Here is a 1,153,433-nt window from a genome sequence, read left to right on the forward strand (position 1 = left end):
TCATGTCGTCATGCAAAAAACGTATAAAAAAGAAATGTTTATTTTCATATGTTTAAAACACAAACAGTCAGATGAAATACATTATGAGCAAGCTGTTTGTGTAAAACTTATGTAAGCAATTTTTTAAAGCAAAAAAAAAAAATTTTGAATGAATAATAACAAAGGTATTTTGGAATCCTTTCTTCTAGTATTTGTTTTTTATATAAATTAAGGAAGGAAAGGTTTTGTGGATAGATAATTACACAGTTTCTTCAATATTGGCTTAGATTTAAGTTTACTATATGCTTTTTAAGCGGAACCTGTAAAGAAAACATTGGCTAACCTTAGACTAGAAAGCTTTTTTGCCATAAATCACATGATGAATAGATTACCAAAGAAATTGTTCACAGAAGTGGTGATGTATTAAGTCCAAGAAAAATGTTTTTCATTTGTCAGCTTCCAACAATGCAATGAATTTTATCAAAGGGCTCAACTCTTGTTCTATGTAATGGCACTGTCAAAGGACAGTTTTGTTTAGTGATATTGTACGCCACACACCTGCCTTTTGTGGGGACAGCAACATGTCATTTCATTGATACGTGGAACAAATAACATAGTTGTGTCTATTTGGCTTAAAAAGCCTGTATATCTAGTTACAAAAAGAATTTGACATAATTAGAGAATCTATACTCTTGTTACATGTTTCTTTTAACTTATATCGCCTAATTGATTTCAGTATGTTTAGCCAGGTTCATCAATGAAATCATTTACTGTTCTCATAATAAAAAACTCATTGTAATAGATCTTTTAAGTTCATTGTTGAGAACAAAACTTTTTTTTTTTAATTTCACCAATCTCAGTAGTGATATTTCATTAAAACTTTCTTTCTTTAAACAGAAAATATATTCATGTCTTTAATAACAGTTTACATACAAAAGTATGCTTTAATAAGAAAAGTTCTGTTGTGAATATAAATAAATCATCTTTAACCCTAAAAAGTGAAGAATATTAAGTTGTGCAATTATGTGGTTATGCAGTTCTTCAATAGTGACTTAGACTTAACTTTGTTTGTTTTTTAAAGGCAACCCTTAAAGAGAGCGTTGGCATTGCACAACTTAATATCAAGTTACTATTAAGTTGTGCAATTATTCATTTACAGCCAGTAGGATGAGTCTACTTAGAACAGTGATGGTATGTGTTGTTAGAAAAAAGGTATACAGGTTAGGATATTCTTGCAGGTAGTTCTTATTTTATGGAATGTTAATCAGTCTAATATGATAAATTAGATTGTATAAAGAAATGTAGTTAGATTGTATTAGATTGTTTATGTATAAAGAAATTGGGGTTATGGCTATGTACTTAGCTACCTGCATAAAGTTTGTAACATGGGAAGAACTTTGTCATCAATTTAGTATGACTATTACTTAAAAATATAATTTAGTAATAAGAAATGCTCAATATATCAGGGTTGTTTGAATAGTTCTCAGCCTGACACAAAGATTGCATAAGTAAATGACTTAATGACTATGGTATTTGTTAAGTATGATCCTTTAGATGGCTTGCTGTGAAGTTTCAGATGCATTCATTTACTTACCTGTTGGTGGTGACTGAGAAAAGCAAACAAGTTTTGACATTTTCTGAAAAATGAAAAAATTGAACTTTTAACTGTGTGAACTGCTTTATTTTGAAAGGTTTAATTTCAGTAGCGAACAAATTAATCCAAACAAAGAGAATTTTTATTCTGTTGTAGGGAATTTTCATTCTGTGGCAGACTGTTTGCTGTTTCAGGTTATGTTGTTAGTTCATATACAAATAGAATTAGTGGTTTTTGTGCTTTTATAATTCATTGTCAATTAGTTTCTGGTGACCTTGTGAGTTTCTGTTATAAATTATTAATTATTCGTTTCTAGTTAATATAATGGATATAACCCCATAAAAGTGATAAAAAATTGTTGCTCTGTCTCAACACACACAAATGATTCAAAGATTGCCAGTGAGTATAGTGTGTGTGAGGTTAGGTACTGTAAATGAAATAGTGAAAAGGTTTCAGGAAACAGGTTCCATTTCTCCAAAGAGCAAAGGAAAATGCGGACAGAAAAAAAAAACCATGCCTACACAGGATCGATTACTAATAAGAGAAAGCAAAATTAATCCATGATTGTCGTCAGCTGTTGACTTTAATAGGGGACTTGAAAGCCAGTGGGACTAATATTTTTGGTGACAGTTCGTAGAAGATTGTTGGCAGGTCTCAAAAACATTAAGACCAACAAAACAATAAAAAGATTAAGAGAGGATGATGAATGTAAAGAAAGAGAACATTTTAAAACTAGAGAACGTGAACACAAATTAAGATCAGAAGAATTATATCAAACCAAAGATCAATTAAATAATTGGCAACAAAAAACAAACAAATGAAATGGTGATCAACTTCGAATTATGGAGAATATTGTCTGTCCGTATCAGAGGAGTAATGAACTAAAAGATAAGAATTTTTTGCAATTTATCAAAGATCAGGCATGTATACCTCACAGTGTATATATATGTTCCTGTGGGGATATATTTTTCAGCCACTTTGTAGTTAACTTTAATGTAGATAAAATTAAGCAGAAGTAAAACTAGAAAATTCAAAAATAATAAGATTTTAAATTATAATTTTCCATTAATATTAAGTAATCAGATGTTTCACCAAATCTATTACATATACACATATGTAATAATGCCTATTAATTTTTCTAGATATGCGCATTTTTAAAAGTGCATATAATTTTACGTCACCAATAACTTCTGATTTTTTTCTTTTATTGTTATTGAATAAATTTATTGTAATTGTTTTTTACAATTGTGGGTTAATAATTATTAATAAATCAATATATTTAAATTAAAAAAAGAAAAGGAGATGAATTCTGATTTGAACAGATATGCCTTCTCTTGTAAGATCCAAATGTTTCATTAATTAAACTTTTATTTGGCTGTAACTCTGGAACCAATGAAAATAAGTACTACTTGTAATATATTGTTGAAAAGCTCTCAAGGAAGGCTTATTACTGCAGTTAAGAAAAAGTCCAAAATCCAAACTTTTTTGGACACTTTTGGTTCAGTCGATTGCAATCAAAAGGGGAGGTGCACAACTAGATGTTATAACAGTCCAAAATTTCAACATACTATTGCTAATCATTTTTGAGTTATGTGAGATATATACAGACATCACACCAAAACTAGACAAAATGAATATTTCCGTTGAAATCTGAAAACCGACATTTTTTGTGATTACAGTACTTCGTACAAAGTACAAATCATTGTTCTACCTTAGTGGAATCAATGCCGAAGAGGATTAATGAGATAATCTGAAACCAACAAGGACACATAAACTATTGAATTTGAGTAAGTTTGACTAGTAAACATTTTTGTTTTAAAAATAAAATTTTCTGTTAAAAATACTGTGTTCACATTAATTTGTTCGCCACTGCAGTTCAAAAAGAGTTAGATTCTATTTTAAAGGATTCTTATCTCTCCCATTATTTTTGATTGTTTGTAAAAAAGTGGATTGTTGAATTCAATCGTGGTTGTACATCCAGTCAAGATGATGAATGCATGGGACACCAATGAAATCATTACAAAAATCCACAGTGCCGTATTGAATGATCATTGACTGAAGATACAAGTGCTTGGTGATGTTCAAACATCTTGATAGACTGTGTTCACTACATTTTAGTTATTAAAAACGCTTTCCACTTTATGGGTGCCATATTTAACACTTCAGCAAAAATGAATTTGACTGAACATTTCTCAAGGGCATTTAGACTTATTTAAATGCAATTCTGCTAAATTTCTTTTGATGTTTTATAACAGGTGAAACATGGATTTACCTTTACATGCCAAAGTCTAAACAGGGAGTGGAAACAGGTATCTGGAAGTGCAATCTAAGATAGCAAAAGCAGTTTCATCTGAAGGAAAGGTTATGGCTACAATTTTTTTGAATTCTCATGGTTTGGTGCTTATAGACTACCTGGAAAAAGGCAGGAGAATATTACTGGAGAATATTATGCTTTACTACTGAATCAATTGAAGAGTACCATTCAGGCTAATTGTGCACATCTGGCCAAAAAGTAAATGTTTCTTTACAATGATAATGCACCTGCACACAAGTTTCAGGTTGTTGCTGTAAAACTCCATGACTTATGCTTCAAATATTTCATATGAATCAGATTTGGATTCCAGCGATTACTTCCTTTTCCCAAACCTGAAGAAATGGTTTGGTGGACAAAGATTCAATTCAAATGATTAGGTCAAAGAAAATACAACTCTTTATTTTGAGAATTTAGACAAATCATATATTACATTGAGAGAATTGGAAAGTAGTTGGTCTAAATGTATCAAAGGTGACTATTTGAAAAGTATAAAAAAATTTCTATGCTGAAAAATTGTGCTTTCTTTGTCAGGTTGAGAACTTTCTGAATGACCCTTGAATGTATTGTAAAACTATTTTATTGCAATTTTTAAACTTAATATTGTCATTACCCTAGAAAAAACTTCCATTATTAGGGAATAAAAAAGTTTAAATTATAGGGAATTTAAAATGTAGTTTTGGTTGTAATTTTATAATTTTTTTAATTACTGAACTGTTTCTTAACTGTTGTATTTTTCACTACAAAATCACTGTACTATGATGTAAGTAGGTCAGTTTCAATACAGCAGAGTTATTGATTTACTAAAAGACCTGTATAAGCTCTGTGAAAAAGAGATATTTAGAAAGTAAGATGTTTATATCATAAGTTACAAAGCAAAAAAAAATACAAACCAGATGTCTTATAAAATGGTCTCAATTTCAATTATGAAAAATAATAATTTTAAATCAAACAAAATCTCCAGTACTTTTTGATTAACTTGAATGCAGTTCTAGCATTAAGGTGATTTAAGAGGCTGTAACAAGCAAGATGTTAGAGTTAAAGAACATTATATAAAAAATATACTTTGTACTTGACCTTACAAAATTATGTTAATACATGTTGAAGGTATAAATATTATATATATATATATATATTTTTTTTTTATGAAAAAAGAAAAAGTAATGATTTTTTATGAAAGATTCTCAATACTAGAAATAGCTGTGAGGAGCCTTAATATTATTTTAGGTCTTTTTTCAAATTGCTAGCAACTCAGTATATCTAGTAGGATTTATATGATGATAATTTTTCATAATCAAACTACAAACATTGTAGTTTGTATGAAAAATTGTTTTGGAGGTACATTGCCACAAATATACAAGATTGACTAATACATTACCCTTCTTTCACAATCTTAATTACCAATAATCCTGACATGGATAACAATTATCATGTCAGGAGCATAACTCCTGCTGTACCCCAACACCCTACCATGTCTAGCCAACAGGCCCCAATGTTAAGTCATCTTTCTTTGTGGTACATCGTTTTATCTTATAATGTTAAGCTATTTAGCATGGTTATGAAAAGGTTTTCTGCCAATCAGATATCACATTAAATTCATTGCCACCAGGACAAGAAGTAAAGTATGGATCTGGGCACGGTATTAATGGAATCTCCAACATTAGAACACTATATTACTTGCACTTGTATTCTTTCCAACACTCCTTTTCTAATAGAAACTATATACCAAAGAAATTGTATGACAAACCTAACTCTCACAGTTGTAAAAATAGCAACAAAGTTTGGTATCTGAATTCCTTGTTTTCTGAAGAGACAGAAAATATTGATCTTCTGTCTTACCAGTTTTACCGCGACAACAGTATTTTGTTGGTTGTAACTTTGACAGGCCCAAATTATCACCCAAATTTGGTTGATTTCAGTTTGTTGACATTTAATGGAAATAGCTGGAATTGTGTAGTCCTAAGTTGTTGATATTGGGATATACCAGTCTCCAGTTCAGCAGATTTGTTATCCAAGGAAAAGTTAAGCTAATGACATGGTTTATTTAACTTAGGGCAAACGGTGGTTTGAGAACTTATTATGTTCTTTGCTAATAAGATGAACCTGAGCTCTCTTTTTCCTGATTTCACTGATCCACAGGGTTAACCTGAGATTGCTTCATGGAAGTTTAGGAGTTGACCGGTGTTTAGTTCTCAGTCCATCATGGTATGTTCTGTTCAGTAAGATGAGAACCGACTACTATTGTCTGATGGGAAACTATAGATACCTAAACTGACTAAAACATATCCCATAATAGGCTGGGTACTTGGCGTCTGTAATTCCAAGTGTTTCATCTTATATAAATAAGTCTATAACTATCAGAATGTTGTACTTCGTGATTTCATGAGTGTTATAGCCTGGGATAAAGACATACCATACCCTTTCATGATTGGTATGCTGTCATTAGACTTGTCTGGCAAGTGGATGTGGTACAAGCCTGAGTTCCAAAATGATGTCCTTTTAAGACATGTTTCAATTTCGGGAAAATGAAAAAGTCACAAGGACTCAAATCAGGTGAATAGGAGGGTTGAGGAACCCGCAGGAATACATCTTGAGGTCAAAAATTCCCTGATGGAAATGGCCATGAGGCACAAGGTATTGTGATGATGAAGCATCCACTTGTCTGCAATGTCTGGTCTCAGGCGAATCACTCCTGAGACTTTCAAGGTCACCTTTGTAAAACACTTGGTTGACAGTTTGTCCTGGAGGATCAAATTCTTTATGCATGATACCCAATCTGTCAATAAAGCAAATCAGCATGGTTTTGATCTTTGATTTACTCATTCAACATTTTTTTTGGTTGAGAAGATGACAGAGTGTGCCACTCTTAGCTTTGTTTCTGGATCATACTCAAATATCCAGGATTCATTACCTGCGATCACACGATTGAAGAATTCTTGGTCATTATCAATCCTCTCAAAAAGATCAACGCACACGTTTCTTCGATTGTCCTTCTGTTCCGTTGTGAGGTTTTTCGGCACCATTTTCACTTAAACCTTTCGCATGTCTAATTCATTTGTCAAAATTTGATGTACGGCGAAAGTGTATAAATTTAACTGCTCACTCATCATCCTTATTGTTAAACAACGGTCTGATCTCACAAGAACCCTCACATGCTCAATGTTTTTGTCAGGTTTTGAAGTTGAAGGTCTCCCTTAGCAAGGTTGATCTTCAATGTGTTCTCGACCTTTCAAAAATGATTTGTGCCAGTGGAAAACTTGTGTTCTTGGTAAGCGATGTTCCCCATAGGCCTGTTTCAACTTTTCAAAGATGACACTCGCAGATTACCCAAATTTAACACAAAACTTGATTGCACAACGTTGCTCTAAATTCCGATTCCTTTCATAACACACAACTTCACTTATGGTGCTGTCAAAAATAATTTGTTGGCTGAACAGAGTTGAAACTCAAGCTGAACATGTGGAAGGGATGAACAAACCGATCTAGCACAGACCGGTAGACACAGCGTTGTCAGATTGCTTGTAGTGTTACCATATTATTATTATATTATTGTTTTCAGTGCCCAACTGGATGTGATGGCCAAATCAAGCACTCTTTCTTAACAGAAGCTTGGATCCGTTTGTTAAATGAGTTTTTATTGCAAGTTACGTTATTAAAAATAATCTGCTATTTTCAAACAGATCCTGAGAAAAAATAATTTTTTATTACAAAACAAAACATTTTACTTTGTGTTTGGCACTTAATATTTCAATTTTTAAATAATATATGTTTATAGTACAATAAAACCAACTGTAAATAATATCATGTGAAAATGTCAGATTTAAGTCAAGACATGTTAATAATCCTTACTGCACTTTAGATTAGTTTCATAGATGTTATAATGAAAGATATACTAGCTGATCTAATTTATAGAAACTACTTGATATTCAGTAAAAAAGTATTTTCATAGAGTGTGATCAGTGAAATAATAAGATGCACTATTCACTGAATTGCTGGGTTTTTAATCATGAGCATGCTAGCAGAATAAATGAAAAGGCGTAGTTACTGGCAGGTCACGTAACTTTGGACTTACTCTAACTGTTGAAAACAATTAAAGCTCCCAGAAGGTTATCAGGGCTAATGTGGCCATAAAATAACTGGGCCAGTCCAAAATTCATCTCAGCACTCCTGTTTTTTACAATAGAACAAAATATGTGTGTTATTTTGATCATCTTTACCATAAAAAACAATGTATTTCGTGGTGTTTACTTTTTACTAATTGGACGATCTACAATTAGATTTTTTTTAAATACTGCACACTGACTAATCTACAAAAGGTCCACTGATAAAAAAAAAAGTAGAAATTGGTATAATGATTTCAGAAAGCATAAAGTTCATATAAAACAATTTGGGGGTTATGTTAATATAATCTAGCAGTATACTGTGATGTAAGTTATAATATATTTATAATTAGTAGTGTTAGTCAGAGCAACACTGTAAATTGTTTTTATTATCAGTATCATTTATTTTATTATTACAACCTTAACCATGGTTTTAATATACTTTAATAAGGAAGTTGAGATGAATAAATTATAGGTGAAACTATGCCACTCATTCTGAAGTTTAGCCAAGACCAGCAGATTTTGATTTTAATCACTGCCTTGATGTAAGCAGTACTAAATAATAAAACAAATTTTAAATTTAGTTATTTTTAGGAGAAAGTAAAATATAAGAAAAAAGATACTAGAATGTAAAATACTTTTTTGAAGAATTTTTAAAATACTGGGATTTTTAAAAACTTACTTAATTTAGTTCATGGAAAAGGAAGTGTTTCATAACTGAAACAGTATTCTTTTAAGTATTTCACTTACCAATTATAAAATAAATGATATGCTGTAATTGTAATAAAAATCTATCTGAACCAAATACCTTATAAAATTAATGCTAAAGCCCCATTAATAAAAACATAACATAATTGAATTTTCTATCTAGAATAGAAACTTGAAGGTAAGAGAAAGTGATGTACAAAAAGATTCTAACATCACATTTTGGCTAGTTCTATCCCAAAAATATTGTGAATGGTCATCTTATTGTCCTAACTTGGACAATAATATAATATAATATTAGTATAATATAATAATATAGTATAATATTCTTGGTCAAAGGGTTCAGATATTTAACTTCCGTTTTACTCTCAGTACAAGGAAATTAGTAAAAATAATTCTCAAAATTTCAATATCATTGAAAGTTTTAAAATTAGGTATAATTTTAATGCTGTAAAGCATTGAATAACTGGAGTTTTATGTCATATAAAAAAATTTCCTTAAAAAGATTTTGTTGCTTATAAAAAAATCAACTAATTATTGAAATTGATTATTATTTGATAATTTGGTTTGAACATGCATATGTAATAGTGATAAAGGAATTATAATAATGAATTTGTAATACCTATTGTAATGATCTAAGGAAAACTTAATGGTGTGTGTCAAACTATTATAAATAGTACTATAAATACTGCCTAACAGTCTAGGCGCCTGTAAATGGGGTTCCAAAACCTCTTTAAAAAAAAAATCTTGAACTCTATGGTGCAGATGAAATAGAAAAAGAAGAAATAAAAAAGATGAAGTAGTTTATTGTTTTTTTAATGTCTAGAGATAGGATTATTTGTTTGAACATTGGTGTATTTATGTACCAGAGAAGCCAGGTTAGTGTCCATGATTATTAAATTTTCTTCAAAGTTATTTTTCAGGGTTTTTGAGGTTATCATCATCGTATGAAAATCTGCCCTGAGACTGGTCCCTCACACCATTTCAGTCTCCATTCCCTTTTACTCGTAACTAAAATTTTAAGATTTTGATAGTTCCCATTTTCTTTTAGATCATTTATAATTTTTACTCCTTTCAGGCCTCTTTTTTTGTTCCTTTAACTGATCTTTCTAGCCCCGCTTATAATGTATCTTAACCAGTTAACTCTATTCATTACTTCATATTTTCCAGTTATTTTTCTCCAGTCTCCTTCATGCTTGCATTTCAAATTCATCCAGTAGTTTCTTTATCTCTTTTTCTTAGTTTTTACCATACATAAAAATACTTATGAGGATGTGCCAATTTCAAATGGTGAAACAAGTACATGTTTAATAGAAAGACAATACGTTTTTGAATAGCGAACTATATTTTCATAGCTAATATAATTTAGTTGTCCTGATAATTAACTTTTAGTACTGATGTTTTAGTACATTTTTAGAATTAAGTATGATGTATTGTCTAGAAAATTATATACAAATCAATTTATATATTTATCCCACAAATAATGGTATGAAAATGCAGGTAGCTGACCACCTAACCTATAGTTAGAAAATTGGAAAGTAGTTAGAAGTGGAAACCCACTGTCTTGGTCTAGTGGTGAACGCGTCTTTGCAATTCAGTTGATTTGGAAGTTGAGAGTTCCAGTGTTCAAATCCTAGTAAAGGTAGTTAGTTACTTTTATACGTATTTGAATACTAGATCATGGATACTGGTGTTCTTTGGTGGTTGGGTTTCAATTAACCACACATCTCAGAAATGGTCGACCTGAGTCTACACTCTTGCATATCATCCTTATTCAAACTCTGAAGTAAGACCAGATGGTAATTTCCTGAGGCTAAACAGGAAAAAGGAAGTTAGAAGAAGTGGATATCTGTTTTTACTAATATGTAAATATTAGCAAGCATTTACAACTCATATCATCTACTATAAATGAAATTAATAGAACAATCTTCATTTGTTTTGTGGTTGCTAATCAATCGTACATTGCTAATAAATTTATACAATACATTCTAGGTTTTCTTGTACTGTATTTATGTATTTTTTTTATTACACTGTTAGCTATAAAAATATACCCTACTTGTTACAGTTATTTCTTATTTGATTAATGATTTATTTTTTCTATTTAATTTTTATTTCTCATAAAATCAAAAGCAACTTGGAAAAAATTATATGTTTTTAGTCTTACATTCATTCTTTTAATTCTGTCTTTTTTCACAAGACCACACAGAATAAAAAATAATTAAAATTCAAATGATAACAATATTCACAAAAAAATTAAAACACATGCATAAATAATTAACATACTAGTTTTGATGAAATATTTTACAGTAAAACAGCTGGATTTTAAATAATCTACTGTTGAGAAAATAAAATAATTTAAATCTGAAAAAAGGATTGATTAAGGGAAATTGATCAAAGAAGATATTTTTAACATTAATTTAAATGAATCTGTTCAAATTATTGTTCATCAGTTTTTTTACTGTGTCGTTTCATAGGTTATGTTTCTTGAATACTTAAAAAATTATATAAACATAACTATTTCATTATTATTCACTTGTGATGCAGTGAGAGTCAGAGGGAAATTTTATGTTGTGTTCTGATGGTTTTTGTTTCTCATTGTAGTGTTGGCTACTCTGCTGTAGTCAATGACACATCTATAAATGTTTGAATAGAAATCACATGCGTTGTTATTTCTCTAAAAACTTATTTGCATTTAAGCTTATTAAAAAAAACTATCTGTGTTTTATAATTGTTAGTTATTTTAAAGCAGTATCGTAATTTTCGTTCAGTGATAGCAGACGTATTGATTATAGACGACTTGAGTAGTGGTTAAAGCAGTAGATGGATTTTCCAGTAGTGGAGTAAATATTGTAGTAATCGGTATGGCTGCTCCTGCAGCCTGTACAAGATTTAGTGATAATTACGATCTGAAGGAGGAATTAGGAAAGTAAGTACATGTTTTATAATGATTTTATGTTATGTTACAATTTTGTGTTCGTAATATCTGTATTTGTTGTATCAGTTATGCGTACCCGCCACAGCAGACGACAGTAGTAGGCCAGGCTCAGTCCGGGATCAAAGTAGTTCCCCGGATCTCTGTTAAGCACACTAGAGCGAGCAACCTAATTAAATGATAGAAATTAATTAAACCTTAACTAACGATTGCTAATACAAGTACCTTTAGATATTAATTTTAATTACAATTTACCATCTAAAGTCAGTATAGAAATTAATTAGACTTAAGTAGTCCGTCAAAAAATAGCCAGCGATTGGCGCTGTATACAATTTAATAACAAAATTGGCGCTTTCGTATATATATAGCAGATTATTATTTTATCGGTGTTAATACTGAAAAATATATTTATGATAAATTTTGTCGTTGGCAGATGCTACTAAAGCATGCACAGGTTGTACTGTTTGAATTGTTAGATATCTGTGGGTTACTTCTACTAGCATATATTGCAGTGTGTGAAATTGTTTCATTTACACTGATGTCTGATCATTTTTTTCCAAATCCCTGAAATATAATTAGCTGGTTAGGAATTTTCTAATGGAATTTTTTGATAAATGTAAAAATTAATTGAATTATTCTGATTAAATTGCAATAATCTTATTTTAAAAAACACATGCTTACTGGGTTATACGAATTTTAGTACAATAAAATAATTTTAAAATTTACGTAACGATCTGAATTTTAGACTTGAACTTAAGTGTTTTTAATATAGAGTAAGAGTTAATTAAGTTATGCATCTGGACTGGTTCAAAAATGAGAAAAAGGTAAAATTTAAAGAATTTCATAATAGTACGACCCAGAGAATTGCGTTTTATTCTAATCTACTACAAAGCTCTGTCAGTATTGGTTATTTGTGTAGTTCTTAAAACTGTTTTCATGAATTTCACATTCATATTTATAAATTTACTGAATTTGTTGTAACATGTAATTAACAGCTCAGGAAGAAAAATTAAATAAATTACTATAATGGGATTTTTACAAACTATTGTATTTTGAATAATTACTTTCTGTTTTTGTATTTTTTTTTTTGAATAAGACTAGTGCTCTATAAAATTATTTCTAATATTTAATCCGTTAATAGTTAACTTTTTGTTACTACTGCACAGTCGTTTTTCTAGTTCCCGAATATTTCATTTAATTTTCAAATTAAATACAAACTGATTGTTTTTTGGACTACGCATTTTAATCAGTGATTTCGTTGGGTTGTATTCGAATATTTTTAATACTGTCAAGAATTTATTTTATTTAGCTTAAAAATTGAGCTGTTAATAAATGCGATTTTACCCTTACTACTAAAATTTTCATGAATGAACGTTTTTTATTTCTGGGTATAATTATTTATTTATTTACTTTTTTTATTTATGATGGTCGGATGGTTAATAGCAAAAAGGCAATATTTTATGTTAAATTCTTCAAAATATTTCGTTATAATTACCAGTTTTTCAATTTTATTGGTTGATGTTGTTCTGCAGAAAATATTACTCAATTAAAAACTATGAAAATTATTTTGATTGCCCTATAGTTTTATTGTTTTGGTATTTATTTTATATTGTATAATATTTACACATTTTTTATTTTTTTAAAACAAATATTAATTATTAAAAATGTGTTAAATTTAATATCTTTAACAGTTCATTTCTTAATATCAAAAAATAAAATTAAAATAAACCTGATTTCATAAATTTACTTCGAATTATCAACAGTTCTTATAATCTTTTGTGTTGTGTGATATACCTTCTTAAGTGATGATATATCTCAACTAGAAAAGAAAAAACATACTAGTTTAAGTAGCGCGCGTTTTCAAGAGATTTGATCGGAATTCTCATGGTTTAGCGGCTTTGAATCTGTTATTACCGAAAAATGTCAGCTACCCATAATCGATGTTGCATTATTATATTTTAATTTATCGGTAGATCTAATGCAACACATTTTAACTTATCTCTATCTTTTTTTGCTACTTTGAATATGTTTAGCGTAAAATTAAAAGCAGATTATTTTAATGCAACCGTCCTAAAACTTTTCGAATCGCGGAGCCGTTTTTAGAATCAATTCTAAAAACCTTAGACGTACCCTACGCCTTACAAATTAATAGTGTTAGGTGTAGAGTTACAGGTAGGGGAGGAAGAGGGAAGAAACTGTAAGGAAATGAAAAAAAGGTATCTAAACAATTGCGCAATCTCCATGAGTGAAATTATATTTTTAAAACTTTGAAATTTACCACAGTTTACCTCAATTTATTCTTAACTACCATCAATCTTCATGATATTTTCAAAACCTTCACAATACGTTCAGATTGTAATTTATAATTTTCTTATTTTGATCTTACTTTTTGTTTTTTATTCTTTAAGTTCGTTCAATTTTTATTTATTTTATCTATCTGGGCGGCCACAGAGCCCCTGGGAAATGCACCCAGAACCCTAGGAATCTTGCTCTGCGCGGAGCACAGATTGGAAACTACTGTTCTAAAGATTTATTTTCTTAAAAAAAAAAAACATTTCAATGAGGAATAATCGAGTGAGCTTTTTACTCGTAATTTGAAGGTTTAACAAACAGCAATGCGTCTCTATTGTCGTTTCTGCCGGGTATAATTTAAAGTAATGTTTTATTCTGTATATTGATGTAGCCTTCTGAATGTGAACTAAATGGATATTTTATTGCTTACGAATTTCTTACGTTTAATGAGTAGTTAGTTTATAGATTATGGTTACTGCGGAGAATTTTTATCGATTCTTACTTAGGATTTTACACGGGTTTATTTATCGTTTCCTTTTAACTATCATTTAAGCTCGCGCATTATGTTGTTAAGGAAAAAATGAATAACAAGTATATTAAATTTACGTCAAAATCTAGTGGATGTTAAATATTCGTCCTGCATTTTCCTCCAGTCTTTTTCTGAGGTTGAAGTTTGAAATGTGACACATTTATTTGGGTATTTCTTTCTTTCAATAGCTATCGGAAGCATTCTTACAATTTCTGAAAGAAACCATCTATAAGACGATCTACTTAAATTTAAAAAAAATTAAATGTGCTAATTACAATTTTTTATAGAATTTTTGTCTTCGCTATATTTTTCTATCGCTAGGAATTTTTATTTTATCGAAAATAAAATAGAAAAATCATTTTAATTAAGCTGAATGTATTTTTAAAATTTTTTAATAGTTTTTTTGCGTGCTTGTAACTTACCGTATACGTGTAGTATACAAAGTAAACGATTAATTTTCTTGTAGGTCTATCTCGTGTTAATATTAAGTAACGTAAAAATATGTTTTTTATGAATGTTATTTATTCATGTGTCTCAATCTGCAGCTGTGATCATATTTAACCTCACTTAAGAAAGGAAATTAAATGTCTTATTTAATTATTTGCTAAAATAAAATTTAATAACTATATATAAGTTAATCTTAATAGTATCGAGTTTAAAGGAAAACCAAGAGAGTATAGTTGTTAGTGTAAATTAATTGTTGAATTTTCCAGAAAATAAAATTTGAAAGTAATTATTTTAACTCACCTGAATTTAATTCAGCAATTATGCAATATTATTGATTTCTTATTAATAGGTCAATTTATAAATATTTAATGTATGCATTAACATATAACAAACCACAGGAAAACCACAAACCAGACATTGTGGTTTTTTTTATCATATCCAAGATGTACGAATAGATGTGATTTCAATACTTTTTACATTTTTTCTCTCTTAATAACCGGATAAAAAAAATTCAACAGAATATATTTAACAAAATTTTGGGAAGTTATTGACAACTAATTTTTTTATCAGTACATCTTATCTTAAAATTTTCGTGGAATTCTGTTCGTCTCTTTATGAAAAATGATTTTAAAATTTTTTTTCTAAGTTTGCATCCGTTCCAAATTTTTAATACATTAACAATAAAAGTTACTGTTCATTTACAAATAACACTGAAATTTTCCTCTCCTCTCCGATTGTGGTTTATGTAATCATACAGTTCAGAAGTTTTTCCTTACAAAGCCTATAAAATTTACAGTAATTTTTCTCTAAAATATTTTTCTTGTCTGACCTCGCACATTTTTCTCCGTGAGAAATGATTTTTTTTGGCCTTCCTACATAAAGTTTTAGAAAGTTGTCACTCAATAAAAAACTGATAAATAATTGAATTTATTATATGTTGTTCTTAATATTTTTTTCATAGAACAATATTTTCAGGGTCTTAATAAGGTGAGGGTTATAGGGCGAAGAAGTTATTGCAAGTTGTACAGTATGCGTTATCCAAGCAATTCTTTTTATGACATTAATTAAGAGTATTTATATCACATTAGTTTCTCTTTTATAGAGTAAGCCTTTTTATGTATTTAATCTGTAAAATTTTATAGCTTAATAAAAATAAACATTTTATCAAAAATTAAGAGTAATTTCACAAGAATAATGGATTTTATTTTATTTTAATTTTTATTCTTATTAATCAATGTATTTAAAACAGATTGTGCATTGATAATTTTTTATTTTACAGGCTTTACTTTACAGGTAGATGTGGATTCAAAATTTTGGTTATTTTTTTTTTTTAATTTTGTGTTTCCTTCATGTGTTAAAAAAATGTTACAACTAAAGAGCTGAAACTTGAAAGAGTTTTTCATTTTTACGAGGATTATATATATACGTATCCTTTTTAATTCATACCTTTCTTGACGATAAAAATGGTACTAGCATTTCCAAACGCGTTATCTAATATTATTTACAACGTAACGTATAAAATTATCTACAATCTTTTACCATAACGTAATACAAAATTGAAAATAGCAGCTCTGCCCTCACTCAATGAATATTTTATTAATCTTTACTTAGAATTAAAAAAAATAACCAAAACAAGGAACGGTCATTAACTTTAGGTCGAAGATGAAATACCTAATTTTTAAAAAGATCTAGTTTGTGACCGGGCACGCTTGTTGGAGTGAGAAATTATGTTTAGAAATTTTGAATATATATATTTTTTAAAGTTTAGTATGAATAATAAACCGCCGCTAAAAATAATATTTTGAATTTTTTATAATCCTACAAAGTTTTTCTGTCAGATTTTTTACAGTGGCTATTAGAAACTATTGACATTCACCCCTTTTACAGCAATAAAATCAATGGAAATTGGTTAAATATTTGGTTGGTACTAAAGTAATAGATTACTCCAACGGATTGTAACTCGATTACATTTTTGGCGATTCAAAACGGGTATTCCTTTTTATTCGCATTGTTTTTAAATTACATATCTAGAGGAAAATTGGATTTATTGTACACTGTCAACAAATAATTTGAAACCGAGATAGGTAAAATTAGTAATCTGTGACCTTTAAAATCTAAAGAAATGGTTTACAGCTGTGACATTCATCGCTATACTATTTATGTTAGTCATTATAATATGTGTATTTTTCTTTTTTACTGAGCTTTAAAATTATGTGCGAGAAAATTTTCCATTATTTAAATTTTTTTGAAGCCTGTTAGTATTTATTGAAGTTAGCTGAATGTATCGATAAGAGTTTTGACTATTTTTAGTGAAACGTAGAGAATTATTACAAATTTTCGATCAATATAATAACAAATTTTACTCTAATTTAAATGTTTTACAAGAATAAAATAAAGAGGTACATTTTTGAAATAACTTTACTAATTCATTGAAGTCCTGACGGCAGTATTCCCTCTGTAAGGCAGTATTCCCTTTCTATCTTATTAAAACAAATTTTTAGCAAAACCGCTTAACCTAGAGATTTTAAATTGACATTCAAGCACAACTGTTTTACCCGCATTAGGGATAATATTTATTTTTTAAGTTTTATAACGCTCCGTACTTTTGTGTGGATTAAAAAATAAATAAAGCTGACATTTTTTGGAGGAAATAACTTGGTTTGCATGTTTTATATAGATATTTGCAATTTCTAAGCTATCGTAACAAAAAATATAAAAATATTGTATCCCATTCTACTTTCTCTTTCGTAAGCTTTATTTGTTTATTTTATTTTAGAAAATATAAATATTTATCTTTTTCGTTAACCTAAAATACTTATTCCTGGCCTTTTTATATTTTTTAATTTTAGACGGTTAGTACAGGCTACGTAATAACACTTTTGTATACTGATTTAATTCTAAAAAACTTTTTTCGTCCGGTTTATTACAGATTAAATGTTGTTGAGGTAACTACAGTACCTAAGTAATTTGACAGTGTTGTCGGTTGTTAATTGAAAATAAGAGCTACTTTAACCGGGGGTTAATTAATTTTCAACGTTCGTTATAACAAAAAATAAACAAAATAATAATGATCAAATAGCATATCGTATAACAAATTTTGCAGTGGTTTTTGTTAACAGAACTTCATGAATTATCTGATATGATAACAGCTTGGGGTTATTTGGTTGTTGATTAAAAAACAAAAAAAAAATTAATAAAGATAAATTAAAATAATTTCAATGCTGTGGATTTAATTTTCCACTTATTAAAATAATATATTGGATAAAATAATATATAATAAAATATATATTGTATTATATAATATATTAAACTTATGTTTTCTGATTAAAAATTCACTTTTTTTTAAACTCACTTAAAAAATCTCTCTGTGAAATACTGAAATGAAATGGCAAAGGAATTTTTTAGTTAAAACCGTTTTTAGTATAAAATTATTCGGTTTTTATCTTTTATCGTTTCTATTTTTACTTGCTTATTACTTTACGTACCTCAATTTTGTTATTTTTCATAATTTTCTCATTTTTGGTTTAATAATTTCAGGAACGTATTTGTTGTACGGATTGTACAAAAACCATATAAAATTAAGTTTTTTTTTAAGCCCATTTTCCTTTTATTTGGGGTTTAAGCGAGATAAAAAATTGATTTTGGGGGGTTTCCAGAATTCATACTGCTTGGAAATAGTAGTCGCACATAAAGTAAATTAGATTTTCCATCTATTTTATTTATTATTCACGATGTACTTAACTTTGTTGTTCGAACAGAAAATCATTGTATTAACAGTTAAAAGACACTTACTGTACTTTATACAGAAGTAAATCTGAAAAAAAATTGAATTTCACAAATTGATTTTTACTGTTTCACTATATCTGTTAAATATCGAAATTTGTAAGGTACGGTAGGGTAAATTTATATTTTTACGTAACTTCATTTATAGAAACTATTACTTTATTTTTTTATTCATTATTTTTTGTTATATGAAATTGCTATCCTCTACGGGATGTAGATTGCTATTCTGACAATGTTTGTGCCTATCCTATTGTATACAACGAAATGCAATTCCATTAGCCGTTTTCATTTCAGACATTTTTTTTTCTACAGGTATTGAGTGGTAACTGTAATAATCATTAGTTTCTATGTACGTATTTTATTCGATGGGTTTAGAAATATCATGTTTATTTCCTATTGCCTACTATTCTGAAATGATAACAGCTTGTGGTTACTTGGTTGATTAGAAGACAAAAAAAATTCTTTTAATACCGTAGATTTAATTTTGCACTTATTAATATAAACTATATGATAATTATTTTACTTCCTGCATATTTTTTCTTAAATAAAAACTCACTTTGAAAATGCAAGAGAATAAATCTCTCTGTGTGAAATACTGTAATTAAAATAATCGATATTTAATTAATTTTTAGAATTACGATAGAAAGAAGGATAATGAAAAATTAAATATTAAGATAAGAAAATATATAATATGCCAAAAATCACAATATTATATTACTTATGTAGTAAATTAAAAAGATTACGAATTTTACTTCCCTGGCATCATAGTTTTAAAGATATTCTGCAAGAAGGAAAGTAAACGGGGGTATGGGTTTTTTGCATTTCTAGACGTTTTATGATCCAGGATCCCAAAAAAAAAGTGAGAGGTTATATAGTACATACGTACGAACGCGTGTGTGGTCGGTGTATTTGAAGCTTAGTAACGTTTGAGTGGATAAACCGATTTTTATGAAATTTGGCACAGAAACTCGTGTATGAAAGGCGTCAATATGTTGGTAAAAGTCTGGAGTCAATATCTAGTTTGGAGTCCAAGGGAGGGGGTAGATTGTTTATTTGAGGTCAATTTTCTCAAACTTTTGCAAGCAAAACCCCACTTTACTTAGTAGATGCGTACATGCTCATCTTACCATTAAAAAAATTGCCCCTAAATCTTTCCCTTCCTCTAAAAACCGATTTTTTGAATAATAATAATAATATTAGTTATCGGTTTTTGAAATTTTAATGTATCATTATTTTTCCACTACATTATAAGAATAAATAACCTATGCCAGGAAAGTTTAACAACTTCGTTGTCGGTTTTTTTTATGTAGAAATGAGATCTGTTATTATCAAACACAGATTTACGGATTAGAAATACATTAAAAAAAGTATTTTTATGGAATATTGCGCTTGATGTCATTGGAACGCGTACAAAAATCCAAAAAAATAAAGAATAGAAAATTTTAAGATGGGATTTTATAGGAAAATTTAAAAAACTGTTAAGTTGGTTGTGAGTACTAAATGAAATGATTTAAAATAATTAGAGAAGGGATTTTTTTTAGTAAAATCTTGTAAAAAGAAGGACGAAGTCGTTGGATTATTTACCGTGTTAATGTTTCCAGGGTTAGAACCTATAAAAGGTAAAAGAATATAGGAAAAGACAAGTTAAAATGTAGGAAACAGATAACCGAATGTTTCATTTGAAAAGAAATTTCGAACTAATAATTTAGCACATAAAGAATTGAAAAGTGTATTAAAATAACTGTTACATTAAATTTTTGAAACGATTGTAATTTTGTTAAATATCTCAACTAGTTAAGTTTCTTATTTCTGCATTATTCTCATGAAAATTTCGTTGAATAACTATTAATACTCGTTGATAGAAACGTATCTATCTTCTTCTATAATTAAATATACTGGCAAAAATAATTTTGACATATTCTCGCTAGTTCGTTTGTCTTTATCTTTTACACCATGCATTAAACATATTACAGAAAAACTTGAATTGATTTTTTCTTTTTTTTTTCAACTAGAATTCAATAAAAAGTATGGGTTTCCATGTTGGCAGAGATCGCTTGGAATAGTAAAACCAACGCCTTGCACGCATGGTATTGTTTTCCGATGACAATTTCCTTTTCCGTCGATCCTTAGTTCAACATTTCGGAATTATATTTACACTGAATATACTCTGAACTATTATATTTGTTCGGAATTAAGTTTTTTATTCAATGGTTCGCCCAAAGAACCTTCTTCTTACTGATTAACTTCCTCTTCACATTCGCTCATCAGGAGTTTCGCTAGATGCTTCGGGACATGTATGTGCGCATTTTGGATTCTTAGGATTTGAATTTAGTTAATTGTATACCGTTTGTTGGAGCAGTTTTAAAAAATTGTGTTTTTATAATTAAAAAAAACAAAGGGGTGGAGTCTATTTCAATTGAATATTTTTATCTTAATTTTCTCGTAAAGTAAAAAAAAAATATCTCTTAAGATAATAATATAAGATTACCGTGGAGACTGAAAGAGTAATAAAATACGCGTCGCTTTCGTTTAACAAATTTTGTAATTTAACATATATAGCCCTATATACGTACTATGTTTACGTTTACAATTTAACTTTGTTAATTTAACTTTTAGTGTTTGTTTTCATGGAACAAACGCTAAAAGACTAGGAGAGGATATACACGTAGTTCAATTAATTCCTGTCACCTTTAATTTTTCCGTTTTCTTTTAAATTAATATCTGCGTAAATATTTAAAGGAGCTCGATATCGTTTTCTTTTTTGAGGAAAATCACTTCTCAGTTAAAATTAAAAATATAATTTTTAGATTTAAATTGATTAAAATTTAAAGTACAATTAATCATTCTTATTTAATTTGTATTTAAAAAATATTCTTTCATTGTAAGAGTAAAAAGTATTGACGAGAGAGATAGAGGGGACATACTATTTTTTATGTTTTCCAAATTTAAACAAAATCCATTGCATTTCTTTTTGATTTAGAACTTTGATATGATCATTTTTTATTATTATTTTGGTAAAATTTTTCCTGAGCATCAGAAAGAAATCACGAGTTTTCCATTTTAAATAAATCTGTACAATGAAAATTTTTCACTTTAAAAAAGTGCAATATAAATATTGTTTCCATCTTAATAGTTTTAGATCCTAAAAGCCCAGCGAGTAAAAGAAAAAAGTTCTTTTGAGATTTGACTGCCTTAAGTTGTACGCTAAAATACAATTGTGTAATGTATTCTTGAAATTGTGCTATTACCTAAACATTTTGACCGTACATTGTCTTTAGTATGGTAAAGTAGTGGCTTTATGGTGTGTGTGTGTATGCGCGCGTGCGTGTATATATATAAGAATAGATTAATTTCAGACTGCGTTATACCTTTTGGGGCGGGTGCTGTTTGTACATATTACTTTGTAAATGTTAACTTTACTGTGTGTTCATTAAAAGTATTGTTAAAAAATGTTTAAGACAAAAGTTTATTTAAAAATGCATAAATAATGGAAATACCACCTCCATTGTCATCGGTCAGTGATGTCCGGTGTTCCTAAAAACAGGGTTTACGATATTGACAATTTTACCAATAATGGTAAAATTAGAGCACTATTATTTTTGGGATTTATTGAACTTAATTGATTTTAAAATCAATTGCGACTGACAATTCTATTTTGTACTTTACTTTAATATTAATTCCCTAAATTCAATAAAAATTGTTCAAGATGGTCTAACGTATGCATTAGATCAAAGTTGGTCTATTTATACATTAACCATATTGCTGTTAATATTACTCTTCAAAATAAGACAATAAATAAATTCGTACGAACTTAAGTGTTATCTTATCCATCTAACAATTGTTCTTTACGAACTTATATGCATGTATTCAATGCATATTCATAATATTAATAATTTGAAAAAATGAATGATATTATGATAGATTATATTTCTAATAGATTATATTTCTAAGTTTAGTTTCGGATTTTTATCTTGTACAGCGTTAGATTAGTGTCTGCAGAATTTAACTCACTGCGTTTTTTGTTGGACATTTTTACATTTTAATAATATAAATAAATGCATATATATATATATATATATAAAATATTGTATATATATATATTATTTTATTAGATGTACTCTTTTTTAATTTTTGTGAATGTGTAAAATGTAATTTATATGTTTCGTGACTACCTCTCCTTCTTTCATTAAGGTTACATGTAAATTATTAAACGATTGCGTTTCATCAACGGAAATGAATTTGATGTACAAGAGTGTAAAGTGGAAATAAAAAAGGAAATTAAAGTGTTAACATATTAAAAGCAACAAAAGATTCCTGCTGGCGCATTAAAATAAATAATACAAATGAAAATTTAAACCTTAATCGATTTTTTTAGTTGTTTTTTCATAAATGTAGGTACTTTGCATAGTAATAAGAATTTAGCCGATTAATGAAATTTGTATTGATTATTCCATATTATACTGCAATTGTATTTGATTTTTTTGTTTTTGTTGGTTTTTACTTCCTTATACGAAGTAAAGGAAGTATTGTGATCGCGAAAAATTTCAGTTTTCAGATTTCAACGTGGAAATATCTATTTTGACCATCCTGAATCTATTTTAACTAATTTCGGCGTGACTCTACGTACGTATATGCGTATGTATGTAACATAACTGAAAAACAGTTAGCCGTAGAATGTTGAAGTTTTGGATTTAGAACTGTTGTAACATCTAGTTGGGTGCATCTTCCCTTTTGATTGCAATCTACTGGACCAAAAGTGTCCAAAAAGCTCAAAATCCCCAAAAAATTGATTTTGAAGTTAATAAGCCCTCATTAAGAGCTTCTCAACGATATATCATAAGTGGTAATTATTTTCACTGGTTACAGAGTTATAGTCAAATAAAATTTTAATTAATAAAATATTTGGATCTTACAAGGGGAAGGCACATCTGTTCGAATCAGACTTTATCTCCTTTTTTTAACTTGTTCTTTTTTAATTTATATATAATTAATAATAAATATAATATTATTCTTTATTATATAAATATAATTTTAATATAAAATAAATATAATTAATAATAAATGTAATTAATAATTATTAATCTTCTGATTGTAGAAAGTTTTACAATAAATAATAATTCAATAACAATGAAAAATATCAGAAATTATTAATGAAATAACATTTTATGTACGTTTAATTTTAAAAAATGTTTATATGTAATCTAATAGGAGTACAAGAAAGTCATGTGATGTCCACTTCAGATTTTTTTTTAATGCATGTACCGCTGCGTGTTAGTCTATACAGTTTTATCAATATCAGAGTGGAGGACAAGTAATTCTAAATAATATAAACTAATTTTTTTTTATTAATTTACTTTTTCCAACAAATGTCCAACAATTTTACGAATTTGGTATAAGATTCTTTACAGCAAAGCGGTTGGAAAGCTGGTATGTACTGAACTACGCAAGTTTAGAAATTCTTTCATCACTGATTCCGAGGCCAAAAATATATTATCGTGATCACGCGGTGATTAGTCAATTACGAAACTGCTGGTACTTTATTTTCTAAATACTGTGTACATAATAAATATTTTACAACTGCGTGACTTAAGCCGGCGCAGATTATAGCTATTATTCTCTGATGTGGAACAATCAAGCTAAAAGAGGATCCAGTTTACTATCTTATGGAATTTGTAATAATAGGTCTTATGTCAACATTTCGCTAATTGTTGTTTTTTTAATAATTTCAACTTTTTATTTTAACTTTTTTGTAGTTTAACTTTTTATTTTTTTGTCGCTTAGGGTGTCGAGATGTAGTTTATAAACGTTTAAGTTACTGCTTCACGTTAAGTAAGAATGAACTCGTTTATTCTATGTGTCAAGTTTTCTCTTATGATCGTAACAGAATTAAAGCGGCTGATATAAAGATGCTCGGTCAGAATAATATTATTTAAAATTGATGAAGTTTAGTACACAGGTAGAGGTCTGTAATAAATAGAATGATTTTATCACTTGTATCTTTGTCTGAATTTCTGTGACTGTTATAATGCTCATCAGTATATTTGATTCGTTGAATAAGGCTGGTAATGGTAACGATCATCATTTACAAGTCTTTCAATCATTTCCATAGCAAATTCATTTTTTTTTCTAGCAGTGTGATCTGTTATGTGTGTTTGTTTGTTAAATAATTGTTATTTTGTTATACCAGTACCGTTCTTATTTTTAAAAAAATCTGCTGGGAAGGCGTGGCTATCAGCAGTTTTTGAGATTCGTAGGAACTATGAACTGTTTTTCACTGACGACCGTAGTAGTTAGGGAACTAAATTTCTTATCTGATCGATTTTTACTTTTTCTTTGTAAAGGAGATAGAATATATTCGTGACAATTTTAATGTTGATTTTTTGTTCCACTTCAGCTGTTCATAGGAAGCGTTTTAAAAAACATTGGTATTATAATTTCTGTTGCAGGCTCCATTTATCGACCAAAACAACACTCTATTATCCCCCCCCCCCCAAAAAAAAACAGCAATGGTCTTTCATGCTTTCAGAATTTGCTTGAATATTTTTTCTTTGATGTACTTGGATGATGCCATTAAACGGATTGGTGTTAGATCTCTTTACTAACGTAACAAATTCTCGTTTTATCGGCAGTCTTGATACAGGGAAAAATGGTCTCCCTGCCAGTACTTGTGGAAATATATGTGAAGATTCCAGCCTTCAATTTTTTACGCTTTAGTCAATAATCCTGAGATCGTCTTGTTCATGTTTATCATAACCTTATCTTTTGTTAAAGATTTTGCGTATTTTACTGTGTGATTATCTGGAAAACCCATCAAGAACAATAATCGTGAAACTTCGATTTTCTTAAAAATTTTTCGTTTATTTGTTCGACGAGGTCACCTTCCAGAACACTGTGCTTCTCACTCCTTTCTCGTCATAAACATTTTTTTTGATGTAACCAGATTTCCTATCTAAATTTTGCTTGTTTCAATCCAGTTAAAGCTGGATAAACGAACACTCATAACGTCGAATATGGGAATCAGAGAACCCGTATGTTACACTTCACCCTTTTAGAGATAGCCCAAAAATTAATGTTTGGTGTAGACTGTTTCACGATCGTGTGACTAGACCTTTTTTCTTTGCGGAAATTGCAGTTAACGTGAATAATCTAAACTTGTTAGAAGGGTTTGTTTACCCTCATGTTTAAGAGTTACAACCCGAAATTATATTCCAACAAGATGGAGGGCCGCCACATTGGGGTTTATTAATGTGTGAATCTCTCAACAATATATTATCAAACCGCTGGATTGGATATGATAGACCGATTGCTTGGTTACCTCGATCACCGGATATAACTTCATGTGATTCTTTCCCGCGGGGTTTCATCAAGGATAATGTATACAAAACTCGTGTAGTGAATATTGATGGTCTTAAGGAGAAAATTGTTAACGCATTCGAACTCGTAGTTGTGGATATGTTTTACATACAACGAACATGACATGAAATCGATTACCGGTTGGATATTTTGCGAATTACTAATGGTGCATATATTGAATGTCTTTGATTACAGGAAAAAATTTTCATTTTTATGTTTCCAAATTCATACGACTCGTTTTTGTATCTTAATAAATAAAATATTTACTCAGCTGAAAATCGTTAAAATAATTTTCGAACACCCGATACCGGTATCATTCAATATCATTCACGATGTTACCTTCTTAGAATTTATTTTATTTTAGTCTTAAAACTTTGGTTATGCTAAAAATCCATTTTATCGAAGATAAGTTGAGAGAAATGATTTGAAATGAGATGCCACGAATCAAATTCGGTAAGGCTGATCTCATAACTTGGTATGATTAATTTTAAACAAGGTAGATTAATTTGGCTTTTTTCACTGAGAAATCGAATCGCAGCAGAACAGACTTAACGATTGAGGCCGTTGTTGTAATTAATCATTGTCACGGAGGAGAGGACAACAGAGCTCTGAAATTGTCCAGTGATGAGTTAGTTAAAACTGTTGCGTACAGATCTCAAAGTAAATGGGTCTTATGGATGCATGTTCATATGAACTTTCCTGTTAACATTTTCTTAATTGTTCGTATTTTTATTAATTTTATATGAGTAAATTTAACTATCGTGGATTTTGTAACCTTAGATAACGTCAGGATTTCTATTTTATGTGTTTACTTGCCCTACTATATAATATTTAGTAGAAAAAGAGTTGCGATTTTAATTCTGTTGCGTATATATATATATAGTTACATCAATTATTATAAATAGTTGTTACTACGTTCTTGTTGAGCTAGGAATAAGCTACATCATACCCTTAACCTTTAACTTCTACGCCTCTGTACCGATGTGTAGGCTTCGTGTAGTGGCTGATGTTGACAACAGTAAGATTAAAACAGACCTTCAGGTTGATTATCATATGGTCACACTGCATTTAAATGTTGTCAAGATGCCTATAATTAGATTTCCTATTCATTGTTTCAATCCAGTTTACAGCTGGACGTTACATATGAACTCCACCTTCCACAAATAATCTTATTCATAAACAAGGTTAAGGAAAGGCAGTCGCGTGTTTTTCCAATTATTTAATTTTCTTGCATACTATTTGCATTAAGTTTAGGTAGCTTGTCTGCCTATTAATTTTATTCGTCGAACTTGAAATATGCTTATTAAAAAACTTTCTTCAAGATCAAGTTTTTTTTCTTACGTTATGTAAAAAATAAAGAAAATTAATTTTATTTTTCATAAAATGACATTTTTCCAGAATCTAAAACATTGCTATCAAAAAGTATTTAACATTATAGCAGGATCCGGGAGGAAAATATTTCTGAAGTAGAGCCGTTCACAGTTTTAATTTTTGCATTTTTAATATGCTTACAGCTTTATTCAGCGTATGTATAGGTAGATAAAATATATAATAGCTTGGTTTCACGATAATTCTTATAAAAAATGAAATAGTTCTCTCTAACTGACTATTCACTAATCCCGGGTAAAACTTTTCAAAAATATAGTCGCTAAGAATTTCGGTATCCTGTTAAAAAGTAGAAGTAAATCGTTTGGAAACAATCTTTGGAACTTACACGATTATGAAAAATGTCCTTTTGGCATAACATAAAACTAGAAGTTTGTTGCGTTATTGTTGTATGTATATTAATGTATCATGTTAGGGCTTTTATTTCCAAACAGGTTTTATTTAGTTTAAGAATCTGAATTTTCTAATTAAAAAAAAAAAAATAATTTAACTGAAGAAAGATTATTTAAGAATTTAACTGAGAAAATATTGCGCTTTTGAATAAAATACGTAAAAAACTTGGGTTTTTTCGCATAATTCTCGAAGACTTGCTGGCCTTCGTGGCGCAAGTGGTAGCGTCTTGAAAGTAGAGACTTTCATCCGAAAGTCTCTACTTACAAGACGCTACCACTAAATGGGAATTCGAACCCGAGACTTTCATCCGAAAGTCTCGGGTTCGAATTCCGAACAGGTATGGCATTTGTACAGGCTAAAAAATTGTCATTTCATCTCATTTTCTGAAACAGTACTTAACCGTGGTCACGGAGGCTTAAAAAAATTCTTGAAAATCTATATCAGTAGTTAAAGAGATAAAACTATTCAGTAAGCCTGAATTATTTTTTTCCGAGAACTTCTTCCTTTTTTTTTGTGGAAATCTTTTAATTTGTAGAACACGCCTTAATATATATATATATATATAGTTTTTTTTTTTTTTTTACTTTTTAAGGAGGCAAGGAAGAGTCTGTTAATGGTTTTTTAAAACCACTGATCAGATCAACTAAATACATGCTTAATGAATTCTACTCGAATTCCCATTACCCATTAATTCGTTAAGATTAACTTTTTTGTGGAATTTCATTCGTATGTTAATTGTTTTGTTATTAAATTAACCAGTTATGTCTGTTTTAGAGAGTGTCAAGCTATTAATGACATGTAAAAGATTTAATTTGGTTGTAAAACTGTGTTGAACTTAGTATAAAACATATCGATCTGGCACTGAATTAATGTTTTTCAGTTACTTATTTACTGAGCGTAATAAGAAAAAAACTTGGATCAAATGATAAGATTTATATCCTTTTGAAAACAATCTGAATGAACGCAAAAAACTTCCATACGACCTAAATCCTCTAACGACTCGATAATTTTCTAGTAAATAATGAAAAAAAAAAATATTTCTATGATAAACTTACTTTTTATTGAATGTACCCATTAAATCTTAACCCCCTTTTTCCCTTTTTTTTTAAGAAATAGAGGGAGATGACATTTTTCTACAAACTATATATATAAAAATGAATGTTTGTGTGTTTGTTTGTCCCCGTATGCGTTCCTATACCATTCAGCCGAATGCTATGAAACTTTGACGAGTTATGCGCATAAAACCGCGAAGGTTTTCTGAATTAGTTTGGATACGTTAGATGACTGATCTGTTAGGTGGTCAAGATATTTTGAAAAGTTGTATTTATGATCAGATTTGGCTCATATTCAGAATATATATTAGTTACTTGAAAATAAATATTTTTACGAAAAATGACTCGCTAGGTGGCGCTGGGGTTGAGTCATTTAATCACATAATAACTGTCTGAGGGAGTCAATATTGACATAGACTACTGATTGATAAAGACAATAACAATCAATATAGACGATATCTTTCGATATATAAAACTACATTAAATTTCGTAAAAGAAGTTTTAGGATATTTATTCATCCGTTTTTTTTAATGATTTTATTTTTGTATGAGTTATAGTAATTTTTTTAATTTTTTTTATGAGTTTAATGAATACAGAGAACCCTGGGTGCAAAGCCCCCTGGTTAGACGGGAAAGAGCAACTGAAGCGAGCCTTCACTGGCTAAACATCTCTGATTGCGAGGGGAATCGCAAGTAACCATATAGCGCGAGCGAAGCCGTGACCGGGTCTGCTAGTTTTTTAAATATACTTTCTTCAAATTTTTTAATTTATTTAAAATATTTAAACACTTATATTAAGCTGACCTATAATGTTGAATTGGTGCAAACAGTTAATTCATTTATTTTAACAATAATGAAACATGTTTCCGATTGCCTGAAATAATGACTGGGGATCGAACGCACACTAAATAATCATGGATGTAGATGAACCAAAACTTAGAGCTGATAAATTACTGTTTGAATTCTCATCCAGGCTCTAGCCTGGAGAATTAATAAATAAAAACAAAAAAATCATAGTATTTGATAAAATCTGCTATTAGTTTCTTTTATTACTAAAAAAAGTAATAATATAAGAATTTTTAAATTTATTAAATTTAGTTAATAAAATAATCTTAGCTTGATTTAGATGATGTAAAATATTTAAATTCTTTAAATATTACATTTCTTGAAGATCATTTAGAAAGGGCAACTGATCCTAAATACTTGAATATATTCTTTAAAACAAACGGTGTATTTGATATTACTAAATGTATCCATTTATAAATTTTATTCTTTTTTATAACTCTAAACTTCGATTAAATAATATTTAGTGGTTTATCATTATTTTTTTTTTCTAATTGTTCTTCAATAAAGAATTCTTTACATATTAGACTCATATTGACTTGACCTGCTTTTTTACTTCGCTTGTAATTTGTTAACTCTTATTCATTTGTTAGTTGTTTATCTTTTTTCTCGGTATACTGACTATTGACTTTCATCTTTTTCCTGTTTTTAACGAAATATTATTATATTTAAAGTATATGATAAGTATTCAGATATCTTGGGTATGTCTTTCCGTTTACAGTTTTATGATAAAAAATTTATTACTCTAACTCTTTTTTAGAATTATTATAAAATTACAATAACTGTTTGGGATTTTGATATCTTACTGTAATAGATTTATTCACGGTTCAATAATAGATATACATTCGTATCTAATATTTCATCTATATTTGTAACATAAAATAAATGTGATTTTTTAAAAATTTAGTGTGAAGAAACTTTTAATTATTAAGTTTTTTATAGAAAAATTCGTAATTTTGATTCACATTTGTTTACCCGTTCTCTTTAATGGCTGCAGGTGAATCTTTGAAAATTTTGAGTTGTATTAATTTTTTTATCCGACTTTACCTTCGGTTAAATGTTTCACAATGGTTTATCCGTTATTTTCTGCTAGTAAAAATTGTCGGAAACATCGAACTATTTCTTTCTATTCTGTAGTTAACAGTGGTGGGGAAAACTTGTCAGACAAGATGTATGAAATTGATAAAAGCTGTCACGTGTAATTCAAATTTTACATTCTATGCATTACATAAAAATAAAACTATAAATAAAATCAATTTTAAAATATATACGATACAAACGTTTAAAAACAAACGTTTAAAATAAAAGTTGTTTGTTAAGTAGGTATTCCTGGTTTTTTCATCGCTTTATTTTATCTCAATCTTAAAAATTTTAAAACGTTTGTTCTTGCTGAGGATAGATCAAATGTAAATTCTTGAAAGACAAATAGTATATGATAGATTAAATTTTTACTAATAATTCTGGTTGTTTGCTAACTTCGTTTATTTTTACATTATAAATTCGTGATGTAGAACTCATTACCTGTAGGTGAAAGAATTCCATTGAAATACTCGAAGATTGCTTCGCTTAATTGCATCTTTTATTTGTGATATAATTAATATGGATTACCTGTCTATATCAGCCTAGTCATTTCTATACTAATAAATACCGGTTACATATTGTAATCGGTATTTATTAGCTTTCTTTTATTTTTTGAAATTTTATCACTGATAAGGTGATAGGAATGATTGTTGATTTTGTAAACATAAACCTGAATCATTACTGTTACATATAATTTATTTTTTATGAAATATGTACTAAAAGATTGAAATAAAATATAAAAATAATTAATAAAACAAGCATTTGCATAGTATTTCTTAATAATTTTAATGAAGATAGTTTAATTGTATGATTCGTACTTTTTCTTATTAATTTAGAACTCGCCCTTCCATTAATTTATTGTTTCTGTTCCAGTGAATTGTAGATTTAGGTAATGGTTAATCTTTTGCTAGAGTTTACTTTGTGGATGTTTATGCTAAATAAACAACTACAAGACGTACGATAAGGTACGTCTAGTGGTTGAGTGTATATAGGTTAGGAGCACGAGGATTCTTTTAATTCTTAACGTTACTAAATATTATACAAATTAAACGGACTACAAAGTTTAATAGTGTAAACGTTAATTTAAGATATGTTTTAACTAAATTTGAAGCTTAAGCCCTAAATATTTTCATAATAAATAAAAAATCCCCCAAAAATGGATAGCATTGCGTTTTATCAAAAATCATATACATCGGTTTAAAATAGGTAACAAGATGAAGGTAACAAGATTTGTATTATGTTTTTATGTCGAATAGATGCAGGATGGTTTTATAGATGGAGAAACAGCGAAAAATATGGCTAAAGATACCGTTTTGAAATATCAATTCCAACTAAGCGATCGAAGATAACAAAGACCTAAAAAAAAATTTTTTTAAATGCCTTCTTCAATTTCACCGTTATAACATATTTAAAAAAATAAAAATAAAAAAATAACTTTAATATAATCAGAATAAAATAATATCAAAGTTGATTCAATTTCTTTTACTATTTTCTGGACAGTTTTATTTTTCCAACTCAAGCCTCCAACTCCAGCGAGAGTTGGAGGCTCCAACTCAGAGAGTTTATACTTTCTGCAGCGAAGATATTATTTTTTTGTATCCTTAGTTATTTTGCGCAGTTTGTAACTGGTAATTTTATTTATTTACTTAAGCTATTTCTTTTAAATCAATTCAGCAATGATTTTTATTAATTTTATTTCTTTTATAACTAACATAATTAAAAGAAAATTCTGTGATTTATTAAATATTAGTCATATAACCTATCAACTTTCATAACCTACTGACTACATTTTTATTCGATATAAAATTACTTTTTTGTTATTAAAAATCAAAATCCACAGTATTTCTCTTTTAAATTTGCTTCAAATTTCTTATAAGGTTAAATTCCTTTTTATCCTTTAATATTAAAAACAAATTTAATTTTCAGATTGATGTCTGTTTACTTGACATTTTTTAACCGAACTTTAATATTTAGAAATGTCAATGACACTTTTAAAATAATACAATAGTTTTGAAAAACTATATTATTTTAAACCGAATGAGAGCTTGAAACATTTGTACCGTGGCAAAAAAATTTAATCGTATGTGGACAAGGATAAAACCGTAAAATTTTCATTTTAAAATATATTAATCATTCCGCATTTAACAGAAATAAAATTTATAGAAAACTTATTTTTAAATACTATTAGGACAAGATTTTGTTATGTATAGAATTTAAACACGCAAATGATGTGTTTTTCTTTAAGAAAGTGATTTATTAGGTTAGGATCAATTTTACTATCTTGGATCAATTTTTTCGTTGAAGGAATAAACCAGTAATATTAAAGAGCTGGTGTAGAAAGTATTTTGAAATAGAAACGGTTATTAATAAACGTAACACTTGTATTATATTTTTTTATAGGTTAGATTATGTCGAAAGTATTAAGAATTATACTTATGTGTGTTATTATAATACGTATTATGAACTATGTAGGTCACTTTTCAGTATTATAACTCGATTCAAAACTAAAATTTTCCATTATAAAAATATTTCGGTACTGTTTTATATTGTGAAATAAATGATTTGATAAAAAGATGATTATGAATTTTTACAATCTTTCTGTTTGTTTATATTTTTATTTTTTTAAATTTTTTTGTTTTCTTCACGTTTTTTTGCTTTCTCGCGGCGTCGTATAACGTTGGCTAGTTCCCAAATATATATCCCACCTACGTAAGTTAATTTTGCACCTACTAAACGCAGTTCTAAAGGCAGTTTACAATCTTTCGTGTGAAAAGCTAATTGTTCAGCGATTAAAATTCTTTTACTATAACTATTCTACGATATTTTTTCATTTAAAAGCTATTTAAGCGGTGATTGATTTTAGCCGTTTAATACATATACATCCAGATTTCGACGTTTATTTATGGGATTTTTAACATAATTACAGATCTATTCAGGTATTCAGGTATTCTATATTCGTAAATATTCATATTTTATTTGGAATAGCCTTTAGCTCTTAAAAGAATATCTGATTTACCGTTTATAATCAGCTGTGACTGGTAGGGGCGTAGCCAGAAATTTTTATCTGAGAGGATCATTAATGATGCGTTGCACAACGAAAATAAGTCAACACCACCTACGAATTTCGGTAGTATATATTCGTACTTCGTTATCTCTTCTTCTGGCTACGCCCTTGATTACTGGTAAAGTATAGTTTTGTTACAATCTTATTTATATCAAGCTGGTAAGACCGGTATGAAATGATTAGTTATATTCATCCGGGTATTAAAGACTACACTTCATTCACACTCATACATATCATCCTCATTCATCCTCTGAAGTATTATCTACACGGTAGTTACCGGAGGCTAAACAGGAAAAAGAAAGAAGGGTATTAAAGTCTTAAGTTAAAGCATTCATTGATTTAACTATCTTCTTAATGTATTTGTATTAATATAACAGTTGTGACAGTACACAGTTATACAAGTGTAAAATATAATGAAGATATTCCTATATTTTTTAATGCTAAAATATTTTTTTGACTAACAATGACGTGATTTCGGGTGCTATCTTCGGGTGCTTTATCTTTTATCTATGCCTTTCTTCTATAGTATTACATTATATGCATTATAATATTAAAACTAGTTTAACAGTAGAGCCGTGCTACTTTTTTAATATTTTCAAAATTATCATACAACGTTACGAGTATTTCTTTGATTGACAAAGTAATACGGCAGTTTTCTGATAATAAATTTTAATATTTTGAAACATATGTAATTTTAAAATAGAAAAAAATGAACTGATAATAAAGACCTTGGAAAACGCAAATATATATTTCTATCAAATTTATTATTATATCGATTACTGAAGGTACGGCATTAAAATTTACCTAAGTATTATTTTATTTTGTAATTAACAATTAATATATATTTTCACGATAATTTACGATACCACTCTGCTAAGATATTATTTCGACTTAAAAATGGAATCAATGTATATTATTTAATAATGATTCTCTTGTACATTTATATGTGAATTTAATAATTCTGCACACAGAAATCACAGTAGGATAATAACTTAGAATTGCATGTTTTTTATTTTTCTCGACATATTTTTAAAAAATATGAACATTGCAAAAATCATTCAATAACTTTTCTTTAGTTTTCCCCCTAAGTAAAAATAAAATAAAAAAAACACACAAATAATATTAAATAAAATTAAAAGCAGATTGTATGGTTTCTCTTGTATGGTAATATATTATTTATTACGTTTTTGAACAGTTTTATTTATGTCGACGATGATGATAAATCATCCCATGAATTTTATTCATAAACAACAGCTTCCGAGAAATCATGAGTCGTCAACTAAACTTGCTAATATTATGTGGAGCAAATAGACAATGCCCATTTTTCAGTTGCTAATTACAAAAAATGATTTTTAGCTTCAGGTAAGCTGAGTAAAGTCAAGTAATTGTTCAAAATTATTGAATTTTTTTGTTACTAGTTTTATACAGAATTAAAATTTGAAATAAAGAACCTTTTTTAAAGTTTTACTTTGTACGATTTCTGCCAGTTAAATGGGAGAAATTCCGGAAGCGCTCATTAATTTACACGTTTGATCCAAGTTTTTTATTCTTAGGACACTTTTTACGTAATATACACTTAATTTAATTTTTTAAATGTTAGATAAGATGAATCGTCATATGACTTTCATTACTTGAATTTGCCTTAAAAGTAAATATTTTCACAATTGTATTATAGTGCTGTACGTCTCTGCTCCCTCTTCTGTTCAATGAAAGGTGTCTGGCAGTGTTACGCACTTTTTTCCTGCCATATTCAAATATAAAATACATGAAAAGCATTTAATAAAAAAAATCTGATGTGGAGACTACATGACTTCCTTGTACGCCTATTAAATCACATGTACACATTTTTTTAAATGAAAATTACATAAAATTTTATTTCATTAATAACTTCTGATATTTTTTCTTACTTTTTTTATTGTATTATTATTTATCGTAAAAATGTTTTTACAATCAGAAGTTAATAATTGTTAATAAATCAGTATATTTAAATTAAAAAAAAACAGTTAAAAAAAGGAGATGAAGTCTGATTCGGACCGATGTGCCGATGTGATGAAGATCCAAATTTTCATTAATTAAAATTTTATTTGGCTATAATTCTGGAACCAGTGAAAATAAGTACCACTTATGATATATCGTTGAAAAGCTCCTAATGAGGGCTTATTACTGCAGTTAACAAAAAGTCCAAAATCTAACTTTTTTTGGATTTTAGGCTTTTTTGGACAGTTTTGGTTCAGTCGATTGCAATAAAAAGAGGACGTGCACAACTAGATATTACAACAATCCTAAATCCAAAATTTCAACATCCTACGGTTAATCGTTTTTGATATAATTACATACGTACGTACAAATGTCATTCCGAAACTACTCAAAATGGTTATTTTAATAACCGAAATTTTTCGCGATCTCAGTACTTTCTTTACTTCGTAAAAGGAAGTAAAAATTTCAAAATAATTTAAGGTAAATTATGATGCAATAATCTTGCATACATATGCATTCTTTTATAATATGGAAATGTGTGCAGTCCATTTCTATATTTATTGTAAAACTCGACCACACATAACATTAAATCAAACAGTTGCTATGTGAAACGATGCCTCAATTGGTATTTCCGTTATTAAACGACTACAATCAGAAAATGCTGAAGAACTAGAGTAATATATATATATATATATATAGAAATAATAACAGTAGTTATTAAAAAAAAGAGTTCTTAAGAAATACTACAAATCGCAGCTTTCTATCTATGTTTGTAGAATAAAAATAAAAACAAATGTTTTCCATAATGTAAAGAATATAGTTTCAATCAATCTTAATCAAAAACATTAAGTTTACTTTAAACACTGAAACTAAACTACTGAAACGTTTAAATCGGATTACCCACTGGGACCTAATTTTTGCATCTATATAAGGCTGGATATTATAAAAATTTATCCGAAGAAAGATAGAATTTCACAAACCTAACGGTCAGTTAGATATGTCTATTACTAGGTAATGTTCTAGGTAATATCTGTTTAATGCTCCTATTATTGAAAAATTTCCTAAAAAGAATTATAATAAAATTAAAACTTTAAAAACCTCTTAGATTACTAATCCTCTCCTTTTTTTATCAACAAAGAAGTTTTTGAATCTTTATTGAAATTACTCAGTTGTCAAGATTATTATATACTTAAAAAAAACTTGTTTCTAATAAATTAATGTTTTACTTGTTTTGGCTACATAGTTTCTGCAGTCTTCTTTATTTATAGTTAGCCAAGTACTTCTTTATTTTGGTTTCAATAATTTTTTAGTCTGCCTGCATAACCTTCATTGCAATTATTTCTTTAAGAATTTGTAAGTAAATCCTGTTCTTTCGATGAATTTAAGTTGATATTTTACATTTCCGAGAAAGTCAACTTCATAGAACTGTGAAAAATGCAACTTTTCGTTAAAATTTTGATTTAAAAAAAAATGTTTAATTAACTTGGTATACACTGGGAAAATATAATTTCTTCCCTAGGATTTAAACGAGTTCATCTGTTATTCTGAAATAAGACTGTTGAACTGTATTTGTTAAAGTTTTATCGATTCTTTCCTGTACACTGTCAGTGTTTTTTTTATGAAAACCAATGAATTCGTGAGCATCTTCAGTAATTTGTTTTCTGGGATAAACTTCCAGACAATATCAACTCGATTTGCTCTAAACCGTATCATTAAAATCTACTATCTTACGTTGTATAAGACAGAAAAAAAACATAATCGTTATCCAATTTATTTGAATAACCGTATATAGAAATTTTGGATATTGTAATATAAAATATGATTTAGAAGTTACCCAGCATTATAACGCCTATAGGCTACCTGTCATAATAAAAAAAAAAAAACAGAATTAAATATTTTATTTGAATATCTTTATATCTAGAATATTAAGTCTAATTTTTGAAAATTATTTTTTAAGTCTGTGGAAATATTATTTACTGTACAGATTAAACAGATAACGCCTTTTTATATAGAAGGAAAGTAGTTCTTGTTCAACTGCAAGTAACCACAGCTTGAAATAAGGAAGCAGTAAGAATCGGCTGCTTCTACTTCTTGGATAGTGAATGACGCGTCAGTTTGGAATGTGGACCTGCTTGAAGATATTATCAATTTTATGCTCATAGTGTATTTATAAAAACCAAGCGTATTATATTCTATTATTTATGTTCAGTTATTAAAATTAAGATACAACGAATTTATTTTTTCTTCACTAAATGCTTTGTTATTGGTTTATTGAAACTATTATCTACGCAACATTATTTCGTTAATTACACTGATCAACAGTGATTTTGTTAAATGAGAGTGAATAACTGATTCTGAAAATATTTTTCATGCTGATTTTAAATATGAAATCAGAATTCTATCAGGCTTAGTTTTTTCTAACTACCATTTTATTTTTTCAGGTAGTATTGTGTGCATGAACTCCATAAGCATAGCATTTTGTGAATGTATTTTATTATGTAATATATCGACTAAATAGTTTTTGTTTATTTATTGGAATCCCTTAATTGTCGATACATTGATTTGTTAAAAATTAGTCATCGTGTTTATTATTTACACATTTATTAAAAAAAAAACAAGAATGTAACTCATTCTTCTTATTTTCATCTTACTATAACCATATTATCCACTTATTAGTTATTTCTGTCATTTTATATTTACTTACCAACTGTCGTGCAGACTAGAGATGTATTTTTAATCCTCATTCAAGAGCGAGCTTTCTTGTGTGTAGCATTCATTTTTGTAGCGACTTTCGTATTTGCGGGCATATGTTCAGTAAAGTGAGTGCAATTCCAATGATTTAGAGCGAACCGAAGGCCCCCCCATCACACCACAGTCTGTTATTTTTGTGTAAAAAAGATATCTGGGATAACAGCTTAAACTAGACGTACTGTATCCTGGTATTCCATCTGCCATGTGGCCAGTGCCACGTTGCCAAGAGCTTCCAATTTCAGTACCACCAGAAACATGGTACTTAGATGAAGATGAAAATGTTGAATCTTGTGCTGACTTATCAGGCGATGAAGAGAGAGATTCAAACTTTTTGTAAAATAGATATACTGAACCCCATTTAATTAATCAGAATTAATTAAATTATGTGGTTCTTGATCTAAATTTATCAAAGAATCAAGCAGAAATATTGGTATCAAGACTGACTTTGTTATTGATTTATTGAAACTATTATCTATGCAACATGAAATTACAAACATGAATTTATTAATATATATGAAATCGGCATAAAAAATAGTATAAGAATCAGCCATTCGTTTTCATTTGACAAACAAAAAATTATATTTTGCTGACCAGTGTTATCTGGAGATATTAATTTAATTAAATTAAATGTATTATTTTCAAAGAAAAGTACGATATACTTTCGGTCGCACGGTGGGATTAAGGTAGTGTTTTCTTTTACAAGCAAACATTAACGTAAGTGCTTTCCGTGACAGACAATCAGAATTTGAACATTTCTTTTCTTAATACAAAAACTTGTATGCTGTAATGATGTGGACTCTTTACTGGAAGCTTTGGGACATGTATTTTTCCACCATCCTGACGAATGGCGACTTTTTTATTGACAAGTCAAAGCTTAGTTTTTTGAAAGCGGTTTTACTTCACATTGGAAATAAATACCCATGAAATCATTAGCATACGCTGTTCACATGGAGTCATATGAAAATTGTATTGAGGAGGATTCAGTATGAGAAATATCTATGACATATTTCTGGAGATCTTAAAATTATAGCAGATACACTAAGTTCTGTTGCTTTTTTGTGCGAGTGCGATAGCAGGGATAGGAAAAACCATTACATAAAAGATCAGTGGTCAAAGAGAGAGGTACTGACTGAAGGAGAAAAGAATGTTGTTTGTCAGACATTAGTAAAACCAGAAAAAGTTTATCTTCCGCCGCTACACATTAAGCTAGGTTTATTCAAACATTTTGTTAAAGCAGTGGATCATATTGGTGCAGGGTCTCAGTTTCTAAAAAAACAAATTCCCTAATATAAGCGATGCTAAAATAAAGGAAGGTATATTTGTTGGACCACAAATAAGAAAACTAATGAGTCATCCAACGTTTAAAGAATGCTTGAATAACTTGGAGGTTGCTGCATGGAAATCATTTCAAAATGTGGTAAACAACTTCCTTGGAAACCATAAGGTCAATAACTACAGAAAACGAGTGAGTCAGCTGTAAAACTACAAAGAATTTGTGTGTAAAATGTCACTCAAAATCCATTTCTTACTTTCACATTTGGGTTTTTTCCCTAACAATCTCTGCACTATTAATGATGAATGAACATGGAGAGAATGCTTTCATCAGGAGTTATCTACACTGATTTGGAAGTCGAGAGTTCCAGTGTTCAAGTCCTAGTAAAGTCAGTTATTTTTACACGGATTTGAATACTAGATCGTGAATACCGGTATTCTTTTGTGCTTGTGTTTCAATTAACCACACATCTCAGGAATGGTCGAATTGAGACTGTACAAGACTACACTTCATTTACACTCACACGTATCATCCTCATTCATCCTCTGAAGTATTATCTGAACGGTAATTACCGGAGGCTAAACAGGAAAAAGAAAGAAAGGAGATGTCTACAACGGAAATACGATACCAGGGAAAATGGAACCCAAAAATATTAGCTGACTAAGGTTGAAATCTAAAGACGGATCTACCTACAGCAAATTACTAGAAAATTCAAAAGAAATAATTTGTAGGCGAATACAAAATGCATATAATATATTGTCATATTACGTTCACCATACATTTTTTATTTCAAAAGAAAATTTCAATTACAAAAAAAAACTGAGCTCGATAGAAAATTTATTAATATATATAAAATCAGCATAAAAAATAGTATAGGAATCAGCCATTCATTTTCATTTGATAAACAAAACATTGTATTTTGTTGACCAGTATTATCTGGAGATATTAATTTAATGAAATTAAATGTATTATTTTCAAATAACAGTATGATATACTTTCGGTCACACAGTGGGATTAAGGAGGAGTACAAAAATACCAGTCACTTAAAATGTAATTTCCTTATGCGCAAAAGCTTATTTTTTATTACCGTTGCATAACTGATTATTTTCATATTTTCTTGTATAAATTTATTTAGGTTTTTTAATTAATTTAATTAAACGATTTTTTAACATATATATTACATATTTTTTCATAATTTAACCGTATAAAAAAATCAAGTATCTGCTTAAAATTAATTCAAAATGAAAAAATTATTACATTTTATATTATTATCTTAGTAATTCTTATATTAATAACGATATTGATATCTTTACTTTCTCTTAATTTATCGATGTACTTACATTTAGAAATTGCGAATGTATCGTTTGCCAAATTACGCAATTTATTTTTAAATATTCTGTTATACAAATATTCTCTTGCGTATTTGTAAAGTGTTTTAAACTCAGACAATCTGGCACAGAGCACACAACAAGCCTTTAAACTATGTCATGACTTCGTTACAAAAAAAAACAAAAAAACGAAGAAAATAAATATATTAAAAAAATTAAAACTTTCGTAGTTAAAAATGTTAACTATACCTATTTTATAATTACATGTGTAATAAATAAATTAAATAAAAAAAAAACATCCCAAATGTATGTTCGCATTCGTATGTTTTCTTCTACGTGAGATTGTTGTTTAATAGAAAGTGGGTATAAATTTTGTTTGGTTAAACAATACTTTTAAAATTCTTACCAGAAAAAGTAATGTACTAGGAATATGAAAGTTAATTGTATTGTGTTAGTTGTCCATCTAAAAATTCTTACTCTTGTGCATAAAAAATTCCTGACGTTCTACCGTTTCTTTCGGCTTGCAAATGTAATGAAGTGGATTGCATATTGCATAATTTTGTATGTATATGTATTATATATATTTTTTTTTTAATGATTAATCCTGATAATAAACATAGAATATGACACTGAGACAATCCTTAAACATTTTATCTTGAGTTCTGGATGGCTGAAATTATCCGTAAATTTATAGTTTCATATCTAATATATATTTCATCTAAGAAGAGCCGATGTATGTTATGTATTTTCATTCTTTTTCAATGAAAATGGATAAATGGTTATTTGTTATATGTGTTAGAGTCTTTCTTGTGGACGTAACGTATGTAAAGGATCTGTTATACAACCTTCACTGTCTCTGAGAATTATGATGTTCATTATAAAAAAAAAAAAGATTTTGGTGGGAACAGAGTGAATGTATTGTACAATAGGGACAACTTTACTTCTCCCTTTTCCTAATAAAAGTGATGTAGAATAATCCTTATTTTTCAGAAACTATCTATTATTTAGTAACATGTTTACTGAATGTATTAGCGTGTAATAGTAAGGTTGCAACACCTAACATTTGTATACTACTCCATATGTATGTATATTTTTATAGTACAATGCTACATATCCGGTGACCGTAGGTTAAAACTATACGCATTTCTATATTCAAGATGTTTTCTCAACTAAAATTATTTTTTTTAAGGCTTACATGCATTTCTCAACTGATTAATAGCTTTAACGTTTCCATTGTATTTTGTTGTGGTAATCTTTTAATTTATATATATATATTACCAACCGGGTTGGTTTAGTAGTAAATCGTCGTCGCAAATCAGTTGTTTATCAGCAGATTTTCGAAGTCGAAGTTTCTAACTTTCTAATTCTAGTCAAAGCAAGTAACTTTTATACGGATTTGAATACTAGATATCGGATACCTGTGTACTTTGGATTTGGAGTTTAATTAACCATATATCTCAGCACGGTCGACATGAGTCTGTACAAGACTACACTTCATTTACAAGTCATATATATGGCACTAATCTCATTGGACAATTAGGTTGCTTTTTGTTTCAAAATTGAATAGATTGCAACGTACGCATTAGGATTAGAAAATAAAAATATGTACTAAAGTCTAAAATTTTAAGGAGAATTTATTTACTAAAAAATAAACTTGATTTTAATGATTTTTCTACGTTCCCTTTCTAATTATTCAGTGAAAATTAAATTAATAATGCATCTAAGTTTTTTCCCTATGACGTGACGTGATAAACTTATTAAGAATATCAATAACAGAAGTAATTATTCAAATTGAAAGTGTGTATCTATAGATTTCTTATGACGTACTTAAAGACAGAAGAAACGTCTTTATTTATTAGTATTCTTATAAACAATAGAACACTAGTTTTATTTATTTGTTTTGTTTTTGTTTACGATTTAATCTGCTGCTTAATAATACTTCTGAACATGTTTAATAAAATATCATTTAACCTCTATCAACCTGTATTTTATAGAAACAGTTTCATTTTTCTGTATATAAATTAGTTATTATTAGTACATTATTTTACTTACACGTAATAAAAATAAAAATGATACATTAATGTGAGGGAATACGTTAATGTTTTTATATATTTATATATAATTTTTTTCACGTAAATGACATTAAATTAAATATATTGCTTTCAGTAAATAATGGATTTAAAAATCATATTATTCTATATTTACGTTAATGTGCACACACACACACACACACACACACACACACACACACACACACACACACACACACACACATATATATATATATATATATTAAATTACTGTACTGTAATTTAATTGTATATGAATAGTACAGCATAGGAAGACCTCTCGTTTTGAACAAGGTTTTGCTTTCAAGTCGCTCTGTTGAAATTACCTCTGAAGAAATACATTCTGTGCTACAATATCCGTTTCTTTCTTTACTTCCATAAAGCTGAGCTATATTCTGATTCAAATTTAATAAATGTCTGTACCAACGTTTTCTGGCTGTAAATGCAAAAAAATGTTATTGTTATTATTATTATTCTATTTAAAGATTGGTTAAATATCTACGGTAAAAATAGGTATTATGTAAAATGTAAACAATATCTATTTATTAAATAGATAAAAATATCTTATAGAAATTTATTTTAAATTTATAAATATTTTAATTTTTAAGGAAAGATTTTCGCAGCTAGACGAAGTTAATTTTAATAATAATAATAAAAATGTTTATCATAGATGTAAAAACATTTAAGTCTATACAATAATTTTTTTGTGGATAGAACAACACTTTACTTTTTGAACTGTCCTGCCAGTTTAATGTAATGAACAATATCTTGTTCTCTATTAAAAGCTCTTCTTGGTATAATTACCTTGAAATTCTTCACCTATCATTTTATTAATCTTATCTTACTTCAAAATCCTACGGCTAATCTTTTTTTTAGTTATGCGAGATACATGCGTGCAGAAGTTACGCAGAAACTAGTCAAAATGAATTTAGGGCTGGTCAAAATGGATATTTCCGTTGAAATCTGAAAACCGACATTTTTCGCAATCACAATACTTCCTTTACTTCGTACAAGAAAGTAAAAAAAAAGTTAAAAAAAGAGATGAAATCTGAAGACGAAACAATTCGAAAAAATTTGTAATTTTTTTTGAATTCAACCAAAAGTTGCTATTTATTTATTTTTAAATTTTATGTAATCCTATTTACTTCATAAAGAAAAGCATAAAGCATAAAAACAAAAACTGATAATTTATTGTTTGTTTTTCATTGATATCATCGTATATGGAAGTGAAATAAACGAAAATTATTGGTAAAAAACTTAAAAAATATTTTCATAATTAAAAATATTTTTAAAAAAATTAGTGAACAATTTAAGTTTTTTACCAATAATTTTCGTAAAATATTTTCGTAATTAAAAATATTTTTAAAAAAATTAGTGAACAATTTAAGCAAAGTAAAAAAAAAACAACGATAAAATTCGATTCATATATCTATGCATTATTATTTTTATGTATAAGCCTTATTCTTTCTCAAAGAGATAGATTTTAACGATTATTTTTTTACTTCCTTATACGAAGTTAAGAAAGTATTGTGATCGCTAAAAATTTCGGTTTTCTGATTTCAACAGAAATGTCCATTTTGATCATTCCTGAATCCATTTTGACTATTTTCGGCGTGACGTCTGTACGTTGGTACGTATGTGCGTATGTATCTCGCATAACTCAAAAAACGATCAGCCATAGGGTGTTGAAATTTTGGATTGAAGATTGTTGTAAGATCTAATTGTGCACCTCCCATTTTTATTGCAGTCAACTGGACCAAAAGTGTCCAAAAAAGCCCAAAATCCAAACCTTTTTGGATTTTGGACTTTATCTTAACTGAAGTAATCAGCCCTCATTGAGAGATTTTCAACGAAATATCATAAGTGGTAGTTATATTCATTGGTTCTAGACTTACAGCCAAATGAAATTTTAATTAATGAAATATTTGGATCTTATAAGGAGAAGGCACATCGTTTTGTATCGGACTTCATCTCCTTTTTTAATTTAAATATATTGATTTATTAATAATTATTAACCACTGATTGTAAAAAGTTTTACAATAAATAATTCAATAATAAAATAAAAGAAAAATGAAAACATATCAGAAGTTATCGGTGAAATAAAATTTTACGTTTTTTTAATTTAAAAAAATGTGTATATGTAATTTAATAGGCGTATATGGAAGTCTTGTAGTGTCCGCATCAGATTTTTTATTTATTTTGTGAGTTAAGTTCCTTTGGTTTTTGTTTTAAGTTATAATTGGAAAGTTTAGTTTTTAAGCGAAAATTTCCTTTATTTACATAGATAATTTGAAGATATTTTATTTATATTTTGACATCATTGTTTCTCATTAGTGTGTTAGCTTAATAACATAATGTTGTTACTCTCTTATTCAAAGTGAGAGCTCAAGGAAATTTGTTTTATTTTTTTTCCTACATCCCTGGGCCGGACATCCAGTTAAGTATACTCGGCCCAGGGACGTGTCTTTGACTCTAAGGCGGTCTTCCCAACCGCCGGTTTTACACCCGGCGGGTGTAAAACCGGTGTACGGCAGGTCAACCGCCTCGGTACAGATCTTTTGTTTGCCTGCCTCTAATTTCCACCAAGGGGGGCCAAGCCCGGCTATGCCGTTCCCCCCCCCCCCCCGACTGGAACCGGGTCTCGGTCTTTATTACTTTTCGCCTCTAACCGGCGTGACCAGCACAGGGGCCGCACGCACTCCCAGAACCAGCCCCGCCGGCCGGGTCTAGGTCTTTTCTTTCCCCGCGATTTCTCCCCTGGAGTCCCCGTTCCCTCATTGAAACCCGCACACCAAGGCATGCAGGCTCTCAGAGACGGGGCTGTCCACCCTTCCCTAGCACCGAATACGCCCACGGTTCCCCCATCTAGACTTCTCTTCTTTGGTTCGAAGAACTGTGCTAGCAAAGTTTTTGAAAACATTCCAATTTTGCTTGTTGACTAGCGCCCACTCAATTATATTGTTAGCATCCAAATTGTTGTCTACAATAAATTGTCTATATTGTCCCCACCTTCAGCAGTCAAACACCGTGTGATTTCATCGTCCACCTCCTGGCAGTAGTCGCAATAAGGCGTATCACTTCTGCCAAATCTTTTAAGGTAGTGTCCAAAACACCCATGACCAGACATAAGTTGTGTAATATAAAAATTTACTTCACCATGTTGGCGGTCCAACCAAGCATCCAGATTGTGTTTGAGCCTTCTGGTCCAGGCCGCCACGTTGGCCCCATCCCACGCCTCCTTCCACCACTGTCTGGTCATTGCTTCAGCCTCAGCCCTACTGCGCCCTTCCACTCTTAGTTTCCTACTTCTGACCTGCAGGTCTATCGGCGGAACCGACGCCAAAACACACGATGCCTCATATGACAATGTTCTATAGCCAGCCACCACTCCTAGTAATGCCGTTCGATGCATACTTCTTAGCTTCTCTTTGTTACTTTGCACTCGAATTGCCTCTGTCCAGATAGGCGCCGCGTACAGCGCTGCAGACACCACTGCAGTTGTTATCAGCTTCCTTTTAGATGCCCCCGGTACTGTATGCTTTGTAAATAACCTTCTTATAGCTTTGATAGTAGGTACAACAAAGCTAAATTTGTTTTATTTGCTATTTAAAATGTGCACGTTACATTCTGTTCAACCTGTGAATAAGCAACCCCTGCTCGTAGGAAGTGTAGTCTTGCACAGACTCATGCCGACCATTCCTGAGATGTGTGATTAATTAAACCCCAACACACAAAGTATACCGGTATCCAATGTTTAGTATTCAAATCGGCATGGAAGTAATGAGAATCTTTACTAAGAATTCAAGCTCACAATTGCCTACTTCGAAAATGAGCTGTTATATAGTTGATTTGTTACGATGATTTTACAAATTGAGCAAACCGGTTGGTTAAAAAAATAATTTGGAAAATTAGCTGGGAAATATATATATATATATATATATATATATATATATATATTCTTTTTGTATCGGAAAGCCTTAATTTACATTCGGTAGCAGTTTCCTAAAATCGCATCTCTAAATGTTTTTGTGTTTGTGAACAATAAGGTTTATGATGTACGGTCTTTTTCATACTGAAAGTAGTTTTGTGCATTTATACTACAAATAAAAATATAACTTAAAAAGTGAAAAAAAAAAATTAATTTTTGAATTCTTTTTTAAATTTTAACTTTGAAGTTGACGCCAAATTAAGGGTTAGTTGATAGGTATTATTGAAGTTTTAAAATTTGTGCCAACTTTTAAAAGTTAAAATATAAAGAATTTAAAAATTGTTTTTTATTTATGTTTTAGAGCGTTTTGAAAAATTCTTTATTATTACTTTTTAGATTTTATTTCTATACAAATTAAATATTTTAAAATATAGGATTTTACCATCCACAATTTAATATTACATCCCTTTCAAATGTGTTTTTATTATTTTTTAAATTTATTTTTAAAGAAGAAATGCTGATTAAATGGTCTAATTGTTAATTAGACCATTTATACTACTTCTACTACATTTATACTAGACTATTTCTATACTAGAAATCATATTGGGTTTCTATTCCTCTCGTGAATAGAAATTTTTATTGTTGGAAAACCAAACATGCACTCTTCAGTGAATTTACATTAATTGTGGTTTACGAACCGGAATGTTTTCTGGAAATTTATCAGCGGTTGAATTTTCTACTCAACTTACTTTATCTACTTTTTGTACGAGGATTTTCTAGTATCTAATCAGAAAGGTTTTCTGATCGAAGTATCGATTTTAGATCAGCTGAGTGGACGTTTTCGGTTTGACTGAGAATCAGAATCCATTGGGACTCAATTAGTTTTTCAGTGGTTTTGAATTGGCTACTGGAGTACAGTTTACTGTAGGTTTTTAATTATCAGCAGTGCTTTCCTGGGAATTGTTCTAAAATAGGAACTTAGACTACAAATAGAAGGTCGAATATTTATTTTATCCTTGTTAATATACCCTAGAGTTTTCCGAGGTTTACTGAAAATTTAATGAAAAATAAATACATTGATTAATGTGTCTTTTCTTAAAAAATTTAAAATTTTATTTTTTTTGTATTTTAACGCTAAGTAAATATTTTTTATAAAATAATTCTATATAGTGCTTTTATTAATTGATTGAGGAAAAGCGCTGTTTTATTTTAAACATTTACACAAATATATCAGGTATTATACAATTTTTAACTTTAAAAGAATACTTACCGCAGTTAAAAAGTTCAGTTATTAAGCTAAAAGTAAATTTAACCTGATAACTTAAAGTGAATTTAAAATTAAATTAAAAAAAATAATAATAAAATAAATACGTTTTTCTTCGTCGTGTTTAAATTTAAATTTTAAAAACAAAAACAAATAATATAAAAATATTTTGACGCACATGCATTTTTAAATTAATATTAAATAAAATTAATCTCTACATACGGAGTTAGCGGGAAGTTCCTTTCCACTGTAATAGATCCAGCTTAATCGGGCTCTACTGCTGCCAATTCTCACCGCTGATATCGCTCACTGCTGCTGAAAAATGTTGAGTGGATAAGCCGTGGTGGGGATCGACCGGTGTCTTCATTAGTGTTGGGATTACCTTAATCGTAGTCGAATATAGAACGATGGCGAATGCGACTGCGTTCACTGTCGAAGAGGGTTGTGTTTGGGTCTACGAACGTCCACACACTGGTTAAACATTGGAGAACATTATGAATGACTTCATTGTGCGATTTGGGAAATTACCACCATCACGTCAAATGTTACTGCCACGGGAGAAGAAGGCTTTTGCAACGTAAAGTGTGGAAGGGTTCTTGATGCGCCACGCAGTAGGAGGCCGAGCATTCGAGCTCAGATGTATGCTGCTATGGAGGCATCGATTCAACGATGACCGATGAAATTAGCGCGCAAACATTCTGCACGGTTAGGCGTTCCAAGATCGACAATGTTTGACCATATGCGGAATGAAAGTTAAATGTTTCGTCCAGCCACAGTTAATGTGTTGAGTGACGATGACCTTGATCGATATGTTTATGCGTGTCAATTAATTGCTTGAACGCTTTCCAGGAACTAACGATAAAAAGGTCATATTCTCAGAAGAGTGTGCGATTTATCGAAGCTCTCGTAACCGAAATGTTTTTTCTGATCGAAAGACAATTTTCGCATTTTTGAGGAAATCGAAAAGCCGCCTCATGTTATGATTTGGGCTGGGATGACAGCTGAACGTTATCTTAATCCTTTAATCCTTTTTTTTTCCATGGTGCAGTTAATCGACACAGTTATCTGAGAATGATCGTCTAGTGTTTGCTTCCGGAATTAACGGCGTAACGAATCGCTGACATCGTTATGTTTCAGTAAGACCGTGCTCCTGCGCATTTTGCTTTGAATGACCGCAGAAGCCTCAGTGAAATTTTTCCGAATCGCTGGATCGAACGTGGGTCGAAAGAGTTACCCGGCTCCATTGCCTTGGCCAGCAAGAAGCCCTGACCTCACCATCTGACGTCAACAACAAGCAGCTCCAAGACGTTGTTCAGTCTGCATTTGAATTGAACACTCCTGATATGCTGTTGCGGATGAATAACCGACAGGAGGCGCATACAGCTGTGCTTTAATCCATCTATCCTGATAATTTCATTCCTCCTACCTGAAGATATTATTTCCACCAGTATCTAGATGTAAAAAAAAAGTATTACTTGTGTGTGTGTTTGCGTGCACTTGCGCGCGTGTGTTAACGCAACAAAATATATCCCATACAAAATACCCTTCATGTCGCATTCAAAATTTCGTCCCCTCTTTTCTGAACATATACACACAGATATCTATATAATGCAATACAGAAAATAGTACATTAGCTGTTTCTTTACACAGCCTGTTCCAGTCTTTCTTATGGTTGTATTGCAAGTAAAACAATTACGGTACAAGAGAAACCAGTTAGTGTTTCTCTTAGTGTAACATTATTACAGCCAGTGTGTATATCACAATATAAATTATTTGTTTAATTAAAAGTTATGGTGTCACTTGTAGACGACACATACGAAGTGAATTTCGATTTTTTTTTGTATACATAGGCAGTCTTATATGCATATCAGTGATGGCAACGGGAGACCACTTTCACCTCAATTTCTCTAATAAATTTACACAGAATGCTAATTTTTAGAAATTGCTGTGTAATTTTTTGGGAGTGACGTGTGAGTCATTTCAGATCGCCTTCAATGGTGGTTACGATTATTACTCTTAAAATGCATACAGTTTGGTTTCAAAAGAATACAAGTATAGAGTACTTTAATATCACATATTAAAGATTAAATTTTTTTATTTGTTTTATTTATATCACACTTTTCATTGAATTACAATGTTTATTTTTTTAAATTAGTTATTTTGTGTTTTTATCTATTGTAGGGTTTACGTAGAGCCTACAAAAGCTGTATAAATTTTTCACTGTTTTAGCGAGTGCTTTGCAATGTTTACGAAATTAAGTTGGTTTTCTATTTTGAGCGGAGTCGAGTTGCAGTTAATAACCTGTGGTGTCTGTGCTAGTAGCTGTTCGTTTTAATAATAAGAATGCTAGATTTGTTATTTATATATTACGTACACAGTGTAATAAATTATATGTAGGCAATACATAATAATGAATAATTATATATGTATGTTTATTAATGTTGTAAATAATAAATTACGTTTTTCATGGAGAATATAAAACTTCCGTATCGTATTTTTTTGGAAATATTTATTTTAATAAATATTATTCTGGATTTGTATTCTGTAAATTTTAAAACGATTTTATATAGCTCGTATTATTTGTAGAGTCGCTTTTAATAAAATACGACTGGTTTGTTGTATGAAAATACTGTTTGTTGTATGAAAATCCAATAAGATAAAATAAAATTATTGTAAATTTATAAATCCGTTGATTTGAAATATAGTTATATGAATGAATTCGTTTAGAACGATATAAAAGCTCGTATTTTATGACCAATTGAATTTTATTATACATGTATGCTGATTTGTTTGGTATTGAATGTATAGTTAGCTGTCTCGCAGTACATTCATGAATGTTAAATAGTTTATTAACATAAACCGGTGTTTCGGTTTTTATTTATTATTCCTAAACATATGTTATTAAAATAAAAAACCGGTGAAATTTATCTTAACTTAACGTTATTTGTATTTATTTTCTTTTGTTAAGATAAATTCATTTATTTTCCTTATAAATCCCTGAAATTGAAATCTACTCTTTGAGGTATGTTATTTATATATATAATGAACAAATCCAAATTCTTTCTTTAAGTTTAATTTTATCAGAAACAAGACGGTGATATATTCTTGGATTCTTGGATTTATTCATTACTTATGTGTGTATATATATATATATATATATATATATATATATATATATATATATATCATACACTTTAATAGATAATCTAACAAATTGTAACGAGCAGCGTAATACAAGGTATTAATAAATAAATATAATCTTGTTTTCTCTTTTTTGAATATTTACATTTTGACATAGCAGTACTTATAAAAAAAAATATTTAATTGATCATTTCTTAAAATCGTTGTAATGAATTTTACCATTTTTTTTGATATCGCAGCAATAAAATAAATAAAAATAATTTCGATGCAACCATGAAGTTAATACTCAAAAAATTTAATACACGTGTGTACATAAATATATATTATAACTTGCATTTAGGTAGTCTTCGTAGATCGAGCAAAGTGAAACTTGAGCGTTTTTTTTTGTATTTGTATGCTTGTTTTCTTTTAATAATATTTGATAAAGTTTCATTAAAACTTTGTTTTAATATTTTTTGAAACGTTGAAGGAAGCGATTTAAAATTAAAAAGAAAGGAAATATTATCAGTGATACAATTTATACATCCGTGTTAAGGATAAAAATCTTATAATAGTGGAAATATAATGTCAAGCTTATAGGGATTTTAGTAGTGAAGTAATTTCTCGTTGTCTTCTTCACTGAATATGTTATCGCAAATCAGCCAGCCAAGTAAAATGTACGTGATAATCATCCGTACTTGTAGTATAATTTTTTCACCATAGGGACAAGCTGAATAATGGACATTATTACTCTAGAAGAAAGCGACTTTAAATCATCTCACTTGTGCCTCAGAGACTCTTTACATGCTTCAGAGATGTAAAAAGATCGGGACAGATTGTTTTAAAGATACAAGTTTTTATCTCTTTCTAAGACCTAATATAAACTATCACTATTCAATAAGACAAAAGGGTAGATTAGCTATATAGAAAAATATTAATATCTTTCTCTTACTTTTGGTTGTTTAGTTTTTGTTATATGTATTAGACTGTGATTAGTTCTAAAACCAACATCTTAATATTATCTGTCAATTATCTATTATGGTACAGATATTTGTCTAACAGGTATATCTGTTATGGTTGTATTCTATTGTCTTCTATTTCTACCTAAATCTTTGAGATATTGATAATTTCTTTTTTCTTTTAAACAGTCTATGATTTTTACACTTTTCCTTTCTTTCTTCTTTGAATCTTTTACTGATATCTTTCTAGTATTTTTTTAATTAATCCTTTCACGACATATCCCATCGAATTGGATGGGATATGTCTCTTTTTCTTGATTTTTCCGATTAAGCATTTCTTCTGGTTAACCCTCTTCATTAACTTATTTTTCGCTTTGTCCATTTATTATTCTTCAACCTCCTTCATGGCCACGTAACAAATATCTTTTCATTTTCTCTTTCTTTTAATGTATTGTTTTATATCTCCTTGAAAGCATACAATGCTTTGAAAACATAACAGTTCACAATAAGATTCAAATCTTATTCTATCTTACAAAAATTATTGCTTCGTTCTATTTAAGATTTAAGGCCATTCTAAATTTTTCACTCGTATTCTTACAGTCTCTGTTAACATTTTACCTAAGAATTGAACTGTTTTAATTTTTTTCAATTTTTACTCTAAAAATTCATTGGTTTATTGTTTCCTTTCCTTTTTACTTTTATTTTCTTAACCTTCATTTTCAGCAGTTTTCTATCATATTGTCATAGTTTTGAAAGCTTATGTTAAATATCCTAGACTACATCCCCGAAAAACACCATGCCCAAATATGCTAAGGAAAACTTTTGTTTTCCTTCCCCAAATATGCTAATTTCTTCATCATTTTCTAAAGGATTTTTGTCATATCTTCAACTTACATATTAAACAAAAGATAATACCCTGTTGTCTTATTCCTCTTCCTAGCTTAAGCTGCTCAGTTTGTAGATCTCCTATTTATAAGACAAAAAATAAAATATACAGAATTAATAAAACTAATTTTTGATAAAGATGTTTGTAAATTTTTTCTGTCTTTTAGTCAGTGGTTTAGAATTCACAATTCATAATTATTTTAATTCATAATATACACAATCCTTGTTTTTACTAAATTATTTATTAGATTCTGTAAGAGTTATACATTCTGTAAGAGTTACAATGCAATTTTATGGTTTCTTTAATACCGGAAAATAAGAATTTAAATATTAACGATTTGATTACTGTAGTTTTTATAACACTAACTCTTCTAAAGGAAAAAAATCTGATGTGGACACCACATGACTTTCTTGTTCGCCTATTAAATTACATATACACATTTTTTAAAACTGAAAACTACATAAAACTTTATTTCATTAATAACTTCTGATATTTTTTCATAATTTATTTTATTGTTATTGAATTATTATTTATCGTAAGATTTTTTTTTACAATCTTAGAGGTTAATATAAATCAGTATATTTAAATTAAAAAAAGTTAAAAGAAGGAGATGAAGTCTGATTCGAACTGATCTTCCCCTTAAAAGATACAAATATTTCATTAATTAAAATTTCATTTGACTGTAACTCTGGAAACAATGAAAATAAGTACCACTTATGATATATTGTTGAAAAGCTCTCAATGAGAGCTTATTACTGCAGTTAAGAAAAAGTCCAAAGTCCAAATTGTTTTGGGCTCAGTCCAAAACACTTTTGGTTCAGTCGATTGCAATCAAAAAGGGGGGGTGCACAACTAGATGTTACAACAGTTTTATATCCAAAATTTCAACATTCTATGGCTAATCGTTTTTGAGTAATGTGAGATACATGTGCACGTACTACCTTTTTTTTAACTTCCGGGTCCACAGTTAAGTATTGCTTCAGAGGATGAGGTGAATGATTTGTAGCGTGTTTGAAAATGCCATACCTGACCGGGACTTCCGGGTGAAAGGCCGAGACGCTACCACTCGCTCGTGACGAGCCTACAGAGTCTACAGAATCCCGTAAACGAATGGATAAAATGTACGTACTACCTACTCAGTACGGACGTCACGCCAAAACTAGTGAAAATGGATATTTCCGTTGAAATCTGAAAACCGAAATTTTTCGCGATCACAATACTTCCTTTTCTTCGTACAAGGAAGTAAAGATTTGCTTTTAAAGAAAAACTTTTGATTGCTTTATTTTTGAAATTAAATTTTTTTTATGTCGGTTTCAAGGTGGCCCTGCAATGGTGACGTAATGTATGAGTACTCAGGCTGTAGCCCATTTCTTATTGTTTGTTTTATATTTATTTGAAAACAATTAAAATATATATATTATAAATTCATGTTGTCAGATTATTTTATTATCGAAATTTTACATAACGTCTTCAAATAGCGTGAGGTACATTTTTATTAAAAATTAATGTCACAAAGTTTTGTATAATTGCAAATCGTTTTTTTTTTTTCACTTACGTTTTTATTTATTTTATTATTAAAGAAAAATAAATTAAGTACAACTTTGTGAATTTTCCATTTCAGATAATTTAAAAAAATATTTAAAATTCATAGTATATTGATTGAAAAAGAAACTATATTTAATTTTCTTTAATTTTTGTGGAAAACTTACTAATAATTTGGTGACAAGAAATTATTTATCTCAATATCAAGTATCAAATAAACGTAATAATGTTCCATTTTACTTTACTACAGGCTGGTTGAGTTCGGAATTTAACCTTCGACTCCATAAATGTTAGTTTTGTACTCTTTTCATTCATTTATTAACTACAGCATGATATATATATGTATATATATTTTTTTCTATTTGACGATTTTTCGTGCTTTGTAAGTATTGTTACAAACACAAGGTCTACAAAGTGTTACAAATTACAAAGTTACAAGGTAGTTACAAAGTTTTGCAACTACCGTAAACAAAATAAATTTTGTTTTACGGTGGATAGAGTTTCATGGCTGTGTAGTCTTCACGAATCGTAATCACACGACTGGATTTTATTTACTAGAATTATTTGATCATCTTAGTGAATGCGCTTTCGTGCAGATATAGAAAATATTGTGCATGTCATGGCCGTGTAGAAGAGTCAATGAAATATTTGTTGTTTATAATACTCGTACATATTATTGGCATTATTTATAGAATATTTCTCTATACAGAGGGATTATCAATGAAAATATATATTTGATCTGTTTCTTTTTTAAAATTCTTTCACGTAAGCGTAAACTTACGCGTTCGAATTTATATATTTAATTTTTAGTTATCTTCATACTACAACTTTCTTTCATATATAACTTATCTGTGTTAACATCTTTGAATCGTAGTCGTTAATATAGTTAAAAGTAATTTAAATAAAAATAATAATGGCTTTTTTTTGCCGATTACTTAGTTTAGTTTGTTCACATAAAAGACAGTTCGATTTTGTATAGTATAATGTTGAGGTAATAGCGGTGTATTTTGCTGTTTAGTCGTTGACATTTTACTTTATCTGCCGGAGCTGAAGTTCGTTTCCAGCTTTTCAATGAAACAATACTGTCAGTTACTTGGGAATGCTTGTTGACGGAGTGTGACGGGTAGCACATCGGTTTTATTAGTGGAGTGGGTTTGTAACTTTCTGTGCTTCTCTTATTTTATGTGATATTCTGCCGAGTACTTCGTTGTGTTGTATCGCTTGTCATTTTCCTCTTGAACAATACAGTATTATATAATATCGTACATGTAAAACATTACGCAGGTTGTATCTGTGAAATTGATTTCCGTTTATCTTTAGAATTGTCGTTCTTTTTGTTTTTAATAATCTGTTGCTATTCTTATTGATTTTTTTATGGAAATATATTTGCAGTTGAGTAAAGTAATTCTACTAGTTAACGATGTTGTCAGTCGGTTAGAAATAAACATTGTCCGACCGGTATACAATAAAAGATGAAGCTTGATTTAAAACATTACATTATTTTGGCTGATTGATATAAATTTTATTCACATCTGTTTTATTTATGTTATTAATTTTATATAAAAATTAAAGAAAAGAATAAAATAGTATTTTTAGCCCTAAGTAAGATAAAATGGCGGATTATTTCAAGTAGGTCGTCTTCGAGATCACTCAATACCAGCAATGTCAAGACACAATTTGTTTACTTTGGGTGAAATATCTATACATATGTTTATATATATATTTAGGATAGTTTATTTGGCTGTGGTAAATAGAAAGGTTTTAGAAAGACTAATAAGAAAAAATTCGGTTCAGTCAAAAAGAAATCAGAAAATTGTCTGTTTTCTTCACATTTTCTAGTAAGCCTTATGGTATGTTTGTTGGTCTTGAGCATAGTTATATCGTTTTCAGAATGTTTTTTTATTAAAATATTAGCGATTGAGGCTGCCTGATATTTTAATCGACTCTTTCAATTTGGCTTCAAATATGTCGTAGTCTTTAAATTTTAAATAATTTTTTTTTGTTGAAAATATATAAATGATAATTATTACCTTTGACATATGTTAAGTGTCTCCATCCATCAAATAAAAATAAAAATAAATTTTAAATTTCAACAACGAAAAAATCTTAAAAAAAGGTGAAATAATTAAATAATGATATTTTTACCTTATAATCCCTCTGTGACATTATTTTTAAGATCACAAAATTTAAGATTTTGATTAACTGTCGTGCGTCACTATAATGATAATTAAAGCTTCATCGGGAGATCACGGGTTCGAATTTCGGTCAGGCATGGCATTTTCATACGCTACAAAACATTCATCTCATCCTCTAAAACAATACTTAACGGTGGTCCCGGAGGTAATGTATGGGTCACGCACGACGGTCAACCAAAATCTTAAATGTTGTTGTCTTAAAAACAGTATCACAATGTCACAAAGGAATATGAAGTAGAAATAAAGTTATTTAATTACTTCACATTTTTAAATGTTTTTAGTCGTGGGTTTTAAAAATTTTTTCATGTTTTTTAAGGTTTTTTCCTAGTAGGTTTTTAAAATTTTTAATTTGATTTTCTATTAATTACTTTTTAAAGGTTAGTAGGCCTGTGCCCAACAGTGGGACGTTTATACGTGGGACGCCGATGATGATGAAATTTTAGAATATTAGACCAGCGCAAATTACTTAATAATTCACACAGTAAAAGACTTAGAAACATTCAAAAGCCGTTTTGAAGAAACATATCTACTACAGCGCCCCCTGGCGGCTTATAACTGTAAAACTAATCTAAGAACCTGTTGCCGAGCTGATACCTATGTAATGAAAAAAATCCGCATCAAAATCGGTCCAGTAGTTTTTGAGGAAAATGATAACAGATATACACACAAACACACATACAACTTCTTGTAATTTCTATGTAATTTCTTGGCATAACTGAGAAGTTTTTTAAATATGTTTAATTTCGAAAAAAACGCATAAAAATCGACCCAGCCATTTTAGAGAAACACATCTACTGCAGCATCCCCTGGTGGCCTGTAACCGTAAACATATCTAAAAACATTCTCTGAAGTGATACCTTTGCTAAGCAAAAAACCGCATCGAAATCTGTTCAATAGTTTTTGAGGAAAATGGTAACAGACATACACACACACACACACACACACACACACACACACACACACACACACACACACACACACACACACACACACACACACACACACACACACACACACACACACACACACACACACACACACACACATATATATACACAAAACCTCTTACCTCAAACACATACACCGTCTCCGTTCCATCGTGGGTAAAAATTAAAGTAGGTGTGCAGGTGTTTAATAAAATTTCATTTGTGCAGGTGTTTAATAAAATTTCATTTATATTTAAATTTTTTTAGTTTGTATTTTTTATAAAACTAATTATTATTTTTTAATAAGTATTGTGGGTTTTTTAGTGATGAAATTATTCTAATTTACATTTAAAATACAGTTATCATTTCGTAAAAATCGCAGAATTATATTCATGAAATATGCATACAATTATAATTACAGTTTATCGTCAATTTACATACATACTCTCAAGTTAGCGTTGGTCACGTAATGTTTAGATTAAAAAAAACCTGCTACGGTATAGTCAGTTGTTTTTTAAATTAATTATTTTATAGTAATCGATAGAGTATGAGCAAATGATAACAAAATATTAATTTAACATTCAGTTGATCACAATTACAGCATTGATGTGGTTTCAATAAAGTTAAGAGAATATAGATTTCTAATCTTTGCTACTTCAATTTTTAAAATTAGCAGTTCACTCATTTATTTACTACAGTAAATTAGAAAAAGTTAGATTCAAATATTGACTTATTGGTAGCTTTTTTTGCAAAAGTAGTTATAGTTCAAGACAAAACTTAGTATTTTGTGTAGTTTTTACGTTTTTAGTTAATATTGTTACATTAGAAGAGATTAATTATAAAAGTTAATCCTAAGCGTAATATAACTTCAAATAGGCTGTATTTTTTAATATTGTGAAAATTTGGGTTGAAAAATTCTCCGTGTAAATGTTTAGAGTAAATTATCAAAGTTTCGGTTTTTATTCGAATATATAATAAATTAATTGTATACTAAATAATATAACGGTAAGATTTAGTTTTGCTTAAAAAACGATTTTCAGGTAATAATCTATTTTATGAATATGCATGTATTGTAACGATAATATCAAATAATCTACATGATGAATGAGTGTGTAATTTTAATGTTTATGTCATGTTAATACATAAATGTTTACTATAATTTGTATTAGATTACATAAAAGTAAGTAGTTTAAGTATTTTATAATTCAAGGTTTTGTTATTTAGCATTTCCTATGGCGAATACTTTAGTTATCGATCCAGCTTGTTTACAAAAGAAAATAAAAATTTTGAATTGTATGCAAAAAATAAACGTTTAATTTTGTTAAAACTATATCGTAGTTAACTATTATTTTTTTATCCACAATTCTTGCTTTTACATATTATAAAAATTTTGTTCACATTTTTATAACATACATAAATTATTAACATATTAATACAGTAACATATTAAAAAATAGTTTGATAACTTTTACTTAAAAAATAATAAAATAGTCCTTAGAATTGTTTATTATTAGTTGCAACGTTAGATTTTTGATAGACAGAAAATAAATACGTAGTTAAATTTTACTACCGTAATGGAATTTTTAAAATTCGACATACGTGTTATTTTATTATTAATTTTCAAGTTTGAAAAGAAAATCTTACTAACATTTATGTAAATTTTAAAAATATTGAGATTTTCCTCTTTAACGTATTCCGATCTTATTTATTCATGTATTGAAAATTTTTCTAAGTATTTAAATCAAAAAGAAGAATAGCTGACAATTAAGAAGTGTACATTTTTTTCATACATTTTACAGTAATAATTTCCCGAAATTCCCAAAAATGACCTAACATAATTTGGTTGGATTTTTTTTCTTTCTTTAGAGACAACACCACCAAAAAAAGTTTTATAACTATGCTTTTTACATGGAATCCACAAGTTGATTTCTGTGAAATATAGATTAATTTAAAAACAATCTTCTGTTGTAACATATATATATATATATATATATATATATAAATAAAATGTCGAGAGTGATTCATAATCAACGTCCAGCAAAAATTACAGAGGGTCACTTGATGAAAATGTGTAAACACAATTCTTCTTACGGTGTGACTCTTAAGAAAGCATTTTTTGAAATTGACTTTAAAGGGTTAAAATGAAGTAACGATGAGATTTACTGCTTTTTAATTTCTCGGTAAAAAGGAAAGATATTAGCTTAATTTTTTTTTGTATGTGTAATCTTCATGTGAATTCTTCATTGGAACTAAATACCAACTTCTAGATTTTTTGAAATTCGATAATGAAAGCGGTGAAGAAAGGTAAAAAATTTTAAAACAATGATTGAAAATTTTCCGATTTCCTATTATACTAAACGAGATATTCACACGCAAGTGCTTTTCAGATAAATATCTAAAAACTATTTTCGGTTTTTTGGATTTTAATATTTTAAGAGATAAAAACATAAATTGTTTTTTTTTACATTTTTACCGTTTTGTGTTACCGCTATTGAATCGATCTTTATGAGATGTGGTAACATTGTGATTGTAATTCTGATGTTTTTCGCGAACGAAGCCGCGACGTGAAATCTAAAAACCAATTAGCGGGTGCTGATCAAACTGTTGCTTCGAAGAAATTACAATACACTGATCGTTTTTATAAATTAATCAGGCTTTAATCTTCATGTATCATTATTATTCTCATAAGAATGAATTTAATGAACACAGGGTGTCCAGGTTAGACGGGAAGGGCTAGTCACTCGGCTAAATATCCCTTGACCGCTACGGGAAATGAAAGTATCTAAATAGCGAGGACAAAGCCGCGACGAGATGCAGTATACAGAGTGTCTTTTTTTTCTAAAAAAAAGCAGCAAGTGCGTTGGTTTGTTTGCTGTATGTGCTCACATTATTAAATTGAATTGAAGCATAACCTTTAGTGAATTGAATTAATGAACTGTGACCTCTATCTCTGTGTCAGTTGTGTTTGACTGAATGATTTGATTCAATCGAATGTATAATATTACAAAATATGCTTTATTTTATATATTTTTTTTTTTGGAAGTTTGAGTAAAAAAAAATAAAGCAAATTTATTGCAATTCTTTTTTTATTTTTTCAATGCTGTTCCAATTCTTTTAAAAATTATTGAAACTGTAAGCTTCGTGCTTATAAAAGGAAAACACTGGTGTTAGAGCTGTGCTAAAAAATCACAATTTAAGAAATTTAGGTCCGCCTTTTTTCTAGTTTATAAAAACCATTTCAAGAATTCAGGGAATGATAAACCCCACATCGAAATAAAGAAAAAACTGTATTATAGTGAATATTTGGAAACGCTTTGTTTATCGGTTATCCGCCATTTTGTATTTTTAACAAAAATTTATGTGAATATTATTATTGTTTATATTATTATTTATTATTGTAATTCGAGGGTTGTTTTTTCAAGATCCGATCGGTCACGAAATTAAAACCACAGTTAAAATAAAAAAGTTTTTATTTGTAACAAGTACTTACATAGTTACGCTATTTCTCTACATAGTCGCCACTCCGATTTAGACATTTGTCGTAGCGTGGTACCAACTTTCCAATATCCTAGTCATAGAACGGAGCCGCCTGTGTTTTCAGCCATGTTTCTACGCTGGTCTGCAGCTCGATGTCTGTGCCAAAATGTTGTCCTCCTAGTCAGCGTTTCATGTAAACAAAGAGGTGAAAATCGGATGCGGCCAAATCCGGGCTGTATGGTGGGTGATCAAACATTTCCCAACGAAAAGGCTGCAGGAGCTTCTTTGTTACAGCTGCAGTGTGCGGCTGAGCATTGTCATAGAGAAAGATAATGTCCGATTACAACATTCCTCTCCAATTATTCTGAATTGCCCTTCGTAGTCGTTGCGTAGTCACGCAATATGAGGCTGCAGTGATGGTCGTGCCACGTTCCATGAATTCCACCAAGAGAACTCCATTCCGGTCCCAGAACACAGTAGCCATACACTTTCTGTTGGAGAAGGTTCGCTTGAACTTCTTTGGTTTACTGGGAGAATGAGAATGCATCCGCTGTTTAGATTGTTCTTTTGTTTCTTCAGTTTCGAAATGGACCCCCATGTCTCGTCCCCTGTGACAATTTTGTTCAAAAAATCTTCTCCTTCATTGTGCTAGCGCTGGAGAATTGTTAGGGAGGCATCCATTCTCATTGTTTTGTGATGGTCGGACAGCATCTTGGGAACCAGTCTCGCACACAGTTTGCGGTACTGAAGTCTCTCACTCATGCTATGTTTATATGATTCTATTATTGTAGTCATGTTTACGTGCTATCTTCGTGTTCAGAACTAAACGAAGTGACGCGGCGTGATTGAAGGCCACACTAGAGACGCTGCGCAACACATAAGCGCAGAGGTTCATCCGATTTTTGCGCGGGTTTTTATTTTGCGACCGATTGGACCTTGAAAAAAACCCTCGTATTTTCATAATTTCAATAATATTTTATCTTATTGTAATATTTTCAATATTTTTAAATTATTACAATTTATTACATGATAAAATTAATAAAATTATTCCACTTGAGATAGTGTCGAGTTGTTAAATTTTATTTTGTGAGGAAATGAAGATAGGTTTTTTACTCTAGAGGGACTCATTTTCAGATTGTTTGCCGTAACTTTGTTATTTATGAACGTATTCGAATAATTAAGAGGTCATTTACTTTGTCATAGAACGCATAACATTTTTTTAACCCTAAATTTATATATACCAGAAATTGCAAAGATATTAACAATTGGAAAGTCCTCATGGCCGCCACTTTGAAATTGAGTGAGAGATCAAGTTCATTATTTTTATATTAGTTAACCTCTTCTAGGTACTCGCAAATATATACATAGAGAGTGTTCCAGAATATATTAACCGAACGTCAGGAACTGATTCGGGACACAAAAATGAGCAAAAACGTTCATATCGACGAAAGTCCCATTTTGCTTTTTCCTTCTGAACATCATTTTATGTTTTTCAAAAAAAAAACTTATTTCTCAGGAATAGGTAATCTTACTTTAATTAAATTCGGTAAATCTAAGACTAGTGTCTTTCTCTACAGAATAAAAATTTTTGAAAATGTCTCCTTCAAAGATGTCAAAATGGCAGCCATCTTAATTTTTTAGTATCTTTCTAATTGTTACTTAAGAATTTTTACTTAATACAAAATTTATTAAGCATTTTATTTTGAACAAAATGACACCTCATTTGTAAAAATCTGTTGACAAACAATCGAGTTATTGCAGACAATTAAGCCGGGAGTACGCTTGCGCACCATATTGCAAGGTGATAATTTTTATTAATTTACTAACTTATTATTAATAATTTTTATTACATTTAGTAGAGGAAATAAAGGTAGGAAAAAAATTATTATTTTATGCTAGTCTTTAACTTCGTAACAACTGCTACATCCATCCTACATTCTCAGACATCTGTTTTATATATAATGCTGTCTTTGCTCAACCAATTCTTCACACCCCAAGGTATAAATATTTTTACATATTTTGATTAGCTCTATTATTTAAACCCCTTTTTTACATCTATATTTATACAATTTTTAAAGTTCCTATTCTGGTTGAAACTTTATGTAAAATGTTAAATTTTTTTAATTATTAAAATATTTTAAGTATCTGGTAAAAGTTTGTAAAGCCTTAAGAAAAAATATATCCTAAAAATTATATTAAAATAATTTCATTTGCCTTTTGAAAAAATTTTACTTAAATTTAAAAAAAATGATAAATGATTTTTTTCTGGATTCAAGGTTTAGCAAAAACATTATAGAAATATTCCACCGTTTATTTCTCTTTCACTATCAAGTGCCTTCCTATATTCACTGCTCGGTTAATCTGGTAAAAAGTTGGTTGAATTTGAACTTGATAATCATTTGCATGCCAAACCTTTCCGTGAGGAGCTTGTAGTCTGATCCTAGTGGTCTTCACTACAACTTATGGAACAAGAGATTTATAATTACACACTGGTCTCTCATCACCTTCTATTTTTTAAACTTAAATCCGTGCCATACCAAAGAGAAGAATATCCATGACACAGGTGTACTCAAAACTTTATATAAATTATCAGTGACCAATGTAAAAATTGTTTTTACGTCTGAATTGTTACTACAATCAACTGATTTACTCTTTGTTATTCTCCTCGTTTAATTCTTTTACATTTTCAGTAACTATCGTATCGTTAAGAGTTAACGACTAGACTACTCTAGTTTAGTTAGTTTGTTCTTTATTTCCCATTGTTTATTTTCATATATTATTCTCGTTTTGTAACCAGTCTCCTTAATATTGATGTAAGAGGTAAGGTTATGTATTAGTCGAATTTAATAGTCTTCAAAAATAACGATAACAAATTTTAAAAGCATAGAAAATTATTTTACATTTCCCATTGCTGAACTAAGAGATTTTAAAATTATAATTTGATTTTAAAAAATTTGAACAGCTAATGTATATAGAGATTTAATTTATTTATAAAATTATCGTAATAACCATTCTGTTTTGCTGGTTTTGCTTTGTTTTTAGATTTGCATTTTCTGTTTTCAGTAATTCATTTGCTTCGGTAACTAAAACAATTTTACGAAACGAGATGTCCTATCGTTGTCCTATTATTACTGACGGAGTAATAAGACCATTATGAACATAACAGTTATTTTGTATGTGTGATATTTACTGTTCATTCGGAGCTAAGTTCTGTACTCTCAGTAAATTTATCTTATTATTTTTGAAATGGGTTGTACTGCTTGATTGTTTGTATAGATTAATACCGTTAATATTTATAATTACTTTACTCTTTAATATTACGTAAAAAGATAAAGTGGTATGTTTATCTGGGATAATCTCTGGGACTAATGGAACGACACAAATTTATTGTAATGTATCCTCTTTCCTATTCCTAAATTAAAATAAGGAAATATTAGATTGTTGCGATAACATATACTGTTCTGTTTAAATATTTGTCTATCGGAGAATCAAATAAAAATTAGATTTGTTTAAAAGCTTCAGCTTTTTACTGACAGAGTTTTCAGCCTCCTAAATTAACAGAAATTGTATAAGATAATTTTAAAAATTATGTCAAAAAATATATTTGGTAATTGATTGCTAGGAAAACTGTATGGTCTCATATAATTTTTTACCTCTTGAATGTTCTGATTCCGGTTAAATTAAAAAAAGTAAAATATTATTATTTGCAATAGAATAGAATAATTTCAGAATTTGTTTGGTTTGAAGGATAAATAGAAAAAAAAGATCACATTCTTTTCCTTGCTCTCCAATATTCTAGTCTCTCTCTACATCCTTTCTGCTAAAATAAAATTATTTCATATCTAAACTATTATTTTTCAAAACCTGTTTAACTTTCAGAGAAAACTCTCTCCTCCAAGATTTGTAACGGTTTTAAATTTGTAACTTTAAATAAAATATTTTACCCATTATTGATTTTATGTTTAAATATAAAATTTTGGGGGGATTATTTTTTTGTGTAACTATTATAATTAATTTTTCTTAATTTGTCAAGATATTTTCAATGAAATCAATTAAAACGGGTTAAATAGACGATTTGCCGTAACGTTGGTAGAAATAATTTTTAATTTTAAACAGAGCTTCCAGTCTTCTTTTTAAATCTGCGTTTCTACTGTTTCTTATGCAGGATTCGTTTTACAAAAATTATTCAAATTAAAAAAGATAAAGGTTGTAATATTATTTTAAACGTCAAAGTTAAACATATTAAACTTTTAAGTAATTTAAATTGAATTTTGTATTTATTTCTTGTTATATATTTTTTGTGAGGTAACGTTTACCGCACCTATAAATAGGTTACGGTAGTACATGTTTATCACTAAGGTGAAACTGACTGTCACCGTTAGTGTACAATTTACACCTAAAATTCCATTGATACAACTGCTAAATATATAAAAATGCTGTTTAGTGTTTCAGTATTACGTTCTTCACATCAAATTAAAAAAGTTACAACTCAGGATCCTGCTTATGAGATTACACATGCTTATACAGAGTGTTCAAAAAGTAACGCAATCGTATAGGATAATGAGTAAGTTATAAAAGTAATTGAAAGTGGCCTCCATTATGCGATTTACATAATTAAATACGACGTTGCATGCATTTAAATTCATGTTGTTACGTTTTTTGAGGAATTGCAGCGACACATCCTACAATTTCGCTCTACAATTCGGGAGTAGTGTGAGGACGAGTTTTATAAGGAGCATCCTTAAGATACTTCCGCCATAAAAAGACGGGAGGGGATAAATCAGAAGACTGAGAGGACCACACTTCCTTCGAAATAATTTGTTCGTGAAAACACTGATCCAAGAAAATTTTAGTGTTGTTGGCTGTATGAGCCGTAGCACTGACCTACAGAAACCACATATACTCTAGCCGGTCTGTAGGCATAGTGTTAGGTATAGTGTACAAATTGTTGCACCATCTGTACGTAGCGTACACTGTTCACTGTGCCATGATTCGCCTACATGACATGCACAGCAGACACCCACTTTTTGTCAGTGCCGCTGATGTGGGTTTTCCGTACGCCAAAGGCGTGAATTCTGTGCATTCACGTATCCATGAAGGTGGAACCACGCCTCTTCATTCCAAAACCAGTCATCGAATTCTTCTCAATCTGGCGTTATAGATGACATGAATCGCTGGTAGACAGCTACACGTTTTGCAGTGTCTGTAGGTAAAAGCTCGTGAGCAACACGAATTCTGTACGGATGCATCTTTAAACGCTTACGCGATACCGTGTGGGAACAACCAACGGAAGGACCAGACTGGCTAGATGGTGTCGCACAGACTTCTTGGGACTAACAGAATATGCAGGTTGCACGTCGATCAACTTTTCTGGTGTTAGCATTTTCGGTCGACCGCTTTTGGCTGTATCTGCCGCATTCCCTGTCTCTTGGAACTTTTACAGCCGCTTGATAGAGGACTGGTTTAGTTCATCCACATCGTACTTTTCTGTAAAGGCGTTCTGGGTCTGGGCGTAACTGGCACATCTAATACATTGGGAGACAATGAAAAGTCTTTGCTGCATTATGTAACCCATTTTTCCTCGATTAAACATGCGACAAAAGAAGGAAAAATTTTCCATAAGACTCCGTCACTTTTTCAAGACTAGTATATCATCTCTGTTTTTTAATAGAAATTTATGTCATAATTACTCATATAATTGGGGTATTTTAATATAAATTTAATATATATTTTTGAAATGAAATATTCTACGAAACGAGGAAGAATGAACATTTTGTTAAATCATTAATATTTTGCTAATTATTACCTTAGAAAAATTATATTTTAAGTAAAATGTTTAATTTTATTATGAATAAAATTACTTCTCATTTATTCAGATAAATTTCAATAAGTTGAGTAATAAAAAAAATGATAGTGATTATTCAAACTTTGAACAAATGGATTTTTGCTGAATTTTGTTGTAGCATCAGTATAGATTATTTTAATGAGGTAAAAATAAAGCTTAAAAATTTCATACAAATCTCTGAAGCCAATTTATGAGATATAGGATTTTCTTTTTTAGTATAATGATCATTATTAACTTACCGTTAATAAGGTGTAATTATGATTTGCAAGTGAATGAATTATTGTACTAATATACTTAATATATACTCGTACCTATACATTAAGTATATTTTTATTTAATATTACTTTTTTAATAAAAGAAATGAACATTAACTGGGTGGAGTGGTGATGAAAATTTGACGTTATTTATAATTTTAACAATAAAGATATAAACTTCTTGAGAATTTAGTCAAAAATTCTCAAAATTTGTTGAAAAATTTACTTTTTTTTCATTGAGAAGGTAAAAATTGCATATATATATTATTATTATGCTTTTATGGCCAACATGGGACTACTTAAGTCAATTTTACTTAGATATTTTCTGAGAAAAGCGTGTTATTTTACTCTTCCGAGCTGCCCAGTATTTCTTTATCCGTTCAGATCTTGCTTTCTTTTCTTCATCTGTAAACACCCTCTTCATTGTATTTTCTCGTTTGTCTGTCTTTTGTTTAAATCTAATGATTTTGTCTTTTAGCTTTGTAATTTTTCCAGTTTTATTCTGTAGGTCAGTCAGGGAAATGCCCACCAAGAAAGGATTTTTTGACATTTTTGACTTAGGGTTTATAGTGGACTAACAATGAAATGTAATTTTTTACAATTTCTTGGTAACAAACATGAATTTTAGTGAGTAATCTTCATGTGAATATCTAAAAAAAAACAATCTAGTTTTTTTTAAAATTCGACCTTGAAAGGAGGGAAGAAAGATAAAAATATTTTGAACAGTGATTGCAAATTTTCTTCAATTCTGACTACACTAAACGAAATATTGAGTAGAATCGGCTTGCAAATTCTATTCAGATAAATATTTAAAAATAATTTTTGGGTTTTTTGGAATTTAATTTTTTTTTTTACGGGGTGCAACGGTGTACAGCGCCGCGGCTCAACCAACACAGCCACTGCCATTGTTACTGTATGTGCAACACGACTGGTTGACTAAAAAACATAAAAAATATTGACCGCCACGGGAAACTCAAGTAATCACATAGAGCGGGCGAAGCCGCGACGGGGATTGCTGTTATATACAACTGTTTAAAATTGTTTAAAAATACAAAGATACAGCCATAATTATAAATAAGCAAAGTAAATATAAAACGGGTAAAAATTTATGGCTAATCTTTTTTCTAAAAATTCTAAAGAGTAAGGGCTATCAAAAAAATTAAGATTTTTAATTTTAAATGTAATGGGTAACTGGGAAAATGGATTTAAATTTAACATAAACTAATTTCTTTTTAAATATAAAAAAAATGTTTTTTCTTATCATAGACCATTGAAACGGGATGGTCAAAATTTTTTATAATGGTTTGGAGACCTATTGATGTAGAAAATATAGATGATTTCTATATAGATGTAGAAAATATTAACTTCTTTTTAAAAGAAAGAGATAGTTAATATGTATATAGTAAGTTTTTTTGGGAGAGGGTGAATAATAAATAAAAATTTTTGGAAAATTTGTGATCCTGATAAAACTTTTGAAAGAAAACTTTTTTGCAAAAGTGGCTCGGTAAAGATTTTATGTTTTATTTCATCCAAAACACCCCCAAAGCTTTTTCCAATTTTTTCAAATATCTGATACGTTCTCCCCCCCCCCCCCCGAAGGTAGAACTGTCAACCAAGTTTGAAGAAAATCAGTCAACAGAGTCCAAATTTATAAAACCAAGCACAAGCAAATATATATACATTTTTACGTACATACACAAAACTTAAAAAAAGAGAATTTTTTTGGATTTTTGTTGCCAATCTATATACTTTCCCGTTATAGCTAATATCGCTACAGCCGAGAAAGTAAAACAGTCTTTATATTTATATTTCGGGTGTATTTTAAAACTGTATATTTACCTGTTTGATTAATAAAGGTCTTATGATGGGGTCAAGGCAGAATTGTTGGCATGCTTAGATGAGTTGTTGCACTAGGCGGATGTTCAGAAAAGAGACTCGCTTTATTTTCATTGTATATTAATAGTGTTCTTCACTTCGGCTCGAAACGTAGCTTACTGTCTCCGTTCGCTTCTCTATCCTTCATTTATCTTACCCTCTCTCTTTCCCTCATTATTCAGCATTCTCTCTCCTCTATTCATTCAACAGCGAACCGACTTGTTATTTTATTCAGGAAATTAATACCTTACAATATTTATTAGGATTCATTCGATCCTTTAGTGAGGCTTAGATTAAAATTACATTGAATTGACGTTGAATAGAATTATATCAAATAAACTCTGTAACATATTATTTCTATATTTGCTGTTTGATTATTTGTTAAATATCCCTTTTATCTGATTAGTAAATTCATTTTATTAATAATTTTTTTGTAGTAGTTTAAATTTATAATAACTTTTCACTTTTTTATGAAGTTTTATTGATTTTCTGAAAATATGTTTTTGATTTACGTTTAATTATATTCAATGATTTATGTAATTGAAATAAAATATTGAAGTACGACTTTGAATTATATATTCAGTTTTTGCGATAAATTTTGTAAAATAAGATATTTTTTCTAGTAATGCTTTTAGAATTTTTAGTTAAACGTTTTAAACGTAATTATTAAAGATTATTATATTAGAAAAATTACTTTAAGCATTTATGAAGTCATATTCATAAATTTGACATTAAAAAATAAAGAATTTTGTTATCTGTATATTTTTTAATATAAAATAAAATTACACACACCCACACCCCATGCACGCACACACACACACACACACACACACACACACACACACACACACACACACACACACACACACACACACACACACACACACACACACACACACACACACACACACACATATACACACACACACACATATATACACACACACACACATACACACACACACACACACACACACACACACACACACACACACACACACATTTCGAGTATATATTAATCATTGAATCAGGTTTTGAAAATTGGTAATAACTTATTTATGAATGTGAAACAAAATTAAATTTTTTAAATAAACATTTCTTTTGTGATTATAGATATAAAAAAGTAAGAAAAGTAAGTTTAAAGAATAATATATTGTATGATGTAGATATTACATTATTAATGTATAATTTTATCTTTAAAAATTAATTAGATAATTTTATCTTTGTATAATTTTATTATTAGAAATAATTTTATCTATATAATAGATAATAATAATTAATAAAGAAATAATAATAAAATCAATCTACATAATATAGCAGGTAATATAATTTAAAAAATTAATGTAATTTATAAAGTAATATTTATTAACAAAATACTTTTTATAAAATTTACTTTTGAATTGAAACGATTTATGTAATTTCTATTATATTTTTCTATTCAAAATTTCAATTATATTTTGTGTTTTTATCATTTATGGTGCATATATATATATATATATTGCATATTGATTATATGTTTACAGAAAATATTTTGTATTAAAATTATATAACAGTAAGTAAATATATATATAATACATATGTACTTACTAATTAGTCACGAATTTCATGTTATTTTAATGGTTTGTGTGTGTGTTTTATTACAGCCTGAATCGTGACTAAGGTTCTAAGTACATGGTATATATCTTTAAGTTTATGACTGTTGATGATAGTTAATAATAATATAAAAATTGCTGTCTTCAAGAAGACAATTTTTATCACAATTCTTTAACAGTTTTTTAATGTTGTAGATGTTAAATAGGCACTGAAAGAGAACCGGTTTCTTCTTATTTTATTTATAATTAAATGTAAGTAACAAAAAACATTTTTTTCTATAAATACGGCGAATTAAACTAGAAATCAGTAATCAGAATAGGCTGGAAGTTTGTGATTACGTGACTTATACGTCGTTATTGTCGTCTTATTTAAACATTTATTAGTGTTATGTTTCCTATTCTTAGATAACTCATGTATCATAACATTTTATATTTGAATATTAAGATAGCATTACAAATATCAATAGTTTACTTAATATTTTAGTTCGTTTCTTAGGTATGTAACTTTGATACAAGTGACTTATGTAAAATATGATTAAAAATCACATAAATAATGTTATAAAATAGTTGTAATATACTTGTAATACAACATGAAACATATAATAAAATTGTCTTTGCTTAGATCCGGTAAAAAAAGTGCGCATAACGAAAGCATATGTTAACTTAAAAAAAAAAAAATAAATAAATGTAAATAAGATGTCGATTTATTCTTATTAAGATGTCTTGTTACAATAACACATTTTTAAAAATTATTTATAAAAGATATTGTTTTATACAAACTTAAGGTAAAATATTTCTTAATGATGGAATATTAAACTTCAACATATGTTTATTTATATCTAGAATTAACAATGTTAACTAACAAATAACAGTTTTATTGTTTATTAGTTTTAATAATAATAATTCCATTCCACCAAAATTCATGACAGATTGATAGCTTCTTTCCCTTTTATCTGGAAGGTTCCAAGTTTGAATCCTTGTTGGCATTTTTCACTATACGAAACTACAAAATTAATTTCTCATCATACAAAAAATTGAAAGTAAGGCTGTTGTTCTGGCGTGAGAAATAAACAATCTATTTTTTACTTTATTGAAAACTATAATTCAGCTTTTACTTTTAGCTTTTACCTTTTCCTTGAGTGCCAGAAAATTGAAGCTGTTATTGAAAGTTACTTATAAAGTAATACGAGTACATGTTGTATAATCTTTTGTATTTTACTGAAGCTCTGAAACTTAAGATTATTTCTTAAAAATATAATGTTTACGTTATAAAAAATAAAAACAATATCATATGGCAGAATTTACATTAGGTTTATAGTTAAATAAGATTTTATTTTCTTCTTTGGTAATCTATCTTACGTTAGGAGTACTTACCACTGAATGTCCTACATTTCTCTTGATCCTACTCATCTTCGTAATCATCCCAATCTTTCTTTTTCTTCTTTTCTGTTCTGCTTTTCGTTCTATGATTGTTGAAGATAATTTCTTCAAACGTTACATCCCAGCCAAGATATTTTCGTTATTCTCATCAAATTCTGCATTTCTTTTACTCTTGTCATTGCATTCTGATTTGTCTATCTCGTTTTTAATTTTTCAAATCACATTTCAAAACTATGTTAGTATTTTTCTTACTTCTCTGAGACAGTTATGATTCAGAGTCATATGATAATACATTTCACACAAAGCACCTCTTCGTTATTTCAATTTTTGCTGTCAGAATTTTATTTTTTCAAAATAGATAATTTACTTTTTACACAAGAGATATTTATTTTTTACATTATAGAATCACAATATATGTGTATACAATTTTTCCTCTTACATTTATCAGACTGCTATCTTGAAAACTTTAGTTTTACTTATCTGTCGAGTTTAAAATTGAAAATTTAATTATTTTCAGTTATAAAAATGTTATTTATAAAACTACTAATAAAAATTAATGATTTTTTTCCATAAAAAGATAAATAAAATTGAAACTGAGATGTTAACTGCGGTTGATGTTTGGAAACTTTTTTAAACTATTTTGGCTAAATATTTTACAACTGTTTTTTTTTTTATTTGCGTGAAAATAAGTGGCGTATATTTATACTGTATAAATTAGTAATAGTAAGTGAATTCGTTACGTAAAAGTTAATTAAAGAATTTCTAAATGAAAGAAATAGCAACTAAACAAAAAACAGGAACGTTCTTTATTTATAAATACGAAAATAAATTTTTTAAACATATATATCAAGAAGTTTAAAATTTCTTGATATACTTGTTTAAAAGTATTAAGAATAAAATAAAACTGAATACAGTTACTGATATAAAAAGGATTTTCAAATATATGAATTTAATATCTATCAAATAATAAATAGAAAAATTAAATAACGTAGAAACGTGAGAAAATCGGCATTGATTTAAAAAACGGTAAATTTTAATAGTGCTGTTAAAATCGCATGTTAATAAGATTATCATTAAAACTGATAAAATATGATGAAAGTAATTTTATTACCAGATATACCGTGCAAAAATATGTTTGTAAAACATGATTTTACTGAAAACTATACATTACTAAATTTGTTTCAATAACAATTAACATTCATCACACAAAAATCATTGATTCTTGGACAGACATTACATTAATCTATACTGATAAAACACTGTGGCTATACGAGAACGTATTTGTTTCCTGTTCTGGCAAAAAAAAAAAAAAAATAAATAAATAAATAAAAAATAAGAGTACTCGTATATAATAGTACTCGTAATTAGTCTATGAACGATTTTAATTAAAGATAAAATACTCCAGTTTTTATCTTGTAGGAAATATTTATTGCATTTTATTAAACTACAAATATTTCAAAATTTTAAGTGAATCGTTTTGTAGCTTTCTTAATTACCATAGTTGACAATTTTGCTTAGGTTGCAAAAACGTTTGTCTACCAACTCCTAATACCGTAAAATATTTATTAGTAAGAAAAATGTATAAAATAATTTAAAATTACAAATTTATTTAGATGAAATATACCAGTGGTTTTTTAGCCGTCATTTTTAATTTGTGAGACAAGGAAAAATATGACTGTAAAATCATTTACTTTATAAAACGTTTCTCCATTAAATCAATGGTACACTTTCGTTGGGATCCAAAAAATTCATAAGTGATATAATTTAATCCTAATAAACGAAAATGCGATGAAAAAGTCTCTTAAATAATCGGTTTGTAATTCAACGTACGGACAGATAGACAAATAATTAAAACCCATTAAGAGTTTATATTTTTAAAACGGATAATATAAATCTGAATCTTTGTCATTATAGGAAGATATTTATTTTTACTGGAACATGCAAATGAAATTTGAGAACTTAAATCATTAAATCATTACAAAGTTTCGTTTTAAACTTTTAACCGAATTTAATATAGGAAAGTACAATTTGAATTCTTCATTATAACTTAAAACGCGATATGTATTTAGTATTTTATGCCGAATTTTGAAGATGATCATAACAAAACAGAATTAAAGAAAAACAAATCAGAGACTTAGAGCAGTGTATTTAATAATTCTTATATTCCTGTTGTTAAGGAAATCGAATTCGAATTTTGTTCATACAAAGAGGATCAGATAGTTAAATAATCAAAATAACAAAATCGTTTCTTTCTTGTGTTTTATAAAATTGTTATTTATTAATTGGTAAAGGTCGTAAATAACATTAACTTTTTAAGAATATATAAATAAACGTTACATTACATGCAATAACAGAATAGAAAGTGGGAAAAAGATTTTTTTCATCGACAACGAATCATCACGGAATTTCCTTTTAGTTCTAAAAAAATTATAATGCTCTGCATCTAGAAATTATAAGATTTTATCAAATTATTTTGTATTACAGTAAAAAAGAAATATTTCATGCATACATTCCGTAGTACAATGGAAAAAAGAAGTCCTGTTGCATAAATAAATAAACAATTTACATTAAAAATAAATAACTTAAAAAAATAATTTTAAAAAGACGTACGTAGAAAATATTGCATACAACTGGTACAACAGCTGTACAAACAAATTTAAAGTAAAACAGCATTGGAAATCATTTGTAGACTGATATCTGCGGTTTTAAAGATACTAAAGCAGGTATTTGTTCATTGTATTAGAAATTAGTTTCATGTTTAAATCTTATTTGAACTTTTAAAATCCCCTTTTGATAAGAAAAATATAATAGACAAAAAATTACATATAAAGACAGGATTAGTAACTTTCATTAAAAAATAATAATAATAAAAAAGAAACAAAGCGAATCCCTTTGATACAATAGTTTCTAGTAAGATGTTGAAAAGAAGAAACCTAGAAAAGAAAATAAAGATTTCTTTATACGTAAGATTAATTTCCCTAGAGACGTGAATGGTGATTTTTTACTTTCTTTATACGCCTTTACTTTTTAAGTAAACCGAACAGAAACTTAAGTTTAAACAAAGAGAATAATGTTGTTCGTAGTTTCCTCCTGAAAAATAATTTTAAATAATTCAATACAATTAAAAAAAAAAAAATCTTGCCCAGTTCTGCCTAAGATGACCGATTTTTCGTTTTCATTTCCATATTCCAACTCGCAGCATCATAACGAACCACGCTTCTAACTTAGGCTACTCAAATTTTACTGTTTTAAATTGAGCGTAACGACTCGATCAATCTTCATCAAATTTTCACATTCACAACTTCAAGTTCACTACTACAGCATCTATAAATTTCATTGAAATTGATCTGGTAGTTTTGGAGATTTTCGAGCCACAAAATTTTATACGTAGGTCTAAAAATAAATGAATATTTATTTATTTAGTTGAATCGTATTCTTCATATTTCAAAACGTAAAGTAAAATTAATTTTCACCCTGCCCATTCCCTCCACCGTAAAGTAATACCGTTCTTTTCTTCGACAAAACTTTGAAAATAAAAAATAGATTATTCATATAGTAATTGTTTCACATTAAATATACTTTATATAGTAGATATTAGTTAAACTAAGTTTTTAACGAAAATATTTGATCGAAACACAAGTAATTTGCACTTTGGGAAAATAACAATAAATAAAATTCCAGAATTTGTTAAAACTTTTTTTACACGTGCGCTGTTAAATCTATTTCTTTCCATCAGAAATATGATATATATATATATATATATCTCATAATGATGTTATTGGTTATTAAGATTAAACTAATTTGAATTAAAGAAAGTAAGAGTATAAGAATTAGATCGTTGGTGGAAGCATAAGTTATTTGCGTGGAAAATTTTGGAAATATTTTTTGTTATTATTTTTACTCAGCCTATCAAACGATCAAACAGCATAAATAGCCTCGTTTCAAATCCAACATATTGTCGCTTTTATTAACAAATCATTCAAAATTACTTATCAGTTATTAGACATCATTAGATTTCATTAATAATATAGATAGAAATGCCAGTTTATCGAGAAGACGCTTTTAACAGACCAAGATAAACTAGAGAGTGACAATGATAAAACATTTTACAGATCGAAAAGTAAATAAATAAAATATGGTTAAATAATTATTCATAGAAAGGAAGTTGTACTAGATTACTATAATTAAAATACTGATTGTCATAGTGTTCAGTGCAGTTTGGTTTAAATATTATTTAACGTTACAAACATATTCATAAAATTAAAAGAATACGAAGATATTTTTAATTAATACAGAATATAATTATTAATTAATTAATTACTATTCAATGACCTTAATTAATTAATTAAATTGTGAAATTAAAACTAAGTTACTTTAGATGATTTATTTGTGTGGAGCGTGGAGGTGTAATAAAAAAAATCCACAACAGAAACAAATTGCTGTTTTTACTAATGTCTTTTAATATGAAAGTATTAGATTTTTATCAAAACTTAACTATTTTCTAGAACTTTAGAGCTTACTTAAATAATTTTGAGTTGTTAGAAGTTATCTCTTGAGCATATTTTTCATACTTCTAAAAAACGTTATTCTCGGAAAATTAGAAAGTGTATCTAATTCCTTAAGTGTTAAAGGTAATGAACTTATTTAATCGATTCCCCAACCCACAAAATTAGTGACCTTTTCTTATTGAAAGATACAATCTGTAAAATTTGTCGCGTTTTTTCTTATAAGATACTTTTCTTAATTGGTAATGATCGACGCTTTCCTGTTATTATTCATAAAATTAAATTAGTAAATTGTTTGAATATTTCCTTCTCACATCTATCAACCATCACACGTGTTAGCCAAAATTCACATAAAAGTCGGTCAGAGATCAAGTTGAGTAGTCGTTTATCATTTACTTTCGCCGCTATATATTGTTTTCGTTATTAGATATATTATGAAAGACACCATTTCTTTTTAGAACTTTATGTAATCTTTTTCTTTAACCACTTTTAAGGTTTTTCTTTAACCTTTAAATTTAGGAAGCAGTTCTTTCAGAATTACCTACTTAAAAATATCTTAAGCTTAATTTTTCTTTGTGAAGGCTTCTTTTCAAACTTTTTTACTTAAACTTTAACCCTTTTCCATTATTTTGCATTTTTTTAATTTTCCATGGACTAGACAAAGGAAAATTACTTTTTGAATCAGAAGAATCTTTACAATAACTATTTTATGATATTTAGAAAAACATTTCATTTAAGTGACTTGTAAGGAATTTTATGAAATGTATAAATATGTTAAAAAAAGTGAAAAACAAAATATTAATTTACCAAAAAAAAATGAAGAACCATAAAAATACAAATAAAATTATAATGTAGAAAAGTAGATAAATAGAAAAAAATCTCATTTCAATGTCCCTTTTCGTAAGAGAATTTGCAACCGGTAAAACCTTACACATTTCTCATTTTAATGAAAGGAATTGGCAATAACTGGTTTTTAAAGCCGATGTACCTTTTGAGCCCGTACTTATATGGTGGCAAGGAGTTTTTTGTTAGTTATTTAATTAATTACTTAAAAATTTAGTTCACATACTGCGAGCACAGTTTCATAACCTTTAATTAATCCCTTATGAAATCAAAGGATTTTCTGAGCAACTTATTTTTTATAAAAATTATTAATTTTTCTATAGTAAAACCATGTTTATAGCAAACCCTCTTTATAGCAAAAGCAATATCATGTACCTGAAGAATACTATTCAAATATTTTTTGAAAGGGGAAACACGTTAAAAAACGCACATCCATTAATGAAAGCGATGGGATGCGATTTGAGGGTTTTAACTTTCAGTTAGTAAGTTTATAATGAACAATGAATTTTGCTCATTTTTTTAACAGGTATGCATTAAAAAGGATTTCTGGCATGATGATTAAGTTGTCAATCAAATATTTTCTGTATAATGTACAGGTGAGAGGGAAGTCACTGTACCCCTTAAAGTTAGAAGTAAAAATTTGTAATGAGTTGTAAATGAAAATAATGGATTATTTTATTTACACACTTGATATATAGTTTTAGTTTTAATTGTTCGCTTTTAGTTTTAATTGTTCGTTTTTATTTAGTTTTTTAGTGAATCTGTATGTTCGCCCTCATGTTTCAAGCACAATTCTATAAGTCGCCATGTCCTCTGTGACATGCGACGGAGCATTTTTGGTGTTACCTTATAGAAGGCTGCCTTACTATTACATTAATCGGATTTTGTATTTATTGATAAAAATAGGGATAACAAAATGTATTGTTATTCAAAGAAATAGAAATTATTCGCTTTTATGTCAGCAGGAATAAATAGAAAAATCTAATAAAAAACAAAAAGAAGAAAAAATAATAAACGGACATTTTTAATTCGTTATCTGTTTTATTTCACCAATATAGGCAAGAATTATAAATGTAGAACATCATGAAATCATCGAATATTAATAGGATCGTTTATACTTTTCCAGGATTAATTATTCAAATAAATATCTAAATATTCTATTAAAAAATAATGGAATAAGAATTTTCAAGTTTTTAGATTGTAAAATGTTCAATTTAAATAATAAAATTTCAAATTAATATTTAATAAATTATGACCTCAATAAAAAAGGCAGTGAGCAATCGCATAATTTTATGCGAGCGCATTAAAACATTTATGTATGCATGTAAGCGTACGTATAAATATAATGTGTTGCTCATTTAGGTTATTTTTAGCCTCGGTGATTGTAAATATACTAAACTAGCTAAGTACCAAACCAAACCGCAGAACACTAAATAACAATCTGTTACATATAATAAGTAAATACATAAGTACATATATAAGTACATATATAAGTAGGTTATTACGCTAACTTTTAACTCTTATTTCTCAACAAGTGAACGTATGGGATTTTGACTTGATTTTGGTATTAGTGGGCGTGTTTTACATTCCGTCTCTACTGTTTATTAAAGCTACGCATTTGGTTCTGTTATAGAAGCAGGTCGGATGAGAAAGCATGTTGCGCAAAATATTCGTAGAAGGCTACTAGTGTTTTAACATAAAAACTGTTGGGGCAGTACGAAGCAGAGTGATTAATCGCACTCGCATACGCGATGAAACTGAGCGTGTCAGTATACATTACAGACAAAGCGAACAGTACATCGGAGAAGAAAGAAAAAGAAGATCCCAGTGAAGGAAAAAACGCGATTCTTTACGCGTTCTTGCTACGGTCTTTCGAGACTGTAAAGGAGTTACGTAAGTACATCTTCTACAGGAAAAGAGGATAATGCTGGAAACTGTAGTTAATCGTTAGCCTAAAAACATATTCGTAGAATATATTCAATATTCGTAGAAGGCTGCTAGTGTTTTAACATAAAAACTGTTGGTGCAGTACGAAGCAGAGTGATTAATCGCACTCTCATACGCGATGAAACTGAGCGTGTCAGTATACATTACAGACAAAGCGAACAGTACATCGGAGAAGAAAGGAAAAGAAGATCCCAGTGAAGGAGAAAACGCGATTCTTTACGCGTTCTTGCTACGGTCTTTCGAGACTGTAAAGGAGTTACGTAAGTACATCTTCTACAGGAAGAAGGATAATGCTGGAAACTGTAGTTAATCGTTAGCCTATGTCAGAGAATTCTCTCTGTGTAAAAAGTGTGGAATCCCAATCCACAGTGTGTGTTGTTCCTGAATGACAGTGCTAGAGCACATTTTGTACAATAACGGAACAATAAATACATAAACTCAAACGACTACAGTCGGAAATTCCTATTAAGCCTTAACTTAGCGCCGTGTGACTGCAACATGCTTGGACCGTTCGAAAAGACATTGAGCTGTGAACGATTTATAGTGAAGAGGTGGGACACGTTGTCCTAATTAGCTTCTAGAACTCGCCTTACTGTTACTGGAGTGAAAAAAATTAGTTATCGGAGAAATAAATGTACAAACATTTATTCTGAGTTATGTAGAAGAATTATATTTATTAAATAAAAAAATGATATCAGAAGCTCGGGTTGTCGAGCTTTTAAATAATATACATATACATAAATAATATACATATGTCGCCTACTTCAAAAGAAAATGAAAAACACTAAAGCAAAAATCTGAAATGAAATAAAAATTTAACTTAAACAGTTATACTTTTTTAATATGAAAAGTAATTTGTTTAAATAAATTAATTAACTTGACTAACTACCCGTATTAAATTAATTGTTCCCATTATCCGTGATCCAATTTAATTAACAATTTTCAGTCTGTACGTCTGTAAGAAGGGTGTCGATTACAATTTTTATGATAAAGTTGCTCAAAAGCGATCCATGCGGACAACAGCTACTAACCAGTGAATGAGTAAACTGAGAAACAATGAAGACATGAGAGAATACGCATTTTCTTTTTAGAAAAAAATATCTTTAGAAATAGAAGATGCATTAATTCTTTAGTATACATGTTTTATTTTGAATATATAATTCGTACTTTTTACCTTTTAGATTCCTAAATACAAGACTGAATTTATTATAAATGAATATATTTAAAAACTTTATAATAGGACTGCATAACGAAATCGTTAACAGTAAGACGCTCCTTTCCGTTGGCGTTTTGAGCCATTGTTACGTTAACGTACGAATGCTATTTTCCACCGCAGCAATCAACGCTTCAGTTATTTAAAAAAATATTATTTTCTTTCTAATATCATTTTGCCCCATTTCAATATTATTTATTTTTAGATATCGTACGCTTTTTCTTATGCAGTTTATCAAAACGAATATATTAGGGTTTTCTTTTAAGTAACCAAAAGACGGAAGTGGTAATTACATTAAATAATAATGATTGGCAGCCATAAAATATCTCATTTAGAGCTAGATCTTCATTTCATCTAGATTTGGCAAGAATAATTAGGAAATATTAATTATTATGTAATTAGTAAATGACACTTTAAATTGCTTTTTGTACTTAGTACGGGATTGAATCAAGGTAAATTAAAATGTAGCGAAAAAGGTAATTTTATTTAGTTTTCACTAAGTTACTAAGTTTGAAACTCATCTGCAAAAGATATAATCTGAGTAAATTGTATTACATATTTATTAAAATATAATTAAGAGCAACAGAATTACGACTGGCCGTGATTTACTTTTAACAAATTAGGTTCATTAATATATTTTATAGTAATTAATTGTGTTATTTAAAATAAAAAAAAATAAATTTCTGTTGTAAGTTTTTGTTGATTCATTTACACACAAAACGAAATTTGAATTAAAAGAAAATTTTTTCTTTATTTTTTATTGTTCTGACTGAGAAAGGTTAAATCTTTTTAATCAAACCCCTCGTTTTACTTTTTGAGGGAATGTTCGGTTTCTGTCAACGAAAAGATGTATTAATATTATAATTTCTTTTTCATTTGACTTGATGGAATCACTTGATTTGTTGTATCATTCTTCGGAAATGTACTTGACATCTAGTGCAACTTAATTCAGTCGGAACCTGTCGGCGGCTGCATGTTTTTTACGTGTAATGATTATAAAGAACGCAACTACGATACGTGTTTGGATCGCTGGATCGCTAGATTTGTTGTTAATTGATATCCAGTAATAATTGTAAGCGGGAAAATAGTATCGAAGCTTTTATCATGTTAAAAAGTAATTGGTTTTGTCTAATCTCAATCTGAAAACATTTATTGTTGAAAATCAAGGATTTATATCTATATTCCTGACGTATATCATGTTCATTAACAATTATGATTCACTAATCTCCTGCAAATCTTTATCGGTTTTTTCTTCTTGTTGACTAGACAGTTAATTTTTATCGTTTAAATTCTTACTTAGTTAAAGAATGGTCTATAAATTTACCTAAAAATATTTGAGATTACTATTACACCTCATATGCCAAATAAAATACGTAGCTTTATAAAAAAAATTAAGACGGCCTTTATAAATTGAATAAATAAAATGTGAATTAAAGAAAAAAAATTTATGTGGCTGTAAGTAATTGTATTAATTTGTAGTAAATTAAGGGTAAAAAATAATAATTTTTTAAATCTTTAGGTTTCGTTTTACTTTACGAGACAAAGAGGGCTACGTAAAATAACTACGGGAAATGAAAGCAGTTGCCGAGGTACATAAACGGAGAGAAATCGTAGTTGTGATAAAAATAAAAAAAGAATTATAGAGAAATGGCGTATAGAGACTACTAACGAGCGTGATTAAGACCCTCTGGAATAAGAGAAATGTGTACTATTTATTTATCCAACTTTTCCAGTCGATTATCTTAACTTTTTATGAGGAAATAATTTGAATAAAAGCACATCAGGATATTTTAAAATTTTATAATAAAAACCATGTAATTAATTGCTTAAATATTTTACTTAAATTTTTCGCTAAAATCTTACTGCGGAACCATCTCTTCTACAAAATAAAATATCAATAAAATATTTGGTTAAATGTAGTAGAAGATTTTGAATACTCATTAAAATATAAATAAGTTTAAAATATTTAAAAAACAGACTTTAAAAGATTTGGAAAAAGTAAAAAGTAATATTCTTTAAATTTTGATTTTTTTGAGTCTGTACGAAAGTAAAAACAACACTCAATAACTAATATTAATTTTGTGCAGACTTCAAAAATCGAAATTTAAGAGTAGGGTCAATATTTTTAAGTTTTCTATTCGTTTTTAACTCAATTTTATTATTATTATTTAAAGTTAATACTTTTTTTTTAGTTTTATTAAAAATTTATAGGCCTACAGAAACGTATCCATGAATAAACCGTTGGTATGAAATCCAAACGGTGAATAATCTTATAGAAATAAGAAAAGGAATGCAGAGAAACATTCTGGTTCTGCTTAATTATTGTAACAAAATTTCTTGAACTTTTGCGAGAAATCTTTTTGAATACATAATGGTTTCAGGCAATTCATCATTACGTTATAAAATTACATTGCTATCAGGAGTGACGACCATATGTTTAAAAAAAGATTTTAACTACGGGACTATCAAAACAACTTCCTTTACAAAGTAAAAAAACTATACGTAAAAATCTTTATATTTATTAAAAATTAAAGTTTTAACATTACGTAATTAAAATACGATATTAGAGCATTAAAATCATTATTTTCAAACTTAGTAGCTAAAATAAGATGTAATAGTAGTTAAAACTGTAATAACTAATAAAATTAAATATTAAAAAATAATTATAAAAAAAACGTGTAAAATATAGCATTGAAAGTAATTATATATATATATATATAAAACTCAGAAATTTACAATATACGTCAGCATGTTGATTTAATTAATAGATATCGACAGCATTATAAAACTTGGGAAATTACAAATAAAATTTATCTGAAATGACTAAACACTAAAGTAATTATTAAAGAAAAAGTATGGCGAAGACAATGAAATTTAAAACTCATTTATTAAATATATATTAAAATGTTTTCTTTATATATATATATATATATATATATATATTCATAAATATTTCAGAAGAATGTTTTATCATTAAAAAATAATTTTCATAAAAAAATAGTTGAAGAAATAATTCATCTTGATTATGATAGATATTCAATTAATATTTAAATAATAATAAAAAATATTTTAACGATTTGTTAGATACTAAGTTTAATTATTAATATAATAATGAATTTGAAAATAATTCTAATATCCTGTAAAAACCAGCTTGCATACATTAAACATCTTTAATAATTTTAGGAATAAATGTGTAAGTAGATTTACAATACATGATTTAAAAATTGCTGTTATTATTTCTTTAATTTTAATTGACAGTGATTAATGTCCGGAAACGCGTTTTTAACAATTAAAAAAATAATTATTTAAAAAATTAAAAACTTAAAGATTCTGCAACTCAATCTCATAAAATACTCGTACAGGTAAATTACGTCTTAAGTGGTATAAAAACTGACGCGAATTAACAACCCCCTTCTAAGAGTTTAAAAGAACTCTTAAAGAGTTAATCTTCTTTCTTATTGAATTAAAATTATTCATAATGTTGGTTTATTTTTAGCCCACTAGGACGGTCTAGTGGTAAATTCTTCATTTCAAATCACTTGTTTAGCAGCTGATTTTCTAAGTCGAAGGTTCGGAGGTTGAAATCTTTATAAAAGGTAGTTGTTTATATACGGATTTGAATTCTAGGCAGTGGATACCGGTGTAATTTGGTGGTTGGAGTTCAAATAATCACACGTATCAGGAACGGTTGGCTTGAGTCTGTATAAGACTGCACCTTATTTACATATAATACATATCATCCTCATCCCATTGGACCGCCAGAGGGGATTGCTTATAGTTCACTACTTAGGAGAATAAAATGAAATAAAGTAAAAATAATAATGATGGTTTGTAAAAAAACAGTTTCAAGTACTTTAATAGACTAACATCGCTGGAAGAAAAGATCAATTTACCGGTATTTATTCTACTTATTAAAAACACCCTTCTCATGTATTGGCTTTCAAAAGATTTTTATTTATATCCAAGAAAATAATAAGAGTTATACTAACATTCCAATTAAAAAAAAATGATTTTATTTTATAGTCTTATTTTTTTAACTTATATTTTTACATACAATTAATTATCTTATTAGGTAATTCTGTTTCTTGGAAGTTTTCTCTTTATTAACAAAGTCATTAATTTGAAAGTTGATGATAAATAAAATGATCATTGTCTCAAATGATAGTCTTTTTTCTAATTAACATTTTTATTAATAACTTTTTACATCGAAAGAAAAGATTTTTTTTATAATTAATGGATATTGTATATTTCCTATGGAATAAAAAAAATGTGTATATATATAAATTGTATTCAACAGATCAGTTCACATTATTTTTCCAGTTTTATACCACTGTACTGGTGAGAGTTGCTTTTGAACGCGATCTAAAAATAAAAGGAAAAGAGGTTTGTTCTCTCCGACTCTGCTGTCCTTTCCTCTCACCGCTCACAGAAATACATCAAGCTGCTGCCTCTGTTCCCTTCTCTTGTTCACTATTTCTCTTTTACCCTCCACAATGTTTCTGCGTCTTTTTCTCTCGTGTCACTCGTTCCATTGCATTGTTGTTTGTTGTTAATTATATATCTTTAATTAATAGTTTGTTACTACACGTGAGATTCCTCTCTCATCTTTGCAAAGACGTTTGTGTTTATATATACTTCAGGGTTGTTTTTTTCATTTCTTAGTGATGTAAAGCTTTTTTTGCTATAATTACATGAATTAATATATTATTCATGAACACACCCGAATAAATAAATATTATTTGTTCAGTATCAATAATTTTATACATTGTATGATTTTTTTTATCTACTTCTTTTGATATGATTAAATTACCTAAATAGTTTTTTTGATTTAAATTATTTATAAGATTATTTAATTCGTAATTATATCTTGTAGTTGGTCGTTTTAATTTCATGTACTATTAAAAAAGGATGTTTCCTGTCTTGTTGTATTTTTAACAGACCTTAAAAAAGGAGGTTTCAGTTCGATTCGTTTGTATTTTTTCTGTCTTTACTTGAAACAAATGCACAGAGACTTTGATGATTCTACTTCGTTTTGTACAAGTAATTGCATTTGTTCAAAGTAATTCGATTCGTAATCAACCTCTTAAAATTTAAGAATTAATAAATACGGCTGCACTAAAAAGTAAAAAATTGCACTTTTCTAATTCTATTTTATAAGTTTCAAGCAATTGAAATGTACCGTAAAATATTGAAAGTTCTTTATTTTTCATCTAGCGCCAACTCAAAAGTCTAAATTTAATGAATTAATTTTTTTTTTTTACTTATGATTACAAATATTTGTCTGTATGACTTAACCTTACCTTAAAATTTGACTTTCTTCACTTTCAAGTAAAATTACTTCTTTTTTGCTATGTTGACTCAAGTTTAAATAATAATTTATTAAAAATTAGTAGGATAGTTTTAGTAAATTTCTATTTTTAAAAGAAAATGTTTATCGTTTGTCATACTGTGAACTATTCAACACTTAGAGATAATGTCAGGTTTATAATCCGTTCTTTAAAAACGTAAAAAAATTCAGCCGATTATAAATTTTATTTTAACGTATTTGTTGAAGTCTGTATGCTAATTGTGTGATAATTTTTTAACTAAAAATATTTTTAATTAATTTTTTTATTATTAGTAATAATGACACAAAACGCTACCAATTATGAATAACAGTTCTTTCCATTACGTAGATACTGGCGATTTAAAAAAAAAAAACTTACTTCACAAAATATCGTTAAAATTATTCATACCATCAATTACAAATTACTAAAAATGCAGCTTGTTTTTTTTTTTTAGAACAATTATAAAATATTGAAGATTAGAAATACTAAAAATTTAGTATTATTATTATTATTTATTTATTTGTACAGAATTTATGGAAATTAATCATTTTAAGTAAGTTTCATATTGCGCAAAAAAAAAATGAAAAAGCAATAAAAGCAAATAACTAAAAATAATTTCAGGACCGCGGTAGATATAATACGGACACGTCATTTTAATATTTTCGGTTGAAAATTTAAATTGGCTTCAAATTAAAAGAAATGACTAATTTCCTAATTAAAAAGCTAAGTAACAAAAGAAAAAATACATATAACTTTTTTTGTACGACGAGTTGTATTGATTAATCAGTTGTATATCTTTTTAATAATTGTTTATTGAAAAAAGAGACAAAACTAATTAAATTAGGGTTTGTTTGCTTGTATTCATTTTAGAACCGTTTTCATTGTACGTTTGCTTACAGCCATTTTCATTTAATGAATTTTAAATTTTCTGCAATATTTTATTATCTAGGTTTATACTTGACTAATTGCATAAATAAAACTGAATTTTTGTGACATTCCAACTTTTATAATTTGTTATTTTATGTTGCAGCCGGCAAAATTACTTTACGTTTACTCATTCCGATTTTTACAACATTTACTTGTTACTGTTAATTAAAAAACAAATTTAATTTCTTTAAAATTAGTTCAGGAAATATATTAAAAGTAGATTAAAAATGGCGTAAAAAACGATTGAGATTTCTGTTTGCTTTTGCTTGATGAAATTAATTCACCGCTTAAGCTCGAAGCTTTTGCGTGGTAATATGAAAATGGAAATTTTGTAGCGTATAAAAACTGTCATACCCGACTGGGATTTCTTCCCGGTCCGGATTTCAGATGGGAACCGGGAACTTCGGATGAAAGGCTTGGTATTTTGATCGTTCTATGAACATCTAACTGATCTCTCATGTTGCTGATAATTTAACTATGCGGGTAACCAAAAAATATCTTGCGCAATTCTGCGCAACAGTATTGACTTTTCGTTAATTTTTTTTCTTTTTGCCCCATTTTAACACATACCCAGTTGTAAGGGCCTTCAAAGTACGTAAAACTACCTGAATACACCGAATTATATTGCTAACTATTGATACCATAGGTAAACATAACGTCAACGTTCCAACTTGCAATATTATAACTTACTCCGTTTAAATTTTTCGACCTTAAATTGAGTGTAACTCGGGAACGATTCAATCAGTCTTACATCAAATTTAAGTCTTCCATCAAATTTTCACATGAAAAACTTCAGATACATTACCACAATATATCTAAATTTTAATGAAATTGCTCTGGTAGTTTTGGAGATTTTCGGGCCTCAACATTTTATACGTAGGCCCAATTTAAGTGAATGGTATTTTCGTACTTCTTATATCTCAAAACATAAAGAAAAAATCATTTTCACCCCCTACTTCTACCATGCAACCGAAAGTAATACCGTACTATTTTTGTGTTTTGAACGATAAGAGAAACCGTTAATCTGTGATAAAGTTCCAACACAAGTTCTAGTGTTTCCGTGGTCCGTAGGTAAATAGTACGTTTTAGTATTTAGGTTGATCGCATTAAATATCAATTTACCGATAATTTCCGGCCAATGGAAATCAGTTTTCAAAATCATATGAGCATCATATGAGGATGATACTTTCTATTTTTTAAAGTAAGATTTCCCGGAATCATTAAAGAAAATTCTCATTCTGCCACGCTTATAAAACTGTTAGTATAAAAAACGTTACGATTCATTTCCTTTGTAAATGGTTCCTTGAAACTTGAAGTAAATAATTATTAAAGATTATGTAACAAGATTGTTTTTTAAATTTACATGAAAATCATATGGAAAGCAGGGCTACTGGAATTTCTATTCTTTCGAATTCGTTGTCTTCTAAAAGTGTATTCTCAAAAAATAAATGGAAAATACTAATTTATTAATGATCACTCATCTCGGTGAAAAAAAACAGGTAATGGTAACTTAATATTACTTAGACGTAGTTGTATTAAAAGATCGGTTCCGTGATTGATGATATCAGGTTACTTTTAACCGGTTATGAAATCAAAGTACAGTCGATGTTATGTTAAACATTCAAAAAATAATCTACTAAATATTGTAGTACAAAAAATATACAGGAAATTTATTGCATAATAAAGAAAAGACGGTTCTAAAGCTGGCGGTCCTATTACCGGCGATGTCACCATTCTAGCCTGTTCCTGATTATTTGTTTCATTATTTGATAATTTCCATTACTTTTCATCATTTTACATTTATCATCAGTTTATTATTAATTTCTTATTATTTTTTTAAATTATTTCAATACCAAAAATATTTATTAAATTTTGTCTCTGCGTATGAATGGCTTAAAAATTTACTTTTATACTTAAATTTTATCAGTTATAATTTAAAAATTGAACAGTTATTTTTTATTCATTAGTGTTTGTTCTGAAGAAGAAATTAAGAAAATTAAAAAAAAAACTTAAAATTTTTACCGTCGCAAATTTTGTACATCAAACCATTATACTTCAAACTTAGTGACTGACATTTTTTTTTTTAATATAGTTGATAGTTATTGTTACGATGGTGACCGTTCACTATCGTTAAGAACTCTTAGAATTTTTTTCTTTCTTTTTTTTATTAAGACTCTTCTATATTGCTTAGAATTTTAATTTTTACAGTATAATTATTCTTTTCTATTTAAATTATTCCTCATTGATATTGCTCACAATATTATCCAAAATCAGAAGCTACTTTACACTTAATTTATTTTCCAGTTTTAATTTTTGCTAGTTTCGGTAATGAACGGTACAATTACGAGACCTACGTCGTACAACTCTTTAGCCTATGAGAGGATTTGTCATTCAGCAATAATTCAGAAAAATGATATAATGTTACTGTAATACACATTTTTAACGGCTGATATTTTTATTAGAGATTATAATATTAGCTTCAATATTAATTGGGAAAAAATTTAATACCAATTCATGAAATAAATGGTATATTTTCAACAATATGCTCAGATTTCTTATCACGGATTAGGTTGATATCAGTGATATATCAATATTAGATTTATATATATATATATATATATATAGAGAGAGAGAGAGAGAGAGAGCAAGTGAGCGCATAAATGACCATCGAACTACGTTCTTCACGAATGATTGAACTACTTACGTCATCTCTAACAGTAGAAATAATAAAGCTGTTAAATATATATATATATTTGTTTTACCTACTCAAAAAAGTGAGTACAATAATTAAGGAATCTGTATATGTATCCGTTTTGTCCGTCTGTCCATCTTGCTGGCCGTATATATGGTAATCAAGTAACGAAAGATTCATCCGATCGAACAATATCATTTTACACGCGACTATCTTACTTGGTTCAAAGACAAGTCAAATTTTACCTGAAGTTATTGGTCTAATATAAAACATTTCCTTTGCGGTTTGCTTTGTTTCGGCTGATGTGTTTGCGAAACCATTCGCTACACTTCACTCTTCTCGTTTTAGTTAATTATCGTATTATCTAAAGTTTTTTTTTATAGATACCTTATTTATTTACCATCAGATTTGAAGCTAATAAAAATTATTTTGTCTTTTATTTGAATATTTTTCTTTAGATTCATTGAAATTAGTTTTACGTTTCTAAATTTGGCCTACAGGTAACTGTAAGATATATAATATATCTTAAGGTACCCTAAGATAACTAAGGTTTACGAAATTTTCTTATAGAATTAAGCCGTTAAGTTTTACTTTAATTAATAATACATGACACACATGAATGGAATTTCTTCTATCTTCCATTATACTTTCTTTTGTTTTTCTTTTTTTAACCTCCGGGTCCGCAGCCAAGCAATTCTTTCCGCAGAGAATGAGATGAGTGTTTTGTAGCGTGTGTGTAAAATGCCATGCCTGACCGGGAATCGAACCCAGGACCTCCGGGTGAAAGGCCGAGACGCTACCACTCGCACCACGGAGGCCGGCATCTTCCGTTATACCTGTAAATTCTAAATTGTAATGTACAAAAATGATTTGAAACGATAAGCAAAAACCCATTCATCAAATGAATGTTATTATTTTTGTTGTTAATAGAAATTTATTATAGTCATGATTTTGTTATTTATTAAACGTTGTTTTTAAGTGTACTTAAATATTTATTCTTATATAAAAATTATTATCATCCTTGGTAAGCAAAATGATTTATAATGTTAATAAATTTCACGCCACGCTTTAAAATCATGAACACGTAATATGTTTTTACCATTTGTACATGCAATCTAAATAATATATTTATATGTTCTTGTAAATATGAAATTTAAACGTTGCACCTGAATTATCAACTGAGTTCTTTCTTTGTATGCATAATATTATTTTATACATGACAAAATTATCTAATTACTGACAATTCTAATTTTATAATTTACCTTTATACGGTTATGTTATTTTTACTTATAAATTATTATTAAAAAAAATATATTTATCGGATACTTATACTTTCTTTGCGTTTTAATACGTAATACGAATGTAAAATTTGATTTCTACTTTTTGCAATTGCTTTATTATATAATAGAAGTAAAAGTGTAACATTAATAACAAAAAAAATATTTTTAAATTTCTGTATTTGTCGTTATTTTGAAGTTATTCTGCTTAAAATATAAAAAAAAAACTTGACCAGAAAACCCTTTGTAGATATCTATAACTGCAGTACGTAAGGATGGATAACCGTTGGATGAAGTAACAGAAAATTTAACTCCGTTGTTTCGGGTAGTTTCATTTTTACATAGTATTGTTGATATTCGTAGTTTTATCAGTTAATCATATATTACGAAATAACATCGATAGTACGATTTAGTGAGATACAATGTTGGTAGATATCGTTCTGTTTTACACAGTATGTTGAAATTAAAGTGAAAGTGAGAGTTTTTAATGATAACGGCCGGCCATTCTATATTTTTTCATGTATATATATGTTGGTATGTATTGTGATTTACATTTTCAGGAGCTGTTAAACCTAAAATTGAAGAACATAAGAAAGAAGCCGTAATAAAAAAGGGAGTCCGACAAGGATGTTCCCTATCTCCGTTACTTTTTAATCTTTACATGGAACTAGCAGTTAATGATGTTAAAGACAATTTAGATTCGGAGTAACAGTACAAGGTGAAAAGATAAAGATGCTACGATTTGCTGATGATATAGTAATTCTAGCCGAGAGTAAAAAGGATTTAGAAGAAGCACGGCATAGATGAAGTCCTACGCAAGAACTATCGCATGAAAATAAACAAGAACAAAACAAAAGTAATGAACTGTAGTAGAAATAACAAAGATGGATCACTGAATGAATGTGAAAATAGGAGGAGGAAAAATTATGGAGGTAGAAGAACTTTGTTATTTGGGAAGTAGAATTACTAAAGATGGACGAAGCAGGAGCGATATAAAATGCCGAATAACACAAGCTAAACGAGCCTTCAGTAAGAAATATAATTTGTTTACATCAAAAATTAATTTAAATGTCAGGAAAAGATTTTTGAAAGTGTATGTTTGGAGTGTCGCTTTATATGGAAGTGAAACTTGGACAATCGGAGTATCTGAGAAGAAAAGATTAGAAGCTTTTGAAATGTGGTACTATAGGAGAATGGGTGGATAAAGTGACAAATGAAGAGGTATTGCGGCAAATAAATGAAGAAAGAAGCATTTGGAAAAATATAGTTAAAAGAAGAGACAGACTTATAGGCCACATACTAAGGCATCCTGGAATAGTCGCTTTAATATTGGAAGGACAGGTAGAAGGGAAAAATTGTGTAGGCAGACCACGTTTGGAATATGTAAAACAAATTGTTAGGGATGTAGGATGTATAGGGTATACTGAAATGAAACGACTAGCACTAGATAGGGAATCTTGGAGAGCTGCATCAAACCAGTCAAATGACTGAAGACAAAAAAAAAATGATAGTTACATGTAAGGAAGTGAGGGTCGGATGATGAGTGGGATAATAAAAGGAATGTAATAGGTCTTTCTGTAATGTGTTAAGAAAATCATAAGAAATATCAATGGTATCAATATTGGAATAATAATAATAATAATAATAATAATAATAATAATAATAATAATAATAATAATAATAATAATAAAAATATCAAAAAAGAAACCGCTCTGTAAAGGTTGGAATTTTATACATTTTTATAAATGTTTACTGTTTTAACTTATTGACATTATTTATTTAATGATTGAAGTATTACCAGGATGAAATAATTTTCAGTCTTATCAGAGAAAATTTTTTTTTTTTAAAGTAACTTTTCTCCCAAAATATTGTAATAATTTTTGTATAATATAGATGTAATTGTGATAGCAGAGTGATGGCGTTTCGGCCTTTCATCCGGAGGTCCTGGGTTCGGTACCCGGTCAGGCATGGAATTTTTCATACGCTACAAAATTTCCATTTTATATTCCCTTGCACATGCTTGAAACTTATATTTTAATATAAGCCTAATAATAAATCATAAAGAAAATCAGCATTTTCTGTTAACATAAAAAGGTATTTCAATTTTAATATTAAGATTTTTAAATTTATTGTTTTTATTATTAAAATATAAATTTATTCTGTTAATATGCAATTACGTGTTAATCGGAAGATGAATTGTTTTTTTTTTTGCTAAATTAATTCGCTTTTAAAAGAAAAAATAGATTAACATTCGTGTAGCTTTAAACAATAAGATTCCTGTGAAATGAAAAAATTTCCTATATTTCTAATATAGGAAATATAAAATAATATTTTATTTAATATTAAATTTAAACTTTCTCGGTTGAAAAGAATAGTTAAAATTTTTATTGAAGACACACACACACACACACACACACACACACACACACACACACACACACACACACACATTCGGGAAAAGTCTAAAAAAAAATACCATTTTATTTTATATTAAATTTTTGATGTCTTCACCATATGCTTCTTTAAAAAGCTTGTATAATTTTATGTTTATGTTAATTAAGTACCATACAATAAAATAATTAAATACTCGATTTTGTAGAAATCGTTTGTTTATTGAAATATTTTACGAAGATTTACGTTTACAATGCTCACGTATATTAGATACAGATTAATTAAAATCACGTGAAAACTTCGTGCATGTATTCTTTGTCACGATTTCTTGTTGAAAAGGTTATATCATCCAGATACTAAATAAAGATAATAGTATAGTTAGAAATTTTGTGGTCGTTATTTTTCATGAAGACAGACAGGTCTATTGATGGTTTTAAATGACTTGTATAATTTTAATCAATTGCAGCTGCTGGTAGTAAATCTATATCCTGATGGTAGTATTTAAATATTTACCTAAATTTATGCTGACGTTAAATTGATGTTATTGCGTCGATTTAGTATTTATTTTCTAAAAACAAAAATCTACCATTTTTTTAATTTAAAAGTTTCTCTTATTAAATGTGTTTTGGTTAATATTTTTAAAAAGTAAAGAAACTGAATAAAATAAATTGCTTATGTATGCATATTAGCTGTTTTTTTTGGACTCGCATTATAATTTTTTAAATTTTTATAAAAAAAAGGCAGGAATCTTGAAATTCTGAATTTTATTGTTGGTAGTTTTTTGTGCTATTTATATGTGGTTTAAGAAATTAAAATAAAATTTAGATTTTAAATTATATTTTTCGTAATTATAAAAATTAGAAGGTATTATAAAAACTAAATTAATGTATAACCAATAAAATCAATACCGTTTATTTTTACAAGAATATCTAGTGACTCTGTTTTTTAATCACATAACTATTGTTAACTAAGTTGTACGTGAGGATTGTAATAACAAAGCAAGATATTTTATTTTATATAAATATATAAAATAAATTTAAGAGTAGTTTGGAGTGTGTGTGTGTATATATATATATATATATATATATATAAATCCATTCGTAAAATCATTCTTAGCTAATTTTTTTCTTTACATTTTTTTAATTTTATTTGTTATTTTTTAAATGTACTGGTATAATAAACTTAGTATTTATTTTATAGGAGATTACCTTTTACATAATTTTACACTCCAAAAGATAGAAAAAATTAAGTTTAGATAACATAGTTTGCATCTTAGATGTTGAAGATTCGATATCTGTCGACAAGATATAATTAAATATAGAAACACGAAATTTTGGGTTAATTAGAAAGTAAATCAGTTTCAATTATCTTCAACTTTATACATGCCATCTATATTAATGCAAAATGATAAATTAGTGTAGTGATATAGGTTAAAACCCTTTATAGCGTAAATCCCTGATATATAAGTGATTTAGGGAGAGTTTTAGTCGAGAAGGTTAGATTAAACTTCACTTATTCGTTTCTATTTCCCTATAAATTTCAGTAATCAACTATAATTGAAAAAGTAAGATGATACTTTTATTTCTGTAATTATATTATAAGCTTACTGTAAAATGATCTTTATATTATGAATAAATACAAGGATTATAAACTTTTTGAAGCTAATAAAGTTCACTAAGTCGAGTAATCTGATTATAGTTTATCACACACTTAACCGTCTTTAACTACCTGAGTTTGCTAATCTCGTCAGTGAAATTTCTTCTTTCCTAAAACGCTAACTACTTTTAAATCTCTCAAAAGTTAGGCGAAGCAAAGACTGGACTTTTTTTTTTGTTCTAACCTTACGTTTTGAACAAAACCATCACGTGATATTTTCAATTAACAACGGGATAAAAAAAGTGTTATAAAAGAAAAAGGATTTCAATTATAATTCTTGCTACACAAGAAAATGTCTGTACATGTTCATGGTGTACGCTATATTCTACCCCATTATTAATGGGGTAGCCACTGTGCATTTCTAATAATCGTCAGAGATTTAAAAAAACATTTAACTAATGTTCATTCTTTCTCTTTTTTTTTTACAGTCGCATCAACAATTATAGTCATTAGCGACTACGGTAACACTATCATATAGTATTATATAAAACAACAAAAATCATAAAGAACAAAAATAAACAATAAATAAATAGGAACAATAAAAAAATAAGAATAGATAATTGACAACAATAAAATACAAAATAAAACCATAAATCAGACAAAAATCACTAAATCGTATTCTTCATTCCACTGTAGGAGAGGAACCACAACAGACGTTTTATACCTTCGTTCTGGTTTAATAGAACGAAGGTATTATACCTTTATTTTTTTCTCTTTTCCCTTTTATTATTATTTTTTTTTAAAATGAAATAAGTCGTTTTAGTAATTGTTGTTATAATACAGTTCTATCCAAATGAAAAAAAGAGAAGTATTTTTTTTTTTTTAAATGGCTGTCATATAGATAAAGACTATTAGACAAGTTTTTATAAATATTTAAACGACAGATAATTTTTTTTGTTAAATGGTGATACAAATTTTTTTTAGTATAACCTCTTAAAAAAATTACGGATTGTTCTTCTAATTGCACCACTAGTTTTAATAATATTTCATTTTTGGGAAAAAAATGAGAAATTTATACGCGCTATTTCCTGGAATTCTTTCGTTTAATTTGAATATTACAATTCACGGCAATAATGGAAAATACATCAAGTTTTAATAAATTACAAACTTAATTTTTCCCGTCAAGTGGTTCGTAAGATGTGTTATAAGATAACAATGTTTCTTTCATTATGCTTACAAAAATGTCTTTTCTGGCATTAACAGAATACACGGGAAGAAAATCGGAGTAATCGTTTATATTAGCTTATACCATAATTTGTGATTTTGTAGTCGATTGCCCTTTACCTGCTGACTTAGTTGGTATAAATGTTAAAATATCGCGGTAGTTTATTAATTCTGTTAAGTAAATATTTATCTGGCTAATGTAACAGTTACTAGTTGAAGAATTTAAGTTTTCCATCCGTTTAAACACACCCCTCTAACATTGTATAAGCTTTGTGTGTTGGTAGGATCGAATATGACAATCCAATCTTTTTTAAGTTGTTGTATACCATAAGTATTTAAACACCATAAAATATAGAGAGCCGAAAAATTAGTGGTATAAAACTGGCTTTCTAATTTACGAGTTACAAATTATAATTTTAATAAGATAGGTTAAACTCTTACCCAAAAAGTAAGGCTCAACCTATCATCTCTAATATTCTCTTTATCTTTAATTTAAAAAAGTTATAAATGTTTCGCATACTCTAGTTCATTGAGTATCGTTGGTTGTGAAAGGGGCTCTTTGTAAATCCTTTTAGTATCTTCCTAACCTCTTTATTACTATTTATTTTCTAATTAAAATTATCGTGCGGTACGGAAATTATCTTACATCATTAGAGCTTAAAGGCACAAACTCGATTTTTAAAAAGGTGTAATTTGATTTGTAAATATCTGTTATATGCTACAGTCGAACTTTCTTAGAGATGAATTCCAGGAAATGCTACATCATTATCTTACTTTCACCAAATTTACACATACATTTGTATTTAAAAAATACATTTGTAATCTATATGTCTCTCTCTCTGTTTCATAAAAGCAGAAGTTGTTTGGTTGCCGGTTTTTAACCGAGGTAATCTTAGGATCTAATTGGTCGATTTTTAACCTTACTTCTTTAAAAGTGGCATTGTCCATATAGGAATTATATCATCCACCCATCCCTCTATTTTTACTTCCTTTTATATCCCTTCATGATGATAAAGATTAAAAATATTAAATAAGTAATAAATTCTGATAAAACAGGTCATCAGACTGGGACTTGGATAGTCTATTTGGTTTATCAACCTTTACAATATGATTTTTCTCATCGATGATAGTAATCATCCATCACCAGATTTGGTAATAGTATAAACATTTCCACTAAAATTCTCCGATTATCTTGGAAAAATTGAAATATTGCGTTGCCACTTCTTTCTAGAAATAAATAAAATATAAGTAAAATTAAAAAAAATAAATAAAAAATATACAATGGAATTGAAGAAATTGAGGCCTGTCATACAGTGTAGTATGCTGTCTATACCCAGTTAACAGAAATTGAAATATTTCGATGTTCAAATCTTTTTTTTTTTTAAAAAAATACTTATTAAGAGTGGATCCAATTTCTAATTTTAATGAAATATTGAGAATGAATTTTAACTATATATACGTGTATATTTTCTTATACAATATTTACGGGGAAGTGTTAATATAACAATATTCGGAGCGCTCTAAATCGTATTCTCTAAAGAGGCACAACTATAGCTCCCCCGAAACCTCTTGGTCATATTCAAGGTGAAATATTATAAATAATTATTTTACCTTGATCATTTTACATATGTATATTGATCGTTACAAGAATGCAAGGGCGCGTTACTCCACGAGTAACAAAAGAATTCAACAGATTTTTGGAAGATTGAAGAAAACTTTATTCAGAAGAGCATGAAACTATGAAATCACATGTAAAATTATTAAATAAAAAAGAAGTATTATGTAAAGTAATACGAAGTAAGTATTATGTGATGAAGTATTATATTAATGGATGAAAATAATAATGCTACAAATATTTCAGGGTAGTAGATAATTAAAGTCAGAATATAATTAAATAAAAATATTAAAGGCGTTAAACACGGGAAAAACACCCGAACGAAGTAATGAGCGCGTATTTAAATATCCCTTAAACTTGGTTCCAGTAAATTTAGGTTTATTTAATTAGTGTTATTTATTCATTCTATTGTTGTTTTTAGTCTTTTTACCTGCTGCTTAAATTGTTTAATATCTTGATGAAAACTCTACTCAAACTTTATTTAGTTACAATAATAATTCCTTAACCGCAAAAAAATATTAATTTTGACAAGAAAAATTGTACTTAAAAATAAAATTGTTTATTCTAAATATAATTATGTTTATTATGTTAATTATATTTATAAATTACGTTTATTCTTTATAATGAATCTTTTAAACCGCATTAATTTTTTAACCGTATTTTTAAAAGAGATTTTGAATTCGGACTTACTCAAGTAATTTGAATTTGTACACAGTTTTTAGCAAATCGGTCTCGTTAAAAATTAGTTGTGCTTATTGTATGAATGTTGAAGATATTAAATTTCACTTTGATAATTTAAACTCCTTAAGTTTATGTTAAGCGGTGCTTCTGAGAATGTTTGATAATTCAGGAACACAGCATTCAAATTCGGTATTGCGGGTATGAAAAGTAAACTGGATTTTAAGTATATGTAGATCTTTGTTGCTAAAACCTTTTAAAACAACTTTTTGTTGACTATGCAATCAGACCATTTTTACGATTCTTGTGAAATACAAAATCATAAAAAATATATTTTTTTACGTCTGAAACTTTGGCGTTTTTCTGAAGAACGAAACTAACGTTTCCTTCTAAAAAAGTAAGATGAATGTTTCTAAGGGATTAAAAGTTTGTTCTTTTACGCGTGATTATCACGTAACCTTATCTCGCACCTCTGCGTTTAAATGTTCGTAATAGTTTTAAAGCTTCATTCTTGATTTTCAAGTCAGATAACTATTGTTATCCATCCCTCTCCTATATGATTTTTCCAAATTTTCGTTTAAATGAATGAAAACCTTTCATCTTGTAATTGATATTTAAATTAAAATAAAATAATATTTTGAATTATTTGGTTATATTTTATTGACAAACTTAATTTTCGTAAAATTGCAAACTAAATTCGGGTTTTTGAAGGATGAAAATTGGATGAAGTATTTTTTAGCCAAGTAGTTTTAAAAGGATTATACTAAATTGTAGTATTACGAGCTGATATTCACGTTTTTTCTTAGAAATTGATGAATTATTTTATACTCTGCGTATAAGAAAAATTGAAGTTGTTTCGGTTTTTGTAATTTGACTTTCGTATGAGTTGACTCACGACAAGCAACTAAAGAAGCAACAACACTACAAAAGGATAAAAACTCAAAACTATGAATAAAAGCAAATAGTAATAAAAATTCTTTGAATGTTTTTCTTATTTACGTATATTTTAATAAAAAAATCTTATTAAAAATTATAACCTTCTTACAAATGGAACCAGGGTTTTATTTTAGTAGGCAACCAGGAGTATAAGGCCCTTGTACTACTTTTAATTCCTTGCCGTGATTTAACGCATTTTGATATTATATATTTAGGTAAGTTTAATTTTCAATCGTAAAAAAAAAATATAGAAGAAAAGAAGATAAATAGGAATTTAAAAATATTATTTATACAATACTTATCCATATATTCACTTTCCATTTCATTTATTTTTTTTATTTTATTTTTTTTTGTTCTGGGGTAAAACGTTTCGGCGTTATCGTCACCCGGGTTCAGTGTCATGAAAATCTTGATTTTGATATTACTTTCTTGATTACGATCTAAAAAGAACTATATAATCTTTTTCCCTTGTAAAAGGTTAATATAGGGAGTTTAACTAAAATTCTTATAAATGTTACCAATAAAACCAGTGAAAAGATTTCACGTCGATATATATAATCCATATCAATTAAAAATAAATTGTTTGTTTCAATTAGGAGTTTTAAATTAAAAGTATACTTATATTAAGTATACAATTATAATCATACTGACATAGAGCACATAAGAGGTTATAGGATGTTGTGGGTAACAGGTATAGAATAGACAATAATAGAGAAGTTGCTATAAACCAGTTAAATAACACATGAAAGACTACTTAAAACCTTTTTATTAATTTCATCATCTTTATACTGGTAATTTATTATTTTTACATCCTTGTGTACGAAGTAAAGTAAATATTGTGATCACGAAAAATTTCGGTTTTCATATTTCAACGGGAACATCAATTTCGACCAAACTTGAATCCATTTTGACTAGTTTCGGCATGACGTCTATACGTACATACGTATGTATCTCTTGTAACTCAAAAACGATTAGCTGTAGGATGTTGAAATTTTGGATTTAGGACTGTTGTTGTAACATGTAGTTGTGCACCTCCCTTTTTGATTGTAATCGACTGAATCAAAAGTGCAAAAAACGCATAAAATACAAAATGCTTGGATTTTGAACTTTTTCTTAAGTGCAGTAATAAGCTTTCATTGCGAGCTTTTCAACGATATATCATAAGCGGTACTTATTTTCATTGGTTCCAGAGTTATAGCCGAATGAAATTTTAATTAATGAAATGTTTGGATCATACAAGGGGAAGGCACATTGGTTCGAAACCGACTTCATATATATATAATTTATTAACTTTTTTTTAATTTTAATATATTGATTTATTAATAATTATTAATCTCTGATTGTAAAAAAAAATTACGATAAATAGTAATTCAATAATAACAATAAAAAAAAAAATGATGTGGAAACCACGTGACTTCCTTGCACGACTATTAAATTACATATACTCATTTTTATTAAATGAAAAGTAGATAAAATCTTTTTCACTTATAACATGATTTTTTTATTGTTTATTGAATTTTTTTGTTATAGATATTATTTATTATTATTATTGAATTTATTGTAATTGTTTTTTACAGCCAGAGGTTAATTTATTATAAATCAATATATTTGAATAAAAAAAAAAGTAAAAAAAAGGAAATGAAGTGAAATTTGTGAAAGGCTTACATTATATTTATTTAATTATGTGGAAACACTAGAAGTGAAGCGGATGATTTAGTTTTCAGTTTATATCTATACATTTATATTTTTAGGTTAAATTACTTTGTTTAATAGGGTTTGTAACTTTATAGTTTCGAAGCTAATCTCTGAGCATAGAGTACAGAAATAAATAATAATAATAAAAATAAATACAAATAATATTAACAACAGTATTAGGTCATAGGATAGGAATTAAAGGACTATTGATTTTGTGTTAAAATTCGATGTCTTTTAATGAAGATAGTATTTAAACTCATTTTATAAACAAAAAAAAGAAAAAATCAATTTGGTTTAATATAAGTAACCGAATTTTTTAAAACCACATAATATATATTTTCCTTCTTAGCATTCCATTCTTTACTTTTTACGTAAAATTATTAAATTCTTTTCAGGGTTTCATTAATTGAAATCTTCTACGATAAAAGAGGGTACTAGGTTTTGTGTTCTCTCCAATAAATGGTAAGGGTGTTAAAGATTTTGAATTTTATATTATTAGAAATTTTTGTAGGTTCGTTACCTATAATTTATACCGGATTAGGTTTTCTATAGGAGAAAAGATAACTACGACAAGCTATCTTCTATATTCTTCTGCCTTTTATCATTGTTTATCCGTATGTAGGTTTAATTATAATACTCATTGTATATCTTATATTTGTTGATATATATATATACATATTTTTTTTTTATAAATATTTCAGTTCAAAACTTAATCATGAACTGTGATATCCATTTTATGTTATTTGTTTTTACATCCGGTGTTTATTGGATTTTATTTAAAGATTAAGCTACATTAATTTTTTCTTAGAATGCTATATTTTATCACTCGACATTTCTCTCTCAACGTTTCTTTTCTCAATTCATTTTAATAGATAATTAACAATAAATAATCAACGAAATATTTAAAAAGAATTATATTTTTTTAAAAAGTTGTTAATTTAAAATAAAGTATATTTTTAATTATATCTTTTCAGTAAAATTATTTGGTCTAATTTAATTGATATTCATGCTATTATATGATTATCTTTAAAATCTAAACTTTCTATCGATAATCATTGCATCAGATTCATGGGGTACAAAGAATAAAAAAAAAAAACTATCGATACAATGAAAATTAATTTTTTAATTTCGTTGAAATTATAACTTTTTCTGAATATAAAACAAATTACTTACAACTTAATTATTTCAAACCATTTGAACATTTTAAAAATTCTTTGTAATATTTATTTTATTTTAACAGAAGGTTTAATTGAATTTTATAAGAAATTATTTTAAAAAAAGTTCATAAAACCCCCCTGAAAGCTCAATACATACCTCTTGAGTAATTTTATAAAAGGAATAGATAAGAAAGTCGTGGAATGACTACCATCGAACATTAGCTAGGATTTTCTATAACATACGAATCTGTATTACTATTTGTATTTAAGTTTATATGCATTGATTTAAAATATATATCATGCTTCAAACTAATTTTTAAAATTTTTTAACTTAGGCCCGTTGATACAAATTATCCGACTATTTTTCAATTTAAAAAAAAATATATTTGATTATCAGAATACGTATTGTGCATGTTATGCTGTAGCAAACTAATATAATGATGACAAAAATAAAAACAAAAACCAACGCATACAAAAACAAAACCGACTCATTTAATAAAAATTAAGGTTTAAACAAACCTTAAAATGTGTACAAATCGAATTCACCTTCACTTTTGGAAGTCGGTTCTCAGATTTAAAGAAATATATCCGATTGTCAGCGTAAAGAAGGTGATTTGCAAATAGGCAGAAAATATATTCTGCGAGACAAATGTAAATATTTCAGTATAATTACAATAAACAAAGACAATATTGAGCAGGAAATATGTAATAGGAGAATGGTATCATAACAGTTAATCATTTGTTAAATTCATTATTATGATCAAAAGAGTTCAAATCAAAAACTAAGAGCCGATTTCGAAAAGCACACCAAATAAGTATACTTAAATATAGTCCAGAGGAATAGGAAGTAAACGAAAATAACAATAGGAAGATATGTCGATCTGATTAATGAACAAAGAATTGAAACAAAACTATTGTTTTGTTGGTAGGATCTCTTTCTAAGAATGAATGTTTTCTATTAAGAGTATGGTAGTAGGCTACAACGAAAAGTAGAAAAAAAGGCCGTTCGGTGAAAATTATGTGTAACTTAATGGAGACTATGGGAATGAAAAGTTGTTCGAAGCAATATTTTAGGATCAAATAGCAAGCCGTTACCAAAGATTTCTAATCGTTTCATTTTATTTTAGGCAAATTCTTTTTAAGAAAAAATGTTATCTGTTTAATATTTCTATAAAAATAATTTTCGTTTTGGTAATTAATATGATTCATTTTTATAATTTTGTGAATGCTTAAAAAATCTTTTTATCGTTTTCCGTTGAAGCTTGTCCTTTTACAACCCAACTAAAAAAAAAAAAAAAACATTTATTTTATTTCAGTGTAACCTCACTTGCAAACATTGACGAATTTGTCAAAGGTACTCGGTCTCCGGTTTGTTAATTCTCATAATAATTGTTAATTTTTTCACATAAGTATTTCATTGTTATTCTTTTTTTACTTCTTTGCTTGGAACTTCCAGATAACTCCTAAACTTGTAGGAATTTAGAAAATTGTGGTTAAATCTGTTTCCTCCAGTACTTTTCCTCTTTACTTAATTTTAAAAACTGTTCGATAAATATCTACAAAAATATATATATATATTTTTTTTATCAAATTAATGGAGATAATTTTTTTATTCAGGAAGACGTTTTTATGGAAGTTGCAGCTTTTATTTATTTACTTTTTTTTGTAAAATAAATTATGAATAATAGATATCCAATTAGACATTTGCATTTTTAAGATACACTTTTAGTGAGTTAAAGATTAATTATTTTTCAATATTATTTGACTGATGATTCTATATAAAATATTTTATAAAAAAATTACTAAGACATGTAATCGAAGAATAGCATATATAAAGGTTAAGTATAAATTAGTGAAAGAACCTTTTTTGTCAAAGTTGTTAAAAGCTCTCTTTTTTTCAGAAGAAAAGGTAAATAATATCAGTCTTCATTAACATATCGGAATACTATGAAATAAACATGCATTTTTTTTTGTCATTAGGTTGTAACGGTTTTACTTAAGATTCTTAATTAGGATTTTAATTTCAATAAAGAAAAAAATTTTAAAATATTTTCTACTGTCTGATACTTAATGAATATAATTAATTCATTGTTTCATTTTAATGAATTTAATTAATATGATTTGTGTATGCTTGTACCACACATATCTTCTAAATATTAAATTAAAGAAAAAAGGAATAAAACAGTTTTTTTTTAATCGCTGGAAATGAAGAGCATTCGTAAATAATTAATTCTTTATTGAACCAATAAAGATATAATTTATTATTAGTTTTTTTATTTAATTTTTAATAACATGTTTCTACTCATCAATCATTATTGGCAAATAATTTAATTTTTGTACTTATTAAATAGTTTAACTATATAGCATCATGAAATTTATATATATATATTAATTTATTAATATTGATATATATTTAACATATAAAAACTTAATATTTAAGTTAAGTTAAGACATCGAATTTTCCGTTTTGTTGGAAGTTAATGTTAAGGTTGAAATTAAGAATTATTTTATAGGGTGACCTCGTTCAAAACAAATGTAGTTTTGATTTATCATCTCAAAAATATAAGAAAATTAACTATGAGCCGGTTATTTATTTATTTTTTATCAAAAATTCATAAAATATAATAATTATTTCTTAATAAACAGTTTTTGTTTTTTAATTAATTAAAATATATAATATAAATTAATACCGGTGAAGGATTTTTACAGCAGTTTCCCCATTTTCCTTAAAATGTTTGAAAACTTTTCCAGACATTCTTTTTTGTAATAATGAATTATATTATCAAGAGATTATTTTTAAAAAATTCACTAATGTCATTGAAACAGTCTCATAAGTATTAGCATTGTTTAAGTTGTTAAATACATCTTGATAGGTTAAACTATCGTATGTTTTTTTGATTATTATCCACAGTTATTTATTACAAAATTTTTGAAACACATTAAAATGGTACCAGTTCTTGATCGCCTCGGTGGTACAGGCTGTATTTTGCTGCAATACCGAAAATCCATGGTTTGATTCTCAGGTCTAAACATCCTCAATGTATTCGTACGAACTGTATTAGTTTATATGAAGCAGAGCAAAAATTTCGAGCGGTTTTGTATTTTTTTTGCTGAAACAGAATTAAGATAGCAAGTGTGACTATTTAAGTAGAGGAGGTAATGTTTCTCTAGTCTTTATTCTGTTGATAGATCGGGCTGCGTAGTTTTTGTAGTGTGTACTGTTAAAATGCCCCCTTTTGCTTCATCCAGAACTGGAGAAATTTGATATTACCGCCATCACTAGACCGATAAGAACGTTTAGCTTCACCTTTAAAACAAAAATTACTTTTAAATTCATATATAGATACTTTTTTTTACCCAAAATATTTGAAAATATAAAAAAACTGTTTATTGTGACTCTATTTTACAGTTTAAAGTTACTCTAATTAGGTACCTTTAATCCAAACCTATTGTTTATGTGGAATGATGGATTTTACTGTTAAAAATATTTAAAAATATATATCAGTAAATGTTTTCTAACAAATACATGACAACAAAACAGTCATTGAAATGCATAAAACAGCCTTTTATGCAGTCTCGTTAAATTTCTTCTGGTTATAACGAGACAAAATTAAAAAAAAGTCTTGAAAAATAATCATCATCGGCTTGTAAACGTTGGAGTTAAAAAAAAAATTGAAAAATTGTTTTTTCTCTAGAGTTGATCTAGAGAAAAAACTGGGTAAAAACGCTGTGTTCATATGATAAAAAAAACTGTTTACAAAACACAAAACGAGAAACGTAAAGTTTTATAAAAAATAAGAAAAGGAATGTTTGAAAACGATATAAAGAGTTTACTATCGAGTATGAACTAAGGCTTTTTGAAGTGTGAGAATATGTATTCTTTGTTTTATCTGAAGAACTTTTAGTAGAATTGTTGTAAAAGATATTTCGAATATCGAATGATATCAGGCTATTTATTAATATTATTAACCAGTCATTTGACGGATCATGCTTCTTCACTTCCTGCCGTCACTGACAGCTTCTTTTAGATTCACCATACTCCTACTAGTTGCTTTTTTGATGATATCCAGAAACGGATCCTTGGTCGGCCCTGTCGTTTTCTTCCGTCTATCATGCATAATAAGATGTTTTTTTCAAGGAGTTAGTTTTATCTCGTGATAGTCTCAGTTTCGCCATTTGGCTTTCTAAGGAAAGATGAAGCTTGATTTTATCTAAATTTAAAAAAAAAATCATTTTGGCTGTTCACGGGATTCATAGTAGCCTGCGCCAACACCAGAGCTCAAAAACCTCGATCCTGCTTCTGCTTGCCTTCTTGGTGGTCTGTGTTTCACAGACGTAGGATGAAGTCGGAAAGACAATTGCGTTGGTCAGTCTGCGAAAGTCAGTTTGCTGCATTTTGTTTTCAAGCTAATGTCCTTGATTTTCCGTATTTTGTTCATCCCAATCATGGTAGGTATACTAATTGCTAAGCGTCTTTTAATTTCAGCTATGCAGTTTTCATCCCACCAGATGTTTTACCCAAATAATGGAAAATCATCAACCACCTCTACTTTCTCGTTGCCATTCCTCACATCTTCTGCGGTCGACTTCTTAATGTTGAGATGAAGCTCCGCCTTTTCACTTTCTTCTTGCAAAATTTCATGATATTTCACACTTTCTACTAGTAGGGTCGTTTTATCTGCGAATCTCAAGTTAAGAATTCTGCCGCCAAGTTTTAAACCAATATTGGGGTCGTCAATACCAGCATTTCCCATAACAGATTTCTGCATGTAAATTAAAAGGAAAAAGATGCAGCTTTGCCTAGTACTTTTATTGATCTTAAACCAGTCATGTCACTATATGGGGTGCTGACTGTGGGTTCCTGGCTAAGGTATAGGGCTTGATGAAGCATGCAATCTGTTCTGTCGTACCCATTTCTCGGAGGAAGTTCCGTATAATGTCTTGATTTATGGCGTCAAATGCCATGGAGTAGTCAATAAAGCATATAAATATGTTTTTTTTTAAATCCATTGGATTTCTCCATGATCCATCGAAAATTTGGAATGTGGTCTCTTGTGCCCTGTCTCCTTCTGAAACCGGCCTGGACTTATGGTTGTTCTCTATTAATGGTCACTGTGAGATGTTTTGTATGATTTTTAGTAAACGTTTACTAGCGTGCGGTATTAGTAGGATGTTACATTTGTTTGATCAATCTTTGGAGTTGCCTTTTTTGGAATATGAATGAATACTGAATTTTTCCATTCTTGTGGCCATATACATGTTTCATATTTTTAGGCAAAGATGGGTCATTGATGCAGTGGATTTTTGGTTTTGGGCTTTATTTGGACACGTTTGGTCCAGTCGATTGCTATTAAAAGGAGAGGTGCACAACTAGATGTTAGAACAGCCCTAAATTCAAAATTTGCTAATCGTTTTTGAATTATGCGAGATACATACATATGTATGTACGTACAGACATTATGCCGAACTAGTCAAAATAGATTTAGGGTGAGAGTAACTCCGCTGGTGTACCATCAGTACCTGGTGCTTTCTGTTTAAGTAGTTGTTTCATTGCCCATGTAACTTCTTTTTCTGTAATATCTGGCTCCAGTTCTGTTAATTCGTTTTCTTCTGCAGGTCGATTTGCTTTCTTGCTATTGTGTAACTGTTCTGTATATTCTTCCAGTCGTTGGAATTGATTGTTGATCCTGATGTATTTTCCAAGAATTATTGCGTTACAAGTTATGAAAGACCTTTCAAAAAGGCTTTCTTCATATGGGCATCTAGGTGTTTGGTATGTCCCTTCTTGTCTGCTTCTTCATAGTTATTATTATTCTATACCTTTCGTAAGTAATGATGACGACAAAAATAAATAAATGTAATATATTTAAATAATGGTTGAAACCGTATATTTTTTCGTTAAATTTTTCACTTAAGTTATTAAAAATAATTTATTACAGGACCACCACTTTTTGCGAACTCTTTATTGATTCTTAGACCTATTGTTCAGTTTTTTAAACAATTGAGTAAGAATAATTAAAAATAGTTAAAAATTAATATACTGACTGAATCAGTAACTTTTTTCGTTTTTTTAAAGGTTCAGCAATCCGATTCTGTTCGGTTCTTTTCCAAATAAGGATTAATTAATAGAGTTCACTAATAATCGCATTTCTTTTTTTTCAGTTTCTGTTAATTGTTTTATTTGAATAATGCAAATGCTTTGCCGTATTTACTGTAAATAAAAGAAAGAGTTATTATTTAAACAGCAAAAACGTTATTAGACTGTAATGTAGTAAATTAGTATAAGTCCATTGATTAATACGATTCATGTAGGTTTCAATACATAGTTTATCATACTATTAACAAATAAGGTGAATTGTGGAAAAGACTGACGTTATTACAGTATTATTTGTATGATTATGATGTCACTTTTGAAGTAATTTTATGCTACCGATTATTGCACCTCTTACAATTACTATTTGTTTAATAATGTGCTTAATTTAGCCTATTATTAAACTCGCTTCAGTTTTATACCTGTTATTATTTGCTTTTAATTTCCAGATGTAAAATTTATGAGGAAAGTAAATGGTGCAATTGTTGTAGCTGGACAAATAGTTAAAAGTTTTCTTTTTTTCACGTTTATTTAAGTAAAATATTTATCTTCTCTTTTTCTATGTTAATAGATCTTCTAAAATTGCCACGATATAATTACCAAAACGTTTCATCAAGCTTTTTAATTTAAGTAATAAAACTGTGTGATTAAATAAGGAACTAAATATACTAGTATATAAAACTGAAAGATGATTTATATGAGGAACTGGTGGTAGAATTTTATAGACAAGATCAAATATAATTGTCAAACAATATTAGATTTACTTAATTTTTGGGTTTCAAGATTATAACATTGTAACATACTTTCTTTTTATGTATCAATTTTACTAGTTCACTTTTTCTAATCTATGATTCATTAAATTTATTTATTTTTAAATTAATGATTACAAATAAAAACGTGCCAAATTAGCTTTACACATCTTCTGACCACCAAAAGCAGTTCCTTCCACTTTTGCTTTTGACCTCTTCCTTCAACCTTATTTTCTTATACTTTTTTCATACAAGATTTTTCACTCAAGGTAATTTTTTTCTGTATGAATATGTTTTTATTCTCTTCGTTAGTATGTAAGTAGTATTGATTCGGCTGATAAATTTCTAATTATTTATATCGTTTAAATGGTGTCGTTTAATACAATCAGGATTTAGAAATCATCATAACGCAATATTTCCCCTTCTTTTCTATATTCAACTTGTAATAATATACAATCCGTTTATTGAATTTTGTAAAAAATAAAATAGTTTATATACAAAATAGCGTTGGTTTAAATAATGAGGAAAACTTGAAATAAAATGGAATAGTTATCTAATTATTATTTGAGGAGATATTGCGGGTGGTACGCTATAGTGTACACGTTTTGTTATATATATATATATATATATATATATATATATATATATATATATATACCTGTATACATATATATAATTATATATATATATAATAATATAATCATATAATATATATATAATATATGATTATAATTATATAATCATATATAATATATATATATTATATATTATATATATTATTATATATATTTAAGTGGCAGGACAGATGACACCAATATGTATGAAATTTGGGATAGTTCAGATGAAGGAATTACGGTAAAATTGTACAGACAAGATAAAAATTAGTTTTCAAATTATGATATTCTAATATTCGGCCATGAAATTGAGTATTGTTGGTCACATCGATCCAACTGAATGTATTTCTGTCATATATACGCATTAATTATTTACTAGAAAAAAGGCGACCCTACGGCCCGCCGCAAAAATGATACGTGGTTTATATTTCATGTTTCATTACACATCATTTTGTTAAATGTTTTTTTATCAATTGTAACTAAATAATGTTCATGAATTAGCGTACTTACAACAACAAAAACTTTTACGAGAAAAGCTTCAAAATCCTGAACATTGTTAGCTGTTCCTTGAGTTGTAATTTTTTAACATAGCTCTAACCCCAATTTGTTTCTTTTTTATTCCGAAAACACAAATATAATTTTTTAGATAAATATTTATAAGCACGAGGCTCAAGTTTCAATAATTTAAAAAAAATTGCAATAAATTTGCTTTATTTTTTTCAACATAAAAAAGGAATTTTCCAAAAAATAAAGCATATTCTTATAATATTATTCGTTCGATTGATTCGAATCATTCAGTTCAAACCCAGCTCACACAGAGATAGTAGATACATTTCATTAATTCAGTTCATTCAAGTTTGTGCTTCAATTCAAAATAAAAATGGGAGCACATTAATTATCTGGCATTTCATTTCAGACAAAACTCGATCTCTTACAATTTTTCAGCTGATATTGTTTTGACATACATTTCTCGGAACAAACAATTATATACTTGAAATTGCGCAGCAGTTTGTGATACTTTCATTTAAACTTAAGTTTTTTTCTACAAATATTGAGTATTTTTCGTATTAAAATGTTTTTGTTAACTAGCTACGACCACTGGCTTTTTTTTTTTTAAAGCAGTATCGTTTGGTTATAAGATTTCAAACATGGAATTTTGGGAAAAATTGTAAATTTCCACATATTTTAATAGTTTGATTGCGATAGTTGTTTCTTGCTATTGTCATAAAACGACATAAATTTTAATATTGTAAATGTACTGAATACTCCAGTTTATTTAATAACCTGAAAATCTAAACATAAGATGCTGTTACATTTATTATTACTTAAAATCTGCTTCGAGAATGGGGGTTTTCTCAAATGGCTAATTCACCATATAAATTCCAAACGTCTGTGTAGGAATGTGGAATAAAATATTTGTAACGTGTGAAAAATGTCTGACCGAAATTCGAACTCGGGACGTTCTGATTGAAAGGACAAAATGCTACCGTTCCGCTTAGGCGGTCGGTCAAGAGTTTAACTTCTTTGTTAAATTTTCAAGTTATTTAATTTTCAATAACTGTGCTGCTGATAGAAAAAAAGTATTATTCAATTTAATACTTATATTTTTAGTGTACATAAATAGTATTTTGAAACATCTGGTAAATTTTTCTTTGTTTCATATAAAAACAATTCGTTAGAAATTTCATAGCAGGTTTTTATTTTACATGATATGACAGTCTGATTGTTTATAATGAAAGATCGGTAGCGGGGTAATTCTCGGCTCTTGTCCAACATACGCTGCGCTCTCGCAGTCGACAACTGAAATAACCCACAACCCTATGCTATATAAAGGTCAAAGTTCATACGTTACAAACGACATTCCGACATTTACTTTCTTAAGTAATATGTGTAGTTTTTATATTTAGGAACGTTTAAATCATCCTGCAGTATTTTTTATTTGCAAATCTAAATTTCATCGTTATTTTAATGAACAATTAATTTTATATATAAACAATTTGATTTTAATAATACTACATAAGTTACCAATACATTAAGTGAATTGATTACTAATTATTACTAAATAAATATATTTTCCTAAAACACAATTGCATTTGCACAATCGCATTGTGGTGGACACCACCTTTTTTTGTTGTGTCCGTATTAGCATTTTATATAAGTTTATATATTAATGTTGTTTCACGTCGCTCAAGTTAGTTATGTGGTGTAAGTGAAAACGTGTCGTATCCGTAACCATGGACACATCGGTTCGAATCCTATTGTGTATGAATACATATATTTTTTAACTTTTTTTAATTTAAATATTAATAATTATTAACATCTGTAAACATTTTTGAATTAAAACGAAAAGTACATAAAATTTTATTTCTCTAATAACTGCGGATTTTTTTAATTTTTTTTTTTAATTGTAATTATTGAATTATTATTTTTTATTGTAATTTTTTTACAATCAGAGGTTAATAATTACTAATAAATCAATATATTTAATTTAAAATAATGTAAAAAAATAGTCTGATTCGAACCGATGTGACTTCCCCTTTATAGATACAAATATTTCATTAATTAAAATTTCATTTGGCTATAACTCTGGAACCATTGAAAATAAGTACCAATTATGATATATATCGTTGAAATACTCTCTATGAGAGCTTATTACTACAGTTAAGAAAAAGTTCAAAATCCAATTTATTTGGATTTTGAGTTTTTTTTAACACTCTTGGTTCAGTCAATAGCAATCAAAAGGGGAGGTGCACAACTAGATGCTACAACAGTCCTAAATCCATAATTTCAACATTCCACGGCTAATCGTTTTTTACTTATGCGAGATACGTACGTACAGACGTCACGCCGAAACTACTCAAAATGTATTCAGGGATGGTCAAAATGGATATCTCCGTTGAAATCTGAAAACCGAAATTTTTCGCAATCAAAATTCATTATTTCGTACAAGGAAGTAAAAATGGTTCAAATTTTGTAAAATATTTTTGATCAAAGTTCTTACAAGTTAGATAAAAGTGTCAGTAGTTCAACTACATTTAGTGCCAATAATTATTTTGTTTAATCCCAGGTAAATGATTTCAATGCATCTAAAGTAAGATTTATAAACGTATCCTTATGTAACGCTAAATCTAATAGTCTGTGTTGTCAATAAAATCGTATTTTTGATGAAGTTTTAAATTATATTTCTATTATATTATTTATTAGTGATAATTGGTTGTTTCAATCTATTTGTATGTAGGATATGACTAATTATTGATTGGTTAAAATGATACGTAGTACGTGATAAATGCCCATTTAAAAACATCTGATTTACAAAAAAAACTAAATTTATTCTTACAGTTTATTGTTATTTAATATGTCTATTTAAAATAAATGAAAAAGTAATCAGTTGATTGTCTGGTGTAAGAACGAATACTTTTGGTTAAGAATCTCCTATAATATTCTGAATGACATCAGATGCAGAAAATAACTTGCTCTCTCTTGTTACTTCCCGTTATACTTTTTTTACACGTTTTAATTTAAAATGAAATATTGAATTCCAATTCAATATTTCTGTTTAGTTTATTGTTCTTTTCGTTTTTCTTTTGTAAATTAAATTGATCTCTGAAATTCTGTTCAATTTAATAAAAAAAAATATATATTTTAATTTGCACTGTTGCTTTTTTTTAAATTTTATTTCATCGAACATTATACAGGAAAGCATTTTGGTTTGGAGGCATGTTATCTGATTCATGTTTTTCGTTTGTCCTGCCATCAAGTTTTCAAATAAAAAATATATTGATACTATACGCTTGTTTGTTATATTTGAATTTAGTTATTCAAATAGAATAAAAACTCAATCGTCTACCTTTCAATCAGATTATGTTGCATATTAATTTCATCATCGATTCCAAAGAAAAGGAATAGACGTGATTCCCCAAACATAAAGCTCTTACGTTCTAATAAAATCAGATTCATTTTCTGCGAACATTAAAACATAAAGAAATATTGTTTTAGCATTACTTTTTTGAATATATTTTTGATATATTATGAGAAATATTTAAAAAAAATATTTCTGTGTAGGCAAAAAATAGATTCACTATTTTAATAAAAAATAGAAAAGTATTTATTATTTTTAAATTTAACTGTTATTAAGAAATTTATGCCCTGAGGTAGGTAATCCCCTCGTCCGGAACACAACATCTACGTTCCACGTCCAGGGCGGCAACAGCTGTACTTATGTACAATATATATAGCTGGCTAACGGGGCTCCGAGTAAATTCCTCGGATGTATTATTTTATTGACCTGTCTCCATCTTCAGGTCAACAGACGGATTGGATTTTTTGGCTACTGCAGGATATGAACAATTAATTGATTAGGAAGTGGACACATACCAAACTTAGAGCTGGCGATGTGGCGGCCAGGGTCAATGTTATTGCAGGTGTAACGGAGACCCTTCCATTGTCCACAGGCCCCCTGCGGTGGCAAGCATGTAGCAATGGTGCCCATGTATGTCGGTGCATGGGAGCTCTGAAAGCTTCGGTGAGTAGGAGCCTGGAGTCAGTGCAGAGACTGCGCATCCGCTCTCTGCCAGGACATATGCCGGTTCCACCGGAGTACCGGATTGGACCTCCAAGGTTAGTAGCCCTGGAGTGGGGGTGTACCCCGGCGGCTAGCCTTGCTACAGAAGGGATAAACGTTCATGAATATTGAACAAACTAACATGGCAGAGGGTGCACGTAAACACCATCGTTTAGAAACCTCCGATTCGCCACAAGCGAAGAGGAAAAAGAGCAAGGAGTCAGATAAAATCAAGACAGATGCTGACAAAATCAGTAGGGAATTGAGAAAGTCGTTGTTTGGAAACATTGCTCCCAAACCAAGATTTTTAATTGTTACAAAAGAGAATCGAAACTTTCAAAAAATTAGTACATTCTTAATCGCAAGAGAAATTACTAATTGTGTTGGTGGTCCTGTCAAGGAAATTCGTAAAACTTTTAATGGATTGCATGTCGAAACCATCAACGACATGCAAAGCCAGAAAGTTCAGGCGTTGAAGAAAATTGGTGAATTTGCGGTTTCTGTCCAACCGCATAGCACGCTTAACTCATCCAGAGGAGTTGTTGTTTGTCACGATCTTCTAAATTGTACAGAAGAAGAAATTGTACAAGAAATGTCGAGTCAGGGAGTGACTCAGTGTCGCAGACTAACCATGCGAAGAAATGGTGAAGTTGTTCCTTCGGCCTCGCATGTTTAAACATTTAATAGGCCAAACCTTCCTGAAAAGGTGCGATCTGGCATCCATCGGCTTGATGTACGGGCTTTCAATCCACAGCCGATGAGATGTTTTAAGTGTCAACAATTCGGACACACAGCAGCTAGATATGAAGCGCAGGAAATATGTGTATGTGGGGAGAAAACACACGAGGGTGACCCATGTAAAGACCCTCCAATCTGCGTTAACTGTAAAGGGCACCACAATTGTCGTACAAGGAACTGCCCTACATATAAATTAGAAACAGTTATTCAGAAGGTCAGTTATCCTGAGGCGAAGAAAATTGTTAATCAGCGCACACCACGACCATCGACTTCTTATGCAGAAGCAGCGGCTGCCCCTCCCACATCTAAAATTAATGTGGAGCAGTTGCTTAATACGATGGCACCAAGTCTTGCGACAATGATTGAAAGAGTCATTGATTCAAAGATTGAGTCGACTCATCAGAGAAAACAAAGTAAAGATGAGACGGCTCATCCCCGGACCGACGCCGTTGACATGACAGACGCACCAGCGCCGTTTAAAAAACCAGCCAAATCTGCGATCGTAAAGCCACGAACTAGCGTAAAAATTAAAAATCTTGACTTGTCTGACAAAGAGAAACAGATCACTCCGTCGTCGAGTCAGAAAAATAAGGAAAATGCGACAAGTGTACAAGGAAAATCTACATCTACCGAAATGGAGGTGCAAGTTATTATTGAAAAAGCACCAGACGCAGATGATATAAACACTGCAACAATGGAGCCTCCAAAAGCTCAAAGAACAGCTTCGGTGAGAGCATCTATTTCAGCTGGACCCAGCAATGCAGTAGAGATAAAATCCAGTTCATCAGCCGCGGAAAGTGCATCGCTTGCTAGTTTAGATTCAATAGCAACGATGCTAACTGCACCAAAGATGTTTTTGTCTCGTGATCTAAGCCGGCGAACGTCACTGGCATCGGAAAGAGAGGAAGACGATGCCATGTCTGAGGCCTCAGATACGCTGTCATCAGAGGTTGAGGCCGTTCGCAGAATGGAAAAACGCAAGAAAGGATGGCCGAAAGGAAAGCCTAGGAAGTAATATTCTGGATCCGAAGTTATAGAAGAATTTTTGAACATTTTTGATTCATGAGAATGTGAATTATTGAACCTTTTTTTTTTATTTTTTTTTTTGAAGTGCGATAGGGCTAATGACCAAAGTAGTCGATGCCCCTAAAAACCTCAAAAAAAGAGAAAAAAAGAAATTCATCTCCAAAAAATGGGAAAAAATGTGTAAAAACTTATTTTAGTATTAAAATGTCCAAAAAATAATTTCTTTATCACACACAACGATTTATCTTCTAACTGTTTTGTTTTTAAACTTATGCTATATATAAAAAAATATTATATAATTTTACGTGACATAAATTCAGCTATGAATGTTAGGTTTGAATTTAAGCGATTATTATTTTTAGAATAAAACTTTTTTTTTCCTTGTTAAAGTGGGTTTAAAGTCCCTATAATGTGTAATCACACCGTAAAAAAGTGTGTCGGTGATATTGACTCAAAACATGCCGGTGCTAATAATGAAGTGCACGTCGTCTTAGCTTGCCTTTTTCCTGTTTAGCCTCTGGGAATCACCGTCAGGTATTACTTAAGAGGATGAATGAGGATGATATGAGTGTAAGTAAACTGTAGTCTTGTACTGCCTCAAGTCGACCATTTGTGAGATGTGTGGTTAATTGAAACTCAACCAGTAAGGAACACCAGTATCCGCGATCTAGTATTCAAATTCGTATAAAAGTAACAACTGCCTTTACTAGGATTTGAACGTTGGAACTCTCGACTTCAAAATCAGCTGATTTGTGAAGACGCGTTCACCGCCAAACCAACCCGGTGGGTTCGTCTTAGCCTACTGCCAAAAACATAAGAAAAACTGCATATTTTATAAAAATAGTATTTCAAGAACAAATTTAATTTCATATTTCAATTTATAATCTGATAACAATAATGTTGTGGATAAATGAACAAATAATTTTGAGAAGTATCACTAACATTTCTTAGAATGTACGGAAATACAGGAAAGAAATTAGTTTTTTCAGTCAGTTCCTATATTTTAGGTTGCTTTGGCTTTATCTGTTTATAACTTAGGTAGTGGTATATACATTTATTTACGTTTGATTTTTATCGATGCAAAATTCGATCTGTGAACTGAACGCTAGCAACAAAAGCTGATCACAAATTATATAAAATTTCTCTTTTCGAGTATCTTAAAATTATGAGATAATTCATTAGTCCTTATAAAATTTAGATAATCAATGTAAACAAGTTATGAAATAAATTATAAATTTTATTACAGTAAAATAGAACTAAACTTCTACAAGTTTACGTACCTCACAAATGTCAAGGTGACCACCTGATAAACACCTCATAATCGCATCTGCAGATACTGTTTAACATTATGCTAAGTTTCAATTGAGATATCGTCGCACTCTGTGGAGGTAAAGAAGCAGTCGTTTGCTAGATTGAATTATTCATGCCTTTATTAAGCTATCTTAAGAACAGTTTTCCTACAGGTCAAAATACATTGCCTCTGTGACAACAGACTCTGCAAAAAGTGTCCCTATAATTTGACCTTCGAGATAGCACTAAACAGGACGAATCTCACATGCCTTTTGTAACCATGCGACGTTTTACAATCCTCATATTCGGACATTGTGGCCTATCAGTTTATTATACAAATATAAAAAGTGCTTTATTGCAACTTGTGTAACACAATCTTTTTAAGATGTAACTTTTTTTTAACTTCCAAGACCGTCATTAGGTATTGCTTTAGAGAATGAAAGAATGATTTGAAGCGTGTGAAATGCCATGCCTGACTGGGATTCAAATCCGGGACTTCCGGATGAAAGGCCGAGTCGCTACCACTCGCGTCAGGAAGGCCGGCTTTAAGATATAACTGCTTTATCCTAAACGTCTTCTTTACTGATTTTATGCTCAGTGACTGAGTAAATCATCTTTCAATGCACATTTTGGGGTTATGCAAATATCCCTCTCAAAAAACAAAATCAACCCGCACACCTCTTAAATTTAAATATATGTTTTCTATTCTTTTGCTCCACTCCCATCAATTTAATATTTATCAAACATTTTTTGAAAGTTTTTACTTCATATAAACATTAACATAAACATAAATATTTTTGACCTATCAAAAAAATTTACAATTTTTTAAAGTATAGACCGCGGTCCTAAAATGCCTAATAATTGTTATTATTTTATAAAAAGATTGTATTATTTTATGATATAAATAAAAGCCACACCCTAAATGTTTTAATTACTGTGCGTTGAATTGCTGAATGAAAAAGCTGTGTAACGTATTGTTATGACCTACCAACGGAAAGTCATGCAACACTTTACCAGATTTATAATGTATTTTACATTAACATTTTTTTTTAGCTATAATATATACGTTGAAAATACACAATAGAATTAATGTATACAAAAAATTAATGCTCAAGAACATAAGCCACGTACGTGGTAACTCTTTAAATGAGGGCTAATTATTGACACTTTACCAACTCATTATTATTTAGTAACAGCAGTTTTCTTATGGAAAAGTTAATAAAAAATCTTTGCACATAAATCATTCCGCTTATTAACAAAGAACGTTATAAAAACTGTAAAGCATTTAACTGCGTATAAACACACAGTAGACAAAATTTCAAAAAATAGAATAAAATAGAACTGCGTTTTGTAGGTCAGTTATGTAGTTGATCAAAAATTATTACATATAATTAAAATGTATAATTATATATTAAAAAATTATTATACTTTATATATGTTATTATTTATATTTAGGTTCCAACTCGTACTTCTAAACCAAAAAGCCATATGTGTGTACGTATGTACATGTGTTCCGCATATATATATAAAATTATGTTAATATAATTATATTAATATAATAATAATATTTGTATTATTTTTATACTTTTGTCGTCCAACTTTTACTCTTTGAATAAAAAAAAAAAATAGTTTCGCATTTTTTGAACTGATTTATGTGAATAAGAGATATGACTTTATGAAGAGGACTGCGATCAGCAGGTCTGAAAATTTGAAGCGAAGTAAGGGTTTAATTTGTTAGATCTTATATAGTATACGGAGGCGAATTATCTACTTCATCCTACTTCACATTATATTATTTTGTTTCAAGGAATATAATTATTTTTCGTATTTACATGAACTTTTAATGATACAATATTTATTGGAAAGAAATATTAATAAAAATTTAAACATCCTTTATGAAAATTTTCTACTTTCATGGTTACATGTGCAATTCCTCGTATTTTATTGAAATCTGTTCGTTTGTGCAAATGTTGTCGTGATGATAGCATGAATTAGTAAAGGGATACGATTTTCGTGACAAATCGATTAATACTTTTTATAATACGTGTGAGTGTGATTTGGAATAAGTGTAACAAATGAAATATATCAAGTGTGAAGTTGAAGCCGTAATTCTATTTTGTGTTAACAGATGCTTTTATTCATTAAAATTTTACTCTTTGTATTTGATACATTCATTCGGTTTTTATTTTTGTGGATTTTTAACTTTTTTTTAATTTCCATTACGGCATTAATATTTAGAATAATTTACATTTCAGAATAATATTTCCAAACTAATGGAATAGTTAGAAAATTTTCTTTGTAAATGTATAAAAGTTCGTATCAGGATTTTTTCCAGTACATTATTTAAAACGACAGCATATGTATCTAATCGATCGAAATAAATCATATTAGCTGTTATTTATAGATAAATTTTGTTTAAATATTGGGTGGATAAACAAACTTTCAATTAAATTAGTTTTTATCTTACACCAGTCTCTTGAGGAAAACTTGGAATAAAAATGTTTAAATTTAACTTAGTTAATTATAAAATAGCTATCTTTTCTTTTTGTGCATTTGGATGAAAATTTCTGGTGTTCTAATCTCGTAAAAAGATCTAGATTGAATGTGACGTAATACTAAAAACTGAAAATTTTTTTTATGCTATATCTTTGGAGATAGTAGTTGACACATTCATTACTGCTTTGTTCATTTCTTAAAATCACGATTAGAAAAACTGTTTACGACTAATAGTTTCAGTTAAAGTTTGATTTGAAGATATAATTTTCCGTCAACGTTTACTCTTCTTTAGATAATAAAAATATTTTCTCATTTTTTGAAATGTTTTATCTGAATAAGAAATATGACTTTATGAATTGGACTGCGATCAACAGGTTCGAAGATTTGAAGTGAAGTAGGGGTTAAATTTGTTATTAGTTTACATATAGTAAACGGAGGAAACTTATCTACTTCATTCTACTTCACAGCTTAGGCATACTTAACCGCTATATTACTTACAGCTTACTTAAACCAAATATATTTTAAGCGTCTTTAGATTATTAAGAATTGTGAACGGGTATTTTTGTTGGCCGGTTCTAGGTTAAGTTATGCGCATAAAAAATACTTAAACCTTAGTTGCGAACGAAAAAGAACATATTTTTTGTGCTCTGATAAGAAAGGCGCCAATTTTTCAGTTTGTAATTCCCAAACATTGCTTTTAGATTTCCCGAATTTAATTTAATTTTCCCTTTAAATTTCTCGAATACTGTTAGAATTTCTTGAGCCTTTTATCCAGTCTCTTTATCAGTCTAATTAACAAATCTTGAGACACAAAGCGTTCTGTTTTTTTATTTTTTTTTGTAAAAATATGTACAGATATGTTACAGATTAATAAATTCATTAAAATCCCATTCAACCTTTATTTATTTTTATAAACACTATTTATTAAATTTAAAGATTCAATTGATTTTGTCAGAGGTAGAAATCTATATAATTTCAGACGCCAATTCTTATATTATACGTGGTTTGGAAAGATTAGAGGCTTTCTAATTTCTTAGTTGGCATGGTGGGAATATAAAATAGTCCGATAAAGTTTGGTCCCGACGTTAACTTTTTTCTTATCCTATTGTTCTCTCCGCTCATTATATATATATACATATAAAAACCTCAAATAAAATTCACAATATTGTATTTATTGGTCGATTTTTGCATTCTTCCCATACCGCAGAAGGAATAAACTTAATGCAGAGTATTAGATGTAAAAGAAATAAAAGTATGAGACTTGCAGTAATTTACCATGACAATTGGTTTAACGTCACCTCAAAGTATTACCCATCATTAAATCTTCACGAGTTATAGACTTACACTGACGTATTATTTCCGTAGCAGACCCAAAAGAAGCTAAATCTTTTTTTTGTTCGCAACCGTAAAATTTAATTTAACAATTTTTTAAAATATTTATTTATGAATATTGCATTCCTGTTAAGATATCATTACATTATTTTACTATTATTCCTCTAACTAAAACTGTAAATCGGATTTTCTAACATAAATTCATAAAAATTTATCAAGCAGTTTTCACGTAGCTTTAAACTCTGTTCTACAAACTATTTACGTTTTCAGTATACTTTGGATTACTGTTATTTAATGGGGTAATCCATTAACTAAGGGCGTTCCTGTAACCTACCGTTTATCCACGCATTGAGATAACCAGTACGTAAAACTAATGACCACGCTACTTGTTCGTAAAAGATTAGTTTTGATTTAATGAAAAGTAACAAAGCTTTTGTTTCTTTGTATGACCTTTGATAGATAATAAACTCGCTAATGAGAATCCTAATTTCTTAATTATTAATAATCATAAAATACAGTTTATCGTGATTTTAATTTTCGTTTATTCAGAACATCATAAAATGATCAGATTTTTTTTTTGTCAGTATAAATTTTAATAATAAATTGTACGTAAAAATTAAAGTGAGATTAGTTTTACATTTATTTCAGTATTAGAAACATTTAAAACATTTTTCATTTTCGTAGGTTTTATTAAAATATGAAATTAAATAGCTTCTCTGAAAAAGATATTGAAGAATCATTATAATAATTATTAGCAATGTAATATTTTTAACAGAGTCTAGGAAAAGGAGTAGGTTTTTGAATTTCACTCTTGTGTTATTTTTTTTTTTTGATTTGATTTTTAATTATACTGATTTCGTTGCTTGTATTATTTTCATAATAAAAGGAATTTACTCTGACGGTTCAATAGTAACTTTACTACTGATGACTGACGTAAAACTTTTATTAAAGCAAAATATTACATTGTTAACATAAAGACTTAAAAATGTTTTAAAATATTTGTCATCACTTTAATATTAGACCGTTATTAAAATATAATGATACCATATTTAGCTTGAATTCATTATGATAAAGTATTTTCACACAAAAAAAAATGGTGTAAAAAAATTCCGGTCAGGCTTTAATCGCTGTCAATAATAGTTTCATTACGTATTTTCTCCTCATTATTTGTTGTATTTGCGTCAAAACATAGTTCTCTTGTTATTGTGTTTTCTTGAGAAAGTCTGATTGGTATAAAATATCTATCTTTTTATATCTATCCGTATTATAGTATAAAGTATAACGTTTAAAATAAAATTTTTTAAACGTAAATAAAAATATTTCATCAAAAGTGATAATTGTTCAATTCTTATTTAAATTCTTTTGTAATAGACGACAAATTAGAAGTTAGTAAGATTTTGGTACATGTTGTTTTTAATTTTGTGCCGATTTCAAGTTTGGCCGGCCAAATTGTATAGTGGTTAGCATGAGCAATTGTTAGATTTTAAATCATTTGGTCTTGGGTTCAATTCCCGGCAAGAGTTTTTACATATTTTTCATTTATTATTTACTCTCTTTTCCTTGATTAATATATGTGCAAATAACTTCTGAGTTTATATAATACAAAAAAATTACAATAAAAAAAGTTAAAATCCTATAAATGGTTTTTTTTTTATTAATATTTTTAATTTCTTTATAATTATATATTTATTAAATATTTTTTACTAAATTTTTAAATCCTTCCTTCTATTTGTAAATAAATAAGGCTTAAAAAAATTAGACAACTTATTTGTTAAAAGTTTTTAGTATAAAATCGGTTAAATGTTAAACAAGAAGGGATAATATTTGAAAATAACACCTTTTACTGAGATACATACAAATGAAATTAGTGAACCAACCTAGTAGATGTGAAGTATTCTTATGTATTAAACGTAAAGGATATTTTTTTTTATAGCGTGGAAGTTTTGAAATGATTCTTTTTAGAGTTTCTTTCAAAGAATAAACGAAATACAAGGGTTGTAAAAACTAGATTAGCACAAAAAAGGAGAATTTTGTACGGTAGAGAAATCTCTACTGATGTCAAACTGTACTTAGAACTTGGGAAAAAATATTTTAAAAACTTTTTCGTAAGTTTTAGGATTGTTAGCAGTAAATTTTACTTCAGGAACGTAAAAAATAATAACGATTTGGCGGAAAGAAAAGAATATTATTTGAAATTTAAAAAAAAATTGCTGTATAGATTCTTTTTTATTAAAGAAAAAACCATAGGAAATCTAAAAAAAAAAAACTAGAAAATTTACATATATTACTACCAAAGTATAATATAATAATTATACGGCTAGTATAATATAATATAATATTATATTATATTAAATATATTAAATATAATATTATCATTACAGCTATTTTCACTACAACAGAATATAATAACGTTTTAAAATGTAATACCTAACCTAGTTTTTTTAAAAAAGGAAAGCGATCAACTGATAAAATTCATTATCAATTAAAATAAATCAGTTATAATTTGTTGAATGATTACTCAATTATTATAATGTTCTAATGTGAAATTTCAATAGTTTAAACGTTTTATTCAAGGTGTTATTATATATTTCAAGGTATAAGGAATATCCTGTTTTATTGTGGTGTAGGAAGTTGTGGGAAATTAGGTGAGTAGAGAATCGCGTCAACCGGTTAAGTGAGTGATTTGAAAAAAGTAAACTGAGTGTTTCATGTTTATTCGTTTGGGAATTGTAGAATTTTGTCACGTAGGAACTTAATGGAAGTAAGAATAGTGGAAAAAAATTATATGATAATTTGTTTTAATTATAGGTTTTATTTTATCGGTAGTTTAACTATTTTGATTGCTTTCTATTCTTTCCTTTTCTCTTAGACTGTGGTGCAACTTCATTGTACATCTACAGTTTTCCATTTCAGTAGCTTGACAGTTTGTTTCTTCTCTATCTTTATCTTCTAAATTTCAGTTTAAATTCTGAATTATTGTATGCCTTTTTTCATTTTTGAAATGGCGGTCAATTTTCCTTCATTTATGTCATCAAGTATAAATTCAGATCGTTAAATAATATTAACTTCTAATTTGCAATAAAAACAGAATTCTCCCAGCTCCTAATCAGTACTTATTCTACTTAAAGGTTTATTTTTTGGTAGAATAACAAACAATGGTGATCGGTGCGAGATTTTCTTTTTTAAGAAAATCTGTTACTCTTTTTAGGCATCTGCTTTTATATTTTCAGTAACAAAAATTTTCTGCAGTTTGAGTTTGACGGCTGATTTGTGTAAACATTATGTTTATAATGTACACCGATCACCATTGTTTGCCTTTTTTCGATGCTCTAGATGCTAAATTGTTTCTTTCATATATATATTTTTTCCTTATCCTTACTCCTTCCCCTCGATTGTGTTTTGTGAGTTTTTACTGGTTATATCTATTAGTTCAATACTAAGGATAGATAAAGTAATTATACTGCGCGTTTGGCATTTCCGTGATGTGGCTTTGAATATGAACAAGCTAGAAAGATTGCTATCTACTCCGTCTTGTGCAGAAAGCTTTAGTAGGAGGACAAGTTCTTACCGAGTAATATTTCTCGAAATCTCTTCTTGTCCAATGCAATCTGTATCGCTTAGTTTAAAATTTATTTTCTTTAAACAGAAATAATATTTTCAAAATATATTTTTTCACCCGTACAGCCCAAAACAATACTGGTTCCAAAATGAAATACACCACTTTTTCAAAACCAGCACAGCATTAAAATATTGTAACAATACCGGTATAAGAGATCTGAGTAACGGATTCCTGCCAATTAAGAGGAAAGTAGTAGAAAATATAATAATGGGAGGAATCCAGAAAGGGGCTAAAAGAAACCCTTTTAGTAAAGTTAACAGGTCCGTTTAACTATGGTCCTTTGTAATACTGCCTACAAATATTGTTCTGTGAGAAGGGTTACGGAGACCAGGGTAGGAATTTCATGGGAATTTGTGAGGGTGGACGATCATTCTTACGCTTCGAGTTGGGTCCGGTCCGGCAGGTAAAGAGGATAGGAGTATAAATACTCCGGGGAAGACCAGTTGACAATCAGTCCAAGCGAGACGTTATGATGACAGTCTGCGAGGAAATTCTGCAACAGAATATTCGCGAAGAGATTCTGCGAGAGAATATTCCGTGAGGAGAACAGTGAAGGGAGGGAATTTCTAGTGAATTAAGTTTGACGCGATTGAGGTGACGTCACAAGTAATTCCAGAACACGAAAACAAGAAATGCTTCGGTGAGTTACTGTAAGATTACAAGTGAAAGAGATAATGTACTAAATTTTATAGTGTGAACAGTAAAGGCATTTGCAGTGCAAAAACTTTATACTTGTCTTATGTATTATACTATTGTTTTTAATACAAAACTAGTGGGTATAAGTGTTAGGACTAGCTGTCATGCTAACGTCTTTTGTCAATGCCACTGAATTCTGCTTTTCATTATTTACCTACCTATGAATAAATCCGGATAATTACTTTAAAATCAGTTTTGTATGTAATCACTGTCTGTTATTGTTATTATTATTATAATTGTTGTTGTTGTTGTGATTACTACGATTATGTTTTTTTTTTTTTTTTTTAACTGAATTTTTACGGGCATAGACTGCCAAGGTCATTAGCCCTCGTCACATTCTTTAAAAGAAATTATTATCTCCATCAGGATCGTCATATGTAAGGGTATAAAGGGCCCTTAAATTTTATTTAAAAACAAAAACTTCACAATAAACATTAAAACATAAAAGACAAGGACAATCACAAACACTTACGGGGTGTAAAGGGCCCCAATATTAAAATTTGAGATAGGTTCTCAAAAGACCATGAAATTAAAATTAAAATTAAACTTATCAATACCATATCTTTCTTTCTTTCTTCTACGAAGTCTCATTTATAGTTTGTTTAAGCACCCTCGGGGCGACCAGAACCGCCGTTGAGCAGTATATCAGTCGTGCCAGGGTGCCGTAGCAAACTACAATTGGCAACTACGATTATTATTTGTTTATTATTGAAATTTATTATTATTGTTTGCTGTAGTCATTATTGTTGTTATTCTAATTATTATTGTGAATTGTTTATTGATGTCGCTTATTATTATTATTGATTTGTCGTGATGTGAGTTGTTTATTATTGTTGCTTATTATTATATTGATTTTTCGTGTTTTACTTATGTTATTTAAATAATAAATTGTAATTATATAAACAGTTGTTAATCTCTTAATATCTTGATTGAACCGTGAACACGCGCTAATATTCATGACAGTTACTTTTTGTTTGGTATTAATTTTCTAACAATGATGAATATTATTTCATAGCAACAGAATTTTACAAATTTGTTTTGAATGGTTTAATATTGTTAAAACATCTATAAGTATTTCATTTAAAACACGAATTTTTTTTTGTAAATACTTCTATTACTGCATCACGCTGGCTGTTTTTAAAGTAAACATTAGAAGTAATATAATTTTATAAGATCTGTCATTTACTTACGAGAGGAAGGTTAAAAAAGTTTTTTCGACACGTGAGATTAATAATAAAATCCATGAATTCTCTTTTTTGCTACCTCACATCGCAAAATAGCAGAGTAAAAATTATACTTAAATCATATCCAATTTATTTACAAGTTAGCTATTAAGAAAAATGCTGAAAATACAGTTGTAGGACTTTCCCGGAACGCTGCTTAGCCGCGTGAGTGGCTAAGTGGGCTAAATGAGTTGTTTCTGATGCACGGCTTACACACACAACTTAATTCAAAATATTAATCATTTTATTTAAATACAATATTTTATCATTTATTTAATTCAACGATTCTAACTAAAGCGCGCGCGCATACCATATTTAATTTGCGCGGATATAGCGATAATTGTGGCAATGGTCGGCAGTATCTAAACTAATGTAATTTCACAACTTACATAGAACAAATTTTGGTTGGACGGTCGGCAGACTGGTGTAGCCGCGAGGCTTAACGCAATAGATACAGAGTTGACCGGGAGATCGAGTTGGAAACCAAGCCAGACTGAGTAACTTTTTTACACTTTAAATATTGTTCATTTATATAATTCTACCGATCACCTGTGATATCATAACATAGCAGACGACTAAAACAGCATTTTTTTAGGGTAGGGGTGCGATTTTGCAAGAAGTTATTTTTTGCAAATATTGTTATTTTTTTTATTAACAAATGTGCCTAAGAAAAATATGACCTTAATTAGGCAAAATATCGAAATATTGAGGTGACCTTGCTCTACAGCTTCACCCCTGTGACCTTTTAAGTTAAAACTTTAATAGCATCAATGCCCCATATATATATATATATAATCTGACCAAGTTTTGTCAAAATCGGTCGAGTAGTTCTGGAGATATAAAGGTGATTTAGAGGCCATCACACGTACATACGAACATTAACAACCGGAAAATTTCCATCCGGTTTTTTGTTTTGTTTTTTGGGTTCAAAACGTCATGATCGGGTGAAAACTGCATATGCCCAAATTGGACCGATTACAATACTCTCTTCTAGAACCATACCTCTGCTATAGTGCTATCTAGACAGGAATGTAGAACGTAAGTCGTTTTGTCGATAAGTGGAACAGAAAAATTCTGTTGTAGAATTTCAATTTTACAGAATAAAATGTAGCTTCTGCAATTATAATAAAATATATTTATAATAGATATCATCTAGGGAAGTTGTATTTTAACTTCTTAATTTATGTTATCCTTTTAATGTAATCAAAACCATTAATTTAGTTTTAAATAATTTAACTTTATAAAATTTTTGATTATTAATACAGTGGTAATAAATAGTTCATATAAATTATTGAAGTGTGGAGTGAGATTTAATTTCAGCCAACCAGTCGCATTTGCTTTATTCTTTCGATTTTTAGTGTTTACTTAACGGTCACGCAATCTAATGTATCATCCTGAAGTAAAGTTTCGTCTTTTAATAAGTTTTGCGATGTTGGAACCAGCCACCGACCGTGATGTCTTGCATAATACAATATATACATATCTAAAAATTATGAATATTTATATAATTCATGTTTTATTTTTCATTTATTTAATGAAAAACGCAAAATAAATGTAAGCGTTCTCGAATTTAAAATTCAATGAATATTGAATTTTACCCTTTCCATTAACAAGGATTTTCATTCTTTCAATTGCATTATCACACTCCATGCTTTTACGAATTCGACTCCTTATCCAAATATAAGAAGTAATAATTTTACTTGTAAAAGGCTATACTTGTAAGATTTTGATGATCCTGTTTCCCACCCTCTCATAAACTATTTCACACTATAGCCTCCTCTCTCTCTTTCTCTGTTGCGTGCGAGAATAGAAGTATACATTAAAAATTTAAATCAAATAGATCTTAAAGTAAGATTATATAAGTTAAAATCTTAATTTTATGATAAAATACATTTTTTAAAAAGATTATGTAATTTTGTTAATAAATAACTATATATATATATATATATATATATATATATATATATATATATATACACTCGTGTTTGTTTGTGTGTGTGTGTTTGCGTACATTAAGCTATTTTTCTAATTATATTTCCTACCCAGGGTTTATTACTAAAAAAAATCGAGTTTTTTTGCGAGAAAATAAAATTAAACCAAATAAATCTCATTATAATAAATTTAATGAAAACTCAAAAATATTACAGATTTTCTCACATGAAAATAATAACCCACATTCTAAATAAAAAAAGGTAGTATCAAAATAAATATTATTTCTTTAGTCCTTAAAAGAATTATAATATTAAAAAAAAAGTATCATTAATCTAAATCAGAGTAATCAATTTTTCGTCACAACTTATCTGTAAACTGTAAATTAGAAAATATGTGTCGTAAAAGGACATGAAACGTCAATAGTATTTCAGATATAAAACTTATTCTCTATTTTAGCAGACTGTTATTTTAATACTAAAAATTAATTTTTTTCTTTTTATAAAACCTGGTTTTTGTAAGTTCTTCCTCCTTTGGTAAAGATGGAAAATTTAGAGCTACAACTATAAAATCGATGTTGCAGAGAGGAATGGTCCCCTTGACAGTGCGGGCAAAATTTTAACTAAATCGATACGTAGTTTAACGTCCAGGGGCGAACAAACCTGTGGATATTGAGAAATTAACAAACCAGTACGTCTAAAGAAATCTGTTTTATTGTTTTAAAAAACTCTTAAAACAAATAAAGCCCTTTCGAAAATTTCATATATACATATAAACTCACATTAGCGGGATCGTTTTTCTTTCCGATGCTGCAATTATTTTGACACCAGTCTTGTAAAAAAAATTTTATCGTGTATCATTATAATCTTTAATTATACATTTTGTTGTATTTTAATTATAAAAATTCCAATATCTGAAAAAGTGATGATTTTTCATTAAAAAAATATCACTTTTTATCGTATTGTGAATTAAAACATTAAAAAAAATAATGCTTGATTCCTTAATTATGAACTAAAACAAATCTCACAAACGTTTTTGAATGAAACTTAACCTGATTATTTATAAATTGTTTTTTTAATTATGCTTTTTTTCCTATAATGGACAATTTTAAAGGTAAAATAAAGAAATAAGACAAAAAATTGCTGGAAAATAATTGTTGTAAAACTTTTTTAAGTGTTATTTTCTTAGGAAATCAGTTATAAATTTAATCCCAAAAGTTTGTGCAAAATACAAACTTTTATACCGTGAAGAGGAGTTAAAAAAACATTAAACCTTATATTTGTCATAACTTTTCTTTATCGCCATTAAAATAGATGAGGAAATCTTATTATTTTAATAACATATATTATTTTTGTTAATTTACTAAAATTAATAATTTTAAAAATATTTGCAAAAAAAATTCTTTTTAATACTTTCTCTCCTTTTCCCGTACAACACTCCATGATATTCCTACTAATTCTCTATACCCAAAGATTCTCTAGAATCTTATCAAGTGTTTAAAACACTTAAAAGATCTTAACAAAAGAATATCAATCGTCCTTAATTATTGATTATATTTTACTAAAATGAACAGGAATTAAAGGATTACACAAGTTACCCGACGTCATTTACCATCAGTAGTATTACTACTACAATATTTCATCAGTAGTACTACACAGATTAGTTATGATATCTACGTGCAGATTTGTATAGAGTGAAAAATTAGTATATCCCTGCTCAAGGATGACACGCAAAATCGTGAAGCGTTCCACATTTTTGTGTCTTCATAGTAACGTCATGGTGCTTTAAAGGACGGCTGCGCCCGGGAGGGGAGAGAGGCTTCGGTCTTCCACACCTTCAATGATCGGGTGGGGGCTCTTTTGAGATGCCATTGGGGGGAATGGAAGACTGTAGTCCCAGTGGTGATCTCTTTGGGGTTTCCCCACTACAGGCGAGGCGTCAAAACCGGAGTCCCGGTGAGGAGTTCCCAAATTTGAGGCATGGCATGCAGAAAAACCGAGTCCCGGCTGTCTGGAAGGGGGGAAGCCTTGTGTCCTTCCGAGGTAGTTTGAGGCGAAGGCAACTCCCGGAGCTTGAGTTTATACTTAATTGCGTGTCCGGTTCCGGGTAGCGGGGAAACTACAGATGTGTAATAAAAGATTAGTATAGAGTATACAGACAAAAAAAAAAAAAACATGACAAAACAAGACAAAACATGCCTACCGATTAATCACGAAATCTGCCGAAGGGAGCCGAAGATTTACTTCAGTGTTAATTGTCAGTTAGTAACGAATTAAGCCAATGCTAGATCATAATTTTGTTTTTTTATTGTTACTGCATACAGTTGTGTACATCGCAAAAAAAACAGATACAACTCAAAAAATTAATGGTAATTATGTGTATTTTAATTATGCAGCCTGTTTTATTTAAATTAAAATTGATAGTTGATGTTATGTTGTAATAATCTATTTGGACGATCAATTACTGTTTTTTGTTAATTTGAATTTGAGGTTTTGAATTAGTTTTGAGAAGGTATATGTTAATTAAATTCTAAAACGATACTAATTTTTTGTACATCGTCTTTCCATTTCCATCTTAATTAATTGTTAGTTACACAAAGTACTTAATAATGCTATTTAACCTCAGCTCTGTCCATCACCGTTATTCTACGTTTATATTTAAAGCTTCCCGTTAATAATTAATTGTAGGCACGTGCATTTATTAAATTTACAATAAATCCTTTAAATTCAGGCTCATTCATTGCACAGGAAATATAAAAAAGGTATAATGAACTAAATCTTTAATTAAGATTCTTTTGTTTAGTTACTTATTTTTAAAATTTTCATAGTTTTATATAACATCCTCGAAAATGAATTTAAAGAAATACTGATTGCTTTACTAAGTAAACTGATACATTAAATTAATTAATTGTACCTTAAATCCACTAGTTAATATCTTTAACTCAGTTATAATTTATACTTATTCCAGTAGTACTTAAGTATTAACCCGTGTTACCTAATTATTAACTTATATTTTTTAAATTAATTTATAGGATTTAGGGACTTCAACTGGATCATCCAGAATTGAGGTTACAGTCGTAATGTTAGTAATCTCAAATCATGTCATCATGCTGATATTTTATTTATTTACTTTAGGAACTAGAGGTTAATCGCTCGTTTACAATTACTAATGAAATATTAGTTTTGTAGCGAATGAAAAATAACAAACCTGACCGGGATTTGAACCTCAGAACCCTCCAGATAAAAGGCAAGACACTGCGACTTCGCCAAAGAGTCATTTTAATTGTAATATGACTACCGGAAAGTGTCTTTCGATCTGTCATAAAGATTATGAAATGTTTAATGAAATGACGTAACATAAGTTATGGTGCAGTAATTAAATATTTGTTTTATTGATATTTTTTCTTAATATAAAAAATAAATTGATACTACTTTACAATAGTGTAATTTTTAATACATCGTGTTATAGTATCGTCAAAAAAGCACGACGGGTTACTTACTATGTCTTCTAACCTAACAATTCAATTGAAAACTTTTCCATCGATATTCTTGAGCCCCTTAAGCACGGATGTAGGTATCAAAAGATCCAATACTTTAATAGCGTAGGCAGCCTATCGACCTTCTTCCAACGTTTTCCGCGCTTTATGAATATCTCTGAAGTATCTTTAATTTCTAAAATTTTATTTTTAATTTCATTTGTTCGTAATAATTAAGATAAAGAATAATATCGTTAAATTGTTATCAGGTGCCTAGGTCCTGGAGCAGTGCTAAGCAATACACAGTTTCCAATTTCTCAATGATAAGTGGTATACACGGAGGCATAATAGAGATTAACAACAGCATAGGTTTATGTTCGCCTTCTTTTTCCTATTTTATATCTCAATAACAGTGTTTTCCGCGCTTCTCTCTTTTGAAACGAATACTCTGATATTCGTAAAACCAAGCAAGAGTCTTTGTCATAACCTATGCTTCGCTTGCTAACCTTCACTAGCGAGCGAATGTTAGAAAGCGTAGGTTAAGTTTGGTTAGCTTATATTTATAATTTATTTATTTTCTTATTTCAATATAGCGCTTTAGTGGCGCCATATGAGAACTAAATTACTACAATTTGAACCCGATAAAAATATGTTATGGGCATATAACGGATTTTGACCTTTTTCTCGTATTATTCACAACAGAAAACTTAAATTCAGAAAAGATTATTGGAGCTGAAAGACGAGTTCATGAAAATACTTTCGTATCTGTTATTTCTTTTTAAAGAAATTGACAATGCTTTTTCAACTCTTTATAATGATAATATTAAAAGCGTTAAAGGAATTAATTAAAAATATAATTATGCTTTTTATATTTTATTTGTGTTAGCTTTAGTATTAAGTTAGCTTTTAAAACCTTTTTTTTTATATTTATTCAATTAAACGTTATCCTCAGTTATATCTTCTAACATGTTATATATTTTAATCACATATTAAGGAATATAATAGATAATTATTTAATATTCATATGTTTTTCTTCTGTTACAGGTAAGTTCTATGATGAATATTAATTGTTTTGGTTAAACTTTGTTGTAAGTAGAGTTTTTGTACATTTATGTAGACATTATTTAGGTTTTAATGTTTTTTAATCTATGATCTCTAATTTTTATTCATAATTTAGAAAATTCGATTTTATAATCAAAATTATTAATAATCTAGAAGATAATTTAATAATTTCTTGTTAAGTTAATCTTTGAAACCGCGCTAAATTTTTTATACTAGATTTTTTATTTTATACAAATATATATATACACACACACACACACACACACACTACACGTAATTATGATTATAGTGTCGCTGTGATGGCAAACAGCTTATTGTTTGAATATAAGCAAAAATATAAAATTAATTACGTTTCGTTATTTATTCATTTCTTGTTATCCTATCATATTCTTGTTGTCCTATCATATTGTCTTATTATCTTGTTTCATATCCTATCATATTCTTGTTGTCCTATCATCTAGAATTGGTCGGTCTATATCCGCTATAGAAATTGAAGTAGTTGGTATGGTTTTATTTACTGCGGTATTCCTTCGTAACTTTGCAGTTCTTGGGTTGATCTTAAAAGTGTCTCCATAATCTGAATGATAGTTTTAAAGTATCGCTCTTTAAATGTTGACCGATTTGTCTGCCGTTATTCGTAGTTTGTTTTTATGATTTTTGCAGTAGTTCTTTTAATTTCATTGTAAAAAAAATATTAATAAACGTATCCGGTAACCTGAGCCGTTCTTTGGTTCATCCAAGCCTTAGGACTGTAAATTACGCACTAGCCACCCTCACTAGGATAAAGGTTGGCTCTTTTAAATAGCTTACTTTCAATAGGATGCCTTGCAGGGGAGCTCGCAGCATTTCTTTGAAAACCTTCACTAAGCTATTTTCTAGATGTATAAATCTTCTTTGGTACCTTGGTAAATTAATGACTTATTTTTTTTTTTACTGTTAGAAACTGGTCTATATATTTTGGATTGTAGTATTACGTATGTTTATGTAAATAATCTATTTTTATATCTTAGAATTTTACGGTGATATTGGGATATATGCTTGTGGAATGGATAGTTTGTTCCTAAAATGAAATAAATTAATTTAAAGATTTATTTATTCTCCTTCGATAGTATGAATGAATTTATTTATTTATTAGAATTTTTTCATTAATTTGAACATAAATTCGTAATATTTTATATCTCCACAGCTTTCAGCAAATCAATAACCGCTAACGATCAAATTTTTATTGAAATATATGTAAATGATATACATTAGACAGATGTATAAAAAAAATTGCATTATCTGCGAACAAGCTAGATTTTAGTTCCAAATGAATCGGTGAACCGATACATACATGATGTATAGAATTTTTCAAATATATTTTTCTAGTGAATTGATGGGTCATATAGTTACATAAATTATTTTTGATACCCAGATATTGGAGATTACATTACCGAAAATTTTAAAGGATATATATAATGTTAGACGTATAAAAACATTTCATGGCTGCTTTAAGTTATAAAATAGCAATTATAAGAAAGAAAATATTTATTTATTTATTTATTTTCTGTCAGAACATGTGTATACTTAGACGTATAGAAAGTTGTACAGTCAGAAAAATCTGATTATACTTGCCAGTATTATAGTTTTAATATAGTTGTCGAATTTGATTGTAGTTACGATGTATTGTTCCTGAAATCGATAAAATTCACGTTGCTACATATGAATTCGCACGGCTTTTTTTTCTAACTTCCGGGATCAACGTTAGGTGTTGTTTCAGAGGATGAGATGAATGATTTGTAGCGTGTGTGAAAATGCTATGCCTGACCGGGATTCAAACCCAAGTCCTCCGAATGAAAAATCGAGACGCTACCACACCCACCACGGAGGCCGGCATTTTCAAGGCTTAATCTCCATTTATTAATAAGAAAATTTTTAACTATAATTTTTTTTCCCTATAATTAGAAATTTATTGTAAATACTTATGAAAGAATTCTTTCATTTTCTTTTTTATCTCGTTTAAACGAAAAAAAAGTTTTTCGACTAAGTTAATTTCAATGATTTTGTGACCCATTAATAGATAATGAATTGAAAAACATTTGTCCAATAATCGTAAGTTCCTTAAAAGTTTTTCCTTGTGTTTGATATTGTTAAAAGTTTTAATGGGTTTTCTGTGGTGAATTGAGTTATATCGTTATATTTTTAAATAATGTTGGAGCTTTTATTTTTTCTTTACGAATAAAAACTTTTAATAATTGTTGTTTAATTTTATGTATATTTTTTGTTGCTGTTTATATTTTCTGTAATTACGTGCAATATTTCTCTTGCAGTAGTTTTTTTCGTTATCTTGTTGAATCCCTTACTGTATAATTTTTTTTTATACATTTCATATCTTTTAATATTAGGTTGTTCTTATTTCACGATTTAGAACAATGTTTTATAAAGTTTTTACTTCTATTAAAAACTTTATCTTCGCACTGAATATAAAACGTTAACTTTCTTAATACGAACATTTATTTTCAAAATTAAATAGGTATAAGATTATTCAATACTATTATATTTTATTCTTAAAGTTTTTTTTTATTCATTCGCATTACGTTCATTATATCGGTCTAAAAACATTTTTACCTTTTATTTTTTTTAATGTACTGAGTTAAAATTTTTGTGGTTGGTTCAAAAGAAGTAGATTGGTTACTTTCAGTACAACATAAACCGTTAATTTAAAAATTAAGTCTTATTTATCTTATTTTCATTCTAATTCGGAAGGGAGTGTCTTTCAAATATCAATTTTTATTGAAAGAAGATTGTCAGTTCTTTACGTAATAAGCCGACTATTAAGGAACTACTTTTCTTTTTAAACGTGTAGAACAGAAGGATTTATAAAATCAGGAACTGATAAAGTTATTGTCTATTTGCGGTTATTGTCTATTGTGTAGTTATTGTCTATTTTACATCTCTTGGATGTACAGTGGTGATTAAAGCTAGAATCAAGGTAAAAAGGACAATTTAGTTACGAGCTTGACCGTAGATTGATTCCCTATATTTCTACTTGACAGCGCTACTAGCAACGATGGCGACTCCTGAATAAACCCTTCTGTGCTTTGCAGTGTGCTAATATAATCTATCGTTAATTGTGATTCTCCGAGTGATAGTATAACATTCGTCAATGGTGTAATCAGTTTGAAAGGACCGGATGTCTGTGTAAAGGGAAGAGTACGAGACGACTAAGGATACCTGAAAAAAATGTTAAGCGATCTGGCAATCTTTCTTGCATAGTCCTAAAGGAGCTGTTATGAAGACCGACTGCGAACTAACAATGTCGGTGATGAGGTGTGGATTGTTCTAAGGAAATGTTCACATCTGCGTCCATACTGTTTACAGCTGTTACAGGCTTTGAAGCCTACCGACTTCGCTATACCGTCTTCGCAATCTATGTAAGATGATTTTTTTGATTGTATTGCGTTTAATAACGGATCAAAATTTCATCTTAGCGGGAAAGTTGACACATTTAAAATGTCCGTATCTACTGGTCAGAAGATCTCCCTTACCTACTCTTACAATGAAAGGGACTTACCAAAATTAAATGTTTTCTGTAGTATTATCTCAACGGAAAGTTTAGAGACCGTACTTTTTCGCTGAAACTTGCGTAACAAGAATTGCTTATTTGGATATCCTGTGTACACAGCTCTTTTCTCAATTGCAAGACGGGCCACAGAATTTTATTTAGCGACAAGATGGTGTGCCTCCTCATTATGATAAATCTGTACGGGTTTGATTGAATGACGTTTTCTTCAACCACTAGAATGGTCGGCATGGACCCGATGACAGAGCTTGTTTTATGGTGGCTTCCAAAGTCTTCCGATTTGTCTTCATGTGATTTTTTTCCTTTTCGGATTTTATAAAGAGTCGTGTATATTTTCCTCCGCTACTTACTGATCTAACCGATCTACTATTTACCGGTCTGAGGCACAAGACTGAAGGCTTCCATTATTTCAGACATGCAGGTTAAAATATGGACAAAATCCTCTATCGATTGATGTGCACCGAACGACGAAAGATGTTCTCTTTGAGAAAAACTGTAAGAGCTATTCTTTCATTTTATGTGTGATTCATTACTGTAAGTCAAAGTTAAGTTTACGCGGGTTTAAAACGCCTATATATTTTTTTGTTTACATCTACATATTATACAGACCGTTAGTTTTCCATATTTTTTTAAAGTGTACATAATTATGGCCTTTTTTTCATTTCAGATCATTTGTAAGGTAATTTTATGAGTAGATTATCGGCTGAAATAGTAACGAAATTATGTCACCATTTTTCTGTAACGCTCATGTAATTGGCCATTTAAAAACATTATCTTACGTTTATTGGTATTTATTCTAAGACCCATATTCTAACAAATTTATCTGAATTAGAACGCTGATAAGTTGAAATTCACTTGCTGAAAATAAGAAAAACTCTGTAGATGTATTTACAGTTTCTAAGTTCGTTGAATAAATCTTACATTTTTTTTTTTGGTTTGTTATTGAGAAGTGATAAAAACTTTTATGGACCATGTGATGTTTTGAAAAAAATGTGAGGTTAAAATGTTTATTTTGAAGCGACGTTTTAATCATTTGTTATTAAACTATCATACGTATCCTTTACTATTCATTATATGTTTTTTTATTTATTTTTGATGTAATCCATACTTAAAAAACTGTAAATATTGTTTAAAATATGAGTTGTATGTAAATCACGCGAATAGTTTTGCTGCCAGGAGATAAGAAACACAATATAACTGTACATTTCCGTTAAAAGCACGTGACCTCTTTGGATTTGTTGCAGCCAGGTAATTAAGCCTTAACTGCTTGTATTAAGCGATCAGTAAAGTAAGTCAGCCTTTGTAACCCAGATGGTAGATGTCTTAGGCGATACAGCTCCGAGGTAATTAGTGGCTCGGAATTTTGATTATTTACACTTCTGATTTTGCGTTTGGTTGCAATTACTCAAATAATTTTTTTTAGAACTTCTAGGATTGCTTTCTTAAAAATAAATACAATTTTTTACTTAAATAAAATATTAGTTAAAATACATAAACTGATTTATTTAAAAGTCATTTCATCTTTTTATTTCACTTCTTTGTTTCTTAAGGTTATATGCGTTATTTAAGTTATTGCATAAGGTTTTTAAGAATACTTTATTTTTCTTCTATCTACTTTTAATTATAAAATGAATCATTTAGCAGAGATTTATATTGTGCCAAAAAATATCTTGGAAAGTTTTTTAATGTTCTTAAAAATTATTTCCCTTCTTATTGTCATTAGGACAATTATTTTTTCTTTGTTCCTTGAACTTTCTTTTTATCCGACTACTCCAGGAAAAAGTAATATGTTACGTCAGGTCGTTCGTTTTTTTTATCTTCGTTTTTTCCCGTGACTCATGAATGGCTGTTCCGATTTTTATAAAATATCTAAAAATAGAAGTAATATATATATTTAAAAATAGTATATATATTTAAAAATATAAATAATAGGAAAAATAAAAAAAATTGAAGAAAGAAATAAGAAACGTTAGAGCCATTTTGTGTAAGTAATAAAACAGATTATTTGAATCTTATTATATCATAAGATTATTTATTATTGGATATCATATAAATTGTGATATCTAAAAATAGGCTTGAAAAACGCATTATATCTAAATATATCTTTTATAGACATGTAATGTGGTTTTTTAAGGATATTATGAATGAAAAATCGAGTAAAAAGTTAAAAAAAAGTATTATATAAAAGTAGTAGGAAAAATAGGTAAAATAAGTTATTTAGAAAGTAATAACAGAATATAAATATTTACTTTAAATGCAAGTTATGAATTTTTAGTAATTGAGAATTAAATAAATTTGTCTAAAAAAACAAAATCTTGCCATCAGCAATCATTTCTTCTACTTTTTTTATCTATAAAATTAATTCAAAAATTGTATTACGTTACTTTAGGACGGATCAATTTAACCAGAATAAACTTCAGTTTTATTATTCAATATTTAACTGACAGGAAATAAAATTCTCGAATTGGTTCAGAGATAGACCCTTCACCTGATCCATTTCAAGGATTCTGTAATTTCCAGTTTTCGGTATCCTCTTCTTGTAGCAGTATTATCAGATATGCACATATATCTGAAAATATGCCAGAAGAGATAAAAGAGAGAAAAAAAAGGTTATGATAAAGGACAGAGGAGCTTCAGAGAAATGAGCATTATGTAACTGAAGATCCACTTCAAGCATCGGACCTCTGTATCTTCCACAATAGAGACAGTTTTACCAAGATTGGACCACCTGATCCCATAGGGAAAAGACACCTTCCATGTGACGTTTTCGGTCGCCACGCCACCTCCGCCGTATCTAGCCCTTATGGGATTTACCGGAGGTCATCTTCAGTACCTCGGAAATGACACCTTTCAGTCAAGCCTCACCCAGGATGCCACCGATACGAATGCCACAAGTAGCATTCACTTGTTAGTGGAATTCACTTCAAACAAGTCCCATCTAGCCAAGTCTCAAACAACAATGAATGACTTTATAAGAACGAAGGAGTTGAACTGTATCTACTGGAAAAGTAAAAATGACTTAGACACACAACAAATCATAAAACGCAACACAAAAATATTAACAAAACATAACAATAAATAATGTAACATAACAGTAACATAACTAACGAAATTAAAAAAATATCTATAACCAAACAGAAAAAAAAACATAATAGTTTAGTAAACCATAAAACAAAATAACAATAAAACCAAACATAAACACAAAGAAGGGAAGTCCAATTAACACGAGATAAAATGTCTACCCGATAATATCAAGCCGATAAGTGGTCTCCGAGCTAATTAAGTCATACCTAGCACATTCATATATCGCGTGATAAGCATCGTCCAATAATCCGCATTGCGGACACATACCAGAGTCCACCAGGCCGAATTTCTGTAGTCTGTTCCAAAAAGCGCCACGCCCTGAAAAAAATTTCGGCACATACTTGTTCGGGTGTACTCAAGAGGCGTCCCGCAAATCAACAATATTAAGGAAAAGATCATGGGTATAACCCCCATTTTCTGTCTCATTCCGTCTGCCCTGCCACAGAACGAAGAATGCTGTTCTATCTCCTTTATTTTCCCCGAAGTCAATTCACCTGACTTCTTAGCAAAATTACACTGTTGTTTCTCAGACGCAATAAAGTCTGTTTCACGCCTTTCACGGTTTCACGCCTGCGTTCACCAAGATCGCCTCCCGTGAAATTGTACGGTAACCACCCGTTATCATTAGCAATGTGAGGCGCTGAGCCCGTAAAAAAATATCCCGATAGCTTATAAATTTTAAATCCACCGGGTTGGTCTAGTGGTGAACGCGTTTTTCCAAAACAGCTGATTTGTAAGTCGAGAGATCCAGCGTTCAAGTACTAGTAAAGTTAGTTATTTTCACACGGATTTGAATACTAGATCGTGGATACCGGTGTTCTTTGGTGGTCGGGTTTCAGTTAACCACACATCTCAGGAATGGTCGAACTGAGACTGTACAAGACTATAATCATACATATCATCCTCATTCATCCTCTGAAGTATTATCTGAAGGGTAATTACCGGAAGCTAACAGGAAAAAGAAAAGCTGTTAAATTTTAGCCTATCCGCCCAAACAGGCGCCGCATATAGCATAATTGCCTCGCAGACGCTATTTTACAAGATACTCATAGTCTTAATATTAAGACCCAATCTGGATTAACCCCACGTCAAATACCGAAGAAGGCATATCCCGCGACGTATAGATGGTGCTTCTTAAACTGCAATTTCTCATCAAGAAACACTCCCAGGTATTTTTGAACCTGAAAATATCTATAACACGTTGGTTGGACATCAATACACGGACTCCCGCCTCACAGCCAAACGTGTAATCGATCACAAGACGTATCATAAATTTTAATTTGAGCAACAAAAAATGATTTTCTTTCAGAAACAGGAGCTATCTGATTAGAAACACTGGGGTTCTTAAAGGAACGTTCTTGCCTATACCTGTAATTGAATAGCTTATGAAAGTACCCTTTTTTTGCGTGTGTAATATTTTATGTCGTTTAATAAATCTGGTAACAAATTTTATCAGCTAATTCGTTTATAAATAAATATCTACGTATATTTTTAATACAATGAAATTTTGACAAAGCACAAATTACACGATGTTTATTCAGCACATTCAAATTTATTTAGCCTTTACTTGTTAAGAAAGCGTGTGTGTACATTACTACTCTTTGCTAAAATAAATAGATGTAGTAACGGCAAATATTATAAGTTTATGACCAGTATATTTTTTAACATAAAAATATTATTACGCTTTTGCAGGGTTGTAGTACATATTTTTTAAGTTTATTTATTTATGTTAAGAGTTCTTGCGACTTGAAAAATTTTATTATGACAACAAAATTTAATGTTTTATACGATATGAATATTTCTACTGTAGTTTATTATTTATTTAGCCTATTAAATTTTCATATCGTACTACTTTACTTAAATATTATTTTATTGCTCTTTCGTTCGCTTTTCAAAATATGAGTTTTCATTCCGTTTTATTTTTTTTATTATATGAAATGTACTATATAAAAACATATTATTTCTTGTAAGCATTATTCAGTTTACTAGGTTTTAAGTATTTATTTGCTTAGGAAGTTTGTATGTAATAAATACTTTACTGTTTATAAGTTAATTAATAAACGTTGAAATAAAACTTATTTACTGCATAATGAAAGTAACAGTATAAATAACTGATCATTAAAAAGACATTCATTGAGAATTTATGTAACTGTTAATTTAATTGAACACAAAAAATTAGTTTTATTAGTGGTTTTTCTTTTATTGATGAAAAAACATATACGTTTTCAAAGCTTTATTAACTACTTAGTTAATTTATCTACTTAGGTGATTTAATTTCATCAGGATGGATTTTAAAGCTATTTATTTATTAAAAATTTATATTTAATTTATACATATCAAATATGAACTAGTAATTAAAGTTAATTGAGCAGATCTAGATCGATTGACAAATCTTTCAATAAAGTGTTATTGAAAAACTTTAGGCCAGTGGGAACAAATTAAAGTTGTTTATTATTTTTAATAATTTTAATACAATATGTAAAAAATAAAATTAACACTATTAAAAACACTTCTTTTTAAAATTTTTAATCAATTATTTGTCTTCTAGATCACTAAATACTATATTATAATAATAAGAAATTTATGTGTACACATACGTTTAAAATCAGTTGAATGAATAATCCAATTTTGCGTATACTAAATGCAGAACCAAAATATTTGTTAAAGTAATCATACAATCTTGCTAATAACAATTAAATAATTATTATATAGTTCTTAGTAAGTCCAGAGTCCGTTAATTTATTATTATCCATTTATTTATCATATTTATTTTTATATTTTACTGTTTATTTTCTTTCAGAAAATATTCTAATTGAATTTTTATAACCTGATGCAATGGAGCAGTGAGTGATATAAGAAGTCTTTTGTAGTAGTTTGATTTTACATGATCAAAACGCTGTTAGAAGTTGAAACCTTTTCGAAACTTAAAATAACTTTTACGAACTGAATAACTTTCACTTAAAAATAATACTTTTTTCAATAGTAGAGGTTTTCGAAAAGATAGTGGATAACATCAAAATATGAATCGATTGCCATTATTGATGCTAGTTGAAATTCTTGTTCATTTTTATCTTTTGTTTGGGATATCAGGTGTTAATTAATGATGCATGGTACTTAAATCAGCCTTTAATATAAAGTTATAAATATTACAAATAGTTAAAAAAAGTTAATTGCTAAATCCAATTTGTAAACGTAAGACGATCTCATGCCAATCATTTAACGAAAGCGAGGTGTTAAGAAATTGCTAGTTGCTTTTTTCCTGAATTGAAGGATTGAAGAAGTAGTCTTTGTAGTGTCAAGAAAAATTTACATCAAAACAGTGGGACCAATCCAGCCCTATTACTGATATCTTCTATCTTATTGCATGCTAAAAATCTTGCTTGTTGTTGATGACAATCCATTGTGATAACAAAAATTTCAACAACAAAAAAATCTATTCTCATATAAATTTTCTTGTTTGCAAGTAACGGAAATTCAAACTGCGCATGCATAAGAAAGACTTTGACGCAGATTGTCATTCAGCAGTGCTTTTCTACTACGCAAGATAATGAATACCGTATAATGTGAAGATGGGTTATAGGTATATGGACAGCTGTCAAAAATAATGTCAGTAAATTACTGCTCTTAAATTTATGCTTAAATGTATTTGAATCGGTTATTCATTTTACTACTACATCATTATATTGCAGAAGAAATCCATTCATCAATAAAGTTTTATTATATTTCAATAAATATATTGTTTAAGTTTTAAAGAAATCTTTCAGCAAAGTATTAATATAGCGGTCGTAAACTTTATAATTACAGTTTTTACTTACTACATATATTTATTTTAGTAAATAATAGTAATGCACACGCCTTTTTAACCAGCAAAGGTTAAATAAATTTTAAGCTTCCTGAATAAACATTGTATAATTTGCGTTTGGTCTTAGAAGGGATCATAGGGAAGAGAAAGGATAGACTGAGATAAAGGATTGTGATAGAGTGTAGACATAAAGGGTTGTAACAGATTGTGATAGAGTAATAATCAAATGAGTTATTCGCTCAATTGAAAGCTATGAAAATTATCTTTCAAAATTTAAGTGATAATGTTATGGGGTTTAAATCTTGAACGGGATGCAACCTCAAAAAGATGACTTATTTTACTGTATTATCTCTAAATGTATAGCTTATACATAGTGTGTCTTATATAGACACACTATGTATAAGCTATACATATATATATATATATATATATATGTGTGTATATATATTATTGTAATAATTATCAATTTTATTTTAGATAGAATTAATCTTGTACTTTTTTATTTTTTATCTACTTTTTATTTGTATTGCTAACGTCAATGCTATTAATTCCAATCTCTTGACAGGTTTAGAATAAAAGAATCATGAAAAAAAATCTATTTGCGGTGGAGAGTTGAGATTACAAGACTAGTTTAAAACTCTTCGTTGTATCTGGATTGATGGGATCCTGACATAAACAATAATTAATTTCAATGTTGATTTTCTAAATATGGTAACCGATATTTCTATGGCATGTGTTACTTTTCAATTAATCAGTAGTTAATAGAAAGTTTTGATTTATATATATATATAGATTTATATATATATATATATATATATATATATATATATATATATATAAAACTCTTCACGTAACTGATGTTTAATTTATAATATCGACCCTCTTAATTAAGAAAACATTACTAGCAGTTTTACGAACCTTAGATGCGGTATACATATCGAAGAAAAAGTACAATAATAAGTTTCATTAGAATAGTTTTTGTCTATTTCCTGTACCACTGAATAATTCGTAAAGTTATTGTGGTCAAAAATGTAATGATTCTTTTTATGTGTATTATCATTTAAAATGACAGAAAATATTACATAACACTGAAATTTATGAATGAATTTGTCCAGACAATTTAGTAAATATTCACCCTCAAGGATGTGACTAGTTTTCGAGGTTGAATGATGAATTCTATAAATTGTTTATCGAGTAAATGTATCCTTAAAACTTATTATTCATTCACTGATCACTATTACATCACCACCAGTTCATTATGGTTAACATCTTCACCCCGAAGGGGAAGACACCCGCCACGTGACGGATCCAGTCGCCATACCACGCCCTCCGTACCGAGTCCTTAGCGGCTTTACCAGAGGTCGTCTTCAACAACCCTCAAGAAATCTTGCAGTCTTGGCCTCGGTCAAGATGCCACCGACGCGAATGGTACGTGTGACATTCCCATCGGTATTAAACCTAAACGGATCCAAAAGACATTACGCTTCAAGTCTTAAACAAGACTATACCGACTGAGCTGACTACTATCTACCCGATGGAAGAACGAGTGAGTCCAGCCCGCGACACCGAACGCTAAACACAGAAATCTAAGACGCAAAAAATTGAAAATTATAAACACAAACAAAAACATAAAACATTAAAAACACTACACTAAATAAAACAATCGCAAAACACTTATCTGAAACACAAATACATATAACATAAAAACACGTTAATAAACCGAACAAGCCACCAATAAACTCCGAACAGCAAATTATTAACAATTAAACAAAATAATTAATCAAATGAAACCTACATTAATTATTCTCCTACACTTAATAGAGAAAACAAAAACACAACAAATAAGACTAAACAGCTGTCTAACCCATGGAAATACAAACAAAAACAGAACTAATAAAAGTGGAACATCAAATGAAAACAACGAAAACATTAACATACAACCTAACAAAACCAAAAAAATCACAAACCAGAACTACGTTAAAAACTACCAATGTACACCAACACCCAACTGCAGAAATAAATATTAACTAACCAACAAAAATCCTGACCGTAATCTTACAACTAACATGAAATAAAAACAACAAACAGAAAACTGTAATAATTAATGTGTATTTAACTTGAGAGATTTTACAACCTCCGTGGGGCGAGTGGTAGCGTCTCGGTTATTCCGGAGGTTCCGTGTTCGAAGCCTAGTCTGGTATGGCATTTTCACACGTTACAAAATTACCACTTCAATCCTTAAATTTTAATATACTGAATAAAAGTGGTTTTTGGAGATAACATTAATTTTTTAATATTACATTAATTGTCCGTACCATTAAAAACTATTGTCTTTAATTTTTTTATTTTAAATAATTTTTGACATTTACGTGGACATTTTAATATTTTCCATAAGAGATAGATACGTTTAAGAGAATACGTTTCGAATAACATAAATTGTTTAGAGAAGAATAATGTACTAGTAAATTCTTTCTACATTATTTACAGCACGTGTACAGGTGGTTGTTCGAAGCAGGGTTAATGTCCGAAACTTAACTGGCATGTACCCAGTATAGTATCTCATATTTTTTGTCGAAACTGCACATAATCTTGACAAACTTTTAACATAAAAATAAATTTCCTAATTTTATATTTTTGTTTGCGGGTTCCAATAACATGTAATTTCTACATTAATTTAAATTTTAATTTATATAATTAAACCGTAAGGCGATAAAATTAGTATAGTAAATATATGAGTTTGATAAATAAAATAATTTATTTAAAAACTTTATACATATGTACTCGTTTTATATATATATATATATAAAGCACACACACACACACACACACACACACACACACACACACACACACACACACACACACACACACACACACACACACACACACACACGCACGCACACACACACACACACACACACACACACACACACACACACACACACACACACACACACGAGTATATGTAGAAAACATGAATTTTTATAAAATTTATGATGACGGTTTTAGTTTTATAAGTAGTCCCGTTAACATTAATAATATGTATTACAATAGTATTAATTGAAATAATTCTGACTTATTCTTTTATATATATAAAATGAGAGAAAAAAATCGTTTTACACTCGGTTGATATTTTGACACATTACGAAATAATGAAATGAGTCTTGTCCAGTCAGAGGGTTTAGTTTAATTCGTGGATGACGTCATGACTATGATGCCGGTGACTGGGCAGAACCGCCAGACGGTAGGAGGGAGTGTTACCGTGTCAAAGGACTAAGAATAGACGCGGGCGTCTATTCCCGTCCTGCCGGCGGACGCTTGCCGAGGACGTAGCAGCAGCAAAACCAACGATACTCCGACCGCTTCGATCGTTCTCCCTCGAGCTCAAATGTACTGTTCTGGCTTTGCATCCTGCATATTGCATCTCAGCTATTCTTTCCTCTTCAGCGAACACCCTACTACATCTATTTTCTGAGTACACTGGTTGTGAAAACGACGTTTTTATTTTCGATCGATATTGTTAATATAATTATTAGATTGTAATTACATTATTATGATATAATATGAAATATGATTATTCATAAAATACGAATAATCTGAATTTTTAAAAAATTTGGTAGACATTTATGTTAGTATTATTCTCGTTTTAGAATCTTGACATAAAGAAGTAAAAAAAAAAAAAAAAAAAATACCGGGTAATCTCTGTAAACTATTTCTACGTTTAAAATATTTTTTTAAGAATATGCCACTTAAGTTATGCTGAAAAAGTTATGAGTAATTTAAAAATAAATCTTGAAAGGAAATGAAGTCAAATGAAAAGTGTATTAATTAAAGATATTAAAAAAATAACTTTCCTTTATATTTTTTCAGTCATCGAACAGTTATTTAAAGACAACGTATTTTTTTTCTTGTCAAGTTTTAGTTTTTATTTCACATATATTTTTATATTAATTGGTATGTTTCGGCCAAACATTTTACTGCTCAAATAAGTTCTAGTCTTGTTTTATATTCTATTGGTAAAGGCCACGTATTGAAGCTTCTAAGTCATAAATAAAAAATAGTTACAGGAAAACAGTCTTTAATAAAAGTAAAAGTAATCGTGAATATGTCATTTTCAAAACTGCCTCTGTAGTATGGTTATAACATATAATTATGTCCTTCTAGAATATGATCTTTAGTAGCATGTTTTACACGTTAAATTGTTGATAGAATGATAAACAAAGGTAAACGTATTTTTTGCTTTGAAACTTCTTTATAAAGCAAGCTTGAAATTAGCGTTAAATATTTATTTTACATACATATATATCCACCCGAAATACAATATCACACTTTTGAACTCTTTTAAAAGATTCAAACGAGTTTTCAGAGTATGAAAGTGGGATGTTAGATTGATCACTGACGGCGCTTATAAATAAAAAATCATTTCGACAATAAAATTAAAAATTCTAATAGTTCAATGCAAATTTAGTACTGAAAAAAATTGATAATTTTTAATAAAAAATAATAATATTCATGTTAACAAATTAGACGCGGAACTATTTTTGTACACAGTACAACAATCCAGTCTACGAGAAAGGACTTTATTTGCGTCCGTTCGAATATTTAATAAATCAACAACGCATTTAAAACATCTTTTCATCCATCTACTTTAAATGAGATTAAAATATTTTTTTTTTTTTTTTTTTAGTAAACCAGTAATTATTCTGAGTTTTAAGAAATATTTTTATTTTTAAAAAACTCTGAATTTTCTTTTTTTAATGTTTTTTAGGGTGCAGAAAAAAAAAATATTAATATATATGGTCTAGTACTAGTAATCAAGGTTTCCCTTGATCCTTCCAGGCAATTGTTAGTAAATACGGAATTCGTTGTACAATTATCCATTATGATGTAGTTAATACAATGTTTTATTATGTATCGATTTGAATAAAATAGGTGTGCTTATTTTTGTTTATTCATATCATCTAGAATATTTTGGTTAAAGTTAACCTTTCTCTTAATGGAGAGTAATGTTTTTATTATTATTACTGTTATTAACGTACCATGTTATAGATAGTTCAGTAGCACCATAATAATTGGTGGATTTATAATAAAATATAAAACTTTTGCTATCCTGTTGCACTTTTGTACGAAGTAAAATATTTGTCACATCATTATAAATTTATGTCTATATTTTCTTTTTTTAAGAAAAAAATAAAATATAATAAGCGTACAGTTATTTTTAATGTAATTAGTACCTCTTGGGGTTCTTCATAAACTTCTTTTTAGTTAATATTGGTTTAAACCTACGTAGTTGGTAATGTAAAAAGTGTTTGCTTATTAAATATTCACCTTACATGATTAAATTAATTATTTAAAGGTTGATGTTAACTCGCTATTGTAATTATTAAGTAATTACTGAATTAGAACCTCCAGATGGCCGTGTGTTTCATGTTGTTTAATTTTGTAACTTCAATAGACTAATGGGTCTTTGAACAAAAAAAAAAATCCGTGAAAAGGCTGTTAAGAATAATTTTCATATTCTCTTCTCAATAATTATACTAAAGAGAATTGATTTTCTTTTGTGTATTTATAAATAGAATTATGTAAATATATTTTTTTTATATCTTGAATTAACATAACATATATTCAACGTAATCATTTTGCGTTTTTAAATAAAAAATTAATAATCTTTTATTTCTTGTTAAGAATCAATTTATTTTTCAGCTAATTCCTTTTTTCAATCGATTTTAATTTGTTTTGCATTCATTAGTAAACGTACAGAGCTGTGTTTCACAAGTAGCACTGTTCGTTAAATACATTAAATTGTCGGATTAATTTTAATTTTATTCCTACTGTGTACATTACAATTTTTTCAACAAGTGAAAAATTTAATACTCCGTCTATGCGCCAATAAGCTGAGAATAATATCTATGGCATGTAAATGAGGTGCATTCTTTCACAGACTCAAGGCATCCATCCTGAGATGTGTAGTTAATTGAACCCCAACCATCAAAGTACACCGGTATACCCACTGTCTAGTATTCAAATCCGTATAAAAGTAACTAATTTTTACAACGATACGAACCCCAGAACCTTCGAATACGAAAATCAGTTGATTTGCGACGACCAGTTTAACCGCTATGGTCTAGTCTTAATTTTGAATTAAATAAGATATTTTTATTCTTTATGCATCTTTATTGATGCGTTTACTTAAAAGTGAACAAAAGGATATTTAATAGTATTAATATTTTATTAATCTTTATTATATTATTACTTGTTATATCATATTATCTAAAGGCCTTCAAATTACGGAGAAATCTTCTCCATTTTTGTGAAGTACAAGTAATTACTCCAACGTAAAATTATCGTTACAGTTGTCAATAAATGAAAGATGGTTTTTGAAGTTATTATTATTACCAACAACTTGATGAAAAAAAATATTTACTCTTACCCAATAAACCTTGTTTTTATTTTGTACTCTGTAAATTCTGGGTTTGAATTTTAGAGAGAACCACCTATACGAATAATGGATATAAATATGCATAAAAATTTTGTGTAAAATTTTGCTAAAAAACTATCCCGTTTTTTGCATCTTTTTGTGCAATTTCAACGTAAAAACCTTTTTTGATAGGTTATTATATAAGTTGCTCATTAAATGCATTTAAAAATGGAATTTTATTTATATTTTAAGAATTTTGAAACTTTTTTGCGGTCAGTTTCAGTATGATGCCTATTTTTTTTTTTTTTTAAACTAATCATTTTGCTTTCGATTTAAATAAACCTTTTTTTTAATTGAACTATATATATTAATATTATTATAGCTCACATATAATTTCATCGATTAAATTAAGGATGAGATGAAAAAATGTTTAGGAAAACTAAATTCCATTTAAAACTGCTGGTAATCTTGGCTTCCTGTTAGAGAAGAATACAGAAACATCCCTCTGTTCTATAGTAACTGTAATGGAATACTAATTTGTATTTCACGTTTACGAGAAGCGATTGTACTCTTTCCTGATAATGGTGATTGTATTCAATTTTAATAGAAGTTCTTTTTTTCTTCACAAAAATTTTAATCAATATTATCTAGTTATGTGTGCGTATGTGCGCGCCCATTGAAGATAAGATTAGACTGGTTATTAGTATATATAACTAGAATTAAATTTATCATCTTAATCAACGTAAATTCTTTCGCATCTTACGGCATCTTCCACACTTCTCAGTCATGTTTTTTTATGCAATATTTTCCTTTTACTTTGTCAGGCAGCCATATCTCTTTCTTTCCCCCTTATTAAATTTGTTTAAAGAATACCTCGATCAATTGTTTCAGTTATCTTTATCTTCTCAAGGAGTACAACAGTCTATGTTCTTGTTCTTTACTTGGTTGTTTCTAGCAACCTTCTTTGTTCGTCAATAATCTAGCTAGCATTTATTCATTCTTCATCCTATCTTTCTATGTATCTTTAGAACAGAACAACTGAGTTGTAAAATGAAAAGGAAGGTCTGCTTTAAGAATTTTCCCCAAAAAATGAACCTGACTGATGTTCTTGATGAAGAATTACACTGTTGAATTGCATACATATTACTCTATTATTATTTAATTACGTACATATTATTAACAATAATATTTATTAATTTCCTATTCTGAATACTACCTTCTCATCTACTGAATAGACCTATTGCATACAATACATTGTTTTCTTAAAGAAAGAATACATTCATTCCTTTTTTTACACTATTTATCCAACCTGTTTTATGGATAAGATATTTTTAAAGAATATGTTATATTAAAGACACCATCACAGTTATTTCCTCCAAAAATTGATAATAATTTTACAACCAACCGTAAACAGAGTAAAGGTTTCCCTTGTAGGCTGAAAATTTACGGAATTACGATGAGATTGGCATTCTGATATGTACATTCTGATATGATACATTTTATTTATAGAAGAAAGCATTGAAAAACAGCTCGAATCTTTAGCTATTTTAATATCTAAAGTGATTTTATTTTAATAGCTAATTTTATATTTTAATAGCTAACTTGATCGATAGTAATTGTTCAGAGAATAGTAGCTTTTCATAGTGAGTGAGATGATTTTATTTTTAGAGAGTTCCTAATTTACTTATAGGATTGACTTGAGTCTCATACGAGGTCTCCTTCGGCTATAAAATAAACGATAAAACAATAACATATGAATTATGATACTCAGCAATACGTAAGCGTTTTAGGTATTTATGCGCAATTTCACCAGTTCCAAGTAACATTAAGGTGGAATACGGGTTCGTGTTATTTTTTATGTTTATTTAACCAAAACTTATATAGTTTGGTTTATAAGTGCTGCATCAGGCTCAGATGAAGTTAATTTGTAATGAAAAATTCATAGCCACGATGGAATACTTACATCTATTTATGTCGAGCAATCTACCAGTTCAGTTTGGATGATTCCAGACTATTCGCCATCAGGGTGCTGAGATCTGATTCGGGTTCTTCGTCAAAAAACTAGGTCTTTTGGGAAATTTTGTATTGAAACATCGGGGGCCTCCAGAAGGAATCGAAGTTTAAAAATAGCATATTTAACGCCGAAAATGCGTAAAAGAATATTACATGCCCATATATATATTTGTAAAGGGACTCGAGAACTATCGATTTATGTAACTTGAGAAAGAGAGAGCTGAGTGTGAGAGAAGGAATGAAAGGGAGCGGCGAGACTGAAGTAGAGAGAAAAATAAAAGTACGCCCGTCTGAACTGGTAATTACTCCATCGTCCGTCCAGTTGATTAAAGGTAAAGCAGTATAGGCGTTCAAGAAAAATAAAGGAATAATGGTAAGTTATTATCTATTATGATTATAGATTGTTAAAATTTACCTGCGTCAATTTTATTACTTTTTTTTTTGTTAAATATATGTTTTTAATGTATCTTTACATGGTGAAATATAAAAGTTGTAGTTTTAGTAATGAAATTATTGCTACATAAAAATAAAGGTAAATAATAACAATGTACGTAATATCTTGTAGAAATGGGTTATTATTATAGATCGTTAATTTTTAGTTACATAATATATTATTTATTTAGTATTAATTTTGTCACGAATGTATTATTAACTATTTTAAACAAATATTAGTTACGCGTTTCTTTTTAAACCCAAAGAAATAGTAAGAAAATTTACAATACGGATGGTATAAAAATTTATTGCTTAGTCACAGTAAGTTAATAAAATTTATTTATTTTACCGAAAGAAAGTATTTTCTGTAAGTAAAAAGTTTTAAAAGTTCTGGTCGATGCAATTCGTTCGTTAGGTATTTTTATTACTATTATTACGGATTTTACATCTAAAAACATCGTTATGTAAAATGAATGATAATTACAACTTCAACCAAACAGCTTTGTAGAAGCTTAGTTTGCCAGCCAGGCGGGCAAGCGCAAACGTTGTGGAAAACTCTCGCTTGACGTAGCTGGTTCATGGAGTGGAAATGGAAGTAAAGTTGGTTGAACCATGTCCGTTCGTTATGCGTTCTACATCCTATATCATCATACATCCTACGTTCTTGCTATGTTCTTTTACATTTTGCGACTGGATGAATGAACAACATTGTAACTGACTTTTTTTGCTTCGTTTTATTTTTCAAGGTAGAATATTTATGAAAAATAATACATAATGTCCTACATAAAAATAAATTGCTTAATAATACAACAAAAAAATTTATTTTAAATACGAGAAATATTTTTATTATTATTACTTGTTTACAAACGAAAAAATTAATGATCTATTATAATTTCAATTTTTGTTTTCAGATATCGGTTTTTAAAACAAATATTATTATTCTCAAAGAAACAATAATTAATTATCAAGAAAATCTTCAACTTAAGTCGTAATATTCGGCTTAGTGAGAATAATTTTGATTATTATTTCCATTTTACTTTTACGAAGTAAAAGAAGTATTGTGATCGCGAAACATTTCGGTTTTCAGATTTCAACGGAAATATCTATTTCGACCATCCTGAATCTATTTTGATTAATTTCGGCGTGACTCTGTACGTACGTGTATACGTATGTATGTATCAAAACTGAAAAACGGTTAGCCGTAGAATGTTGAAGTTTTGGATTTAGAACTGTTTGGATTTGTAACTGTTGTGCATCTCCCTTTTTTTATTGCAATCGAAATTAAATTAAAATTTTAATTACTGAAATATTTGGATCTTAAAGGGAAGGTATATCGGTTCGAATCAGACTTCATCTCCTTTTGTTTTTTAACTTTCTTTTTTTAAATTTAAATATATTGATATAATTATTAATTTTTAACCCGTGATTATAATTTTTTTTACAGTAATTAATAATTCAATGATAAAAAAAATTATTAGTGAAATAAAATTTTATGTACTTCTAAAAACGTGTTTAATAGGCATTACATATGTGTATATGTAATATATTAGTTAAAACATCTGATTATTTAATATTAATTGAAAATTATAAATTAGAATCGCATTATTTTCTTCTTTTTTTAGCAAATTTTTATAAAAATTGTATATTTATTAAAAAAAAAATTATTTTATTTAATTATTTGACAGAAAAATAAAATACATTTTTGAATTGTATTCAATTTAAGAAGATTGTTAAAAATTGTTTTTTACGTGCGTAATAACCAAAAGATTTCTGGTGTGTATTTCAGATTTATGTTGTCGTATAAATAAAAGTTAATAATAATTAAAGTATTCCGTTTAGTAAACTTCGGTATACTGGTTACAAATATTAATTTAGACCTTACGTGTATATAATTAATATATTACGTGTAGCATAATTTGTTTTTATTTTTGGATTATTTGGTAAACAATTTATTTAAAGAGTATTCATGGGAGTTTTACTCTAACCTAATATTTCAGGTAAGATTGTCGAATTAATAATTGTATAAATACATGTTAATAAAAACTAATATTTTAGAAATTGTGTAAGTGTCCACTTTTATTAAAGAATTGGAGGATCGTATATCACTTTCAAATGAAATATGTTATATATGTTATGTATATCACTTTAAAATATAAGTGCAGCAAAAATTTGTATATGTATAATAGACGTACAAGGAAGTTATGTGATGTTTACATCAGATTTTTATTTTAAACCGACGCATTAAATTGTGTGTAAAAGAGGTTTATTTTATTTTGGACTAATTTATCTCTTATGAATAATTTAGATAATTTTAAGAAGTTTCATAAAAATCGCTCCTCAGTTCGAAAGAAGTCATTATACAAGTAAAACAAAACGAAGAATTAAATATAAGTTTGGTTTACTCGTTCTGTTGTATCGATATCCGTTTGATTTTAGGAAATACTCTAATATCTAATATTTATGTACACAGGACGTATTTATTTTAAATGCTGAAAACTGGATAAAATAATATTTAATTGCTGTTTATATCTCATTCCCTGTTCAGGTAACAAAGGAATTTAATAATTTATTTACCATTATTTCAAATGAGTATAATATTGATCCATTTCAGACAAAGTCATTCACGTTTTATTAGTTACATTGATTAATCAGTATTTTTATTTTCTGTTTATATCATGGAACTTAAAACTTGTATTTAAAATATAAAGATCTTAAATATAAAGGTAGATCCTTCTTACAAATATAATTAATGAATTTTTCAGCAACGGAGTATATTCTAGTTGTCTTAGGACTTCTATCGTTATTGTCCTCCTTAAGAATGGTGCGACACTTAATTTACAATAATTCAGACCAATTTCGTTATTGTCCGTGTTTTCTAATGCGTTTGGAAAAATTATGAAAAATCGACTTATAACATTTCTTGAAAAGTATAACATGTTAACAAAATTTTAGCATGGTTTTAGGGAAGTATTTTCTACTAACATAGCGATTTCCCAGTTTTAAATAAAATATGTTAAACCTTAAATAAACAAAAGGATAATTTTAAAGTTTTTTGCGATCTCAGTAAAACATTCAACTCAGTTCCACATTGTTTAGTGATGAAAATATTTACTCATAGTAGCTACAGTAACAGAGAAGCTGCTTAATCTTTTGAGGCAAGCAGTGACTGGTGACGAGTCTTGGGTTTCTCCCGTCACCGCAGAATTCAAACAGTAGTTTCTGGAATGGTAAAACACAACATATCTAAAAAATAACAGGGTTTAAAACTACCATTTCAGCACGAAAAATCAGGTGTACTATCTTCTGGGATAAGAAAGGGGTTTTGTTGGTTGACGACTTCTTGCAAAAGGCTTCGCTTTAATTATGATACACTCAAAATCTGCGCTGTACTATCCAAGACAAGAGAAGAGACATACTCAATCGTGGGGTTTTATTCCTTCACAACAATGTTGCCAGTGAAACTCGTCAAATGATTAACACTTCTTTCTACATCTTAAGTGATCCCGTATTGGTCAGCGCTACGAAGACGAAGCCGACCTAAAAAATGCTGTTCAGTAGTGATTATCTTCCACTAACGGATCCATTTTTGGGGGGAAGAATGAATAAACTGATTATAAAATAAAAAACGTGCCTTAATAGTGATGGAAAATATGCAGAAAAATAATTTAAGGTATGCCCTTCTATGTAATGATAAAATTATTCTGTTGTGATATGTTCATTTTTTAATAACTAAAGGGTACGTACTTTAAGGATATACGCCCCGTGTGTGTTTCGTGTTTTATGTAGAAGTGGGAGATTAATTTTGTTGTAAAATAAATTATTTTATAGGAACTGCGTTTCATTAACAAAGAAATGTATCTACGATTTTCTCTGCATATACGCACAATAATTACTATTATTAGTCTCGTTTGTTATTGTCGCTAAGTTAATCGCTTTTAAGTATTAGCGCTGTAGTTATAAAGAGCAGAAACTGCAAGCAATACAGAGTTGATTCACTCTTGGGAATACTGTAAATGAGAGTAATGTAAACCGATGGTATAACCACGGTATAAATTTGTTGCAGATGTTATTATAGCCAGGCGTAAGTCCCAGGAGACCTTCTGGCCCGGCTCGTTCTAGCGGAAAGAGAGAGACACGTTTCAACAAGTACGCTTAACCCAGTTGCTGTGCATATAAATTGTATTCATTAAAAAAAGATAATAAAAAATTATTACGTTTAACAAAATTTATTAAGATACTATAATATTCTGAACTTAATATTGTGTTAAAACAGTATCATGCGGAGGATGTTATTTAAATATATTATCAAAGAATAGTAATATTACTGTAATATTATTGAAAAAAATTGAATGCGTCGGGTTATGGAGAGCTAGGATTCAATTCGAACAGTGCGTTTCTTTCAATGCCGTTTATCTCAAGAAAACTGTTAATTCAATTACTAAATGTTTGATATTACATGGATAATACGTTTCATTTTTATGTATTAACGTTGAATTTACGAATGTAATTTTCTTAGCTGTTATTTAACATAAGTATTTCAAAATAAAGGCAAATTATTTAGCTAATAGTTTTGTAAGAGGAAAATGTTCATTTTCCTCAACTCAAATTACCCTTATTATTTTGGTTGTTGTTAGTATTTTTAAATTGAATTTTTAAAAAACAATTAGTGTATAAAGTTTCTAGTTTTTATACACGCTAATGTTAGTACACGTAATAAGTTTACATTTAATCTTTCTTTTGAAACTATAAACGTAAATGCCATGTGAGAACTTGATGTTTTTAATAGCACTTCGAAACTTGATATCGAAATACAGAGTTTTATAGTTGAGACTAAATAAAAGTAAAGAGTTTGTTAAAAGAGTTTCAGATCAGAATGATGAAGTAAAGTTTAAACATTTAATAAAATAATTAAAATCCATTCTTTAAATGCTTGTATATATTCAAAGTATTTCTGAAGGATTGTAATACAGTATTTTCATCACATTACCTTTTACAATAACTTGGAAAAGTTATGAATATCCTCAGAAATGAAAGAGTAAAAAATGCCTACTTTTCTAAGTTAATTTGATGTGTTATGCAGTACGGAAGAGAAAAGGACGGTGTTCAGTGTAAATATTTCTGTAAAAAAAAGCTTTTTTATTCTGGAATATTCATATATTAAATAATGAAGACTGTTAATAATTCTTGGAAAATATTATATTTTAATAATGCGTCCTTAAAAACAAAATCATATAAAATTATAAAATAAAATTAATAATAATAACATAACTAAATTTCAGTTCAAAAATTTCATTCAAGAAAAGTAAAAATTAATTAATAAAATAATTTCCCCAATTTTACACTCCGTAAAAGTTTAACGTAATTTATAAAGAAAGTTTGAAACATTCTAGTTACTGTTTAACTTATTTAGTAGTATATTTAATAAAATATACCGTCCAATCTAGACCAAATTGTTATAATTTTGGAAAATTAGATCTTGATACTTTGTTATATTTGAACCGTTTTTTTTTCTTTTTTGTAACATGTCCTAACTCCAGAATAAGAAGAAACTTGATGGCATCCATAAAGTTCAGCCTGTTGTATCATTACATAAAATAGATCATTACAAAAAATTAGCTCTTTAGGTATTAGAGCTGTTTTCCCTGTTGATATTATTGATTGCGCTTTGTAACCTGATGATTATTAACGTGACACAAAAAAAGGTATTAATTACATTCTTAATTAAATTTCCATTTCCTACTAAAAAGTAGCGGTTTTAAAATCTAAACTAGCAGAAATTTTCACAATATTTTATATTTCCACTAGGATTATCATAATTGATTTGATTGTTATTTATTCTGCTCTTCCTAGCGTTTTCACACTTAAAATTCGTAGTTGATGCGTTTCGGAGTACCTCCAATCTCAAAACTACTTTTAGTACTCTCTACTACTTCTACAGTGCTAAAAGTACTTTTGATAATGGAGGTACTCCAAAACTTGTCACCGAATTATTGTGTAACAATGCTAGGAAGGGCAGAAAATAACACTCAAATCAATTAAACCAACAATTCAATTAAAAACAGTAAAGAATTTAAACAACATTTTTATCACATCTTTATAATTTTAGTTGCGTTTGTTTAATTAAATACGTTTATTTTTTGATTTGATTTGATGAACAGTTTATGTTAAATTTTTTACTGCCTACAAAATCCGCTGCTTGTAAGAAAAGCCCTTTGGAAAAAGAAAAAATCGAAAAACCTGCGACTAGAAAATAATAAACGATGTAGATTGAAGAACCAAGTATTGAGCGTGAGCTATGACACTGGAAAATCGAGTAAATATTATATTTATTCAAGTTTTTCAAGGAATTTTCTTGAATTTCACGCCAAAATACTCTTGAATGATTTTAGGGTATATTGCATATTAACTCAACGTTCCACTTCCATTCGCTCATGTAACATCATCCACTCATAAAAACGACTGATATTGGAAAAAAAAAATTAGAATTTGACGCAAAGTCATTTTTATTATTTTCAACCAACGAACGGTTCGTTATTGAATTTAGCTTGTATGTGTATGAATGCTTTTTGTTCAGATTTTGATTTTGGCTTCGGATAAAACATTGTTAGAGGATTATAAAGATACACGAATAGCCGCGATCGGCTGTCGGATTCCCTCGATATGGCCGCCAAAATTAAAATTTTGTAATAATAATTACGCAATGAAGTTTGCTTGTCTGAAGTTTTTTCAAGCACACTTATGTAACGATTATTAAAATGCATAAAACATATAAATATCAGTTTTGTAAATCAAGTAGTGAAAGACTCCAAATTGGTGGGAAAACTAATTTTTTAATAATTGAAAAAAAAAAGGATATACAATAAAACCACCAAAACACTACATAGTAAATTATATTAACTTAGCGTATGTAATATAAATAGAAGTTAGAGATAGTAACTTTGTTGGTGATGGATTATATATGTGGTGGATTATATTTTTATTAATAATAAGAATGTTCGTTCGGGAAAATACTTTTAATCGATAACTGGTTTATTATATAAAATAACTACAAAAGTTTTCAATATCTTTTAATGGTTTTTTACGGGAAATTTAAGGAGCAACTGAAACCGTGGGAAAAGAAATTTCATCATTTTAATAAACATTTAGTTTCATGTTTTCCTTGAAGGCATAGTAAAATGAATTTGGATTTGATTATTACAATACTTAAATTCTTTGTTAATTTAAAAGAACTAAGGAGGTCTAGATAGTTTTTCAATAAAAGGAGAGCCGATATTAAATTTTTATATCTTCGATCAGAAAAGTTTTCTTGAATAATGTTTTTAATTTAAAAATATTTCATATATAGGGCTTAGGAGGAAAATAGTGAGCTCGGAAAGTAAAAGGGTTTGAAGCTCTTGGATACATCAAGTTTTATTATCTTGTCCTTGGAGTTTAGTTTGTTAGAAAAAGAAGAACGATTCAAATGATAAAATATTTTTAATTTTAAAAGTTATGAAATTTTGGATATATACCGAATTCGGTAATAATATGCTCCTGAACTCTAAAAATGAATACTAAAATATTTTAGATATGTGATAAATTATTTATTTATATCTTATTAATAATAGTATCATTAAGACATTTGAAGGAGAGGCCAACACTAGGGAAGGAAATGAGAACTGACATAAATCATATATTGCCAACGGCACTTTGAAAGAAGAACGCTATTAAAAGATTAAGATGAGATTAAGATTGAGATCGACGCAGTAGTTCTTGAGATTACCCCTGAACAAAAACTCTATGTCTATTTTGTGATTAGTGTTCATCACAGTACTTACCGGTGGTAAATTGCAATAAATCTTCGATAAAGTTATGTAATCTTTCGTTTAAATATGGTTTTTCTTACGTAAATAAACTAGCAATACGACTAAATATTAAGTACAAATTCCACAAAGTAGAGAAAAAAGTAAAAGGATCATCAAATTACCAAAATCAGTCGTTTGATGAAGATTAAGTCTGAACGAATTAAAAAAGAAAAAATTCGGGGGGGGGGAACTGGCGAAAATGATTCTGTCGCCAGGGGGTCGAATCGTGGACACGTGCAGGGCCAGGGAGGCAACCTCTTTGCTGAGGGCGTTCGGGTCCAGCAGATGGCTGGATCAGGACATTATGATGACGCATTGAGAACGCTCGAAGTTTGTGAGGTGGGCGCGCGATTCAAGGGAGGTATTCGTGGGGTGCATACCCAGACTAAGTGATAGGTAAGGGAAGGGTAGCCCTCTTGGGGAACCGGGAGGGATGTCGTGATGTCTTAATGATCCAAGAGGGACCCAGTCGGGAGATCAGCTTCAAGCTGCACAAAGGGGGGCATTTGGGACCAACCGAAGTAACGTCTTCTAGGCGGTTACCGGTTGCTCTCAAGTGGCAAAAAAATAGATTAAAAAAAAAGTCAAATGAATAAGTACACATTTCAGCCGATTCGAGAACGTTTCTTGAAGTTATTTTTTTTATAATAGAATACTTTTTACGACCGTTTCCTTCTCTTTTTTTATAATAAAAAAGTGCAAAATGTAAATAAATTATATAATTTACAATCAAAAGTACAATCGTAGCGTGACGCAACAATTATCATCTTTTTGCTAACTTTATATATCAGCTAGATAATAAACAATATTTTATTACTATTAAAATTTTAACGACTGTTATTCCTCTAATTTTATTACTACTGTGTTGTGTACAAATGAGGGAAATAAATACCTATCTGTAAATTTTGTGAAATGAAATTTAATTCTCTTACAATAAAAGAGATTACTATTTATTTTCCTATAAAATTCTAGATGTACAGTTTTATAAGTTTTGTACTCTATTAGGCGCTATAATAAAAGGTATTTACATTTTTTGTACTGAAAACTGATCAGAAAATAAATAATATTTGAAATATTAAAATATATTCATTATTTCAAATTATATTAACATTTCTTCCCGAATGTACTCTCTGAGAACCACCAAAGAAACAATAAAGAGTGCATTATTAATAAATAAATTTTTTTTATTATGCTAGTAAATAAGCTGAAAAAATTCGTTTTTCAGCTTTGAAACGGGAACTAAATCGGTAACATTCTTTGAAGTTTAATTATCTAGCTGTTCCTATAGATTACAAGTGCACAATAAAATTGATTAATTACGTAAAATGAAGCGTTTTATTCCTACTATTTTAATTTTTCTTTATGTTTGTAATCTTTTTTAATAGGTAAAATTAAATAATATTCTTTCACATTCTAATTTGTTTCTTAAAGAAGAAAAAGTTCATTTTCAGCTTTAGAAATGTAAACAAAAGAACTTAACATTTTTTGCCGAGTTCCTTTTTATGTTTTATAATTAGTTCCTGTCTCATTTTTCATTTCTTTTAGAATTAAATACAATTTTTTCATAGTCTTGACTTTATTATTCAGAAATTTGATTCACATTTATGTATACACCCTTATGATTCAGTGATTATTCATATTGGAAGTAAAAGAGATTAATTTTTTCCAACTTAATTATTCGTTAAATCCATAACATTAAAAAGATTTTGTTTAATATTTATACAAAGTGTTTACGATATTTTTTCCTTTATATTACCATTCTTTAATACATTTGTCTGAAATATTTTACAAAATACATTGAACTGGTTCTGTCTACAGTAAATAAAGGACAAAAAGTAGAAAATGTTGTCAACTTGGAAAAGCTGAAATAAATTTCATGTTATTAAAATAAAAAAAAGTGTGTAATATAATTGACCTTTTTAATACATTTATTTCGTAATATTTTTTTCTCGTTTTACAGAGACTGTATGGTAGAGAAAAATATATAAAAGAAAACCCAAAAAATGAAAAAAAAAATCGTATCATAAAATACATTTTTCTCGTCATTTTATTTCATTTGGCGGTACATTTGTGAGAAAGATCATTTTTCCTGTGTAGGAGTTTTTTTTAAATAAGAGCCAGAAAGGCTCGAGTTACCAACATTTAATTACAATTTTGGCTCCATTGTGATCATCCTCCCAAATTTTTTCATCAGGTGAATTGAACTGAAAAAAAATCCTGATTATATTTTTTGGTTGTTCTTTTTTTCAATGAAAAATGTATTTACCTAAACGTAAGTTAATGTTTGCACATTTTACAGAAATTTTAACATAATTTTTGCGCCAGTTGTAATCGGTCATTGTTTTCTCTCTTATGAATCTAAACACTTTTATTCTATTGCTGAAAAACCAGACTACTGTGCACTGGAATGAATGAATCTATAAAACAGCGCAGATCACTTTTAATAAGACTTTTATGCTGCAAAATTCTCTCCATACATTTGTTATATTATAACATAAATTTTATATTTTTTTATACCATAAATATGAAAATATTCATGGCTAAAAACAGGGGTAATAAATTGTAACTTTGAAAAAAGTGCAAAAACGATCGGTTTCGTTAATGAAAACCTCCATGTATTAAAAATAAGAAACAACGCCGTACGGTATTTTATGTATTTTTATTTATAAATTCTTTTATCCACAAATACTGATGAGATTCCACTTTCTTATGTTAGATGAAGAATATTAGATCTCTACTTAACGGCAAAATGTACTTTATACAGTTGAATAATAACAAAAATATACTAATACGTACATAATTATTTTTAAAAAATATTTTAAAAATTGCGAAATCTAAAATTTTTTGCACGTTTAGTATCAATTTTATGGGCATGGTGAATTTATGTTCCCCAAGCCCATAAAATTGGGTATGTGAACATGTCCAATTTTATGGGCATGATTGTTCCTTTAATCAATCAAATCGTATTTTGTCTTAAACTGAAGTAGACTATTTCATTTCTTATTTTTTTATCTGTAGATAATTTTTTTTAATTTTACTCTCTTTTTACAAAAAAAAAATTCAAAAACTTAGTGTTAAATTTTTTTACTCTAACACAGGGTAAATATTACGATTTATGAAACTGGTAGCCTTGAATTAATAGAAACAGTATTCACAGGAAAAATTATCCTTTGTTTTATAAAAAAAAAATTGATTTAAAATCTGTTCGTTAAATAATTTTAATAATTATAAATTTTTGATATAATGGTAATTTTTCAAGAATACTTTCATTGTTTTACTCTTATTAAAAACGAGCCTTGTTAATTTCAGAAAAATCATTTCACCTGTTTTTAAGGTTTTTGAAAATTCAGTTTACTTTCTTGTAGCGTTGCCGGTTAACGGGTCACTTAGTTATCACCTGATTTATTATGGCATGGGATGATATCAGCTATTTGTTGTATTCTTCAGTTATTCTAAACGGTAGACAATTAAAACGGCCGGCCTCCGTGGTGCGAGTAGTAGCGTCTCGGGCTTTCATCCGGAAGTCCCGGGTTTGAATCCCGGTCAGGTATGGCATTTTTACACACGCTACAAGTCATTCATCTCACATCCTCTGAAGCAATACCTAACGGTGGACTCGAAGGTAAAAAAAAATAGACGATATTTTGTTGTTAAATTAAAATTACTACGGACAAGTGTTATTAACCCTTGATACGAGTTACTGAGTACAAATTAAGTATTTCAGAGAGTGAAGCATGAAGATACACCGAAAAGTGATAAGAAAAGAGAGGGTAACATTGCTTTTGGGTTTAATAAGTGACAGATTTGAAAAAGGTAGCGTGTTTGGTAAAATAAAGCTTATAATAAAGTTGAAATATTTGCATGGCATTGATTATTTTTTTCTTATATAGTGAAAAAATAATGGTACATGAAAATAAACCAAAGTTTTAAAAAATCCAAAAAAATTGATATTTTTAAACTTCAATCAGCTCCCCCACCCGTAATACTTCCCTCAAAGTATTTTTTTGTGTCACTTTCACTTCTGCTATGCCTAGGAAGACAAAAAAAAAACAGTTAAAGAATACACATTAAATAAAAAGATAGATTTTTGGGAAAAGGGAATTTTGGATCAAAATTTAAAAGAAAAAAATGGTAAGGTAAGCATGTACGCATGGACTGAACTTAATATAAAGTGGGATTTATTTGCAAAATTTTGAAAAGTTTACCCTAAAAATCTCGACTCCTCATCCCACCCTCTAGAAGCATTAACCTCAAAATTTTACCAACAAATTGCCCTATACATGTGTCTCTGTACAAAACCTCGTCAAAATTTGTTTATTCAATCAAAAGGTTATTAATCTTATTAAGGTTATTAAAGGTAATTAATCCCCCCACGTTATTATTTTTTTGGATCCTCTGGGTTATGAAAAGTTAAGATATGCAAAAAGACATACCATTTTTTGCTGATCACCATACTTTCCTTCTTCCAACATAGCTCTGGAGCTGTGTTGTCAGAAAAGTAATAATTCTTTCCCAGAAGGATACAAAAATCTATACTGTATTTATAACAATGACCACCATTGTAACTATTATTTCTTTCAGAAATGCATAATTAAATTTTCTTTTCTTCATCCTCATACAAAAATTTTATGTTCAAATATAATTTAATCTGTATTTTCTTAACATCGTTATTCTTTATAAATAATATAATCCCGTTGAATTTTTCAATTTTAAATTCGCTTGGAAAATTATTGTATGATCTTATATAATATTTAAATTCTAATATTACTTATTAAACGCTAGTTTATTAGTTTTATCTTCATTAAAATAACGATACAGTATATTGTTTTATGTTAATATATTCATGAATATCGTTTGTCTTAAGCGAGCTACGATGTCAAGCTGTAAACGGATGTATAAATTGTTGTCACAACATGCCAGAATATCGACCGCAGCTCATGCTGTTACTGTCACGCACGCTGTGCAATGTTCACATTTACCGTATAGTAAATGTTTTAGTACATTGTAACACTCACCGCATTACAGAACATCGATGTAAGTAGTTCTCTTTAGTATCCGTCGGCGTGGTTGCAAAAGTAAACGTACGACGGGACAAACAAGAAACACGTCGATGTTGTCCCAATTTTTTTGAGCTGTAATACAACTTAATGACAGTAGTTCTGCACGCAAGTTTACTAAATTTTTGTCCAAGAAATTACTTTTCTGTTGTTTCAATAGATAAATTCACATACCGCTCAAGGTTTGTGTATTTGTCCTTGATTTAATATTTAGGTTACAATAATTTATTATTTCTGCCGTAAAGCCTAGCTTAGTATCATTGTTAAAATTTTTTTTGCGTGTAACAGTAGAGAAAGACTTGTAAATCTGTATAATTATATTAATTTTATAAATAATTTCTTAATTTAAAATCAACATTTTGCAAAGAGAACATCCGTATCCGATTGGCCGGCTTATAAACACAATCCGGCCGATCGGCTTTCAATTACATATCGGCATATAATTACAACAGTCTTCAAAATTCAAGTAATTATGAACAGCACTATTCTCCATGATGTACTGAAATCGGTTTATGTTTTCCTCCTCTTAGCTTCATACTAGGATATTCATGCTGAGGAAAGGGGTGGAAGCGCGATGAATGTAGCGGTGGAATTACACCAGGTGACAGCACAACGCCTTTAAAGTGAAACATAGCCGTACCATGTGTTAAGTTCAAATTGATCTGTGTCTCTGCAAAGAATCAAATTTTGCACTTAGCGACGACGGTGTTCCATTTTCGGTTTATGTAAAAACAATTTATATTCACTATCTAGAAAGGCTGCATCACCTTGAATTTGGTAAGGAATAAAGAATTTAATACAGTCATTTTTGTTTTTATCTTTCCATTATTTCCTATGTTTTTCTTTTCTTATATTAAATTTCTTTCGTTCTATATCCTTAATTTTCTGTTTTATATATCTAATCTCAATCGTCTTTAACAACTATTACTCTCTAAACGTCTTTATATAACAAAATTACTATCCCTTAAATGTCTCAATACATAATTAATGTAAAGCTATCGGTTTTAAATAATTCTACAACGATATCGTGGCTCTTCTATAATTGTCATAGAAACTATTGGTTTCATACTGTATCAAAGCGTTTAATAATAAACATCCATCTGCAAGACCAGTTTCTTTTCTGTACGTAAGCATGTCATCTTGGTAAACTTACTCTTCTGCACGTTAGCTTTTCTATCTTGTCTTTATAAAAATTTCCCTTTCTTCGTCAGTGATCGTAATTTAAATGCTTCAATAATAAAATTCTCTGATTTTAATTTTATTAAAATCAAGTTCATGGCACCCATTACAATAGGTAGCTTTCTTATAAAATCTACCTAAAAGGTAAATATAAAAAAAATTGTGATCACTTTCAATGGCTATGAAGATTTTTATAACAAAGCCATAATAAAAACATTAATAAACTATATTAGTTAGAAAAGTTAAAAAATGTGTAAGAAAAAGGTAAATTAACTTATAAAAAATAATCTTCAAAACATAAAAAAGTTTTATTGATGTTGTTATAAAGCAGTATTATATAAAAATAAATTTTCCTTTGAGTATTTTTGAAGCACAAACATTACTTAATACCAATTTATCTGAAAAGAAGAGTTCTCAAAGGGGTTATCGAAAGGCAACGTTATCTTCATTCAAAGTCCGTCTCGAGGGGGTTGTCCATTGCTTCAGCTCTATTACTCATTTCTTTTCTCGAGAAAAAACATATATAAAAGTGTGCATGTGTACGTTTGTATAGATATATACTCATAGCCCATGTCATATCTACCTAAATCCTAAATGTTATACAGTCAACATTTTGTAAATCAGAATTTGAAACAAATATATTACCCATTATAAAAATGTATTTCGATTTATATTTTATTTTTAAGAGTAATAACATTTTGTTATAAATCGGCAATTAAAACTTAACTAATTTACAAACTATTATAGTAAAATCTAAATATAAATATTTCAGTTCCAATTATCAGATTATAATTGCCATTATAAACTCAGAACTAGACGTATTTTAAACTTAAAATGAATGGTTTTATGCACATATTATGTTAAATGCCATAACAGTAATGTTAGTTGGTAAACTCATATGTCTCACAATTCGCTCCCGAAAATGACAGAGCCTCTTAAGAATAACAAGCATCTCAAAATGAGCAGCACTAGCGTAAATAAGAAATGGTTTCTTCACTACATTTAATATATTGCCTTATTTAACCTTTCAAGTTTACTGAAACGTAGGTAATATTCATCGGTATGAATACAATTTATTCTTTACAATACTAACACTCTGTATAATATTACTTAAAGCAACCCTTACTAGAGCTTCTTGGACCTCAGGTGGTTCACGTGCGTCGCAATACAAGAAAGGCTAGGGTAGATAATATAATGCAATAAATAAACTTAACCCTATCGGCTATGCATCACTTGCATTTCTTTAATTAAGCAGATAAAAATGGTCATCATATATGTTATAACGAATTTATTCGTAATAAATCACACTACATCAAAACGAATGGTTGACAAGTTTGTAAACGTATGTTGAGTAGTATTAATTTATTATTGTTATAGGGGTTTTTAATAGTAATCACTAACAATACTTGTTGCTTAAACATGAAGTAACAGAATGTCCTTAAACGGCCATAATGTGGCATTAATTATTTTAATTATCTTAAAAAATAAAAGTTTATACATTAACTTCCGGAAAATTTCGACATATCTTCGCGTTTCAAATCCCTCAGACCCCAAAACCACCGTGAGTCTAAAGTTTATACATACATTTATATATATATATGTATTTCACTTTCTTAAGGACACGATAACTGCCGTAATTTTACGCCGTCACTTTCAAATTGTTCCTTAAAAATAATTCGTCTCAAAATCTCGTTGGAGTTTATTAACAGCCAAACTCGGACCATGGGAGTGGAAATGGGGGGGCCTTTTCGAAAAAAAATTACGCTATAACTTTCATATTAATTAAAATATCGAGAAGGGTTTTTAAAACAAAAAAATCGTACCTCCCTTAAAAGACACAGTATCGAATCGTTTTAAAGTGGTCGTTTGTCCTCTTAACATTACCTAAATCTTTTCTCTTAAAATATTTTTGATATGACCAACCTTACAGTAAGGAATGACCAAAATGTTGCTGGAATTGAAAGAAGATGGGGATTGTCTATGCTAAACATGTGAAATTTTTTTCACATGCAGCCATTGTCGTATTGAGTAAATTTGAAGTTTTTCTTAACTTTAAGGTGAAAAATCTTTTTTATCCCTTACTTAGCACCGGTGAAATCTACCTCCGCCTTCCGGCATGTCGAAATGGATTTTTTGTATTATTTTTTATCCTTAAAAAATTGATCTGTTCAATAATATATATATAAAATATTTTGAACAGTAGTATTATTATTCTTAGAGTAAATAGTAGTACACAATTTGATTTTTTCTGTCTTTGTAAGATTTATAAAGAAAATACAACATACACCTTTTTATCATTTAAAAAACGATTTAATTGTAATTATATTCAGTACAATATTAAGTGTGAATGTATATTGTGTATGTAATATACTGTAACTCAAAGAAAGAGAGACAGATATCTTATTTGATTTAATTTTTTCTCAGAATACAGCAGTGTGTAAAACTGTGTGCGACGAAAAAATTAGGCAAATTTGAAATAAATAATTTGATTCATGGAAAATTCAAATCAAGAAAACAATAAAAGTATTAAAATTTGTAACGTTAAATATGAAACAAAATACTATTTTTCTGTTACATATTTAAACAAACATCTCAGGAATGATAGGCCTGGGTCTGTTTAAGAAGACTTGTAAATTTTAATTGTAGGACATGGAAATATCCGCAGAGTAAAGTGTTACGTTATTTAAGACGTGTTTTTTACACTTTCTTGCTGTTGCCCGTTTTAACTCGTGTTTAATACAAACAATAAAAACTCATTTTTTTTGTCGATTTTAATAAGTAACCTATTAAAAGTTTCAAAAAATGCATGACAAAATATATCTGAATAAAGTTAGATTCAAAAACACAGCGGTAAGACTAGACAGTAACTTTCCACACTCTCTGTCCATGTTTTTATTACGGCTGAGTTTCATTTAAATCGCCTGAAGGAGAAATAGCACTATATCAGAGTTACTTTTGTTCTCAGTTATGACGATCATAATAGAACCATTATTGTAAGTGAATTGCAAGTGATGCAAAGTTACTTCATTCATTGGAATGTGCTGTTCCACGAAGGCAGTCATGAGGTTGGCAACACGCTGTTTAAGGGATGTCCCCAGGGCAGCGTGTTGGGTCCATTGTTGTGGGTGGTGGACTTTGATTCTCTCCTGCGGCTGAGATTGCCCAGCGGGTGTTGCATCGTTGCTTATGCTGACAATAGGCTCCTGCTGGTCAAAGGAAGCTCGTGGAGAGAGATTGAACTCCAACCCACATGGGCTTATAGGAAACTTGAGCTGTGGGGTCATTCCAACACATGATGACATTTAGCCCGGAAAAGACTACGATGACGCTCCTCAAAGGCCGTTTGGCAGTGAGTCGGCGTGTCCGTGTTTCGATGACAGGCCAGCGTATAAATTATGTTCAGGTTCAAAAATATCTCGGGGTGTTTCTTGATGGGAAACTGCAATTTAAGAAGCACCTTTAATACGTCGCGGAGAAGGCCTGCAATGCCTTCTTCGGTATTCGACGTGTGATCAATCCTGATTGGGATCTTACTTCAAAACCATGAGCATTCTTTATAAAGACGTGTGCAAGGCTATTATGCTATATGCGGCACCTGTTTGGGCGGATAGGCTAATATATACAAGTTATCAGGACATGTTATTAAGAACTCAACGCCTAAAATTGTTAATGGTAATAGGTGGTTATCGTACTTTTCACGGGAGGCAGTCTTGGTGATTGCAGGCGTGAAACCGATAGACTTGATTGCGTCTGAAAAGCAGCAGCGGTATGTTGCAAAGGAGTCTGGCTAGTTGAGTTCGGATAAAGTTCGAGAAATTGAACAACATGGCAATGCCTTGTGGCAGGCCAGATCCAGATCGCATCGGTCACTTCCTGGCCGAGGCGGACTGGAATATGCCAAAAACTGAGGTTTCGAAATTGACCTCCGGTAATGCCCGTAAGGGCTCAGAACGGATGGGATAACGGAGAATGTTTTTTCCTTTGGTTGGGGGGGGGGGGTCAGCAGTCCTCTGATGAACAAAGCTACAATGACGCTTGCTGGGCTGAATATTAACAGAAATTTGGCAAACTCGGCTTTCTGATGTGTAACACTCGGTGAAGATGACAGGTAATCATTCCCCTTTTAGTCGGACATTATTACTGTTGAATATGTGAAGTATATTAGAGTTAACGTGTTTTTAAAACTGTACTTATGGCCTAGATTTAATATGTTTTATGTGTGACAAATATTGTATATATTTTTTTTCATTCTTTACATTAATTGTTTTTAAATACAGATAGTCTGAGTTAGTTTTGGTAACTAAATTGGTACCAAAATTGGTAACTAATTTGGTAACTAAATACTTCTCCATTATTTTTTATATTTATAGTTTCCTTCTAGAATTTACTATTATTTTTGTAAAAGTAGCAAGTAATTTTGACGTAAAGCTATTTTATATATTTTTTTAATATTTTAAGTAACACTTTCAAATAACATTGAAACTTTCAAAAATTTGATAAATGTAAATGAATAAGCTTTGATCTGTTTTTCAAATATACTCGTATGTTTGTATGTAGATTTCATAATTAATGTCTTTTCTTACAAGTTAAAAAAAATGATGTTATGAAGTATTAAGAAATTACATTTAACATATAAAAAAATTGTAATTTAATTTATTTTTCAAATTCGTTCATGAATTCAGTATAAATTGAATATTGAAGGGTTTACTCATATAAATCATTTACTTCTAACCTTGAAGTATCAACCATTCCGAATTAATTTCATTACAGTATTCTATTAATCTATCTCAGTTACTAGGATTATGAAGACAGTAATTTGTTTTACTAACTTTATATACACGTTCTAGTGTTGGCTCTAAGTTAACTAATATTTAAACTATACCCGTTTTATGGAAAGTTAAAGCTATACCAGTCTGGGTAGCCACATACTCATAAATAGGAAGGTTTGAAGATTAGATGTAGGCTTTGTTTTTTGGTTCTACCTATTGTCTTGACACTCCTAATTTCAATCCTTTAAAAACAAAGAAGGAATTTCTTATTTCACCGGTGTTAAAATGTAGGAATGTAGGACGTATTCGTATTAGATATTAGCGATTGTAAAATTTAATATTAATCATAAACAAATTTGGAGTTTTGGTTTCGTCTTATTAGCAATTTTGCTACTGTGTTTTAGAGTTAATTTACGAGAAAAATTGGAAATATTTTTGAATTACTTTTCATCAGTTTTTGTGGCCAAAAAATTAAATTATTAAATATAAATTACAAGTATAATCAAATATTTTGAATAAAGGTGGTACCAGGTGTCTAAAACAGCAACTGTTATAAGCGGTAGAAATTGAGTAGCCTTAACAGTTTTTAACAAAACACGACTTTTTGATAAACAAATATGATTTCTTATTAATAGTCTTTAAATTAAAAAAAATATAAAATTGTTGTTTGCCGATCTAGTAGCTGCTGGAAACATAAACAAGATCACATGTTTTTTTCCGTTAGCCTTTTCTTTCTCCTGATTATTAAAAATTATTTTACCTATTTAAGATTTCCTTATCAGTTTTTCGTCGGAAAAATATAATGCTTTGTGTAACAGTCTAATGTTTTACACACCCATCTTTTTAGTAAGGTCTCTTTCAACTTTTAATCATAAAACTAGTTACTGCCATGTTTACATCTAATAGATGTTTTTTATTACATCTTTATTTTAAGGAATCCTGGACCACATAATTTTGTTGAAACATTCATCTTGATTTTTGTACTTTAATGTGTAAACTTTTTTCAGAAAATCAGGACATGAACAATTTTTAAATCCAAGGTCATTTTTTTCATAATTTTTATAAATTTTATAAAATTCCGTACCTGATTCTGAATTCTTCTACATTTATATCATGTATCCAGTAATGAAATACAAAATTAACCTAAAACTAGTTTTATTTGTTGATATTTTATTAAAACACAATGACTTTCTTTAATTAATAGCTAAAAACTTTCCTCTACTTTATTTTTCCATTGCCATAATAATTTTGGAACTAATCGATTACTTTATCTGTCTCTCTCTCTCTCTCTTTTCCTGTTGTTATCAATCCGCAGATTGGTTTGTAATGATTTTCCAAAGTCGTTTTTCTTGAGCCATTTCTATTTGCTTTTGATTTGGACAATTCATATCATCCACGATCTGCCTTATGTACTCCAGCCTATCAATTCCTCTGGATTTATTGTCTTCAGGATCCCATCATGCCTCAGTTGTTATTTTATTTTATCAGTAAAATAAAAAATGTGCAGTACTAAAAAACTTAAAAACTGTGTATTACTCAATGAGATACAGAAAGGATGGTTATATATACATAACCATCCCAAGTATAAATGCCATCCTAAATATAAAGTAGATCTGTAATTTCAATTTTAATTGTTTTGTTAAATATTATTATAATTTTCTGGAAAAAAAAGTCTCTGAATACTTTTGAATCAGTATTATTCAGAATTTCCAGATAAAAGTATTAAGTACTTAACTCCTTAACTGCTTAACTTTCAATACATAACCATAAAAAACTCTGGACGATGGATTAAACATAACTACTGGAAGTACCACTGTCAAATAAACGTTTTCACTAAATGCTGTTTATTTAAAAAATAAATATACAAATTATAAATATTTTCTCATAATATTTATAAAAAGTAATAAATTGGATTGTATCATAACCTAAAAAATCCAAGCGTACTTACATATACAAGAGCGACTATTCTTTTGCATTAATATCTGTTGATGAATTAAGGCTAAAGCTTTCATACATTATAGTTTGAAAGCTTCAGTGTCATAACGCGTGTCACTAGTCATGATGCGAGAAGTTTTCGTGAAATCAAAAAGATTCTGGATTCTATTCCATGGCGTATCATGATATTCTACTTTAGGTTTCTTCGGTTCTTTCTCTGTTTGGTTTTCCTTCTCTACTGTCACTTACAGGAACTCAATTCTTATGATAACGTGTAATAATGTAATAACGTTGTACGGTTTAAAATTAAAATAATTATTTAAGATTTTATTGGTTCTTTACGACAATGAGTTTATATCTGCTTAATATATAGTTATTTGGAATTTATTTTTCTGGTATCATTGTACTTCTATTGTTAAGAGTTCAATTAACAATATTATTTTTATTGAGGAAATTCTCGTTGAAAGAGATAAGACAATCAACTGTACTGTGCAATCAATGCACACTACCGAAGATTTCCGGTACTGTGTTTGATATCACAGTTTATTCTGAACAACGTATTATAATCTCAAATACAGAAGTAAATAAATTATGCTATTACTTTTGCTTCGTATATATCTCTTAGATATTCAGTACTAAGCTCAAATAATATATTCCTTTTCAAATGACTTTCTGTTTACATTACTTTTTTTAATACTGTATATCCATATTTTATTTCTTGAAAGCGTATGCAATTTCAAAATCATAAATTATTTGGTATATTTTATATTTATATTTAATGTGTTGTTATAGGGCTTTTAAATCATTATAAAGTATGCATTTTTACTGCCGTCGTTATATGTATGTTTTATTTGTGTCAACTCCGCAAATGTAAGCTGTATTTACGTTTCTGTATTACGCTGTGCGTAATTTCTTGAAATTTTCTTTTCTTTTAATATAGTATCTACTAATTAAGCCAGAGTATTACTAAAATTATAATTAATACTAGTTATTAATACTAATTAAGTATAAGTTAGTATAAGTAATTAAGTTATAAGTTATTAATACTAATTAATACAGTTATTACTATAACTGTATTAATATTAATTAATACAGTTATTAACTGTTGAAAAGTTCTTATTTTTTATGTTGAAAATTGTCAGTTGTAAATTGATAATACTCATATGAATTGAAAAAACTGATTCAAGGTAGATTAATCAATTATTCTTGCTGTCCATCAGCTGTCTTATCCCATTCAGGCTACCCGTTTATAGCATACTGGAACAGAAGGGTACACGCTTATTATTTTTAGATGTATATTAATGTTTTTTGTTTTTAGGATATTTATTATGGATCACGTAAATCAGTGGATCATCCGTAAATTCATAAGTAACGATTGTTAACAATAAATTTGATGGTTAATTTTTGCCTAGAATTACAAATTTTTTTCACGCCACTATGCTTATAAATTTTTTTAAAGTCATTTTGGGAAAACAAATGATAATTATGTCTGTTCACATGTAAAAATAACAATAAGTTCTGTAACCGGTAGTTATTACATATGTTAGTTAAAACCGGTAGTTAATGTGATGACATATTTTTATATGAAAGTTAGTATTAAAAATAATTCATAGAATATATCATTAAGTTCGGAAAATGTTACGTGTGGCTTTCATCACGAATAATTAATGATTTAATGACGATCTATTTTTACAATCGATGTTTTGTGTTTAACCAGAGAAATAACGAAATGAGTGTCGTAATAAAACAAAGTAAATAAATTTCATTGAAATAAAATGTTAATTACTGTCATTGTTATTCTTTATGAGCTTTATTAAAGGAATTTTTATAACGCCTAGATAAATTTATTAATTAATTTACTTAAGAGTATATGTATAATTTTATAAAAATTGATATTTAAAAATTAATATTAACAGGAGAAAGAAATTTTTATACTTTAAATACTTTCTCGGCGAAATATTTTTTTCTTATTAACCTTATTTTACGTTCCTTCAAGTATGAGCACTATTCTTTGTGTAAAATTCTCCCTTCACTTATATAAAAAAAAATCGCTTACATAGCTGTTACATGACAGCAATGCATCTCAATCCCTTTTCCTAGTGTGTCTCTTCCTTTTTTCCTTATTATAATTTTTCCTTTCTTGATTAATCTTATTATGTAAAATTAGTAAATGTAAACTTTATATATTGATATTAAATAAGCATTAAAGTTTTCTTTGTGAAACTGTTTTAAATATTTTCTTTTTCTACGGTTTCGGCTATTGTAAATATTTACAGATCATAATTTAAACATTCAGATCCAGTTTCCAACAAATATATCTCAAAAATAAAAAAGCGGTTATTGTATATAAAGTTTTTCATTTTAATATATTCTATTTTTCATCGGCTGGGAGTTAAAAAGAGAATAATTTGACAGCCTTATTTATTTAAATGTACTTGTACGTCAGTGGACTCGTAAAGCTCTACCAATTTTCATGAATACGTTATCAATATGTTTGTATCAATCCTACTAGCGATTAACTTGATGTTATTTGTTTATATTATCATCATTAGTAACATAATTTTTCTTAGATGTATTTTGTATTTATGAACAGATGATCGTATTTAAATAATATTTTTAAAGCTATATAAAAAAAAATAACAGTGTTTCTAAACTATACTGGGTTTTTGTTTACGTAATTCTGTTATATAAATTGAAAACTATTGTAATGAAACTTTTTTAAAAATTTTGTGTCTATATATATATATATATATATATATTTTTTTTTTGAAAATTTTTATATGATCAAAAATAAAAATGCATATTTTGAATATAAAGAATAAATTATAAAAAAAACTGAATCTTCAATATTAGGTAGATTTCATAAGAAAGCTATCCTATCTATTGTAATGGGTGGGTACCATGATTCAACTTCCGGAAAATTTCGACATATCTTTGCGTTTCACATCCCCCAGACACCAAACCACGTCAGTTCAAAAGTTTATACTCGTATATACATTTATATATATATATATATATATATATATTTCACTTTATATATATATATATATATATATTTCTCTTTCTTATAGACACGAAAACTGCCGTAATTTTGCGCCAGTCACTTTCAAATTGATACATAAAATATAACGACCCCAAACTCTCAGTCAAGTTCGTTAATGGGCAAAATCGGACCATGGGTGGAAATGGGTAGGCTTTTTCGAAAATAACAAAATATAGCTATAACTTTATTATTAAGTAAAATATCGAATTCATTTAAAGTTCCTGCTATTCTTTGGATAAGGTTCTAAAACTTATCTACGTAAAGTTTTTTGATATCACCATCCATTGGCCCAAGGGATGGAAAAAATGGGTTTTCGAAGACAAAAAAAATCATATCTTCTTTAATAGGCACTTAAAGATGGAAATAATTTTTATCCCCTACTTAGCACCGGTGAAATCTACCTCCGCCTTCAGGCGTGCCGAATAGGATTTTTTGTTTATGTGAAAGTTATTTTTAGTATGAATGTTTTTTAAAGTATTTTTTATGTGAATGTTTTTTTATGTAGAAATTTTTATCTCAAAAATGGACTAAAATAGCTTGATATTTTTAACATATTATTTTTACCAAATATTCTGTTTTAAATAAACAATTACCGTGATTCACCTTAATTTCTTTATATCATCAATATTGTCGGGAGGGAAATGAAAATCAAGCAGGATTAACATAGCTTTGTTTTTAATAGCAAGAGGTTCCTGTTACGGGAAAGATAATATTTAATAACCAGTAATTACAAAATCTATTTTATTATCCGAAATTTTAAACGTTTTATTGTAAAAAATATGACTAATTTATTAAGTTCGAATGTGATTTCATTCTGTCGGGTTTTATCAGAATCTTTGTTTAAATTATGAAGAATTTTCTTAGGCCAGATTTTAACTGTCTGTTAAAAAAGGTTTTTATCATTACTTTTAATTACTCTCTATTACAAGTAATAACGAAAAATATATGCTGTATCTGGTCATTTAAAATCTTATTTTAACAAATAAGGTGTTATTGTGCATACGCTTCATTTTTTTTTCAAATAAAACTTAACTGTAACTAATAATTAGTGAGATATTAATAAATTGTAAATAACTCGTTCGCCCAGTTTAATTTTTTTATTTTTCAGATCAAATTACTTATAAAACCACTAAATTTATCCCTTAATTTGGGTCTCAAGGATTTTACAGTTTGGCCTAATTTTATTGAAGGGGCAGAAATCCGAGCGAACTCTTTCACCAGCCGACTCTTACTAAGGAAGCGTTTCCGTATTTTATAGTATATATATATATATTTATTTATTTATCTATTTATTTTAAATATTTTTTTGTTAATTTATTAAGTTAATAGATACATTTATTTTTCCCAATGATTTTTATATATGCGTTTTCATAATCTATTATAGCTGTGTTTATTTTATGGGTACAGTTAGTATTTAATAAAATTAGTAAATTATACAAAGTTATCAAGTTTAGAACAAAATTTTGTTATTTTATACAACACTCTTTAGTTTGTTTTTTATTTATTTAAGTAATGGCGTTCAAATTTTTTAATTAGACATATGGTTAGTTTTGCCTGTCAATAGATTAAACAACTTCAACTTTTTTTTCTATTTGAATAAAGGATCTGCAAATGCTTTTTTTCACTTCTGTTTATATATATATGTATGTATGGCTTTAAGTATGTCGTCGTTCTCGTTCAACCGTAACTGATCGATGAGAGCGTACCGTATGTATTACATGAGTTTTAGTAATACGAAGTCAGCAAGTTTTTATCTGATTTATCAGGATAAAAAAGATAGAAACTGACTATCCTTTACAAAGTATTTTTCTCTGTTGCTAGTGCTGGTGATGGGTTACGTGCAAGTAAAACGAATTTAGTCGTCGGGGCAGCACTAGTAACTGAAAACGCAATGCAGTGTATTGACCTGTGTACACAGCGTGAACGGGTCATCCTGATTACCTTTATTTCCATCCTTACGTTCACTAAATATTTACTGTCAATTTAGTTGACCATATAAATAAAAATGCAAAACACAGGAATAATTTATAATTTATTGGGTTAATTCGCTCTAATTTATTTTTCACTTTACTATAAAAGATGAAATAATTTGTTTATAACGAGAGACTTTTTTAAAATTTTGTATTTTTTTTCGTTTTGCTCAGATGTTTCGGATTAAATGAAATTACTGTTATTCTGTTTAAAATGTCATAAAAAAAGCGGAGAAATTCATTACCTGCTTTTCCCTGTCTTGTAATCTTATTTACACGGGTTTTCTGGGGTTAGGAAGAAGTAATGTAGTGCGATTTTTACGGCCAGATGCCCTTTCTGACGTCAGTGTTATCTGGAAAGTTAACCTATTTCGAAGTTTAACTTATTAAAATTTTCCTGTCGGGGCTGTAGCCTTAGAATTTATTTAAAACAGTATTTCTTTTTTTTAAGTCTTCATCTTAAAAAAAAATGAACGTTTTATTAAAGTTAATGAATCTTATCCATTTCTACTTACTTTGGGATGTTAGATCACCTAAGATCACCGTAGTACGGTATATAAATCTGTAGATTTAAGTAAAGATGTAGATTTAATAAATCTGTAGGTTTTTTTAGTTGATGTTATTAAATGTGTGGAAGGAATTCGTAGAAATTATTATGAAAAAATATCTTTCCTCCTAAAAGATCTTATATGAGGTTACGTTTAAGATTATTACAAAGACAGTCGCCAGAAAAAATTAAGTGCTTAATTGAATTCATTATATTGCTTTAAGTGGTTTGTCTCTTTTTTATTTCCGATCAAAAATGTAAGTTATGGATACATAAATAAATTTAATTATGTAAATTTACTTCTGATTACTCGTTTTACAAGTAAACTTCCTTTGGTGAGGATGTTATATGTATCAGAATATTTCCGTTCTTCCTAAATATGATTTTCGAAGCATTTTAGCATAATTATGATTTCATAATTGCCTTTTTAGTAATTAAAAAAAAACTTTACATCTGTCCGATGTAAAGTTTTGTATAAATTTGCTTCATATATTTTTGGATTCCAATTATGTACAGTTCAGTGAACGTTCTTCTTCTCTTTTATTGAACATGTTTATGACATTTTTTTTAATGTTTTGTAAGAATTTTATATAAAATCCTTTTTAAAGGCGTTTTATAATAGATGTTACCAAATTCCGTTGCGGATGACTTCATAAAGGTTGCGAACGATTTAAATCCTTTTTCTGAGTAGATTCTTCGAAAATGTTGTTCTGTTTGCGGTTTACAAGCAATAAACGGATAAAAGAGCACAGTTTGTGATATAAAGAATTTTGTTATCGATTAAGTGAAACTAGAAACTTAGTGTTTACAAAGTTACCCGTACACCTTTTGTATTCAAGCCTCAAACCACCGGTGCCTGTCCACCCACAAGAGACTATTGACTCAGTTTTGTCTAGTGATTCTAATTACTTTCTTTTTAGTTACTTTCAAGAACATTGATGCAATTTTAGGAAAATAGGTTTATTGTTAATATTCGTCCAAATAAAATCTTACGAGGCGATCGGAGAATACCTAATTTAAACAAAGATATTTTCATATGGTAACATCTTATTTAATTACATATACTATATAATTAATTATACTGTAAATTGTTATTTTAAACTTTATAAGTTATGGTACTGCATTGTTTTACTGAAAAAAAAAACAAAACAAAACGCCTTATGAACAGAAATTTTTCTCATTTTCTTCTAGTTTTCTAATGAAATTTTATTAAAGAAATTTTTTACTAAAAAAGAAAATACATTTGCGCAGTTCTGTGCAAGAAGAGCAAAGTTTTGTTATTTAATCTTGTTTCCTTTTGAAAAAAGTATTAACACATTCTAAAACTTTATAAAGAAAACAAACTAAGAAGTAAATAAGAAACAGAAATAAGTTAACAATTCAAGAGAAAAATGAAAATAAAACTATATACAAATATAAATAATAATAAAAACCATTAATATTCTGTAACAAGAAAATCAGTAGTAAGTTAATAATTCCAATACTCTCACTATTTCGCAGTCAAAAACACGCTGATCTTCACAATAAAATACTATATACGTTAAATTAACTGGTAGACCCTACACACAAGCGTCAAGTTTCAACTCCCTCACCACTGTTACAGCGCATAAGAAAAATACATCACTATACAGTCAATCCTTACATAAAAAAACATAACCCTAGTCATCATAAGCCTTAAAATAGGTAACGGTATCTGAATACGCCGAACAATATTGTTAACAATAGATACTGCACGAAAATAAATATCAACGTTTCAACTTGCAGCATCGTAACCTAAGCACGCTTCTAGATTGCATCGCTCAAACATGTTTGAACTTAAATTGAGTGTAACTAAGAACGACCTAACCATTTTTATAAAATTTTCACAAGCACTTCAGATACACTACTAGAGCATATATAAATTTCAATGAAATTGATCAAGTAGTTTAGGAGATTTTTAAGACAAAATTTTATACATGGCCAAAAATAAATATATAAGGAAACCACAATTTAATTGAATGATATTTTCCTACTCCTAATACCTCAAAAGTTAAAGAAAATCCATTTTTAACCCCACTCATACCATGTGACCGAAATTAATACTGCCGTACATTTTCTTCGAAATGTCTTTAAAAAAAATTACTGTTTTAACATATTTTTATCTATAAGGATTAATTTAAGCCTACTCAAAAAAAAAATCGAAAATATATTCTTTCACATTCGTAGTTTTATTTTTGATAATAATTTATGATTTATCTTAAAGATAGAAGGAAACCAGCTGTGTTTTTTAACTGGATGAAATATTAGATTTTACTTTTCTTCTTTTGCGGTGTCTATACTTAAAAAAACTCACTTCAATTACTTTTCTGATTTCTGTAATGAATGGTCGGATTTCAACCTTCATTCAAAAACTCCCGGGTTCGAAACTTGGTTAGACTTGATTATCCTCATATCTACAAAATTTCTTCCTAGTAATTAGAAGCTTCGACCTTGTACGGTGAATTAATCACCTGAAATAAGAATAAATCACCATAGCCTGTACGTTGCATTCTTGTTAAAACTTTATATTTATTTTTGTAGACGAATTAAAGTGATTTTCTAATGTAATTAAAATTACATACAAATTACGGCATGAATGCTTTTTCAAAATTAAATTTTTATGATAAAGTCTGCGATATTGTTATTCCTTGTGGGATTTCTGTATGTGAAATTTAAAAAGAGAGTTTAACAAACTGATTCGATGTGATGAAACTAAAATAAAATAAATCTGAATCAGTTTACATTTAAAATAAAGCATTCCATTAATGAGCTTTTATTACAGATAAAAGTAGTCCTTTGTCTTTAATTCTATTATTATTTCTAATAAAAATTATACTTTTTAACTGTTTATTCCTACTATCTGTATGAAAAGATTTTTTTCACTTAAATCTACATCAACGCTATTGCACTATGGAATTTAAAAACTTACAAATGGTATTATTATTATTGTGCAGATGACGATTTATTTAAGTAAGTTCTTTCCATTTTCTTATCTATAGGATAATCCTCTTTTTTTGAAGACAGTGTCAGAAGAAAGAAAACCTAATCTCCTTTTTCTAATGAAATGGTTTTTTAAAAGAGAAAATACTGTAACAGTTTTTTTTAAATTTTGTTTTCTTGGATTATTTTTCAATTTATTTTTAGATAAGGTTTTGACAACCATTATTTTCACTAATTTCAATTTTTTTTAAATTTTGATTACGTGCAGTTTTAGACTTTAAATATAAGGATCGTTTTTTTTTATTTAATCCATACGACTTAACTGTTACAGGAAAAAAACTTTTTCTCTAAAGAAGCATTTAAAAAAAATAATATTCAAAATTTATTTTTAAAATTTAAAGCTTGTGCTTGCGAAAATGATTTCACATTTTTAGTTAGTGAAAAAATGCAAAGAATGACCGAGATTCTAACAAAAACTTAGTTATGAAATTTTTTGGGTAATCTGAGTTATAGAACGTTTTAAAACAAATCTTGGTTTAGAAACGTTAAAATATATTTTCAGTACTACAAGACAGTTACTGCGATCATGCGTAAACAGACTAAATTTTAAGGAATTAATGATTGCTAAAATAACTACTGTGTGTTATAATAGTGACTTTCTAATTTAGTCAAATCTTAGATGGAGAAGCTCAGGTAGTTTAACTTTTATCTCTTACAACAAGTGTTAGATTATTCGACTTATTAGATCCGAATTTACTTGATTAACCATATACGGATGTGTTTAATAGAAACATATAACTTACGGAATAATGTAAAACCTTAAGAAAAACTGGTCTTCCTGGGGGTCTGGTATTCAATACATGCAAGTCATATTTATTATTACAAATAATGTAAGTAAAACGGAAATTGTGTACATTTACATATTATAAAATAAGTCCGCATATATTTTAAAAATGAATTAATGTAAAAAGTATTCATTATATTATTCCATGTATAACACGCATTTTAAAATATTTTTATAAAACGTGAAACTGCGCCTTCACGTTTTCACATTTCAGTTAGTATTAACAGCTACCAGACATAAATAATTCATGAGGCTCTTGACAGGTGCTGTTCAGTTGTTTAAGTCCACGATCTGAAATTTCTAAATTACGACAATTAAATCTAAGAAATTTACTACTTTTCTTTTAATATTTATTCCAAATTTTACAATTTTCTTTAAATTACAATTTAACGTATTTTATTAATATAGTAACCTTTAATTAAGTGTTTATATAAATGTATTCTCAGAGAAATTGTTCCGCTATCTATGAATAATTATTTCATGTGCTTTGCGGTATTGTGAGTTTGTATATAATGTACGACCTTATAAATTCTTGTTTACGTAGTTAAATACTAATATACTAGTACGTTTAAAAATTTTATTGATCTTTAGTACTAATTAAGTGTGAATAAAAATTACGGTGTTAATATACTTTAAAAAATTATATTGCTGTCATTTTTATGTGGTGGGATTTTACGAACATATAAGTCAATGAAAAATAATAAAATTCAGTATAATTTTTTAACAATTTTTCGAAGAAGAGTACGGCATTACTTTCGATCGCATGGTGGGTGTAAGGTTCGAAATGAATTCTCTTTTTGTTTTAAAATATGAAGAGTAGGAAAGTAGCATTCATTTAAATTGTAGTTTCATTATCTACGAGAGGTGGATCAAAAACTAATTTACACCCTTTCCATGTTCTTGAACTGAAAGGGATATATTAATGTTTTGTGGTGGCAGCACTGATTGCGTTGTTGTCTTCATACTTCCCCAGCAACAATTTTCTACGACATTCAAGACGTGTGCAGTATTGTGGTCAGTATGACGTATTCTCTAGAGCTTTCGTCCAGTATGCGTCCAGGTGCGTTCAGCAGCCCGATTTTTGTGAGCAAAATATTACAATTGTGAAATTCATCTCCAAATTGTTGAGGTATACGGTGAGAATGCAATGTCACGCCTGATGATCACAAAATGGAGCCAAACGTTCAGAAACGGAACAACCGTGAGTGACGAACTGCATGCTGGACGTCCACCTTCAACTGCAAACACGACGGGTAACGCGGAACGCATGAATGAAATGATCTTGAGTAACCGGTTCATTAAAATTAGAGAGATTGCAAGTGAACTTAGCATCAATTATGGTAGTGTGTTTGCGATTATTCACGATCAGCTTGATTACCATAAGATGTGTGCATTATGGGTGCCACATCTGTTGACCGACAACCAAAAACATCAACGTTTTGCGTCTGCTCTTTCTTTTATTCAACGTTATTCCAGGACTGGTCCACAATTTTTGAAACACATCATTATAGGGGATGAGAGCTGGGAGCTTCATTACATTCCTCAGAGTAAAGACGCATCACATGAATGAAGACAAAAATTCGCAGCAGCCAAAAAAGTGAAAACATCCCCACATGTTCGAAAGGTTACGCTGACAGACTTTTTCGAATTTGAAGAAGTTGTTTACAGTTAATCTATGCTCTGAGAAGCAACAATCAATGTCCTATCTTACTGTGAGACTTTAAAAAAATTGCTAAAGCTATTAAAGATAGAAGACCCGAAAGATTGAGATATGGGGTCGTTTTTATTCACGACAACGCTACTCCTATTCAGCCCCATGTGACAAAGGAGTTACTGCAAAAATTCATGAGGTAAGTGTGGTCTCATCTGCCTTACACCCCTGACCTAGCACCCTGCGACTACCATCGTTTGGTCCTCTCAAGAGAGACCTGGAAGGGGTGCGTTTCGCTAATGATGATGAACTTAAGGAAGCGGTCCTTAAATGGTTGAAAGAAATTGGACGAAATTTTTATGAAGTAGAATTGAAAAACTTATTACAAGGTACGAAAAGTGTTTAGAAAAATTTTATGATTATGTCAAAAAATAAACTAGATAAAAATATCTAGTTTTAGTTCAATAAAAAATAATTGTCTTACTTATATATGTTTGTTTCATAGAGAGGGTGTCAATTTCTGATCGTATATATATATATATATATATATATATATATAGTAAGCGAATTGAAAAATCAGGCTCATTCTAAAGAGCGCCGTCATTTTCCAATGCGTCCGAAACATTTGAAATTATCTAGCAATTTCTAATCAGCCTGATATTTTTCTAGTTTATTGTAATGAGCTCATAAAACTTTAGGCTAATTAGAAAATGTGCAATTAATGTGCATTAAAGAGAAATAGAGGTAAATAATGATCCAATATCATAAGCGTCATTGCTTATAGTTAAAAATATAATTCATACTTAACCTACGCTCGCTAACTTTGATTAGCGAGCATACGTTAATTTTCGTTAAATTATATTTATAATCTGTCTACAAATATCTCCAAATACACTGATTTGGAAGAAAAAATGTTCAAAAATTGCACATTTTTAAGTTAATCTAAACTTCAATTTCGCAAACGTGGTTACCACTGATATATTTAATAAATTATTAAAGAAGTGAAAATTCACCTTGCCAGCAAATTAAATGTGTTTCTCTAGATCTTTCAGTCCTTAGATATCATCAGGAGAATAAAATAATATTATAAAATAAAATCAAAAACTTAAAATGATTAAGCAGTTATATGACTTTTCTAGTTATCAGTATAACATAGATCTACTGTACGCTGCCGATTGGCGCCTTACACATTCGGCTACTCCAGCTTCGTTATAACACAGATCTAGAAAAACACATTTACTTTGCCGGTAACGTGGATTTTCATTTTTTTAATAATTTAACCTAACGTTTATGGGCTCATTACAATAAGCTTGAAAAATGTCAGGTTGATTAGAAATTGCTAGATAATTTTCCAATTTACCGAACGCATTGCAAAAAGTCGTAGGATTTTTATAATAAGCCTAATTTTTCAATTCGTTGATGTTTCTTTATTTTCGGTATTTCTTATAAGTAATATTAAACCAAATTAATTACGAAAATATTAAAAGCAAATTAAATTTAAAAAAAAAAAGTCTTCTTTCGCAGAACTGAGCAAGATCTGAGCATAATCTTTCTTTTATAAATTCTAGTTAATATATAATTATAAATATATAAAAATAGTTAATTAGTCCTAAAAATTAAAATATTGTAAAACAGTTTAAAGAATAGACTCAGACTTAAATATTATTTGTATTCAGTTTGATTTGATCTTAGCAAATCTGTGTTTTGATCAAATCTGTTATGCTATACGAGTATAATATTTCAAATATATATTGAACGCTTAATTATTGGTCTGAATAGGTTTTTTATAATGGATTTTTCTTACATGAACGTAGTTTTTATTAAAAGTGAATAATAAAAAAATTTTAAAAATCTAATTTTTCTTGACTTGTATAAACAATTAAAATTTTTCTAATTTTGCAAAATGATTTTAAATAAAGAGATAGATGTTGATACAATGTAAAATTAAAAATATCGACTTTATCTTTCATTAAGCTTGCAAAGAAAATCAAATCATTGGTGACTCTATAAATAAGAAATGATAAAACTTTCTATTAAGTAGATTACATATTCGTTATATTGAACAACTTTCAGCAATGGAAAACCAGAAGAAAATTTAGCATACATCTTTTTTAACTTGCTCAAGAGCTACATATCACCAACGTAAGTAGAACGTGTTATAATGAATGACTATGGAATATCCGTCTTCTTTTGTTTTTACTTTCCCGTCTAGCGCTGTAGCAAAGCTATAGCTTTAGAAGGGGTATTGCAATCGGTCCAATTTGAGCATATACGGTTTTCAGCGGATCTTGACGTTTTGACACTTAGGGAACCCAAAAAACTGAATGGAAATTAACCGAGTGTTCGTATTTACGTGTGTGTGTGTGTGTTTGATCCAGCACTCCTTATATCTCCAGAACTACTATACCGATTTTGACCAAACTTAGATGACTTCTATATATGGGGCATAGATACCATTAAATTTCCAAATTAAAAGGTGAATGGGGCAAGGCTGTACAGCAAGGACACACCCTCAATATCTCGAGATTTTGCTCAATTAAGATCTTATTTTTCTTAGACACATTTGTTAACAATTAAAAAATAATAATACTTGCAAAAAATCTTTTGCAAAATCACACTCTCACCCAAAAATTTATCTAAATGATTTACCGACTAAGTAGGTATAGTGCCTCAATAATAACCCCTCTCACCACAAGGAGCGCTAGGATAGCACAGACGTACAGCTGTTGTTGTCATCTTCTATGTTGTGACGTCACAGTTGAGTAAATAAATAACAACATTTAAAGTGTAAAAGAGTATTTAAAGTGGCCTATAGTACCGTCATACCCCCGAGAATGAAATACGGAATGCGAGAGCGCTTAAATTAGAATCATTGAATTAAATAAACAATTATTATATTTAAATAAGATGATAAATATTTTAAATTAACTTTTGTGTCTAAGCCGTGCATCAGAAAAAAGCCGCGTGACGTTAAAGTCATAATTGTGTTGTTACCGATTCTCTAAATTATACACCTTATACCTTCTTTAGGTAGATTTCATAAGAAAGAGCTACCCATTGTGATACCATGATTTGACTTCTGGTATATTTCGACATCTCTTCGCGTTTTACATCCCCCAGAACCCTAAAACCACAGTCAGTTCAAAAGTTTATATTTGCATTTATATATATCTACGAGAGGTTATCTCTAATATAATGACCGTTTCATTATAAAAATATTCTGAAAACTTCATAAATATTTTTTTATTTCCTTTAACTACATACCTTATACTACTTTTCTATATAATCCCCACATGAATTAAGATACTTATCGTAGCGATACACAAGCTTCAGTATACGTTCGCCGTGTTCTCCTGCCGCCGGCCCGTTTAGCCATTGATTAACAGAATTTTTAAATTAATTGTCACCCGCGAATCGCTTACCACCCAAAAATTCTTTCAATTTCCCAAAAAATTGGTAGTCAGAAGGAGCTAAGTCCGGACTATATGGTGGGTGATCCTAAATTTCCCATCCAAATATTGTCAGTCAATTACGTGTTGGACCCGACATGTGGACGTGCTTTATCATGGAGCAGGATGACGTGTCGGTCAGCCGCCCACGTCGCCGATTTTGAATGGCGCGCCGTAACTTACGTAGAGTTTCGCAGTAAGCTTCTGCATTTATAGTCGTTCCACGTGACATGAAATTAATCGGCAGTATTCCAAATCGATCCGAAAAGACTGTGGACATAATTTGCGTCCAAATGGCTTTGGCTTGGTGTTTGTTGGTCAGATTGGTGATTGAGGACGACGCCATTCACTTTACTGCCGTTTTCTCTCTGGCGTGTAAAACGAAATCCATGTTTCATAGCCGATAACATTTGAATTAAGGAACTCATCTCCTTTTTCTGTGTAACGCATAAAAAATTCCAAAGCAGATCCCATTCGGATTTTTTTGTGACGTTGTGTTAAGACGTGCGGCATCCAACGTGCGCAAACATTTCTGAAGCCTAAATAGTCATGAACAATGACAATGATCAGTAACAACCCTTGAAAACTATCAGGAAAAAGAAGGGCCAGATCTGAAATTGTTGAGCGACGATCTTTTCTGATTTCATCGTCGACGCATTTCAACAAGTCCTCGGTGATTAGCGAGGGCCTCCCAGAACGTTCTTCATCATGTACATTAATTCTGTTATTTCTAAACCTCTCATACCAATTTCGGACGTTTCTTTCATTCATTACATTATCACTGTACACAGCAACCAACTGCCTATGAATTTCAGCCGACTTAACGTTATGATGGTTTAAAAAACGTATGACTCCACGTATTTCACAGTCTGTGGCAACATAGATTTTCCTATTCATAACTTAATAACTCACGGGTAATCAAATGCGTTATAACGCTGTTGCGTTAAGTTGATACTTATAGATAACAATGCAAGGTGTACATTACTAACGTGGCCATGAACGACACAGGTTCGCCAACCTTAAGGAGAGAAATTTCCCAGCAGTCTTTACTTCAGAGATATCCCTCATATGTATATTTCACTTTCTTGTAGACACGATAACTGCCATAATTTTTCGCCAATCAAATGATATATAAAGTATAACGATTCAAAACCTCGGTCGAGTTTGTTAATGGGCAAAATTGGACCATGGAGGTAGAAATTGAAAGGTTTTGCGAAAAAACAAAATGTCGCTATACCTTTCTATTAAGTAAAATATCGAATTCGTTTAAAGTTCCTACTATTTTGTCGATAAGGGCCTAAAACTTATCTACGTAAAGTTTTTTGATATCGCCAACCCCTGGGCTAATGATTTTTTTTTGAATTATAATAAAAATTGGGTTTTGAAGACAAAAAAAAAATCATACCTCCCTTAATAGGCTCAGTATCGAATCGGCTTAAAGTGGTCGTTAGTTCTCTAAATATTACCTAAAACGTTTGTCTGAAATAAATTTTGTTATGACCAACCCTTACGGTAAGGAATGACCAAAATATTGCTGGGATTGTAAGAAGATAGGGCTTGTCCTGCTAAATATGTGAAACTTTTTTCTCATGCAACCATTGTCGTATTGAGTAAATTTGAAGTTTTTCTTAACTTTAATGTGGAAATCTTTTCATCCTCCACTTAGCACCGGTGAAATCTACCTCCGCCTTCCGGCATGCCGAAAAGGATTTTTTTTGTAATAGTAATTTAATGGTATAATCATTATACAATCATTGTAATGGACCATTACAATTATATCAGATTCAGCGGTTCTAGATTCAGATACTGCGGTTCTCTGTTAATATTATTAATATTGAAAATATGTAAATTAAGTATGTATATTTATTCTGGAATTTTTGCTGAAATCTTCAGAACCGCTGAATCTGATATGATTGTAATGGTCCATTACAATGATTGTATAATGATTATACCATTAAATTACTATTAAAAAACAATCCTTTTGTATATATAGTAACCAAATAACTGAAAGACCAAACAACCAAGTTTTTTTTATCACTGCCATGTATACAAAAAGATTTGCAAAACATTTTTTTTTTAAATTTGAAATTTTAATATCTTTTTATTAAAAGAACAATAGGATAATAAAAGGGTTTTTTAATTTATTGAATTTATTGTTTTAGAGTAATTTTAATTTCAAATTACTTTAACATTTTCCTGTTATTTCATTTTATATGTCACCATTGCTTGCATTTCTCGCCCAGAAATTAATTTTTATCAAGGGATGAATCATTAATTTTATAATTTTTAAGAACTCCTAAAATTTAAGAAACTCCAGAAGTTTAAGAACTCCAGACGTTTTTCTGATATAAAAATTTGTTTAGAAATAAAAATTAATAAATCTATTAAAGCCTGTACATAAAACTGAATTATACTTTTTATTAAAGTTCGATAGAGATGTATTTATGAATGTACCCTTATCATAAGATAAAAATGACGTTCACTTCTAAAGGGAGAGGAATAAATACTACTGTCTTTTAATTCTAGGCTAAGTCTTTAATATTGACATTTTATTACAGTTATAGTACTCCATCGTTCAAACAGGTCTTCAGTCTGATAAATAAGTATAAACGTATGTGACAATTTTATACGTGTTGTTATTGCTATATATTTCAATTATCTTTTTTTCTCTCTCTCTCTCTCTATATATATATATATATTTTTTTTTAATGCAAATAGTTTTTTTTATACTAAATTGTTGGAAGATAACAATACAAGATAACATGAACAAAAAATTAATGTCTGTCTGGAAATGACAGGAAGACAGTTGTTACAATTGTATGTTGAAAATGTTTTTTTTTCAGTTCAAGGTTACTTCTTGAACCGTGCAATTGTATTATTGTCAGTTTATTATAAAATAGCTTGATTTATGTAAAAATAACGGTAAAATGTAGTTATTTATTTATCTTTTTTATATATCTTCTTAAACGAAGCTAACTGAAAAATATGTTATTATCTCCATGTATTTTTACCACTTAATAATTCTTTATCTCCATTGAAAACGGATGACGATTTTGATGTTATTTATAATATGATAATTACTTAACAAAATAATTATATAATTATTTTAGTGTTTTAATAATCCAGTTCTTAACTTTATTGATATTAAAATTTCAATAAAAAAATAATTGAATTAATTTAATTTCTTAATTTGTATTCTTGAAACATTAAAGTTAATAGCTGGATTAGTAAAAAACTAAACTCATTATATAATTTTTTTTAGTTAAATCTGCCAACTGATTGAGTTTTTCTCAATTAGTTTTTCTCTTTGAGGATTTTTAATGTTTACTTTTTACTTCCTTGTACAAAGTAAATGTAGTATTATGATCGCGAATATGTCGGTTTCCAGATTTCAACGGAAATCCATTTCGACCATCCCTGAATCCATTTTGACTAGTTTCGGCGTGATATCTGTACGTACGTTTGTATGTATGTACATATGTATGCATCTCCCATAACTCAAAAACGATTAGTTGTAGGATGTTGAAATTTTGGATTTAAGACTTTTGTAACATCGGCTGAACCAAATGTGTCCAAAAAAGCCCAAAATCCAAAAAAAAAAAATAGATATTTTGGACATTTTCTTAACTGCAATAATAAGCACTCATTGAGAAATTTTCAATGATATATCATAAGCGGTACTTATTTTCATTGGCTCCAGAGTGATAGCCAAATAAAAATTAAATTAATGAAATATTTGAATCATAGAGGAAGGCACAGCGGTTCGAATTCAACTTCATCTCATTTTATCAATTTTTTTTTAAATTAAATTGATTTATTAGTAATTTTTAACCTCTGTAAAACAAAATTTTGCGATAAACAATAAGTCAATAATAGCAATAAAAAAAAATTAAAAGATATCAAAGTTATTAATGAAATAAAATGTTATGTACTTTTCATTTTAAAAAACGTGTATATGTTATTGAATAGGCTTACAAGGAAGTCATGTGGTGTCCTCATCGGATTTTTATTACAAAATTTTTAAATAAATACTATGTAATAACCATTTGAATCCATTGGAAAGACAAATAGAGAAAATTCATTTTACGAAAATGCATTTTCCACGAAAGAGGTTCCAACCGGTCTATAAGAGAGTTATTTAGTGTTTTACATAAAATAAAAAAGGATATTTAGTGTTTACTTTTTTTATATATAAAAATACATTTTTTGCGTGCGAATGACAATTTAATTGTTTTTTAATATAAAAGATCATTAATTTATAAGCTATAATAATTTCAGGCCTACAAAAAATTAATTTTTCGCTTTTGAGTAGATGATAATTAATATTTATCGGTTTTATCACTTATTTGTTTTTCATTCATAATGAAGCGTTAGAAATCGATTTCATATAAAAACTACCTAAAATCCGCTTCATTAAATGCCTTGGTCTGGTAATGTGATAAATTCATTTAATTTTTCCACCTAATAAAATCGTACATACAATGAATTTTTCGAAAACGATAAAATAAGAAATAACGAAGTGGAAGAAATATATTGTAAGTAGTAAAACAAACAGAATTTAATTTTACAGTATCAGTTTTACAAACAAATTTTTTTCACACTACTACAAATTCAATATTTAAATCTATTTAATTCCTAAATTACTTCAAATAATTGTATTTTATCTAATTATTTGGTAGGTTATTTTGTCTGTATTTACTGACTATGGAAGAATTGGTAGATCCAATCGATCATTTCTTTTATCACTGCATCAGTAATAGAGATTTCGTAAATATTTTGCTAAACTTATCTTCTTCAGGAACAAACAAAATTTACGTATAACTACAGAGTTACTGTAAAAAATAAAAATGTGTATGTAATCTACATTGTTTTATTTTCTGCAGTTATACATTGGTTAATTAGTGTAGAACTGATGCAAATTTCTTGTCTTTGTTATTGAGTGACACGATAGTTAAGTCTCGTAATTTATCATTGTATTATCGATTTAAAATACATGGTTGATAAAGTAATCTCTCTTTATTATTTCGGATTTACACGACTATTATTGATCAAAGATATTTACCATAATTCATTATTATTTAAACTGTACATATGTCTTTTTTTCTTATTTTTAATGCTGTCGCTTTCATTAATAAGATGATTACATAAAAATTAAAATTAAATAATTTGGATTGTTAGTGAAAAGGAAAGCCTTATTATATTATGTAAATCTCTACTACTTTTTTCTGTTTTTATCAAATCTCTATTGAAATTTGATAAAAACAGTTAATTATTGTGTAATAAGGAGCATTTAAAATTGATGCAAAAAAACTGACAAATTATGGTAGCGAAATTGGTTTTTTTCTTTTAAATATTTTAAGCTTCATTTGTTTTGATTAGCTTATAATAAACCATCATGAAACGCTACATGCCTCAACGACGTTTACAAATCATAAAAATCTATTGTCGAAATTGGAATCTTTTACAGCTATGCAGTTTGCACTTTGTGCTATTTATGACGTCATAATCGGCCAAACAAAATCACGGCCAAATCAAAACCGGTCAAACAAAATGTTTGATTAAAACTTTTGCACAGAATTTTTTCTTCTCTATTTTGAATTACCAATTCACAAAATAAATGCAATGAATCAAGATAATACTTCTACCGTAAGTGCAAGTGTCCGTGAAAATCGAAATTTATTGGTTCCATATCGTTTACAAGAAATAGGCTTTCTTCAACAAAACAGAGCGAATTTTGTGTCAAAATGTTTGTCTACACCAATAACTAACTCAAGAATTAAAGATACCGGATCATTATTAGCAAAAAAATAACTGTGACTTCCTGATTGGTTTACTGTGGATTCTAGAGAAACTCGAAGTGGATCCAAAGTTTAATGAAAAAATTATTTTTTCAGATAAGGCCCGGTTTTGGGTTGATGGCTTAGTAAACAAGCAAAATTACCTTATTTGTAATGATTCCAATTCAAAAATTATTTAACAGCCACCATTATATCCAAAAACAATCACTGTGTGGTGTAGATTATGGGCTGGTGGTATCGTTGTCCATTTTTCTTCGAAAATGAGCATGAAGATGCTGCAATAGTCAACGCTATTAAGCTGTGATTCGTGATTTTTTGTTTGAAAATTTGGAAAATTTTGACTTGAACGAGATATGGTTTCAACAGGATGGTGCCACATGCTACACACCCGCCGAAACAATTCAGTTACTCCGTCAAAAGTTTGACGATTCGAGAATTTCACGAAACGGTAATGTGATTTGGCCACCAAGGTCGTGTGATTTGATTCGCTTAGAATTTTTTTAGCAACAAACCGCTAACGATTGATAACTAGAAAGCAAAAATTCGACGCGTTATTAGTGAAATTGAAGCTGATTTGTGCGGAAGTCACTCAAAACTATGTGAAGTAAAGTCGTGGAGACCATATGATGATAATTTTTCGAACATAATATATTATTATAAGCCTCAAAATAAAATAAAAAATTGGTTGATATTACACATACTATTCGGTTTTATTGCAGTTTTACTTTTTGCGCTGAAAATGAAAGACTCTTTATATGGTTTCAACGTTCTTTTCTCATTCCAGATAGTCAGTCACTTTTCACAATAAATCCCTCAACCCCAACTCCACCTAACTGCGTCACGAGATTTATAAATATCTATTTACGTCACTTGAAGAATGTCCACCTCTACACTTACTTCATGGATAATTAAAAAAAAAGGATTACTTATGTTTTTATTGTTTATTTAAGTACTTATAAGTTACTTCATTAAATACGTGTCAAGCAATAAAGTTGGAAAAAAAATCGTTACAAAAAACTTTGAAGTTTATGTAACTACCGTCGGTTTTAGTATTTCAATTATTTGATTGATTCTAAAATAGTAGACGTAAAATCTCCTGCAGGAAACTGGAAGGAACGACAGTAACAGATTTATAATTATTAAAATAATATATATTTATTTATTCAAAAATATATTAGTACTAACAAACAATAGTCTGCCGTAGAGGAATATTTTAATGGAAAGTAATTGATTGATTCGGTTTATCATTTTATGCATTATAATTTAATATTTGAGTTATTTTGTTCTGAATTTTAACATTATTGCAACTAGCTTTGATTTTGGAAGGTAAGTTTTAAAAGATTTCTTAAATAAAAAATAAAAAATTGAGCTTTATGCAGTAACAACTGTCTTCTTAAATTACACAACAGACGAATAAATAATTTTTTTTATTTGTTTATGTTTTATAGTCGTTGCGGTTAATTTTTTTATAATTTTATCCTAATTAAAATAATTTATCCTAATCTACGACTACATTAGTATTACTAGAACTTCCTGTTGTAATATAAATATAATAATAAATTTAAATCCTTCAAAATCGTAACGCTTTGTTATTAACGTGAAATCTTTTATTAATTTTCTACAGTTTTCCAGAATTTTGTTGCTATTAGGATAAATAAATAAAAAATTATATTTTTAGAATTTACATGGAAATTATTGAAACTTGATATAATTTTTTTTCTTCGTCAATTCTTGTTATCTGCTATAAAACTCATTATCTGCTATAAACTTTTGGTACTCATTGTTTTTCTCATGACTGTAATCTGGTAAAAATTTTTATTTAATTCCTTCGTTTTAGTTGAGATTTTGTTTAATCATATTCAGTTTTTAAGAAACTAAGACAAATATATAAAATGATTGAAACAATATATTTTTAAATATTACGAATATAAAAAATAAATAATATTATTAATATCTGAAGCTGTTAAACTACCGGATATGTTGTTAAAAGTTGTATAATACTATCAGTGAAAATTATACATATATTTATAGTTCAAAGTTTACTTTGTTTCAAATTTTACGCAGCTGTTTTAATAGCGGCGATTGCTTGCTACGGGATATTTATTACGTTGTTAAATTGGTAATATTTAATGCTCTATAATTAATTAAAAACTATTGGTAGTATTAAACGTATTTCTGATATTTGTAGGGATTAATAAGAATCTTTTAATTTTATTAAAGGGATTACTAAATATTAAATACAGAGTTTAACGAAAATCTCTAAAATACTAATAATCTAAATTATAATTTCATTATCTTTTACAAAAAAAAAAAATAAAAATATTTTATAATTTAATTAAAACCATTTTAAAATGTAATTGTACTTTAGCTATTTAGGTAATTGTTGTATGTTACATTATCAGAAATCTCAAATAATCAATATATTGATGTTATTAAATAACTCGTGGTTCATTTTGGTAGCCTTAATGTCAAAAAGTTGTTACTTAAAATTTTCTATTATTAAACACATTTAAAAGAGATTTCTTTGTTAAATACGTTTTATATTATTTAAAATACTTAATTTTATTTTTATTTTTTGTAGAAAATATTGAGTGTAAATTTATAACTTTTATATGGTTTGTATGATATTGTTATTATTATTGTTGTTTTAGGATTTGTAAATATTACAGAATAACTTTCAATAGAATACAATTTTTTTTTTTAAGAATCTGAATTGTATATTTTTCAGTCAAACAAAGCAGAATACCATCCATCATTGGATGATCGAGCCAGATGCTCACCGTTGCTAAATCGCTAAAACAGTATTGTTTCTGTAGTCCAAGCATTGAAATGCTTTTGTCAATATTATAAAACCCTTTGTTTTGAGTGGTTTCAAGTTTTCTTTAGTTTCATGAACAAAACTAATGTAAAATCAGTTTATCTGTCTTGAATTTCTTCTGCTACATCAGAAAAAAACTCCTTTTTAATCCTGGATTAAAATTAATTATTTTTTAAGTTACTAAATATTTTAATTGTAGGCTTATTTTATAAAATGTGTCGAATTAAAGTTGTAATCGAATAGTTATAAAGTATAATTTTTTTCTTTTATTATTTTTTTGATACAAATAACAAAATCTTCTAAATATACAGAATGTATCACAAAGTTCTCTCGGGACTTTCATAAACTATTCCGCTCGTGAAAATAATAGAAGAAGTCCATGCAAACACATATGTCTTAAAATGCTTCGTTTGCGAATTATGGGTAATGAAAGATTTCGCTCGGACTTCGCTTCCCGGAAAAAATGAGGTACTACTGAAATTTAGGACATTAATTAAGAAGTAAAATTAGTGATTTATTATGGAGTTTGAATTAGACAATAAACACTAAACACTTTTAGGCAGAACTTGTAGAGAATTTAATTCTGAACAAAACAGTTGTAAGACAGATAAAACAAAGAAAAGTTAGAAAAATTCGAATTTTATCTAGAAACAGTACACTAGATCAAAGTGCATTATACGTACTAATTTATAATAAATGCTAAATAAATGAGCCTCAGCACTAGAAGAACATTTTCAAGCAGCTTTAGCAATTCCTGAAGAAAGTGTAAGTAGAGTTGGCAGCTTTTAAGCGGCCAGTTAATATGGACGGTCCGATTTTGAAGAAGGCCGCGTCATACATAGACACTAAATCGGTGTTGAAAATTGCCTTCCACCGTTTAATGAGGATTATCTTCTACCTACATATGCTCATTGCGTAAGTCGTTGACGCCATCTGGAGTGAAATTTGTGTCGTTGGTAAATAAAACATATAGAGTGATCGATTTGTATTCCACCAGTTGTAGAACTCCAAGCGAAGTGAACCGTCTCCTGGATGTGTGTATTGAACTATGTCTGTTATAAGGATAAAACTGCTTTGTTTAAGTGCCCTCCAAACCATCGAATGCAAAACTCCGATCCGATTAGAAAGACGTCATGTATTGACGCCTGGACTGCGATAAATTCCATCGATAATAATTTCATCAATAACAGTGTCGTCTTGTCCAATTCGTTCGTTGCTGGTACGAATACTAGAAGATGACCTGTTTTCAAAAGATTGCGAAAAGTTGCGATACTTGTTTTGAGATCTGTAATCCTGGAATTCAGAAAACGAACTCGTATTTCATATTCTACTGCAGCATCTGTAGCATTACTAGTACACACACCCAAAATCAATACCATATCAGCGTATTCCTCTGTTGTAAATAAGTACGGTATTAATTCAATGGCAAACCGATCACGTTCAAAGAAAAATTCACAGAAAACGTTCGCTAACGACAGCACAGTTCACTGTACCAGTCACATTAAGTGTACCTTACAAAATAAATTAAACATTAATACAGTATTGCGCATTGATCAACTGTTGTTGTTTTATTATCAATTTTGAAGTAATAATTTTTAAAATAATTTTTTGCTATTCTGTTTTTAATACAAAAATTATTATCTAAGTCAGTTTTATTTATTTCGAATAAATTCGAAAATTCGAATTTTCTAACTTCCTTTGTTTTATTCTACTTATCTTACTCGATTTTGTTCAGAATTAAATTCTCTAAAGTTTTTTTAAAACTATTCACGTATTTATAACCCATTTAACAGTGTTATTGTTAAAGTGTTATATATCAAACATAAAAAATAGGGTTTTCATCCCAAATAACTTAAAAATTATTGTAGATAAGATTCTGGGATATTTTTTATTTGCTTTTTCAAGTTAAAAACTATAAGAAATCATTAATTCTGTTCTTTAATTAACGTCCTAAAAAGTTTACGAATTAATTAGTCATGTTTCTTTTATATATACGAGAAGTGCCTGATGATGTGTATAAAATAATAGAACTCGTGTTCAATTGTGTATGGTTTTAGTACTGTAGAAGACTTGAAATTTTTAATGAAACGTTTCTGTACAGACTAATAAATTTTGAACTCGAGTTACAAATGTTGTATTTGTTTTAACTCAGTTTGAAATATATTCGGAACCCATTTTGATAATTATTGTTTGACGAAACAAAAGATTGTTTTATTGTGCTGATTATTCATTGTTTTAATTTAGTTAAAAACACTCTTCGTTTAGGTTTCTCATTAATTCTCTTCACAAATTTCTCTTCGGCTCCCTTATTCTCTTCAGTCATTATTTCAGATTTATCTTTGAAATTAAAATGATGTAAAGTTATTTTTAGTTTAAATGTGTTTTTATTCGTATATTTCATGTTTCTTTGTTTCATTTCACTTGTCAAATATAATTTTTACTTTTTTTTAATTATTTTTCATCGAAATAAAGTTATTTGTCATTCTCAAAAGTAATAAATCAAATTTACAACACCTAACCATTACTTTATTATTTCATATAAATGAAAAGCAAGTATTCTGGTGATTTAGATCTTATAGAATACAAAACATTAAAAGGATAAAACATAATTGAAAAATTGTAAGTTATACACTTTGGTATTTATTGTTGAGTATAATTTTCGATTTCAAAAATAACTAAATCTGAATAAATTATACTTTTTATAATGAAGTTCTGTTATTTAAGTAAGCACTTATTTTTTTAATTAACAAGTATGTTAATAAACATTATGTTTATTAACAAGTTAGTTTAGAAACACTAGATATTAAAGGTTCTAGATTCAATCTTTCCCCCATTTTTTTTTTTAAATTCTATTGTTAGAAATTTTGTTTGATGAATGACATAAAGTTTAAATTAGATGGAATAGATCCAGAACTGTAATTTGTTTTAAAGTGATCAGTTTTTTTAGTATAAGATATATATATATATAAACCTAATCTAAATATGATATATAATACAAGGAAATGGGAAGTATTGAAAGTTTTAAAAATCAAAATAATTTAATGTTAAAAAGAAATCATTTGCTTTATGTTAACAAGATCTTCTACTTCTGTAATTACTTTTTTATTTAATTTAGAGATACTGAAAAGTAGGACTTAACCACTTTACCTTAGTATAATAAGAACTGAAGGCAGATGGACTAAATTAGCACTTAAATGTATACCACCAGGTGTTAAAAAGACCAAAGGCCCACCGGGTTGGTCTAGCGGTGAGCGCGTCTTCGCAAATCAGCTAATTTCGAAGTCAAGAGTTCCAACGTTCAAATCCTAGTAAAGGCAGTTACTTTTATACGGATTTGAATACTAGATCGTGGATACCGGTGTTCTTCAGTGGTCGGGTTTCAATTAACCACACAACTCAGAAATGATCGACCTGAGACTGTACAAGACTACACTTTATTTACACTCATACATTTCATCCTCATTCATCCTCTGAAGTAATACCTGACGGTGATTCCGGGAGACTAAACAATGGAAAAAATAAATAAAGACCAAAGACCGTTGGGTTGATGATATTATCAATGGCATTGGACCGAATTGGCAGAAGATTGCACAAGACAGTATTAATTGGAAATGTTCTGAAGAAGCCTTCATCCTACAGTGGATCGATAAAGGCTGAAATGATGTATAAAAATTCTTATTGAATCTCTTTAAATTATAATGAGGATTTTAAGAAATCAATGAAAAATACCCATAAATTAATATGTATATAATTAAAAATATTGATTTTAAAACGTATTTTCAAAATACCTTTGTATGAAAATCACATATATGTATGTATATATATATATATTTCTCTAACCAGTTTTTCAGCTACTGCAGGGTCACTCTCTCTCTCTCTCTCTCTGTGTGTGTGTGTGTGCGCGCGCGCGCGCGTGCATAAGCAAGTGCAGTTATTGCTACCGGCTTTCCAGACGGATGTAGCTGCTATGTAAGTGTAAATATGCCGGTAATTATGTAGTCTGGATCAGACTCGAAGTCAACCACTCCTGAGACATGTGGTTAATTGAAACCCAACCACCAAAGAATATCGATATCCATAGAATTGCATTTGAGTTCGTATAAAAGCAACTGCCTTTACAAGGACTCGAACCTTAAATCGACTTCGAAAATCAGCTGATTTTGCGGTGACTAGTATATATACTAGCTAGTTAGGGCTCATGTCGCTCGCCCTTCTCGTCTAGTCTAGACCCCCACTGGGTGTGTTATCCTCATTGCTGTGAGAATAATATTGAAAAATAACAATTAAAGCCTAAAAAGTTCCCTTTACTCCAACGTTCAATTAAAGTCACAAAAGCTCTCTTTCCTCCAACGTTTCCCTCGTTCTTGACGTAGAAGTTCCTGCTGTTGTCGAACACATTTCTTGTGGTTTCCCCTTTTCAATACCTTAGAATATTCTGTTTCGGAAAGGTGTCAAACTAAATAGCTGAAAATCGGATATTTATAAAACGCACAGTTTATTATTTTTAGGTCATTTAACAAAATGAAAAATTTTATTAGGTCGTCGTTTAAGAGAAAAAATTCATAACTTCACCCCCATGGTGACTAGGACCTCGATCTAAAACCTTTCCTCTGATAACACGAACGATTCTGAAAATTTGAAAGTAGCCGGTCGATTGCTTTTCGTGCGATGTTGAAAACGGACAGAACCGCCACAAGTCTTCGTATCTATATATTAGATATTAATATATAATAATATAAAGGGAAATTTTCCACTTCTACAAATTTCTAATGTAATTCATTTTTTTCTCCAGCTTCTAACGTAATTTCATTACGTTACATACTCGTATTTGATGACTAATTCATAAAAATTTGAAAAAAATTTTTTTAAAGTATTTAGTATTTTTGACATTTTAATATTTATGAACCTTTTGCCCTTTATTTTGTTTTTTCTTTCTCGTTCTTCTTAATGAAAATAATTTGTTGTTATTTACAGATTTTGTAGGCGTATTAATATGATTTAGTGAAAGGGAACTGAAATTTAATTATTTCTATTTTTTTTTTTTTTAATAATCATCCATCAACTTGCTTGAAATTTATTAAAAAGTAATGAAAATATTTTTCACGCGTAGACGATATTTTTCACGCTAATTTTCGAAGTTGAAGACCTTGAGGTTCAAATCTTTAAAAAATTAAGTTACTTTTAAATAAATTTCAATATTAGACAGTGGATACCGTTGAATTTTAGCGGTTGGGATACAATAATCGCTCATCTCAGGAACAGTCGGCCCTAGACTGTACATAACTAAATTTTAATTACATGTCATACATATCATCCCTCGTCTCATTGGGCCATGGAGCGTTGCTTATTGTTCAGAAGTAAAAGGTATTGCCTTTGTTTTTATAAGTAAAAAAAAAATAATAATTAAAAAATTTTTAAATTTATTTAAATAAAAGTATCGTCCTTACATTATCATTGTTCTATTAAAATTATTGTATATAACTTCTTTAAAACTAAATTTCAAAAGGTAACTTTAACAAGGATTAAATTTTTCAATTTCAAAATAATGTTAGTAATTAATTATCTTAATCAAACTGTTTTGTTTTAAAATTTGTAATCTGGCATTATCGCAGCTTCCATACCCATTGGTGTCAATAGAGTAGTATTATATTCAACGTATGTGGACTGCTTATGATTATCATCGCCTTAGGGAAGAGTTAAGAGTAGTGATACAATAGGATTTAAGCATTATCTGACACAGTTATTGGCTACCTGCCATGTTGTGGCCAGATCGCTGGATCCCCATCAAGCTCACTAATTCCTTCCCCTCTACTCTTTGCCTCATCGTAAAACCATCATCTCTACGGTTTGCTTTCACCATAAGACTTTCATAATAGTAAGTTATAATTTAATAAATCCTGAATTATTTCAGGAAGTTTACTTTTGACTATTTTCTTTTTTTTTACATCTTATCAATATTAAATTCGACTTGTTCTTCCCCGCTTATTCCGTTTTTTATTAAATATAATATAAATTAAATTTTCTTTCTCGTCAGATAAAACAATATATTACATATTACAATATTTTAAATATTATTATAAATAATATCATCATGTACATTTCAATAAAAGTGTGTATAACCAACGTAAGTTAAATTTATATCAGTAAGTATGATAAAATATACAATGAAACACGCGGAAAATACAAAAATATCTTAATTTAATTATTTGACCGAAACGAAAAAATTATTACTTTTTAAAGAATTAATTTATTATATGAAAAACGTTTTTTCATCAAATCAGAACAGACTGCAAAAAACCTACTAAAAAGTAAAACTTATAATATCCAATTATTTTTTTTTTAGATTTTGATATCATACAATTTGAAAAACTAAATACAAATGACTTAAAAAGTATCTACATAAATGTCGACTTCTCAAAGTCAAATTTAAAGAATGTTTAACAGAATAAATTTTTGACTTTTACAGCATGTGTTTGAAATTAATAAAATTGATAAATGTTAATTTCTCTTTTGATTTAACGTATGGTTAGGCCTACAAAGACTTCACTCCTGTTAAATATACGTTCGCAAGAAACGTAGAAATGCAATAAAGTATCACTTCAATAAAATTAAAAATATGCAGAGAAACGACATTATTTCATTGCCATCACGTGTAGCTAAGGCTATTTAAAATGGTAAAATAATATTTTTTATATTTACACTAAGTTATCAATTAATTTTTTTGTTGAAGTTTCTCGTGAAAATACTTTCTAAAATACCAGAATGACTTAACGCTGTAAATTATTAATACATAAAAAATCTGACAACTCACTTGTAGGACATTTCCGTCACGCGACTAAGGCCGTGTTCCAGGAAAGTCCTACAACTGTGGGTTGTTTCTGATGCACGGCTTACACACAAACATACTCATACATACAAAAACACACACACACACACACATACACACACACACACACACACACACACACACACACACACACACACACACACACATACACACATACACACACACACACACACACACACACACACACACACACACACACACACACACACACCTTAATTTAAAATATTTAACAAAGTATTTAAATAAAATATTTTTTAGTTTATTTAAGCGATTCTAACTAAAGCGCGGCGCATACCGTATTTAACTTGCGTGAGTGTGGCGGTACTAACGGCAACATTCGGCATTAACTAAACCAATGTAATTTCACAACATAGAAAAAATTTCACGTATACGGTTGGAAGACTGGTGTAGCCGCGAGGCTTAACACACCAAGTACCGAGTCAACCGGGCGATTGAGTTTGAGACCCGGACAGATCGAGTTACTTTTTTTACTTTAAATATTATTCAATTATTTAATTCTACCACTCACCTATGACATCACAACATAATAGTAGTTTAGAACATTTTTTGGGGTCGGGATGCGATTTTGCCAAAAATATTTTAGCACATATTGTACTTAAGATTTAATTTTTTGTAAAAAAATATGTACTTAAGAAAAATATGACCTTAATTAGGCGAAATCTTGAGATACTGAGGGTAATATTGTTCTGCAGTCTCACCCCCCTGACCTTTTAAGTTGGAAATTTAATGGCATCAATGCTCCATATATAGAAGTAATCTGACCAAGTTTTGTCAAAATGGATCTAGTAGTTCTGGATGTATAACGTGATTTGTAGGAAAACGCCGAACACACACGCGCGCGCGCGCGCGCGCGTACATAAGAACATTAGCATCCGGAAAATTTCCATCTGGTTTTTTGGGTTCCGTAGGTGTCAAAACGTCAAGATTCAGTGAAAACCGCATGTACTTAAATACTTTCTCTTCTAGGGTTACAGCTCTGCTATAGCGCTATCTAGATGGGAAAGTACAATTGAGTTACAAGTAATAATAATTACAACAAATAAAAATTTTTTTACAGTTTGTGTGGGTGTGTAATTTCGCTTTAAAAAATTTCCACTGCCGTTATACAGAAAAAAATAAATGATAACCAGAAAATTTTCCACTATAAAATAAAAGACTGGTTGAAACTGGTGCATTTTAATATTAAACGTTGAATGTGCATTAAGAAAAATCTGATGTGGACAACACATGACTTTCTTGTACGCCTATTAAATTTCATTTACACATTTTTTAAAAAGTAAAGTAAGAAAAATTTTATTTCATTAAAAATTTCCGATATCTTTTCATTCTTTTTTTTGTTTTAATTATTATTCATCGTAAAAAAAATTTACATTAAGAGGTTAATATCTATTAATAAATCAATATATTTAAATGAAAAAAAGGAGATGAAGTCTGATTCGAACCGACATGCCTTCCCCTAAGATCCAAATATTTCATTAATTAAAATTTTATTTGGCTATAACTCTGGAACCAATGAAAATAAGTAGTACTTATGATATATCGTTGATCGTAATAATGCCTCAATGAGGCATTACCCAAATTTTTTGGATTTGGGCTTTTTGGACACTTTTGGTTCAGTTGATTGCAATCAAAAGGGGAGGTGCACAACTAGATGTTACAACACTCCTAAATCCAAAATTTCAACATTCTATGGTTAATCATTTTTGAGTTATGCGAGATACATATGTACCTACAGACGTCTCGCCGAAACTAGTCAAAATGGATATTTCCGTTGAAATCTAGGAACCAACATTTTTCGCGATCACAATACTGCCTTTACTTCTTACAATGAAGTAAAAACAATTTTTTTTTAAAGTCTGTTAAAAACTTTAGAAATGGAACTTGAATTATCTGTTAATAATTTTTCTAAAAAATAATTATTATATTAGTATATGCCAAAAATATATTTAATTAATATTATCCGATATCTGTAGCGGAATGGTTGAATCTGTACTATTCCTACCCGGTTGGGGATGGCATTTTTTCACGTGTTACGTAAAATGTCATTTTGTTATCATTATCATTATCCGAACTGTTATTAGGGTGCCGATCAGAATAAAACTGAATTTTTAAATAAGTTAATTGCTCTTGGGCTTTCTCTCCGGCAAATAGATTAAAAACATCAAGACGTCTATTTATTGTTCCCAAAATACTTTTTGTAAATATTTTTGTTTAAATAGAACAACATTGAAATGTTAGCTTGTCAGAGTTTTTTATATTAATTTTTTTTTCATAGCTGATTTTTTTATTTTACTTTTATTTTACTAATAAGCTTCGTCAACTTGCTGGCAGCTGGTTGACAAGCTAACCTATGAATTTGAATTTGTTAATTAATCAGTAAATCTTCATAGTTTTATTTTTGATGCCATAATATTTATGGAACAGTAGAAAATAGAACGTTTTTTTATTACTTTTTTCTTTTTTCAATATTTTATTAATTCATTATCCCATTATATCTGTATCGTTTTATAAAATATTTAAATAAGTAAAATTATTGATATTTAAACCAGTTTAAAAGAACTAAATTAGTAATTATTATAGACAAATTATAAAATATGCTTTGTTACCATAGCAGTATTCATACATTTTAATTTTAAAACACACAAGTTGTCTACAGAAAACATGACAATTTTCAATTATTATATATAATATGAGAAATTAGTTCATTATTTTGTAATATAATACAAATGCAGCATGTAAACAAAACTTATATATAATAATTAAATTAAGGGATTTCAGATAGCCTTTCTCTGTTTTATCTGTTAATGTGGTATCATGAGAGTTTCGGATCAATAGGCACATATCTTAATTTTATTGGGCTTGTTATTCTTATAATTTATGAGTTTTAACGTAATAGTTATAGTATAGGTTTTACATATATCTTTATTAAAAGTATTTTACGCTATATACAAGTATTCGTACTTTTGCCAATGTGTTAATTTCTACAGTCCTTAATTAATTTTTGAATGTTAATATAAAAATTTTATTTTTTATTTAGTAACAAAATAAATTTTTATTTAAATCATAATACTTATCCAATAGTTGATTCATTCATTATATATATATATATATATATATATATGTTACGATAAAACTCCGAATACCGGTAAATCTTAAGTTTCACCGGTAAATTCTAACATTTACCAAGTCACTTGGTAAAAGTCCGAAAAAATCTTGAAAACACATTTATTTCGGACTTTTACCAAATAGTTTTGGTCATTATTGACATTTACCGTAGACTGTTGGTAAATGTTGATAATTCTGTAATGAAATCACTCAAAAGTATAAATTTACAAATGCTCTTCCCAATTTCGGAATTTCAGTGCACTGCGGGTGAAAAATGAAACAGTTTTTTTTCAAAAGATTACAAAAAACTTTATTTTGCTATATAATACTAAGACATTTCAAAAAATTTACAAAAAAATAATTCATATACACTAATTCAGAAATAAATAATTTTCAGCAAACTTCTACAATGGTAAATAGCATTATGTCCGTTGTTATAATTAAATGAATCCTTTTGAGACTACAAATTACAAAAAAACTCTATAACTAAAAATAATGCCCATCCACTTAGTACCCAGACTGTGTATTTAAGAGTTAACTATTAATTGATTATTCTCACGTTTGAAAATTATTATTTTTAATGCAATTTTTGAACTGAAATCCCGAAATTAAGAAGAGAATTTTTAAATTCATGCTCTTTCCTATTTAGAAGTGATTTCGTTACAGAATTGCCAACTTTTACCAACAGAATATGGTAATTGTCAACAATGACCAAAACGATTTGGTAAAAGTCCGAATTAAATGTGTTTTCAAGATTTTTTCGGACTTTTACAAAGTAACTTGGTAAATGTTAGAATATACCGGTAAAACTTAAGATTTACCGGTATTCGGGGTTTTACCGTAACATATATATATATATATATATAATTACATTTAATTTATATAAGTATATTTTCCTCTTGATTGGATAGAATTAAATATAATAAAAAGACATATTTTACTTGAAGATATTACTTTATTAATTTCTTGGGTTAACCAATCAACTATACAAACTTATAAATTAAATACACAACGTTTCACCTAGAATTGTCTAAGCTTCCTCAGGTGACAATACACATTCATACACACATCATACAAAATTCTCATACATATTAAGAAATTAATTGGTCTACCCATCCTAGATAACAATATATTATCCCCACCCTTTTCCTAATAGATCCCCCTACTCATATTAATAAATCTCTTCAAAATTATCTCTTTATATCCCTGATAAAAGTTGTATTGAAAGTTTGAAATGCACATATTTTTCTCAAAAATTAGAAATATTAAACATTATTTTCCTTAACACTAAACTTACAATATAAATATGATTTTTTAAATTAAATTAATATATATGTTGACTAATCTGGCTATGACCGTTCTATTGTTGACAGCGTTTGTATTTTTCTTTATGTATATCATTTCTAGAAGGTCCTTTTATATGTATTTTTTCTTTGACTAATATTTTGATACTATTGAAATAAAACGAGAGTTCATGTTCTATTGTATGTACTGTGAGCGCTGTCACTTCCGTTTTTATATATATTTGTGGGCTTCTATTTTTTTTTTTTTTTTTGAGATGTTTTTCCAATGTACAACGCGTTAAAATCTTTATAGGGAATGCTGTATACTACGTTGGCTAGTTGTTTTTTTCTGTCAGTGATTTTAATTTAAAAAACATACTATTTGATTTCTCTTTGAAATGATTAAAATAATTTTTAATTCCTTAGTATGTAAGAGAATTTTGTATGTGTGTACGAATGTGTATTGTCACTTGAGGAGGAAGCTTAGAAAATTCTAAGTGAAACGTTGTGTATTTAATTTATAAGTTTGTATAGTTGATTGGTTAACCCAAGAAATTAATAAAGATAATATTTTAAAGTAATATATGTCTTTTTATTAAATATATATATATATATATATATATATATATATATATATATAAAATAAGTGTATGTGTTTGTGCGCGCACGCGTGTATATTCGTCATTTATTTTACCTAATTCGTTTTTAATATTCAAATGTAATTTTTTTATCTGTCGTTTCCTAGCCCTTGTACTACACATGAACATTTGGCCATTTTAAGTTGTTTTTTTTCATAACATTTTGCGCTCGTGGATTGATTGTTATGTTGATTAAATTTTGATTGGTTTGTTGAAGACCCTTTGTTTTACCGTGAAGGTCTGATAGGAGAAATTAATCTGTCAAGTGGGAGTGAGCTTGACAGAGAAGGGAATGATTGCTGCATTAGGGAATACTTAATGACTCATTTTGTAGTAACTGTAAAAAAAATTGAACTTATTTTATTTTCCAATTACTTATGTCTAGATGTGTTTAAATTCATTTAATTACTGAAAGAAGATCGAGACTATGTCTAGTTTAGTTTTGTAATACCTTTTTCTCTACTTTATACTCTTGTGTGCGGTTGCATAAAACATTTCTATAAGTAATTTCTATTAATTACTATAAGTATATTAATTACTATAATAATATATTACTATAATAAGTATATTAATTACTATAAGTAACTCTTCCTTCATTTTAATGACTTTCTGAATGACTCTCAATTTAAACATTTTATTTTTCTGCTGCTGTTCTTTTCCAAAATAACTAGTATGCGAGTCTCAGGAAAATTTACTTTTGAAGATTAAAAACAGTTTTTATATTCGTTTTCATGAGGGGAATAAGAACTGGGCAAAACTATACAAAAATAACCATTATTATGTCGGGGACACTGTGGTATTAAAAAATTACACGTTTATAAATAGCAGAAATAGAACTGGAAAATTCGTTAAAAATAGCAGCTACATTAGCCTCTGCAGAGGAGCAAAGTACAGCTGTTGGCAAACAAAAGTAGATCCTGTAAAATTAATGACACGCAGAATGTCACCGCTAGATTTCATTCATAGCATTTTATTTGTTATAAGTTAGATACTTACAACCTTAAGCAAACCGGCTCAATATATTGTTAGGAAAGTCGAATGAGTAATAGGTTAAACCTATTGGATATTTATCCAAAAATATTATGGAGTGATTTCTTAGGTTTAATCTCAGTGGCAGAACTATAATCAGTCTAACATAAATTACATATGCATTATCCCGATTTTAAGACTGTAGACAGACTACTTAGCATGGTTAACTATGAATAAATGCTTCGTCATTTAAACGTATATTTCTATTTCTTTTTTATCGTTTCATTTACTCATTTTTGAGAACATATTACCATATTGATTAGAATAGCAAAGTAATATTACAGTACAATCGTATACAATAAGATAAAATTTATTACATCTATCTTACCAGTTGATCTTAATAATTACATTTTATTTAATTGCTAAAAAACAGTAAATTCTTTAAAAATGGGTGTGAGATAAAACAATTTATGAAATTCAGATGTTAATAAATTCCTTTTGTTTTTAATAAGCACAAAAATATACATGTTCGGTTATTTGTGAACTGTTTCCTTCCAAAATAATATAAAGAGTTTATATTGTGTTTTAATTTATTAAAAAATCATTTTTTTTCTCAAAATATTAAAAAGTTAGAGCAAACTTATAAAAATATGAAAGTTAAAAATTTTAAATAATATTAGACTTTTTTCTTCCCATCCTCGCAGGCTCAGGTCCACAGTTAATCTTCTACGCGGCCCTAGGAGGTGCGTTGCCTCTAACCACTAAGGCAGAGCAGCTAGGTCCGGCTATGCCGTTCCCAGCCACTCCACCTCGCAGTCGGGACTCGGTCCTTTGTGTCTTGCCTCTAATGGAGGCACTCCTTCGGGGGTGCCTCCATTACAGGGTTTCAACCGGGTCTCAATATTTTATTGCTCAGGGGGTCAGGAGTCCCGCCGCTTCATCGGCTCCAGCCATCCAGGTAAGCCCAGACGAACGGCAAATCCACGAAGGGCTGACCCTCACCCTTCAGCACTCCAGTCTTTTTTCTTCAATATCCAGTAATGAAGTTTCCTATTACACCAAACTGTCTATCATCCTTTAACATTTTAGGAATGACATTTAAATCTTAAATTAAATTATCGTAATTAAATACGGTAATTTAAACTAATAACTATTTAAAAACAAACCTAACAATTAAACTGGCTACGTTGTTTCTGCATTATTTGAATTTATACATTATTTAAAAGATTACATAAAATAGGATTTTTCTTTTTTTTTTAATATTATATTTCAGTTACATCAACGTATATCAATAATCTCAGTTATTTTTTTTTAGAAAAATGATTGACAGAATAAAATAGATAATTTTTATTGTCAGCGTTCGTTATCAGTGTTTTTTATTTTTGCTTACGTATTTCACATTTACGAAAATAATTAAAACGTCATAAAAATAATAAAATCATATTTATTGACAAGCATCATTTGACCTGAACAATGTTTACGGTTTTATTACATTTTTTACTTATTTTTAATCTAATATATTAATTATTATGTAATTACGACACTGTGTATTTGTTTTAATAACTCTTGGATTGTAAAATATAATAAGTTTTAGAAATTATCTATACTAGTGATTATATAAAATTTTAGCTGATGCATAATTTTATAGTTCTTTTCTGACTTAATTGATTTTTTTAAGGAGGTGATAAAATGACGAATCATGCTTATGTAACTGATGCATATTGTTCGTTAAAACATTTTTTAAATTTTTATTTTAATATGTTTTACTGTTGGCAAAAAAATATAGTTCAAATTTCAAAATTTTGTAGAAACATTTATTTTATATTAAATTTATTACTTTCCTTTCATAATAAGAAAAGTAATAAATTAAAGCTAAAAAAATAGTAAATAATAATAAAAGCAGTTTTGGCTGCTTTTATATTTTGTTAATGAAGTCATACAAATTTAAGTCTATATTCATTTATTTGGTTATATTATTGCTACATAGATGAAGAATTTTCCTGTTACATTCTTGTACTATTAATTTAGAGATATTATTCTGGAGTATACCATCTTCAGTTAGAAATTTAATCAACATCCGTAAAATGTTTCCTTGGCAAAAAAATGAGAGAAATCTATACTGGATTCTTAAACGAAAAACCTTTAAAACTTTGTTTAAATTTGTGTTCTGTAGCGTTTTATTATTTCTTAAGAAAATTATTACATGAACTATTCATTTATTGGTTTGAGACCAAAAATGACGTTATAGGACCGGTTTTAATTGCGCATTCTGCCAAGTCTAACGTATCCTTTTTTTCTTTGTATGATCGCATTTAATTTTCGTTCTAATGATATTCTAAAAAATTGTTTTTCCTGATTTCTCTTGGTTAATTTAGTATTAGTAATTTAGTATTCTAGTTAATGACCAGTACATAACTACGTATAAGCTTTCTAATTTTAATTAAATACTATTTACTTTTGATTTATAATTTCATCTATTAAATATAATTTCGATTTAAATTCATTTTGAAGGATTATTTTACATAGACTTTGATTTCTGTTGTTGCAGTTCTTTCAGTTCAATAAAAGCTTTATCCATACTCTTAATGATTTATCTACACAACTATAAAGTAAAGAGATGAACCTCGTACACTTATTCCAAGAAACGAAAAATGTTGATTTAACTGCATGGGAATAATTTAATTCTGTAATTTTTCCTAAATTAAAACTCGTATTATTTGAATTATTTTTATTATTTATTTTTTTGTGAAATATAAAAATATTTCCAACATTTTGACGGTAATCATAAAAAAATCAATTCCATTCTACAATGCAATACAATAAATTAATTTTATTTAAAATAATGATGATGTGGTAGTACTATTTATTTGCAGTAATCTGTATTGCGATTGGTTTTAAATCAATCTTTATTTCCATTTACAGATTATCAGCTTAAATTTTATAAATCTTTTCCAAACAAATAAAAACACCTTTTATTTATTAACTTAGTGGTTGTTAAATGAATAACAGGATGTTCTAATTGACTGGTTATTTTACTTTTCATTTTATTACGATAAATAATAATTTTATTTTCTCGACAAACAATAATTCTCGTAGACATTAAATTAATCTATTTGAGTGACTAGTTTCATATTCTATAATGCATCATTTCCATCATATCTGATAATCTATAGTTCAGTAAAAAAACTCAAATGTTGTTTATCCATATAAAAGAACAATTTAATCCTGAAATCTTTAGTGGAAATTTACGATTTAAAGAAGTATTTTTTTTATTTATATATATTTAATCCATGTATCACAATAAAATAATGTTAAAGATTTTATGTTTCAGACGAATAGGTGTATTAAATTTTAATTTCAAATATATTAGTCGCATTAGTCCTTGCGTATACTTTTATTCATCATAATTTATTATGGTAATGCAATCTGTTGCACTTCATAATTGAAATAGTTTTTCAAACAACTGAAAATTCTTAGGAATTATTAATTCACAGATGAAATTATATTTCTAAATAAAAAAGATGATTAAATGTTTCATGTCAGTACAGTGATGTGTAGTAATTTGTGTCAGAAAATCATTATCTTTTTGTCGTAAGAAAAAATTCACAATGAAATCATATTCATTGTTAGTTGATCATTATAGTACTCCCTTATTTAGTACTAACTAATGAAGCAGTATTTGAAACGACTTATTCCATTTCTTGTTTAAATCGTAGTTTTCATCTCTGTTATAATTATTACTTTTAATTATTATTTTCATTTTCTTTTTTAGTTAATCGAAATGAACAGATTTTTCATTGCTTTAAAATAAATATTTCCGACTGAATTATGTATTATGTGAAAATTGGCCGATAACCGAGAAACCGTTATTCCAAAAATCGGTAAATTAGGCATAACTAGCAGTGAGAAAAAATCTAGATTTTTTCAGTGGGTAATTAGCTGTAAGTTGATCATATTTTTAATTATTTGTACATGTTTAATTTGGAGATTATTTAAGAAACTTCAAATGTTTTTCCTTACATGTTTGAGTAGAACTGAATTTGTCTACAAAGATATAGACAAATTTCAGAACTAAAATTAAACTGGACGGGTTATAGGAAAAATTATAAGTTATGAAAATAATCTTATTAGGTTTTTTTTTTACCATTATTAGAGGTGAAAAACTTCAAATTCATCGGAGGAATGAGAGGTTGTATAGAAATAGCGCAGAGCTATATTTCTTATATTCGTAGAGAAAATTATTCTAGAACAATGAGTTGTTGCTACACGTGGTACCATGAGATTAAATATCGATTCAGTTTGATCAAAATTACTCAATTAATATTTCAGATTATTCTATACTCTAACGATCGTAAAAATCCGACGTTCAAGCGTTTTGTAATATCTGCACAAACATCATTTTTTTATTACTGTTGCAATAATGTAGACGCAGTGTATTTCCATTACTACAGCAAGTTTAAAGTCTTCGATTAATTATTTTTATTTCTTATAAAAAAAATGTACAAAATAAAAATTACTTTTTTTTTAGAATTATTAAATATAAATACAGAATGTCTCAAATGTTTCCATACAAACGAAAAATATTGATGAAACAAATTTTTACGTTATTGGAGAGGCTAATCGGTAAAACTGGAGTTACTGGAGTTATAGTAACACAAACTGGTTGTATCTGACGAGGATCCAAAGAGCCGATAAAGTGATTGTGAGAACCGGTGTTTTGGGTGACAGAAGTATTGGACCATTTTTCGTTGATGGAAATGTTAATGTCGATATTTATTTTTCTATGTATGGAAACTTACGGGACACCTTTAAATATTGATTAGTAGTAGGTTTAATATAAAATGTTTACATGATTTCAATCTCCAGTACAATGTACTTACTGTATTTTGAGTCAGAATGGAATAATATTTCGATTATTAGATTGTAATTTAATAAATCTGTATTGAGTAAATTTTCCAACATTTCATTACAATGTAACTTTGGCGGAAAAATTTTTAAAATTGACAAAAAATTGAATCAGAATGTTAACTACAATCCCTGCTTTTAATTATGTTAACAGTTTTGGGTTACACTGACAAACTTAAGCAATTTAATCTGACCATAAGGTGAAAATTTAAAAACACTAACAATACTTCAAAGTTCTTTTATACAGATTTTGTATAAATTTTTGTTTTATTTATGATTCCAGACAAATAATATTAATTTTATGAAAAAAATAATATTTAAAAAAATTATTGTAATAATTAATATCGGTGTATGTAAAAATGCTTAAAAACGATGATGTTTTTAATTATATAACGTACAGGAAGAGGTTATAGAATTAATTTTCATTCAGAGGTTCATTAAATGCATCGGAATATTTTATTAATTTAAAATACAGTAAAACGACTGTTTTGACAGATAAAATGGTTTTCTTTGTACCACTTTTAATGGTGGTCATTTTAAAAGTGTAATGGCCGTGAAATTGGAGTTGTGAGATGTTGAATATGCCTTTATTATTAGCTTTATTCCTATTATTTGTATTATTATTATTACTATTATTTTTTTATTTCACAATTTTTTTTTTAAAGAGAATAAAATAACATTTCTGTGACAGCTACAGTTAACGGTTCATTGATTTGTAAAATTATTTCTTTTAGAAATTTTTTATCATAATATTTTTAATAGCAGTAGATAATATAATTATTTGAGAATAGATTTTATACTGATGTAAATTTATTTTGTAGTAGTGTTTTTATCTTAAAGTATGTAATAAATTACAAATTGCTTATTAGAGAAATTTTTTCCCTATAAAATAATTAGATTTTTTATTTTTAATTATATGAAAAACATTACGAAACAAAAATTATTGTTACACAGTTCGTTGTATTTACTCTTTTTAATTATTATTTTTGATCGATTAAAAAAAAGGTGTTTACGGTTCAATCTTCAGGCCAACATTTTTTTTTTTGTTAAGAATCATTAAAGCTATTTTGATTTTTTTCATAGAATTGCAAAAAATAACTTCAGATATGGTTTTAAAACTCCGATTTAGAAGAGATTGGGCAATAAAAAAGATTAATTTGTCGCATTAGCAATGTTTTTCACAATAAAATATATAAATATATAGAAAAGAATATTAAAGTGATCAAACCGACTTCAAAGACGGGTAGTCCTTTCTTTTTAGAAGTCAAAAGAAAAAATATCTGTTTTATACTAGACGATGATATTTTGTTATCTTTCTTATAGTAACAGGAAAAAAATTATCATCTCTGATAATCTTTAATGTTTATAGTATAGATAAGACGCAAGGTTCTTATTTAGAAAATTAAAACCTATCACCCCAGTCTGCGCATATGATTTTCTTGTTATTGCATCTTACAGCTATACTAATTTTGACTTTTGATGTCATACTAATGCGTTCATTTTAATTATTCCATTCACAATACGAGCTTTATCAATAAATTTATTAGTGATAGTAAAATTTTGGCATATTTTTGTGATTTAACTCGAAAATAGAATGAAAACTGCAATAAAAAAAATTTGATGTGAACATCACATGACTTCCTTATACGGCTATCAAAGTACATGTAAACATTTTTAAAAATACGTAAAATTATATTTCACTAATAACTTCTGATTTTTTTTTTATTGTTATTGAATTATTATTTATTGTATTTTTTTTTAAATCAGTGGTTAATAATTATTAATAAATCAATATATTTAAATACAAAAGTCAATAAAAAAGGCGATGAAGTCATGAAGTCTGATTCGAACCGATGTGCCTTCCCCTTGTAACATTCAAATATTTCATTAATTAAAATTTTATTTGGCTATAACTCTGGAACCAATGAAAATAATTACCGTTTATGATATACCTTTAAAAAGCTCTCAATGAGGGCTTATTACTGCAGTAAAAGTCCAAAATCCAATCTTTTTGGATTTTGGGATTTTTTTTGGACACGTTTGGTCTAGTCGATTGCAACCAAAAGAGGAGGTGCATTCCTAAATCCAAAATTTCAACATTCTATGGCTAATCGTTTTTGAGTTATGCGATATACATACATACGTACGTATTAATATGGGGCCCGGTTACGCCGCCACAGTGATTTGAGGCAGGCGAATGAGGTGAATAAAAGATCCACATCCCTTGGTTGAGTATTGCTTGAATACCGATGCGACCCAGAGAAGCAGGAGAGGTGTAAAACACACTAACTAGAATGGATTAAGAATAAAGCTGCTTCGTCTATACCGCTTTGTTAATATTATCTTGATATAGAAATATTCAGCGTGTTGATGTCAACTAATCGCAGGATTGATAATAAATAAAAAAATAATCGAACCAAGTTTTGTGAGCTCTTTTAACAAACAATTCTCTATACGTTGATAACTTGTTTCCTAAGTGGTATTAAAGTTTTATGGAGAAAAAAAAGTAAATATCATGAAATCTTCAAAAGTTTAAAATGCTATTATCAAAAAGCAATTAATTCAAATTAAAAAATAAAAACAGGAAATTTCTGGTTACGTAATAACTTATTACATGAAGTATTAATTACGAGTATTCTGTATAATTATGGTTAGTCGGTATGTTGACATTTGTGAATGTTCTTAAAATTTAATTAGTTGTACAAATGTTAATTTTAACCTGTTTTACTATATTAAGGGTTAATTGAAAATCTTAACCTTTAATTTCAAGCAAACAACAATAATATCGTTTAGACAGGCTTAGTTCACCTTGAAATTATTAATTAATAATATGTGTACGTTTAAAATCGATATGAACAACAACCGCCTGATATATGAAACATCCAAACCATCAGATTTACTAAAGCTGCGAGCGTTTCAATTAAAATTCCTGCAATCGGTATTAAGGCTCGCTTATATTACGGTTTATAATTTAACAAACCTCTTCGTTTGAATACGGATCTTATATTCTAAAACTTTGTGAGGATGGTGTCGGTTGCTTTTGATTGTATAATATATCGGATTTAAGTTTACAAGAAGAGCTTTCAGAAACAATGCGTTTTGTTATTAAAACCTTTTTCGTTAAATTAAATTCAAAACTGATGATGTAAAAGTTTATATATAATTTTTAAATTAAAATGTCATTCTCAGCAGTTATTTTTTAAATTACTGAACAGTTACTTCAACCCTTTATTCAGTTTTGCAGTAAAGTGGATTCAGAATAGAAAAAGTAATTAAAATTATTATTTTTATTCCATAGACGGGAAATATTAAGAATAGTTCAGTTGTTGATATAACCTGATCACCAGGTTAATTGAAATAAAACAAATAGGTTACTCTTTTAAATGGTTAGTTTTTGCCTCTTCTAAGCTCAGAATAAATAAATCATTCCTGATTTGCTTCGTTTTTTTTTAATATAGATTAAAATTTTATTTTGTTTGTAACTACATGAAATATAAAATAAAATGCTTCTGTTCTTTCAATGTCGCAGTTCACAATTTTAAGTATGAAAAAAGGCCTTAATTTTTAAAATTTTTTTCAGTGATATGTAAGGAACATATGCATATATAGTGACGAATATAAAATGATTAAACAAGTAAAACTTAAAATATGTCATTGTAATTTTTTAAATTATTTTCTTAATGGGAAACATTAAAAATACAAAATAATATCTTATCTCACCAGTTTTTTGTACGTATAAACTTAACAATTCTCAAATTATGAATTAAAAATTAGTTATATTTTAATTTAAAGATGTATATTATGTATATTATTATGTGTCATATGTACTATAAATAAAAATAAAAATATATTTGTAATTTTATTTAAAAACATACATTTATAAATTTAAAAATAATATTAAAAAAATATACGATAAAAAGATGATCTTAATTTAGCGCTCCCTCAAAAGTTGAAATTTAAAAAAGAATTGAATTGTATTATTTTTTTAAATTTCAGTTATGTTTTTTAGGTCAGTTTTAGGTAAATTTCATAAGGATATTGTAATGGGTACCGTGATTTGACTTCCAGAAAATTTGAAATATCGTCTCGTTTCACATCTCCCAGACCCCAAAATCACCGTCATGCTCAAAGGTTATACATGCATTTACATGTATTTACAATGTACATACATGTATTTTACTTTCTTGTGGACACGATAACCGCAGTAATTTTGCGCCAATCACTTTCAAATTGGTTCCTAAAAATAACTCGTCCCAAAATCTCGGTCGAGTTTGTAAACGTCCAAAATCGGACCATGGGGGTGTGAATGGAGGGGGGCTTTTTAAATAAAGCAAAACATCGCTATGACGTTCTTATTAACTAAAAATATGGAATTCGTTTAAAGTTCCTACTATTCTTTGGGTAAGGACCTAAAACTTATCTAAGTAAATTTTTTTTATATCACCAACTATTAGCCGAGGCGGTCGAGAAAATGGGGTTTCGAAGACAAAAAAGACTCATACCTCCCTTAATAGTCACAGTATCTAATTGGTTTAAACTGGTTGTTAGTTCTCTAAAGATTACCTAAAACTTTTGTCTGAAACAATTCTTGATATGAACCACCATGACGGCAAGGGATGACCAAAATATTGCTGGAATTGTAAGAAGATGAGGGCTTGTCGAATGTTAAACATGGGAAACTATTTTTCACATGCAATCAGAGTCGTGTTGAGTAAATTTGAAGCTTTTCTTCAATTTAAGGTGGAAATATTTTTTATCCATTACTTAGCACCGGTAAAATCTACCTCCGCCTTCCAGCGTGCCGAAAGGAATTTTTTTACTTTTAAGTAGAATTCAATAAAAATAATAAGATTTTCAGTTTGAACCGATCTTTTACTGTATTATTTAAGTACATATTTTTTCTTCACCGAGTAGGAAGACTCCTTTTTTAAGTTTATTTATTTTGTAAAGGATGCTTCTCTTGTGTACATTTTTATACATTTTTAGTTAGCTTAGGAGAAAAATTTCTTTTAACGTAAGTTTCCGTTCCCAATACAGATGAGATAATTTTTTTAAATTATATTTCATAGTTTAATTATGTGTTTTAATGTTCAAAAGATTTAATTAAAACTGTTTTAAAAATACGTATACATATATACCAGAAACCCCTTAGCTCACTCACTCACTTTTTATGTTGTTTCTTTGCATCCCTCTCATATTTTGATGAAAATGTTATTACAAATAAACATCGCATTTCAAATACATCTGGTTTAAATTCGAAAGCAATTTATTTTTATGACAGTTCTGCGCATTCAATTATTTATTTTTATTCAGACACAGACTTTGCTTAACTTGCCAGCGACTTTTTGTCGGGGCAGCTTTATTTTAGACAGCAGTTTTTTTAGGGGTTTACCGAAGTTATAAATAAGGTTAATATTGTAGATTTATATTTGACTTTAAGTAAATTAAAAATATTTTTTAAGTTCCAACTTTTGAATTATTTTTTAATACTCGTCTTTTAAACAAATTTTGGATTGTTATTTACATTGTTGTAAGTATTGCTGCCGCTTAAAATTTAATCTTTTAAGAAGATTAAAGAAAATATAAATTTTGTGAAAATTTACAAAGTTCTTGTAAATTTCCGTCAAGTTCCTTTAAATTAGTTGTATATTTTCTTTATTTTATATATATTTAACATAAAAATAAAAGTAATTTTGTTTTTATTTAAGATGTGAGGTAGATCTACAAAAAGCCGCCTGTATGAAAAATAGCGGTAGCAAGAGAAAAATTGGAAAGAAAACTTGTGTTTTGATAAAGAGAAATAAAAGTAATGTAAAAAGATGATGATATAAACGTGACCATGAGCAGGTCTATTAGGAACGCATGAATGTATAATTTTTTATCATAAAGTTTTTAAGTAATTTTCTTGAACTTTCACGTAAAAATATTTTTAGTATTAGAATTATTTAAGTCAACTTTACAGAACATTTTTTTCATTAAATATTTAGAACAAAATTTACAATCAGAATCTTTTGATGAAATCATTAGTCAATAATATATTAAAATATCACGTGAGAGAGGGCCATCAAATGATGACATCCCACGAAAAAGTAAAGTAAAGTAAGTAACATTATATTTTGTTGTTACTGTTAACAAACAGTAAAACATTATAATTAGTAAGGTATATTAACATACTTATAGTCTGTTTTTTTTTAGTAACAACTAAGATCCAATAAAAACCATTAAGTTATAAGCAGTATCAACACTGGCTTCTGTAACTTGTCCAGTCTATGGACCACATATGCCTAATACGTTCAGTTTGTACGTGAATTTTTTATCAAATAGAAGATCCTCATTCACATATGAACACAGATAGATAAACGAATGAATGAAAAATTAAAAATAAACTTATATAAAAGGCTGACAAAATTATCGAATATACATTTTGATACGTAACCTGCGAGAGGAGATCATCTAAGTAACTTCGCAGAATCGGCTAATAAATTTAAGGAAGGCAAGATTTCAATTTGAAGTGTAGGCATGGTAACCAAACCTTGTTGGAGGCCTGTTATACCTCTAAAAACGCCGCAGAGCAGTACCTCTTTCTCTCGAGACAACATTAGGTAATAAAAATATATATTACATGGGTTTGCTCTATAGTTGAGTGGCCATTTGAGGGTCCGGTATTACTTCCTCACTCCAAAATAGGCAATGGCTTTCGAAGAGCTTCTCAAATATCTTATGTAAAATCGGCAGGAGGTTAATCGGCCTGAAAGGAGAAACTTCCTGTGAGTTTTTACCTGGTGAGGAACATAGTAAGCTGAGAGACTTTCCATTCCAGGAGGAAGGTTATCGTTCGAAGAATCCCAGTAAAATAGTTTCTTATGTATATTAAATGAAAATGCAGCATAAATAACATCTTAAGCGTTAGAGTGAAACCCAGAAAATATTCTTATTTTCTTTATCTCCTTGAGTTCACTGGATTCTTCTTCCAGATAGAATGGTCTTATGAGACTCAGGGGGAAGGGCTATTCAAAAAGTAAAAAATTTCTCCCTCATCTTCCCCTTGCTCATCGTGAGGCCGGAACACTCTACTTCCCTCTCCTATAATTCTTACCTTTAGTACAGTGGGTTAAGATAGCATGGCATGACAAACAGCAAACAGTTAGCATCCTAGAAACAACTCCGTCTCCTCGACATCGTCACAAACAGGAATCAATAAAGAAAGGAATGAGATTGACGACCCGAATTTCTTCATAACTTTCCATAATGAGTAATCGTCTCTTTAGATGGGACAGATTTTCAAGTAAATCCCTGAGTGACTCGTTATTCATCTTCGTTAGCAACTCCTTAACCCTTGAACAGCTCTGTTCAAGAATTTTCTGTCCTTCAACCTGTTGCAGTGTCATCTCTTTCTGATCCTTCTGTTGTCAGAAATCAAGTCCAACATCTCACTCGGGTAGTTCCTGACTCCCAGATCAGAACGTTTGCTACTAGGCTTCGGTATCGTTGATATCATCTGCACACTTCGAAGACAATTCTGCTACCATCCAGTCACAATAAGACCTCCAATAGGTTTTTTATTGTGCAAGATAGGGGATATTATTGTACGTATAATCACTGCAAGAATTATAGGAGAGTGGCCAGAAGTAGAGTCGCAAACATTCTACTTATCTATATAAAACGACGAAATGCCCAAGCTGATAAAAAATCCAGTAAGACGGGGAACTTTGTGATATCCAGAGGCTAATAAGTGGGTTTAAGCCCCGTAATAACATTCAACCGCATTCTCTCTGTAGACAGTTTCAGTGCTCTTCCATGTGTATTGTTAGGCGTGACTCCTGGAATACGTTTTTCGCTTTCCAGTAGTCACCGTCAATGATTCTAATACCGAGCCTCTTATAGTACTCGCAAAACATGTCCTCCAAAATAGCGTGACGTGATGGACAATAGATAGCAAAACGTGTTAGTGGCTCAATCCAATACAATATCTTCACAGAGGTCGCCTGAATGTAAGCAGTCTTGAAAGGAGGAAGCTGAATGTGTTTTATCCCCGTTTCTTATCAACATAGCAGAACCCTGTGGGGGTTCTGCTATGTTGACTTTGAAATAAATTTGTCACTCATTCATTAGAGCAAACTTCTAAAAAAATGATTAAAAAAGGATACTTTTCTACATGATTGATAAAGATTTATTCATAAATAAAATTAAAAAAATCAGCACTGAATTGGATGTACTTTTTTATTCATTTTTTATAACTAGATTGAAAAGGAAAATTAAACTTAATGCTTAAAATATTATCTATTATTATTATTTTAAAATAAATTCGGATGGTTAATTTATTACAAAATAATTGCTACAGCTGTGCAAGAGAGCCTGCGATCCAACTTATGCCGCTTATCTATATTTATATAATTGAAAACCCTCGCTATAAAAAAAGGAAAGCGAGCTTAATTTAAATTTGTTAAGGTCAGAAGGCTATGCTGCAGCATTATTGTTGGCCATTACATCAGCAGCAGAACGATTTTTTTTAAAATTCGCAGCCAGGTAATTCTTAAAATGGAGCAGCAGTGCCCAGAGTTAATTAGCCTCAGTAAAAGTCTGGGGAAGCTTTTTATTGCGTTCTGTATTACCGAATTAGACATTAAAAAAAAGTCCTTTTAACATAGAAAATCCCAATTACTCGTTCTTCCACTTTTAAACTCTTCGTCTTTTTAAAGCTTTACCAATTTATTTCTTGAAGGCTCTTACGAATAGCTTTTATAGATTTCATTAAAACTTTTAATTTTTAATTAATTCTTCTTCGCAGCGCTACGGGTTCTTTTTTTTTAAAGTCATTATTAGTTTATAAAATATGATTTTTCTGTTCTGTAACCTACCTCTTTAAACTGAATCTAAATAAGGACTTCCTCTTTATCGCCTGTCATCGCCATTCATCGACAACTTACTGTTGCGTGGTAACTCTTAGTGTCAAGACTAATGTGGTTTGTTTTGATTCTTGTTCCAGATCTAGGTTTTTACGTTAAAACTTTTTATATCGGTTCTTTCGATCATTGAAAGCAATATACGTAAAAACCAAAAAACAGGATTTTGATTAGTGAAACATCCATATGATATTTTTCCAGTAAGATATTTATTTTCAAAAATGTTTGAAAAAATTGACAATTTTTATAACCATCTAGGAGTTTGTAAAAGTGGTCATATTAAGCACTTTTACCGGAGTATACTTGTTGATCTCTTAAGCATCATTGATTTGGATAGTAGGGTAAAATATTTGAACAATATTTCATACAGTTGTTAAATTTAAGAAATTCACAATGATTTTCGTGTTTCTGATTTTTCTTATGTTTTCCATATTACATTGCTACAATAGACACAGTTGTATTGGAATAAGAATTCTAAAACGGTTTTTTTTTAAATTTTTACCTTGGTTTTTTTTTAATAAAAAAAATTATTTTCTGCGTGAAATTTCTGCTTACGTAAGCTAATATGCTTTTAAAGTCTTCTTTACATTTTTCAATTTTTTTTCACACTTCATATATTAATATGCCAATCTTCGTGGCGGAATGGTAGCATCGTTTTCTTTCATTCCCATATTGCTGGCTTGAATCCTTGAGCTTGGCATTTTTCATTCGCTATTTATCGTAAAATGAATGTAGTTGGTTATATAAGCCTATTATTGCTTTAAAGGTAAATAAATATAGCTTTGATGATATGAGACGTATATATAAACATTTATTATATAAAGCTTTTCCTTTCTTTTCCCTGTTTAGCCTCTGGTAGCTACCGTTTAGATAATTCTTCAGAGGATGAATGAGGATGATACGTATGAGTGTAAATGAAGTGTAGTCTTGTACATTCTCAGTTCGACCATTCCTGAGATGTGTGGTTAATTGAAACCCAACCACCAAAGAACACCGGTATCCACGATCTAGTATTCAAATCCATGTAAAAATAACTGGCTTTACTAGGACTTGAACGCTGTAACTCTCGACTTCCAAATCAGCTGATTTGGGAAGACGCGTTAACCACTAGACCAACCCGGTGGGTTTATTATATAAAGCTAGTTCATAAATACCACACCCTGGTAACGTAAAATGTGCACAACACGGTATAAAATGTATATGGCGAAATAAAAATTATTTTAAGATGCTAATAATTATAACATTTCGTAAAGATTTAATTATATTTTAATTAAAGTATTTAATTTAACACTTTTTGTGGTCATTGTGGTATTATGAAATGTAATTTATTGTTCAGATATTTATTTAATTTTATACTTATTATTATCATTACAAATAAATTTTATTTTAAATATAAAATTAATATTGTATGGATATAAGAAATCTTATCTTTTGTAGTTGCACTACCGGACTCTCCATTCATTTTAATAAAGTAAATAAATTTCTTATTGTAGGAAGTTTATAAGTCTATAAGTCATGAACAAATGCGAACATCTTAGCAGTTGGTATATGTGACGGCAGTAAAAAAGAAAACCGTTTTTAATATCTTATTTTTAAGAAAATTAGTTATTGGCTTACGAAATTTTATCTTTAACAAATTTTAAACTATGCATTTGCGTTAACGTTTGTCTAAAAATCATTGCACTTTGATTTTCATCTTTCACTTTGATTTTGTTCTCTTTTTCATCTTTTAAACATTATCGGTTTGGATATTAAAATTAGCGTTTAATTAGTGAATGATATTTCCACACAATTGTTAAATTTAATAAATTTATAAAGGTCTTCCGTGACTGTTTGTGATTCATGTAAATATACAATTTAATTGTTAATTTATGGTTTGACGTACATATTATTATTTTTCAGTAAACATCTGCGTCCGTGAAATTTAAAAACTGGAGTTAAAAATATTTTTCTTTGATGTTAATTTTACTATAGAACTTTCCCTCGGTAGTTTTTTGATGCTAACGTGAAAACATTTCTATCATGAAAGAGATAAAAACGTTAAAAATACACTATTATTTACCTTTTATTATTTTAATCTGGCAATAACTTTTTCTATGAAGTCAATTTTATTTAATCTGAGTAGAAGAAATTTCAAAGTATTAGTTAGTAAATCTGTACAATTCACATTGAATTAATCGCAATAATGATTAAAATTACTCAATTACATTTTATTTCGTTTCAGATTCTTTCTTTTTCCTTATTTCTGTTACTTTTGAATATCCATCTCATTACGTACAATTTATTACAAATATTATTGAAACTAAATAGAACAAACTCAATTTAATTACAAATTTATTATTATTAGTATATTTTTTTGTGGTTAGACCAACTTCGGACCATGCAAATATCATTTTTCTGTTTTTTTTTTCTTTTACTCCAATATTATTTCATTCTTTCCGCGTGATTGTTTATTTTCTGTTTTGACCATTTCCATTTGTTGTGATTTTTTTCCTTCCTCATCATATCGAACTTAACTTATATTTGTTTGAATAGCTTTCTATCTTCTTGGATTCCTAGATTCTGAAATTATTTCTTCACATTTGTTGTTTGTACCCGTAGTTGTTCTGTCTTTCCCGATGTTTATTATATATTTATTTATTTAGTCTTTCTTTGTTCAATCTGTATACAAGGCCCAGAAATCTTAGTCTCCTTCTTCTTGTAGCTTTTCCGATATCCTTTATTTTTTCATACAGTTTTTGGTTGGATTTGGATCTGCATCCTTCTGTTGCTTTCTTGGTGACTAGGATTATTCGCAGTGTCCTTCTCTCTATTTTCTTTAACGGTTCCAAGTCGGTAAAATGTAACGTTTCACTTTCATATAGCATCACTGAGGCGTAACTTTCTAGTCTAGCCCTTCGTGACAGGTTCTTTTTATTGTAGATAATTTTAGTCGGGAGAGGTAATTTATCCAATCTGTTTCTTTTCTATCTTCTGTTGAGCTCAATCCGTGCTGTTGTATTTTATTGATTCGTCTAGATATTTGAATCTAGTTACATTTTAAGATTTCCGTATTCACCAGAAATTTCCTTTTTGGGATAGTTTTTGTTACCGGTTGGTAATTCTGATTTTTTAAAGGATATATACACACCTGCTTTCTCAGCCACCTGTTTTAGATTCTGTATGTGTTGAATTGCCTGCTTCTTCTGTTTCTGCAACAAAAGCCAGGTCATACCCAAAGGCCAGATATCTGACTTGGTATCTGCCATTTTGTCCCTATCTTTATTCCTTTTTCGTTCTTATCTCAGAAATTATTTTGTTCAGGATGAGGTTAAAAAGCAGGGGAGACAGTCAGTCTCCTTGTTTTAATTCAGTTTTAATTTCGAAGGGGTTGCTTAAATGTTCTTTCAATTTAAGTTTTAAAATTGTGGATTTAGAGGGTTAACTCTGTGAATTGGTTGTTTTGCTATCTACTCCTTATTATTTCATTATTTGTAGCAATGTTTCTCTGTCTACGAAGTCATATGCTTTTTTGAAGTCCACAAAATAAATGCTGTTATTTTCCGTTTTTAATGTATTTCAGGTGAGTTTCATAAACAGGATTTTCTCTGGGCTGACAATAATATCTTACTGAAAGATATGTATAAGGATATAATTTCATGTATTTTTTTTATTGTGGCTGAGTATGTTACAAATTATAATAAAGAACCGTTTAAAAGTAATGACAAATTTATTAAAAATATTTACTTTAAAGTAAGGTAAGATCACTGTAATAATAACTAATGATGTAATAAAAAAACTATAAGAATCATCGATTTTAGTAAAACAAGTGTATTCCATGTAATTAATGAGTTTAATTTAAATTTAAAGGAAAAAATGAAATTCCAGAATAAAAGTAATTGTAAAAACTCAGTGGTTATTAATATTATTTACAATATTAGTCTGAAGCGAAATAACCCAGTAACGTAACCGGTCGATATTTTATTTTACATATGAGTAAATGTTAGAATTAATTGGCATTTCGGATGAATTCACTAATTAGTTAAATACTGTCAGATTTACGTAATAAATATGAAAACAATTTTCTAAACTTAAAATTTAAAACAAAAATATAAAAACGTGAAATAAAAATATGTATAAAAAATTAATTAATTTATTAAAAAATTACGATAAAAAAAATAATGTTGATTTAAATTAAATTACTGTAAATACAATTTTAATTATTTTTAAAATTAATGGATGAAAAATGATATTAATTTGCTAAATTTTAAGTTAACAAATCATTACCTGTAAGTAGCATAGAGTCAGTATATTTATTTTCTAAGGTTGCTTTCGGCCAAATATCGACGAGTAAGTACAAAATGCAGTCGCGTATGGTTTTCTATAATTTTATGAATGGTAGTGTTTTCTACATTACGATATAGTTTTTTCATAAAATAATATTTTATTAAAAATGTATTTTATTTTATTTTTTTAATATCCAGTGAAACGCTTTTGGATGTTAGTATTATCTTAACGAATATATATATATATATATATATATATATAGATTATATGAACAGGCAAGTTTTCTTGTCGGTCTTGTTAAAAAGTAAGAAATGACTTTCTCCAGAGAAGTTGAGTCAAATCACTCTCATCTTTCTTCTTCTTTTTTTTCATACAAAGTGTTGTAGTCATTGATTACTGGAGCCGCCTTGTATTCCGATGTACTCAAACAAGTTTTAGAGTCACGCCTTCGAGACATCCCACCTTACCATACCATGGATACTTCCACACTTTTTTTTCAATTCAGCTATACTTCTGCTTACTTCCAAACTTATAACCGATAGAAAATTTATTACCACAAAAGCTTCTTTCCAGTTTTGGCATTGTTAAACTCTATCACCAGTTATATATAATGCTGTATTGATCATCAACTTTCAGTGTTTTATATCGGGCCCAATAAAATTTATAGAACTGCGTAAAAACTAAGTTATTTCGTTTCTTTTACTATTCATTTATTACAGGCAATAACGAATTTTTTTACTATTGGCAACAAATCATCAATTTTCTCTTATTATTTGAAATTTTAAAGTTTTTTATTTATATAATTTAGTTATTACTTCCATGTTTATATAATAATATATTTCGTAAATAATCTGACTAGCTTTGATGCCTTTCTGTATTTCTTTTTCTCTTTTGCGATAATATCTTTAGGAATCATGAGATTTTTTTCATTGGTAAGGAAGTTTTGCTACTCAGAAGCTGATAACGATATATTTAGATTCTATCTAAATCAGCATCTGTAGGGAAAACAAATTAAAAAACAATTTCAATAAAAAAACTTATTTTTTTCATTAGTTGATAAAGAATTCAACCGATTGATAGTCTAAACTAAATTAACTGCAGCATCTTAACCGTAAAACTTGTGCTAAATAAGGTAAAACTTTCAGTAGTGCGGTATAGAAAGCAATAAGAAAAAAGAGGTGTATTTCGAAGGGAATTGATGCGGTAAGTCTTGAGAAGCTGTCTATAAATAATACTTCTGATCTAAGAGAGACGATTTTAAATTTTGTAACGATTTAATTTGACATAAACATTAGTAGTGTTTGAATAATTTAAAGTAATGTAGATAAGTTACAAGAATTTTCATATGTATGGTTATTTTTCATGAATATTGTTTTAAGTAATATGAAGAATAGTGACTAAACGTTATTTTATTTTAAATAAATTTTGTTTATACTCCGGGGCATTCCACATTTACATTGCAGTTACGTTACCTGTGCAAGCCGGTAGCAGTAATTGTATACAACTTTAAATACCCACCCAGACTCGGCAGCAGCTCGAAATCTGGTTGGAGAAATATATATATATATATATATATATATATATATATATATATATATGTATATAAATTTTGTTTAAAACTTATTTAATATCTTTCCTTATCTGTATATATTTTAATACGTTTTGAAGAGAAAAAATCTGTAATTATGAATTTAAGATTAAATTTAATATCCTGTATGGTTTTCTTTTGTTATATGATTGATAGTAAACATTTATTTCATCTGTAAAAATATCTAATTGGCCATGATAGGGAATAGCCCGGTTTTATAACTGACTCTGATTTTAACAGTTAGTAAAATATGTAGTACGAAATATTACTTTCTTTGTGTACCAGTTTCTACGAAAAAATGAATAGATTTCGATCGTTTATTGTATATTTAACTATTATTATTCTCCAAGGAGTAGAGACTTTGAATACCGTGAGTTTTTTCCCACCGAAAGATATCAATTGATTTCTTGTTTTACATCATCTACTTGTCTTTTTTTATTCGATTCATGTAAAGTATGAAATATACTGGCCGCGCTAGAGGAAATAGTTTGAACTAACTGTGTATGATGATACAGGTACAATTTTACTTTCTTAGTTGCTGTCTAGACGATTGAATCTGACAAACCAATTTGCAAAGAAAGGTTGAGTAAAAATTTCCTTGGAGAATTTATCAATTTTCTTGTCACATTATCTGAAATGTTAGCCAACAAGAAGGATAGTAGTCCGTTTTATATTATAAGCGCTATTAATCTTTGGAAAACAGTTCACTAAACTATAAAGTGCAATTTTCACGGGCGGAGTTGTATTAAAAAAAATTAATTAAAATGATTCAATCACTCTCATGCAAAATTTTGGTGAAAAATATTTTTCAAAAAAGAATATCTGTTAATTTCTCAAACGTGGTTACCACTGATATAATAATAAATTATTAAATATTATTAAAAAGTACAACACTTTTACTAAAGTATCGTACTTTATTTTACTTTTTTTTTCAGTATACTTACTGATAACTTGCAAATCAGTCATGATGTTTAATATTTTAATTTTTTAACTTTATTTTATAATATATTTTAATCTCCTGACCATGGTCTAAGGACTGAAAGATCTTGAAAAGTTCAAAATTAAATGCTGTTAAGGTGGATTCGTACTTTTTAATATTTAATAGAATATCTGTTGTTCTTGATGAAACGATGCTATGTGTACTCAAACCGCCATAAACCTTATCTATACTTAACACACTTTATGGAGAGTGTTAAGACCCAGGTTTCATTTGCTCTTTTTTTATTAAAAGTAGGAACTTAAAATTTTATTAGTGGAAGACTTTTAAATTTTTAAATAAAAATTTTCACATTTTTCTTACTCTATAAATTCTCTTTTTTTTGTTACTCTTATTAATTGAATTGGTCTAATGTCCTAATGCCCTATTTTAGTTAGACTAGTTCCATCCTCCAAAGACTCTACTTGTAGTTGTTACGAATGTATAATTAATTGATATAATAATAATACATATATATATATATATATGAATTACAAGTTCAAAGTATAATAAAGATAATTTTTATTGTAAATGAAATAAAGACTTTTATTTATTTGGTTGAACCAGCGAATAATAAATATTTAGAATAGTTAAACCTAACCAAGATATTAAACCAAGGCGGCATATTATTTGACAGAGGAGAGTACAATCACACTAATGGATCTATTACGGCCAAGTAATGATGCCTTCCTCACATTTCAAACAGAACGTTTTCTTCGTTAAAAAAACAATAATTATGACATTAAAAATTGGATACATGTAGGATTTTTTAATCACTATGTAGCACAATTGATCGGCAGCGATTAAACTTAAAAATGTAGTGAACTGCAAAATTGATTGAAAAATTACTAAAACAATATTATTTATCTCTTCCTTGATTAGAGTAATATTAGAGTAATATTTTATGTCAGACTGTATATGCTGAAATCAGATCAGATTAGATAATTGGAACGGCCTATGCTCTGGTATTGAATTTATTAACATTTTTAATATTTAAATCATTTTCCTGGGCGAGACAATTAGCATTTAACCGAAGAATAAGTTCGATTTATTTAACAGAGGTGAATTTGTTAAAAAAATAAGTTTCATGTGTTTTCAACCGCCAGTTTTTAAAATTATTATTAAAACATTTCATTTTTTCTGATGTTATTCATTTGTTTATAATTCATGAATGAAGCATATATACTGCCTTCATTTAAATATTGATAATACTATTTCTGTGTACTGCTAGGTAGAAGCAACATTGGTAATCGCATAGGTAATATTCCTGTTATTGATAAGAGTACTATTTTGTAACTCATAGTGTAACATTTTTTAATGTTTTCTTTAGTGGTAAATTATTTGGGATAAACAAATTGCTTTTGTTTGAAATAAAATCAAACCGTACCGTTTCTCTCTAAAAATTCTGCTATGCTAGACATAAATTTTACATATTTATAACCTTTAAATATATTCCCGCCTAATACTACATTATGGAGTTACTTGAGAAAGTCAAAAATAATTTTTGCTTTTCAAAATGGTGTATCAGATTTTTATTTGGGAGCGATAAAAGTGATTGGACCGATTCATAATCGATTAAAAATGTTGATATTTCCGTTTACGTTTACAAATATGCGGTTTTACTAGAGGTAATCATTTATTTCTAAAAAAAAAATGACAATATTGTATAAAAACAGACAAACATCTATTTTTGCGTCATACAGCATAATACATAGGGCTTTATTTTGCTTCGGTTTCAGTTAAAAAAAAATTACCTAACTATCGAAAGGTTTTTCAGATCAATTTATTTAAAACTAAAGATTTTTTTTACTAAAATCACTATTCCTCCGTCATGATTTATTAAATTACTGTTAATAACTTGGTAAATCTGAATTACTTACATAAAATTTATTTAAGTATTCGTATTTGTTAGTAAACGCCTTCAAAACTGTGTTTGTTTATCTTCGCAAAGTTGCATCATTGTTATTTCATTAAATAATAATATTTATTTGTTAATATGAACAATAACTATTATTTTATAATTTTGTGTTTTGTAATACTGCTTTGATCGAAGAATATTCGAGGTTTCCCTTGATCTTTCCAGGGAAACACAAGAGCAATTCCTCTTTATTATCCGTAGAATAGCAAAGTTATCATTCGTGATTATTTAATGTGTAATAATGTCATCAAGTAAATAAGGTATTTATTTATTTATTATTTTATTAGACGTTTTTCACGAAAAAAGAATCAGTTGAGTTGTAATAAATGCGTGTTCAAGTAACATTTTGTTATTGATGTCTAATGAATATGAATACATAACTTTTCTAATTAATGTATAAATGATTTCACAGAAAACATTTAAAACCTTTTCATCACGATAAACAACTAAATAATCCGCAATAGAAACCAGGTAATTTAACTTTTGCAACTTGTACTACTGAACAGTGTTGCTAACATATACATTCCTTTTCTTGCTTTAGTTTTTATATCATGTGCAATGACATTTATAAAATATTAGTCGTAAAATAATGTTAAAAAAATAAAGATAGAAAAGAGAAAAAAGAAAGGAAAAAATGATACCAGCGTATCAGATTTCATGATATAAAATCTGATATTCTGGTTGTTAGATAAATCATATTTACCTAACGAAATAAAAATTATTTTTTGTTAAATAATTTTCTCATTCTATAGCAGTACCAAATAATCCTTTAGTAGTATCAGTAAATTTGTTTAGTCCGCAACAAAATCAAACTATATTTCTTTTCTGTATATATATATATATATATATATATATATATATATATATATATATATATATTAATATATTTGTTTATAATCTTATATACTCGTTAAATATAATATTACTGTTTATATTAGTGCTCCTCCAAAATATATCTATTTACAGGATACAAAAATAGAGGCTGCCGCATCATTAATTTCCGCTTGTAAATATATTTTTTATATACTGATAAAGTAAATAAAATGTTCTTACTTTACTACAAACTTTTTTTACGTATGTACGAGTATATTAACTTTTCAAGAAAATAAGATTTTTCTTATAAAAAGATAAAAAGTTACATTCATCTCTATCAAACCAGGATACGGAAAGAACTGTTTTGCAAACCCCTGCACAATATTTTGGTCATATATTAAGTGTCGTTATCTACGACTGAAATTTTAAATAACTTATCGAGCGATTTAAGATAAAATGGATCTTCGCTTTATTTAAAATTAAAATTTATTTGACCAGTTTACTTACTCTGTTGATAAGTTTAGATAATTAAAAAATAACCCTGAATTTTATGTACCATCATTTAACACGTGCGATTATATGTATTATTTCAATCGATGCTTTAAAAATTGTTGTATTGTTTTAGTACTGATTTTATTTACTTATTACCAATAAAAAACAGATATGGCCATAAACAGATATGATCATTAGACCGGTGGAAATTAGTACCGTATAAAAAGATGCCATGCTTCACCGGGATTCGAACCTAGCACCTCTGCACGAAATGCCGAGGCGCTACCTATTCAGCTACGAAGGTTGGCTTCTCATATTTCTTCAAACAAGTAGAAAAATTATTTTAAAAAAATATTATATAATTTTTAACTACAGCAGTACGACGATATTTTTTTAACAAAAATTTTATACCTTTGATTCAATTATATTTATGATTGTAAATCTATGATTAGTTAAATTCAGTAATTTTGAAATTTGGGAAAATATTGGCTTTATAATATTTACTTTGAAGTATAGTTAGTATGTACTCATGCTCAGTTTAATTTCGTCATAAATATTCACATGTTTTTTTAAATGTGTAAATCTTTTGTAATTAGTGATAGTTGATTGTAATCCTTTTCAAATTAATTATTATTAAATTTTTTTAACGCTTTTATCAGTCACAATAACAATTAAAGTCAGTAGCGACTTATCAGCCTAATATATAACTACTAGGATAAATTTTTGGTCTTGAACAAACTCAGGTCGACTACTTCTGAGACGTATGGTTAATTGAAACCCATCCACCTAAGATCACGGGTATCCGTAGATACCGGTGATCTAGTATTCATATCCCAATAAAAGAACCTAAGAAGAACTTAGACTTTGAAATCAGCTGATTTACCACTACGAGTTTACCACTAGACCAACCCCATGGGTAATTATTTTTTTTCTTTTTATTAAAAATAACAACAATTATTTCCACAGATGACAATCAACAAAGATTGTTTTTACGATCAATATAATCTTGCGAGATTTTGATCAGTAAATTGAAATTGTTTCAACAGTTTTATCTCATAAGAACTTAAATGTTGATAATAATAATAGAAATAACATTAAAACGAGTCTTCTTGTAAGCTACAAGATTAAATATCCGAACATTTAATTTATATTTTATTAGAAAAGATCAGAGACGGATTTGTAAGTTATTTGGTGTCATAATAACGTTTTAACGGAAATTGTTCTATTGTAAAATGGAACATTGCTTGGTTGATTTCATAAATAAATAAAGTTGAAGGATAAAGGGACTTTTCAGCAAGAAACTGCAAAGATAATCTCCTCCGGCTAACTTTTCTTACTTAACTATTTGTTCCGTAATTTTCTTTCTACTTTACTCTAGAAATTTCTGATAGCAGTTTAGGTTATATAACTTTCTGAGCTCTACAATTTTATTTTCTCGTTTTTAAAAATAAACTAATCATGTTATAAAACAAGTATTTTGATTCTTTTTACATCTACAACAGCTAACTTTCAATGTAACTTTTTTCTGTGTTGTAATACGTTTTCTTTATATTAATTAAGTTTTATAAAAATATTCCTTTTAAGAAATATATTTCAGAGGATTGTTTTTTAACAAGTTTATTCATCAATTCTGTTATAATCATTGTTCTCGTATTTAAAAATTATTTTACTTTTTCATACAAGAATAATCACAGTAAATTATTTAAAATAATTTATTATAATTTTCTGTAAAACGATTAATTATCTCATTAGTCCACTTTATTATTTTTATAGTCGTCATATTTTTCATAATTTTTTATTATGTAATAATCTTGAAAAATAAATGAAAATATTTAAGAACAGGAGTTCTATTCTTAAGACATCGTAAGATAGTTTAATGATTTATTGTCTTTAAGATAACTTTCGCAATTTATACTGCACTAATAGTAGTATCAGTATCAAGTATCATTGTTATTTATGCCTTTAATTTTTTAATACAATCGACTTATAAAAACAGCGTTACATTTGGCTTGTACATTTTTCTCTTAGTACACGCTTATATTAATGAAATCAGAAAACTTATTAAGATTAAACTTTTTGTTCGTCTTTGATGGTTTTTTATTGGTTGTTATACTGTTAGGTTAAATATGTATTAGTTGTGTTGCTTAAGGATAAATATTTCATAAATAATGTATCAAATTTTCTTAAAGATACATAAAAACTTTTGCATTTGCCTAATAGACGTTACCTCAGTCGCACCCGTGAGCCGTGGCGGCGAATACTCACCGTAGCTTAGAGCCCTTACTGGCTCCCCCGTCGGGGTCTCTCCTGGCGCATCAGAACTCCTTAACCTTCCGCTTTTGGAAGGCCAGAAGCCCCTCCCCAAGAGGACTGCCCTTCCCGTGCCTATACCTACTCAGGGTTTGGGTATGCTCCCCATGCATACCCTCCCGTTCAGTGCGCCCGCCCCGCATTCCTTGGGGGTCCTCATTGCGTCAACAACACGCCCCAACCCGAGCCACCCTTGCTTGTGGTTTGGGCCCTGGTGCCCTCAACAATGAGGCTGCCCCCTGATCCTACACGGTTCCACATTTAGATACGGATACCCGGCTGCGCGTATCTTTTCCACTTTTTTTCCTTTTTTCTCATTTTCTCCCCCCTCCCCCATAGTATCTATGTATCAAAATTTACGCTACAGCCGAAACACCATCCTGGCAGGAGGTGGCGTCTGACCGCCATGCACACAAAGAAAGATGGCACCTTTATCAAAGAACATAAATATATACAATCCAGAACAAAAAACATAATATTAAAATACGAGTACACTATCAACAACAAATTACAACATGAAGCAATCATTTCTTATCAATACGACAATTCTGTGGGAAGTGTGTTATGTCACCGAAGTATACACCCATGCAGACTCCTCAGCCCGACACGTGTACATAAAAACCCGTTTGAAAGATTAAAACCAGTGACACAAATATGGGTTACAGTTTAATATATACATACTATAAAATAAAATACAATAAACATACAAATACACCTGACACAAGAGTAAATTACATATTCCAAGTCATGGTCTATCAACGATGGAAAAACCTAAATGAGGGTGTCATTTATATCCAATACATACGCAAGTGCAAGCTCCTCAGACTGAATAATTACACTACGACTTAGCAGAAGGGTCATAACTAAACAATACAAGAGATTAATATTATGTAGAAAAAAACGTTTTACTATTAGGACATACTTAACAACACTCAACAACCAATATACAGCCAATCATCAGTCAGGTAGAGAGGAGATTTTCCACCGGAATTTAGTTGGGGTTCCTCTACTAGGTGCAAACATAAGTATTTTAACAGGAAAATACAAGAAATTAAAAGAAAGCCAATACAAAAATTATATACTAAGACATATTGAGAATAAGAATGAACCGTCTTGTACCTACAGTACAGTTTCAGATTCAGGCAACAAGAAGAACAGTCACTAACACAGAATTATTACAGCAATTATGAAGAACAGATACCAAGGCGTGACCAGTGATTTCCTGGTGATATATAATTGCGGTACCTCTGCCACTTGCAGGTATATCACGTCACAGAAGAAGAATAAGAGAAGCGCAACAAATAAAACAAATGAGAAAGGAAGATTCATAGCAACGTAGGTCATACAAGGTATCGCGCACCGGGTAGGATGGTTGTTACGTGGTTTTGTACTGAAGCAGGTGGAGGTGGCCTCAGCACATAAAGTTCATTAGGCCGGACCCCACTCCTCCGCCTCTCTTGTTTGCTCTCTTATTGCTCTCTTGTTGTTGCTCCCCGGATCATATATTCCACTGTTGTGTATGGGGTCAACCATGCCAACCCCATCAGTTGCCGACGTCCCATTCACCTGTCACACTCATAAAAGGTATGCTCCGGAGTGTCCACCTGGCCACAGTACAGACATTCGAGGCAAGCCGTCTCCGAAATTTGTGAAGATATGAACCGTACTCCCCTTGTCCCGAAGAAACTGTGTGAGGAAGTAAGTCACTTCTCTATGTTTCCTTCGGATCCACGGAGCCAAGCGCGGCATAAACCGCCTGGTCCAAGCCCCTTTCGTGGAGGAGTCCTACGCGTCCTGCCCACTCCCTTTCCAGAGTAGTTGCCGAGCCGCACCTCGCGGGGTTCCTTCGCTCATCCTCACCAGTTCTTGAACCCTGAGCTTGATCGGGAGGACACCCGTAATCAGCTCCAGCGCATCCTCCGACACGGTCCGATAAGCAGCCGCCACCCGAATTGCCGCACGACGCTGCATCGATGATAACCGGCTGACATTACGGTTTCTATCTAACGCCTCAAGCCAGACTGAGACCGCATACATCACGGCTGACAGCGCAGCAGCTATTATCAGTCTTCTCTTCTTTTCTTTTGGGCCTTTCTGGGTCATCAGACGCAGACTTCTCTCAGATGGGTGGTGAAGAGCCCAGACCGAACAAGCCAAACACCTAAGTATTTGGCGGATCGCGGTGCTCCACCACCCGAAATTCATCTATTTCTACCGCCATTTGCCGCAACTCTCTTCTCCCAACAGGTAACAGAGCCGTTTTCCGGGGGCAAGCTTCATTTCTCGTTCCCTCTATATCAGTACTGAATTTATTCACTCGTCAAAATCCGTTGATCCCGAGAATATAAAATCAGAGTTTTTCAAACAAATCTGCTGCGATTTTATATTGGATTAGCGACTGAATTTCATGTTGGTTTTATATTTCAGATAAAATTATTCCTTTAAATTAGTTTTAAAAATGTAGACGTTTTCCTAAATCGGGGAAATATGTTTTAAGTTATATACTAATACTAAATTTTTGTTACCAGTCTATAATACAGAATTTTTTAATGAAATTATTTTTATTTTCACTTTAGTTAAGTATTAACCTCATATACTTTGTACCTTATATACTATGTTCTTTTTTCAGATGAAATAAAATACGTAATTACTAGTTTTACATTAAGTAAATTTAAATTTTCAGACGTAAAAAATTTAATACTTAAAATGAAAAACGCTAGATTAAAACTAATTGCATTTAACGTTTTAAAAAGTCAATTGCACTACTTGGAATTCGATGTCCTTAAATTAAATTGCTGCTTGCTTTGATTTATACATAATCATTCATCGATTTTAAATAGTTGGAATTCGAATCTGTAATATCCAAAATTTTAACTCAGTTAAGATGTTTTAATATTTTAATATAAACTCGGTTAATTCTTACTTGTTATAAGTAACCAATATTTCATTAAAATTATGCTAGGCAAGTAATAAGACCTTAAATATTTTTTATCTATTAAATATTATAGATTCGTAGTTGGGGTAACTGTTATGTATCTCATAGGTAAATGAATTTTCCCATCAAAGATTTAATTTTATTTGAAGATAATACTATATATATTATATAGTTTGAATTCAGATCAAATTCCATTTAGATTTTTTTTATTTGTTTTTATTTATAAATTTGCTAAAAATGTTTTCCATGATATTTTTTTTTTAATTTCTCTCTCTTTTTAGAATTTTAAAAGAACTAATTATTAAACAAAAGTTTTACTTTTATTAAAAGATAAATTAATTACTACATTTCATGTATATATATATATATATATATATACATACACTCACTCACTGAAGATATAAATTAGTATTGTAATAATTTTGAGAATTAATAAGTTATTAATTATTAAGTTTCTTCATTAATATATTTTTATTATATTTTTAACTTTTCGGAAAAGGACTGTGTGTGAACTGAAAATTTGCGTGAACAATCGGTACACCATAAAGCAGAATCACTGTCAATCTAATAAACATGTTTTCGTATTTTAAGAAAAATTAAACAACTTAGTTTAATAAGTGTGTTTTTTCTTGCATTCTATCAATTTGATATTATTTATTCTACTACATACTTGATTATGAAGCTTTTGTCAAAAAATGGCTTGTTTTTGTATAAAAAAGTTTTGAAAATTATTACCGATTTATAATTATTGAAATATTTAGTTGCACTTTCTTTCGTTTAATTATAATTATGAAATATAATAAATTAATAAAACGAGTGTGTTGAGTAAAGATATTATTTACCAATCCACAAAAGAAGTTAATTAATTTTCATTTGGAACTTCTTTTATGTAATATATTTAAAGGTTATGATTGCTGGAATTACACTTTATTTTAATGTCATACTCTTCTTAATAATAAGTTAAACATTGAAATCTGAAAACATTGAAATTTTTTTTAATAGCTTCGGATTGTTCTATGACGGTTTAATTTCTTAGATTTTCTTCTTCAACAATTACCATATTATTTAATTTTAACATTTCTCTTCATTCTTCCTAAAATTTTCTTTAGGTGTGATTTTTCATCATTATAAGTTACCAAGGATTCTTAAAATTTTCTTTGCTGATTAATTTAATTTTCCCAGAATTTCTAATCTCATTTGCAAAATCTGTATTTTTATTTTTAAGAATAGATTTCATCAATAAAGTAAATGAGAAGTCAAGAATTAACCTCACGTAAGTCAAGATTTAACAACCAAAATTATAACAAAGAAACAAGAGTCCAGTTGTATATTATAACTTAAACCGGTTTTTTTTAATTACAAAATATTTTTTGTTAAAAGAAAGAAAAGTTAAAAATACAAATAATAAAACGATATACACCTATATTTTTTTATTACAAAAAAATTATAGTATTAGTGTATGTTTACTTTAACTTAATGTAATACATGAGTTTTATTTTACAAAGATGCTTGCATTCCATCATTTTAGGATAATTTATTCTATTATGTCCTTGATTTTAAAGCTTTTATCAAAGAAAAGGTTCGTTTTAGTTCATAATCACACTCCGGTTAGTTTTCCTGATGTTTATTTACAAATCGGATTAATTTTAATATATATTTTAAAATAAATCGTTTCTAGGTTTTTAGAACACTTTAAGAGGACTAAAAAAGTATCTATCAAATAGCATCCTCATATCTAGTAAAAGAAAAATAATTAAATTTCTTTCTTAAAAAAAAAGCAGTAATCGGCCTGATTCATTACCTGCTTCGATAAGTTGAAGATTAGTAGCAGAACATGATAGCTTAATCGATCAGGGCCTCATGCCGTATAAAACGAACCGTAAAGAGGCGGTACAAGAGTAAAAAAAATGACAGACCAGGCTTAGGAGCCTCTATACCGCGTAACCTATAAATGGAAACCGCACGAAAATTCCGGCCGCGAAAGTGACCGTTTTCGTAATTAAATTTTGTTAAAACTTTGAAAAGCTAGACAATTCCCCACATCGTCCCACGAAGAGACCACAATTTCATTTAGTCAGCATATGCGACCCCCTCCGGAGAACGGGGCGCATTTCTCCCTCCAAATAACTAGGACTCCGGTAGGCGCACTCCCATAGGCTGCTAGCCCATAGGTGCTGGTACCGAAAGGACTTCAGTAGATGGAGTGAAGGGGAATCACGCCGGGATTACTAGGCTCAAAAGCTTAGTCTCTCACGGTCAGAACCAGTAAATAAATTTCACGATGGTCCATACGGATAGGAACGCAAATTACCAAATCTATCCATAAATAAAACTTAAAATTTATAACCGCCACTAAATAACCGATGAAATCCGCCCGATAATAGAAAGATACAGCAGCAAGGGACATTGTCCAGGCTCTGCGATCTGTAGGGAGAAATATTGAAACTCCCGCCATTCTTGCATTCCGTTCCGTAATCGATCAATTACTTATGTCTACGTGTCATGTTGAATGGTTTTCTAATTTATTTTTATTTTTCTAACGTACACGTTGCAATCTGTTCAAATCGTCAACAATAAGTAACCCGTTCACGGTCCAATGAGATGAAGATGATATGTATGACATGTAAATGAGGTGTAGTCTTGTACAGACTCAGGATGACTATTCCTGAGACGTTTGGTTAATCGAACACCAACCACCAAAGTACACCGGTATCCACTGTCTATTATTAAAACCTGTATAAAAACCACCACTAACTTTAACTAGTATTCAGAACCTTCGACTTTGAAGCTCAGTTGTTAAACAACTAGACCAGCACGGTGGGCTTAGTCTCTAAAGGAAGCAAGATGTTTTAACGGATACAATTTTTTATATATTTGATTTTTTCTACCTATCACGTACATTCTATTATCATCAACTTGTATCTGATTCTAGTGTTTTTTTATTCTTTTCAAAATGTGAAAACTTAAAGAACAATACTTACTATATTTTATGTTATATTTAAAAAAAAATATTAATGTAAAGTTATAAACATATATGATATATTACTTAATAAATGAAATCGAAGCCCTAAAGTAGACGATAAATAATGAATCTATAACGATACAAGTATAACAATAACTCAACTTAGACGGCATATCTCATATTAATCCTTTTAAACGCCCTTTAAAATGAAATTTACTTTTACGTGGCTTAACTTAAAACTCAGAATTTATCTACTTATGTTTTTTCGACAAAACAAACCTAAACGCTTTACATAGACAGTTTATTGTGAGAATTTATAATATCTTTTCTTAATATACTGATGTGTATAGTTTCCAAATAATTATTTTTTAATATTTTTTATACAATAAAATGTTAAGTAATGAGCAGAATTATTAAAACAGCATGTAAATTATTTTAATTTACTTTTCACATTTTATCATCATAAATTATGTACGTGTAGTATTTTTTAAAGAAATAATAAAATAATATAAAATCACTATTATTTAATTTTTGTATACCGAAATGGATATTATTTTTAATGTTGCTATTAATTCAAGAACTCTGCAGCGTTCCGCTCAGTTAAGCATCCAAACGATTTAGACTTCCAGCGTACATTACAAAGTGACTAAAGTAATTCTCAGTGATCTTTCACTCAGTAACTCTGTTTAATTTTGAAGGATCTACGACCTAAACCACTGAACTGATTTTAATGAAAAAGCGTGAAATGATTTATATAAACTGATTTTGATGAAAGATCATTTCATTTATTCTGGAAAAGTTAAGTGTTCATTTCTATATAAAAAAAAAAAAATAAATAAATAAAAAATAAAAAAATTAATTTTTATATTCAAATCCAAAATGGTGTTTTTATTATTTAATTTAGCTTTAAAGAATTACTATTGTATTTTTAACCGTAAAAATTTACCAATATCGCAAAATTGTACAGAGATTTAAAGCAGTTCTATGGTTGTGATATACGGAACTAAATCCGATTTGTTGGGGGGCAAAATTGGTAAAAAAATCTGAGAGTAATAAAAATGAAATAATGGCGGCGTTGTTGCAAAGTCATGCTATGTAACAGGATGGGAAATGAAGAGATCAGTAGAATAAAGGAGTACTGGACGACGTTACATTCATGTACGGAAAAACAGCTAATACGGTTAGATCGTTTGATGCGGATTATGGAAGATAGGTTGCTGCGGTGTATTTTTGAATGGTATCTCTCGATCACAAAAAGCTGGGCAAACTAAGATTTTGTCGGTGACTGTAAGACTACTTAACTACGATCCTAATTCATGATTAAAGATGGATAATAAAAATGACGTTTCACTGTGAATAGAGATCAAGGTTGTTTTTTATTTATTCTCCAAAATAAATATGTTCGTAAAAATTTCCATATTATATTTAACATAATTTGTATATCTTATAACAGAAATAATAAATAAAAAATAAACCAATAAAAACATGAGCTTTTCTTACCTGTAGTACAAATATTTTAACTTTTATAAAAAGATTATAAATTGTGCAAATAAATATTACTTCAAAGAACAAAAATAACTTCAGTAACTCGTCATCTTTGAAACAAATCTGGATAAACATTGTCATTATTGATACAAATGATAATGAACACTGGTATTTACAATTTTGGTTTTGTATCTGCTAATAAATTAGGATAACGTTTTTCTTCACCAATATTGATTACCTACGTCAGTGCATGGCTTGTATCCAGATTTATTTAACAATTTTTTTTTTTTAATTTTAACTCGTTTGGGATATTTTATGTCATACAGTAGGGTTTTTGTAGCTCTGTCCTGTTATTCTGTTTATTAATTAATAAATGTTATGTTACTTATATGAGTGGTTTTCTTTTACTTTATCCTTATTACCGTAAAGGAAGAGTTAACCTTAGTTAATTTTTTTTCAGATTGATATTTTTATCACAAGTAATTCTGTTCATATTACGGAAGAATTTTTTCCGCATTTAACTTCATACAAAAACAAAACATTTACTTTTGTTTGTGGTTTATTATTACTAAAATCTATACTTTTTTAATAAGACTAATTAAGACATAATATTTAACGTATCACTGCCTAAATTTTGAGCAAATCGTAATTTTAGTACTCCAGTGTTTAATTTAACGCAATTCAGCATAGCTTTCTTAATTTAAGAATGCATTAAACAACATGTGATTATTTTAAATAAATAGAAAGATTTTGTACCACAAAAAAATTGTTACAAAGTTTTTTCAGATGCAATTAATACAAAATTAAACAATTACGTTCAATTTCTTTAATGTACTTAAATATTTGCATGAATTTCGTGTAATTTAATATAATTCAGGTTATACATTATTTTATAATTCATCAGCCTTTGTTTTTGTTTAAATGATAAATTCTAGTTTTGCCTTAAGTCATATTTAACGGTAATAAATAACGCTTACTAATTAATAAAAATTAATTTCTGTCAAATATATATTTTTAAACGTGTAAAAATACACTACTGTGCATAAAGGCAGTCTGTATGAACAGATTTTATAGAACCCCTACTGCGGTCAATACTGTCGTTTAATACCTTTATGAAATTTAAACAGTATTTCAGATTATACTGCAGCAATTAAACATCCTCTGCCCCTAAAATAAGAATAAAACACAACCTGAATCACGAATCAATCTTCCCAATTTTAAGTTTTTTTAAAAAAATAATCATGATATGTACCTACCAAAAAAAGTAATTTTTCGTATTAAAGATTAATGTTATTTAATTTGGCATATTTAAAAAAATCTATGAATTATATTTTCTTATCAGCTTTCATGTCGGTATTTTATTTTTTAGAGTAGTTTTTTAACAGAGTTTTTATAATATAAAAAGACAAAAGTGTATTTTTTTGTTTTTTTTTTTGTTTAGGAACGTTTAATAAAATTGAATTTTTCTTCTCCCGTAGAAAAAAAAAAATCAATATTTTTTTTGAAGCTATAATTGCTACCTTTTTTTATTAAAGTTAGAACTCAAATTATTAAATTTATAATAATTAGCAATTATTAAAATTAACTTTTTAATAAAAAAAAAGATTGTGTACAATTGAATCATCTATTTGATGAATAGGGTAATATTTGTTCTAGTGAATATAACTCTGGTAGAAGTCGATTTTTAAAAAAGTATAATTTTGATCTCTTTATGGTTACATTTCAAAAATATTATGGGTTTGGTAAATTGTTTAAAATTTACAAAAAAAAAAAGCACTTTACTCCGTATTTAATGTTTTTATAAACCATTAGTTGATATGATATGGTTGAAAGAAAAAACTGGCTAGCTATCCAAGAATCGTTAAATGATAGTAATTCACTATTGTTGCCTAAGTTTTTTTGTACCAACGAGCAATATCATTCAAGTGATCAGGTCAGTTTTCGTAAACACAATCCGACATACATACGTAGTATAATAATTATATTCAGTGAAAATTTAATTTTGATAAATCATCGGTTCTATTTATAGGTATTATATCTATTTATAGGTATGGGTTCAAATTTCGATTCAGATTTGGCTATAAAAATTCATTTCTCAGTATATAAAAACGGAAGGGAAGGTAAATTACAACCGGTCATAAAAATCTACTTGTAAATTTGAATAAGTGTATAAATGTATGAATTTGAAAGTTTAATTTTTGTATTAAAAAATTATTTATTGCTGTACAATGAAATATGTTACTGGAAATATCTATCTCCTTGTAAACAAAAGCGATGTTCTTGTCCATGATGTTCAACGTTATTATTAATTTTATATTAAATTTTATAACGATGCAGCGAACGAAATTAATAAAATAATAAATTTCAGACTAATTTGTTAATTTATTATATAAATTATTTATATAATAGTTTCCACGTACCAACAATTTTTAATAGAAATGTTCAAGCGCTTTCGGATTATTAATCTATCCACAGGAACACTGATGCGTTATACAATATAATTATTTACTTCACTTATCATTAATTATATTAAATTGAATTTTATAAAAATATAAATATAACTATTGATCATCAAAAGGTAAATAAAGTTCACGTTATTTTACCTTTGACGATCAATATATATATCATAATATATTTCAAATATATAATATAATATCAATATAATATATTATATAATATAAATATAATATAATATAATATTCAAATATATAATATATATATATATATATATATATATATCAATATATTTCATAAAATTCAGTTAAATATAATTAATTGTACGTGAAGTAAATAACTGTAGTGTGTAATACATCATTATTCCTAAGGATGGATTAATACCGAAAGCGCTTGAACATTACTATTAAAGATTGTTGGTAAGTGAAAACTATTATATAAATAATTTATATATTAATACCAACGGCCTATGCTTAATAAAATTAATTTAATTTTATCATATTATTCTTTTTAGTAAATTATTTTTTTTTTTTATGAAGAGATATGTAACTTAGTATAAGTCACCATTCAAAAATGAAAAAAACGTCTTACTGTATAATTCGCATCTCTTTCTTACTATTATTGAATCTTTAAAGTCAATTTTTCTTTTACCACCTATCGCGTGTATCTGTCATTATTTAACCTTATAGAATTTAAATTATTTGTTGATTAAATTAAATATTAATCGGGTCTTGTTCTTAAGATATTGGTTAGTTAAACCTTGGCTAATGGAAGTAACAATATAATGGGGAAAATGTTAAATGTTTATAAAATACAAATTAGTTTAAATTTAAAATGTAATAAAAATTTAATTTTTCTATAAGTATACCAAAATTAAACATATTGGATATTTTTATTAAGTTTAGATTACTCATATTTTTTTATTTTTCTTCTTAATGTATGAATTTTATAATTTTTTTAGTGATTGGGATGGTAAACATACCTTTCTACTTTTATTTTAAAGGTAAATGTACCTGGAAAATGTTTTGTAACAATATCTTTTAATTTAAAATTATATATTTTTATACACATGTCTAGGGTAGAGATCTGTACGAAAGCGCTAAACGTAAAAGATAGGAAAATAAAAAATACTAAAAATTAAGTGGAAAAACTATTTTTATAAATAATATACTGTAATACTCTTTATACAATGCTTCATAATTTTTTCAAACGGTATTTTATTATTTTTTTTTTTTTTTACTTAAGCTTAAACATTTGAGTTTATAAACTAAAGATGTTAATAAATACACGAGTTTGTTTAGAATTAAATATTGTTTTATGAAAGAGGAAAAAGGCTAAATTATGATCGAAAAGTAAGTTATGATAAATGTGAATTGTCAATGAAATAATTGAAAGAAAAAGAAAAACAATTATAGAATAGGTACTTTTAACTTTTTAAATTATAAAAGTGAAGTGTTAATAATAAATCACTGAATCGACGTCAGAGACGTAAATGCCACGCCGTTAAAAAAGCAGAGCGGTTAAGGTGCAAAGTTGCGAGCGGTTTGTTTCTCTGAAAGACTAATTAAAATGTATTCGAGACTGTGAATACGAAATTCAATCTCACTAACGATTCACCTTAGCGTACTCTACCTATATACTGAATAAAGTCATAAATTAATCACTTTCTGATTGAAATTCTGGTTTAATTTCTGAATAAATTTTTCACAGTATGTAGTCATTCGTTCTGTGTATCGAGGTGTTGTTAAAGGGTAGTATTCAAACGATGTTTCTAAAAGGTTAGTAGCGCTGGCCGCTCTCATTCTTGCCGTGTATCGATTATACCCCCACTCCCGTTGCGCTGAGGGGTGGTTGAACCTACCCTTTCCCCTCACTTCTCCTACCGTTTCACTTGACAAGGGAAATAATGCGGTAAAGTCTTCGTTCATTATGTAACCGAGAAAAGATAAAAGACCAAGCCTCATCTTAATAGTATTTCTGTACTAGCATTATATTCTTTTGTACTGTTAAACACGGTTAGTACAGTTTTATAATCGTTTAACGATCATTATTATTAATTAAATATCTTTCTTTATACTATGTTCACAATTTACTTTATATAATGTCATGTAATGTTGAGAATTTTAATTAAAATACGTTGTTTTAATGCATTTGATGATACAGATTCTATTAAATTGTTGTTTATCAGTTAAATCGTAATATCTGTATCGATGTCTTACTGCTATTGTGGTAAAAATCATAGAAACATTTTTAGTTTTATTAGAAAAATATAACGTAATATCAGTTTATTGAGGATAAGAGAAGAAAGACAAAAAGTTTAAAAAGAGATAGGGATAGCCCACGCTTATCGCTGTTGTCTGTTATATAAATGCAACACTGAAATTCTTCGTTTTCTGGAAATAGAAAGTTTCTTTTAGTTATTTATTATCCTATAAAATTTACAATACATAAAAAAATCGACCTGCTTAATATTATATATACTGATCAATATTATTGAAATGAATGTGTCGAGTAGAATATAAATCATAAACAAACTGTTCATAATATAGCAATTCAGAATATATTCATTGTAATAATTATAATAGGTTTAATAGAATATTATGTCGTTTCCATCGGTGATACTTTTGTTAAATAGTAAATAAAAAAATTCATTTGACAGAAACCTTTATCCTTGTTTTGTGTCTTTTAAATAATATTACTGGGTATTATATAATGAAAGAAAAAAACATTTCTGTAACTATTATTTTGAAGAATGGGAAAAATATATTCTTTATATTTAAAGAAGATGTTCTAAGGATCTTAATTAAACATATGGAAAGAATCTTAATTAAAAAAATGTATTTGTAAACTACTCATCTTTTCATTTATTCAAGTCTGAAAAGTATGTAAGTTTTAAATGAATAAAAATATCACACATAATGGTTGTACTATTGATATCTTATTTTTCGTTATCTCTTCCAGTAATTCATTTGTGTTAATGCAGTATAGAAGAGTCTTAGTGATGATAGCGATTTTCAATTTGGTTTTTTAAGAGCACTTTTAAGGAAAACGATAACGTTTTACTGTATATATATTTTTAGTTTTTAACATTATTTTAAAAAGTAATTAAGAACCGATCAACGGTGTAATTGGCATAATTTATGCTAATTATCATAACTGATTTACGTTTCATCATTATTTGTTTACTAATTTAAATAGTAATCCAGATCATCGTTTTTTACTACGGTATTTATATATTTTATTTATTCATTGATGAGTTTTGGATAATTGAAGTAAATAACGTGCATTTCTAACAGTTGTTATTTTTGTTAAATCGTATTCGTATGTAGGGCTTTACAATCGTATATATAGCCGATGCAGTGTTGTAGATGGTGTTGTAAACAGAAGCAACAAGTATTCAATGGGTAACGAGGAAACGAGTCGGTAAAAGGGGAGAATCTTATTTGATTTATCGAACGCTTTTTATTTTATTTATTGTACAGTGACGTGTTTAATTTTGATGTTAATGATAAATAATTAAATTTCCATCAGATAGATCAGTTCTTTCCATTCAAATTATACTTAACGAAATTAAATTTCATTTATATTTATATCATAATAGATTTTATTGTAAAATCATGTTTACATGACTAAACTTACTTACATAAACATTACTTCACAAACATAAAATATTTTACTGTATTTCTGAGATTAGGAAGAAGAAATTGGCGGGATTTTTTATCATCTTGATGATATCAACCTACTGAATGATGTTTTATAAAAATTTGTGATACACGAAAATAATCCTTTTCCTGACTGCAATTCAAGTACGACGTTTCCTGATGAATGGCTGTGACGCTAGTACTTAACCGCAGATTTCCGTGGCTGATTATATGATTTTTTGAAAATCATTTCTAGTTGCTAAAATTCTAAAAATGTGTTAACTTTACTGATATTTATTCGATGATTGTCACGTTCAAACGACTTCTTTTTTAATTTGCTCTTTTACAGTTGAGAGTCCATACCGAACAATTTAACGATTACGTTTTTCAATGTGATATTGATTTCTTTAACAATTTGTTGAATTAACAATTTTAAACTAAAACTGAAGATTTAAGAAGGAACATTAAAACAAGGAAGAAAACCCCCAGGAATTATCTTTTAAATAAATCGAAGAAAATTTGTAGTAGCCAGACGATATACATACTACATATTTTATGACGGACAACGTAATTATTAAAATTGATAACAATAATGATTGATTTTGATTAATATGACATTTTAGAAGTCTCAATGCAGATTTCTTGATTCTAGATCCGTTGGCGGCTGTGTATAATGAAAATAATTGTAACATTTTATATCTTTGGATTTCTTCACCACGATTTGCTCTTAATTTGAACTGTAATGACAGAAATAGGCCGAGAGATAAAATGGAGGAGCTGTTTTTTAAAATGTAACTGGTGTGTTTGAAGCACGTACCTTTCATATGGTAAGAAAAACGATAAACCTCGCACCAAGCAGTTCAATAGTTAAAAAAAAAGATAATTGATAGTACTAGTCATTATAAAATAGAATATTTTAATTATTTATTTGGACTAATCATGTAACCTAGAAGTGTTATCACCTGATTGTGCTAAAAATGTTGGCGGTATTTCATTATTCGTAGAATAAGATGTATGCTAACTTTTTTTACAGTTGTTGGTTTTAAGATATTCCAATAACAGATTTAATGATAAATACGCAAGATATCCTTTTTACTTTCACATTTACCGAAATTATTTGAAATGGATACGGCGTTCCAAAATTAATGAATTATTCTAAATTTTTAATATTTTGAGTAGATCATGTTTCAACAATTCTTTTTATTTTAACAAATATTCCTGTACATAATTTTCGTGATGTTCTATATTTCTTCGCTTATAGTAAGAAGAAATCAATTTCTTTTATTTTTGCAGATAGCCTATCTTATTATTAGAATGTTGGTTCTTATTAATGAGTAATAAGAATATAACAACATGAATAATAATAATAATAATAATAATAATAATAATAATAATAATAATAATAATAATAATAATAATAATAATAATAATAATAATAATAATAATAATAATAATAATAATAATAATATAATAATAATAATATTAATAATAATATACAGCTTACTTTTAAGGTATGTTAATATAAAATTATATTTTTCTTACAAACATAAGATTGTTAGTTAGAAAGTAAAAAAAAAATAATTATGAAAATGTGATAAATTAAAAAATCGAGATCATAATTTTATTAACTTGATAAAACTGTACACCCAATTTGCTTACCATGTAATTATGTAGTTTATTTTGCCTTGAGTAGAATTTAACAGATTTCACTCTTTTTATATTAAAGATTCTCGAACTATAACAATCATAATTTTAATATCGGAAGAGTATTTGTTTGCATTTACAAACAAACATGCGTGCTCACTCACACGTAAAAAATATTTCGATGTAATTACCTTAATTCATCAATTCATATCGATTGAAAGATGAAAGAACACATAAATCACGAAAATAACTAATTTTCGTTCAGTGTAATTTTACAATTTAAATGGTGTATATTATTATATTGTTTATAAGTTAAAAAATATGGTTTTTATATCAATTTTAACTGATAACTTGACCATGTTATAACAGTCACATTTGATTTATAAATGGTTTTATCAATTGTTTGGAAAATTTGTAGTAACTACGTTCTTTTGTTTGTTAATTAGAAATAATTTTATAATTTTTTTATTCATAAATAACTATTTTATATGAATTATTTGTATTTAATATATATATGCGTATTTCCACTGTATTAAAAAAAAAACTACCACCCACTTTTCGTGATATGAATAACAAAAGTATCAGATAATCGATAATATAAAATAGTTTGGAATATTTTTAGAATGAGTAGGTAGTAAAGAATTAAATGTATTATTGTTCCTTATACAATTACTGCTGTACTTACATTTTTAATGTTGGCGTAATTAATTAGCGTGGTTGTTTTAAAGTAACATAACCTTGTAAATTACTAGGTAACGCATTTTGTATTATTTTTAATAGAATGAATATTTTTTTTCTCGAAATAAATAATTAAAATACATATTTTTCATTTTTAAAACGTTTTAATGAAAACTTATATAAGAAACATTCTCTATATTAAACGTAATTGTGTTTATTGTTAAACATAATTATGTTAAATATATGTTAACTGGTATAGGCGTATAATTAAAATTCTAAAAATAGCGTGTTATAAAACTGACCTAAAAACAACCGTTTTCGTAATTCAGAGTGCTAAGAAGACATTTGTGTAAGAAAAGATAAAAAGTAGTAATCGGTTTAATAAATGCAATTTAAAAAGAAATTTAAGTCATTAAAAATTATCTTAAGTAATTTGTCAATATAATGATTCAATATCACATACAAATAAATATTTATGTGCGTTGTGTTGTGATTTTAAGAAAAAACGATTGTATATAGGCTAAAATATATATATATATGTGTGTGTGTGTGTGTGTGTGTGTGTGTGTGTGTGTGTGTGTGAGTGTGTGTAGGTCTATTAGTATTAATTTTATTTTAACGTTGGTATAATTACATGAGTCGTGTGCAGTAATTAATGAATTATTTTTTTTTATATTTGGATCGTACTTTCATTTAATTTTCTGTTTATTCCGGTGATAAAACAATTTTGTATACGTGAAGAGGGTTAATAATATATTTTTAATATCACTTTGTCCAATTACAAAGCAAAAATACATAATATTTTCAGTTAGTTTATGAATATTAATAAACATTTCCATTTTACTCGTAATTAAATTTCCAGTTAGTTTAAAATAATTTAAAATAATAATTATGTTTGTATTACTACACGGTGTGAATTGATATAAATTTTTTGTAATAAAAATCATGTTTTATTAATGAAAATTATCTTGTTTTTATTCTTCGTTAACTAATTTTTTTCGTCTGTATTGAACAATAATCTTTCATTTATTTATCGTACCTTATACAAACATAGGATTACTTTTATCCCTTTTTTTCTCTTTGAATATCTTTTATTCTTTAAAAAGCAAAATTTTTATTAATAATTTTGAGTATATGAAACGATATAGGTGTTGAATTATTCTACAAAATGTACGAGTTTATCTGAATATTTTTCCCCCAATTACTTCTAATTCCTACTATTAATTGTCCTAATTATTTTATCAATATAATATTCGCAGAATTTTTACGTAAGTTGTGGTATAACCTAAATTAGATCTAGGTTTTTAAAATGCATATATTATTATTGTGATAAATATCATATTTATTGTAAAACAAAACCACACTTAGTAAATGATTTTTCTAAGAGTCTGGTATACTATCCCTTCATCAAACTGCTTTTTAATTCAAAAAATTTTAAAGTGCCTTTAATTTTTTTTCATTCCTTTCTATTAAGACTTGATAAAAGGGAGCGTTGTTTGTTTAAGCACTCTCAGCTTTACAATTTTTTTTTATGAATTTATTTTTTCTTGTTCATTACTGCTTAGATGTGCAAATTAATACAAACAAAATGGAACTTTACAAGAAGCCTTTTTGATTCTATTTTTTTTTTTGTCATATATGTGATAGGTATTTGTAGTAGTTATTCCTTCATTTATACTCACTTTCTTTAATGTGAGAGAATGATGACAAATTAAGGTGCTAATTTTTATTCCCAATATATTAAATTTAATTTTTATAATTATGAAATCGGATGCTCTTCGTAGTATTTAAAATTACGTTTTACTGTATTTCTAGTTGTTAAGGAGTATAAGGGTTAATTGTTAACACTTACAATGATTTGTAAATATATCGCTATTCATATGAAAACATGTATAATTTAATACTAATAATAAAATAAATGGCAGAATCAGACGTATAATCTTCTGGTTAACTATATCAGTTTTTCTTAAAGCAAAGATTCTAATAGTTACCAGGAAAGATTTTCTTCTGATACTGCATTTGAAAACAATTTCAAGAAGTATAGCTAAGGTTAAATTAAAAAGGTTTTTCCTTTTTTCACGAAAAAGTATTCAGGTCTTAAATTAAAATAATGTTCTATACTTATTATTTATTTTCGTTGATTTTAGTTTGAAAATATCTAAAAATATGGTTATTATTTTTTTAATATTTTACATCATCTTATGATCCAGGTATCAAACCATATATATATTAGAGACCATAACTTGAAAGGTTCACCGTGAACTGACATGAAATACAAGCCATTATCAAGATTGGCTTAATATTACAAAGAATTAAAAACATTCCAGGCTTTTTAAGGAAAGAGAAGAGTAAAAATATTCTCGTTCCGTTTTAAAATGAGTCAAGTATACTATTAATACGGAAATGAGAGAAATATTTGGCCTCATGTGTAACATTTTTCTCTTCACAATAAGTTGACGTATAATGAGCATCAAAACTCTCAGAAAAAGTAACTTCATTACTTTTTCTATTGTACTCAAATGCTTTATAAATGTATATGGTTGTAGTTAGAAATATTAGTACAGATATTTAAAGTAGAAAATTATTTCTTTTTCTGAATTCCATAGTAGGTATGGCAGTATTATATTTCGCCTCTACCCAGTGAGGGAAATCATTCCAAAAACATTTATGTTTAACTTGATGAATAAAAATATTATAAGATGTTATATTCGATCAGTATTAAACTAATAATATTTACTAAGGAAAAATAATCATTTTTCTGATATTGTTTTTTTTTTTGTTCTTACTCAAAACATGGATGTTTGTTTTTAATAAACCGTTTTAATTAGCAAATATTACCCTTGGTCGTTTGAATTGAAATTTTTCTTTAACATTGAGTAAAGTCCTGAGATTCGCAGTTTTATCTAATTTTATATTGTTTATTAAGATAACAGTGAAGCAATAACGCGTTTATTTCAATCTATCTTGCACATTTCTAAACTTATTACGTACACGTATCATGTTATAACTTTATTATAAGGGAAACCTAAATCATGAAAATAGAAAAGTATCGCAGAAACTTCGTCAAAACAGGCGGTTGTTGAAGACAATGCTTTAGAAACTTTATTGAAGGATGAAGAAGTGAGCTCCCTCTAGAGAGATATAGCGACTGTTATCTCCTGTTAGTAGTTTACCCATCTTCTGATTAATGCCACCTCTTGAAAACTTAAATATACCGCCCGGTAACCATCTAGATATCGATACAGACTAATCCGTTTTATTTTATTACTTTTCCTCTTCAGTATATTTTACTTTATTATTTATACTTTTTTTGTTTTGAAATAATAGGAAATCGAACAATATAAAATATTTTCATGTTTCTTAAATTATTGTAAGTGAACGGTTAAGTTTTCCGTGATAAAATGTATTTTAATTTTTCGTTAAAGAAATAGTGTAATTTAATTGATTCGATATTTACATTGAGGACGTTAGAAAATTATGGTTCTACGAATCCTTTTTCATTAGTTGTCAACGTTTACTAGTAGTTTTAAAAAGTCGTTTGAAATAAATTACTTTAGCAACGATGAGACGTGAATAAACCTATCGTAATTTTTATAACTACACATTTTTTTATCAATAGAATGAAAATTGTTGAAATCAGATACTTTCAATGATAGATAGGTTTAAAATTCATTTATTTATTAATTCAAACAGAAACAAGTTGACCTCCCTCTAAGAATTACTGTGATGGATGATTTTATAATATGTTTAAGAATACTCTGCTTGACCGGCACTTGAACCTGCAATCTCTGGATGAAAAATAAAGCGCTACCACTTCAATACCGGAATCGGTAACAATGTTTTTAATTAACTTTGCCTTTTTTATGGTTAAAATAAATTTTTTTTTCGTTTCTCGTAGGAGGAGGATAAATCTCTGCCAGCCAACGTCCGCCCGCAACAAACTGTAGTGTCGGGCTCTCACAGACTGAAAAAACTTCCCCTTTTTCCCATAGGAAATAGACCTGACCGCGAGGCATGAACACGGTTCCTATATGACGGATGCGGGATAACGTACTGACGACTTCTGAGTAGCTGGATGCGACGTTCACCGGGAGTCATCGGCAGGCGACGCCCGGGTGGGCCCTCCCTGCCCACTCCCGCAGACTGGCCGTCACCCACTACCCATCCGCAGCTTACCCTTGATGATGTCTGTAATCATGTACTCTACCACAGTTCAGCTCCTCCTGGATCTGAGCGTGCAGCCCGAACCGTTATCAGGATCTAGATTCCTATTTTTTTTATTAATTTTAATTTTATTAAAATTAATAAAAATATTTAATTAATATTAATTAATTTGTATTTAATTAATTAATAATAAATTTACAGAAATTAAAGTACGTACGCAATGAATGTTTTATTAGCATTATTTCCTATTCTGAACGTATCATAATGGACAACAATATAAATTTATTTGATTTGCGTGACTATTGTGTAGTGTCACCTTATAGCATTAGGAAACTGTAAAGCTTTTTATATTTGTAGAAAAACATGTCTGTTGTGTGAAATCATACATTTTAAGCGCATTGTTTTGTGGAAAATATGACTCCCCATATCTATAGCTAAGAATTTACTGCTAACTAATGCCAAATATTTTCATAATTTTGAGTTAAAATATTTATAATTGTTAAAATTTTTTAGATGTAGAATATTCTAGTCTTATTGCAGAAAATGTGTTAGCTATACTCATGAATAACAACCAATCCGTGCTAAGTTTGATGGGTAAAGTGTGGAGGTTTCCCGTTAGATTCTTCACAAGTTCGTATGTACGCTTGTACGACAAAATAATAAATCCAGTGAAATTCAGGTTACATTTAACCGTATAAATAACACCATTCTTTTCATTACAGAGATCGGCTGATTAGTGAACATCAGTAGTATAAAGAATACTTACTACACCTTTAGCTCAAAAAGGACCTCATATGAAAATGTATAATTCTTTTATAGGTTTATGTGATACGTACAGTCCTAAGAAAGATGGAAATGTATATTATAAAGCAAATGCTTATTTATTCCTTTTTTCTTCTAATTCAATGTACTCTGATACAACTCAATATAGTATTATTTCGCTGAAATATTGACTTATCATGAAGGGTATATATTGTAAAAAAGGATAGAAAAATAAACATTTTATTTTTCCATTTTTGTGGAAATAATTGATTAAAAATATTAGTCAAATAAGCTTTTTCTTTTCAGATGATATAAAAATTTACAAATAATAAATTAGTTTTGAATGCTGAAAAAAATCTAAGAAAAGTGATTAATTTTATGATTTAACTTTTGTATTAATCAAACAAGACACACGAGATATTTAGTTCATTTCACGGAGCAATTTATCTATATTACTAAACAAACAAAGGATGTGAAATGTGATATTAATTTGTTCGGAGTGTTTAGAATGAAATTCTGGTATTGTATTACTGAAATGCTAGTTAACTACTTTGTGACGTATGTGAAAAATATACCGTCCCAATAATAGATGAATGGTCATTTTTCTTTTACGGCAGTAGTTATTGTATTCAGTTACTTGTTTGCTACATCAATTTTTAATTTTTTGATAAAAGATTGGTAAGTGTGGGTTCACGCGTGCTGCTCATACATTCACCCTATATATACATATATATATATATATATATATATATATATATATATATATATATATATATATGTATTAATTTGTCTTTCATTTACAACATCAGTTTTCTGAATCAATGTGCTTATGTTTTGCTACATTAAGTTTATTATATCTGACAGATCAAATATACTGAAAATGATTCAGTGATTATTTTTTCATCAAAGGTTTGTAGAATAAAATTTTGTTTTCGATTGATCATCCTTAGCATATCTTTTCAACCGTTTCAGTTAAATTATATTTTTTATTTATCCATACGTAACGTATTTTTTTACTTTTATTTAAGGTTTTTTCCCTTAAATGTTTTTTTTTTTAATCTAGATGTAGCATAATTATTTATTATTATTACTACCGTAGGTATTATTTTTACTATTTATTTATTTTTCCCCTCATTTTTTGATATTGCGCACTTAAGATATCAGTTATTCATGAGCCAGTGTTATCATATAGATTTTTTAAAATTAATAAATGAAATTGGGAATTTTCAAGCACAATTAGATATTGCAATATCTAGTCTATAGCTTAGATAGAACGATATTAATTAAATTTAATTGGTAGAGCACTATCACTATTACTATGCTTGTTGCTTCCGATGACTTTTATCAGTTGTAAATATTGATTTCATTTTAAAAACATAACTAAATGAGTTTTTATCTACAAATAGAGATTGTTCCTCTTGTTATCTGAATAGCTTTTTTTTATATTAACGATTTCAGAGCTTTAAACGATATAAAAGTTTAATTAAAACGATATAAAAGTTTCTTTACAAATTTGTTAATATTACAAATTTTACGTTTATTTAGATGCATATGAAGTAATTTATTTGAATATATTATGTAAATTTGTTTTTTAAATTAATGAATTTATCTCGCTCTTTATCTGAATACAACATAAATATATGCTCGTTTTTTTCTATTTAATACTGAAACCAGATATTTTAGAATGTTTGTTCATCCATTATGTTTTCTACATTCATTCATCTTACGTTAAATAAAGGAAAAGAGAAAAAAGACCGTAGTTTTTGGATGGCGATGTTGCTTCCGGTCGGTCATCTCTTTTATCTAGTTGTAGAGGATATATTCTCGATTCTTTTTCTAATCACCGGGCCAAGCTCTAAATTTACTGTCGCTAAATCTACATTACAATAAAGCTCATGTTTAAGGGAAAAAACCGACACAGTTTTGTAATATATTTACTAAAGCGTCGTAAAATTTTCTCTTCAGTTTATTTAAGTCTTAATGATCTTTTTTTTCACTGTAATATTTAATCGGCGATAATTATTGATCATAAAATAAATTAAAGTTGAATGTATAAAGATTTACTATCGGTTTTTAATTTAATAATCATTACACTTCATTCATAATAAAATGTAGAAAAAAACTCTTTCTTTGCTTTAGTTTTATCCAGAACTTTTTTTAATAACAGTATTTTAATCGAGCAAAACATTCTCCTGTTATTAACTTGAAAAAAGAAAAAAGAGAAGTGTTGTTAATAACAACACTTATTGACAAAGGAAGATCTTACCATGGAATCGCTCGACATCTTCACTCCAAGAAAGTTAGTCTTCATAGTTGTAATAGTATCAAAAACTATGATTCCCTTCTTTTTCGACTTCCTGCCTGTCTAGACATCAAGATGTTAATACTTTTGCCAGTATAAACAGAGCAGGTGACGAAAGACATTCCAGATTACTATGTTCCATTTTTAACTATGCGAATTATTTTTAGGCATCAAGAAATTTAAAGTACGTTATTATTTACACGTGTAGTGGTTTATATTCTTTTAGATCAACTTGCCTACGATTCGAGTCGAGAAATGAGTGTTGTACTTTTTCACTTAAAGTTTCATCTTCCTCAACTTTCATATTAAGATATTTGTAGAATCATGAAAAAATAACTAAAACAAAAACGTTTCTTTGCAGTACAAATTTGTAAATGTTTTAGGATTTGTTTTAAATGTTAATTATTATAATTATTAAATTAAATAGCTTATGTTGTCAATTTCAAATAAAACATAAAGCTTTTTGTGAAAAAGAAGTAAACCAGCGGTTATTTTTTTAATGTTTTTTTTTTTTTAATATTACTGAAGATTTCGATATTAAAAACCAGGTAGTATGATTTTATGTTTGTTGAAAAATACAGATTTAAAACGTGTGTAAAAAAATCGTTTTTTTTGTCTTCACTCATTGACTGGTTGGTTGCAGCTCTTTAAGCTTTCCTATCTAGTGCTAGACGTTTCATTTCAGTATACTCCCTACATCCTACGTCCCTTACAATTTGTTTCCGTATTCCAAACGTTGTCTACCTGAACAATTTTTCCCATTTACCTGTTCCTCCAATTTCAAACCCGACTATTCCAGGATGCCGTAAGATGTGACTTATAAGTCTGTCTTTTCTTTTAGCTAGATTTTGCCAAATGCTTCTTTCTTCTTCAATTTGCCGCAAAACTCTTCATGTGTTAATTTATCCATCCATCTGGTTTTTAAAATTCTCCTATCGCACTACATTTCAAAAGCTTCTAATTTTTTTCTTCTCAGGTACTTTGATCCTCCTAGTTTCACTTCCTATAAAGCTATTCTCCAAACATATACTTTCAAAAACGTTTTCCTGACATTTAAATTAATTTTTGATGTAAGCAAATTATTTAATTATTTCTAATTGAAAGCTCGTTTTGCCTGAGCTATTCTGCATTTTATATCGCCCCTGCTTCGTCCATTTTTAATAATTCTACTTCCCATATAACAAAATTCTTCTTCCTCCATAGTGTTTTCTCGTCCTGTTTTTACATTCGGTGGTCCATCTACTTTATTTCACTACTTTCGTTTTTTTCTTATTTATTTTCGCGCTATAGTTCTTGCATAGAACTTCATCCATCCCGTTCATTGTTTCTTCTAATTCTTTTTTAATCTAAGCTAGAATTACTATATCATCAGCAAATCGTAGCATCTTTATCTTTTACCTTGCACAGTTACTCCGGATGTAAATTGTTTTTTAACCTAAAATCTGTTTAAAACATTAAAAATAAAACCAGTTATTTGTTAAAAATACCATTTGTAGTTTTTAATGCAGGAATATATGTACACAATTTTTGAAAGTAATTAAGATGTATTTTTAATTCTTAAATTCTAATGAAAAAGATCAGTTTGATGTAATTAAATTTAATAATAAAAATTTTCAATTTTGTACGTTTTTTCTGTATATTATATTTAAAGAAGGAAAAACCTTTTGTGTACCTGTAAATCGATACAATAAATAATAATTTTTTTTTTGGGTATGTTAAATAGCTTCATTATATACAGTAATATGTTTTACCCGTTTTAAATGTTTGTGGTAAGAATGCTTACCTACAATTTGCCATGGTTTACCCAATACTACATTTTGCAAGCGTTGAGAACTTTGTAATACGTTGTTATGTTGAGCATGTATATGGATCGTTTTTGAATGAGAATGATTACATAAATTTATATTTAAGTAGGAGTTGATTTGTCGAATGACATCAGTTTAAAATACTTTTGTACAAGTCTCAATATTCTTAAATTATACTACCTTACCGCTCTAAATTGTTTAAAAACGAGAAAAGGCTTCCCAAAATAGTTCCTTTTAAAAAAGAAGGTAATCCAAAAATAATTTTTTTAAATTTAATTTCTTCTATTGTCTAGGAGAAATTACTATCATTTTATTGAATTGTTAGTATTATGTTTAATCTGATCAAATTGTTAGGTATTTTTTAACATCATAATTGTATATATCGTTTAAAAAATGAATATGTAATAAAATCAAATTATTCGTTTTTTTTTGTTAATTTTGTATCTAATTAGATCAATAAATAAAAAGAAGTGGGTGGTGAATATTACAACAAATAATTTTTTGTCATAAGAAATAGATTAAGTACTAGTTATATTACTTATAAATTTATTTAATATTACGAATCATAAAAAATAATATTTCGAAGAAATAATAAGTTGTGGTACAGAAATTATTGTTACGTAGATAAAAATAATAAGGGTAGTAGTCAATAACCTAATGGAAATTTACGCAATAGAAGAAAAATTTGAATAATTAAAACATTACAAGTGTTTATTTAAAAAGTCGTTAAAAAAAGATTGAAAAACTGAAAAGGAAATAAAAAACCAGAGTATCGACAGACAAGGAATACATCGATAAAGTAAATAATTATTCTGTAACAAGATAAGAAGGGAATTGTAGTCAGTCTACAAGTTTAAAAGTCAATTTTGTATGAAATATACTTCTGTGTGGTAGTGACGAATGGGCACTAAGGAAAAGGGATAAAGAAAAGGCTGTAGACATTTTTAATAAGCATCATAGAAATCGGGAAAATTAATAGGGCCGGCGGATGAAAAATGAAGTAATGATGAGAGTGAATAAGAAACTAAATCAGAACGAATCAGAGTGGGAAGCCAGAATCTGTCAATAGGCTGTGACATATTACGAAAGAAGGATTAATTAAAACAATGCTAGAAAGATCAATAGAAAGTGTAAAGAGAGGACGGTAAAAAATAAAAATTATAAACGATATAAAAGAAAATAAAAGCTATGAGGAACATCAAAATTTAGTCGGAAATAGAAGGAATAAAATAATGGAGATAGACATGGCACAGAAACATGCACCAGGACACATAAATATTCAATATCATGATGAAAAACAAACAGTTTGTAAGTCATTAGATAATATTACTTTCACAAAATTCTTTGTAGAAAAATTCTCTAATGAAATTAAAAGATTGATCTCTATTGCCTATATTGATTTTCTTACGGTATTAATTTTATTACTTTACTGAAAAAAAAAGTTTTACAACAGTTACTGAGAAAAGTTGAAAAGATTTATTACTCGTAATTCCACCGCTACATTTTATCATCCTGTGGAATTTTTTTAACTAGTTATCATATATGGGGTCAGCTCACTAATTTCAATTACGATAAAATATATTTTTCAAAATTTATTTTATGTTATGTTAATTAAAATTTAAAATTTTTATGTTAAGTTTATTAAAATTTGTTAGGTAAAGTTAATTTCCTCCAACCTTGCTGAATATTTTTGCACACACGCTACAAATCATTCGTCTCATCCTCTGAAGGAATACCTAACGGTGGTCCCGGAGGTTAAACAAGGGGGAAAAGCTTGCTGAATATATTAAAACTATGAAGAAATTTATGTCGAAAACTTTTTAATTATTATTGAGCATCAAGAACATTTTTGAAATAAAGATTTATCTTAATACTCGACGTTCTTTCTCATTATGAACCGCATACAGTTATTTGTAACAAAAGAACTCGCGAATAAAATAAAAAATCCCCCAAAAAGTTACATAAAATTTCAGCTACTCTAAAATGTTTTGTTTAGTTTGTATAACAATTCTCGGCAAAAATAATCATTTTTACAAAAGTTATTTCAATTGCTATTTGCTTAAAAGTTTGTTTTATATTTTATGAGCAAGGATAGTAGTAAAAAACTGCTTCATTAATAAGAAAAAAAAATTGAAAACTTATCAATAAATATTATCTTTTTTATCATTATTTGTATTGGTTTCTTAAGTAAATTAAAAATTTGGTTTCTTAAATTCGCTCTTGAGAGAGCGAACAAAGAAAAAGAAAGTATTTTGATCTACATGGATTGGAAAAACCTTTATATATTTTAAATAAATACATAGCTTAGATTGCAATTAGTATTAATATTATCGATGGTACGAATACAAATATTTTCAAGTTTGAATACTACCATTCCGATCTCAAATATTAAAATACCACAGTTGTTATTTCTAGTCATATATTTGAATATTTAAATATAAGCAATTCTTTTACTTATTTTTTTGTATTTAATTAAAATTGATATATTTTGAAGATATATATATATATATATATATATATGTATTTCTAAACCTATATTTATTAAAAAATCTATGAAACATAGAAAATGTTACAACAAAAAATACAGATAAATAAACGACTAAGAGAAATTATAAATTCTCATTTTAATTTAATTTTATTGATTATTCATAGTTGTTTCTGAAAAAATTAATTGAAAATGTAAATATATTATCTTTTTCAAAATTTTGCCTGGGAAAAACGGAAGGATTTAAATAAGTTTAGGTTGTTTAAATCGTTTTTTATTTGTTTCAAATCAAACCGTAGCTGCTGAAGGGTGGCTCGGAATGAACTATTGACGGCGGTGTGATTAAGTATACAGATTATTCGTTTAGCAAGAATTTAGACTGTTATCTTTTCAGTACTCAAAAATGTTTTTTAGTATGGTCTAACATTTAATTTTGCTGAAGACACTAATTTGAATATGGGTTGGTATTCAAGATATTTGTTATCTTAAGATATTAAAATATTTATTAATGGGATTTATTCAATCTTTAATACTTTTTAATATCTGTGTATTCGGTCGTTACTAATGATATTATAAACAATTTATTGTATTAATAGAGTTATATTTAATATAATTTATTTATATTGTTATTATGTGCTTCTAAAATTTAAATCTTTATTAAACGATTATCGTTATAAAATAAGAAAGACAGATATAGAATAATAATATATAATAATAGAAGATTATAGTTATAGAATAAGAAAGCTTGAAAACAGTTTAAGTAAAGGAAAATTTTAAAACTAGATTTGAATTTTGAAAAAACTTTCATCTCTGGTTACAAGGGTCTAAAAAATTAAAAAAAAAAACTTTTTTTTTAACAACAAAAATTTTTAACAACAAAAAATATGAAATACTGTTTTACATCCCAAAAGTCCTGCACCATAAGTGAAATCACAGTATTTGTTCAATATGTCCATCGTAGAATTCCAGACAGGTCTGTTGGTGGAATTTCAGGTCGTTTAACATTCTGTTGCCATAGTAATTGTCTATGGTATGGCATTTCTTTTCCATCCTGGTGCGTAGGTGAGCCATATCATGAAACTTTACACTGTATATTCAAGACTTCAAATATTTTGGAAACGAGAAATTATTTGGATTCAAATTTGGCGACCGTGGAGCCCACTCATCAAGGCCTTGCGACCGATTCAGTGTACAGGAAGTGTTTCATGCAGCCATTGCTGTACAGAACTAGCGTAGAATAGCGGGACTTTGTCTTGTATGAACCGTGCAGGATATTCTCCAATGATATCCAATGTGGGCATCAGCCAATCTCTAAGCATTTTCAGGTACTTTTCACCGTCCACATTTCCTTTAAAAACGTACGGGCAGGTGATACGATCCTTTCAGATGCCCCGTCACAACACTACATGATCAACCCCTACTGTGTGGAAGGATCACATTTTGTCTCTTGACTTCATCTTTCACGTAGAAATTGGCTTCATAGGAAAACAGTACACAGAACAGAGTAGGAAACAGTACTTTCTACTTTCTGTCCGTTCTCAATCCTCTCCTAAAACCTTTCCTTCCTACGATCAGGATCATTTTCCGATAAGTGTTGCAGAAGATGGAGCTTCAACGGGTGAAATTTTTCCTTCCTCAGGATATTGTGGGTAGTGGATCGAGGAACGTTTAGTCTCAGGCTGGTTCGGCGAATTGATTCCATGAATTGCTTAAACCTTGACTATAAGAGCTTCTTGTATTGCGCCATCAGCCCGTGGCTTTCCCGATCGGAGCAAATCGGCAACAATATCCGACCCCTTAATCTTATTCAGTAATCTTCCCACAGTGCTCTGTGATGCTGGTTGGCGTTCGGGATGACATCTATTAAACTCATTAACATCACGACGTGAATATCCTTTAAAGCTGCACAGCAGAATGATTTCCATACCTTCCTCCTGCGACAGCTTCATTACTTACAACCCGAATAAAAGAAATAGAAATATAAGAATTTCACCTATCTTGCGGGACGTTTTGAATACTCTCTATATAAAACAAACTATAACTTTCAAAGAATTAACAATCTTAAAAAAAAATTAATGATAATATGACAGGCTAATTTTATATCCAATTCTGGAAAATATACTTTTTATAAATGATTGTTTAATGTTTTTTCATTAACATTTTTAGAATTATTTCTCCTAAATAATAAATTTTTATACTGTTTTATCTATAGTTAATCATAACCATTGTAAACTATATTATATATCTTAAAATATATTTTTTATAATATCTGTTATTATATGAGTTTCAAACAGTTTAGGTTTGTCGAATTGGACAAAATTGCTTGTACCGTCCATGAATTTAAATTTTGGGAATCATTATGTATTTGGTGTCACCCGTTAAATGAACATGGATATACTGTTAAATAAAAATCGGTTCCGACATTTTTTACTATTTCTTTGTTTTAGTTATTTAGTAAAACTTTTCAAAACCGCAAACAATTCAAATACTTGTTTTATATAAACAGATGTTAAAATATTTAAGTGTTTTCTTTTCTAAGACAACGTGGTTTTTAACATTTATTTTAAGATTTATGATATTAAAATTGTGTGTACTACGGTAAATTACCATAAAAGTAGATTGTTTGCAGTTGTATTTAACTGCGAAGTATTTATAGAATGCCGCAGTTGTTTGTAATTTAAGAACGTTTGCTTATTCTTAACTTTTCAGTTAATTGCAGGTAATACTATGCTATGCTATTCTAATCTAGCTGCTCATCTACTCGAGGGAAATTGTTCTGCACCCGATATAAATTTTGTATTCTCCTAGCGTACCGCTTTGCTTTAGTTTGTTCAATATTCATTCTGTTCACACCGTCCTGTCAAGTACGTGATAATTCTGCAATGATAATTTGCATTATTCAAAATAGAATATGTATTAAGGCTTCAGTATTACTAATTATATTCAGAGATAATTTGTACTTTGTGATTACGATTCAATTTTTATATTAATTAGGCTTTTTATTTTTTCCATCACAACTGGTGACAGTTTTTAATGATATTAATTAAAATATATAAATCGAATGGTTGCATATTAATTACATGAAATAATTTCGGCTGAATCTAAATTCGCTATAAGTGTGCGTGTGCGTGTGAGCTCATGCACGAGCATACACTACTTTTTTTTTCAATATTTATTAAAGTAATCTATGAGTAATTAATTATATTCTCTAACTTTTCACTTTTCATTATATTTACATATTTACATATATTAGTCCAACCAAATTACACTTATAGAGAAAAAAATTGTTACCTGGACTTTTATAAGTTGAAATGGTAAAGGGACTTATAATAAACGTAAAATAAAATGCCTGAGTGGAGGTGGTGGAGGGATGATATGTGGTGTTGGGGCGGGGAGGTTGAAACAAAATGTTATATAAAAGTTGAAGATCATGCAAAAATCTACAACTTTTGTAGAGGTCACTTTTTAACATAACCTCAAAATTTCTTAGAAAAATCTTATTCGTTTTTTATTTTTCATTTTCGCAAAAATAATTTAATTTTGATGAAACTTTGTGAAAGTATACCTTTCTGTGTCTTAAATAACCACAATTATTTTTGACGTCAACTTTCGCCGGAAATCGCAATAATACCATTTTTCACCCCTTTTCAAACCCCCATATCAACCTCCACCACCACCGCTCATGCATTTATTTTTTTTTACGTTTATTATAAGCCTCTTTACCATTTCACTTAAAAGTCCAGGTAACAATTTTTTTTAATTTTTCCCTCTAAATGAGTTATTTCGATCGGTCTATATATATATATATATTTGTTCAATTTTTAATCTTATTTAAAGGAAATTAATTTTTTAAAGAAATGCTAGAATCTATACTGTCTTAAAATCTAAAAGAAGATTAAATGTAATTTACTGCTGATGTACGTTCTCTCATTTTCTCATCAATTTTAACATTAAATAGTGGCTAATTCATATCATTATTTCAGTTTTTCTAAAGAAATTTATCTAGGAAAGTTGATCAAAGTGTCTGAATTAAACTTTTTCATTTTTTTTTTTTTTTTTAATAATTAACACTGGTACATTTTTGAAAATGAATCATGTACATTAAAGTTTAGTTCTAAATGAAAACAAAGATTAATAGTAGTCTTAATCAGAGTACTTTTATCTCATAATTTATACTAACAACTTTAGTTTAAATTACAGTAGTTCATTATTTAATAATCAATTCATGAATGTTATTCTCATTATTACATAGTAATTCATATTTATCATGTTAATGGATTCCGTCTATTAGTGTGAAAGAGTTACGAAGCTTTCGTCCAACCGTAATAAATTAATGGTGTTTAGATTCCAAAAGCAAAAGATTTTCTTATAGACGTAACATTTTTTATTTACTTGAATTTTTAATTAATAAATCACAATTTTCTTTAATTTCATAATAATTTGTTTAAAACAATAATTTATTATTTTATTTGAATGCAATAAAAATTTCTCCATATAAATGGAAGCGCGATGCAAAATGATACTCCGAAGAAGGGGAGTTGTGAAGACTCAAAGTTGGTCAGTCACAAATAATACCGTAAGTTTATACATGCTTACTGGTGAAGAAAGATCATTGTGTGATGTATGTAAAACCGACTTGGAAAACGGTAAAGATGAAGCAATTGGTTATCTTCATGCCAACGGATTACTAAATCTGCTTTTGTAAGGCATCAACAACGTAAAAGTTTATGTTAAATTTGACTTTGTATGTCCTGTGAGATACACAGTCAAATTTACTAATTGTCTAGCAGTTCTGATTTTAGATAAATTTTTTTAATATTATGTTTATTTTTGAGTTTTATTTAAATGTAAGGCCCCATACACCCTTACCATACCTCTGACGATTCTATTGGTAATTTTATTTTATTTTTTTAAATAGTGTGATGAGGGCAATGCCCATGACCCACGACCTTAAATGTTGATATGTATAAATTATAAATAAAGAAATAATAACAACAAAAAACAAGAATTATATGCGTTTCAACGTTTTAAAACAGGTTTGTAGTAAAATACGTATATGATAGTCAAGTAAGTATTACGGCTTTTATTTAAATGAAGTTGAAACCTTAATTAAAAATTAACAACAAAAAAAATCAAAACTTTCGTAATTTTCATAGTATTTCTGAAAATAAAAACATATATTGTGAAATAAATAATTAATTTAGGAAATGAGGGAATAATACTGAACAAAATATTGTTAGTAGTATGTTCCATATAATACTATACTACTATACTAGAGTCATTATATTCATTCATAGAAGTTTAGTTCATCAAATGTTTGGTATGCTACTTGGTATTTCACGTATTACTGTGTGGTAGAATACTACTGTTATGTACCTTTTATTAATTTAATTTCTTCATCTTCCATATTGTTTGTGATTATATTTACAGAAAAAAGCGTACGGTGTGTTTCAATAGTTTATAACTGAATTTTATTTAATGTACTGATTTTTTTTTTTTCACATTGCGAGTAGCAAAAATTTAGAATTTTATGAAATAAGAGAATATTATTTTTAAGTTTTCTCTAAATACTTTTTTTATTAAGAAATATATAGAACCAAAAAATATCTTTTTTTACTTACACAAAGCAGGGGCAGATAAATGTGAAGAATATAGAACAATTAGTTTAACTAGTCATGCATCAAAAATCTTAACTAGAATTCTATACAGAAGAATTGAGAGGAGAGTGGAAGAAGTGTTAGGAGAAGATCAATTTAGTTTCAGGACAAGTCCGACAAGGATGATGTTCCCTATCTCCGTTACTTTTCAATCTTTACATGGATCTAGCAGTTAATGATGTTAAAGAACAATTTAGATTCGGAGTAACAGTACAAGGTGAAAAGATAAAGATGCTACGATTTGCTGATGATATAGTAATTCTAGCCGAGAATAAAAAGGATTTAGAAGAAACAATGAACGGCATAGATGAAGTCCTACGCAAGAACTATCGCATGAAAATAAACAAGAAGAAAACAAAAGTAATGAAATTAGTAGAAATAACAAATATGGACCACTGAATGTGAAAATAGGAGGAGAAAATATTATGGAGGTAGAAGAATTTTGTTATTTGGGAAGTAGAATTACTAAAGATCGACGAAGCAGGAGCGATATAAAATGCCGAATAGCACAAGCGAAACGAGCCTTCAGTAAGAAATATAATTTGTTTACATCAAAAATTAATTTAAATGTCAGGAAAAGATTTTTGAAAGTATATGTTTGGAGTGTCGCTTTATATGGAAGTGAAACTTGGACAATCGGAGTATCTGAGAAAAAAAGATTAGAAGCTTTTGAAATGTGGTGCTATAGGAGAATGTTAAAAATCATACGGGTGGGACAAATGAAGAGGTATTGCGACAAATAGATGAAGAAAGAAGCATTTGGAGAAATATAGTTAAAAGAAGAGACAGAGTTATAGGCCACATACTAAGGCATCCTGGAATAGTCGCTTTAATGTTGGAAGGACAGGTAGAAGGAAAAAATTGTGTAGGCAGGCCACGTTTGGAATATGTAAAACAAATTGTTAGGGATGTAGGATATAGAGGGTATACTGAAATGAAACGACTAGCACTAGATAGGGAATCTTGGCCAGTTGCATCAAACCAGTCAAATGACTGAAGACAAAAAAAAAACTTATACAAAAAAAAACCTTTAGAACTGATGTATAAAACTGTTGTATTTAAATTTTAAAGTTAAGAAAAACATTTTTTTACAAATTGTAATTATTTGGAATACCATAACAGTACACTGAGATTAATGGAAAATCAACATTCCTAATTGCAACAATCCTCTTCTCACTATAATTCCTTCTCATGACAAATTTAGAAAACTAATTTTGTAGAAGATATCGCTATTTTTAAGGGTAGTATTCAATTTATTTTCTTAACGCCCTATTTTGTTTTTCATATTATTTTTTTGTTTTTAAATTGAATAAAGTTATTTTAAAAATGTTTCCTAATTAGTATTACAAGATTTAAAAAATTAGTCTATTCATATACGCGGTAATATAAATTTCTGATCGTTAATGCAGTATTAAAAAATTTCATATAGAATTGTATTGCTATAAATAATTTTAAAAATAAAACTTATTTCATCCATGAAATAATAAATTTCTCATAACATTTTAACGAATCTGTTATGTTGAGTACGTAATAGAAAGAAAATTATTTTTTCACCGAAGGATTTATATTATAATTGTGAAGTAGTCCACTAAGCATTACGACTTAAGTTTAAAAAAATTCCTGGAATAATATTTAGAGAAATAAACCATTAAGCTTTCTTGTTCGGTAGATCACTATTTTCACACAGTTTTCAATTTTCTATTAAATTCTCCTGAACAAATCAAATAGGTACTTCACACCCTATTTCTGCGATTAGTTTTGATTTTTAAGACAAATCAATTTTATAATATTGAAAAGAATGTTTTATTATAATATTTTTTTCTGTTGAAATTAAAATTATAGTATTTTTCTTGGTGACGTTATTTTTGGAATAAGTATGATGTATTACTTACATTATCGATTACATAAAAGCATACACACTGTTAAATTGCATCTATTTAACATCATAAATGAAAAAATTCCATCATAATATACTAAATTAAATTTAAAATACTCTTATCTTTGATAAATGAAAAATTCTTATCTTTGATACTTTTATCTGGTCACACTTTTTTAATATATCGTGTTACTCTTGAGATACCACCCAGTTTCCTTTGTCTATTTATAGTCTCTTTTACATCTATATTATCTTCATTTTCGTTTAGTTACCACTTTTCTACAGTTTAGTATCTTGAATACGTGTCTTAACACCGCTGTAATCTTTCTAATTTTATCTTTATAAAAATTCAATTTTAGAGAGCTCAACTTTTTTTATCTAACATTTTCACATTATTTAGTTCTGGGTTAATTAATGTAATAGCATGTTTTTAGATTTTGTTTTCTTTCCTACCTGTAAACACTTTTCTTTTTATTCTGTTTTATAGCAGTTATACGGTGTGCTGCAGAATCTACTAATTGTAAATTATTAGAGTAGACCTGCATAATATTCATAAAAGTCTTAAAATTTAATTTAATTAATTTCTTAGTTGTTTATTTTGTTAGTCTTTCTCTTAGTTGCCTTATATTTTTCATTTTTATTCAGTTATAGTGGTATAATTCCTTATAAAAGGTTACAATGGAAATCAAACGATTTTTCTGAAATTGAAGGCAATGGATAATTGCAATTTTGTAACCAGCAGATTATGTAATATTTTTGTTTAATACCTACTTAACTTGAACTACTATAACCAGATTCAATTTTTTCATTTAAAAAAATTCCTCTAGGTTGGCGTCATCTTTTAGTAAAAAATTTTGTATAAATTTATTGAGACAAAAAGAATATATTTATGTAAATACATTGGTGGTATCATACTTTTTATTGTAATCTGAAACTTAAATTAATTCAATAAAAAATAATACTACAAAAAAAGAGCCTTAAATAAGTAAACAAACTCTCATCACTTCGTTACCATCATTTTAATCATAGTAAAATTTCCGAATTCAAAAATTGTGTAAATATTCTTTTCATAACATTGAAAAAATGATTATACTGCATGACTATCACATACGCTGAGTCTGTACATATTCTTAGTAACTGGTTTATTGTTTGAATATAAATTATTCAACTGGAAAGTTTACAAATAGCTAGCCATGCGGTTTTTATAATTTTATTTTATTTCAAGTTTACAGAACTTTAAAAACGTAGTGGTTTCCGTCAGTTTTAACAATAAATGTATTTAAAAACATACATTTTTAAATTAAAAACAACATTTTATGTGACTAAAATTCCAACATCAGCTGAGATCTACTCCCCTTTTTTTTATTTTCTTTTTTAGACACATAACATACAAAAATTTTGACATACTAATTAATTTTATACTTATTACTTTATTTTATACTCATTAATTTTATATTTAATAAATCTTTTTTAGCTCTTTTTTCAAAATATTTATGTCATACATTTTAGGGTAGCAGAAATAAATATTTTAAGATTTGTTTTTTCTTTTAAATTCTGAGCTTTTTAATATGGCGTTTAGCTAAAATCATTTCAGATAAGTTTATATATATATAAAAAAATAATTTATAGTGGAATCAATTGTGCGATATACGAACGCTAAAAGCGGGGTTTGTAGTGTACTGTACTGTAATTGGCTGTACGGCTGTATTGGACTTGCTTCTGTACCTTGAAAGTGATTTATTAGAGTCAGATATGACGGGCGTTTATGAACCCCTGTCACGATATAGCTTACAGTTTTACTTCGTCTCTCGCTGTGTCTTGCTTTTAAAATGATTGGCCTCCTTTGTCACTAGTCAGTTGCGTACGTCTGTTATAATGATGATGTTTGTGTAGTAAACATAGCACGTACAAATACGTACACTACCCATTTTTAAAGAAGACTTGGGGGTCAAGTTATGACGCTTTTTTCTTTTGTCGGCAAGTAGAAAGGAATCAATTCTTTTTGCAACACACTGTTTTAATAATTGCATTTTTCTTTTTTGTCTTTAATCACTTTTTTATGTAATCTTTTTTTTTTTATTTCTTATCTTGTACGAAATATGATAATCCTTGCTAGAATAAAGCTAATATTTCATTTATGATATATGATGCATTTTATACAAAAAAAATATATATATATATATATATATATATAAAAATCAAAGTTATTTTAATGATATATAACAATTTTATTTTAGTAAATTTTATAATGTATAATAAAATAAATAGATGTTAGATAAAGTAATTTATATTTCTTACAATTATAATTTAGTCATCAGAAGCTGTTCTACACATGAAAGCAAGGTAAATATATACAATTATCTAAAGTCCACAAAAAATAAATCTGGTAGAACCTAATATAGATCTCTATTAAAAAGTTAATATTGAAAATATTTGTTTGGAATGCAGCATTTTACGGTCATGAGTCATTTGCAAAAAGGAGAAGTAAAGGTAAAATTTAAAGACCTTTGAAAAATTGAAGGATATTAAAAGCAATGTGTGTCGCTAAAATTTGAAATGAAGAGATCTAAGACGATTAGAAGATAGAACTTTGTGGCAGGATCTTGTAAAGGAGTAATCTAGTCTGGTGGGCTATGTATTAAGTTATTCACGTTTAGGTAATCTACTGATAGAGACGTGTAGAACTGTAGAGAAAGGCAACGATTAAGGTAGCTATTTAAAAATGTAGGATGTAGTAAATATATTGATTTTAAAACATTATCGCAGAAGGCAAAAAAAAAAAGGAGAATAGCATTAAACTAGTCAACTGACGACCACAAAAATTGAATCAAGTGATTCAAGTGAATCAAGTGAAATTCGATCTAGCACATAAAATTGTCGTTAAGTTATAGTGATTATTTCATCAAAAGTATCAAGCTATTTAATTTTATAGTTAGATCGCTTTGAGAACTTTAAAATATTCTACAGTATTATTTTTAATCAATTCTTAATTTACCGTTGAGCCTGGATTACTTTCAGTAATATATATATATATATATATATATATATATGTATATATAAATAATACTTTTCACTTTTTTTTCTAAGTTAATAATGCATTTTTTTACATCCATTCTTTGTTTGTGCTCAGGTGTTAATAAAATTTCCAGTTAGATAAAAAAAAAAAAGAAAAGGATAATAATTATATTAAAAAGGTATTTATACCGTTTTTCACAATAAAGAACTATAACATTTTTTCGTAGAATAATTTATAATTTTTCATAAAAATCTGCAGGCTTCAGTTTGTGTGTGTGTGTGTGTGTGTGTGTGTGTGTGTGCGGGTGCGTGGGTTCGTGCGTGCGTTTTCATTTCATTTACCTAGTTAAGCTTCGTTTAAAACAATGCTTAATCCTTTTTGCTCTAAAAAGCATCCATCAGCAATCCTGAATAATTTCATTCTCAATAAAGGACTGCAAAAAGTAAAATCTAATTTCAAACAGAATGTTGTGTTTTTATAAAAATTATACGGTCCTTTCAGGAAAAAAAGGATGAAAGTAAAAACATTTTCTTTTTTTTATATCTACAACAAAATAATTCCGACTACTTTTTGCAGAATATGAATACGTAAAATATGTTAACATGCATTTTTAATATCTTAAATATTAACTAGCCTGTCCTGATAAAAAAAAGAAAAACAAAACATTTCATTCATTTAATTTTTGTATAAAACAAGTATTTTTATACCAGAGGAGATCGTAACAGAAATATTTTTACTTATTGCGGTTGTTTTTATAACTAAACGACAAGCAGACGTTCATATGAACTGTTATGATAAATATGTGTATTCTACTTGTTTTGTTGTTTGTGTTATATATAAACTATAATGCTTGTAGCTCGTTGCGAGCATAAATATAAGACGATATTAAAGTAAATGATATTATTTTGTTCTCTAAATAATTGTAGATATTAAAGTATATTTAACATCTATCCTAACACAATATTTCTTTCAAGAACATTATATTTTCCGAAACCTTTTTACTTTCAAGCTTGTTTAAAATCAATCGTTGAATTATCATTACAAGAATTTAAATCTCTAAATTTTTTTTGAGTTTTTAGCAACAACAGGCCTACGAGAGTCTCCAGGGTCGACGTAAGTTCTCTAACTACTAATAGTTAAATACAGTTTGATAATGCAGATTAGGTCTCCCGAAAATATGAAAGTATATATTATTAATTGTTTTCCAATTATTTTGGTTACTGAAAAATTTCACGAAATATTACTTTTCTTATTACCGTTATATTTAAGAACGTACTGTTTTGATAAGAACATTTTTTAGGATTTACTATAAAAAATTATCCTTAAATAACATTAACACTGGATCTTCATTATAGTTTTTCCTTATTGTTCTTATTAACATGTAAACTATTTACTCATAAACTTAGACCAGGAAATTCAAATGCAGCACCGAAATATAAGAGGATAGTGGAGCTAGGGTAGTACGTTTGGAGTAGAGCTACTTGAAATTCAAGAATTTTTTAACATAAATATATCGGTGATGATTTATTATTTAAAAATAAATCAAAGTTACTACATAAGCAATAACGTAAAGTAGATTATCAGATACTTCTAGTACATCGCCAGCTTTACAGAAAGAAAGTACTCATATGTTACATCGGAAGAGTTAATGATTTATTAAAGATCGAGGAAAAACTATATTTTGATTTCGAGAGTAAGGTACAAACATTATTACGTACTTGAAATTTTAACATTTGTTTCCCGTTAATTAATATATATATTTTTTCCGTTTTTCCGACCTTTCAAAGAAAAGTACGGTATGAAAATTAACTTTCTTTATATTCTGATGTATGAGGAGTACGAGAAAACCAATCAAAATGTGGATTCCTTATATATAAAGAAATTTTGTATCCTTTTATAAATACATATATAAAAGGAAACCACATTTTAAGTTTATATTTTGTTATATAATATAGAAAACATGTTGAAATTAAAAGCTAAACACAGGATATAAAAGAATTTAGAAGTGAATCAGGCAATTCAAACGAGGGATTATAAGAAATTTATGTTTTATATGTTGACATTTGTATATTTTATTCATGTTATGAAGATGCAAAAGGATTTTTCCTAAAAACCCAGACTAAAAATTAATAAATGAAAATTAAAATAATGCATAAAGTTAAAATCAACTTTTATTTAATTTGTAATTAGTTAGTCTGCTTAGTAGAATGAATTATATTTTGACTAATTTTTTAATATTAACTTCTTCATTAGTTGTATGTAGCTTTTAAAGGAAGCTGTTTAAAACGTAAACCTTTTCAGACTTTATTAGCTTTTAGATATTTTCTCTTGCACTAGTGATTTCCCTAGAGTAAAATTTTTCATTTTTGTGGGTTTACGATGGGAGACGTTTTATACACATTCCTTTTCACCCTAACTATTACTACTACTATTTTGTAGTATTTCTAAGAAGAGAAATTAAGTATCATTTATAAATATGTTTATTTACTGATAGTAGATATTTTTTTCGAATAAATTAAACTGCTTAATGACACGCTTAGTTTTATTTTTTGTTTGCATTTGTAAATGGGGGAAAAATGATATATATACTCATCCGTGCGCGCGCGCGGTTGGATAAAAAGAGAGAAAGAAAGGCTATAATTTCATATAATATAATGTGATTTAATATAAGTAATTTTAATTACTTCCTCGTACGAAGTAAATGAAATACTGTGATCGCGAAAAATTTCGGTCTCCGAATTTCAACGGTAGTATCCATTGTTAATATCCCTGAATCCATTTTGACTAGTTTCGGCGTAACATCTGTACTTAATGTATGTATGTATATCTGTACATATGTATTTCGTATAACTCAAAAACGATTAGTCGTAGGATGTTGATATTTTGGATTTACGACTGTTGTAACATCTAGTTGTGTACCTCCCATTTTATTGCAATCGACTGAACCAAAAGTGTTTTGGACTGAGCCCAAAACAATTTGGATTTTGGACTTTTTATTAACTGGAATAATAATTACTCCTCTTTGAGCGCTTTTCAACAATATATCGTAAGTGGTACTTATTTTCATTGGTTCCAGAATTTTAGCCAAATAAAATTATAATTAATGAAATATTAGGATCATACAAGGGGAAGGGACATACTTTAGAATCCATCCGACTTCTTTTTTTTTAATTTAAATATATTGATTTATAAACAACTATTGACCTCTCATTGTAAACACATTTTTACGATGAATAATACTTCAATAATAATAAAGAAAAATAAATATGAAAAATTACAAAAGTTTTTAATGAAATAAAATTTTATGGAATTTTCATTTAAAAATAGTGAAAATGTAATTTAATAGGCGTACATGGAAGTTGTCTGTTGTCCACATCAGATTTTTTATAATTAATTTATAATCTATTCCATATACTGAACTAGTTAATTATTATTTACATATTTCATTTGAATTTATTTAAAATAAAATTTATGCTACTTTAAAATTTGATTTTCTAATTGCTGTATTTTATTTTTTTCTTTCCATCCTATTTGTATAATTCTGTTGCCCGTGATTGTTGATGTTGATATAAATGTAAATTTAATTGTAACGATAAATTGAACTGACAAAGGTTTAAAAAAACAAAATACTTCAGAAAACATTCAGTTTTTTTTTTTGTTTTTAAACAGTGTTAAAATTTTTAAAAAGTTAAAATTTGAAAATTAATATAAATAATTAGTGCAAAATACTCGTATTATATATTATTCTACTTTTTTTTAGTCTAGTTATGCCAGATTAAAAATGGCGTAAAATAAATAAATTTTATTGTCAGGTTAATAATCTGGAGTTCCGTAGTAGTAGTGTATTTTTTTTCATCCTAAAATATTTTTTTCAATTCTAGAATTTTAAAACCCAAATTTAATAATGATTATTGAATTATCGATTTTCTTTTAAATAGTTCATGTGTGTGTCTGAAATTGTAATTCATTTCATGAAATTTCTAGATTAAGAATTTTTCATAACGGTATTATTTTATTATTACGTAGAATAAGTTTGTAAAATTATTAATTTTTGGAATAATTTTTTTTTAACATTTGATTTTCTGTCGAGTACTGGGATGAAACTAGTTTATTATCTAATTTAATTTTTTGATTTTATATATTTAAGATGAAAAGTTTTTGATTGAATAATTTGAAAAAATTATCTTCTTGAATAATTCGATTTTATATATATATACACACAGAAAAGCCTATTTCATTTCATTTTATATGAATAGGAAGAATGATTTGAGGCCTGAGAAAAGATAAATGCAAATAATATTTACTTTTCAGTAAGTTTTAAGTTATAAGTACTCAGAAGTTTCTTTTTATTGTTTTTTTTTATTTATTTTTTATTTTTTCTTCGTATATTAGAAATTTTCTGTTATTCTTGACAGAAATATTTTTACTTCTTAATTATTCGTATTTATATATATATATATATATATATATATATATATATATATATATATATATATATATTCGTATTTAATAATAACTTTATAATTTTAATAGATTGATTTTTGTTTTTTTTTATGCTGGTAAAATAATAAATAAACGTTAACTAAATACACAAAAATAAACAGAAAAATAAAATATTAATTTCAAAATAACATAAAATAAATATATAACTATAAAAATAAATCCATTATTTTCATATTTAAAATAGCATTTAGTACGATAAACAGCGTTAACATAATAAATGCTAATTTACTATTAGATTTCTCTAAGCTATGGAAATTCGTTTTATTGACAGCTTACACGCTGCAAAGCACAAATACAATCTAGTATATCTTTTTTCTTTTCTACCTGGGAGATTATGTTGTATTAATATCATTTTTAACTTATTTTTTCTCTAATATTTCCCTTTCTTACACTTGCGTACATATATTTCTTGTTAAATTCGAATGAGATTTTCTTACTTTTAGGAGATTTTAATATATCCTAATTAATATGATCAAATTATAATCCCTCTTTTTCTTATTTTTCACTTTTTAAGGAAAAAAATATTCTTTAATTTATTTATTTTCCTTATGCATACTTTACAATTTATTCAACTAGTGAACAAAACCCCAATGAATAAAACTAGTGAATAAATAAACCCCCTCTTCGGACAGTGAGATGAGGATGATACGTATGACAAGTGAATGAGGTGTAGTCTTGTACGGGTTACGACCGACATTCCAGAGAAGTGTAGTTAATTGAACCCCAACCACCAAAGTACACCAGTATCCATCCTTATGAAAGTAACTTTTACTAGGATTGAACCTCAGAACCTAGTAAAAGTCAGATGCTTTCATACGGATTTGAACTCTAAACAGTGTATAATGGTTTATTTTGGTTATGTGACCACCATAAAACAATAGTAATAAATGTGGTTACAACATTTATTACTAAATAGTAATCACATTTATTACTTCTTTTCTTTTAATTCATTGTTTGTATTATCTAATACGTCTACACAATTTTAATTTTTATTGATGATTACTTTTAGACTTTCCTTTTACTGTTGTGAAGTTGATTTTCTATTATAGTTCAAGCAAAATTCAACTGCAAGTACGTATAAAATCGTGAATTAGATTCAAATTCGGCCAATTTCTCAGAATTTCAGTTTCATTACCAGCCAACTCCAAAACTAACCGATCGTCTTTGGGGTTTGATCACGTGAGGTTATTTCTCAATGTGGCCGCTGATGAAGTATTACTTTCTACAATATATAAATACGTATTCCCTTTGAATTTTTGAATGTAAGGTTTATTGGTTTAAGTTTGGTTTAAATAATCGATGCTGAAAAAAGTATAGATGATAAAATATCAGAAATTCAAGACACACAAACCTAAAATAAAAAATCTCATTTATCTATTTATTTATAAAATTTTGCCATTTTTTTTTAAGTGGTTTTAAAGTAGATTTTGGTTTTACTTCATAAATTTCATGTAGTTTTGACTGCATATTTGTATGCACAAATACACTGCATTTCACAGGTATTGAATAAGAAAATTTGTAATTTGCTAATCAGAATTAGAAATCTATATTTTTTGTATCGTCTGCGTAAAACATTTTATTTTAAATTATATTTTTTCTGTACTAAAAATAAATTGTCATTTGATAACTGTTTCTGTTTTGAGTTCTTTTGAAACTTCAAATTCGAGTTGCAAAAGCGGCCAGCTATGTTTTAAATCTCAAAAAACGGCCTACTCCCATTTTGAGTTTCAAAATCGCACATTTAAAATTTAAGTAAATCTTTAAAAAATTACATTCCATACATGAAAACCATTTTTAATGTTTCTAGTAGCCTTTAAAACTGTTAGAAATTATAAGCACTAATTCCTCCAATTATGAATAACTGGTATTCCTTCTTTCCTGGAATAAAGACTAAGTGAAATTGTTCCCATGTTTGAAACACAGTTTCTCAATTAAATTTCTTGAATAAGTTATAAAAATGTTCTTTTATACCCTACGTGTGGTTGTAGTTTTGGGTATTTGCCAATAAAAAAAAAAATTTTTTTTTTACTTTTTAAAGCCAAGCAATATTTTTCTCATTCGTTGGCTATAAAATACCTCTATCAAAAAACTTAAGATTTTCTTATTTTTTTTACTAAAAATAACTTATATAATCTTTGAATAAATAGGTGACATTAGTTGGTGAAAATCAGTAATTGTATCTTAAGATTTATACCATCTTGTTTACATGTCTTTTTTGTTAATAATTATTTTAAAATATTTATGAGTTTTTTCTTTATAATATTAAAAATAAACCGTTCACTCAGTTAATTATTTGATATGGCAGAGAGTTTAATTTATGGCCACCCCAAAAATTTAGCTTTTATACAAAAAATAAACTTCATTGCCTTTAATTAATAACTCCTTATGAATTACTTTATCTAGTTTACTTTGATTTTGGCAAAAGTATTCCCCAGCTATAGAAATTAAAATAAGATTTGGATTGACGTCTCTTGTTTGCCGATGACAAACTAATAAGCGGCGACTACATCATACTTTAAAATACTTCAACGTTTTCAGTTAAAAATGTTTGATTCTTCACAAGTTTTCTGTGTTATATTGCAAACGAAATGTGATATAATGACGTTGAAATTGCTCAAAAAACCGAAAAATACCTATAAAATCCTTCAGTAGTAACTTCTAAAACAGCAACCAAGACATTCACAGATTAAACGTACAAAAGTTTTTGATTACCATTCAGATCAATTTCAAACTAACCGCTTGTCGTCATTTTAATTATATATGAACATCGTTAAATTTCATTACATAAAACGCATATGAGGCCGGTTGAAGTAATGTATACATAATTTACTTTGACATAATTTTACTGTTTTTCTAGAAGCCTATACCAGATGTTACTTTATCATGTGTCATTGAAATGTTTACTCCATGATAGTGCTTTAAATGTGATAACTTTATTTTAAATGTCAAATTCTATTTTTTTTTTTTTTTTTTTTTTTTGTTGACCTTTCTATGAAATCGTCATTTTCATTTTATTATTTATTGTTTTAAGTATAAATAGCAATGACATTTAAATTATTAGAAAAATAAAATATAAACAGCAGGTTTTTTTGTGTTTTAATAACAAATAACTTGTGATAATGTACAAATATTTTTTTATTAGAAGTACTAAAACACATTTTAAGGCTTATGATTCATTTTTCTTAAATTGCAGGAACTTTTAAATTGATAGTTTAACAGTAATGAAAAAATATTAAAAGCTGTTAATTTTAAAATTATTATCACATCATATAAATTTTTTCTCAGTTAAATTTGGTTGAAATCTAATTGAATAGCTTTAGGGCCCCTAAAAACAAATTCTGAGTGTTTTCACGTTGCTCTGTGCTCTATTACTTTGAAACAATATTTTTTTTTTTTAATAAAATATTAATTTTAATTTAGAAAAAAATCAACCCACCGGGTTGGTCTAGTGGTAAATCCGTCGTCGTAAATCAGCTGACTTCGAAGTCGCGAGTTTTCAGGTTCAAATTTTAATAAAGATAGTTGTTTTTATTCGGATTTGATTACTTGATAATGGATACGGTGATATTTGTTGATTGGGTTTCAGTTAATCACACGTCTTAGGAATGGTTGGTCAAGATTACACTGATAAGTCGTTATGATTTTAATTGTTGATACGACTGTAAATAAAAATATTAAAAAAAAACATAATATCATAAATTTATAAGTAATACTTTCTAATAAATTTTTTTCTACTTTTTCTAAAAAAGTAGGCTTAAATATTTTGAAGGAATTTCCTCTACTGATATCATTTTAAGTTTTCCTTTAAATAAAAATTAATTATAGAATAAATTGTCTATATAGAGTTCTTAGAATATATGTATATAATTTTTTATAGTTATCACTGCTTAATATTAGATTGTTATAGCGTTATGATAAATGGCTTAATGTTACTGTGATATTAAAACTATTTTCTCGCAAAAATTCTAGAACATAAAGAAAAAATCAGTATAGTAACAATTAACAATTCCCGCATTACAGAAACCTGAACGCTTATTCTTTCGCTATATTTTCTTATTTTTCTCTAGATGCAGTTTTCTCGCCTTCTCCTTTCTTGCAAATGACTTTTTCTTCACTAGCAACGTTTTTTGTAGGCCTATTTATTTATATTTATCAAAAATTAAAATAAAAGACTTAAAATGAAATGAGTTAAAAGATGAGGGAAAACAAATCTGAAATATATTATTTAACAGAATTTGAAACGTATTTTTGAATAGTTTAAGATTAAAAATTAATATTTAGTCATTTTTTCAACGTAGCTTATTTTCTACTTTTTATTGCTCCAGGTTAGTGTTTGTTATTAATTTAAATTTTCATAATTGTTTTACATAGTTCAAATGTGTACAGTTTTGATTAATTTTGTGTGTTTAAATAGTGTTCCTATCATCACCTAGAATTTGTATGCAAATTTATTTATGAAATGATTTGCATGATAATCAGAGATTTTATAATTGACATTAGCCGGGATGTCATGTTGCGATTCATTTTTTAACGTTGCATTAAAATTATTGAAATTTACAAGTAAAGAAAAATAAATTATTAAACTTTTACGTTATTATTTTATTAATAAAAAAAGCAGCAATGAAAATATCTGTTCGTTGTCAGCTAGTTAAAATTTAATTTTCTTTCACATATAAATATAATTATATTATAATTTGTATCTGTTGCTGTAAATACTGTAATAATTTTTTTATGAAAATTTATTAGTGGGTTGTAGTGTTATTATTTTTTTCATTTTAAATTATATTTAAAATTCTTTTGTTTATCAGCGTTACACTCTGGGGTATTATATACTAATATATACGAGGTACATTCATTTTAAATTATACATTTTAAAATTAACTCGTGAGAAAAGGTTTTTACTTACTGTTTTAGTTTACTACATATCTACTTCACTTTTCCACGCAATTCCCTTTCCGTTCTAAGCACTTTTCGTTACGCTGCACCAATTTCTTTAACTTCTCTGCATAGGAGATCGCCACCTGGGAATTGAACCAGTTGACAACGGCAGTCTTGAGTTCCTCGTCGTTTTCAAATATCCATCAAGCCACTTTTTCAAATTTAGGAGGAGGAAGTAAGCGCTAGGTGCAAGGTCAGAATTAAATGAAGGGTGGTCACAAAGTAACTGTATTAAATCTTCTTCTTGGTTAAGGGAATTATGTGAGGACGTGCGTTGTCATGGAGGATTACGCCGGACTAAAGTTTCCTGCGTCGATGATTTTGGATCGCACGTCTTGGTTTGATGAGCATTTCGCAGTACACGTCAGCTGTAATTTTTGATCCACGTTCCACGAAATCAACCAAAATGACGTCCTTTTTGCCCCAGAAAACTGTAACCAACATTTTTTGACTAGAGTAAGGAGATTACAAACTTTTTCGGTTTTGGGAAACTTGAATGGCGCCATACACTGACTGTTGTTCTAATTCTGCGTTGTGTAGAATTTCCAAGTCTTGTGGCCCGTAACAGTGAGGGAAAGCAAATCATTCTATCTTGTCGATAGCGGTTCAAAAACACTCGTCCACTGCACATTTTTTGCTCTTTATGTTGGTCGGTGAGCATTTTCGGTACCCACCGAATACAATTGAACACAATTGATGATATCCAAGCTTTTTTGTGACAATCGTGTAGATAGAGGTGCGTCCAACATGTGGAAATTCATCAGCTAGAGCGACAATCGTTAATCGCCGATCATATGGCAGTTTTTGGTTCACTTGTTCAACGATTTCATCGGTCTGAATACTGGACCTGCCACTCCGCTCTTCGTCTTGCACATTTGTGCGGCCATTTTTAAAGTCTCAATACCATTGTCTAACCTTTCCTTCACTTATTACTGTAAGTCGATACACTAGGCACAACTATCGATGAACTTCAGCAGCTGAAGATCCTTTTGGACACAAAACTCGAATCACAGCGCGCACTGCTCAAGTGACGGGAGAGATGATTGTCGCGAACATTGCCATCTGCATTTACCGGCAGGCAAACGACTACTAAATCAAAACAACTGAAGTGGCTTCGTAAATAGCCCATAGATGGTCCTGCATGCATGAAATTGTATTTAGACCCGCTAATATTTAAGTATAAGCCGACGGCCCTTACATTATGAATATGCCATATATATAATACGACATGTCGTGAATGAATCACAATTAACACCCAGCAAAAATTACTGAAAATAAATTGATGAAAATTTGTATACACGTTCTTCTTGTTGTGTAAGTGCACACTAAGAAAATAATTTTTTAAATTCCAAGTTTAAAGGGTTAAAGGAAAGCAACAATGAAATTTACTATTTATTGATTTCTCGGTAACATATGAAGATATCAACTTGGGTTTTGTTGTGTGTAATCTTCCTGTTAATATGTTAAAATCATTTTCTAGATTTTTGAAATTCAACCTTGAAAGTTATGAAGAAAGGTAAAAAAAATTATCAACAATAATTAAAAATTTGTCCATTACTATATGAGGTATTCAGTAGACTTGGGCTTGCAAATTCTCTTCAGTAAATCTCTAAAAACCATTGTCTGGTTTTTTAATTTCAATATTTTAAAAGTTACGATGGTGGACGGCACAGTGGCTCAACTAAAACAGCCACTACCACTGTTACTTGTTTCTGTACTTGACTAAAATAATATTTAAAAAAATAAATCACGACGAGAAACGCAGGTAAACATACAGCGCGGGTTAAGTTACGACGGAGATGCAAATAAATATATATATATATCATATTTACCTTAACACTATATAAGTATTTACATGAGATCATGAATTTGACCAAGTACGTTTTACATAAAAAAAAGGTTTTTATGTTATGTTCATGTTACCATAGTAACATAAGTATTTTTTTTTAAATCTTTAATTTATGCAATTATTCTACAAGATAGCCACGGACAGTCACGAAATCATCCAATAATTTCATGCCGTTTGAAGTTTGAAATTTGTTTAATTTATTACTATGAGAATTTTTTTGTCTATATTAGAATCATAGATTTTTCAGTATACGTAATTATTTTCATTACTTAAAATTTTGCCATTAAATTTATTTGATATTTATTTATTTTATATTATATTTGTAAATTCGATTTTCAATTTTTATTGTAATTGTTTTGCTTATTTTGTTGTACGTATATGAAAACATACTACTTCTCGTACAAATTCTATTTGTATTTTATTGATTTTGATGTAGTTATGTTGTTTGTTTATATCTTCGATACCCGAGAGAAAAACGTTGAAAAAAGAAATAAAGTCTGATAATTAAATTTCAGTTATAAATTGTTTTATAGGTATGCAATATTCCCTCATTTTACTCGAAAAATATGGAAACATTACAGTATGTCACAGTACTACAGCATATCAATCTTTACGCAGTTATTTTCCAAATATTAAAAAAGAGATAATTAAATGAGGGCTTCTTAAGAAAGCAGATTTTCAAATATTTGCAACTCTTAAACTGTTAATAAGAATTTTTAAGTTATTTCATTAAAGGAACTTAGATATAATATTTATTTATTACAATTTATTTATTTATTTCATTATTATTAACATTTTTATTATATAATTTTGTAATAAAATCTGGCAACTATACAAGGTGCTTGTCTAAAACAAAAAGTACTGTTATAACATTTGAAATGAAATTTATAAGACTGAATTTCAAAAAATTGGTAATTTCAGCTATGTGGTTGCGATATTACTGGATTATATGTTTTTAAGCTAAAATTAAAGTTTATTTTTAATACTAAAATGTAGTGTCGATGTAGAGCAAAAGTTGTACTCTTCCTAGGTTTCTCTTAAACAAAATTGTAAAAGTAGCAGTAAAATTATGCAACGTACCTAAATGTTAATACAACAAATAAGTGAATAAAGTAGAAAATTAATTTAAAAAAACTTATCAAGTAATTATTTTGTTTCAACAAAAAGTTTAAGTATTAGGTAATTTCTTTGTAATATGTAGAATAGGAATGCAAAAATATGCACGTAAAAGAACTTCTCCATATTATTGCATTACGAAGTTATACACTTATTCTTAACGTCCATTTTCAAAGTTTCAGTTTTGTAGAAAATATATTTGTGGAGAACATGTATCCGTTATAATTAGCTGCGTCAAATAATATAAATCAAATAGAAATTGAGTTTAACACAAAATTTTTCTATAATTAATTATTGTAAATTAGAGCTTATTTAATTAATAATATACGAGTAACATTATTTTATTAATAGTTAGATATTTCCGTCAAAGTTTCAGGGAAAAAGGATTTTCTTGCTTTTTTTAATATAAGAAACTTATTGAATTGAACAGAATATTGATTTTTTGATATTAAAGAACCTATTCATCGTTTGTTGTATGCCTTACGAGCAAATATATATATATTTATATATTTACGTGTGTATGTATGTACAAATATGTTTATGTAGGCATATATATATATACACTCATATATATATATATATATATATATGAGTTTGTGTTTGTTCGCGCGCGTAAAATTTTAAACGTAAATAAAAATAAATTGAAGAAAAGTTTTAATAAAATGAATCTTAAATTTTTTTACAGTCTTAACACTGCATAAAAAATCTTAAAATTTGTTAATCATTGCATACCTGTGTGTGATGTCGACTAGTAGTCATAAAAAAAATTACAAAAATAAATCTGTAGTGTAATTTCGATTCCAAAATAGAATTATAGAAAATTAGTAACGTACAAAATTACTGATAAGACTACTGGATTTTATTTTAAAATTTCAAGCCATACTCTTGTTTTATAATTGAGCGCCTGACTATCACAAATTCCTGTAAATTAAAGGAATTCTTGCGCAGTTCTGCGCAAGAATGAAGGGCCTCTGTAAAATGTTTTACATAGGCCTATGAAATTTACGACCGAAAGTAATTCTGTACTTTTATCGAAAATACAGTGAAAATTTTCGAACACTAAAAAAATGGACGATGGTGTTTTTATCTTAAGAATTTTATCTAAATTTTTCATCTTTTTATTTCAATTTTATTATATTTAATTGCTATTTATTAAAATATTGATAAATAACTTTTATTTTAAATTTTCATTTATATTAAAGAAGATTTTCTATAAACGCCCATAAAAACCTAAATTTTGTATTAAAACTATGTCGGAGTCATGCAGATGCTGTTTACGCCTCTTTATATGAAAAAGAAATTTCATGACCAAGCAGAACCAGTTTTACTTTAATAACTTTTTAACACGATTTTTTGGTCACCTGAATGTTATATTCTTATTAAAAACACATCCGGACCAGATGATTTAGATCTAGAGATTAGTAACAATGAAAGGAACATGTATATTTGTATTCACTATACGAACAGTAGTCGAATTTAATAAAATTTCATTTGATTTACGAGTATATCCAGAATAATATATAAATCAATTAAACCGTATTGAAATTTTCTTATTTTGAGTGTCTTTAACATATTACAAATTATATTCAAAAAAATATTTATAGTTATTACAAAAATTCAAAAGAATTATTATAAAAATTAACGTTGGATTTTTAATTCACAGACTGTGCGGTTAAAAAAACATAACATTTTGTCTTTTTTTGTTTTGTCTCTTATTGTCTCTTATTTTTGAAAAATATGTTTCTAAAAAAACATATTTTTTGTCTTATTTGTGTATATTGGTTTAGCTTATTAAATGTTTGGAATAATCAAATAAAGATCATACTAAACAGTTTTAATCATAGTTTCAGATTTTAAGTAGAATTTTTTGAACGTATACGTTTCTTATTTTCTAAATTGCTTTCAATATAGCGCTTTGCGAAGTTGTCGATTTTCTTTTAAATTTATTACAAAGTTTAAAGAATTTGTGATATAAAAAATGTATTAGACATTCTTGAAATTAATCGCACACGTAGCACAATTGATAGTGTAATTTTAAATTTCAAATACGGTCTTTGAAATTTATTTCCCTATAAAATAAACAACTTTATCTGTTTTATATCAGCAAGTTTTAAAACAGTCTAAATTACCGATCTTTATGCACCGCATTCTCGGAATAGCATGATACCACTTCTCCTTTTTCCTTTCCTTTCTCCTTTTGGTGGATTAGAAGAAGATAAACTATTATTGAATTAATGGATCTTCTCTGCTTTTTCCATTTATTGTGTTAATGCAGATTGTTTACTCCTCTGGAACGGATCTACAATCAAGTTTGACTCGCGCCAGAGGAGTGTCCTTTATTCTAGCTCGCCTCCCCGCCCGCCCAGATTGTTATTGTTTTAGAAACTCACTTAAAGGCGTTTTTTTTTTGCGCATTTAGTGAAAGAAAGTATTGTCGTAGCACTGTTTGGGTAATATTGTGAAGTAATGACGTGGAATACAGACCAGTTGTTACTGAAAAAAATTGTCTTTTTTATCAGATAATAGAAGTGCTTTTATTATTCCTAATTTTCCGTAACCGAATTAAAATGTAATCTTCTTTACAATAAGACGTATAATGGAGCGACAATACATCTGAACACCTGAACACCTCACATGTATTTGTTTTTTTGGGGGGGAGTTTGCTCTTCCATTTCTCGAATTCTACATTAATTATTGTATAAAATATGTAACAATTTATCCTGAAGAATCAGCTAAGCGCTTTTTAATTATAGTGTTTTTAATTATATTGTAATCTAGTATGTAAAAGTAATTATTAATACTTATTCTCGTTCAGAGAAATATAAGTATGTGAAACAGTTAATCGACAATCTGTGAAAAATGTTGATGTTTGAGATAACCAGCATGATAATTTTTGTTGTTTAATATCACACATTAAGTTAATTCTTGAATTTCCATACATTTCTTTGTAATAGTTTGATATCATAAAATTTAATTGTAAGAAGGTAAGTCAAACATTTAGATCCTTTCTCAACTATTATTTCAAATAGATATTTAACTAAGAAAGCAATGTTTTAGATTAGTGGCTGCAGTATCAATTTTCTAATTAAGTATTTTTCTTTGTAGAAAAATACTTAATTACAGGCTTGTGCCTGTAATTATTTTAATACTGATAAAAAAAAATTTCGGAACTCTTTTCTATGACTGTGGGAACGGCAAATTTTACATGTACCCGATTCACCAACGGGAGAAAAATATAATTTTTCCCCAAAAGTTAAAATTATTTTTAACTTTTGGGGAAAGTTAAAAATCTTTTAAATATTCCACCTTGAATTTAATAGAGGGATTTTAAAGAATATTTTGAAAAAAATGTTTAAAATATACTATAAAAAAAGATCACTTAAAAAATTCTTTATTGTAATTTAATGACTTATGCGTTACAATTACCAAATCCGTGATATACACAATAAAAATCTGATGTGGACACCATATGACTTCCTTGTACGCCTATTAAATTACAAATACACATTTTTAAAAGTACATAAAACTTTATTTCATTAATAACTTCTGATATTTTTTCTTTTTTTTATTGTTATTATTGAATTATTATTTACTGTAATATTTTTTTACAATCAGAAGTTAAAATATTAATTAATCAATATATTTAAATTAAAAGTAAAGGAGATAAAGTCGGATTCGAGCCGATGTGCCTTCCCCTTGTAAGATGCAAAAATTTCTTTAATTTCAAATTTTATTTGCCTGTAACTCTGGAACCAGTGAAAATAAGTACCACTTATGATATTTTATTGAAAATCTCTCAATGAGGGCTTATTAGTGCAGTTAAGAAAAAAAATCCAAAATCCAAATGTTTTGGATTTTGGTCACTTCTGGTCCATTCGATTGCAATAAAAAGGAGAGGTGCAATCCTAGACATTACAACAGTGCCAAATCCAAAATTTCAACATCCTACGGCTAATCTTTTTTGAGTTTTGAGAAATACATACGTCCGTACATAAAGACGTCACGCCGAAATTAGTCAAAATGGATACAGGGTTGGTAAAATGGATATTTCCGTTGAAATCTGAAAACAGACATTTTTTGCGATCACATTACTTCCTTTACTTCGTACAAGGAAGTAAAGATATCTTATTCTTGATCTGTCGTCTGTCATTTCGATCTAGAGTATTTGGATAATAGAAACCGTTTGATTTTCTTCTTTTTTATTTCTCTTTCGAGAAATTTGTTGAACATAGATTAAGTTGATAGGAAATATGAAAATTGTTTTTTTCGTTTCATTTATCCAACCTGTTTTTTTGTTTTTTTTTTTTTCATTTAAATTCGACTACATTATTTTATACTTAAAACATTTTTTTTGGTGATTAGAATAACTATGATGTTTAATACCATATCAATAGTTAGACCGTCTCTTGCAGTTTATAATGATGGGACAGTTTTCAGTTTTTATTCGAACTATTTCTTCGTGAAATTAACGAATCGCTTATTTTTATTTTTTATATCTAGATTATAATTTTGGCATTATTAGAATCGCAATTAAAACTTTGTTGTTACTAAAATAAAAAGTTCGTAAAGAAGTCGAGAGTAGCTACTACTTATTCTCTGAAAATAACAACCTCCTAAAAAACATAAATACTTTAGTCGTTCATTTTAAATTCGTATTAAGAATTGAACTCGTCTTATATCAGCCATACGTAATCTTAATTGGGATTTTTTTGTTAACTTACATCTCATGTACTTAATATTAGTTTATTTGAATTTTAAGCGCATTTTTTAATTACTTAGTAATTTTAAACAAAACATGAGTTGCCATTATTTTGGAGGTTAAATTTTCATTATCGAGCTAAATCTCGATTTTTCACTTACAGGTACACGGTGTGAGCAAATAAATCTTAGAAAAAGTCCTAATTTATTCTGATTTTGTATCATTACAATCTGACTATTCGATAAGTATGTATATAACTATTTGATGGCAGTTTATTGTATTGCTCCTGCGCTCCTTTTAAGAAATATCCTTTGCTCATCTTTCTAGGAAAGTTTGGAGTTATCGGGCTTTTTCGGGTTTTAAGGCTATTTTAGGATGCCTAGAAGCTCCACTAGAATTTAAAAAAAAGTTTAATTCCATGTCACTTTAAACTGCATCACGCCTTTAAATAAAACAACATATTCTCCATAATAATATCTTATTTGTTAAAAATAGTTAATTAACAGGATTAAGTTACTTACAAGGAAGGGTGAATATCATATTGCTTACACTATGAAACGTGATATATTCCGTATTAACATGCCATAGCTGCTTTCAGTACTTCATTACTTCAAAATTTATTATTAAATTGAAATTATTCGTTTCAAACTTTAACTCAATTTACGATTTTTCTTTCAATTACATTTAAATTTTTCAGATTTCCAAAACTTTATATACTGTAAAAACCGTTTCTTTTATTATATTATCTACTGAAATAATAACATTTGACATTTTCCTCAACAAATTTCTAATTGGTTTTCTGTCAAATTAAAGTATTGAACACAATAAATAAATTTGTTAATAATCTTATATTATTAAAATTACCATATACAGGATTTAATATATAAAGAATATTTGAGAAGTAGAAAATTATAAATATATGTAACTGTAGTCGGTTGGTAAAGGGATTTTATTTACAGTCTGTAAGGTAACTAAGCTTATTAACGTTGAGAAAGGTTTCGTCGTTTCTATTATCTCTGTATAGTAAATGTTGTATGAAGGGGATCTTGCAAAATTTTTGTTTGCTTTACTGAAACGTTCTTTATTTTGAAATACAGGACTTCTAGCGCCTTATAACGTCTTATAATGGAGATAAATCCTTTATTTTTTTTTCTCAACGATAAATTCTAACCTGATACTAGACGAGTTTTGCGGTGGTGTTTGAAAAAGAATTCTGCACTATTCTTTGTTGCTTTATATTATGCAATACGGGCACCCACCGTTTCCTTTTTATATAATGTGCTACAGTACATCAAAGCTGTATCTAAACAAAGCTTTTCGTTTTTCCTTGTACATGTGAACCCCCTTATATATATATTTTTTTTTGTTTCTCCTTCTAACTCCTGTTGCTTCTTTTTTTAAATATATATTTCAGAGAATGTATTTGTAGAGCTTATTCTTGTCTAGTGTTCGGTGAGTTTACATACCGAAATTCTACAATATATTCGACACATTGAAAAGACAGACAGGAGAAGATACAATTAATTTCATTCCTAATAAGCTATGCACAAGATGATTGTTATTCTTTAAAATAGCTGTATAATTTACGGTATTAATAGTTGCCATATGTCTGGTTACCTACAACTATTCAGTTATGGCAATTAAGTATAAAAAATTATACTAAGATTAGAATGGATCGAGTAAAATTGCTTGATAGGCCGATAAATACTTCCTACTTATTAAAAGAAACCTCTGTAATAAAGCATTGCACATTTTCGAGAACAGTTAATACTCTTTTTATCTCTCCTTAACAGTATTTATACAGTTAGTTTATCACTGGTCATCCGTTCTGGTGGTAGTGCTCTTGAGGAAATAAACTGCCGTATTATCCACCGTCTCCGTCTAAAAAGATGAAAATTGCGCGTTTATATTTACTCAAGCGTAAAATTACTATCCAGATAATATACTCTTTTTTAGTGCTTTTTCTCCAAACTTATTACATTAAAGATTCGAAGGGGGATTGTATTAACAATTGTTATTATCACTGTTTCAGGGGTCAGAAGAACTGGCCTGGATTATAGTTGTGTAATTTAATTTATAAATAAATTAATGTATAAAGTAATGAATGTTTTATTAAACATTATTTTTTTGTCTTTATGAGTTCATAATTTTACTGCCTGATTACTAAATAGCCGGTAATAATTTATACATGGAGAAACGAAAATAGAAATTTAATGGAAATGGAAAAAAATAAAATAGTTTCGAGAGGTTGAAATCTCTCAGGGGTAATCAACAAACACATATAGATAATAATTACAGATTAGACGTATGAGTCTTTTATTTGTTCGTCTATATCAATTTAAGTATTTTTTAGTGTAACGATAATATGCTTTTTGTAATGGATTGTTTTATTAAGTAATTAATAAAATTAATTGTGGATAAATATCTAGTATCTTCAAACAATATAAAAGTGTATTGTAAAGCCCATTCAATTGAAATGGATATTTGTTTAATCATTATCTAAAAATTATAAAAAGTAGTATAAATACAGGCAAAAAATACTTTACATAAAATTTCTTCTTAATCATATTAATTTATGTTATACGCTAACTATAAATACTCATGCATTACGTTGCATTATTATTATTATTATTTTATTGTAATAGTTAATCTATTATACTTAATCATAATACCGTTTTTATTCATTCAGCGCTTCTTCTGGTTTAGGTATGAGATACCTAGTCAAATCTTAATAAATACGAGTAGATAAAAAGAATAAAATTTGTAATAAATAATTTTCACGTGGTTTTTAAATTTTATTCGAATTCTTTTTTAGTATTATATTCTTATAAGGATTTTATATTTGTGTAGTTCTTACAAAAATAGAAAAAGCCCTGTGTAAGATTGTTTATCTATTGTTTAAAAAAAGGTATCTAAAAAAGACGCAGAGTTCTGCATTGGTTGAAACAAATTGGCAATTACTTTGTGATATTCCTCTAGAGATTTGAACAGACGTTTGTTAATAATAACTGCTTCTCCATTTAATTTCATATTTATTCTTGTATTACTCTTAAGTAATTATTTTAATTATCATAATATCTTTATAATACTATATTACAGTTTCAGGAATTTTTTGTTTTATAAATTTAATCCTCCTCTATGAATCATGAGACCTTGCCGTTGGTGAGGGGGCTTGAGTGCTCAGGGATACAGAGTAGCTGGACCGAAGGTGCAACCATATCGGAGAGGTATCTGTTGAGAGCCAGACTAAGGAATGATTCCTGAAAGAGGGCAGCAGCTCTTTCAGTAGTTGTTAGGGGCGTAAATCACAATGACTTAAACGGCCATATCAACATCACTCAGTCCTCTGAGTACTGCGCAGCTGAAAGCAATGGAAAACTACAGCTGTTTTTTTTTTCCAAGAAAATGTGGCTCTGCATTTTCAAAAGCAATAATGGAGGCGCCTTCCTTGGTAAAATATTCCGGAGGTAAAATAGTCCCCCGTTCGGATCTCCGGGTGGGGACTACTAAGGAAGGGGTCACCAGAAAAGTAAAAAATAACATTCTACGAGTCGGAGCGTGGAATGTTAGAAGCTTAAAAAAGGTTGGTAGGCTAGAGAATTTAAAAAGGGAAATGGATAGGGTAAACGTGGATATAGTAGGAATTAGTGAGGTTCGGTGGGAAGAGGAAGGCGACTTTTGGTCGGGTAACTTTAGAGTAATTAACTCAGCGTCAAATAACGGGCAGGCAGGAGTAGGTTTCGTGATGAACAAGAAAATAGGGAGGAGAGTGGAGTATTTCAAGACGCATAACGATAGAGTCATTGTAATAAGGATAAATTCAAAACCTAAACCGACAACGATTGTTAACGTCTATATGCCTACAAGCGCCCATGATGATGATGAGGTAGAATGTGTATACGAAGAGATTGATGAAGCAATTAAACACGTAAAAGGAGATGAAAATTTAATAATAGTTGGAGATTGGAATGCAAGCATTGGAAAAGGCAAGGAAGGAAATATAGTGGGTGAATACGGGCTGGGCAAAAGGAATGAAAGAGGGGACCGACTTATAGAGTTTTGCACGAAGTATAATTTAATAATTGCCAACACCCAATTTAAAAATCATAATAGAAGAATATACACTTGGAAAAAGCCAGGCGATACTGCAAGGTATCAGATAGATTATATCATGGTTAAGCAAAGATTTAGAAATCAACTCGTGGACTGCAAAACTTACCCTGGAGCAGACATTGATAGCGACCATAATTTGGTGATAATGAAATGTAGATTGGGGTTTAAAAACCTGAAGAAAAGGTGTCAGATGAATCGGTGGAATTTAGAGAAGCTTGAGGAAGAGGAGGTAAAGAAGATTTTTGAGGAGGACATCGCAAGAGGTCTGAGTAAAAAAGATAAGATAGAAAATGTAGAAGAAGAATGGGAGAATGTTAAAAAGGAAATTCTTAAATCAGCAGAAGCAAACTTAGGCAGAATAAAGAGAACTGGTAGAAAACCTTGGGTTTCAGACGATATATTGCAGCTGATGGATGAACGTAGAAAATATAAGAATGCTAGTGATGAAGAAAGTAAAAGGAACTATCGGCAATTAAGAAATGCTATAAACAGGAAGTGCAAACTGGCGAAAGAAGAGTGGATTAAAGAAAAGTGTTCAGAAGTGGAAAGAGAAATGAACATTGGTAAAATAGACGGAGCATACAGGAAAGTTAAGGAAAATTTTGGGGTACATAAATTAAAATGTAATAATGTGTTAAACAAAGATGGTACACCTATATATAATACGAAAGGTAAAGTCGATAGATGGGTGGAATATATTGAAGAGTTATACGGAGGAAATGAATTAGAAAATGGTTTTATAGAGGAAGAAGAGGAAGTTGAGGAGGATGAAATGGGAGAAACAATACTGAGATCTGAATTTAAGAGAGCATTAAAAGATTTAAATGGCAGAAAGGCTCCTGGAATAGACGGAATACCTGTAGAATTCTGCGCAGTGCAGGGGAGGAGGCGATTGATAGATTATACAAACTGGTGTGTAATATTTATGAAAAAGGGGAATTTCCATCAGACTTCAAAAAAAGTGTTATAGTAATGATACCAAAGAAAGCAGGGGCAAATAAATGTGAAGAATACAGAACAATTAGTTTAACTAGTCGTGCATCAAAAATCTTAACTAGAATTCTATACAGAAGAATTGAGAGGAGAGTGGAGGAAGTGTTAGGAGAAGACCAATTTGGTTTCAGGAAAAGTATAGGGACAAGGGAAGCAATTTTAGGCCTCAGATTAATAGTAGAAGGAAGATTAAAGAAAAACAAACCAACATACTTGGCGTTTATAGACCTAGAAAAGGCATTCGATAACGTAGACTGGAATAAAATGTTCAGCATTTTAAAAAAATTAGGGTTCAAATACAGAGATAGAAGAACAATTGCTAACATGTACAGGAACCAAACAGCAACAGTAGCAATTGAAGAACATAAGAAAGAAGCCATAATAAGAAAGGGAGTCCGACAAGGATGTTCTCTATCTCCGTTACTTTTTAATCTTTACATAGAACTAGCAGTTAATGATGTTAAAGAACAATTTAGATTCGGAGTAACAGTACAAGGTGAAAAGATAAAGATGCTACGATTTGCTGATGATATAGTAATTCTAGCCGAGAATAAAAAGGATTTAGAAGAAACAATGAACGGCATAGATGAAGTCCTACGCAAGAACTATCGCATGAAAATAAACAAGAACAAAACAAAAGTAATGAAATGTAGTAGAAATAACAAAGATGGACCACTGAATGTGAAAATAGGAGGAGAAAAGATTATGGAGGTAGAAGAATTTTGTTATTTGGGAAGTAGAATTACTAAAGATGGACGAAGCAGGAGCGATATAAAATGCCGAATAGCACAAGCTAAACGAGCCTTCAGTAAGAAATATAAGTTGTTTACATCAAAAATTAATTTAAATGTCAGGAAAAGATTTTTGAAAGTGTATGTTTGGAGTGTCGCTTTATATGGAAGTGAAACTTGGACAATCGGAGTATCTGAGAAGAAAAGATTAGAAGCTTTTGAAATGTGGTGCTATAGGAGAATGTTAAAAATCGGATGGGTGGATAAACTGACAAATGAGGAGGTATTGCGGCAAATAGATGAAGAAAGAAGCATTTGGAAAAATATAGTTAAAAGAAGAGACAGACTTATAGGCCACATACTAAGGCATCCTGGAATAGTCGCTTTAATTTTGGAAGGACAGGTAGAAGGGAAAAATTGTGTAGGCAGGCCACTTTTGGAGTATGTAAAACAAATTGTTAGGGATGTAGGGTGTAGAGGGTATACTGAAATGAAACGACTAGCACTAGATAGGGAATCTTGGAGAGCTGCATCAAACCAGTCAAATGACTGAAGACAAAAAAAAAAAAATAAATAAATTTAATTATATTTAATTATTTTAAAAATATATGTAATAACATTTATTCTTTTTCGTTTTTATAAAATGTGTTTTCTTATTTCTAGAATTAATTAAATTATGTATTGAAAATATTATATTTAACGAAATTAGAAAAATTTTCATTTTCGTTGAGTTACTTATCTCAGTGTTGGTGTTTATGCAAGAATTTCTCTTAATATATATACAGGAATAGATCTTATAAAACCGTATATAAGTTAAGAAGCTAAATTCTTTTCAAGAGAATAATTTATATTAGATTTTATTACCTGTAAGAGTTAAAGACTGTATTATTATTAAAAATAAAAACTTTGGAAAATACGAAAAAAATTGAGTACTATATATATGAAGTACTACTATATATAAGTTTGATTTTAATAGATTAAAAACCTGAAGCAGAACTACAGTTTATTTCCTGCAAAATTTAAAAAAAAACTCTGTGGATTTCATAAATAAGAAGAATCTAGGTTATCTATTTCCTCCAAAATTTGCTAAATTAATCTTTATTGCTGAATTTCTTTACTTACATAAAATCAGCTTCTACAATGAAGCTATAAGTAAGTCTTATGACTGACCTATACGTGAAAGAGTACCACTCAATGATAATCCTCAAGTAATACAAAAACATAGTATAACATAACAAACAAACGATAGTATAACATATATAACATTTAATAGTGCCTTTGAATGTCTATTCGAATATCCAATCAACGTTAACCTTAAAACAATAAAATAAATAACTTTAAATAGAACAGAAAACGAAAAACTAACTTTTAAACACCCAAGAAACAATAAACGTGAGCACAAAGCCACCAAACCGGATCATCATTACGGGCCATCAACAAGATCAAGTATATGGGAGTCGTTTTATCCTCCTAACGTCCTCGCTGTTATATAGCAGATTTAAAGCGAGATGACTAATATGCTTATCCAACCTGGAAACATATCTCGAAACTAGACGTCCAACTAGCTATCGAACGTATGGAATGCCTACGTATTTGTGGATATACACATTCCTCGCGAAACACGGCAAGCGGGTTATGTTCAGTAGATGTTAGTTTTGAAACCGTTAAATGACCTCCACGTTGCTTGAACTGGCTGTTCCCCAGAATTCAATCCCGTCTGTTTCAAGAAAGCCACCCATGTCGGTTTCAAGAAAGCCTTCTAGAGCAGAACCTTGTTGGACAAAGAAAGTTGTGATCTCTTACCCAACGCCCAGTACATCTTCTTAAGCTTTATATCAAGCAACTTCCTCTTCTGCCTAACATATTTGCTCAACGTCAAATGGTGATCAAGGTAAAAGCCCAGGTACCGTACCGTACTGACTTGAGATATCCTTTTTTTTTTCCCCCCTACTCCCTCGGGCCGGTTATCCAATTAAGTATACGCAGCCCGAGGAAGTGTCCTTTTACTCAAAGGAGACCTCCCCACCCACCGACTGTATGTCCGGCACGGTAGGTCAGCTCCCCCGGTCGGATCTTTTCTTTTTGTTTTCTTTACATTGCCTGCCTCAACTTCCCACGGCAGGAACCGAGTCCGACTGTGCCGTCCCCAGCCCCAGCCCCGGGAACCGGGTCTCGGTCTTTTGGTGTTGCCTGCCTCTAACCCCACAGAAGGTAGGCCAGGCCTGACTATGTCGTTCCCAACCACCAACTACGAAGCCGGGTCTCGGTCTTTACATTCCCTGTCCGATCTCGTAACGCCTACTCGCGGTCGTAGGTTTCATAAAGAGACAATACTCATGAATATCCTAGTTCTACAATTACTTCAGTCTTTATTAATACCCCATACGTCTTTCAGTATCATTTTTCTCTTTTAAAACTAAAAAGGAGAATTTTTAAAATTATTCCAATTTTGTCTAGAACTCAATATGAAGCTGATTAGTTCCTCGGGTGTGAGATTCTGTATTCCCGTGCGAAACCTAAGTGTTGTCCATTTATCGCATTCAAATATTGTATGCTCAGCTGTGTCATCGCGTTCACAGTACCAACAACGTGGAGAGCTTCTTTTGCCAAAGCGGAATAAATATTGCTCGAAATTTCCGTGTCCAGAGAACATCTGAGAGACATAGTAGCTGACCTCGCCATGCTTTCGTTTGACCCATTGGCTAATATCTGAAATCAACCTTTTTGTTCACATAGCCCCCTCATGTTGACTCCATCTACGCTGCCATGCCTGTATAACCACTTCAGAAGCATCACGCCGTTCCATGCCCTGAAAGCGAAGCCAGCGTTCCAAGACCTGGAGTTCTAGACTAAAACCCTACGTTTAGATGATCTTGGGGCATCTCGGCCAACTAATAGCCTTATGAGGGCTTGTAGTAATCCTTCGACTCTCTCGCATCTATATACTATATGAGCACTAAAGCTCAAGGTTTTATCAATTATCACTCCCAGATATTTAGCCTGATTGACACGTTCAAGCCTATGTTCCCCTATCTTAAGTTCAAGATCTCGCAGCCGTCTCCTTCCCGCCAACATAATATATTGACTTTTATCTACTGAAAGTGTTAATCTTTTGTCGGTTAGCCAGTTATTTACGATCTCTATAGTATCATTGCTCCTTTCTTCGAGGACATCTTCTGATCTCGCAGAGGTGAGTATCGCTAAATCATCAGCATAGGCCACTATTTCCGTCTCTTCAGGTAGCTGAAGTCGTAATACATCATCAAAGACCAGTAACCAAAGTAATGGTCCCAGTACTGACCCCTGGGGGACTCCACCATGAACTTGGTATCGTATGTCACCATCAAGCGTGCTAACCGTAGTCCATCTTTCAGACAGGTATTCGGAGATCTGTCTCCTAATGTAAGGGCTTATTCGCCTTCTGACTAAAGCCGCCATGACGGAGTCCCACTGGACGGTCCTAAAAGCATTTCTAATGTCGAGCATAACCAGTAAAGGAATCTTCCTGGTGCGCCATGTTCCAGCCTTGACTGTTATAGCCCAGCTAGTTATCTTTTCAATCGCATGAAGCGTCGATCTGCCACGCCTGAATCCATACTGGTTGTTATGAATACCCCCGCCTGTCTCTAACTCAAGCAGTAACCTTTCTACGATCAATCTCTCAGCCACTTTCCCCATATTGTTTATGAGGCTCAACGGGCGGTAACAAACCACTTCTGCATTAGCAGTCTTCTTGGGCAAGAACACAGTGCGCGACTCCCTCCAACAATTAGGGAAGGTCCTGTTCTGCAAGCAATAACTTGCCACATCTGTCATTTTCCAAGGGGCTTTCATCATGTCCCTTGAGGATCGCAGCAGGAATACAGTCTGGACCCGAACTCTTTTTGTTCCTGAGTCTAGATACCGCCAAGGTGACTTCATGTTGTGTGAATCGACCTGCATCGCATTCAACCAGCTCCGATAGACCCGATTCAGCCACCGGAAAAAGTGTTCTCAATTGTATACCAGCAGACTCAGCTGTAAGGACAGGCAAACGTCTACCCAGTCTTCCCATGACGATCTGAAAAGGACGCCCCCACGGGTCCGAGTCCAGCTCCAAGCATAACTCCTTCCAACGTGCTCTCTTGCTAGATTTTATTAGGTAATTTAGGAACCGCCTGGCATCAGAAAACATATTTACAGCATGCTCATACACAGCACCGCCTCTTCTACGGAGTCTAAATTTTCTCCTTCGCCAGTACTGCAGAATCCGTCTTTGGTCCGCAATCTCCGCAGTCCACCAGTAAGCGGGTTGATACCCTCTGATATTTTGGGGAATCCTCGCCATCTCCGTGACTATTAATTCCTGCAGAACAAAAGGCGTAACCTCTCTGCCATTCATGAGCTTGCGATACCCAAGGTCGGCTCAGTAGTAATCACGATGTCAACATTCAATTCCCTGGCGGTCTCTCCCACTAAATCATGGGACAGAATACTCCTGTTGGCATTGGACAATATTATACTAATCATTTCTGGCTTTGCCGCACTTTACGCCTCCGGTGCGGTGGTCAGTCCCATTACAATCAAGGCATTTGGACGCCGCTTTACAATCACGTATAAGGTGGCCTGTACCCCCACAGTTGTAGCACAGAGCCGACCTATCAGGACCTCTGCACTCAAAACTGGTGTGTCCCAGCGCCCAACATTTATGACATTTAACAGGATCCGTTCTGATGTATGAGCGGCAGTGCACCCAGCCAACTGTAAGTCTATTCGAAATCAATTTTAGTGCTGCCCTATGAATGTGATGACTGTGACTTGAGATATCCTGACACCGTTTAACCCAACCGCATGGCAATCTTTCCTTCTCACGTGAACGTCACGTGGCTGGACTTCGCCGGATTAATCTCTATCTACCATGTACGAAACGAAAAGCTGATGGCATCCATTGTAGATTGCAATTTCTCTGAGACAGTAGCCGGGCTGTTTTCAACCGCCAAGATCGCCGTGTCATCCGTGTACGACGCAACCATGACATTGGCTGAAGTAGGCAGATCAGAAGTGTAAATTAGGAAGAGAACCGCCCCAGAACTGAGCCCTGCTGAACCACCGAGTTGTTATCCAAAAATGCGGACATCTCTTGACTGTAATTAACGTGCAACAAGCGACCATCTAGATAGCTGCGGAGAATTAAAAAGTAGGATTGTGGTAGGCCCGATTTGAATTTGAATTTGACAAAGTTTGGAAATCTTTGTCAAATTCTTGCTCTATGTCCAAACAGACCGCTGAACAACGCTGTTTCTCTTCCAGATTACTAACGTTACCACTAGTAATTCCATGGACTTGTTCTCGATTGACCACCCCTAAAGTCGATTTGATGTCAGGTATCATTCTTTCACTTTCTAATACTGGCCACACCAGTCTACCTTCGTACACTCTTGTACTTTCCTATACAAAGGACTCTTGCAAAGGCTTTCCATGTTTCAAGACCATGGTTATTTGCAGTACCTTCCATTCCGAAGGGTAGTGAGTTGTCCTAAGGATCGCTTTAAATAGGTCCCGTATGTAAAAGCAGCCCAAGACGGTAGTGAAGATATCTTATGCGTAATGCAGTCAAACCCTGGAGCCTTCCGTACGCATATCATCCTCTTTACTTTTTGTGCTATCTCCCCCTTTGAGAAGGGCCTCAAAGGGAGACACAAGGAATCGGGCTAGTTAAGAACCCCACTCTTCCTTCTCGATACCACCGTGCATCTCATGCTGCCGAAACACCTTTTTCAACTCGACCTTTTCGGTGTTGTCACAGGCCCACCCATCAGCCGTCTTCAACGTCGGGAAAGAGATTGGCGGCCGCTTGAATTTCGTCGTCACCCTCTGCAAAGAATGTTCATCCCTCCTCAGAGGAGAAACTCTCAGCACACTCCTTGTGTGACTCATTCTTGGGTACACGCAGTAGCACTTTCAATTTGCTGGCCGTCCTTTTCATCGTCGTTTTGCCCTCAGGCCTCCCGAACTACTGCCACCTCCTTCTACACGTTCTCTTTGTTCTAACCAAGTCCATAACTTCCCTAGGATAGTCCGTACCGTGTTGTATTCCGTCCACCTCCAATGGAGAAGAGCGCCACGCCGCCTTCTCTGTGACTGCGGTTGAGCACCTGGTAGCTACGTCCACGTCATCACGCATGTCAGCGACCCACATCAAAAGGTAGTTTCTCCTCAATCCAACTGCTATATTACTCCAATCCGCCCAAATGTTGTGCATGAACAATGATCCTTTATTCCTCACAAACATCGTACTAACCGTCAGAAGAACAGGCGAGTGATCCGACGTGGAGTCGTAGTTGTTTCTCACGTCAGTGTAGAAAGGCGACACCCCCAAACTGACAAAAATTCAGCAAGTCAGGAATCTTCGTTAGATCTGAAGGCCATTAGGTCGGTTGAAATACAGAGATAACCTGTAGTCGCATACTTTTAACAGACACCTTTGGAGACCTTCCATGTTGTCGTAAACCTAGATCCCAAGAATCCAGTCACTATCTTCGCGTTCCAGTCACCTCTCACAATGAACCGGCACTCAAGTGTGCCAAAATACTCATAAAATATGTCACTGGTTACCGCGTGACAAAAGGATTCCAGTAGATTCCTTATAGTTTCAGAGGCCCTAACCAGTCCAAGATCTCAATCGAGGTTGCCTGAATGTGGATAGTGCTGAATGGAGGTAGCTGATTGTGACATAGCCCATTTCTTACCGTAATCGTAGTACCCCCATGCCTTCTTGCATCAGGGTGGTTGGTTGTGTACACGGAACAACTCCCTAATTTTCAATTAGTATTTATCAGTAAAATGAGCTTCCGAAATAAGAACGACATCTAGCAGGTCGCATAAGATCAGCCTCTCCAGTTCCTCCCTGCGGTTCATTACACCATTAATGTTCCATACAGCTTCAAGTAATTCCTCATCAACAAAGCTTAGAAATCACCTTCGTTAGTAGACCCAGGAGGTTCAAAATCTGTTGAACCAAGAACTCAAAGTTAGATGCTAGCTTCTCAAATGTATCCAGTGTAACCGAAGCCTTTTACCGGTTCTCACCATTGCCTCAGCGAAGAACCTGGGTGTGGATTCCAGTGAATATTGCCAGTGTCAGTTACTGTTATCCGCAATACTACTGGCCCGATGACTTAAAGACTGGAAATCAAGGCCTAGGTCGTACAATTTGCCTCTCAGACCCTCGGACCTCGAAGAAGCGTGCTTCGGAGTTCAACTCATCCTCCTATTCTCTTTCCTTTCAAGGATCTTCTAATGGACCCTGCAACCTTTATAATTTGCAGGATGATTCTCATGGCGTAAAGCACAAATCGCCGGTGTGTTCCTATCTATTTTCTGGGAATCGGCGGCCCTGTGTTCCCCTGCAAACTTCACGCACCGATACGGCCTTGTGCAATTATTTGTAGTGTATCCGTACTAATGAGACAATGTACACTGCACAAAACCTGGAGTTCTCTTTGGTGTTTCAAACCTGACGCAACAGTGGGATATGTACTTTATCCCGAACATTTCCTTATTATTATCCTTAGGTTCCAGGTTTTCGAAAAAAATCGCCATCGGCTCCTTTGTTACTCGGTGGCGTTCGTTTACGATGCTTCGTACCTTGTGCCCCTAACTCTCAATCTCCTGCTGTATAACTGCCACTGGGATAGAAAGGTGAAGATTATTAAGCACCGCCCCAAACGCTCTCTCAACACGCCTCGTGAAGGTATGCCCTATCAGGTTATTTTTGCGAACAACACCAAACAATTTTTTTTAGCTCTCAATATCCTTCGACAGCAACCGAAGTTGTTTACTGTTTATTATTCTCACGGTGTGTTCCGCCTTGTTCACCACCGATTCCAACAACTCGTACAGCTTCGAGATATCCGAAATTCCATATAATACTATCGGAGGCGGCTTCTTCTTCTTTCTGTGGAGCAGTACCGTCAGTCTCTTCACCAGCAGACTATCAAATATATTCGATAGAGGTATGTCAATCGCAGGAGTAGTGTCAGCTACCAGCAACGTGCGTAAAACCGGCACTGTTTGCCATGGCGGAAGGACCGTAATCTAGTCCGTAATATCAGAATCAGTGCTATTACCCAAAGAACCACTCATATTTTCAACGATTTCATCTCTTATTAATTTCCTCCGCGACGACATCCGTGGATCTCGGTTTAAATTTTTATGTAATAAGTAGATGTTAAGAAAGTAATTTTGTATTTTCCCACAGTTCCAACAGGATCCCTGATTTAAATGATTTTAAAATATTTTATAAGTTTTATATTATATTTTTCAATACTATATGCAAATATTCATTGTATAACCTGATTTTAAAATCATAAAAATTCGTTAAAAACCTTCGAATTTATTAGTAATTTGTAACGTACTTTAAATAAAAGGATGAAGTTCTCAGTTTGATTTCTTCAACCCCGATGTATATTCTTTTAAAAAAAATATTTGTTATTCTTATGTTTGTTCTTATCGAAAAAATCATATATTTTTGTGGTCTTTTTATTTTAAAGAAAAGCCTACTTTTAGTAATTTCAGATTAATTTTCTTCTTGATAACTTTATATTCTTTTTTTTTTGTAAATGTAAAATTACATGATCATATATACCATCATTTTGGATTGTTGTAATGATACATAGCCTGAAATCATTCTGATATTAAAAATATTTCTTGTAAAACTTCAAAAAATTTGTTTTAAATATATGAGATACAAAAATAATGCCTAGTTAAGCATTTTAAACAGCTTCTCATGATAGGTACTACTTATTTAAACGATGTCTCTCTGTACTCTTTGGTGTATTACACGTATAACAAGTGTTTTGTGGTTTCTCGACATTTATATTTCTTAGGAATTTTTTTTTATTATACAATAAACAGTTTTGTGTACATATACAAATAATTTAAATAAAAATAAAATAAGTTTAAGTAATATAAACTTAAAGCAAATAAATAACATTCACTTAAGTAACTTATTGAATAGTAAAATATAATGTTTTTTTCCAGTTAAATTTTTAACTTTTGAAATCTGTGCCAATTAAGGTTAAGTAATTTTTTTTTTAATTTGGTGTCGCCTTAATTATAATTTTTTTACTTTGTAGTGACTTTTTCTAAGCTATTTCTTCTTTTTTTCGTTGAATATTAATTATTTTTTTATTCTTGTCTTCACTTGATTTCTTTACCTTAAGTTTTTTAATGTAGATAAATTAATCGGTTGTCAAGTTTTATTTTCAGATAATTTAAGCGGATCACACTGTGGAATCCTGGTTTAATTTATTTTGCCTATAATTTACGGATTGAATTAATTTCCCGGTAAATAGGCTTATTATATTTAAATATTTATTTTTTAATTTATTAAAATTTGACTAATGCATTATTTCGATTTTATTTCTAAACTGTACGTAACATTTTTACGAGAATTTCATTCCTAAAATTATTTATAACGAATAACTTAAATTTATTTTGTACAATTAAAACTATGAAATTTACTGTATTAATTATTATTAACATATGGATATTTTATAACTGATTTGTTTATGGTCTTAAAATAAATATTTTGATATATTATCAGCACATGTACTTACGTTAATAAGGAATGTAATACTATATTAAGTGCAACTAAAAGACGTTGCTGAGGTTAATATTACACATGGTTGTTTGTATGTAAGGAACATGTTATTAGCAATAATTAGTGGGTTCCTGATCGGGTTATTTTATCCCTGCAAGGTATACTTGCTCAGTGAACCGCCTCCTCTTAACTATCTCACACCACATTACTTGTATAAGTAATTCTATCATCATCTAACCTATTTAAAGACATGTATACTTTATTAACTTAGTATAATATTGCATAATATTAAAACGAGTAGGTTATATTATTTCATTTGGTTTTTTGGTCGTGGATTTTAGTAAACGTTTTGTTTTTCTTATATATTCTTTATTTGTGCTTACTGTATCGAGTAGAATACATTATTATGAAGAAAGCAGTGCATAATGGCAATGATTGATACGTTTTTAGGGTTTGAACGTTTTTAGAAAAAGTTTCCTGCACTTTGAAAATTGTTTTTTATTTATTGTGCTGCTTTATCGGACATCTTTATTTAGGGAGAATCTTTCACAGTAGCTGAATTCATTAATAACTTGTCATGATGACGTTCGAGTTTAGCATACGTTTTTTGCAAGTTACAATAAATGATTCCAGATGATATTGTTATCAATAACATCATAATTTATATGTTCAGGATATTCTAAACCAACAACGCCCACATGACAATTAAAAGTATTTTTTTTCTGCCTGTACCGAGGTTATAAACATATAGTAAGTACAAAAAATACAGATTTTTAATCCTATCATTTCTTAATTAAAATTTCTTAGCTTAGGTAGAAAAAGATTCAAATTAAACTCGATTATAAACTTCAATTATAAACTCGATTCAAGTTCTGATTAATTAACGTATTATGAAATTTGTTTATCATATTCATTCGTCGACATTGTTAAATTATATTTTTACGCAAACCTATGACAGTGTGATTTGGATAAATGTTCATTTTGTTAATTTATCTGACACAAAATTGACCGTTCTCACGATACGTTTACACCTTTATGATCATTAAGGAAGAGGGAAATCTCAGTAAAAGGAACTATGGTTAGTTCACGAACGAAAAAGATAGACATAGGTGTGCGGAGTGGTAGGTTCAGGTTCATCTATTTGTTGGTGGTTCCCAGAGTTATTTAATTTAATAATTTGGGGAGTTACTAATACGTTATTTTTGACCTTGAACTAATTAACGTAAGCAATAAAATTCTTTTTAAAATTTCCTGGTTAATGAAACTCTGTAAGATCCATTTTCATATTGTTAACAAGGCATTAGTATTAGTATTTTTGTTATTATGGTTACAAGCAACAATTTAGGTAGCGATGACGCAGTAATACATATATACAAAAAAAAACTTGGCAGCTTATAGTCTGTATCAAATGATATAGTCATGTGCGAATAAGTGTATTTTTATAATTATTAAATTGCATCTTTAACAATCGAGTAAAACCTTTCTTAGTTATTTTTATTGTAAATTCCTTACTGTTTATTTACTTAATATTGTATTTAGGAGTCTTGTAGCGTTACTCATTATTATATGTATATTATATTTGAAGGGTAAGGCGATGTAATTTCGTTATATCATCAGATCATGCGCATAGTAAATATTGCATCGCAATGGAATTTCATAGGATTAAATTTACATAGGATTAAATTATAACTTTAGATAAAAGAAGTGAAAAAACTCTTAGAAGATTTACAATAAGCTGATCATATTTTCAAAATAATATGTTTGTTATAAAAACTATCTACGGGTTGAAAATATTTCTTTTTTTTAAGTCATTCTAATAATTAGAGGTAAAATGTTTGTTATCCAGAGACAAGCAAGGACGAGTTTATACACTTCAGGAAACGATTCTTTTTATAGACGGGGGTAGTCACTTAGAATATTATATTTAAAGTTTTCAAATAAAAACTTTTACGTGAATTTAGTTTGTTTTAAGAAACTTTTAATTGAATTCATAAGTGAAAATGAAATCACGTAGAGAAATACGGAATTCCTCCATCCAATTATAAATAACATATATATTGAATATTTATATGTTTATTTATTCAAAGCACCGCAGACTTTAGAACGTTGGTCTATATTTTAAATTATGAAATTAGAAAACATTTCCTATAATTTAAAAAAAAAAACAAATAATCGTGTTTTTTTTCAAAATTTTAGTATTATATAAAATTAATTTGTGTAATTAATAATATTAATGTAATACATTAATTTAATATGACTACAAAACAATATTTGTTTACATATACCTTCAAATTTGTTACTACAGCTTTAACTGTCTCTGTAAAGTGTAATAAAATGCAAAATAAGAGAAAAGAGGACTGAAATTCAGTGTTAATTTTAAGAATAAGTCCTGAAAAACACATTTCTAAACACATAACACAGAACTAAGGCTAGAGTAAAAGAAAAAAATATCATCGTATAGCCTCATTCTATGCGGTAATCTATGATCGTCCGGAAACATTATAAATAGATTTTTAGTGCACAAATGAATACGCTATGAATACTATTTATGCAGTATCAAAAAAAAAACTAATTATACCGCTGACAACCGTACTTTAATTCAAAGGGGCTACATCCAGCCTATATTAAAAATAGAAGGGGCAGAAGGCTACATACAGGACACAGGTTTTTTATTGGCATATTAGTTAAAATAAATGAATTAAGTTTAAATCAGTTTAGTTGTTTATTACTGTTATTTTTTAGAATGCAGTGTAATTGGATCGGTAATAATAAAGCTTTTGTAATTTTTATGAAAAGGATTTTAAAACTTTCCTATAAAGTAACTTATTATAATTTTTATGTTTTACGAATTTAATAGTTATAGAAATCTTATACATCTGATTTCTACGCAAATACAAATCAACTGTGTATAGATATATATATTATTTTTTTAATGAGATTGAATAAGATCTTATATGATCTTCTTTGCGAAGAAATATCCAATAATTTAATGAAAATCTTGGCTATATAATTACAGAAGAATAAACGTTTGAATCTTATTATTTAAACATTTTTTAAGATATAAAGTTGCGTGTTGTATGGTATTAACTTCTTTTTCTAAAATATTTCACTTGATGACACATTGTAACTATCAATTACATATGTGTATTAACGTAAAAATTGTTGAAGTAAAAATCTATTTCTTGGTATTTTCTGGCTTTGAAGAGTAGTATAAAACTAATAAAAAAAATTAAAAGAATAAACATACTCGCACATGCGTGCGCACGCGAGCGTTGAAGTTCGTGAAAGTAGCAAGAGATCTATGAAGATTAGATAAATTATATGCAGAATAGGTTAAAGTATCATTTATCTTCGCTGTCAACGCTTTCTTTGATACATATTTAAAGTGGGTAGACCCAGTTTCTTACAAGAATGAATAAAAAATAAGATAAAAAAAAATAATAAATAGGTTATAAGTTTCATACATAGATATGAAAATTAATCCAATGTTTACTAAATTACAGCAAGATTTCTTTTTCCAGGATTTTTATGAGACGTATTGTCGATTTAAATACTAGTTAATTGAGGTTAAATTATTTTTTTCGATTAATGTTCAGAGAATTTTTTAACGCATACAAAAATAGGGAACTTTAAACGATTACAAAGTCATTAAAAAATTTAAAAAAACGATTCACAAGATTTTGTTTATATGTACATATTTTTAATTGAGAAACAAGTCTTATTTCCTTTTATGATACTGCTAATATTTGATTCCGTACATTTGATGGAAAATATTACTTTGATAAGGTAATTTAATGTGAACCAGAATTTTTATTAATGAGGATATATTATGGTTACCTACAGGTGATGCAGATATAAGATAAGTAGTTGGTATAGTAAACGGTTGAGTAAACAGGAATTATTTTAGATTTTATACAAGTTAGAAAACCATTAAAATGTGTATGTTATGTGTATTTTTATATATATATTTTGTAAATTTATCGTAAATATGAATTTTATTTTATAAACTACTTTATGAATTTTTCAAGTCATATAACATACATGCATGTGAGTATGCATTTGAGTGTAAATGTATACGTATGAAAGTTTGCGGATTAACGCAAATACGTTAATGCACTCGTAGTAGAAGTATTACACTTCTTATTAATGAAGCTACATATTCTGATAACATATCAAAATATTTATTTTAAAACCATAAACAAATCAGTTATAATATAAACCATATGATAATAATCATTAATACAATAAACATCATAGTTTTAATTTTACAAAATAAACTTAAATAATTCATTATAAATAATTTTCGGAATGAAATTCTCGTAAAGTTTAGAAATAAAATCGAAATAAGGCATTAATAAAACAAATTTAAAAATTAAAAAATTTTTAACAAATTAAAAAATAAAAATATTCAAATATAATAAGCCTAAAATCATACGCAATAGATATTAAAAATAATTTAAATCAGGATTCCACAGTGTAATCCACATAAATTACCTGAAAATTAAACTTGAATATGGATTTATTTATCTAAATAAAAAAATTTAAGGTTAAAAAATCAACAAGGGAGACAAGGATAAAAAAAAATTGTTTTGTATTCAACGAAAAAAGAAGAAAAAGCTACTGAAAAGTAAAAAAAATAATACTACTAAATCTTTTGCATTAATTTTTACAATAATTATGCAAGACCTCATCTAGTTAATAAGCGATGTGCTCCTCATTACATCATCACCTTAAGCTCAAATGCGTGATAAATATTATAATAGTAAATATTTGCATAGCCGTAAACTCCAAATTTAACTTTCAAAAAAGAAAGATTTTAAAACATATTTTTTTGAATTCAGGAAATTCAAAGATATTTTTATCACCCCTATTATGGTTATAAGATTATTATTTCGATTACTAGTTCCCTATTAGCCGATTACTAATTAATATTACTAATTAACTACTTCCAGTAGTTAAAGTTCTCGAAAATAATTAAAAATAAAAAAACAAGTTCTTGATATTATTATCAGCAGGTAATAATCCTTGATGTAAAATTTATTCATAAGTATTGATTTACCTATAAAAGGGGTGGTTTAATTATGGAAGCACTTGGACTAGTCCACTGATTCCGGTGACTATAAGCTTCGTGTTTTCTTTATGTAAGTGTATAGATGCAGTTTCAATGAATATTCTTTGGTGAGCGGTAACTATTATGTACAACATTAAAGGAACTGTGAAACTCTGATATTTAAAATAAATTGAGTAAATTAAAAAACATGTCTTTTGAAGTTGAACAGCCCATTTTTTTAATTATCTGTTGTTAGATTGTTTATCGGTCAAAAAGGTTTTCGGTTAGAATTCGGATCATTTTTTACTTGACATTTTTTATTCGCCAAAAAATTCCTCCTTCATTATGAAACTAACTGCTGTGGTTTGTTATTTCTGGATAAAAAAAATGTTGCATATATACTTTTTTTACTAACTTAAATTTTTTAAGCTACATTTCTAGATATATTTGTTTGTCGGTTAGACAAACAAATATATCATTCATTCTTTTTCTTTTTCATTTTTTTTCTTTATTCTATTTTATGGTCTGTACCAAAAATAGACACTTTACATTTTGTGTACAATATTGGGACACGTAATGTAACAATATTTGGCAGTGTTGTGATCAATTCTGTTTAAAATTTTATTAAATGTAAATAAATGACCCTTACATATTGACTAGATCTGGGGAGAAAAAATATCTGATCTGGGCATCACATGGCTTTCTTGTACGCCTATTAAATTACATACAGGTATTATCTGTATATACATTTTTTTTAGAATGAAAAATACATAAAATTTTATTTCATTAATAACTTCTGATATTTTTATATATTTTTTTTTTTTTATTGTTATTATTGAATTATTATTTTTTGTAAAACGTTTTTACAATCAGAGATTATTAATTATTAATAAATCAATATATTTAAATTTAAAAAAAGTTACAAAAAAAGGTGATGAAGTCGGATTCGAACCGATGTGCTTTCCCCTTGTAAGATTCAAATATTTCATTAATTAAACTTTTATTTTGCCATAACTGTAGAACTTATGAAAACAAGTACCACTTATAATATATAATTGAAAAGCTCTCAATGAGGGCTTATTACTGCAGTTAAGAAAAAGGAAAAATCCAAATGTTTGAATTATGGGCTTTTATGGACACTTTTGGTCCAGTCGATTGCAGTCAAAAGGGGAGGTGCACAACTAGGTATTACAACGGTTCTAAATCCAAAATTTCACAACATCCTACGGCTTATCGTTTTTGATTTATGTGAGATAGATACGTATGTACGTACAGACGTCACGCCGAAACTAGTAAAAATGGATTCAGGGATGGTCAAAATAGATATTTCTGTTGACATCTGAAAACTGAAATTTTTCGCGATTGCAATACTTCCTTTACTTCTTACAAGGAAGTAAAAATCATCTCAGTTTTTGATTAGGTTGGTAGTCCTGATTAGTGGAATCCTCAAAAATATCTGATGTTTGTGATTAGCCGGATGCTGTTTTGTCGATGTAGTCGCTTAATAAACAGTCTTTTTTCTTATTTTTTTTCTTGAATTTTTACGGGCATCATTACTAAGGTCATTAGCCCTCGTCACGTTCTTAGAAAGAAATTAGTATGACCATCAGGATAGTCATATGTAAGGGTATAAAGGGCCCTTACATTTTATTTAAAAGCACAAACTACACAGAACATTAAAACGCAAATAACAAAGACAAGCAGAACACTTACGGGGTGTAAAGGGCCCCGATATTAAAATTTGAGATAACCTTCTCAAAAAACCATGAAATTAAAAATACAAGTTATCAATACCATTATCTTCTTCAACCTGTCTCGATTATTTGTTAATTTTAGCACCCTCGGGGCGACCAGAACCGCCGTTAAGCAGAATATTAGTCGCGCCAGGATTCCGTGGCAGTTGACTCTCCATATAAACAGGCTACAGGCATGCATTACGCCCAGCCATAGTCTCGCGCCCTCAGTCCACCCTTGAGGGTCCCCCATGCGATCATTGGACACACCCCGACTCACTGCTCTTGAATGCAGACAAGCCAGGGTGGCCTAGGCAAGAGGGCTACCTCCCGTCACTATACGTGCCACGCTTCGAGACTCCCATATATGGATGAAACTACCTCTTAGAGACTCTTTAACACAGCTTTAAAATTTCCATTTTTATAGACTTTTAAGAAGTCTACTGGCGTGTAAATATGCAACTATTTTTCTTTCATTTCCATTAGCTAAATCAGCAGTAATATCATTTCTTAGACGGAACCTCTTTCTGAGGTCCTCATGTATTGTACACTCTTCTATTAGATGCTTAATTGTAAGTGTTTTATTGCAAACACCGCACATTGGTCTCTAATCGCCGGTTAACAAATATGAATTTGTTAATCGCGTGTGACCGATTCTAACTCTGGTCACAGCTACTTGTTCTCGGCGAGTCAACTTCACGTCGCTTTTACATTTATATGGAGAAGTTTTTACTGAGTTTAATTTTGTATTTAAACTCCTCCATTCAGTATTCCACTTGTTTTTTACTACGTTAGTTAGACAATTTTTAACATCTGCCACTCTTACAGGAAATGCGTCCAAATCATCGCAGACTGTTGCCTTTCTGGCAGCTTCGTCTGCGCTCTCATTACCTGTAATACCAGCATGCCCTGGAGTCCGTACAAATATGCATCGCTGTCCTCGTTGATTTAAAATGTATAAAATGGACAGGATGTTTGAAATTAAGACATCCTTAATGTTTTTGTTCCGAATTGCAACAAGTGCACTTAGAGAATAACTAAAGAACTCATCTAACTGATACCCTTCGTAGATGTAGAAAACATATTTCAAAATCTTTAGCCATGAGGAATCTCATAAAAGGAGAAATAATTATTTGCAGAATAATTACAAATTTATCATTGTAAAGTGGAAGGATAAATGCGAAGTCCTTTTCTTAACTACTAAGTCTGTATCAGAAATGGTACCAGTTCAAACAGAACCTGGATATATTGTACAGTAACCATCAACAATTGTCACTTACAATGAAAGTACGGCTTTTCATAAATTTGTCTGACTAGCGGCTGCATACAACTCCCACTTCCAAGCAGTATGAATTGGTACAGGAAGACATCATTTGAGCTATTCTTAGATACTGCTGTCGTTAATGCTCATATGTTGTTTAAACTAATAACTGGAAATAAAACTGAAATTACAACATTTCGAGAAAAAGTAATTTTTTTTAATGTCCAAATATTAAAATTGCCGAGGCAAATATTAACATCTATAAATTTGTTGAAGGTAAATTAGGCCGGTTTAATTCATGTTACAAGAAAATGACTAACTATTTTGAAATAAATCATTCAGTTAGACGTCAAATATAGTAAATACCCACTACTCACGTTGTCTAGAAACCAAATGTAGCACTTAAACGACATTTGGCGCTTCTTCTGCTAAATACTTCTTCTCAAATAATTCTGTTACATTGAAAGTAAATTACAATAAAACAATATTTAAAAATGTAATAGATGGTCTAAAACGTATTGAGCCGTTCGCGCACGAGATAGTGTTACCGTATTTTGGCAAAAGTAGAGAAAGACCATCATGTAAGTAGTAATGACATCGCCAGTGTCCTAAACATCACCAAACAATAGTAAACCATTAGGAGAAAACTGGCTACAAAATCAAGCTCAATGTTTGGGTGCCACATGATCTGACAGAAAAATTCACTGATCGAATTTCTATTTGCGAGTCACTACTAAAACCTAACGTAACCGAGCCATTTTTGAAGCGGTTGATCACGAGTGATGAAATGTGAATAACCTGTGACAACAGTGTGTGAAAAAGATCTTGGTCGCAGCGAGGAGAAGCTCCACAGTCTGTGGCAAGCCCTCGCTGGCGCTCAGATATGTTATGCTAAGCGTTTGATGGGATTGGAAAAGCATCGTGAATTACGAAATGCTGCACCTGGCAAAACGATGAACTCAGACCTTTACTGTCGACTATTAAAGTGATTGCACCTAGCAATTCAAAAGAAACGGCCTGAACTAGTCAACAGAAAGAGTGTCGTATACCGCGCTGACAGCGCCAGACCGCATACATATTTAACTACCCGTCAAAGATTGAAAGAACTTGACTGGGAGATTGTAATGCCTCTACTGTATACCCGAACCTGGCACCGTCAGATTTTTATTTGTTTTGGTCTCTGCAGAACTCCCTGAATGGTGTTAAGTTAGTTTAAAACGAGGTCTGTAAAGATCACGTGTCACAATATTTTGACCAAAAACCAAATCTAAATGGCCATGAGAATATGGTGTCAAGTGATAAAAAATGCCTCAAAGTGTTAAGTAAAAATAAACAAACTTTGACAACAATTAAAGACGAATTAATAATGTTATGAAATTACTAAAATTTTAAATAGTTAATTTTTTATTTTTATCTTTAATAATTAAATTCTATTCACAAAATAAAATAAATATGTAACTAATGTCAGACTTTAAGCTTGATTAATATTGCAAGTTAATTAAATAAAAGAAGCTTAAATAATAATAAATAAAAAAGTAAGGTAGAAAAGTAAATAATGTTACTGAATTTCAATATAATTGATAAAAATGAACCATATGAGATTGGCATGCAAGAGAATTTTGTCTTCTTGGATATTGTGTAGTAAATAAAATAATTATTAGGTATTAAAATCCTCTCTGTGACGGATTCATCCGAAGATTCTGGGTTCGAGTCCCGATGAGGCATATCATTTTTTACAGCATAAAAAATTCATTTCATTTCAGATTGCCAACCAGAAAAAACGGAATATATAGTTAATTCATGGTTGGGCTTTTTGTCCTTCAAGACTAATAGTGACGTTCAACATAGCTAGCTATCTATCCATTGCCGGCCTCCGTGGCGCGAGTGGTAGTGTCTCGGCCTTTCATCCGGAGGTCTCGGGTTCGAATCTCGGTCAGGGAAGGCATTTTCACATACGCTACTTATCTTTCATCTCATCCTCTGAAGCAATACCTAACGGTGGTCCCGGAGATTTAACAAAATAAAACCTATCCAACCATTGTTTCGCGGGAAGAGATTATAGATGTTTAATTGTGTGAAAAAAAATATTAAAAAAAGACTATTTGTTGTATCGCTTATTATCTATTATAACAAAATTTTTGGTCAGAATAAAACTCACTACATATCTAAATCTAATCAAAAATAAAGATTTAGTGTTACAAGTACACGATAAATGGAAGTTGAACATACCATTTTAACGTTGAAGAATATATGTAAAATAAATTCTAAATACAACACGTACGTCACCAATGTATGAATAAAATAAAGGAAAAAGATAAAATGTGTGAATAAGAGGAAGTAAAAGATAAATGATTAAATCAAAGCTAAGATGTAAAATTTTGTGAAGAAAATGTTAAGTGATTGTAATCAATTAAAAAATAAAGAATAAATTGCTTAATTATTTTATTATTTTTAATTTTTATTTATTTATTTATTTTTATTTTATTAAGTTTTTAATTAAACTTTTGATTGATGGACTTTTGAACTATTTTTTTTTTTTTTTTTTTTTTTTTTTTTTTTTTTATAATCTAGTTGTTTTTTACAAACGAAAGGAAGAATACGGAAAAGATACTTTCCATTATTTATTTTATGTGACAAAACGGATTTTAAAAGTTTTCTTTTGCAGCTATTACCTGTAGAGAATCAACAGAATTCTTTCACTGATGTGAAGCTCCTGGAACGAGTACAACATCTAAAAAGTATTTATCAATACTGGTTTTTGTAATAGTGGAGAAAATTGAGTTTGAAAATGACGACCTTTTCATTTATTTTTCTTTTCTTCCTTCTTACCGGCATAAGATACAACCTTAATGAAATATGATGAATGGTAGCTCGTTCTATTCATTTCCAAAGCTATAATTTACTGTAATTGAAGGAATATGAATTCTGAAAAATTTCTTAAATTTTTCCTTGTAAAAGTGATCAATTATTACCGTTGCACTTTTTTTTAAGAAAAATGTTTGATTAGTAAACGAATAACATTCAATATAATAAAATTAAAGGTTCATAATTGTTAGCAACTAGTAACTATTTTATCCAAAAGTGAAGGTTTTTTCTGTAGGAAACAAATGCTAGATTAAATATATATTCTCAAAATGCACCAAATATTTTTTACGCTTCTAGAAAATACTTTTACTCATATTTGTTTTTTATTCGTCTTACAATCTGAAAAAATCTACCCCAGAATAATATTTTTTTCCGATTTTAGCTTATCTTATTCATCGATAGAATTTGCTTTTTGTGAATAAAATGTTTATAATTTATTTTTAAGCTATCGTTAATTAGAATACGTTTATTTTTAAGGGGATATGGTCTTTATTTTGTCATCGTTATCCTTTATAACCGATTAGAATTAATAACCATTTCCAGACATTTTGTTCTCCTTTAAAACTTTTCAAAATTTTAGGCTATCGATTTTAATATTTTAAGATTAACTTTTCCTAAGTAAGTCATTATTACTAGGATAGATTTTTCTATATCTATCAAAGAATAAAAGAGTTTCACGATCCTCTTTTATAAAAATAGAATTTCTATAGAAACCTTTACTGATTCAACCTAAGGTTGAATCAGTAAAAGGTTTCAAGAAAATATTCTTGAAATAGAACCGAATAGTTTTCAGTAGATGAATAAATAGTTCATTTCAGAAGCTTTACGAGTATTAAATATCGGTTAATCGAGGTCAGTGAATAACTATTCTACAAATATCTTTTTATTAATTTTTTATAGGGTTAAATTAACATATCTTTTATTTATCGCTGATTATGTTCAGTTCAAATAATCTTCAAACGGTATCATCTGTAAATGTTGTACAGTACTATTTTATTTCAATTAGAATTCTGGTTACCAGTTTTTAGGTGTTACATCAGAGGAATATAATACACTACTGTACATATTTAGTAAACCGAGCCGATTGTTGATTAGGAGAGCTTAATGCGGATAATATTCAACAACAAGAAACGTACATAAGCAACCAATTTACTCATACTCGCTCACAATACCCGACCACCAAGTAGCTGGATTACAAGAGCCACCACGACTCCCAGTTAAATTAAAGTACATTGAGTAGGATTGTATTCACACTATTTTTCGTAATTCTTTAATCGTTATAAAAAAATATATTCATATTTTTCTTTTGATTAGAAGATCGGTAAATAAAATCTAATTAATTATTTGTACAGTAAAAAACAGTCTTACGCCTACTTACAGTTACCGATGGATGATAATGAATTTTTATAACACATTGGTAATGCTGTCTGACCGGGATTCGAATTCGGATGAAAGGTCGAGACGCTACCACTTCGATACAGAGAACGGCGTAGATTGGAAGACTAATAAAAATTGCCAACTTTATTATCTGCAACTTTGGTCTCGGGTAAACTGCAATCTGCATTAAATATTATTAATGTATGGCTATGTAAATGGAAGATAAAAGTAAATTAAGCTGTCATATCTTTACCCACCGGGTTGGTCTAGTGGTGAACGCGTCTTCCCAAATCAGCTGATTTGGAAGGCGAGAGTTCCAGCGTTCAAGTCCTAGTAAAGTCAGTTATTTTTACACGGATTTGAATACTGGATCGTGGATACCGGTGTTCTTTGGTGGTTGGGTTTTCAATTAACCACACATCTCAGGAATGGTCGAACTGAGAATGTACAAGACTACACTTCATTTACATTCATACATATCATCCTCATTCATCCTCTGAAGTATTATCGAAACGGTAGTTACCAGAGGCTAAACAGGAAAAGAAAGGCTGTCATATCATGTAACATTTACAATGAATAGAGGCGATTGTTCACATGTCCATCTAAATAATATTTGCTTCATACGAACAATGTACGGTATCTGTGATCGCATCTGGATCGTCTTTTAACGTGGAGGGATCACATAAAAGAGAAGAGAAAGCATGAGATATTAAGTTTAAGCGAATGTACCGGTTGCTGGGCAGATCTTCCTTATCTCTATCAAACAAATTACTACTATATAAGGTATTCATGAAACCAATATGAAGCTATGGCATACGTGTATGGAAAACAATGTGTAAGCAGCAACGTTGAGATCATAAAGCGGTTCCAAAACAAAGTATTCAGGATCTTAACGAAAACGCCGTGGTTTGTAAGAACAATGAGATACAAGACTATCAACGGAGTCCTTACATTCGTAAGGAAATCCAATGTGTATGTACGAAATACGTATATGAACTAAATTAACACGTGAACCACCTAGCGGTGAATTGAACAAAAATAGGGATATTAGATATCTAAAAATGTGAAATTTCTTGGACCTGTTTATTCTGCGTGATGATGGATTTTACTTTCCAGTACTGGAACGATAAAACCGCTGCTTGAACGGCAATTAAGATAACAATTATTGTTAATAAAGTAGTTTCTTACAATAGATTTAAATTCTTATATTTTTTATTGCTTTTCAGTATTTATTACGAGTAAGGTACATCCAGCGATTGGAATTATTGACCAATATTTACTGAGGAGTATTGATTGTGGTGTGGTCGTTAAGTCGTACTCTCGTGAGGAATTATTAAATTATACATTGTTCTCATGTTATACATGTGTTAAGTTTATTGATTCTTTTACCTCAGTTGTTTTTTAAAGTGTTTTAATCTATTTTAATAAGTGCTGTAATCTGATAGTTTTATATAACTGTGATTATATTTTATATTTTTTTTATTACGGTTGTGTTGGTAAAAATACTCATTATGTATGTAAATTATTGGTGTCGATATTTCACGAGGAGTATCTCTGGGTACTCTTAATCCATCTTAATATTCATCAATCCATTTACTTATGATTTTGATGTATGTAGAAACTGATTGTAAATAAAATACAACAACAAAAACAGCTTTATTATTCTACAAAAAGGTAAATTTTAAACTGCATTCATACTTTGGAAATGTCACCGACATCATTACTTGCTTTTTTTTTTATCAAAGGGTGGATGTCTTAAAATGTTCTAAACCCTCTTTTAAATTTGTTTTTCTTTGTCTGAAAAATTGTTTTATATCTCATTTTTGTCCACTAATCCAAATGTTGACATTTTGAACTATCCACAGTTATGATATATTTATTCAAAATTTAAACTTATAATTTTTGTTTTTCCTTCTTGCATTATAAATATTGATAGTTTATTTAAAGATTTCTTTAGAAAACCTTTGAAAGATTTATTAAAAATTTGTTAATTATAAGTAAAGGTAAAACGTTTAGCTTACTTATACGTTTTCGTTTTATTCGCTGAAAAATATCATTAATCGGTTTACAGAAACGAAGCACGCTATATACTTGCACAATACACAGCAATCACTGCGTTTAATATAAAAATGGACGTAATAAATTAATACAAAACTAGATTTCTTTGTTATTTACTCCATTTATTCAAGTAAATACATTTAAAGGTTAGAATTATTTGTAGAATCATTTATTATTTTAGTTGAATACTACTTTTCAATCCAATAACTTACAAAAGCACTGTTAAAAAAATATATATTGGTAAGAAAATTCAGCTAACGTGTCTTTATTTTTTTTTGTTCAGTGCCTATAAAGGTTTGTTTTTCCTCTAAATTGAATTTTCCTTTTCAAACTATTTTCTATTAGGATGATTTAAAGTAGATCTTATAGTATGTTACAAGCTTTTTTTTACGTAACTTTAATGTAACAACTAAGCTTCCTTATTCTTTAAGGAAAATGTATCGACATTAAAATTTTCATCTTCTTCAGGACAGTTTTTTTTCATTATAGATTTGTTTTAGTATTTCTTTTTTAAATTTCTTTTTTTATTTTAAAGATATTTTCTAATATGTATTCTTGTTAACTTTCCGAAACGATGAAACTATATATTGAATTAACTTATTCAGTTTATTGAATTAATAAACTTTTGTTCGATAGTTTCATTCAACTTATTTTTTATCAATTATCACAAATTTTATTAAAAACTGTAACCTGGAGAACAAATAATTTAAGATGTATAAGATTTTTTACAGAACACAAATTTTTAATATTAAATAACCTTTTTATTTAATAAATTTTAATCGTAATCCTTTTTTTATCAGTTACTTTAAGAGTATTTATTTAATAATTTTACTGATGTGGTTGTATTATGGTCCTATAATTTGTGTTGCCTAATCTTTAATTATATAACATGTAATTTTGGTATAATACGAGTAGTAACAGAGCAGTGCTACTGAATTTGGTATTAAATTCATTAAATTACAGTAAGCTAATTAGTTTTATTCTTTATTAATTAAATACTTCGTATTTTATTTCGTTAAAGAGAAGGAAAATAGTTGTTTTACTTGTTACTACCTATCCCATTTTTCAGTCTTTGTTATGGAGATATAAGGTATCTAATACACACGAGATATAAGAGACACCGTTTAAATTTGTTTTGTCCTATTGTAATAATGTTATAATAATTTTGTTAAGCATATCCCGTTGGTAAAAGTATATAATTAAAGTTAATATACAAAAACCCGCTTACCAACAATTGAATTCGAAGAATTCAAGAGCTTTCGGAATTAAATTCCATCTTCAGAAACTCTCATATTTGTCCTGCTTGTAATATTAATTAAAACGTCACATGTAAATTATAAAAAATCGTGATATTTGTTTAAAACATAACAGTTGATCGTCATATGTTATAAAATTATGTCAACGTAAACGTTCTGTCAATTTGGTGGTCTCAACTGTTTGTTCACAGCAAACAGTTGTGAACAATTGTTGGTAAGTGGTTTTTTGTATATTAACTTTAAATAATTTTACTCGACTATTACCTATAGTAGAGTGAAGGTGTAACTGATTACAACCTGTATGTCAGTGAAAATTGCATACTTAATACGCCTGATATGCTCAGTTCATTGTTGAAGGCAGCGGGAAAGCACTTCGTTATTAATTTTCATAAGCAATCCTGGTATTAGATGTTTATTTTCTTTGAAAATCAGGCCGGCTGATTGGTTATCGCTACTAACTGATACACCAGTGAGTAATAATGTAATACGGTCAAATCAGAAGTCGCTTAACAACGCTATCTAATTTAACTGGCTTTTAGAAGTCAAATTCCAATGACACTGCTATCCTGGCCGTTAACGAAAACCCTGGCCTAGCCTCGCAGAACCTGCAAATGGCGCTAGATCGTGTCTGCGTGTAGACGAAAAACTGGAGGATCAAGGTTAATCAAGGTAAGTCGAGACACGTCACATTTGCCATGCAGAGGGGGGCTGTCCCGGAGTGTACTTCGATGGTGTTTTGATAACGCAAACGGAGACTATTCGGTACCTGGGACTTCATCTGGATCGGCGTTTGACCTGGAAGTGTCAAGTGAGGATGAAGAGGAAACAGCTGAACGCAAGGTACAGGGAACTTCATTGGCTGCTACGGAGGAACTTAGGCCTCACGTTATCCAACAAGATCTTAATTTATAAGGCTATCCTGCGCCCAATCTGGACGTACGGTGTAGAATTGCGGGAAACGGCTAGTACTAGTAATGTGGAAATTATACAACGCTTTCAGAACAAAGTAGCGAGGGTAATTGCCGAAGCTCCGTGGTTCACGCGGAATGATGAGATTCACGGTTATCTGGAACTCCCGTCGGTTCGTGAGGTTGCACAACAGCGCAATGTCAAATACCTGCAAAGGCTAGAGAATCATGTAAACCACTTTGCAATTAATCTACTCGATAACAGCAGAGACGTCCGACGGTTGAGACGTGCCCTTGTATTCGACTTAGGGTCTGAGTAACAGTTTGGAATCTAACACCGTCAAGTTTAGTGGTGTCGTATCTAATTTCTTGTTACTTCTCTTTCTTTTTTTTTTTTTTATTTGTTATTAATGTTTGTTTTGTGGACTATATGGTGTTGAAATTAATGTTTTGTGATTTATGACCGAGCTTGAAATTTCATATTGGACTGTAAGTTTCCTTGCAACTACTTATTGTGTATTACTTATTTTGGGGGTTCCTTAAGGACCTCCTTATCACGTGCTTTTGTCAGGAAACTTACTTATGGCTCCACAGGAGAGCCGATTGTAATTGTAATTTTTATTGAGCAGAAAAAAAAATTCTGAAAAAATAGAAACATTTTATTCTTTTTGCACCAGTTTTATTGATGTCGATTTTCAGAGTATAAAATTATTTATTTTGTATCCAATTTTGTCTGGAATAAGTCGATTATCCCGTAGTTAATTTCATTTATCTAGTGTAACGTGACTTTTATCACGTTCTGTAGTTATATTATTAATTAATAAAACGGAAAATTTGAACTCGTTATGAAAATAAATATTACAATATTTAATTCACAATATTTTAAAATAAAATATTAAATATCCACATAACTTTTTAATTCTGCTATTTATTTTTATTAAGTGCTATTAATTTAAGTTCATTTACAACCACTCTTTATAAATATTTTTGGTTATACATTTTTACGAAGAAAACTATTTTCTTTACTGATATCCAAACGTTACTGTATCGTATTAAAAATTAATGAAGTCGCTGGTGACTTTTAGTTTCTTCTATTATAATCTTTTTTATCCCTTCAAAATCTACTTTAACCGTTTACTGAAGTACTAATCAATTAAATTTTTACTAAATTAGGTATTTTAAATTTATCATATGTTGTAACACGATCGAAAAAAAATGCTTAACTCGATTACATTCTCTGGACATTTTCCCAGTTTACCAGCATTCCTTGAAACAAAAAATCAAAGTGATATTAATTTAAAACTTCTGAAAGTTCGATATAAAAAATCCGTTCCGTTGAATCCTTTTTAAATTTAACTTAGTAAAATGTCGAGAAATATTTTTATAAGCAATAAATCAGAGAATATTTTATAAATTTAGTACACGTCTGTGCGATGCGTGCACGGGCGCAAACGTACGCACACATTTTTATTTGAGGTAGCATTAAAAAATCAAGCGTTGTACGCAGTTAATTAAACTGTTGCTTTATTTGCGTAAAGCTATTTAATTTTTTGTTGACAGTTGCAGCTTGGATAAAAGCCTGAACGGCATATTTTTATGGTTACTTGCCAAAACTACTTGCTGTAGAGAGATATTTTAGCTCTTTATTAGCCCGCACTGCGCTTGCATATGTGTTTTTTATGTAGGCGCAGTCGAACTGTCTGTGTACGTCCGGAATATTTATTTGTGTTTATGTTGTATTTGCTTTTTATTTTTTATCGATGGGTTTGTTAAAGTACATTAGTTAATCCGATATATAATTATTAATGTTTAATAGTATTCCAAAATAAAAGTTTAATAGTACACATTAATTTATTTTTAAATAAAAATGTATAACTTAATAAATTATTTTTGCCGTTGTATGTAGATAATGTTTTCATATTAAAAAGTTTGGTTACTGAAAATGCAGAAGAATTTATAGGGGATACTTCTCTAATTGTTAAAACAATTTTGTTAGCAACGTTATTTATATTTCATACCAAATTGTCAATCTATTGAGTATTTGAATAGACGTGAAATTCTCGTCTGGAATAAATTAATAAATATATAAAACTAACTTTATATAAACGTAATTTTTTTTTCTCCATCATGTAGCAGAATACATTTTGAATGATTTGGTTCTTATAAACAGTTCTATAACGTCATTTGAATACTGAAGTATGCATTTACTCACGCGAACTTATATGTATGAGTTTTTTTATTATTCGTTTATATATTTTATATAATACAGTCTTTTCACGTAATAAATGATAATAAACAACTCAATATAAATGTAGATTCTACGGTCACCGTAGCATATTTATTTATTATACAGTCAACAGTAACGCTATAAAACAACTTGTAAGACACTTTTTTTTATTGTATAAGATAGCTGTGACATCTAGAAGTAGTGGTAATGCTCCGTTTACATGTTTCTTTGAATGTATCTCCTCAATACTACCTTACATCGATGAAATAAATTTTTTTTCATTTATTGGTTGTTATCCTTTACCGTTTTTATTACTTTGAAATAGCTTCATCTGTGGTAACTAATATAATAAAATTAAATAAGTCATACATTCGTATACCATTATATCGTAGTTTCTTAATAGCGAATTAAGAAGACATACATGTATTATATTTAACGTTAAAACAGTAATTACGCATGAATTAATATTTCTCTTGTTGGACTGCATATCATACATGTTTTTTGATAACGTTAGAAAGATACAAAAAAAAATTTAAAAAAAAGACTACTACAAAAAAAGCAATTCTGATTACTCTGAAGATATAAATCTGCCCTTCACACAGCTTTTGAATGACATAAGCGAATCAACAAGGAATAAACTACATTGGTAAACACAAAAAAATAATTCCTACGTAAAATGCTTGCATTATCTAGATATTTCTTTTACACGGATGAAATTTTAAAAATAATTTTTCTTTAATTATCATGTAGAGAAAAAGATTTTTTTTAAAAATATTTATTATTAAATTGTATTATTAATTTAAATAAAAATCCCGATCAGGCATAGTCCTGATCGGGATTTTCATGAGCTACAAAAATGTTATATCCATATCCCACGCACAGGCTTCAAGCTTATGTGGCGATATCAAGAAAAAAAAATATATATATATATTTTTTTCTTTATAATTCTGTAACGTGTAACGAATGTAGGTGACCTTATACAATGTATACATCATTCACAAAAATTGTGTAGTCATTCCTTTGAATATTAATTATCTAATGCCAGACTTATTTTAAAAAAGTGAGGAGTAAAAAGTATTTTCCATCGTCATCTTCTATAGGAAGAATAAATATATTGTTACATATCACTATGTTGGCAAATTCATCGAAATTTATGTGATATTTAACCCTAGAACTAACATTTTCACTTGTAGATCACAGAGAATTACTGTATATATAACGAACATTATTCTCTGAGAAATCAACTTTGACTCTTGTTTCTTGTATCTAATAAATGTTAGAATATACAATTAAATACAAATATAATAATAACCTTTTCTGTAGTAAAGAGCTGTATTATTTACAGTATTTTTTATTAGAGATCGGTTAAAATAACCTGTCAAAATCAATTATTGAAGAAAAACTTCAGTTTTTTTATGCGTTGGTTTGGTTCTCTTTTCCTAATTCAATTTTACTCTACATTTTTAATTTAAATATTTTACCAGGCTGCTGAAAATTTCTTTAGCTTCTTTTTGTTATAAATTATATATTAAAAAATTTCATTTTTTTAAATTTCTTTAACTGTATAATTTAGTATGATACAGTTTACATTAATGAAATTTAATTTGAAACTACATTTTTACGTGAAGTAGATAATTCATATAACGTTTTTAAATAATTTATATGATTTCATATAAAAACCGCATGTAAAATGTTTAGATTATAAAGTTTACAGTTTAATTTAGTCATATGACGTTTAATGAAAAGATAATTTTTTAAACTTTTTTCTGTTATCTGATTTTTCAAAGGAATAGAAATAAAAATGCATTTATAAAAATTAATTGTTTCTATGTTTATTTTAGATTTATGCTGTATTTTAATTAACCTCATCTGAATATAAAGCTAAAGTATAATTTATAGAAAATATAAAATAGGGTGGAATTTTAAGTTAAATAAATAAAGAGTAGAAGGTTGGAGATACACGAATGGTTTACTTAAACAAAAGTTGTTTTTGTCTTTTTATTAAATGAAATAAACAGATAAACTATGAATATGAAATACAATATTTCAAGTTTTAATATCGATTATGGGTATGGGTGGAGAGATTTAATATTATATATTAAGTTCTTCCAGATTATTTTAAATATATATATATATGATTATTTTGTTATGAGCTTAATGTTTTATGCTGTAGTAGTTTTCGCAATCTTAGCGAAAATATTATAATCTTTTCTGAATTTTAATACCTAGTTATTAATAATAATATATAAATTAAATTTTGAAAATAATTAAGAAATGAAAATAAAATGTGTATCCTTATTTCAATGAGCACTTTTAAGGAAACCGTTGTAGTATAGAAAAAAATAGTTGTAGACTGTAAGTAGAATGTAAGTTAAAGAATTATAAGTATAAAGTAGACGTTGTAGAAGTAGAAAATTATGAACACCTGGGTTATTATCTTGAACTGGTAAATCTGAGAAATTGATTAAAAGACTGATAGTTGTCTTACATAATCAGGATTTACATTAATAGAAAAATTCATGTTGGCAACCCGGATCAAGTAGCTTGATGCACAATGACAAGAATCCTGATGTAATAATTGATAATTTCTGTTTATGTCAATGTAGACAACTCCGAATTCATGCTATATATTAAGTTTATTTATAGATTAGGGTCCTCATGCTTACGTAAAAGACTTTAAAAAATATATAATAATAGGCTAATTGTTGATTAAGTTCAGCATTTTATGATTACGCTTCAATTAGTCCACGGCTTATTTCAATCTTAATGATACCGAAAATATATATTAACAAATTTCGTTTTTCAGAGGATAACGGGAATTCAGTGATAAAACTTATCGAGGTAGCTATACAAACACACCAGATATAAAAAGGGAAGTAGCAATATGAAGACGTAGGGAACTATCAGATGTTAATGGCTGAAATTAAGGAAACTGATAGAAAAAGTTACAATATCTGGACAAATTACTTTGAATATTAATTCAATTCAAATAATTGTTTATTCTTAATTAATTTATAGAACTATTGTCGGTTATGTTGAAGAATATTGGTATTTTTCAGTCTAAATTTTGTTTAAATAACTCGTATTTTGGAGTGGCTTTCAGAGCGTAGAATTGTTTGTAAACTCAAGCCGTCATACACACACACACTTCACAGAATACTCACCCGCCCGTTTAATGAATGATAGAATTCATTCGTAGCTTGATCTTCTGACCCGTTCTAATGTTAAAGTGGACTGAACTCCGAGCTGAAAGGTCGATAAATAATTATCTCGACTTTAATTTTAAAACAAATTTCGTTTTATATACTTATTTGTTTATACTCCAGTTTTGTTTTGAAGTTTTATCAAAATTATATTGTGCACAAAATATCAAATGCATAAATTTATATTACAATACTTTCAGTCAACAAAAAACATAAATTATAATACTAAATTCTTAATTTATTTATTAATTCAAATGTAATGAGTGATTAAAAACTGGTATCAACATAAAATGAAGCACAATATCTCGCAAAATCAGTTAATAAAGTCTTGTAAACTTGTAAAAAATATTGCTTTGTAGATGTACGCGTTTTATTTGTATCTGTTTATGATTTGCATCGGTGAGTACTAGAGATATTATATTTTATGAGAAATAAATAAATCTGTGTTAAATTTACTGCGTTATGTTCAGTGATATGTAGAAAAAAATTGAATTTTTGTAGAAACTTTTTTATTTTGATGAAATTTTTTGTAGGAACAAATCAGTTTAAGATATTTTCATTAATATTTATTGTTGTAAAAGGAAAACTGAAATAAAAATTCGAACCATTTTTTGTTTCAATTTTTTTCGATTTTATAGTTTTCAAACATAGTTTGAAATTTTCATGTAAATTGATTATGACTAAGTAAATTGTAAACTACTTCATTGAGAACTTAAGAATCTTCTGCTAGAAATTAAAAAGATATTTTCTTTACAGATTACTGAACTGCTTTTGTAAAATGAAAGTAAATTACAAATAAATCTTAAAAAACGAACAGAACAGAGCTCCATACAATTAAAAAAAATTTTCTATTCACCAAATTTCATCAATTTTTTATATAAAATGCATTCAGAGTGTTTAAATTACAGACATTTCATCTTTAAGACAAAATAGGTGTCTTGTAAACCTGATTTTTTTTTAACCAATCATAGTGTTTCCTAGAAATTTTTAAAAATCGGTTCAATCATAATTGCATTACTTCAGCATATAGTGAGAAAATACAGACCGGGATAATCGGCTAATTTGCATAACTTGATTTTAATATTCCAGTACTTTATGAAAAAGTGGTGTTACAAGGGTAAGATGAAAAAACCAAGATTCAGTTTGAAATTTGGCAATTATATTTTATCTTTATTTAAATCATAAATTAACAATGCATTTTTTTTGTACGGGTTATAATTGCGTAACTTTGATTGAATTCCTAAAACAACCGGTGACGGGAAGCCAACATGTTCTAAATGAAATAGTTAACTAAAAATCAACTAATGTAAAATATGAGGAGAATATTTTGTTCCACTTTGTTTTAAACATTCATATTTTAAAATATAAACAGTACCGCCTTATTTACGGTATTCCACACTTTTACACTATTTTATATTCTGCATAGATTAGTTTGAAATTACGTATTTGAATTTGTTTTTAAATAGTATTGAAATGTACCTTTTTTCTGTACGTAATACGTTTTTTTATAAATACTCGTATTAATTAAAAATTGTTCGGATTAAGATATAACCAAAAACATTTATGATGTAAATAAATTACTGTAATTTATTCGTATGAATTTTACTTTCTATCACTGATAAATTATTTGTCTATAATACTGAGAGTATAAAAAAGAATGTAAAAGTTTTAATTTATTATAATATCTCTTGAATGAGGTGTGTAGTGTTGATTTAATAGTAGAACACAGAATAAAAAAAATAATAATTTAGTTGCGCACATCGCAGTAAATTGATTCCCTATCTTTACGCTTTATAGCGTTACTAGCAAAGATTAACAGAAACAGTTTGATTAGTTTAAGTTTTGTAGTTTATAAACGTCAATTTTACCTACAGTTCAATTATGATTCTCCAAATGACAATAACGTTCGTTTAGTGGCATAATTGGTTTAAAATAAACGGATATCTCAGTTAGTTAAAGGAAGAGTACTGGTTGACCGAGTTGACCGAGAGTCATCCCGAAGAAGAAAATGTTAAAGGAGTCAGGGAGACTCCTCCATAGTCCTAAAAAATCTGTTAGAAAGGTCAACCGCAAACTTGTAAAGCGGTTATAATAATGTGGAATGTTCTAAGGAAATTATTACGCATCCATACGTTTAAGGATATTGTAGACTTTGAAGCTTATCAAATTCGCTGTGGATGTCGAATTCGGAATCGAAATGTTGCGGCATGAAGAAGTCGACTTTCTTGATCGTATTTTTTTTAGTGACTAGCCAACATTTTATCTTAGTGGAAAAGTTAACACACATAATGTCCGTATCTGGAGATCAGAAAATCCCTATGAACTCGTACAAAATTAAATCTTTTCTGTGTTTTATTTCGACGGTAATTTTAGGGACCGTTTTTTTTTTTCTGAAACAGGCATAAAAGGAGTTTGTTATTTGGGTATGCTGTGTACATGGCTGCTTTCAAAGATAAGACCAGAGAATTTTATTTGCAACAAGATGGTGCGACTTCTCACTGTCATAACCCTGTACGATATCGGTTGATTGCGTTTTTCCCAAACGCTGAATCGGTCGGAATGGATGCGATGACAGAGCTTGTTTGCGGTGGTCTCTCAGGTCACTCGATCTGACACCACGCTATTTCATCCGTTGGAGTTTTATAAATATTTTGTTTATCTCCACTATTTACTGATCTACCTGATTTGAGGCACGGAGTCGCTTCCATTACTCCAAATGCGCCGATTGAAGAATGGGACGAATTTTCTAATCGGTTGGGTGTGTGCTTGCACATTAAACACGAAAGCAGCACACATGTGTGATGCTAAATTAAACACTTTTATGAAAAACTGAAAGTTTCTGTTTCATTTTATTTGTTATTCATTATTAAATTCTTCTCTTCTCGAATGTTTCTCAAAACATCTTGATTTAAAATCGCATTGACTCGCATAATCGTCAGTATTTTTGTAAAAGCTTACTTTTTTATTCTTTTATAGATATAAAAGATAAAATAATTTATTTCTATTGACGGCTGTATCGGTACAAATAGCGATTGTAGATTAATGTTTTATTATTACATAAAAGTTACTTTTTTAATTACTTATTCTTACTTAAAACCCCGCTTGTAAATAAATTTGTTTTTCGATGTTCTTGTATTTTATACCGACCTAGTTATAAATAAAACGTAAATTTATGTTTTTCCTAAATTGCTTTAAGTGTTGGACAAATAATCCTAGTAGTGGTTGTCGGAATACTCGCTGTAGTTTTAAGTATGCGTGAACACGCTAACATGTTATACTTGTTTACTGTACGAAAACGGTTTTAGATAAGAAAAGGGGTTGTTTTAGATATTGAGTTGTGAATATGCAGAACAGCAGCAGACTTATAATCACGCTAGTTATAAGGACTGTACGTTGCATAAAACTGACGATAAAACTAAAGTATCATAAACTACGCTTAATGACGAAGTAGACTTACCTTCTTACGCATTAATTAAACTGTTACTTATTAACAGTTTAGTAATATTTTATACTCTTAGTGTTCTTAGGAAATAATTATAAAAATATAAATTTTTTAATTCCTATTTGATGTGGGCTTTTATCATTAGGACGCTTATATATGTGAGTACTCAAATTCAAAAACTAATTACGGAAAATTTAATACTGAAATTTTCGTTGCCGATTATAATAATTTAAATTATAAAATGTAATTATTCGGCTACTTTTTTAAAATGAAAAAAGTCTTTTTTAAATTATTTACGTTAATGTGAAATTATAACTTGGGTAAATATTCTTCTTTTAGTGTCTTAATATAGACTCTAAAATGCCCAGTTTTTACTAGTATTTTTTTTAATGAGTTGTTTTTCGCGTGATATTTCCTAAAATATGTTGAAGAAAGTTGCTGAAGAATCCAAAATTACATTTTGCTTATTTAAGAAATTATATTTAAAAATTTTTGCATTATGTTTAAACTTACGTATTTTTAATACCTTCTAACCGCAGTTGACCACACTTTTAATAAGGAGATGTTTGAATTTTGATAAATTTTAATGGTTAGAGTTGTATTAAAATTATTTGCTTGATTTTATACCAGAAATTACTATATTCATTACTATTATTTTATTTAAAACGTTCAATGTGGGAATATATTCATGTGTTATAAATTGGATCTACATGAAAGTCAGTGATTGGTTGATCGGAAAAAAGGATATGAAATCATATAGTACTCCCACATGTGTGCGTAGGTGAGACAAAATTGATTCACGTTGATAACAAAGATTATGTTGCAGTTATATTTTTCGTATTAATGACTTCAAGTAAGTGTTTTGAAATCACTTATTATGGTTTATATATATATATAATTATCGTAATTATACGTATAGTAAATAGTTTTTTGAAAGTAAAAATATTGAAAATCTGTTTATAAAAAAATTTTAAAAACTATATGAGCATTGTTAAACATAATCATCAGATCATAAATTAGATATAACTAGACATATAGAGCAATTAGTAAAAGTAAATATAAATTGTAATAATAACAAAATATAATTAAGTAAACAAGAAAATTTTTAGTGCATGAAAAATGGCATGTCTGGGTTCAAATCCCGGAGAGGCATGGCATTTTTCATACGCTACAAATTTCCATTCTCATAGAGCTAAATGACCACAACAGTCGATGCTTATACATACATACTCAGTTCTTTTCTTTCAGAAAGTAAAACGATTTATTAGTTGTTAAATGTCTCACACAAAACAATCGCAACATATTAATACATCACCATATTCTGGCTGTGTAATGTTTTATGCCATAAATCTTAAAGGAAAAACGTAAGAATAATACTCTATAGTACTACATACAATATTTCGTTTATTTAATTATATAATTTGTTTAATCTTACTAATTTAAAAAATATTGCCAATATATGGTACCCAGTACTGGAATATCGGAAAATGCTTAACAGGTTTTAGTGTAATAAGTTTGTTTCTTAAAAATATATTTAGACTTCAAAAGCCTTATTACAATTATAAAAATAGTATGACTTAACATTTTTTAACAATAAATACAAAGTATTTTCATAATTAATTTCATGATTTTAATTTTTTCCTATGCGCTTTGTAGAAATCGCTTTTGATAAAAGAATAAACTTTGGTTAGATTAGATTATAAAGCGGGAGAAGCTTTGTTTTTAGCCTCCAGTACCACCTTTAGGTACTGCTTCAGAAGGTGAGATGAAATGGCAATATTTGGCGTGTGAAAATGCCATGCCTGACCGGGATTCAAACCCGGGACTTCCTGATGAAAGACCAAGACGCTAATACTCGTGCTACGGAGGCCGGCAATTGAAAGAAAGCTAGGGAGAGGTAGAACATACTTCTTCACAAGAAAATTCCAAAGTTGATGTACTTACATAATACAAAATCATTTGTTAATCTAATTAATGTAAACATCATAAGCAATATTCGTTAATTATCTAAAGTTTCAATCTGTAGCAAGTCACTTCCGTACTTAAGATTTCAGTCATAAACACTTGTTTGAATTTTTGTTGTTGTATTAGTGTTATTATTTTGATAAAATCCTCATTCCATTTTTTGAATAAATATACTAATGGAACATATTTTTGTATAACTTTTACTTAAAATGGTGATTCCTTGTGCGATTCATTTAATCCAACTTTAAAATATTCATAAGACAACGTTATCTGCTCTCTGATTTATAAAATATACAGAACAGTTCTTTGAATGAATTTAAGTTAATAGTAATAATTAGTAAACATGAAATAATCGACCGACTTAAATAAATTTTGTATTTTATTTTTACAGAGGGGCATTCTCAGTGGTGCGGAGATGTGTCCAAAAATCAACAGGACTGGAATTCGCAGCCAAAATAATAAACACCAAAAAATTATCGGCAAGAGGTAAAAAAATTATGCACATATTATTGATTTTTATTTTTGTACAGTAAGATATAATGAAATGGATTTAGTTTATTTAACGGATAGATCGTAAAAATAATAGTTTACAATCTCTATTAAATATTATTTAATTTATTATCAAATTTATTTCAATTTTCAGTATTTATTTTCACATTTTAATATGGGTAGTCTACATTTATTGGTTTTATTTAGTAAACAGTGTGGTTATTTGATTCCCAAAAATATGTTATTTGGAAATATTTATCGTTTTTAGCTTGTAACTAAAATGTCACAGAGCTTTTATCGACTAAATGTAAACACAGACCACCGTGTGGTTCTTCATTTGCTGTTCAGTTCAATGTATTTCTCCTGTGGAAAAATTGAAAACAGTCATTGTTTATCTTGAGCGGATGAATTTATAAATAGCTGAGCGATGTTTTGGTAAATATATTTCGTTCTGGTGAATTGTGCAACCAGCGACCTACCTTATCATAACTTATTTACTGGTTTCCGTCATTATTTTCACCCGTTATTCTTAATATTCATATATTTTTCAGAAAATTTGTAATAGAAAAGGGTCATAAATATAAGTATTATTCTAAGGATAGTTTTCTTTTGGTCAAATAGTTCTACTTTCTGAACACAGATCGATCATTCATTGTTTTAAAGGGAAGGATTTAACTTAATCGAAATTTAAATACGATCGATTAACGAACAATTAACGAATTAACGATTAACGTTAATTCGTTAATTAACAATTAACGAATAAGATGCACATTCTGTGTATATTTGTCCCTGAATATTCAGTTGTACTAGATTATTCATTTCCCACTACTGTATCCAACGTTACTCGTCTGTGAAAAGAAGTCTATGCATTTCTACTATCTTATAAACCTGATATCGGTTGTGTAATTAAGATTTACTATCTAAAATATTAAAAAATATATTTATCAGTTTTATTTAAGCAATCTATATGAATTGTATGGTTTCGTATGGATTGCGTACGAAACAAACAAAAAAATAAAGAAGGAAGAAAATGTTGCAAGCAAATAAAGTATAAAAATATTAAGAGATATTAAATATAAAGAGGAAAAAACATTAAGACCAAGGAAAGAATAAAAAAAATTAAGAGAGGATGATGAATATAAAGAGAGAGAAAATTTAAAAACTAGAGAACGTATACATAAACTAAGATCAGATGAATTATATCAAACCAAAGAACGATTAAATAATTGGCAAAAAGAAAGAAGCAAATAATCAAAATTATGATCAACACCAACTTAGGTAGAACATTATCCGATAATATCAGAGGAGTATAATTTTTTGTAATTTGTCAAAGATCGGGCATGTATACCTGAGTGTATATTTTATTCTTGTGAGGGTCTATTTTTCAGTCACTCTGTTGTGAACTTTAATGTAGATAAAATTAAACAGAAATTCCAGAATAATTAAATAAAATTAAACTAGAAAATCCAAAAGTAATACGATTCTAAATTATAATTTTCAATTAATATTAAGTAATCAGATGTTTCACCAAATCTATTACGTATACACATATGTAGTAATGCCTATTAAATCACATATACACATTTTTAAAAGTACATAAAATTTTATTTCACTAATAAATTTTGAATTTCTTCATTTTTTTTATTGTTATAGAATAATTCTTTATTGTAATTTTTTTTTACAGCCATGGGTAAATAATTATTAATAGATCAATGTATTTAAATTAAAAAAAAAAAAAAAAATTAAAAAAGTTAGAAAAAGAAAAGGAGATAAAGATTGATTTGAACCGATCTGCCTTACCTTGTAAGATCCAAATATTTCATTAATTAAAATTTTATTTGTTTATAACTCTGGAACAAATGAAAATAAGTGGCCACTTATATCGTTGAAAAATCACAATGAGGTTTTATTACTCCAGTTAAGAAAAAGTAAAAAATTCAAACATTTTTTTGGATTTCAGGCTTTTTTTTGACACTTTTGGTTCAGTCGCTTGCAATCAAAAGGGGAAGTGCACAACTAGATGATACAATAATCCTAAATTCAAAATTTCAACGTACTACGGCGAATCGTTTTTGAGTTATACGAGATACATACGCACATACAGATGTCACACCGAAACTAGTTAAAATGGATTCAGCGATGGTCAAAATGGATATTTTCGTTGAAATCTGAAAACCGAAATTTTTTGCGATCACAATACTTCCTTTCGTACAAGGAATTAAAAAAGACAGCAGACTGCTATAATATATATGCTGTCTTTATTATTTTACCAAATAATTACCGTTTAACAGAATGCAGATAAAAATGATAATAAAATTGAACTTTTAATCAGGTGTTAAATATATTTGAAATGTAAAATCTGCGCTGGTTTAACATAAATAAAATTTTAGGAACGCAAGCAATTGATTGGTCAAAATTTACTAACAGTTTTATTGATTAAAATAAAGTGACTAGTGAAAAACTGGCACATAGATATTTCTGACCATAAGGAGGCGTCATTCCCTTCGACATATTATCTGAAAATGACGTGGTGTAAGTTTCAACCGGAAGAAATTCAATTCAGGATCAAGATCAATTCCAGAAAGGAGTGTAATGTATTTAGTGTATGTATGTTTGCTTCTTTGTTTGTTCGTTGGTTCCACCACCGTAGAAGCTGAACGGTTGAACCGATTTAGATTTATAATCTCACGTTTGAATCTGTACGTACCAGGAGTGTCGTACGCAGTATAAATATGTATATTCGAGTATACTCGTGTATAAATTAAAAAAAAATTTTAAAATCTATCAGATGAATGAGTCGTTTTTGAATAACTCGCAAGTCAACGCTTCATTCTGGACGATTTGGAAACGTCGTATCTCATACGTGTGAAGTTGTCTAGTGTTTTTACACGACTGCCGAAAAAGGAGTGTAATGTGTTTAAGATGTTATGTGTGTTTGTTCTACCTTAGCAGCTCAACGGCTGAACCGACTGTCACCCTCACGCACTTTCATTTTCCTATATTAGTAATTATCCTACATTAAAGAGTAAGTTTTGTAAGCAATGTTTTTTTTTTTTTGGCAGTCGTGTTTTTTAATATTTATCTCTTTATTTTTCTATTAATAAAAAGTAAATGGTTTACGAGTAACGTATGAGTATTAAAAATTAAAAGAGAGAAATTCATTTTTATATTTAAGAGCTTTATAAATTGTCCTTCAGTCTAAAACAAAATATATTTTTGTTAGAAGTCATATATTTTACTGCTTATAGACCGGTTTCCTTTCTTTTTTTTTAGGTTGATAGTGACCTTTTTTTTAATTTTTATTAAACATTTATAATAAATAAAACTATTAATCCGCTTATAAACACATTTTATCTCAAAAATATTTTTATTTTTCTTATTAAATATACAAAACCGTTGAAAAAAATTGATCAATTAACAATAATTTTTCATCGAATTGCAACTAATTAAAAATTTATTGACAGTAATTTTATTATGGTTGTAAAGTTACGGTTTAATTTTCTTGACTTTTAATGTAATTAAGTCTATCGTTTAAGCACTTTACAGTAAATAAACTAATTTTGTTGAATGTTTTTGACACTTTTTATATCTAGCAGTAAACAGTAGTACACATTTATTTATTGTAAGTAGATAATTATGTATTAAGTGGAAGAAAAACAATAATATATTACTAAAACGTAATGTACGATAGATAATACAATAATATGACTATGACAGCAGGGAGGTAGGAGGCTGTAAAGATAACATTATTGACTACATCGCTTCATCCATATTTTCGTACTATATGGCTCTGAATCACAATTTGATCGTTTTTTCCAATAAATTACAACATGTCAAAATTATCTTAGCGCTTTTCATTCTCAGATGGCAGTGAAGTGGGAGTTAGAAAAACGTGTTTAGTAACTTAGCGGATGAAATATACTCGTACACACATAACATCTCTGAGTGACATTCGGAACCATTTTTATGCTAAGGTTACTTGATAAATTATACAGCCATAGTATTAACTAATTGAACTCTATATAAGAACAGGAAATATTACTTATAAGTACGTTTATGAATTTTTATTAGTTTTATAAAATCCATTAACCGAGTTTGTTTCTTGTATCAAATTTCAATTAAAGTATTCCATATTTTTTAGTGTTTTCTTTCACCTTTACTTTTAAAAGTTAAAACTCGCTAAATTTAGACTTCGTTGGGTAATGTAATACTAGTTTACGTTTAATTATTATTTTAATTAATGCGTACATCCATGAACAGAGTTTTCCTCTTAAAAACGGGGAGAGGCTTACCTTAAAAGTTGTTTTAAATTTACCGTTCTTGTTTACTTTTTGAGAAAAATAGGAAACTCCTAATTTTCTCAATTATAAATGTATTACATACAAACCACATAACTACGCATTTTAAATGTGTGTGTATGTATGTGTGTGTGTGTGTGTGTGTGTGTGTGTGTGTGTGTATATATATGTATATATATATATATATATATATATATATATATATATATATATATATATGTGTGTGTGTGTGTGTGTGTGTGTGTGTGTGTGTGTGTGTGTGTGTGTGTGTGTGTGTGTGTGTGTGTGTGTGTGTGTGTGTGTGTGTGTGTGTGTGTGATAATAACACTATCCATACTGCATTAATAAATTTTTTTTTTTTGTTTTTCATTCACATTGGCAAAAGGAATTAAGCCCATGAAATACGATCGTGCATCTTTATTTTCAGTAATCAGAATAAATTTATAACTAAAATCATATAATCACTTTTCATCTAAATGGCACTTTACTGTAAGTTGTATTATAGGTAATTATAGTTTTATCTTCAACGTCTTCGATTTCAGGAAACTTAAGAGGTTATGTCATTTAATTAAGTTCGGAAAAAGTTTTTTCGCTAATAGCATTGCATTAAACTCTATTGACATGGTTACATGTTATATTTATTAAGGTCCCATATTTATAACTATTGTAGCCAATTCAATATGCTATCCTGAAAACGGTAAATTGTCAACAATTACATATATCCGATAACAGGCTTAGTAAGAATGAAATAAATTTTCGTTGCTGTCTTTAACACAGAATCGAATATAATTTTGCATATAGGTATATCATGCGGATCAAAATATAAATCTTATTCTTTACAACCCGTAATACTACACTCTGTTCACTGTCTGTATAACTGTCATAATTACTCTCAAATAAAGAAGCTATAACTCGTAGTTTAACTTGCATCTTAGATGTTATACATATTTCTCAGCCAGGAAAAATAACAAATTAATGTGTGTGTATGTACCCCTACTTTTAGAAGATAGTAAATTAGATATACTCGTTTTTACTGTTCATCTGAAGAAAGTTAATTTTATTTTTCATAATAATAATAATAAAATAAGTTAAAAAAAACTTTTAATTCCAATTTATTAATAATCTTATTATAATTCATAATAGACTTTATTAATTTATCACATTATAGACTGAAACAAAAAAAAAAAAAACATTATTGTGTCAGTCTTGAATATGCAGCAATTATTATTTTGGCAATTAAATTATGTTTCAAGAATTTATATTATTTAAATAAGTAAATATACATACTTAGAACAGTGATATATTATTTTAGTAGGAAATCTTATGGTATAATAATTTTTGTCCCCATAATTATTTGGCTAAAGTCCTACAGAAAGAAAGAGAGAGATAGAGAAAACGAAAGAACGAGCAATATTGTGCAAATGTATAACAGTGTAAGTTTCATACAGGAGAAGCTAATGGTCTGATGCTAAAAGAAATAAAGAGATGATGAAAGATTTGAATGAGATATAAACAGAAACAACAGGCCGTTAAAATTTTAATAGTTTTCGTGGTAAGAATCTCTAATTATAATTAAGCCTTCTATATTTTACCTAGAAATCTAACAAAACAATTTAACAGATTTTGTAGAAGTCATTGTTAGTATAAGTGATTGTTTTTGCTCTTAGTAACAATAATTATTGTTTTAATTAGTATCTTTTCTTATCACTTTTGGCTTCTTTATTGAAAATAAAGAAGTGATTCGATTGTAATCAAACTACCTTAAGTGTTAATCTTATCTACCACAACGGATCTAAATAATTAAGTAAAATCCTGTTTACATCAACTTTTTAAAATAGTATTAAAAATATAGCGTTGCAAAATTCGTTAAATTTCTGTAAATTCACTAAGAAGGACTTGACCAAATACTACCAAAAAAACTCTTTTCGTATTAAAATTAACTCAAAAAATAAATATTCGTAAAAATTAAATGGAGATAAACTAATACTGATTTTTTCAAAATTACTTATTTTTTATTTTCAAATTCACATAAGTGCAATCATTTTATAATTACATTTATTTCCCAATCAAGCAATGATATTAAATTAAATTATTCGTACATATTTATATAATTTTTTATCGAACAAAATATTTGTAATTTAATTTCTATATAAAATTTTCGAAGATATTATTTGAAAACTAGGAGGAAACATGCGTATGTTTATTATAAAGAAAATACAGTTACGCGCAAGAAAATTTTTAAGTAAGCCTACAAATTCTAACATGTTCCCAGACGTAGTCTTTGCCGGCTGAAAAAAATACTACGAATACTTCGGTCGGATTCTGTAGTTCACTGCTCTAAAAAATTTAGATTGAATCTTATGTATCTCTCTTTTCTTTTTTTTTTAATAGTTTGATTTGTGTATTGAACGACTAGTACGCTATCGGGCAAATATACTGTAGCTAAAGTTTCATTTTGCCTGGGTCTGTAGAGTTGTGAATAATACAAGACCCTTGGCCCTTTTATCAGTCGTACCAACCGAACTGCATTTTGCTATCGCTTCTTTTTCTCATACATATTTTATTAGCCTCTCTCTAAAACATCTTTTTAATATATAATGTCGGCTGTCAAACATATCCGTTGTATTTAATAGCACTGCAATAATTTACATATTCATTTGTAGAAGTTTATCTCGGTGCAGTTTATTTTAAAAATATCTACTATTAATCCTGAATTTGTTAAGAGGATTTTATATTTTTATTAACTATTTGTACGCTTATTCTAAATAAGCGTAAATTTTTATTAAATTTTATTATATTATATGATGGAGTAATTTTAAAAATGTTTTTAAATTAATAGTTGCTTAAATTCATACCATACATTATTTCATTTGCATATTCCTTTTCTGTAGTACATTCTCTCATTCAAAAACATTTTATAAAATTTTATCAAGTGAACTTATTTCATTACATGATGTTTTTTGTTATCATAAATTCCAATATTTCATGAAGCTTACGGAATAACATATTTTAAATTGTGATAAAAGAAAAATTATCCTTTATATTTTTACTTGGCTTTTTATATTTCTGAAATTAGACTACATTCTTTGTCATCAGTTATTTTTAACAGACTTCAATTTGAAGGTTATGTATTCAACCTGTATATATTTTTTTTATGTTTGTTCGCTCATAACGTTTTTCCTATTAATCCGATTGAAATAAAACTGGTAATCTTGACGCAGCTGCTTTTCGCAGTGGTACCATAATCATGAAAAACGTTTTTAGATACAAAAAATCGGTCTGAAAATTAATTTAAGATTTTTTCGCCGTCCGGTGGATAGGTAGGGACAATAGGAATCCTAATATTCTATATGTATGCTTCACCGTAGATGAAGTTATATGATCTTTACGGCAGGTAATGTGAGTTTATGTGCAAGATAAATAACACCGTCAGTAAAATCGAGATATCTCGTCTTTTTGATATTTCAGGCACAATATACTCGTACATTATATACTCGTATAATACACAGCAGGGACAGTGGGAATCTTATAATGCTATTTACGTGCATCACATTAACATTTAATTACATGATCTTGATGTCGGTTCTATATATATATATTTTAATAATTGTTATTTTAATATTTTTTATGTACTTTTTCTTTAGTCTCCGTTTTATTTTCTTCCAATTTTATGTTAATATTAAACTTTATTTTATGGTTAATTATTTTTAACCATAATTACTTTTTTTATATTTGGTAAAATATTAATATCATTAGTATAATATTGGTTTCATTAGTATCTAGTCGGTTAGTGAAATGTTAAGCATCATTGCTTATCCGTAATTAAAATAGCTGGTTGTTGATACTGTCAGACTTATTTTAAAATTTGATTAAAATCGTAGAACTTTGTATTAACGTCAATTTTCACGTTAATAGATGTACTATTAAGGTTCTATTAAGCGGATGAAATGATACTCGACAAGGCCAAGTATTGAACTGAAAAGAATCAATTTTTTAGTTTACCCTGCCAATTCCTTTCCATTGTTGGGTCTTCTTTGATTGCATTTTGTTCGGTGTCGGTATGTAAATGTTCGGTACTGAGGAGGAAAAATAAATTTCAGAAATAATACCATTAAATATTGTTTTTTCTGCACAAGGTTTAGGTTTAATATTAATAGCAGTGTGGATAGAGAATATCATCGAGGTTGGTTTGCTTGGCATTTCTCCCGCCACCACCCCATTCGGGCACCCTAAAGCATAAGACCGAATGTCTGTGCCACAAACGGCTACTGAGCTACAAAACAGTTTAGCGACCAGTGTCCTAACTAGCTCCTACAGCTAGTCTAAAAGCATGAGCGGAATAAGCGTGGTACCATACACCACTCGCTTGCGTGTCCCACCGCCACTTATCATATATCACTAAAATGGGTAGACGCACCCGTCACTACTAAACAATATATGACTATCAGTAATTAATTTATCTTGTCAAAGACAGTAATTCGCTGTCACGCCTAGACCGCTGAATTCCAGCAAGTACCTGTCCACCATTAAAGCGCTTGGAGCCTTCATCTGGCTGGAAGCCAGCCATATCTCTTGGTTAGCTTCCAACAGAAGCGCGCTAGGAGTCTTTTCCTTATGTAAACTACTGATGTCGGTTAAACAAAGCAACCGCATCAAGGAACTCCCACACGGTCCGATAATGCGGCTCTCGTCACATTGACTCGCCGCTTGTGAGTGGCCAATTTTCTCCTTGACCTCTAAGTTCCAGGGTGCCCCCCCCCCCCCCCCAATAGCTGCGCAATCGAACATCATGAGCTCGTTCGACTGGACCTCTCCGTAAATGTACACCTCATCAGCTGCCAGGTGGAACCGAGACAAATACTGGTTTAAATTTACGTGGTTGGAGAGCACTCGGGCTCCTGTTGCCCTTAAAAACGAAGGAGAGGCATACCATCCCCCCAGATCCTGTATAAATCTATACAAGGACCTTCCCTTAGTCGTGGCGTGCCATTCTTGATGTCATGCTTCCATTGCGAGGCTGTAAAGCCTCCTCCCCAGGCGGGAGATGGGCAACTGTTCGAAATTTAGAACCGTGATCTCAATGCACCGGTGGCACCATTGCAGTAGTAGCCTCATAGGAGGTTGTTTTAAAAACACCAGTGTATACAATTAAGGTTCTGCTCTGGGCACTCCTTAAATTTTGAATAAGTGCTCGATTTCTTTCCAATCTATCCTGCTAAACGGACGCCGCGTAAGAAGTCATACTTTCGAATATACCTCGGTACACCATGTACAGGATTACGGTTCGTAATCCTTTAGAGCAGTCTTCCTAAGTATGTGCATCACTGAGACGGCTTGCGTCCGCCGCTACTTGCCTAATGTGGTTGCTAAACAGCAACTTCTCATCAAACAAAACACCTAGGTATTTATGAACTCGAACTCGGCTGATAGCACAGCCTTTATACTTAATATGGGGGTTACGACTGTTTGATAATTTGTGTGCAACATTGAGAAGCATAAACTTCATCCTGGGCTTCATCAAATATCCTCGTGGTATCTTCTCTCGATTTTAATGATAATTCGATCTTTCTTCGGCCTTAATACTCAATATAAACTACTCAAAAATTGATAAATACCCGGCTGCAGCAAGAAGGATAATGTGTAATAAAGCAAAGGGTCGGGTCTATTCAAGCTTATTTGGTCAGATACTTTTGGGTAGAAAATCTTTCCCAAACTTATTTTTTGTCTAGGCCAATGGAGAGTGTATGAATCGACTTTATATTAATTTTGTAATTATATATATAAGGATTTATATAAGAAAATTTTTTTTTTTTTTTTTTTTTTAATGAGAACTAAGTTTGAATGTCTGCTTTTGTACATATATTAAGTTTGATATAGATAGCTTAATTATCTTATTCACAGAATGGATCATAATATTTTTAAATTATTATAAATTGGATACACAATTCTACTTTAGTATGATTTTTAACAGATGCAGACTCATATTAATTACAGTAGATTATTTGTTCAACAATGTTGCAAATTTCATTAAATTATCATGTAAATTATCAAATTCGCTTGTGGCACTATTTTTTTTAGAATAACCTTATCACAAAACTATTATATTTTATCAGCTTCAATGTTCAGCTTCGTAGTCTGCCACACATAATTCCCTCATGTACCTTAATTGTTTGCCGTATTTTTTTTTTTACATTAACTGATTTTTCCAAATAAAAAACCAAGATAGGTTTTGATATTCTTTGGTTTTTTGTGATATTTTCTTCTTACGTCTTAACTATTACATAATCAACTCAATTAGACAGTATTCATTACCTTTAATCCCAAATTCTTTACAATAGTGATTTTTGTTCGTCTTTCCTCTCCTTCTTTAATGTTATATTCGAAATACATAAATTTCTTACCTTTTATTAACACCAACAATATATAAAAAAAAAGGGATAATGTTTTATATATTATAATTTAGTTATAAGAAAATTAAATGTTTTCAGGTTGTTGCTATACTGTACGAATAATTTATAAATTTCATAGTTTTCTTCTTTATGTGCTTGATTCATTTCAAATATGAAATAGGTATACTATATATTGATAGTCTGTATTATTTTTATTATATATTAGTATTTTCTAGCTTATCAAGAAACGACAGTAATATTTATTCTACTTTTAATCTGATATCTAATTTTACGTCTTCTAAACTTCATGAATTATCGGTAGTTTTTTTTTTTTAATGTGTTATTATAATTATTACTTTTTTTTACCTAGAAATTAATGTTCTGGTTGAAGCCACTAATATCTCATAAGTTAATATAAATTCGATTTATGATGCCTAATATCCAGACTATTAAATACTTATTAACTTTGCTGAAATTCGCTTTTTTTTTGTCAATTTCTATGTTTTATAAAGCTTTCTATCAAAAAAATTCTTTGGATTAACATTCCAGTAAAATTACAATCGGTGAATATGAACGTCTTATCAGAATAACTGATAGTATTTATTGATTACACAGTATGCATTCACGGAACTGAAAATATGTCCTCCTAATTTAAATGATAAATAGTTAACTGTATAAATTTTTTATTTATTTAAATTTATTTTAATGATAAATCACTAAAGATTTAATTTTTTCAATAAACACATAAATTAAAACCTGTTTAATTAACTTCTGAATAAATGTATAAAAATATTCTTGAACCACAACTCCGATTATTCGAACATAACTGTGACGAAATCCTGACTCGGTAAATTTAACAAGATTTATACTATACACACGTAAGAGAAAAACCATTTTTGGAAGGGGAATGGTTATCAGCCTGAGGCGCAAAAACAATGTTTCAGCATCGACGTACCCTTTTTAAAAAGCCTAGGAGCCTCGCTTATATTTGGTTTAATATCACATCAGCTAAGTATTACGAAGGAATTCAGTTTAAATGTAACTACACAAATTCATCATTTATAATTCAACTGTTTTAATAGTTTCGTTTTCATTTTTTGCACTGCTAGTAGTTTGTAAAAGTTTTAAATGAAAAAAGAATGATTGTAAAAATTATTTTAATAATTAATTATTCACCTTTATCTTGTATTTGAATTCGTTTTGCTTAATTGGAATTTATTTTTACCCAACCTCCCTCTCATTATGTTATTCATTTATTTCCAAAATTGAATTTTCTTTTATAAATAATAAGTTGTTAGACAGCTGCAGAATGGTATTTTAATTTTTAATATAGATAGGAATAAAAAATGTAGTTAACTTTATCGCCTTTGTTTTACTGTGCGAAATTAAAATCATTATTTTACTTATTTTTTTATTATAATCCATGTTATTTTATGTTACTATTTTGTTTTTGTTTCATTGGCTCTATTTCTCTATATGAAATTTCTCACGCTAACCTTTTTTTTGTTCAAATTCGAATCGCAATAATTATAACAATAATGAAAACTGTAATCACATTATAAATTCTAAAAGAATTGCAAATAACTGGTTTCATTATTTTTATGTCTTATTTTATGCATAATATTTCCAGCGATATCAATCTTTTTAAATATTTATTATATATTTCTATTTATCATTTCGTTACAGATATTAAAATTTCATATAAAATTCTTAATAATAATTTCTTAAACAGATAAATAATTAAGGGTTAAAAAATGGTTTTACCATGATTAAATTACCCTATAAATTAGGAAACGATTTTTTCTTTTAAATTCACTTTCAACTACTTTAATAATTAAAAGGATGGGCGTAAATTATGTTCAGAAAAACTGGTCGAGGTGGTTCTGAACTAATCGATCGAGATGAATGGGTAAAATGTGTGCTGTCACCAACAGAAACCGACAGGTTTTATTCATTACACAATCTATAGAATTTTTAATGAGCTTTATTTAATATTAAACAAAGCTTATATTTAACGTTGTTTCTTTTTACTATCCTTCAAACATATCGAACAATCTTTTTGTTTACTATTAAACTAATAAGGCGTAATGATTAATTTTCATTTTTTTGTCGGTAATTTAAAAAGTTAAAGTTGCTAGTATTTATATATTTCTATACCATCCGAGTATATTGAGCCTATTAAAACCGCATATATTTTTTTCTGAAAAGTTTTTATCTTTAAATTTTAAATAAAATGTCATGAGATAATTTCTACGACAGTATGGTAATTTCTTTTTTAATATTCGTATCTTGATATAAATAAGTTGTTTCTATAATTTAAATTTAAAATTGATTTTAACATTTACCTACATACGAGTATCACCGATTAATGTAAAGTTTTTCATGTGCTCAGTACTTCATCGGGAAAAGTATACTAATCGATACGTAGCAACTTCCAAATGTGGACGTTCGTAAAAATAGAGTTAAGAGAGGTTAAAAGTGGGGATAATAGCGTTTCTGCTTTTCATTCGAAAGGTTCTGGGATTTAATCCCGATTGGGGTTGGCACTTTCTCACGGCCTAAAGAATTTTTTCTTACCATAAATTAAAGGAATTCGGCTAGCTGTAATTGAGTATTGGGCTGAAGTTACCCCAAAAAAGAATAAAGAGTAAATAAATAATTTAATTTTACTTAAAACATTGTAGTAAACACATTTTGGTTTACTTGTATAACAATTTTTTTTTTGTTTACAAAAATTGGGTTAAATTTTATTAAATTTTAAAAAATGTTGATATATCAACCCTTACGACAAGGGATGACCAAAATGTTGCTAGAATTTTAAGATGGGGCTTGTATGCTAAACATGTAAAACTCTTTTCTTATGCAACCATTGTCGTATTAATTTTTAAGTTTTTCTTAATTTTAGGTGGAAATCTTTTTTTCCCCTATATAGCACCGTGAAATCTACCTCCGCCTTCCGGCGTGCCGAAAGGGATTTTTCTATTTAAATCTATATAATCTAAATTTAAAATATTTTCTTTAAGACAGTAAATAACCATACATAGTTATTTATATATAATATAATTGGTTATGATAATAACAATAAGCTGTCATGGTTTCTTTTTTAGGAATTCATAGGTTCGAAGAATTTATTAAACTTTTTTTTTTGTAATTAAACATGTTTAAAACAATGAGTCATTACCGTTTTTTGTAACGGGAAATTTAACAAGAAGCAGATAAATGCTCATAAAATAAAAATATTCTTATATATGTAAAGTATGTAGCCAGATCGTTGGTAAAATGATATCACCACAGTAATATTAAATAAATCATTGGAAATAACGTTATTAAGAAAATAATAATAATTTGGTAAATTTGTTACATATTATTTCGTTAACAAGTCTACTTCATATATCTGTATTGCATTTGGAAATCTGACTTTCAGTTAATATTTTCAGAACGCCTACATTTTAATTTCGCGTGCGATACAGTGAGGAAATCATCTACCCGTTACAAATCAATTACATTTTCAGTTTCAATTTCCGGCTTTTTTATTTATAGGTTACAACTATCTGTTACATCACGGACGATATTTAGTGAGAGCTTTTAGAATTGAAAATTAAAATTAATAGTATTTTCATATATTTACAATCCGTGAAAAATGTATTGTTCATGATAAACTAAAAATTTTAACTTAAGTGTTAAATAAAGATAAAAAATTGTATTTATTAAGATTTTACAAGATATGAACAATATTGTTTTGACGTTTTAATATAAGGCAGTTTTTATAGATGCTTATTTTGTTTATTTTTATGTTAACCCCATCCACCAACCGCTTTTATTCACTTCTTATTTTTTTCATATTCTTTCTACTCGCCTTTGTCTCTTTTTTTCATCTATTTCCATTTTCTTCGCTACTCAGCGTTAACATACACAAGATAAAAACTACTTTCGTTCACTTCGCTTTTGCGTGTTGTGTTCGTAAATATTCAGTATCATAATTTACTTTTAAATGTAGAAAATGTCTTCTGGTAGATACAAGAAGAGTTATAGATTATATGATATAAAATTCAAATTGATTTATTCATCACTTCAGCGACGTGTTAACATAGTAGTCTATTTTTTTCCTGTTGTTTCATTTTAACGCTTCTATGGTAGTTGAGCTGTTTTATGTATTTTAAGCGGATTTTTTTTATAAAAAAAATAAGAAAAAAAGTTAGACGACCATGATCTAACTGCGCGTTAAGTATTTTTGTTTGAATATTTAATAATCTTTTTGTATATTTTTTTTAGTTTTTAGAGGAATAAAAGATCATAATATAGTATTATTTCTGTCTAGCAAAATTTACCGTCGTTAACACATATTTATAAAAAGATCATATTACTTATGATATTAAAAAATGGAAAAAGTAATATTAATCCCCTAAGATTATAATAGCATTTGTGTGTGAAATAATTTTAATTCACTAAATCATTTGACCAAAGAATTTTTCATGTATTGAATTTTTAATTGATCTTAATAAAATCGACTCTTGGTATGACCTTTTACCAAGTTAGAACGCGATTAGCAGTACGCTAAAACTAAAAGTACTGTACTATAATTGTACTATCTAAAAAATTAATAATTATTACTCACTGATAAACATACTAAAATGATAAAAAAATATGGTATCGAATGTATTAATAATGTTACTAGGAGATTATTCGTGACGTATACTTGTTTTATTTATTTTAAACATGCTGTTATTTATTCATTGCAAAGTATGCAATTCTAGTCATACGAAATAAATCATAGAATTTAAAACAGTGTAAACGTATGATCACAGTACTGTGTTACAGGCTAAATTACTCGATAAAAACAAATATGTGTCTGTATAAATAAGTTAACATTTCTGTTAATTTAAATAAATATACTTTATTAACAAGAATCCATACATTAATTCATGCTTTACGTATATTGAACTCTATTCACGGGAAATAATTTACCTGTGGATTATCCAATTTATTTTATATTTGTTATTTTTAGAATCATTTACGTAAATTATACACCATATTTGAGCGTACTTTGTAAGAGATTTACGTTTGGGAAGTTAAGAATTTGAATAATATGATAAATATAATAAAAAGAAAAAAACATTTTCTGAAGCGATCTTATTAAATAAAAAATATTTTTGTTGTTTTTCACCAATTTTTTTAATAAAAAGATATGTGTTGGTATATTTTTTGCAGACTAGGAGCAGGTAATTATTTTATTTGCTCATAAGAACATTTTTTTAAAATAGTTTTTGTAATCCACTTATTTAATCCTAGTTTAATATTTACTCGTAAACCAATGTATTTTAATGGTTTATAGTGTAAATATGTTCTTATAATAATAAACAGTGTATTTCAACATATCATACAGTGTATCACATATAATTTTGTCACTTTTGCATATTTTTAAAATGCAGCTGTGTTTCGTATTAGACTGTAAATGATATACAGTCACAGAAAATCCTAGGTCTTAAAAAAATTGGAAAACTAACTGTACGTGTTGATCCCCACGGCACGCTTAACACCTCAAGGGGTATTGTGGTCTGTCGGGATCTTCTTAACTGTACGGAGCAGGAAATTGTAGAAGAATTAGCGTCGCAAGAAGTATTAGAATGTTGGAGGCTGAACATGAGAAGGAATGGCGAAGTCCTACCTTCAGCATCCCATGTTCTTACATTTAACCGGCCTACTTTGCCGGAGAAGATAAGAGCGGGCATACATCGGTTGGATGTGCGGACATTTGTCCCGCAACCAATGCGATGCTTTAAATGCCAACGCTTTGGACACACCGCTGTTAGGTGTGAGAGGCCGCAAATATGCGTGTGCGGTGATGAAGTTCATGAAGGAGAGCCGTGTAAGGAGCCTCCTACCTGTATAAACTGCAGAGGACAGCATTCCTGTAGATCCAGGAACTGTCCTGTTTACAAAGACGAAGTAGCTGTGCAGGAAGTAAAAACCCTGCAAAAAGTCAGCTACTTTGAAGCAAAAAAGATCGTAAACGCCCGCAGACCTAGAGCAACAACAACCTATGCTCAGGCTGCGGCTGCTGTTCCTGCTCCTGCTCCAGTTGCTGTTCATGAGAGTGCAATCATCAACAAACTCGCACCTACCTTGGCCGGCTTAATTGAGAGGATAATTGAAAACAAAATGAAGACTCTCAGCACTAAAGAACCAGTTAAGCCAAGAATAATTATACAGCCTCCTGAAGACACATCTCCAAAGCAGAAAGTCGCTCCAATACAGAAGAAAACGGACACTAAACCTGAAATTCAAGTCCGTCTTGGTGAGATTTTAGTCGATGAAAAGAAAGTGACAGCTACTGAGTCTGTTATGGAGGCTCCCAAGCCTCCTGTAACTGAAGTGGCCTCTAAGCCTCAGAGGCCACAAAAAATTTCACAGGGGGGACGAGTGTCCCCCCCCTCCACAGGCGGTGACCGGTGCGACCCCCGTGTCTGGGATCGGCCAAGTTGTCGCCCCACAATCGGCGCCTGTAACCAGTGCCGATCCATGCCCGTCGTCGTCGGCGGCTTCGGTGGTCTCCGATACGGAGACCGGAAGCCTTACAGGCGACGACCTTCTCCGCGAACACGATGCTGTTCGTAGGATGGAGAAGAAAAGAAAAAAAGGATGGCCGAAAGGCAAACCCAGGCAATAATTTAATTAAAAATTAGCGAGTCGATTGTACAATGGATGTTTTTCAAACATCCATGAGCTCCAACGCTTGGTACATGACGTAGACCCGATTTGTATATGTCTGCAAGAAACGCATTTCCGCCGAAATGAAAATTTTAAATTAAAAGGATTCGATATATTTCGGCGAGATCAACCGCCAAATGTAAGAGTTAGAGGTGGAGTAGCTATATTAACATCGACTAGAGCTACCACCGAAGCGGTTGTTCTAAACACAAACCTACAAGCGGTCGCCGTTAGAATGAAGCGTCCGCTCCAGGTCACTGTCTGCAGCATATACTTGCCGTATTTTGATTGGAATAAGGATGACATAGCAAGACTAATTTCCGAGCTTCCTCCACCTGTTTTACTGGTGGGTGACTTTAAGGCTCATAATTCTCTTTGGGGATCGGATCGAGTAGATCCCCGTGCAAGAGAACTGGAAGGGTTCCTGATGAATTCAGAACTTATTATTTTAAACGACGGATCAGGAACCTTTTTCAATGCCAGAGATGGATCGACGTCCTGTATAGATCTTGCGTCCTGTATAGATAAGCGGATCGATAGCACCGAGGTACAGCTTCCATGTCATAGACGATCTGCATGGAAGCGATCATTTCCCGGTGCAAATTGTAACTGATGTTACAAGAACAATATATCCCATCCCTAAAAGATGGTTATTTGAAAAGGCAGACTGGACGAGCTTCACAGCTAGAACGATACTCCCAGAAACAACTGGAGTTATCGGAGACGATGTCGACGCCATAACAAATGCAATAATTGAGTCGGCATCGAGATATATTCCCAAAACATCTGAGAAACTTACAAAGAAACCCGTTCAATGGTGGAACGATGAAATAAGTGAAGCTATAAAAAGAAAGAAAAGGGGGTATAACGCCTTTAAGAAGCGTCCTAGTATAGAAAATCTTGTTGCCTTTAAGAAATACATGGCAAAACGTCTTATGATAGACTCGAAAAAACGATCCTGGCAGCAATACGTGTCATCCATTGACAAAACTACTACTGCATCAGATGTTTGGAGGAAAGTGAAGGCGATTTGTGGGCGTAATGATTTTGCTCCCATAACTAGCCTTCAAGATGAAGATGAAATAAAAGACACTCCATATGAAATTGCAGAGCTGTTATCCAATCACTTTGAAAAGGCCAGCAGAACGGCCAACTACGAAGAAGATTTTCGTACTAAAAAAGAACAACTTGAAGGTCTACTAAACTTCAGAACTGAGTATAATTACTCATATAATGTACCTTTTAAAATGGGAGAATTCGCAAAAGCGTTGGAAAAATCAGGTAACACAGCTGCTGGTCCGGATGAAATCCACTATAATATGATCAGGCAGCTGAATACTACTGCAAAACGTAGATTATTAGAACTTTATAATAAAATATGGCGGGATGGAATCTACCCGCAGCAGTGGAAAAAAGCTTATGTTGTTCCAGTACCAAAGAAAAATAAAAATTTAACAGACCCCAATAGCTATCGTCCTATTTCTTTGGCGTGTGCTATGGGAAAAATAATGGAAAAAATGATTAATAATCGACTCGTCTGGGTTTTGGAAAAAGAAAACCTGATATCACCGTATCAAGCAGGTTTTCGGCAATACCACTCTACCACTGATCAAATGATCAGCTTAGAGAACGTTATATATAACAGCTTCATTAAAAGGAAACATTGTGTCGAAGTCTTCTTTGATCTTCAGAAGGCTTTCGATATGACCTGGCGTCATGGTATAATGCTCCAGATACATGAATGGGGCATTCGTGGCAATCTGCCTATACTGCTCAGCAACTATATGAATGACCTTACTTTCCAAGTACGAGTCAGTAGCGAATATTCATCTGTATGAAATTTGGAAAATGGCATACCACAAGGTTCGCCGTTGAGCGGTACCTTGTTTACCATTGCCATTAATAAATTGATATTAGCCATTCCAGCATAAATCAGCAAAAGCGTCTATGTTGATGATCTGGCAATTGTGTATGCCAGCAACAAGACTGCTATGGTGAGGTACAAATTGCAACGAGCGATCAATACTCTAAATGAAGTTGCAAAGAATAACGGATTCCAATTCTCACCAGAAAAAACGTGCTGTGTACACTTTTGTAGGAAGAGAATTCCTCATCGAAGTCCTGCGTTGACAATTGATGATAATCCAATACAATATAAAGACAGCGTAAGATATTTAGGAGTCGTATTGGATAAACCCCTTACATGGGGATTACATATACAGGACTTGAGTGATAGATGCAAAAGAGCCCTAAACATTATAAAATGTTTATCGAACTTAAATTGGGGCTCAGACAAAGAGACATTATTGAGATTGTATAAAGCATTGGTTCAATCTAAACTAGACTACGGATGTATCGTATATTCATCCGCTAGAAAGTTGCACTTAAGAAAGTTAGACGTAGTTCATAATAGCGGAATAAGATATGCAACAGGCGCTTTCCGCACTAGTCCGGCGGCTAGTCTGATGTCTGAAGCCGGAATAATGCCACTACATTACAGAAGAGAGATCCTCTTGTTAAGATATGCAGCAAATATATGGGCTTTCCCTGCTCATATAAATAATAAATTGTTTACGAATCATCCCATGGCTGCATTATACGAACGTCGTGCTACCTATTCCAGACCAGCCGGAATTAGGAACCACGAATTAAGAAATAAATATGAAATTGCCATTCCAGATACATTGGCAATTTCTACTAGAGAAATACCGCCATGGCTCATGCCAGCGGTTAATACAAGTTTGGATCTGTCTCAAGGAGAAATAAAAAAGAAACCAGCAGTGATCATCCAGCAGGAATTTTTTGCAACCGTCAGTAGTTACGAAGAACATATTAGAATTTATACTGACGGTTCTAAAACCGAACATGGTGTTGGATGCTCGATATATGTAAATGAAGAAGCCCACTTTTGGAGACTGCCAGATGTGGCCAGTGTCTACACGGCAGAACTCACTCCAATTCAGCAAGCTCTTCGCTACACTGAACACTATTGCGAAGAGAGAGTGCTAATATGTTCCGATTCATTAAGTGCACTCGTCGCAATTCTGAACAAGAATATTAAGGATGTCCTAATTGCAAACATCCTGTCCATTTTATACGTACTAAAACAATGAGGACAGCGATGCGTATTTGTATGGACTCCGGGGCATGCTGGTATTACAGGTAATGAAATCGCAGACAAAGCTGCCAGAAAGACAACAGTCTGCGATGATTTGGATGCATTTCCTGTAAGAGTGGCAGATGTTAAAAACCGTCTAACAAACATAGTAAGAAGCAAGTGGAACGCTGAATGGAGGAGTTTAAATACAAAATTAAACTCAGTTAAAACTTCTCCTTATAAATGGAAAAGCGACTTTAAGTTGATTCGCCGTGAACAAGTAGCGGTGACCAGACTTAGAATCGGTCACACGCGATTAACAAATTTATATTTGTTAACCGGCGAAGTGAGACCAATGTGCGGTGTTTGTAATAAAACACTGACAATCAAGAATCTAATAGAAGAGTGTACCATATATGAGGACCTCAGAAAGAGGTTCCGTCTTAGAAATAATATTAGTGCTGATCTGGAAATATGACATAAAAGCAGGGCGTAATCAACAAAGAATAACAATCAAAATATTACATTAAATGTCATTAGTAAATAATAAATACAGATTGCACACAAGATAGAGTTCAAGACAAATAATCATTCTGAATTTATTCCAGCTTGACAAATAGAAAACTAGACCTGTTAACAAAAGAAACCGTTTTTAACCCTTTTTAACCACTAGTCTTGTATTAACGAACAATGGTATAGTGTTCACTTGAAAATACTTTTGCTATCTACTCTAACAGTTTATGAAGTTTATTGCATTTTTCTTTCACTTATACATTAATAGTTTTACTGTACCTCACCGATAATATTTCCTGGTTACTGGAAATACTCGTGGTATCATCTTACTCGTATCGAACTGGATTCAAGACTTTACTGTCTGGACTGATGTCTCGCAAACTCACACCTCTGACTCTCCTCGCTGGTCCGACGTAGTAACGTCTCGTTGGACTGATACGCAGAACTCCGCCGAACTCACATAACTCCACACAACTCACAGCCTCTCCACGCTGGACTGACGTAGTAACGTCTCGCAGAACAGAACTGATTTTTAGCTGGTCTTCCAGAGCTGTTTATACTGGTAGCCTCTTTACCTGCCGGACCGGACTCAAGTCGAAGCGTGAGAACAGTCGACCGAGGCTTTTGTTCCCATGAATTCCAAACCCTGGTTTCTTTCCACCGTACAACAGGTGTTCATTGTTTGACAGTGGGCAGTATAACAAAGAACGATTGTTAAACGGATCTATTCTTTACAAAAAAGGTTCTCCTTTTTTGTTCCTTTCTGGATTCCTTCAATTATTATATTAATTATTATTAAATAATAATTGGTAGGAATCCGTTACTCAGGTCCGCTATACCGGTCTTTTTGCTATATATATAAAGAAATAAAGACATTATGAATAAAGAAGTGTAGAGAAAGGAATTTGGCACGTATACAACTTCATTTATTTAAAGGTTGTAAGGTCATAACGTGTACGATTATAATAAATTTAATTATTTACATATCATCGTAATATTTGAGGGATTGAAATACAATATATTTATACATAATATAGTGGAATTATATTAGTAAATGTTATAATCTATTTTGGAAAATCGAATAGTCACAAATATTCGTTTATTGTTATTTTTTGCCGAAAAAGTAAAAAAAAAAATTACTACAATAACCGAGTGAGGAAACTAATGTACTTGTAATGCTACAAAATAAAACCACGGAAATCATCACATAAGTTTTTTTTGTTGTAATTAATAACCTATCAACAAATATCTACAAATTAAAAAAAAAATAGTTCTAATGTAGAGTGTATCACGAATTTCTCCCGGGACTTTTATAACCTATTCAATTGAGAAAATAATGGAGAAAGTTCATATAAAAGTTTGTTCTAAAATACTTTGTTTGCAGTTAGTGAAAGCGGCTAGTGAACGATTTTGCTCGGATTTTAGCTACCCTCGTGTAATGAGGTCATACTGAAATTTTTGTGACGTTAATTACGAAGGAAAATTAGTGATTTCTTATGGTTTTTGACGTGAAAAATCGAATAACTTATGTACCAGAACCGTATAATTTGTAGGTTTTGAGAAATCTGTGATAAAATTAAATAAATTGAGCTAAAAAGCCATGCTTTTATGTTTTACATTCAATAACTTTGTTAATTGGGTAATAAACATAAAACTTTTAAACCAACCTTGCAGAGGATTTAATTCTAAACAAATTTGTGTTAGATAAGTTGAATTAAACAAATAAGATTTATAAAAATTTTAATTTGGTTTAGAATCGGTACATTACTACATTTGTCAGAGAAGTACACATTTAATGTAAACAAAAACCAAATTCTTTTTGATGATGTGAAAAGATTGTAAAAACAAAATTTACAAACAAGAAGACTGACAAATTTTTGACTTGCAGATTCCCCATTGTCATTAAATAACACTAGCTGTACTTTAAACACTGTAAATTGCAGAATAAGCAGTAATTTATTTATTTGTTGGTAGTTACAATTAGTAAAATTATTAATAAGCTGTGACCTTAACGTGTAAAAATGCCCTTAGTTGACTGTACCTACATATTTATATATTGTAAACCACAAACACAGAGCAGTGCGGAAGTTATGTACGCCCGGTCAAATCTACCTCCGTTTTGATATCCATATTTCATTATTGTGTTTTGCTTATATTAGGAAATTTTGTGGTTGAAGATTTTATGGCTAAATTATTATTTGCAGCTCATGAGGATGAAATTGAAAAATATTAAGGAATTAGTACTGCTAATGTAGAAAAAAAAATTGAATTTGTTCGTTTTTATCTACCCATAATTGTACAAAATATTTTGCTTTTTATTAAAATTTTTGGTTGTGGTTCATAAAGCTATTAATGGACTGAAATATCTATTCTTAATCAATTTTCTCATTGTTTGTATGAAATTTGATTGATTAAAATTTTTTTAGAAAAATGGCTAATTTTCACAAAAATAAATTTTTAGTTTCATGTGACGTAGAGTTTTATCTTCAGCAAATGTACTTAACACTGTAATGTGAAATAATAGTCGTCTTTTTTTATAAATATAGATTAATTTATTATAGTAATAAGAGATTTTTTTAGTATTTTCTTTTTTCTATAAAAATCCTACGGAAATAAAACTATGAGTTGTAAAACATTCGCAATCGAGATAAAATTAGTCTCTAATTATGATTCTTTAAACACAGAAGTATTTTCACCTGTATTGTACAAGCTGATTTTGATTGATTAAATATTATTTTGTTAATCGGAAAAATAATTTATTCATAATTAATTATTGTAATTTATTATTTCGTTAGTAATTTTTATATAGTTCCCGTTAGAATTTCATTTATTTTACGTTAACCTTTATACCAGATATAAAAAATTTGCAAAAAAATCCCGTCATTCTACTTATTGGAATACAATTTTCTCATTATAAAATAAAATTGATAACAAGTAAAAGTTAATGGTTTGAGTTGTGGAAAAAAATCTTGTTTGAAAAGCATGTATATTTTTTTATAATTGTGGTTTAAGAGATAATCCGGTTCTTAATTGAATCAATTAGTGAGAATTTTTGAAGTTTGTGTTTGAAAATACAGATGATCATGATTAATTTTATCCAGATTAACTTTTAATCATTTACATAATTTTCGATATTTTCCCGTTTTTTTAAATTTTGTTTATTATTTTCTTATTATATATGAATTAATTTTGTGTGAGCTAAACACCATTATTATGTTGTTGATTAAGCATTTATTGTGCTGAATACATTTTTGTTATTTAAATATGGAAAATGAGTGTACGTTTTAATACTTTTATTCCTATCATTATTAATTTTTTCAGTGAGAATTTTAAAATGTTTTATTGAACTTATGGGGTGTAATGCATTAACTACAGTGAATTGGTTAATATTTTTAACTCTACAATAGCTATCGAATATAAAAAAATGTATAAATTCGCACAATGATCATATCAACAAAATTCATCCATTTACCAGGGAATTCTGCCAACTGTTTGTGAAATATCAGAAGAGAGAATTTATAAAGCTTTACATCACGTGATTTTAACCAAAAAATTTGTAACATTATAGCAAAATTTATATCGCGGCTGCTTATAAAAACCAAAACCAGGCTTTTGTGTCTGTTGTAAGATCATTAGCATCACTGAAATTATGACAGAAATGTTTCAACTCTTGTTTCGTGCGGGTACTGTTACACTGGATATATGAGTTTTCAAATATACCAGTTAAAAAAATATGCTGAAAGTCAGATGATATGGCTGCCCAACATAACGTTTCCCTACTAGAAAATAATATGTTTAAGAAAAAAGACTGCAAAACCGTCTTACAAACTCGTTTGGTATCTTGTTAAAAAATTTTTATTTTTTGTTGATGAGTGAATTCAGTATGTGAACGTAAAACGTTCTCTAATGTTAAGTCACAATCTTTCTCTGTCAACTTTGTAAACATAATGTCCAATAAATCTAAACGAAGAAATCTTATACCACCCCTAACTTTAAAGTTATGAAGTGATCTCTCTTAAAGTGACATATTATTTTTAGGAGATCATTAATAGAATTTTTATTAATTAAAAAAAGATGAATTTTTATTTATTAGTAAAACTTGATAAATGAAAATTAGCCTCCTCTATCATTTTTAAGTTGTTTAATAGTTTATTATTTTTATTAATCGACTGTAAAAATAACTGAAAAAATTAGTTTTCGTAGTCTTTTCAATGATCATTCGAATTTTATCGGTCCGGAAGTGTTGATCTTTTACATAAAATCTGCCAATCGTTGTCTTCGGACGAGTCGTTTAAGACAAGAATGACGATTTTCAGAATAGGGTGGATTTTGTTGCATTTTTTAAATTGCAAATTTTAATTTTTTATTTGTTTATAGCCATTAGATTAAAAAATTTTAACGTAATTGTTGAGAGAATGGACTGGCGGAAAAAAATGGTTGCGTTTGGTTCGTATCCGTCTTTGAAATTCACGCTAAGCAATTACAAAACTATTAGAATTTTTTTTAAAGAATTTCTCAGAAAAGTACACTGCTGTTCAAGATTCCATTTCAACTACATGTATATTGTTACAAAAATGTGCTGAAAGTCACGTGACTTTCAGATGAAATTCAACAACATTCGTTACTTGATTAAATACTGTACAGCTGATTCATTATTTTCATTTGTCTTATTATGATATATATAGATTTATTATTTGAACCCGCGGAGTATAAGCATTTTATTTGTATTTTGTAAATGAATTTGGTATATTAACGGGTCAACATGCAAAAATATTACTGAATAAAAGGAAAACTAATCAATTTTTACAATTTTTTACCTCTTAACAGTAATCTAAAATTAATTTTAGTAACGCATAAGTTTCAGAATCGGCTACATACTTTAAACACGCAAAAACGAATCTAAAAAAAGATACCATTAGATAAATCTAACGTACTGAAGTGAATAAGAACGATAAAAATTAATAAAAACAATCACTTCGGAAAACGTAACTATGAACGTAAAATCAAGTATTTTTACACAGAAATGCTGTCTTTTGAGAGTAAACTGTGTTGACATCCAGAAAGAGAATTGTTTTTTATAGTTATTACGTACAATGGCAAGTGGTGGTCTTTATTACATTCAATTGTAAATAGTAGAAGACAAAATTTCGTCGCTACTAAAGAATTCATTAAATTTATTTAAAATTAAACCTTAACTAAACGTAATTTAAAATTTTACTGCCATTTAAAAAAGAGTTGAGGCGAAATAAAAATTTATTTTGAATGATCAACTAATTTGTACGAGATCTTACAATATTTATCACTGCATCTTTGCAAAATATTTTTTTTTAGAAATAACTTTTGATTTAAACTAAAATATATATGTTGAAGAAAATTAATTTTATTGTCTGAATTTATACAGTTTTCGAAAAAATATTTTTTTTACATTTTTACTATCGACTACCAAGTTGTATATTTTCCTTTCTTTTTACATTGAATACAATAATAGTATATTATAAGAGTTTTGTATTTAATAAATATTCTGGAGAGTTAGATCTGTGGGAAGTTGGTTTTTGCAGTTTATATTCCCCAGGAGGTCTTGATCAAGTATTCCAATGTCTGTACAGCAGGATGCAGAACCCTATTTCTTTTTATCCTTATCGGCTGGTTTTCCAATAATTTAAAACTTCCTTTTCTAAAAATGTTTATTTTATTTATTAATATCTGAAATTCGTGTATGTTTTTTTTTTAAACTTTTGATAAAACAGTGTAGCGGTAATCGTTAATAAAATATCTGTATGGCCTTTTTTCTGTATTGCTGACATTAACTCGATTCTTTATTTACGTTTATCTTAATTTAAGAGGCGTGCCTATGGCACGCTCTCCGTAGCTAGGCCCTCTGGGCGGGTTGCCCTGGCGGCGTCTCGGGAATGGGATTATTAGGTGTCCAAAATTGATTACCCCTTGTATAAAAGATAGTTTTTTTTGAATGATGAAAATTGATATTTCGAAAGTTAAATTAGAAATTTAACTTTAGAAATTGATATTAACGAATCAGATTTTCCGCTAGTGATCGGTATATTCCGGTGCCTACTTTTTGGTTACAGTTCAATATTTTATGAAGAAAATAAGTCACATAAATATAAAAAATTGATGTGGACACCACATGACTTCCTTGTTCGCCTATTAAATTACATATACACTTTTTAAAATGAAAAGTAATTTCATTTATAACTTCTGATATTTTTTCATACCTTTTTTTATTGTTATTATTGAATTATTATTTATCGTAATTTATTTTTATATTCAGAAGTTATAGTTATTAAAAAATCAATATATTTAAATTAAAAACAAAGAGATTAAAAAAGAAGCTCTTCTTCCTTATAAGATCCAAATATTTACATTAATTAAAATTTTATTTGGCTATAACTATGGAACCAATGAAAATAAGTATCACTTATGATATATCGTTGAAAATCTGTTAACAAAACGTCCAAAATTCAATTTTTTTTTTGGATTTTGGGCATTTTTGGACACTTTTGGCCAGTCAATTGCAATCACAAGGGGAGGTGCACAACTAGATGTTACACAGGCTTAATTCAAAATTTCAACATCTTATTGCTAATCGTTTTTTAATTAGGCTAGTTAGATACGCATACCTACGTACGTACGTACGCACGCATAGACATCACGCCGAAATTAGTCAAAATGGATTCAGGGATGATCAAAATGGATAATGTAATTGAAATCTGAAAACCGAAATTTTTCGCAATCACAATCTACCCTTTACTTCGTGCAAAGAAGTAAAAATATATTATTACTATATATTTGGCGTATATATATATGCGATATATCGGTATATAATAATATAACAAGTATACCCCTGACCACCATGAGACATGTACTAACGAATTGAGATTTTCCGCTAGTGATAGGTACATTCCGGTACATTTACTCATACATATACTCTTTAGTAGAGTAGGTTATCACACATAGCCTTTAATATATTAAAAGTAATGGAATGAAACATAAATAAAATATTATTTCAATAAAATTATTTAACTAAAATAATTCAAACATAAAATTGAAAATTGTAATCCCTTAAAACATTTATTAAATCACTATCAAATGTAAAAATAATAGTTTTATTAAAATTTCTGAATTTTTTTGAACCTACCGATTACAGTCTAAACGTAATAAGAATTTCCACCTATTCTAAACGAGTAGAGATATATGTTTGCCCTACATTTACCTCTATTAACTCTACAAATGTTTTTTATAAAAACCTGTATCAATTTTTTAAAGGTTTTACAAACCACCAAATTTTGTATTATTGTTCATCTTTTAAATCTGGCATTTTAACAGAAGAAATAATTTTTAACGTCTCCTAGAGTAAAAGAATTGAGAATTGTATTCTTAAAAAATATTCAGGAATAATTTAATTTTATTCTAGAAAATTACTTTTAGCAGAAATTAAAACTGTTATTATTTATTATAAAAATAAATTATATGTGAACAACCTAAAATGCTGTTGGTTAAATTAATTTAAATAAGTTTAACTTCATGTTAAACATGTTTAAATTATTTATTATCAGGGTTAAAATCAATCAGTTTTTATTATTATTGGTTTAACATTTCTTCTGAAGGATAAAACTGTCTGATTAACTTTATTTTCCTACCAAATAGTATGTATGAACTTATTTTATTGGAGTTTCCTTAATATATATAAATTTTTCTTAAATTTATTGGTTCAAATTTATAGAAATTTCATTATGACTTTGCTTGCGTTTTTTTTTTTTTCATGTAGTTGCTTGCTTGCGTTTTTTTTTTTCAACACATCCTCTTTAATAAATCTGAAATGCGTTTTCTATTTCACTTTTCAGGTTGTAAATAACCTTTCAAACTGCCTACTTAAGAAATAATATATATATATATATATATATATATATATATATATATATATATATATACACATACATACACAGACACGCGCGCGCAACAGGGTAGGAAACAATTACAACTCATAATACACAGGTGTTCTAGGTACTAACTTTTTTCCTGGCTCAACAGTTTGATTTTGTTATTTTCTTTTTTTTGGAAAAGGTGTTATCAGGGTAGGAATGGCTTTCAACCATTATCATAGGGATGAATTTTTTTAAAAATGTACATTAATTTTTATTTTCCTGGCCTCATAGCTCTAGAGCTATGATGAAACTACCGATTTTTATAAAACTTTGTACAAATACTCGTGTACACAGGGGCAACTTGGTAAAACATTTGATGTCAGTATCTCCAGGGAGTTGGGTAAATAGTTTTGGGGTCAATTTTTTCAAAATTTTGTAAACATAACCGCACTTTACATGAAGCTCAGTACGTAATGTGCATACACATTTATCTTACTATATTTTTTTTAATTTGTCCCAAAATTCCCTTTTTTCCAAAAATCGAAGAAAGCTACCTTTTTATTCATTGAATATTTTGTAACCGATTTCTTTTATGTCTTTCTAGGCATAGTAGTAGTACAAGTGACCAAAAACAAATACCTTGATGCTAATATTGGGAATGAAGGATCCGATCAAAGTTAAAAACATATAGATTTTTTTGAGTTTGTAACATTTAAAGTATTACACATTGTGTAATACTTTAAATATGAGCTTTTTTGTTCATATAGCTCATAATATAATTAATTAAATACTGTAACATGGCAGTTAGATTTCTTTTACTTAAATGGTGTGATTCCTTTTGTCTGGTGTTTTGATGGAATATTTAAAAAGATTAATTCTGAATTTTTACTCGATTAATTAATCAGGAATTTTATTTTATTCTTCAGTATTTAGGTAAATAAATAAATAAAAAAATAATAATGTGTTAAAGAGTAAAAATTAATTTTATCAGCGAGAAGCTGATAAATTTTAAGTTAAAATGATTTCTGAAAAATCCATCCACATCACCGTCAGCATTTTATTTTTTAAATGTTATGCAGTTTTGATTTTATAAACCCCTCAATAATGGTGTACTCTTAACAATACATGAAGACCTCTTGTAAATGTTAGTAATCGTTTTATTCTATTTTAGGGTTATCGTTGAAATTATATTGGGATTCTTTTTTTATAAACAGAAAAAAAATGTTTTCTAGGGGTACCTTGCTACTGTTAAGAGTAAATTTAAGTAATAAATTAAAATAAATTTTAAGAAATAGTACACCGATTTTGTCGTTTGGTTTTCATTTAATGTATTTATGTTATGAATTATTACTCCTTATATTGTATATTATAGTTTTAGATTTTTCTTAAAAGTTCTAGAAGGTCATACTAAAGAATACATTCTGAACCCTTTTAAATTTAACATCATTTTTCCTGGTTATTGGATTATAAAACTATATAAGTCTTCTTTTTATTATAAAGTAAGGTATGAGTTTTTTACAGAGCTCTTTTTTTACGATAGGAACTCCAAACTTTTAACTATTACAGTTGGTATTTTCTTAATATATATTATGTTTTGAAAAAGAATTACATATTTTACAATATAAGGCTTGTTTCCGCTGAAAGCAATAAAATTCTTTAAAATATATTTTCTTCTCTCTTAGGATATCTATAAAAAAGTTAATATTATAACTTTAAAAAATGTGAGTATAATTTTTTTTTGTAACGAAACCAATTATTTGAAATTGATGGAAGGATTTAATTTCTCTGTTCAATTAAAATTCTCTTTTATGTTTTCATTTAAAAGTACGTAATCCTTATTATTAATTAAAATAAAATAAACTGTGCAAACAAGTTTTTTATTTAGAAAAAAGAGAATGTTATTTTTACTTACTAACCTAATCCCCTTGTTAATTTCTTTCTTGGGATCCGTTTTCTTACTCTTTTTTTGTGCAATTCCGTTTATCTCTGTAATTAATTTTATTTATTTTTCATTATCTCGTCATAGTTCTGTTTTTCAGAGAATATAATTTAATAATACTTCTCCTTTCTTTTTGTTTTATAATAAAATAAACACCGACAAAAGTATTTTATGATTTTTTCAAGTAACTCTTTTTTCTAGTTATTCCGATTTATGTGAGAATTTTAAAATTATACCCCGTATTTTTGCTCTTTTTACGGCAGATTAAATACTCCCGGATAATACGTTTAATATCAGATTTCAGAAGTTTTTCCACCTCGTTTCTAATTCTTTAAAAACAAACGATACTACGCATTTTAACACAGTATAAAAAACGGTTTAGTTCAATTGTTACACGATAGACTTTCATGGAATTGAATTCAAAATATCACCTGCGATTAATTACTATCAGGATTTGTTAATTCTTTTAACTTTTCCCAAGTTTACTTGTAACTATTTATGACCAATTAGTTTCCTTAAACTATATTATTTGCTTTAATTAACTTCAATCTATCTATAGATTAAATCGGTAAATAATTATATTGAATAAAATAAAGAAAAAAAAATCACCTGATTATGTATAAAGAAATATTAAATTTCGCTTTCCCGAAATATTTCAGAGTATTTAATTAATTTATAATCTTGCAAATTTGTTGAACTTTTTTCTGTCAGCAAGTCAAAACCAAATGATTCAAATTTATCTACGCACATATAAATTCAACGACTGGTCTATTATATCTATAAATCATACACACTTAATCCTCATGTATAAGAGGATTTATTATTTATTTATACTGGAGGTAAGAAAACCAAATATGCTAAAGTTTTTTATCATTTTTTTTTAAATTTTATTCTCATTTCATTTAATTTTTATCCCTTTTAATTGAATTTATATATATATATATGTTAGGGTAAAATTGGTTAATCCGATGATTATGCATAATAACTGGTGAATTTGATTAATTACCTCCAATTTTGGAAAATAACTTCTATATTTTGTATATTTAACGTTAATTAGACGAGGTTAAGGAACAAAGCGAGCATAGGTTATGTTTGGTTAGGTTATTATAATCTCGCGAGTGGTAAAGTCTTGCCCTTTCATCCGGAGGTTCCGGGTTCGAATGCCGGTCGGGCATGGTATTTTCACACACCCTACAAATCATTCATCTCATTCCCTGAAGCAATATCTAACGGTGGTCCCGGGAGGTTAAGCAAAAAAAAAAAAAAATGTTATGATAGTCTAACCAAATATAACCTACGCGTTAACCTGGACTAATTAACAATAATGTTTTGATCATTTAAATAATAAATTCAGTAATTACTGCCTATAGTCAGAATTGTTATTTTAATATGTAAAATATATTAATATGGAGAATATGTAAAATGACCGGTGTATTTAATGAATTGCTGTATATTTATTAAATTCTCCAACATTGGTTCTCCAATCAAATCACCGGTAATTATGCATAATCACTAGATTAATCAAATTTACCGTAATACATATATTACGGTATTTATATATATATATATATATATATATATATATAAACAAAGCTTAACCCAAATTCATAATCTACAGTAATTAATTGTATAACATCGTCATACTGACTTCTAATTGCTTGCATGTCTATGTTAATATTTATTTATTTTTAACTTCAATATAATGTGAAAGAAAATTTTTTTTCATAAATCAAATTTTCTCGTTTTTATCCCATTCATGGGAAAATTTTTATGGGTTATCTATTAATTTTGATATGATTGTTTTGAAATTATTTAAAAAAATTTTTTCCGGTTTAGGCATTGAAAAACCCTTTCAGAAAGTTAGTTTTAAATTGATATAATACCTTAGAATTAAGGTAAATTCATAATTTTGATCAACTTATGAAATTTTCATTACACCAGTATAAAAAAAAAATGTATGCACATTCTCAGACGCAGTGTCGTTTTATTTATAAACTCTTTTCAAATTAAATTTATTACAGGTAAAACAAATTCTAAAAGGTAATACAGATTTATAATTTATATTTAATTACAACCTACAGTTAGAAAATCAGGTGGTAATGAAATTTGGTTGTTTGAATTCAGTGCTTTTTCATTGCCTAATTTTAAAATTGTATAGTGATCAAGCAGATTTCTGAAGAAAATTCAGGAAATAAAATTATTATAACTAATTGAAAATAATTTTTATTAATGGGAACCTATATGATTATACAAAAATTCGTTTTGACATAAAAAACTTTATTTACTTTACTTAGTAAAACAATTACATTAAATGATATAAAAGCCACATATTTAAAAATTGTAAATTACATAAATTACCAGACAATAAAATGTGATAAAAGTTTGCTACACATTCACATTATAATAAATTCCAATAATAGAATAAAATTTCTTACAGATATAAGAGTTTCTTTTTAGAAACTTAAATCAACCTCAGCTAATATGTTTAAAAATTGAATAAAATTCCGTTTACGAGCATAGAATTAATAAAAATTGAAAAGAGTCTCTTTTAAGTTCTCTTAATCTGGGTTAAACAAACTCTGTTTAAACAAAACTCTTCAGTTGATACCATCCGATCCGATCTGGACGGCTCACTTTAAATAAAGTCTAAGTAATCTTGTTAATAAAACACTAGTATTTTATTTATAAATGCAATGTTATATTTTTGAATAAAATTCTTTGTTTAAAGATTAAAGATTAAAAATTAAATGTAATTCACAAGAAGAAATTAATTTTATTCTTTCATCGAAAAAAAAAGTCGTAAGTTGTTCGATAAGGTAAAACAAAATTATATTTTCAATTATTTACAAATTAAATTTATAATAATAACTTTTCCTTAATTAAAATAATATTAAAAAGTATAATAGGATAAACATATTTCTAAGTATGTTGGTCCTATTTACAAATATATTTGGAAATTTCCTGTAAACTTGCGAATTTCTTCGTACAAGTTACCACTTGATTTATTCATCACTAATCCCAGTTGAATGTTTTGGCTGAATTTTGTTGGGAAAAGTCAAGCCTAGTTGTGGTAATCGTGGTATTCAGAACATTTGACGATTGAATTACATCCTGTGTTGAATTGTTTATTAGATGTAGGTTTGCATCCTGTGTAGAATCCTGTAAGAGATAATTCCATTCCAATTTTATTTTAATTTTTCGATGTTTGTTGAATGTATATGTGATTTTATTTGCTTAAATTTTACGATTAATAATTTTATATAAAATATATATATAATATTTTTATTTGAATATTATTTACTACAATTTTTATACATATAAAATACAATATTATCGAACAAGTTTTCTTGGAAATTAAATTGAACTTTCCAGAACCTTTAAAATATATTAAAATCTCTATCGTATTTCACTATTTATTGCTTATAACTTTCATGTAAATTGAATCAGAAGCTATTCCATAAGTGAACAAGATTAATCGTGTCATAAAATAGCTAGACTATACTGGATATGTATCCGTGTATTTTGTGTGTGGTTGCGAGCGCGCATTTACCTGTTTTTGTAAGTTTGTATGTGAAGTTGCATCACTTATTTTTTGTATAAGTTAAATCGTAAACATCGGAAAAAAAAAGATAATTTAATTTAAGCAATTAAATATTCCATTATTTTCTTCTTTTTTTTAATATATTTTTTTAATTTTATCGCAGTTGACTTCGTTGTCTTTTATTGATTTTTACGTATAAATCTTTCTTAAAACATTACGTACTTTTATTGTCTGTTTATTTTAATTTTCCTTCTGTATTTATTCAGTTTTAATGACCTAATAAAATAAAAAAATAAATATTTGTTTTCTTACTTATATTTTACCGACTTTTCAAAGAAAAGTACGACATTACTTTTGGTCGCACGTTGAGATTGGGAGGTGAAATAGATTTTTTTTTCCTCTTTAAATATGAGGAGTACGAAAATATCATTCACTTAAAATATTATTTCTTTATACTATATATATGCGTATGAATAAAATTTGTGGCGCAAAAATTTCTAAAAATACAAGATCAATTTTATTGATATTTAGATATGTTATACTATAATATCTGAAGTTGTGCATCGGAGAAATTGATGATTGATTGAGTCGTTCTTCAGTTAGGCATAATTGTTCCAAAAAATTTGAAAATTTTGTACCTCAAAATCTCTAAAATTACTTGATCGATCTAATTGAAATCAGATATGCTGTTTTGGTGTATCTGAAATTGTGCATTTGAGAATTTTATAAAGATTGGTTGAGTCGTTCTTCAGTTACGATGAATTTAAGGTCGACACAGACAACATAACCCCAATTTGTGGTTTTTTTGACTATACCGGTGAAATTTTTCATACGGGCTTATACAGTGAGTCATAATGGTGAGTGAATTTGAAACTGGTGCTTGTGTGTAACGTTTACTCATTAATTTATCGTTTGTAGTACATTGTTCTCTGAAAATCAGTACAGTTTTCGACTTCAGACTGCGAAAAAATGAGGGTGTTGAAAACAAAAAGTCGGACTTCTTTTCTTTTTTTTTTTTTTTTTTATTAGAATTTCTGGAACACTTTTTCAGTTAACCAATGTTTTAAGATGAAAATTCCACTTATAGACGTAATTTTTGTTAAAAATAATGGGTTAACCTGTAAGGGTGAAATTGTTATTCGTTATTTAAACTTAAGAGTTCGGCTTATAAAATAATTTTTTATAAGAATTTCTTGATATATTAAATATCATTCGTTCTCCTAAAAAAATATTTGAACTAATTTGAAAAAAATATATATTAATTTTATTTTTTATTAATATTATTTGATTTTAGAAACTACAATAAATTTATTAAAAGAGAAAACAAGGTTTCTGACAGTTTTGCTTCAGACATTTCGTATTTTTTTCCCGGTTAACTTGCAACTTCTTTCATATAACTTTTTTTTATTACACAGACTTATATCTGTTATCCTACCAGACGGAAAGTTTGACGAGATTGTAGAGAAAATATGAGAGAATCTTCTCAAAGTGGCAAGTTTTTTTGTTGTAAACTGCTTTTGTCATATGATCTTAAAAAAACTATTTTGTCGTATGATCTTAAAAAAAATAAAAATTTTATATGATAAATGGAAAAATTTGTTACCTTTTTATTCTGGTAGTAGTAAAGTGCCAAAATTACTTTTACTCTAGCTAGGTATTTAATCAATTTGATTTAAAAAAAAAAAGACTTTTAAACAAATTGCAACCTAAACGTATATTTACTCGTACAATTATTTTTTTTTTTTTAGTTTTCTTCTACAACTAATGAGACAATAATATTAAATTTTTTGTTTTTTAGATTTATTAGGAAATAAAATAATTCGTTACATTTTTAAAAGTATTTTTTTCGCTAAAAAAATAAATAAAACTTAAACAAATTACTCCTCTTTTCTTAAATTTTATTCTTAAGGATGATTGAAGGAAAATAATTTTACATTGTATTAAAAAATATTGAATTTAACTGTGTTTTGAAAACGGTGAATGATTAAGGAATAATGATTTCATTTATTTATTTTTTATAAAATTGTGTGCACTTATATGTTGTTATTAAATGATTCACGTGCTCGTTTTTTAATATTTAAAGATTTTGGAAATTCTGTTTTTGCATTATATATAAATATTTTTTAAATAATAAATCTTTAGGGCATAGTTCAGTTTCATAAAAAGATCCACCTAAAAAAGTCAATACAAGTTAATTTTGTTTTTTTTTTAATTTTATTTAATATATTTATTATTTCTTATTTTTATATATATATATATATATATATATATATATATTCTATTTGAATTTACTTGACCTTATTTTAGATAATTTAACTGGTGCCAATTTCTTAGCCTTATTTATTAGATTGCTGTAGAGTGATATGAGCCTAATGTTGTGCATAAATTTGGAACTATCAGAATGAAAAAGGATTATACTTCATAATAAAATTCTTGGCTTTGTTTACTGATTTTATATATTTATTCATTTAATTTCTGAATACACAAAAACTGTAATGTATTTACGATTGCCCTATTGTGTTTTTATAAAAAGAAATTTTATTATTGTGGTGTAACAGAATTCTATTCCACTTCAGTTCTTTTTATATGATCCTTTAGTATTAAGTAATAGAAATGGTTTTCTTCGTTTTATTCAGTTAGTTGAATATTATATTTTGTTAAGTTTTAGCATACTTGCAATAAATAATAATAGTTATAAAAGATGAAATAATAATATTTTACCATAAAATATTAGAATAATTTGAATTCCTGGCTCTTACGTACATTGTTTTAAAAAATCAGGAGTCCTCGACATGATATTAAGTAGACACAACATCTCTTGATTCTTACTTTTATAATTTCCTCTGAGTTGTAAATATGCATTGAATTAACTGGATTTCTTTAATGTCTCAATGAATATAAGAAGTAATTTAACGTCGAGTTTCCTTAGGGTGCTATACTGGAAAAATGCGTAAAGTAAATTCTTCTTTATTTCGTTTTAACTTTCAATTTTCAATTCATCCTTTTATAGTTCTCAAAATTTCAGTCGTGTAGGCTAACAGAATATATTCCAATTGAAACATTTAGTCTGCCCAGTACTGAAAACTAAAGAGTTTTTTAAAAAACTATCGGTTAAGTACCGGTAGCCTGTTCAACAATTATACCGTGCATCACGAACACAACCCAGTTAAAACGAAAACAAACTGTACAATTCCACACACATCTACATCTAATCTCATTAACAGATAATCTAATTAAGTTTTACCATTTAACCTGAGTATAAAGGCTTACAAGTTATAAGTAAAAATCAGATATAGAAATAAGAGTTAATGCTTTCACCTTTACATAGAGAATGATTTTGAAGAATGTAAGAAAGCTTTTAAGACATGATCTACTGATGAAAATAGAGAAGAAAGTTCATATAAACATAAGTTTGGAAACGCTTTGTTAGCGAGTGTCGGCAGGCGATGGATTTCACTCTGATTTCTCTGCCCTCGATAAAATTATACCGAACTGTAATTTTTGGGCCCAGAATTAAGGAGTAAATTTAATGACTTTATATGAAATCTGACCTGAAAAAATTGAAAAAACGTTCCCAGAACTGTATTTTTACTAGTTTTTAAAAGATTTTCTCTGAAAGGCAAAATATTAGAATCACTATTCTACAATAACTCGTGCAATAACTTTGTTAAATAGGTAATAAACACGTAAATGTTTTTACAAAACTTCTAAAGAATTTGATTCTAAGGAAAATTTAATTTGGAAATTTTTTATTTCTTTCTTTCTTCTTTATTTTTACCCGTAGAACATGTCCTGAAAGTTCGTTACATTTTTCGTGAATCACCTGTACATTAATAAATCATTAAAAAAACTGTATTCTAACAGTAAAAAAATGCACAAAATAAAATTTAAAAAACGAAAAAATATAATTACTAGATTTAAAAAAAAGGATTTTAATGACAACTGGTTTAGTGAAATAATACGTAAATTTAATTTAAATTAATCAAAGTTTGAAATATATATTTAATATTATAATTATTTAATGACTTGACCCAAGAAAATCATTTCCTTTTATTTTAATATTGAAATATTAAGTAGATTTGTACAGTTTTAAAAATTGCAAAATGTGTTTTATTTTAATTTATTTATTAAATAACTATTTTTAAGAAACAGAAATCTCTGCTAAATTACTCGGTGGAGACAAAAAAATTAAAAGGGATAAATGGAAAAATTTTAATTAATTTTTAAAATTAGTATGTATAGCAGATACATACAATATCCACAAGATTGATTTTGGGTTAAGTAATTCATCTGAATTAAATTTTCAAACATATAAAAATATTATAAGGATACAGTCCATTAAGGCAATTAATTCATAATTAACGGTACACAAGGGAGCAATTTAAATAGTACTACGTATGAATAATTTGACTATTATACCCCCCAGTTCTTCATTTGAATTGTCCCGCATATAATTTTAATTCATTTTATTCTATCTCGATAATAGTTCCTTGTTTTCATCAGCTACTAATACTATACGTTTTAAGACCCCGATCTATTTCTTATGAACTCTAATGTAATATCATAGAATTGATTTATAACATTTTATTAGTTAAATATAGTATTTTTTTTGCGTTTTCTTGCTTTAATCTTTTAATTTATATTTTTATTAATTATTGTTACGGTAATAAAAGCAATAAATAAAAATATCAGTTAACAAACAATTTTGATTGTTTTGAAAATTCTTTGTAATTTTTTATGAAGTACAATCTTCCATGTTAGTGTAAAAAATCAACGAATAATTTTGAATAAATAATCAGAAATATTTATTCAGTCTATTTGTTATCTTTTCAGTCTATTTTCTTATTTGTTTTAAACAGTTGAAATCTCAAAATATTTTTAAAAAAAATTAAAATAATCTAATTTTATAATATTTAATAAGTAGTCATAAAAAAATCTTCATATCTATAACACTAATTTTTATAACTGTGCCCGATGACTTAAGAACGAACGACTTAAATATTTTTATTAAATCTAATCATATTTTTATATTCTAGTCATATTTTTATCCATACAGAGTAGGTTTTCTAAAAGTATTTATTTATTAATGTTTCATTCGGAAAAATATTTTTAGACGTATATTGTATTACATTTTTTATTTAGGCTGAAATAAAATTAATCAATGTTATCCTATATCGAGAAACCAAAAAACGTATAAATATATAGAGTTTCATTGTTAATTATTATTTATTTATATCTATTGTATAAAGTTTACAGGCTTCCTCGACTATTAGTATTGCATCATTTACCAGGACAAAAAGTAAATGTATCGCCCATTATCATTGTGGTGGGTGTTCGTTATCCTGTCTTTGATACTTACGTATTAGCCCATCGACCAATAAATTGCAAATTTTTGGGTTATTGTTAATATCACCAGATATAAGCATTATATTTCCACTTTTATAACCGTTTATATTTATTTATTTTATAGAAATAATTTAATCAACGTTAACCAATGCTCGCTTCGCTCGTTAACCTTGACTAATAACGCAGTAATGTTTTGAAATAATATAAAATGTTGAAATATAATTAAAATAATAAATTCAGTAATATTGCAATTATTTATTATTACTTAATCAAAAGATTACTGTTAATTAGTCGAGGTTAGCGAGCGAAGCGACCGTAGTTTAATTTTGGTTAATTTATAGTTAAATCTGTAACTATAAGCAATAATGCTTTTGTGTTAGGTAAAATATGTGAATGATCACGTAAAATTGAAGTATTTTAAAAGTTACGGGATCATTATGATTATGGTGAACGGGCTGATACGTAAGTCCCTGTCTTTACTCATATTTTTTATGTTTCTATATCGAAATAAAAATAAATAATACACCTTACGATTTCTCAGTTTACGTCTTTGTTGTCGAGCTATAAAAATAACTGTTATTTCGGAGATTCCTATAGAAATAGAGACATACATTTTTAAATATATGAAGCGCATTGAATACGTTTCCTCTATGCGTGATCCGGGTATATGGCATCATATGAAATTTTACTGACGCATATTTCCGTATCGAAATCCTGTACATCTCTCTGTTCTTAATCGCAGTAGCCTATTTGCGTACAGCACGTCTGAATTTGAATTTAAACTCCGCATTCCTTATGTTATAACTCCTTGTTTTTTTTTCTTTCACTATATTTTGAGATAAAAGATTATACGAGAAGCGTTTTAAAAAGATTAAACCGCCAAAGTTTTTATATGTTAAAAAAAGTTACACAATACACAATTTAAGTAAAGGATAATTTTTGAAAAATTATTACAGACTTCTTATCATTCAATTAAACTGATAATATTTGCATTTGATAATATAAATTAATACAGATTTTAAGTAAAATTGCATTTAAGTAATTTAAGTATACAGGAAGAAAAATTAATTTTAGTTTTTCCAAAACTCATTTAGCTGTAAAAGGATTACGAGGGAAGGAAAGGGAAACTGCGCCACAGAAAGAAGTGAGACAAACATGTAGCCGCCTGTCTTTTGCTGTTTCTATATAAACGAAGCAGTAAAATGACTAAAAATAAATAAATTAAAAGTGGAGAAACAGTCCAGTGACAAAAAGTAAAAATGATACGATTCGTTAATGATATTGTTATTTGGTTAAAATTAGGAGTGAGTTAGGATCAATAAACTAATTGTCGAAAGAGAAATTGAATTTGAAAGCAAACAAAATCGACATAAATGTAACGAAATGTAAATGCAACTAGTATAATGATAAGTTAAAAATGAAGAGACTGAAAAAATTTATAACAAATTTAAATATTTTGTTTTTAGAATGTTAAATTACAAACGATTGACGTAGGAAGAAGATATCAAAAGAAAGCTTGTGAAGATCAGAAGAATTTTATGCAGAAAATCATTTTATTTTTATCAGATGTAGACTTTGGAATATGGAGTAGATTATTAAAAATGGGATTTTACAGGAGAATTGTGAAAATATAGTGAATGATCTATGAATTGGGGAAGAGAAAAAAATCTGTTTGTGGCGAAATCTTCAAAAAAGAAAAGAAAAATTTGATGGACGAAATTCATTCAGCGTTAGTAAATATTTTTCAGAAAGAATAGTATAGTGTAAACAGAATGTAGACAAAGAGGAATATAAGAAATAAATAATTGAGAATGTGAATGTTAGAGGTGTATTGATACTATGTAATATTCATATTATACAAAAAATGACGAAATGCCATTATATTCTTACGATTGAAGAGAAGAATACACAGGAAGGGAGGAAATATTTAAAAGATTTTGTAATGAATGAATTGTAAAAAATAAATTTTTTTGAGATTATTTTCAATTAAAGAAAAACATTTCTAATTTTTGTGCCCATTTCCTTTCTAAGAAAATTACTGGTATAAATTATATGAATTTAATATACATAGTATACTCATACTAACTGACATGTATTATTAAACTGATGTATTATTATTTTGACTGATATTTGCTATTCTCTTGTTCGATTCTTGATTTGGGCTTAACATTTTCCATCAGTTTAAATGTGCAATAGAAAACGTTTTTAGATTTGATCAAAAGAGCATGATTATATATCATTTCAAAAATTTTCGGGATTTATTTATAAAAAAAACAAACTTTTTATTAATTTAGTATTAAAGCGGAACCGTTAGACAAGTAGTTTAAAAGTTATTTGTTTAAATTACCATTCAAAGAAGTAGGAGAATAACTTTGTTTCATTTTATGGGATTTGAACTTAATGTGCTGTACTTGTTTTATTATTATACCATTAAACTTTAAATCCTCATTAAATTAAGACATAAATTTACTGCTACTTACTATTATTCAAAAGTAACAATTTAATACTCTTCTCTTATTTAAGGAATAATTAAAAATTATCATATACAAACAGTTTCATCTGGGAACTACTTTCTCAGCATATAGTTAGATAACCAGTACCACCACATCATTCCGATAAATTTTACAACTGGACGGAAATATATTGTAAATATATTATTTACAATATATTATTTATTAAATATATTATTTATTCACTGAAATTATTGTAAATAAACTTTCCAGAAACCTTCAAAGTTTAATGCAAATCTGAAGTTGAAACATAGTCGAAACAACAACAAAAAAATTATCTGGGACAATAAGAGAAAAATTATATTTTAAACAAAATTGTAGGTTATTTTACATTGAGTAACAGATATGTCTAGTTTGAAAGTTATTTTGTCATGGATTAAGTCTTTATTATATAAAAACTTAGCCGTTCAGCCTCGCTTCGCTGGACCATCTAGCCAAGGTGCTCTGCCCCCGGATCACACAAAATATCTTTTAATAATATATTTTAATGTTTTATTAGCATTTCGTAGCGATAAAATTACTGTAGTGAGTTTTTAGTTGCAGCTCCATTTATCGATCCGCAGCTTATGGAACCAAAAGTGCATTTCAGCAGACATTTTCAAGAACAGTCTAATTTTTTTTTTAATTAGTACTCACTAGTGCTTGCGCTGTAAATTTTTTTCAGTTTACGGCCTTAATATTGAGAGTAAAAATGTTTTTTTTTTTTTTTTTTTTTTTTTTGTCTTCAGTCATTTGACTGGTTTGATGCAGTTCTCCAAGATTCCCTATCTAGTGCTAGTCGTTTCATTTCAGTATACCCTCTACATCCTACATCCCTAACAATTTGTTTTACATATTCCAAACGTGGCCTGCCTACACAATTTTTCCCTTCTACCTGTCCTTCCAAAATTAAAGCGACTATTCCAGGATGCCTTAGTATGTGGCCTATAAGTCTGTCTCTTCTTTTAACTATAAAATGTTGTAACAACTTCAAAAGTTCCTAAAAATCGAAATTTATCATTGACCTGAATTTCATTTTTATATGATTTTTTATTTGGCATATGGATAAATAATTAACAAATGAATCTTTAGGCTATTTCAGAAAAAAAATTTGATGTGAACATCAAATGACTTCCTTTACTCTTATTTAATTATATATATACACATTTTTTGCTGCAGTTCATTTAGACTTATTTCATTTTAAAGTGAGATACGCTCCCCCAATTGTTTTATAATGTGGATAGTTACACAATTGCTGAAATATTAATTTTTATTAACATCAAATATTTATACAATTATTAATCCAACAATCTTACATGTAATATTAGGGTAGAGTAAAAGTCCCTGTATTACTCCTATCAGAATTGTTCTCAGTTTTTTATTTCAATCAGTATAATTCGTATCTTCGTGAGTTGCTGATTGACCAAAGTTTCAGATTTTTGCTGTGCCGTATAAATAAAAGTTTTAATTAAAAGTAATAATAGTTAAACTATTCTGTTTAGTGAACTTCTGTATATTGGTCACAAATGTTAATTTCGACCTTACGGTGTAAAATATTCAGTTTAAATATTTTTTAAATCAAAAGGGAAAGTGCACAACTAGATCTTACAACAGTCCTAAATCCAAAATTTCAAGATCATACAGCTAATCATTTTTGAGTTATGCGAGATACGTACATACAAACGTCATGCCGAAACTAGTCAGAATGGATTCAGGGATGGTCAAAATTGATATTTCCGTTGAAATATGAAATTTTCCGCTATACTTCCTTCACTTCGTGCAAGGAAGTAAAAACGTTGTGTAGCCGGATTTGTGGAATAGAAATTTGCGGTTTACTGCCGTATGAGCAGTCGCATCGAAGAAAGACAAATATAAACACCACCCTTGCAATAACTAGAAATTTTTAACCGAATTAGATTTTTTTTGGTATATCTGTGGGGTCCTTAATCTTGCATTTCAAAGAAATCAACTCCTTTATATATATATATATATATATATATATATATATATATATATATATATATATATATATATATATATATATATAAAGAATAGATTAAATGTTATTACTGTTATAGATTAAATGAACAGGAAAGTCTTCTCAGCTAAAAATTCAATAAACAGTTAAATCATTACACAAGTACAAGGACTCTATTATCTATTCAAAGATAATTTTTAAATGATGCGATGTAAGCAACAAAATTTATTGTCTCCAGGAAGAATAATTTAAGGTAATTACTCGTACTATGTAAATGAAAATCTAAATTTATGAAAATGTAAATACGTTTGTGAAAAGAATTTACAGTAGTGCAAATAATGTGGTTTATAATTATTATCATTGTAAAACCTATGGTTAAAAATAAAATTAAAATCCATTACTGAACTTGTAAAAAAATTTTTGAATTTAATCAGTTTTCAAAGTTTCCAAGACATACTTACACGTTGGTTAAATTTAATTATCACTCTAATGTCTATTTACGATACATTCATTTGATAATGTAAGAAATATATTTTTGATTAGGGCTAGACTGATAGTTATAAAGAGAGTTTTAAATCAATTTATAGCATAGAGTTAAAGCCTAACTATGGATTTAATTCTGTTACCCAAATAAGTTTTAATATTCACAAGTTAGTGTATAAAAAATTGTAATGTTACGCTGGCTCCTATTCCATTCAAAGAGATGAGTATACCGTAACTGTTAATGTTGATGTAAAATTAGAAAATAAGTAATGATTTAAAAAGCAAATGAGTATATAAAATAATTAATCAAAAAACAAATACTGTGGTGGCTGCTAATGAAAAGAGATTTAACAAGATACAGGTTTTCTTCTTTTTTTTAACGCTTTCTTATTACAGTAATTGGTAATGATCGCTCGACGAATATCAAAGAACTGCGCTAATTTTATGTTATTGTAGCATCTGCTACAATATTATTGTTTACAATGTTATTGACATCTCAATAATATCAAGAGCTTACTTTTCCACCAGACAGAAACTGGTTTCCTTTCAACCTTCACCACGCTGTTACGAAATCCTCATTCAGTAAAGTATAATTATCTACAAAAAAAAAAACGATCCTGAATCAACTTGGGTTATTTTAAATTTGTTATGCTTAAGAATAGATTTTAGTAACAAAATATTAATTATAAAATTTATTCGATTTCTACAACTTGAAAGGTTGATTATTATCATCTGTGGGATCGCCTGTTATCAGTACATTCAGATTTTATCGCCTGAAAAAAAATATTTACTCATTGTTTAAAAATGCAGTAAATAAATGAGAATTCGTTTAATTACCTTCATTCCTCTTTTTTCTGTGCATTATTACCCAGAAACCCCTGCGAAAGTGCTTAATACAGAGAAAAAGAACAAAAAATAATAACTTAAGTGAATGAGAATGTATTTTTATAAGTACCTTAATTGTGTTTTTCTTGTAGGATATATTTTGCTACGCTATTTAGTCATAATATTTAAACGAATTTTAGAAAAAATAAAAATTAATAAAGTGTACATAAACATATATACTTAACATTTCTACTTTTTACTGTCTAACGACTATTATACAAATTATTTATTATTGTTTTCGTTCGGGTCCTTAGCATGAAATGCTATTTTCTCAATTCTTTTTTTCATTTTATAAAAATTATTATTTTTATAAATCTAAGCAGATATTTTTATTCTATATACATTTTGACATTTATATAAAAATCCATCTCAAATTAAAATCATATAATAAAAGAAATTTAAATTCTTAAATAGTATTTATGTAATTAATTTTTTTTTCAAAATCTCCAGGCCCGTTTTGTTTAGTTTTACATGTAGTATCTGATAAATTATAGCCAGCCCACCATTATAGAAATACTGTATAATCACAAATTCTGTTAGAAATAATGGTGATTATATTAATCTTTAAATAAAAAATACATCGGCAGTTGTATCACTCCAGTATTCCTGTTAAATATATTATTTTTCACAAGTATAAAATAAATATGTATGTATTATTTTTGTCATATAGTTAAAAATTCATTGATTAAACAATTTTTAAAAATGTTAAAATGCATTCTCCTCTTAGTAAGAATTTAATTTGTTTGGTTGTGTGAATAATATAAAAAAATTAAATTGGCTGATCACTGTGCTGAAAAAACTTCGAAGTGTAGCCTGAAAACAACTGGTTTATTTATTAACACTTATTTTTCTTTTAGAATTTATTGTTGTTATTACATTCTTTTCTATAAGATACCTTCTGGCTTGGATTGCCGTAACCAAATTGAGGCATCTATGCAGCACTTTGATGTTTATTTTACTACAAACGTTAAAAAATTTACATCATTAATATGAAAAACATAAAATACAATTAATACCTGATCCGCACAACTTTGACAAATACTACATTCAGAATATTATTAACTGGAAAAATGCATTAAAAAGAAATATTATTACTAATAAGTAATAATATTTTCTTTTTTATGTATTAATAATCCATTACGTTAATATCTTGTAAGATTGTTCATTAAAAAGTCGTCGTTTGTTATTCATATTTCGTCAGAAACATATGGAAAGAAAATTAAAAATACACCATATGTTACGTTTTGCATTGAGCATATAAATAAACAATTCATATTAACGTGTGACACAACGCACTACTCGTATCAGTATGCAAACTTCATACACTCTGCACAGTGTAGTTAAAAGGTTATCTACTATTTCGGTCGCGTATTTCTCACAGTATCATATGAAAAATAACTCGTATAAAAATAGGTAACGCGTTGTTTCAATCTATGTGTTCTCCCCGTAGAAATTCATCTCATTAAATTTGGTTTTCCAATGTATTTTGGTTTAAATAATTACAAAATTTTATGTTTTTCAATTACAAAACTATGGTTAATCATTAGCATAATGAAAATTATATGAAAATTTTGTTATAATAATTAAAAATCTTACTTTCATTGTTAAAAATGATAAAATTGTTTCAGTTATTATATCAATTAATTTATTTATGGTAGATATTGTTAAACTGAGCCAAAAACTTAAATTTCACCACTGAGATGAAAGGGGGTGGAGCCTCCTGGCCAGACGGTCGAACGAGCGAAGCGAGCCCTGACCGGCTAATTTAATAACAAGTAAATAAACAATATATACATATATATTCTTAAATTCTTACTTTTCCCAAAATCCTTTGTTTCTAATAATTAAGTAAATGCAGTATTCATATTATTTCACTCACCGTAAGATTTTGAGGAAATTAAATCATACATTTTTCCTAAACAATAATTGGTGGTTATTAAATTTTTTTTTTGTAGGGAGAAGGAAACAACGTTTTAAACATATTGAAATTAAATTATTTTTAATACGAGTATTAGACTAATCTCATTTCAATATGCTTAAAACGTTGTTTCCTTCTCCCTACAAAAAAAAAACACAGAGCAACCTCCTGGCCGCGGAGCTCGCTTCGCTCACCATTACAGTCTAGCCATGGGGTCCCCGCAGTATTCATTACTCGCACGTTTTTGAGAATAATAATTAAAATATTCAGGCTCTATAGAAACATGAAAAGGAAACTAAATTACAAAGGATAACTATGGTAACTAAGTATACTTCTTTGACGACGAAAAATTCATTACTTGTTTCTATCGCTATGGTGACAGAATATAATAATGAAGTAAAAGGATCAATCCTTTTTTTCTCATGAATATCTAATTCCTAACTTCACTCCTAAGGGAGATAGGGCCTCGCTGTATGGCTTAAAACCTTCAATCACATAAGACAAATATACCCTGAAAATTTGAAAGAAATCGGTCGGTTGGTTCTCGCTTGATACGAGAACAGACAAACTTTTGGCTTTGTAAATATATGTTATTTATAACTACTAGTAGATAGTTTTATCGTGTCATTTACTCAAAGGTTGTTCAAACAGTCAACTTTAAAATAAATTTAAGTTTGTGTTTTACAAAAACTTGGACTAATTACTTTTTTTTATTTATTTATTTCAATCTTCAACACCTATTAGGAAATTAATCTGAAAATTTATTTAAAGAAAAAAATTGCTATAAAATATGATGAAAATACGGTAGACTTTTTATCGAGTAAATATAACTAACTAATCGTTGAACATGTTTGACTACTGGAGTCTACTCAGATATTTAATTACAGAATTGATACAAACAACGTTCCGGTTGAAGATTATTCAAAAGCGTTTTCCTTATCTATTCTATTGAATATTGATCAATAATTTTTACTTCTTTTAATTATGTTTACAGAATTAATAAATATAAGTTTTTTTAATTAAAAGTTAAAATTTGCTTTCAAATTTAAGAGTAGAAGTTCAATTTATGTTTCGGAGACACCATTTATTTTTAATTATGAAATTTTTACGGTTTTCTTTCACATTAATATAATTTTTTCTTGCAAATACCTTTTGAAGCTATCTAAACCAAAGAAGAAGCACCTTTTTTATGGGATACCCGATAGCAATGTTGATAATTTCATTTTTCTTATAAAATCAGGAAACCTCCAAAGTATCAACTACAATAATATATACTATTAAATCTGTGTTGTGTTTCATCGTTTCGATGTTTTTCTTTTTTAGATTTAATTTTTTTTATATTTCGTATTCAAGTGTGTTCAATTATTGTTTTTTGTGAGGTATGGGTAAAATTTCCTTGTAGTGGTTAATGTCTTTATATTGTTTCATTGTTTATAAGTTGATTTTGTTGTGCCTAGTACTTATTACAACTGTTAATCCATTGAAAAAATGGAGTAGAATTATTCTGAAAGGCCTTTGGAAACAAAAGTTTCATTAATTTTAAAATAAATTGACCGCATTTAATTACTTTAAAGCGTTCTCACATTTTATCATGCTTTTAAATAACTACTGTCTTTAATTAATAAATTTCGAATCGAATTTTAATTTATTTAGTATAGAGCAATTAAACTTCTAAGCTTATTTTTCTAACTTTAAATTTGCAAGAGTTTTTAAATTAATTATGTTTAGGATGCCTGGGTTACGTTAGGATTAGATCTGGAGAGTATGTCTAAAAACTACACAGATTTATCTACTTATTTGTTAAAATCACTAAATATAGACATAAATATAGTCTACTTTTTATTAATGTTCTACTTTTTATTTAATTCAATTAAAATCGCATTAATTTGTCCCACTGATATGATCGAGATTATTTTGTAATAATCTCTTTCTATGTATTACGTGAGTGGTTGTAATATAATATTAACCAATCGTGAGTGAGTTTTAGAGTGATTAATAATGTGAAGAAGGGATTAAGCTATAAGTGTGTTCTGCCGGTTCGATTGTGATTGGTGACTGTTGAGTAGTGGATTACTACATGTTGACTCGGGAAGGGGGCGGACCAATCAGTACTAATTTTACTTCGAGTGGTAGTAGAGAAAGCCATCGTGAGTGGTATGCGGTATTACAGCGCGATTTTAATCACATTATTATGGTCGTAATAATTGTTGTGTTATAATACCAGATATAATAATCGAAATATTTGGTCAATAAGGGCAATAAATTGCATGTATATTTAAGTTCGTGGAAATATTAAGGGCACATATTTCAATCGTCGCACCAGTTTTCAACAGGATCCTACTAATAAACGTAATACGATCCAGTTTATGGTAAAATTAAAAATTGAAAATTGTTTGTTTCTATTGCATCCATATTCTTTTCTTCTGTTTTATTTATTACGTTAATTTTTGTTATACTTTGTATTCCTCATGCAGTTTTTAATAACGTCAATTTGACTTTTTCACAGTAACTGTTTAGTTTATTTATCTATCAACAGAAAGTGATAAATAAATGAAAGTTTTCAGTACACGGCTCATTACTTAATATTTAATTCCGTTTAGAAGTAGAAGGATGTTATTGTTTTATTGGTAGAATCGCTGATAATATAACTTCCGCACTTAGTTTTCCGATAAAAGTTACTACAATAAATAGTGTTTAATTTTTTTTTGTTTTTTTTTTCAGTCTAAACGGAAAAAGAACAAATTTTATAACCACCAAGCTGGTACCAAAATTAAATAAACGGTTTTAAAAACCTTGGCAGCCATATTGTTTTTAATATTTCATTTATTAAAGAATACTTCAATTTAAATTAAATGTGTACGTCTATAACTTTTCTATTACTTAGAAATTACAATCGTGAATGCTAGGTTTAATAATTATGTAATATTTTCTAATTAAGAATTAGATTGTTGTCTTGAATCGCTTATTTTTTTATTTTCAAAGAAGCTTTTAATTTTCATTTGGTATAAAATTAAAAAACAAGTTTCTAATACTCGTGTAAAATTAAATAAAACTCGTCGAGGACAAATTTATCTGCTTATCAAATTTTACTGTGCCAGTATCGCAAAATAAACACATATGCACACGCAAGTATGCTAAATCTTAAAGTAATACTTGAGCAGTTATTGTAAGTAGATCTTTTCGAATAATAGAAATGTCTTTGATTCTGGATAATTAATTATTCCTCATCTTCAATGTTTGAAGTACTATTGTCTATTTTTGTAATTTATTTACACAATTTTTTTACTTCGAAGATTAAGCACTTCCAACAGAATGTTTTAATTTATAATGACTTTTATATTAGTAACATGATAGTGAAGGGCTAACACTTAGCGAATTGCTCAGGATAATTTTAGACCTTGTTACATTGTGTTGTCGATGTTTGCTGAATGTACAATAGTAAGGGTAAAGGCAAAGAGTGATCGGTCGGGATGACAGCCGATCCTATGCGAGTAGGCAAGGGTTATACTGAAGTACCAGTAGACATGTACATGTAGTGGCACAGTTGATTGATATTTATGTTGCTGCTTTTGTTTACACTTGTGATCAACGCGTCGGCGCGCCAATGGAGCGCGAAGTAGAGCTCATCCCCCCCCCCTCTACTAAAAGACAGTTTTTGACGTCATCAATCTCCTTGTTTCCCACCCTTATAACCTTTACTCATTCCTGTTCCCTTACTGACCCTTGTCATTATTTACCCTTGAAAGGTCTCTTACTGGCCTATTATATCCTTCTTCTTATTCAAACATAGTCAAATTATGCAATTTCATGATAGTTTATTATTTGTATCCAATATTATTTATTTATTTATCTTTTACCTTATTAATAATAATAATATTAGATTTTCTTTTAGTTTACAGTTAATAAAGGAAACAATAAATAATCAGACAACATTGCGTTGTGCAATATTAAGTAAATATTGCACATATTGTTGTAAATAATGCATATTATCTAAGTATCAGTTATGTAAATGTACCATTTATAAATATTTAAGAAATGGTTTTAGATCTCGACTTTTTAATTACCTATCAAGTTGTCTTTTAATAATAATTGATATTGACATAATCAAAATGTGGAATCTTTTTCTGTCTACCAATTTCAAACATTTTATCACATAAAGATTTTCTTGTAAAAAATATGGTTACCTTATTTATTACTGTAAAATAGGTTCATATGGATAGAAATTGTTAATTTCGTCGAATAAAAAAAAAATTATATATTTTATATATATATATATATATATATATATATATATATATATATATATATATGTAACATTCGTTAACACAATTATAAAATTGAGTTATATACATATGTTTTGTGTTTCTAAACTACTGACAAATTTATTTTTAGAATGTTTTTTAGTAATTTCAAGTACTTTGTATCAGTTTTGATAGATTTGAATATTTCTTTAGAGACAGACTGTATGTTTTATGTTTCTAATAAATTAGAATTTTTTCCTATAATTAACAAACTCATATTAACTGTAATATTTATTAATTTTTTCTTGCAACAATTAACTATGGAAATGGGATGAAATGATTGAGAAAGTTAAATAGCTTTTTTATCGACTTTTCGAAGAAAATACGGTGTTGCTTTCGATCGCTTGGTATGAGTAGGGGGGGAGTTGAAAATTATGGATTTTGTTTACGTTTTGAGATTTAAGGAGTACGAAAATACCATTCAGTTATATATAATAAAGTTGTGTAAATAAAATAATAGATAAAAATAAGAAACTTTATTTATTTTTGAATAAAATTTTGTGGTCAAAAACTACTAGGTCAATTAATTTAAAATTTAGATATGTTGTAGTACTATATCTAAAGTTGTGTATGTGAAAATGTGATGAAAATTTATTGAGTCGTTCTTGAGTTACGCTCAATTTAAAGTCAAAAAATTTGAGCGGGGTAAGTTTGAAGCGTGGTTCGTTATATCGGCGCAAGTTGGAACGTGGAAACCAAAATAACGAAAAGTCGATCTTGCGCAGAACTGTGCAATATATTTTTTAATTAGATCAGACAGAGATTTTCTTTAGTAATTTCTTTTATATTGATGTAATATTTGTAAGGAGATTATAAATATACTGTTGTAATTTAATATTTTGTTTTATTCATGTACTGTTTTACCTCCGTTTGTTATACGTGCGCTTCCGAGATTCAAGAAGGATTATATTTTTTTCTGAGCTCTTTATAAATAAGAGATTAAATTTTAAAAGAGTATTGTCCGTTATTTATCCAATTTTTAAAAAAGTTTATTTTAATTAAAATTGTTTCTACGGTAGCTTAAGAAAGAAAAAAATTTACTTGAGCAAAATTAAACGTAACTTACTAACTACTTACTTTAATTAACTTTATTATTGTTCTACGTACCGATTCTAAACGAAAAATATTTGATTTGTGTTAAATTTTGAGCATAACGCTGTATGACTCTTATTTACATAAGAGAGTTTTTTTAATTTTATTTTGATTTCTCATAAAAAGCAATTTAATTTAAATGAATTATTCATTACATACATTCATTAACTATTGATTTTAAGTATTTCTTTTTCACTTTCTTAAAGTCGATAGTAAATGAAAATTGGTACTTTTAATTTCATCGTGATATTTTTTTGTCTTCGGAAAAGTAAACTTCATATTAAGGAAAAAATCTGATGTGGACAACACTTGACTTCCTTGTACGCCTATTAAATCACATATAATTTTTAAAATATCAGGTGTTAATGATTATTAATAAATCAATATATTTAAATTAGAAAAAAAGTTAAAAAAAAGGAAATGAAATGGGATTTGTACCGATGTTTCTTCCCTTTGCACGATCCAAATATTTCATTAATTAAAATTATATTTGGCTGTAATTCTGGAACCAATAAAAATAAGTACCACTTATGATATATCGTTGAAAATTTCTCAATTAGGACTGATTATTGCAGTTAAGAAAAAGTCCAAAATCCAAATTTTTTTGGACTTAGGCTTTTTTGGGCACTTTTGGTCCAGTCATTGCACTTAAAAGAGGAATGTATAACTAGATGTTACAACAGTTCTAAATCCAAAATTTTAACATTCTACGGCTAATCGTTTTTGCGTTATGTGAGATACATACGTACGTTCAGACGTCACGTCGAAACTATTCAAAATGGATTCAGGGATAGTCAAAATGGATATTTCCATTGAAATGAGTACTTTTACTATCAAAATATTGCGATCACAATATTTCCTTTACTTCGTACAAGGAAGTAAAAAAAAAAACAAATTTTGGTAGCTAAATTTGAACAAATAAAAATAATATATTTATACGCAGTAAAAATAATTTAATAATTCCGGGAGAAATTCAATTTAAAAGTAAATACGGTTTCTAAAATATGACAGAAAATAAGATGACAAGTTAAATTCTAAAATTAAATTACCTAAGGTAATAAAAATTGCTGGACGTGTTACGTAGAGGTTAACAAATTTTGTTATTCTACAAAAGATAAACCTATATGAAATTGTTATTTAAATAAATTTAAAAATAAAAACCCTCAACCAAAACCCGATAACGTTTATTTTTTTTTAAATGTAAAACTAAATGCCCATGTTCATTTTTAAATAAACATCATAAGTACTTTTTGCATGAAGAAAGTAGTAAGTAGCTCCAAAACACTCGCAATGTTAAAAAAAGAAAAAAGTAGCATTGTTATAATCTTTATTAGAAAACTACAGTAATTTTTTTCATAACACATTTAAAATACTCTTTTTGTGAAAGATTTTATTTATATACAATTTTTTTCTTCTTTTTTTTAAGTATAAATCAATTAATTACTCACAATTGACTGAATATGATTTTTTTTTCACAACAGGTAACAAATTTTTGGATTTTAATTTAGTATAAATGTTTTCTAAATTTTAAACTTACTTACTTGGTAAAATATTAATTGGAATGGACTAAATATCAAGTACATTAAAAGCAATCGGACAAAAATAAAAAAAGGTTTCCTGCAGAAAACTTTTAGTTTTAAAAAATATAGAGTTGAGAGTTAGAAAGAAATTCATTAAATATATTTTTATGTAATACTTGAAGAACATGAACCTCAGTAAAGCCAAAAGCAAATTTAAAAGCCAGAAGATTAGAGACATAAAAATTTGGTGGCGCAGGATATTGCTAAAGATTATGCGAGCTAATCGAGTACAGAATAAAGAATTTTTATATATGAACTGAAGAAGAAAGTTCACAGCAGAATTTTTCTGTAAAGAAGGAAAATTTGTATGTTTTATACATTAAAACATCCGAGTTTAATGAACTTGGTTCTAGAATATAGAGAATATAAATGATTGACTGAATTACATAATTGAGAATAAAGGATGTACGAGATTTTTAAGACAACATACCTAGAGACTAAAATTGAATGAAAAGTCCATTAAACCAATGATGTTACAAAAAAAAAATATATATATATGTATATGTAATTTATTATAAAATATCGAGGCTCTAACAAATAGAGAAAAATATACGATTACATTACATTATTTTTTTAAGCAAGAGACGAGGATAATAGGAAAAACCTACAATCGACAGCATTTGAAGTTCGAATGTGGTGGGTGATAAGGAAATACAAAAGATGCGTAATGTAAATATTATACAGTCATTAGCATGTAAGATTATATCCAGTTCTGTTAATGGCAAGTTGTTTTACTTTTACCGAGGACTTTTCTCTTTACGCTTTATCTTCTTTCACTGCAATTACGTAACGAACCAAATTCGCATCATATTTCCATAAAACATACTGATTTTCATTCATTTCTGATACGATTTTGTATAAAACTAATCGAATAAAATAAAACTTATTTTAACAATAAAAACTTAAATTTTTTGAAACAAAATAAAAAGTTTTTTAAATCTGATCTTTTTAACGTTACTTGTACTTATAATTTGAGAGAATCAAATCATTGCTGCATAGAAAAATCATCTGATTGATTAAATTATTGTAAAATTTAAAGCGACTTAATAATTTTCAAAAGGCCCTAAAAAATGAGCTGTAAAGGAAAAGTATTTTATTTTTATCGTAATAACTGAGAAACGCGATTTTTCTTTCTTTCTAAAATTATATGAACTTATAAATTCTTGAGAGAATTTATTTCAAAAGAGATTTCGAAAAACTGTTTGATTTATGATGTAATAAAAAACTGTCCGTTCTAAAATAAATCTATAAGGAAATTTACTTTCTTGAAGCGTGGATAATCCATTATTACTATCAGAGTCGTATTTCTTCTTTTATAAATTATTATTTTTTTTATTATCGCTTTGTTTTTTTTCCAGTTCTAACTGTATATTTTAAGATAAGTCGTATGTATATTTTATTCTGAAAAAAAGTTGTTTTTCGTACATTTACTAACTAATTTATTTTTCACAAAATCTTTTATAAAAAAAAAAATATTGGTTTTTTTTTTCTCAAAGCCAATCTAATGCCGTTGGGCACTCAACGTAATTGGTAAGGGATCTTAAAAGCAACTCGGCGCTCTCTTATGCCCATCATCCCTTGTGTGTAATTTGTTAAGAGATTGAAACATGTTTATAGGAATCAAATTAGAATTCTATCTTTGATTATCAATACTGAATTAATCATTTTTTTTTTTTTTAAATATTCGATGACTAAGTATGTCTTTCTTAAAGCTATTATACAATAATTTGATTACTACTTACTTCCTACATATTTACTAACGTTTCTTTGTTGACTTATTTTTTACGTAAGTCGACCTAATGCATTAAATTAGTAAAACACTAAGACAAACAAAGAAAATTATTTACAAGTTTTCGCATCGAGTACTTTCGTTCTATTCGAATAATACAAAGCACTCGCATTCAACTAATTTTATGCGTTACACTTTCGCTTTGTAAAAGTGTAAACAGTAAGGTAGCTGAATAGGTCCAAATCTTTCTTAATAAAATTATATCAAAATATTACATTAAATTTTTGTCATTCATTATTAATACAATATTTTTACTCCGTATTCATGTATTACGATTTGTTTTTACTAACATATTCGAGTATTTCCTAATTGTTTACTTACGATAAATGTATATTTTATAAGTAGAATAAATTTAAGGAAAGGAAGTTTGCTTCTTTTTTTCTGAAAAGCACTGCTATTTCTCGTAAGTTAAATCGTGAATAGAAATGAATCTTGCTTTATATGATACTCATTGAATAATAAATTGGCAGTAAAACTAATATTGGTTTTTAAACACCAAATGAAAAAAAGAAAATTGACAAAAAATGAGTAATATAAATATATGATTTTTATGGAAAATTTAAAAAGCTGAAAATAATAGCAAACATATTTAAGAAAACCAATCTTCTTATCCCTCTGCTACAGAGTATATATTATATAAATGGCGTTAAGTTACAAAGCCATCTTCTGATAGTGGCAATGAGATATCTTCTTAACTATATATTTTTTGTAATACAGGGTACAGTTTATCATTTTTTTATTTTATATCCGATCTTGAATCATCTTTTTTAATTGATTAGCCAATTTGTCTAAATAAAATTTTATTTAAAACGTTTTTATTAATGAATTTCCATTATCTCTTTCAAAATATTATCATCTCTCAGGTGACCAAAATGTATTATGTAGATTCCAGTAATCTAATTTATGTTGGTTATAATTTATGCTGGAAGAGGATATTAAAATTAAAAAAAAAATTGTGCAATTATTTTAATCTTAACTAAAAAAGGATGATTAAAATGATCAAAGTGCCATAATCCACTCAAACCATTTTTTGTATGACATACCAATTAATATCTCCTCGAACTGATTAAAGAGGCTGATAAGTATCGTATAATACATTGTATTATTTACTACATAAAGTAGTACATTAATTTGTTATTTTACAATTCCTGTATTAGTATTTTTTATCACAGTGAATCATGTTAAGGATTTGAGGTTCAAGTGATAATTAATTGATTACAGATTCGTACTCTGAGAGTATCGATGTTTCATTACCCAGTTAATGCAAATAAACGAGTAAGAGATACTAAGAGTGAATATCACCTGCATTTTGGTGTGATTGACATTCAGACCAAACGTGCAGTTGATACTGCATGTTTGGCTTAGTAAAGAAGATAATATAGGAAACCACATCATTCCTTACATTAAGTTTGTTGTTCCTAAGGTCCACCATTTTCGAGGATGGTAAATACTACTTAATATATAGTATTTACCATCCTCGATTCTATCAGGTTGCGTGTTATGGCTAACTGAGGGATGTAAATTGTTAATTTTCACCTTAATTAACCAAACCCTTCCTTAAATTAAATAAAATAAACGAATGTGCAGTTAATATAGAAGCGTCTAAAATGATTTAAAACGGTTCCATGGGTTTTCTTTTATTCGTTAATTGAAGTGAAAAACTAAAAGAATCCAAAATTTCACGTTGAATAGATGTGTATATATTGACAAGTTAAAGAATTGATTAATTTTATTGTAGAAGAAGCTCTCGAAAACGGTAGAGAAGTAAGTAAGTACCTACTTATTCTAATCTGCTTGAAAAATTCATGAAGTAAGGTATTTTACATTTATATTATATGTCGGACTAAACAAAGCGCTTTTCTATTAGATAGACTCCAAATAGTAGGCTAATGAATGTTTTTATTTTCAAAATTCAGTATAATTTTTACAATTAAAGCAAATACTTTTGTATTAACTTTGTTTAATAGTGAATACAATTAGAATGTTTTCAAACAGAATTGAAAATTTAAACAGTTAATATTTAGGAAATCTGAACAAAACGGAAAACTCACCTAAACTTATTCCTTCTGTATAGTTCTTGTTTATCTCACATGATTTTTTTAAAATTCTATTTCAAGTAAATTTTTTAAAATTATACATTCTATAACAGATAAAAACTTTCTAAAAAGATAGAAAGAAGCCCAGCAAAGAATTTTATAAAGTGATTTTGTCTTTGGTAAGAGGAAAACAATTTATCTGCGACAGTAAGCATTTTAGGCATTAACGTACATTTTATGTAAGTAAAGAAGCCATTCATTGCAACTATAGAATTTAGAATTTTAAAGAAATCTTTTTTCGAAACGCTCTATTAGTAAAATTCTCGAAAAGTAAATGTAGTTTATACAATGAATAAAAACAAGATTCCGGCTCATTTCCTTCATCCGTTTTTATCATAGTTGCATTTCTTGAGGGTGTAACTAAATTATTTGATAAAAATTTAGATAATGATTACCTAAAAAAATTTTTGTTTTTTAGTAGGATAGACTAACTTCTCATTAATTAACTGCAGCACACAAAAACACATATCTAGTAGTGGATACTACTAGATATAGTAGATCTAGTAGTGGATACTACTAGATATGTGGATATAAATTATTCAGCGCATTTTAGAGCTAATAATAAAAAATGCACAAAGCTATGTAAGGCGAGTTGATTTATTGCAAATATTAGTGTAGGAACTAGAGTCACTAATGATCTTGAATGAACACTCCGGCGCGATGTAACGATAGGGCGGTCTTCAGTTGAGCAATGATTATTGTGCACGAGAAAGCAACGTGCTTCTATGGTTTAATGAAAGCAGGTCTGTTATTACTGTTCTTAGTCGTTTTATTTTAGAGTACGGACGTGGTTCTCCTAATAAAGACTCTATTAAACGTTTGTATAAACTCTGTTCCAACAAAATTCAACTGGTACATGCAATTGATGATGACAATAAACCTCGCAGTTACAATTTTACATTGGACATTCTTGATAAAGTGAACGAAGATAATTTGTTTTCTGAAAAAGTAATCTTAAAGCTACTTTCAATACTGGTCATGTTAACCGTCATAATTGTCGGATTTGAGGTAGCGAGAACCGTCATGCCATTCGACAAACACAACGTATGAAAATATACGTTTGGAGTGTGTTGACTGCTTATGAAGTGATCAAACCATTCTTCTTCCGCGCCAACGGTTACTAGTGCTAGTTATCTAGACATATTACAGACGTTTGCAGTATCACAAATTGAACATCGGCAACCCAACGGTTACTTTTAATAAGATGGCACAACACCACACTTGGGTTTACACGTTAGGAACTACCAGTATCAACAATTTCTTCAATTTTGATTGGCCTTGATAAACCAATTCCCTGGCAACCTCGATCCCCTGACGTTACGCCAATCGATGTCTTTCTTTGGGGATTTTGTCAAAGGCACAGGGCATACAACGAAGGTGTCAACATCAGTGAACTAGACCGAAGAATCAAAAGTGTAATTAATGGATTAACTTAAGGTAAAAATAACAGGTATACATGTGAAATTTGATAAGTTAACTTGTGGTAGTTCATAAGTGTTGTAAACAAAACTGTTTGAAATATCCTGTTCAATAATAAAAAATGTACGTAAGTACATTTCTTTGTTAGTTTTTTATTAATTGCAGACGAAACTGTTTAAGGACTACATGAAGGTAATGTATCGTATTACATAAAAGTAATGATCGTTTAATTATTTAGTAAATTATTATAAAAATATTATTTTATTTTTTATTCCGCAGCTATAGCCAACTTGTTGCGATTCTGTAGGCCTATATGTCCAAATTATTACTATCAGCTTTGAATGTAATGCTGTGAACTACGGTATCATTTAGTGAAAACGTTTACTTAAATAAATTATTGTAATTAATTGCAGGTAAAATTTATTTCATTTATGAATACAGTAATGTAAATTAATATTTGTAATTGTATTTTTACCGTAATCAGAATGAAAAACAGGTTTCAGAAAATACAGTAATCTGTTTTAAATGGATTTCTTGAATAGAACGGATTGACAAGCACGTCATTTTGTTCAATAGGACTGTACTTTCTTATTTAGGACTGTACTCATGTACAATCTCCATCTCTATCTATAGCCAAACAAAACAACAGTGCTGCGGTCCTCCACGAATATGAACTTTGTCCTGTCGACCTGTATGTACGCCGTTATGAGGTATTTAGTCTGTCAATCGTACGTGGTCTGTTGTTATATACAGTTTGTTTCGCTGCTACCCGTTGAAAGTAATCTGGGGGAGTCAGATCGGGCAATAATGCAGGCAACAAACTGATCCAAATGATTCGCTCACCAAAAGCATTTCGTAAAAAGCTATTAACCGGTTTTTAGATGTGTGTGCTGTGAAGCCATCTTGCTGGAACCATGCAACCAACCGTGATTGATCTCCACTTCTGTTAACTGAGTAATGAAGTTTGTTAAAACAGCATAATTATGATTAATATTAACTGTATTTTTCAAAAAATATTGGACTCACAATGTTTAACTCACACCAATACAGACTCCAATTTTCGCTTTGTGCAAAGATTGTTTGTTTAATTCTTGGGGGTAAGTTGTTGACCACAGTCGTGTATTTTATAAATTAATATACCCTCCTAGATGAAAACACGCTTCATCTGTAAACAGCGTAATGTTGAGGATATCTACGAAACTTTGGCCAATAAAACTTTTAAACCATTGACAATAATTTAGTCTTTTGGAATGATCTGCAGGTTACAGTTCTTCAACACGCATTACTTTACAGGGGAAAAGTTTCTATTCTTTTTTTACAGCGTTATGTGCGGTAGCAAGTCCGATATCTTACTGCTGTGCTAACTTACGCAATGACTTTGATGAACTTAGCATTCGAAATATCATGTTAAGTTTAGGTGATCTTTCACTTTGATCAAATCCTCAACACTGCCTGTTACCCGAAATGTTTTGATAAGTATTCGAATTGCCCTTGCGGTGAGGAACAGAAGTATTTAGAAACTTCTCAGAAAACTTGTGCTGCACTATATCAGTATTCTTGTCACCTTCACGAAAGACGTGTTTAACGAGAAAATACATACTATTGAAAGACCGAAAGAACCGTTACATTTCTCGCAACTATTGATTCCGATAAACGAAACAACACGAAACGAAACGTAGCTTGTTCTGTTACAACTTAACAACCGACGAAACTAAAGAACAACCAACCTAACGCCAAAAGAACAGAATGCACCACGTAATTCTAAAGCGTACTGCACAGCGACTTTCCGAACGCAAAGTGCATATGTTGTGATTTGGTGTATATTGTTGATTATTTACTCACATTCTGCTCAGTTTAAATGTAGTAAACAAAGCAGAATATCAAACGAATAGCGTAATTTTTCTTATATGTACGAGTACACGATTGAAGTTATTTCTGTATCCTGCTAAGAATATATCTTTTCAAGACATTCATTTTATTACTTATAATAGTGAAATAAAATATCCAATTTTATCTCTTAGAGAACGAAAAATAAATATTTTGACAATTTTAACGAAACTTGAAATATTAACTGGAATTCATTATTATATTAGAGCATAAATTATTTAGGCTGTCTCGTTTATGGCAAAAATATTTTTTTGAATTTATTCGTTAAAGATCCACTTTAACGATTGTACTAAAAATCTTTCAATTTGCGGTGTATAATTTTTTACCGCATTTCTGAAACTTTTACCAATAAAAAAGCGTTAAAATTAAAAAAATTTACCAGTAAGATTTAAGTAAAATATTTTTACCATTTTCAGAAGTAACTTTGTAAACGTTTAACAACTATTCCAAAAAACTTCCGAAAAAATATGGTTTTGTTATTTTTTGGAACAAAATACACTTATAAAACTGAAAAGACATAAAAAGAATCAAATTTAAAAATAAGTATGTGGGAACATTTTTGTAATTTGAAATTAGGCATCCACCAGATTAAATGAAATAGATCTTTGAAATTTTATTTTAAGTATTAATTTTACTAAAATATTTTACTTTCAATATATTGTTGAACCTGATTTTTATATTAATTAAATACTTTAAATCTTAGAATTAAACTTTTTGCTTGTTATTTTTTCGTTTATTAAAAAATCCATATCAAAATATTTTACTTCGTATAATTTTACGTTTTGCCATTGTTACTATTTTATATGAAGTTGTTACGTACGGCTAAGAGTAATGTTTTATATCTTTTTATAAAAATAAATCATTATCCTGTAAAACCTTTAGTAAATGATGGGGACTGACGAAATGAAGTTATTCAAAATTTGTAAATCTCTGTACTTAAGTCTTATTTTGGTAATAATCATATCAATAAAAAATCTCCCTTGAGACTTAGCTTTCAAATTTTTTAAAATTCTGAAATTTTTTTTTGCTTTCTCGATCTCAACTTAAATAAAACTAATTTGGTGTATATTATTAATTTTATTAAAAGAGTTAAGAACACGAAAAAATTGTACAAGAACGTATAATTACTTTTTAAGGCTACTTTATTTTTAAAAATAATATTGAATGACTTGACAGGCGAAGTTGGTAAAGTCATAAGTCTTAAAAAGTTATAAGTTGCTCACCAGGTGTGTGTGTATATATATATATATATGCACGCGAGTGTGTGTTTATGATACTGTACATTTATACTCATTAAGGTATGATCCGATCCCATAGTTCTAAAAATTTTAATGTTCTTTTAAGATTGGAATTACGTTGAATTACAATGATTCAACGTAACTTTTAAATGATTTTTGTGAAGGTTCACAATGAACATATTAAAAAATCCATTCTCAAAAGACGATTTATTTTTATAGTGTGATTATTAGTAGTCATAAAGTTCCTAAAATCTTTTAAATTAGATATCTACAAAAATACTTAATTGTTAAAAAATGCCTAGTAAAATTTAGTTATAAAATAAATTAAAAAAATTCATAAATCTCTTATTGTTAATGCAGTACCTTAGCAACATATAGTTTGTTTAAAATTTCAGTCTGTGATGTAGCGGGTTTGTGTGAGGTAGGGGGGCCCTACCTCAAAAAACTATAAAAGAGTATTCATAGTAAAGAATTTTTAAGCTTTATTGAATCTAAACATTAATAAATACAAAGAAAATTACTTTTAGAGGAAGACTGTTATGATCAATTCTAAAAATTATTTTCAGCCATTAAGTTATGAGTTTCTTTCATTACTTTACAGTAACATAAATTTAAGCTCTACAAAAGAAAAACAGATAAGTATACATCGATTACAATAGTTTAAAGTCCTATGTAGAATTTAAAAAATAATAAGTATTTGTATCTTTAAACATTTGTATCTGTAAATATTATCTTTTAAATCGTGGTAAATATTAAAATTATTTCTATGACTTTGGAATGGAATGGAATGCAAAGTTGGCAGGAGTCTATTACTCCCTACTTTATCGCAGAACCTGGACAGAGTCCCTTGCTGCTGGATCTTTCTAATCGGGCTTGTTTTTAAAAGGGTTATTTTTTTAATCTCGGATCTAATTTTTCAAGTTTTGTCTATTATTATTTTAGTGAATTTAAGACGGATTTAATTGCATTCCAATCCGTTGTTAAACCAGCGTTATCGAACCCATTTCATGGGCCGACCGCGGAAGGCTAGGCTTATAAAGCCTGTCCTCCCGACGTAATTCCCCTTCAGACATATGACTTTAAAGGAGAAAAGAACTGGTCAATTCTCCACACCTCTTGACCATAGACAGTTTATCAAATGCTGCTTGTTTTTTGTCAAAAGCATTGGTAATAAAAGGTACAGATGGGGGAATTTATACATTTGGACACAGTATTTATAGAAGATGACAATTTAAGAAAAGAAAAGGTGAAAAAATTAAAACAAAATCTGGGTTTTACCAAAATGTCAGAAGCCTAGTATGGGACAAGAAAGCACTAGCAAAGTGCAAAGAAGTGCTTTTAAAACTTCTTTGGATTTGTTTAGAAATAATGTATGGAAATTTTTCAAGGGTACTGTGTTATACATGTAGCATTGTAGAAATTAACTGTGGAGATTTGTTGCATTATTGAGTGATGTGTGTTCTACATTAAACAGATGATGTTGGAATGATGAGATGAAGGAGGCAGTTAAGAAGAAAAACATTGCTTGTAAACACCTTATAGCCACTACAACGGATGAAGCAAGGCAGGAATATCGCAGGCTAGCTAATGTTGTGCGAAGTAAAACTACGAAAACCCAGCAAGAGAGTTGGGACAAGTATATTTCAGATGTGGTAAATGATATACATAATCGTCGGGGAATGGCATGGATAGAATTTATGGGTAGTTGAAGAGGAAGTGAGAACTGTAAATAATCAAAATTCACGTGATTTTTCATTCGTTGATGACATTCAGAATGGGGAATTGGAGAAGCCCTAAAATGTAGGAGGAAAAGGAAACCTTGTGAAACTTATGGGTTAAAGGCTGATATGTTTAAAAGCGCATCAGTCTTTTAGGTTGAGGTTTTTAAGGTTCATTAATATTTGTTGGAGAGCATACCGTCAGATTGGTTGGGGGCAGTTATTTGTTCTATTTTTAAAAAAGGATGATCAGATTGTGAGAACTATATAGGAATAAGTCTTCTGGATGTGGCATTACAAGATATTTTCTAGAATTGTGACGATGAAATTGAGGCCTTTAGTTGAAGTAGTTTTGATGGAGGAGCAAATCTGGCTTTAGAGCCAGGAGATGTTGTTCAGATAATGTTTTCTCGGAAGCAAATTGGGAATAGAGAATTTAATAAAGAGAACCTTTTGTAGATTATATTAAGGCGTTTGATATTCTATGTAGAACAGTTATGTTAGATATTTTAAAGAAAAGAGAGATTCCGAATCGTTTAATAGGGGTAATTAAATGTATGTACGTACACGGTTTCAAAGATATGTATAGCGGGGAATAATAGTAAGTTGGAAGTTGTAAATAGAAGATTAAGACAGAGATGTAGCCTCTATAATGTTTTCTTTGTATATAGATGGCGTGTTACGTGAGTGGATTAAATATTTGCTTTCCTACGTCTGGGATTTCTGAGAATGGGGGAGCGTCCAACTTTGCTTTTGCAACAACCAGGTTATTACAACGGATAAAGAAGACACTCTACAGCGTGCTTTGAATGAGGTACAAAGTATGACTAAGGGATAGTAATGATTTCAGTAAGATCTGATGTAATGGCATTTTGTGGAACATGTCCCATTAGTTAGAAGATTGTTCTTAAAGACAGACGCAGCAAAATAGAACAGGAATATCATTTCATTTTTGAGGTATATATCATACTTGGGTGAAGTTGATATAATAGTAAAATTAGGCAATTTAATTGGCTGGATGGTACTATTAAGAGAATTACTATTTAAGGTACTATTTAAGGAATGAAGTGAGAACAAACATTATTTAAGATCTGTGGGTGTTATCGGTGCCTAGTTGTTTGTGTAGTGGGGAAACTTGAAAATCATCAAGTATTGATGAACATAGGCTGCAAGATGCTGAAATGAGGTTTCTAAGGACGGTTGCTGGGTATACCAGACTTGATAGGAAAGGGAATGAGGATGTTTGTGGGGAGTTTGGTATACGTCTTTGATGGAGATGGTTAGGGAGTATAGATGGAGACGATTAGATCATATAAGGCACATGAGTACAACAAGAATTCTGCGTATAAGTTAGGAGTATAATCCAAAAAGTAGAAAAAACCTGGAATGGCTGATGAAAAGAAGAGACTAGTTTACAGATGATAAAAGGAGGAAGGTAACATAATAAGTTTTTGCCTTATACTTGTGAAGAGAAGAATTTGAAAAAAGAAAAAATTCTACCATTAATTAATGGTTGTATTATCATGGTATTATATAATGATCTTAATACCATAATATAAATTACCATTATCATGGTATGATATAACACCATTATCATAATAAACCCATACAACCATTATCATTGTATTATATGGTTAATTATCATGATGAAAATTGATAAAAACTGATTTTATTGGAAAAAAATTAATAAAAATGATAATTTATTTTATTTTATTTCAATTGTAGTTAAAAACCTTTCCTGCTACAATCCCCCATGTGTGTTAATATAGTACAAAAAACCGTTTCAAATTAAATTGTAGTGTACACAGGAATAATATTAAAAAAAATAAATTTTATTGAAATAAAAATAAATTAAATAATTTTTTTATTATTATAATTATTTAAAAGAAGAATAATAATAATTTTATTTTCCTAATCTGAGCGTTAATCTATTCTATTAGTGAAGAATAAGCAACTTCCTGTCCGACAACACAATGTGATGAGGAGAATATGAACATCATGTAATTGAGGTGTAGTTTTGTACAGATTCAGGTGAACATTCCTTGAGACGTATGGTTAATTGAATTCCAGCCACCAAAGTACACCGGTATCCACGGTCTAGTATTCAGATACGTATAAAATTCAACTGCTTATACTAGAATTTGATAGTGATAATTTTAATAACTTTCTTTTTTCTTTTTTTTTGTAGATTCAAAGACTTTGTAAACTAATTCAAAAAATTTTTTTTATATTTAACTAGTGACAAGCAGAAGCAGGTGTAGTATGTCAGTTATATAGTTCCATCTCTAAGGATGAGTTACAATTATAATTTTCAACAATTCTGTAACACACATTTAAAATATGTAATAAAATTCTTTGTTGAAAAAAATTTGTATTCTGGAAATTGTCTACTGCAGTATAGTTCTTTTCTCCATCGGTAAAATAAATTGCATATTGCAAATAAAAGGGCAAAAGTTTATATTATTCCGTAGGGAAATACGTAAATGTACTTCATATGACACAGGATTATATCCATGTAATACTTTATAAAACAATAGTAAATCAAAGTAGCATGCATGTTGTAACATGCTACTTTGATTTACTGGAAAATTATAAATTAACTTAAGTCGTTTGTCAAGATGTTGAAATTTGTAAAAGTCAAGACAGAAAATTGTTTGTATAGAAACAATATTTTGCGATAATTCCAGATGAGGGTAAAATATTTAAGTTGGCAACGAACAAGTGATTTGAAGAGAAACGCAAGTGCGAGGATCAACATGTTGAGTACAAGTTAAAAATTACACACGGTTTTATTCCTTATTCTATATTTTCTATATCGACCTTTTTTTCTTTTGTTTTTCTTTGATCTGTCGTACATACGAATTTAAGTAATGGACCGGAAATGCATGCTCCATAAACTATGAACTTCTATATACGCCTTTTACTTATACTGGACACGTCCGTAATTTGCATATAAACTACATCAAACACTGAAATCCCCACTTTTACCCAAAATGTTTTATCTAGAAATTCTGCAATGCATATTTAATATGATTATTATTTTAAATTTTGTTGATATATTAATTAAAATGAATAAATATTGTATTTTTTTAATTAAAAAAATTTAACATTCTGAAATTGTTATATACTTTTTTCAAAATAATCTCCGTACTTTTTTAGAAGCGAATTTTTTCTTATTAATAATTTATAAATAATACTCTATTGTCTTTTATCTGTATTTTGATGTTCATAATGCATTCATAGTATTATTATTTACGCTATTTTTTTTTGACCTTATTAATTTCTAATTTCTGACAGTATTTTCGCTTTGAAGTATTGCTTTGCTCTTGATTGATTATGCTTTAAACGATTAACAGAGATCAAGGTAGATAAAATGATACATTGCGTCAAAAAATTAAAAAAAAAGAGCTAGTCATGAAATCAAAATAACTACCCGTTTTACTGATCCAGGTACAGAAGAATCATTTACATAGGCCTGGTACTGTATCCCAAACAAAAAACAAATGAAACTTCATTTAGATTCACGTAGATCATTACTGAGTATTCATAAAAAGTCAAAACAAGACTTATTTAATTATTTTTATTCTATTAATTAGTCATGTGAAATCCTTGTAGCCGACACCTGATTATTCATTAAAATAGCAATTCCATCACTCTCTGTTTACTAGACAGTCGTATCTCTCACAGAAATAGCCTATGAGTGTTACTGGTTCTTGTTGTAGAAGATGTATTTCTTGGAAGCCCATGATTAGTGGTTCATATGAGTGCGCCAATACTTTAATCTTCAATGCGGGACCGAAGACCTCTAACGTACCACTAAATAATATTAATAAATAAAGGTAGATATAGATATACAATTGCAGGCAAATATGAAAAAAAAATTAGTTGTACGTATTCCGGTTTTTCTTTTTTGAACTTATTATTTTAAAGAACTCCAATGTTCTGAGGTCAGGCGATTCCTCAACCATATATTCCAGTAAATGAGGTGATGGAGGAGGAGATTTAGAAGGCTGGGATTCCGTAGATGACATCCCATAGGGAGTGGTTGCGAGGGCTCCCTTAACAGGAAGCTTATTAAATGGCTTACCGCCAACTGTGTTTACTCCTGCTTATCGCACCTTCCTGATTATTGCAGATAACAAAAATTCGGATGTTTTTATAATTACTAGTATCTTATACTAGGGTATTATCCTCGTCAAACAAGGCTCTTCACAAGACTAAAATTGGTAGTTTTTTCAGATGGACCACCAACCATCATAGAATTTTTTTGTGGACTTGAAATTTTGGTCTCACGAGTACCGGCGATATAACGGACCACTCCAGCAGAGCGCACGCGTACTGGAGTTAGAGCTAGATGTAACTGGGTTCGCCCTGGTGCCCAGAGGACATCGTTCGAGACTCATTACGTAGAGCCATTCATCCGTCGGCATGATAGTTTCCACCTTGAGTTACGGTTGCGTTTCGTAAGATGTCGCAACATGACCGAGTGTCAGTATAAGAAGAAACAGTGTAGGTTGTTATTGTGTAGTTGTGTATGGGTATATGTTGTAATTTGTGTAGTATTATTGGTATAGTGTATTATGTGTATAGTGTTCTGCAGCTCTGGGTGTAGTGGGAAATCAAGCTGCAGAAGCTAGAGCCAACCTTCGAAGTCTCAAAGAATACTCCACGTCGGGGTGAAAAATGAACGAACATGATGATTTTATCACAAACACGTATAGAATATTGAAGGAATTAACGTTTAGAGTAGGGGTAGGATAGGAAAACTACCAACCCGGAAAACATCCATCCGGACATATTGTTAATTGAAGAGCAAATAATTCTTTTCATTTAATATTTGATATAATAGAGTCAAATTATTGTTTAGTTCAATTTATTAATTTAACTGACAGTTGGGGGAGGGAATTTACTGTTACTATTACACAGTTCATAATTATTTCATTGAAATGTAATCAATTTATTTTAATTGTTAAAATACAAATAAGTATGCAAAACAAACATGGTGCTTAATTAGTTCAAAAAAATATAAAATTATGCGTCGATTATTAGCTGTTTCGTTATATTATGTAAATATATTCCGAACTACTTGCAAAGACATTATTATCTTTACGCTTCTCCTCTGTTAAAAATTGCAGTTGTACGCACCAAAAATTTAACTGAAACAAGAAATAAAATCTTCTGGTACAGAAAAGCTTTTAGTTTGCCGTTAAAATTGTAAATAATAAATTTTTTATGAAATTGTGAAAACTCATGTGAAAATTCGCTGTTAAAATTTTCAAAAAAATGTTGAAAACGAATCATTTTTAAATTATGTAATTTTACGAATGAAGATACGTTTCGCGTAAATGAATATGTTAATAGGAGAAAATTTATGTATTGGGTATGGGACAATTGAGATATAGTTTTTGAAAAAGCACGTGATACACAATGTTAATGTTTGATGTGGTTTAAGGAAAAGTTTTGCAATTGGGCCTTTTTTCTTAGCTAAACAGATTATTATAGCGAATTTTAATCTTAATTTGTTTAATGATTAAAGAATGGACTTGAAAATGTACTTAGAATTTATTTTCAACAAGCTGTCGAATCCCCACTTTTGTTGCATTGGATTGCCATGCTTTAAATTAAAACTTTTTTTGAGGCAAAAATGTAGTGCCCTAGAAGGCACTATATTCTGGCCTCCAAAAAGTTTGGATCTGATTCTTGTGATTTTTTCTTAACCGATTCGTTAAAAAAATTGTTTTAACATCTTGCAAAAATTAAGTTACCCGAATCACCTTAACTAAAAGAATGCGGACGCAGTTACAATTAGAAGATAAATCGTGAATAGACAAACTGAATATCGATTAATTTGCCGAACAAAGGGATGCAAAATTAAATTTATTGATAATGTAATAAAACTATTTTGAGATGGAGAATTTGACAAATAAAACATTGTAACTGTTATAAATCTGTTTTTATTTAATTTATGTCTTAAACCCTACCATCTTTTATGATGATCATATTATTCATTTTTTGTTTTACTTATAAATTATGTTTAATATTTTCAGATTTTCAAAAATTGGAACGAGAAGCCCGTATATGTCGCAAGCTACAACACCCAAATATTGGTGAGTAACGTTTTTCCTGTTTTAATAAGATTTCCTTATTGTAATACTTTTGTGTAAATAATTTAAAACTAGCCGGTCAGGGCCGCTTTGCTCGCCCATACCGTCTAGCATGGGAGCTTCCCCCCTGCACACCCCACTGTTTACGTTATTTTCATAATGAACACGATGGGGATTATGAGAATAATCCTGAAGTAAAAATTAAAGCCTGAAAAGCTCTAATTCCTTCAATGTTTCTCATGTTCTTGACGTAGAATCTCTGAAAAGCTCTCATTCCTTCAATGTTTCTCATGTTCTTGACGTAGAATCTCTGAAACGCTCCTTCTGTAGACGAAGCTTCAGCTCGAGTCTTAGCGTAAAGCCTGAAAAGCTCTCATTCCTCCAATGTTTCTCATGTTCTTGACGTAGAATCTCTGAAACGCTCCTTCTGTAGACGAAGCTTCAACTCGAGTCTGAGCGTAGCGCTTTCGCTCATAGCTAACCGAGAATTATGCACTTCAGCTGTTTCAGAGGACCAAAATATTCTCATTCTTTTAGCAGACTTTGAATAATAAAAAAAGGTTACTTCTCTTTTTTGAAGGCATGTTATTTTAACTTTTAACGATCCAAAATCGACAGCCAAAATAAAAAATCACCATACATGAAAGTTCGTTTAATGTGCTAATATATGCTAAGTAAAATAATACCGGTAATAAACTAATAAAATATTAAGTATTTTACAAATATGCGTTAATTTTTTTTTCTTGATAAATGAGTATCTTTAATATATTAATCCCCATTTGAAATATCATCTAAGTAGAGATAATGACCAAACCTCTAGGTATAAATCTGCAAAGGTTTATTAAGATCTGTCCAATAATTTTTGCGTGATGCGCGCACAGGGACGACCCCAATTATCATTTTATTAATTGTATAGATATTTTTAATTTTTTTTTTTATCTCAAATCGTATTCACTTTTCAGAAATCATAAAAAATATCATCACAATAAGCAAGTGTAAAGGAGTTTTCTGGAACGTCTTAATTAAATATACTCAAAAAACATCTATAATAAATCAAAGATATAGCATATACAATGATGAAGTCAACACAGCTATGTACTAGAATTCATAAAAAGTAACATAAGAACAAATGATTCCAGATAAATAATCTTGACCATTGAAAAATCAAATGATATAAGCCTCGTCCTGATTATCACTATTTAGGTTCTTAGGTCTAATACATGTAACCGTTTTAACAGTCTAAAATCTTCGCCATTGGCCAAGAGGCTACAGCTAGATGGTTCACGTGGTCGTTAAGCTTTATTTTTTATTTGTTTCCAGTTGATTGACTTATTCCCGAACATACGATAACCCTAAGTACTCGTAGATTTCGGGTTTTCGAACGAACCATAGCACCCGCGTTATGCATTTCACAAATTTATTCTGGAAGGGCTGAATAATCTCTACATTGCTGTATCCCAAAGTTGTACTCTGTATATCCAAATCGGTTTTAGGATCAATTAAAAAATTAGATATATTTATTTATAAAAATATAAAATATATAATCATTTTTACGTTAGGTAAAAATTTTTCAAAACTTTTAAAAATTAATTTCACATTAATATTTTTCATATTGCTTGTAGCACGTATAAGTATGATCTTAAATTCTAAAAAAAAACCTATTCTGCTTACAATATGTTATAAAATTCTTAATTTTACTTTTTTTTCTATATTGCGTATAATTTAGAGAAACCATCTGTAAAAAAAAATCCATTTAAAAAGGAAACAATTAAAATAGTTAACACTGTTCTGTTTCACTTTGTATTTAAAAAAATATTCTCTGTTATAAATTTTGGCAGTTTAGTTTACTTTTGTATTAATTCATCTGTACTAATTGTGTATATTCGTGAACGTTTAATTATCTTTATTTATTTCTGTACTATTTTATTTGTTAAATAAAATGAAGGATAAACTGTTAACACAAATAATTCTATTGAAATAATTCAATTTTTTACATTCTAAGTTACTTTTTTAATATCTAATTTTATGTAAATTTTAAACTTTTCTAGTAGGTTTCATTAAATTTAATCATTTTTTACCATAATTACGTATGTTTTCTAAATGTGTGGATGGATATCTTTAATTTTAAGTGAATCTAAACTACTATGTATCGGTTAGTAAAAACAGATTTATATGTGAATCATTCTTATCCTGTATAATTTTTTTTCATATTTAACGGAGAGAATTTGTAACCATTTCTTTTATAACACTATATATGTATGTATCTATCAAACATCACTTAGGTGAAATTTATTTTTATCAGTACTTTTTATCAGTCATATTACAACGTTATTGTCGTGAAATAATGGGGAATCCTTTGAAAACAGATTTTCCTATTTATTTAACTGTCAACATTACACTGAATAACGTGAGCATATCATTCAATTAGAAAGTATATAGGTAAATACCTACATTTGGATCAATATTAGATCCAACTGATATTCTACTAAAATTAAAACAGAGTTTTAATTTGATAATATTTTTTTCTCAGCATCAATTTTTGAACTAAGGTACGTTAATTTGGGACTTTATTTAGTTCTGGAGATAAAATTTTAGTAATGCTCTTTTTCCTGGATAAAAATCTCATCTCTGCTGCCAAAATCTTTATATTCTGTCACTTTGTTACCTTAAGGATGGGAGATAATCATGATGGATTATTATCATGTACGATTCACTTCCGTATAGGACTTGCGCTATTATCTTATAAAACTTCACTTTTGGTTCTTTCCTAAGCATTATTATATTAGTAGTATATTGCTATTATAAATTGTCAAAGATAATTATTAATTTTTTGTTTGCTTAGATACTAATATTTTCAAACATTTATGTTTTACTAAATCTTAAAGAGAAGAAAAAATATAATAAATTAAATTTATTCCTAAAGTTGATTATTTATAAATAAATCTCTGCCAGTCAACGAAGAGCTACAGTTAGTTCCATCTTTAAGTTGGAGTGTGGGGGTTGTGGAGTACAATATTGTTAGGTTGAACTAGGTGATTGCACAATAGTGATTCACCGGATAAACCATTTTCTATCCACTAGACGCGTTCACATTCTATACTTTTAATTTAATTTAATTCGTTCAGAAAATCAATATAATAGCTAGCTTGTGTATTATTTCGATTCAATAACATTTTTATATTACAAATATATATTAAAAATAAATCTGATGTGGACACCACATGACTTCCTTGTACACCTATTAAATTACGTATACACATTTTTGTAAAACGAAAAGTACATAAAATTTTATTTCATTAATAACTTATGATATTTATTCATATTCTTTTTTTATTGTTTTATTGAATTATTATTTATTGTTTATTTCATTAGTTAAGATTTTATTTGGCTGTAACTTGAACCAATGAAACTAAGTGCCACTTATGATACATCATTGAAAATCTCTCAATGAGATCTTATTGCTGCTGTTAAGAAAAAGTTTAAAATCCAATTTTTTTGGATTTTGGACTTTTTTGGACACTTTTGGTCCAGTCGATTGCAGTCAAAAGGGAATGTGCACAACTAGATGTTACAACAGTCCTAAATCCAAAATTTCATCATCCAACTAGATGTTACAACAGTCCTAAATCCAAAATTTCATCATCCTAAGGCTAATCGGTTTTAAGTTATGCAAAATACATACGTAACGTACGTACAGACGTCACGCCGAAACTAGTCAAAATGTATTCAGGGATGGTCAAAGTGGATATTTCCGTTGAAATCTTAAAACCGAAATTTTTCGAGATCATAAGTTTGTACTTCCTTTTACTTCGTACAAGGAAGTAAAAAATTGGTATCTATATAATAATAATCAAAAGTTTTTATCGCTAAATTGTTATATTTTTATCACGTCAAACTTCTTGCCACTTTCCCAACGAAAACAATATTATGATAAAATAATAATAATAGTTTAATAATAATAATCGATTTAAAATTTAAATAATTTTTCGTGTAAAATCAGTTTTACTCTCTTCATCGGTCATATATTTAATTAAGGCATAAGAAGGATATTAAATATTACAACCCCCTTTAGCGTGTACAAAATATATTGCATAAAAAGTTTTATTTTCATTATTGTTATTTCATGTAATTATTAATTTTTTTATTAAATACGGATTAAGACCACTTTTCCGCTTCTGATTCGTACCTATTCATTCTTGATCTAATTTTTTTTTTCTTTACTAACCCCTACTCCTCCGGGCCGGATATACTGTTAAGACCCGCCAGCTAGAGATGGTATGGGCTCTCAACTCTGATTTATAAATGCCCTCCAATCTTTCGGTTCTTTCCTTTATCAACAGGTCGAAAGGAGGGACGGCCGCCAGTACCCATGCCGCGGCTTACTATACCGTCCTGTATGCAGATATTATAATCAGTAGGGATCGTCTGTGTGTTCTCTGCAGCTAAGTCAGGTTTCGCTGTATTAAAGATCTAAAAAAAGAAAGATATAGAAAGAAAAAAATATTGTCACTGCGATTCTTCCTATGGTGAGAGAGAACGTGGGTTTTGATGTTCATTCCAGCAGCAATTAACATCCTGTTTCTAGCAGCAGCTTACAGAATTAAGATTACTATAACTGCTAGTTTTCGAAGCGTTACGGTACTTGAAAGAAAAAGATATCTCTTTGTTTGTAATGAGCGAATTTTTTCCTTATTCTGGCGAAGAACGTTTATTCTAGGAAGGTTTTAAAGATCAGATGGCTCGGCTATAGTCCAAAATTGATCACAAAATTAATTAAAATTATATTTTTTAAATACGTATAATATACAGAAATTAAAGTTTATTGAAAATCATTTTGTGGGTGTTTTATTATTCTAAAAATATTAAATTTTATGCGCTCTCTAAAGTTTTGTTTAAAGGGTAGAGGTATTTCTGTGATTAATTAAAGTTCATGATATTTCTCCTTTCCTGAAATAATGTTTGTCTTATTCAGTCTTAATTAAAAGCTTATTCTCTATTTTTGACTCTCCATAAGATTTCTATTAGATTTGAAATCTGGGTCAGAAGATTTAACTGTTTAAGCTAACTTTTCGCTTTCGACTGGGATTGTCTAAAACGATAATTCATAGTTTTTATGCAAAGTGTTTTTATATTATTGTTATTATATTACATACCATTATTAATACTGTTTTCATAGCGTTTCGTATGTATTTTTTATTTAATTGTTAATTTTATTATTTTTTTCTTTTAGATTTATTGATTTTGTTTTTAATAATAAATCATAATTATCTACTTACGATGATTATACCGATCCATATAGCCATCAAGTGTTTTTTTTTGGGGAATATTTTCTAATTTAGAATTATTAGGCAAACTTCTTTATAACAACTGATTATATTCATAAGTAATATCGATCGTTTATCAGTAACGTGTACCTTATTAATAACTTACTGGAATTAATAAATGTAATTAAAATCAAGTCTCGTAGCTTGCGGATGAAGCTGTCACTTTCAAAGTGAACGCTTTTTCCTCGTATAAGACTAAAAAAGGTTTTCTTAGGAAACTTGTGTAGAGGAATTAAGTTGAAAATCTTGGTGACGACGTAGCGTTGATGGGTTAGAGGTTGGATTCTAGGATCTTGGAAGGGGGAAATCCCATTAAATGCCTGAGTAAGATTTTCTTTGATCACTGATGTCCGTTCTTTCCTTTCAGTTCGTCAAATACTCAATTCCCTGCTTTTCCTTTATATACATTTGTTTTAAAACGTCTTAACACAGTGAAAAAGAAAAAAAATCTATTTCCCTTTATTTAAAAGTATTGAATATGTATATTTTTATTTTAATGTAATGAAATAGTGTTCTACATTTTTTGCTGAATTAGTTTTTTTCAGAAAACGGTTTATAGTTTTTATTTATTATTAATATTATTAATATTATTTTTTTTATATTTTTTACTTTATAAAATATTGAATTCACTGTTAAAGCGGCCTTATTGTTTTTTTACTGATATTTGTATTTTTTTATGTTTGCTGTACGTCTTTTTATACTTGCCTTTTCATTTTCTCATTAATTCCTTTAATCTATTCTTTAAAAAAAATAAAAATAGTTTCTATTACTGTTGTCCTCTTATTCATACATTCTGATAATAAAATTTTGAGTACGTTATTTTAATTTAATCATAAATCTGAATTCTGTAACCAGAATTGCGTTTCTAGTTATATGTAAAATAAAATTTCAAGATACATTTATTTCTTTTATTTTCCTGATCCCATTCTTTAATGAATACCTAAAGAACGGTAAAGGGTTTTACGTTTACAAATGATATGTGAATTTTGGGTTAGATAGAAAACAATAGCCATCAAATTCAAATTGTTCAAACGAAAAATTTATAAAATAATAAAAAAATGAATTTTATCGTAAATAATACATGCAATGATATATGTAATCGTAACAGTTATTTAGACAGTTACTAGATTACAATAACTTTTTTAACACATTATCTATTTTTTTAGAGTTTACAGTAACGGAATAGCTTCTAAACTAAAACGAATTAATTTCAGAAAATATTCCGTACTCGGATTGAGTTTAAAACTATGACATATTAATCGAATTTTTTTCTTTGCATTCTACTTTTAAAAAGAAACTCAAATTGGTAATCTGTTTGATCTACCCAAAAGAATCGAAACTTAAAAAAAAGTTATATAATAGAAAGTTCATTCAATATAAATATGTTTTGTTTTTTTTTTTAAGTAAAGTTTCAAGTATTCCTTTTCAATAAAAGTATTCTTTTTGAATCTAACTATAAGACATTAGATAAAAAAGTATCATTAAAAAAGTTTTTGATTTTCTCTTTGTAACGGATCTTCATACTAAATTTCAAATATCAGTTTTAAATTGATGTCTAGATAAGCCACCATGTGAATTTTTAAATATACTTAAAATACATAATTAAAACACCTTTTAATAATTAAAAAGAAACTTTCTGGAAATTCTCTTGTGCTAAACATTTGAAGAATTCTTATTATGTTTTACATTAAATTTTACAGAAGATTAACGTTTTAAACCTTTTTTTTTATTGTAAAAGAATGTATTTTGACAGATTCAGTATAACTCTAAGGTTAGAATATAATTTTTAAGTATAGAAACCCCCTCAACAACTTTAAAACCGTCCAGATAGAATACTGCAACTTTCAAAATAAGGTATCGGTCAACTACTTTACCTTTTAACTAGAAATAGAATTTCAACCCATTTTGCGAGACCCTTTGTATGATAATTTTAAAGATCTCCTTAATATAAGAAAAATAAGATATTGGTACGATCTCTGTACCCAAAATGGCGGCGGGTTAAAATTTGGATTTTGAAAATTATTTAGTTTAATCTGTTCATATAATAAAATTACATAAAAATAAATTAAAAAAATTAAATTAAAATATAATCTAATTTAATTTTTTTTTTAAATTTAAATTGAAAAATAATTAAAATATTTTTTTTTAACACAAAAAATTGTTTTGTTGCAATTTAATAAATAAATAAAAATATTGTCATTGTACATCCTGATCAGCTGATCATTGAGGTCTCTTACCATCAATTTTTGCATTTTTGCAAAAATAAAGCTCACTTCATTGTAGTGTATTATTCCATTTAGAGTATTTCATTACTAAACTGGTAGTTTCTTATGAGAATTTATTGTGATCGATTCGCCTATTGATTTTGCCTACCTTTATCACGTTTGTAAGCCGCTTTTGTGAATTTACATCTTTTTTAGTTTTTTTTTTTTGTAATCGTTTTTTTATTGAATTTTTTTTATCTGCGCTTACCTCCTAACACTGCTATCAACATGTCACTTAGTAACAGGAGAGAGTTACACTTTTAACGATGAAGGGCTTTCGTGAGTTAGGTTGTATAATAAAGTTTGTGAATTTTTCAATGCACATTTAATAATCGTAACCCTATTTCAGTAGGTACAGTGTTAAAATTCATCGAACGATTTGAAGAAACAGGGATCATTAATAATAGGGGAAAACCAGGGAAACCTAAATCAAACAAATAATAACAAATAGTTAGAGATTATGAAAAAATGTATTAATTCTCAGTCCTCAACTCGAATAGCAGAATACGAGAACATAACATTAGCAAAACTTCAGTGATTCAAACATTAAAAAGAGAAAATTTCAAACCCTTCAAAATTCGTCTGGTACAAGAACTTAATGTAGATGATTACGATTGAAGACTTGAGTTCTGCGAAATTATAATGAACAAGTATTAGTGAAGATTCTAATTTATTACAAAACTTATTTTTTAGTGTTGTCACATTTGTTTTTAAAGTTTTTAAATGACAATGTAAATCATCAAATTGTCGATACTACATACATAAACAAATACTAAATTTTCCTTCTCGTTATTCTCTCAACTCCTTTTCACGCATATTTTTTCAAAATAAAATTTGGTATTCAAAGGAAGTATGGATTATTAAAATACTAAATAATCTTTCATTCAAAGGAGGCTGCAATCAGATTGGGTCCTATCTGCATTATCTAAGGAATAATGCAAGAATAATAAAACGTAGATTGAACGGGTAGAGCGTTTTATAGCTTCAAAATATGTGTAATTTACTTTTCTAAGATATTTCTAAGGATTTGGGATTATCAAGTTTTAAGGAAGAATAAACATTATATTATCGTGTACCGTCTATCTACTTGAAATTCGTGATTAGATGAAAAGTTGTCAAAAAGTAAACTTAAATTTCTGAGGTAGCTGATTTGTATCTGATAATTCACTTTTACTTGTCAAACACTTAATTAAATAGGTAATAAAGATTTACTCAATTACAAATAATATATTTAGGAGATCTATCTATTACAATAATTTATTTGATGTATCTACTTATCTATCAGGCTGCATTTAGACAGTATGTTAGAAGTAAAATAATAAAACATTAAAAAAATTAAAATTTAATTATATTATTGTCATCCATATAATAATTTTATTATAAATGAAAATATAACCAACCAGATTATTCTAGTGGTTAAACTTAAAAAAAACTTCGATTCGGTGGTTAAACTTCGAAAAAATCAGCTGATTTTCGATGTCGGGCTCGAGTCCTTGTAAAGGCAGTTGATTTATTTGGATTTGAATGCTAGACTGTAGATACCGGGTTCTTTAGTGGTTGGGTTTCAATTAACCACACGTCTCAGGAGTAGTCAACCTGAGTTTGTTTCAGACTACATCTTTACCGGTACATTTACAGTTACATTGCACTACATCTGCTGCTACGTCAGACGTGGCAAGCCGATTGCAGTAATTGCATTTGCCGATACACACGCGCCCAGAACGGGCAGTAGCTGGAAAACTAGATAGAGAAAAAAAAAAAATATATATATATATATATATATATATTTTTAGTCCTCCCCTATGAATCATGAGACCTTGCCGTTGGTGAGGGGGCTTGAGTGCTCAGGGATACAGAGTAGCTGGACCGAAGGTGCAACCATATCGGAGAGGTATCTGTTGAGAGCCAGACTAAGGAATGATTCCTGAAAGAGGGCAGCAGCTCTTTCAGTAGTTGTTAGGGGCGTGAGTCAGGACGACTTAAACGGCCGTATCAACATCACTCAGTCCTCTGAGTACTGCGCAGCTGAAAGCAATGGAAAACTACAGCTGTTTTTTTTTTTCCAAGAAAATGTGGCTCTGCATTTTCAAAAGCAAAAATGGAGGCGCCTTCCTTGGTAAAATATTCCGGAGGTAAAATAGTCCCCCGTTCGGATCTCCGGGTGGGGACTACTAAGGAAGGGGTCACCAGAAAAGTAAAAAATAACATTCTACGAGTCGGAGCGTGGAATGTTAGAAGTTTAAAAAAGGTTGGTAGGCTAGAGAATTTAAAAAGGGAAATGGATAGGGTAAACGTGGATATAGTAGGAATTAGTGAGGTTCGGTGGGAAGAGGAAGGCGACTTTTGGTCGGGTGACTTTAGAGTAATTAACTCAGCGTCAAATAATGGGCAGGCAGGAGTAGGTTTCGTGATGAACAAGAAAATAGGGAGGAGAGTGGAGTATTTCAAGACGCATAGCGATAGAGTCATTGTAATAAGGATAAATTCAAAACCTAAACCGACAACGATTGTTAACGTCTATATGCCTACAAGCGCCCATGATGATGATGAGGTAGAATGTGTATACGAAGAGATTGATGAAGCAATTAAACACGTAAAAGGAGATGAAAATTTAATAATAGTTGGAGATTGGAATGCAAGCATTGGAAAAGGCAAGGAAGGAAATATAGTGGGTGAATACGGGTTGGGCAAAAGGAATGAAAGAGGGGACCGACTTATAGAGTTTTGCACGAAGTATAATTTAGTAATTGCCAACACCCAATTTAAAAATCATAATAGAAGAATATACACTTGGAAAAAGCCAGGCGATACTGCAAGGTATCAGATAGATTATATCATGGTTAAGCAAAGATTTAGAAATCAACTCGTGGACTGCAAAACTTACCCTGGAGCAGACATTGATAGCGACCATAATTTGGTGATAATGAAATGTAGATTGGGGTTTAAAAACCTGAAGAAAAGGTGTCAGATGAATCGGTGGAATTTAGAGAAGCTTGAGGAAGAGGAGGTAAAGAAGATTTTTGAGGAGGACATCGCTAGAGGTCTGAGTAAAAAAGATAAGATAGAAAATGTAGAAGAAGAATGGGAGAATGTTAAAAAGGAAATTCTTAAATCAGCAGAAGCGAACTTAGGCGGAATAAAGAGAACTGGTAGAAAACCTTGGGTTTCAGACGATATATTGCAGCTGATGGATGAACGTAGAAAATATAAGAATGCTAGTGATGAAGAAAGTAAAATGAACTATCGGCAATTAAGAAATGCTATAAACAGGAAGTGCAAACTGGCGAAAGAAGAGTGGATTAAAGAAAACTGTTCAGAAGTGGAAAGAGAAATGAACATTGGTAAAATAGACGGAGCATACAGGAAAGTTAAGGAAAATTTTGGGGTACATAAATTAAAATCTAATAATGTGTTAAACAAAGATGGTACACCTATATATAATACGAAAGGTAAAGTCGATAGATGGGTGGAATATATTGAAGAGTTATACGGAGGAAATGAATTAGAAAATGGTTTTATAGAGGAAGAAGAGGAAGTTGAGGAGGATGAAATGGGAGAAACAATACTGAGATCTGAATTTAAGAGAGCATTAAAAGATTTAAATGGCAGAAAGGCTCCTGGAATAGACGGAATACCTGTAGAATTACTGCGCAGTGCAGGGGAGGAGGCGATTGATAGATTATACAAACTGGTGTGTAATATTTATGAAAAAGGGGAATTTCCGTCAGACTTCAAAAAAAGTCTTATAGTAATGATACCAAAGAAATCAGGGGCAGATAAATGTGAAGAATACAGAACAATTAGTTTAACTAGTCATGCATCAAAAATCTTAACTAGAATTCTATACAGAAGAATTGAGAGGAGAGTGGAGGAAGTGTTAGGAGAAGACCAATTTGGTTTCAGGAAAAGTATAGGGACAAGGGAAGCAATTTTAGGCCTCAGATTAATAGTAGAAGGAAGATTAAAGAAAAACAAACCAACATACTTGGCGTTTATAGACCTAGAAAAGGCATTCGATAACGTAGACTGGAATAAAATGTTCAGCATTTTAAAAAAATTAGGGTTCAAATACAGAGATAGAAGAACAATTGCTAACATGTACAGGAACCAAACAGCAACAGTAGCAATTGAAGAACATAAGAAAGAAGCCATAATAAGAAAGGGAGTCCGACAAGGATGTTCTCTATCTCCGTTACTTTTTAATCTTTACATGGAACTAGCAGTTAATGATGTTAAAGAACAATTTAGATTCGGAGTAACAGTACAAGGTGAAAAGATAAAGATGCTACGATTTGCTGATGATATAGTAATTCTAGCCGAGAATAAAAAGGATTTAGAAGAAACAATGAACGGCATAGATGAAGTCTTACGCAAGAACTATCGCATGAAAATAAACAAGAACAAAACAAAAGTAATGAAATGTAGTAGAAATAACAAAGATGGACCACTGAATGTGAAAATAGGAGGAGAAAAGATTATGGAGGTAGAAGAATTTTGTTATTTGGGAAGTAGAATTACTAAAGATGGACGAAGCAGGAGCGATATAAAATGCCGAATAGCACAAGCTAAACGAGCCTTCAGTAAGAAATATAAGTTGTTTACATCAAAAATTAATTTAAATGTCAGGAAAAGATTTTTGAAAGTGTATGTTTGGAGTGTCGCTTTATATGGAAGTGAAACTTGGACAATCGGAGTATCTGAGAAGAAAAGGTTAGAAGCTTTTGAAATGTGGTGCTATAGGAGAATGTTAAAAATCAGATGGGTGGATAAAGTGACAAATGAGGAGGTATTGCGGCAAATAGATGAAGAAAGAAGCATTTGGAAAAATATAGTTAAAAGAAGAGACAGACTTATAGGCCACATACTAAGGCATCCTGGAATAGTCGCTTTAATTTTGGAAGGACAGGTAGAAGGGAAAAATTGTGTAGGCAGGCCACGTTTGGAATATGTAAAACAAATTGTTAGGGATGTAGGATGTAGAGAGTATACTGAAATGAAACGACTAGCACTAGATAGGGAATCTTGGAGAGCTGCATCAAACCAGTCAAATGACTGAAGACAAAAAAAAAAAATATTTTTAGTTTTATATATATATATATATATTTATATGTAAATGAAAGTATATTGAAGTTAATTCCACTACACACCAGTTCAGGATGAAACAAGGAAATTGTATGTGACCCTTATTTGTATTACAAATGTTTTACGATATAATGCGCAGAGCAAGTTGTTTAAAAGTTTTTGATAGTAGGCTATTATTTAAAAACCTACTTGTTTTCTATAATTACAGTATTAACTAATGAAAATGAAACTGTGATATTATGAAATGTCACGTTATAAAGGAAGTTTCTTTGCCATTAGTTAATTGGACTGGTATTCGTGATCTAAATAAATTTTGGATGAATTAAATTTTGTTTTTATTTTTTTCTTGCACGCTACGTTGTTATTATTTGAAGGCCGACTGTATTAGCGTTTTCACGTTGAAATGAAAATATGCATATTTCATCCTTGATATACATATACTTTCAGCCTTATGTGAATTAAATAACACCGAACTATTCTAAAATAACCATGAAATAAATAATAAATCATTTTCATCTTTTATTTAGTCATTATGTAAATTATATCAAAATTTATCATAAACTTTTTGTGATTCTATGATGCAAATTTGCATAATCATATTTTTGTAATAACATTCGTTTATTTATTAATTGAGAAATTTAGTAACTGTTATTTATTTACTTTCTTAACAATTTGATGTAACAGATATCCGGGCTAAGATACCTGTGTATTTTGGCTAGACGCCACTAGAAGAGCTGTGCGGAGATGGTAAAAACCTGTTAGAATCCTTCTTTATTAATTAGTGTTTGTATCTGTGGGGATGGCTCTTCCTTAGGGGCTGTTCAGGAATATCTGTTTCCTACCATTCTGTATAACGGCACAGTCTTTCAGTAATTAAGGTTTTAATTAATATTTAAGTAAGTTAAGTAACAAAATCTTTTAAGAATTTGATAAAAGGAAATAATATTACTGGAATAATTATAAAGCTATTTAAAGAAAAAACTTCAACGTATTTATCTTTCATAATTTTACATAGATAAATGTAATAATATGTGCATTATTATTATATATAATTGATTTTGTTTGTGTTAATGGTAATTTTGTTAATTCTGTAAATTATTATCTCGCATTATTTCTGTAGAAATATTGTAGATTGATACACCCAACTGTTCAACATACCCGTATATTTGAAATAATGTACTAATCTTCAGCAGGAACCATCCTTTTCATTCTTTGATCCCTCGAAATAGAGATAATCTTGAAGTGTGTAAATAGTTTGTAAGATAAGACGACAGGTTATATAGCTATCTGACATAGGTTCCGACAACTATCTCCGTGAAGAACATCATTTCTATCTCCCCTCTTTGTACGAGTAGAATCTCTTGGGTGCATCTTACTTCCTACTTGGAACATGAATGACATTTGTCACTCTTTTATAATTTTATTTTCAGTTTAAATCCTAAGAAATTCAAAATAATTATTGAGAAACGTTTTAGAATTCCATTAAAAGAAAATTAGGAATTAATAAGATCTCTGCGAAATCTCAAAAAAAAATTAAACATTAAAATTATGATTTATCCGTAAAAGTTTATTTGTATTTTAATTCCAAATTGTTTATTATTTAATATCGAAGTTTGGATTACTAGTTAGTTCATAAAAATCGTTATTATCCTTGGTTTCATGAATATATAACATTTTTTAATGTAGTTGCAGCTCCTAAAACGACGTAGTCATGTTAAAGGACGTGTAAATATTCCATTCCAAACTTACTAGGAGGACAAAGGGAAATATGATTTGTTCCATTAACTATTTCATTGAGCTGAATATGCCGTTGCACACATAATGCATTTGTTCGTATGGTTTGCAGGATGTATCATTACTTTTACTCTATCTCGTATGATTTCTGTAAATACGGTCTCATATTGATAACACACAGTGTTTATATAAAACCTTTTTGATGTTCTATTAAACACCGGAATATTTTTATAGTTCATTTATAAGGACTGGATTGTGAATCGGTGAACTTACAGTGATCCATTCTCTTCAAACTACTAGAGGCCTACCATTTTTCATTATCAATATCCAGATATCGAAATACATAAGCATTTCATCTTTGTGAATTGTCTTATTTTCTATATTAAGATCGAAAACAAAATTTCAGGCATTTTAGAAAGCTTATTACGGGTACCGTGGTGAAGACTCCACTACTTTTAAAATACTCTTCTAATATTATTTTTAATTATCAAAAGTAAACCCTCGTCTATATACAAGTATAACTTGTTACAGTTGACTACGCCTGAGACACATATCTCTCACCCTTGGATTAATTATATATAGACTTAATATAGACTTCAGTCTTTACATTTTTGCCACACACGTGCTGTTCTTCATATCGGCGAGCGCGACGCTAGCCGTTCAGATGTCACCGGGATACAGTATATCTATGCGCCTGCACGCACGACCTGCCCAAGCCAGCTGACCGCGCAACTCTCCCATCACAGTGTGGGGCTGCGACCCCATCATTCGCAGGCGAGTATATAACCAGCGTACAGTACAGCGAGAGTTTATTCCGTAATTGACTAGCACCAGGAGAAGAAAAGAATATGGAAGAAGAAAGAAGGTCCCAACGTGGGACCTCTTGGCGGATGCCTACATTCCTGCCGGAGTAGCAGGCCTGACCGGCCAACCGAGAGAACTTCTACCTTCCCGCTCCAGCTTGCTGGGGTTCAAGTGCCCCGGCCGGCTGGCCGGGGCACCTGGCCGATCAATGAGCCCACAAGCAGCAGCCAGCCCATCATGGGATCGTTCGGGGAAAACCACCTCAGCCACGCCGGTGGAAGACGGCCGACGCATACTCGACACTGCGGAGCTCTGTTCCACCACTGACACTCTGTAGTGGAATTCAATTGCTGTTGAGAGAAAGTTCAGCCCGATTCCGGACCCAACAGCCCTCGCAAAACAGACAAACGGCCCTTTTTAGAGCCATCACTCCAAATTCTTAAACAACTCGGTACTAAGGGGCTACGTGATGTCGTAGCCATTTGACGACAATATAAATAAGGACTTTTTAATTTTGCATCTGTTTATATATTGATTGTTGTTTATTATAACATCTATTATCCAATGGGTTAAATATTGCCAAATTTAGTGCCAGTTTGCGTAGATTGAAAATTACCAAATTAAAAATAGGTCTTAAACTAAGAAAGCTCTAAACTAAATAAATCTCTTATTCTGATATATATATATATATATATATATATATATTTTACATAGATTATGTACGAAATGGGTAGGTTTGCTACTCTACGCATAAAAACGAAAATCCTCTAGCGTTCGCTTAGATGGATCAAGGAAATCAATGGCAAAAGCTTAATCATATAAGCATCACAAAATACAAGATTAATTATGAAATAAAAAATGGATATTATTAAACCGAATATTAATTATTTATAAAATAAAGAAATTAAATGATGTAAGATAAAAATTACTACAAAATAAATCAATTCACAAAGCGTTTATAAAAATTATTTGTGTTACAATGAGAACATGCTGAAGAGGATGGAGAAAATGAAGTTTTATCTATAACCAATTTTTAATCAGTTCTTTTTAAAAATTCATCGATTAATTACACTGTTTTGTTGAAAGAAATTCGTTAACAAAAATTGTTGTTAGGGATATTTTTTAAACGATTAGCTAATTTATTAAAAATGCAACGAAAGCGTAATAAGGTCCTTTCTCAAGAGGTGAATTATTGTATTGGAATTTCTGACAAACATTTCTGTTTTTATAAAAGTGGATAATGGTATTTTTAAGAGTAAATGACTTTTAGAAAATTGTTTTTATTACGAAAATCTCAAATATTTTAAACATCTTCATACAAATACAATAAAACAAAAAATAAAAAAGATATGCAGCAATAATAGTGCACGTAAGTTATATTAAATAAATAAATATGAATTTTTTTGGAATCTAATCAGTTACTATATTTTCTGCCTGGATTATCTCGTTTTATCAGTATGATAATTTTTATTCAGAAATTATTACAATTATTTTTCCTTGCTAAATTTAACGGTAAAATACCAATGCTCAGAAGAAGATTATGCAAAATATATTTATCAATTAAATATCTAAATTAAACAAAAAATCTAAAAGTAAAAATGATTTCGTAGGATTTATTTGTTCCTTACTATTTGTAACTATTTAGCTTCTATTTGTAACTTACTTAGGTTCCATATAAACATCCTTCTGAATTTGACAAAGAATTCTGTTTTTAAATAATTATAAATTAGTTTTCTTTGTGTTCTAAACGATATACTTTTTTTATCTAATAATAATAATTTTAATAGAATATATTTCCTTAGTAAAAGGATCGTTTAAAAGGTATAATTAATGTAGCAGGCTATATTAATCGGTATGGAAAGGATTTAGTATCGTTTAAATTCTTAGTCTTTGTATACTAAATAACTGAAACTAGAAAACAAGGAAGTTGAAGGAGATGAAACGTAACTGAAGGAAATTGTAACTTAGCAGTTTGTGTTTATTTCCTGAATTAATAAATGCTAAATTCTATTATAAATGTATTCCCTGGTTTCTCTAAGCTGGATTTAACAAAATATATACTAAAGAATGAATGATTTTGAAATGTAAGAATGTTTTATTGATTTGTTTTTCTTTCCTCAGATTTTGGATGTTAATTTGATCAAAAAGGGTTCTTTTTTGTACTCCGATGTTTTATATTTATCCACTGACTGAAAATACATTAGGTTAGTGCATTTCAATTTTAGCCATACATTTTTTTAACGGTTAAATGAACAGATGAGTTTTTAAAACTTCTCATTGGTGGATATTACCTACATCTTCATATGGTTAGGTTTGGCAGTTCAGGTTCTCCAAAAGAACCCATTGTATTATTGAATGTTTCTTAAAAATGTAGAAATTAAAATAAAATAAGGAAGTGAAAATATTTATCAGTTGAAAATTTTCTTTTTTTATTTTCGTTCACGTATCGACTAAACGGATTGATTTAAAATTCTATTTTTCTTTGTAGAATACTCTATTAATAGGATATTTCTTAAAGCGGTTTGTTACGTTTGAAATGAAGTCAGTTAATTGGATATACCGTATTAAATATTAAAAAATAATCAATCAGATCGAAACGGCTATTTCTTTTTACAAATTTATTAGTTGTTAATTGCTTTTACTTTCTTGATAGCTTAGCCTGAAAGCTATCCTATAGCTTTAGAGACATACTACAAGAAGAAATGTAGGGTATCAGTCAAAAAATGGAGTACTGTTTTTTTTCTTCATTTCGTTTAATGATCCAGAGGCTCCAAAAAAAAAGATGAGATGTAATGTTCGTACGTATACGTATTTAGTACGTATCGTACGTATCGTAGTACGTACTTGTGTACGTATTTATGTGTGTTGGCTTGTTTGAAGCTTAACGCATTTTGATGAAATTTAGCACAGAGATTTGTGTGATGAGGAAATTTGTAGGGAAAAATTATGGGATCAAAATCTCCGTGGAATGGGGTAGATTGTTTTTTGGGTTCAATTTCCTTAAAATTTTGTAAACATAAGCTCAGTGCATGCGTTCATGCTATATTTTACCATTTAAAAAAAGATTTTGGGAATGGGGAACCTTTCCCGAAAATCAAAAAAACTATCTTCTATTTATTGCATATCTATTATTGATTTTTTTTAATGTGTTCCTAGGCATAGTAGTAATGGAAATGACCCAAAAAAACTATTTTAGAAACAATATTGAGGGTAAGGGAACCAGTTTAAAAATATCGATATTGGAATGTTCTATAATTTTTTTTGTTTATTTAAATCTTTAATAGTAATAATGCAATAGACTGCAATAGAATAGCTTTTCAACGATATATCATAAGTGGTACTTACTTTCATTGGTTGCAGAGTTAAGCCAAATGAAATTTTAATTAGTGAAATATATGCATCTTACAAGGGGAAGGAACATTCCGTTCAAATCAGACTTCATCTCCTTTTTTTAACTTTTTTTAATTTGTTTAAATAAAAAATTGTTAAATAAAAATTTGTTTTACATATTCCAAACGTTGCCTACCTGCACAATTTTTACCATCAACATGTCTCTCCAGTATTAAAGCGACTTTTCCAGGATGACTTAATATGTGGCCTATAAGTTTTCTCTTCTTTTAACTGTACTATTACTGATATATGACAAGTGGCCGGTGGCACGCAAGCGAGTGGTGTATGGTACCACGCTTGTAGGTTAGCTCTAGGAACTAGTTAGGACACTGGTCGTTAAACTCTTTCGTGGCTCAGTAGCCGTTTGTGGCACCCACATTCAGTCTTATGCTTTAGGGCGACCGAATGGTGTGGTGGCGGGAGAAATGCCAAGCAAACCAATCTTCTTTTAACTATATTTTCCAAATACTTCTGACTGAAAGCTCGTTTCGCCTATGTTATTTGGGATTTTATATCGCTCCTGCTTCGTCCATCTTTAGTAATTCTACTTCCCAAATAACAAAACTACTCTACCTCGTAATTTTTTCTGATTCTATTTTTATATTTAATGGTCCATCTACATTATTTCTACTATATTTCATTACGTTCGTTTTGTTCTCGTTTATTTTCATGCGTTAGTTCTTGCTTAGGACTTCATCCAAGCCATTCATTGTTTCTTCTAAATTTGTTTTATTCTCGAAAAGAATTACTATATCATCAGCGTGCCGTTCTTTAGTAGCCTTTCTTTATCAGCGAGCAATCGTAGTGTCTTTATCTTTTCACCTTGCACTGTTACTCCGGATCTAAATTGTTCTTTAATACCATTAACTGCTAGTTCTATGTAAAGATTAAAAAGTAAGAAAATTCTTGTCGGACTCCCTTTTTTATTACGGCTTCTTTCTTATGTTATTCGATTATTACTTTTGCAGTTTTGTTCCTGTAAATGTTAGAATGTTGTTGTTATTGAATAATTCAGTAATAACAAATAAAAAAAATATGAGATGTCAGAAGTTATTAATGAAATAAAATTTTATGTATTTTTCATTTAAAAAAAAAAGTGTATATGTAATTTAATAGGCGTACAAGGAAGTCATGTAGTGTCCATAAGAGATTTGTTTTAAAATTTGATTAACTTTTTCCGTAAATCATTATTTTTCCGCTATATAAGAATAAATAACCATTGTTATACCATGAAGGTATAACAAGTTTAACAATTAAGTTATAATTAATGTTAAAATTATGTTTATAGAATTTTTCTACCAAGTTAAATTAATTTATTATTTATTTCGTTTGATTTATTCGTTAGAAGACAGAGGGTGTATGAAATGTCTTTTACTACATGAGATGGATAAATTCACTTGTGGAATATGACTATGTGTAGTCCATCAGTCAAGAGACTTTTCTTATCTCTGCGGGACGCAAAGAAAGACAAATATGAGGTAGCGGTTGCTTTAGAACTTTACAAGAAGGGGTTTTACGAAATGTGTTTAGGCGCCTAGGGAATTGCTGTTTTCTCTTTTTGACAAATGAATTTAACTATATAACTTACTTACATTCACTTATAACGATGACAGGTAAGATAATAAATAAAATGAATTATTTTTAAAATGTATGTAGTAGTAATATGTAATTTATATATACTGTATATCCGCGTATTACAAATGAACCAATTAAAATATGAATATCTAAACACATTTACTATTATTCGGTTATAAAACAAAAAGAAAAAACAGATCCTTTGAATTTAAACTGACGATTGTGTATCCAATTCAGACTCTCTCGTGTTATACGTTTTCGTAATCTAATTGGCCATCTCTTCACGAAATGGATTGCTTTCTGTTTATATTATTTTTTATTTGAAAATGTTGAATGAGATACAATTCAGTATTATCTGTTAATTTTATTTAATCTGACAGTTGTTGCTTCATTTTCTCGTAAAAAATATCGATACCATCTACAATAATCAATATTCATGGACAACAGCTGAATATATTTCTTTTTTTTATCTTTCAACGTTATCAATTTTTGTCGTTTATAAATGACCTGTTTTATTTTTGGGTTTAATGAATCAGTATTGTAGAATAAAATTATTTTAATTTTCTCCGTTAATGTAAATTCCGACTAGAAGTTTTATGTTGCAGATGAGTATTATAGTAAATTAATGAAATGATCCTCTAATTATGCCTCGACCTTTTGTTATATAACTCGTATTTAGTTTCAGCTAAATGTTTATAAATTTTATATAATTACTCTCACAGCATGTTCAACTGTACTTCACCCAAACAGTTCGTAAATTAAAGTAAGTTGTGATATGTGTGGCAAGTTAACGTATCGTATTTATTGTTGTACTTTAAGCACCTAATAATATATGAACATGAGTCAAAATAACATTCAAGAAATTCTAGTATTTAATGGCTAAAACACTGAAAAAAATTGGAAACATCCGGGATTTAAGCATAGAATCAATATTAATTTTTTCAAGGTAATTTTTCTACTCATTCTCTTTACTTGTCGTTAAAATTTTTCTTCTGAAAGAAGAAACGATTTAAATATCCATTGAGTGGAAATATTAATAGTGTCTCTACAGGTGTACGTTCATTGCTATATGTTGCACTTTATTTTTTTTTATAGTCGGTTTGACGCGTGTAAGATGTCTGAGGTAAAGTGACATTAGTCACACGGTTCTGACAGTAATGATGTTTTTATTGTACAGCCATTCTGTAAGGTAAATGCAGTAAAGATGTCACTTGAAGGATTGAATATCGCCTGCATTTCGGTGAGTTTGGTGTAGTGACGCGCTATAAACTATTTGATTCGATGGGAAACATATCCTTGACTTAATTTTTTTTTGCAAACTTAACATTATACGATTTTTGTTTTAAACAAAAAGCATTTTTAGCGATTGATTTTTCATACTTCCAGATTCCCTATAGTCTTTATCTTTATTATATCTTGCATGTATACAAGGAGGATGTTAATTATTATCCTTAAATGGATTTTTTTTTAAATTTCAAACTTAGTTATTTTAAACTTAAATAAAATAATCGAGCCTGCACTTAATACTGAAACGTCGTAGGTGTAATACGTATTTAATAAATTTGTTAATCGGTGTACAGAAATACAATAATTCAATATTTTACGTTGAAAGGTGTAAATGTAATGAACAATTGGTTAATTTAGGGGGAAAAAATGCTCCTTACCCCCACCGAGTAGTGTATGTAATATATTTCTCAATGGAAAGGTATATATTTATTTCTTGCTTTATACTATCCTTGCCAGCTTTTCTTGTGGTTATGATACTTATAAAGCTCCAGAGGTACAGAGACTGATTGGAGTTGCATTATCTGGGAGTAATGATGTTCATTGCACGGATGAATAATGAAAAGCATGAGTTATTTACAAAGCCAAATATCTCAGACCTTTACTGACAGTATCATTGGATTAATGTAGACAACAGAAAACTACTTCACTCCTTAATGAACTTAATACGCTTTGTATGGTATAATTGTTATTTCTAGGAATGAGTTTTGGGGATGTCTTGTATCTCATTTTTAATTCTCTACAGCCTTCTACTTATTGTACAGTTGTAGTAAAAATAATTGACCAGAGTACCCCGTGACTGTTGCTGTAACAGCAATGACAAGTTGTAATATTAATAGAAGTATTGGCAATTACGTTTATAGTGTGGTTAATTAAAATCAAACAGAGAATGAACAGTACTTCAAAGTTAAAATCGCGCTGACAATTATTATTATTAGACTCTGATGCATTACTTTTCAAAGAAAAATATGATTAAACGCGCGCGCGCTCAGAGAGAGATTTTCAAAAATACTATATCTCTTTCTTAATGCTGAATTAATAGTTTTTTCTTATTAAAATTAAGATTTTGGAACATAATGTCATAAGCCGTAAAACGAAAGTAAACAACCCGTTTCACAGGTTACTCGGATTGTACAAAGCAAGGAAAAAAAATTTCCTTTTCATTTAAAGAAAAATTTCTTTAATATAGATAAGCACCTTAAAAAAAGTTACTTTTAGATAATTTTTTATTGTTAGATAATGATCAAAGATGACACAAAAAAAGTTTAGAAATAAAAAAATGAATATGAAAACTAAAAAAAAAAAAAAAAACGAATGGTAAAAGTTTTTTTGTCAAATCCTTTTCGCCAATTTCCCTCTCAGTGGAAAAAAAGAAATTCTTGTTAATCATCATTATATGATTATCAACTTTGAAACAGGTTTTTTCAGCATTATCTATATTCATCCTCATATTTCCAACTAAATTTTTGCGTTCCTTAAAGCTTCAGTTTCCTTTTAGTCGATAATTTTAATATTCTCCCTGTGCATATTTTACTAAACCTTCTGGCGCTGTTTTAATCAACACTTCTCCTTTCTCATAATAATCTCATCCAGCTGGCTTTCCTATACTGGATTGTTGTAATTAAGGTTTTATTCTCAATCACTCTCCTCGTTATTTCTTCATTTTTCACCTTGTCTTTCTGCTTTATGTATTCCAATCACATCCACATCCATGTTTCAGATGTTTCTAGGCTTTCTTTATTTCTTTTTTTAAATATATTCGAAGTTAATTATAAATTTATTACTTATGTTAGTAAGTAATAAATTTTGGCAAACTTATGTTAGTATACTTCCTAAATAATTATATAATTTTATGATATTGTTGTTTTAAATGACGAATCATTCCTAAAATGCATTTTCAGTAGTTTTTGAAAAATCTGGAGTAAAAGAATAAAGCTTCCTGTCGAAAACACACTGTTTTAAGTTTGGCGTAAAAAAAATTTGATAAATGGGTATTAAACCCGTAAAAGCTTTAAAAAAAATGTTATAGTTAATTTGATTTTGAGTAAAATGGCATGAATAAACAGAAACTAAACTAAAAAGAAACTAAATACAATTTTGAAAAACGAGACCTATAAAAATGTGGGATTTTAACTAGGTATTAAACGAAAGGAAATTTTCAATATTACGCAACAAAAGAATTAAATATTTTAGAAAAATAAACAACAACATTTAAAAAAAAGTAAAATGAAAAATTAAATAAAACAACATATCAATAAAAAAAAAGTCTTTAAAGTTAAGTAAAAATTAATTTTATCCATGTTTGTTTGAAACAATGTATTTCGTTGGCAAAACTAAGAGTTGATTCCAACTATAATTTTTTTTCTATTGTATTTGAACAGCAATGTATTTGAATTAAATAGTCAATGTAATATCATAATCTACCAATGCCTTATAAATTTTCCAATGATTGCATTCTTCGTGAATCACTTTGTATATTCAGTTATATTATTTTTAATCGTTTAATAAGTTTAAATATAAACCTATCGAACCCCTTAAACGTATGAAATTTAAAACGTGAAATCCATAAAACCTGTGATTATATTTTCCTTCTTTATTACTCTTTTAATTATTTAAAATTTTGCAGTGTGTAATAAAAAAATAATATTTTAGGTAAAAACAATAAAAAACAAAATATCCGTACAGTCCGTAATCAATAAGCATTATAATATATTTTTCCTACTCCTTCAGTACTGATGTAATACTGATAAATGTTTATAAAAACCGATTTACAGCTTCTCTTCTAAACATAATAAAAAACAAGAGATAAACATTAAACATTAAAAAACACGATTGCCAAAAAAAAAACATTACTAACAAACTAATATAGGATAATGAAAGAGCGTGCAGGAGACAATTTTGTATAAAGTATTTGTGTAGAGTATAATTTTGTTTTAAATTTTAAAAATATATTTAAACGTATATGTGTGTGTGTACATATTTATATAGCCTACGAAACTCCCAGTAACGCAAGGATTCCAACGCGGGGTCATACATCTAAATCAGTTCAGCCGTTGAGCTACTTAGGTAGAAAAACTTATATAATATATATTATATATATTCATATACACATATACAACACATACACACCCTAAATATATTTTACATCATTTTGGGCAATGGTATAATGAATCAATTTTAATTTTAGGTATTTAAATTTAAGATTTTTAACATTCATTACAAATTTTAAAATATCCCATACAGTTGCGTGGCCGATGCTATAATCTGATTACTATCATTAACCCTTGTGGTACGAGCGTATGGAAATCTTTATTACTAGAATCATCGTTATACAGTGTTATTGAACCGTTCGATTCTTATGGTTTTTGTTATCCCAGATATTTAATTTACTTTTATGCAAATAATATTTTTGTTTTAAATACTATATTTTTATAAAATTATATGAGTTTTCTGTGCTAATGATACCGGGAAAAATTCAGGAGTTATATTGCTAAGAATATCCATCCTGAAAAGAATACTGTATTGTTTATTAGCAAAATAAGAAAATTAATATAATCTGTAGGCTTGTAAAAATTTACAAAAAAAAAAATAGAATAATTAAAAATTGACACATATTGTAATCCATTGTAATTTCATATTTCAAATCAAACACACCCTATGAAACTTAATTTTCAGAAATAACTAAACAAAACATAAATAGAAACGCCGCCTATAAAAATTATTACTGTTAGTAGATTACATTAAATGTAGATTATATAAGTTTTGAACTGAAAAAATAATTTTTTTTTTTTTTGAGGTTTTTAGGGGCATCGACTACTTTGGTCATTAGCCCCATCCCACTTCAAAAAATAAAAAAAGGGTTCAAAAATTTCACATTTTCATGTGTCAAAAAAAAAATGATCAAAATTTTACTTTTCTTATAACTTCTGATCCAATAAAATTACTTTCTAGGCTTTCCTTTCGGCCATCCTTTTTTACGTTTCTTCATTCTTCTGAAGGCCTCAACCTCTGATGACAGCGTATCTGAGGCCTCAGACATGGCATCGTCTTCCTCTATTTCGGATGCCAGTGACGTTCTTCGGCTGACGTCAGTTGATGAAACTTTCGCCGGCGCTGTTAGCATCTTTGCTAAAGAATCTAAATTAATGTGCGATGATGTCTCCGCGGCGGATGAGCCGGACTCTATCTCTACTGCAGTACTGCGTCCGGCTGAAATAGATGCTCTCACCGAAGCTGGTCTTTGCGCTTTGGGAGGCTCCATTGGCACAGGTTTTATTTCATCTGCGCCTGGTGCTTTTTCTATAATAACTTGCACCTCCATTTCCGCAGATTCAGGTTTTCTTGTCACAATTTCTTTAGATTTGTGACTACACGACGGAGCGATCTGTTTCTCTTTGTCAGATAAATCAAGATTTTTAATTCTTACACAAGTTGGTGACTTTACAATCGCAGATTTAGCTGGTTTTTTTTAAACGGCGCTGGTGTGTCTCTCATATCAACGGCGTCAGTCCGGGGATGAGCCTTTTCATCTTTACTTTGTTTTCTCTGATGAGTCGACTCAATCTTTGAATCAATGATTCTTTCAATCATCTTCGCAAGACTTGGTGCCATCGTGTTAAGCAACTGCTCCACATTAATTTTAGATGTAGAAGGGGCAGCCGCTGCTTCTGCATAAGAAGTCGATGGTCGTGGTGTACGCTTATTAACAATCTTCTTTGCTTCAGGATAGCTTACCTTCTGAAGCGTTTTAACTTCCTGAATTGCTGTTTCTAATTTATATGTAGGGCAGTTTCTTGAAAGACAATTGTGATGCCCTTTACAGTTAACGCAGGTTGGAGGGTCTTTACATGGGTAAACCTCATGTGTTTTCTCTCCACATATATATATTGCGCTTCACATCTTGCTGCTGTGTGTCGAATCGTTGGCACTTAAAACATCTCATCGGCTGCGGGATGAAAGCTCGTACATCAAGCCGATGGATGCCAGCTCGTACCTTTTCAGGAAGATTCGGCCTATTAAATGTCAAAACATGCGAGGCCGAAGGAAGAATCTCACCATTTCTTCTCATAGTAAGTCTGCGACATTGAGTTACTCCCTGACTCGACATTTCTTGTACAATTTCTTCTTCTGTACAATTAAGAAGATCGCGACAAACAACAACTCCTCTGGATGAGTTCAGTGTGCTATGCGGTTGGACAGAAACCGCAAATTCACCGATCTTCTTCAACGCCAAAACTTTCTGGCACTGCATGTCGTTGATGGTTTCGACATGCAATCCATTAAAAGTTTTACGAATTTCCTTGACAGGACCACCAGCACAATTTGTAACTTCTCTTGCGATAAGGAATGGACTAACTTTTTGGAAGTTTCCATTCTCCCTTGTAATAATTAAAAATCTTGGCTTTGGTGCGCTATAGCCAAATAGACTTTTCTTTAATACTTTACTGATTCTATCAGCATCTTTCTTTATCCTATCAGATTCTTTACTTTTTTGCTCTTCGCTTGCGGCGAATCGGAGGTTTCTAAACGAGGGTGTTTACGTGCACCCTCTGCCACGTTTGATTGTTCAATATTCATGAACAGTGGATCTCTTCTGTAGCAAGGCTAGCCGCCGGGGTACACCCCCACTCCAGGGCTACTAACCTTGGAGGTCCGATCCGGTACTCGGGTGGAACCGGCACATGTCCTGGCAGAGAGCGGATGCGCAGTCTCTGCACTGACTCCAGGCTCCTACTCACCGAAGCTTTCAGAGCTCCCATGCACCGACATACATGGGCACCATTGCTACATGCTTGCCATCGCAGGGGGCATGTGGACAACGGAAGGGTCTCCGTTACACCTGCAATAACATTGACCCTGGCCGCCACACCGCCAGCTCTAAGAGTGGTATGAATCCATTTCCAAAATCGTTTGTTATTCCATTTCCTGCAGGTAGCCAAAAATCCAGTCCGTTTAGTGACCTGAAGTTGGAACCAGGTCAAACTTAACAAAGCATAACCGAGGAATTTACTCGGAACCCCGTTAGCCAGCTATATGTAATGTACGAAAGTACAGCTGTTGCCGCCCTGGACGTGGAACATAGATGTTGTGTTCCGGACGTGGGAATTATCTACCTCAGGGCAATAATATATTTATATATTAATGTATGTTTAAAATTAGCTTTGAAACCATTTTAATCTTAACATCTTCAGAGCAAATTATACAATCTCATTATTAAAATAATAGCCTAAATAATTTGTTCTGAATTCAAACAAATATTACGTCGTAACAATAAGAATGTACATAAAAAATATTTCTTAATCTCAAATTTTTCTTGCTGTTTCAGATTGTAGGTTTCTGTATCGGAAAGTGATTGGTTGTTCCCTGATTAAAAATGCCTACTGATCCGTTCATAATTGGTCAAATTAAAAAATAACATTTTCATATTTTAGCAAACTCTTTTGCCGTACAGAATTATCAGCGTTCCTAAAAATGATATATAGTTTCACCCTGCATGGTTTGCAATGTATCTGAAATTTTATTTTTGATTGTTGTAATAGATATAAATATTGTTGTTAACAAAACGGAGAATTTTGGTTCTATAAAACTGTCAGCAGTGACGTTAAAATTTCCTGTGTACCAATATCCTATGATCCGAATATCGTTCTCCACTACATATTCTCAGATAGTTTTCTCATTGCATCTTTTTTTTATCCTTTTTTATTCTGTAATGAGCCATACTTTATACTTTTTTTAACTCCTTATCACTTAATTTTAGAGGTTAGATTTGGCTACATTATATTAAATAAAAGGAATTATACCAAAATAAAATATTTAGATTCATATGAATTTAATGGTTTTGAATGACAAGAAGGAGAGAAGTAGAATTTTATCGATCGATTCATAACAGCTTACGTTCAGTCTTGTCTCACCTGTTGAATTCCATTTAGAGATTCAATTGTACGTTAGCCGCGTCTTGATCTCCCTGATTCATGGCTTTTTTACTTCCTCTTAAATTTAGATAGATTGTTTAAACTGCGTAATAGACATAAAAACTGAAAGATTAACATATCTCATTCTACAGTTTTTTCTCGAAACTGATGAAGTTGAAACAAATACCAGCCTGTTTTCTTTGTGTTTTTTATTTTATTCGTAAACAAATTTTGGTTTTAATATATATAATTATTTTTTTTATTTTAAATTAAGAATGTTTTTATTATTTGCTGATAGGATGATTTTAATAAACATTTTGATAAATTGAAGAAACTATATTATGACATTTTTAGCGCCCTAAAATTTTGTAAAATTTGTTTCATTTAAAATATTTTCAACCAAATTTATTAGAATAATAACAATATCAAGATAATTTTATGATAGTGTTACAGTTTTTTTGTAGTATTTAATTTTACAACTATAAAACTTAATTCATCTCGTGGAGAGGTAAATGCACCCGATTAGATTTCAGTAGTCCAAAATACTTTATCTCAGGATACAATATCGCTTATAATTTAACTTAATGATAAATGACTATAGTTGAAACAGTGTTTAATAACTACATAATTACCAAGTTACTAACTTAATCCAAATTTGGATGCTGTGCTTTGTATTGAGGAAAAATTGAAATCTAATGGCGTGCATTTTACTGTCTCTCCTGACCTCAGTTTCGTTTTTTCATCTATTTCAATTTAAAAGTCTTCTTTTTGATTTGTGTTCATGTAAGAATCTAATTTCCTCTTTCAATCCGGATTTTTTTTTTTTTAATTCGGAATTTTAGTCTTTATGTAACATAGCACCGGTTTTAATACGTATGAAGTGTGAAACTGATCTTACCATTTTGCACGTGAAAAGATTTCTTGTAAATATTTAACAAAGGAATTATTTAAAATATTATCAGGCAGATGGGAATTAGGGTTTGAAATATTTATTATAGGGCGGATACTTGTGAATTCTTACTCCTCAGAGAACCTTGATTGGTCCGATGTTGTTTTCATTGTATGTGACTGCACTTTATAGATTGAACATTGGAGTTTGTAAATTCTTCTTATTTACAGATCATCAGTTCTGGTTTTTAAAAATGGGGATTGAAGCCCATAATCTGGCCAAAAAGGATCTTAAAATATTACACAGTTTGCTGATAAATCATTGCGTAGCTCTGAATATTAAAAAAACTCAATATATTCAAGACCAGATTTCAGAAGTCAAGTTTATATAATTATAAACATGTATATTATTATAATTATATAAAAGGTAGATAAACTGTAATTATATAATTACAGTTTAAAATGTTCATAATTACAACCAGACAAATCAATAATAATAACAATGGTGATAAATACATTAATAATAATAATAAGTGACAATAATAAAACAATGAACACAAATATTAATATAGTAATTACAAACAATTACAATAATAATCAGGATAATAGTAGTGAACGATAATAATATTACATGTCAGTAACAATAAATCAAACAAAAATATACGAAACAAAGTACACGACATAACAAGTAATTAAAACAGTAAATATGACTTAAAAACAGAGCATAATCAACAAAGAATATCAATCAAGATATTATACATCAAATAGTGATAAATTTCATCAGTAAATAATAATACATATTACACACAAAACAGAGTTCAAATAGATAATCGTTTGGAATTTATTTCAGGTAGACAAAATAGAAAACTAGACCCATAAAAAGAAACCGCTAGTCTTAACCTTTTTTAACCACTAGTTTTGTACTAACAAACAATCGTATAGTGATCACTTGCAAATACCTTTGCTATCTACCGTAACAGTTTATGAAAGTCTATTGCATTATTTGTTGTTTCAGTTATACACTTAATAAATTTACTGTAACTCACCGATAGTATTTATTTCTTGGTTACTGGAATTATATTTATCTCTTGGTTACTCGTGGTGTCATCTTACTCGTATCGGGCCTCCAGGATCACAGAGCTCAAAATTCCCGTCTAGCCAGCAACCCCGCTGTGTTCGTTACCTTCATGGTTGTGAGAATATTACTAATAAATAACTATTAAATTATTCAGGCTTTATAGAATCCTGAAAAAGAAACTAATTTACAAAAGACAGAATAGTAGTGACTATAGAAACTAAAGGACACAGTCCTTTGATAAGGGAAACTTCATAAATTATTTCTCTTGCCAGCGTGACAGAAATTAATTTAATTTCTAATTATTATAATTATTTGTCATATCTTTAATTGAAAATTACACCTCCAAGGATGCGGAGCTTTGATCTAGGCTTAAAACCTTTCTGGGATAACACAAATGTCCTGCAAATTTGAAAGCAATCGGTCGGTCGGTTGGTTCTCATGTGATGGGAGAACAAACGAGCAGAAGACAGACAGACAAAAAAAAAAAATTGGATAATATATCTGTGTAATTATATTTTATTCCTAATTAAAAGTAATAAAGTAAATACTTTTTTCCCTTTATACATCATATCCTATTTTGATTGTTATATGAGTAAAATAAAGTAAAGTAGAGGCTAGTTGGTTTAATAATAATTTATGTTAAACGCCCTGCCATTAATTTCAATTAATATTGTTTTCATCTCAACCAGCATGACTTGAATTTAGGTTATTTTGGTTAGTTAATTGATTCGGAAATGTTTCTGTATATGCGTTTATTTTTCGACGTATAATTTATAATAATTTAAAATATGAATTTAATTTGAAATATTAATTTAGACTACATGTAAAATTGAAATAAGTTAAATACCGCGGTGTGTTTAAAAAGAATAATAAACGAATGCCACATATTTATGTAAAAAAAAAAAAAAAAAAATACGACCTGATTGTAGGAATATTTTCAATATTGTTATTTTTAATAGATTGTTAATATGAATATAGTAATAGATTATTGCATCCATGATTTTTATGATTTTAATTTTAATAATTTGATTACAATTAAAAATTTAAACTTCAGTCATTTAAATCTATCCTCGTTATTCCAACTCAATTATTTAAACACCACCTTTCACGTGAAATATTTGTTTACAATTCGGATTTCAAGCGATGATAGTACAGTTCTAATAAAGACTTCTTAAGTTTTAATAATTAAAAATTGTTAAAATTTTTAATTACCCTCACAAAATAATTGAAATTAACACGGACACACGTACATTTTTTATTATTATTACATTAGAAATTATATATATATATACATATATATTTAATTTTTTTTTTTTTTTAATTTCTATATATATATATATTGGTTTTCCTGGAAACTGTTTTTTTTTCCTTTTTTTATAATAATAATATTATAAAAGTTGCTAGCTAAATTGGAGTTTAATGAGAATTAAACATTTTATTTCTATTAATGAATTTTTTTTAATTTTTGTTCGTATTTTTTTTTACAAATTGACCATCAAGGATCACGAAAATAGTTTAGTTTTCTTGTTTCTTCCTAGGACTTATTCATTTGTTCTGATTAGACACTCTTTCTTATTTAGTCCATTTTCTACAACTGGGATTTTTCTGTTCCACAGGTATGTTCATGTTCAAATTGAACAAAAACTTTATGAACTCGTCTCTGTTTAAGAAAATTTCCTGAATTAGATTGAATTTTTGCATTTCTGTTTTCGTTTTTTTTTTTTTTTTGAGTACATCAGTTTTTATCTCCCCCCCCTGGAGCCAGACCCGAAACCAAGCATGAACACAGCTCCAGGCGATGCTATTGCCTTAAACTGACCAGTTGAGAACTGACGTTCCCCCCCCCCCCAGACAGCCGGGACTCCAGTCTTGACGCCACACCTCAAATGAGGAACCCAACGGGATCCCCCATCGGGACAACGATCTTACTTAGCCCCCTTCATCGAAATTCGATCGGAACACTAAGGGAGTCCCTGTCCAATCACCGGCAGTGGGACCCTTAAGCGACCCACTTTTCCTGGACAAGACTGTCCCAAACACAGGAAAATCACCACATTATTTGGTCTTGGTCTTGCAGCCGCGTCCTCCGAGAGAATGCCCCCGGAACACCCACAGCCCTCTGCTGCAGCCGGATCGATGTCTTTCCCTTCTTTCTTTTTCAAGGTTTACGCAGTAGCCGCTCCGCATGTGTGATCTCCTCGGCCACCATTTCCACGAGTCTATCACTTTCTCAACTCTTTGACTCAACCTCGTGGACGATAACCCGGGAGGGCCCTTTTCTTTATGAACTAATTAGCCCGTAAAGAAAAGTACCAGTACGGCACTAACACAAAGTAACAAAAACAAAAAAAAAACAAGAACGTAAAATAACTAAACGAAACATCGTAAAACAACAAACGAAACAACGAATAACAAAAAGAACAAAAAACGTGAAAACGAAACACAGTAGAGATCCAAAGACAGAACAAAAATAACTCGTCTGTACTCTCACAGATCTCAACCTAACCTCCTTTTTTCGTTTTCATGTAATTTTGATGGTTTTTGTATTTTCAAATATTATCAAAGATTTGTTTTTTTTTCAATTTAGACTCATTCATCCTCATCATATGTCCAAAAATCTTAATCTTCTTTTTGTAAAAAAAAAAAAGCTTTAGTTTCTAGTTTAATGATACTTTATTGAACTTGTTTATTTCATCTTAATTTAACATTATTTTGATCCTTTTTAGGCCCGTTTATTTTTCTGAGGGCTCTTCTTTCTATTTTTTATATTTTTTTCTAAATTATTAATGTAAATTTTTTCCATATCATTTAGAATGACACACGTTTAATTATTGTACCTGTAATGTTTAATTTTGGTATGCTTTATTCTCTGCGGATAGACCTTCAAGGAACTCGCAAATATCATTTCATGTAGTTTCTTTTCTTCCAGAAGGTCTTCATTCTTTCAGACTGTTTAGCTCTTCGTCCAGTCCATTCTCCTCTATTGGCTTTTATCTTTTCTTATACAGGAACCTTTAAATCAAAAAATTTCTTTCTGTATTCTTTTCGATCTAGACAGTTATTTTCTTTCTTTTTTCTCGAATTCTGTCCAATATCGCTTTTCATTATTGGAGGTGAGGAGAGAAGACTGGAAGCTCTGGAAATGAGGTGTTATTTGAAAGTGAGATTGACCGATAAGGTCAGTAATCTCACTTTCAAATAACACCTCATTTCCAGAGCTTCCAGTCTTCTCTCCTCACCTCCAATCGTCCATGTCTCACAACTATACAGAGCTGCACTCCATATTTAACACTTCTGAAATCTCTTTCTTGTTCCCAATGTTAATTTTTTCGAGGTTCACTTATTATTAAAAGCAGTTTTAGCCTGCTCTACCCTATTCTTAATACTTCTTGTACTGTTCCATCTTCGTTATTTTACTCTCTAGTAGGTATACTCTTTAACTTCTACCTCGCTTACATTCAACCTTACATTCATACTAGGCTGTTCATGTGTACTTCAGACCATCACATTTGTTTCATTAGTATTTATTCTCAGATTACTTTATCTGCTCAACATCTTTGCTTAGCCGTATTGTTTCATGTATTAAAAAAAAGTAATGAATCGTATTTAAGATATTTGTAATAGAGTTTTTATTTTAATTTTATAATATTACTAATTACATTTTTTTCTTTGGGTTTGTAAATTAGTTTAATCTTGTTGATTTCAATTATTAAATTGAAAATTTCTTATTTACTTTTAAAAGTACAAGTATATAAAATAAATTACATTTTCTAAACTAAGCCTTATAATTGAGCTGTTTATCGGATATTAATATAAACAAATGAAACAGTCTTTATGCGATAAAGGTACAGCGTTGCTTCACGTTGTAAAACGGTTTTGTTGAACTCAGATTAAGTTGTTATAATTAACTGCTAAGCATTAATGAATGCACCGACGTGTTTGAGGTCCCGCATCCCTTGAGGCAAACTCGTGTCTCAACAGTTAATGAAACAAGTTTGTATAAATCCCATTAACCAAGATTGTTTGCCCGTGAAATACACTGTAGTTTATTAAAACATTTCTCTTTTAATCTACAAAAAGGAAGTGGTGCACTAGTAGTGCTGGATAGTAAACCTTTTACTTTGAAGTTGTTTTTTAATAATTTAATGAGATGTTATTTAGATTAATAATTATTTTTTATTCTGCAATTGAAGTTTAAAATATATTTTTCATGTACACATTTCAGTTTTATTTTAATAAAATTGATTGAACTATCAACATTTATATCGTTTTCAGTTCTTAATTGTTCTTAAACATCTGGTTAAAAATAGAATAAATTATTTTAGCTAGAACATTGTAATTCTAAAACCTATTCATTATTCCAGTAGCATATATTATTAGTTGACGTTCCTGTTGTTAGCACACCGTAATAGAGTAAATCTTTTTCCATAATTTATTTTTGTAAGTGGTCTATTTTACCTCTTAGAAACTTCTCTACAGTGAAACACTAAAAAAAAAACAAAGTTTAGCAAATTCTCCTATCTCAAAAAAACTCTTCTACTTAGGATGTACCAGGCCACTTTCTAAGTTTTCTGTGAAAAATATTAAACGGCCGCCATTTTCGTTAGGGTTGTCCAAGCCAAAAGGTTTTTACGTCAAATTTTTTGTCAATAATTAAAATTGAGTTTAATAATCCTGTCCCTTCCATTACCATTTTTGAGTGAATTCCACATGAAATTGACTCAAAAATACATAGCCGTATGTATATGTATTAAAATACATTTTTAATACGAGGGTTATTTTTTCAGGTCCAATCGATCACGAAATTAAAACCACAGAGAAAATAAAAAAAATTTATTGTAACAAGTACTTACATAGTTACTCTATTTCTCTACATAATCGCCACTCCGCTTTAGACATTTGTCGTAGCGTGGTACCAACTTTCCAATACCCTCGTCATAGAACGGAGTCGCCTGTATTTTCAACCATGTTTCTACACTGGTCTGCAGCTCGATGTCTCCGCCAAAATGTTGTCCTCCTACCAGCATTTCAGGAAACGAATCGCTCAGTACAGAAATTGTGAATCGACGATTTTCTCGAATTGCCTCATCCACTCGCTCAACGAGATCATCGGTTGACACTCACTTCCTTCCCTGACCGCCTGCATCATGAACATCTGTACGTCCTGCTTTAAGTTCCTGCACTATTGTCGCACTTTGCTGTCACTCATTGAAGTTTCACCGTACACATTACTTATTCGTCGATGAATTTCAGCTGCATTACACCCCTCAGCCTGAAGAAATCGAATTACCGCACGCACTTCACACTTAGCGGGAGATGCTATTGTTGTAGACATGTTTGTGCTAGCTGCGTGTTCAGAACTAAATGAAGTGACGCAACGTGATTGAAAGCCATACTAGAGACGCTGCACAACAGATATGCGTAAAGGTTCATCCGATTTTTTGCGAGGGTTTTTATTTCGCGACCGATCCAACCTTGAAAAAAAAATAACCCTCGTATAATATTTGTGTATAATGTTATTGTTCGTTAAATTTCTACTAGCATAAATTAAAGTTGAGACGCTATCACTCTGTCATGGAAATAGGCACATCATCTTAAACCCACCAGGTTGGTCTAGTGGTTAACTCGTCATCGGAAATCAGCTAATTTCAAAGTCAAAAGTTCTAAGGTTCAGATCCGAGTCAAGGCTTTTATACGGAAAAACTTTTATACGGATTTGAATACTAGATCGTGATACCGGTGTTCTTTGGTGGTTGGGTTTCAATTAACCACACATCTCAGGAACGGTTGACTTGAGACTGTACTTACACTTATAAGTGTAATCTTATTACACTTATAAGTGTAATCTTATTACACTTATAAGTGTAAGTGCAAGACTACACTTACATTTACATTCATATATATCATCCTCATCCATCTTCTGAAGTAATACGTTACGGTGGTTACAGAGGCTAAACAGAAAAAAGAGAGCATAAAAATTCAGTCATTAGATATTTACGGGACTCAGATTTAAAATCTATTTTAAAAATATTCAATAAAAGAGGTCTAATTAATTTACAATGATAAAATGCGTTCACCAAAAGCTATGAATATTATCATTTGAGAAAAATCTCCCATTTTTTTTGTAATTTAGCCTTTGTTTTTTATAATATAGCAAAGCTATAAAATTATTTTATTGACACTTATTACCTGGTTTTTGTTAGTAGACATCTGCTTCAAATTGATTGCCTGTATTGCTGGGGAGGTATTGTTGTACTATATAATTAATTTGAGACATGCGTGTTTGGTCGCTCTGATAGTACAGTTTCCGATGGAAGACGGAATACAACATTTTTATATTTTTAAACAGCTTTGTATTTTATAAAACACTAGAAGTAAAATGTTATTCTTTACGATCAGTTTACATAAAGACAAAAAATAAACATTGCAGTTAAATAAAAAAATATATATATTTTTGCATGAAATTTATATTTTACTCTAGTATTTGTTTTATGTAGAAAGAGTCATCTTTTCGATCCTGTACCAATATACATCCACATTGTAGTATTTCATATTTACTATAGCATTTTTAATAAATGGATAGATTGTATTCCATTTCTATTTAGTTATATATGTTTATTGTCATGAGAATAGGTATCTTTTCTTAACTTTCATTTATATAAAGATATCGTATTATATTTTATTTTAAGCTATATTATAAGTATTTTAATGAAAGTTTATTAAACATATTTTAGTACTGAAATAGTAACAACAGATCATGGATATATTTTACGGTTCATGAGGAAAACTTACTTGTATAAAAAAACTCAGTTTTCACGAAACTTATATCAATTTATCAGTATAGTCTTAGTTCTAACTATTCTTTACCTTAAATTCATCTCGAAACCAAAGAAGGATCTGTCAGGATCAATATAGTTCATATTTCTTTATAATTTTTGTATTAAAACATACATTTTTCAACCTTTTCCTTTTTTTTGAACTTTCCACTGATTGAACTTCATTTGTAAAATTAAAAGTATTCGATGTAATTTTAGCTACGCACATAACCAAATCAGGTCTACTTTCTCAAGAAATTGATAAACATTTTGGTTGTCTCCTTCTTCTTTCTTGATAATTGTTAAATGGAATCTGTTCATTGTAATTAGTTATAATAAAAATAAATACTATTATAATTCTATAACATACAATTAATAAAGTTGTATAATTAACCTTTTCAATCGTATAAATGGTTAGTTAAATTCAAAATTTCAGTTTAACCAGATAAAAATTGAACATAGAAAGAAAACCAGTATTGAAACAACTAAAAAACATTTTTTTCTGATTACTCTTAGGCTAACAGAATAATATACTTCTGTAGAGTTGATTCATTCTGGGCAAAATAGGTTCAATCTTCTGACCGTGTTACGGTCAAAATAATTGTATAAATTTCGGTTTAATATATACCTGAAAATTTACAGAGATCCAGTTTAAAAATATATCAGTTTCTTACCTCCAACTCTCCTAAATTACGAGTAATTTATGTTTATTATTAGTATTAACTGATTAATTATTGTAATAAAACTGTTAAAAAAACTACTGTCACTTACCTATTGCCTGATTTAAAAGAAATTATTATAATAAAATATATCATAAATAATAACATAATATTTATTTTGCAAGAGGAAGACCAAGACTAAGACCACAACATATTGAGACAAAGAGATTAGCCCAAGGTAAAACTGTCTGGGGTAGGAGGACTGCTGCAAAGCAATTCTAGGATTGATTACTACAAGAAGAAGAATATTTATTACTCATCTGTGTAATAATAATTTATATTTTATTATAGTGTATTTTTAAATCGATATTTACTCTGAATCTTATGAGTAATGTAAATTATTCTGTTTTATCACCTATTTTAAAAAGTTATAAACAGAGGAATTATTAAAGAGGAAATCAGTGACGGCTCGTAGCTAGAATTAGTGTAGGTGCTGCTCCAGAAATTTTTTTCTGGCTCTTTTCAAGGCCATGGTTAAAGTTTTCTGTAAAATAAAAGAACCGAAAAAATGAATCAAATAGAATAGCTGGTAGCAGGATAATAATTTAATTCCGCACTTTATCACAATAATATGGTACACGGTTTAGAATATGATATTCGGTTTAATCGAATCAATAATAAAATGTCAATATAGATAATATTTTTTTTAGTAGATAATAACTTAATAAAATGTCCGCTTAAAAACACTAAGTCCAATGGTACTTAATTTAAATTTCTACGTACACAGAAACAAATACATAATTATTTTTTACTAATTACCTTCTCTATCGCCCTTCCAGCGTGTTTTTGGACAGATTTGGCAATAAAAAAGCCCTTGTTTTCCGCCATCTTCTGATCACTACTGAAAAAACAACTAATCCTCTTTCATATTCCTTCCACCGACTAAACTAGAAAAGGGAACGAACAAGGAACATTCCATACACACGCAAAGTAAAAAAAAAACTAACTTCCACCAGCGCGCCAGAGTAGTCACTGCGGAAGCGACAGTGTTCTCTCTCTTTTGCTGCCTCGCGTGCAGCTTCCTATCTACACTTGTGCACAACAGCCAAACACCACGCCCTGGAACTGCGAAACGTACAGTTCCATACAAAGATTTTGTATCTTTTTCATAAACTGAGGGATGACTTCTTATGCTTAAAGATTATACATTGTACAAGTATAAATTTCTTTCAAGAAAAAGAACTCATTATATTAAATGTTATCGATAATATCAAGTGGTGAAAGGGGGTGCTGAAGTTCCGCAGTGCCTATATGCGACCTGCCACCGGAGGAAATATTACTTTATTGTGATAATTTGTAAGATTTCAATTTCAGTTATAAAGTTATTTATTTTTAATAAGAATCTTATGAACTATTTTATATAAATTCCTTATATTATTCTCTAATAAGCAAAGTTTAATGTCGAGGGACTTACGGCTTGCTGTGTATATACATAATGTTAGTTATATACTTATTTTTAATATTTATTTTCAAAATTCAAGTAGAAGTATATAACTAACATTATTATTAATAAATAAATTTACACATAAAACTCTAGTTATTGCTTCAATTGGAAAAGAATATTCCATTTGCTATAAAATTATCTTTGTTTATAAAATTTATAAATGTAATTGTCAACAATGAAAAGTTTATTAGAATTTATTGCATTGCTATTCATAAATGTCAGCTTTATTGTTTTTAAGATAAATATCAAGCAACTTCATAACATAATAACTTGTTCTTATTTAAATTAAATTTATCTACTGTGTAACATTTTTATTTTTATTACAATTTTTTTCATATTGTAAACGTTTAATATAATAATCAGCTTTTAGTACGTTATATGTCTTAATGTATAATTATTTTTTTCTTCCCGTATCAATATTTAAAAAGTTGAAATACCAAGTTATCTAAAAAGATTTATATTTTTCAGCCGATTTTAAAATAATGAACTCTGTTTCACATCTGACTTGTCTGATTTCTTCTTTCAATTAAGCTGTTTATTTTAGTTTGTTATTAGCGAGTTTTAAATTATAATCGATATAAGCTAGAATTGAGACACCAATCTCTGAAATTGTCATAATAGACAAGAGGCAAGCTGTGGTCGCTTGAATACCCCGAACTTGTTGCTCTGTTTTTATAGTCTCGGCGAACGAATGTAGTCGGTTCGCTGTGGGAAAAAAGGAAATTTTAGTAGGCAAATGACTTTTTCTTTTTAGTAATAAATTTATTTCTTAATTTCTTCGTCGTAAACTTTTTATCATAGAAATGTCACGTTGGTTCTTTTTGTCACGAATTATTTGGATTCTCTTTACTAATTTCAAGTGATATCCAGAATTTTACACGTTTTTACACATAATTAAATTTTATAAGTATAAAGCATAGAATTATGATTTAGCGGCTTTCGTTTACAAAAGAAGGCTATTTACCGCAACCCCATTTTCCTCTGTCAAACACATTGTCCAAAGTATATTATATTATACTGACAATAATATATTGTGTAATATAAATAAAAAGCTATTACTTACTAATAAATTTAACGGTGTTTTGGGTTTTGTAATGTATTTCATAAAAAAATAATCAAATAAATCCCAGTCAAAATTTTCGTAAAAAATAAAAGCCATTTATGTGCACTAATTTATCAATATTATCTACGTTTAAATAAAAAGTGCAAAAGCGCTGATTATTTCATGAATCACAATATTGAATTGAGATTGGCCTCAAGAATTGTTTAATGGTATACCAACCACCGACTAAATAACATAAATAAAGATTCTGTTATTTTGAAGAACAGATGTAAATTGTTGTTAAATAGTAGTTCAACGTAAGGTATGTTTTAATTGCCTTATAAGAAATTAGAAATTTTATTCTTTTAAAAATGAAACAGTGGTGTTTCACTGGGACTCTGGGATCACTTTTTCCTAAATCTCTATGTATTATTTACCTGATGCCCGGAATTCAGTATTGATACTGTTTTTTGTTACAGCAATCAATGGAAAAATGCTGAGGAAAGGTTTTTTACGAAATTCCAGGTTCAGGCAGAATAATTTTAGCACATTGCTATCAAAAATTGATTTGTTTCAACGTGAAAATGAATACTATTCTTAACTTTCTTAACATATGTACTTTCATACATGTTTAATCACCGATTGCATAAATATCTTAATGAAAATCTCAAGCACTCTTAAGAGTCCGCCAAATTGTGAAAAAAAATTATTTTTTATATTAGTAGAATTAATCTTATATACTGATTCTTAAAAAAGTAAATATATATATTTATTTTTTTTCTATTCACCCATAAATAAAAATCACCGTTTTTGTTCAGTGTGTTTATTATCGCAATATATTTAGGACTACCTACTTTCATATATATATATATTTTATGTATATCATCAATAAAAAAACTATTTTACAATTTCTTGTTGGCATTAAATTTTCTTTATTATATCATGATGAAATTCGTAAATATTTTTAAACTATTATTTTTGAATTTCAAAAAAATCTTAAACTCAAAAACCATTTATTTTTGCACCCTTCAAAGATTTAATATCCTAAGAAATATAAGTCCAAGTAAATCGAGGAATTTTAGTTACAGTTTACTTGAAATAAATTGGTTTTTAGAAATAATCACCATTTTCCTTCCACCTGCTTCCTAGAGAAAACTGAATAATAGAATTAGGATTTTGTGTGGAAATAATGAATTAACTAACAAGTGATGAGGAAAATAATGTTTTTAAGTATAAGAATAATTTAATTTAAAGTGTAGAGAAAATGTACAAAGAAAAAATAAGTATTATTTAGTCTTATTCATTAACGTGCAAGCACACAGATTTGATTATTCTTGGATCGTACACTTCTAACGACGTTAAATTATATATTCTCTCTTAATTACCGTTAATAAATAAGCATGAATGATTTTGAACCTTCATAACTGAACTAAAAACAAAATGAACTTTGTAAAATGATTTCATTATACTCATAAGTTTATGTCAACTCAGATTGTATTAAGAAATAAGGTGTTATATTTTTCTTAAATCATTTAAAGTTTATAGCCGATTATAAAATCAAAGACAATGCTTTTGGACATATTTAGTTATTTATTTTTTAAATGACTGTTAGTTTTAAGAGTTGGTACTTAATTAATTAAAGATGTCAAGCAATTTTTGTACCATTATGATACAAAATGTGTGTTTTCAATATCCATTGATGAAATCATCAATGGATATTGAAAATGGATAGAAAAAATATTTTTAATGTTTTTTTCTTAAGATAGTTAAAATTTCTCTACTTTTTATCTTAATATGCATACGCGTGCGTGTGTGTATATATTCTACCGGTGAAAATAATGAAAAATGTACAAATAAATATAGGTCTGTAAACGCTTCGTTTTCAAGTTATGGCTAGCGAAAGATTCGCCCGGATTTCTGCTCTTCTAATAAAAAGAGGCCCTGCTGAAATTTTTGGGCTACAAAGTTAAGGAGTAACGTTGGTAGTTTCTTATGTAATTTGAGCTGGAAAATAAGGTAAATAGAGTTTTGGTCCCAGAAGTGTAACTTCAGTAGTTTACAAGATATCCAACCTAAAACAGAAAACTTAGTATCGAAAAAAAGTTTTTTTTTTAGATTTGTAGTACTATAGCTTTGTTAACTAATAAATGCAAAATATTTAATAACGAAAGTTGTCGAGAATTTAATTCTGAGAAAATTAATGTAAATACAGCTAATAAAAGTAAATACAAACGTTTAAAAATCGGTTTTTTATTGAAGCAAAACATACGAAAAATAAACAGAAAATCGTATTATTCATTTTGTATGTAATAAACATTATTTTTAATATAGCAAAACAAAAAAAATGAAGTACTGAAATGACAAATGGAATAACAAACTTCAGTTACAATAATTGTTCAAAATTCCCTCCACAACGTACAAAGCACTCTGTCCTATATAAAATATTTACGGTGGCTTTCCGTGGTGAACCAATTAATTGGCTACTACAGTCATTTGATTTAACCAGCCACTAGATTACCTCATTTGGGGCCATATGAAAACGATAGTATACCAATAAAACGTTAATACTAAAAAAGATTTATTAAAACAAAAAATTGAATATATACGATACAATCCTGTGTTGATACGGATATATATTACCTCCCACAGTGTATAACTGAGGGAAAGTTGTCAATAAAAAGCAAGATGCCCGTTCTGATTTGTTTTGTATTTTTCAGACTTTCGGGTTACTTAAAGTCAAGAACTTTTTCTTTAGGTATACATATGCATTTTATTGTATTGAACACTAATCTTCAAGAATTTTTTATTATGAAATTTATATTAGCCATAATTTCATAGATTTTTTTTAAAGAAAAAATGGATGAGAGAATGAGAAATTATTAAAAATGTTCTAAACCCAAAACAGATTTAATATTATAAGCTTATAAAATACATTATTTTAAACAAAAATTGTTTTTTTAGTTAGTACTGTCGAAAATATGAAAAAATCTGAAAAATCCCGGTTCTCTAAATCTAATTTATATATATATATATATTTTAATTTTATGTTTACCCTTTGACTTATTAAAATATTTACCATTTTTCCTTAGATTATGTTTTAATTTCTTACAACCCCTACTACTGAAAAAGGATGTTCTGTAAAATATTTTACTGTTGCAACATATTGATTTCTAAATATTTATCTTTTTGTTCATGGTTGTACATTTTTTCTAAAGTTATCGTGATACGCTTAAAACCAGCATTTCATGAAATTTTAATTAATAAAAATATGAATTATTTTTATTATTTCTAAATGAGGCATTACGAAGATAGAAATGGTTTTTTAATATTGATTGCAGATTTATTAATTATCTTAAAGTAAATAACTTACAAATCTATTACTTGGAAAATTTAAATTTTAAATTTTCTTTTTCCTGTTTAGCGTCCGGTAACTACCGTTTAGATAATTCTTCAGAGGATGAATGAGGATGATATGTATGAGTGTAAATGAAGTCTTGTACATTCTCAGTTCGCCCATTCCTGAGATGTGTGGTTAATTGAAACCCAACCACCAAAGAACACCGGTATCCACGATCTAGTATTCAAATCCATGTAAAAATAACTGGCTTTACTAGGACTTGAAGGCTGTAACTCTCGACTTCCAAATCAGCTGATCTGGGAAGACGCGTTAACCACTAGACCAACCCGGTGGAAATTTTAAACCCTAACCCTGTGTTTCTAAACCTGTGGAGCGCGCCCCTATAGGGGAGAGTATAACACTAAATGAGAGGCGCAAACATATCGAAAGGAATTTATTATTAAAGAAATTTATTAATTGACCGGAAAGGAAAGCAAAACAAAATACATTCTCACATAATAAAAAATAAAATACACATTTACACTGACAAATAGGATTGTATCAGTACTGCACAATGTATTTAATAATTATCAATACTAAATTAAAAACAAGTTTACTAATTAGTAGTGACTCCGTTGGGCACGTTGGCCCTTGCTGCTGTATCTTTCTATTATCGGGCGGATTTCATCGGTTATTTAGTGGTGATTATAAATTTTAAGTTTTATTTATGGATAGATTTGGTAATTTGCGTTCCTATCCGTATGGACCAGCGTGAAATTTATTTACTATTTCTGGCCGTGAGAGACTAAGCTTTTGACCCTAATAATCCCGGCGTGATTCCTCTTTAGTCCATCCGCTGAAGTACCCTCGGTACCAGCACCTATGGGCTAGCAGGAGTACGCCTACCGGAGCTCTAGTTATTTGGAAGGAGAAATGCGCCCCGTTCTCCGGAGGGAGTCGCATCTACTGACTAAATGAAATTGTGGTCTCTTCGTGGGACGGTGTGGGGTGATGTCTAGCTTTTTATAGTTTTAACAAAATTTAATTGCGAAAACGGTCACTTTCGCGGCCGGAATTTTTGGTTGGTTTCAATTTATAGGTTAGAAAATATAGAGGCTCCTAAGCCTGGTTTGTCATTTTTTGACTCTCGTACCGCCTCTTCACGGTGGATCCATTAATACGGCAGAGGCCGTTTTCTTATACCATGTGAAGTACAGTCCTCTCGGCAGATGTCCCGGAGATGTCCGTATTCGGACATGGCCACTCTCCCGAACAGTCTGCGTGCCTGCGCCACTCCCACCTCGGATACGGTGTGTACTCCCGCATCGTAGCGAAGAGTGACGTTTCTGACGAACCACGGTGCTCCAAATATCGTCTGCAACGCTATGTTTTGGACGGCTTCTAATTTCTTTTGAAGCGTGGAGTTCAACAAAGCTCCCTATGCTGGGTAAGCATATGTTAGAATTGGCAGGACGTATAGCCGAAAAATGACCAATTTGGTCGCAAGTGGATATGGGCAGGCACTGTTCAGTACTGGGTATAGTGAGGCCCTGACGGCCTTTGCCCTTTGGGTCACATATTTAACATGTTCTCCTAAGGTAAGCCGTTTGTCCAGGACTACTCCCAGGTACTTGACTGTTTTCCCAAAGGGGATTTTCTCTCCTGAGATTTCCAGCTGCCTAGTTGGAGCACGTGTCTTGTATGTGAACATCACTGCCACCGATTTTTCACCGTTGATCTTGATTCTCCACATATCGAGCAACGGCTCTAATAGATCCAGTTGCCGTTGGAGTCTCTCGATCGCGTAATCTACACTTCCGGATTCATAATAATATGCCGTGTCGTCTGGGTATAAAGCTGTTTTGACTCCTTCCGACAGTGGCATATCGTTGACGTAGGTCGTGTTCAAGAACGGCGAAAGCACTGTTCCTTGGGAGACTCCAGCGGCTACGTCTCTGGTGGAGGAGATTGTTCCTCCTACGCGTACAACAGATTGTCGGTCTAGTAAATAAGACCGTATCAATCTGACATAGCGACAGGGAATCATCGTATGTGCGAGTTTATACAGCAAGCCAAACTTTGCTATGCCAAACTTTGTCAAACCTATTACCAAACCTATGCCAAACTTTGTCAAAGGCATTAGCCACATCTAGAAAAACGGTTTCAGTTACCGCTTTTCTATTTAGGCATCCGACAGACTGTCGATTATTTTAACCAGTTGGAGGGTCGTCGAGTGGCCCTCCCTGAACCCAAATTGCTCAGGCCTTACTCCTTTTCCCAAATGTCGCCTAAGTCTCTCCAGGAAAATCCTTTCGAATAGCTTTGACAAAATTGGTAATAAGGAAATTGGCCTGTAATTCTGGGGAAAGAGCAGACTTTTCAAGCATACCTCCTTTGCAATTTTCCAGCAATTTGGAAAATATCCATCGTACAAAATTGACGTGAATATTGTGATTATGGTCGCTATAAGAGCGGTTGGAACATTCCGGAATGCGCGGGCACCGATCCCCTCAACACCCGGAGCCTTATCGGGGCGTGTGGCTTTGATTGCAGCGGAACTCCGCCTCAGTGACTTAGTCTATTTCTAGTGGGGTATCCTCCACCTGTGCTCAATAATCTACGAGGAAGGACTCCACCTCGGTTGTGTGGTCGTCGTTCGGAGCGGGAATGGGGTTTGGAGTAAATTGGTTCTCCAGTGTGTTGGCGAAAACATCCGCCCTGTCCGCCTCCGAATATGCCAAAAGGCCTCGTTGCCCCAAAACCGGGTTGCAGGGCTTCTTTCCTTCTCGTAGTTTTTTGTTTAGCCTGAACACCGAGGAGTGATCGTCTGAGACCGAGGCGAGGTATTCGTTTCACGAATCCTCTCAATGTTGCGCCAGCAGCTGTTTCACTCTGTCCGTTTCAATATAAAAAGCCCTTTTATCATCGAGGGACAGGGTGATTCGGTATCTCCTTCTCAGTCGGCGCTTTTCTGCTATAGCATTAGAGGCGTCAGGTGAGAGATTATTACGGATAGGCCTCGTGGACTTTTCCGTAGAGCTATTTGACAGAGCCTCGGTCATTGACGATGTGACGCGTTCCACCGTGTCGTCGATTTCCTCCGGTGTGGTAAGAAGTTCAGGATGCGCTGGTCTGTAGTCCCGTTGGAGAGTTTCATAGAACCTTTTCCAATTCATTGAATTTCGGGATATAGTCGGGGGGTCTCGACCGCCCCCTACTTGGCCCAACTCCAATAATACAGGAGAGTGGTCTGAACTGAGGTCTTCTATCGTTTCAATCATGACCGGAGTTGTTACCGCCTTCATGATTGCGATGTCGAGAACATCAGGTCTCGATCTGCCCGTTCGATGAACGAAGGTGGGCACCTCGGGGCCTATGACGACTAACCGGCGTGCTCGTGCCCTTTCGTATAGCAATCTGCCATTTGCACTTGTCAGATTGCTATTCCAAGATTCGTGCTTAGCGTTGAGGTCGCTCATGATTATCATGGGCCCATCCCAATTTTCTAGCACGGCATCTAGATCTGCTTCGGGTTCTGCTGAATTTGGTTTATTATAAGCCGAAATCAGCCGATACACCGTGCCTAGATGCTCCACATGTATACACACACGTGTACTCCATACTGCTCCATTACGTTAGTGTGGAGGTCAACCCGCGTGTATATATGGCGTCTGTGGACTAAAATTGCGGTTCCGCCGCTGGCAAGGCGTCCGGGTCGTACTGGCCTATCCGTCCTATACGTAAAGTAATTCCGAATGGTCAGTTGTTTGTTCGCGTTCAGACACGTCTTAGACAACAGTATCACGTCTATTAGTAGATCCTCGGCTAGACGGCATAGTTCTGCCGTCTTGCCTACTACTGAGTTGGCGTTCCATTATAGTAATCTGAGAGTTTGCCTAACCATATCTAGATAGCAGGTTCATAAGGCACTCTATAATGGACTGAATGCAGTCCTAGAGATTTTCCTTGGAACAGGCGGGGCAATATTGCTAGAATTTCCGGTAGGACATTTTTAATTGTCACTTGTGACAAGAAATCCTTGCCGGAACTCTCCTTCGGGATTGCGGTTATATTTATTTGGCACTGGAGGAGCCAGGAGTCGTTATCACCTTTTTGGTAGGGCGTGGGGCTTCTGGGACCTTGGTGTGTTTCCCAGACGTCGTTGGTTTGGCACTCGCCCTCTTTGATTTTGCCGATTGTTTGGCTGCCTTTTTTCCCTGCAGAGCAGGCTTTCTTGTAATTATTGCCGGTTTAGACTTTGTTGGTGTAAGGGTAGGTGATTCTCCTTTTTCCACCGTCATCGTTGCCGCCGGTAAAACTACTTGCGGCTGGGGGCTCGGTTTTCCCCCTCCTGCAATTCGTGCCCACCTACGTCCGTCAGTAACAGCGGACGTTTTCTGGGTGCCCTTTTGCTTGTTCAGCTGCACATGTAGAGAATACGAAAAAGCATGGAGCATTCCTCTAATATGCTAAATTATGAAAATATATGATCTCGAGGAGCTCTGCTGTCAATAGGATAGATGATACGAAGTGTGAATTTTGATTTATTTTTACTGATCGGAAACTGATAAATGAACTTTTATCATAAAGAAAAAATAGTTAACATCTTAAATAATAACGATTACATCTTCTATCTTATTGAACGTAGAGATTTCAATTTAGTCGTTTATTTGTGAAATAGAATAAACCGCTCTTTCATTCCAGTAATCTTTTTGCCAAAATTTGAACTACTACCTCTGAAATATTTTATTATCGATAACTTTCTTTGTTCTTTTTTTATGCAAAAACTGATTTAAAAATATTTCTTGTCTTTTGCTTGTAATGGGAAAACGTACTATTTTTATTTTTTATTATGACATTTCCTTCTGCATCGATTTTTATTTCTTATTATGACATTACCTTCTGCAACCATTTCTACAGATTAAATCCTTAGAATTTACATTCAAATGTACCTAAAAATAAAATACTAATAATAATTAAACCACTTTATAAATTGAAATAAAATCTACCTTCATGCTTGGATAACAACATCGTCCATTGAAATTATTCAGAACCGTTCTCAAGACTAGAACTAAATTTACCCCTTCAAAATTAATTAATTATCTTTACTTATATTAAAAGCTTTTAGTGGTTATTACTCCAATTTATATTTTATAAGTTTATTAAACAACAATAATATATTAATTTGTTTACAAGCAACTTGTCATAGCAATTACAGCGAGAATAATATTCAACAAGATAAATGTAGCACTCCGGGTTGGAAAAGCTGAACTACTTACGTCTGTAACAATAACTTCAATTTTACTAATAATAATTCAGTTATTATTTCACACATTTAATAAGTTGTGATGTTTAAATTATTAGTTTTCGTTCCTTCCTAAATCTTATAAAGTCAAAAGTTTGTTTGTTTATTTGTTTGTTTGTTCTCGCATCACATGAGAACCAACCGACCGATTGCTTTCAAATTTTTAGCATGCATTCGTATTATCCCAGGGAATTTTTTAAGCCATAAATTGAAGCCCTTAGCCCCCTTCGGTTGAAGTTGTCAATTAATATAAAAAAAATGTTGTCATTAAAGAAAAAAAATTAATCTTTTTTCTTCGTTGTTATATTTCTATCACCGTGGCAACGGAAATAAATTTTGAAGTTTTCCTCGTCAAAAGTTTGTGTTTTAATTACCATAGTTATTCTGTATTGTAATCTAGTTTCTTTATCGGGTTTCTATAAATCCTAAATACTTTAATTATTATTTATTTGTGTTATTCTCACAACCATGAAGGTAAAGGAGCGGAGCCCTCTGGCTAGAAAGGAATGGCAAGAGAAGTGGATTCTGCGAGGGTTCAGGGAACGGAATCCCTTGGTTAGTTAGTAATTGCGATCGAAACGATCAGTAGGGAACGCAGAGTCAGTGGCGGGTGGATAATTGAAGCAAGACGACCAGCTCAGGGGGGTCCTTAGGGGCTGCGGATGACCGAGGTCCAACGCGGGGACCCGATAGGAGCCAGAAAATCCTTGAATCAGCCCCGGGTGTCCAAGAGACGGAACCTCCTGGCTAGACCGCCGGGCCCTGACCGGCTAGTATGTTTTTAATATATCAAACTAGCGACGATTTTGCACCTCATCATGCTTGTAATCTGCAGTTCATTCCGAATATTATCATTTTTAAGCCTCTCCATTTTGAAACACCCGTTTTTACTTAATGCCAAAGTTTACTTTAAATCTCTTAAAATCCTAGCAACATCATATTAAAATAATGGGGCTTATCTTGAACACATTTATAAAGCAAATCTATAGGTTTATTTATTAGAAATTATCAATTTATATAAAATAGATTTTATTCTAAAAGATTCTATTGTTAAATCCAAATGAATGTATCGTGCTGAGACACGATACATTCTTTCTTTCTTGTACTAAAAAAAACTTTTGCTTGTGCTAAAGAAAGATTAATTTAAAATCAATCTAAAATATCGATTTGAATTTTTTCGTATATTAACCAGTTTCCCAAAATTATCTTTCTAATCATACATTAAATTATTTTAAAGTTGCTTTCACAAAAAGGTTATATTCAAATATTACAGCTGCCGAGCTGTAAGAATTAACTGGTCAAATGTTTGGTCAAAAATTTATCCAATAATTAAAAATAAAACGAGCAAGATCTTCTCTATTAATAAATTCAGTAAATTGAATAATTTAATAAATTCATTTATTTTCAAAAATTCTCTCGAAAAAAATTATATATACCGTACATATGAAGATTGAATCACCCATCTGATTTTTAACATTCTCCTATAGCACTACATTTCAAAAGCTTCTAATCTTTTCTTCTCAGATATTCCGATTGTGCAAGTTTCACTTCCATATAAAGCGACACTCAAAACATATACTTTCAAAAATCTTTTCCTGACATTTAAATTAATTTTTGATGTAAACAAATTATATTTCTTACTGAAGGCTCGTTTCGCTTGTGCTATTCGGCATTTTATATCGCTCCTGCTTCGTCCATCTTTAGTAATTCCACCTCCCAAAAAACAAAATTCTTCTACCTCCATAATTTTTTCTCCTCCTATTTTCACATTCAGTGGTCCATCTTTGTTATTTCTACTACACTTCATTACTTTTGTTTTGTTCTTGTTTATTTTCATGCGATAGTTCTTGCATAGGACTTCATCTATGCCATTCATTGTTTCTTCTAAATCCTTTTTACCTTCGGCTAGAATTACTATATCATCAGCAAATTGTAGCATCTTTATCTTTTCACCTTGTACTGTTACTCCGAATCTAAATTGTTCTTCCACATCATTAACTGCTAGTTCCATGTAAAGATTAAAAAGTAACGGAGATAGGGAACATCCTTGTCGGACTCCCTTTCTTATTAGGGCTTCTTTCTTATGTTCTTCAATTGTTATTGTTGCTGTTTGGTTCCTGTACATGTTAGCAATTGTTCTTCTATCTCTGTATTTGAACCCTAATTTTTTTAAAACGCTGAACATTATATTCCAATCTACGTTATCGAAAGCCTTTTCTAGGTCTATAAAAGCCAAGTATGTTGGTTTGTTTTTCTTTAATCTTCCTTCTACTATTAATCTGAGGCCTAAAATTGCTTCCCTTGTCCCTATACTTTTTCTGAAACCAAATTGGTCTTCTCCTAACACTTCTTCCACTCTCCTCTCAATTCTTCTGTATAAAATTCTAGTTAAGATTTTTGATGCATGACTAGTTAAACTAATTGTTCTATATTCTTCACATTTATCTGCCCCTGCTTTCTTTGGTATCATAACTATAACACTTTTTTTGAAGTCTGATGGAAATTCCCATTTTTCGTAAATATTACACACCAGTTTGTATAATCTATCAATCGCTTCCTCACCTGCACTGCGCAGTAATTCTACAGGTATTCCGTCTATTCCAGGAGCCTTTCTGCCATTTAAATCTTTTAATGCTCTCTTAAATTCAGATCTCAGTATTGTTTCTCCCATTACATCCTCCTCAACTTCCTCTTCTTCCTCTATAACACCATTTTCTAATTCATTTCCTCCGTATAACTCTTCAATATATTCCACCCATCTATCGACTTTACCTTTCGTATTATATATTGGTGTACCATCTTTGTTTAACACATTATTAGATTTTAATTTATGTACCCCAAAATTTTCCTTAACTTTCCTGTATGCTCCGTCTATTTTACCAATGTTCATTTCTCTTTCCACTTCTGAACACTTTTCTTTAATCCACTCTTCTTTCGCCAGTTTGCACTTCCTATTTATAGCATTTCTTAATTGCCGATAGTTCCTTTTACTTTCTTCATCATTAGCATTCTTATATTTTCTACGTTCATCCATCAGCTGCAATATATCGTATGAAACCCAAGGTTTTCTACCAGTTCTCTTTATTCCGCCTAAGTTTGCTTGTGCTGATTTAAGAATTTCCTTTTTAACATTCTCTCATTCTTCTTCTACATTTTCTACCTTATCTTTTTTTCTCAGACCTCTTGCGATGTCCTCCTCAAAAATCTTCTTTACCCCTTCTTCCTCAAGCTTCTCTAAATTCCACCGATTCATCTGACACCTTTTCTTCAGGTTTTTAAACCCCAATCTACATTTCATTATCACCAAATTATGGTCGCTATCAATGTCTGCTCCAGGGTAAGTTTTGCAGTCAACAAGTTGATTTCTAAATCTTTGCTTAACCATGATATAATCTATCTGATACCTTGCAGTATCGCCTGGCTTTTTCCAAGTGTATATTCTTCTATTATGATTTTTAAATTGGGTGTTGGCAATTACTAAATTATACTTCGTGCAAAACTCTATAAGTCGGTCCCCTCTTTCATTCCTTTTGCCCAGCCCGTATTCACCCACTATATTTCCTTCCTTGCCTTTTCCAATGCTTGCATTCCAATCTCCAACTATTATTAAATTTTCATCTCCTTTTACGTGTTACATTGAAGCCTGAAGCCTTGAAGCCTTACATTTTTCATTAATATCTTTATGAGATATGTGATTTACTACAGAAAAGGATATTATCTTCATCTTGAGGAGAAGAAGAGTGAGTAATTTCAGGTTAGAAGTTTGCATTGAAATGCGTTAAACTAATCACTTTGTAGTTTTTCTGTGTTTTTCAAATTAAAAATTGCTAAATTTTGATTTTCAAACAATAATTGTTTAAAAAAATACAAAAGTTTTCTCTTTACTAATGTAAAAATCTGATATAGACACCACATGAATTCCTTGTACGCCTATTAAATTACATACACACATTTTTAAAAGTACATAAAATTTTATTTAATAACTTCTGATGTTTTTCTTTTTTTTTGTTATTATTGAATTGTAAAGATTTTTTTACAATCAGCGGTTAATAATTATTAATAAATCAATATATATATAAATTAAAAAAAAGATCTGATGAGGATACCACAGGACTTCCTTGTACGCCAATTAAGTTACATATACACATTTTTTTAAAAAATTAAATACGCATTTTTGTAATGCAGTTAACAAAAAGTCTAAAAACAACTTTTTTTGGATTTTGGGCTTTTTTGGGGACACTTGCTGCACTCGATTGCAGTCAAAAGGAGAGGTGCACAACTATATGTTACTGCAGTCCTAAATCCAAAATTTCAACATCATACGGCTAATCATTTTTGAGTAATGCGAGATACATACGTATGTACAGACATCACGCCGAAACTAGTCAAAAATGAATTCAGGGATGATCAAAATGTATATTTCCGTTGAAATCGGAAAATCGAAGTTTTTTGCGATCACAATACTTCCTTTATTTCGTACAAGGAAGTAAAAACGTTATAAAATCAAAATATTGATCCCACACTATCAATATTTGATTGAAATCCTAAATATATTTCAATACAAAAATGTCTGTTGATATATTAAATCGTTATACGATAAATGAAAAAAATTGAAAGTAACATAACAAAAAAAATATTATCTCCCTTCATAATAAAGGACAGTGCGTGGGTTTGTTTATTTGTTTGGTGTATGTGCTCACATTTATATTTTAGCTACTATTGGCGCAAAGCGGACCAATGGTGGTGCGCCGGGCATCTGCGCGCAGCGCACAAACGATTGATTCGTTCGAACGATTTGTACTTCTGGAACGATTCATTCGTTGAAATTATTTATATTTCTTGATATCAACGATTGATCTAAAATTATATTTGTGTTTTAGGGTTAAAAAAGGAAAAAAATTGGGGTTAGACTGTGTTAAAAAATCACAACTCAAGAAAAAGTTAAAAATGTTTAGGATTTTAAACCTTTTCTTTGTAAAATCTTTTGTTGTTAGTGCGCTGAATTCATGAACGTTATTTAGGTGCAATTGGCAAAAACATTTAACAAAATCATGTGTAATGAAACATAAACGATGTAGAATTTTCGCGGCGGGTCGTTGGCCCTCTTTTTTCCTAGTTTTAATTAAAACTTCTTTAATCTGTTTTATATTAAAACGATAATATTTAATATGAAATAAAGGTCGGTCATGACTGGCTTCCAAGTCAAATCATTGCTGCAACAAGTAGTTTTATGCATTTTATAAATATTTATCATGATGTTATTAACTCCAGAAATTTCCCCCTATATCTTGGCCAAAAGGTATATTATATTCAAATTATTTTCATCTTATTGTAATACCTTGTTAACAAAAGAAGTATTGACTTTTTGTTACAATTTAAGATTAAGATACTGAAAAGGTAGGTGATATCTAATAGCTGAAATGTTAATGTTTAATTTTAATATTCTGTCAAGTAATGTAATAAATTTAAAAGTATTATAATATAGTTGCAGTATTTTTTCTACAGGTCACTTATCTACGGTTAGTTTTGGTGTGTTCGTTAGCAATGGCTGAGTAGAAATTTATTAGTAAGAATATTTTTAGATTTTTTCGGTCAATAGCCTCAATAGTAGCAGGGGAATAACAATTTGTCTTTGTATTTTACTCTCCCTTACTACTGACCTAGTATTAAGAGGAAAAAAATTTTTTTTTTCAAATATTGTAATTTATGTTTGAAAGATATCACTTAAAATACAATTTGTCTGGGTTTAACAAAAATTAGTTTTGTCTTACTTTTTCTCTACAGTATATACTTTAATACCTTACTAATATTTTATCATGTGACGTATAAGATCAAAAAATGTTCAAAATTAATTACAGAAAACATCATTTTAAGGTAAACGTTATAAAATTTATATCACCTGAGTAAGAATTCGCTTTATCAAAGACTGACGCTGAGAGCGCTGATTGTAAAGATCCCGCTGAATATAGGATAGTTGTTTGAATAAGATTTTGAAATAATTTGATAGTTTATGAACAATTAATTTGTATTTATTTGTTAATTTTAAATAGTTTCAGCAAGTCTCCATTACAGTTTAAAATAAAGTGAAAGTTACTTCAGTCATCAGTAAAGATTTTATTATTTTCAAAGTAAATAAAATATACTGTAGTCAATTACTTTTTCTTTTTTTTTTAATTAAATTGCGTCGCGTCCTAAGTATCTAAATTAAAATTAATGAAAGATCATACAAAAAAAAAAAAAACAGTTTTACTTGCAAGATTTTTCACTTTTTGAGAATGGGAAATTTTTGTTAGTGATAGCTTTACCTACAGAAGGGATTAATCAAGAATATCATAAACTCATTATCATGATTATTTTTTTTTAAGATGGTTTGATGAATTTTTAGGAATAAGTTTAGGTCGTTAACATAATATTATAATATTTCACAATTAATACCAAAGTTGACTTTTGCCATAACACTTAGTAGCTACGTTTAATTACTGATATTGCACGTTAACTGGAAGATTTACTGTGTTCTTGATTGGATACGTACATAAGTCTCACGATATGATTCTATCCAGCAGCTGCGGCAGGCATGACACTTTTGGCTTTTTGCCCTACAATATTGCACGATCAATAAGTTAGCTGTATCGTATTTTGTCGGCTGATAAGCTCCCTGCTGTGTCAATAACTTTTATCTTCCGTTAACGATAAATACTGTATAAACTTTCTTTTATGAATACGTAGTTACAAGTAACAGAAAATCTAATTTCTGTTACATTTGTTACTGCTCTGTTGAATTTAATTCGATCAACATTTTTAAACTGGATTATTTCAATATAAATTATAGTAATATTACGTGCGTTGGGCTTTATTTATGAAACGTAAATCATATTACGCATCAAAATAAATTATACATTTAGCTTATCCAAAAACGTTTAAAGAACTGGTGTAATGATTCATCCTTAAACGTTTAGGATTCAAATGTATGGTCCTAAGTTTTGCAAAGTGTCCTTAAGTATATATATTTTTTTAATGTAATGAAGGTTTTTAGCTTCTTAAGTGCAACATTACCAACTTTTTTCATTTGACTGAAATTTGTTTTCTTGCGCAGTTTGGATACGTAGTACTTCGAACACCAAAACCCCAAAGAATAAACTGGTGCGATTGGAAATTTTTTTAAAGAAAGTAAATTGACATACACTCCGTTTTTAGGCAGATTTTTATGCGTCTTACTATTTTATCTTCGTTCTATGTAAAATATAGTGGGCTGTATATCAATAGTGTATATAGTGTATAATCAAAATATAACAAAACACATAAGACTAAACCTGTGGGAATAACACATAACTATTTGCTTTTATATATTTTTCTTCTTCCCCGGGCCGGATCCTGCAGTTAAGTATTACACAGCCCACGGGAGTGTCCATTACTCTTCGGCCCGTCGGTCGGATTTCACATTGCGCCCGCCTGAAACCCCCCGAGTAGGATCCACCAGGCCCGGCTATGCCGTCCCTGGGTCCCCACTTCGGGAGCCGGGACTCGGTCTTTATGCCAATGCCTCTAACGGGGACACCCCGAGTGGGGCATCCCCGCCGGAACTCGTTCTTTTTCGCTCGGGAGTGCGAGAGTTCCCGTGTCTCATCGTTACCGCCCACTTGTGCAAGCACGTGCAAACGGCAGCTCCGCAGAGGGCTGTCCTTCATCCCCGATCCTTCACCTGAAGGACCCTCGCCACGAACCCTGCCATGGTGTCAAAACTCTTGGGGTTGCGCAACATGGTAGCGATGTTCTCCACACTGAGCGGACCGGTAATCGCCGAGCAAGCTAGGCGGTATTCATCCCACTGCGGGTAACAGAACACCACGTGTTCTGGGGTATCCGGGTCGCAGCAGTTAGGGCAGTAGGGGTCATCCACCCTCCCCCTTCCACACAGGTAGGCGCTAAAAACCCCATAGCCGGTCAAGTATTGTGTGACCCAAGAATAACATAGATTAGCCACAAGCTTTTACACTAGTTTTTGGGTATAAAATATTTTTACAATTTTTTTTTTTTATTGTTTTTATTTTAAAAAAATTATTCTAATTTTTTTATATATTTAATAATTAAAATCATTTGATCATCTCAGTCTCACAGATCTTGGGGTACTTGCTTGTTTCATCTAAAATTCCGAGTTTAATTTCCCCGGTGAGGTTTCGGAAAATTTATAATTTTGTTAATTTGGTAGCTGCTAATGACCTAAATAATTGATATAATTAAGAATAATTTGAATAACATTACCCAAAAATATTATTTGTACTTCAGCATCAATAAGGGAACAAATGGATTATATATGAGCATTACGCAATCAGCACACGCATATCCTACAGCCCTAAAATAAATAAAAATTCACATGAAGGTTATCTGTAAAATATTACAAACAATAATAAACAAATAATAAATATTTGCAGACGGTAAAAGGTACCGAAACAACAATCTAGTTGAGGACTAGATCAAAAACTTCTTCCTGAAGGTAATAGTGCATAATATAAAGATTAAATTTTACTTATGAAAAATATGAAAAAATGCAGAAACATTAAATTGAAAAACTATAGCTTAGACCAGTGTTCCTCAATCTGTGGGACGTGCCCCACTTTGGGGGATGTGATAACAATAAATAGGACATATCGAAAAGAAAATATTATTAAAAAATGTGTAAATTTACTGTAAGGAAAGCAAAACAAAATACATTCTCACATAATAATTAATAAAATATACTTTTACACGTACAATACATTTATAAATAGGATTGTATCAGTACTGCACAATGTATTTAATAATTAACTTATTATTACTAAATTAAAAAAAGTTTACTAATTATTAGTGACTGCGTTGGGCATGTCTTGCAAAGTAAAGTTTTTCGAAGGACGATTTAATATTAGAAATAGACACTCCGAGTCTTTTTTTTAATATTTAGCTGAGATCTATGTTTTGTCTTTAAATGAGCCATCGAAAAAGTCCAGTTTCGTAAAGGTAGAATGTTGAAAATGGTGTACGAAATACTCTTGTTTTTAGAGCAGAAAACTCATCATCCACCCCTGCCCAAAATTCAAAGAGTGATTTATTAGTAAATTGTCTTTTGATTTTGCCATTTGCCGTGAAGTCTATGAAGATTTCTTCTTCAACAGTTGAGAGCCCTTCGGGAGTATTTTGAAATGGATCCCTAACCCACACGTAACTTGCTACCAAGTTGTAGTCAGCAAGAAAATAGTTTTTTAAATTCTTTCCCAGCATGGCTAAATGATTTTCAATGGTTATAAAAACAACTTTATATGTTGTTCTTCAGCCTTGTAAGTTTAAACACATTCATCCACATTTGCAAACATTTCTAGGTTTTTGCTTTAAATTTCTACTCCACAATTCCAATTTTGTACAAAAAGCGTTAACTTTATCACTCGTATCCAACATATGTGTATTTTCTCAATGGAGTTGGAGACTCAAGATATTTAATTTCTCGAATATGTCGACCAAGTAGCTCAATTCCATCACAAATAAACCGTCTCGAAACTTCTCGGCTTTCGGTTGGTTTTCTTCTTCTCAAAAAGTGTCGATTTCATTTCTTGACTCATAATCAAGTTGCAATAATATCTCTGTTAAATGAGACCACAGCTGAATCTCTAACTTATGTAAATAAATTTTGATATTCTTTTAAAATTGTGATGTCCATTTTGAATTACCCGGTATTTACCACAAAAAAATATACTATTTTTTTTTTTAGATTTGTCATATTATTCATCGATTTATACTTGTACGTAGTTTTAAATAGAAGTTTTATAAAACAAAGTTACACGTTACATTTTTTTTACAATGTAAGGTTTTTTTTTACACTAAATATGATGAAAGTTATTAAAACTGACAAACAGAACATGTCGTTTCAGTTACAAAGTGAGCAAGATATTAAAACAAAAACGAAAAAAATAGAAAAAATCACCAGTGTTCTGTGAACATGTAAATCAGATATTATTGTCATATTCGTATCCGGAGAACAGTTGTGACAGATTTTTTTTACTAAAACGTATCATATTTTTCATAAAACGTTTTTTAAAACAATCTTGGATTAAAAAAAAAATATTTCAAAACATTACGAAGTTCAATTTAATTAATTTTACGCATAAACTGGTAAATTAAAACAAATTAATACGTTCTAATCTGATTTTATATGGAATGATAAAATGAGCTATTTTTGAAATAAAATAAACGTATCTTTGTGAATTTAACGACACGATCGTAAAATACTGGCAAATGATTCTGTGTAATAATGATTTATTATTTTCATTTACATACATGTATAATATTCTTATTAACGTAATGTATCAAAATATTTCATTTAGTTATTTAATATTAAAATTTATTAATGAATACAGTTACATTAAAAGCGGCTGGTATCATATAAATTTCCATTCAAGAACATTTACTTACGTTTTTTATAATTTTTTTTAAAAATATAATATTTAATGAATATTTTTTTTGGTATCGGATATCTTGTTAATGGTAAAGATTAATTTTCATATATTCGTTTTTCATTATAAAAAAGATTATCCCTTTTTTTATAAATCATTAAAACCTATTCTAATTTTATACCATAAATTACATCTACTGTAACTAATTACTATAAACTACATCTGCCTATATATAACCCAATGAAGGAGACGCCTATCGTAAGGGATAGCTTATACGAAACTCGTTTACCCTACTTTAAAATCGATATCCTATTAGCAATAACTGTCTCGTCTTTCATCCTTGGAACTTAAATTTTCAATGCAATTTTTAGCTACAGGAGTTGGTTATAGATAGAATCCTAAAACCGTAAACTGTTAAATATGCCTACAAATCATTGCTACAAGGCAGGAAGAGAGGAATTATTCAGCAGATTGTCAACGGCATTTCTGATCGTTATTTACAATTGAATAAAAAGGCGTTTTAAAAATTTCATTGCTCTATAACAGCTGGTTACTTGGGCAAATTCAAACTTCTACTCCAATTTTTTTCAATTTTTGGCAAATGAAAATACGTCAGGAACAATTCTCACGATCATCACATGATTTACTAGTATTTCTGATTATTTTTATTGAAATATCATTAAAAATACTCATCTTCATAAACCGACGACTGAAGTTTCCCGTCAATAACCGTATTGACGAATGATCCATGACCATGACATACTTTTTAGATTTTATCCCTAAAAAGTGAATGAAATGAGGCGATACAAAACCTCTCAAAAAGAGTATTAATGTCACATTTTTCCAGTCACGCTAAACATGATTATATATATTGCATTTTTTTCTTTACTGGACATCATTCACAAATTAGCTTTTACTTTAAGTTATTTTTAATACTTTTATTAATTATTAAAAACTGCTAATTATTAAAATTTAAAAGTAGTTATTAAAATTTGTTACTCTAATTTTATAATTTATAATTCGTTATTATAATTGACTTTGACATATGACTTAAAAGTCGAAAAGCCCTTTTTATTATATATTTATAATGTTCAAATCCATTTTTCTTGTACTGAGGATTTCTGCTAAAGTGGTTATAGAAGGATACAAAAAAGGAAAGAAAATTACTAGATAAAATTATCATCATACAGCAAAGTTGTTTTATAATCTTAAAACTATTTTATTAGCTTTTAAATAATTACGAGGTCTGTTCAGAAAATAACCGAACCTTATTAATTATACGCCAACGGAGTTATTTAGTGGCGTGCGGTTGGTAGTATTGTGTTCTGCATAATCTTCTCTGTAACTGTATGTTCTTGGATTGTAGATATCTCGTTTAGTTGTTGTGTTATTGTTGATTGAGTACAACGTGTTTAAGTGTTATTAGCGATTTTTGTAATGTGTGATTTTTTGATGATAGAACTTTTGTGCCAATGTCATAGCCGTTAACCCAGCTTTCGTCTCCTGTTATGATCCTTTGCATGAATGTTGTTCAAGGAGTTGCCGGCAATTATCCACTCGATGTTCTTTCTGCTATTCGGTCATCAAACGAGGAACAAACTTTACTGCAACTCGATGCATGTTCAGTTTTTCAGTCAAAATGTCATACTGTGATCCAATCGAAATGTTAACCCTCTTTGTATGATCTCTGACAGTCAATCGACGATTTGCACGCACCAGATCGTTGATTTTCTGAACGTGTGTGTCATCAATTTAAGTCGAAGGCCTTCTTGGTCGAGAGTCATCTTCAATTGACTGACGACCACTTTTAAATCGTAAAGACCATTCGCAACATTGTGTACGACCTAGAGCATCATTTCCGTAAGCTTGTTTCAAAACGTGAAAAGTTTCTGTGAGTTTTCCCCAGTTTCACGCAAAATTTTACGTTGTATCGTTGCTCCCGAAAATCGCACATTAGAAAAATCGCTCCTAACACTTAAACACGTTGCACCTAAATAACAATAACTCGAAAACTAAACGAGATATCAACAATCCAAGAACGGAACACAGTGTTACTAACCGCACGTCACTAAATATCTACGTTGGCGCGTAATTAAAAAAATTGGTTATTTCTTTAATAAACCTCGTGTGTGCGGGTGTGTGAGTGTATATATATATATATATATGAATATAAAAAAAAAGGTACTGTAATTCCATGTTAGCTGCTCCAATTTTCTTGAAATATATAATAATCTTTTTAACTTTTCGCCATTTACCTAATTGACATTAGACATTATACGGAAATTTTTAAAACACCGAATTGAAGACAATAGAGCCATTTCCAAATTGAGTAGCCAAAACTTTTTAAAACCTATCTACTAGATCATCAAATATTTCGACAAACGCACACTTTCATATAATCTATTAGTGGGGTTTTAAAACAACCATTTAAAAAAATTCTGAAACTTGTAGAAAAGTCTTTAAAAACCAATAAAAATATACAAAACAGTATCATTTACTAACTAAACACATTCAGGGTTAAGCATGTCAATCCGGGTTAATACAAACGTGTGTGTCATCCGGTTAAACTTCAATGACTGCATTAGATACTACATCGGAAAGACCGGATGTACATCAATCCATAGATACGAAGAACATATAAAACAAAACATATACGATGTACATAAAACAAACATTTCACGTAAAGGAATCAACCTTCGAAAATTACCTCATAGAAACAGAAATTTGTAGAAAGATATAAATCACAAAAGCAAATTGAACACGTAGAAAATAAAATCATGAATCCAACATCCTCAAGATGATGTGAAACTTATAAACGGATGTGTTGAAACGGTAAAACATAATGCAGATCAAACATACACCCAACAGTTCGGACCAAACAATATCGGTAGCAGCACGTTTGACATTTCTAAATGTTTAGAAAGCAAATAATTTTTTTTAATATTTTTTTTTATTTTATGATGTCCGTTTATGAAATCATATAAGTTTTGTAACAAGTAATTAGCTTTCTTTTGTGATGTTAGTTGGTATTTTTACTTTTTAAATTAATTATAAATAACTGTATGTTTCCATACAAAATCGACATATCGATTAAAGTGATGATATGGAACAATTGAAAGGGTGTAGACTAAGTGATGATCGTATTAAACTATATATATATATCTATATAGATATAGATATAACCACATCGTATAATATGAACACAATGGTTAGATGAACTAATTGAATACATCGATGGTAACGCGTATTGGACATTATAGGATACCTAACGTAGACGATTTGTCAAACTGACAGCCCGACTAATGTAATTCCTCCTTTATTAATACAGTCAGTCATGTTTCATCTTTTTTCTTCTTTTTCCAATTTTTTTTATTCTTTTTAAAGCTACTTGACCTTCATCTTTAACTCTTAGTTAATTAACTATTAGTATTTTTATTAATACCAAAATAATACCATGAATAAACAATTAATACCATCAGTTTAATGAAAAATGTTATTTTTAGAGTGTAATTCAACATTAACACATTTTTACGTTAATTATGAAGTTTAAATTTCGAATGTTAATTCAAAATAATTCACTTCTTTATTTTAATCAGCAATTATGTAATTTTAATTTTTGGTGTAAGATCGTAGCCACTTTGTATACTTTCAAAAAATTTATGTGAGTTATTTTTCGTATTTCCTCATTAAAATTTTCCTTTATTAACATTAAAGTTGCTACGAATTGCTAAGTCTGTGTTATTAACAGACAAAAATCAGAAAAGTAATATTTCCTGATATTTACGCTCATCAAATACAGGTTTTGTTATTAAATTTATTGAATTAGAATTCCTGCAACTCGCTTCGATAAAGAAAAAGTTATTTTAGAAGTATCCTACGAATTTACCTATGGAAAAAAATTAATTACACGGTATTAATATTAAAAATCTCTTTTTTCATTATTATTAGTTTCAATTTATTTGAAAATTTATTTTCTTTTGTAATTACAGAAAATTAGGCATGAAATTGTTTCATCTTTGTCTACCTTCCCGTATTGTAGTATTAAAATCCCATAATTTCGTTAAAAAATTATTTTTGTGATACTACACACCTAAACTTTAGACACAATAAAAAGCTTTTCTAGGGTCATTTGAAGCAAAATATTTGTATAAAAATTCGTGTGGAAAAGCTTTATTTTTGAGTTGCAATTTAAAGAAAAATTTCCTGTTGATTTTTACTTTAAAGTTAAATTTTTTGCTATTTTTATATTATTTAGATATTAATTATAGGACTAAATTATTGATTTTATATGATATTTATTTAATCTGGTGAATTATATGAAATATATTTTATTACTACTGTATATAACTACTGTAATTACTAAAAAACAAATTGAAAGTATTATTATAATGGAAAATTGTGAAAACAATGAGAGTTTTTGTTAATAAAAAGAAAAGCATTTTGCATATATTTTGTAAAGAATTTAATAAGATAAATAGCTGATAAGTTCATCTACTTGCGTCTTTACAACTACAGTTTATTTAATTAAAAGTTAAAAAAATATTTTTGCAACACTTACATCAATTACTGATGGTCATATTACATAATTATTAGACAACAAACTAAAAGGGGGCATAACTATTTAACTGAATTTATACATTTTAACGTTTCATTTTAAAATTATTCATACTAAAACGAATAACTCCGAATGTATTGTGTTTTGTATAAAAAATGACATCTTAAAATAAATTAATTACTATTCTAATTGCTTTAAATGTTAAATTAGTGTTGATTTTTGCTTTAGATTAGAATTTTAACATTTTCTCCCATGTTTTTTTTTAGTTTAGATGATCTGTTTTGTTTTAAATAAAAATTAAATTTTAAATTTATGTTTGTTTCGATTAACTTTATTTACATAAGTTTTCTCAAAATTAAGTTAGTTCATGCGAAACCTAAAAAAACATTTTTCTACTTAAGTTTTTTTAGCTTTGCAATATTTCTCCTTCAAAGGCAAGCTTTTTCTTTCATAACGAGTGCTGTAAAGGTATACAGGAAGACAGGAAGGAAAGGAATAAATAAGGATAATGGAATCTCAGAAACAGAATCATATGGATGATTTACTTTTAAACATTCTTTACGTTTTCTACATATTTTTTTTTTTATTTACTGAATTTAAAGTAATGCAACAACTTCATTTGCATACGCATAATATTTCGTGTATTTTATATTACATTAATTTATAATATGCATTATACAGTTTCCCATAAGTTCACATACACAGGAAAAATAAACCTTTTGTTATGAAAACCATTTTTATTTATATATTTTCATTATTATTATTATTATATTTTTTGTGCATTAGCGTTACGTAGCCATCGACTTCTAAGTCATTAGCCCATGTCACATTGTTTAAAAAAGAATTAAATTACCAGCAGTATTGTTATATATAAGGGCCTCTTATATTTTAATAAAACCATAAAAATAAACATAACATGAAACATTTAAACAGAACGTACACATGTAAGGGCCTGACATTTACTTAAAACACAAAAAAATAATACTATAACATTATACACAATAAGATAAAATACCCAAAATGTCTTTATGACACCATGTAAATTTGAAAACTATATGTTCGGATAAAGTGCATTCACTTAAAAGATTCTCAGTTAAACAAACTCATACTCACTTAACAATCTCGTTGGTAGTCCGCTGGCATGTTAATAAGCAATTACTTTTTCTTGTTTGTCATTTTCTAAATATTATTTCTTAGTTCGTATCTTTTTTTGATGTTTTCATATATAATACACTCTTCGAGTAGATGCTAAAGCTGTTTATACGTACACTGCACATTGGTTTTTCTTCACCGGTTAACAAATAGAAATTTCTTATTCGTGTGTGAGTGATTCTGAGTCTTGTCAAAGCCACTTGTTCTCAGCGAGTCAGTTTCGCATTGATTTTCCATTTATATGGAGTAGTTATAATTGCATACAATTTCCTACTTAGTCTTCTCCATTCATCATTCCAGGCGTTTCTGATAGTGTTAGATGATTTTAACGTCTGCTACGCGAATAGGGATTATATTCATATTCTGGAAATTGAAGGGTGTAATGTAAAATATAAAAATATCAGTAGTTAAAGCCGTATTCAGTTAATCAGTTTCCTTTCCGTAGACAAATGAAGTTTAACATTGGTCTCTTGCATGCAGTTGGCAGTTTTTTAGTGACTAATGAGTATAGTAACCTCTCGGGTTTGACTAATGGTAAAATTAATGTCGGAAATCAGCTCTTTACCAGCTGATTTTCGAAATTGAAGATTCTGAGGTTCAAATCCTAGTAAAGATAAGCTACTTTTATACGAATTTGATTACTAAACAGTGTATAATGGTGTACTTTGGTGTTCGGGGTTCGGGGTTCAATTAACCATATATCTTAGGAACGGTCAGTCTGAGTTTGTACAAAGTTACACCTCGTTTATGTGTCATATAAATCATTGGGCCATTAGATTGCTAATTGTTCACAAGTTAAACAAATTATAAAGTATAGAAAATAAAAACTATAATAGATGTCACTTAATATTAAAAAAAAAAACATAGACAAAATATCTCATCGAACATCTTAAACCATATCTCGAATAAAATTAAAAAAACGGTTTAAACCGTAATTTTTGCAATATGATTATAAAATATTTCTGAAAAATTATCGACCATGGTAATTATGTCTTTCTAATCTCAAGAGAAAATAATGGAAGATTTCATTAAAATAAATTCATTTCTTCGAGTTATGTAATTTAATTGATAATAAAGTTATAATCTGAATGGCCAAATTGTAACAGAGAACCAAACTTGCGTGTCAGTATCAATTTTAAGTTTCATTAGGATCTTACTTGTATAATATTTATTTATACAGGTTGATTATTATAATTCAGTATCTCTATTTAGGTTAGCTCTTTGTAGTCACCGAATTGCAATTACATACACAAAAATATACATCAGCGAGTCGACTAGTAATTTTAACCTGATAATTCAACCATTCTAACTTATTTGACGTGAAAAATTTGTTACACTAAATCTACGGTAAAAACGTTACGATGCTTTAAAGAACGTCTTTATCATACAAGTAAATAAGATTTTCGTGTTCTATAACAGTTATTTCTTAATATTTATTTGCCAAGAATTTCCGAGTTAATGTATTACTTCGATTCAATAAAACAAGAATGAATCAAATTACCCATCTAACGATTGTGTATTTTGTTATCCTAAAATATTAATACACCGACGTAAAATTACGTGTTCCTACGTAATATTTATTGTTAATTTATTTTCTCTTCTTTTGTAGTTGATAAAAATAATTTTAAATACGTTTGTGTTTGAATATACGTGACGCTCTCGCATTCTTTTGTGCCAAAACTGTTAATATATGTGAACAAATCAACAGTAGACCTGGCCTGGTTTTTTTTTTCTTTTTTTTACACTACATTGCCTATGTGGCTGTATTCCAATAATACAAAATAAAAAACTATTTTTAGAACATTCTAAAGAAAAAAAACAATACATTTTTTACTGTTTAAATCTTATTTTATAATTATTACATTATAATTTTTGTTTTATTTAAAAATAAAGGATTCGATTAGTGTTTTATAATTGCTGGTTTATTCCTCTACTGGGTGAATAGAATATACATATGAATATATGTATACTATTAGTCGGTCTTATCTAGCTAGGGAGCTCTGCTCCGTGCACCCTCTGTGCATTTAAGTCATGCATATGAGAATAATAGTGATAAATAAAAATTAAAGCCTGTTCAATTTATAAAAAGCAATCAGTATACTGTATTTCTTCAGAGCAACAGTTTGGTCAGTATAAGATTCGAAATATTGAGCAATCTGTAGGATACGGGCTTCTTAAAATAGTAGTTATAGCTGGTTGCCCGTCCTTCGAAGGTAAAACTGTATTTTGCACGTTCTTATCCGTTACCCGACAAACACCCCTATAGAGTGACTGTACTTTGTTCATCAATTCTTTTTTTACTTGTTTTTATATTTTAAGTTTTTTAGTCAAGCAACCGGCGGCAGTGCAGCCAGTCATGTTGCACGCACAGTAACAGAAACAGTGGCTGTGTTGTCTGAGCTGCCGCACCGTACATCGTCGCACCCCTTAAAAAATCAAAACTCAAAACCGAGAATAGTTTTTAGATATTTATCTGAAGAGTATTTGCAAGCTCAAATCGAGTGAATATCTTGTTTAGTATATTCGGAAATGGTAATAATTTGCAATCATTATTCAAAACGACTTTACCATTTTTCATCTCTTTAAAGTACTGATTGCAAAAAAAATAGAAATTTATTTTCAGAATTTAGATAATCTAGTAATTGATTTTTTACGTGGAGATTGCACACACCAAAAATCAAATTGATATTTTGATACATTATCAGAAATTCTAAAATTAGTAAAATCTAATGTTATCCAAATTTTACCCATTATACTTGGAATTTCAAAAAATCCTTTCTTAGTGTGCACTGATAGAGTATGAAGAATTTTTATACACATTTTCATCAATTTATCTTCCTTAGTTTTAGCTGGGCGTTAATTTTGGATTACTCACGACATCTTGTTTTACAACTGTAGTTATGTGAGTACAAGTACGTATAATTTATTGTTTCCATAGAAAGAAATAGAATAATTTGTTAATTTATTCTGTCTTCTTCGGTCATTCTTATGGCTATGACTTATATACATCATTTAAAACACAAACGCCCTTAATCACTATGACTTCCTCTGAGAATAATGACGTCCATTAATTACCACATCCAGATTCTGTAGGGAACAGACTAAAAATTCCCCTTGTGCTGAAATGATAGGCTTGTCATGACGTGCAACTATCGATTTGGCTCAATGAAGAAATTATGTAAGCCCATTACATTTTTTTTCTGTTAAGTATAGGATTTGGTGTTAGTTAGTCTCGTAAAATTAATGAGGCAGAACAATTGCCGACTTTCCCTTCCGAGCTGGGGAAAGTTGCATCGACGTCACCTTGGTGACAGGCGATCGCTTAGGTGTACAAGTAGTTGGACTGTCTGGCTGAAGGAGAGTGTCAGTGATCATAGGCTTAGAACCTATGAGATCGCTTACGGTGGCGGTCCAGGAGCTCCAGACTCGGGTCGCTATAACCTAAGGGGCCTGGATCAGCGCAGGCTGTGACGCGAGTGTGCGGCTGCCTAACAGGGGTTGAAATGGCGTATGGAGCACAGGAAAGAGATGGAATTGATAGCTGAACAATTCGGCCGGGTCATTAAGACTGGCTGCGATAGGGTCCTACGGCGGCCTCGGCTGATGGACGGACTTTTAGATAGTAGCCATTCCGCTGATCGGAGAGTGCCTGGAGCCGTCATGATCGCTGCTTCCGGGGAGCCGTCTGTTAAACCCAGGCGGAAACCCGAGAAAAAGTGATGGGCCTCTGACCTTCGTGTGCTGCGCGCAAGAGTTAGGTCCGCTAGGAGAAGATACAAGCATCGCCCTCTAGCGGGGATTATCGTTGATTACATGCACGCTGAGGGTCTGCGGATGTATCGGCGCGCCCGTAATGAGTATATTCATGCGATCAAGGAAGCCAAACTAAAGTTTTGGTAAGACTCCATGCGTGAGTTGCAGCGCAATTCCTGACAACTCGCAAAGTTATGTTACCGGCCAAAGCCATTGCACGTGCTATCCAGTGTTCGATGCGGGTTTGGAACCCGTAGATATAGACCGAGTGGTTTCTCGAATGGCAGTGAGTAAAGCACGGGGATTGACCAAATAGACCCGGATATTTTCTATCATCTGCTTCCTATCATAAGGATGCAAACCTAGTTTTGGAAAAATCCGTCACCAGGGGAAGCCCGCAGAGCTCCGTTCTTGGTCCCTTGCTGTGGAACCTGGAATTCGACGGATTTTTGGCACCGACATTCCCGCAAGGGGTCACGGCCCAGGCTTTCGCCGATGACTGTCTCCTGTTAGTTCGTGGTAATTTGTGGTCACGACCGCATCTAGAAAATCGAGCGCAGGCGGCTTTGTCAACCGCAGAGGGCTGGATGGACATTCAAAATTTAAGGATTTCTGAGCCCAAGACGAAGTTTATGCTTCTCAAGAGTGCAGACAAATTATCATACAGTCGTAACCCCCGTATTAAGTATAAAGGCTGTGTAATCAGCCGAGTTCGAGTTCATGAGTACCTAGGTGTTTTGTTTGATGAGAAGTTGTTAATTAGCAATCACATTAGAAAATAGTGGCGGACGCCGTCTATGTAATGCACAAGCTTAGGAGGTTTGCTCGAAAGGATTACAAGCTGTCGGGCCGTCATTTGTACATGGTGTACCCAGGTGTCTTCGAAAATATGACCTCTTACCTGGCGTCTGTTTGCGCGTATAGGTTGAAAAGAAATCGAGCTCTTATTCAAAGTTTAAGGAGTGCCCAGCGCAGAGCCTTAATTTTATTCACTGGTATTTTTTAAACAACCTCCTACGAGGCTATCACTGTGTTGATAGCTTCGATCGCCATTCCCGTCTATCCAGAGGGCGAAGCCCTCTGGATCCCCGCACAGTTCATTGTTCTCATGATTGTGAGAATAATACTGATAAATAACAATTAAAAGTAATCAGGCTTTACAAAAACCTGAAAAAGAAACTAAATTACAAAAGACAGAATAATAGTAGCCTTGATAACTAAAGTACACACCCCTTTCAGAATTCATAAATATTTTTTACCAAGGAGGCAGAAATATAATAATGATGTTTATGGATTCATTTTTTTCCTTAATTAATATTTTTAATTTACAACTTCACACTCCTTGGGGGTAAAGAAATAATGAATATTTTAATCTTCAAGGGAACTCTACGGCGTCGGTTTGTGGCTTAAAATCTTCTATGGTATAATACAAACGTACCTTGAAAATTTGAAAGCAATCTATCGGTTGGTTCTTCAAATTTTTTCAAAATGAAATGTGTCTAAAAACCTAAGAAATTGTTAAGCTAAGAAATATGGGTAAAAATTTGGTTGCGATTGATCGAGTAGTTTTATTTGTTTATCCCAAACAAAAAAAAACCCTCTTCTTTATTTAATAATATAGATATAGATTTTATTTAACTTAAATTTAATTCTATTATTATTTTATATTATTATGCATTCGATTGATTTGAATCATTCAGTTCAAACCAATCGATACATAGCACAATGATAGAGGCTCACAGTTTACAGTTCATTAATTCAATCCATTAAAATTTGTGCTTCAACCGGCAAATCCCATTACTAATTCAGTTTTCTAATTGTAGTTTTTAAATTCAAAAATTAATTAATAACTTCGGGTGTTTGTGAATAAAATCCTGTACGTTTATTAAACAACAATCTAATTACTTCTGGAATGTGATGTAAAACGGTTTTTGGGATATCTCCTTTCCTAGGAAATGATTTTTACTTGATACAAGTTTGCGTTTTAAAATTTCTTCTTCTTCAAACTGTAACATTAAATTTTCTTCTTTTAAATGTAAAGAATTTACCTTAAATCGTTATTGATGTAGTTTAAATCCGTATCAGAAGAAAGTTTTAAATAAAGGCAATTAAAAACAAATCTAAATAATCTTTTATACTTTAGAATTCCCGCTATTTAATCTACAGACTGCGGAATATATCTTGGAAAAATCAATTACAACAATTAAATGTTGTTTTTAAGTACGATTCAGACTGTAATTTTTTTTTTTATACTACTTAATTAACATTTTCGTCTTAAAATTAAAATCAGTAGCATTCATGATCCATAATTAACATTAATAAAAACAGAACCTTTTGTATTTTTAAATAAATTTTTTGTATACCAAATTAATAAAAATTTTTTTTGAAGTTTGTTGAATAATGCTGATTATATATATACATATATAATATATATATATGAATATTATTAACTTAAATGTAATTTATTTAAGTTTATTTTCCTCTTGCTTGGATAGAATTAAATATAATAAAAATAAATATTCTATTTAAAAATATTACCTTTATCAATTTCAATCAACTAAACAAAGTTATTTATTTTTTCCTGATTAGCCTCCGGGAATAACCGTCAGGTATTACTTCAGAGGATGATACGTATGAGTTTAAGTGAAGTGTAGTCTTGTACAGTCTCCGGTCGACCATTTCTGAGATGTGTGGTTAAAACTATACAAACTTATAAATAAAATACAGAACGTTTCACTTAGATTTCTCTAAACTTCCTCAGATGACAATACAGATGCTCTACGTTCTCTTACATGCTCTACATTATGTTTCTCTCTCTCTCTCTCACACACACAAACACGCGCGCGCGCACGCACGCGTGTGTGTGTGTATTTAATTGATAAATTGTATCTCGTTTATTTCGGTTAAAAAAATATCTTTATTAGGATTCATAATTACATTTTATTAATTTAATTTTAATAATACATTTTCTTATTTTTTTTATGAATTGACGTAAAATATCTTATAGTGAAAATATTATATTTTAATAATGATTTCACTGAAGCGCGCTCGGCACTTTTCCCCTTCACTGAATTTATTCAAACGATGTTATTTGAATATAGAATGTGTCAAAAGGACGGACGGAGCTGATAGAAGCCTCTTGTTTTTTCCTGAACAGGAACTACACCATCCTTTTTCCTGTGCAAACTATAACAAGATGAACGTCCTTCACGATTCCTTCCTTTCTTTCTTTTTCCAGATTTTTTTTCTCATAGGTTTTTTATAGACACGATTTGTTTTATAAATCACAAATTTGCTACTTATTTACTTTAATTCTTTTGTATCTTTTTGTAATATAAAGGTTGTGATTTTTTTAACGTTATTAAAATAAATACAAGTCGTTGTTACAATATTTAGATTGGTATATCATCGTTTTCTGTAATATGTAGGCCAACATCGTGAAACAAATTGTTCATTAAAAACTTTTGTTAATTGTTAAAGGAAGTGGTTTATTTTAGAAGTACTATTACTGTTATTAATGTTTTCTACGGACGATGTCAATATTTTCTCTCGAGATTATCGAGATACCTTTTGATTTTAAAAACCATGTAATTTAAATGTGCCCTTTACGTGGCATTGTTAAATCTATGAAAGTACCACAATTTTTTGTTAAGTTAAATTTCACATATTTCTTATGTAAATGTAATAGATATAGAATTTCCTGTAGAAACTTCAAAAGGGTTCCCGTACCTAAATTATTTTTATTTATTCCTAACTTCTACGTTGCAATCTGCTCAACTAGTGAACAATAACCCCTTTTGGCCCAATCAGATAAGGATGATATGTGACATGTAAATGAAGTGTAGTATATTATATATATATGTATATATATAAAGCAACTAACGTTTGCAAGGATTTGAACTTCAGAACCTACGACTCCGAAAATCAGTTGTAAACAAGTCTAATAAAGAGAAAAATCTAAGCTTTTCAAGCTCGTAAAAACAAAGTCTTTCTAAATTTAATGAATAAATATGTATATATATATATATATATATATATATATATATATACGAGAGAGATAGAGTGAGAGAGAGAGAGAGATCCCGTGCGACGACGACTGCAAGAGCTGGTCTAGTATTAGTAACTAGATTTATTAGTACCTGGTCTAGTATTAGTATTAGTAGTAGATTGGCATAACGTTTCTAGTTACATTTTAAATTTCTATTGATATGACGTAGACTGTTTCCCAGAATTCTTGATTACACAGCTTGAATTTTAGCTATTTTATTCTAAACTTATAATAATTCCTTTTAAGCTTGATATATATTTTATGATAATTTAATTCTTTTTTCTTTATTTTTGTGCGGGTAGTTTTTTATTAGTACTTCGGGATTAAAACTCGTGATCCTAAACCGAAACATTCGAATAATATTAAGCCGGAGGTCGTACCTGATTTATGCATAATTTTCCATAACACATAGTATTCGATACTTGTGTTCAATTCTATTGCCGACAATGGGAATTAATGATTAAAATCTTCCTTCATTTATAAACGCTCAGCAGCACATCGCAGCATTGTTCAAAGAAGAAAATATAGCTTACTCTGTTTTTTTGTCTTCAATCATTTGACTGGATTGATGTAGCTCTTCAAGATTCCCTATCTAGTGTCAGTCGTTTTTTTTTTACATAATCCAAACGTTACCTGCCTGCACAATCTTTTCCATCTACCTGTCCCTCCAATATCAAAGCGACTACTCCAGGATACCTTAATATGTGGCCTATAAGTTTGTCTCTTCTTTTAACTATATTTTTTCAAATGCTTCTTTCTTTATCGATTTGCCGCAACACCTCTTCATTTGTCACTTTCTATACCCATCTGACTTTTAACATTCTTTTATAACACCACATTTCAAAAGCTTCTAATCTTTTCTTCTCAGGTATTCCGATCATCCAAGTTTCACTTCCATATAAAGCTACGCTCCAAACATATACTTTCACAAATGCTTTCTTGACATTTAGATTAATTTTTGAAGAAAATTACATTTCTGACTGAAAGCTCGTTTCCCCTGTCCTATTCGGAATTTTATATCGCTCCTGCTTCGTCCATCTTTAGTAATTCTACTTCCTAAATAACAAAATTTTTCTATCTCCGTAATTTTTTCTCTTCCTTTTTTTTATTTTTGGTGGTCTATCTACATTATTTGTACTGCATTTCATTACTTTCGTTTTGTTCTTGTTTATTTTCATGTGGTAGTTCTTGAGTAGGACTTCATCCACGTCATTCGTTGTTTCTTCTTAATCTTACTCTCAGCTAGAATTACTATATCATCAGGAAATCGTAGCTTCTTTAGCTTTTCACTTTGCATTGATACTCCCAATTTAAACTTCGTTTAGCCATATTTTGCAGCAATTTGTATATACACTGAAAATGCAGATTTTTTCCTTAGAAAAAAGCAAACGCTAGAACTAATTCCATTTATTTTTATAAAAAATAATGATAGTTTCAAAGTTTGACATGTATTTAAGTATTTCTCTAGCGTTTAGATAGTTTTTATGCTAAAAAGGAAAAATGTGTCCAACCAATTAAATTAAAAATATTTTTAATTTCATGCAGAATTTTATGTGCAATTCAAGTTTTATTTTTTATTTAATTTTATATCTTATTTTTCCTAATATTTTTTTTTTTAATATAAATATCTTTATGCTTGTTTTTTTACTGGAATATTCTGAAAACATATTTATTCATTACGCTTAGAAAAACTTTTATTTTTACGAGCTTGAAGAGCTTAGAATTTTCCTCTTAATTACACTTGAATATGTAATTGCTAATATTGTATTATAGTTCAGTCAAGCGATTTGTGTAATAATACTGTAAGTTTATCAATAATAAAACTCTTCTCGGCAAATCCTTACATACAAAATAATGTTAAACGTGATATGAATATTTGATGCTACTTCGCGGAACCGTCGCTTCTTCTAAAATTGAAATATTTCAACGGTTTCAGTGCTTAATACTTATATGATTAGACTCGTTATCTCTATCGCGTATCATATAACGAATGAGACATAATATAATAAACTTATAGTCCCAACGGAAAAAAAAGAACACTAAGAAGTAAAGAACACTACAAAAATTGTAAAATGCACCTGAATTCGTCTGTTGTCAACCACACAGACAACTGCCGAAACATTTATAGATTAAAACATGTACGCAGATTTTCCACTCGGATTTGTTTCGGAAACTTTTACTCGGATTTGTTTTAAGTCATATTTTCCATCATATGTCCAGTATGACTTGAATCATACATACCATACTGAATGAAATTTAAAACCCTTTAATTTTATTGTTCTGCGATATTTTTCTATTTTATCTTTTGCAGCACTACAGAGCTACTTGAATGTATGTATAACTTTGAAACTATAATTTTTATTTATAAATAAATGGAATTAGTTGAAGAAAAAAATCCACATTTTCATTGTACTTGTATTCAAGTATAAACTTAATCGGTTTAATTGATAACATGAGAATCGTGAAACACACTAAACTAATAAACCTTATCTCATGGACAAAGGTCTAACATCCATTTGTTGAAAGGTTTTTCAAACAACTTTATAGAAAAATACATTCTGATTGTTAAATTTTTGTTATAGTAATAGAATAGAACCATATATACGTATGCAAATATAAATTAATTGATAATGTTTGATAAATTATAACACACCCTTTAAGTAAATTTCATATGAAAGCTATCTATTGTCATGGGTACCATGATTCGACTTCCGGTAAATTTCAACATATCTTCGCGTTTCACATCCCCCAAACCCCAAAACGATTGTCAGTTCAAAAGTATATGTGTGTGTATATATATATATATATATATATATGTATCTATATGTATATGTATTTCACGTTCTTGTTTACACGATAACTGCAACCCAAAATCTCGGTTAAGATCGTTAATTGGCAAAACCGGATCATGAGAGTGGAAATCGGAGGGCTTTTCCGAAAAAACAAAATATCGCTGTAACTTTCTTATTATGCAAAATATCGAATTCGTTTAAAGTTCCTACTATTCTTTGGATAAGGACCTAAAACCTACCTTAGTAAAGTTTTTTGATATCACCAATCATTGGCCCAGGGGGTGGAAAAAAATGGGGTTTCGAAGACAAAAAATCATACGTCCCTTAATAGGCACAGTATCTAATCGGTTTTCAGTGGTCGTTAGTCCTCTAAACATTAATGAATTAAATAAAATTAAATGAAACAATTTTTGATATGACCAACCCTTACAGCAAGAGATAACCAAAATGTTGCTGGAATTGTAAGATGGGGCTTGTCGTGCTAAACATGTGAAACATTTTTTCACAGGCAACTGTTGTATTGAATAAATTTGAAGTTTTTCTTAAATTTAAAGTGTAAATCTTTTTTATCCCCTACTTAACACCGGTGAAATCTACCTCCGCCTTTCGGTGTGCTGAAAGGGATTTTTTTTTAAATGTTATACTGCAAAAAAGCAACGTAAGTCGTAATTTCAATAATTTAACCATCGTAAAATCTTCAATAAAAATTTATCAGTAGAGGGATTATTAGCTTATTAATAAAATAGCCGGTCATAGTTCGCTTCGTTCGCCCTTCCGGTTTAGCCAAGGGGCTTCGCTCCTGTATCCCAGTGTGTTTGTTAAACTCATGGTAGTGAGAATAATATAAATACAAATACCTGTAAAAAAACTAAATGACAAAAGATAGAATAGTAACTAATATAAATATATATATATATATATATATATATATAGACATTATACGAGGAAAAATTCACAACTTCACCAAGAAGGCTAAGACCTCAGTCTATAACTTAAAACCTTCCCTGGGATAACAAGATCCTGAAAATTTTAAAGCAATCAGTTGATTGGTTCTCGCGGGATGTTATTGCAAACTGACAGACAGAACCCGCCGCAAAATTTCGGATTGATATATTAGAAGAAATAATTTGTATTTATTTCTTTGAAATTAATGAATCTACTTTTAATACAGACCACTTAATTTCCATCAACACAGACCTTTTTCACTTGTCAACATCGATGCCGCAATTGTAACTAACCAAAGTAGGGAAAATAATGAATTATTGAATTCTTAACTGTAATAAATAGCACATAAAAATTGAAATAACTGTAATTTAAATAACTCAGTACTTTAGAACACCAAATAATTATCAAACTATTTTTGTAATAATGTATACAGACTGTCCTTTAAAGGTGAGGTCAAACTCTAGGAAATGATTTTACTTAACATACTGAAGAAAAAATGTCCAGTGAACATAGGTCCGAAAACCCATATTTTTCTGTCTGTCCGCCATTTTCTGTTTTAAGAAAAAAATTATTTTTCAAGAACAGTTAGAGATAACACAATAAAATGTTGTTCTTTATTTTAAACTTAAATTGATTAATAGGGAAAAAGTAACGATACTCTTCGTTGAAAAATTTCCAAATGGCGGTCGTTTCAATTTTTCTTCAACGGATATGGCGGCCATATTGTTATTTTGTTATCGTGGTTTCTTATTAATCAGAAAATTTTATTTAGTTATCAAGTGAGTCACGATAATAAAAAAAACAAGATAGCCGCCATATCGGTTTAGGCCTACTTTTTGCAATAACTCTGTTTTTTGTCGTCGGATTTTTACGACCAATATGTCGTTTTGTTCACGAAATTTGTCGAAATTTTGTCGAAATTTGTAAATGAAGAGTATAGTTATTTTGTTTTCCTATTAAAAAATGTTAGTTTAAATTAAAGTACAAAATTCAATTGCGTTATTTTTAATTGTTATTGAAAAATATTTTAAAAAATGGCGAGCAGACAGAAAAATATACTTTTTCGGACCTATGTTCATTAGATATTTTTTCTTCATATGTTAAGTTGAATCACTTCCTAGAGTTTGGCCTTACCTTTTAAGGACACTGTATAATACAAATTTATGTAATTTTCTTGTTTCATCTATGATTGTTTTTCATTATATATACGTTAAATTTGAATAATTTTGTAGACATTAAAGAACTATGCTGTTAGTAAACTAATAATATAGAACACTAATTTAGTAATAATAAAGGTAACAAAAAATTGCTCATAAATTGAATTGTTTTATATATTTTTTAAATATAATTTTATATATTTTTTTTTTTTTTTAAATATTTACTATTTTTTTACTTGAGTATTTTTCACTACTGTAGTATTTTTTACTAGGTATTTTTTTTAACTATAATTTTTTTCTCTTTCTACGGTAAGCTAAGCCAATTCACCAAAATTAATAATTTCATCATTTTGACATTTTATTGTCCCTTATACTATCCGATTCATTTCGTGAACATTTTATCTACGTCCTGGTACTATATAGCATTTCTTGGTAAAAATTCACTCTCTACTCTGCAGTTGTTGAATAAATATATCTTTATTTTAAATATAAGCTAAGACTTCTTTTTCACTTAAGATGTAGGGTCCAGAACACGTAGTATCTTCTGTCGTCTTTTGAATAATTTTTAAAGGTATATGTTTTCAGTTTTTGAGGAATTCTTATGTATGGCTTTTAATTTTAAATAATACAGTCATGTTCTGGCAGACCTGCTATTGCCAGTTTCTTGTAATATTAAGCACGATTTATTCCACCTCGTTAATCTTTTCTTTATTAAGCCTATATGTACTAACTTTTAATTTTAATAATATAATATTTTAATTAATTATCGTAATTATTTTAACAAGTATATTAGTTATAGCGCACTTTTATAATTTCAGTTTGTTAAACTTTTAATTCGTATCATATTGCATAATAACATTGTATTTTATTTGTTACAGTTCGTCTCCACGATAGTATACAGGAAGAAAACTTCCATTATTTGGTGTTTGATTTGTAAGTAATATTTTTTTTTTCGTAGCTTATGTATGTTTCTCCTTTATATATATATATATAGACACACACACACACACACAATTTACTCTCGCGTGCGCGCGCGAGTAAATTAAAAAAAAAGTTGTATCATATAACAACAACAAAAATAATAACAATATACATTTTTATAAGTAACAAGAATTTATTTTACTCATTTCGACTCGCAAATAAAAAAAAATCTGTTTAAAGAAATCTAAAAATTTGACCATCATAACTAAAACTGTTTCTACGACAAAACTTTGCGCAAATCAGAGACTAATCTATCGTGAAAAATGCGGAGACATTTGTCATATAGAGGAGAGAAAATCACGTTACGTCATAACTTCCATTTTCCCATCATTCCACCTTCTACTGCTATGCAATAACTACCACAAACACACTCAGCAAACTGAGTGTAAAAATTTACCACGTCTGAAGTATAAAGTAATAAAATAAGTGTTAGATAACATTTTATAAAAAAAAAAAAATAATGGATTCACATACACAACTAAATATGGTAGTTTACTTATTCATCGTATTTTAGAACTTGTACGTACATAAATACACATAAAAAATAAAATTAAAAAAATAATGGAAAAAACAAACTTTGAAAATCAAATTAATTAAGGAAAACAATGAAATCAATTTTAAATGATGCGTTTCTAAAAAAACCTTTTTCAATTAAAACATTGTAAACAAAAAATGTTACATATATCATTTATAATTTAAAAAATACGGTATTTTGTATATTTAGATTGTTTATTTATTAAGCAACACGTCAGTCAACACCTGTTCAAAAAAAAAAATAAATCAATGAAATAAATGCTTTACCGAATACGATTTCATTGTTATTCTACTCTACTACATAAAGAAATTTAAAATGATTTTGTAGAGCGTTGTATTTATGGTATTATCTTTATTGTTACGAAGCTTTTTACTCCCTTAGCAGATATTAATATTTTAAATTTCCGTCAAATGATAACGGAATAGAACATTTAACAATTTTGAGAAAACTAGAATTGAATTATAAATAGAGAAATAATTTTTACGTATAATTTGTACGACTAAAAAAAAAATATGAAAGGATGTGTCAATATTATTAGGTTTTTCTGCAATTCAGAAAGAAGCGTATGTAGGATATACATTATTCTTCTTGGTTTTAAATTTGTTTGTGGTAGAAAAAATAACAGAACAATAAGAAAACCGGAGAAAAAATGCAAATTTTAATTTAAATTAATATTATTACTTTGGCTTAAATTTTTTGAATGGATTAGAAGTAATAAACTCATTCATTAGCAGAGGAAAAAATTTAATCTGGTAGTAAATTACAGTAATTAGAACGTTACTTAGATGATAAATTAAAAAATTAAGAAAACTGATTTTGTTCTCAGAGTAAATAAATTAATGTTTTAAATTAAAAAAATAATAATAATTTGACAGTCTTTTTTCGAAATGTTTTTAATTAAATAAAGCTTTTTTATTAATAAATAATTTTTAATTATTAATTTTATAAATTATTAATCATTACTCTTTTAATTGTCAATATTTTTACTAAAAAAAAAAAACCGTAAACGATAAATTATTGAACAATCATTTTTCATTAAGAGAGCGGCAATTTCACTAGAAAAATATAAAATTATAAACCACCTTTGATACGATGACGCATGTACTAAAAATACTTTAAACATTTTTTAAGCAGTTCATTAGTCAACTTTTAGAGTAAGGAGACTAAATATGTATTTATAAATGCACACAAGATGAAAAAACACTTAAATTTATGTGTACCATAGATTAACAACTTCTTGTTTAATCACAAGTGACAATGATTATTAAATCAAATAACATGTTATCATTAAATACTGTCATTAAGATAATAACTACAATACATTATAGAAGCATTGAAGATAATTCAAAAAAATCTGATGTGGACCCCTAATAGGCGTACAAGGAAGACATATGTCTTCCTTGTACGCCTATTAAATTACATACACTTTTTTTTTAAATGAGAAGTGAATAAAATTTTATTTCATTAATAACTTAAGATATTTATTCATATCTTTTTTTTATTATTATTGTTAAATTATTTTTTATCGTAAATATTTTTTTTACAATCGGAGGTTAATAATTATTAATAAATCAATATATTTAAATTTAAAAAAAATTAACAAAAAAGAAGATTAAGTCGGGTTTGAACCGATGTGCCTTCCCCTTTTAAGATCCAAATGTTTCTTTAATTAAACATTCATTTAGCTATAACTCTGGTACCAATAAAAATAAGTACTACTTATGATATATCGTTGAAAAGCTCTCAATATGAGCTTATTACTGCAGTTAAGAAAAAATCCAAAATCCGGATTTTTTTTAATTTTGAGATTTTTTGGACACTTTTGGTCCAGTTGATTGCAATCAAAAGGGGAAGTGCACAACTAGATGTTACGACAGTCCTAAATCCAAAATTTCAACATTCTACGGCTAATCGTTTTTGAGTTATGCGAGGTACATACGTACGTACAGACATCACGCCGAAAATAGTCAAAATGGATATTTCCGTTGAAATCTGAAAACCGAAATATTTCGCAATCACAATACTTCCTTTACTTCTTATAAGGACATAAAAAGGAAAGATTGTATTTAAAAAGTCTTGAAAAATTCAATTCGGGCAATATATGGTCTTGGTGGTTGTATTGTCATAGCTTCGTACTGAATCTATGACTTTGAAGGATATCATACCGGAACGGGTTTTCTTCCTTGAGCATGCATGTGAGCTCAAAATGATCAGCTATGGGAAGAAATACCTCTGGAACCTTATCGATAATCATTTAGAAAAATCAGTTTGATTACTTAGTTTTTCTTAATGAACAAATGCTAATGCGCATATCAACTGCGTCATTTTATAATTCGATCGTCTTGATATTATTACCTTTCATGTAGTCGATTAGGTTTTATTAGCCTAAAGATGTTTTGGCAGATATGGAACAAGAATGTGTACAATGTCAACAATTTTAGTAGTAGAAGCATTAATAACTGCGAATTCAAAATCCAACATCACAAACTATGGCAGGATAACAACTATTCCCAAAGTTTGCGCCGATGACATAATCACTTCGAATACTATTGAGTATACAAACTCTTGTAGTGACAAAGGGGAGAGACATGTGAACTAATTTTTGCACATGACCTTGAATGACTTGAACCACGGGGCCCATAATAGCGAATAATTTTAAAAAATTGTCAATGATCTTCGAGCGAATGATAACGAATTGAAAGTATAGCTCAATTACCGATTATTATATAATAAAAATTAAATATAAAAAAATAATATTGGGAAAATAATTATGTTGCCAAAAAGGAATAGGAAAATTAATAATTTTAGAAATTTTGCATTGGAGCTTTAAGACTTGAACTTCTGATCCCGTATCGTCCTGCTAACATATCCTACCCGGAATAATCAATCATTCAAAATTCTGAAATGTATTTTAAAAATAATTTTAAAATCGTTAAATGAAAAATTTGTTTGTAGAACATAAAAAATTGTTTCATCACAGGTTCCACTGTGTAATTTTGTCTTCAGTCATTCGACTGGTGTGATGCACCTCTCCAAGATTCTCTATCTAGTGCTAGTCGTTTCATTTCGGTATACTCCTTACATCCTACATCCCTAACAATTTGTTTTACATATTCCAAACGCTGCCTGCCTGCACAATCTTTCCCATCTACCTGTCTCTCCAGTATCAAAGCGACTACTCCAGGATGTCTTAATGGCTTATAAGTTTGCCTCTTCTTTTAGCTATATATTTCCAAATGCTTCTTTCTTTATCAATTTGCCACCTCTTTATCGTCACTTTATTTAACACCTCTTTATTCGTCCCTTTATCCACCCATCTGGTTTTTAACATTCTCTTATAGAACTACATTTCAAAAGCTTCTAACCTTTTCTTCTCAGATACTCCGATTGTTCAACTTTCACTTCCACATCAAGCTACGCTCCAAACATATACGTTCACAAATGTTATCCTGATGTTTAAATTAAATTTTGATGTAAGCAAATTATATTTCTGACCGAAAGCTCGTTTCGCCTGTACTATTCGGCATTTTATATCGCTCCTGCTTCGTCCATCTTTAGTAATTCAACTTCCCAAATAACAAAATATTTCTATCTCCGTAATTTTTTCTCTTTTTTTATATTCAGTGGTCCATCAACATTATTTCTCCTGCATTTCATTATTTTCCTTCTGTTCTTGTTTATTTTCATTCGGTAGTTCTTGCGTAGTACTTCATCCATGCCTTTCATTATTTCTTCTAAATCTTTTTTACTCTCAGTTAGTTTTACTATATCATCAAATCATAGCATCTTTATCTTTTCACCTTGTACTGTTACTCCGGATCTAAATTGTTCTTTAACATCATTAACTGCTAGTTCTGCGTAAAGATTAAAAAGTAACGGGGATAGAGAACATCCTTGTCGGGCTCCCTTTTCTATTACGGCTTCTTTGTTATGTTTTCTATTACGGCTTCAGTTAATACTGTTGCAGTTTGGATCCTGTAAATGTTAGCAATTGTTCTTCTACATCTATACTTGAACCCTAATTTTTTTTTTAATTTTGAACATTTTATTCCAGTGTACTTATCAAATGCCTTTTTTAAGTCTATAAATGTTAATATATGTTGGTTTGTTTTTCTTTAATCTTCTTTTTACCATTAATCTGTGCGCTAATACTCCTTCTGCCTATACTTTTCTGAAACCAAATTGCTCTTCTCCTAACACTTCTTCCACTCTCCTCGCAATTCTTTTGTATAGAATTCTAGTTAAGATTTTTGATGCCCGAGTAATTAAGCTAATTTTTCTGTATTCTTCACATTTATCTTCTCCTGCTTTCTTTGGTATCATGACAATAACACTGTTTTTGAAGTGTAACGGAACTTCACTTTTTCGTAGATATTACACACCAGTTTGTATAATCTATCTATCGCTTCCTCATTTGCACTGCGCATTAATTCTGCAGGTATCCCGTCTATTCCACGAACCTTTCTGTCATTAATATCTTTTAATGATCTATTAAATTCAGATCTCAGTATTGTACCTCCCTTTTCATCCTCTTCGACTTTCTCTTCTTACTCTATAACACCAGTTTCTAATTCATTTTCTCCGTGTAGCTCTTCAATATACTCCACCCACCTATCAATCTCTTCTTTCGTATTATAAATCGGTGTATTACCTTTATTTAATACGTTATTAAATTTTAATTTATATAGCACAAGATTCTTTTTTATGCTCCGTCTATTTTACCAATAAAAACCTTTTCATTTTTCTTTCCTCTTCTGAACACTTTTCATCAGTCCACTCTTCTTTCGCTAATTTACACTTTCTGGTTACAGTATTTCTTCTCAATAAATCCTTTTACCTTCTTCATCACTAGCATCCTTATACTTTCTACGTTCATCCATCAGCTGCAATATATCCTCAGATATCCAAGGTTTCCTACCAGTACTTTTTTGCGCCTAAGTTCGCTTTTGCTGATTTAAGAATTTCCTTTTTAACATTCTCCCATTCTTCTTCTATAATTTCTACCTTATCGTTTTTACTCAGACCTCTTGCGATATCCTCCTCAAAAATCTCCTTGACCTCCTCTTACTGTAGCTTCTCTAAATTCCACCGATTAATTTGACATCTTTTCTTCAGGTTTTTAAACCGCAGTCTACATTTCATTATCAATAAATTATGGTCGCTATCTATGTCTGCTCCAGGATGTGCTTTGCAGTCGAGAAATTGATTTCTAAATCTTTGTTTAACTTTGATATAATCTAGCTGATACCTTGCATTATCAAATGCTTTTTTCATGTGTATATTCTTCTATTATGATTTTTAAACTGGGTAATGACAGTTACTAAATTATACTGCGTTCAAAACTCAATACCTCAGTCCCTTCTTTCATTCCTTTTGTACATCTCGTATTCACCCACAATATTTCCTTCCTTGCCTTTTCAGATGCTTGCATTCCAATCTCCAGCCGTTATTAAATTTTCATCCCCTTCAATGTGTTTAGTTGCTTCGTCAATTTCTATGTATACACACTCTACCTCTACATGTAAACACTCTACCTCATCATCATCATGAGCATTTGTAGGCATATAGACGTTAACAATCGTTGTCGGCTTAGGTTTTGATTTTATTCTTATTACAATGATTCTATCGCTATTTGAAATACTCTACTCTCTTCCCTAGTTTCTTTATTACGATACCTACTACTACTTGCCCTTTATTTGAAGCTGAGTTATTCCATTGTAATATTGGATTACTGTTGGAATGTCTTAGTGAAGTGGATAGGATGTTTGAAGTATATTTCATATAATCCTGTTAATTTTAAACTTATTTAAATAAAAATTACCTTCTGAGAATACCTTCTAGCAATGAATGATTCAAACCCAATGCCAAAGTTCCATAAAAATGACTTCTTCCCCGTCTAAAATGTATTTCATTTAAAAATACCGTTCAATGAACTAAGCCATATTCAAATGAAAAAATAAACATTTGTTTTCTGTGTTAGAAGAGAAAGCGATGATGGCTAAGATTTGGGTTTATTAAAATTACATTTTTATTTTAAGAGCCTATATTTATATTTCCTTCATTTACGGTTGAAAAATTTACGGTTAATAGTTATCACTTCGGTAAATATTCATTAGGGAATAAGTGTTTAAATTAATAACATCTTATTCATAGATATTCGAACTGAAAACTGTATTTCATTAGGTGTGTAATTTTTTCTTAGAGAAAACTTCTTTGTAGTTTTTAATTGTAATCTGAATGAAATTAACGTATACGTAACCGCAAACAAATATTAAAAGAATTTTTAAAAAATAATTCGTTCAGACGAGTAGATAATTCAATTACTAAAAAAATAGATCATTAATTTCGATAGTAATAAAATAATTAATTGATATATTATTTGTTAATATCTCATAATTTTTTTTCAGAAACATAAATAATGATGAAACCAGTAATGCACCGTTAATTTAACTAGCACTGATGCATTAACTTTATTGAAATTGTAAATTAGAAGTCAGTAGGCTATTACGGTTTAATTAAAATATTGCGTAGATTATCTGTAAAATGTTCCCGTTAAATAGTTATTACTAAACCGCAAAACTTTAGCAATTACATAATTAATATTTTAATAAATAAATTTAATTATTTATTGGTAGATTACTAGTAGGCCTAGATCATGGTATTTCATAACAAATTTTAGGCTACTTGAAGTTAAAATTAAGGCTACCTAAACGATTTATTTAGAATAATAATAATAATAATAAAATAAAGACAAAAAAGCTTTTGTTTTCATTATGAATAAAATATTTATACACAAAATAAACTATTTTTTACGCAAGATATTTAAACATTTTATGTAAAATCATACTTAAATGTGTTTATACGTACATAGCAGAGGTCCCTCGTTGGTCCGCAGAATTGTTACTCTATTATAATATTATTATATATTTTTAAAAATCGACTAAAAACCTATTTCATTTGCAACATTTCTAACCCCCAACCCCTGATTTTTTTCTTTCCTTTTCTACTATAGGTAAAATGCATGCTCAAAACCTATTTCCTGTCTGTCCAGACATTCTACTGGACGGATCGGGCTGATTTTTTTCGGAATAGTCCGCAGATTGTATTCAAACACTGACAGACCTTCAAAGTGATTTTATTTTAAGTAATAACCTCGGAAAGTTCCTCATTTAAGTAATAAATGAGAATTTTTTGAGGAATTACAAAGAAGACTCATGTTTGGGGCCCAATGAAATATTTATAAATCACTCTAAGCAGAATAAAAAAATCAGCCCGATCCGTCTAGAAAAATAGAACACAGAAAGAATACGGACTAGAATTAGGTTTTCAGTCCAAACCGTTATTTTTTTAATACATAAAATTAGCTTCTACAGATTGTTACCTTTTAGATTATATTCTGTTTCTAGGTACGTTCTCTTCCGAGATCATAAAGTCAAAGTAACGTAAGATTAAATTTTAAGTCAAAATTTAGGAGCTAGTTTGGTCAAGTTTAACATAAAATATTGTTATCAAAGTTATTTATTTTATTGTAGTTCTTATTTATTTTTTCATTTTAGAAGCTTAGAAATAAGTAAATGTCAATTACTTTGGACAAAATTATAAACTAAAAAATTATTATTTAATAAATAATATCTGCTACGTAATATTAAATTTGTGACTTTTAATGGAATGATTTTATTAAAACTGTAATATGTTTAAGATCATAAAAAACCTACTTTATCAAAAATGTTTTAAAGATCTTTACATAATAATGGTTAATATTTTGAATGTAAAGACTGGGTGGGAGGGTTTGTAATTGTACAAAACTTTTTATATCAATCGATTTAAAAAAGACAAAATATTAAAATCGGCCAAGCAATATAATATTGAATTCATGCATAAGATTTTGTTATTGTTATACAGGATGTTTTAATCCCAGATGTTAAGATTTTAGGATATATGTATTTATAAAGAAGGGGTTGTTAAAATAAATTTTTAAAAATACAAAAATTATCTAACGGAAAATTTATTTGAATGAGTCCTACTTTGTAGTAGAAAGGAGAGGTAATTTAATATTTTTAAGTGGTTATTATTATAAAGCTACTAAAATGAGATTTTCAGTTTGAAATTTTACTTTCCTGGGGAATTGAAATATTATTAATATAAGGGAATCTGGCCTCTTGTTTGCAACGAAAGATTCTGACCCAAGGTATCCATACGCTCGCAAAACGTTTTAACTAGGATTATTTTTAGAAAAACATAAGTACTCCGTATAGCTCTTGTTTACTTACATTATTATTACACTACATTTTAATTTCTTAAGCGACCGGTGAATATAAGAATATGGATTAAATATTTTTTATAGTTATATATCTGTAAATATGTGCATATATAACGTATAACCGTGTAATGGGTTGATTGTTTAGCGGTCCAGTTCATTGAATAGCTAATGCAATGTAGTTACTTTTATTATGCACTTGAAAAAGCTTAGGATTAAAAAGAAAACGTTGTGCAGATGATTTATATTATGTTTAGTTACTTAACATATAATTAACCTTAAAAAATAATAAACGTAGAATTAAAATATATAGCGTCTGTGTATAAGTCTTTTTACGAATCAAATAACAAAAAGAAATATGTATTATATGATATTTATTTATTTTATATTATAAAATAATACAATATACTCGTATACGTATGCATAATTTCAATACTGTTCATATAAAAATATTATTTGTATAAATGAAATAGTATGAAGTTTAGAAACGATCCGTATTTAATTGGCAATTCATTTCCTGCAACAATGGGTATAAACAGACGTTACATGTAATACGAAAAATGTTTGTTTAGCTGTTGCTAGCTTATCACGCACTGTTAAGTAAACATGACGAGGGAGTACAATATTTATCAAACTCAAAAAACATGCGCATTAACTTTAAAAACAAAACAATCGTTAAAAGATATATACGTAATTCATATTCCCACTCTCAAATAAGATGATTCAATGGAAAAATAAATAGGAATGTGGTCATAAAAAATATACCATCTACTTTTTAGTTAGTAAAGTATTATAAATTTACTGAATAAGAAAAAAGTAAATCCTTATTGAATTAAAACTTTTTAACAATTCTGCAATAGAATAAGTTCATTAAATGTTTTATATATATATATATAAATGAATGTTTGTCCCGTATGCGTTCCTATATCATTCACCCGACCCAATTGCGATGAAACTTTGGTGAGTTGTGTGCACACCCGGGAAGGTTTCTGAATTAGTTTGGACCCGCTAGGTGGTGCTGGGGTCGATATATTTTGAAAAATTGTATTTATGGACCAATTTAGCTCATATTCAGAATATATATTAGTTAGTGAAAACAAAAAATTGTGCAAAACTATACCCGCTAGGTGGCACTGGTGTCGAGATATTTACGAAACAAACAAATATACAGACAGACTTTCTTCTTCTATATATATATATATAAAAGGCAATGTTCGTATGTGTGTCCGTTATAAACTAAAAAAACTACTGGACCGATTTACGCACGGAAAAAAAGGAAAAAAGGTAACTGGAAAAGGGAAAGGGTGGAAAGAAAAAAGAAAAAGAGGGAATGGGAAAAGGGAAAATGTAAATAGGGTAAAGAGAAAAGTGAAAGGTTAAATTTTTTTAAGTTTCGTAATGTTCAGTTTTTTAATGTTTTATCAAACTTTCAATTGTGTTCATTTAATCTATGTACTCAAATCAATCAATAGCGAGGCATTGCCGGGTCTGCTAGTCTCTTATAAAATAATCCCAGTACATCACACCGATACAAACTCTGTGATGTATTCTAGGAGAATAATTACGGGTGACATCCTGTTCCTTTCCGATTTCAAAAGTAAAAAAATAATGAATAATCTTTTGAATTAATCGGGTAGTAAATAATAATTAAGTTAATAATACCTCCAAAAGCTATTAAAAATGATAATCAACTTAAATTATGTTTAGGTGTTACAATGATAAGTAAAAAATGAAAAACTTTATGTTCGTTTTCGTTCAGAAGAGTTAGAAAACCAGAATTTTAAGCCATATACTATACTATGTAAGAAGCCTATATTAATTGAAATAGCAATACTAATGACTTCGTTCTTTGATGTCAGTTCTTTGACAGCAACGGTTCTCCTCATAGCTTCTGCGTTAGCACGGCCATACTTCACATCCTAAACCTCTTCTCTTGACCAGAATTACCCCATATAAAAGTGAAAAATGGAAGTTATCACTAAACCTATAAGTCAGAGTTTGGTTGATTAAGTATCAGTAAATCTGTGAGGGTATATAGTGTTAATTAACTTTAATAATTCAGCAGTTATACTTATAGTTAAAATTAATCATTTTTTGTGAAATACTGAAATTCAATCAATGTCTTCCTGACTGTTCATCCTAGTGAAATCACAGCAGGACTCTGAAAAATCCCGCTGAAAATATTTAAAATAAAACTGTGTACATTTTAAACTTTATATATATTTTACGAGTTTAATTGTTTTCATAGCATAGCTTTTATCAAAATAAACTGTAAGAGCAAAATATTTTTAAAAATGTCATCACGTGTGATGACATTTTTTTAAATGAGATCATTTTGGTATTTGCAGAATACCAAAATTTATATTCTGCACTAACGTGCACAGTCTAAATTTATAGATAAATAAAAATCATTATTATAAACTATATATAAAAATTTAACGTTTTTTCGGCTTTATAATCTTTTTCTTGAATTAATTTTTCACTAAAGTGTATTATGAGCTAGAAAACCTTAAAAATGATAGAAATTATACTAAATAGGAATAAAGTCGCTAATAAAATATATAACTTTTTTCAGACAGATCTTAAACATTGAATGAATTTTATGTATATGTAAAAAACTGATAAAATTTGCATAGACGTTCATTTTACGGTATAAATGCAAACTAGAAAGAATTTTTTGAAATTTCGTGTTTAAAGGGTTACAAAAGGGTAACATTGAATTTTACCATTTTTTTTTTCTTGGTAACAAATTAAGTTATAAACTTGATTTTTGGTGTGTAATCTTCATGTAAATATCCAAATACCAATTTATAGATTTTCGAAATTCGACCTTGAAAGGGGTGAAGTACCGTATAAAAATTTTGAAAAGCGATTGCAAATTTTTCCCATTTCCGACTGTACTAAACGAGATATTCACTGGTTTTGGGCTTGCAAATACTCATCAGATAAATATCTAAAAACCATTTTCGGATTCTTTGAATTCCGACTTTTTAAGTGAAGTGTACGGCGCGGCCGCTTAGCAAACTGCCACTGCTACTGTACGTGCGATACAACTGGCTCCATCTGCCTCCGTTTTCTTTACTAAAAAACATAAAATAAAAAAATAAAAAATGATCAACGAAGTACGGTTATTTCCGTGTGGGTGTTTGTCGGGTAACGCTAAACCGGGAAAAATACTTTTTTACCCATACCAAGGATGGTAACTACTATCTTTAAGATGAAGGCCAACTATTTTGAAACCCGCATTTTTCAGATCACTTAAGGTTTCGGGTCCTGTACTGAACAAACTGTTGCTCTGAAGAAATTATAATACACTGATAGTTTTTATAAATTGAACAGGCTTTAATCTTTATTTATCACTATTCTACTCACAAGCATGAGCTTTATGAACCACAGAAGGATCCATAGGGGCAGAGTCGTGACCGGCTAGTATTAAATATGTTAAATTTTTTTTATATTTTTATTTATATTATTTCTACATTAAATACTTTAAAAAGTAAAACAAAAAAAATCTCTCTCTCTCAAACTCTTTCTTTCTCTTAAAATGAATGATTTTAAGAAAATTAATGATTTTTTTGGTCTGTGTGTGTTTGTGTGTATATGTGCGCGCGCGCGAGTATGTGTAATTTTACGGAAAGGCAGAAAAAGTTTTGAAAAGCTTTAAAAACTTTTAAAAGCACCGTGTCATGTATTCCATAGTATGTAACATAACACAAATTTTTATTATAAAATAAAAAATTAAAAAATATTATAAAATGTATGTTAATAAAACTTATAGGTAAACTTATTTTAATGAAAAAAAAATGTAACAAAATACAAAATAACGAATGAGAAACCCGAAAATAAATAAATATATTCATCGTATACCTTTACAGACTTTAACTGTAATAGGACTTCTGAGGTCTATTTTTTAGTTGCTTTTCAGAACACTCTTTAGGTCAATTGTTAAGAGGAAAACATCGGTGGGGAAACGTCCTTAAATCTCTTAAATTATAATTTAAATTAATGAAATATATATTTCATTAATATATATTAATATATATATAATATTTATTATATTTAGAAGAAAAAATTAACGATTTTCTCTAAATGTACGTTTTAACGATTATGTACGTTTTAACGATTTTAAACAGTAGAGGGTAAATTATAAGTAAATATATTTCTTAGCCTACACCCTTGCTGGAAATCTGCTGTTTAAAATTTACTAATACCGACTTTTTATAGCGCTGTTCACATCCATCTCTGAAGAAGTACAAATACGTATGGCGTGATATTAATTTTAGTATATTTTTTCTATATTTGTACGTAAATAAAAAAGTAGGTTCTACACTACCAACGAATACGTAATCTAAACTGTTGTGACGCAATTACAAAATATGACGCAGTAACTATTTAAAAGCTCTCCGTAGTAACGTAAAGTTAGCTTTTACCAGTTATCACATAGAAATTTTAGTTGTAAGATTTTTTTTTAACGTCCAAGATCACTGTTAGGTATTACTTCAGAGGATGAGATGAATGATAATTTTTGTAGCGTGTGAAAATGCCATGCCTGATCGGGATTCTAACCCGGGATTTCTAAATGAAAGGCCGAGACGCTAACACTCGCTACGGAAGACCGTGGATACCGGTGTTCTTTGGTGGTGGTTTCAATTAACCAAACATCTCATAAATGGTCGATTGAGACTGTACAAGATTAAAAACTTCACTTACACTCATACATATCATCCTCATTCATCCTCTGAAATAATACCTGACGGTGATTCCCGGAGACTAAATAGGAATATAAAGTTATCACATAGAACCTACCGGGTTAGTCTAGCGGTGAACGCGTCTTCGCAAATCAGCTGATTTCGAAGTCGAGAGTTCCATCGTTCAAATGCAAATAAAGGCAGCTATACCGATTTTACTACTAGATCGTGGATACCGGTGTTCTTTGGTGGTTGGGTTTCAATTAACCACAAATCTCAGGAACGGTCGACTTGAGATGTACAAGCCTACACTTCATTAACACTCATCCTCTGAAGTAATACCTGGTGGTGACTCCCGGAGGCTAAACAGAAAAAAAAGTTATCACATAGAAAAAAATAACAAATCCACTAACACTGACGGCAACCCAGATATTATACACGAAAATTAGGATCACAGCTTTAGGAACATATTTGATCATCCCAACCCCGTAGGGGAACACATCCGTCTAGTGCCATTCCGGTCGTCGCACCAACGCCCCCCCGGATCATAAATGATAAGCCAAATTCAAATCTAGTACATTTTTTTAATATGTGTCTGCCTAGTTAAAAAAAAAGAGAAAACACGATAAGAAGTAACGTAAGAACAGCAGTCATTGTAAGAACAGCAGTGATTGTAATGACTGAGCATGGTTACAAAGACGACTACGTTTGTAGTACTTTTTAAAAATGCTTTATTGTAAAATATGGATCTGTTTATCGTAGCACAAGTTCGTATTATTAAATGTATGTAGTATCTATTTAGAGTACATGAATTATTGCATTTATAAAATAAACCGTAATTTAAATTTACGTTTTCAAAAGGAAATCATTTAAATCAGAAGAGTATTATTCTTTAAAGGAAGCAAACAATTTTTTGGACATTAATAATTTTGTTTTAACTTCATCTGATATATGAAATAATACATTTTTAAGATATTTTGTATTAAAATTAATACTTATTAACAGCGAGAAATTTATCACCTAAAAAAATAATATCATGGTTATGTCTCACAGTTTAAGAACCGCTGTTCTAATATATTCTACAGTCTTTTCGTTTACTGTTTAGCTTCTGGAACTACAGTAAGGTATTACTTTATAGGATGAATGAGGATTATATGTATGAATATAAATGATGTGTAGTCTTGTACAGTCTCAGGTCGACCATTGCTGAGATGTGTGTTAATTGAAACCCAACCTCCAAAGGACACCGGTATTCACAATCTAGTATTTTACAGTCTACGTTCAGTTAATGTCTATAAAATATCTTTAAATAACAGAAAAGGAAAACATGAGGTAATTTTCCATACATGCTAAAACTGGTGAGTGAGGGACTACCAACTGTGCTTTCTTCGAACAGTAATCAAACCGAACCGTAAATAACTCGATCCTGCTATCTTAAATTTTCTGAATGGATAATAATATAACGAATAGTTAATATATGTATTTTTTTTATTATATTCCCGTACGTTGCAGGTTTAATATAACGTTGAACGGCCAAGTTACTGTTATCCTCAATTTGTTTTTTTTTTTAAATAGCCGTTTGGATCTTCAGCGGTTGATATTTGTATGAAAACGGAGAAATAAATAAAATATGTGCATCATAAAACAAGTACGGTATGTAACAAAAAATATTAACTTATACACTGTATTGTTATATCAGTAACTTGTATATCTGTAACTTGTATATTGTAATCTACAAAATAGATGTAACGCCTGCAATATTGATAAATACAACTTGGCAGTACTAAAATGTAGTTCATGTACTTATAGTATAAGGCGCAAAGTTATACAATAAAAAGCTATGTAAATTGTATGTAAATATATATTATATACACACATATATATAATTTTTACGTTTCTGTTATACTTAAAATGTTTTAGTGAATTTATAATTAAACTTGCAAACAATTTATCTTGCATACATTTGTTTTGTAACAAATAAAAAAAAAAAAAAGGTTAACCGTTGATAGTAGTTATAATAAAAAATAAACTTTCTAGAACATTAAGTCTCCTTAAAGAATAAAAGTAGTTTCAGATGAATTTTAACCATTTTTAAGTAGGTGAGCCTACTTTGATTCCGTATCTCTTTGAGTGAAATATACACATTCATTTTGAAATTTCTTTTTGCGGTGCCTCAACAATGATCAATATGAAGTTTCTTAAACTAATATTGCTAAATTGTTATTCAATAACAGGAAGTACATTCAACTGAAAAAGTAAATGTTTTCCTTAATTATGTGCAAAAATGACTGAAGGTATATTAAATTTTTATAAAAATCAAACAAACGTTTTTGCGAAATTAAATTTAGAAATTTTGCTCTTTTAAGGGCTATAGATATAAGAGTAATTATATCTAAATTTTTTTAGTAATTACCTACATTTTTTTTTTTTTGAAATCTTGTTACTGTTTCTAAAAATAAAAGCAGAAATAAAGAATTCTGCATAATAAATATACGAAATTTCATCAGATATGTTGGAACCGTTTCAGAAACCAAATACTGAAATTTTGAAATGCTAACCTTATAAATAAGTGGTACTGAAATCTTCTTTGAACAGGAGTGTATTACTTGGGTTTCTCTTAATTTCTAACTCCTGTAATATACAATGGATTTGATTTACACACACATATATATATATATATATATATATATATATATATTAAAGTTTACATATAGTAAAGTGTACTGTTTTTTGTGGTAAGATTAAAATTTACTTCTAACTCATCTTCTTTATAAAAAGTAGTTTTAAATGTCCTTTACCGTATGATAAGTTTTTTATCTTGAATTTAAAACTGCATGCATATTTTGTAATTTAAATTAAAAATATATTAATGAAAAAGTAAAAATAAATGAAGAATGCGTGGGAAAGCCAAAAACCTACTTTCCTGTACGGAAAATAAACTCTAAACGTAGGCGTTCGGAATATGCTGATGAATTGACAAGGTCACACACTAAACACGCTTTGTTATTACGTAGATACGTTTATTATTTATTTAATGATGTATCACGCAGAATTAAACTTCATAATTTTTAAATAATCTCGTGTTAATTTCATACTGAGAATATCTTGTTACAAATTATAGAAGAAATAAGATCCATCAAAAGAGTGGGATATAACATGATGTCATTACACTCTACTGATTTTTATAATTTTGTTTTACATATGAGTTTAAGTGGGAATTTTTAATGGTAACAACCGGCCTGCCTACATTATTTCAGTTATAGATTTTTAATCGACACCAATAATTAAATATATGTTGAATAAAAAATACCAAGGACAATATCGCTTTTGAAAAAATTATAAACTATTGAAAAAATTCTTTAATAAAAATATTCACCGTTGAAATTTTTTTTCTTACCGCTTTTAAGATCTGTAAATTATGTCATTGGTTATTTACAATGTATTACATATAGACGAATTTTTATGAATTTAATATTTTTTGCTTTCGAATATAGGTATATTAAACAGAAAAGTACGGAACAGTCAATTGATCTGTTCCGACCAGCATAGCCTCGGTGTCCCCAGTCTGCGTCGTTCTCAAAGTGCATAATGAAACAATCTCTTCTGTAAACAATCAAATCCGTTCAAGATGATTAACTCAATCCCTCTGGTACTATTTCATTGTACCATTAAGTGTCTAAACAATTTAAATCATTTTGGCAATCTTCATTCGTTAAAATATTTATTTTTGTCATTACTTTGCCTTACTAAGGAAACTAACTCATTTCCTAAATAACTCAGTTTCTAAGGAAAGTAACTTTTCGGTTCCGATAAGTTATTTTCTGACTTCTAAAAACCCGATTTCTATTTGCTTCTGACATTGTTCATGATCAGTGTTTCTGACCCATACTGTAAAGTTGGTAATACTGTACTCTTTACTGGAAGCGTAAATATATATCTTTCTCTATATCCTTATCTGGTAAGTGAGAAATAAATAAAAAAAACTAAAATCTATTGCCTGTTCTGGACGTATATTGTTTAATACTAATCTTTGTTATCTTTATTATAAATGTTCTTCGCTACGAAGTGCCGCTATCCTTGATTTTTTAAATACATTTTGCAGTCAAATGCTTTTGTAAATTGATTTAATTTACGTATGTGCATTTGCATTTCGTCTTCCAATTCCCCCAACAGTACTAGGTATTTAGCGTAAAGAAGCATATTTAGTGAAACAAGAGTGATAACTTTAATGATAAAATAATATTTGTCATTTTCACTTATCAATTATTTCATCCATACATAAGTTAAACATGTAATAACTACATCCTTATATGCGTCAGTTTTAAGCCGACTACCATTTTTCATCTTTTTTCTGGACCTGTAATATAAACTTCCACCAATTCCTTGAGGAAAGTTTCTTCATTTTGTAATATGCCAAAATTTTATTTAATATAAAGCGTATTTTTCTTATAGACATCTTATAGAAATCTAATAACTGTATTTCTGGTTGAAAGTTTCATCGCTTTTCCACAAGCTAATTAAAATAAAATGCTTAGTACCACTTTCCTTTACGAAATCCACTTTTTATTTATTTATATAAAAATACATTTCGGAAGTACCACTTGCATTGTTGCAGCAATTTTATGATGTGCTCTCTAAACAGAGAAAATGTTGAAGAATACTTTAATGCATTTTTATGCTGGTTATAATCTTCTTTGGTGTTGTTTCTGAAATCAATATAAACAATGAAGTAGATCCCCGATGAAAGTCACAAAACAACTGATCGTTGTGTTTGTTGTGTGAGCTATTGCATTCTTCTTGTTGCATCCAACAATTCAACAATTCAACATTCATCAGCTTCTAGTAATGATATTAAGTTCATTGATTGAAAATATACTGATGAATATTAGTATATTCATTCCAGATCACCTATAAAATTTCACGAATCAAAACGCTTGGAAGACCAGACTGGACTCACTTCATATTTTCTGGAAATCAGATGTTAAATTGCAAAGGATAAATTTGATTGAAGTCATCATCCAGAAAACTTCTTTCGAAGTTTTGCGAATGACTACGATTTTAAACAAAAGCCTCAACAATAAAAAGGCGGTGATATTCCCTGAAAGAAATCTATTTGCTACAAATTTAGTGGAGAGAGTCTAGCAGGAACCTGAATGATTGTGTTTTCGATGTTGATAAACTTTGGACGTTATCAAGCGATTATTTTAAAGTTTGCGTTTAGCGTTACATAACTAATATACTACCCGTCTTTTTAAATTGTTCGTGATCCAGTAAATTAGGTTTGGGTTTAATGAATGAACTCATCGAAATACGTTTACAAGATCCTATTAAAGGATCTTTCAGATATAAATCTTCGAATATTTTCTTTACTTTCAACTTTGTGTATATTTAAGTATAAACCGTTTAATATGTTCTTAATTAGTATGATATACGTAATTTTTAGAAGTTTAAGTTCGTTTTGTCTTAGTTTTTATTTTAATTTATAACTGAATAAATTGCTTGTTGGTTTTAATTCTGAAAATTTTTCTTTTGCTTCTATTGTCTGTTTTTACTGTTTGCAACTATAACCACAACTTTTACAGTTAAGAAATTTTAAAACTCGTTGTCTAATTCATATATTACACTTTAAAGAATAAACAAAAATTGTTTGCAACAAAGCAATAAAATGTTCCATTAATTACCTTAAGTACTTTATTAAGTCTTAAAGTTTTGAAAAAAATCGGATATAAGTGTCAAACGCTACCTTGTAACTTTGATTTTAGGATACACACACACACACACACACACACACACACACACACACACACACACACACACATATATATATATATATATATATATATATATATATATATGTAAATTGATGTAAGATGTAAACTTGTATCCTTATAAATTTTCAAATTGCGAATTGATCCTTATGTAGTCCTATATAAGGAACTCTTATAGACTAAGGAAATAACATTTTATTAGTGACAGTTACTTTTTTCGGAGTAACTCTGATTTTTCTCGGCCTTTCTACGGGCTAAGCCAGTAGGGATCTGGTCGATTTTTATGGTCCGATGTCCTTTCTGACGCCAAACAAATACAGGATGCGTCTGCATCTCGTACATGATGTAATTGAACAATAGATTTCAATTTACTCACTGCATCCAATATTACTTAATCTTGTCGGATGATAGAAATTGGTGTAAATATTCGACAAATTAACGCTGATATCGATTTGCTTAAAATAAATATTTTATTTTTACTTCGATTCAAATGCAAATCTTTTCTTAAAAGATTATTTCAATTAGTAACTGTTTTCTTTCTTACACTTTACATTACAGTAGCTGAAACAGTTTTAATGAAATTTATAGAATAAATTTTTCCTTAACCCTTAGTGGAGATTAAAATTGTTTAACTAAAATAGTGAAACCACGCCCTCAATAAGTGTTAGTTTTTTATTCTTTTTTTTAATATTCCTTTTCAAGTATTAGTTTATCAGAGGAATTGAAATTAAAACAAATATCTTTATATTTTAGTACCAGTTCACTATTCATTCGATATGATTTTATTACAACTTCGTTGTTGGAACTAATAAAATATCTGCGGCTTATTTTCTTTCTTATTGTTATTAATTGTAATAGGAAAATTGTGTTATTTATAAATAAAAAGATTAATCGTTTATTTATCTTAAAATTATTAATCATGAATGACAAGTAAATTAGTTATTCAAAAATATATTTCAAACGGGTTTAATATCAAACACTTTTGAAATTGTTTAAAATATTACACTTTTATTTAAATATTATTTGTCGGTTTTGAATATTCTACTATTTTATTTACTTGAGTAATTCGTACCTTCTTGTAAAATATGTGCGCCTTGACTTTTAGACAGGAGACCGGAAAAATGTTAAATGAAAACTTATAAAAGAGCTGTGATTGTTAAAATTTAAAGTTTTTAGCTGTATAATGTTATTAAAAAATACAAATTCATTTTAGATATTATTCAGTTCAGCAGACGAGTAAAATGTTTTTGAAAATTTTATTTTAATCGAAAGAGTATACTTTTGAAATGGTCCCATATAAATCTTAACCAAATCCGATGATGATCTTAAGGAATATACCAAAAAAAACCGAAGCCTCGACAACCTTAGCCGCTGATCGCTCGCACCATGCCTGACTGCTTGCTACCGTGTTCCTCTGTTCTCTGAATGACTAGGATATTAATAAGAGTCCATATTATCGTTCTTTAGATTCCGTGGAAATATTCATGGCATTTTTTCTATTTTTCTTCCTAAAACAATCATTCCCTTTTTGGCGCTTTCCTCTAAACGATATGTATGTATTAAACCTTTAATATTTATATAAAATGGTAAAAAAGTATATTTTCTCTAATTGCAGAATTATAATATAAATATTTATATTGTACAATAATAAATTCTAACTGGGTCTAAATCTGACAAGGCGATGCCCTCTAAAGTTTTAACTCGACTAAGAGAAATATAAATCTGCCCCTTCGCAAAATTGCGAGGTCTATCACTATCCTGTCAAGAGTTGTACCCTGCAGTTTGTGAACAGTTACAGGCCAGTTTAATATTAGAGATAGATTCTGCACTCGACATCTCCATATTTCTTTGTCGCTTAGAATTCTGTAAAAATTGGTGAAATGGCTATGCATCCATTAACATCTTTCATTCTAAGACCAATATTCTCATCAAATTTTATGAATACAGCTTCCGTTAACTCTTCTTCCTCGTACATCAAGCCCAGGCTGTGAGAACGTTGCTCTTGCGTTTCCTTTGACAAACGTTTGTGCATTAACTAACACGATGATGAGCATGACTATCTAGTCTATATTCTCGTTGCTGAGAAGTCTTTACGGAAATATTCATGGCATTTCTCTTTCTATTTTTCCTTAAACGAGCATTCCTTTCTTGGCAACTTCCCTTTAATCGTCACTGTTTCATCTGAACAGCGCGTTTAGTAGGCTTACCTATGTCTTAATTGTATAATATATATATATATATATATATATATATATTTTTAATATGCCCCTGTAAAATTAAACATACCTTGTGGTAATATATTTTTCTTAGCAACTATAATGTATTATTTTTTCATATTTTTGTATGTCGCAATTTATTCTTAATTATATTTTTGTAGATTTAATTTTATTGTAGTAAAACTGTTACCAATTGTGCCTTGTTCAAGTAGGATTTTTATTATATAGATAATATATTTTTTTTTTTTTTTTTGTTTGTTGGCTGGCACCGACTTCAAAAATAGTTATTTGTTGTAAATACTTTCACTTTAGTTAATAAAGAAAAATATAATTATTTGAAACTTTTTAGTACTGTACATTTTTGAAGTAGGTTTTTATTTTTATTTTCTATAAATTATTTTATTTTTTATGTTTAAAAATCATTGCTTTTGAATTCGCTTTTCTCGTGATTGAATTTTGATAAAAGATATCCATTCAAATATGATGGCCTCCCACTTCGCCAGCGATGGTCGTTTCTAGCAACCAATTTTTGCTCATCCGCTTAAACAAACTCACATGTACCATTATTTTTACCGTCGAGTTTTTGAAATTTTTAATTTTTCTTGCAAAGTCTTCAATGAACTGACCTCAAAAACTGTTCGTACGCAAAATATATATTTTGTTATCGCAACAGTGGTTTGTTACCGATGTCAATATAATTATACTGACTCTGAATCACCCCATTCATTTTCTTTTGTAATAATAAACTCCCCTCTGGAAAATTTTCTTCCTAAGAACTTTTCTTCTAAATATAATAGAAGGCATAATTAATTTTTCTTGACAATATTGACAATGTAACAGACCACCTTTGTTTTAAATATCCTGCTGTACAACTTTTAAAAATTTAATATTTTTAACTTTTATGTAAATACATTTATCTAACTTTTAACAAAATAAATTCAGGACAACGAACGATTCCGGAGTAAATATACCATTTGACAACAATAGAAAATTATTAACAATCTCCTTTTATTAATGTGATGGTATCGTGTAATAAATTTATAGTAAAGAAATATTCTTATTTCTTTTATACTAACCAGCAATTTGTATTTTAATCGATATAGATGCCTACGACTATTGATTTTTTCCGTATTTTTCTTAATTATAATATTAATTATTTTTTAGAACTTTCTATTAGATTTTTACTTCTTTGAACGAAGTAAAGGAAGTATTGTGACCGCAAAAAATTTCGGTTTTCAGATTTCAAGAGAGATATCCATTTTGACCATCCCTGAGTCCATTTTGACTAGTTTCGGCTTGACATCTGTACGTACTTAACGTACGTATGTATGTATGTACGTACGTATCTCGCACAACTCAAAAACGATTAGCCATAGGATGTTGAAATTTTAGATTAAAGGCTGTTGTAACATCTAGTTGTGCACCTCCCCTTTGGATTGCAATCTACTGAAGGAAAAGTGTCCAAAAAAGCCAAAAATACAAAAACTTTGTATTTTGGACTTTTTCTTAACTGCAGTAATAAGCCCTCACTGAGAGGTTTTCAGCGATATATCATAAGTGGTACTTATTTTCATTGGTTCTAGAGTTATAGCCAAATAAAATTTTAATTAATGAAATATTTGGATCTTACAAGAGGAAGGCACATCAATTCATATCAGACTTCATCTCCTTTTTTCTTTTAATTTTAAATATATTAATTTATTAATAATTATTAACGATTGTAAAAAAAATTTTTACAATAAATAATAATTCAATAATAACAGTAAAACAAAAAGAAATGAAAAATACCAGAAGTTATTAATGAATAAAATTTTATGAGCTTTTCATTTTTAAAAATTGTGTAAGTGTAATTCAATATGCGTAAAAGGAAGTCATATGGTATCCATATAAGATTTTTTTTTAATTATTTTGTAGAGAACTATTGATGAAACGGCTTTATGTAAATTACAAGTTAGAATTAAATTTTAATTGAAAAATTTCTTGAGATAAAATGATAGAAAGTAAAATTTAAAACAACTTCCTTGAAAAATATTAATTTTTTTATATAATTAGGAATTTGTCCAATTAAGTGAAAAAAGGTTTGTGATTTACACGCCCTAGATGCATTTCAAACATTTTCTGGGAATGAAATCTGAAATTAAGACTCCTGAAAATTATTTTTTTAAGTGATTTATAAAGATCGAGACTGTACCTGATGCATGTAAAAATTAGCCTTCAACCTACTAACAAATACCCCGTTTGAATTTTGAAAATCGGACGATTGTTTGCAGAGGTGTTGTAAGAGCGCCATTGCACTTCTCAAAACAGCGCCCCAGGGGCGCCCCGTTTCTTACCAGTTGATGGTGATGATTGGTCTAGCCTCCCACGACGTGGTCCCACGCCTCACCACTAACCTTACACGCAGTTCTCACAGGAAGCCCATTATTGTTAAACAGAGATTTTTAAAATCTTTTTAATGTTATTTTATTTAGCGTAAATTTAATTTTATTATTTTTGTAATATTATTCGTTCGATTGATTCGAATCATTCAGTTAAAACTCAGCTCACACAGTGATAGAGAATCACAGTTCATTAATCCAACTCATTAAAGTTTGTGCTGCAACCGGCAAATCTCCAGTACTAGATATATTTTTTTTCTCGAGATTTTTCGAAATGAAATATTTCTAAAACCCTTCTCAGTTATGCCAAGAAACATGGGTAAAAATTTAGTTCCGATTGATAAAGTAGTTTTCTTGTTTATCCCAAACAAACAAAAATCCTCTTGTACTTTGTATAATAGTATGGATATAGAATTTTTCATAGACAGTTGATAATTTTATTTTATTATTTATTTTTATGAACATTGGTGGGGGTGGTTTTATCAAATTAATAAATTCATTCTAGGAAACGTTTTAAAATAATCAGTTATAAACTAGGTGAAATAAATATTATATTGTAAACAGTATTATAATTTTTTTATCATTTCGTAAACGTAATTTGAATAATTAATTCGGGTTAATTTAGTGTTTCAAATTAATAGAATACGAACTTATAAAACTTACGGTAATAATTCGTTTCTAGATTTACGTTTATCCTAGATTTTGATAAAAATGTATGACCCTACTATAGTTGATTGATTGGCTAGCATTGTTGGGAGATAGAAAAGATCGCTGTAGTTTTCTAAAAAACTGAATATTGACTGACATTTTCAATAATAAGTTAAATGATTTTAAATTGTGAGCGTTAAATAATTAAACCAAAATGATGTCATTATGTCAGTGAAATAATTATTATCATTAAGAACCTAAAATTTAGCCTTAATTATGTAATTACGTAATGTGTTTCTAAAACTTGGGCCTCAGATTTTAGTCGTTCGATGTATTATTTAATTAATTTACAATAATTGTTATTGTGTGTGTGTTTTAAGTTGAATTTTATGAAGTAAACCTTAAAATTCAAGAATTTTAAAATTTTTCACCAAAAATTGTATGAGTTTTCAAAATAACAGACTGCTATTTTATAATTGTAAGCCTAAAGAGCAGGTTTACAAATGTACTACACATACAGATTACGTATATTTATTTGAATCCTAAATGATTGTAAGAAAGTGTTACTATATTTTACTTTAATGAAAGTTAAATAAAAAAATAAAACAAGAAAATTAGATGAAGAACCAAAATTAGAGCTAGCCGATCGTCTAATTTTCATTGTTAATGTAAAATTTATTTATTTACATGTTTTCACCAAAATAACGATAGGTTGATATTTTGACGCCTAATTATTGTAACCGTATACCTTATGAAAAATTTCGATTCTGAAAAATTTCGAACATTTCGGATGAAAAAGGAACACTACCTCCATCAAAGTCAGTGGCTTAGGAAAGATACCATCCCACAAATTATCAATCTTTCTTTCTTTTTCCTGTTTAGCCTCAGTTTCAGATAATACTTAAAAGGATGATATGTATGAGTGTAAATGAAGAGCAGTCTTGTACAGTCTCAGTACGACCATTCCTGAGGTATGGTATCCAACCACCAAACAACACCGGTATCTACGATCTAGTATTCAAATCCGTGTAAAAATATCTGACAAATTATCAACCTGGAGGAGACATACTGAACTGTAATATGGTTATAGAAAATTGATGAGGCAGTTGGCAGTAAACACTAAAAATAGGGTACTAATTATACCGTAATACCATAAATAGTAATAACTCACTAAATTTATCAGTTGAATCTCAACATACGGAAATCTCCAGGGTATTTGAAATTAGTAAGCTGAAACAGTAAACTTTAACTTTGTGATCACGTTCTCCGACACTATTGAACTCTCTGCTATTTTCTTAGGAAGGAATATCAAAGCCTTATATGCGTCATTAAAAGGAAAAAATTCTTGCGCAGTTCTACGCAAGAAAACCGACAATTCATTATTTTATTTGGTTTCCTTTTGCTCCGCTCAAACACATACCCAGTCATCATAACCCTCAAAATAGATAACGCTAGTTGAATATGCCCAACAATATTGCCACAGTAAATACCGCAGATAAAGAAACGTCAGCATTCCAACTTGCAGCATCATAACAAACCACGCTTCTTAATTGTCCAATTAAATTATTTCAACCTCAGATTGAACGTAACTCAGAAGGACTCAACCAATCTTCACCAAATTTTTACATGCGCAACTTCAGATACACTACTATAGCAAATATAAATTTCAATGAAAATAATACAGTAGTTTTGGACATTTTCGAGCCACAAAGTTTTATATATTAACATATATAAATAAGTAAATCCCACTTTAAGTGAATGTTTACCATTCCTGAGGTGTATGGTTAATTGAAACCCAACCACTAAAGAACACTGGTTGGTATCCACGATCTAATTTGAATACTAAATAATAGTAACCGAACAGAAATTTTTTGACAGGAAAGCAGTTGAAGTATCGATACATTGACATTATTCAGTGTTATGCAAAGAACCCATACCGCGATATATCGATTTTTCGACTTGTAAGCTTCCCTCATCGCCCCTAACGCATGGACAAACGATCAATGTTAGATATAACGATATAATCAAGATACAGTTTGCATACAGATATTACGTAGATATAACTAATATCAGAAAAAAGATATTAACATATTTTTGTTTTTCTAACTAATGGTAATTCTTTAAAATATTACGTGAATTATGGATTATAATTTGATTTTCTTTTATGAAATTAAAATAAAATTTTAAACAAGGTTTATTGAAAAGAAAGACTCAGGTTTGTATGCAATTTTCTATTATGTAGGATATTCGTAAAAGGAAGTACTTCCATTTAAACTATAGTACTTACATTTAATAAGATTAAAAAACGGTATTGTTCGTTTTTTTTATATTTATTTTAAAGGGAGGAGGTTCAAGCCACTTTTTCACTTACTACTTCATTTATCACTTTTTTCTTAAACTATACGTACCATTCCACTATTAAATGCGCATGTTTTCATGAAAATGTTTTGTGACACGCAACTGAAAACAAACTTTGTTCAATTCAGTACGACTATTAGATTGTAATTTATTTCCTTTTTTTGTAAGAAAATAAAAATTATGTAGTTTCAAATTTGTTATAACTTCTCTATTACAGCCTAACCTAACAGACGGTACAAATTTAACCTGTACAATAATCTTAATCGTGTTATAATAAATTAAATTTTTTTACAAAAATAATTTAAATATAAATAATTTCTAGTGGTAAAATATGTAGCCTACTAAAATTAACAATCTTTCCCATTATTATACTGCTAGTTTTCTTTCTTTTTACAAAAAATTAAAAAAAAAAATCCTCTAAAAAGTTTAAATTAAGTATTTTTGTATTCATTAAACTCTATTTAAATCCGTATATCATGTTTTAAAATTAATACTTTATCATGTAATTAAAGGATTAACTTTATTTATTAACTCTATACAGATAATTATGATAATTGGTTTTGTCTAGATGCCAACCAATCCTAAATCCATATCATTAAATAATTAAGTTACAGATATAACACAGGCTTTCAGATAAACCTACCAGGTTGGTCTAATGGTGAATGCATCTTCCCAAATCAGCTGATTTGGAAGTCAAAAGTTCCAGCGTTCAAGTCCTAGTAAGGGCAGTTACTTTTATACGGATTTGAGTACTAGATCATGGATACCGGTGTTCTTTGGTGGTTGGGTTTCAATTAACCAAACATCTCAGGAATGATTGAACTGAGACTACAAGACTACACTTCATTTACACTTGTACACATCATCCTCATTCATCTTCTGAGGTAATACCTGAGCAGTAATTCCTGAAGGCTAAACAGGAAGAAAAGAAAAAAAAGGCTTTCAGATAAAAATCAGAGTCCTATCTTTGAAATCTTTTACTTTGATTTGAACATGTGATTCTGCACCGAGAAAGAACAACTAATTTCCAGAGGTACTAGCCACTAATTATAGTTTGGTTTAATTTACGATATCATAAATGTTACATATCTGTATTTTGGAGATAATTATGCTTGAAATATTAATTTTGATATCATGAATGAAATATAACATTTACAAAGAATTAATTTTCTTTACAAACTGTTATCAAATAATGTACAGTATGTGGTGAAAATTAGAATTGTTTTGCTGTTAATATATAACAGGAAAACTTCTGTTAATATACACCTATTCAATTGTTTTTTTTTTTTGTTTTACTTAATATTAAATAATGATACTATAGTTATATTATAGCTACTTATACTAGCTGTACAGTACTATAAGGGGAAAGTATGCTAATTATACCAGATACTGCATGTTGGGATTTTTGCAGATCTTTCTGTTTCATGACATCCTCTAACAAAAAAAAAAACACAATTTTACCATTGAAAAATTTTGAAGGTTGTAAATATACTGGCCTGATTTTTTTGCTTGATATCTTTAGACTGAATGGACCAGGCCAATTTGAATGAAATTTGGCTTTATGATTCCTTTTGTGGAGCATGATGCCATTTAATTTTGGTTTTTTAATTTTTCAATGGCGGTTAATGAATGAAGGTGAATGTCACGTGGGACTCCGCGATGAAGCTGAGCGGGAATAGGCATTCATTCTCCTCTCCCCGGTAGACCAGACCGGAGTCCGTTTAATCTTTGCACTCATGTATGAGTTACAACGTTAGCTGGGTTCATTAAGGGAACTAGGTCTAAATTTCATTGTTGCAATCAACACTTTTAGTGGGGAAGTTGTTGTTGTTATATTGCCTCGAATTCGAGACATTCACGAAATTGGCTCATTAAAGGTAGAACTAGGCGTGGGGTCTTCAGTCTTCTGCGAGTAGGTTTCTAGCTTAGTTCCTGAGGGCGACGTGGTAGCTTTAGGTGTCAGATGCCTTCTTCAGAAAGCAAAATTAAAATCTACTATCAGGGTGAACTTACCGATGTAGATGGCCCTCGGGGCATCTCACAAGGCAGGACTGAACACTGTGGAATGTGATCAGTTTAAGGGCGAAAAGATGTCTTCCATTAAAGCCATTACTGGCAAGGAATGGAGGGGGTGGTGTAGCGACCTGACATGCTACGAGGTGGGATCTTCTCCCCTCGGGGGGGAATCGAGATGTTATACTCTTGTGCTAATTACATTACATTAATATATCACTTTATGTATTTTAGAAATTTCATTCGGAGAAAATAATTCTTTTTACTTTTTTTTTTTGAGTTATTGTTTTGCTTACTGGACTGACTGATTTCTGTGAAGTTTTGAACAGTAGCTGATGGAAAAAGTTAGATCATCTCATTTCATCTAATTTTCATTAAATCTCATTTAATTTTAATTACAATTGGTCAAGAATTTAATTGGTTACAATTGCTGGGGAGACACAATCACCATGAGTCCTGTTTCTCAAAATTTTACTCAAAGAATAAAATTATTTTAGAAAATTCCCTAGTTGCATGCTTTCATACTTTATTGTTCCATTCAATTTTTCTATTAAGATGACATAGTCTGTCAAGGTTGAAGCTGGGAAAGTTATGCAAATCTTTGTCACTTTTTTTAATTACATATTTTGATAATATCAAAAATAAAATAATAATATTATGTATATACTATTGAAACTAATTTACCTAAAAACTAGTTAAGACCTAAAAACCCAAAAGACAGGTGGGTATAATTTGTTAACAACAGAGTTAAAGTGTCTGTTATGAAAATCTGTATGAACTTAATTAAATTTAATTTTTCTTAACCTAATTTTATAAATATTTTACCAGTCTAAATTGTTTGGTTCAGATAATTATATTACATATTTATACATTACCATATTAAAAAAGAAGTTCTTTTAGAAGCCAGTTTTGATATATAATTCATCATCAATAAATAAATAGGAAGATTTTCACAATTCTGAATAATCAAAAAAATCAATGAGATTAAAGTTTATCCTAAAAACTTATTACTGAATCTTCCGTTATTAAACTAATGTAATCTTACATAAAACCCTTGGTTATTTTCCAATGCCTTAATAAAATTATATCAAATTATCAGATCTGATAAATGAAGCTGTTCAACCAAACTGTGTAGTTTTCATTGTGATCAGTATACATAGTTCATCATTGTTTAGTTTATATTGGTTGGCAATTCTCTGGGCAGTAGACTAGTGAATGGGTTGCTTCTGATTGCTTGATACCAATCACTATTCAATACAAATTGCAAACAGCTGTTCCAGACATGGGCTAATTACTTCTACCATAAATCCTTCTCATCTACTAATCAAAAATGAAAGTTGAGACTATACAAGAACAGATTACATTCATACAGTCTACAGACATAAGTTGTTTATTGATAATAAATTGCTTAAACATTCTTCCTTGAATAATTAATTGTACTTATTATTTATTAAAATATCATTCTACGTCTGTGCATTTCTGTACACAATATACATGTTGTAATAAATATGATACATGATTTGTTATTCTCATTTGCAACATTTCTTTGAAAATATGCTTAAAAAATTTATAATTAATTATACACAAACTAATTTGAAGTAAAAAAAGTCAAAGCATATGAAAATTACTTAAATTTTAATAATAGTAGACTTTTTTATAAATCAAAACACATCAAGTTACACCCAAAAGACAGGTGGGTATAATTTGTTAACAACAGAGTTAAAGTGTCTGTTATGAAAATCTGTATGAACTTAATTAAATTTAATTTTTCTTAACCTAATTTTATAACTAATGACAAAACTTGTATAATTTATTTTGATTTTTATAATAAAAGTAAATTTTTTGGTTTGTAGATTATGTCTTACATCCACTTTACTTTTGTTTGGGTCATTTACTTTTGCTTGCTTATTGTTTGTGGTAGTAAGCTAACCTTGAGTTTACTGTAAATAATTTGTACCATATTTCACAATATTTTTAATGTATATTGTAATATTAGCAATGTTTGTTTTTGAGTTTGTTATCTTTTTCTCCTTACCTCTACTGATGTTTGGTTATACCAGAACATAGACAATAAATACAGAATCTGTTGAGATTAGTAAGGTTGGTTTTAGTTACCTAACTCTGCTTCATGATTGTATATTTATAATAAAAATTTGTTTATCCAGTTTTATTCATGGTATTTCTGAAAATGAAACATTTATGAACCTTCAGTATGAAAATTTAATAACTTACAAGTTCTGTAGTGACAGGAAACAATATTACCAATTAACCAACCTTAACCCATAGTGTTTTCTTAGCAAAATTTAAATAAGCAAAATTAATTCCTTTAGCTTGATATTGAAGAAAGATTTAGTTGAAAATCTTCTCCAACTCGTGTCAGTGAATGCATTAAAATATAATAAAGTTTGGGTACAAATCTTTAAAACTAGTACAAAACAACATGAAATTTTTCCAACTAATGTTAGTTATTTATGTTATACAGAGTAACAGGTGGAGAACTCTTTGAAGATATTGTAGCGCGTGAGTTCTATAGTGAAGCTGATGCCTCACATTGCATTCAACAAATTCTTGAGAGCGTCAACCACTGCCACCAGAATGGTGTTGTACACAGAGATCTTAAGGTAAATATTAATAACTAATAGTATTTTATGAGTAGTCAAAATTTCTTTCATGTTTATAATGCTATGAATTTATTACCTCATGTTGTGTTTGATCCATTCTGTTGGCGTTAGTCTTTACAGAAAAATTAGAAGAGCTCAGGAAAAGTGAAATAACCCAAAAGCTTTAGAAATTAAGGCATTTCCTACAGGGTTTACCCCCCCTCCTTGTCAAAGCATACAGTAGTAGACAATGTTCATTACATTAGCCAAATTACAATATCGTGTACTACAAAATCAATTTTCTCTTACCGTTTAGTGAATACAGTGTTATTCACTAACCTACAATAATAGAAAGCGGTTAAGTTTTCTATCATGAAATAGCATCTGGCTACATTACTTTTATCATGCTGTCTATATAGTAATTTTCTTTGTTAATGTAAATTTGGAAAGAACTTCAGATTAAGAGTTCTTTAAGAAGACCAATAAAAATGGTTGCTCATATCAAAAAAGAATATCCTCTTCTGTGCACTCTAAATGACTGGTACTAATGCTGATAGCAGCACCGTAATTGTCGATTAGGATTGATTTTTAAGCAGCTGGCGACTTCACTAATTTTTTTCAAGATTTTTAAATAATATCTTTGGAATTTGACAATTCTTTTCTTCTAAAAATAAAGGATAATTAGTTTTCAGTAATGGTAAACAGACCTTAATTTTATGAATTAGGTGAGTTTTAAAAGATATTCATAAATTCTTTAGCTTATAGTTAAAAATTGTCCACATTTTTTTACATCTGCAAGCAGCAAGTAAATAATCCAGTATGTAAGAGTACAGAATAATAAATGAAACATAAAATTTTATCTTCATAGTACAATATTATTAATTCAGTTAGATTACACAAACTTGCTCAACTACTGACTGTAGCCTTAATCAAAATTTCACATTACATAGCAATTATTACTACTTCTATAAAAACACTAACAATAAAAAAAACTTTCTTGATTACTTAAATAAAATTATTACATCACGAATTAAGTGTTTTTTTGGGTTTTTTTTTTGTAGTTATCCTTCATAAATGCTAGAAGTGTTTGTTTAAATTTTATTTATTACGCTGTTGGTTAGTGTTGGTCACTGGTAAAGATTATGGTAATTAATTACATCTAATAAAAAAGAAACCAAATTTATTTAAATGAATATTCTTTTACTAACATCATAATGATTTTCATGATCATTACACAAAAAGCATTAAAAAGAACATTGTTTTTCTTGAAAAAAAAGGTTGATTTGAAATAAATTCTTATCTGTTTATCATTGAAAATGAATTGTTTTTTATATTTTACTGTAATTATGGACCTTTTGAAATATAATTTTAATAAAGAACTGTTAACTTTATCAGTTATTAGAAACAATACCAATTTAAAAAAAAAATATGCTAATTTTCAACAACAAAAAAATTGCAAAAAATGTTTTCAGTAAGTAAAATATATTATTGCAAAACAATGTAATATAGTTCATTGCAAGTATTAGTCAAGGGAACAGAATAACAGAGGGTATTATTCTGTTGTGGCATTCAGTATGAAGGAAAGTAAATAAAGTAAAATGTTTATTGAGCCATCAAATTTGTTTGAACACTTTAAATTGGATTGCATTAACAATTGAAAAGAAGCCTATCATTTCCATCGTCCAATTGTTAAAACAGATGTGACTGTCCTTCTTATTCAGTTTTACCATGGTTTATAGTATTTGTAAAATTTAAATTACGCACAAAAATTTTACACAATTTGGTTTGATTTTTCAGAAATCTTTTTGTGTTTTTTAATTTTCTACAAATTTAAATTGAGAATATCGTTTACTTCCATGTACTGAAGTGAATAAAAGAATAAAAATAAAAATTAATAAATGTAGAAATGTACAAAATTTTTAATTGGTAAAAATCAGTTATATATTAACTACATTCAAAAAACGTAATCCAACAAATGTTTTAGAGTACTTAAATAATAGTGAACTTTAAAATACATAACCTAAAATTTTGTTAAAATATCTAATTTAAAAAAAAAAAAAAACACTTCTAGCTTAACTTTGAAGCAGTAACATTTTTATTGACACATAAGTTAAATGGAAATAAAGAAATTTTATTAGCTGTAAATAGATCAAATAAATTTTTTTTGATGACCAATATAGAAAAAAATAAATAAATAAAAACCTACAATGCAAGTCAAAATGGTTTCAAGATACTTGGCTGTAGAATAAAAATGCTGTATTATTACAATATTATCTAATGCAATTTTACTTTGTAATAATATTATAATAAATATTATTTCAACTACAAGACAAACTAGCAATGAATAAAGAGAATCAGGAATATCACCAGTGATCTAGGGAAGAAATAAAATTCTGTGAGACAATAATTTTCCATGTTACCATTTCAGGATTAGTATTTATTTGGATTACACTTTGTTGTTTAATCAGCATTTATCCACTCATTTGAACTCAGGATTCCCATTAGAGAATAGCATTCTTCACTATTTGAATAATATATTTAAGGATATAACATGAATATTTGCCTTTTTAAAACTCCCTATTAAATAAATTGCAATTGCAGCTTTGGTTTTAATTATTAAATATATCGATTTTGTATATATTGATGGGAATACTTTCAGAGTTAGATGTCACTAAAGATAAACACGATAAAATTAGTTAATGTTTAACATTATTGAGATGGTTTTGAGGATTATGTTCCAATATAAAAATCCCTTTGCTAAAACACTTAAGAGATATCTTGAAAAAAAAAGTTGTAAAATAAAATTGGAAATATTTCAGAGTTAAAAAAAAAGTAGTTGGAAATAATAGAATTTTTTTCTAAGTAAATAAAAAAGTAATTTTCTTGTGTTTGGGAAAGAATAAGTGTTTGTGAATACTGAAATCCCTGTGCCAAAATTTTGTCTGTTATGTTTGTTATACATGCATCAGAAAATATTGTAACTAAAAATTTTAAATAAATCAACAAAATAATAATGTAAAATTTTACATAGTCAGTTGTTTTTATAAGTACAAAGTGTTTTTTCCCCTTTGTTTTCATATTATTATTATTACACATTTTATTGACATGAACAGAATGTCATGCTGGGATATTTAGTTTTTGCCTCTCATTCTGCTCTTTGACTTTTCTTTATTAACTTCTTTTTATGTATAGTATAACTTTTATTTTTGTATCTTTTTCCCACTTTGCTAAATCAGTACCATGGCATTACCTCTTTTATCTATCCTGGACTTAATCACCGAAGAGTAACAATCTGCTAACAGATTGAATGTTTTGATATTACCTCTACACCAGTAGTGACTAATAGCCACGTACCAAAAACTCTGGTCAAGTTCCCACACAACTCAATGACCAGTAACTCATCCCTGCCATTTAGTTCATGTATAGATTCCTTTGCAGAGGATTCGAGTGAACCTGAGAATAATTAATTTATTAATTAATCTTACTAGCTGCAGGGCATGCCGTAGGATGCCTCAGCAGCTAGGCCCTCCAGGCAGGTTACCTTGGTGGGTTGCATCTCAGAATGGGATTATTAGGTGTCTGAAATTGATTACCTTTTGGGTAAAAATGCTTTTTTTTAATGATGAAAATTGATATAATAAAAGTTAAATTAGAAATTTAACTCTAGAAATTAATACTAACAAATCAGGATTTTCTGCTAGTGATCGGTACACTCCGATGCCTAGTTTTTGGTTATAATTAATTATTTTATGAAGAAAAAAAATAAATAAATAGAAAATATTTAAAAAATCAATTTTAAATACCACTCAAATTAAATGCACCAAAAGGTAAAAAATAATTTTAGGACGGTATCTCAGAATGGATTTGACAACAAGCTTTGATGATGATATATAAGATTATGTGAAAGTCATAGCTTCAAATTAAAAATTTGATTTTTTTGCCAATCTTTTCTTATACTTGTCCCACACTTTAGGCATTCATCATGCATAAGGAAAAAATGACAAAAACATCAAATATTTGATTTGAAGCTATGACTTTCACATAATCTTATATATCACCATCAAAGCTTGTTGTCAGATCCATTCTGAGATACCGTCCTGAAATTATTTCCAACATTTTAGTGCGTTTAAGAGTGGTGTTTTAACAATTTCTTTTACATATTTTTTATTTTCTACTTTTTAGTGCACTTAATATAAGATGGGTTTTAAAGAGTTTTTTTGTATGTTTTTAATTTTCTACTTTTAAGCCTACACAGCATTAGCCATAAAATTTCATTCGGAAAAGTAAATGCAAGTGTAAAACAAAATCAAACCATAATTTTTGTAAATACTTCATTTTTGATAACAAACATTACATATTTGTTATTCACAAAAAGATTAAGAAATTTGTATTGCGTACATTTTAGGTGTACTAGATTTATATGGATTTGAATACTAGATCTTGGATACCACTTTTCTTTGGTGATTGGGTTTCAATTAACCACACAGCTCAGGAATGATCGACCTGAGTGTACAAGACTACACTTTATTTACATTCACACACTTAACCTCATTTATCCTCTAAAGTAATACCTTAAGGTAGTTCCAGAGGCTAAAACAGTAAAAAGAGATAGAGGTGTACAAGAACAGCAGTTTTTCTTCCTTTAGAAATTGATTGTTAATTAATATATAGTACATGTTTATTGATTTATTAAATATATCCTTTACACATATTCTATATTTTTTAATTCTCATTTTAGCTGCTTATATTTGCCTATCCTGAAAATGTGAAAATGTAGGAATGTAATTTTTTATAGAACATAATCCTAGAGTCACATATTCCATGCATGTGCACTTCATGTACGCAGACAGTATAGTATAATTTTGGACAGTTTTGGACATATACAGTTTCATTATATTTGTAGGTTATATGTATAATGTAAAATATTAAAGTCGTTTTTAAACTCCAGTTCTTTTTAAAGTATGTAAATTATGTGTTGTGTACATATTTATTTATTTTTATTTAAACCGCTTATTTAATTTTATTATTTGTACTATCTATGAGGCAGATAAAATATTTTTAATTAAGTTCTGGCTGAACCGAGACAGTAATATTCACTTGTTTTTTCTGACTGGTATATTCACTGTATTTCCAGATATGATTTCATGAAAGTTAAAGCAAATACACGTTTTATTATTATTTAATAAACAGCTGTGGTAAAATACATCTTCAAAATTCTTCTTTGTTTTGTTTTAGTGAACGGTTTACAAAAAACAGCTTTGGTTTTCTAATCTAATTATTAAAAAACCCCAATTTACGAAATGTCGTGCTTGTTACTATTGCTATAGATGATTAAAAACCATGATTAAATCATGATTAATGATTATATATATATTATAAGGTTACATTTCAGTAGCACTCTCCAAATTTTTGTAATTCAGCAACTGTTACAAGAAATTCTAAATGTACACATATTGCCCTAGTAAATACCCTCGATCTGCGCAAATGCTGTATTTGGTGATCCCCACATATAATTTAATACCACCATTAGAAAATCTCTCCTACTCGTGCAAGAAAAATTACGGATGGGAATCATTTAACATACTACTGTACTACGGATAATTGAGATTTTATTATGAATAAATTATATTGATTTTAGCGTATATATTTTACAATCTTTAATTTTTATAATGATTTATGCCTTGATATTTTTTCCCATTTTATCAGCAGTGGACATTGTGGATTGAAGGACCTTTTCTTTCTTTTTTCCTGTTTAGCCTTCGATAATTACCTTTCAGATAATACTTCAGAGGATGAACGAAGATGATATTTATGAGTGTAAATGAAGTGTAGTCTTGTACAGCCTCAGTTCGACCATTCCTGAGATGTGCGGTTAATTGAAATCCAACCACCAAAGAACACCGGTATCCACGATCTAGTATTCAAATCCATGCAAAAATAAGTGACTTTACTAGGACTTGAATGCTGGAACTCTCGACTTCCAAAGCAGCTGATTTGGCAAGACACGTTCACCACTAGATCAACCTGGTGGGTTGATTGAAGGACCTGGTGTGGCTGATAATGAACAAAAATTGTTTAAATTATGTTTTGTGCTGAAACATAGAACTGAAATAAAATGGAAAAAGAATAAATCAAAATTTAGTTCTCCAAAGTTATAAGTTGGAACACTACCCAGCACACCCCTTTCTTTTGTGGGAATGATGAATGACCTAGCTTTTAGCAGACAGAATTGTGTTGTTATAAACAGTGTGCTTGTTTACATTTAATAATTCAAATATTTCACATCAGAAATATTTCTCATTTAAAGAAAAAATGTACTTTTTTAATATGTTCAATAATTTATTCTTTGTAGCCACAACTACTATACATAATATTTTGCTTATGTTGTGGCAGTGTTATGAAATGAACCAGTGAACTGTTTTATTGATTCAAAGTTGCTTGTCTTCATTAGAAAGTCATATTGTTCAGATTATATAAATCATCTCATAATTTATTATCATTTTGTGAACAATTTAGATTTTCATTTACTTGTAATTTGAAGTGATTTTTAATTCTTCAATTTTTCTAAGCTCAGTCTTAAAAACTTTACCAAATTCATTGGATAATAAGGTTTTTAATAGTAAAATGATAACATATTTATAAATGTTTTTGTGCACTTATTCCAACTGTTTATGGTTGGAGTTCTTTCTACAATCCTTTAAAAAACTTCTTTTGTATATTATTTCTGTATTTTTCCATGACTATATGTTGGTCTTTATCACTTATAGGCCAAGCATACAATTAGTTTATAGTATTCTCAATTTTCTAAGAAAATTTTAAAGTATGATAATAATTACTCAAATCATGCTAAAGGTAGTTCTACTCCAAGGTCAGATTAGTTTTTTAGAGAAGCAAATTGTTATTATGCTAAGGGTCAACCAAAATTTTCCACCGTGGCAGGAAAAAGGACTTAGAAAGAAACCAATAATAAAATGAGCAATAAATAATAAAACAGTAGTAAGTAGTTAACAATAAATAGTAAATTTGATTTGTTAATCTGTAATTAATAATTTTGTTAAATAACCCCAAATATATTCATTTAATATATTTAAATATATTTATTTTTATAGGGGTTTAACCTATGTTAAATATTAGATATTCCATTTGATATTGATATTCCTGCCTAAGAAGAGTATTTTTTATTTCTGTTATTATTTTTACACAAAAATAAGTTGAACTTTGGCTTAGATAATCTTATTTGTTATATTTCTCATCATTGTATATATGTGGCCTATTGATTTTTAGTCTGAATAAGTAATGGTGATCAAATTATCTCTGTAAAATAATAATTAATTTTTCACATGTACATGTTAGTTTTTTTTTGTTTTTCATAAATCCAAATGTTATTCCTAATGTTGTAACACAAAATAAAGAATTGCCTTTGAGAGCAGATTTGTTTTTATTTTTATTTCTCTTTTCTTATGAGTTGTTTTGATTGTTCATAAATGTCACATTCATTATTTTTAAAAACAAATTAAGTATTATATTCACTGTAACTACACATAGTTTAACTTACTCTCTCTCTCTCACTCTCTCTCAATCAATCAATCAGAAATTAATTTTTGAATAGCCCCACACATTTGCAATCAGTCTATAAAAAATGGTTGAAATTAATTTTGAAACTCTTAAGTATAATAGTTTAAATTTGAATCAAGCAATTTGTTTTCATAATTATTTTGTTTATTTTTAGCCTGAAAATTTGCTTCTTGCCAGCAAAGCCAAAGGTGCAGCAGTTAAGCTTGCTGATTTTGGACTTGCCATTGAAGTGCAAGGAGAACAACAAGCATGGTTTGGTGAGTTATGTTACTTACATTTTTCTAATCCATTACAAAAAATATTCCAAATATTCGTAATCTGCTGGCTGATGATTTATATTTTAACTTGATTTGGCATAAAATTTTGCACTATACATAATTTATTTTATTCCAAAAAATATGTTATGGAACAAAATTTTGACATTGCAATGAGTTGATACATGAATATTGATACAGCTAAAGATTCAGTACGTGAATCTGAATTAATTACATATCTCACTGCAGAAACTACCTGCATTAGTCAAGAGTGATAATGAAGATCTTGTTGAATAAATTTTGTAGTTTGATGCCATATATTTTATAACATAATTTATAATCTGCATACTTTAATTTCTTTATAAATCTGGTAGATAAGTTTATATATTTAATCTCTTCAAAGTTATAAACTATGTAAAGTTAATAACTATCTTATAAATATGAAATGAATATTTCTGTACTGATTCATAAAAAATGATAAAATTCACATAATTCAATACAAATTACAATACACATGTACAAAATATAGCTGTGGTTACTAAATTCATAATTAACAAAAAATTACTTTAAGTAATTCTTTTTTACATAGATGATATTTTGCTACATTAACTTAATTATTTTGTTAAACTTATGCACGCTTGTATTAATTAAATCAATTCAAATAATATTTCAATATTATTTAACACTTTTGTTTGTTTGTTACTCCCTTAGACATTGTGGAAAACAATCTAGTTGAAAAGGATGTATTATCCAGAATTATATTATTATCTTATCCAGATTTATATTAATTTTATCTTTCTTTGCTATTTAATTGTTACTACTTTAACAATATTTACTGTATTAAGTTACTTTAAAAGTTAAGATCCTGTAATCATTTTGTGATGTAGAACTCAAATTGTAACTCAATTAAAGGCTGCTTTTAAGTTTTAAAGTATGTCTAAGCTATTGTAACTTTAAATTATATTGTAGTTTGAGTGCTGTTTAAAATCCTATTAATCCAAGCAGGAAACAATCAATTGTTTTAGTCTAAATAAGTTTACAGCTTACTTTAAGAAAAACACAAAGAATAGTTATATTCAGTTTTTAAATTGTGTTTTAGGTTAATTATTTCTTATGAGAATCTCTTTTTAATACTTTTATCTCTTTAAAATACTCATCAATGATGCTTTAGCCCATATCAAATCTACACTACACTTTGTTCACAAATGGAGTTGTATTTTCCTTTTTGGGAACTACTTGCAATATTGTAAAGAGAACAGAATTTCTTCAATTATTATTTTTATTTAACACTTTTAAATGAAATAGGAATTTTCCTTTTATTATATTTTCTGTTTTGTAATACAGCACATCATTCCAGTATTCTTGTATGGTTTTATCTGTTGCTTAGATTGCTTGTGTAGATACTATTTATTTTAATTCTCAGCATTAGTATTGGTATCAGTTTTATCATTATAATGTGATTTTATTTTTAGATTTTTTATGAAATTTAAAAATATCTGTTAATGAATAAATGAATGTAGATGTATTTAAGATCTGTACTATTTTTTTTATAATGCGTTGTTCTTTTATTTCAATTATGAAAATTTATAAAAGTTGGATATACTATAGAGGTAACATATTTTCATTAAATTAATGTTTGTTATGGAAAACAGCTTATACCATATATATCTACCAGTGCTATATAGCCTCTTTGATGAGTATCAGCAGCTTGTCTAAATTTTAAATAATTAATTTTAATACTTCAGTGCTTATAATTCTACATTTGAACTGTCTTTTATTGAAATACTTCATTTCTTGCAAATTCCCTGTTCAACAAAAGCTTGCAAGCTCTTTTGTTTTGGTTTACTCATTCCATAGTTAATCTTAATAAATTTTGCTATTCACTTTTGAAAGTTATGAATATCATTCTTTTATTAGGAGAATGAAAATTAGCTAGTGCTTTAGTTTTAAACAAACTTCAAAAAAAAAATGAGGAAGTTTTTTTAAGTTTATGTTTATGTTTGTTTTTTAGGAATGTTAAATTGTTACTCTGTATAATACGAACCAATTATGATGATTATTTTTGTTATTCTGTAGAGGCAGTCCTGTGATGGTTCTATTGTAGGATTTATTTTTTAAATAGAAAATTACATTTCCTATGATTTGATTATACTTTTTCATTTTGTGTTATCATCATTACTTAGTGTTGGTTGATTGTAGTATTATGATAAATATCCTATTGTCTTATGATATTCAACCTGTTTTTACATGACAATTAGTCAGAAAATTTTGAATTAGAAAGTAGCAGTTTGAATTAGAATTCCTGACAACCTTAGTTCATATTTAGTAGCTGTCTCTTCATGCTTTTTTCTCCATCTTTTTATATCTTTTCTTATTTTTATCAAGATGCAGAAATCTCACCTACTCATCCATTTCTTTTGATTTGATGATTTTCATATATAAATTTTTTTAATGTATACTTATCTATATTTTTAATAAAAAAAAACTACAAAAATTTTAAATAAACTTTTAAATAATTTTTAAATAATGCTCTAAAAATTAAAAAAACAGTAAAATAAATTATTCGATGTAAAAATATAAATGTCTGATTTTATAAAAATTCCATATCATAAATTTATCGCCATCTGCATTTAAGACTAAATTTGGCTTCTAGAATATCATAACTGTTATAAAAAATGTAGGTTTACTAATTATTGTCAAACCTATGAAACATAGATTTGACATACGTTGAACAATTATCTCATTTCATGTATGTGACTTATGAGTTAAATGCTGCTGTTACGTTAACTCACCACATAGTTATGTAGTCTTGTAAACTTAGATATTATGGCTTTATTACCTCATGTTTTAATTTTAAATTCATTTATAATATGTATTTTATTTTATATCAGAGATGTACTCTGGACTCTGAAGGGGAAGACACCCTCCATGTGGCAGTTATTGCTGTCACGCCACCTACTCTGTACCTAGCCCTTATGGACTTTACTAGAGGTCATCTTTAGAACCTTGGCAAAAGGCATTTTTCAGCTTTATTCCCATCAGTGTACTACTAAGAAATGAACTTTTTAAAATAAAACACATCTATGTCGACTCTTTAACAAGACTGAGTGACATGTAGGAACTAAAATTAAAAAGGCAACTACCCCCAAAACACAGGAAAGACCAGTCGGAACCTTAAATAATTTCTTCGGCAATCTGTTCTCTTGCCAGGTACCTGATGAGATTTTCAGCGATTAGTGATTTGACATGGTGTTTCCAATTCTCAAGAGATCTAATGTTGACATGATAATGTCGAGCTGACAAACAGTCTCTGTGCACGTAGTTCGTATTTTGCATATTCATAAATTCCTTTGTATCATCTTGTTGCCCACAATCTGGACACATACCTGATTCCACCAGGCCAAATTGCTGGAATCTGTCTTAGAAGGCACCATGACCAGAAAGAAATTGTCACATACTTGTTAGGGTGAACCCAAGGGGCACCCCACATACCAACATTGTTCACAGATGTTGTACTGTGCAGTACCTGTAAACTATTTTGTGTAAAAAAAAAAAAAATTATGTATTTAGAAAAGGATATTTAAATTCAGGCTTTTTTAATTCATGTCATTAGAGTGTAATGAACTTAATGAAAAAATATAGTAATCTCATGAATAGTCTTATTAAATCTTTTAGTAAAATATGATATAACCAACAGAATAATAAAAAGCATTCACTTTAATGTGTTATCACCATACCCTGATCTTATTTATATGTTTATATTAATAAAAGATAAAAAAATAAATATTTTTTTTTAGTTGTCTATTACACATATGTGTGTATGTCAACTACTTTAACTATAATGGTTATAGGGGACCTGATATGAGTTCTAGTCACTGCCAGTAATAACACAAACATCTTCAGTCATGGCCAGATCTCATGCCAAGCTTGCTAGAGAAAGTGAGGAATGAAGTGAAGATTTCCCATTGTCCTATTCACTGAGCTAAATAAAAAAATGGATATTGGCATATCAGTTTGCCAAACCACTAGTTGATATTCACCTTTGCAAGTGGCATTTTCACTCATTTATCAAAGGGAATTGGCTTTATAGAATACATAGTTATTCTTAGAGAAAGGATCTATAACTAGTACCTCTAGTTCTTTGGATGCTTTACATGAATCATAGTGATAAGAGAGACAGGTCAGAAAGTATACGGCGACAAAGCTACTGTGGTCTTTTCTGTTAAATAATGCAATATTAAAATGGTAAATAAATAATAGTGCTGGCTCATGAATCATGAGAGCTTGTGAGTATAAAAGTGAATAAAAAAAGAGTGGTTGTGACTTATTAGTAAATGACATTTATTTCATAAGTCATAAAAAATTTTATGGTATCATCATGATTATAGTTACTTATTTTTGAGTTCTTTTTTCTATTGCTGTTGAGTAATAAAAATATCCTAATATAATTCAGGACAAAATCCTGTCGAGAATCATATACATCTGATGCAAAAACCAACCTGAACTGGAACTTGGGGAATACCAAGGGGGATTTAGGCCATGGAGAGGTTGCCCGGAGCAAATAATATCCCTAAAACTTATGATGGACTTATATAAAAGACGGAAAAAACAACTAATAATCACCTTCGTCGACTTTAAAAGGGCCTATGATTGTATACACCGACCATCCATGCTGAATATTCTGAGAAACCTGGGCCTTCACCCTAAACTCGTAAACATGATAAAATTAACTTCCAATACCCAGTCCAGAGTGAAATTCAGAGGTGAACTCTCTCAACCCTTCTACATAAAAACTGGATTGAGGCAAGGAGACGGCCTCTCACCACTCCTTTTTAACTGCGCCCTCAAATTTGTCATGAGAAAATGGTATGAAATAAATCCCAAAAATATAAAAATGGGTACTAAGAAAAACTCCATCACACTAAATTGCCTAGGATTTGCAGATGACCTCGCTCTTTTAGCAAATAATATTCAAGAAGCCAAAACACAAATCATGAGCCTTCAAAACCTAGCACAAAAGATAGGGCTTCATATCTCTTTTGAAAAAACTGAACTAATGGCCATAGATCCTCTGGTAATAGAGCACATTACGGTAAACAATCAGAAAATTAAAATAGTAAAACAATTTAAATATCTAGGGGAAATAATAACTTATAATTTAAATTAAAAAGTTACATGGCAAAACAGGACAAATAAAATGATTAAATCCCAAAAATTAACTTGGTCAACATATAACAAAAAATGCCTTTCTGCTAAAAGCAGAAGTACAGCCAGAAGTCACCTACGGAAGCGAGACCCTTTTCAAAATCACTCAGAAAAACCGAATTGAAAAAATTCTGAAAATAGAGAGGAGAATTGTCAGAACGTGTATCAATAAAAAACACCAAAAAGAAGGCCAATGGTGGATTGTGTCAAATGATGTGGTGTATCGAGAAATAGAGCCTGTTACTGATACTATGCGGAAAAAAAGAATCTCTTTCTTTGGTCATCTCATAAGGACACCGCAAACAAGACTGTCAAGAAATATCATTGAAAATCTCTGGTTCCAAAAGCTAGAAGTAGGATGGATCAAAGAAATTAGAGAAGATATGAAAGAATTGGGAATTTCCCTGACTGACCTACAGAATAAAACTGGGAAAATTACAAAGCTAAAAGACAAAAGCATTAGATTTAAACAAAAGACAGACAAACGACAAAATACAACGAAGAGGGTGTTTCCGGATGAAGAAAAGAAAGCAAGATCTGAACGGATGAAGAAATACTGGACAGCTCGGAAGAGTAAAATAACACGCTTTTCTCAGAAAAGATCCAACTAAAATTGACTTAAGTGGTCCCATGTTGGCCGTAAAAGCATAATAATAATAATAATTCAGGACTTTTAAATAATGTAACATAAAAACTTAAAAATTAAATATCTAAAAAATGTTATTGCTTCCTAATCTATTGTAATTGTGTTATTAATACAAAATTTTGCTTTATTAAAACATTGTCCTATACTCTTTTAACTGTACAATTCCCTTAATGTGAAAGGAAAAAGGAATTAGTTTGTCTCACGCGGCTGTTGTTTAATCCCTACTATTAAAATGCAATAAATATACATGGAATACGTGCAGTCTTTTTACCTCCTTGTATGAAGTAAAGGAAGTATTGTGATCGCAAAAAATTTTGGTTTTCAGATTTCAATGGAAATACCCATTTTGACCATCCCTGAATCTATTTTGACTATCTGTATGTGTGACATCTGTATGTATGTATGTACATACATATATATCTCACCTAACTCAAAAACAGTTAACTGTAGGGTGTTGAAATTTTGGATTTAGGATTGTTGTAACTTCTAGTTGTGCACCTCCCCTTTTGATTGCATACAACTGAACCAAAAGTGTCTCATCCGCTTAAATAAACTCACATGTACCATTATTTTTACCACCAAGTTTTTGAAATTTTTAATTTTTCTTGCAAAGTCTTCAATGAACTGACCTCAAAAACTGTTCGTACGCAAAATATATATTTTGTTATCACAACAGTGGTTTGTTACTGATGTCAATATAATTTTACTGACTCTGAATCACCCCATTAATTTTCTTTTGTAATTATAAACTCCCCTCTGGAAAATTTTCTTCCTAAGAACTTTTCTTCTAAATATAATAGAAGGCATAATTATTTTTCTTGACAATATTGACAATGTAACAGACCACCTTTGTTTTAAATATCCTGCTGTACAACTTTTAAAAATTTACTATTTTTAACTTTTATGTAAATACATTTATCTAACTTTTAACAAAATAAATTCAGGACAACGAACGATTCCGGAGTAAATATACCATTTGACAACAATAGAAAATTATTAACAATCTCCTTTTATTAATGTGATGGTATCGTGTAATAAATTTATAGTAAAGAAATATTCTTATTTCTTTTATACTAACCAGCAATTTGTATTTTAATCGATATAGATGCCTACGACTATTGATTTTTTCCGTATTTTTCTTAATTATAATATTAATTATTTTTTAGAACTTTCTATTCGATTTTTACTTCTTTGAACGAAGTAAAGGAAGTATTGTGACCGCAAAAAATTTCGGTTTTCAGATTTCAAGAGAGATATCCATTTTGACCATCCCTGAGTCCATTTTGACTAGTTTCGGCTTGACATCTGTACGTACTTAACGTACGTATGTATGTATGTACGTACGTATCTCACACAACTCAAAAACGATTAGCCATAGGATGTTGAAATTTTAGATTGAAGGCTGTTGTAACATCTAGTTGTGCACCTCCCCTTTGGATTGCAATCGACTGAAGGAAAAGTGTCCAAAAAAGCCCAAAATCCAAAAACTTTGTTTTTTGGACTTTTTCTTAACTGCAGTAATAAGCCCTCACTGAGAGGTTTTCAACGATATATCATAAGTGGTACTTATTTTCATTGGTTCTAGAGTTATAGCCAAATAAAATTTTAATTAATGAAATATTTGGATCTTATAAGGGAAGGCACATCGGTTCGAATCGGACTTCATCTCCTTTTCTTTTTTTAATTTCTTTTTAACTTTTTTTTAATTTAAATATATTGATTTATTAATAAATATTTACTTGTAATTGTAAAAAAAAATTACTATAAATAATTATTTAATAACAACAAAAAAAAAATGAAAAAAGTCAGAAGTTGTTAGTGAAATAAAATTTTATGTCCTTTTAAAAATGCGTATATGTAATTTAATAGGAATTAATACATATGTGTATATGTAATAGATTTGGTGAAATTTATAATTATTTAATATTAATTGAAAATTATAATTTAGAATAGTATTGCTTTTGGATTTTATAGTTTAATTTCTGTTTTATTTTATTTAATTATTCTGGAATTTCTGTAATTTTATCTACATTAAAGTTAACTACAAAGTGATTGAAAAATAAACGCTCACAAGAACAACATATACACTGAGGCGAACATGCCCGATCTTTAATAAATTGCAAAAAAATTCTTGTCTTTTAGTTCATTATTCCTCTGATATTGTCGGACAATATTCTCTCTAAGTCGGAACTGATCATCATTTCATTTATTTGTTTTCTGTTGCAAATCATGTATTCACTCTTTTGTTTGATATAATTCTTCTGAATTTAATTTGTGTACACGTTCTCTATTTCAAATTTTCTCTCTCTTTATACTCACCTCACATCTTTTTATTCTTTCTTTGGTCTTAATGTTTTCTTCCTCTTTATATTTATCATCTTCTCTTAATCTTTTTATTCTTTCTTTGGTTTTAACATTTTCTTCCTCTTTTTTGAGATATATTTCTTCTTTGTAACTAGAATACAGAAGTTCACTAAACGGTGTAGTTTAATTATTATTAACTTTTATTTATACGACACACCAGAAATCTGAAACTTTTATAATCAGCAACTCACGAAGATACGAGTAATACTATTCTAGTAATACGAGTAATAAAGGGACTTTTACTCTTTCCTAATATTTCATGTAAGATTGTTGAATTAATAATTGTATAAATACTTCATGTTAATAAAAACTAATATTTCAGCAATTGTGTAAAATCGCTGTTAAATCTTTAAGATAAGAATTGCTATTAAATTGGTTCGAATCAGACTTCATCTCCTTTTTTTTAATTTAAAAATATTGATTTACTAATTAATAACTTCTCATTGTAACCTCATTTTAACCTCTCGTTGAAAAAAAAAAAATTATGAGACCAATAATTATTATTATCCTGTCAAAAAAAAGAAAAAAAAGTCAGAAGTTTTTAATGAAATAATATTTTATGTACTTTTCATTTTAAAAAAATCTATAAATGTGATTTAATAGGCGTACAAGGATGTCATGTGTTGTCCACATCAGATTTTTTATACTTGCAATAAATTTAGACTTGAAGCAGCAAAAAAAAAGAAAAAAAAAGTCAGAAGTTTTTAATGAATTAAAATTTTATGTACTTTTCATTTTAAAAAAATCTGTAAATGTGATTTAATAGGCATACAAGGATGTCGTCATGTGTTGTCCACATCAGATTTTTTATACTTGCAATAAATGTAGACTTGAAGCAGCCAGTAGGCTGCTTGTATAAGTATATACATGCTTGAATTAAAATGCTCCAGTGGCTATTAACTGAAAAGTAATTTTTAACTCTTAAAACTAACTGTGATGGAAGTAAGTTCAGAATTTAATATCAGGAAATTAAATTTAATAACAGAAACATGTGTTCACATGTAGAAAATCCAGTCATCAAAAATCATTTGTTTTTTCTTCTTTGTTTAATTTCACAGTATATGTTTTTATCTTTAGTTAAAATTAATTTAATTATTATCAACTGATAATATTGTTTATAAGGAATTCTTTTGCAGTCATTTTTGTTTTTGTTAAAGTTACTGGTCAATTTATTCAGCTCATAGTACTTTACTGGTTTGCTAAAAGTGTATACAAACACCTCTCAGTGCACATGTTTTATTTTTTATTTGCTATTTTTTGTTACAGGTTTTGCAGGGACGCCTGGCTATCTTTCTCCAGAAGTGCTCAAAAAGGAATCATATGGGAAACCTGTTGATATTTGGGCTTGTGGTTAGTAAATTAATTTTAAAATATTTGACACTGTAATAATAAAAAAAAAAAAACACTGCTCTTTTTAATACTGTTCACATATTGTATTAAATTTGTTGAGAATATAATAGTTTATATAAATTAAATATTTTGTTTATTTTTATGTTGTATTTATTTACATAAATAAATTTCAAGTGAAATGACCAGCTTTGAATCCCAGTCAGACATAGCATTTTCACACACTACAAAAATTGTCATGCATCTCATCCTCTGAGGAAATACCTAACGGTGGTCCCGGAGGTTAAAAAAAAAGAAAAGAAAAAGTATTTAATATTACTAATCAGTTAGTATAATGTTTAGATGTGGACATGTTGAAGATGTTTGTTTCAGACCAAATCTGGTTAAATAAATATTTTTTATTATTTGCAATAAATTATGGGAATTGGATGTTAAATTACACTATTTTTTAATGTTATTATGCATTATTAGTTACTTGTTTCAGTTTTTGTAATTAATACATAATAAAATGATATTAAAAAAAATGTTTTCAGTTTTATAACTAAAAAATTTTAATTTATCTAATATGTATATTTGAATTCTTAAAGTAGGGAATGGTAACAAACATTTTTATTAATTTTATCCATTAACTGTTAGCATTATTGTTATGACTATTATCATTGTCTTAAGTTGAACTGTAAACAAAGACAAATGTTCAATAAAATAGTTGAAGTTTTGATATAAATTTATGCCAAAAATTTGTGTTCTTTCACATGGAAATTTCTGCTTAGATTGTTTGTTGAAAAGTTGCTTTTGTATATTGTTCTGAATAGGTAGATGGTGAGGAGGTCTTGGCTTATTTTAAAGTACTGGTTTAACTGAACTCAACTATCTAATATATTTATGTCGTTATTATCATGTCACAGTACTCAGCACATTATTTAATCATTTATGTTACTAATTTTTATACTCTATGCTTTTATAGATTATTCAGCGTTATATATATATTTGTTTCTAAATAAATTGATTATAATACATCAGAAGAATAATAAATAACATTGAAATAATACATTATTATTTTTACTTGGAATTTTTTTTATTTTGATTCATTACGTTGGTACATGTTTTTTAATGTAATGTTTTACTTATTGTTTATTCTGAACCTTAATTGCTTGATTTGAAAAGGGTATTGTTTTGGTAAGTAAATAGTTAAATTTATTTTAAAAATTAAGTTTTTACTGTTAATAATTTATATATTTTTTTAATAAATTAACTTAAAAATAAAAATTTATTAATGGATTCCATTTTTTGAACTTATAAATTTTATAAGTATTTATATATATATATATATATATACCGAAGTTATTCATTTCTATATCTACAACTTTTGGGTATAAAATTTCACATTATACTTTATTCCATTATTTAATTTATTTTATTATACTTTATTCTGTATGTACATATTGTTTTTTAAATAATATAAATTTTCTTCTATACATTAGTTTTCATTCAGATATTTCTCACCAATTCTTTTTGTTCAGGTGTCATCTTATATATTCTTCTAGTTGGATATCCACCTTTCTGGGATGAAGATCAACATCGGTTGTATGCACAAATCAAAGCTGGAGCTTATGATGTAAGCAAATTATGAATTAAATAATTTCTTTGTGTTTATAATTATTAATGCACTCTAAATTATTGGCTTTTATATATTTATTAACAAAATTTTATTTTTATATATTTTATGAATCATGAACCACCACCAAAATAGAAATTGTAAATGGTTTATTTAGAGTACACACTCTCTTCCCCCCAAGGGTCTCCGCATCTCTAGCCCTTCTAAACAGTTAAAACAAATAATAGTCCAAAAGTTTTAAGCTCTAGCTCTCAAGGGCTCCTTTTCTCAAAGGCACCTGTTCCCTCAGTTAAAAATAAATCAAATATTTCAACATTCTACTGTTCTTTTTCAAAATTATTTATCATTAGAAAAAATTGTAAAGAAGTTATGCCCAAGAGATCCAAATCTCTTTAATCCTTAAGATCCTCCAGGACTCTAACTACCCTCAATTAACATTTAAATATTGTAATATTCAAACTATTCTTTTATAAAACATATACCATGTTTAAATAAGTTGTCTAATAAGTTTGATGTTTGATTCCCTGTTCCTTCAGCAGGTCCCTAATCTCTTTAATTGAAAATTGAAATATATATATACACACACATATGAGGTCTATTCAGAAAATAATCAAACATTTTTAATTATGCACCAACAGAGATATTTAGTGACTTGTGGTTGGCAGCATTGTGTTCTACATAATCTCTTATGTAACCTCATGTTCTAGGATTGTTTGTATCTTGTTTAGTTTTCGTGGTATTGTTATTTGAATGTAATATGTTTGTTAGTGACAATTTTTATAATGTGCAATTTTCAGGAGCAACAAAACATGCAAAATTTTCAATGAAACTGGGGAAAACTTTCACCGAAAAGAAACAAGCTTACGGAGATGATGTTCTGGGTCGTATGCAATGTTATGAATGGTTTTCTTGATTTAAAAGTTGTCATCAGTCAATTGAAGATGACCCTTGACCTGGAAGGCCTTTGACTTAAACTGATGACACCCGCATTCAGAAAATCAACAATCTGGTCTTTGCAAATCGCTGATTGACTGTAAGAGAACTTGCAGAAGAGGTTAGCAACCCAATTGGATCATGCCATGACATTTTGACTAAAAAATTGAGCATGCATCAAGTTGCATCAAAGTTTGTTTCTCATTTGATGACCGAACAGCAGAAAGATCGAGTGAATGTTTCTCGACAACTTCTTGAAAAAGCTAATGATGATGAAACATTCAAGCAAAGGATCGTAACAGGATACGAAAACTGGGTTTATGGCTACAACATTGAGATAAAAGATCAATCATCACAGTAGATTGGCAAAGGATCTCCATGCCCTAAGAAAGCACATTAGACCCAATCCAATGTCAAAGTGATGCTCTCTATGTTTTTATTTTTTTATTTTAATGGAATTATACATTTTGAATTCTTGCCTCAAGGTGAATCAGTGAATCATGTGTACTGTCAAGGCGTTTTACAACAGGTACATGAAAAATTCTGCAGAAAGAAACCAGAGTTGTGGCAAGACAACTCATGGTTCCTTCACCACGATAATGTGCCCTCACACTCAGCTTTGTCAATTCGTCAGTTTTGTCCCAAAAATCAGATGCATGTCCTCCCTCAATCTTCCTACTTGCCAGACTTAGCTCCTTGTGACTTTTTCTTATTTCTGAAATTAAAATCAGTGATGAAAGGACGCCATTTTGAGACTATTGATTACTTTAAAACAAATTTGTCATGGACCTTAAAGGCATTTTCAAATGAAGCTATCTCGGACTGCTTTGTGAAATGGAAACACCGCTGGGAAAAGTGTGTGAATAGGAAAGGGGAGAACTTTGAAGGAGACAAGAACCAATAATCTGTAAAATTAATAACAAAGATGAAAAAAATAAAGTTCAGTTATTTTCTGAACAGACCTGTTGCATATATATATAAACTGTTCTTTTTCAAAGTGTTTCGTTGTTTGGGGCTAGTAAAAATTTATAGCATAAAGATCAGCGTGCAAATTCTCTTGGTTCCTAAGGCACCTTCATTACAAAAAATAGAAATTAAGTGATTTTCAAACTAATAATTTTCCAAGAACATATAACAAATTCAGTGATGTCAAAGAGTTCAGGTACTCCTTGCCACCATAAGCTTCATTGAATTCCTTGATATTCAAGTTGATTATTTCTTAGCTTAGTTAATTAAAATGAATATTTTGATCTTCAAGCATTTTTTTTCAAAGGTTATATTTTTAAATGCAAATATTTTGTCGTGCTGACAAGATCTAGGTCTTCGCAGGACCCTTTCTATGTTGAAAAACTGATTGGCCAACATCATAAAATTAAAATTATTTAAGAAAATTAATTAGTTGAAATTTATGGATATTAAATTAAACCTGTGTATATTATACTCATAATACAATCTTTTCATGATTTGCTGTTAAAATGTTATGCAAACAAGTCTACTTGTATACCAACTTGAAATATTTCTATCGGCTAATTTTTGCTTGTCAGATGATATCAGTGGTATTATTTTTAGAAAATTTTCAAGGAAAGTTAATAATAAACCATGAGTGAATTATATTGCAGCTTCTAACATTAAATATTTATGGAAGGGATCCTCTATCTAACAATTTTCAAATGATTCCTTGCCCTCCACATAAGAAAAGAAGATCATTTTTTTTTAGGAAAAATATTTACAACTAATGTGAATATCTGGTGGTAAGATATGATCACCATTAAGGTGAAGCATTGAGGTGTGTGTGTGTGTCTGTACACACAGAATATCACACACATGCACACATACATGCATACACAAAACAATGTGAAAAACAATTGAATCATCTCTATCAACCTAAAATAATTGCTTTGATATAATGCTTTTATGTGAAGTAGCCTTTGACACTAATATTCAAAGTTACATTCAAATGACAAAATAACTTATTTAAGCTAATGGCTATCAGTTAGCCTATAGTGGTCTATGGCCAATTTGAATTATTTAAAAGATTAATAAACTTAGTAATTATTGACACAACTTTGTATTTGTTGTTAATTTCTGCTGCAGATTTGTAATTCATCATTTGTTCATGAAACATATTTGATGAACCATTTCAATGAAGAGACTGAATTTATTAATTCTATTATTGTTACTTACCCATGATGGTGATTTAAAAAAAATTGGTATTATGATAAGATGACAGCCACTTTTCCTTAAATCTCCAGAAAAAATATATTTTCTAAAATAACATAACTAAATATAATTTTTTTTTAAAGTTGTAAGTTGTTTATGATTACAAATAATAATCCAGATGTGGTTCTCATCATCATGTATCCGTATATATTAGATCTTTTCAAGTTCTTCATTCCTGTAATGTATTTTTTTTATTTGTAATGTTTTTTTTTTTTTTTTATCAGCTTTAGGTTAACATTTATTGATGCTTATTATGTATTATATTATAGTATCCATCTCCAGAGTGGGACACAGTCACTCCAGATGCAAAAAACCTTATCAACCAGATGTTAACAGTAAACCCTTCCAAGAGGATAACTGCGGCTGAAGCCCTTAAGCACCCATGGATTTGCGTAAGACTTTTTTTTTTTTTATAAATTGAAACAGTATTTTAGTGTTTTTAATTATACTGATTAATGCTGCATAAATTAACCATCAACCGTTTTCAACTCTCATAACTCAGTGGGTAATTAAGAAGTAACAAAATTTTTGTTCTGCCATTTGGTTAACTTCATCAATATTTTGCTAAGGTAAAACATTCTCTTCAGCTGTCTGATTCTTTACTCTTGCCCAAATCAGCTTGAACGGGTTAAGTTCAAAATATAATAGTGGTTGTCTTAAAACACTGTGACCATAAATTACAATATTTTGTCAAAATAAAATTGTTTGTAGCGCACTTTATTTTACCTCACCAATTGATAAAGTTGAACTTTTAACATCTGCACTGAGCATGGAATATTTCTACTTTGGAACCATTCCAATAACACTTGCTTTCTACAGTTTTGAGTTCAGAACCTGGTGTAATTTGTTATTATGGTACAATGTATTGAAAAACTGAACGAGGTGGAAGATTTGGAATCAGTTTTGTTTTTAACCATTTTTCATACTTATCTGAATTCATGTTGTCATGGGAATCACATTGTTTCTGAACCGATTTGAATATTAAAATAGTATTAGGGACTTCTTCAGTGTGCACCATTATCAATCTGTCCTTTCCAGTTAGGTTTCTTGTAACCATGAACTGAGTCATCAGTCAAGTCAAAACTTTTTGTGCGAGTTGAATGAATGTAGGACTCGTCAGAAAAAATAATTACTTGGCTATTGTTTCTATGCCTGTGTAAATTTTGTAAATAATTTATGCTTTTTAAACAAATATTGTGTTTTTCCACTAGCAACTTTCTGTTGTCAGCAGTCTTTTTCCACCTAAAACCCATATTTCGTAAAGATTTTCTTAACGTTTCATTTGTAAATTTGAAATCTGAATCTTTATGTTTTGCTTTTAAAACCTCTAACTAGTTATTTAACATCAGTAATCAGTAATTTTTTTGGCGTACATGAAATTTATATACAATGTTCCTGAATGCACATCTTTGAAAATTATCAATTTTTTTCTTAATTCTTTTTTGAGATTTTCCTGGTGTAATGAAACTTTCATTTTCACCAAATTTATTTTTTCAGTTACAATTTTTCGCACCATGTGAACTGAATGCCACATAAATCAGCAGCGTGAGCCTGTATTTCTGAATGTAACATATCGGGATTTTCCTCTGAATTTTTTTTGTAGATATTCATTATAATATATTTAGTCTGGCTTCTTATACTGACTCCCCATCCCAATCTACAGTTAGATCTTGGTTCAGTCATTATACACTGTAATTCAATACATGGTAATTCTAAATGAAAATACACCAACTGCAGAAGTAGTATGGAGTACTATAAATACTGTTTTAACAAAAGGCAATGCTGTTTTATTACAACCAAATGAAGCACTAGACAGGAATGCTACCATGGTCACCTTCCCTCTTCACACACACAAGTTGTTCAAGTTGTTCCGCGCATTGTCGGGTTTATGCTATGTTAACTTTGGCGCCCTCTACCAATATATTTGCAAACCCCAGATTGTAGGGTGGTTGGTTTTAGTAAGTACAAAAGCAATGTATGTAGTAGATTTATGGTTTCCCTTTCTTTGTGATTGTTTAAGGAGTTGAAAACAACTCCTTACTTGGAGTTGGGGTGGTCATTTTGAGAAGTTTCACATATTACAAACCTATTGATTTTTATAAAACATCTATTAATTATTTCATTAAAATTAAATTAAGTATATTCTGCATGATATTCATATTTTAATTAACTATTTGAATGATTTATTTTCTGTTACAGCAACGAGAAAGAGTGGCATCTGTGGTTCACAGACAAGAAACAGTGGACTGTTTGAAGAAATTCAATGCTAGGCGCAAGTTGAAGGTATGTCTCAATTTTTGATTGTTTTAAATTTAGTTTAATTTTAATTAACAGATTAAATCCCAGGTAAAAAATCATGAACCACACCCACAACCCAAAAAATCGTTTCTTATCTAAATGAAAAAAAATGCCTTTAGTAGTTGTATTACTTGTATTGGAATTTTGTTCTACATTTAATATTTTTTTTAGAAAAGTCCAATTTTGATGTACACAGACTGTTGGTTTGTTTTTAAAAGAATTGTTACCTGCAGCCTGCATGCATCATATTGGGACAACAGTAAAAAATGTAATAAAATTCCTTACTAATACCGTAAAATTATGACATAGACTAAAACAACAATTTAAAGTTAACTTACCAATAATTTATTTTTTGTTGTTATTAAACCTGTTTTTTATATATCAATAATTCACAATTTTATTCCCTAGATTTACAAAATACTAGTATTTTATTCATTATATTTGTTTATTTTTTACATTTAATCACAGTTTTCACAGATGACTTTGTAACACTTCACACAAAATCACTAAATTTCACTTAATATAGAAGTCAAAGAAAATTATTATTTCTTTGTGATGATGTGTGTCTTGAAAAAACACTGTTGTTAAATTGCTAAAACAGCACACCTAGAACAACTTGTCTTTACTTTCTTTGCATGCTTAGCAATATGATTTCTTCTGTATTGTTTTGACAACCTCTAGTAGCAAATAGTGCAGCGGACTCTTTTATCTATGTTATCAAGTATGTTCTTAACAACAGTGACATTTCGTACTGGATATTCTTCATCGGCAGAAATTAGCAATAAAACTATTTATTCTCTAAATTTTGTTATACTTATTGATTTTTTCTCTGCTTTTACATATTATATAAGCATTTATTATTGGTGTATTGGTCAAAATTTCAATCCTGCTTTTCCATACCACCTAATCGCTTTATGCACAGTTGAGTTATACAACGCCACTTGATCAGAAACGTCAATAAAACCTTTTAAAGAATTATATTCAGCATGAATATGTTATATAATATATATTCATATATATATCATATTATATATAATATATAATATGATATATTCAGGATGAATATGATTATATTCAGCTTGGCATGATAAACGTAATGTTTATCATGCCTTGGTATTGCTTTCAAGGTATTTCATTTGGCCTTTCTTTAGTTTAGCATTGAGAACAGGTTTTGGGTTCTGGTTTTTTCTTTGTGTTCCAATAAGGTGTGTTTTAAGTTTACATAATTCATGAGCAAGATTTACCAAGATGTAACAATTATCTGTGTACAGTTCTCTTCCCTCATCTAACAGTGGTTGCATCATCTCTATTATTGTGCTTTGGGACACTAAGTTAGACTTATTATATTCTTTGCCACCATGTACTTTTAAAGCATGTGTATACCCACCTGAAATGAAGAGATTGAAAATTTTAATCCCATACTTGTGCCGCTTGTTACGGATATAAGTAATTCTTGGTACTTTAACCACGATCAACTCAACTACAACCCGGTATAATATAAATGTTACTTGTAGCCCAGGCTAACAGCTGATGCATAGAAATTGTATAGAATTATGGTTGTAATTGATACACATACCTCTAAACTGGCATATGTTTTGTGTACTCAAATGATGCATATGGATCATCGGTAACAACCAGTGTGCATCACACTTGATACAAGTGGAACTTAATCTGTGGTTAAGTATTTAGAGCTAGAATGGACTGCATTGGTGTTCGGATGAAATTATGAAACCATGTTCTTCTAGGATAGTTGAATTTAATTTTTTCGCATTAGACACACTTAAAATACTACACAAATCAAGTTATATTAGGCTAAGAGAATGCATGACCATGCCATACGGGATTCTTCACTCGAATGAAAGTATAAAACTGACTTGCAGGCCAGTACTAATAGAAACTAGAACGCAGCTCTAGCTGGCTCCAACTAGGAACGGAACACCTGTTAATATTTGACTGAAAGAGTAATACAAAATTTAAACAAATAAAATTGAAGTATAAAATTTTACTCCGCTTATACTATTAACTCATTTGTCAAATGATTGATGTTAATTAAAATTTATTCTTCTACTGTATTTCCTTTTTCCTATAAAATAATTTTGTCAATATTTATTTTTGTATACATCAGTTATTTTAGGTAATAATTATAATTTTCTAAACTTTAAATTATTTTTTTATAGAAGTTTAATTGTGATCAAATAAATTGTATAAGTTTTATAAATTCAAAAAGTCTTTCAAAGTTTTTATCTAGTACCTTTGTTCATAGTGTTTTATAACAAAAATGCCACATAGCTCCACTTTCTTAGAAAATAAACCTTACATTCACTTGCATGATTTTCAAAAGTTCAGTGACTTTTCATTATGCATATGGCAGAAGGAAAAATAAAAATATTCTTTAACAAAAAAATCTATAAAATAAATTTTTTTTCAAGGGTGTATAGATTATAAACTCTTCCCTTATTCTAGTTTATTTATACTAAATGTTGCAGTATTGCTTTGTGATATTAAATGGAAGCACTATATTAATATAGTGCTTCCAAGCACGTTATGGAAATATTAATTTATAGTCTTATTAATTTAGTATTATATATTTGAATTTGTATTAGAAATATACTTGTTTTACATTCACTGTAAATAAATTCAGTTCATCTGCAGTTGTAACTAAAGTTTTAATTATGTAGAATTGTTGTTTTTAGCAACAAATTTAATAAATTATTTTAAAATTCACATTGTAACAATTCATTCAATCACTTTGCAGACGGGTTCAACTGATACTGCTAGAAGTTTTCATGAATTAGCAAGATACATGTTTAGAATGTTGTTAGAAAGTGTGTTAGATTTGAATTGGGTTTGTTCACTCAGTATGGCATTAAGTATTATTGTTCATGGGTGTTCAGATGTGAATTTTGTGTATGCATAAAATTATTAATTGTTGCTCTTTTTATACTGGATTTGCGATATACATTTTTTAAGATGACTGACAAACATTGATTATGTTATTATGGAGTTATAATAACAAAGTATCATATATAAAGTATTTAATACTTTGTTTGAAGCTGCATCCTGTTGTTGAAAAAGATTATGTAGGTAGAGCAGTTCAGTTTTTGTGTTTCTCTAGGGTAATATTATACTTGACTGTTTCTGTTTTGTGTTTAAAAATTTACTTTTTTTCTTCTGAAGCATAAATTCTACCTAGCTTTTTAAATGTGTGAGTCATCTTCTCCAGTCTTTATTTTTTGTGTATCAGTTGTTAAATGAGTGTAATTTTTTATCAATTTGTGCGTGATATTTATTTTATATTATTGATTTCTTTATATAATCTGGTGAAATGTATGTGTTAAATAGTTTGGATTATACTTATAACAGCAAATAGACTAGTTATGTGATTTCAGTAAGTTTGTTAAATGCATCTTAACAACCTAAATATGTCCATCTTGTTGGTTTTCTACATTATATTGATTTAAGAGTGCGGTTTTGATGGCAGATGTATATGATGTAGTGTCAAGAAAATTATTTGTTTCATATATTCCTATTCAGCAACAAAGTAAAACTTTTGGCATGCATTTGTTAAAAATAAAAAGATAGAATAGGAATAGAAGATTTGGCTATACCCAGTAGACTTCTAAGACGTTAGTGTGGCATTTTGTAGAACCCCTGGATAGGAAACTTGGATACAGAACTTGATTTTTCTGAAGGCATGTGGGATCACACTACTTTATTAATCACCAGTAAAGAATTTTATGCTGTACTAATTACCAAAAGTTGACAGCATGACTAGAGTCATACTTGGTTCCATCTGTAGATAGAACCAAGGTGGCTAACCTGACTCTCATCACAGTTGTTAAAGGAAAATGGAGGGAAGAACAAGGGGACAATAAACTCACAGAAGGCCAGCCTCTTTGACTTGCTATGGTACAGTACTGTTTTAACTTTTATTAAATATGTTTCAAAAACATATAAACACTTTTATTTTGTACATGAAATTTCTAAAGTTAATTTATTAAAAATATATTTTTTTAAATTATCATTTTATATAATTTATAGTAATTATTTTTTTAATTCCATTTCTATTTTAGGGCGCGATTTTGACAACAATGCTTGCTACAAGAAACTTCTCCAGTAAGTATGATACACATGGTAAGTACCTCAAGGACCCTGGCTACCATAGTCTTCCATTTTATGATACACTAAGTCTTAAGAACTGGGTATTACAATTTTTTATTTCATTAACTTTCAACTTAAGATTTTATTATGCAGAAAGTAGTTCTCTGATGTTTGAGTTAGCGCGGTATATTTAATCAACATTCAGTTTAACCTTAATTAATAAAAGGATAACTTTCTATAAAGTTGGATGTCTATTCTGTTTAGTTACTCATCCTTGCATGTCCCATTTTTAAAAGGTACAAACTGAATGGACATGTTAGCTAGTTTGCTAATTAACTGAAAATATTATATATATATATATATTTATAAAAAAATTTCAGCGAAATTATTCATAATCTATTTTTAATTTAAATATTTATTTTTTCTGTATTTTCAGGTTATGAAAATGCATTAATAAAATACTTTCCTTAATTTTTTATATTAATTATTTTTATGCATATTTTGTACAGTTCTTAAGGCTTTTTTTTTAATGTTACCTATGCATCAGACTGAGGGAGGTGTTTTTTTTGTTTTTTTTATATATATATATATACACATAATGTTTTGATTGTTCTGAAACTGTATTAACTTTAGTTTTCTTCTGTATTTTTCTTCTTCTTCACTGTCTTACATGGAGGTGAACATATTTTTGTACGTTTTTTTGTACCAAGAGGTTGTTAACGTCTACTCCCCTTTTGGTGTGATTCTGTGTAAGAGATCTCTTGTAAAGGCTTTTTTCCTTCTTCCTTGGAAATCCTTATCAACATTTCCTTTCTTAAATCTTTTAAACAGTGTACATATACAAGCTATTTATTTTAAGTGTTAGGAATTCCTCTGTCAGCACATCTATATATGTTGTTATTAACATATATATAATACATGACTGGTTCAAGGGTCGATGATAATTTTGTAGATCATTTAAATTGATACATTTCAGTCATTTTTTCAAAATTTTAACAGGGTTACAATTTTCTTTATTTTATTCTACTCTAGAAATAATTAAATTAATAAAGAATTTATTGTAGCTGAAGATATTTTGTAATTTATAAATTATTTTACTGATTACACTGGGATCTAAGGTTATATTCTATAATTTATAGACAAAGATGTTACTTAATAAATAAAGAGGTATATAACACCATGTTTTTTATTATATATTTTAATGGAGCTATAAAAGATATATATTCCCTTGATGTTATTATTTCATGTTTAAAACATGCCCCATGAAATGAAGTTTTCACACTTTGTTATTACTAATTGTGATTATAATTTCACTGCTAATTCTTACAGTTAGGATGTAGCTTTGGTGAGCCACTTACCAGCATTTTACTCTTGGGACTTTAAAAAAAAGGTAGGAAGAAATTTTTATGATGATAAAGAGTAAGTTGGCATGATATAGTAACTTCATTTGGATAATTTTTTTTTAGCAGGAAAATCTTACTCAATAGTTAATGTTGTATTAAGCATTCATTAATTGTAACATCTTTGTATCTATCACTTTGTGAATTAGGTGATTTAATGACATCAAAGTAAGTAAATCTATTGTGTTTGAAGTCTACTGCAGTATAAAATGAAATATGTTACCTTTTAAGTACATTATTTTTTATTTATGTTCTCTTATAAAATTTTTTCTTATTAATGCTGTATTGAACTATTTGAAGGTTTCGTTTCCCTTAAAGTTATTTTCTTTTAATTTATTGTTTAATAATTGTTATTTTAGACAGAATAGTAGATAAAAATAATTTTTATATATTTTTTACTGAAATGTTCATCTTATTTTTATTAAGATATTTATTTTATTCTAGTTAACATGAGTATTAGTATTTCATTAAACGAATGAAACGACATTATGTTAATTCATAATATAGGTTTATAGTGTTTATGTAGAATTAGTTTCCGGTTTATAGTGGAATGTAGTTTATTTTTCATGTAATTGTTTTCTTGTTTTATGTAGCCATTACAGTTTACATAAAACCTTAGAATCCTTTTAAAATTTTAATATAGAATTGATCTCTTCAATCCATGAACCAGTCACGAAAATAATACTTCACGACTAAATAAATGTCATTACATTCACTACTCTTATGTTTAGCATTACACTACCTTTCAACTATGTCACTGTAACGAAAAGTTCACATTAAAACAAGTACTATACTTCTTGTTGATAAGTTAGCTTGTGTCTAACTTAGTGAAATTTTAGCTTTTCACCTTAACCATATTGCATAATATTATGTAGTAGTTATCAGTAGTTTTAAAAAGGGAGATGGTTCTTAAGAATTAAATTATTATTGTAATTAAAAGCATGTTGGGATTAGCATAACATAATTAAATTTTTGTTTTGCATGATTTTTGTTGTAAAATGGGAATTGGTAAAAATGTTTTTAAAATGGTGCTAAATATATAATGTATTATTTATTATTGATGTATTTATAAACAAAAAATGATTTTAAATTGCACTTTAGAAGCATGTGAAATAAAACGTGGAACATTTTTGTACCGTTTTACTTTTATGAATTTTGACTATAAATGTTTTTACAATCAATTTCTCATTTACTCAAGATTTTTTTTTGTGTGTTGAAACAAAATGCTAACTTTAAAGAACAAGTATTATTGTCTGCAAAAAATACATGATTCTTTTTCCATATCTATCCACCTAAATAAATATTGGATTAAAAATTAGTTCTGTATAACGATCCAGGCAATCTTCAATCTGTAACTTTACATATTACTGCTCTGGTAAGATTTGAGAAATTGAGAAAGTTTTTGAAAAACTCTCTAAAATAAGAAAATTATAGTTTCTTATTGGTAGAGCGGTACAAGAATTTTCATATAACAATTATTTATATTTAAATCTGTTTTCTCTACATAAATAAAAATTATATTGAACATTATTTCTGTACTAAAAGGGAGATTACATATGTACACAATGAACTGGGTTAATAAATAAATTAATTAATTTAAAGTAATCTAGAACTAATTAATTTATTTATGTCAAATTGTTTAAGGCTGTGCATGTTTTAAATTTCTATACATTAATACATTTTATTAAAGATATATTATTAGCCTGACGCAAAGACTTTTGCTTTTTTTTAAATAAATCTTTAAGCTTGCGCATACATACACACACACACTGCACAGTAAAGGGATTACATTTTCAATTATTTTATCCTACTTTTTTTTTTTTAATGAAAATTACTCAGGCTGAATAATTTATCATATTTTTCAATTAAATGGACTGAATAAATTTCTAAAACATAACCTGTCATAAAAAGAACCATCTCTTTTTTTTGTGGATTGTTTAAGTCTAGTGTTGGAAACAAAACAAGGCTACTACTGTATTAGATATTAAAGGTGTAGATCAATTACATCATTTTTCTATATAAAGTTTTTAAATATATATAATAAAAATGTTTTGGTTATCACATTTCATAATTGCTCATTTCATTTTATCTCATTTGCAAGTAAAATTAATATACATTTTCATTAATGGGATTTGTAATGTTTTACATATTTAAAAATACTTTTTGCTGCAGTGTTTAAAAAAGCATAATTAATACAAATATTTGTATAATTTTAGCAATTTTTTAGCACACATTTTTCATATTAGCTCTTACTTTTAATCATTCCATAAGATGTATATTTTCATAATTCATGGTATATAGATATTGCTGATGTGTTTCTCTTATTATTTTCCATAATTATTAATTTATAATTGTGTCTTTTAAATACATGATAATTTCATTCTTTATGAAAATAACTAATTCTATTTGTTAGTGCTACTTGAAAATTATAAACATTTTTATGGAATAGTCTTGTTTTGATTTAATATTGCATCCATGCTGATAAATATTTGAATATGCCCTGCATTATTGGTGTTCTGTGTATAAAAATAAAAATGATGTCGTCTGCATTTGAAAATGTTTTTAGCTGTATACATATTTAGATTTGCATTTGGGTATAATCAATGTCGCTGCTATTGTTCAACAAAGCACTGATAAAATAGTTTAATTTATTATATTGTAAATAATCATAAATTAATTGCATTTTAGTTAAATTCAACTTTATATACATTTTGTGTCTGAAAGTGTGTTAACTTATGAGTATTTTATTATAGATTTGTTAACTTTCACTGAATAGAGATTAGTTATAATATAAATATTTAATGTTGATTTTGTAATCAATTATTAACAAAAACAGTGTAGTAAAAGAGCTAATATATTCATGGCTGCTGATAATAATGTAAGGCTTTTATGGTACTTTAAAGTTGATTATTAATTATTATTTGAGCCACTGGATAAGTGAGAGGCTGACTGATTATTGTAATCATTGTAATTATTGTAATCAAGTGATTTTTAATGTGTTAACGTTGCAAGAACCAGATTCAACTACAACTAACTATAGTAAAGGTAATTTTAATTAGATTCAATGCAAATGTTACCATTGTTCTTTAGATGTTTCATCATATTGTTGTCTCAAGACATGCCATTGCTCGGAGAGGAGAAGATGGGAATTATTACATTGGTTTTCAAAATTTGATTTATTTCTTATTCTTGTCCTGAAAAAGAAAATGGGTGAATCTAATAGCATTTTGTCTAGCAGAAGTTTCATGTTCATGTAAGTTTCTTTCAGGTCCATAGCAGAAGCTATTGGCACTGATGGAAACTCATTCCCAATATGCAGAAGCATAGCTTTCAGACTAGCTTTGGATGAATTAATAAACAAACGCCACTCCTCTTTTATATACTCACAGACAAATGATTCCGTTACGAGCAAAGGATTATTACAAAAAACAAGCCCATCTTCAAATACAAAGAATGAAGTCATTATGCCCATTTCTAAAAACACATATTTTTGTTTCATGGTGGAGGAGGAGGAAATTCCAACCTTTTAATCATGAGCCTAAAAGTTCTGCCCCCTTTTTTGATAAATTCAAATCTCATACAAGGTCATTGTAGTCCCCTTGTGTCAGTAAATGTGGTTCATCAGATGAACACGAAACTTGACCCTTGTAACTATGTATTATCCAATACATAGTTTGGATCAATGCTTACATCATCATTATCCTCTGCCAAATCTTTGTGTTGTTGATCATATTAAAGTATGATATTTTCTGGTGGTTTAAGCTTAGGCAATTCTTCACTGTGAGCCATAGGCTTCATAGCAGATGGTAAATTAGGATATGAAATAGTGTGCTTTGATTTTGAATCCTCAGTGCTTGCAACTGATTTAATGCCTGCAATATTAGTCAGACAAAAGTAGCAGTCAGTTGGGATCCTTTGCTTCTAACCAAATCATTGGAACAGTAAAGTTCATTTGCTGAGAACCCTTGTACCATCCCAACCCCATAGGGGGAAGACACCCACCTTGTGACGTTATCGGTCACCACACCATCCCCTCCATTCCAAGCCCTGAGGGACTTTACCAGAGGTCGTCTTTAGACCCTTGTAACTAATTACATCTCACAGTCATCAGCCAGGCCTCGGTCAGGATGCCACCGATGTAAATACCTCGGCAGACATTTGCATCAGTAAAATACATATCAAATTTCACCTTCATGAACCCTTTGACCAGCTTGTAAAGTGTCAAACACAAGTAGCACAATGAATTGAGGGGCCCAATGTTTGTCTTGGTCACCAACTTTGCAGTCAAAATAAAGCTCATAATATTTTTTTAATGAGAGGAGTAAAACTATGTTTCTAAAATTTAAATATTACCACAAATATTGAAAAAGTGTCCCAGAAGATTTACACAATTTCTAATGTCATAACAGAGAGACATTTACACTGAACTATATTATGTCAGCACATACATACGAAAGATATACAGATGTCAACAGAATGAACACTGAACAGAGTCTGGTTATGGCTTGAACCAGTAACTATACTGGACATTATAATCAAAACAGGTGTTTGTGTGACATCACATTGACAAAATGATGACTAAGTCTGTAAGAAAGCCATCTTCTGACTCATTTTAGAACTGCATCATCCAGTATTTATGACTAAGTCGATTGTTCTATGCCATTGCAGACCTTCTTTCATAACAAACTAATCATTTTTAAATTGTTATCAATACATTTTTTGCATTCATTTATGTATTATAAATGCATAATACCAAAACATAATTGTATAATTTCCATAACATTTATAACACTGAACAGGGGGTAACTTGAAAACTATGGGTGATAGAAAAATTCTGTTAACATTTTTGAATTCAAAGGGGAAAATACATGTAGAAACCACTTCTACTTGCTCTGGGACAAAATTTTTATACCAGTGTATTGATGTTACACAAATTGAAAGAAAAAATTGTCCTATTTTGCTTAGTGTAATTTCTCCTGTACTTAAAAACCATATCAAATTGATATGAAAGAAACAGTTTAATGAAGTACATCAGTTTAATCTACTTTTAGTGTTTTAAGTTTAAAAATTTTGAAAGTTGATTTATGTCAATCAAGTTAGTACACAGTGTAAATGTTAATGTACTGTTCATGTTAAGACAATGTACAGTTAACATTAGTATTAATGCACAGTTTATATTTTCTCAACTTATATATTGTACCCAAAGTGTACAACCATTTTGTATTAAGCAATTTGTTTCAGTTTTTTTTTTTTATTAACCTGGCACAACATTTATTGAAGAAAGCATAGTAACAGCAACTGCATTGTAATGGAACAAAATTCTGATAGTTGTTAATAGATATGAACTTTCTAATAAAATGAATAAACATTCTTTGTCATGTAGATTTTGATGGGTAATAACAATTTTCTAGATGATATAAACATTTAGAGGTGTAATAAGTCGTTTAAACATAAATTCCTGTAACACATCATATTAGTTTCATACAACATACCGAATTGTTCAGGATAAAATGTACTGTTTTTCCTGATCTAAATCTAGATGGCTAATAACTTTGCTTATTCTTTTCTAAATCACAGTGAAAAAAAAATGATGAGACATTACTCTGGAAAGTGCAAAATAATAATTTTTAATTAAACATTCTTTAATAATCGTTTTTTTGGTCAGGAAAAAATTATTATTTTTAAAAAGTTATTTTTGATGTAATTTTTTTTTGATGAAATTTAGTTTAATTCTTTACTGGCTATGAATACAATGATAACGTTTTGGATTATCAAAAACTTAAACTGTGTTATTGTACAGTTTAGAAGCACAGCAGAAGTTATTGTACTAATCTCAATAATTTTGGTTCTGTACAAAATTACTTAAACCATTCATAGAGTAAAGAAACATAACATAAACCTTGGAGTTTACAGTTTTTCCCTTCTAAATTATTTTAACAAGTTGTACTAATATTCAGCATTAATTAATTTCACTGATTGGCAGGAGCCAATTTATTAAATACAGCATTATTTGTGATTTTATCTTTTGTTTTCTTTTACTAGATTTTCTTTATGTTGTTGAACCATCACTTTATAAGGAATGCAGTTTAGTTTCTGGCACTTAAAATCGTGTAAATATCAAATAAGAAAAAGTGTGAGTGTCATACCTTCAAAAATCTGCTTTGTAGTCTTGCCTGCTTGTCTGGAAAGAGATGTTTTTCATATTATTATCCTTTGGTCTGTGTTTAACTTCTTTGATTGAGTATTAATTTAACAATCCTAATCACTGGAGTATATAAGAATATATTTTATATTGAGCAGACTCAATATGTTCTTTTCCGTATGTTACAGTCTAGTCTCATTTCTTATTGCCTCATTTCTTATTATGGTTCTCTGAAGTCATCGAATAAAATTTCCAACAAATTTTTCTAATATTTTGTCACAAACATAATATTAGTTTAGTTTGTAGTAGTAAAACAGAAAAATTAAATCTCAACTCCCCTTTCTGATTAGTAAACTATACTTCTGTACCTACTGCTCACAGATGCATCAATAACAACTGTTAGCAATGGGTAGAAATATGTTATTAGGAGATAGATAATAATAATTTATCTATTTATCAGCATTATTAGCAGTTAGTTTAAGCTATACTTTTAGTTGTAACTCTGGTTTTTATTATTATTATTTTAATTTAAATGATATATGCATAGATTTAAAAAATATATATATTCAATACAGCAGACCCCCTGAAAAATTGTAAACAGAAAAATAATATTATTTTTTTATAAATTTTGACTTGTTTTTAATAAAATTGATTTGTACAATTTGTAGTGTGTTGTATATAATCATTATAATCTGATGATTATATGTTAATGATTGTATGATGTTTCTTTTAAATGAAAAATATCAGATTATATTAAGTACTCATAAATGTTTATGCACTTTAAACTCAAAGTAAATAATGAAATAAATATTGGCTTAGCTTTTGCTACGTAGGTCTAATGTATTTCGCTTTAGGTACATATTATATTTTGTATATATGCATTTTTAGATTATTTACTTATAATTTTTTTTTTTTTTTATTAAATAACAATATTTAAATAAAATATTAAATAAAAATTCATACTAATATAATTTTTATACATTCTTCCAATCAATGTCAATATTATTGTTGCAACAATGTATAAAACATGAGTTATTTTAATACATTAATGTTTTACGGATTGCTGTAAATTGAACATTTATCATATTAATATTTATTGGTCATTTTATTTTTTATTAGTAAATGCATTTCCACTGTAACGACATCATTAGATCAAAGAATGTCTTCCCCTGTACTGATATGAGCTAAATTTTTTTATCTTTTCAGTGCTACCTATATTAAATGGAACATTGATGTCATTCAGGTTACCAGTAATACTTTAATCCATTGATGTTATGATGTCGGTGTGCTTTTAACAAAACTAATAACTGTAGAGAATTGCGTATATGTAGAGTAATTTATTTGTAAGTTATATCTACTTTCTTCTATGAGAATGTATCATAGTAGAGGATCATTACAAAAATTTTCAATTACAGGATGTTGTTGATGCAGTAATAAAATAGTAATAGTTAATGCTGTGCACTAACGTATGATAAGCATATTTAATCCAACGTATTAACTAAAATAAAAATTTCTTCTGTAATTTACTAGTTACAATTTTTTTAATAGTTAAATAATTTGATTTTTAGAACACAATTTACTTACATTGACTTTTTTATATTTATATGCTAAACTACTAACAATGTTATTCTTGCTCTCACATGAATTCGTATATTGGTGGAGTACAGCTGATTATCCAATGATACAGTACATACACAATGGTAGTTGAAGTTTTGTGTGATGTTAGCCCTATAAAAATTTTTATGTGTTCATTTTATTATTACCAAAACCTATTTTAATAATAATAATATTAAAAAAATTCTACTATTGGATATTTCACATAAGAAATTGCATTTTGCTAAACTTTGTTTTTAAAAACCATGGAATGGATTCATACTACTTTATGCTGCACTAAAGTTTGCTAAACTGTGTTGTATCAGCAAATTTTTTGAATGAAACAAGTTATATGTACTAAAGTTATACCCTAGATTATACACACACTTGTTATAACTGCATCTTGTATTCAAAAATGTTAGAAAATTTACTATAAAAAATTTTATTTTATTAAAATTCTTTTTTTTATATCTTTTACAGTTAATCAGGTAACTATCTTTTAAATAAAAAATTAATATGTTGTAAATAATTCAAAGTAAATAAAAATATTTTTAAAGATAATCTTTAAATATTAATTTATAAATATCAATTTATTATTAAAATTTTCTGAAAGTTTGTCCAAGCTAATATAAAAGCAGTTGCGTTAATAATTTAATTAATGGGAAAATAAGTCCTGATTATTTATAACATAAAGAAAATTTTAGTCTTAACTTTGTTCAAATAATGTAATTAAAAAAAGACAGCACATTTCACTTGCCTAATAAATTTGTAAAGTAGTCACTACTGCCTGTAGGTAGAAATCTTTGTCATTAATAAGTTTCTAACACTTCTGTTAACTTGAATAAGAAACAGAAATTTTGGTTTAGTTGTTTATTCTATTCACAAAGTATAACAGAAAATGAACAGCCAGCTCATTCTATCAACTGACAGTAGTAGTTAATGTGTGGCATATGTTGTGAAATAGTTACCAATGTAGATAATTGGAAGTTCAGATTAATGTACACTTTATTATTGTTATGACATGCTATCTATTACTACTGACGTAGCATTATTTCAATTATTATGGTTGCTGTTTTAAGAATTTTAACCACATGTAAACTCAGTAGTTAACTTCCTCAGTTCACTTAAATGATCTTTAACCTTTTCATTAGCAATCATCTATATATAGAGTTTTTCTAGGAGGCACCAGAGAATAATTCCGTAAATATATGTTTTTGAATTTACTGGCTCAGGAGCAAACCCGTATTAATACCGCCTCATTTATTTTATGTTAGGTTGGTGCTGCTATTTTATTTTTAAAAATAAACTTACTCTCATTCATGCATGAAAACTTAAAAACCCGCTAATGAAAAGGTTAAAATCTCTGAAGTAATATTCGGATCAAATGAAAAGCCTCCAAACTATGATTGCTGGAGTATCACACCATACTCTTTATTTCTTATTGAACTGATACGAGGTCTCTGTGCACCAATAGTTGTTGTTCAGTTAGTTTTTCCAAGTAGATGAGACCAAGTTATGTCACTTACAAATACAATACTGGATCTAATTTACTATCAGCAATATTATCCAGTTAGACTCTTGTCTAAATGTTAGTTCATAAATTTAAAGCATTAAGTACCTAATAGCTCAGGGTGTGTTTTATTCATTCATGTTGGCGATGGCAGACTGTCCTCTTGGTTCAGTTTCCTGTTTTTTGTTGTGATGATTTAGTAACATGTGAAAAATGCCAGGCCTGACTAGGATTCAAACCCCAAACCTTTGTCTGGAAGGCAGTTACTCTACATGCTGCCATGGAGGCTGACAACTCTTATTTTATAAAGTAATTTTATTTAATTTAATTTTGTTCGACTGTTGTATTTCACAATATATTTTTATAATAACTTTGATACATAAAGATTTTTTTTGGGGATTTTCAGTAATTCTCATTGAATATTGTCCATGGTCTCTGCTGTACTAATTAAGGTTAAAGTCTATCTTACCATTTTCCACAACCATTTTTCCATTTCCCGCAGTACTGTGGCATTTCAATTTTTATTAGTCTTGTATGTTGTTCTGTACTAGATGTATATTAAGCAGAAACAATTGAAGGAAGTGCTTCAGTTGTGGACAGTTGGCCGAGACTAGTGTCACATGAGGGCTGGAGATAAGGCTGGTCAGTTTTAAGTTGCTCATTCTTTATATAATATGTAGAGATTTCTGCCCAAAACAGAAAAGACATTAAAAATTATCACTATAAATTAAATAGTAAAATTGTTATTATTTTTGAATTTTTTAGATTTATATCATCTGTGATCACATAGAAATATTTTTTAAGAACATTTTACTCGAATAGTATTTCATAATCTCTTGAAAAATTTTCTCTTTCAGTGAAATTTCAAAGAGATGGTAAGTCAGTTCTGAGACATCACTTTTATCAATCATATAGTTTCAAGAAAGACAAAAAAGGCTTAAAAGTATTTTTTGAAATTTCTGCAAACTCCCTATTAAAAAATTAACATGTATTTTAAGAATAGCTTGGACTTAACCAAGTTCGGAAATTGAAAATTACCTGAATTGAAAGTTTTGAGGAAACTTTTCTCTAAATTACTGAATCATATTTATTACTTATTTATTTTCCTTGAATTCTAGAAGTGTCTCCAGGCACTGTACTTATAAATCTAAAATGCTAGTTACAAATTTCACCAATAAGACAAAGTAGATTTTATAAGAAATCAATAATCATTATTCTTAGAGTATTCTTACAGAGAATTTTTTGCAGCTTTTTAGTTTTGATTGTTTACAATTAGAAACAGACCAATTTAAGTTATCCACATTTAAAATATGCAAAATTAATGCAATAAAGTCAGGCTGCAAAAATGTTATGTTAGAAAGTTTTCTGGGATATACAGATTTTTTCCTCTGTAACTCTGTTACTTCATATAAATTACAAAATATGTAGGAATTATAAAATATATGAACAATGTATGTGGGGGATTACAAAATATGACCAATTCATGTAAGGTTACATGAATTTATTTGTTTGAAGTTTCATTGCCTGAGTTTAAGTAATATAATTTCTTCTCTTGATTCACTGTTTCAGAGTTGATTGAAGAAAATAAATTTCTCAGTGTTGAGTTTTAGGATTCTTCTTTTTAATATATATGCTACCCTCAGATAAAAAGAAATTCTCCTGTACTTTCACTGTATATTGCAATTTACAGCATACTTTATGCTTTTTATTAATTATTTCCACTGTAATATACACAGTGAAGGCATAAAATTAAATACCCTTAGGTTCAATGATAAGTCAGTTGATTACAAATTTTTAAAGTAAAAATATGATAATAAGAATCACTTAGCAGATAAATCCTGTTAATCGTTCGAAGTAGTAATAAGTACTAAAGCCAATAGCTTTATCAAGGACAGTGTTTGGATCTTCTTGATAATTTCCAAGATTTACGATAAAATGTGAAGTGTATGATGCAACGTTCTATTCAATAAATATGATAATAGATTGTACAAGTTACAGTAAATGTGCAAGGTAATTGAAGCAATATTTAACTAAAATGGACACATAAAAATATGATGTATAAAATTAACGTAAATTAAAATCATTATTTTTTATTGCAAATATTTTTTTTAATGGCATGATTATTGTGTATGTGAACTAAGCAGTCTAATGTCTAGAACAAATAGTCAAATTTATAGCAAGGACAGACACTGTTCTTTTAGCTTCTGACCAGACGGACAAATATGGAAAAGATTAAAAATTTGTCGGGATGGCTTTATACCTATTCATATTAGTCACCCTGTAATATGATATCACATGATGTTCAAAAAATAATAGAAAAGTCAGGTTCTTGTAATACGAACAGAAATTATATTGTTTCCATTAAAGAGCACTAATGTAGCATCATAAAGATTTCTGCCCATATACAACACCCAATTCTGCCTTTTTTAAAGTAATCAATTTATTCTTCAGTACAATCTTGAGGGTGAAGTATATAATAGCATAGCTTGAGAAAAGCTTAGCATTGCTTTAATTCTGAAACCTTTCAAACTTTACTTTTCTTTCACTGATTCATCGTTAGATAATCGTAATTTCAAATTAAAATTATTACTGGAATTTATTTTATATACCTGTTAATGTATTACTTGGAGAACTCGATGTATAAACTCTGTTGGTTTCCCAGACAACGCAAAGAATATAATTTAATTTTTCAGTCTGTTGACATAAGTTTGTTGTTTAGTGCTAACTTAACGAGTCATCTCAGTAGAATAGCTTGACCCATACAAATTACAGTAGTTGCCTTGCCTGTTGTGTATACATCATTATGAACTCAACAAAATTGATGTAGATTCCCATTATATTGTTCCTTAAGGAATATATTAGTAATTTATTTATAGTACTCATGTTCTTAATGAAGTATGTCAGTCAGGTATAAATTCATTCTAAACAAAGGTCTAATAAACATTTATTTTCAGCAAAAAAGAAAAAGAAGATAATAGTAATAATAAAGCAATCTTAATGATTACTTTCTATTTCTCTTTATTCACTTTATAACTTATCCAAAACATTAGTATTTAATAAAAAAAAACATACAGATTAGTTATTTGTTTGTAAATTTTCCTTCTGCTATTCATTTTCAACAATTAAAAAGCTACATGCAGGTAATAAAAGTATACAATAATAAATTAATAATGTAATAAAAAAAAGGGGAGTAGTTAATATTAAATAAATTGTTATAGTGAAATTCATGTGAAATATAATTAAATATTTCTTAGAATGGTAAGGCCAGCAATTAGAAAAATGTTAATTAAGATGATGATTATTAAAATAATGTAAAGCCGTTGTGGGAAAAAAATAATATTAATTAGCTTCATTTTCATTTTGACCAGATTTTATTCCAAAGTATGGAAAACCTGTTAAATATAAAAAAATTCCTGATGGATGATGCCCTAATTGGATAAACTCGCATACATCATAAATTATTTGGTGCAGATGACGCATTCTATTAGCCTTTTTTTCTATTAGTCGAAGTTACTTAATGTTTTCAAAAGCCTATCTGTGATGCTTTTCATGGTAGTATGGTTGAATTTTTTTTTTGTACTTTTACATGAGCATTAATATATACGAAAAATATATTAATATATCGGAAAAAACACTGATTTTTCACCCCTTCCCTGGCTACAATCAATTGTAATTGAAAATCCAGACAGCATAAAAGAGATTATTTTGCTTAAGATTTTTAGTAGAGATAGTAATCTCCTTTTCCTACCCAGAAACGTACCATCTCTGTCTTTCATCCGGAGGTCCTGAGTTTAAATCCCAGTTAGGAATGGCATTTTTCATATGCTATAACATTTCCATTTTCATATTCCCATGCACAAGGTTTTAGTTTATATGGTGAATTAATCATAACAAAATAAATTATTTAAAAATATTTAAATAAACTAAATTACAATAATCAGTATCAAAGTGCTGTAATTATAGTGCATCTAATAGTTATTGTTATATTTGTAGTAATCTGTAAGTTACATTTTTTCAGTAAATCTGACCAAATGCCTTTGTGTGTCAAAATTGTCTTTTTTTTTTTTTTTTAATACAAAAATAATAAAATGGAATTTAGAGTATATAGAAAGGATTTCAGTAATTGTTTGATAAATAAGAATTGGAAAGCAAATATTGTTTTATCAACTTGTTTTATAAAACCAATATTGTTTTATCAAATAAGTAAATATTATTTTATTTGATCCTCAAATGAAATTTTAAATATCTAAAATTTCACACTTTTGTCTGCATTTTTTAGGCATGACTGCAGTAATAAACCAAAAGAAGTTCTTTGTAGTATTTAGAATCCTTGAATTAGCATTCTTTGATTTAAATTTAAAAAAGAAAGTGTTTTGAGTAATCTGGAATGACGTTGGTTATTCTGTAAGTGTGAATCCATGTAACTATTATATGCTGTTTATTATTTTTTTTTAATGGATAGTTGTAAAAATTCATTATTGCTACAATATAAGTTCCTTAGACCATATTGCTTAAAATGAAAACTAATAATTTTAAGTGAATAGTAAAAACTTTTTTTTTAATTTTATGAAAATTCTCTGTAGGCCCTTAAAGTATGCACAAAAAATGAATAATGATAATTATTAAGATTTTTATTAACTTCATCCAGTATATTTATTTGTAGTGTTCGAGTTCTGTCAGCAACAAACATTAAAATCTTATAAAAACCTTGAGATATTTTTGAGAAATTCTCTTTTGATATTTTTTTAGAAATGTGAAAAAATTACTTTAATAATATTGTAAAAGTTAATTGCAGTTACCCAAAATTATATTAATAAAAAATATAAATTTTATCTAAATTATCTAAACCATTTTCAGTAATCCTTTCAGTTTTGAAATTTTAAACAGAAATGACAGTCAAAATTAGTAGAATGGAGACCTTTTTTTTCTTTATGAACAACCACAAGAAATACTTTACGACCTCTGGATCATGAAAGATGGAACAGTCATGAGTACTTGTACTTATCAATTTTAACAAGTAAAGTAGTTTTGGATGATCCTAAAACCTTCTTTCGGTACTCTTTGGAATGAATATATATGTTTTTATATATGACTGACACATTGAGTTCTTTAGTAGTGTTTGTAATCATTTTTTCCTGAGTGAGTCATGGCATATTTCACCTACTAAAAAAAAATTCATTATCGTAATCATTAATCTATAGCTCTTGTACGGTGCAAGCCAGAATATTTGAAATATGTAGAAGTTAATGTTGTTTTCTGTTGTTGTTAAAGTTGTAGGAGTTATTTTGCTTTCTTTCCTTCAAGTCAGTTACAAACATTCAATGCATCTACTCATTGTTCTGAGGGAACATATAGTAATGTTTTTAATTCTAAAAAAAACTATACTTCTACAGTTCTTCAGTTGTTATTTTTTGTTTATTTATAAATAAATTTACTATTCATATAAATTCATTTGAAGAATTATCTTTATATACTTTGTTTATATTGATTAACAGAGTTGTTATTAATAAATAGATATTTTATTCAAATCTGTATGTAATCGTACATGGGAATCATATTAGGAAGATTAGGTGCCCCACAGATAAGATAAAAAAATTTTCCTAACATATACCTGAACATATCACAAGCAACGGAAAAATAAAACCCAATCAGAATAATTTCACAAAATCCAAATTAATTTAACCTTATATTAATACATAAAAATAATAAATATATGAGATATTTTTATTTTTTATTATTATTGTATAAGAATTCATCAATAGAATTATATTGTTTCTTCAAAAGAGATTTTTTTTCATTTTATTTTAAATAAATTAAAATTTAAAAAAGGTTACATTATTTATTTGACTTGCTAATTGTAAAGGTTTTTTCCAAAGCAGAAGATGGTTTTATTTGTTTATTTATGTTTTTTAAGAGCATTATCATGCTACTATGAATTATTTCTAACTAGTTTATTTTTATAGTGTAACTATAATATATTTAAGTGTTTCTAAAATTTATAATTTTTTGGCTTGTTTAGGTAGGAGACATTCAAAATGTTTTTTTGGAAGCACAAAATACTTTTACATTCTGGGAAATTTTAATGCTACTTCCCTCTTTATGAACCAGCAGATAGTTTTTCATTTCTTGAAGGTGTTGAAAATGAAAACTTAATTATTTATGAGATCATCCCTTTAGCTTATCTACATATTGAAAATAGTTCACTAAATATAAATGTATCAATTCCTCTTTGATTTTATACTTTAGATTTTAATAACATACAGTTAAATTTTATTTATACTATTGTTTTTATAACATTAATTTTTTATTTTGTAATATTGTCTCCTCAAGTATTTCTTTGGATGTAATTACATAGGATTTCTGAAAGGTAATATTAATTTAAGAATAAGAGCGAAGTTACTGTGATACACTGATTCAACTTAATGACGATAAGATTATAAGCCTATCCTTTTTTATATTTATAACATCATTTACGTTTTAAAATTTAATTTTTAATGTTATAAGAAAGTTCAATATTTTTAATATTAATTTCTAAAATTGTTTGTTTATAATTAAACTTGATGATAATTAAACTTGTTTATAATTAAACTAATAATTTGATGATAATGGAAGACTTTGTAATGAGGAGAAAGGATATTCTTTTATGTCCTGTTCTTGTTTCATCTTTGTAAATACCTCTTGTTTTTTATTGGTACTATATTGCAATACCCTTCTCTTAAATGATGTTCTACTCCATTGTATTGTTGAGAATATTTACTATTAAAGTTCTTATTTATAAGTTGATTAATTTTGTATTTCATATCTTTTGTGTTTCCATCTTTTTAAAACAGATTTAATGTAGCTTAAACTACAATCTGTTCTTTGAACTTTGTTACCTCACGACCTCTTCTCTGAAATAATCTTGGCTTAAAACAAACCTTTTTTTAATATTCCATTATCACCTAAGTATACCCAACTTCTGTATATCATGTCTTTTTAAATATTATGTACTTTGTTTGGAATCAAATGTTCTTGATTTATTACTTACAGTGTTTATTCTAATTTATCAGAAAATATTGTGACAGTGTGTTTTTTAAATCTTTCTTGAGTAGATAAATAATTGTTTCCACAGCTTTTATCATCTTTATTACAAAATTCCTGTACAGCCTCCCTCCATGGGGCAAAATGATAGCACCTATCATTTTGCCCAAAAAAAAATCGTTAGTTGTTTACCTTTCACTTAAAAGATTTTAGATTAAAATCCTAGTTAGCTTAATGGTTTTATATATTACAGAATTCATCATCTTAGAAAAAAAAATAGTTAGCAAATAATTGAAAAAACTGATTCTAACTAAATAAAAGCCTGTAATAAATTTTTTGACCACTTACACTGGTAATAAAATACAGCATTATATAAAATGTAACATTCAACTACATCCCAAAACTGTCAATCATTGTTGACTTAATATATGTCCTAATATCTAAATAAATTAAAAATCTATTTGTATTCTATTAGCCGTATTGAACTTAATCCATCCATCATCATTCATTTTTATATATTTTTCTCTTTTAGCTAAATCTTTTCTGATTGTAACATAAACACTGATGTTTTAATTTTATTGAGACTAAACATATTAATTCTTATATTATGATCAGACTTATATCTGTTGTTAAATAGGATGTTTTAACCACTTTAGAAATTTAAAAAATAAATCTTTGATTTTTTTAAATATTACTAAAACCAAAATAATAATAAAGGATTTATGGAAACGTGCAAAAATGATTTCAAAGCATAAAATAGTTTTGTAGCAAACTGTTTAAAATATCTATATTAATTTATTAATGGATTATTTTACTTATTATTGCAAGATTAAAAAAAAGAGATATAGTTAACAAAATGAGAGCATTGCTAGCTAGTAATTAGTCTGCTTCTGGCAAAATAAAAGAATGAGAATATATGTAAAAGAAATATTATGTAGTAAAATATGTAAGAAATATCTTTCTGAAGCGATAAAAAGTATAGTATTATATAGTAAACTGATTATTTAGATTCCTAAGAAGAGAAATATTACCATATCTAAAAATTTATTAAAAACTGGTGACGAACTTGCGAAGAAAAAGTGTCAACATGAAGATCCACTCAATACTAGTAGTAGCTGTTACTGTTGTGACTTTTGGTTTATGTGATCTATTTGGAAAGACCTTTTACATTCTCTGCATTTTAATTTCACTCAGCCAATTATGGTCTCCTTTTTCAATTAACCTTTGATAGAAACTTGAACATTTAATGAGCTACAATAACTTATACACCATTTACCAGAAGAGGCCGATCTAAAATGTTGAGGCTTTTCTTTTAGTTTACATTATTTTTAATGTTAACATGGCTTTTTTTTATCTTTTAGTATACTTTAACAAATTAGAGTTGAATAAATACTGGATCAAAGAAAGTGTCTGTTTGCTTTATATCATATTACAAAGTATTACTTTGTATCATACTTTATTTCTGTATTTATCTATCCTTTTAACTGCAGGCATATTACATATGAATTAAAATTTTCAATTTCAATAGAATTAAAGCATCAGTCTTAAAAAAAACATCAGGTACAATTAAAAAAAGTTATAGACAAAGATAGAAACAAATATAAATGGGTGATATTGAGTTGATCAGTAAACTACCTGACAAACTTAAGTTTTGCTTCTCTGTTAAATACATATATGATTACTAATACAATCTCATCTTACAGTGTTGGGATACTTTCTTCCTGTTTCTAACAGTCATTCTTCAGTTTATAAACAACCCTTTAATTTAATATTATAGCTATTAAAATTATTCAAGACTATTTTAACCACTCCAATGCACTACGATAGTTGAAAACTATGATTTAAATAAACTATTGAAAAAGTTAAATTATATAATGATTTTTCAGTAGTACTTAACATAAAGAAGAATTTTTCTTTTAAGAAATATATCAATACATTGATAACTGTTGGTGGAAAAAGTTGAGTTTTGTTCTGCTTTTAAAAATTGTTCTTTTCTATAATATTTTTATGAGTTGCAGTTTATTTAGTAAGGGCAGTAGGAAGTAGAAAAAATTATCCATAAAATAACTTCTTTTCTTTAGTTCAGATTCAATATTTATAACTGTCAGAATTTTTAAGTATTGTGAAATATGTTTAAAAGGAGGTTTCAATAAGATGGCTTTTTTTTTTAATTTTTTATTTGATCGTCAGTAGAAAAGTAACAACCAGATACATTTTCACTGAACTATGAGGGTTGGCTGAAAACAGTTTTTTTGGGATTTTTTTACTTTTATTTTTCAATATAATCTTCACAAAGACTAATACACTTTGCATAACGGTGTTCTAATGCAGTTATACCAACTTTATAATATGATTTTCTCAAGCTCCTCAAAACTCATTTACTCTATTAATGACTTCCTTGTTGCTCTCAAATCATTGTCCACCAAGCCATTTTTTAAGGTTAGGAAATAGGTGATAGTTGCTGGGTGTTAAATCTGGTGATTAAAGGGCTTGGGAAAACAATTTGAATCCCTGTTCATTGATTTTAGCCATCGTGACGATTGACGAATATGCTGGTGCGTTGTCATGGTGAAACGAGTTTTTTTTCTCTAGATTTTAGGTTTTCTTTTTACTTCATTGCTCAAATGTTGCAATAAGTTTATATAGTACTCACCTTTGATTGTTTTACCTTTTTCAAGGTAATCAGTAAAGACAATTCCTTTTGTGTCCCATAAAACAGTCACAGTAAAGGTTACTGTGACTGTCAACCAATAAGGTATTGGTTGACAAAGGTTTTGTCTTTTTTCAGGTTGGTTCACCTGGTCCTGTCCATTGTTTTGATTGTTGTTTACTTTCAAGAGTATAATGGTAGACCCAAGTCTCATCCACAGTTATGAATAATTGCAAAGGATTCTGTTTGTATAGTACCAAGTTCTCAGTTGAAACAGTCTTCCATTCAACTTTTGCACAAGTGGTGCAAACATGGCACTCTCCTCGTGCAGAGCTTCTCCATGCCCAAGTAATTATGTTAAATATTACCTACACATTTATTTGATGTTTAAAAGTCTCAGCTATCTCAGGCTTTTTTAATTTGCAGTCCCCCAGCATGATTATATAGATTTTCTATTTTCATTTCAGGAGTTTAGTTCATCATCAGTACTTTTGCAACCTTTGAATTCAGAAACCACTGTTTTATCATTGAATATGATGGAGAAGAATGTTTTAGTGTTGAATCCATTTCTTGTTTGGTCTCGAATGGTGTTAAACCTTTCAAATAGAAGTATTTTATTAGTGTATGTTTTTCCAATTTCTCCATTTTCATGAAAATAACAAGGGCATATTTTTCAATAAAACTGTAAAGCTGTAAAACCTAGACTGACACTTGAAATTCTCATTCTTAGTACTTGAAATTTGGATACAAGCTAGTGAAGGATATTACTGTATAATAGCAGTAAGAAATTAGACCTGCTGGCACCATCTGTGAGTTAGGCAGAAAGCTTCTCAGCCCACCCTTGTATGTCTGTTACAATTCTACTTCAGTTCTTTCATAGTTTCATTATTTCAGTTGACAGTGACTTAAAAAGGGTTATGAAATTACAAAAAAGTTCCATTAATGTAGCAAATAACTTAATTGTATGTTAAAAAAAAGTTAAATAACCAAACTTAGACATTAGACATGTTGCAGGACCTTGTACTTGTCTGTACAGCTCCTTTACTGTGTAACAATTCTAAAGGCAAAGTTAATAGCTCATTTAGCTCTAGTAAATTGTTTGCTCATATCAGATACATAGTATAGAGATGAAGTCCAGGTTGTGACTAAGACAATGCCGATGGTATATATCCAATGAAGATGGAATGAAAGGTAATAAACAGGTACAAGTAATGGAGAAGAAATCTTCAGACATTATAATTTGTCAAACAACTTTTCTGCAATTTCTATAATACCTACCATATTATTATCACTACAATTATAGTACCATTAATAAACAATATTTAAACAAAAAAGGTAATTTAAATATTTATCAAGCATTAATAAAACTATCAGTAATGTTAATTACATTTAAAAGAATTAATTACATTTATATTGTGAGCAGTATAAATGAAAGAATATCCTTAAATAGTTTAAAAAATGTCTAATTGATAAATTGGTGTGTTATTTTTTATATGTTGTTTACAAATGACTTATTTTAGATTACATGAATATTGCAAGTATGAGTAGTTAAAATGATTTATTTTAAATTTGTTTTACTACTTTTATTATTGTCTTATAATGATAAATTGAAAAAAAATTTATATATTCATTCTTATTTATAAAAAATAAATTTATATATATATATATTTTTCAAACATTACATTTACCACTGTATTAAATAAAATAAACAATAATTATATTATAACCACCAAATAAAGTCATAATAAAAAGGTAAGAACACTTACCTAACTGTAGCACTCGGAGTATCATTCCATCTTCAGCAGTCAAAAATATAAATTACACAATAATTAAAATAAAATAAAATTAAAATAGATTTCATCAGTGTGTATATACTATTTCAATAAATTAAAATCTCTATTACATACCATGGTATTTTATATTAAATTATTTAGTTATTAAAATAAATTTATGTTTGTTGTAAAAGATATTTGGTAACATTTGAAAATTTAATATTTCCTTTTTATTTGTTTTCACAAAGTAAAAATGGAAATATTGTGATGGCAAAAAATTTCAGATTTCAACCGAAATATCCGTTTTGACCATCCCTGAATCTATTTTGACTAGTTTCGGCGTGATGTCTGTACGTACATACATATGTATCTCGTATAACTCAAAAACAATTAGCCACAGATGTTGAAATTTTGGATTAATGACTGTTGTAACATCTAGTTGTGCACCTCCCTTTTTGATTGCAATCGACTGAACCAAAAGTGTCCAAAAAAGCCCAAAATCCAAAACAATTTGAATTTTGGACTTTTTCTTAACTGCAGTAATAAGCTCTCATTGAGAGCTTTTCAACAATGAATCACAAGTGGTAATTAATTTCATTGTTTCCAGAGTTACAGCCAAATGAAAGTATAATTAATTAAATATTTGGATCTTATTAGGGGAAGGCACATCAATTCGAATCAGAATTCATCTCCTTTTTTTAACTTTTTTTTTAATTTAAATATATTGATTCATTAATAATTATTAACCTCTGATTGTAAAAACCATTTTTACAATAAATAATAATTCAATAATACTAAAAAATATCAGAAAATATTTAAAATTCTATGTGCATATCAATTTTTTTTTTAAATCTGTATATTTACTTTAATAGGCGTAGAAGAAAGTCGTGTGTTGCCCACATCAGATTTTTTATTATTATTAAAGGGCTTCAAAAACCTTTTTATAAATGATCTGGTAGTTTTACCTGTGTATATATGATCACGATCGTTACATCTGATTTTATAAATTTCACAAAGTTCAGATTTGTCCATACATATCTTTGATATGTAAAATATACTTTATTCATTTACCTGGTATGTAAAAAAACCGCTCTACTCATTTTTATGAAATGTGTTAGTAATTTTTATACTATTACTATTTAGATATTTAAACGTAATAAATTCATTAGGTAAAATACATTTATAATTATCATTATTATTGTAGGTGACTGTAAATGTGCTTTTATCCTACATTTTTTTTATTATTTAAATGTTTTTTAAGTAATCTATCAATGAAACTGTTGTTATATTTATATTTGCAATATTCTATATGTATTTGATTTCTTTATTCATTTATATATATGCTCTATGGATCATACTATATTAGTGTTTATTTTGTATATCCAAGGGGTATTTGAGGATTTGTGAATTGCATATAGATTATAATTAGGTTTTGTTATAAACATCATCTACAATTTTGTTATTTACTATTTCAATATTTACATCTAGGTAATTGATATTGCAACTTATTTAGAGTTAATTTGTAAATTTTAAATCTTCAGTCTTTAATCATGTTCATTATTTATATTTTCATTTTATATATGTTTACTAAATCTAATCCTTTCTGTTTAGTTATAGAAACTCTCAAAATCCCTTTTTTATAAACACCTTGTCATCAGTATTGGAAAGGTTTGTGGATTTTGAAAAATAGGAATTTGACCATTTTTTGTAATTGGTTACATAATGTATTGTTGATTGATTTATAATAGGAAGAATTTTTTATCTGATGTCCTGGGTTCTTGATTTGAATAAAAGTAATATCTATTTTCTGGTTGATGTGGGTAATAGATTTCATTCATTGTTGGTAGTCTTAGGAATAATAAGTTTATTTATATTGACCTGATTAAAGTCACAAATAATGAAGTATAGCATACAGGTAATGAAATTTTAAAAAGTATTAATTCTTTTTTGGTAGATATGTAATAGCAAAGTATCACAATTTAAATAAGAATTATTTTGGAACAGCTTCTGTTGTTTTATGTAGGAAACTAATCAATAGAATCATTTCAATGTAATATTTTATTACATTAAAACTAATTATTTTAATATTTTAATTGAGGTATCAGATTTGGCATTAAGTGCAAAACTCAACCACACAGACTTGTATTCTGAATGAAAACGTATGCTTCTACCACTAGAACTTATTACCTGCTGTAACCAAAATTCAGGCAATCACACGAGACAGAAATAAATTCCCAAATATTACATAGTTATTCTCAGCAATAACAAGTATTCCATGCCAAGCTAAGTAAGAAAACAGAACTAAAGTTTTTCACTCTCCACAGCAAAGTGGTAGCATCTTGGACTTTCATCTGGAGGTCCTGGGTTCAAATCCTCGTCAGGCATGACTTTTTTCATAAGCTTCAAATTTCCATTTTCATATTCCCATGCACAAGCTTCTTTGAAAGTTTTTCTGGTGAATTAATTCCATAAGTAAAAAAAAGTTCTTTACTGAGGTGAATTTACTGTTGCATGTAAAATCCTAAACCCATTGAAATATAAGTGATATTCAGCTCTACAATTTTCACCTTTACTGACTTCAGCAGGGAGCGGCAGTATATTGAACATTATTATTCGCAGAGAAAGCAACTCTTGACTGATGCTCTTATGTTTACTTGTTTTATACATCATAGCCATAAAATTGGGACAAGAGTGGGATAGTATGAAGAAACAAATTAATATACCTCATGGTATTCATATTTATTTACTCTCAATAACAACAGACTGGTGTTGAATAGGACTGTATCTACTTAGCAAATAATAACACTCTCATTTTCTGCTTTATTCATTCTGATTTCCTTTATAATTTTTATGTTTTACAATTCCTTTAACTTCCCCTTTTTAAATTATAAAATTATTTTTCAACATTCTTCAATAACTACTTATTTGAAAATTTCTATTTTATCTTCTTGCTTTTGTAATTTCCATCTTTTGTTGCTGCAAAATTTTGTACTTCACAATAATATAATTAGAATTTTTTCATATTTATTGTTTTATTTTAACAAATTTTTTCCACAAGAAGTTAAATTGCAAATATCAGCCAGTTTTTGATATCATCCTTATTCTTCTGTAATTACATTGCCTAAATAGCAAATTCTCCAACAGTCCTCATATTATTTCTTTTAGTTTAATTCTATTCCTACATCCTTTCTGTTACATGTTATTACCTTTCCTTTATATTTACTCCTGTTAAAACACTTACATGAAAATCTATTTCCAGTAATTATCTCTGTATTGATTTTACATGAGAACAATATTTTTCTGAAACATGTTATTACATTTTAAATAATGTTCTCATGAAAGTACTACCAGTAAGTTTTTATTCTCAGTGAGTTGAAGAGGAGGTTGCTTGACAAAATTCTATTAAGAGGTTAAGTAGAAATTGGACAGAATAATTTGTTATTTTACGATGTTGAATCAAATATAAACGGTAGTTTTGTTTTTTATAAATCTATTGATTAATAATATACACAATTCATTTTACCATTTCTCTATATAGTCTCCTTCACATTTACACATTTTTGCCAACGATTCGGAAGCTTGAATATTCCTTGTTCATAAAAAGTTTGAGGACAAGTTATCAACAAATTGCACATGTGCTCCTCAACATCTTCATTGTTTTTTAACTGTTCCCCTCCAAACAATTTGTTCAAGGGCGCAAACAAAAAAATTGTTATAGGAGGACAAATCTGGACTGTAGGGAGAGTGGTCAAGGGTTTCCTAATGCATTTTTCCAATTTATCCCTTGTCAAAATCGCAGTCTGCAGCCTGGCATTGTCATGAAGAAGGATGACATTTCTAATGGGCATACCCTATCTTTTGTTTCGGTAGGCGGCTGTTGTTGACTGTAGCAACTGGCAGTAGTAAACCCCATTCACTATTTGTTGATTGTAAAGAAAATCAGTGAGTAAAACTCCCTTGAGAAAAAAAAATCGTCGCAAGACGATGGCAAGAACTTTTCTGGCTGACAGATGGATTTTGGTCTTCACTGGGCAGTTCTCATCCTTCCTTCGGCACTCCTTACTCGCCATTTTTGACTCCGAAGTGTAATGATGGACCTATGTCTCATTACATATGACGCGCCTCAAAAAATGGTCCCCTTCTTGCCAAATCGATTTTGAAGCCCTTACAAAACTCCAACCTCACCTGTTTTTTAATTTTCAGTCAACAACCTTGAAACCCATCAAGCAATAATTTTGTTAAAGCCAAGATAATCAGTGATAATGGATTGAGCACTTGAGCACTTCCATAATTGATACCCACTTCTGACACAATTTCTTTAACAGTGAACCAGCTTTGATAAGCTCTCAAAGTTCTCAGCTGTGGGACTTGATCTTGGGCGTCAATCATAACTTTTGTTTTCTACACTTTCTCGCTCGCCATTAAATTGTCTGGTCCACGTAGACACTCAGTTCTGGGACAGTGTGCTATCCCCAAACTGTACCTTTAAACGAGTTAAAATTACTTCGGGTTTAACACCTTCATTAGTTAAAAATCTAGAATTATACATTGTGCAACATATAACAGAATCTCTTGCTCACTAATGGCTGTACTGATGACAGAACAGAGCAGAGAAGCTAATCAACTGGTTCCCTCTCTCTAACACACTGAACATTAACTCTCCACTCCGCCATCCAGCTCAGAACTGTTTGCTGCATAGAATAACAAAATTACCATTTAAATTTGATTCATCCTTGTAAATAAATGAATGTTAAAATTTTTTGTGAAACAGCATATTATTTGTTATAATTATTTTTAATTTTTCTAGGCAATGTTTTGGCCTTGTGCTGTTTTTGTCTGATAAATAAATTAATAAATAATTTTCTAAACAATTCAGTTCACCATTTATACTTCCACTTTCACTCTTACCCTTACCTATTCATAAATTTTGTTTTATAAGTCAAACAGAAATATATTTCAGCCCATGTATTAAGAACTTGCAAAAATCCTGAAAGGCTTTTGCATTATAATATTTACTATAATCCTTTTTGACAAGACAGCCTACTGTTAATATGTTTTATAAATGTAATATAATACTCCTGTTCATGTTTTGTATGACTCATATATGTAATTTATGTTCATTTCAAAACACTGGTGTATGAAGAGTTTCTTTTAAAAACACTGACATTTTGTTATTGTATCAGCCTATAATTTTGTAAGAAATAACCAATATTATAAATACTGTTCATTTCTCTTATTCCTACAGTGGTACAATTAATTCAAAAAACATCCTTTACTTGTAAATTTATCATTTAAATATATATATATATATATATATATATATATATGTGTGTGTGTGTGTGTGTGTGTGTGTGTGTGTGTGTGTGTGTGTGTGTGTGTGTGTGTGTGTGTGTGAGACAAATATAATATAAAAATTTCTATTTAGCGAGTGATACATGTTATTCATTAAAACAGTTGATTTTTATTAAGTTTATATAAAACAACTCATCTCAGATGCACAGTTGATACTGGGTGTTGAACAGTTTGAATAAAATAAAATAAAATGTTTCATTGGCAGATGGTAGAAGTTACTTTTCATTTATTAAAAAATAATTGTAAAAACTAAATAATTATAGTAATAAGAAATATTAACATTATTTAATAAAAAAATAAAAATGAAGGAATTTCCTGATAATTAATTCTATAGAGTGGATTTGGCTAATGAAGCATCACAAAATAATATATTTAGTCATAATTTTTTTTAAAATTGAAATATACCCAGTGCCACTCAATACAAGATCTCAACGTTGTTCATGAAAATTAAAATATTTGTTAAATGTAAAATCATTGGTTAGTGTTTATTAGTTTAATTTAGATATGTTTAAATCAATATGGTTTATTTTTGAATCAGTATCAAACTATTTCCCTAAATAATTTCTAGTTATTCAGTTTTTTTTTTTTTTAACTTTTTTATTGGTGATTTTGAAATTATTCAACTTTATTTAGTTATACAATTTTCAAACCTTTATTTCTATTTTTCATGGAAATTATTCTTAAAGAATCACTTTTCACTGTTTTGATTTTAGTACTCCCACTTGATAGGATTCAAACAGTTTTATTTTTTTGGCTTAGAGGAGGTGTTTATCATTAGCTTTAGTTTTTTTTTTTACTGTCTGTCCCAAATTCTGCTATGGATATGACAATATAAATATCCTGAGGTGCAAGAGATATCGGCAAGAATTTCTTTCTTTAAAAATAATGATGTTTATTATACAACTAGCCTCTATTGTAAACGGACTGAATATCTCAATTATAGGGCAGAATATCAACTGCATTTCAATGGGGTTGGCATGTTATATACAGCTTCGAAGAATCCAAGTTGTATAGTTTGCCTTTTGTTAATGCTCATTCCTTTCTTTCCTCAGTATACTTCATAGTATGCTTGTTATTCTTGATAATGGTTATGCTGCTTTTTTGGGATGATCTATGATTCGTGTCAAGCCACTTACAACTATTACAGTTATGAATTAACTTATATATATCATCTGTTGCACTGTATTCTTCAAATTTTTGTATCCAGTCTCGCTTGCAAATTAGTGACAGATCATTTGGAACCTGTTTCGTGAAACTTTATGCTAGAGTTCTGTGCTCAAAACATATTATCTTCTCTCTGGAATAGTAAGGTAAAAATAAAATAAAATCCATTGTACTTCATAAAAAAGCTTTGCTTCTGTAATGTGATATATACATATACTCTACAAGAAATGTATTGGAGTTACTTAAAGTTTTTTTTTTTTTATATATAAAAACATTACAGAAAGGATTAGATTTTATTCATAAGCTTAAATCTTTCAGCTTATAATTGTATCAAATCCAAATGGTTCACATTGTGCATAATGATTATACAACATTTGTTTTAAAATATAAAAATTATTAAACTTTGATTCAATAACTTTTATAAAGTATTACATTTTTGTCTAGTGAAATTAAATAGTGAGTTTTTATGCAAATTAATCTTTTGTTAGCATTCACTCATTATTATTGTTTAAAAAATACCCTAAGGAATTAGGTTCATAACAATACAGTTTCTTTGTTTTTATTTAAAAAATTAATTAATAGAATAGATCAAATTAATAATAAATATAAAGCATAAAAAATAATTATATATACAATAATATTATTTAAAATGAATATAATTATCATATTATTTGAAGACAAATTATACTTAAAACTACAGTGCCTATATACAGAAAAGTAAAAGTTACATCAAACATATGTATTACAAAAACTGTACTTCTCTGTAATTATGGCTTTGTTTAACTTTGTTGTTTTCTTGGCAATATCAGATATTTATGCAATCAATGATTGAATGTAAAAGTTAAATCAAACATACATATTACAAAAACTATACTACTCTGTAATTATGACTGTTTAACTTAGTCAATGTTACTTTCTTGGCAATATCAGATTTTTATGCAACCAATGATGAATAAACAAACAATAAAAAAAAGATCAACTTATTAATACCACTTTTTTAATGTATTACAGAATTGGTTAGAAGTGGTAAAGTGTTGAAATAATTCATTCTAGAGGCAAGGCGTTTCAGTGCTCAAAACATTTATGCAAGTTATGCTCATTTGTATGTACATAACTTATGTACATTTGTATTGTAACTGTTGTTGTGGACGACCTGACATGAATCACAAGACTCCTGAAAATGACATAGCCACCCTCAAGAATTTCAAACACAAAGGTTTACTAGAGAAATAATCTGTGAAGTGGTACTTTGTTGCCTTCTCTAAATATATTATTGCTTATCAAAATGCCATGCTCATTGATTTGCAACTGATATTCAGCCCTGCAGTTTACACCATTACTTTGTTTGAAGGGAAGGCTGTATAAAAAGTTTTATTCTCAGAGAAGGCACTATGAGTCGTGTCTCTGTATATCAAGAACTTTACATTCATCACAGCAATTAGTGTAAAATTAATTTACACCTTTTTTTTTGTGAAAAAATGGGTTACATAAACCATTGGTAGATTTAATTTATTATAAAAAGGAAGAATAAATTGCCTGTAAACTTGTTACGTACTAAATAATAAAATAATTTAAATTTATAATTTATGAAATTTATTAAATAGTAAGTAAAGTACAACAAATAAAAAATAAAATAATTAGAACGTAATAAATCAGTTAAGTGTGGGTATGAATCTGAATTTGCAGATTTTTTATGCTACATGAAGTTTACTAGCAGAGGCTATCTTTCATGTTGGTGCATTCACCAAACTAGTCACATGTTTGTGGCTTGCCTTTAGTTGACACATTTTTATGAGCTTCTGAGGTAATTTATAGCATCTTTTAACTACACGTATGTCATTTAATTTAGGGAGAGATCTACTTGCTACTACACACTTATTTTAAAAGTTATTTGAAGCATAATTATAAAAATTCTAAAAATTTATTTAAAAAGATAAAATAATAATACATATGCAATTAAGGAACCATCTGTATTTATACCATCTGTAACTATAGTTTCATGTTTCGGTTTATTCATACTTCATCTACCAACATCTGCTGGTAAATGAAAGAAAGAAACTTTAATTTACTTTTTTGTGTAATTTTATTTTTTATCTGATTATAATTTTTTATACAATCTCTTCTGTCACCATTGTTATTAGAAAAGAAAAAATCTGCTGAAGGTGCAGCTGCAGTATTGCCTTCTACATCTAAGTTCACACCTGGAAAAACAACATCATCTGAATTAACATCAGAGCCTATACCAGCTATAGATCCTTCTTCTAATGTTAATAATAATTCTAGACCAGTTTTACTTAGAGAAGTAATAACAGATGAAGTTACTAAAACAAATATTAGTAATTCCAAACCATGTGATGTACTTACTGAAAGAAGATTTTCACCCTCATTTGAATTGGTGCACAGAACAGGCTCACGTAATTTTTCAGTAGACTCAGAATCAGAGGCATCTAATGAAGTAAAACAATTTAAAAAATCAGGTTCTGCTTTAGCAGAAAGCATATCTAATGATAGCCAGATAGAAATTAATCGTGTTAAATCTGAAAATAGAATACAAATGTCACTGAAAATTCCAAAAGAAATTAAAGTGGATTCAGAGTCTTTAACTGTTAACAAACTTTCTAAGGAAAAGAATTCAAGAATTCATAATAAAACACAAAATCCTTCCAAAGAAAAAGAGTGTAATTCAGGACATTCATAATTTAATAATTTGGAACTAAATAATTGAATAATTCCATTCTCATTGATTTTGCTTGTGACTTAATCTTTTATTCTTTTTATTTCTGAAAATTTGAAGTATGTATGTAATAAATAAACAATAAAAAGTTATTCAAGAGTTATTTTTAGTAAAAATGACTTTCTAATAAAATACTTCTTTAACATAGAGTTATCATCATTGAATGAAGAATGCGACTTTTAGTGAATGTTTTTTTTTAAATTCATATCCAATTTCCTTCCTATGATCCTAATTTTGTTTTGGAAGCCTGAATTTTCAAGAGATCTCAGTGTATTTTATAACTCATTAAATTTAGCTAATATTACTTTTTTCTTCTTACTAATGTTGTAGATAGTATATGACTGGTGGCTTGCTGGGGTTTCTTGAGGTATTTACTGAAAATTGTATGGTTTTTTTATTCACAATAATTAATGGTTTATATATATATATACAGTGTGTATTTATTTATTTATGATGAAGTCATGCAATAAAATTAATTAACATTTTCTACCTAAATAAGAATTCATTTGTCCATTTATTTTAATATATTTCATGTATGTGCGTGGTATATGTGTGTGTGTGTGTGTGTGTGTGTGTTTGGGGTGCAATATATTTGCAAGTTGATTCATATGTCTATACTTAGAATTTAAGTGTCCCCCCCCCCCCCCAATTTTCCTCAATAGATATTTATTCATAAGATCCTTTAGTGATTTAATATATTTAGTAATTATAAAAATTCTATTTAGCAAGATAGTTTTCTTACATCATAGTAATATTTTAACATTTATTTTGTATATTACATATCTTTCCCATTTTTTAATTGGATTAACTAGTTTAAGCATAGTTTTTTTATTACTAACATACATTTTTTATTATATTAGGGAATTGCATGGGTTATGTAAACTAAATTATATTTATCCTTTATTATTATTATTATTACATATATGCATATTTTAAATACATTTAGTTATTATTCATTTGAAGATCTTTTATAGTATTTTAGGAAAATATGAAATATGCTAACATAGGCTACTTTTAAATATTGTAGCTTATATTTATCACTTGAAATTTATTTGAGTATAATAACCTTACTTTAATTATTAATTTTTCTTTTAAACTTTTTTATAATCTATTCACTATTCATATTCATTATAAATAGATTTTATTTTAGCTTTTACATAAAATAAATAATTTTTCGCATTGTATCAGTTTCAATTTTTTTTTAACACAAGTATAGCAATTTTCATTTTAAAAAGTATGTAAATTTTTTCAGAATTTACATCTGACTACACTGCAGTAATGAAATTAATTATTGGCTACATTCTATGAAACTAATGTAAAAATATTACTATAAATAAAAATTATAACAGTTTTAAAGTAATATTTATTAGTTATTAGGATATATTCGTTTAATATTTTTATTTCTCTTTTTATATATTTATGATTTTTCTCATAAATATTAAAATTTGTAAAATAATTTCTTCATTTTTTAAGTCTTGAAGGTCTTGTTAGAGATGTCATGCTTTCACACATACCTCTTTGCTCCTCATTCATTGCCATTCTTATTATTAATTATGTAAGAAGCGTTAAATCAAATACAGCTGTGTAATAAAAATAATAGCAGTTAATGAATTTACATTACATGTTACTGCTATAGAATTAAATATTATGTCCTGGAATTTGATGATAAACATCTTAAAAATGGACTGTCAGCTTTTCATAGAGTACAAAAAATGCCACATTCCTTTCAGATATAAAAGTAAATAGATTAATTACTGTCATAAAACTTGATTGTTCAAGGTATTGGAACATTGAGCTTTTTACTTACTAAGTCCACTATATAACAATTTTTTAAAAGTGTAATAAAAAATTTGCTTGTTATAACTGTACTTTAACTTTGAATTCGTAATGAAGCCAACACAATATGTTTCATATCTCCACAAGTTATAATTATGGATATATTACATCTTCATATATTTAAAAAAAATGAAAAGCATGAAAGTTAATAATTTGGGTACTGTTAAGACTAATTAATAGTGATAATTCTATTTTGACCATTATACAAATAATACTTTGAAATTTGAAACAAGTAATTTTGGATTTCACAAGTTGTATTCAAAGGTATCTTACCTTTGAACTCAAAATCAAAATTCTAAAGCATGCTTCTCCTTTATTTTCCTAAAAATAGCCCCTTCATGCCTGGAAAAGTTTTAAAGGAAACTGTCAAATGTGACAAATTGATCAGACAATTTTGATGTACACCTTATGAGAAGCTGACTAACTAACTATTTCTGTGATATTTGTCCTCAAACTCAACCAAGAAATAGTATTTAATCAGTAAAAAATAATTATCATTTAAACAGCTCAGTTGAATATTAGTACTTAGAAACCTCAGGAATTTTTTTTGTGCTGTCAACTGCAATAAACAGCACTTGCCTCTGTACAGCCTGTTTTATGATACTTAATTGTTGAACTTCTATTCATTATAATAGAGTATTTTACCAGTATGTTGATATCTAGGAAGCTTCATTTCTTTTTAAAGTTGCCTGATATTATAATGTTTTCAATGTGTATAACACCCATTTACCTTGCAATTCATCTATGTACACACACACATATACACACATGGACAAATTTGCTTCTTTTAGAGCCTTGATTTTGTGAGAAACTAAATCAAATGAAATTTGACAACAATCAATGGGATGAAGTGGGATATTATTAATCTATAACTTAACTGTGAATTTTCATTTAATGTAAAACTAATGGTTACTTGAGTTGGTTTTTTATTTGATAATTCTCTCACTGTTAATTTGGCTTTTTGTATTAATAAAAATTGTTATTTTTTTACCTTCTCATGTGTGTGTGCGCGCGCGCGCACAATCATGGTGTTATTACCCTGGAATAAAATCCCACATTTCTGTATAATATCTAAATATATTGTACAGATTGTCTAAGAACACCATTCAATTTGACACTTTTTACATTAAAAAATAATTAAATTACACTAAAAAAATGATTTTATTTTATACAAGTGCAAAGTAATCACTGCTTGTAAATAGATTTATTTGTTATTCTAGATTATTTGTAATAAAAGTTATTATACTTATGGGTTAAAGCATCAATATTGATGGGCTATTGCATTAATATTGTTGCCAATAATGTACATTTGGGAAATTCAAAAAACAGATTTGACGTTCATGTGAAATATTACTGTGTAATATTATACTTCTTTCTTAACAGTGAATTAAATTATCATTTCTTTCTTAACAATGATTATTTTATCAACTTATTTTATAATAGGCCTAGTGGTTAATAACAATTTTTTTTTGACACCAGTCTCTGTAGGACTACATAGAGTAGTTAACCTCTGGCTAGTTTTTTAGCTCTTCAGTATTCTTTTATTCTTTAATTTTGCCGTTTCTTTCTTCTGACCACTTTAGTATTGTTTCTTCTTCTGGGTCTCTTTGAATTCAAAGATCTTTTTCTTAAGCACCCGTCTGCCTTTTTAAATCCATCACATCTATGTTTGCTTTTGTTAGGTCATCTTTTAACCTGCTTGAACCATTTAACATTTGTCTTGTCACTGTTACACCTGTTAAAAATTCTCTTTGTAAGCTTGTTTGAATCAATTCTTGTCAGGTGTCAGTAGAATACCAGTCTTTGCTTTCGTATTGCTTCCGTGATTCTACCTAACTCCTGGTAACCATCGTTAATTTTTAATATTATGATTATAATTACTAAATATTGTGTAGATAGTAACTTGCTTGTTAAAGTTTTATTAATTACTAAGAAAATCAGATAACTATTAAAATAAAACAAATAATATAGTCTTTAAATGGATAACATTTTTAACGATTTTTGTTATATTGTATGTTACTTTTAAAATAAGACCTAAATATGGTAACTTTTTTTTAAGAGAATTTCATTATCTTTTTATTTAAAAAATGTGCTAAATTTTATATACAAAATACTTTCAATTTACAACAGTAGGTATGTTCACTGTTACATTGTTTTTATTACTGCATTTATTTTGTTATGAATACTTCTTTTCTTTTTTAAAATATAGTTTTTTATTACATTAAGTTCTTTCCATTTATACAATTAATTCCCTCAATTTTTTGCAATAATTAGAACTTTTATTAGAAAAATATTTAAAAAATTAGATCTTATTTTAAATCTTGAATCAAAATTTCATAATTTAATTCTTGGCCTATTCTGTAGAATGTCTAATCGTATTTTGTACATGATGCCTGGGCTGAGTATGAAATTAAAGAAGATTGTTTTATTTCATATTTCAGCTAACAGCAGACATTCTACAGAATATTTTGATATTACATACTTAGTAAGGACTATTATATGTGTGTTTTTTTGTCTTCAGTCATTTGACTGGTTTGATGCAGCTCTCCAAGATTCCCTATCTAGTGCTAGTCGTTTCATTGTGTAGCAATTTTTAACGTTTATTATTTTGGGGCTTAATAATAATCTTTATTTACCATATATAAAAATAATTTTGTGAATTTATTACATGATAGATCTCTGATGTAGTTCATATACTTCAATCATTATACTTCATGTAACATTTCAAATTAACTTTCAATCACTCATTGTTCACAAAGATGATTAGCTGCAAATTTTCATTATTATTTAGAATTTTTGTTAAATTAGATAAAGTTTTCATGCTTGAAAGTGGTGCATAAATTAAACAGTTCTGTGTGAATGTTCTGAGACTCCAATAAGTGTTGTAAAGTGTCTGTAATAAAAGTAATTAAACAGGAGAAAAAATATAGTTTTTTTTTTTTTAATTTATGTTCCACCTAAGAAGGTTATGTTTCTTACAGTGTTGCAACAAGAGTTGTAAAAAGATTTATTTGTTAACTTCTGCTAATGGAATTATATTGTTCTAGACTAGGATAGTTTCATTGAAATTTTGCTTTACTGTTGTTTGTCAACTGCTTACTTACTTAAAAACTTCTTGTTCATTGGTAATTTTTATTTACTATTATTAATAAATCGTGTAGTTATTATACATTTAATTTTTTTTCCAGTTAGTTAAAATTTTATTCCAGTTATTAGTAAGATATTAATTTCTTGTATATTTCATAAACATATGGTTAACCTTTAAAAAAGTGTTGCATTATTACAGAAAAAAAAAAGAATTAAATGATTTATCTGGATCATCATATTCTAGATCTAGGCCTGTAACTTGTTGCTGGAAACAAAGATGTGTTTGAAAATTTCTGCCAGTTGTAGCAATAACTTCTTTATAGTAGCCCCAAAATTAACAGATTAATGGTTGTCTGATTTTTGTCTTTTTGATAAATGTTATATTTTTATATATTAATTTTTTATTCTATTAATACTACTTACTGCATACCTATCTGAATAGAGCTGTCTCTTACAAAAAACGTAACATCTTTATCTGAAACTGTTGCTCTCTTCTTTTCAATTAATGTTAAGGAAATTTACTCTACACTTTACATATTAGTTTGGCTGATTTTAAGTGCTCTTTTCTCAAAAATTGTATCTCACAGGTGGCTTTTTTGTTTTTAATCTTCAGACCTGTGTCTACAGTGTGACTTAACTTAATGTGTGAATTAACTTTTTATTTCATAAAAGTTTGTTTGTTTTTTTTTTTAATCTTTGAGCAATTCCTTAAGTATTTTTTGAACTTTAAATAATTGTTCAACCTTTTTTTTCTCTTTATTCATAGTATCTGCTAGGGACCATGCCACATGCCAGTATCATTCCTTTAACTCCATATTTTCTTCAGTTTCTTGAAGAGAACCCATTTTTCTTCTATCATACTTTCTTCAGGTCCTCTCTTTCTTCATCTACAAGAACTTTTGCATTATTAATTATTTCTTTAAACTTCATTTTATCCCCTATAGTCCTCTTGTACACTTAAAAAGTTCCTCATTCATCTGCTTTATAAATTCTTTTGGCTTTTTAGTTTCCAAAAATTTGTTAATTTAGTGTTTTTGGTTTCATTCAGACCTTGTGACCGAGAAACTTTAATATTCTTTTCTAATCACAGTTTCTAAATCTTAATGGGTTTTATAAATTTATTCACTTGTATACGTGGGTTTCATGAGAACAAGAAACCAAAGAGGAAAGAGAACAGCACCTGGAGGTTGAAAGATATATAAATGTCAGGACTCCACCTCCATATACTTCTGACCGGCTAACATATATAATAAATAAGAATAAAAGATGTACAGTAATAATTAGAACTAAAAAAAAAAAATGTATTTTGTAATCATACAAGTCCCTTTAATAGATCTGTTTGAGATCCAAATTAATAGAATTCTTATCAGTTTTATTTAAGAAAATGAAACCACTTATTCACCTTATCTTTTAATTCTGGTTTCAACATCATGAATCTTTGATATCAAACTGGTTTATTACCGAATGCTAGGTTTACATTGATTGAATTGTATCAGTTGTACACTGAACAATTATTCACAAAATGACAAATTCTTTTTCTTAAGTAATTTCTTTTTCTGAAGTGTTAATTGATTTATCAGTTTCAGTATGAATTATATACCTGTTAACCAATACAAATAGATTTGTAATTTGTATTTTGTAAACTTTTCTTCATAACCTTAAAATGTCATTCTGTATTATTTCTGCAGTTCTTATGTTATTCCTTGAGTAATTGCATTGTTGTCAATCATTCATCTTAATAATGTTTCATTTTTTCTATTACTAAACCCATAATACTCTATACTCTTTATTCAGTCGTCTAGTCTAGTGTTAACATTTTTTTTAATAGATTTGTTATAATATTCTTCTTTATTTTATACAGCATTCATGCATAACGTAGCCAATTGAAATTATATTTTAAGGAAAAGCCAAAGAAGCAGTGGGATTAAGTTTTGTTAATTTCATAAAAAATAAAAATAAAATACATTTTTTTAATATTTAAAATACAATTATGAAAAATTAAAGTGTAAACATTAAAATTTAACATGTTATTAGAATATCTACTACCAAATTATTTGAATTTACTGATATTTTTTGATATTTTTCACAAATTATAATAAAACTTAATCGAATAGTTTTAGAGTACAGATACTTACAGAATTATTTAACCGTTTTATTGTTTGTTACATCATTACAGATGTATAATAATTAACTATTACTAGACACAATTATTTATAAAATATGTAGTACTATATATATTTTATTAAATGCTGTTACTGTAATGATTGTTGTGACAACCTTATATTAGCACAAGTTACTCTTAAAATGACACAGGCATTCTCAAGAACAACAAGAATCCCATGACAGGCTTACTGAGAAAAGTGAAAGTTGTTTCCCATGGTGTTTTTCACTGAGCTAAATTTACATCTGTTTACCTGCACATGAAACCCACTGAAACACAGGTGTTATTCAGCTTTATAAGTGATACCTTCACCCCATTAACAGTAAGAGTTGCTGTAGTGAACATCATTATTCTCTTAGAAAGCAACTCAGATCAGTGCCTCTTGTGCTTTACATGCATCACAGCCATAAGAAAGACAATGATGATGATGGAAGCAACAAAATTTTGGTCCCACTTCTGTTGTTAAATAATGCCTCCTATACAATCCTTTAACTAAGCAAGAGAAGATAGTAATAAACTCTATCATAATTTTTTATTTAATATTCCATTACAGTTAACACTTCCTTCCTTTCTTCTGGTTATTGGTATTTAAAGAAAATTTTAAATTCATACATTTCTTTAAAATTTACTGATTATAATTTAAAATTTCTCTTTGTCTACACAGAAATAATTCATTTAAAATATGGTTTAACATTTTAGTTAATTTATTCCACTAATATTTTTATCTTTCATTGCTATTAATGTTACCTAATCATTTTGTTTTAATCACTTTTTATCTATAAGATAATATTTTCCTTTTATTTTTTAAGCTATTTGTAAATAGAATCTACGTAATTAAAATCTAATCATGAAAAATTTGTAAAATTTTTATCTAAATAATATTAAATTTGTCTTATATTATTAAATACTACTACTAATTTAAAAGCACTAACTATTTTCTCGTTTATTAAATTATTATTTTAATCAAATAAAATTAAAAAAAAATTCAAATAAAAATTATAATGATGATAAAATAAAAGCATGACTTGAATGATTACAGAAAGATTTTTTTAATAGTTGTGTGTTAAGAAATTATGCTGCTTAAGTACGTATTTAAGATGAAAAATGTAAATACACAAATATACATGTAAATGTATATTAATTAGTATATACTTATATGTGTATTTATTTATAAATGCTGCATTTGATATTATCTATAATATAGATTTGTAAATATGTATTACTATTAATGTATATTGATGTACACAATCTATTTTTTTTTGTTTTTTAATGCTAAGCTTATTTTTAATCGGCTTGTTTTATTTGTTCACTGATTTTTAGTAAATTAAGGGAAATAAAACATTTTATAGATAAATTGTGCTTTATAATATATATTTATATATATATCTTTTTTTCTTTTTCTTCTAATATAAATTGCTTTAGCTAAATAATATATACAGTTAGGATGCCAGATTTTTTATTGAATTAAAAATATGAACTGTATGTATGTTTCCACAACCTACTATGTGCTATTTATAGAACATTTTTATTTAATCAAAACCAGTAGAAAGCTACACATCTTGTTTATGAAATAAAAGGTATGTCATTAGAAACTAAAAATGCCACTAGAATCAGAATCAGTAGCATTAAAATTTAACTGATGCAACTAAGTGTCAGTGTACATGTCAACATGGAAAGACAAGTGCTAAATCATATTTTAACACTTTTGGACTTAAAATGTGATATTTTAATGTAAATTTAGGTTTTCACTTCATTAAATTTAGTATTCACTTTAGCTCACACTAAAGTAAAAGCGTATTTGCACTGTAGGATATCACTTGCTTGAATGATTGCTAATACACAAGTAGCAAGTTCTGTTCCATTCTTTAGTAAACAAAATTTTACTTGTAATTAGCTCTGTATGCTAATTATGTGCACAAATATTATTATATTTGTAGGTAAGTTGTAGTTTGATGGATGTACTTTTATAGAATTGCTATTGTCTTCCAACTGCTATTATTATTAGCTGCTATTTAGTAAAACACTATGCATTTATCTGTTTAAAGGAAAAAAATTTAGTGTTGTTTTGTACCAATGATTTCAGGAAGCCAGTTTACTGAATGTGTTTAGCTATTTTGTCAGGATGTTTTTTTTTTTTATAAAATCAGTAGAATTTCAAAGGCGGAGGATTATACAATTTATAATGTACAGGAACTTTGTGCTTAAATTTTTTAAGTAAATGATTTTTCACTTTCAATACCATTGATTGCCTTATTTTGATTGCGCTAAGTACCAGCTGAATGCCACTGCCCCTTGCATTCAACAGTATTAATGTAATGTATGGGAGTCATTTTATTAATTACCATCGTTATCTTATACCGCTTTGTTTATTTTTTATGCTATTGCTAAGACATTCCAGGAATTATAGAAACATCAAATTCTGAACAATTTTTTTTATCCAGGACTGTAAATGTTTCAGCATTTATATTTATTAATTTCTTATGAGAACTATAAACAAGGAATAAATTTGCAATATGAAATATTTTTTTCAAAATATAGCCCCATGATGTTGATATTTGTTTAAAGCTATGTAAGTACTAAAATATTATTTTAACTAAAAAAAAAAAATCATATTAGTTTTTGTTTACATGTATAAAATTCAAAATGATGCAAGATTTCCTTTGGAAGATTGGCCTTCCACACCACAAAAAGTGGTTTTTCTCAACTTTTTTCCTCTGCATATACTATATTTTTAGATGTCAGTCGATAACAATTTTAAAAATTTAAGTTCAAAATAAAAGAAAGGGTTTGAAGATAGGATTTCCTTTTCACGTGAACCTTTAAAATAGCAAATTATTTTAACAGAAAATTGCAAAGAATTTTAAAAAAATATTAAATTGTGAAAGTGAACTGATTTTCTGGTCAGTTAAATACACTGTGTTAAAATATATACTATTGGTGTTGCTGTATAGGCTAATATGAGATTTTTTTCAGATATTATATAACTTGTTAAAACATCAAACCGCTAAGCTTATTTTCTCTCATAATATCTGCATACATCATTATCCTAGTTACTGGCATCCACTAGTATTTTGGTATCAGGAAGGCATAACCATATAGGAATCTACAATATAAAAAATGTAAGATATGTAAAAATTTACATATCTAAGTCCAAAACAAAACAAACATGGGAAAAACAAGCATAAATTAAAAAACAAAGAATTAGTAATGAGTAAAATAAATAATTTATCCTTACTGGCTGAAGTATGAAAATCATTGAATCACTCATTGTAATATTTGTTTCTTTTATTTTAGTAGTAGCTTTGTTTAAGAATTTTATTTTGTTATTATTATTATTTAATTATTTATGTTTATAAAATAGGAACTGTGTTGTTACAATAGTGAAAATCAAAAGTGATATGTATGAAACTAATTTTGATATATTATTTTGTAAATAACGTGTTAAATGATTTATTTTATGTGAAAAATTTTGCTGTTCTTATTGTTACCTTGTTGAGATTGTGTACATCAATTTTATATTTTTGAGTGCTCTGAAATGTACTTATTTGTGTATGCTTTTGTGGAATGTTAAAAAAATAGTACACGGTGTATTCTGTTTTTAAAGCATTTAGCATTTAATAAATATTTCTTATTTTTAAAGTTAATTATATATTGGTGATGCATTCTATTCATTTATTTTATAAATTTATTGTTCTTTGTACTATTTGTGATTTTGTATATTTTATACATGTGTATGTCTTCATGAGTGAGTATGTATGTTTATGATTTTTATATTATTATTTTATTCATAAATTATTTAGTATGTGTATCTGAACATAATTACTTCTGTGTTTAATATATTTGTATTTCCTTTAACATTAAACTTTTGTTTGTTTTTTTAAACAAATTCCAGGTTTTTCTTCTTTTTTAAACATTGCCTCTTTAACTGATGACAGTTTTTCATTTTATATGAATATTTAGTAAAATTATGTTTTTTGGGTTTTTTTTGTTATTCTACATTAAGCTAAACCTAAATTGTATTATTGATTGTTTTCAGCATATTTTTCAGCAGTTATTTCTTGAAGTCATTTTTTTTTAATGAATAAATTTATGAAAGATTTTTGTAAAAAAATATATTTTTTTGTTGAAAATTTTTCTTAATTTTTAAAAATATTTTAATTCTGTTATCTTTACTTTTATGTAGTATAAGTCTCTATAACAATTCCCCCCCTCCCTGATAATTCTAATAAATTACTACAACTTCAAGTTAATTAATACAGTTTCATTTTCAAGTGCGTTCATTTTATTTTTCTGAGAAAAAAATAAATGTGCAATAAAAACTTTCTGAAATTTACCGTGCACATCATCCTTTAAAGAATAACTTACATTCACATATGAAAGACATTTTATAATTTTTTAGAAAAATATTAAGGTATTTAATAAATTATATTATAAACTCATTTTTTATGTCTTCTGCAATTGATTTTACCTGTGTTGTATATCAGTACCTATACAAACATGAAAGCTAAGTACATTGAGCATTATAAGTAAACTGAAAAATCATTAATTACACCATGTGATAACAATCATATTCTTACAGGTTGACATCACCATAGAAATTTATAAAAACTGTACAGGTGTAAACTGCTTTGCTATTTAAATGCTGGGTAAACAAAATTAACCCCTGACATGCACGTAATTTTTCCTAATAAGAGATTACTACATTGATATTCAGTTTAAAAATTAATGCAGGCATAAATTTTTCTCAGCTAAAAAAAGACTAGCTGTAATTTGATATCTGTCTGCAGTTGCCTGAAGTGAACAAATAAATTAACATTATGTGATAGTATTCTAGCTTTATTACATTAGTTGCAGTTTCAGGAGTTAATCAAAAAAGTAAAACATTACTTAAGCTTTAAGTAAAATTACATTTTTTAAACTACAGAACGTCAAGATTTTTAGTTTAAATTTTATTTTATTAGTTAGTCACATGTTTAAATAACTTCAGTTTAAAGCCAAAAGTTACACGTCTGTTTTTGATTTTAACAATATTTTTCATTACCATATTTGTTTTATGAATAACTATCTTTTATGTCTCATTTGACTATTTATTATTTTACCACATTGTGCAGTTCATTTCTAATTTAACCTTCAGTTTCATTTTTAATGAAAATTGGCCTTCATTTTTTTAAATGAATTTAGTTTTTATTATTATTTTTTTTTTATAATTCTTATTAATAAATATCTAATTATTTATCAACTAACTGTTTATAAAAAGCCAAGACCTACTTTTACTTGAAGTAAAATGGGTTGTTTTTTGTTGATATAAAATTTTCTAATATTTATCATAAAAACAACCATTCATGCACACCATTACTTCTGTTATTTGTTTTTTTATTATTATTAAATAACATGATTATACAACCATAGATTTCAAGAAATACTGTTACTCAGTAACTCAAACTTATTTGCATTTTTAATTAATCTTTTTTTTTGTTTAGGTTATAAAAATTTGAAAGGATTTGTTTATAATTTTTTACTTTATTTTTTTATTGTACTTTTGGAATGTTTATATTGTAATATATTTTCTTGAACGTAAATTTTCTTATTTATTTATGTATTGTCATTTTTATGTGTTTTTCAGATTTTATTCTTCTTTACTTTATATTTTGTTATGCAGTATTTTAAATGTTTTTCTACTGAAAAATTATTAATCTTTGAAAACTTAAATTCTGTTTTTATATCAGTTTAATAAATTATTTAAGAGTAACTTTTTCAACCTGGAAATAGCTGTTTTAAGCTATTTCCAGGAATGTAAGAATTAAGTTTTATTTTGTTAAAATAATTGTGTATGTTTGTCTGTGTGTAAGTACATGTGCACACATATGTGTGCATGTACAATTACACATTTTGTGTTGATGGGTGAATCAATAAAATAGAAAATTGATTCTTTTGAATTTAACATATTTAATTTTATAAATTTGAATATGCATATTTCATTTTTATTATTTTTAATAAATTAAATTTTTCAAGTGAAAATTTAGTATTTATTTCAGAGCACTCATAAATTTATTCAGAATGCCTGAGCTATTAAGCAGCAAAGCTTAAATTTAGGCATTTCTTGCATTACCTCGTATGATATGCTTTTAAGTATAGTAGTAAATGAATTTTAGGTATGGCTTGGATTGTGATTGATTATATGAACTATAGTGTAGTTAGTGTAGACACCCAGTAAAATAAATCCATCATATAAAGTGTATTACTATCAGTTATCTTTCTGTTGTAATTCTTGTTTCTCTCTCTCTTTCTCTCTCTCTATCTGTCTCTGTTGCCATGGTTACACAAAATCTCTATCATCACCCCTTCAGAAAGCGGTAAGAGACAACAGATCACTATAATTTATATACTTATTTTTATTTATTAAATAACTAATAAAACTATTTTATTTACAACAGTTATTATCAATTTTTTTAACAGTGTTGATCTGTTTGTTTTAATTTTTTGAATGTGATTTTTTTTTTTATATATGTATTTATTTATTCAAAGGAAATCTTTCTTGATTGATTATTCTGTTACGTCAATTTTCAGATTATCTTTTCACTTATATGTCTTGGATTCCTCTATAATAGTGAATAAGTCAGTTCCATTATTTTTCACATAACTTGAAATACAAATTAATTGATGTATAGCTACATTTATTTACTCATAAATAATATGATATAATCAAAGTAAGCCAATTCTGCATTCTATGTATATTTTTGTCATAAATTAATCAAAGTTTTAACTGAAGAAAAATATTCTAATATCATATTTATATAATGATATGCGCTGTTTAAATAAAACTGATAAACTGAACTGTTTGCAAAAAGTGATCTTGTTATAAGTTCTTTGCTTATGAGGGCTTTTTTCCAAATTTGTCATCAACTAATATAAAACCTTGATATTGCAGATTGTAGTTAACTTGGGTATAGCAAAACCAGCCCCTCTCGTCAGTGACTTACTCACATTAATAATTAATAAATTAAATTCTGTTTGCATCAGATTTTGATTTCAATCAGAATTTATAGTAAATGTCTCTTAGAACATGTATACTTATCAATTTTTAATTGTTTTATCATAATTTAATAATTGTTCTGACTTCAATAATAAAGCTACATTAATTTGGTTATAGAAACTCGACTGACAGTAGTAGTAATGTTTTCTTGAAATACTCTACAATGTTTTATAAAAGTTGAGTACTATTGTTACTATACTTGGTAATTAGGTTATTTAAGATCAATTCCAAACTGAACAGTTATTAATGTAAACAATGTTATTTAAACTTATAGAGAAAATGTTTTTTTTAACTCTTGATGTTTTAAGATTTGCAGTTCCTAGAGCTTTGAATTAGTAAAAAAAATGCTGTTCTGAAAATAAAGTGGTCTGTATTTTATTACAGATAAATTTATACTACTTAATTTTCAGGAATTTCACATGTGTGCTATAATCTTTTGATTGTACACAAATTTTTTATCATTTATTGAAAAGACAGTCAGTTTAAAACAAAATCTGTGCCTTTTCTTATTGTAGTCATTTTGCTTCTAGAAGTGTGGAAGCCTCATTTCACATGATGAATAATTGGCTACATAGTTCTTAATATTTAACTTTATGTTACTTTATTATTTATAGACTATAGTACTTTTTATATATAAAGATATTTCAGAAATATATTACAATGCATGAATTTTTCAATCGTCATTATTTTCCAGTGAAATACTTATTGAATTATACAGAAACACTATATTTTTTATGACGTAATGTCTTTGCATCTAGATTCAGTAGTGAAATACAAAATCTTAAGTTTGTTTTTTATAGATGTAAATTTTAAAAAATAAACTATATAATTCCATACAAAATTTTTAGGTGCTTCTTTGATGATACATGTGTATTATTGTTTGTTGCTTATAAGAAAGTGAAATTATAATTTTATTTACAAGTTATGTGAAAAATACATCATGACATGATTATGAAATTTATTTTTCTTTTCCATAGTCCAATCTGTTTTATTATTATTATTAGCATGCTTAGCATGTGTTATTATTCTTCCCTTTAAATGTTTCTCTGCATGTTGTGCAAGTTTTGTTAATTTTGTCAAAAGAGAAAATGTTAAATATCACTTTGTTATTGTAAGAAACATTTCTACTATTACTAGTAATGTTAAGAAATAATCCTTATTTATTTTTTTAAACATGCATGTATTTTCATTTGTTGATCCAGACATAATTGTGTTCACTTTTAATAAAACTATTGTATAAATTTAAAAAAAATAAATTTAATTAAAATAAAATAACTCATTTTATAAAAATCAGTAATATAATTTTCTCATTACAATGTATATTTTTTTATAAAATTGTAACAAAGGTTCATCATTTGAGTAAATGATGCTATCTTAAATATGTAAGCTAAGGCTGCCAATTTTGACTGCAGCTTACATGCAGATAAATAAAACACTAGATATGTATTGTCAACAGTTCTTGCTACTGTTATGATCCATTTATTTTACTGATGATTCTTCGAGTTTGTCAGCGTTTTTGAATTCAAAGATCTTGTTTTCCATGACAGTGGGCAGAGAAGACTTTAAATCAAGATGTGTTTATGTTAACTAAGATTGTTGGTAATCATGTTACCAGCTACAACATTCAGAAATTGAAAGTAAATATAATAATAACCTGAAAATTTATTTTCGTTAATGAACATTTTCAAGCATTCTTAAGATTTGGTGTTGAATTTTTATGATATTAACTGCGTTAATAGCAGGTGTAACAACATAAATGATAGTTAAACGTATTGTACAATAGTCTTTTAAGGAATAAGAATCAATGATCATTACTGATGATAATGTTGTTACTTCAGCTCATTAACTGGTAAAGCCTCCATGAGCTACCATGTTGACTGCAATTCAAATAGCCTACTAGCCCACGGTTCAAAATAAAATTTTATTTATAATTTACCAGTTTTAACAACTAATTAATTACTTGTATTTGTAAAAAGCCATGCTATTGAAAATTACTATTTTTAAAATAAACTTAACCTAATTATAATTAGAATGAAGTTTTTAACTCTGGTCAAACATTTCCAGTTATGCACAGGTTCCTTTTGTAAGTATCATCACTTTGAATTTTATTTCACTATGGTTTTCAGTGAAGTTAACGCCATTGATTCATTTAAAATGGAAAAATAGGCATTTACAAGGTGGCAAAAACTGACATTAGATTTTAACTTTATCCATTATACAAAAACATTTATATTATTTAGTCAAAGTTACATTCAAATTATAATGCATTTTTTATCTGTTCTGTAAAAAAATGCACCTAATTGTACATGACTGAAATTAGAGTTTGTTTTATAATATTTTTGTATTTCATTCGAAACTAACCATTGCCCAGGCATTTTACATTAGAAAGGGGATTCAAATTTTAATAAGATTTGTTAGAAAAACTGATCATAATCCAACTGAAATCTTAACTGTGCTTTATCATAAATTATTTACAGTTAGGTTTTCCCTCCTCTTGAGGAATAGTAGTTGGACATTTTCTGTTTTTGGAAGTAATTGCTGATTACTTATTTGTCAAGATGAATTTTAGAAACATAATCAATAGTTCATCCATAAAATTTTAAACCAACCTTTGTTTGTGGTGTATGCCTTTTAAAATTTTTAACAGGTGTCTTGATCTCCTGTTATGAATTATTTTACTATTTATTCTTTAATGTATCTAATTAATGATTTTAAGCTGTAAAATTAAAGAGAACAATTTTTTTTAATTTATATAAACAATTTTTTTCAAATTTCAGTGGGAAACCCTCCTCACTGTTAATGTACTTATATATGTTCAGGGTGCATATATTATACCACATATTATTATTATGCATATATTTTATTATACCATAGAACAAACATTTTTTATCTTCTCTGTTAATATGAAGATTTCTCTCTCTTATAAATATTTAATGTAATTATCATTGTGCTTTATTTTATTTCTAGAGAAATTACTGTATAATTAATCTAATGCTAATGTTGGGTATATATATTTGGAGTAATGTGCTACTGGCAGCACATGAATTCTTCCAAACATGAAGCAAGCAATGCTCTTTGTTGGTACCTTATTTCAGAATTTGGCTGAATATTCTCCCTTCAGACTATATGTGAACAACTATTTGAGGATGTACAAAATTATGTAATTAGCTCATTATGTGATGAAAATTGCCTACTACTAAATTTTATATTCCTCTGTTATCCCATCAAGCTATGGTTGAGTCAAGTTGTATTTGTTGCCAAATACTTTATTTTTGGGCATTCCTACATTCAAGAGCTACCAAGCAAACTCTCAGTATGAATGGTTTATACGTGTCTCTCGATCAATAGTTTTATCTTGAGAGAAATGTGTTTACAGACCTCATCCTCAATAATTTACCCAATCAACTTTTGCATTATGGTTGTTTGAACCTTTCTTCTCAAAATTTTATTAATGTTCTGACCTGAAATGACAATGTGAGTGTCTTATCACTAAGTGAGTGTCTTAAATTAAAGTCTTATCCCAGCTGAAGCGTAAGCAAAAACATTATACAAAATGTTATTTATACAGCTTCAACTTGTATGAAAATATTAACATCTGATTGAACATAAATTATTTTTGTCACCAAATCTGTGCAACCAATTACTGGAATTGAAAAAATAAAAAAATAAAGAATTAAAATCAGTTAAAAATGTACTTAATTCACTGAAAACATTAAATTCATTATTGATTTCTTAAAATTATTAACTTCATTTCTGAAAAATTGTTTAAATCTTGACAGTTATTAGATACAGTCTGTAATTTGTAATATTTCAAATGAGTATTTCACTTTTTTAAGAGAAAAAACTCAATGAAGAAGATTATTGTGAAAACTAAAAGGATAAGAAATAAACCAAATACAATTTATAACTTTTTTGACCTAGCCAATCCCCTTGATGGAGATATTTTTTTTTATTGATACAGATATTTTTGTTGAAATATTGACTAAGGATTCTCTTTCAGATTATGGATAATAATTGATACCATGAAGAAAATTATGTAATTCAGCTAGATCTAAAATAGGTTTTCCCAATTCCTGAAAACCACCAGCGATAAATAATGCTGGAATCTCAGTGAAAAAGGAAGAATAATGCAGATAAGTTCTGGTGTTGAATTTCTTGAAATCAGTAAATAAATTATACGTAAAGTTTGGTTCAGTTAATTTTAAAAATAATTGTTTTATCTACTTTTTAAATCACAAAATAGAAAATTTTCCTTATGTAATGTAAGCGTGGTCTTTGAATTACTCAGTGAAATATGATTTTATGGCTATTTTGGATTCCATATGCTATATATCAAAACTGATAGTAAGGAAATATGAGTAACTACTGCTCTTTATTTATGTCTAAGAAAGTTTTCATTAATTTTTGCACATTGATGGTTTTAGTTTTTTTGATTATTTAAAAAGTGCTGCTAGGTTATAAAAATAATTAAACTTTTAACAATAAATTGTTAACAGTAAGATTATAGTCCATTCATATTCAGGGTTTATGTCATTCAATTAACTTAAGTTTATTTTATACACAGTATCATTTTACAAAAGCAGCTAATTTTTTTATAAACTGATGTATGTCAATTAGTTTTCTGCAGAGTTTATATAGATCAATAAAAATAAAAAGAATAATAATAATAATAACAAAGTTATGATTGACTACATTCATTTCCAGTCCTAAATGCTTCTGGAATAAATATCCCTTCTGTTTATTATGCTGTTTTGTTTTCCATACAAGGAAAACAATATGAATTTGATGGTACACTATATGATTTTGTTTTTGTATCATTATGCTTACTTAAGGTTCTCAAAATATGAATTTATGTAGAAATATGTTTTGTGTAATTCATAATGTTGTCTACTATTTCAGTTTTCAATAAAAACACCTCTTCGTTTGTGCTATTTCGATTTATCTGTTCATTTTGTAAACCCCTTTTTTATTCATATTTTTATTTTATATTGATAAATATATTTTACTTCATCACGTAACTTGAGATAATGCAACTTCAGATTTTCTGGAGACACAAAAACATTACAAGTAACAACTTCGACTTCTTAATTCAAAACTCATGTTCATCTAACTGCCGGTTCTTTGTAAATGAATTTCAATCACAAATTTTAACAAACTGGATTTGGTTGTTCAAGGATTTTTTAAATTAATGTTATATTAAAATTAACCTTAAACTTAAAACTAACCTTAACAAAAGTTTATGGAATCACTGAAATAATATCCTTTTTTTACAAAGTTTTGATACCCTTTTGTTCCCAATTCAATCATCTATTTAAATTTAATGTAAATTTATGATAATTTTCTTTCACTTTAAAAATATCTCTGAAATAAAAGCTTAGTGAAAAGTAGTGACGTTTGCATGATGTCTCAATAAATTGGAGAATCTACCGACATATTGATTAAAAAATTATAAAATAAATTGTTTTTAACATTTTATATGTAATATTACACTCATAGGTAACTAATCCTCAGAAAGTTCTGTTATTTTCTAACTTTAATCACAATATTTATGTAATTGGCCTTGATATGTAAGTTGCTTTGAGGATTTTTTTGTTACAATGATGTGTAAATAGATGCAGTAAAAATTTTTTTGTTTTTTTCAACTGCATTTTGATTACATATTTTCATCATATGAAAAATTGAATTATGTACAGCAAAAAATTTCAGTTCTGACAAATATGAAAATCAAAGTTATTTCCTCACTCATTTAATGATTCTACTATAAAAGTAGCTTGGAATTCTGCTAACAAGTAGCCTTAATAGCAGCAAAAACTTTAATAATTTTTTTTTAAGTTATAAAACTGCTAAGTAGCTTTCTTTTACGTTATGTAACAATTTTGAAAAAATGATGTATAATTTTTTTATGAACAACCAAGAAAATCCTGTTACTACTTTTTTTTGAACAGGACATTGCTGTAAACATCAACTTTTAAAAATGTTTTAAATGCTGTTAAATTCTAAGTAATAAATAATAATTTCAAGAAATTTTGAATTAATATGAAGTTCTTATTTTTTTTTATATACAATAATCAAAAAAATAATAAATTTATTCATTAAAGAATTAAATATAAAATTCAAACTATATAATTTAATTTGGTTGTCATTAATAAAATTTATAGTTACATATAAACTTCATTGCTTAGCTGTCATGGAAAAAAATATCAATAAGTTAATTTTTTAATTGATTGAAATGACTAAATTTCTGATCTCCATGGTAAAGTGGTACCATCTTGACCTTTCAAATGGGGTCCTGGGTTTGAATCCCAGTGAGACATGGAATTTTTCAAATGCTACATAATTTCATTTCCATATTCCCACATATAAGCTTCAAAAGGCTTCTGTGGTGAGTTAATTCATCAAGCAAAAAAAAAAAATTGTATATATATTTTAAATTATAATAACATAAACCGTCTAGTACAGATAACTGAGATAAGGAATTTCCAGTACAGAAGATTAATATGAATCTTAAAAAGATTACTTCAATAAAAAATAAAAATATATTTGTATGTACTATATTTCTCCTTCTGCTCAACTGAATTATATCGATCATTATTAATAAAATATTGTAAGTTAAAAATATTTTTAATACTTCATTACAGAAAACTGAAAAACAAACGGCTAAGTGTACCTTTCTTCAGTCCTTGTTTCATATTTAAATGTCCCTATTAAGTAAGACAGTTTGCATTTTCATTCTTAATTATTGTAATTTAATTACAGCCAATTATGATGATTAACTGAACTCAAAATAGCACAATATTTTCTTATTAAAAACATGAATAAAAAAATATACTTTGTGCAATCATAACCACATGTAACTAATCCACCAGAAAGTTTCATTTAGGAAAACTACATAGACAATCAGATCTTACTTGATATTTTGATAATCTGTTTTTTATATACTTGTAATTAAATTGTTTAACTTAGTAAATTAATAACATTGAAAATTAATGAAAAGAATTTTCTAAACCTGCAATTTATTTCTAGGTACTAATTTTCATGTTGGATTTTAATAAATGCATTTATTCTCTCAAAATTATTGTTAAAATGAAAACATTATAATTAATTTTTTTTTAGAACAAAAGGATTTCTGTTTTTAACTGTTAAATTTCAAATTAATGTTTTTATTAAAACTAAACTTATTTTGCAGTTAAACATTGCCACTGAAGACAGAGAAGTAGATTTGAAAAAAGACCTTTTTGTTTTTTCAGTTAAATATGTTTTGATATTATTCATAATTTTCCTTAATTTTTTATTGTTTATAAAAGAATATGTGATCTTTCATTAGAAAAGAGCAGAAGTGAGTTGTTTTATATTTAACAATTTACTACAGTGTTTCACAATAGATAACATAAATTAGAAATATGTTTGTGAAATACCTCTTTTGGATGAATTGATATGTTGGCTTATATTCTAGTTTAATTGGTCCTTTAATTTTTTTATAGAAGAATAATTTAGATAAAAAATAAGTAATTATTTTAAACTAATTTTTCTGTTTAATGTAGACTATTTTATTATCATCGTCTTTCATAATTAGTATTTGTAAAACAGTAATTATACAACTTATGTATAAGAAGTACAATTTTATAGTACTGTTAGCTCCGCAATTGTAGATACATTTATATGGATTATAATTATAGAATGTGCGAGGCTGTGAGATGTGAGGCTGGATCTTTTCCCCTTTTGGGGGAAGATCCGAACAAGTGACCAGTTGGCAAGAATTTATGATCCCACCCAATGCGAGTAGTGGGGAGATAGGGTATATAAACTGCTCTTTATATTTAAGTATTTTACTTATAGGATAAGAAATAGACGTTAAAGCAATCTTCAGATACATATTATGGAAGAGACAGATACAAAATATGTTCTAATTAGATATCTCCAGGAATACCATTCAGATTTTACAATTTATATTAACAAACTGTAATTTGTAGTTCTTACTCAGCAACGTCTACACAATATAAAAAATAATTAAAAATAATATAGTATGTTTTTTTTTTAGAGAAAGATAGTTTTTGTGTTCACATTTTATGATGCAGCTATTGCTTATATTGATGTACATAATGTTGAATGTCCTAGCAGTTGTTTTGTCTGTCAAATGCTTGAATTTTATCATAAATTGTGTAACAGACCATACTGAACATTATATATGTTAAAGATAACGTTTAGATATTGGAACTATTTATTTATGTGGTAAATCTTGGTTGCTCAACATCTTTTACTATAATTACTGTACTTTTAATTTTATTATATTTTCAACTTAGTCTTTATACAAGGCATGAGGAATGTAATATGTTTAATACCGGTGGATATGATTGTGTGCATGCATAAAGGTTTATGCAAGGCATGAATTAATTTGTCACACTTAGATGTTTTAACTGTTTTATCTTAGCTTTGAGTATAATTTTAATTTCTTTCATAATTGATTAAAATTGTAATTATCGGTTCAATTCTTATTTATTTTTATTAATTATTACATATTTTTATTATAACTAAGTCATTGATATGAAAAAACAGTATTGCAGTATTGTTTTATTTATAAAAGTATAATATAATAATACATATTGTTCTTCTATTCCATAAATTTATTATTACTTGAATTTTTTTTGTGGAGTTTGATATAAATTATATATTATGGTTTTTTACGTTTTATTGTTGCAGTAATTTCGTAGTTATTTTAATTACAAAGTGTTTTAAATTTTATTACACTGTTATCATTTTTTATGCACTCATTTTTTTATTATTGCTTTCATGTTCGTGTTATTTATTTTCTTTCATTCATTTATCAATATAAATATTTCATATAGATGTTTGAAGTTTATGTTATGTTGATACTTATGCAATCAAAATCTGGATTGGTTATACGAGGCATATTCATAATGTAAGTGCCGTTTGGTCATTAAAAAAAATAACTCTTGAGAAAAGGTTTTTACTTATAGTTTTAGTTTACTACATATCTACTTCACTTTTCCACATAATCGCCATTCAGTTCCAAGCACTTTTCGTAATGCTGCACCAGTTTCTTTAATCCCTTTGAGTAGAAGTTTGTGGCCTGGGAATTGAACCAGTTGACAACGGTAGTCTTGAGTTCATCGTCGTTTTCAAACTGTAGTCCACCAAGCCACTTTTTCAAATATAAGAAGGGGAAGTAGTTGCTAGGTGCAAGGTCGGGACCATATGGAGGGTGGTCACAAAGTAAGTAAATTTTCTTCTTGGTTAAGGGAGTGAGTGAGGACACGTGTTTTCGTGAAGAAGGATTATGCCAGATGATAGTTTCCCACGTCGTCAATTTTGGATCGCACATCTCAGTTTGGTGAGCGTTTTGCAGTACACGGCAACTGTAATTGTTGATTTGTGTTTAATGAAATCAACCAAAATAACGCCCTTTTTGTTCTAAAAAATGCTAGCCAACATTTTTCAACTCTAGTACGGAGATTGCTTATACCTTTTCGGTTTTGGGGAATCTGAATGGCGTCACTGCATTGACTCTTGTTTGAATTCTGCGTTGGTATAGCTTATCTCTATATATATTGGTATCTATATATTGGTATAACTTATCATTGTCCGTAACAAAGTGGGAAAACAAATCATCTTCATCTTGTTGATAGCAGTCCAAAAATGCTCGTCCATTGCACATTCTTTGCTGTTTGTGTTGGTCGGTGAGCATTTTCGGTACCTACCTTGAACACAATTCGTGATATCCTGGCTTTTCTGTGACAATCGTGTAGATAGAGGTGCGTCTAACACGTGGAAATTCATCAGCCAGATTGACTAATCGTCAATTACCGATAACATGGCAGTTTTCTATTCACTTCACTATTCACCTGTCACTCTGCTCTTCGTCATGCTCATTTGTGCAGCTATTTTTAAAGTCTCAACACCATTGTCTGACCTTTCCTTCACTCATTACTGTAGATCCATACACTAGGCACAATTTCAGCAGCTGAAGACCCTTTTTCACATAAAAATCGAATTACAGTGCCCACTTCACAACTGGCAGGATTGTCGCGGACACTGTGATCTGCATTCACTGACAAGCAAACGATTACTTTATGAAAACAACTGCAGTGGCTTCGTAAATAGCCGGTAGATGAACTTACATAAGTGAAATTATTTTCAGACCCGCTAATATTTAAATATAAGCTGACGGCTCTTACTTTATGAATATGCCTCGTAATATTCCTACATATGTTTTTTTTATTTTTTGAAGGAAATGTGTTTCAGTTGCTGTTATATGTTATTTGTTAGTTTTTAAATTTGTGTTTTAAATCCTGGTAAAACTTGAATGCAATTGTTTTCTTTTTGAATTCAGACTGCATTGAGGTTTGTTTTAGACCTTTGAAATGTTAATTTTTTAATCAAAACACTATAAATATCCTATTATATTGTTATAAATAATAAACAATAAAAATGATTTTGCATGCTGCTGTATTGCAAAGGAAAGAAAGAATTAATCTGTATTGAAAATTAATTAAAATATGAATAAATGAACAGTGCTACTTAATAATTCTGCTTGAAATATAAGAAATTATTTTTTTTTTTTACCCTAAGTAATTTAAAATAATGTTTAATTTTTTTTACCTATTATTTCTTCCACATGATTTGTCTGTTTACTGTTTTCAGTACATATGTAGCTTTAGTGAATTAAAAATTTCTTTAAGTAAGTACCTATCCTCTGATTGGTTTGAGGTTACTGCTGCTAGACTACATTCAGATTTGCTAAGTGATTTTCCAAGATATTTTCATTTTCTAAACAAGGAAATAATAAATGCATATATTTTGTGTATTAACATATTTTGATAGATCAGTATTTATTTAAGAGTGCAAGGTTCTCTAGAAGATCAGAAATAGGTTTTTTTGCTCTTATATAATTTTTACTTTAATAAATGTGAAATTTTAAATTGAGTCGTACAATAAAAACAATAATTAGTATCTTCTTAAAAATGTTATTTATATCTGATGAGGGTTTCCAAACAGCCACAATCTTTATTGCACCAAACAACATTAGAAAGATTGTAAATAATTATTTGCAAAGTATTTAAAAAGAATTCAGTGGCTGAATAACAGTTGAAACACTGATCATAAACACACATTAATTGTAACTGTAAAACTCAAAACAACTTTTATTTACTAAAGAGTAATTGGAAAGATTCATCTTTGAAAAATACTGATAGATTAAGTTGTATGATATTCCAAAAATCTCCAAATATGTAGTGCATCTTTGTTAAATCATATCCTGTAGCAATCTGCGTCCCTTATGTATATAGTAAGTGTATCTGTAATTTATTGTGTCCCTAATCATCAAGCCTTGCTTGGCAGTTGCATCAGAGGTTGCTGATTGAAATACAACTTTTCATTTTGGCCCAAAATGAAAAGATGTATTTCATTTTGGCCCAAAATGAAAAGTTGTATTTCATTTTGGCCCAAAATGAAAAGTTCCCTTTCTGCACAGAAAGGAAGTGTTAATCATCTATGACACCATTAAACCATTTTTAAAAACTGATTGAAAAGCAACGCAACAAAACCCAATGTGAGTTGAGTTTTACATCATGTAACATGGTGTTTGTTGGTTTGGAAACTGTCATTAGTTAAAAATAATAAATTAATGTTTTGTAAATTACATGTATAGAACCTGAAAAAAAAAATATAAAATAGGGTATCAAAATAATTTTTATAAATGTACAGAAGAAATTTGAATAAATTTCAGCATTTTGAAATTACTAGAGAGTTGCGAAAAGGTTTTTAAAACTGGTTATGTATAATGGAAGCAGTTTATATTACCAAATATTTTCTAATTTTAATATTAAGAATGCTAAGCTTTATTAATTTAAACATATAGTTCCATAGTTTTTTTTTTAATACTAAGGAAAAAGAATTTATATTTTATGCTATAAATGCCCAATTCATGTTAATTAAGTTTTACCATTGTACAACCTTTTGTGACACAATGCTAACATTTTCATCTTTCATCCAGATTTGTTTAAATTTCAGCCAGGCTTGACATTTTTTTATACTCACACTAATTATACTGTATATTGTACTGTTCTTTATTCTATTGGTTTGTTTTTCTGTAGTCATGAAAAATTGCTTATTTCAAGAAATAAATAATACTAAATAAATAATACTAAAAATTACAAACACAATACTCATAACATAAAATAAAAACACAACAAAAATAAAATACAAACATAGATTTAAACACACTCACTATATTGAATTATACAAAACAGTATTTTATTCTACAAATATTATAATATATTAACAATTTTTTGGTAAATTATTTATCCATTAATAAACAAAATTTTGCTTACTGATTCTCACAGCAGTTTAAAATACCGGGTGATATTTAAGTATGGAACCAGCTTTATACTGCATATCTGTGAGGTATTTGGAGGCAGAAAGAAATGGGGTTATACATAGTTAAAAAATTTGCATTATATTGGGTTGTTAATTTGTGTTCGCCATATTTAATTCTTTTAAATAGAAAGGTTTTAAATCGTTTAAATAGAAAATTTTAAATCGATGTGTCATATATCCATATGACACATGATTCGATTTAAAATTTTACAAGAAAAACAATTGTGAATTCCATTTTTCTGTTAATGCCTTCGTTATTGAGATGTAGCATTCAAATTTGCAACGACAGAAAAATTATGTTAACAATAAAACAAGGTAAAATGTGCTGCGTGAACGATTTTATTGCATTTTAAATTTATAATGTATACATTAACAAACTTTAAATAATGCTATGATATTGATAATAATAAACAATAACTAATAATTAACAACAAATTAAACAGCCGTATAACTAATATTATTTACTTTAATATTATTATATTTATTTTTAAATTTTAAATAAATGTTTTCAATCGTAAATTACTAATGAAATAAATTTTGAAAGCATCCTATTGTACAATGGTTCAAGTAGTCCCAAAAAAAATCTGGAGAATACAGGTCTTGAGATCTGGCAGGCCATTTTATGGCTCCTCTACAACCTATCCATTATTTGGAAAGTATTCATTTAATATTTACCTCGCCATTAGGTTATAATGAGGTAAAAATCTTGCTAAAACCCGTTATTATTCTTGTCCAACATTTTCCCAGATATTTTATAAAATCCTATTGGCTAACAAGTTGCAGTAAGCATCTCATGTAAGAGTGTCATCTAAAATAAAAGGCCCTACAATACAATGACCAACGATTCCTGTACAAACGTTCACTTTCTGAGGGTGATGTGTATGAGCTTCTAACATCCATCTGGGATTATTATCGCTCCAATGTCAACAGTTTTGCTTACTCACATGGCCATTTAACATAAAAGTCACTTCATTAGTAAGTATTATATAATTAGAAGAATTTGTGTCTATGTCTAATTTGTGCATTGTAATATCAATAATCAACTCGGCAGCCAAAATCATCTTCCAAAAGTTCTTACACCAGGTCTAGTCACAATATATATTTTTTAATTACACTTTAAGACGTTATTTCAATAAATAATAATATAATATTCTAAATAATTGCACAATTCTAGCAGACTCGGCAATGCTTTGCTATTGCTAGATTTGAGTATACATACAGATTAAATGAACCCACTTGAAAGTTTCATAAAACCTTAAAAAACTGAACATTAGGAACTTCACAAAATTTAACCTTTCACTTATAAAAGTCAGAATGTAAATAAATCCAAATGCCAAAACAACAGCACTACCTATTGGATTTAATTCACTCACTCTCTAATCACAGTATTCGGTGGAAAATAATTTTTTAACGAAAAGGGTTGTGGCTGCAAAATCATTACAATTAATACTGAACATTAAGAAACTTACAAAACATTATGGAAGTTCATAAAATTTAACCTTTCACTTTATAAAAGTCAGAATGTAAATAAATCCAATTGTAAGAACAGCTCTACCTATCGGATTAATTCAAACTACTCTCTAAACATAGTAGTCCGTTAAAAATATGAATTTTAATGTAATAACAACACTAAACTACGACACAAGTAACTGATATGCGAAGAAGCAACAAAATAAAAAAATTTCCTAGAAACCAATCACAGCACCAACTACCGCATCTGACTGATATGCCAAAAATTAAAAACAATTTCTAAATGCAAATGCAGCACTGCCTACCAGATCCAATTTTGAACCTTAACCATCCCAAGATCAACAGCAACACATAAATAAATAAATTAATTATAAAAACATTTTCTATCGGATCAAATTGTGAATCTAAAACTTAATCACACACACAAAATTTCATCAAAATCAGCCCAGCTGTTTAGGAGGAGTTCAGTCACATACACATGGTCAGAAGAAATACATATATATTATATATATAAATTTATATATATATATATATATATATATATATATATAAAGTTAAATCACATACCTCTTGGTAAGGCTGAACTCTTTCACCATGCCCATACATCATTAACAGGTTATTCTTTTGGTTTCACTTAGAGGAGGCGTTGTTATTTGAAGATTTGATATTTAATAAATGAACGAGGAAACTAATAATAAAACTTTTACCAAAAAAAACAAATTTGAACCACTAGGCCTACAATTCACTTTTTACTAGCACTGCTTAAAGTTTACTATAACACTGCTTAAAGTTTATTATTATATCCATTATGAATGTAAAATAAAATTGTCGATGTAACACATTTTACCTCGTTTTATTGTTAGCATGATTTTTACATCGTTGCAACTTTGAATGCTTATAACTTGATAACGAAGGCACTTAACAGAAAAACAAGTTCCTCCATTGTTTTATTGAAAAATTTTAAGTTAAAATCATGTGTCATATGTCCACCTTGCTATTTAAAAAAATTAAATTTGATTCAATGTGGTGAAAAAAAATTAAAAACCCACCATAATGCAGATTGTTTTTAACTATGTGGAACCCAATTTCTTTCTGCCTACAAATACCTCTCAGATATGCAGTATAAAACTGTTTCCATACTTAACTATCATTTTTTTTTAATACATTTTCATTATTTTTTTATGAGTACATTTTAACTCTCTGTATGAATATTTTTTAAGCAAAATATGTAGATAGAAATTTGTTATATAACACTAATTAAGTCTTTGCAAAGTTGAAAATCTTATATTCAGTTCTACTTCAAACTGAATTCTTTTTAGTGAGTGGAAAAAGAATGACAGTTTTCCACAGAACTAGAGCGAAATATGTCTACCTAAAAAAAACAAATAAATTGTATTAAAGTGTACTTGACAACCTTGTTCTCTTAATATGTTTTATTTGTTGTAACAATCTTTTTTTTTACCTTTTTATTTTTTCTCAAAAACATAAGAGTTATCATTATAAAACATGAATTTGTTTCATTTACAGTATATGTCTACACAAAACAATTGTGTAGATCTGAATGGGACTATACCAAATTAATTAAAAATTGCATTTTAAGTTATAGAATGGTTACAGATTATATAGTGAATTTCAATTAAGTATTTTATTTGAACATGTGTAATTTCACTGTATTTGGAAATTTTTACTGGTATCTATTTAATTGTTTTATAAAAATATGAATGAGATTTTTGTTACAACAAATTATATATTTTTTTTTTATTATTGAGAATTATTGAGTTGAAGTTCTTACATGCATACATACAAAGTTCATAAGAGCATGAGGTTTATTTTAAATAACCATATCTTAGTCCAATTAGCTATATAATAAAAATTGTTACTGCTTTTTTTAATATCAGAAGAAGCCCATCGGACTGATCTAGTGGTAAAACTCGTCATCATAAATCACTTGTTTAACAGCCGATTTTTGTTGTTGAAGGTTCTGTGATTCAAATCCTAGTAAACATTTATTACTTTTATGTGGATTTGAATATTAGACAGTGGATACCGGTGTTCTTTGGTGGCTGAGGTTCAACTACCACACGTCTCAGGAATGGTCGGCCTGAGTCTGTACAAGACTACACCTCATTTACATTTACATATCATCCTCATCTCATTGGGTCATGAGGGGTTGCTTACTGTTCACTAGTTGAACAGATTGCAACGTACACATTAGGATTAATAATAATAATATCAGAAAAAGAATAAAATGTAAAAGTAAATCTTTTTTACATGAAATTAATTTAAAAAAAATTATAATTCACAAATTTTAACTTAGTAGTAATTCATAAACAATGAATACTTGAGTTCTGTAAATATAATTTTTTACATAATTATACAATAAATTAAAAATTCTATTTTATTATTAATTTTAAAGAGTTTTAAAGTTTTAATTTTATTTAGCAAATGACAATTAATGGTACTTAAGTTACCCTTAAAAATGTACTCATTATGGTCCTCTGTATTCCCTAAAATCTTTGTCCCCCTTGTTGATTGAAAGCAGTCTTATTAAACAGTGAACGACAGAAAAATCTAATCTTTTTTAATGAGAATTGCATATTATCTATAGTTGTTATTTTTTTCCATCTAATCTGATTAAAAATGTTTTATTAATATATGTACTTTATTTATGAACTATGGATGATTAGTCTTTTAATTTATAATTTAATGTACTCTAATTGAAATAAAACAATATAAGAACATAAATTTTCATTAATTATTTATATATTTTACCGATACAAATAATTTCAGGTATTAGATATTTAATTAAAGATATACTATTAAAAATAAAAATAAATAAATTTTGATTAATGTAGTTTGAGTGTTTAATTTTTAAAGTTTAATTATTTTTGTGTATTCTAATATAAATTGCATACTCTTACTACATAGAACTACATATTTTTATAGTTTTATTTTCTGTTTGTTAATTTTAAGACAAGTTTTTATCTTGCTTTCATTGTAGGTCGTAGCATAATTACAAAGAAAGGTGATGGATCACAAGTGAAAGAATCCACAGACAGCAGTACTACCCTTGAAGATGATGATGTGAAGGGTGAGTTAATTAAATTCTGTTTTTATGTGTTATTACCAACTATAATATGTACATTAGTATATTATATATTATTCTAAAAAATTTATAAAAGTATATTATAGCAAAACCTTGTTTACTTATTCTGTAACATTATGTTTTGATACTGCTTTTTTTATGAATACGGCATCACAATAAAAAATTTGACATTCACTAACAGTAGTAAAGAAGAAAAAGAAAATTTCTGGTCAGTCAATGTAGTAGCCAATATGCCTCTAAATCAAAAGGTTGTAAGTTCAACTCATAGTGGCATTTTAATATTTAATTTAATTTTCATTTTATTGCTCACATAATTTACTGCTTATATATGTAAGCAGCATCCTTAAAAAAGTGAGATTTCTATAAATTAACATTTTTGTGTATCCGAATCATTATTTTCATAATGTTTGGTTTCAGCAGCAAATATCTTTTTGTTAAAACTGTGTTATTATAGATGAACACAACACTTAATCATTAAAATTTTGTTTTTTGTTCAGATCCAGGCTAAGATATCTTGTTTTAATTTTGCTTTTTGTTCAGATCCAGGCTAAGATATCTTGTTTTAGTAGTTTAATGTTGAACCTTTGCCAGTGAAGTAACAAGTTATTTGGTTTCAAAAATGATTTAGCTGATAAATCTGATTTAGTAGTAATAATAACTGACTTCTGCAATTTAAAAAAAAAAATACATTACACTTATATTTATTCATTAATAACTTCCTTAACATTATAAGAATGGTAATTATATTCATGCACAAACAGTTATACAGACTGCTTCCATGACTATAATCATTTAAATGTTCAAACCTAAGGATTTTAGGTTCAATCTTTAGCCAGGATCTTGACAAAATTGAACTGCCAAAACTAGGGCTTCCTGACCATCAGCACAAACTATTATTATTTTTACATCTGGGACAATGAGTTTCCAGCAGTTTATGAAGCTTGTATTTTATTATTCAAAATAAAAATAAGCTTGTCAAATTGTCTTTTAATTTTAATGAATATTATGATAATCTGAGTTGCTGAGGATTTACTGTAATTTTAACCCAATTGGTAACAGTATAATTATATATTATGAATATTATGTTATAGGTATGATGTATTGCTATATTTTAAATGAAAGTGTTCTTAATTAAATTAATTGTCAATTACAAAACGGTTTCTTCTAGTATATTTATTAATTATTTTCCTTTCTATGCAAGCCAATACAAGAATATGTATATGTTTTAATGTGATATTTTTATAGTATTTTTTAAAAATATTTTTCTATTACTTAATTTTAATGGTAAATAGATTTACGATTTTAACCTACTTTTAGTTTAAAATTTTGATATTTATATTATGTATTTTTTAAAAAATAATAATGTTTTGTTTGTTATAAAATTTTATTAATAGTTCTTTTTAGACTATTAACAGTGTAATCAAAGTATGATTATATAAGTTCCAATTTTATTAATTAATATTATTTACAATAGTACTACTAATAATAATGTTAATTTCAGTGCGTTATTAGGTAAATGTGGTTATTAAAAAAAAAAGATTAATTATTTTATATTTTTATTTGTTGGAAAAGTATACTAGTGATAATATTTATCTAAATATAAGAAATTATATTCTGTTTTTGTAAAATGAAGAGTTCTTTAATTCATACTTACAACTAATATGTGGAATTTATACACATGTAAATATGTACATATATTGATGTATGGTATGTGTAGAAACAAGAGTTCTACATATACATACACCTAAAAATGTGTATGTATTTTATGTATAATACTTTTACGTATGTTTTGGTCAGTCTTAGTTTTAAGTTGTGTGAATTCTTTTACAAATTACAGACCTTATTTAATAGTATTAAAATTCACTCTATATGACATATTATACAGTACTGCTTTTTTATTTGTTGTTTATAGTCCTAAGTAGTTGCAGATTTAGAAAATATTATTATTATCTCATAGTTTGTATTTATGCACTTGTGTAATTTTCTATGATTTAACAAATTGTAGTAGCTGATAACTTATTTTTTTTTACTTCAACTAATTTACGTAATTTACCTTTATATTATCAACATAATTAATCATGTTAGTTGCTATAATAATAGATACTTTCGTCTTTTATTTGCTTGATATTAATTATTATTATTATAAACTGTATTCAGTTTACCTATATTTAACATGATGTAGTGTTATTTATTAACATTTTTTTGTCATATTGTCAATCGAATATCATGAGAATAAATTATTGAATCTTTTAACTTTTTTTAATTACTGTAATCCTCTTACAAATTTATTTCTTTTTTTAGTAATTAGTAACACTTTTATTTTTATAAAATCTGAATTTTGCATGATTATATTTATTAGTTAAAGTATAATTAAGCTAAAAAATAGTTTATTTACATTAAAGAAATATATAGATTTTAGTTTGCACCCTTTTTTCCTTTTTGATATAATTTTATAAAATTTACTTTTTTTAAAGCCTTGTTTTTATTTATTTATATTTTCATTTTGTGATAAAACATTAATTTACATTAACATTTATTTACCTTATATGCATAGATATAAATAATAAAAGTGTCTTCTTTTTCCTATTAAAAATTTTTATATAATTATTTTATTTTTAATGCATTAATGCTGTAAAATATTAGAGCATATTAACTATTTTACTATGCATTGATAGGTTAATGTTATCTTTAAAAATTTAGATATACAGTAAAACTTCCCAGTATCGGACACGGCTCGAGAACAATAATCTGTCTGTCTTAGAGGCGTCTGCTACTCAGAAATGTGAATACAGCATTATGTTCAGTTATTGTACGGAAAAAAACAATTTGAATAGAACAACAGTAATGGTATCTTGTATATTTATTTCATGTAAATTAAAATTTAAAAAAAGTAGTTGTTAATTAAACAACTTTGTAAAATTCAAGTTTTTTTTAATTGTCTTTCTAAAAATAAAACACTATCCTCAATGTTCATATTTGAATAAAATGAATAATACTGTACCAATGTAATTGACCAGTAAAATTACTGTCTACTAAAATGGAATAAAAACAGTGTAAGCTACAAAAATATTAATCAATGAATCTACAGTAGGCAAGAACATTAATCAAGACACGTGTATAAAAAATAATGTAAAAATAAAAATAAAAAACCAAATACCGATATGTAAAATTTATTTATATGTTGATAGTTTAAAATAGCTACCTATTTTAGTTTGAACTAAGTCCTGAAAAAATTAGTTTAGTCCTGGTATATATGTTTTTTTGACTGCACTTCTAATATTAAAATAATGCCTTCTGGTATTCCTTCTGGTAATCCTTTCTGTAAGAAATATTGTTTTGATTTTCTAACCTCTTCTTTTGCTTCCCTACTTGTGATAGTAAATCTGGGTCCATTGTCATTATCATTATCATCAAGATTCATTATTGTTTGTTTTGAAGTAGCTAAAATTTTAAGACAGTAGTTTGAGGCAGCAACAAGATCACAGATGTCAGTTGATACATCCTCTGCGTTAAGTTTGTCATCAATGTTCGGGTACTCTGTAGTTTCCAAATTGTTCATAAGTTCTTGTAATTCACTCTGCCTCACAGAATTTTCATTTGGTTTTTATTCGGTTTCATAAGGTTTTCATTATTGGAATTGAAGTTAGTTTGTGGAGGTTTAATACTGGCTTTAACGAAACAATTTCTCACTGTTGCAGTAGTAACTGCTTTTTAGTCATACGAATCCATAAAATTGCATCCAACACACTAACGTTTTTAAAAAGCTCATCAGCATCCATAACTTTCATTGTTGACCTAGGTACTGTAACACCTTTTTTCTGTACTGAATTTTAAAGTTCTGAATTATCCCCTGATCAAGCAGTTGACATATTCAGTAATATTTGGAGGAAGAAATATCAATTTTACATTTTCTAAGCTATCTTAGGGTGGGATTTTCCATTGTCCAAGAACAGTATGACTTTCCTATTTTGCCTTCCCATTCTATTCAACTTAACAATTAGTCCATCATTGTGTCCCGAGTCATACAAGATGATTTTATTTGAATACCTTCAATTTTTTATGAATTTATGTTCACGCTGTTGAAACATTGTGGCTTTGCCGATTATTAGTGGTTTTTCAAATTCACCTGAAAATGTTCGCAGCCAACATAACAGTCACTGTTTCTTTTGACATCTTCTCCTGTACATTTTTCCTCTTTCAAATACATTATTTTACTGGGTAAAGCCTGGAAAAAAGGCCAGTCTGATCAGAAATAAAATTGTTTCATTATAACTCCTGCATGCATGCAAATGAGTTTCATTTTAATTCAACAAATGATCAATGCATCATTATTTTTGATTTTGATGATACTTGGTATATGATAACTACCCACCTTGTAGTTGCCAAAAAATATTTTTTTATATTTAAAAAAAAAATTTTCTTGAGTAATAGACTCTCGCAACAGGTAAAAACAGTCATTTTCATCACTTTTTCCACGGGCTGTAGCATTCTTATTCTACATCACACAGAGGTAAAAAAGGGCTTTTTGGAAAAAGTAAAGATGGAACTTCATTTTAGTGTACTCAAAATTCATTTTGTTACATAACCAAATCTTGTAATGTTTACTGAAGTTACATTTAAAATTGTTGTTCTTTTAAAAATAAATAATTTGTTTTTAAAATAGTAGTTGTTTTTTAAATAAATAATGAAGGGCTTAAGGTAACAGGCCTGTTATTTTACCTTTTAACTCTTAAGTACTAATAGTACTTATAAAAAAAAACTGGACTGTTACCAAGTGTCCTTCATTAAAAAAAAAATGGCTGCCAAATCGTAAGATTTGAAAATGTCTCATTTTTGGGACCCAAAAACCACATGTGGGACAGGTGGCAAAAATATGAAATGTTACAGAAGTAAGTACTTTTTATGTATTTTAAAACCACATAAAATCTATTTTGTTACTCAAAAGGGTTGATGAGTAATGAAGCCAACAAAACCACTAAAAACACTGTTCCTTCTAACCATAAACAACATATTTTTTCAGATTATAGAAATTACAACTAAACTCATTAGAATGAATAAATTTATAATTAATAAATAGTCAATTATAAAATTATAAATAATAATTACAAAATGATAAACAATTTAAGTACATTAACAAGTTGTTCAATTCACTTTCATCATATTTTACTCCTGCTAATGGAAGTTATGAATCTTGCCTTTTTGATAATAAACTTAACTAACATAACTTAGTGTTCCTGCCACTTTTTTATTGAGTAGAACTGATAAGTTCTCATTCATCTTTGGTGTAATGTTGTGTTCCCTTCCAGTAGTTGATAAAAACAGTTCTGAAGGCCTGAGAATCTTTAAAATACTTTCCAGTTAACCAGTACTTGATTATCCCTCAATGATTTCTTGAATGAAGTACCAGGACCCTACAGATGGAAAAGGTGTATTTTCCTTCTTTTTTAAAATATATGAGAAATGGATATAGTGTGGCATAAGTTTTTGACCTGTGATATGACTGTACTTCATCCTGTATCACAAAAGGAAAATTTTGAGAGAAGTCTCCTGTTACAATACTTTCACCCTCCAACAAGTTTTCCTTTTTAATATTGAGGAAATTAGCTTATTTCTTTGAAACAAAATGTGCCTTTTTAGATTATTTAAATTTTCAGTAAGTTTATCTAAGTACTTTTGAAATGGAAGAATTTGAGTAGTTAGTTAACAATGGGCAAAAGAAACCCACTGTTTGAAGATAATTTCAGAATTAAAATCATCCCTGCTCTCTTGCAGTAATCTGAGCATTTTGTTAGTGCCTGGACATTTTTCACAGTTTGACAGCATGCTGTACATTTGATGGCACATCGAACATATATTCAATGTATGTGACATTGAAACATGCCATGGTTGAAAGGAGAATTTTATAATCAAATTTCATTTTTAGAGCAAATAACATGAGTTTTATGTTTTGGTGGGTGACATATACACAAACAGAGCGAGTACCTGACCCTCCAGTCTGTACACAAAATTTAGGTCTTATATCAGCAAATTTTGAAAAGCAAATTTTTAAATTATGGTTTTCTTTGAAGACTATGTACAATTCTTTTAAGTTACATAAGATAAGCCTTTTTTTGAATATTAATTTTCTTCCAGTCAGTTTGTCTTACAGAGACATAATCCTTCTTGCCTGTTATCATTCAGGTGTACTCATCATTCTGGTAAAAATCTTTAACACATTTAATAACATTTTCATCAATTACATGACTGGGTTTCTTGCCGATTTGTGACAAAATTCCACTTGTTTTAACTAATTTTTTGGATTGATGGCTAAATACTGACTTACACTAAACTCATTTTGAATTTTTTGAATGCTCCAGCTGCTTGTAATAAAATGAAATATTAATTTTTTCCCAAGTTGATGCAACTGTTTTCATTTTATCCATTATTTTAATGATTAATTCTTCATATTCCCAGCCTAAATCACTGTAATTTTGTAGTACTAAATTGGTTTCTTCTATAGAAATATTTAAATCAAAGGAATTGTTAAATTTACTATTAACTGACTGCTATTTTTGTAACTTTATTTTTTTTAAAATTGTTTCCTTTGCGTTGCTCGATAATTTTTGAGCTCTAATGGGGGAAATGTCCAAGTGCTGAATAAACTTTATTCACAGATTCAACTATAACATGTTGTGGCTCAAATATATCATGACATTCTGGTTCGCTTTCTATATCATGTTGTGGTTTTTTATTTTGTTTAAATATTTTGTACACAGTGCTCTGCTTGGAATTAATTTTAAATTTGGATTGCTTTTTGAAAGTGCCAAATATACTTCTCAAAGAGATTTCTTAACCGGTTTATTGTGACAGCTAAATGGGCCAGAGCAACTTTTCCCATTAATATGAAAATATTTGTCAAAATATTCAGTTTTATGAAAAGTACAGATATTTTTTGTTTACATCTACTTTATAAAGATATCAATGTTATTTGCTATTCAGTAAACTCTAAAATATTGTGCAATACTGAATATCTATTGTAAGTTAATTTGACATACTCTTTTAGTGTGAATGCCAATTGAACACTCCATAATCATTTTTATAAAATGCAAGGGTTCTTACCATAAAAATACAGTTAGTATAAATTACAAAACTACCAATTTCACCTCACTTTGTCTTATCCCAGTTTCTCTACAGCTAAAATAAAAATTTCTCTTCTTAATAAAATTAAAAATAAAAGATATCACGTAAAAGAGAAGCTCACACTACTAATAAAGTTACTTAATAAACACGTGTAGATTACCCAACCGCAGTATTAACACTAGCAACAACACAACATATCGTATTAAAATTAAAGCAGTAACTGAGCCTTCTGCAATGTTTACATTTAGGATTATGCAAATATTCATGTCCATGCATGTCTATTCACTTTTGTGTTTAAACAAGAGTTTGTGTGTATGAGTTATACTTTAAATAACAAACTATTTAAAATATAAGCTATCTCATTATAGATATATCAAAATATTTTGTATAATAGGCCTATTTTATCTGAAAAAATACATGCTGTAAATTTTTTTGAATACATTGTTTATGGTTAGAAGGAATGGTGTTTTTAGCGGTTTTGATGGCTTCATTACTTATCAACCCTCTTGAGTAACAAAATAAATTCTATATGGTTTTAAAGTACATAAAAAGTACTTCTTATTGCTGTAAAAATTTCAAATTTTTGTCATCTGTGTCCCACATGTGGTTTTTGGGTCCCAAAAATGAGACATTTTCAAAATCTTACGATTTGGCAGCCATTTTTTTAATGAAGGACACTTGATATCAGTCCAATTTTTTTTTATAAGTACTAGTACCTAAGAATTTTTAATATAAAAATTTTATTTTAATTTTTTTTAAATATAAAAACATTTTTTGGCCTTTACAAGGTGGGTAGTTATCATATACCAAATATCATCAAAATCAAAAACAGTGATACAGTAAAATTTTTGAAAAATTTGTTGAATTAAAATGGAATACCTTGCATATTTCATTTAACTCTTCCTTTCACTTAGACACCAAATTTTCATCTACAGCACCAGCTTCACCACAAACATTTATATACGAAATGTCTAATTTATATGAAATCTCTAATTTGGAATTTATCTAATTAACCCCCTTCTAATAGTTTAAACTCATCGTAATAAAGTTCTTTAGCAATTTCTAGGGCTTTTTCACGTATTAAAGTTCTAGAGACCAGAATGTTATTAGCATGAGTCCTACGAAATCACTCATAAGTCAAATTGTCAACTGCTGTGCCTGGCATTAAATGCACATTTGCTTAAATGATTGTCATTTTCAATCTATGACTTTAGGATAACAAGTGTGCTTTTTAAGATATCGCTTATCTGAGTTTTCCCGACATCAAAACATTTTGCACACATAAGTGTTCGTGACATCACACACATAAGTGTTTGTTTTTATTAACATAAAACTGTTACTTTTTCTTGTAATGGTAAGCATTTTTGATTTTGAAATATTTTAAGTTGCGGAAACAATTTTTGTAAAATGCAAGAAATTGAACATACATATAAAAAATGTACTACTAGAAAAAAGTATTATACCATAAGAATAATATTACACATGTTCAGCATACAGTATATACCTGCACAGCAACTGATGACGGATCACGCAGGATGATGAATTGATTTAAATCATAACATCAGTGTCTAGACAGGAAATGATGCAATTATCAACAGATAAACAAAATAGTCACTCTTAATTAGCATAAAATAAAACAAGGAAAATTATAATTTTTATTCCTGCTGTCCGTTTTTCAGAACTGATTGAACATTTTTTATAGGTAAATTCATTGTCTGTATCCATTATTTAGAAGGTCTGTTATTGAGAAGTATTTTATCCATTACTACTATCACAAAACTGCTGGGAAATCTAAAATTGTCTGATATTTAGAGTAGTTTGTTATTGGAAAGTGTCCGTTAAGGGAAGTTTTACTGTAAATCAGTTTAATTTTTTTTACTGAACTTCTGTGTTTTCTTCTTTTCTGATTAGAGTACATAATTTAATTATTTGATATGTTTTGAGGAGGGACATTATTTATATTTTTGAACTGGCAAAGAAAACAAATGTGATATGATTTTTTGTAGTTATTTAAGTACTATATTAACAAACGTATTCTTTTTAAATAAAACTAATGGATCAAAGAATCAAAATGGCCACTGAATAATTGTATTTTTTTATAGGTTATAGTTTAGGTATCTGATGAACATATGGGTGAATCTGTCTTACTTATCATTAATTAATTTTTTTTATAGAAAAATATAGAAAAAGTAATTAGATGTACTTAAATATAATATTTATATATTAGAAATAGAACCTGTACTGTATCTCTCTTTGCTTGGCTATTCTTTATCTATGACTGTTTCTTTATTTTTCTGTTTTCTTTGATACTTTCTTTCTGTAAAATTACCTTTCTTGCATAGCTACATTCTTCGTGACCTACCAAACTAACCAATCAAATTTTATAAATTTTTTTACATACATCACATTTTATTAAATATTATACTCTCTTTGTATGCATGCAGAAAAGTAGTACATATTTGTGTATATACACCTATATATTATTGCGTTTTTATAAAACATTAAAATATATATTGCTTTTGTTTGTCCATTGCATAGCAGAGAAACTTGTAGAATGTAAAGATTGTTTTATAATTTGTATTTATTTCATTTGCCTAATTTCTTCTTTTAACATGTTAGTGTGCATATAAATTTAACAAGAAAAGATAATTTTTTTATATGTTAGTACTTTTTCTACTATAATTTTTTTTTCTTTTTCAACTGATAAAATTAGTTACTTTTTTTGGCTTATAACTTATTTACCTAACTAAAATAAAACCTCATTTTCTAATATTATATTTTGTTATTAACTATTTTTTTTTATGTTAACATAAATTTTATTCATTTCATAAATGTATGTAGACAAATTATTGAATTTTGACTTATAATGCAAGCAGATATAAGAAGATCACTAAAACATACAACTTTTCAAAACAAAAAAAAAATTAAATTAAAATTATTTATAAATATATATTTTTAATCAGCTCAGACTGTTTTATGAGAACTAATCTGTGGTGAAAGCAAACACCAGTAATTTCTGTTCTCTCAAAAAAAGCTGTGAGTTACTATTTTTTCTAAGTATTTTCCCCAGAATCAGATATGCTTAAGAAATGAATTATGTTTAACAGAATCATTTTTCCTTTTTTTTACAGTATTTTAAATCTATTCAGTGATATACTGTTTTTCATCAGAAAACATAATTTTTTTTATTTTAACTTAATTTAATGATTCTTGTAATGTGTCCTATCAAATGTTACAGATTTGAAATTAAAATACCAGATATAAGGTGTTAATAATACTGTTGGTTATTTTATTTTTATTTATTTATTTATTTTTTTTTTTTTTGTAATATATTAATATTAATTATATCTAGATTTATTGCATAAAGATCTGAAAGATTAATGTTAATTTTTTTTATGTAAATGTTTTATCATTTTATTGATACTCTTTTACAGTTGTTTCATGTCTAAAATGTAACAGTTTGAGTAATGTTTGTTAGGCATTTGAAAACAGAATCAAATCATTTTAAGTAAATCTTGCAGGAGATATACATCTTGTTTTCTCTTCAGAAAAGGGAATTATATTACACTAAGCTATGTATGCTTTGTTTATTACAACTAATTACTGATTATAAGATTTAATTAATTTTTTTGCCCAACTTTGTAATGTTAATTATATTTTTTTTTTTTAGATATATATTCTTTTGTATTTACAAATGGATTCAAATTAAACAGTGATTTAGTTGCCAGTAAAGTTTTTTCACAGTTTTTAGACTTTACTTTATAGTTATCTATTTATGATTTTTCTTTATAAACATTTCATTCTTTCTTAATATTTTTTTTTAGTATTCTATCTAGTCTCAGCGACCAATGCTAAAACATGCCATTGTTTTTCTTTAAAAAATTGTCATTTTTTTTTCAAATAGTAATCATGCAAATAAGTTTATTTTTTTTTTACATTATCATATTTCCTCCCTGCATTGTAAATAGTGATTGTTGTGGATGAATGATTAATATATGCATGTAGCTTTTTATTTAATGTACAATAAGATAATTGTAAATGAGTTTATAGTATTCATTTACAGAATTCACTATTCTTTAAGTATATTTCATAATATTTAATTATCATTATCATAGTCATTTGTAAATTTTCATATTTTATTATTGCATATTATTTAGTTTTAAGCTTTTAATAAAATTCATAACTTTTAAATTTAATTTTATGTTTACACATAATAATAATGTACAGTGAAAATTGATGTAATAAACTAAAGAGGAATAAATAAATAACTTATTTGTTCATTGTAAATAATATATGCAATAATGTAGATTAAAATACAAGCTGTATATTTTATTTTACTCGTAGTTTAGATTAGTATTGCATTATTTTTTATTATCTACTGTGTAAATAATTTTAAATTAAAAGGAACAGAGTAAAATAAGTGTTATAATATTGGATTTATATTTTACATGGTTTTTTCCAAATTATTATAATAGTGGAGCTTCCAGTTTTTCAGAGTTTTAATTGCTTTTTTTAAATTGTAGTTAACAAAAAAATGATGTCTAGTTCTTACTTTTTCAAGGACTAATATCTTAAGAATCTTTTTTAATAAAGTACATTCATCAAATAGTTATTAAGTTATGATATTCTTACAGTTGACATTTATCTTCGCAATGCAAGCATAATGAATGCTAACTGTAACATAATTATGTAAAAACTGTCTATGGTCTAGACTATGGAAGTTAGTAATTAATAATCAAATTTCTTCAATATATTGGACCTCATAATATGTTATAATGGTTGAAGTAATAGTGCAGTATGTAAGAAAGATTCTTCTACTTCTAGACACATTTATGTTGTGAGCTTTACATTTACATAATTTATACTTAAAAATTATTTATCTAATGGATCAATGAATTCACAATGATGCTGAACACACAGAGCATCTCCACATCATTCTAGACATGTTGTGAAGCATCTCCAGAGTAATGATTCCTCTGCTATTGTGCGATTCTTAATTTATTAAATATCAATGTGGAGTTACAGGTCTTGATTATTCCCCACAATGAATTGTTGAGTTTGATATGATTGGGGTTTTGTGAAGACCATTGCATGGGGCTGGAGATGCTTATAAACCTCCGCGATTCAGCAGGAAATTGTTCATGTTGGAAAATGTGCAGTCAAAGCTGCGCCCAGAATGACCCCTGTCCTGTTATATCCTTGAAATGAAGGTTTCCAAAACTTTTTCACCATTCACATATTCTTTAAAAAAAATGTGGTCTGAACAAATATCAGATGTCATTCTGGTCATATCAAGACATATGGTGGATTCTTTTCCCACTCATCCACAAAATGAGAATCCCTTAGCTACATAAACCACATTCCTGGCTCATGAACTCGATAATTACATAATCTTCAGAAAACAACACCTGTCTGGAACATCACCTTTAAAATGTTGCTAATAAACTACAGCTTTGCCTCTACACAGTAGTTCAGTGTGGTTAGATTAGAATAATATCCAACAATCATTGATTGAAATGGTCTCTTATTTACGTTTCCTTTTTTTTATGTGAACATTGTCGCCATGGTATATTTTATGAATAGATTTAATTGGAGACTTCTCAATAAATCAATGACTGCAATGTATGATTTCACTTGCGCTTTCTGATGTCCGCTACGCAGGATTCTTTAACACTTCCTGAAGCAAATGCACATTTCTTCTAATATCAAGCATTGGTGCTTTAGTTCCTTATAAAAGAGTTCTCAAAATATATTCATTATTTGCTTGGTGCATTGTCATTCGTGCACCCAAGCACATAACAACTGCTTCTCATCCTTGTGATCTAGAGAGCAAACTTGCCAACTGCAATAATTATTTCTGAGGAACTGAACACCACACAACTTTCAGAACAGTAGCTATATGTTAATTGTACAGAAAGGTACAGGGGTTTTTGGATGTGCTGTTCTCTGAAAAAAAGTATTTAATTTTTAAAAAAAAAAGTGAAAAAGATTAAAGTACTTGTTTAGAAAATAATATTATTTTGTTCAATATGAATTTTAGCTTTATGAAGGATCTTACTGACTTTCCTCATAACAGAACTCATTTATTTTGACTACAGAACAGTAATCAATCAATCAAGAACATTTTTTTAGTTACTTGTATTCATGAGAGTAGAATTTTGCAATACAATTTCAACAATTTTCACTGTATTTTATTTTATTTTCTGTTAATCTTGACAATCCATGCTTCCGTTAAGAAACATTCATTATCATAGGTATATATAATAAATATTAAAAGTTAGTTTTATTTTATTTTCAATAAGTTTTTTAATAGTCAACCTAATCTTTTTTTAATAACTTGTGCATTAAAAAAACCCACTTTTCATTTCTAAACTTTTTTTTTGTTCAAGAAGAATTTGTAGTCCAAGATAGATTTCATTGGAAAATATAAAAAATATTCTACCTTACATTTCTCATGTCTTATTTAAAATCTTGCTGTTATTAAAAGCATGTAATTTTAGTATTTGTTATATTATATTGCTTGTAGTTTTTTTATACTTTGTAACAAAAAACCATGACTGTAATTTTTTTTTACAGATATCTTCACTTACTGAATAAATAAATAATAGCACATTTTGAATTATTTTTTGAACATTTCTGTTTTTTATTGTTAGCAATTTTTTTTTTTTTTAAATAGATGTTTTATGTACATTGTGTTTAATTTAATGTAGAAAAATGTTGTTTAATTCAGTATCCCTCCTAAATGTGTTGTACCCAACTTTTATCAGTGAGAAGTAAATCTTTTTAATTTGTTTTGATTAATTTTATTTCATTAATGTTATTTCTCGTTTTATAAACTTCATATTTATTAATATGGGATCAGAATACACCTTTAAACTCTTTTTCTTCAAATTACTTAGATAATTTGGAAATTTAAAGCTACTATTCAGAAAAATTAAATATGTTAAATATTTGGTGAAATATGTATTTATAGTAAATTACAACAATTCACACAGACTATAAACCCAGATCATAGTTTTATTGATAGTTGGTTTCATCCAACATTCCTGAGACAGTGCCTTTTATCAGAATTAAAGATCAACATAATACTAAGTTCAGTGACTAAGTACATCAGTTACAAACTTTTAAGCCAGGTAAAAGTAACTACATTTTTAATTAGATCTGAACATGAAGTAAGTAAGTTTATAATTCTACTTTACTCAGATAAATTTATTGATGGCACATGTAAGCTTTACCATATTTCTAAACAAGTTGAACTTTGTTACTGAATTTTCTTTCGAGTACCCTGAATATACAAAGAAAATTCATCAAAATTCTGACAGCTTTAATTTCAAGTATATTTCTGATACCTCTAATTATTCTGTAATAAACCTTCATTTCTATAAACTAACTGCAATTTTATAGAACCTGCTTCATCACAAATCTTTAAAATACCACAGGTTGATTCAGATTGCCCAGTCATATCTGCAATTTTTATATCATTTATAATCAGAATTTGGTTTAAAATCATTGTTTAATAACCTTTTTGTGGTGTATCTATAATTTTCTGTACATTTGTTTATACTTCTTTACTAAGTGTTGTTTTGACTTTGTTAATAAATGTGCTTGTTTTTTATTTAACAGTTTGTAATTTATTTTATTTATCAGTGTTGTGTTGCTGTAATAATTGTTGTCATCTCTGTTTTGTGAATTTTTTTTTCTTTCTTTGAATATTATTAGGGTTTGGAAATAAAATTAATTTACTAAATATGAAAATGTTGTTTCTCAGTAACTTAAATTCTATACTTTTATAAATGCCATGGAATACACAATGAAAGTAATTCAAATTAAAGAAAAAGAATTTTTTTTAATTATATTTTATTATCTTTACAATTAAAATGATATTTTATTTCACATTCAGGTAGAATTTTAAAAATTTGAATACTTTTTGTTAATTTTTGTAATGTTAGTCTTGTTGATTTGATATTTAAACTGTGTTGTAATATTTTGGTATGTAGTATAATATATCGATTTTAAATATTAGTATTGAAAGTATTTTAGAGCATTTGCTGTAGCTGAAAATAAAAAAAGTCATTCAAACATAGTTGTTGGGTAGCTTTTCTATGAAGTTATGTCTTCTGAGAGATGAAGTCTACATTGTAAGACCTCATACAAATTTTAATCATGAATGTATAACTCAAATTAAAATTTACTTTAATATGCTAATTTTATTACTGAACTGATTATTTTTCATACAACTTTATAGAGAATTTATATTATTCAATCCAAAACTGAGGATAATGTAAAAAAATCATTTTTTAGTTGATTCAAGGATGACAATTTGTTATGTATCCAAAGAAAAATAGTTTTCTAACATGAGAAAACACTTTCTAAGAAAGGTAAAAAAATAACTTTCTAATAATATTGTTAGTAGCTTACCATGGTTAATTCATCTTTGAGAAATCAGTTGTTTAATAGTTCATTTTCTAAGGTGAAAAGTCCGAGGTTCAAATATTACTTTTGCAAGGGTTTGAATACTAGACAGTAGATACCAGTGTATTGGTGATTGGGGTTCAATTAACCACACATTTCAGGAATGGTTGGCCTTAGTCTGTACTCATTTACATTAATACATATCATCCTCATCTCATTGGACTGACCATGGAGGCTGCTTATTATTCACTAGTTGAACAAATTGGAATGTACACATTTGGAATATAGATATATATTGTTAGGATCTAAATTAAAAGATCTCAAACAGTAAAATATGAATAACAATTAAACAGTTATGAATTTTTTATATTGCTGTTAAACCTAAATATAAAAAAATTACATTTTATTGGTCCTGTATTATACACATTACTTAAATTTAGTTACTTTACAGAAATATTAATTTTTTTATTTGAAAAATTGTAATTCAAAAATGATTTTGCATTTATCAAAGTTATTATATTTTAACTTAAATTTGAAAAACACACTTGTAAAAAAATATAATTTTTAAGTTTTTGAAGAGGCAAAACATAGAACAATTGCTGGTCAGACAGAGGTAAACATTTTACAACTTTTAAACTAATTTCTAAAAACGTTTTTCAATTTTGAAGTATAGTATGTCATTGATGTAAAGATTCAAGGGGTTTATTATATAAGTAAAGATAATGAAAACATACATAAAAACATTTAAAACTTGTATATTATGTAAATCACTTAAGCAGCAGAATAAGATGTATTAAAAAACTTAACTTTTATTGCTTATTAAAATAAGTATTAAAATTTTCATTATTTAACAAAACTGAGATATGTTGCTGAATTCAAGGACTTGTTCTCTGATTATGATGGTGACATATCATATATGTGAAAGATTTAAAAGTAGGTAAAAAAGAATATTGTGTTCTCCCTTACATTTTCTACATAATCAACATCTGAAAATCTTATCAATATTTCTCTCACTAATTTATACCAATTTCCAATTTGTAAGATATTATTATTAATTTATTATTATATTATTATTATTTTTTTTTTTTTTTTAGATACTTCATGTCAACATAAACATTCTCTTCCTTAAGGTTATTTAAAAAAAATAACATAATATTTGAAGAAATTATAAAAATTGTAATTTTGGATCACCTTCTCTTAATTTCTCTTTGTATTTTTATCCTGAATTATCAGTTCTACATTAAAATTAGCATTCAAATGAGAAATTTTAATTATTGGTTATACTTTTATGTTAAAAATTTTACAAGACCTTTCAGAAGACATAACTTTAAAACCAAAGCACTTCTACACTGATGTTTTTAAATTAAATTTTTATTTTCATGTTTACAACACTAGTAAAATGTTTATATAACATTGTTACATTAATATTTATTGGAATTTTGATTTTATCTATTTATTTTAATTATATAATTTTTATCATTTACTTGAATTATATTTAACAAGCACTATGCTTAAAAAGTAAGAAATTTAATTATCCATATCTATGTATTTAAAATTTATATTTTAGTATTGTTTAGAAGTCTATCAATATTTAGTTAATTAACTAATTAAATTTAAATATTAAGTAAAAATATATATTAACATTCTTTAATGCATGTATGCTGTTATTTTTCTTTTTTACATTCTACATGTTAATTTCTATAGCTTACAAATAAATTATAATGCTTTTGCACTGTACAAAGAAAAGATTTTTTTATTTTTTATTTATTAGAAAAAAAGTTCTATAATTTGTTACTTTTCAGTGGTTAAAATTAAAATTTTTTAACATAAAGAATACCAGTTTTCTGTTAAACAGATTTAATTGATTTTTAGTTATATATGCTCTTAAAATTTAAATAATTTTTTTTTTTTGGTGTGAAAGAAATTACTCTTTTAATTGTATCTGGGACCTTTTAGATAATTTTGATACAATGCTGTTGATTTACTGTTTGGTTACTGATTTACTCTTCTGCTGATTTACTGCTTATTCTTTAGTCTTGTATTATTCACATAATATTTATAATAATGGAGTTTGAAGATTCAGAACCTTCACGTCAAAACATGAAGCATATCCAAACAAAAGTAGGCACATCATTTTCTGAGACTATAAGAAGTTGTTTTCTTGAATTGAAACTGTATCAGAATTATACAGTTTAATCTATTTTTGTACGTATGCATTTGTAATTATCTTTATAATATTATTGTAATTGCTGATTTTGTTATATTGATAATGTTTTACTGTTCATAATTAGGTAATATTCCTCTGTTTAATCCTACAGTTTTGATATTTATGAGACAGCAGTTTCCCAAAATGATTCTTATTTTTGTTTTTATTAACACCTTTACTTTCATTACTTCATCTTCTAGTTATTAAAATATTCTTTAACCAACTTTAGCAAGTTGTATATTTTTCTGTTCATCCATCAGCTCTAATGTGTCTTGTTAATGGTTTTCTACTACTTAGATATTGATTTAAAAACTGTTTTATCGTCATGTTTTTTATTTCTTACTTCCTGGCTTCATGCGCATATACTTTCTTCTTTTATAACCTTTAGCTATGAGGCTCATACTTAAAAGTTTAGTCTGAACAAAATTCTGAAATTCTAGCTCCTTTAACCAAATCTTTTGCCTACTATTTATCTTTTCCTTTCATTTCAACTCTAGTCTTTAGTTATTATTACATTTAAAACACTTATTATATACTTCACAAAATTATTAATTTCGTGATATCTCATTTCTTCTGAAAAGGTTAGGATATAAACTGCAATATTTTTATTAGCTTTTGCTTGAAATCTGTCTTGACTGAAATAATTTTGACACTTAAAAAGGCCAATGATTTCAGAGAACACTTTAAGACTAAAAGGTTTGAAACAAGAATAAAAATATAGCAGTAGATGCTAAACCATAAAATTTTCAATGTTAATTGCATGAACTAGGTATCAATAATCTACATAGATTAGTAAGCAGACCTCTCAGTTAACAGTAAAATCATTTTTATTATACCAAGGGATGAGTAAGTGTGAAAATACATTACTGTAAGTTTAAGATCTTATGGATTTACAGCCTGCTCATTATGGGTGTGGTTATCCAGCGCAACGTGCAAGACTTAGTGAGTCAGTTGGTTTTACTTTAACTGCATCCTGTGAAAACAGTCAACCAAAGAAACTTGATCCATACTGGTACCATCTGCACTATGCAGTGAAAGTTTGAATCTTACTTCCAGAGGCCAATTACTTTAAAAAGGTAGAACAAAGAAAAAAACCATGTATATGTTGAAAATAAAATAATTCTGTGGAGTGGAGTAATTTATTTTTAGAAAAGATATTCTTAATGTTATATTGTTTTCTGAAAGTTAAAAAAACTGTTAAACTTAAATAAGAGGAGCTACATTAAAACGTCTTATTATATTTTTTATCAGGTAAAGATGTTCATTTGAAATCATTTACCCAATTCATTGTGAAAAAATCAATTAAAATTCTGGTTAACATTGTACTATAGATCTCACAGCAATGAGTCATTAAATTTGACTAAACTCTGAATTTATAATAACAAATAAGATATTGTAAAAGAAAAATAATAAAATAAACAGTACAACAATAAAAGGATTTTGGTTTCTTTTCTTTGTACATAGCTTTTTTCTAATTTTTTTAAGGTAGTGATTTATTCTTAAAAAGCTGTTCATTGTTTTTAATGTTCAAATTTGCTTAATAATTTTACTTATTATCACATATGTGAGTGGATAACTCATATGTGCATATAATAATATATGTCATATATGTATATGCATGTATGATTCATTGTGGGTAACTGCTCTGAAGTGTTTGTTCTCTTCCTTAAAATGCTTGTTTTATTTGTTTATTTTTATGTGTATTTATGTTCATGTGTACATGTAATTCCATTAATATTATTTATTTTGTTTATCCACACATCCACTTTGTCATACAAAGCCTTTTTTTCATTTTTCCTTATTCTCCTTAACAATTTTCAAGCTTATTTCTCTTCATTTTCCTCTGTTGTTTCTTGCTTGATTGGGTATTGGCACACAACACAAACAGTATTTTCTGTCTGTCTCATACAGAGGATAAGATAAAGGGAGGAGTCGATCGTAGTTCAACTGTCATTGCTAAAGATCCAGAAGGTAAATCAAATACTGTAATAATAATCATAAGAATAATAATAATAAATATATATTTTTTTTAATATAATTTCCTTTTTTTTAATTGAATTTAGATCTAATTTACTTATTTTTTTTTTAAATTAAAAACAGAGCCTGTTCTGTAAAATATCTTGTATTACTGTAAGATTTTGACTAGCTAATTAGTCCATATTTAAAACATCTTAAAAAATTTAATTACATTTTCCATCTTCAAATTTATTTTATTTGTTATTAAAAGTGATTGAATTAAAATTAAAAAATTAAAAGAATTTCCAGAATATATCAAACACTGAAAATTATTAAAAATTGAGATAATATTTTTTTTTATAATAATATTAATTTCTTAACATAAGTCATAAAAAAGTTTAGTACAGTGTAGATGATTTGTTGAACATTAACAAGAATAACTGCTGCAGATGATGGCAAAGCCACACATAATAAACTTAGTGTATTTTATTGCAACAGTTTTAATTAATTTTTATTGTTGTTAACTTGGTGCTAAGGATGTTAACCAGCTAAGGAATGCTGGTTTGGTCAAGCGCTTTTTTCTTTTTTTTATAAATAATTTTTATTATCATCCATTTTGCTCTTCTTATATAGTAAAATGAATGTAATATGATTGGTAAACAATTGAAATATGCATAGTCTCTACTTTTTTAATATATAAAACTTATTCATCAGGCAGTTTCTTCTGTATTCAAGATTTAAGAAACAATCTTGCACATCTTCATTGAAACTTCTTTAACAGTTAAAATCACTAGCACAATTGCATACACATACAAAACAATATTGTATGGCTAATTTATTTGTCTTTTATTCAGTTTTGCATCAATTTGCATTAGCTTTCAATTGAATTATGTTGTAATTACCGAGTAGTTTTTAGAGATTAGTTATAATTCTTCAACAGCTTCTTTACTCCACTCATAGCCTAAGAGATAGAATAAATTAATTAGGTATCATTATTTATCTGTGAAAATGTAATTATTCTATGTAATTTGACATTTTAATGTATTGTTTCACTTGAGTTCAGTGGTGTTGGGATCAATGAAAATACCTTCCACCTCATTTTTGAAGTACCATTTTATCTACATGTGTTTACAGAATTTTAAAGTTAGAAATTACATCTGAAAGAAACATATTTTGATCACAAACTTTATTGAAAACATGAACACATGTAATCAAAAATTAAAAAAAAAAAAATAATCAGAACAAAAACACAACTCTTCATACGCATTAATATTATGAAAGAACAGTGAACCTACAAACACCGTATTCAAACAACGAAGTGAATCTAATAAATAAACATCAAAAATATTTAGCAGATAAAACAAATAAATTAACGTTTCCTAAGGTACTTTTGAATTGGAAACAGGTCAACAAACAAATACTCAACTATCAGGCAACTTAGAAGACAAAATAAAGATCACTCAGCCAAGTAAATCAATGCGCAAACATTAAAACATTTACAGCTGAAAAACTAAAACAAATAAATAAAATTTCACAGATCGAATGAAGTAACAGTGTGAACATGTTACTTTACTGATATATTACTGGTTACTCAACAAACCATGTAACTTGAAGTCACATAGTGCTCAAAAAAGTTCTGCCCATCATAAAATAAGTACTACACCCAACAATGAATACAAAAACTATTCACTTCTGCAAAAAAAGTAAATAAATAAAGACAAGGATAACCAAAATGAAGAATAAATCATGTTGACATGGTAAAGAAAAATTAAAAAAAAAAAACATAAATTAAGTTAAAGTGAAATGGATTTAATTTAAGAAACAAAACAAACCATTATTCACAGAAAACATAAATTCTACAGGAACAGACATAACTTAAACTGCTCCAACCGCATAAATTTTTGTATTGGAGAAACAGAAGGCAGCTTCAAATGAAAGGTACTGTAAACAAATAGAGGCACTATTTAATAATATAGCAGCCACATTGAAAGAAATTATAAATAGACCAGCATTATTATTTTATGCTTACAGAAATGAAACGCTTCCTAATACTCCTGAAAATTATGTGACAGACAGTTACATAAAAATTCACACCAGTAAAGAAAATAAACTGCCTCATTGAAATCGAATAAATATTTGAAATATATTTCTAAATTGTAAACAACGTCACTAGCCTTCAGCTGAAACTGCAGGATAAACAGCAGCCAGTGAGATCGAAATTAGATACAAGACTAATTGAAAGTGTTATTACATGTGTTAAAAACAGAATAAAAAAAGATCTGCCAGGTAGTTTTGTTTTGGATACACAAATTAATCAATAGTTTATAGAAGTATTATTAATAAAAATGTATTGAATTTTCTTAAAAATAAAAAAGTGAATTTTTAATGGTTAGTAAGTATTAAGGGTAGTTTAAATGGCTAGTATGCATTTTCTAATAGTAATTATGCCACTCCATGAACAAATATTTTTTATGTTGAATGATAATTTTACTCTGTTTTTACCTTTCTTTTTTTGCAAAATTAAGTATTCTAAACATAAATCAGTTTAATATATTAACCCATAAAAAATTAAATTAATATTTAAACTATGTAATTTCTACCAATCATCCAATTTGCTGTTATCTGTTATTAGGAGTCTAGAATGTTTTATTATTAATTGGTAATAGTAGACAGAAAACTTATTGAGTCATTTTGTTTATAATATGCTAATGAGCAATGCTAGCTGGCTGAAGAAGCTATTACAGTAGTAAAGTAAATTAAAAGTAAATTAATTTAAAGCAAAGGGAAGAAATTCTTTTGTAAATATTCAATGAACAGTCAGTTTAATGTTAACACTACAACAAATTGTATGGTCTTAACAATGCTGGAATATTGTCCCAAAATGAAAAAAAGGAAAAGAAACTTCATAATTTATATAATTTTGAAAAATAGGTATTAAAAATTTTGCTGTAGTTTCAATACATTTTTAGTGATTAACATAAATGTGTTACAATTACAATATTATACTGATAAATAATAAGGGTGCAGTTTTATTAATAAATTGAAGTAGATTGAACTTGTAAGAAATTCATCTAAAAACAAATCCAATGCTTTAACATGAAACTAGTGCAGAAGGTGCTGGGAATGTAAGGAAGTTAATAGACCAAAAAATAAACTGGAGAATAAAATTGAACAAATTTTTGACTTAAAATGAGAAGATTGTTTCATTTGCAGAACCTGTCAGGAAATATTAGGAATAACTGAAAAGTTTTATTCTAATTTACACAATGACCAAAATCAGTTAAGATCCTTATGGAAGAAGAAACACCGTATGTTTTAGCACTATATGTTTTAGGCTATAAAGTCAGTGAAAAACGGGAAAGCTTCAGGAATAGAAATATTACTATTGAGATTGTGAAAACTGGTGGCAAAACTATACCCAAAATGCCTCAAAAACCAAAAGATTTTGAATGGATGGAATACTGCTGAAGAAATTTTACAAGAAAGGAACTCAGGAAAACCTGAAGAATTATTATCCAATAAGCTTCCTCTCAGTTATCTACAAAGTTTTTACCAAGATAAATTCTTGTTAGCAAAAAGAATGCTAACAACAATGAATGAATAACAACCAAAGGAGCAGGCAGGACTCAGAAGCAGTTTTAGCACAATGGATTACATCCAGATTGTTCAGCAAATCATAGAGAGTACAAGTATACCATGTCCATATGTATATGCTCTTATTGGTTACAAAAGGCATTTCATTTGATTTGATAACAATACAAGCCATAACGACTGCATAACATATCCAGGGTGTAAGCACAGTCTACATAAACTTTCTGCTATATTTTAGATATATGAAGAAGCAAAAGCTACCATCTGTGTCAACAAACATAAATTAGAGATAAATTAAAAGGTGTAAGACAAGACGACACTATATGCTCTTCTCAGCATGCCTCGAGGAAATATTTAGAAAGCTGTAGTGGGAAGAAGAGAGTATATGAATAAATGGTGCGTATCTAAACCACCTGAGATTCACAGATGATGTAAATATCTTTTCTCAAAAACCTGAAGAACTACAAAGACACATACAGGAACTGTTTTCTTTTTCTATTTAGCTCCGGAACCACTGTAGCATCTGAAGGTAATACTTCAGATGATGAATCAGGATGATATGTATGAATGTAAATAAAGTGTAGTCTTGTACAGTCTCAGGACAACCACTCCTGAGATCTATGGTTAATTGAAACCCAACCACCAAAGAACACCAGTATCCACGATCCAGTACTCAAAAAAAAAAAGAAAAAAGAAGAACTGCCCTTACTGAAAAGGGTTAGTAAAAAAGTAACTGCCTTTACCAGGATTTAAACCTTAGAACTCTCAACATACAGAAACTGCAAATGGCTGGTGAACAGTATGGTTTAAGGTTCATCTTTAGACCATAGGGTTCACCAAAGACCCAGGTCATGTTCAACAAATTTTCCAAAAAAAGAAAGATTTTTCTCTCTGGAGAAGAACTTGAGCAAGTGCATCATTACATATATAAAAAAGTATATCATTACAACTTGATTTGGTACAATCGAAGAAGTTGAACGATGAGTTAAGCTTCGGTGGCAAGCATTCAGGAAACTTAACATGGTTTTCAATAACAAACTCCCCATTTGCCTTAAAAAAAAGTTTTTGATCTATGCATCTTGCCAGTCCTTACCAACAGAAGCAAAACTTGGAGATTAACCAATTCAATTCACTACAGAAGCTGAAGGTAATACAAAGAAATGTGGAACAGTGTATGCTTGGATTTACCACATGACATAGGAAAATCTGTTAATGGATCAGAGAACAGACAAAATTACATGAATTATCATGAAAGTTAAAGTATTAAAATGGCCGTGGGCAGGCCATGTACCAATACCCACCGGGTTGGTCTAGTGGTGAATGCATCTTCCCAAATCAGCTGATTTGGAAGTCGAAAGTTCCTGCGTTCAAGTTCTAGTAAAGCCAGTAATTTTTACATGGATTTGAATACTAGATCGTGGATACCAGTGTTCTTTGGTGGTTGGGCTTCAATTAACCGCACATCTCGGAAGTGGTCGAACTGACACTGTACAAGACTACACTTCATTTACACTCATACATATCATCCTCTTTCATCCTCTGAAGTATTATCTGAACGGTAATTACCAGATGCTAAACAGGAAAATAAAGAGAGGCCATGTACCAAGAAGAACTGATGCCAGATGGACTAAGTTAGCATTTGAATGGATACCGCTAGATATAAATGCTTAAAAAAATACCAAAGGCTCATTGGACTGAATTGGCAGAAGATCGTGAAAGACCATATTAGTTGGAAACATGTGGAAGAGGCCTTCATCCTGCAGTGGATTGATAACGGTTGAAATGATGATGTCGTATTTTATTTTTTTGCTAAATTATGAAGTTAATATCTCAGACTTGGAGATCTTTTTAATGTACTATAATGAATTTCATTCAAACAATGCTAGTGTTAATTATTACCATTCTGTTTACTGTTAAAAGATTCTTTTGGTTGGGATTATTAAATTCCCATTAAAAAATGTTTGCTTTGATCTCCTGTATTTCTTCCTGATATTTTCCTAGTCAAGTGGAGTCATTAGAGTGGAGCCAGTTTTGTCTTACCAGAATTAGTTTAAAACTGTTTTATGGATAATTTAATTCAGTTCAGTATTATTTCAATATAGTTGAAATTTTTGTGTTGTGTAGACCCTTTTGTCTAGTTATAGATGAAATTTTGAGCAGTGATATATTTGCAAAAATATACCTACGATACTAGCTTTAAATTCTGTATTCTGGTCGATATATTTTACAACTACTTTTTTTGTTAATTGATTGTTGTTTTCTACTTCATGAACTAATTTAACACAATAACATAATTTTTTAAGTACATTGATGCCTCCTAAGAGTCATTTTCATAGCAACACTTGTAAAAACATTTCTTGAGTTAAATTGACAAAAGTTCTGGATTTCTGAAGTAGTTTTGAAATGCTTTGTAACCTTAATTAATCAGTTAATTATACTTATAAGTTACTCAACTTGTTTATTGATACTTTATAATATTATTATACGCTAGTTTAATATGTAAATCATTTTTACTTCGTAGAACCATCTCTTATTTTTAACACACGTCAAAGTTGGTGATGGTTTATTAACAAAAGCTTAAACAAATTTTTTTTGAATAGTTTGTCATAAAAAAAGCAATACATATTCTTATACTTCAGTTAGCATAACTGGTTATTACAAATGACTTCTTTTCATAAAGAGGGTAATTTTTTCCTTAACTCATACTAGAAATATAAATTTAAAAAAATTTAATAAAACAAAACAAGAAATAAATAAAACATTTTAAACATTTAAACAATAAAACATTAAAGAAACATTTTATAACCAATACTACACAAATTTTGTTAAAATTTTTACTTTTTGAAGTCAGCATAAAAATGCGGTAGGTATAGTGTTTGTAGGTATTTGTTTTTATTAGACTTTAAAAAAAAATTTTTTAAATTGAATATTATTAACTTGTATTTTTGTGCAGTATTTGAATTTTATTTTATTTATTCTTTATTTTTATTTCAACTTTACTTTTATAAAACATCATTGAGAAGCTCTTGTAGTTTTGATTTATTTTGAGTAAATTATCCAATTGGCTTCTTTTGCAACCAGATGAAAATGTATAAAATTAGAGAATAGTCATGTTTATGAATCTAATTCTTAGATAGATTTTAGCTTTAATTTTTTCTTTGTAAACTACTTTCTATTTCTCAGTGTTTATTAATTTTCAGTGAATCTGCTTTTGATAACATTACAGCCAAATTTTTTTATAGACTCAAAACAATAATTAATGTAGCTAAAAACATGAAAGCTTGCTTAATTTTTGAGTTTTATAAATTTTGTTTAATATTATACATAACAGACTCTGTTCAGATTAACATATTGATCCATAATTAATACAATAATAATATTAATTAGATAGTAATATGGTAATTTATTATTATGTTACTGATTCTTTTTTTCTAATTAAAGTAAATTAAAAATAAATTTTCTTGACTAGATAAGTACATTTCCATTTAACTAGAATCTATTTTAAAAATTACATTTAAATTATGCATGTTTTTTTTGTAATGCAAATGAAATTTTTTAACATTCAGTTTCTTAAGCATTGTGCTTAAATTAAGTTTATTTAGCTTTCTTGTTGCTTGAAATAAAAAAATAAATAGATAATATACAACAATTATTATCACATACATACAATGTATGTAATTTATTTTTTATATATAGACTATTGATTTTTTCTTTTCATGAAAGATTTTTCATTAAAATGGTCACAATATATATATATATATATATATATATATATATATATATATATATATATATCTGTTTTAAATTGTTTTGCTTTAAAAATACTTGGTGGCTAGAATAAAAGGAACAGTTTTCATTTTTTGTTATTATAATGTTTCATTTCGAGGGAAAAATACCATTCCATGCCAATTAGGTACATCACAACAAATTGTTGCAGTTAATCTTTGTTATTTTTTAATGGAAGGAAAAATAAATTCAAATCTTTGTGTGTGTTTATATGTATCATGAGGATTGAATTGGATTAATTGTGGTACTGACATTTTTTCATATTAAAGTGTGTTGGAATATATTTGCTTGACGCATGCCAAGAGCACAATTGAGAATGTGATTAAGTAAGTCTGCAGCTTTATCACTGTGCTTTGATGTTAATTGTTTTAATAATAATGATTAAACAAATTTATTATAGGTATCCTACATTCTTAAAACAGTTTGCAGTTATTAATATAATCTCATTTTCATAAATTGAATTATTTCATTTGCAGTTATTAATTATAATTGCATTTTTACAAACTGGGTTATTTCATATTGAATATTGTTTAGTGTTTATGCAATGATATTTTATTAAGAGGTTTTTTTTGTTTTTAGTTAAAGTTGTTTAGTAACAAGTTTATTGGTTTACTGAAGCAAGCATTTAATGCTTATAGAGATTATTATACTTATTTAATGAAGAGTGTATTAAAGATTCTAATATAAATCTTTAAAATTTCCCCCTAATCTTTTTAGATTTTTATTATATTACTATGTATTTCCTACTCATGTCTTCATTTAAAGAAAATTAAAAAAAAAAAAACATTTCTGTAAGAAGTGTAAAATTTACAATAAGTTTTCTTACTGTACAATTTTTTTTTATGTCAATCAGTTAGATGCATGTATAATTTTGTAGCTTCTTTTCAGATTATTTTACATATATTTACTTTTGTGAATCATTGTAATTTGTAGATAATTAAAGAAAATAATATATTAATAGTTGTTTAAATATTCCAATGCCTTCCACCAAAGCATAAAATATTGTAGGAAAAATATACGTAGTTGTCTACATAATAGGTTATGTACAGTACCATTTCGTATGAAAATATTTTTTTTTTTTACTTTCACTGTTTTAAACTACCACTGATTTTAATTACCATTTATGTTTACTTTTTTTCAATTTATTTGCAGTGGTCTTTGTAATTAATTAATAAATATGAATTTTTTTTTATCCAAAATCAAAGTAACAGGACTATGCATTATTTTACAACAAATACAGTATTTTTATAAACTTATCTTTTAAGACCCTGTAAAATTTTAAGAAAATACACTCAATGAATTCATGTAACATTTTTAAAATAAAATTATTAGTTAAAACAATTTTAATTACGTTAATCAGATTGAGTAAATAGTAGTATCCTGGGTAGGATCTCAAACATTATCTTTTAGAGTCTGATAGTTTTACATTTAAAACATCTTGAGGAGTAGCATCCTGAAAAGTGAAGGATGTTAAGTAAAAATATTATTCCAATAGACAAACAATGTTTAATATAATTGTTCCCATTGATTATGGAAGTTAAATATTAGGTACAGTTCTACTGTATGCTGTTGCTATTTGTTAGTGACTACTGGCTGTAGCTCATAGCTCATAGCCACTTGGAATTTAAGGGAAAAAGCAAAAGTATTATTTAGCATTAGATTTATTAATTTTTTTTTTTTTTTCAATGATAGGAATAATTTATTTGCTGTTTCTTTTAACTGGCCACATGTTAGGCTTGGTGTTTTTAATTTAGCAACACAATATGTGTTGAGCATGTTACAAATTTATACTTATATTTTAGTTACTAATCTTATAGCTCTAATTTTAAGTTTTTAAGGAAATAACAAAATATTTCATTTAAAAAGTTTTTCCAAAAACTATTTTTTTTAAAAATGTTCTTTAATTGTGTATGATTTCTAAATATTTCACTAAAATGTGCCAAAATTTGTGGCTCATTATTTATTACTCCGCAGTATTGTATTACTGTTTGGCTATGTTTTTAATAAATTATTTATTTCTGCAACACATCTAATTTATTATTCTTTTTTTAATAAATAGGATTATTATATATTTGTTTCAATATATTTACTTTACTTTTATCATGTATATTTTGTTATTTCCAGAATGATGAATTATTTTATGTTATTTATAAATTAAAATTTTATTTTATCACAAACTTATTTTGATAAACTAAAATGATGCCAACCAAAAGTATTTTATTAAATTATAAAGACTTATTACTTGAATTTGAAAATTTTTATAACTTATTTCAGTTAAAGGGTTTAATCAACTGTAATCTTTTTAAAATAAAATGACAGTTTCTTTAAAGAGATTTAAGCTATAGGAACTTGAGTCTAAATAAAGTTTACAAGGTATACAAAGTTTAGGTGTGTTTATTTATCAGTAATAAAATTTTCAATTACTATAGTTGGTCAGTCAATCCATTTAGCAGTTAAGAATTTATGACTCATTCATTTATAAATAATATATAGATGTGTTGAGAGGGTTAGTAATTAAAACACAACTAATATTCTTACAACATTACATAGCTTCTTACATTATAGGTACGTTTAGTATTACTATTATACCTGAACACAGCTGTAATATATTATTAGTGCTACAACTTAAAAAAAATAATATAATTACACCTTATTGAATACATAAGAGTGTTGCACTTGTATGCATGATTTAGGTATTTGAAGAGATGGATCAAATTGAAACCATAATCACTTTTGACATCTTTTCTTAGAAGATGTATAAGTTTTTTTTTTTTCACCTGAAAATAAAAAAAAAAATTTCTTATTAATTATTTACATAAAGCATATACATTTCATTCTACATTTCTTGGTTCATGAAATATTGTTTCATTTTTCACTTCTTTAATATGCGTAACATTTCTTAATCGTTCTATAATTTTCTAAAACAAAGTTAAATCCTGATATTTTTTATTTCTTCATACATTTATTTATATTACTTATTAGTGGGACAACTTTTTTTTTTTTAATTTAAAATGCTAATTAAAACTACACAATATATTTACTGGTAGTTTTTGTTTTTTTAACTATATAAAATTTGTACAAAAATTTCTAAGTTTATTTTCATAGTTTTATCACTTACTTTAGCTTGTACTAATAATACACAGGTAGTTCTTACATAAAAATTATGTTAGACAATACCAGCTGTAAACATAAATTGCCAATCATTTGGTTCTAGAATGTCTTACAAGAATTTTAGCTGATGGATTATTTTGATGATGTTAAGTCATTGAATATTTGATCAAAATTCATTAGTTGGAAATTTACTTTTAAAGGGGCTGAAATATTTATTATAGCTAAATAATATGCTAAATAATATTATAGCTCAAATAATTATTATAGCTAAATAATATTTAGCTCAAATCATTAAATATGATTTTGTATTACATAATAACTGAAAATACATGTTATATTTTTTAATAATTTGAGGAATTTCATTGTTGTAAATATCTTTGAAACTAATTGAAGCAAAACACTATACGTATATGAAGTTTTTTGACCTTTACAAAAGCATTCATTGATTTGGAATTGTATAGATAATAAGGAAAAGAGAAATAATTAAAATAAAATAAATAAAAAATGGCATATACAGACAGAACAGTTATTTAAAGAGTCAATTTACTATAATAATATCTGGATATTATAATCTGCAGAAAAATAGAAGTTTCATACAAACTTCTCTATAAAAAGTGATCTGATAAAGATATAGTCATTCTTCCCCTTGCTTGTTATCTTATATGTTAATTTGCTGCTTTACACAATTTGTCCTGATCTTTATGACATTGACTTTTGTAAAGCATTTTAGATATTAGTGAAACTAGTCAAAGTTGCTTGTTCTGTAAATAATGACATTCATTTCTTTAATGAATTGAGAATGACTGAATTCCCTGTCGCACTGAATATCCTGCATATTTTGAACAGCTTAAGGCTGATAAGTAGCAGTATATGTGGGAAAATGAATGAGTTAATTTGAAATCAAAAAACCCTTTTCTTATTAAGCCTGTCATCAGTTCATAGGATTGAATCATTGTCAGAAGTAATTTTTTGTTTTGGTTGAATGACTCAGGTCTCCTACAATTGTTAGATTATGGCATATATACTTACTTACTTGTTATGTAGTATATATACTTGTGGAAGAAGCAGTAATGAATTAAAACAAAAATTTTAAACCTGAGTTATTAATTTAATAATTACAAGAGAAAAGATATAACAATTTTATGATTCACTAACAACTTCTATTGGCTGAAATGAAGTTTAAAGAAATATTTAATAGAATGAACATTTGGTGAAGAAGAAATTCAGTTTGTAAGAAAAATTCAAATAAAAATAATGAAATGTGGCATAAGAACAGTGATGAAATGAGATAAATATCTACATTAAATAAAGTTCATTACAAATTAAAGAATTCTGCCTTTTAAGCAAAGAAAGTGTGAAAAATTATAAAATATAGGAAGCATAAAATACAAGCATGAAAGAGTTTGGTAAACCTATTTGTAGGATAAAAAAAAATCCATTAGATGTTTGTTAGCAGTGTGGTATTTCTTGATGCTGGGCAAGGAAGATAAGAAATGGAGACATCCAGTGTGATTTTCTCTAGAGAATGCTGAAAAATACAAGTTTTAAATTTTTTTCAAATTTTGAAAAATAATTTCAACATGAAATAATAATTTTGTAGAAAAATTTCAAAGTAAAGGAGTTAAAGACCAAGTTAAATTATCTGTAATTGTTTAATTTATTTATGAAGGGAAGTGCAAATAATAAAAATTATAAGGAGAAAAAATACTATAAACAAAAGAGTTAATTGGAATTGTAAAATTTAACTAGTATTTATAATTAAAAGATTTGCATAGGATAGAAAGGAATAAATAGAAAAGTGTTTCAAACCGTAGTAAATTGATAAAAAAAATGTTGTAGCAGTTTTACAGATCCAATTTGGCAGAGTTTAAAATTACGCACATTACACATATGAGTTAAGCCTGTCAAGAAAGAAATGACTATCACCTTAAATTTTATTCACATATTGTTATTTCTTTAAACAGTAAATGAATTTAATAATCCTCCTCTTATTCTTTTCAGTCTGGTCAGTTAATTTTTTGTGTTTACTAAATCTGTTTTATTAGACATAAGTATCATATTACAGATAAGATGTCTAAAATAATCTGAATTTCTTTTAATTTTATTCAGCCATTAAATTTGACTCTGATTTCTAATCAAGTCTTTTTCTGACCAGTTTTCAGTTTTATTCTGTTTTTAATAGGCACCATAAAGGCATGACTACTATAAGGTGCTATAGGATGTTGGTATTTGCTTGTTGCAATTGTAATGTAATGAACTTCAAAAAAATATATATATTTTTTCGTAGTATGCATATGAAATCATTGTAGTTGCAAGTGTTATTTCTCTTCAACTGTCATATTAAAGCCTTTCTGGTATGGAGAAGATGAAATGCTGATTTCATGCTTTCCTTATGGCCATAAGGTTTAATGTACTACATCCTAAAAAAATAAAGTAAAAGTTGTTTTAACCTCAAAACAAATTTAATACAATTAGGTATATTAATATGACAGTTTCTACTTAATAAAATATGTACATTTATTAAAAAAGAAGTGTTTAAGCTGTCTTAATTTACAATTAGATGCTGTCATTAATTCACCAGTCATTTAAAAATAAAAAGTTTATTAAATAAATAAAAATGTTCATCACTACTATATTTAAATACATATAAAACAATGAAAATTTGTTTTCACTTAGAAAACATTTTGTATAAAAAATCTACCAGAAAGAAGCAGTCAAAACAGTTAATAAACGATTTATGATATGACCAAATTAAAGTGAACATGTAAATCATTTTTTCAAAAGAAACAAACATTACTTATTTTCTAAATATGTGAAACTTGCCTTCCAAAAATTCTTTCAGTATGATATAAACATATGGTTTACTTGTTTATAGCTCTGTTATCTTACCACAAGTATTATAATAATGTGTTACACTTTTCACACTCATTAACAATTACACTTCATCGACATTTTATTACAGAAAACAAATACAGCAAATCACTTGATTTCCCATGTTCCCAATGTATTGAAGTAATTTTCACATAAGGTGAAACAATACACCAACATGGACTGTAAAATTTAAACTACAATAACTGTTCTAAATAGTACTTATAGAAATAGAACATTTATTCAACTGCAGTTATAAAATATACATTCAAGCACTATGTCCAATATAGAAATCAACACTTGCAAATCATGAGACAGAATATCCCCACAAAGATGCAAGCAATCACAGTATTCAAATTTTGTGCGTGTCTATTCCTTACATATTGCATACATTTTTCTCCGATTGACTTCTACAGTAGATTCTACTACAGTAAATAGAGTATTAGTAAGTGGAAAAAAAAACACTTACTTGGACACGTTTGCACAGTATAGATTTATGGATTTTGTAAATTTTACCAATAATATTATATTAACTGAATAAACACAGCACAAATCAATTAACTATTTAATTAATTACTCAAAGAGTTTCCTAACCATCTTCATATCCATAAAAACCATTGATAAAGAAGGGAATTCAAACATTTGAAAGGTTTGGAAAAGCAATTCACTGGATACTAGAAAGTGAATGAATTTTTGTATTTGATACTTAATGAAGAAAACATTTAACTTTATTTTCATTATATACATAAATCAATTTAATGCAGAAAGATGATGATAGTTAATTTCCTTTAGCTGACAAGTGTTAATTATTAATCAATATTTTTAATTTGGATTTTTCTGTAATCTGTTTGTAAACATTTGCTTATATCATCAATAGTGTATATACACATACACACAAACATACATACATACATATATATATATATATATATATATAAGGTCTGTAAATAAAGTAATAAGATTAGTTTTTTCGACAGCCGTAGTGGCAACATTGTAAAGTTGCTAAACATATGGTTATAGGAACAGCTGATTTATATTAGGTATTAATATTTTTAGTGTACTGTTGCCACATGAGACATAAACAAACTTCTCATGAAACAAGTTTTTGTGTGCATTACAAAAATGAGTGATACTAATTATGAGCAATGTTGTGCAATTAAGTTGTGTTTTAAACGTGGTGAGAATGCTACTGAAACTTTTTCAGAATTGAAAAGGGCATATGGAGATGACGCTCTTGAGTCCAAGTTTTTAGGTGGTTTAAAGCATTTTCAGATGGCCAGGAATCAGTTGTAGATGATCCACACTGTGGAAGATCGTTAACGTCAAAAAGTGATGACAATGTTGAGTGAATCAGAGGCTTGATATGGTACAACCGGCAATTAACTGTCACAATCACTGCATAACAATTGAATTTGAACCTTACCACAGTCCATTAAATTTTGACAAACGAATTGGACATGAACAATGTTTGAGCAAAATTGGTCCCAACAAACCTTATTGTTGAAAAGAAAAACAACAGGGTGGAAGTGGGCTGAAGAATTGAAACTGATCCTTATTTTCTAAAAAATTGTTATTACTGGTGATGAATCTTGGATATTTGAGTACAACCCAGAAACAAAACACCAGAGCAAGGAGTGGCATACTTCAAAGTCACCACGTCCCAAAAAAGCAAAAATCAAAACCATGCTAATTGTTTCTTCGATAGTAGTGACATTACTCATAAGGAGTTTCTGCCTACAAGACAGACTGTAAATCAATAAATTCTTGAAAGACTGTGGAAAAGAGTTGCCCGTGTGAGACCAGCCATCAAAGACAATTGGATGCTGCATCATGACAATTAATCTTGTTACACTGCACTCTCAATTAATGAATTTTTGGCAAAGAAAAACATTCCTGTAGTTCCTCAACCACCTTATTCACCTGACTTGAGTCACTGCGACTTTTTCCTGTTCGTGACTTAAAAAAAGCATCTCAAAGGACACCATTTTGGAACAATAGAAAACATAAAAAAGAAATGAAACTGATCATCTGAAGGATATTCCAGTTTCTGAGTTCCAACACTGCTATGAAGAGTGAAAAAACCGTTTGAAGCATTGCGCATGACTTCCCGAGGTAACTATTTTGAAGGTGATAGAGTCCATGAATAACTAGATTGTAAATAAAAGGTTTTTCTGAACCAGACTCATTATTTTATTTACAGACCTCGTGTGTATTTGTGTGTATATATATATATATATACACGTAAACTTAGACTTTTAATTAATTTGGGACTACCTGTGTAACATCATTGAAAATTTTACAGTAAAAAATTTCACCTTGTTGAAAACGATTTGTTAACAAATCAGCATAAAAATAATTTATACACTTTAATATTTTAATACATCTTCAATTGCAAAGAAAAATTATTTTTATTCGAATTAAGAATTGATAAAACAAATTTAGGATGATTTTAAATTACTTACGATAATTTTGTTAAAAACCTAACAGAAATTTGTCACATAGTCAAGGTGTAGTATCCACATTTTTTTTTTTTTACATATATTTATGTACATATAAAAGCTCTACTTTATTCAACTGCTGGTTTGCTAAATATTTTCAGTAGTAATGTTTCACACATTTCATATACACATTTGTCAACGTTTGTGGACATATTACTTGTGTGGTATCTATTTAATACAAATAATCACCTTTTGTTTTAGTTCAGCTTTTACTACTAATATGGAGTAGTCTACATAATATAAAAATAAATAATTAATACATCTGCATTTGGTGGATGTTTACTGTTTTAAAAACTATTTGATTACTAGTCTATTTTAATAATCATTTCATTATTTTATATTATCATTTAAATTATTTTTGAATTATTTTATAGTTTATCTTTCTTTATTTACTTTTAATTGCATGCAGTCAGTCATTGCTCTTACTTGTTTTGTTTTTCTGCCATCTGCTTTATGCTTACTCCCTTTGTATTTTTTGTGTTACTGTCTTGCATCTTTCGCATCGCATCATGACCATTATTTGTAGAATTTTTTTAAATTTTGTTGTTAATCTTGTGATCTATAATAGACCGTCTCTAGTTGCTGGATCACAGTATTGTTAGATGTTAATTTAAAGCTGCAATGAGAAATATTTTTTTTTTTAATATCTAAATTGTGAAATGTTAGGTTGCATTTTGCAAAGAAAATGTCTGCTACATACCCCTCAGCATTTGTCCTTAATTTAATATGTTAATTTTATGAAAACTGTTTACTTAAATTTGCATGATAAATTTTAATAATGTTTGCTTCCATTTTTTCCTACAGTGAAGTGATTGATAAATGTTAAATTTATAGAATTTGTTTGTATTTATGTACGAGACATGAGAAAATGTCTTCATCAGTAATTAAATGTTATACAAATGAAATCAGGTATGAAAACTGAGTAATTTTCTAATTTTTCAAAATATTACATTACAGAGAATTTTTGAGATTTTGTCAAATAAGTGATTAAACAGAGATAAACTTGATCATATTTAGAGTTTGAGGTAAAGTATAGTTAACGCTAATTGTTTATAAAAAACAGTAGATAAAATTATATAAATTGAAACAAATTTTAAGTTTGTCACTTGAAAGTTGCAGTTTTCAGAAAAATTGTTAAAACAAAAGTTGTTTTATGTTTTTATGGTCGTTATTGAATAGCATGAATTAAAAGAATGGACAAAATCACCTAATACCATATATTAAAGAAAGACAGTTCAAATCAAGTCCCCTTTTTGACCACAATCTAAATATATGTCTTCCTAATTAGAAAAAAAAAACAAAGGCTCACTTCAACTGGTGTTTCAATGCAACAAGCGCAGCACAGAGTTACAGACAAAAGCTACTGGAATGTAGCTAAAAAAGCTCTAATGTGAATAAAAAGTTCAGCGATATCTAACATTTCTGTTAATCCTAAAAAATAATCATGTTTTTCATCTTTTAGTAATACAGATTTTCTGCTAGAATATTTTTTTGTAGTTGAAACATGAATGAATTCCATGAATTTTCACAGGTGTGCAACTTACTAATGGGAAACTGGCATCTTAATGTACACAATGTTTAGTCAAAATCATTGAAGCTATTTTTACAGAAAAATTATTTTACTCAGTTATACTTACAGTAGGAAAACAAAATTTTGGGCTTGTGACAAAATGTGTATGAAGAAATAGGCTGCCTGAAGAGTACAATAAAAAAAATATTTATTCAAATGTGGAGCCGTAATTTTGAAAACATATGTTTGTTCTACATTTTAATTTTATCGGTATGTTAATTTAATTATTCACTCAATAAAAGACACTTACTTTTACAAGTGGCTGAATGATATTAGATAATTATCCAATCATTTAGCTTCATGAAGTAAATGGAAACCATAAGTAGGAAGACCTACATTCCAATGAAATTAATTTTTCTGGGCATTAAAATTTTTGTTTATATCCGTCAAACTCTAAAAATGAAGTTTTTTCCTTAAAAAAAAAACAAGTATCTTGATATTTTTTGTTTGAGGAAGAAAAAATAATCATAGTTCTGACAACAAATTTAAAAAATAACATTTCCTTTTTGCAAAAGTTTTGAACTTTTGTTAGTTTTGCATTTATCATTAAAATATTTAATTTATTCATAAGAGTAGTACATGAGAATTTTTTTTTTTTGGAAACCTGAATTCTGTTAAGAGAGAATGTGAAATTAAATTAAAGTTCTGAAACAAATGGAGTTTAAAGTAAGGTGTAAGGCTTCAAGACAGTAAGTGTTCAGATCAACATTTGTATAGTTTAGTATATTTTTAATACTGGGAACAACTATTTTTGTTTTAATGGCTGAGTTTCCGTTTTAACATAGATAATGTGACATCTTACAGTAATGGATGATAATGGTGCTTAATAAATTGCTCATTAATGAAGAAATTCATATGAAAAAAATATATACTGCTTTGTGAGATATGCTACACAGATTGGTGAATTTTTGTTCTACATTTCAATTTTATCGGTATGATAATCTAATTATTCATCCTTTAAAAGGCAGTTATCTATGCAAGTGCCAGAATATTAAATAATTATTATAAATAATGTTTGCAAAAAAATAAGGGACAAAATCAAAAATGTTTGAGCTTATAAACTAAGGATATAATTACTCATACTTCTTGTGTTTATGTTTTATATGCTGAATTATGAACTTAATTTTTAAATGAATTAAACAATGCTAATATACCATAAAATAATTTTGATGTAATTACATTTTTAATTATGATCATAAAACAATATTGAGAAGCAAATATACAAATTATTTAAGAAATGTATTCTTCATAGTACTTTCATATAAGATCAATTTTTCTTATAAATCAAAACTTAACTTTACTGTGAAGGGATTTTTATCTTCAAATCGCTCTAAAAAGGCATTAATTGTTGTTATTCTGATTTCTTATAAATATATTCTTCTGGTATCATTTAATGTGTTGTTAAATTAAACATTTTATGTTCCAAGTTATTATTTACTGATTAGTTTCTCTGAGCTTTATATACTTTAAAAGTTTTTTAAATTCAGTATTTGTGTTACCATATGAAATTTATATTTGTAAGATAAAAATTAAATAATTGCAGTAGTGTTGGTGTGATTCCAGTAAAGTTCATTACATTGTACATTTATGATAAACAGTATAATCTCTAAAATTACTATTAAGAGATTAGGGAATAAGTTATATTCAAAAGTGTCATATTTAAATTTTTGTTTCAGTATTCTAATTGAATAGTTGTATTAGCATTAATGATGCAAATTTTTGCTGGCTAGATTAACTTAAATTTTGATATTTCATACATCACTTAAATATAAATATCCTTTGATTTTCCTCCTTAGATGTCAAACCTTGTACAGTATGTGTAATTTGCAGGTAGCTATAGCTAGTTACATATCACAAAAGTTACTGTTTAAGTTGTGGCTGTTTTTATGAATATAAATATTTATATTAGATTTTATCTGTAGATTTAGTGTTTCTTTGCAATCAATAGTTCTGGATCAGGCGGTGATGTTACTAAATATATTTTTACACCTAATCTTATATAGTTGTTTTCAGATTTGTTAATTATCTACCATCCAGATAAAAAATATAATAATGGTAATATGAAACATAAAATTTAAACAATATATATTTTGCAACTGCAGTCAGTTGCTGCTACTTCAGTTTAAAAATTTAAAAACTGTTGTCACATCTGTAAGATTTTTTATAACTACATCTGATAAATTATTAATTAAAACAAATCTTATATCTTAAAAAAGGATAAATCATAAATTTCATTGTTAAGTGAAATCTCTTTGCTGATGACAACCTGAATTTAACTTGAAAACACATCTTTCTTATTTAAGAATTGTACTAGTATTATAAATTAGATAACAAAAAATATTATATTTCTAACATTATTTTGCAAAGATAAGGATTTAAAACTTCAAAAAGGTATTCCCTCAACAAAGTGTTCCCTCAAAAATTTCATAAAACATGAAATACATAGCTCATTTTATTGTGTTATAATAAAAGTTATTTATCTTACTCTCTTGCTATTGATATTGCTCTAAGGTAGTTTTACATTATTATAACATTATATTGATTTATAAAATAGTTTCATTCAAACTTGAATGAGAAAAATTCAAGAGTAAACCAGTGTAGGGTAATACTAGAAAAGAATTATCAAGATATTAAAGTTAATGTTTAATAACTTAATGTATTTTTCACAATACACAATATATCATAATTTAATAATAATTTTCAGTAAATGTTTACTGGGCTATATTTTTTATTTTGATTTGTAACTGACAAAAAAACACAGTTTATTTGAAGTTGTGTTTGAAACCTAAAAATAACTTAAAAGTTGGAATTGCAAACAAAGTTTTATTAAATTCTCACCTAAATAGAGTGTATTAATAATATTTAGAAAACATTTAATAATTAAGATAAAAAAGAAAAAAAATATTATTAAGATTAGGGAATAGGTTTTTTTTTTATTTACTGTAAATTAAATAATATTCTGTTGTATATTATAAAAATAGTTCATTAATTATTATGTAAATAAAAATAGTGAATTAATTTTGTAAATCTTATTAGAATTTTCTATTTAAAGCTATTGCAGTAATGAGATGTTTATTATATTAAAATTTATTATGTTTCTTTCTGAAGGTATAATAAAACGTGGATTTAATTGCCTCCAGTTTAATGTCTTGGTGTAAGACAAGAGTGTTTTATTGTCTTGGAATAAAATCAACAGATTTTATTTTTTCTATTCATTTTTAGATAAAAACAAATATTTGCTTTAATTGCTTGGATTTCCAAATTTGTTTCAACAGTTAATTTCTCATTTATAAAACTGTAAATCTGTAAATTCCATATTTTTGATAATGAAAAAATAATGTCATTTTGTGACATTTTATTTATCATTTATGACTGTAATGAGTTACATTTATTAGTAGGTTAGAAAAAAATAGTATGTAGTTTAAAGCATACTATACATCAGTTCATTTAAATCTCAATTGATATTACATTTTATTCACTGTTACATAATTTTTTTAGACCAAGCAATATTTAATTCAACTTATGCATACATCACATCTATATTCACTGCAAGAAAAATCCTTTTGTCACTCCTACCACATGCACAACTATCTGTTAAAAACTGTAAAAAATTCAACAAAATAAATTTTTTTATTTAGTATTGTTTGTACAACGTAGTAGGCCTGTAAATTTGTAAAATATAATACTTTATTCAATATTGATGTATACATGAATGCGGTTGACATTTTTTAAAGTTCATCTACTGATTTTACATATATAATGAGAGAATATATTTTCTGGATATTGTGTAGGTGGGAATATCAGTAAAGGTTTTGGTATGATTGTTGCAGTATATTTATAATTGAATTTTTTTATAGTCGTTCATTAGAGATGCCATTCTTTTAGGGTTGATTAGGTTTATTAAGGCAGATTTACGAAGAATTATTTAAATCCTGGTTATATAAGTATCTTTATTTCAATTGTAGAATAGTGACAATAAACAAACAAAAAAAGTTTAAAATTTGGTAAAATTTTATGTATATATTATTATTTTAGAACAGGCAGGTACTAAAGATGAAACAAGGTCATTGTTTATTTATAGAATTCATTCAGTCGTACATGGATACATTTAAAAGTCAATCTGTGTTACAGTGTTTATTTTTATCTCTTAACTGTACGTAGTAGTTTAATTGCTATACTTTCGTTCATTATATAAACATTATTTATAATGATTTTAAGTATTAATTAAATATACTGATAAGTTTTTTATTTATTTAGGATTTTTTCTAAAGAAATATAAATTTTGTAGATACCTTACTGCATTTTTCTCCCAATATGGTTGTTTTTTATTCAGTATAGGTCTATGTTTTAGAATTGTTTGTTTTTTTATTGTGGCAAGTCTGTTTAAATTTTAAAAATAACCTTACTACCACTATGTCAGAAGCCACTATTTCATACTTGTTATTGTTATTATATTAAAATTAAAATTGTTTCTTTCGTGAGATATTACAAATATTTTTTTTTAATTTGATTTTTTTTTTTTTTTATATAGTATGTTGTTTTTTTATTTAAATTCCAAATTCTTTGCTGGTATTGTATAATGTGTATAATACACATTTCTTACTAAACTACACATGGTTGTAGAAAATGTTTTTTTTTTTTAATATGTATGTGCATGTCTGTGTGTGTGTATGTGTGTATGTGTGCATGTGCTTGTGTGTGTGTGTGTGTGTGTGTGTGTGTGTGTGTGTGTGTGTGTGTGTGTGTGTGTGTGTGTGTGTGTGTGTGTGTGTGTGTGTGTGTGTGTGTGTGTGTGTGTTACCTGCTATAAAACACATAATTTATATTTAATAGGTTTTTTCTTAATTATGTTATATCATGTACCATATGTGCAAGAAAAAATGTTTAATCCATCAGCAGATTAATTTTGATGAGTTATTTACTTTGGCATCAAGATTATCTCCCATTGAGATCAACAATGATGGAACAAATAAACTGTCAAAAGTAGCTTGTTAATGAAAAAACATTTTATTTCATGTAATGTGGTTCAAATTTATTATAATATTTTTTGAGTCGTTTCAGATTCCCTAAAATTATTGTTTGGTTTTAGCAGCTAAGAGATTTCTAATATTTTTAAGAAATTTTTAAATGTTTTTGAGATAAGTTGACATTGATAAGATAATTACACATTTGCAGTATAAAAGGTTAAATGGTCAAATAAAACTTATCATTTACAACAACACTTTAATAATAATAATATATTATTGCATCTCTCTTGTTATTTTATAAATAATGGTTATATTCCAATTTTACGAATCTGGAAAATTAATATATGTAGAATATACCAAAAAAAAGAGAAATCCAAAACATGCAGCAAAGCAATCTTTTAGGTAAAGCTATAACAGGTTGCTGAATATATATTAGTTGAGTTGAAAAAATTAGATCACAGAAAACTGATTAAAAATTTAAAAGGAATAGCTACAATGTCATAGTGGCTGTTACTTCCTTTAAAAAATGCTATACGTTATTGTGTAAATGAATTAATTTTTCCTTGAAAACCTTGAAAAAATAATTTAACTAAGTGGATGGATGATAGAATAATCTAGCAACTCAGACAGACATTTTTTTTTTTCAAAACTTCGACCCCCTCTGGAGAACCTCCTGATGTTTCAAAGTTCAGAGAATTCAAATCAGGACTCAAAACCGGGAGGGCAAATAGTCTTGATTGATGAAAATCCTGAACTGAATAGTCTGGATTCACCAAAATTGATTTGGTAACTTGGCCAACTTATGTTAATCAAATTCATTTTAAAATAAAGTCCAGTTGTTAAATAAATTTGATATTCAGCAGCATATCCTCAGCTTTTAATATTTGTTACTATTTTCATTTGTTAATGGTTTCTTTACTTCCATAAAATTCATTGAAGAAATGGAAAAAGAAAATAAAAAATAATTAAATATTAAATGTCTTACTTTCAAGTTAAAAATATTTTGTTCCAAAGTTCTTTTGGAGCTAAATTATTATCTCACTTCCTCAATGGAGTATGATATCATTGCTGCTAAACACAATGTTACTGGATAGTTCAATGAGGAAGTAGCTGATAAATTATCTACAAAAAGCCTTACTTAACAAAAATTCCATTAATTTGAAAGTGAGCCATCAAGTGCTTAATAATTCTTATCAATGTTTTTGATCATTAAAGAATATCTTAATGTTTCTGAGTATCAGATTACTAGTATAATATTTTTTTTTTAAATTTGTTTTTAGAAAATTAGTTAATGGTAGGGTTTTTAAATTTTTAAATATCTTAGCAAAAAATAAATATACAAATGTTTAATTGACAGCAATCTACTTACATTTTTATTTTTCTTACATTCATTTCAACTAATCCTTTTTTGTTTTGAAAAAAAAAATTGTTAGGTAAAGCTGCATCTTTTATTCTTTGCTTTTATGTGAATCATGGCTATTTTAACTGACTACATTTTTCTACATTGACCTATCTCATAGTTAATAAACTTGATTAAATGTTACTTAATTACATCCGGTATGCTATTACAGTTTAGGTAAACTATAATTATAATTTTCAATTAAAAAATGGTGGAATTGGTATAGTTATTTTTAGAAAAGATTTAGCTTTCTTAAAAAAAATTATTAAAACCAGTATGATAAATTCTTTAATTTAAAATTTAAGAAAATTTTATATTACTTAAAGAAAGAAAAGATATTTTAGTTTGAGTGTAGGTTCTCTGAAGCATTGTACTGCTTTTAATTATTGCCACTTAATCTCCAGAAATTTCCTGACAGGCATAGTCCCAGATAGGAATATCCAAGAAGGGGGAATAAATTAAGAAAAACAATTTAGAGAAATTTATCAAAATTAAGTTATTGAAATTAGTTACGTCCTTTTTTGTATCACGTTATATATTGATTGTAGTTTTAATTTTTTTAGTATCAGAATTTTAATTTTTTTTGTACTATAATTTCTATATCAGAATTAATAGATTATTAATTGTTGTGAGTTTAATTAAATCAAGATTTTTTTTAATTGTATAATTTTAAATTGCTCATATTAATTGTAGAAACAATATTAGTTAGACATATGTTTTGTTAAACTATGTTCATCGCCCCATGATGAAAATACACAAATTGTGTGTTTTCAAATTTTTGTACGTATGTTGAATTGTATATTTAAATGGTTTTTGAAGCAGGCAGGTTTGTCAGAAATTTATTTATTAATAGTTTAAAATGACTTTTAAATTATTAGCTATGATCTTTAATTTAATTATATTTAAAATATTTAAAATTATTGGTCCTAAGATTTTTAAAATTATTTGTGTCCATGAATACCCATATCTTACAAATTACTATGTTAAGTTGAAATTTTTTGCTGATTTTATATAGCAAATATCCTTTTCATGCCAACCCCTGAAAAATGGTTGAAGAAAACTATGTAGTCTTTTATATTTAGGTATTGCAGTCAGTATTACTTAATTTAGAAGAATAAACTTGTTAAGCAGTGTCCACTGATTTATTTTGATTTTTGTTTAGTAATGTAATTCCTCTTTAAATTAATTTTCTTCTACTTTATTTCCTTTTTAAACAATCTCCCTTTAAACTGACTGAAGATGAAACCTTAAGAAACCTATTTACAGTAATTAGTGTTTATTAACACCATATCATAACCTATTTTTGTTTTGACTATTTTTAAACGCTGTATTATATGGGAATCATTAAGATAGATACAATGAGTACAAAAGTAATCATATGATAGGATGTACTAAACATTACCAGGAAACCAGAAAACACATTTCCTGTATCCCAAAATAGTCTTATTAATTTAAGATTTAAATATCCTAATTAGATTACTTCAGATTTAAGAGAAAAAGAAAACATAATGCTTAAGGTTGCATTACTGTTAATTGAATGCTTCTTAATCTTAACAATTTGGTGTTTTTGAAATTTAGTACATTTACTACGTGCTTACAGCTTTGAAAATGTAGATATAACATTATTTTTTAAGTTCAGAACTACTTATAAATTTTGTTGTATTTTATTATCAGATTAATCAGAGCAATAGTTTTTATTATTTCTTTTTAAATAAAACTTTTTATTCAGTTTTAATAAATAGTTATTTTATTGAAAATAATAAAGTAAAAAGTGTACAAATTGGAAACGTGTTACACAAGTGGTTTGTAGAGGTTTGATGTAGTTACTGGTCCAGGCGTTGTGGGAACAAGTACACCTCCTCAATCACCGGCAACATTTGGTCCTCCTGGTACACCAGCTGTTGGTAAAACAACAATGATGAGTTTTGGTTCTCCATCCAGTTCAAAAACAGGACTTAGCCTGAGTGCAGTTCTCTTACAAGGAGCCCAAGGTATTTGAAACTTTTAATGTGTAATTTTGCCTGGAGTGTCATCTGTTTCAATTTGAAATAGACTGCCTAGTGTTATTTTGTTAATTCTGTGATGACTAACCAACTAACATGGATATCAAGTTTTTTTTTTGGGGGGGGGAGGGGGCTGTTGATTATGAACATAGTATCAGCTGTTTGTACTTTTAATTGTGTTATATTAGGAAGGTTGTTTTTATTATTTTTTTAAAACACTGTATAATATTGCTAAATTGATGAATAAACATTAATATTTCCATGGAGGAGGACATTACTAGATGTATTTATTTTAGTAGCACTTACTAGTATGCTCATTATCTGCTAAAAAATGCTAACACTATCTATTGAATTGTACCCAGCTTTTCTTTACTTCAATCATCTTCAGGAATAAATTCATTAAATGCAGTTTTATCTGTTGATATTTTTCCTTTCTTTTAACTCTTGAAATTGTAGATTGTCACTACTTGAGAGTTCCAAGCATTGTGGAATCATCAGGTTTAAGAGATGCAGATAAGATATTATTGGTCCAGCTGTCCAATTAACGTGATGCTTAGCACATTGTCTTTTCAATGATCAACCTTCTTACTTCCTTCAGTCAGTCATCATTATCTCACAAAAAATTTCTTTACTGAATACACCAGTGTGTTGTAATTAAACAAATTAATGATCTATTTTTTTTTATATTTGATTGTTTGCATCAGTAGTGCTAAATCTCTTCAATAATCAACCAGTAGGTTACGTAATAATCTGTAACACCTTTAACTTAACATCTGTAACATTTTTAACTTTTTATTTATTTTAATTTTTTAATTGGTATCAGTTGGTAACTCATGTAATGGATGTTAATTTCTTTAACATCAGTGGCATTAGCATCACTTACAACATATTACTCAAATGTTTCTAGCTTACTAACGTAATAGTTTCATTTATATCTGAAGTTAATTATCAGTTTTAATCTGTCTTCTTTATATCAACAAATTTTTAAAGAAACGTTTTCTCATTTATAGTCTAGTTTTGTAAATTATCGTACAAAAGAGAAAATTGTTTTGCCAGTTTTTTATACTTCTTAAAGGAGTATGTCATCTGTTAACCACATTCCAGCATGGTGTGAAAATAAATAATTATTAACCAACCTTCTTTTCTGTTAAGTTTTAATTTATTTTTATAAATTTCAAAGATGGTCTTTTTGTCTATATTTTAAAAGTTCCAAGCCACTCTTACTTAACAGAACTATTCTGGTAGGCTTGAATTTATAAATGAACTGATATATTTATTTTTGAGTGTAAAAGAATAAATTAAACCTTTTTAATTGTACTTTCTTTACTTTTTTAATTCTGATTTCATGTTTGTGATGACTAAACTTTTTTATATATATATGAAATAATCATATTATTAAATGTGCTTATTTCATTATTAATTTTTATTTTCTTTAATTTAACAGTGTTCATTGATGCAAATGAGAAAATGGTTGAATTTTGGAAGTGAGGAAAAGATTTCTGAAAACATAGAAAAAAGAAAATGTAGTAAAATTACTCATTTTCTAAATTTATGAATATAATTTCAGAAGATACTTAAAATTTTTTTAAACTACTTCATCAATTGGTTTTGTAATAGGTACTGTTGTCATTGAGGCCCATTTTGAGTTATATAGGGAATGTTGTTTTGTGTTAGATCAAAAATATGTTTCTATTTGGTATTATCTAGTATGTATTGTCTTAGCTAATAAAGATTTTTGTTTGTTTAGTTATTATGTTGGACAACCTTGATTCACATTTAAACATAGATTTAATATTTACATACAAGCACTTGTATATTAGTATGAATCTTTGTTAGTCATCCATTGACACATAAAAACTGTGCAGACAATATGAACATATTTACCATAATTTGAAACTTTTACATCAGTACAGTGCTAAAATTAATAAAAAATCAAACCACCTATTGCTATCTACCTATAGTAAATTATTATAAAAAGACACATTCATCTACCATAATTTTATACATTTAATACAATTTAATACATTTATTTTTATTTCTTCGAAAATTCACTTTCTGGGCACCTTTTTTTCTTTATAAAATTAGGGATGAACAACACCTATTTTTGTCTTCATCATTCTGCAGTTCACCTGCACTCTCCCAGACGATTCTCAACTTTTAGCATTATTTAAATATGTAATCCACCATTAATTCTATTAATGAAACAAAATGATCAATCCCTTGCACCGTATGACTAATAATTTTTCTACAACTAAAATTATTTTTTAAAATCTAAATGAAATAAGCATTTTGTTAACCTGGGATCACTTGCGTGTCTCAAAAACACATGGTTACTCGTGTGCTAGATTTTATCTAACATTGGTGTATATCTGAATAAAACTAGATTTTTTTCTCAAAACACAATTTATAATGACAACAAACTTTTTATTGTTTTAAAAAATTATAGATTGGTTATATCTTACAGTACTTATATTTATAAATATAAATGAAATAGTATACTAAAAAATTTATTAAATTTGAAACTTCAAAGAACATTTCAAAATATTGTAATTGTGTCTGTAACTATAATAAAATACATCAGTATTGTTAATTTAAATATTTAGTTCAGTGACTGAATCAATATTGCAGCCTATCATGAATTTATTTTGAATGTTCCTTTTTTATTTCATTCATTTTCTACATGATCATTATTACACTGGGAACAAGTCAGAACAGTCTTTGCTGTGTGCTCTTTACATATAGGGAATGAACAGCTGAAATATTGATACTGCGTAAATTGGTTTTTGTGCACAGGGCAGTAGACACAGTGTGGCCTTCCCTGTAGTCACTGAGAGTTTGGTGGTGGTGATGGGGGAAGTTGGGCTACCCGCTGTGTTTTTTGCTTGAGACTCACATGAAGGTTGCTGCCCTTCTCATGGGGTGTAGGTGTACGAGGGATTTTACCAGCTGGGTGGGGTAACTCTTTCTTGACATGGCTTGTTGTGTGTGTTTGATCTAAACACTATCTGAGAGTTTATAGTACCAACGTTCAACAGGGCAAAGAACAAAGTTAGAGGCCATACGTTACTGATTCTAGAAACATCATACTCACTTTTCAAGTGATCCACACCATTCTTCGTGAGTTATAAAATGTTATAACTTCTGGTTTCAAGTCTGCTGAAGTTACACCAATGGCGTCATCATTATGCAGTATTGAAAGTAGAACATTTTTGCTTTTCTTGGGGACAAATGAAGTCAGTAGGCAATTGGGGCATTTTCAAAATGCAAACATAGAGGATTTCAGAGGACAATCCCTAATAACAGTGAGTCCAATCAGGATTTGAGGTTTGTTCTTGCGAATTGTACCTGCAATAGTCAATCTAAGATATAGAAATAAATCATTTTCAAGAGGGACAACATGAAAAATCATAAATCATTTGCAAGAGGGACTATGTTGTCCGTAGTAACATTATGCCCTATATTGTCTATGGGTTCAATAAAACATTTCACTAAACTGCCGACATCAATTTGAATAAAATATGGTCCTTGAGGCTGTTGCTCAGCATATACTTCCAGTTTACTTGTGTAAAAAGTACAGACATTTATAAGTGTGTACATTTTTATCCCATACACTTTGCTGGTTTATTTGGGATGTAAACCCAAAATTTACAGCAACCACAAAATGCACCCAGCATTTCGTCAATAATGGCATATTAACTTATTGAATAACCTTCTTCATATTTTTTAACAAACTGTTCATAAAGCTACCTAACTGAAGCTAAGTTATCAATAAGTTTTTTAGCAGCTCTAATATTTTTTTCATCAATCCGTATAGCTTAGCCAATGTTTGAAATTGTCTCTTTGACTGTACAGCTGAAAAAAATTCTGGACATGTTCCATCATTGCTCCAAAACTCGTCAATATCTAGATGACTAGCTTTTTTAATATCACCTAAATAAAAAATGCCCAAGAAAGCCTTCAATTTAAAGCTTTCAATCAGTTTGTAGTACATCCCTGATGCCACATGTATATGAGTAACTCATTAGCATTAATTGTTGGTTCGTGCAGCAAACTTCATTATATCAGTTATTCAATTATGTCATCTGGAAAATAAAAGCTCTAGCAATCCATAGTTTATCTTTTCCTTTCGCCACATTTCTTATGCCTGGCAATCTAGTAACTACATTTTCTCTAGCGGTTCAATTCGGGTAGGTCATAACAATGCTGGATTGTTTGATACCAATTACTTATGCCATCCTTACCATGGTAGACTGGACCACCAGCACCACTATTCGCTCTTTGATTTGAGCGTGCACCTGCTGCTTTTTGATGTGACAAGGCTGCAGATCATCTTCTTCATTTGACTGTTTTGAAGTGTTTTCTTCCTGATGTTCAGGCTCAGCTTCCGTGTCAGAAAAAACTTATGATTGTAACTCAGTAGCAATTTCTGCTTCATCATTGGTCTCACCTTGTGTGGCTCGTTCTCTTCCAACCATGCCAGAATACAAAAGTCATCCTGTTCCATTATTCTTATGTGATAACTGAACCATCAGATTCCAAAATGCTCAATAAAATAAATAAATACTCAATAAAACTGTCACAAATGTAAAAATCACCAGTAAACTTGTACATAATCACTCTTGTGTTAGATATTTTCTAACAACTAGACTGACATGATCACTCACATGTTAGATTCCGACTAACAGACCATAACATCCCACTCCTTACCTTCAGGACCCCACTGGAAGGTCCTACACTTAAATGTTCAACCTCAACACTTGTGTAAAAATCTCCTGTTGACGCTGGAAGTTTCAGGTTCATGCTTAATGTAATAAAGTTTTTAGTGCAGAAAGTATCCAAAATGTAAGATTTTATCTAATGCTCAAGTGATCCCGGTTTAAGTACCCTTTAGTTATCTATTCTTTTCTATGTGCTTGAACAGATATTATTAACTTTCACTCAAAAGCTTTTATCCCATACTCTATATTCTAGAAAGGACTTTGATTCATTTATTTGTTGTAGTTCTTTATGAAAAGGTTTTTATTTATTTATTTTTATTATCTTGCTAATAATAGTTTAGAACTGTTATCAGTTTCAGAGAGGTTCAAAACATTAGAATCGTTAAATTTTAAAAACAGTGACAGTTATTTATTACATTATTTTTTCTTTTTATCTTTATGTGTTCATTTTATTGTTCTACTTTTTAACTTTGGTTTACCTGTTTATGTTTTTATTATAAATAAAAGAAAAATTGTAGAGATTTACTCATATTTTCATTATTATGAAAGACTCATTTCATTGTTCTTCGCTCATGTTTTTCACTGTTGTAGATTATAGTACAAACTGTTTTGTAAATCTTTATTATACAGATATTTTGTGTTAAGTATTTTTTTTTTTTGTTATAATTCTTTCATTTCAAAAACTTGTTATACAAGTGATCTGATCTGTATCTATGCATATGCATCATTATTAGCTTACTTTTATTTATTGGTTTACACTTTTTTTAACAGTCCTACAATTTTAATATTTGATATTTATTTTTATAATTATGAATGCAGTATATACTTGTTATTTGTTTTTGTTCAATTTTTTAAATTAATTTTTCTGCAAGTTTTCTAAATGATTAAAAATCATTTTGAAAATAATAGTATTTGGATAAACGTACATTATAACTTAGTTTATTTATTTTGTAATTGTTACTGACTGCATTTTGAAACTTCAATAGGGTAAAGAATAATTATGTTTATTTATTCATACAGTTACTACTTCAAGAACAAATCTAAAGTAAAATTCATTAGTTATTCTTATAAAAATAGGTTACTCTTTAAAATTAAATATAAATATTAAAGGAACATTTTAGTTTTAATACATTACTTAACAATAATAATGTATATGATAACGAAAGGTACAAGAGGTAATTACAAAATGATGATTTACCAGTAAGTGGGGCTGTGTTAAATGTATATTTATTAAGAAAAACTTTTGAAGTTGATATTTTTAGAAAGAATAAATATATATTATTATTATTATTATTATATATATATATATATATATATATGAATGCATAGATATATATATATATATGAATTTAGATGTATAAAAAGATTAATCTAATTGAATATAACTCATCTATATTAATAAAAAATAATTAAAAAGTTGTTTAACCATCTTACCAGCCAAAAAGAAATATACTGTTGACATTCAAACAGTCATGATTGTATTCTCATTTTAATTTTTGGCTTATTATAATATTTTTAAACTCCTGATGATGGTTTGAAAAAACCGAAAGATCTTTAGAAAATACATTTTTTGTTGGTAAGGTGGTTAAAAATAATTTTAAATTATTTTTTTATTATTAAAATGTATCAGCGGAAACTATGTTTAAGAAATTTATTCATCTATATTACTATGAAATGTTATCTTAGGACACGGGATCAGTTTAATCTAATCCAATAATCATTTTCAGCATACAATTTATCAAATTTTTAAATCAAATTTGAATTGTGGACTAACTTTAGTAAAAAGAATTTAAGAAAGTAAAATTCTTCACAGAGAAAGTGAAATTGTGTCGGGAGTAAATGTTGGTGACAAGAGAAACCTAACTTGCTTAATGCACAAGAAATTTAATAAGAAAGATGAAAAAGAGACCTGGTTTTCTATGTATGACTTAGATGAACAAAGAAAGAGGAAAAATGTTAATTCAGAAATATTGCAGTTTTTAAATCAGTTTTAAAATTACTTACTTTCTGTATACTAGGAAGACTTTTGCATCTGATTGTTTTTGATTTATTATGTAACTGCTTAGTTTTTTCATTGACAGATGAGCCTATGTCCTTGTGTTTAGAAAATAATTGCCCTTTTTTTTTAATGTCATTTCGTTATGCTGAATATAAATAATCCTTTTCTATTATGTATATCAAACTAAGTGAACTGAAATAATTATCTCTTGTTAATTTAAAAATTATATGGCTATTGTTGAAGTAAATGTAAGCAGTTTTCATCTCATGAAAATAAAGCAACAATCTCTATTTAGAATTATCTAAGTTAGAAAAATAATTAATTCTGAGCTACTTTAAAATAGCAATGTAATGGTACTCAACTCCGTGTCAATATTAATTGTACAATTATAGTTAAGTAAATTAAAAAATTTACAAAAAAATTAAGTAAAGGAAAATTTAATATTATAGTCCAGTATTGGTTTTAATGGAAGGGATTAAAAATATGGAAATTCTTTAGCTAAGGATGGTATTTTTCTGAAGTGATTGATTTAAAAATTTTAAGGAATAGTTTGCAGGAATCTTATTACTTATAAATAACTAAGTGAAATATTTGTGTTTGTATTGATGAGTATAAAGTGTCATGCAATTATTGATTTAAACCCAATATTTTTTTTTTATTTATTTACCCTAAAGAAACAAAAAATGACCCCTTGACCTTTTAAGTTGAAAATTTAATGGCATCAATGCCCCATATATATAGAAATAGTCTGACCAAATTTGGTCAAAATCGGTCGAGTAATTCTGGAGATATAAGATGATTTAGAGGCCAACACTCCAAACACAAACACATACATACATAGATCTGGAAAATTTCCATCCTGGTTTTTTGGTTCCTTGGGTGTTAAAATGTAAAGAGATCTGGTGAAACCTTCATATGCCCAAATTGGACCGATTATCGTACATTACCTTCTACAGCTGTAGCTGTTCTATAGCAATAGGTGAGAAAGTAAAAATTACCTTAATATTATTCTACTCAACTTCAAAATATGATTTTACATTTTTTGAATGATTTATCCGTTTAGTTCATAGATGTTAAAATTTTTGTTTATTTTAATTGATTTGGCTACAGATTATTGTAATCTAATTAGAATTTACATTTAATTTTAAAAACTTCTTTCATGGCATTAAACACAAATAATTTCAGAAGAAAATTATATATCTGAAAATTTGTGAAAGAAGCATTTTCACAAAAGAATGTATGTTAATATTTAAGTAAGTCAGATATTACACTTGGAAATAATTTTAAAAATAAGTTTAATTATCATGTAGAAATTCTTTTGAAACTCTTCAGAAGTTCCTTCATCAGAAAATCTTTGCTGATGGACTACTGAACTTTCCTTTTTTTTAATGGTGGTGTTGGTCAAGTAAATAAACTGTCCAACTTGTGTTTAAATAATTTTCTAAAGCATCTATAGTTTATAAATAGAAATTGCCCTTTCATACAAAAAGGATGCAAGTAAGTATTTTAATCTACATATTTACATATATTCTTAAAATAAGCTTTTTTAGACACTTTTTTTATGGATTACATCATTAAAATAATTTGATCATTCTTTTTTAATGTTTATTTCTTATAAAATAAAATGACTCCTTATCAGCAAGTTACTTTATTGTTTGATAAGTTATTTAGAACACTGTATCAATTGGACAGTTATGATCTCTAAACCAAAACTTTAATTACCTGACTTCTGAGTGTTCTAAAAAAGAAAATTGCCTTTTTTGTGAAGATAATAAATTTTTAATATAAATATATCCTTTTAGTTTTCGTTTTGTAAAAAAAAAAAAAAAAAAAAAAAATAGCATTTGCAGTAAAAGGTATTTTTTTTGTTTAAAAAAGCAATTTATCTTTCATTTGCTAAGACTCAGTTTGTAATTTTGTTTTGTTTTTTGTTATAGTTAATATAAGTACTAATTCTACTCTAAATCATTATTAAATAACTTTTTAATGAAAAAGAAAAGGTTTACTCTTAACTTCTACTCAGACTAAAAAGTGTGGAACCAATTGTAGATTTTCATAATATTTTTAACATATAATTTATTAAATATTTTTTATTTAAAAACAGTAAAATGATGACATTCACCTACATAGTGATTTTATTGTTACTCAGAACATGATATAATTTTTTTATGTGAGTTTCATAATTTTACTGTTTTGAGGTTTAGATAACTAATTAATATTAATTAAATGATGTTTAATTTTTTCCATTGTTAATATTTATTTTTTTATTCATTTTGTACTTAGTAAAAAAAAGAAAATCAGTTAGATTTTGTGTACAATATTATATAGGTTTAATTTGTACTTATCAGGATATTGCTAACAGAATTCAATTTATTTTACGTAGAATCTAAAATAAAATTTACAATATGACATAAATTTAATACAATATATTCAGTTTTAATAGTCAGTTTGAATATTTCCTTCGTTCTTCACTGCAATTGGTCATTAAGACTAAAGACATTCTATTGCATTAATAAAATTAATATATTCATTCTTAGAGTTAGGTGTTTAAACATTTTTATTGATAATTCATAATGTAAAATTTTTCAGGACAATTTTGGAAATAGTTTTTAGGTTTCTTAGAACTTTTAGGTTCTCTGTTATTTGATGGTTTTATTAGGATAATTGTTAATTTAGTTATAACTTCTGCAAATTTAATGGCTTTTAAAATGTTATATTTATGAATTTACTGTTATGAGTTTTTTACTATGATAACAATAATAGTTTTTATTAAGTATGAACATAATAAACTACTGCAATCAAGAATACATATATCCTAATTTTAGGTCGATTTGATAAGAATGCTACCTATTGTAATGGGTACCATGATTCAACTTCTGGAAAATTTTGACATATCTCTGCGTTTCACATCTCCCAGACCCCAAAACCACTGTCAACTCAAAAGTTTTGATATATATATATATATTTCACTTTCTTGTGGACACGATAACTGCCATAATTTTGTGCCTATCACTTTTAAATTGTTCCTTAAAAATAACTTGTCCCAAAATCTTGGTTGAGTTCCTTAACGGCCAAAATCAGACCGTAGGGGTTGAAATGGGGAGGACTTTTTCATAAAAACAAAATATCACTATAACTTTCTTATTAAGTGAAATATTGAATTCATTTAAAGTTCCTACTGTTCTTTTGATAAAGGCCTAAAACTTATGTAAGTAAAGTTGTTTGATATCACCACCCATTGGCCCAGCGGGTGGAAAAAATGCAGTTTTGAAGACAAAAAATAAATCATACCGCCCGTAATAGGGACAGTATCGAATCAGTTTAAAGTGGTCATTACTTCTCTAAACATTACCTAAAACTTTTGTCTGAAACAATTTTTGATATGACCTACTCTTACAGCAAGGGACAACCAAAATCTTGCTGGAATAGTAAGAAGATGGGGCTTATCGTATGCTAAACATGTGAAACTTTTTTCACATGCAACTATTATCGTATTGAATAAATTTGAAGGTTTTCTTAACTTTAAGGTAGAAATCTTTTTTATTCCCTACTTAGCACCAGTGAAATCTACCTCTTCTTTCTGGCATGCTGAAAGGGATTTTTTATTTAAATGATCTTTTTTCTTGTAATTATAATCATTTTTGACTATTAAAAAGTTAGGGTTTTTTATGGACATATAAGTACATGTATTTAATCATTTTCATTTACTTGTTGAAGATGACAATTTTTAACAGGATATTTAACTAAGTTAAATGGATTCTTACAATCAGCATTCAAACGTCTGAAAAATTAATTCCCTAGTAGATTTGAAGTGATTAAATCTTAAGCCTTTTATCAGTCTGTCACTATAGAAATATCTGCTCATAGTAATTGCATGTGAACAACCTTGATTTTATAATATGTTGATTTCCTTCTTCCAGATTGCTTTTTTTATCTATTTGACCTGACAGCAAAGTATCCTCTTGTTTTTTTCTTAACTGTGATGTTTTCTTAAGCCTGGAATTTAATTGATTAGGTATTTTGTCTTTAAGAGGTATTTGAACCAACAAAAAGACTCTTCATTTTATCTCTGATATAACTCTACAAAAATTAAAATTTCAAATCATTTTGCTGTAACTAAAATTGGAAAATGATTATATCAGAGTTGAAGTTAGAGAAAAAATGTATGTTGATCAGTGGTAGGTGAACAGATGTAGTGGAATACCATGAGCTTTTTTAACCTGTCAGTGTGTTAAAGATGTGAATGACATCCTTAACAAACAAAAATTCATTGATTTAAAGATAATTCACTCAGTCATGTTCTTAAATATCATAAATATTATTCAAGTATATAAATTAAAACTGGAAATTTTTATTACTTTATTACACTATTTCAACTTTTTCATCATCAAGGAAAATTATGATATTTTATCAGCTTATCTTTATATATAAAATAGAAAACACTACCAACCACCCATTTTAAATTGCTTTTATTAGTTACATATTTTAATTCATCAAACCATCATCAGCTTCCTTAGTAGAGCGGTAGCAACTCTACCTTTCATTTCAAATGTTTGGGTTCAAATTCCAGTTTGGCTTGCATTATTTCCTGTGTTATCAAGTTCATTTATAATCATTAAAAAATTTATAGGGTAGTAATAATTGGGCATAGGTTTTTAGTTAATGGGAAGGAAATAAATTAGTTTTCAATGGATGTTAAAACAGTAGACACGGAAAACACGTTCACTGTAATTAAAGTACAAAAAATGAAATGCATAAAAACATGCAGTAACGCCAGAATTACACTTGAGCATGCTCTGAGTGCTTTAATTAGTGTGGTACCACACTAATTAAAGCAAGTAATCAGTCTGTGTTTTCTATTAAATTAATGAAAAATGTAAACATAAGAGTTCATACCATTTTTTAATCATATTTCTAATATTAACATATTTACAATAACATATTTAAAGAAATATCAGGTAAGTCAGTTTTCTGTTACATTTGCATCTACTACTAATAATAGTATAAGTTGTTTTTCAGACTGTACTTACATATTAATTAAAAGATTTAAAAATTTTAAATATTGATTTTTTTTTTTGTTTTTTGTCCACAGATCAGTAATAAGTTTTATTTAAAATCACCTCATGCACCTTTTTAAAAAATTTCTAATTAAGTTTTGATAATCTAAAAAAAATATTAATATGTATATATATTTCCATATTTAAATAGCACAAGTTTCTGAGGTCTAAAGATCTGACATTACACTAGCTTTAGATTAGACTAGCTTTCTATTGTATAATAGATAAAAATTGTTTTAATTATCATATATTCATACTATTACATTTAGCTCATACTTTTCATTTTCATTTAATGACTTCTATTCATGTGTAACAGAAAAGAAACATATTTTTTAATTTCCTTAAGGAAGTATTGTCATCGCGAAGAATGTTGGTTTTCAGATTTCAACAAAATATCCATTTTTACCATCCCTGAATCCATTTTGACTAATTTCAGCATGACGTCTCTACGTACATACATATGTATCTTGCGTAAGTCAAAAACAATTAGCCATAGGATGTTGAAATTTTGGATTTAGGACTGCTGCATGTTGTAACATCTAGTTATGCACCTCCCCTTTGATTACAATCGACTGAACCAAAAATGTTCAAAAGCCCAAAATCCAAAAAAATTGGATTTTTGACTTTTCCTTAACTGTAATAATAAGTCCTCATTGAGAACTTTTCAACAATATATCATAATTGGTACTTATTTTCATTGGTTCCAGAGCTGTAGCCAAATGAAATTTTAATTAATGAAATATTTGGATCTTGAAAGGAGAAGGCACATCAATTCAAATCAGATTTCATTTCCTTTTTTTTAACTTTTTTTTATTTTTAATTTAAATATATTGATTTATGAATAATTATTAATCTCTGATTGTAAAAAAGGTTTTACAATAAATAATAATTCAATAAGAATAAAAAAAATATATGAAAAAATATCAGAAGTTATTATAGAAATAAAATGTTATATACTTTTCATTTAAAAAAAAAAAAATGTGTATATCTGATTTAATAGGCGTACAAGGAAGTATGAGGTGTTCACATCAGATTTTTTTTTTAATTTACTTAATAATGATTTTTTTATGATTCTTTAAATTATTTATTTCATTAGATCAAATATAAAAAATCTGATTTGGACATCACATAACTTACTTGTATGCCTATTAAATTACATTTACACATTTTTAAAAATACATAAAATTTTATTTCATTAATAACTTCTGATTTTTTAATATTTTTTTATTGTTATTATTGAATTATTATTCATTGTAAATTGTTTTACAATCAAAGGTTAATTATTAATAAACCAATATATTTAAATTTAAAAAAAAGAAAAGGAAATGAAATGTTGGATTTGAACCGATGTGCCTTCCCCTTCCCTTGTAAGATCCAAATATTTCATTAATTAAAATTTTATTTGGCTATAACTCTAAAACCAATGAAAATAAGTACTTATTTATTGTTGTATTGATAAATAACTTATGATATATCGTTGAAAAGCTCTCAATGAGGGCTTATTACTGCAGTTAAGATAAAGTCAAAAATCCAATTTTTTTCAATTTTGAGCATTTTTGGAAATTTTTCATCCAGTGGATTGCAATCAAAAACTAGGATGTTACAACACTCCTAAATCCAAAATTTCAACATTCTACAGGTAATTGTCTACAAGTTATGCGAGATACTTACATATGTGCATCATCACACCGAAACTAGTCAAAATGGATTCAGGCATGGTCAAAATGGATATTTCTATTGAAGTTTGAAAACCAACATTTTTCATTCCAAAAGGAAATTATTTCATTATTCTCATAATGAATTTGGGATCATATTTACACTTATATACCTCTAAATCTTTAATATATTAAAAAAAAAAAAATTGTATTTGTATAACATATGTAAACATCTAATGCTTTGCTTTATGTATTTTTCATATTCATACCTTACATTAATGTTTTGTTAAATTATGATAAACTTGGGATAGAATGTGAGACACATTATGGAAAGTACGAGAAGATGAAATTTCCTTAAATGTGCACAGATTATTACTGACAATGACAACCTCTTGATGTATAAACAAATTCAGATAATTGCAGCAGATTTAAACTTTCTGCATCCTGTTTAAATATTTCTACTCATTAAAATATTCTTCTTTATTTTATCTGCTATTTATTCATAGATTTCTTTTTTTTTTGACAGCATGACAAAAAATTAATGTTATTAGTATTAAATGAACGCCTTCAAAATAATGGAATTTGTGTCACAGAGAACCTTTAAGAGTTAGTTATTGACATTATCTTCAGTTGAGTTCCCAGTAATGTTATTGAAGGAACTTTCAAGAAGTTAGGAAACTCCTCTCCTTACATGTAATCAAATAATATGTATTTTATCTATATACCATGTTTGCACTTCCAAGGAACTCAAGCAAAAATTTCACATAGCAGAATTAAATTTTGCAAATCACCTCATATAAATAACACATATATATACAGGCATTTACCACATCTTGCAAATTTTACTCATCTTGCTTTTCACACATGAGCAGTGTGAAATTTACAAACACAAAAAATTAGCAAAAGAAAAATTAAATGAATAAATACAACATAAAACACACGTATTTGATTACAACCTTAAGGTTACCTAACCTTTTTAAGGTGGGTACCATTAAAAAAGTATTACCAGTAACCCAACTGAAGAAGGTGCTGTTGATTGTTTCTGAAAAGTACTTCAGAAGAAAAAGTTTCACTAATTTGATAGTGTTTCATTTAAGGTTTATTAATTTTAAAACTGCTTTTTTTTCATTTTAGTCATGACATGATTAAATTGTAATAAATTTTATTTGTAAAAAGAGTTTTATATAATTATATATTTCTTCACCAATTCCAAAATATTATTGGAGTGCTATCAATGCTACGTAGTTCAGTTTTCATGATTTTGGATGTATACAATTTACAGTAGCTTATTAGTGGATGAAAAAACTGGATTGTTACTGGCTGTTCTGGAATGTTTTCTCAACATAGTTCTGTTGTCCAAAACTTTCATCTATAATATATTTAATATATATATATATATATATATTAAATATAATATATTTTATAGTGTTATTTCCTATTTTGTTTCCTTTGTTCATCTACCTAATGTTTATAATAAATTATATTCATTTTTTCCATTATCACCTATGTACTATACCAATTCCCCCTTGTGCAATTTTTGACCTAAGGTCAATTTTAGGTACCAAATTGATCTAAAATTATAGTTAAGGTTGCTGTCTATTTCTTTAGTTTTTCGTATCCAGGTTTCTGATATTTCAATATAGATTGATCATAAGTTTTTTCTTCTTATATTGATGATATTCTAATGTTCATTCTGTATAAGCAAGTTTCTATAATAATAATTTGGTTTGATTTTCTTTTAAATTATAAACTAATTAAAATGTAAATTACATTCAGAATGAATGAAATTAATGTGAGTGCTTCATTACTTTCTTTTTTTTTCTTTCATGTACAAAGTAATAAAAATTACTGTACAACTACTCATTCAGTAAATGTATTACTTATTATTTATTTATTATCATTTTACATATAGTTCTGCAACTTATAATCAAATGAAATTTTTGGTATCAGCAAATCCATACCTGGAGGGTTTTCAAATCCAATAAATGGAACCTTGAAGAACAATACTATATTAATCAATAACACTGATAGACAAAAAAAACTTTTAATATTTCTCCAAGTGTGATACCGTTACTTAATTACTTTTTTGCGTACATTACAGATTTATAAATACAATTTTTCTATCACTATTAGTTTTAAATAAATTATGCTTCAAAAAAATTAAGGGAACATATAGTTAAAATCTGAAAAATTTATAATTTTGTATGGCCGTATCTTGTTAGAATGACTTTGCTGATGCTTTTCTTTTATAAATAGCCTCAGGCACATCCCGAATAATGTCCAACAGTAATCGGCTAGCATTTTAGTATTCCATTTCACTTTATAGCGGCTTACCATCACCGAAATATCTTGATGGAAACATTCACCATGTTTATCACTTACGTCTCTGAGGTTGTCCGGGAAAAAATCCAGATGTGATTAGAGGAAATGTATTTTCAAAGACATATTACATCCCATCACTCTGTATGAAGTAAGAAGTTGATTAACAATGTCACGGTAATTGTCGGATTTTTGTTTGCTGAGAAAATGTTTGTAAACGTTTTTAAATGAAGCCCAAGCTGTAATTTCTACATTGTTTAACATTGAATTTAAATACATCATCCTTGACCAACTCTCTTATTTGAGGACAAACAAATATTTTTTCGTTAATTTTTCCTTCACTTACATTTAGAAATTTCTGCCTGATGTACAAAAATCTGCGACTTAATAAATCTACACCTTTCTAGTTATTTTGAGCGACTGATTTTTCTGTTAAACATGTTAACTGTTACTAGGGATAAATAACTGTTACTAAGGGAAACATTCCTTAGTTAAAATAGTAAATGAGTAAAATTTTATAAAAAAAGGAGGGGAAATGTATATACATTATAATCTATTACTACTATCCAAAAAAAAAAAATATTATTACCTTTCTTTTCTAAATTATGGTTCAGATTCACTTACAGTACAAAATTTAAACTGGTTTCCACCAACTACAGCACAAGCACAACGGATAATTAGACGATGCCAAAATAAGAAAGACAGAAGTGATTCCAACCAAACTGGTAAGTATTTTTATTTATTGTTTTTTATACCTTAATATTTATTTGTTCAAAATATATAGAAATTGCTTATTCCCATATTTAAAATTAAATCTTGGCTAAACCTTGATGATGATATTATTCTCATATTTTTACATTATTAAATCTGATACTATATAAAATTATTATAACATTTTTTATGCTGTCAGTATTAGTTGAAAATGTTCACACAATATATATAATTAAGACACTTTTTTATTAAAATCAATTAAACTTCTCTTACAATCACAATATCCTTTTTTTCAGATTTTATAATAAGTATAAATTCGTATTATAATAGAATACTAGAAAACATATTAGTATAGAATTCCATGTTGTTAATTAGTACCATGGTTATAAAATATGTTTAAAAATAAAATTCAAATTCATGCTATAGATGTTTTAATAATTTAATACATATACAATTTATTGATTTCAGTTTTTGCGCACAATTTCTTTCATGTATTCATTTCACAGTAATTTTTATTTTGTTTGTTTTTATTTGCATACTGTTCTAAAACAGAGTTCACTTCTATAATCAGGTGTCACTGATGTAATAAGTTTGATCGCAAACAAGATGTCTTAGTTTGTTTTTTGGATACCAATAATATTAGTATCACAGTACCTACCAGTGATATTTAATCATTTATGGTACAATAGTAATAAATCTGTTTAGAGTAGAATAAAATTATAATTTTGGTGACCTCATTGATAGCAGTATCTTAGCCTTTTTTCCATAAGGGTCTTCGTTTGAGTCCCAATCAGGCTTGATCTTTTCAAACACAAGAATATTATATATTCTCACAAACAAATTTTATGCTTCTGAAAAATTTTATCATGTGGGTAAAAAAGAACAACAGTCTTTTATTTTGCGTTTTAGTGGTGGATCTGTACTTCCAATTAAAATTACAGATAAAGTAAATCCATTTTATTTTTCAGTCCTGAAATGAATTTAGTCCAATTCTAGTAGCTTAGTAAAGATTAGATTACTTTTATGTTAAAAATTATTTGTTACTTTAAAATAAAATTAAGGTATTACTGAAAATTCTATATTATTATTATTCAGCAAAGGAATATCATTTTTATTTAAATCTCATGTAGTTTTCTTTCATCTCTAGAACTCCTCTAGATTATTAAAATAGAAAAAAGTCCAATAAAATTTAATTAAAATGTAACTTTCAAAATTTTAGAAGTGGTTTAACGTTTATAAAAAATGGGTTTAGTAATCTCTAAATATTGTTTTAATTATTGCTTCAATGTTTTTATTTTTTGTGTGCGTAATTAATTTATGTGTAATGTAATTTATCCCTTTCTGATACTTTTATTACATAAATTTTATTATTTATTTCCCCTTGAAGTTTTTTTATTCAAATGATTAATAGTAAAGATTCAGTGGAAATAATACCATACATTAAATTATAAAGCTTCAGTTATCAATTAGTAATCAATATTTCAAACAACAATAATATTGATCCATTTCAACAGAGCCATTCCTTGAATGATTCTGTTGATCAGTATTTTTATTTCCCATTGATACCCAGGAAGTTAAAACATGAATGTTGATGAAATTCCTGCCTATGTTTTAAAAGAAGTTGTAGATGCTGTTATTGTCCCTCTTATAAATTTAATTAATGAATCTTTCAGCGATGGAATATTTCCCACTGCCCAGAGACTTTTGATGTTATTCTCCTCTTTCAGAAAAGTTTGGCACTTAATTTAAAGATTATGGGCAAATCTCATTATTATCCAAATTTTCTAAAGTATTTGAAAAAAATAGACTTAAATTTTTTTAAAAAGCATAATGTATTAACAATCTTTCAGCATGGTTTTAGGTAAAATTGAACTGTCATAGCCATTTCCCAATTTTTTTAGAAAATATTTTTAATTCTGTAGGTTACAAAAAAGATACAACTTTCAATGTGTTGCAATCTTCAGTTTTTTGGATTCAATTTAGTACCATATATTTTATAAAAAACTTAGTGATCAGTCATTCCTTACCTATCATAAAACAGGTAATTGAAATTTCATCCTTCAGTAAAAATATGGTAAGGAATTTGGTAAAATTTAGTGTCCTCCCTTCAAGGTGTAGAATGTGAACATTTCCTTGACTGTGTCAAGGAAACCATTCATTGGTTTTCCTTTTATTTGTTAATGATCTGCCCCAAAATCAAGAACAGTTCATTATCACTCTCTTTGCAGATGACATAACTATCTAAATCAGAAGATAATAAATTTAGTAGGAATGAAATGCTGGAGAAGCAGTTGAAAATATTATTTACTGGATGAATTTTAACCATCAAACTTTAAATATCATTGGATTTTGCTTCTCAAATAGTTGTAACATTGTTGTTCAGGTGGATAGAATTTCCATTAATGATAACAATAGTATTTTTGTTGCCCATAATACAAATTTCTGGGTTTTTTATGAGATGACAAGTTCTCTTGGAATGTTCAAATTTGTTTCGTGTGTAACTTTGGGCACCCTTAAAATACTAAGCTTGTCATCATTTTTGTTAAATATTTGGTATGTGTGTGTGTGTGTGTGTCACGTATTCCCATCTAAAGTATATAATCTTTTGGGCTCCCTCAAAAAATTAGATCAAATTTGCTAAAAATAATGGTTTCTTATTCTTCAATGATTTAACAAAATCCACCTCTATTAAACCAGACTACAGAATTATTTATGTACAACTCAACAAAATACTTTGCTCATGAGAAAGAGACTTATGAAGCTTTCACTGTTTTTTTTTAATAAATTGCCATACAACTTTTTAAAATTTTTTCACCAGTTTATTTAAAATACAATTAAAAGATTTTCTTTTTTAGACATAATATTACTTTGTTGTTGAAATTTCAAATAATGCTAATTAAAAAATTGTTTAAATGCTGAATTTTCTGCATTCCGTTTGATGTATATGTAACAATTAACAATAATTTTTGTTAATACCTTCTGAATTGTGTATTATTTTTATTATTATTTTTTTATTTTAATAATATTTCACGTATTATATTTTAAATAATTAACATGGACTTTAATCATATGTATCTCTTTTAATTAGTTGTGTACTCCATAATTCTGCTATGATCAGTTTAACCATAATTTCCCTTGAATCATCTAGGCAAAAAGTGGGACATTTCCTTTCTTTGTCTGTGGAGTAGCTTATCTAATAATCTTGGTATGATCTATATTATGTATTCTAGTATATCAGAATAAAATTTATTTATTTATTTATTATTGCTTTTCAGAAGCTCCATTGTAATATAACTACATATAACAAACAAACAAAACAAAAATTGTTATAAACAATAACTAAACTGTTTATAACATTTTTTTTTAATTTAGTAAAAACTGAAATGTGAAAGTAGAAAACGTACTTTTAGCAACATTCAATATCCCATGGTCTGGTAGGACTTAAGAAACTTTTATCAGGTTTTATTGTTTAAAATAATTTTTACCACCCTCACACCCAACTGTCATGCTGCTAAATCCTTTTGGTTAGTTTCCCTTCAAAAGTAGGGTCATGAATCACTTTATCAAGTCCAATAAATTACCCTCTTTGAGTTCACTTAATAGTAGAAAAATTTATATTAAATGTTTAAAGCCTTTATCTTCTTTATTCCTGGCCTCTATAAAATTTTCATCAATCCTAATTTGATGGGAAGGACAGCAAAAAAAGAATTTTCTAATGTAAAAAACACTATTTCTCTTATATATTGTCTCATCAATTATCTTAAAGCTCATTATCTGTTACTTTTAAATTCCGACAAACTTGGTAGTTAACTGTACATACTTAATTTCATCAGAATTGCAACCATGTTACTGCATCTTTCTTTCACTAAATTTGAATAAGCAACTGGAATAGATAATTACTTCTTATTTCCATTGTGAGAAATTCAGCTTGCTGGATTGACCCAGGTCAAACACCAAATAATTTGATTTGTTTTGATGGGTAAAGAAGGGATTATGAAGTTCATTGGATATCTGAGGACTTTAAGTGGGATCAAGAATTTTCTTGAAAAATCTACCTTTTTCATCAGCTTCTTATCATCACAGTCAGTAACTCTTTTCGATAGGAACCTGTCCAAGAGCAGATGGCCCATATGAATATTTTTTTTTATCCTTCTGTGCAAGACATATAAGGACTAAAGTAATGATAAGACTAAAATAGCAATCATCAAAATTGTGGGTTGCCTTATGCCCGATACCATACAGACAACTAATGACTTACAGCTTCTATAGTTATTCATCCACTGGACAAGTGACATTACAGCTTACACAAAAAACGTGAGGAACCAAATATTTATATTAAACCTAATTTTAAAACTAAAAAACAAAATAGGCCTTTTCACTTCTTCCTTTATAAGTTTCCTTGTGACTTTAATTAAAAACATTCTCAGAGAAAACAGAATTAATCTGTTCAATTTTTGCAAGATCTGTGATGAAAACTTGACATTTTGAAAGTAAACTGCACTGAAGAAAGGCTGTTTGTCTCTGTTGGATTAAATACAGACAAAACCAGTATTCCATACCTCCACCACTAACATTGTAATGTAAAAATACTAAATTATGGTTGAGGGTGTCAGTTAATGATACAGTAACATAATGTGAGATGTTGGGATTTGTTTAGTGTTTGATACCTAAATTGTAAGCAAATGACAATTTGCTTTGTGTTACTGATATTATTGACCAGTGTTATTTCTTAGTCACTACTCATCTTAATTTCTTGCACTAGTTTTTTCACAAAATTAAATATCTTACTTGTAAGAATGTAATATATATGCATGACATTAATACTAATATAATGCATGTGCATACTCATTTTTTTATATCAGAGGACAGTGATATTGACTACCAACGACTTGAATGTGAAGAATCTGAATGTAAGTTTACATTTATGTTTATAAAACATATAAAGTATTCTACTTCTTAGGTGCAGACTCCTGTAGTAAAGAATTAGAAAAATTGAGATTTTCTTCCAATTCCTGTATTGTTACATCGTATTTTAATATGAGTGTTGTTTTGAGTGGAAGCATATTTGTTCATTCATAGATAAAATATTCTGTTCACAGACTTGTTTGTTAGCCCTTCCTGTCTAATGTATTTAAATTTGATATTTTAATTAGATTCCGAAGTAAAGTATTTAGTAAGTGTGAAATAAAAGCTAGTTTATTAAAATATTCTCTTCTGGTTTTATTTAAAATTAAATTACATATTGTTTAGAAGCACCAGTTATTTAAAAGCAGACTTAAGAATAGTGTTACATCATAGCATAGTATAAATATAACATTAACATTGTCAATAGTTATAAACTGTTACCTATGAAAGATTATGTCAAAATCTAAAATTATGGAAAAACAGGTACAGGTTGACTACATTGATTTTAACAAAAGGACAATAGTGATATGGTCACCGAAAGATGTTTAGTCTACTGTAAGAAGCTCCATATCTGAGTTTTGTGAATCACACAATCAAAATGAACAACATTATCTATTGTATTCTTTTCTTGCTTCTAGCCTCTTTTTTTATATATGTATTAACAATAGGAAGTAGTTTGATTTATATAATGATGAACAGATTCAGGGTAAAATTGTATTATTGTGTTCATTGTTATTGTATATAACTAATTTTCATCTTAAAAGAGATCAATATTAATTCCGGAGCTTATAAATTAAATATAGTTAAATTGCAATTGTTTTTTTTAGGCTTTCAGTTCTCAGCTTACCTCTGACAACTGCCTTCAGAGACTTCAAATGTCTGATTTCAGGTTTTGTACTTTATTAGAAAACATGTAAAACTGAGCATAGCAAAAGATAAGACAAAGTAACATTTAACAATAGAAATTTATTACAGTATGTGACTCATAAATAATTGAGTTGATTTTTAATTTAAAATGAATTATGAGTTGTTGAATTGACATAATATTCTGTAAATATTCATAAACATTTGCATCTCACTGTTCAATGTTTATAATTAATATTATTTTTTAGTTCTATACACAAGTTTTCTAACATATGTGAGTGCGTTGTCTTATGATTTAGTTTTACTTTATTTTATGTATTAATATTTTTTTTTAAATTATAATTCTATTAGAGATAGACTAGAACATAAAAACTGAAAATGGGAAATGGAAAAATATAAATCTAGATATTTTTAGTAATCTTAATATAAATATTACTCTACCAACTATCTAATTTACTTACTTTGGCCCACAAAGGAAGATAAAAATATTGTTAATGAGTTAAAAGAAGACAAGCACTGTTGTGTGTAGTTAATTGGCAGAAATATTATTTATATATCTGATTATGTATTTTATATGAATATAATCATTGTAGTGTTTAAATTAGTGTTTTTGTTGTATTTATAGTTTATTTTAATATTTTATACTTAAATATATTAGATGGTTTTAATTTTCTAAGTTTGATTCATTTAAAAAAAATATTTTACCGTATAAACAATGTAAAGTAACTTTGTAACATTTTAGTCTGTTTGTGTGGGCTTTTATATTAATAAGACAATTAGTATAGCTGCCGCACTAAATTTTGAAGCTTTGATTATGACAGCTAGTACTGGTCCAGTTATCAAAACTGAAACATTCACTTTAATTTCACATACAGAAGCAAATTGCTATTTTGTAAATACAACTTATTTTCTAATTCTGTTGTTTATGAATGACAACTTTATGAATGATTAAGTATCTTGCCATAGAAAGAAATGTTTTGGTATTTTTTTAAATGTTATTAAAATGTAGGCCTATTCTCAACAAGTATTATGTCAGTAGACAAACACTAAATGATAAATTAACTAACATTATGATTGCCAAACATATATAAATGCAATTTATAATCTATTGTAATTTTATTTATTGTAAAAATAAAAACATAGATAAGCCAACTATTTAACTCAGGAAATGAGTCACCATTCTTAGAATCATCAAGAAACAATATAATGTTATTAAATGTAGGCCTATTGTTTTCGAATGTTTTTTTTAATTGTTTTATATATATATATATATATATATATATATATATATAAGACCTAAAATAACAACCTAAAAATAGATAAATTATAATATAGCATTATTTTAAAATCTGACAAAACCAATACACCGGTCATCGTGTATTCTGACAAATACAAAAATTTAATGAAACTATATATAACAGATAATGATTTAAAAGAAATAATTATCCCTACTTAAACTTTTTTAAGAATTACCACAAGTTTAATAATGGAATTTCATAGTATTTTTAATTATACAAATAATTTAACATATCATACTAGATTGTACTCTTATGAACCAAGTGCACCTATATTAACTGGGTTACCAAAGTTATACAAACAAGGTATACCTATCTGTCCCTTTATTTAATTTTAAAACCACTCCTTTTTACATTATATTTAAAATAATAGATAAGATTCTCAGAAGTAAAATAAAGTTAGAGTATAAATATAGTATAAAAAACAGATACAAGTTAGAAAATAAACTAAAATTCTTAAATATAAATGATAAAACTAGGATGGTTAATTATGATATCTGTAATATGTATGTTAGTATACCCATAGAAGTAATATTAATATATTAAAGATAAAATTAGTACAAAATCATGAAGATTCCTTATTTATTGAAATTATACAAGGAACATATGCAAACAAAATTATTTTAGTTTTGATAACAAATATTACATCCAGGAAAATACACTACCGTTGGGTTTTCCTTTGTCGTACATATTATCTGATGTTTATTTATAGGAGTTTGAAGGTAAAATAGTTTACAGGATAACACATACACATGATATTTTAATGTGGACTAGATATGTTGATGATATTTTCGCAGTCTATAATCCGGTGATAAATGTTGAACATTTAATAATCTTGAATAAGTTAAACTCATACAGTAATGATTTGAAATTTACGTTTAAAATTGGCAACCATATAAAAATAAATCATTTAGATATTAGTATTGAGTTTAGTAAAAATAATCAGTGTATAACTTCAGCGTACAGGAAACCCACATCTAACACATCCACTATACATAGAACTTCAATCACCCATGGTTACATAAGATTAGTACTTATACAGATATGATAAATAGAGCAATTAATTTTATGAAACATAACATAAATAAAATGAATTAAACAAACAATTAATTATTATAAAACAGATTGCTATATATAATGGTTATAATAGTAGATTAATAGATAATATTTATAATAAGCAAATGGTAAAAATTAAAAATAACACAAATTTAATACCAATAAATAAATGCAAAAAAAAATTGACAATGTATATTTAAAATATGTATATACTTATAAAATAGTTGAACACGTTGCAAAGGTTTATGATAATAATAAGTTTAAACCTGCATACCAGACAAATAACCACATAATAAAACACCTAATAAGTAATAAATGTAATAATACTTCCAATGTATAAAATTTGAGTGGTATTTATAAAATTGAATGTAATGAATGTGACCATATTTATATTAGTAAGAGCACTAGATCTTTTAAAACCAGATTCATGGAATATTGTAGAAGTCATAAAAAATGTAAACTGGGTTTTTCAAATGTATCAGATCATTTGATTAAAAATAAGCACACAGTGTAGATATTCAGACAAACTTAAAAATATTAGAAATTAAAAAATGCAATATGGATAGGAAAATAAGGGTTTTGACATTTTAGAAAGGTATTATATATATAAACATAAGAATAAATTTAATATGATCAACCTTCAGACCGAATATGGAGATGACGGTATTATAAAGGCTGTGGTAGGTACCACAGTGGTGGTATCTGTTTTGATAATAATGTTGAATAATTGATCTTCCAATCTGGTTAGTAAAGTATTTTTTTTTAACAAAAAGGGAAAAGCATTTCACTTAGTGAAGTTTTTAATTTTTTTTTTTTAAGATGTTATTGGTTTATTTTTTTTTTTGTAGAGGTTCTAGTCTAAAGTTATTTTAGGTTGATATTTTTGGAATAGTATTAATATGAGCAGTATGTTTAAATTCAAACAAAATTATATAATTAAGTAATGAGGTAGATTTAAATATGATTGGAAACAATCAATTACAGAATAATACCTTATCAAATTTATTATTTTTTTTTTTAGAATTCATAAAAGGTTCCTCTAAATTAATTCTTTTTAACAATTTAGATATCTTTGTTATCCAACTTGGTATAAACAAATTTTATTGCTTAAGAAGGATTGGCGGTAAATAAAATTTGTCTTTAGGCAGCTTCTGTTTAAAAAAACACAGATTCTGAAGTTGTATGTTTTATTATTGTTTCTAAAATAATAGAATTTAGCATTCTACTCAGGAACAGCAAATGATTATGATGCAAAGTAAATAAATCAGTTTTAGCTTTTAAATAACTTATTAAATTAATTGTTTTTGTGCTACTGTTTCATTTTTCATTAATTATATGACAAAATATGATCACTTGAAAATTATTAAAAATTTTAATTTTTCATATTCAAATCATTGTAATTATACTTCCTTTGAAGGTTAATTATTACTGACATCTTCAGTGAAATATTTGCTAGCAGTATTATGATAGCACCTGTCTTAAAAGAGGTTAGAAAATTCTTCAGTATGTAATGAAATAAATAATATATTTGATTTATATTATTATACAAAACTAACAAATGACATATTTAAATATATTCAACTTCATTCCAAAAGAGTATCCTAATCTTCTTAAGATGAGTTTTATTAACAACTGTGCTATTAGATATTTTTCTGAGATAGATGTTAATAAATGATTAGTTACTTTGTAACTAATCAAAAATCCTTGGAAAAATAGTTTTGTTGATTTGAAAGTATGTCACTTATGGATTATGTTTTATTTATTTGCTGTTTTTAATAAGATTATTATAAATGTAATAAGTAACACTAAACAGTTGACTGTTAAGATAAATCTAGTTTATATTATCTTATTAATTACTACATTATAAAGCCTCATTTTTCTTAAAGGTGTTCAAATTTCAACTGATTTTGTTTTCCCTTTATTATATTTGACTATCATGTGATAACAGGAATATCTTCCTTACTTTCCTTGTCATATCACTCATCTTTTAAGTTTTTTTTCCATTATCATTATTATTTTAGATATTAGTAATCTTTCATCTTCTATCTCAACTAGTTATCCAGTATTATAATTTTAATTGTTATAATAACATTAGTTGTTTTACAACTTAAGTTTCAGTTTACTATGTTACATAGGATCTAGCACCAGTTTTGTTACTGAGATCTTTATGAACAGAACTATGACAATACCTTTGTGAGTATATTATTATAACAGCCCGTAGATTTGAAGTAGTGTAATTAATAAATTTCTAAACACATTGACTACTTTCTAATGTGTTAGATGACTCAAAGTGCAAATTTTTCTCTGGAGACCAATCTTTAATTGAATTATCCTAATTTTTAACAATGTTAATGTCAGAACAAACACTGGAGGGAACACTGTCACTACTGATTACAAATTTGCATTTGAATTGGCTTCTTCCAATTCAAGGAGATTGATGTATTCATAATGTAAAGTGAGATTCCATTCTCTGATTACCCTTGTACAAATTAATTGAAACAAGATTGTTTTTGTAATACAGATATAACATACAGTGTTGCATTATAAAGGTGACACTGTTTGATAACAAATTCAATATAGCATGATTTATTTTTCAGCAACTGATATTAATTTGTTAAATAATTTTATTGCATCCTGCTACTACTTAACCATTTCTTTAGCACACAGATTGAGTAGTGCCAGTAATAGGCAATGTCCTTACTTCATTTTCAAAACTAAATTATTCATCACTTAATATGAATTCATGTCCTTGAAAAATACATCTAATACTTTTTTCATGCATCATATATTTTGTACAACATGGTTCATTATGTGTCATGTATTGTTTGTTTATAATATCCATTACTTTTATATTTTTTTCTGTTACTTTCCCGTTGATAAATTTTAAAGGTTGGGGTTATGATATTTTCTTATTAACTAACTAAAGTTATACTCATACGCTATAGTAATTAAAGAATTTTATTGCAATTCAGGTTTGGAATTACAGATTCACCATCTGATTTGATTTAATTATAATAAACAGAAATGTTTGTTAGAAAATGAAACATTTTTTTACTTAATGATGGATTGTATTAAAGTAGTAGTTTGAGTTCAGGTTAAAATAAATAGCACTCTAAAGTTTATAAAATTGAATTGGTGTGCTTAAAGAAAATTTTTTATTTTATTTCTTCAGATAATTCATTATATCAGTAATGAAATGTTTATCCAAGTTTAGATATTTTTCATATGTTATGTACTTTTTAATAATCTGTGTTGTTACTATTTTATTTATAGCTTATTATAAAATTATCTTTTTTTATTATCAGCATACAAGACTCTTTTGAATTATGACTCAGGAACAAAGAAACAATGTTCTGTTTGCTTACAGAAAAAGAAGATATTTGAAGAAAATAAAATAAAGTATTTTTGCACACTTTTTGTTAACTGCAATTATCTCCTTACTACAGTATCTAATGTACATTTAATTATCTCCCTTTAAATAAATTAACTCTTTCTTTATTCTTTCACAAAATTTGAGTTTTAAGAACCTTGCTTAAATCTGATTCACTTTCACTCACAAACTTCCAAATTGATGCAGGTTAGTATATACTAATGCAATGAATTCACAACTGTACTCTTACTAGCCAGACAGTAGCACTTCTCATATTCTACTGATTAGCCAGCGACTTTTACTCTGGCAACCCTTGAATTCAAAAACCCTCAAGATAAATCATTTAGGATTTTACATGTGGGCATGCATATATTCATGCATATACTCAGATATTATTTCCTTTTTTATGTTTTAGTCAAACATTTTTCAAGTGTTAATATAAAAGAGCCACATCTTAGTAGAATTTTCATCTTTACCTTAACAGGATGAACTCAGCATTACCAAGTGAGATATCTGTCTTTCAGTCCGTTGATAATATTAAGAATAATATAAAATTATAATTTACAGACATTTTTTATAAATATTCTTATATCTTAATTTTCATTAACATAATTATAATAATATTTAATTAGGAAAATATTTAATAAGTAAAACATTTGTATAATCTGCTATCATTTGGTACATTATACCAATACATTCGATTCTTTTTTACATTAAATATTATTACTACTACATAATTAATAAAACTATTTCTTTTCTGTAATTTATTTATCAAGGCTGAAGGCAAATACAGAACTGTAAATAGGTCTCTCAATTATTGAGTTCTGTTTCATTACTGTAGTTCATGTGTTGTTTATTAATATTGATAAACAGTATATGGGCAGTGTTACAAATTTGTAAAAGAGTTTTTGGTATTTTTATTTTTTTTAATAGTAAATTATTTGTGATTTTAAGGTACTAAATGATAACCTTTAAATTGATATATCTAATACAACAATACTATTGATAATATAAATTATATAAAAAGTATTTCGAATTCCAACTTAAACTAATAAAAATTTTCAAACAGAATTTTTTTATATTTACTTCCTTCAAAAAACAGTTTAAATATTTTTTGTGAGATTTTTCTTGTGGTATGTAAAATCATACCATATAATAAATACCATACCATATAATCCATACCATAGAATACCATATAATCTTGTGGTAGTATATCTTATTTAGCATCATTTCATTTTTTATAGAATAATTTTTAATTAAAAATGTTTTGTTTAATTATTACTGTGCAAAAATTAGGTATCCTGCTTAAAAAGTTTGATTATACCTGTGAGTTTTGTGTGTCGTAAATATCATTGATGAATTTAATTTTTACACATCAAATTTTCTTCATATTTAATATTTTAAGTATTATTTAATGTATATTTAAAAAAATGCAAGATTGAGAAGTGTGTTTGGAATTGAAATATCATCTTGTTTTGTGGAGTAAGGAGTTTCTATTTAATAAACAAATATTTGTTTATAAATGTTTATTCAACTGTACCAGCACGTTACAACTCACCAGTCATAGTATATACTAAATGACTTAGCTACTCTCTTTTGGAACACATGCCTACTCCCCTCTTTTTTTTAATATTCTTCTCTTTGTTTAAAGTCCCCACTCTTAGGTTACTTTTAGTTTGCTTTCATGCTTTGAGTTGAAAACATGGTGCTAAAGAATGTGTTTCTCCTTCGGCTCATATGGCACTTGTGGTTTGTGGTTAATTTAATTTATTTGTTTATTTATTTTGTAGATTCCTTTCATTCTTCATTGATTTTTTTCCCATTTGTGAAAATTTATACATTTATAAACATATAATTTCTAAGTTAAACTAACTGATCATAGCTACTTATTATTATAAAATGTATAATGTAGATGTATGTATGCTAAACTTATTTTCCATTTATGTAGATATGTATTATATATTTTAACACTTTTTATGAAATAATACCTCATAATATATTTGAATATAATCTATTATACTTTAGTTCTGTATAGAGCTGAATAGGGAAAAAACTTTTCATATTTTTACTTATATATTTTTTATATAAAAAATATAAAATTATATATATAAATAAATAATACTGTTAAATTTTTTCAAGTGGTTCAGCTAAGTGAGTTTCATTACAAAATCATCAAACAAATTCTTGGTTTAATATTATCTCAGTTTGAGTTAATTTTAATTGTTATAGTTTTATATTAGAAATTACTTTGTTTATGTGCTGTGATTGTTTATGTGCTGTAAAGTCATTTATTCACAAAAATAAGACTTTCTTTAAAAAAAAATTTTACATAACAATAGTTCATTTTCATACAATTTATCATTTAGGAATTTTTGTTTAATATGTATGTATTAAACAACTGATCTTAAAAAGTAATATATATATATATAATATACTTTTTTTGGCTTTTTGTGGGATTTGAATAATATTACTGGTAATACTACAGTGTATTTTAAATATAAATTTGTTTTAATAAGACTTGATTTAAAATAGATTTTTATCCTTTCAGATTAATATTATTAATAAATAAAAATAATGCAAACCCAGCTCACTTTAAGTAACATAGTATTTAAACATACACTTTATTGATTATTTACATTCAAAATTACTCTTTTTTATTCAAATATGGTGGCAGGTAATGTGTTTAAATGTTCTGCTTCTTTATTTGTGGACTTATATCTCCAGAATATTTGCACTGATTTTTATGTATTTTTTATCAAGTTATCTATCTCAGTAGCATGAGTAAGAGTGTGTATATAGTCAATTTTAACACATAAATTAGTAGAAAGTAGTTCCCATTTTTATCTATTTAAAAAAAGCAAAATGTTTAAATTGATTGAGATATTACCTAAAATCACTTGAAAAGAGATATATTTGTATTCATGCAAAAATATAATTATTACAATAATCATGGAAATATTAACAAAAATAATTGAAGTAAATTTGAAATTGATTTTAAGCATTTTGTTAGTTATAATTAAAGTAAATAATTTAATTTGAATCAAGTAAATTAAAAAAAAATTAACTGGCCAACAACCAGTGGGTATTTGTAGTGGGTACAGTGGTAGATGTTCTCTTTAGATCAGATAATCCTAAGTTCAGTTCCCAGCAAGGATCCAGCATATTTTCACCTATCATATCATTCTACTCTATTAAAATAAATGTATTATATATCTGAGATTGTAATATTAAAATGAATATATAAATTCAAATTGTATGCTGAAAAAATAAAACAAGAATGAAGACGACCACATTTTGCCTTAAATTAAAAAAATCTGCTATCTGGAGTTTATCCATAGTTAGTTTTTTGTTTATTTTAATGCCATTTTTCCCCTTTACATGCTGAAGGTCCTAATAAAAACTTAAAATTTGACTAGTTGCTTTATATCACTGTAACAGTATATGATAGTTGAATTCATTATTGTCCATTAAAGTTAATATGTTGGGAAGTTGTGTTATACTTTTAGTTCTTTTGTTAATATTAGTGTGACTAATTATATTGTTTCTTTCTTCCAAATTCTATGCCATCCCATTATGAGTTCTTGAAAGGAAATATGTTGTTGATCACAGTTTTAATTTTGTGTGTATGTATATATTTATATATAATAATTGTTTATGTGAATAAACCCAAATATATTTACAGAGGAAGAATGAAATTTCTTTTATTAAGATCTAAGCTATAACATCATTGTTCGTAAGAAATCTGACATGATACACAGGTTAGTTCTGAAAAAGGACATAATCAGACTTCAAATGTTCCATTCCAGGTATATTGCTTTCCATACCAAGAGTGTGGTAATGGAAAACCTACAGTGATGCAGTTAGCCATTACCATTTTAACTAATATATTATTTTGTCAAGATTTAATTAACAAAATTCATTGCTTTTGAAGAAAATCTTATTTTAGAATTTTATTATAATTCATAGTTTTGATCCATGAAATCTTATGTTTCTGTTGTATTTGTTCTGATTTCAAAGAAACTGCAGTTTCTTTAACACTGAATTGGCAATCTCTTTAAAATTATGTGGTTTTCTTTTATGCACCATAAATTAATCGTGATCATATTTATAAACCGTTTAAAATAATTTTATATGTGATTTAATTACTAACTAAAATTGGAGTGTTTTTTTTTTTTTTTATAATTAAGTTTTCAAAACACAATTTCATAGTAAGATGAAGGTAGAGTAGGTTATAGTTTGGGAAAACAAGATTACATTCACAAACTATTTATAAGAATTTCACTTTTCAATCACGATTACCATCTAAACCTAGATGACCAATACGAATGTTAAACAATGATTGGAGTAGACACTTTTCAAAAGTGTAAATAAAAAAGTCAATAAATAACGAATATTATTTACCAAGAAAACCAGAATCAGGCCAAATTAGATGTTTAAATGGTTTAAACACTTTCAAATAAAGTAATGCTTTCTACTGGAATTCTGTGAATGGCAATAGTTATTTGTGTTATAATGGTCATTTTATAGCGTTCAGTAAATACTGTTTGTCATTTGGAATTTATTATAATTACTTCTTTTTTTGTTTTATTTATTTACTCTTTTAATTTATACTTTTCCACAGTACCTACTGATAATGATTATTTAACTATTTAAATGGCCATCTAAGATTGTATTTTAAGTAAAAATATTTTAAATGGTTTTTGAGCATTATCTTGTCTTCCAGTTTGCTTCAGTAACTGTTGAGAATAAATCTTTATTTGGATTTAAAATAGGTTATGATAAGTGCTCTACAAGTTTATGTGGGCATAATTTATTTATTTTTTTTTTTTTTTTATAAAAGATAGTAATTGTGTATGTAAGTGCTTCTGTAATATTTAGGTATATATTAAAAATCTATATGAATGATGTTCATAAAAATGTATAAAGTGTTTTATCATTTATATATTCAAATGCTATTTTTATTTGAATGAAAAGTTTTCTCACTTATATTGTAGGTATACATTTTATTCATCAAATTCAATTTGAATTGCTAATTCTATTTAAGTTTTCTTTCAGAGAATTGTTGCAATTGATTATTATATGATTCTGTAAACCATTTTTTTTTTTTTTTTAATTGGTTTAACTTGGATTTTTAGTCAATGTGCAAAATTATTATTTTTAATTTATTATTCAATTAGATTTTCCAGTAAGTTTGATTTATGTTGTATGTATTTGTTTGGATTTTATCTTCTCGTGATTAATTATTTACTGAAAAATTTTACATTATTGCAAAAAGTCACAGAATATAACAATGAGCTGTTAAAATCATATTTTATGATTTTAAAGATCCTATTTATTTACTTCCATTTATAAATTAATCATATAAAGTGTATTGAAATAAACTCGTATTTTCAATTTATTTGGAATTTTCCATATATTTATGTAACATTATAGTTAGTTACCTTGTAAAAAAATATTTTTGTGATAAGTTCCTATTATAAAATGTGAAAATTCATAATAAACTTGTTATGTTAATTAAAGAAAAAACACTAATAAGTACAAATTAAATTATATTTTTCTTGAAATATTAAACTGACTGAAATTACTTTCCGAAAAAGGTAGAGCCTTATATAAAGATTATAGATTACTTTTGAATATACACCAAAAAAGTAATAAAAATAAAATAATTTGAAATACCATTGTTCTTCAGGATACTAAATTGTTGAGACCAGGACAAATATAAATATGAGATAACATCCTTTATCTTAATTCAATTTTAAGCCCAAAAATTTTGCTTTAATTTAAATTTGGTATAACTCGTCTTATCAGTAAAATTACAAATTAACTAAATAACTTCTATGGTTTACACTGACAACCTTCTTAGTGGAATGGAGCAGGTCAGCATGTTATCTGGAACGTCCTGGATTCAAATCCTGATGAAGTATGGAACGTTTTATGTGCTATAAAAGTTCCATTCCATATCTCCATGCAAAGTTTGAACTTACATTAGATCATAGAAACATATCAGGAGATTAAGAGTTAAAAAATGATATGCAAAATAAAGTCCCTCTCATCCTTGATGTTACATTTTACTGTCGATTAAAATCTGATGATTTAACATCATGTTGTAATTATGATCAGATTCCACAGAATTTATTTCTTAATATTTAAATGCATGAAGAACAGTTTTTGTTTTTATAGATATATTGTTGTTTAGACTGCAGTCTGATGAAACAGAAGTTTAAAAGTACAATTATTTGATTTCATAAGATTTACTAGTAAAATTTTCTGTTGTGTTTTAATTAAAGGATCTGCAATTGAAGGAAAATTCCCATTTTACCCAATAATATTGAACAGTTTATTGTAATAATTAAAATATATAGCTTGGAAAGCAGCTAAAGAGGAATATTATTACAGCAAAATTACGTGGACCTTCAGCATATTTCGTGGGTCATTCAATAATTAAACAAACATTTTTAGTGAAGGAAACGCTTAATGAAACGTTTGTAATTATTAGTTGGTAACCTTGCAAAGAGTTTTAGTTAGCTGTTCGATTAATACTTACATAAACATAACCTCTAAAGTCAGTTACAATGGCATGTCCAACCAAAGAAAATACTTCAGAAAAACAGCGTTCTGATTTTTACTTTTGGAAAGTGTACAACCATCAGAAATATTTTCTTAGAGGAACAAAAGAAGGAAGGCAGTAGTTGCATTAATCGTGCAAGTTTTTACGCATGGGTGAAAAAGTTTAATAGTGTGACCGACGAGCCCGCTTCACGCTTCCTGTAATAGTGTCAACCTTGCCATTAGATTCAAATATTGATTCACTTATCCAAGAAGACCAACAACTTACAGTTGAACAAATTGCAGAAAAATGTCGAGTAAGTGTTGGCACAACTCATTCCATCATTCAAAACAGACTGATTTAACGTAAGACTTGTGCATGTTGGGTTCCGAGAGAGCTTACCATTCATTACAAAGCCAAGAGATTTCACATTTGCACCAAACTCAAAAATCATTTAAATAATGAAGGTGATGCATTTTGGACAGATATTAATCTGTAATGAAACTTGGATATATCATTTTGAGTCAGAGTCCAAGCGTCAGAGCTTGCAGTAGAAACGCCATGAATTGTCTGTCCGTAAGAAATTCAAAACCCAACCATCAGCTGGTAAGGTCATTTTAACCATCTTTTGGAGTGCATATGTTCCAATTTTCTTTGAGGAGCAACACACAATCAACAGTCTATACTACTCAGCCATGATTGAGAACAAAGTCAAGCCTGTGTTAAAGAGTAAATGTACTGGATGGTAGAGGAAAGGTGTGCTTCTTCTTCAAGACAACACTTGACCTCATACAGCACAACTAACGCTGGAAACTATTGGCAAAGTGGGTTGGGAGCTCTTACTTCATACTCCTTACAGTCCTGACCTTGCTCCTTCAGATTTTTATTTGTTTGGTTTGATGAAAAAAGCTTTGCGTGGCATCAAGTTCAACAACAACAAAGAGGTAAAGAAAAAAGTACAAAACTGGCTTCGAGATCAAGGTAAAGAATTCTTCGCTGAGGGGATAAGAAGACTCATAAACAGATGGAACAAGTGCAAAGAAGTTGGTAGAGATTTTTTTGGAAAAGTAGACAAAAAAATTGTATTTATTTAATAAACAATTTTTGCTGTACAGCTGCCTGTTTAATTATTGAATGACCCTCATAATACAATATGTAAATTCCTCTTTTTTAATACATTATCCAGTTTTTTTAGCAATATGATCAACTGACACTACCATTTAAAATTCTGATTCAGTATAAACTCTCAAATATATTCTAATATCCAAATTTGTTAATTCATTAAGCTCTAACTAGATTAAATGATTTTATATCCAGAAATAGTAATTCTGCTGATTTTATTAATATTGAGAATGAGTTCACTATTATCTTGCTTTAATTTATCAACATACAAACTACTTTCAGTGGTTTTAAAAATATTTTTGCAAACTTACCTGAGAAAAAAGTATGCATCATTTGTAAAAATTAACTTTTCTATTATCAGACTGTTACTAAAAACGTTATCATTAATGGTTCCCCTGCTCTATCTGTCCAGTATTCTGTTGTGTAAATCAGTAATTCAGTTTTCTTTGGTGTTATGTTTACTTGTTTTCACTCTATTTTCTCAATACTTTACTTGCAATCTTTGTACATTAGTGCCACAACTAATGACATAAAACATAAAAATGATTTCTTTTAATCATAATCAATAATAACCAGCATTCCACCCATATGTACTAGATTAAGTGAGGAATGAAGTGTTTTAACATTTACTGAGTTGAATATACTGATTGTAGTTCAACTTTACACCAACCCTGCCATAATGCGGGAAATATTCAAACCTACAAGTGACACTTTCACTCAGTCCTCCTACAGGGACTGAGTCTATACTCAGTAAGATCATGCATGATCTCTGAGTCTAGGAGTAAGATCATTACTCCTAGAGAAAGCTAATTAGTGCCATTGGTATCTCAGATGATATACATATATCATAGCCATAAGAAATACTGCGACAGATAGTGTTACTCAACAAATTAATTTCTCCTTTTCTGTAGGAAACAATGAATTTTATATACTGTCTTCTCAAAGGGAATAATCATCTTCCATCATTATCTTAAGTATCTTAAATTTATGTTTATAAAAATTTAAATGGTCATTAATGAGTCTTTATCAGATGGATTAATTCATTACTGTATTCAGGATTATTATACACTCATCATTAAAAAAGAAATAGCTGATTTAAACATGTGAAAATAAACGTGTTAATACTAGAATATACAAATATCTCTTCTTTACAGTTGAGATTATTAAGATACAGTTTATGTTTTATATTCTGATAAAGACTAATCTTTTACACACATATTTATCAGTTAATTACATTGTAACAGCATAATCCCATGTCATTTTACACATTTTGATTAGTTTTATCCCTTATTAATAATTAACCTTTTATTACAGAATTTTATTTAACTACTAAGATACTTAAAAATTAACATATTCACAAATTATGTTGATTTCTGTTAATATAAAATTGTTTTACATGTTGAATCTTATTTATAACAAAATTATTAATAATAATATAACCACCAAAACAGAATGATAGTTATTTTTTGGTATTTTACTCCTTAATTTGGGAGTTCTTTAAAAGTTCTCTCATCAGGATGTTATTATAAATGAATTTACTTTCAGATAATGAATATTTTTATAATTCTGAATAAAATGATCAGAGCCAAATAATAATAACTTTATTATTATTATTAACCCAGAACATAGTAACATATTATAACTTTTCCAAACTATGAAATTAATCATAAATAATAATAAAATTATTATTTATTTATAAATTTCATAAATAGTAAATTACTTGAGGAAAAAACAGTTACATAGACATTAGCCAGTTCAATTGAAATGCCTGTAAAGAACTAGTGAAACACATCTGATATTGAAGCATAACAGCATTACTTTTGCCCATATAAAAACATATCAAGTCTCTAACAAATTCAAACAGTTTATACAACAAATGATTTTCTGCATGATTTAGAGTTAGAGTAATGGTGCATCTGTAAGGATATATATATTTAAATTCTATTAAGTAAACCAGCTAATATAGAATTTTGAGATAAGACACATCTTACTTTAACTTTTCATTAAATTACTTTTACAGGATTCCACATCTTTAGTCATGATTGAAATAATTATATTATTGCATACTAAAAATAAAAATACTAAAATAATGATAACTGCTATTAATTTACACCAGTGCTGCTATGTTTCAGTTATTATAAGAATGTCTCCCTCAAATATTCCGTCTTATGGTTTATCAAATTGAAATTTTGTTTGTATTTATATTAATGTAATATTTTTCTAATATATTTAATTTTATGTAATCTTTATTAATTTTTAATGTTTATAAATTTGTGTTAATATCAGGAATAGAATGTTTGGTGTTTATTAAATGGTCTGCCATTATCAGATGGTCTAGCAACTTTTTGTAAATTTTTTATTGTTCAAGAAATCTAGTTTTAAAGGATCTATTTGTGTTTCCTATATAAATAACATCACAATTATACATTTAATTTTATAAATTCCATACAGATTGTTTATTTTATTACTATTTTTGTTTTTTTAAATAATTTATTATTAGGTTTGTATTCTAGTTTAAATTATTCTTTATTGTAAACTTAAGTAATGTTTTCAATGGTATTATTAGTGTACAAATACTTTATATATATATTGTCACACTTTTATGTCTTATGTATTGTTTGTAAGGTAATTATTTTGTTTTTGTGTTTTGATAGTTGCTTTTTTATAAATAGTGTTAATTTTATGAGATCAAGGGTGATTTGATTTTTTATGAATTGTTATACTATTAGATATAGGTTTCCTATAAAAGTTGAAAATGAATATAATAATTTCTCTTGAAAATCTTAGAAATTATAAAATAATAAATTAAGTTTAATACGGCAGGTCGTCTAATAAACATTCTATTTCTGATATTTACACACATTTAGAAATTTAAAGATGACATAAAATTAAATATATTAAAAAAATATTACATATATGTAAATACAAACAAAATTTCAATTTAATAAACCATTAGACAGTATTTGAGGAAGACATTCTAATAAAAATTACAACAGATAGCAGCACTCGTGTAAATTAATAGGCAATCATTGTTATTTTAGTATTTTTATTATGCAAAAACAGAATTATTTCAATCATGACTGAGGATGCAGGATTTTGCAAAAGTACTTTCATGAAAAGTAAAGATACGATATGCCTTATCTCAATATATAATAATGTACTAGGTGGTTTTTTAAATATAATTTATCTTATCTTTAAGACATTAATCTTAAAAAGATATATATAATGCTAATAATTTACTTCAGGGCTCTAAATTTATTTTTTAAATGGTAGATTCACATGTATAATATTGAATAGTATAATTAAAAATATCAGTTAATGGTTATCACCAACAATTATATTTTTTAAATGATCACTATTTATCATCAGTTTGATGTTCTATGGTTTGGAAAATATTTTGTGTGTTTATGTGTGTGGTTTTTTCTAAACTCAATCTAGACGTAGGCTAAACACTAAATCTGAAGTCCCATACAGCCCAGCTAGAAGCAAGCAGAATTAAGGTGTAAAGCAAACTCATGAAGGTGTAGAAATGCTTCTGACTAGTTAGCTTTTAAAATAGATATATTAAAATAATAGTATTATATGTTAAAATTATATGGTTTGTGTGATGTATCTAATTTTACATATTAAGAATATACATGTATATATATATATATACTCATGTGTGTATATATAAATCCAAAAAAAGATATCTGATATTAAATTGTTGGTAGTCCCTTATTAGGTATTTCAATACACATACTACTAATATAATGTAATACTATTGTATTACATCTTTTGTAAAATTAATTGTTAATTAATTTTTAGGGTTAATTTTATTGTTATTCATTATTTATTTAATATTGATACATATTTAATCAGTAATTCTGTTTATCTTCCTAAACTAAATTAATCTTATTTTGTCGTAAATTTAATATTTTATATTACCGTGGTATCTTAATAAATGAAATTTTCAATTAAAAGAATAAATAAAATACACTAGCCTGTTTGTAATTAAAACAAACTGTTGGTGGTATTAATTAATTGTTAACAGTTTGGGTAAGCAATTCTTGACATGTTTTTTTTTCGGGCCTCTGAATTATAGTCGCTTGTGAATATAATTGATTTTTTTTTTTTTTATTATTTAAAGGACACAAATGTTCACTAACAAATAATAATTTCTTAATCTCTTCATCTGTTTAGTAAATATTTTTTATGGTTATAAATAACATTAAATACAAGAGTATATGTTCAAGATGGTAAACTTTAATACAAAAAGAAAATAATAACCATGAATTGAGGGGGTCTATGTTAATCTTTGTTTTAATAGCAGCTAATTAATTTAATGATATTTTTAATAAATCTGTTATAAATTCAGTATATTTAAATGTATCACATTTTCTTTATAATTTAATCTAACATATTTAAATTACATATTGAATAATATTGGTTGGCATCAGTAGTTGTGGTAAAATATTAATTTAATGAAAATTGTTAATGCTTTCTTGATAACTAAGACAATTTTACATATTGACACTTATTTAATTTTTTTCTTTTATTTTGCTTTTCACAAAATTTTTACACTGCATTATTTTTTAAAAAATGCATGTATTTAACATAAAATTTTAATGTGATGTAAATGTTAATTATTTTTTATGCTAATCAAGTACAATTTTCATTGTTTTTTTAAATTAACAATTCCTATAAAAATTATAAATTGACATTAATTAAGAAAGTTTTTAGCCTTTGGACTTATTTCTTCATTTTTTAAAAAGTAATTATAAACTTGAAATTATTTTTATATTTGAAAACATTTTTTTTTTTTAATTATAAAGCAATAATAGTAATTAATATTTCAATTAAAAAAAAAGATTTATTATTTACTATAAAAAAATTAATCTACATGTAACTATAAGAAACTAATAACATGTACATCACACAATTTAATAAAAACAATTAATTTTTTGATCTGCTTCAATTTTTAAAGTTATAAGAAAAGTTGTCTTGGCTTCAATTTAAAAGCGTCTTTTTATAAGTTTGTTTTTATTGTTTCGTTTTATCTTTTAACATTCGGTTTGGGTTTTTCCTCTCCTAGAACTAAGGATTGTCTGTCCGAACAAGACTTTCTCACAGCTTTCCACGAATTCCTATGGTTCAGGTAAGGGACGGCATAATGTTTCGTGTTGCAACGATGTGTGTACGCTTTGATATCCATTATCTACTTTTCTGTATTGTCTAAATATTTTTGTTCTATGTTAGTTATATTTTTTAAAAGTAATTTATTTAGACTGAATGGTCTAATAAACCTAATTTTGATTACTTATTTTTATTATTGAATCAATATGAAAATTACATGGAAAATAAAATGAATTATATAAGTTTTCTGTTTACCAAAGAGCTTTTAATGATTAAATTATTATTACTTGTTATTCTAGAGCCTAAAGACTATGTTAATGTATAGTCTACATTTCATCTATTATTTTTGTATAACATAAGTAAATAGATCATAATTTTATTATTTTAAGCTTGTTTATTCTATGGATGAGAGAAAGGTTGAGAATGGAAGAAGTTAAAATTGATGCAGGATTTTCGATTTTTATATTGCATTATTGTTGTAATATTATTTATATTTTATGACTTGTTCAGGAGTTTATCATGGAGAATACCATAATCCATTTGTCATTAGTAACATATGACAACACAACATTATTTGATAATCTACAAAGTATGTTTTGAATGAGTAGTTTTATATTTGTTCTGAATAGAATTTATAAAATATCCTGCCAGTTTGACTGATTTAAAGATTGTTGCTGCATTAAGTTTGTGTACACCTAAGAATTATTTTTTTGTGTTCTATTTTGTTATAAAGATCTTTTTACATCATTTTTCAATAACTAAATGATTTTTATGTTAGTTTTGGAAAATAGTATTTGTGTGCAGTAAATTTATGTATTTTCATGGTTTTTGTAAAGAATTTTAAATTTTAGCAGTGCATTCTTTATATATCATATCAGGTGGGTTAGTGGGCATTATTAGTTTGTTCTGTTTCTGAATAGTATTGAGCCCAGTGTCTGATAGTTCTTTTAAAGGTCTCTCCAATATAATACATCCAATGAACCCATCCTAAATTATTTACCTTTAATATTATCTGCCCTCTAATGCAAATTATGAACTAATTACTACCAAATACATGACAGTAGATGCAACAGTAAGTCTCCTGTGAGAGAAAAGTGAAGGATATTCCTTAAAACTGCTACAACTATTTGCACAATAACTACCAGATCAGTCATTCAATTGACATTAAATTTGGATAAGTTATTAATGTCTAAAGAAACAGTAATAATTTTGAAATTGGTCTCCTTTTTATTATAAATAATATATCAAAAGTTCCTTTTGATACAAAAAGGAACTTTTTATATCAGCTTATTCAGATTGATCATCTGTATATAAGGACACTTTTTTCTATTCTTCCCCCCTACCATTGACAACCAACTGACACCTTGCAACTACTTTATTTTAATTTTTTTTTTCACAAAACACATTAATTTTTCTCCATGTTTGAAGTTAAAACATCATATTCAAATACAAGATTTCTGTGGACTTCTGACTGGTTATCAGACAGAATATTTTCTTAAAAAGTTTATGACTGCTTTCATTTCTCGCAGAAGCAATTTATCACAGGAAAGTTATCACAAAAAAGGAATAAAATTACATATGTAGCGTTAATATTCTCTCTACAAATGGGCTGATGCAGAAAGCAAATGAAAAGTCACCCAGTCTCATAGTATGTTTTTGTCAGTAGTAAGTAATTGTAGTTTTAGTTTATGATATACTGTGTAGTTTCATTCTTGGGATATTAAGCCAATTTTCTGTTAAAAAATTCATTGAAATATAAAGAAAACCAAAAAAATAATATTACAAAAAATTTTCAATAAACTTGCTTTATACTTTTTAGTCATACTTTAATCAGATTATTATCATCATACATTTTCAATAAACTTGCTTTATACTTTTTAGTCATACTTTAATCAGATTATTATCATCATACATTACATGAGTTTAATTAGTAGGTTAATTTGGATTTCAAAAGATAATATCATATATTGAAAATTTCTATATATTTATAAAATATCAAACAAATTTTCAATCAAACATTTACTTTAAAAAGTAACAAAATTCTAAACTACAAAAACTCAAATCGGTAACTTAAATTCGAAACCACTAAAACTCCCGTACTAAGTTTTTGTCATTTATTTTTTGTCAAACAGCTATCGGATTTGTCATCTACGACCCCAAAAATCCTGCATAGTTGTTTTACAGATTTTGCAATTTTTTTACACCAGCACCCTTAATTTATCCCCATATCGGGCATGTTTGCAAAAGTTATGGTGGAATATTGTATTGTCACCCAACCTTTGTAAATGTGCAAAATTTCATCAATCGGCAATGTCAAAAAGTATGTTAAATTAAGGATGCAAGATTTAAGGACAAACATGAAAAAAAATATGAGTTAGTAAAAATATAAAATATTAAAAAGAAGTAGGTAAATATTTCTTTCTACCCTGTTGTTTTACATTTTGACTTCTTTTCCCAATCCTTCTTCAAACAATTTTCATCACATTGACATTATTGAAACTACTTATCTTTACTGAAATGTAGTTAATATTTAAAAAAAGCCTCATTACAAAACACAGTAACTGTATGCAAAAAATACATAACTGTATTTTTACTTTAACTTCCACATTAATTCATAGTTTACAAAATTTTAAGTATAAGATATCACATTTTTAACTCAAAAGAGTTACTCTATATAATATAATTCAAAATAAATAAAAGAGGCACCTCCATTTAATCTCCTAAACAAAACAAATACAATCTTTCAAAATTTTACGGATTCGAAAGCGTTTCTTTTTACTTAGTTGAAATTTAGAGAAACAAGAAACAATCAATACCACCTATCATCTTTCAGCAAATATTTCACCATTTTCTCTCCAAAATAAACCCAGACGCAATAGTATATATAGATGGATCAAAACAGAATAATACTGTTGGATGCACATTTGTTCTTAATAGCAGAATCTATATGTTATATATAGATTAGATCCTACGTGGCTATATTCCTTAGCCACGTAGGAATTGTGGGCAATGGATGTGCAGATTCTGCTGCTAAAGATGCATGTAGTCAACCTTCCTTCACCACTCGTGTTACTACATGCGATTTTATTAATTGTGTAAAACATGCTCTTCAAATAAAGTGGTAAAGACGACTGGATTGCCATAGTGGATAGTAAACTCCAGTACATTAAAAACACAATGTTGTCATGGGACTCGTCATTCAGAAAATTCTGTCGAGAGGAAGTAGTCCTTTGTCAATTGCAATTAGGCCATACTAGACTCACTCATGGGTATGTGATGTCAACAGTAAACGCACCAATATGCATACGATGCAATTGCCTCTTGACTGTGCACCACATTCTTGTGGATTGGATATGTTATGCAGCCTTGTGTTGTAAATTTAAATTACCCAGGAACATTCGTCAAATCCTCGGCAATGATAAAGCAGTTTTGGACCGGGCATTTTTATTTTTTCGTCGTGTTGGTGTTTAAATATGTTTTATTATTATTATTATGAATTTTAAGTTAAATTTTAATTCTTTGCCCTTTTCACCCCTCTTGGAGTTTGTTAAATTTATTTGATTTTAGTTTTATGTGGTTTTTTTTTTTAAATATTATTTATTTTTAAGCTTTTATCTGTGATAGTAGTTGTAATTAATTTTTTAGTTTGTTAGCTGTAATAGAAGTTGTATGTTCTTATGTTTAATATTTTAGTTTAAGTTTTTATTGTATTTAAGTTTTTGTTCTTTATTAGATTTTATATTTTTGTTTTCCGAGCGACAGTAACGTAAAAACATGTTTTCTGCCAAAAAAAAGGAAATTTAGCTGGGTTGCAAATATATGCTAATCCAATTTCATCCATACTCAAACAAATAGTACCCTTGTTTTCAATGACAAACTTCATTAAAAGACTGTATGTGTATAATAACATCAACATCATATAATACATCAGTCAGTGGGTTTTGTTTTTCTTCAAGTAATAATTTTATTGTAAATATAATATTATATATTAAATTATAATGTAATCATCCTTTATGTTCCCTAATTTCAGATTGATTTGATCTCTAGTACTCAAAAGTGTTGTTTGTGTAGATCAGCGAAGCAAGAATGTGTGACTATAAATGCATATTTGTAACCAGGAAGTGAAAGCATCTTATGCAGCCACCTCCTACCACCACTGCTGTCATGCATGTTTATTTTACTTGTTCCTTAGTTTTGTGTCTGTATGTGATAGGTTAAGAGTGAGTGACTTGAGGACATACTGGTAATTTTTGTTCTCATGTGTCCCCTCCCTCATGAACCAACAGACCTTCAGACTTCAAGGCACTTTAGCATTTACTCTCTCACTAAGCTTACATATATAAATATATATGTTTTTTGTTTTATTTTGTAGGTAAAATTTATTTCACTTTGTTTAAAATTCTAAAACATTTAATTTCTGTTTACATGTTTTGAAGAAATAAAGTATATTTTATGATACTGCAAAACAATGAAAGTTGAGATAAGATAACTTAAACCAGTATTGTTTTACCTGATATTCTGAAGAAACCCGATTATGAATCAGGTTTGCCTGCTGATACAGTATTATTATACTATATTATTGTTACTTAATATCCTTTATTTAGGTGGTGGATATTTCTCCCTGAAACATTCTCAGTGATGGATTTCCAAATTCTGCGTTAGCAAGTTTATTGTCTTTCCTAGAAACATTTTTTTTTTTTTTTTTTTGAGTTTGTGTGGGTTTATTTTTATTTAAATGTCATTCCAAGGTGTAGTCATCATCCAAAAGCTGATTTTTGAACTAGCTTTCATCTGTTTCTATATAAGCGATAGCCCTAGAGAACTGTGATATGCGTAAAGGTTCAGGTAAGTCTTATCATGACTGCATTCTCTACAAGTGAAATGTGTTCTCTGGCTAAGTTTTTTACGGTTAACAGTTTTACAGCTGAAGAAATTTTTTTTTGTGATTTTAAATAAATCTTTTCCTGATAAAAATAAATTGTAGATTTAAGTTATCTGGAAACTTTGTTTGTTAAAATCAATTTCAAGTAAGAAGATTAATAACATTACAGTGGTAATAACTCCATCATCAACAGTAATATTACTTGTTAGTTGTGAAAAATTGATGGATGACGTTTTTAATTCAGAACATGGAAATCTTCTTTGGGGTTATTCTACATATTTTGTTTACTTTTTTCATTATTAGTTGAATAGGTTTTTTGAAAAAAAGGTTATTTTATTTAATTTTGATATTTGGAAATAATAATAATTATTACACTATTAACAAACTATATTTTGATATTAAATATGTAGAATGAATAATTGTTAGATAATGGATATCATCTCAAAGCATTGGCATCATACAATTGCACAATATGTCAAATAATTTATTGAAGAATAGTGAAGTTTTAATAAGTTTAGTTTTGATTTCTCTCCAAAATAATTTACTTGTATTTATTTTTGCGGTTATTAATTTATTGTGTGTTTATTAAATTATGTTGCAACAAAATTTTGCTGGCAAAGTACAGTAATAAAGTAATACTTTAAAAAATAGTTTGTATCTATTAACTGTTTAGAATGTTCACATATTTATTTTTGTCATACTACATTTCTCTAACTTTTTTTTTTCTCAGTGCATTTTTTTGCCAAGTATATCATTATTTCTATCTCATTATTGCTTTTCTATCTTCATACTTACCTTATTATTATTTATCAGAATATGTATCAGATCTGCTTAAATCACAATACACTTTTGTAGTTTTATCACTGAATGGTTTTTTGTCATTTTAAACAACTTCTTACAATGAAAATATTAGCTTGTTTTTTTCCAATGTTTATTATTATTATTATTATTAATTTCATTTAGCGCATGTTGTGCTTTGTAATGGGTACTCAAACTTTCAGTTAAATTCTTTCTACCAAATAAGTGAACATTTTATCTAATACAAGTTGAATTTAATGTTATAAAATGTATTTAAAAAAAATACAGTCTGCATTAAGATAATATTATCACTATATCAAATCATTGTAAGTTTATTATAATTTTGAAACTACATTGAAATTTAGTTGTCTACCGATATATACATTTTATTTTCATCAAATATTTTGGAGGAAATCAAGTAACCCAGCTACATGCAGATGATGCAAACTTTTTTTTTATACATGGAATTTAATAAGTTATTTTAGGATAAAAGTAAAAATAGTTAATATTGATGTTATATTGTTGGTGTTTCAAATTCATTGTGCTAAATCTATGGCAATTTTTTTTTTTTTTTTTACTGTACAAATATATATATATTTGCTTTAAATTATATGGATAATTTATTAATTCTGGCATTGCAGGTGTATTTATTTTTTATTAAATTCTGATCAGCTTAAGGGGTGCTTAATTGTTTGTTTTTATTATTATGAAAAATGTTAATACAAAAATAGAATTGAGTTTTTATGTTGTTTGTCGAAGAAATTTTTTTTTCATATTTTTTTTTTTTAATTTACATGTACATATTTGTAAATTTGGATGTATTTTATATAAGTAGGTAATCAACTAATATTTTGTTGTGCTTGTTATTTTATGTGTATTTGTGTGCAGTTTAAATGCTTAGATGCATTGTAATATTGTAGGATTTTAAGAGCTTAAATTTAAATTAATTTGTTGTTTAATTGCATAAAATATAATATAAAAATAGCTGCTAATATATTACTTAGAGAAAATTAATTAAAATATGCTTTACAGGATACATATTTTTTTCTAAAACAGTAATGCAGAACATTAGGGTATTCTATGAGAATAAAAGTTAATAATATAAAATTTACTGTAATTTAATAGATGTTTAATGTCTATTTCTAATATCATAAACATTAAAAATATTTCTCTTCTGAAGTGTAGCTTGCTCTGTGCAGACTGGATTATTTGTATTCATTATTAATAAATAACTGTATATAAATTAATATCGATTTTTTAAATTATACAAATGCAATTTTTTTTATGTTTATATTTATATTTTTTAAATATACTGAAAAAATAAAATAAAAAATATTTATTTTGTTAATGTTTTGTTACAGCTCGTAAACAAGAAGTAATAAAGATGACTGAACAGTTGTTGGAAGCAATCAATACAGGAGATTATGAGGCGTACACGTAAGTACTTTTCTCCTTATTCCATAAATTTCAACAAGGATAATATACCTACAGTCCTGGTTGACTAAAAACCTTCCACAGTTATTTTTAAATAACTATTTCTTTTAGTACGATAGTAAAACTATATTTGGTTCAAATCAAGAAATAACTTAAAAAGCTGCTATGAAAGCAAGGCTTTGATAAGAGAATGCTTATGGGCTGAGTGGAACCAGACAGAACCAGGCTTAATTGCAATTCTGGTTGAGCTTGTCTGGGAGATAGTGTTACCATGCATTAATGATAATTACTGGGAATAAATAGTTACAAGGCTGGATGCAGTTAGTGGTTACCAATCACAAAAGCCTATCCTACCAAATTTTCCCAAAGCAATGATTGTGTGAACTATGATGAGTAAATGATGCTTATTTACTGGCAATATTTACTACTTGGTTCAAACCAAGCTAAGCTATTGACAATGTTGTAGTCGCCTATTAAGAAAGGCTAGGAAATGAAAGCACATAACCAAACCTAATTTCAGTGAACCAAAGTCAATAGATGAAAAATGACAATGCCAACTATCATTGTGGTAGATCACTGACTTCAACTTAGATTAAATGAATTTTTCTTCTGATATTTCAACTACAAACCAAAGGCCAGCATAAATTCAGGATATCCTCCTGAGATACGCAAGAGTCAAACATCCAGCAGAGCCTGTTTCTTGTTTGAAACTATAGCCTTTCTCCTAGCCATAAGTCATAAGAGTTATCTTTTCTTGAAGGAAAAACAAATATGTTAAACAAAGATAATAAAATGGAATATAAAGGAAGATAATAAGGAATTAAGTATAAAGATAGAAAACTATGTACCGAAAATGAGAGAATTTTGTTATTTAGGTAGTAAAATTACAAAAATTGACAAAATAAACAAAATTGATTTTTAGAAGTAGATTTGCTCAGACCAGAAAATATAAATTTATTTACCAAACATACATTTAGAAATTTAAAGAAATTCTTTATAATATTTATAGATGTAATGTATTTTAAGCCAGTGAAATATGGACAATTGAAATGCTAAAAAACATTAAGGATTGAGGCTTTTGACTGAATAATGTCAAAAATTAGGTGGATTGTTAAGTACAAATTAAAGAGGTTTAAAGATTGATTTGAGAAGAAAGAAATTTGTTGCAGAAACTTATAACAACAAGATTAAAATTAGTAAGCTATATATTAAGGCATTCATATTTAATGGATATAACTGTATAGGAAGTATAGCTGTAAGAAAGGAAGGTAAAGATTAGAATGTATGAAACGCAGAATATCTGAGTATAGATGTAAGATGATGAGGCAAAGGAATGAAGAAATGCATCAGAATAATTGAAAGATGAAAAAAATTAAAGGTATATGAAAAGAATGGAACATCAATCTTGAGGAGTAATACCTGTAATATTTTTAAGTTACTATCAGGTTATTTTAAGTTGGCAGGATCCTGGAAGTACTAAAGAAAGGGAAATACAGTGTAACCTCGCTCTAACGCAGTTATCAGGGGACTTACGTGACACCCACGTTTTAGGCTAACCGCGTTTTTTTAGAGAAGTAAATATTAAATCACAAAGGGGATCAGTTAAAAAAATAGGCAAAAAATCAATCAATAATGGTTTTATAGAAAAAGCCAATACAGTATAACGTGTACTTATACAGAAACAAGTGCGGTAGATAGGATATTTTTTCTTTAAATGTAAATTATTTTTTTAAATAAGAAATAATTGTTTTCTTTCACAATTGTATGTTGAATTCTTTATAATATATTACTTTACACTTTGTAAATGCAATAAATGACGATCATCACTATCACTTTGTTGCTCCATCCATGTTATTACACTATTTACATTTTCCAGAATGTCTTTTATTGAGGGTGTAGACCTCTCCGTAACAGCGACCTCTGGAACACCTTCCCCTTCTTCCTCCGATAAACTATTGTTAACTGGTAGAACAGAGTTTACAACCTACCTTTTTCTTCATTGGTCATATAATGGGCAATGAGTGTTTGATTGTCTTCTTGAACCCACTCATTGAGATCACTTACCAAGAATTCTTGCTCGGTTAAATTTGACAATTCCATTGCATGTTCGTCAGTAAAAATATGAAAATTTCCTGTTTCAATGCCTTCTATATTATTCTATGACAATACTGACCAACAATTTTTAATTGTAATAGAATTTACGTTATTCCATGCTGTTCCAGCACTGTATATAACACTTTTTGATGACTCAGTTTTAAGAAATTCAGTTACTTGCAATTCTGAGTTAACGATAGTGGTCAGTAGCTCTCATCGGTAATAAGCTTTAAATGCCCGAATAACTCTTCGGTCTAATGGTTGGATCAAAGATGGGGTGTTCTTGGGTAAAAACATTGCAATTATTTTCCCATCTTTAGATTTCAGCAAGTCAGAAGGCGGATGAGCAGGGCAATTGTCAAGAAGTAATAAAGCTTTTCCTTGTAATTTTTGAACTCTTAAATAATTTTTAACAAGACACAAATTCGTCGTTAAACCACGTTAAAAAACATTACACATCATCCTAGCATTTTACTATTTTTAAAAATAACCAGTAATGAATTCATATTAACATTTTTTAAGCAATCTGGACTGGCATACTTGCCAATGACGGCTTCAATTTATGATTTCCTGACCTACTGGCCCACAAAATAAAAGTTACCCTTTCTTTTTTCATTTTCATACCAGATTTATTTGGTGCCCTTTTCACATCTAGTGTTTTTGTTGGCAATAGTTTATAATACAAAGCAGTTTCATCACAATTATATAACTTTTTGTCACTAAAAAGTCTGTAAGTTATTCTCTTCTGTAACTGATTGTAATGTTTATAAAAAATGTTCAGCTGCTGTCGCATCTGCTGAACAAGATTTTCCTACAATATTTACTTGGCCTATGCCATGATGGATCTTTCATCGTGATAACCATATTGCTAGAAGCACTGAATTCTGCTCTATTGCTAGTTTGTTCATGAAGATTAGTGCATGAGCTTGAAGTATTGGCCTGATAGGGCATTCCTTCACTCTGTATACTGTGCCTTGTACAGGCAGCACATTGATGGTCTTATCGCTGTTGCAGGAAATGAGTCATGTACAGTATATCATAAGAATTTCTCCTCATACTGTATTAGAATCATAGTCTAGTTTTTTGAATCATGTTTTTGGGAATTCCAAGGCTTTAAAATTAATCGTAACTAATTGAAAGATGTTATATTAGAAGTGTATTGTTGACAAATTTCAAAGAATTTATGGCAGGTTGTACACCAGTATCAAATATAGTGGTAGGGTGTCTAGCATTTCTTCGTCCTATTTTATTTTTTCAGATATTCAAATATTTTTTGGGGACAGGTTATAATCCGCGGTATATCGAGCCTTGTTGTAGTGGGGCTGTACTGTATTAGATTTTAAATGGCACATATTTTGATATTATGTATAACTAGTGAATGTGTTTAAACTCTTCAAATTAACATTATTGTATTTGTTTGTGTTGTAAATCAAGAATATCTTGTAATTTTAATGTTATAGAAGTAAGAATAAAATATGTAAAATAGTAATTTTTAACTTTTTGTTTAATAGGAAGATCTGTGATCCACATCTGACTGCCTTTGAACCTGAGGCGCTAGGTAATTTAGTCGAAGGAATGGACTTTCACAAATTTTACTTTGATAATGGTAATTTGGTTTTCTTTTTATATTTTGCATGTGTCTCATAATAGTGTAACCTACAATCAAAATGTGTATACTTCAGTAAATAAGGTACAGTACTATTAACTCAATTTATACATTTATTAATTTTTATTGTTTTTTTTTTTTTTTTATAAATATGATTATATAAAATACATAATCGATTCAATTATAGCCTGACTGCAGGCAGTTCCTCCAACGATTGTTCCCATCCTTCTAACCTTCTTCATCACCATTGCTTATCATTTTGTTTTTCTTCCTTAGATTAGGTCCACTGGAATTGTGTCCACCACTAGCCCTAACTTCATAGATATATCATGCACCTTCTAGTAACTTTTCTGTCACTTGCTTCTTTATAGATACTAAGAGATGTGCAAGACAGACTTGAATATCCAAACAAGATAACAGAATATCTTGTTCAGATATTCTGTTTCTTGTCCTAGGTTTGTACAAGAAACAAATTAGTGACAGAGTTGATAGTCACGTTAGTTACTATCTAAAATGTTGCTGATTAAAATGACACTTCTCACTAGTGAAGAGATTATCTATTGGGTATAGCCATGTCATGTCTCTTATTCTAAAATCAAACGATTTTAATGCAACCTAGTAATATGATAAAATCTAAAGAATAATCTATAACAAATACTTTATTGCCAAATGTAAAAACACAGAGATGATTGTACTGTGTGAATATGTAGAACTTGCACAAAGGAATTTTAGTTACAGTTACGAGTAGAAAACATTAGAATCTAAAAAAAGGATTGTTGACCATGTTATGAGGCAGAGAAATAAAGATTAATTCAGTAATTTGTTGGAATACTTGTGTTGTGGTATGAGGATAAATTAGTAATCGTTGTTGTAATCTTGGCAGGCCACTGAATTGAACATAGGTTTCCATTTCAATGATCCATTTCAAGAAAGGCAAAAATTTTTAGTATCATTTTTCAAGAATGGATTAAAAAATTAGTCAAAAAGATTATTATGTAATACTAAGGAAGAAAAGTAAAGGAAAATAAAAATAGTGGCAAAGCAGTTCAAGTGGTGGTGAGGTTTGTTTTTCTGATAAAACACATCATTGTCGTTCTACTTATTATGGTGCTATGAAGCTCCAGAATCTGTGTTAAGATACAAACAAAATTATATTTGGACTTAAAACCAAAGTTGTTGTTGTACTTTAATTGCTGGGATTAAATTAATGAAATATTAATGGCAAAAGGAGTTTAGACAGGACAAACTGCAGTTCTGTTGAGAGGCAAAAAATTTGCAACGAGTGATCATATCAATTCAGAGAAATGCATAAAGTTTGGATGAGTTACTACAGAAAATCTTTGATGATTTTTTTCAAAAAGACAGCATTTTCAGTGATGAATTACTAAGTAATAGGCTAGACGTAAAGTATCTTTAATGATAACCAGATTTGTGAAGATTGTAACACTTGAAATTTTATAGTATTTATACCACTAATATGACTTGATTTGATGTTTGTGTGATTGCGTTTAACAAATTTCTGTTGTTTTCAGAAGAGTTTGCTAACTATGTGAAAATTATGTGATATGTTTTGGCACTATCTTACTGTAAAACTTATTTACCTCCTTTTCATATTGTCAGCTACCTGTATTTGTAACTATCCTTTATTTCAAAATATACTATCTTGAATACTTTTTTGAGTATTTAGTTTTCATTATATTTAAAGTTATATTCTTATTATTTAATTTGATTTATTGTAATTCTTTATTCATTTCTGTTTGCAAGTTTGACGCCTTTTTATAAATACATTATGATATAATTCATAGACTTCTCTCTTAATAATCTGCTCTTTATTTTTTACCATTCATGCTGTCTTAAAAATTTCATCAGAATTCAATTAGGTCAGTCTACCTTCAAATCTTTTATTTAACATAGTTAGTAATCTTATGTTTATTTGTGACAGTTTGAGACTTTTTATCACCCATTTAAATTAAATAAATTTAAAAATAAAATTTCCAGTTTGGAAAGAATTCTTTGTAGTTATTTATTAGTATTCATTTTTCTTCTTTTTTTTGACTTGAGAAGTAAATGTGGATCTGTTTTATAATTAGTATTTCTTTTTAAAAGATTTAATGATTATTTTTAAACTGGATAAAAATAAAGTTAATATTCATTAATACGTATTATACTATTTCTTTGAATATAAAAATTTGTCTCTATATTTACAGAGGTATTAAATGACATCAGCTAGTTCTTTTTTACCCATATGATTTTCCTTGTCATGTTTGTTGTGTAGCTAAAGGAACAGCTTCTGTTGACAAGGTAAGTAATTTTTGGTATTTTATTTCATTCAGTTGAATATATTATTTTCTATTGTAGGTTAGTTTATGTACTTCTTTGAGTGCTATTGATATCATGAAAATATTGAATTTAACTCAAAGAATCCACTTTGAACTGGTAAAATTATGTAAAGAGGTGAAAATTTGCTTTAGATGTACTATTTCAAGTGAGTTTGACCAAACCTGGTCATTTTTAAAGCAATTAAAGCGTATGAAAAATGTTAATTTTTTCCCTTTTAGTTCGTGCCAGTGCATCTCTTGTGCAGTTTGATAAACAGAAACCATCTACCCCAGTGAGTATTCTTACTAAAGAATTACCAACCTTGTTTACTTGAATATGACCATTTTCAGTTTGAGATCTATTAGTAAAATAATTGATGTCCACTCCTGAAGTAAACTCTCTGCCGATATTTCACATAAAAAATTTAGGCTTTTCTTGTACAATTTATTTTATAACAATTTCTATTTCATTTGGTATGAATTATTTTTATATTATACATAAAATTAAATGTTGAAAATATATTTTGTGATGTCTTGTGCACCTTAAAAACTCCTTTTATCTAACATATTTTGCAGTGTCATATAATTTCTCTCTGCTGTTGCTTAGCAGTAGTTTACAATGGCATAATCTCCTCATCCTTCAAAAAGAAAACCTCTTTTGTATTTTGCCGTCACATGCAAAAGGCATGAGACATATCCTCATTAGGAAAAAATTTAATTATATTTATTATTTATACTATCAATTATTAAGCCAATAACTTTCAGGCCAGTCTTGAAAATGATTAAGCAAATAATTAATTTATGGATTTCATAAGATTATTTTCATGAATTGGTTTACATTTTTAATGTTCTAAATGCAGTTCATTTATTTGCTATTGTAGGTGTTCGTTCTGTTGTATGAAATGGCATTCTTAACAATGTTTTATTAACTTTCCGGAGATGATTTCAATAGAATAGTAGTGAAGATTTTAAAACAAGGTTTTTATTTAACCACCTTTCAGTTTTTCCATTCTTTTAAATATAAGTAGAGCAGACTTATTGGTCTAAATGTCTTTGCCTAGTTCTGGTTTTAATTTTTGTGTAATCTTTGTCTAATTCTAGTTTTTTACCTTTATTTTATAAAAAAACACCATTCTCATTTCTTTTCAAGTGACTGTAATACGAATATTTAACTTTCAACTAAACCATTCTAAATAGCCTACAAAGCTCTATTTCAAGTCTTGCAGGAGCAACATAGAGTCAATAATATCATATAAATATAGTTGAATATATGCTTTAAAAATACTTATTGCTCACTGAATCCTCTCACCAGTCTTTATTAATCATAGTCTCTTAGTCCTGTTGTTTTGTCCTAAGATTAGAACTTTAAATTATACATCAGTCATAAGCAACAATGTTCCTGTTATGCAGAAAGTACTGATACAATACCAATTAGTTCTGGTAAAGTATACTTAAGTTTGGGTTCTTTGTGAGCATTTTCTGATATTTAGTTCTGTTTGGAATGATACTTTTCAAGAATTCTTTTTGGATAACCTTAAGTTTCCGTTGAATTCTCACTAGTAAGTTTCCCAGTTTTCACTGTTTTGACCTAGTTTAATCTAGTGTTGACCAAGTCTGTGTTATTTTATTCTAGTTTTATCCTTTTTGACAGATGTGTCAATCTATAACTATTCAAAACTATCCTGACGGGACAAATACTGTACTATCTTGAGTACTGTCTTCTGAAAATTAAGGCTCTTCATCTAATTAGGCTTAATTAGGCCTTTCATCCCAGGCAGCCAGACGCCAGATTTTCTGATTGTCACAGCAGCTACATTTTGCGTTGAATATTGTGTTCAGAAAATCATTAGATGTCTAGTCCTTTCCAGATTTGTAGAACTCTGCCAGGTTCTTTGAAGTCCTAGAAATCTTAAGTCATTCATCTTTGGTAAGCTGTTAATTTAAAAGTTTCCCATTAGGTATCCTTAGTTCCCTGAAACCCACATCCTGAAGATTTATTATTAAAGATATTTATCCTCTCCATAATTTATGAGTGTCATACATCCATAAATAATGATAGGGGATTATTCTTACCAAAAGGGTTCTTGTGTGTTTAGCTTAGGCGTCATTCTGTGATGAAGTTTATCATTGCAAAATAATATAATTTCTTTCTTCAAAATTTCTATATTTCAATTTATGTTAATTTTTGTAAGTCTATTGGAACATCTTTAAAATTGGTTAAACTAAGAGTCCTTATCCTTACTTTATAAAAGTACTGGTAAACAGTCCCCTTGGCCTCAAGTCACTCAGAAATTTCTTGATTTATTGAAAGGTTAAACAAAAAAGTTGAAACCTCTAAATAGTGGGTTTAGTAATCTTTCCATTTACTCTTCCCACCTTTTTTAGCTGGTAATAATTGTGTTTATATTTTTAGAATAAGAATAATGTCAATTGTCAACACATTGGTCCCTTTAGTCAATAAACAGATACTATGGGTAAATTCTACTACACCAGCCCCTAAGTGGAATTTGGATAAGTTGCTACTATAATGTTACACATATGATAATTATACACATTTGTATTAATTAATATTTTTGAAGAGTCTTTGCTCTTTGCTGTTTTGTTGTTGAAGAATCTAGTTGCTACATTCATCATTTTTTTTCAAGTTTTCAAATCAGTTATTTACACAAATTAATGAAAGATGATAATGAGTGAGAAAAATTGAACTTTACAGAAATTTAATTTTGATGTTGTTTAAAACTATTTTTAAAATCTCATATTTTATAGCATTAATACTCATAATTTACAGATCCGCAATTGCAAACTTTTACATTACAGTATATTTTTTAGCATATATTCCAGTATACGCCCCTTCTTATCAGCTTGATAGCATACTTAGTAACTTAGCGAGTGGTTACCAAATTAGCTTTCAGATCAGCTTGTTTTAAGTCTAAGACCAAGAGTTTGGAGTTGTCATTTGCTGTTTCATGTATTTCTTCTTGTTAAAATACAATGAAGATATGTGCTCAGATTTACTACAGGGTGGGCTGGAAGTCCCTTTACATTAGTTATGAAATTATTAGGATAGGTGCACCACACCTTCTATGGATCTAAAAACATCTGTGTAGGTTCTACCATGTCCAAAGCACAGCTGTATGCGCCTCCATGTCCAGTTGTTTATCCGCAACAGCATATCAGGGGTGATCATTTCAAATGCTGAACAAACAGTGTCTTGGAGCTCCTCTTTGTTGACGTATCTGCATTTTCAGGTCATCTCTTCTTTTACAAAACCCCAGAGTGCAATGTCAGGGCTTCTTGCTGACCAAGGAAATGGAGCTGGTAACTCTACTGACCCATATAAAATCCAGCGATTTGGAAAATTTTCATTGAGGTGTCTGCAGACTTTCAAAGCAAAATGCACTCACTGGAGCACCGTTTTGCTGAAATATAATGATGTCAGTGATCCCTTTTTGCCATTAATCCTGATAACAACCACTCAATAATTCACAGATAACTGTGTTGATTAACTGCGCCATCAAAAAAATAAGAACCAAGGAGTTGTTAGCTGTCATTCCAGCCCAAATCATAACATGAGACGGATGGTGTTCAATTACTTCAACAGAGTGAGGATTGTTTTTCACCCAGAAAGAAACATTTTGACTACAAGAGCTTCAGTAAATCGATTAAGGGCTTCGACGAATCACACACTCATCTGAAAACATGACGTTCTTTTTATCATTTGCTCTCGGAAGGCGTCAAGCAATAACTACATAAACACATTGATCATGGTCATTGCCGCTCAACCCATTAACTGTGGCTGGACAAAAACATTTAACTTTCAAGTCCTTTCACGTATGGTCTCGCATTGATGTTGGAATGCCTAACTCTGCAGAATATTTGTGTGTTAATTTCATTGGTGATCGTTTAATCGATGCCTCCACAGCAGTACATGTCTCAGCTCAAGTGGTTTGCCTCCCACTGTGTGGTGTATCAAGAAAACTTCCCATTGCTAAAGCCTTCTTCTCCCATGTCAGTAACGTTTGCCATGATGGTGATGATTTCCCAAAACGCTCAAAAAATTCATTCATAATGTTCCAATGTTTTACCAGAATGTGAACCCACTCACAAGCTATCAATAATCCTCGTTGATAATGAATGTACTCATATCTGCTATTATTCCACACTCCACTATGACTGAAGTAGAATTGGTAGCAGTAAAGCCTGATTAAACTGGCTTTATTAAAGTGTAAAGGGACTTCCTGCCCATCCATACTATAAAAAAATAAATAGAAATGAAAACATACTAGTTAGAGTACAAAGCTGAAGACTGTAAATGTCTGATCTTACAGAAAAGAAGAAGTATTATATTGAATTTATACTATTACGAGGCATATTCATAAAGTAAGGGCCATTTGGTCATTAAAAAAAAAATTAACTCATGAGAAAAGGTATTTACTTACAGCTTTAGCTTACTACATATCTACTTCACTTTTCCACATAATTGTTATTCAGTTCTAAGCACTTTTCGTAACGCTGCACCAGTTTCTTTAACTCCCCTGCATAAAAGTTTGCTGCCTGGGAATTAAACCAGTTGACAACGGCAGTCTTGAGTTCCTCACCATTTTCAAATGGTTGTCCCTAAGCCACTTTTGCAAATGCAAGAAGAGGAAGTAGTCACTAGGTGCAAGATCAAGACTGTATGGAAGGTGGTCAAAAAGTTCCCAATGAAAATCTTGTATCTTTTTCTTGGTTAAGGCAGCACTGTGAGGATGCATGTTGTTATGAAGGATTACACTGGTTGACAGTTTCCCGTATCGTCAAATTTGGATCGCACATCTCAGTTTGGTGAGTGTTTTGCAGTACATGTCAGCTGTAATTGTTGGTCCACATTTCATGAAATCAACCAAAATGATGCCCTTTTCATCCCAAAAAAACAGTTGCCAAGTTGTTTCTACTCGAGTACAAAGATTGCTTAAACTTTTTCAGTTTTGGGGAACTTGAATGGTGCCACTGCATTGACTGTTGTTTCGATTTTGCATTAGTGTATGATATCCACATCTCATCGTCCGTAACAATGTGGGAAAACAAATCATCTCCAGCTTGTTGATAGCATTACAAAAACGCTCATGCACTGCACAATCTTTGCTCTTTGTGTTGGTCAGTGAGCATTTTCAGTACCCACTTGCACACAATTTGTGATATCTGAGCTTTTCTGTGACAATCGTGAAGATAGAGGTACATCCAACATGTGGAAATTCATCAGTCAAGCACTAATCGTCAATTGCCGATCACACTGTAATTTTCTGTTCATTTGTTCAACGATTTCATCAGTCTGAATACTGGGCCTACCACTCCACTCTTCGTCTTGCCCATTTGTACAGCCAATTTTAAAGTCTCGACACCATTGATAGCCTTTTCTTTACCCATTACTGTAGGTCCATACATTAGTCACAACTCTTGATGAATTTCAGCAGCTGGAAGACCCTTTGGCACACAAAAATCGAATCACAGCACGCACTTCACAACTGGCGAGAGAAACAATTGTCACGGACATTCCAATCTGCATTCACCAGCAGGCAAATGACAACTGAATCAAAACAACTACTACAGTAAATAGCCAATAGGTGGTGGCCCTTCATGCATGAAACTGTGTTCAGACCCACTAATATTTAAACATAAGCCAACGACCCATACTTTATGGAATGTGTTTTGTAATTCTTTCCAAGAGTTTGAAATATAAATAAAAAAAAATAAAGCAAAGGAAAATAAAATAAAAAACAAAGAACTGTGGTTTTTTTAGAGTTAGTTAATAAAATTGTGATACAATATTAGCAAACTCAGATGTAATGTCGAGATGTATTACATCCAAGGATACATGTTGCCGTAAATGGCAACATAACCAGTATGTTGCCATTTAAATCAATTGAACTTAGATTTGATTCTTGGTATTTTTCACCTACCTATTGAAAAACATTATATATTCAAAACATTAATTTTCAGAGTATCTTGCTTCCATGAGTCACACCAGAAAGTCAGTGGTGTCAAAAGTAATTTAGGTTTGCCCTATTGCCTTTCATAGGCTCCCGAGCCTTTTCACTTAAATAATTTAATTTATGATATTCAAATTAGTTTTTCTAAAACTGTTTTCTTTCTGGAAGACAGAAAATTGAATAGTACCGAAATTGATCCTTCTTAGTATGTGATCATCTTTGTGAACAATTTGTGAGCATCTTCAACACAAATTTAAATTTGGCAAAAGTTTTCATTAAATTTAGTACATGTAAAATCAAAAGTTTTAGTTATATAATACCTCATATCCTTTCATTTAATATAAAACTAACACAAAGCAAATAAGTTCATTGCCAAATTAGCTGTATAAGTACAGCATTTTCACAGATCATTAAATTCTCCGTATATATCTGTAGTGTGTACACAAAATGAAACTGTGTTTATAATGATGTAAGTTTCAGCCAAAAAGTAGAAACCATTTGGTTGTAATAAATTTAAAACATGTAATAATAAGAATATTTATTTACAACCAACTTTGTTCATTTCTTTATATAGTCAAAATTTATGTTTAAACACTAATCATATTGTGTTCCCGGTTTTTTTATCCCACCATTATAGAAATCTACCTGTAGTTCGTCAGCTATATAGTAACAGTTCATTGTGACAACTTAGGACTAATTGACTTTTCTTCAGTGGTGGGACGTCACTAACTTTTTTTACATTTTTAATAATCCTAAAATAAATTGTACTTAATTATGAAATCATTGAGATTGATGGTGTCTCTTGTAATTTATTTATACTATAAGTAGGAAGATCTAGTAGTTTATTTCTAGTAGAAATAAACTACTAGATCTGCCTGATAAAGCCTGTACGACTTAGTACAGTCTCTTGACTGCAGCTCACGATCAAAGAAATATCATATTTTTGACTGTACATGTGATAGTTGTAAGTATATAATCTTTTCTTATTTTATTTAATACATTTATTAATTTAACATAAGAGAATGTAAAAATATTGGCATACAATTAATTTACCATTCTCATCTAAATGTTGATTTTAGGTTATTAGTTTTAATAATATAAATTTTAAGTCCCAGTTTCAACTGGGAACAGTTTCTTTGAAACTGAATCTTCTGTTATTTGAATAGAATATTAAGAGCAATTATTAGTAGAAGATATTTTTTTAATTATTTCATTACATTATGCCTTCTTAAGGTAGGTGCATGAAATTATTATATTCCTTTTTCAGCAATGATATATTATTATTTTGTAGATGCCTGCAAGCATGTGTGTGTGTGTGTGTGTGTGTTTGTGTACAAAGTGGCTTGAAATTGTACAGAAATCTCTTGGAAGATGATTCTATAGCCAAAAATAAGAAAAAAATTTCATATAAACATAGGTGAGAAAACAATTCATTAGCAAATTTCTGCTCACAAAAGCCTCTTCTTTCTGCTCCCTCTGTGAAATTTAACCATATTAAAATTCTTGGGGGACAAATTGAGGGATAAATTTGATGCTTCCTTATGATTTTTGATGTAAAAAATTGAATAAAAATGGTCCCAAATATCTATTTCGCTTAGGTTTTAAGAAAAATAGCATAAACACGAAAAAGTTTTGTTGGAAAATACACTTTTTTAGATTTGAGATAAAATAACTTTGTTAATTTACCAGTAAACAAATAAAAATTTCTAGTTTACTTTGTAGAAAATCTAATTCTAAGAATACTGTTGTAAATAATGTTGTTAAAATTAAACACAAATTTGCACCCAAAATCATTTCAATTTTTCAATTTAGTTTGTTTGATTTGTTTCTAATTAAATTTGAATAATTTTGTTAAATGGATAATAAACACAACTTTTAAACGATACTTGTAAAAAAGTTAATTCTGATCAAAATAGTATAAGTTGAATAAACCAAAGGAAAGTTAGAAAAATTTGAATTTTATTTAGAAACAGTCTACTAGACATAAGTGAATTATACATACCAGTTTATAATAAATGTTAAAAAATTAGCTCTCCATTTTCAACAAATTTCTTGGCATGCTTCTGTACTCTTTTCTTGGTTTTTTTTAATTATTTAGGGCTTTCCTTAACTTGTTCAGCCACATCCGTAATGTGGGAAATTAATTCCTCCAAGAATGTATTTTTGTTTTGTATACAATATTTTTCATCCATGCCTTGATGCAAAGATCTAAAAATGTTAGATCTGGCAATCTTGGTGGTCAGGAATGTGAACCTCCACGACCAATCTGTTTCTCAGGGAAACGATGATTTCAGTGAGTGGGAACAACATAAAAGATGACTGGGAAGTGTGCCATTGTGCTGGAAGTGTACTTTTGCATCCCAGCGCTAGAGGAACATTTTCAAGTGGCTGCGGCAATTCTTGAAAAAAATGCTAGTAGATCTAGACAATTATACTTGTAGAGCTATCAATTTGTATTCCATCGGAAATACAATACACTTGCAGAACTCCAAGTGAAACAGACCATCTCCTGAGTCTACATGTTGAACTGGCTGTTTATTATAAGGATAAAACTTGTTTTGTTCAAGTGTCTTCCAAACCATCGAATGTGAAACTCCGATCCACTAAAAAGATATCATGTGTTGACGCTTGGACCTTGCTGAACTGCATCATTAATAAGTTTATTAATAACAGTGTCATGTTGGACAGGTCATTCTTACCTAGTACAAATACTAGATAGTCATCCTGTTTTACGAAGATTGCAAAAAGTCACGTCAATTGTTTTGGGATCTGGAAACCTGCGATGTGAAAAATGTTTTTCATATTCTATTGCAGCCACTGTAGCATTACCATTATCATACCCAAAATGAAACCATATCAGCTATTCCTATGTTGTAAATAAGAACATTATTACTTCAATGGCAAACCGATCATGTTGAAACTAAAATTCACAGAAAATATTTGCTAACAACAGCACCAATCATAGAACCCAATATACTTAACATACTTTACAGAATGATTTAAACACTAATACAGTTTTATGCATTCTTGTTATTTTATTGCCAGCTTTGAAGTAATAATTTATTGTATTTCTGTCATAACAAAAAAATTATTATCTAAGTAATTTTTATTTTATAATTGTTGTGAAATTTACAGTATTTTTTTTTAATTTTTAACTGTAAATTTTGTTTTTACAAATTATCTTCATCACCAAAAAAAAAAAAAAATTAGTTTTTTTTTACATTAAATAAGTACTTTTTCTGACAAGTGTAGTACTGTTTCTAAATAAAATTCAAATATTTCAAACTTTTCTTTGTTTTATTAATCTTATCTTACACCATTTTGTTCAGAATTAAATTCTCTATAAGTATTGTTTAAAATTTGTATGTGTTTATTTCCCATTTAACAAAGTTATTGTACACCAAACAAACAATTGGTTTGGTTTTCACCAATTTATTGGTTTTCACCCCTAGATTTCTCAAAAAATACTGCAGATACAGTTTTGAGACCTATTTTTTTGATTTTTCAGGACAAAGATCATAAGAGATTATTAATTCTGCCCCTTAATTAATGTAATGTCCTAAAAATTTCAGTATAACCTCATTTCACTGGAATAACTGAAATCCAAGCAAAATCTTTCACTAGCTGTAACTTGCTAATGAAGCATTTAAAGACATATGTTTATTAGAACTTTTTTCATTACTTTCATGAGTAGAATAGGTTATGAAAGCTCTAGGAGAACTTCGTGATACACCTTGTATGTAAATATATATATACTGTTTAACTATTAAATTACTATTTTAACTATTATTATTTTTGATTATAATAGACTTACTTGTTTTATATTTTCATCTCCTCTGTTTGATTTAGTTGAAAATGATATTGCATGTTGAGTGAGTAATAATTTTTTTTTATCAGCCATTAACTTATTATGCACCAATTCATTTCTATTCTTCTTAATCTTTTAACAAAACATATCTGTTAAATCCTGCTTCCTCAATTACTTCTTTTGAATATCTACTCCTTACAAGGAATTTCTTTTAATTCTTTCTGCATTTTATTTTAGAAAATTAATTTTCTGTTTCAAAGCACTGTACTATTTATCACCTTTCTTTTGGTAGACATATTTTTACTTTGTAACCCTACTATCAAAATAACATCATTTTTGAATTAATAATACAATAATTTTGTTTTCCTTCCTTCATAACAATTTCCAATTGTATTACATTTCATTATATTATCTTTCTTTTAAACTTCTTTACTTCCAAATTGAATTTCTCCCACAGAAAAGTTAGTAACATTCCTTCTTCTCATGCTTAGTTTCAATTAAAAAAACAGTATCATCTAGTACTTGTTTTTACTTTTTTCTTATGATCATTACTCAGGACTCAAATTTCTCAATCCAGCAATTCCTATTTGCAGAAGGAACTGTTAATGGTATTACCAGTAGTTCTGTGCAGGTGCTAAGAGTACCTGCAATATTAAATTACTTAGCAGTCTATATTGTTTCAATAAAAAAAAGGATAAGATTACATCTTTGTCTAATCATTGTCTGTGTTGTTACTTGGCATTCCACATATTTTATTATTGGTGTTTAATTCAGGAACAAATTGTAAATAATCCTTCTCTTTACATAGCTGTTATAATTTTCCCTTCTGATAGGTAATGTACTTACAATTACTACTTTTTCTTGAAATCTTAAATATTCTGTTCCATTCCACACTATCAACTTGGTTTTCTTTTGCAAGATTTACAGACGTCATTGCGTACATTTGTTTTTCTTCAATCTTCCTTCTAAACAATTAATCTGAAGACTAAACTTACTTGAATTTAGTAGTCCTTCTTACTATTCTGTAATCAATTAGGTAATATCATACATTCTCTTGCCCTTAACAATGTATATGGTTTTATAAAAGGTAGTTCACTAAATCAGTTAATCAGCATGACAAAATGTGGTGTAAATTTACTTATTTAGAAAAACTTATTTAGTCTTTAATTTTAAGTTTTCACAGAATTCGAAAACATCAGTCCTCATTTATTTTTTTAACTAACCCTACACTCCCCATTCAAAAGAAATTTTTCTTCCTTTACATGTAGAAATTTCTCTTCCTTCATGTAGTCTCATTCACGTCTATTATTAATTTCTAATCACCGTTATGTATATTTATTTGATTATTATACATTATTTTTTTAATATATTTTTTAAACATTTTCTGAAAAGGTTAGTATTTAAACCAATATTACATTAATTGAACTTGGTTTTGAATATGTCCTGACAATGAAAATTCATTCACATCATTTGTTGTAGTAGTAATCTATTTCTTTTACTTTCTTTTTCATTGTTATTCCATTTTTCATTTCCATATGAAATTTTTAGCAAAAAATACATAAGGTAAATCAGATTAAGATTAATTACTTTTTATTTTCCTTCTTGTTCTTTTATGTACCCTGTTCTGTTCTTCTGTCCACTCCTTGCTGACTAATTCTTACAGTGCTTAATCTTAGTGGTTACATTACTCATTGTAAATTACCTTGCCTAACTCTTATTTTAATTTATAAAATAAATTCTCAGACTTGAAAAATATTCTATCATTAGTTTATCTTTAGATAACCAGGCTTTAATTAAAAATCAAAATTTGGAAAACTATCTTTATTCAAATTACATAATTTTTACTGTGTTGCTGAAAATATATACTTAAGTAATTGATTGTTTTGTAGTTATTAGTTTATAGAGTTTATATTTTTTAATAATTAAAACTAAAGAAGACAGTGGTTAGTTGTTCTTGCTTTTTGTAACAAGATCATGTAAGTATGGTGTTTACCATGTGGTTTTTTTATTGAAATTAATAATAGCACTATTGTTGTGGAATGTATCACGGCTCTCTTTGATGATCTCTATGCATGCCGTTTATTTATTTTTTTAATTTAGTATAATTTTGTAAGGTTATCAGATTTAATCCAGGAACTTAAAAAGATATGTTTGCAGATTAAAAACATAATGACTACCAATCCTCCTGAATTTAATGACTGCTTAATATATACTAAAGCTTTAAACTTATATAATAACGCTTTCATTATTATTATGTTGTGGTTTAATTTGAATGTGATAGAAAACGCATGATGATATTTTTTTATGTTAGTGTGCATCTGCCTTTCTTAAAAAATGTTTTAATAATAGTTATTTTTGCTGGTTAGTGCTGTTAGAGTTACTGTATGAATTTTCTTTAAGATAGTTTGATATTCTTTTTTTTTGTTTAACAAAATTATTCAAAAATAATCTTTTGGCTACTGAAAGGCAGCTTCATTTATTACAGTTTTGTAACTAACTGGAAAGAATATAATATATTTTTGGTAATAAAAGCCTGTTCTTTTTATATGGTTTTATTTTTTTATTAAATACTAGTTTAATAAAAAAAAAAGTTTATTATTTATGTTTGCAGAAAATTGCAGGAAACATGGTTTTTTTATTTTTATGTTTGCATTTTTCTGATCTCTGTAGCTCTGACAAAACAAATGTGTAAAATTATGTAGTGAACATTAGTTAAAATATGAGCCTTTATTTCCCCCCTTATAAAATTGTAAATTGTTTCAGTGATTAATTAAAAATTATTTTTGGCCAGTAGTAAATTGTTCTATAAAAAGAATTCAAAAATGTGTTTCTTATAAAATTAGAATCATGATATAAGAAACTAAAAAATATATTTTTTTAGTATTCTGTTAAATATTCATATTAGGAAGAGACAAAGTATATTTACTTTTATGTAAACTAGTCTTTTAAAATAGATTAGTAATAATCAGTTATCATTTAGAACAATAATTAAATTGTTCTAATCAGTATATAATAATGCATTGTGTGATCATGCTAGGAATGGATAACTACACTACACTGGTCAGAAAAGGAAGTGGTTAGCATTTTTTGGACGGATTAACAGAAACCATGGTTAAACCTTGATCCAGCATCACTAAATACACACAGTTAATTATAAAATAAAAAGTAAAATTTGTTAAACTTATATTAACAATTTGAATTTATATAGAATAATTACAAAAAAGTGCAACTCAGAAAGCTTTTTGAATATTATCTGAGCACATATTTATTTATGCATGTGTTAAATGGAGATGCAGAAAATTCATGTTTTTCTTTTATTACATTTTAATTAGTACTATTTAAAAAATTATAAATAGAATAATATTGTTTCTGTAAAATAAAATTAATGGTTTTTTAAATAAATTGGTGGAAAGATCTTTTAAATGGTTTAGATATTTATTAACAATGACTACAGAAGCATAATAAGATTCTTGTAAACTGAAGTATTGTACTAACATACACAAAAGTAGTTATGTTTGGTTTGATATAGGTAGATTTTTTTGTGTATTTTTTATATGAACAAGTGATTTCTTTTTTAAACAAAGATTGCTTATTCATATAAACACATGTATAAGTTAACATTTTTAATTTACTAATTATCCATCTACACGATTTATACTTGTGGGTACTAAACAATAATCTTGCATATTTTTGTTTACTGACTTTTAATTATCTTCTCTTAAGTCCATCTAACTTTTTAAGGAACTAACATATACTATACTATACTGATACTATACTTCAGACATGAATATTAATATTATTATACAAAATTTATATTTAATAATGAAGGTGCTTAAAAGTTTATTAATACATTTCTAAGCAAAACACTAAATGGTTTGTGTTTGTTCCAAACAAAATCAGTTTAATTATCGCATGGGATTGCCATGCTGCAAAATGTCTAATTGTTTCATTATGAATAACAGAAACACTATCATTGTCATTAATTTGAATTTTACACATGTAGTGAGCAGTGTTACACCTGTATACACTTGTTTTTTCTATGTTTAAAGTCTGATAATTACTGGTGAATAATTGTTTAAATTGCTGATGTAAAATTTTTAATGCATTTTAAATATTTGCCTTTGGACATATATTACCTTCTGCAATGAGGGTAAATACATTGCTTGCAAAAATATAATAGCTTAATATTCAATTTAATAACTAGAAAATTATTAAGATAACATATTATCAATGATAAAGTGTTCTCTAACACCAAAAATTAAAACTGGTGTTTAAGTTAAATATACTTTTAGTATTAGCAAAAGTTAGAGTTACTATAGTTTTATTATCAGACTGTTTGCTGTAATATTTTTATTTAGATAATTAAAAGTAAAATTCATTGGAAATGCTAACATAATAATAATGCTGTTATTATTATTTAATAATACCATTAACATAAACATTTTCATTATAACTTTATATATTTCTGTATAGAATTATGTTATTTGGATTAATTTTCTTTTGATCAGTGAGCCTTGATAAATAAGCAAAACAAGACTTACAACACTTTAACAAGATTCTAATTTTAGCTACTTTAAACATTTAACCAGCACTTAAAATATTAAAAATATAACAAAAAATTTATTTGCAAATAAATATTAAATTTTCATGTAAGCATCAACTGAATACTAATAACTCTGTACTAATAAAAAGTAGTAGTTATTTTATGCAGTAAAACAAAATAATAAGAAATTAATTGTGCTTCCATAAATCTAGTTATTAGTTTTTAATGTTTTTATTATTAGAAGTGACTGTCATTCATGAGCAGACTATGCCATTATAACATTAACTACAAATTTCTGATTTAATTAATTTCATTTGTTCCTTTCAACAACACACCCAATTTGATAAATAGTAATATTGAATTTCTAGTTAAAATCTGACAATAGTAAAACTTTTCATGATTTTCAAAAACTTATTTAAATAAAATGCGACCGATTGAGATTATACTTTTTTAAAACATCACAGTCAATGAAAGAATTACTGAAATAAACTGACATTTGATGAGGTAAAAATTAAATTGCAATTTTAATTTATGTTTGCTACATATTTAAACATTTTTTTCAATGTTTAAGAACATAGAGGAAATTGTATATACCAAAAAAGGGGTGAAAAACAGAATATTTCTTGTCATTTTTAGGAAATGTGTGCATTATATTTTTTTCTATTAATTATGAAGTTATAACTCATTAAAATGCCTTCTTTCATTAGCTAAATTTTGGTCTAGTGTTACAGTGTTGAAATATTTCTTCACATTGTAATCATTTTTGGTTAATCATTCTAAAAACCAATCAACCAAATGATTTATTATTCATGATATGACATATATCACAAAAGTCATTTAAGATGAAATTCTAAATATCTAATCATTTTATATAGTATATACATGCTTATATAAAAGTATACTTTTTATATATATATATATATATATATAATAAGTATTAAATGAATATATTAGTGTATCTTATATAGAATAAAAACAAATGTTATTTTAAATGATCCAGATTCAAAGTGTAAATAAAATTACCATGAAATCATCTAAACCACTCATACCTCATGAGATAAATTTACATCAATATGTCAAGAGATAGAAATTGCATGAGTCTTAAACCAATCAGACCGATATCCTGTCTCTTGAAAAAATTCTAGGGAAGGGTTGACTGTTTAATGTTCTTATGGTAGGAAGCTTTCACAAAAGAATTGCTAAATTTAAAAATCTCAAAAGCTCTTAGATATTGTTTTCCTATCAATGACTTCATTGTTTGTAATTCATAATATTGTTTATGATATTATATTTATGTTGTTTATAAATTTGTAAATATGTATATATAAATATATACACAAGGTTTTTCTAAAATGGTGAACTGACTATACTTTATCGGATTCTATTTGTAAAACTAAACAAAAAATATCCTTAGGAAAAATGGTAATTTCGCCTTCGTTCTCCCCCCCCCCCCCCACCAGTTACTGCTACTTTTTTATTTTTATATAAAAATTTGTACATCAAGTCTGAATTGAGGAATCACATTAATATTTGGTAAGCATCTTTGTAATAAAATTTTTAAATTAGCAAAAAATCAAGATTTAAATACCTTCAAAAATTGCAAAATGGCCGCACATTTTTATTTTTTAATCTGTTATATCTCCAAAATATAAGTTTTATTAAAATATATGTTATTGGTAAAATATTAAGCCTTTTATTTTGAACAAAATTACATTTTTTTTTTTTTAAATTGGTTAACAAATAACCAAGTTGTGACAGAAAATTGTTGTAATTTTGTGTCTTTTTCATGTCCTCCACTTTACGTTTTATTCAAGTAAGTACTAATTGTTTTTATTTCTTGTTAATTCTAGTATTGTAAATTAGTATCAAATTAAGTTATAATTTTCTCACAATAAAATTTAATATTACATAATAATAAAACAATTGTTATTAATTTTTCACTTTTGAATAATTTTACCCAGCGATTATTACTGCTGATCATGTTAACAGTATAAAAATGAAGCTTCTTTCAACAGGAATGGTGTTGAAAATTATCACAACCAGGATATCTGGAGTGACAAGAGTCCTCATGGTACCTTCCAAAGTAACCATCATAGCCATCAACAAAGATTTTCCCCGAACATATGGGCAGGTATTTTTATTGACTATGTTTTAGGTCCTGTCATTCTACCAAATAATTTAAATGGAGAAAATTATGTTGCTCATTTGACTGAAAAGTTTCCTCATTTTTTGGAAGACCTACCTCTACAATTAAGAGGGAATATGTGGTTTCACCACGATGGAGCTCCAGCACATTTTAGTCAGTCGGTATCAGATTCCCTGCATGAAACTTTCCATGAAAAATGGATTGGCCACAGTGGGCCAGTGCCCGATCACCTAACTTAAACCCTCTTGACTTCTACCGGTGGGGACTTTTGAAACATATTGTTTATTCAACTCCAATACCCAACATTGAGGATCTTCAACAAAGGATCCAAAATCTATTTCAAGAAATTAGAAATACTCCCGGAATTTTTGAACAGTTAAGACAATTTCTTGGAAAAAGACTGGAGACTTGTGTAATTTCTAATGGTGGACCCTTTGAACATCTCTTATAACTTTTAACAATTGTTAACTGTTAATTTAAAAAAAGTATATCTAATGTTCTACAATTAACATAAGATTATCACAGGTAGTTGTTTTATTTTTTTAATTATTAGATCTATTAGTGTGATAAAATTATTACTTAATTTGATATTAATTTACAATACTAGAATTTACAATAAATGAAAACAATTAATATTTAATCGAATTGAACATAAAGTGGAGGTCATGAAAACAGACACAAAATTACATCAATTTTCTGCCATAACTTGACTATTTGTTAACCTATTTTAAATAATAAAATGTAATTTTGTTCAAAATAAAAGGCTTAATATTTTACCAATAACATAAATTTTGATAAAACTTATATTTATTGAGATATAACAGATTAAAAAATAAACATGGCCACCATTTTGTAATTTTCAAAGATATTAAATCCTCTTTTTTTGGAAATTTTAAAACTTTATTACAAAGATGCTTACCAAATATTAATGTGATTCCTCTATTCAAACTGGATGTACAAATCTTTATATAAAAATAACAAAATGGTGGATAGGGGGAAGAACAAAGGAGAAATTGCCATTTTCCTAAGGATTAAGGATGTTTTTTGTTTAGTTTTACAAGTAAGTACTACTTTAGTAGTAGTAGTAGTAGTAATACAAGTAATCCAAAAAAATATAGCCAGCCCACTATTTTAGAAACACTGTATATTTATTTATTTACGCTAAGTATGTACAAATAATGACAGCTTAACTAATTTTGAAATGGATATCTAGTTTAAGGTTTTAAGTAAATTTTTTTATAAATGGTTTTTGAATATTTTCATGTTTTCCAATTTAAATAAATAACATTTCAAGATTCTTTTATATTTGTTTTTGATAAGTAAAGTTATCAAGTAAAATTAATTAAACAGAATTACCATTTTTATGATTAACTGAACCAAATTTAATATTTTCAAAAATAACAGATATAGTCATAGCTACATGATTTGTTGTTAATGTTGTCATTTTATTCAATACAGATTCACTTGTCAATATTATTCTTTTTCACATTGTATTTCTACTGTTTTTTTTTTCAATACAGAAATTATGATATTCATCTTCCTATGTCTTTTATCCTAAGTAGTTTTTTATTTGGCCTTCTCTCAAATTATTGATAAGAGATAAAATCTGGAGATTATAAGGCACAGGTTCATCAGTGTTTGGTTGTGATGGAAGAAAACTAATTCAAGTAGATTAGTGAAATTTCATAAAATACATTCAAGTATTATGAGGGGGCTAATGATCTTTGAAATTAAATAACCATATTTCATTTATTCATAATTATACTGCTTGTTAACAGGATATTACACCTGTTATATTTTGGCAATTGTCCTTACCTAGTCTCAGGCTCTTAAATCATTATTTTAATTAGACCTTTACAATTAAAGTTCCAGAATTGCAGTAACTCAAATCTTTTTATAAATAATTTTATCTATAAATTAATTTAATTAGAATTTAATATATTACAGTTACTTCTGACAACTTTTATTCAACAATTCTATAAAGATTCCTCAGATGAAATTTGTTCTATCATTAAAAATTTTGTGTTCTGTAGTTTACCCTGTAATTAGCTATAACATCAACCATTTTTTAACTACTGATCAGTTGTCTTGAAAAGCTCAATACTCAGTTAGTTATAAGTTACTCAAGGCTCTTGAACTTAGTGACTCAGTTTACCTTATTGATTGACTATGTTGAATTCACATATTTTTAACTGAAGAGAGCCATTCCCTCTTTGTTTACTATGCAGCAGTGTCACTGAAATAGATTTATTAATTTACAGTAGAATCACTAATGAACAGCTGAACTAACTGTTAGAATCAGCATTCAATTTTTTACTCACTTTAATACTGACATCACTGCTATCTGTCCAAACTTAGTGACATTTAAAATAAAACTATTTTATGAATATTTTTTAAAAAATAAAAAATTTACCTAACCATTTTTTTAATGGAGAAATTTAAAAAGTCCGGTAAGAAAATGCCAATACTGAAAGAAATGATCTTTAAATTTCAGAATATTTAAGGATTGTTAACTGATTACACTATTTAATGAATATCAATACCACTTGATAGATAACAACCAATTGCTTGCCCTAATTTTACTATTTATCTGTTTAAATATATTATTTTATAAGTTAATAAATTTTATTTTTATCTGCTTATGTTAGAGATGTTATTGATGTATCAGAACTTTTAAAGTAAATTTCATGATATCCATAAATGTCTTATCTTTCCAATGAATTACTTTACAACTAAAATATACTCTGTGATGAGTCAAAAGAAAGAACAGATATTTGTGCTTATAAACGAATAACCTATCACAATAAAACAATGTAAAACTTAATTATCTGATCACTGTTGTTTTTATTTTATAATTAACTCCCACAACTAGTATCATAGCTTATATACAGCCACAAACAATCAAATTATAATAATCTGATTGCTCCAGAAGGATAATATGTTTGAGTTGTGTCTCTATAACTTGTAAATATCTTCATTGATTATCATAAAATAGATAGTATTAAAATGAATAAAAAATAGTTATAAATTTTTTAAAGTATTTAACATTTATTATAAATAACATGAAAATATTTGAAAAAATAATTAAAATAAAGTGAAGATTGTTTAATAAATCAGTAGGAAATGGCTACAATAGCCTAGCCAGTCCCGTTTCCTATATTCAGTTACATTTAGCTTCTTCTTGTTTTCTCTAATTCTCCTTAATATTTCTTCAGTTTTTACATGGTCTTGTCATTTGACTTTTATCATTCTGCACCACACCCACATCTCAAAAGCCTCAATTCGTTTTCTGTCAACAAGCTTTTCTCATCGTCCACATTTCAGCTCCCTAGAGCATCACACTCCAAATAAAACATTTCATTAATCTCTTCTTTATCCTAAAATTTACTTTCCACACAGCAGTCTTCCCTTCTTAGTAGATGGCTGCTTACTTCTTGATAGTCTTGTTTTAATTTCTACTGTGCAAGTCTTGTTATCAGTTATAAAGCTCCCTAAGTACTGAAATTTCTTCATCTGCTCTAAAACTTCATTTCCTATTTTAATCTCAATCCTCTCCTCTTTTCTACCTAATACCATACATACATTTTGTCTTATTTTGGTTATCCTGATACCCTTACTTTCACAAGCTTCATTTAAGTCATCAAGTACTTCATTCAGTTTACTTGAACTCTCCACCATGACATCAGCAAAACAAATACCTTCTATTTTTCTTCCTCCGATCTTTATTCCTCTTTTCCCATTCAGATAGCATTTAATTATGTATCTTACAGATACATACTAAACAGTGTTGGTGATATGTAGCATCCTTGCCTCACTCCCCTACCAATCCCTGTCTTCCTGACATTTCGTCTCTTATCCTCACTTGTTCCTCTGGTTTCTTTCTGATCCCTTTTTCTCCATTATCTACTACGTGGGTAAAGGACTTACCCTGTTAGATTTTCTATGTTAAGGAAGCCATGACCTGAAAGCCCAGTGCGTCCAGTATCTAGTAAAGGGAGCTGACTAGAACTATATTTCTTGTTCATTGCACAACAGTTGTTAAGGCTGCACAACAAGCCTAATGCCTTAAGTACCTGTTAAGTAAAACTGAGCCTCCTAAACTGTCTCTCCCAATAACAAATAACACAGTAGTATATTATTTTAATACATTTTTTTATTGTTCATGACTGACTGTATCATTATGTACTGTAAGTGGAATGATTATGAAAATAATTAAGAATTAAAAAAAAATGTTGATTTCATTTTACGATTTATCAAAATGATAAATATTAAGACTAAAGCTGTAATCTTTCTGTATTTTTACTGTATAAAGCTGTAATCTTTCTGTATTTTTACTGTATAAAGCTGTAATCTTTCTGTATTTTTACTGTTTACACAGTAGTAATTTTTTATTAATTTTCCCAAGACAAAAAAAAAGAGGAGGTGTTTTAATAGATCCTATCTTCCAAACAACTAATTTTTCTATTGAAAAACTTTGTTTTGTGAATAAGATCTTTCTGTTAGGCCATATTCTCTGAGTAAGTTCATTTAAATGATCCAAAATGCCTATAATTGCATTTCACCATTTTTAAACATAATTATGAGTACTTTGTTATTAATGAACTTTTGGAAAGTTAAAAACCCTTATGTAATATGTGTTCTTTTTTTATCTTTTTTACATCCATTATTAAATGCATTAATTTTGCAGGACTATTGTAGTGTCAATGTATAACTATCTTATTCTTGTTATTATTAATGTTATCCTTTTTTATTTTATTGTTTTATGTGGAAATCTCATAGTAGAATATTTTGTAATCTTTTGAACACTTACATAGTATCTTAAAAAAAATCTGTACAAAATATATAATTTAATCTGGTCAATTATTACATTTTTTTTTATTAATTGAAAATTTTTATTTTACTCCTGTAACATTATTTAATAAAATTTTATCGTACCATATTACTATTATATTCCATGTAATAAAATATTTGTTATTTTCTTTCTGTATAGCTCCTTTGTTTTACAAATTGGTAGAACTTTTAATTGAATTATAACGTTAGATTATATTGTTATATTTAATATTTTAATGATGTATTTTTTTAAATTAAAATCTTTTTTACATTTCAGTTGTCGGGAAGAATTGTAAAGCTATTAATACTACTATCCTGAATCCAACTGTTCACCTGCTTGGTGATGATGCAGCTTGTATCGCATATGTTCGACTGACACAGTATATGGACAAGTAGGTTTCCTTTTTAAAAAATATAATTTATTTTAAGTGCTATGAAAATTTTAGTATATGGTTCTCTTTTTCCAATCTATTAGTTGTAATAAATTCTGTAAAAGTTTTTTTGTATATTAATTTTTTTTTAGTGTGATGTATATTTTACAAAATTTTCACTATTTTTACTCATTTTTCATTACAGACTGTTATAAGAAAATTTGTTTATTATTCATTGATTAATGTATTAAATGATTGTAACCATATTTAATCAGCTTAATAGCGATGCAGGGTAACAGTATCTAAAAGAAACATCACAAGTTCATTCATCTTGCTTTTTTCGTAGAAAGTAAGAGAGTGGCCCTCTGTGTAAGCAAGATATACACAATAAGTATAATCCTTTCAATAATAATAATTTTCTTGTTACGTATTTTTCTTCTTTTTTTGTAATATCTTTTTTATTGATTAAAGCATTTACAAATTATACTTGATCTGATGAAATCCATAACCCATGAAAACTGGTAAAATACTAAAAATAGTTTAAAATTGTTAAGAAAAAACTCTTTTCTCTTTCCTTTTAAATAAATTTGCAACAACAAAAGCACTAACAAAGAAGAATAAAAACATGCTACAAAAAGGCAAGGATCCTTTCATGACAGAATATTGTTTACGTAGGGAAAAAAGATACATCTGGAGTGACTCCCTATATATTAATAATTTCCATAGTTTTAAGAAATGAGTTCTGCCATCTTACATTTGTAAGATGGCAGAACTCATGATGTAATACTTTTCTTAAAAATCCATATTTAATTTCACATTTCTCCTAAATTTTTGTATTTCTTGTTTATTACTAATTTATAAATTTGTATTCTCTATTACAGTGAAACATTTTACAACAGTTTTTTACTGATATGATAATTATCTGTAGGTAAGATGAAAGATAAGCTCAGAATCACGAAAAGAGAATTATAAAAGTTTGATTTCCGATAATGAATGAATAATCGTCACAAAAAAAATGTGTCTAAATCTGTCCTGTTTAAGTGGTCTGGGATTGCTGTAGGATATTCTACAAAGGGTCCAAATGTTTGTATGTAATCATTCATGTCAGCAATCTTTAAAACTGATTTAATAAAAGAATGATTCTTTAATGGCAGTTAGAGCATAGTTTCTGTTATGATCATTATAGTGTAAAAAATTAATAATTTTGATAAATATTCAGTGAATGAATTATCTAAGCTTCTTTTTTATGCTCACTTTTAGTAAAATATACATAATATAAATATATTGTGTGTTCAAAAGTAACAAGAATTTTGAAATTTCGCGGGTTGTATTAGTCTGATTCTCAGGATTTTTGCATTGTTGTATTGGTAAACATGTCTGACAAGTATCTGTACATTTTTAGTCATATTGAATGTTTGTCTGCTGTCAGCTGTCAAAAGGATAACATGTGTTTTGGTTCAATCGGTGATTTTTTATTTGTATAAATAACGGATCAGAGAATTTGTATTAAATTTTGCTATAAGAATGGAATAAAGTGTAGCAATGTTTTAAAAATGTTAAATATTGCTTTTGGTGAGTCTGCTATGAGTAAAACAAGGGTTTACAAGTGTATAAGCATTTCCAAGGAAACCGTGAAGATGTTGAAGATGACAAGTAGTCCCAGATACCCCAGCACATCAACAACAAATGAAAATGGGGAAAAAGTGAAAGAATGATTGCCGAATCACAATCAGAGAAGTCGCTGATGATGTTGGGATATCAATTGCCTCATGTCATGAAATTTTTTCGGATGTTTTGGGTATGAAATATGTGAGCAAAATTTGTTCAAAAATTGTTTAATTTTGAATAAAAACAGCAGCGAATGGAAGTAGCTCAGGAGTCGTTAAATGAAGTCAACAACGATCCAGAATTGCTGAAACATGTCATAACAGGTGATGAATCATGGGTTTATGGATATGATGTCGAAACTAAGGCAGTCGTCCCAGTAGAGGCATTCTGGATCACCAAGACCAAAAGAAGCTCAACAAGTACGGTCAAATTTGAAGGTTATGCTCACCGTGTTCTTCAATTTTAACAGTATAGTGCATCATGAGCTCTTCCCACTAGGTCAAACGATCAACAAGGAGTATTACCTACAAGTTTAACACCGTTTGCATAAAGCAATCCGAAAAAAAACACCTGGATTTGTGGCGAAACAATTCATGGCTTTTGCACCACGATAATGCGCCTGTTCACACTTCATTGCTTGTTTGTCAATTTTTAGCCAAAAACAACACTGTAATGATATCCCAGCTGCCATATTCACCAGATATGGCCCTGTGTGACTTTTTCTATTCCCAAAAATAAAGAGAACCTTAAAGGGCCATAGATGAGAAGGGATTCAATAAAAGTGAATAGCTGAAAGGGCTAAACACTATTCCAAAGATCGAGTTCCAGAAGTGTTTTGGGGATTGGAAAAAGCGCTGGCATAAGTGTATAATGGGGACTATGTTGAAGGGGATAACATTAATGTAAACAAATAATTAAAATTCTTTCCAAATTCTTGTTACTTTTTGAACACACCTTGTATTAAATATAAATATGCATTTACCAGTTTTTTCTTCAAGTGTGCTACTTTTAATATTAAATAAAAATAATCAACAAAATACTAAAATAACATGTTAATATGAAACTTACTAGTTTGTGTAAAAAAAGTTTCAAATCTCATCAGATTCATCATCAATTAAAATGGATGTAATAAGAAGCAATCCAATACATTTCTTACATGCAATAACTAACTATTTCATTTTGAACTAATTTAAGTTAAATAGCCATTTATTAGTATTTATAAAACTATTATAAATTAACGTATAAGTTTGTAAAACTACTAGTCCTTTAAACAAAGATCTTTTGAACATTTAAAAACATACAAAAATAAAAGAAGTTTTCTTATATTGTTTAGTCATTTCAGTGCAGTTAACATTATGATATTGGATGTATAATATCAAATATAAATGTAATCTACAAACAGTAAATTAAATAATAATAATATGAATCATTCTGAAAATTTGGAGAAGTATTACTCTTAATACTATAAATATAAACAAATAGATTTAAATCTTACGAATGAACAAATAAATTTTAAACATGATGAACTATTAAAATTGGCTCACCTGTTTTAATATGAGGCACGGTTCAAAATTAAGGGCCAATGAGTTTAAACAGCTGGCAACATTGACTGGTTTGCCCATGCACAATAGCACATGGGCAAGTGGCAGACCACTTAGCTTTAAGTGGTCTGTTGGGCATGTACCCTCCATATTGCTGTCAGTTTATTGTTGCTTAAATTTGCAAGATAGTATATTAAAATGAGTGCAGTATAACAAATCCCACCAGTTGTGAAGTTGTATCATTGATTAGATTTTTTAATGCAAGAAGACATAATGCAGCTGAAATTGACCGTTGTGTGAAACTTATGGGCGTACCACAATGAGTGAAAGAAAAGTGAGGTAATGGTGATGTGAGTTTAAGGCTGTTCAAATATTCATGGTGAACAAAGAACTGGCAGGACTAGTGTCTGGACTGACACTCTTTTAAAAATGTTGAACATGTGCATCACACATTCAACAAGTGAGAGAAAATCATCACTTTATGATTAGCAATTTTCTCTAGAATTTTCAAAAGTTTCAGAGAAACATTATTGGGAATCATGACTGATGCTCTAGGCCAACGTTTCTCAACCTGGGGTTTAGAAATCTCCTTTCATATCATCGCGACCCCCTGAGGGGGTCATGAAATTAGCCTACAACTTTACCTATAAACAATAATGAAATCATTTTATAAGAAAAAAAATCATTTATTATAAACATTTTACTTATCATTTATAAGTATACCTGTAAAGAAAGTAAATTAATATGATGGTTGCATTTGTTTTTCATCTAAAATTTCTACATATATTGATCAATGTTAGAAACACACAAAAACAAATTGTTTTCAAGTGATTCATATTTTTAGTTTTTAGTGCAACCATATACAAAAACCCTTTTCATAGAAGTAAGATGTGGCAAAAGGAATTAATAGTTTCAATGCTTCTGGGACTAAATTTCCATATTCACATGACAAACAAGCCAAAACTTATCTAAATCTTCAAATGTGAATTGTAGCTGTAACGTTTTATCGGCAGACATTTCAATGAGCTGATTTTGAATTTCAAGTGGTAACTAAGCAGCTGCAACAATGTTTTCATTAAATGGATTCAGTACCCATCTGTGCGAGAAATCATTTTTAACTTCCAGGAAATACTCCACCAACTGAATTTTTAGCTTGTAGAAATGGTTCTTCATGTCTTCAAACAGTGGTGAATAATAGTGTCTTCTTTATCTAAATTTTTCTTAATATAATCAGAAGTGAATGGAAACATATAAAATATTTTGCTTTGAAGGCAAATAATCCAGATATCAAGCTTCTTAACAAAACATGAATTCTGTTTGTCATTAATAAAATGTTTTTACCACGACCTTGTAAATTCACATTCAAGTAGTTTAAATGCAAAAATACATCAAGTAAGCCAGGTGCAACATATATTCATTATTCTGTAAAAACATTGAGGATGATGTATGTTTATCCTAGAAAAATATTATTAATTCATCTTGCTATTCCAGTATCCATGTTAACATTTTCCAATGCAATAACCATCTGACTTCTGTATGGAAAAGAAGAGAATAAAGTTAACCACTTTTACAACTTTACAAAGAATTTGTTTGAGATTTTCTGCCATATTTTCTGTGGCAAGAGCATGTCTATGAAGGAAGCAGTGCATCCATTCTGCCCTTGGTATAAGACAATCTTTTAATGTTTCCAGAAACCCACTGTTCTTTCCTGTTTTATCACCTTTCCAACATCACTACATACTATAATACAGTTTGGCCAATTTATATTACAGTTTTAAATAGCTTCATAAAAAATATCAAAAAGGCATTGTCCTGTTGCATGACTAGGTATTGATTTGCAAATAAATTCATGCTTTCATCAGAGCAGACTTGAAAACAAACAGCACACTGGATTTCCATCCAATTAGGTAAAACCATAATTTAAATAACTGTCATTGTACATTCTTGTTTTTTTTACCAATCTATTCACTGGATGTAGATGGTTCATTTAATTTTTTCACAAATTTATCCATTTTGAGTAAAAATCTAATAGAAAACAAAAAACAGTTATATCGTTTGACTGCACACTAAAAAACTAAATCTGAAAAATTATTATTTTCAGTGAAACTATGCATTTAAAAACTTAAATGAAGGCACCAGACACACACTTTGCATTCAAAACTAAACTGACTTTCTGCAGTCCGTTACGCTTCTTTTGTAGTGCTGAAAGCACGACGTATTCAAACATTTCATATGCATGTTCAAACATGATGCTTGAATATTATGCAAGCAATGTAAATTACAAGGAGCACATGCATATCAAGTTGGAACCTGTAAATTGCTCTTGTTTGTACACTTCATACATGCATGTTCATACCCGTCACTATCAACCCAGTTAAAGAGTTTTAACTACGTTTCATTGGGTTTGGGGGTCACAAAATATTCAGTATTTTTTTTTTTTACTTTTCAGAAATCATGGAGCTAAAAAGATTGAGAATCACTGCTCTTGGCTATTATAAACTGTGTGCACTTTTTTTGGGTGCCAAAAATATTGACAACTACTCACAAAGATCACAGAATGACATCTGCACGTGCTTTTCTTGACCAGTTTAATCATGAGAGAGATTAATTTCTTCACCTATTTCTCTGGTGACAAAACATGGATTTCATACATCATTGCCAAGACGAAACAACAATCTATGCAATGAGTCATTCCAGTTCACCTAAACCAAAAAAATTCAAACCCAGCCTCAGAGGAAAATTCACAGAAACTGTATTCTGGAACCAAAACGGTGTGTCTTTGTTTGATTTCTTAGAATATCCATCACATCACAAGTCTATTGTGAAACACTTTCTAAACTGCTTTATGTCACTGAAAACCAACAACAAGGATGCTGAAATCAGGAATTATTCTTCTTCATAATAACGCATGTCCAACAGAAACGATTCACAAATTTGGACCCCTCCATATAAACCCCAGGGATAATAAAAAATCTAGGGAGATTTTTGATCAATTGTGATCTTTACAATTATGATCTTATGCCCAATAACTGCCATCTCCTTCTGCACCTCAAAATCTGGCTTGCGTTTCTACAATTTGAGGAAAGTGAAGATTAAAAATCTTGGTGCAAAATGCAAAAGTGGCTACAGTCCCAGGTGGCAGAATTTTATGCGTTGGATCTGAAGAAACTTGTTTCATGATATCAGAAGTGTTTAGAATGAAATGGTGATTACGTAAAAAAATAATAATTCTTGCAAGTAAATATTTGAAACCATTAATAAATTGTTTCATCTGTTCTTATTTTGTTTCCGATCAGCCCTTACTTGAACCACACCTCATAGGTGACTTAACTGTAACCAATTTTTTAAATCAGTTGATCACAACAAATATCAATTTTTATTTGTAATGGTAGTAATGCATTTTATGAGATTATATTATTTTATAACTGATGATAAATACATGGATTCAAAAAGCTTTTTTATATAAATTGGTAATTTTTTTTATTAAACCTCTTTTTTTGTGTTGTTTTTGCTATTTGTCCATTCATGTATGTTAAGTGTCATAATCACAGTGATTGTAGGCATAATCAAGTGAAACTAGCATTCATACCAAGTTTACTGTGGATAAACATTTTAAAATAGGATATGAATAAATTAATAGTTAACTTCTTTGGTCAGGGAATAAAGAAACTTCTTGGCGCAAAATATTCATTTTTAACCTAATAATTTTGTTTGGAAATTGTATTTTTAGACATTTAAAAAAAAAATAGACGTTTATTTAAACCAAAGTTGTTGAAAAGTAATTTGATTTTGATTAATGTAATATTGCTAATTTCACATGTTAAAATATTTTTCAGGCAAGGTGTAGCTCATAGTTCACAGTGTGAAGAAACACGAGTCTGGCACAAGAGAGATAACAAATGGCAAAATGTTCACTTCCATCGCTCATCTAATTCTCCACCATTCACTTTTGCGCCTACAGCACATAAATAAACTATTTAAAATGAAAAAGATATAAATAGATTTAAAATAATTGAAATAAGTAAACAACAATAACAAAAGACTTTTTTGCCTCATCTGATTGTCGTTTCTGCTCTCTGGGAATTTTCTTGTCCTTAATCCAAGTATTATTAATCACTAATACCTATAATTCTATTACTACTTCTTGACATATATCTGTCCTGGTGACTTTATTATTATCTCTGTGCACATCCTGTTTTTCAGTGTCCATACTTCTGTGTAAAACGTACTACTTCCTGCTCTTGTTATGTTTGATCTCCATTTCAGTGATAAAATAAATCAGTCAATAAAAAATTGTACTTAATTATATAAAATTTAATGCATGTGATTTATAAATATTTTAGTTAGCGATTATAAATATAAAAATAAATTAATAATAATAATAATAGTATTAATAATTGATAAATAATTTAAAATAGAACATAATATAATTAATGTATACTCTGTAACACTTTCAATGTATTAAGCTTACATTTTTTACTATTATGTAGCATTAATGAATTTTAACTCTCCATCCTTCACTTTTTATAATTATAGTTAAATAATTATGAAGGTATATAGTTAATTTTAGTCCTTAAATACAGACCACTTATTTGAAAGTAAAATCTAGAAATAATTAATCTGTGAAAATTATTCTATATTGTAGTTCCTTTTAAATAATCTATTCACAGTGAGTACCTTAAAAAGGTTATGATATGTTGTATGATTGCTAGGTGTAAGTTGTGCCATAATGTGAGTCATATTGGAAAATTGTTGTGCTAACAATAATTTTGTTTAATTCTTAAGTGTTCTGTATTTTAAAAAGCATTTTATTTCATCATTTTTAATTAACATGATAATCATTAGATCTTTATATTCTGAATAAGTATATAAAGATTTGTATATGAAGGCGCTGTTGTTAAGAGTGAGCTGTCTATTATGTTATGTCTTCTATAAAGAGGTCTGTATTTAATGGTGAAATTACATCAGAATCATAAAACTTGTTAAGGTAGGTTATATTAATTTATTACATTAACTTTGTCATTATTATCATCACTATCATCATTAATATTAACATTTCCTTTTCCTTTCATTTTATTACATTTTCATTTATTAATTTTAGATTAGGTTGTAAATATTTCTACTCTTCATTGTATTGGATAGGTAAAATAAATATTAAATTATTTTTCTTTTTTTTCTGTTGTGTACATCAAATTCTGTTGTGATATATATCAAATTTATTGTGGTGATTAGTTTTTTTTTATTAATCTGATACTCTAAAATAATTACAATTTTTTATTTTTTTTTATTATTTATAAATTAGGCTCATTAACAAATAGTTAAAATTGATCTGGCAGTTAGAGTAAAATACAGAAATACATTATGTCTTAATATATTATAATTAGTCATTTAAATGTAGAATTTTATTTATTTTACCTCATAATTCTTATATTACTATTATCACTATTATTATTTTTATTATTATCACTATTCTTCTTATACTATTATGTATAATTATTTCTGATCTGTTTTAAAATCTAGTCATAAGTTTGATCTCAATAATTTCAGGTCAGATATAAAGTTATTTCATTTTTTAATGTACAGTAGTTTAAATATGTTTGTTTGCTTCATAAGTAATAGTGAAGAATAAATAAATACTTAAAAATTATTTTTGGTTATTTTTATGATTAGACACCTTTTTTCTTATAAATGTTTGTTCAATATACAGAATACTTGGTTACCTTTTCATAGAAATGAAAAAAGAATAACTTGAATAAAGGTAATAAAATATGAATTAATGATTTTTATTCTATTAAAAAAAATTGAATTTGTACAAATAATTAGTAGGTCCCTGAAAGTCATAAAAATTATTGTGTAAGCATCTTTTTGACAAGATCTGTTGGAAATCATGAGTCACTTTACTTTCATTTTGTTTTTATGTCACATTTTATAATTTGCATGACAATTTATTCATAATAATATGTTTTTATTATTATTATATAGTCTGTTTTAAGTGGGCTGGAGAGAAAAATTACAAAAAAAAAATAAATAATATGGAGATCAAACAATAAATGTATTATAATATTGTGTTGCTTTACTACTATATTCAGAAGCTCACTTTTCAATAATTAATTATTAATCAATTAGGGCATTTTTTTAGTAAGAAATATTATTGTTATTATTATGATTACTATTGCATTCATTATAGTATGTAACTTTTTACCCGTGGTTTTCTTTTGGCACTGAATATTACTGATTAATTAAACATATTTATGGTATATAAGAATTTGTAAGTAAGATAATAAAGTATTTAAATATTTATGTTTGAAATGTATGAATTTTATAATTTATAAGTAATTATAAATTTTACTGTATTTTATATATATATATATATATATATATAATGTTATAATAATAATAATGTCTTTATATATAAAAAATTGAGCTTTTTAATGAGTGCAAGAGAGAGATTTATATATTATATAATATACATATAATGGATTAATCTCTTTCTCAGTTTCTGTGTTTTTATATAGGGGTAGTAGCTAAGGCGATCTCAAATCAGCAATTGTATGCATTTATTCAAAATAAAATAAAAAAATTAATATCTTGTACAAAATATTACATCACTCATTATTATTTTTTGTATATTGTTTTTTTTTTCTTTTTTTATGTAAAATTGACATATTTTGTTCTTTAATTTTAACTATTATATATTTTATTTTTTTGTTTTTATTTTTACCTGTACTCAATTCTTTAGAATTGAAAATGAAGCCTTTTTTTATTAGATAAATTTTTTTACTCATATTCTTACAGTAAAAAGGATATTAATGTTTTATAAAATGTGGCGATAATAAAATAAAATACTTCTAAATTGGGCACCTATTACTTTTAACCTGACTTATTTAAGATGCTCTTCCATAGAAATTGAGAGAAAACCAAAGAAAAAAAGTCAGATTTTGTATGGGTATCTTCCCACCACTGGAATTAGAAGTAAAGAAAAACTTTAGTGATACAAATTTTACAAGCGTGTATTCTCTGTTGAATCGTAATGTAGAAGAGCGTAAATATCTATGAAGAGTAATAAAAATTGAATATTTTAGCTGTTTGTTTCTCCCAACTGCCTGATGAGGCAAGGAGAAGAGAAGTTACATTGTGTAGTAGCTTGCCAGCTTTCTTATAATAACTGTTTGTTTTGCTTCTCTGTATGTTGATAAAGTTGGTGTATCCCATTTGTAAGTTTCCTTACAAGAGAATTTCCTTCTCTTCTCTTCACCTCAAGGGGCAAGCACATTTGAGGTTGTTTTTCAATTGCTGTATAATATAAACAACACCTGTTAGTTATTCTTAAAATCTGATTTTTAATTAATTCAACTTTTAATACCACTTAATCATTTCTAGATCCTTAAAAATAGTTCAATTTCACTTAAAAAATCGAAGCGTTTTTCATGAAATAACTATTAATACATATTTATTGTGATTGAAGATATACATAAACGTATAAACTAAACAAATTTAAGCTTGCATTTTCCCACTTCTTTTAAATGTCCATTTCAATTTAGCGTTATTCAAATTTTTGTTTCCATATTCTAAAATAGTGTTTTTATATATGATCTGTATAACTTTTTTTTTTCAGCTGTTATAAAGATAACTCATATGTGTTGTATTAAACTTAATTTTTAAGTTGTATTAAACAATAATTTTTATGCATTAAATCTCTTTACCTTCTATCTCAATATTGCACAATTCAGTCACAGGTAAATAGTTAAATTTTTTTAAAGTTTATTGTATTAAGATCGTTAAAAAACTATATATATATATATATCTGTTCAGTTTACAGAGTAATTGATAATTTTAAACAAGCATAGATAGCTCTAAAAAGAATGTCTTACTAAAAGGTGTCTAAGTTAAGAGGTTTTATTTTATCTGAGATATTTATTGTTTTAACAATTTAAAAAAGTTATTTTTTTAATTTAATATGCTGCATTATGTTGTTAACACATTAAACATTCTTATAATAACAATCAGTCATAATAATTGTAAGTGTTTGGCCTAATTGTCAACTGTGAATTATTAATAATAATAAATTATTGCAGTTTATTGTTATTTAAATGAAAGACACATTTAACTAGATCTAGTAAATTTAATTTACTGCATATTTGTATATATATATATATATATATACATATGTAAGCATGTAATAAAAAATATTCATTATAATATGTTGTGATTAAATAATTATATATAATAATAATAATTGTTATTATTATTATTAACATTATTATTATAATTGTCTTCAATTAGTGTAAAACACTAGTAAGTTAAATCTGAATGGATGATAGGTTTTTTAATAAATAAAATTTTAGATTTTCAAAATAATGGAGTAATTTGCATGGTAGAATATAGGTGATGTTTAATCAGAAATAAATTTTTGATTAGTATCCTCATCAAATTTTATTTATTTGATGTATGATAAAATTTTAATACCATTCATTCATATATTATTGTATTACTGTTAATACTAAGTAACCTTTTAATGTATGTGTGATAAAACTATTATATGTTTAATGTTCATAAAATTTTGTTTTTTTTTAATCCTTATTTTGTTGAGTGGCTACTTTTTTCACATAAAAAATTAATCCATTTTAAAAAATGAATGAATTATTGCACATTATAAACTAAAATTAAAAAATTACTTCTTTTACTAAATCAAATAAGTTTTAAATTTAAAAATAGATTGCTTTGTATATATTTAAGGTTTTCACAAGATTTGTTAATATATGCTTTTAAATAAATAATTTGTTCATATATTAAAGATAAATAATTAAAACAGTAATGAAGCTCAATCAAATTACTAAACTTTTGTTTGAGAAAATTATTAAAAATTAGCAATGCTGGATATTAGCATGTACATTCCTCATAAACCATTTTGATTGGAGCTTCATCTATCAAACTGAAAAACAGTTTCTTAAAATAATTTTTATATTCTTGAAAACAATTATACTCTGTGAAGAACTGTGAATGAAGAAAATTAACAAAATATTTCCTGCAAAAAATTTCCCATCTTTCTGTTAGAAAATTTTTTGCTATAATATTTTTATATTTAATTAGCATATTTCAAAACAGTTCTGTTTACTTCCCATGAACTTCATTTCACAGCATGCATAATGATGCTTTTATGCCTTTTTCATAAGCCGTGGTTGTGTAACAAAATGTTTTGTAAGAATAGAATCAATTGTTCGCCAATCTTGCTTCGAAATGCCAGCTCAGGATAGATTAAATTAGGCTCTCTTCAGCAGATTTTTATGCAAAGGTAATGTAGATGTAAAAAATAAAACTTTTAGAACATCTTTATTATAATATTTGTTTGGAAATCTGTTTTTAGGTAAAAATACCTTTCACTTTTTTTATAAAGGCAGTAAACAGTAACCTGTAAACTTTCATTCAGTACAATTTAAAAAAATAAAACTTGTTAGCATTCAGCAAATACAATTATTTGAAATTTTCCCTGTAAAACTCTTTATTGAGATAAATTTTTTTATAAAAATTATTTTTAGTTGATGATATTTAGTTTGCTGAATAAATAAAAAATATCCTTTAAATAAGAATACTGAAAAACGTTACTATTTTATTTGTAAGCTGTTGATTCAGTGTTGGCTGTGAAAATCATTCAGCTGAAATCATTCCTATTATCAGATTTGAAGGGGTGTCAAGGACCACAGTGTTGAACAATCCTGAGTTCAGAAAAATATTTAATTTTGTTGTTAGACGTTTATATAATTTTTTTGTTCGATTTTTTGTTAGATTTTATATTGTACATTACTAAAATTATTTTTCCAATAAAAAAAATTATTTATTAATAATTTAGATATAAGAACCTATTGAAGTGTTATAATTATATGCAAAAATTAAATATATGAAATTAAGTAATTACTATATGTAGCAAACCTTGTGATCTCCTATAAGTATTGTTAAAATATTATCATAAAGTAAAATAAAAAGAAAATAAGTTACACTAAACTTCTACTAAGGTTTAAAAACATTGAGGAAATTTAGGTAACATACAATGAATGAATGATAATATTTTTTTAGTGTTATTTTTAACAGTATTTTTGTGTTTTGTTGTAAAGAGTGCCTCATTTATTTTAGTTTTTATAATTTAAATACTGGAATTATTTTCTTTAAAAAAGAAATTAAATTAGATCATACATTGTTATTTTGACACAATTCATACAATTTAACACAAACATTTAAGGATTTGATATCTAAGATGAAATGGTGTCAATAATTTTATTGAAAAGCTTTAATTTAATAGCTTTAATTCTGTTTATCTTTTACATTGGTTACAATTTACCTGATATTTTTTAAGTTTTGTATATTTTTTTTTATTTGTGTAAGCATTCATTAGCAAATAAAATGTTAACTTTATTTTGTTTACATGTCAGATACTTCAGTTTTGGGAAATTTGTATATTAATAAATATTAATATATTTGGAAATTTTGATTTTTCACATTGCATTATGCTGTAAAAATGTATCAAGAGTTATTATCTATTGTTTATTGTTGTTATTGTTATTTAAATATATTTTAGACACATAAGATATACATACACTGTAATTACCAATACTTAATGATATATAACTAATGAGTGTGTTGGGTGCTTTCATTTTAATTAACATTTCTTAGCATGAATATCCTTATGGTGTTTTTTAATGATAACAATACTTGTATGATAATTGTTCTTCACTGTAAATTTTTACGGCATGTTAAAGAAGGAGAATGAATGTTTTTACATGTGTTACTAAAAGTAATTATACCTTAAGTCACTAGCATTTTGTAACTGCTTATAACTTTCTATATGAGAAAATTAGAGTAGATTTATTACATTAATAAGCTGTCTATTTATTCTCTCTAAAAGAAATCAATATTTTTATCAGGGTAGTTTAAAAAATCTATAATGTCCCTCTAAAGTTAGTGATATAATAATGCCATTAGTTTCATTGTTTTTAAAAATTAATTTTCGTTTTTATGTGCCATTACTGAACCAAAATTTACTGAAACAACTTCAGTTTATAGCCAAATAATATGCTTTTTATTACACAAATTAATTTTATTTTTATTCTTGTAACTATGTTTTGTTTTATTTTATATGTAATTATTTTAATATCAGAGAATGTAGAATTCAATTCTGAAACCATTCTAAAGTATTCACATAGTATTTTTTACAAGGAGTATGTCATTCTGTTACATCTGTTCAACTAGGGCAGCTTTAGCCAATCCAAACATTCTTCCCATTCACTGTTTTTATTTGTCGAATTTTCATTTTTACTATTATTTAATAATTGTATTTTGAAAAGTGTATACCTAACAAAAAAAGTGGTTGTATAAAAATGTTGAATTTCATTTTCCAATCTTTTCTTTACTCCATAGGATTAATAGAACTCCACAATTTTTGATATAATAATTTTCCTAATTTTTAAAAATCCAACAAAGTCTGTACTCAGGAATAATGTTATGGTAACATATTTTTGTCAGGAATCTAACCTAGGAAGTAAATTTATTACGTTATTCTTTTAAAACCCAAGTAATAAACAAAATTTGGTTACGAGTGCTTTTATTAAAAGTAGCCCTCTACAATTTTTTCTTCTAGAATGTTCTTAAAAATTTTCACTAATTAAAAAAAATTAAGTCTAATTAAAATATTGAAGTTTAATAAAAGTAAATCAACTTTTCTTTTTCTATTAAAAAAACTATTTAAATTTAGTAGTTTAATATAATGCGTTATGAATTAATTACAATTTCTTTTTTAAATTAGATTATAACTTGATAGAAATAATTAAACAATTTTTAAAAAAAAATTTGCCAGTTATAAAATTTATTTATTATTATAAAATTAAAATGATGATTTTAAAATTAAAGTAATGAAATTTAATAAGCATTTCATGTATAATAAATATTAATATATTTCTTGATTAGTCTAAAAATAAATTTGATGTTATCTACTGAAAATTTTATTTATATTTCATGTTTAATCATTTGTATTTAAATATAAATATACATGTTACTTAATAAGATTAACATGATTTTGTCATTTGTTTGGAAAATAAAAAATACCTAATTCTTTATTATTCCCATATTTAATTAAACATAAATTATTAAAATAATGATATGAAAATTTTTATGTAAATTATGTATAATGTTTGTTGTAATAATGTGAAGAATATTTAATTTTATGATAGTTTATATTTAAAAAAAATATATATATATGTATAATACTCGCATATATTATATACATACAAATAATATAACGTGAAATTTCATATGTCGTTAATTAATTACCAGTAAGTCTTATATTATCGCTAATATTATTTTGTATCTTATGAATATTATTGTTTTCTTTTAAATTTGGTTACTATTATAATTTTAATATTACAGTACATACTCATAAGTGTATTCCCCAAAGAAGATTATTCTCAGGGTCATATTACATCCTTTAATAATGGACACCATAATTATACTTCATAACTTCTTTTTTTTAAAGAGTTGTTCATTAATAGAAATGAAGTTAATGATGCATATTGCAGATAGAAATTTCTGCATTTTGTTACACATACATGTAACAAAATATAGATATGTGTAGTATATGTATTTAATAATCAATATTATGAATGTTCCATTTGAGTTCATGGTTTTAGCTTATTTGATATGTTTATACATGATTAAAGTTAATTATCATAATATAAATGAATCTTTTTTTTAATGTGGCATCTACCAAACAACCTAGACATGTTTTTTTTTTTTTTTTTTTTTTAATTTTAATATAAATTAATTTTATATATTTAATTATTGTATTGGATATTATATTTTGTTATGTATATGTAACATTTTCTTCTAATTTATCTTAAGTTGTCTTTGAATAAATATATAATATAATACCTTTTAGTGTTTAAAACATGAAGTACTACTGAAAAAATGTGATAAATGAAGACAAAACACAGCAAAGGAGGTTTTAAGATGAAGATGTAAAAAAATTAGAAAACCTGATGAAGGTGGTACAAGAAAAAGTACATGAACAGGGACTTCTTTGTTATCACATTATAAAACAATTATATGATTTAAGTTCAGAAGGTAACTAGAAAAAAAATAAACCAAAAATTATGTTATAATAAGTAGTTTGTCTCATATATGTGCAGAACAAAATGGAAGGTATGGATGATGATGACGACAAAGATAATCGATTACTAGTTTGGTGGTGATAAAAGTGCATCTTATAAAATGTTTGCTTATTTTTTTCTTTAATTTTAAAACATGATTTTTATGTACTCTAAAATCATGTATTCTAAATTATATCTTTAAAATAAATAATAAATATAAAATTCACTTGCTTTTGTTGATAATTAAAAACTAGCACATTACTTCAGTTTTGCTATAAATATCACCATTAGAACAGCAGTTTTTCATCCATCTTTATGGTGATTGAGCAAAAGAAATTTCAGGAAGTTTATTGGAATCAAAAAGTACTAAATTCCTGTTGTAATTTTATTTTAATTTCGTAAAATTATATCTTGCAATGGTAAATTTGATATACTGAAAGAGACAAATATTTTTTAGTAAAAAGAAATATCTGCATACAGCCTTTCTGATAATGTTACTTCTGTTATATAGCTACGTAACAAAGATGATCAGGTAGAACCATTTTCATAATATTTAATGAAAAAAAATAAATCATAAAAACTATATGATAAAATTCCTTTTGGAATTGTAACAAGTGTATATATAAGAATAGATGGATAAGTATATTGCACTGGTCAGAATTTTTTTTTTTTTTTATTAGTGTTACAGATGATACTATACTACAAATACTATCGCTAGTGATTCTATCACTACAAGGCAGTTTTTGGCTATTTTTACTCAATTATTAAGTGCCAGATTTAATTGTTTACAGAAAAAAACTATTAAATGAGAATAAATAAAAGGTGACAGTAACTTTGATAATTTGTATTTATCATATTACCTATCACTGTCTCTAATGTAGTTTGTTTTAATTGTGAATTTTAATTTATATTTTTTCAGTCTTGTAATCAGCTTTTACTGTTTTGACTTACTCTAATAAAAATAAGCTTCTTTTTCATTATGAATAATCCAGTTGTGCATATTATTTACTATTTTCATCAGTTCTTTACCTTAGTTGCCATACTTTATTGCCTTTATATCTAACCCTTGTATTTATATTATATTTTCCCTTGTTGATCTTGGTCAATTATATGTATAATAATTATTTTATTTTAAATGGTCCTCATTAAAATATAGTCCTCACCAATAAAATAATGTTTTTTTTCTACTAGTGCTTTGTAATACTTCAGTTTTTTTCTGTTTGATAAAAGTCATTAAGAGCCAGATTATTAATACAATGTTAGCATTTGTTTTTGCTTAATTTCATTTTTTCTTAAATATTCATATGTATGTCATATTTTAGTTGAGTTATTTATCTGCCTTATTCTCCCTGAAGCTGAAAAAATAAGCTTAAACTTACTGTCATATTTAAGTTAAGTAATGAAATTTAAGTATTATAATAAGCTTATTGTATTAGTCTGATCCTATAAGTCTTATTGTATTCAGAATAAAGAGATTGTTTTTTTTAAGGAAAACTTTAGAAAGTAATCAAATTTCAGAATATACTGTTATCATTTTTTCATAAATTTAAAATAATAACAATAGTAAATTATTTGTAGTGATAATTATAAATTATAAGCAATAATTATTTTTATGCATTAATATGGAATATAATTATTTGCTCTTTTTAATTTACCCCATATTATTAATGTATTTGGTAGAGAAATAAAATTTACACTTTATTTTCATTATTTCATCAGACACAATTTCATCTTGCTAAATGCAAAAAAACTATTTATTATGCAATAAATATCATTATCCCAAAGAAATTCTTCTTTTTTTCATTATTTTCTTCTTCATTAAATAGTAAGATTCGTATATTTTTTTAATTAATTTGTAATATTTTTTTTGGAAAAAGGTACTGTTGCAAAAAAATTATATGTTAATGACAGTAAATTCATGTAAAAATAACCACCTACACTAGGTTTAAATACTTCTGAGATAAAAAACAGTAACATAAATACCATAATGCAAAATTGCATTACTTATTTCTTATTGGATATTTAGCTTTTTTATAATAAGGAAATAATTGATTTCAGCAGGAATAAAAATTATTAAAGTAATCAATATGCCTTTAGTGATTCTGGTTGTAAATTTAGTTTAATCAGTTTTTATTAACATTTAAGTTTAAAATTTTTTGATTACTATAAACAGTGATCAAAGTTAACTACTAATCATGATGTTTCAAGCTTAGCAGAGGCATTTACTATAGAATTGTAATTCAAGTTCACCATTTAAATTAATTTTGCCTACATTTTGATCAAGCAAAACCAAGTTTTATTGAGCACTGGTCCATAAATAATGTTTAGAAATCAAAATATAATAGAAAAGAGATTTATTGATATTGCTTTTATTATGAGAAATTGCATGGTCATTTTTAGCATTAAGTTTGAATTGTTAAACATGATAGCACTTCACAAAAACATTAAAAATTATTAATAACTTATTTTCAAAATTATACAGAAATTGAACGTTCAGAAGATCTTTTTAGGACTAATTATGCAGCTTCTTTTCAGTGGAGTGAATGGCATTCATTGCAGGTGTAATTAAAGAATCGTCTAGTAGAGTTAACTTCACTGAAGAAGGATTGCATAATTAGTGATGCAAAAATCTTCTGGAAGTGCATTTTCAGTTTAATTGTGAAATAGAGTAAAAAAAGTATATTAGTATAAAAGTTATTTAACATAGTTTAATTAAATTTTCTAACATTTCAATTTTGTTGGCCATTTTGAATTATATCAAATATATTTATTTTATGTAGAAAATTAAAACATTTTATTCACGAACACATTTTTCCAAGATATAATATTTTAGTACTAAAGTTCCACATCATAGGAATATTTAATTGCACAGATGTAAATAATAAGTTAATTTCAAATTATTTACTCATTTATGCAATTAAAAATATTTTAGAATTTAATCCTATTCCTAGTAAAACTATATAAGGTGAAAATTTTTTTAATTTCCTCATACATTGAAATTTTTCTGTTATTTAAATACATGCCATTAAAATTGAGACTGTCTCATGAAAATTTATTTTTTAGTAAATTATAAGGTAAACATTACATTTTAACTTAAACGTTACATCTCATTGTAACATATTTTCATCGGATATTACAAGTTGTATTAAGTTATATTTAGTGCATTTAGTAGAAATAATAATAATAGTAATAAAAAAAATAGTAGTAACTATAATAATAAAAATTTCATTTCATTTAAATTATCCAGTGCATCCGTAAGAAGAAAAATAATAGGCTTTAAAAAGTTATTCATATTATTCAAGGAATGTTTCCTTCAAACTTAGTTTAATTATAAAATGCTCCAGAACTGGTTTTATCTGTTATTCCTAGAACTGGGTTAGAAAGAGGCAATTACACCCTTAAGTAACAGTATACATACTTATGTTTAATTAACATAAATTAAATTAATAAATAAAATGAATTTCAAAGAAATAGTTTGCCTTACCCCTAGATAAAAAATTTTGTCACTGAAATAAGACTTAATTCTTTTACTGTAAGAATTTATAAAATATATACCATAACTTAGCATAACTTTTTTGTATACTATGTAATTTTATTTATTGTATAATTGAAATATAGATGTTTTAAAATAATTTTATATATATTTAAAACAGTAAAAATAGTAGAATGAAAGTTATGAATTGTATTTACTGATTTTGTTTTTGTATTTTTTTTTATTGTTATGGTTTTTACCACTGCCCTGCTCTTACCACATCATATACTTATTATTTAACAGTTATATTATTATTCATATTATTATCATTAGTATTGTTCATTACTGTATTTTATTATTGTAATTAGAGATTGTTTTGTATTGATAAATCAAAATTTATGTAAATTTTCATAAGATATGTGTTAGAAATTACTTATTTTTGTGCCATCGTTATTTTCTTTAGGAAGGATGTGCTTGTAAGTTATAATTTTCTATAATCTTACAAAACTTTATTGTTTATTTATTGATTTTATTATATACATTTTATAAATCGTTATATGTTGTGAAAGTATGTATGTTGGTATGTATGTGTGAGATTTATTATAATACTTTGTGTACTTATGCTTGGAGGAGGAGTTATGTTTTTCTGATACATTTAAATTTAGCTGATAATTGTTATTATTATGTACATTATGTAGTAATTTATTATTTCTTATAATCATTATGGTTGGTCCTATTATTAGTAACAGACAATTCATTAATTATTACAATGCCAGAACTCTTCCTCTAATTCAAACAGATTATATCTGTTTTGCTTCTTTAGAAGCATTGTACATGTGTTTGGTAATTGCAACATTGTTACATTGTAACAATTACACACACATACATATATATATATATATATATGTGTGTGTGTGTATGTGTGAAATGTTTTACGAATATAAATTTAAAAGAAAAGAGAAATAAGTATTGTCTTTTTGATCTTCTTTAGTAAAGCCAGTGAATTATGCTGTTTAATAGAATATTGTAATTGTTAATAATTATTATTATTATTAATTAATTCATATAAAAGTAGTTATTACTACAAGATTTAATGTGCATACGATAATAATTATATTGAATTTTTTGTGTATATTTCCTTTAAACTGTTTTATTATTATGTTCTTGTTTTATTTTTTGTTATATTTTTTAAATTGTGTTATGTTTTATTCCAGTTCAGAAAAAGATTTGTGGAAAATTAAATTATGTCAAAAAATCTCACAACTTTTTGTATATTTTGTTTATTTTATTAAGTTTCTGTTTTATATAACGTTACTGTATATACTGTATTGCTTCACAACAGAAGTGCATTAAATTGTCACTTGTCTCTGTTTTCCCAATTTTTCTTATAGCTCTGACTTATTTTGAATCATCTGAGGTATAAAAACAATTGGTCAGCGTTGCTTTCACTACACGGGTGTAGTGAAAAGTTATCAGCAGATAACTTTTCACTTTTATAGCGAACTGTTGACCTTCTGTCAACAGGTGTAAACCCTGAGAGTGGTATAGACCCTTATTGTGAAGACATTGAGGTCACTTTTAAGACTGAATTTCAGTGGGTTAGCATGCTGACATGAAACAATATGTTTGGCTCAGTGGATAAGATAACAGAATAACACTTATGCACTTATTAAACACTTGTATTTTGTTTAAAAAGTGATCAGCATTTCCCTTTGTCTTTGTAAATTTATTTATAATATTTTACAAATTATTAAAATATTTTTATTCATAAATGACTCTCCAGCCATCCCAGATGAAATGCCTTTCTCATCTTCAATGATGAGGAGGTTAACATTTGTTGCACACATTGGTTGAAATATTAGAAAAATATGCATAGTTCAATTTAACAACCATCTCTTTCTGTTAATCTGTTCATCAAACTTTAAGAGGATTTTATTAGGTGTCTTTTGAAATAAATGTATATATTATAAATGAAATAAATCAATCTAAATCAGTTAATAATTTCATATGCAGGATCATCAAAAAGGTTGCATCAATTTAAAAAAAAATTGTATCTCAGAAATTGCTAGAGATAATCAAACTAGTATTTTTTCTAAAAAATCACTAACCCAAAAAGTTTTTTTACATACCTTAGATTGTTTCAATATGAACTTTGTTAGTTGCTCTGCAAACATCCAGCCAATAATCGACTTCTGCCCAGATCTAGTGGATCATTGCAGGCATAACTGTGACAATAGCAGCGATGATCTGTTGTCTTAAATATTGTGCATTCCTGATTTTTTCACTGTAGATAATGTTTTTAACATATCCCCATAGAAAAAAGTCTAGGGGTGACAAATCGGGGCTTCTTGCAGGCCAAAGCACAGGATCGGTCCTACCAATCCAATGATTAGGGAATCTTTCATTGAGAGCATGTCGAACACCTAGGCTAAACTGTGGAGGTGCTCCATCTTGTTAAAGGTTTACAGCAACATTACATTCTTGTTCAATTTGGTCAACTTGCAGGAAAATATACAGTTGTAGCATGTAGCATGTCTAAATAAATAAACATTCCCTGTGATAGTAGGCTCAAGACAATAGAACAGTCCAATCATACAATCAGACCTCAAACTGCACCACACATTTATTTTTGGGGAATCTCTGACATACTCAATAATTTCATTCGGGTGCTGAGATCCCCATATCCTACAATTATGCCAAAACATTTAAGACTACGAATCAACGCTGCTATTGTCACAGTCACCTGATGACCTAGTAGACCTGGCAGAAGTCGATTATTGGCTGAATGTTTGCAGAGCAACCAATGAAAATCATATTTAAAAGTTCTAGGGAATGTAAAAAAACCTTTTGAGTTGGTGAATTTTTTAAAAAAACTTAGTTTGATTATCTCTAGTAGTTTCTAGATGCAATTTTTTTTTAAATTGCTGCAACCTTTTTCAATGACACTGTAATTTTTTTTAATATAATTAAAATATCAACTTATGTGTGTGAATCTATCTGTAGAATATTGAAAAAACTTAATACAACAATATAAATATAATATTATAATATATTTATTTATTTTATATATAATAATATATTATAATATTATAAACTCTGTAAGTTAATATGAAATTAGCATAAATTAATGCAAAATAATCTGTGTTAAATTTTGCATATAATAGAAATTGCTAAGTATTATAACAAAACTCAAAGTGAATAAAAGAAAAAAAATGAATACATTTTAAAAATTCACATATAAATCCAGTCATTTTGTAACAATTTTATAATGACATTATATAATTTAGTGAGAATTATAAATAATTCATATAATAATAAATTAAAAAACCACAATTAACTTGTATATACATAAAAATATAAGTGGCCCATAAAAATGTAAAACAGACACATATAAATACAAAACTTATACCTCTACCATTCATTAGTCCATAGCTTTTTTAACACGTTGACTGCCATAGTCATTTCTCCTGTCATTCCTCTAGTACCAACTATGAAAACCTACATTTTGATGTTTATAAGATACCTTACATTATTACAATGAAATTGTTTATCAATTCTAGACATGTTTCTCAAAAAAAATATGTGTGTTCACCCGTGATCCTCGTGGCACCCTATTAATGTTGTGTAACTAGTGTGCTGTGAGAATCACCGATAATACCCAGATTATTTCATAAAATTATGTCACATTTATTGACTTATGCTATATCTAGATATATAAAAATTAGTATATATGAATTAGTATGTAATATATATGATTAGTGTATATCATTGCTATTCTATTGTTACTAAATTATTATTAGTCTTTTTAGTTACGTCTTATTACTTGTGTACGTCCAAAATTTGTCAATATCTGTCAGATTTTTCAATGATTTTTGAAAAAACAAGTTATACATATTTGTCACAACCTGAGAACTTTGTGGAAAGCAATTTTGATTGTTTTTGTGCTACTTCACAGCCTTCTGTGGAAGCTGTTGCCTAGCAATCCAAGCATCTTCTTCATTTCAGACGATTTGTACAATCTCTTTCCGTATTTTTTGATAATATGTGTTTATCCGGTAATTGTGATAGAGTACTTTTTTGTTTCTCTTCAATTCCCAATATCTGTAATAGAAGAGTTTCTCGAAAATGTTTTATTGATCATTTTCTTCCGTGGAAGTGGTTGTAAATAAGCCAAGAATTTATGACAGCTGTGCTCAAGATCAGTTCAAAGACTACTTTATGATAACACTTGATTGTCTTTTGCAGTGGAGTAAAATAGCTTGCCATTTGATATGAAAAATCAATGACTTGTTTTCCTCTATTGTAATCTATTATTGCCACAGGTATTGTTACTTCTTCTCCCATCCTGTTCCTCTTTCCTGTAGTTGTCTTGTCTAACATGTGTTTTATGGTCAGGAAATGAACCTCACACTTGTCTTTCCATTTAGCAACTACCACTCCACAACTGTCTTGTTTCCCAACTATTTCAATTTTTTCTCCATAATGTCTTTTGGCAAATACTTCCTATTTTTCCGTAGAGTGCCGATCAAATGTGCATTTTTCGTGTTCTTGCAAGGGGAGGGACTGATGTGTAGAAGTTGTCTGTTACTATTATTTGCCCTTTGGATAAAAACTTTTGTGCCAAATTCAAAACCACAGTTTGACCAACACCACCTTCAGTACTGCCATTATCTTGTCCTGTGTATACTGACACTTGAAGGGTGTAACCAAGAGGATTGCATAGTTTGAACATTTTAACTTCATATTATGTCCTTTGTTGAGAATATATTGTCGAAACATGAGGTCACCTCAAAAAGGAATCATTGTTTCGGCAGCCATGATTTCAATAGGACATACTCAGCACTCAATCGGTCAAGAATTAAATTTGTGATTTTCCTTATCTTATATAGCCTATCTTGCTTCTTAGCAGTTGAATTGTCCGCAAATGAACAAATTTCAAAAGCAGTTGAAATCTGTTCCTGCTCATAATTTTTTGGATAAAAGAGTTTATCCGCAAATGAACAAATTTCAAAAGCAGTTGAAATCTATTCCTGCTCATAATTTTTTGGATAAAAGAGTACACTTTGTCTCCAATAATCTGAAATTTGGGATTATTTGACCATCCCCATGTAAATAATAATTGCAAAAAATCCCCATATTTCTTCAGAATTTGTGTCCCGTCATTGATTTACTCGACTAGAATGAGATGTTACATTTTGTTGAATAAAAATATTGGTGTTCTTATTGGTTTTTTCAACAATAATATTCAGAATTTCTTTATCAAAAAATCTTTTATATACCGTAATAGGTGTCAAATCTCTTTTATTTGTTGTATAACTGTCATTATATATATATATATTTTTTTTTTCTGTTCCTGTAAACTGAATGGCAGGTAGTTTGGATGCATCAACGTCTTGCCAATCAAACTCATTCAAATTGTTAGGATTTGATATAGGCCTACTGGAATCTGTGATTTCATCTTCTGAAGATGATGATAGTTCTGATTCCTTAGGCTCATAGTCAGAACTATAATGTGAAAATATACTTTCATTTTCACTGCCTTGTAGCATTGCACGAATTTCAGCTGCAGTCAATGATTTTGACGTTTTTCCTTAGACCTCAGGCTGTTCATTACCCATAACAAAATTATGTGTAATTACACTTACCAATTGTACAATCATACAAAGCCTAAAATCAATAAAAATACTTCAAAAACACTAAATTGTATAATCCAATATTGAAACAAAACTTGATAAAACTAATATACAGTACGTAATGTAGGTAAAATCTTTTTGCACATATAATAAAATGACACTCGAAATTATATAGACAGTTACTTTCCTGAATACACAACCCTTTTCTAGACTAAAACTCAATAGAATGAACAACTAACAGAATAAAAATACTGAAGAGCAGCTGTAAACATTAGAACAGATGTTTATAATAAACAGCGTATAATTACTTCCAAATGCCACCAGAAGATATTGTTTGCGTATAAAAATAATAAAAGACTGGGCGCCATACTACAGATTCAATTCATTGCTATGCTGCCAAATTGATTTCTCTTTCATAAAAGAAATATAAGACTGAGGATGCTATGTGATTCTGACGGCACTGTAGAAAACAAGCTTGAGGATCACCGGTGATCCTCATGGCAGCCAATATGTTAATAATAAATGTGTGAACACGCCAATGCAATCAATTGGGACTGACCTAAACATGAATTCAGGATTTTCACTTGTGCTTTCACCAAAAGAGTGAATTGTGTTATTTCTCTTGCTTGGTTATGTAGCCAGTATACATCTAGTATCACAAATTACTGAAAATTTGCTATCATAAGGTATGTGTCTTGTACTCTGTTCCAACTCTGCAGTAAATTAGATTTATTTCATAAAAATATGGCTCAATAATGCTCAAAAGACACAAAAAGTTATTACATAAAATTGGATCAGGAGAGTTGCCACACCCACCTTAAAGTCTAATCTTGCACAATCAGATTTTTTCTTTTTGTTTTATGCTCTGAAAGAATTTTTACGTAGCTCCGAGTTTGGAAGCAGTCAGCAGGTACAAGAATGGCTCAGACACCAACATAAATGATTCTTTACCACTGGAATATGAAAGCTCACAGAAAGTTGGAACAAGTACCCAAATACAGCCAGGAATTATGTTGAAAAGTAGTGATAGTTTCATTGTCATTGAATAAATAATCATTTTTCTGCTGTTATTTGTCTCTTTAATTATTGAATGACTTTTATTATAATACAATTGGCTTTATCCTGCAAATAACTAATTCTTTTCTGGTTGATTTATATGGCATCAATAATGAAATAATGCTGATCTATTTAATAAAATAAGTTACGTTACTGTAAATTTCTCAGTGAATTTATTTATATTAAACTATATAATTAGTAATGAAATTGTATATATTTTGGTAAATTAATTACCAAATAATAAAATGTTAAAAAAAGAGTGGAAGATTTTTTGAATAAATCTTCTGATTTATAATGGGCATTTATTTTTTATTATAAAAGTAAATATTAAAATTAATTTAAAAAGGTAATACTAGTAAATAAAAATAAATAAATGAAATTTAAACTTAAAAAATAAAAAGCAATTCCACCTGCCAATTTTTCAGTTAAATTTTTATGTTTAATTTTAAGAACTTTAAACAAAAGCTTAATTCACGCTTTTTATCTGTAGAAAATGATTCAATAACTGGAAATTATTCATCATGAACATTTTACATTGTGCAAAATGAATTTAATGATGTTATACAGTGTATGCACTTAACTATGTATACTAACCACAATATATTAGCCATGATAATATTCACTAAAAAGTATACAATAAATAAATAAACAGAATGAATAAAAAATAAATGTATTTCTTAGGTCTGCAGTTTTCTGTTAGGTCATCAGTCATTGGAACGGTTTAATACTATTCTCATTCTTTTCCATTATGTGCTAACTTTAACTTCAACATAATTAAATATTCCAATCTTTGTCTCCGTTTTAAAACTACACATTCCCTCCATTGCTAAATTAACTAAATTTTGATGTCTTAATTGATGGTCAATCAACATCTCTTTAAATTTTCTTCCGCACATTTTTCTCTTTTCTTTATTTAGATTAACTGAATATGATATCTTGATGCATATCCTTAATCTAGTTCATCTTTTAAATATATATATCCACTTCTGTTTGTCTTAAACTTCATTTTTTTTTTATCAATTACATAATTTTCAGCATCCTTCTGAAATACTACCATATAAAAGCATCTATTCTTCTCTTCCCAGAGTTTTCTTTTTTTACATTTAATAAAACTGTAACCTTCCAAGTTCACATGTTTAAAATGTTATTAAAGTATAAGGAGCGTTAATTAAATTATACTTTTTTACTCTTATGATACTGGTGTAATGTGGATGGTAGTATTGTATTAAAAGAGCCCATTAGGACTGACTGGTCAATTTAAATCTGGAAAAGATTATTACAATACTGTGATTGATTTGATAGCAATATAAACTCTAAAAATCTCAACATAAAAATTTTGTTAGATTACACTTCTTTCTTTTATTTTAATCTGTAAGTATTGGCTGTTGGTTACTATTAAAAATAGTTAAATTATGAATAGCTTCTTAATAATTATTTCATTTTTATTTAATTTAAAACTATTGCTTTTATGAGAACATTCTCAAGTATTACTCTTCTTTACTAAACAGTCAGTCTGTGCATGATTTGCTTGTATTTTAGAATCTACAATTATATATTTATACTTTACTATTATATGACAGTTTATCAGAATACTTTTTTGTGTTATGAAATATAAGTAGAAATCTATAAGAATAATCCTTATGGAAAAATATTTTTATTTTGTTATGGAACAACACAATAAATGTTTTTATCAAATGAAACTTTAATTCCTATCAATGTTTTTGTAAGTAGTTAGAAAACCCATATTTAAAATACTTACTTGAGAATTCTAAAATTGATATATTTATAGTAATTTATTTATTACTTGGAAGGGGAGATACTAGAAACAGGGAGAGTCAGCGTTGTGATAAGCTCTTAAATAAGTTATTATTTTAAGTGGTTAAAAGTGACCACTTTTGAAGTGATTTGTGTTATAGTGATTAGTAGCAACTGTTAATGTATTAGTAAATCTGTAATTTTTTACTTTCTTTTGTTATGTAATCTTTAAAAAAACATTTATATTTATTTAATAGTTTCTGTGACCAATATATTTCAAAATAATGATGTAAATCAGGTTGTGAAATTCACTTCTTAACTATACTGCTATCTTATCTACTGCCCACAGACAAAATTTCTATTTGCCATCAGGGTATAACTGTTACCAAAATTGTCTATGGAGCATGTGCTCTCTGAAAGTTGAGTATACTAGTAATAATATTCTGTTTTTTTTGTTTTTTTTTTTATTGAAATACTAATGGTTTAACTATTTGACCTTGATATTATCTTATGAAACAATTGTTGTTTGTAACATTGAAACTGGATTTATTATGATTATTAAAATTAGGAACATCTAAAATAAAAATGATTTAAACGGTTTCACTGGAAGTAAAAAAAATAGATCCGTTCTGATCTTGCTGATTGGGAGGATGTGGTTGTTGATGGTGTAGCATTTTTTGCTGCACAAATACACAGTGAATTATTACCCTCAATTGACAAGCATGGCCCTGAGGACTATACTAACTTGATTTTCATCATTATAGAAACTCTTAAAAATGCAAATGAGCTGTCACTTGCATCTAACGATTATGATTTATCTTTGGGAACTATTAAAATTGACAGCCGACTTCAAGATAAATTGTATAATAAAACATTATGTTTAGAACTTGAAACATGATTGCTAAATCTTGAAGACAGTGTTTCGACACTAAATAAAGTCCACAAATTATCATTGATAATTATAAAATTGAAATTAAGAAACTGCAAAACCAACCCTGAAAAATCTCAGATGTTAATGATTCTGAGACAATGCATTAATCTTCATTTAGAAGGTTATCGTTACCCTGATACTTTGATTGAGAAAGTAAGAAATCCTTTGTTTCCTGATCGCAGATAGGATCCGAGAAGAGCTGGACACTGCAGGTGGGTGGTTTTTCCCCTGATCAATATGGTTTTGTGAGGGGAAAATTCACTATAGACGCGATAAAGCGTAATAGGCTGGGTAAAGGAGCGGCGAGCGGATCCTGGTGAAGAAGAAAGATCCCGCTGATCAAACTCCTGTACATCAAAAACGCCTTCAACAGCGTGCCATGGAGGATAATTATGGGGACCTTAAGGAGACGAAGAATCGGCGACTATTTTCTCGCGGTAGTCAACTACCTTCATAAGAGATCCCTGACGGTACAGACGGATGACGAAGAGGAAATTTTTAACATATATGGCGGCGTACCACAGGGATCGGTACTTGGCCTGTTGTTTTGGAACTTATCATACAATGACCTCCTGCGGTAAGAATTACCTGAAGAAACACAAGCGGTAGCGTATGCTGATGACCTAGCACTTCTGGTGGCGAGACGAACGGAGGCGGAAACAGAACAGGTGGCCAACGAAGCGGAGGCTTGAATGAGCAGCTGGCTCCGTGACAGAGGTCTGAGCCTGGTCCTACAAAAAACTACGATAGTCCCCATCACTGGACTTCGAGAAACACCAAGTACCTCGGTGTGTGGCTAGACAGACATCGGGTCTGTCACGCGATGTCTGGTCTAACACCCACTTGAAGGAAGTCGTCTCATGAGCTAAGCGAGTCTTAAAAAATCTAGAAAAGTTGATGATCACCAGAAGCAGACCTCAAGCAAGCAAACGACGGTTGATTCTATCGGCAGTGACTTCCATTTTGCTGTACGCCACACCGGCATGGAAGGAAGCGCTCACTCGAAAAAGTTTTATAAGATGCTGGCATCCCTGCACCCTGCAAAGACGAGCAGCGATCAGAATCACATCGACCTATAGGACTATCTCTGGTGAGGCAGTCGAGGTGATTGCTGGGGTGCCACCAATAGATCTTCGGGCGGAGCAGTTGGTAAAAGTTTATGAAGGAATGACAAAGCTGGAATCCAAGAAGAGAATGATGGAGCAATGGCAGGCATCTTGGGACAAATCAAACAAAGGGGCATGGATAAGGAGGCTTGTCCCAAGGATTGGCTGTGGGTCCGGAGGAAGCATGGAGAGGTGAATTATTACCTCAGCCAGCTTCTTTCCAGTCATGGAGATTTCGGTTCATACCTCCATCGATTTAAAAGAAGATGGACCCCAAGATGCCTGTATTGCAGCCAAGAAAACTCGCCAGAACATACCTTCTGGTGCATACATACCTTCTTTGTGTGCACCAGATGGGAAGACATGCATAGAAGGTATGGACTCCAAGACCTCACACCGGAATATACTATAGTATACATCTTAAAAGAACAACGTGAATGGGAAGCAGTAAAGCACATGGTGGCTAGCATCTTAAAAGCAAAAGAAGAAGCAGGATGAGAGTGAGGTAATGATTTTTGAGGAGCAACAAAATTCCATGATGGCATGGAATCCTGTGTCCACCATTCTTTAGGATAGGATTAGCATGTAAAATGTATTAGGCTAGGAATTAGGTTTAGGACTATGTGACAATGGGAAATCAAGGATCAACAACACAACTTCACAGGATGAACATGGAAAAAGGATCAGTGCCCGATCCTCATGGTGGAGTTATGATAAACTTTAATTTATAATGTAATTGTTCATATATTATTGTTAGGCTTAAGATTCATAAAACAAAGTACAGGCTGTAGATGATCTGGTATGGGGCAGAGATGCCTGGTTGAGCGAGAAAATTAAGATTAACCCCAACTTTGGGGATGGATTTTAAATGTGTATGTTGTCATGAACGTCCGGATAGGTATCAAGAGACGCAACAGTGAGGGACTTAAATTACATTGTGGTATCATCATTAGCATTAAGCCATATTATTTGTATAATTGTCTTTGCTAGTTTTGCTACATTGTGGCATATTAAAATTAAGCTGTATTATGTATATATCACTGTGTTAGGTTAAGACTAATCATATTATAACCACGAATCAAGACGAAAAGGGAAGCATGTAACTACGGTGTGGCCGATGTCCTGCACACAACGATGGGAAAAGTGATTTAGAATGGAGGCAGCCGAATAAACAGGAATGCAGGTAAGGAGAACAGAACAGCATTCTTCTCCTGCTGGTTGAACGCAGAATTGAAAATTGCTTTAATCCATTTTATCATAAGAAGTGTCACCAAACTACATAAGTGTTAAGAAACCACTCAACATTATATTTTATTTATGTTATTGGGTATGGAAACAAGTAGACAATATTAAGGAAAAGGCCCATAAGTTGAATGAAGAGGCAGTCACATGAGGAGGTAACTACGACTCCAGGTAAAGACACCTGGGTGTACCACAGTAGCAAAGAACAGGCAGAATCAAAAAGTAGTTCCAAATGGAGACAGACTATGAATGGCTAAGGAGGGGTGAAGACACCTACCTGTGATTTCTTTTAAAAAAAAAAAAATCAATAATGGATGAAACATGGCACTGTGCAGAGCAAGGGAGGTAGCCCCTATGGCTAGGTTGTTCTGGCTGTTCACACAAGAGTGGGGGGTCAGGGCTCCCTGATGGTGGCATAGGGGATCCTCGAGGTATGCTGAAAACATGTGGGGAGAATGAAGGTTGTGCGCAAAGCACTTCTGGATCTGATAGGCTAGGACCGGTAAGGGTAGCCGTTCAGTGGAGGAACGTGCTGGCAATCCGGAAGAGGAGGTCAGCGTGTTTCAATGAAGCAGGAGGGAACCCGACAGGTAAGCTCCTGGGAAAGGAGCAAGATAGGGTGGGAAGAGACTGCTGCTACGGCACTTCAAGGTGATTGTGTTATGCTTAACAGCTAAGACCAGTTGCCTTGGAGATGCTTAAAAAAATTCATGGTTTGGGGATGGCTATGAGGGGAGTGAGGAGGCCATCCTTAAAAGATAAAAAAAAACATACTAATATAAAATTAGCAATGTTACCATATAGGTATAATTCATGTGAAAATTTTGTTGAAATTAGGAAAAATTTAATATTAGGAGAGCTGCATCAAGGAATAATTTTGAATTAATTGATATACACCTATTTTATAGATTTTATCTAAATTTCATTCAGTTGCCCACCTCCTGCCTGCGGAAGAAGCTGCGAATGGAAGCATGGCAGATGGAATGGGACACCACAACTAAGGGAAGATCCCTGTACAGGTTTATATGGGATGAGGGGGAATGATATGCCTTGAATTCGTTTTTTTCGATTTCGCTTGGCATCTGACGAGCTGTGCGTCTGCGGGGAGGTCCAGTCAAATGAACACCTGAAGTTTGACTGCCCTGCTCTTGGGGAGGCTAGAGACTGGACCACCCTGGAACTTAGAGGTCAAGGGGAAAATTGGCCACTCACAAGCAGCGAGTCAGTGTGGTGAGAGCCACATGTCAGACCATGTGGGAGTTCCTTGAGGCAGTTGCTTTGTTCAACCAACATCAGTAGTTTACTTAAGGGACAGACTTCTACCGCACTGTTGTGGGAAGCTAACCTAGAGATACATAGCTCACTACCAGCCAATTAAGGCTCCAAACACTTTAATATGGTAGACTGGTACTTGCTGGCATTCAGCAACCTAGGAATGGCAGCGAATTGCCGTTTTGACAAACTAAATTTTAATTTATGGATGTCATATATATTTTTAGTTGTTGAAAGTGTGCACCTACTCATTTTAGTAAATTTATGACAAGTGAGCAGTTGGGACACGTAACTAAGCATGGTGTATGGCACCACGCTTAGTTCCTCACGCTGTTAGGTAAGCTCTAGGAGTTATTTAGGATACTGGTCGCTAAACTATTTCAAGGCTCAGTACCCATTTGTGACACAGACATTCGGTCTTACGCTTTAGGGTGACCAAATGGGGTGGGCAGGAGAAATGCCAAGCAAACCAAATTCCTATCATAAAATAAAAATGAATGTGAAAAACCTTATTGTCTTAATTTTTACACAAATGCACACGACGATTTAACAATAACGACTGTACTTAGTGTTTTCTATACAATACAGAATATGTTTCTTTGTTTTTAATGTTGAATTAAAATGTTTGTTTTTGTTGGTGAAATAGATGACTCATACACACATTCAATTTTAAGAAAGTAAAAATTTATTGGAAAGAAGCAAGACCCAAGCCTGATGATCATTATGCTTAGACTATTTCAAATGTTTGTAGCTGGCAGTTCGACAGCCGTGAATTTGTTTACAAGAACATTAATGAATGCAAATTGATGCTTATAAAAAAATTTATGTAAGCAACAAAACAACTTGTTCATTTTCGATAACTGACCAATGAATGAATTTATTTTAAAAAAGTTTTATACTGCAGTATAAAAAAATTATACAAAAAAAATGTGGCACTGCACATTACGCATGTACAGTCATTGAACTGTAGCTAATGTTTTTAACTTTCATTTATAATTTTAATTGAACTCAACAATCTCAGACTGAAAACTGAGCAATCATGGCTCCCACTCCAATAAACGGCTTGGGCCTGTTACTTTAAGTAGTGGGGAAAGCACCTTGCTAGAACAGCTCTGCTATAAATGACTTGCCAAATGCAATGCATCTATTGAGGCTGATTATATTCGTTGACAATACCACAGTAGCTTTTATAAATTAAAAATATTCTAATTTCTCTAATTTAGTAAGTAGAAATCTTAATAGAATGAATGAATAGATTTTTTTGTTAATGATTCACTTCTTAATTCCAATAATACACAAGCAATAAGGTTTCATTTGAATCATGATATAATTACTAATACTATTATTTATGAATGCCGTGAAATTTTCAAGCTCTGCTGATTTTCTGGGTCTAACGATTGATGATGCCCTTACTTGGAAGGGCCAGGTTCAGTCTCTGTCATCTAAATTAAATCAATTTTTTTTTGTTCTATTTACAGTATCACGTATAATGAGCAGCAAAACTTTACTGATGGTGTATTTTGCTTATGGTATAATCCCTTTTAAATTACAGAGATATTTTTGGGGGTAATTTTGTTGATAGCAAAAAAATATATATTATTCAAAAAAAGATCATTAGCATGATTTGTCAATTGTAACCTGGTGAGTCATGCAAGAGTATTTTTAATATATTTTAGAATTCTCATTCCATCCATTTATATTTTCCAGGCTATACTATTTATTGAAAATAAGCTATCAAAATTGAAACATAACTCTGAGTTTCATACTTATTACACTCTGTATAAAAATGTCCTTTCCTGTCTAAAGCACAGGACAACCACCTATGAACGTGTACAAATTATGCTGGTTTGTATCTTTATTAGAAGCTGCTGCCACGTATTAAAATTGAGGTAAATCAAAAGGGACTTAGAAGGGTTTTGCAGGGCTTTTTGGTGGACAGGTACTATTTGGTAAGCGAATATCTGTTTGATGACTGGTAGTTGCCCATCTTCATCATCATTTTCCAGGTACTCAAGCAAGGATAATAAATGTAAAATGTGTTAGATTTAATGGAAATTATCTTTAATTGTGCTTTACTTGTATATGCTGCTGGATTATGTTTGGAAATAGTGTGTGTTATAATTATAATTTTCATATTAGTTTGTATTATTTTATGTAAATTTTGTGACTCTTCGCCTGCCACGTAGATTTATTATTTCTGCATATGTTGGGTTATGCAATAGTGATGAAAATAAATTAAGCAATAATGATAATCTGTGATTTCATACAGTTAAGCGCTATTTTCTAAATGCTTCCTTTTTGTTTGTTAAGAATTTGTTGTTCTGATAAAATCAAAGGTGTTCAGAGGTCAATTTTCTACAGTGTGTGTATTTCAGTGATTGTGCAAATTTGGTGTTCCTACAATGACAGTAATTTTAATTTCATAAAAATGATTAATAGAGAAGCCTAGCATACAATAAATGGAATGTTTTTAAAAATGTTTCACCCATTCTATGAGTTAAGCCCAGAGTAGAAAGTAATAAAATCAATGCTTAATAATAGTTTAAAGGTAAACATTAATTTTAAAAACATACCAATGACTTGATAATGCTTAATGCTCCTGAAATGTATTAACTCTACTGTTTTGGTTGGACACTTTTCTATTTTGCACAAAAAATTGCAGCCTTAAAGGTAAATGAATGTTTATTTTTCAGACATGGTACCAATGGTATGTTAAATAAATAAATTAACAATTAATATAATGCATCTTATCAGCTTATTGATGTGTTCTCTAGATCTTTCAGCTTACTTGGAAGCCATCATTAGAAGTTAAAATTAATGCGTTTAAAGTTAAAAGTTTAAGAAATCATAGTTAAAATTTAAAAACAATCATGACTGTCTGGTCCTACTAGTATACTCAATGAATGTAACATAGTATTTATAACCATATATGCTCAAGATTTACCAACCTTTAGAAATTAAAAATCAACTAAATTTAATGAATATGCCAACATACTTGAACATTTTTAATATATGTAAATTTTCACAAACATCCAACAACAATATATTAAATAAACTAACAAACACATTAAGATTTAGTCTAGGTTTTGAACACAAATTAAATGACTATATTGAATTTCAAAAATCTGCCAGCAATAATATCACTAAAAAAAGAAAATTGAATCTTTAATTTAACTTCAAGAATTACTCCACTAACAATTTCACTAATGAAGAAAGATGAATTTTTATAGTGTACAAAAATGACAAAATTGACCTGGGGATTCAAACTTAGAACTTTCTTGGGGTGAAAGGGTGAAATGATAGCACATCTCTACATGATACATTTTTTAGACCAGTTGTTCTCAAACTTTTTTTTTTTACATACCATTCATGTGAATCACTGATCAGTAGTGTACGACTGAATTATTAAATATGTAATATATCATTAGAATGGCGAATAATCTTTACAATCTTTTATGATAATCACAATCTATTTATTTTACTTAAAAAACATTTTGAAAATTTTTTATTACAAATTTTTTTATCATTTTTTACAAACAGATTTATTTACTTTACAAAGAAATGTTATATGTACTTTTTTTCAATACTGATTACAATATCCTTGAAGATTAATATTCAGAGAGAAGAATGGTTTCATGTTTGAAAGAAGTGAAAATCTGCTTCAGTTGAACTTAATTTTAGGCAAATTTGGGTCAAGGTTCAGTTCATTATAAAATTTATTTTTATTATCACCATAGAAAAAAATCCAGTTTCACTAAGATATATGGTAGAAAATAGAATTAAAAATAAATATCAATGTTTTTCTGGACAGTAACACATATTTATTTTTATACTTTACCTAAAATTTATAACTCCAGTTTAGCAAATTCCGCATTTCATACTTTCACTGCAAGATAGTGCTATTAAAGATTTTGTTTCATTGTTAGGGTTTTACAAATGATATGCAGCAAAAGAGGATTTCGTATCGATAGGAATTCAAAACAGTCTTCTTTAAAATATTTTTTCAAAAGTTTCAGTGAACATTAGGCAGTGACATTTTGTATTATTGATGAAATTATCTCTGATGTCAGTTTTATGTACTCTCACAAAATATTCCAAATTTGGAAAAGACAGCAGGTTTTCACTTGAAACGCTATTATTCATCATTTGACATTTTTAGATGAATGCTTTTATTTTGTCATCTACTGAAATCTGATCTGTTCTTTCAACTTGCAAACTTAAATTTAAGTGATTGAGGTTACTGGAAATATCTGATAAGTAGGTAAGTGTGATCCCACAGCTCATCTATCACGATCAAGCAATTCAAAATCGGTGTCCATTAGGAACATCTGCACCCCTGAATGTAACTCAGTTAACCTGTTCAGCATTTTTCCGTTAGAAAGCCATCTCACTGTTTTGTGTAGCAATTACTGAATGTGGTCACTGCCAATTTTAGAATATGGTTTTGAAAATAAGAGTTTAAAGTCTACGATTTTTAATTGACCACTTTGATGCCTTCTGAAGAAGATGATTAAGTGTTCATGCAATTCTTTTACTGCTAAAGCTTCTCTGTAGATGCAGCAATGAGTGAGGATACAATTTTCTGTACCCGATTCTACTTTGGTGGCAACATCTACATATTTTCCTGTAATAGCTTCAGTACAATCAGAACAGAAGCCACTGCATTAATTCAGTCTATTTTCTGAAAAGTAGTCATCCAACTTTTCGAATATTTTATTGGTGGTAATTCATGATGTTAGCTCATCATATATAATTATTTCTCTTTAATTGTACTTTGAAATACGTACTGCACGTAAACAATATGTTAAGCACAGTTACTTACATCTGTGCTCTCATTGAATTTTATGGCGAAATTAATACAGAGAGATCCAAGTCATGCATATCAAAATTAGTGTCTACAATTAGTAGTATAGTTGAAAGAGTTCTCTTGGCTAGCCTGAGATAGTACCATGGATATATACAACAATAAATCTACATGCCATTGTGATATGTATTGACCACACGACTTTTGCAATAGTGCTTTGTTTATTGCTTGGTAAACATGTCGTTTTCCCAAGAGCAATAGTTTTCATTGTTGAACATTATTATTCCAGTCATTCTTATGCATGTGTTAGATGAATTTCATGGGAAATATATGGTTGTAATATGCCTAAAAACTTGATCATAATGAGATTAATCGCCCGTTTTAAAGAATGTGGATCACTTGCAGACAAAAAGAGAACCAGGAGACTGGCCATTTGAATGATGCTAATCTAGCTGAGGTTAAGAATGTGATGCAAGTTTGAAGAGACTATCAGTGCACTCTCAGATTTCATATGTAAGTGCTACGAGTAATGAAACAGTTACACTTTCGTTCTAAGAATTCTAAGGTTCAAATCCAAGTAAAGGTTTTATATGGATACTTTTATACAGATTTGAATATTAGATTGTGGATATTGGTGTTCTTTGGTGGTTGGGTCTCAATTAACCACACAACTCAGGAATGGTTAACCTGAAACTGTACAAGACTTTATTTACATTTATACATATCATACTCTGAAGTAATACCTTATGGTGGTTCTGGATGCTAAACAGAAAAAAGAGAGAGTGAGGGTTCAATTTTGTGTATATCATGTTCGCAGTGTTCAGGAATTGACAGAGCTGAATAAAGAAAAGCCCGTAATGTACTATATATGATTTCAGTCATTTATTGACAACCATGGAATTCCAGAGCGTGACCTTGTTTTCTTCACTGATGAGGCATGGTTTCATTTTAGTAACTAAGTGAACAGTCAGAATTCTAGAATGTGGTCAACTGAAAATCCACATGTGTCACATGAAAATCCCTTACATTCTTGGGAAATAGGATTGTGGTGCACTATCATGTCATCAAATAGTTGGTCCCATTTTCTTTGAAACTACAATGAACAGTGTTGTGTACTAAGGTATCTTTACAGTTTATTGCACTTCTTGAAGATAATGAATGTGATTATTGGTTCCAGCAGGATAGTACCACATGTCACACATCTAACGAAATCATGCATTTCTGGCAAAAGCAAGAAAATTTTGGTGAGTGTACCATCTCTAAAGGATTATGACCCCCATGTTCATCTGATTTGACATCCACAGATTTCTTCCTGTGGGGTTATCTTAAAGGACATGTCTATAAAAACAGGCCACACACACTGGAGGAACTAAAGATGAACATAACAACAGAGATTAACAACATCAGTAAACACGCACTTCACCAAGTTGCCTTAAACATGGTAAAAAGAGTTTGTACATGAATTACTGAATGGGCAGCCATTTTGAGTACATGTTGTGAAAATAAAGAAATTCTTAAATATTATTACTTAATGTTATTTTTTATTACTTTAATATGCCCAACTTTTGGATCTCTCTTTATTTAATGTCATGCTTTCAATTCTGCGTTGCACAATATCATTTGACTGTGAAATTATATTTAACTGTTGATTCACCCAATTACAAATCACCATATCTTTCACATCAAGTAACAACACCTCTTCACTTATTATATGAGCTTTTACACACTTTGCTATTCTCAAGTTCACAAGAAAGTTGCCACAGTTATTTTTTAAATACTGCCTGTATAAGACAACATAATTTTCATTAAGGATTTTACTCCTGACATTTTTTGAACAAAATCATAATCCTTAAGTCTGTTTACTAACATTAAATGTTTAGTACTAAGATGCTATTTCAATAATGAGGGTTTCATGCTTTGGTTTAAAAAAATCTCAAAGCAGATAACACAATGAGTCATGGCCATTACATCAGTGACAGTATTATTTACATCAGTGACAGTAAATCCAGTATTATTGTATTCAGGATCATATTTTCTTACAGCTTTCTGTACTTTAGTAGGAAAAAGATCTTGACTCATTGGAAATTCTGATTCTGAAATAGAGCTCAATGGTGTAGGGTTTTTAATTGACATTATTTTATGTGTTGCTGCTCTGCCACTTATCCACTCTGATTTATATGGGGGACATTCAATAATTAAAGAGACAAATTGATGTTGAAATGAAACAGTTTGTAGGGGGCATTTTGTACTTTCATGACTTTAGGTTGGCATCACTGGGATGAGCTGAGAACAGCTGATGGATAAAAATTTGATTTGTTTATAACCTCAATATTGCATTTAACGATGGCATGTCCGCTTGAAGTTCCCACATTAGTTGAACAACATTCAGTGATCTGTTTTTTGCTTTCTGAAGATGAAAAACCGGTTAAAATCTTTTCTCGAGAATGATTTTACAGTATGGTAAAAGTTTTATGAACCACGGAAATTTTTATAAGTGGGTAGAACAGTTCAAAAATGGTCGAACCTCGGTGACTGACGAACAATGTCCTGGCTGGCCAGTTAAAGTGTCAACTCCTTTGCTTGAAACCCAAATTGACAACATTATTCGTGAAGCCCATCTATGTATTACAGTTGAACATATAGCAAAAACAATTGCAGTATGTGTTGGCACAGTTCATAACATTACCAGTAACAAGCTCAAATACAGAAAAACAAGTCAAGGTGGGTCCTGAAACAATTAACACAACAAAACAAGACTCAAAGTGTGTAAAGACTTGAAAAAACGCTATGAAAAGGAAGGAGAAACTTTTCTAAACAAGATTTTAACATGTGATGAAACTTGGGTTCACCATTTTGAAACAGAGTCCAAAAGACAAAGCATGGAATGGAAGCACACCAGCTCACCTATCTGAAATAAATTCAGAACACAAGCTTCAGCAGGAAAAGTCATGTTGACTGTCTTTTGTGATTATTTAGAAAATCAGCATACAATAAACAGCATCTGTAACTCAGACATGCTGATGAAAAAACTAAAGCCAGCAATGAGAGAAAAATGTTGCGGATCTCAAAGAAAAGGCGTGATATTGCTACCCGACAATGCTTGTCCTCACAACACCCAGCTGACCCAAGAAACCATTGGAAAAATGGGTTGGGAGATACTACCACATCCTCCCTACAGTCCAGATTTGACTCCCTTGGATTCTCATTTGTTTGGTCCACTCAAGGAGGCATTACATGGAAAAACGTTTAGCAACAACAAGGAGGTCAAAGAATTTGTGGGAAAGTGGCTCAAACAACAAGACAAAGACTTCTTTGCATCAGGTATTAAAAAACTAGTTCATTGTTGGAACAAGTGTGTAAGTATTGGTGGGGATTATGTTGAGAAGTAGTAAAAGTCTCATTTTATAAAAATACACAATTTTTTCTTCATCAATTCGTCTCTTTATTATTGAATACCCTTGGTATTTTATGTCAACTGAACTAAACCAAATAAATTCAAGCAAAGTATGTAAATAAGTGTGCATATAAGAAAAAAAAGGCCCTTTCAAGATATACATATACCAACACTAGCACTTCAATTTTATCAACTGAAAAAGTAACACAATAACAATAGTTTCAAGTAAGATTATCATAAGTATGTAAATCATTGGAAGCAACATTGATTACAACAGACATCTGTCTGTCTGTAGGATAACTACAATTGATTTGCTTAACTGCTGGAAGAAAGTAGGACAATTCTTTTATAATTACCATTAAAAAACTTGTTCATAAATGTGTGATGTGGTGTATCATAGGACAGACAAGTCCAAGTCACTACATATGAAAAAACCCACCAGGTTGGTTTACTGGTAAACTTATCATCGCAAAATCGGCTAATTTCGAAGTCGAGAGTTCTAAGGTTTAAATCCTAGGAAAGGCAGTTACTTTTATACAGATTTGAATTCTAGATCATGGTTACCGGTGTTCTTTGGCAGTTGGGTTTCAATTAACAACATATCTCAGGAATGGTTGACCTGAGACTGTACAAGAATACAATTCATTTACTCGTACATTCATACATATCCTCCCTCATCCTCTGAAGTAATACCTTACAGTGGTTCCAGTCTAAATAGAAAAAGAAAGAGTCACTACATGTGTGCTGTGACATGTAAGAACCCATCAGCGTTACCTGTTCATTCTTGATAGCTGAAAAACTGACATTCTTATTTTGGCTATATACAAATAATTTCTTCAAATTAAGAGAAAAGGAAATGCTTATTAAAATACTTTTGTATTAAATTACATCAAAAAAGTCTGAGTAGCGCTGATCCATTTTATTAATAATAATAAATGAATAGTAATAATAAATATCTGTTACACTAATAATTTATTATAAAAATTGATACAAATTTTTTGTTATAATAAGTCTTTTTTTGAATTGTTGTGTCTGTTTGTATACCACCTTGAGAAGAAAATTGTTTTCATTTAATTTAAAGTAAATTTGTGGGAAATTTAAAAAAAAACTATAATAAACTGAAAGTGATGTGGAAAGAATTGGTTATGTTTGATAATGGAAGTCATTTTTCATTGGTCAATTTTTTCACATACCAAAAGTGAAAAAATTAAAATTTCTAATTTACTAAATATTTGCCTATGTTATGTATTTACTGGTATTAAAATAAGATCTGACAGTTCATATTTGTTTTCTGAAAACTTATTCAGACGTTTTCCAAAAAAATGCACCTGGTTATTTAGCTCCTAGATAAAGTATATTTCAGAGAAGAATGCACATAGAAATAAATATTTCATGATGATGACACACTTTTATGAAGTGTGATAAAAAAGTATTTATCTGATCTTGGTTAACAAAAGCTTAACCTATTTAGTTCAGTGATTTGTCTCCTTCAAAGTATACCTCTTTTGATTTAATACACTTATCCCAGCAAAGTTTCCATTATTTGGAAAGATTTTTCAAAGTATTTCTAGTGAGTATTGTAAGTACTGTGATAACATTTTTCTTGACATCTGTTCTGTCTTAAATCTCTTTCATTTTAGTGGGATTTAAAGCTTAGGAAAGAACCAAAAATTGTAAAAGGGAGCCATGACTTGTGAGTAAGGAGTCTCCTGAATTTGTCAATCCTGTCTTTTGCCAAGAATCTCTGGTTAAGTTGTGATGGATGGGCTGGAGTATTGTCATGATGAAGTCTCCAATCACCATTTTTCCAAAGCTGTCATCTCTTGTGTTAAACAGTATCTCTTAATCAACAAAGAACAGTTATGAAGTACTCTTTATTGCCAGTTTTTCTTTGAGGAGCTTTAAGAAATATTTAAAAATTTTCAGGTATTATAATTAGAGTATTGATTTATTTATACAAAAAGATATTGCAATTAAATAACTTTGGAATTAATTTTAAAAATGAAATGAATGTGAATTTGTAAATGAATTTAAATGATAGTTGAAATTACAATTAAGTACATTGATTTTTTTTTATATTAGTGAATATAATGATATACATTTTAAATCAGGAATAAATATACAAGCATAAATGATACTCTTTTTTTAACTTTTAATATGTAATTATGTATTTATAAAAAATAAAACTTTTTAGTTTTTATTTGTGTATGGATTTAAAAGAAAAATACACTTTGCCTTATTACATGACTAACTGTCCTAATTAATTTTTTATCTGGTAATAATCTCTATTTTGGTTAATCAGTCTCGTGACTATCTCTCCACAAAATAGATATTGATAAAAATGTGTTTTGCGCCGATCACTTGCAATGATTATCACAAAAATTAATTTTATTATCCTAGTCTATATATCCGGAGTATCTGCTCATATTACTTGGTCAGTATAAATATGAATAAACAATAATAATTATTATGATTAATTAATAAAAAGAAATAGTTTTAGGTTATTTATTGAGCTAGAATTTTTTAAATGAATAAATATCTGTTTCTTACTTTTTTACTCTAATTAAAGTGTAACTTTACAAACAGGTAATTTTTGCATTACGTCTGTAATTATGTCATTCTGACACAGCCAGTTCGTGAGAAGGTTATTCAGTTGAATTTAATGCGACGCTCTTGTGTATTTATGTAAATGATACATTTTTTCCTTAATGTGTTTAGAAAAACTCCGGGCTGTTTAAAACAAGTTTTAGTTATTCATAAATGTGCGGTACTTAAAATTATTGATCTGAGTTTGAATAACTGGAACTCACAGATCTACTGGTGAGATAAGTTTTTTATTTTATTTAACTTTTTTGTCATTACTTAAGGAAATTGTTAGGCAATATTAAACAGAGACTTTGAACTTCTTGTGTAGCCTACGAAATTATCGTCTGTTGCTTGAAACTTGATGAATTTCACGTTACCGTAAACGAACAACAGATTTCAGGTTATGTTGTGCTTAAAAAAATTCAGTTTATCTGTTAATCGTAATATCGTATATAAAATGTAACTGCGTACTAAAATATTTAAGTTATGTGTACTACCTATACTTGACAATTATTTATGTGGATAAAGTAAAGAAAAGCCTTGTAAATCGGATTCATCTTATTCTGTATAATTTTTTAACTTCAGCACAATTAACTACATCTTATGTTGTTAATTATGTTTTTCTATAGGTTAAATTCCGTTTTATGGCCACCGTCACCGTCGTTACCAACAGTAACAGTCACCGTTCGTTATTCAACAGTATGTGATTAACAGGTTTTATTACTGTAATTCAAGTCTAAGATAGTGGTTTTTTTTTGGGGTGGGGGTTAGATTAAGGTAGGTAACCAATGATATGTTAATATCAGTTTAACCTAACAAAACAACCCCAATGCTCTAATTATCCTTAAATATTAAATGCTGGGGAACCTAACGAATGTTTTAATTTTATAGATAATTTTAGGAAAACAAACAATATTATATGTCCAGCAGAGGTTATACTATGGTTATAGTGGGCTTATATAAAGTACTAATGCCATCTAGCGAGTCCTGAGGATCTGTGTCAACAATGTTTTTTGGGAATGTAACCGAATTTAACCCTTATATTTATTGCAGTGTTTGTCTTTATAGTTTTTATCTTCTGCACATTCCTCCATTATCAAATGAACTAAATCTGATACGTTAATGCATAGCTTATCAATCTAGTTTAGGCTTTTTACGAGCTGCAGTAAAATCTCCTTATTCGTGGGGGTTAGAGATCGTAAAAATCCCATAAATACAGGAAACTGAATATAGATTGGAACTAATACTCATTTAAGGAAAAATGGTAGGTTCTATGTAAAATGAAAAAAAATCATGCATACTTACTTAGGACAATGTTATTGATGAAATACAGATGGCAACATTAATTATAAGCACTGGCTTAGTATAGTACATAGGTACACTACACAAAAAATATTTAACAAAATACATTATATTTCCTAATTTACATAAGCACTTGCTGAACTGTTTGATTTAAAACCTCACTACAGTACGTACAATATATACTGTATTAAAAAACAGTATTACATGTTCAATTCGTACTCTGTAATCATATTAAAAGTCAAGAAAACAGCACTGGAGTACTACATAATGCTAAAACTAAAATTACTGTAAAAGAAATTTACTAAACTAACCAACAGTATTTTGGATTGCATTTACAAAAATTTGTAATTTTTCTTTGGCTTGCTCTGTTTCTAAATCCGTGTGAAGTTCTAAGTATTCTTCCATGGCATCTTCAATTTTGCACTTAAAAATTAAGTTTCTATTCAAAGATGGATCAGCATCTATAAAAAACTGGATAAGATCATGGATTAGTTTAATGTCTTAGTTAAGCGTTTTGACATTTAATTGTTTTCCAGGGATCATATGTCTTACCTCTCACGTTCATACTTGTGCTATTAAATTTTTTAATATTTTTGTTTTCTAATGTCGCTACATAATGTAATGCAAGTGAATACCGAAAATTTTAGCTGCAATTATAGAAAAGACATAGCAAAATATTGCAGTGCGAATAATGAAAGCACGAAAAAGGAGATTTCACTGTACTATTATGTAAATTTATTCCCTCTGGATTGTCTTAAGACTTCTTTATTTTGTGTATTATCTACCTACCTGATTTTCAGCATCCACTTGTAATACCACATTCCAAAGGCATATATCTTTTTATATTATTGACCTTGTGGCAATTATACACAGTAAGGGACTCACCTCCAAATTTGATGTAATTTGCGAATATACCTTATTTAGGACCTAAATTATTTGTTACAATTGAAATTATTTGTCAGAACCACATTTCACTTGAGTTACATCCCCAGGTTACACAGTACAGCCACCAAAAGTTTTGTTAGTTCTGTACAAGTGTAATATACATTATTTTTTAACTAAATAATTTTGTGACTAAATAATCTTATCTTTTTATTTGGGTAGTTACGCTCAGCATTTTCCTTCAATTCCTGTATTGATTGACTTTACTTACAAGTTGGAAAATATGAAAATAGATTACATTCTTGGGTACTTACGTATTAACGCCACCGCAGCTACAGCTGCTGTTTAGGTTATGTTGACTTCGTACGTATATGTTATAATTAACTCTTATAATTAACATTAAATATGCATAATATATACAACTTATTAATAATATAACCTTAATGTTATAGCCCTGAAATCCAATTAATGTTAATCCACCGAAATCCGATTGACTACTTTGTTTTCAAATAAAGCTGTAGCTGCGGTGGTGTTAATACGTAAGAGGTTAGCGAGTGAAACGAGCGTAGGTTATATTTAGTTAGGTTATTTTGATATACGTACGAGTTGTCGGTACACGAAGTCAACATAACCTAAACAGCAGCTGTAGCTGTGGTGGCATTAATATGTAAGTACCCATCCTTGTCTCTCTTCTTTCTGAATTAGAGCACATTTTAATTTTGTACAACTGTGCCTAATTCTTGTTTTGGTTATAAATAACTCACTTTTTCTTGTATTTCAATCCCGATATTTCTAAAATGTTATTCCACTTAAATGTTAAATACTTTCTTTAGATTTATAAATACTAAATATTTTTTCTTCATGAATTGTTAAATTATTAATGCAAGAGTTCTCACATTTGTTTGCGCCTTATTCATAATCATTGTCATATATTTTTATTCATTATTATTCCTACTCCTCTTTGAGTAGTCCCTACCTTAATATTCAACTAGGAACTATTTTAACTTCATGAAGCCTTTTGTAAGGATTTAATAAAAAATAAATTAGGAAAAAAAATTCATCAGAACCTAAAATCTTAGTTTTTCCATTGCTTCCAGTCATGCAATACTCAAAGACTGAATTAGATAATGATTATGTTTGTTGTTCATGCCTTATCAGCAATCAATATGTTGACACCTTGAACAACTACTGAAAATTATAGTACACCCTATTAGGAATTATTTTTTCGATTGGCCCCTTTGCACATACTCGCTTCATATTTTTAGCATTTGTAGTACAACTTTCTCCTTCTCAAAGGCAGCAAATTTCTGCATAAAGGGTATGTTGTTTTATGTAGCAACTGATGATTAACTCTTGCATAACACCCATATCAAAATTTTGGCCTTTTTTAAGGGTACTTTTGCCTTATTCAGATAATAACTTGTACATCTCTGACAGTGTTGTGTCCTTCCCATAAAAACTTATTCAGATTGCTTCTTATTTACTCCCAACAATCATACTAATGATATTTACACTATTCACAACTTGGAAAAATGTCCTATTGCCGGAAGAAGGCTCCCAATCCATAGAGAAACAAGATATGTTTACTTATTGTAAACTATAAACTATTAAATATAACTTCAAAACATCATTATACACAACAAGATTTATAAATTGTAAATATACTCAATAATAATTTGACAGTAAAGTGACTTAACAAATTTAATGATATTGGATTCTGATTAATTACCAGATAGTCAGTTCTGTCCGTCAGATTTGAACACTAATCTTGATTATTAATCTTCTGTTAGTTTAACTTTCTTATCATATTGTCTGCATATCTAGCTTTCACATACTCTTTTTATTTCTGTAATACAGGTGTAAAAAAAGAATATCTGGGTTTTAATTTGTTACTATCTCTTTGATGAGATGTGTCATGTTTCTTTAAGACTAGAAACAATGGAGCAAAAAGGACAGTTTTAGTTGTGCGCATCCTGTATATTGATTTCCCACCTTTTTATCTAACAGTGCCATTAGCAAAGATGATAATTCCTGAACAGAAAGCTTTCCGTTCTTTGCAGTTTGCTAAACGTGATGTATAATTACAATTCAACATGTTGTAGAGAATTTAGTTGTGACCTACATTTGACTGTAACATTTGCCGATGCCATAATCAGTTGAAATGACCAGAATGTCTTGGTAAAGGGAAGTGTATGGGGAAACTGAGGATGTCTGAAAAAAAGTTGAATACCCCAGGAGTCTGTTCTGCATAGTCCTAAAATATTGGTTTGAAAGGCTGGTCACAAACTAATAATGCCGCTGATGATGTGGAGGGCTTTAAGGAAATGCTTACATATGTGTCCATACTGTTTACAGGTGTTGAAGCCCACAGACTATGTTGTGCAAGCTAACTTCACAATTTAGTTGTTGCAGTATGAAGAGGATGATTTTCTTGATCACATTGTGTTTAGTAATGAGTTGTCATTTTATCATAGTGCAAAAATTAACATATTTAATGCTCATATCTGGGTTGCAAAAGCTTCATGATCTCTTTTAAGTGTGAAAGAAACTAACCAGAATTAAATTTTTTTGGTCTATATCCCAATGGCACATTTATTTTTACTGAAGCAAGGATAACATGAGTTGCTGAATTTGGACATTCTGTGTTTCATCAACTGCAAGAAGGATGAGCGTTGCTACTTTGACTAGAATTTTTAGGATGCTCTTTGGTGGTTATTTCTCTGTTTGCTGAAAAAAGGTGTGCTAAAGTTGTTGTTTAAAGGTGATGACAAGGACCCCCCCACTGTGAACTTCTCTTATAGGTCTTTAATTGTTCCTGGCAATTATTGGAAACGTTTTTGAGAAAGTTTTGCAGCTTTGTTTTACTGATAGATTGAATTTTAGAAAGTTGTTGATGAATGTTCAGTAAGGTTTTTGCCTTAAGATGTTGTTTTTAAGGTTACGACATTGTTTCTTCCGAAACAAGTGATTCTGAGAATGTTTAGGTATCTTTTTTGACATATCAGGATTTTTATTAATGTGTGGTGGCTGTCTGTCCTATTTCAGCTGCAGAAGCATGATTGTACGCTGAATGAACTGAGTGTGTTATATAGTTATTTCAGCAATTGAGATATTGTACTTTGAGACAGTGTCTCAGAAGTAGAAAAAACTATATAAAGTTTGCCTGCAGGTTAGCATTTTAGGACTCCTGTTCTGGGTTGTTGAATTCAATTTTTTGATGCAGTTGAGGTTACCCAGTGGGTGCTGCATTATCGTGTATGTCTATAAGGGGCTTTTATTGGTTAAAAGAGATTCAAGGAATGAAATAAAATTCAGGGCAGCTCAGGTCTGCAAGATACTCCAGTTGTGGAGTTTGCAACATAAGATGTTATTTAGCCCAGAGAAAACAATGATGATGTTGCTCAAGGGCAGACTAGCTGTTACATGACGACTTCGTGTATCAATGGCAGGTTATTCAAGTAGGTATGTCCTGCAGAATTATCTGGTGTTATCCTTGATGAGAATCTTCATTCAAGGAGCACTTTCAATGTGCTACCAAAAAAACCTGTTCTGCTTTGTTTGTTATACAGAGAGCAGTTCACCCCTATTGGGGGCTTAATTCCAGACCAATGCATGTTCTATATAAGAGTGTATGTGAAGCCATAATGCTGTATGCTACACCTCTCTGGGCTCATTGATGAGGTACAAATGTTGTAGGAATATTTTTTGAGAGCTCAGTGTTTCCTATTGTTATCTGTGAATGGTGGCTATAGGACTTTCTCTTGAGAGGTAGTCTCTTTGTTATTTCTGATATTAAATCCATTGATATCCTTGTGATTGAGTGACAATTACATTATAATGCCAAGATGGTAGACCAACTTACCTTTAAGGGCATAAAAGAAATAGATGGTAAAGTTTTCCATTTATGGCAGGTCAGGAGGACTAAATCGTTTGATGGCTGTTACATGCATGATATTTTTCCTGATGTGAGAAGTATGCAGGTTATGGAGGTAGTTAGGTGGATTTCCCTCAATCAGCATATTACACAGTTTCTTTCTGGGCATGGTGGCTTTCGAGATAGGTTGACTACCTTTGGTTTGATTAATTGAGGCTTGTGTCCGAAGTGTAGAGCCATTGATAATGTGCTCCATGTCTTATATGTCTGCCCCAGGTACAAAGCTGAAGTACCAAAGTAGGTAGGATCAATTGTGGTTTTGATCTGCAAGTTAGTTGGAAAATGAAAAGAATAGAACATCCTTATCTCTAAGGCTTCCTTAGATTCTTACCCTTGTGGAGGATGGCATAGGGCTGATGCTGTTATAGTTGTATAGATAGATTAACAACCTGGGTAGCTATGGGCTTGCTTGGGTGCTTACTTCGTCAAGATAGGCAGTTTGGATCGAGCCACAGTTAGCTGAGATATTTGCTATTAGGATGAGAATAGATATGTAGAGAACTCTGATGGAGCTGCAGTGTGGGAGGGTGTAGACATTGACCTTGTTCTCAAAAGCAGACCAGTGCAGAGAGAAATAGAGCATGTTCTCATTAGAGGCTTACTAAATTTGTGAATCTGTTAATTGATTTTTCAGCAAAACGAGAGGACTTGTGAGTAAATTGAAATGTAGGACAAAATTGTCATTAATGCAATCAACACTTGTTTTATTTGGTATGAAGGTAGTATTTTTGATGTTTAATGACTCAATCAAGTAATGATCTGAGTTCATAGGAAGAGTTTTTATGTGAAAACGGGAAGGTGCGAGATTATGCTTCTGTGAATCTGTTGATTTGATAGTTGAGGGTTGTAAGTTATGTTATTTGCTATGGTTGGAATAGGATATATGAAGGTGATAGTAAGTTGTGTAAATACACTGTTAGAAATGTCTGCCGAGGCGTTTGCATCCTAATATAGGCCAGACTGATGACTGTGATTTGTTATTATCAGGTTTTGAGTGTCTAAAAGATGACCTGGTAAAGCTCATCAGGGCTAGGAACAGAGGGGGTAGTGTGGCGACTGGGATCTGTCTATACAAGGCGAGTGGATGAGAGAATTTTATTTAGTAACTAGTTGACCCGGCAATGCTTTGCTATTGCTATGTTTGAGTTTATATATAGATTAAATAAACACAATTGAAAGTTTGATAAAAGATTAAAAAACAGAACATTATGGAACTTCACAAAATTTAACCTTTCACTTTTACCATTTTTCCCTATTTCTGTGTTTCCCTGTTTCTCTATTTCTCTGTTTCCCTATTTCCATTTCCCTTCCCCTTCCCCTTTTCTTTCTCCTTTTTTGATTTTTCTTTTCTCCCCTTTCTCCTCCCTCTTTTCTCTTTCCCTCTTGTCCTTTTTCCCCATGTGTAAATCGGCCCAGTAAATTTTTAGGCTACAGCACGCACACATATGAACATTGCCTTTTATATGTATGGAAGAAGAAAGTCTATTTGTTTATTTTATAAATATTTCAACCCCAGCGCCATCTAGCGGGTCCTTTGTAAAAAAATATTTCTTTTCACGTAACCAATATATTTTCTGAATATGAACTAAATCAGACTATAAATACAATTTTTTTTAAATATCTCGACCCCCAGTGCCACCTAGTGGGTTCAAGTTAATTCAGAAACCTTCGAGGGCATGCCCATAACAACTTACCAAAGTTTCATCTCAATCGAATGAATGGCATAGGAACGCATATGGAACAAAGAAACATTCATTTTTATATACATATAAGACAAGGTGGTGCACCTCCTCACTGGCTTAATTATGTATGGGATCATTTGAATGACTTTCTCAGCCGTTGGCTCTGTTGGCATGAGCCCTATAACAGAGCTTGCTTGCGGTAGCCTCCAAGGGCACACTCGATCTAACCCCATTTGATTCTGTCCTTTGGGGTTTTATAAAGGATCTTGTATGTATGCCTCTGCTATCTACTGATCTACCCAATTTGAGGCACAGGATTGAAGTAGCTGTTGTTTTCAGTACTCCAGACATGTTGGTTAAAGTGTAGTACAAACTCTATTATCAGTTGGATGTGTGCTGCTTTATGAAAGGTACTCACATTGAACACCTGTATGGAAAAACTGTGAAGAGTTACTATTTGAGATTCATTACTGTAAATATTAAACATTCATTACTGTAATATTAAGCATGAGGTGTATGAGAAAAGTAATGAGATTGATAACACTGCGAGTGGTCTGGCAATGCTGTGTCTACCGGTCTGTGCTTGATTGGTTTGTTCTTCCCTTTCACATGCTCAGTACGAGTTTCAACTCTGTTCAGCCAACACATTATTTTTTACAGCACCATCAGCGAAGTTGTGTTTTTGTTGTGGGTTATGAAAATGGAACATCGGAATTTAGAGCAATGTTGTGCAATCAAGTTTTGTGTTAAACTTGGGGAATCTGTGAGTGTGACCTTTGAAAAGTTGAAACAGGCATATGGGGAACATTGCTTATCAAGAACACAGGTTTTCCGCTGGCACAGATCACTTTTGGAAGGCTGAGAACACGCTGAAGATCAACCTTGCTCAGGGAGACCTTCAACTTCAAAATCTGATGAAAACGTTGAGTGTGTGAGGGTTCTTGTGAGATCACACCGTTGTTTAACAATAAGGATGATAAGTGAACAGTTAAATTTAAACACTCTCACCGTACATCAAATTTTGACAGACGATTTGGACATGCAAAAGGTTTGTGCGAAATTGGTGCCGAAAAAACCTCACAATGGAACAGAAGGACAATCGAAGAAACCTGTGCGTTGATTTTCTTGAGAGGATTGACAATGACCAAGAATTCTTCAATCGTGAGATCACAGGTGATGGATCCTGGATATTTGAGTACGATCCTGAAACAAAGCGGCAAAGCAAAGAGTGACACACTCCGTCATCTCCTCAACCGAAAAAATGTTGAATGAGCAAATCAAAGATCAAAACCATGCTGATTTACTTTCTTGACAGTAGGGGTATCAAGCATAAAGAATTTGTTCCTCCAGGACAAACTGTCTACCAAGTGTTTTAAAAAGGTGTCCTTGAAAGGCTCAGGAAAAGAGTGATTCGTGTGAGACCAGACATTGCAGTCAAGTGGATGCTTCATCATGACAATGTCCCGTGTCACATGGCCATTTCCATCACGGAAGTTTTGACCTTAAAACGCATTCCTATGGTTCCTCAACCCTCCTATTCACCTGATTTGTCCTTGTGACTTTTTCCTTTTCCTGAAATTGAAACATGTCTTAAAAGGACATCATTTTGGAACTCTGGAGAACAATCAAAAGACTGTGACCAAACAGTTAAAAGCTCTATCAGTTGAAGCCTTCCAACGCTGTTACTAGGAGTGGAAACAACAACTCCACCAATGTGTAGCTGCCCAAGGGAACTACTTTGAAGGGGATAATATTGTTGTTTGAAAAAAATAAAAACTTTGGTAAGTAAAAAGTCAGTCTCATTACTTTTCTCGCACACCTCGTAGCTTTAAATCCATGATATATTTTTTGTACACTGTATGTGCTGAGAAGTTTCATTTACAACATCTAGGTTTTACTTTCTATATATTCATAACCTAACAACAGCCTGAAGACCCAACTCTTTTTGACATGCTCTTATTTCTAATCTGTTTTTTAGTTCTAAAATATTATACCTTAGTTTTATATAATTATTATTTTTTGTTTTATTCCAAAAGTACAAATATAGTAAAGTTCATAAACAGTACCATTTACAATAAGCAGAATTATGAAATTATTCAAGAATTCCAAATTTTATGGACATAAAGTTACATAAAACCTTAAACTAAATAATGTTTTCAGTATATTAAAGAAATTAAATTAATCTTTGTCAACAGTACATTGAAATAAACTATATTTTTCTTATATTAAAATTTGTGTCGATTTTCAAAATATTAATTTATTGTGATATGGTTTATTTTGGGTTGATGCGAAGGGTGTGTGTTTGATAAGCCTATGGAAAAATAAAGAAGTCATAATTTGTTGGGAGAAATACTTTTTATTTTTTCTTTATTTCTCAAAATAATTTCTTTTCAGTTTATACATTTAGGCTAACAATAGTCGAGTTTTACAATAACCACCCCTTTTAGTCTTGATTTATTCAGTCTTCATAACAAGCTTGTGTTTCGTCAGTAACTTCATCATTTCCAGTAAATCCCTCTCCAGCGAGCTGCTTGTTCATATCTAAAAATAAATTATATTCCAAAGGTGCTAAGGCTGATAAGTAAGGAATGCAGAAGAACTTTGTACTGTAATTTGAAAAATTTTTTTGTAAAAATTGCAGAATAGTAAGGCTTCCTTTCACATAGGCAAGTAAAATATGATGCACCTATTCATTTGAGATGCTGCCTATTGTTTTATCAATTTTACACACCTTCAGTCTTCTAACCTTCATCACCAGTCATGGATTTTTTTATAACATTGACTGCAGTTGTAACCTCAACAGGCTGTCTAGAATGTTCAGTATCATTTGGTATTGCAAATGTATATAATCACTCCAAAAGTAATCAAACTAACTGTAAGCTATTCTAATTTATAGAACTGATTCACCATAATATTATCCAGTTTGGCTTTAGTTTCCTATGTGGTTTTGCCTTTCAAAAAGTAATGTTTGATTTGTAAGCAAAATTCTTTTCTGTTCATTTTTCACAAATCATAGTACTTAATCGACTGAAATGATGATAAACAACAGAATTATGAATATATCTGACCGGAACTTGATGTATTGCGCTATCACTGGTGCAGGAATATAAGAATGACTTCAACAATCTATTGTGACCACCATGTTTTAATCTTTCATGAGATGTTTACATCTGAAATTACAAACATTAACAACACCATGACAACATACATGAAAGAGTGACATCTTGATACACTTGAGTATTGTAAAATGTACAAATTTTCCCTGTGTGTGGGCATGGGTGCGGATGTGTGGTGTGTGTGTGTGTGTGTGTGTGTGTGTGTATGTGTGTATGTGTATATATGTGTATGGACACAGTTATACCTAGCTTATACCTGATGTAATTTTAATACATTATTTTTGCGTAAAAGTTGAAAATTAACTGGAAAACTGAAGGGAAAGGTCTATATTCTTGCATTTCATAGAGACTTAGCATTCGTGTAATAACAACTGTAGCACGTTATTTATTCTTATTTTTTGTCTACATGAGCATACATGAGGGTCTACATGAGCATTGGTGTTTCTTGTGAGCCATTTGTTTTCATTTGAACATATTTTTTTCTGAGCCCGTTCCTATTTTAATTAAAAGTAAAAATAAAATTTGTAAAATGATATAAACAGAAAAAATAAAACCAACATAAAAGAGCCATAAAAAATAATGTTGTTTTTTCAATTTTTTATTTAATGTGTGTTTTTGAAATTGATATCAAATTACGGGTTAGAAATTTGTTATTTGTATGGCACAAAGTTGTAAAAGCAAAAAAATAGAAAAAGTAGCCTCCTTTTTTTGCCTTATATTTTTTTAATGGTTTGTTTATAATTTTTAAGAATTATATTGAACTTTTTATTGTTGTAGGAAACTATATTGTACTGAAAATAAAGTTATAAAAATGGAAGGAAACCATAATTCAAGTACAAGTATATTCAATGGTGAACGTGACAAATTTAATGGAATCATTATCAAGTCAGAAAATAATCTTTGTTCAGATGAATCTATTTTTACTTCAAAACTAGAAAGTAAGTTTTATTGCAGGTAAAAATGAATGATAATTAAACTTTATGTAAATATCGGGTGGGCCAAAATCACTTCCTATGAAAAAGAATTGCAACTTTTTTACTATTAAAATATTATAATTTTTTTCTTTCAGATTAAACTTAAATAGAAAAAGGATTCATTTTGTAAAAATACCCTCCAAGAAAGTATAAAAATAGTCAAATTATATGTAGAAAGTCAGAACAGTGTTTCTGAAACACAGTTAAAATTTTGAAAGTTTCACAAAACTAGAAAATACCTTCTGGTGTAGCCATCCACCCAGTGGTTTTGAAATTTGAACAGATTGAATGAGTGGAAGATTCCAGAAGATCAGGAAGACATAAATAGAGATCTTCCAGAAATAATGAAAATGTTGAGTCTGTAAAGAAAAGTGTATCGGAGGATGCCACAGTGTCAACACAACATTCTGCTCAATCAGGCATTAAGTGAACATCATTGTGCAGAATATTTGACAAGGATTTAAAATTATTTTCTTACAAAATCCAATTAGCCCAATAAAGTGGACTCCAATGATTACGCATTGTGCCTGGAGTACTGCTAGCAGTTTATCAACACTGACAATTCCTTTTTGCCTTTTGTGGATGTGAGACAAAGCTCGTTTCCACCTTAGTGGCTATATCAATATCAATCCACCTTGGTGGCTATTGTTTTTGGGGTACTGCCAATCCCCAAGTTATACATGAATGTCCTTTACAGCTATAAAAAGTTACCATGCGGTTTGCTCTTTCTCAACAAAGAATCATTGGGCAGTATTTTTTTTAAAGAAAATGATGTTCTAATGACAGTGAGCAGCAATAGATCAGCAAATGCTTAAGGAATTTTTCATTCCGGATCTTGGAGATGATGTCATTATGGCCTGATTCCAGCAAGATGGAGTCATGGCTCACACCAGCTGAGCCACAATGAAGTTCCTTAGGTAAAAATGTGGAAATAGAATAAGTTTAAGAAATTTAGATTTTTGTTGGCCTCCAAGATCACTGGATTTGATGGTACCTGATTTTTTTAAATTATGACTATTTAAAAGAAAATGTTTATGTAACTAAACCATAAAATTTAGAAGAACTAAAAATCAACATTGTGCCGATATAGTGGCAGTACTGGAAGAAATGTTGGTTTTAACTGTGTAAAATGTTTTATTATTTACAAAACCTAATTCATTAAATCTTATTTTGACTGAAATTTAAAGATAAAAAAATTAATTTTGAGTTAATTTGTGCTTCATTAGAAAAAAAAAGTTGAGAAGTTACTTTTGGCCCATCCCATTATTTTCTAATTAATTATTGTTTTGTCTATATATTATTAAAGAATGTTTTATGAAGGTTGGGAAGGTAGCTATTATAATAAAGGTAGGTTCTTTAAATATGATAAACTCATCTAAAAGTTGTTATTTTTGTTAAATAATAATTTTTTTACCAATTTTAATTTTTGAAAATGAAAAATGTCCTGGCTAAAGGTGTCCAAAAGTAATAGCCTATATTTAGAAAACAGGTTGTTGTATTCTCTTAAACATAGGATCGGCTGACAGGAAATATCTCCAAGATTTATTCTGCATAGTCTCAGGGTCAGTGAAGTACTCAGACTTAGGCAAGCCAACTCACAGTGCAATTGTAGTCAGTTGAGATGTGGACCCCACTTCAGAAGGTTCAGTGCATGGTTTGGTAGCAGAGTTTCTATCAATTATGCATGTTCAACGGCATGTACAAACTATTCCCTCCTACATTCACATCCAAGTCTATTCGTCAGTGGGATAAGACTTTAAGAGATACTGGAAGTGTGGTTTCATACACTGAAATCATCCAAAAGTTTCAGTTAGTAACAAGACTGTTGATTGTGTACATGATGCTTTCAGTACGAGTCCTGGAAAGTCAGTTAGGTGAGCTAGTTAATGACTACAAATTCCTTGTTCATGACATTGTTCATAAGCACCTCCATTTGCAAGCTTACAAATAAAAACTCCTTCGTCATATTAAACCAGATGATTGCTGCCTGTGATATCAGTTTGCTACAGAGGTGATGTACTGTGCTGAAAACAATCCTAATTTTGCTGATATGTTGTTATTTAGTGATGAAGCAACCTTTCATATGCGCTGAAAAGTTAACGCAATTGTCAAATTTGGGATATTGAAAACCCCCATACAGTAATTGAAAATGAAACGGACACACCAAAATATTTCTGGTAAGGACTGCACAAAAATGGTATCATCAGTCTGCTTTTTTCATGGAGCCTTCTGTGACAGAATGCATTTACTTCGACATGCTTGAGACTTTGCTGTTCTTCAGATTTTTGCTTGGGGATTTGTTAAAAGTTGTGTGTACCAAAGAAAAGTTTGAGATTTGGATGATTAAAAGTAAAAAATTGTTGAAGCTATTGGTCTAATATCATTGCAGATGCTCCCTAAACACCTGATAAGAGTTAGATTATTGTATAGATGTCTTGCAAGCTACAAAAGATGCATACATTTCAACTTCTTGAATAACCTACATTAAAATTTGGTGAGTTTCTGTGATTATTTTTTCTAATCAAAGGAAATTATTTTGAGACTGTCAGATCAGTCAGAATGAAATGTACATTTGGACCAACCTGCTCACTACATAAAAGGTAAATGAGCAGTAAAACAGCAGGAATGTATTGCTTGACTGGATTGACAGGTAATGTAACTATAATTAAAAAGTCAACTAAAGTAGCAAATCTGAGAAAATCACTTTTCTTAGTGAAGCAACTTTTTTTCAACTGTGTAATTGATATCATGGTCATGTTCCAAGTGATTGAGGCATATCTAAATCAGATCTGTTTAACAATATACAGGGTCTATTACAAGGTTCTTCTGGGACTTTCATAACCTACTCTACTCATGAATGTAATGGAAAAAGTTCATATAAATATACATACTAAAATGCTTCATTTATGAGTTAAGGTTAGTGAAAGATTTCGCTCAGATTTCTGCTACCCTGGTGAAATGAGTCGTATTGAAATTTTTAAGATGTTAATTAAGGGGCAGAAGAATTAGTGATTTCTTGTAGATTTGACCCGAAAGATCGAATTAAGTAGGTCCCAGAACTGTATCTGCAGTAGTTTTTGAGAAATCTGGGGATGAAAGCCAATAAATTCAGATAAAAAACCCTATTTTCACGAGTAGAATGGGTTATGAAAATCCCGGGAGAACTTCATGATGTACTCTGTGTGCAAGGTGTCTCAGGAGTATTCTGCTAAACTTCATAGGATTATTTCTGTCATTAAAATAATGAAAAAAAATCATATAAACATGGGTCTGAAAATGCTTTGTTAGTGAGTTACGGCTGGTGAAAAATTTCACCCCGATTTTTGTGTCTTTTCTGAAGTGAAACTCTACTGAAATTTTGGAAAGGTAAATTAAGGGATGAATTACTGATTTGTTATGGTCTTTTACCTGAAATTTTTTTAAAAAATGGGTCCCAGAATTGTATCACCTTTATTTTATATAAAATAGGATGTAGTAAACAATTAAATTAAATTGAAAAACAGTTTTTTAGCTTTGGAGTAAAATAATTTTAAATGCTATTGATAATAATTAGTAAGTGATTTATTCTGTAGTAAAAGAGAAATGCCATATAAGTTTACATATTAGGTATATGCCTACATTCATTTCATCTATGGTATTTGTAATGTTAGTGCTATATGAGCTGTTGAAGAACATTGTTGAGTTCCTAGTCTAAATATTCCTAACTGGCTAAGTATTTGCAGATACTTACTGACACTTAAGGGAAAGTGGAACACCGCATCTGGATGGGAAATGAGTGTAAATGAGCTGATTTTATGTTTGATAGAATAAAGAAGAATAATGTCCAACTACTAGTACTCATAAATTAACTGCATGTTTGGGGATTCCACACAACAGTATATGGTGGACATTGCACAATGAAGGTCTCTATCCATATCATCCTCAGTTCAGTGTGTTGAAGAAGGTGATTATAATCTGTGGCTGAATATTGTCAATGATTATTGCAAAACAGCATGCTTCCATTGCTGATATTTACAGATGAAGCAACATTTAGTGAGATGGGATAAACAATACATGACAACAAACATTTTTTTGAAAACATGACAATCCTTGTGAAATAATTGAAACTAATTTCTTTGGTTTTCATTAAATGTCTGGTGTGAGATAATGGGTAATTTTCTTATTGAATCGCACATTTTCAGTGGTAGACTCACAGATAATGGTTACCTGAAATTTCTTCAAAATGTACTGTTGATACTTTTAGAGGATATTCCACTTTTAGAGGATATGTATCACAAACTTGATGGCACACAGCCTATTCTTATAGTCCTGTTACTCATTATCTGAATGAAACATTTCCTAACCATTGAATTGGTTGAGGTAGACCTCAACTATGGCGAGCTAAATCACTTGATATGAATTCCTTGGATTTCTTTCTGTGGGGCTGTATGAAAGCACTAGTGTACACCTAAAAATCCGGAAATGCAAATGAACTTTTACAGAGAATCACGTGGGCCATTGAAGAAATAAAAAATAACCCAAGAATGCTAGAAAATGCTATCTTATCTCCAATATATTGTAAATTATTTTCAAATTGATGGTGGACATTTTAAACAGTTGATGTAAGAATAACTTATGCTATTTTATTTGGTTTTAGATGTATAGTTTGTTAGAATTTTATCCAGTAATAGAAGGTTTCATTTTGGTCTAATGTTGTAATTCAGAATTTTCCATATTGGTACGTATTGTTCTGCATTAAATTATACTTTTTTTTTTCACTATTGTTTATTTTTGATTGACTTTATTTAAATCAATTTTCTCATAATTAAATTCTCTATCAATTTTACCAATAAGTTTTATTTGTTTATGACAATTTAGCAAAGTTATTTTTACACCAGAGTTAAAAAACTGTGTTTTTCAACTTAAATTATTTTATTATTACATCCTATTTCTTAGAAAATAATGATAAAATTCTGGAACCCATTTTAAAAAAAAAATTTCATGTCAAAAACCATAAGAAACCGCTAAATTCGACTCTTAATTTACTTTCCCAGAATTTTAGTAGGGCTTCATTTCCACGGAGGAGCAGAAATTGGGTGAAATCTTTCATTAGCCATGTCTTGCTGAAAAAGCATTTTTTCAGACCCATGTTTATACAAACCTTTTTTATTATTTTAATGAGAGAAATAAGTCTATGAAGTTTAGCAGAATCCTCCTGGGCATCCAATAAACATAAGAATAATTAAAAATTGTATCCCAATGTCAGGATATAATAATCATTTTAAAATCAATTAAACAGTTATTTAACTTTACTTCTTTTTTCTTCTTTTGGAATCTCTGTTGATTATGTTACAGAAGTCTCTGCTCCTTCGTAACTGATTTTTTTTTTAATAAATACATTTTTTTAAATTTTATGTAGATAGCTATCATTGATAAAAATTAATTATTCTGATGCTAGTACGTTTAAGGTTGTTCAAAAAGTTCCCCGAATTAGTCTATTTTTCTGATTTTATAAATCAGGACTAAATTATTGAATAAAGTGTGTAATTCAGTTAAACACTGCCTTGATTGCATAAGGGTAGAAGGATGACTTTTTGAACATTTTTTTACGTGCTTTAATAAGAACTTTTTTTTTTGTTTAATATTTTTATTAACTACTTTTTTAGTAGTAATTTGGAAAACTGATTTTTTTTCCACCTAAAATATTTGTATTTAAATTTGTATTTGCATGTATTCTGCACACATTCTTGTTTTCCTTTCTGTTTGTTTAATTAATTGATTTATGTTTGAACCTGTATCCAGTCCCACTATAACTTTTATTCTTTAACAAAAAAAAAATAATTAAAAAATTTTTGCTGTTAAATTTTTAAACGTGCTTTGATTTATTAAATCTGATTTTGAAGTTAAATATACATTTTAAAATGATCTTATAATATTTTTAAAAACTTCTTATATTAAATTTGTATTATGTTACTTGTACACAAAGCATTTAAACAATTTTTTTTTTATTACTTCTAGTTGTATCTTCTTTTTTCTTCCTTTTCTGGTAGTTAAAGTTATTTTTTCATCAGAGTCAAATATACAGTATATTTTAAATTAGTTAAACCTTACTTGTAAAGAAACCTTATCAGTATGTATCCATGAAACTGTGGTACTCTGTGCATTTGACATTCTGAAACATTGGTATGATTAATTTTCTTTGCTAAGAAAATACTGAATTGATATAATTTTAGTGTGCTCAAACATCTGTTTGAGGTATTATTCCCATACACAGTTTTTTCGCATTATTCCTGGGAGATTCTTATTAGCTTATTACGTTGTATACCTATTTTTTTTTTGCTCTATAATTCAAAAAACTATGTTGTATAATGAACATTTAAAATCTTTAAAACATATAAGATAAAATGTTTAACTAGTTAGATTTAAATGAAAAATAATTATATAGATTAACTTCTTCTCCTTAATCTGCTGACTTTCTGAACTTTTCATCTGACAATTACAAATATTTTATGTTTGAAATTTTAACATCTTTGTATACTGAACAGTTTGAAAATGTAAAACATATAAAATAAAATGTTTAACTAGGCAGATTTTGATGAAAAGTAGTTATAGAGAAGAGAAAAATCTCTTTTTCTTAATATTCTGATATTTTCTGAACTTTTTATGTTTCAAAATTGTCTGTTACAGAATCTAAATAAACTACTATTTTAATTAGAAGAAATTTTCTTTTGACAAATTAATGTAACTGATAATTAGTGATTTAACTTAGGGGTTTTCTAATATGAAGAACTAAACTAGGTTAGTTTATGTAAACTTAAAAATTGAATAAAAATTTGAATTATTTAATAATTAGTTTTATTTGTATTGATTATTTTCCTTGAATAATTCCCAAAAAGTAAAACATATTTGAAAACTTAAATGAAAACAAAATTATTTTGCTTTTTTTACAGAAATTTGTGTGTAATTCTAGATGTAATAAAAAAATGCTAATAATTTTGTATTAGTATTTAATTTAGTTTATTTGCTGGCAGTGAATTCATTGAGTGAATGATTTCCAAACACAATCATAATTTTTGTAAATTCATGCCCATAACATTCATTTCATTCATGGTGTCTGAAGTTTCTCTATTTTATTTTGGTTTTATTTTAATGTAACATTTTTTTAATTTATTTTTTTAGTTTTCTGATAAATTGTGCCGAAACAATGAGAATGTAAATCCATTCTAAGTATGAATGATACGAATTTTATCATTCCAAACAAACAAAATTTCTTCAAAAGCATGGTTGGAAATTCCATTAACTATTTCTTAAATTTAATTTATTTCTTATATGACTGGGCACAGACGTGGGAACAAAGTGAGTTTAGAACCAGCCTGTAAGAGCAGCAGCAGCATGAGCTGGTGTAAAATTGTTTTAACGTACTGTAGCAAAAGGTCATTCTGTACTTAGTGTAAACTCCTGATAAGCTTGCTTCTCTCATCCTGTGGCTTTTTTTTTATTCTACAAAAGACTAGTGTTTTCTGTTTTTAATGATTCCACATTAGTTTTTTACTTGGCATAGCATTTTAGATACTGTTTTCAGTGTTTACTTCATTTAAAGATTTTTCACATGCTATGAAACCTTCATTATAAAAAAATAATAGACTGTTTGTACTTATTTAAAATTAATTTTGGCAACATAAACTTATTTTCTTTAACTATCATGCTTTATTGGCTTACTTATTTTAATTTTGAATTGAAACAGTTCTCTCCAGTCTCTGGTCATTATGAATTGTTTGAGCTATACATAATGTAATCTTGTTTATTATTAGTAATTTAATATTTTTTTAGATTCCCTTGAAAAATGGAAGAAAGATGGAGTGCGAGGTTTATGGTTTAATATATCCCTAGAGTACGCTTTTTGGGTTCCAATATTGGCGAAGGTAACTGAGAAAAAACTTGATTTCCTATAAAGTTTTTTTTTGTAAAGTTTAATGTATTTGTATTGTAAAATTAGTTTCAGTTTTCTTTCCCTGTTCAAATTTTGTCTTATTTTTTTCATTATGTTGAATGTTTCCACTATTCAGATAGAGATGGAAGTATGAACAAAATTTATCATTGCTTATTTGTAGGTTGAAATAAATCAAGTTGTAAATATACAGTTTATGTGCTTTCTATGAGATAGTTTAGAAGGGAAAGCAAAATATTTCATTGGTTTTTTCATTTGATGTTAGCTATTTTTAACAGTTATTTCAACAGATAATATTATTTTATCTACCATTTTTTTGATTGTGAGTATTTAATTATACAATTCATCTGAAAATAAACATGAAAAATTCACTTTGAAAGTAAATGTGTAAAACAAGAGGGAAACATAATATTTCAGAAGTTACTGAATTTACTATTTAGAAAATAATTTCAAATTATTAAAAAAGTAACAGAGTTATTAAAATCAGACTGGTGTAAACCATGAAAGCTAACAAATAGAAATCACAGATTTTGGAAAGACGTTTTCGAATAAATGAGAAGAGAAAATTTATGGCAGAATCTTGCAAAAAGAAAAACAAGTTTGGTGGATTTAGTGGCTTATTTGATACTGCTTCTCTAATCTTCCAAGGGCCGTATGTATATTAGAACCAGTAGTTGAAAGGAGTTCACATAACAGCTTCTATAACATTTTTCAATTATTTTGATTTTTCAAGTATTTAATTCTGTAACTATTTAAAATTAAATAGTTACAATTAATTTAGTCAAAGATAAAATTAATAAAAAGCTCAGTGGTGGAATATGGAGATTTTTAATTTTTTTCATTTAAAAAAAGTTATTTAAAAAAAAAATTAGAATTTCTATAGTATATTTATAAAAGTATAGTAGAAATTTCTTTGTTAAATTTGTTATTTAATTATTGCTGTTTATAAGCGTTATGTAAAAATTTGTGAACAGTATGTAATATTACTTCTGTGAAAGAAAAAATAAATGATTTTAATTGGTGGGAAAATTTTTTAAGTAGTTTTTAATTTTTTAGTAATGGAAACTTACTGTAAGGCTTACATGAGATGTCTAATCATTTGCCCTAAATATTTAAAATTTTAACCCATATTTTTCAAAATCTTGAGTTTAATGAATTCTGTTTATTTTATTTTATTTATATGATTTTGTTATCTACGTAGGTTTGAAATTAGTTTCCCCAACTCTGGTTATTTCTTTAAAATAAGTTGAATATTTAAGATTTTGATTCCTTACGTATATTTTTGTTCCTAGAATTAATAAGATGGATTTCTAATTCTACAAAAGATTCCAAAATGTAATTTAATTATTTCTAAAGCTGTAATGAAAAATAATCGGCATATCCCTTATTTGATATTGGCTTTTATCAAAAATGGTTCGGATATTTCTTTTATTACAGATGTTTCTTCAAAAAGTCTGTATTAATTTCTTTTGCATGGTGGGAATGGGAGTGAAAATGAATTTTCTCTATGTTTTGAGGTATGATGTATATGAAAATGTACATATTTTATACGTATAAAATATTGTGACTTGAAAATCTCCAAAAATATTGGATCAATTTCGTTGAAAATTGGATATGCTGTAGTAGTGTATCTGAAGTTTTGCATGTGAAAATTTGATGAAGATTGGTTGAGTTACGCTCAATTTAAGGTCAAAAAATTTGAGCAAGTTAGAAGCATGGTTTGTTTTGATGATGCACGTTGGTATTTCTTTATCTGCGATATCTGTTGTTAGTCGTTGTTGTTAGTTGTTAGCGATATCTGGCTAAACCAAATTAAAAAAAAAAAATATTAAAACCAAATTTGTTCACTTTTCCATTTCCCTTGCATTAATTGGATAGTTAGATTTTTCTCTAACTGTTAAGCATTTTCTTTTATTGTTTCTTGGGGGTGCTCTTAATTCTAAACCTTTTTTTCCATATAATTGATATTACTAGTAAAATTTCTTTAATTTATTGTGACTATATTTTTTTAAGAAATCTTTTTTTTAGAATTGTTTTTCGAGAGAAGCAGTGATAACCTCTTTAAATTTTTCATCTCATATGTCCTAAAAAAAACTTCCAGGGTAATGTCTGTGACTAAAATTCCATGTGTGTGTTACATGTATTGTAATTTAATTGTGTAGTTTTATGCAGAAAGGTCATTGTATTGCGCGTGCATGCACACACGCGCGCGTGTGTGTGTTTATATATAAAAAATAACTATACATGATGCAGTGTAATTTCTTAATGAAAAATTGAATAACCAGTAAGAGATAAATGACCAGTCTGTATAATATGTAGAACAATGTTGTTGTACATGTTAATATCTAAATCTACTGTGTAACCTTGTTTGATGGAAATTTGATATTTTTTAATAATATTGTATAGAGGTCTAACCTAAATTAAAAAGGTTAAAAACTTTTCTACCTTTAAAAGAAAGAGATCAAGGAATAAAAAGACATCAAATTACACACATGTGCGTGTGTGTGCATCATATTGTATAATATACTCGTATGCACGAGCACATACAAACATTAAAATATATCTATGTGCGCGCATTCATGCTCTTAATAATTTTTTTTAGCAGTCGTGTGTTGTGTGTGTGCATGTGTATACATGCGTGCCTGTACATGTAGCATTATTAATGAATGGTTTTCTTTAGGATATCTACACGTTTAAAATCATATCTACATATAGACAAATATCAATATCTACATAAAATAGTCTATACCTACATATAGACTTTAGGATCCTATCTACTCATATACAAATCATTCTGGTAAGAAATCTTTAGTATAACTTTCATCTGTTTCTGAGAACATTATTGTACTGAATTCCGATGAATAAAAAAAATCCTTTATTTTCCTTTCTTTTATTTAAAAAAAAAAATGTGGTTTCAGATTGTGCAAAGGGTAGATGGTGGGGGTAAATCATGTAAAGAAAAGTCTGCATTTTATTTTATTGTATGCTACAGATGTGTTATTTTAAAGTATCATACATTCAACCATAATAAATAGCAATTTTATATATAATGTTTACATAGGTATAAATTTCAAAATAGCTGCAAATTCATTTTTTTCAGTCGTTTGACTTCAGGTGGGGTAGCACGATATGATGCATCTTGTAAATCTCCCTTGTATGCTTGCTGAGAGCAGTAATTAATAGGTCTTCAACAGTTTGGAGTAGCTCACTACACTCAGAACCAGCTGTAGGTGACATGCTCCATTTGCTCATCTACCATATATCCAGTTCTTACGTAATAGCAGTCTAAAAGTCTGGCATTTGCACATGCACGTATCCATTGGCAGATCATAGTTTTCATCCCATGGGATCTGCCATTGTTGTTTGACTAAAATTTTCCTCTGTTAGCTTCAAGGCCATTTCATATACCCAAATACTATACCATTAATGAAAATAATAATGTATAATAGGATATTGGCTTTTTTTTTTAAGGATAAATAATAATAAAATTCTAAAGAAATTCTTTCTTGTGAAGAAAAACTAAAATTATATTTGGTGATAAAAAACAGGAATAGAAATTCCAGACTTAAAAAATCGGGAATTAATCATGAAAAATTAGAAATTTCTGTAAGGAGTTTTATATGAAGAAAAAACTCTTAAACAAAATAAAAGTAGTAATGGAAGAATTCAGGAAATTAGGAACAAGCAGGGAAGGAAAGAGAAAAGGACCTTAGGAAAAGTGTTAAAAATGGTCCCATAGTAGGCCAAAACAAAAGAAAAAAGCTGGAATTAAAAATTAAAATTTGCAAAAAATATTATTTTCCTTTTGAGCCTCCCATAATTAAGGGGGGAAGCATTGGGGTAAAATTAATTTTTAAGGTAATCTCTAATAAATTTAAAAAAAAAGCTTTTTAAATGTGTTTAAAAAATTCAAAGATACAAACAACCATAATTCTAATTACAAAGTTGTACAATTTTATTTTAGGATGGAGTTGAAAAGTTTTGGCTACCTTCTTTTTGTAAGAAATATTATATCAAAAAAATAAAATTTAGCATTTTAATTGCAGTGGGTAACTTGCAAGATATAAACTTTTTTTCTTAATTTATTTAAAATTTAAATTCACCTCCGTTAGAGTAGGCTGTGGGGAGTCTTATTCTTTAAGACTTTGGGGGTTGGGGTCCCCACAGGCTTAGCCTCTGCGGCTTTTCTTCCCACTATACACTTAGCTGCATAATACTTTACACTATACACATATACTACACCAAGAACACTACACGGAATTACAACATATACATTTACTTGACTACACAACAACATCGAACACAATTTTCTCTTTCATTTACACTCAGTGGTGTTGCCACATCTTAAGAAACGCAACCGTAACCTAAGGTGGGAACTATCGTGCTGATGGGTGAATGACTCTACGTAGTGAGTCTCGAACGATGTCCTCTGGGCACCAGAGCAAACCCAGTTGCATTTAGCTCTAGCTCCAGTACGCGTGCGCTCTGCTGGAGTGGTTTATTATATCGCCAGTTCTCGTGGAACCAAAATTTCAGTTCCTTCAGCAAATTCTATGATGGTTGGTGGTCCAGCTGAAAAAAACACCAATTTCAGTCTAGTGAAAAGGCCTCGATCAGCTTCGTCTGACGAGGATAATTTTGCTACAGCGGACGAAGATAGTGTCAGGTGCAAAAATGTTCGCTTTGTTGTTATCTGAAATAATCAGCAAGGAGGCTCTCATCAAAAGGCCTCACCTTTCCTGATTAACAAATGCGTCACAAGATGTATTGGTTCTCCGAGGAACATTAAGAAATTACGCGATGGAACAATTCTGGTGGAAACTTTTAACGATGAGCAGAGTCACTCCCTATTATGTGTGACCAATATGGGCGGCATAAACATAAGTACAACATGCCACAAGACCCTAAATACCAGACGAGGAGTAATTTTTTATCGGGACCTTCTGGAAATGAATTTAATTGAAATTGCTGATGAACTTTGTACTCAAGGTGTTGTAGAGATGAAACGGCAGAACAGTACAGAAGAACCGACACCATCTCTTATACTGACGTTCAGTCTTCCTGTTCCACCAGAGAAGATTAAAGTGGGTTACCTCTCCGTTCGGGTACGCCCATTCATACCCAACCCATGGCGATGTTTCAGATGCCAAAGGTTACGGTCACACTACAATATCTTGCTCAAGAACAGAGATCTGTGCTTGATGTGCTAACGAAGGTCACAATGACACTAACTGTGAGGAAAGTGAAAAATGTGCGAACTGCAGTGGTTCACATACAGCCCGCTCCCGAGATTATCCAACTTTTAAAGAAGAAAAGGCAATTCTCAAAATCTGTACTGAGCAGAAACTATCTTTCCTGGCTGCACGCAGGAAATATAGAAAGATAGTTAACTCACGGAACCTCGTCAAACCGGATGTATCTTTCGCCATCGCTACATCAAAACAAACTCTTTCAAATGTTCTTAAACAGCAGTGTGGATCCTGCAATGAACTTAAGAAACTCGTTCAGATGCTTTCTCATCAAGTTACTTTGCTTACAGCCACTATTTCAGAGCTGACAAAGATGAATAAAAAGTCCTAAGTCGCAGTAAATGAATCCAACAGTGTGGTCCATAAAGTACGGCTCCCAGAGTACTACCGGTACAGGCAGAGACTACTACAGCTGGCAGTAAGCCAACTAACAAGCTCCCCACAAAGGGAACCCACATAACCACCCCCTCTGGGATGTCAATAGCGGCATTCCATTCTAATAAGTCTTCTCAACCATCACCCCATATTCTGGAGGGTATGGTTGGAGAAACTCCCGACCCAAAGGCATTGGAGTTATCTAAATTAAAGAACATGAAAAAGAAAAACCGAATCACATACAACTAAATTTTATATGGTTTCTTAAGTTTATTTTTTTATTTTTATTTGTTTATATTTTTTCCCCTATGAACATTATTCAGTGGAATGTTAGGGGTCTTCGGTCCCGCATTGAAGATATTGGAGTATTGGCACACATTCATGATCCGATAATCATGTGTTACCAGGAAACTCATCTTCTACAACATGACCCAATAGCACTCAGAAGATAGTTCTGTGAGAGATACGACTGTATAGTAGACGGTAGAGAGAGTGGTGGAGTGGCTATTTTCATGAAGGGTAAGGTATCGGCCGGCTACAAGGAGTCAACTGACCACTGTCGTTCCTGCTGTTGCAGTAAAGATCTCTATCCCCTTCAAGTTGCATATCAGCAATCTGTATCTCTCACTGAACACTGAGTTCAGTCCTCTGGATATCTCAAATTTCCTCTCACAAATACCATCTCAATCGTTAATAGTAGGAGACTTCAATGCCCACCATGTTTTCTGGGGCTCGACCTTCTGCTCCACTCGAGGAAATATAGTACACGGTGTGAGACAAGACTTAGACCTTTGTTTGCTGAATAATGGATCTCACACATTCATGTCTTTATAATCTGGTACTTTGTCCAACATCGATCTCTCCATATTCTCACCGAATTTACTTCCTCATCTTGATTGGTCTGTTTGTGATGACTTTCACGACAGTGATCACAAACTAATTATTATTGGTTTTGGTGTGGACCACGAGATTAAGAGAAGGCCACAGAGGTGGATTGTTGAAAAGGCAGATTAGGATGGATATTGTAAAGCCTTCCATTCACAGTATGACGATGGTACGAACATCCTTGAGGAATGTTCCTCCTTTACGTCCATGATACTTGAAACTGCCAGTAGATATATCCCACAAACATCGGGTAATCCTAAACGTCCTTCCGTTTCATGGTGGAATGATTGCAAATGTGCTATTAAGAATCGACGGCGCGCACTATGCAAATTTAATAATAGACCTACAACTGAACATCTAAATTTGTACCGCAGGGCTAGAGCTATATGCCGTCAGGTCTTCTTGAACGCTATGAAGAATTCATGGATGAAATATGTAAACACCATCTCACGTACTACTCTCACGTCTATTGTGTGGAAAAAAGTCCATCAATTTTCAGATCGCCAAGGCACTCTATTCTCAGCCTCATTGTTGAAGAACTCCTTTCATCATCTTCGGCTGTAGCAAATACTTTAGCAAAATCTTTCCGCTCAGTGTCTCTCACTTCATCATATAGTAACGACTTTCAGAGGTACAAAGTACAGATAGAAATATTGGCGTTAAACATTGGTGATTCGGTTGGTGAATTGAACAATCCATTCATATTTAAAGAATTGTTACAGGCACTTAAGAACTCATGTGACACTTCTCCTGGACCAGGTAACGTTCGCCTTTGTATGCTTTCGCACCTTCCTAACTCAGCACTACAACATCTTTTGAATATTTACAATGGTTTATTCTCTGAATAAGTCTTTCCAACTGGCTGGTCAGAAGCATTTATTATACCAGTACTAAAGCCTGGTAAAGACAAAACCGATCCCCCAAGCTACCGCCCCATTTCTTTAACAAGCGTGTTGTGTAAAATAATGGAGAGAATGGTAAACCCCAGGCTTACATGGTACTTGGAGAAACATGGCTTTCTTTCTTCGGAACAGTGTGGTTTCCGACAAGGACGATCTTCCATTGACCATTTAGTGTCAATGGAAACAGCCATACGAAATGCCTTCCTGAATCGCCAACACCTCGTTGTTGTCTTCTTCTATATAAAAAAGGCATAAGACACAGCCTGGACGTGGTATTCTTAACAGCCTCAACAGATGGGGAATCAAGGGCAATATGCTTGCTTTTATCCGGGGATTCTTAAATCACTGAATGTTTCGTGTTCGTGTAGATGATTCACTTTCAGACAGTGTAGTCTCGGAGAATGGAGTACCTCAAGGTAGTGTATTAAGTGCCACCTTGTTTTCTGTAGCCATAAACAGCATTACCAATTGTGTTCAGGCTCCTGTCTCATGTTCTTTATTCATTGACGATTTTGTTATTTATATTGCGAGCCGTTCAACGCCCACTGCAGAGCGACTGCCACAGAATACTATATTTCCAAAACCAGAAACTACTGGTTTCACATTTACATCTGACAAAACGAAATGTGTAGTCTTTTCTCGGCTACGAAACCCATCTATTCCACAAGTTTTACTGAACAGAGAGCTTATTGGTATCTCTCCTTACATCATGTTTCTAGGTATGCTTTTTGATAGCTGTCTTACTTGGGTCAAACATATAAAGGAATTAAGGAAAAAATGTTCCATACTTTTAGATATGATGCGGGTCCTTAGTAACAGCAATTGGGGAGCCGATCGGTCATGTATGTTACATTTTTACTATTCCCTTGTTCATTCCTGTTTAGATTATGGTTGTGTCGCCTACTCTTCAGCTCGTCAAACCGTGCTTAAAATGTTTGGACGGTGTACATCTTCGGCTTGCCACAGGTGTGTTTAGATCAAGCCCTATCGCAAGCTTACTTGTAGACTGTGGCGAGCCATCACTGTGGGATAGACTAGACCAGCTTTTGTTATCTTATTTTGCCCATCTCAAAGAACAGCCAAATCACTCGGCTTTTGACACAGTTCTTAGAAATCCTAATTTAAGGAAGTATGAGGACCGTCCATGCTGTACTGCACCTGTAGGTGTCCGTACCCGATGTCTGCTGCAGCATATATATATGTTGACACTCCGTCGTTCTTTCCATCTTGTTTTGCTCATATTCTCTGTGGAGAATAAACCTTGTAAATTTTACATTTGACCTTACAACATACGATAAACAATGAACACCACCTACTGTTTTCTGGCAAATGTTTCAGTATATTCTCACCCAGACGCGGTGATATACACTGATGGATCGAAACAAGACGATACCGTTTGTTGTGCTTTTGTTGTCAATGAAAGAACTTATATGTTTGGCCTACCCGGTATTATGAGTGTGTTCACCGCTGAATTACTCGCTATAAATAAGGCTCTAAATATCATTAACCCTAAATATAGAAACATTTTTATTTGCAGTGACTCGTGTAGTGCTCTCCAGGCGTTAGAAAACCTTTATTCCAAACATACTGTCATCATTGAAATTTACGAAGCAATCGCTGAGTTAGGTAATCACAACACAGAAGTAGGTTTTTGCTGGGTCCCTAGCCACATCAGAATTCCAGGTAATGAACAAGCCGATTATACTGCCAAAGAAGCGTGTATTCAACCTCCTTTCACCACCCGAGTTACTACTTTTGATTTTATTATTTGTGTAATACAATCACTGAGAACAAGGTGACAAAGTGACAGGGCGACTACTATCAATAATAAACTCCGATGGATTAAAGATTCAGTGTTGCCATGGGGCTCCTCTTGCAGAAAAACTTGTCGTGAGGAAGTGGTTCTCTATCCGGTTACGGGTAGGACATACGAGGATCACACACGAGTATCTAATGTCAGGAGGAATCGCACCCCTATGCACACGATGCAACTGCCGCATGACTGTGCACCACATTCTTGTAGCTGCATATGTTATGCGGCATTGCGTCGTAAATTTAATCTACCTGGAAACATCCGTGATATCTTGTACAATAATAACAAAATTTTGAACTGGATTTTTCTATTTTTGCATAGTACCAGTTTACTGGAAAAAATTTAATATCTTTTTTTATATATAATATCTATTTTATATTTTTATGCTAGAAGAGTTTTTGATCATTTTTAACCTTTACCTTAAATTTTTATTTTTTTTTGGTTCTATGTCTTTAATTTTATTATCCGAGAAGGGAGCCTTTTGCACAACCTATCGGAATTAGGTAAGTTTTATATAGTTTCTTTATTCTATTATTTTAACTTTTATATTTTAAAGACTTCATCTGCGATATTAGGTTTGAGTTTTATTTCACTTTTTTGACTTTTGTTTTAATAAATTTTTATTATATGATTTATATTAATTTTACACTTCATAAGTTTTATTATTTTGGAGTTATTTTACCCGTTTATTAATAAAAATTCCGGGCAATGATAACACTCAGGCATTTTTCGCCCCCAAACAAAAAAAAAAATCTTTATGGTGGTTTGAAGGATTACAATATAATATAGATGCAAAAAACGTTTTGAAATTAGATTTACTTCTAGTTATTTTTTTGGAGAGAAGTGAATATTAAATGAATGTTTGTGGTAAACAATAAATATTTCGACCAAAACACCCCCATCCTTTTTCCCAGTTTTTGCAAATATTTAATATTCCCCCCCCCCAAAGGTCTCTACAAATTTTAATGAAAATTGGGTCAACAGGACTCCAGAGTTAAAAGATCAAATACAGGCCAACATGCATATGTTCCAAACGTCCATCTAACAAAAATTATTTTTGGACTTAAGAGCATTAGATATTTACTCCTTTTTCGCAGGTTTACAATTTATTTAAATCCAGGTTTATTTTTTTTTGTTTTGAGAAACATTAGGAAATACCATTCCTTTTTTTTTGTTTTGAGAAACATCAAGAAAGTATTCTTTTACCCGTTCCCTGGTGGGGAGATTCTTTAATACCTAAAAGGAATAACAATTTATTTTATTACGTGGTAGTAGGTGATCTGTGTTATATTAAAATTAAAAAATTTATTTTTTTAATGCTAAGTTTTTTTTTGAAAAAACAATTATAACAAAGAAAAACATAATATCAAACATCTATCACTGTATAAAAAGAGGAAAACAACTAAAATGAAAACAATAACAAGGAAACAAATTGAAATGTTATATATATATAAAAGAATTCATGTTTGTTTGTCCCATATGCGTCCCTATGCCATTTATCCGATTGCAATGAAACTTTGGTAGTTGTGGGCACACCTGTGATGGTTTCTGAATTAGTTTGAATCCCCTATGTGGCATTGGAGTTGAGATATTTCAAAAAATTGTATTTATGGTCCGTCCAATTTGGCTCGTATTAAGAATATATGTTAGTTACGTGAAAGAAATATTTTTGCAAAATTTGGACCTGCTAGGTGGCGCTAGATATTTCGAAAGGTGGGGTCTAGATATTTCGAAAAATTGTATATGTGGTCCGACTCACCTCATATTCAGAATATATATTAGTTACGTGAAAAGAAATATTTTTGCAAAAAATGGACCTGCTAGGTGGTTCTGGGGTTGAGATATTTTGAGAAATTATATGTATTGTCTGATTGGCTCATATTCAGATTATATATTAGTTACATGAAAAGAAATATTTTTGCAAAAAATGGACCTACTAGATGGCACTGAGGTCGAGATATTTAAAAAAATTGTATTTATAATTCGATTTGGCTCATATTCCATGGAAAAAAATACCTCTGCCAAAAATGGACTGGCTAGATGGATTTTCCAAACATCTCACTGGGGTGAGATGTTTGGAAAAATTCATTTATTGTCTGATTTGGCTCATATTCATAATATATATTAGTTACGTGAGAAAAAAATGTTTGCAAAATCTATACCTGCTAGGTGGCACTGGTGTCAGATATTTACAAAATAAACAAACAAATACCCGTACAGACTTTCTTCTTCTATATGTATATATATATATATATATACATATAGAAGAAGAAAGTAAGTCTTTTATATATATATATATAAAAGACAATGTTGGTATGTGTGTCAGCTGTAGACTAAAAAACTACTGGACTGATTTATGCATGGGAAAATAAGAAAAGAGAGGAAAAAGGGAAAATGGGGAAAGAAATAAGGAAGTGATGTTTAGAATTATTATTTCGTAGTTTTATATATTTTTCTTCAGAATTGCTAGCCATTTTAAAATCAGAAGTTGACTTTTTACTGAATACATCCATTTTTGGCTCCATTTGTAAATCCTCATCCTTACGTAAATATCAGAAAGATCCATTTCACACTGTTATAATTCTTAATGGTCAAATATTTCAAACAAAGGAAAATGTAAAATTATTATTGAATATTATACAATTTATTTTTACTGTAGAATGATTTTTAATATTAGTGCATTCTTTATATGTAGTGACCATAAATAAAACATTTAATATGAATGCAATATAATTCAAATTTATAATGTTTCCATTGCTCAGTAATCCAGCGAATTGTGGATTAATAAAATAAGTAACTAAAACAAATAAAATTAAAAAAGTACCATTAATTGTTAAATTGTGGTTTTGCATGCATTTCTTTAAGCAATTCTAATTTAGCAGTAATTTCATTACAGTTTACTAACGTCAGAGATATTGCATAACATACATTAAAAAAAATAGTCAAATTGATAACCTCTTCCTCTTTTGAAGTCTGTTAGAAAATGCTAAATTTTATGTGTTTGTTTTGTTTTCAACTTGTTGCATAAAAATGTATAAAAAAATGTTTTTGTTCTGAAATTATTTGATTTTTGTATATATTTTTAATTAATATTCTCATATTAGTCTATTTTTTAGGATGCATTACCCATTCATTACTCATGTTTCTATTATTTATATTTATCACACTTATTGCATATAGTTCTCAATAGAGTAAAAAGTCATTACTGTATACTTCTTTATGTAATTATTTTTATATATATGAATCATCATACTGAATATCAGAGTAATGAACAACTGATACCAGGCATTTTAGTTTTAGAACTTTTTATTAAAACAGTATAACTCTTTATCACAAGATAATATAATTTAAATTTTTTTATAACTTAATATATATTATAAACAGCATCTTAAATTATTTCTTGCTGTTTTAAAGTGGTTTCTACTAGGACTCATAATTTTGGTACATAAGCAGTTTGAAGATGACCTATAAGAATATTAGTCTTATAATCTGTTTGAAATGAGTATTATCTTCAGTTAATCTGTTTAAGCAGGAGTAAAGTTTTTACTTAATATTGAATAAATTATTAAATAGTCTAAACTTTGATACCTAAAAGAGAGTTCAACAGATTGATATCCTGATGATTTTATTGGAATCATGGTAATTATACCTGATCTCACTAGATCAGTAGTGATTATTATAAACAGGGTAGATAATGATTTGTCTTTTAATGGCTAATGTAAATTTATTCAGTTTACGTAATCTTTACAGAATGGTTTCACTTTCCATCATGCTGAGGGTAACATGGTAATGATGACTAAATGGCTACCAGAAAATGAAGTTAGTGGAATTCCAAACTATGCTCACACAATGACTGGAGCCGGTGCTATTGTTGTCAATGCTCAGAATGAAATATTGGTTGTAACAGAAAAGAATAAAGTACTCAATACTACTCACTGGAAGTTACCTGGTGGTTATATTGAACAAGGTTTGTCTTTACATACTTTTAAACATTGAACCATAATGAGTAAAAAAAATGAATTTAATAATTAAATAAGTAATATAATGAGTAAATAGAGTAGAATACTTTTTTAATTGTGTAGGGTGGCCAGCTGTAACTGTTAGTTGCCAAAGAAATTTGAAAGTTTCTGTTAAAACATTTTTGGTAAGTTAACATTTTTACATTAATTTTTTTTACTAGTTATAAACCTTATTACAGTTTGTTGATTCAGTAGTGTAGAGAATGGTATCTGCTGAATCTAAACTGGTTGGAGTTATTGTGTTATGTATATGTTGCGTATCAGCATTGAAAGTAAGAATTGGGTAGACAGTGTGACTAATGTGGTGACAGTTATCATTATTTGCTGAAATATTATGGTATATTTTTTAATAATGTCATTAACATTTCCTGCATTTACCGAATGCATGATGACATCTAACGTTACGATGTTTTGCTGTGTACATTATTTCTGGAGTCTGTCAGCAGCCAGTATCTATATAACCCCCATTGTTGCTTGGCAATTACTGAGGTGTCCAAATACACCTCAGGTGTCAAATACTGTAGTCAAGCATACAAATGAGTAGATCCTCTAAATGAAATTTTTTTGAGCAATTAAGGTCATAAATACAAAATACAGAAACAAAAATATAAAAACCGATAATGTTATTGAGCATCTTGTAAAAAAAAATAACTTTAAATAATATTTAAAAATGCCAAAATTTAGCAGTAAGAAAAAAACTATATTAATATTCACAGGCAGACTAAAAGAAAGGGGATGTTTTGTTTAAATTAGCTAAGGGAAGTAGAACTTACCTTACTGGCTGTACTGCATGGAATGAATTATGTTAATATTAATTGCAGTTTCATGAAAGAATTTGATAGAGAGATTTTTTTTCTTCCATGTAATTTTAAAAATGAAGTGATTTTTAATAAAATAATGGAGATCTCAATCATCAGCCAAATATATGAAAGCACATTATTGTAAAATACAAGTGAATCAATATGTATCTTTCTTGTATTTTGCTATTTAGGTGAAATAAGGATAATTGCAACATATTGTTTTACTTCTGACTGTACCATCTAGATTGGATTTAAATCAGGGTGGTAAGGCGAAACTGCAGAACTTGATGCCACTTCTTTCCAACAGTTTGTCAAATTGGTACTTCTTTTGGTACTTTCTTGGCCATTTTCTGTTACTTTTGTTCAACTTAATTAGTTCATGTAATTGTGGTTTAAGTATTTGAGATGAAAATGGAATATGATGTTCCTGTAGCCAAATAGTCATATCTTGTTTCTTGCTTGATGACACCAGAAGTTTCTCAAAAAGGGTATTATAATATGGAACATTGTCAGTAACTACTCCAGACTTATTATGAAGGTTAGGAACTAATCTTTCTTCAGCCAGTTTTAAATAATTTTTAGATTCATGCTATCATGGTAATTGCCACTTTTATTTGGCTGTCCAAGTTAACATTGTATTTGGAATAAAGTCTGTTTCACCTTCGGCGTGAATTACAATTAAGCGTTCACCTTTATTTATTGGTAAATGAAGTCCTGCAATGCTGCTGTCAGTCAGCCCATGATTTTGTAGTTGATTGAGATGATAAAACATAGGATTCATGTAAGTATACTATCGGCCAGTTACATTTTGTAAAACCACTGATTGCCTGCAAATATGAAATCCTTTTCTGCCTAGCATCATGTTTTTCAACTAAAATTTACTTTTTGTTTTCTGTTTTGTGCTACTGAGCATCTAATTTTTTCAAATTTCTTCTTAAACCAGTTTCACTGTTTAAATTTAAATTAATTTTAATTTTCAATTCTTTACAGAGCTTATTAACTGTTGGCAACTCCCCTATATTTGAATGAAATTCATTCACAGTTTGTCTAACCACCACATCTTTATCAAAATCATCTACTCTGATAACTGGTTTAGAACGTTTCTTTTTCTTTTTTGGGTGATGAATGAATAATTTGGCCTCTGAATTGAAGTTCTATTTTTTTTTTCTTAGGCTTTAAACCTGAGTCATGAAAATGCCACAAGCATCTGCAGTTCTCTCTTCATACTTCTGCATAGCAATTACGTGGTTGTCATTTTTTAATTTTCTTATAGTTAAAGATTCTTTCTTCGTGAAATCATACACATAGATTATAATTTTGCGTGCCTCTCTTCAAAGTTTTTTACCTTTCACAACAGACTTAAATTCAGCTGTAACTATTCGCACGTGAACAAACTACTTTAAAACGTTTGAATTGTAAACCATGATAAAAATGTTTTACAAAATATCGTATCATACATTAATTGACTAAAATATATAACACACACCAAAAGAACTATACCGAGATGCAGAACCACAGAACTGAAAAGCAAAAGAAAAACAAAAATAATATAAAAATAATTGTTTTATATTTGAAACATGATGTCTTTCTTAATAATGTAAACACACAAAAATTCATTGCTTTGTAAACAACAGTTGCATCATAGGTTGTGGTACTAATGGTGTGCCAATGTTTCAGAGAACAATAGTATAAGTGACGTGCGGGCTGATCATCCAAGCTCGCTGTTACGTGATGGCTACTATATATAGTTATGCCTTAAAAATTGCTGGGCTATATGAAAGTTGTAGTTTGCTGCCATAAAACAACTCTGCCCAGTGTCAATTGTATCTGGGATACAATTGTTTTACACTACCTGTCACAGAAACTGTAACAGGTAGTGTAAAACAACTAAATTAAAGTTTGTCTTTCTTTGGCAAAAATATTCATTGCCTCTACATAGTAGGAGATTTAGTAATTCAGTAATATAATTTATATGATTTGATCAGTTTTATTATGTTAGGTTACTTCTTTAGAAATAACAATAGTTAAGTTTGTTTTTAGAAATAACAATAGTTAAGTTTGTTTAATGTATTAAAAAACAGTAATTGCTTTGTGCTTTTAGGTGAAACAATTGCTGATGCGGCTGTTAGGGAAGTATTTGAAGAAACTGGTATAAAAACCAAATTTGAATCATTAGTTGCCTTTAGACATTCTCAAAGAGCTGCATTTGGTTGCTGTGATCTTTATTTCATTGTTGAGTTGTCACCTATATCTACTGATGATAATAAAATTGTGCTTTGTAGTCGAGAAATTGAGGCATGTCAGTGGATGAAGGTTAATTCAAATTTTTTAATTCTAATTAATATAAAATTTATTTGTAGCTTGTTTTGTGGAAAATTGAATTTAAGTAATTATTTTATTTATTTATTTGATTTAGTACAGTTTAATAATTTTTATGTTATTTGTTTTTATGTAAAATAAATACATAAATTACTATATGTATATATATATATATATATTGTATTTTTATAATCAAAAACCAACTTCAACAACCCAAGTACAGAATTACAAAGTAAATGAAATGACACTTGCACCTATAAAATTACATATCAAACATAGATTTTTTAAAATTAAAATTAAAATATTAAAATTACAATCATATATAACTACAACATTAGTTAAACCCAATTTACCATTTTTTTCAATTTCTAATGTGTTCTAAAAATCTAGTTTTAAAAGACCTGTTAGTTTTACATATGTATATGGTCACAATCATTACACTTTATTTTATAAATTCTGCATGAATTATATAACTCAGTGAAATTGTTATTTTTTATATATTTTATTATGTGATTTTTTGTCTTGTATGCTGATTTAAATTTACTTTTTCATAAATATTAGTTAGATTTTCAACAACATTATCAGTGTATAAATATTTTAAATATATGTTGTCAACTTTTTGTATATCATTTATATGTATAAGAGTTGTATTATTAATACTTGAATTTTATTTTTTATATATATTATCTATTAAAGAAACATTATAACCATTATGTTTAGCAGTTTGTTTTGTAATATCCATTTCTTTGTTTAGTTTACTTTATATATATATATATATATAAAGTAAAACTATAAGGTAAAACTAATAGGTATTTTAAAACTAGATTTTTAGAACACATTAGAAATTATAAAAGTGGTAAATTGGGTATTATCTAATGTTGCTGACTACCTTATTAATAACAAACATACTTTATCTGATATTTGGACAAATTTGGAAATAGTGGAAATCAAGAAATTTAATTAAAATAATAATATTAAAAATTTGGACATCTTGGAGAGATTTTATTTATATACATATAAAAGAATTTCTTATTTTAAATTTAATTTTTATTTTTTAATTATGACATCATTTTTATATATGTGTAGTTATTTTATTTAATTGACTTCTTATGTTTTTATATAAATCATTGTAATTTTAATTTTAATTTAAAAATTTTTATGTTTGAAATGTAATTTAAAAGCAGAATAAAAGGGAAAATTGAGGAAAATTTGGGAGAAGACCAGTTTGGTTTCAGGTCTGGGAAGGGAACTAGAGAGGCGATTTTAGCACAGAGTGTTATTGGAGAGAAGAATTGGTGTTAATAAGAAGACCTTTTTGACTTCGTAGACTTAAAACAAGCCTTTGACAAGATGGATTGGGAATTGCTATTTCAAACAATGAGGGAAATAAATCTTGACTGGAGAGATAAAAGATTAATTCTGAATCTGTATAAAATGCCGAAAATGGAGATTGAAATCAATTGCTTAGAGAAAGATGCCATAATAAGAAGGGGTCGGGCAAGGTTGCCCGCTGTTACCGTTTCTGTTTAATTTGTTTATTGATAAAGCTATTGTAGAAATGAAAGAAAAAACAAAAGGAATTAGAATATTAATGGAAAATCCATACATTGTATCCACTTTGCAGATGATATTGTGTTACTGGCGGAATCAGCAAGAGGAATGGAAATTTTGTTAGAAGTACTATCTAAAGTAGTAACAAAACTTAAACTGAAAATTAATAAGGAGAAGACAAAGATTATGATTGTAGGTAAGAAAAACAAAGGTTGATATTAAATTAGATGGTACTGTTGTAGAGAAGGTTAACATTTTTTGTTATTTGGGAAGCACTGTCACTAGCGATAATAAAAGGAAGAATAGCGCAGGCAAAATTAGCTTTCTGGGATAAAAAGAATATACTGACTGATAATCATATGAGTATGCAAATAAGGAAACAGTTCGCTAAAACGTATGTCTGGAGTGTTCTAACTTATGGGTGTGAAACATGGACAATTGGAAAAAGCAGAAAGAAGACTGGAAGAATGGAAATGTTGATTTGGAGGAGAATAACAAAAACAAGCTGGATGGATAGGGAAATGATCAAGTGTTAGCAGAAGTGAATGAAAGAAGGTCCTTGTTAAATATTATACGAAGAAGAAGAATGAAATTGATAGGACATATAATACGACATGACCAGTGCTTGACAAATATGTTTGAGGATAAGGTTTTGGGTAATAAACCTAAAGATAGATCAAGAGCAACCATCATCAATAATGTTAAGGAAGAGATGGGCCTTGGTTCATATAATGAGTTGAATAGAGAAGTGGAGATGAGAGTGATGTGGCTAAATTGACAAGGTGTAGCCTTTAGTGAATGATGATGATATGAAATTTTATATAAGTATATCTTATATATAACTGATGATGCGGGATCCTGAAGGTGCTTTTGGAATAAAAAAAAATAAGGTGTCGTTTCATTTACTTTGTAATTCTGTACTTTGGTTGTTCAAGTTGGTTTTTGTTTATAAAAATACAATATGTTTATACAGAGGAATATGGGTCTTATAAGTATTGACTAGGAAAATATATATATAATGTATGAAAATATATGTTTCTGTTCTGTATAAAAAAGAACTGTATTTAAATTCTTTGCTTGTTTTCACTTTCTATGATATGTATGTTTTCAGATCTGTACATATAAAATTCTATTACTTGTATAGTTTAACAGTAATCATTTGTTTGTAATTATGATGATGTTGACATTTGCCAAAGTTACACATCTTGATTATGATTTTCTCGATTGGTATTATCTTTGCTATTGCACTATTTTCACTATTGGGTTGCTATATAATTTGTCATCTTAGTCTACAACTAATGTATGAAAACTAAACTATACTCTTGCGAATTAAATAAGATTCCAGATTTTGAACTATTTTGATTTTGTAATGGAAAGTTTAAAAAAATTTACTTACTCCTTATATAGGGTAAATTTTTTGATTGCTTATTAAAAACTGACTGTAGTTAGTTAATGATGTGTATATTTTAACTTTTTATTAGTATTATTTCACATGTTAGGATGATGTTTTATTTTCTGTATTGTATTAATAAATATTAAAAAAAAATTTTTTTATGTACCAAAGAAAAAAGTACTTGTATGATTGTTCTTTACCCCAACCAGTTTTCCAGCTACTGCCGGGTATGGGTTTGTGTTCATAGGCAAATGCAATTACTGCTACTGGCTTGCCAAGCCTGATGTAGCTGCAGATGTAATGCATTGTAACTGTAAATATACCGGTAAACATGTAGTCTGGATCAGACTCAAGTTGACCACTCCTGAGATGTGTGGTTAATTGAAACAACCAGCAAAGAACACCGGTATCCTCAGTCTGGCATTCAAATCCATATAAAAGGAACTGCCCTCACAAGGACTTGAACGTTAGACCTTATAATGCTTGACTTCAAAAATCTGTTGATTTTATGGTGACAAGTTTAACTACTAGACTTACCTGGCCAGTTACTTTTTATGTTTTTTGTCAAAAACTGTGTTGCTTTGAGGTAAGTATGAGTGAGTGTTTTTGTAATGATACATTCATCTTATTTTTTTGGTTTTTTACAGTTGTAGTCTTTTTCATTGCACATATTTTAGTACTTAAAAACACAGCAAAGATTGTCAGAATTCACCATAACTCCATAAGGGAGTCCACCTTGATGGACATGATATTTTGATATTCATAAATACCAGCATTAACTTTTTGCAATTCAGACTTCCTATGTCTTAATCAATCAGTCTTGGTATTTTCCTTTACTGTGACTTGCTTTCGTCTCTAAATTGTATTATAAACCAGCTTTATCTTTGATGAGGATCCTAGAGGTGAAATTTTGATTATTATTAGCTGGTTGTATATTAAAGCATATTTCAGCATGTAACTGGTTTTAATCAATTGTTTAGAGCCAAGGAGCAAACTTCTTAGCATCACAATTCTTGTTCAGTTTTTTTTGTTAGGGTTAGAAGTTGTGGTTATTCCAGTCATCACAAAAGTCATTCATCTTTCACTTTTCATGAGAAAAATCTTTCAACATTCTTTGGATCTTGGGGCGATTCTTATTGTTGACTGTTTTATCTGAAACTACCACTTTTGAAACATGCCTGTTACTCAAAACCTTATTTTTAGTGTAAAGAATGTATTAAAACCTAATAAAAATTTTAAAGTCTCTGTGATCACTTTACCACGGTTCCTACAAAGTTTGTTGCAAACATATTATTTAAATCTATCAGCCATTGTAGATTAATAGTAACAGCACTTAGCAGACTAACTGAGAAGGTGTGACAAATAATGACTTTTGTTGCAGCTTGTGTCTTCATCATAAAAGTTACTCATTCCCTAAGTACAGTCTGAGTTCTAACCAGATAACTTTATAATATGACCTCATAATTCAGAAATAACTACCTAAAAATAACAACCTTAAAATTAACAATTTATGTGGATTATATTACTCGTTGTTTTAGAATTAAAATTAGGGAATGGAAGTTGTGATTGTTTTAGTTTTTTGTTTTTCAATTCTTTACACAAAATATTTATATTTACCCAAACATTGTTATAGAACATTATATAATTATGCATTCATTGTTATAAAACATTGTATGTATTGATTGTTAATGGTCTGTAATAATAAATAAACCTGATAATTATTTTGATTTAATATTATAGATCTCTTTTTCTTTCTGCTATATTATATTACCTGCAATTTGTAGAATTTTGAGATAAATTGGTTATTTTTATGCTTTTATTTTTCTGTTTCTAGATTGAAGAGTATGCGAATCATCCAAATGTGTTAGATAACAATAAAATGATTGCTAAAAATTATCTGGCTTGTAAAAGAGCAGGTATTAGAATAAAAGGTGAGAAATCATTCCATCAGCTCTTGCAAAGACAGCAAACATTTTTTACTGTTGATATTGGTAGTTAATGGTACCATTGTATTATTTATAATTTGATTCTAACAGTGTTTTATGTTCATGTACATAATATAGTTGTAGTTGGTGATTCATAAAATATGTTAAGTTATAGTTATATTGTATATTTTTGAAATATATTGATTTATAAATATTATCAAATATCAATATATATATATATATATATATATTATTAAATATATATGTAAAAGCCTACGTGTAATTATAAGTATTTTTATGAATATAAACAATAATAAATACTATGTTTTATTTGAATAAGGTTATTAATATAATTTGTTTAAAGTTACTTGCAGTTTAATATACAAATACGTTTATAAAATATATGGATGATTGTTGTTTGTTTCATATAGTGGTATGTAATAGAATTTTTATTGTATTTTTAAATTTGTTATTTACAATGAAATAGAAATTAATAAATGGTTTAAAGCTGTTGTCTTTAATTTGTCTCTTGCAATTTGTATTATTAATTTTAGTAATTGTTTACAGTTACTCATTGTTGAATCAAAATTTGTAGTAAAAAGTTAACTTCTCTTCAGTTCTTGCAAAAAAGTACATTCTATAATTAAATTTTACATACCAAAACTGATTAAAGTTATTGTAGTCACCATATGTATATATATATAATTTAAGAGTTTTTTTAAACATGGCATAGTTGATATATAATATTGTATTAATTATTTAGACATGATCATTAAAAAAAATTTTAATAATAATATTTTAGAAATTGATATATATATATATATATATAGAAAACCCACACGTAACACTATAATACAAGCTAATTCATCTCATCCATGGAGTCAAAAAAATAGTTTTAATTCTCTGATCTATAGAGCTATTAAATATTTCGGACACAACAATTTAAAATAAAATTCTGAAATAAATATAAAGAATACAATAGTATTAAATGGTTACAATGAACAACAGATCAATAAATTATACTTTAAAATTAAAAATAAAAAAATATATAAAAGACAACATAAAATTACCATTTACCTAAGTTTATCATAAAATTACCTAAGTATAATGACTTAGAAAAATCATATATAAAAACAGAATTTAACCCATTTTATAAATATTTTGATAAAATATATAAAACTATAATCTAAAGACAACATACACCACCAACAATAAAATAATAAATTTTATAAAAAATAACGATCATACTAAAATAGGAAATTTCAAAAATATAAATATCTTAGATAAACGAGTCTATAGTGTGAAATGTGAAGACTGCCATTTCGAATTTATAGATATGACCAACCGTTCTTTTTCTATTAGAACCAAAAATCACATTAACAATATAAAGAAAGGCCACTTTGATAAATCAAATTATGCTAGACACGTATTACAAAATAAACACAACTACATTCCTGATAATTTTAATAAAGTATTAGACGTTTCTAACAATTTTTATAAAACCAGTATCCTTGAAAAATTCAATGTATATTATTTTAACAATAAATTAATCAATGAACAGACCAGATTCGAGGATGATATTTTATTTAAACAAATAATAATTGTCAGGATGCCTAAACTGTCTCCCTCCAACCACTATATTCATAACAACTGTGACCTTCTTACATAACAGACATGACTTAAGTTTGTACTATGATGACCAGTTGTTGTGATCTTAAATTTACTTTTTACGTAATTTAATTGTAATGATATAAATTGAAGATTAACTTTTCCTGAGGATGGTCGAATGACCAAAAGTATTAGAAAGGAGACTGCTGATGAATTGTTATTAAGGTTGTATTTCATTTGTTTATATATTGGTAATATATATAGTTATTGCACATATATGAGGGTAAGTCAATTATTATCCACAATGTAGTTATTAATTTTATTGCAATACAAATAGGAAACTTACATGTACATCATTTATAAATATAGTTCCCTTGCATTTCAACGCACTTGGTCCATCGTTGCGCAAGCTTCCTGATGCCCTCATAAAAAAAGGTTTTGGTTGAGCTGCGAGCCAGGAATGGATCGCTTCTTTCACTGTTTCTTCCAAGGTAAATCGATGCCCCCTTAATGTCTCTTTGAATGGACCAAACAGGTAGTAGTCGGAAGGGGCAAGATCAGGACTATACGGAAGATGAGCCAGTACTTCAAAGTTGAGTTTCAGCAGTGTGGGCAGCAGTATGTGGACGGGCATTGTCGTGCAACAACACAACACCTTTCTACAGCACTCCTCGGTGTTTGCTTCAAATTGCAGGCTTCAGCTTGGCAGTAAGCATCTCACTGTAACACGTACTGTTTATTGTCGTGCCCCTTTTCTCATAATGTTCCAGTACTGGGCCTTGTGAATCCCAAAAAATCGTAAGCATCAGTTTTCCTGCAGATGGTTGGGTCTTCAACTTTTTTTGCAGGGCGAATTTGGATGTTTCCAATCCATACTCTGCTATTTACTCTCCAGCTTGTAATGATGGATCCATGTTTCATCACCAGTGATGATTCTTTCATCTTGCACAGACTTTATGAAACCCAAGTCTGTTGTGGATGATTTCGTAGGCAGAACCATGACTAATTTGCAGACGATATGCCACTTCATCAATAATTACTTGTCTGTCTAAGAAATCCATGTCACATGCACGCTCAATGTTTTCCTCATTTGTGGTGGTAAACGGTCGTCCAGCTCCTTCATCGTGCGTAACACTTGTGCGACCATTTTTGAATTTTTCAATCCGTTCGTAGACACTTCGTTGCGGCAACACACTGTTCTGAGAAAGTCTGATGAATTTTGGCCCCTGATACACCTTCCGACCACAAAAAACGGATCACTGAACGTTGCTCTTCTTTGGTGCAAACAGAAAGCGAAGCAGCAATAGTTAACGGCAGGGCAGCGATAATGGAACTAATGTAACAGCATCAAACCTGCACAGACCAGACATAACAACAATTAAACCAAGCATGCGTCATATACGCAACACGACCGTACTACTAACATAAACTAAAATATAACTAAATTGTGGATAATAATTGACTTACCCTCTAATTTATATTATTTTATGATCACATAGGATCACTTTAGTCAGTCCATTATCAAAGTCTCTTTGATGGGACTGTTTAGACCATGCAGTCCTCCCAGTACTTTTTTATACATTCCGATCTCCATACCCTTTCTAGTGATCAAAATGTTCATGTTGTGAGTTTTTACTTGTGAGTGTGAAGCGAGTGTTTTTGTTCTTGATTTTCTTGTGTAATTTTATATTTTCTTTGGTGTCTACTAGTGTAAGGCCAATTTCCTTCAGATCCTCTTATTTCTCCAATCGATCTGCATCCTGTCTTGATGTTTTTCAAGTTGAGATTGTACTGTAATAGCTGTTTTAAAGTCTTGAATCTTTCATCCCCATGATATGTCCAAAAAATCTTAGTCTCCTCTTATACATGATATCAGTGATGGGTTCTACCTCTTTATACGTGACTTTGTTGGGCACAATTCACCACTACACGTCTTTCTTGTACTTTTTATTGATGCAGGTTCCTTCAATTTTCTGGAGTCTGTCTGTCTTTGATTATTAATTCAGGTGGAAAAGTGTTCCTGCTGCTATTTTTATAAGTGGTTTCTGTTTTATAACTGTGTTGTAGTGTTTTTTTGCATGTAGTGTTTATTCTTAGGCATTTTTTATTGTAAGTGTACCAGGTTAATTTTTGAGCTTTAGTTAGTTTGTTTCTTCTTATTTGAATCAAGGTTTTTCTGTTAGGTTGTTTGTTACTATTTTTCCGAGATATTTAAATTAGGTTATTATTTTGATTTTATTACTGTTTATGTTTACTTCTTTTGTGTTAGTTTTTGGGACGTAATTTCTGTCATTTTAAATATTTTGAGGCCAATTTATTTGTGATGTTTTGAAGTTCTAATATTTGTGATTTAGCTTTGTTGATGTTGTTTGATAGCAGTGCCAAGTCATTGGCAAAACTAAGACAGTTTGTTTTGTTTTTTCGGTTTATTTTTGAGATGCATGTTTTGAACCATTTCCTCATTACCAGTTCCAAAACGCAGTTGAGTAATAGTGGTGAGAACCCATTGCTTTAGTGCAGTCCTGTTTTGATCCCAAATGGTTCTGAGAGCCCACCTCTGAATTTTACCTTTGACTTAGTGTTTTTGAGGGTTAGTTTTATCATGTTTTATTAGGGATTCTCTGTGGATGCAGGTTGAAATAAATCAAGTTGTAAATATACAGTTTATGTGCTTTCTATGAGATAGTTTAGAAGGGAAAGCAAAATATTTCATTGGTTTTTTCATTTGATGTTAGCTATTTTTAACAGTTATTTCAACAGATAATATTATTTTATCTACCATTTTTTTGATTGTGAGTATTTAATTATACAATTCATCTGAAAATAAACATGAAAAATTCACTTTGAAAGTAAATGTGTAAAACAAGAGGGAAACATAATATTTCAGAAGTTACTGAATTTACTATTTAGAAAATAATTTCAAATTATTAAAAAAAGTAACAAAGTTATTAAAATCAGACTGGTGTAAACCATGAAAGCTAACAAATAGAAATCACAGATTTTGGAAAGACGTTTTCAAATAAATGAGAAGAGAAAATTTATGGCAGAATCTTGCAAAAAGAAAAACAAGTTTGGTGGATTTAGTGGCTTATTTGATACTGCTTCTCTAATCTTCCAAGGGCCGTATGTATTAGAACCAGTAGTTGAAAGGAGTTCACATAACAGCTTCTATAACATTTTTCAATTATTTTGATTTTTCAAGTATTTAATTCTGTAACTATTTAAAATTAAATAGTTACAATTAATTTAGTCAAAGATAAAATTAATAAAAAGCTCAGTGGTGGAATATGGAGATTTTTAATTTTTTTCATTTAAAAAAAGTTATTTAAAAAAAAAAATAGAATTTCTATAGTATATTTATAAAAGTATAGTAGAAATTTCTTTGTTAAATTTGTTATTTAATTATTGCTGTTTATAAGCGTTATGTAAAAATTTGTGAACAGTATGTAATATTACTTCTGTGAAAGAAAAAATAAATGATTTTAATTGGTGGGAAAATTTTTTAAGTAGTTTTTAATTTTTTAGTAATGGAAACTTACTGTAAGGCTTACATGAGATGTCTAATCATTTGCCCTAAATATTTAAAATTTTAACCATATTTTTCAAAATCTTGAGTTTAATGAATTCTGTTTATTTTATTTTATTTATATAATTTTGTTATCTACGTAGGTTTGAAATTAGTTTCCCCAACTCTGGTTATTTCTTTAAAATAAGTTGAATATTTAAGAATTTGATTCCTTACGTATATTTTTGTTCCTAGAATTAATAAGATGGATTTCTAATTCTACAAAAGATTCCAAAATGTAATTTAATTATTTCTAAAGCTGTAATGAAAAATAATCGGCATATCCCTTATTTGATATTGGCTTTTATCAAAAATGGTTCGGATATTTCTTTTATTACAGATGTTTCTTCAAAAAGTCTGTATTAATTTCTTTTGCATGGTGGGAATGGGAGTGAAAATGAATTTTCTCTATGTTTTGAGGTATGATGTATATGAAAATGTACATATTTTATACGTATAAAATATTGTGACTTGAAAATCTCCAAAAATATTGGATCAATTTCGTTGAAAATTGGATATGCTGTAGTAGTGTATCTGAAGTTTTGCATGTGAAAATTTGATGAAGATTGGTTGAGTCTTTTTTGAGTTACGCTCAATTTAAGGTCAAAAAATTTGAGCAAGTTAGAAGCATGGTTTGTTTTGATGATGCACGTTGGTGTTTCTTTATCTGCGATATCTGTTGTTAGTAATATTAAACCAAATTAAAAAAAAAAAAAATATTAAAACCAAATTAACAAAAAATTAGTGTCTGCCTAACATTCAATTCCAAATTCAAGTCTAGATCTAATAAGCGCCTTATATTTACAAACCAACCACTTTTGATTGCAATAATGTCGTAACTTGTAAAAGTACGAGTATAATAAAAATTCTTTCCTTAATTTTAATATGTGTGGCTTCCAACTTAATTCAGAATGTAAAATTAGTTCTAAATATTAGAGAAATTAGTTTTCCTTATATATTCACATACACAAATAGTATTACATGAGGGAAGAGTGTTTACTTTACAGAGTATTCCCTTTCCAGGAAATTAAAAAAATTAGATTTACCTGTGCTAAGGACTAATTTATTGTTGTAGAACTGATCTCTGATAATAATGAGATCTTCCTCATCTGTATTTTTCCCACTTTTTGCAGCTATATTCTATGGCAGTATCAGCCGTAAAGAAGACACTTCCCTCTGAAATTTTCATTATGTAAGTCATTAATGAATATTAAAAACAGAACAATGGAGAGGACACAGTATGCTGTGCCACATGATACTACAGTCCAGTCACTTAAATTGTCACCCATTCTGTTACATTGTAGATGATTTGACAGAGAATATCCAAACCAGATTAACACAACACCCCTAATTCCTATTCTCTCCATTTTAACTAGGATGATTTTGTGATTAACTGTATCAAATGTTTTTTATATATCTAAAAGCAACATTTTTTATCTATATTTATGCTGCTGTATACGTCTTTAAATAGTTCGCTTAATACCATTTCAGCACTTATATTCTTTATGAATCCAAATTGACCCTTGCTAAAAATATTGTTTTTACTGAGAAAATTAATTAATCCTTCTTTGATGACTTGTTTTATTATTTTGGATAGGACACTGACCAAAGATATCTGTGGGTAGTTTTCCACCTCTCTTGAATCACCTTTTTTGAAAACTGGAATTACTATAGACCTTTTGAGACTTGCAGGAAGATACCAGTTTCAAAACTTTTATTAATGATAAATTCCAATATTTGTACAATATTTTTAACACATTTTTTATAAAATTTGATGGATATATTATCATGACCCCTTGATCTTTTGTCAAGGATTGAATAACCCTTTCAATCTCCTCTTGACTGGTCAGAAATGTAAAAAAGATCCACAGATGGGTTTTATCCTATTGTCAAGAATAGAGTTATGACTTATATTGCCATAGTAGATATTAATTTACCTGGTATTCCCACAAAATATTCACTAAATACATTAGCTATTTCTGTACCTCCCTGTCCTTGTTAAAGACATTGAATTTGCTGGATTTTTGTTTTCATTTCTATAATATTATTTATGATTTTCCATGTGCCTTTGATATTACCTCTGTTGGTGTCCAAAATGTCCTTATAAAAACATAAATTTAATGACTTATTGCATTATCAAGATTCACAGTTTTTTTATTATAGTATTTACGTAACTTAGTACAAGAGTCGTTCAATAATTCCTTAGAAAAAGATAAAAAACAAATTATTTTGTGTAGGTTTTTTTTATTTTTCAACATATCTCCTTTTAACTGTATACACTTTTCCAACTGTTTCTCCAAATTTTTAAGCTGTCCAAAAAGTAGGATTTTGGAAGGTTCTCAAAATAAGCATCTGTTTGGGTGATGACCTCCTTGTTTGACGTGAACCGTTGCTCGCCAAACCATTTTCTCGTTTGGAAATAAAAAAAATCATTGGGGGCCAAATCAAGTAAATGGATGTTGTAATAATTTGAACTTTAAGTCCATAATTTTGGCCATCAAAACTGCATAGGTGTGCATCCATGCATTGCCTTGATGGAGGAGGATCCTTTTCTTTTTCAAATGAGGATGTTTTTCTTGATTTCTTCGCTCAATCAGTGCAATAACAATGCATAATAGTCTTCAGTTACTGTTTGTCCTTTTCCCCAGTAATCAGTGTAGATGATACCGCTTGCATCCCAAAAATCCGTGGCCATCACCTTGCTGGCTAATTTCACCATCTTTGCCTTCTTTGGAGCTTGTTCACCTTCAAAAACCCACTGTTTTGACTGTTCCTTTGCCTCTGGACTGTAGTTGTGTATCTATGTTTTGTCCACAGTTATGTAGCAATGCAGAAACTCATCAGGATTGTGACAGAAAAGTGCCAAAACAGACTCAGAGTCGATCACACGATTGTGTTTATTCTCCATTAAGAGCAAACACGACACTCATCTTGACAAAATTCTTTTCACACCCAATTTTTTGTGCAAAATTGAAAACACTATCGTGTGATATGCCTGTGGTCTCAACTATTTCGCGCACTTTGATTTGTCAATCACCCAAAACGATATTGTGAATTTTGTCAATTATTTCGGGGGTGGTCACTTCCGCTGGACGTCCGGAATGATGTTCATCTTTTGTGGATGTACGGCATGTTTAAACTCATTTACCCAATTGTAAACAGCTGCAAACAAAGGAGCAGATGTGCCATGAACTTCATCCAACTCAGCTTTGATCTCTTTCAGTATTAAGCCTTTTAAATATATGTGTTTAATCACCACTTGAAACTCACTTATTCAATTTTTCTAAATAAACAATAGCTTGTCACTTCAGTCAACTATGACAATGAAACCAGATTATGGATACAGCTGAAATTTTAACTGCACTCTAGTGACAAATGATGCTTATTAAAAGCAAACCATTTTCGACACTACGAGCGCCATCTTTTGGATATTCTAAGGACTTATTGAACGGCCCTCGTATGAACTGGCGTACTTTCTAATTTATTCAATAATTTAATTCTACTTTTAGAAATGCTAATAGTTTCATTTGTTAACCATGGTTTTAGTAATTGTGTTTTTATATGTTTGGCATTTCTGATTTTTTAATTTTACATATATCAGTTATTGTCTTACAGTAGTAATAAATCTTTCAAAGATCTTATCAACATCTTGAATATTATACAAAGAAGTCCAGTCAAATATCTTTAGTTTTTCATTAACTTTATTATAATCAATATATTCTAGGTATTTATACGTTTTACTATCTAAACTGTTTACATGTAATTAGTTATCTCAAACTTAATTGCACACAAATTATGATTGGTAATATTTAAATGGAAAACACCCACTCTGTATACTAATTCTTTTTTTGTTTTTACAAATGCATGATCTATATACGACCTTGACTCATTATCTATCCTTCTATACTTATCAATAATACTATAAAAACCAGCACTTGTCAGGGATATTAAATAATCATATAATTCATTGGTCATTCCAAGCAAATCTATATGTATGTCTCCTGCAATGATAATGTTTTCCTTATCTTTCAAATTTTTATAGATGTAATCAGTTAAATCAGAAGTAAGTTCATTTTTAGTATAACATTGCAATCTATATACTACCAACAAGTGAAAAACAAAATTAAATATTTTAAATTAAACTTGTACCACATCAGCAGTACAAATACCTGTTATCTCTTCAACATAGTAAAATACTATATTTCTTTTGAGATATGTGATTAACCCTCCAGATCTTTGTTTGTCATTGCAATTACTAAAATTAATATATCCGTCCAAAACATATAAATCAGAGTGAATTTCATTACTGTATAGTCATGTTTCACTTAAAAAATTATTACATCTAGTTTAATAGGTAATGTTTGTATTGTACTTACAAATTTATTAAAATTTTTCCTTAAGCTCCTAATATTCTGGTGAACAACAAAAAAGAACCACAATTAGAATTAAAAAAATTTCTTATCAAAAGTCACATATTCTTCACATATTTGCATCATTTATCTGTTTTTTCTGTTCATATCTTCACTATTTATCAAACTGATTTCCAATTTGATTCTATATGCTGTATCATCATCGTTCTTCCTATTGAATCCTGTCCGTACATATTTGTAATTTTTGTCTTTAGCATACTGTTTTGCTTTCAAAAGTAAATTTTTTTGATACGGAAACAAAAATGATCACTTATATAAACATCATTGGGTGATAAAAAATGCCATGCCTGTCTGAGATTCTGTTACTTTCTGTCACTTTGCTAGAAACTTTTTAAAGCAAAAACATTATAAAAAAGTACATTTATTAATGAATTTATGTTTAAAACCAACTTCTTTTTTAAAGTTTATTAGCGAAAAACAAAAGTAATTAGTTTTAATAATTTTTAGTAATAAAAGTATTGAGTTCTTCTAATGAATTAACAATATTGATGTGAAAGCACTCAAACAGTAAAGTAATTGAAAAATTCACAGTAAGGTGATATTAAAAGTAACTTAAATAACTGATGCATTAACTTAAATTTTTAGAAGCATTTATTATGTTGCGTTCTTCAAAACTAAATTATTACTGTATCTTGATTATACTGGGAAGAAATTGATATAAACATTGAATCGCTTAATAATAATAATAAAATAGAATGAATGTCTACAAAGTTAAGAATCTTTGACTGTAATAAATTTAAAATAAGTAATAATAAATGAATATTTATTTGGTACAAATGACAAGACTTTCTTTAATTTTCTATATAGTTTATGTTTAAATGTAATCACTTATCATATCATGTTGCTTATTTTTTTGTTCTACCGTTATAAATCTACCAATAGTTTTTTCAGCCACTCGGTGCAACATTTTAGTTACCTTTTTGTTTCCTCTAAAAGGACTAAGCCTAAAATTTTTTTTAATTTAGAAAACAAATCTAATTCTTTGTGTGCGAGAACAGAGCTGTATGGTAGGTGCTTAAATTTGTCTCAGCAAATTGTCGATCTTTGTGTCAGAGTGGTAGTATCTTGGCCTTACATCCAGAGGTCCCAGGTTCGAATCCCAATCAAGCACAGCATTTTTCATACGCCACAAAATCTTATTTCCATATCCCATAGACAAGCTTCAGACTTATGTCATGATATCATCAAGCAAAAAAAATTTGTAAAGAAATACGTGAATTATTGCATCTCAGTGCGAGTATTAGGTAAAAAGCTGGATGAACCGTGTTGATTGTTTCATACTATAAAGGAAATCCAGTTAAAAATTCTATGGAAGTCAGAAAATTTATTTCTCTTCCACTTGATGTAAAATTATTCAATAAGACCTTTCTCAACCCAAAAAATATTCATCATACTTTGCATGGGCTCAGAGGCTCCAGAAGGAGTTCCTGATGCCAGTTATTTGATTCGTGTTCATTTTCTTTAGTCTTTTGACACATGTATGTTTCATCATTATATGATTATGAAGTTTATTTATCTCTCATTTATTTTCATAGAGTTGTCAAAGTTATTTATTCTCATCATTTTTTCTTCTGGTTTACTTCAGATAATAGTCAAGAAACTCACCCTGCATGAATATTTTTTGTATGAGGTGTTAACCAATAGTTTAATTTAGGTGAGACCTTGAATTGTATTGCTAATAAGCTCCATTTTCCCATATTTGATTTATCCATAATCTGATAATTATATTTTTCCTTTATTGCCTTAATTGTTATTGTAGCAAAAATATTTTCCGTACATTAAAAAATGATCACAGTAAAAATTACAAATTTGTCAGAATTTGATGTATTTTTTCATAATTTGAAGTGCACAAAAAAACTTTAATAACATATTTACATTCACTAAACTTATCTCAGTGAGCTAATACAACAGGGAACTGACTTACTGTTGATGGTCATGGGAGGTCACCTTTGTGAGCACTTAAAACAGTCTTTATTTTCTGGTTGGCTTTTATGTATGTATGATTATCTATCTGTCTATATATATATAAATCATTATTTATTAATACTAAAAATCCCCGACGGGGAGTCTTATTCTTTAAGACTTTGGGGGTTGGCATCCCCACGGCCCTAGCCACTGCAGCTTTTCTTCGCACTACATCCAGAGCTGCAGAACACTTCACACTATACACATACAGTACACCAAGAACACTACACAAATTATAACATATACCCTAACACAACTACACAACAACATCCTACATTGTTTTTTCTTACATTTACACTTGGTGGTGTTGTGACGTCTTACAAAACGCAACCGTAACCCAAGGTGGAAACTACCGTGCCGATGGGTGAATGGCTCTACATAGTGAGTCTCAAATGTTATGTTATCAGTGGTTTGTTATGTCGCCGTTACTCATGGGACCAAAATTTCTTGTCTACAAAATAATATTACAATGGTTGGTGGTCCATCTGAAAAAACTACCAATATTAGTCATGTGAAAAGACCTCACTCAGTGTTGTCCGATGAGGATAAAAACTTTATTGAAGGAAATACTTTGAATGGTGATGCATCCCATGCACTTTTTAGAAATATACAGTTTATTGTTCCTCAGAACAATCAGGAAGGAAGCTCCCTTCAAAAGATCTCTCCCGTTCTGATAAATAAAGTGATAATGGGATCAGCTGGTTCTCCAAAAAACATCTAGAAGTAAGTTAAGAAACGGATCAATATTGGTTGAGACATTAAGTGATGAGCAGAGCCAATCTCTTTTACATCTTCCCAATATGGGTAATATAAACATTAAGGTGGCATGCCATAAATCTTTAAATACTAGCCAAGCTGTAATCTTTTGGTGGGATCTTCTGGAGATGAATGTTAATGAAACTGCTAGTGAGCTTTGTACTCAGGAAGTTGTGGAAGTGAAGCGAATAATAAAAAGGAAGAGCGGAGTGGAAGAACTTACATCTTCTCTTAGCTTGAAATTTAACCTTCCGTTACCACCAAAGAAGGTAAACATAGGTTATCTATCAGTTTTAAAACAACCATTCATACCCAATCCTTGGCAATGCTTCAAATGCTAAGGGTATGGACATACTACAACGTCTTGCTCAAAAACAGAGATCTGTGCTTGATGTGCTAAGGAAGGCCACAGTGACACTAACTGCCAAGAAAACGAGAAATGTGCAAACTGCAGTGGATCACATGCAGCTCGCTCCCTGGATTGCCCAACTTTTAAAGAAGAGAAGGCAATTCTCAGAATCTGTACAGAGCAGAAATTATCCTTTCCAGCGGCACAAAGAGAATATAGAAAATTAATAAACTCTGTAACTTCATTAAACCTGATTTCCTTTCACCATCGCAACATCTAGCAAAGCTCCTTTAAATGCAGATAACTAGAGACTGGATTATATGCAACATAAAAAGTTTGAATTGTGCATGAAGAATGCTTAAAATGTGCATGAAAAGTGTCCAAATATTTAACTTTAAATAATAAAAAATAGTAATTTTTAGTTTTTTATTTCAAAATCAGCATACAATTAGTAAGTAATTGATTAACATATCAATAAATTTGATAAATAATAATTATTTAACGTTTTGTCACTGTTGTAAACGTAAACAACCAGATACTGTTCTAAATGTTTGGTAGTAAGATTGTGTCATCGATCACTCAAAATATTTTCATGAGTGGAAAAGGATTGTCCCAGATTCACTAAGGTAATTGGGCAGTATTTGAATTTAGATGCTATGTTAGCATTTATTATTTCTGGCAAATGCTCACCCTTCCCATTAATAAAACTCAATTTGACACCAAGGTTCAAAGCCTGGGTTATCGTTCAAAAGTTTTAAAATTTTTCTTTAGTTTACATGCGAATACCTCTGGCAATACGGAGTTCATTTGGCAGTTTTTATTCATTAACTGAATAGATTCAGTCAATGTAAACCTTCAGTTTCAAGCTTTTTAATAGCCGCAGGTATGTGGGAAGAATGAGTGCTAATCATAGTTATGTATTTTTATACTAGAATCGTTAAATGCTTTCTTGGACTGACAAACTGTCATAGCCTCTGCACTGTCGAAGTCATTTACTACACCTTTCATGCCCTCGAAATGTTCATTCTAAAACAATACAGCTTCAATCCTTGCTTCCCACCGACTTACCATTGGTTCGGAAGGTAAAGGCACATTTGGCAGTTTTTATTCATTAACTGAATAGATTCAGTCAATGTAAACCTTCAGTTTCAAGCTTTTTAATAGCCGCAGGTATGTGGGAAGAATGAGTGCTAATCATAGTTATGTATTTTTATACTAGAATCGTTAAATGCTTTCTTGGACTGACAAACTGTCATAGCCTCTGCACTGTCGAAGTCATTTACTACACCTTTCATGCCCTCGAAATGTTCATTCTAAAACAATACAGCTTCAATCCTTGCTTCCCACCGACTTACCATTGGTTCAGAAGGTAAAGGCACATTTGGCAGTTTTTCTTCGTAGCCCTTATTGCGGGCAGGTGCCATAGGAAACACTTTCAGAGGTACAGTATACATACAGAACTATTAACGTTAAGCACTGGTGATTTGGTTGGCGAATTAAACACCCCATTCTTATTTAACGAGTTGTCACATGCACTTAAAAACTCGTGACACATCCCCTGGACCTGACAACATTCGCTTCGGTATACTGTCATACCTTCCTAATTTGGCGTTACAAAATCTATGAGCATTTATAATGGTTTTTTCTCTGAAAAGTCTTCCCACACGGCTGGTCAGAAGCCATTGTCATGCCAGTGCTTAAACCTTTCTTTCTTTTTCCTGTTTAGCCTCCGGTAATTACAGTTCAGATAATACTTCAGAGGATGATATGCATGAGTCTAAATGAAGTGTAGTCTTGTACAGTCTCAGTTTGACCATTCCTGAGACATGTGGTTAATTGAAACCCAACCACCAAAGAACACCCGTATCCACCACGATCTAGTATTCAAAGCTGTGTAAAAATAACTGACTTTACTAGGACTTGAATGCTGGTAACTGACTTTACTAGAACTTGAATGCTGGTAACTGACTTTACTAGAACTTGAATGCTGGTAACTGACTTGACTAGGACATAAATGATGGAAATCTTGACTTTCAAATCAGCTGATTTGGGAAGATGCATTCACCACTAGACCAACCTGGTGGATTTAGTGCTTAAACCTAGTAAACACAAAGCAAACCCCTCAAGCTACCGCCCTATCTCCTTAACAAGTGTTTCATGCAAAGTAATGGAGAGAATGATGAACTGTAGGTTTACGTGGTACTTGGAGAAACATGGCTTTTTATCTCCAGAACAATGTGGTTTCTGACAAGGACAATCTTTTATTGACCACTTAGTGTCATTGGAAACAGCCATTCAAAATGCTTTTCTACTGTGTCAGCGCCTTATCGCTATCTTCTTAGAAAGGCATACGACACAGTTTGGTGACGGGGTATTGTAAACACCCTCAAAGAATGGGGAGTCAAGGGCAATATGCTTGCTTTTATTCGGGGTTTCTTAAATCCCCAAACATTCCGTGTTTGTGTGGGAGATTCTCAGGTAGTGTCATCTCGGAGAATGGAGTATGTCAAGGTAGTGTAATAAGTGCCACCTTATTTTCTATAGTATTACTAAATGTGTGCAACCACCTGTCTCATGTTCTTTGTTTGTTGACGATTTTGCTACACACATTCTGTCACGTTCAGCACCCACAGCAGAGATTACTACAGAACACTATATCTCTCCTTGAAGCTTGGTCCAGGGTTACCAACTTCACACCTTTTCACCTGAAAAAACAAAATATGTAGTCTTTTGTTGGCTGTGGGACCCTTCCATTCCACAAATTTTTCTGAACGGAGGAGAGCTTATTGCTATTTCTCCTGATATCAAGTTTTTAGGTTTATTTTTTGATAGCCGCCTTACTTGGATCAAATACATCAAAGAATTAAAAAAAAAAGTCCCAAACTTTTAGATATGATGTGAGTTTTTAGCAACACCAGTTGGGGAGCTGATCGGTCATGTATGATAGACACATTTTTATTATTCCTTAGTTTGTTCCTGTTTAGATTACAGTTGTGTTGCCTATTCTTCAGCTCGTCACACCATGCTTAAAATGTGGATGCTGTACATCATGCTTTCCTTCAGCTTGCCACGAGTGCATTTAGATCAAGCCCTGTCATAAGCATCCTTGTTGATTGTGGTGAGCTATCACTTTGGGATTGATAGTTTTTAGCTTCTTATTTTACCTGTCTCAAAGAACAGCCAAATCATCTGACTTTTGACTCAGTTTTTGGGAATCCTAATTTATGAAGATATAAGGACCATCCATGTTGTACTGCACCTTAAGGTGTTCGTACCCGATGTCTGCTGCACCTTATAAATGTCAACATACCTATTTTTCCAACACATTGGTGCTCATATCCTCCATGGGGAATTGACTTTATAAATTTTATGTTTAACCTTACGATATATAATAAAGGATCAACACCACCTGCTGTCTTCCAGCAAATGTTTTACTGTATTCTCTGCAAGATAAAGCCAGATGCAGTACTATACACAGATGGATCGAAACAGTACAATACTGTTGGTTGCACATTTGTTGTCAATGATAAAACTTATATGTTTGGTCTCCTGGTATTACAAGTGTGTTTACTGTTGAATTATATGTTATAAATAAGGCTGTGAATATCATTAACCCTAAGTACCGAAATATCCATATTTGTAGAGACTCATGTAGTGTACTCCAAGCTTTGAAAGATTTTTGCTCTAGACATCCTTTGGTCACTGAAATTTATACTGCAGTTGCTGAGTTCAACCATCGCAACACATAGGTGAGAGTCTGTTGGATTCCTAGCCACATGGGAATTCAGGTAATGAATATACAGACTCCGCTGCTAAAGATGCATGTAATCAACCTACTTTACATAAAACAGCCTACAACCTATAAAACAGTCTCTTTGAGCAAAGTGGCAAGGTGACTGGATGGCTACCATTGATAACAAACTACAGCACATTAAAGATTCTGTGTTGCCATGGGACTACTCGTGCAGAAAAACTTGTCGTGAGGAAGTGGTCCTCTGTTGATTGTGGTTAGGACATACTGGAGTCACACACGAGTACCTCATTGAGCAGGACACGCACCACTATGCGTAAGATGCAGCTGCTGTTTAAGTGTATGCCACATTGTATTAGACTGCGTATGTTAGGCTGCCTTGCGTTGCAAATTTAAATTATCCCGAAATATTTGCCGTATCCTAGGCAATGACAGGCAGGTGGCTGGATCAGTTACTTTTATTCTTACGTAAAATAAAATGTTTAATAAAATATAATATATACTTATATTTAGTGTTTGTGAATTAATTGTAGTTTTTCAGAACATTTATCTTTGTTATCCATGAAGGGACCCTTCACACCCCTTTCAGATTTTGTCAAGATTTTATATTTTATTTTTTCATTTTAAATAATTTTATTTTATTATTAGATTTTGATTGTGACATTAGTTGTAAGATTTACGTGACACTAGTTTTAAGTTCTAGTGATATTAGTTATAAGTTTCCTTTTTTTTAGTTTGTATCTGATATTACTTGTAAGTTTTTAGTTATATTAGTCTTTAAATTTTTAGTTTTTTTTTATACTTTAATTTTAATCTAGTTTTAGTTTTTGTTCTTGTTTTGTTTTTTAAACATTTTACTTATTAAATTACATATGAGCCAGGCGATGATAACATGAAAGCGTTTTTTGCCCACAAAAAAAAAATTAAAAATTAACTGGCCGACAGAGTAATAATGCAACTCATTAATTTATGTGTTTCGCCCTCAGCTCATGTTCAGTCTTGATTGATATGTTACGTAAAAAATGAATTATGTATTAAATTAGTAATGCAATAACAATATTTAATATAAAAAAGGACAATAGAAAAATGACTGTATTACATAAAGGTATAATATTCATTGATAATAATTTACAATTTTTATTGTAATTGTTAAATAATTTTAAATAATAACAATAAAAGTCAGATAATTTTTAGTAATCATTATTTGTAGAGGGATTTATAATAATAATTATCATTATACTGCATGTATGTGCACGCTTATGTATGTGAGACGGACATTGACAGTCTTTTTGTTGCAAGGCATATAATACAAAAACATTTTTATTGTGACATTATTTCATGATATTTAAACTAATAAGTCTAATCCACAGTTGTAATTATAATTATTGTGGAAACAAAATATCCTGTCTAATGTTAGGTAATGTCAAGTAGCCTTAAATTTTAACACAGTTGTAAACGTAATAATAATTTAAAAATTGTATTATGAAGTTGTCCAAATGAACTGACTTCTTTAACTGTGCAAATTCATAATAATAATAATCTCTAAAAGTTTTTGTAAACATAATATTTTATTATTGCAGTTTGACAAATAAATATCATAACTTGTTTTATGCATTAGAATATTATGAACCGTCACCTATATTTGAACAAATAAGTCATTTTTCAGAATAGTATGCAATTCAACCATCTTAATTAAAATATTGGTGTGCAATATTTACTTTAAAAAATTTAGTTTGTTTAATACTTTCAAATTATGAAACATCCAAATTTGGATTTTGTTAATCGGAAAGAACTGAAAACAAGTAATCGTACAATATAAATGATGTGTATGTTTTTTTATTTAATCTAGGAAGTAGTTTGCAAGTAGGAATGTTGACTGTGTGCTTACGTTAAATTACTAACTTTTGTAATGCTAATATTTTTAACAAGTATGGTATGAAATTTTACAGTTATTTTATAAATCTTGTAAACTATATTGAATAAAAAAATTGTTACTTTTTGAATTAATTCAGTCTTATTTTTCTTAACAATAAATTTATTGTGAATATTGAGTGACCTTATCACTGTGAACATTAAACTTCAACCTTGACTACTATGGCTTTGATTGAAGTCATTAAAGTAAATCTTATCAGTTCTACTTTTGCAGCACCATATTAAATTATATTTTAACTGGATTAAATCTGAGTTAAAAATATCTTCAACTATGTCATAATATATGATTAAAATTTCCATTGTAATTTTTAAGTTATTGAGTTTAATGGATAATAAGTTATTTACTTGCTGTTAATTTTAAAATGATAAATACTATGAGCCATTTAACTGATTCATTTATCTTACTACGTATATTTTCTAGCCTTTAATGTATTCATGGATTGCATTATGAAAAATAATGTTTTAATGATCTTAAGCATAATAGGTGTTAAGTACATTCATTTGCTGAATGATATAAAGTATATTGTACACAGCTAAAGCTGTGTACAAAAACTATGGTCAGTTTCATAAAGAAATATACTTTATTAATATATTGGAAGTAAAAAAACTGTACATTCATACTTACAAAATTCTTCAAGTTCCATTATTCCCAGGAATTAATAATACAACTGATTTCCTATCTGTTTGACCCACTGGGTTGGTCTAGGGGTGAATGTGTCTTCCTTAATCAGCTGATTTGGAAGTCGAGTTCCAGCGTTCAAGTCCTAGTAAAGGCAGTTACTTTTATATGGATTTGAATAGTAGATCGTGGATATTGGTATTCTTTGGTGGTTGGGTTTCAATTAACCACACATCTCAGGAATGGTTAAACTGAGACCGTACAAGACTACTCTCGTACATTTCTGAAGTACATTTTCTGAAATAATATCTGAACGGTAATTCCTGGAGGCTAAACAGGAAAAAGAAAGATTTCCTATCAGCTAAATCTTAACAAACTGTAATTTTTGATTAATATTCAGTCAGTAATTTAATTAAGTAACATGTTTCATTTACATTGAAATTTTTTTGTTTCAAAATTTTCATTCCATATTCTCATACCCAAGCTTTGAGGTTATTTGGTGAATTAATAAAATCACAGTTTCATCTGACAAAATCTTAGTTTGAATTTATTTTTTATGGGGAATAACATATCACTGTTAATTTAACCTCCCTTATTGATAAGATATTAACAAACATTGATGAAGCTCGGTACGCGACCAAAATTTCTTTTGTTGGTTTTCAGACCATCATAATCAAGCTGTATAACAAACATCATTATCCGTAATGAAAGAAACTTTAGAGCCACTTATATCTAAGATGTTTAGATATATTACAGCCATAAGAAAGACTTAAACAGATAGTAAAAAGCTACAAATTAATGTATTCCTTTTTTGTGGGATTGTTGCATTGTACACAATTTCCACTCAGTAGTGGAATTTTCTCATTAAAGTTTTATTATTTTTTCCCCTAGAAATACTTCTTTAAGTAAAAGAGAAATTCCAGAACAGTTACTAAAAACGTAATCACGTCTTGTAAAGTACCACAATTTTTCATTGTAAAAGCCTTGCATATCCGGATTCTTCTTTTAAAAAACTGCTAATAGTAGAAACTCAAAAGATTAAGTTTTTGAGTTATAGAAAATAAATTTTTCTTTGAAGAATGATTTGGAGTGTTATAAATATCAGAAACATGGAAGCTTAATAAAAATTTGAAATAATTGATAAAAGAATCATTTCAAGTCTGTCTGAACTAAGATTAATACATTTTTATAAATATTTCTTCTAAATTAAATAACAATCATGCATCTGAATTATATTCAAACTATATCCGTCCTTGCTACAGAATTTTCTTATTTGAACCAAAGAAGAGTGAAGTATCTGATTATATATTAAACTCAAAAATAAAAATTCTAGTGGTTTTGATGAAATCCTAAGATTACAAAAAAAAAGAAATATGCACATACTTTACGAGGACTCAATAAATCTAATTAGCGCATCATTCAAGAACTATCTCTTCAGATGATTTAAGGATTCTAGTGATTATTCCCTTGAAAAGGAAATAGTTTTTGCATTGGAAATTACATCTATGTCCCTGCTTCCTTGCCTAATTAATTAATTTTAATTGTTTATGAAAAAAATGATGTGTTTTGTAGAATTGTGATTTACTCTGTATTGTACAATATGGTTTTCAAGAAGGATTGTGTACAATGTTAATCATATAGTTCTTGCTTAAAGCCTTTTAATCTTTTCAGGATTGGTGTCATGGTTGTGTGACTGCAGTAAATTGTTCACACAGACTACAGTTCCATAAATTCATGTTAGAAATTTATCATTTGTGTACTATCATCATGTTAACACGACTAACATAATCTTTTAATCGACAAGTGCTATACTCTATTGGCTTTATTAATGAAATATTTGCACTATCAATAGGTTGGAGTGAACAGCTAAAAATAGCGAGAATAAAATCATGTTACCAGTGTTCTAAAACTAGGTTTACCAGGGTGAACCCGGTTAGTAAACATGGCCGATTCATCGCACTCATGTCCAGGATATATTTCTTTTCGTTAAAGCTATAATGCCCGAAATTATTGAACATGTAATGAATGAAACAGACATATTTTACTCAAGCCTCTGATCCAACCTATCTTGCTCATTCAAATTTAAGATGGAAACCAACCGACATAGATGAACTGTATACATTTTGAGTTTACCCATGCTTATACCAAGAAATAAGAATAATTCTGTAAAAAAGTACTGATCAACAGACAGGTCATTCCATTACCCGATATTTTTTGAAATGATGGCTAGAGACAAATATTTGATCATGCTTTACTTTACCAGTAATAAAGATCAACCACCCAGCTTCTGTCTTTTCAGAATTCAAGAATTATTAGGTAAATTGAAAAAAATTTCTAGAACATGTTTTATCTTTTTAAAAACAAAGTAATTGATAAGTGCTTATTTTGTTAAATGCAAGGTTTAATTTTGTTTATGTTTATAAGAAAAATTTGTTTACAAAAACAAAAGTTCTAAATTTTAAATGAATTAAAATAATATTCATTTCTAGTGATTGTGAAGTGATAAATCATACAGAGAATGACTGCATAAAGATGATTAATAAAGTAACCCAGTCTGAGCATGAATTAGGATTTACAGTATGTTAGTCCCAAAAAGGCTGAATGGATTGGAAAATAAAGTTATAAGAGTTTTTTAATGATATTTTTAAAGCCTCTGATATAAATCGTATTACTAATCAAAGAAGGAAGACTGGCTCATATTTTTCTAACAGAGTCCAGTAGATTCATTTTTTTTATCTTTTATGACTACAGGTATTTTATGTCAGTCCGTTGTCTAGGTCTCGTCGAAGGGACTGTTAAGGCCTTGCATTCCTCTCAGTACTTTTTCGTATGTTCTGATTTCCATGCCCTTTCTGGTGTTGAAAATGTTCGTGTTGTGAGTTTCTTTCATGTGAGTGTGAACCGAGTGTTTTTGTTCGTGATTCTTTTGTTTAATTTTATCTTGTCGGAGGACTGTTCTGGTGTAAGGCCAATTTCAAATCATGTCTTATTTCTCTGATCCATCTGTATCCTGTCTTGGTGTGGTGTTTTCAAGTTGAGCTTGCCTTGTACCAGTTATTTCTTAGCAATACCAGTTGGGGAGCCGATCGGTCATGTATGTTGCGTTTTTACTATACCTTAGTTCGTTCCCGTTTAGATTACGTTTGTGTCGCCTACTCTTCAGCGTGTAAAACCGTTCTTAAAATGCTGGATGTTTTTATTCAGCTTGCTACAGGTGCCTCTAGATCATGCCCTGTCGTCAAACTCCGGTACATTAAAGATTCTGTGTTGCCATGGGACTCCTCATACAGAAAAATTCGTCGTGAGGAAGTGGTCCTCTGCCGATTGTGGATAGGACATACTAAAGCTACTCACGGATATCTGATGTCAGCAGTAAACGCACCAGTATGCATATGATGCAACTGCAGCATGACTGTGGGCCACATCCTTGTGGATTGCATGCGTATGTGGCCTTGCGTCGTAAATTTAAAACTCCCAGAAACATTCGTCGAATCTTGGGAAATCATAAAGAAGTTTTGGAATGGGTGTTTTTATTTCTTCGTAGTGTTAGTATTTTAGATACTTTTTAACAGTGTTGTTTTATTTTTTTTTTACTTCAACAAATTCCTTTTAAAATTTTATTTTTTCTGTTATCCGAGAAAGAGCCTTCATTCCTCTCGGAATTCTTTAAATTTATTTTATTGTTATTTATATATATAATTTGTTTTTACTTCCTTGTACGAAATAAAGGAAATATTGTGATCGTGACAATTTTCGTTTTTCAAATTTCATCGTAAAAATTTATTTTGACTAGTTTATGCGTGACATCTGTACGTACGTATCTCGCATACCTTAAAAACGATTAGACGCAGTTTGTTGAAAGTTTGGATTTAGGACTGTTGTAACATATAGATGTGCACCTTCCCTTTTGATTGGAATCAACTTGACCATAAAGTCCAAAAAATTTTGATTTTGAACTTTTTCTTAACTGCAGTAATAAGCCCTCATTGAGAGCTTTGCAACGATATATCATAAGTGGAACTTATTTTCATTGGTTCCAGATTATAGCCAAATGAAATTTTAATTAATGAAATATTTGGATCTTTAAGAGGAAGGTACTTTGGTTTGAATCAGACTTCACCTACTTTTTAATTTTTTAATTAGATATATTGATTTATGAATAATTAACCTGTGATTGTAAAATGTTTTACAATTGTATTATTTTTGGATTTTCCAGTTTAATTTTATCTACATTAAAGTTAACTACAGTGACTGAAAAATAGACTCTCACAAGAACAACATATACACTGAAGCATACCTGCCCGTTCTTTAATAAATTGCGAAAAATTCTTATCTTTTAATTCACTACTACTCTGATATTGTCGAACAATATTCTCCTCGTCGGAGTTGATCATCATTTCGTTTATTTGTTTTTTGCTGCCAATCATTTAATCACTCTTTGGTTTGATATAATTCTTCTGATCTTAATTTGTGTACATGCTCTCTAGTTTTCAAATTTTCTCTCCCTTTATATTCATCTTCCTCTCTTAATCTTTTTATTCTTTCCTTGGTCTAAATACTTTCTTCCTCTTTATATTTATAATCTTCTGTTAATTTTTATATTCTTCCCCTGTTTTTAACATTTTCTTCCTCTTCATATTCATCTTCTTGTCGTTTTTTTTGAGAAATGTTTCTTTATGTTATCTTTCTTTTTCCTGCATGATTGTTTCTTTTTCATTTTTGATTATTCGTTATAATCAACTCGTTATATATCCATAACAGATGGATATATAATCCAAAAACAAAAACTGAGTATTTTACGACAAAAGGTCGAAATTAACATTTGTAACCAGTATACAGGAGTTTATTAAATGTAATTGTTTAATTATTATAAACTTTTATTCATATGACACACCAGAAATCTGAAACTTTTGTTAATCAGCAATTCACGAAAATACAAATAATAATGATTAAGTAATATCAGTAATAAAGCGACTTTTACTCTATTCTAATATTACATGTAAGATTGTTGAATTAATAATCGTATAAATATTTGATGTTAATAAAAACTAATATTTCAGCAATTGTGTAACTGTCCACTTTATTAAAGAATTGCAGGATCGTATCTCACTTTCATATGAAATAAGTTTAAGTGAAGTGTAGCAAAAAATTTGTATATGTAATTTAATAGGTGTACAAGGAAGTCATGCAGTTCAAACATCAGACTTTTTTAAAATATTATTTATTTTTAAGTTTTTATCTGTGATAGTAATTATAATTAATTTTTTGTATGTTAGCTGTGATAGTAGTTGTATGTTTTTGTATGTAATATTTTAAGTGTTTTATTTTTAATATTTTAGTTTGTTTTAATTTTGTTTTTTTTTTTATTTCTAATTTAAGTTTTTTTTTGTTTTAATTTTTGTTGTTGTTTTATTACATTTTACATTTAGTTTTTATATTTTATATATATATATATATATATATATATATATATATATATATATATATTTTTTTACTTGAAAATACTTGTCAGTTGAAAAGAACTTTGTCAGTAAAAAATAAAATACAATTAAGTAATTAAATAATGATAAAAAAGATTCATTCATTTATGAACTATGAATGTAATTCAAAATTTTAACTCATCAAAGTTAGAAAACTCAGTCGACCCAGGTGGGGATGGATTGCTGAATCAGTGGGGGTTAATGAAGAATATCAACACAAACATATTAACATTTTCACAAGAGTTAGCTGTACAGTGAACTTGTTTGCTTCCCTGCATTATGATCTATCCTATACTTTTATTTGTAAATTTTTATTTGCACAATTTTATTTGTTTTATTTGCATTTTATTTATTATTTTTGGTTCTTAATCCTTTAATTCCTTTGTTTTAATATAACAGTAAAGTAAGAAAGAGAGGTAAAGCTATTTTCTAGTCAGTCCATGTTATCTGTATCAACACTGTATAATGACCGAAATTCATCTGAAATTCACTGCTTTTACTATCACTATTAGCTACGTCTGAATGTCACTTTATTTTGTCTACTCTATTTTTAAGGTGATTTTAAGCCCTGCTTCTAATATTTATTCAGTACTCAGAAAACTTGTCATATCTTTTTTTTTACATTTTTCTGTCATGACATATTCTTCGCTACTTTCTGTTTTCACTCAAATCAAATCTCAATTAGACTGATTCAGAGTGGTATGGTTAGAATCTTGAAGCGTCGGGAAAAATTCAGTTTTGCATTTTTTTTGCTTCAATAAAAAACCTATTTAAAAAGATTTTTTTTTTGGCAGTATTTACAATAATTTTTTCAGAATTAAATTCTCTACAATTTTTTTACTAAATCTTCTGCCTTTATTAGTCATTTAACAAAGCTATTGTACTACAAACTTAAAAAAACCTTTTTTTGACACCGAATTTTGTGTTTTATGTTGAATATCTTAAAAACTATTATAGTTACAGTTCTAGGGCATATTTTATCCTATTTACCAGCTCAAATTACATAAGAAACCACCAATTTTACTTCTTAATTTGAGTCCCAAAAATTACAGTAGGGCTTCTTTTTATTAAAAGAGCTGAAATCTGGGCAAAATATTTTGCCTAACTCAAAATCAAAGTGTTTCCAGACTTATGTTTATCTGAACTATTTTCATTAGTAGAATGTGTTCTGAAAGTTTCTCTGTTTCTTTGTGAGCCACCCTATTTGTGTGTGTGCGTGCGTGTGTGTATAACTCTAACTTGTTAGGAAAAAAAATAAATTAATAAAATAAAAGATATTCAACTTATAATTATAAATAGCACTAATAACTCTTACACCAATAGTTTTTCTACCATATAACATTAATCACTTCATACCACATTATTCTTTTCTTAACAATTATCTATTAGTTCAGTAGCAATAAATGTAAAACAATGTTTTATTCAACTGTGAGAACACTGTAAAGGTTTCAGAGACAAACCATCCGCAGGAGGGTCCAGCATTTATTTTTCATCGTCAGTTTCTGGGCTTTTCTCCACTACACCGAAGCATTGAATAAAATCTATAGTTCACTACAGACTTTGCCATAGTAGAATGTCAGTACCCAGTTTTGATTTATCAGGCATTTATAAGTAGTAAGTGACTACTTGGCTTTCTCATGATTTTATCCTAGTGGGTATTTCAGGTGAGCCTCCCATCCAGAATCCTTCCAAGATAATTAATCCTATGTGAAAATTCTTGTTTAGTATTTTCCAGAATATGGTTTACCATTTTCCATATATTTTTATTCTTTGTAAAGGTCACCACCATTGTCTTCTAAAGATAAATTCCAAAACTTCCTTAGTCATACAATTGATGGGTATTGTCTAGAACATTATTCAGCAGTTTTGATATTGTACAGGAGAATTTTCTCCCAAAAGACATAGTAAGGTCATCAGCATAGCCCTTGTACAGGGATAAGCCCTTTCCCATTTAGTAAAAAAGCAGGTCATTCACAATGAAACACCACTGTTAAAGAAATAAAATATCTCTTTGGGACTTCCTTTGTTACAGACATTTTTCTGCTGTTTTGCCACCACCTTAGCTTTCATCCTTCTGCTGAAAAGTAGGGATTTGACCTAATTACTAAAGTTAATTGTTCCCTCTTCTTTGAAGCAAATTATAAAAAGCCTCTCAATGACCTGAAAGTCATTTATGGAATTTCCTTATTAATTATTCATGAAATGTTCTGACCAGCTGATGATTATTGAAGGAGTATGTAAATCGTTTAACAGGTGTGATCAGTGTCAATGAGAAGTGTTAATCTTTTCTTCTAGAACTGATTTAAATTTAATTTCATGGTTCTTTGATTGTAAGTGTCTATACCTGTAGTCATAGATAGAAGGGTTTTTAAACTTGCCTTGTTTTTAAACTTTACTATCCAAATAGTGAAGGTAATTTCACTGACTCCATTGCTCCTCTCCCATCCTGAAAGCAGGTTAGCTTCTTACATCAAAATGGGTCATTATACCTACTATTACAAGGTTTAAAATGCCAGCCATTGAGCTTGGTTCCAGTCGATCTTCATACTTCATGGTGGGCATTAGTTCATCTAATCTCTGGTGGGCATTAATTTCTGCAACTCAAACAATTGGTAAAGAACACAAGGTGTTCCTACTGCTCTTCCAGGTCACATTTACAGAGGTGATGTCTGGAATACAATTAAATTCAGCAAGCATTTCAGCCTTTAATTTATTAGTATATATTTATTAATATTTACCACAGTGTTATAAGTAATTTTATCTGTAAAAGATCTTATGCACATGACTAATTCCTAATCCAGAGTTCTTGAATCACAGCAAGGGAGTGGTTATTGTAGATAACCACCCTACTGTGATGTTTGTTAATGTGTAGGGTTTTTTTTACCTTCCCAATCACAGCTTAAAATGGTAAATCTGAACCTTTGTGCGCTCCATCCTCTTAACACTTTATTCACGGCATAAAAGGCACAATCATTAATCAACATCACAATAGCATGCCCTAGATATAAAAAAAATTGTTTTGGCATTGGCAGCTCTCTTCTCAAAAGTTTTTAGACTCCTGTTTTATTTGCCTTGGAGGTTCAGACCTTCTTTGGGTTTATTCTATTGTAAAACTTAGATAACTTGTAGATGTTTTTTTATAGTGTAAAGAATCATTCTCATCTTTCCCATCTTCAAACTAGCACCCTCCCTACCCTTGAATGTTTTATAACCTCACCCATGGTGGGGTTATCAAACGTGTATGTAAAAAATGAAAAACTGAAAATAACATTATATTATATTAGTATTATGTAATAATATAATCATTATTGTTAAAATTAAAGAATTCATTACATACATAAAAATATGCCTTTTATTATTATAATATTAGTTTATATATAATCAATTAACTATTGTATAAAGAATCAAGAATGTTGTACTCTTTCATCTCTAACATTCCTTACATTTAAACAGTTAGTAGTAACTACATAAACATCTCCTTAGCAACCAATAAATAAAATTGTATTTCTAACGTTCCTCCTTGATTTTCTTTGTGTTATATAAATTTATCTAAAATAATAAAGTAAAAAAATAAATTATTAAAGTTCAACATAAAAGAAAATTTATGTTTCAGAAGTATCACTAATATTTTCAAAACCCAATAAATTTCAGAATCTTTAAAACTTAATTTTACTCAATGACTTTGTAAAAATATCAGCAATTTGATTACACAAGCCTTCGATGGTTGTGTTTTTTAGTTTTTGATAATTGATTCTTATTTTTTTTTTAACAATGAATCTGAAAATAACACGAAATGGAGAATTTTAGAATTCTAAATATATAAATGTAAGCTAACATTTTGTTCATGATAATGAGAAAAATGGTCAAATTCTGTTTTGACAGATTGATGTCAAAAAATTTTGAATGATAACACAAGCCTCAAAATTTTGGATGTGGAATGTTTTTTAACTTTTGATAATTGATTCCTGTATGTTTTTTAATGCTGAATCGAATAATAACCTTCATTTCTTTTCATCACATCACGATTTTTTGCAAATTCCTAAATTTTAAAATTTGTAATAGGTTGAAAAATGTAATAGAATAAAATAGATATAAAAGTTTTTTTTTACAATAAATTAATATAATTTATTCACTTTTTTGTTTGGCCTATGTTAAGCATTCTTATAGCTAAACAATTGGGTAGGCTGACAAGGTTGATCATTGACCTCTTAATTTCTAATGAAAATTGCCACAAAATAAGCCTAATTTCTATTATAGTGCATTTTTAAATTAATTTATTCTTATTTATTTAATTAATTTTTATGAGGTATTTCATGCCTTTGGAAACCACGTTCCCTCTTCTCCCATCCTTAATGAAAAAGTATGTAAAATACTTACAATTTTATTCCATGGGTCAAAGTTTCTTTGGACAGCTTATACTCTGTTTTGCGCTTTCCCTTCTATGTTCTCTATAGGGTTCATCTTGGTGTAACATCCAGCAATTGTCTGCCATCATTGTAGTAGTCCATTTTCCTTGATACCTCCTTTCCATTTCTTCCATGTCCTGATGAAATCTCTCAACCATCTCTTTGCTAATGGCACCCAGATTTTCAAGAAAATAGTTAACATGTGAATTTAGGAAGTGAACTTTCAGGCTCATGGAACAGCCTAAATTTCTGTACTTTGCAGCATGTTCTCAACGACTGATTTGGCATTTGAATCCTTCTTATTGCCCAGAAACTTGGTTACTACGTCTTTAGAGGTTGAGCATGCTTCTTTTTATGCAACTTCCATTGTTTTTCAAAACTGCCATCTTTGAGAAGTTTTCTAATGTCAGGACCAGTAAAGACATCCTCTTTTAGTTTGGCGGTTGATATGACTGGAGATTTCACAGATGTACATGATTTGCACTTTTTTGGTTTCAGGTTCTAATGAAACTCTTTTTGGCCAATCTTTCCTTATCCAGTGATTTTCTCTGTTTCTGCTATCTCATTCACACAAAAACCAAGGAAACTCTATGTATCTTCCTTGCTGTCCTAGGACCATCAATGTTATTTTGAGATCGCTGCACATAATTCACTTATGATTGTCATATTTAATTTTATCAAGAACAAATTCCAAATTGTCGTAACCCTCTTTTAAATGGACAGAATGTATGACAGGTATTGATGGATATGTATTCACATTGTGAAGAAGGACAACTTTTAGGCTTCTTTTGGAGGAATCTATGAACAGTCTCCAATCAGTACTTTTGTACAGAATGTTAAATCGAGTCAAAAATCCACGTACATCAGTGCAGAAAACTAATTCTCCTTCTTTTGGAAAATATGAAAGAAAATACTTTTCTCTGTACTTGAACCAGGAAAATGAGCTGCCAGCTGTTAGCAGGTTCTTTTATTTAAGCCTCAAACGAAGCAATTCTGAATTTTCTTTGGTCAGATGTAAGTGTCGAACCAAATCTTTTAGTGCAGACTGAATAAAGCTCTGGTGCACAGCTATCTTTTGATTCGTACACCTCAATATTATCTTCATTTAAATCACTTGTGGAAGAGTCTGTTTCAGATACATTTTCTGGTGGAATTGAAACTGGTACGTCTGGACCATGAGGAATCGGGCATAAAGTGGATCACATATTTGGATAGACAATTCTTTTTTTATTCTTTAAATTGAAATTGTGAACACCAATCGAACAAGAGTAACAATCATTGGTGTGATTTCATGGCTCTTGCCACACCATTGGAACGCCATATCTAAACGCTTCTTCTTCAGCCTTTGACCTTACTCAAAGTCCTTCAACACATATGTAGCATATGTAGTGGGTGCCCAAGTTTTGTCTTCATCTATTTTTACTCCGAAATAAGAGATGCACTTGTCAAAGAAAACTTGTTATATTTCTTTTTTTTGTCTTTCCACCATTAACAAAAAGAATCTACAGAATTTTTGCAACTTTTTGAAGTCATTTTGAAAATGAAAAGTTTGTTTTAAGGCTTGATAATATATTTTCCATGACAAAAACGTGTTTGATCATGGAGGATGGAAAAAACTCGATTTACACACACTGATGGTTGAAACAGCATTGATACTAGTTGCACAGTGCATGAGTGGTGCGGATGGCTGCCAATAAACATGTTATATCTTGTCACAACCTGTCGGCCAAACTCTCCCACCATCTCGTCATCTTCAACCCCCCCCCCCCCCCCGTTATCCTCTTCAGACCATTCAACTGTTTAGCTGTAAATCCATAGTATGATTCAAAAAAGTATGTAAATTGTATTAAAAAAAAAAAAACGTTTTATGTCTACTTTATAGTATCACATTTTCGCAATTTTTGAACTGTTTACAAATTTAGAAATTTGTAATTTGCAAAAAATTGATGGAAAAAAATGAAGGTTATTTTTGAATTCAGGATTAAAAAATACATAGGATCAACATCAAAAGTTAATAAACATTACACAACCTAAATTTGCAGGCTTATGTTATTCCATATATTTTTACATCAATTAGTCCATTCTTTCCAGTATCATGAAGAAAATGATAGCTTTCATTTACATGTTTAAAATTCTAAAATTTTCAATTTTGTGATTCTGGGCTCAAAATAGCTTGCTCATAACTATCAGGTACTAAGAAATTTGAGAAGCTTGCATAAACTGATGATCAAATCTTGCGGGCAATTTTACGAGGGATGATCAGAAAGTAAGTTACACCCCTTCTACACAGAAACACATATTTATAAGACAATTTTATTTTTTATTAAACAAAAAGTACATAATTCTACCTATTTTTCGACGTAGTCATCAAGTTTCTCTAAACACTTTTCATACCTTGTAACAAGTTTTTCAGTTCCACTCTCATAAAAATTTCGTCTAATTTCCTAAAGCCTTTTATGAACCGTTTCCTTAAGTTCATAATCATTAGCGAAATGTTCCCCTCCTAGGTCTTGCTTGAGAGGACCAAACAGGTGATCGCAGGATGCTTGGTCAGGGGTGTAAAGCGGATGAGATCACACTTCCCACTTGAACTTTTGCAGTAACTCCTTCATCACATGAGGTAAATGAGGAGTAGCGTTGTTGTGAAGAAAAACGACCCCATTGATCAATCTTCCCAGTCTTCGATCTTTAATGGCTTTATGCAATTTTTTTAAAGTCTCTCAGTAAGATTCGGCATTGATTGTTATCCTTTGGGGCTTAAATTGACTGTAAACAACTCCCTTGGAATTGAAAAGGACTGTCAGCATAACTTTCAAACATGTGGGGATGTTTTCACTTTTTTTGGCTGTGGTGAATTTTTGTGTCTCCATTCATATGATGCTCGTTTAAACAAAGAACTAGAAGTGTAATGAAGCACCCAGTTCTCATCCCCTGTGATGATTTGTTTCAAAACTTGTGGACCAGTCCTAGAATAATTTACCGGTAAATTTACAATTACACGCCTGACTGCGCACAGATGCCTTGGCATCTCTGCAGAATACTGTTGACATCATGTCACTGTGCTGTTACTCTGTAACCTGATATATATAAATAAATATGTCACACAATGCTTAAGATGGGCAATGCTGATTGTTAGATTACACCTGTCCTTGTTTAATTTTTTCTGTTACTGTGCGCTGTTTACAAAAATTATATTTTATACTTAAATATTTTATGATCTTTTTGTTTTATTTACTTCCTTAGTCTTCTTTTGAAAATTTGATCTGCTTAGTATTATGTGCTAATTATAGTGATCTAATGTTTTGTTGGTTGTCACTTAATAAATTACAAAGATTAATGAGTCACCCATCTAGTTATTCCCCAAAAGAAAACAATTAGATCCTTAAAAAAGGATCCAGATGGCACTTTATTATCTTGGAAAAGCAATTTGTTGTAGCATAATTTTGAGTTGGTCAAACCAGAAATGTGTTTCTTACATTCTGTATAATGACTCCTTGATTCTTCAAGTAATTATTGGCAGGAGGGATGCCAATTATCTGAGAAGGGGATTAGTTTTACAGTCCCTGTGGGTTTAGATTGTTCCTCTCTTTTTCTGATTCCTTACCCTTATTTTTGATCTCTTCTTTCATGTTGCTTGTGTAGTTTTAGCAGACATCTAAAACTCTGCCTCATTTCTAGGGTTGTGGAGACCTTTTTGAATTACCATATCCTAGATATTACATAGTCTTGTAAGGCTCATAACCTCATATATAGATCTTCCTGGTGCTGTATAAAACACCAAATGTTTGGGTAAAGTTTTATCAGGTTAAGCTGAGCTGCCTATTTGATTTTAAGATCTAAACAGTGCATACAAATTTTTTTGTAGCTTTCTTACAGAACATTTATTAGAATATAATTATATTAGATTGTTGTAAGTTAGCTGTAACAGCTAGGAATGGAATTAAATGTATTAATCTAAAGTTTAACTTTGTTTAATTTTATTTTATTACCAATAATGTTTTAACTGTAAATAAAGGTGTGAAATAACTTTTAACAAAATTTTAACTATGAATTTCTTTCTTAAATAATATTTTATATAAGTATTGCAGAACTAGTAACAAACTGATAAAACATGTGTTTTTAAACTCGCACTTAACAAATACCAAAGCTATTTTTATTGATAAGGCTAAGATGTATTTTTCATTGCGGTGTCATGTATTCAGTGAATAATACGACACCGAATATTCAGTGAATAATATGACAATAATATGACACAATAATCTGTTTTACTGAGCAGAATACAGATTACACTATGTTTACAATAATGCATTTTAAATTTACTGGATTGATGCTTTCTTCATACTTTTTACTTAATCTAGTAACAAAATTCGTAATTGTAATAAATATTCTTAACAAAACTGTTCTAAATATCTTGAATTCGCTGAACCATAAATTTCTGGGTCATAATCATTAACACATCTACTATTTTCTGGTCATTGTACAGAAATTTTGATAAACACAATGCATATTTTGTATTTATTTGAATCTAAATGTAGATAATTTAATTTTCTATTCAACTAATAACAGCTATCAATTCGGGAATTATTTTTAGAAAATAGTCTGCTGTATTGTTTAATCACAATAAAAAAAAAAAAAATAATAATAATAAACTCACATTAGTATAATAAAGTATTATTATAATCCTACTTTTTTTTTAGATCTATCAGTTCCGTAATGGTTTATTTATTATGTAGTAAGATTAAATTCTTTTTACACCATGAAGTTTCTTTCAATTTGTAGGAAGGATAATTCTGTGTAATGATCAAATAATTGTTAAAAAAATTAAACTGTCTTTTAAAAAACTCCAAAAATTAAAAAAATAATATTATTCAATTCTTCATTGCAAATCAGTTATTTAACTACTAATTTTTGAAGACAAAGGTTCTAAGTGCAAATCCTAGTAAAGGTTAGTTACTTTTATATGGATTTAAATTCTGAACAAAGGATACCAGTATAATTTGGTGATTGGGGTTCAATTAACCACATACCTCAGTAATGGTCAGCCTTTGTTTTTATAAGACTACACATCATTTACAAGTCATCCATATTTTCCTCATTTTCTCATCTTACTGGGTTAGGGGTTACTTATTGTTTACAAGTTGAACCAGATTGCAATGAACACATTAGAAATAGAAAAATAAAAGTAAATTCAATTCTTATAAATTTCAACGTTTTGAAGTTTTATCAAATTAAAAACAAATTACCAGCCTTAATTTGATGCCAATTCAAAAATTCAAAAATTATTAAAGAATTGAATAGATATTTTTTTTTTGTTTTTTAATACATTTTTTGAAGTTAGTCTTTTAAAGTTTGTCATATTTAATATATTTTTAACATATTTTTACATTATTATTTACATCATTTATTATTTTTACATTATTTACTTAATATATTTTTTGTTTTTATAATTTTTTTTAAAATTTAATATAAGTTTATATATAACTATATAAACAGCCACTTGTTTGAGAGACAGGCATTTTCAGGAAGCACAGAAGGTGAGAGACCTGAGTTTAGATAAAAGTAGAAAAACAATACAGAGATAATAATTATTATCAAGCATAAGCTATTTGCATGAAAATAATTTGAATATCAGAATTATTTTACATTATGGTGTAACAATCCTATACTAAGCAGAGAAAGTTTGTTTAGAAAACTAAAAAAGAATTATCCTTATTGTATACTAAATTGTAATAAAGGCTTGAATAAACATAAAAATATAAATGATTAAATTAAGAACTTGGCTTTTTGAAGTGATTTAGATGTGATTGCAGTATTTCATTTTTAAATTTTTGCTTACAGTAGATCAAATCTTTTTTTTAGGAAAAACATGATTTTATCTACTTTTTATAATAAAATGATGATATAAATTTACTTTATAGTGTATAATTTTTCTTCTTCTTCCATTATCTTTCATTTTAAATGCTGCTCATTCAGAATTGATTTAAGCAAAAATTAAAGTATATGAAATTTATAAAACTGACATCTTTTTTCTAATTTTGACTAAAGGATTTCCTTCTGCTCTGAAGATATTCATAATAATTGTGTTTTTATTGATACATTTTTTATGGTAGTAGCATTTAAAGTATTTATGAAGAGGTGCTGATAGTATTGCATCAGTTATCTGGATTGGTACAGCTAATGTAGTTTTAATTTCATACTCTTTTGATTGGTCTTTTCTTCTTTTTTATGTACATGATGTTTTCATTGTAGGTTACTTGTCTTCATTTATCTCCTGATTGTATCAATTAATTTTACAGTTTAATTCGCAGATAGTAAGTAATTATGACAACATTGTGTGAGCTGTAGAGGGAACTGCACATGCAGAGAATTTTATGCTCTGCAACAAAAAATTTTTTTCTCTGTTTGGGTTTCACTACTTTTTCTTCCAGTATTCTCATTAACTGGCAATAAAATTTAGTCCACTGACAATGAAATTCATGTTTTTATCAATATATTACACATTTTCTTTATACATTGTTGCAAAAGAATCGTGCTCAGATTTTAAAACTATAGACTGAAAGTGTACTAGCTCTACTCAGCACATTTCTGATACATTGATAGTTATTACAGCAGAATCTACCTTTATATATTAATTTATTTATTCCATTAACTACAAGCTGATTCCAAGTTTCAGTAACCTCCCATTATTTTTGAATTGAAAGAATTTTTTGCATGAAAATATCAAGCCTATCAAGTATTTAAACCCAGAATCTTCCAGATGAAAGGAAAATGCTGCCATTCCTTTTCAGAGGTCAACAGACCTTAATTCGTTTATAAAACTTTTGTTATAGATATTCATTCGTAGTGTTCTGCTGATAGGGCAGGTCTGCCACAGCTGTTGCTCTCCACCTTGTGCTATCCTTTTCTAACTTCTTTGCTTTTGCATATTTTCTCTTTTCCATAATTCCATCCATCATTTGAAACCTCTTCCTTTCCTTCCATTCACCAAGGATTATATCACATCCACTAATAAACACTTTCTTCTCATACAATGTCCTAGCCAGTTCCTTTTCCTATATTCAATCATTTTTAGCATTTTCCTGTTCTCTCCGATTCTCCTTAATACTTTCTTCATTTGTTACATGGCCTTGCCATCTGACATTTAACATTCTGCGCCACACCCACATCCCAAAAGTCTCAATTTGTTTTCTGTCTGCCTTTCTTATCATCCATCTTTCAGCTCCATAAAGCATCACACTCCAAACAAAACATTTCATTAATCTCGTCCTTAATGCCAAATTTAACTTTCCACACAGTAGTCTTCCCTTCTTATTAAATGCTTGCTTACATCTTGACATTATTGTTTTAATTGCTACTATGCAAGTCAGGTCATCAGTTATAAAGCTCCCTAAGGTCTGAAATTTCTTCACCTGCTCTAAAATTTCATTTCCTATCGTAATCTCAATTCCTCCTCTTTTCCTCCTATCATATATTTTGTATTCTTTTTATTGATCCTCATACCTTGACTTTTGCAAGCTTCATTGAAGTCATCATGAATTTCATTTCAATTTACTTGGGCTCTCCACTAGTACTGTCATGTCATCAACAAAATGTGTACATTCTTTTCTTCTTCCTCCAATCATTATTCCTCTTTTCCCATTCAGGCATCCCTGCCTCACTCACCTACCAATCCTTATTCTTCTTGTCATTTTGTTTCCTACCATCACTTGTATTCTTTAGTTATAGTACAGCTCTTTTATTAGGTACTTCTCTTTCCAGTCAACTCCCCTTCTTTTTTAAAATTATCCATAATTTATACCATCTAACTCAGATAAACCCCTTTTCTAGGTTGATAAATGCAACATATACTCTTCATCTCCTTTCCATGTATCTTTCACCTATTACTCTTAACAGCTCTATAGAGTCCCATGTTCCAACACCTCTTCTAAACCAATACTGTTCTTCCTCAATACTGCTATCCAATTTATTGTATGTCCTCTTATTCATAACCCTTAGTGGTACCTTAGCTGCATATGATATTAGACTAATCATTCTATTTTCTTCACATTTCTTTGTATCTCTTTTGTTTTCTGTCGGTACCATTATTGTATCCTGAAAGTCCTCCAGCCACTCCAAGTGGAGTGAGCTGGAGGACTCCAAGTCCTCCAGCTCAATTTTCTTGAGCCTAATGTTCATTTCTGCTACAACTAGATTGTGATCTGAATTTATATCATCACTTGAATAAGCCTTAGCATTCTTTAAACAATTTCTAAATCTTTGTTGAATCATAATATCAATTTCATATTTTTGTCTATTCATTCGTGATACCCAAAAATTTTTTCTTTTATGATTTTCAAACAGGGTGTTTCCTAGCACTAATTCCTTTTTCAATCAGAATATTGCCAATTTTTTCCTCTTTCATTTCTAATTCCTAGACCATATTTTTCCACTGCCTTATTTTCCCTTCCTTCTCCAAGTGTGGCATTCCAGTTACCTAGTATCACTATTCATGCCCCCTTCTTTTCTTTCCCAATTAACTCTTCTATCCTTTCATAATACTGTTCTACTTCATCTGTTTGCTGAGTGGTTGAGATTTACACTTCAATTATTACAATATCTTTATCTTCTCCCTTTATCCTCATCATCATCACCCTTTTGTCAACATACTTAACGTTAAATACTTTTGCTACCAGTTTCTTATTAATCAGTATACCTATTTCATTACTCCCACACCTTTCTACCCCAGAAAAGTAAAACTGTAAATTTCTGCTTGATATCTTTCCATCTCTTTTCCATTCCCTTGATATTCCTTTCCATCTCACTTCACTCACAATGGATATGAGTGAATTGCATCCTAATATAGTGGATATGAGTATTTCTGCATCCTAATGCCATTGACCATACGGTTCCTCTGCCTTCCCACTCCCAGGACAACAAACTGCCCTGTCTTCTACCCCTCCACAGAGGCTGTTAGCTCTTGGTAGAAGGGCGATTACTTATATTGGTGATCCCTCGGTTGCCACAGCTTCGTCTGTGAAAACAGGGTATACCATGCAGCCATCCATGCTACCATACATAAGGTGAGGACCGTTGAAGCTTCATTGGGGATTTTCATTATCAGCTTTCTTCAGTTACAAAAGTAGATATAGTCATTGAATGTAGCATTTTGATGAGCTTCCAGATCATGAATTAAAAATGTTTGAAATTATAAGCTTAAAAAAAAATTAATTTATCCTTAGGACATAATGTAATTTGATTAGGAATGCAGTTAAAATTTATTAACTATAATCATTCAGAAATTATTATAGTTCTACATCTCTCTTACAAACTATGAAAGTTCTATAATTTTTGCAACATTTTTTAGGGTAATTGAACCATGATGAGTGACTGTTAATTTGTTATAAATCTTCTTTGTTTTATTTGTATACATATGCTCAAAAATTTTATAATTTTATTTTATAACATCAAACTCCAGCTGTGCTTGATTGAATAGAAAATTGGATTTTTACTAATCAAAACTATCCTTTTTTTTAATATGCTACTCTTCCAGAGATAATTCAGTAATTATGGAACCCATAGTATAAGAAATGCAGTTTGCTTCTTTGTTTTGTTGTCATCCTAGAATCTTTATTTTTATTGATCAGTATGTAATATATAAAAACAAATGCAAAAAACTAGGATTTATTTATAAAGCTCCAGAATATCTTTATGGAACTATTATATAGCTACTTTGTCATTACTAATAGTGGACTCAGCCATTTTTAGTCTCCTCCTTAGTGAAATATGTTCACATTACTCTTGTAATTACATATGTAACATTCAATGAAAAACATAGAGAGAATAATACTAGCACCATTTTTTTTTGTTGAAAAGTCATTATACTTTGAATAGGATAAAGGCAATTCAAAGCAACATAATGCATTCTTCACCCTCATATACTAATAAATAAATTACACCCCTTGTCATAATTCATTTCAGAATATGAAAATAACAAAACACCTAACTTCCTTCACCTCACCATATCCAAAATAAGCAACAAGTATATTTCAAATAGTAAGTGTGAAGAATATATTTACTCAAGTTATGTTGATTTACAGTTCATTGTAGAATATGAATGCAATCCCATAACTTTCTTTAATCTAACTATTTATGAAGAAAACAATATAGTTAAGTATTTAAAATATTTTGATGAGTTCATTCCAACAAATATATAAACAATATTTTATGTAAAATGTAGAATAAAAACACCTGTTGATATAACACAAATATTCATCAACCAAATTTTATTGAAAATTGTCCTGTTTCTAATAGTGAATAATGTTGCGTTGCTTTCAGATTTATAAATAAAATTATTTATTTTATTACTAATATTAATATCATATTTACTAATATCTAAATATAAATGTAGTGACTGCATCAAACTTAAACTGGATAAACTGAATCCAAATTTACTAACAGACACAAAGAACACATACATGGTTGTTTATCTGTTTTGTTTTTGTGGTGTTGTTTTTAATTTTATTATCACCAGCACTTCCTAATAGCAGGACTATCTAGTTTGAAGGTTACAATAATTAAATTCTGTTATAAATCATGTTTATGTGTTATATAATATTATTGGTCTTTGTTTGGAATAGTTTGCAGGTGTTTTTACATTGAAAATATTTTTTTAATTGTTTTAATGCTAATTAAATTTCACTAAATGTAATCAGAAAATTTAGCATCAGCTATAGGTATTTCTACATTTGAAGTTATTTGCTCAAACTCCTTAATCTAATTTTTGAACGCCTTATATGTATTGATAAAAGAATTAATAAAATAAGAAATTAACTAATGTTCTTGATTTTTATTAATAAAAAGAATAAAAATTACATGTCTTCATTAAGTAAAAATGGACTTGATGTGTATCAATATACATATACTCGTATACCAAATAATGAAAAAATACACAGCATTATACATTGTACTTTTTTGGTCTGTTTATTATTCACTCAAATTTAAAACCTATAATTTAATTTAAAACCTTTCAGATCATAATTTAAAAGAAAAATTGTTATTGAATTCCAGTAATAATAATTATTACATTTTTAATTAAAATTATTTCATAAAATCTAACCCAAAAAGAAGATATCAGCAATATTTGTTTCACTTGGATTAAAAAACCCCTGATTTCCAAAATTTTGATTGATTGCTGTATTTTCCTTTTAAACTTATGTTGCTGCAGCAGTAGTAGGGCTGTAGTTGGGACATTAAACAAATAAAGAATGAGAATTCTGATGCAACTACAATTTGACAATTTCATTCTGTTCTTTATAGCAACTAGCTGTATAATAAACATCATTACTCTTTTTAAAAACAATTTTGACTAGCCCCTCTTGTAAAATAAATAATTATAATATCCTCTGTTGTAAAAAAAAAAAATTGCTTTGTATTAATTGGTTTCACAATATCTATAAAAGTTGCAGTTTACATTGTAAAAGTACATTTATCATAGTGGTTTTAGTCTTTTAATTGCAACCTCTATTCTAAATAGGTTGTATAATTAGCTTCCAGAAGATCTTTTCAGAACTATTTTGTAACATTACAACATGAGCTTCTGAACTTATATAAGTTCAGAAACTCTGTGTAGTTTTCTAGAAACATATGTAGTGTCTTTTTTGTGGTTTTAATTAATGAAAACCACCATATTTAAAAAGATAGTTTAATGAAAATTGCTTTGTTGTAAACGGCAAATATTGTTAGAACAGCTATATTAAAAGGTAAAGTATGGTGATCAAAAATGGGTTGTTGGGTTTTCTGCAAATCTTCACTTGTTAGGGTTCAACTAGTTCATTTTGTCTAAAAAAAATCATATGTATATATGTATTTGTGTACACAGAAATGTGTATGTGAATGCAGATGACATTTAATAAAAAATAACTTTATTTAGAAAAAAAATCATACCTGTACAATTTGTGAGTATCTAGTAATTAATATGTCCTACTATATTCTTAATCACTTCACATACATGTTTTGGCATCAATTCAATAAATGTACTATACATTTTTTTTTATTTCTTCATCATGAAACCGTACCAATATTATTGCTTTAATGAGATCAAATTTTGTGGTACAATTGATTTTTAAGAGTTATTTTTTACTATTGTCCAAAGATTTTCAAGTAGGTTTAAGTCTGAGAGTTCCCTGGTCTCAGGAGCACTATAATGTTTCATTGTTCAAAAAATGTTTCTCCTTTTTTGGGAGTATGTCATAGCATTAAATCTTGTTGGAACACTATGTTGCCTTGTGGGAATTTGTGTCACAACTCTTTCCTTCAGAAACTTGATATATCTATCAATTTCCAACATACCATCTACTAAAAGTAATGAACAAGAGCCTTCCAGTATCAATCTTGAGTTTTCCAGTATCAAGAGTTTTGTAACAATCTTGAAACATCTGTTTCTGGGGATGTTAAAATGATTGTTGGGTATGAGTTGGTGATATATTTTCATCTGATGCTTTTCTAATGTATGAAACCCTTTGCTCTTGAACATAAAAATGTGATTTGACAAAAAAATAACATTTTTCTAGTTTTCTTTGGTCCAATTAGCATGTGGTTTGGCCCACAAGAACCTTTTTTTGCATATGCCCGGTGTTAAAGCTGCTTTTTGGTTGGCCGATGAGCTTTCCATCCAGCTGCAAGAAGTCAGCGTTTAACAGTTGTCATATATAAATCTCTTCCACTGGCTGGTAATTCTCGATTTAAGTCCACATTAGATAATTTTGGATCAAGTTTACTTTTTCTTATTAATAATTGATTCTATGTTGGATCCTATGTTCTTTTATGGCACCTTTTCCATTTCTTTGAGGTGAAAAGGAACTGTTTCTTTAAACTGCTTTAAAATTACATTCACTGTCTCTTAGTCTCACCACATTCAGAAGCAATTTGTTGTCATACTGGTTTATTCAGAAAGAGAAATAACTTTCAAATGCTTTCTTGGAGTTATGTCCATTATTATATATTAAAGACATACAGAACAAAAATATGATTTTGTATTAAAAAATGAAATAAACTTATGAATAACACTATTTATAACATGAAAATTGCTATATAACCAAAGAACAACAAACTAACATTATGCAGACAACTTAATGAATGGGTGTGTCAGACAGTGTAGCCGCAATATATAAATAAACAAAAAATTCCCTGTATTTGGATTAATTTGCATGCTACTGTATAAATAATCAAAGAAGAAGTTCAAAAATCAACTCCCACCTCTTAAAATTGGGTTATATATATTTTGTTCTTTTCCTCCATCTCCCTTTGGTTTAAATCTTTATCAAAAAACTTTGAAAGTGTATACTTCATATACAGAAGCTATTAAGAAGTATACAAATTTTTAAAAAAATTAAAGACCTCTAAATCTAGATTTAGGGTTCTAAATCTCATAAATTTAGGACCCTTAGATTCCCCCCTTAAGCTTTATATCAAAATCATCTAAATTAAATAAAAAAAATAATTAAAAATTTATTCCCCATCTCTAAAAAAATATGTGTTTATTTTTTGCTTTAACTCTTTTAATTTTTATTATTAATGTTTGAGAAAGTCTTCATGTGACTTTAGTGTATTATAAATAAACTATATAGTAAACAAAGTTGTTCATGTTTATCAATTTCAATTATACAGCAGTTATTCTTTACTTTATGTAACTTTTAAAATATGAAATCCTTTTTATAGAATAAATATTTAATTAGGTAAAGTTTATAAATTAGATTTTTAAGTTTAAATGATTTTTTTAAAAAATAAGTAGTTTTATTAATTTACATAATAATTTCTTTATTTATATTTATGTTCCACATATAAGTAAAGATACGAAGTGATTTTAATTTGCTGATTAATATAATATTTCAGAAGTCTCCAAATATCTTGCATGGTTTTATTATATTGGGATCGGTAGGCTGCTACATCCTTTGTTTGCTTAGCGACTGTTCTTGACCTTGGAACTGAATGTAACTTACTTCTTGTTGGCAGTTGCGTCACTGATTGTGTACTGAGTATTATAGTAGCGCAACACAGAATACACACTCTTACCGATTTAACACTGACAACCATTACAACAGAGATACAACAGAATGAACATCTATCTAGCCCTGAGGAACTCTAATTATATCATGTACCACCTGAATCATCCTGATTGAAACACTGTAACTACCTGCATATTTTTTTGTGTTGTCACTCTTACTTGCTAGTACTAACAAACCTAACACAGCTGACCAGCACAGTCAGCTCTGATACCTTAATAGGCCATAGACTTTCCTCCTTCTACCCATTTGTTAGTTAATTAACAAGATGTAGTGCTGATCCACCAGCATTCTTAGTTGCTAATCTAAGATAAATACTGCATACATTCAGGCAATGGATTTTTTCCATGTATCTTGATAGTATATATTAATTATTGTTGTTTATTAACAATTTATTAAAACTATATTTTAACAAGAATGAAAATCTGTCTGTCTCTTTGTTAGAGTATCATGTATAAACTGCCTAATTAAATTTGATGAAGTTTGCCGAATGGTTCTGTTTTATCCTGATTCAGTTTTATCCCATTCAAAATTTCAAAGTTGTCTACAAAGGCCTCAGAAAAAGGAGAAATTCAAAATTCCAAACCGTTGGATTGACTGACTATATTTCTAGTCTATATATTAAGTTTAAGCTAAATTGTTGAGTTCTACACGTCAAACTCAACAAACTTCTTGGCCACAAAATTGAGAAAGGTATATTTAAAAATTCAAAAACTACTATTAAAACTATTATTATGACAGGCATCAACTTTAGAACAATTTAAGAAGAAAGTGTTTATGAATTCATTACAATATTTGGGATACAGGTGAGGGACAATTTGGGTGAAGCTAGATACACAGCTTATTGTCAATAATTTTAAATTTACATTTAAAATAAAAAAAAAGCTGACAACTAAGTTGTAGTAGTTTACTGGTATTGGTTATTTATTCTTTTATAGTGGAAAATTAATAATAAATGAGAAAAGTTACCTACAATTTTTTTTTTTAGGGGTTGTTAATTTATGATGAAGTTTTATTCGAATTAGTATATGTTTAAATAAACCGAAAAAGTTTAAAAGATTAAAAATAAATTTATATTTTTAAACCTTGATTGGCTCCCTTCACCAATATTTCCTACAAAGTACTTTTTTTTGGTGTCACTTGCATTACTACTATGCCTAGGAAGGCAAAAAAAAATTAAAATATAGCTTTTTTTGATTTTTAGGGAAAGGGGAATTTTGGTTGGGACAAAATTATTTAAAATGGTAAGATTAGCTGGCACGCTTGTACTAAGCTTAGTATAAAGTGGGGTTCTGTTTACAAAATTTTGAGAAAATTGACCCCAAAAAACTAAATCCCACTTCCTGGAGATATTGATCCCAACACTTTTCCAACAAATTGCCTCATACACACGAATTTTCATCAAGTTCGATTTATCCGGTCAAAAGTTTTAAGCTTCAAACACGCCAACACCCAATACGCCACATGCGTACATAGGCACGCACGTATTAACCCCCCCCCCCCTCCCCACCAACTTTTTTGGGATCCCTAGATCTTGCAAACGTCGAGAAATGCAAAAAACCAAATCCCATTTTTGACCGATTACCATTCTTTCCTTCTTGAAGCGTAGCTCTAAACCTAAGATGCCAAAAAAGTAATATAAAATATATATATAAATTCGTTTTACTAGAAAATGCAATTTACTACATAAAAAATTATGCAGTTTTTTTTTTTAAGAATGTAGGATTTTCATTTAAATATTACATTAATTAGCTATGTTTTGTTAAATGAGTAGAAGTTCACTTTTCTTCTTGGGAGACATATAAATTGTTGACAAATGTACAAATGTTAATGCCCAGTAATATGATAAATAATTTGTTTGGTTTAGTTATTGTTATTCAGTGGGCTCTACAGAATGTAATAGAATATAATGTGTTGTGGTATATCACTTTACAAATATACCTATTTTTAACTAAAAGGCGGAAATTAGTTCTATGCACATAGTGGAATGTTTCGTTCACAGGTCTGATTTATGCAAGCCTAAATACATCAATACCAAAAGTATGTTTAAAGGTTTTGCCGTATACGTGGCGCCAGTATTCTGTCAACAACAATTCAACTTTGACGACCTGTCACACTGGCTTGTAATATCGCAGACAGACGTCGTGTAATTAAAATGTCTCGTTAAATATGGGTTTAATATTTCAGAAACCTGTATCTACATATATATTTATTCCGTTACTAGCTAACTCTCTTAACTGGATGAAACTTTAGGAAAAAATTCTAAAATTGCTTTATTCAAACTTGTTTAAATTTTTATTATTCACTTTAATTATTTTGGTCCGAAAATATTTTGATAAAGTACATCCCCTATTCAGAAATATTGTGCCCACCGACGGACAGTTCCAAAGAAAAAAAAAATTTCTAATGAAAATTATATCAAATTCGTCTAGTTTTCATTTTTGTGTATAAAACATTACAAAATATGTGTTATTAACGAGTAAGGTATAAAAAAGGCAACATTCATAGAGGAAGTATTGCCGGTACTGATATTTTTAAACACGATTTCTGTTGCAGTTTTTCAAATTGTATTTAATTTTTATTCGTTGAAAACTTTTTAATAATAATTCGTCAACCAAAATCTTTGTCATAAAGAGAGGGAGGGAGTTAACACTCAGTTAAAATTTTAAAGTGTGAACAAATGGTGTTTTTTATATTTGACTTTCTTATATTTTTCTTAAATAAAATGTTTTCTCGGAGAACTTACGAGAGTAAATAAAAAAAACAAAAATTGCCAGAAATAGCTGATTGCTCCGTTACTTAAAACTTGAAAAGATTTGCCAGAAATTTCTTTAAAATATAATGAGTTTTTTTATATAGTGAGTGAATAAAGTCTAAAATCAATTTATTTATGAAACCAAAGGGCCTACTATAAAAAAAAAAATTAAAAATTAAAGCATAAATGATATTTCATTTTAAATCGGTTAATCAATTTTTAACAATTAATTGTTTTTCTTCTGTGCTGCGAAAAATTAAGGATGACTGGTTTAAATCCAGAATCTTCCGGATGATAAGCGACGAATTTACGACTCCACCAAGGATGTCATTAAAATTAATTGTAAAAAAAAATTAATGAATGTTTGTTTATTCTCATACCATTTCATGGTTATATGTTTAATATTTTGTTATTTCTTATTTTTGTGATTTTGCAACTGTAAATGAAGAAAAAACTGTAATCAGTTAAAAATTAAAATTGAACAATTTCACTTCCATGTACGACAAGGAAGTATTGTTTGTAATCGCGAAAAATTTCGGTTTTCAAATTTCAACGGAACATTTTGACCATCCCTGAATTCATTTTGACTAGTTTTTCGGCGTGCCGTCTGTACGTACATAATCTCACATAATTCAAAAATGATTAGTCGTAGAATGTTGAAATTTTGAATTTAGAACTGCGTAACATCCAGTTGTATACCTCCCCTTTTGATTGCAATCAACTAAACCAGAAGTGTCCAAAAAAGCCCAAAATCTAAAAAAAATTTGGATTTTGGTGTTTTTCTTAACTGCAGTAATAAGTCCTCATTGAGCGCTTTTCAACGATATATCCTAAGTAGTACTTATTTTCATTCGTTCCAGAGTTATAACCAAATAAAATTTTAATTAATGAAGCATTTGGATCTTAGGGGAAGGCACACATCGGTCTGAATCCGACTTCATCTACTTTTTTATCTAACTTTTTTTTTTAATTTAAATATATTGATTTATTAATAATTATTAACTTTTCATTGTAAAACGATGAATAATAATTCAATAACAAAAAAAAAAGATAAAATATCAGAAGTTATTAATGAAATAAGGTTTTATGTACTTTTCATTTTAAAAAAAATGTGTATGTGTAATTTAATAGGCGTACAAGGAAGTCATGTGATGTCCTCATCGGTTTTTTTTTGAACACTAATAAAAAAATTAAACTCACAAGTAATGTATTACATTTTACAAATGTAATTAAATTAATATTTATATTCTGCCCTTTTTTTGTATGGCACAATTAATTAATTATCTTTATTAATTTTAAGAAAATGTTAATGGTATAAAATATAATGAACCAAAAAAAGTTAAACTATAATAATTTTAAAAATGCATTCATTTTTATTAAAATCATTTACATCAATACGATGAATAAATGTTACTTTCTACGTCATTTCATCGCTGTTCCTTCTTTGTAACAACAGCAATAAAAAATAGCTGATGTTCCCAAAATATCAATCAAATTATACGTAACCGGTGAGTCATTTAGATGACTGAAACTTTATAATCTCCTTCTTTCTAACTATATGCTTTTAAAAATTTGCCTTTTATGTTTTTAAAAATTTATCCTTGTTTTTAAAAATTTGAGAAGTATTACAAACTATCTTTAATCATTATGTATAATTTCTGCTAAAATTACTGCACTGTGAAGAATTTAGTAATGGAATTCTTTAAAAATATTATCAAGTATTAAACGTTTACTCTCCCTCTATGAATTATGAGACCTTGCTGATGGTGAGGGGGCTTCAGTGCTCCACTGATACAGAGTAGCTGGACCAAAGGTGCAACCATATCGAAGAGGTGACTGTTGAGAGACAGACTAAGGAATGATTCCTGAAAGAGGGTGGCAGCTCTTTCAGTAGTTGTTAAGGGCGTAGGTTAAGAGAACTTAAATAGCCATATCAACATCGCTCAATCTTCTGAGAAGTGCGCAGCTGAAAACAATGGAAAACTACAGCTGTTTTTTTTCCAAGAAAATGTAACTCCCTGTAGTAACAAAGATGGAGGTGCCTTCCTTGGTAAAATATTCCGGAGGTAATCTAGTCCCCTGTTTGGATCTCCGAGTGGGGACTACTAAGGTAGGGGTCACCAGAAAATTAAAAAATAACATTTTATGAGCGTGGAATGTTAAAAGTCTAAAAAAGGTTGTTAGGTTAGAAAATTTAAAAAGAGAAATGGATAGATTAAATGTAGATGTAGTAAGAATTAGCGAGGTTCGGTGGGAAGAGGAAACGACTTTTGGTCAGGTGATTTTAGAATAATTAACACAGCTTCAAATAATGGGCAGGCAGGAGTAGGTTTTGTAATGAACAAGAAGATAGGGAAGAGAGTTTATTTCAAAATGCATAGCGACAGAATCATTGTAATTAGGATAAAATTAACCTAAGCTGACAATGATTGTTAACATCTATATGTCTACAAGTGCCCATGATGATGATGATGAGGTAGAGTGTGTATACAAAGAAATTGACAAAGCAATTAAAAACGTAAAAGGGGATGAAAATTTAATAATAGTTGTTGATTGGAATGCAAATATTGGAAAAGGCAAGGAAGGAAATATTGTGGGTGAATATGAGCTGGGCAAAAGGAATGAAAGAGGGGACTGACTTATTGAGTTTTGTACACAGTATAATTTAGTAATTGCCAACACACAGTTTAAAAATCATAATAGAAGAATATACACATGGAAAAAGCCAGATGAAATACAAGATATCAGATTGATTACATCATGGTTTAGCAAAGATTTAGAAATCAACTCGTTGACTGCAAAGCTTACCCTGGAGCAGATATTGATAGCGACTATAATTTAGTGATAATGAAATCAAGAGGTCTGAGTAAAAAAGATAAGGTAGAAATTGTAGAAGAAGAATGGCAGAATATTAAAAAGGAAATTCTTTAATCAGCAGAAGCAAACTTAGGTGGAACAAAGAGAACTGGTAGAAAACCTTGGATATCAGAGGATATATTGCAGCTGATGGATGAACGTAGAAAATATAAGAATGCTAGTAATGAAGAAAGTAAAAGGAACTATCGGCAATTAAGAAATGCTATAAACAGGAAGTACAAACTGGCGAAAGAAGAGTGGATTAAAGAAAAGTGTTCGGAAGTGGAAAGAGAAATGAACATTCGTAAAATAGACGGAGCATACAGGAAAGTTAAGGAAAAATTTGGGGTACATAAATTAAAATCTAATAATGTGTACCATCTAACAAAGATGGTACACCAATATATAATACGAAAGGTAAAGTCGATAGATGGGTGGAATATATTGAAGAGTTATACGGAGGAAATGAATTAGAAAATGGTGTTATAGAGGAAGAAGAGGATGAAAGGGGAGAAACAATACCGAGATCTGAATTTAAGAGAGCATTAAAAGATTTGAATGGCAGAAAGGCTCCTGGAGTAGATGGAACACCTGCAGAATTACTGCACAGAGCAGGTGAGGAAGCGATAGATAGATTATACAAACTGGTGTGTAATATTTAGAAAAAAGGGGAAGTTCTGTCAGACTTCAAAAAGTATTATAGTCATGATAACAAAGAAAGCAGGAGCAGATAACTGTGAAGAATACAGAACAATTAGCTTAACTACTCATGCATCAAAAATCTTAACGAGAATTCTGTACAGATGAATTGAGAGGAGAGTAGAAAAGTGTTAGAAGAAGACCAATTTGGTTTCAGGAAAAGTATAGAAACAAGGGAAGCAATTTTAGTGCTCAGACTAATAGTAGAAGGAAAATTAAAGAAAACAAGCCAATATATTTGGTATTTATGACCTAGAAAAGACATTTGATAACATAGACTGGAATAACATGTTCAGCATTTTAAAAAAAATTAGGGTTCAAGTACAGAGATAGAAGAATAATTCCTAACACTTACAGGAACCAAACGGCAACAGTAATAATTGAAGAACATAAAAAAGAAGGTGTAATAAAAAAGGAAGTGTGACAAGGATGTTCGCTATCCCTGTTACTTTTTAATCTTTACATAGAACTAGCAGTTAATGATGTTAAAGAACAATTTAGATCTGAAGTAACAGTACAAGGTGAAAAGATAAAGATGCTACGATTTGCTGATGATATAGTAATTCTAGCCAAGAGTAAAAAGGATTTAGAAGAATCAATGGCATAGATGAAGTCCTACACAAGAACTACTGCATGAAAATAAATAAGAACAAAACGAAAGTAATGAAATGTAGTAGAAACAGTGTAGATAAACCACTGAATATAAAAATAGTAAGAGAAAAGATTACGGAGGTAGAAGAATTTTGTTATTTGGGAAGTAGAATTACTAAAGATGGACAGAGCAGGAACGATATAAAATGTCGACTAGTACAGATGAAACGAGCCTTCATTTAGAAATACGATTTGTATAGTCAAAAATTAATTTAAACATCAGGAAAATGTTTTTGAAAGTATATATTTGGAGCGTAGCTTTATATAGAAGTGAAACTTGGATGATTGGAGTACCTGAGAAGAAAAAATAAGAGTGTTTTGAAATATGGTGCTATAGGAGTATGTTAAAATTCAGATGGGTGGATAGTGACAAATGAAGAGATGTTGCAGCAAATTGATGAAGAAACAAGAATTTGGAAAAATATAGTTAAAAGAAGATTGATTTGCATGGCATTTCTCCACCACATTCCACCCGATTTGGTCGCCCTAAAGCATAAGACTGAATGTCTGTGCCACTATCAGCTACTGAGCCTCGAATCAGCTTAGCAACCACTGTGCTAACTAGCTCCTAGAGCTAACCTAATTGCGTGAGCGAACTAAGCATGGTACCACACACCACTTGCTTCGTGTCCCACTGCTCACTTGTCATATATTCTAAAATAGGTAGGCACACCCCGTCAGCTAGTAAAATATATATGTTATTCAATAAATTAAATTTATCTTGTCAAGGCAGCAGTTCGCTGGCACGCCTAGGTTGCTGAATGCCAGCAAGTACCAGTCCACCAATATTAAAGTACTTGGAACTTTAATTGGCCGATGGCCAGTTATAACTCTCGAGTAGCTTCCCACAGCAGTGAGGTAGAAATCTTTTCCTTAAATTAACTACTGATGCTGGTTGAACAAAGCAACTGCATCAAGGAACACCCATACGGTACGACAATGCAGCTATCGCCACATTGACTTGCCGCTTATGAGTGGCCAATTTTCTCCTAGTTCCTGGGTGGCCTGAGTTCTGGCCCCTCCAAGAGCTGGGCAGTGGAACATCATATGTTCGTTCGACTAGACCTACCCGCAGACGCACAGCTGATCAGCTGCCAGGCAGAACCGAAACAAATATTGGTTCAAGTTTGCGTGGTTGGAGAGCACCTGGGCACCCGATGCCCTTAAAAACGAAGGAAATGCATACAATCTCCCCAAGTCTGTATAAATCTATACAAGGACCTTCCCTTAGTCGTGTGTGCCAATCTTGCTGCCATGCATCCATCGCAAGGCTGTAAAGCATCCTCCTCAGGCGGGAGATGGGCAACTGAACAAAATTTAGAACCGGTGCATTGTGATCACCGTTACGCTCCGGTACAGGCCCGGCTCGAAACCGCATCCCAAATACATCGGCCTCCCTGCATCTTCGTAACTTCCATATGGCCGCCCGAACTTTCACCGCTAAATCGTTTGGGAGAGTCTTTTCCAATACGGTGGTAGCCTCTTAGGAGGTTTTTTTAAAAACACCAGTGCATACTATTAATGCTCTGCGCTGGACACTCCTTAAATTTTGAATAATTGCACGATTTCTGTCCTACCTATGCGCCCAAACGGACGCAAGATAAGAGGCCATACTTTCGAAGACACCTCGGTACACCATGTACAAATGACGGCCCGACAGCCCGCAATCCTTCGAGCAATCCTCCTACGCTTGTGCATCACAGAGACGGGCGTCCGCCGCTACTTGCCTAGTGTGGTTGCTAAACAGCAACTTCTCATCATCGGCACCTGCCGTGCCGGGTGTACAACCGGTGGGCGGGGGACGCTCCCTTAGAGCAAAAGGACACTTTCCCCGACTGAGTATACTTAAATGGATATCCGGTCGGGGAGAGTAGGGGAAAAAAAACAAAAAAAAAAAACTTCTCATCAAACAAAACATCTAGGTATTTATGAACTCTAACTTGGCTGATCACACAGCCTTTATACTTAAATGTGGGGGTTATGACTGTACGATAATTTGTCAGCATGAGAAGCATAAACTTTGTCTTGGGCACAGAAACCTTTAAATTTTTCATGTCCATCCAGCCCTCTGCGGTCGACAAAGCCGCCTGCGGTCGTGAATTACTACGCACTATCAGGAGACAGTCATCGGTGAAAGCCTGGGCCGTGACCCTTTCCAGGAATGTCAGTCACTAAAATCCGTTGAATACGAGGTTCCAGAGCAAAGGACGGAGAACGGAGCCCTGCAGGCTTCCCCTGGTGACGAGTTTTCCACAACTAGGTGCGCATCCTTAAACAGAGCCGTGCGATCCGACAAGTAGTCACGTACTTCGACCTGCAGGGTTACTGGAACATTGCGGCGTTCCAACTCATAGAGGACAGAACCCCAACACAAGGAAGGAAATGCTGCTTCTTTGTCAATAAAAATTGCAAAAACATATTTACAGTCGGCGCTTTCCAACTCGGCAAGAGCATTTAAGATGCAATCGTCGGTGACAACCCCTTTCATGAATCCATACTGGCCTCGAATTAGAAGTGAGTTCATATCTATGCTTTCCCGAGCCGTTCCACAACCAGCCTTTCAAGCAACTTGCCGATTACTGGCAAGAGGCTGATGGGTCGATAACTGCTGATCTCACTCGGATCCTTCCCTGATTTTAAGAGCACCCACACCAAAGCCACTTTCCAATAAGTCGGAAAGCTGCTCTAGTTTAAGCACCCCGAGAACAGTCTGCCAAACGGCTCTCTTATGACAGACAGCAGATGATAGAAAATATCCGGGTCATGTTGGTCAATCTCCGGTACCTTGCTCAGTGCCATTTTAGAAACCACTCGATCTATATTTACGGGTTCCACAGTTCGTCCACCTGGGAATGGTGTCTCACCCGCCCCAATGCCGACTTCTGCTTCACCCTCCGAAGCATCTGGGTACACAGTATCCAGGAACGCCTGATAAGTCGTCACAGATGTTAAAGTGTGGTCACGACCATCAAACCCGCATCGAACACTGGAGAGCACGTGCAGTAGCTTTGGCTGGCAACATGACTTCGCGGGCTGCCAGGGGTTGCGCTGCAACTCGTGCATGGAGTCTTGCCAAAACTTGAGTTCGGCTTCCTTGATGGCTTGAACGTACTCATTATGGGCTCACCGGTAGATCCGCAGAACCTCAGCGCGCACGACATTAACGATAATCTCCGTTAGGGGGCGACGCTATTATTCTCTCCTAGCAAACCTATCTCTTGCGAGCAGCACGCTAAGGTCAGAGAACCACCACTTTTTCCCAGGTTTCTGACTGGGTTTAACAGATGGCTCCAGATGGAAGCAACAGTCATGATGTCTCCAGGCACTCTCCGAGCAGCGGACGGGCCACTAGCTAAGGGTCCGTCTATTGGCCGCGGCCGCCGTAGGACCCTATTGCAGTTAGTCTTGATGGCCCGGCCGAATTGTTCAGCTATCAATTCCACCTCCTCCCTGTGCTCCATGCGCCATTCCAACCCCTGTAATGCAGCTGCACACTCACGCCGCAGCCTGTCCTGATCCAGGCCTCTTAAATTATAGCGACCCAAATCTGGAGCTCTTAGACCGCCTCCGTAAACGATCTCATAGGTTATAAGCATGAGATCATATAGCATAGGCTTAGTGATCATAGGATCACTCACACTGGGCTCGGTGAAACGAAAAGTTTTTGAAAAATATTTTTTTGTGAATTATTAAAGTTTTATGACTTTAAGAAAAGATTTTAAGAAAAAATCATGAAAGATTAAATTACAGAATACTGTATTTTTCCAAAAGAAAGCAAACCCACTCACTGAAAATTCAAAAAATATTTCTTAACTATTAGAGTAATCATTAACCTTGATCTTTTTTAGCTAAAATAAAATAATCAAGATGGGCGCCCTTCTCCTCAGTGAATATCGTAACTAAAAAAAGCTAGATTTCGGTAGAGTCTAGACTAAATAATTGCTCCTTCCCGTTTTTAATAAAACTAGTATATTTATCTAATTTTTTGGTGCAGTAACGCATGTAATACATCTGTACAAGAGATGTACTAGTAGAGCTGCTTTCTCTGATAGTCATGACATTTACCATTCAGCCATTTCTTATGTTGACGGTATGGTGACTGTATGGTGGGTGATTAAGAATAAGTGGAGAGGAATCTTGTCATCAGGCATTGTCTTTCTCCATGACAATCCTCGGCCGCACAGTGCAGCTGTAACAAAGAAGCTCCTGCAGCGTTTTCGTTGGAAACTGTTTGTTCACCCACCGTAATGCCCGGACTTGGCTCCATCCGATTTTCACCTCTTTGCTCACATGAAACGCTTGCTAGAAGAACAACATTTTGGCACAGACATGGAGCTGCAGACCAGCGTAAAACATGGCTGAAAACACAGGCGAGGGTATTGGAAAGTTGGTACCACGCTTAGACAAATGTCTAAATCGGAGTGGCGACTATGTAGAGAAATAGCGTAACTATATAAGTACTTGTTACAAACAAAATATTTTTTTTTTTCACTGTGGTTTTAATTTTGTGACCGATCGGTCCTTGAAAAAAAAAATAATCCTCGTATTTATATTTTTTGCTGGGATGGGAATCGGTTTCGATGTACACATTACAATATAAACATATATACAAATTATTACGTATACTATTTTATTTTTAATTTGCAAGGCGATGGACCAAATTTAAAGAACACTTATATTATTGTTATATTTTGAATATTGAAAAATCCCTTTAACATCTTTCATTAATAGAGGATTTATTCTGTAATGTTGGAGCGTTCACGAAACCATATTCATGGTCTAATTGCCTTTTTATCGTATCTTGCAAATACAATGATATGAATTTCTTTAAGTTTTGTAGTTAATTTACTTTGATTGATTTAAAGTTTAAAAAGCTGGCACATTTTTAAAGTCCGCCATATATTTTTGTATGATAAAGTTTAAATTGAATTTTAAGTTCGGGTTACATAATAAATTGTAGAGATTCGGCTAAAAATTAACGATTAATTTTTGAGGTAAGTTTTGTAACTTCTTTAATTCTAAAACATTAATATTAAAATCCAGACAGAATAGATACAAACAGAATAATATTTTAATATTATAAGGAACCTTACTGTTAGGCGCCAAGGATAGATAATTGTACAATGAGTATTCAGGTACCTAAAGTACGTCTGGTAAATAAAGATTTATTTAATACTTTATTTGTTACTGATGAAAAACTTGATTTTAAATAACCTTTGGTATACCTATACGTTTGAGGTTGTTTCCAATAATCAGAAATTCTACGATTCTGCAAAATAAATAGGTGGTATGTATTTACATGTTGTATAGGTATATTATACCTGTCCAAATTACTAAAACATTAACTTCAATTTTAGTTCTTTTAACACTTAATTTTTACACGTGAAAGGAGAGAAATGAATGTGACGGTCGGGTAACTTTATATTTTTCTATTTTATTTACCTTTATATTTATTTTTCCAAAAACTCGTTTGTTAAAGAGATGGGTTATAAGTTATTACACAAAAACTATTTTAAAGGATTAAAGCACTTTTTTGTGATAATATATTATCTCAATTATTTTTCTAAAAGGAATTATGTTTTGTATTTCAATCTTTTTTCTAATAAAATCTCTTCCGTTGTTCCACTAACGTTAAAATATGCAATTCTATGAAATAAAACAGTATTTTTCCTGAAACTAAAAAAAGTGAAATACGAACAAATAAAACAGGACGATGGATGCATTAATGAACAATGTCAAAGACGATTTCTGTTTGTAACACTGGAACATCCGTAATAGTCAGTTGTGAAATGAATATGTATCCTGGTACTGTATTATGTTAACATTTGTTTATTGAAATTTACGCTTAAAATTTTGGAACCAGTTGTACGTGAAAAACAATAACAATAAATATGCAAAAAATTATAAACCTAAAAAAAAAAAAATAATAAATAATTAAAATTTTTAATCATTATCAGAAAAAAAGAGGTGTGTTTTTTATCTAACTGCCTATAATTTTGGATCGGCTTTATCAGTTAGACAGAGTAGTTAGACTCCCAGTCTATCAATTATACTAAGTAAAAATTTCATGTTTTAAATTTATTTTAACTAATATTACTGAAAGAAACTTCTTTTTAGATGCATTGCAATACGTGTGTTAAGTATCATAACTGTAATAATTATAATCGATCTGACATTAGTTAAAAGATATCTTGAAAATAATACAGCCATTTTCAGATATAAAAAAGTATCCCGTTGCAGACTTTCTAGGGAAAGTGAGGACTGAAGTGTTTTCTCTTGCCTTCTTCACCGAACAGAATGTATGATAGCATTCAGTATGCCAAGTCCACCGCAATTCAAATTATATAATGCCATGGATTGGAGAATATATAATGTCAATCATTACTCTCAGAAAAAGTACTTATAATTGAAAAAAGTATTTATAATTGGGGCCTTGCGTTCCTCAGGTGCTTTAAATGCATTACAACCGTAAGATAGCCTGAGACAAATGATGCATGTAACAAATTAATCTAACCCTTTCTATTATAAAACAATACTTATATACACCGCTTCAACTAAACTGGGGTGGTAATTAACAAAATTCGCTAATCTTTTCATATAACAGATCAGTACGTCCAGTAATTCAGTATGTAAAGTTAGTAAAGAGAGATTCTATGTGTGACAACAGAGATGAAGAGGTATTCCTATTAAAACTGTTTTGAAGTAATCAAATTTCGTCATTATAAAACTGCAGTAATTTTAAGACACTAAATTTAATCCAGTCTAAACTGAAATGGTTTCTTTCAAATTAAGCCTTAAACTAACGCTGTTAAAAATCATACAATTATTTGTTATTAGAAAATCAAACCGTTTGGTATTGTAGAACAAACTTTTCTTTAAGTACGAATACAAACTTAAAATCTCCGCCGGGAAAATTTAAAGGTAAATGTAAATTTCTTGTATTTTGGAAGAATAACAACCAAAATTTTAATTTTAATCCAAAAAATACAACAAATTTCATTCAGTTATCTTCTACTCTCTCATTGCATTATACAAGTTTTTTTTTTAACTTTTGTTCGTTTGATAACTTAGTACTTCGAAGTAGGACGTTATTACATATGTATTTGTTAACTAATAACTTTAATTTTACTTGAAATAATATTGTTTTTATCAATATATATTTTCACTTAATAATATTGTTTTTTTTTTTGTATACAATTGTATAATAAAAAGGTGTTATATTAAGTTATTTGCCATTCTCTGTAATGTGTGTATCGTGAATTCTCAGGCCCCTGTACGTCAGATTACATATATTGATAACGTGTAATTAAATTATTTATGCCGTTTTTCTAAAATTATCAAAATAAATGTATTAAAATGTACAAGTAAGATATTAAAATGGAAGTTCTGACCATCATTTGAATATTTAAAAAATATTAGTCTATTTTATTAATGTATGTAATCTTAATTTTTCTACATTTCTACTATTTCAGATCCCCAACAGTTGTGGTTATTCCATTGAAATGTAAAACCATCACTTGTTACGTTAAAATAAGCAGTAATAAATTGACGTTTTTTTTACTGTTGAAAAAAAAAATTAATTTAGGAAGGTTGGTTGATCTTAAGGGGAAAATTTTACCCGCCATCTTGAATCCGCCTGGTTGAAACTTTTTAAGTGGTAATTCTCATAAAGTTTTCTGTCAGTGCTTTTCAAAAATCTTGATTTGGTACTTGGAAAAGAATCAAGTACCATAAAAAGCGTAAATATTTCATTTGATTCGAATAAGAACAGAACATTGAAAAGATTTCATTCAACGGTTTAGAGGGGAAGTCAGTTCAACTTTTCACAGCAACTTAATTATATTTTTATGAATGTGTATAAATGTAGATATAAAATATATTGTATCCAATTTTTTTTCTTGTTCAGGAAAAAAATTATTATCATAAGTGACTTTTTTCTTTGTCGTTTTCTATATATTAACTACAACCGTTAATTATCATAGTAAATGATGAAACTGTTCCTTTCCAGTTATTTTTTGAAAAGAAATATACAAATATTGGTAATAACATAAACATTTACACACACACACACACACAGAGAGAGAGAGAGAGAGAGACGCACGCGCGCCCGCAAAACGTGTGTTCGTGTTTTTATTGTTTTTTTTTAAATAGTAAGTAATCTGAGTAATTAACTTACATATATGTACTTTACAAATACATGTGCAAATTTTACATTGCCCAATTTAGTATTAGCAGGCAGGATTTTTTCCGAATATATTATCTGAGAATTTTGAGCCCTGAACATTTAGTTCATATGGGGAATAAAAAAACGAAAACTCTACATGGTTTTTAATTTGAAGCATTGTTGTTAATGGATGTTGGTCCGGACAACAAAAATGCTAGCTTCTCTGTGAAGAGCTTTTTGCTAAGACATCTTTTTTGAAAATATATAGATTACATTCTATGTGTGCAGGCGTGCGGATGCTTGTGTTTATATACATATGAGGGAGAAGGAAAGAAGTGGGAATTTGAGATTGAAATGTGATTGTGAAAGGAATATTATGTTTTCTTCTTGCAGATTTTAGTAATATTGTTTAACTAGTATGAAATGAACTCTTTTTGTCGTTGTGTGACTTTGAGATTTCAATGAGGTGTAGGGAGAGTAAATTAAATGTGTAGTAATTTTGTATGGATGTTACACTACCGTTACCTAGATTACGAGAAAAAAAATTAATCTGTGAAGAAAAATCCTTCTTTGACAATGTTTTAAAATAATTTTATATTTTTAACCCTGAAATTTTTACATTCGTGTATTTTTATATATTCCATGATAAGAATAATCAGAAGAAGATTTTGAAAAGAGAGGACAAAGAAAATAAAAAGGGAAAGGCGAAGAAGGAACGAAGAAGAAGAGGAAGAAGGATCTGTTTGAAACTCCTTTCCATTACCTTACAATGCCCTATACCTCGGGAAGGAGTCAAGGTAGACAGCAGAAATTCAGATATTTTGTAAAGTGCATAGTCTATTATTTTTACATTTAAAAACAAAATCGTAAACGGTATTAGGTCGTTGTGCAAGAGAAAAGATTCACAACTTTAACCCGAAGGGGATTAGAGTTTTATCTACGGTTTAAAAATTAGAGCTGAAGTCGATTTAAGCCTTTTCTGGGAAAAAATAAAAGTAATGCTGACTCTTAAGGGCTAAGAAAAAAATGCTTTAAGTTGTAATAGATTTGAAATTTGAAAATAAAGAAATTTACGTTAGAAGAAATTATGATTTGCTGTTTTTTATTGTTATTTTTTTTCCATTTCTAACCACCAAGTTTAATAATGAAAATGTACAAACACAAAGGAAAGCAAAACAAATAAATCAGTTCAGTTTTTATATGAGTAATTTCTTGTTCATACTGTACAATTTGTATTGGTACATGAAATATATATTTTTTTGTTTTCCATAGGGGGAGAAAAAAGCTCTGCCAGCCGCCGTCAGGCCTCCACTGACGGCAATGCGCGGCTCCCACCTGCTAAAAAACCTCCCCCTCTTATCATTGAAACATTAAGCTAAATATTAAATAGAATATTTACTATTTATAAATAAAAAAATTGACCGCTACGAGAAACGCAAATAATCATACATTGGGGGCGAAGCCGCTAAAGAATGCTAGTTTTAATATATGGCATATATGTAAATATATTTTTATTATTTACATTATGCATTTTTTAATTCAATTAAAATGATAAATACTGTAAGGTTATTGTCTATCGAATAATAAGTTTATAATAAAAGACTTATTAAGTAATTACTAATTAATTAACATACTTATTAAGTAATCATAATTACTTAATCAGCCTACTAATTAACTAATCTTTCTTTTACCTGTTTAGCTTCCGGGAATTACCGTTCAGATATTACTTCAGAGGATGACTGAGGATGGATTAGAAAACAAGACATTTCCAGGAATCTGGAAGGAATCTAGGGTGGTGTTTATCCCAAAAGGCACAAATGAGAATATGGAGAACCTTTATACAGACCATTGAGTCTTTTAAATACCATGGCGAAGGTAGTGGAGAAGATGCTCGCTGGCCGAATCTTTAAGGAACTTGAGGAAGGAATAGGCATTAGTGGAAATCAGTTTGGATTCATGAAGGGTCGTTCGACGATACAGGCGGCGACAAAGGTGATCGACTGGGCTAAGGATACTAGGAGCGGCACATGGAGAACGAGGCGTATTCCCCTATTCATAGCTTTAGATGTAAAAAATGCATTCGGTTCTATTAAGTGGGAATCAATAAATAGGGCATTAGTGGAAAAAGGTATCAGTCCTTATTTAAGAAGGCAGATAGGGGAATACCTCTCAAATAGAGAATGCTTGGTGGAGACGCAGAGTGAGTGCCTACGTTTCAATATTTATGGCGGTGTGCCACAGGGGTCTGTACTGGGACCCTTACTCTGGATACTGGCCTTCGATGGGATATTAAGACTGGACTATCAGGATGGGGTACAAGTAATTGCCTATGCCGATGACCTGGCGATACTCATCAAGGGTAAAACAACTGTCGATGTACAAGGGAGTGCTAACAACACGTTACGGACGATAGATAATTGGTTGAAAGAGAGGGGACTCCAGCTGGCAATAGAAAAATGTAAATATATTATGTTCACAGGGAAGAGGATTTTAGACCGTCCGGCCATCCAAATTGGAAACCAACAAATAACAGAGGTCGAAAAGATTAAATACCTAGGTGTGACTTATGAGAGGAATTGCCGGTTCACCCAGCATATAATAGACATATGTGCCAAAGGTTAACAGATGACTAAGAATTTGAATATAATAATGTCTTCGCAGAGAGCTCCAAGACCCACTAAGCGAAGGGCGATAGCGTCCACAGTGACATCTATGATGTTATATGCAGTACCAGTGTGGTGGCACTCAGTCAGGGTTAAACGAAATTTGAACAGACTGGTTAGTACTCATAGGAGGCTGTTGCTGGGGGTTGTTTCAGCTTACAGGACGGTCTCCTATGAGGCGTTGTGCGTGTTGTCTGGGGTGCCACCAATAGGCTTAATGGCCCTAAATAGAGTCAAGAGGGCGCAAGGCCTCGAAGCAAATGAAGCAAAAGATAGACTTAGACATAGATGGCAAAATAGATGGCAGGAGGATGGACCAGCCAGACGCACGAAGGAGCCGATTCCAGATCTTGCACTATGGTTAGACAGGGAACATGGTGAGTTAAATTATCATATCACGCAGTTTTTTACAGGTCATGGCAATTTCAATGAGTAGCTCCATCGTGTTGGAAGAAGGCCAGGTCCAGAATGTATGTACTGTGAGAGAATTGACAATGCAGAACACACATTTTTCTGCTGCGAGAGGTGGGCAATTAAAAGGAGGAACTGTGGCATAATAGGTATGAGCCCAGCAGAGGTCCTAGAGCACATGTTGAGGAGCGAAATAAACTGGAAGAAGGTTACGGAATTTATAGTAGCAGTATTAACAGAGAAGGATATAGATGAAAGGCGACTAGGTTACTAGTGTAGAATAGGGTAGGGTGGACAGCTTCAGTGATGAGAGACGGCACGCTGAGGTGTGTCGTTCTCAATGATGCACTGAGGACTCCAAGGGTTTAGATAGGTTCCGATGAAGAAGAAGAGTAAGAAAAGACCCGGTGCCACGTTACGGCTGTTTGAGGTATGTCGTGGTTTCCAAATGGGCAAACAGAAAATCACTCAAAAGAGCTGACACCGGCGAGCCGACCTGCCATGCCGGATGTTCAGCCGGTAGGCGGAGAGGCTCGTTAGAGTTTACCAGACACTCCCCTGGGTGGCGCAATACCAACCAGTCGGACCGGCCCAGGGGAGTAGAGTGGAAAAAAAAAAAAAAAAAAAGGATGACTGAGGATGATATGTATGAGTGTAAATGAAGTGTAGTCTTGTACAGTCTCAGTTCGACCATTCCTGAGATGTGTGGTTAATTGAAACCTAATCACCTAAGAATACCGGTATCCACGATCTAGTATTCAAATCCGTATAAAAGTTTACTAAAGCTTTACTAGAACTTGAACGCTGGAAGTCTCGACTTCCAAATCAACTGATTTAGGAAGACGCGTTCACTACTAGACCAACCCGGTGGTTAATTAACTAATCTAATAAATTATAAATGTACTAGCATCCACATCGCGACTTTTCTCGCGCTATATAATTACTTGCGTTTCCCATCGCGTTCAGTGTTTTTTTTTTATTTTATGGTTTCTAATCAAGTAACCGAAGGAAGGTGCAGCCATTCGCATCGAACATACAGTAACAGTGGCAGTAGCTGTGTTGGTTGAGCCGCCGAGCCGTACAGTCGGATTTAAAAAATAATCGAAATTCAAAAAATCCCGAATATTGTTTTTAGATATTTATCTGAATAGTATTTGAAAGCCCAGATTTACTGAATATCTCGTTTAGTATAGTCAGAAATAGGGAAAATTTGTAATCATTGTTCAAAACGTTTTTATCTTTCTTCACCTTTTTCAAGATAGAATTACGGAAATTTTAGAAATTGGTTTTTAGATATTCGCATGAGGATTATACACACATACAATCAAGTTGAAATCTTTCTTTTTTTGTTATTGAGAAATTAAAAAAAATAGCCGGGCTTCAAAAAAAGCTCAAAAATCAATCTTAACACTTTAAACTGGGAATTTCAAAAAATTCATTTCAGTGTGGTGCACTTACACCGTGAGAATAACGTGTATACAAATTTATCTTCAGTAACTTTTGCCTGGCGCTGATTCTTAATCGCTCACAACATGTAGATAACAATAATTTATTTTATATATAAAATATGATATCTTTTTTCTGTGTAATTTAAATTCATAACCGAATTTTTCATGCGTTTCAGTAGTTTTGTTGAAATGATTGAACAAAAATATATTTAACTCGATGAAAAAATTAAAGAAAACTACTTTATTCACCACGTTTCTAATATGTCCGTTATGGGGTACTAACTGTTCTTTAGCATGGATAAACCGTTTTCAGTTGTGAATTATGTGTCATAATAGGTCAAATTGTTTTCATTTTGACAACTATTAGACACAATGTGAGGAGAGAAATAAATTCTGAAAATAGGAGAATATAAGTTATGATAAATGAAAGAAATGAGAATAATGACGAATTAGACTAGTAAAAATCATGTAGAAAAACATAAAATGTGTTAACACTTCAAAAAAAATTGTGTCACACTAATACAAGAAAAGTAGGAAAAGACCCCAGTTACATACGTAGTTCTTTTATGCAGAATATATATATATTCTGCATAAAAGTATGTATATGTATATATATATATGTATATGTGTGTATTTGTTAAGGTTGTATAAACCGAATAGCAACAGGAAAGCAAGAAAGGCAAAACTACAGACTTTTGAAATGGGTTTTTCTGGTTAACGTTGAAATTGATAGGTTGAAAAGTTGTGAGATGAGATTTGAAGTCGGATTGGAGTGGAGAGAAAGTTTTATAAGTCTATAAGGTAAAAATAAATATGAAAGGCCGTACTAGTTAAGGGATTCAGCAAACAGATGTTAAAAAGTGATTTTGTACCTAATAACAAAGTGATCCAAAGTATTAGACGAATCACATAAGTTGGTTTGTATGATCTGAGAAGGATAAAAATAAGTAGCGAAGAGCATTATATTATTTAAATTTCTATTGGTATTTAATATATATATATATATTAAATAGTAATTTAAATAATCGATATATTATATTCACACATTCATACATTAACTATGAAAATGTGTTAAATAAAATTTATAACACTTAAAATGAAACACATTTCCTTAGTAGAATTTGCAATCTCATCTTCAATTCTCATTTTTTTTTCGTGGTTTTTTCCTTATGCTCTGTAAGCGTTTCCGAACCTATGGTTATAAGAACTTTCTTCATTTTCACCTGTAGAAAATGTCCTGAAAGTTTGATATATTCGTCGTGAATCACTGTATTTTATCGGGTTTTTGTTTTATATGGTGATATTTTGAGTTCATGAATATGTTACTTACTGTTAGTTTTCCGCAAATGAATTTAAGATTAATTTAATCTGAATTTTATTTAAGTTTTTCATTTTCAGAATCAGCCCATCCATTCTAAATATATTAATGATAATACAAAATTTGTTTTATTTTTTCATATGTCTGCTAGTAACGTGATTTTTTTTGTAGCGAGCCCTGTTTAACTACGTTAATGACAAATTATACAATTGCATCCTTCAGTCTTAAATTAAATTTTACAAGGAAGAAACGAATTATTCTCCCATTACCTACCGTTTATCTTCGTAAATACGTTAATGTTTATTGATTGGTACCCTTCATCAAAAAATTAAAAATAATTTTATATATGTATATATATATATATATATATATGATATTTCTACTGGAAATAACACCAGGTTATTCCGACAAAGACTTTCTTAAACTCTTCTGAAGAACAATTAAGTTAAAAAAATCAGATATCTAATTAGCAAATTTAGTCACAGAATATATTATTAAAAATATAATTAAACAAATACAAATTATTTAAAAATATTCGAATTAAAATTCTAATTAGAAAATTAAAAACATATGTATTAGAAAGTACTGCATTTACACATTTAAAAATAAAAATGAATTAATTTATAATTAGCAGATATATAAATTGAATAATACAATTTGCTGAAGAGATATGATCAAACATTAAAAAAAATCCGGTAGCAAACCAAATAAACATACAACAATTTTCATGTGGAACATTTTTTTAAATTTTGACTAGGACTTCCTTCAGAATAACAAGTTTATCCGGAAAAACACAGTAATAATTTTCTCCTCTCTCAATATATATATATATATATATATATATATATATATATATATATATATAAAGTCATTGTTCTTATGTAAATTAAAAAATAAATAAATAAATATATATATATATATATATATATATAATCTTTATATTGAAATAGATGTTTATTTCTTATACATTTTAATATTCTATACGCAAAACTGGAATTATGTCAATATCCTAAATGACGCATGTCTTGATAAAACAAAAACAAGGAAATCGTTATATTATTTTAAATGAACAGTACTTTAATAGTCTATGTGTGTATATAAATAGACTTATGAAAAAAATTGTCCTGTATTGATTGGACTGATTTTTATTGTTTAACGACGCCCGTTAAACGGATACTGGCCCATCACATCTTACCTAGTGTAGAACTAAGAAAGGGATTATAGGAAGAAAAATGTTCAATCGTCTGTAAACCTGATATGTTTGTGTTTCCAATTTCTTCCAGAACAGGATAAAGGTCATTGATAACAGTGTAGTTTGAAAATGGCCGGAAGCCAACCACTAAATTTTCCTTACGTCACATTCAGAGAGTAGCGCAATTATATAGAGAGAAAACGGTTTAAAAAATATTTTTACCCAATAAATTTTCGTTATATTGTTTATCTTAAAAAGTTTTTATTTTTTATTTATTTTTAATGAAATACCTTTAACAAAAGAAAATGACACATGCACATAAAATTTCTGCACGTCACGTAATTACTTTTTTAAATTAACATGAAGATACAATAATGATAAATTTCGTTAAATTACAAAGGGTAAAGTACGAAAATTAATGATTCTCTTCCAACTGCCATTATTTACTTGTAAATATTTTATGAATTCTTTTTATGTTGAAATTTAAAATTTATTGTAAAACATGAGGAATTTTCGTACTTTATTCGCATAAGGTGCATTCCGGAGAAATTTCCATATTTACTTGAGTAATTCATTCTTTTTATACTACTTTCAGCCATTTCAACCTATTTAAAAAGGTTCCTCAAAGAGTTTTAGAGCATTAAAATAGAATACATTTATATATATATATATCTTTTTATTTTTCATTATTATTTTTTTTGTACAGTGATTCTCAAAAAATGTAAAAAATTTCAGGACAGGTGGATTTTTTTTGTCTATCTGTTAGCATTTACAATCGGTACTTCATAGGGGACAGTGACGTGAGTATTCATGACAATGACGTGAGAAGAGGTCCCCGACGAAACACCTCATTAAAGCAAATAAAGACTCAACGCTTGGTCTAAGTAAAGTTTAGTACCTAACATACAACAGAACAAGTTTCTAGAATTCAAAAGTAGGCATCTAATCATTGTTTAGCGCTCATAAAAAAATTAACTAAAGGGAAATAAAGAGAACTATTTTCGCTTGTAACTCAACACAAAAAGGACCTTTTCATGCTTTTAAATTTTATTAAATACTGAATCACTTAAAAAAAATATTCTTGCCATCATGTTTTAATAAACTTTAAAATAATGTTCTTTTGCGGAAACATATCACCCAGCAGTCAGTGAGGTTTTAAATGGTAATAAATAATTATACGAAAACCCCCCTGAGTTTTGTGCATCTTCGTTTAATAATATGTACTCTAATAATTTATAAAAAACGGTTTATATAATAATTTATTCAATAAATGATTTAAAACGTTTTCTGTTTATTATATTCATTTATTTGCTTTGCTATTTATTTCATGCAATTATTGTTTTTAATTTTTTGTTTTATTTATAATTAATTGTGCATAATAGTGCACGGGTCAAAGTTTTACCACGGTTTATCTGAGAAGTCCTGGGTAGTTCCTTTTTTATATTGGTGGAACACCAAAACTACACATTCTTTATTTGATGTACTGTATTCCATGTATCATTAACTACACCGGCCTGAATAAATATTTGTTAATTTGTATTTATTATAACAGATGATCTCAAGTTTCATTGAAACAACCCTTTTTTTTCTTTAAACACCCGCAAGGTAACCGGTCCTCGCCGTAAAGCAAAACACAGTCACCACGGAGTGTCGTGGCAGCAGTCTCTACCCATCCTAGCTAGCTCCCTTCTGGTTCTTTCCCATCGTTCTCCTCAACTTCACTAGGGCACACTGAATCCTCTTCCGGATAACCGATATGCCCTTCCGCTGAGGAGCTACCCATCCCATCCCTATTCTAACAGTTCCAGATGTTCGTTTCGTACATCCTTCACTTCGCGATCCACTCATATCTTGAGGGTTCTTTATGCCATCATCGGGGAGTCCCGACCCCCCCCCCCTCTTGAATGTGGGCGGACCCGAACACCCTAGGCTAAAAGACTGTCAGACTACCTTCCTGGCCCTGCACATCGCCACGTTTCGACCCTTTTTTTAAAATTATAACATCTCGTCACTCACGTATACATGCAAACTTCACCCTACTTCATTCACCAGTACAGAAGCATACATAAATAATAAGAATATAAAATACACATGAAACATACAAAAAATAAAAAATAAATAAAAACAGTGGTAAAGAACACATATGAATTAGTCTATAACAGATCCACAGCTGTCTCAACGTCAGCAAATATGACAAACAATAATGACATGTAAATTAAGTTGACTCGTTAACCACTCCACTTCTATCAAGTACAATCTTCCCCACTCCTCAAGGTTCGATGAGTAGTCATTTTCTGTCATCAGTAATACCGAACAATACAAAGGCAAACAGTGGTAAAATTATACACGAATTAACGTATAAAGAATCAGAAAGCAGCAAATAATACAACACATAGAATCAGAAGTAATTCCAATAGCGTAATTAAGGTGAATCGGCGACACCCCATTTCCGTCGAGCACACGCTAACTCAGTCTACAATGTCCACCATGTAGCCTTCTTCCGTTACCAGTAATAATATTACAATGGTAAAAAACACTCGTGGATTAGCATACAAAAAATCAGAATACAGCCAATAACAATACAAAATATCAATCGAAATCCCCGCAGAATAATTGATTAGACTCGGCCCCTCCATTTCCATCAAGAACTCACAACCTCACTCCTCTATGATTGACAAGTCGTCTTCTTCCGTGACCGGCAACCAAGAATAATACAAATAATGAAAACGCAAATAATATAACAAAGTCTGATACCATTACAATGCCGATTATATTAAACGAACACATTAACATCCATATAACAAAACAATAAAAAAATAAAAAATTTCCTTGAACGCGAAGTCGTCAAGCATTGCATGGCCGTTACTTTCTTACAGCAAGCATTCCTCATCAATAAGTTCTGTTCCTAGCCTCGTAGACCCGCCTCCTTGAGTCTGCCCTCCTCTTCCTTCGTGCCCAGAATTCCCAGAATTCTGCCCACCATTTTCTCCACGGCGTTTCATTCCCTCCTGCCCCGAAGCATATACCCCACGATGTTATCTGGGGTGAATCACGCCAGTCCCATCTGTGCTCTGACGTGATCCCAACGAGCAAAGTTAAAAATCGTGTGCTCTGGTGTGTCTACTTGCGTACAATATGCACATTCCGGGGATGCTGTTTTTCCAAACCGATGTCATGAAGTCCTCGTGGCCAGAGAGCAACTGAGGGAGATAGTAACCCACCTCCCAATGTCAAATTCGAATCCACGACTTAATCATGATTAGTCTCTATAGGGGATTAGTCTCTTCGTCCAGGCGCCCTTAGTGGTGGCATTCCACCTGGCCTGCCACTCCTGCAGTAGCATTTACCACGTCTCAGCCTTCGTCATCCCCTCCTACCTTCTCATTAGCTGTGTTGCCCTCAGACGAATCGGGCGGGACCCCGGCGATGACCTCTAACGCATCGCCCGAAATCGTACGATACGCAGAGGCCAACTTGATCGCTGCCCTCCTCTGGAGTGAAGACAGTAGCCTCTCATTCCTCACCCTTTCTAGTGTCCCCGCCCACACTGGCACCAAATATAGCAGAACCGAAGTGGCCACCGAGAGGATGAGCCGTCTCTTCCCGGCCCAGAGTCAATGAAGCAGCCTTACAAAGCCGGCCGGCAGGTTTGTCATTGCTTCGTCACGCAATCTGCGCATGTTACAAAATCATTGCTTGCTCTAATTAGATTGTGAAAACCTTTATAATTATACCTTATAAGACCTAAGGTATGCGTCTTATATACACCTTACGTAAGACGTAAGGTTATAAGTATACTTTTTTAAGACGAATTTGGCAGTATTGGTATCGAGTTAATTAGCTAAATTTGAATTCTGTAGAAAATTAAATGACTACTCTAATTGCAATGTTTTAATAAATTAACAAATAATTTTTGAAGGATTAAAAATTGGCCGATTGATATGGACAAATACTGTTATCTAATCTCATTTACTAGATTAGGATAATATAAATATTGTTTTTCTTAAAATATATTAATATACGGTTATTATATTTTAATTGAGCAACTCTGTGTTGTAACCGGTACAGATTATCAGTAAAAAGAGGGCGACTGAACTACCCAGGTTAGGTAGATTGGTTTGCTTGGCATTTCTCCCGCCACTACCCCATTCGATCGCCCTAAAGCATAAGACCGAATGTCTGAAAAGGTTACTGAGCCTCGAAACAGTTTATTGACCAATGTCCTTACGAGCTCCTAGAGCTAACCTAAAAGCGTGAGCGGAATAGGCGTGGTACCACACACCACTCGCTTGTGTGTTCAACCGCCCACTTGTCATATATCACTAAAATGGGTATAAACTTATACAAGGATCTTCCCTTAGTCGTGGCGTGCCATTCTTGATTCCATGTCGAGGCTGTAAAGCCTGCTCCTCAGGCGGGAGATGGGCAACAGTTCGAAATTTAGAACCGGCGCATTGAGATCACCGTTGCGCTGCGGTACAGGCCTGGCTCGAAACCACATCCCAAATACATCGGCCCCCTGCCTCTTCGCAATTTCCATATGGCCGGCCAACTTTTCCCAATAAATTGATTGGGAGAGCCTTTCCCAATACAGTGGTAGCCTTGTAGGAGATTGTTTTAAAACACTAGTGCATACAATTAAGGCTCTGCGCTGGGCACTCCTTAAATTTTGAATAAGTGTTCGATTTCTTTCCAACTTATGCGCCCAAACGGACGCCACGTAAGAGGTCATACTTTCGAAGACACCTCGGTACACCACGTACAAATGACGGCCCGACAGACGGACCATACTCTTATACTTCTGCATCACAGAGACGGAGTCCGCCGCTACTTGCCTAATGTGGTTGCTAAACAGAAACTTCTCATCAAAGAAAACACCAAGGTACTTATTAACTCGAACTCGGTTGATTACACAGCCTTTATACTTACTACGGGGGTTACAACTGTATGATAATTTGCCTGCACCCTTGAGAAGCATCACCTTCGTCTTGGGCACAGAAATCTTTAAATTTTGAATATCCATCCAGCCCTCTGCGATTGACAAAGCCGCCTGCGCTCGGTCTTCCGGCTGCAGTCTTGAGTTACCACGAACTAACAGGAGACAGTCATCGACGAAAGCCTGCGCCGTGACCCCTTTCGGGAATGTCAGTTCCTAAAATCCGTTGAATACGAGGTTCCACAGCAAGAGACCGAGAACGGAGCCCTGCGGGCTTCCCTTGATGACGGACTTTTCCACAACTAGGTGCGCATCCTTAAACAGAGCCGTGCGATCCGACAAGTAGTCACGTACTTCGACCTGCAGGGTTACTGGAACATTGCGGCGTTCCAACTCATAGAGGACAGAACCCCAACACAAGGAAGGAAATGCTGCTTCTTTGTCAATAAAAATTGCAAAAACATATTTACAGTCGGCGCTTTCCAACTCGGCAAGAGCATTTAAGATGCAATCGTCGGTGACAACCCCTTTCACGAATCCATACTGGCCTCGAATTAGAAGTGAGTTCATATCTATGCTTTCCCGAGCCGTTCCACAACCAGCCTTTCAAGCAACTTGCCGATTACTGGCAAGAGACTGATGGGTCAATAACTGCTGACCTCACTCGGATCCTTCCCTGATTTTAAGAGCACCCACACCAAAGCCACCTTCCACCCCGAGAACAGTCTGCCAAACGGCTCTCTTATGACAGACAGCAGATGATAGAAAATATCCGAGTCAAGTTGGTCAATCTCCGGTGCCTTTCTCAGTACCATTTTAGAAACCACTCGATCTATATTTACGGGTTCCACAGCTCGTACGCCAGGGGATGGTGTCTCATTCGCCCTAACGCCGACTTCTGCTTCACCCTCCGGAGCATCTGGAAACAGAGTATCCAAAAACGCCTGGTAAGTCGCCATAGATGTTAAAGTGTGGTCACGACCACCAAACCCTGCAGCAAGAGGTCCACCCAAGGAACAGCCGGCCACCGGCCACCAAGACCTGCCGGATCTTAGGCAAGGTCTCAATTACCCAGTGGCTCTTTGAGGCTTTCTTCCGCCACAATTGCCGGACCACCCTGGTCTCCTTGAGAAAGTCCTCGACAGCCATTTCCAACGCTGGATTTTGTCTGTGTATCGCCTTGAGGATTTTGGACTCCTCTTCCTCGTTGCCCTTGGTAAATCATACACCAATATTTGAGGCCTCCGCTCGGCCAGCAACTGAGCCTTCAGCCCGTTCTTCTTCAGAACGTCGACCTCCAGCAGCCGCTTCGCCTGCTGCTCACTTACGACCTTCTGGTGACCCGGGAGAACTGAAACTTTTCTCTCCACGGGTCCAGGACCTTTTGCAGGGTCAGCTCCGTCATTGTAGACGAAGTTCCCGGACCAGGCGTTACTGGGACCACCTTGAGGGTGGCTCGCTTAATTTTGTTAGCCGACGCCTGAACTGGTGGCGGGTGACTAACCCGCTTAGGCCGCTGTTACTGCAGCGAAGGAAATATGCTTTTTGACCTTCTCCTACACCCGTTTTAAATAGGTGTGGATCTCGCCAAGGACCCTCGCCGTTACCGATTTGAAGTCCCTGACTCCTTCCACCACCTGGCCAACCTTGCCCCATTGTCGATCAATGACCGAAAGTAGGGCTCGGTTAGCACCCTGGAGGTCCTCGCATTTCAATGCCAGCTCAGAAACCATCAAGGCACGCTAGGAAAGATGCGAGTCGACTAACTGTCAAAACTCGACCGAAATGCGTCACTCCTTCTTGGAGAATATTTTGTTTCAAGCGGACCGCATACCCTCAATTCACCCGATCCCCAGCTAGACTTCTGCAAAGGAGGCTTCGCCCCGGATTCTTCCAGAACAGAGCCGACCATTTCACCGCTGTGTTATGCCACCCTCGACTTCGCAGGGAGCTGCCTGTCAGCCTTGACTCGCTCTCTACTGTCCTGCTCTCCCTGTACGGTTCCGGCCGAAGTCTTCTCTGTACAGTTCGTCGCAGAGGTATTGGCCGGATTTTTCCGATTAGGTAGATTGCCACAACTATACCAAATTCAGTTAACTTATAGCGTTGTAATAAACAACGTGCGCGTACGAGTTTTCAGGCGGCCGATTCACAAGCACCTCAATACTGAACACAAGACCAAAAGAGTGATCATATGTAATGATCAATGGTTTTAATAGAACTGAAAGACATATAATTATAAATGTTTAATTACATGAGTACTATATGACTAATTAATTATACGATGAATAATATGAGTAATGTTTATTGTTTTTATTTAGATACGGCTGCGTTCTGAATCAGCACTGGTACAAGGGACGTGACTCGTAGAAACGTGACGAAATCACTAACACAAACGCAACCTTTGTTTATTCTTCACTCTACAAGCTAACTGAATACAGTACAGCTTGAAGGGTTCTGTGATTTTTCGTATTTAATACTTTTTTCACACTGGTACAGTGTAATCTTCATTAACAATGAAGCGTTTTATTGGCTTTCCGAACCGAAAGAACGCAAAAGTAAGCTACATAAAGTTACTTTATAGATATAAAGATATCAGACACTTTATAAATATAAAGATTATACTAAATATATATTTAAATTTATAGAGATATACTTTTTTAGCCAATCCAAAACTACCAATGGTAGGACACAGTTGACTACGACACTTAAAATGAGAATAAAAATTTGTTTGTTCACAATTATCAGTCGGTCAACCAATCTGTCTATATATCCTTACTCATATTCACTTAAGTTAGGAATAAAAAATTAAATTTCTTCATAATGTAATTTTAGGTTGCTTAGTTTAAATCTTAGTTAAGTTTCAATTTGGAGATTTTCCTTTATTTTTTGTAATGGATTGGGACTTGATCGGGCGGGATTAATTGCATTGTATCGCTGATTTCAATAGAAATATGATAATTTTTTTATATTTGCTTAGAAAAAAAGAAATGTAATCCTCGTTATTTTGGTCTTATCTTTTGAGTAATTTATGTATTTTTTTTTAATAACATCAATTCAAAAATGTTTAAATCAGTTCATTTTCCAGTGGGTAAAAGCCATTTCAATAATGTATTTCATTTTTAAAAGTTTAATAGTTTTTAACTTTTAAAAACCGTTTCAGTTCCAGTATCCAGAATAACGGTCTACTACCGTTATTTTGATAGAGGAATGGAGAAATTTTTCTGCTAAAAACTAATGATTATGAATCGGATAAATTTTGAAGTCAATTGCTTTACTTCTAAAAATTGACTCTACTTCCAATAAGCCATATTAATTTTAACAACAAGCAACCTTGCAGACTGCACTCTCATGATGGCTGGGAGAATTATAAATATACGTAACTAAAAAAAAGATTCCAAATTAAAAATAAGAGAGTAATGTTAAAACAGATTTTTCTGACAAAGCAAGTTTCCGGAACATATTTCAAAAAATAAATAAATAAATCAAGTTTCAGGCACGGGTTTAAAGAATGAGCGACTTTTCTTTAAAAAAAAACCGGATAATTTGTTTAGGTTTGGTGTTTACTATTTATTTTTCTGTTTAGCCTCTGGAACCACTGTAAGGATGAATGAAGATGATATGTATGAATGTAAATGTAGTGTTGTTCAGTCTCAGTTTTTTTTTTAGTTTTTTCCTGGTACTTCCCTATGCCAAACCCGTAATTAAGCATAGAACAGCGTACTCCTTTATACTTTAACAGCCCTTCCCACCTACCGGCAGTATGTCTTGCATGGCAGGTCGGGCTGCCAGTCGGATCTTTATTTTATATTATATTAGTAAGCAACCCAATAGAGTACCTCACTTCCTGTGTAGTTTTTTAGCAGCGTTCCTATAAGAGGCGATCCAGTTGTCATTATACAAAAAACTACCACAAGGGGTCCGCGATCCCTCATCAAGAACGGCTCACCTCGGCGAACCGTCCTCTCCAAATCGAGGCTGCCCTCCCTAACTAAACACACACAGAGTTACATACGATCGAGGTCACAACTGTCACGGGATTTTGTCTTCAATATTCTAGTAGCTAGCTTCTCCACATTTCCCCAGGCCTGCCTATTGGAAAGCATATAACCCATAGTCCTCTCTGGAGTAAGTCAGATAAACCCAGCTCCTGTCGAAGACCGTCCCACCTATAACTGTGGTATATGGTATGCTCCGGTGTGTCCTGTGACTCGCAGTATTTACAAGGGGAGGTAGCGCGTTTACCAAACCGGCACAAATACTCCTCAAACACCCCATGCCCGGTTCACAGTTGGGCGAGGTAGAATCCCACCTCCCCAAATCAATGTGACCCACAGATCAATGTTATGTATAATGCGTCTTGTCCATTCTCCCGTAGGAGAAGCATTCCAGACTTCCTGCCAATCTCTCAAAAGGATTTGTCTAGCCTCAACTTTAGGCATTACACTCTGTACAGAATTTGAGCCCTCAGCAGAAAAGGAGGGATTCCCGAAACTTCAGCAGCATTACGGGAAACAGTCCTGTATGCCTCAATAATTTTGATGGCAATTCGCCGCTGAATAGACGACATCCTATCAACGTTCCTTTTACTGATTAATGCATCTACCCAGGCAGGGGCCGCATAGATAATTATGGATAAAGCCACCTGCAGGATAAGTCGCCTTTTAACGCCCACGGTCCTTTATGGCTTCCCATAAGTTGACCTAGCTTGGCAACAACCCTCTCGACACGGGATATTCTCATCAGATGTGTTTTGAAGAGCTGATCTTGGACCAGTAGGGCCAGATCGTCGGCACAGGCAACCAGGTCGAAGTCTCCATCAAATTCAAGAAGCAACAGCCGTCGAAGGCAAGGTTCCACACGAGCGAGCCCAAGACCGATCTCTGCGGAACCCCACCAAACATATCAAAGGAGATCTCTTCATCCTCAATCAGAGTCGTCACCTTCCTCTCATGCAGATAGCAATTGATAACACTCAATATATATCGATTGACTCCGCGTGCACGCAACGAAGCCATGATCACTGGCCACAGAATGCTTCCAAAGTCATTCCTGACATCTAGGAGGACCAGTAACGGTATCCTCCGTCGACGCAAGGTGCTCGCTGCTCGATCTTTCGCCCAATCGAGGACACGCCTAATAGTATCCGTAGTCGACCTCCCCCTAACAAAACCATACTGATTAAGGGAGAGGCTGCCCGATTCCTCCACCTCCTTCCAAAGCCTGTCGACTATTAGCCGTTCCATTAGCTTGCCGATCGTGTTTAATAGCGAAATAGGACGATAGGCAACGCTATCATTTTCCGTTAGAGCTTTCTTAGGGATTAAGACCAGCAGCGTCTATTTCCACTGTGCAGGGAAACAGCAAGCTTGTAGCGCACAGTTTAACGCGTCAAGGACTATCCAAGGGTGCTTTGAGACAAGCGTCTTAATAATAGACCCCGGGACCATGTCCGGGCCCGGGCTCTTATCTGGATGTAGCCGCGAAGCGGCTCCTTGCATCTCATGGATGGTGAATCGGTGGGTATGGATCACACGAATTTGTCTCCAAGGCGACTCAACGACTGGAAAAAGCTCGTATATTAAACTGAAAGCGACATCTCTACTTAGTGGAGCAATAGGTTTCCCCAACCTGCTCATAACAATTTTATATGCCCCACCCCACGGATTGACGTCAAGGTCAGCCAGCAGCTTTAGCCAAGCCTTCGCTTTTGCCTCCTTTATCGCCGCATTTAAAGCACCTCTTGCACGCCGGTAATCCTGAAGAAGTTCCTCGACTATCCGGCCAGCACGTCTATTGGCCCTCTGTAATTTCTTCCTAGCCGCAAACGCAACGGTCTATTTTTCCGCAATGTCACTGGACCACCTGTATACTTGTTGTCTACGAGAACCATTTAGCGTCTCACCACGTTGACATTCTTCAGTAACAGCTTCCGATAGGCTCTCAGGTGTAACTGGGTTGTTCATTCGAAACTTTGCAGCAATCCTATTGACAACACGGGCGGCTTGGGATTCATTCGGTTTCCAACGATGAGGACGCACCATACGTCCAGGCGCTCGAAAGATAATCGCTAGATGGTCACTTGCGATTTCATCAGACAGAAGCTTCCAGTCTCGAATCTTAGGTGCTATCTGCTCGGAGGTCGCCGTAAGGTTCACAACCGACCCACGCCCCCTACCAACATAAGTAGGTAAAAAGCTCTCATTATAAACAACAAGCCCAAGTGCTGAGAACAATGCTGCAAGAATAAATCCTCTTCGGGTGGAAATCATTCTCCAAGCTCCAGAGATATTGCGAGTTAAAATTACCGGATAATATAACTGGTTTTATGCACGTCGAATACAATCCTCCAGATTACCAAGAAAACCTTGATACCGTTCATACAACTGGAATTAGGTGAAACATAACCAGATATAAAAGTGCAATCGGTAAGATCCACCGATATATATCCATCAGTTCTTGATACCCGGGAGACAGCATACCGGCTCAAAACATTCATTACAACAGCATCTTCGGATCGATCAACAACCCACGAGTGCGTGGCCATCCTTCTTCTGTTAGGCTTCACAACAGCCAGGAAATCCATTTCATGTTCAATCGCAACACGCCAGATGAGATCATGTGCTATGGTTTCATAGCACATGAACACTCCTTAGACCCATCCCGATGTCCAACACCTCCACAAGCAGAACATCTTGCAGGCTCCTGACAATTTGCCCTAAAGTGGCCCTGTCCACCACACCTGAAGCAGCACTTCGAAAGATCTGGGCCTCTGCAGAACGCAGCCACGTGGCCGGTCTCCCAGCACCGGTAACAGCGATCATCAGGCTCCTGAATGCTCACGCGACAGTGAATCCAACCGATTCGTATTCGCTGTTCTATCAGCTTCTTAGCCACCCCATAGTATTCTTAGCCAATCGTGGCTCTGCTAGTATCTCCAAAGCCGGACCGAACTGAGGACAATTTAAAATCCTCATTCTCACCAACAGCCTGCTGCAATGCGTCAGTAATCTCTTTCTCGGTTGTGTCTCCTGAAATACCGTTAATATTGATCACCGTCCGGCGACTTTCTCTTGATTTAGCGTCTGCCCGGAGTCCAAAAACATTCGAACACAAAAGGTTTCGAAATCCTTCAGCAGCTGTTACACCCTTGAATCTAACATGAAGATTCATGAAGATTTCCTCATGGAAAGCATTTCACCGACCTCGCTGGAGGGTACCGACTCCTTCACGGTCCTCAACAGATCCGCATAGATCTTCTGCCTTCAACAGACGCCATATCGCTAGAAGTCAAACACATCCTGACTCTGTCTCAGTTTGGTTAATTGAAACTTAACCACCAAAGAACACCGGTATCCAAGATCTAATATTCAAATCCGTATAAAAGTAATTGCTTTTACTAGGATTTGAACCTGAGAACTCTCGACTTCGAAATCAGCTGATTTATGATGACGAGTTAACCATTAGACTATCCCGGTGGCCAGGCTTGGTGTTTACTACAAGTAGAAAGACTAACAGGTAGTCTTTCGTTTTCATATAGTAAGAAAAGAGTTATAATTTGGTAATTTTCAAAAATGATTACTGCAGAATAGTGTTTTTTTATTCCATCTTTGAAGTTCTTTAGATAGTAAAAATAATAAATGTAATTAAAATCTAAAATTGTCTAAATAATTCTGCTTCTGAAATCTATTTATTTTATTATTCATTTACATGCACGCTATAATTACGATTAAAAATGACCCTGATTACTATTTTTAATTAGACCGAGTAGCAAAAAATAGTAATGTATAATGTTTTTTTTTTAACCTAATAACGAAATAACTTAATCTTTATTATTTGCATGAGAATTATGATCTCTTAAAAAACAATAATGATAAGGGTATAACGCAAATATAAAAGTGAAAAATGTGTCTTAATAAAAACTGGTAAATTTGTTATACGTTTACTACTTTCTAATATTTATATATATATTTTTTTTTGGTAAAAAAAATTATTAACTAGTACTATTTTAATCACGGTAATTACAAAACAATTAATTATCAAACAATGATGAAATAATATGGTTAAATTAGGTCAGTGAGACGAACTACAAAAATTTTGTTGAATCGTTTCAAAATATATTGACATTTTATTTATTTTTCTACTTGTTTTTAAATCATTTAATTATTCATCTCATAAGCTCAGAGCTAACGAGTGGAAGTATGATATAGAACTATGTTAAATTTTTTTATCAGTGGAAAGTGACAATAAGTTTGATGTGAATTCTAAGCCGAAATTTCCGAAAAAAGTTTTGACACTACCACGGAGTTGTAGGTTTAAGTATAAATGTTAAGATACCGTATTTAAAAAAAGGACACCAGAATCATACCTTAAGGATAAAATATCTTATCGGGAAATAAATTTGTTATTGTCTAACATCTCTTTAGCAGTATATTTATGATAAATCCAGTTTAATAAATTATTTTCTAATTCGATTGCTATAATTTAATTATTGAATTTAATCCTATTATCACACTTATATATCAGTATGTTTATCGTTCGTTCTTTTTTGTTGAGAAACATTAATTAATTTAAGATTTAAGCGGATATATTTCTATTTTTTATGTTTAAGTAAGTTGTTAGCCTATTCAAAAATAAAAGATACGGTAAAATTTGCAAAAATCATAAACAAATATGTAAGAAATAAGATTCAGAGATTTTCTTTTAAAAAATATGTTAAATAATAATTAGAAATGATTCTACTTTCCTAGTGAAAGTCTCTGAAAGAAGACAAAATTTTTTCAAGCTTTGTTAAATGATAGTTGAAATTTTTATATGTTCGATGCCTATAAAGGGCGTAAGATAAAAGAAAAATCTGTGAATTTCAAACATAAAATCTACTAACACTTTCTAGAAAAATATTTTAGAAATAATTGTTTACAATTTATTAAATTAATTTTGACACTGTTTTTTTTTTTTTTTTTTAAGAGAAACCGATATTTTATTAAGTGATTTAATCCGATGTTTTTAATAAAAAGGCTTACTCTGCCTAAATCCATAATAAAAAAACTATTTTCTTTTAAAAACAGAAAAATATTACTAGCAGTTTTGTTGTTATATTGAACTACATATACATTTAAAAAATAAAATACTAAAATGAAAAATTGAATTACAAAGTTAAATTGATAAACAATAGGAAAAATAAACAACAATATGGAAGTGTAAACTGCCTTTTAATAGCAGAAAGAAAAAAAAAATATATAAGTGCGCTTATAATAAACAAAATAAATAGATAAAGTGACTAAAAAAAAAAAAAAATCATAATACGACAGAATACTTGTTTGGTGTAATAAAACAATTAAAAATAATTAAATTATAAAAACAAAATACGCTAAAAAAATACAAAAAAAAAAAAAAATCAATGTGGATGAGACTTAATGAGCTCTTATTAATAATAAAATATAAAAGTTAAACTGAAAAAAATATGAATTTGAAAAAGCAAAAAAATAAAATTTTTTACAAGATAACCACTATCTTACGGCATAAGAAATGTTGGACGGTATGCATCAAAGGGATTAGGGCATACAAAGTCGATCTCTCGGTTAGCTTGCTATACCCTTGGACGCAAAGGGATACGCATACTCGACATTTATTGAAACTGTTTTTTTGAGGTAGAGTGACTAAACGATTATATCCAACAAAATATGGAAATTAAATGTTTGTGAAATTTCAGTAATCTTGTTTTACATCGAGTTCTATGTAATCTATATTATAAAATGTCATTGAAATTCCCCTCTTCAGGCGATGATAGCTTTATCCGTAAATCGCTGAAATGTTACCAGTAGCATAATCACGTATTTTTCTTATACGAAATAGGTTCTAAGGCAAAATTCCTTCTCTAAATAATAAAAATGGGTAAAGAAAATATTTCCTCCTGTTTAAATAACATGGCCTACTTTTATTCCATTAGTCTACAAATTACGATTATTTTTTTTTTTTTTAATTTAATGAAATTAAATCTTTAACCCGTATTATTCAACAAATATGAAATTTTATTCACGAACTTTCATCTTAATTAATATTAAACATAACAACGAAGTAATTCTTAAACTTTGCTTCCTTTTTTTATGCTCTGCTGACGCTTTGACAATCGAGAAAATCCTAGCCCTTCGCGCACGGCTGCATTCAACTGATCATAATCATTTGCTTTGTAATGTTAAACTATGAGGGTTTCAATGATGTGTTTTTAACAAAAATTAGTTATTTCTAAAATGTAATTTTCAGCATTTTATAAAATTTTTTAGCTATGGTCCCTTCATCCTGTTTTCAAATGTTCAGTATTTTTTAATAACATTTAGTCTCTATTTTACTCTATAGATAGCAGCACTGAATTATCTGATTAAATTACATCATAACTGCGGTTTTGTTTATTTAATGAAATTGTTGTCTATCATTCAAGATGAACAGGGCAATCTAAAAACAAATTTTTTTATTTTATTTCAATTGTTTCAATTTCATTTAAATTGTTTCAATTTCAATTTAAATTATTTCAATTTTAAAGTTTTATATAATAATAATAATAATTTGTTTATCTGCTTTGTTTGTGCAACAGAACAGTTACACAAAACCTTTGTATGTTGCACAATATCACATAAAATCACAAAAGAACAGCCACAAGTCAGCAACCCACATATAAATTAAAAATACAATATTCAAAACACAATAATAATAATTATACAGTCAAATACAAAAAAATATAATAATTAGAACTTTAAAAACGGTAGCTATGGAGTGATAATAAAAACACATAGATGAAAACATACAAAAACACAATATTACTAATACATTCCAAATAAAACAAGTTATAAGCAATAATCCTTAAAAAAACAACAATAATTTTAAAATCATGAAAGTGAGCATTACACCAAGGACAATAATCCATCGCCACGTAACCCTCTCAAATTTTTAATGAAGGTCGTCTCATCTTCCCAAAAGCTTAGCTTATCCTGGAACTCCACTGCAACACTGGTACACCGCTCAATCGGAGACACGGTGGAATCAATCGGTGTCACAAATTGCCTAAAAGACCGCACTGATCTGGCCTTTTTTTTTTCTCTCAGCTCCCCTGGGCCGGACCGACTTGTTGGTATTACGCCGCCCAGGGGAGTGTCTTTAAACTTAAATAGGCCTCCCCACCTACCGGCTATATACCGACAAGGCAGGTCGGCCTACCGGTTAGCTCTTTTTGAGAGTTCTTTATCAATATTGCCCCCTTGGGGACCCAAAAGGGCAATACTAATACACCACATTATTACACCACGCCAGACCCAGTTCGCCGCGACGCGGTACCGGGTCCCTTCAGTATTCAGTGTGCTGTTGCCTGACTGTTACCCGTGAAGTCCTTGGTGGCTCATCAGTGCCAACACATCGCAGCATGCTGGACCTCACCAGCAAGGCTGTCCACCCAGTCCTATTCTAGCCAACACCTTGTCTGCTCTCATCGGAGTATTTCTGTAGAACAACTTGTCTAACAAAACTAGCAAAATTATTCCAGTTTGACTCGCTTCTTAGCATGTAGTCTATTGTTGTCTCTGGAGTTATACGTGTGAGTGCCTTACTATGTCTAAGTGTGTCCCACCTATTGCACTCAAAAAAGGTGTGCTCAGCATCATCTATCTCGTTGCAGTAGTTGCAAATTGGCTCTTCTCTCTTGCCTATTTTGTGCAGGTAGTTATTGAAGGAACCATGTCCTGTAAAAAACTGCGATAGATGATGATCAACCTCACCAAATCTTCTCGACAACCATGGCTTGATGTTGGGGATGAGGGTTCTCGTCCATCGACCCACAGCTTCCTGCGACCATCTTTCCTGCCAGATATTATAAACGGCATCCCTGACCTCTTGTTCTGGCTTGCCTTGTGCCCTCTCCACCCTCTTTTTTGCGATTAGGTCAATAGGAGGTGTACCCGATAACACGCACAGGGCGGCATAGGACACTGTCCTGTATGCGGACACAACACCTAGGAGCACACACCTGTGCGTCCTCGCCAGTCTCTCTTTGTTGCGCCTGATGGCGATAGAGCGCCACCAGGCCGGAACGGCATACATAAGCGAAGACACGACGGTAGTCGCCAGTAAACGGCGCTTTGAGGCCCGAGGGGCATTCTGCGATGACATAATGATGTTTAGACTTTTTATCATCCTTTCTGCCTTGTTGCATACATTGACTATGTGCTCGGTGTATCTACCGTTTTTCTGGAGGATAACTCCTAAGTACTTGATGTTATTCGCTTCTTCTATAGCATGACCGTTGATGGAAATATTGAACGGTTCTAGCACTCTTCTACCCGTAAAGGCAATACACCGATCTGGCCTGGTTCCGCAAGACAACACGGTAACGCGTCAGAAGTTTATTGTGCAGAGCTTTATAAAAGAAAACCAAGTCAAAGTACGTTCTTCTATCATAACCTGTTTTTTTTTTCTTTACCCTGTTTAGCCTCCGGTAACTACCGTTTAGATAATTCTTCAGAGGATGAATGAGGATGATATGTATGAGTGTAAATGAAGTGTAGTCTTGTACATTCTCAGTTCGACCATTCCTGAGATGTGTGGTTAATTGAAACCCAACCACCAAAGAACACCGGTATCCACAATCTAGCATTCAAATCCATGTAAAAATAACTGACTTTACTAGGACTTGAACGCTGGAACTCTCGGCTTCCAAATCAGCTGATTTGGGAAGACGCGTTCACCACTAGACCAACCCGGTGGGTTTATCAGATAACCTGGAAAGGTCTAATCGCCTCAACATATCCTCTCTACTAGCGCCAATCAAACAATCTCTAAACTTAAAACGCATCCAGTTCAAGAACCTATTCTGAACACCCTCAACCAGATCAGAGGCAAAACCTCGTGTACTATTCCACACCACGCCAAGCGACTCCTCACCAAAGATTTGTACAGCAGGTTACAAGTGGAAATATTGTTAAACCGTTCACAAATCCAAAGGACAAGACCAAGGTCCCGGCGTGCTTTATTGACAATCCGAGCAACATATTCGTGAAAATACGACTTCGTGTCAAATAAAATCCCGAGGATTAATTATAATAATAATAATAATAATAATAATTCCCCCGACAAAACCCAACCCCATGTCCATGCAATAACATTTTTGCATTCGTTGGGAGCGAGTAACAACACAGTATTTTGGAACTTTCACTTATGTCGGCCAATGGGGGAATGGTTTTCTTAGGAGCTCTCTGTGCAGTTCGGGATTGGCGGTCTTGAGATGTACCAGCTGGTTGTGTGGTTCTCGGTTTCAATGTTTGTAGTGTGAGCGGGAGGCATGAAAGTGAACTGTTTTTGCTATTGCTGGGCGGAGTGCGAACGAGGAGTATCCATCCCTCTTCACGGTTGTGGAGCCGAGTTGAGGTGGGCTACTGTGAGCATAGCTCTGCCAGAGTCTTGTGCCACTTAGTGTGAGTCAATGACTTCGGCCCTCGACAGGAATTGTTCTAAGGGTAAGGAAGCCCTAAAACAATGCAGGCAAAGTAAAAATAGAGATAATACCCATTCAAGCAACAGCGAAGCCAGTAATTAAACTAAAAAAGAGGACGTTGAACGTCCAACAATGAAGCCTCTGAAGACAAGGAGGGGTTTAAATGAGAAGGCGGGCACTTCATCCGTCTCAACATACTTTAGCGGGGGGTGCATCGAGTCTCGACTCTGATGCACTGCTGACCTCACAATTAGAACCGGTATCATCTGATGTCGGCAGCAAGACATTTTCTGTAATTTACTACGGAGGATCAGAAGACTCCATCTCCGAGGCCTCAGATACCTTGGAATTCGAAATCGAGGCCTTTAGAAAGATGGAAAAAAGAAGAAAGAAAGAATGGCCTAAGGGTAAATCTAGACCGTAGAATCTAAGAATAAGACAGTTATTCTGTTTTTTTTTTTAATAACTTTTAATGGAAAGACGTGCTTTTTAACTTTGCATGACATTGTAAGTTGTTTTAACGTTTTTGATAGAAGTGGTTTATGAGATTAGTGTGGCAAGGACCCTTTACATTCTTATCATCATGTATTTCTTTGAAGTTTTAATACGCCCTGAAAAGTCTATTTTTGGATAATCAGTTTTGACAAGACTGACTACGTCGCTAGTATTTTTTATTAGGGAGGGAGTTTTTATTTTTTTATTGTTTATGTAGAAAGAAGATAATGCTAACACTAATCGATGCCTCTAAAACTTAAAAAGAAAAAAAAATGTAAATTTTAAAACAGCATTTAAAATAATACCAACAGCAGTTATCATCAGGCGAGACAAAGTTGGTCTGAACACGAGTTCAAATCTTAGCACGCTTTAGACTTATATTATTCATAAAATATTATTCATAAACTTATAACTCGTATTCATCAGCGACTAAGCCAATCATAACGTTTAAAGAGATTATTTCCGATGTGAATAATACGAGGTATTTAAAGAAGTTTTTTTCATGACTTCATTTTAAAATTTTATTTTTCAGGAATAAATTATAATTAACAAATTATTAATCTATACATGTTTATATTTATACATTTATCAATAAGTTCGTTAATATTTTAAAACATTAGGAAGGAAATATTTTTCAAATTGCGTAGTAATAAAATATTTTATTAAATAAAGAAATTTGCCAAATTAGGCTAATTTTTCAGAGTAGTTTAAATAAATTGGAAAAATACACTTTTCGATTGAAAATCATAGCTGTAGGCATTAATGAAAAGGTGATTTTTATTCGGTTCGAAATTTTAAAGAAATCTTAGACTTTCATAAAATTTTCTTTCCTAGTAAAGTTCTATGAATAAAACGAAAATCTCTTAATGTCGCTATGAAGGTCTATGATTCTTTTTTTTGAAAACTGTAGAACTGATTTTTTTCCGATTGTTATATGCATGTTTCAGTTAGGCATTGTAGACTACAAACAATTACTGTTGTTCGAGAGAATGGTATATTAATAAATGAGTAAATATTTTTAATTTTTTATAATTTAAAAAAATTACATATCTTGTGATTATTAAATAAAAGTGAATTTTCATTCGAATTAAAATAACATTACAAATTAGTAATGCGTATGTGCAAACGTCCTTTTTTAAAAAAAAAGGTAATGAAAGCATTGATTCTAACTTTTAATTTAATAAAGGCAGCTGTTGTTTGTCCGTCGTAGACAAATTTATAGCAGTTAGAATATAAAAACTAATCTTGAAAATTGTAAATGGGGAATATAAAACAGAAGAATGAATATGTGACGCCTTATTTATTGGAATATCATAATCTTTAAAAGATTATGTATCTGTCATTAATCCAATCGATTGGAAGTTAGCTTCGCTAAGGAAGTTGGAAAGTTGGAGTGCTGTAAGGAAATTCTCTTTTTTACAAAAATTAATCACAAAAAAGTAAAGAAAGAGATGTCCTAATTCAATGCGTTTTAAAAATATTTAATTTATTTATTATTAGACAGTTGTATGAAACGAACTTATTATAATGACTTTTTGAAGACAAGGTTAAATCCCAAAATTTAAAATAGAGATTTTTTGAATATAAATTCAAATTTAATTATTATACTTTGTCAATTATGTAAGTACCAAAAAAACTAATGAATTTTGCCATTAAAAATTTCATGTCAAACAGTGAATGAATATTTGTTTAAATTAATAATAGAAGATTTTTATTTTAGATTTGATTTTGTTGTGTAAGTTGTAATTCATTATTATATCATTTGATCATTTATAATGTTAGCAAAATGTAATTATTATAGAGTTAGTAATACATTTTTATTTGTACTAACTTTACCTTATTATTTTGATTTTTATATTTTTATACCTTTTATTAACATATTGTTCATTATTCGTTGTGTTTGTTACATTATATTTTTTATTACTGAAGAAATACTGATGAGATTAATGTGAATATTCTTATATATATTATTTTACTACTGCCACTCGCGCATAAGTTGTTTTTTTAATATTAAAGGTGTGAAAACAGGATTTTTTTTCTTAATTTTTGTAGTATTGTATCTATATTATCTATTTTAACCACCAAGTTCTATACTATTTTTACTAGTTTTGCAAATAAGTAAATAAAAAAAAATTGCTCTTTTAACTAAGTTAGAGTTAAAGAAAAAAATGGATAATTACATTTACGTTTACTTATCTGTCTTTAAATAATTAAGTAATGAATATCTTAATTTTTAACAATAATAATTAACTTTTTATTTTTATCCTTCCTACTGCCCTATTGCCATTTTGTAATTGGATTTTGAATTCCTTCTTCAGGTTTCTTGGCTTCTTCATTGTTATTCAATTTTATATATTGTTTTATTATTTATATTTCAATTTCATCTTCAAAACAAAATCTGTCTGAGTCTATTCAATTTATTTAAATCTGGATGCTTTTAAATCGATAAAATTTCTTTCATCGTGAACCGCTGTATTTTACTTTCATTTTATAAATATTTTAAAAGAATTGAATACACGTATGGATTTTTCAGTTATTATTAACATTATTCGTTTCTATAAAAGCTGTATTTATTTATTTTTTATTCTGTTTACCTCTACTATGTTTACCTTGACAAACTTCTCAATTAATTAATTTATTTTTAATTATTTAATATGATCATTTTTTATATATAGCAAATTTTTGTAGGGAATTTCGTTACCAAAGTTAGCATCCGAATAATTTTCTGTTACATGTATTTTGATAGATTTTCGATAATCAAATGTGATTTTAAAAAAAAATCTCAGCAAAATATATATATAAATCATTCTCATATTTATAATGTAATAACTTCTTTATAATGAAATTAGTGAGTATTCGATCAGAGCATTAATGTTTAGTTAATATGTAAAATAAATAATACTAACATAAATATTATAGATACAATATGTCATTTGTATTACTAAATAATATACTCCTGTTTGAGTAGTTGTTAGCTGTGAGTGTAAAGTGATTCTGGTTTTATTATTGTTATAAATGCGACAAACGCTTCAATCTATATCGTCTCTTTCATAGATGGTCCATCATCATTTACGAGGAGTGGTAGGAAAACAAAACAGTAAATATGAGGATGGGTTAAAACATTTTGGAGATATGAGGAATGGAAATGGATCTATATGTAGTTGTCTGTTTCATTTCAATTAACCTGTTTTTTCTTTGTGTTTTTCAATTTCCGTCCTGAATGTTATATTTAAGGTAGAAAATAACTTTCTATTAATGTAGACAGGTAATATACATTTCAAAATTGATAATTTTTTTTATTGTAGTATTATATTGTATATTATTGTTAAAATGAGTGGAAATTCATTCCGAGATAAATTTTTAATTTATACATTTTACTGATGTAAATAATTTTCTTTCAATTCCCCACCTTTACCTTTCCAAAATTTGTTTTATATTTATAAAGCATATTAGCAAATTAATTTTTTTAAACTTTAACTATTGCATGACATTTTTGCACGAAATGTTCTATGAAATAAATAATTATGAATCGGAAAATTAACAGTTTTTTATCTGTGGTTAATAAATAACTGCAGTATAGTTTATAAATGATCGTAGATTACTAATTTTATCACTTTGACTACTATATTTCCTATTAGTTTGTCACCAAAATACCCTTGTTGATTTAGTCAACTAAATTTTGATTATTTTTTGTAAAGAAAAATTTATTTATGTTGATGTAAGATTATACTGCATTTTATTGAAAATAAAAATAGTCTGTTTATTTCTAATACTAACAATAATTCATTTACAATAAGTGTTTTTTTCAGTTAAGTAATATAATAATAACAACAACAACGACAAACGACGACGACGATGTCAACAACAATGCCCTTAGGTAGATAATCCCCATGTCAGGAACATATCACCTACATTCCATATCCAGAGAGGTAACAGCTCTACTTAAGTACAAAACATAAAACTGGGTAACGGGGCTCCGAGTATTTTTGGACATGTGATCCTTTTTGAGAATAATGATCCCAATCTGATTCCCATCTTCAGATTACTTCAGGACTGGACTCTTGGTTCACCTGCAGGTCATAAATATAATAAAACGATGTTAGATACGAGCGTACACTACCTTTAGAGCTGGCAATGTGGCGGCCAAGGTCAATGTGGTAGCAGGTGCACCAAAAACCCTTGCGTTCTCCATATGCTCCCCGCGATGGCAAACATATAATAAGGCGCCGTCCATGTGTTGGTGCATGGGAGCCCTGAAAGCTTCGCGGCCTGGAGTCAGTTCAGAAACTGCGGATCCGCTCTTTCCCAGGACATATACCGGAGTATCGGTCGGATCTTCAAAAATAGTAGCCCCAGGGCTACTATTCGGGGTGTAGCCCCGGGATAAACCCCACACTCTGGAGTGCGGGGTGTATCCCGGCGGCTAGCCTTGCTACCGAAGGGATTAATTCAAACAAGTTCTTGAATAATTAAACGTGGCGGAAGGTTCAAGTAAATACGCTTGTTCAGAACCAGCCGTTTCACCAGAAACAATACAGAAGAAAAGTAACGTCAGATAGATTTGAAGTGAGTTGAGGTCGACAGGTATTTTTTTAGCAGTAGTTCGCCCAGATCAAGATATTTTGCGATTACAAGAGACAATGAAAACTTTTCTAAAATGAGCCTGTTCTTGATTGTCTGTGAGATTACAAGCTGGGTTCATGACACTGTCAAAAAAATAGGTAAGAAATATATTCTAGCGGAAAAATTCTATTCTATTATAGCGGAAATAGATAGGCGGATAATTTTAGCGTTAAGAAGATTGGTGAGTTCTATGTGCTTATTCAACGGCATGGCAACGGCAAAAAAAAGTAAAAATAATAATAATTTAATAATTTTATTAGTAGTCGTTTATTATTCTTATTTATAAGTACATGATATAAAAACGATAAAAAATAAATTTTCCCCTCGAGTTGAAATACTTTTTTTTATATAACTCGTTTTAAAACAGAATAGGATATTAAATTAGTTGGTCTATACAATTTTTTGCAGGGCTTTTTATGATATGACCCTTGTAAAGCAATCGGAATGTAATAGGTAATGATCAGAATTGCTTTCACTGAGAGTTCATTCTGAGGTGAGCAGACTAAAAATGTTACTTCTCGAATTGAATATGACCTCCATTTCGGTAAGCTTAGTGTGCTGATAGGCTGCTATATAATGCTCGATGAAGAAGGAAACGGAAAGTCCTTAACTTCTTAGTTTCACTAACTCCTTAGTTCTTTAGTCAGCCTACCCGTAAAATTATTATTCTTTAGATGGTATACTGATTTTTGTAGTGACTGATAATCCACGTCAAGTTTCCAACAGCTAATCTCAAAGTCAAGAGTTCTAAGGTTCAAATTCTAGTAAAGTCAGTTACTTTGATACGGATTTGAATACGAAATCGTGGATACCGGTGTTCTTTGGTGATTGGGTTTCAATTAACCATACATCTCAGGAATGGTCAACCTGAGAATGTAAAATTATTCATATCATCCTCATTCATCCTCTGAAGTTATATATTACGGTGGTTCCAGAGGTTAAAAAAAAAGAGAGAAAAAAAAGTTATCGTTTTTTTTTGTCTTCAGTCATTTGACTGGTTTGATGCAGCTCTCCAAGATTCCCTATCTAGTTCTAGTCGTTTCATTTCAGTATACCCTCTACATCCTACATCCCTAATAATTTGTTTTACAAAGTTATCGTTAGTTAAGGTTATTTCATTTAACATAAATACCTAGTAGAGAGCGTAGATTCGTTGATCAGCATGACCAAAACGTGTTAAAACTTATTTTTTTTATTTTAAAACGACTTGCTTTCAAAATGTACAGAATTGTTCTTGAAGAACAATACTAGTTTTGAGCTATTTTATTACTTTTTTGTCCGTAAAGTATAGATGGTGGTACACTTGCTGACTGCCTTGAAGTGGATAGGAGACCCATTTATACTTATTTCTAAGTATTAAATGAAAAAAAAAAGATGGTTGAATATACCATTTGATCAAACTACTTACTACTTAGTAAGAACTAAGTACTTCAACAAAGACCTTCATTAATCACAGTATCATCTGCAACCCCTCCAATGAAGTAGTCTATCAGAAAAGTTCTTTTGAAAGTACAACTCCAAATATTTTGAAATTGATCCATTTAAAATTAAAAAGGAAGATGTAAATTATTATTACTACATGGGATTACTTAGTTTATGGCTGTGCAAGAAGTTTGCTCAGTGTCTATTCCGTGCAGGGTGTTAGCAACAATTTTTTGTCAAACAGGATTGAGTTAAAAAGACACGAAAAAACGGTTGATCTTGTTCTATCGTTTAAATATTAAGTAAATATAATAAAAATTGTAATGTAGTTTTTATTATATATAGACTAATATAAAAAAAATAAATAAAAATTTCTGAAAATAAAAATAAAAACTACTGTGTAAACCGGCTAAGGAACGCTGGCGTGGCGTAGTATAGAGTGTGATTAGATTAGTAAGCAATGGTACATTGAGCTTTTTATTAAGCTTTGAAACAGCATAGATAGTTGAGATGTACAGAATTGGCAATATGTGTAACTGTTACGAGAAGTGGTTTATAGTCTCTAATGAATTCATACATCATTTCAAATAAAAAAAATTAATTGTAATAATTTGATAGTTTATTTTTATTTATAATGTAATATTTTGTATGTTAATGTGTTGTGGTAAAACTGTTTAATATCATCTGCAATAATGAGTTGTGGCCAGCAAACTCTTAAAACAATTATGATTATAATTTCTAAAACCTATGTCATCAATGGATCAGTAAAAAGCAAGATAATGAGACATTCAGTTTAATTTTGCATTTAGCAAAGATTTTTTATGAATTTTGAACAGAAGACTGAGTAAAAAATATAGCCAATGGTTAGAAAAGAACACTGAAGATTTAGGAAAGGAAGGTGACAAGGATAACTCTTCAAGGGATATCGGTGAGAAGTTTGTAGAAAGAGGTAAAGGAATAAATGCATTTTAAACAAACGAAGAAAGCGTTCGACCGAGTCCAATGGGACAAGCTAATGAAATTTTAGAAAGTCAAAGAAAGAATTTTTACAGATGATGTTATGATATGTTTTAGATGAAAATGAATGTTCATCTGATGGTTTCAAAATAAGAAAACAGGTTAATAAAGTATCATATGAAAATAAATGTTAGGAAAAAGACAAGTAATGAGAGATATTCGATAAGATCGATACATTGTGGCCTAAGATATTTCAGATATTAACCCCTAGTTTAAACTTCCGATGCAATGCCGCATTACGGACACGATCCACAAGGATGTGGTGTACCGTTAGTTAGCAGTCGCAGAGAGCACAGTCAGGGGAATGGGTCTGATTCATGAGGTGTCCATCAATAAGTTTGGTGCGCCCTATTCGCAAACAGCAGATAATAACCTCCTTTTGACGGTTATTCCTGTATGAGGAGCTTCACGATGACACAGTGTTATTAACAGGATGAAGTTTATTGTTGATGGTAGCATTCAATTCACTTTGCCACTCACCATGAACCAACCTAAACAGAAAACAAAAAAGATCGTTAAAAAAAACGCGATTAGTGAAAGGAGGCTGCAAATAGGCCTCTTTTTCCGTTCAATCAGCGTGTCCATTGCCTGAAATTCCAGTATGACTAGGGATCCAGCAGAAGTTCACGGTTGTGTTACACTGAGTCACTTCAGACTACAGGGTGTCTAGTACATGTCAGTAATCACCTGCAAGGTATTCGTGGAATCTGAAGAGACAAGTAAGTGTCGAATGTTGGATTATGTATATTTACTGCCTTGTTAATAGCATACAGTTGTCCAATTTAGTAGCAAGTAAATAGATAAATAAGCAATTCTACAATTTTTTTTTTCATGATGGTATCTATAAAAAATATATTATAAGACATCTATAAAACTTTGTATACTAGTATGTTTACTTTCAGTAATTTTATTTTTATATAACTGGACATTTTTATATTATGTATCTGGTCTTTTGACAGAATGGATTATATATACATTTCAGAATATATATTCTTATTGTTAGTTTGATCTACGTTATACATTTTTAAACTATCAAGAATTTATATTACGCATTTTTTTCTTTTTGTAAATGTTTCTTGTACATATGCTGTATTAATGCATATATATATATATATATATATATATATATATATATATATATAAGAATCGAGTCCTTGTAAAGGGAGTTGGTTTTATGTGGGTTATAATGCTAGACTGTGGATACCGGTGTTCTTAGGTGGTTGGGTTTCAATTAACTACACATCTCAGGAGTGGTAAACCTGACTCTGTTCCAGACTACATGTTTACCGGTACATTTACACTTACATTGCAGCAGACATGCTGCCAGGCCTGACAAGCCGGTGGTGGTAGCATTAATTGCAATTGCCTACACACACACACACACCCAGACCCGGCAGTAGTTGGAAAACTGGTTAGAGAAATATATATATATATATACACCCCATAAACATGCACTGATTTTATAAACAATGTCAAAATTAAAAATAGTTCTTTGGGTGATTAACCAATATGTTTTCCTGTAATCTGTCACGACATCTTTCATAAATATTTATCTTTTTAATATTTTACTGTTATGTTTTTCTTTTTTGTTGTAGCCTATGCATTTTTTTCTCTAATAGAAAACGTTCTGCTGAGGTATCATTTCAAGGTTTTTATATTCTAACAGAATTCAACTCAAAAAAGAACCCTTCATTCATGTAACACATGAACTTTTAAAAGTCATTTAAAGCCTTAGTGTCAAAAGCATTTAAAATATAATACTCAATTATTATAATAAAATTGATGTGGTGAAAATAAAACTAGTTAAATATGATAAAGCATAAGTGTCCATTGAATTTTATTTTAGTGATAAGCCGGTAATTCAAATTCAGCAATTAAAAATATATAGAAAGAAAAACTTACTAAATAATAAACTGAATTACGAGTTGCCCGAGGTGGATCAGAAATGAAATTAGTCAGATTTTATATATTAGGGTTAAGGAATTGCAGTCTTATAATATTCATAACAAGGAGATAAAATGAATAACAAAAAGAAATTAAGAAGAAGAGTGAAAAAAATGGTTCATTTACGAGAACATCTATTTTCGTGGTGTTTTATTACAAATTAGAAACTTACGAACGAATAAATATTTTTAATAAATACATTTTTAAGAGAATAAAATTTGTTCGCATCAGTATATAAATTTATAAATAGATAAACTCTGTTGTGTTCTAATTTAATACACAACAAATAAAAGTAATTAAAATTATTAAATATTTTTTAAAATAAAAGCATGTATTGGATTTTAAATTTATTGCAGTTTTTATAACATTATTTTTGAACTGATTTACTTTGTTATTGCATGCAATGTAGTGAGGAGTGAACTGATTAAATTTTTAGCAATAAAATTACACTTTGATGCGGTATTGTATAAACAATAGTCGACTACATGTAGGCTAGAGGTTTAGCACAGGGATGAGTTTACGACGATGCTGGAGGGGAGGGATCTGAGAGTCGGTGGACGCAGTAGCGATGTCTGGTGGCAAATTGAATAGTGTGATGATCAGTTAGTATAAGCGGTAGCAATATAATCACGCGCCTTCTACCACTCGGTATCGTTTGGACGACATCGTACAGTACTCGTGTGCGGTACGCCGGACTCGTTTTGAAAATGAGTGAATGATACAGTGCGATATAAAAATACGCTGAACTGTAGTTTTCGTGTATACGGTATTATTATGACTCTCCTTAATTTAATAAAAAATATTTATTTTATTTTATAAAACGTATTTAAATTTTATTAGAAATAAAATAAACGTGTTAATAATATAGTACTTAACCTATAGTTGCATTTTTATAGGTGTGTTTGTTGATTTTTACAGGAAATTTATGCATTTTATCGTAAACTAAATCCATAAATATTATTGTTAAATATTAAGTTAATTAGTTTTTAGGATATTTAATTGTGATAGACGTGATGAATCTTTATATTATTTGTTTATTAAACAAAATTATTTTACGAGCATGACCACTATGGGGAAATTTAAAGTATTAATTCTTTTATTTTATGTTATCGGACTGTCGATTCAAATATCTGTTAAATCTAAATCTACAAAGCCGACTGAACGTCATCAACAAGAATCAAAATTTTCAATTAGTACGCTTACTAGTACACAATTTCCACAAAAAATATCATCAGATTTTGATATGGATCCATGTAAATCTCGTAAGTAAAAATTTCTTTCATTCAATAATTTTAAGGCTACATTATTTTAAATAAAAAATGGTGTAATATTTAATGTTTATGAATACGATTCTATTGAAATGATTGTTTCTTAAAACTTTTAAATTCATGTAATTAAATCTGAATTAGACTAGCAAATAAATTTTATACTACTTGTTTTTTTTTTAAATTTATTTAATATTTATTAAATTTTAATACATGTAGATGCATAAAGGCTACATGTAGTATGTTTTTAAAAGCATACACACGCACGCGTGCGTAATTCTGGAACTTGGGCATCGAAAAATGTATTAGGGTATTAGATCTCAAAAGCGTCTGGGCTTCTTTATTTTTTTCAATACTTTTTATTTCAGGGAGTATAACTTCTGGAAAGCTGCTAAACAACTGGATCTAGGTTAGAGTACTGCTCACGCCGCTTCAGAAAATAAACTCTAACATTGTCAAGAGAATTGTGTTTGTTTACAATAGACAAATTAGTTATTAAATCATAAAAAATTGTTTATTGAATAATGTTAACTATATTACACATCACATTCAAGTTAATATTTGTGTTTAACTTTAGATTTTGATTTCAATAACGAAGGATTTAATATAAAAATCCTGTAGTATGTGTATAATCTTTGTGTTATTTATTCATATTTAAATATTAATATGAGTTTACATAATATCTATCTTCTATTTCGGCATCATTCCCGAACGGCTTATCTGTTTTTAATGAAGCTCGTACTATTCGATTTGGTTTCGGATAGATTTAATTATATGTTGTTTAGCGCCAAGATACTATAGATATAAGATACGACTACGGAAGCCGCCCTTCTTATCAGAAACAGTATTTTTCTATTAAAATGTTCTTGTTTATTAGTTATTTTTATAAAAAATAATTTAATTTCTACTAAGTCTTGCGTAACTTTTGTGTAAGTACTTTTCAGTACATTTGACTGTAAATATTATTCTCGTAAAATTTTGCACAGTAGATTTAAAAACGTTTATATTGTATAATATAAACTGGAAGCGTAAATAAGATATCTGTAATGAAATAAGCTATAATAAAAGCTATATGATTTCTTGGACTGTTTGAAATAGGTATTAGGAATATTTAAATAATATTTTGATTGTTTATCAAGTGCTGAGAAACAAGTTTGAAACTATTCTTTAAATTTCAAAGTTGAAACATTTTGTAAAAAAAAAAATAAGCATATCTTAAAAACCATATTTATTATTTTATTTTACATAACAAGAATGTTTTGATTTGGTTTTTTTATCAACTTCCAATTATTTTAAAAAATCGATGATTCAATTTAAATGTATTTTAAATTTCTTCTTCATGTTTATGTATTAAATTATTAACTATCAGTTGATAATCGATATCAGTTTATCGATTAGCTTCAACCATTTTAATTATTTTATTCGTTTTAAGTAATTAATAAAAAAATGAAATAGATTATTTTTTAAGTATTTATTTTTCATAGAGGATGATTAGTACAAAAGTTTTACTTAGGGATAAGAAAACGATGGAATCCTATCCACCCGTTTACACACAAACACGCGCGCGCGCGCAAACATATGACTTAAGGCTACTAAATTTTATCAAAGAAATTTGACTAATTACGGATAAACATCCTTTGTTAAGGAGATTGTGATATTTTGGTGGACATAAATGTGAATATTTACATGATAAAGATTCTAAATTTAAAATTTTAATTTAATCTTTAATCTACAAGATAAAATTATGATGGATATCAGGTGATTTATTTGCAAATATCAATATTTTACTCTCAAAAAATGTTCAATTTGTTTGTATTAAAAATTTCATTGAGTTTATCCCCTTTAGAATACAAACCTGGTTTTAAATGAGGTGTGAAAATATAACAATGTAGAAACGTAGAGCTCTGTATGGTAATATCATAAACAAACTGTTATCATTATAACTATCATTGTTTTCTTCGTCATTTACTAGCACGAGGTACTGTTATTAGTACAGACATTGAACTTTCAGGTTAGTTACACTGAAAATGAAAATAATTAATTTATCTCTGCGACTGTATTTCTCATTCGGACGATAATTTTATTATGAAATGAATTTTGAAGGTCAGTGTTAATTATTTATCTAGTACTTAAATGATCATGAAAGTTATTGGTGCGGTTTGATAAAATTTTTGAATTCCATTGAGTTTTTTCTGAAAATTAATTTTTACGCGTGTGTATGTGTAATAATATGAATATGATAAATTAAATTTTTACATTTTTTTCTGGTCTTCATAACAATAAAATGTACAAGTACGAATTTTTCTAAATCTTTCTGTTTAATTTAAAATAATTAAGTGTCCTAGAACCCTGAATATTTTTTTATTTATTTTTGATATTACTATTTTTAAATTGTGTTTTTTTTTAATATTAAAACTTTTATATTTTAGAAGCAAATAAAATTATAATATTGTGAATTGTCGATTATTTTTATTCTATTTTTTTTTTTATCAGGCATGGTTGTAGATGTATTTTAACAAGCATGATTAAATGAATGAAAATATTGGGAAAATTAATAAATTCATATCTAGAATCAAATCCAGGACGAAATAATCTAGAAGCCATCCGCTTAACACCGACTGGTTAACTACGTATATATAAAATATTTTTATGTAATAATTTTGCTGTTGCTTGTATTCTTATTTAAAATACAACAGAATTTTTCATAACGTATACTTTTATTGAAAGAAAATATTTTGACATACCATATAATATATTATATTGTTACATACATCATTCCAAAGTGTAATTATAATTTCAAATTACTTAATTATTTAAAAGAGCAATTAAATAAACTTCGTAAAATAGTTTTTATTAAGTTCCATTGTTGGTATTGGGGGGTGATATTGGATTTTCTTTACGTTTTGAGGTATGAGGAATACGAAAATACTGTTAAATTAAAATGCAATTTCCTTATATATATATATGTAGTAGCTTATGTATAAAATCTGTGGCTCGAAAATCTCAAAAACTACTTGATCGAATTCACTGAAATTTATATATGCTGAAAAAGTGTATCTTAAATTGTGCTTGTAAGAATTTTATGAAGATTGATTCAGTCGTTCTGCAGTTACCCTCAATTTAAGGTTGACTACAGACAACGTAACCCAAAGTCAGATTATGTCAACTTTGTATTGGTGTTTTTTCGTACGCGCTTATGCAGTTAGTCACAGTGGTGAGTGAGTTAAACTTGATGCTTTTGTGTAGGGTCTACTCGTTAATCGAACGCATATACTGTGTTGTACTGTGAAAATCAGTACGTTTCGTTTTTGATAATTGGTTTTTCTTTTATTTAGCTTTCTGGAGGAAAAATAATCTGTTATCAATAGAATTACTTTTAATAATTTGAATATCCCTGCACTAACCGCTTAAATAAATTTCATCAACAAAAACAGATTTCACTAACAAAACAAATTTCATATCATGATTATGATAAAATATATATAAAAATAAACAGTAACATGTAGGTTCTACAAAAAAAAAACCTTTCCCGGTTAAACATCTCCTTTTTCTTCCTTGTAAGAAGAAAATGAAGTATTGTGATCGCGAAAAGTTTCGGTTTTCAGATTTCAACGGAGATATGCATTTTGACCATCCCTGAATCCATTTTGACTAGTTCGGCGTGACGTCTGTACGTACGTATGTATCTCGTATAAATAAAAACTTATTAGCCGTAGGATGTTGAAATTTTGGATTTAGGACTTTTGTAAATCTACTTGTACACCTTCCCTTTTGACTGCAATCGACTGAACCAAAAGTGTCCAAAAAAGCCCAAAATCCCCAAAAAATTGAATTTTGGACTTTTTATTAACTGCAGTAATAAGCCCTGCTTGAGAGCTTCTCAAAGATGTATCATAAATGGTACATATTTTAATCGGTTCCAGAGTTATAGGTCAAAAGTTAATTAGGAAATATTTGGATCTTATAAGGGGAAGGCACATCAGTTCGAATCAGATTTCATCTCCTTTTTTCTTTTTAATTTAAAGATATTCATTTATTAAAGTTATTAACCTCTGATTGTAAAAAAAAATTACGATAAATAATAATTCAATAATAATAAAAAAAAAAAAAATCATAAGTTATTAATGAAATAACATTTTAAGCACTTTTCATTTAAAAAAAAAAATTGTATATGTAATTTAATAAGCGTACAAGAAAGTTATGTGATGCCCACATCAGATTTTTTAAATTACTACAGTTTTTTCTTCGTTAGGGAGAAAAATCTCACTCTCCTGTCAATGTGGATGATTGGACTTGGATTTAAATAACTGATAAATTTCAAAAGTGCTGATAAATTTTCTTTGAATGATTGACTTTTCTTATAAGATTTACAATAACGTATTTCAGTTAGTTACATGGACATAAAATTTGATAATACGATATACTTATGAAATTAAGCTTCAAAAAGCACTTACTAAATAATATAAATTAAATTTTATTGAATTATATATAATTTAAGAGTAATATAAGTGGTAGTTTAAAGAAACTATACAACGTAATTTAAAGATTGTTTTATTTAGCTTCTATTAATTCAGTTTAAATTTTAATAGTATGTGCAAGTACGTAAAATCAAAGATGTTATACAAGTATAACTTTTGGATCTACGATAATGTGACGTGATTAATCGGTTAAGTATTTTCTTAGTTTTTCTTTCGTGAAATTCTTCGAATTTCGTTTTTATTTTTACAGTTATTTTTTTATTTACATTTTTGTACATAACAATTAATAATAATAATATAGAAAAATAAAAACGTAATATATTCATAAACAGATAAAAAGTAAAAATATCGTAAAGAAGAACCGTGTTGTTAAAAAATAAAACTATATGTGTTAGGAAAATAAGCTTCCGCTTAACGAAATGCAGTATGGATAGAGATGCTTATATCTGACTCTTTAATATTTTACCTTTTGTTTGTTTCGTGATGATATTAAACTTAAAATCACCACGATTTAAGTATATTATTGATATTCATTACTCTGCTGCTTTATGTCAATATCTTTCTTTCTCGAGATTTATATTGTTTACCAATTGACTGCATTCGAATTGTAAGGCTAATCTAGCCGAGAAAAGTTAGTCTTTAATTTTTCTTAACGATTTAGATTATGAATGTTCTTGTATATTTTCCATTGTTAGAATAAAATTCAATTAAAAAATTAGTTTTTATCGGTAATTAAAGAATTGTACCTAATAAAATTATCGAAGTTGAATCCGAAGAAAAAATAGAAACTCGTTTCGGTTTATAAATCCAAAGTAAAGTATATTCTACTGTTTATTCATTGAATGAACGCTAAAATATTATGTACTTAGTACATTATGTTTAAGTATTCGGTTTTGTCTATCAAAAACCGAATAGAAATGCAGGATCATTGTTTTTATAATTTCTTTCAAACATCAGCCGGATATCGTGTTGAGTCGGCATGTTCTTTATTTATTTATTTTACGTGTTGCTTATGGATCTGCACATTGTGTCCCATATACTATCTGTTATGTCTATGTTTACGTCTCGTAATAGGCTCAGTGTAGATAATTTAGTAAAATTATTTACAATGAAAATTATATAGAGAATGCAGTCGATTGGTAAACAATACAAATCTCGAGAAAGAAAGATATTGTCATAAAGCAGCGGAGTAATGAATAAGAATAAATATTACGTGATAAATTAATAAAATAAATAAATCGAATTTTTATAAATTTATTGACAACGAATTGAATAACGTAAAGATTCTAAATTTTTTACTGTATTGATATCTGTTGAACTGAGGATAGTTTATTTTAATTTGAGGTTTGGTTCGTGAACGCTGGGTGGAAGGAAATTGTTTTGGAGAGAAAGATTGAAAAAGGAAGTTTATCATCATTTATTCAATACGTTTCTTCACCAGTTTTCTTTAATTATATATATATTTTAATTTTAAAATAGTTACTGAAATAAATGTATAATGATTTATTAGTTCTGTAACTTTTTCCTTCGGAAATATTTTCTAACATATAGCTACAATAAGTTGAAATTATTTCTTCCGGTAATCTGTGTCTAATTTCAAATATATGAGATATATAATAAAATAATGCTACTATGGGATTTTTAAAAGGAGAAAAACTTGGATAAATAAGTTTTTTCTTGAATGCACAGGAATAGGGAGAGAACTATTATGTTCCTTACTGTTGTGAATAGGTGAAAAGAGAATAAGTTACATTACGAGAATAAGTTCAGTGGAAGAGAAAATATGGTGTCCGGAATTTTAACATATTTCTTTTTTTCTTTGAATAAACTGAGTGTTAGGTTTATGTAAAAATAAATTTTAATATGATAGAAATAATTTTAAATTCAAAATGATAATCATCTCTAAAAATATCTTTTTTGAAATTTTTAGAGTCGATTAGCATCAGTAATCGATAATTTCGTCATTTTAATAACTAGTCGTTAAATTTTCACCAACTTATAGCTTAGTCGGAGTACTGGGCCCGAAAAAACGAAAAATGTTTCAGTTTAAGGTTAGACCTTTTTACACCTCTATAAGATAAATTCATACAAAGGTCAATAATACCAAGGTCCCAATAACTCTAGAGCTAAGCACATTCTTTCTAGTGGATATCTAATCAAAACTCATTGTTGGGGCAGAAAGGAGGAAGAATAATAAATAAAGCTAGATAGTGAGAAAAGGACGATTTACTTACTTAAACAGCGAAATAAATCCTTGCAGTTAGTATGCGACCATCCCTCTCGCAATCTGTTTGGAGATCAGAGAATCTTTACATTATTAGAAGCTGGCTGTTCATTATTTCAACAATAACTTTTGACTAGGCCAATTTGCCCTGAAAATATGTGTTTTTCCTGTCGTTACTGAACAGGTATTTGAAAACTACTTTTTACCCATTTTCATATCTTTGTAGTGTGCAAAAGTATCAGACCGATCCTCACTAGTTGGTATAATGAAAACCACAGAAAATTTCCTGCTACTTATTTTCTTGGACAATTATTCTTTACTACAACATAAAAGCATTCCTGTTCAACTACTCGTTAACCGTTTTTTACTCGTTCTCTTTGCATCCAAGTTAAATGTTTTTGAACAATGAATTTTTTTATTGACTGTTATCCAACTAATTGCAGTTTTAGTAATGAATTTTTGAAAATTAATGAACTGGTTTGCTGGTTTTCATAAGTTGTAAAAGAAAACGTGCAGTAATTAAGAAGTACTGTTATTATAAGGAGGAAGAATTGGCGTTTGATAATGAAAACTTAATTAAATATTTCGCGCCAGTACCAAAGGTTGCAGTAACTTTTACATGAAAATTACTCGCCGGTGTCCCGTCCTAAGAGCTTAAATCTATAATAACAATATAAAGCTAGTTATATAATATATTTATGCGATTTCACCCCACCAAAAAATAAAAATATATAGGTAGGTCTTGTCATTTCAAAATTACCCTTTCGTAGAAAATTATGAAGCTTAAACAAAACTCTGTTTACAAACGATTGTAAAAATACTGATGATTTTATTTTTATTAAAAAAATTATATTTTACAATAATAATAACAATTTGAGATAAACCGTTTTTCTGCGGTGAAATACTTTAGTAGTACATTCAACGTACTGAGTACACTTTCAAATTTAAGTCTAACCTTGACAAAATAAAATTTAAGTAATGAGTCTATACAGTTTGATATTATTTTTAGTTTATTTACTTAAACCATATTATTTATAGGATTGCTGTTTATTTTCCTGAGTGTTAGTAAGTTACATCCATATGTATAAATGCTGAAAAAATCTATTGAAACTGATTATAATTTACTGTAAATGCTTATAGTACAACTGTAACACTACTAAACGTGGTTGCTGTAGAGTAGTTTTTATTTATGATTGCCACAATGATTTTTATCTCCGCTAAATATCACTACATCGTAATATTGGAATTATCTATCTATTTTTTTCATTACATTTTAAAATAAGTAAACTACTCGGTAAACATAATAAAAAATAAAAATGTGAAAGGATTTAAGGATGTAAAAATATCCTTAGTTCGATACCGACTTCAAAAGGTGAAATTAGATAGATCTTTTATTTTTAAAGAGTATTCTTTAAAACGTTTATTTATTCTTTTTAAGCTTATTTAATTTAAAATTTATAAAATTATTTTTGTTGTATGAATTCTTTTTTACTTCAAGTATTCAGTCTAATTTTCTTGAAAATTTTGTACATCAGGCTGATTTCAGGGAATATTATTACTGCGATTTAACAATTCTACACTTGTAACGATGTAATTATCAATTAAAAAGTGTGTTCAAATTGTCTATCTTAACAAACAATTTAAAAATAAAATAATTAATTTTATCTGGGAAAATATTTTTTTGGGATAAGCGCAGGAACTTCTTATACAAAATAAAAAAAATCTTCCAAATCGATTCAGTTGATAAACATTTAGGTTTGAACTTTTTTTTTTAATAAGCTATTTCTTAGAAAAGTAATTAGTGATTGAAAACAAAGAGTTTCTTTAACAGTCGGTATGTAGTCTAAGAAGTTTAAATTTAGAAAGAATTTTATGTTTTTACAAAGAAAAAAAGGTTGGAATGAGTAGCTATTAAAAAGTATTTATTTTTTTTTTCATACGGTAATTAAGTGGATAAAATATTGACAAATATCAAGAGGCCTCTTTCGATTTTGTTAACTGCTATTATGAAGCTAGTTATTAAATTGTGCCTTAAAGACACAATTTAATAACTAGCTTATTAAATTGTGTTTTTAAAAAGACACAAAATAAATTATTATTATATTAAAAATTAATTTATATTGACCATTTTATAAATTCATCTGAAGACATTTCATGTCGATCCAGGGAATAAAGTACAAGTCTTATAAGAATTTTTTTAAATTAATTTTTAATATAATAATAATTTTTATTATTTTTATTTAAAAAATAACGTTGAACAAATGAACAAACGTGAAATATCGAAACTGTTGACATGTTACAAGAGACCTCGCTTCTCTTCGTCAATTATATAAATAACTAATTTATAATAAATGATATTTCATCATGTAAACACTAATTAATTACGATAGTTTTATTTTATTAACAAATAAATGCCTGCTGTGGGTTAAATATACAACTTAAATTTATTAGATTATTTTTTTTTCTAAATTGATAACCTTTTTGTGTATTTTTTAGCTTATCAATTAAAAAGTTTATTTAAACTTATTTTTAGCCTTACATTTTATTTGTTCTCAGTTTTAATGTAATGAACTGAAATATTAGATAAAATAAAAATAGATAATTAAATAGATAAGAATTATCTTTTATTATTATTTTATTAATCCTAATTGAAGAATTAAGTCTATGAAATAGACTAACTACAGTGATCTAATATAATTTAACCTGAATAATTTATAAAGTGTTTATAATAAATCTTGATAAAGTCCGTTGGTCGATTATTATTTTTAAATTACTGAAAAATAACTCTCTTCATTATTGTTTAATCCGTTTTGTTGCCGGTTAAAGTTCAAATTCTATAAATTGTTAAACAATTGAACTCTTATGTAACGGTCAGTTGAATTTCAATTCAGCATGCGTTAGATGTACAAAAATTGTTAAAGAAATTTAAATGAAATTGTACAACGCGTGTTTCTCCCGCAATTTAAATCTAAAAAAACATATTGCGTTTGTACAGGTCTTCTGACAATGATGTATGAAAACATTTAAAAAATATTACGTAATTTAAATAATATTACTGGAATAAAAAAATCGATTTCTGTCAAATTGCTAAGTTTTTATTTTTTCATTGTTAAGGTATTTATAAATAAAGCTACAGTGAATGAACATTAACATAATGATAAAGAGGTAGAAGTCTGTAAAATGTAGAAAATTTAAATCTTATCAGACTTTTAGCAGCTGATTATAAATTAAACGTACGTTATAGGGTTAAGTGTGATTACGGTAATAAAAACAATATTGTAAGGAAACTGCTTTTATATAATTATAGCTAGATGAAAAGTAATATTTAAGTAAAATAAAATAAGATTAAAAAATTTTTTATATAAAATGTTCTTGATCGTAAAAATAATTTCTTTCAAGGTAATAAAAACTTGGGGCGTTCATCGTTACAAATAGGTAAAAAGGCTTTAATTTTTGTTTACATCAAACTATAAGTTAATTTACTTTTATGATTATTATTTTTAATTTGTTACGATAAACACACCAACCTTATATTTTTAGTTCCATAAGACTAACATTATTTTGGTTAGTGAAAAAATAATTTTTCTGCATTTTAAATAAAAGCGTTTTATTAACATTTTTAAATACACTTTTATTTCTAATTTTTCTTCGTTTTATAAAATAAGTGTTTTTAGATTAGCATATATATATTTTAACAAACCTATGACATCATACTTCCAGTGAAATAAACATGAGTTATTTTTTTGCGTATTTTATATTAAATATATTTTATTATAATTTCATTGGAATTGAATCTTAATGCAAAAAATTAAAATCAGTTGGATAATGGAAATTGAAGAAAAAATTAATGGGAAATTTGATCCGGAAGGACAGATAGTGTGAGTTAAAAGTGTTTCTACTCCAGTACAGCCAAAAAATACCTGGGAGTGTGGCTGGACAGAAATCGAACATTCTCCATACATGTGGAAGAGGCAGCCAGATAGGGCGAGAGGGTGATTCTGGAATTTAGTAGAATTATGGTTAACAAAGGGGGTCCAAGGTCCATGAAGAGCAGACTCCTGGCAAGTGTACTGTCGTCAGTGGTTTTATACGGAGTGCAGATTTGGCAGGGAGCTCTTTCCAGAGCTTGAAATGTGAGTCGACTGATGAGGCTGCAACGCAGACTTAACCTCCGGATAATCAAAGGATAAAGAACCATAAGTATAGAGGCGGCATCAGTGATGGCGGGGGTTCCTCCGGTGGATTTGCAAGCTAGGATGAGGATCCTCATTGTGAACCTTAGAGACAGGAAGTCAACAGTGTATGAGCTGTACACAGAGTGGAACGGAATGTGGCAAATGGCATCCAAGGAAAGATGGACATACGAGCTCATCAAAATGTCAGAAGTTGGAAGAGAGGATCCATGAAGACACGAACTTCGAGTTTACCCAATTCATGTTTGACCACGGGTGTCTTAGTGATTACTTACAACGTGTAGGTAAGGAGCATTACCAACCAATGTCATGATTGCGGGGAACAGGACACCGTGGAACACGTGTTGTTCTCCTGCTCAAGATAGCGGAATTTCAGAGTCGGACAGGTGAAGCAAAAAATAGTAGGCGCGAACAATATCATAAGAGTAATATTTAGCAGCAAGGACAAGTGGGATAATTATTGACAGTGGTCTCCACCATGAGACGTGGAAAGGCGCATGAGGAGAGAATTCGACAGAATGTGGATCACCGGATGAACCGAGGCACGGAATCCGGAGACGAATGATCGTAGGGCCAGTCTCTTGGGGTGGGCGGCGGGGGCTCCCGGAGGCGCCGTCCATCAATCCCCCATGGAACGCCACGGGTTCGTTTCGAATCGGATGGCAGAGAGCCCGAGTAATCACGCGGGGGCTGAGTATATGCCATATTAGTTCCGTCCCCTGCGTTAATAGAAGGAGAGGACTTAGGCGATGAGAGCCCCGCACTGCCGTCAGAGCAGAAGAAGTCGTGAAAAAGAATGCAAATATTTAAATCATCAGTTATCATCGTTATTTAAAATAATAAGGGATAATTGTTATCATATTCGAAATAAAAATTAATCTTTTTTAGTTAGAATACTACTATTAGGCGGGATCAAAATTTGTTATGTTTGTGGTATAATTTGTAATGTATTAAATTCTTTTCGACTTGAAACCTCAATTATTTTAGTTATATTGCTCTAATATTTTCATTTTGTTTCTCGAATTATCGCTAATTTGTATTATTTCAATGTTACTAATTTTCATTTACATAGTATTTTTATACTTATTTACATAATATTATTTTTATTATCATTTATTAAAATTATATAAGGTAAATAACGTGACTTTATATTTAAATTGAATTTTAAGTAAGGTAACTTAGGTTGTTATTTACCTACTTTCTAGAAATGTATTTCATTTTTAAGTCTACCCTAGCTTTATTTCATTTTGTATACAAATTATTTCAATTATAAGTTGTACTATTTGCACTTTTTATTTATTAGATCCTTAAAAAACAACACGTTCCTTTTTGTAAATGATAAAAAATGAATTCAAGCAGTGGTAGTTTATAGATTTATAATTTATTTATAAATCATACACTTGGTCCTTATTTATTGTTATTATTTTATTTATCTATACGATGTGACCTCTAAAATATAAAATTTAATGAAATACATACAATATATATATATATATATATATATATATATATATATATATATATATATAGAACGTCATTATATAACGTGGTTATTATAGAACGTCATATTTAAAATCAGTTTTATCAATAATAACGTATACGTATTCCTTTATATTAGAATACTAATTTTCATTTAAATAATGATATAGATTTAAATTTAAAAAAAATTTCGTAGTACAACCACTATAGAAAATTTGTTCAAAGTATAATAACTAAAAGGTTTGTGTTAAAAAAATAGAATCTACTAATTATTTTAGTTTTACCTTCCGCTTGAATACGTTTTGCAGTAATATTGATTTACCTTGACACTATCCAATTTTTACCTAGTTAAATATTTTAATTTCTTTCTTTTATAAATTTATAAGTTTTTCTGGAATCCTAAAAATCAATTTTATTAGAACTTTTTGTAGAATTATAAATTTAACACAAATGCGTGTGTAGACAAATACATAAACTTCCTTTTTATTGTTTTTAATGTACAGCTTGGTAAGATTCGTTAAAATTTCTATTAAAAAAGCTCTCTTGCCAGTTACTTCTTTTCAAAATGATTTCCCATAAAATAAATTACACTTACTTAAAATAGTAATATTTAAAAAAATAAATAAATAAATAAATACTGTTCTTCAAAAGTGATTTCTGTCGTTGCCTAATTACAAATTTGAGAGTTTAGAGAATTAATATTTAATCATGGAGTCATTAAGTAGCTAATATTGCAAACTAATAGCTGTGTTCTATTACCAAAACGTAACGATGAAGTCTAACAAACGTTTTGATTAAAGCATTAAATGCTAGTTAATGAACTAACGATTAAATCATAACTTGTTGACGCGTTCCTGGAGTTTTCCATATTATTAGTTTTATTTTTGAATGATCGATTTCAGGGCGATTTTCAGGTACCTTAGGAATGACACACTCTCGTCTCAGCGGTCAGTCTCAAGTAATATTACTTCGGAGACCTTAGAGATTATTCAAGGTTAATTTTAATTTCAGCTTGAATACGTTTTTCAGTAATATTGATTTACCTTGACACTAATCAACTTTTATCAAGTTAAATATTTTAATTTTTTTCTTGTTTATAAATTATAAGGTTTTCTGAAATCCTAATAAAAACAAGTATTAATATAAAATTTTTAGATGTCAATTTTTATTAATATGATGACTATGGGTCATGCAGAATAGCTAACAAAGCGCGTTTTGGCGGAAAATCGAGTAAATTAAAATTTATTAGACGATAATTCTTGAGTTTTATCATAAAAAATATACTTAAAAGTTTAGAATGAAAGTATTAAATTATTTTTTTAAATCTTTCTATGAAAATGGAGCTCAAAATATAAATAGGTAAAGTAAAACTGGATAAAAAAATAATAATAATAAAAAATACATGATATAAGAAGTAATATTTTTGTGATATTAGAGTATTCAACACCTAAATGGTCTTTTTCACAAATCATTAGGTTGTAAGTACCATGTTTTATGGTTGTATTTTTTCACCATTTTATTTTCATTGTTTCCGTTTTGTATATACTACATATAGGCCTGTACATGATGGAAAACTATAAAGACGGACTCCAACATCTATACTGCCCTTTTTCGTCTACGTATGTTTTATATCTCCTTTATCCGATCGTAATATTTTATGACCTGAATGAATTATTTTAACAGATGTTAATAATCAGATTTCAGCTTTAAAATTCTCCCATTAAATTTCAGTGAACATAACTAGACGTGGTAAATAAGTTCTGAAATAAAATGTATGCAGTAAAATTAAGGTGGAAAATAAATAATTCATTACAAATTTCAATTCTAATTATTTATTTTTTACTTCGTGTGGTGTTGAGAGTATTGATTCTATGTAATTTATTGTTAATTAAACAAAAATTCTATCGGCAAGAGTGCATAAAAAAAAATGTATATATTTTTCCATTAGTATAACGAAACTTGCTTTATATACGCCTTTTTATATGAGTAAAAGGATCACGGATATACAAAAATGTAGAAAAAAAAGTTTAATGCAAAAATCAATCTTATTATGAATATAAAGTAGTGTTGAGGTAGATTTATACTAAAAACAATAGAATAAACATACTCTATAATGTTATAGTAAAACTTACGAAAGACGTAAATACTTAATAAAATTAAAAACTGAGTCCGTAAAATACTAGCAAGTAGCTTACATTTTTCACTTTAGCCAAAATTAACATTGAACGAAGATTAAATAAAAAAAAAAGATAATGACTGTCATTCATATCTTTTTTTTATTTCAAAAAAGTAAAAAAATGATAATTAAAAAAAAAAAAAACGAAAAGAAATAACTGATTTTTAATATGCCATTCAGTATGTGTATATATACTTTTTTTTTAAGTAATATGTGATCGATCGGTTCTCCATTTTTTAGATGCTAAGCGCATTTCTTTAATAGAATTTCTTAATTTGTATAGTGTCATAATATCGCAACATAAAGTGTCATTCCAATAATATTCCAATAGTGAACGTAAAACGATAATAAAGAAAAAATATGTGACAAATTGGGAATAATATTATAATATTTGTTTAATTATTTTTTTCTTTTACGTTTTACAGCGCAGTAAATGAAACGCAACTATCATCCGGAGTCGGTTGTATATGAAAAATAAATAAAAAAAAGCTGACAAAAAAGTTGTAATATTTTCTTGGCATTGATTATTTATTGTTATATAATGAAAAAAAATGAAAGTTACCTAAAAATGTTTAAATAAACAAAAAGAGGTTTAAAAAATTTTTAAATTCGATATTTTTAAACTTTGATCGGCTTCCCTCACCGTGCAATATTATCCGCAAAGTATATTTTTGGCTATGACGTAAAAAAAAATCCGGTAAAAATTATGCAATAAATAAAATGTAGCTTTTTCAATTTTTGAGGAAGGACTAATTTTGAAACAAAAGAAAGTTATAATGATTATACTCGCATATACTGAGATCAATATTAAGTGGGGTTGTGTTTGCAAAATTTTGAGAAAATTGACTCCAGAAAAACTATCTATCCCATTCCCTGGAGATATTAATCCCATAATTTGACAACAAATTGCCTCATATACACGAGTATATACAAAATTTTATCAAAAACAGTTTATCCAGGCAAAAATTATTAAACTTCAAACATGCCTACATATATACACACACGCAGGTGCGTTACCTACGTACGAACATTACCCCTCTCATTTCCTTTTTTTTGTTTTTGGGGTCCCTGGGTCATGAAATGTCGAGAAATGAAAAAAACTCATACCCTATTTTTTGACTGATTACCATACTTTCCTTCTTGCAGCATAGTTCTAGAGACATGACACCAGGAAAGTAATAGGTCATAGGTTTGTATACTTATAATAAGAGAAGTTAAAAGAAATATATATTAATCGTAGCTAAAAATTTAACATTTGATTTCTATGATTTGAAATTTAAATAAATGATTTATTTAAAAGCTGCTGTTGATAATTTTTGGTGATTCCTAATCCTAAAGTAAGTCACCAACATTCAAAATATCTTTCAAGGATGAAAATTAATGATCTATTTTGAAAGCGAGTGCAAAGTAACAGCTGTAACATTGGTAGTATATGCGTTATTTCAACCCAGACTGAAAATCTAGAAAGAATAAATCATTTATTTTTATATAAGTCGTTAATTTTGTCATTTAATTCGGCGAAAAGTTTTTGTTACCATTCCTTTTTTTAAGGAATTTTATTATTTTTTTTTAAATTTTGTTACTTATATAGTAATGATAAAGGAAACGTTTTAATAAATATGCATGTCTAATTAACGTAAGTTTAGTTATGCAGTTTATTTGTGTATTGACTACCAAAATGGTTGTTTATGCAGATTATATTTGTCTGAGCGAAAATTTAACCATTTACATTCAATTTTAATTGTTAAATTAACATTTTCACAATTGCTGATTGTACAGCTAAATGGATGTGTTCTCTCTTTTAAGTTACATAATAATGAATCTATGTCGATGTTTAGTTTACTTGGTAAGAAATATTATTTTATTAGTGTAAAACTGACTTATAGTACGAAATATACTCGGAGTATATTTATTTCTTACTCGCAACGTAATAGTAAACGTGCTTTTACATTGAAATTAGGGATAGACTCTTGAAACGGTGACATGATTTTTAGTTATTCATAGATAGGTTGGTTAGATTAATTCTTTTTACTATGCTAATATAACGTAACTGTTAAAGTTAGAAGTTTGTAAAGAAATGTATTAATATTTATTTACAATAATTTGAGTGTTCAACTCCTTGTTTTACTCTATATAATGAGAAATAATACTCTCAAAGTAATTTCATGGAGTGTTTTTAGTTAAGCGTCTTAGGAATTCTTCATTAGCTTACTAGAATTAAAAATCATAAAAAAAATTCCTTTTAGATATGGAACTTTTTATCACTAATCAAATTTTGCTTGTTTACAACAATTAATATAAATTTAGATGACGGTTGTCATCCGTAGAAGTACTTGTCCTGTTGTAGTTTGTTAATATTTTTTAAAGATACTAATAATATCAGTCATTAATCTATTTTTTATATGTATGTATATATATAAACGACGCAGCAACTTTACAATCTGTTCAGCAAGATAACTGAACAATAAGTAAATAAGATCTATATTTGAACTAATATTAAGTAGTCACAGACCCAGCGGCTGGTGATTTAACGATAACAACGAAATGAAAGAAATAAAATAGAAGAGAACTCCGTACAGCCAGACCATAAAGTCACCTAATTGAAACGATAAGGTAAACCAAGAATATTGTTCCTTAGCAATCGTGAAAAATCACTGATCGTATTATCCGATAAATTGACCGCCAAATAATTCGGTTGTCGATCCAAACGATCTTGCTACTGTAGGCTGACCAGAAAGATTTCCTGCCGAACTGTTCGCAACTTTGTATTATTTTTTATTTTTAACTTTGTATTATATTTTTTAACTAGCAAAAAAAAAAAAAAATGGTATATGTATTCCAGATATCTATCCTCGCGCAGTTTTTCTTTGTTTTAAGAAGAAATAGACAACAATAATATTAGTTATTAAATAAAATTTTATTAATTATAATTATCAATATATTATATATATTAACTAATATTATATTAATTTATACAGCGAATTCCGGTTAATAGGACACCGATTTAATAATTTTTTAATTTAATCATTTTTTTATATAACTTTAGTACTCTGTTAGAAATAAAATTACGAATAATAAGTCGTTAACTAGTGTTTAATAATAAGTATGTGATGTGCTATATTTGTTTATATCTCCTCATTTTTCGTTAATATGGCTTAATAGGGACGTATGGTCCCGGTCCCGAACTGGCCAGATTGTTCGGAATCCACTGAATTATATTCATTATTAACGTACTAATTTTCAACATTTTTGTGTGTAATAGAGGAAAATCTTTTACGATCATATAGATATCTACATATTTTTTTTTCAACTGCAAAAATAATACACAAAATATACAGAAGTGATACAGTACAATGGATTATATATAAAAATATTTTATTTCTGTATAAAATATAAAGTACTTAATTTAGCACACTGACATTTTATCAATTTTTTATATTAATATTATTAATTATTAAATAACAACTATAAAAAAATATCGCGATCTGTCACCTAAATTCGTGGTTGACTTATACAGCATACTGATGTTTTTGGCAATTTTTTCTCGTACGTACCAATTTCCTTTAAATGCCATAGAAAAATGTTGTACCACTGAGATGCGTTCAGCCATTAGAAATATTACCTGAATACATCCAAATACCAAATACCAAGATGGCTGGCTATCTTTTTACAGTAACGTGTTACAGCATTTTGTCGATAGTTTATACTAGAAATTTACTTTGGACTTTAGAGTAGAGGACTTTATTCTTCTAACAAGAGAATTTTGAGTAAATTGAATTGTAGGACAAAATTGTCCTATAAGGATAAGTATTTTTTGAGGGTAGTAGTTTTGGTTAAAGACTGGATCAAGTAATCTCAGTGCATAGTTTAATTGAAGTTAGATATGGGAAGAGTTTTTGTTTGAAACGTTCGGGGTTAGAGGAAGGCGCAGGGATCGCGCTTCCGCGAATCGGTTAATTTGATAGGTGAGGATTGTAAGTTGTGATAGTTGGTCGTGGTTGGAAGAAGCCGTACGAAACAATAGTAAGTTGTGATAGAAATGTCTGCCGCGGCATTTGCATCGGTGGTATCCTGACAGAGGCCAAACTGACTATGATGTGATATCAGGTTTAGAGCATTTAAAAGACGACCTGTGGTAAAACCCATAAAGAATAGGAACGAAGGGGATGGTGTGGCGACCGGGATCGTCACAAAGCGGGTGTCTTCCCCTACGGGAGTCAGGATTAAATTTAGTTTCCTTGATTTTAATCAATTATATTATTACTTAAAGGAATACTTAAAATTTTTATGTAAACCTAGAAAAGCTCTAAAAAAATTTGTCAATTTCGAATTCCTCCTGTATAATGTGAATATTTTTCTTTTACAAAACAAAAATGTCAAAAATGAATTATTTGTTAGAAAGAATGGTGATGAACACAGTGTTGTAGAAGAATATGATCTTTATTCATTTAATTAAAACAACCTCCTTTCTTATCCTTTCTTCATCCTCATTGTTTTTTTACATTCTTTGATTTATATGAAACTGTATAGGTCTGTTTCTTTACAAATTTTAAATTGTACGGTCGTTGAAAGTTCAAAGCAGGTCGCCGATCAGACAAGCAGATTTAAAAAAAGCAAATATATTTTACAAACATCGACTGGTATATTATTTTATTTATTATTATAAACAAAAATTTTATTATACTTTATAAACACGGCTATATTATTAACATTTTATTTATTATTTTATTAGAGTGTAATCAAGAACTACCAGCATTATTGACCGGAGGACCAAAAGAAAAAAAATTCAACTCGAAAAAGCTGACTAATTTTATTATTTTTGAACTTTGTTGGGATTTGATGAGGCTTGAAATTAAGTATTTTAAATTAAGTCTCCTTGCGATAAAATTTAATTATATTTGCCCTAAGGACTATAGTTTTTGCTTTGTAGGTAATATATTTTCATATGGAACTACAGTATTATCTTTATCAATAGCAGGGTGCTTTTGTTGACATAGTAAATTGATTAAATATCAGTGTCGGCTAAATTAATTAATTCAATGCTTTTTATTTTACATAATGCACTGATATAAAATTGTATCACTTGATATCTATTGTATCACTTCTGTCTTTTTTATATTTGCATTATGTATTCATGTTGCAGTTGAAAAAATAAAGACAAATAAATAAACGTAGTTATTTGTATGATCTTATAAGGATTATTGCTTTTCCTTTGTTAGAGACACAAAAATTCTGAAAATTAGTACGTTAATGTCAAGAATCTTCTTCGAGATCCAAATTCAAAATTAGTTAGTGTTAATAAATTAGAATTTTGAAACACATTCTACGATTTAATTCTTTTTTTGTACTCTTCGGTTAAAATATGTTTACTTTCTTGTTTATGTGTTTAAATAAACGTTTGCTGTTAGTACATATAACTTACTACTGAAACACTTCTTAATTAAATGCCACAAACAGTACCGAGTGACCATACAAAACACCACGAAGTTACATTAGTTTATATGCTGTTAAAAATACACAAATATAGGGATTTTAATTAAATTATAATTATTTCTTTGCTTTCAAAATGTTTATTTTATTGCATAAAAGTAACTTTTAACAGTACTGTATATTAAAAATGTAAATGTTTATGCTTTTTTTTTCTAAATATGTACATGTTATTAGAAAATACAAGTTAATAATTATTAAATACGAAATACTGTTATTTTATAAATGAGGTTCATTTTATTTTGTTTGAATTATACGTATCTTCTTGTTACAGAAGTAAATAATAAATTCTATTTTCCCTCAGGCAGATTTTGCTTTATTGAACAAACCTTTTTCTTCTAAATTTTTCTTTTTTATCTTTATTTTACGTTTTTCCAATGTTGTTTATATATTAAAAAAAGTTCTATTTCATATCTCTTTATGAATAATGTTGAAAAAATACAGAAGACTTTATTTCCTTCTGGAATTAAAAAAAATATTTTGTAAGATTACTCCTGTGAGGGTAATGGAGAGTAATGTGTTTGTGTCTCTGAATGTTTTACTGTGTTATATAAAGTGGTTATCGAATTGTTCGTGTGACTTAAAGTGAGTATATATCGATTTAAAAGGTAATAGTTACAATTCACTCGTAATTGAAAACCAGAATTGTTTGGTACTCATTAATTGGAATGGTAAGTAAAAGTGTTTTAAAGTGATTTCAAATAAATTATTTTTATGTATTAAAATTATTTTAATTACTCATTTACTACTTTTGATTTTTTAAATTCATTAAAACATTTTCAACAGCTTTTTTAATCATGGGCACCACTTCATCAAATGAGCATATACTAATAATATAAAATTAAAATCTTGAAAATATGGAAAGGAAACATCTCTGTCCTTTTTCAAACATTTAATAAAACAAAACTTATATATTTTGATAACCTTCAACCTAACTAAAGTATTTTATTAAAATAGCTAACGACAAAGTTGTAATACTTTTGACATTGGTTATTTTTTATTCTTATAGAATGGAAAAATAATGATAACAATTTTAGAAAATTGATCCTAAAGAACTATACTATAACCTATAGTACTATTACTATTTTTGTACTATAGTACTATCTTTCTTTTTTTTAACCTCCGGATCCACCGTTAGGCATTCTTCAGAGGATGAGATGAATGATTTGTAGCGTGTGTGAAAATGCCATGGTCCCTTGGGGGAAAAGCAAAAAACACCTATACCTCATTTTTTGACTTTTCTTCTTGAATCGTAGTTTTAGAGCTATGATGCCAGGAAAGTAAAAATCATGCTAATTTATTTCGATCATAAGAGGCGTTATAAAGTTTTAATTATTTTTTTTTTAATTGAATATATATCATATCTGATGAAGTAGACATCGCTTCAAAAGCACTTATATGCATGTATATAAAGGACTTGAGAGTTTAATTTGAATAACACTTGAACTTAAAAAGGTTCATTTTTATTAAAGTAATAATTCTAATATTATCTACCTCCAGGATAGGATTATTTACCAACAAAAAATTTCGCCCGTAAATCTTTTCAAAATTTTCGAGGGTTGAAAACTTATTTTTTTTAAATGACACCTGATTGGAAGACCCTTTGAATGATCTGTCACAAGCTATATCGTCTCATTTAAAAAAAAAATAAGCTTTCAACCCTTGAAAAGTTAGAAAAGATTTACGAGTGAAATTTTGTTTGTATTTAAAAAAATAATTTTCACTGTGTTAATCCACAGATTATGATTATTTCAAATGGTTTAAGAAGTAATATAACATAATTTTATAGTTATTTTTATTGGACTGAAATTTTAAAAACTACTACTCCAAATGGTTTTTTACACCTACCGAGCGAAGGAGTGGGCGGATTTCAATTTTCTTTCAACCAAAATTCATTATATATTTCGAGTTTTCAAATAATGTAATTAAATGCTACCATTGCCATTTAAGATTTTTGAGTTGGGGTAGGTGTTGCGGATGGGTGGGTTCCACCCCTTTGAAAATCATTTTAAAAAGGTTCCCCCGAAGAATGGTATAGTACACATGCCTGCCAACAGAAATGCGATGGGACTGATAGCTGCTGATAATAAATGTGGTAATTTTTCAAATTATCATCTGATATGTTAATTTATATTGAGTCTTTTTTTTAAATTTTTAAAACAAGATACTTTGTTAATAGAATCTTCGTTATCGATTGCTAGCGGTAGTATTTTTGAAGTAAAAACCTAAATCTCCTTGAAATGATTATATTGTGTTGCTTACGAATAGACCAAATTGATTTAGTTTGGTGTAATTAGACTATGCTAAATCGAATACAGGGGAAAGTTTACTTTAATAGTATTTTGCTGGCGTTTGACTTGGCAGATATTTATAACCTACAATAAATTTTGATTTTGATCTCACAGTTAGTTACACAAAGTCTAACGTATTTCGGGAGTAGGGTTCTATGTCAGCACATTATAATCATATGATGTGCTGATTATCGTAATCAAATGATGGAAAATGACCATCTCGCAAAGTGATTATAATGAAATAACTGGCTGCGTTGGTCATTTTATTTCCCTAAGAGCATGGATAGTATTACGATTGATTTTATTTACTAACAAACAATTCTTAATATATATTTCATAAGATGAAATATAACATATATGAAATTATATTATGATATATATTAACTTAAGATATATTATTTTCATGATTAAGGAAGTTAAAATTGTTATATAAAATTAAACGTAAGAAGTTGACGTTGTTATATAAAGTTTAAAGCGTGAAAGAAATATTTATAGATAGGTTTTTGTATGTAAAAATACGTAAAAAAGTAATTGAAAAGACGAATTAGTGGTAAGAATTTTTAAAGCAGTTTAAACCATACGAAAAAAGTCTGATACATTAAGGAGAGCCGCCTAAGGAATTTTAAATCGAGAGGAAGTGTGAAAATAATGAAGGGCTCTTTAACAATTACTATTATAGTAAGATTCTAATTCGGTTTTGTTTGTTTTTAATAGTTTATTTTGTTTTTAGATATTTTCCAGTTCTTGTTTTTGTCTTTTCTTGGTGATATCGCCACATAAGCTTGAAGCTTGTGCGTGGGATATGGAAATGGAATTTTGTAGCGTATGAAAAATGCGATGCCTGACCGGGATTCGAACCCAGGACCCCAGGAATGAAAGGCCGAGACGCTAAAACTCTGCCACGGAAATTTAAATTCGTAATACAGTATTTTGTTACTACATTTGGGTCTTGTTTCGTTATAAATTAAAGTGAAATTTCTTAAACTCTTCATGCTAAGTTGAATTTACCTAATAAATTTTCTTAGAAATAAATTTTTGTGAAATTATTTACTGATAATTAAACGAAGCTACTCAAACCTAAAAAATTGCGATCTGCAACATTAATTTTTTGTGTTTTACAATAAGTTTTTCAAAAATTACTAGATATAGTTAGTTATAAGTTCTAGGACTTCTTTATTCATTTTTTCATATAAGACACCATTTGAAACCATCATATTTACCCCTTAATTCCAGAATTTTAGAATCTATTTACCCTTTGAGCAAAAATTAGAACTAAGTTTTTCCCAAGATATAAACGAAAACGTTTCGTTTTCGGACTCTTGTTGCTTTTAAACTTTTTTTATTTCCACTTATAGAACATGTCAAGAATTTTTTCCCACTTATTGGGGTGAGAGACGACTGTATATTTCCTTTTAGGTGTTTTTAAGGAAAAACAGAATAAATAATTCTTTTGGGATACGGCAGTGTAATACTGAAAATTACTGATTAAGTGATTTCCAATTTGTAATAAAATTGTTACAAAAATTATTTGTTCTAAAAAACCATGAAAAACCTAAACGAATGTTTAAACTGGCTTCCATAAGTAAATTATGTTGAAGAAACGCGATTAGAAGTTACTTAACATAACAAAAATTTCAGTTTGTCTTTAAAAAAATATTATTTTTTCAGTCTCGTAATTTATTTAGGTTTAATAACAACATATTTGATATTATTTCTTGTATTATTATAGGTTCAAGAGATTGTCAAGATCGTAACAGTAGAAAAAAATCGTAACTTTATCCGCATCGTTGCGGAGCTGTATGCTATTAATAAGGCTTTAAATATAATTAGTCCAACATTTCGACACGTACTTGTTTGTTCGGATTCTACGATTGCCTTACAAGCGATTAGAGACATAAACTCCAGACACCTTGACGTCTGTGACATGCAGTCTGTTATCTCTGAAATGATTCAGCGTAACATAACTGTGAGCTTCTGCTGGATTCAAAGCCATATTAGAATTTCAAGCAATGAGTAAGCTGATAGTGCAGTGAAAGAGGCTTGTTTCCAGTCTCCTTGTTTCTGATCTTGCTGTTTTCTGAAGGGTTTTTCCGTGATGAAAGAAATTAAGCAAAGAAACACTAATTAAGCAACACACTAGAAATTAAGCAAAGTGAATGGAATGCTACCATCCATAATAAACCTCTTAAGAATACTGTATCACCATGGAGCTCCTCATAAAGGAATAACCGTCAAAAGGTTATTTTTTGCAGTTTACGTATAGAGCATATTAGGCTCACTCATTATGACTCAGACTGTTGCACACCCGTTTGTATTCGCTGCGAATGCGAACTAACTGTATACCACAGCCTTGTGGATTGTGTGTGTTACGCGGTATTGAGTCGGAAGTTTAAACTAGGGACTAACTTCCGAAATATGTTAGGAAAAAATGAAACGATGTTATCAAATGTTTTACGATTTCTTAGGACGGTCCGTGTGTATTTAAATATTCAATTTTTACTATAATATGGTTAAGCTATTTTTATACCGTTTATTTTGCTTTTAGAATACGGAATAGGAGTTTTACATCAGTCAAATTTTGTAAGTTAATTTTTAATTTCTTACGATACTAATATAGTGTCCGGGCGCTGATAACATTTCGTTGAGGAAAAAAAGCAACAGTATACTATTCCATTTGTGTAAGACGACTAAAATTCTCTAATGAATAATATGACTATGAGGTAGGTTAGAATTGCCTAATTTCTTGGATCTACCGGATGGGATGTACGTAACATAAGAAGATGAATGTTAGTAAAACTGTTTCAAAAAATCTTTTCAATTTTTTTGAGAGTAGAGTACTGGGATAACTAGTATGCTGATGATATTCATAAGAATAAGGGTAGACCACTCAAAATAGTTGATTACCTTTTTTAAATGAGCTTCCGTATCATTAATGATGAGCTTCCGATGATTAAATAGAATGATTTTTCTTTCATCTGTGACTATCTGAATAGTCACGGATGAAACATTGTAATAGTTGTAGATGTAGCGCAAAGTAAGACAAGCTTTTCTTTAAATGGTATAAAATGAGAGGTGTGTACAAAGCAGTGTTTGCCGCAAAAAGTAACTGGGAATAACAAAAGAAATATTATAAAATTATTTGAAAATTTTTTCATTTAGGTTTACAACAAATGTTTTCAGTAATTTTCCTACCAGCTAAAATATTTTTGGTTTCAAATACCAAGGATCTAATATTTAATTTTTCTTCATACTGTATTTTGGTATTTACGTTTTTGTAAAAATAAATTTATTGAATATATTATGGTTAAACAGTCCAAATGTAGTTCTCTTTTATTATTCGAATTGTATTTGAATTTGTATTTTTCGAATTTTTAATGAATGAGTACTCTTTTCTTTATTAAAATCAAATTTATTAAATTAGGGACAATATTATGGTATTAATTGTGGTAATAAACTTCATTGATTATTGTAGAATTTAGTAGTGCACAGATGGTGTTTGGTTAGATGATCAGGTGCTACCTTTAATACATGTTAGGTATGTTTACCCTATTAGTCAGTCCTATCCGAACAGATGTTTTCCTTTTAACTAAATTTCCCTTATATTCCATTTCCGAACTATGTTGATGTTAAAATATTTGGTAGAAAACACAAAAATCAATTAAAATCACGGTTTTTTTTCGAACAGGCCTGCAGAGGACCACGCAAATATCATTTTAATTTCTTCTGTTCTGATTTTTCCTCTTTTTTTCAGAATTCTTTCATTTTTTCACTATGCTGTGCTTTTCACGGGTTGTTTATGAGATTTTCAATTTTTTTTAAACTTTTTTAGTGTATTTACTATTAATGGTATTAACTAATGAATTCTTATTTTATTGATTTAGTTTTTGTAGCACGTTATTTTTTGCAGTTAATTTCTGTAAAACTCGCTTTTATATTAAAACAAAAAGACACAACAAAACTAGGTTTTTATTTTACTTCAGCTGTTACAGGCTGCATTATGTCATTTGATTAATTTGATTAATAGTTATAATAAAATTGAAATTTACTTTTCTTATTTTAGGAAAAATACAGACATTTTCAAATTATTTTATAGTAAATAGAATCTAGGGTCTTTCGTTTTATTAAAAAAAGTATTATTAAATAATGTATTTATAATTGTTAATTTACGTGAAGGTTTTAGTATATTTTATTATAAAATATTAATAGGTATATTAAATATTAATATATTAAATATAATAAGTATATTTTTGAAAAAAAAATTAACGATAAAAGCAAAAATAGCAAGCTGATATTAACAACTGAATGTAGGACTGAGTCTTTTTCGAAGAATCGTTATGTGTATTATTCCTTTGATTTTTCACACAAAAATATAAGTTAATATTTGTAAAAAACATGATTCATTAATACTAACATCCCCAGTATCTTACGTTGTTTTTAATTGATTTTTCCTATTGAAAATTCACTTTGTATTTTTGGCTTTAGTTGTATTTTTATTCAAGATGATGCATCAAATTCCTTGTAAATTTATTCACTATTCAATCGGAAGCATTGACTAGTATCAGGCAACCAATTCTGTTATTAATTGAATCCAAAGCCTTATTTTTCTTTAATCGTACTTTAAGATACTTATACGGAAATAATTAGTTGATTGTTAAATGTTAACTTTTATCAATTGTGGAATATTTTATTTGCGCATCGTATTTTTGTTGTAGTTTTTTTTCAGAATTTATAAATTTTTGTTGACGAGTTAAAATATTTGCACTTTTCAAAGAAATGTTATCTACTTCCTGTTTTTTATGTATAAAAGATCACTCAATTTAATTTATTTCATTGTCACTGATATTTAATTTTTTTGTTACATTTTAATTTTTACCCACTTCTCTGTTCGATTACTCTTTAGTTGAGTACCAACCTAATCTATCTTCAGCAGTAATTCAGTCGGATCCAGTATTATGGCCAACAAAAAATTTTACATTTCTTTTAAAAAAACTTCCCTTTACAAGTTCTATCTGGTTTTCTTATTTTTTTTTTTTTTTGTTATATAGTAATGATTGAGAGATAATTACTAGTTCAACTTTATTTTTGATATTTCACCCACTATTTAATTGAACCACTGCATACATGAAATTTTAATTTCCATTAAAAAAATTTCGTTTATTTTTCAACTGTTATTTCTGTCGCTTTCAAAATGTAACAGTTTTTCATTAATGAAATAAATTTTTATACCATACTACAGCAGTTTTCTATCCTGAAGCGTAGTCTCCTACCTAAGAGTTAGACGTTCACTCGTCCATCTCTTTCCTTTATGATGTGATTTCTTCATTTTCTTACTTCCACTTAAACGGTTGGATTTTTGTTTATTTTTAAAATACTTTTTGTTTATTTTTTGAATAATTTCAACTAAAATTTATTTTATTGTGACAACTACAGTTGTTATTATTTTTAGAATTTAAATTTAAGTTATTTTCTAGTTCATGGTGTTAGCTAGACAATATTTTTTTTTAAATTTAAAATCTTTTTTCTTAAAAAAAATTTATCAAGTAAATTTCTACAAGAAGTAAATATTTTTGGAGTGCCCTGATGTTGAAATATTAAAATTAATTATAATATATACAAAAAAGAGATTCATCTTTTTATTATCATAAAATAGCTTTAATAATTATTAAGTATCTTATTTATATAATGGATTTAATAAGAGTAAGACATAATGGTAATATTTAGTTACTTTAAAGAACTAATATATTAAATTATAATAGTTTGTTAAGGTGAGTCTCAGTTCTCATTTCTTTATTTTGGATTTTTTGGCCGAAAAATTATTTCTACCTCCCGTTTATAGTCTGAGCCTACAACACAGTAGAATTTGATGTCTTAATCAGTTAATGTTGATGTTAATTACAGTTATACTTTTTATTTCCACATTATTTAAAAATTTTTTTTTAATAATATAATAATAGTTTTTATTTAATTTTTAAAATAATTTTTAATAATATAAATTATCGCAAATTTTAATTGTATAATGGTATATGCAACCATGGTTTCCCGATGACATCATCCCACATAAATAAAAAAAAAATTAAAAAAATGGATTATCCAGTAAATACAAATAGAAGATGATTTTGTTTTCAACAAAATAATATGTTTCCAGCTCTCTGTTTTCGCTAGACCACAATGAAAAGCATGGGGCGCGACCTCAATTCTATTTTGCATCTTAACTTTAGTTCGTCCAAAGATATTTACTAGATTTTGTATACTGAAGCTACCATTTCTATTTTGCATCAAAACCTTTGCCATATTTAAAGAATTTATGCAGATATTGGATATGAAAGCGTGCCGCATGCTTCAATTGTGGTCTTGTGAAAATAAACAATTTTATATATGTTTATAAAGTTTATATAATGTTCAACTTCTATTTAATTTTGTTAAAAACAAAATTATCTTCTATTTATGTTTACTGGGTAACCCATTATTTTAGATTTTAAAAACAAGTTTTTAATTTTTTTTTTTTAATTTTATTTTTTATTAGTACGATGTTTAAATATTTACGGGAGTTTTCGATATCTCATACAAGGGTGTTCTAAGCGTTAGATTGATTGATCAACTACATCGATGTTCATCTCAAAAACTTACTGCGGAAGTGTACTATTCTACGCCTTCTGCGCATTTGTACAACCTGTTAATCGTTAATCATTGGACGAAATCGTGAAACGAAAGTGAGCTAAAGGAAAGCATGTAATAATCGGGAAGATAAAATCGAATTTTGATCTAATTATAGCATTCTAATGATCAAATTTGATTGATTATTTACATAAAATTTTCAGTAAAATTTGTATTTCTTCTTCTTTAAATTTTAAATAATATTTCTTCTTTATTTTAAATTTTAAGTATAATTTGTATTTTTTCTTGTTTTTTTATTTTTATTAATTTTAAATAACTTACTTTAACATACTTTCTAAATGTTCCGTCATTAATTATCTAAATTTTTAATTAAAATATTTTTGTTGAAACTATAACTATCTAATAGATTCCGTTAACAAATAAATTGATTTAAATGCCTACAATAAATAGCCATCCTATTAATTTTTTTTTGTTAGAATCTTTTTAATCAGTTAAGAATATTAGCTACCATTTTTTTACACATACATTCATTTCTGTGGTTTCAATTATCATTATGTTAGTTTTGTATATTTTAAAAAAAATAATTAAATAAGTGAAATTTTAATTTTATTTAATCCTGAAAATGTTTTAATATAATATAGGTTTTCTTTGGATTTCTTAAAAAAGAACGTTCTTTTGCCGATTTTTAAGTTCATAATAATGGAAGAAATTATGGTTTGCACAGTGCCCTCACAAAGGTTAAGTGTGCTTTTCATACAAATAATTATAAAAAATTGTGGCAGATATTCCTATGCATTAAGGTTTTTTTTCATTCTTATACAACATTCTAAAATGATATTACTGCTATTATTATTATTTTTATTATTACAATAGGGTAGTTAATTCGTAATAAAGTCTATCTTGCAACAGTCTTGATTTTAAAGATAATAACCAAAAGTTTACGTTTATCTCTAGTTAAAACGTTTAGTATTTGAAAGGGGATATTCTTTTATGAAAATATTCTATGGATTTACTTAAGACGAAATGCAATTCCCTCGTACATTTCACAATCTCTTTGCTTATCTCTTATTTCTTGCTGAATATAACGATTGTATAAGCAAATATACTTCCTTCCGTATCCAGACGGTTGTATAATCTCACTAGGGAATTAAAAAAAATATCTTTTATAACGGAGAAAAGAATATACATTAGTCAAAATTTACCATAATTTTCGTTTTTATTCAGTTTTCTTAAATAATCTGATACTAGCTTTTCTTTTACGAAATTTTTATACATTGATCGTGAATTTTCATCTTCAGCTTTAAGTTGTGTTTTATTGTTAAACAAAATTAAATTTAAGAAAGATAAATTTATTCGTAAAAGTACATTTTTCATTTTCAGACTAAACTTTTTATACAGTCACCATAAAATAAATCGTTTTCTTACTAAAAGTTTAGAACAGTTAAATAAAAAATTTTACACAGCAGGGCAAATGCACTATGCCTGTTTAAATAAGATCTTTGTAGTTCCTACTTTTGGTAATATGGAAAATTTTTATCGAAAAACCGTGTTGGACGCTTTTGAACATTTTGAAGGATTTATCTTATAGCGGCAAAAATATTTAGATCTGGATAAAAATATTAGAATTTTTTTTCGTAAATGTAACCATTTGTATATCTTAACGTGGATGACGCTACGATTTTGCTGCACTACTCGCATTGATTATCATCCTTTTTATATTTTCGTATAATTTTTTACGTACCTTCTCATTTTGAATATAACATATTACAACTTAATTTACCATATCAGAGTTTGTATTTGCGAGGAGATTATAATTTTTACTAAAAAATATTAAATATTCAACAGTTGTTTAGAAATAATGGAACATATTATCTACATTATCTAGTTTACAATAAGCCAAGAGAAAGATTTATTATTAATTCAGCCCCAAATTGGTTATATTTAGGTCTTCACAGCATTAGAAACCTTAATATCTGATCTATTCTAAATTATTTCCATTCTCTCAGCTATCAAATTACATTCATAATTATTGATCAATATTGTTCATATTATTTATTATTGAACAACATTAATTATGATTTTTTAAGCTTTTATTCACTAATATAAATCTTTGAACATGCTGTCAAGTGAGTTTTTATTATAATTAAAAGTTAGATAACTATTTTATGTAAGGTAAGTATATTTTTTGAGTGATTTTTGATTAATTATAATTTTTAATGTAAATGGTTCTAATTTTTATAGATTAAATTCTTTAATTTATGTTGATGAAAATTCTTATATTTTTATATTACGTTCCTATTTATCTTTTTTCAGTTTATTTAAAATAATGTTGTACAACATATTTATATATATATATATATTGTAGGACCTCTCTCTCTCTCTCTCTCTCTCTATATATATATATATATATATAGGTCCTACAAGTGAAACAAAGAACAAAAGTTCATGTAACATAATTTTCAATATAATACAGCCATATTATTCACAAAAATATGATTTATTCTATTTTTTCCGCATAATCACCTCAAATAAAATATATTCTACAAGTGACAACAAAAAAAGGTGTATGTGCATATCGAAGGATCGTTGATATCCACATGCACAACGTCCGAAAACGTTTCGTTTTCGATTTATATCTAATGAAAATTTTCGCCTGATTTCTGTAGCAAGGGAAAAACAAAAAAGCTATACCGAAATTCTTGAAACTTAAATTAAGTGGTAAATTTGATGATTCTAAAGGTAAATTATGTTTATAACTGAAAAATTGAATAAAACAGTTTCCAGGACTGCATCTGATAAGTTTTAGAAGATTATTGTAAAAAAATATGATATCTCAAAACACAACTTTTTAAGCTTGACGTACAATAAATAACCAATAAATTGCCAGTAAATAAATAAAATTTTGAAACAAAATCTGTAGAGTTTAATTTTGATGAAAATCTATATAAACAAACGAGTAAACATGTAGATCTATTTAAGAAATTTGATTTTTATTATGTACAAACAGATCCAAATGTGGCAGAAAAATACGATACATATTTTTAAATTACATAATTTTTTATTTCTTTTTTTTAATTTTTACTTACAGAAAACGTATTAAATATTTCCGTTTCTTCTTGATAATCTGTATACATATACCTCCTAAATTATGTTTTAATCTTAATTGATGGTTTAAAAAAAATTTGATGTTGACAGTACATGACTTCTTTGTACGCCTACTAAATTACACATACACTTTTTTTTTTTAAATGAAAAGTAAATATTTTTTATTTCATTAAAAACCTCTGATATTTTTTGTTTGTTTGTTATTACTGAATCATTTTTCATCGTAAAATAATTTTTACAAAGTGAGGTTATAATTATTAATAAGTCAGTATATTTCAATTGAAAAAAAATGTTAAACAAAAAAGTCTGTTTCGAATCGATGTGCCTTACCCTAAGATCCAAATATTTCATTAATTAAAATTTTATTTGGCTATAACTTTGGAACCAATGAAAATAAGTACCACTTATGAAATATAGTTGAAAAAATCTCAATAAGGGGTTGTTCTGCATTTAAGAAAAAGTCCAAAATTCTTTTTTTTTTGATTTTGGGCTTTTTTAAACACTTTTGGTGCACTTGATTGCAATTAAAAGGGGAGGTGCACAATTTGACGTTACATTGAGCCTAAATCCAAAATTTCAACATCCTATGACTAACAGTTTTTGTGTTATGCGAGATACATACATGCATACGTACGTACAGACCACACCGAGACTAGTCAAAATGGATTAGAGATGATCAAAATGGATATTTCGGTTGAAATCTGAAACCGAGATTTTTCGCGATCACAATACTTCCTTTACTTCGTCCAAGGAAGTAAAAAGACATTTATTTTAGTAAAAATTAACATCTAAAAATAATTGTGTAAGATCGGAATATAGTTGTTTTAAAAATATCTGGAACTTTTTTAAAATTAATAGGTCTCGAGCTGTAAGTGATTATAATTTTATTTGTATCTACTTTTGATATTAAAATAAGTATTCTTTCCAAAAATAATTCTAAGGTTGTCCGCAAAAGGGGTTCCCAAAATTCATAAAAAAATAATTTTTAAAAAGCTAAAAAAAAGGAGGTGAAGTCTGATTCGAACCGATGTGCCTTCCTCTTCTAAGTTCCAAATATCTCATTAATTAAAATTTCATTTGGCTACAATTCTGGAACCAATGAAAATAAGTACGTACCATTTATGATATATCGTTGAAAAGCCCTCAATGAGGGCTTATTACTGCAGTTAAGAAAAAGCCCAAAATCAAAATTATTTTGGATTTTGGGCTTTTTTGGACATTTTTGGTTCAGCCTATTGCAATCAAAAATAAAGGTGCAGATCTAGATGTTCTAAAAGTTCTAAATCCGAAATTTCAACATCCTACGGCTGATCGTTTTTGAGTTATGCGAGATCGTTTGGACGTACGTAGTACGCACGTCTGTACGTACACGTACGTAGTACGCACGTCTGTACGTACACGTACGTACAGACGTTACGCCGAAACTAGTCAAACTGGATTCAGGGATGATCAAAATGGATATTTCCGTTGAAATCTGAAAACCGAAATTTTTCGCAATACTTCCTTTACTTCGTAGATGGAAGTAAAAATGTGAAGCGTTCAAAATCTTTTTTAATCACTTAAAAAATGTTTCATTATGTATCTAGCGACTTCATAGTTTATAGTAGAGAATTTTAATTGGAGTGGTAAATAAAGTATTAATTTTAAACAAATGTTTTATAATTTGCAGAAAGTGTAAAGTTTTACAATCAAATTCAGAAGATTCAAAAAAATTTATATATCTTCTTTTAATTTTTCTGTTTGAAAATGAATAATTTACCTTAAGAAAAAAGGATATCTGATAATATTTTACAAAACATTTCATTTCTACTCTGGAAATACTGTTTTAATTCAGTACTTGTTGTCATCTGCATAACGTGAAATTTGTTTCAGCTGTAAAACACATACATTTACATAAAACACATATTACTTTTTGTGTATGTGCAATTTGCTTTTTATATATAATCCGTTTATATATGACGTATGCACGCCAATATTAAATTTTAAATTATATCTTATTTTTAACTTTCATATAAGAAATAAGTTTTAAAACCAAAATAAAATTTTTAATAATATTTTTCTATTTAGTCTTCCTTTATATAATTCCATGAAACATTATTATTGAATCTTTGTAATTCATATCCTATAAAAAGAAAATGTAAAATAATTATTGTGCACTGATGTTAGTGAATTTGCTTTCTTATCAATATTATTATGTTTTTGCTTGTTAGGTTCGATGCACTTTTTCAGTTTCTTCTGTTCTGCACTGATGATTTAATCTGAACGTTCTGATCCTGTTGAAACATTCTGATCTTCTTGTATGACTTTAAATTTAAATTTGATTCATGCATTTTAATCTTTATTTCTCCTTATAGTTTTTAATTTGTGCATACTATTTATCTTCAGATTAATTAACTCTTGGTAGGTTAAATATATATGTATACAGAAGACTCCTTGGCCTAATTCTTCTACTAAGGATTTTCTCCTGAACTAATTTTTCCTGTAAATGTAATTTTTTTTGTTGAAATTTCGTTAAAGTAACTTAAAATAATATTGATAGTAGGTCTATTGCGTATAAAGTTTTCTTCCGGTTTTTATAATTATCATGTTTCTCTGCCTTAAGGAACATTAGTGTCCGTAAATATATCTTCAAAATAATTTTCTTGTTTTAAAAATAAATATTTACTTATAATATCAAAATAAGTATTTGATACTAGTTTACTTTCCGCTGTATGTAAGTGTTTTATCCCAAGAACACTGAGGATGGTCCAGCAGTTACTCATTGCGCATCCTCAGTGGTTGCCTGGCCTCTAACCTCCCGGGACCCCACAGGATCCGGCGATGCCGTGCCTGCGGGGTCCGGTCACCCAGTAGGCTGGGTTTTTCTTTGTGCCATTCCTCAAACCAGTTCCCCTCCAAGGAGGGAATCTAGTCGGGTTTCCGGTCTTTTCAATTTTCCCCGAGCTCATGGGGTCCCCGGTCAATCATCGAGAGCGGCTCACCTCAGCAAACCATCCTCTCATGAGCAGGGCTGCCCTTTTATTTCCCTACCTCCAGTATCTGTCCCCATCCCACTCCCTAGCGTCTGTCTCCTTGATTTGTATTATTCTTGTTACCATAGAGGCTACGTTATCTCATTCATGTTTTCCTTTTAGCATGTACTGCAGCGTGTTTTCCGAATGTAATTGACTTATCCCAAGTGAGTGCCTAATCTCGTCCCATCTATTACATCTGTATATCCAGTGCTCTACCGAGTCAATCTCGTTATAGTATCGACAGTCTGGGATCATCCGCCTACCATCTGTATGTGTTACTTCTTCTCATATTTCATCCCATTTTTATATCCTTGTTTATTTTCAGTTTGTTTTTCTTGTACTGCTGAACCAAAATTTTTTATATTTGTTATCAGCATAACTGCTATCATAATATAGGAAGAATTCTTTGAGTTACATCTTATCAAAAGTGAACAGAAATTATTGGTAAAGATTAACGCTTTAAAGGGTTCGGCTTGGTCCATTTTTTACCCCAATAGAATAATTGTCTTTGATGGTTTATCTAATGTAATTTGAAGTTCATACTGTTATTTTAAGACCTTTCATCGGATGAAATTACAATACTCTGTCATTTGAAAATGGCAAATTTTTAAAAATATTTTATTGTTTTACTACTGGTGCGTATCAAAACATTTAACAACACTTTAATCAATGATAAGAAAATAATTAAAATTAAAAATATTTATTGTAAGAATTTTATTTACTGCTTCAATAAAAACTTAAAATAGCTAAATTTACTACATGAATTCGAACATGATTTCGTCCTAAAATTTATGATCTATCTGAATTTTAAATTATCTTCAATAATTAAATTATAAAGCTTTAATAATAATATAGATAACCTTACTCTTTTTTTGCTTGTGTGGTTAGTTTGGTATTATTCTACGTTACTTTTGGTTCTGTCACTTATCTTTTACTCTAAGAATTTTAATTATCCTACAAATTCAGTTACCTGCCTAATGTATTCTACTTTTCATCCCTCCTACACTCTTACCTTTAGAGTAAGTATTTTGTAAGGTTTTGTAGCAGTAAAATAAAATATACTTTTTAATAGTTTATTTCCGGTTACTAATTACAAGTTAGTTTGATTATTAACGACTTCCTTTTTTTATACGTCTTCTTATCTCAGTTTATTTAATTCTGTTACTTTCCTTATTTTTCTTAAAACTTGTAGTTTTCCACCAAATTTACAAAATTCTTCTATTTTGTGCACATAAAATAGTTATTTTACATTAATATTAACGTACATTTATTTTTTTAATAATAATAAAATATGAATTTTAATTAAACATTATTATGGGGCTTGATACATTATAAATATATTTATTTATTTCCTTAAAAAATTTGATGATATAAAAGTTGATTTATTATTTGTTAAATAATTCGTAATTTATGTAGATCGTGTAGTAAGGCATTTGAAAAAAATTAATTTGTTTTTTGTTGACTTTATATGTAAAATATACCATGTGGTGTGTGATATTAATATTGATAGGCATGAGTAGATCCATCAGTGTGTGTGTGTGTGTGTGTGTGTTTACGGTATTTCTCTGAAAGAAGAACACTTTCTTGGTATGAAAGAAACAATGGTATGGAATAACACTTTCTTGGAATTGAAAGAATAACGAATTTAACAAATAATAATAATAATTTCATTTAATTTAATAATAATAATTTCATTAACTGAAATAATATAATAGTATTGTATAGCGTAAATAATTAAATAATATTATTATGAAAAATAAAACAGAAGAAAACATGAATAAAAGTTTATCAGAAGTAAATTACGTTTTTAATTAAAAATTAAGAACTAATAAACTAGATAATAAAGTACTAGTGATTCAGGAAATACTTTTTCAATATACTTTCTGGTTATAACAATTTGATTTTATGAATTTTACAAGGTTTATATATTTTTTTAACATCTGTTTGTGTAATATAGAAGTTTCTGAACTTAAAATTGTACCGAAATTTGTTATTTATTTTTATTGTTTTATACATATTACTTACGAACAGGATTGTTTTGCAATTTTAGATCTACTCGTTCGAGTATTTTATTATTGTAATACTATTTTTAAATGAATCTTACTTTTAGTTTATATGAAAACATTGTGAAATATAAAAGAAAATACTTTTAGCTTATTTTCTTGGATGTTATTAAAATATCTTGGTGATATTTTTTATAAATGTCAGGTTAGCCAATTTTTATTATCATTTTATAAATAAGAAATTAATTGTATGAGAAAGGAGTAACTATTTCGTTTGTGTAAGAAGTTTTATCTCTGGAAATTATACCTTGATTTTTAATTAAAATGATATAAAACAATAGCTGACGATTTAGAGTATGGTAGATTTTATCGAAGTTTTTTTTATTATTATATAAATATAAAATATGAAGGGTTTATGAATCAGTATGAAAAACGTAATAGCATTTTTATACTTTTTTGATATTTTCTGCTATTGATTTTTAAATCGTTCTCATATACAATACTTTATATTATTTCAAATAAAATATTTTATTATATATGCACTCGAATATATTTTTAGGATTAGAGAAGATATATAAAAATAAACAAAGTGATGTCTTTACCGTTTTTTTTCTCTGCGACAGTGAAATTAAATAGTAATTATTAATTTATTATTTTAAATTTCCCTTTTCATTTATCATAAAAGACACCAATTTATAAAAAGACTTTGCGAAAAATCTTATTTCCTTTATAATATTTTCCGCGATTCTAATCTATTTTAATCTATTTTTTAAAGAAAATCACATCCACGATTTCGCTTTTCAATAATTCAATATTCTACTATTTCATTCTTCATTCTGTGATCTCGTTTTTGATTTTTTTTATCTTTCTCCTCCTTTTAATACTCTATTTTCTTGTCGTAGTCTTTCTTTTTGTACTGTATTTTTATAAGTTACTTTCAAAGATTTATTCTGTCATATTACATCGAGACCACTTTTTTCTATCCTTTTAATGAAATCACAAACTGTATTTTTAATATAAAAATAAAGTTTGATATATTAATTTAAAAAAAAAAAAATTAGTTATCATTAGCTGTTCATTTTTGGCTAATTGGTACTTATAATTTTTTTTAAATTATTTTTCATCTCGAATATTATCTTTCCTTCTTTCATTCTAAATCTTTATAAACATCAAAACATTAACGGATAATTTTATTACAAGTGTTTTATTTCAATCAGTTATGTTTAATCTTTTACTTTATGAATTTTTAACTGATTCTATTTTAATTTGTGCTGTTATGTTGGTTTAAATTTTACTTATCGAGAATCCCGTTGTATTTAATGGGTAAAGATCTAAAGAACTGCTAATTTATAATTTGAATTGTTACAAAGTGATGATTAACATAGTAATTATGAGAAAGCGTATTAGCAAAATTTAAGAAGTTGTGTTCATAATTTATCTTTATTTTATACCATCATTAAAGAAATTTGTTCGTTTAAAGCCCAGTGAAATGATAGAGCTCATATAAATAAAATTATGATATTGGATGTTACTCGTAGTTTAAAGTGCTAATTTGACGTAAAAAATTTAAAAGAAAATTTATGGTTTGAGATTGTATTTATGGAGTATTTTCTTTAATAATTATCTGTATTATAATAACAATCTCTAAGTTAGCATGAAAAAGTAAATTTATTAAAGAAACAGAAAAAAAATTTAATAAGTGTGAAAAAACGTTTGTAATAAATATAACAACGATTAAATACTTATTTATGATTTCAGTGGCGGAGTAGTAGCATCTTTGTTTGTAACTGTAATGTTTTGAATTCTCGTACCTTCAACCTGTTATGAAAATAGTTCAAAAATGACAGGTTTGATCTTTTTTATCCTGTAAATATTCATTTCTAACAACAACAAAAAAAGCCGTAATAGGAGAGTAAATGGGTATACGCATACAATTATCTGAGTGAACAAATAAATCAATAAATAAATAACGTTGGGTAAATAGTATTGGTTGTCAAATATATACGGTTTATTCGATTTATTTGTTCTAAAATTTTATCTAAAGCTAAAACCGTTTACTTTTTAAAAAAATTAAACCTATAAATAGTGAATCCGAAATTAATTCGGCCAATTTTTATTTCCTTTAGTATATAGAATTGAAATATGATAAGCTAATTATTTACCATTAAACACAAATTTTAAAACTATTATAAATCAGTGTTACTAGTGAAAAATGATTCACAAAGAAATGTACTGTACGTCGAAGTTATTTTAACTAAATTATCTTGTTTAACTAATTGTTTTTGTCTTGGTGTAATTTAGATGCACTGTAATCACATTTTTCTGCTCTGTACCTCAACCTGCTAAATATTAATACAGCCAAAAGCACCAGTGGCAGTGTTATTGTAACCAGTACCTACGCTAGAATAATTTTGATTATTATTTTAATTCAAGAGTGAAAAAATTTGAGTCGTTATAAAAGAAAAAAAAAACAGTAAAATTTTATAAAATGTAGACCCAAATCATAGTCATTCATATAAAATCAAGGATCTAAATTATTATCTCATAAACAATTAACCAGTGAGTATACTGCTTGATTTAAATTCGTGTCATTATATATATATATATATATATATATATATATATTAAATACTCTTTTTAAATTTAAATATAGCCATTTTAGAGTTGCGTAACGGTATGTTATCAAACTACGAGTATATTGACGGAAGGTTCGTTGAATAGAATTGACAGATGAATAAATACCAAGCCATCCCAGGAATTTGTACTATTTACGAATTGTGAGCTTGTCCCTTCTACCACTTAGCGTACGTCATTGTTTTGATTCCTTGCATTGTCTGCAGTTTTGTATTAAAAAAAAAGGTTTGCAAGGAAAATGACAGCAAGAGTAATATCAAAAAAATAATTTTATTTTAGAATTTTAATTTGAAGTTTCATTTTCTAATCAAACGGTTCAGTAAAAAAAGGAAATGCATTAGTTTATTAAATATCGATTTTATATTCGAGCGAGACATTTCATCAAATCTGATAAAAAAAAATAGTTAATTGGTATTTAAAATAATATAACTTCAGTTTATAAATAAACGAACAATTTAATAAGTTTTAATTTTTTCATATTCATGCTGTTTCGTAAGAAAAATAGGATATTTAAAAACTTTCCTCAGTCACAAATAATAATTTATCTGAGCATTTGAAGCGGAGAAAAAAGTCATGAAATGTTTATTTGTACAGAAATAAATTTTGGAGACTATCATATCTTTGAGAATTATATTTTGATGAAGTGAATAAAATAGTTAAGCAGAAAGAAAAACTAAGTTAATTTTTCCATTATTTAAGTGATGGAAGTTATTAAAATTGTTAAATAAGAATTGTATTGTCAAAAGAATCTGCTTAAAATAACCAGCAGAGACTTAAAATAGTGGTAAAGTAATGGGAGATGAATTTATCCCATGTTATGGAAATGTAAAAGATTTAAAAAATTCTCTCTTTCTTATGTAATTAATGTACAAATTTTTATCTTCTCTCTAATCTTGACTAAACCAGAAGAAATGATTTGTTCATAATAATTAATGTAGTAAACAGTCGATAATAGTTTTCTCTAGTCGATTATTTTGTTGGGGATGATCATAATTTCATTTCATCACCCTGACCACCCGATGAACTGACTTTCCGAAGTAATTTACTTAAACTGAAGAAATATGTTTACGCATGTATATATTAATTTTTGTTTACAAGTTGTTAGTAATTGTAGATGGTTATTCTGTTATATAATATCATAACATCCATATTAAATAATAGAATTGTTACACAGTTTGCATATATTTTATATAAGAAGACTATTTATATAAAATGCATAATTATAACTGCATTTAATTTGGAACTTTTGTCAGAAGACCGATATTCAATTGTTGAAAAGGAGAACGTTGTCGTTGATCCAGAGTATGCAGATATCGTTTAAATTTTGAAACGATATAGCTTACCGTACATACCAATTTTTTACAACTATCGTAATTCATAATTTCCGTTGAGGCATATTTACGTAAGCAAAACCATCAAACCGCACTGATTCGTTTGAATTATCTTAATGGAACTCTAAGTTACTAATCATTATTAAATATTTATTACGCGTACATATTATTGCCGTCCACAATGTTATATATTTCCGGGCTCCTTTAAAAACTTAGAATGGGTTTTAAAGAAATCGAATGGACTCTCAAATCATGTTGAGGGTTAGTAAGCATGAATCCACGACTTGATAAAGAGTAACTCTAAATTATTACAATGCGTTTATATTTACGGTGAAGCTAAATTTGCTATGAAAATAGTGATATATTAATAAGTAAATAAATATATATATATATATATATATATATATTATTTTCCCGGCAAATAAAGCTAGAATAGCTAAATTAAAATGGAAAGTATGCTGATCATGCCAGAAATGGTAAATCGGACTTTTAACAAAGTTTTATGTTTTAGGATTCATTTAGTTCATCTAGACCATACATTGTTTAAACATGGATACTCATAAGTGCGTACATATGTCTGTGCACTGCTTTTGGCCATATATTTCAGGATTGACTGAACGGAATTTTCTCTAATTTGGCTCAAATATTTCCGTATATGGGGCATTGATCATATTAGTTTTTTTTTCAAAATCTCTTAAGGGGTGGGTGATATTACGAAAAGAGCAATTTCGAGTTCCTTCAAAAGCATTTTTGAGAAGAATTTATTAAAGTAAGTTTGTTATCAACAATGCATATATAATTATTCAAACACTTTTTTTTTTAAATCAAGCTCACCTCTTAACTTTGAAATAGGTTTTTTATTATTTTGCTCCAATCTCCCTTCGGTTTAAATAATCTTTTGAACGTTTATACTTCGTGTATAAAACTCTAAAAAAAGTCTACAATTTTTAAAAAATAATAGACCTTGAACTTAAAATGCTGAAAAACTTTAAAAAAAATATTTTTCCCTTATTTTATCCTTTATTGAAGGGGGTGTTAGATTTAGTGAAGACTTTTCTTTCACAGATTTTCCAAGTTTAACCTAATTATGAATATTTTTAGAAAACGTTTTCTTAAAATTTGTTTGCCATCTCTAAAAATTATATTCTGTTTTTGGTTCTAACTCATTAATTTTTATTAATAGCCGGGAAAGTCACGTAGTACTTTGCCAGATTTTATATATATTTTATTAAGAACGGCATCAGCATTTACAAAACAACGGTTATCGTGAAACAATACAATATTTCCTCCTGCGACATCTTTAAATGTAATTTTTAATAAATTATTTATCCTTTTAAAAGATTTCCCCGGTAAATTATGAATATTAAATTTATGGTTTTTATATTACAATCCAATAAGTTGTATTTTTAGAGTGGTTTTTTTAAGTATCTTTTATTCGTAAGTTTTAAATGATTAAAAACCCCTGAGTTTTTATTCTTCTTACTTAACTTATTTGTTATCTTTACATATTTATTTTATTAATATTATTATTACCTATGTACTTATTTAATTATTTTTATTTACTAACACGGATAATAATCAAGTACTTTTGTAATAAATTTTTATTTTTTTTATTTTTGACGATCTCCGATCAAGTTTTTATCTTGATTTTCTTGATTACTTTTTTATTAATGGATTAACACACCATTTCTAACGTGATGTGTATAATTTACAATTATGTGGAGATCTGCATAAAATATAGATTTTTTTTTGTCCCATTTCATTGAAAAAATCAAGAATATTTAATATAAATGCCCCAGATATTAGCCTAAATTAAAATTTTCTACTATGTTACAACAACTGGTTAATTAATTAATTTTCTTATAAAAAACATATAATTTTAATACCTTTCTCATTCAAAAGACATAGGTTTTTCAGTTTACTTTTTTACTTTGAAACTTCTAGTAGACGTATTTTTTTAATGAATTTGTAAATAGATTCTATTTTAAAAAATCTACACATTTATTAAGTCTACGCTATTAAAAAGAAAAGGAAATTTACATTTTATTAAGAATATTATTTACTTCTGAAATTAGTTAGTCATTTTCAAAACCATCTCAATCTGGTACAAAATTTCTACTTTGCACCAGATTGAGCGGTCCTATTGCATTCTTCAGTAAGTCATATGTCCCCTACGTCAGCAAACCACCACAATATAGTAAAAATGGTTATTCAAAATAGTTAGTTGTTGAATAAGCATTTGTACCCAAAGTATTTCTACCCGAGCTTCGTATACCGCATTTTTAATTTATGACTTATTAAATGGTTGCTGCTACAAATATTAATAAAAAAATTGTAGATTTTAGAATTTTTTTTGTATGCTTAAAATAAACACGGTAATAGTTAGATGAAAGTATATATATTTAAAAAATATAACAACATAACTGCAAAAACCTAACCATAATTTTATATGGAATGATGAAAACTGTGTTCTAAAATAGCTTAATTACACTGGGGAACAAAATAGAATTTTTTTTAAAGAAAAATGTGTAATTCTGATAGTATTTTTTCTCCTGAATTCAAACATGATGTAGGTTTTATCCAAGACAGGCAAGGTTTCCGAGAGACAGGCATTTGTAATTTCAAACATTCTACTACTTTATGCATTCTTAACTACACAATATTCAAACATTTGACTCGCCTAGAAATTAAGAAATTATGATTTCCTGATACATTTCGCCTGTGGAATATCCCTCTTGATGGTTCAACAATAATTGGCCAACATAGGATTCCACTCGCCTTGATACGACTTTTTCATAGCTGAAATCTCCTGATGAAAGTGTTCCTCGTGCTCATCGCTCATTGCGTTAAGGTTTTCCGGGAAGAAATCTAGGTGCGAGTGCAGAAAGTGTATTTTTAAGGACATACTACAACCCAAATTTTTATAAGATGTTTTAAGATCGTTGACAATGTCACGGTAATTTTCCGCCTTTCGATTTCCCAAAAAAACTTTGAGTAACATTTTTGAATGCTTGCCAAGCTTCTTTCTCCAGTGGATTCAATATTTCCTCAAACTTTTCATCACGCATTAGTGATCGTATTTGTGAACCCATAAATATTCCTTTTTTTAATTTTTGCATCATTGATTTTAGGAAACTTTTGTTTTTAAGTACATGAAACCAGGAGTACTGTCCATCGCCTTGACGAAATTCTTTGTTAATCCTAGTTTGATATGTAACGAAGGTAGATACACGTTTTTAGGATTACACAATGGGTTATGTTTCACATTTTTCTGTTCAGGAATCAGTGATTCGCGTTTAGGCCATTCTTTTCTAATGAAATGTTTTTTTTCTGTCCCTACTATCCCATTCACACAAAAAAACAACAGTACTTTGTGCAACCAAGCTGCAGACCAAGAATATGTGAAATTACCTTCAAATCACCATTAATATTCCATTCATACACTGCATATTGAAGCTTTTCCAATATAAATTTTAAAGTTTACATATTTTTCTTTCATACATGCAGAATAAGCCACAGGTACTGATTGGAATTTATTACCATTATACGGAAGCACAGCTCTTAAACTATTTTTAGAGGAATCAATGAACAAGCGCCATTCTGTTGGGTTATGTTCATTACAAACTGTCTCCATAAGAGAAAAAAAGTCATTACAAAACACTAAGCCATTTTTTCAGAAAAAGTAGTCTTTAAATTCAGAATGACGATAACGATAAGTCTTTGTATACTTTGTAATCTTTGTATTCTTTTGAACAAGATTGTATGCTTTTAGCTGGGAAGCAAGCATTTCAAACTGTTTTTAGATAACTTTAAATCTTGCATGAAATTGTTAAAATTTTCTTGAATCAGTAAATGAGGCTCAGATAAACTGCTTTGTTCAAAAGTTGTATCACCGGAATCTGTTCCTTTTTTTTCCTTACTTCCATCAGACTCTGAGCTCTCTTCATCTAATATCACGTGTTCTGGAGGCTTTGGTAAGGCCAATTCTTTACAGTGTGGAACTGGCTTTATTGCAAATTGCAAGTTAGGGTATACCACTGTATATTTTGATTTTGACATAATCCCTTTAATGTTTGTTAAGTAGAAATAACAGTCAGAAGAGTGATCATTGGGTTCCTTCCAAATCATAGGAATAGCAAATGGCATGTGCCATTTTTCCATGCAGTGAAAAGCCTAGAACACAATAAACAACAGATATGTGGGGCCCAGGCCCTTTTTTGGTCCCCAACTTTACACCCAAAATAAAGTTCATAACACATTTTTACTAATGGAGTAAGGTTTCACATTTCAGACTTGAGCATCACTTCACCACATATATAACAAAAATTGTTAGGATGATTTAAACAAACTCTAGGTATTTTGTAATTAATGACTAATTAAAAGAAATAAAGTTGTAAATATGTAATACACAATAATTCAGACACACAAAGGACTTGACGTGTTTATTGGTTTACTACTGTCTCACAACTGGCACTGTTCTGATGAATGTGTGCTACACTAGATCACTTTTGTACACATCTATACATGTATGAACTTTTCTTTCTTTTTCCGGTTTATCCTCTGGTAACTACTGTTTAGATAATTCTTCAGAGAATGAATGAGGATGATATGTATGAGTGTAAATGAAGTGTAGTCTTGTACATTCTCAGTTCGACCATTCCTGAGATGTGTGGTTAATTGAAACCCAACCACCAAAGAACACCGGTATCCACGATCTAGTATTCAAATCCATGTAAAAATATCTGGCTTTACTAGGACTTGAACGCTGTAACTCTCGACTTCCAAATCAGCTGATTTGGGAAGACGCGTTAACCACTAGACCAACCCGGTGGGTTGCATGTCTGAACCTGCACAGCAGTAGCCACATTACCCTTTGAGTTAGCTCATTTGGTTCCTTCAAATTTATAATGCTCTAGGGGCTTACTTGACAATGGACAAATGAACAAAAAATGTTTTAAAATATTAAAAAAAAAAATTAAAATAATAAAAACACTATGGGTGATAGAGAAATTCCGAATACATATTTGAAAACAGGGTAAAAACTGTAATAAGTACACCTATTTGTACTCGTGAGACAAAAATCATGTTGACCAGTGTTATTACAATTGCTTCTTATACCTAACATTAATTAATATATATAACAAAATAGACATAATTTGCTTTCATTTAAGTAAAATAATAAAACTTCTGGCATTATGAGATTAAAATTAGAATGTACTAAAACAGATTTCAAAGATACTTTTTAAAAAGTTTAAATTTTCCAAAAAAACTATTAGGCTACATTTTACATTCTATTATAACATTTACTGCCTAAATTAACTGTATCTTTTGTAAAAATGTTCAAACTTCAATAGTATTAGAAACTAAAATCACATTGTGTTATTCAGTCTAGCTTTGATTGATTAATTGCTACAATTGATGCATAACATTCTTCTGTGAGAATCACACATTGCCCTCCTGCAGTTGTCACATACCATCTTGGTCTTTCTATCTGTGGTACTGGGACATATGCTGCATCTCTGCTTTCTTTTAGGTTCTTCTGGGTCTCTATGAGTCAGTTCATTTGTGGTTTGAGAAGTCCAAGAATATCGTTAACTTGACTCAGTTTCAGGATTTCAAGCCTTTCAAACATCAATGGTTTTATTAAACTAAAGGCAAGCTCCAGAAGAAATAAATGCCTTTTCAACTGTGGATACCCTGTCTAAGGTTATAAAGGACCATGGTATTAATTCTTGATTGATCCAACATCCTGAAAAAGAAACTCTTAGGCCAGCATAATGTTGGACTTAAGTATAAGCATGACATATTTTTTTTTATGTACCCGTCCCTCCCTTTCTTTCATCATCAGATGCACTGATGAAAAAAGAACATTTTTATTTTTCTTCAGTGCATAAGAAACCAGTATCAAATGCTTGTCGAATGCGTACAATGCGGAATCTTCCTCCTTTTTCTTCAAAAATGATGGTGGTACTTCTGCCTTCTCATGCTGCAGGGTTTCCTACCATTGTCAAACAATACTCATTGAGCATAGTGTAGAATAAATTAATGGAAGAAAACCAGTTGTCTGTAGTAATGTTACAAAATGATCCATAAATTGGCTCACTGAGCTTTCTTACATAAAAAGAAGGCACTGGTTCATTGTCCTTGGCTGTAAGTTTTCTGACGTATGGAAAGACATGTATGATGTTTTACCATCATTTAACATTATAATTTTCATACCGTACTTGTCAGGCTTTGATCTGAGATACACTTTAACGGGGCATTTCTCCAAAAAACCCATGAGCTGCTCATCAGTTGTGCAAAATTCAAAGGGAAAGAACATATTTTTGCAGTCTTCTACAAACTGATCCCATATATTATGAACTGGAACTAGCTTGTCAAGTAAACGCCTCTCTACAAACACCTCTCATAAAAAAACTGTATTAGTTTATTATCAAATCTTATTCAGGAGCCCAAGAATTTGAACCTTTGGGCAAGCATGGTAGCAGTGAGTATAAGACAGCCAAATGATTTTGACCATTACTCATTAGTGTGTCTGTGGCTATTCTTCTATTACCTGCCAAGTAAAGAAGCTCAATATAAACCAAAATTTCTTTATCATTTGTTACATGATGGTAACTAAATGTTTCATGCATCACCAATATTTTATGAGATATTTACTCATTAGTAATAGAACAATTTTGTTTAATATATTATTGTCAAGCAGCAGCTCTCATGCCTGAAGGGGGACTCTACATTTTTGGCTGGTCCTTTGCAGCATGGCAGATGGTGACAACATTTCTTTGTTGGGTATGACCCCTTCTGGATGGTTCATTTTTACTCCATATATAACCTTTTTTCCCAAGAAATAAATTAATATTTCTTACCTTATCACCAGTATCACCTTTAGAAATAGCTGCAATAAATTCATCCTCATTAACCTCTTCATCAATTCACATTCATCACGTTCATTGGTCTCTTCCAAAATGAAGTCCAGATCGTTGTCCATATTGACATAAAAAATGTTCACATCATCACTAATACTTTCATCGCTGTCTTCATTAACTTCCAAAAGGTTAAGAATTTAATTGTCCTTAATATATGCACTCATCTAAAATTATTATATGAACTCATCAGATAAATTCAATGGAAATGTAAAAAGAAATCACTTAAATAATCTTGAACAAACAATAAAAAATAAAAACATAATTATCCAAAATTAGTTACACGCAATACACACTGGGGTCCAGCAGACCCTAACATTAGACTGGCACAAATACTGCCAAAAATTGAGGCTCCTGGTTTTAATAGCAGGATGACAGGGCTGCCAGTATGAATTTACATGATAGAAAAACTTCCCTTAAATTTCAATTAATGGAGGAGATACAGTGTTTTTTTAATTCTCTGGGGGTCCTCTGGACCCCAGTATGTATACGAAAGGTTAATACAGCTAAAACAGTTTGAATTGCTCTTTTATTTCTTGTATAATTAATCAATGTACGTAAAACTTGAGAAATATTTACATTTTTTCAAACCCCGATATTCATTTTGAAATACACGGTACTTTCCTTTTTTTTTTAACCACGTACTCTTATACTAGATTTATCATATAATATCTTTACCTAAGTCGTTGAAGCTTTACAAACTTCCTCCATAATAAACTAAAAAAGTTTTGGATAAGACACTAAACTGCATTTCTTACAAACAGACGGTTCCGTAACATCAGGAACATCACCTAAAGTAGCATCTTGGAAATAATTAGGGTAATAAAGGAAGTTAAAATGTCAATAGTCTAAGATACGAAAGTCCTTACAGATCACTGAAGTTGAATTACGTTGAACACAGTTTCAATGCGTGCTATTGGTTTTATTAGTGATTAGGGTCCATACTAGCGGTGTCTCTTATAGTTTATAAAAAATTGAAAAAAACACATTAGAAAAAGAGAAATTTTCTTTATTTTTGTTTCGGCAGACGAATTTAAAAAAATTCAGCGAAGTTTCATACCACAGAAATAAAACGTCATTGATATTTTATTACTAAGCTTCATTCTCATCGGCAAAATGTACGGCTACTAACATAATTTTATTTTATCTATGTACCGTTTTATAATTTGTTGAAGGAATAAATTCTATTTTTTCATAAATTAACGCGGTTAGGAATATTGAAATTAATTAAATATTAGAGAAAGAGAGGGCGAGGGCGAGAGACAGTTCGATTCGGTAGAGATTTATTGGTTATTTGATAAAGTTGTTGATATTTTACCCGAAGCTAATTGTGGTTTGCAGAAACGAGGTTTAAATATATTCTGAATCAGTTTATAATCAAACTCAATATTGTGTTTGGTTTTCATTCACTTTTTATTTCATTTATGTATTTCTACGTTTCCTTTTTTAGCCTGTTGTAGTCCATTTATAATTGATTTATATATTTTACTTTTGTTTAATCTACCTAACTACAGAAAAGTCTCTTCTTATTTATACATATAAAGAAAGGGTAGGTAAATTAAGTAGTAGGATGTATTACAAAAATAAATAGATTATTCAATGAAAAAAAAAAAAATACTGTAATTAAAACCTATTATAAACAAAAGATGATAAATTTAGCAAGTTATTTATTTAAACTTTATAACAGAATGTACACAGGTGAAAAATTAAGTCATTATCAGGACTATTTATTATATAAATCCATATGAAATGGAGTCAGTATTTATAAATTAGTTCGCTTCTTATTATTATTCGTGTAAAGCTTACAAGCATAAACACAAGAATTAGAAACTTCTTTTTAATTTACGACAGTTAGGTTAAATTTTTTCATTATACTGTATCGGAAAGATTTTATTTGTTACATATTGCATTTCTTTTCTCAATCTTAATCGTTGGTGTGAAGATTTAAAAAAAGTAAGTTTTAAGTAGGTAAGTTCAAAAGTGGTAAGCGTTCGGCAAAATATTTCAAGTCAATAAATAAACTCTGACGAATTTTTATGTTTCAGAAAACTGGTTGGTTTGATTTATTTGTATTTTTATTTTTTGGAAAAGTAAGTGAACGGCCTGTTACAACGGTTTTTTCACGCATTCCATTTGCGGTTGTAACAAATGCATTTTTCTGAGCTTCTACTTGCTTGAATTTCTAAACATTTAAAATCAAGGACTTTTTTAATTAATTAATTTTCCTCAAACCTAACTTTTTTAGCCTGTCTTCAATAGGCATCATTGTAATTTATGTTACGCTAATATCAGTTCTATCATGGTGTTTTTATTTTATTCCTTGGTAAGGGGAAGGACTTTTTAGTCATACTTGAATGTTGGAAAATATCAGAAATTGAATTCTGATTGATATGTTTTATTTTTGTGGTATTTACGAAAAAGAAAACAAATTGGAAAAGAGTAACTATAACTTTTATTTTTATAAGTCATGAAAGATCCAAAATTTGAGTAGCGACTCGTTATAAAATAATTAAATTGAATTCTACTTGAAAAATCAGTCTTATCACTCAGTTTAATTGCTGACTGAGCGACCAGTGTTGTGGAAATTAAAAAGTGTTGATATTTTGTTTTATCCTCTTGAGATGCGGGAAATGAAATTTTATCATTGTCTCTTTTTTTTACTTCAAAAACAATTGGCATGAGTTATTTTAAAACTTTTTATTTACCTATTTGAGAAAAGTCTTCTCTTAACAGTTAAAACAACTGAGGGTTGGAAATATGTTGAAAGAAACTTTAGAAATAATATTATTTAACAATATAAAAAGAATATATATATAATTTTATTTTTTTAAATAAAGATATATAATTTTTTTTGCAAAGGCAGTTGCTTTTAAATGAATTTGAATGCTAGACTGTGGATAACCCGGTGTTCTTTGGTGGTTGGGTTTCAGTTAAACACACATTTCAGGAGTGGTCGACCTGAGTCTGTTCAAGACTACATGTTTACCGGTACACTTTCATTTACATTGCAGCTACGTCAGGTCTGACAAGCCGGATTTAATTGCATTTACACACCCACCCAGACCCAGCAGTAGCTGGAAAACTGGTTGGAGAAAACAACATATATATATATTTATGCGCGCATACACACGCACATCCTTTTGTATAAAAGAAATCATAGATATATCTTACTCATACACTCGTACGTACAATTTAGTAACGGTATATCATAGTCATACACTCGTATGTACAATTTATTAATTAAACTTATTTTCTAATTTACATAAACATTTCTTATTTCAACTCTGATGTATAAAAACTTTCCAACTATGAGAAATTTTGAAAATTAATGAATAATTCCATAAGTGAGATTCTATTGATCTTTGACTGATATATATTTCACTATTTATATATACCATTAAATTATATTTATTCTTTGTGAAAACTAATTTTTTTTCTTCACCGTTTTACTTATCACCATATAGTAAATAATTAAAAGAAATATTTTTTTGGTTAGTAAAGTTATTTTTATTTATATAAATTTGATTATAAAAAAATAAATGACATGCAAAGAGAGGTTTCCATTGGAATATCTCAAATAATCATATTTGAATACATATGTATATATATTTGATATACTACATACAAGAAAGTTAAACAAGTACACATAAGGATGAGTCAAAAGAACATTGGTGATTGCAGAACATAAAAAAGAACAAACACCAAGAAGTAATCTATCGGTCACACAAAGAATCACAACAAATAAACCAAACGAAAAACAGTGAAATAATGATAAAAAAATAAATAAAAAATAGAAACAACAAAAATAAATGGAGAGATGAAACGAAACATTTTGACGATGCATAACATCCTAAGGTACCTGATTCACCCCAAATCTGAAGAACCAAAGAGATCCAATATGTACAGCTGCTTCGATCGCCTGGCCGCTGACGAGCTGTGCGTTAGAGATCAAGGGGAAAATTGGCCACTCACAACCGGTGAGCCAATGGGGCGAGAGCCGCATTGTCGGACCGTGTGGGAGTTCCTTGGTGCGGTTGCTTTGTTTAACCGACATCAGTTGTTTGCCTAAGGGAAAAGACTCCTACTGCGCTGCAGTAGGAAGCTAACCGAGAGGTATGACTGGCTACCAGCCAGATTAAGGCTCCAAGCGCTTTAATGGTGGACAGGTACTTGCTGGCATTCAGCGGCCTAGGCGTGGCAGCGAATTGCTGTCTTTGACGAGATAAATTTAATTATTGATAGTCATATATGTTTTATTAGTTGACGGGGTGCGCCTATCCATTTTAGTGATATGTGACAAGTGGGCGGTGGGACACGCAAGCAAGTGGTGCATGATACCACGTTTATTCCGCTCATGCTTTTAGGTTAGCTCTAGAAGCTAGTTAGGACACTGCTAAACTGTTTCGAGGCTCAGATGTCGTTTGTGGCAAAAACATTCGGTGTTATGATTTAGGGCAATAGAATGGGGTGGTGGCGGGAGAAATGCCAAGCAAACCAATGTACAGCTGCTTAAGCGCCTAACATTCTCGCTGTTTTTCAGAAGGTTAATTCCGTGCCATTTCACATGTCTGTTTAGTCTCATTTTGAATCTGCTACCTAATTGCCGTGTTTCTTCTCGAACGCTTGGCGCTAGATAATCATGTACCTCAGTGTTTTTCACAAAGCTTCTGTTATGTTTCTTAATAATTTGTTCTGGAATTGCTATCATCATTATTGTTCTGGAATCATTTTCAATATTACTTCTGATTATCACAAAAAATGTGATACTTATTCAATGTGAAAAAGTTATTAATAATTTTATTCAATAAAATAAATATTTAATTATATAAAACCATATTTTAATCCGGAAATTCAATGTATAAGATTAACTAATTAAATATTGTAAACAAAATTAAATTCTTAATTCTAATTTTATTATCATTATAATTTGCCAATCTCTGTAGTGAATAATAACTTTTAACTGGTGGTTCCGGGTTTGAGTTCCGGTCAGACATGGCATTTTTCACACGCAACAAAATTCATTATTATCCGTTACTAGTGACTCTTATTGGGTGTAAGCCTGTTTTCCTATCGTATGTATGGGTTATTATTATTGTATCACGGTAAAGAGACGAGAGCTAGAACCTTATATCAATAAATTTGACGAAAATAGTACAGATCTCTTTTATTGTACTGCCAAAATATCCATCATGAATCACACATAAGTGAGCTTAGCATTTGTATTAACACAGACTTGTTTTTTAATTAAATATATTTGTTTATAATATCCCCAAAAAATTACAATTACGTTATAAACCATACGGTAAGAGTCTCGCAGATATCATTTTTTCCGCTCAAAAAACAAAACTTTCTATAATAAAAATAAAAATGTTTTTAACAAAACGATACTGATATCAAAAAAGGTAAAACACTACAGTTCTGTTATCAAAATCTGTTACTAATTTAGAATTTTATTTTAAGGTTAAATATATGTAATAGATAATAGATATACGATAGTAGATAATAACGTTTAAGCATTCCGTATAATAAGCAAAAATAGAAAAATTTGTTACAAAACTCTTACCGGCCCGATTTCATTTATTAAACAACGAACTCGAGCTGTGATTTTTAGTATTAGCAGCTACAATCTCTTGTAAAATAATACTTTTATTTCTTTTTAATGAAGTGATGGGAATGAAAAAATTGTTTCATCTTCAGTACTTTCATTCACATGAGGGCATTTACTATTAAAACAAGCTGCAATATATTTTATTTTAGATTTTGTTATTTCAAGTACATTATCAATTTATTTTACGCTACCTAGTACTATCAAGTACTACTACCCAATGGCGCAATTCGTAAACCCACCTTTCTGAGGAAAAGTGAGATATTCGAGTCCCGCGGTTCACCAAATGAAAGAAAAAAACATTGTCTAACAAAATTCGAGGAATTTTTTGAAAGTATTCTTTATTACAAATCTAATTGAACTGAAATATAATGTTTCCACGCTTATTTTTTAATTTTTTTCCCCATTTTCATTTCACTTTTAGGTTAGGTCATGTTTAGAACAGTAAACCTAGTTCGTTGATTCATCGTGCCGTTCAGTTCTGCGGACTCTTACCGGCGAAGTTCTAACAAACTTCTTGATTGAAAATCTGTACGAAATAAATCTAGCCTTCTAAAAAAGAAGCTAGGACGTTTAATAATGTTAAAACGTATCTTGCACGTTTATTTGATAAGAAACCACCTAAAGCACGCCATTGCTTTATGGAAAGGAAAAAGCTTACTCATGGGATATGCTAAATGTATTTACGAGAATATGTTTATAAATTGGTTACTACTACTAAAATCTAAACTTGAAGAAGTTACAAGACAGAAATTTATCAATTAAACGTAAATTTTTATCCGTAACAAGGAATTTTTCTTATCTATTGTATTTTTATAAAGTTTTGTGTACTGATCTTGGCAAGATAAGTCGGATAAGAGTTTAGCGACCATATTAGAGATTTCAGTCTTATTTTTTATGTCATCTGATGACAAAACATCCAATTATACAATAAAATAACGAAATAGTATATGTAATGTACATAATTTAAAAAGAGAATAATATTATGCGTTGATCTACATTAAAGTATGGACTTGATTTCCACTGGATATTAAGACACGTTCGTTTCTGATAAATTCTTTTCTTTCTTTTTTAAACTGAAGGGTCACATTAATAATGCTAAACACTGGTTGATATGTTGAACTATAGTTCTTCCGCCTTATATCTGGTGATATTTGGGTTTATGGCTCTCTAGGAAGGTAATGTTGCAATAAGGAATGGTTAAGATGCAAAAAAAAAATTAAATATTTCCTCTGGTGTGTACTTAAATTATTCTGTTACTCAAATACGAAAAAAATAAATGCACATGAGAGAAAACAGGATTGATTATAGATAACATGACGAAATTTTAACTTTAATAATTAAAATTGAATTAGACGTTTATTTATTTTATTTAAGCACGAGTATGTAAATTGCACGATTCAGATATAGTTCGATAAATTCAATAACAAGTGAAGAGTAATACTAACTGTAAATCTGAAGATGAAAGTATTTTCCAACGGCGGATTGTGGTATTTTCTACCTTAGATCAGCAATAGAATTTTGTGTTTATTGTTTCTTTCTCTTTAACCTTATAAATAAGCTTTCAGTGTTCCGGATTTTGAAACTCATTTCTTCACCTCTTTCACATATATTCTTTCAATATGTACATATATATATATATATATATATATATATATATATATATTTATATATTTTAATAGTATTATTTTTATATTACAAATTCTTTGGCTTATATATATAAGTTTTCCAAATAGGTCTCTACGGGCCATTGTTACGAATAAAGCCTACTTCCATACTTTACTATACGTATATGTTTTGAGTTATTTTCAAGAAAAGGTATATTTTGAATCGTGAAATTTATCTCCTAAATTTTACTCGTTTATAAACTTACGTAGCATAACAGATTCGATTTATTTAACTCTTCAGTTAAATTGTTTTTTGTTTAATAATTTTTGTAGAAACCGTTTTTTAATATTTCAGTAGTCAGTTTTGTAAATCTTTGCTTTATTGTTTTATACTAAAGCTAAATGTTGAAATATTTTAATAATAATTAAATTCATAAAATTTATTCTAGTAATAGTAATGCTATGAGTACTAGGAATAATAATAATAATTTTATTTTAGAATCGTACCCGCATTTATTTTGTAAATTAAATCTGAATTAATTATTTGTTAATTGTAGGTTTAATTCATAAAATGAAAAAAAAATCACAGATATACAACTATGCATAAAACTGTTAAGGGCATATTAAATAATAATAGTGCAAATTGACCGTTCATGAGGTGTACAATCATTTACAGATAAATAATAATATATTTTGCCTTTATTTATGTTTAACAGTACTCAAAACAAAATTTGAAGGTTAAGGGTGAAGGTTTAATGATGAATTCCTTAAATAATATAATATACCGTAAAAAAGAGAAAGCTAACCTATCTTAATGATATCGTATTAACATTGCTTTAATTTAGCATAAATTCTATTATTTTATTTTGCAATTGTATAACCTTGACACAGGTAGGTGTTTTAAATTAAATAAATTAGATATATCTTTAATTTGATTTGTTTTTAGTATTTATTACATGTAATTTTTAATTATTTTACGATTCAGAAATTTATAATTATATATTTTCTTTAAAATAGAAATTAATTTTTTAACATAATATTAATAATAATAATTTAGTAATTTTTAGCTCGTCAGTGTTCTATCACTAGAGCGTTTATCTTTTTTTTTATGTGAGAAAGATGCATTTAAAAATTTTGTATAATGCCACCTGTTGCATAATCTCTGCAATTATGCTGCTGTTAATCATTACATAAGTAAAAGAAAAGGGATTATTCTTGTTTCAATTATTTCGTCTTTCTTGTTTATTTTTATTTACATTAATTTCTTATTTTTTCTTTTGTATATATACTATGTAACATATAAATCCAATGAAAATTAATTTTAAAATTTCAAAAATTGTTATGATGAATTCTATCTCTAAGGATTTCATTTTTAAAAAAAAAACTCTACATGTTAAAATCGTTTTTGGTTGGAAATATTTGTTAAATTAGACGTTATTTTAACATAAGAAACCATATTAAAAGTTTTATAAAAATGGAAAATGATATAATTTATAAATTCAATAAAATAATCAATTTCACCTTTTTTTTCCATATCAAATTTCATTAGGTGAATTAAAATTACGAATATGTTTTTAAATATCTATAAATGGCTAACATTCGATAAAAGTTTGTAAGCTACTAGAATGCAAGGAAGAGAAGAATATACGGGTAACGAAACAGAAAAATCCCATTCTCATGTTAAAAAAATGAACTGAGAAACTTATGCTTTTTCAAAACGTTTAAGAGCATTTAGAAATTGATTGAGGAAAAATAATGAATAAGAATATTTTTTCAATTTTTTAACTTTACACGCGGAAATTTAGTTTATCAGCACGTCGAGAAGTAAATGACAATGTAATCCCTTCATTGACAGCGGTGTATTCCAAATCATTTTAAAATATCTTTTGAGTATTCCTTCCGTTATGTAAGAGCATATTCATTAAATATTTATATTAATATACGACTAAAAAAAATTTAACTCGAATATTATTTATTTTGAATAAAATAACGATACAGATTGTTTTCTTGTAGAATAGGAATTAAAAGAGGACATTTAGTTTTGGGGAAGATACTAGTTCACAGTCCTCATTTAAAAATTTTATTTTTAAATCAAGGCGATGTATTTATATATATTATTAATGAAAAAAAAAATTGTGAAATATTATTTATTCAACTGAACTCAGTTAAAAAAAAAAAAAAATTATTTACAGTCACATCAACAATTAAAGTCATTAGCGACTTATAAATCTAATGTAACTTACAGTAAATTTGTTAGCCGTTAACAAATTCAGGTCGACTACTCCGCGAGTGGTAGCGTCTCGTCCTTTCATCCGGAAGTCCTGGGTTCGAATCTCGGTCAGGCATGACATTTTCCCACGCTACAAAAATTGCCATTCATCTCATCCTCTGAAGTAATACCTAAAAAAAAAACCACCAAAGGACACCAGTATCCACGATTTAATATTCAAATCCAAATAAAAGTAAACTACCTTTATTAGGATTTGAACTGATAACTACGACTCGGAAAATGAAATTTTTTTATTTTATTTTTTTAAAATAAAAACTGGAATTATTTTATTACCTTTAGTCCACCTCCCTTTTCTTTAATATAGCGTATCAATAACAATTTTAATTTAAAAAAGACGTAACATTTCTAAAATGTACAGTTAAATAAATTATTATTATTATTATTGATGCATGTACACATGAAGGGGACGAAAATAAAAACGTATTTCAAATGTTAAACAACATTGTTCTAATGTTTTTCTATTATTTAAATTTTGAATAATAACTAGACTGTCTATCTTTTGTGTTTTATTTTTAAATTTTTATTCATACAGTATTTATTAATAAACTCGTACCTATCTATTTCAGAGTATTAAAGTATTTTTTTAATTGAATTATTCGTTATGTGGCTATTTTTAACGTGAATGTTTAACCTATTTTTTGGCTTCTTTATGATTTATTAATCAATTGTATTGTATAGTTAGGTATTACAATTTATATTCAATATTTGTTTTTTATATTAATAAGTTTTATAAAATTAGTTTTGTTATTTGTAGATTATCTTTTATTGTATTGTAATTAAACTTGTATGTACTGTTTACTTATTAGTCGTTTGTAGTTGTTCTTTTGCATCATATAATTGTATTTGTAAAAAACTCTCTTTTCATCTTTATTTACTTTTGAACATTTTATCTCTTCCCTTTCTTTTGTAATTTTCCACAACATACGTTGGGAATTTTGGTTCTTTTCGTACTGTATGTTCTTTATATACTGTTTCCTTTAATTTTTTAAATGAGATCTATTGTTTATTTATGATAAAGCTATTTTTTTCTACCTCATTCGTTATTCGTTTAATGCTCTATATGAAGTCAATATGGCTATTTAGTGCTTCCAGTATTGTAATTTGAAAACAATACAGGGCGTTACAGTTTAGACAATTATATATAACTTGAATTGTTTGCTTCTATATTAAAGCCATCCGGTATGATACCACCCATACTCAATATTGTAGAGCACTTATAACAAATTTTCATTTCCGAACTAGATTGTTTTTATCGTGATCGGGTATTTTTTCTTGCAAGATCTTAAGAAGGTTTTTCAACGATTTTAAATTTTAAGGAAATTATAATTTTAGTAAAAATTTAAAAATTTTCAAAAAGTTTAATTCTGAAATTTTTAAATTTCGGTATTTAAAACAGTTTGTTATATTAAAAGTAAAAACTAACCTAAAATGTATTTTATTAGAAAAAAAACCTTGAACAAAATTATTTAAAAACGATATTTCTTCTGTTTTCTGTTTCTTGTTTCTAGTAACCGTACAATTAGATTTTTATCTAAAAACTTTGTTTATTTATATGTTTGTTCACATTTTTAATTTTTTTTATTATCAACTTATTTAAGTGTCACTGTTTGTTAGTAGTGTTACATACTACGATTAACTTAAAAGCGGTGAATTTATGTATTCGCGCACGTGCATCAATGAAACCAATCTTTGGTAAGAGAAAAAAAATTATTTTTGAATTAATATATCAAATTCTATTTATTTGACTAATTTTTTAACGATTCTTGTATTAATATTTTGCGAAAAATTATTTTTATAGAAATTTATTTATTTGATATTTTTATTACCGTATCTCTTTAAATATAAGGATCCTAAATATACTAAGTATACAAAAAATATATCAGGATTTTTTTTATAATCAGATCAACAATTAAAGTTATTAGCTACTTATTAGTGAAATGTAACTGTACCGGTAAATGTGTAGCCTTGAACAAACTCAGGCCGACCATTCCTGAGACGTGTGATTAATTGAAATCCAACCACCAAAGAAAACCGGTATCCACGAACTAGTATTTAAATCTAAATAAAAGCCACTGCCTTTATTAGGATTTAAACCTCAGAACTTTCGACTTCAAAATCAGCTGATTTAGGACGACGAGTTTACCACTAGACCAACCCGGTGGATTTTGTACAGTGTTGATTTAAGCTAGAATAAGCAAAAAGGATAGGTTTAATTGCGTGCATGACCATAGATCGATTTCCTATCATTTTGCTTGACACCGCCACTAGCAAAGATGGTGACTCCAGAACAGAAAGCCTTCTGTGTTTTACTGTTTACTAAATTTTATTTTTTTTGTCTTCAGTCATTTGACTGGTTTGATGCGCTCTCGAAGATTCCATATCTAGCGCTAGTCGTTTCATTTCAGTATACCCCCTACATCCTACAACCCTAACAATTTGTTTTACATATTCCAAATGTGGCCTGCCTACACAATTTTTTCCTTCTACCTGTCCTTCCAATATTAAAACGACTATTCCAGGATGCCTTAGTATGTGGCCTATAAGTTTGTCTCTTCTTTTAACTATATTTTTCCAAATGCTTTTTTCTTCATCTATTTGCCGCAATACCTCTTCATTTGTCACTTTATCCACCCATCTGATTTTTAACATTCTCATATAGCACCACATTTCAAAAGCGTCTAATCTTTTCTTCTCAGATACTCCGATTGTCCAAGCTTCACTTCCATATAAAGTGACACTCCAAACATATACTTTCAAAAATTTTTTTCTGACATTTAAATTAATTTTTGATGTAAACAAATTATATTTCTTACTGAAGGCTCGTTTCGCTTGTGCTATTCGGCATTTTATATCGCTCCTGCTTCGTCCATCTTTAGTAATTCTACTTCCCAAATAACAAAATTCTTCTACCTCCATAATCTTTTCTCCTCCTATTTTCACATTCAGTGGTCAATCTTTGTTATTTCTAGTACATTTCATTACTTTTGTTTTGTTCTTGTTTATTTTCATGCGATAGTTCTTGCGTAGGACTTCATCTATGCCGTTCATTGTTTCTTCTAAATCCTTTTTACTTTCGGCTAGAATTACTATATCATCAGCAAATCGTAGCATCTTTATCTTTTCACCTTGTACTGTTACTCCGAATCTAAATTGTTCTTTAACATCATGAACTGCTAGTTCCATGTAAAGATTAAAAAGTAACGGAGATAGGGAACATCCTTGCCAGACTCCCTTTCTTATTACGGCTTCTTTCATATGTTCTTCAATTGTTACTGTTGCTGTTTGGTTCCTGTACATGTTAGCAATTGTTCTTCTATCTCTGTATTTGAACCCTAATTTGTTTTAAATGCTGAACATTTTATTCCAGTCTACGTTATCGAATGCCTTTTCTAGGTCTATAAACGCCAAGTATGTTGGCTTGTTTTTCTTTAATCTTCCTTCTACTATTAATCTGAGGCCTAAAATTGCTTCCCTTGTCCCTATACTTTTCCCTAAACCAAATTGGTCTTCTCCTACCACTTCTTCCACTCAATTCTTCTGTATAGAATTCTAGTTAAGATTTTTGATGTATGACTAGTTAAACTAATTGTTCTGTATTCTTCACATTTATCTGCCCCTGCTTTCTTTGGTATCATTACTATAACACGTTTTTTGAAGTCTGACGGAAATTCCCCTTTTTCATAAATATTACACACCAGTTTGTATAATAATCTATCAATCGCTTCCTTACCTGCACTGCGCAGTAATTCTACAGGTATTCCGTCTATTCCAGGAGCCTTTCTGCCATTTAAATCTTTTAATGCTCTCTTAAATTCAGATCTCAGTATTGTTTCTCCCGTTTCATCCTCCTCAACTTCCTCTTCTTCCTCTATAACACCATTTTCTAATTTATTTCCTCTGTATAACTCTTCAATATATTCCACCCATCTATCGACTTTACCTTTCGTATTATATATTGGTGTACCATCTTTGTTTAACACATTATTAGATTTTAATTTATGTACCCCAAAATCGTTTACTAAATACGAATCTATAATTACAAGTCAATGTACATTCCGTAGAAAGTTTAATTGTGATCCTTCAAGTGAAGCTAACATCCTATGGCAAATTCAATTTGGAACGACCGGGGATCTGTGCAAAGAAAGAGTATGGAAAAGTCTTTTTCCTTTTTTTATTTGCTGTAAAACAAAAATTTTAAATTGGTTTCTATATATGCATATGCATTCTACATAACATGTGGACTACATATACAGGACTAGAGTGTTAGATGTAATAAAGCCCTAAACATTATTAAACGTTTATCGAACATCAATTGGAGTTGAGATAAATAAATATTCCTGCGGCTCTATAAAGCATTGGTTTAATCGAAGCTCGATTATGGGTGTATTGTATATTCATCTGCTAAAAAATTGCATCTACGAAAGTTAGACGTAATACATAACAGCGGAATTAAATGTCCAAATGAGTTTTTCGTACATGCCTGGTGACTAGTTTAATGTCAGAAGCCGGCACAATATCACGACTATAGAAAAGAGATCTTACTGTTAAGACATGTAGTAAATTTGGAATTTCCTACCAAATAAATAAAAAAAAAAACCTTTGACAATATTTCTTTGAATACATTATTAGAACGTCGTGCTACTTATTACAGACCAGCCGGAATAAGATAGTGAATTAACAAGGAAATATGGAATTACTTTACCAAACACAATAGCAATTTCTACTAGAGAAATATCGCCATGGCTTTTACTAGCGGTAAGGACAAGACTGAATTTCTTTTATGAAAAAATAAAATAGAAATCAGCAGTGATCATCCAACAGAAATTTTCGTCAACCATCAGTAGCTATGAAGGATATATAAAAATTTATACAAATGATTCTATAACCGAACGCGGTGTAGGATGCTCGATATACGTAAAGCCCATACATAGAAATTTCTCGATATGGCAAGTGTTTATACGGTAAGGCTCATTGCTATACCGCAAGCTCTTTGCTGCAAAGAACATTTCTGTGAAGATAGAGTGCTCATATCTTCTGACTCCTTAAGAGCACTTACTGCTACTCGAAAAAAGGCCATTAAGGATGTTCTTATCCTTTATGCAAACATCCTGTCCATACTGTACTATTTACATTGGTGAGGACAATGATGTGTATTTGTATGGACTCATGGGCATGCTGGTATCCCAAAAAACGAAAGTGCGGACGAAGCTGCCAGAATGACAACAATTAATATGGATGTAACTCCTGTTTGAGAGGCAGGTGATGGAATTTCCTAACAAACACCATCAGAAACACGTGGTGTAATGAATGGAGTAGACTAAATACGAAATTAAATGGAATTAAAACTTTTCCATATAAATGGAAGAGCGACCGAAATTGACTCGCCGAGAACAAGTGCCGGTGACCAGAATCAGAATCGGTCACACAAACAACAAATTCATATTTATTAACTGGCGAAGAAAGATCAATGTGCAGTGTATGTGATAAACAGCTCAAAGTCAGTGTACACTACTCCAAGAGTGTACTATGTATGAGGACCTCAGAAAGAGGTATGATCTAGCAAATAATATTGTTGCTGATTTGGTAAATGGTAAAGAAGAATATATAGATGTTTATCTACATACCAGCGGACTGTTAAGTTTGTAAGCAGAACGATTTATGTCTGAGTTTTCTATACGAAGTAGTTTTTGTACGAACATGGATTTTATTTAGTCTTCATGGTGTTGTCAAGACTTCCAATTATCATTTATTTTTATGTGTTTTTTAATATTTCTAATTTATTTTTTGTACCTGTATTTAAGTTTCAGGGTCCTGTATACTCTGTAAGTGTGATTAGTATCTGTAGTAAAATGTGTTTTAATGTTTTTTGTTATGTTATTTTTATGTTTTTAAATAGAATATAAGGTTGTTTTACACCCTCACATCTGACGAATATGGTGGTGAATTCTGTTTTAAAGAGTATATCGAGGGTAATGACCTTAGAATTCGATGCCTATATAACAAAAAAAAAAAAACAAAAAAAAAAATAAAATAAAAAAATAATGGCTCGGGTAATTTCCAACCCTATGTCCGTGCAATAACATCTACGCAATGCTCAGAGCGGACAGCGATACAGTTCTTCGGTACCATCACTTATGTCGGCCAACGGGACACTGGTTCTGCTTAGGAGCTTCCTGTGGCGTACGGGAATGGCGGTCCCGAGCTGATTGCGTTCTACTACTCGATTTCGCTTTGCGGTGGGGGAAGGAGGCAAGACCGTGATTTGTTTCTGCCGATGCTGGGCGAAGAGCGGATGGGGAGTGCTCTCCTCTTCCCGGTTATGGAGCCGGGTTGAGGGTGGACTGCTGTGAGGTTGCTCTGCCGAAGTCTTCCGCCGCTCAGTGTGTTAGTCACTTCGGCCCTTAGCAGAGATTGTCCCATGAGCAAATGTATTGGAACCCTAACAGCTACGTGCGAACTCTGGGATCTCGGTATCGTAAGTCAGGCAGTACCTAAATTCTCAGCCTGGCTTAAGTTTGTGAGAAGCGGCTAGTTGACTGGGGGAACCAGGTAGGATCAGTGATATGGGGCACGCCCAACCGTTTCTCCACCGCACCTTGTGACATTGACTGGCGTAATTATAGGTTATGGAATTAGCAACATCCACAACGTCCATAGCAGAGATTTCACCTAAAACCCTCGTCTAGGAGAACCTTTGTCACTGGAAGCGAAGCGAAGGAAGAGCGAAGAGTTTAAGAAATTTGAGAAGAGGGATCGAACTAATTTTCGACCAAAACGTGGCGGATAGTTTTCGAAGAATTTAGTAATCAGGAGAAAAGAAGGAGATTTTTCAATAATTAGTCCTTTTGCGATAACTCTTGGAAGCTTGAGTTGGTATCTGACACCTCCGGTGTCAGATACCAACTCAAGCTTCCTAAATTCCTAAATCCTAATTGTCTTGTTGTCGGTATCCGACACCTCCGGTGTCAGATACCGACAACAAGACATCCTGTGTAATTTACTGCGGAGAATCAGAAGATTCCATCTCCGAGGCATCAGACGCCTTGGAATTCGACATTGAGACCTTCAGATGGTGAAAAGAAGAATGAAAGGATGGCCTAAGGGCAAACTCACATAGGATTCCGAAGCGATAGAAAGTAAGAATGTGAAAAGTTTTACAAGATTATGATGAATTTAACGAAAGGATGAATTTTTAATAATTATATGACTTAGTTTTCTTTGAGAATTGACATCGTTTCGAGAGAATCTATTTGTAATTGGGAAGGGCTCTTAACACCCTTTTCATGTGTTTCTTTTGCGGTTTTAATAACCTTTTGACATGTTTATTACTGGATGATCTGTTTTTAAAACCTAGTCTGCTGACTATGTTGCTAGCGGTTTATCTGGAAAGGGAAAAAACGTTTTTCTATTTCCACGTGGAAAGGAGCTAATAACCATAGTAAAACCTTAAAAAAATTATTTCCAATTAAATCACTCTAATTATTATTATTATTATTATTATTATTATTATTATTATTATTATACTATTTTACAATTAGAATATTATTTTTTCTTTACATTTTTTATAAGATTAATAGTTTGTAAGAGTAATAACATCTAAAACAAAAAGTACAACAATAGTGACTTGTTAAGCTAATATCGGCTGGGATCTGTAACTAAACCCTGAGGGACATTTTAAAACAATATTCTACTTATCTCGTGTGTAAGCACGATCCATTTTTAATTTTTAGTTTCAAGTTGTTTTGTTTTGCTTTCCTTTACGTGTAGTTTGCTTTTAAACTTTTCCAGCTCTAATATTCTAAACTTACTAATGGTCCCACTTCTGTTGTATGTTTGTTTTGCGGGTTAAAAATGTATGTATATATATTCATAAAAGTTCAAATATACAGTTTATTTTAATAACAAAAGTTATGTAAGTTGAATTTCTTTTGTGTTTTTTTTTTAGTTTTTATAAATTATTACAACATACAGGAGCATATACATTATATAATCCGAATTATTATTAGCGTATATATTTTAGTTATAATGTACCTTTTTTAAGAGAATTCATTTTTTTAAATTTTATTATACTACTCGTAAAATATTGATGTATTTTTATATTGTTAGCGTTCAATATTATCTAAATAAGATGAAGACAACGCAATACTTTTCAATGGATGCACAGAAAACCGCCTTTAATAGGAGTCTAAAAATTATTAGAACAAAGAAAATGTAAATAAAAATTATTTGAAAAAAATAAAGGTAATATTTAGAAACGACTATTTTAGAGTTCCGATATTACTAGATTTGTCCTAATTAGGTAAAAGAATACTTTAAACAGTATCATAAATTATAAATTTATAGTCTCATGGGGCAATTAATTTTATAAATTAGTTCTCCAGGAGAGAATCTTATTTTTCCGGTAGACCAAAATTACCCCTTGATTATTCTACAACGAATGAATTCACACAATCCTGTGTGAATCTTGAGAACAAGAGTACGAATTTAATCTTATATAACAGAAAAATTTAAGGAATTTTGGTAATTTTATTTTTATTGGGTTGTTAGAATAATAACTCGAATTTACTATTACGAATTCTTTTTAACCAATATTTAAAAAATGACAGTCGATATTGTAAAGTTATCATTCTAGATGTGTTGATCAGAAAATTTTTTTTATTTTTACTTTGTTATTATTGTTCCTATTTCGATGAGTTTGAAGCCTAATTATTTGCTTTATAATAAGAATAAAAGGATAAAAAGAACAAGGCTGTTATATTTTCCTGGAATTAGTTATTTGTTTTTATATAGTGGAGAAATAATGATACATGAAAAAAGTTAAAAAAATTAAAAAAGTCAATATTTTTAAACTTTGATCGGCTACTTCTCTACCAATATTACATTAACCAATGTAATACTAATGTAATACCAACGAAACTATTTACCCAATCCCTGGATATATTAATTCCAAAATTTTACCGACTAATTGCTCCATATATACGAGTCTCGGTGCCTAATTTGATCAAAATCGGTTTATCCAGGTTCGAGAGTTCCATTTTTTTTTACGCCGATATTTCACATTATCAATTCCATAGTATATTAAAACTGAAAATATTAATTATCGATATTAAACATTGATTAACACTAGACCCAACGTTAACAAATAAAACGTGAGTATCTTATTTTTTTCTTGTGCGCTTTATTCTTAATTTTAAGAAAAAGTAATATTTCATAAAGTAAAAATAACGAAAGTTAAAACAGATTGTTCTCTCGTTTTAAATGATAAGATAAATTAGAAATTATTGCCTATTAGCAAAATCTGTCGCATAGCAGTCATCTGAGTAATATTGAAGCTAAATTATAATTTACATTTTTGATTATATTTGAATTTAGGATTACTAATGATATTAGTAAGAATTTAAGAAAACTTATGTTTTGCATTATTATAGAGAATTTAATATTTAATTTCTTGACAATAAATGGCTGAAATAATATACAATTTCTGGTCATTTTATTTTATTATTTTAAAAATATTTTAGTTAGTTCTTATTTTTTTAATGAGTTGAAATTATGAATTATTCTTTTCATAAGATTTTTTTTTGTAAAAGTTGTTTTAAGATACGGTTACATTTTTTAGATATCCTCGTTTCATTAAAAAATAAGAAATTAAATGTAAATAATTTAATTTCAATTTCCGTTTACAAAAGGGTTTCCTATAAAAATACTACAGATTTTATGTGAGAAGGTACAAGTGGGACGAATCCCTGTTGCAACGTACAGCTCCTAATCCAGCTCTCTGTATCACGGTTCACTTATTAGAACCAATCCGATTAATGCCCCTATTTTATTTGTGTGTGTGTGTGTGTGTGTGTGTGTGAGAGAGAGAGAGAGAGAGAGAGTTTGTGTGTCTGTGTGTATGTATGAATTTCGCATGTTCTATTCGTTCAAACATCACACCGTTTTCATTTTGATAAATGTGAGTTTAGTAACAGATTTACCGTCCATGTAAAACAGCTTATAAAGTTTGTTTTATATATATATATATATATTTAATATGTTTTAAAATCTTTATCGACTAAAAAAATTCTTTTTTTACACTAATAATATACCATTTTTTCGTTACTTGCAACTAAAATTCTGGATTATCTTTTTAATAATATTATTATAGAAACATTACGTCTCCCGTATATTTATTGGTTTTATTATTTGATACCTATTACTTAACAAAGAATTATATACCGAAAGAATTATGTACCAGATGATATTTAAGTATTGAAACAACTTTATACTGCATATTTGAGAGGTATTTGGAGATAGAAAGAAATGGGGTTCTACATAGTTAAAAAAATCTGCATTATGGTGGGTTTTGAATTTTTGTCCGGCATCTTGGATCCGCTATATTGAATCAATCTTAATTTTTTTAAATGGCAAGAAAGACGTATGACACGTTATTTCGATTTTAAATTTTACAAGAAAAACAGTAATGAAAACAGTTTTTCTGTTAATGCCTTCGTTATAAGTTTTAAGCATTCAAATTTACAGTGACGGAAAAATAGTGTTAACAATAAAACGATCTAAAACGCGCTGCATGAACAATTTTATTACATTTTACATTCATAATACACACAATAACGAACTTTAAACAGTGCTATAATATTGATAATAATAAACAATAACTAATATTTAACAACAACAAACATTATACTACTTAACAACACAACAAATTAAACTGCTATATTAACTGATATTATTTTCTAAATAAAAATTAACTCTCAGTGTTAATATCAGCTGATATTTATTACTTATCAGATGTTAATTTACAACAATTAAGTATTTATTACGTTGAAAAGATGTAATTTATTAGCTCCTCATTTTCTTTTTTTATTTCAACATACTTGTAATGGTAAAATTTAATAGTGCTAGTAAAAGTTAACGTGTAGGCCTAGTGGTTCAAATTTGTTCCTAGGTGAAATTTTATTATTAGTTACGTCGTTCTTTTGTTTAGTTTTATTAAATATTAAAACTTCAAATAACAATGCCTTCTTTTATTGAAACTGAAAGAATAATTCTGTTGATGATGCACGGGCGTGGTGACAGAGTTCGGCCTTTACAAGAGATAAGTGATTTATTTAATAATAGATTTGCAAACAGAGAACCGATAAGTAAATTGACTGTGATCAAGACAGTACAGCGTTTGAAGAAACCGTACTATAAAGAATCGTCCTCGCACCGGTAGACCAAGAACTGATCTTTGTTGAAGACCCTCATTCACCGATTCGGAAAGCTATTGTCCATCATGACATCAGCTATTTTACAGTTCAAAAAATTCTTAAAGCAAATAAATTTCACCCTTATAAGCTACATCTGGTTAAGTCAAAATCCAGTTAAGTATTACGATATAATGAAAAAATTAGACGTAGACACAAATTTCTCTAATTCAATAATATTTACTGATGAAGCGACTTTTATTTTAAATGGACATATGGATAAGCAAAACTGTTGATATTGGAGCGATAATAATCCTAAATGGATGTTGGAAGCTTATCACCCTCAGAAAGTGAACGTTTGGGGGGGAGTCGTTGGTCATTGTATTGTAAGGCCTTTTATTTTACATGACAATCTTACAGGAGAGGCTTACTGCAACTTGTTAGCCGATAGGATTTTACCAGAAAATGTTGAATAAGAATTAAATAACAACGTATTGTTTCAGCAAGAAGGGGCACCACCTCATTATTACCTAAGGGCACGGTAAATTTTAAATGAACAATTTCCAAATCGCTGGATAGGTCATAGAGGAGTCATAGAATGGCCTGCCAGGTCCCCAGATCTGTCTCCCCTGGATTCATTTTTATGGGTTACCTAAAATACAATGTTTACAACACAAAACCTGCAGATATTGACGGAATTGAAAAGAAAAATAATCGACGATTCTGCTCGTATACCACTAGACATGATACAAGTTATAAATGTATATTACTTGAGGTTAGAACACTGCTAAACAGTGGAGGGGAAGCATTTTGAACATTTATTGTAGAATGGTTTACTTTCAAAATTTATTTCATTAGTAATTTACGATCGAAAACATTTATTTAAAATTCTAAATAAATATTATAATATTTAAAGCCAATTATATCAATTGATATAGCCGTTTAATTTCTTGTTGTGTTGTTAATTATTAGTTATTGTTTATTATTATCGTTATTATAGCACTGTTTAAAGTTCGTTATTGTATACACTATGAATGTAAAATGCAATAAAATTGTTAATGCGACGCATTTTACCTCGTTTTATTGCTAACACGATTTCTCCTTCATTGCAACTTATAACGAAGGCATTAAAAGAAAAGCAGGTTTGAATATTGTTTTTCTTGTAAAATTTTAAATTGAAATAACGTGTCATATCACCTTCCTACTAAAAAAAAAAAATTAACTTTGATTCAATGTGGTGGATCCAAGATGACAAACAAAAATTAAAATCCCACCATAATACAGATGTTTTTTTTAACTATATGTAGAACCCCATTTCTTTCTACTTCCAAAGAGCTCTCAGATATGCAGTATAAATCTGTTTTAATACTTAAATATCGCCCGGTATGTAACATCTTTATACATATATATATTGTTTTCTTTTTATTTGTAAAACCTAAAGGATTTTAATGCACTGATTTAAACTCTGTTAATTAATTAGATATTAATTTTTAATTGAAATACTTTTAATTGCAAGTATAGAAATTCTACTGCTATTAATTAATTACTCCTACTAATTATTATAACTAATAATAATTACTAATTAACAATAGTAATTAGTTGGAATATTGTCATCGTACATTCACATTTAATTATTTTTGTTTTTATCTAATGAATGATTTTTTGACCAAAACTCATTTAATTTTTAGTCAGACTTTTTAATAAAATTAGCAATTAGGAAATAAATTAATAATTTTGGACTTATAAATGTGAGAGATACTCTTTAATAAATTTAATATATTTTACGTAAATACATTTTTCAGCATGGTTTTTACCGTATTAAATATATTTATAGATGCTATTGATTCAAGGTCACTAAATTAACTTTTTTTTTAAAGATTGTTCTATTAGAATTTGATAATTCTTTTTATTTAATTGATTTATGATTCTATGCGTAGAGAACTAGTTCTGGAACGGTTTTTTAATTTAGGAATTTTTATTCAAGATTGTTATTGCAGTTTATTCTCATTTCTAAACAGAATGTTATATTGTATTTTAATCACGAAGCATTGTTTGACTTTATAAATAGTACTGCAATAAAATATATTTTCTTTTCCAGTAAAACTTTTAGTTCATAATCTTGAGCTTCTTTCTTTTTGTATAATTTAAAAAAAAGTTGCTTGAATTTTTTTCTATCTCACTATTTTCCCATTTTTTCTCAGTCCGTTTCAATAATGGTTAAACAAATTTTAAAGATTTATTTACTGTAAATTAACTTACAAGCTACGATTTATTTTATTATTATAAATTCTCCTCTAGCGCTTAGTGTATCACGGTAAAATCAATTTTTGACATTTTCTTACGACATATCTTAGATAAAAAATTAAAGCCCAAATAAACAAAAACTATTTTAAAAGGGTAACGCGTAAAAATATAATGGTAGAATTATTAAAAATTTATTTAGCATCATACAGAATTTAAACTTTCTATCTTTTGATTTATTTATCTTAATGATGATTCTTTCGCATGTATTTTAAGTAACACTTTATAAGTTTATTTTTGTCTTTCTTTAACAGGAATTTTATAAATAAAAACGTTGTTTACAAAATTTTACATGCAAATTTTCTGTTGAAAAAACGTGTAAGTATAATTTTTCAACCTTTGACTGACCAGCGTATCGACTGTCTTTTGCTACTCTTATTAGTAGTTTTTGTAATATTTAAAAATTTTTAAGTAGAGAACTAAATTAGAATTTACTTTAGAACATAATTAAAATGTGAGCTAAATTTAAATTTGAGTTCCTTATCCTGCGCAATTATCCCAATTAGAATAGCATTTATCAGGCTTATGAAAAGGCACGGATAAAAGGCATGGCGCTGTAGACTGTACACTGTACAATATCCATGTGGAACTGTTACTATCATTAAAAATAATTGTAACAAATTTACATAGACAAATAAGGTTCACCAATTCTTTTTTTTAAATTTTGAGAAGTTTTTCGTGATTTGGCAGATTACTTGAAATATCAGTTGTTCAATGGTGCAACTAACTAAATCTTTGTTTTATAAAATTACATTTTTATCGAAATTTTCATTTTTTGTTGTATTTTTTTATTAAGATCTCAAGACTTTCCATAAACAAATATCAGTATTAAAGTATTTTTTGTGTCCCTGCTGTTGAGTTGTTTCAAGTGCCTTGTTTTGAAATTTTAAAAAAAGAAATTTATATTTATCTTTTGTGTATAAATTGTTTTCAGAATTATGAACTTCTATTCTACGTAGTAAACATGTTTATTTTTTAGTTTTTATGAAAGTCTCTGATTAAAACTGATTAAATTATCGATTAAAACTAATTATCTCGTCGTATTATTATAATTTAACTGGATTTTATTATAATTATCTTATATTTAATTTTCTTGAAATAAATTTCTGACTTGCAATCTAGAATGAGTTTCATTGAAAAGGATCTCGATTAAAATATCGGTCAATCTTGGAATTTTTCACACTAAAATTATTTTACAACACAAAAAATTCTTACATATTAATTTTTCGTATATGTAGTCACTTAAATTATTACAAAATAAAAAAGAAAAGTAAGAAGAATAATGATTGCAGGGGGAGCAGTATGAAGTTATTCACAAAGTACAGTCAATTATTTAAATGAAACGTTTTGTTTTGTTTTTAAACGAAACAAAACAAAAATATCCTATTCTTTTGAGAAAAAAAAATGTGATACTATTTTTAAGTGACATGAAACCAAAGAGTTTCCTGTTAAAAATAATTCCATTGGGATGATACTACACATTGGTACGGGGGAAAAACTCAAAAAAGACCTTTCTGTATGAAATTTGATGAATAAAAAAATTTATAAAAGATGTAATCGAAAAGAAACAGAAATAAAGGGAAAGGGAAATTGATATTTTATTAAATATAAGAAATAGCAGAGAAAATTATTTGAACATATTTTATAGGTTTTTTTAATTTATTTTTTTGTAGGAATTACTTGTATACATCAAATAATTAATTTTTTCTACAAAAGCAGTAAATGTTTAGTTATTTTTCATTGAGTTAAGCAAATAGTAATTAATGAGAAAATTCAGGGAATTATAACAAAATAAATAAATAAATAATCCACCGTTTTATATATTTTTCCCTTAGAAGAATTTTTTAAAGGGATAGAAAATGAATACCTTATTTATTTGTTACCCTAAAATTTCAGAGACTTCCAAAGAATTAAAAAAAATAAACGTAATATAAATGTTTTAGAAAACAAAATAATCAATATTACATGTTGAAAGTTCTCGCAGTCATTGTTCGCCTCTTATAAAAACGCAATTTTTAAGCACTGAAGGACAAACTGAAAGGATTAAAAAAACGATAATAGAAACAAGGAGAGAATACTTTACAAAATTAATATAAAAATAAAAAATGAAGTAAAATTTTAAAAATAAAACAATAATAAAAATGATTACTTGTTCGTGACGATTTGTCATGAAATCGCTTTTATTTTGTTGTCAAGTCAAAAAAAAATAAATTTTTTATAAACCATCTACTTACCGCTAATTAGCTATAAATAATATAAATAGTAGTAATTCGTACACTTTATTAAAAGTTCAGGATAAAATTATTTTTGATTTGTTAATAAATGACTTTGATATTTCATTTAATTTTTGAATTTATTTGTTAATTCTCTCTTAAAACGTATTAATTTTAAATTCATGGAGACTTTGTAAGTACTAAAAATTTGCAGGTCAACGCTGAAGTTGGGTTTTATTAAGCCAGAATTTATTTTTATATTAAGGGGAAAGGAATTTAATATGAGATACATTTTTCTTTTTTTGTTATGAAAGAGTGGGCCCCAACCGCTATAGTCATTGGCCCGATGAAAGTTGGTAGCGCATGAAAAGATACCATGACTTACCGGGATTTGAACTCGGAACTCCGCACGAAATACCAAGACGCTACATATTCAGCCACCGAAGGTCAGAGATACTTTTGGTTTATTTTATTTACAGAGATGTCATATGGCGTGTTAAAAAATATTATTTTAAAATCGTATTATTTGGTGTAATTAGATATAACATTATCAAAAATAATAACCAACAAATGTAAAAAAAAAAAAAAATATTTTCTATTTTAGACCATATATCTCGTGGTTTTTATGAGCGACTTCAAATATGAGACATTACCTCATTTTATTTAACCTTTTATAGTAACACTGTATGAATCAAGATATTCTCAGATTACTATATCCATGGTTTTGATATTTAATAAAATGAGTTCTATTAAAATACCTGGGAAAGTATTGCATGACTTTCCCGGCTACGCCGGTCAAGTTATGTCATGATTACCAAACTGGAGCATTTTAAGCATCAAAATTCTCAAATATCGAAAAAAAAGTTCTTGATTTTAGGAGGTTCCCTTACTCTTTAAAAGATGTAAATGTTTTTAAAGATGTAGAGGAAAGATTTATTTCTAAAGAAGTGATCCCTAACAAAAAAAAAAAAATTAATTTAAAAGAGAATTGTTTGAAAATATTGAAAAAATAAAGTATAACTTTAATGAAAGTATTAAAAAAAATTTCTTCTAATTTTGGGTTCAGAATATAGTATAGGTGCCAAAACTACTTTAATTTTAAGTCTTTAAGTGATGAAGAAAAATTCGTAAACGAATTTTTTTTTAATAATAAAACTTAAGAGTTGGAGTCAAAAAAACAAAAAGCAGAATATAAAGAGTTTATCACAAAGTTTTCCTAGGACTTTCATAAATATTTACTCATGAAAATAATGGAAAAATTAAATATATAATTATATGTCCTAAAATGCTTCGTTTGCGAGTTACGACTACTGAAAAATGTCGCTCGGATTTCAGCTACTCCGGTGAAATGAAGTCGTACTGAAATTTTTAGGAAATTAATTAAGGGGAAAAATTAGTAATCTCTTATGGTTTTTGACCTGATAAATTTAATAAAATAGGTTTAAAAATTGTATTTGCAGTAGTTTTTGAGAAATATGGGATTAAAACCAATAAATTGTGGTAAAAACCCATGTTTTTTATGTTTGACATACAATAACTTTGTTAAATGGGAAATAAAGACATAAAACTTTTAAACAAAACTTGTAGAGTTTAATTCTGAACAAATGGTGTAAGTTAAGTTGAATAAAACATAGAAAAATTTAGAAAAACTCGAAATTCTAATTGAAATCAGTAATTTTTCCTCTTAATTAACATCCTAAAATTTTCGGTACGACTTCATTTCGCCGAGGTAGCCGAAATTCGATCAAGATCTTTCACTGGTCATAACTCGTAAACGAAGCATTTTAGGACGCATGTTTATATCAACTTTTTCCATTATTTTCACGAGTAGAATCGGGTATGAAAGCCCCCGGAGAACTTTGTGATACACTGTATATTTTCTAGAAGTGTGGAATAAATTTAAAGGTTTTTCTAAAGATATTCCTGCATAGGTTAAACTTAACAAATTTGCTAAAGTAAATTTTTTCTAAATCTAACACCCTCTTCAATAAAGGTTAAAAATAGAAAAATTGAATAAAGAAAATAATTTCTGCTTTCAGATCCGGGGTCTATAATTTTAAAAAAATGCAGACATTTCTTGATTGCTCTATATGTGAAGTATAAACTTTCAAAAATATTTAAACCCATAGAAGGTAGACCAAAAGAACTAAAAACATACATTTCAATTTTAAGAGGTTGATTCAAAAAACAAATTTGGATTATTTATTTATGCAATGTAGATAACAAATTTGCTTTAATAAAATTTTTTTTTAAATGCCTCTGAAGCAAATCGAAATTGTTTTTTTCCGTGATATCCCCCTTAACAAATTAAAAAATAATAATGTCATTACACCATATATAAAAATATTTGAATTAAATTTGAAGAAAATTGGTTTATTCAATCCTGAGATGTAAGATCAATAAAAAGTGATGATAGCAATTCATGTAGGGTTTAACCGCTTACTAAAGAATTAAATAAAAATATTTCCCTCTGTTTCACCACCACCTTGATAAAAAAAGGGAAAAATTATTTTCCATTTTTTTTTTCACCATTGTTGTTTTCAAAGTATTAATCAGAGCTAACCGTGCATGGAATATCAATAATCTATTACTTTTCTAATTCAGAAACCGATTCCTAAGAATAATTTATTTGCATAAACTGCTTCTTGAAACAACAGGGCTTGATTTTCTATTGTATTTGGGTCGCTTTCGAGGCTTTTTCTGATATTTTTTTCATCTGAAAACTTTCTTTGTTGAACCTTTCGATTTGGTTAAACTTCTTTAACGCTTCTTGGTAACCCATTTGTTTATTTTGAATTGTTTCTAATACTTATTTCATAGTCTCTTTACACGATCTTCTCAGTAAATGCTTCTAAAAAAATTAAAAAAATGTAGTTTATTCAACAAAAATGACTAATAGATATTTTTAATAACAAATAAAATACTATTTTAAATTATATAATCTTGTAAAGTTATAATAAATTAAATAAACATTCAATTTTTTTTTAAACATATTAATCCGTTATGACTGATACTCTGAACGGTACTCTGTGGCAAGAACAAATTGTCCTAAATTGTTCATACGGGTCCTTTCGCTGGAATGTGTAAAAGATTTTTAATTAGATATGTTAGTGATATTTTTTTTTAGAATTTTAACTGAGATAGAGTGTTCTTGTTTATCTAGCATTTTTAGCTAAGGGCGGAGTTGAGTGCATTGGACAAATCCAAGTTTGACGTTTTTATTTTTAATTTTTCACTGGAATTACTATATACAATTCAAATAAATTAATAAGGGCGACTTGAATAAACTTTGCTTTTATAAAACCAATTTGCTTCCGTTGTATTTTACTTCTTTATATATTATATAAGTCTGTATATAATGTACATCTGTTTTAATATTTTATTACATATTTGTTTTCCAGATTTACGAAAAGGTTTTATTGTTTAAAATACTTTAAACAATGACCAGCTTTAGAAAGGTTTATAATAAATTCAAGAGTCTTAGATGACGATATTTTCTTTAAGCATAGAATATACATTTTGAATACCCATTCTAAGACTCATTTTTATTTTATTAAATATCTACTTTTCCTATTTCAGTAGAATTATTTAAATGAATGAAGGTAATTGATTTTTTTTGCAATATCATTAATTGAAAACGTATTTACGCTGGATTTATTATTATTTTATCGGCATATTGTTGGCCTAACTGAATAAAAATATTTCAGATTGTATTTTAGGTCCCGTAGATTTAATTTTAATATAAAGTAATTTATTGATACAACCACAAATTTTGTTTTTGTTTCTACTAGAATTAAATAAGTTTTTTTGTTAAAATAGTTTATTTAACACGTTTCTGTGCAGAGTATACTGTCTTTACCGGGTTTTTCTACGAGGAATTTATAATTCTACATTTAAAAAAATTTTTTTTTTTGACTAGAGGTTATTAAACTCTGGGTTCCTTGAATTACCCAGTTTTAACGTAGCATTTAAATTTAAAGTTTAAGCAAGCTTTTAAAATGGCAAAAAAGATAAGATAAAATTAATTACAGATAACATTTTGCATAATTACACTTTATGAAAATCAAAATGTTTTTGTTTTGATGATGAAATCTCTTTACCCGATTATGTGTAGTGAAATCTCAACTTTACTGACAAATTCGTAGAAACTAGTGGTTTTCTTTATGTTTCTTTTTCAGTTTTCAGTATGTACGGTATCTTTTTTACTCAGGTATGCTTACCTAAACTAAAATAAACTACTAATCTGCCGTTTAATATGGAAACTATTTGTAAAATGCGGTATGAAGCTTCATGGAAAAATTTTCTTTATGAATTTGAAGAAAAAGTTCAATAAATAAAGATTTAGATTCGATTCGTGTTTCGTTTAGCTGTCTTTTTTGTAAACAGATTTATTTTCTCTTTAGATACGATACTGAATCCAAATGTTGTATACACTTTCTATACGTGATCTTAACAGTATACCAAAAATTTGAGTAATATTTATAAAATTTAAAAAATGATGCTATTTGAAACTTAGATGTCTAACTTGTTAAAAAACATTTTTTTTAAAATTTAATATTTAACTCTTATACCTTGCTTATTATTGTAGTTCAAATGATAACCAAGAAATAAAATTCTTATCGTATAAATATGTACTATTTCATTTCCCTTCACTTTTAAAGAGATAGAACAGGTATGCTGACGAACATAGAACATTTATAACGAGATAGGACCGATAAATGGGGAAGTAAAGAAAAAGGTAACTGATAGTGAAAGAAAAGGAGTGGTTTACAAGAAAAGATGATTTGTGTTTGGAGGATTCAATAGGTGTATCCTGAATCATATGATTGTTAAAAGATTTACCAAGTGTAGTTGCAAAACTAAAAAACTACAGTGGTTCATCACTTTTACTGCAGCTGTTTTACCATAACAGAAGTATTCAAAAATACTTGAAATGTAACATAGTATAAATTTTAAAGTTCAGTGTGTTTAATTTTAGATGATTCATTATCCTAGGAAATTAAAACACATTAACAACATTCAATTAAATAATTTAATGTTGTTAATGTGTTTTAAATAACAACATTAAATTAAATAATTTAATGTTGTTATTTAATAAGGTTGTATCTACACAGTTATTTAATTTGGCTCAAATTTCAAAAAGTTGAAACTTAAAAAAAAATATATAAAAATTGTATTATTTTTTATGTTTTAGTGAATTTGTAAGTTTTAATCATTTTTAAAAAAAAATTCCTCATTTTTAATGACTTTTACATCAGGTAATATATTCCATAAAATGTTTGTGAGTATGTTATTTTATTTTATAAAATGCAAATTATTTGACAAAAAATTGCATACTGTATCGACAAAATTGTATAACTCCGTTTAACTTTTTAATCATCTTTTTGTTTTTTACCTATCAAAACAGAATTTCTCTGTTCTGCTTTGTTAAAATATAACTTATTTGTTGACTTTTGTTCTCCATTTCCCCATTCTTCATTCCTTACAACTTTTAATTTGGTCTTTGGAAACATTTTTATTTTTATTTTTAATACATTTGTGAATAAATTTTAACTTCTTTGAACAAGAAGTAAACTTCATCATATTGTGAAATTTCAAAGTCTGGATAACCACGATTTTTGGGCATACAGTAAATTTGTGATACGTTTTCTTTTTTGTACCCATCTAGGTCAGGGAGAATCTCTTGCTAAATAACGTGTCCTTTTTGGAGGGGGGGAGAAGAGAACCGAGATAATTGTGTATAACTATTTACTTTTAAAAAAATACCTGAAAAATACAACCATTAAAAAACTGAAGTATTAATTTTCATCTTATTAGTTAATTACATATATGTATTAAAATATAACTTTTCATTTTAATCAAACTTTGTTTTGTGTACTAAATTGTTTAAAAAGTTTCAGTTATTCGATTTTTAGAAATTAGTGTCTAATTCTTCTTATATTTAATTCATAGTTTCTTAAATTACTGAAGTGTGATATATTATCTGATATATATATAGTCAACTGTCAAATAAAACTAATAGCGTGCAACTTACGTATCTAGCTGACGGATTTCCTAGTGAGGTCAAAGTTTACCAACAGCGATAACAGCAAGGTCATGTCAATTTATACGTTAACACTATTTCTTAACATTTAGACTTGTTTAATTAATCTAATTGTCACTCATTTCTTTATAATTTGTCTTTATCCTATTACCAGTTTTTAATAATTTACTTCTGGATTATTATTTACTAATTTTTATTATTTTATTGCTTACTTTATATTATTAAAGTATAATTTTATTAATTATCGCGATTTACGATACTAAAATTCCAGAATATTTTCCTCAAAAAATCTATTCCGATTTTTCCGTGTTATAAAATTAAAGTATGTTTAACTGCACAATTTATAAAAGAAAATGTATTTTTCAGAGAGAGATGGTATAGGTAAATTATTTTCACTGACTGTACATTATTTTTCGCAAAGTGATAATATTATTGTTAAAATAGGCCATAAATCGAGGTGATAGGTGAAGCAGGAAAACAAATTTTCTTAATAAAAAAGAAAACAAAATTAAAATAAATGGTCAGCGTTGTAAAGATATTATTACCCATTATTCATTTTTATGGAAGTTCTGTCATTGACATGGAAAAAACGCAACTTATTGATACTCTAAATCAAACCGGTATATTAAAGAAAAGTCTTTCTCTGCGAAATCTGAACTGAACTACCCATAATTTTTATATTGAAATTATAGGTCTTTTTTTACTAAATTTCTTTTTAAAATAATGACATTTCATCTTGTATTTTACGCATCTAAATTGTAATTAATAGGAGTCTGTAAATTATTATTTCAGCTTATGTAATAAAATGAAAGAGTTGCTAAATTGAATCTAACGAAATTAACAAGAATAATTCTTATTGAAATTTTTGTCTTACGAAATCTTCAAAAACCCCGATCCTCTTTTATAAAGCGTTTTCTACTTCATGATTTGATTCAGAATGCATTTCATATAAGAAATTTTAAAAAGTAAAACCAGAATTAATTAATAAGTAAGCCAATTAATTTGTTTAAATATCCATTTTTAGAAGTGGCGAAATTAAAAAGAAACTATTACTTTATTAACCATTAATTTGAAATTAAATAAAAAAAGACTGGATTTAAAGGAAAAAACTTCGTTTGAAGAAGGGTTTATTATTTTTTTTAATTATTTTATTTTACAATATTTTTATTTAAAAATTTAAGTAAACCTAAAAAAAAAAAAAAAAAAAAAAAAAAAAAAAAAAAAAAAAAAAAAAGTTAAATTCCGTATTAAACAAAAACTGCTCCAAAAATATGCAAAGAGAGAAACTTGAGTCTTCATAAAATATAATAAAAGGAAGGAAATTACGTAAAAAAATGCTAATGAACATAAACTAGAGCTCTCTAAATGCGAAAAAAATTTAAACTATTTTTTTACTCAAGTTTTCCGAGTAATTTTCTTATAATTTGTGTAGAATTTTTAAAATATTTATGTGGTAACAGTTTGTAAATCATTAAGCAATAATAATTAAATACCAAATACTATGAATGACAAAAAGTGTAAAACTTTTTGTTTTGAATATCGTTGAATTTTCTAGTGTTGAACAGTGTAATTTTTTCATTAAAATTTTCTCTCTTACTGATATGGAAAAGATCAGCACAAAGGAGCTGCTTTTTAAAAAAATCATCGAAATTAGTGCGTTTAATGAACTAGTTACTTTTTAGTAACTAGTACTAGAATTTTATTTATATATATATATATATACATAAAATAATATGTTTATGGGCCGATTTCAAAACCTCCTTCATTATTGAAATTGTTTAAAAAAAATAATTAATAATTAAAAAACCCCAATTACCAACATTTTTTTTTGTGTGTCCAAGGGTTTTTGGAATAGAATTCCAACATCCGAAACTTAAAAATGTATATTATATCCTTAAAAAAACTAAAACTTCGTCATCTTATGTAAGTAACATGTTATGTAAAGTATATAAAATATAACAGTTTTCGTGTTGTGTTTGAAATTGTGTCGATTTAACGTTCGTCATTATGAATGTCTCCACTATTACCTAAACTTAATTCGTTAAACTTGGATAACGATAAAATATAACCACTGTTATATTTTATTTACTTTACATAACACATTACTTACAAATGACAACGAAGTTTTAGTTTTATTAAGAATGAAATATATATTTTTAAGTTCCTGATGATGGAATTCTATTCCGAAAACTCTTGAACGGATAAAAAAAATTGTTGGCTAGTGGGATTTTTTAATAATTAATCTCATAATAACACCAATGTTTGATAAAATTATTAAAAAAGATAATTTGTTAAATTTACAAAAATTCTTACATACCCGATTTTTACTTTATAATAATTCATAAATTTAAACAGTGAATAAATAAATAAATGATTTTTGTTTTAAAGAATGGGAGAAAAGTATAAATTAATTACTGATTACGGGATTATCTAATCCGTAAATAGCTACAGGAGCTTTAATATTAATACTTTTCTTTTTTTCAATTACCATGTGCACAGTGTCACTTAATGTGACATAAATGAAGAGGTTTTTTTAATTGTATTATAAAAATTCAAATATTTTAATAGTTGTAAAATAATAGTTGTAAAAAATAGTTGTAAAATCAATTTTCAAACTAATTGCATATAATAATAATCTATAATCTGTGTTTTTATTTTTTTATACGTTTTAATCTATCATTTAAATTTTTATATAAAATTATGATTTTGATCTTACTTGAGTTTCAAATAATTTCTGTGTTACGGTTTAGAATAAATGGCGCTTATCAACCGCAGTTTCATTTTTTACAAACCTTCACGTAGTTTGTGTTGATTGATAATAAAAGATCCTTTTATTTGCACTTATTAAAATTTGCCTGGCCTTGTGGAGTCGCAAACACATTTCAATTTCCCTGGATGGTCGGGTTAAAATATATATATATATATATGTAAAAATAGGCTATTAATTTTGGCAAACGTTTTTATATGAAATATTTTTGAAAGGTGAATGAGCGTTCTTACTCTCTTATTTTGTTTTTTCAATAGATGCATTCTAGAGAAAATGTTTTATGAAATATAACCTAAATAAAGTAATATTAAGGGACATAAACAAAGGGAATTACATATAAATTAATGTTTTTTTAAATATTTTTGGAATTTATGGTGAAACTTTTCTTCAGGAATTAGATAAAAATTGGCAAGTGGAAGAACGCCGGATAGTTACATTCTTCGTTTTATTTATTTACTTTCTGTATTATTGCTGTGTATTAATTTAATTTGTTTTTTTTTTGTTCCGCTAATTTTTGAATTTTTTGTCTTACTACCATATGTATAAATTGTATCTCCATCTTGTCGTAATCCTATAATGTTAAACGGTATGTATTAATCTGAATAACTTTAGTAAAATTAGCTTATGACTACATTTTTGGGTAATGTTTGCCTTAGTATTTACGTCCTAGCTATAACTGCAGATGTAGTAAATTTCTTCATTGCTGCCTAGTATCTTGAGTAACAGCTGATTAAACAACAATAGTGACAATAAAACTGACTTTTAGATTGATTATGTACTTATGTATATTTAAAGATTAAATTTTGGAAAGAAAAACCGATAAATTTCGTGAAATTATTATTAATCTTCATTGTTTAAGCTAAAGAAGTTACATATGTTTAACATAATTGCCACTTCCTACGATTTATCTCCCTCATCTTTAGTAAAAGACATTTCACGATGTTATAAGGTTAAAATTTGAGAAAAAACAATTTCCTCAACACAAATAACGAAAAAAGTATTTTGTTTTATTTTAACGGATACGCAGAAAAATTTGCGTTTTATATATTTATAGATATCTTTACCTAGCCCATATGGATGGTCCAACTTATGTTAATATATGTTTACCTCCGAAAATGAAATAAAATGTGGATATTTCTTTAAAAAAAAAAAAAAAAAAAAAAAAACAGAATTTGAGAAGTTGGGTGAGTTGTTTTGGATTTACTTTCAGATTTAACTCTGAAAGTAAATTTGATTAGCTCTCAAATAACTACGCTACATGTTTTATACTAGCTAATTTTCATTTTTATTTATTCAGTTTGCATTTATTGAAAAAAATACAAATATATCCTTGAACGATAATTTTTTCATTTAATTTTAATTGTCTTTTTTAATTCAATAAAAACAGTTTATAACCAAATCTTTATTATGAAATAATAATCAATTAAAAATAGTTATAACTTTCAGAAAAAAATTGTTTTGAAAATAATAAAATAAATGTTTTCTACTTTTCGACTTTTAAAAGTTAGCGCTTAATTAAAAATAATTACCGATTTAAGCTCAGTTTATGAATTTCAAGAAGTATCAATTTAAAAATAGAAAAAATTCATATACTATTATTTTCTTCACGACTGCCCAAGAAATAGTGAAATGTATTTAGGGTATATGTTTGTATGTATATGTATGTTTGTTCCACTACAACAGCTCAACGACTGAAACGATATAGATGTATGACCCCGCTTTGGAATCCTTGCGTTACCGGGTGTGTCATATTCTATATAAATAGTATATATACGAGTACATGTAGTAGTGAAGATTTGCCGGTTGAAGCATAAACGTTAATGAATTGAGTTAATGAACTGTGATCCTCTATTAGTGCGTTAGCTGAGTTTGAGCTGAAAGATTCGAATCAATCGAAAGAATAATATTACAAACACAGTAGAATTAAATTTACGTTAAATAATATAAAATAATAATAAATAAAATTAACAAATTTCTGATAAAAATAATGCGTTTCCCATGGGGACTGCGTGTGAGACTAGAGTGGTGAGCTGGTGCGAACACGTCTATGAGGCTAGACCAATTATCACCATCAACTGGTACCAAACGGTGTGCCCCTGGGGCGCTGTTTTGGGAAGTGCAATGAGATGCTCTTATAATATCTCTGCAAATAATCGTCCGATTTTCAAAATTCAAACGGGGTACTTTTTAGTAGGTTGAAGGCAAACTTTTGGGTGAATCAGGTACACTCTCGATCTAACAAATCACGATTATTCGGAAATGTTGTTATATATTCGCAAGCAATATTTTGATTTTCAAAACTCAAACGGGGTATTTGTTAGTATAATACATTCACAATGGAACCAAACCAGATTTTTTTTTGGAACCATTTTTCGGCAATCGTGTCTTAATTTTTAATATTCATAAAGATACAAATTTTATTAATAAAATTGTATAAAAAAGTTTGCAAATCTTTAATATATTTGTATAAAACTTTAGTAGTTTTATCAGTGTCTGAATAAATACTGTTTTTACGCAAAAAAAATACAAAAATATCATTCACTTTAAATGTAAATATATATATATATATACAGACAATAAGTATAACTTTTACAGTAAATAAAATAATATATATTTATATATATATATAAAATAGTTGTGACTCGAGAATCTCCAAAAATGTTAGATAAATTTAGATATGCTGTAATAGTGTATCTCAAGTTGTGCATTTGGAAGTTTGATGAAGCTTGGTTGAGTCGTTCTTGAGTTACGCTCAATTTAAGGTTGACAACAAACAACATAACTGCAGTATTGGTGTGCTTTTCAGTTCATAGTTGCTTATGTAGTGAGTCACACTGGTGAGTGAATTTAAATTAGATGTTTGTGAGTTGTGTGTTGTTTTACTAGTTATTTTTAATTATTTCATAAAATTACAGTTAAAATTTAATTTTCTTGTAAATAGAAAATACATTTTAATATTAAATAAAACTTACATCATTTAGTATTCTTATTTAATTTGGTTTTGTATATTTCTGGTACAAAGAGATTATATAAAATCAAATATATATATTTAATCGAACGTATCTAGTGCGTTGTACTCTGAAAATCAGTGTCTTTCTGACTGTGAAATAGTGAGGGCGTCGGAAACGACAAGTTGGTCTTCTACTGAGAGGCGACTTTTGTTTTGTAGCACGTGCTAATTTTTAACTTTGTAGATACTAGTGTAAACTGTAATATCTTTGAGCTGGATTATCCTAAAAAATTGCAACACACACACACACACATTATTTTTTCATCAAATTCCTCTGTTTAATCTGGGTCCTTTATATTAGAAGTCTTAAGTCTAATAAGTAAATGATCCAAAATTTAATACTGAAATTTAACAAGTTCACTATTTACAACTTACCTTTATTTGCAATGAAGGAGTGAAATACCAAAGTTGATTTTTTAAATTTATTATTATTACATATGCCACACTCACCTTGGCAAGAATAAGAATTTCCTTTTTTATGAGTTTTTGAAAATTTAAATTTAAAAATTTTTGAAAGTTTAAATGGGGTTTGGCAGAAAAATCTAATTTTTCCACGTAGTATCTATATAAATAAAATTATCTCAACTTTGATGTTTGATTCTGAACCAGGTTATGAATTTCCAAAATATGCACATATAATGAACATTTGCTCCTTAACCAATCTTAAACTCATCCAGTATACTTATTTTAATAAGTCTAATAACATAACACAAGGTTTCTAGAAATATTTCTCATGAACATTTTAGACATTTACGTGCACTGAATATTAATGAAATTACTAAAACTAAGTTAGAGAAACATTTCAGTGCTGAATAAAACTAAATAAAATTTTTTTTTGAAAAAAAAAACAGAATTGAGAAAAACCCTGTTTTTTTTAAATCCTGTTTTTCTCAACAAAAAAAACAGGGGTTTTCTCAACCCTGATTAATCTGGAGAAAAAAAGTATATAAAACTTTTTTTTCTCTTCTTTTGAGTCGCCTGTTAACGATGACCACTGACAAACATCAGGAAAGTGTTCTCTTACCCGTTCCCTGTCGGGGAAATTTTTTTGTAAACACCGAAAAGGAATAAATTTATTTATTTTATTACGTGGTAGTTGATGATTTTTGTTATATTATTAATAAAACTCATTTAATTTATAGGATTTTTTTTTACAAAAACAATTATAACGATGAAAAAACATAAAAAACCACACAACACAACATAAAACAAAGGAAAACAATTAAAATTAAAAAAAAAAAATAACAAGGAAACAAAATGAAATTATTATTAAAAATTAATTAAGTAGGGTGGGCCTGGATCAGAATTATTATCTTCGAAGAAAGGTGAGCCTGGATGAAATATATTATCTTCTTCGAAGCAAGGTGAGCCATGATAAAAATTGTTATCTGCTCTGAATAATCAGGCCTTAGATACAATTAGTTCGCGTCTTCAAAATTCATTACTTCTCTGATTGTTTGAGGGTTATGCAAATTGTTCTTCATTTGCAAATATTCATCATTATTTTGGAAAACCTGATCACGCAGCTGGAAGTTTAACTGTAAAGCTTGTTGTACTTATTTAAACTTCATCATGATTAAAGCTTCGTTATCGTTGAGGTCTCTTAAATTGAAAAAAATCTTCCTTACTTTTAGCGATATTTCTGTATACGTTACTCATAATTCTTTAGAATTCCAATTTCCTTGTTTAAAATTATATTCTCTATCTAATTTTTCTAACCTGTCTTACTTCATCACAGATTTTGTGGGCAGTGAAAAATTCATGATATTTTTTTTCGTTCAGCTTCATTTCATCGATTATTTTTTCAGCTAATATGGTATGATGGTTTAAATTAGGCGTAATGGATCTGTATAATGATACTTACCTCTGTAATTCAGTCGGTCTTTTATTGCTAGCCATTAACTCAGAACTTAACTTCTTTAGTTTTTGTATTAACTTCGATTACTCTCTTTTGGCTACCTGGGTTTTTCCTTAGTTTCTCATATCCAGACGTGCGTTTAGATATTTCTAACTCTAAAGCTCTTACAGTCTCTTGGTAGGAATGTTTTTTGCGGTGAGATTTAAAATGAAACATCTTTTAGAAGCAATTGCCCGTTTGAGTTTTTCAATATCCAGTTGTAAATTTTCATTTATGTCCTTCGCGAGGTGATACTTATTAGTAATATATGACAGTTCAGCTTTCAGTTCTTCACAGGTTCTTCACCTTTTTCTTTTCTAACTGATGTTCAGAATTATTATTTCGTAGTTTTATATCTTTTTCTTCGGAATCGCTTGCCGTTTTAAAACCAGACGTTGATTTTTTATTGAATACATCCATTTTTGGCCCCTCTGTTTGTAAATTCTCATCCTTACTTAAACACTAGAAAGATCCGTTTGACATTATTATAATTTTTAATGATAAAATATTTCAAGCAAAGAAAAATTTAAAAATGTTATTGAATATTATACAATTTATTTTTATTGTAGAATGATTTCTAATATTAGTACATTCTTCTTATGTAGTGACCACAAAGAAAACGTTTAATAATATACATTCAATATAATAATGCAAATTTATAATATTTGCATTGCTCGGTAATCCAGTTGTGAATTAATAAAAAAAGTAACTAAAAAATAAAATTAAAAAATTACCATTCATTGTTACGTTCTAGTTTTGTATACATTTAATTAAGAGATATATACAATCTCATAATCTCATACAAACATATATATATATTTAAATAAATTTAAAAAATTGGAAAAAAAATTACTACATATAAATGCTATAAACAAATTATACTCGCACGCTTTTTAATTATCCTGTATTAAAGAGTAAGTTTTCTCTGCAATTTTTTTTTTTTTAGAAGTCGTGTTTTTTAATTTTTAATACTTATTTCTTGTTCCTTTTAGGGTGTTTTTTTTTTTTGGTCGGTTTTATTCCATTTTTAAAAGTTTATTTTATATTTTCTTAATTCTGTATTGTTTAAAATGGGCTGAAAAGAACGTTACAATATGAAAACAGGCCATTAAAAATATGAAATGTTAATTTAAAAAAGAAATATGAAAATGGTGCAAAAAATCGGCCTAAGAGACTACTAAGACGTAAGATAAGGTTGCCTGGAATGCAAGAATATGTATTATTTTTCCCTAAGTTTTTCCAACTTATTTTTTGGAAAATGTGTACTAAAATACTGGAAGAGCTTCCTTTTTTAAAATAATAAAAGAATTACAATAACGATTAATTCGACAAAGACATGAAGGTAAATTCTAAAAAAGGTGTAGAAGGTATTGTTAAAATTGAGAAATTACTTTTTTTTGGTCAGTTAAAATGGTATAAAAATATTTTTGTTACACTCTTTTTTTTTTATTTGATTTTTTTTTAACGGAAAAAGAAACTCTAAAGTATCTAGTGCTACCGTTTGGAATATTATTTTCCTTGCGTTTCCATTGGCGAGTAGTATTGACGCGTTGTGACTAAATACTTTATAATTAGTATTTATAATTAGGATTTTTAATAAATTTATAATGCATCGATAATGAAAATTGTATGAAGAACAATAACTATTCTAAACATCTTTTAGATATGGTAATTTTTACATCTAAGAAAATTCATACATTAAGTTACATCTAGATCATCTCTACGTAACCCTTCGAAACAAACAAAAGATTTTATTGCTCAGTTTTACGGTTCTCTTATTAAGCGCTGAAAAAAAGTAAATTCGATTAAAAAAGCAAATTAATTGATTAAATGAATTTTCTTATTTTGTCAAAGGTCATCAGGGTAATAAATTTTTCAGAGGAAAATTTCGAAAATCAAATTTATATATATATATATATATACACTGGTATTTCTTAGCCAATAGTATTTTTCTTTACATATTACTCACCTTATGCTTGGAAGGCAGTAATTTATAATTTAAGTTTTATACTTATTATTTTAATTATTCAATAAAGTTAATTATTTTAATTATTCAATAAAGTTAATTTATGTTTTTTCTCCACTGATTTTTTTTTCTTATGGGGAAACAAATTTCCCACATTTAAATAATTCATTTATTAAAACTTTTTATCTTAAGAGATGAATTTTTATTAATTTAAAGGCTTTTTTTCAATTAAATTTATTTTTAATTTTAATGCAAGTTCACGCTCAAATATTGGTATGTAATAAATTCTTTATTATATGCCTGAGATACTTCTATAATTATTGTAGTATAAATATCTGCTTGTCTAGGCAACTGTCCTACCATTCACATCAAAGGACAAAGTCATGAAAACACGCACACAATTTTGCACATATAAACACAAACGATAACCTCCTGTGTTTATAAATTTGGCTACTAAAATTACATATTGAAATTCCATATCGAATCGCGTATCGCGCCAATAACATGAATATTACTGTCACGTCAACTATAGAACAAGATATATTGATAGGTGGAAGGGTGGCGTTAATATCGGTTGACCCGGTAGATAACGCAAATACGTTAATTCTTTATTAAAAACCAATACCAAAATATTTAATAAACAGGAACTAGTATTAAATATATATTTTTTTTAATTAAAAAAAAAAATTTCAGAGTATTTTAAATAAATTTAAATGTTAATAATTTTCATGGTGTAGTTATTACAATTTTTAAAAAAAAATTGTAAAATTAAAGTTCATATTGAAATTTATTTCCTGGTCAGGTTTTTTATCTTTATCAACAATGTGTTGAGTGGTTTCTGGAAAAAAACAATTAAACATCTACAAAAAGACAGCTGAAATTAGATGATTATTTCTTTTACAATTCGCAGTTTACAAATTACGAAATGTTTCAATTAGATTATCTGTTTGAATTAAATTATTCTTACAAAATCTGATTCATATAAAAAAAATGATATAACTTTTATGTTTTAGATTTACTTAAAATTTTTTACAACCAAACGAATTTTCCAAAGGATACTTTAAAAATTTTTTAAATTAACTTGTTTGCCCATTCGATTAATAATTTTTTTGTAACATATTTTTCGTAAATTGGAAGAATCGATTATAGATTCAAACGATTTAATGCAGGCTTAATACTTACTGGTGTAGACACCCACTCTGAATTGGATTAAAATGTTTTAAAGATTGATTTTAAAATTTCTAGCTGCACTAAAATGTAAAAGTAAACAATTACATATAATTAAGGATGTATAAATTGGTTTTCTCACAAATTATCCTATATAATCATTTCTTACCCGAAGTCTGTTAATTTGTTTTTAAATTAAACAATTTCTTTATTTTTAATTTATTTCTTAAATTTTTCAAAATTAATATTTCACCAATTTTTTACTGGATGTCCTTAGAGATATTTTGAATCCTGTATAATGTGAAAAAATATTACTTAACTGAAATTCAAACCGAGAACATTCCAGATGAATAGTAGAAATGCTACCATCGGAGTTGATTTAATATTACATTTTTAAAAATTTATTTTCAGTTTTTACTTCCTTTTAGTAAAGGAAGTATTGTGATCGCAAAAAAATTCGGTTTTTAGATTTCAACGAAAATATCTATTTTGACCATCCCTGAATCCATTTTGACTAGTTTCGGCGTGACGTCTGTACGTACGTATGTATGTATGTATTTAGCATAACTCAATACGATTAGCAGTAGGATGTTGAATTTTGAATTTAGGACTGTTGTAACATCTAGTTGTGCAACTCCTTTTTTGACTGCAATCGAATAAGTCAAAAGTGTCCGAAAAAGCCCAAAATCCAAAAAAAATTGGATTTTGGACTTTTGAAGTTAGAAAAAAGATATAAATTAAAATTTAATATTTGCGTGAATACATAATATATAAACTGATTATATGAAAAAAGCAAACTGCACATACAAAAAAACAATATGTGTTTTATGTAAATGTGTGTTTATGTGTTTTAAAGCTAAAACAAATTTCACGTTATGCAGTTGACAACAAGTACTGAATTAAAACAGTTTCCAGAGTAGAAATGAAATGATTTTATAAAATATTATCAGAAATTCTTTTTTCTTAAAATAAATTATAAATTATTTTTTTAACAAAAAAATAAAATAGTACTGCAATTGTTTTTTCAGTCTACTGAAATTAATTATAAAAATGTACACTTTCTGTAAATTATAAAACATTTGTTTAACTTTATCTACCACTTCAATTAAAATTCCCTACAATGAACTATGAAGTCGCTGGATGCATAACGAAAAATTGTTTTAAGTGATTAAAAGAATTTAACACTTCTCATTTTTACTTGTACGAAGTAGAGGAAGTATAGTGATCGGGAAAAAATGTCAGTTTTTCAGATTTCAACGGAAATATCCATTTTGACCATCCCTGAATCTATTTTTACTAGTTTTGGCGAGATGTCTGTACGTACGTATGTATCTCGCATAACTCAAAAACGATTACCTACAGGATGTTGAAATTTTGGATTTAGGACTGCTGTAACACATAATTGTGCACCTCCGTTTTTGATTGCAATCGGCTGAACCAAAAGTGTCAAAAAAGCCCAAAATCCAAATTTTTGGATTTTGGACTTTTTCTTAACTGCAGTAATAAACCCTCATTGAGAGCTTTTGAACAATATATAATAAGTGGCACTTACTTTCATTGATTCCAGAGTTATAACCAAATAAAATTTTAATTAATGAAATATTTGGTCTTAAAAGGGGAAGGCACACGATTCGAATCCGATTTCATCTCCGTTTTTTAACTTTTTTTTTTTACATTTAGATATATTGATTTATTAATAATTAATTATTAATCTCTGATTGTAAAAATAGGTTTTACGATGAATTATAATTCTATAATAACAAAAAAAAATCAGAAGTTTTTAATGAAATAAAATTTTTCTGTACTTTTCATTTTTTGTAAATGTGTGAATGTAATTTAATAGGCGTACAAGGTACTATGCATTTTTCACATCAGATTTTTTAATTTATATTTTAGAAATTTATATAATTTTTTTTTAATATATTTTCACTCAGTTTGAACAGTTTGAACTTCATCGACGACCTACTTGGGGAAACATATCACTTCTTAGCGGAAACAGTTAGATCTTATGTTTAACCATGTACTGGCTGATGGACATAGATCTCGGCTTTCAGCAGAAAGTAAATTATTGATTTATAAATGCGTTTTGAAGTCTGTTTGGACTTACGGGCTTGAATTGTGAGGTTTAGCGTGCTATTCCAGTATTGACATACTTGAATACAAAAACACTGCGGAAAATGCTCAATATACCCTGGTACATAAGTAAAAGCCTTATATATAATGACCTTAAGTTGCGAACCGTTCGGCAGGAAATCTCTCTGGTATTAAATCTCTCATATGGTATCAAAATCGTTTGGATCGGCACCCGAATTATTTATCGGTCAATTTATTAGATAACACGATCAGTGATTTTTCAAGATTGCTGAGGAACAATATTGGTTTGCCTTATCGCTTCAATTAGGTGAATTTATGGTCTGGCCGTACGGAGTGCTCTTCTGATCCATTGTTAAGTCACAAGCCGCTGGGTCTGTGGCACCTTAATGTTAGTTCAATTACATCTTATTTACTTATTGTTCTATGAACAGATTTTAAAGTTGCTGTGTCGTTACAAAAAAAAAAAAAAAATTGAAGATACAGAAGGATTTCTCTCCGTAGTTTACGTAAGTTATTTTTAGTTTCTAGTTCAAATAAAAGGCCAGATTTTCATTTTACTAACTCTTAGCAATTGCTTATAAACTGAAAAGTTTTATTAATTAAAGATGATTAAGTTATGAGTTTAGCAGGCTGTGTGATAATGCAAAAACTTCAAAAATTTGGTCACAATAATTTTATCACATAGAATGAAAAGAAAACCGATACGTTAAGTGAAAGTATGGAGCTTTAATTCTGTTCTACTAGTATAGCAAACTACATAATTTCTTATATAAATTAAGTATAGTAATTTTGGAAAGAAAGTAATAGATTTTTCATTTTACCCAGATTAACTTTTTTAGAGGTTGGATTAGATTTTGATAGCTTCTTCTGTTGAATTTTATCCTGAATGCTTTTTATTGAATGATAACTACGAAAATAACCGGTGATATATTCATATTAAAATTCAATTAAATAATCGTCGTACTTTTAACCGTACTTGAATATAGGTCTCCTGCAGCACAAAATTTTAGCCAGTAAGGCTAAAATTCACCGTTTATCTAAGGTAATCTAATTTTTTGATGGATTTATTTACTTTTTGTTAGCTGTTGTTATCATCTCTTCTTTGACTACGCTTGTTATTACTTTTTAATTATTTTTTTAAATACTAAAATTATATCAACCTGTATCAACATAAACTGAAAATTTTAAACATATATATTTAACTTAAAACTTTTAATTTACTTTTATGCAAACTAAAAATTTATAACTTTAATACAGGAGCCTTAATAATTGAGTAAGATCATTTAGTATTTCAAATAAAGAGCTTATCATTACTTTCCAGCGGTATTTTACCACACATTCTCTAAGGCCATTTGACTGACTATTAAACGCAACAATGATTTAAGATTCTATTGAGCTTAAAAGAAACAATTTAGCCCGATTATCTAATAAATCTTCAATTTTATTTTTGTACAACAAAGATTAAAAGTTTGTATGCATAGAACAAATCTAAGTTGTTTTTTAAACAATTTTACTCTGTTTCCAAAAGTTATTTGTTCATTTCTTTGGACCTGGAGATGTAACCAAAGGAGTGATCGGTTGAATGAACCTATGAGTGGGAACACAGGATGAGTCTGTTTGTAAAGAACGTCATTTTAATAGTCTACAAATTACAGTTACTTCTATTACCGATTAATTTTTTATTTATTTGTAATGTTGCTTTTATATACTGGTACTGATGAGACTGTTTTTACTTTTGTTCTTTTTACCTGTGATTTGTTTCTGGTGCTGTTTTGAGTATTGAACTTTACTTAGACCACTTATACAAGTGCTTTTTCTATATATGAGGTATTGAACCTTCGTATGCTTTAATGAGGGGTTTCGTCTAGAACCTCTCTTCACGTGATTACCACTAATTAAATTTACTTATAGTCCCAAATCAGGTACCGTTAGTAATATTAAAAGACAAAAAAAAAAAAAAAAAGAAAAGAAAAAAAAATATTTTTTTGCTTGATGGATTAATTCACCAATATTTAACAATAAATATTAACATTTGTATTGTTTGTTTTATTGGTTTTTGAGATAGTATGTTTATTCATCATCATTGCTCTTTGTATATTGCAAAAATTCTTCCTGTTTGTCTTTCCTCCAGCGTTTCCTGTTTTGAGTCACTTTCTTCACTTCCATGAATTTTTATTTCTGAACTATTATATCTTCATATCCTTCGTCATCCTTTAATGTTTCTCTTTTCTTTATTACCATTAAAAAGTTTTTCATCGTAGTTTCGCTTTAAAATTATTTCTTTATACTTATCTTCACCATTTTATCTTACATTTCCTCAACATCAAAACAAGCTACTTATTTCCACTTCAATTGTAGTTATTACTCCCTTAATACTTCACAATGTTTTTAAATACTTATTTCAGGTGACTCCTATCCTTTCTTAATATTTATGGAATCGCACAAAATTCCGAAAACAGCAACGTTCCAAAAACTTTCTTATCAGCTCCATTTTTACTTTACGCTTACAAAATAAGAAATCTTTAATTATTATTATTATTGCAATGAATTCCTTGGCTTTCATCTCTAAGTTTTCCTCTATTACTTCTCACTAATTTTCTTCAATTTATCAATTTTACTCTTATCCTAAAAAACGTTCCCTGAGTACATTACCTTCTACTTCTGCTAGCTTTATTACCTTTTTAAATTCCTTAATTTATATTGATAAATTGTTTGATTAATAAATCTGTCTAATATTTTGTTTGTTTTTTTTCTGTTATATTAGGCGCATTCCTTGGAGATATAGCCATACCGAATGTACGATATGAATTAGAATGGGATTTACAAAAAAAGAATAAAACATATCAAGCAGAAATTGAAAAATATAAAAAAGAAGCGCTTTTAGAAGGTCTTCAAGTTGAAGAAGAAGGTCTAATGGATCTACATATTAAAAAACATCACCATAATTATCACCATCGTCTTGATATCGAAGAAACGATCGATGAAGACAAAATCATTGATATAAAAGGAAAAGAAAAACAAAAAGAAAGTGAAAAAGATCGAATTATCTTACTTGGTAGAAAATCACATATACGTCCTTTGGAACGTGAAATAAATAACACGGATTCGAACCATAAGACAAACACCACTTCTTCTTTAAAAAATTGTACTGTAAATGTTACCGATACAGAAATTACCGTAAGTGTTACTAAATGTAATGCTGATTATGTTGACCGAAGCAAAGAAAATCAAAATAATGGTAGACATAAAAAAAAAAACAGGAGTAACAGAAGAAGTAGACGACTTCGAAGAAGGAAGAAGCAAAAAGTTAACAGGTACATATTACTAAATATAATATCGCAAAATTTTGATATTTGTAAAATTTTAACACGTGTGACTTTGATATTAGTAAAGTTTATCAAGTGTGAACTTCATTACAACTTCTATAAAAAAAGACAAAAGAAGTGCAAATCATGTTAAATGAATGCTGAGGATCAATTAATTTAAGTTTGTGGACGTATCCAATTAACTGTTAAGGATTTGCTACTTAATAACCATGACTATAACAATTAAAGGAATTGTTATAGTTTAAATTTTTCTAGATCCTACAATTTTAAAGGTTAGTGGCAGGGCAGAAGGGAACAATGCATTTTATCAAAATAGTAAACAAACGAGTAGCTTATTAAAACCCCTTAATTTCTTTGTTTTTCATAATATCCTAAGCAACAGTGGTAAGTAGAGTTTAAATAAGTTAAAAACTTATTAGATACAAAGATAGAGAGTGCCAGACTGAATAAAAAAAGAACAGCAAACATAAACTTTAAAGCACTGTTTACTAAAAAAAAAAAAAAATAATAAAAATTTGTTACTAGACTGTGTATATCGATTGTTAAATGATTGCAATCAATACTTGTAAAGTATTAATTAATAATAGATAAATGAAACATACCCTAAAGTAAATGCAAGAATCAATATATAAAATATTAATTAATAATAAAAGACAATTTAAATAATTATATTCTATGTATAAAAAGAGACAAGTAAATAAAACACTGAACTATTGAAGTTCAAAGGATGATGTTTATTTACAAAATCATGTACTCGTACATTATTTAATCTCCCGACATAAATTGACCTTTTGTTTCTAAAGTGCTTCTTGAGTGTTTCCCGTTGCAGTTTAAACATAAAACTTTATTATATTAGAGAAAGTTAGTTTTTTAAGATGGTAATATAAGATTCTTCGTCTAAAGCTTTAGAGGTATGCTAGAAGTACATCTAATATGCTATTAAAAATAATTATGAAGACATTTTATTTTAATATAATTTGTATTCTCTAATACAAAAATAATTCTTGTTTATTTTATTTATTAATTTATTTTTTTGCTTAAATACATTTTTTATTTTCTGTAGAAAAAACTCACCAGGTAAAAGATTTTATGCGTAATTTTTTAATGATTATCTGATTCTTTAGTTCAGTGGTCCAGTAGAATGCAGAAATCTTTTTAAATGGTTCTCAATTATTTTTGAATGTTCAAGAACAATTTTTCTGCGAAATGATGTTCAATCTTTAAACGGATTTTTTTTCAATATTCACAGAAATTCTAGAAGCAAAATATAAGTTTATGATTATATATTGTACACTGTCAGCGTGTATTTTAAATTAAAGGATCGAAATAGATCACAAATAAATTTAAAAACGATATTACGCTCCAAATCCGTTTACAAAAATCTTATTATTTTATGAAAAAGAACAAAAATGAAACGTATTTCGAATTTATTCCTTATAATGTTGGGACCTATCAATTCAATGTTCTTCTACATAAAATTATGCCATTTGTCTCCATTCGTCAGTACGTTTCCATTTAGGATTTTATTTACTTAACTTAATTTTCAACATTTCCTTGAAAATTTTTGTTATCAAAACCGTTCTATCTTTCTTAATGTTCTTATTAGGCTGCGATTAATCCTCCAATAAATATTTTTAAACATTTCCATTTATTTATTATTATCATTCTTTTCTAATTGGAGCATACTGTTATGATTTCATATCATCCTTCATTTGGCAATTTGTTTGTAATTTTACTGACAAAAAATCATTAATTTCTGAACTGTAATGTTCAGCAACATTAATTATTAGCTTCTATTTTACTGAGATTTTAAATTTTATTTTAAACAATGAATTCTTCTTAAGAACTTTTTGTTTTAGCAAAATAAATGAAAAAAATTAAAGAATCTCATCGTCGTTGTTCTTTACATTACGGCTTGGAATTTGTTCAAAGTTTTCTTCAGTTGCTTCATTTTGTTTTCTGTGTGTGAAAAAGCAATGGAAACAAGAATTTTCCCATTTTATGGCTGCTTTTTGTATCGAAAGTTACCCTTTCTTATTATCTACTCATATAAAACTTGATACTTTTACCAATTTTGAATTTCTTTTTTATTCTCTACTGCTTTGTATAAAATTTATTTCTATTGCGTAATTTTATACAAAATACTACACAAACTAAAGTAAATAATTGTTAACTGACTTCTCCTACTGTTTTTTATGATCTTACTCTATATAAGTTTTTAATTAATCATATTTTTGTTGCAGAGCTGTTGCGCCGAAAGTTGAGGAAAATTTACGTAGATTAAAACGTGCTGCAACTGCAAGGAAGGAAAGAGTTTGGGATTACGGGGTTATACCTTATGAGATTGATGGAAATTTCAGTGGTGCTCATAAGGCTTTATTTAAACAAGCAATGAGACACTGGGAAAATTTTACCTGTGTCAAATTTGTTGAACGTAACCAAGTAGAGCATGCTAACTATATCGTCTTCACGGAGAGACCGTGCGGGTAAATAAATAAGATCTAAATTTTTATTTTTGTTTTTATATTTCACTCAAATATTGAATAATCAGAAATTATTTTAATTGTTACTAAAAATGAGTAATTTGTTTTTATTATGTTATGGTATATATTTATAATAAGATTATTTTCTTGGTAGTGAAATTTCTAAAGTAGAAGAGAAGATAAGATGGTGGATTAAGGACTGAGGCGGATCACTGAAACTAACTTCAAATAGAAAAACTTTTTCCACAAAAAGTCAATTTAAAAGTGGAGTGTATAACTTAACATATGGAAAAAGATTATTTCTGGTAACGTCACACGTCAGTTATGACTTTAAGTAATAACCTTTGAATAAAAATAATTTATTTCAAGAATCGACCACGGTAACAATGAACGAATTTCGCTTAATTTACATCCATCTCTCATGTAGGCGATTTACAGTGTTTAGTGCTAAGTTTTTCTAATTTAATTTAGATTTATAAGTTAAAAGTTCATCATGCATCCGTGTTCACTATATTTTTACAAGCCAAACAAATTTTCTTTTAGATTTTGACCTAACAACACAATTATAAGGTGAATAGCAATAAAAACTGAAAACCGGGCAAAACAGTTATTAAGTTTTTAACTTTCTAAAAAAATACGGCCTTAAATTGGAATTTCAATAATAATTATTATTTCTTAAATGATTTATACATAAGTGTCTATGTATTGTTCGTAAATGTGGCTTCAAAAAATACTATTCGGATAATTGTGATATATCTTCAATAAATAAGACACACATCTAAATAGTAGAATATTTACATTTAAAAAAAAATCATGACATTTAATTTAATTCATTTACACTGAATAGATCATTCAAAACTACCCTAGTTTCACCAAATTAAACCAATTAAAAAAAAAAATAAAACAAAAAACTATAGATTCTAGAGAAAAAATTAATTAATGATATACCAGAAATGTTTTGTGAAACGTCGTAAGCTGTTCAAATTTATTACACATTTGCAACTCTTCTTGCTTTGCAGTGTTTTACTTCTTCCATGATCTGGAAAAGAAGTTACTGGATAATTCCATTTAATTTTTTTTCATCATCTAATCATCTTGTTGATTAACAGAAAGGCTGAAAATTTGAATTGGCATTTTTTTATCAGTTATCTGGCTCTGTGGTTTTTTTCTTTTTTTCTTATTGTTTATAAACAACGATGTGTTATTTTTTTTTTTTAATTTGTGTATATTCGTTGTGCATACTTGCGAAGTATACATATAATCTTACATATAAAACTGTAAAGTTTAAATACGCATCATTTAAAAAAATTCCTTTGTCATATAAATATTTAGGTCCGATTCAAATACAACCAATCAATTGGTAATGAATTTGAATGAATAATACGCTTTTATGTAAATACTCATTTACAAACAAACAAACAAAACACACACATACAACTTTTCTGACAAATGCAGTTATGCACTGTTTCTAAATAAAATTCGAATTTTTCTACCATCAAAATTCATCGAATTTTTCTAACTTTTATTTGTTTTCCTCAACTTATCTTACAACATTTTTTCAAAATTAAATTCTATACAACTTTCGTTTAAAAGTTTTATGTGTTTATTACCCATTTAACAAAGTTATTGCACGTCAAACATAAAAAACCGAGTTTTTTCCCCATTTATTGGTTTTTCACCCCAGATTTATCAAAATTTACTAGATACAGTTTTGGGATCTATTTTATTTGATTTTTCATTTCATTACGACCTCGTTTCACCTGGGTAGCTGAAATCCGAGCGAAATCTTTACTAGCGTAACTCGCAAACAAAGCATTTTAGGACATATATTTATTTTTCACGAGTAGAATAGGTAATGAAAAATCCCGGGAGAACTTCGTAATATATTTTATATGAAAAAACTGTATATCTTTTCTCAATATAATTGTTACATTAATAAAATAAAAATATATATATATATAAAGCCGGATTTTACTCTGAATCTTGCAAAGCTACAAAAAACCTGAACGCTATAACTATCAGTAAAATAAAAGTTTTTAAGTTTGTATCCATTTTATCGTAAAAATACGAGGATTAAGGAATAAGAATAATCCGGTAATAGAGATTTCCTGTTGGAAATCTCCGTTTACCGGTTATCATTTTTATTTCTAGTAAAATGGACAGTTACTTAAAAGCTTAAATTCCCATTATCTTTTAACTCTTCTAAAATTCATTTAGAATTGTAAAAAATTATTTAAAATCTTTCCTAAGACTTACATTTTCTTATCGATTTATTTTTTTAATATATTGAAAATTCAACCAGTTTACGTAACCAGGGAGTTCAAAAGGTGAAGTCATTTTGATTATTTAATTTCTTGATTGAACCTATTTATTACTAAATATTGCTTATATTGTATAAAGGATTAAAGTGTTAGATATAAGAATTAAATATTACGCGACATAAAGTGTGATTGTCATCAGTTGTTCATTAAAGCCGAATTACATAAATTATTTTAGTTTAGTTTAAAAACATTCTTAACGTGTTTTAATCATGATACTGAAGATATTAGGTACATTTATACTGCTGTAGATGAGATAGGAAAAATATGTTATAAAAATATATTATTAATACGTGTGACGTAAAAGCGATTCTTTTAAGCAAATATTCTAAGTGTCCGTTGCATTATAGACCCGGTCTGGTTATTAAATTTAATTTTCAACGAAGATTATCATGACTTCCGAATCATTTATTTTCTATAATTTTTAAAAATGGATAATCTGGATTATTAATTTTGACTTTTTTTTTAGCCTATTTTACATAAGCCTGTTTTGCTAAGAACGTTCTCTGACGGTTCTGAAACTTGAAATATTGTCTCATGATTAGGAGTTTTTCCACCAGTAAAACAATTTATTATTTCTTATAGGCTTTAAAGTAAAGCGGTTCTTCGAAGAATTAATTTCTTTGAAATTAATAATTATCTGTACGCAGCTCGTTCCTGTAATTTATATGAAGAATGCTTAATTGTTGAGAAAAATATACTTCCATTTTGATAGGTTTGACAACATGATGTGCACCAAGAGCACGTGTGACTCGTTATATTAAAAAAGGCAACAGGGAACAAGTTAACTGTTAATTTTCTTTAGTAGACCTGCAAGGGCTCTTCTTGCTTCTATTTTGAAAATAACAATGTCCCTTTCGTGAGTCTGTTGTCAATTTCAGACCGTTAGAGCTTGGTTGTGACACTTAACAGTATTTATCGGAAAATCGATGTGATTACGTTTTTATATGACCGTTTTAAAGTAAAAATAATAATATTTTTAATATAATGAAATTGAATTTGTAAGATTTAATACATTATTAGTAACGAATTTATTTATTCTACTGCAAAAATGTTTATATCGTGTGTGTGCCTGTGTATTTATTTTTTAGTATATTTTAAAAAAGATAATAAAAATTTGTTCCTCAGATGTTGTTCGTTTGTTGGTAAACGTGGAAATGGACCACAAGCGATATCCATCGGCAAGAATTGTGATAAATTTGGTATCGTAGTGCACGAGTTGGGGCATGTGGTCGGATTTTGGCATGAACATACTAGACCCGATCGTGACAATCATGTTCAAATTGTACGTGATAATATCATGCTGGGTGAGTAATTTTTTTCTTTTACTTTAAATGCTATCAAAATTAATAAAATTAATCAACGAATTTAATATTCGTTTCTGTAATTTTTGTTCTTCATTTTTCAGTCGTAACCTACATTTAACAAAATGGCAAAACATATTTTAAAAAATCCTCTTTTTTCTCTAAACTATTTTTATTCTTACGTTATATATTTTTTTAAATTTGCTAATAAAACATTAAAAAAAAAATCAGACACTTTCTTTATTTTCATAGAAGAGATAAATAATATTGAAAGCAAAAATCCCGCAGCGAGAAAACGACTGTATGGAAATGTTAAAATAAAATTTACGCACTTTCTCAAGCAGGGTGAAGCAGAGAAAATTTTTACAATTTCTTTAACTGTAAGTAATATTTTTATTTACGTTTTATATAATTTTTATTTATTAATAATACCTTGGGTCGTTAAATTTTTCATTTAATATTTATATTATTTATGAATTCTTAAATAAAAGAGGAAATATTAATTAATTTTATATGCTATTTATATATCCATTTTAAATTAAAATTTATTGTTCATGACCAGAATTTACACAATTTTATAAAAAAGTGGTTCAGTTTTAGACGATACAATATATATTTGTAAACAATGTACGCGTAGTTAAAATTATAATTACGAATTTTTAGTCCATTACATTACAAACGTTAACAAATCTTGTCAAAGTAAAGAATCTACAAAAAGATTTTCGGGGATTTAAAGCTATTTAATAATTCTTAACTCTGACTTACAATAACGAATCACAAATAAAATGAAAGAGTAACTTTTAAAGTTTTTCCCTACAAGTGTTTATGTGAGCAAATTTCGTCACACGCTACACAACCAACCGTTAGGAGAATTTGTTTCGCTTTAACTAACATGTTTAGAGCAACGGAAACGTCAGCTGCTTCAATCCTGTGCCTCAAATCGGGTAGATCAGTAGGTAACAGAGTTACATACAAAAGATCCTTTATAAAACTTCAAAAAAAAAAAAACTTTTTCACTAAGATAAAATTTTGACTCGTTACTAAACAGAATACGATTAAGAAAGTTATTCGTCATCTTCATGCTTCAGCTTTTCAATTAGAAGTAGGCACGAGTACTGTTGTCGATAGGCTTCAAAACCTGTAACAATTCTAAACGGTATGAACCGGTAATGTAAGCGATTACTTAACTATTCCAGATTGTCATCACCGGCATTACTAGTTCACCGCCAGTTTTCCTAACAGATTTTTTTTTAGACTACGCAGGAAAGAACTGATACGATCAACATATTCTTCACACACCCTCGGTCATCCCGTAGTTCTCCCTTTACAAAGGACATGCGGTCGTTTACAACCGATTATACCATCGATGAATGTTAGTGTCATTCGGGGGGATAAAAAGTGATGCTGACAAGCGGAAAGATAGGGAATCAATCTACGGTCATGCTTGCAACTAAAACTGTTTGTTTAGCTCTTCAATTCTGACTTAAATCAATCCTGTACACCTAATCCAAAAGATACAGTTACAAATTAAATTTCCAATTTTTTTTATACCCGGTATGTAGCAGGTACCTGCTACATACCGGTTTAAAACCGGTATTTTAAACAGATATTTATATTTGCTTTCTTCTTCTTTTCCTTAAACCTTTATAATAATTTTTGTAGAAGCAATAATAAATAACGTAGATTATTTTAATCCATTATTGTGTATTTAAAATTTTTATTTTCTGTGCTACTGTTTTGTTATTTAGTGAAATTTTCTTTTCTTTTTTGGAGTCGTTGATGTTACTCTTTATTCATCTCTATTCTAAGCTACTCTTGACATATAATCTCATTAGATTACATTCTAACATTACTACACTACTACATTAGATTAGATTCTACATCCTAAATTATCTGTTACATGTAATCTAATCTTTGTCTTCCTGCATAGTTTATATCTTCTAAACATCTCTGTATAACAAAATTAATTAAATTATGATATTTTAATAAATGGACCACCAATTTTATTCCTATTTAAGCTTATGATTTTAGTTTCTTCCTTTCCTAATCGTTTTAAGACATCTTAATCTTACAATTTTATCGATTGATCTGATTTTCTAAATCCCCCTTTAATATCACGTTTCAAATGCCTCTGTTTTTTCCCTTCTGTTTTTCCTATTACACAAATTTCACTGAAATAAAGTACTACGCCTTGTACAGTTATTTTCAAGAATATTTTTTCTAATTCTTAGATCATATTAGTTAATAACAGATCTTCTTTTGCATAAAAGCTCTCCTTGGTTGTACCAAAAGGCGCTTTTCATGCGTGTCCTTTACAATTTTATTACCTAAATATGCCTCTTCGGGTAAGTTCTGTTCCCTTTTTTGAATATCTTATTCCTAATCATCGTCATTCCAGTCACAATTAAATACCTTTATTTTAGTCTTATTTATTTTCAAAATATTAATAAAGCTATCTCATTTAGTATTTCTTCGAACCGTTTGTGGTTTCTGGCAAAAAAGGAAAGTCAATCAGCGAATCTTAACAACCTTATTTCTCCTTGGCGCACTCAAATCTTTAGTTCAGTTCCTCTACGGGTTCTATGTACAAGTTGAAAAACAATAGAGAACATCTTCTTGTCTCACTCTTTTCAGAATAAAATATGTATAAATTACAAATGTTTTTTTAGCTCGTAATTTTTATGTAAAATAAAAAAATTCTTTTATAGGTGTGTTATCTAATATTATGCTTTTTTTTAATACAGGTCAAGAGTATAATTTTAATAAATTGACTGAGGAAGAGGTTAATTCACTGGGATTGCCTTATGATTACGATTCAATTATGCATTACGCTAGGAATACGTTTTCTAAAGTAAGTCTTTATTAATCTTTAGATTTTATATTATATGTATAATTTTGTGTGTGCATAATTTTACCTTTTGTAAAGAGAGTATTGTTTTATTTTATTTGCAGGAAATATTAATAAGTTCTTATTTAATTCATCAAATAATCTAGCAATCGATTCTGATATGTAAACTTTTTATAATTACTTCTTTGATTAAATTAGTTTTTTATTTTTATGTTATACTAACAAAATACGTTATTACAAACGTTTATTACAAATGTTTTGAGAATTATTACTTTAATCTTCAGAGAACACTTTACTACAAAGTATTAGAAATCATTATTTACAGAGATTAAAACGTCGTTTGACTATTGACAAACAAATGTTTTTTTACGCTCCCAAGGTTTGAAAATAAAACAATTCAGAGAATATAAGAACACTCTGACCGGTGTTAAAATCCATGAATTCCGGAAGAAAGGCCGAAAGATCTTACTGCTCACTCAGCTAAGAATAAGACCACTAAAAGTAAAAACCACAGTGGCGGTTAATTTCAACAGTTAAATTTAAACAGGCCATTTTAATAAAAAGATACAGAACAAGTAACTATATTTTATCCATTTCTTTACCAAGAGTCACATAGTTATGAAGTTTAGTAAACAACCAATACCGTTTACTCTTGTCGAAAACTCTTTTTTTTTTAGTTTAATATAATCGTGGTTCTGTAGCTATACCCATCCAAATAGATTTCACTTTCTAACGTATTTAGAAAAAAAAATACATACCCTTTTTATTCTGTAATCTGTACCTCTTTCAAATTAGGGTTTGTAAATAGAAAATTGAAGTTAGTTCAACACTTACAAAATCAAAAGGTTCCCCGTAGTTATACAACTTTAATACATTTTTCCTGTTTTATAATCATTAATCAGTATGGAGTAGTTTACATAGAGACTGTAGAGATTGTACATAGGAATGTTGTGGTACTACAAAAACAAACAAAAAATATTATTCAATAATAATTTACATTAATAATTATTATAATAATTTCAATAATAATTTTGTTTTTTATTAAACACTCTTTGTTACTGATTAATTGTTAAAATAATTGTATTTTATACTTAGAAGTCAAATAATTTCTTTTGAGGATTTCGTGTTACATATTACGGATAAACAGAAATCTTTGATCAGATTTGAATAATTGTAGCTAGATGAAAAAATTCAATTAGATTTGTTTAGAAAAAAAATTTACTTGTTATTTATCTTCCATCATACTATGAGTTGCATACTAGGAAAAAATATTAGAATAACTGAGCATAATATTACTAGTTATTCATTTGCAAAGGAGAAATAAAAGAAAGTGATTTAAATATCGTATTAGTACTTCGGATAAATGTTTGAAATTTTAATAGTTCTCTGAATATCAGTCGTACAGGTTTTTTAAAATTTGTATTGCCTTAATAACGAACAATATAACATTTTTATATTCTTATTCTTCACTAGTAATAAATATGAATTGTACACATTCACAAATAATTTATGAATTTCTGTTAAAATAAATAATTTTTAGATACCTCTAAAACCCCGTTTTACTTTCTTTCTCCCTCCATCTGTAGATGCTGACCACTTTTAATAAGCAACATTTTCTCTTAACTTTATTGTAAAACTAAGCAAACAGAAACAACAATGATCTTTAATGGTTATTTTATTTATTTATTTTTTTGCTATCGTTAGTCTTTAAAAGTAATTATAAAACAAGAGATGAATATTAAAAATTAAAAAAAAAAACACGACTGCCGAAACAAAATTCTGAAAATCATTGCTCTTTTGTTCTGGTTTGGTTCCATCGTGATTTTGAATTAATTAGCAAATATCGTGATTAAATTTTGAAAATTGGTTGAGAAGACATAACAGCATTTCCGAATAACCGTGATCTGTTAGATCGACAGTGTACCTGATGCATGCAGAAATTAGCCTTTAAGCTACTAACAAATACCCCGTTTGAATTTTGAAAATCAGACGATTGTTTGCAGATATTATATCTACACCTTCCAAAGCAGCTCTCCAGGGGCCTTCCGTTTTTTACCAGTTGATGGTGATGATTGCTGTAGCTTCGCATGAGGTGCTCGCACCACCCCACCACTCTAGTCTCATACGCAGTTCCCACAGGAAGCCCATTATTATTCATCTAAATCCGTTCGGCCGTTGAGCTGCTACGGTGGAACAAACATATATAACATACGAGGTGTGATCAAAAAATACGGTGAATAATTTTTTATTAAAAAAAGTAATAAGGTTACATAGATTTCGATTTAATCTCCTTCAAAGTACTGTCCTTAGCTAGCAATGCACTTATCCCAACGTTGACTCCATGACTGGAGGCATTTCTGGAGGCAATTTAATCACGATATTTGCTAATTAATTCAAAATCACGATGGAACCAAACCAGAACAAAAGAGCAATGATTTTCAGAATTTTGTTTCGGCAGTCGTGTTTTTTTTTTTTAATTTTTAATATTCATCTCTTGTTTTATAATTACTTTTAAAGACTAACGATAGCAAAAAAAAAAATAAAATAACCATTAAGTCAGCAATGGTGTCAAAACGTTTTCCTTTAAGCAAAGTTTTAATTTTTGGGAAGAGCCAAAAGTCGCATGGTGCTAAATCCGGTGAGTATGGCGGATGTGGACAGACAGGAACACTTTTTTCGGCCAAAAACTCGCGAATGAGATGCGAGCTGTGACACGGCGCGTTGTCGTGGTGAAGAAGGAAGCCAGCCATTGGTCCATTTTTCTGATCGCTTTCTTTGTACATCTTTTCGCTTTGAACGGATCCATACGAGATGTTAAGGTCTTCCGTTAGCTCTCGAATAGTCATTCGCCTGTTTGAACGAACCATTGTTTCCACTTTTTGCACATTTTCAACTGTTTTTGAGGTTACTGGACGTCCCGCACGCTGCTTGTCTTCAACAGACTCATTTCCGTTTTTAAATCAGTCATACCACTTGTACACAGTCTTCAAAGTTACCACATTATCGCCGTACACCGATTCTAACAATTCGTGAGCTTCTTTGGCACTCTTTTGCAACTTAAAACAAAACTTAATGTTCATGCGTTGTTCAAAATCCATGTTGCGCGACAGACACGATAAACACAACCTCACAATAGCGGCTCTGGCAGCTGACTGGCAAGCTCGAACGTGTTACAACTTGTCCCTGCCTGTCTCAGTTGATCACGCTATTGGACAAATTACAGCATATGGATGTAGCGTCGGCAGTTGCCGCTATAAAAATTCATTCACCGTATTTTTTGATCACACCTATATATCCTAATAAAGAACATGCTTACATGATCGAACATACTGCCCGTCAAAAAATGATAAGATTTTTTTTTTAATGTTTATAAACAATAAGTAACAACAGTAATTTAAGAAATTATGTAATTATTTTATAAATTTTACTACCGTAATTCATTATTTAATATCGTAGCAGATCTTGAACATAACTATTTTCGATACTGATAAATCGATATTGAAAATACTATCAATTATCCATTTATTCGTATATATGATTTTTTTGGCGGCAGAGTGTTTCTAAAATGGTGGGCTGGCTATACTTTTTCGGATTACACTTATAAAACTAAAAAAAATCCTTAGAAAAAAATGACAATTTCTCCTTCATTTTTCGCCTGTACACCATTTTGTTATTTTTACATAAATATTTATATCTCAAGTTCGGATGCATGAATCACATGAATATTTAGTAAGTGTCCTGGTAGTAAAGTTTTAAAATTAGCAAAAAATTAGGACTTAAATACCATCGCAAATTACAATATGGCGGCCATGTTTATTTTTCAATCTCATAAATATTAGTTTTATCAAAATTTATGTTATTTTATAAAATATTAAGCCTTTTATTTTGAAGAAAATAACACTTTATTTTTAAAATCGGTTAAAAAATATTCGATTAATGGGAGAAAATTGAGGTAGACACATTCAATCTAAAGGAACATCTTCTAGATGTTCCTGTTGGAACAAGTAAGTTTTTGGTGCAAGTAATTCGTTTGTACCATCGTGGATGGAGTTTACCAATTTCCATAAGGATCATAAGCGAATTAAGAGTACGCTATTGGAAAACCTTGAAGCTACCTTCGGTTGGAGTTCTTTGTCTTATGCTGCAATTCTTTCTTTGGTAACATTGTCCTTGTCTCCATTCGTGATTCATTTTTTTCTACTGTAGATTCTGTGAGTTTGGGTAGGTTCTGTGACTCCTTTTCGTTCAAACGAAGGTGAAGCCGATGCATTTTTAGTATGATTTGGTTTGGCATGAAATGAAATTTCAAGACTCTTTATTTTTAAAAGAACTGCATACCATTCAGCTGCACCAACGATTTAGGAGTTTTTTATTAGAATTTTCTAATCGATTTAAATGAGATAATTTTTTTCTTATTTATATTTTACCGAAAACAACACGAAAGATTAGATATTTTTGAGGCTACGTAATTGATTCTAACTATCTTATTTAAAATTGGCTTTAACATATATATATATATATATATATATGTGTGTGTGTGTTTGTGTGTGTGTGTGTGTGTGTGTTTATGGCGTTTTAATCTTGTAGAATAACCTAGACGTTTGCGTACTGATATATTATTTTGCGAAATCATGACTAACAAAATTAATTTATGAAATTTCATGTTTGCAGCTGATGTACACATTTTGTGTTTAATGTTTTCCAATAAATTGATGTAAATAAATGTGATGTCATTAATGAGATTGTTTATGCAGCAAAGTAAAGGATAAAATCGACAATCTACATTACAGCTATGAGAATCACTACCAATGTTTCAGTGTTTTAATGTATTCATATTCAGCCCGAAACGGCAGGATATAGCCTGTCACAGTGCTCTCGTTCTCTCTTTCAATAGTGTCTTTCTCTCGTTTTTCCTTTCTAATTCATAAAACTTCCATTCTCTCTCATCACCCGTTTCTATTGAATTCATATTTTTAAAATACCGATACTCTGTGTTTTTTTCACTATCAAATGAATCATACTTCTGAATTTCAACTCGTAATTACTACAGGTATAGGATTATTATTTATTAGTTTCTTATTTCTAATTGGTTTTTCATACATAAATCACTTCAAAATTAATAATTTTGTAAAATTATTGATTATTCAATATGCAGAGTAAAATTATAATCACTGAATTATTAAATTTAAAATTAATTTTGGTTTGTATAATCAATAATTATAAATTTCATACATGGATTGTACGCATTTTAATTTTCCTGTTTTGATTTCTCTAAAAATATCCTTTTAAATATATTGTTTAACAAAAATAATGAAAAAGCGCTACATTAAATTTAGAATTATTATATTCATTTTTTTTAATATATTTGTTTATTTTGAAATAAAGACGTATTATAAATCTATAATAGCCTTATTTTTAACGAACAAATTTAATCTCTGTAACAGGGTTTTTTTTCTGATCAAAAACATCATAATGCCAAAGTTCAACTTGTTAAAACTGATAAAGTAAGCAAAAATACTTATCATAAAAATAAGAGTCCCAATATTTTTAATCTAATTGTCTATATATATTTTTTTTCGTGAAATACTCGTGTAGCTGATGGTTTTTCTTATTACTGATGGTGTTTTTGTTTTTGTACAAGTCAGTGATTTTCAAATTTAGAATTACTAAAATTTACTGAGAAAAAGAGCAATTCGTTTAATTACTCGAGTGGAAAATATTAAAATTGTTCATTCTTTTTATATTAATTTATAATTCAAATCTCCCTTCATTTTACGTATAAAAATATTTCGTTACTCCAACTGAAAAATACTCTGGAGTAACAAACTTTGCAATTTCTAAATTTAAACTTCTAGAAAAAAATATTAATTAGAAAATTGATCGTTTTATATGATGTATTGCATTGGTTTAGAATTAATTTTACACTCACTGTACAACAGTATTTATGTGTTTTCTTCTTTTAATTATTCCTATTAAATGTGTAACAGGGCATACATTATATCACAGCAATATAATATTACAATAGTTCTATAATTTATATATATACATAAAACAACATATTGTGAGTGATTCAAAATCAATCCCCAGCAAAAACTACCAAAGATAAGTTGATGAAAATTTGTATACACTTTCTTCTTACGGTGTTAGAGGACAATAAGAAAGGATGTTTTTGAAATTCCGAGTATAAAGGGTTAAATTGAGGTATAATACAATTTACTATTGTTTTTTAATTTCTCGGTAACAGATGACGATATCAGCTTGATTTTTGGTGTATGTAATTTTCATGTGAATATATAAAAAAACAGTTACTAGATCTTTTGAAATGTCGAGTTTAAAGGGTTAAAATCGGTTAAGATATCAACTTGATTATTGGTGTATGTAATCTTCATGTGAATACAAGTATATAAAAAACTAGTTTCTAGGTTTTTTAAAACTCTAACTTGAAAAGAATAAAGAAAGGAAAAACATTTCGAACGATGATTGCAAATTATCCCTACTTCCGACTATTCTAAACTTGATCTGAACTTGAAAATTGTCTTCAGATAAATATCTAAAAAAAATGTTTTTGGTTTTTCGAATTTAATATTTTAAGGGGTAAAAAACAGATTGTTTTTTTTTTTTTACTTTTTTGCGGTTTTATGCTACCACTATTGAATCGATAGTTAAGAGATTTGGTATCATTGTGATAGTAAATTATGTTTATAATTCTGATAATGTATTTTGCGAGCGAAACCGCGACGGGAAGTATAAAAACCAATTAGTTTTAAGAGTTTCTTTCAAATTTAAAAAGGCCAAACTTTAGTTTGGTCCTGTAATGACCAAACTGTTGTTCTGATGAAATTACAATACACGACAGTTTTTATAAACTGAATAGGCTTTAATTTTTATTTATCATTATTATTCTCATAAGCTTATGTTTAATGAACTTAAGGGTGCAGAGGGCAAATCCCCTTAGCTAGATGGGAACGGCGATGTTGCAGCACTGATCGGTTAAACATTCCCTGACCGTGAAGGGAAATGGGAGGTCGGCTAAGGCGATTTTAATTACCTCTATGAGACCGAAAATAGTGCTAAAAAAAATCATTGCTCGGTTAATTCTGATGAAAATGGAAGCCCTTAAAACAGTATTTCACCAAAATAACTTTTGGTTTTATAACGTGAACTGAAATAATATTACAAAAGTTTTTAAAAACTTGCTTTATACTTTTCCTCATACTTTAATCAAATTATTATCATATATTGGATGAGTTTAATTAGTAGCTTAATTTGGGCCGGCCTCTGTGGCGCGAATGGTAGCGTCTCGGCCTTTCACCCGGAGGTCCTGAGTTCGAATCCCGGTCAGGCACGGCATTTTTCCCGGTCAGGCACATCATATATTGAAATGTCTAATATATGTATAAAATATCAGGCAAATTTTCAGTCAGTCATTTACTACAGAAAGTAACGAAAAAGTGAAGTTTCTGTAATTTTTTTTACACCCGTACCCTTAATTTACTCCTGCACAGGGGATGTTTGTAAAAGTAATGGTGGAATATTGTATTGTCACCCGACCTTAGTAACTGTGTAAAATTTCATCTATCGGCAATATCAGGAAGTATGTTAAATTAAGGATGCAAAATTTTGCATCAGATAGACATGAAAAAAAAAACATTGTGAGTTAAAGAAAAGCAAGTAAAAAAAACCTGTATGTATAAAATAAATAGAATAAATATTTATTCTTTAAAATATCTGTGGTAGTTATATAAAAATAAGTGTAATAAATATACTATTTTTTTTGTTTTTCTTCTTTTCTGTTTTATAAAATAATTTTATAAAATCCAGTTTAAACTGCTTCTGTCAGACGGAGACGGTTTCGGTTTTTAAACTCCTAAAAATCTTTTCAATAAATGACTACTTTTTATTTCGTTTTATTTTTTCACTAAATTTTCTCTAAAATTTTAGTGATTAGAAAAATGGCAAGATCTTCGTTTAAAACATCATTAGAATATTTATACAAAATTTTTCAAATTGCATTCTAATGTGAACTCTGCTTGAATACTTCTTCACCCAGCAAACAAAATTATAACTCTTTTAAATGGTGAATCCTGTTCGTGTAGGGGAAAAAAGATTACTTATATTCTTAATACGTTAAGCTTAGATGTAAATAGATATTACATTAAAAACAGAGATAAAATTATTTAAATTACGAATAGTGCAAATTTATTACTAAATTTTATCATTCTGTACTTCTTAAAGTTTATTTGATAATAGATATTTGATTTTATTTTTGTTTTAGTGTAAGTAATAAGTTATAGAAATACATAAACGAAATGGTAGCCAATCGGCCTTAACCTGTTGATTGGCTATCGTTATTGGTCTGGGAATCGACTACAATCGTTCGTGCAGTCTCTTAAGTCCAGAAACTTTATTTATTACGTTATCATGTAGCTTTTATTGTAATTGGGATGGTTGAAGAGTTGTTTTTTGGTTAAAATTAAATTTTTTTTGTAATAAAAATTTGAAAAAAATTAGCGAGTGAGGAAAATTATATCTCCAATGCCTTTTTTTGGTGGTTCGGTTAAGATTGGGCTACGGAAATATCATTTCTTTTGTTTTATTTTTCTTTTCTCCCAATATTCTTTCATTCTTTCCACGTTTATGGTCTTTCTCGATTCCGACCATTTTAATTTGGTGTTAATCATTTCCTTCAATATAACTTCTTTTTTTTTTGACTGAATAAATTTCTATCTTTTATTTCGTGTTCTTGGATACCGTAGTTATGTCTTTATTTCTTTTTGGTGCCCATGGTTGCTCTTTTAGTCTCTGTACACATATGTGTCCATTCTGTACACATGGCCTATGAATATCAGTCTTCTTCTTCTTCTTCTTCTTATAGTTTTTTCGATATCCTCTGTTTCTTCAATTTTTTCATAAAGTTCTTGGTTAGATTTCGGTCTGTATCCTTCTGATGTTTTCTTGGGACCTAGGATTTTTCTCAGTGTTCTCTCTATTTTCTTTAACGGATCCAGATCGGTAAGGTGAAATGCTTTGCTAATGAATAATATCACTGTTCTCACCGCTGTGGCATAATGTTTAATTTGGCTGTTTTTGATAGGTTATTTTTATAATAGATAAAACTTTTATAATAAATTACAAAAATGTTTTATTAATATTTTTATAAATACAGATGTATGTAATGTAAAGACAAACAGAGATATTTACTTTACTAATACTTTCATAAATTACTAGCGAAGATTTTTATAACTGATTTGGACAGGAAACGTAATATATTCAATTTGTTTCTTCTTTCTTCTACTGCCTCTCTATCCGTGCTGCTGTATTTTATTGTTTCCCTTAGATATTTGAAACTAGACATCACTTTAAGATTTCCGTATTCTAATTTTATTTTTGGGACAGTTTTTGATAGTGGACATTATTTTTGAATTTTCAAAGGATATCTGTAGGCCTGTTCTCATCTGTTTTTGATTCTCCACCTGTTGAATCGCTTCTTCCTATATTTATGTTAGCGAAGCCAGATCATCCGTAAACTCCATAGATCTGATTGGGGTTCCGCTATTGTTTGCTCTTATTCGTATTCTTTTTTTGTTCTTTTCACAGAAGGTTCTTTGTATTTAGTCCAGGATGGGGTTCAAAAACAGGGGAGATAGTCCGTCTCCTTGTCTTAATCCAGTTAAAATGATTTATTAAATAAGGAATTTAAATTTAAAAAAAAAAATTACGTGTCTTTTATTTTTTATTTACATAATTTATTATACAAATTGATCTTTCGTTGCGAGAATAATACAAAAATTCAGTCAATTCTTTTTACTTCCTTGTACGAAGTAAAGGAAGAAATTTCGGTTTTAAGATTTGAACGGAAGTATCCATTTTGACCATCCCTGAATCCATTTTGACTAGTTTCGGCGTGGCGTCTATAAGTACGTATGTATCTCGCATAACTAAAAAACGATTAGCTGTAGTATACTGAAATTTTGGATATAAGACTGTTGTAATATCTAGTTGTACACCTCCCTTTTTGATTGCAATTGACTGAAACAAAAGTGTCCAAAAAAAGCACAAAATCCAAAAAAAATTGGATTTTGGACTTTTTCTTAACTGCAATTTTAAGCCCTCAATGAGAGCTTTTCAGCGATATATTGTAAGTGGTACCTATTTTCGTTGGTTTCAGAGTTACAGCCAAATGAAATATTTGGATCTTAGAAGGGGACGGCCCATCGGTTCGAATCAGACATCTCCTTTTTTTTTTGAATTTCTTTTTTAACATTTTTTTAATTTAAATATATTGATTTATTAAAATTATTAACCCGTGATAGTAAAAAAAATTACAGTAATTAATAATTAAATAATAACAATAATGAACAAAAATCAGAAGTTAATAGTAAAATAAAATTTTGTGTACTTTTAAAAATGTGCATATGTAATTTAATAGGTATTATTACATGTGTGTATATGTAATAGATTTGGTAAAATATCTGATTATTTATATTAATTGAAAATTATAATTTAGAATCGTATTATTTTCGGATTTTCTAGTTTAATTTCTGTTTAATTTTATCTGCATTAAAGTTAACTTCAGAATGACTTGAAAATAGACCCTTACAAAACAACATATACTTTAGACATACATGCTCGATCTTCAATAAACTGCAAAAAAATCTTATCTTTTAGTTCATTACTCCTCTGATAATTGTTGGACAATATTCCCTAAGTCGGAGTTGATCATCATTTCATTTATTTGTTTTTTGTTGCAAATTATTTAATCGCTCATTGATTTGATATAATTCTTCTGATCTTAATTTGTGTACACGTTCTGTAGTTTTCAAATTTTCTCTCTCTTTATATTCATCATCCTCTCTTAATCTTTTTATTCTTTCCTTGGTCTTAACGTTTTCTTCTCCTTTATATTTATCATCTCTTAATCTTTTCATTCTTTCTTTGGTTTTAACATTTCCTTCCTCTTTATATCTATCTTCTTCTCTTACTGTTAAAGGGACATTTACTCTATCGTAATATTGCATGTAAGATTGTTGAATTAATAATTGTATAAATATACGATGTTAATAAAAATTAATATTTCACCAATTGTGTAACTGTCCACTTTATTAAAGAATTTGAGGATCGTATCTCACTTTCAAACGAAATAAGTTTAAATGAATTGTAGCAAAACATTTGCATGTGTAATTTAATAAGCGTAGAGGGAAGACATGTAAATCACGTGTCGTCCACATCAAATTTTTTTAAGTTAAATAAAATTATTGAATTTTTTATTTGAATTTATATTTCATCATGTTTCTTCTTTTAGGAAGGTTTTTCATTATGTAAATATTATCCAATTATCTTATGCATTTACCGTAAAATAATCTTTTGAAGATTATTTTATCAAATCGATAACTGACTACTTTTTTCTTTACCATATACTTTGTTTATACATAATTTTGGTGCAAAACAGAATATTAATATACATTTATTTTACGATTAATTATTATCTCTAATTTCATTTCCAGTATTATGGTATGGCAGAATATTTATATAGAAATTTTATCATTTAACTAAAAACGAAAAACAAAAACAATTGCAAATAATTTTTTCCAATTATAAGTATAATAATGACCTGTAATTGTATGTAAATAATGACCTGAAGACTAATGAAACATGTAATTAATTGTAATTTGTCAGTAAATCCATATTAGGAAAGATTTATGTACTCTTTTTAAGTAAATTAATTTAAAATGAAGTCGGTAGATTTCTTTTGAAGTGTAATTGATTGATTTTAGTTCAAAGTTCATATTAATTTTATTTAATTTTTTTCTGTTAAATTTTCGCTGTTACTAAATTTTAAAACTAATATTTACTTCTATAAAAGCATATCTAAATTAGTCATTAAGATTATAGTAAACGTGTTTAAAATTTTATTTATTATATTCATATTTATAATCACCAACGAACTTTCAATTATACTCGTGCTTTTCTTAGCAATATATTCGTCAGTACCTTTGTCTTTTATCTAGTAAAAGGAAAGGAAAGTGTCCAATTTTTCCATGAGTTCTTATTTTTAATTTTTTCCATAGAAAACTTAAAAGTGAGAGATAAAAAAATAAAAAAATCAGTAAAAAATACTGGTTTGTGTTTGGATAATTTTTAAGAAGTGGTTACTTATTTCTCAAAATAACGAACCGTACCGTAAAAAAACTAAAAGTTAAGAAAATGAATTGTTTTTATCCCTTTACGTCAGATGAAGGATAATATTTTAAAATTGTTTATACATTTGTTTACAAATCCTTAACTTCAGAATGCTTTCATCGATTGTCATGAAATACAATAGGTATCAGAAGATTTCTCTTGGTTGCTTGGGTTGTGCTAAACATTTATAACAATTTAAATTAAATAAAGTAGCCGAGGATCACTATCACTGTATACTGTATACCCTATTTTTTCCGACATGAAAAAATTTTATTTTAAATTCCTCAAAGTACAAGTAATTTATAAAAGTGCTTCAAAACGAATTTCCAAAATACTTGTATATATTATAAGATTTCATAACAGTATTTTGTATGAAAAATAGTTATAAGTGTGGAAACGATACGTATAATAAATATGTATAAGACTTTTTCGCGAAAATATTTTCAGTCTTCAAGATTAATATATTAGTCTTCATTTCCTATGAGTGCTAATATGTAAATACTAAAATTATAATTTACTTTTTTTGAAGCTCTTAAGCATTTACGGGAATCATACAATTTTATTCTTTTCCCTCTTTTATAATAAAATAATTAATTTTTTCTTGATAATTTTTTTTTTTTGAGTAATATATTTTTACAATTGGTCACCAAAAAGACTGCGACCATAAGTAAATTTTTTGACTAAGAGTGACGTGTTAGGAGACCATCCAAAGATAACACCTGAAATACAATATTAATAATACGCACCTCTCATGACACAAACGAAGCAATCGGTTAACAAAAACAAAGATAATAGATAACATAAGATAATAGCAGGTAATAATAAAGTCACGAAAGATTACATTCATCCAAGTTAAGTCACAAATATTAAAGTCAGATAAAACAGTAGATTCATAAAAAATCTGTTAAAATTTTGTAACATAAAAAATGTTTGTTTGTATTGAGTAAAAGAAGTAACAAAAAAGTAAATAAAAATACTGTTAGACCATTTTTACTTCTTTGTACATGTACAAGGAAGTATTGTAATAGCGAAAATTTCGGTTTTGAGATTTCAACGGAAATATCCATTATGACCATCCCTGAATCGATTTTGACTAGTTCGGCATGACTTCTGTACGTTCGTACGTATGAATGTATGTCGCATAACTGAAAAAAAATTAGCCGTAGGATGTTGAAATTTTGGATTTTTTTAACGTCTAGTTGTGCAATTCCCCTTTTGATTGGACAAAACTGTCCAACTAGCTCAAAATCCAAAAAATTGGATTTTGGACTTTTTCATAACTGCAGTAATAAGTCCACATTGAGAGCTTATCAACGATATATCATAAGTGGTACTTATTATCGTTGGTTCCAGAATTATAGACAAATAAAATTTTTATTAATGAAATATTTGGATCTTACAAGGGGAAGGCATACCGGTTCGAAACAGACTTCATTTTTTTATTTTCTTTCTTTTATTTAAATATATTGATTTATTAATAATTATTGACGTCTGATTGTAAAAAAAGTTTTACAATAAAAAAAAAAATATGAAAAAATCAGAAGTTATTAGTGAAATAAAATTTTACGTACTTTAAAAATGTGTATTTGTAATTTATAGGTATAGTAGGAAGTCATGCGGTGTTACATCAGATTTTTTTATTTGGCATGCAGTTTTAGAGATCTTCATGATGGATGTGTTGTTTTATCTAATCTTACTGTCAAACATTTTAGAATAATAATAATGCAACTAAAAAACAAACTTATTTTAATACATATCTATTTTTATGTTAGAGCATAAATAAATATTTAGTAATGTGATGGTCAACCCGGATTGGAATTCAGTCTATTTTTTATTATTTAAATATCAGTTGAATGTCGTGACAGTAACGATGAAACTGCATCGCACAATAATTATTATCTTATTATTTTATTTCAGTCTGAATTAAGACTGCCTACTACTCGCTCAGTAATCAGCAACATTAATATTAATTTTATCAATCCTGGGTCAACGAATTTGTCATTATGCATTTTAAGATAAATTTTGAATTTTCGTTCAATACAATTGTTATTTAATTTGCTAATTATAATATGGAATAGTGAATTTTATTCTATTCGTAAGAAATATCTAATTAATTTCATGTTTTTAATTTTAGATTTAAAGAAATGTGCAGGTTTCACAAGTAATGTAAAGGGTTTTGATAATTTTTTTGTTGAATTCCTTTCTCATTCGCGGATTTTGATGATCCAGTTGACTTAATTATTTTCTTTTATTGTATTTAGTTCTCATCAAAGACTAGAAACCTAAATTTTCGTGGATAGTGGCAATAGACTGCTTATAAATTATTATTTGAATTTTATTTATTATTTTTAGGTTTTAATATTTAATTCCTTTATTTTAACAAAATGGATAGGTTTTGTTCTTAATTTAACGGCTCTATCACACCCGAGTAATTTGTGCTCGTATCATCTGATGACGACACGGATCACTATCTGATGGTAGATTCACCGGTGTTGTTGTCATCCCTTTTGCTATCGTGAAAATTTCGATTTGCATAATGGCAACGCTATCTGATACAAAAATTCTCTTCTATTTTTAAGGCGTTTTCGAACCACGTTAGTTCAAAAAAATTTTCTCAGCCATTTCTTTAATTAAATTTTGCGACATTTTCTTCCGTCAATTGACTTTTTATTTTCACTCAAATGATCTCAACCGGATTGAGTTCAGGTTGGTGCCGAGGTTATAATAATACATATGACCGTAATCTTCCAATATTTTATCTAAGTCGTACTGTTCGTAATGAGGCTTACTTAATCGTACTAATTTTAACTTTAAACATTTTAGTATATATGCTGAGTATGAAATATTTCTGCTTGGTAGCCGTTCTAATAGTCGTTCTTTTGTGTAATTTTTAATCACCTTTTTAATTTTATATTATGATAGTGTTGTCAATTACCAGCAGAATGAGATAAAAGTTTGGTATTTCCTTTGTTTCCAACCATTTTTTTGTTTTGCAGCATCAATGTTCTTCTTGGTTTTAGTCCAATATAAAAATCAAAAATCATTTGAATTTCTTCTATTGCCGGCGTGCACCAATATTAGCGGCGGTCTTTTGATGCAGGTTTTTTTAGCTATCAATAAAATCATCGGTCCACCCATAACGTTTTATATTCATTCAGTGAAGATATGACTCGTCAAAAAATTGATCTTCCTTTTTTTCTGTAAATTTTCATTTGTTTGAAATAATTACTCGTTTTAAATGTATTTTGTGTTTTTTGTACCAAGAGTTTCCGTTTTTTTTAATCTTCTTCCATTTAAAATCCATACAGCTGAGAATTTTTCGTAAAGTATCATGCTTATAATTTATCTATTGATCCCTTTCTTTTTCTGTTTAGCCTCCGAAACCACCGTAAGGTATTACTTCAGGGAATGAATGAGGATATGTATGAATGTAAATGAAGTGTAAGTCTCTGGTCGACCGTTTCTGAGATGTGTGATTAATTGAAACCCAACCACCAAAGAACACCGGTATCCACGATCTAGTATTCAAATCCGTTTAAAATTAACTGGCTTTACTAGGATTTGAACCTTAGAACTCTGGACTTCGAAATCATCTGATTTGCGATGACGAGTTAACCAATAGATCAGTCCGTTGAGCTATCTATTGATTTTGGTGTTATGTTTTTGGAACTGCTAATAATTTTTTAGTATCAGCAGTCTTTTATGCAGTATATGAAATTGAATAGAATATTTCTTAATGTACACATTTGAAAGTTATCAGTGTTAACTTTCTTCTTCATTCTTCTACGAAATTTTCCGGGCATATTAAAATTTTCATTTTCTCCCAGATTATTTGATTCTATATAAAGATATTATTTAATTCTGTACATGCACCATATGGACAGACGTGCGGCAAAGATAAGCTACGCAAGCTTAAATTTCTGAGTATAATATTTCTGGATTTTATTCAGTTATTTTGTTGTATGGATCTGAGTATTTAGATTTTTTAAACATTTAAAAATATTACTTAGCTGTAGTCTTAAATTAAGATTTTATTTGCCTAACCGAGAACTTCTGGGCCAAAACATTTTGCATTCCTACGACTTATATTAATTGTAGATCCTATATGTATTATGTATTAATTATTTGTAGATCCTATTAATTTTTTTTAGATTCCCTCTGCACGACCTAAATATTCCATTTTCCTTATCTTAACAGTTTTAATTTCATTTGGTTTTTTCCAATTTTCTTAACCTTTATACTCCTTACTGTGATCAATGTAAGATATCACCTTAGATCTACTATATATATATATATATATATATATTCTGGCTTATTTTTAACTTTTTACCTACAGTCTGAAAACATTTAAAGAAATATAGTAATTTTATTCTGTTTATGCTGAATTTCATTCTGTTTTATGCAGTTTATGCCAGATCCACTATAAGGAAAATTCAAATCCGATTATCTTTTTCGAATGGCACTGGATAATTGTGTTACTGATTTATGCACTCACGGATTATATGACTGAAACTTCTTTAAAGCAATCTTTATTTTACTTAAACATTTTTTCTGTAAGATAAGATGCTTTTATGTTTTATTTCGGGGATTAAATTATTTTTCTTACACACTAAATGATATTGGTTATGGAGAGATGCTTTTAGTGACAACAATTCCTTGCTCGTGGAATTTTTTATTCTGTTAGAGAACTGTCACAAACACATTGATCGAACCTTCTTACGTATATAGTTATCATACATAAAAAAAACCCAAAGCGACTTTTAACAAATTCTATAGCTTACTTGCTTACGATTTCTAACATCGTTTACTTCATATTTATAAGGAGGTTAATTTTCTTTTATGTAGGTATTTATAAAATTATTCAATAGTTTTCGTTAGATAGAGCTAACATAATAATTCTAAGAGATTTTATTTAAAATAATTTTCTTTAATAAAATATTGGAAACTATGCAAGATAACTTATGCATCTGTATTTAAGCTGGAAAGTTATGGAGCTTGTTCACATAAATGTAGTTGTGGTACGCCTTAAGGTTACCAAGTAAGGGTAAAATATTTAATTTTATAAACTAAAATTAAATAAAAAATAGACACCTTGGTCAGATGTAACCAAGTAACTGATGGTGGTTTCTCGGTTTGTTCAACTGGTGGGGGTGGGCCTAGATTTTTCAAACTTCTGAACGGTGAAACAAGTGTTTTATCTCAACACTATTCAGGTACGTAACTGACATAAAAAGATTTTTCAAACTTTTCCTGGTCTTTAACAGAATTTAATTTTGTTCGTCTATCTATCTATAAGCACTTAGTTTGGTACCTCATAAGTGACCATAAGCAAATTTGAGTTGTAATAATCAAGTGAGAAAAGCTCTCCGACGAAACCCCTTTCCTCTTATTAAAGCAAACAAAGGTTCAACAACTCATATAAAAGAAAAGAAAAGCACTCCTACAGCTGATCCAAGTAAAGTTCAATACTTAACATAGCACTAGAGATAAATCACAGGAAGAAAAAATAAAAATAAAGTCATCAATACTAACATATGAAAACAATACTTCAGATAAAACAAATATTCATCGGTATATAGAAATAATTAAATTCGTAGACTATCGAAGTTTCGTTCACTATACAGTGACAAACTCATCCTGTGTTCCCACACATAGGTTCCTTTTCCAGGTTACTCCATTGGTTACAGCTCCCAGGTCCAGCTCATGGAAACGTTTCAGTCACCTGATGTCATCGCTCTTGTCCAATAGATTTATTACCAGATAATTTATATGTTTGTCTAACCTCTGCTTGTACCGCGAGCCACTTTTGGATATCTTTATAGTCATGAATTTCTCTCCCTGTAACAAACCATGGCGCCTCTTTCATGGTCCTCACCAATTTATTTTGGAATCTTTAAACTCTATCAATATTTCTGTTACTAGTCATATCCTATAGCTGGATTCCATACGTCCAGGTAACTTTGTAGATCAATAAGATAACGATAACTGTGAGTTTCTACCCAGCAACCAGTTTCGTTCCCTATACTTGATGTTTAGCTGTTTCCTACATCCTACTACCTGGCCCTTCCACGCCAGTCAACGATCCAAGTATAAGCCAAGATAACGTAGGCGATCCGTGTGAGAGAAGTAGACCACTCAGGTGGGCCTGTGAACAATCACCCCTTCTCATTGTAAATGCAATATGACGATTTGTTCCGATTCATTCTCTTTTTCTATTTCGTCAGTCACTCGGCGATTTCATCTAGCGACAGTGACGTAATTCGGAGCAGGAAGATCTGAAATGAAAATCGAATAAACTGACCCCAGAAAAGTGTTCTGAGGAACTCCCGACTTCGTATCGAAGAACCCAGATATTTCCTGATTGAAATTAACCTGAAAAAAACGCCCATATATATAAATCCGCAGGACTAAGTACGAGTAGAATGGCTGAGAGAAGCTCTGTTTTAGCTTTTACAGCAGACCAGGCAGCCACACCTTATCAAATGCCTGGTGAATATCCAAAAATGCTTCTGAACAGTACTTCTCCTCCAAGCACCTGGTTATAGTGATAACAGTTTTATGGTTTGTTTAATGGTATAGTGCCCTTTCCTAAAGCCAAATTGTTGATCTGGTATAATCTCCTTTTGCTCTAAGATCGACCACAGCCTCTGGAGAAACAGCTTTTCAAACAACTGATAGCATCAGTAGAAGACTTATAGTTATGTATAAAGTAACATCATGAGAAGGTTTACCTGGCTTCAAGACCATTACTATGGGAGACTTTCCACTCAGATGGGAGACACATTGGTCAAAGAATCATATTGAAAATTTCTGTTATGTTTCATATGGCCTTTTACCGATACATTATTAACATCTTATGAGTGATCAGATCAAAGCCTGGAGTCATTTTTATTGTCCTCTCTTTCTTGATTACTTCTAGCAGCTCCGATGTTGAAAAAGGCTTAATTGGTAGACATTGAGAAATCGGGTTGTCTAGAAATTGAAATATTTTATCATCATCAGCACCCTGTAGGTCCAGCGGTGAAAAGACCATGCTCAGATGAGAAGCAAGTAGGTCAGCCTTTTCGGAATCACTCTTAGCCCATTCGAAGCTTTCAGGCGAGGCTTGTAGGAGGAGCCCACCGGAAAAGCTTGGAGGCTTTCTATAAAGAGTACCTTCCACTATTCAAGGGAGAAAGATTCTCAAGGTACTCGTTGAATGTTTCATAGCATTTAATAATGATGATATTTCATAAAAACCTATAGATATTACACATCAAACCATCTACAATTTTCATTCGGTAATTTTATTTAATAATCTAAACGTTAGTATAAAATAATAATAATTTTACTAATACTAATTAATGACAGAATCGTTGCTTTTGTATTTAGTTCGACAAGTTGAACCATAATAACTCTCCTCAAATTAATGGTGATCTTTTTGTATTTTTATTTGTTCTCATTTCATTACTAAAATTTTCCATTAAAAAATTATTAATTTTTATAAATATCGATGGTATTTGATTATAAAACCCACAACACATTTTTTTTTTAATATGCCCTGTTTTTCTGGGGCCGGAGGAGACAAAAAACGCTTTCGCGTTATCATCCCTCCGAGTCAGAAAGTAACAAAAAGATCCTTCTCGAACGTTAAAATATTAATAAAATAATTTGGATGTAAACTAATATAGTAAGAAGGTTAAAGCTAAAATAATAAAAGAAACGTAACCATTAGGTTAAATATGTAACATGAATAACATAAATTGTATGGTTGATTATCATTAAATCTTTTATTATTATCTAGTATACTGATTCTTCTTGGGAGTAACAATACTCGGTTTAGTACATTCTTATCATTTCCTAGGATGCACCAAATATCCCTCGGTAATTTAAATTTACGACGCAAGGCCGCATAATATATGCAGTCTACAAGGATGTAGTGCACAGTCAAGCGGCACTCGTATTGTACGCATGGTTTTCTGCCAACATCAAATATCCGTGAATAGCTCTGGTATGTTCCAATCTCAATCGGCACAGGACCACTTCCTCTCGGCGAATTTTCTGCATGAAGACTGTATTACATGATAACACTGTATTTTTGATGTGTCGCAGTTTATTATCCGCTGTAGCAATCCAGTCACATTACCAATTCTTCGAAGTGTATGTTTAATCTAATTAATAAAATCGGTAGTTGTAACTCTTATGGTGGAAGGCGGTTGGCTACATGCATCTTTAGCAGCGGAATCGCATGTTCGTTACCCAGGACTCCGACATGAATATACCTTGTTAATTGTTTAATAACGCATATCATAATTCCCAGCAAACGGACTTTTTATATCTATTATTTCCCAGCTATAGGTCCATTTACAAAAAAAAAAAAAAAAAAAAAAATGCTATAATATTTTGGTAATTTATTACATAAAGGAGATGCCCACAACAAACATCAACAGCCTCATGGAAATTTTTGGGTCATCGATAAACTAATATTTTTTTATTTCTGTAATTATAATAATGAAAAAAAAAAAAAAACGCTACGTGTGATTTAATATTCTAATAACTTCCATGTGTTTAAATCTATATATATAATGTGATTAAATATTTTGCTCCAGTACGGGCGATGTTCAATAACATTAATAACAAAATAGTTAGCAGACAAATTATCTTACAACTAGTAGTAATTTTGTAGTCTATTGTTACATAGTCGTTGCAGTCAGTACTTTCTCTTCTCCGTTTTATCATTGTTATTTAAAAATTCTCAATATCATTTTATCCTCTTTAAATTATTATTAAGAATTATTTTATTTTATATTAATTAAATTAATATAAAAAGTTTCTCATACATTTTATTAAGACTAACACACAACCGTTTTATTTTTGTCTTTTTTATTTTTAAAACAGTCATTCCGATTGAGCTATTAGTTGGAAAATGGCCGATAACTTGATAATCGTTGGCCCATAAAAGCTCAGATTGGGTGATGGCAGTTAGAAAACATTAGTTACTAAACAGTGATATAACATTTCTTTGCACTAGTTTAAATTTAATAAAGATTTAATAAAGACCGTTTTAAAATAATTTAATTTTTTTTTTCTTAATTTTATTCCAGTTTTTCTAAATAAGATTCTGGAATGAAGTAAAGTGCTAATGTGAAAAAAAAGAGTGATTATTTAAAATTAGTGTACCCTCGATTATTCATTATTATTGTGAAATGAAGTTATTACTTTCAGAATAATCTGCAAAAAATAACGTGGATAGTAAGATAAAATTTGCTGGTTACTATACCTTAAGTAATTTTCTTTTTCCATTATTATAAATAAAAATCATCCAGATGAAACTGCATTATTATTAATTAAAGTATGCGGGGAGGGCTCCATTATGATTTTCTGTTTAACATAAGTTTATGTTTATTATTACAGGTTTCAGAATCCGTCAAGGATCGATATGCTACTTTTATCAGCCCTTAATTAGTCATTAATCATCATATTTTTTCACACTTTGAAAAAAATTTACAATAATTAAGGACGTATAATAATAGAAAATAGAATATTTCAAAATTTTTGACTCACTGAAACAAGACAAACACACACAGAACAAATTTTCGTTCAATATCACGTCCTTTGTTTTAATAAAGGATAGGATTTGTGGTTTTCCAATTACTGTATCTTGCATTATTTTGGTCGCATTATATGGTCAAAATTTGTGGTTCTGTGTTAGCAGTAGTCCGGTATCATTATTTTCATAACGTGCTTATCGCAGTATTTATGAAACACATTAAGAGTAGGAATTTAAAATTTATATTAGGCGATAACGAGGAGGAAGCAGTGTGTCTGTGGTCCCATATGTGCTACAAACCCCGAACGAAGCCTTTTTGTAATAAATTATATTCATTTTTTCTCTATATACAACTTTCGACATCGTACTGTTAATCTGTTACTTTCGACATCGTACTGTTAAGTAATAAATTTTTTTTATTAATATTAAAATTTATAATTTATTCATTTTTAAATATATTTATCCGTTTTTTTTATTTGTCCATTATCCCGTTTAACTTTTTATAATCATGGATTAATATTTGTTGAACTTGGAAGTTTTATTTATAACTAAACCTTTGAAGGATTTTTCTGATTCAAAAAATATTGTTAAGTGTAGTTATTGTTAATTGTTCTGTAATTTATAATTTACGTTAAGGTTATATTCTTAGAGAGTATCCCGTACTGAAAACCGTTTGAGAGGAAATAGTAATTTTAGTATAAAAATACTATAATTTTATTTATAGTCGCATCAACAATTAAAGTCATTAGCAACTAATCAGTGTAATATAATTGTACCGATAAATTTGTAGTCTTGAACAAACTCAGGTCGACTACTCCTGAGACGTATGGTTAATTGAAACCCAACCACCAAAGAACACCGGTATCCACGATTTAGTATTCAAATGTGAATAAACTATCTTTATTAGGATTTGAACCTGAGAACTTCGACTTCGGAATCAGCTGATTTATGACTATAAGTTTACAAAAACCGGTTTATACAAAAAAAAACTCACTGGTGGGTTTTTTAGTATAAAAAATTCTTATTTATTTATAATAGAAAATAATGTTTTAATAATTAGTTAATCAAAGTTGGAAGCACGTAGGAAATTTTTAATAATAGAATTGGCACTTTCTCCTCAACCATCATCAAACACTTTTAATCTTTGTTCTAAAGTCGTTTAGTACTCTGTTTATTTGACTTAATATCACTTCCTTGATGTTTAGAAGATATGTTTAATCAGTTAAAATGATTTTATCTATTTATTAAAAAACAACAAAAAAAAAATAACAAAACGAATTCGAAGAGATTTAAAGAGAAACGATTTGCCATACCTAAGAGAAACACTTTCAAATATATTCCTTCGTGTTCGCGGTTCGACAAGGATTCTGAGAGAATATTAGATTATATAAATATAATCTATTACTCTAAAAATATATGAAATAATAATAATATATATACATATATATATAAATAAAATACAAAATAGTAATTCAAATAAAAAGTCAAAATTAATTTAATGACAATTATACGTATTAGAAATACCAAAATAAAGTGCAATTTACTAAAAACATTATAATGAATAATAGAACTAATATATTCCATTAACTATAAGATAACATCAGAAAAATATAAAATTCATACATTCACTTGCTGCAAGTATTATTACTTTTACTGTTTACAAAAGACCTATCCTACCCTTTATGAATAACTATAGTTCTGCCAATTTAACTCCTAATTAAAAGTAACTCATCGAATAACTTCTTGTTTCCAATCACTGTCCAAAATGAAATTTTCGGGACGCATTCTTCACTCGTTATCAAAAACTTACTGTATCACTGTTATCACAAGCTGTACCGAACTGGGGCTTGTAAAACTACTGACTCAGTCCGGAATGGAATGGAATGCAAAGTTGGCAGGAGTCTATTACTCCCTACTTTATCGCAGAACCTGGACAGAGTCCCTTGCTGCTGGATCATTCTAATCGGGCTTGTTTTTTAAAAGGTTATTTTTTAGTCTCGGATCTAATTTTTCAAGTTTTGTCTATTATTATTTTAGTGAATTTAAGACGGATTTAATTGCATTCCAATCCGTTGTCAAACCAGCGTTATCGAACCCATTTCATGGGACGATCGCGGAAGGCTAGGCTTATAAAGCCTGTCCTCCCGACGTAATTCCCCTTCAGACCGTCCACTGAAGTCCTTTCGGTGCTAACTCTTTAATAGGCTAGCAGGAATACGCCACAACGGGACACTAGCTATAAGGAGGGAGCAATGCGTCCCCTTTTCCGGAGGAGTCGCTATTGCTGGGTTATTTTGTCTTACTGTAAGTTTTGAAATAGGAGAGGTTGTGTAGAAGCTCTTCATCCGCTTCTGGTATGGCTGCCCTTCAGGACGCGTCTCTGCTGGACTCTGTTCCGGACTCCAGTCCGTGTTGTTGAGACGAGTGGCTGGTCTTCCGTCTTCTTCATCTTCATCTTCTCCCTCTTCTTCTCCCGAAGACCTCTTCGTTCTTCTGACTCAGTCCGTTGGTCCCCGGTAGTATTTATACCTCCTGGTCTGTAGAATCAGTACCTGACCCGCCCTTTTGATTGTTGAAACGTAATAATTTTCATTGTCCGTACCTTTACATTTTTCTATAAGTTCTTTTTCCGGTCCGGTGTTCCTTCTGGTCGACCAGAAGCTTTCGGAGCTGCTACTGCCTATTCTACAAAAAAAAATTGTTAAACGGATCCGTTATTCTAAATAAAGAATCCCTTTTATTGCCATCTAGATTTTCTTTTTCTTCTTAATTGGAAGAAACCCGTTACACTGGCCCGTTGCAATGGCACCGTTACAATATTATAATGTAACATACTTTGTTTAAAAGTTATTAACTACATTTATATTCTTTATTAAGATAAGTTGTAGTGAAATGTTTTCTCAGCTAGAAATTTGTCCTTTATCATCTATCGCAACTAATAGACTTATTTTAGAAAATGTTTAACTAGGAGTCAGAATTTAAATTTTTATCGTGATCGTGTTTCACGTCATTGTATTTATAATATAATTATTGCCCAAAAGGAGTTCATATTTTATCCTGCTTAATGTATTATTATTTTTCTTTTTTAATAATAGTAATAATAATAATAATTTTTTATGTCATTAATTGTGTGACTGGATTGATGCTTTATTCTATTCCTTTCTATGTTAATATTTTTATTTCACTTATTAATTACTACGCAATAAAATAATTAGTTATTACTACATTATTATTTACACTTTATAAATAATACATTATTATTAATATTGAGTAATACATTATTCAGTAATACATAAATAATAATTACTACATTATTTATTATTAATTAAAATTAATTACTACATTCTACATCGTTAGCCTGTTTTATATATTTAATTTGTATCTTTAACAGTTTTTATTTTCTACACATCCTTTATCACGAAATTGACTAAATCTGAATATCTTAATAAATTATCTACTAAGATTCAAAAAATAAAGTGCCAAGAAATCAATTTTTGGGACAAGTAAATATTTATTAAGCCACGATCCGTCGAAATATATAGCAGCCCTCAATATCTATTCAATCTCACACCCAATTTTTCGAAAATTTAATAAAATCATTTCCCCTAATGAGCTAACTCAACAAACCATATACTTGTAAGTAAAACCGTTGTTGAGGTATAAAGCGAAATAGAGGCCAACACACAACCACTCACACATACGCGCACGCGCGCGGAACACACACACACACACACACACATACATTCATTATCAACTACGAAATTTGTACTTTAAGCAGTCGGCGTCAAATCTAAAACTTATAACTAACACCAACTTAAATTATTAACCGCGCTTTAATTTTTAACTTACTAACTTGGCGCCCGTATTAAAACAGAATATTTTATTTTATTTTTTTCTGTTCCACAACTAATATATCTACAATCGGCTCCTTAAGTGGAACTATAAGTAAATCGTTTGATGATAAGCACACGTAGGGGGTTCTTAAGGAACTCCCATAAAGTTTGTCTGCCATTATAAGTTATCAATAAGTATCTTAAAGTTCATTAATAAAGAATACTTCTGCCAGTACTTCCATAAAAACAAACGATTAACAAATAAACACCAATATACAAATAAATAGTCAATAAAAAAAAAAAACAAATAATTAAACGATAGCTAGTCGAAAAAAAAACAAAACAACTTGTAGCTATAAAAAGAAATTAAATAAAAAAGTAAGCAAAATTAATATCACTAGAATTGGCGATAGTAACTGTAAGCTGTCATTAAGTAGCCTCTACGTCAAGCACTTGGAGACGTTTCTACCTCCGGATTTCCCCACTGTTATCAAGCAAATTGATCGCTAAGTGGTTGATGGGATTTTCTAAACGTTATTGGTATTTAATACTGTGCTATCTCATAACCTCACGAATAAAAGAAAACTCCAGATATTCGTGAATCTCATCATTCCGTTATACCATGGCGTCTCTGCAATTGTTTTTGTTATCGTGTTTTGGAAGAGTTGCATGACATCTACGTTACTAATACTTGCTGTCCTCCACAATTCCATACCGTAAGTCCAGATTGGTTGTAGGATATTTTTGTAAATCAGAAGCTTATTGGACAACGCCAGGTGTGAGTTTCTCCCCTGCAGCCAATGCAGTTTCCGATACTTCGCGTTCAGTTGCTTTCTTTTCATCCTCACGTGACACTTCCAGGTCAAACGCCGATCTAGGTGCAGTCCTAGGTACTGTTTGTGGGATCAACACACCATCTATGTTCATACTAAGACAGTCACCCTTCTAATGGTGGATGTGACGAGCTTTGAATTATCTTAACTTCAATTCTTGATTAACCTTGATTAAATTTAAATTAAAACTGAAAAATAAGTGTAGTTTTTTATTGTATTATTTTAATTTTTTTAAGATTGTTTCTCTTTATTTACATTATCTTTATTTTTATCTACGATATGGAAAGACATACAAAAAAGCTGCCAATCCAACAAAAAGCCATAAATAAGAAACTTAAAGCCAATAATTCTACTTCTAAATAAAAATTAGGAAAATAATCGGAGAAAGGGTGTAAAGTAACTCCGATCTTAAGATAAGACTCTCTTTAAGGACCATACAACTTCAATGTGGGAGGGAAAGATTGTTACTTTTTTACGGTAAGTTTTCCAACTAATTTTCGCGTAAAAAATAACTTTGTACAACAAAATCATTTATAAGTTATACTATCCAGTACTAACCATTAATAAATATTAAAAAAAGAAAATATCTCTAAATCATCTTGCTAACCTAATTTTTTTCTTATTAAAATTGATTAATTAATTTGATTTTTCTTCGTGAAAGCGGAGAGATTATTTATTTTTATGATGAGAGTATGTCTATTAAAAAAAGTAATTTATAAAAAGTTACTTTTTTCATTATTTGTATATTTATAATATTAACTATCAATAATTGTCAATTATATTTCTACACATAATTCATTAATTTATCAAATTTAAAATTTTCACTAAAATTTCTAAATATTGACATGTTATGTTAATGAATGTGTAAAATTATTATTTTTATTAATATATCTTCTTTTTTCGTTTTGTTTATCAGGGAACATACTTGGATACAATACAGCCAATAGATTATGCCGCAAGGGGTTTGAAACGTCGACCTGAGATCGGTCAAAGAATTCGTTTGAGCGAAGGGGATATTGCTCAAACCAACCTTCTCTACAAATGTTATCGTTAGTATAATTTGGGATTACACTTATATATAAAAAATAAATTTTATAATGCATCTTATTTTGATTATAATATACATATTTCTCGTGTATAATATATGTAAGATTCGGTCATTACAACTGTTGTTTATAGATTTGTAAGATTTATGCTTGCCAGAAGGACTAACTTTTTAATTTTGACGATCGTTTTATTTTACGTTAACTGTCGTTGGAAATAGGATTTTAAATATTTCTGCTGGCGGCAGTGTAAATTATTCTGATGTATATTTTAAAGATCGGACTGAAATTCTTCAATTTAATGATTTCGAAGCGTAACTTTGATACAAAATACCCACATTTAATAGCGAAAAGCCCATACAACATAATAAGAAGTAAAGGATTAAAAGAAGATAAGTGATCCTAATAAACTCTCGTATCACTTACCAATAAGATAAGGCATCATGTTTTGATCGTAATTTTTTCTTCAATTTGTACTTTTATTTGTTACTGTACAAAGGTTGATTTTTTCAGTATAACTAATCAGTTCATTTGATGATTTAAATTTCAATTAACGCTGCAGTATTTTATATTTAAAATTATTATATCCAAGGCAGTACTATATTTTTATGATTGAAGAAAATAAATTTTTATGAAGTTTAAAGTCGCCAATAAGAAAAACTATTCATGAAATAATTAAAAAATGACACCTTGTTTAATATATATTGGTTTGCTTGGCGTTTCTCCCGCCGCCACCTCATTCGGTCGCCTTAAAACATAAGACCGAATGAATGTCTGTGCCACAAACGGCTACTGAGCCTCGAAACAGTTTAGCGACTAGTGTCCTAAATAGCTCCTAGAACTTACCTAACAGCGTGATTGGACTAAGCACGGTGCCATACACCACCGGCTTACGTGTCCTAACCGTTCACTCGTCATATATTTACTAAAATGGGTAGGCGCACCCCGTCAACTACTAAAAATATAAATGACATCCATAAATTAAAATTTATGGATTTGTTATTATTTTGCTTTTACAGCAATTCGCTGCCACACCTAGGTCGCTGAATGCCAGCAAGTACCTGTTCACCATATTAAAGCGCTTGGAGCCTTAATTGGCTGTTGGTCAGCCATATATTTTTAGGATAGCTTCCCACAGAAGTGCGGTAGGAATCTTTCCCTTAAGTAAACTACTGATGTCGGTTGAAAATAGCAACCGCATCAAGGAATTCCTACATGGTCCGACAATGCGGCTCTCGCTACATTGACTCGTCGTTTGTAAATGGCGAATTTTCCCCTATGACCACTAAGTTCCAGGGTGCCCCCCCCCCCCAAAGAACAGGGCAGTCAGACATCGGGTATTCTTCATTTGACTGGACCTCCCCGCAGACGCACAGCTCATCAGCCGCCAGGCGGAACTGAAACAGAATATACTTTGATATATATATATATATATATATATATATATATATATATAACTTATCCCTCAATCAAATAACCAAATAACAAGGCTAATTTTTCGCTCACAGCTGTTTGGCTCACAGCTGTTCAGCGGCTAAAGGCCTGACTTCGCAACCTTCCTTCAATATAATGGTATTCAAAGTAGATTGCTGAAAATTATGACATTTAACAGTTGCTGTTGTAACAGTTCAACCGCTGGTTATGTTATGGTGATTCCTCTTAGAAATTAAAGGCATATTCTGAATAGTAAATAAAGACTCTGTGACCTACTTACAAATGTTATGTTCTGATGAGATGGTAACTTTATAATTTAATATGTTATTTTTTGTTAAAATATGATTAATTAATTGTCTTTTTTATTACTAATATTGAATTACGTAAGTAAAATTAAAAATGTTCGGTTTCAAATTTCAACTTTGTAACAACACACAAACCAAATTGTGTAACAAAACACAAAAAAAGTCTTCAAAATGTCGTCTTTGTGTCTATCCTTAATTATTCATTTTTAGGGTTCAAACAGTTAATTTTTGAAGCTTGTGGCGATCTTTTTAATTATATAGAAACATATTACTAAATTGAACAAAATATATGTGTGATTTGAATTATGGCTGTATGTTTAGTAAATCGTTACTTGTTTTTTTCTAATATTTGTATATTTCATAATGTTAAGTGTTTTAACGTGTTATGCTTTTAACGTAACTTGGTTCGATTTGCTTTTAAAAAAGTTTAAAATTCAAATTAATATCACCGACTGTGTCATGGACAATAATCAATAATATAGCAAAATTAAAATTAATATATCAAGATAAAAATAGAAACGCTTATTTTTTACGTAATTCTTAATACATTCTTATTAAAACAAAATTAATCGTTGTCTGATTTTGATGTTTTACATAAATTATAAAATTCTTTTAAATAACAATTCTGTTTAATAATACAAAATTTTTAATTTGCTAAAAGTATGAGCGTTACTTATTATGGATGATTTTTTTCACCGACTGTATCGTAGAAGAGAATACGAAAAAAATTAAGGTAATTGAAATTTAGGCAGGCAGTTTTTAGCTAAATTATGTTAATAATGAACGTGTATTTGTTCATTAAGATAATTCAATTAAATTTCTTACTTATTATTATTATTTTAATATACTAAGTAAGCCTTTTAAAATACTTTTTTATTTTACCCAAGTTTTAAATTTATTAGCTTATTATTTTTTAATACGCTTTTCCGCGACCTCGTATAAAAATATCCCAGGAAATGTCCTTAGGCAGACTATGACCGCTTCTTTAATAGAGACTGTAATTGCATCCTGTTATACTCAAATGAAATAAATAAGGGGGGAAGTCTTTTGTGTTACGGCAGAGAAACGGTAGACGACAAACTTGCGATAAATATAGGCCTATGTTTGTGTACGTGTGTGGGTTTATGCACACGCACATATACATATTTACTGCACACATATTTATAAAATAACTGAATAGTATACAGCCTACATTTATCACTACTGGACCTGACTAATCAGGGAAAAAGATCTGAAATTTTTCTTTTTATTTAAATTAATTTGTTATTCAGAATACTTTAATGAATATATTTACGATTACCTTTTTTGGTTTTCTCCATTGAAGTAATACTACTTCAACTATGGGTATATTCTTATACGCCCATATTAATTAATTTATATACCCTTATTTATCTAAACAATATAAAAAAACGTCTTTTTTATATTGTTTAGATTAAAAAATTACTTGCATACCGTTTTCGTTAATATTAATATTTTTATAGAATAAATTATACGTTAACTTTAATAATATAAAGTCTTTAATCTTTTTTTTGCGTAAATCGTAGATGTACAATTTTTTTTTTTGTCACCACGAAGTTATAACGTGTGTTTCAAAATGAATATCGGAGTTTTAAAGTTACGTAACATTTATGAAATTTTACTTGCATTGATAAATTATACCAGAAATGAAAGAGCAACTTAACAGTTTCTAAAAGTGTTCATTGTGAGCACCATTTGTCACACGGCACACATCCAGCCAATAGGAGAGTTCATCCCGTAATTTAATCAGCAAATCTGGAATAATTGATCCGACAGCTGCTTCAATCCTGTGTCTCAAGTCGGGTAGGTCAGCTGGTAACGGCGGCACATGCACTTGATCCTTTATAAACCCCTAAAGAAAAATATTGGACGGGGTCAGATCGGGCGCACGTGAAGGCCACGGCAAACAAGCCCTGTATCTGTGGTCCCCGGCAACCGATCCAACGGTCGGAGAGAATTTCGTTCAACCAATCACGTACAACGTTATACCAATGGGGAAGCTCACCATTTAGTTGCCAAATAAAATTCTGTGGTTCACATTGCAGTTGAAGTAAGAGCCATAGTTGCAGCATATAAGATAATTCATTTCAGACACAGTTGATTCCGCGAGAAAGAACGGCCCGAAAGCTTGCCATCGGGATATGGGACAAAAAAACATTCAGTTTTGGGGAGTCTCATTGACACTGCGATATCTCGTGAGGATTTTCTGGTCCCCGGATACGCACATTATGAGTATTTACTTTTTCAATTACATAAAATGTTGATTCGTCACTGAGTAACATGATAAAGAAAGTCTTCATTGTCACGGTGCATCATTTCATTTGCAAAGCTAGAACGCAAACCATAATCTATAACCTTTAGAGATTACAACAGCTGTAAACGCTGTGCTTGCACACAACTATAACTATTTGAGTTGCTCTTTCATTTCACGTATAAATAATCAATGTATATGTAATTTGAGAAATATTACATAGCTCTAAAACCCCGATATTAATTTTGAAATACACGGTATTATAAACAGATAAAATAATTAATCTTTCATCAGATATCCAATTTGAAGATTATTAATACATAATTGCCCAGATCACCGGTTCATCTACAACCAATGTACGTTCAAACTGGATACAAGGAAATTACGATAAAGATTTCTCTTATGTAACAAAACTGCTTAACGAGTTGGAATTTAATGATAAAAAACACTACAACAACGGTAGTTATAGAAGATGATTTTTTTTTTAACCAGTTAAACAACTTATATGCTGTGTTAAATAAATAAAGGAGGGGAGACGCTTTTTGCCAAAAACGTTTTGCATAATGAACGGATTTTTTTATAATAAATTAATTATAAAAATAATTAAAGCTTTAAAGTTGTAGAGATAGATGTTTGGTGTATCAATAGTTGATAAGTGATGAATTATTCTTGTTTATCAGCATTTTTCTTGGGGAGTATATTCTGTTTTATTCCAGCGAATGAAATAATAAACATTTACCTCCTCTACGATTATAAAATTTAAATTATATTTTTCAATTAACTTCTAAAAAATCCGTTCAGAAGCAAAGATCTCTGCAAAACTTGCCAAAAAAAATTATAATGATATAGAAGTAATAAATTAAACTTTTTTATTAATTTAAACAAAATTATTACAATTTGCTATTAGGATGCATTTTTTTAAACTATTTATTTTCCAATAAATCAGATTTTTTTTCAGTTTTATTTTTAATCAACTAGTTTGCTACTTCTGAAACAATTAAACGAATGCAGAAATTAAAACCTCAAAAAATGTTTTTATAAGAATTACTGATGAAAGCGGATAGTAATGTTATTACATTTATTAGGTTTCATTACATGAAAATATACTCTGTATTACAAATCCTTTTACAGACAAAGAAATGAAAGATAAAGATTTTCTTTAATTTAAATGATTCCAATGGAAAGTATTTTTAGTATATATCTTCAGAACAATTCACATCATTTCTGATCTGGTGCTTTTTTTTATGAAAAATATCCTAGCGTCGTATATTTCCCTCAAAATACCGCTCTCTGTAACAAACTATGAGAAATATAAGAAACTTTACCACTCGTCAGTCTAGTCTCTAAAATTCATTATAAATTTACTGTAACGAAGAAAAATAAAAATTATTGCCAAGTCATATGAATATTTGAATTACAATAATATTTTCTGACCGCCTTTTTCCATTTTCTTTTTGGTGGTAGAGGCAAAGAAAAAAAAGAACCATTTTTTTGGAGGTATTTTTTAGGCAAGTAGAAGAATAAAAAACGTGTTTAAATGTGACAAAAGTTGGAAGACTTAAAAAACTAAAAAGTGTGATCCCTTGCAGACATCCTTTAACCAATAAAAAAAACAAATTTTTAACATCCTTTTTTAAATCTTGAACGACATATCAAGTAATAAATACTTTTCAGATATTATTACTGATAAAATATTTCGATTTCGTCTTAAACATGTTGTAATTTTTATCTTATTATACTTTATTATTTTTACCTTTCAGTTTTTGTACAAAGATATATTATTCCCAAGAAAAAAATAGTTTTTATTCGTGGTTCAAATATTAAGTAATTTTTATTTATCAATAGACCGGATGTAGTAGCCAGATTATAATATTAATAAAGGGGAACGGTCAATATCCTTGATAACATAAACATACATTCAAGTTTCCATCATCTAACATTGATCAATCATCAAAAATTTTCAAATATCATATATCATGACATCGTTGATTCATAAATATTTAATTTTAATAAACCGTTTTTTCGAAACATTATGAAATCATTTCTTAAATATTTTTGTTAATAATTTCTAAAACTGGTCAACAGTTAAAGTAACTAAGTAAAACCACGGGGTTAGATACATGTACTGGGCAAAAAACCATGATTAAATTAAGTAATTTGTCGAAACAGTTACTGGTATACATTATTTATTTAATAATGTTTTTAAGATTCCTTAAAATTCAGTATAATTAATTTTTTTAATTGAGATAGCGAGACTAAAAATTGAGAAATATTTCATACGAAGAATTTATTATTGAAATGGTTGATACTTTACTTTATTCTTAGAATTAGAGTCTGTTCTTGGTAAAACAAACCTCTTTTAAAAATAATTAATGGTGTAAATTCTAAAATAAGTAAACTACTATTATCGGCAGTCATTTTACATTTTTAATCTGCCGGCCAAGTGGAATCGTACATTTTTATCGTTTAAAATTTATTAGGACTACATTAAACTTCCATAGACTTGCGAGACTTAAGTTTACATTGCGTAAATGTATGTTTTGCAAGTTTATAGAAATTAAATCTACATCATTTATTTATTATTTATCAATTTTAACTCTACTATTGCAAGGGAGTAAAATTAAGAAATGACAATTTTTGAAAGTTCAGCAATCAAATGAAGTTCACTCTCTGAATTATCTGCTCAGATCTGTAAAACGGTAATTATGCTTAAGGAAAACTTGATGTAGTAAATATTAATTGAAATAATGAGATTTGCAAATGAGTTACAAATCTGTTCTTTTTTTGGTACATGATAACGTATGTTACAGCGATTTAGTCAAAAGATGGAGCCTTCCTAGCAATGCATTTTCAGTTTACATTTTTATAAAATAATTTAAAGGAAACAAGCAAAGGGTTTTACAATCATTTAGGATTGCGTTTATATCAAAAAAAAAAAATACGTTTATTCGAAAAAACTGAAAATGTTTTGCCATTGAAATTAAGAAGAAGCAATTAGAATTTACGCGTTTTTTACTACATGTAATGAAGAGGGAATCCTTCAACTAGACCGATAAACGGAAGGTTGAAATGAACAGACGTTATGTGAGAAGTTTGTTTTGTAACATCAGTTTTATCACTTCTTTTCTTGCTGCTTCGACTGTAGGTCGAGAAATGAAGAAAAAAGCCAAAAAGTCGATAAAGATGGTTGGTAGAAAGTTTTTAGATAAGATGCATCAATAAGACTTTAAATACATTTTTTTAAAGTAAATTCCACCAATATTTTATACTGATTCAACATTAACGCTTTAAATATCGGTTATCCTTCGTTATTGGTTTGAACAATTTTCAAAGAAGTGATGTTATTTTAAACTATTAAAGGTTCTTTACCTTCAGTAAAGATATATTGTGTTGGCATAAATTACTTACCAAATCAACAAACAAAACATCAAATTACAATTTACGTTTCATATTGCAATTGGTCGTACGCTATAATCTGTCTGTCCAGTACAATCTGGAAATCATAGTTATTAACGACATTAAGCTTCAATCAAGGTTAGTAACTACATGGATGTATGCTGTAAATTTGCTTACCCTAAAGTGAACACAAAATAAGATCAAGTGCAACGAGTTAAAAAACAAGAGATATTCTCGTGTGCCTTATTATTGTTAATTTTAACTGTTGTTCCTACGTTTAATTTTCTGTTTGAAATAACAGCAAAAAGAAAAAAAACTAAGGTACTGTAAATGAATAATTTTGCATTCCTCATTTTATTCATTAGATAGAATTTCACAGAGTCTACCAGCTGAATATCCGGTCGGTTGTAATTTTCACGGCCTTCGATTCATAACCGCAACACATTTCACTGTCAACCTCACAAAAAGTACCTCTCCCCCACACATTCAACTGATAACGCACGCACGGTATTTACGTATGCTTCAAAAATTTAAATAATTCATCCGCAGATATTATTATTTCATTTTCTCTTTTTATTTAAACATACTAAAATATATTTATGTTGTATTACACACATTTTGGTATTATTGTTATAGTATTGTAATAATAATTTCTTAAAGTAATTAAAAATCATTATGAGTTAATCGAATAGAAAGTAAACTCAAAAAAAGCATAAAACTGTCTTCTTTTAACTATCACAATTTAAGAAGTAAAACAGACTTTTAAGAAAACCACTATTAAATAATTAATTAACAACTATATAATAATTTTGCCTTAAGTAATAACTTACCCTTAATTTATTTTTTGAATTAATAAATGATTTTATTAATCTGTTTTTATTTGAGAACAATCTACTGATTTCACAAAGGGAAGAAACATATTTCATAAATGTAAGAAAAGGATGCAATGATAGCTACTATGATACCTACTATGTGCTAATCATGCCATGTTGAGGAGATGCTGGGAGAATGGGTTATTTTTTACTTCAAATTTTTCAATTACATTTGTTAAATTTTCGGATGAAAGTACTTTTTATTATGCCATAACGATTTAATACTACATAATTATAATATATATATATATATAGATAGATAATTATATACGTAAAATAATATAATGAAATACTATGCACTTATTATTTTTTGTTAAGGAAATTTTGCGCTGATCATATCTAAAAGCAACTTACTACGTGACAGCTAAAAGAACGTAAAAAAATAAGAAAGAATATCTCGCCTCATTTTTCATAAGTACGGCTTGAACAAAAAAATAAATGATCTACGAGGTAGACGCTGGTTAAAAGGCTAAGAGACACATTCTGGTCAAATTGAAACCTTCTTTTTTGAAATTCCGATTAAAAAATCCCTTTCGTCACACCGGAAGGCGGATGTAGATTTCACCGGTGCTAAGTAGGGAATAAAAAATATTTCCATCTTAAGGTTAAGAGAAACTTGAAATTTACCCAATACGACTATGGTTGCATGTGAAAAAAGTTTCACATGTTTTGCATACGACAAGCCCCATCTTCTTACAATTCCAGCAATATTTAGTCATCCCTTGCCGTAAGGGTTGGTCGTATCAAAAGTTGTTTCAGACAAAAGTTCTAGGAAATGTTTAGAGGACTAACGACCACTTAAAACCGATTCGATACCGTGCCTATTAAGAAAAGTATGATTTTTTTTGTCTTCGAATCTCCATTTTATCCACCCGGTGGGCCAACGGTTGGTGATGCTAAAAACTTTACTTAGATAAGTTTTCTGCCTTATCCAAATAAAAATAGTAGGAACTTTAAACGAATTCGATATTTTACTTAATAAGAAAGTTATAGCGATTTTTTTTTTCGAAAAAGCACTCTCATTTCCATACCCACGGTACGACTTTGCCCATTAACGACCTCGATCGAAATTTTGGGTCGTTATATTTTATGTATCAATTTGAAAGTGATTGGCGCAAAATTACGACAGTTATCGTGTCCACAAGAAAGTGAAATAAATATATATAAACTTTTAAACTGACGGTGGTTTTGGCGTCTGGAGGATGTGAAACGCAAAGATATGTTGAAATTTTCCAGAAGTTGAATTATGGTACCCGTTACAATAGGTAGCTTTCTGATGAAATGTAGCTAAAATTTGCTGAATACAGTTTCAAATCGGTAATTATAAATTCCCTTGTTCATATTTTTAATAATTAGTTTGCTGGCAATTTTTTTATATTCGTCACATTATTACTCTTTTTTTTCCAGTTCTATTAAAATTTATCGGGCATCTACGTAAAAGTTTTTACGCGACTTAAACATTATTAATAACAATGTCTATAAAATTTGAACTTAAGAAGTATGAATTAAAAAGAATTCCTGTTAAATGATTGATGCGTAATTTACGTATTTTTGTATTTACCGATTCCAGTTAGAATGTCAAATTTGATCTAGTAATGAATTCGAACTAAGTCTAAATTATTTCAATTTGCATTAGTAAAACAAATTTCGTCGGTAAAATTTAAATTGCTACATTAGTAATTCTATAAATATAAATTAATATTTCTAGCGAATTTTTAAAGATGTTCAAATAAATTTCTGATTAATGAAATAAACCAAATTAAATAAAAAGATCTCCGTAAATTTGTTAAAATTGATTTTACACCGAATCTAATCTCCATTAAAATTGTTTAATATAATTCATCATTTGGTTTGTGGAAGTTTCTTATTTTGCTTCTTAAGATGTCTCAGTAAGTTGGCACTGGAAAAGCTATTTGGCACTCGGATGCTTCATAGTGATTTTACAATAGTTAAAATATATTTGTGTTCATTTTATCAGCAACCTCTTTCTGTTTTATTACAAGTATTATTACTGTAATATGAATTAATCACTACGTAAATTTAGAATTAAATGCTTGCATAAAGAAATTAATTCTTCATTTAGTTATTCTGCTTGCTATTTTTCTTCTAAAATAATGTTTTTGATTATTATTATTATTAGAAGTCCACGGAATTTCTGATGCTATTACGAAGTTCTAGAAATCTTTACCATTTCCAATTTATCAAATAATTATAAGATTTTAGGCATTATCTCGATGATTTACGTTTATTTAAATTTATTTTAACATGAAAATCGTGTGGTTGGAGGTTGTATTCTACAACAATAATTGTTTTTCCCAAAACATTATTTAAAAAAAAAATTCCTATGAGTCGTGTTAATATTAATTAATTTGTAATATTATTAACTTATAAAATTAATTTTAATTCTTTTATTAATTAATAAATTTATTTTACTATTGATTGCCGTACAAACCATACACTTGGCTACAGTCTTTTACACGTTGTAAATTTATGTTTTAAACAAAAATAATATTATTTCCTGAAAAGATCTTCATTTATAAGATCCTAGAATCTTATAAAACTCGATAGTCGTTTTAAATTGATTAGATTATCGGAAGAAGTCATCTTTCTAACTTGCATTAAAAAAAAATCGTTTTATTCCTAAGCGAAACTCCCTGAAAATATCGTATTTTAGAACTAGCAACGGTTTAGGAGATAGTATTATTAAGCGAGTAACTTATTACGTCGTGTTTTTTAATTAAATATACTTGTAGTCAAAAGTTACTGAATTTTACTGTAATTCATTATTCGTTTGTTTGTGGTAATCAGGCGATAATAATTGTTCCGGTTGTTCGGCCATTAAAAAACCTTGTTTTATTTTCACGGGTCGATAGTAAAAGTTCTAAAGTTTTGTTTTTCTGATAACCCTCTAAAAAAAAAAAATTGAGAATATTTTAATAAGTTTGTTATTCAGGTTTTACAGTAACTCGAAAAAGAAACGTAAATATTAAAGGATATAATTTACAATGAAAAAAGAAAAATGTTCTTATAACTATAGGCCCGGAATCACTTTGTTTTTTGATTTACTGCTAGCGAAAAATTTCGCTCTAATTTCAGCACCAACGGTAAAATGAGGCTATATTGAAATTACTGGGATATAGGTTATGGTACAAATATTTTTTTTTTATATTTATCAACCTGAAAATCTATAAAAAAATAAATTCCAAAAAATTATATTTCAAGAAAAATTATGGTAAAATTAAAGTCGAAACGTTTTATATTGGACATACATTTGTTTAGTTAAATTTTAAAGTAACAAAACTTTGAGGCACCATAAATAATTTAATTTCGAGATAATTAATTTAATTAAAGCCAACCGAATCAAATAAAAGTATAAGAAATTTGAATTTTATTTAACACGTTTAAACGTACCAAAACGTAATTTAAAAATAGAAAAACTTTAGTGTACGAACAAAACATTAATAGAACAGAAGAATTAGTGAAAGGACTTTAGAACGCCGTTTAAGTTGTACAAAACAACCCTGAAACAATACAGAAAGCCAAGCAGGAATTTTAAATAAATCTGAGTGTTGTTAACACAGTGACCAAGGGCATTTTGATTGATTTTGTAGTACATTTTTTTATATATACATTTTTCTACTGTTTTTCATAACCAAATCAAACCAAAAAGAATTTTGGTTTGATTTGAAATCGCAACCTTTTCGTTTATTATTTTTTTAATTGCCCATCTCCGTGGCAGAATGGTATCGTCTCGGCTTTTCACCCGGAGATCCGGGGTTCGAATCCCGGTCAGACATGACATTTTTCGTACGCCACAAAATTTCCATTTCTTATTCCCACACACAAGCTTTGAGCTTATATGATGAATTACCGTAAAAGAAAAAAATACGTGTTTAATTTATTAAAATTTGAAAATATAAAATTATATTAAAAAATTTCATTTATGATGCAAGAACAATCGATAAATTATACTTTTATCATTAAATTATCTGCTAACATTTTTTTTATTTATAGTCAATTTAAATTGACTATAAATCAAATAGATTTTTGCCAAGCTTAAAAAATGTTTTGTCGACTCCAGTATTTTGGGATTTAAAGTAATATTGTTGAAAGTTACTGGTCTGAGGTATTTTTTAGATCAAAAGATATACAGAACCACCTATTTTGCCCGTAATTTTGTATTCTAAGAATACCGGTTAGTTATAACTCTTCTTCTTTCGTTGGAACATAAAGCATTTTCGATAGCCTAACTCGAAAAAGAAAATAATTCTTTTTCGTGGGGTACTACGTAATATAAATTAATTCATATTTTTCATTGTTCTATTGTAGTATTACTACCGTAAAAACATTTAGTAGGCTTATTTATGTAGTGTAAATCTTTATAATATTTCATATTTTACCTTTCTTGACTAGCCAGTTTGTTGTTTATTTAAATTCAGTTTCTTTATTTCTCGCGAAAATTATACTTTCAAATATCACAATATGTTGATAACTGACAGTTTGCCCGTGAAACAAATATACATGGAAAAAATGGTGATAATTTTGCACAAAAAACCTAATAATGTTAAAAAAAATTTAATTACGCTTATTTATTCAAAAGCATAAATTTTTCTAATAAATGTATAATACACCAAATACAAATTAAACCTAGAAGAGAAATTCATTAACAAATTATAGAATGCATTTCTATAAAAATAATTGATCTAAAACATTGTGGAAAGAGATAACAGATCGTTTAAGTTTGTAACCGCTTAAACTGTCCATGTCATTAACAACTAGAATAAATATTTCTAAATTTAATCCTTTTAGTCCTTGTATTATATTACTTATTCTTTACATTACACTTTTTTGAGGAGCGGAAGATTGAAATTCAAAGTGCTTCGGGACAATGTTTATGGCTAACTTTTTTCCTTTATTTCAAGATATTTACATTTATCTGAATTAGTGGTTACATTTCTCACTATTTCTCATTCAATTTTATGCTTTTAAAAGCTTTTATTTAACTCGCTTTAGGAATAATCAAATCTTGCAACTGCTATATCTTTTGATCTATCGTATGAAAATCAATGACATTTGGTACACGTGTGTAACTTCGATGACAATACAGCACTACGGTGTCGGAATTTGATATGACCCACCCCCACGCCACCACGCGCTACCCCTACGCTAAATTCATCCATTTAGTTGAAAATTTTCATTTCTCATGAACTATCGAATGAAAATGATTGAAATTTGGTACACGTATGTAACTTCAATGTGTAAAAATAAATATTTTTTAGTTCAGTTGATTGCAATCAAAACGGGAGGTGCACAACTAGATGTTACAACAGTCCTACATACAAAATTACAATATCCTACGGCTAATCGTTTTTGAGTTATGCGGGATACATACGCACATGCATATATACGTACGTACAGACGTCACGCCAAAACTTGTCAAAGTAGATTCAACGGATGGTCAAAATGGATATTTCCGATGAAATCTGAAAACCTAAATTTTTTTTAGTCTTAATAAACAAACAAAGCTTTTATTTAAGTCGTATTAAAAATAATCAAATCTTGCAACTGCTATATCTTTTGATATATCGTATTAAAATCAATGAAATTTGGTACACGTATCTGGTATTTGGTACACTTCGATGACAATACAGAACTACGGCGTCGGAATTTGATATTACCCACCCCCACGCGCTACCACTACGCTAAATTCAGGCATTTAGTTGAAAATTTTCATTTCTCATGAACTATCGTATGAAAATGATTGAAATTGGTACACGTGTGTAACTTCGATGTGTAAAAATAAATAGTTTTGCTTTTTTTTTAGTCTTAAAAAAAATACAAAAAAATTACAAAAATATATTTGATTACATATAAAAAATTATTTTTTAAAAAAGCTTTTATTTAACTAATATTAATATTAACATTAATAAAAAAAGGAAACAAATTAGAAAAACCGTCTAACAAGTAAAAAATAAGAATTAAATTGAGAATTTTAAACAAAAAAATATAATATATTAACAAATATAAAAATGCACTGAAAAGTAAAAATTAAATTATATAAATATCTAATAAATAACCAATAAATAAAAAATAAATAAATGTAATAATTATTAAATTTTAAAATTAAAAATAATGAAAATATTTAGTTAAAAAGCGTGGCGCAGTTTTTACACCAATGTTTTCAAATAAGTATTTATAGACATTTTCTGTATTTTAAAATATACTTTTTGTTTAATGAGGTTGTTTAGTTTATGTATATACTTTATTTATCTGTAATAAAATAACTCAAGTTTTAATTCTTTGATGGTTCAAATTTGCACGGAGATGACTTTTAAGGGTTAATAAGATTAAAAATAAAAATTAAATTTAAAAATCTTGCACAAAGTTATTACAATTTGACGGTAATCTGAAAAATTATTAATTATTATCATTATTATAATTGTAATCGTAATTATGAATTCATTAAATAAAAATTCATAATTAATTAAAATGAAACTTTTAGTGGAAAGAGTGCGTTCAGTTTGGCTTAGATTACAAGCAGAATTCGAAGATGAACTTCAACCATGTGAGAACACGTACAAAGAAAGCGAGTGGGTGCATTTTCCCAGATTGTTACTTGTAGCTAGTCAGTCTCAACTGGAGAGGTTCCAGCAGACCTTTCCGCCTCCTCGCGTCGTTATTGAAAATGAAAATGAAGATTAATTTTTGTAAAAATAAGTGTTGTGTTGTTTTAAATAAATTATAAAAACTGCGCCACGCTTCTCAATTTAATTCTTATTTTTTACATTTTAGAGGGTTTTTTTTAATTTGTTTCCTTTTTATATTAATGTTAATATTAATATTAGTTAAATAAAAACTTTTTTAAAAAATATTTTTTTATATGTAATCAAATATATTTTTGTAATTTTTTTTGTTTTTTTGTATTTTTTCTAAAGTATTATGAGATTTTTAATGTACATAGATTAATTTTTGTACTACATTCTATCTTGACCAAATATTGTTCCATTATTTCTATATTCTTGCATATTTCTATTGGTATTTTAATTAATTATTCGCAATAAATAAGTTCTGTTAACAAGACGCTTCCCTTATGTTCCATAATCTCATCACTGAAGAACTAGATTCCGTGTGTAAACTTAAACTAAATTCCAGAATTAGTCTTGGTTAACGATTAAATAAGTATAAAAACCACGAACAGATAAAACTTCTATTTTTATTTGTTGATTTCCACTAGATATCTAAACATATTTTTCGAAAAAAAATTGTAAATTTCATGATATAAAAAGTAATGTTATTTATCCCTTTTAGAATATCTTTTTTATGTAAAGAAACTTATAAGTGGTTTTTATTTTTGTAAAGAAGTAGGAGATCCTTTGTTACATTCTTTCACTGTTATTACGTTGGAATGATTAATAATTTTTCCATAATAAGTTCAATGAATTCGAATTTCTGGATGTTGTGACTGGAAATTAATAGAAGAAATCTCGCAGTAAACTGAACATCTCTTAAATCGTATTAAAATGTGTTATATTCGCATTGTCAGCATCTCCCAACTTCAATGAATAGCGAGCAGAATTCTTTTTCCTTAATTCAGTTAAAATTTATTTCATACAGGTTAAAATATTATTCTGGTATATTTTTAGTATCCGAAGAAAAATCTGCAAAAAGTTATGCTATCTGGAAAATGTTGTAAATCTTTAGACTAATTTTATCTCCCTCTCCTTGATCTAAAGATTAATTTTTCTGTTTATGTTGATTCATATTCCTTTCTTCGAATACATTTCTTTTTATTCACATCAACTGGATTTTCATAAGGTGCTTTAACAATAAAGTTTACTAAAAAACCACTTAAAATCTAAAATCAGATGACCATTATTACTGCTAAAGAATTATCATCACTAGATATTGAGGTATTAATATATATATATTTTTTAAATTAGTTAATTAAAATAAAACAAAAAAAAAACAATAACAGCTGGCAAATAAAACTGATCGCCATAAAACTAGTGTTCCTAAGTTTTTATAACAAAAGGGGGAAAAATCAACTTTATTTAACTAGGATTGTCTACCACAACCTAATGCACGCTCTTTATTTTGAGTTTCATGAGATAAAAATTTATCTTAACAAAGGTAGATGTAGAGATGTACAGTAAATCAATCAGACACCCTTCGTGAAAAAAACTTAAGGGAGGAGATAATTTTATTGCTTAATGTTCTCATGATTGAAAACTTTCACAAAAAGATTTTAATGAATTTAAAACTCTAAAAGGCTTTCAGATACTGGTCTCCAGTTGTTATTCAACAATGAAGTTTTCTCATCACTATTGACAAAGTTTGTTTCCCAGCTATTTAATTCTTATTTTTTACGAACGTTTTTAAAATCTTTTTTCCAAGCAAAACTGAGCTATCACCTGTTTCTTGTTTTTTGTATATATATATACACACTCACACACATGTAATATATATTATTATATATTATACGTATATATATATTTTTTTTCTTTTGAGGCCACATTGGACCACTTAATCAATTTCCAGTGTTCGAAGAACGCACTGCTTTAACCTTCCGGTTCTGCTAGTACTTTTTAAGACGGTCTGATCTTTGTTTCCGAATTTCGTCTGTAACCTCCGCTGTGCGTCTTTGGGTCTTTTCTGTAGAGAATCTGTCATTCGAGAGTGTTGTTTATTTTTGTCTCGTCAAAAGGGTCCTCAGGTAATGAAGATGGCCTCCGGTAAAGCCTATAAGGGCTAGGTACGGAGGAGGTGGCGTGGTGACCAAAACCGTCACATGGAGGGTGTCTTCCCCTAAGAGGGTCAGGATGTAATCCGTAGTACCTAAGAATTTTAGCTAGTATTTGACTGTGAATGCAATCATAGGTTTTTTAAAGTCGATGATGGTAATAAAAGGTTGCTTGTGGATAATTTGTAATTTTCCATTATAAATTTTACACTTAGAATTTGGTCAACGTAGCTTCTTTAGAATCGAAATTCTCTTTGGAATTTGCCCAGCTGAGATTGCAGTGTCTTTTTAATTTTGTTTAGAATCATGCGGGAAAGAATTTTGTAGGTACAGTGCGACAGAGTTATTCCTCTGTAGTTATCCAGGTTTGTTTTGTCCCCTTTCTTAAAAAGCGGGTGGATTGTTCCCGTTGTCCAGTGTTCTGGTAATTTTTCATTGATTCAAATCTTGACCAGGTGCCAACGTAATTCAGTGAGGGAGTTTTGGCTAGCGTCTTTCAAAATTTCTGCGAAGACCTAATGCTATATTTATAATAAATTAAACGCTTTTTATTGTCATTTTTAGTATTTATTTTAGTTTGTCTTACCTATCTTAAATTATTACAAATCAGTTTATAAATGCGCACTCTCTTGATGGGTTTAGTTTTATTTTTAGCGTATTCTAGAAGACAGACCAATTTCCTAAACATTACCACGTTAACGTTGAAATTCCTTTTTTTTTTACCTTGCTGCTACTCTGAGAGCTATGTGCAGTTCTCCAATTGTGCTTCCCTACTATTATGAAGTAAATGCAGTCGAATTATTAAATCTATTAGCGTTTATTTTCTATATGTATCGGTTGTGTATCTAGTAAAGAGAAAAAAAAAAAACATTTAAGACAGCCGTATTTTTAATCAAATTCATAAGAATTTATTTATTTAATTCTTTTATACACATTATTTCTTAAATATTTATTGACGATAGTTGCTTAATAATCGAAATGACCATCTAGTTTTAAATTTTAATGAAAATTCTATAAATTAAAAAACAAAATAATTATAAAATAATAATTTATAAAATTTTATAAAGCTATAAATGATTGTTTTTTATTTAGTAAAGTTTAATTTACTTATCTGGTACACGGAGTCGGCTACTTAACTCTGACCAGCGCAACTAATAATAGACTATTGTATTATACTTTTCCTTACTCGGAAAGGTTGTCAGTCTTTTTTCACAGAGAATCTCTATTAAAAACAAATCTATTACCATAAAAAAAACAATTTTTTTCCTTGGTCGTCCTTTTTACATCTTCCACCAGTTTCTGTTTCTAACCTTTTTTTTAAAATATATTTATACTTCTGTTTCTGCTCTAATGCCGGTCACAATTTGTTACCTAGACGTTACGTTTTACTTTACTGCATAATAATTTTTGACCTTTTGTTTATATCCGTACATGTAAAATTATGAAAACGTCAAAAAACAAAAATAAATGAAATCAATTTTTGAAGTTTTTAATTACATTATCTTTCTCGTGATTAACAAAGAAAATTGAATTTTAATATTTTCAATACTTTTAAATCTATTAATAATTTTATAAATTGAATGTATAGCTACAGAAAGGAGCAAAAATTTATAAAGCTTAATTTTTAGGAAAAAATATTAAGGAATTCTAAATGCGAGCGGATTTATTGTGTACTTTCTCGGGTTTTTAATAATTAAAAATATTTTCTCGTTTATAACGCAGGCAGATGACTAATCTTCTTTCTTTTAAATATTAATAAAAATAATTTAATGTTTCTTTTATATGTATAATAAAATATATTATATATATATATATATATATTATTTTATATGTAAATATTGTAAAATTGTCACCATACAAGTGAATTGATTTAAAACGCTGAAATATAAGCCACTGAAAAATCCTTTTAGACTAATTATTATGTCTGAAATAAAGTTTTTAAAAAAATCCTTTTTTTTCGTGACTAAAGTTGCATTTCATTTGGAATTAAATTTTATCTTTTAATTACAAGTTGAACTACGACCGTAATAATAACAAAAACAATACCAAAAGTAAGAAGAGTCATTGTAGAAGTAACTGTAATAATAATAATTATAATAATAATAATAATAATGATAACAATAATAATAATAAGTTTTACTTTTATAGTATTGTGGATGCTATATCAGTTTAATAACAATTTTTTTAGATTTTTACCGCTTCACTGATATATTTAACGATTTATTAATTCCTATATAAAAGAAAAAAAAAACATGAATAAAACCTACTTTTACATAATGGCTTGAAGTAAGCGTTATATGAAAAGGGCTGCGGTGAGCGGCTATAAGAGTATGTAGGGATGAGGTGAAAAACCAACATGCGGTGCGGAGCGGCAGTCTATGGAACTAACTCATTATATGTCTGTACTATCGCGCTAACGACCCCCTTATCTCGGCTACTCTCAATACTGGGAAGGAGGTGACATCCTACAAACCACCACCCTCAACACCATTCATAATGTTGGACACTAAATCTGGTAATTACAACCCTACTCGTTTTGATAAAATGTCACCCCATTAATGACAGATTAATATTTCACCCCGTGTCTCAAGTATTCCTCGCACATAAGTACAGTTGCTTCTTTACGCATCTTTTTAGATTACTATGAATCGGGAATATAACGGAAAGCTTATAGACAAATGATGCTGAATAATTTATAAAGAATTTTTTTTTTTAAGCTTCTCACAGATACTTTGAATATCGTGAAACTTATTTTTTCCCTAACAAAAAAAGCTAAAACTAATTTTTTTAAATATGTTTCAAAATTATTGTCCTGTTTGTAATGATATCATCTTATAAAACAGTAATTCAGGCTTATGTATAAAGTGATAAATCCAGTTACTTGACTTCATTTTTCCTTCTAAAATATAAGATTAAAATTAAAATAAATGCTGAAATACTACAACTGTTAAATAATACCATCATTTAACTATTTGTCTACGTGATAATTTTATCATTAAAAAAAAAAATTTTTAATCTGATTTATTTAATATACTTTAATCTAATTTTTTTATCAATATTTAGGTTTTGTTGGAAAATTTAACTTAACGTTCAAAGTGGTATTGACTGCTACGATTATTAGATCAGTTATAAATGCAAAAAGTGTGTAGTAAAATTTCATCTAACATTTTGAATCAGTTTTATTAAATGTAATTTTGGTTATTGATATTTTACCTTATTTCACAACCTTCATTATGATGCGCCTTGATATTTGAGGTACTAGGAAACCATCCTAGGTTATAAGGGTACAGTCTTTTACTTCACCTAGGACTTATTTAACTTAAAAAAAAAATAATTATTTTTATTAAAATATTTATATTTACAGACTGAAGATATAACTTCTGAAAAACACATAAAAGTCAGATGCAGAGGAATAAAAATTGGATATATATAAAACAGATAACTGAAGATGTAGGATATAGAGAATATGTAAAGGTTAAAAGATTAGCACAGAACAAAAGGAATGGAGATAAAATGAAGAAAATTACACATTATTGCGTTAATATTGTAATTAATAGTGAGCATTATGTATTAAAAATGGATATAGTATGCTTAAACTAAAAATACTGATATTTGTTCAAAACACCAATTTAAACACTAATTATTCTTAATTTTAAAATAGTAATAGAATAAATTACTCTAAAAGGCGATAAATATATCTATTAGTTCAAACTGATTATTTATGTATTTATTCAAACATAAATGCAGAGGAACTTATTCCAGAATTATTCTATTTGCTTGGAGGAATTTACTCCATATCTTAAAAAGAATTATTTCCAAATATCATATAAGTACAAAGAAAGTATAAATGTGTAATAATTACTATGTGAATAATAATAGAATAGAAAAATAATTAACCATAATTAATAAATATCACAAGCTTGTGTTTTTAGTTTTCAATAATTTCTTCTTATGTATTTTTTAATGCTGAATTAGAAAATAGCCTTCATTTTTCCATCATTTCAGGATATTTTGCAAATCGCAAACTTCAAAATTTGTAAAAAGTTGAAAAATTGAGAAATGTGATACATTAAAATAGATATAAAATGTTTATTTTTTATAATAAATTAATATAATATACTCACTTTTTTGGCTTATATGCACTCTTATAGTTGAACTTATAGTAGTAGTCTTATAGCTAAACAGTTGAGTGGTCTGAAGAGGTGGGCGGGGGATCATTGACCCCTTAATTTCTAATGAAAATTTCTACAAAATAAGCCTAATTTCTATTATAGTGCATTTTAAAATTAATTTATTCTTATTTATTTAACTAATTTTTATGTCATGCATTTGGAAACCACTCCCCTTCTTCTCCCACCATTAATGATGAAGTGTGTAAATTACTTACAATTTTATTCCATGTATCAAAGTTTCTTTGGACGCTGCTTCACGCTTTTCTTTCTATGTTCTCTATAGGGTTCGTCTCGGTGTAACATCCAGCAATAGACTGTCTTCATCATACTAGTCTATTTTCCTTAATACTTCCTCCATTTCTTTCATATCCTGATGAAATCTCTCTTGATGAAAGGCAACTTTCATTTGTTTCTCAAAATTATATCTTTGAGAAGTTTTCTAATGTCAGAACCAATAAAGACACTCTCTTTTAATTTGGTGGTTGATAGGACTGAAAATTTGTCACAGATGTATTTAAAACCTTTACCTTCTTTTAGTAAGGCTTTGATAGATTGTTTCATCAAGTCTAACTTCATATGTAGAGTTGGAAGGATAACTTTATTTGGATCTAAGAGAGCCTTTCGGAGCACAGTTTTGGTTCCAAGTTCTAATAAAGCTCTTTTTGGCCAATCTTTCCTTATCCAATGATTTTCTCTGTCTCTGCTATCCCATTCACACAAAAAACAAGGAAACTTTGTGTATCCTCCTTGCTGTCCTAGGAGCATCGATATTATTTTGAGATCACTGCACATGGTCTTCTTATGATTGTCATACTTAATTTTATCCAGAACGAATTCCGTATTATTGTAACCCTCTTTTAAATAAATAGAATGTTCAACAGGTATTGATGGATATGTATTCCCATTGTGAAGGACAACTTGGAGGCTTCTTTTAGACAAAAGAAGTCTCCAATTGATTCTTTTGTGTGGAATGTTAAATCGAGTCAAAAGTCCAAGTACATCATGCAGAAGACTAATTCTCCTTCTTTTGAAAAATATGGAAGAAAATCCTTTTTTCTATACCTGAACCAGGAAAAGAGGTGCCAGCTGCTAGCAGGTTCTTCTTTTTAAGTCTTGAACCAAGCAATTCTGAATTTTCTTTGGTCAGATATAAGTCTTGAACCAGATCATTTAGTTCAGAGTTTGAATGCTCTGGTACACAGCTATTTCTGGGTTCAAACTCCTTGATGTTATCTTCATTTAAATCACTTGTGAAACCGTTTAATTCAGGGAAATTTTTTGGTGAAATTTGCACTGGTACGACTGAACCATGAGGAACCAGACGTAAAGTAGATGGCATATTTGGATAGACGATTCTTTTTTTATTCTTCAAATTGAAACCGTGAACACCAGTCTCACAAAAGTAACAACCATTGGGGTGATTTCATGGCTCTCGCCACACCACTGGAACTCCAAATCTGAATGCTTCTTGTTCACCCTTTGACCACCATCTAAGTCCTTCAGCACATATGTAGCAAACGTAGTGGTATGCCCAACTTTTGTCTTGATATATTTTTATTTCAAAATACATGAGGTATACTTGTCAAATGAAACATTTGTTTACCTATTGAAGCCATTTTGATAACAGAAAGTTTGATTTATGGCCTGAAAATATATTTTCCACCAACAAAATTGTATTTGATCATGGAGGACGCAAAAAACTCAATTTACAAATGCTGATGGTTGAAACAGTACTGATAGTAGTGGCACGGTGCATGAGTGGCGCTGGTAGCTGCCAATAAACATGTTACATCTTGTCACAACCTGTCGGCCAAGCTCTTCACTGTCTCGTCATCTTCAACCCAAACACCCCCACCCCCTCCTATTCAGAACACTCAATTGTTTAGCTAGAGAATGGATAATATAAGCCAAAAAAGTGAATATATTATATTAATTTATTATTAAAAAAAAAAAAAAAACAATTTATGACTATTTTGTAGTATCCCATTTTCGCAATTTTTCAACTTTTTACGAATTTTGAAATTTTCGATTTGCAAAAAATCCTGAGGTAAAAGAGGTAAAAAATGAAGGTTGTTTTTGATTTCAGCACTAAAAAATACATAGGAATTAATTAAATAATATAGTAGCGCTTAAAAAATATTTCACAATCCAAATTTTGCAGGTTTGTGTATTTTATTCTGATCAGTATTACTTGTCTAAGTTTAGAAAGCGTAGTTGACATACAGAGTGGAAATGGATTGCCAGACAGTGACTGCATATAACATCCTGATACATTATCCCCAACACTGATATGTTTCTAACATCATAATTTAGTAGTCCCAGCATTATGATACATTCTATATCCCAAACACCATGGGGATATAGGTAATTTATATGTAATTTTCAATTGGCAATAAATAAAAAAATATAGGGAGTATTAGTAGGAAAGAGGGTACACAACTAATAAATGCTACTTCAGACAATCAAGTTAGAAAACTGCACATTTGTATATTACTATTCAGTACAAATTAGTACTCTTGATAAATAAAAATAATAAATTTAGTAATGCTAAAACAAATATATAAAGTTACTAGATAAGTAAAATAAGTACACATAAAATAACAATTTAGAAGGAGTTAATAAATTTATTTGAGCATATATTTATAGATTAAATAAAATTAAAATTAATTCACAGTTTTTTTTCTGGTTTATTTTAATTAATATTCTTTCTTCAATAGTCATCAGCGTAGTAAACAGGTTTTAAAAAAGAAAATCTAATTTTACTTAAAATAAATTGCTAGGAAGATCTTTTAAGTAAGCCAATAATTTATTAAGACCAGTAACAGAAACATAAGCTTCAATATACTTATATTGAAGTGGTGTTCTATGTTACACAAAAATGATTCTGTTGTCTGGTTTTGTAGGATGACATTTTGTTAGGAATAAGTGACTAATTTTATTTTCTTAGAAACAATACTATTTTCAAAATTATTTATTATTCCTAACAAATTCAGCCTGACTTTCTAATAACAATTGCTTACTTTTTAATGATAGATGAGAATTGAATTTTGTAGTATATAAAAAAATACCAAGCCTGAATGAAAGATTTGACCCAGAACTTTCCAGCTGAAAGGGAAAGACACTTCTATTCCATCATGGAGATTGGTGATACTAACACTAATTACAACACAGAGATATTACAGTAATACTTAATTACATGCTTATCTCACAGAATGGTTAAAATACATAATGTCACTAGTTTTATTTTCAGAAAAAAAAATTAAATGACAAATATGATAAATCTTGCCAAAATTATGAAAAAACGTTTTATAACAAAATCCAACTATATTTCATCATTCTTGGAATGATGAAATACCAACTAGATCACCTTCTTCAAATGAATGTGTTATAATTGGATTGTTCTAGCTGTGGTAAACTAGTTCCACCAAACTCCAAGTGGCATAGACACTGTGTTTCAGAGATGAAATTTTTACTTAGTCATGGAAAAAGAGAATAATTTCTTAAAAATTTCTGTAAAATTTTTTTGCAATCTTACCTTATGTTTGAATACTTAAACGAGATTAAATACAATTCTAATATTTTTACATGAGCTTCGTCAATATTAAAAACAAACTACAAATAAATATTTTTAATTAAATTATAATTAATTATAACTCCTTTTATCACTAGATAAACACATGTCATGCACTTTGTTAAATTAAATTGCTTAGCAAGTAGACATTTTATAATCTAATAAAATATCTTTGTAAAAACATCTTTTTCTTAGATTATGTTACAATTTAGCAGTATGAAACTAATCACATTACTATTTTTAAAAACATAATGTAATAACATATAAAATGATTGAAATATCATTAAATTTATAAAAAAATAAATATGATTGATCTTTGACTTATTAATTTTTAAAAGGTCATTGTCTTTAGAAATACAAGTTGTAGTTATTATTATAGTCTTATTTTCTATAATTTCAAGACTGAATGATCAAGTACGACAATTATGATTGTCATGAATATCTTTGTTATCATTATTATTGTTATTAGAATGTCCTTCTTAACTATTTATTGACCATGACTACATACTATAACCAATGCATATTTTTAAAGAATTATTTTATATTTAATATACAAATAACTTAATTATGTTATTACAATATGAGCTTTATTATAATATTTCATGAAAATATATAACTTTTTGAAATAATACTTTACATTCTGCCAAATTAGTAATATTTCCTTTACTTTTTTTTAATTTTCAGGATGTGGAAGAACTTTTCAAGAAAATTCTGGTGGATTTGGATCCCCTCAATATACAAATTCTAACCCACCACCAGATGGAGAACGTTGTGAGTGGAGAATAACTGCTACCCATGGTGAAAAAATCATTTTAAATGTAACTGAGCTTGATATCTTGAAATCCAATAATTGTAGATCTGATTATTTAGAAATACGTGATGGTTATTGGCATAAATCATCAATTTTAGGTAATTAGTTTTAAATATATTATTTTAATTTTCAGTATCTTTAACATTTAATAAAATAATCAAAGTATTTTTTTCTTATTTTAATTACTCTTTATTTTTATTATGTGTAACAAGCTACAAACTCAAATGCAGTTTTTTGTTTATAGTGTTCATTTTCTACATTTCCAACACTTTGATATTTCTGAAATTGTAAATTGAGCAATTTAAAATATTAACATCTTTAAAAACTTATAAATTATGTTTTTAAATATTTCTAGAGCCTTTTAGTGCTCTTTTATCTTTTATTGTCTGAACTGCTGATTTACCAGATGATATTAAAGAGGAACTGCACATACTTGTAACTAGTTCTGGAAGAAGGTCTCTGAAATAACTACCTTATGTAATTTGAAAATGTGTCATAAGTATTTTTAAATTTGGTTTTATACAAACAAATGGGCAAACAGTATGGGTAATAAATTAATAATTGCACCAATCACTCTAATTTCTCTCTCATTCTTTATTTTTCTTTAAGATACTGCTTATGCCTTTTCAAAAGTTCTTTTCACTTAAGATTTTCTGTATTTATTATTATTATTATTATTATTATGACCTAGAATATGTTTCTATACAAATTTTAATGAGGAAAATGAAATGATAGATGAATTATTGCTAGGAATTAAACTGTAAGCAATTTCTTCTAAAAGTCACTACTACCATTAGTACTTACCATTAATAATCTAAAACTGGTGGAATAATTACTATGAGGTTTCTTTTCATAAGGTTTCAATAAATAATCATATATTTATTGAAGAATTCATATACAGTTGTATATATTTATTAAAATAGATTCTAACAGCAGAATAAGTATAATATATTTACTTACTTTTTACTGTTTTTTTCTTTTGTTGTTATGGCATACAGAATATACATGAATATAGTAAATATTTTGTGTAAATTGTCTGAATAAATATTAATAGTATCACCAAAGCATTCACATGATAACATAAATAACAAAAGCATCAACAGAAGTTAAATAAAATAAATAAATTATAATTGCATAATTACATTTATAAAGCATCTTTGATTTTTAGAGAAAGAATTCATAAAGAAAACAAAATAAAAGAAAATTGGAAATTATGTTTCAGTGCAGTATATGAAAAGAATTAAATGATTTTCATAAAATTTACTTGACTATCTTTCTTGATTACCTTTTATGTTGACACAAATAATAACTTATAATCTTATATTTATTCATTTAATTATTTGAGATAATATTTCTCCAATGTTATGAAAATGGAATACACTCAATCTTGAAGTTTCTAGTTGTAGGAGTGACAAGCAAGTATAATGTTTTGTGTTTTTTTTTTTTTTTTTTTCTTAAAGAAGAAATTCAAAATTATTTTTTTCTTGATTATTTAACCATATAAGCTTGAAACTTGTGCATTGGAAATGGTAATGGAAATGGAATTTTTGTTTTATTTTTTAATTTTCCAGAATCTTTTTTAGAATTAATGGTTTAAATTTTTTTTAAATATTTTTCTGTAGAATAATTATAAATTATAAATGACACTTCAAATACCATGAAAGTGTTCTTCCAAAGGATCATGAGTAATACTAATAATTCCTGTGGAAAAGTTGCTGAAACATCTTCTGAAAGTAGAGCTGAAACATCCTTTGGAAAAGCTATTACCAATGTAATCCTAAAGCTAACTTAACAATTTTTTAATCATATCAGGAGTCACATTTCATCGTGCTTTAATAATTATTTTCTTCACTGTAGCAGTGAATTAAATAATTTTATCTTTTTTATTTTAGATTTAAAATATATTTTAGAAGTTAGATGAATCAACTTACTGATTGCTTTTAATAATTTCAGGTCGATTTTGTGGAAGTGGTCGAATTTATGACTTGATTGTTTCTACTGGTAGCCGAATGTTAATCACTTATGTTACTTCTTCTAATTGGCATCATTTGCATAGAGGTTTTCAAGCTTCATATGAAGGTAAGTGTCAAACAATTTGGTATTAAAATTTGGTACTTTTTTTTTGTCTTCAGTCATTTGACTGGTTTGACGCAGCTCTCCAAGATTCCCTATCTAGTGCTAGTCATTTCATTTCAGTATACCCCCTACATCCTACATCCCTAACAATTTGTTTTACATATTCCAAATGTTGCCTGCCTACACAATTCTTTCCTTCTACCTGTCCTTCCAATATTAAAGCGAAAAATTCCAGGATGCCTTAGTATGTGGCCTATAAGTGTGTCTCTTCTTTTAACTATATTTTTCCAAATGCTTCTTTCATCTATTTGCCGCAATACCTCTTCATTTGTCACTTTATCCACCCATCTGATTTTTAACATTCTCCTATATTTCATTTATCCATATATTCATATTTCCACCACATTTCAAAAGCTTCTAATCTTTTCTTCTCAGATACTCCTGTCCAAGCTTCGCTTCCATATAAAGCGACACTCCAAACATATACTTACAAAAATTTTTTCCTGACATTTAAATTAATTTTTGATGTTAACAAATTATATTTCTGACTGAAGGCTTGTTTCGCTTGTGCTATTCGGCATTTTATATCGCTCCTGCTTCATCCATCTTTAGTAATTCTAGTTCCCAAATAACAAAATTCTTCTACCTCCATAATCTTTTCTCCTCCTATTTTCACATTCATTGGTCCATCTTTGTTATTTCTAATACATTTCATTACTTTTGTTTTGTATTTGTTTATTTTCATGCGATAGTTCTTGCGTAGGACTTCATCTATACCGTTCATTGTTTCTTCTAAATCCTTTTTACTCTCGGCTAGAATTACTATATCATCAGCAAATCGTAGCATCTTTATCTTTTCACCTTGTACTGTTACTCCGAATCTAAATTGTTCTTTAACATCATTAACTGCTAGTTCCATGTAAAGATTAAAAAGTAACGGGGATAGGGAACTAATTTTTTTTAAATGCTGAACATTTTATTCCAGTCTACGTTATCGAATGCCTTTTCTAGGTCTATAAACGCCAAGTATGTTGGTTTGTTTTTCTTTAATCTTTCTTCTACTATTAATCTGATGCCTGAAATTGATTCCCTTGTCCCTATACTTTTCCTGAAACCAAATTGGTCTTCTCCTAACACTTCTTACACTCTCCTCTCAATTCTTCTGTATAGAATTCTAGTTAAGATTTTTGATGCATGACTAGTTAAACTAATTGTTCTGTATTCTTCACATTTATCTGCCCCTGCTTTCTTTGGTATCATGACTATAACACTTTTTTTGAAGTCTGACGGAACTTCCCTTTTTCATAAATATTACACACCAGCTTGTATAATCTATCAATCGCTTCCTCACCTGCACTGCGTAGTAATTCGACAGGTATTCCGACTATTCCAGCAGCCTTTCTGCCATTTAAATCTTTTAATGCTCTCTTAAATTCAGATCTCAGTATTGTTTCTCCCATTTCATCCTCCTCAACTTCCTCTTCTTCCTGTATAACACCATTTTCTAATTTATTTCCTCCGTATAACTCTTCAATATATTCCACCCATCTATCGACTTTACCTTTCGTATTACATATTGGTGTACCATCTTTGTTTAACACATTATTAGATTTTAATTTATGTACCCCAAAATTTTCCTTAACTTTCCTGTATGCTCTGTCTATTTTACCAATGTTCATTTCTCTTTCCACTTCTGAACACTTTTCTTTAATCCACTCTTCTTTCGTCAGTTTGCACTTCCTGTTTATAGCATTTCTTAATTGTCGGTAGTTCCTTTTACTTTCTTCATCACTAGCATTCTTATATTTTCTACGTTCATCCATCAGCTGCAGTATATCGTCTGAAACCCAAGGTTTTCTACCAGTTCTCTTTGTTCCGCCTAAGTTTTCATCTCCTTTTACGTGTTTAATTGCTTCATCAATCTCTTCGTATTCACACTCTACCTCATCATCATCATGGGCGCTTGTAGGCATATAGACGTTAACAATCGTTGTCGGTTTAGGTTTTGATTTTATCCTTATTACAATGATTCTATTGCTATGCGTTTTGATATATTCTACTCTCTTCCCTATCTTTTTGTTCATTATGAAACCTACTCCTGCCTGCCCGTTATTTGAAGCTGAGTTTATTATTCTAAAATCACCTGACCAAAAGTCGCCTTCCTCTTTCCACCGAACCTCACTAATTCCTACTACATCCACATTTATCCTATCCATTTCTCTTTTTAAATTTTCCAGCCTACCAACCTTTTTTAAACTTCTAACATTCCACGCTCCGAATCGTAGAATGTTATTTTGTAATTTTCTAGTGACCCTCGCCTTAGTAGTCCCCAACCGGAGATCCGAACGGGGGACTAGTTTACCTCCGGAATATTTTACCAAGGAAGGCATCATTGCTATATGAAAATGCAGAGAGCCACATTTTCTTGGAAAAAAAGCAGCTGTAGTTTTCCATTGTTTTCAGCTGCGCAGTACTCAGAGGACTGAGTGATGTTGATATGGGTGTTTAAGTCGTCCTGACTCACGCCCCTAACAACTACTGAAATAGCTGCTGCCCTCTTTCAGGAATCATTCCTTAGTCTGGCTCTCAACAGATACCTCTCCGATATGGTTGCACCTTCGGTCTAGCTACTCTGTATCACTGAGTACTCAAGCCCCCTCACCAATGGCAAGGTCTCATGATTCATAGAGGAGGAATTTGGTACTAAAGAAATTTAAAGATTAGGCTTTGAATGATAAAGCATTAATTTTATTTTGTCATTGTTACTCATTTTGACTGATATTCCTATAAAAAAAAAATTAGTAAATAAATATTGTATCGGTTGGAATGTATCCAATAGTTTAAAAGGCATAAAGAATTATGAGTGTGGCAGACAAGTTTCTGAAAGATTGCAAACCTGTACCCCAGAGTAAAGTGGAAGTATAAAACTTTATTGAATGTCAGTAATGTAACTTGTGAGAACTTTTCATGTACATAATGAAAATGAATTGGCCTAATTAACTATTTATCAATTCTGTATCTCAAAGTGGATGAAATAATGACCTAGTTGATACGAGAATTACTTTAAGAAACTATTTTCCTATAAATCAAGATAAATTTTGACATTCTTTTGCAACATTTTTTTTTGTGAACTATGATCTGATCTATTGGATGTGGAGTCTCATCTGAATTAACATAAGAGTTCTTAAGTCTTTAAGGTCCTTTTAAATGTAACTAAAGAAAGAATAGGAGGGAGTTAGCAAATAGGGTACAAAAAATTACTGATCTAATTCGAAACACTCATATTTAATTAATATTTTTTGAAAATTATCAGTTTTATCCTCCACATATAAATTCAGGAAAAATATCTTGTTGCTGTAGCAAAAGTGATGAGTTGGATGGTAGGTGATGAATTTAATCCAAAATAAATGGGTCATATGAATTTAATCCAAAATCAATCGATTGATGTTAACTTCTACTTACATTCCAGTTAGTGTTATTTTTAGAATTTTTTTTTTTTTTGTAATATTATGACCAAAATAAAAAGATCATAAAAATCATTTTATTATCAAAAAAAGATCAGAGGTTTTAATAAAATATTGAACAAAAGACATTCCAAACAGTTACTAATGCTTCTTTAGGAATTTTATTTCTTCTTTAATAAATTTTTTAAATGATAAAATCATTTAATGAATGAAATTCATAAAAAAAATGTTGAATGACTCACAACTCCCCCTAAATAGGTATAGGAAAAAAAGTGAGTCAATAGAAAGTGGTAATGAGTAAAGTTTTGTATTGTTTATTGTTATCTATGTCCAGTCTATCTCATTTATGTATTTCTAATTAAAGTGCAAGAATTTCCAACCAAATTTTTATATGCAAATTTTCATAGGGATGAACACCTGTTCAAATACTTTGTGTAGAGATTTAAACAGAAGTTGGGAAAAATACTGTAGGCTCTTATTCATGACAGTTTTTCTCTGCAATTCAGTTTTCACCAACAGAAAGTGCAGAGAACCCAGAAATGTGCATTTAAGATAAAATATAATATGTATTTAAGTTTTTAAATTATAATCTAAATCAGAACAATAAAACAGACAATTCAGGTGTTACAGTCTAATTCCACAAATAAATTAAGAATGATTTTGCATTTTGTTGCCTTTGTGGTGATTTGTTTTGAATAACATAAGTAATCCATCTGTATGTTGATTATTGTGAAAACAATAAAGATTTTCATATAAGCTTTAGTATAAAAATAAACAAGTAAAATTTAGAGCAACATGTTAAATCAAATTTATCCATAAAATCTACTTAAGATATCCTTCTGCAGTAATGGATTTTATAATGTAGATTCCAGATAGGAATGTTTGAGTAAATATACCGAGAGAATGAACACATGAAAAGGAACACATAGAAAAGGTGCAATTTTTACCTTTTCTAGGTAAAAATTGCACCTTACCACTGAAATCGTAACAGATCAGTTTGATACTTGAAATCAGAAAATGAGAGTATATTGTTTGAGTTTAGGAGAAAAGAAATATAATGGTGATAAGGTTAGGAAACAATATTTCTTCATAGAGTAAAACATTTGTTGAGGGATAAAGCTAATCCACAGAAACAAAAAATGATAATGTTCATAATGCATTATTTGTCTCTAGTTACTTGTATAGCAGAGAGATAGAAAGTGTTTATATGAAAGAGTGCAAAAGAATTTAAACAGCAAAGGAGAAAGTTTAAGTTCAAAATAAGCAAAACAAGAAGAAATAAATGAGAAAGTGACATTAGGAATTTATTGAAAGTGAATACCATGTGACTAAAAGAAACAGATTAAGAAGAAATCTGTTTCTTTTCTTTCTTTCTTTTCCTCAAGCACATGAGGAAGGAATGAAAGATTCTAATAACTCTCTCTAAGAAACGGAAAGGATGCCGCAGAAGAAAAGTGACCATGTGTGATATAAAGAAACTGTGTTAAGGGGATAAATAAAGGTGTTTCATAGAAAACTGGGAGAAGATGCAGTGCTGGATTGTTAGAGAAAAGGAGCAAGGCTTGGTTAATACCCAGACCTACTGATACTGTTGGTTATTATGTACACTTATATTTTACTGTTAAGGGAACATTTCAGTCCTTATCTGTCATGGCAGTTGGATATTGAAGATAATTTGATAAAGGAAAAACTAATATTATTTTACTATAACTGATGAAATAATAATATAATTATAATCACATGGTATAATTTATCTTATGAGATTGTTACAATAATTATAAGAAATGTAATTACAGTAATTTCACAAAAATTAAATAACTGATGACTGGAAACCTCTGTGAAAGTGCTGTAATCCCTTGTTTAATATGTCTTACTAATTTTTATTTATATTTGGATTTGTGTGTTAGTTGATATTAGAGTTAGGGAAGACTATTTTTTGAGCAAAATTAACAAGCTTTGGAGACATACCAATTAAGTTCTAGAATTCGTTTGTGGTTTTGATCTTACTCATTTAATAAATTTTGTGCTTAATACTTTAATTAATATGTATTTTCATTTTCTAAAATGATAATCACCTTAACACATCATTTGAAAAAGAATCTGTATTTTTCTGAAATAGTGACTACATTAATTTTTTTACTTCATGTATACACATAATACATGGTAATTTTATAACATTATCATGCAGATTTTACTTCACTTTTGTTAGATGCAGTTTAACGGTGGAAAAATACAGAAAAACTTTTTTACACTTTAAATTGATTGTAAATTTTATTTCTTTCCATCATAAATAACATAAATTTAAAAATCAGACTAATGACATACATTATGTTCTAATGCAGTATGTTAAATATATATTTTGAATTGAATTTTGTCTAACCTCCTCATTTCTTAATTGTAAGAAGTATTTTTCAAATCTTGTATCCAAATAATTTTGTTACAGCTGTTTGTGGTGGAGAACTGGAAGTAGGTGATGGTGGCCATCTGGAATCCCCAAATTATCCAGAAGATTATCAGCACAATAAAGATTGTGTTTGGAAATTGACAGCTCCTCAAGATTATCAAGTGGCATTAAAATTTCAATCTTTTGAGGTATTACTAAGTTATTATTGTTAATTATGTGTTCTTACCTGTTAAATAGTCTTTATGAGCAGAAGAATATATGACAAAAGTGTACTTTTTTATTAAATATATTTCAAAACAATATTCTGCTGATATAGCTTAATAACAACATTTTTATTTTTATTAACAGAAGAATTAATGAAAGCTATAACATCAGCTTCGTTTCATTTGTGATAAAAAAAAAAATAATAATAATAAATTGATTTTAAAACAAATTTCATCTTAAAAAAGAAGTTAATGCAATACATTAATAGAAAAATTTTAATTTTTTATGAAATTTACAAACTGGAATGATTATCTTCATTATTTGATTCATGTATTGCTCTTCTTTTTAAGGTGGAGAACCATGATAACTGTGTTTATGATTATGTTGAAGTACGTGATGGACATTCAATGGACTCTCCCTTGATTGGGCGTTACTGTGGTTACAAACTTCCTCCAGATATACATTCATCTGGTAATAAATTGCTTTTAAAATTTGTGTCTGATGGTTCCGTGCAAAAAGCTGGATTTTCTGCAGCATTTATGAAAGGTTACTATTTTTTTTTTTTAACTAAATAAATTATGATAAGTTTTAGATGAACAAAATTTTAATTGTGCATCATTATTATGAAAGTTTTATGGCAATTTTTTTAAACATTTAAATTTATAAAAAGATTGAGAGAATGGTTTTTTGCTTTTTATAGTTTTTAGTTAGTTTTTTCATTTTTTCTTCTATACTAATCTTTGAATACATTGTCCTCATCTAACTTACATCCTCAGTTATCTGTAATCCAATTTTTGTCTTCTATAGTTTTTACCCCCTACCTATTCTTTTAAAATAAAACTCATCTAGTTTTTGATAACCGCTTTACTTTTTGCATTATTTTTTATAAAATGTATATGCGATAACAATTAAAGCTGGGTTCAGATGTGAAGTATTTACTAACCCAAAGAAGTATATCAACAGACTGTTACGGTTTCTCTCTGATAGTAGGATGAAGAACCTAATTTAGCAGTTTTGCTTATGTGACAACCCTTACAGAATACTATACGCATAGAGAAAATAGGCTAGTAGTGATATTCCAGTATTTATTACCCTTTTATTATTCTTGTTCTAGTTTATGTTTATTGTTTATTGTGTTTGATGTTTATTGTTTAATTATTTATGATAATGTAGCTATATTTAAGTCGTTAATGACTATTATCATTGATGTAACTATAAATAAACAATGGAAAAAAGTTACTGATGTTTTAAAACCATTGAAATTTATCATACTGTTTCCTTTTTTTTGTACTTTAGATATTGTTTTATCAAAACAGATTAAAATAGGTTAAAGTCTGAATATCTGGAAAAAGATTATCTTGTCAAAGATTCGGTTTAGTTCTCTTTTTTTGGAAGGAATACCTCAGTCGTTTATAAAAAAATGTAAGACATGAAGTAATGATCTATAATATTACAAATTTCTTTTTCATATACTTTTTTGCATAATCTAAAATTTAATTTTTAGTAATAATTTAATTAAATAGGAATATTTTTTGACCCTTATTTAAGAAAACTGGTTCAAGGATTTTCTGATGAAATGATAGCCTTTATTTCATTTTCATTTTTTTTTTCTATCAGTCAATTTTTTCTTATTAATTTTTAAGTAAAAAGATATATTAAAACAGTAAAGATTGAGATGCAACAACCAAATTTCAAGGATTTCATTGTACTGTAGATAAAATCAATTCCCCTTTGTGACACATGAATGATCTTTGTTACATGATGAAATAAAACAATGAAGACCATTTACACAACCCAATTATAGAATGTTTTTTGGGACTGCAAACAACAATTTTGTGTGTTGTGATATGGAGTTAATGTTACACTCCACTCTTAGTGGGAGAATTTTCATAAATAGCAGTAATTCTTAATGATTAAAATAATATCCATTATATTATTAAAGAATACCAGTACTTGAATTGGTAGGTTATCTTGACAACTCACACCCATGATGGCGAATAAATGAAATATCTCAAAAAAAAAATTTTGATTTTGTCATAACAAAATGGAGTTTTTATTTGTTACTGTACTGTATGGTATCTAAGCATATTTTACTTTTGAAAGATAGGTTAGTTGTACATTAATCATAATTTTTTTCTTGTCTCTAAATTGTTACTGGTTTTTTATACAGAATTTGATGAATGCACCCTATTAGACCACGGCTGTGAACATCATTGTATTAATACTTTAGGAGGTTATGAATGCGCTTGTAAAATTGGATACGAGTTGCACTCTGACAGTAAACACTGTGAAGGTATGCTTTGATGTAAAATTATTTTTTTTATTTATGTAGTAGTTTTTAAGTAATATCTTGACCCATACATGAATCAGTAGCTTTTAAGAATTATTGAAACTCAATGGGCTTATGGACAGACTTAGAATAAGTTTAATAAATTTATAAATAAAAGAAGTTTTATGAACCATAAAAATCTTAATATAAATAAAAGTCATTGTGTGTGTGTGTGTGTGTGTGTGTGTGTGTGTGTGTGTGTTTTCTCATATTCTAAACCACAGGACCAATTTCAACAATCATTACTTACTAAATGTGCAAAAATATTGTAGGTGTTAGACACACCTGCTGCAACTGCTGTGGGAGAGATGAGGGCAAGAAACTTTAAAACATTACAAAAGGCTAAAAATCTGAAACATTTAGGAATATTCTAGAATATTTTCAAACAATATTGCATTTTGGAATTTTTTAGAACTTCCTAAAAATTTCTAGAATATTTTGGAGCATTCTAGATCATTCTCAAATATTTTGAGCATTATTGCTAAAACATCATGTTGGTTGAATCTGAGGACCAACAAGAATGTCTTCCTTAAGAAAAGCAAGCACATTCTAACACATTAAGGGTACCAAAACACCTCTTTATATGTGCTCCAGGAGAGTCCGGATGAGGCCTACAGCGAAGGCAAAAACTGAGTTAATGAATCACCGATACAAATGTCTACAGTAGCATTTACATTGGTGGCATCCCAATGAGACCAGGCTTATTACTATGAGATGTAAAAAGTCAGAGGGCGATAGATGACTCCCGTTAAAGCCCAACCGGGCTAGGAACGTGTGGGGGTCGTGTGTGGCAACCAGAACGTCGCTAGGTAGGTGTCTTCCCCTAAGGGGTTGTGATGTGCTCCAGGAGGAAAGATAAAAAATGTTGTTTACAGGCAAGCATTAGATTAGTTGTTGCACCCTAGAACTCTATTGAACTGTAGTTTAAAAGTTGTGTTTTTTTAATGAATATTGTATGTCTGTACAGTTGCATTAGTTATTTGTATATTGTACATTTGTATGTGTATGTATGTATGTATCTATGTATATTTGTATATTATGTATGGCTATCTATAGCCTCTTTCTTGATCACTGCAGAATTAATTAAATTAAATTGTACACATTTATATAGTTGCTTAAGTTATTTGTATGTAGTATATTTGTATACATTTGTGTTATTGCATTAGCTGTTGTACTCTAATTATTGTATTGTATATTGTTTGAAAGTTTAAAATACAAATTTTTTCTTCAAACTCTTTGCATTTTCAAGCTATGCTGTAATAGAGTAATAAACAGGCTAGATTTGAAAGGTTATTTTTAACAAGAAGGAATGCAAAGGAGATTTATGATTCTTGTGGAAAGTTAGTGACAGTTTTTGTAAAAAAGAAATTTATGGGTATATGGAAAAATTATGACCCTGAACAATACCAGATCTATAACTAGTTATTAATAAATAAATAAAAATAGTCAATAAATAAAAATAAAATAAAATTAGTAACTATTAAAATGTCTCATTTCTACTTATAAAGCATGGACATGAATTTAGAGTTTTGATTCAATCGACGTGATAATGCGAGGGTATAGGTTATATTAAATTTCAGTAATAATCATTATGATGATAAAAATGAAACTTGAAGTATAATATGTATCTTTATTAAGAGTATAAATTTACACATTAAGGTTATAAAATTTATAAACAACATAATTCTCAATGACAGTTTTGCAACACCTATATAATCTCAGGGAATAGCATCGTAGGATCCTGGAAATCCAAAGTAGTGAACTAAGGTAAAGAACCAGTAGCCAAAGTCAGTGTTCAATGAAATGGTTCATTTAAGGTAGCACAGTCTCACTGCATACAGTTTGTTAGTAATCAAAATATTCTGTTCCACTTAAGAAAAGAGATTAGTCGCAGAAAGATTTCTTTAAAAAATTTTACCCATGAAACTTTTTTAAAAACTCGTTAATAATAAACTTTACCTACCAAAACTTATTTAATTGTTAGTACATACTTTATAGCATTATATTATAAAAAAATATCAGTGTAGGATGAGTTGCCTCATAATTAACTTCCTACATAGGATTTCACATAATTTACTTGTTAATATATATTATGAGGCAACCAGAGCCTCAGAAATTTATTTCCATCTAAGAAGATGGAAATAAATTTCTGAAAGCACTAGACGTGTATTACTACTGATAATTGTTGGTAAGCGGTTTTATAGATTATAATTATAATTCTATCTATTATACATACAAAAGGGCCATTTTAACAAAATTAATAAATACTTTTCTTGTTGTATTCCTAATGTTAGCTCATTACATTGTTAAAAATTTTAATTATTTTTTCATTGAGTCAATGGTTGCTGATTTTAATTAATTTTAACATTGCTACATAAATTTGTTTTAGTTATGAAATCAGTAGAATATATGTTGTAGGCTATATTTCTGCAAAAAAATTATTTATTTATTTTATGAAAATATTGTTTTTCTTCCAATTTTCTCCTAATACAAGTGTCAGGAAAAGAATTGTTAATACTAATAAAAATAAGTTTATGTGTGTTATGTTTATTTGATCCTTTATTTATTTGAGAAAACTTTAAATGTAAATGTTATTTGAATAGTTGTTAGACAAAATTTCCAGCAACGTTTTTGTTTTCTGTTATGACTGACAGGATGTTGTTGTAATATACTTCAATTTTAACCAAAAAAATGAATTTTTTGTTAGTGGAGATGCACTTCTGATATAAAAAGCAACTGTTACTGCTTTTGCTAAATTTAAATAATAATTAAATGTAAGTTTCTTACAGACAAAGGAATTGAATTGCCTTAGTGAGAGTTATCTTGATAATAGGAGAGGATTTGAAGAGACAGAGTTAATACTTTATTAATGTATCCTCACCAGAAAAAATTATATCTTTATTATTTGCTTCTTCTATTTCAGATTAAAAAACAAAGAAATATATTGAAATTATACAAATTATTAATTTTATTCAATTTTTAAATATTTTTTTACAGATGCATGTGGAGGTGTATTTGATGCTGCAAATGGTACAATTACCAGTCCATCTTTCCCTGAATTATATCCAGCAAATAAAAACTGTATTTGGGAAATACTTGCACCACCTCAATATCAGATAACACTAAACTTCACACACTTTGACCTCGAGGGAAATAATGTAAGTGTCATCTAAGCTGAATTATAATAAAATTTTAAGTAATCCAGCATGTTAAATCAGCATCCATTTTTACAGTTTAAAAATGTAAACTTATATATTTTTCACTATTAAGTAAGATAGAACTAATTGTTCATTACTTTATTTACTATTTGCTTACGTTAAGTAACCAATTTATATTTTTTTAAGTAATTATAATAAAACATTATATTAACATCATAAAAAAATGCTTGAATGTGTATTTTACCTTCATTTTTGAAGGAAAATATATTTTTTTTATAAGAAAGCTTATTCTTCCTTTTACATATTTAGTAGGAACAGAAATAGAAATCTGTTAACAAATAGTTTAAATAGCTACTTTCTTCTTGAGATAGTTGCCTTTTGAAGATGTTTTTGGTCTTTTTCTGATTCAGACTACCTCTGCTGAGAAATGGCATTAGTTAAGCTCCTAATCAGTGTATTTTTACGGAAGGGCACTCATATTCAAGTAAAATTAAATATACCTTTATTTGAATTTGTGTTTGAGTCTTAAAAGTATTACAAAATGACATATTTTTGCAATCCCCTATAATTTGCATTATTTTAAAATTACTACAAAACTTTTGTTACTACCATCAGTAAAAAATTTAAAAAAGGTATTCAGAAATGGTAAATTTTGATAGAATGATTTCTCTAAAAATCCATTGCTCTATGATTGAAACATCTATCATGCATCATTGATATACAAGGATGCATTTTCAAGTTGGTTGTGCTTGATGATGAGAAAAATATTTCTTCTAAACAATCAGAACATAAAATAGTTATGTTCATAGAGTATATTTAACTTAGTCAATTTAAACAGATATCCACTTGGAAATTCCTGTTTTTGATATATTCCATATCATTGCTTAAAATCAGTATTATTCCGGCGAAGTTTTAATCAAAAACTTGGTATAATCATTAATAAGTTGGTCAAGGTAACAACAGTAATCAAAGTTTAAAAGTGGATATTTGCCAAGATTTAATTAAGCTTATTTTTCATTAACTGATCTGTTATCATTAGGAGTTAGGACTGCTTTTAAACTTTACTTAATTAGATTTGTAAGAATGTATCACATTTCAAGTTTACGACTTGCTTTGTGTAAGGTTAATATTTGAAAAAATATTCTATTTTCTTCAGTAAAAAAATATGAAGCATCTCTCCAGCTATTACAAAATACAAACATTTTTTTTGTCCTTTCAAAGTAAATTCCAATCTTGAAAGCTTGTTCCTAAAAGTACATACTGTTTTTTTTTTCTTTTTCCATAATTTCCACTTATTCACCACTGTTTTTAGTGAAACATTTTCTTGAACAATGGAAATTAACAAGGCTTTGGTGTGGTACAGGCCTGATTATTTATGGGAATGAGAACTGCCGTACTGTGTGCTTAGATTTCATATATATATATATTGATTAGACAAAAATAGAAGGCTATAATGTGATCTTTTGGTTTGTGACAAACCATAAGAATAGCAAATGGCAAGGTCTTTAATGTGTTTTTAGTATACCTCTTAAATAGACTGTACAATTAGTGCATATCATCTGATTAGACCAGGCCTTATCTTGGTCACTTGTTTTATGGCTTAAGTATAAAACTGGTAGACAAAATAAAATTTTTTTAATGTTTCACTAAGTGTGATACAATTTCTTTAATTGCTTTTTTTGCATGCATTACAGATCTGTAAATACAATTTTTCTATCACTCTTATTTTTGAATAAATTACCCGTCAAAAAAAATTAAGGGAAAATATCATTAAAATCTGTAAAATTTATACTTTTTCATGGCCATACCTGTGTTAGAATGGTTTTGCTGATGCTTATCTTTTATAAGTAGCCTCAGGCACATTTCGAATTAATGTCCAACAGTAATTGGCTAGCATGTTAGTATTCCATTTCCCTTTATAACGGCTTTCCATCGAAATCTCTTGTTGGAAATGTTCACCGTGTTTGTCACTTACGTCTCCGAGGTACTCCGGGAAAAAATCCAGATGTGAATGGAGGAAATGTATTTTCAAAGACATATTACTAGCTCTGTATGAAGTAAGATGTTGGTTAACAATATCGTGGTAATTGTCAGATTTATGTTTGCAAGACACTTTTTGCAAACGTCTTTAAATGAACCCCAAGCTGCACTTTCTACATTATTTAACATTAAGACATTTACATCATCTTTGACCAACTTTCTTATTTGAGGACCAACAAATATTCCTTCTTTAATTTTTCCTTCACTTAACATTCAGAAATTTCTGCCTGAAAAACTGGGACTATCCTTCTTAATTGCTTTTACAAAATGTTTCATTAGTCCTAGCTTGATATGGAGAGGGGGTAAAAATATTTTTTTGTGTTCAATTAAGGGCTCATGAATAATATTTTTTCATTTAGGGTTGAAGTTGTCTCGTTTCTTCCACTCTTTGGTAACATGATGTTTATCCTTAACTCGGCTGTCCCATTCGCAAAGAAAATACATTTACTTAGTATAACCTAACTGCATGCCTAACAAAATAACTATAACTTTCAAATCACCACATATGTTCCAGCTATGTTTTTTATAATTTATTTTTTCAAGAACGTTTTTCATCACATCGTATGTCTCTTTCAAATTAATACCATAAGCAATTGGTATCGAAGGATATTTGTTACTGTTGTGAAGTAGAACCACTTTTAAACTATACTTGAATGAATCTATGAAAAGGTGCCAGTCCTCAGGTTTATGAACTTGTCCTAAGTGCAACATAAGCTCATAAATATTTGTGCAATATTCCAAGTTATTTTCATCAATAAAGTATTGAGAAAGTTCTTTTTGTCGGTTTTGAAAGCCCAAAATTTTTGTATTTTTTGTAAGTAAATTTCAACCTTGCAGTCTTGATCCTAACAGTTCAGTTTGATTTTTTGATAAATTTAAATCTCTAACCAAGTCATTTAATTCTTCTTGTGATATAAGATGTAGCTTATTTGAAGATAATTCAAAATCAAAACATTGTTGTTTTCTTCAGTACTGCCAGATTCTTCATTGCTGCTTTTGAAACATACATTCACAGGTGGCTTAGGAACTGGAATAATTTCACTGTGAGATACAGGCCTGATTGCAGATTGCAATGAAGGATATTTTACAGTATGTTTAGATTTTTTAGAAATTCCAGACACACTTGTTAAACAAAAGTAACCATTGGTAGCGTGATCCATTGTTTCACACCAAACCATAGGAACACCAATAGTGTTCCTATATAGAACAATTAGTGCATACTATTTGAGGAGCCCACGCCTTATGTTGATCACCAATTTTACATTGAAAGTACAAATGATATGCTTTTTTAATTAAAGGTTTAGTTTTTTTTTCTATTTGATTTTACGGTAAACTCACCACATAACAAAAGGAATCCACATCATTTACACAATTTCAGGGCATTATGACATTGCACTGTTAACAAACTCAGCAATAAGACTGAACAAAATTAATTCATTCCTAAATCCAGTGCTTAATACAAACTACACAGCTGTGTTTTCAGCAACATGTTTTGACCTATACAGACATGATTAATCTTTTCTATGAAGGCTCACTCTTCAGTATTAGATATGATGTCATAATATGCGACTATGATATGATTTAATTCTTTGTCTAGTATTTCTTATTTATAGCTTATAAATTATGTTAACAAAGTTAAACAATAAAAATGACCTAACAAGATACAAAATAGAAGCTTAAAATGTTAACTATATGTTGAAAAATGAAAACAATTCTTAAATTAAAATTTAAAAATTTTTCAGAGTTGGTGGTTAATAAAACGATTCTGAGTTCATATTTGTTTTGAGCATCAAAAAACAGATTAAAATCATGTATCACATGTTAGGAAACAAAAATTATGTTATCAGTGTAATTAATTGAGTTTGATTAAAGGTGTCATTACACAACAAAACTGCCTACATCATTTAAAATATAATATTTTTCTCTGCTTTCAAAGTTATTTATGTAACTTCACTTCACTGAAATTATCTTCTTAAACTAAGTGAAGAATTACTGTGAAAATTAGCAATAAAGCAAATCAATTTATTAATGTTTTGAATGTAGTCATGATCAAAATCATTCATGGATGTTTTCTTCAGAAAGAGTATGTTGTAATAATATGTGTCATAATTATGTTATTGTTAATTATTTTGCATTGCTTACCCATTTATAATGGTTGCCATTAATAAAGAACATTAAATTACAAGTTTACCAATTAACTAATGATATAATATACAATACATAACTGACCAGCTGATATACAAATAATTTTCAAAACTCAAATTTTGAAAGTAAAATAAAACAAAATGGTGTTAGAAGTACTCTGATTTTAGAATTTTGATATTAAAGGCATATTAAATTCATATGTCCCATGTTATGAAAAAAATTACGTTTATTATTGTTACTTTATTAATATATCACTAAACATTTATCATATGAATATTTGACAGAGAATATGTATATTTATATATGATTTTTTTAAATTTTGTTTCAGGTGTTCCAGGTGAGTGTGCATATTATAATTATTTAGATTGAGAGTTCTATTTTGTAAGTTGTACTGTTGTTAGTTTGTAAATTATTCATTCTACTCTCATTAAACTTCTTTGGTGGTAAGCATAGTTGATATATAAATCTCTGTACAATTTTTTAAGTAAAGTAAAAATACATACATTTTTCAGTTTTATTGTCTAGAATTTCTAGCCTTAAAGTGAAAAATCTTAGTATTACACATTGAAGAATGTATTTTTAGAAAAAATGCACACTAATGTCAACTGAGTTACAATTGCTATTCTCATATATAGATAAGCCATCACTTACTTTTGATCTATGAAATCACATTCTAAATTATTTTATTTTATATTACCTTTTGAAATGGTAACTAAAAAAATCTTATAAATAAAACATTTTTAATAACTTGCTTCAAAATGTTTTAAGTTGTCCTTGTGACTAACACCAGTGACTGATGCTGCTGTTCACTCTGGCATCAAGGTTGAAACAAATTATTAAAGACATATCTATAAAATATGTGTATAAATATTTTTATTAGTTTCCATTGTCAACTGTCATGGACATAAAAATAATAAATTTTATTTTATTTAATATCATACTTACAAACCAACACCAACTGTTGATCATAACACCAACTGTAGTTTAGTTGGTGTTGTCATATTGTTTTTGATATCATGAGATTTGAATTGTGAGATTCAGTATTACTTGAATGCTAATAAAACATCAAAATTATTTTAGTTTTTGTATTTATTTATGAGGATTGTTTAAATAAACTACCCTTTTGTCAAGAGGTTTTTTTTTAAATATTAGCTTCAAGTTAAAGTCAGAGAAACAAAGTTATAGAAATTTGCTGAACCATTAACAATATCCAATACCTAAAAACAAAAAAAAAAAACTTGTACTTAAAATTGCTTTGTAACTCTTGTTCCATCTTGCTGAATTGAACATTACCATTCAAATCCCTAATAAGATCAAATAATTGTAATCTAATAATTAATTGATAATTAATTACTTTTATACTGTTGTCTTGACAAAACATCTTGTTGATAATTTTCTGATATATATACTTAATATAAAAAATAAATTAAAATATTCATAAAAATGAATAGATTATTCACAAAAAACATCACCATTCCTTAAAAAATTAAAAAATAAATTAATCCATTCCTTTATGATTAAAAAATAAATTAAAATATTCATAAAAATGAATAGATTATTCACAAAAAACATCACCATTCCTTAAACTCCAAATCCCTTTGTTCTAATTATTTACATATTCTCTGAAATGGAATTGTCACTTAAGGGTCAGTCAAGTATAATGCAAACTTTTGTTACCATTTTTATTCCACTATGTTCTACCTCTAACTTTCACTGAAAGTTTTTCCCCTTTTCTTCTCTAGACTATTATTCTGCTTTATCTGGTGTTTTTTTTGGATAGTGAGTAATAATAATTTGAATGGGTTATTACAAATGCTAAATTTATGTTGAATATTTCCCAGAAGCAGAAGTAATTTTTTAATATTTATCTGTCAAGATTTTTGATGTAGATATTCACAAATATTTACACTTCTAGGCAAGATGGGAATTTTATTCCTTACAAACTAATGAGTTTATAAAACTCATAATATAAAATATTCAGGAAATAACGTTCTGAATAATAAAATGTAGTACATATAAAATACTAGTGATATTAATGTGATAACAATATTTAATTTCTTAATATTTTAGAAAGAAAAAATGGATTTCTTAGATATATATTTTTATGCTGAATTATGATAAAAATACTACATTGAACTAATGTTGAAATTGTTTAAATTACTGAGAATAAAGAAATTGACAGTGATGTTTAGCTTTTAAAAAAATCTTTAATCTACTTGATCCTTTAATTGATATACTCAAACTCTCAGGTTTATATTTTTAATTGTAATGAAATGAATGAATTAATTAAATGAATTCATCAGTAACATATTTCATGGGAAAAATTATTATAATAATTAAAAAAAAAAGAAGAAAATAAGTAGTATTTTCTATAATTTTGGTGTAAGATAGAATTTTAAAATGCAGATTGGGATCTGTTGTATTGTGAATGCTTCAGCAAGAATGTGAATATGACAGTGTCGAAGTACATAGCAAGATGAGTGCTGACGTCCTTCGCAGGCATGGTGTGTTTTGTGGCTCTCGTCTGCCTCCTTTAGTCACCTCAGAAGGCAACGCTTTAAGAATTGAATTCAGTTCTGATAACTCTGTTCAAAAGTCGGGATTTGCTGCAGTTTTTTTCACAGGTATTCCCATCATAATATTAGTTTTTTATTCAGTATATTTTTAAGGAAATTATTTCACATATTATAAATGAATATATTCAGAGATATTTCTAGATTTGTGTTGAGGAGGTTTATATTTAATATCTTAAAGCCAGAGAAAAATATCTAAACCTTTAGTAAATATTTTTAATTTAATAACCTAGATAGTGAGTATACAACTACATCAATTGTTGTTGGCATAAAGCAGGTTCCAAACATCTGGTTGCTAAAAACTCTGAATATTACGCGGAAACCCTTTACGATGTAAACAGTTTTATTTTAATAATTTATTTAAATGACTGCTTAACAAGTTTTTTGTGATAATGCATATTTTATAAAATTATTCAATGATACACAAAGACTTATGTACAGAAAATTTCCTTTTAAAACAAAATATTTTCACCCGAGTTTGGTTAAAATTCAAACTGGTTTTTGTAATGATATGTTTATTTATGATATGTTTCAGGCATCTTCATCAGCTAAAAATTGTTACAAAAGTGACAAAATTATAATAAGTGTTGAAATTTTGTTTTTATTTTGTGTAATTCACAAATGAAAGTTATTGTGATTATATAAATTCAAAATACTTTTAAAAAATTAATAATATTTTATTGAGTTCATACTTAGTATGAACAATGAATAAAAACCTGGTTTCTCTCAGATTACAATAAGGTTTTTGTATTATTTTAAATAAATTTATTTTAAAATCAACACTTATGGACTGTACAACACATACTAAATCAATAAAAAATTTATTAGAGTAGAATTTTTGGTATAAATTTACACAGTAGTCGACTTATACATTTCAGAGCTAAAATATTATTGTATGAGTACATTACCTTCAGTAATATGAATCCAAAAATAATAATTCAACAATTCTGGTTGAATAGTTTATAATTCATTTGGATAGTAATGCAATTATAGGGATGGCATGGGGTGTTTATAAAAATATAATCCTGTCTTAGATGGTTCTATAGTTACTGGAAGAAAAGCAGAATACATAATTATTAAAGCTGGTAACAATAAAATCAGTGATTGTTAATCTGTTTATTCTGTGATAGGTAAAAAATGTTTATAAAGAAGAAGCTTAACATAAAATAAAAACTAGGACAGCCTCAGGCAAAGCTTAAAACTTTCACTATAAAAAATCTAGTTGATTTTAACATTTTTCATTCCCAGTTTCTTGATGAATTTTGGGAAGGATAACTGCCTGCTACCTGGAAGAAATTTCCAAGATAAGTGTAGGATATAACTATTTTTCTTATTCTGTAATTCTTTCTATGAGAAGATTTAGGTTCTGTGGAACTTTCCAAGTATTCTTAATTTATTCTGATAAGACACTGCTGATAAGTCTGCTTATAACTCATTTAGTGGCTGTACAAAAATTTATTGTGGCTATGAAGGCAGACAGACACACCTTTGGTATTTTTCTTCTATTAAATTTAAAAGAAAAATGAATTGACTACTATTCAGTAATAATGTAGATCAGGAAACTAATATGTTTTGCAGTAGATGTTTATTTAAGTATTGAAAAATGAATAATAATATAGTAATTAATTATTTGAAGAAAATTAATTTTAATTTTGCAGATATGGATGAGTGTGCAACAAACAATGGAGGTTGCCAACATGAATGTCGTAACACTATTGGATCATATACGTGTTCATGTCACAATGGTTTTACACTTCATGATAATGGTCATGATTGTAAAGAAGGAGGTTGTAAATATGAATTAACAGCTCCTGTAGGAACAGTTTCTAGTCCTAATTATCCAGACTATTACCCCAGCCGTAAAGACTGTGTGTGGCATTTTACAACAACACCAGGTCATCGAATTAAACTGGTTAGTAAATTTTAAACATACTAAAAATTGCATGCATCTGTTATGTTAATTTATTCCATTAACATTAGAAATTTCATTCAACTTCAATTCCTTTTTGTATTATAAAACTAATTTGTTAGAATTTATAACTGCCAGAAATTACTCATTTCATTTGTGATTTGTTACTTATCAACTGCTATCATCTCGTAGAAATTGTAATTCCAATATATTCGGAATATAAGTTGTATAAAATAGAATGACTGTAAAAATAGAATTAAAGTTATTTTAAGCATAAATTTTTTTATTATTTGTAATTAATTATCTCTAATCACCAGAGTAGAGAAAAAACAAGTTCCCTTTCCTTAAATACAACTTATTTTTAGCCAGATTTTTTATTCTGTGTACTCTGGGTTTATAAAAAATTATAAACAAACACTATTGTATTTATAGATATAAGTAACTGTAATATTCTTAAAAAAAATCATACATATTTTAGTATTAGTGTTTTGAAAAGTTTCTATAAAAATTGTAATTAAATTACAAGTTTTTTTTTTATATGTTTTTGCTGAATATGATCTTGTCTGAGTAAATAAGATTTTTTGGAAGATATAATGCCATTTAACATTAAAAAGTTGTTTCCTATAAGTTATATACTTTCCAGCCTTTAACTTTTGCTTTTCAAGATTTTTTTAAAATTTACCCTGGATGATAAATTGCTACAAAAAAATGTTAGTAATTATTTATCAAGAGTTTGGTCTTTGTGAATAACTTAAGACATTCAGATTTTATTCCAAGTTGATCTTATTTTTTAGTAGTTAAATTTTTATAGGTGAACAGCATTTCATGCTCATGTTCAGGCTTTATAATATGCAAACATAACTACTTTATAACTGCTTAATGAAACATTGTAAATAAATAAATAACCAGAAATAAGATTACTGCACCTCAGAAATTCTGTTTGAATCACTCTCAGAAAATTTTACTTTTCTCAGAAAATCTTAAAACAATGTACCTTTTGGTTCACTGATCTATGTAATGGTTCTTCAATTAATTTCTAATTCAAAGTCATTAATAATGCTAAAAAAAAAAAAAAAAAAAAAACACTTTATTTTATGTTTATGAATGTACATGGAGAAAGAAAAAAAAGTAGATGAGTGCTGAAGCAAGTTCATTTCATGCTGTACAGTCCTCACTTAAAATTATTCTTTTGGCAGTATTGAATATTTAAATTATAAAAAAAATTTGGTAAAATACGTTTCATAAATTAATTTTATTAGTAAAATACATTTAATATTATTTATAGAACTACACATCATATTTTGAACAAATACATAAGTACATTTATTCAAATAAAATAAATATATACAAATATATGTGCATATTCATACCAGGTGGCTGAAAAGTAATTTATATCCCTTCGAACTTTTTTTTTTATAATTGTTATAACGGGATACAGTTTGCAGCATTCTTCCTTGTACCGATATGCTACATCAAAAAACATATATTTCACTCTTTTTGATTTTTGAGGGGTGAGGGGACTCAAAAATTTCAAATGGGGCCAATGGTCATTCAAATGTGGCCAACAATGTGTTTGTTTCAGATAGCTAGATCTACAGATGTATGCTCCCCTTAAAATACTTTGAATTAAGAGGTCAAACATAAAAAAGGTAAAAAAGATTATAAAAATCTAAATTAAAAAAAAAACTTAATTTAGATTAAAAAAAGTTTAACTTGTCTTAGAAACTTAATTTTGTTTTTTAACTATGTTAAAAAACCATAATCTGCAAAAAAACTCGGGTAAAAAAACAATGCTTTTTCAATTCAAAAAATCTGATGTGGACATCATATGCTTGTACGTCTATTTATTAATTTATATATACATATTTTGTTCTGCATTTCATTTAAACTTATTTCATTTGAAGTCTTTATTATTGGATTATTTGGTGAATAATCAAAAATGAAAAAGAAACAATCATACAAGAAAAAGAAAGATAACATGAAGAAATATATCTAAAAAAAACTAAAAGAAGATGAATATGAAGAGGAAGAAATTGTTAAGAACAAGGGAAGAATAAAAGAATTAAGAGAAGATGATAAAAATAAAGAGGAAGGAAATGTTAAAACCAATGAAAGAATAAAAAGATTAAGAGAGGATGAATACAAAAAGAGTGAAAATTTGAAAACTAGAGAATGTGTACACAAATTAAAATCAGAAGAATTATATCAAACCAAAGAGTGATTAAATGATTGGCGACAGAAAACAAATAAACAAAATGATGATCAACTCCGACTTAGGGAGAATATTGTCTGACAATATCAGAGGAATAATTAACTAAAAGATAAGAATTTTTTGCAGTTTATTAAAGATCGGGTACGTATATCTTGGTGCATATGTTGTTCTTGTGAGGGTCTATTTTTCAGTCACTTTGTAGTTAACTTTAATGTAAATAAAATTAAACAGAAATTCCAGAATAATTAAATAAAATTAAAGTATAAAATCCAAAAATAATACAATTCTAAATTATAATTTTCAATTAATATTAAATAATCAGATGTTTCACCAAATTATTACATATACACATAAATACAATAATGCCTATTAAATTACATATACAAATTTTTAAAAATACATAATATTTATTTCACTAATAAGTTGTGATTTTTTTTAATTGTTATTATTGAATAATTATTTATTTTAAACATTTTTTTTTACAATCACAGGTTAATAATTAATTATTAATAAATCAATATATTTAAATTAAAAAAAAAGTTAAAAAAAGAAAAGGAGATAAAGTCTGATTTCAACCAATCTCTCCTTAAAAGTCTCCTTAAAAGATCAAAATATTTCATTAATTAAAATTTCATTTTGCTGTAACTCTGGAACCAGTGAAAATAAGTACCGGTTATGATATATCATTGAAAAGCTCTCAATGAGGGCTTATTACTGCAGTTAAGAAAACGTCCAAAATCCAAATTTTTTTTAATTTTTGGATCAACATCCTATGGCTATAGTTTTTGAGTTATGCAAGATACATGTACAAGATACATATGTATGTACAGACATCATGCCGAAGCTAGTCAAAATGGATTCACGGATGACCAAAATGGATATTTCTGTTGAAATCTGAAATCCGAAATATTTTGCAATCAGAATACTTCATTTAATTTGTACAAGGAATTAAAAAGAGTAAAATTAGTATTTTTATCTAGAGAAATAAAAACATACAAAGGAAGAGGTAATACATGGCATCCTATCATACAATTTCCAGGATCAGGAATAGCAAAATTTCAACACACTGGTAGTGCTTTAGATGATAAAATACTGGTCGACTCAGTACAAATGAAGTTATTGAGGAAGGAATATTAGCAGAGATTTCTTTTAATAATTAACAATCAGCAAGAGTGATTGCACAAAATAATAATTTTTCTAAGGTTGTCTGTGCAAAAAGTATTAAACGAACATAAATACCATCCATATACTAGATTCAGTTACTACAGGAACTTACTGAAGATGATTTTGGTAGGAGGATTGAATTCAGTGATATTTTGACACAGTGATTAACAAACAGTAAGAACTATTTCTTGCTTCAACATATTGTTCACTGACAAAGCACATTTACTTTATATGGGGCTGTAAAAGACATAATAGTAGGTACTGGTCCCAAGAAAACCCTCACTAATATTGTGAAAATCATACCCAGCATCCAGAATGGTTAAATAAATGTATGAGCTGGAATAATAGGTGACATACTCTTTGACCATTTGCCATTAATGGTAACTTAGATGGTGATATGTACTCTGTTTTGCTGATTGAGCAGACAATTCCAGCTTTCAACAATCAAATTGTTGTAGCTCACAGACCAAACGGACAACCTTTATTTATGAGAGATGTGCTTTTCTAGTTATGTGGTACTCCTCCGTACTATATTCACAATGTGAGAAATATGTTGAACTAGCAGTTTTCAAATCATTGGATAGGTCAACATAGTAGTATTGAACAGGTATTCAGTTATTTCTTAACAGGAATAACTTTATTAGGTGGTATTTTTAATCATAAGACTTTAACTAGAGATTGTAGGACTTTGGACTTTTTAAAAATAAACGATAGAATTAATTACACATGAAAAAGTAAATAAATTACAAACTGTTATTACTTAAATTAAATAAAATTCCTCAAGAATGTAAATTTAATTTAAAGAACTGTTTGAGAAATAAGTTAATTTTCAATAATTAATTTTTTCAATCTTTAGTTGATGTAATGACATTTGTGGTTGCTGTTTTGGTTTAAATAGTCAGAATTTAATTTTTTTTAATATTGTTTTGCTTGCCTCACAAACACCTTTAAAACAACATATCACAAGACCATATCTCCCATTTAAAGTTTTTGAGCTGCCCTGCCGCTGCCCCACCATGAAGGTCGAATACTCTAAATTGGGGCTTATAAGTTAGCCTCTTTTATTAGAGAAGATTTCCAAAGAGAGAATTGAGATACCTGAAACAACAAAAAAATTAAAGGGGCATCAACTGTAGTTCTAGCTATCTGAAACAAACACATTGCTGGCTGCCATTTTGGACTGGATGGTCAGAATTTAGTTTTAATTTTATCATTTTTCTCATCTCATAGAGCTCCTTAAAATTTCATCCTATTTGAAATTTTTGAGTTGCCTCCTCGCAGCTTAAAAATCAAAAGAGTGAAATATATGCTCATTAAAGTAGTCCCTCAGTACAAGGAAGAATGTTGCAAACTGCATCCAGTACCAATTATAAAAAAAAAACGTTAGATCGGGTCGTAAGTTACTTTTTAGCTGCTTGGTATATGTAAAAAAAATAAAATAAACTAAAAAAAATGGCATAATAAATTAATATAAAAGTAGAAAAAATAATATAAATATAGAATATACAAATAATATAAATATAGAACAAGGCTTTTAAAAATAATTCTTTCATTTTAAAGATCACCTATAAAAGAAAAAGTTCTGTGAGGCTTGATATGTTTGAAGGTACTCAAACAAACAACTACCTAAATACGTTTTAGCTAGATATATGTGAACAGTAGAAAGCATATTTCTGCTGTGGAGAAGTATAGCTTAGCTATTCGCCATAATGTTAGTAATTGAAAAAAATCCTAAACTCAATTTCCAACTCCAAAATCAGTAACCTAGAATTAATGAAAGAGTAGCACACTCCTTGTTCTGAGAGCAGTGTTTATCAGGTTTTGTAGCCAACATCATGGATTTCATGACAGGAATTCCTCCTTGCAGCTCATTGAAAAAAAGTAGAAAATTATCTGTAACTAGAATCAGAACACTTAGAACAGACATTTTTTTTGAAAGATAAGAGCTTCTTTGGCATATTTTCATTTAAAAAAGAAATGTTTTATTTTGTCAGTGCTGTGGAGGAAACATGTAGCTTTTGGTGAGCACTTACAAAAAAATGGTATCACTGGGATTAAATTAACCATTCTCTGTTTCAACAGATAAAACATAGTATTAACTAGTAAATTTTAAACACATACTAATGAGTACACATCATCTAATATAAAGAATACATGACATTGGATAGCGAAAACCAGTAAAACTAACAGCAGAAACTATTTCATGACACACTCTGTTTTTCATGTTTGAAGGCTGTATTACTGGGCATCTCTTTTGAAAAAGTAAATGCAGCTAAATTTAAATTTCAAAGACCATTTGAATTCACATTAACTGAACTGTGCATTCTTTAATCAAGTATAACTACTTGATGTGCAAATTTTCTTATCCATCGAGATATCAGTTTTTTGTAAAAACATTAGTGAGTGAAATGGCATGGATGAAAACTCTTTAAGTGTCTGTCACACAAATCACCTCTGTAGCTCACTGATTTATGACAGCAGCCCATGAACAGTGAAGAAACTGTAATATGAAAAGGTATAAGCTGCATTGTAACTGATAAAACTAAATAATTACTCTCATTTCTAGAGAGTTTGTGTTTTTCATGAATAGCACAGTTACTGGAGTACAGGTAAAGAGATTTTTTGTAAGTTCATATTTTTAATTTTATTGTTTGGAAAATGGTTTAAAAAAGGAGTTAACAGAAGCATGTGAATTGCATTAATATAGATATAAAAATGTTTAAAAATGTAAAAAATAAAACTGTATATAGTATTATCCATTGGTACATAACATCTCTTTATACTAATATATATATAGCGGTTGATTAAATGATGTAATATCATGTGGGATTAAAGTAAGATAAGAAATATTTGTCTTACTTTTGAATTTTGTAATGAACTGGTGAATTATTTTTATTTTCACCTTTTTAAAAAGGGTTTTGTAAATTTTAAAATTGGTCATTAGATAAAAATGTGTGGAATAAGGGAATGCTGTAATCTGTGGGGTTCATTCTAATTGAAATTTTTTGGAATGTCATTACTGATTGGGATTATTTCTGTTAATTGAAACAGTGTTAAAAGACAAATTTGATTTAAGGTATGCAAAACATCTTTCAGCCATTAACTGTTGAAAGCAACATAAACATAAGCTACTCCCAAAAATGACTCAAGAATAGCAAGCATACTGCATCTTATGAAATGCATACATATATATATCTATATATATATGTTTTACCAAAATTAATCTTTTAAGATTCATATTATTCCTCTGTAGTGAGTTAAATAATATTTTTAATTCTATTAATATAAACATTAAACATTATATATTAATTTTAACTTATAAACATTTTATGGAATTTTCTTTTTTATGAGCTCTCTGCAATTTTAGAATAATCATTTATACACAATACTTGACTAACATTCTAAATTATATTCTTAGTACTTTGGTGTAAGTTATGAGGAATTAATAAAAATAGAACTTTACATTTCAGAAGATTTAGTGACACTTAGTGGATAGTTAATTAAGATTTATTTATAAAAATGTAAATAGTATCTAACAGTATTTAAGATTATTAAAAATACAATTCAAAAATAAAACTTGCAATTTTTCATTGTAATTCTTTACCATGCTGTTTTCTAATAGGTATAGTAATACTTTAATTTTGAAATAAAAAATATCAGTCTAGAGAGGATTATTAGTTTGACACTCATCTTTAAGTTTTCAAACCTTCATTTAACTTGTCACAGAAAAGGTTTTCTTTGAGTTCTGAAGATATATTTTTTTGTTTGTTTTGTTGTTTAAAGATATTTACAGAGTTTGAAATGGAACCTCATCAAGAATGTGCATATGATCACATTGTCATTTATGATGGTGATTCACCTGATGCTCATACATTGGGAAGATTTTGTGGTTCAAAAATTCCTCATCCAATAATTGCTACTAGTAATCAAATGTTTATGGTATTCAAATCTGATGCATCTGTTCAAAGAAAAGGATTTGTTGCTTCACATAGTACAGGTATGTATAATTTAGACAAGCAAACATGACAAATATGATTATAAATTTTATTTAAGATGGAACTATTTGTGATTCTAAAACATTAAAGTTAGTAACTTGTTACTAACATGTTTTATGAGTATTTTATTGTATTCATTAGAACTGATTGACGGAACCAAATTTATTCATGGCCATCTTTAATTATTGCTTAACAATTATTTGTGATATGTAAATATAAAAGATAAAACTTGAAAACATAAATTTATTTCATTTACCATTATTTCATTATAACACAACCATGTTATAATGGAATAATGAGCCATAAAAATATAACTTGTTATCTGAACAATATGATTTCAAGCACCAGGTTAGTAGCGGTCAAACATTCTGAGGTACAAATCCTAACAAAGGTTAGTTGCTTTTGTATGGATTTAAATACTAGACAATGGATTCCTGTGAACTTTAATGGTTGGGATTCAATTAACCTTACATCTCAGAAATAGTCGGCCTGAGTCTGCACAAGACTACACTCATGTATACATATCATTCTCATAGGATTGCTTATTGTTGTTTGAAACATACACATTAGGAAAAAAACTAACACGAGTTACATTCATCCAATAGAATAAAACTTATTTATATTCCTTATAAATTCTTGAAACTTGTATCATATTCCTCTATTTTCATAAATTTAAGTTTCATAATAATAAGTTTAGTTTTTGCTGAAGAAGAGATGATGAATAAAATTTTTATTGAAAAAAAAAAAGAAAATGAATTACTCCAAAATCACACTACTGCCCTAACATTAAACCTTATTTTATTGTATTAAAAGAGATTAAAACTTGAAAATGTATTATGTACTTTTGTCTGATTACTCTTTACTGAAGATTTCAGTCTTATTTAATCATAAAAAATAAAAAGTTCAATGAATATCTCTTCAGTTCTCAGTTTTCTCTTTTTCCATATTTGAAATGTGTTTCTAAATCCTAATTGTTGAAATTTTGGCTGAAATATTTTACTTAAAAATTTTTATTTTTTGTAATTTTTTTATTTAAAAAATGTCATAATTTTATGCACATTTATCAGTCGATAAATGCTGTGTACCTTTGACTAAAGGTAAAACAAAAATTTCCCTTCTAGGTCTGGCAACAATTTGCTTCAAAATTTACCTTCTACTTTCAGGATTACTTTGATGCAGGATAATTTTTAGCATCTATATAATAATTTACATATAACACTATATAAATAATAATTTTTACCGTCTTTTTAGTCCTAAGAGTTGAAGTGTTAAAATTTAAGGTACATAATGGTTAGATTAAAAAATTCTGTCAGCTTAAATAATGTATTGTCAAAGTCTATTTGTATACTCATATAATGAAATCTATTTTAATACCACACGGACTCTGACTAAAGACAAAGAAGGTTTTATTTCTCTGGAAATTTTTATGTTATGCTTTTAATATATTTTTTTTAATATAATTTAAATTATTTGTTAATGGTAGTTTAATTAGTAATTTGATGAATAGTTTGTTAATTAATAATTTAATCATGCTGAAAAGGAAGTAATTTTTTGAAAGCATTCCAGTAGATAGTAAATGATCATACCAATTATTAGTATTCATCATTTGAATAGCAATTAAAATTGAAAAAAAATATTTTTTAATATATCAAAGAAAAAGGACAAATGTGAAACAAAAAAATAATAATAATGAAAGAAAACTAATGATTTAGTTTAAAAGTTAGATTTAAAATAGGAGGTCTGATGAAACCTGCAATTAAAGCGAATTACTACATATTGTTAATACTATATTAACCATAGTTTTATACTTTATAATTTTAAAAATCATAAAAAAGGATCAGAGATCTGTTATATATACAACAAAAAATTATTTTAATTAGCTACGCACTTTTTCACATAAATCTTAAATTTACAAAATTCGTCAGAAAAAGCATAGTTATGATGCTGTGCTACCTAAATGTTTAAATAATTATATTGTTTTAAGATGATGTGCATCAAATAAGTGTAGTGAAATTTAAATGAATAATTATCACTGAGCTCTTCAAACCATGCTGCCATCTAGTTATTTTAGTTTGTGGAAAATACAGAATATGCATCTAATGTAAATTAGTAGATAGTGCATGTTTCTAAGTTCAAAGGAATATATACAATTACTTAGCTGTGCTCATGGCTGTGAGTTCAACTCCCTAGCATATATCTTAGTAGTGATGCCTTAGTTTTGTGTAATATCTAGTGTTGGCATCATTGAAGTTCAAACAGAAATTCAGACTGATGATATATATTTATACAATTACATGTTTACATTAGATGATCTTTATGTTTTACAGCATGTGGTGGTCATTTACAAGCAACAAGTCGAGTTAAACATTTGTATTCACATTCCAAGTATGGTGATCACAATTATGAGAATAGAGCTGATTGTGATTGGACCATTGAAGCTCCTCCTGGCCAAAATGTGCATCTTACATTCCTTACTTTTGAAGTTGAAGATGAGCAAGATTGCGGGTATGATTATGTTGAAGTGTATAGTGGCTTAGATGCTAGTGGTCCATCATATGGAAGGTTTTGTGGGAATTCAGTAAGTATGCTACTATAATTTAATACTGTCCTTATAATAAATAATCAAATGAAGATATTTTTTTGTAAAATTTCTCATTTTGTTTTTCATTGTAAATAAATATGGTAGAGTAGATTTTGCTAACAAAGTTCTGTATCTTTTGCATTAAATTGGCTAATTTCTGTTTTAAGATACTTTCCCAAATCCTCTGTTATTAGAAATCATAAGAGTAAACTGTTAATAAGGTGTGTTAATAAAACAGCTCACTTTAAAACTGTTTGCTAAAATATTTTAGCCTACAGTTTGTTAACACAATTGGTTAATTTTATTGTTAATTAGACTTAAGTAGAAACTTAACAATTGTATTAACATTCTATGCTGCAGCGGCTCATGTCTCACTTTTAGTCTGAGAAAGGTTCAATGAAAAGACAAGAGCATGACATATTTGATGGTTTATTCAAATGATTAAGGTTATTTCAAGATCCTGCAAAGCCTGGAAAACCAAACAATGTATCCAGCAGTCATCATTTCATTGTTCTGTAATTACTACCACTGTACATTCCATTAACTTTCTTCAATTTATTACATAAATTTACTTATATATATATATATATATATATATATATATATATATATATATATATTATTATTATACAGTAATTTATTGTTCTTATAGAATTGTTATTACTACTTATAGTGTTATATATATTGCTATTGTTAGAAAGATCATATTTCCAATAGTTCTATTTTCTAGCTTGTCATACCCCATACTAAAAACCAGGTAAAAAGTAATTTGATATAAACATTTGCATAAGATTTAAAAATAAAGGAAATTTTCCAGTCCATTCTCATGAAAGCTACCAGAAAACATTACCAACTATGAAACCCAAAAAAGGAAATATAGTTATTTACTCACATACATAGCTACAGGCTAGTTTTCAATTATTATAATCTTTGCCACTCATACATTTGTTCCAACAAAATTTTCTATGTATTTTCAACATAAATTTTCTTTATTCTTAGAAAAATAGATGTTTTACTGTATTTATTCTAAAAAAAAAACAACAATAAAAGCTCTTAACTATCCAATTAAATATACAATAATTATCTGGAATTTAAGTGCAGTATATTAGATATAATTTTTATTGCAGATAACATTTAATTTCACTAATTCATGATTTATAACACCTGTGTTACTAAATTTTCTTAACTTTGGACTTATTTGTAGAACCACTTGAATATTTGCTACTATTTCTCTATTAGTTTTTGTAATTGAATTATGAAAGAATCAAGATTCTACCTTATTTTTTTGCTACAAAAACTCTTCAAATTTTTGCTTATAAACACACTAATTCACAGTTCACGTATCATTTAAGAAAAAAAAAAAAATAAGCATAGTCCCAGTTGTGATTAAACAGGAAACTTTTTCTGATTAACATTTCTTTACTTGTTTTCATGCTGTTATTTTAAGTTTAAATCGATATGGTACAGCAATATACTCAATGGTGAAGTTACAGACACACAGACTTCATAAAATAATTTCTTTAATTGATTCTTTAAAATTATTCTGGTTTTTGATACCAAATATATCTACCCTTGATAATATTTCATATACGGTATTGTGCAATTATACCACAGTAAACTAAAAATACAAGATTGAAAACATTAAACGGAATAGAAATTGCTTCTATATTGGTTTACTTACACTATACTAGTTTAAGTATATAGAGTAAAGTTAATTAAATACAATAATTGTTTATTACTCTGATAAAGAAAATTTTAACCATATGACAATACAAGAAACTTTTGAACAATTTCATAAGCCAGCTAGAGAGATTAATGCCTAAAATTGACCCAAATGGACTAAATGTAGAAATACAAAAATATTTTTATTAATTATTGTGGTATTCATTATTTATTTTCTGCAAATTGGGAAAGAAGAACTAAAGCTGGAAACACTGATTACATATAATATGGTTTAATATAATGATAAGAGCTCTTTGCTTAATTAATACTATTATTTTTTTTATTAAGAAATATATTGTTTCTTCTAATTTATTTATAAATATTGATAAATAAAGTCCTAATGGGGAGTGTGAACATTGTACCTTTGTAATAAGGCTACCTCATCTTTTTGTTACTCTGACTTTTTCTAGTTCATACATATTCAAAGTTTATCTACACTAATCTTGTAATGAACAAAACAAATATATTTTATTATGTAAGATCAGGGACTGCCTGACTGGGATTCAAACCCACAATCCTGTTAAAACATAATTAGCAATGCTTACATATTAGGATAAAGTTAACTGGACATTATTTGATGAATTTTAAATTGATAACATGCAAAAATTGATTAAAGATGAATATTTTTTTTTTGACTGAGGTTAAGTCATACTTTGTACGTGATAAGATAATAAATATGTGATTTCCTCAGATACCATAAGGTTTCATACCTTCTTGCATATAAGCATAAAATTAATATGAAATACATATTATATCGAATGTTTTTGAAATGATAAAATAAAAACAAGAATAGTAATGGTTAAAATAGTATTTCACAGAAAGAAATAATTATGTATTATGATGAGACTGAGGAACCATTCTGTGAAGTGTTATGTTTAAGTTTACTTCTGCAACATGGTTACATAGTTCTGAAACATTTATTAAGAAAAAGGGAAAAAGAAAGTCTGGAAGAATTTGAAAAATGGTGACAGAGAAAAATTAAATGGATATAAAATGTAAAAAATGAAGAAGTAATGAAAAGAGTCAATGAGAGTAGGTGCTTAATCTATAAGAAATCTTACTGGCTGGGAGATATCATCAGAAGAGAATTGTGGATTAAAACAGTGCTAAAAGGTCACTAAGAAGTGCAAAAAAGAGGCCAAAAAATAGTAAAAATGATAGACAATGTAAAAGGAAATAGGGGCAATCACTATTTTAAAAGTCTAGTTGGAGATAGAGGGGAATTGTGAACAATTTGTGAAGGATGAGGCACAAGGGACCTGTCTCAAAGCAGATAACTGTATAATGATAGTTAAAATAAACAAAAATATTGTCATACTTATTTGTTTCTTTTTGAAAGCTGTTATTACACTCATAATTTTTCTAGAACTATTTTGCAAAGTGTTGTTAGTTCTTGAGATGTTTTATACCTTAACTAATTAAGCATAGTGTTTACTAATAAATTTCTTTTTCTTCCCCTTGTCCATTATCCTGGGTTGGGTGATGGATCACAGACTTTCAACTTGTTCATATCTCCACCACTCTCTCCCCATAACCCTTTTCATCTTCCCATCTCTTCTTTTAATGTTTCTGTTAACTTTATTTAGCTACCCTTTCCTTGTCTTCTTTTCGTTCTCTTCCCATTTATCTCCCAACTCAATGTTTTCAAATGCCATCTTCCTCTACCCAATCTCTTAATATGTCCAAATTATCTTTGTTTTGCTCATTCTTCTCTCTTCAACATATTTTCTATGTTTGTGAGAGCTAATACTTTTACATTCCCTGCACAACTTCTCTTTGTACTCAGAATTTCTTGTTCTTCACTACTTCTTACCTTAAATACTAACAAATATTAAATTTTTGATTTAGTTTACTTTTACATTTTCATTCTTTTCCTTTTGTATACTTTTAAAAATATATTCTGGTGAAAAGATTGATTTGATAATTTAGAACATATTCATCCTCATTGATGATTGTTTGCTTATTTAAATAATATAAAAATGCTAATCGTTTATATTTTATTCACTTAAAAAATACATTTTTACACCATTTACATGTATTTTATATTTTATCTAACTTTTATGCTTTTATTTAGTTTTGCTATTTAATTATAGTTTTCATTTTTATTAATAATATCTTATTTTTTTCTTTATTCATAATTTATTTTTTGTTATATTTTTGCATTACAGTTATACCATTTAAAAATTCTTTCCCTTAAAAAAAGTTTTTTAAATTCGTCTTGATAACTACAAATATAAAGTCAATAGATTAAAAAAGCACATACTTTTTGACAAATGGTATAAATATATATATATATATATATATATATATATATATATATATATATACATACATATTTGAATATGTATATTTTTCTTTTTTTTTTCTTTCAGAATCCAACTGAAATATTTTCGGTTAATGAGGCTCTACTTGTAAGATTTCGTTCAGATGACAGTATGGTAAGCAAAGGATTTTCTGCATCATATGTAGCTACAAATGCAGTTAACAATGAAGAAATATCATACAAACGCCAAGAAGAGGAGGAGGAGGAATCAAATTCTAACTGGTATTAATTTAATATCTATCCACTAAGTTGGACTTTATTGTTCCATTTTTGGTTATAAGATTTAACAGTGAATGACAAAAAATATTACTGCTGTTTTTAATACTATTATTTAAAATTAATTTACTCTAAAATTATTTTTTATCAATTTTTCATGTATTATAAGTCCTGTGTTGTGAGTAGTAAGCCTCATTTTGAAGGACTATGGGAGATGTGTTCATAATGACTGTGGTATATGAATTTTATTTGTTTAAAATAATGAGTTACTAATGTATTTTTTTAACTAAAATACAATTAAATGATTGATTCCGACAACAAATATAATATACCTTTATGTTCTGTTATTGAGAATGTGGTGTATACTTTATGCAAATTGAACCCAAAAAAACATAGTGCCAAACTTTATTTAAGTTTATTCCCAAAAGTGGTAATTTCTATGAATTAAAAATAAAAACAATTTGTTTTTAGTCTTAAATATTAATGTAGGTTTAGAATTTTTCAGTAGAATCCCTTTGATGTAGATTTACTGGGATTATATTTGTTCCACATAATCCAAAATTCAGATTTAATGAGAATCGTACTTAAGGTTGTCAGTAAGTTTATTAATCTTTATTTTTTAATTATCCTTGATTAAAATGTTTACAAAATTGATAAATTTCTATATCCAAGATTTAATACAAATCTATCTAAAAAGTGGAAATAAAAAGTTGTAAAAAATATTTAATTTTTTTTAATCAATTCTAGCAGGAAGTCTATATTTATGAGATTCTACTGTTTTACTTATTTCTGTGTTTAAAAAATACTGAACATATTTTTAAATTAACTAATAATTCATTCTAAGCAACTGTACTTATAAGTTCAATGTATAATTAGTAGTAACAAGTATTTGTAAATAAATTTTGATGGATATAAGATTATTACTTAATTATTATAGTACTTTTGAGTACTATGGTATTAAGACTGCAGTTGTTCAAAAATAAATAGTTACTGTAATATAAAAAATGTTCCAAGTTAGAATTAAAGATTTATCTAATATTTAATGTTCAATAACCATCACAATTAACTCGTGATAAAAATAAAATATTTATAAACTAGATGTGATATATGTATGTTTGTGTGTGTTGTAACTTTTGCAGATTTAATTAATAACTATAATAAAGGTATATTTAATTATTAGTAACCTAAAAACTGAAGAAATACTTAAATTTAGTTACGTAACATGGTAAGATGGAAAATGAAGGTCTACATTAGCCTTAACAATCTAGAGTACTGCCCCTAACAAACTTGTAAAACAGAAGTAGTAATGATAATTCTTTGTTTTCAGTGGCACAAAGCTTAATTTTATGTAATAAGTAACTAATTTTAAAATTAGAAATTATATCAAATAACTTAACGGTAAACAAGTTTAAAAAAAACTTGTATAATTTAATCAAATTATAAACTTTTGTAAGAAGTAAAAGTTTATTGCCTGTTCAACTCTGACTTTTTAGAAAAATGCTGAGAAATAATATTGTTAGTTCTGTAAATAATTCTTTAATATTATACATATTTTCTTTGTTCTACTCTAAGTGTGGTATTTATGCAATGTTAAAGGAATTTTTAAAAATTATCTTCATCATTTAATTATAAAATTATTCTGTAACATTTGTGTTAAATAATATGTTTTTTACTCTTACATACATAAGATAATAAAACATTTATTTTGAACATAATTCTTATATAATATATCTGAATGAGTTTTCTAATATTTCTTAAATTTTATATATATTGTTATTGTCATTATGTTTAGATTTGCTTGTATTATATTTGGACGTTGTTAATGTAACGTTTTGTTAATATTTTGCATAAATATTCTTTACTTCTATTTTTATTTAGTATACAAGTGGATCATATAAAAATAAATTTTATTCAGTTAAGAAAATTTGTATTCTGTGAAATAGGCTAATTTTATTGTTGAGATAGTATTCAGCATTTACTAGGGAATTTTTATAATAAATTTCTGAAATAAAGACCAGAAGGTATTCTTGATAGGTCAAGTTAATGAGAATTTTAGTAAAAAGTTTATAACTAATTTTACATTAACCTTGCCTTATAGAATTTAAAAAAATATTTTTAAAAAGTTTTTAATTACCAAAACTTTGCTGTACAAAATTAATTCTTTACTAGCATTTCCTCTTTTATATATACATATATTTTTCATTATTTAAAAAACATAATTAAAATAATATTGCAATATCATACATTTTCAACATTTGGCAATATAGCAAGAGGGCTGTCGAAGTGAAATAAACCTAATTCTATTTTTTTGTAATTATTTTTTTTGTATCAATTTACAACCTTTTTTTTTTATAACAGTGTTAATTATATTGTATTCCCATCTTGAAATGTTTTTAATAAAACATAACACAATAATGCTAATTGTATTTCATTGCATTTAAAATATATTAATTAGTGAATTAAAAATATAATAGTAATTTTTTCAATTGTTTTTCTTAACTTAAATGACTAGAGCTGTATCTCTTTATGATAAGAAAGTTGTCAACATAATTGCACTGAAGAAAATATGAAAGTCAAAAAAGATTTTTGTTTAAGAGTCAAATATTTGCAGGTTCTTCAGAAGTTAAGGATAAAATAGAGGATAGGGAAATAATTTTAAAACTAAGTAGGAATGATTAACATTTATGATTTTTAGTATTAATATGACTGTTATTGAATTCATGATCTGCTGGCTTTTCTGTTATCAATTAGATCAAACTGTTGTATGAACATCTTTATTTTAAGTTTCCCTGCATAATAATTAATTCACATATAACATAAAAAGTTGCAGTCAGTGTCTCGATTTACCACTTTTATGTTAAATTGAATTCTCTAATACTAGGCATTGATGAATCTAGTTCTTATGTAATTATTATCTGATCTGATTGTTATGAATTATTTATTTCATTGTGTATAAATTGTAATGAGATAATAATATTTGTTAAATTGACAGTTTAACATTCTTTAATTTTGAAATTGCTGGTTTCCTCCTAGTAAATATTTAACTATTGTTTAAAATCTAATACTAACCAGTTTATTATTGTTCCATACAAATGACATTCATTTAATTGAGTGCCTGATAAATCAACTATTCAATGCATATTTACCTTACAGTTATTCTGTCAGATGTTACACTAACTGTTTTTAAAGTTTAGATAATATGGTATAGGATAAATCCCCCTTTCCAGTATAATTTTTTCTTCACTCAAGTTTCTACTGTTCCCCCACATTGAAGATGGTATGATCAAGTCTAAATTTAAGAATTACAAAGAAGTAAGTTACATCAATGTAATACAGATGATTAAAAAAAAACTTTACAACTTTGAAAGAATATATCTAATAATAAACTGAGGTATTCATTTTATAGCAAAACATCAACTTCTTCATAAAATAATGATTATAACTATTGTATGGTTCAATCTGAATATCATTGGTAAACAAACATACCACGTGAAATAAATTTCTTGTCAATCTTGAATCAACATAACTGACATCACTTCTGTAACTATAGTAGAGTGATTCAATTTTTGCGTTCAGTAAAAGTGGAAGTTAAGGATAAAATAAATAGTGAATGTATCGAGTCTGAGAAATAAGGTGGTCTTGTTTCTCAGATTCGATACATTCGATCAATTTCTTGACCTGGGGAACAACTGATAAGAACATCTTCTTGGTTGTTAGATTTAATTGTGGAATGTGAAAATTTTTGAGCTTATACATATCCAACTTCAGAAACATGCAGGTTACATGTTGATGATTCATCTCAAATAGATCAAAATTCTAGTGCCAAGCATGAATTGTAGGTCAACTGGGAAAACCCTACCACTCTGGTAGGAAAATACATTGAACCATACTGGTAGGTTTTGACTCATGAAACCAAACACATAGTAATCATGCTAGCTGAACTATCCACATTTCACTAATGGTTAAAATAGTACAGCATTGTACATGAGTTAATACTTTATATGTATTACTAAAAAATGATACCTCAGCTGATTCTGTCTATATTCTGAATAAATCACTATACACCTTCTCAGAATCACTCTAAACAATAACATGTCCAGTAATTAAATATATTATTGCAGAAGTAATATTACAGATAATAGATAAGGTACTAGATATGCACTAAATACCTAGTTTAATATACTGTAACCTCACATCTAGTTATCAAGTTCCCTCACTCACAGACGCCAGTTAAATGGTCCAGTAATAGTAAACAACAAACTTTAATATTTTTTTTTTATAATTACAGTTTCACTTTGGGTTATTTATAATAGGTTAGCTGTTACTTGTAAAACTTATTCAAGAGTAATAAACTTTAAGGATATTCTTTAAAATTAAGTGCTAAGGAAAACACAAAATGATTACATAAGTATATTGTAAAATAGCATATTATTATTTATTATACTGAAATTTATTACCAGTAGTTTAGTGTAATTTTCTACTGGAGAGAGTTATTTAAAAATTGAGATCTAATAAAGATACAAGTTTTCCAATTCACTGACTGAACAATATTTTATTCCTCTTTATAAACTTATTTATCAATTGAAAAAAAATATTTATGGTCAACTAATGAAGTTATGTATGATATAATTTATTTTTACTATTAATAAAATATAAATTAAAATATTTGTAAAACCAAAGATTAAATTTTAAGTAATAAATGTATAATGCAAATTATGTTTAATGTACCAAGTAAACAAAACACTATGCAGTACACATTAAACACCTTAATTATCATTAATAAATTATTGTAAAATTATGTTAATACAAACATATCATTGTTATGCTATAAAAAAATGTATTATTAGAATACATTGTTACTTAAGTTATTTTATTTATTATTAAATTATTTATTTAAGTTTTTATTTTATTTTTTTTATTCAACTTCTTTTTTTTATTATTTTTTTTTTTTTGGTTGTATAAACTGAATAAAAAATATAAAAATGTTTGATGGATCATGAAAATTTCTGTTATTTTTCTATTTTTGATGTTAATAATTATTTATTTTTTATGGAAGGGGTATCGATTGATACTGTGGTCATTAGCAATTTAAGAATTATGCCAATAGTATCCTGTTTTTTTTTTAATTTCAGTGATCTTCAGGAACCAGTTTATTAAGTGTAATATCAGCAACTGGCATTTTCTTGTTTACTCTCCATTGTACAACTCACCACAACTTTCAAGGTATAGCTTATCTGTAAGCAGAAAGATAAGCAATCTCATTACTTTAAAGTAATAAGATAATTCAGTTTAATATCTTATCAAGAATCCTATAAAAAAGGTATTAGATGTTATAGGGAATTTTTTAACGTTTTTGCTGATGCTTAAAATATTTGGAAACTTTTGAAAAACAGAGAATTTAGAGTTTGTATTATTTATATTGCTTCTTAAAATGTAGTTTTAAGTGACAGATGGAATATGTAATAAAGTGAAAATTGCAGAGAATTTAATGTTTCTCTGATATAGAAGTTAATATGCTGATAAATATTATCTGTTGAAATTATTAAAATTTAAAATGGTTTTTGTTATATAAAACTTCTTAGTAAATTACTGTAAATTAGAATGGAAATTTTTTTTAGGAATTTGTTGAATAAATATTATCAATAATACTTTTATTATTCCAGCTGTTTCTACAATGTTGGAATTAGAAAATTGTCCATTTTTTTAGACATATTTCCTACCACTAATTTTGATTTTATCTTGCAAAATTATTTGTAAGCAACTCAGCACAAAAAAAAAAGATTTCGTATTATGGTAATCCCTAATGAAAATTCTGAAAAATATTTCCTCCAGAAGTTTTATAAATTTTATGAACTTTGATTTTTGACTAAATCACTAGTATTTTTTTTTATATACGACGGTTATTTTTTTTTCAAGGTCTGATCGGTCACGAAATTAAAACCACAGTGAAAATAAAAAAATTTTTTTGAACAAATACTTACATAGTTACGCTATTTTTCTACATAGTCGCCACTCCGATTTAGACATTTGTCATAGCATGGTACCAACTTTCCAATACCCTCATCATAGAACAGAGCCACCTGTGTTTTCAGCCATGTTTCTACGCTGGTCTGTAGCTCGATGTCTGTGCCAAAATGTTGTCCTCCTAGCCAGTGTTTCATGTGAGCAAAGAGGTGAAAATTGGATGGAGCCAAGTCCGGGCTGTATGGTGGGTGATCAAACACTTCCCAATGAAAATGCTGCAGGAGCTTCTTTGTTACAGCTGCAGAGCATTGTCATTGAGAAAGATAATGTCTGATGACAACATTCCTCTCCGCTTATTCTGAATTGCCCTTCGTAGACGTTGAAAAGTCACGCAGTATGAGGCTGCAGTGATGGTCGTGCCACGTTCCATGAATTCCACCAAGAGAACTCCATTCCGGTTCCAGAACACAATAGCCATACACTTTCTGTTGAAGAAGGTTCGCTTGAACTTCTTAGGTTTACTGGGAGAATGAGAATTGCATCCACTGTTTGGATTGTTCTTTTGTTTCTTCAGTTTCGAAATGGACCCATGTCTCGTCCCCTATGACAATTTTGTTAAAAAAATCTTCTCCTTCATTGTGGTAGCGCTGGAGAAACATTAACGAAGCGTCCATTCTCATTGTTTTGTGATGGTAGGTCAGCATCTTGGGAACCCATCTCGCACACAGTTTGCGATACTGAAATCTCTTACTCACAATGGTGTAGAGAGCTGACCTTGAAATTTCAGAAAACGAATCACTCAATACAGAAATTGTGAACCGATGATTTTCTCAAATTGCCTCATCCACTCGCTCAATGAGATCATCAGTTGACAATCGCTTCCTTTCCTGACCGCCTGCATCATGAACATCTGTACGTCCTTCTTTAAAGTTCCTGCACCATTGTCGCACTTTGCTGTCACTCATTGAAGTTTCACCGTACACATTACTTATTTGTCGATAAATTTCAGCTGCATTACACCCTCCAGCCTGAGGAAATCGAATTACCGTATGCACTTCACACTTGGTGGGAGATGCTATTGTTGTAGACATTTTTACGTGCTAGCTGAGTGTTCAGAACTAAATGAAGTGACATGGCGTGATTGAAGCCATACTAGAGACGCTGCGCAACACATATGTACAAAGGTTCATCCGATTTTTGTGCGGGTTTTTATTTCGCGACCAATCGGACCTTGAAAAAAAACAACCCTTGTAGAATACAAAAGAATATCAAATGTGGCTGCAGAGAACTATCAGAGAAAATTAAATGGATAGACAATAAGTATTGAGAGGAATAGGAGTGGACCAGAACATAATAAAGATAATAAGAAGAAAAAAATAATCTTGGTTATGGCACTTAGAAATTGCTTCAGTGAAGGTTATAGAGAGAAAAGTTAAGAGAGGGCAGAAAGAGGAAGAAGAAAGATAGGATGCTTACAATATTTAGGATAGAAGCTATAAAGAAGAAGCTCATTAGCAAGAAATGGAGGATCTTCAATTGAAACCTGCTACAGATTTCACAGTGATAAAGAATTATTTCTATGTATATATATATATATATATATATATATATATATATATATATATATATATATTATATGAATATATTTATATTCATTTGCATTGCAAGAGATCTTCAAAGGTGATTGTTTAATAAAATTTTGTTGAAATTTATTAGATGATTCTTCATATATTATGAAATTAATAGTATTTGATTCAGTAGTATATTTTGAAGTTGTTAAGGTTATTTCTTCTTTTAAAACTGTTTTATTTTTATTTTAAATTTGAGGATTTTTTTAGATATTGACAAGCTGTACATTATTGAAATAAAATACCATTTTTTTCTTATTATTATGATCTTGCCAAACAATATATGTATGAGATTAGGGGGAAAAAAATGACTGCTTTTATATATACTGTAGCATATAGTGTTTTTCTGAAAAAGGGATGGATTAGTCATAACCTGAAAGAGTTTTCTACCACAAAAAGCATCTAATTTTTTCCTGCAAGAGTTTGACTAGGTGTATATTATGTTGGTCACTTTTTTAAATAACAGTACATAGATTTTTTCTATTAGTTCATAAAGTTTAATTAATTTTTTTTTATAATACTTTTATTTATAGTTGCATCAACAATTTACGTCATTAGCGATTAATCAGTGTAATGTAACTGTATCGGTAAGTGTGTAGTCTTGAACAAACTCAGGCTGACCATTCCTGAGATCTGTGGTTAATTGAAACCCAACCACCAATGAACACCGATGTCCATGACCTAGTATTCAAATGGACATGGTTAACTAGGATTTGAATCTGAGAACTTCAACTCTGAAATCAGCTGATTTATGACGATGAGTTTATCACTGAACCAACCTGATGGGTATTAAATTTTTATGTATTTATTTTCTTATTATTCTTCTTTTTTGTATTTACCTCATAAAGTTTACCAGAGGTCATGAATAAAAAACGTTTTTGAAAAATTAGTGTACAGGCATACAGGAAAAGAATCTTCAGCAGTTTGCTAATATGATCATTCCCTAGAATAACCTGTACTGTTAAGAAATCATCTCTTAAACAAAATTTATTCTATGAATTTTGACATAGAAATTTAAAAAAATATTTTTTGTCTTCAATGAGATTTAAAAAAACCTTATCTATTGTAATTGATACAGGAAGCCCCTCTGTGGATTGATTTTTCTCTTCTGCTTTGTAATCCTTAAATTTCCCTTCATCCTTTTCTATTTCATCTATGATAGGCAGCATGGAGATTGTCAGTTACCTTGGTGTTACCTATGGCAACTTCTAATAACCAGCTCACCACACCAGTTCCTTTTAGGGATTCAGTGGAATGGCAGCTCTGCCTATAGGATTGTTTTCTGTCTAAGATTGTTCAAAAGCCAAATAATGATGGAGCTGCTTTTCAGCAAAGCTAGTCTGCTATAAAAGCTAGTCTACTAAATCTAAAAAGAATATTTAAGGATGAAAATGCTTTTTCTGATCTTCATTAACAATAACGATGTGAAATGAGAAAGAAGTATTGTTTATCATATGATGAATAAAATAGAATAAATTTAACTGGTATGTATATATCATCAGCTAATGGCTAATGTAGTGATTATTGTCAAAAGTCAGCTGTTTTTACTCTGTGAAGAAAGTACAAAGTAAACCTTTAAGGTATGATGTTACACTTTAAGTTTTCTCTGAACCCAGATTTAGTGGACTTGCCTAGACTAGAGAAAAAGAAGTTCAAATAGGAGTTGTATGTTTAACAATTATTTTTTATAATTTTTTTCTTATGACAGAAAAAAACTTTTAATTTTTAAAATTTTATTTATTATTTTAATTAATGGAATAATCTTTTGTTCAAAAATATAAAAAAAGATTGTGATTTTACATAGTCATACTGAGTGATCAACTTATACAACTTTAAAATTACTTCATTGTTGAAATTATGTTAAAAGTAAAACATTTTACTCAGTTTTCTTGGTTATGCCATAATATTGAGTTAAATTAATAGATATTTTCTAGCACAGACTAAATACATGAAAATTAAAAAAATATATGAGTTTTAAACAAACATTTTAATCATTATAAAATAACACATGAAAAAGAAAACCGAGAAAAATAAATAGCAAGATAAATTAAATTCTGTTGTGCAACGATGTGCAACATATACAATCTGCAACTGAGTACCCCAGGCAATTCAAACATGGGTTACAGTAATCAGTTGTGTTAGATACAATTGGCTATAAATTTCACAAATTTAAACATTGAGTTAAGTGGATAGTCAGTAAACTTATCTGTGTTTCAAGAACAGTTTTCTTTTTTTTTAATATTGTTTACTCTTCCATAATCAGATCTTATTTCAGATTTTCAATTCATACATAGCTGTGTAGACAAACATGGTATGAATAAGTGCTATGCAGTAAATGCTATAGATTTGTTTACTGAAAATGATAACAAAATGAGTTACAACATGCAGAAATAACTTATTTTATAAATATAAAAAATAATAACGTAGTCCTAATCAAAATAAACATTTTATGTAAGATTATGTTTTTCGTAATGTTTAATTTAAACAAAATTAGATATGTACTAGTAAATTTAGTTGTTAAAATCTGTTCCTTTTCAGAAGATTTTTCTTTCTTTTGTATATATTGACACTTTTTGTTACATCATACTTATGATAGCATTAATATTTCTTATGAAAAATTCACTAAATTTTATCAGTATTTATCATCAATTTGTTTATGCTACCCCATTTGTGCTGACCCAGCACACATATAGACAGTATGTTTATGATTGATTGTTCCATTTATCTATATACACAAACAAGGGTAATTTCTTTGGTTGACTGAAGAGATTTACGCTATAATTGAACGTCCAGATATTTTTTTTTTTTATAATTTTGTTGCAGTATTTAATAAAAATACTAATTATAATAAAAAATTAGCATGACAACAGGTGATTTTAGAAGTTTTTATTAGAAAAAAATGTTAAATGCTTCATTTTTTACTACTTTGTAATAAGTGTACTGAACAAGTTTTTTTTAATTATAATGCAGTTCCTTCATCAATCATGCAACAGTTATCAACATTATTTTTAAAACAGCTGCCATATTTAATTAATTAGATATTCATTTATTGCAATCAATTAAGTTTCCTAATTTAAATGCTACACATGTTGTAGTAAGTCGATTCTTAGATTATAACACTTAGTTTAGATGTTCACTAGCTCTAGTAACAAATCAAGTTCCAGCTTCGCTTTCTGTTGTAGATAATTTAACAATGATGAATTCCTACCTGTCTGTATGAAAGGAGATTTGCCATCTGTTTCCATGTTTTTGTAGGTAAAAGAAATATATCATTTAAACTTCATCATGAATTGAAATAGTTATGAACTTGAAAAGATGAGTAAGTATTATGATGGTAAAGATTTAAAAGAAGAAATTCAATCAAAAGAATGAATTCAAAAAAATAAAAAAAGGTATTGTAGAAGGTGATGGTGATGGCTGGTGGAAAATATCTGTGATATTTTCTTGATCATTTAATATATTAAAAATTGTATAACAGGAGCATCCCTCACCAACTGACAGAGAGAAGAAAAAAAAATTGGATACTTCAACACTTATCTTCTCCAATTTATAGAAAATAACAACTGGTTTAAAGGCCATTCATCAGGCCCCTTAGGACTTGATGATGATGTCTTCATATGTTTCCAAAAGTGATGGAAAATCACCTTTTGGTAATTGATTGCAGTTAGATAATGATGATATTTATCTAACAGGAAATTTTATAATGGCTGCATCAAGCTCATGATTCGCCAATTTCTCTGCTAGATGAGGTCATCAGTTGAGAGGACAATTGAGTTACAAGTAGTGAAGTATGTATTTTTTCAAAACTTGTAAATATGATAAAAATAAATTATTTTAAAAAAATTGGACTTGTGAAACTTATTTTCTCCTTTCCCTTTTTACAATGTTTAATACAATGCTTAAAGCTAAAATTTGTTTTCAAAAGAGCAGTTCAACTATTCAATTTTTATAAATTAAAACATAAATACGTATAAAAAAAGATTCCAATTCAACAGTAATAAATGAAACTTTTCTTGCAGGCAGAAACATTTTTCATGAATCAGAAAAAGCAGCTCAAATACCACAGTATTTATTTATTTTTTAAATAGAGAAATGTGTGTGTCTAAAGGAAGGGTACCCAAACCACTTCAACACAATTAGATTTTACTGACTCCTAGAAATAAAAGATTTTGTACAAATAACCATTTTGTTATCACAATTATTCAAATTTTGTTGATTGAAGAGGAATGGTCTGGGAGACCAGGAGGGCCTGAAATTCTTTTCCATCATTAATTTTTTTTCTATGGCTGTATTGTTTGAATATAATGCTGGAACATGTATCATAATGAGGGTCATTATGAAATAAATTTTCATAATGTAAAAGAGTTCAACCAATCAAAAGGCTTCCCTTTTCAGTCAGTCAGAAGCAGATATTGTTTAATGTATCAGCTGTTTTTTTACTTATATATTAATCCAATTTAGTAGTTAGCAAGCAGAGGTAAATTTGAAAGTACACCAATAAGGTAACCAAGATTCTATTTTACATCTATTTGTTTCTTTACATTCTATTTGTTTATCTTTTTGTGAATTATGTCAGATTCTGGAAGAAGTGTCTTTTATACCGATTGATATTAAAGAAAAGGCAGAACTTATTACTAATAACATATTGCCACAGAGATGTATTGTTTGATGTACTTTCAGAAAAATAAAAAAAAGTATTTCATAAACAATATATTATATCATTGATTCCAAACAATAATTTGAATATTTTCTCAGCTGTAGAAAAAAAATGATATGCAACTCTATAATGGTCATTAATGCACTCTTGTGAAGTTTACGATACTTGCCAAGGCTCGTGTCATAACTTACTTTGCACTAGTTCATTAAGCTATCTTTATAAGTTCCTGAATAATGTAATATTATTTGTTCATAAAGATGAACAGTATTTTTCGAAAAATAATAGTTTAAATATTAAATATCTAATTTTACCCTCTTAAATTTGGTGGTATAGGGAAGGAGAAATTTACACTCCTTTCACATTTCACAATAATTTCTCCCTGATTCTCTAAGGATCAGTTTGGTGAATGAAAAATATTTTTTTTTATCAGGGCTTACACATTTAACTTCATATTTTTAATGATTAGAACATTTTTATATTTTACTTTTGTTTTTCTTTCTTTTAAAAACTGATTTTATGTTTCATTATTTATATTTATTTCAATCATTATTAATTAAATTATATTATTAAATAAATTATTACTTAACTAAAAATTAGTTATTCCAAATGTTAATCGCTTTGTGAATAATTAAAAATATTAACCGGTAATTAATAACAAATATATTATAGCTATAACAGATAATTAATGAAAAATTATTTTTTTGTTTAAATACTCTTAAATAGTACACGTTACAGTTTAGAAACGATTGAAATTAAATATTGTTATTATTAAAATAATATAATATCTTATAATTAGATGATGTTATTTGCGAGTAAAGAAATTAATTAAATTCTAATTTGACTGGGCGTAGTCGTGTAACAACAGTGAGGGATGAAACCTGGTTACAAATGTTGTAGTCAGCTATGTTTGCGTGTGTTCAGTAGTAGGATGACGCGTGACGTTCGGTCAACTGACAGCGGGCTAGACTAGTGTGAGTAATAGTTAATTTGCGACGGTTGGCAATAGCGGTGATGGAAAAATGACAGACTTTTATAACCTATTTATAGAACTATTACATACCTGTTTACTACAGGCACCTGTTTGAACTACGAAATCATCATGGATAATTAATCAACATCGAGTGAATAAAGTAAGTAAACAACTGTTTGTAAATATTATATTAATAAATAACTGATTACAATAAAACATTTATAATAGGTACTAAGAATTTTTGGTTATGCATATACTACATTTTATGTATTAGTAAACAATTTATAATTTTATTACCTTATTGAGGTTAGAGATAATATTAAACTAAAAAACTCTTTTGATTGAACCAGAATTATGTAGGTATCCAAACTGATTGTGAAGTATGTTACAAACAGTTGCAATGTTGTAACGTATAACGTATAAAAGTTTAAATATGTTACATCAGTGAACTTTATTTCATTAACCAGATAAAATCATTTATTTTTTTACTTTATACCGTTAATTACGCATACGTACAGAACTTGAAAGTAACTATTAAATTCATTTAAATTAAACTCGTGTTATTAAATATACAATAAATGTGGAATTTTTCCTAAAATTACCAAGCTTTAAATATGTGAGGGCGAAAAGGATAGGAAAAATAAAAATTTGTAACAGTTTGTAGTAATTAAAACAAGAAATTTTTAAAACGGGTAAATAAACTTTAATGATTGTTGTTTGTTGTGTTCTGATCATAACATAAACGAACTTTTACAAAAACGTTACGCTTCCACTGAAAACCAATTTAATTTGAACAATTTTGCAGAAATTACAAAGTACGAAAAAAAGTCGAAACTTCCACATATGAGGCTTTTAAATATTAGTTATAACCTTCCCAGTTTCAGTTCTTATTTATTACTTACAGAGGAAATTTATGTCAAAATTCGTGTAAAGTTATATACTTTATTTAGTACAATTCTTTTCGCCTACAATATTTTACTAAAATGTGTCCATAATATTAAGAAACTGTTCTCACAAGAGGGATGATTGAGTACTCTTTCGCAGTTCATTTGTAAAAAAAGTTATACAAATTATATTCGCTGCAATTTTTATTTGCTTGATTGAAATTTTCTGCAAAATTGCGTACTCAGGTAAAAAACCAAATTTGGTAAAAGGGGGCGCTTTCCCCTTTGAAACAAACATATTTTCTTAAAGAGATTGAATACAATTTGATTTTATTATATAAAAAAAAAACGTTTTCTGAAAAAGATATTTGTTGAAAAAGATTAATATGAAAGACTTTTGTTTTCCATGGTAATCTCTGCATCTACTGAAGCGATTAAACAAAATTTTAGGTATTTAAAAGCCTATTTCTTTTCTTGGTACGTAGAATATTAAGTGTTCATACTGCTCTACCTAAACCCGATAATTTCGTTCCGGTCGCTCGTTTGAGACCGTTTTTACTTCCTTGTACGAAGTAAAGGAAGTATTGAGATCGCGAAAAATTTTGGTTTCCAGTGTACAACGGAAATATTCATTATGATAATCCCTGAATGCATATTGACTAGTTTCGGCGTGACGTCTGTACGTACGTATGTATGTATCTTGCATAACTAAAAAGCGACAAGCTGTAGATTGTTGAGATTTTGGATTTTTGCAACATCTAGTTGTGCAACTCCCCTTTTGATTGCAATTGACTCAACCAGAAGTGTCCAAAAAAGCCCAAAATCCAAAATAATTTGGATTTGGGACTTTTTATTATCTGCAGTAATAAGTCCTCATTGAAATCTTTTCAAGATATATCATAAGTGGTACTTATTTTCATTGGTTCCAAAGTTACAGCCAAATAAAATTTTAATTAATGAAATATTTGGTTCGTAGAAGGGGAAGACACATCGGTTCGAGTCAGACTTTATTTCCTTTTTTTAACTTTTTATTTAATTTAAATGTATTGATTTATTGATAATTATTAACCTCTCATTCTAAAATAATTTTTACTATAAAAATAATAAATCAATAACAAAAAAAAGAAAAAATATCAGAAGTTTTTAATGAAATAAAGTTTTATGTACTTTTCATTTTTTTTTAAATATGTAAATGTAATTTAATAGATGTACAAGGAAGTCATGTGTTCTTCACATCAGATTTTTTGATAAAATAACAGATTACTTACAATTCAACTTTTTCATGTTATATTAAGGGCCACCAAATATTGTACTGATGATCTATCAGGCCTAGAAAAGTTCATCGTCATCAAATTTGGTAAGGTTACGAACTAACGTATTCTCCTACGACCTCCCCCCTTCATAAGAGGCCGAGAAATTGATAAATTTTACTTTTGTAACCAATTTTTTAAAAGTGTGTTCTACTTTCAAAGGTATGTAAAAAAGAGTTTTACATACATTTTTCTTTTAGGACCTGTAGCCACCCTAGGCCCCTCAAGAAATAAAAAAAGATAAATTACAATTCAACCCATTCATTTTAATAGTTTCTCTGCTGTAAGAAACGGTAATAAAGGAGTAAATAAAAAGAATTTAATTAAAAATTTTGATTTTTATCAGAGTTTAGACTTCTGTGGATCCAAATATACTAGTACATTGTACATGACCTATATTAAACTACAAAAAAAATGAAGAGCTATTTTTGAATATTTTACAACTCGTACATGCAGGAAGACTAGGTTTACTATGAATACAAAACTAGTCATATCAATGAAGTCTATACTTTTGTCTCCTCAGGATCTCTAACTTTCTAACCTCAAAAACTAAGAAAACTTTAAATATTGGAATATATGAACTGTTTTTTAAGAAAATTGTACAATTCGCGGAACCAGTAAAAATAAAGAATTAATGGTATGATAAAATTTGGAGGTTCTTGCTTTCTCATCAACCCTAAATCCTCTGGACTGTTAAATTATAAAAGATTTAAATATTATAATTAAAAATATTCGAATTTCGGCAATATTTCGAAATGTTTAAAATATTCAAAATATTTAAAGTATTGAATTTTAAAATATCGATAATTATTTTTAAAAGACTTTCTAACTTCTAAGATAGTAAAACACTGTTTTCAAAGATTTTCAGGGACTCTTGCCCGAAGGTACGCAAGCTGTTCTACCACTTAAATTAACAAAATACGAAAAATATGTAATATGACAACCATTTTTTGAAAAATATTTTAGCTGTTGGGTTTTAGCAAAAAATCAGTAGGCAGGCCTCTATAAGTTCCCGAAACTCTCTACCCCCTTTAACTAAAAACATTGACTCATTGCAATCTTTTTTTTTGTTATTCTTTTTTAAATTCTTCCTTCAAGGTGTAATTAGCTACCAAATATGCACTCAATTAAACAAAATTGAAATATTGAAACATTTAAACCGTTCTATTTTAGAAATTAAAAAATTCATTGACATCTCGCAATTCGTGCCAAATTACTCCAACCCGGATATTTGTGCTCTACACTTCTTAAATTAACAAAAAATTAAGTATGGTAATTCTAAGCAATTATTTTATGAATTCAATTTTGTTCGTGCTTTAATATACCATAGTAGATACGCTTAGGATAAAAAAACAAAATTTAAATGTTGAAAACAGGTTTGGATAGCGGGTGACCCGTGTAAGGTCAAAGTTTGCGCAGCGTTATTAGTATTCTACTCAATTAACTATCAGTTTTGTGAGTTATCGAGACCTTTTAAGATGCCAATCGGTTGTGAGGAAAAAGGTTAGGGTTAAGGTTAGAACTAGAGTTAAGTTTAAGGTTAAAGTTAGAATTAAGGTTAGATTTTATATTTATTCGGTCTACCTTCAAGAAAACTCTATGAAGTTAAAGTTTAGGGAAAAAGATTAAGGACTACTGCCATTCAGGTTTCTATGACGTTTTTTAATTAAAATATATTGGAATACTCTGATGTTCTAAACGTTATTTTCTGAAATGTCTTCTTTTGAAATAAAGCAATAAGCATCTTTGTGTTATCATAGTTTGGGCCTCCTCCTTAGTCCCTTCCTTCACTTCGTTTAAGTAATGAAATTGTGATCGGTCTTTAAATAAACGAATTGTTTTTATTTTACTACTTCAGACATACATATAAACCTATTTTAAAGGGGATAATGAATAAAATTATAGGTGAGAAAATGCAACCGGCTGTTCTTGAAGCCACTACATTAATTACTCGACTAATTTTAACGTAAAGTAATAAATATTCATATTTGACAAAATTAATATTTTCTGAAATCTATTCAATGAGATTACCATTTTCTCAGTATTTTACGCACACCTGAGTATTTCATGTTTTACTAACAAACCTGATTCTAACAAATCTGTTGTATCGGTCAATTTTTCGCTCATCACATTGCAAGGACGGACAGATATCATTGAATAATTTTGAATATGTTTAAAATATATTATTATCTTATCAGTTTTAAAGAGTATTTTAAGTTAAGTTCTGAGGAACTCCACCTTTCAAGTTCTCTTTATACACTAAAAGAGTAAAAAATCTATGCAAAAAAACATAACACTTAACGTAACACTGGTAAAATATTTTTTTTTGTAATATACATTGGTACTGTCCTGATTTGTTGTAATCTACTATTTCTTTCGTGATTTAAACGCTTAAAAAAATATTTTTGGACATAGTATTAAACAAAAAAATATTAAACTGAAAACAAAACCCAAAAATGAAGTGACATAGGTAGTTGAAAACAACTTTCTTAAAAAGAAGAATATATATATAAATTGAGTTTTTTCTTTTCTTTTTTCCATTTCCTAAATTCTAATTGTTTATTTTTCTAAAATATTTAATTCTTTTGTTTTGAAATATTAAAAATTTTGTTTTTTTAATCGTTAGTTAAAATCTGTCACATTTTGATTTGTTTTGTTTAAAAGAAAATTTTAATTTCTTTACGACTGTATTTACTTTCTGTGAACTTTACTATTTCACTCAGAATTAAATTCTCTTGTTTAAAACTTTTTTGTTTAATGTTTATCGTCTTGAATCTTTTTTTACCCTAGATTTCTCAAAGATACTAAAAATATAGTTCTGCGATCTGTTTTTAACAAATTTTCCAAAACAGATTTCATATAAAACCACTAAATTTATCTCGTAATTTGGATCCGAAGAATTACAACCTGTCTTCATTTGACCAAAGACGCAGAAATCAGGGGGACATTTTTCGCCACGTGACACTCGCTAACGAAGCGTTTCCGTTTCTTGGGTTTCTCGTCGCAGTCAATTTTTATTTTATTTTATGTTTTTAAATCGAGTAATCGAAGCAGGTACACCCAGATGCGTTGCACAGCTAGTAGAAATGGCTGTGGCTGTGTTGGTTGAGCCGCCGCGCCGTACACCGTCGCGCCCTTAAAAACTCGAAATTAAAAAACCTCGAAAGTGGTTTTAAAATATATATCTGAAGAATATTTCCAAGCCCAAAAAATAGAGCACCCTGTCGCGGCTCCGCCCGTATTATAAGGTTACTTTCGTTTCCCGTCGTGGTCAGGGGATATTTAGCCGGTCATGGCTTGCATCACTGGCTCTTTCCGTCTGGCCAGAGTGCTGTGCTTCTTGGACCCGCTTATGCTTGTGAGAATAATATGATAAATAAAAATTAAACCTTGTTCAATTTATAAAAATATCAGTATATCGTAATTTCTTCAGAGCAACAGTTTGATCTGTATAGGACCCGAAACTTAGAGTTTTCTGAAGAATGCGGGTTTCAAAATAGTCGGTCTTCATCTTAAAAATAGTAGTTATAGCTGATTAGTCTTCCTTCATATGGGTAAAAATGTAGTTTACTCAGTTTTTAGCGTCTCCCGACAAACATCAGTAGAAGGTGACCATAATTTTTTTCTGATATTTTTATTTTATATTTTTTAATCAAGTAACCGGAGGGAAGTGCACCCAGTCATGTCACACAAACAATAACAGTGACAGTCGCTTTTTGGTTGAGCCGCAGCGTTGTACACCGTCGCATACCTTAAAAAAATTGTAATTCAAAAAACCCAAAAATGGTTTTTATATATTTATCTGGATAGTATTTGCAAGCCCCAATCTAGTTAATATCCCGTTTAGCGGAGTCTGAAATGCGGAAAATTTGCAATCATCGTCAAAATTTTTTATCTTCATCCCTTTCAAGGTCGAATTTCAAAAAACCTAAAAATTGGTTTTTAGATATTTACATGAAAACTAAACACACTAAAATTCAAGTTCATATCTTCATTTCTTACCGACAAATTATAAAAAAAAAAAAAAAAAAATAGTTAAAAAAAAATCAAAAATACATTTTAATCGTTTAAATTCGGAATTTCAAAAAATCTAGTATTTAGGTTTTAGATATTCACATGAATATTACACACACGAAAAATAAAGCTGATGTCTTCATTTGTTATTGATAAATAAAAAATAATAATAAATTTCATTAATACACCATTTTAACCTGTTAAACTCGATATTTCAGAAAATCCTTTCTTAGTGTGCGCTATATCATAAGAAGAACACGTATATGAAAATTTCCAATTATATATTTTACATTTATACAAATTTTCATCAATTTACCTTCAGTAGTTCTGCTGTGCGTTGATGAACCAGTTCTGTCAGTCAGTCAGCATATACAGTATATATATATATTTTTTTTTTAAGATAAAAATATTTTTTTTTTATTTTGACCAAGGGATGAAAATTATTCGTAATTCTATATGTTTTGTCATATCATAACTGTAAGTTGGAGCTAATAATATGGAACCAACTCTTGGACAAAACCGACTACAGCCGTTAATACGATTGTTGCATACGTAAAAAACTTAAAATTGATTTTTTTTTATGAATTTTATCTTAGTATTTTATGGTAAATATAAAATTAGAAAGCTAATAAAATCGATGTTTGATGTAAATATTTTTTTTTAATTTTAGCAATGAAAAAACTACGTCATCATAAGCAATTACTCCGTTAAAATAAAAAATGTAACGTCATTTTCTTAATAAATATTAGGTTTTATGAAGTCAACCTGTGACTTAGTATCACCCAGTACTAAAACAGGTGTGATATAATAACCATTTTATTCACTCAGAGTTAGATGAACTTCTTTTTCAAGGTACTCTTCAAATAAAATAAATTTTAGTAACATACCAGTCTGAAAGAGGTTGTCGTGTATTTCTGGTCGGTGAAATAAGAGATATTTTAACTCCCAATGTTATAAATTAAGATTATAATACAAATGATTAAATTATTTTACATCGTAAATTCCGTTTTTTCCCAGGTCTTTTTTAATAAGGGAGTAAAGAAGGGAACTGCCAATCTGTTGAAGCTATAATAGCTGAAGGGAGATATAGAATAGAAGCTTAAAGGTCAGGACGACATAACAATGAATACGCTATAGAGATGTAGCCATAAAACGCATTTTACTTCATTCCCTCCGTTACGTAAATGTATTTTTGTGCTTTCATTTACAGAGTAGGTAGACTTATTGTTACATTGTGTCTGAAATATGTTCTTGATGGTTTCAAAAAAAAAAAAGAAAAGAAAAACAAAATGAATAAATAAATATTAATTAAAAGTTTATCTACGACTATGGTAATCGATCACCGAAAAAGTTCAGAAATAATTTAACAAATTTTATTTCAAAAGAATCATAGTTGATAGATCTAGAAGGAAGCTGGTCTTCAGGAAGTGGCAGAAAACATTACAGCTGGCAACAAAATATTATAACATCAAAGCTTTTCTCGCTTGGTCGAACGTATTGTTCATTAAAACAACCGTGAAAAGTTTGTGCGAAATTTTATAATAAAAATGTTTTTATACGGAAATCCCTCCTACCGGTATCTAATATTACGAACTATCTTAAATAAAAACCATTACTTTAATACCAAAAATCTGAATGTATCGGGAAAACAATATGTTTGACATTAAATTAATTACATCACCACATTTCACATAAAAAACTACTTAAACCGACAAGGGAAAGGATAACTGCATTCAAAGTTCTTCCAAGACTGGCAGGATATCGTAGATTTGTAAGTCATGTAATAATGTTTGTGAAAATTATACGGTAGATTTAAGTACAATTAAAAAAATAGTTTAAAAATCGTAAAAATAAGAAAAACTTGATACTGCAAGTATAAAAATGTGTGTGTAATGTTATAAAATTTATGAATTACATACGGTAAAATTAATTTAATTTATTAATTATTTGAAATAGAAAAAAATTAAATTGTGTTTGCTCATTAGTAAATTAAACATAGTAGATTATTCATCATTTCTCAGTAAATTTCGTGTGTTTAATATATAAGTGTACACTCTAATATCACAATAGATCACTGAACTCGCTTATCCCTCGTTCGAAAAATCTAAATGATGAAGTATCTCTATTATAAATCTATTTCCAATTTTGTTGATCAGTTTTTTAAAATTGATCAATTTTAATTAAAGTTTGAATTTATAATCAGTTCTTAAATTAAAACGATATCAAAATGATTTTTCATCTGATAGTGTTTACAACAGTCAACAAAAATGTCGAATTGATTTTCATTTATCTAGATTATGTCCAGTTTCAATTAGTAATGAAATTATCCGTACATTTTCTTTTATTACATTACATAAAAATCCGAGAGGATGTAATTAATACAAATTTTAAGTATTGCCATATTCAAATATTTTTTTCTCAAAATATTTTCTATCTTAAAAAATATATATTTTCTAAGAGTACAGACTTGTTTGCCCTTCCTCCAAGGGTTTCTACCTCCCTTTAATTTAGAATTGAGAGGTTGAAATACTCAGTCCCTTTTTCTCAGATTTTTTCTTGGAAACCAGAAAAACTTTTTGAAATTGAAGATTTGAGCCGTGTTGCTCATCCAGGAAATTTTCTTTATAACCTTATTTTTCAACCTAAACTTTTATTTAGCACTTATTTTTTGCTTAAAATTCAATGACTGCTAGGCCAATCTGAATGATACTTTTAAGGCTTATCTTTATAAAAACTGCATTAATAGATGAGAAGTAAAACATAAAGACAAACGGTGTCGTATTTTACACATCACCTTTCACATAGAAGTCTAATTATTTTGATCGCTGATTAATCTCTGTAAGAGATTGAGAAGTTCCCATGAATGAAATTTAAAAAGAGAGAACTCTATTCTTGTATTTCATTTATAAAAATTAAATTCGCAATATTTCAGGCGCTAAATACAGTAATTGATGTACTAAGATTTGTAGACAGTTGAGTAATTTAATATAAATTACTCAATTAATAAATTAATTAATTAATAAATTACTTTAAGTACCCAAATACTAAGTGCAAATTACTTATTACTTTATTTGTACTAAGTGTACAAATTACTAAGTGCTCAAGTGAGTGATATCCATGTGCTCTGTATATATATATATATATATATATATATATATATATATATATATATATATAATATTGTTACATTAGTAAGTAATTTTATTTTCATGTTATTTTTTCGTTAATGATAAAATTAACCATTAAATGTTCTATTTTCATGTTAAATCAAAAGGGCTTTTGCTTTAATGATGTTTTGTTTTTTTTTTGATAACGTTTGGTTTAAATATTTTTATGAAATACGCATGAACGAAACCTATAACTGAAATTTGAAGAAACAATTTATTTAAGTAGTATAAAAATGTACACTATTGAATTCTTAGTGATTTCTACTAATTTTTTATTTTGAAGTATTTACCACTAAGCCTCCTTCTTTCAATGAAAAATAGATTTTTAGCATTTACTCAGACGTTTTGCACTTTGCAACAAAACAACCTTCAGAAAATTAAAACCATTCTACTTTTGGTGAAAAGTTTTAATTTATACAATCAGGACTCATTTTTAGCAAAAGATTTTAAATAACGAAAATTCACGCAATTTACAGAATTTAATAAATTATACGTTTTTTAAACTCCAACTGAAGGTTTCTCCCCATCTTTTAGGGTAATTTTTTTAGTAAATAACGATTTTAAATAATTTTTTTTTGTAAAATATTTTCGGTTAAAATGTTTCTGGAATTTTGACTGAGAATTCCTTAAGGTAATAAATAAAATCTAGTAATCTAAATAATTCACCATGTTTGTATAAGTCAGAGATCTGGGTGTGGTTACTTTTTAAAGTTATTTCCTTAAAATTTGTAACGACTTCGTCAATGTTAATGGTTCTTTTACCATTGTTTTTTTTTTTTAATTTCGTGGAAGTTTGCAGGTAACGGAACTTTATCGAAATAATTCCGGTATTAGGTGATATAATATAGAATCTATATATACTTCTCTTGAAGACGTATTTCTTAACGAGGAACTCTTTCAAATGTATAAAATAAAAACCTTTTTTATGCAAGTCTTATTCTGTTATTCATGGATGCATGGTTTCCACGAATTAAATTAAACAATAGTAATAATTGTTTGTTTTTAATTTTTTAAAATCGGGTCATCCGTTCGAGTCTACTTTAGCTTTATATTACTACTGTATATATATATATATATATATATATACATACACACGTGCATGAATACATACAACCTATCACTTTAATCTGTTTCTCCTGTTGAATTGAAAGAATGGATATAACGAATTGTTTCATAACAGAAAGTGGCTTTATTTTCTACTCAATCTTTTTTACGGCTGTAATGGATGGAGTAGAGATACAAGAGGCACCAGTTGAAGTGCTTTCTCTGAGAGTAACGTTATTCACAGAGCCAGTTCTCGTAATGAACAGAATGAAAGTGTCCCTTGTAGGATTGATTATCAACTGCATTATTTTGTGCTTGGGTTGCTGACGTGGAACTGTACATTTGTCTACAAAGAAGAAGTTTGGAAACCACTTCACACCTTATTCTCTTTAGTAAGCCTAGCATGGAATGCTTGTTATTCTTAAATATTTCATGGCATATAAATATTTTTTTAATATTAAGATGGCTATGATATTTTCGGGATTCATGTCAGATAACTGACAACTGTTGTTACAGATTTGGCAATTAACATTCATTATTTTAATTTGTTTCTATTATCATGTTACTCATTATCCCCTTCATATCGGTTTTCTGATTTTCCGGGTTTACTTATGATGAAAAAAGTTCAGTTTTGGATGAATTATTATTTCTAAAGAAGCAATTTTCGTTTTAATGAGTGTTTACACTGATCTATATAAAATCGTTGATCTATTTTGAGCTGCTCTTATCCAGTATAAAAATTCTTGATCCCCCTAGGATTTCACGTGGAATGGGCTCGTAGCTACCTAGAGAGAGCCTTGAATTTCCTCTAGATGAGATCACTTTCATATTTAATAACAGGCAAACAAGTTACTGGAACTGAGGCTAGAAGTAATTATAGTCAATTTCTGCTATAGTAGATTGTCCGCTACCTACCTCTTTTCTTTATTCCTTGCTCAATCCTGTTATCCTCATTTTGGATCCTGTGGTTGAAATCTGTCTCTACTAGTTTAGGTGAGGTTTCAACCACATTTTTAATGGTTGAAATATTTGTCGGGTAAATGGAGTCACTGAATCTCATCAAAAATACAAATTGCACATATTGTTAACTTACATAATAAATATCTTTCCTTTCCTTTTGTAAAGCGTGTTGACGTAATTATGTTGGTAGCCAGTTTAATAAACAACAAGCACTGTTTACCTTAAGCAGAACGCCAATGATGAAAAAAATTTCGAATTTATATAAAAATGTATTCTTTAGACAAAATTGTATAAACACCTAATTTACCTTGTTAATATTATTATTCTTTTATTTTTTACTAAAATAAGAACTGAATCGTGAAAATTGAAAATAACCGTTTGTAAGAGGATCTTCTGTAACATTTTTAAAATGTGTGTATATTAAGTTTGAATTGGGCAAAACTAATCAGTCCTAGTAAAGCCAGCTGTTTTTACACGGACTTGAATACTAGATCGTGGATACCGGTGTTCTTTGGTGGTTGGGTTTCAATTAACCACACATCTCAGGTATGGTCGAACTGAGAATGGACAAGACTACACTTCATTCATACTCATACATATCATCCTCATTCATCCTCTGAAGTATTATCTAAACGGTAGTTACCGGAGGCTAAACAGGAAAAAGAAGGGTTAAACTAATCAATTAGTCTCATCAAAAACGGGTGAGAAATTTGGAATTCATTCTGAACAGAAAGATTGATCTTAAATGTAAATGTAAATGAATATTACAATTTTTATAAGAAAGTAAACTTTTTCAATGCATATTTAAACACGTAAAAAAAAATTAAAATATTAAATGTTATTTTTCTTTAATTTTTTTAAGACGGGAAATTTTATTAACTTTAGTGGGACTTATTTTTTTATTTGTTGAAAAGCATATGTTATTTATATCAGTTTCAGAAAAATAAACTTCAATTTGGTAGCCTAATTAATTTTACGGTTGAGTATTTTACAATAGTTCATATTCCATATTCAGATTACTATAAAATCATAAAGGCTATATAATGTATGCATGTACATAGAAAGATGAAATTGAAAGGTGGGGAAGACTAGTTTAGAGAAGGTCGCATGAAATATTATATTCTGAGAAGTATGTGGTGCCTGAGTTTCACATGTAACTATTAATTTTTATTTGTTATTGTTATTATTATACTTTATTTTTTTATTTAATCAACAGTAATGCTATGATAATACTTAGTACTTTCAAGACATTCATAATGATATTTTATGTTCAGTACTTATGTATTCGATTTTCAACGTAGTGGGTTAAGTGTATAATGTACAAGAATATTGTAATAAACTTCTGTGTGTTTGTGTCAATATAGTGAAAATAGCAAGGTTTATTTTTAATAAATCATAAATTATTTTTTATCAATGACTTAGATTAGTAGCTATTTTTTAGTTAGTTATTGCTGAATGATTATTTAAAATGATTATTGTGATAATTTTTTGTCACATTCAGTATGAATCGTTAATAAATTTGAATAAAGCGTTTTCCTCATGGGGAGTATTTATTTTGGACAACCGTATCGTAAAATCAGGTATATCTTTCACCTTTATTAATTTATTTGTGTTTTACAATCTGATTTAAATGTTTTATTGATGGAAAGAGTTTATTTTTTAATTCAGTCTGATATAATTAATTATAAAAGTAGCAAAGAAACTTTTACAAATATTTACAAAAAGTAAAATCTGTAACTACATCAAATTTCTATACTCTTAGCATCATAGCTCTATAGCTCTGCTGCTAATTTTTTTCATTTTCAAAGTTTCATGACCCAACAACACCAAAAAACAAAAGAAGTGGGAGTAATGTTTGTACTTACATATGTACGTGTGTTGGCGTGTTTGAAAATTAATAACTTTTGACAGGATGATCACTTTTGATGATATTTAGTGACTCGTGTGTAAGGGCAATTGTTTGGTAAAATTTTGGGGTCAATATCTTCAGGGAATAATGAGGTTAATATTTTTTTTGGGGTTAATTTTTTCAAATTAACTCCCAAAAAAATTGGGGTTAAATTTTACAAATATAACCCCATTTTTATATTGATTTTTTAATGATTATCTTACCATTTTTTAGATTTGCCTCAAAATGCTCCCGTTCCCAATAATCGAAAAAAACAATTTTTATTTATGGCATATTTTTAAACTTTTTATTTTTTATTTTTTTGTTTTTTATATGTATAATAGTAGAGCAAGTGATCCAAAAATAAATAAAAAAAATACTTTGGGGACTATATTGTGGTGTTTTGAATTTTTTTAAACTTTTTTTGGTTTATTTAAACTTTTAATATTATTAATTAATTATTAATATAATTTTAATATTATTATAAGCTTGTTATTTAAACATTAATATTATTACAATAAAGTGACGCCAAAATTCACCCCAGCACCCAAAAAAGACATTTTAAGTAAAGTGTTAAAACTTGGTTGTAGATATTTGAGTGGAATATTTTTAATTTCTTCTTTTTAACACAGTAAACGTAAAAAATAAAAAAAAATTCTTGGAAGGTAATTTTGGAAAAGGGGAGCAGAAAAAAATTACGGCTTTTTTTTAAGTAAATAAAAAATGGATGGCCCAGCTGATGTTAATTTTTGTTGGTTTATTTAACCATATAATGATAATTTTACAATAAAACTTCATTATAGAACCCTATCCCGCCCCCAAAAAAAACAAATTAGGTAACGTTTTCATTCATCATTGTTTTTCCTCTGTATAAGAAAAAGTAACCGAAGGCAGGTAAATTATTGCAACTTTGTTGTCAGTATTTTATTAGTACCATAGATTTAAAGATTAGTTATTCATCTTCAAAAATGCTGTAGACCTATGAATTGGTGTTTTTAGTTACATTAGTTCTGGCTCAGCTGATATTAAATTTTAAATAAAAAACAATCAATGCTAACAATAATGAAACTAACAATAGAAGAAGAAAAAGAAGTTGACCATGTAAACACCAGAGAACTTTTTGAAATAGCCTAAAAGTAAAGTTCAACTTAAAAGTTCACTTTTAAGTTCAACTTAAAAGACGTTCACTTAGACAAATGACATTTGTCTAAGTGAACATATATTGTAAAACAGTTCAGTGATGCTGGAAGTGTGGGAGCCAAAGATAGGAACCGTCAAAGTACTGTGGCAGCAGAAAATAATGAAATAGTGGTGGCTGCAGCGGTCATGCAGACCCTCATGTTAGTTCAAGAAGAATTTCACGTGACTTCGGGATATCAAAAACCAATGTTCTGAGAATATTAAAACACCTGAAATTCCATGCGTAGCATATTTCACTGCATCAGAAAATTGCATGGCAACGACTTCAAATTAAGAGTAGTATTATGTCGATGGGAGCTGGAAAAAGTTCAGGTAGATCAAATTTTGTTTCTTAATATTTTCCGACGAATCAGGTTTTGTTAATAATGGAGCAGTAAATATAGACATAATATGCATTACTAGGCAGGGAAAAATCCACGGCGGCTAAGGGAAGTAGAACGACGATGTCCGTGGACTGTCAATGTTTTTTGCGAAATCATATGCTGTGCATTAATCGGAACCCATTTTTTCGATGGAAATTTGTACGGAAAGAAATACACAGATTTTCTAGAAAATCAGTTTTATTTTCTGCTTGATGAACTACCCTTGGAGAAGTGAAGAACGATGATGTTTCATCATGATGGTTATCCTGCACATTATTCAATTACCATCAAAGTAATTTTGGACCGCGAATACTATGATCATTGAATTGGTCAAGCTGGTCCAATTCATTGGCCTGCGTCGTTCCCCCGACGTTACTCCAGTAGATTTTTTTTATGGGGTTACCTTAAAGAAAAGGTTTACCTAAAAGTACCAACTACCCCTGAAAACATGAATGAGCGTATAACAAACGTCTGTAGAGACATCAAGACAGAAACTCTATTAAATGTGCATGAGTCGTTCTTAAAACGTATGGAAAAATGCACAGAAGTAGGACTTCATTTCTAACATTTATTGCTGTAATTTATGTTTAGTAAGTTTTTGTAATTATTTTAAACTAAGAGAATTAAAAAAAAAATTCAAGTATCGGTAATTCATTTAACCAAATATTTTCATACAGTCGACATAACTTAACTGACCAAAGCGTGCAACACATGTAGGCTATGTACTATATGTACTATTTGATTAAAATATTTTATTAAAACGTAAATGGATTTCATTTAGGTTAATCCTTTAATTGGTTGTTTCTTATTTAAAATTTAAAATCAGCTGGATGTAACTCGTCAGCTGGACCAGACCTAATGAAACTAAAAGCACAAATTTATAGGCCTACAGCATTTTTGAAGATAACTAAAAAAACTATCAATTTTAGAAAAAAAAGTCTGAAACAAAATTTTAATCTTTTTTGCAAAGAATCCGATTCTGCAGTGAAAAATATAAGTTCCTACTAAAAAAAATTTAAGTTGATCTTGAAATGATCTTTTTTTGACCTTATCAATGGGCAACATAGGTTGTGACTGTATTTCTCTCTTGAAATGGAAAATCTTTAATAGCAAATATCTTTTCCTAAAATGTGTAGTTTTTGAGATATAGATGTGTCTCAATTTAAATGGAACCCGATACATGCAGATGCAAAAATTAAAAAAAAATATTGTAATATCTAAACAAAAAAAAATTAATAAATAAAAACTGTCTAATATCTTTAATCTTTTCCGTATTAATTATCTAAAATAAAAAAACTGAAAATAAAATATGTATGAGTATATACAATTTAGCTGTAGATCATCCACAGCATGAAAACATAAGGTAGCTGCTAAAAATATAACCGTTTTGTAAAACAGTTTAGCTTTCTTTTTTGTAATTTTTCTTAGTAATAATTTAGCGTAGCTTCTTTGTATTAAATGGGAAAATTTGAAATCGTTTGATAAGTATTTTTTCAAATTTTTTTCCACCGTTGACTCTTTACAGCAAAATAAAATTATTTTATAAATATAATATATGGTTTCGGTTTTTTAAGTTTTTAGTTATTTCATACTTAAGGCAAAAATACTTTTATGTTCTGTATGTGTTTTGTTGTTTTATTTGGTTTTTTTTTCGATTTGGCCACTACGAACCCCATTACAACATTCATTTCATCTTCAGCTTTATTTTCTTTTACCATTATTCTTTCATAATTTCATTGTACTCTATCATCCTTTCTTCCAATCAGTGGATTTCTTTCCTAAAAGTTTTCCTTCACTGAATTTCCTTTCAGAAAATTTTTAACCATCAGTTCTTTTCTGACGTCTGAGAACCATTTTAATTCATTTTTTTTCATTTCTAAAGAGTTTGAATATTTTGTTTGTTAATCTATTTTTGGCCATTCTTGAAAAATGTCTATAAAATCTTTCCTCTTTTATCGAATCTGATTAATTTTTCGGCTTCGCTTATATATTAGAATCATTTTTACTTCCTTATACGAAAAAAAGAAGGTATTGTGATCGCGAAAAATTTCAGATTTCAACGAAAATATTCATTTTGACCATCCCTGAATCAATTTTGACTAGTTTCGGCGTGACGTCTGTACGTACGTTATGTATGTGCACCTCCCCTTTTGATTGCAATTTATTGGACAGAAAGTGTCCAAACAGTCCAAAATCAAAAATTGTTGGATTTTGGACTTTTTCTTAACTGCAGTAATAAGCCCTCATTGAGAGCTTTTCAGTGGTATATTGTAAGTGGTACTTATTTTCATTGGTTCCAAAGTTACAGCCAAATAAAATTTTAATTAACGAAATATTTGAATTTTACAAGGGGAAGGCACATCGGTTCGAATAAAACTTCATCTCCTTTTTTTTAATTTAAATGCATTGATTTTTTAATAATTATTAACCTCTGATTGTAAAAAAGTTTACAATAAATTATAGTTTAATAACAATAAAAAAAAAAAATAAAAAAAATATCAGAAGTTATTAATGAAATAAAATTTGATGTACTTCATTTTAAAAACCTGTAAATGTAATTTAATAGGCAATTTTAAGGAAGTCATATGATGTCTACATCAAATTTTTTGTTCTCCAAGTTGTGGGATTTAAGATTTTTCTTTCTCTTTTTTTTTATTTTTCATTTTTTGTGCATGTTTAAACATTCCGATGCGTAGAATACTTCCTATTTTATTACTGTGTTATAAAAATTTATTTTTGCATCAGTGGAAAGAGTTTTTGTTCAAAATCCCTTTATTATTCGTTAGATTTTTTTTCGTATTTAGATTTCTTTTTCTTTTCTTATTCGTTAGATTTTCCAGATTTTTCATGGATCTCCCCAATTTTTTCTAAGTAATTTTTTTTTTGGCTCGTTATCTAATAAAAATTTAATATTATATAATATTTCATTTTTTAATTTTTTCAAGTTTTTCCAAGGTGTGACATTTACGAAATTTGTCCATTTTTTATATTTTTCATGAATTTAGCCTTTTATAGATTTTTTAAATCAGGATTTTTCTCTATTTCTTTAAGAAGATGGACAAATTAGAAGGGCCAAATCATCCGCGAAAGTTAAAATGTTGATTTTGATTTCTTTTGTTTTTGTTCGTAGAATTATACGAAGAATTATATTTTTTAAATATACATATTTTTTCTTCATATATTGATACTGAATTCATATTTATTTTCATTATTTTGTGTTAACTGATGATGATTGTTTACCAGTTGAAATGCTAATTTAGTATAGATAATCATTTCTTACTTGAGTTTTTCTCTTAGCATTGTTTATTTTAACATCAGTTTAGTAGAGCTTTTTTTTTATAAAAATAATCATTAAAAATGAAAATTATTATTAAAACAAATTAAAAGGGGTTCTTCAATCTTCATGCAAAAAATTCCCTTTTGGCACGCCGGAAGGCGGAAGTAGATTTCACCAGTGCTAAGTAGGAGATAAAATATATTTCCACCATAAGTTATAAAAAAACTTCAAATTTACTCTATACGAAAATGGTTGCATGTGAAAAACGTTTCACATGTTTAGCATACGACAAGCCTCATCTTCTTACAATCCCAGCAACATTTTGGATATCCCTTGCCGTAAGGGTTGGTCATAACAAAAATTGTTTCAGACCAAAGTTTTTAGACGACTAACGACCAATTTAAACGGATTCGATACTACGCCTATTAAAGGAGGTATGATTTTCTTCGTCTTCGAAACCCCATTTTTTTAACCCCCTGGGCCAATGGTTGGTGATATCAAAAAAATTTACTCAGATGTGTTTTAGGTCCTTATCTAAAGAATAGTAAGAACTTTAAACGAGTTCGATATTTTACTTAATAAGAAGTTATAACGATTTTTTTTTTGTTGAAAAAGCCCCCTCATTTCCACCCCCATGGTCCGATTTTTCCCATTAACAAACTCGACCGAGATTTTGGGTCGTTATATTTTATGAATCAATTTGAAAGTGATTGGCGCAAAATTATGGCAGTTATCGTGTCCTCAAGAACGTGAAATATATATAAATGTATATATAAACTTTTGAACTGACGGTGGTTGACGGTGGTTTTGGGGTCTGGGGAATGTGAAATGCGAAGATATGTCGAAATTTTCCGGAAGTCGAATCATGGTATCCATTACAATAGGTAGCTTTCTTATGAAAATCTACCTAAAAAGAAAGATCAGTAAAGAAGAAAAAACAGTTTAAAAAATACGAAATAATTTAAAACTTTTTTTAAAAATCGGCTACAGTACATTTTTACAGATAAAAATTATTTTTAAAATGTTAAAAAGTAGAATATGTAAAAGAAGTAAAATTAATCTTGATTCTAGAAATCATAGAAATGATCGTAAAAGAGTGAACTCCTTATCTAAAGAAAAACTATACAATAAGAGAAATTATTTAAAAAAAGTAAACTAGAATAATAGAAAAAAATAAGGTTAATCATATGTTAACTTATTTGGGAAGATTCTGGCAGTAGAGTAATTAGTACCAGTACAATTAATTAGTAATAATTTAGTAATCATTACCTGGAAAATATTTTGTTTAAATTTATTATTTTAGGTAAAAATCAGCTTTATGTTTTGGAGATTGTTTTAAAATTTTGGTTCAATTCTATTTTCGTTAAATTCCTTTTCAGTTTTTGTCACCGTAAACAAAATTACGCCACAAATAATAATAAATGTGAAATCACCTTTTGTACTACGTATTTTTTTTAATAATTTTTTGTTTTTTTAAATGTTTATGAGATTCATGAGAAATATATTTGTACTCCCTATTGTAAATATTTTTTTTTCAAAATAATGCAATCTTAATTTTACAAATCTAGTACTTTATTTGTTAATTTAATAAATGCATATTTCTGATGCAAATAAATAAACAAAAAGTAAAATGCTAGAATAGACGAAAAAATTTCTTGCGAGTTATGAAATTTAAGAGCGCTTTATTTACTTCCCCACCTACTATTCCTATTCAGAAAATAGAAGCGGCAATGCCCTTTTTAAAGGGCTGACGACGTACTACGAGTAAAAGGGCATAAAGTAAGGTTATACGATGTTTTGTGTATTCGTGTATAGTAAAAGAAGGAGGGATATACGGCACGAGGAACATGGAAGGGACTTTTAGATTGTGCGTAAAGGGAATTTTGAGAGGTTAGCAGCTAGCAGCACGGGTCTGCAGATCAGCGCAGCATCACTGGCGTTTTAGTCGATAGATACGTTTGGCGCTTGTAGCATGAGCTCAAACACGCACATTCAGCCATCATGAGGCGCAGGAAGAGGCCTACATAGATTACGTCAGGAACCTCTGTCTTCGCCTATTATTCTCTCTCTTTTGCGAGCGGTCAGTAAAAAAGGATAAAATGATTATTGATTGATATTTCTGTTAAGTCCTAACCTGACATCCGGTTGAACCCTCAGGGTTATTACCCTGATTTCTGTTTGTAAACATTACTGATTGAATAACAATAATGTACGCTATGCGTATAGCGATGTTTTTTCCGCTTTCATAAATATATATCAATGAAAATATATTTTGTTTAAATAACGTTTTTATCTATACATCATATAAATAAAATATTTAACCATTATAAGATAGATCAATACAATTATATATAAATATACATGCTTTTTTTTTGTTTTTTTTTTTAATAACATTTTGATTCTTTTATCGTACACATACGATAATAATAGAATTAAAAAAAAAAAAAAAATATTATAAAGATTTTATACGTTTAATAATCTTTACAAACTACTGCTGTTCTGAGAACAATGTAATATGGTTACAAATTATTATAAAACATACAAATATTATAAAACAAAAGAAAATTGTGTATATATATATATATATATACAAAATGTAAAAAACGTAAGATAAGAGTAAGGGTGTGTGAGAAGAGAGAAAGAGAATTAGAGAGGGAGTAAATGTATGCAAGAGAGTACGAGAGAATCAGACACCAGACTGCTGTCGTAACTGACAAGGTGAATGAATATTCTAGTATTCATCTGTTGAACAACATTAATAAAACTTATTGTTCAAATTAATATATTATAAGCTGCGTATCTCGCACATATTATTTAAAAGTTCAATTTATTTTTTTAATTTATTTGGTAATATTACTTTTATTATTTGGAATAATACAACAAAATACTTCATACTGAAAAATTAATAATTCTTACTTCCTCACCTTTTCAAATTTTTTCAAATTTTCTTAACAACATAATTTATTTTCTGTACTGAATTATTATACAAATGTATTTCAATTATATTAATATGGATATTATTATAATTATCAATATTTAAAAATATGAATAACTTAAATATGCAGAGACAAAAATATGTATTTTTATGGGTGAAAATCAGATTTTATTAAGCATGCACGAATATAAAAGATTTATTTTATATTCTATAAATGTAATATATTGTAAAAAATTTGAAAATAAGATGCTACTTCAACTAATTACACATCTACGAAATTTTTATTTTTTGATTCATTGTTATAAAGAAAGAATTTAATTCTTATAAAACTGAACTGTTTAACTAAATTTTTTAATAAATTATTTTATGTTATAATCTCTACATGAAACCAATTTCACAAAAGTTTTAAATTTAAAAACTTGGCAACCCTACGATTGGTTTTTAATATAATTTTAAAAATTTAGTGTTTCTTTAACTGAAAAGAAAATTATAATTTAATTTTGAAAACAAAACTATAAGAAGAAAAAAATTATATTGAAATTCTTTATTAAATAAATATTTTTTAAAACATTGAAAATAACATTTAAAAAAAAATAGTTATTACCGATTTTGAAGAAGCATATAACGTTTAAATTGAAAAATATTAAGAAATCATCTATCTATTAACCTCATCTATAGATATTACTCGATATTTATGTAAGAGGCGGTACTAAGAAAAATAATACCAGTTTTTAAATTAATACTTTTTTTTTAATTTGAAGGATTAGAAGCCATAATAAATAATTCAAAAGATTTATTTTGTCCATGAATCTGATAAGAAATTTAAACTGATGAGCACATTTTTACGTATGCAAAATACAAAGGCTTCTTGTCTATAATAATTTAATTATAATAATTTGTACATTACACACGCACACACAAATTAAATTTATTGTAGCGAATAATTGGTGGCAATTACATTTTTTTTTTCACTGTAATTACATTAATTAGGATTTTATTAATAACATTTTATTATTTATTTTCCGTAGAAATATTGAATAAAAAACTAATTAATACATTTCATAATAATATAGAAATTACGACGCGGTTTATTGCCATGAAAGAGATCTATTGTCTGCATAAATTACTACTGATATTGTTTATCAGATTTCTTTACATTGTCCAGTTATTCAAATGCATATTGCGCACATAACTAGTAAAAGATTAAGTGCAAAAGTACTTTTTTCTTTGTAAGTGTACTTTGAAATATGTTTCTTTCGGGAACACATTGAGTTTTGTATAGAAGAATTGAACTAAGATTATGAATGTTTGACTTCTATCTAAGACAAGATTTTAGAATTTCTACTGAAACATTGTAGTATTTTCAAGTTAGTTAATGGTAAATTTCACAAGATTTTTATCATACTACCAGATCAGCTTTAATGCTATTTTATAGAATACAGTTTTCTGAAGTAAAGTTTGTTTATGAATTGGATTTATTACAAACTTAGCTATAAAAATTGACACAATTTTTCAAGTTGTTTTTTGTTTCACTCATTTACATTGGTTCCATGACGGAACCAATGTAAAGAGATGTCTGAGTATATTTCCAGATATTTCCTTCTAATTAGGGAAACCTTTTCTTTTAGAGTTCAAATTGAACACATTTCTCTCTTTACCTTCTTACCGTGTTCTTTTATTTAAATCATTGATTTAATATCGATTGCTATGTAGAAGTTAACCATAGTGGGAGTTTTTTAAATTTTAAATCCTACTATTTAGCAAGTTATTTTTTTTTAATTTGTTTTTAGCGAATTTATGCGTTTCATTGTATTTATTCTTTTTTGAAAAAGGAATGAAAATTAAAATATTACAATTTTTTTATAATAACCTTCTATTAATTTTTATTTTTGTAGCTGTGTAGTTTTTCTTTATAGTTATAGACTATATTATATTATAGAAAGTATCCTATTCTGGTCAAATTTTGCATTTCAGGATTTTTATAGATCTTGATATTTTAAGATCTTCTTAACCCCCCAAAAAAAAAAAATTACCATTGGCAAATCCCGGAAGGATGTATTTAACGTATGTATGAATGTTATCTTGTTTTTGTTTGACCTCTTCGGTAGGACCAATTTCGATGAAATTTAATCTGATGAGTTTTCTACATGGGGCATTAATAGAATTTTATTTCCGTCAAAATTAGTCCAGGAAGATACGAACTTTATGGGTAACAAATCTCAGAATTCTATTCAAAAAATAGGTGAATTTTTTTCATTAATTTAATGCTTCTTTGATAGCTAAGATAATTTCCACATTGTTTGGTCTTATTCATACCTTCTAAAGGGGGTCGAGGAAAAACTCTCTTTTTTCTTTTTTACGTTTCTGAACTCAAAGTTACATTTTTTAATTAATTAATTAATTACTAATATAATTAGCCCATTTAATTGGTATGACATTTTGGTTATGTATTTGTGCAATTTCATTCAGGAGTAAGCCTAATTTTTTTAAGCCTACCTTTTTATCGACAATTATAGTTTTGCTTGGCATCTTCAAACTGGATCTAACGATTTATGAAATCTTATATGATGAATTTTGAATATCAGCCTTCAATGCCATTTAATTCTGATTAAAATGAGGTAATTCTGAGTAATGAGGTTAATGAGGAACCACGGTTACTGTGGTTCCCGTATTTCAACATTTTACACAAAAAGTAGAATAATTTTTTTTCAAATTCTTTACTTCCATGCTAACATACGTTAATGTTCTATTTAATCTTCTTCTTAACCATTAGTTTATCGAGGGTGAATATCTCTGTTGCCAGAGTTACAGCTTCATTATAGTTATGAACCTAACCGTTTCTGGCTTTTTTGTTTTATTGAAAGTGTGGCATGTACCGTTTATATGCGACAATTCTTTATTTTTTGATCTCTGTTAATCATTTCCCTTCTATAGAAGTACTTTTTTTCTTTATATTTTTTGCTAAAATGTCTTAGGACTATTTAAATATATAAGTAATGAAAATGTTAAAATGATTTTTTATTTAATATTGTATATCTCTACATAATAATATTCAAATTAATGAATCTATTTAATATGTAGTAAGGATTGGAAGATTGTGTAAGACTGAGAAAAAATAATACGGAATTGTTTTATATATATATATATATATATATATATATATACATTTTTTAACAACTATGACGATTATGTAATTTTTAATATTCAGTATTTATTAAGGAGAACTGATGCGAGAGGTACTTCTAAAAATGCATTATTCATTATTCATTAAAAATTCATAATTAATAGGTAGAAGCAATAACAATTCAATTTTTCTTTTAATTACTGTTGAGGTGGATTAATTATTTAAATTTATATATACTAAAATACTATAGTATTAAGTAAATTTATTAATATTGTTATTTATACAGGTTCAACTAGTATATTTAATTGAGTTTAGGTATTTCCGTCATTTAAATGACGGAAATACCTATCCTATATATATATATATATAGCTACATTTAATCTATATATATATATATATATATAGCGACATATAAATGTTCAATATAGATGAAAAGTTTAAAATTATCATAAAACCATAAAATAATTACAACCCGATTAAAAACTAGATTCATTAGGATATTTTGTTTAAGATAAAATTGAATAATCTAAAATAATATGTATCCATTATTGGTTCCATAATAAACGTCCATATAAATTTATTCCTGACACTTTATTAATTATTCTTATATTACAAACGGAAAATCCTTTATTTAATTAAAAGATTTGTTAACCTGTTGTAATTTGAACCTGTTGAAATTTAAGTAGGGAAAATTTGCTTTTCCCTATGTAAAATAATTGATTTACATTTACATTGTATACAATGATACACATCATTATGTCTGTCTATGATATACATCATGTGTGTCTACAATATACATTGTATAGACATTTTATATTATACATCCCACCGGCATTAAACTGTTTTGATCAACTACTTCTATTAAACGATTTTTTTTTTTTCAAAATTTATGCTAATTTATAGTATTTAAAGTAGTGTAGTTTGAAAAGAACCTTATTTTCTCTACATAATTGCGTATGTATATATACTGTTAATTAATTTTCATTAAAATCCATGGTTAAGCTATTATTAATATTTTACTGGGGGATTATTCTTTTTGTTTTTTTTTAAAAAAGGTTTACTGTGATTTATTTTACATCATTGTATTTTTCCTTTATATGATATATTACTTGGATATATTTTGTCAGATTTATTTTTTAACAGAATAGAATTTATTATAAACTCTGTAATATAATTTTACTTGTATAGCTCTGCCAATAAATTATTTCTAGCTCGTTTCTACTCGACTTTCACATACGAGCTCATGCATAAAATATATGAATGGAACATTGATGACTTTTAGAAGCAGCTAGCTCTATAAACTGCAAAATAAAAATAATTTTGTGAATATAAATTTATTTTTACTCGGTATTTTAAAGTTAGAACTAAAATATTATCTTTCTTTTTTTAAAAATTACTTTATTAATTAATAACAAATACTACGTAATACGTAGAATTTTATATTAATTTATGACCTACTTATCTACACTAACATATCTCATTCTGTAACGATAACTAAAAAAATATGAGAAAACTCACATGTAGTATAGAAGATATTCATGACAATGATGGAAAAGCGAACGATTAGAATAGTAGCAGAAGTAGAAATATTCAATTATATTTTTCTATTAATATACTAGAAAATATTAAATCCTGATAGTAGAAGAGCAGTTTTCAATAAAAATATTTTTTATAATTATAGATTAGTATTAAATCAAATGTTTACAAAGTTTTTATATTTCTCATCTCCAGACACCTTATGAGAATATAATCTTAGGAATTAATTAATAATTTACTCAAGAGTACTTAAGTGAATAATAATTTGATATTACAATTAAAATTAGGCCTAATGTAAAACTAATTAGTGATGAAAAATGAAATTTAGTGAGATCAATTTGTTTGATAACTTTATTCGTAGCAAAAAACAAAAAAAATCATTTAATTACTTACATGAAAAAAGGAGAAACGCTCGTCCTCATTAGTTATATAATATAATCAGCGTGCTATGGTGTTAATGAGAAACTTCTAAACATCAATTGGATTTTAATTAAAAATCGAATCAAAAAAGAATAAACATCACCAATTTTACAAAAGTAAGATGTCAATTTACACAAAACATAAAAGAGATATGTACATCTACAATGTGAATGACAATGATGAAAGAGGTACTGGTGGATCGGTTGGAATATTGGTTGGAGTAAAAACATCTAATGCCATTTATCCATTACAACAGCAATAAACGTTAAAATCTTGAATGTAGTTTCAGATTTTCTATCCTTTCAGTCCTGTAGTAAACTGTTAATCTCATTATTACATTTTACGTCTTCAGCTATCTATTTTATAAGTTCCCTCTTTATCGCCTTGCCAAATTAGTTTGTTTTACGTTGGATATCATGAAAACTAGGTGATATACAGTTCTGGAAGCTGTTTTATTCGATTTTTCGGTCAAAAAACATAAGTAACCATCAAGTTTAACCCTTATATGACGCCTTAAATATTTTAGGATCATCTTGTTTCACCGGGGGAACTGAAATCTGGGGGAAAATTCCGGGGGAATTTTTCGCTAGCCGTAACTCGGTATCAAAGCGTTTACGGACGTATGTTTGTATGAACCTTTTACCTTATTTCAAACTCTCGAGTCAGTTCCCAAATTATCTCCCTTTTCTCCTGAATCATTCTGTATAATAATAATAGTAGTAGTAGTAATAATAATAATAATAGTAATAATGCGTGAGATAGATAAACCCCATGTCCGAAACATACAATCTGCGTTCCATATCCAGGGCGGTAACAGCTGTAAATAAGTACAATACATACAGCTGAAAACCGGGGCTCCAAATATTTTTTTCGGAAATGTTATCATTCTTTTGACGATACTTCCGTGATAGCAGGTGTAACAGAGTCCCTTCCGTTGTCCACATGCTTCCCGAGATCGTAAGTGTGTATTAAATTGCCGATGTATTTCAGTGCTTGTGAGCCCTGAAAACTTTCGGTGAACTTCGGAGGAGCCTGAAGTTAGTGCAGAGATTGCGCATCTGCTCTCTGCCACGACATGTGGCAGTTCAACCGGAATTTGGGTCGGACCTCCAGGATTGGCAGCCCTGGAGTAGGGGTGTACCCTGGCGGGTAGTCTTGCTATAGAAAGGATTAATTTAAGCAGTTTGAACAATCAATCGTAGCAGAGGGTTAAAGTAGCACCTTTGTTTATGATCATCTGTGTCGCCAAAAGCGAAATGGGAAGAAGAGTTTTGAGACAGTAAGAACTCATAATAAGGAGAAGAAACTGCAAAGAACTGCCATTAAGAACGGTTAATCTACATATAATTATCTGATAATTATGAGAGAAGATGTAATTTCACGAAGATAAGGCCTTTCTTACAGTTCGTGAAGCAACTCTTTTCGCTGGTGCCCATTAAAAGAAGTAGGCAAGACTTTCAACGGTTTCTATGTTGACAATTAACAACATCCAGTCGCAGAAGATTCTTGTGAGTTTGATTACGTTTCGATCCTCACAGCACTCTCAATAATTCAGTGTTCTTATTTTTCGTGATTTATTAACTTGTTTAGAGCAAGAGATTATCGAGGAGTTGTCCACACAAGGAGTAATTCAGTGCTGAAGGCTGACCATGAGAAGGAAAGGCGAAGTTCTACCTTCTGTCTCTAATTACCTCACCTTTACTAGACCTTTCCTGCCGGAGAAAGTACGCACTAGCATACTCCATCTGAATGGGCGAGCTTTCTTGCCGCAACCCATGCATTACTTCAGATTTAGCCATACCGAGGTTCGATGTGAGAAACCTCAAGTATACGTGTGGAGTGAAGAAATTCTCAAAGAGAACCATGTAATTATCCTCCCATCTGTGTTAACTGCAAAGACCAGCATATTCATGTCGACAGAGAAACTGTCGTTACGAATCAAGAAACTTACAAAGATGAAGTAGTTGTGCAAGAAGTGAAAACTTTACAAAAGGTCAGCTATTTCGAAGCCAAACAAACTGAAACAGCCACAAACCAAGACCAACAACAACATATGCTCAAGTAGCGGACACTGTTCGGACACTAGTGTTAATGCAAATTAGCTCCTTATTAACCTTGCTCCAACTTTAGTTATTATGATAGAGAGAAAAGCCGACAATAAAATGAAATCTTTCTTTCAAAAGAAGGTATGTGACCGTCCAAGTTATAACCACCAGTAAATGCTTTAAAAAGCAAAAGCGCATCAAAGAAAACAAAAAGGAAGACAAACTTGAAGTTCAGGTTCAGCTACGTAATTTTTCAGATGAACCTGCTAAGAGGGTGGTTGCTTCGGAGCCCCCTGTGGAGCCTTTGAAGCCATGCTCTTCTCAGATGGTCTCGCTACCTAAACCACAGAGACTGTCTTAAACCACACAGGGGTGGGGCTGGTGTGACTCCCTTCGTGGGTGTCTCTCCGGTTTCCTCCTCAGAGACGTCACCTTCACAGAGTGTCAAGCCATGCCCGTCCTCGTCCATCACTTTCTTAGTCTTCGATTCGGAGGCTGGGAGCTGCAAGGGTTAAGACATAATTTTAGATTATGAAGCAGTTTGGCGGATGGAAAAAAGTGTTGGCCAAGGGGCAAACTCCGAAATTAACTGCCTAATATAAACTAATCATGATGTGGAACCAATATGTATATGTTTCCAAGACAAATATTTTAGCAAGATGGAACTTCCAAAAAATCTGATGTGGACACCACATAACTTCCTTGTAAGCCTATTAAATTACATATACACATTCTTTTAAAATGAAAAGTACATAAAATGTACTTGTTGATGGTCACATACGAATAACAAATTCATATTACTTAGCCGGTTAGTGTTTTAGAAAAATGTAAGAACCCTTTACACCCTTAGTATCTGACCATCCTGCTGGTGATTTTATTCAGTTTATTTTATTTTAAATGAGACAAGGACTAATGACTTTGGAAATCGACTCCCATGTAAAGAAAGAAAACCTAAAAGATTAAAAAATAAATAAATAAAACGATAATAGTAATAATAATTGACTGTATATCCTGTTGTATTCATCTGCAGCACTAATATACCAATCCCGGAATTATTTTAATGCTAAACGATAAATTTTGAATTTTTTTTGATGAATTTTAAACGATAATGGAAGTCATTTCCCTTCAGCCTTCACAGAACAAATTGCTGTAGTTCCTGATTTTCTTTTATTATTTAAGATATTTTTTCCTTGAGCTTCATTTCCATTTTGGAGAATACAAAACGTCGCAGAAAGCAAGTTCGGAAGAGAAATGATTGGGAATGGCTTTAGTAAAGAAACGTAACGTCCAATAACTATATAATTACTTAATTAACCAGCAACTACTAATAATTACATAATAAATGAATTTATAAATAAAATTTTGAAAACCATTTTTCAGGATAATATTTTTTGACCACAGAAAAGCAAACCAACACGAATTTAATCTTACGCTAAACTTGACGTGGGTTTTATAATCTTAGTGGTGACATCCATTGTTAAGTATTGCTAGTTGATTCATGATTATTTTTTATAAATATAAGTTTAATCTTGTAATGTTTTTGGCAATGAGTAACTCAGAATCTAATGAAAGATGAATGGAGAAGAGAGATGTGTAATACAGATGAGTGAACTTGAATTAGGGACCTTTGGTTGCGCTACCTACCTAAATTTTGTTTAAAGATACATGAAGGCACTCACTGTTGTTCTTTTGTTCATTCGATGTCAGTCTGGACATAAACCATTTTACAATGCATTGCGTCCTACTTCTTCGAAAAGATTCGCTGGAGTGTCCAGTATGACAAACTTTATAAAGACTGAACATTTTTTCGATGATCTTAATGAACTTTTTCACGAACTTTGGCAACATTTTGCGTTGATGTAAAAGCTGAAGCGTCAAGAACATTCGTCATCTCCATTGGTGTTCCGTAGTTTTTGAAACATATACTTTCGCAGGGCACATAACAACATCACCAAAAGCTTATTTCATCAATTGTTTTTGTTGCTGTAGATGTAGAAGTCAGAAATAAAATTTAACATAAAATTTCTGTTCCTTCAAGTGAGTATATTGTCAATCGCAAAATGAAAAAAACAATTCACAAAATCGAACGGTAGAAACAGGTACTTCTTTTTATGGTAACGATACCTTAGTGGTTCTGGAAAAGGCTGTAGATGTAGAAGTCAGAAATAAAATTTAACATAAAATTTCTGTTCCTTCAAGTGAGTATATTGTCAATCGCAAAATGAAAAAAACAATTCACAAAATCGAACGGTAGAAACAGGTACTTCTTTTTATGGTAACGATACCTTAGTGGTTCTGGAAAAGGCACAGTTCGGTGACACACTTTTTTACAAGCAGTTTCAATTTTCAAATTACGGGGAGCAATTCGAGGAGGAAAAAGTTCAGACGACCTTTTAATCAATTACGTTTTGGTAATTTACTGCTCCGGGTTAGGCTTATGTATTGGATTCGTCCATAATATCTCGGCCGTTTTAAGATTAACAATTTTCATCATACATCGATAAAATGAAAGTTGAAGAAAAATAAATTTTATATTTTAAAAATACTTGGAATTATTTTATTCATTTATTTATTATCAGCTAAGATGAAGACGTAAGTTATTGTATATTATTAATTTTTTCCAGCGCTAAAACTTTAACTTTATTTAATGGATTAAATTTTCATAAAATTATAATTATTAAAAATTGATAATAAACATACCATTACAGAAAGTAAACCAGGAATGTTAAGTAGATAGTCGTGCAACCAAGTAGCACGCAGAGCACGATTTTAGGTAGCATGCTGACACGAAAAAAATAAACAATATAAAACTTTCCCGGAGATAGTTTCATTTTTAAGTCACAAATATTATAACAGCCGTGCCATATTAACAGTGTTAAGGAATAACTCACATCTTTGTAGGATCTTTGTCATTCTAATGTAACCTAAACGTCATTTTACTTTCAATCGCAATAATTTTATAAAAAATATGAAATCTCAAATATATAATACATTATATTTATTATTAAATAATTACAGAAAAGTAATTATTATATTTTTCCAGTAATGTTTTATTTTTGTCTATTTTCTTTATCAAGGATAAATACGAAAAATTGTTATATTTTATGAAAAAAAATTTATAGTATGTGTTATTACGTACAAATCGATATGCCTCTTCAACATACTAACCTATACATCTATTAATATCCTAACTATCTACAAATAATACAGTAATTACGTTTTGTTAGGTTGCTTCAAAATACCTTACATATTCTGTAAGGTATATTGGTATTATCTGTAAGGTACAACTTATTGACAATAAGTCGTTCATCTGTGTATAATTTGGAAACCTACAGACCTAAGGACACACCTAAATCCACGTAATAGTAGCATTAAAAAAGCCTACTTAAACATGACAATCAAACTACGACGAAAATACTATCGCTTATATCCATTCAATTGAAATTTGAACACAAACTTCCGGATCTTGGAGTGTAAATGTACAGTTCATAATTTCTGATTAACTACCACTAATCAGAGATTAATGCCTAGCAGTAATCTATCTACTCGTTTATAATTTTTACTGACTAGATTTTCTATAAAAAATATCCCTATCTGATTTATGATAGATTTTTTGGAAAATTTATATATTTTCCAGTGTATATTATTATTAAAAAATATATTATTACTTTTGATTAACTTTGACCGTAGTACAAAAGAGAAAGACGTTGTTAATATTGCATAATCTTTTCTACAATTATCTCTGTTCTTTGTATATTAAAATTGATGTTGGTAAAACCCTTTTGATTAACAACTGCACTAAATGGATTATTATTAATTTGATATTTTATTTGTTACAGAAAAGGAAAATTTTAGAAAAATGGGTATTTAAAATTCTGTAACAGGTTCAAATTATCTTTACCCGTATTAGAATATTTTAGATATGAGGAGCTATTAAACTTATTCGAATTACACTTTTTCCTATTCGAAAAATCAATTGAGAAAATTAATTTAAAAAATATTCTTCTTTGTTGTGCTAGTCGTATCCATTTCATTTGATGGGTTTACACTTCTATTTTCTTACATCATTCTGGTGAATCTTTAACAATTTGAGAATCTTATTGTGTAGTACAACATCTTTTTCTTTGCTTCTGGTTTAGGTTGACGGGTACTGGCCACTGCCTCTTTTTTCTTACTCTATCGTAAAAGCCTTTTTTGTCATAAATCATACCAACCCAGGCGGTATTCCCTATGTTCGTCTTGTATTGATACAATTTAAAAAATTTATGGATCTAGTCAATTTTGCTATTATCCAACAAGTTTGCTCATCCGACTCATCTCAACATATATATCTATGATATGTAATATTTGTTCATCAATTTTCGTATTGTCCAACTCTTTGATTCTTAGAGAACCGCTGATCCTACTGCTCTAGACCCCAGTACTAGGCTGAACGTACCAGAGTCGCTAGGGAACTCGAGAGGGTAAATTTCTTTTTGGATCTGCGGGTCAATTGGAAAACCCGTAGAGAATGGACGATAGTGGCTGGCTTCCTGAAGTATCTCTCACTGAGCAGATCGGCTGAGGGGGTTATGAGTAGAATAGTACCCCGGTTATGAGTAGTAGTATGGTTAGGGTACCGCCTGGACAGTTAGATTGGCCGGAGGTTGGCGCATTGGTATCGTGCCTCGGTAAGTTAGAAATATATTGGGAATTATGTAAAGAATAAGCTGTCGGCGGGACGGCGACTGCACTACCGAGGGCATGGGTATCCATGCAGCCGTGAGATGAAGCGCTATCTCGACGATGGTAGTTTTAAGTGATGAAGAAAATGTCATGGAGTTGAGTGGGAGTCGGTCTGTCCACCTCTCCCTGGTAGACCAGACCAGAGTCCGTAGTTGTAATCTAATTGAAGACTTAGATCAGAAAGAGCTGAGCACATTAAGGGAAATAGGAATAAATTCCGTTGTTGCGATCAGCGTTGCTGGTGGTATACATTATATTTACCAAATAGACTCATACGATATGAGACATTTACAATCACAAGTAGCTTATTTAAAATGTAGAACTAGGCGCGGGGTTCGTGCTTCCGCGAACTCTGTTAGCTAGTTCAGAGGGCAACGATGTAAGACAGTCAAGATGTCCACAAGAGGGCTGCAGCCCTCTTAAATGCCTCGGCAGACATTTACATCAGTGGCAACCCAACCGAGGCCTGGCTTATTACTGTGAGGTGTAATCAGTTAGAGGGTCTGAAGACGACTACCGTTCCTAATAGTGATAATAGTGATGATAGTGGGGGTTGTGTGACAACCGGAATCGTCACAAGGTGGGTGTCTTCCCCTACGGCGGTTGGGATGATCGTACTGCTCGTTCATATTTATTTTCCTCACTCTGGAACAAGTAATCTTGAGTTACTTAATACTCGGGACCTTCATTTCAATCAATATGTTTTGATTCTACTGTCTTTTTCCTTGTCAACCTAGTTATTGTGGTTACTATGATCCTAAGTATTTAAACCGTTCACTTTGTTTAGCATGACACCTTCTATCTGAGTACGTTCACTATCGCTTTGAGTTGAACCCTAGAAGTTTCAATGCGTCTATTCATATTTTTGCTCACTCTAACATTTTTACACTCCAGCATATTATATCAAACAGTTAAATCGTTTTGATATCTCATTTAATGATTCCTCTGTAAGAACTATGTCATCATATATTTTGTCATGGTGGACAGGGTAACGGTTTTTTGAGATCTTAAGTGACGTAGTTTATAACCGGGTTGATTAGAAATGGGCTCAGGAATGACCCTTGATAGAGAACAACTTAAAATTGTTTATCAGAATCTGGCGAGCAGAGTTCCCGAGTTTTTTGCTTTAGTATATATCCTTCAAAAGGCTGATATAGTATCCAGGGATCAGTTGCGATCTGATCGCCTGCCAGTTAGTTGTCGTGGTACCCGATGGAAGGCTTTATCGAGGTCAATGAATACAAGTCGATTTTTCTTTAGTAATTTGGATTTTTTTACTAAAACATTAATTAAAATATAAAATTTCATGGATATTATTTATTCAGCCTGTGAGTGCTCTATGACTGAACAATGTATAATTAATTATTTTAACTCTAATTTCCTTGTTAATTATTATATATAAATCCGTTACAAAATATTGTAATAGTGTATACTTATGAAACAGAACAATTTGTTATCTTTAAGTGAAATATTAATTTCAAAATATTCGAAAACAGAATAAAATTTGAGAACAAAATATGTGCCATTGTTTGCTAGCGGCTATAGAAGTGCGCTATTGTTCGAGACAATGAAGTCTTGGAGCACCATAGTGCAACTGTTATTTTATTTAAAATGAGATTAGCGATAATAAATTTTATATTAACTTATACTGCTTTTGATGATGATAATAAGCTATGCAAATTGTTTACACCCCTTTAAGCTAACAGTATGTAGAATCTGGATGCATTCCAGCTATTTAAATGGTAAATGAGCTGCGTCCGATTTCTTTACTGAACAAAAAGCATAGTTATTAAATAAGAGTTAGGCACTCAAATGATAAACATACCTGTTGCAATACGTTGAATTAACTTCCAACTTTTATGAAATTTTTTATTATATAATTTATCACTATACTCATTTGTTGTAAGTTATATCTTAAATATGTTTTAATTGAAAAATATTCATTAAATAAAAAAATAAAAATCTGATTTGGACATCACATGACTTCATTGTACGCCAATTAAATTACATACACACATTATTTCTGCTAAAAATTTATCTTTTTTTATTAGTAATATATTCATTTTGTTTCACGTCGTTCAAATAGATATGTGGTGTAAGTGAAAACGTGTTGGATCCGTAACCATTTGTACATGGTTACGGATCCAACTTCCCACACAAATAGTTTTTTAACATTTTTTTTTTATTTAGATATATTGATTTATTAATAATAAAATAAAAATTTATTTATTAAAAATATTTTTAAATTTTGATCTGAAAAAAATTTTAAGATGAAAAGTACATAAAATTTTATTTCACTAATAATTTCTGAATTTTTTTTTCATATTTTTTTTTTATTGTTATTATTGAATTATTATTTATTGATAATTTTTTTTTTTTACAATCAGAGGTGAATAATTATTAATAAATCAATATAGGCAAATTAAAAAAAAAATGTTAAAAAAAATTTATGTATATGAAGTAGGATTCGAACCGATGTGCCTTCCCCTTGTAAGATCCAAATACTTCATTAATAAAAATTTATTTGGCTGTAACTCTGGAACCAATGAAAATAAATACCACTTATGATATATCGTTGAAAAGCTCTTAACGAGAGCTTATTACTGCAGTTAAGAAAAAAGTACAAAATCCAAGTGTTTCAAAATTGAAACCCCATTTTATTTAGAAGTCTGACTGTATACACATTTTTGGCCCAGTCGATTGCAATCAAAAGCGGAGGTGCACAACTAGACGGTACAAACGTTCTAAATTCAAAATGTCAACATTCTGCGGCTAATAGTTTTTTAGTTATGCAAGATACATACGTACGTACAGCCGTCACGCCAAAACTAGTCAAAATGGATTCAGAGATGGTCAAAATGGATATTTTCGTTGAAATCTGAAAACCGAAATTTTTCACGATTAGAATATTTCCTTTACTTCGGTACAAGGAAGTAAAAATTATCAATTTTTATTAGTTATTGTCAAAATGAATTTCTAAATCATAACTTTTAATGTTTTTTTTTAAATTTTATTTAGCATTAACAGTGCAGATTTAATTATTTTTTTTGTCATTATATACTCCAAAATTTCATAAACGCAGTAAACTCCAAATAAATTTAAATAGATTAAGTTTTCATTTGTCACTATTATATTATCTTGTTAAATAACCAAAATATATAAAACTCATCTGTGTAAGTGGATCGAAGTGAATGAATGGATGGATGCAAATCTACTAATAATAAAAATAATATTCCGTTAATTTATTCTGTAATATTAAAGATAAAACTCTTAATTATTTTAGAAGCTTAAATTTAGCAGAAACGTGGGATATATTTTATTACTTAAATGAAACAATTACGAAATTAAAAAAAAAAACGGGTTTTTTATAATTATTAAAATGAAATTTACAAGACTTTTTCTTCACAAGCATATTTAATAAAGAAACTGGCTGGCATATTGAATGTCCAAACTCGCCTTGGCTTGAAATAAAAACGATAATTATATTTAAAATTGGTCATATTTTAAATGACGGATATATTTTTATCTTACATTTCTAATTTAGAACCGCATATAAACTCAGAAAGTGGAGTATCATAAAAATCTCTATTCTTTGTAATAAATAAAATAAAATTAAAGTTACTAATGGGAAATTTCCTTTGCTTTTCAGTTAAAAAGGTTCTCTGGCATGTCAAAAGTCTGGAAAAATATATGTTTGTATATAATAAAACCAATTAATGAAACAAATGAATAAATCTGTTTCTAAGTTTAATATTGCTTACCTTTCAAAGCTTTATTCATTTTAACTCTTGTTGACCCGTTTTGTAACCATTCCATTGTCAAAACTTATTGTACTGATACTTTACATTTCTGTTAATCCTTATATAGCACTAAGTCAACATCCCTCCCTATATTTGACGGTATGCCTTATCCTTCTTCTTGTTTATTTGTTATTAATGGTTATACTTATCTTTTAATTTTACTTATCTATTTCCTACTTTCAATAAATTGAGGTTCTTGAAAGGACACCTGATTATTGATCTGTTCATTTATGATCGTTTTATTGCTGTTTTTTAATTTAAAGATTTCTAAATTTTCTAAAATGTTTATTCTTCTTCTTTTAACACATTTGTCGTTTAATAAAATCATTGTGAGTTAACATTCGTTCATTTTTCCATTTTCATTGGGGTATATCCTTCTTTTATTAAATTCGTTGCACAATTAGAATCATTTTTTTTTTTTTTGAAGATATCATGTATTCAATATAATTAAATTCTTTTTTTCCCTTTTGTCCAATGTATGTTGCATTGCATTTACATTTTATTTTGTATATACCATTACTGCTGTAAATTTTCTTCTTTGCTATTAAACATTTTTCTTTTCTTTTTTTTTAGTATATTATTTGTTTTTATAGTCAAATTCCGATACGCGTCAACAAGAGATAAAAGAATGAATCTAAGAAAGGTAAGCAGTACTCAACATAGAAACTACAGTGATCTTAGTAGAAAAGATAGTAGTAACTATTATCTTAAAAATAACAAATCTATGTTTTCTTACAAATTTGAAAGATTCATAGTTTTTTAACATGAATGATTTAGGACATAAATATTTATTTTTATTAATTTACAAGCGAATTCAGGAAAGAGGAAAATATTTCTTTTATTTTACGTAACTTACGTAGTTTACTAAACGTAAAGTAACTTACGTATCTTATCTATGTTTATCATTTTTTTTTTTTTGAAGAACGTTTATATAGGTTCATCCATATTCAGTTCAAGGTTATTTTATTAACCGTCAAATTAAAATCATATTTTAATTTTATGGATAATATTTTAACCGAAAATAGATAAACTTAAACGAACGTTCTTTTTATACACATGTTTGGACAAAGAAGTAATTATTTTTTTTACTACTTTACTTCTGTACATAATTTACAAATATTTTACAATTTTGTTTCTACATTGGTGATTTCAGTTGATATTGTTCGTTTCCATTAATATAAAAATAAAAATGTATACGTAATAAAATACGTAAGGACATATTTTATTTATTGTCTTTTATAACACTTATTTAAACACTTGTTATTTAAACCTATTTTATTTTGGTCTTTTTGTCCCGACAAAAATGTTTTGGGTGATACAAGTCACTCCCAAAAACATAAGATTATCCTGAAAATTAGGCTCACTAAAAATTTCTTTGTATTCTTCATTAATACACAATTGCACATCAAGATGCCAAGAACGTCGAAATAAAAGCGATATTCAGCAGCTCCTTTCCTCAGAAGGACCGGCTGTGAAGTGCCAGTGATCACTCTCAGATCAAACAGACTTTGATGAGAGCCTCTTGCGTCTTAATGGCTTAAAGTGTATTACAGCCGTAGAAAAAGTAAGATAAACCGTACAAACGGTACGTTACTAAAACGGTAAAACCATACAAGATTAAATCCGGAAAGACTGATAAATTATAGGTAAATTTATAAATTTTTTTAATGAAAACGAATAAGTATTATACTCAAACAAAACAGTAAACTTAAACTTTTTCAAAATCAGATGATTCCGTTTACTGCTGGAGTAGAATCCTCAAAACACATAAAAAGTGTGAAATGCAAATAAAATTGCAGTGGATAAACCCGTTTTTGATAAACTGGCTCCTGAAATTATTAAAATTTGATAACAATGAGTAACTTATCACTTTCGAATTTTAATTATGAAATGAAATTGGATTGGAGAATGAGAATTGAAGATTGAGTGGAGAATAAAACAAAAATTCTGTTAACTTTGTAACATAACTGTGAAACGAGTTATTAAGGTATAGACTCACCGGCAAAGCTATATCTTGTATTATTTGACTGCTTCGGATGTGTATGTTAGCATTATTTAGCAAATTTTATAGAACATTTTGTAATTAAAATATTACAACCTTTTAATTATACATAAAATTTATGATATGATACACATTATATACCAATTTTTCTACTTATTTATTTATTTTTTTTTTTTAATTTCATTCAGTTTTATGATTTACCTGTTCACTAATTGTAAACGTTTTAGGAGCTAGTATCATAGAGCAGCTATAAGATAGTCATTTTATTACAGTAATAGCTTATTAGTTACTAAAAAATTTTTTTATAGAAGTAAATGTCCCAAAGAGTTTTGGTTATTCTAAGAACGAGCAACTGAAATCATTTCACTGATTTGACAATAATTACTATTTCTTTTCTAAAAGTAGACGTGATAAAAGTTTGCTTTAAAGAAGTTGTGGCATTGAAAGGTTAACTCATCATTGAAATCGATTTATTAAGGAAGTATTCTAACTTGTTTTGTTTTCAGAAAGTTGACTTTTATACAAGAATTCGTTTATGCATAGTTAATTAAATTAGATTTTGACTAATACAATAATCTACCAAACCGAGAATTGAATCCGGGACGTTCCATATGTAATTTGATTTTTATACCGGTTACGACAGTTTAAAGTAACCAATAATTAGAATAATCACTATTTTAAAGTAAACAATAAATAATATGTAACTTCTGAATTGTAGTTGAAACTCTAAAATTTCAAATTTATAAGAACTACGAGGATAAATCTATTTAAGAAAAGAAAAGAGTAAATTTGTTGAATGATTAGATATAAATTATATTACCTGGAATATATTAGAAGTAGATTTAGGCCAAATTTAGTTTAGAAGTTGCGCTTATTCAAATTGTGTATGCCATTAGCTGGTTAAATGCAATAGTTACGGTTAAAATTATTAATAAAGATATATAAAAACTTTAAAAAATTGGCATGATATTTATTATTCAAGAGTAATGATAAAACAATTCACGTGTTTATCAATAATGAAATCTCGAGATATAACTTTGACTCAAAGATTTCAGTTAATAGAACCAGAAGATCTAAGAATGAATAATAGTAATTTTATTTTACTTATGCTTTATATTAATGTGTACATTAATTATCTTTCTCCAGAAAGACTTGCAGATGGCCTGACCAGTAGTATATCGCTTTTGGGATAATTTAATGTCTTTCTTTACCCATCAATAATAATAATATTTTAATTTGTAATCTTCTGTAGTTATTTGCAGATTTTAAAATTTAGATGTAAACTTGCCTAACACCTCTTGTTTGAATTCTGAAGTTTTGTAATTCATTTTATACCAAAGGAAAGTTTTATATATATACTGTAGTTATTTGTAAAGTGCGCGGGGAAAAAATACAAGCTTAGCTACGAAAGGCAGGCGCTTATTGTGAAACACATTATACTACTCTTTCTGTAATATTGTACTCCTACATCAACCGTGTTTTTTTCATGAATAATTGTTTCCAATAATAAATAAAAATATTTGAATAAATGAAGATTATTTTTTTTTTTCAAATTTTTATTGACTGGTGAATAAGATAATTTATTTCAAGTTACTGTAGATTTTATTTTTATACTCCTATTTTTACATATTTGTTTTGAATGATAGTAAACAAAATCATTTATTTTAAAATTTGTCGTTATAAATGAGATTAATAAATTACTGCAATTTTATTTTCATTAAGTAATTTTTATATTTACTGTTTTTTTCTTCAAACAAACTATTAATTAATATTATTGTGAGGGATATGTCCACTCCTTCCTGCTAAGACACACTTGGCATCTAAATTCATTTGACATACTTGTGTAAGTGTAACTGTATTTCAACAAATAAGTGAAATACAAACTATACAAACTATGAAATGGAAACTATATGCGATACTCAACCGTCTATGCGAGCCTATGGTATTTTATTGTAATTTTAATTCAGGATTCCTTTTCATAGTGAAATATGTTATTCTATGTGAATAAGACGGGCCGGGCGCGTTACTTACCTTGTG

At 29.0% G+C, this 1,153,433-nt stretch overlaps 3 protein-coding genes across 12 annotated transcripts; all 3 read left to right on the plus strand.

Annotated features, from left to right (window-relative positions):
* Positions 1–11,337: 11,337 nt before the first annotated feature.
* On the plus strand, positions 11,338–735,419 carry CaMKII (Calcium/calmodulin-dependent protein kinase II). 9 transcript variants are annotated; one of them, XM_075360384.1, is made up of 18 exons: positions 11,338–11,615; positions 333,741–333,835; positions 404,473–404,532; positions 483,224–483,278; positions 514,670–514,808; positions 522,517–522,619; positions 532,098–532,181; positions 533,699–533,793; positions 537,216–537,338; positions 539,146–539,229; positions 543,318–543,378; positions 605,664–605,753; positions 625,417–625,476; positions 651,087–651,242; positions 699,029–699,104; positions 702,707–702,801; positions 726,693–726,807; positions 733,772–735,419. In XM_075360384.1, the coding sequence occupies exons 1-18, from the start codon at positions 11,551–11,553 to the stop codon at positions 733,905–733,907; spliced, it is 1,692 nt and encodes a 563-aa protein (XP_075216499.1). In that variant the 5' UTR covers positions 11,338–11,550; the 3' UTR covers positions 733,908–735,419. The 9 variants fall into 9 exon arrangements, with proteins under 9 accessions (XP_075216499.1, XP_075216501.1, XP_075216500.1 ...); XM_075360386.1 differs by lacking the exon at positions 651,087–651,242 and adding an exon at positions 691,947–692,009 and having other exon boundaries at positions 733,772–735,417; XM_075360385.1 differs by having other exon boundaries at positions 543,318–543,360; positions 733,772–735,415.
* Positions 735,420–770,018: 34,599 nt separating this feature from the next.
* Positions 770,019–811,888, plus strand: LOC142321894 (nucleoside diphosphate-linked moiety X motif 6). Of its 2 annotated transcripts, none has more exons than XM_075360395.1 (6): positions 770,019–770,167; positions 782,013–782,173; positions 790,019–790,110; positions 803,111–803,327; positions 806,281–806,492; positions 811,277–811,888. In XM_075360395.1, the coding sequence occupies exons 1-6, from the start codon at positions 770,100–770,102 to the stop codon at positions 811,439–811,441; spliced, it is 915 nt and encodes a 304-aa protein (XP_075216510.1). In that variant the 5' UTR covers positions 770,019–770,099; the 3' UTR covers positions 811,442–811,888. The 2 variants fall into 2 exon arrangements, with proteins under 2 accessions (XP_075216510.1, XP_075216509.1); XM_075360394.1 differs by lacking the exon at positions 770,019–770,167 and adding an exon at positions 770,336–770,553.
* Positions 811,889–904,897: 93,009 nt separating this feature from the next.
* Positions 904,898–1,105,017, plus strand: tok (tolloid-like protein 1 tolkin). The gene is made up of 19 exons (XM_075360396.1): positions 904,898–905,600; positions 1,000,467–1,001,016; positions 1,003,272–1,003,514; positions 1,006,958–1,007,136; positions 1,009,878–1,009,984; positions 1,037,273–1,037,405; positions 1,062,843–1,063,067; positions 1,064,923–1,065,048; positions 1,070,953–1,071,101; positions 1,071,468–1,071,663; positions 1,073,288–1,073,410; positions 1,076,444–1,076,604; positions 1,081,118–1,081,126; positions 1,083,227–1,083,413; positions 1,085,021–1,085,274; positions 1,092,431–1,092,644; positions 1,094,970–1,095,220; positions 1,099,318–1,099,490; positions 1,104,617–1,105,017. Exons 1-19 carry the CDS (start codon positions 905,399–905,401, stop codon positions 1,104,639–1,104,641), a joined length of 3,507 nt encoding a protein of 1,168 aa, XP_075216511.1. The 5' UTR covers positions 904,898–905,398; the 3' UTR covers positions 1,104,642–1,105,017.
* The last annotated feature ends 48,416 nt before the right edge of the window (positions 1,105,018–1,153,433 follow it).

This window comes from Lycorma delicatula, chromosome 3 (assembly GCF_047948215.1).
Source record: "Lycorma delicatula isolate Av1 chromosome 3, ASM4794821v1, whole genome shotgun sequence".
NCBI classification, from domain to species: domain Eukaryota; kingdom Metazoa; phylum Arthropoda; class Insecta; order Hemiptera; family Fulgoridae; genus Lycorma; species Lycorma delicatula.

Bases quoted from the DNA above. Each gene is read 5' to 3' on its own strand.
- tok (XM_075360396.1), top strand. From the start codon at position 905,399: ATGACCACTATGGGGAAATTTAAAGTATTAATTCTTTTATTTTATGTT. The intron at 1,071,102-1,071,467 runs GTATTACTAAGT...CTTCTTTTTAAG, and splicing joins TAAAATTTCAATCTTTTGAG to GTGGAGAACCATGATAACTG. The intron at 1,073,411-1,076,443 runs GTATGCTTTGAT...ATTTTTTTACAG, and splicing joins TGACAGTAAACACTGTGAAG to ATGCATGTGGAGGTGTATTT.
- LOC142321894 (XM_075360394.1), top strand. From the start codon at position 770,423: ATGATACATTTTTTCCTTAATGTGTTTAGAAAAACTCCGGGCTGTTTA. The intron at 782,174-790,018 runs GTAAGTTTTATT...ATATTTTTTTAG, and splicing joins TTTTACTTCAAAACTAGAAA to ATTCCCTTGAAAAATGGAAG. The intron at 806,493-811,276 runs GTTAATTCAAAT...TTCTGTTTCTAG, and splicing joins AGGCATGTCAGTGGATGAAG to ATTGAAGAGTATGCGAATCA.
- CaMKII (XM_075360384.1), top strand. From the start codon at position 11,551: ATGGCTGCTCCTGCAGCCTGTACAAGATTTAGTGATAATTACGATCTG. The intron at 539,230-543,317 runs GTATGTCTCAAT...TTTCTATTTTAG, and splicing joins ATGCTAGGCGCAAGTTGAAG to GGCGCGATTTTGACAACAAT. The intron at 605,754-625,416 runs GTGAGTTAATTA...TGTCTCATACAG, and splicing joins TGAAGATGATGATGTGAAGG to AGGATAAGATAAAGGGAGGA.